The sequence below is a fragment of the Oryx dammah genome, unplaced genomic scaffold, assembly GCF_014754425.2.
Source record: "Oryx dammah isolate SB20612 unplaced genomic scaffold, SCBI_Odam_1.1 HiC_scaffold_20, whole genome shotgun sequence".
Taxonomy (NCBI): domain Eukaryota; kingdom Metazoa; phylum Chordata; class Mammalia; order Artiodactyla; family Bovidae; genus Oryx; species Oryx dammah.
In genome coordinates, this window is record NW_024070204.1 from 51899223 (window position 1) to 52872842 (window position 973620).

Consider the following 973620-nt stretch of genomic DNA (forward strand, 5'->3'; position numbering starts at 1 on the left):
CTCTAATGGGACTCCAGGCTTGGCTGACACCTTGACTTAAACCTTCTAAGACCCTGAACTGAGGACCCAGCTAAGCCAAGCCCAGCTTCCAGACCATGAAAATCCATGAGATACTAAATGTAAGTTGTTTTAAGTTGCTAAACTTGCGGTAATTTGCTTTAATGCAAATTCACTTTCACTTTCACTTTAATGCAATAGAAAGCTAATAAAAGGCACCATGTTGAAAGCATACATATTTCACATGGACATATCAGTACAAATTCACTATTTGAACAAAATTGGAAGAAAAATCCTGAGTGTTCACAAATGAATATATACATATGTACACACATCTGCAACACTCAAATCTGTCATCAAGAGAGAAAAAACAAATGTTTTCCTTATCATCATCTCCCCAAATTTACCCCATCTTTTGTCCTACTCATCTTAAAGACAAATACATTCATTTAGGGGTCTGACTAGAAACTTAAGACTCATCATTCATAATTAATTGCTCCAGAGCACTTCTAACACATTATCACCAAGTCCTATAACTTAATTTTAACACTTTTCATCACATACTTTAGCTCTATTTCTATTAGCACTCATGAGCTTTTCTTTGAAACAAACAAGGATTCTAACTGATAGTTTTGTACACAACTTTCTCACCACCCCCCAAGTCTACACTGCCATCCAATCTTGGATGTGCTCTCCAGAAATGTTAATGGGAAGGAAATACAGGAAGTACAAAGACAGTAGAACTGGAGTGTGATATGATGGGGAAAAAAGGCAAGAGATGAGACACCATATAAGAACAGGAGATCAAATGGATATATTTCCAGATCTTGTTCTGGACAGAATATTATCCTAAAATCTATGGGAAACCATTGAAGGATTTCCAACAGAAGAGTGGTAAACAAAGCAAAACAAAACAAAACTCAGCAGACTCTTCTAGCTGCATTTTTTTAATTTGAAAATGAAGTTTCTATCATGAATCAGCAACTTTCTTGAGAGGCAAAGCTGTTTACTGACTCTGTGATCTTGGCTAGATTAGTTAAGAATCCTAACTTTTTGTAAACAGATTTGGAAGCTGAAATAATAATTACTGTAAGGGCCTGGTATAGTAATGGTTCAATAAAACAGTGGTGGCTCCCTCTCTGCCCATTAGCTCAATGGTGAGACATGAGACAGTACTCATTCTGTCCATTAATAATGAATGAAAGCTTGCTGAGTGAGTTGGATCTTAGGGAGTGGACACGTCTGAGAACAATAGAGTTAACATGTACTAGCAACTAATGAACAAAGTTAGGAGAAAAAGAAGGCCATGCTGTCAATAGGAAATATTTTTATATTCAGACAACTGAGTTAGTACAGATTGTAAAAGTAACTTCCACTAACTGAAATAAAATGACAGAGAATCTGGGTCCTCTCAATGCAAATGGAAGGATTTTTACACCTCTCTTTCTACAATTCTTAGACGTGAAGAAATACTTGGAGACTGTTTGTCCAACCTCAAATATTCTTGAGAATAAAGTGGTCACATCTAACCACTACTCTACATACATTTTGCTGAAGGTACCTGGGGCTGAAACACAAAACTTCTTCCTCTCCTTCACTTCTTACCCCTTTCCATGTCTACAGAATATATATTCTTGGGGAGGGGGAGAGAAACATATTTCATGGATCCAAGTCTTGAAGAATCTAATTCCAATTCTCTAGTTTGTGGCTGGGAAGGAAAAATTTTGAGACTGTAAGCAGACAGAAAGAGAATATTCCTTTTATTCTCTATACCCAGATGACACAGATTTTTTTAAGGATGACACATTCAAGGGGATGACTGGGCAGATTATGAAGCAATCTGGTGGTCACATGTGAACAGCTTTTTTTTTTTTTTAAGGCCACACTCACATTTTGGACTGTGGTTGTTTGAGCCATGTAGACTTTAAGTGTTAGAACTGCTAGCTAAACAGCTCATCGGATGCAGGAGTGGGATTTGCCTCTCCAAATATGTTGAAGCCGGGATTGAGCCAAAAATCAGGAAGAAAGGACAAGTTCTATTTGTCCAGGGCTTAAAAGGACTTAAAGTTCTATTAGGCTGAACCGCGTGAAGCTGGCAATATCTGATAACGTATACCAACAAAGATGGCTCACCCAATACACTGCAGAAGGGAAAAGGAGAGGAACGGCTTTAAAATACTGGTTAGATGATCCCGATGTATCTCTAAACTAAACTAATGTATGTACACAAGCAAAAAAACATCTGCTACTATAACCAAGATGCATGACTTTTGCATTTCTTCTAAAGGCTGTTTTGTGAATCTTTGAAAACTAGTGACTTATGCCAGTACTTCTACTCTAACAAAATGTTCTTAAGTCAAAAAGATGTATTGAAATAAAAACATCAAGTAGTATAATACAACCCAACCTTGATACTTTGTTCACAATTGCATTTATGAGAAGACTCAGAATTGGTATTTCCAATGAAATATTAGTGTTCAGAAAATGTCCCTTCACTCTACCTCTTGGCATTTCCAGGTTCTTTGCACAAACATGTCTATTTCCATGACACTACAGGAAATTTTATCACATCAATCCCTTGCCCATACCTTGAAGAAAAATTGAAATATGAAGACTGGAGAATTCTAATATGCACCAGAAGGAAACCGCAGCTGCCAAAAAGCCTTCTTATTGCAGAAACGACCACTTAACATGATTGGAAAGACTGGAGATAATAGAGTTATAACCCAAGAGTGATAATATTTTTGGAAGAAAAATAACTTTTTTCTTCCTACTGGTTCTTTCTTACCTATTTTAAAAGTATTTGACAAATCCAAAGCAATATTTTATGTAAAAAATAACCAGCAATAGCACAATCTTATCAAAGAAAGGAAAATATGATTCCAGGACTGGGTTTTTCTCCTGACTCTGTGGAGCTCCATAGCTGATCTTCTCTACCTTCAACTGGTCCCAGGACTTTCTAACCTGACTTGGTGCCCCTTGCTCCCTTGCTCACATACATAGAATTCACATAAAGCAAATGACACATTCACCTGTGACATGACTCAACTTCAACTATAATTTTTTAGCCTGAAGCTTTGATTCTTTCTCCTAGACCAGTAAAAATCAGATTCTTTAAAGAGTAACTCTATGGAGCAGCATTTGAGTTCCAATCTGTTAAGTGCACAGGGAATAAAAATTCATAATGTCCTCCCTTACCAGGTAATATAGAAGGTTCCTAGTATCTGATAACCTTTTCTTTCCATATATTAATGATTAATACATAACTCCAGGGAATGTCCACAGATCCTAAGCTCTTCTCCTGATATGCCAATCATGGCAGGTTTATTTCCTTACATATCCATGACCCATTACTTCATGGCAAATATATGGGAAAACAGTGGAAAGAATGACAGACTTTAATTTTGGGGGGCTCCAAAATCACTGCAGATTGTGACTACAGCATGAAATTAAAAGACGCTTGCTCCTTGGAAGAAAAGTTATGACCAACTTAGACAGCATATTAAAAAGCAGAGACATTACTTGCCAACAAAGGTCTACCTAGTCAAAGCTATGGTTTTACCAGTAGTCATGTATGGATGTGAGAGTTGGACTGAAAGAAAGCTGAGCACCGAAGAATTGATGCTTTTGAACTGTGGTGTTAGAGAAGACTCTTGAGAGTCACTTGGACTGCAAGGAGATCCAATCAGTTCATCCTAAAGGAAATCAGTCCTGAATGTTCATTGGAAGGACTGTTGCTAAAGCTGAAACTCCAATACTTTGGCCACCTGATGTAAAGAGCTGACTGATTGGAAAAGACCCTGATGCTGGGAAAGATTGAAGGCAGGAGGAGAAGGGGATGACAGAGGATGAGATGGTTAGATGGCATCACTGACCCAATGAATATGAGTTTGAGTAAACTCCGGGAGTTGGTGATGGACAGGGAGGCCTGGCATGCTGCAGTCCATGGGGTTGCAGAGTCAGACATGACTGAGTGACTGAATTGAACTGACCCATGACAACAAATGGTCCTTTGTCCAGAATTCATGATTTGAATGAACACAGTGAAGAATCTGTGTTTTGCTTGACAAAGTACAAGGCGAGCATTCCTCCTTAGGTTCCATCAGTGGCTCCTCCTCTCCCGTGTGTACTTTAAGGGTTGGTATTCCCTTGGCCTCTGTCCTTATGCCACTTCTGTACTGACATCCCTTCTTTGGGGGCTCTTATTGATGCCCCTTATATTTTGCTACAAATTCCCAAAACAACCTACATCATTCTCCCATTCTTCTGATCTCTGAACTCCGAAGAATTGAAAGAACCAGAATTTGGAGTTAGAGGACTCTGGTTTGGAGCTAGGTAAATCTACAAGTTCAGTAACTTTGCTAAGTATCATTTTTCAGGTCTGTATTTAGAAACAAGAGTGTTTACCTCAAGGGCTGTTGAAAGGAATGAATGAAATATGGTCTTTGTAAAGCCCCTAGGAATTCGTTAAAGCCCCTAGAGAATTAATCAATAAATGGTTGTGTTGAGGAGACGATGATGATAATGATCATACTTCCTTATTAACCAGACATTTCTATGTGTATGTTCACACGCAAACTCAAACTGAATTCATCAGTTTTTTTCACTTGACCTGATCAGTGATACTATCAACCGCTAGATGACTAACCATTGTTGCTAAGTACTTACATATCCTAATACTGAGTGATAGGATGAAGGGAAAAGAGAAAGATAAGATGACAAAGAAGAAAATAAATACATACTGCTTCCCAGGTGGTGCTAGTGATAAAGAACCTTCCTGCCAATGCAGGAGACATAAGAGCTGCCAGTTTGATTGCTGGGTTGGGAAAATCCCCTGGAAAGGGGAATGGCTACCCACTCTAGTATCCTTGCCTGGAGAATTCCATGAACAGAAGCTACAGTTCATGGGATCACCAAGAGTTAGACATGACTGAGCAACTAACACACTCCCACTTAGGTATCCTAATACTGAGTGATAGGATGAAGGGAAAGGATAAAGATAAGATGACAAAGAAGAACATTAAGACATACTAACTGATATATACATAGTGATATGAAACTATACATAGAGCCAAAAACATATACATAGAACCAGAATACATGAAAATATGACAATAAAAAGATTTGAAAGCAAATCTCTTTGCTAACACTATTCTCGCAACTTAACATGTTAACAAAGTACCTAAATTCTAAGAAAATGAAAAGTTAGAGAATTATACTTGCAGGTATGATTTATAAGAATATGGAAATAGACCATTTACTAGAGAAAATGAGCTTTCAGAAAGAGAAACCCCCCCCCCCAAAAAAAAGCAAGAGTAAGGGGTGTTTATTGCTACTGTTTGGTTTGTTTGTTTGCTTGCTTGCTTGTTTATAACAAATGCAAAGGTGTGGTAGTATGCGTTAGCAGATTATATACAAATAGACTTAACTATTACAGGCAAAAGCTCATGGTAAAATATGAAAAAACTAATAGAATTGATGAAAAGTAAGAAAAAGCTTAGGCGAGTTTTTGACATAGGTAAAACATGAAGCAAAAGAGTGGTATTTTGTACAACGTACACACAGACACACACACAGACACAGCAGTGATTGAAAGAATGAATATGTATAGAAATAACTGTGATTAGAAAATCAAACTGGGGAAGATTGTTATACAAGTTTCCTAGTTAAAGGTGAATGAATAAATGAGAAAGAAAGAAGAGAAATAGAAAGAGACAGAGATTTGATCATGAAAAAAAGAAAACTCATTAGCTTTATGATGTCTTTTAAGAGGAAATGATTTGAAGTGATTTTTCCACCTTTTACAAATGAGCTGAGAAAACTAATTTAACTACATTAACACAATTAATTAATGGTGGCCTGGAATGAACTATATCTCCCAATATATTCATAATCAAAAAGCATTTTTATGCCTAATATGATGGCACAAGTGATCTATCTGAGACAACAACACAACACTGCAAACTGCATATGCAGACAAGTATTTTAAAACTGTCTTAAGAATATTTTAACCTTACTCCCATCTGCACAAGCTAAAAATTAGAATGATACAGGGAATCAAAAATGTAAGTTTTTAAATTTATCTTATGTGTCTAGGTAGTTATGGGTTAACTACAGTTTTCAGAAATACATTTAACTTAAAAAATCCTTTTATCTTTTAGCATTAAGTCAGTCAACAAGTCACACAAAACACATTTCTAACATCTCTCTTAAATTCATTTCTTTCCTTTTGTTCTTACTGCCATAGCCTTAGTTTCAGACTACCATGGTTTATCCCTTATCTGTTTTGCTGCAATAAACACCTAAATTGCACCTCCAATTTCTTCCCACTCCATGCTCCACATAGCTGCCAGAATCAGCTTAAAAAGTTCAAAGCTAAACACATAATATTCCTGCTGAAAATCTATCAGGGCCTCTCTAACGTCTTTAGAGGAAAATTGAGAAACCTTTAGCAAAGTCTTGTTTTTTCTTTCTCCCATTCTCTCTGCTACCTCTACCCTGCTCAGCCTGACTGCATGTATATTGAACTGTTCTCAGACTGGTGCCTTAGAAAAAACTAATCATTAGATACTACAACCTTTAGCAATATACCTAAAAATTCCTATTATTTAATAAAAATCAGATGACAGCCATATTCTGGTAAATACGTGGCAGTGGACTGGCAGTGGACATTTGAAGAAAGAGTTATGATATTTCAGTTTGACCTTTATCCTTTGTAATTTTCTTACATTTATTTATTTTACTTTTTTTAAGTTATGAAAGTATGATAACACATTTATAGGAGACTTGGAAAATACAGAACAAAGTTACAGACAGTTCCACTATATATTACAATTGTATTTTAGGTAGATAAATTAAGATTTTCAGTTACAGTTTCAGTATCAAACTCTCAAAAGTTAATAGACTGAATAGACAGAAAAGTGGAAGGATATAGCAGACCTGAAAAGCACTATGAACCAATTCAACATAATTAAGATTTATACAACTTTCACACAACAGCATGATACAAATTCTAGTCAAGTTCCCATAGACTATAAACTAGGAGACAGTAGAACAAACAAGGTACAAAAATTTCATGGTCTAAAGGTGTTAAAACCATTCAGAGTATGTTCTCTTATCACTGCGGGATCATGTTACAAATCAATATCAAAAGATATTTGAAAATAACCCACATATTTTCAAGTGCGAGGTGACACTTACCAAGAGAGATCTTGACTTAGTCATTGAAAGCCTCAATCAAGCTATAAGACTGAAAAAACAGACAGTGTGATTAAAGAGAAGAAAGGATTTAAGTGAGAAATTAATATGAAAGATACTTTAAAATCTCATGGATTTAGAAATTAAATGTTCATTTTTAAATGATGAGTGTATGGTAAAACCAATACAGAATTGTAAAGTAAAAATAATAATAATAATAATAATAAAATTTGAAAAAAAAATTAATAAATGAAATAAGCATTGTCCTGGGATTTGAACAATCCTAGGTCATATTGCTGCTGCTTGTAAAAAAAAAAAAAATTTAAATGATGAGTGTATCTAAGAAGCCATAACAGGGACATTTTGAAAATATTTATAACAGAATAAAAATGAAACAAGAATTTGTCAGAATTTGTTGCATGCTGCTAAAGCTGCTCAATGCAACTAAATACAATGTGGAATCTTGGATCAGTATGAAAATAAATAATGGACACTAGCAAAAAAATTTGTGAAATTTGAACAAAATCTGTATGTTAGTTAATAATACTGTATCGCACATGCTTGCATTTTTAATAAGCATATTTTTATAATAGAAAATCCAAAATACTCATTAATTAATGACATCAAATATTTAAAACAAATGCTTAGACATAAGCAGCATCCAAAGCAATAAACAGGCTGCCAGCTTGGTTGACGGCCAGTGATGGTCTATGTATTCCTTTTCTACCAACCCTCTCTACGTCTTTAATAGATTCTTGATGGATTTAAACATTTCTGAAGTGTTTCATGAGCTCGAGCAGATGCTGTGACATTCAAAGGAGTATCTGATTCAATATCATCAATACTTTAATTTGTCTAATCAATTAAGAAAAATTTCTGGGGAAACATTACATTGAAATTTCTGGCCAAGCTGATCAACAAGTTCAATGGTCTAGTTATTTCAGTTGCTCATATAGTCGTGTCTTAAAGCTCACTATATTGTCATCCTGCTTATATAACTTATATGCAGAGTACATCATGAGAAATGCTGGGCTGGAAGAAGCACAAGCTGGAGTCAAGATTGCCGGGAGAAATATCAATAACCTCAGATATGCAGATGACACCACTCTTGTGGCAGAAAGTGAAGAACTAAAGGAGCCTCTTGAAGAAAGTGAAAGAAGAGAGTGAAAAACTTGGCTTAAAACTCAACATTCAGAAAACTAAGATCATGTCATCTGGTCCCATCACTTCATGGGAAATAGATGGGGAAACAGATGAAACAGTGGCTGACTTTATTTTCTGGGCTCCAAAATCACTACAGATGGTGACTGCAGCCATGAAATTAAAAGACGCTTACTCCTTGGAAGGAAAGTTATGACCAAACTAGACAGCATATTAAAAAGCAGAGACATTACTTTGGAAACAAAGTTCTGCCTAGTCAAGGCTATGGTTTTTCCAGTGGTCATGTATGGATGTGAGAGTTGGACTATAAAGAAAGCTGAGCACTGAAGAATTGATGCTTTTGAACTGTGGTGTTGGAGAAGACTTTTGAGAGTCCCTTGGATTGCATGGAGATCCAACCAGTCCATTCTGAAGGAGTTCTGGGTGTTCATTGGAAGGAATGATGCTAAAGCTGAAACTCCAGTACTTTGGCCACCTGATGCAAAGAGTTGATTCATTGGAAAAGACCCTGATGCTGGGAAAGATTGAGGGCAGGAGGAGAAGGGGACAACAGAGGATGAGATGGTTTGATGGCATCACCAAATCAGTGGACATGGGTTCGGGTGGACTCTGGGAGTTGGTGATGGACAGGGAGGCCTGGTGTGCTGTGGTTCATGGGGTTGCAAAGAGTCAGACACGACTGAGTGACTGAATTGAACTGGACTGAAAGCTCACTAAGAAACTAGGTTTTCTTTTTTTAAATAAAAAGTACTGTTGATACACTCTTCACATCAGGTGTCCAATAAAAAGAACTATAAGGTATTACAATATGTTTAGGGGACCTGAGAAGTTTTCACTGGAAAAATGATGTTAGAGCTGTGATCTGAAGTATGAATAGATGTTATCAAAGCTACTGAATGGGAAGGAAAGGGCGTCTGTGGTAGATGTTAAGAGAGGCCCTTGTGTGGGCAGGTTCAAAGACACAAAGATTGGGCTGGTGTTTTGAAACTATAGAGAACATTCTCTTTCCCACAAACTGTGGGACTGACTTCTTGGCTATTTCAGTTAGTATATATATCAGCTTCTTAGTTATTAATATAAGTATGAATTTCTTATACCCACATTCTATATGAGTATCATCTTCATACTACTTATTACTTCTCAAAAAACCTGCTAAGAACAACATGAGTATTTCTCAGTATTTGATGATCTTTATTCAGTATCTATGGGGCTTCCCAGATGATAAAGAATCTGGCTGCCCATGCAGGAGATGCAAGAGACACAGGCTCAATCCCTGTGTCAAGAAGATCCCCTGGAGAAGGGAATGGCTACATTCTCCAGTATTCTTGCCTGGGAAAATCCCAAGGACAGAGGAGCTTGGCAGGCTACAGACGATGGGGTCTCAATGACTCAGACATAACTGAGCACACACATATATTCACATTTAGTACCTGTACTAGAAAGCTCCATGATGAGTAGCTATATGATTTTAGTAAAGACCCCTGGCTATTGGTCATTAGATAATAACCTGATTCTCAATACAACTGAAAGACCCCAGCTGGTGGGAATGATCCCAAGTGGTAGTAAAACAAAAATGTATATAGAACACTTCAAACTTTCACTTTTTATTCTAGTGGTTTTAAATTCCTTCCAGATGAGCTGGAAGCATACCTGCCTGCTAACAATAACAGTAGGAAAACGATCACAGTACTGCTGTGAATTTGAAGCAATCTCAATAGACAAAGGCTGTGCCTCTCTGTTTTCAGAGAGAAGGATTATAAATAGCTTAGTGTAAAACATCCACCTCATTTTGAGTAATTTCTACCATTTAACTGATCTACAGTTAGGACAAATCCATGGGTTTATCAGGGCTACATTAGTAACTGGTTTATTCTGGAGCATTCTACTGAAGTAGACAATCTATGAAAATGTAGAGAAGTAGGTGATCATGCCAGAAAATCAGACAGCTGGATACCAAGACTGAATTTTCTTATTCCTTGATTCCATTCTCATGTCATGAATAAGTGGGACCCAGTTTGGGCTACGATATCCCAGAATTCTGAGCCAACCTTGAGGGCTAACCAAGTTGGATTTTCTTGAGGGCTGCATTTGTAGGGCTTTCCTGGTAGTTCAGCTGGTAAAGAATCCACCTGCAATCCATGAGACCTGGGTTCCATCCCTGGGATGGGAAGATCCCCTGGAGGACATGGCAACCCACTCCAGTATTTTTGCCTGGAGAATCCCCATGGACAGAGGGGCCTGGTGGGCTACAGTCCATGGGGTTGCAAAGAGTCAGACACGACTGGGTGACTAAGCACATTTGTAGGAACCAACCAAGTCAAAAAGCAACATTTGAGGGAAAAACTGGGGAAAGAAAACCTAAAATGTAGCTTCTCTAGAAACCAGGGAACAAATAGGGTATCCAAATCAAAACAGGGTAACCAAATGAGAACAAGGTTTTTACACTGAATAGTGGAGCTGAAGTTTAGAGGAGTTCTCCAAGTTGGAGAATGCAGCTATATTTAGCAGAGCACACACAGCATTCAGCACTAAAGGGAAACTACTGGTAAGAATGCTAATTGAGGCTCCAGGGCTGATGGACTTCCAATGAAATGCCTTTCGACACTGGGTCATCACTATGTAGGTTTATAATAGCCATAGTTACAAGCGCATTCACACTTATCTAATGCTTTATATACTGTAGGAAAATTATTGAAAACATACACACCATTTCACAAGTATCCTTTTAAAAAGTTCATGGAGAGATAGTACTTTTAATTTTCAGAGTTAATGCCAATGCATTCTTCTAAACAACTCATTATTCTTTTAACTTACTGTGAATCTTGAACTGACAGCATTTCCTTCCTTGGATTTGCCGATAGGAAGCTCAGAGCCAAATCTGTGATTCATTTCTACCAATTACTCAAGAATCAATGGCATGCATTTCCGCTTCCCTATTGCATACTATTTTCAGGCACTTACACTTTCCTCTGTTTGACAGCTTCAATTTACCTTTTACGAAATTGTTTTGTGACACAATCATTTGCTTTTGAGGGAGGAAAGAAAAGTCAGATATAAATAAAATACGTTAACCTAAATAAATGGAAAATATTAGATTTTTTAAAAAAGAAAATATATCTTTTGTTTATTATAAAAGCAACATATACTCATTTTAAAGGAACATAAAACATCAAAGATCTCTGTTAACCATCCTCTCTTCTCAAACCTTAACAGTTATCATTTGTTTGTTTTTTTCTTCTGTATAAGCATATCAATAACCTCAGATATGCAGATGACACCACCCTAATGGCAAAAGAGGAACTAAAGAGCCTCTTGACGAAAGTGAAAGAGGAGAGTGAAAAAGTTGGCTTAAAATTCAACATTCAAAAAACTAATATCATGACATCCATTCCCATCACTTTATGGCAAATAGATGGGGAAACAGTGGAAACAGTGTCAGACTTTATTTTGGGGGGCTCCAAAATCACTGCAGATGGTGACTGCAGCCATGAGGTTAAAAGATGCTTGCTCCTTGGAAGAAAAATTATGACCAAACTAGACAGCATATTAAAAAGCAGTGACAACCTTTGGCAACAAAGGTCCATCTAGTCAAAGCTATGGTTTTTCCAGTAGTCATGTATGGATGTGAGAGTTGGACTATAAAGAAAGCTGAGCACCAAAGAATGGATGCTTTTGAACTGTGGTGTTGGAGAAGACTCTTGAGAGTCCCTTGGACTGCAAGGAGATCCAACCAGTCCATACTAAAGGAAATCAGTCCTGAATATTCATTTGAATGACTGTTGCTGAAGCTGAAGCTTCAATACTTTGGCCACCTAATGCGAAGAACTGACTCATTGGAAAAGACTCTGATGCTGGGAAAGACTGAAGGCAGGAATGGTTGGATGTCATCACCAACTCAATGGACAGGGGTTTGAGCAAACTCTGGGAGACAGTGAAGGACAGGGAAGCCAGGCATGCTGCAGTCTATGGGGGTCGCAAAGAGTCAGACACAATTGAGCGACTGAACAACAACTCCACTCCTATGATAATATGCATACACACATATCTATATAAATAGGCACACACACATATACACTCACATAACCTCGTATGTATGAGTACTCATAAAACACACAAGTGAGTGGTAGTTATATTCTATCTAGTCCTTAAATTATTTTTTCAATTAACAACTCATAGGGTTTATAATTATATTTCAGTTCATGTAGATCGCTCTCATTCATCTAGTGTTCTTCTGTTCCAGATGTGACATAATTTATTTTACCAATTCTCTACTGAAAGATATCTGGGTGGTTTCCTATAGATGTTCACTATATATGCAATACTGCAATGTAGTACCTCTTTGCTTCTTTGTTCAATTATATTCTTAGGTCAAATTCCCAAGAATGACATTACTAGATCAAAGGTATACGCATTTAAAATTTTCCTACACATTCTTTGATTACCTCCCAAGATTTTCCTAATTTATATTCTCCACTAAGGCATATTAGAAAGTGCCTAACCTCTCCACGCCTTCTGCAATCCTTTTGAATTATTCATCTTTTAATCTTTTTCTAAAATATATGAAAAATTAAATAAAATTGCTGTTTTAATTTTTATTTTTGCTTATCCACAAGGTATAGAACCTTTTCAAATGTATATTGTCATTAATCTTTCTTTCATTTTGAATTACCTCTTTATGTCCTTTGTCTATTTTTAATTTTAAGTTTTTAAGGATTTTATTATTGATTTCAAGTGATTTTTTAAATGGTGTTAGGTAAGGAACTTTTTTATTTCAAGAAATAAACACCATATTTTAAATAATTTATCTCGCGTTCACTAATTGGAACATTGCCCTTATTAAATTCTAAATTTTCATATATACATAGGTCTCATTCAGTTCCATCAAACTTTTTTTATTCCTAAATTAATATCATGGTGTTTGAATTAAAAGACTATATGATATGTTCTGATTTTATCTGCCTAAAGTGTTGCATTTTTAAAAAATCTCATTTCAAATGAATCTTTCCGTCACTTCAGTGAGACTATTACTCCATTGGAATGTGATGTTCTTACAATTGTTCCCTTAGTGAATTTCAATGACTTAGTTCACTTTAGAACACAGTACTTTAAAGTTTGTCAATGGAGGACCTGTTGAGAATTTGATAAATGTTCTCCCCAAAATATGCACTCCCCCTTTTAACAGATCCTTTAGATCCAAAGAACCCAAAATTAAGAACTTAGTCTGTAAAGGAATCTCTCTAAAGAAAAATGGGGACATGATTCCATTAGAATTATTTTCATTCTGATGCTATTTTCATATAAGCTAGATTTTCACCCTTCATAATTAATATAATTTCTGTCTTCATAGTCTTAGTCAAATGATAGGCTGCTTCTCATCCAATACCAGCGCACATATATCTCACAGTACGATGAAAAGATTACTGGACTGGGAGTTTCAAGGCTAAAGTCTGAGTTCTGTCTTTGAATATGTACATGTGTCTATTCCTGGGAGAATCTATATTCTCTTAGATCACCTATAAAATGAGAAAAATATCACCAGCTCTGTTACTTCATAGAGATTATTAAGGAAATCAAATATACCCTCTCTGAGAGAGCACAGACTGAAAAGGCTAGGTTTCATTGTTATTATTTCCTCATTTAAAAGCTCATTATTTGATGAGCGTCTATATAAACCATGCTCTCCATAAGGTCCTACTGTACTTAATGAGGGAGACAGATACAAAACTGTAATTGGTAGCTGCTAGAACAGAGATTCATGCAAAAATGCAATGTGGAAGCCCAAAAGAGAAAAAGATTCTTCTGTTTGTACCAATGTCCACTCAAGTGGTGATATATAAACTAACTTTGAAAAGGCTCATGAGTTTTTTCAAACAGATAAGGAGGAGGTGATGCATGGGGAAAGCAATTGAGAAACAAGAAAAAGCTTCAGAAAGAAAGAAGTGTGAAAAGGCACAGAGAGCTTAGCACAGAAGTTCAGTGTGGTGATTTTTATGAGGTTTACAGAAGAGGATGGATGGCAAGACTTTCTGTGAGAAAGAGACTGGGCTAACACTTCAAAAAGTCAGACTGACTAAGAAATTGAGATTTTGTCTTGCAGGCAAAAAGAAATCATCCAAGCATTTCAGACAAGGGGATGAGATTGGGTGGCTTGGAGTGTAAAATAGATTACAGTCAGGGGAGATCAGAGTTGGAGACCTTTTAGGAAGTTATTGCAACAGTTTAGGAGACAGATGAAAATTACAGTGGAAAATACAAGAGATATTTCTGAGGTAGAATCAAAAGATCTTGGATGTCTCTGAAATTCAAGAGTTAAGGGAGAGGAAAAGCCTAAGGATATCACTGGCTTGAGACCACTGGATGAACAGTGACAACACACACTGAAATAGATCAACAAATGTAAATGTGTATTCAGATGACAAAACATACCTTATTTCTTATTTAATTTCCAAAGTGGTTTGCTAAGTGTCATGGTGATGGTGGTATGTGAGTGTATGGGGTCAAATCAATTTAGCTGATGAATTAAAAAAAAAAAGTGAAATGCCCTCTTCTTTGGAAAAATTTAGATTTCCTATTTTTAAATGTAGGAAAATGTTCTTTGGGGTAAAAATAACCACAACATCTTTTGAAATATAATAAAGTGCTATTTGGTATAATCCCTTAGCAACATTCTTGCTATGAGCCTGGACTAGCAGCAATCAAGTTATAGACTCACATATTGTGTATTTTTAAACTTGTAGATGGAAAATAAGCTCTAAGAGGGACATAATTATACCCCTCTTAGATTTGAGGCCTTTGAATAACTACCAAAATTTACTAACAGGGTTTAGTCTTTCTTGATTATTATACTGCATGATACTTAAGAAATCTTCCCAAGATACTTTTTGAAAACCACATTATTAAAGTTTGGAGATAGAAATTAGTGACCAATTCATTACCAGATGTACGTGTGTGTGTGCTGTGTATGAATGCATCCAAGTTGGAAAGAGAAAGAGTATTTTGTTTTCTGAAGTGGTCTCTCTTGCCAATATCTGAATATCCCATTTACTCACAAATGCCTTTTAAAAGTAATTTTTAAACTTTTGGTTTCAGGCTATAACCTGGGAAACGAGGACAGTCATTGTTAAAACATAGCCACGATGAGAGACATAAAATAGCTATAAATTGTAGTTCTTATTCTTACAGGAAATTATTCGGTAAAGTAATGTAACCCCGCAGGATACATGTTTCTTCAAGTGTAAAAGCTGGGCAGTGGTAGCTCAGGTTAGCTTAAATTTAAGTCCCTCCCCATCTTGACATTTCCACAGAGTTAGCATAGTTTTGGAGAAATATATCTTGTGGATATTGCAGGCTATAGATTTCCCTATCACTACTCCCTAAGTGGGCAACTGGACCAAGATGTTTCTATCAGAACCAGAGAAGGGCTTACCTATATTCCATGCTTGGCAGATAGGTTCTTACCTTTTTTTCTCTTCTACCTCCTTCCTTTCACCCCTTTCTATCCCATACTTGAAACGTATACAATTTCAGAACAAAAAATGTAACAGATTCATGATATTTTTCTTCTGATGCACCAAAAGTCTCAGAACACACAGAAACATTGAAATCAGTGCTTTTTTTTTTTTAAAGTCTAATACTGTTTTGCCCATATGTATAGGAAATGTGAAAACATTAATTTTGCCATGCTTTCTTATTCACAAAATATTTAAATAATATCCTTAATGTCTTTACTTATTAAAATTTAAATATGAAATTTTGTCAGCAACTCTCCATGTCTAGCAACAAGTCTGTTCTTTGTGAGCTTATTTTTTTTTTTAGTTATTATTTTTCTGGATTATACATGTAAAAGAGAACATTTGGTACTTATCTTTCTCTGTGATATTTCATTTAGCATAATGTTCTCAAGTTCCATCCATGTTGTCAAGTGGCATGATTTCATTCCCTTTTTAATGGGTGAATAATATTCCTTCATCTATTATATCACAATTTCTTTACTCATCCATCACTGGACACTTTGACCATTTCCATATCTTGGCTATTATAAATTATACTGCGATGGACATACCAATGCACACACATTTTCAAATTAGTGTCTTCCTTTTCATTGCGTAAATACTCAGGAGTGGAATTTCTGGATCATATAGTATTTGTATTTTTAATTTTTGGGGAACTTCCACACTGCTTCCTATAGCAGCTATACCAATTTACATTCCAACCAACAGTGCACACGTGTTCCCTTTACTCCACATCCTCACCGACATGTGTTATTTGCTTGTGTTTTTGATAGTTGCCATTTTAACAATTGTGATGTGGTATCTTACTGTGGATTTACTTTGCATTTTTCTGATGATTAATGATGTTTAGCATTAATTTGTTACTGAGAATATACAACTCTTGCGGATTTAGAAAAGACTGATAAAGAAAATATTCTGTTGTGTAAAAAGAAATTTAATAAGTAAATCATTTATCAGTTTAAACAGTTGTTATACTTTGAGGAACTACTGGTTAAAATGACTAATCTGATACATATATATATTAAAAAGCACTAATTTAAAAAATATTTCATTTGGTTCTCTTCGTAACATAAAGGCATTCCTCTGGTAATTTTATTATTTCAAATTCCTTTTACATTGTGTAAAAACATGGATCTACCTTGTTAGATACAATTTAATATAAAATTTATTCAACATACCTACATTTCCAGATGGAATCAAAAGAATGGATCATGAAATGTCTGAGGATTGCCTCCTTCCTATTTATACAATTTTTTTTTCATTCAACCAAGTATATATACATCTTTCTCTTTGCTTTACACACTGTAACTAATTCTCGGAATTTTAGTCAAGTCGTAATATCTGGAAATGCTGCTATACATTCTAAAACTAGCCTTTTAAAAGACATATTTTTCTCGATAATCCATAGGGAATCATTCATCCATCCATCCATGAGGCTTTTTCAGAGACGTTAACTTGACAGACAATTTAAGCCTTCCACTTGGATGATGGCACACACAGGAATACACACACAGACATACACTCTTTGCACATGTCTCACATGCTTATTTCATCTTAGAAGATCATTGAAAACAACCTGAAATCTTCTGATTATATGTGATTCTCTGATAATTCACTTCTTATATTTATCATTATATTATTATATAAAGTAAATAGATGCACTGGGTTGCCTCTCCTGTAATCATTAACACAAGTGTCATGGCCAGGATTGCAGAAGTTAAAAATAAGGGTTAAAATCTCTCACTGCTTCCATAGCTTATGCTTTCTGTCATTTTTTTTTTAAAGTAGATTTAAACCATATTTCATATTTGGTTCATTTGGGCTTTATGAACTGTCGTATCAATCAATATAAACTTCATATTCCATTTTATATCTTTCTTGATTCTGTCAACACACCCAGGTTCTGCACGCATTTATTTTAGCAGCACCCATCACCTTTGTTGAGTCAGGAGACTTAGGCTTTAGTTTTAGCTCTGACACTCAAAGGCCATGTGTTACTGAACAAGTTACTCACATCCTCTAGGTCTCAGTGTTCTGATCAATAAAGTGGACATAGTACCATTTCATCTCAGTGTTGTTAATGAGTTCAAATATTAATGCAATTTGGGGAGAATTTTTAAGCATTGCTACTGTTCTCTTTAAAGAATGCAAATAATAACCACATTTTCTTGTAAAAGACATTTATTTGCAAAAGCAACTATATTAAGGAAATTTTGAAATGCAGTGTTCAAGTGTTTGGAAAATACATAAATGATGTAAAGGTCCTTGACTAGAACAACCATGATTTATCAGGTGAACCACAGAGGAAGTTATGTGTAAATGTTACACAGCTTAGTTTTTGGTGAACCATTTAACTAACGAACTCCAAGTAGAAGAATTAATCAGTGTAGAGAACAGAGCAAAAAATAAATTCAAATCAACAATGCAATACCTCTATTTCAATTAGCTCATTTTTCTCCCTCCACACTCTCAAACATATTCTATTTTATTTTAACAAATGAAGTTAATTAAGAGGCTCTACAAAGTCAATCAACCCACAGAGTATGTACCCTAGAAGTCTTATTCTTATTTGATGTTTACTAATGGCTGCAGCTTCCCTGGTGGCTCAGTTGGTAAGGGGGCTGCCTGCAATGCAGGAGACCTGAGTTCAATCCCTGGGTTGGGAAGATCCCCTGGAGAAGAGCATGGTAACCCACTCCAACATTCTTGCCTGGAGAATCCCATGGACAGAGGAGCCTGGCAGGCTGCAGTCTATGGGGTCGCAAGAGCTGGACACAACAGAGAGACTAAACCATATAGCAAGAGCTCAGTCTCCTAATCTTTTATCCCTAGGTCAAACATACAAAGTGCCATGCTTGCCTTTATTCCATTTTGAGGACCCACATGTATACTGTTCAGCCCAAGTGGAGAACACCCACCTGTTCAAAGAGTAAAGCTACATATGGGTTTTAGCAGTCTGGACTCTAAAAATGAAACTTGCATATTAATTTTATGAATGTCTGCAAATCAAACCAATCTTTAGCATTTAAATTGATCTGAATTGACATTAACTATAATTTTCACTCTTCTTATCTAACAGGTACGATGACATTACCAGGAACAATGTCTGTCCTTCTGGGGCTAAGAGGAAGGCAGAGGGTGTGAGGACCTGCGTGTATGCACATCAGGGTTGGGATATTCTATTTGGCTGGATTCCCTCTGACCATAGTGTATACAACCCAGACAGACATGCTCATTAAAGAAAGGAAGGAAGGGAATTGAAGACAAGGGAAGGGAAGGAAGGAAAAAGAAAGAAAGAGAGGGAGAAAGGAAGGAAGGAAGAGGGAAGAGGGATGGATGGCTGGAGAGAGAGAAGAAGGAAACTCAGAAAAACATATTTGAACACTATTAAGATTTTCTAATAAATCCAACCTACTGTCAGTTACTGTTGGACAAACAATCCCAGTCTCAGGTTTTCCTGTTTCCATACCCAACCCTGATGTACAGTTTACAGTTACCCATCAGACAGATATGTGGCTTGCACTTGCAGTCCATGTGTCTGCCTAAGCCTAAGACAGGTGACGAGAGCCCTGCTTTGCCATTAGGAGTGCCAAGGATCTGCAGCTCCTGAAACATTTGTGTGCGCTCCTGTCCGTGTGGGGGAGGGGATTTGTGGCTTTGAGGGCCCGGGACACGGGAAAAAGGAGCTGTTTCCGGTTGCCAGGAAAGGGACTGAAAAGGGCCCAACTTCCACCACCGTTCCTGAGTGGAGAGAATCTGGAGCTAACTCCTCAGAGCAGCTGTATCTCGCTCTTGGAATATCTTCTTGGAGTTGGAGCGGTAGGCATCTATTAAAACTCTGGTGAAATGCCACTTCCATGCCCTGTCTTCTGGAGCACTTTATGTTAAGGGGAAAATCACTGCAATCAGATCTCTACGAACTCGCCTGCTGCTAAAACGAGGTGCTTTCTTTCTGAGATTCTGCAGGGACCATTCGATACACACATGCACACACCACACACCGACACAGTGTAACTCCCACAGCATCCTCGCTCCCGCCCTCCTTCCATCTCTCCCTCCTTTCCTCTCCTATGGATTGCTGAACGTTTTGCTCCAAACTCTCCAAGTCACCCACGTGTTTGTTCTCCCCTTTCGCTGTCCAATTTACTTCCCGACTTAACAGAGTTGTTCTCAAGCTTTTACTGCAATTGTAGGACTAAGCTTTCTCACCCATTCCCCCACCCCTGGCCCGCCACCCCACCCTGCCTTACTCTGGGGTTGTAGACAGATTACTGGGTGTTTTCCTGGCTCAACGCCCCCCACCCCACCCCCCTCCTTCACCAGCCAGAGAAATCGGAATTCGCCTGCTAAAGTCTCACTCGCCAGGGTGGGGTGGAAGTGGGTGGGGAGGGGAGAGGGATGGGTGGTCTACACGACTGGGAAGCTCAATCTTTCTCTCTCTCTCTCATACACACATGCACACTCAACATTGATGCCGTACTTTTGGGGTCTCTTACACACACCTGAATAGTAACCTTTCAAGCAAGGACAGACACGCCCCTGCTGGCCCTCCCGCGGTTCCCAGAATAGAATTTGGCCCAGGGTCCAGGAAGGCATGGGTAAATGGACCATCGAGGAGATTCTGAGAGCTGGGGAGGTGACCCCTTGCCTGAATAGGGGAGGGGGCGCTCTCCACTCACCGCCTGAGTCCCTGGAACGACGAGGGCCAGGACATCCTGGATTTCTTCAGGCCGGGCCGGTGGCCGGTCTCCACGGCGTAGGAGGTGCGGTCCATGGCGCGGCAGTACAGGTAGCGCTCGGTGTCCGAGTAGCCGCGGTGCCGGACGCGGCCGGTGGCCCCGCTCGAGGCGTAGCGGCCACGAGCCGCCCCGGGCGGCGGCGGCGGGGGCGGCGGCAGGGGGGGCGGCGGGGGCTGCAGGGGGCACTGGGGCTGGGGCGAGGGCGGCGGCGGCGGGGGCAGGTGGTGAAGGGGGTGCAAGAGACGGAACTGGGGCTGCCGGAGCGGGTACTGGTGGTGCTGCTCGTGCCTCCAGAGGTGCTTGGGGGCTTTGAGCGCGGCCCCGCCGGCGCCGTCGCTGCCCTCGCCGCTGCCCGCCCGGCCCGGCACGCTGCTGCCCTCTGCCTCCATCGTGGCTCGCGGCTCCGCGCCCTGCTGCCCAGCTGGCTTCACCACGCCGGCCAGAGCGCCTCCCCGATGCTGCCGCCGCCGCCGCTTCAGGAGCCGAGCTGAGGCTGGGCTCCGCTTCCCACTTGAAGCCGCCAGAGGCTCCAGACGACCGAAAGGGGGCTCTGCCAGCGGGAGAGGTCAGAGAACACGACAGGGCTCCCTCCACGGTGCTTGTGCCAGAGGCACGCTCCTGGGCTCCCCAAGTCTCCAAGACTAAGGCGCGAGATGCGCGGCTTCGCCAGTGGTCGGTGCTCCCTTTCTTCTTCTCTTCCTTCCTCCTGGCGCCGGCGGTGATAGCAGGAATTGTTAGCAGCTGGAGCTGCAGAAGCAGCAGCAGCAGCGGCCAGAGGAGCCGCCTCCTCGGTCCAGGGCACCCGAACCTTGATCCCGGAGCTGCTGAAAAGTTGGACAGCTCCTGACTGGTGAGCCTGAGCTGTGACTTTCTCCACAACCACCCCAGCCAGTCAGGAGTCAGACCTGTCCTCCTGATCCTTCCCCTTCCCTTGCCCCCGCCTCCCTCCCTCCACGGCCCCCCACTGCCCCCGAGGTTTCCTCTTCACCTCCCGCTTGCCTCAGTCCTCCTGGAGAAATGGAGTTGGGTGGGTCCTGGCTGATTATCAGAGCTTGTTGACGATGAGCCCCATGCTGGAGCTTCCAGAGAAAAGGGATGTGACCTGGCAAAGCTGGCAAAGTTGCCCTGGATGGTGTATGTACGCGACGCTGAAAAACTGGATCTGGGCGAGGATCCAATATTAGGATTAATTCCGTCTCTTTCCCTGACATAGGATTAAGTAGTGTGTGGATCATAGCAGGGAGAATACCCAAAGTTTCTTCTTAAAGATCTTCCCTCCAGCTGGTAGCTGTGTTGCTGCTGCTTCTGTGATGAAGATTTCCAGGAGTGGTCCGAGTTGGAAATCAAGGCAAGCCCCCTTGCCACGGCTGAATTAGCCGACCGTAGTTAAGGCTGGGTTATATTTTCTGTTACAAGCCTCTGGTTATCTTCAGTGGTTTCCACCATAAGCACCTGCTTGCAATTCTGCCTTTCCAGCCACTTTCAACAGAACACAGCTCCAGTACCAATGTGTTCTATTCTAAAACATGTTGTATCATTATTAGTCCACAGAAAGTGGTCACATTTGACACTAAAATCCAAACTCAATTTTTATTTGTCTTCCTTTAATTAGTATTTTCCTGCCATGTTAAATGTTTTGGAGAAACCAAGAGAATTTCAGAATAATAGATACTTTTTCTTTTGCCTTTTAAAAATAATACTACATTACTTACAGACCACACGTCATTTACTCACTGTTAAAATAGTCCTAAAATTAGTCTTTGTGGGAGTTACCACAAAACCGTCCATTATTTGAAATATAAATACATTTAGGGCTCACAATGGCTTGTTGGCAGCATAATTATTCTGTTCTCAGCACACACTCAATCTTCACATAATTGAATATGAACATTTTAGGCACATCATATAGTGAATACCAAAATATCAGAATCAGGAACCAAATCACAGACTCTCCAGAGTGCTGAAAATTCAGTGTTCTCCATACAGTGAATGATCAGTGTAAACACCAATCAGGAAATAACATCAACAAAAATAAATGCAAACTTTGCTCGTTAGTAAGGGCAGTTTATAAAATGTGCAAGTGTCCCCTTCTCTAACTGGGAGCAATTAAAGTTGCTATTGTGCAAAAAGACCCTTGGTATCTCTTTCTGGGTTTTTTCCCTTGTTTTTTTTTTTTTTTTTTTTTTTGTGTGTGTGGTAGGAAATGTCCCTTCTTCCAACATTTTGGTGTTGGCACTCTGACATATGTGTCTTTTTCACAAACCTGAGAAACGCTGTGTCCTGAGAGGAGCAGGGCAGTCTCCCATGTGCCACTTTCCTCTTTATATGACCAAAACCGTAGTAATACTTGACTGAGCCACTCTCTCTACCCTTCACAGACCCAACTGTGACTAATTGCAGTGGCCAACGCATTTTCCATGCCTAGGAAGGTATTGAACTGATATCTTTCCAAACATGTAAGGAGAAAAAAAGGTGTTATGGAGTATAAACTGCTTTCCCCCCCAATTCATTGAGTTAGTAACAATTGGAACTGTTTCAAAGAAGTGTACACATTTCTTCTTTCCTCTGAAATGCTTGCCACCTTTCCCCTCAATATAACTATGACAAAATATCTTTATATGTAATTCTTACGTTCACTCCTCAAGTACTACTAGTACAAGCAATTTATGGTCTCCTTTCTAGAATAAACAGAATAATTGAAATCGAAGCTGCTTCTCTAAAACTGTCGACTTTTGACTTCCTTTTAATTTATAAACATTTTCCCTATATTCTCCATTTATTTATAAAATGATTTCTTTGTTTTAGTTATATTATTACAAGTATATTTTTAAGTATAAAAAATAATTTAAGTACTATGTTCTAATGTGTTCCCAACTTAGAGTTTTCAATTTCTCTTATAATTCCAAAAGGTTATTGATTTCATAGTTAATTGTATGATATCTGAAGTAAGACAGCTTGCATTCCAGCCTATCACCTCTTATTCATGTCACCTTCGCTGAGTTATGAACCCTTCATTCTCTTAAAATGCAAGATTGTACTATTACTATTTCTCAGAGTCTGCTGATTACTGACTGAAATAATAGCACAATACCTTATCTGCAATAAATGTTTAATAAAAGCTAGAAATTTGATTATTCCTGCCAGACTTGGAATAATCCTAAATATTATTTTCATCAGTGGTCCCCAACTGTGGCTGCATCTAGGGAGTATCACCTGGAGGACTTAAAAATGTCTGATGCTGACTGCTAGACCAGTGATTTTGAACTAGGATGTTATCAGAATCACTTGGAGAGCAAATCAAGCATGCAAGGCCCTGGTTCCTTGAATTAGGATACAACATTGGGCTTTGTATGGCTACCAAGTTTGCCAGGTGATTCTGGTTCAGACAAATTTAGAAATCATTGACATGCCACAACAAATGAAATTAGTATTTCTCAGGGTAGGACCCAGACAACAGTACTTAAAAAAACTTTCAATATATCAATAACTACTATCAATTGATTTCAATATATCAATAACTACTGATCCAGACCTACTCCCTTCTTATGTGGTTGCAAAGACACTCCAGGTGCTCTTTGTTGACTTCCCTATGGCACTTACTTTCTGGGAAAACCAGTTTAAGAGCCCAGATCTCATGAAAATATATATTTTATCTATTACTCTAGTTGTCTGTTTGTCAAAAGAAACTATTACTGTTTAAAATGAGCATGCCAAGTCATCTACTTAAAAAATCTTTTCATGAATCTAGGAGTTGCCTAGTCATTTTTGAAACAACCAGAACATACCACTGATTCATTGGTTTTCCATGCTTATATGTCCATTTTTAATATAAATTATCCATTTTTTTCCATTGAGTCATCATAGATGGGGTTTTATGGGCACAGTGTAAGAGGGTGTTTACAATTATTGGGAGCATTTAGAGCATTTTTGAAAGCTTTCATTACTTATCGTCAAACACATCTGTATAAAAAGTGAAAAGTCCAGGTAAAAAATCAGTGTATTCTTTTCTGAACAAACCTAAATAAGCAGTTAGTTGCTGCCATTACCATGAGAAAGAGAGTATTGTACCTCACTATCACTGTCCTGTTCTGCCAATGCCTTTCAAATCTGCCCTAGAGAGCCAGTCACTCACTCAATATGCTGCTGGGCAATTAACAAGGAGAACATTGCTGTCAATAATGATGGAGCGTTCTGGTAGAAATGTTGTCAATTGAAAGCTAGGAGACAGCAGGCATCATTTCTATCCAGAACACAAAAGTAAATGATAAATTGTAAGTTATGATACCAGCTACTGCTAAGTCACTTCAGTCGTGTCCGACTCTGTGCGACCCCATAGACGGCAGCCCACCAGGCTCCCCCGTCTCTGGGATTCTCCAGGCAAGAACACTGGAGTGGGTTGCCATTTCCTTCTCCAACGCATGAAAGTCAAAAGTGAAAGGGAAGTTGCTCAGTCATATCAGACTCTTAGCGACCCCATGGACTGCAGCCTACCAGGCTCCTTCATTCATAGGAGAGTCTATTTCTAACTTGGTGATGGGAGGAGGATTTCAATGAAACATAATTTTTATTGGAGTATAGTTGATTTACAATGTTGTATTAGTTTCAGGGATACAGCAAAGAATCCATTTATACACATATCCACTGTTTTTTAGATTCTTTTTCCATATAGGCCATTACAGAGTATTGAATAGAATTTCCTGTGCTATACAGTAGGTCCTTGTTAGTTATCTGTTTTATACATTAGTATGGGGTCACACAGAGTCGGACACGACTGAAGTGACTTAGCAGCAGCAGCAGCAGCAGTGTGTATATATTAGTCCCAACTTCCCAATTTATCCCCACTTAGCCCCTGTTAGGAGAAGGCAATGGAACCCCACTCCAGTACTCTTGCCTGGACAATCCCATGGACGGAGGAGCCTGGTAGGCTGCAGTCCATGGGGTCGCTAGGAGTCAGACACGACTGAGAGATTTAACTTTCCCTTTTCACTTTCATGCCTTGGAGAAGGAAATGGCAACCCACTCCAGTGTTCTTGCCTGGAGAATCCCAGGGACGGGGGGAGCCTGGTGGGCTGCCGTCTCTGGGGTCGCACAGAGTCGGACACATCTGAAGCGACAGCAGCAGCAGCAGCAGCAGCAGCAGCCCCTATTAACTATGTTTTTTCTACATCTGACTCCATTTGTTTTATAGATAAGTTAATTTGTACCCCCCCTTTTTAGATTCTACATAGAAGCAATAGCATGTGATACTTGTCTTTCTTTGGATGTCTTCACTCAGTGTGACAAACTCTAGGTCCATCTATGTTGCTGCAAATGCCATTATTTTGTTCTTTTTTATGACTGAGTAATATTCCATTGTGTATATGTACCACATCTTCTTTATCTATTCCTCTATTGATGAACATTTAGGATGCTTCTGTGTCCTAACTATTGTAAATAGTGCTCCTATGAACACTGAAGTATATGTTTTGTTTTTTGTTTTTTCAATTTACGGCTCTCTCCAGATATACGCCCAGGAGTCAGATTGCTAGATCATATGGTAGCTCTATTTTTAGTTTTTTAAGGAACTTCTATACTGTTCTCCATATGAGTCTTTTTTTGCATATGGTGGCTCAGAGGTTAAAGTGTCTGCCTGCAATGCAGGAGACCTGGGTTCTATCTCTGGGTTGGGAAGATCCCCTGGAGAAGGAAATGGCAACCCACTCCAGTACTCTTGCCTGCACAATCCCATGGATGGAGGAGCCTGGTGGGCTACAGTCCACGGGGTTGCAAAGAGTCAGACATGACTGAGCAACTTCACTCACTCACTATGTATACTTAAACACCTGTATAATTTTAATAGGATGCATTAATTCAATGTGAAACAGATAGCATAAAGTTGAAAATTTTTTCACTAGCAATATTGTCATAAGGCCAATCACGTGCCTAGTTAGAAATAACCAAAGGATGCATTCAGTCTTAGATTTTCCCTCGATTTTCAATGTTTTTAGTATTTTCTAAAGCCATAAAAGCACTCTGAAAATTGTGAAAGTCTGTACATGTATTAAGTTGTATGTATTGTCAATATTACCACTATAAATACTAGCACTAAATTCTGCTTCCCATTGATTCTGATATATTAAGTCATTTTCCAGTCACTTTTTCTGTAATATGAAACAAACAGGAATATGCAATAAATGTTAAAGTAAGAAGTGCTTATCTTAAACATATCTGCCTTTGGCTAGCACATTAATGCTAATTTAGCAACAACTTGTTGGTTGACACACAGATTTCAGTACTACCAGAAAGCAAATTTGTAGCTTTCTAATGACACCACTCCACTTGTCAATTTAAGTTAAAAGTGTAGCTTATAGAGTGGTAAAGAATCTGCCTGCCAGTGCAGGAGACACAGGTTTGATCCTTGGCTCAGGAAGATCCCCTGGAGGAGGAAATGGCAACCCTCTCCAGTATTCTTGCCTGGGAAATCTCATGGACAGAGGAGCCTGGTGGGCTACAGTCTATGGGGTCACAAAGTCAGACACAACTGAGGGACTGAGTACGAACACAATTCTCATGTAGACTTTGGTGTTTCATTAATTTACATAAAAAATACTTATACTCAAGGAGCTTAGTAGCTGTAAGTCAGTGGGTGGGGAAGGAAGAGAGGGGGGCAGAGAAAGAGAATGGGTGGGAGGAAGAGACAGATACAGAGAGAGAGAGCAAGAGAGGGAGAAGAAGGAGAAAGGGAGAGTTGATAGAGATATGTAGTGTCTGCAGTGGAAACACAGGAGGGACATTCAGTTCATAGGACTCAGTGAGTCTTCACAATGAAAGAGTTGTATCCTAGCTGGATACAACTAAGACCTCAAGTGTAAATCAGAATTAGCTAGTCTCATTTTGCGTGAATATATTTATGTGACTCTGTATGTGTATACCTTGGGGAATGTCAAAGGGTAAAGGCATTCTGGGCAGAAACTGACATAGGCAAAAACTTAAGAGATGAGAGAAATTATGCAGCATTGGACATTCAGAAAATGGTAAGTGATTCTATAAATCTGTGAGGACAGATAGGCAGTATGCAAACATCCGATGATGAATCACTTCTTACGAAGTGCCCCCTTAAGGTAATAGGGTGACTTTGTGTCAGTTATCATTAAGGACCCTTTCTGGGCGGACCAGGTTTTAGGGTTGATGCAAAGAGGATGCAAATCAAGGATTTGGTTTTAAGGTTTTAGGGTTGATGTGTAGAATGCAAAACGAGGATATGAGAGGAAGAAGGAAGGAAAGTGTCTCTGAGAAGGTGAGGGTGGATTAAACTCTAAGATACAAATGGAAGACTTTGCCTTAAATAATACAAAAGACTAGAAGAGCCAACATAAAGGAAAAGACCCTGATGCTGGGAAAAATTGAGGGCAGGAGAAGGGGGCAAAAGAGGATGAGATAGTTGGATGGCACCACTGACTCAATGGACATGAGTTTGAGCAAACTCTGGGAGACAGTGAAGGACAGGGAAGCCTGGCGTGCTGCAGTCCATGGGGTCACAAAGAGTCAGACACAACTTAGTGACTGAACAACAACAATAAGCCTAAAGACAACATTTCCATTGTGACAGGAGAGAAATGGGAAAGGATGAATTTAGATGGAAGTAGGTTTATTACATTTACTGAGTATTTAACTTTTGGCATTCTGCCAAACACTTCTCATGCATTATTTTATTTAATCTTTTTAACAATGCACTTCTTTCTTACATTTCAACATTTTGAAAATCATAATGAATCTTTCAGCAGAGACTGAAAGGTTTGTGTCAGTCTCCTGCAGATGTTGACTGTAGCCTTGTGACCTAACTCTACATAGAAAACACCTGTGCACCTGATTGTCTCAACATTAATTACTTAATTCAACCAATATTTATTGAACACTAAATACAAACCAAACACTAAGTTCTGGAGTAAAAAGAACTGAATAAAATGAAAAGTTCTGGCTCTTCTGTTTTAATTGGAAAGGCCAGAATAAACACCAGGCAAAGATATAAATATGTTTGATATGGTGAAGTGCTGTAAAACAAACTGACAGAAATTAAGAACTCAGAGTATGATATTTGAGAGTTTGTAAATGGTGATCAAGGAAGACTTCTCTGATAGGGTAGAATTTAAATAAAAACCTAAAGAAAGTAAGGGAGTAAGCCAGTGTTTCAGGCTATAGAAAAAGCAAGTGCACAGACCCCAACCTAACAACAAGTCTTATATTTGAGGAATAGCAAGCTGATGAATGGCCTGGGATGAAGTGAGCTGGAGGCTATTTGGAAATGGGGACAGATCAAGGAGGACCACGTAGGTCATGGTAAGAATGGTGAATTTGCCACGTACATTCAGAGCAACACAGAGTTGAATTTTAGACTTAATTAAATTGAATCAGACACCTAATAATCATTGAAAATGGCTTCAAAAGACTATGCCTCATTGAAGAGAGATCATTAAATATGTAGAAAAATATGAAATTATGCCTGGGAGACAAATTTTTATTCTACGTAAAGAAAATGTTTATTTCAGGGAAAGAGATTACACTTCTCTCTGTCTGTCTGTCTGTCTCTCTCTCTATATATATATACAGTATATATCTATACATAAGAAAACAAGATATTCATTAGTCCTTGAAGCTGTATATTGCTTTTTCATTAAAATAACTAAAAAATCATGGTCAGTCATATAGCAGTAATACACTTAAAATGAGTAGATATTACCAGATCCCTCAGAATATGTCATAGAACTTTCAAAATAACTGATTTGTGAGAACTGAAGGATAATTATTCAGGTGCTAAATGTCCATCTGTCAAAAGCTTCTGGCTGGCTTTTAAGAGAGGGTGCTAAACTTCTAGTGTTTGATAGTTAAATTCAAAAAAAGAATCACTGTGCCTTGAAATGTCACTCTCAATATCAAAGATGAAAAAGAGATTATAAGAAGGTAGCCTGTTACTATGAAATTAGGCCTAACTAGCAGAGACTAAAATAGTTAAGAGTCTATATGTTAAGAAGACTTAATCTTACACTTTGAGATGCTGAAAAGTAACATGGTAGATATTGGTATGCAAAATGTATGCATCTTCCACTTGTTTCAGAAAATATAAAGATAATTTTTTCATTTTACAGAGTTCCTATTAAATTGAGTTGAATATTGTAATGAACGGGTTCCTTAAAATGGAGGATTATTAGCATTAACTTCATTTTTCACATGAGGAAGCTGAAGCTCAGGAAGGCAACCAGGTAAGCATTGGCCTAAGTTCAGGTAGTTGTTTAGTATCAAAGCCTGAACTTGAGCCCTGGCCAAACTGAGTTAAAAAGCTGTGATTTGCCTGGGTGACAAAGGGAGAAACTCACCATAGAACTTTTGAAATGAAAATGTCAGTGGGTGAGCTGTTTAATAATATCAGTGGGTAGGTAATCTAGTATAGCAGTTGAGCTGAAAAGATGTTAGCTGAAATATTAGAAATATCTTTTGTGAGGGGCAAGATACAAATGCTCATTATAAATCAGTCAGTTCAGTTCAGTTGCTCAGTTGTGTCCGACTCTTTGCGACCCCATGAATTGCAGCAGGCCAGGCCTCCCTGTCCATCACCAACTCCTGGAGTTCACTCAGACTCACGTCCATCGAGTCAGTGATGCCATCCAGCCATCTCATCCTCTGTCGTCCCCTTCTTCTCCTGCCCCCAATCCCTCCCAGCATCAGAGTCTTTTCCAATGAGTCAACTCTTCGCAATACTTCTAGTCAAAATCAAGCCATCGATCCTAGACAGCTTAATAAGATAAAACACACACACAAACACACACACAGTACATTGAAGATAATACGGATTGAAAAAGAAGGAACAAAATTCATTATTTTCTGATTGTATCATTATCCACATATGAAACACAAAAGAATCTGTAGAAAAATTATAAGAATAAGAGAGTTTAGAAGGGTGACTAATTTATAAGACTCAATTGTTCTTCCATTTACAGGCAACAGATAAATGCTATATATACATACACACATAAATATACATACATACATACAATTCTTAGGAATAAACATAATAAATGATAAGACCATTATGGAAAAATTTTTTAATTTTAAAAATGTTTTAAATAGACTTGAATAAATATAGAGATATACCATTTTCATGAATGGAAGGAATCAATTAAAGAAGAAAAATTTTCACAAATTGATTAGAATAGATCAAATATATACAGAATAGGATCAAATAGAATAGATCTACTCAAAATTCCAATAGGATATTTCAAGGAATTTGCATGCTTATAAAATTTTAATATGAAAAACAAATAGGAGGAAATAGGTAAGGGTACTTTCCCAACCAACTATTAATGTTTATTTTAAATATGTATTAATAAATACAGTAAAGTACTAGCATAAGATAAATAAAATATCTAACAAAGCAAAATAAAGACCCCAGACATAGACCTTTACAATATATAAAATCATATTATTTGAGAGAAATGGCATTGCCACCTATTGGGAAAAGAGCAACTGTTCAATAAATGGTGTTGGAGCTATTGATTACCCGTAGCATAAAAGATAAATCTTGATGCCTACCTCATATAACAAACAGAATTCAATTCCAATCATATTAAATATTTTTAAAGCATGTGTTTAGATATTTAGAACTTTAAATATTTAGAAGGAAGTACTGCAGAATAGTATTCTGATATTTGTGCAAGTGAAGATCTCTTTTTTAAAAAAAATATTTATTTTTAATTGGAGAATAATTGCTTTACAATGTTGTATCAATTTCTGCCATACTTCAACATGAATCAATGATAGGTATACATATGTCTCCTCTTGAACCTCCCTCCTACCTCCCACCACACCCCACCCTTCTACATTGTCACAGAGCACTGGGTTGAACTTCCTGCATCATACAGCAAATTCTCACAGACCATCTATCTTACATACAATAGTATATATGTTTCAATGAATATCAGTAATCTCAGATATGCAGATGACACCACCGTTGTGGCAGAAAATGAAGAACAACTAAAGAGCCTCTTGATGAAAGTGAAAGAGGAGAGTGAAAAAGTTGCCTTAAAACTCAACATTCAGAAAACTAAGATCATGGCATCTGGTCCCAGCATTTCATGGCAAATAGATGGGGAAACAATGGAAACAGTGAGAGACTTTATTTTGGGGGGCTCCAAAATCACTGCAGCCATGAAATTAAAAGATGCTTGCTCCCTGGAAGAAGAGCTATGACCAACCTAGACAGCATATTAAAAAGCAGAGACATTACTTTGGCAACAAAGGTCCTTCTAGTCAAAGCTGTGGTTTTTCCAGTAGTCATGTATGGATATGAAAGCTGGACTATAAAGAAAGCTGACTGCTGAAGAAACGATGCTTTTGAACTGTGATGGTGGAGAAGACTCTTGAGAATCCCTTGGACTGCAAGGAGATGAAACCAGTCAATCCTCAAGGAAATCAGTTCCAAATATTCATTGGAAGGACTGATGCTGAAGCTGAAGCTCCAATACTTTGGCCATCTAATGGGAAGAACTGACTCATTTGAAAAGATCCTGATGCTGGGAAAGATTGAAGGCGGGAGAAGTGGATGACAGAGGATGAGATTGCTGGATGGCATCACCAACTGTATGGACATGAGTTTGAGTAAGCTCCAGGAGTGGGTGATGGACAGGAAAGCCTGGCGTGCTGCAATCCATGAGGTCACAAAGAGTTGGACACGACTGAGTGATTGAACTGAACTGAATAAACAGGTTTATTAGTACCATTTTTCTAGAGTACATATATAATATACGTGTTAATATACTTTTTTTTTTCTGACTTACTTCACTCTGTTTAACAGCCTCTTTTCTCATCCTCGCTAGAACTAAAATTCGTTCTTTTTAGTGGCTGAGTCATATTCCATTTTATATATGTGTCATAACTTCTTTATCAATTTATCTGTTGATGGACATCTAGGTTGCTTCCATGTCCTGGCTATTGTAAATGAAGCAACTGACAAATGATTAATCTCCAAAATACAACAACAGCTCAGGAAATTCAAGGGGCTTCCCTGATAGCTCAGTTGGTAAAGAATTCGTCAGCAATACAGGAGACCCCAGTTCAATTCCTGAGTCAGGAAGATCCCCTGGAGAAGGGATAGTTTATTCACTCCAGTATTCTTGGGCTTCTCTTGTGGCTCAGCTGGTATAGAATCCACCTGCAATGTGGGAGACCTGGGTTTTGATCCCTGGATTGGGAAGATCCCCTGGAGAAGGGAAAGGCTACCCGCTCCAGTATTCTGTCCTAGAGAATTCTATGTACTCTATAGTACATGGAGTGGCAAAGAGACGGACACAAATGAGTGACTTTCACTTTCAGTTTCAGGCAGTTCAATATCAGAAAAATAAACAACCTAATCAAAAAATGGTCAGAAGACCTAAACAGATGTATCTCCAAAGAAGACATAGAGATAGCTAATAAACACATGAAAAAATGCTCAACATTGCTTATTATTAGAGAAATGCAAATCAAAACTATAGAGGTATTTATTACTTCACACCAGTCATAATGGCCATCATGAAAAAATCTATAAAAACTAAATGCTGGAGAGGATGTGGAGTAAAGAGAATTGCCTTGCACTGTTGGTAGGGATGTAAATTGATACAGCCTATGGATAACAGTATGGAGATTTCTTAAAAAAAAAATCAAACTAGCAATAAAACTACCATATGACCCAGCAATCCTACTGCTGGGCATATACCCTGCAAAAATCACAGTTCTAAAAGACATATATACCCCAATTTTCATTTCAGAGAGGCTCTTCTTTTTAAAAGTTACAAGAAATACTAACAATGAAAGAAAAGATTAATAAACCAAACTACATTAGCATGTAGAACTTCCATTAAGAAAGTGAGAGGACAAGTCATAAAATGGGAGAAAATACTGAAATACATGTAATTCTCAAAGCATTATTTTAAAATAAGTATTCCTATAAATCAATAAAGAAATAATGGAAAAACAGTCAAAATATATGAAAAGGCATTTCACAGAAGGGGAAAGCTGAATGGTCATGAAACTTAAGAAAAATTGATTAGTTTTTTTGTAATCAAGTGAAATGCACGTTCTGGTTACAGTGAGAAGGCATGTACTATCCACTAGGTTGGGAAAGAAGTAAGAAGCCTGATGTTGTTGGTAAAGATAGGAATTCTTATACATTGCTGGTGGGAAAATAATCTATCATTATCTTGTAAAAGTGACTATTAACATAGACCAATATTCACCATTCCACTCCTGGGTACTTAGTGCAGAGAATCTCTTACACACATACACACACACACACACACACCCACACACACACGCCAGGAGACATCCACCTGAGTGTTTGTAGCAGGATTATGCTTTATAACAAAAAGCCAGACACAACCTCAATTCTTCACAATAAAAGAAAAAATAAATTCTGGGATGTTCACACAAATGTTATATCATGAAGCCATAAATGACTACTCAAGGCAACTTGGATGAATCTTAGAAATAAATGCCTTGTTAAGTTAGCAAAGCAAGTAGCAGTAGACTACAAACACTATACCCTTCTTCTGAAGTTTAAACACAAGAAACAAATGAGAAAATAAGGCAAAAACTCCACAGAAAACAAAATAATACATTTGGTACAATGTTCTTCAAACTAATATGCATATGAGTTGATTTTTTATTAAATGCAGATTCTGATTCAATAGATCTGAGATTCCATATTTCTAATAAGTTCCCAGATGGCACCACTGCTACAGATCTTAAGCAGCAAGATCATACTTAAGCAGCAAGATTTTAAAGGATACATACAAATGTGATATTTTAGGAAGTATTTAAAAATAGAAAGATTATGGAATTCACAAAATGTAGGATAGTTATTACCTGGTGAGCTGGGAAGAAAGAGATGGTTAGTGGGAGAAAGAAGATGCAATATGTTGACAATATTATAGTTCCAAAATGATATGCTCTATAAGCTGCATATTACAAAGATTGCTTTGTATATATTGAATATTGAATGATAAAAACCCACAATATCCACAGGGCAGGGAACCTACTCCATTACCAAGAGAACAGATAAAATGAAGTGAGCAGGAGCTTAGTGGGCAGCATGGAGCCAAATATCGCATTATTTAGAAGAGAAAGCTACAGGCCATGTGTAAACACTCTGTATTTATAAACTCCCCCAATTCCATCACTGGACTGTCTATCAGACCTGTGGCAGCAGAAAAAATATGAGAAATCCAAACAGAATTCTGAAAAATGATAAGCAAACTTCTTTACATTAGAATTTATCTTCCTTTCAAAGTATAGCTTTTAAATCAATGCTGAAATGGAACAAAAAAAAATTGTGCAAAGATGGTAGCTTTCAATGCCAGGTTAATGTGTTCCATTCTTTGTCTGTGATTATCTCTTCCTGTATCCCTAGATATTTACCCCATAAATACTGTTTTTTTTAGCATTAAATTTAATTGGAAGATAATTGCTTTACACTACTGTGTTGGTTTCTGCCATATATCAACGTGAAGGAGCCACAGCTATACATATGTTCCCTCCCTCTTGAAACTTCCCCCTGACTTCCACTCTATCTCACTCCTCTAGGTTGTCACAGAGCCCTACATCCTTTGATCAGCAGAAAGTTTCCCTCCTAGGGTCAGGAAGCATTTTAATTTTTCATATCTCTGGCATTAAAATATAACATTCCTTATCATCTAACATTTTTGCTATCAGCAAACATCATAGTAGGGATTAGTAGTAACTAACAAGAACTGAGGATAGTTGCCTAAGGATCAAGAAGCAGCAGGATTAGCAGAAAAAAAGAGGAGAATTATGGTAGCTTAAAGTAGAATATGGTTAGCGAGAGAGAAAAAAATTGCTATTCTCAATATAACCTCAAGTTCCCCCAAACTGTTCTGATGTATAAAAAACTACATCTCTGAATCACATATTCATCTATCTGTTCTAAGCAATAAACAGTATAAGACAAAAGAGGTGAGGATGCCTAAATCCCAACAATAGCTAGTATTTATAGTTTACTGTGAGGCAGCAATTGTTCTGTGTTTCAAGAATTTATTATTATCCCCAGTGTACAGATAACAAAACTGAGGCAACAGAGAAGGGTAATGACTTGTCAAAGAGCACACAGAGCTCTTCTAGACTAGAGTTCCCTGATGCCTCTGCAGTTTCAGGGCCTGCCCCTCTATTAGCAAGTCTTGTGTGCTTGGATATCTCCAATTTCCTTGCAAATGGAATGGGATGTTCTAGTTAAGAGGATGGGTACAGGGACCAAACAGAACTAATTTACCCCTGAAAGTTGTGAGATTTAAGGGGAAGTTTTGTAACTTTGTTGAGCCCTAGTTTCCTCATCTATAAACCTTTCTCACCTTGAGAGAACCCAGACATTTTGTTGCTTTCTTCCTCTTTTATCTCCCTGAATCAGACAGCAATTAAGTATGAAATCATATTGGGAGAAGCTTCAACAGAAACACAATTTTCAGAAGCCCAAACTAGAAACTTCTAATACATAGGAAAAGGGGGTATTCTCTCCCTCCTGGCAAGGAATAAGGCCATTCTAGGACTGATTCCCTAAATTTAAATTCATGAGCTTTCATGTGGGTGGGGTGGGTGGAGATATGGAGATGTCTCTGAATATTTTTAGAAAATTATTCAAGACCACCTAATTCAAATCTTAATGTAGCTATAGGTGGTAGTGGTTGAAAGATGAGTAAGTTTAACTCATTATAGCAAATGGCTTTTCCTTAAGTGATAACAAATATGTTGTTTTTCAGCAATACTACAATTTGTCTTTGAGAGTTGAGGTAAACGACTTCAAAGCGGGGGCTGGCATTGAGGAAAGACTAGTTTCTTAATCTGTCCAAAAGAGAGAATTCAGATTAGTACCTGGGCACATTCACAAACTACCTTGAATGCGGTCCAATTATTCCCTTTCTTTGTAAATGCAAGTTGTTTTTTTTTTTTTTAAATGAAACAGTGCCTTTAAAAAAAAAAAAAGGGAACATGCTGTTTATTTCAATAGAAGTATAAAATTTCCATGTAACTTTCTGAGTAGATGAAAACAAGAACCTTGGAAGAGGTAAAAATGAATAGAATTCGCAATTCAAGGCAGACTCTCTAACATATTCATTTTTAATGTTTGTGCTGGCTTATTCTGTCTTCTTATAGCCTTGACACAGTGATACAAGGTTTTATTTATTTTGATCAATGTAATTTTGACATAATATTTGAAGGAAGGAGAAGGATCTGAACCATTATTCTCCTCAGCATGACATGACCATTTTCAGATAAATGGAAGACCCATGGTCTAATATTACTAAGACTGAATAATTTCCTCCCTGGCTCAGTGCATGGGAAATGGCATATTTTCTTCATGCATAAATAATGAGAATCTCATCATGTGAACACACTGAATTGTTTAGAATGCTTTGTGGAGTGTGCCAAATGGATATCTAGATTTATTTGCAAGCAACTTCTGTGCAGATTCAAAGATAGGGATTAACTGACCAATTATAAACCACACATTGCATTTTCAACCCAGTTCTTTAGTGTTGGGCAAATAACCCATAAATAATGAAGTTAATAAGTCAAAATGGTCAAAACAGTAGTAAATAGTTTCATTGCATTTAAATATTATTTTTATTTTTAAAAGTAATTTTAAACATATTTAATCATCATTATTAATAAAATGGACACTATAACCAGAAGCCCTGAGTTTCAATACCAGCTGCTTCTGCATGTGTGACTGTATGTAGATTTCATTAAGTGCTCTATCAATTTCACATTTATAAGATGGGAATGATAAGGGAACAATTTTGTAAAATATTGTAAGGATTAAATGAGACAATAAGTATAAAAAGCTTGGCACAGTATTTGGCACATAAGTATCAGGGAAGCCCAATATGTATACAAAAGCACACATATATGTGTATATATATATATATATAAAATCTGCCTGCAATGAGTCAGACATGACTGACTAATATACAACACAGCATGCATATATTTAAATATACATTTATTACATATAATATAGGAAATGAAGAAAATGGAAAACCAACAACCCCCACAGTATCAAGCTAGATGCAGAGCTCTTGAAAACTATGAGCTGTGTCCAAGCAGTAAGAAGACTATGTCTTTAAGCCAACAATGGATATTTTAGTGAAATAAAGAGCTGTTGTACCTTAAAAACGAAGCTAATTATGCTTTCTACTCTGCTTTGTTTCTGTTGTACTTTTATTTTTACTCCATATGTGTATTCTGGCATATGGAGAAGAAAGAAGAAAACTAATGTTTACTGAAGGTCGACTTTACATCAGAGCTGCTGTAATGGGCATTTACCTATGTTATGGCAATTGATGACTGTGGCCTTTTTATCAGGTAGGTGTTATTATTTCTACTTCACAGATGAAAAAGAGCTATAAAATTTACACAAATAGAAAATACTACAACCCAGTTTCTAGACACTATTTATGTACTTCCAAAGACTTTTACATTTCTTTAAGGAATTTACCAAATCTAGTACTGGGTCAGGTTCCTACCTATTTTTAATCTGCAACTTTTTTGGGAAACTATGCTAGGAAAGTAGTTCGCTTTCTAAGCCAGTCTATTGATCCATTATAGAAATACCATATATTGTAATAGAAGGAGTCTGACAAACTATGGGCATGGGACAAATCCTCCTTACCACCTGTTTTTGTAAATTAAGTATTATTGGCACACAGCCACATCCATTCATTTACTGATTATCTATGGCTGTTTTCACACTACAATGGCAGAGTTCAGTAGTCATGACAGGGACTATATAGCCCATGAAGTGAAAGATATTTACTCTATGGGTCTTTATAGAAACAGTCTGCTAACCTCCGTGGTGGCTCAGTGGTAAAGAATCTACCTGCTAATGTAGGAGATGCAGAAGATACTGGTTTGAGCCCTGAGTCAGGAAGATACCCTGTAGTAGGAAACAGCAAGCTGATGTAGTATTCTTGCCTGGAAAATTCCATGAACAGAGCCTGGTGGGCTGAAGACCATGAGGTCACAAAGAGTCAGACACAACTGAGCAAGTGAGCATGGCAATGAATAAGAAAATATCAGATGACAAATTCTATGACTAACAAACCACCAATGTTCCACAGGACATAATCCCTGTCATGTTTGGGCAAAAGTGAGTGTCAAGCTCCTAGAAGACATATTCAAGTACCAGAGGGGACTCAGGGCATGAGGTAGTGTGATCTCAAGAGAATCGTTTTAATTCAAATAGTTCACGCCAAAGGAAGAGCTCTTCTTTACAATCTCTAGCTGCCCAGCACAATTAACTGCTCACCTTTTGTCTGCAGACTTTCCTTGCTACTCCTTTTTCCCCTCAGTTGAAGCTTCTCCCAAGTCCTCTTTTTACCCCTCTTCCTCCATCCTTTTCAAGAGGTGAAAGTCATCCCTCTTTCAAATATTCTTTTAAAGTGTGAAGGATATGATTATTTACCCTTAACTGAAACTGATGCTTTTGAACTGTGGTGTTGGAGAGGACTTTTGAGAGTCCCTTGGACTGCAAGGAGATCAAACCAGTCCATCCTAAAGGAAATCAGTCCTGAATATTCATCGGAAGGACTGATGCTGAAGCTGAAGCTTCAATACTTTGGCCACCTGATGTGAAGAACTGACTCCTTAGAAAAGACCATGATGCTGGGACAGATTGAAGGCGGGAGGAGAAGGGGATGACAAGAGGATGAGATGGTTGGATGGCATCACCGACTTGATGGACATGAGTTTGAACAAGCTCTGGGAGCTGGTGATACACAAGGAAGCCTGGTGTGCTGCAGTCCATGGGGTCGCAAAGAGTCAGACATGACTGAGCTAGTGAACTGAACTGAACTGAAACTGATTTATATACCTTTCTTCTTCAAGACACTTGGATTCATTTATTTTCCTTCTGTTGGTGGAACCAAGAACTTTGAAATTTCAGTAATTTTAGGTGATGTCCATGTAAAAGAAACATTTCCAGTTCCTAATACCATTATTAGAGCTCACAATAACTCTGAAGGTAATCTATAAAAATACTCAGATGTTATTAACTGAACGGCCAAATAATTTGTTCACATGTGTAAAGGAAGGTATAAAATAAACTCAAAAATCTTTTAAAAGGTGGAATTTCTTTAGGAAAACTTGTTTTGAGTATTGATTACTGTTTTAGTGGAAGCACTGTGACCTCAAAATTTACATCAACCTGAGACTGAAAAACTTCTGATAATTATTATAATTTCTACTTAAAATTCAACTTTCCTTATAATGTTCATCAGTACCCTTCCTGATGGCTTAATAACATAAGCTAGAATCTAACTATATTAATCTCCTCAAGATGGTCTTGTGACTTTGTCCAGAAACAACTGAGAATAAGGTCCAAAATTGTGTATTTTTTGTAAAATATGGCCCTACTATGGACCATAATTCCAGTAATTATATTGTTCAAACCAAAAACTGGGTTTCATAGTTAGATAATTCTCTAGGAAATGGAAGCTGTTATTACTTTCATAATTTGAGATATAATTGACATATAACATTATATTAGTTTCAGTGGTACAACACTGAATACCTTATGAAATAATTACTAAAATAAGTCTAGTTAACATCCATCACCACATGGGTAATCTTTCTTCCTTATGGTGAGAACTTTTAAGATCTACTCTTCCAGCAACTTCCAAATATACAGTGCAGTATTATTACCTATAGACACCATATTGTGCACTACACTCCTAGGACTTATTTAAAAACTAGAAGTTTGTACCTTTACCCATTTTTCCCAGTCTGCTACCAACCACCTCTTGTAACCACCAATCTGTTCTCTGTATCTGTGAGGCCAGCAAATGATTATTTTAATAATAATTTTTCCCAAAACATAGGATGTAAGATAATCATAACTATAGAGATGATCCAACATGGTCCCTATTGTCTTCCTCTTAGCTAAATGGGGAGGATATAGATAATTGAGAATTCTACATCCATTTCCAAAAACTAATGATGAAAGGAATTCAGGAAACTTGACTAGAGTTTGTAAAATCCATGATGGGAAAAATAATCATAATCATTAGAATGATTATTTGATTCTAATACAAAGTGGTGGATTATTTTTTTCTGAATTTCTTTTTTATCTACATGTATTACCATATTCATTATTTCATATTGTATTTTCTCCTTCCCTGGTGGCTCAGCTGATAAAGAATCTGCCTGCAATGTGGGAGACCTTGGTTCGATCCCTGGGTTGGGAAAATGCCCTGGAGAAGGGAAAGGCTACCCACTCCAGTATTCTGGCCTGGAGAATTCCATGGACTGTGTAGTCCATGGTGTGACAAAGAGCCAGACACGACTGAGCGACTTTCACTTTCACTTTTCTCCTTAGTTCACATTTAGGGATCATCTTTATATGCATGAGTCTTTCAGGTGAATTAATTGAGTAGAAAATCCAGTTGTAAAAACAAAATTGATCAAATATATTGACTTAAATACATTAATATAATCTTAGACTATGTCTTCTCTTTGATTTTTTTATATGCAAACATTTCTAAGTCTTATCACTGTATCTTTTACAGTCATTATTTCCTTTTCATTGCTACTTCCAAAAGTTTATAGTATAAACCTTCACTCATGGATTATTGTGACCACATTTTAATTTAGTATTATTCAAAATGTGGTCTGAAGACCACTTAAATCAGAAGCACACTGATACTTATTAAGATAGAAATTAAAAGCCCTCTCCTGACTTAATCAGAACCTCTGGAGTAAAGCTCAGGAATCTGTGATTTCAACAAGCTACCTAGGTGGATTCTTAAGCACATTCAAGTTTAAAAACCACTGTTCAAACCACTGCTTTCTTCCTTTCTAATTTCTGCCTAGTTTCAGGAAGGTATGCACATTTTTATCAGATTCACCATTCAAATGTGCTGTCATTGTTTTTCTACTCCTCCATAGAGATTCTTCCAGATTTACCATTATTCTTAGGATGAAGTCTAAATGGCTCAACTTGGCCATCAAGGACCCAAACAAGATAGTCAGAAACTATGTTGCCAGCCCTTCACTGTCTCTAAAGATGACATGCTAATATCTAGTTTCAGGCACTCAGCTCTATTTAGAGTTTCTCCCATCTTCAGCTTGGTACACCTTCGACTTATTCAACTTCAACCTAATTGCAATTCAATCCAAAAGCAAAGCAATTCCAAGTTTTTCTATTCTTCCATTGTGCCATCCTTGATCTTTCCTTTCATTTATTGTTCATACTATTCACATGGCCCTTAATCACAGCCTGAAATGCTTCTTGAATTGTTGTTTAATTTTTAATGTGAGTATGCATGTCTCATTTTCACACCTTGATCATGAAATTTCTGAGGATAAGAACATTTTGTATCTAAACTGTTCTGCAAGCATACTCACAAACAATGAATAAATATATTTGAAATCACTAAATAAATTAAAAATTGATGGTCTCCATTGATTTAACCACTTATTTTGATTGATAGAGATAATTCTTTTGGTATTGCACATATCTCACATTGAAATTTCCTAATTTTATTAGCATACAGTTATCTCATTTTCCTTTGCCAAAGAGCTATTCATGACAACTGGATTAATCCCAAATCAGACAAAATGCTAGCAACATAAACATTAAAATTCTAGTCCAAATATCATATGAAGATCTTGCTGGCTGATTCAATTGTGAGGTAGAGCTTGAAGTTATAAGCGTCATTCTGCCTAGTCACAAAATCACAAGACACCTCATTTCTCAATTATTGCTCTCAACACTACAAATAGATGCTGATAGTTTAGGTGCATGGCTCTGATACACCACAGGCCCCAGGTTCCCTACTGGTATTATTTACTCATGATACTTATAACCACAGATATCTCCTTGCCTCCAAAGGATTCCATGTCTAAAACACAAAGTCAGAATTCACAGTACAGTAGAGTTCATGATGTAGGGTGAGGGTCCATACAACAGTCTGTCAGAGACTAGATAATAAGCTAGATGAAGGATTAGCAAAGGAGCATTGGTTGATTTAAAGACTGGCTTATCTGTCTACCAGAATCTAAAGCCCACCATATTCAAAGCTCTAAAGCAATTTGAGCTATCTTAATGAGAACATTTGGACAATAATTTATAAACTTTGAATTTAAATGGTCTTTTGATGAGGTCTAATTACACCGTGGTCCATTTTTTAAGACATTTAAAGTAATGCATTATGGCAATGTCTATGTCCCTCATTTCTGTGACTAAAACATATAGCTAAATTCTCTGCTTGACTGGGTAATTTATTTTTTGTATGAATTATACTTATTTTAATGTTTTATGAAGATCACAATAGTTTTGTTATTATTACTATTTAAATTTTCATAGAATTTCCCTTCTTTCAATTGGCAAAGTACAAGGGGAGGCTTTGGAGTAATAAAAATTTATTTCAAAACTCAACTTTGCCCCTATCAGTACGAATCTGGGTATGTTATCTACCTCTCTGAAGTTAATTTCCCTAAGACGTTATAAAAAGGAATAATAATTTCTACATGAAAGAATTGCAATAAGGATTTAATAACACACAAAATGGGTTGAGAACTGCACTTGCCATGCAGCTATTTATGTCTTCTTCCCCCTAAAATTTAAAGAGAGAAACAGGTATGCGGTAAGTATTCAAAAATCATTTGTTGAATTAATATAATTAACCTGTTTTATTGGTCAGAAAAAATATTAAAGGTGATATTTCTTTATTTTAATGTAACTCATCTAAAATACCTGAATAGAAGGGAAAACAACTCAGTCCTTTCTTCTTTTAGATGCAGGAAAGCTGGTAATCGGAGATGTGTATCACCATCAAACTAATAAACATATTTTCATCAGTATTTCTATCACAGAATAGTCTAACAACATCAAAACACCTAGGTACATTACCCTGATGATCTATGAGGATCAGGTCAGTTAATCTGGTGTTTTGTTAACAATCCATAATGAGGCTGGAAGGGAGTTCATATTTGTGAGTTCTACACTCTTGAATCTCTAATGATTTTTAATCATTTATACAAATATAAGACGTAACAGAGATCACATCATTCATTTAGTAAATAAATGATTATTGAGCATCAGCTAACTGCCAGGAAATGTTCTAGTCACTGGGGATACAGCAGTGAATAACACAATCAAGCTGGCTAGTGTCTGTATTTAATGTAGTGAGGTGATCAATAAACACATTATACATAAAAACAAACACTTCAGAAAGAAAATAGTGAGGCAAGCTATGCCAAGAAGTGAAATAAGGGTGGTGCTAGCAGGTGAGGTTGCTAGGGAAGACCTCTCTGAGTAAGTGACTTTTAGGCTGAGATCCAAATGACATAGAGGAAAATATAAATATCAAGAGATAATCATTATAGAGGAAACAAAAAGGCTATTACAGCAGCCTTAAAGAATGGCTTGGCCAGTTTCAATGAACAGACACCAAGTTACCGTCTCTTTGTTGCTTTAGTCGCTAAGCTGTGTCCAACTCTTTTGTGACTCCATGGACTGTAGCCCACAATGCAGGATTCCTGGGTTTGATCCTGTCAGGAAGATTCCCCCGGAAATGGGAATGGCAACCTGCTCCAGTACTCTTGCCTAGAGAATTCCATGGACAGACCATGGAGTGGAGAAGAGTTGGACATGACTAAGTGATTAACACTTTGACTTCACTTTCATGCTTGTTTACCTAGAATATAATATATATTTATATATAGAAATGTGGAGTTACAATTGATATTTGACTCCTATGTGTGCAAATCTGCTAAAAATTGCTTCTGTATGCTTTTTTCAGCTTCTGTATATTTGGTGGAAACAAACATGAAATGCCAATACTAGGATCAAGAATAATAATAGCCTTAAAGTGTGCTCAGAGTAATGTTAGAATTTTTTGGCATGAAGTTGTTTTTGAGAGACATCATTTATCCTTTGCTATATTCAACATTAAAAAGCAAAAGATAACATGTCATCAAATGATATGTATATACTGTTTTGCTATTTCTATTCCATTTCTTTATATATCTCTAATAGAATAAATTATATATTTCTTAAATATAATTTATCCTTGGGTATAATATATACATTTCTCTACAGAAATTATGAATTAAAATTGAAATGATCTCACTTGTGCAAGTCAGTTGTAAAAATGATTTATTTATTTAAATGACATTTAGACAATATGAATAACTACAACATATTCTGGATACTGGAGTATGGCATAAAAATAACTAAATTCCTATCATTCTTAGAATAGACAAGAGACAATAAGCAAATTCTATCAGGTGATGATGAGTTTTGTGGAGAAAAATAAAGGCACGGGGAATAAAGACTGGGGGAGAGGAAACTGTAGTTTTATGCAATCAGAAAAGTCCTCTGTGATAAGGTGGTATTTGAGCAGAGACTCAAGGGGAACCAGCGGAAAGTAGAGGGGACTGTCAGTGCAAAGTCCCTGAAGCAGGGCAGGGGTGAGTAAGCTGACCAAGTGAGGGTTCAGAGGAGATAAAATTGAGCTGTGGTGCTGTGTATGTGTGTGTTTGTGGGGAGAGGTTTTGTGTTTAACTCAGAATGAGATGGAAGCCCTTGGCAGGTTTAGAGAGTGCAATGTCACAGTCTGAGTTAGGTATTAAGAGGCACACGCTCTGGCTGCCATGTTAAGCACAGATTATGGAGTGGCAAAGTATAGGGGTAGTGATACAGACAGGAAGCTCTTTCAATAATTGAGCTGAGAATTAAGTGGCAAGAGTTGAAGAAGTCGTTGGGAAGAGGGAGAGAATAGTTAAAGTTTAGTTATATTTTGCCCGCAGAATGGATGCCATGTGTCAAAAAGAAATCAAAGCCATTTGATCCTAGCAACTGGTGTTAGGAAGTTGCTGTTCAGTGAGGTTAGGGAACTGAGGAAGCCCTAGGTTTGGTGACTATAAATTCAGAGTATGTTTTAGGTGAGGTTAGGGAACTGAGGAAGCCCTAGGTTTGGTGACTATAAATTCAGAGTATGTTTTAGGTCAGATTAGGCTTAAGACATCTATAAGTCTTTCAAGAAGAATATAGAAAATATAGTGTATTTGTGTTTATCTAAGTGTGTAATATAAACATTTCTTTATAGAAATTCTGTATTAGGATTGACTCCCATTTGTGCCTGGGGCTAGAGTAATAAGTTTATGAGTTGTTATTAGTGGATAACCAGCTAAGGTAGGACTACAGAGAATGAAGGGAAAGTTTGAAGACTGAATTTGTTTAGTAAATTAGAAGGAAGCAAACTGAGTTTGATAAATTATGAGGAAACTGAAGGAAGGGCAATGCATAAAAAGAGCAACATGAAATTGACATCATCTTAGAAACCAAAAGAAGGGCTGGTTCAATTACACAGAAGGTTATTTGAAATTTATTCTCAGTAACTGACATTAGGTAGTTGCTGAAGAGGACTCAATAACTTGTTAAGCCTGTATCTAAGAGAATACTGGGAATACGTTTGTGGTTTTTTGTTTTTTTTTTTTTAAGCAGCTGCTGGCTTCAGTAGACCTTGGAAAGGGGGTATTGTTTGCTGCTAGTATTAGGACAGTTTGTTTAGGGCATGAAGACTATAATTTTATATTATTTTCTGACTTTTAATGCAAAAAATGAGCATTGTTCTTGTTTTCCCGATTATATAAGACTAAACATCCTCTCATATGTTTTACCTCTCTAGGAATTATAGCATTGCATCATGTGAGGAATGTATCAATTCTCCCCTCACATTTATATAATTTATTCTTAGTAGAAGGTGTCATATATTTCTCCGGAAGTAATTTTCACTTCTTAAAAATGCTTATCTTTTTTTGGTGACATGAACTATCAAGAATATTATCACTCCAGAAATGCAAAGTGGGCTGTTTGCTTGTATGATCCCTCGAGATCGCATTGATCTAAATCTGAAACAGATAGTATTTATCTGAAATATTCCTATGTAATAATTTATCTCCACACCTTTTCTACTTTGTTTAACCTTATATTCTCCAGAATTCTTGGTAACCAGATTTGTTTTTTATTCTCTACCCCTGCTCATCACCTCACACACACCTTCCCTAAATTTGGGCAGTTAACCACAAAGTATAATCTATGAAAGACCTTTCCCTGCACTTCTGCATTTGGAAAAGAGGACAATAGTGGGTCCTCTCTTAGAAATCCTGCCTAATACACCAAGACTTGAGCTAAAAGGAAAATAACCTAGGCAATAAGCTCACATATTAACTGAAAAATACTACTTGGCAACATCTACAACAAGAAAACAAAAGTATGCATATACATAACCAAAATAAAATAAATGAGCTGTTATGGCTTTAATTATATTTTTACCTGAAGCTTTCTTAACATGAGAAAAATTTACCTATGTAACTAAGTTTATACCAAAAATTAAAACAAGAAAGATGCACAGGTACAGTGAACAATAAGAAATATAGCAATTCTGGTCAAAATAGCATGTGCCAACTGCACTTGTCAAAAGATAAACTATGGGAAATTAACAGTTTCCTCAGCTTGAAATCAATGCATTTAATAACTTGAATCTGACAAGCCCATGAATGTACATATAATTCAGCTTCAAAACCTGCTTAAAGGACCATTAATCAAATAGTTGATTGTTAACACTGATATTATGTTCATTACATTTTTGAAAGAGGAGAAAAAGGAGAGTGAAAAAGCTGGCTTAAAACTCAACATTAAAATGAAGATCACTTCATGGCAAATAGATGCAGAAACAATGGAAACAGTGACAGACTATTTTCTTGGGCTCCAAAATCACTGCAGATGGTGACTGCAGCCATGAAATTAAAACATGCTTGCTTCTTGGAAGAAAAGCTATGGCAAATCTAGACAATGTATTAAAAAGCAGACATATAACTTTGCTGACAAATGTCTGTCTAATCAAAGCTATGGTTTTTCTAGTAGTCATGTATGGATATGAGAGCTGGACCATAAGGAAGGCTGAGTGCCCAAGAATAGATGTTTTTGAACTGTGGTGATGTAGAAGACTCTTGAGAGTCCCTTGAACTGCAAGGAGATCAAATCAGTCTATCCTAAAGAAAATCAACCTTGCATGCTCATTGAAAGGACTGATGCCGAGCTGAAGCTCCAATACTTTGGCCACCTCATGCAAAGAGTTGACTCATTAGAAAAGACCCTGATGCTGGGAAAGATTGAAGGTAAGAGGGGAAGGGGACACAGAGGATGAGATGGTCAGATGGCATCACTGACTTGGTGGACATGAGTTTGAGCAAGCTCTGGGAGATGGTGAAGGACAGGGAAGCCTGGTATGCTGCAAACATAGGGTCATAAAGAGTCAGCCATGACTAAGCAACTGAACAACAACATTTTTTTAAAAAGATGGTTCTGGTTATTTCCAACTCGTAGTACATGTTTTTAAGAATCAGTGCAAACAGATTGGGAATATAGTATTTTTTGCAAGCCTACGAGACTTAATAGATTACTTCTCAAAGATGTCTTTAATTACATACTGTTAAACAGAACGAGTGAAGGTCAAGGGAGAAGTGGAAAATGCAGCATATAGACTGAGATCTATATTGACATCCATGACTGGCTAGCACATGTAGATGGAGCATGGTGCTCATGAGACCAGGCACAGCTTGATTTTGATATGTATCAACTAACGGCATTCTGCTTCATGTTTTTAAGCTGAATACTAAACATCACCAGCTGACTCACAGCTCAGGGGACCAGGCAAGAGAATTTGGATAGATCAACACGAAGTTTCAACGACTTCCACAGAAACAATTTAAAGGGTTCAACCTTCTCTTAGCAATTCATTAGACACCTTCCTTATTCATTATTTAGGAGTCACAAGAGGAAGTGAAAAGGCACTGAACTTTGATACAGACGATTCCAGTTCCAGTTACAGGTTCCCTAAATATATGATCTAAAATACATTAACTAAACTCTCTGACTTTTAATGCCATCATTCATAAATTACTATATATTAATACTCTTGCAACCTCAATCCAAAAATTAAGAGCATTTAGTGAGATGTGATTTGATCACCCATGTTTCAAGATTTTTGAACATAATTAATGCTTAATAAGTATTGCTGGCTAAATTTAGAATGAATTTGGAAGACTAGAGCATGCTATTCTAATGAAACTTATTTCGCCTAAATGATCATTCATAGACATTTAATGTAACTTAATATACTTGCCAACATACTATAGATTTTGTTACATAAAAATAAAGATACAACATTTAGGATGCATGAATATGTATGGCTGAGTTCCTTTGCTGTCCACTTGAAACTATCAGAACATTGTTAATCAGCGATTCTCTAATACAAAGTAAAAAATTTAAAATAATTATTTAGAATAAATGTTACATAGTCACATCTCCTGTTACAAACAGCGAATGTAATTAAAATATGCTTACATAAAAATAAAAATGTATAATCTGTCTTTTAAATTTAATCACTTTCTAAAATGATAATCTAATAACCTATGATTTTGTAATAAATATACATCAGTGCTACAAAAAGGAGAAAAACAGTAGGATAAATCTAGGGGAAAAACAACATTATCTACAATATTGATAAAAATATAACCATCATTTGAAAGAAAATATGTTTTCAACATGTTCTGGAAGATTAATAGTATTAGGAAAAAAAGCCATGTAGTCATCAGTTCTTGGTATACTTTGCCTCTACTTTAAAACATGTGTGTGCACTGGTCAGAATGGCTGCCATCAAAAAGTCTACAAACAATAAATGCTGGAGAGGGTGTGGAGAAAAGGGAACCCTCTTACACTGTTGGTAGGAATGCAAACTAGTATAGCCACTATGGAGAATAGTGTGGAGATTCCTTAAAATATGTGAAATAGAATTGCCATACGACCTAGCAATCCCACTGTTGGACATACACTGAGGAAATCAGAATTGAAAGAGACACATGTATCCCAATGTTCATTGCAGCACTGTTTACAATATCTAGGACATGGAAGCTGGTGGACATTCATCCACCAGCAGATGAATGGATAAGGAAGTTGTGATACATACACTCAATGGAATATTACTCAGCTATGAAAAAGAACGTATTTGAGTCAGTTCTAATGAGGTGAATTAAACTATTATACAGAGTGAAGTAAGCCAGAAAGAGAAACACCAATACAGTATATTAACACAAATATGTATAGAATTTAGAAAGACAATAACAATGACCTTATATGCAAGATAGCAAAAGAGATGCAGATATAAAGAACAGACTTTTGGACTCTGTGGGAGAAGACAAAGGTGGGACAATGTGAGAGAATAGCATTGAAACATGTATATTATCATATGTAAAACAGATGACCAGTGCAAACTCGATGCATGAAGCAGGTCACTCAAAGCCGGTGCTCTGGGACAATCCCAGAGGGATGGTGTAGTGGGGGAGGGAGGAGCGGGTTCAGGATGGTGGGACACATGTGCACCCATGGCTGATTCATGTCAATATATGGAAAAAACCACCACAATATTGTAAAGCAATTAGCTGCCAATTAAAATAAATGAATTAATTTAAAAAGCATAAAATACATGTGTATATTAGTTTATAAAGAAGGACCTGTTTATGAAACAATTCAATGCTATTTAAATAATTGATTATTGAAAGTTGATTATCTGATTATCTGGAAATCTTCCAAAAATGCCTAAGACTGGAATAAATTTTATTATCTGGAATGAGGCATTAAAGTAGCCCCCATGATATTGACAGCTTTGTGTATTTCCCTCATCTTGAGTTTGTGCAGGAAACTGACGTGCTTCTAACAAACAAAATTTAACAAAGGTGATGGCCTGCCTCTCTTGTGCTCCCTTACATTATGTTATAGGAAACTAAGTCATGCTAGCAAACTTGCTCTATTCCTACGTTTTTTTTTTTTTTAAAGAAATAAGCTGCTACATTTTAAAGGGTCTACAGAGAGGGCAACCTAGAAATGAACTGAGCACAGTCTCTAGGAATGACCTCTAACCAACAGCCACCAAGAAGCTAGGACTCTCTATCTTATAGCTGCAAGGAAATTAATTACCCCAAAACATAAGTGACCTGGGAAGTGGATTCAGCTCCAGTCAAGCCTTCAAATGAGAACTAAACCATAGCCGACCCTTTGATTTCAACCTTGCAAAGAATCCAGCGAAGCAATGCCTGGACTCCTAAAAGTGACTATAAGATAATGTGACTATAAGATAGTCTATAAGATAGAGACTATAAGATAGTTCAGTTCAGTCGCTCAGTCGTGTCCGACTCTTTGTGACCCCATGAATCGCAGCACGCTAGGCCTCCCTGTCCATCACCAACTCCCAGAGTTCACTCAGACTCACGTCCATCAAGTCAGTGATGCCATCCAGCCATCTCATCCTCTGTCATCCCCTTCTCCTCCTGCCCACAATCCCTCCCAGAATCAGAGTCTTTTCCAATGAGTCAACGCTTCACATGAGGTGGCCAAAGTACTGGTTTCAGCTTTAGCATCATTCATTCCAAAGAAATCCCAGGGTTGATCTCCTTTAGAATGGACTGGTTGGATCTCCTTGCAGTCGAAGAGACTCTCAAGAGTCTTCTCCAACATCACAGTTCAAAAGCATCAATTCTTCAGCGCTCAGCCCTCTTCACAGTCCAATTCTCACATCCATACATGACCACAGGAAAAACCATAGCCTTGACTAGACAGACCTTAGTCAGCAAAGTAATGTCTCTGCTTTTGAATATGCTATCTAGGTTGGTCATAACTTTTCTTCCAAGGTGTAAGTGTCTTTTAATTTCATGGCTGCAGTCACCATCTGCAGTGATTCTGGAGCCCAAAAAAATAAAGTCTGACACTGTTTCCACTGTTTCCCCATCTATTTCCCATGAAGTGATGGGACCAGATGCCACGATCTTCGTTTTCTGAATGTTGAGTTTTAAGCCAACTTTTTCACTCTCCTCTTTCACTTTCATTAAGAGGCTTTTTAGTTTCTCTTCACTTTCTGCCATAAGGGTGGTGTCATCTGCATATCTGAGGTTATTGATATTTCTCCCAGCAATCTTGATTCCAGCTTGTGTTTCTTCCAGCCCACCGTTTCTCATGATGCACTCTGCATATAAGTTAAATAAGCAGGGTGACAATATACAGCCTTGACGTACTCCTTTTCCTATTTGGAACCAGTCTGTTGTTCCATGTCCAGTTCTAACTGTTGCTTCCTGACCTGCATACGGATTTCTTAAGAGGCAGGTCAGGTGGTCTGGTATTCCCATCTCTTTCAGAATTTTCCACAGTTTATTGTGATCCACACAGTCAAAAGCTTTGGCATAGTCAATAAAGCAGAAATAGATGTTTTTCTGGAACTCTCTTGCTTTTTTGGTGACCCAACAGATGTTGGCAATTTGATCTCTGGTTCCTCTGCCTTTTCTAAAACCAGCTTGAACATCAAGAAGTTCATGGTTCATGTATTGCTGAAGTCTGGCTTGGAGAATTTTGAGCATTACTTTACTAGCATATGAGATGAGTGCAATTGTGTGGTAGTTTGAGCATTTTTTGGCATTGCCTTTTTTCAGAATTGGAATGAAAACTGACCTTTTCCAGTCCTGTGGCCACTGCTGAGTTTTCCAAATGTGCTGGCATATTGAGTGCAGCACTTTCACAGCATCATCTTTCATATTTGAAACAGCTCAACTGGAATGCCATCACCTCCACTAGCTTTGTTTGTAGTGATGCTTTCCAAGGCCCACTTGACTTCACATTCCAGGATATCTGGCTCTAGATGAGTGATCACATCATCATGATTATCTGGGTTGTGAAGACATTTTTTGTACAGTTCTTCTATGTATTCTTGCCACCTCTTCTTAATATCTTCTGCTTTTGTTAGGTCCATACCATTTCTGTCCTTTATTGAGCCCATCTTTGCATGAAATGTTCCCTTGGTATCTCTAATTTTCTTGAAGAGATCTCTAGTCTTTCCCATTCTGTTGTTTTCCTCTATTTCTTTGCATTGATCGCTGAAGAAGGCTTTCTTATCTCTTCTTGCTATTCTTTGGAACTCTGCATTCAGATGTTTATATCTTTCCTTTTCTCCTTTGCTTTTCACCTCTCTTCTTTTCACAGCTATTTGTAAGGCCTCCCCAGACAGCCATTTTGCATTTTTTGCACTTCTTTTCCATGGGGATGGTCTTGATCCCTGTCTCCTGTACAATGTCACGAACCTCATTCCATAGTTCATCAGGCACTCTATCTATCAGATCTAGGCCCTTAAATCTATTTCTCACTTCCACTGTATAATCATAAGGGATTTGATTTGGGTCATACCTGAATGGTCTAGTGGTTTTCCCTACTTTCTTCAATTTAAGTCTGAATTTGGTAATAAGGAGTTCATGAGCTGAGCCACAGTCAGCTCCTAGTCTTGTTTTTGTTGACTGTATAGAGCTTTTCCATTTTTGGCTGCAGAGAATATAATCAATCTGATTTTGGTGTTGACCATCTGGTGATGTCCATGTGTAGAATCTTCTCTTGTGTTGTTGGAAGAGGGTGTTTGCTATGACCAGTGCATTTTCTTGGCAAAACTCGATTAGACTTTGTTCTGCTTCATTCCGCATTCCAAGGCCAAATTTGCCTGTTACTCCAGGTGTTTCTTGACTTCCTACTTTTGCATTCCAGTCCCCTATTATGAAAAGGACATCTTTTTTGGGTGTTAGTTCTAAAAGGTCTTGTAGGTCTTCATAAAACTGTTCAACTTCAGCGTCTTCAGCGTTACTCATTGGGGCATAGACTTGGATAACTGTGATATTGAATGGTTTGCCTTGGAGATGAACAGAGATCATTCTGTTGTTTTTGAGATTGCATCCAAGTACTGCATTTCAGACTCTTTTGTTGACCATGATGGCTACTCCATTTCTTCTGAGGGATTCCTGCCCCCAGTAGTAGATATAATGGTCATCTGAGTTAAATTCACCCATTCCAGTCCATTTTAGTTCGCTGAAGAGACTATCATCTTTTATAAGATAAGAAACTATAAGATAATGTGTTTTAAGCCACTAAATTTTTGGTAATTTGTTACACAGCAATGAAAAACTAATATATGAAACATCCGAGCAAGAGAAATTGTTCTGACACAGATATCACAGATTCAAAATCACATACATATATGCATCACGTCACATATACACAAGCAAACTGTCTTTTAGGGGAAAAACAGCTGAATTTAGTAACAACAACATCTTTGTTGAAAACTGGTTGAATTCAAATTAAAAAGTTTTGCTTTCTAATAATTTACAGCTGGACAGATTCCACAAACTACTTCCTAAGCAGGTTGATAACATCAACAATATGCTAAGTTTACATCCATAAAGCAGTCAATTACCAATGCCAGTCTAAGGGTTTCAGCTTGGCTTTAGGATGTATGTTTAGAGCAAGGCTATAGCAATATGCTTGAGCCTGGAGCAGAGCTATATTACTCAATTCTCACCTTCCCTCCTCTAACCCAAGTCTTTCCTAGGGACCAATTAAATCCACACCATAGAATCTGCATGGACTTTCTGCAAGTTTTATTCTTTCATCAAATGTGCCAAATCCTGATGAACAAATTGAATTAACTATATAGTTTTGTGTTAATAATGTCTTTCCTCATCTTGCTATTACTCATCTTAAATTCAGATCTGATGTACATCCTTTGAAAGCCATATCTGGAATCCTTCTATCAGGTCTGATTTAGGTACTTTTCTTCTGTACTTGAAGAATTCTCCATACAAATCACTGCACCTGGTAATCATGTATTTCCTGCTCTATTCCTTCCTTCTTGAGGAGGAGACCTTGTCTATTTTTCTTCCATTTTCAGCTCAGAGCTTGGTGCATAGTAGGCATTTAATGAATATTTAAGAACTTTTATTTTTCAAAATGGTTTTATACATAAATGCACACATATTTTAACCTCACAAATGTCCAGTTGGTAATCTGGCAAAGATAAATTTGTAAATGTGATCTCTTTAGTGATAGAGTAAGTGATTTCTGATAATATCTCCCCTTTATTCAGCAAAACATATTTTATATATATATATATATATTTAATGCACATGGTAGATTTTAATTAACTTTCTCTAAGATTATATAAAGTGAATTTTATTGTTTAAATGTTAAACATATGCACTGAATCCATAGGTAAAATTCAGACAAAACCTTAATATTGTGCTAATGAAAACAACCTATGTTGAGGCATGGCTAAGTCTCTTGAATATCACTTGTTTCTTGTTTCTCTTCTCTCTTGTCATTGGCTTCAATATCCTAGCCTAATTCAAAACCTGTGTAACCCTATATGGCGCTAGATAATAACTAACACCCACATGGATAAGCTAATTAATTATACATTTGAAATTCTTATTTCTGCCATTTCCCAAGCCCTTACTTCAAAGGGAAAAATAACTGTGTATCACAATCACTCTTTTTGTTCCTATATACCACTTGATCATCCTAGGGAAATGCTAAGTTGCTGGATGTAAAATTCTCCTTCAGTGTAAATGGACTGTGTTGAGGTATTTGATGTTTCCAGTTAAATATATATACATTGGAATACTGTCTTTAGCTTAACTTGAAAGTAGCTTTTGTCTTCCTGGCTTTGAATTAGTAATATGTAACATATGGACTTCATTATGGAACAGTGATTAAGGGCATAGAATCTGGAGTCAGATTACCCAGGTTTGAACCCTGACTCTGCCACTTACTAGCTGTATGACATTCAGTGAGTTATTTAACTTCTCTAGGCTCCAGTTTATTCACCTATAAAGGGATAACAAAAGTGCATAGAATTGGTGTGAACATTAAATGTGGTAATGGGTATATAATACCAAGAAGAATGTGTGGTACATAAAAAGTCTTCACTAAACATTAGCAACTATTAATAGATCATGTCAAGCATAGTCATCTCTGAAGTCAACATTCAAACTGGGTAGCATATCAAATGTAACAATTGAAACATTACCATTATCATGGTTACTAAATACATGAAGGTTTAATATGACTAGTAACACTCTTTGATACCCTAAGAAGGGATTTTAACATTGATCTTTAGAGAATGGCATTGAAGCTACACTGGAAATCTCAAAACAAGAAAAACAAAAATGAACTAAAACAAGACTAAAGAGGAAAATATGATGGCAATGGACGAGACTGATTTCCTAAAGGAGACTGGACAAAATATGAGAACCTGCAGAAATCACACAGAAAATATAAAGGTCATTTAAATTTTGTCTAGCCAGACTTTTGAATAATCCTCCTTAAAGCATTTTGCCAGACGTTTGACAGAAATATCAAAACTGAGATTTTAATAAGAGCTTACTTTTATCTTTCAAAAAAGGGATATTCTATTTCATGGACAAGATATCAATATTAATAAAAATTCAAGCACTCAAGGACATTACATTATATTAAGTTCCACAAAATTGCACTTTCTGAATTTGTGAGCACTTTTTTTCCAATTATAAAAAATACATAGAACGTACATCACTGTGAGCTGTCAGTAGCATCTGTTTTGGACTGTTTTGATGGGAAATCACTGAAATATACACTATTGAGAAATGATTAATAACATCAATAGCAAAGTTTAAGTTGAGATTATTTTTTAATTTTTAGCGATTATTTTTTGTACTAAGGATAACAACTTCAAACATTTAACATGCATTCTCTTACAGAAAACTTTCACAAAGCCACAGTCCAAACATCTTATCTTCTTTATAAATTACAGACATCATCTCATGTTTAAAAAAAAAAAACTCAAAATATTGTCCCATGTTAAAAATAATTTGGGTACAGAATCCATTTTTTTTTCAAACACATGAAGTTCAAGGAAAAAGATGATAATGACTATGTAATCATATAATATTAAGAACAGTATTTAGTCTTATTAAAGTTGAAGTTATGAATTTGTGAATTTCAACAAAAAGAAACTGGGTAGCTATGGAAACTATACCCTTAAATATATATTATCCTTAGGGGAAAAAACATAGATTATTAACCATCTCACTGACAGTATTTCAAAAAGTAAAGCACTAGAGATAACTCTCAGAATAAGCCATGGTCAACTAACCTCAATTTCTTTTTTATATAGTTTTAGCTCCGAGGAAGCTTTAAGAGGTATTGATTTCAGCATGATCCTGACAGTCTCCCATGATATCCTTATGGATAACTTGTGAAATGTGATGTGGGATGACTGTGCTATTGAGTGAATTAATTGTTGGTTGCTGGCTGAACACACTGTATTCAGAGAGTATTGCTACGTAGATGGGATTAACTTGGAAACACAATTCAAATAAAGTCCAGAATTTCAATTCTCTATTTTTATCAGTGACCTGAGTGGCGATTAGGAAAGCAGGTTTACCAATTTTGTAAGAAAACAAAATATATTATAGGTTAAAAGCTATTTTGAAATTTTAAAGGAATCAAAGCATTGCAATTCAACATGTATACTTGTAAAGTTCTCCATTTAGTAAAAGAAAAATAAAAGTTATAGTAAGAAAAAGATCTGGCTTTAAGCAGATTTTATGAGAATAAAGAAATCTTGACACTAACTTATATAAGCTGCAGTATGCTGCAACTGTATAGTTAAGCCATCTTGGATGGCATTCAAGGAAAAGAACACTCAGTGGGGAAATAGCAGTTCACTGTACTCTGTGTTGGTCAGATTGTATCTGGACTACCATGATTATTTCTAATTTATTCTTTAATATCAGAAAACTATGGAGAGCCCAGATATCAAAACCAAAATTTTCATGAATAATAAAAACTATATGTACTTGTGTTGGGTGTTTACTGGTTCTAAAAAGCTTGTTTGTTGTATGAATACTTGATGGATGAATAAAGAGGAAGTCTGGAAAGAAGGAGTAGAAAATAAGGAAAGGATGAAGAAATTAAGGATGGACATATTGAAGAAGGAAATTATCAGGAATAGGAATCATTGTTTCTCCTTTATGTATTCATGGGACTTAATGAGCAGTTGGAATTGAGAGACCTACTGTTACTCCAGAGAAGCATTAGCAACCTATTGTCCACATTACCAAGAGGCAGACGAGTGGGACATAAAGAAATACTGCATAACAATTAGTGTCCTTTAACAGTGGATAAGGCTGTCTTGTGAAGCAAGAAGCCATTGGAAGTATTTAAAACAAGGCAGGCTGGCCTTCAGTAGAGGAATGATAGACGGTAGGTCATACTCCAGAGAGGAATGTGAAAACCCATGGACTCCATCTTCGATTGTCCAGGTGGAAAACAGGTTTTCAACTATTAGAAAATACATAGGCAACTGCCATCACTGAGGCACGACAGCAGGAAGAAGGAGGGTTCAGTTTACGTATAGTTGCTAACACTTGAAAATGAAGGAGTGAATTTTGCTAGCATGACACTTCTGCATGTGAAAACATTTGAGCTGTAGTTCTCCATGCCTAAAATTATCCTCCCTTCCATATTCTGCCCTTACTTCATAACAAGTTTTTTCCTTTCACTCCTACTCAACCTTTTCTCTATTTTCTTTCTCTTTTTGATCTCTTAAGCATCCTTCAAGATCTAGCTTAAATGTTTCCTCAGTTGAAAAACTTCTCATGACTACCTGGACCTCCTTGAGCTTCTCTTCTCTCCATTCCCAAACCTAGAAGGTGAAACTAATTCATCAACATACAATCCGAATGTGGTAAATACCATATTGCATTTGGCCAATGAAATTCTTGTAATAGAATGTAACGAGATGTGTGTGCAGTTGTGTCTGACTCTCTGCAACCCCATGGACTATAGCCTGGTGGGCTCCTCTGTCCAAGGAATTTTCCAGGCAAGAATACTGGAGTGGGTCACCCTTTCTTTCTCCAGGGGATCTTCCCAACCCAGAGATGGAACCCACATCTCTTGTGTCTCCTGCATCAGCAGGCAGGTTCTTTACCATAAGCACCACCTGGGAAGCCCCAATAGAATGTAAACTGGCAACCAAAGTACATTGTAGTATATAGTATGAAGCTAGCAGTATGGTTAGATTTGTAAATACCAAAAGAAAGTACACATAAATTCTCATACTTTAAGAAGACACATATGAGTGAGAACATCAACAAAGTATATTGTTCATATTTATTACCTAGAAATCTTGGAACTTGGTATTGTTTTTTTCCCTTCACAGATACTTGGTTGGATTCAAGGGCTGCTTCCTGAAATCAGGTGCAGGTGCTAATTAGTCTCAAAGCATGTAAATCTAGAGAGGAAGATAAATGGAGAACATATGGGGATAGGAATGTCACCAAAACAAAGGGCTTTTTTTTTTTCATGATGATATGCATGGTTTAAACTGTTTCAAAATAAGAATGCAAGCTGGTGGATGGGAATGTTCCACATCTTTAACACTGAAATAAAGCCACCAAGACGGAGCATCTATTACTAAGAAAAGTGATTGTCTAGTTGTTCAGCACTTGAATATTTATGAAGTATACAGTTTCCACATGGCATTTCCATAAACTGCCTTGATTAATGAATTTAATTGTAAATGTTATGAGCTGATTTCTTAAACTGTATTTCATTTTGTTTATGTGCTTGGTATAAAAGTAAATTTTCAGGCTGAATAATGCTCAGTGGATTTGAATAGGGTGACAAAGCTGTAGAGCTGTATGATGTGAGCAGCGTGCAAGTAAATATGACTCTGTGAATATGGAGTTTGACCAAAGTAAACATTTGGAGGGCTCAGCACCAGGTTTCCTGAGCTGACATGGACCCAGAAGTCTACCCAGGGGACTTAGCAAATAAGCACCAAGACTAGATATTAAAAGTGAAAAGACCAACACAAAATTCTCCTTCAAGGAAGTTATTTGGATATACAGGGTCTGATGGAAGGGTCTCCCAGGTGGCGCTAGTGGTAAAGAACCAGCTTGCCAATGAAGGAGACATAAGAGATTCAAGTTTCATCCCTGGCTTGGGAAGATTCCTGGAGAAGGGCATGGCAACCCATTCCAGTATTTTCGCTGGGAGAATCCCATGGACAGTGGAGTCTGGTGGGCTACAGTTCATGGGGTTGGAAAGGGTCAGACAGGACTGAAGTGACTTAGAACGCAAGCACGATGTGATGAAGATGGAATTTCACAACTTTTCAGTTTTTAAATAGTAGGGAGGGATAAAGAATGGGAATAATGGAAGAAGTTTGTTAATTACCTTTCCTACCCCCTTGGGACTTTATTTTGTCCTGCAAAAGGATGAAATAGAACAAATATAAAATTGATACCAAGCCACAAATCTCCCACCCTACTCCTGGAACTACCTGTGTCTTTCTTTTTATTTTACTATAAAATGTGACACCCTGAAGGTCTGGACATAAAAATGCTACATTTTTCATTGAACTGCCTACAATGCGGGAAACCTGGGTTTGATCCCAGGGTTGGGAAGATCCCCTGGAGAAGGGAAAGGCCACCCACTCCAGTATTCTGGCCTGGAGAATTCCATGGAAAGAGTCAGACACGACTGCAAGACTTTTACTTTTTCATTAAATCAAATATTCTTGCTCATTTTTACAACCACCATCTCCAAATTGAAGCAGAAAAAAGGTAAAAATATCAAGGGGACCTTAGGAAACATCACTACGAACAAAGCTAGTGGAGGTGATGGAATTCCAGTTGAGCTATTTCAAATCCTAAAAGATGATGCTATTAAAGTGTTGCACTCAATATGCCAGCACATTTGGAAAACTCAGCAGTGGCCACAGGACTGGAAAAGGTCAGTTTTCATAGTATTGCCAAAGAAAGGCAATACTAAAGAATGTTGAAACTACTGCACAATTGCACTCATCTCACACGCTAGCAAAGTAATGCTCAAACTTCTCCAAGCCAGGCTTCAACAGTATGTGAACTGTGAACTTCCAGATATTCAAGCTGGGTTTGGAAAAGTCAGAAGAACTAGAGATCGAATTTGTAACTTCCACTGGATCACTGAAAAAGCAAGAGAGTTCCAGAAAAACATCTACTTTTGCTTTATTGACTATGCCAAAGCCTTTGACTGTGTGGATCATAATAAACTGTGGAAAATTCTTAAAGAGATGGGAATATGAGACCCCCTGACCTGCCTCCTGAGAAATCTGTATGCAGGTCAAGAAGCAACGGTTAGAACTGGACATGGAAAAAAAGACTGGTTCCAAATCGGGAAAGGAGTACGTCAAGATTGTATATTGTCACCCTGCTTATTTAACTTATATGCAGAGTACATCATGCAAAATGCCAGCCTGGATGAAGCACAAGCTGGAATCAAGATAGCTGAGAGAAATATCAACCTCAGATATGCAGATGAGACCACCCTAATGGCAGAAAGCAGAGAGGAACTAAAGAGCCTCTTGATGAAAGTAAAACAGGAGAGTGAAAACAAAAACTAAGATCATGGAGTCCAGTCCAATTGCTTCATGTCAAATAGATGGGGAAACAATGGAAACAGTGAGAGACTTTATTTTGGGGGCTCCAAAATCACTGCAGATGGTGACTGCATCCATGAAATTAAAAGGCATTTGCTCCTTGAAAGAAAAGCTATGATCAAACTAGACAGCATATAAAAAAAGAGAGACATTACTTTGCCAACAAAGATCTGTCTGGTCAAAGTTAGGGTTTTTCCAGTAGTCATGTATGGATGTGAGAGTTGGACTATAAAGAAAGCTGAGTGCTGAAGAATTGATGCTTTTGAACTGTGGAGTTGGAGAAGACTCTTGAGAGTCCCTTGGACTACAAGGAGATCCAATCAGTCCATCCTAAAGGAAATCAATCCTGAATATTCATTGGAAGGACTGATGCAGAAGCTGAAGCTCCAATAGTTTGGCCACCTGATATGAAGAACTGACTCATTAGAAAAGACCCTGATGCTGGGAAAGATTGAAGATGGGAGGAGAAGGGAACAACAGAGGATGAGGTGGTTGGATGGCATCACCGATTCAATGGACATGAGTTCGAGCAAGCTCCAGGAGTTGGTGATGGACAGGGAAGCCTGTCATGCTGCAGTCCATAGGGTCGCAAAAAGTCAGACACGACTGAGTGATTGAACTAAACTGAAAGTAAAATAATTTAGTGGACATTAACATTTCCAGGTATAAAGAGTTCAAATAAAGACTATTTTCTGGATCATGAAAAGATAGACTCTGTATGTGTGTGTGTATTTATGTTTACAATCTGGAAATGCACTAATTTTATATGCATTCATGTGAAAATTATTTTCCTTTAAAACCTCTTACTATCTCCTTTAAAAACTCATCAGTTTAGCTTAAGGCAGGCTAAAAAAAGGAAAATCTTGAAAACGTTTAGACATTTTTACTACATCTCCCCAGTCCTCAGAAAAATTATAATATTGGTCTTAGCAATCCTTGAGGAACCTCATGTATACCCTTTCCTATTAGAGAAAAGGAGCCCCATCTCTGCCCATTTAGTCCTACCTTTAGAAAAAATTGTAGGTCAAGTCTTTTGTATCTCAAACACACCATCTTCATAACCATTCCATTTTGATTAACTTTAAAAAAAGCCTCTGATAAAAATCTTGTTAATAGTTTAAGGATATTATACCTATAACATTTTCTTCAAAATTGGTCCCTGCCCCACAGAATCTTAAAAATTAGATGTTACATCCTCATTAATATTATTTTCCCCAACATGTTAAATGTTTAATATTTGAAAATATTTAGGCAAGGACATGGGCACTTGGTTAAAAACGTGCAACTGCATTTGTCTATGAAGTGCTTCATATACATATTTATTCCTGTCATTTTCAGAGACAATTTCTGTAAATGCCATCCTGATGGACAATCAGTGGAACTGGCTCTAGGCAAGTTATTACACAGCTAAGCCTATCTTACAGAAAAGGCCAGGAAAGGACTGTATACCCCTTCCCTAGGAAAGTACCTCTCTTTAAGGTCAGTGAGTAAGGAACCTCTAGCTATTAAATATCTCTTTGAAAGTATAATGTAAGCTTGAGCAACGCAGTCAAATAGGGCAGAAGAAATGTTGGCTTCATGCAGATACAGTCTTTGTGGTTGGTACATCTTTGACAAGAACATGGCCTTAGTCCAAACAAACCTGTAGTGAGTCCATCAAAGATACATCCAACTGGAACCTATGAATGTGAGCTTATTTGGAAAAAGGATCTTTGCAGTTGCAATTAGATTAAAGACTTTGATATATCATCCTGGATTAAGGTGGTCCCTAAATCCGATGATGTGTTCTTAGAGGAGAAGAGGAGAAATACTCAGAGAAGAAGCCTATATGACTACAGAGATGCTGGTTATGTTTCCAGAAGCCAAGGAACACTGGGAGCCACCAGGAGCTAGGAAAGAGGCAATAAATGGAAACTTCTCTAAAGCCTCCAGGAGGAATGAGTCTTGTTGACATCTTGATTTCAGACTTCTGGTCTCCGGAACTGTCAGAGAATAAATTTCTGTTGTTTAAAACTATCTGTGTTGTGATAATTTGCTATGGCAGCCTTGGAAAACTAATATGGAATCAATCTTACATTGAAGTCTGAACTCTTCCAATGTTGCCTCTGTTGAGAAAGGTGTGGAAGACCAGGCGGGGTGGATGTACCTTAAGGAGAGGGTGCGAGTGATGCTATACTCATAAGGAGAACCAGAAATGTTACTTGGAGTCATTGAAAGAAAAGATTGCTTTGAACAATGTTGTGCAAAATTATGGCTAATGAACTTGTATTTATATGTTAAAGTACTGGCAATTTTTGGTTCCAAACAGGAGAAACAAAAGAGAAAAGCTTTATTCAGGATCACAGTGTTTGCCATAAAAAATGTGACAGATTTCTAATATTTCAGAGATTCTTGTTCCCTCTTTTTTTAAGTTTTCAGAGGAGAAAAAAAAAAGTTCATTGAGGTGAAATGTTCTATATTTATTCTTCCATTCACAAATAAAACATCCTTAGGGAAATATGAATTTTAATTTCTGTAATACTTTTAATAAGAGGGAATTTTGTAAAATATTTACTTACTTTTCCTATTTTGCCACCTCATATGTCTATACAAGGAAAGCTTTATATATGACAAGTGGTAAGTTTATGCTTATGATCATTTCCAAGTTTTTAAAAAATTTGATTTAGCCTTATTTTGTTATATATAAAAAGTAATTAAGAAGGTTAAATAAAAAAAATTTTAAAAAGTAATTAAAGTTACCTATGGACACCTTATCTTCAACAAAGGAGGCAAGAATATACAGTGGATTAAAGACAATCTCTTTAACAAGTGGTGCTGGGAAAACTGGTCAACCACTTGTAAAAGAATGAACTAGAACACTTTCTAACACCATTCACAAAAATAAACTCAAAAGGGATTAAAGATCTAAATGTAAGACCAGAAACTATAAAACTCCTAGAGGAGAACATAGGCAAAACACTCTCCGACATAAATCACAGCAGGATCCTCCTCTATGATCCACCTCCCAGAATACTGGAAATAAAAGCAAAAATTAAAAAATGGGATCTAATTAAAATTAAAAGCTTCTGCACAACAAAGGAATCTATAAGCAAGGTGAAAAGACAGCCTTCGGAATGGGAGAAAATAATAGCAAATGAAGCAACTGACAAACAACTAATCTCAAAAATATACAAGCAACTTATGCAGCTCAATTCCAGAAAAAAAAATGACCCAATCAAAAAATGGGCCAAAGAATTAAATAGACATTTCTCCAAAGAAGACATACAGATGGCTAACAAACACATGAAAAGATGCTCAACATCACTCATTATCAGAGAAATGCAAATCAAGACCACAATGAGGTACCATTTCACACCAGTCAGAATGGCTGTGATCCAAAAGTCTACAAGCAATAAATGCTGGAGAGGGTGTGGAGAAAAGGGAACCCTCTTTACACTGTTGGTGGGAATGCAAACTAGTACAGCCACTATGGAGAACAGTGTGGAGATTCCTTAAAAAACTACAAATAGAACTGCCTTATGACCCAGCAATCCCACTGCTGGGCATACACACCGAGGAAACCAGAGTTGAAAGAGACACATGTACCCCAATGTTCATCGCAGCACTGTTTATACTAGCCAGGACATGGAAGCAACCTAGATGTCTATCAGCAGATGAATGGATAAGAAAGCTGTGGCACATACACACAATGGAGTATTACTCAGCCATTAAAAAGAATACATTTGAATCAGTTCTAATGAGGTGGATGAAACTGGAGCCGATTATACAGAGTGAAGTAAACCAGAAAGAAAAACACCAATACAGTATACTAACACATATATATGGAATTTAGAAAGATGGTAACGATAACCCTGTATGCAAGACAGCAAAAGAGACAAAGATGTAAAGAACAGACTTTTGGACTCTGTGGGAGAGGGAGAGGGTGGGATGATTTGGGAGAATGGCATTGAAACATGTATACTATCATGTAAGAAACGAGTCACTAGTCTAGGTTCGATACAGGATACAGGATGCTTGGGGCTGGTGCACTGGGGTGACCCAGAGAGATGATACGGGGAGGGTGATGGGAGAGGGGTCAGGGTTGGGAACTCATGTACACCTGTGGTGGATTCATGTCAACGTATGGCAAAACCAATACAGTAAAAAAAAAAAAAAGAAAGAAAAAGTAATTAAGAGTTACAAAGGCATGTTGAGTAATTTGGTTTACGTACTTTTCTGATCTTGCCACACATTCTAAATTATACCATTAAAAGCTACTTTACTTTTAGAAACCATTCGCATTCAGGTAAATCAGATATTAAAAACAGAACCATTATGACTTTCATGATCATATAAATATGGTCACTGCTATCAAAAAGCTTTCTGCCTAATGTTTCAGTAGTTTATGAAAAATAAAAGTGAAAAAACCAATACAGAGTGGGGTTAAATAACCTGCCCAGGGTCTAACAACCAGTAAGTGGAAATTTGACTTTGAAGTTTGAACTTGAAAGAACAATTCTGACCTTCCACCATTATCATTAACCAAAGATTCTGATAAGTACTTTTACTTTATGCTCTAGGAATATAGAAGGGGAGGAAATAGTGATTTACTTCAACTGGGGGAATTTGGAAAAGCAGCAAACAACGAGTTGCTTCTTTGCTGTACTTTAAAAGACATGGAGAAATTTCAAACATGCATGAAAAAGCATTTCAGCTAGGGAGATTAGCCAACAAAATTGGGAAACTTTTAGTGAACACCTCTTGCAGTGGGTTTTGTGCAATTTCAGGGTATAAAGGAAATTTCCACATCCCGATCTCCACTCCACATCCCAGTCTCCACTCCCCATCCCTTATCCTCAGAGAGTAGCTAACCCTTCAGCAAACTAGGAGAATCCCCTCCTTCTGGAATCAGCATCAGACTTCTGGAGGCCTGCCCAGACTTTATGGGGCTCAGAGGTCTGGAGATGGATCTCTGGTCCCCTGCACGATTTCTTTCAAACAGAATTCAGAGCACTGGAAGCTGGAACATCTTGTACTGCACACATAATGCCTCAAATTTAAGTGATTTTCCTTAGATCCAAAGTCCTAACCCTGCTCAGACTAATTCAGTGGTTTTGATTGTTAGCAGTAAGGCAGAGGAAAACATTACAATTTGAGGAGATACTTCCATAATTACTCCTAGGTCTCTAAACTAATGTGTCATTTAGGCTTAACACTGAGAGTTTTAAAGTCATGATTCTCTGTCTCTTCAATTAAGGTTAGAGCTCTATGGAACTGACTCCAAAGTAAACATGATGAGACTGAGACAGGAAAATCAGAGCATCAGATAGCTCTCAGGATCCTGCAATATACCCTGTATCCAGCTGAAAGTTTAATAAACCTCACTGGAGTAACCGTTTTACTTTCAACAAACATTTTTAACTTGCACTAAGAGCAGAGCTCCTACTGTGTGCCAGGACTGTAACTAAATGATTTTTATAGAAATAACCTAAATCCTCACATTTATATGAGGCAGATACTGTTACACTTTATAGCTCAGGAAACTGAGGGTCCCCCAGGAAAAGTACATGACCAAAGTCACAAACCTTAAACCTGGTGAATTAAGAATTTAAACTCTGTCTTTTACCCCCTCATATTGGGATGTAATAAAATGCTTGAGTCTATATGCTCCTTCCCTAGGAGGATATAATGGTTTTCAACTGAAATAGAAAACAATGAGACATCCAAAAATAAGTCAATAATAATTTTGCATATCTCATTGTACTGCAGTGACAAAAATTAATTTATTTTGATCTGACAGAGCCAAGACACTTTCAGGATGGCAGAATTCCTCTGAGGGACAGAACAGCTATCGGGTTTAGGAAAACACTTAAGAATCTATTTGAGTATGGAACCGGGGACTCTCGTGTATAATATAAACAGGTAAATTTAAGCAACAGGAATGATGAAACACTCTGCATGAATAGGTAAAAGGGGTTTGAACTCTGGATTATGGAGAGTTATGACCTTAGGAGAGGAGATGGGGGGCGTGGGGAAAGGCTGGAGATGGGGGTCCCATGACTGTGGATGGGCTTGGTTAGGGAGTGTCTGACAGAGGTGTAGGAACTCTGATTCCATCATTTATACTTCAGGTGACTCCTTTGTGCTTAACTTGTATTATCCCAAAACTTTCAGTAAAGCTTTAACTTGCTGTTAGTGGTATTTGGGGTAATAATAGAGGAGGTATGGAGTCCGGACATTCCAGATGGTGGTCAACAGGAGGAAACCAGTCTTAAGGAAGAGCTAAAAGCAGCTCTAGGAGCTGGGTTGTGTGTGTGAGTGTCTGTGTGCTCAATCATGTCCAACCAACCCCACAGACTGTAGACCGCCAGCCTCCTCTGTCCATGGAATTTTCCAGGCAAGAATACTGGAATGGATAGCCATTTCCTACTCCACTAGGAGCTGGGTAAATAGAACTGATTTGTAGATGAACTGGCTTGGAACAGATAGTTGACAACTCCTGCTTCCTTTAAATGCAGCAGAGGAACATCGCCTAGAAAGGAAGGAAGGAAGTCGGAGCCTGTCATTCCAAGGCATGGGGCTTGAGTCATGTTCCCTAGCTGCTAAAGAAAGTAGTGATGCCAGAAAGCTGGAGGACATGGGGCTTCAGATGTCAGACATTTGATCAGATCTGGAACACAGAGCCTAGCAGGTGCCGTCTGAATAGCGGGGAACACGTGTTACAGCAGTGCAGAAGAGGAGTTCCTGTCAGGGAGGGGCATCGAGAATATACCAGAAAGAATATAGTGTCTCACATAGGCCTGGAAAGACACGTAGCATTTGGATAAGCAAAGATTGGTGTAAGGGTATTTAACTCAGCACAAAAACGGTATGAAGGCTGAATGTCAGTGCATGCCCTGGGAACAGGAGGATGTTGACTAACTTAAGTCAGTCACATATTGATGAGCATTGGAAGATATGAGTAGAAAAAAAGGGGAGGTTTGAGAAAGGAGTGTTTTCAATGTCAGACTAAGGAGATAGAGATTCATTCCCTAGTAAACAGAGAGTCACTGAAAGTTTTTATAAAGGGAGTGAAATAACCTGGTGGTCATCGAGCTGGTTGCCCAGGGTTAAGAAATATGAAGACTTTGGTTTTCAACTTGTTGAGTTCGAAGGCTGACAGGTCATAAATATCAAATCCACTGGGTATGTAAGACTAAAACTTAGGAGAACTTTTAAGACAAAAGATACTGATTCAGAGTGATTCCAAAGGCCTGAAGTAACAAATGAATCCATGTCAGTGGATGGATGGGACTTCCCAAGAAGAGATCAACAGAGATGAGGAAATGCCAGAGGACAGAATTCACACATGACTTATTGGTAAAAATAAGAACTTGAGGTTGCAGAGGTCAGAAAACAAGGTGAGTTTTTTAGGAAGGGTGATGTGATTTAGTATGTTATGGAAGGTAAACACTGGGAAATAAGTTCTAAGGAGTGCTTCTTCCCCATTTGATGGAAAAGGGGTAGATGACAAAGCCATTGTGAATGATTTAGGAACACAGAACAGAGTATATGGAGAAAGAAACTGAGGCAGTTATAGCATGTCCAATTTGAATCTCCACCACGTGGACTTTTAATTCCCATTCACATTAAAAATGATTCTTTCTTCCAGTGTACATTTGAGTGAATACAAAAATGTAAAACAAATTTTTTTTAAATAACAAAAAATAGCCCAAAGCCTTCAAAGTACTAATGCTAAAAGCATCTATATCCTTTCTACTCAGAGGGGCATGGAGACCAGCAACCTCATAATTCCAGGTCCCATCCTATACTTCCTGAGTCAGAACTTGCATTTTAACTTACTCCTCAGGTGACTCCTTCATTAAACTTTAAGAAGCAGTGCTGTGCCTTATGGGCTTCCCAGGTGGCTCAGTAGTAGAGAATCCACCTGCCAATAAAGGAGACATGAGAGACACAGGTTCGGTCCTTGGGTCAGGAAGATCCCCTGGGGGAAGAACTGGCAATCCACTCCAATATTCTTTCTAGAAAACCCCATAGACAGAGGAGCCTGGCAGTCCCCACAGACTGAGCACGCATGCTCACTGTACATAATACTCCTTTGTCTACATGCAACGTAAGGATATTTATGACCACTAGGTTCCTCGATATATTTATGGATTCCTTAAATCACATTGCATGCATGCTAAATTGCTTCAGTCATGTCCACCTCTTTATGAACTTCTGGACTGTAACTCGCCAGGCTCCTCTGTCCATGGGATTCTCTAGGCAAGAATACTGGAGTGGGTTGCCATGCCCTCCTCCAAGGGAATTCACATTAGGAGATAATAACCAGGTTTTCAAATCTTGTACTCAATAGCTGTGAGAAAATTGTCCCTCTGCCATCTTCAGTTTCATTGCAAAAGCAGTAGTCACACCCAGTGCTTTAATTCTGTTGTTTTAAGTAATTTGAGTTTAAGGGGCACAGCCCATGCTCTTTCGAATTGGTAATATAAGACTGACATCAGGATGGAGAGAAGGATATTATGGGCTTATATTAAATGAAAGTAAAATTGCACAAAGCAAATATCTCACAATGACAAAATAAAAGGAAGAATGGTCCTGGGAAGGATATCTTTAGAGTTCCAAGTTTCAGGAGAAAGTGCTGTTATTGGCTCCTCCAAATTTTCTCAAGATGAGAGTTTCTTACGCAGATAATATAAACTAGGAAGCTCCGTAATGACAGTAAACAGCACATATAGGCTGCATATATTTACATACATATACATTTACATGTACATAGATACATTTACATACATATCTCTTTCAAATCTTACAACAACTCTATGAGTCAGGCAACGTGCTATTAGCCTCATTTATAGATACAAAACTTAGGCTGGGAGAAATTAATAACTTGAACAAGATTGTATAGCTTATAGGAGACAGAGCTGAGAGTCCAATCCAGATCTGACTGAAAAAGTAGAATTCTTAAATGTGATACTATCAAATGAGAGATTAGAGAGGGAACTATCAGCAGTATTAGCTAAGGTCTATTAAGCACTTACCGTAGGCCAAGAATCAATTTAAGAGCTCAGCATATATTCACACATTCAATCCACTACAAACATGCTATCAGATAGGCATGATTGTTATCCTCATTTAATAGGTGAGTGTATTAGTCATCTCAGGCTGCTAAGGGATAGTTAGGGAGTTTGGGATCGACATATACACACTGCTATATTTAAAATTAACCAACAAGGACCTACTGTAGCGCAAAGGGAACTCTGCTAAATGTTATGTGGCAGCCTGTATGGGAGGGGGTTTAGGGGGAGAATAAATACATGTATATGTATGACTGAGTCCCTTTGCTGGGCACCTGAAACTATCACAGCATTGTTAACCAGCTATGATGCTGCTAAGTTGCTTCAGTCATGTCTGACTCTTTGCAACTCTTTGGACCATAGTCCACCAGACTCCTCTGTCCATGGGATTCTCCAGGCAAGAATACTGGAGTGGGTTGCCATGCCCTCTTCCAGGGGATCTTCCCATCGCAGGGATCAAACCCACATCTCTTATGTCTCCTGCTTTGGCAGGTGAGTTCTTTATCACTACAGCCACCTGGAAAGCCTGTTAACTGGCTATACTCAAATAAAAAAATTTTTTAAAAAAGAAGATACCATAGACTAGGTGATTTAAACCTAAGCAAAAATGCATTTTCTCTTGGTCCTGGAGGCTGGAAGTGTGAGATCAGGGTGCTAGCATGGCTCGGTTCAGGTGACAAGTCTTCCTGGCTTACAGATTGCCGCCTTATCTGTGTGCTCAGCAGGCCTTTCCTGGGAGTATGCACATCAGGAAAAAGAGCCTCCCTTTTCTCCTTTCCCCCCCTTTTTTTTTTCTCCTCTTCTTATAATGAATACCACCAATCTTCTCAGAGTAGGACCTTGCCTTTCTGATGTCATTTAATCTGAATTACCTCCTAGAAGACCTATCTCCAAATACAGTCACATTTGAGGCTAGGACTTCAACACAGGAATTATTCAGGGGACAGAACTTAATCTTCAACAGTGTGGAATTGCCATAAATCATGATTAAATAATGTTCATGATTTTTAATGACAACATCATGATTAAATAACATTCACCCAGGTGGCTTGTGGCTTCCCAGGTGGCTCAGTAGTAAAAAATCCACCTGCTAATGCAGGACACGCAGGAGATGGGTTCAATCTGTGGATCAGGAAGATCCCCTGGAGGAGGAAATGGCAACTCACTCCAGTATCGTCGTCTGGAAAATTTCCATGGACAGAGGAACCTGTGGTACAGTCCATGGACTTGTGAAGAGTCAGACATGACTGAGTGCACACACACACACACACACACACACGGCAGGCTGGCTCTAGTATAGTCACTAGACTATACTCCCTCTAAGGATCAATGAAGAGAGGGCTTAATAAGCAAAACATAGCTCTCTCTATTAACGGTTAACATTTTTTGCTTAACATATGCTTTCATTCAGATATCAGTTTCCCCAAATATCTGTTTCTTATTAGTAGAACTGAAACAGATATTTGGGGGAAGTGCTATCTGAATAAAAGCATCTGTAGAACGGAGACAGTATGCCCTTTCTTTTTCTTTCCCAATGCCAAGGACCCAACAAATGTAAGGTGGGAGAAAATAGGTAAAATTGTATTGACTGAGTATTACCAGTTTCTTGGGGGCAGATGTTTGAATGATGTCCTTCAATTGCATCCAGGTTTTCATAAAATCTATTATTTGACACTATCCTTCACTTTGGATCATTGTTAAGAGTCTCTCCACTCAGTTAAGTCCCTAGAAATGGCAATTAAAGATAAGATTAAAGACACTGTTCTCATAAAGTAGCAGGGTCACTGGTGTTTGCCGGCTCATGAATTTACAGTTGACTGAAAAGATGGATTAAGTCAGGCGCAGCTTTTTCTGAACTGCTATGCCAACCAAAAAGAGTCTGGGCAAGAGGCAGCTGACAATTTGGAATTTTAGAAATGAAGAAAGTACAGTCAGTAAGGTTGATTAATATGCCTAAAATTACATACGGTATTCCTTATTCTGAGGATATTTCTACATTATTCCTTATTCTGGGGAACAAAAATACTAAGAGAGGAGCATGGGTGTGGTAATGGTCCAATCTGTCACTGCACTGTCATTCCCCACAGTTTCTCGACACCTACTCTCTGCTTCAGCAAGGCTGGTCACTCTTCAGCGTGACCTAGACACATACTCATACAGATATTTTGATTATGTTCATGCTGCTTCCTCTACTGGCAGTGCTTCCTCACCCAGACTCTCCAAATCTCATTCTTCAGCCCGGTTCAATTACTATGTCCTCTTGAGTTTTTTCTTTAATCCTTCGAATTCAACTTGAACTTTAATCACACACAGCTCTATACTAATACAACAGTGAAAAGATTTCTAATGGTCTCACACATCTGGTTCTTTCTTCTCAATACATGAGAAGATTACATTTCCCTGTCCCTTTTTTAGATGGGCAGGGCCATGAGACTAGTTCTGGCTAATTGATAGCACATGGAGATGAAGTATGTTTCTGCCCTTTCTGGGGTTTTTAATTGCCATTGTGGAAAAATCCCTGTCTCTCTTCCCCTTCTCACTAAAATAGACAATGTTCCAAGTGGTAGCTTTCATCAGCCTGAGTCCCAGAATACAGATGAGATGGAACTGTTGTTGTTTAGTCACTAAGCTGTGTCCAACTCTTTTATGACTGTGGACTGTAGCCACCAGGCTCCTTTGTTCATGAGATTTCCTAGGCAAGAATACTGGAGTGGGTTGCCATTTCCTCCTTCAGAGGATATTCCCAGCCCAGGGGAAGATCTCTGCATTGCACAGGCAGGTTTTTTTTTTTTTCACCACTGATCCACCCAGGAAGCTTGAGATGGAATAGCACCTTGATGCTAAAGCATCAAGGGAAATGTAGCGTCAGTGAGAAAGCAACCTTTGTTGTTTTAAGCCTCTGAAATTTGTGAATGTATGTGGCTTTGTGGGCAGGGCTGTTACTATAACATAACCTAGCTTATTCTAACTAATATAGTATTTATGCTTTTAGATTACACATATATTATGCTGTGAAGAGTCTTCATTTACTTCAAACTAAACAAAGATTTATCAGAATATCTACAGTGGGTTAGACAGTGGTCTACACACTGAAGGTACAACGGTGAGAAAATATACAGTCATTGACATCATGGGGGTCATGATCTAGTGAGGGAGATACATATTCATCAAACAATTACATATATAGATATAAAGTTTAACCAAAGTCAGAGCTATGAAGAAAAAGTATATCTGACCTATTTGGGAGGGCTGCACTGAGGTGTCAGGCAAAGCCTTTCTGAGAAACTGATTTTTGAGCTGAGTTACGTAGACCAAGAGCAAATTAAGTAAAGACTAGGAATGAAGAGGAAGAGGAACATTTCAGGCAGAAATAACAGGTGCACATGTCCTGAGGTAGACCGCGGGACAGTGGGGAGCATGATCAACATGAGAGAAGCGAAGAAACCAGCAAGATGCAGATGGACCATACTTTGCAGGGCAAGCCAAGGATTTGAGACTTTATAATAAAAATAAATGAAATGGAAGCCATGGAAGAATTTAAAGATGGTGGAAGGGGTATCATTGCACCTCGCTGTGACATGGGAAGCTCCCTTTCAAGGTGAAATTCTGATGTAAAAACTCGTGATACCACTCTTTCGATAGGATCAAAGAAAGATATATATTCTTCATACAGGTGAGGCGTTCTGCCATGTGTGGGGTAGAGGACAGCTCCCTGGGAGGAAGTCCAGGCTGGAGACAGACAGAGAAAGAGAGAGAGAGAGAGAACAGAGGCTGAATAGGCATTCGATAAAGGAGAATCCCCTCCAGCATCATAAAATTTGAAAGAGAGGTCCAGAGAGAGTGTGGACTTGGGGGTGGATAGAGGCAGAGGAGGGGCTGAAGCTTTACCATGGTGCTGGAAGAAGTAACAGACACAGGCAGGAAATGAGACTTCGAGATGGTCAGCACTAAATCAAACATCACTAAGGGTCCACGTTTCAGTCTCTGTAAACGGGGAGCACACAACAGGATTAGTTTTGAATTGCAAATGACTTTTTTTTCTGGCTACAGCTGTAGATCTTATTGAATTGCACCTCAGTTAGAGGGTGTTCCTTATCTGGGCACCAGTGAGGAGGATTTGATAGTAGTGCAGGTGAGAGATGATGACAGATTAGACTAAACTACAGGTGGGGGAGGTAGAGAGAGGGCCTGGGGCACAAATTGCTCTGCAAACAAATACAACCAGATCATGGCCCCTTTGAAGGCATAGATTCTGAGGGCAGAGTTCAGTATTGGTTCTGACCCCAGTGGCACTTCTCCTTAATGGTCCAATTCCTGATACTCTTCTAAAAACTAGCCTGAGATTTATCCTGTATCTTGACTCTCCCAATTTCACCATGGCCTCCATCGTCATGGAGAGCACTCTTAAACTTGAATTTCTCCATGCTTTGTTGCAAATTAAGCCAGTTCCTCTGGGAAGAGACTAAGAACTATTTATTTTATAGACTGCTTCTCCTCCCAGACAAAATCTCTAAACCACAGCTCTGAAGACAGGGATGGAGGCCATGACAAGCTTCTCTCAGTGGGACTGAGAGACGGTCCCACTCTAGAAGCTGAGTTTAATGATGGCCTGGTGGCAGCAGCCTGATGTCCTCTAGGCTTGCTTCTCCTGGTGCAGAACCACCATCTCAGGAGCCCAGGAGAGAGGCATGAGGACCTCAGCATCCTTAGGGGCTGTGCACAAGATGCTATCTCCATTCTCCATTCTGGCTGGGGTTGGGGGTAAGGATGGAAGAGGGAGGTCTTCCCTCTCTTCCCTGCACTCATCCAGGGCTTAATTTTAGCAACAGGCACTGGGGTAGGATAAGAAACACTGAAGACCTGCTCCTCCTGGGAAGAAAGCCCTCTAGCCAGAAGCTGTCGAGGAAAGGGAGTCCCGCATTCTTCGTTGTACCAGCCAGGAGTAGGGCCTCCAACTTCACTGAACTGGGAAGGAAGTGAGGGGGAGCAATTGTGGTTCTAATAGCACAGACTTTCACCTTACTGAATTTTGATGGATGTTCTTGTGTAGTTGTTTCTTCATTTCCTGGTTCTCCTTAGGACCATTTGTGTTGCTGCTGCTGCTAAGTTGCTTCAGTCATTTCTAGAGGGTTAATTTTTTTTTTTTTTAAGTTTCACAGGCTTCTGTGGGGAGTGAAACTAGTCAACAGAGCCCCTCCAGTTGTCCGCTAGGAGTTGATCTTCTCCCTGTGGCTCCATCTTGGGTTGTCCATCCTACACTGATTCTGGGCATTGGCCAAAAGATTGCTAGGAAACATGTTACAAACAGATGTTCACGAAGTGCTTGTTCTGTGAGGCTTGCCCTCTCCTGATGCTGGGAACCCTTTTACCACCATTTGAACAAGGCTGAGCTAGTGTCCTGAGGGGTGAAAACACAGAGAGGCCTCAGCTATGCCAGGTATCCCAGACCTCACAGATTAGGCCAAGAGAGGTGGTATTAGGAAAGATAGGAGGACAGAACATGTCAGGTCAGGGATGCTAAAAGCAGTGAATCCTGCTGAGACAGCAAATAAGAGATGGACTGGAAGATCCATTTTATTTGAAGGTACGAAGATTATTGTTCATCTGAATAAGGACAATTTATTAGTGAAATGAGATAAGAAACAGCATAAAATAGATTCAGGAGTGACAGGAAAGGGAGGGCATAGAGCTAGTGAAACAGGCAAAACGGTGGAAAAGTGTGGTTTTGTCAGGGACCTGAGGAGTGGAGTGGGTTTCCCAGGTGGCTCAGTGGTAAAGAATTCACCTGCAGTGCAAGAGATGCGGGTTTGATTCCTGGGTGGAGAAGATTCCCTGGAGGAGGAAATGTCAACTCACTCCAGTATTCTTGCCCAGGGAATCCCATGGACAGAAGAGACTGGTGGGCTACAGTCCATGGTGTTGCAAAGTGTAGGACAAGAATTAGTTACTGAACAAGAAGATACAGAAGACAAACGGATAATTTTCCCTGTGTATGAATTACTATTACCCTTTCATACAGAGGAGGATACTGAGACTCTGAGAGGACAAGTGCTTTGTTCCAGGTGAGGAAGTCAGTGAATCGTGGAGCTCCTATTCCCACTGCGTCTATTAGACTCCAGATCGAGTAGCTAAAGGAGCTTTTAATCTTTTTTGCTATGGTGCCAACAATAACTGTATGAACAAACTAATTCAATGAAACTAATATCATGTGTTTCTCCTACCAGCATTATGAAAGCTCTGCTCTTACCCCAATGCATTTTCTTAACTGGACCATGTTGTTAATTTCTCTTTAAGGCCAAGTATATTATTTAGGGAAGAATCTTCATCTGTGGTCCAGGCTCTCTTAGTTTCATTGGTAACCTCTTGGCCACTGCCACCTGGCAAGCATCATTTCCTCCTCGGGACCCATGTAAGGAGCTCATCCTGACTGTCCTCTGCTGGGAGCCAGTGTGAGGAATCCCACCCGTGACAAGGTCATGCGGCAGAGATCTGATGTGCAAGGTTGAGTCAGATCTCAGGTTTTCCCCCTGGTATTTCCTGAGCATGTACTCCCCAAAATAAGAATATGCCTGCCTTATTGTATTGTACTTTTCCACTCTCCTGACACACTCTGGAAAAAGTCATCTCAAGGCTTTAGTCTTCTGCATTTGAAAAGGCGTTTCAATCCAAAAACCCCTCTGATGGCTTTCTAGCCTGCCTGCAGGACTCGTACAGCTGTGCATGTGATTGTTTGAGGCCTCCTGACTGCAGGAGGCACAGGAAGCTTAAAACATCCTAGGAATGTAGGGGCTTCCAAGGAGTCAAAATCATTAGAATAGGACTGAATAAATGTTTCATTTGTTGAGCCAATACTTGCTGCCAAAATTTTCATATCTTTTATTTTTAGATATAGTTGGTATATAGAAAAACAGGTAGTAGACCTGGTATTAGCAACATTAGATCTTTGAGTTAAGCACTTTCTTTGTTATAACCCACTGCACCTTTGTTCTACAGGAATGTAACTTTATTTAGTACTTTGAGGGTGATGCAGAGTAAAGAAAAAACACTTCTAGGGAAAAAGAGTTTTCTGGTTGATAGACAATTATCCAGGAAGAGAGCCATAAAAATGTTAACAAGCCTCTTGGCCAGAAGGTAATGTAAACCACCTGAGACATTTTGTACGGGAGGGTAGGCAAAAAGAAAGCCTTGTTTGTCTCAATGAGGGTCAGGACTGCTGCCCCTACATAACTCTGCATATTCCATTATTTCTTTATGTACAACTTGGGGTATATAAGCTGATTTTGAAAAATAGTATTTGGAGTCTTGCACTGATGCTGGACTTCCGCATGTTGTTCTTTTCTCCCCTTTTTGGCTGAATTCCCATCTGGGGCATGGAGGCTCACCATGTTTACTTACTTGTCCCAGCTTCTAAGATCCATAAGAGAGAGAGCCCAAGGTGGGGCACTCTCCGATATTCAAACGGACGCCGGTGGCCTAACGTAGATGGTGCAAGTTCCTTGTCTGGAACTTTATTGGCTTTCCACGTATACCAAGTTAATCAGCCTCTTTTCTCTGCCTAAATTTCCTACTATACTATTTCTTCCTATCTAATCTTATATCTCTAAATAAATAAGTCTTTCCTCGCCAACGCCATCCCTGCTTCGAATTCCCTGGATCCACCGGGGCTGGACCCCAGCAGTCCTCAATACGCTCTACAGTCCCTGTCATCACTTGGTGAGCCCTGTTCTATGTGAGGGGTACACAGCTGGGCTCATGTGTGCAGTATGAAAAAATGGACCAATCCAAATGAAAGTCAGACTCTGATGATCTGGTTCTGAACTCTGACCCTTTCTCAGATGTTCTGTTTGCCCTCTTCCCAGAAGGAATGATGTTTCAAAATACTAAGTATTCACATTTTCTAATATCCAGGTACCTTAATCGTACAGTAACAACAAATGTGCAGTTAAGAATTGCTAGAAGCACTTACACTGCACCCCAGGGACAATGATGGCAACTGAAGGAAATAAGAGAACAAAAAGTAAATGAGGAAATGCAAGAGGGAAGGTTGCACTGGGGGTTGAAGAACTCACTAATAAGATGATATATCTGCAGGAAAAATCTGGAAATGGTGCCACGGGGCAGACCCCAGACAGACCCTAACATTGTCCAGGAAACAAGTACCTTCCTCCAGGCAATCTGACAAACTGCAGGGCAAACCAGAGAGATGTTAACTTAGTGTGGGAGAGTAAAGTATGGAAGACAAGAAAGAGCTGTGTGTTCCCTTTCTGGTTTTAACAGATCCTTACTTGAATTATTTTGAAATCTCTGGATAGATTTCAAAAGCTCTCTCTTCTACTTTCTCCAGTTATAAATACTGTTTAGTCTCAAGAAAGTCATGCACCTGGATAAAATCCCGGTGCATGTCCTATTTGATCACCTTGCAATTCCCTCCTTACTCCCTGGAGATGAAGATACTCTTCAGCATGACTTCTAAGATGACCCTACATGGGCTTCAGTGATTGCTACTTCCTCCCTCTCATCTACCTTTCTCCTTCTGTCTTCTCTCTTCCTCTCCCTCCATCCTTTCTTATTCCCCTCCTCCCTTTCTCCCTCTTTCCTACCACCTTAACCTTCTTTTCTCTGCAGTGTTTGTAGAATTTGAACCAGAATGTCTGATCATAAATCCCATGAAATGTTGATGACATGCAGTATAACCAACCACCCTGGACGGTATGGTTACTTTTTAAAATATGCACTGTGATCTCTTAAAATGTCAGAGTGCAAAGTTTTCTGAAATGTTATCAAATATATCAATCTATTGAGAATATATCAAATATATCAAAGTTTTAAATATATCAAATGTTATCAAATACATCAATCTATTGAGTATAATCATACCATTATTACTTTACCAGGTTTTCTGTCACTTCTTTTGAAGTGTATAGGAGTAGTTTAGTTAATTTTTCCCAGTTTCTATGTTTTAATATCACATTCCTGGCACAGCATAAACAGTTGAAATGGCAGTTTGCCATAAGCTGTTCTAGCATTTTGAGAGGAGTATATCAGAGAGAGTATCATTTATTGTTGACTAAAACATTAAAAGATAAAATAATGACATTTGAATCAAGTGCTTTTCATGAAAAATCACTATAAGTCTATCAGAAAAATATTGAAAACACTTTGGATCACAGCTGAGTCTTTTATTACAGAGCCAAAATTAGAGTCTGTGCTGTTTTCCATATAGACCAAACTTAAGATGCAGGATCAAATAAAGATCTGGGATCCTTTAGTCTTAGGATATTTCATTTCTGAACACTGAGACAAAGATATGAACAATTTGTATTCAGCTAAATTTGAACATGGAAAGATCACTTTCCTGTATTTTTTTTTCCACTCATTTTCTCTTTATACAATTATTGCTTTCATTCTTTCCTTTCTAACATTTGCACATTGTAGGCCATGATAGAGATCTGGTTAAAACATAAAAGAGAAGCATCTTCTATGTGGGAACCATGTACTAAAGTCTGATGACAATAAAGTGATGAGAAGGTGAGGTGACAAAATAATGTTATGGAATTAACAGCCTCACAAAGGAGCCACTTCTCTCTCTCTCTCTTTTTTTTTTCAAGTGAAAATGATGAAAAAAACAATGCAGCAGATTTTAATGTGTGGTCTCCTGAACAAACTGACCCACATCTGAGCTGCCTTCCCACACTGTAGATGGTCCTGCTGTGGAATTGGGAGCAGCATTCTGGCTAATATCACTCATTCTGGCCAATTTATTTCTCTCTGTTGTCCTTGCTTTCCTGGTGCTGAACCTCAGATAAGCTGTTCCTTCTACTGGCCTCAAGTCACAGATAGTAAAACTGGCACAGTGGTGGATGAGCAACCTACAAGGAACCATGGTAGAATCTAATGAGGCAGGCGGAATTAGCTCATCCTCACAACTTCTTATGTTTAGCAATTATATTAGAGCAGCGCTGGGAATTAGCTTCTTTCCCCTGAATAGCTAAAGGAAGTTGATACAACTAGGCCTTAGTGAACAAAGGAAAAGATTAATTTTATGTCGAGATTAATTTTTCACAAGTCAGAGTGTTGGAGCAAAAGATTTTCTGAAGTATTTTGCATCTCAAATATGGTAGGTACTGAAGAAGGACACTCACCACGCCACCCCCAACTTCATTTAAAGAATAATATTCAAAAGTGAAAGCCATTTTCATCCAGTTGTGGAGTCACTGGAATTTACCAGGACACAAAAATGATGGGCGGACTTCTCCCAATATGTTATCAGATCCAGGATCTCACTTGCCCTGAGTCATCTAATGTGAAAATTGACTCGTGGAAAGCACTTTCTAATTGGTGAAACAGGATACTACACACATATCGGGGCTCTTATTTAAATTAATGGCTTATTATGATTTCTACCCTAATGGACCCATAATTCATTGCTACACTGTGTAAATTGAAGCTCTTTTCAGTTGTGTGTTACATCCTGATACTTATTTGGGCTCATCAGAAATCTCTCCTCTTCAAACTATTATGTTCTACATATTTATAATACAATAACTTCCCTGGTATTCTCTTTCTCTCATATCCCTGTTGATATATAAATGAGTTTTGCCCTAGTTTTCAAACAGAAAAGTTTGGATTCTCAAACAAAATGCCAGACTCCTAATAAGGCTTAGTAGATTGTATTTGTAGCTAATGAGATTGACCTGGAAACAAAGAATGCCTAGAGGAGTGTCATAGGCCAACAAACTTTGAAACTGGTTGTTCTTTCATTTGGCTATTTTCAAGTCATCTGAAGGTTTTCAATTTATGAGACAGTGTAATTCTCCAGTACTTTCCTACAGAGAGCACTCTCCAGTCCTTTGAGTATCTTTTTAATGCTCCTTGGAAAGCGAGGCTCAGCAAGTTCTTCCCTTCTCTCTCAACCTGGGTTAACCTGGAAAGGGTAGTCTTTACTCTTCTCAATCCACACTTAAACAGGAGATGAATTCCTGGTTATACAGCCGAGGACTTGGAAGGCTGGGAAGGTTCCTGAGGGTCAGATAATGGGCTCAAGGCTTAGGTCTACAGAAGGACAAATTGGTCCATCTGTTCCTGTGAGTCAGTTACTAGCTTCTCCTTTGAATGGATATTAACAACATCCTGAGTATGGGAAGAAAACTGAAAAAATTGTAGGATCTACATACTTGCTGCTGAATGCTTGTTAAGTTCTCAAAATGTGAAACGCCAATTATAAGCAACTTAAAACTTTCAAAGGCATATTTAAGATGCTTGTTTAGGAAACTGATTTTCAAGGAAATGTTTGACTGTTAAGAGTAACTCCAAAGGAAATCACAGTGGTAATTTGTAATGTCTAGTACCCTAGCACATTCTAATAGAGATGTATAAAATAAAATCTTAAATATTAGCTTACTGGTGAGTGTACTTAATAGTGACATAAATGCATCATGAGTGGAGCACCTTTATATAAAAGTTGTTATCCAACACTAAAAAATAATCACCACTCTTGAGATATTCTGCCAGGTTTTCCCTATGGGTACCTATTATATTCTTGGGATGATATCGTGGTCTGGGTTATGTCTGAATTTACATAGCAATAAGCTAAATTATAATGGCATTCTTTTGTGATTGAGTAATGCTGTATACAAATTGTATATATGGAGAAACTAAAGAAGAGATGAATTATATTATTTTCTTCTCACTGCAGAAATATAGTAGGAAATTGCACGTTCTTCTTACAGAGAAAGTAGTCAGTGGTTGAGCACAGTGTAATTCCAGTTTTGTGCCAAGACTGTAATGGCTGACTATTCTTAACAGTTTGAGCTAGTGAAGAATGTGATATATGGGATGAATAAAAGAGTTTCAGGTTGAAGACTGTGTCAAAAGTTAATAATTAACAAATGAACACTGAGTCACCAATAGCAAGAGCTCTCCACCTAGAGGCTGTGGTTGATAAAGTCACTAATCTATGGATTTAGCCTTTAAAACACCTATAATTTACTTGGGGACACAAGGCACAAATACAAAACATTAAAAATAAAGTAATTATATCATTAGCTGCCAGTTCATGAGACAATGTAGTATAAAATAAAGAACACTGAATTGGGAATCATTGTTGTTGCTGTTCAATTGCTCAGTCATGTCCGACATTTTGTGACCCCATGAACTGCAACACGCCAGGTTTCCTTGTCCTTTACCATCTTCTGGAGCTTGCTCAAACTCATGTCAATTGAGTTGGTGGTACTACCCAACCATCTCATTCTCTGTCATCCCTTTCTCCTCCTGCCTTCAATCTTTACCAGCATCAGTCTTTTCCAGTGAATCAGCTCTTCACATCAGGTGGCCAAAGTACTGGAGCTTCAGCTTCAGCATCAATCCTTCCAGTGAATATTCAGGACTGATTTCCTTTAGGTTGGATCTCCTTGCTGTCCAAGGGACTCTCAAGAGTCTTCTCCAGAACCTTTCTAACGTGCATCAATTCTTTGGCACTCAGCCATCTTTATGGTCCAGCTCTCCCATCCATACATGACTACTGGAAAAACTATAGCTTTGACTATACAGATCTTTGTCGGCAAAGTAATGTCTCTCTCTGCTTTTTAACATGCTGTCTAGATTTGTCATAGATTTTCTTCCAAGGAGCAAACATCTTTTAATTTCATGGCTTCAGTCACCATCTGCAGTGATTTTGGAGCCCAAGAAAATAAAGCCCGTCACTGTTTCCATTGTTTCCTCATCTATTTGCCATGAACTGATGTGACTGCACGCCATGATCTTAGTTTTTTGAATGTTGAGTTTTCAGCCTGCTTTTTCACTCTCCTTTTCACCTTCATCAAAGGGCTTTTTAGTTTCTCTATACTTGCCTCTACACCACAGGGTGGTGTCATCTGCGTATCTGAGGTTATTGATATTTCTCCCAACAATCTTAATTCCAGTTTGTGCTTTATCCAGTCTGGCATTTCTCTGATGTACTCTGTGTATAAGTTAAATAAACGGGGTGACAATATACAGCCTTGACGTACTCCTTTCCCAATTTGGAACAAGTCCATTGTTTCATGTCTGGTTCTAACTGTTGCTTCTTGACCTGCATACAGGTTTCTCAGGAGATAGATAAGGTAGTCTGGTATTCCAATCTCTTTAAGAATTTTCCACAGTTTTTTTGTGATCCACACAGTCAAAAGCTTTAGCATAGTCAATGACACAGAAGTAGATTTTTTTTTGGAATTCTCTTGCTTTTTCTATGATCCAGTGGATGTTCACAATTTGGTCTATGGTTCCTCTGTCTTTTCTAAATCCAGCTTGAATATCTGGCAGTTCTTGATTCATGTATTGTTGAAGCTGAGCTTGGAGAATTTTGAGCATTACTTTGCTAGTGTGTGAGATGAGTGCAACTGTATGGTAGTTTGAACATTCTCTGGCACTGCCTTTCTTTGGGATTGGGATGAAAACTGACCTTTTCCAGTCCTGTGGCCACTGCTGAGTTTTCCAAATTTGTTGGTATGTTGAGTGTAGCACTTTCATTCTAATCCTGATTAGCCTTGAATCAGCTACCTTAGTTACCTTGATGATATTATGGTTTCCCTGGGCCTCAATCTTCCTACCCAGTTAGAGGCAACATTTAGTGAATGCTCACTACAAGTGCCAGTCATCTTAAACATATTTTCTCACTTCATCCTCAAAACCACCCTAGGAGGTAGGAAATATTCAATTATTGGAAACCATTTTTATTCATAAGGAAACCAAAGCAAAACAAGGTTAAGTAATGCATCCTGAATTATGTTGCTAGTATGTGGCAGAGGCTCAAATCTGTATTATCAGACAGAAGCGGTTATGGAAGCATTAGAATTTTTTTTGTGTGTATGTGTGTGTGCATATGAAAGACAGAAAATAAAAGTGTATGAGAAAGAGAGAGAGGATGAATGTCTGATGGGTTTTTCTGGTTGTGTTACATGATGTATGATCTCTTTCATGATAAAAGATTTACCAACTCTCTGGACAAACTATAAGACACAATGAGATTCTGCTCAGGTCACATGCCTATAGAGACACTATTCCTGAGCCTATCTCAATAACCATGTGGACCTGACTCTCCATGTCAAACACACATATATTACTTTTGACATAAAGAAACAACTTTCCCATAGAAAGTCACCTGCTGTGATTTGTATATTAGATGACATAAAGTATCCACTGACTAAATCCAGAAAACTTGTCTTTGTATAGACTTGAGTTAGAGAGATTTTCATTTTCAGTTCAGTCAGTTCAGTCGCTCAGTTATGTCCAGTTCTTTGTGATCCCATGGACTGCAGCACACCAGGCTTCCCTGTCTATCACGAACTCCTGGAGCCACTCAAACTCATGTCCATTGAGTCGGTGATGCCATCCAGCCATTTCATCCTCTGTCGTCCCCTTCTCCTCCTGCCCCCAATGCTCAGTAAATATTTATGATGGTTATTAAATAAAATGCTAGATTTTTTTTGGACTGAAGGCAGATATCTTCTTTGTCTTAGTGTTTCTGGAACACAGATACTCAATTTTTGTTGAATGAATGAATATATGAATAGATAAATATCTAACCATGATTAGAATAAGAAGTGCAAGTACTCAGTCATGTCAGACTCTCTGCAACCTTATAGACTGTAGACTGCCAGGCTCCTCTGTCCATGGAATTTTTCAGGCAAGAATACTGGAGCAGATTGCCATTTCCTACACCAGGGAGTCTTCCTGACCCAGATATCGAACCCACATCTCTTGAGTCTCCTGCATTAGCAGGCAGATTCTTTACTACTGCACCACCTGGAAGGCCATGATTGAGTGTGTGCTATTTGAATGAAGATGCAAAGCTCAGGATATCACTTAGTACAACTTGGGTTGCCCTCTCTCTTGACTGTTTGAGTCTAGATCTTTCTTTGGTGGACAAATCCCTTCTCTATCAAGGTCTGTATTTAGTTAACTTATTTTGTTGTTATCTTCTGGCTTACCAAGAAATTGGCTTTATTATTGATATATTTTTTATTTCTTTTGTTTTTGCTTCATTTCTGAGTAATTTAAATTTAAATAGGTAAGAAAAAATTGTACCAGCTGTTTTTTTTTTTAAATGAAACAATAGTTTTAACTCAGCTTAGGTCTGAATAAAGTAACATCATGTATGGCCCGAAAAACACTTAAAGCAATGATGTCAGTTGAGTTGTAAGGCAGAAGAGAATCATTCTTAAATCATCAACAGTAACATTTACTGAATTGTGCCAGACATGATTCTAAGTTCTTTTTAAGTATTAACTTACAAGCCTATGTGCGAAAGATAGTAAATATAATATCATGCTCTTTATATTTTTGTGTAGCCTCAGCATCACTGACTCAATGGACATGAGTTTGAGTAAGCTTTGGGAGATGGTGAACAACAGGGAAACCTGGTGTGATACAGTCCATGGGGTCGCAAAGAGTCAGACACAACTGAGCGACTGAACAGCCACAGCTTTAGCAATAGCTACTGTTAGTAGACAGAAGAAAAGAAAAATCAAGGAATAATCCTTAGGATTGTAAGAAGTAAATAAAATATTTTTCCATGTATTCAGATAAATTTACACTACAATTTTACTTAAAATATCAACAAAATGTGTCAAAGGTAAAAAGTCTGAAATACTCTCAAACACATTTGCAATTTAGAGTAGTGGTAAAGGGTATTAGGAACTAAAGCATAGTGCATGCATGTGGGCTAAGTCACTTCAGTCATATCCAACTCTCTGTGACCCTATGGACTATAGCCCCAGTGCTAGTCTTAAAGAACCTGCCTGCCAATGCAGGAGATGGAAGAGACGTGGGTTCAATCCTTGGGTCAGGAAGATCCCCTGGAGAAGGAAATGGAAACATGCTCCAGCATTCTTGCCTGGAGAATCCTATGGACAGAGGAGCCTGGCAGGCTACAGTCCATAGGGTCGCAAAGAGTCAGACATGACTGAAGTGTCTGAGCACATAAGCACACGCGCATGCACTTACTACAGCCTGCCAGGCTCCTCTGTCCTTTGGGATTCTCCAGGCAAGAATACTGGAGTGGGTTGCCATTTGCTTCTCCAAAAGTATAGTAGCCAACAACCTTTTATTTTTCCAATACGGACAGTTAAAAATCTAAAATATAGGTATCATCTAGTATCACCATAATTTCATAGAAGAAAGACAATTTAAAAACCAAAAATGTCGATGTATGAGACAGGTGCTCAGGGCTGGTGCACTGGGATGACCCAGAGGGATGGGATGGGGAGGGAGGTGGAAGGGGGGTGCAGAAGGGGGAACACATTTAAACCCATGGCTTATTCCTATCAATGTATGGCAAAAACCACTACACTATTGTAAAGTAATTAGCCTCCAGCTAAAATTAATTTCTTTAAAAAAAAGAAAAATTCCATGGACAGAGGAGCCTGGGGGGCTATACAGTCCAGGGGGTTGCAAAGAGTTGGACACAACTGATAGACTGTGCACACATACGCACACACATGCCAACAAAAATGTTGGATGGATATAAGCTCATAATTCAAGTCATTTCCATAATTGAATAAACTTAGCTTTGTGAAAGATTCATGATGTTCTCTAGTTTCTGATTTTGGAGGCTGCCAATGAAAACTTCACCATCCACTGGCACCAGTCTTTGTACTGGCATTTGGGAACCACCAGACATCAGACCATGACAGCCACATTTATGGCTAATTTTTTCTGAAAGCAGATGTAACCTAGATTTTGCAGGCCACTACTTTACTACAATTACACAGAGGTCATATTCAGCAGCTCATTGTATCATTCCCAAAATAAATCCAATTCTACAACTCATTGGGACCTTATTTTCTTTAAGGATTATAAGAATATAGAAAAACAGTTTTACCACACACACCACACAAGAAAGCTTTATAAATATCCTCTTTAAACGTCTCTGTTCCTCCCTCAAATAATCTCTGAATGTCAAATCCTCACCTTTCCTTTCTCTCTGGACCTTTAAATCCATAGTCCATAAAATCCATATACCTCCACCCCCCTCCAACACTGCCTCATTGCTTTTGGGCCCTAAACTTTTATGTCTCACTCAATAAAACCCTGAGTTGGCATTAGATAGCCTACCTCCACTCACCCATAGCAGATTGTTTTATATAAAGATAAATTTATAGATTTTACATCATCTATAATGTGAGGGGAATGACTGACCTTTCCCTCACAGAAAGATGGGGTCTACATTCTCTCTCTTTGAATCTAAGATGAAGTTTGTGGCTGATCCAACTTAATAATAACATATGATCTTAATATGATGTATGGTCTAATTGATGCTCTAAAGATTCCAAGGTTATGTCATAGAAAGGACTCTGCTTCTAATAGGCTATCTCTCTCTGGGATGCTTGCTCTAGGATCCCAGCTGCTATGCTGTGAAGAAGCTCAGACTAGCCCTGAGAGAGAGGATATATGGAGAAAAACTGAAGTCTCTTGTCTACACCCGCATCAATCACCAGTCATGTGAGTGAATGGCCCTTCAGATGATTCCAATCCCCAATTTTAAGAGTCATTAGCTGGGGCCTTAGACGTTGCAGAACAATCAGTCATTTCCTCTCTACCTTAGTCAATTTGCTAACTTGCAGGAAACCTGAGAGATAATAGAATATTATTGTTTTAAATCAGTAAATTTTGAGTTAGTTTGGTATGAAGATAACAAATACAAACTCTTAGAAAGGAGCTCATGACCATCTAACATTCCTCATATCCTTACCTGGTGTAAAGAGGGCATATTCATGTTTTGCCATCTTCTTTGCTAAGTGAAGTGAATTTGCTCAGTCATGTCCGACTCTTTGCGACCCCATGGGCTATACATATACATTCCATGGAATTCTCTAGGCCAGAATACTGGAGTGGGTAGGCGTTCCCTTCTCCAGGGGATCTTCCCAACCCAGGGAGTGAACCCAGTCTCCCACATTACAGGCAAATTCTTTACCAGCTGAGCCAAGAGGGAAGCCCCTTCATTGCTAAACTGCTTTTTAAATATTCACCAAATAAGTTCTGGTCTCATACGTTTATAAGGTAATATTTGTTCTAGCCATTCATATAGAAATATTTTCAATTCTTCTAGAGATTGTTTAATGTTTATATCATAAACGTGAGATTTGGAATCATGTCCTAGTTATGCAGAGGAGAAAAACTTCAACTGTAAATTATATTTTGCTAATGAAATGCATCAAAGGTATTTATGTTAAATATTCATTTTCTGTAGAATTTTCAAACCATGAAAACAAAGCATTTATATTATCACCTTAAGTTTAGTTCATATTTTTCACAAGGTAAAGAATACCTTTGCTGGAGCCAACTAAAGTCCTCATTAGCATCCATTTGATAAAACTGAAAATAACACTGAACATTATTTGATCATCAAAGCAACTCTTAAGGTTGCATAATATATTTTTCAGTAAGCTTGGAGATTTGCATTTACTAACATAATTTCACAGTTCTCCATCTATTTTTGGCAAGATATTACACTGACTGAGTTGGCCCAATGCTTGTCATATTATTTATATTGCTCACAGTACTATAAATTACAAGGAATGTTGTGGACATTTATAATATTACATACATAACACATCTGTACAAATGATAACTAAAAAGGTAGCAATAATTTTCCATTTGCTTTACCTACACAGGTGACGCAATGGTAAAGAATGAAGGAGATGCAAAAGACTCAGGTCAGGAAGCTCCCCTAGAATAGGAAATGGTGACTCACTCCAGTATTCTTGCCTGGAAAACTTCATGAACAAAGAAGCTTTGTGGGCTACACCATGGGGTCACAAAAAGTTGGACATGACTGAGCATGCATGTAGTTCCCTACAATTTAAACTGTATATTTCAGAATAAGGGGAAAATATAGCAAGGTTTAGTGAAAGGAAGAATTACTCAACAGATATACTAAACATGGACTTCACTAAATGCTCAATTCCTTGGAAAGCTTTAATATCCTTAAAGAGAGAAAGGAAAAGCAAGAAACAGGGTAATAAGAATTACTATGGCCATATCTTTGAGAAGAACTGGACATGTGTAAAAAGGAAGCTATCTTCCAAATTATTTTACCCTATTAAGCCAACATTCTGGTTCAGGATTACTGAACTATATTATGGTATTTTTCCGATTAGCATTCAGCATAAAATAATGTGTTCAGGAGGGCGATTCAGGCCCAAAGATAGTGGTGAAAAGCAGGAAAGACTAAAAAGTTGGAAATGGATGTTATTAATACAACTAGCAAATCTAAATATATTTTAGTTCAGACTGTGGCACTAACACAGAATAAGAATTCATTCTTATTCCCAAAGACTCAGTGGCAAAACGTCATGGCCCTGAAGGTATGCTCCTTATTTTCCAAAATTTTACTACAGTATTTAGTGAGCAATCACTTTTCAGAGAGATTCAAAGAATAACATATATGTGCTGCAAGCCTTTTTCTTTTCAGTTTCCATAGAGAAGATTAGTGATTACCTGCATTAAGTAAGCTTATGCATGTGATGATACACAAGACAATATCTAGCATATAAAGGATTCACAAAAATATTTGTTTAAATATCTTCTATCAGAAATTATATAACAGGTATCTGGAATTCAGATACCTGTATTAAACCTAGCAGAATACATTCTCTGAAACAGGACATTTTTCCCAAAGTGGAAATTAGAAATTTTCCAAACACTTTGTGTATATAAGTATTTGTAATGGTGAAAAATTTGAAATAATCTGGTACAGGACATTAAAGCAATAAAATATCATTATCTGGAAGAATTTTTATGATTCCAAACAATACATTAAGAAAGTTAAATAAAAATACTAAGTGAACTGCCATAGCTTTGTAATAGAACTATACTAATCAAAATACTGTGGTATTGGCATAAAAACAGACATATAGATCAATGGAATAGAATAGAGTGTCCAGAAATAAACCCATGCATATATGGGCAATCAATTTTTGACAAAGTTGCCAAAAGTACACAATGTGGAGAAGAGTCTCTTCAAAAATTGTTTCTGGAAAAACTGCATATTCACATGCAAAATAATTAAATTGGACCCCTATTTTACACAATAAACAAAAATCAATTGAAAATGGATTAAAAGACTTGAATATAAGAACTGAAACCATACAACTCTCAAAAGTAAACTCTTGACATTAGTTGTTTAGATTTGACAACAAAAAGAAAGGCAACAAAATAAAAATAAACATGTTGGAACTACATCAAACAAAAAAACTCAGCATAGCAAAGGAAATCATAAACAGAATGAAAAGACAATCGATGGAATGGGAGAAAATATTTCCAAACCAGATATCTGATAAAGGGTTTATCAGTTCAGTTCAGTTGCTCAGTCATGTCTGACTCTTTACGACCCCATGAATCGCAGCACGCCAGGCCTCCCTGTCCATCACCAACTCCTGGAGTTCACTCAGACTCACGTCCATCGAGTCAGTGATGCCATCTAGCCATCTTATCCTCTGTCGTCCCCTTCTCCTCCTGCCCACAATCCCTCCCAGCATCAGAATCTTTTCCAATGAGTCAACGCTTCACATGAGGTGGCCAAAGTACTGGAGTTTCAGCTTTAGCATCATTCCTTCCAAAGAAATTCCAGGGCTGATCTCCTTCAGAATGAACTGGTTGGATCTCCTTGCAATCCAAGGGACTCTCAAGAGTCTTCTCCAACACCACAGTTCAAAAGCATCAATTCTTCGGTGCTCAGCCTTCTTCACAGTCCAACTCTCACATCCATACATGACCACAGGAAAAACCATAGCCTTGACTAGATGGACCTTAGTCGGCAAAGTAATGTCTCTGCTTTTGAATATGCTATCTAGGTTGGTCATAACTTTCCTTCCAACGTGTAAGCGTCTTTTAATTTCATGGCAGCAATCACCATCTGCAGTGATTTTGGAGCCCCCAAAAATAAAGTCTGACACTGTTTCCACTGTTTCCCCATCTATTTCCCATGAAGTGATGGGACCAGATGCCATGATCTTTGTTTTCTGAATGTTGAGTTTTAGGCCAACTTTTTCACTCTCCACTTTCACATTCATCAAGAGGCTTTTTAGTTCCTCTTCACTTTCTGCCATAAGGGTGGTGTCATCTGCATATCTGAGGTTATTGATATTTCTCCCGGCAATCTTGATTCCAGCTTGTGTTTCTTCCAGTCCTGTGTTTATCCAATATTAAAAGGAACTCATACAACTCAATAGGAAAAGAATAAATAATCTAAATACAAAATGGGTGAAGAACATAGACATTTTCCCAAAGAAGACATACAAATGGCCAACAGGTCCATGAAAGATGTGAAATACACAAGTGCAAACTTAAGTGTGAGCTATCATCTTGCACCTATTAAGATGCCTACTATCAAAAATATAAGAGGTAAATGCTGATGAGGATGTGATGATGAGGGAATCCTTATACACTGCAGGTGAGAATGTAAACTGGTACAGCCACTGTGGAAAAGAGTATCAAGGTTCCTCAAATTAAAACTAGAACTACTATATGATCCAGCAATCCCACCTGTGGGTGTATATCCAAAAACAAATGAAATCACGATCCCAAAGATATACGAGCATTTCCATGTTCTCAGCAGCATTATCCACAATAGTCTACTTATGGAAACAACCTAAGTGTCCGTCGATGGGCAAATGGGTGAAGAGAATGTAGTATAAATACAGTGGAATATTATGCGAGCTTTTTTTAAAAAAGGAAATCCTATTATGTGATGAACCTGAAAAGCATTATGCTAAGTGAAATAAGCTAGATAGGGAAAGACAAATACCACTTGGTATATTCTATAAGCAAAGTCTTCAGAAAAAGCTGAAATCATAAAAATAAAGAGAATGGTGCTCACCAGGGTTGGGGGGTGGGAATAGGGATAGATTAGCAAAAGGGCATAAACTTTCAGTTAAAAATGAATAATTCTGAGGATTTACTATATAGGGCTTCCCTGGTGGCTCAGAGATGGTAAAGAGTCTGACTACAATGCAGGAGACCTGGGTTCAGCTCCTGGGTTGGGAAGATCCCCTGGAGAAGGGAAGTATTCTTGCCTGGAGAATTCCATGGACAGAGGAGCCTGGTGGGCTGTAGTCCATCAGGCTGCAAAGAGTTGAACATGACTGAATAACTAAAACTTTTAAAATTATATAAATACATATAATGTATTCATGTATAATTTATATACACATAATGTATTTACATTAAGATTCTTTTAAGTCATATAAATACAAATAAAATGTAAAAGAATATAAAAGATTAGTAGTACTTTTCTCTGAGAAGTATGGTAAAATTATTTAAATTTTTTATACTTTTCTATATTTTCCAAATTTTCCACAGTGAACATGCCTCATGTAAATAAGTTTTTTAAAAAATAACTGATTTCTAAGATTTCAACAGAAATATTTACAGATTTTCCCCTCTAGACTGGCATAAATTTTAAAACAAAGCAAATACACAGGAATAAAAATACATTAAAGTGTTTGCAATTTTTACAATCAAATTGTCTTTTATATGCCTACTCTAAAACCTTCATGGACATATTTAATAAATGAAAGTTAGCTATACATGCTTGAAAATGCAGAAACTCTGAGATAGTTGTACCTCAGGGGAGGGACTGAAAAACAGAATCTAGAGTCAGAAAATGATACTCTACCTTCTTGTTTGAATTTTTATCACATGCCCATAACATTAACAAAAATTAAAACATTATGCATAATGATAGTCGACAGGAGTGAGTGTCCAATCCATCTAGCTTGTGATCATTTCAGTTTTAGCAGGTATTTCCCCCAGGCAATATTGGCTTGGCAATTCCACTGGCATGTGCAGCCGGAGCAGCAAATCAGTTATTCTGTTCAGTGGGTGCCTGCCAACTCACAGGAACACGCTGCCCCATCCAAGTCCATTCCTCTGCTCAAAATAGGAAGGAAATCCCTTAGGAATATCATAGAAATTGGCCTGCGTCTGCTCAGGCTTTCAGCTTTCAAGATACTGCAGGGATTCCTCAGTGCCTTTTTGGCCACGCCTGAGAATTCCACCCACAATGGTTGAGGGGGTTGTCTTGCTTAATATTCTCTCCCACTCATTTTAATCATGACATAAGCCAGCTATGAAGACTGCCTCTCTTTAGCAGGTGGGTGCTGGGCTGTTTCTCATGCTGTTCCTCTTCCTACTGCAGCCATCCTTTTTATCCTCCCATAGGGGAAGGTCTCAGAGAAGGCAACGGCACCCCACTCCAGTACTCTGGACTGAAAAATCCCATGGACGGAGGAGCCTGGTAGGCTGCAGTCCGTGGGGTCTTTAGGAGTCGGACACGACTGAGCAACTTCACTTTCACTTTTCACTTTCCTGCATTGGAGAAGGAAATGGCAACCCACTTCAGAATCCCAGGGTCGGGGGAGCCTGGTGGGCTGCCATCTGTGGGGTCACACAGAGTGGGACACAACTGAAGTGACTTAGCAGCAGCAGCAACAGCAGCAGGGGAAGGTCTTCCATTATACAGAACCTCTCCTTCCTTGTAACAATCCCTCCCACCTGCCCAAAGTTCCCTTCATTCCGACCTCCCTTCTTCCTGGAAGATGTACCACCAAATGGGATCAACATGTTTTCTTTGTGGGGCTGCTGCTACTTATTAAAAGGAATGATTGGATGTTTTTGTCTTCTGTTCTCTAAGTCCTCTTGTGCTGCAATCAGAGGAGGTTTGTGCTTCACTTCCTCCCTGACATAGGTATTTGATACTTTTTTGGAAAGAACAATAAGAGTTCACCTCAAAGACTGCTTGAATTTTTAAGCCCCACAAACAAGACAGAAAGTCAATGGATTCAAGTTTGAATTGAACAATGGTACAGAAGCAAGAGTCCTAAATCTTGGTGAGTGCTCTAGGTCTTGGGTGACAGGAAACTGAATAATAAAGCAGATGGTCATCACATCAATAGAACATTGACTTACTGTGGTTTAGTCACTAAGTTGTGTCTGACTCTTTGTGACCACATGGACTGCAGCATGCCAGGCTTTCCTGTCCTTCACCCTCTCCCAGAGTTTGCTCAAACTCATGTCCATAGAGGCAGTAATGCCATCCAACCGTCTCATCCTCTGTTGCCCATTCTCCTCCTGCCCTCAATCTTTCAAAACATCAGGGTCTTTCCCAATAAGTCAGCTCTTCACATCAGGTGGCCAAAGTATTAGAACTTCAGCTCCAGTAACAGTTCTTTCAATGAATATTCAGGGTTGATTTCCTTGAGGATTGACTGGCTTGATCTCCTTGCTCAAGACTTAACAACAGGAGAAAATGAACTTGGGGTGGGTCCAAGCAAGTATTGTGTTAAATTAAGCAACAGTTTTCAGTCCACAAGATAGTTCTGGGGCCCCTACCACTTGGAGACAAGCTGTTGCCTCCCCGCCACCCTCTTCTACAAAGACTCCAGCTCCTGGAGCCTCTCATTCCAGTACCTGAGTCTTGTTGTAGCCTGGGCTGTACCTCAACCATAGCAGAGATATAATTTTTTCTTAATTTATTTAATAAAAAAAGTTTACTATTGGAATATGATTTATATAATTATTTATGTAAATTTATATTTTTAATTTAAAATTATAATTTAATTAAATTTAAATTTAATAATTTATAATTACTCTACAATAAAATTTTTTAAAATAGAGGCAATAAGATAATACACAGCCAAAAATGTATGGTAAATGTCCATAGAATTATGTTGGGTACATTATGACTTTTAATATCTGTGATATTTGTGATATATGCCAACTCCAATTTTTAATTTGTCACTTCTTTTCTCATGTTCACTACCTACTTTGGACCTGACTTATAGTATCCTAACAATAATTTTTCTCTTAAAGAGGACACCATTACTGAAGTAGCTTTAGGCCTAGGCCTCAGCTGTCCTCTGCCCTCAAATCTGCATCTGCATTGTAGAGGAGATGAGATGACTGGAAAGCAGGAAGGGTAACATGCATATAACTGGCCTCTGGAGACCTGGAGAAGCCGAGGTCTTAGACAAGCAGACACAATTAGAGTCACTTTTCCTAAGAGGGAAAAAACCATTGTAGAATAGCAAAGAGAGGCTTGGCTCTAAAAGGTCATACTGCATTTCCTCTTTTTGTTTATTAACCTGTGGGCAATCGAAGCTCTTTCTACAATCTATTCCTAGCCCAATTATGCTTTCATTCTTCGTCTTGGCCAAAAATCTCAGAATTTTGAGAGCCAGATTAAATTCCCCATTTCCCAATAACATTCTAAGTTCCCAAGACTTCATTTCATGGAATTGAAGATTTTAACTAAAATGCTTTTCAATCTTGAAATAAGAGTGAATAACCACTCTTGCTTTACACCTGTCCACTTCCACTTTTATGGACACACCAATACCCACACCACTCGTATACCCTGCTCTGCTCTCCTAGCAGCCTAAAGAAGGAATTTTTACTAGAATACAATGTCATCAATCTATACCAAAAGCAGGAAAATAACAGAACTTAGAAACAGGCTGGTTTCCAATGTATTGATTCTTTATCCTAATGTAGCCTTAGAATCAGAAAGATTAGTCTTTCTCAAATTTAGACACTTCTATTTTGAAATCAGTGTCCTTAAATTTTTCTATTTGGCTTTTCATTCTAATCTTTCCATTCATATACTTTATATTAATAGTTAGATGGACTTTTCCCGTAATTTAAGGTGGGCCTTTATTAAAAATGTAGTATCTTCTTCCTTCTGCTCAGGTGAAAAACACAGTCCTATTTAGCAAGGGGTGACTTGTTCCATGCATTGTATTTTTTTTTTTCCATTTTAATAAGATTCTTTTTAAAGTATATTTTGTGCTTCCCTCTTAAATAAGGAATACAAAATATAATGGACATTTCTCAATACACTGCTATAATTATTAATATAACTGTAGTGGATAATTATTTTTGTCACCTCCAAACCTTCATCCAAAGTCCCACTCTCAGTGAGATCTTGCCTAGTCACTCTCTAAAATATCCCTTATGTTCACTGGAGAAGGAAACGGCAATCCACTCCAGTACTCTTGCCTGGAAAATCCCATGGACAAAGGAGCCTGGTGGGCTGCAGTCCATGGGGTCTCAAAGAGTCGGACACGACTGAAATGACTTCACTTTCACTCACAGCAGCACTATTTATAGTGGCCAGAACAAGGAAAGAACTCAAATGCCCATCGATAGATGAATGGATAAAGAAGACATGGTACATATGTATAGTGAAATACTACTCAGCCATTAAAAAGAATGAAATAATGTCATTTGCATCAACATGGATGTAATTAGATATTACTATGCTAAGTGAAGCACATCAAAGACCAATATCATATATCACTTATATGTGGAATCTAAAACATAAAAAAAATGAACCTATCTATGAAACAAAACAGACTCACTGACACAGAGAACAGACTTATGATTGCCAAGAGGAACAGGGTTGAGGGAGGGATGGAGTGGGAGGTTGGCTTAGCAGATGGAATCTATATAGAGCATGGATAAACAACAAGGTCTTACTATGTACAACAGAGAACTGATTTCAATATCCTGTGATAAACCATGATGGAAAAGAATATAAAAAATATATATCTGCATCACCAAATCACTTTGCTGCACAGCAGAAATTAACACAATATTGTAAATCAACTATACTTACATTAAAAAACGATTAAAAGAAATGCCAACCTCTCCAGATATGTCACATCCATTTCCCTATCACTTACTCACTAAAATGTAAGATCTGTAAGAGCAGAAATATTAGTGTACTCTATCTGAAGACACTGTACACTATCTTATCCCATGGAGAAAGAACTATGCCTCTTTATGCCCTTGAATGACAGGCATCACCCTTGTCCCAGAGATGGTACTGGACCACGCTGGTGAATGAGAAGATGGGTGTGTAAGCACTGAAGCAGAGTCGATTTTGTTGTTCTCCCTGCCACAGGAACGAGATGATTATGGTCTCCTAATTCTTGAAAAGCCTCAACCTCTTGATGAGCTGTCCACTTAGTAACTGCTTACAATCTAAGTCAATGGTCAGCAAACATTTTCTCTAAAGGGTCATAGAGTAAATATTTTCGTCTCAGCAGGCCAGGTGGTCTCCTTCTCAACTACTTTACTCTGCAGTGTGTGCTCAGTCTATGCAACAGGCGGCAGGCAGGATTTGGCTTGTAGGCCCTAATGTGCCAGCCCTGGTCAGGAATTTGTTTTTCTGCATCTTACCTCATCTTCTAAGCAGAAGTGCAATATACCTGTTCCAAGCCCCCCAAAATTGGTACATCTCCTCCTTCTGCAGGTGTACATGTGTAGCCCTCCTGACTCACAGAGTCTTTGATTCTTCACAAATGAGGGTCTCATTCAGTACACCCACCTCACCACTGAATCTCCAGGTCACTACTAGTGAATGACATAAAATCATCTTAGAAAGACCACAGAAGCCAATAGTAGAGATTAAAAAATAAATAAATAAAAGAAGGTCTCTCAGCTCTAGGACAACACATGATTTTTATTCCCATATCTTTCAAATGACATCATTGTCCCATGATCTCTCCAAGGAAAGTATATCAGAATTTTCTTCTGGAGCATTATTAGAAAGATAAACTCTAAAAGGTGAAGAAAATGCACATCCTTATAATTCCTTTTCAGAGGTGTTTACTAATACCCATATTTTTAATTGTGTAGTTGATATATTTCTCTCTCAGGAGCATAGGCCTATATCACTCAAGCAATCTTTTGTTTGCTTATGCTTACAAAATGCTCCCATGGGGATAATTGGAATGCAAATTAGAAGTCATCCAAAGGCAACTTTATTTTATTGTTGTGATGTGAGGTTAATCAAAGTAGTCAGTCATTTTCCAGGATAAAATGTCCTTTAAATACGAGAAGTGGTACCAATTCTATGTTTTTGCAAATGTCATCCAATTTGGTTTTTCTTGTCAAATAATAGACCCTAATAGGGGGCTGAAAAAGGTCTTTTTTATAAGCATAACAGTTCTCAAATTGTTAAAGCAATAATAATGTGGCAGTTTAATAATACATCTTGTTGTTATGTGACAACAGATTATTTTGAATGGGCAAGGGTTTTAGTTAGTGGTGTTAATTTTTAACAATGAAATCTAACTAACTTTAGGTGACTACTGTTAAGGCAGATTTTTCCCGGTGTTTAAGATATTGCTAGGAGAGATCTTTCATATTTGTTAAAGGTGCTTTAACTCTTTCAGGCCAACAAGGCCAAGACCATCTCGCAATGAAGATGTAGCTTCCTAACTGGTAAGTTAGGCTCTAGGTTGTGGCAGGGCAGGGGGAGAATCTTTATGGAGAGTCATCCTGGAGTTTTCTCAGGATCTCAAATGCCCAGGAACCCTCATCACCTAGGTCTCTTTCATCCCAGGAAAGGTTTACTTTAGAAAAATAATCTTCAGCTCATGTCTGAATATTTTAGATAAATGTAGACATCAACAGGGCCTTCTTTAGAAAGAGGGGAGTCACTTCAGGCAGATGTCAGAGAAGTACAATGATCTCAAAGGAAGAATATTGAAGCCAGATGTTTTAAAACTATTCCAATTGGATTTTTTGTTAAGCAATCAGATGTTTCTCAGTTATAAGAAATAGCACTGGATATGCATTTAATAATGTGAAGAATTTGGAAAATTCAAATACCCATCCATTTCTTTTCACAGTTCCACCATTAACATTGAAACAAGCCGTTAAGTTAATTAAAATGACTCCCATCTCAAGAAGAATGGCCTTATTAGATTCTTTCCATTTGACTACAGCAGACATCGTGAAAATAAATGTTAATCTAGGAGGGAAAGTGGCAGAACAATACAAATTCTGAAGCACAGAATTATAATTGAGGTTTAAAAGCTGTGAATATAATTAAGATAGTATAATAAGGTAGATAGGGAATCAAGAAGGAAAGAATGTTCAAGGTTTTCTGAGACTGTTGAGGTAACAGGCCTGTATACCCTCTGCCAGGAGTTAACTCTGCCGACTGGTGGTAAGGTTTTAGAAATAATCTCTCTCTGAAGTACTTCTGAAAATCACACACATGCACATATGTGTGTATGCACACACACACACACACATACACACACACGCAACAACAAAGATAAATGACTTCTAAAAGACAAGGACACTTACAAAAAGAGTTTGACAGTTTCTCATCTTTTTTCCTCACCATTGTTTTCAGAAAATATATCAGGAACAATGCTAATAAATTTAGCACTAGATGTAAGGAAGGATTAGAGAGAAGTACATTCTTATATTCAAATGGAAGCTTTCTCAGTGGACTAACAACAATCAAAGTTCATTTTCCTTCAGGGAGAACTCCTTTTTAAAAGGAGAGACAGAGACACAGAAAGAGAGAGAGAGAGAGGAATTAAAATAAATTAGTACTTATAGAGGAAGAATATTCTCCAGAGAGGAAAGGCATGCAGTTTGTAATTTCATGCACTTAATTAATTGCAGTGCGAACCACTCTCATTTGGAGTTCATTTTAAGCCTACCAGCTTGAACAGTCAAAAGGGAATAATTAAAATGAAGCCTGTCCTTGTCTTCTTATTGAGAGTTTCATAAACTTTGCCGGGGACATCTTGAGGAACTCTTCTCTCTACCATCCTTCTTTTTGTTACCCTTTTATGTAAAAGGAATACACTGAAATGAAAACTCAATTTTTCCCTTTGGTTCCTCCTTACTAACTTTTACTACTGATTTGCAATTAAAGTTCTGGAAAAGTCAGAGCACCTTCTGTATTTTGGCTTCAAAAGCAGTAAAGATTTATAATAAATTTATTAAGGGCTGTGAACCTGTCAGGGGTCTGGATTGCAAACAACAGATATCAACACTGATGCACTTAAGCAGGAAAAGGAATTCATCAAAAGAATTTATCAAAAGAACATAAGAACCAGGTGAGCTGGATCCAGTGGAAGTGAGGAGCAGCCAGGAGGAAACTACATAATCAGTCTGCTTAGGACAGGGCTGTTCACCAGCTGGGTGCACACCAGCCCTGGTCACAGTGTCAGCAGCCACAACCCCCATGGGCTAACTTCTAGTGGCGACACATATGATGGTGGGTCTGAGCCATCCTCTCAAGATTCAAAGTCCTGGATGGGACCATCAGAGTGACCACCCTGAGGTCTAACTGCTTGTAGAGAGGTATGCAGAGAAGATACCTGACCCTTTAGTTTTCCTGGTGGAAGGCTGGGCTCTCTCTCCTACCATCCTGCAATCCTTTCAAAACAAAAGATGCCAACTAACCAAATCAGTTTTCCACTCTAGGATCTTACTTTCTTTGAGCTCTTTGACTATCCCTAGGGTTATACTTTCAAACAAGAGGGTGACAATGATATAGATTATAAAAGAGGGTACAGAGCACCATCTTTTTGCAACGTCTGGTTGAATGAGTATCAAGCCTAATATCTTAGTCCATTCAGGCTGCTGTAACAAAATACCTTAAACTAGGTGGCTTATACACAATAGAAATTCATTTCTCACAGTTCTCGAGTCTGGAAAGTCCAAGGTCAAGGGCTGGCAGATGTAGTGTTTGATTAGTGTCCACTCCCTAGTCCATGGATGACCTTCTCATGGTGCCGTTACATGATGAAAGCCGGAGAGTATTTCCAGGGGCACTAATTCTGTTCCTGTCTTCCTCCCTCATGACCAATGAACTCCCAAAGCCCCTCCTCTTCCTCATACTATTCCCTTGAGGGGTTAGGATTTCAACCTATAAATTTGGGGATACATAAATATTCAGACCATAGCACATAGGCTCACTCACAAAGGCAGTGGTAAGCACTAAACCCCAAACTCTTTCCTATCCCAGTGCTAAATAATCTGGGGTCAAAGCTTAAGTGCCTGCTTTAGTGCCAAATTCAAGCAAAAATGACCTAGGTCCTAGCTCCATGGAATGCTTGCTCTTAAAAGGTAAGACAAAAGTTTACTTATCAAGACTAACAGTTTGCTCATCAAAATTCTTTCTGACCCTTACTTCACTTTAAAACTTAATTAATCTATAGTTTCTGGGTCCTTAAAGTCTTTACAATTCCAACCGTTGTCCACCTAAGAAGACTAGGATATAAAACCCTATAAATATATTTTATTTACTTCTCCCTTCTAAAATATTTCTAAGTTTAAAGGCAGTGTTCTTTATTTCAGTGAGAATAATACTTAGTTTGGCTTATTCAGTATGTTCTGTTGGTGGTCTTTTTTGTGAAGTCTGCTGTCAACAGAGCCTGGTTACACAAAATAATCAGGAGAACTCTAAAACTCCAAGTATTCCTTCCCTCATATTTGCCAAGGATCCCTGTTAAGTTACATGTGAGAAACAAAATACCATGGATTTTATTTTCATCGATTCATAAATATACTCCAAGTACATAAAACATTGTCTATCATATACTAAAGCTCTACAGGTGCTTGGATGAATAAAATTGCAGATAAACCATGAATACTATTTTAATGTAATTTTACTGATTGGACAAGCACGTTTCATTAATACAATAGAAATTAACATGAGAGGAAAAAAATCCCACAATCTGGTTATTCCAAAAACCCTAATTATTTTCATATCGATTTCTAGTTCTTAGACACGTGCAGGCATGTATTTTGCAGTTTGTAACTGAAACATGGAGTTGTACTTATGTATTTCGCTTTTCTTCCCCAAAGTTCCCAAGGTCTTCCATGTTACCCTATAGTTACCATAATGATCCTCTTAATGCTTAGTTAATGGTCCATGAATGTGAATTTTCTTACTATGTGTTCACTGTTTCACCACTGAAAAGAGTATCTTTTACTTACAGGACAGTTTTATGGAAACAGTTAAGCCTAAAATCATTAGCCCTCACTTCAGTTTTTCCAGTGGACACTGAACAGAACATACAAAAAATTATAACACAAAATAAGAAGGTAAAGATTCTATCTAGTCTTTATTTGCTGTAAAAAACCAACAACAATCTGAAATTCAATCAACCTTTAAATTTCTTTTAAGTCAAATGAAGCCCTCTCTGTGTGTCTCTCTATGGAGTAGAATTAATGCCATTTGCTAAGGCATTTTGTAAATATGATACTCTACAGCTGCTAAATTCTAGTCACAGATACTATTTCAGATGGTGAGGATTCAAGCAAACAAAAATGACCCTTAACTAAGTCATAGAAGAGACCAGAATAAAAAATTGTGTTTGCAGAGGCATTATATAAAGGTTTTTAGTCTCAGAATTTAACCATGTAACTCTATCCAATAGCTTTGCCTTAAAATTAACATGAATACAGCTTTCTATCAGATAAAATCTGCGAGTCACACATTACACTCAAGTTAAAAGAAAAACACACGCACGTGCCTTTGTGTTCTTTCAGTGAAGTCACATTAATAGTCTCATTTAGTTTTCTGCAAATAGAATTTGTCCACATAACATTCATTTTCTTCTAGGTTTTTCTTCTAAAACTGGCAGTATGATGAGCTAGGATAATGTTTGAATTGCAGAAATAGTATTTAAGAATATTTAAGGAAATAGAATTATTTAAGACAATGGTCATTTCTAAGGAAGGAAATTCTCAAAAGAAAAACACAAATGCTAATTATAACACCTAAGTTATTAAAGCTAGCAAAATAGTGAGATAAATATTAAAAAACAATTGTTGAAAATACAGTAATATTCTGACTGAAGATATAATACACATTGAAAACCATTAGATCCCTCCCCATATTCCACAGCCTGTAATAAATCTAGGACACAGCTGAGTAGCTCCTCAGCTTGAAAGTAGATGCAAAAGTAGATGCAAAATTGAAGTAGATGCAATATTTCCCAAACACCAGAAGTTGCTGCTGTTTCCAGTAGATGATAAAAAGTATCACTAGGCTCCAAAGGCTATAATTGTGGACGCACTTATTTGGACTAGCATAACCCCTATGGCCTTAATAAAAGACTCACTTACTAGGCTGCACTTCTGCCTCCCTAAATCCGTCTGTCAGAAAACAGTTGGACCAATTTTTGAAAATGTTTTGGAATTCATCTATAATTTAGAGAACTACCCTAGACAGATGATTCCTCCTTTGTTCCTTATCTCCCTATTGCTCTATGATTTTTCTCTTTTCTGCCCCAAACCCCACTCTCATTCTTTCAGATTTCTTAGTTAGGCCTTCTGGTACCCTGTTTTTCACCTGTGGTAAACAAGTTCATTCATCCTCATCTCCTCTCTCAAGAGTCACCCCCATCCTACCTCCTTTCACACATGGCCCTTTGCTGAGGACACCATGCTCTTGCAGTGGACTTGAGGGGAGACTACTCTTGCTCTCAGTGCCCCAAGCCTCTTCCTGAGATGGACTTGCTGCTCTCTTTATTACTCGCATTAACTTACTGATCATTACTCCTCCGCCATTTTGCAAAACCTCTCCTTTGACATCTTTGACAATCAACTCTATTTTATCACTGACTTCTGCCAGTCTCCCTGATCACTAGGTACCATTTATTGTAAGTTTTCCACCTTTCTGGCACTTTGAAATCTTGAGTCCTTCTTCTCTCCTACATGTGACTTGAGTGTTGATGTGGAAGAGTCAACTCATGTCCAAATCTGTCATTTCTTCAACTCCTTTCCCACTGCAGTCATTCTCCTCCCTGGAAACCCCTTGACATCCTGAAGACACATTAAATGATCTTCAAAACATAAATCTGAAGGCTCATACATACTCTCCTTCAATACAAATAAGCTCCTAGATTTTCAGCTTGTTCAGTTATTCTAATTAAACCTCTTTGACATCATAGAGCCTTATAGAGATCTCAAACCCTTTCTATTTCCACCTTCTTTTTTGTGTGTGAAATTTCAACAAAATCTGTGCTTTAGTTAACAGTACTGTATCACCTGTTAATTATTCTTTTTTAAAAAAACAACATAGTATTTCTTTATATTCTCAGAATTGGAGTATTAGAAGTTTCAAGACTCATTCAATCTTTTTTGAAAATCACTAAAATAATGCTTTTTTAGACTTTTAGCAATAATGATAGATGCCAGAATAAGTAGAAGTAAATCAGAGTTTTGAGTGAATATAAATTATAAATCTAACATCCTATTCATACATAGTCAAACAAGTGGAACAAAATGTCATAAATTTTTTTGCTAAGCAAAACTTCATGTTTTCTAAAATATATATATTATATTAGACATACTACATATATATGTATATGTATACAAGAGCTTTTCTACTATACTTGATAAAGGCTTGAGAAATAATACAAATAAAAGAGACAGAGAAATTGTAAAACCTAAACTAAATGAAATGGGAACACAGAATATGAAATAGAAAAAGTGAAACAAACTAGATTAAAGTAAAAGATAATCATATAGTCCAGTTGTTTTTAAACATGGCTGCTCATTAGAATCACATCTGGAATTTTAGAGAAAGAAAACAATACCTGGGCATTTGTATTTTTCAGAAAATTCTAATGTGCATCTGGATATTAAAAAGTGAACATAGGTTTTTCTATTAAATAGTAGTTTTAGTGATATAGAATTCTATCATGTTCTTTTAACTAGTCATGATACAATGGTATTAAAAAGAATAATAGTTACATAATCACAATAGTAGAAAATGTTTATCAGTTCTCACAATCAATAGCCAGACAAAAAATAAAATATAATTATAATTGCAAGTCATAATGGAAACAAGATAAACCTAACAATATAAATTGTGTGCATGCTAAGTCACTTCAGCCGTGTCCATCTCTTTGTAACTCCATGGACTGCAGCCTGCCCAGGCTCCCTCAGTCCTTGGGATTCTCCAGGTAAGAATACTGGGGTGGGTCACCACGCCCTCCTCCAGGGGATCTTCCTGACCCAGGGATTGAACCCACATTTTTTACCAATAGCATCACCTGGGAAGCTCTAACAATAGAAAATAATTACATAAGATTGGGGGCGGGGGTGGTTAAGCAGAGTGATGTGGTACGTGGATTGCACACACGCACATGTTTTCATCTACCCAGCCAGTCTATGTCTTTTGGTTGTCTTTTAATCCATTTACTGTTAAGGTAATTATTCATATGTATGATCCTATTACCTTTTTCTTAATTGTTTTGGGTTTCTTTTGTGTAGGTTTTTTCCTTTTTGTGTGTTTCCTGCCTAGAGAAGTTCCTTTAGTATTTCTTATAAAGCTAGTTTGGTGGTGCAAAATTCCCTTAACTTTTGTTTATCTATAAAGCTTTTGATTTATCCATCAAATCTGAAGGAGAGTCTTGCTGGGTAGAGTATTCTTGGTTATAGGTTCTTCCCTTTCATCACTTTAAATATATTATGACATTCCCTTCTAGCTTGTAGAGTTTCTATTCAGAAATTGGCTGATAACCTTATGGGAGTTCCCTTGTACATTATTTGTCATTTTTCCCTTGTTGCTTTTAATATTTAATCTTTAATTTTTTGTCAGTTTGATTACTATGTGTCTTGACGTGTTCCTCCTTGGGTTTAGCTTGCCTGGGATTCTCTATGCTTCCCAGACTCAGTTGACTGTTTCTTCTCTCATGCTAGGGAAATTTTTAGCTATTAGATAATATATTATTAACATATTATCTTCAAATATTTTCTCAGGTCCCTTCTCTCTCTCTTCTCCTTCTGGGACCCCTATAATGCAAATGTTGGTGTGTTTAACACTGTCCAGAGATCTCTTAGGCTGGGTTCATTTTTAATTTTTTTTCATTCTTATTCTGCTATTGATTCCTTCTAGTGTATTGTTCATCTCTGTTTGTTTGTCATTTAGTTCCTCTAGATCTTTGGTAAACATTTCTTTATCTTCTCCATTATTTTTCCAAGATCCTCGGTCATCTTCACCATCCTTATTCTGAATTGTTTTCCTGGAAGGCTGCCTATCTCTACTTCATTTGGTTGTTTTTCTGGGGTTTTATCTTGTCCCTTCATCTGGGACATCATTCTCTGCCTTTTCATTTTGATTAACTTTCTGTGATGTGGTTTTCATTCTGGCATGCAAGACTGTATGTAGCTCATCTTGCTTATTCTGTGTCTACCCTCTGGAGGATGAGGATGAGAGGCTTGTGTAAGCTTCCTGATGGGAGGGACTGGAGGTGGGTCTTGCTCTGATGGGCAGGGCTCAGTAAAATTTTAAGCCAACTGCCTGCTGAAGGGTGGGGTTAGCTGTTTGGCCTGAGGCAACTCAGTCCTGGAATCTACAGGCTCTACAATGGGGTTAATGGCAATCTCCAAGAGGCCTCAGGCCAAATGGCACTTTCCAGGACTGCTGCTGCCAACTCTCATCCCTTAGTGAGCCACTGCTGACCCACATCTTCACAGGAGACCCTCCAACACTAGCAGGTAGGTCTGGCTCAGTCTCCTGTGGGGTCACTGCTCCTTTCTCCTAGGTCCTGGTGCATGAAAGATTTTGTTTGTGCCCTCTAAGAGTGGAGTCTCTATTTCCCCTAGTCTTATGGAAGTCCTGTAATAAAAATCCTTCTGGCCTTCAAAGCCAGATTTCCTGGGGATTCCTAGTCCCTTTGCCAGATCCCCAGGCTGGGAAGCCTGATGTGGGGCTCAGAACCTTTCCCAACAGTGAGACAATTCCTTGATTATTATTCTCCAGTTTGTGGATTGCCCACCCAGCGGGTATGGGCTTTGATTTTATTGTGATTGCACTCCTCCTACCATAATACTGTGGCTTCTCCTTTGTCTTTGGATGTGGGGTATCCTTCTTTGGTGGGTTCCAGCATCCTCCTGATGATGGTTGTTCAACAGCTAGCTGTGATTTTGGTGCTCTCACAGGAGGAGATGAGTGCATGTCCTTCTACTCTGCCATCTTGAACCAATCCCTAATATCTGTACCTTCTCACATTCATTAAGTTCCATACTCAGCTTAAGTGCCACAATTAACCTTTTTTTTTTTTTTTTACTATCTTTCAAAAATCCTCAAATCTCTTTCCCAACTTCTCTTGCTGTACACTTCCACTTTCCAATCTTGAGTCAGTTGAACTATTTGCTTTCATGGTACCTACACCATAGATGCTCACATTCCTGGAGAATATTCCCAATCCTCACACACTGGTTACATGGAAAAGTAATGGTGATGATTACCAGCCATGCCTACAACATGGCCTATTGGTCTAGCCATGCTGAACAGTTTTAGTTCTCTGAATGCATACATCCCACTTTCCCTTGTCAATGGACTTTGCTATTCTCTCTACTTAATACCATTCCCTTTAGGTCTCAGCTTGGGTGTCAGTTTCTCCTGAGCCTGTGCTAACGTGCTCCCTTCTTATCCTGCGTAACTTCTGCATGTCCTCAGTCATATGTGATATGTGTGCATTATATTTTTAAAAAAATGGGACTGTAATTGTCTGTTTTCTTTTTAGTGTGCCCACCTGAATTCTAAATTCTATGAAAGAAGTGACTGTGTTAGTACCGGTAAGCCTCCCACCTCCAGTTCACATGTCACTGTGTAGAAAAAATAGACACTTGCTAATGGTTGAATGCATGTGCACGTGCATACATAAACACATGACTGATACATGATTGAGCAGATGAACATTTTCACTCATATAACTTGCAGATATTCTTTTATATTTATAAAATTTAGCTTGACTCTCTAAAAATATGTATGGAAATATACAATTTAAAGAAATAAAGTTAACCTCAATTAAATACTGTTGGAGAAATGAGAAAGCCAAAGTCACATGCTAACTGGGACACAGAACAGTTAGTGGAGGAGGAAAGAAGGAGAACACTCCAAAAATACAAGGCCAAAAAATGGAAAAGTTCCAGAGAGTCATTTGAATTCTAAAATGGATATTCTAAATCTTATTTGTATATTATAAATTATATGGTATAAAAAGTATCTATGTATACTAAAGTTCTGAATTTCTGTGTATAGCTTCCACATAACAAGTGTGTGTGTGTGTGTTTCTTATGGCAGCATTAGTCACATTTTTTAGTAATCACATTGGAATAAAAATCAGAACATCCTGAGATAAATCCATTTGGAAATGTTGGCAAAGGTCTTACCTTTCCCAGACTCAGAGCCACTAACTTTAGAGTAAATGATGCTAATTCATCAAATAAAACCAATAAATGTATGTTAAATAAATAACATAAAACAACTGAATGGTATACTATTTTGATTGAATTCCCCAGATTTGAAATAGGTTTAACAATGCCTGGCTCCACTTAATTCCTTTTAAGTGGACAGAAGATTCTACATGAATGAGATTAAAAGGTACAATAAATGATACCTAAATCCTAAGTTGTTAGAAAAAATTCTAGGCAACTAGCCAGGATTTTCAGCAAAACCAACAAAAAAAATGTGTATTAAACACAAAAGGTCACATATTTTTCTCATAATTCTTTCTCTATATACAATCTTATTTTAAATAAATATTTTTTTCCATTTGGGGTGCTCAGCTATAGGCAGAAAAAGAGTTTGATACATTCATATTTTCCTGAATTTCAATTGAATGCATTTTTTCTTATTTGAGACTTCTCTAACTGATATACTTTGGTCAATATTAATATTTATATAGCACATAACAGTTAAATAAAGACCATTCAGAGTGTTTTCACCTATTTTTACCCCATAAACATTATATTGCAAGATAGAAGAGCATGATTTTGAAAGAACTGTAAACTCTCCCTAAACACTTCAGTGATTATATAAGGTTGAGTTATATAAAGATGGTCAAACAGGGTAGTGTTTGTGGATAAGCAGCTATCTGAGGAGCTGAAAATGATGATTCTTGGGTGGAAATAATTAAAGTGCTTTTATTCAGCTCTGCACTCTGCCTGCTGCAGTATTGTTCTTCGATCACTTTTCACGGTAAATTAAATGCTTCACTGGGTTCATTTCTACATTGGGATCTCTAACCAATCTTCACTATCAAACAAGTAAAGTTGGCATAAGAAAGGTTTGGAAAAGGACCAGGTGCTCTCATGTGGTAAGCACAAAAGTCACCGCTCTGTTTAATATTTTTATGAATATGGAGCCTGGTGAGAAAGAAGCCTTTGGTTATAAAAGTAAATCCTCCCTGGTACATGGTACTTTATTACATACAAATAGAGAGTGTTATGTATGATGGTATGTTATGAAATCAGTCCATTCGGGTAAATTTAATTAGAATTCCAGAGAGTACTACAAGAATGAGAAGGCACTACAGTAGTCTGAAGCAGAAATTAGAATTTGATAATTACTATACCCTTTTTTTTTTTGTTTCCCTTGTGGCTCAGCTGGTAATCAATCTGTCTGCAATGTGGGTGATCTGGGTTCGATCCCTAGGTTGGGAAGATCCCCTGGAGAAGTGAAAAGGTAAGCCCTCCAGTATTCTGGCCTGGAGAATTCCATGAACTGCATAGTCCATGGGGTCGCAGAGTTGGACACAACTGAGTGACTTTCACTTCACTTCATACTCTTTATTTTAACAGAATTATCATTTATACCTTATTTTCTTGAAATTTAGGACATGACAGATACCATAAAACACTCAGAGTTTCTGTGATGTGTGAGGGGAAAGCCATCAGCATTATTTAGTTGTCTATTTTAGATTACATTCAAGATGTCATTTATCAAGAATTATATAGTAAAGTGTTCCATTGCTCTTAGAGTCTAATTTTAATCTCAAAAATAAAAAAATTCAAGGCAAAAATAAAACTCAATTCAATTAAATCAGAGTAAATACCTTAGATATAAGTCTTGCAACGTTTTGTAGATATTCTGAGTTTTGACAAATGCTGTGCCAATAAATTGTATTTTAAAAAACAAAGGAGTCCAGTTGTATTTTTTTTTTACATAGCATTTATCTTTAAGATTATTGGTAGCATTGCCTTCCTATTTCTTTGTGATTATATTTTTAAACCAAATCCAGGTCAAAATATCATATATCTAAGGGATCCTTTATAATCACAATCAAGTGTACACATTTTCAATTTTGGAAAACTTTGCCTACTGGATTATATAGATCTTCCACAAAACTTTTAGCCAGAATTCATCAAATAAATCTCTTGAAACCTGAGCACATATCCAATATGAAATAGCAAGTCTCATGAGTTCATCATGAAAGACAGATCTTTAGCTTCAGATAGCCTTATACTCACTATACTTCAAATCTGAAATCCCCACCATCAAAACCTTAAGTTAGAAATAAAGTTTGAAAAATCAGATGTCTCTTTTAATCAACCTTCTGTTTCTGTTAATTTTATTTTGTTTGGACTTTGATTCAGTAACAAAATGTTGAAAATCACCTTTTTTTTTTTTTAATGTTTGCACTAACGTACTGTGTGTACTCAAGAAATCTAGATGATGACCAGTTGATCAAAGAACCCAAAGTCTAACTGGCATCTTGAACCAGCTCCTCTGTGAATAGCACATAACTCAAAGAAATATTTATGGAAGATTTTTGTAATATGAAGCTGTATTTGACTAAAGTAATCCTTCCTTCTGTGTTGGGGAGTAAACTTTTTTCCAAGTGTGACCATTATTTCAACTTCTTTCCATTTTCTTTTTTTAAAAAATAGGGCATAGTAATATAAATGTACACAGTGTACTTCTCTAGATTGGTAACGGCACACTAGTGATAAGAAAGGGTTTGTAATATTCTCCACCCACACGTATTCCTGAGTATTCATCCATCCACAGGTGTGTCATACTGTCACAAGGGGACAACTTACTCCTTGGCTCTCATTTGATTATAGCTGATGCAGCCATAAAACACAGCTAGAACGATTTAGCACTATCTCCTGTTACCTCCTTTTGCTCCTGCAATCTCCTACTTGTGTGCAGGAAGCATTCTAGATGTGGCAAGCTAAACTCTCCTCAGAGTATCTGGGGGTCCATGGACCACCCAGGGAAGGTAAGCCAGTGCCCGAGCTGGGCTAAGGGAAGTTCTTGATTCCTTCCAAGGATTCTGACCAGAGAACTATGTTGAAGTCAGCAAGGGCTGTTATAGAAGTAAACCAAGGAGGAAGTAAGAAATGAAGAGGACCTCCAATCTCATTCCAAACATATCTGAATAACCCTTGAATGCAGGGCATGTCTGTGGACAGATGCCAAAAGCAAGACATGGACTTCTTTTTTTTGTTCCTCCATGTTTTAATTTTTAAAAAAATTTTTTATTTGGGTATAGCTGATTAACAATGTTGTGACAGTTTCAGATGAACAGAGAAGGGACTCAGCTATACATATACATGTCCATTCTCCCACAAACTACCCCCCACTATCCAGACTACCACATAACATTGAGCAGAGTTCCTTGTACTATACAATCAGTCCTTGCTATTTATCCATTTAAAATATAGCAATGTGTGCATGTACATCCCACACTCCCTAACTACCCATCCCCCCATCCTTCCCCTCAGCAACCACAATTTTGTTCTCTAAGTCTGTGAATCTCTTTCTGTTTAGTAAGCAGATTCATCTCTTTTTAGATTCCACATATAAGGGATGTCATATGATACTTCTCCTTCTCTAACAAGACACAGACTTCTTAACATAAATGTGATACGTCCATAGTGATCGTAACTTTCTGAACGACTAACAAATTCCTGGTTGACTCTTAAACCTGTTAGAATACTCACCTCTACCCCATGAGTTATTAATGGAGGATCTTTGAGACCAGTTATAACAAGGAAACCAAAAATAATGAACAGAATTTTCTCTAATATTTTCCCAAAAAAGTATAGCAGTTGCTGCAGTGGTTATACAGTAAGTAGCTATAATATATCAAAAGCTGACCAAGAGCAAATTATGTATTTTTTTGCAGGCAAATTGTTTCCTTAAGAAACCATATCATGGCTTTCGAAAGGGGTAGCACAAGTCTGTAGACCCACTACTGTGTGTTACTTGACAGAGCAATTGTCTGATGTGCTCATATATCAGAAAAAAAAGAGCAAAGCTAAATAAAGGAATAAATCCAAAGGGGATGAAAATCTCCTTTTCTATCAAAGGTTCACAATTGTCAGTGCTTCAGTGAGGATTAACAGTGGAACCTGAGGACCTACTAACCTTTAATGATGAAGAATGAGGCTGCAGAAACCTAGCTAAAGTAGTCTAAATTTCCCATTAGCCCTTTCTGATAGTAGTGAAGGAACCTGTAGTTCTTGGTTAACTGGAATGGCTACAGAATGTCATCCCTAATTTACCTTCTGCCTCCCTTTCAAAGTTTAGATATTCCAGAGAATTTGCTTCAAAAGATAACAGAATTCCTTTAGTACATGTTTAGGCTTTGTTTCTGCCAACTCTCATAAGTGGTTTCTCCTGGCTGCCTTCTGGTACTGACGAGTCACTTATTCCATTTTTCTAAAAGACAAATTATCTCCTCCAAAATGTTGAATATGTTTGTAAATGGTAAGTACTGTTTTGCTTATACTTGAATCTTAGATCTTTTATTAAAAAGGAAACAAACTCTGAACCAACAAAAGTACTATCATAGAGACAATTCTGAACCCCAAGTCCTTTGGCACTTGGAGGCTATTTGCATTTAGCAACAAATTAAAATTTAATTAAGTAAGTTTAGCTTTAACCTGAGATTTTTAATTATATACATTGCCCAACTACACAGAGACATATTAAATATACCACATTGTTTTCTTTTAAGGGCACATGATATAACACCAGCTTTGAGAGAGAAGTCATGTTTAGCCAGCAATTTTTTTAAACCAAAGTTAATTGAATACATCACAGGCTTAAATTAGTTCATTTTAATTTTAATTATAGCTATAATCCCTTCTTCCTCAAAGGTAGAGAAATCAAGCTAATGATTCTAAGATAAACCTGCTGTGCAGAAAAGAATTTACATTAGGCCAGCAACTGTTATCATTAGAAAAGCCTGTTGGAAAGACTGACCCTTAGCTGGCATCTGGAAACTTGGATTTCAGGAGGGTGCCCACCATTCCCTAACTGGTGATATGGCTCAGTGCCTAAACTGGTTGCATAAAAAGCATGGTTTACGCTGAACAACTGCTTTCCTTCTAGGAATCTGGAATTTATGCACCTCCTACGAAGAGGATGCCTCAGTGACCAACCCCCAATAAAAACTGGTACTAAGTCTATCTTTTATTTTTTTGTTGTTTTTAAACTTTTTTTTTTCTGGTAGTAAGAACATTTAACATGAGATCTCCCCTCTTGACAGAATTTTAAGTGCACAATACGGTGTTGTCAACTGCAGCCACAAAGTAGTACAGCAGATCTTGGGAGCTTATTCATCTTGTAATTGAAACTACTATACCCGTTGACAGGGAAGGCAATGGCACCCTGCTCCAGTACTCTTGCCTGGAAAATCCCATGGACGGAGGAGCCTCGTAGGCTGCAGTCCACGGGGTGGCGAAGAGTCGGACACGATTGAGCAACTTGACTTTCACTTTTCACTTTCATGCCTTGGAGAAGGAAATGGCAACCCACTCCAGTGTTCTTGCCTGGAGAATCCCAGGGACGGGGGAGCCTGGTGGGCTGCCGTCTATGGGGTCACACAGAGCCGGACACGACTGCAGTGACTTAGCAGCAGACCTGTTGAATAGCAATTCCTCATTTCCCCTTCCTTCAGTCCCTGACAACCTCCACTGTACTCTGGTTCTGTGAGTTTGACTCCTAGACATCTCATTATAAGCACTGAGCCTTTAATAGGCTTCGCTGATAGACGGCTTCTCTGGTGAACACATGTCACACGTATTGTCACAACTCTTTACTAGAGGAATTAAGTACATCCTTCTGAATCCACTGGGAGATGGAACTCCTGAAAACGTGTTTCTGCTTTTCTCCAGATGTTGCCCCACATACCTTGCTCTTTGCTGATTTTTCTTTGTATTCTTTTGCTCTAATAAATCCCAGGCATGAATACAACTATTAACTGAATTCTTGGAGCTCTACTAGCAAATTACTGAACACAGGAGTGGACTTAGTGATCTCTGACACACTTGGCAGGTGAATCCTCCCCTCTACATGAGCGACGCAGGACTGATGCCAAACAGGAGAAATGGATTTCTGAGACAGTATTTTTCAAAGAATGCTCAGATCAAGCTGCCCTATAAAATTCCTACCTGCTTAAATGTGTCTGGTGGATAGGTGTATAGTCTTCTTTATATACACAGTTCATCCAGAAAAAAAAATATATATATCACATATGTATTTCCTCCTTCTTGCTTCAAGTTAAGAATGTGTTGTCTTATTTATCTAGTAGTGATTTCCTCATACTTTTTAATAACATAGGTGCTTTGAACTGGTCTGTAACAATTCAAACAGCTAAATTCAATATCTTAGATGACAGTTACTGCTGACATTTTTTCTGACCACCATTTTTCCAATAACTTTTAGGAAAACCCAAAATGTCCCTTCTCTAGACATGCCTTGAACTTGGCAGACAATGAGGAAGAATCACATTTGCACCCCAGCAAATTGCTCTGTTCCTGTAATCCTTATAAATGCTTAAGCGTCTGTTCAAGTGTGGACCACTAGTTTCCTCCTCCTCTCAAAATGCAGCTGGCCCCAAAAATCAAATAATGGATGTGCCCACAATTCTTACTTTCTTTGACAACATTTTACCTGGTAATTGCAATTAAAGAGTAAACAACCCCATGGTAAACAGCAGAAAAAGATTCAAAACACAAATACCTAGTAAAGTAAAAAATGCAAATGCTACATTAGTAATCGGAGGCCTCACTCATTCTTCTGTACATCTTAATGCAGAATAAAACTCCTTATGCTAGGAACTGAAACAGTATTCTGGTAAGCAAGACCTGAAAATGTCAAAGGCCAAATTATTAGGCTCATGACCAGTTGTGTATTTCCTCTGATTCTAATTATAGTACAATCTATTCTTGATTCCAAATTCATTTTGCATCAGTGAACATTGCCTACTATTCTCAGATAGGTATGCCTACATGTTAATTTATCAATTAGTTCTCATTTGTTAAGAAATTTTTCTATTTAATCACCTGTGACCAGTATTAATTTCCAAGCCCAATTTCCTTTCCCTAGATACTCATTTGCATTCATCAATACTTTTTCAAATACTCCATGTAAAATAATTTGACTAAAGTGTCGCCTCTTGTAGAGACTGCAATATTACCTGAGAAAAACTACCAGATTTTCTCTTGATTCTAGCAACCCCATTTCCCCTTGACTCAAATCAAGAAATGAGCCACAAAACTCAAGAGATCCCAGATAACAATCATCATTTAAAATAGAAAATGGGGCAATGTCACCCAAGGTCACTCACCCACTGGAGTCAGCAGAAGTGATGGCAATCAGGGGTAGAATCTTCAAGGGGAGGCTGGTTGGCCTCTGAAGGTTCTCTGATTCACTCTTCAAGTCTGCTTGTTCCAACTGTCTGAAGGCGAGAGGGGGAAGCTGGATGTTGCGGCAGGAAAGTCTCCTTACGAGATAGGGTTCCATTCCTTTCAAAGGGTCTTCCTCTTCATGACTGGAGTGCAGTGTCTCCTCAGAGGCCTAAGGCAAAAGTTCCAGAAAGCACAGTGATCCACAAAGGTCCCAGGATGTATCATTACACTTTTGGAGAAAGAAACTGAGAGAAATGTATACATGAAAAATGCTAACTAGAAAGCAATGAGATTAACAGAAAAATATTTGGTGAAAGACAGTTGTTATAGTTAACCAACATTTCCAATTATAGAATTTATGAGCTTTGGGCATGAATTCTATGAAATCAAGGGTAAATCAAACATTTTCTACCAATATGAAGTGAACTGTCCACCACACCCTCTTTGGTCTTTAGGAGCCCAAAGTAGTATTTCAGGGGAGTGCTTTGGCGAGTACTACATACTCTGGGCAGGGGGCTTTGCAGGGTCTCTCTCTTGGACTGGCTGGTATGTAGGGGAGCAGAATTTGGCTCCCTTGAATGTTTCTATTTGGCATATGTTGTTTGAAGCTGGCTATTTCCTGAAACGGAAAGAAAAGGCTCTGGAAACCAAGCAGGAATTGCCCTTTGCTAAGACATGTTTCCACTGGTAAGAGTGACTCCCTGTCAGAAGCTGGAAGAGGATGAAAACCCACCCATTCCTCCCAACACCCCCAAAAATGGAAGTAATATTTACTCACAATTATTAAATGAGCTCATGCATGTAACATGCATAGCTCATTATGTGCAATGTGATAAGCAATCATCAGTGGCAATTTCCTTTCTTTCTGAGTTGTACAGGTGAAGAAACTAGCCCAGAGAGGCAAAATACTTTTCTGCAAAATTACTCTGTTGGTTATAAGGTAAAAGTGCATTTACTTTGGAAAATTCAGACCTGGCTTAGAATCTCTGTTGCACTTCTCACTACTATTGGGTTGGCCAAAAGGTTCATTTGGGTTTTTCCATAACATCTTACAGAAAAAGCCAAATGAACCTTTAGGCCAACCCAACACTATCTTTGGGCAAGTAACTTAAGCTTACTAAGATTGGTTCTCCATTTGAACACTGAGGAGGATAAAAATATTTACTTCTGAGGATCACTGACTGGAGCAGAGATGGAAAGATTATGATCACTAATATATGGCCTACAGTTTACACTCAACAAAATAGTGGTTGTCATTATTATAATCTAGGCTAACTCCCTTTATCTTTTCAAAGCAATATGCTGCCTTTGATTCTCCATTCATCCATACTGTTTTCCAAACAGTCAATTTGTCTTGTTCTGATCTATATCCTGAAAAATGTGAAAGGATGTGCAATGGTGAATTCTATTCAGCCATGGGTTTTACTGTTTAATTTCAAGGATAAATGCACGAGAAAAGAAGTCACCTGGAAGGTAAAGAGGACGTCAAAGCTAACCATAAAGTTCATTTATTTCAAATCCTAGATATGAAGATCTAGATTCTGAGAATTAGTGCTTTGAGGAATCTACTTGCTTTGCAAAACAACAACAATAATAATGGCTTTAAAAAGCAGGAAGTCCTGCCACTTGAGACAACATGCATGGATCTTGAGGGCATTATGCTAAGTGAAGTAAGTCAGACAGAAAAATAAGCCTGGTATGACCTCATGCACACAGGTATCTTAAAAAATCCCTAAACTCATCAGATCAGATTTGTGGTTACCATAAATAAGGGTGGGGTAGGGGAGATGGAATGAAAGTGGTCAAAAGATATAAGCTTCCAGTTATGAAATAAATGTATTGTACATTTATACATACAATGTTTGTATGTATACATACATACATTAGGATGTAATATATAGTGTGATGACTATGGTTAACATTGCTGGATGATATATATGAGAGTTATTTTCAAAGAATTTTTTTTTATGTGGATCATTTTTTAAAGTCTTGATTGAACTTGTTACAATATTGTTTCTGCTTTTTATGTTTTGCGTTTTGGGCCATGAGGCATGTGGGATCTAGGCTCTCTGACCAGGGATTGAACCCACACTCCCCACTTTGGAAGGTGAATCATTGAGCCACCAGGGAAGTCCTGTATGCATGTGAGTTATTAAGAAAGTAAATCCTAGAAGTTCTCATCACACAGAATAAAGCATTTTTTTTCCTTTTTCTTTTTATATTTATATGAGATGATGAATGTTGAATAAAACTGTGGACATCATTTTATGATAGCTTTAAGTCAAATCATTATAATGTACACCTTAAATTTATACATTGCTGTATGTCAATTATATTGCAATAAAGTTGGAAAACAGTTTTAATAATAAAGGCTATTATTTATTGAGTCCTTATCAAGTGCTTGGTTTACATAGTGAGTGCTGTGTTTTGTATCTATCTCATATATCTGGCACCCACTCCAGTCCTCTTGCCTGGAAAATCCCATGGATGGAGAAGCCTGGCGGGCTGCAGTCCATGAGGTTGCCAAGAGTTGGACATGACTGAGCGACTTCACTTTCACTTTTTACTTTTCATGCATTGGAGAAGGAAATGGCAACCCACTCCAGTGTTCTTGTCTGGAGAATCCCAGGGACGGGGGAGCCTGGTGGGCTTCCGTCTATGGGGTCGCACAGAGTTGGACACGACTGAAGTGACTTAGCAGCGAGAGCAGCATATATCTATATATCTCTTATAGTATCTTGTTTAATTATCACTGAACTCCTATGGGTTAGGTTCCATTACTTTTCCCACTTCACACATAAAGAAACAGAGACTTGTAACATAACATGCTATGGTCTCACAGCCACGTGGTTAGTTGGGTAGTCAATGGTCCAGTTTCCCTGGGACTTACTGCTTTAAGCATTGCAAGTCCCATGTTCAGGGAAAGCCAGTCCCAAGAAAACTAGGATGATAGATTACCCTACAAGTCAATATCCAAACCCAAATCTATTTTAGTTAAATTTGAAACTAATAAAAACTACTCTGTACTATCTCTAAAAAGTATGGTCCCTGGCAAGGACATAATTATAGAAAGGAATAGAACATATGCTCAGTTCAGTTCCATTGCTCAGTCATGTACAACTCTTTGCAACTCCCTGGACTGCAGCACAACAGACTTCCCTGTCCATCACCAACTCCCAGAGCTTGCTCAAACTCATGTTTATCAAGTTGGTGATGCCATCCAACCATCTCATCCTCTGTTGTCCCCTTCTCTTCCTGTCTTTAATCTTTCCCAGCATCAGGGTCTTTTCCAACAGGTCAGTTCTTCCCATCACATGGCCAAAGTATTGGAGTTTCAGCTTCAGCATCAGTCCTTCCAATGAATGTTCAGGACTGATTTTCTTTAGGATTGACTGGTCTGATCTCCTTGCAGTCCAAGGGTCTCTCAAGAGTCTTCTCCAACTCCATTGTTTAAAAACATCAATTCTTTGGTGTTAAGCTTTCTCTATAGTCCAACTGTCACATCCATACATGACAACTGGAAAAACCACAGCTTTTACTAGATGGATATTTGCTGGCAAAGTAATCTCTCTGCTTTTTAATATGCTGTCTAGGTTTGTCATAGCTTTTGTTCCAAGGAGCAAGTGTCTTTTAATTCAAAGGCCACAGTCACTATCTGCAGTGATTTTGGAGCCCCTCTCCCCCGAAAAAAACAAAAAGTCTCTCACTGTTTCCATTGTTTCTCCATCTATTTGCCATGAATTGATGGGACTGGATGCATTGATCTTAGTTTTTTGAATGCTGAGTTTTAAGCCAACTGTTTTACTCTCCACTTTCATCAAGACACCCTTTAGTTCTTCGCTTCTTGCCATAAGGGTGGTGTTGTCTGCATATCTGAGGTTATTGATTTTTCTCCCAGCAATCTTGATTCCAGCTTGTGCTTCTTCCAGCCCAGGATTTCTCACTATGTACTCTGCATATAAGTTAAATAAGCAGGGTGACAATATACAGCCTTGATGTACTCCTTTTCCTATTTGGAACCAGTCTGTTGTTCCATGTCCAGTTCTAACTGTTGCTTCCTGACCTGCATACAGATTTCTCAAGAGGCAGGTTAGGTGGTCTGGTATTCCCATCTCTCTCAGAATTTTCCACAGTTTATTTTGATCCACACAGTCAAAGGCTTTGGCATAGTCAATAAAACAGAAATAGATGTTTTTCTGGAATTCTCTTGCTTTATCTATGATCTGATGGATGTTGGCAATTTGATCTCTGGTTCCTCTGCCTTTTCTAAAACCAGCTTGATATCTAGAAGTTCATGGTTCACATATTGCTGAAGCCTGGCTTGGAGAATTTTGAGCATTACTTTGCTAGCGTGTGAGATGAGTGCAATTGTGTGGTAATTTGAGCATTCTTTGGCATTGTGTTTCTTTGGGATTAGAATGAAAATTGACCTTTTCCAGTCCTGTGGCCACTGCTGAGTTTTCCAAGTTTGTTGGCATGTTGAGTGCAACACTTTCACAGCATCGTCTTTTAGGATTTGAAATAGCTCAACTGGAATTCCATCACATCTACTAGCTTTGTTTGTAGTGATGTTTCCTAAGGCCCACTTGGCTTCACATTCCAGGATGTCTGGCTTTAAGTGAGTGATCACACCATCGTGATTATCTGGATCATGAAGATCTTTTTTGCATAATTCTGTATATTTTTGCCACCTCTTCTTAATATCTTCTGCTTCTGTTAGGTCCATACCATTTCAGTCCTTTACTGAGCCCGTCTTTACATGAAATGTTCCCTTGAAATCTCTACTTTTCTAGTCTTTCCCATTCTGTTGTTTTCCTCTATGTCTTTGCACTGAGGAAGGCTTTCTTATCTCTCCTTGCTATTCTTTGGAACTCTGCATTCAGATGAGTATATCCTTCCTTTTCTCCTTTGCTTTTTGCTTCTCTTCTTTTCACAGCTATATATAAGGCCTCCTCAGACAGCCATTTTGCTTTTTTGCGTTTATTTTTTTTGGGGATGGTCTTGATCCCTATCTCCTGTGCAGTATCACAAACCTCATTCCATAGCTCATCAGGCACTCCATCTATCAGATCTAGTCCCTTAAATCTATTTTTCAGTTCCACTGTATAATCATGAGGGATTTGATTTAGGTCATACCTGAATGGTCTAGTGGTTTTCTCTACTTTCTTCAATTTAAGTCTGAATTTGGCAATAAGGAGTTCATGGTCTGAGCCATAGTCAGCTCCTGGTCTTTTTGCTGACTGTGCAGAGCTTCTCAACCTATGGCTGCAAAGAATATAATCAATCTGATTTCTGTGTTGACCCTCTGGTGATGTCCATGTGTAGAGTCTTCTCTTATGTTGTTGGAAGAGGTTGTTTACTATGACCATTGTGTTCTCTTGGCAAAACTCTATTAGCCTTTGCCCTGTTTCATTCTGTACTCCAGGGCCAAATTTGCCTGTTACTCCAGGTATCTTTTGGTTTCCCACCTTTGCATTCTAGTCCCCTATATGAATAGGGCATCTTTTTGGGTGTTAGTTCTAGAAAGTCTTGTTGGTCTTCATAGAACCATTCAACCTCAGCTTCTTTAGCATTACTGGTCTGGGCATAGTCTTGGATTACTGTCTATGGGCCATGCTCAGTAAAAGTTTAATCCAATTTTCTGTTGATGGGTGGGGCCGTCTACGCTCCCTGTTGTTTAACTTAAGACCAGCTGTGGAGGAGGTAATGAAGATAATGGGGACCTCCTTCAAAAGGTCCCAGGCACCCACAGCTGCACTCAGTGCCCCCAACCCTGCAGCAGGCCACCACTGACTCACGCCTCTGCTGGAGACTCCTGGACTCTCACAGGCAAGTCTGGGTCAGTCTCTCGTGGAGTCTGCTCCTTTCTCCTGGGTCCTGGTGTGCACAAGGTTTTGTTTGTGCCCTCCAAGTGACAAAGAGTCTGTTTCCCCAGTCCTGTGTAGGTTCTATAATCAAATCCCACTGGCCTCCAAAGCCAAAATCCCTGGGGGTTGTCAGTCTCTTTGCCAGATCCCAAGGTTGGGAAATCTGTTATAGGTCCTAGAACTTTCTTAACAGTGTGAGAATTTATTTGGTATAATTGTTCTGCAGTTTGTGGGTTGTCTGCTCGGCAGCTCTATGGTGGGGTTAATGGCAACCTCCTCCAAGAGGACTTAGGCCACACGCTGTGTGATCCAGGTCTGTTGCCCTGCCCCTGTGGCAGGCCACTGCTGACCTGTACCTCCACAGGAGATGCTGAAAGGCAGGTCTGGCTCAGTCTCTGTGGGGTTTCTGGTTCCTGGTGCACACAAGGTTTTATTTGAGCCCTCCAAGTGTCTCTGGCGGGTATTCTACCATAATTTAATATGCCTCACATTTTCTTTTAAAAAAATGAACAGAACTGAAATCAAGATAGCCCTATATAAATACTGAAAATTAGTGAGAATTCTTGTTGATTAAGTCAGGAGACAGACACTCTAGGCCTGACTCTATCACTAATTACTTATGTGGTGTTAAATCATTTAACCTTTTTGAGCTTTAGCTTCCTTAGACATACAATCAAGAGGTTGTACAAAATGAACCTTACGGCTACTTTCAGTTCTGAAATACACTGATTTTCTAACAGCCAGTGGTAAAAATCAATGTTCAGTGAGATGGAAAATATATAAAATAAAGAGAAAAGACAAGTACACATGTATCATTCTTAGCTTTTGGTTGAGAAAGTGAGCCTCTGGGTGTTTATGAAGTTCTGTGTGTTTGACTAAGGACAGAACTGAAAATTGCAGCCACACTCTGCAAGTGCTAACAGGTCATAGTGTGCCTCACATATTTCTCAAGAGAAGTTAATGACTTAAGTATGTAGATAGCCTTCTTTGGGATAAACATGGAAAAGAAGAACAAAAGATGAGTTGAGCAGAGCTAAATGCTGTATGTAGCTGGCCAAAGTTACTATCTTTTTATAAAGATAGCATCACAACTGTAGGAATGTTTTCTATAATCCAAGTTGAGTGATAAAAGACTTAAGATTTATGACATTATCTACTAGGTAAAACCACCTCAAGAGGTAACTACTTTTGAGATAATAACCCCTGTTAAAAAGAAAGTGTAGCATTTTTATCTTGACAATAAAAATGATAAAGCTATAGCTGTCTGTATGCTAACATTTCTATTTAAAACCAGCATAACAAGTAGCTTTTAAAAATTTCCAGATCAGTGTGTATCAGTGGCATTTAAAAAAATAAATAGAACTTTACCTGGTAGAAAGCAGGAGGTTAAATGGCCTTATTTTGGAAAGAAATATGAACATGATCACCAGGACAATATATATTTTATGTTATGACTGATGATGAAGCTGAAGCTCCAATACTTTAGCCACCTGATGCAAAGAGCTGACACATTGGAAAAGACCCTGATGCTGGCAAAGATTCAAGGCTAAAGGAAAAGGAGGCAGCAGAGGGTGATATGGTTGGATGGTGTCACCAACTCAATGGACGTGAATTTGAGCAAACTCCAGGAGACAGTGAAGGATGGGGAACCTGGTGTGCTGCAGTTCGTGGGGTCACAGAGTCAGACACAACTTAGTGACTGAACAACAAAAATTGTAGGAAAATGACATTTTTTGCAAGAGGTTGAAAGAAGGATAACATTTACAGCATTTCTAAGTCATCATTTCTCAAAAAGTGATGCTTAAGTTTCCTGCATGAGAACCACAGAAGGTACTTTCTAAAATTCAGACTCCAAGGCCTGCTTCCAGACCAGCCTAATCAGAATCTCCATGATTAAGGCCTGGGAGTCTGAGTCTCCACTATGCTTCTTAGTAGTGTTAGTTGCTCAGTCGTGTCTGACTTTTTGCAATCCCGCAGGCTATAGCCCACCAGACTCCTCTGTCTATGGGATTCTCCAGGCAAGAATACTGGAGTGGATTTCCATTCCCTTCTCCAGAGGATCTTTCCAACTCAGGAATCAAATCCAGTCTCCCGTATTGCAAGCAGATTCTTTTATTGTTTCAGCTACAGGGAAGATCCAGTAACTATGGTTCTTATGTATACTTAAATATGGGAACTAATGGTTTTGACATTTTAGACATTGTCCAATAAGATTGCTTGGCAGATATTTAATAACAAAAATGTTCACTGAAGCTTATTTATGATAAAGAAGAACTGGATATAACCTAATTTCCTACCAAGGGATTGACTTAATAAAATTTGATACATCATATTTTTAAATACTATGAGACTGCTAAAATAATGCAGAAGAATATATGATTACATTCATGATATAACAATGCGTGTGAAAAACAATGTGATGTCATTTTTGTAAAACAAAAACAAACACTAACACATATTATACTAATGAAAAATTTTTAGATATATCTCAGTTTTTTAAAATGGCTCTCTCTGGGTGATGGTAATTGGTGGTTATTTTTATATTTTGCTCTATGAAAGTGAAAGAAAGTGAAAGTGAAATGGCTCAGCTGTGTCCGACTCTTTGTGACTCCATGGACTGTAGCCTACCAGGCTCCTTCATCCATCAGATTTTCCAGGCAAGAGTACTGGAGTGGGTAGCCATTTCTTTCTTCAGGGGAACTTCCCGACCCAGGGATGGAACCCGGGTCTCCTGCATTGCAGGCAGACACTTTACCATCTGAGCCACCAGGGAAGCCCACTTTGCACATTACTAGTTTCTATATCCCCTAGAAAAAAGTACTATTTTGAGTTGAAAAGTATAAAAACAAAAAGGAAACTACATTGAATTTTTTACTGATGGGAAATTTTCTATTGATGGGATGCAAAATTATCTCTTATTCAGCTTAAAGATATACAATATCAAAAGAAAGCATATTTGAATGAGTTAATGCAAACTTGTTAATTTGTAATAAAATGAAATTTTCTCTGATAACTAACAAATTTATTTGGACTAGTTGACCAAAAAATAACTTTAAAGTAATTCTTTTCACTGTAAGGACAAATATCTTTCTGAAAGACATATCTAAAGAAAGTAATTCCTCAATGATTAAGAGTTACAATGAATAAGTAAGTGCTAAAATTGTTGCTGTTGTTGGAATCATTATTATTTTCTTCAGTTTCTATGAAGGATATTTAATTAATTTCTTTGTTCTCCGCTTTTCCTCTCTCAAAGTAGATTGCAAACCACTTAACAGGACTTTTAGTTCAGGGACATACATATAACTGGTAATAAATAAATTGCTGTGTTTTCCAATAATCTTGGTTTTTTTGTTTCACTTATGTATATTTTATGTATGTATGAAATTTTTTATAAAGAAGATGTTTTAAAATATGTATATATTCATTGGCCTTGTACGAGAGGACATTTCTCTCTGGGCACTAGCTAGCACATTTCTAGACTCCCATGCAGGTAGCTGTAAGTTCATCACTGATGTTACCTCATATGCAAAGGATTAGAGGCCAAGGAAATGTGCCATTTTCACACCTGGCCTCTAAAAACTGTGAGTACTGTCTGTCATTGCTCTTCTCTGGAACTCGTTATTGTATACTGAAGATGGTGAAGAAAAAAGATAGGAAAAATCATGGTTTCTAGGTCACTGTTCTGAGGAGAGCTACCTGTCAATCAAGAACACTTAATTTGGGCTACATGAGCCACAGATAATTTTCCACCATGGAAAGCCACTAAAATTTGGGTTCTCCTTGCTAGTGCTATATTCTACATATATATAATCACATCTCTACTCTTTAAGTTGTCTTAATCATGACCTTATTCTCTTCTGGGTAATCCCTCGTATCTACTACCTCACAAATATGTGTGGAGTGCTAGAAATACAGATGAATTAGACACTTCCTTTTCCTCAAGTACTCATTATTCTTGTGGGGAGGAAGAGAAATAGATCGTCACCAATGTGTGGTAAGAACTGTAACCAGGGACTTAGGGCTCTTTAGGAGTCCGTTGGAACGGTGAATACTTTTGGTGAGGGAAAGAAGGTGCGAGCCAGAACTGACATCAACCAAAAGAGAAAACTTCATAAATTAGGCATTTCTTTGTGGGTCCTGTCTACTTCTCCAATTGGTTCTGTTTGATCTCATTGCCAGATCCTCTATTAAGTGTCTCTTGAATCTAGACACTGTCCAAGATGTTATCCTCAACCATTTCAATCCACACCCTACATACTGCTGGTTTGAAATCTCAGGAGCTTCCCAGGTGAAATGTGAAACTGGCCCCTGTACATGAGGGCAAGGAGAGGCCAAAGAAAGAGGCACACCACTCCAGATCAGTAGGTGACAGGTTTAATAAGGAAGGGAGCTTACCTCGGCCACAAGGCAAGTAGATCTTAGCACCTGCTGCCAGAATCATAAAAGTTTATAGGGAGGCCTTAACTCAGTTCAGTTATTCATATTGTCCAGATGATCTCAATGACACATTGCTCTCTCAAGTCTGCATCCATGAAAATGGATCCTATTAGTGGAACGGTGGGCAGAATATTTCACTGACTGGGAATAGGGTGTTGGTGGCGGTTTAGTCACTATGTCGTGTCCGACTCTCGCAACCCCATGGACTGTATCCTGCTAGTCTCCTCTGTCCATGAGATTCTCCAGGCAAGAATACTGGAGTGGGTTGCCATTTCCTTCTCCAGGGGACAGAGTAAGGAGCTCCCAGTTGCCTGGGTCCAGCTCATGAAGGCCAGCTGGTAATCATGTTCTCTCAATGACCTCTTCCAACACACACATATTGAAAACACTGTCCAAAACAATGAATACAAATAAATGTTGCTTTTTATTTTGGAACCCAAGTCAGTCTACAAGTTGTAGTGAAATGATCCACTTATGTGTCATTCCCTTTGTTAGCTTGGATATGTCTGGAAGGACAGGAACATGTCACAATTTTTTTTTTTTTTTTTAACCTCCAGCATACAAGTACCTGCAACAAAACATGCGAAACAAACCTTGTAGAAGCCCTGAATGAAGAAAATAGACAAACTTGACTCCATTTTCTCAACTGTAATAACTCAGGATATGGAGAAATAATTAGACATTTGTGTTACTAATAATGTTTTGTTTGTAACTACTAATATAAGGGCTTCCCTGGAGGCTCAGATGGTAAAATATCTGCCTGCAATGCAGGCGACCCAGGTTGGATCCCTGGGTTAGGCAGTTCCCCTCGAGAAAGAAATGGAGACTCACTCCAGTATTCTTGCCTGGAGAATTCCATGGACAGAGAAGCCTGGTGGGTTACAGTCAGTCAATGGGATGACAAAGAGTCTTGTACTTGACTGAGTGACTAACACTTATTTATTAATATAAGTTAGGTTGAGGCTGGAGCCCATAACAAGGAATTTCTTTTAAAATTTCAGAACTTGAGCCACTCAGTTGCTTTATTCTATTACCATGTTTAGAACTTCTTTCAAATATAGATTCATTATGATAGGCATTTTCACCTAATTTTTAAAATTAAGAATGAAAGATTTCAGGCATTCAGGTCTTCCAGAGTACCTAATCAATGCAGAGCACTGCAGAAATTATCATGTTAAATATCGCATGAGTTTTCAGACAAAATAAGCTGAGGATTGGTTTTTATAACTTCCAATGTTATAGTCCTTGCCCCTGTCTAATTAGTTCCCCAACTTACTCTGAAAAAGTAGTTTCCCTGTGTGTGAATTTGTAGTATAAACAAGGCAATTTTTGAAAACTGAAGCAACTCTTTAGGAACAAGGATGCAATTTAATAAGTTATATTGAAATGAATTGAAGATTCTATTAATAATCTAAAAGAATTATATATAACAGCAGACATATACATATCTATATATGTATATATATCATGTCTCCTATATATACACACACACACACATATATATATATACACATAAATTCTGTTATACTTCCATGAATTATTCACAATATACTAGAGCAATAATTGAAAATCTATCTTAAGATACCCCAGGCTTATGTCAAATATTTTCCTCTTACCTCATTACTCATAATATATATATTATCTTAAAATCCAATACTAAGGTTATTCAAATAGTCTTATAGAAAACTCATAGTCAAGGCAATAAAGATAAACATCTAAGGTGTTTTAATCTTTAAAATGGCATTGTACTAGGCTAACACAACCATTTGTACACCAATATAGAAAAGGCACTCTTGCAAAAATGAATTCTGTATGAAAATGAAAATTTCCACCGCAGTTTAACACAAAGATAGCAGATAGCTCTTACACATGCACACAGGATAATCCAAATATAGGCTGCAGTTTCAAACTGATTAGAAGAGACAGAAATCACTGAAGTCTTTCTAAATCCATTTCCTATAATTCCGTCATCAGAACATCTAAAAAGTTCCCTAAAAGTTCCTAAAATTTTTCATTCGGTAATATTCTATTATATATTCTCATCAGGAAGAAAGTCTGTCTGAAACTCTAGGATTCACTTAACCTTCTGTAAATAGCATTGTATCTTTCCTGAGTGACCTTGAAAAATGAAGCAGATTTTATTTGGTTGGCAGAGAAAAGAAAAAAAATTGAAGAATAACATGATTTCTATCAATTGTTTACTTTGCAGTGATACACAGAGTAATAGAAATACAACATCATAAAAGAAACTAACATTGTTTTTCTGGCTCCTGAAAATTATGTCTCTCTAGAAAAACAGGTTAAATTAAAAAAATAATTAACACAAAAAATTAAAAGCCTAGAAAAATCTCATATTCTTTGCCTGTTTTGAAAAATATCTCATATGAGTAATCAGGTGCCAAATCACAAAATTAACGGGAGCACAAAGATCTATTGTCTTCAAGTTATACTTAAATACCAACATTAATAAAAATATACTTACAAATATGAAAACAATTTTGACAAATTCAGTAATGTGGGGAATAGAAACAAGAGGCACAGAACTATGGGAAAGATGAAGAAATTATCATTTTTTAATTAAAACCTGGCTTAGTGCATTAAATCCTCCCCCCAAATTAACAGAAAAATCTTTATAAAAAATCATTTAGTCAAGTACATTTTTCCAGTTATAAAATAAAATGTTCAAAAGATTTTCCTTTATAAAATCAAGATCTACTGTTAAAACTACAAGGGAAAAAGTCATATTTATTTTTTAAAAAAGGGCGGTAGGAATAAGCTTTAAAAACTGCATAGAACTTATATAGGCATATATTGGAGATGTTTCAGGTTCATCTCCAGACTACTGCAATAAAGTAAATATTCCAACAAAGCGAGTCACCTGAATTTTCAGCTTTCTAGAGCACATAAAGTTATGTTTACACTACACTGTAGTCTATTAAGTATGCAATAGCTTTACGTCTAAAAAGTGTACATAGCTTAATTTAAAAATACTTTATTGCTAAAAAATGCTATCATCTACATCTTCAGCAAGCTATAGTAGTAACAACAAAGATCACTATTATGAAACAACTAATATTTTAAAATTTTGAAATATGGAAAGAATTACTAAAATGTTATACAGACACATGAAGTTAGCAAATGCTGTTGGAAAAATAGCACCTGTAGTCGAGTTCAATGCAGGGTTACAAGAAACTTACAATTGTAAAAAGTAAAAATGCAGTATGCAAAGTGCAATAAAGTGAAGCACAATATACAGAAGTTTGCCTGTATTAAGAAATCTAAATAAATTCCCCAAGACTTATATAATCATGCCTGATTGTTATTGCTGTTCAGTTGCTCAGTCATGTCCAACTCTGTTTCAGCCTCATGGACTCTAGCCCACCAAGCTCCTCTGTCCCTGGGATTTTTCCAGGAAAGAACACCGGAGTGGGTTACCATTTCATCCTCCAGGAGATCTTCCTGACCCAGGTATCAAACCTGTGTCCCCTGCATTGGCGGGTGGATTCTTTACCACTGGCAAGTGATTTCTTTACCAGAGAAGCCCTGATATTCCTTGCAATTATTTTCTAGATTTAATGTCATTGCAAAAAGTACTATTTTTTTCTTTTAATGGTATTGAAAAGGCCTTCAATTAAAAGAAAAAAATGAGATGGTAATGCAAAGAATATTTTTAAAATAAAAAAAATGAGGATGATCTTGCCCTACTACATTTAAAATTGTACTTTGAAATCACATACCAAAAATAATTTGGCACTTGCAAATAACCAAAAAAAGATCAGTGAAACAATACAGAATTTCCTTAAGTATTTCTAATATAAGAACTTAATATGCATTCATTGATTATCAACTAATGGGGGAGGAACAATTATTTAAGTAGTGGGGAAACAGATCCATGTAGACCACGTAAGAGAGAATAAAAATGTTAAATATTAAAAATACTAAGTATAAAAAGTAAGCCACATAGTGACATTAGCAAGATAGCAGAACAGGAAGCTCCAGAACTTGTCCCCCCACAGAGAAACTAACTTAACGTTCAGTTCAGTTCAGTTCAGTTCAGTTGCTCACTCATGTCCAACTCTTTGCGACCCCATGAGTAGCAGCACACCAGGCCTCCCTGTCCATCACCACCTCCTGGAGTTCACTCAAACTCACGTCCATTGAGTCGGTGATGCCATCCAGACATCTCATCCTCTGTCGTCCCCTTCTCCTCTTGCTCCCAATCCCTCCCAACATCAGAGTCTTTTCTAATGAGTCAACTCTTTGCATGAGGTGGCCAAAGTACTGGAGTTTCAGCTTTAGCATCATTCCTTCCAAACAAATCCCAGGGCTGATCTCCTTCAGAATGGACTGGTTGGATCTCCTTGCAGTCCAAGGGACTCTCAGGAGTCTTCTCCAACACCACAGTTCAAAAGCATCAATTCTTCAGCACTCAGCTTTCTTCACAGTCCAACTCTCACATCCATATATGACCACAGGAAAAACCACAGCCTTGACTAGACAGACCTTAGTTGGCAAAGTAATGTCTCTGCTTTTGAATATGCTATCTAGGTTGGTCATAACTTTCCTTCCAACGTGTAAGCGTCTTTTAATTTCATGGCTGAAGTCACCATCTGTAGTGATTTTGGAACCCCCAAAATAAAGTCTGATACTGTTTCCACTGTTTACCCATCTATTTCCTATGAAGTGATGGGACCAGATGCCATGATCTTCGTTTTCTGAATGTTGAGCCTTAAGCCAACTTTTTCACTCTCCACTTTCACTTTCATCAAGAGGCTTTTTAGCTCCTCTTCACTTTCTGCCATAAGGGTGGTGTCATCTGCATATCTGAGGTTATTGATATTTCTCCCAGCAATCTTGCTTCCAGCTTGTGTTTCTTCCAGTCCAGCGTTTCTCATGATGTACTCTGCATATAAGTTAAATAAGCAGGGTGACAATATACAGCCTTGACGGACTCCTTTTCCTATTTGGAACCAGTCTGTTGTTCCATGTCCAGTTCTAACTGTTGCTTCCTAACCTGCATATAGGTTTCTCAAGAGGCAGGTCAGGTGGTCTGGTATTCCCATCTCTTTCAGAATTTTCCACAGTTTCTTGTGATCCACACAGTCAAAGGCTTTAGTAAAGCAGAAACAGATGTTTTTCTGGAACTCTCTTGCTTTTTCCATGATCCAGCAGATGTTGGCAATTTGATCTCTGGTTCCTCTGCCTTTTCTAAAACCAGCTTGAACATCTGGAAGTTCACGGTTCACGTATTACTGAAGCCTGGCTTGGAGAATTTTGAGCATTACTTTACTAGCATGTGAGATGAGTGCAATTTGTGCAGTAGTTTGAGCATTCTTTGGCATTGCCTTTCTTTGCGATTGGAATGAAGACTGACCTTTTCCAGTCCTGCGGCCACTGCTGAGTTTTCCAAATTTGCTGGCATATTGAGTGCAACACTTTCACAGCATCATCTTTTGTCCTAAAAGCCTTCATGACTTGAGAAACCAGTTAAGAAGTTGTAGTACCCAAGCAAACTCAAAGCCAAGTCCAGCCACATTAAATGAATAAGAAGTCATTTCATCTCAGCTATGAGAGCCCATCTCCCAAGTCAGCACAGTTTGGTGCAAATGGGAACAAGGTCTCAAGGAGATACTTGCACACCAGTGTTAAAAGCAGCACTATTCACAATAGCCAAGAGGTGCAAGCAAATGAAATGTCCATCAACAGAATAATGGATAAAGAAGATGTGATTTATACATCAAATGGAATTCTATTCAGCCTTTTAAAACAGAGTATCTTGTCAAACGTTACATGGATGAATCCTGACATTATGCTAAGTGAAATAAGTCAGTTACAAAATGTCAAACACTGAATAATTTCACTTTTAGGAGATATCTCAAGTAGTCTAATGCTAATGTAGTGGGGAAGGAAGATGGAAGGACTGATGATGAAGCTAAAGCTCTAATACTTTGGCCACCTGATGCAAAGAGCCAACTCATTGGAAAAGACCCTGATGCTGGGAAAGGTTGAAGGCAGGAGAAGCAGGTGGCAGAGGGTGAGATGGTTAAAGAGCATCACCAACTCAATTGACATGAATTTGAGCAAACTCTGGAAGATAGTGGAGGACAGAGGAGCCTGACGTGCTGTGATCCATGGGGTCACAAAGAGCTGGACATGACTTAGTGACCAAACAAGTAGTCAAACTCTTAAATAGAGACTAGAGTGGTGATTGCCAGGGATTAGGAGGAAGGTGAAGAGGATTTGTTGTTCAGTGGGTATAGAGTTTCAGCTTTGCAAAATAAAACATTCTAGAGACCTGTGGTATACCAATGTACATATAGTTAACATACTGTATTATGCACTTAAAAATTGCCATTGCTGCTGCTACTGCTGCTAAGTCGCTTCAGTCGTGTCCGACTCTGTGTGACCCCATAGACGACAGCCCACCAGGCTCCCCTGTCCCTGGGATTCTCCAGGCAAGAACACTGGAGTGGGTTGCCATTTCCTTCTCCAATGCATGAAAGTGAAAAGTGAAAGTAAAGTCGCTCAGTCGTGCCCGACTCTTAGTGACTAGGTGGTAAATTTTATGTTATGTTCTTAAAATTCTATTTATTTTTAACTGGAGAATAATTGCTTTATAATGTGTTAGTTTCTGCTGTACAACAACGTGAATCAGCTATAAGTAAAAATTAAGCCATAAAAATAAAACATAAGTAATCATTTAACTGATCTTGGGGTGGAGAAGTATTTATAAGGATAACAACAACTGAAGAAATCACAAATGAAATGAATTTTTTAAATATTAGAAGTTGTTATTTATAAAAATATTTAAAACTTGATATAAACTATAAACTAAAAAAAAAAAAATTTAGCACCTGATTGAGAAACTTATATGCACATCAGGAAGCAACAGTTAGAACTGGACATGGAACAACAGACTGGTTCCAAATAGGGAAAGGAATATGTCAAGGCTGTATATGTCACCCTGCTTATTTAACTTCTATGCAGAGTACATCATGAGAAACGCTGGACTGGAAGAAGCACAAGCTGGAATCAAGATTGCCGGGAGAAATATCCATAACCTCAGATATGCAGATGACACCACCCTTATGGCAGAAAGTGAAGAGGAGCTAAAAAGCCTCTTGATGAAAGTGAAAGTGGAGAGTGAAAAAGTTGGCTTAAAGCTCAACATTCAGAAAACGAAGATCATGGCATCTGGTCCCATCACTTCATGGGAAATTAATGGGGAAACAGTGGAAACAGCGTCAGACTTTATTTTTTTGGGCTCCAAAATCACTGCAGATGGTGACTGCAGCCATGAAATTAAAAGACGTTTACTCCTTGGAAGAAAAGTTATGACCAACCTAGATAGTATGTTGAAAAGCAGAGACATTACTTTGCCGACTAAGGTCCGTCTAGTCAAGGCTATGGTTTTTCCAGTGGTCATGTATGGATGTGAGAGTTGGACTGTGAAGAAAGCTGAGTGCTGAAGAATTGATGCTTTTGAACTGTGGTGTTGGAGAAGACTCTTGAGAGTCCCTTGGACTGCAAGGAGATCTAACCAGTCCATTCTGAAGGAGATCAGCCCTGGGATTTCTTTGGAGGGATGATGCTGAAGCTGAAACTCCAGTACTTTGGCCACCTCATGCGAAGAGTTGACTCATTGGAAAAGACTCTGATGCTGGGAGGGATTGGGGGCAGGAGAAGGGGACGACCGAGGATGAGATGGCTGGATGGCATCACCGACTCGATGGACGTGAGTCTGAGTGAACTCCAGGAGATGGTGATGGACAGGGAGGCCTGGCGTGCTGCAAATCATGGGGTCGCAAAGAGTCGGACACGACTGAGCAACTGAACTTATGCCATAGGGATGAAATCAGCAAAATTAAATTGGAGAGAATCTATGACATATATGACCCAGTTTTGTCAACAAAAAAATTAAAGAGAGAAAGAAGAGAGAAATTTATAGTCTAAAAGAGAATTAAGACATGCAATAATTTCCATCTAATACTTTGTTTGGAGCTCATTTCAAACACAATTTTTTTCTAAAACAATTAAAAATCAGAGACATTTGAAATCAAGAAATTATCAGGAAAATGTGCAGGTGTTTTTATTATCACTGAGGTAATTTTTTAGAAGTCTATTTTTAGACACATGAAAATGCCTACAAATAAAGTAATATTATATATTATATATTGGCTTCACAACAATCCTAGTAGAGCGATTTTGGGTGGGGATACAGACGAAACAAGAAACGTCAACTGTTGAAGCTTGGTGATGAGTCCTTAGGCTGTGTGTATACTCTTCTCTCTATTTTTGCACATGTTGAAATTTTCCATTAAACATTTTTAAAATATAAAAACTCAAGGATTTTCTCCTTTAAATCCAGAAAGGAAAAATAAGATGCTGTGCTGTGCAAAGAGGAAGGGATCCCAGGAAGCAGAAGAGTTGCTGAAATAAAATAATGCTTATATCACCATTTCACATAAAGCTGCCTCTGGCACTAGGGTTAAAGCTGTATGTTCACCACGTCCTACAAGGAAGCTATAAAAACTAATTAAAACTAATTCATAAATTACTAAGGTATTCCTCAGAGATAGTAGATGCATATATTCAACACATGATAGCAATAATGACGACGACAATGACATAGGATTCTAAGGTTTTGCATATCACTCTATGACAGCAATTTTCCCTTTGTTCATTATCTGCACTGTAAAAATGATGATTCATGTATCTAATCTCACTCCTAACTGTATCCACTAACCTTTATACAATTAGATGTTGCTTTTCTTTGTCATGGGCTAAATACTCAGAGGAAAATATCATCATTTATCAATATCATTTAGCAAAAATCACTTAACATATCCCCTTCAAATAAACTGGAAGTTTCCCAGAATTTAATAAGCTTTCATAGTTCACCTACACCCACCCCCCTCAGGATTGCATTCTAAATTCATTCACCCTTGGCATTCAAAATCAGTGTTTTAAACTACTCTCCTTCAAAATTATAAAGCAATTTCTCTTTTCTTGATTTTAAGAATATTAAAATTGCTAGATCTTCACAAGGGAAGGTACAAGAATTTTTCCAACAAGTTATTTGAAAACTGGGTTACTTAATTTTGTTTTCTTATCACTCTTTGGGCTCCATATATTATTTTCTAGGTTAGTTATAAGACAATTTTTCAGAACATCACCTTCAGTAACCACCCCAAACAATGAAAATTGAAATCAGCCCCTGGTGGCTTGATTTATTGGCTTCCTTGAAAGATGAAATAACAAATCACTCCAAACCTCAAGGCAACACGGATTTTATAAATGAGATTACAAATATAAGGGGATAAAAGAGTATTTTCATCACATAGGAATAATTAACAGCTGAAAAGCAGAGTAAACACAGACATCAATATGGATATAAAATAGAGTCAAACATTAGAAAAACCTTACATAATTGGTTGCTTTAATTAAAATATCCAGTAAATCATTTTCTTATCCTTACCATAAATAACTGGCTCAATGTTCTGCCTCTCAAACTCCTTATCAAACACATTCTACTTTACATTTACCATGTTTCATATTCGATATCAAATAAATAATCTCATTTCATGTCACTTGCCTGATAGACTCTCATGGCTGGTGAGCATGCATGCGAAGTCACTTCAGTTGTGTCTGAGTCTTGCAACCTGTGGACCCACCAGGCTCCTCTGTCTATGGGATTCTCCAGGCAATTATACTGGAGTGGGTTGCCATGCCCTCCTTCAGGGAATCTTCCTGACCCAGGGATCAAACTCGCATCTCTTACATCTCTTGCACTGTCAGGCAGGTTCTTTACCACTAGCACTGCCTGGGAAGCCCCTCAGGGTTGGAAGTGACTTTAAATACCATCTAGATCAATGTTTCCCTTATTCCATGGTCTCCCACAGGTATACCTAATTGATTTTTCCTACAGTACTGACAAGTAGACAATGATTCTACCCTTGATTATCTCTCATCATGAAATATACAAATATTTAATAAGCACCTACCACATGGCCACACTAATACAGATACACAGCCGTAAACAAAATGAACAATGATCTCTAAAGGCTTACATGCTAGCAGCTCCTAGAATGGGATTCACCACTCACAATCTATTGTATTTCACTTATTCAATAAGTAGTTGATGAGTGCCAATATATGTCAGAAATTCTTTTCAGTACGGAGGTACCAAAAATGAATAAAACATAGCAAGTCTCAGGTCACTGTGAGAAAATGATATATTTAATGAGAATTTTCTTCTCTATAATTACCACCTGCATTCAGCTCTCTGGGGTCACACAGCTTAGGTCTAATTGTTCTGCCTTATGAAAGCTCTCCAGATATATTTGTATCTCTTGCACCCCCAACTTTGTATTACAGGCCATGCATTCCCCAGGCTTTTACTTCCAGGTGTCAAGCACTCAAATTACTTTAGGAATCAGAAATTTAAAGCAAATGAGTGAAGTGGGCTGAGAAGAACACCAAGGTGGAATTACTACATCTCCATGGTTAGTTTCCATACAAGAATATAAGCAAAACCCAGAAACTATATTTTACTGAAACATTAACTTATTTGAAATATGTAGTTATAATTCAAATTTCTAAAACCTCCGGGTGCCATATAAAACACATCTAAAGGCTACAAGTTTGGAGCTACCAATCTAGATACTCCTGTGATACAGTTTTAACTTCTCGCTTCATGTTTGCAAGTTTTTAATGTACTCCAGCTTCTCAATGTCCTCCTTAAAGTGAATCATCCAGGATTAGCATTACAGTTCTAAGTAGGGGAAAACCAACACAAATACAGACCCCAATCATTACCTTTTGTGTTTTAGACCCTCTTCTATTCATGAAATCTAAGAATGAATATTTTGGAATACAGGGCACTTACATCATGTTACTGACTCAGACTTATTTTTAATCACCTAAAATCACCAACTGCTGTGAAAATAGGTCTCACCTCTTACCCTACTGCTTCTTAAACTACATCACTAGTAGTTCTCTCCTTTTATATTTTCACTTCTCGAGTTTTTTTATATTACCTCTCCCCTTCAGTCTGTCAAATCATTTTTGTATGTTGATTTTGTTAATGACAGAATTTGATTTTTTTTCCCTATTTTTGCCTCATCTGTGAATTAGCTCCTTATGCCACTACCGAAATTAAGGATACAAATGATGAACAGGAGACACCTAAAGGCCACGTCATCTAGTCAATTACTAGAAGCCTGTCTCTAAACGGACACTGATGCATGAAAACAGCCACTTAGTTATGATATTATCTAATGGTACCATCAATTGCCTTTCTACATCTTAAACACAAGATCTTTATTACAAGGGGTGGAAGATATTATCAAATGCTTGCTGAAATCCAGGTAGAAAATGGGCATATCACTCCTTTGATATACGGGTCTTACAGGAAAAGGAAATCAGCTTAATCTGACATACATCACTAGTAGTGACCTGATACAAATTCCACGGGATTATAACTTTTTTAAAAAAGGCTCACAAGAATGTTTTTAAAGATCCACTTTTCTCTGTTGGTAAAGAATCTGCCTGCAGTGCAGGAGTCCCTGCTCTGATTGCTGGGTTGGGAAGATGCTCTGGAGAAGGGATAGGATACCCACTCCAGTATTCTGGGGCTTCTCTTGGGGCTCAGCTGGTAAAGAATCCGCCTGCTTTGCGGGAGACTTGGGTTCGATCTCTGGGTTGGGAAGATCCCCTGGAGAAGGGAAAGGTTACTCACTCCAGTTTGTGGCCTGGAGAATTCCATGGACTGTATAGTCCATGGGGTCGCAAAAAGTCAGACAGGACTGAGCAACTTTCACTTTCACTTTAGAAATTTGTCTAAGTCAATCAATTGATACATTTGTCCATTCAACAATCATTTATTGAGTGTTTGTGTTAGGCACCAGAAATACAGTAGTGACAAACAAAAATTCCTGCCTTTGTAGGATTTCACTTGTGTAGGGAAGAAAAAATAAACAATATAAATAAGTGAACTATCTACAACATTAGACAATGCCAAATGTTTAGAAGAAAATTAAATAGGGAAGGTAGGCAGAAAATCTAAAGGGTGAAAATGAGGGATAATTTTAGATAGGAATCCATGGAAGGCCTCCAAGAAAGTACTAAAGGTAAATTTTCGAAAAGAACTAAGGGAAATGAGGTTAATATCATACTCCCAAAGGATATAACTGGAGGGAATTCACTTTCTTTTTCTTCCTGAAAACTGGAATTATTCAATCTTACCTCTAATATACTGACGGGTATTTCCTCAAAGACTTTGATAATTTACTTATGTCTATGCATCTCCTCATTTGTGAAATGATCATGATAATAGAATCCACATCACACAGTTATTGTGAAGATTCAATGCAACAAAGCCTGTAAGTTTATACCAGTGTCTGGCACATGATAAGCACAATATATTCTGCTACATGTTTCTAAATGCAAATAAATTCATAGAGAATTGAGAAATGAGGGATTAATGCCAATATACCAGGGGCATTTTGGTGGTGCAGACAGGATTTTTCCTGGTACATTATTTTCTCGCAAAGAGCAGTCGAATGCAAATACACCAAGAAAGCTGAACACAGCTCACTGGGAAGCATATGGTACTGTTCATGATGTCTGTTTACTGTACATGCATACTTCTTCTTGCCTCTTTTTTAGCACATGCCTCATTTTGGAAAAGCTTACTGCATGGATCACTAGGTTCTTTGTGCATTTTGTTCTTGTCTCCACAGCATTAACTACAGAGATTTAGTGATCACATCGAAAAGCTCTTTCTAAGGCATTTCATTCACATAGATGGGCTTTGGTAGGAAGGATTTCTTCACCTCATTTAACTTTACTTCTTCTTTCCCATGTTAACTCTATCCTTCCTAATCTGAATTTACTACCCTTGGAAAAAGTCCATTTTGGTTCCATGGGTCCAATTTTAATATGTACTACAAATAAGTGAAGGGATTTCTTCTAGACATTGTGGAAAGGTTGCAGATGATCACAACACTGTTCTTGTTTAATATCCTATTTCAAAATTTTATATGAATGAATAATTATATTTGTATTCTTCATTGCAACAAACAATTAAGAAGGAAACACGTTACAATCCCGAGCCCTTAATCTGAAATGTTACAGTGCAGAGCTTGGAAAATTGAGGGCAGTGTTATAATTTAGTCTGAAATTCATGCTTCTAAATGCGTTCCATGTTTAATACATCCCATTGTTTTATACATACAGATACCTCCACAAACAGCTTAAAATCACCAAATCTTAAACTGAAGGGCAATATTATCAGTCATGCCTAAATACTAATAAATGATTTGAACCAGAAATATAAAATAATCAGGAGCCATTAAAATCCCAAACTCATACTCATTCTTACTATTTTTTTCACTTCTAAAACCTCATTTCCTCAAAGGTAGATTTGAGATGATAAAAAGTTGCCATTTGGTAAAAGCTATATAATTTTCTCATTTGGCATTAAGCATTTATAAAGCTATGGTGAAATGTCATATTCTTCTTAAATAGTAGGCCATAGACAATGCTTTTCTACAACATAATGTAATTAGCTAAAGTACAATTCTAAGGCTAATTTTTAGAACTAAATTCTTTTTATTTTCCTTAATTTTATAGGTAGTAATGATTTCTCAAACCTTCATGGTAAACACTAGTAAAACATCTAATTATTAGTATTACCTAAAATAAATTCAAACTAAAAGCTCTTATAATACCATCTCAGTTACATCAACAACAGCAAAAAGTGAACTCTTTATGACAGAAAGATACAGATGCTTCCAGTTGCCTTGTGTCATTTCACAGGAGATGTTGATCTCAATCTGCACTTGAGTTTCAGGAGTGCAGTGGTGCAAACACAGTGCTAATGAGAACAAAATTAGAATTCTGATTCCTGACCACCCCTGTTAGCTTCAGCAAGGGAAACAGGTCTGCAAACAAAAAAGGTCCACTTAGTTTCAGCAATCATTTCACAAAAGATTCCATTTTTCCTAGGGAAGAAATAGAGGATGGACACTCCCCTCACCTGCCAGCACCACTAAGGATGAGACTCCAGAAAGTCACATTCTGCTGACTCATGGGTCAGTGACCTATCCATAGACTTTGCTTTCGAACGTCCACATGGCCTGAGAGGAAAAGACAAGGCGCATGGGTGTAGCTCGCTGACGTCTGTCCTAGGCTGTTTCTATATGGGAACAAGTTATGTTTGGAGAAAACAGCCCTTTTGCAAATGGAGCATTCTTCACGAGGGCCAAGAAGAGATGCAATATTCCAAAAGTTTTTGCAATAATGTTTACTATTACACATTTTAAGAGTTTATGCCAGAGAAACTCTATCACACACAGTTTTATCTGGCCCTATCACCTGTGGCTCAGACAGTAAAAAATCTGCCTGTAATGCAGGAGACCCGGGTTTGATCCCTGGGTCAGGAAGATCCTCCTGGAGAAGGGAATGCCAATCCACTCCAGTATTCTTTCCTAGAAAATCCCATGGACAGAGGAACTTGGTGGGCTACAGTCCATGGGATTGCAGAGTCGGACATGACTGAGCTATTAACACTTTAGCTTTTTCCTTCATACAACATAGACATTCTTCAAGTCAACAAAGAGGTCACTTGATCAGTGGATCACACCCTTCGGCTTTTGTACCACATGGCAGAGTTATGTATTTGGGACTGAGATTGGCCCACAAAGCTGAAAATAATTACTCTCAGTCTTGTAACAGAAAAAGCTTGCTGACTCCTGGTCTCAGTCATAAAGCAGCATCAGAACAGAGTATATACATTTTGTTTCCTAACTGATGATTTGGTCATCAAACACACTAATTACAGGATGATTTTCCAAGTGCTCAGTCTAGTTAACAGGATCTCCTCAGACCCAGGGTTCAAAAAATGTAGAGAAGTAAAGGCTTTAATAGATGTTAGAAATTCAACCTACATATTTGGACGTTACAGGTCTTCAGACCACTGATGCTTAGAACCACCGAGTTGTCACTGTGACAGTTGCACGAAGGTTGGACTGACATAAAATTGATCACATGGTAGAAATACTTGTGTGCTAATGCACAGCCAAGAAATCTCAAAAAACCTGTAAAACAGATACTCTATACAATAAACAACATCTAGAAATTCCCCCATCAATGCCTAAGGTACATTCATAATCAAGATCTTTAAAGAAAACTAATTAATTCTTGCAATGGGTATAGTGGTAAGAAAAGAAACTACCCTCCTCAGCAAGAACCGCATAAATATGCATCTCTTTTTAAAAATGTATTTATTTAAAATGCTACTCTAAATTTCTCCTTTCTAATCAAGAAAACCTACTTTGCTTAAATATAACTTTAAATGATTCTATTTTATTCTATTCTGAATATTTCAATGAAAAATGAAAGTACAAAGTGACTTTATAAGATAACATAAGCTTTTAGACTGAAGTAATAATCAGCATGAGGAAAAATAAAATATTCAGAAGGATTCAGAAAAATCTTGACTTCTGCAACCGGGACTCAAACAGTAGCACTGGTAATTCCAATTTCCCTCTGGGTGAGAATACATTCAAGGAATAAAACTGCTCTATCCAAAGAATGGACTATTCTGAAGTTGGAACAAAAGATAATAGAGTCAGCATCATTTTTTTGAGCATATGGATACTACAAATGCCACAGACAACTTTAGAGTCTGATAGTTTCTTTGCGGAAAGGCCCTCCTTAGGAAAACATGGAATGTGAGAATATGTTCTCAAGCAGATAAAGACTAACTCAGTGAAATAATTAAAGGGACCAATAAAAGAAGAATTATAGCATTAAGAGCTGTCTAACTGCTCCATCCCCATTCCAACCAGATGTCATTTTCCATCCATGAGTCAAGATCTGCCCACACATGAAAACCCATTTCTACTTTGGGCTACGATAATGTTTGTGTAGTCTTTGATCACAGCAGCTTTGCAAATCATCACAATTTTCTCTTGCTTCTGGGACCCATAAACTACTTGCCTAAACTATTGCTTGTATTCTGGCTCTCAATTTCCTGCTTCTGGCCGAGGTCCCTGATTTCCATCTGACTCCCTAAGATTCTATACCTGGTTGGGATACATAAGAATTTCTGTTTTATATATAATTTTATTTTCTTATTTCTTTTTATTTTTATCTGGGCTGGATCTTTGTTGCTCTGCAGGTTTTTCTCTAGTTGCAGTGAGCAGGGGCTGCCCTCTAGTTGCAGTGTGCAGACTTTTCATTGCCGTAGCTTCTCTTGTTGCAGAGCTCAGGCTCAAGGGGGCACGGCCTTCACTAGTTGCAGCACTTGGGCTCAGCAGTTGCAGCTCCTGGGTTCTAGACCACAGTCTTAATAGTTGTGGTGCATGGGCTGAGTTTCTCCATGGCATGTGGGGCCTTTCCAGATCAAGAATTCAACATGCGTCTCCTGCATTGGCAGGTGAATTCTTTACCACCGAGCCATCTGTAAGCCCTGTAAGAATTTCTTGACCCTGTGTTTTTGGACCACATGGAATCCTGACTTAACACTGGTTCCAATCCTCATCTCACTGTGCATTTCCATACCACTTTGAGCCTTGATTTCAAATTCCCGTCTCTACCAATACCAACAGCTTTGACCAAGACCTAATCTTCTCTTATGTCCACCTATCTTTCCAAAGTTTTCCTTTAATCATATTGACTTATGCAAGCCCTAGTTTCTGATTGTAAATTGGCCCTGATATGGCAAAACCAAACCACAGAAGGCCCGATCAATATCTGATGGCCGCTTTGCCAAATAAACGACTAAAATATAGAAATTATTTGTTGAGTTCTACTATGGGTATTCTATATAACTCTGTGTGTGTGTATGTGTGTGTGTGTTCAATTCTCACAAAAATCTAGTAAAGTTTATATCACACTTTGCATTTTACAGGCAGAAAACAAGAAGCCCAAAAGTATAGTAATTTTCCCTAAGCCACACCACTAATAAAGCGTAGGAGAAAGTGACAGATCTATTTTCATCTGACAATAAAATCATTCTCTGTAGGAGACTGTTACACCAGTGGTTCTCAATAAATGCTACCTCGGGTTATTCCTAACCTCATGTACTCTCTCCCATATCGATTCTGGCTTCATATATGAAATGCTTTAGTGAAAGGACATGGGAAAACATGATACAAACAAAGACTTAGTAACCTCTTACATACTGTGCAGGCCATATTCATTTAAAATACCTTCTTTTGGAGCCAGCAACCATATAAAAAGTCTTATCAGTCTGGGTCTGCTGCGCTGTAAGGAAGCCCCAAGTCATTAACATGTAGAAACCAGCCATGTAGATGAGCTTAGAGGTGCCAGGTAAGTGACTGAAGTTTCCTGGGACCTTCTAGCCTAGCTCACTTACCTATAAAATGCAGCCAATTGAGGGACCTAATCAACACCACCTAGAGAAGACTCAGGCAAGCCCTGACCACAGGAAATAAAAAGCTGTTGTTTTAAGCAACAAAGTCCAACCCAGGACTTGCTGGGTTAGAAAATAAAATTATTTCTCATTCTCAGCCCATCCAAATGATAACTAGTTCTCAGAATAACAGGTGATCTCTAATCAAACCCAGAGAACTGCTAGTAAAATGTGTTCTCAGAGTAAATATCAAATCAAGGATGTGGCAGTAAGATCTCTGTTAAAACCCTTGTAAGGGCACTCAACTAAAAGACAAGAGCTTCCAAAAATCTTAAGGACGTTGCTCCATAGCATCTGGACTTTCGGTTTAAAGCTAAAAGAAGTGTCTGTCTTAAAGATGTTTGTGCGAATATCTTTTACTTAATGAAATGGAATATAATTGGATACATGGGAAAACCACAAAGTTTCAAAAAGTGTGCCTTCATAGACAAAATGAGAAGAGGCCTCGAAACTTTTACTGGCATAAAGCAAGGCTGAGAAAGTCACTCAAATGCAAACATGGGCTTTTTTTTTTTTTTTTTAAATGGAAAAGGAGGATGAGTTACAGGACAGAGCTGCTGAGAAAAATAGAATAGAAAATCACATCCAAAGAACCGGGCCATTCTCAAGAAGCATTCTTTGTCCCTAGATTTGAGGGAATTGATATGTTCTCATTTGGATTTCAGTATTGCTATAAAACAGTGATTGCTAAGTACTTCCCATTTCCCTTCCTTTGCATGGCCAGGTCTACTGCCAGAGATATTAACACAATCATCGTTGTCTCATCTCTGTGTGCTAGAGGGTGAAGATGCACAGAGATTCTAGCAATCTATTGAGAGACCACGTCTCTGGATTAAGAGAAGCTGTACTTGAAAAGCCTCAACTTCAGATGTACCTAATTTAGATAATATCAACCAGGACTTGTAACCTGAGAACTAATTCTTTACTGTGATGAAAGAAACTGGAATTGCTGTGATGCTTCCTGTCCTCCCTGTTCCCTATATACTGTTCTTGACTCCACAGAGCAGATTCTATTTTTCTCCCCCTTGACTAGGAGCTAGAGCTGTGATTACTTTGACCAACAGAATGCAATGGAAATAATATCACAAGACTTTTGAGCCTAAGCCTGACAGATTTTATTTTCTCTCTTTGGGAAGCCAGTTGTCATGCTGTAAAGAAGCTTGTGCTAGATATAGATGATGAGAAACCACAAGAAGAGCTCAATGATAAAACTCTTGTGTCCATTTGGGTAGGCCACAGTATCCAGATATTTGGTCAAACACATCTGTATATTGATTTGAAGACAATTTTCAGATGAGATTAACATTTAATCAGCAGATACTGAATAAAGCAGATTCTTTCCATACCTGGATGGGACTCATCCAAGCAGTTGATTATCTTTAAGAAAAAGACTGATGCCCCTGGGGAAAGAAGCACAGCCCAGCCATTCATCAGATACAGCCAAGTTGATACTACATGAAGTACAAGAATCACCTACCCAACACCTGCCCAAATGTCTGATCCCGCTGTAAGGGAAAAAAAAAAAAGCTATCACTTTAAGCCACTAAGTTAGGGGTTCACTAAACAGCAATAGGTAAGTAAAAGATCTTTTCTCCTAACCACTCTCTCCCATCTTAAAAGTAAGTTTATTCTTTCTCAGTTTTAGCTCTGAGGGCAGTCCAAGGTCAGCTTGTAACTGGGAATTTGCCAAACTCCAATCAGTAAAATCCAATTTCATTCAAACCAATTATTTGGGATCACATTTCTCTCTATATAATGACCATTGGGGTTTTTTCTTAGATGGACCAGCTATTTGCCACCGTATGGCCTTCGCCTTCACTTAAGGGTTTATTTATAATAATAAGGAAGGGGGATAAGCGCAAACAAAAATACTGCAAAGGGAAAAGGAAGCTCAGCCCTCTTCCATGAAACCCTACTGGCCCCTAGAGTCTTTAAGTCACAATAAATTAGGAACAGAGTCATTGGAATGCAAGAAGGGCTGCTGTGGTTGTCACCAAGTCACTCGATGACATGCAACAAGAATAATTGGACACAGCTTTACAGCCCAAGAGAACAGTATTAGTGAATGGGCACAGCCACAGAAGCCTTTGAGAATCCAAGAATAATGAGGTCAATTAAATCCTGCCTATCTGTGTTCTAGGAAAATGTCACACTAGAGCTACCTTGAGACCAGGCTCAGGGTACAGGCAGTGCTGTAGCATGTGGCAAACAACAAGAGTGGATGCAGAGTGCTCTGCAGAGCTGCTCAGAATAATAATTCACAGCGATTTGGAGCATGTGATCCATCTGCCAATGCAGAAAAATAACACAGTTGAGGGTATGTTTATTTATGTGAGGAGTGCAAATTTTATATTCTCATTAGCATACTGAACGAAAAGCTGGTGCCAAATTTCAAGTCAGTCCTCTGGGGCTCTGAGTTAGGTGCAAGAGTACTAAATACACCGAGCATACTTTTTATTAACCCTTCTATAAGTCAAGATGTGGCTCTTCCTACTTACTCCTTGCTTACCCTCAACCCTCCAAAAAAAAAAGCAGGAACAGACTCTGTCTTTTATGTGTTCTGACAGTAGACTATTTCAAGTTCACTCTCACGAAGCACATTTCAGCAGTGAATATTGAGTATTTTTGTATAATTAATAGGACCAAACATTTCTTCTCTTTACTCCTTGTACTGTATTCATGGCTGCTGTCTTTCCACTGTGGTTTTGTCAAAAAATCCAGTTTGGAAGGCTTGATAGAACAGCTTGAAAAGTCATCATGGGAGTGGTTCTGGCAGCTTCATTCTCCCTAAAAACGCCTCCTTTTACAAAATGGACTTAACTTAGAAGATGGAATTAAAATTCTTCAGAGGGACTCCTCTGCCACCCCTCCCCTCACTCTTATAAGATCCCTCTAATCCTTTGAATAACCATAAAGTCACTTTATTTGCTGAATTTCTGTAACATTGCAGAAATATTGCAGTAGGAGAAATGGGAAATTAATTGACCATATGGAGAGGGCCTAGATTCAAGAATTATATAATACTTTAGATAAGGTCTTCAAATGCCTTCCTTTAATCATAATACACCAAAGAAAATGTGTGAACCAATTATGGCTGCAAGTTTTTGCCATACTTACCTCTTTCTATTAAAGACAGAAATAACAACTGAAGTTCCTAAAAGCATTCTAGCTCTAAGAACTCATAGGTCCCCATTACACTTCAGCATCTTCCTTCTCTTCCGTTATGGCTGCAAAGTTAACAGCGTCTACTACAAACGTGTCCCAGCCCCTCTGTGGGCCCCTCACTGCTATTTGGTAATCACTTATTTCCATCTCAGCTGACTTTCTGTCACATACCCTACAGTGATGATTCTGCTTTCCTTAAGTGCTTATTTCCCCAGTCCCCTAACTAGTAAGGTTTTTTCCTTGTACCAAGTGGAAACCCTTAAATCTGCATATCCACCATGTTCTCTGCTTCAGAAACACCAAGTCCCCTTGCCTCGTCATCTCATTCCCCCTCCTCCTTCTGATGCCGATTCCTCACCGCACCTGTATTCTCATCTCTGCTGCTGGTGCTGCTGCTAAGTCGCTTCAGTCGTGTCCGACTCTGTGAGACCCCATAGATGGCAGCCCAGCAGGCTCCTCTGTCCCTGGGATTCTCCAGGCAAGAATACTGGAGTGGGTTGCCATTTCCTTCTCCAATGCATGCTAAGTCGCTTCAGTCATGTCCAACTCTATGTGACCCTATGGACAGCAGCCAACCAGGCTCCTCTGTCCCCGGGATTCTCCAGGCAAGAATGTTGGAGTGGGTTGCCATTTCCTTCTCCATTCTCATCTCTAACTGTGACCAACTCAGAGACATCTGTGCTCCATCGAGTGTCTCTCTCTCTAGCATAGAGAGGTAGTATCATGGTGTTTTAAAGAGCAAGCCACTGGAGTTAACCTTCTGAGTTGATAACCCAATGTTATCACCTGTTTGTATGACCTTGATCAAGTTACATAACCTCCCCATGCCTTAGAATTACTTATTTCATAGGTGTATTATAAAGATTGAAAAAGTTAAAGCATTTAGAATTCTGGTACACAGTAAACACCCAGGTATTGTTAGCTCTTACTACCTTCAGTCTTCTTTAAACCCTTTCTCGGCCTCAATTGTTGTTTTCATTCTTCCATATCCCTAGGCATTAGTGCTTTTTGTCTTCATTATTTTAAGGCCAATGTTCTTTTGAAAGAGCAGCTTATACTTACTGCAACTTGAGCTGCAGCCCCCACATCAGTAATTTCCTAGACTGTAGTTCAAAATGCCTGGTTACATTATCTTTCCTCATTTCCCCACTGACCACTGCTTTCATTTTAAACTTGTCCTCCTCTCTCACCTCCATCACTCTAGATGCTCCTGATTTTCCTCTTATCTTCCAGACTCTTGTCTCTGATTCTTGGGGTCCTCTCCTTTCCCTCACTGCTAAGACAAGATATATCCTGACATCTACTCTCTGCATCTCTGCTTCTCATGCTGGGATGTATTACGAGACTGTGCAGTGTGCAAAAGCCTATGTACAGCCCTGAGAAGAACAAGGTATGTTTGAACATTACTCATTATATTAGTGTATTTGACTACAGTGCCCTTAAGACATAAGCAGAATTCTACTCTTTCAGGTCAACAATTTTTTTAACCCCCTAATTAGAAAATATTCATATGTAGTGAGTGATTGGAAAGTGTTGTATTTTAGAGTCGTTGGAGAACCAAGTGTCACTAACACTAAAACCAGATTGGTGAACTAATGCACTATTATGATCACAGACGGCACTCACAGCCCCTGAACAAAGGACAAGTAGCTATTCTAGAAGAGTAGGTCATTTTTTGAAAAAAGTCCTTTTTTTAAAACAAACCAATCTGTTTTCTTAAATCAATTTTACATTGAACACACACACACATATGCATACACAAAGTCTTTGGCCCCACAAGTTGGTTAAACTTCCTACCACAAATGTACTTAGATAAATATCCTATTTACAAATATGAAATTATATTCAGTTACATTTCCCAAGGAAGTCAGTCTGAAAACAGCAAGTCTAGACATGCAAACTTTAGAGAACTCAGTGTCACTCTTTATTTATTGCTTCAAAAATATATTTATTCTAAATTATAGTTTCCAATGGATATAGTGAGAGGTGGCCCAAAACAGGAATGGTTGGACTGAAAAGATTGTTAAGTGGCAAAAATGCAAAAGATAAGATAAAGTCAGAACAATCTTGAAGTACATTACAGTGAATATGATGGAATGAAAGAACACAGCCCCCAACCACAACTAGAGAACTCAACATGAGCACAGTTGGCCACCAATTTGTAAGGTGCGTTTTGATGCTCATTTAAAAATACAGGTTTTCCGCTTCAAAAAATGGGCATAGAAGGAACCTATCTCAACATAGTAAAGGCCATATGTGATAAGCCCAAAGAAAACATTATTCTCAATGGCGAAAAGCTAAAAGCATTCCCTCTAAGGTCAGGAACAAGACAAGGGTGTCCAATCTTACCACTATTATTCAACATAGCTTTGGAAGTCCTGCTGCTGCTGCTGCTGCTAAGTCACTTCAGTCGTGTCCAACTCTGTGCAACCCTGTAGACGGCAGCCCACAAGGCTCCACTGTCCCTGGAATTCTCCAGGCAAGAATACTGGAGTGGGTTGCCATTTCCTTCTCCAATGCATGAAAGTGAAAAGTGAAAGTGAATTCGCTCAGTCGTGTCCAACTCTTAGTGACCCCATGGACTGCAGCCCACCAGGCTCCTCCGTCCATGGGATTTTTCAGGCAAGAGTACTGGAGTGGGGTGCCATTGCCTTAGCTATGGCAATTAGAGAAGAAAAAGAAATAAAAGGAATCCAGATCAAAAAAGAAGAAGTAAAACTCTCACTGTTTGCAGATGACATGATGCAACACATAGAAAACCCAAAAGTATTAGAAAATTATTAGAGTTAATCAGTGAATTCAACAAAGTCACAGGATACAAGGTCAATACACAGAAATCACTTGTATTCCTATATACTAACAATGAAAAATCAGAAAGAGAAATTAAGGAATCAATCATATTCACCGCTGCAACAAAAATAATAAAATATCTATGAATAAACCTTCCTAAGGAGACAAAAGAACTGCACACAGAAAATTATAAGACACCGATGAAAGAAATCAAAGACAACGTAAACGGATAAAGAGATATTTCATGTTTCTGGGTAGGAAGAATCAACATTGTAAAAATGACTATACTACCAAATGCAATGTACAGACTCAAAGTGATCCCTATCAAATCACCAATGGCATTTTCCACAGAACTACAACAAAAAATTTCATAGTTCATATGGAAACACAAAAGACTGCAAATAGCCAAAGTAGTCTTGAGAAAGAAGAAGGGAGCTGGAGGAATCAACCTTCCTGACTTCAGACTATAGTGCAAAGCTACAGCCATCAAGATAGTATGGTACTGGCACAAAAACAGAAATATAGACCAATGAAACAAGATAGAGAACCCAGAGATAAACCCACATACCTACCGTACCTTATTCGTGCCAAAGGAAGCAAGGACATACAATGGGGCAAAGTTAGCCTCTTCAATAAGTGGTGCTGGAAAAACTGGACATGTGCAAAAGAATGAAATTAGAACACTTCCTAATGCCATACACAAAGATAAAATCAAAATGGATTTAAAGATCTAAATGGAAGACCAGTAACTATAAAACTCAGAGTAAAACATAGGCAGACCACTCGATGACATAAATCAAGGCAACTCTTCTATGAACCACCTCCTAGAGTAACGGAAATAAAAACAAAAACAAACAAGTGGGACTGAGTTAAACTTAAAAGCTTTTGCACAGCAAAGGAAACTACAAACAAGGTGAAAAGACAACTCTTAGAATGGGAGAAAATAATAGCAAAGGAAACAACTGACAAAGAATTAATTTCCAAAATATACAAGCAGCTCATACAACTCAACATCAGAAAAATAACCCCGTGAAAAAGTGGGAAAAATACCTAAACAGACATTTATCCAAAGAAGACATACAGATGGCTAACAAACACATGAAAAGATGCTCAACATTGCTCATTATTAGAGAAATGCAAATCAAAACTACAATGAGATACCACCTCACACCAGTCAGAATGGCCATCATCAAAAAGTCTACAAACAATAAATGCTGGAGAAGGTGTGGAGAAAGGGAACTTTCTTGCATTCTGGTGAGAATGTAAACTGATACAGCCACTATAGAAGACGATATGGAGATTCCTTTAAAAACTAGGAATAAAATCACCATGTGACACAGCAATCCCCCTCCTAGGCATATACCTTGAGGAAACCAAAATTGAAAAAGACATTTGAATCATTTCTAATGAGGTGGATGAAACTGGAGCCGATTATACAGAGTGAAGTAAACCAGAAAGAAAAACACCAATACAGTATACTAACACATATATATGGAATTTAGAAAGATGGCAATGATGACCCTGTATGCGAGACAGCAAAGGAGACACAGATGTGTAGAGCGGACTTTTGGACTCTGAGGGAGAGGGAGAGGGTGGGATGATTTGGGAGAATGACATTGAAACATATATACTATCATGTAAGAAACAAATCGCCAGTCTATGTTTGATGCAGGATACAGGATGCTTGGGGCTGGTGCATGGGGATGATCCAGAGGGATGTGTGGGGAGGGAGGTGGGAGGGGGGGGTTCATGTTTGGGAACTCATGTACACGCATGGTGGATTCGTCTCAATGTATGTCAAAACCAATACAGTATTGTAAAGTAAAATAAAGTAAAAATAAAAATAAAAAAATATATGTATATAAAAAGAAAAAGACACGTGTACCTCAGTGTTCACTGCAGCACTATTTACAATAGCTAGAACATGCAAGCAACCTAGATGTCCATCAACAGATGAATGGATAAAGAAGTTGTGGTACATATACACAATGGAAGCATATTCAGCCATAAAAAAGGAATTGCATTTGAGTCAGTTCTAACAAGGTGGACGAACCTAGAGCCTATTATATAGAGTGAAGTCAGAAAAAGAAATGATAAATATTATACAGTGATGCATATATATGAATCTAGAAAGATGGTACTGATGAATTTATTTTCAGGGCAGTAATAGAGAAACAGACATAGGAAACAGACCTAAGGACATGGTGGGAGGAGGGAGAGGGTGAGATGTATGGAGAGAACAACATGGAAATTTATAAATATTTATAAATATTATAAATTTGTAATTTATAACACCATTTATAAAATAGATAGCCAATGGGAATTTGTATGACTCAGGGAACTCAAACAGGGGCTCTTTGACAATCCAGAAGGGTGGGATAGAGGGGGAGATGGAAGGTTCAGGAGGGAAGGGACACGTAAGGTTGTACCTATGGCTGATTTTTGTTGATGTATGCTGAAAACCAAAAAATTCTGTAAAGCAAATATCCTTCAATTAAAAAAATAAAGTGGAAAAAAAATGCAGGTTTTCAACCACAGTGGAGAGATAAATAAGCCTGCCTAATGACCACTGAATGGAAAAATTCTGAGAGATAGCTCTACGAAACACCTCATTGAATATATAATGTTTTGAAAACAGTTTGAAAGTTGAAAAGCTCAGAGAAATCTTGGCTGTTAGCAATGCTCCAAAAACACAATCATCGCTTCTCAGCCTTTTGGCTAACATCAAATGTAAAAACACAAACAGGCAGAGAAAAAAAAATTGCATGAAGTATCATCAAGGTTAGTTTCAGAATCACCGTGGGGGGCACAAATCCCTAGACAAGGGCGGTTTCATGAAGCCTGACGTGGTTGAATCTGTTTTGACTCAAAAAGATGCAACTGAGAAAACAACGTGTATTTTTCCCAGGCAAGCCATTGTTGAATAATCAAGTACCTGAAGATAAATTGGATTTTTACCTAATATTAGGATGAAGACACATATAAATATGATTTAACTACTTTATCAGTCGTCTACACTTACAATGTAGTCTGTCGAGGTATGTTATTTGCCAAAGTACTTGAGAGGAGAACTGGTGAAGAAATTTTCAACAAGATATGAGCATTTTAGTTAGCATGATATTGACTAGGAAAAAATGTTAGACTCAAAACTATGTTAAGGAAGACTTGGAAGCATTAAAAGGCACCAAAGACTTTGTGCCCCTGACTATGCCAGCAACCAATGATTTAATATTTTCATTCAAAATATTTTTGAGCTTCTACTGTGCTACAGATTCTGGGGATTTAATCTTATATAAAACAGACATACTTTCATCCCTATAATATTTGCATTTACCAAAAGACTGCTTCAAAGGTTTTATTTTTCCTTAATTTTTCTCATGTTGTTGAACAACTTACAGAATACAGTATTTTTAATATTATTCATTTTAGATGACTGAAGCAACTTAGCAGCAGCAGCAGCATTTTAGATAAAATTGCAATACAATGAGAAGAGACTTAGAAAGCTTACAATACTGCCTAAATGCATTCTTACTCAAGCAAAAGATAGTACTCATGGTTAGAGGTTTTTAGTCCAGTCATAAATTAGTTTATTTCCATGCAAATAGCAAAGACATCATGATAAAACAAAAACAATTCTAAATATTATGCATTAATTCATTGTTTACACTGTTAACAAATTGCAGGTCACATGGGATTGTTTATTTTAACAGATTTCTCCCCAACATCTGAAACCCATGATTCAACTGTTCCAAGGTAAAACTGTGATGGTTTTTACAGAGTGTGACAAATTGTAACAAGGAATAGAAGTTTGAGAGTTAAAAAGAGATATCAGAAGGTGAGTAATTTGAGGCTCAGTCATTTACATGTGATAAAAACAGAGCATTGGTCACAAAACAAACATCATTATTCATGTTTCTTCATTGAAAAATGTCCTTTCTGAGTATTAAAAAAAAAAAACAACAAGACAAAACTAACCAGTGGATCAGAGACTCTTTGTCTCCTACTAGACAGGTGGACAAGTGAGCTGCCAACTCAACAAGTAGATAAACTCATTCAAACTTTTGGCAAGAGCAGCCTGACAGAGTGGCATCATCTTTCCTTTTATGATTCTGACTTGCTCCTCATATACAGCTTATGCCTTTGAAAATTACTGAGTACCTACATGTACTTGTGAATTTGTTCTTAGAATAAGGTGACACTAAGACTGAGAAGAAAAAGTATAGATAGGCTGAACAGAATGTACATGATTAGCTGCCTTTAATTCAGTCCCATCATACATGAAAGTGATAAACTCAATGAATAAAAACCCAGGGACTCAACTTTCAGTCATTACTTTTCCTCAACACCTACATGAATCCATCAGCCATTCCCTTAAGCTATTTTTTAAAATTTTATTTTATTTTATTTTTTTACTTTACAATACTGTATTGGTTTTGCCATACATTAACATGAATCCACCACAGGTGTACATGAGTTCCCAATCCTGAACCCCCCTCCCACCACCGTCCCCATATCATCTCTCTGGGTCATCCCAGTGCACCAGCCACAAGCACCCTGTATCCTGCATCAAACATAGACTGGAGATTCGTTTCTTACATGATAGTATACATGTTTCAATGCCATTCTCCCAAATCATCCCACCCTCTCCCTCTCCCACAGAATCCAAAAGTCTGTTCTATACAGAGTGAAGTAAGCTAGAAAGAAAAACACCAATACAGTATACTAACACATATATGTGGAATTTAGAAAGATGGTAATGATAACCCTGTATGTGAGACAGCAAAAGAGACACAGATGTATAGAACAGACTTTAACTATTTTTTTTTTCAATTTTTACTTCTGGCCCCATGCACCCTATTTGCCACACAGCAGGCTGAGGAATCATTTAAAAATCTAAATCAGATCATTAATTCCCTTACTTAAGGTCCTCAATATTTGCCGGGGCATTTAAAATAAAATTCACTTCTTGGCATGGTCTGCCAAGCCCCTGTTCACTTTTCCAACTTCATTCTGTGCCATAATTCCCTACCCTCCTTTTGTTTTCCATAGTAGCTTCCTCACATCTGGAGGACTTTACAGGTGTGACTTTTTTGCTCAAATGACTTGTTTCCTAGCTCTTAGCTCAACTGAATCCTCCTAGTTATTCAAAAGCTTGTTAGACCATGTCTTCTCACTTTCCCACCACTCCTGACTTCATTATTATGTTTTGCTTCCATCCTAGTACTTATTTTCTGAACAATCCTATCCATTTCTTGAATTATTTGCCTATTGTTGGCTTCTCTGTAACCAAGACTGTGACCAGACTGTAACCTACAAGACGAGCTTTGTCTGTTTCAGTCATAGGCATATCCCTGTGCCTGAAATGGTGTCTAGTGCATTCAGTAAAGAATTGTTGATGAAATAAATGAATCTCAATACAGCATAATCTTGCCTATTAATGAACAAATCAGGAAGAAGTTTAAGCATGACTAGATCATGGAGAAAAATTAAGAATCTACACATATTTTAATAAACAAAGTACACAATACTAAAGAAATGTACTGTGAAGTATGCCACCAAAGAAACTCTGGTCTCCTCTGTGATTCTGGGTTTGTGAATGAGTGGGGAAATTCTGAGGATCTCTGCTCTATATTCTTTACCTGGTAATATCATGTCTTCTTAGAGCCTCAACTGTCATTCACTTCTAAGCAGAGGACCCTTAAACATTTCTCTCATCTCTCATGCTCTATCTGCCCAAACACAATATCATTCCTCAGAGCCAGACCCTCTTCCCCTGTTCCTTATCTGTATCAGGCTGGTAGCCTTTGAGGAATTCCCTCCTCCTCTTTCCTCTGTGTCTTCTGTGTTTTTTCCCCTCCTGTAAATATGTACCTTGGCAAAATTCTTCAAATTAGTCCTTGTTTCTACAGCCACTACCCTGGTTCAGACATCCCTCCTTGCTTGCCTAAACTATTGTTAAACTTTTACAGTTGGCTTTGTTTAGTATAATTTTTCCTTCGTTCCAATCCATCTATGCCAAATCACTGTTGTTGTTGTTTGGTCACTAAGTTGTGTCTGACTCTTTGAGACTGTAGACTGCAGCTCACCAAACTTCCCTGTCCTTCTCCATCTCTGGGAGTTTGTTCAAACTCACGTCCATTGAGTTGGTGATGCCATCCAACCATCTTACCCTCTGTGGTCCCCTTCTCCTCCTGCCTTCAATCTTTCCCAGCACCGGGGTCTTTTCCAGTGAGTCAGCTCTGCGCAGCAGGTGGCCAAAGTACTGGAGCTTCAACTTCAGCATCAGTTCTTGACTGATTGATATTTGTTGATTTGTTGATTAGGGTTGATTTCATAGCTGTACTCATTTTACTCCCTAGCTCAAAACCTCCCATGGTTTCCAGTGACTGCAGAACATAATCCCAATCTCTTAACATAAAAATGAGTACACTCCAGAAATTGCCACTACTGATATTTCTAGTTTATAACCCTCAACCCCCCTGTCCTCTTATGATTCTTTGCATTAATAACTCTCCATGGCTCAACATTCTATAAACAGCCTGTGTTTTCAACCTCTGATCTCTGCTCTCAATATTATTTCTGCCCAATGTACCCTTTCTTATGATCCCTGCATTCTTAACACTTAATAACATGTTGATTTGCTGAGTAAATAGATATCTGTCTTTTTCTTAAGGCCAAGTCTTTGGCAACTTCTTCATAAAATCTTCCCCAATCACTTAGTCAGACTACTTTCTCCCTTCTCTAGGTATCTGTTGTATTGTACTTGGTAATTCTATGTGAGTCCATTAAGCACAGTCTGCCTTCCAGTATAACTCATGGGGTACATAGCTGTCTTTCCCACTAAACTGATTTTCCTTCATAGCCAGGACTATGGTTCATCCATTAAAAATCCCTCTATAGCATCAGTTAGGTAAACTGAAGGTAACTGTTGAAGTCAGATAAAAGTAAAGTGTGTGTGGCAGTGGTGTGAACATGTGTGAGCATGCTAGACAAGGTGAGCTGAGTATGTAATAGTGGTGGGGTGGAAGTTTCAGCAGTATCCTCAGTGATGTGGATGCTTCTCATACTATGAATTACCTTCTCCATTTTTGGCTATTTAAAAGCCTTAATCAATCCAGGTACATGCACCAAGGAACACTTAGACCATAAATGAAGGTTACACAATCATTCCAGTCTTTACCTACTAATATCTACAGTGCTTGGTAGAAGCACTGGGTAGGAGTCAAAAGCAACTGATCTAATTAATTCCCCTGTCCTAAAAGCCCTAATCACATAGACTTTGCCTCAATGGTCAAGATCTAAATTATGTTGAAAAAGTTGGTTAATAACCAGAATCAGTGGAGCTGAAAACTGCAAACCAAGCACTTTCAACAAAACAATCATTCTTACACTCAGATGAAAAACTTACAGTTAAGTTTTAAAATCAATATAAGCCAAACCTTAAATAGCAATACAATTTTAAAATAAACACATTCCATAATCATATTTATAGATAATGTGGTATCTTAAAATTCAATGCTTTGTTGAAAATGGGGTGTAGAACATAAAAATGTAGTGGACAGCTCAAGACTCTTCACATATTATTCCTAAAAAGAGAATATTTCCTTATATTCAGAGATATGTATCTTCTCTGACATCTCTAGCATCTTTTGAAATGTATATAAGGATAGGGGTATGGGAGATTATTCAGTTCAGTTCAGTTCATTTCAGTCGCTCAGTCGTGTCTGACTCTTTGCGACCCCATGAATCGCAGCACGCCAGGCCTCCCTGTCCATCACCAACTCCCGGAGTTCACTCAGACTCGTGTCCATCGAGTCAGTGATGCCATCCAGCCATCTCATCCTCAGTCATCCCCTTCTCCTCCTGCCCCCAATCCCTCCCAGCATCAAAGTATTTTTCAATGAGTCAACTCTTTGCATGAGGTGGCCAAGGTACTGGAGTTTCAGCTTTAGCATCATTCCTTCCAAAGGCATCCCAGGGCTGATCTCCTTCAGAATGGACTGGTTGGATCTCCTTGCAGTCCAAGGGACTCTCAAGAGTCTTCTCCAACACCATAGTTCAAAAGCATCAATTCTTCAGCGCTCAGCGTTCTTCACAGTCCAACTCTCACATCCATACATGACTACTGGAAAAACCATAGCCTTGACTAGACAGACTACTCATAATTAAAGAGTCCCTGCTTTATTTAACTGATACAGAAAAAGTCTTTTGATTGAACAAACATTAATTATGAATAAAAATCTTAATTCTTAACCCACATGTTGGGAGAAAATATTTGTAAATGATGTGACTGATAAGGTATTACTTTATAAAATTTACAAACAGTTCATGATGCTTAACAGCATGAAAATTAACAACCCACTCAAAAAATGGACAGAAGACTTAAACAGACATTTCTTCAAAGAGGATATACAGATGACCAATAGGCACACAAAAAGATGTTCAACATTGCTATTTATTAAGAGAAATGCAAATCAAAAGAACAATGAGATATCACCTCACATCGATCAGAATGCCTATCATCAAAAATCCACAAACAATACCTGCTGGAGAGGATGTGGAGATAAAGGAACCCTCCTATACTGTTGGTGGGAATGTCAATTGGTACAGCCACTATGGAGAACAGTATAGAAGTTTCTTAAAAAACTAAAAACAGCTATAATATGACCCTTCAATCTCACTCCTGGGCATATATCTAGAGAAAAACATGATTCAAAAGGATACATGCAGCCCAGTGTTCACTGCAGTGCTGTTTACAATAGCCAAGACATGGAAACAAGCTAAATGTCCATCGACAGAGGAATGGATAAAGAAGGTGTGGTACATATACATAATGGAATACTACTCGGCCATTAAAAAGAATGCAATAATGCAATTGTAGCAACATGGACGGACCTGGAGATTGTCATACTGAGTGAAGTAAGTCAGACAGATAAGATCATATGACATCAGTTATATGTAGAATCTAAAAGGAAATTATACAAATTAATTTACAAATCAGAAAGAGACTCACAGACTTAACATATTTATAGTTGCTGACAGAAGGGACAGAGAGTTTGGGAAGGTCATGTACACATTACTATATTTAAATTGGATAACCACCAAGGACCTATGGTATAGAACATGCAACTCTGCTCAGTGTTATGTGGCAGCCTACATGGGAGAGGAGTTTGAGGGAGAATGGATACATGTGCATACAGGACTGTCTCTTGGCTGTTCGCCTTAAACTAGCACAGCATTGTGAACCGGCTATACCCCAATACAAAATTAAACTTTCAGAAAAAAAGCTTAAGTCTTTCATGTGGCAAGTTGATCTTAAGGAATGAAACATTACAAGGGCTCTTTGCTTTCTTTCATTTTGATACCACAACAGTTCTTATCACATTCTGCTGTTGTAGAGTCAATCAAAACCAGAGCCAGGAAATCACAGTGGCCAAAAAATTGGTGCAAGCCTGTAGGCTGCTGTGAAAATTCAGAACAGCAGCAGTGAGATGCCATGGGATAATTTACATGTACAGTCTCCTTTTAAATGTGTGTTTGAATTAAAATCAAAGTAGATTTCAGACAGTTAATCCTGCCTTGTGGAAAAAGAAAAAACATTCATGTAGATGATTTCAATCTAACTTTTACTGGCTGCCAAACCACTGAGCTTTTTACTGAAATTCCACATTAAAAAATTGTAAGATGCTTATGATAAGCATATTTAACTGCAGCATCTCTCTTATCTGTGGTTTCACTTTCTGCATTTTCAGGCATCTGTGTTCAACTGAGGTCCAAACATATTAAGTAGAAAATTCCAGAAATAAACAATTCATGAGGTTTAAATTGCATGCTGCTCAGAACAGTGTGATGGAATCTGGTACTGCCCCCCTCTATCTTGTCCAGGATTTCCAACCATAGCTCAGTGATTCAGGATCATCCAAAGCAGATGATCCTTTTCTGGCATATTATCAGAAGGTCATCGTAGCCTGACACTACACAACAATCCCCACCTAATTAACTTTACTTCATCTTGTTACGTAGGATTTTATCAGCTTGATTCATCACAAGAAGGGTGAGGATAGTATAATAAGATAGCTTGAGAGAAAGACCACATTCACATAACTTTGGTTATAGTATATTGCTGTAATTGTCCTGATTTGCTATTAGTTATTGTTGTTAACCTTTTATTGTGCCTAGGTAAATATATGGGAAAAATATAGTATATATAGGTTCAATACTATCCATAATTTCAAACATCCACCATATATCCCCCTGTGGATAAAGGGGGATGACTGTATTAAAACACCTATATGAATTATGTCAAATCTTAATCTATAATGTAGATAGATAAAAGAAAAGAGCATATCTGACCCAAAGAGAGAGAGAAAAAAATGATCATTTACTAAAGGTTAACATAATTAATGAGCTAAATGATCAAAATATGATATAATTATATATAGGAGATATTATACAATAAACTATTGGTGAGGTGAAGCAAATTATAAGAAAAATAAAATTAGTTTTTATTTACTAGATATTATCTTGAGAGGCTATAATGAAGGATTTTACTATCAATTGGTTAGTGAGAGACATGATACATTATCTTTTTAATAGAGTTTTGGAAATGGAAGAATTTGATAATTCAGGGAAATACAGTGAAGTATTACTATAGATGAAGCTATATTTAAGAAAAATGATGACTCTTTTAAAGATAGCAACTAATAGAATTAGTGACTTATTGGAAAGAACATAAATCTATTCTCCTTTAAATCATGGTAAGTTGACATTTATCCATTTCACTTGATCAATATGTATAGTCACACTGAATAATTCAGGCTTTTTACTTTGGCATAATGTCTATTTCCCTATCATGTATTTATCTGTAGACTTACAATACTATTTTAACTTCTCTTTGATGACCTCAAAACAGTATTTTTTTGAGCCATGCTTTAACTTCAGAGAGTAAGACAGTTTATAGAGTCATTTGTTCTCAGTAAGAAAGATGCTCATTCTCATGATATGTTACTCGGTATCGTATAGAATATATCGTGGGCTTTGAAAGAGTACAGACTTGTGTTAAAATCCTACTCTTCTAGGCAAATCATTAACCCTCTCTGAGTTGTTTCCTGTACAACTGGGGGTAACTAAGTGGGTCAGACATTTGTGAGCTGTAAATGAAATGACATAGTGAAGCTCTTGCCATATAGATTTCCACAGAGTTGTCATTTAAAATATGATTTCTTCCCTTTAACTAGTTTGCCATGGGTCCTTTCAGGTGACAATGTAAAAGCAAAAGGTATTTCATAAAGTTGTGAAATTTTGCTGCTGTTCAGAACACCTCAAAAAGAAAAGCTACGTCCATCTTTAAAATCTACATTGCATATTTTGAAGAACTGCAGGTCTTCTTATACAGTCTTTATGTCTTTGCAGGCAGGTCAGCAGAAAACTTGATATGACATCCTTTAGAGGATAACCCATGGGTTTCAACAACAAATAAAATTCTCTGTTATCAAGCGCCTGACAATCCTGAAAGTGCCATTGTGATGAGAAATCATGGCAAAACATATCTCCATAGCCACGTTTGCACAAAGTTGTCTCTTTTCCAATAGACTATCAATTGACCTTCTGCCCACCGAGATCTACATATCACTGGCAAAGTGGCTCACCTTTCATCTGTGCTGTTTTTTGGTGAAAAAGAGACTGGCAGAATCTCCTTAGAGAGACTGGCAGAATTTCCTTTCACTGTAAATTCTTCCTTTGGTGGTATACTGAGAACCAGAACACAAAAATTCCTAGCAATGTATCTCCAAAGTCTGACAACCATCTCATAAATGATCACTTTGGGTTTTGAAGAGCTTTACAATAGGAATTTCAAGGACAAGACATTCAAACCTCTCTTCAAAAGTCAATGTTGATGGTTCTACAAGAAAGAACATGCCTTGGTTATCTAACTACTTTTATACCCCAGGACTTAAAAACACAGTCTCAAAAGAGAGTGAATAAGATGGTAAACTTTATGTTGTACATTTTTGTACTATAATAAAAATAGAGTGGATGATACTAGGTAGCTATAAAATCTCACCGCTAAATTTCAAGTAATTACCATTAGCCGTAACTATTAATTAACCTCAGTATTCAATAATTTTGCCCACCTGACAGGCAGATGCAACTGTCATTCCTGATGATACCCTAAGTACTTAAGAGATTCTGCCCATTAGCCTGATGAAAACTGGCATGGGCTTTTGGGAGAGAGGCATTTTTACACCATCTGGATAAGTCAAAGGGTCATATCAGATCATAATCATCAATACAATGTCCGGAATCAGTGTGGTAAAAGCAGAGTAGAGAGGAATTTGGCGATAGGACTGTGGGGAAAAGACAGAGTTTGTTCCCACCTTGTTTCTCTAGTAAAGATATTTCTAGGGTATAATTTTTGGATGAAGTAAAAAAAAAAAAAAGCTATATACTACAGTAGTTGGACTACAAAGCTTTAAACAAGTCTTGGGACTCCTTTCTTCACTGGCAATCTCTATGACATTCTCTCAGAGAAATAAGTAGGAACCATCTGGGTAGAAAGGATGTGAGAAGGGCAATGATGTGGGAAGAAGTGAGTAGTAAGGGTATACACACACAAGCAGGAACCATGCAAGTAAAGGACAATTTCAGGAGATGGTAGAGTTCAAGGTTTTTAGAAATGTGGTTATGGATGAGAAGTATTTGTTATAGAGGTGGTGGGAAATTAATACATTTATCCAAATCATACTTAATCCTTACTTTATCCTTCCTGGAGAAATTATCTTCATTTTATAGATGAGGAAAATAAGGCTCAGGGAAGCTAAATAACTTGCCTATGTTCATACTGAGACTTACTGTGATAACAGGACCCAAACCCTGTGGGATGGTAAACCCCTCTCCCTTCCATCAGGTCACATGGTACATTATTCCAAAATTCAAAATAGGTAGCTATAAAATAAAAGCATGATCCAGGGATACTTAAGGATTATCAAACCAAAGTGATGGTCCACATAATAAATTATGTATTAGATTTATGGGAAAATGTAGGGGGCCCTTCCTCAATGGCAGAGTTAGCATGGCCACCTCTGTTTCCCTACTGAAAGGGTCTAATCATTATACCAAATAATCAAGTGAGTTCTTGGGAAGAGGCTAGTAAGGCTCATATCAATGTTTGTATTGCCGGAGTGATATCATTTGGACCTCCCAAGCATGAGGCTTGACAGAAAGAAGTTTTTGGTGTTTTAAATCTCTACATTGGCTGTTCTGCTGGTGCCAGTGTGACATTCCCAACACTTCCAAACTGTGATTTTTAATGTTACACAACAAATAAAATTAATTATGCTCTCCTCAGTTCGCTTGGGCCTATAGAACTTAACAGACATCACATACAAGACAGCAACTGATGAGCTGCAAAATAAAGTTTAACTGGAAATACTGAAGTCATCATCTCTCATCATTACTAGGAAGTATCGCATTCATTTTGTTTGATATGCAACAAATCAGTTTATTCCTGTGAAACTGATGGATTTTTTTGTTAGTTTTCTGACAAAATAATTATTAAAAAAAAAAGAGAAATCAACTGCGAATTCATAGGATAAACATGACTTCATATATTTCAAATAATGTGTTAGCACTGGATCCAGGCACAAATGTCTAACGATTTGTGCACATGCCCATATATAGAACCTAAGTGTGAGGACCCACCAGTCAGTGCCTTCAAGTTAAAATAAAGAGGAAGGTTTGTTTATTTTCAGCAACATCTGGCCCCCTGACATATGGTAATTCCTACCTCTGAAAAAATAAAATAAAAAAGGGTATGAATTTATCAGCAGACTGAATCACAAAAACAAGGTAGCTGATGAGATAGTAAAAAAGTGTTGGTAAATTTACACAGGTCATTAACCTAATGATTTATTCAACTTTCCCTGAACATGCCCATGGATATGTCTGAAAAGGCATATATACACTCAGACCTCCAAAATCTTGTTAAAAAGAACACTGGATTTTGCCATACATCAACATGAATCAGCCACATGTGTACCATCACAATATCGTAAAGTAGCCTCCAATTGCTGCTGCTGCTGCTGCTAAGTTGCTTCAGTCGTGTCCGACTCTGTGCAACCCCATAGACGGCAACCTACCAGGCTCCTCTGTCCGTGAGATTTTTCAGGCAAGAGTACTAGAGTGGGGTGCATTGCCTTCTCCCAGTCTCCAATTAAAACAAAGTAATTAATTTTTTAAACATTGGAGAAGTTCCCAAATCCACAGAATTTGGGGTAAGAAATGAATAAGTCCTGAGTCTCCTTTATGACCTAACACTGAAGAGTGAGTCAGAGATATCTCCCCGCCAAGAGGACCTGACTAGCGCTTTCGTTCTCCAGGTACCCTGTGTCCTCACAGGGCTAGGTGCCCACCTCTGTGGGGATGAAGTGAATCCAATCAATGAACCCTGACTTGGTTATTTCAGGGTCCTTTGGTTTACGCAAACCAAACAATACTTTGTTTATGTGTATCTTAGTCACTCAGTCATGTCCAACTATTTGTGACCCCACGGTCCGTAACCTGCCAGGCTACTCTGTCCATGGGATTCTCCAGGCAAGAATACTAGAGTGGGTTGCCATTCCCTTCTCCAGGGGATCTTCCTGACTCAGGGGTTGAACCCACCTGTCCTGCACTGCAGGCAATTTTTAACTGTTTAAGCCATCAGGGAAGCCCCTACTTTTTTTATAAATGCTCTTAAAATTTCATTCATGCCCAGGAAGGTGGGGGCAATGGAAGGAGAGAGAAACCATGAAATACATACAAATCCAAAATGCATACTGTTTCTAAATATTTTACCTTATGATGAATATTAACATTATCTCTGGCCTCAAGGGTGAGAATTCATTATGAAATGTTATCAGAGACCAGAAGAATCCATGCACTTCAATTAGCTAGATTCAAGGTTAATTCAGATAGGATTATATGGTTCTCCATCACAGCACTAAACCAAAGCAAGAATATACACATAATAATACTATCTTGCAGGTAGGGCTGGAGAGAAAAATAGCCATTACAAAACTCTGAAGTTTAGAGAATCAGAGTATACTATAAGCACTATTATTTAAAATGTTTAGCACCTAAAAATTCATTTTAATAGATATATAAAGTATAGAACTAAAAAGCTCATTTGAACATTTCCCCAAACCATCCTTATAACATTCCCATGGAGAAATAATAGATTAGCATTGTTATTTTCATTTTATAGGCACTAGATCTTCACATAAAGCTTTAAGGTTCTTGAGTTGTCCCTAATTTGTTTTGGTTTCAAATGAGAGATTAATGCATTGATTTATAATTGGCTAACAGCAAGAAGAGATCAGAAAGCCTTCTTAAGTGATCAATGCAAATAAATAGAGGAAAATAACAGAATGGGAAAAACTAGAGACCTCTTCAAGAAAATTAGAGATACCAAGGGAACATTTCATGCAAAGATGGGCTCCATAAAGGACAGAAATGGTCTGGACCTAACAGAAGCAGAAGATATCAAGAAGAGGTGGCAAGAATACCCAGAAGAACTGTACAAAAAAGATCTTCACGACCCAGATAATCACGATGGTGTGATCACTCATCTAGAGCCAGACATCCTGGAATGTGAAGTCAAGTGGGCCTTAGAAAGTATCACTACGAACAAAGCTAGTGGAGATGATGGAATTCCAGTTGAGCTATTTCAAATCCTGAAAGATGATGCTGTGAAAGTGCTGCACTCAATATGCCAGCACATTTGGAAAACTCAGCAGTGGCCAAAGGACTGGAAAAGGTCAGTTTCCATTCCAATCCCAAAGAAAGGCAATGCCAAAGAATGCTCAAACTACCACACAATTGCACTCATCTCACATGCTAGGAAAGTAATGCTCAAAATTCTCCAAGCCAGGCTTCAGCAATACGTGAACCATGAACTTCCAGATGTTCAAGCTGGTTTTAGAAAAGGCAGAGGAACCAGAGATCAAATTGCCAACATCCACTGGATCATGGAAAAATCAAGAGAGTTCCAGAAAAACATCTATTTCTGTTTTATTGACTATGCCAAAGCCTTTCACTGTGTGGATCACAAGAAACTGTGGAAAATTCTGAGGGAGATGGGAATACCAGAGCACCTGACCTGCCTCTTGAGAAACCTATATGCAGGTCAGGAAGCAAGAGTTAGAACTGGATATGGAACAACAGACTGGGTCCAAATAGGAAAAGGAGTACGTCAAGGCTGTATATTGTCACCCTGCTTATTTAACTTCTATGCAGAGACCATCATGAGAAACGCTGGGCCGGAAGAAATAGAAGCTGGAATCAAGACTGCCGGGAGAAATATCAGTAACCTCAGATATGCATATGACACCACCCTTATGGCAGAAAGTGAAGAGGAACTAAAAGGCCTCTTGATGAAAGTGAAAGAGGAGAGTGAAAAAGTTGGCTTAAAGCTCAACATTCAGAAAACAAAGATCATGGCATCTGTCCCATCACTTTATGGGAAATAGATGGGGAAACGGTGGAAACAGTGTCAGACTTTATTTTTTTGGGCTCCAAAATCACTGCAGATGGTGACTGCAGCCATGAAATTAAAAGACACTTACTCCTTGGAAGAAAAGTTATAACCAACCTAGATAGCATATTCAAAAGCAGAGACATTACTTTGCTAGCAAAGGTCCATCTAGTCAAGGCTATGGTTTTTCCTGTGGTCATGTATGGATGTGAGAGTTGGACTGTGAAGAAAGCTGAGTGCTGAAGAATTGATGTTTTTGAACTGTGGTGTTGGAGAAGACTCTTGAGAGTCCCTTGGACTGCAAGGAGATCCTACCAATCAATCCTAAAGGAAATCAGTCCTGAATAGTCACTGGAAGGACTGATGCTAAAGCTGAAACTCCAATACTTTGGCCACCTCATGCAAAGAGTTAACTCATTGAAAAAGACTCTGATGCCAGGAGGGATTGTGGGCAGGAGGAGAAGGGGATGACTGAGGATGAGATGGCTGGATGGCCTCACTGACTTGATGGATGTGAGTCTGAGTGAACTCTGGGAGTTGGTGATGGACAGGGAGGCCTGGCGTGCTGTGATTCACGGGGTCGCAAAGAGTCAGACACGACTGAGTGACTGAACTGAACTGAACTGAACTGAATATTCATGAGTACCTATGCTGTGCTAATGGCTATGCCAAATCTCAAAAATTCAAGGGTGAACAGGAGGGAGAATTCTCTCTGTCCTTGGGAAGGTTCTAGTAAAGCAGAGAAGACATAAGCTGGACAATGATTCCTCAAATAATTAATAGATTAATTAAACAAGTGTTACTTAGGAGACATACACTGCATTATGAAAGATATAATTTCTAAACTTTTGTGCATTATGAAAGTATATAATTTCTAACATTTTCAGCTAAAGAAATCAAAGCTAGTATTGAAACATGAAACATAAGGGCCAGCTTTTATTCTGATGCTTTTTATTCTTAAAGTGATTTCTTGAACAGCACTAAAAGATCTTTTACTAAAAGACAACTCTTTGTTTTAGTGCTATGAAAGTGAAAGTGAAAGTCCCTCACTCATGTCTGACTCTTTGAGACCACATGGACTATACAGTCCATGGAATTCTCTAGGCCAGCATACTGGAGTGGGTAGCCTTTCCCTTCTCCAGGGGATATTCCCAACCCAGGGATCGAACTGAGGTCTCCTGCACTGCAGGCAGATTCTTTACCAGCTGAGCTGCAAGGGAATGGATATTATCCAATTGATCAGAAATTAAATTTTACATAAAAAGGCAGAATCAAAATGAAATATAAATTGGATATGTCTTTATCACCATAATTTTGACAATTTAGGAAAAATTGTTTCCACTTTTTTTTCTTGCAGGTCATATTCAGTTGTTTAAAAAAAAAAAAAAACACATAAAATAAGGTTCTTACTCCCTGTGTTTAGGATATCTGTGGCCCTGAAACCATGTAATCCTGCGTTTTTCATTTAACCCATTAAAATGCTCTTTTATAAAATTTATGAATTTTAAGATACTTTCTAGGCTAATCAAAAACCCATAAATTTCTTTTTCCTCAGCAGTTAAATTTTGAAAGCCACCAAGAGGAACTTCTGCTACTATATTGAGGTTCCTTTCATTCTCTTTGAGATTATAGATAAATAGATCTGGCTGAAGTACAGGGACTCCCCACTTGACTTTCTTGAACATAATACTTGCTGTAGAAAATAAATTCCTACAATATTGTAAGTTCTATATTATTATCATTCATCTAGAAATAGATTTTGAATGCCAAATCCACACTACTCACCAAACTGGAAACACTTTCTCTTTCAAGTTGTCTAGCTGTCTTTGTTTCTTGAGGTGAATTCTTTGTTTCACAAGAGCAAGAGCACTGGACTCATTTATCTATCTATAGCTTCCTTCAGCCACAAGGCTCATATTTTATTAGGATCTAAATAACATTCAGAGTTTTTCTAATATAAGGACTTACAGCTCACCACAACAAAAACAATGCCTCTTTTGGGTTACAAGCTTGGAGTATAGAAGGGCAGTGGTGCTAACATGCCGTCAGCAGGATGTGGCTAAGGGTTGCTTTTCCCCTAGTAGAGCAGAGTTTTGTGATCCCCTCTCTCACCAGTTAATTTTGTTAATAAAAGTTAATGCTGACAAGCCTGCTAGCTGGGTGAAAATACCACCTGTGGACACAAAATGACATGGTCCTAATTAAATTTGTATGTGGCTACAGTCATATCAGTTATTTCACTGTAACTTTGACCAAATAAGTTAATCAACTTCTATGCTGGTAAACTCAATCATTACTCAAAGTTTCACAAATTGTGGAAATTTTTTCCACGTTCTTCACCATTTATATTGACATTTTAGTATGAGGTAATATTTAAAGAGAAGATCCCAGGTGGCTCAGTGGTAAAGAATCGACCTGCCAAGCAGGAGGCGTAGGTTCAATTCCTGGGTCAGGAAGATCCTCTGGAGTAGGAAATGACAACCCATTCCAGTCCCATTGACATAGAAGCCTGGTGGGCTACAGTCCATGGGATCGCAAAAGAGTCAGACACAACTTAGTGACTAAACAACAGCTCAGATATTTAAAGAACAAAATATCCATCTATACATCACTGCTGTTTGGAGAAGGCAATGGCACCCCACTCCAGTACTCTTGGCTGGAAAATCCCATGGATGGAGGAGCCTGGTGGGCTGCAGTCCATGGGGTCACTAAGAGTTGGACACAACTGAGTGTCTTCACTTTTACTTTTTACTTTCCTGCATTGGAGAAGGGATATGACAACCCACTCCAGTGTTCTTGCCTGGAGAATCCCAGGGATGGCGAGCCTGGTGGGCTGCTGTCTATGGGGTCGCATAGAGTCAGACACGACGGAAGCAACTTAGCAGCATAGGTGATAGTAGGTATATGAATTCAAGACAGATGTTACATTATAATATATATAACTACTACTTAACAATGCCTTAGTCAGTCCTTAAGTAGTATGATAGATAATAAACACCAGCATTAACTCTCTCATTACCCTAATTGTACACTCTTGTTCCATTTACTTCAAGACTTTCAATGTAATATTTTAAACAATGCTTTTTTTCTTTCCTTAAGATTTTTACTCACAATTAAGTGAACCTAGAATTCTCTAATAACTGTTAAGGAAAAAAAAAAAACCTCTTCTTACTTTGAAGTAGAATACTTTAATCATTCAAGCTGATTAAAATAAAAGCTTACAAAATGTTCACTGACTTTGATTACTTACTTCAGTTTTATGAATCAAGTATCATGACTAGCTCTTTTAAAAATACCAATCATTAAGTCATAAATTGCTCTGAATTTTTATTCTGAGAAGTAATCACTCCATGAATAAAACTTTAGAATTATGAGATCTAGAGATGATACCTATATTCCACTGGTTGAAAAATGATGTTGGTTCATTGTCTTGTGTTCAGCTTAATACTTCAGAATTTTATAGCTAGAATCATAGTTCTTCCCCTAATTCTTCTGGTACTATTGTCACAAGCCTTCATTTTTCTTGGATAAAAAAATGGGTCACTTTTTGTCATGTCCCAGTCACCCTCTAAGAGCACATGTTCATAGAGGAAAGCATAGCTAATTCTTTTAGGCAACCAGAGATCCTTTTATGCCCTGCTAGAGAAGTATTAAAAACTTCTTACACAGTAGTCAATTTTAAAGAAAACATTTGAAAACAACTAACTTATAAACTAAAGGGTATTCATCAAGACCTCTTATATAAGCCTTTTCAGTTTAAGTGTTCTCTCCTAAAGAATCATATTTGCTCTATACCAAATTCTGTTCTCTTGTCTGGAAAATTCTACCTGCAGGAAACACACACAAAAAAATTAAAACAAAAACCGTGGGGAGAAGGAATAAGAGTGAACACTTAAAATGCTCATGGGAAACTCTAAGGATTAACTCTGACCATAAAGTATCCAGAATACTGCAAAATCCACAGACAGCAAGAAGCAACCCAAAAAAGAGGAAACTACAGATGTGAAGTCATTATCAAAGAGTAAAAAGGGGAAAAAAAGTTCAATCATTTAGGATATCACAAAGATCAAAAGTATTAATAAATACAGTCATATATTCTACATTGCATATTACTCAGCTTTCTCAGATTGGCAGCTTGAGGAGGGCAGGGACCAAACTTTTCATTTAGCAGGAAGATTATATTATACTGTTTATTACAGATGGCAAATATCTGTTCAATTTAATTAAATATCTGAAAAAAGGAATAGTATAAAATCACAAGAAAACCACCTCATTAGTTTATGAATGACTTCTCTGTTGACACATTCATATTTCACTGTGTTGCCTTATATAAACTCCAGACTTGAGGCAATGATGACAAATTTGCATAGGAATCTGGGCAGAAGAGGAACACATCAAGTCAGGGTGGCTGTTGTCTCTGAGGTGTGCACATGTCTCTGTGATTGATTGTCTCAAATCTTTCTTCAAACCAAAGATAAATAAATTATAAAAATTGATTTAGGACAACCCAACCCATTCTTCTCATTAACATTAAATGGCTACATTAGACATCAATAAATTTTTCATATAATTATTATGTAGGCTTCCCTGTGGCTCAATAGTAAAGAACCCACCTGCCAATGCAGGAGATGTGGGTTTGATACGTGGGTCAGGAATATCCTCTGGAGAAGGAAATGGCAACCCACTCCAGTACTCATGCCTGGAGAGTTCCATGGACAGAGGAGCCTGGCAAGCTACAGTCCATGGGGTCGCAAAGGAGTTGGATAAGACTTAGTGAATAAACAATAACAACAAGGGAATTATTGTATTAATATATAATCTACATATGTATTGTAAACATATAATATTTATTATATGTATTATCCCCAAAACTGGGCTTCCCTGGTGGCTCAGCAGTAAAGAATCTGCCTGCAATGCAGGAGCCGCAGGGAGACGTGGGTTTGATCGCTGGGTCAGGAACATCCTACTCCAGCATTTTTGCCTGGAGAATCCCATAGACAGAGGAGCCTGGCAGGCTACAGTCCATGGGGTTGCAAAGAGTCAGACATGACTGAAGCGACTTAGCATGCATGCATGCGTTACACAAAATAAATCATTATATAACTATACATAATAATTATATAGTACACATTTTATAATATACAGTCATATATATATATATATATACATGAAGCCATGACTCTGTATTATAAAAATAGCCAGGTTGTGCCATGCCTTCTTCAATGCACCTTCATGTATTATTTCACTTCATCTACATGACAACTTAAGAGATAAAGTCCTGGTCCAGGAGGAGATAAGAAAATGGAAACAGTTGAAGTTAAGTTCCTTCCCCTAGGTTAGTAAGTGGCAGGACCAGGATTCAAAGCCAGGCAGCTTGACCTCAGATCCTGTGCTGTTAAGCTCTACTCTATGCGTCTTCATCTCATATCATAGGGAGAAGGGACTATAGACAAAGGGTGGTAACACAAAGAAGCAAAATTACTTACAAGGAAGGGTAAAAAGAAAGAAAGGCTTAACAGATACCAGGGCAGGAGATAGGAAGTATTGGCAGGGAGAAGAAAGGAGAAGTGAGGAGGGGAAGAAAAGTGATAAAAGACTTCACTTTTATGTACAAATACAAATAAACAAAGGCAGTGCACGAACTGTGTCCTAGCTGTATAGCTTTTCCTAACGAAATTGTAGAGAGATGAGAAATCCTTCAGTAACTGCTCATTGCCTTCATTGCATCTCACCATGAAACTTGGGTAACTGCCACATCAAAAAAAACTCATGAAAGAAAATACCAATTTACGTATGAATCATCCTCTCACTTCTACTCCTGAAAATTTCCTGACTTCTTCATTGTATTTAAGATATTGGGTCTCCCTTGAATGAACCCATCACAGAATTTTCTCTCAGTTCAAAATACAAAAGACCACTGTCTTATATTAAACATCTTTTCCAAATGAGACTTGTGGGCTGTGCTGAGAATCAGAAGCACCATCTCTCAAATAGAAGTTTATACTGAGACGCTGCTCAAATGTCTATCGTAACAGACATGACCAAGAAAGACAGGAAACGACAGTAGCAGTATAATCTGTCAAGAAAAGTGACCAACTACAGTGATGTTTTGTGCTAAATGGATTTCCCTGGAAGAGAGACAGCAGACTGTGGTGGGGTTGGAGGGCTGTAAATGAGCTCTGCATAATCACAGAATTTCTTGTCTGTACATCTATAATTTGAAAGCACAAAGACATATTTATAAGAGAAGTTAAGAGACTCAAGTTCTGGACTCTGCTCTCACTCTTGGGCAATCTACCTTATATTTCTGGGCCTGAGTTTCCCTATCTTTAAAATTAAGTGTCCTTTTCAATTTTTATTTTATTTTATTTTTTAAAAATTTTAAATTTTACTTTATATTACTTTACAATACTGTATTGGTTTTGCCATACATCAACATGAATCCGCCATGGGTGTACACGTGTTCCCAATCCTGAACCCCCCCTCCCACCTCCCTCCCCATACCATCTCTCTGGGTCATCCCAGGGCACCAGCCCCAGGCATTTTTATAATCTATGATATATTTTGTTTATAACCTTTGGCAAAAACCATTATGCACATACAAGCCAGCATGTGTGCATGTGTGAGTGTGTTTGTAGTCATAATAATAACATGCTAGAACTTTGTGTGTGTGTGTGTGTGTATGCATACAAACACACATACACACACACACACAAAGTTCTACCATGATATTATGACTTTCTATCTCTACATAGAACTATACCTATTTTATTCATGATCAATTCTTATCTTACCTAAAAATGTCTTTGGATAGCACAAATAACATCTTACAGTACTAGGAAATCTCATTCCAATGTTTAATAATGCCAACTGAAAATAATTTTCTCACATGTATAAACAATTGTTTTAGAATTGGGATTTCAGCCACATATTAAGATGAATAAAAATGTTGAGTTCTCCTACGACTTAGATAGGTAATTGAATGTCAGCTTATATTTGATAAAACCACGCTCTTTGCACAGAAGAAATTGGAAACTAAGAGACATTTAGATGATGAAAATAAAAGGTATTCCAAGCCAGGATTTATCAGTGAAGTTGTTATATAAAATGGAAAAAAAAAAACCATTGATCAATCCAGCCAGTATACATATTTAAAACTTGAGAAAAAAACAAAATACAAGTATTAGGATGATCTCACCTTCACATAAAGTCATGTAGATCCTCTTCAATGAAGTATTTGAAGGCTCATATACCTTAGAGGCCTAAATTGTGCTAGTGGCATTTAGTCATGAATCTTTTTTTTTAGAAGAATGATATGGAATCAATAGAACTTGGCAACAAAATGAAGCTAAAGCTATAGATCCTGTTAACAGCAAGGTATGTTCTCACTCTTTCAACCCAGAACATTCTGCGCAGCTTCTTTTCTTTCCCTTATCTATAAAAATTTAGTCTTCCTAGATACACCCAGGAAAACAAGCTAGAAAGAGTCATTCCTGGTTCTCTTTCATTCAGCATCCTAAAAGCCACCAAGTCAGGCTGATTTTCACTTTTTAATTTTGTTAATCTAATTTATCTTCTCTCTGTTCTTACTACCTTGATACAGGGTCTTATCTCTTCCTTTAGCTATGACAACAACATTTTAGTCAATCTTTTACCTCTTAAATCTATTCTTTACATAGCCAACAGAGCAATCTTTGAAGAATATAAATCTATCTACTTCCATCCCCTGCTGAAAAAACATCAGTAACTTCCAAGGCCTTTTTTCCTTGGAAGAAAAGGAGCATACCATATGGGATTATTCCTCTGTGATCTGACCTCCTTCAGCTACCCTGTCTGGTCTCATCTCTCATTCCTCCATGACTCATATTTGTTCTGTTTTAGACACACTAAAATACTTGGATTCATCCACATACCTGGCCTTAGCTGATATGCCTGTGATTTCAATATGCATCCTTTGCTCAAAGACACCATGACTCCCTTCTTTAATCTTATCCATATCAACATGAATAAGTCTTTCATATCTTTTTATACTTAACTTTGGCAACATCTCCTCTCAGAAGCCTTTCCTCATTCACTTTCTCTTCAATAACTTCTTTCTTTGCAATCCTATGGAACTATCTCTATGTTATACTTAAGACTTTATACTGTTCTTTTTTTCCTATGCTGGTTTCTCTCGTTAGCTAGCTGTGAGATCACTGAGGGCAGAGAATATGTATTATTTGAATTGCACAGTGTCTAATTCCACAAATATTGACTAATTAATATAAATATGATACTGGATTCCTATCCCTAGCATTTCATTAATGTCAAGTGTATTTAAATGGATATAGGTACTTAAGACTGAAGCTATTTTTTATCTGAAGGAGAAACAGAAGTGATATTTAGAGAGAAGTTATATAATTCCTATCTCTAGATCTGGAATGCAATATTACAACTGACTGTAATTGTGTTAATAGAAAGAAGAGCTTCACCCTGGCTATATATAGAAGGGTTTATAGTCCTCTAAAATTGTATATAACATGTTTGTGTAAGTATGACTGCTTCAGTGAGAAACAACAAGGTTCTCCAAATCCGTTGCATTACAGTTTGATGGTCTTAAATTCTCTATTTAAAGTGTGAAAAATAGACAAGAAATACACTATGATTGATCTTCAGGTTAACCAAACCCTGGAAAAGCAAGGCATCAAAAAATTGATTTTTAAAGGAAATAAACAAACAAAAAAAGGGTGAGATTTTAAAGTCTCTTGAATGTATAGCTAAAGTTTTGATCATTTTGAATTAATTACTTTCACTTCTGTCTCTTCTTAAAATTATTAAAATTCTAACAGCATAATAAAAAGGAGTGTGCTAAACTCTGGGCTTTCTTGTTCTTTTTTGTTTGCATTTGATCTGCTGATTTTATACATGGAGAAATATTCTACAAGTGGTGTCTGAAACTAAAACAATAAAAAATGAAAGAAATAAAGCCTTCAGAGTTAAATGATAGCATTCCCTTAAGAACTATTCATACTTTACAAAACCTTCCTTATTGTCTTGGATTTTAGTACTGTTTTTATGAAAAGTGTTGATCGAAATCTATAAACATATAAATGAAAGTAATATCCAGAGAAAATGCAGTCTATACTCTAAACTTGTCTCCTGAGGAAAGAAAAGATGAAATGAATGTAAGGGCTGCTAAAGTATTTCTACAAGAAGCTTTTTTATGGAATGGTGCTAAGTGAGAACTGATAAAAGAAAGATCATAAAAGCTAGAACCCCCCATAATAACATCTACAAGCTTACTGTTAAAATACAATAACAGTTTATAGTGCTAACCTCTTATTCCCCTATAATATTTTAGAGAAAAAAGCGTAAGGTAGCCTTGTCATCCATACAAGAGGTGCCAATTATAACACCCTAGTATAAAAGTCCTCCTGTTTATTTGTATGAAATAAAATAAATCCTCAATCATATTTATTTATTGCTTGAGAACCCTGAACAGTTATTTACCTCAAATCTTTATGTATAAATATATACATATATAAGATGGTATCATCGATACTGATACATTATTCTTAGAACTTTGAGAAACTAGAAACATCAATGAAATGAGAAATTCTATTCATTTTGGCATTGTCTAATATATTTTCAACAAAAGTGTGGTTCCTCTATTCTGCATGATATTGTAATCATACACACATGGCATTAGGCGTTCAGAAAAACTCATAAAACACTAGGAATTTTGCTAAGAATACCTGCTCTTGCGTTGTGGGTCTCTAAGAACACTGGTGGCAAGTGTGACCTTTGTACTTCCTGGTTTCCTATGTTATAATAGCAGCCTTCTGATTCCTTAACTTCAAGCTCTTGGAATGACTCTGTAAGCTTGTATTTTTTGTATTGTTTACTGTCCTGTAGTATGAAATTCCTAGAATGATTTCTGTCTCCCTGACTAACATGGCCATATGTATATCTCCCCCATCTCAGACACCAAAAAGAGAAAAAAGTAGAAAACAAAATAATGGTAGTAAGGAACTGGAAGAGAACTATCTGAAAATAGAAAAATTTAACAAATTTATAAAAGTCAGCTCAGATACCTAAACAAATAGAGTAGAGTCAACCATAGCTTGGAGTGTCTAGAAGTGAGAGAGAGAGATAGAGAGAGAGAGAGATTGATTTGCATAAACAAAATGGCTTAGAATTCTAAAACAAGTACAGCGCAATCAGGGAAGAGAAAAGGGGTGAAATGGGGAACTGGCAACAGGAGTAACAATTGTAAGTCTCCATATTTAGCAGTAGCCACTACCCATCTCTATAGGAAATCAGTCAACCACTAGTTAGGCCTCTCTTCCATAGGACAATACTTAAGGATTCTTCACTAAAAAGAAAAGTTCACTAAAATAAGTAAATAAATGAAAACAGCAATGGCTTGAGACAAAAGATTCCATCATCTGGCAGGTATCGATCATCCAGTAAAACTGTCCATTCACAGCTCCATACCCTAAAGCAAATTACTAAGGCAGAGTTCATTTAGTTCATTTCTTGAACTTCAATAAAAAGATGATCCTGGCTCATCAGTCATCTGAAGAAAATTTGCCTTGAAAAGACAGCCCAGTATACATAAGTGAAGCTCCAATACTTTGGCCACCTGATGCAAAGAACTGACTCATTAGAAAAGACCCTCATGCTGGGAAAGATTGAAGGCAGGAGGAGAAGGGGACGACAGAGGATGAGATGGTTGGATGGCATCAGTGACTTGATGGACATGAGTTTGAGCAAGCTCTGGGAGTTGGTGATGGACAGGGAAGCCTGGCGTGCTGCAGTCCATGGGGTCACAAAGAGTTGGACATGACTGAGTGACTGAACTGAACTGAACTGAAATAAAATAAATACCTCTATGAAACAGATAATTTGGAGAAAATAAATTAATAATTATAATCATATCCTAAGTGAGATTTAAGAAAATATTGCTTTAATATAATAAGAACAAGATATCATGATAATGTAACAATCGTAAAACAGGACAAAGCTAATAAAAGTTAATAACAGGATTGCTAAAATGAGAGATTCAATTGAAGGGTTAGAATATAAATTTGAGAAAAGTTCATAGAAAGTAGCAAGTTTTTAAAAGAAAGAAAGAAAAAATATAAGAAGCATAAGAAATAGGGAAGATCATCTGAGAGGTCATACATCCAACTACTATTTCTAAAATAAAACAATAGAGAAAATAGAATGTGATAAATTATCAAATAAACACTATACAAGAACATTTCCCAGGCCTTAAAGACCAAAGCCTGGAGACTGAAAACCTATGACAATGGGCAGAGGTTACACCAATAAACTAAGGCGGCTACTTCCGGAGTCTCCATAGCTGATGGAAGAAAACTGCATCAGCTACAAGATGAAGCCCACCCAGGGGCATACTGAAGAGCACTCTAACCACGGCCTCCATTCCACACATCTGGAATCAGTTCATCCATTCTTATAAGTTTAAAGGCAAACTACATGTGACGGCTCCCAAATTTGCATCTCCATTTTGCAACTTTCATACCTCAAGGCCTGCCAAGTCTGCTCTACCTACATATCTTGCAGGAACCTCAAATATACCATGTTCAAATCTGGCTCACCATCTCCCCCATAGACTTGCTCTTCCTCCTGTTTACTTCTTCTGAGTCTCTCCTTTCTTCCTCCTGTTTCATTTTTTCTTCCAACTAGAAACAACCTTGGTATTGGAAGCCATCCTTCACTCTCCTTTCTTACTCAAGTCTGCATACAAACAGCCACTGCTGCTGCTGCTGCTGCTGCTAAGTCACTTCAGTCGTGTCCGACTCTGTGCGACCCCATGGACTGCAGCCCACCAGGCTCCCCCGTCCCTGGGATTCTCCAGGCAAGAACACTGGAGTGGGTTGCCATTTCCTTCTCCAATGCATGAAAGTGAAGAGTGAAAGTCAAGTCGCTCAGTCGTGTCTGACTCTTAGCAACTCCATGGACTGCAGCCCACCAGGCTCCTCCGTCCATGGGATTTTCCAGGCAAGAATACTGGAGTGGGGTGCCATTGCCTTCTCTGACAAACAGCCACTAAGTAGCACCAATTTTACTTTCTTTTTTTTTTAAAATCCAATCTCACTTCTCTTTTCCATTCTTCCTAGCTTTATGTAGATTCATACAAATTTGTACTAATCAAAGGTAGTATTGGTGAGGCATGAAAAGAATTGACTATGGAACAGAAGGTTAAAACCAAACCAAGTACATACAATAACATCTTCTAAAATAACAGTGGGATTTCAAATAAATGAGAAAAATATGGCCATTCCAATTGGTTATCCATTTAGAACAAAAAAGTTATAATCCTTTTTGACAAAATCATAATCATAAGGACAGATGATTTAAAAAATGTAAAAAATCAAAATTATAAAAGTACTAAAAGAAAAAATAAGGGATTGTATTATATGACCTTGGATTAAAGACCTCTTTAATACAGGAGATTAGTAAAACATGGTATGTAAATCACTGAAGACAAAGCAGTGCAAGTTCCTACCTTTCCTCCATGGTACAAATATGACTATGAAATTCCTTATAAGCATGCTTTCTTCCCAACTTGTTATTTTTATTTCAGTCATTTCCCTCCTTTTAGCCATGCCATTGAACTATTTTATATCCTTGCTCTTATTCTCTGAACTTCCTTATTCCTTTTATCACCATCTTGGCTTTTAGGCTTAAATGTACTAAACTGTATCAGCTATCACTTCCATGTAAGACTCATCTACCTCTTTATTTATCAAAAATAATAACCCACAACTGAAGTATAGTTACTTTATTTATTGATCACTGTATTTCAGGCTTTGTGCCAAGCACCTTACATATATCATTTTTAATTGTCAAGATAACTTTCAAGGGAGTTTTGTTACAACCATCTGGCATAATTACCTCCATCTCAATCTCTCTCTTGAGACCCCATGAACTGTAGCCCACAAGGCCCCTCTGTCCATGGGATTCTCCCAGCAAGAATACTGAAGTGGGGTGCCATGTCCTCCTCCAGGGGATCTTCCCAACACAGGGACTGAACCCGCATCTCTTACATCTCCTGCATTGGCAGGCAGATTTTTTACCACTAGCACCACCTGAGAAGCTGTTCTTAAAAAAAAAAAAAAAAACTTTTCTAAAAAACTAACATATACTTACCTCAAATAATTTAAAGGAAAGGGCAGTGATGAAAATGAAGCAAATATACAGTTTTATAATCTCACCACTGGAAGTAAAATATTAATATTAGGCAAATGTGATTCTAGACATCTTTCTAAGAATATATTATGATAAATACATTGATGGATAGGGGGAAGAGAAATGAGTCAAGCATTTTCCTAAAAATTTGAATTATATACTACTATTGATTTTATTTAAAATAGTAAAATTTAATCATAACTAATGTTAAAAAAGGAAAATAACCTGAAGATAGAATTGTTAAGCTTTATGTAATCATAGGATATCACATTGGATTTTAGGATTAAGAAAAGAGATTATGAAAACTTTGAAGACATTAGGATTATTTTTCAAAGTATTTAATTTTAGGCAACTCACTCACCCTTCTTAGAAAAAAGATCATCATAATGTTTTCACATTCTCTCCTTCTATCCTCTCAATCCTTCTTCCCATCCTTTCCTCTCTTAATTGTTATTCTTACAGTGATCAGGTTTATAACATGTATCATCTCTCTATAAACTCAGTTTCTACAATTGTTTATAATTCAACCTGTAAATGAATTTATTGCAGAGCAATTACTCTGGGATATTTCTTGTAAAAGTTTACAACTGCAAGTTATACATGAATATGTACAATAATTTGATTAGTGTATTTTTTGCCCCTGAGACTTAAGTCCCATCAAGGCAGAGACTCTACTTATCTTTGTTCACCACTGAAAAACCAGACCTCACATAGCTCTTGACATAGTAAAGGTATTTAATAATTATTGGTTGGATGAAAAATCAGTGCATTAAGGGCTCTAGGGAACACACACATAGAAAAATAATAATGGAATTGAAAAGAGAGTGAGTTGCTCAAGAAAAAGTTTGTAGACGATACGGTATTGGATAGGCATTGGATTTTGAAAGATGACAGTGTCACAGCTCAAAATATGTGATTTTATTTTAGGGGTAGGATGGAATAGTAGTGAATAAAGAATTGGTTCTACACATGTGTGCATGATATATTTGTATACATTATATATGTTTTGGGCTTATCTTGTGGCTTAGCTGCTAAAGAATCTTCCTGCAATGTAGGCAACCTGGGTTTGATCCCAGGGTCAAAAGATCCCCTGGAGAAGAGAAAGGCTTACCTACTCCAGTATTCTGGCCTAGAGAATTCCATGGATTCTATAATCCATGAGGTCACAAAGAATAGGACACGACTGAACGACTTTCACTTCACTTTCATGTATGTTTTACACACAGAAAACTGTCTGGAGAGATAATACCTAAGTGTTAACCATAGTTATCTGAGAATCACTTGACTCCAATAATTTTTCTCATCTTTGTATCTTTTTCTAAAATCTTTTAAACAGTAAACACATATTACTTTCATAATCAGGTGAAAAATAACATAGCTATTTTCATCTTGGAAAAAAAATACATTGAAAACAACTAATATCTATGGAGGATTCACTTTGTGCCAGAAAATGCTCCAAGTACTGATTCATCATAATATTTGAAACAAAACTGTGAGGTAAGCTTTGTTGTTGAGCCTATTTTATAAATGAGGAAAATGAGAACAGAGAGAGATTAAATACTTTGCTTGCAGTCACACAGCTAGTAAGGAGAGGAGCTATCATTTGAAACCAAGCTGTCCAGAGTTCACGCCACTGTCCATAACCACCTCTCACAGCAGACCAAGGCTCTGACCATCAGAGTTCTCTTCATACTGTTTCAATTACAAGAAACCCAGGCAGCATTAAGGGCAGGCACAGGCAGCCCCCACATTGTAGTCTTCTCATTTTCCACCTGTCCACATAAAAAATTTTAATACTATCCAATGAAGACCTTCACGCTTTTTCGTTTGACTCTGTCAATACCAGGCCATGTGCACAGTTGGGTACATGTCATTCAAAACTGGTTAAGATGCAGTCTTCTTAACAAGCTACATATAAATCCCTCCTGTATCATTCCTCTGTTTTCTTCTCTTAGAGTAAATCAATGGATAATTCATCGCCTTTCCACAAAGGGCCATTTCCAAACTCTTCAGCTGTATTGGCATTTCTGCCCCCAATGTAAATGTCATGCTAATCAAGGTCAGATAATGAAACGTGATGTCTATTTGCCTGAGTTTTCAAGGGTGATTGGTAAGTACTGGCCTATACTCCTTATCTATCATTCTGTACTGCCTTGGCTGCTGTAAGAGTAGGAACTAAAGGTAATTTTTACCCTCCAGGCAAAGCCTATTTCCTAATGTAAGACAGAAAACCAAACACAATAGTGAATCACTCCTAAGAAACCTTGGGTATACATCTTTCATTGTGACTTCTGAGCCTTTTTCTTTCTTTCTTTCTTTCTTTTTCTCAACTCAAAGGGACTCAGAAAAGCAGGTTTTTGAGGACAAGTCTCTTTCTCCCAAGAAGCTCTTTTCTCTGCTATTAAGAAATTGGATGTCAGAATTAATATTTGGTTCTGAATCCTCAATGGATCAGTTCAGTTCAGTTGCTCAGTCATCTCCAACTCTTTGCAACCCCATGAACTGCAACACGCCAGGCCTCCCTGTCCATCACTGACTCCTGGAGGCCACCCAAACCCATGTCCATCAAGTCGGTGATGCCATCCAACCATCTCATCCTCTGTCGTCCCCTTCTCCTCCTGCCCTCAGTCTTTCCCAGCATCAGGGTCTTTTCAAATGAGTCAGCTCTCAGCATCAGGTGGCCAAAATATTGGAGTTTCAGTTTCAACATCAGTCCTTCCAATGAACACCCAGGACTGATCTCCTTTAGGATGGACTGGTTGGATATCCTTGCAGTCCAAGGGACTCTCAAGAGTCTTCTCCAACACCACAGTTCAAAAGCATCAATTCTTCGGTGCTCAGCTTTCTTTATAGTCCAACTCTCACATCCATACATGACCACTGGAAAAACCATAGCCTTGACTAGATGGACCTTTGTTGACAAAGTAATGTCTCTGCTTTTGAATATGCTATCTAGGTTGGTCATAACTTTCCTTCCAAGGAGTAAGTGTCTTTTAATTTCATGGCTGCAATCACCATCTGCAGTGATTTTGGAGCCCAGAAAAATAAAGTCAGCCACTGTTTCCACTGTTCCTCAATGGACAGGCTATTGTAAATACAGTGCAAGGGGGTGAAGGGTGGGGAGGAAAAGGAGAGTGTGTGAGTTACTCTTTTCTCATGTGTGAAATTTAAGTTGTGCATAAACAAGTGCACGTCCTACATTATACCTTATGGGTGTTTAAGTATGTGAGTAGTTTATATGATTTTAAACTTAACATATTATATATCCCTGCACACAGTATATTCTTGCAGGATAGTTCTGTTTAGCACATGTAGATGTTTTTGATTGATCTCATAATAGCATAACTGCTTTTACAACCAACTTCGTTCATGGGAATAATGTAGACAATTGATCTGGAAAACAAAAGTGAAATATTCCATTTGAGGTCTAGACTTATTTAATTCAACTAACCATATAGTTAGCAAGTCTCTGTCTCATTTTGTATTGTGTGACTCCTTCCTAAAGTACAAAATCACCACGGAAAAATAACCAGGAAGACCTAAGATGAAGCTACGCTTTTCCTCATTTATGCTTTCATTAGATGAGTCATCTCATTTGTCAGCATTACTCTGACTTGGTCTACATTATTTAAGTTCCTTCTTTTAACTAATCTCATTTGCTTCCATCTATGCCGGTATGTATTGTTTTCTCCTGAGACACAGCAAAAAGAAAATTGTTGTGCTTTTATCTACTCATGTGTTCTTTCCATAATCTGGCAGGGAGTTCAGTACTTAATACAGCATTTTACTGTCACACGATTATGTCATCATCCATCACCACCTATAATTTTTCCAGAGAAACTACTCGGCTTCTCTGTAATTACTGATGCTTCTGCAATGATCACAGACAATAAAATAATAAGAAAGGAATAGACATTTCAAAAACAAGAACAATGAAAGGATAGTATTCTTTGCCCTCTTTTGATACAACTAAATTCCATCCTTTGACATCTGATGTAATCATTCATATATGTCCACATTTCACTGACTTATGCTCCTAAAGTCTTTTTACTCTGGAAGAAGTGCTGAGTTGTCCCATATGCTTTGGTGCTAAGCCCAGCTGTTTGCTTCTCCACTAAGGGACAGCATGTGTTATTTAAGAGGACTCTGCTGCTGCTGCTGCTGCTGCTGCTGCTAAGTCGCTTCAGTCGTGTCCGACTCTGTGCGACCCCATGGACGGCAGCCCACCAGGCTCCCCCGTCCCTGGGATTCTCCAGGCAAGAACACTGGAGTGGGTTGCCATTTCCTTCTCCAATGCAGGAAAGTGAAAAGTGAAAGTGAAGTTGCTCAGTCATGTCCGACTCTTCGCGATCCCATGGACTGCAGCCTACCAGGCTCCTCCGTCCATGGGATTTTCCAGGCAAGAGGACTGGAGTGGGGTGCCGTTGCCTTCTCCTAAGAGGACTCTATGTGACTCTATTTTCATTGGAAAATACCCTGATGGTGGGAAAGACTGAGGGCAAGAGGAGAAGTGGGTGACACAGCAGGAGATGGTCGGATGGCATCACCAACTCATTGGACATAAGTTCGAGCAAACTCCAGGTGACAGTGAAGGACAGGAAAGCCTGGTGTGCTACAGTCCATGGGATCACAAAGAGTTGAACACAACTTAGCTGCTAAGCAACAATAACAACTATGTGAAAGACTAGGACAGTAGGAAAGAGCATTGAATGGGCTCAGACAGATACCCATACTTGGCTTTGAAAATATGATTAGTGAAAGTGACAGAAAAAAAGCTTAGTCTATTTTCTTGAACATCAGCGAGGAAGACATGTGAAGGTTCTCCTTTAATTTCTTTATAAATTGGCTAAAGGAAATTAAAAAATAATTGAACTATAATATTTGTATAAATGAAAAATATACCCCAAATTTAGAAACAAATGGAGTTCAAGAGGAGAAAGTCTGTTAGAACACTACTGTGTTTCGATGGACCTCACATTAGCAATATTTTGAAAATTTCAAGGTCTTACTGCCTAGTTAGGGCTTCCCTGGTAGCTCAGCTGGTAAAGAATCCTCCTGCAATGCAGGAGACCCTAGTTCAGTTCCTGGGTCACAAAGATCCCCTGGAGAAGGGATAGGCTACCCACTCCAGTATTCTTGGGCTTCCCTGGTAGCTCAGCTGGTAAAGAATCTGTCTGTAATGTGGGAGACCTGGGTTCCATCCCTGGGTTGGGAAGATCCCCTGGAGAAGGGAAAGACTACCCACTCCCTGGACACGACTGAGCAACTTTCACTTTCCACTGCCTAGTTAGCTTAGCAGAATGGTTTTCCCAACCTCCTCCTTCTAAAAATGGGGTAGTTTCTTTCAGTGAATGAAAAGATCATCTTGATCGTTTCAAAGTACTTCTTAGGTAGACATCTCCCTTTTCTTTTCCTTCTTCTAAGTATCACATATCAAATCACTAGTCCATGTTCTAGGCATTAATCCTAGATGCTCATTACTTTACTATTCCTATTACTATTACAAAAGTTCTGCAAGATAAGTATCATTCATTCTCTTTTGCTTAAGAATGAAACTCAGTGTCAGAGAGGTTAAATAGCTTGCTGAGTTCTGGTAGGTATAAGTAACTTGGCTCATATTCAGAATCAGGTCTGACTAGTTCCCAAATTTGTGCTCATTCATTCTACAAATCCAGGATATATCAGTGGGTTTAATTTGAATCATAGAGGCTTCCTTCAGGCAGTAGAAAGCTGTATCACAGCATTGGTTAAAAGTGGAACTCGAGGCAGGTGAGGGAATATTTTAGAATAAAGGTTAAGTGTTCTATGTCACAGAGAAGTTGTGAATTCTGTGATACTGATTACATACATAGTTGTCCTAACAATGTCCCAAAGGGGATTTGGCTACTTACTATAAAGTAAAAGTGTTAGTAGTTCAGTTGTTTCTGACTCTTTGCGACCCTATGAACTGTAGCATGCCAGGCTCCTTTGTCCATGGGATTCTCCAGGCAAGAATACTGGAGTGGGTTGCCATGCCTTTCTCCAGGGGATCTTCCTGACCCAGGAATTGAACCCGTGTCTGTTTCCTGCATTGGCAGACAGGTTCTTTACCACTAGTGACACCTGGGAAATCCCATTTGCTATAAGTGGCACCTATTTGTCTGAGTTGATTTGTGCAACTTAGACCTTTTATGTTAGAAGGTAAGCTAGGAAGAAGTTTTATACCTAGACTTGCAGTTGGTGGTGTTAAAGGAAGGGGAATAAGAGGCAAGAGAATAGTAGGTGCTGTGGAATGAACTGTGTTCCCTCAAAAAATTTATATGTTGAAGCCTCACACCCACAATGTTACAATATTTGGAAATGGGGCCTTTAGGAAGCTATTAAGGTTAACATGCCATAAGGGTCTGGTGATCTTATAGGATCAGAAGAGACATCAGAGCCCGCTCTCTGCCAGGTGAGGGCAAGAGCAAGGGAGCAGCTCTCTGAAAGCCAAAAAGAGAGATCTCACCAGAAACCTGGCAACACGATCTCAGACTTCCAGCTTTCAGAACTTGGAGAACATAAATTTCTCTCCTTAAAGCTACTCATTCTATGTTAATTACTGTGTAATAAAGCCTAAGCTGACTGATACAGTGGGGGTTTGGAAAATGGTATCTGCTACCTTTCTTTAAAAAAAAAAAAATCACCTCTGTATACCTATTCACAATTGATGGTTTGGTTTTTTAGATCACATGAAAAGAGAAGTTATAGTCAGATGATGAAATAACAAAATTCATTGAAAAATCTCTAAGCACAAACAGTTCTGCTTCATGCTGTAGATGACAAATTACAACATGGAGTTGGGTAGAGGGTTTTTGTGAGTGCTAGTGACATCCATATTTAAGTAATGACATTTTCCAATATAATTTTTTTAAACCATTAACTAAATTGCGAACTTTGTTTGACTTCCTCTGGTTTTCTCCCAATGTTCTTTTTCTGTGCCAGGATCCCACAAGGCATTTACTAGTTGTGTCTCCATAATTTCCTCCAATCTGTGACACACAGTTCCTCAGTATTTCCTTGTGTTTCATGACCTTGACATTTTCTTTCTTTTTTTAACTTTTTATTTTGTACTGGTGTATAGCTGATTGGGCTTCCCTGGTGGCTCAGATGGTAAAGAATCTGGCTGCAATGCAGGAGACCTGAGTTCGATCCCTGGGTCAGGAAGATTCCCTGGAGAACAGAATGGCTACCCACTCCAGTATTCTTGCCTGGAGAATCCCATGGACAGGGAGCCTGGTGGGCTACAGTCCAGAGGGTCACAAAGAATTGGACACAACAAGTGACTAACACTGGCCATACTTATAGCTGATTAAAAATGTTGTGATAACTTCAGGTGAACAATGAAGGGACTCAGCCATAATTAATGTTGTCTCTTTATAACAGGTTTACCACAACATAGGCTTTTAGAAGTTATGCCTGAAATATAGCGATAGTATAGTAATACTAAAGTAATAAGACTTTTTTTTCTTTTCCTTCATTCTATTTGTACAGAGGAAACTGTCTTATTATCTACGTCAGATCCTTTTGCTTGATATTTTCAGGAAAAGCTCTGACATGCTGCTCAAAAAGCACAGATTCTTATTTTAACTTCCAAAAATGTTTAGTTTAGTCAGACATTTCTCTGCCTCTAGAAATACATGCTTTAATGTAAAATGATCTTCTCAGGAACAAGAAATTACCAGAAAAACACACTAGGCAACATGCTGCTCATAAGGCTGGGACCCCTGGGAAGAGGCACTGGACGTATCCGACAAATTCCTGTTGGGTATCCCATTTAAGAAACACTAAAAGACGGCGGCATCGACTTGCTTGACACATCTGGAGTCATTTTTAATAGCAGATGATCCAAAAGTTCAGGTTATTTCATATACAATCTGTGCTTTCACTAAAATGTATTCATCCCTACTGAGGATCTTGTACTTCCCGGGTGGCTGTCTTAGACAAGAAACCATAATAGGGCAAGTCAGTGGTCTCACTGCCCCTTGATGATAGCAGCATCTGTAGAAGAGGATTTCCATTCCCAGAGTGGATATAGGCATGGGGAAATAGGGGAAAACTCTGTGCTTTGAGAAGCAATGTGGTTCAAGCTACTGGGAGATGAAAAATAGCTAAGGGCTGCTAGAAGAGAGGTTGGTTCTATTAAAAAAAAAAAAGAGTTGAGACTCATAAAATGCCAACTACTCCTTTCGTTCCCCAAATACTCAGCAAACTGTCCTCAGGGCTTCCTTTCCCTTGTTGGGCATCAAGCACTTTTGGACTCAGAAGCTGTCTAGAATCCAGACTCTCTGCACCAAGTGCATCAAGTGTTCTTAGAGGTCCCTTTAGTTAAGGGCATCAGAAGATACTCTTAATATTTTATCTGCTCTAATTTTATTTCTAACATTTGGCCTCACTTGCATCTAACTTTTTGTCTATTGTTTTAAATTTAGTATATTTCATCTCACCGTAAAATTCCCCTATTCACCTTTCTTTTTGCTATGATTTCTTCCCCCTCCCTTTTCTACTCTTAACTTACTTTCAATGATAACAACAAAAATTCCATCCTCTCCTGACTCTACTCTCTGATGTTTAAATTGAATATGTTCTCCTCTTCTTTCTTTCTATTTTTCCAAAGGCTTATCCAAAGAATACCAAGCCATCACTCTGACCAGGAATGTAGGAAACCTTTTCTCCCCAAACTTTTGTGGCTGGTTTCCCTCCAGACACCCACATTTACCTTTAAAAGAACTTTTCTTCAAATTCTAATTCCAGGAAATTCAAATGCAAATCAAAACTGCAATGAGATATCATCTCACACCGGCCAAAATGGCCATCAGCAAAAAGCCATGAACAGTAAATGCTGGAGAGGGTGTGGAGAAAGGGAACCCTCCTACACTGCTGGGAATGTAAATTGGTATAGCTACTATGGAGAACAGTACAGAGGTTTCTTTCTTTTTTTTTTTTTTTTTTGAACTTTACAGGCAATGTTTTTTTTTTTTTTTAATTTATTTATTTTTTATTTTACTTTACAATTCTGTATTGGTTTTGCCATACATTGACATGAATCCACCACGGGTGTACATGCATTCCCAAACCTGAACCCCCCTCCCACCCCCCCTCCCCACAACATCTCTCTGGGTCATCCCCGCGTACCAGCCCCAAGCGTGCCATATCCTGCATCGGACATAGACTGGCAATTCGATTCTTACATGATATTATACATGTTTCAATACCATTCTCCCAAGTCATCTCACCCTCTCCCTCTCCCACTGAGTCCAAAAGTCTAAAAAGCTAAAAGCAGAGCTACCATATGACCCTGTCATCCTACTCTTGGGTCCATATGCAGAGAAAAACATGATCTGAAAGGATACTTGCACCCCAATGTTCATTGCAGCACTGTTTATAATACTCAAGACATGTTCTTGTTATTGTTCAGTCACTACGACGTGTCCAACTCTTTGCGATCCCATGAACTACAGCACACCAGGCTCCTCTGTCCTCTGCTACCTCCCAAGAGTTTGCTCACATTCATGTTCATTGAACTGGTGATGCCATCCAACCAGCTCATCCTCTGTCACCCCCTTTTCCTCCTGCCCCCAACCTTTCTCACCATCAGGGTATTTTCCAGTGAATCAGGTCTTCATATCAGGTGGCTAAAGTATCTCAGCTTCAGCTTTAACGTTTATCCTTCCAATGAATATTCATGGTTGATTTCCTCTAGGATTGACTGGTTTGATCTTGCTGTCCAAGGGACTCTCAAGAGTCATTTCCAGCACTGCAGTTCGAAAGCATCAATTCTTGGGCACTCAGCCTTCTATATGGTCCAGCTCTCACATCCATACATGACTACTGGAAAAACAATAGCTTTGACCATAGGGGCCTGTGTCAGTAAAATGATGTTTCTGCTTTTTAATATATTGTCTAGGTTTGTCAAGCTTTCTTTCCAAGGAGAAAAATCACTGCAGATGGTTACTGCAGTCATGAGATTAAAACACGCTTGCTCCTTGGAAGGAAAGCCAAGACGTGGAAACAACCTAAATGTCCATTGACAAGGAATGGATAAAGACAATGCAGTACATGCATATGATGGAATATTGCCCACCTATTAAGAAGGATGAAACAATGCCATTCACAGCAACATGGGTGGTTCTAGAGATTGCCATAGTGAGTGAAGTATGTCAGACAGAGAAGGAGAAATATCATATGACATCCCTTATATGTGGACTCTAAAAAGAAATGGTACAAATGAACTTACTTACAAAACAATAACAGACTCACAGACTTAGAGAAAGAACTATGGTTGCTGGCAGGAAGGATGCAGGAATGGGGTAGTTAGGGAGTTTGGGATGGACATGTACACACTGCTATATTAAAAGTGGATAGCCAAGAAGGACCTACTGTATATATAGCATGTGGAACTCTGCTAAATGTTAAGTGGCAGCCTGGATAGGAAGGAAGTTTGGGGAAGAAAGGATAGATGCATATGTTTGGCTGAGTCCTTTTGCTATTTGCCTGGAAATACCATGCATTGTTAATCAGATATACCCTAATATAAAATTGATTTAAAAAAAGACCACAGGATAATAATTCTCAATAGGACTCTAATTCTCTATGGCTTATTGTTGCCTGGTAACATTTCATACTATCAAGTCTATATCTCAAATTTCTATGTATCTTCAATCATACATAATGATCTAACTTGGCATACTATGTAATAGTTGGTAATAATCCAAAAGGACTTTTAGAATGAGTAATCACATTTGGGAATAAATCTTCAATGTCAATGATTTTCACATGTTTTAGTTTTATATTATTCAAAATATTGTGATAAACTACTTCCTCATATATTTTAAAATTAAATCTTTTTAATCATAAGTTTAAATATTTGCAAGGAATGGCTTATCCAATTGTAAAATTGACATACAATTGTTAAATAATTTTCTTAAAATGTATTCAAGGAAATTTGAATGCCGTAGTAATTTGGTACCATCCAAATTTTTCTTCTGAGTAGAGCTATCATTATAATCAAATAATACATATTAATTCAAAACATCTTATAGGTTTTTAAAAACTGCTTAATATAAAACCTAAAACTTCATTTGAAATTCATCTCAATGAATCAAATGGTCATGAATTTCTCAATTTTTGTTCATTTATTTGTGTGTGAATATATCTCACTGCTGGAATGAGACAAAGTTCAGAACAAAATTTATTATTATATTTTAATTTTATAGTAAGTTATTGTTGTTGTTCAGTTGCTCAGTAATGTCTGAATTTTTGTGACTCCATGGACAGCAGTAGGCTAGGCTTCCTGGTACTTCACGATCTCCCAGAGCTGGTTCAAACTCATGTCCATTGAGTCAGTGATGCCATCTGTCATCCCCTTATCCTGCCTTTAATCTTTCCCAGCATCAGAGTCTTTTCTAATGAGTCTGCTCTTCGCATCAGGTGGCCAAAGTATTGGAGCTTCAGTTTCAGCATCAGTCCTTCCAATGAATATTCAGGACTGATTTCCTTTAGGACTGACTGGTTTGATCTCCTTGCAGTCCAAAGGACTTTCAACAGTCTTGTCCAACACCACAGCTCAAAACATCAATTCTTCAGTATTCAGCCTTCTTTATGGTCCAATTTTCACATCCATACATGACTACTGGAAAAACCATAGCTTTGACTAGACAGACCTTTGTGGGCAAAGTAATGTCTCTGTTTTTTAACACACTGCCTAGGTTTGTCATAGCTTTTTTTCAAGAAGCAAGCGTCTTTTAATTTCATGGCTGCAGTCACCAAATGCAGTGATTTTGGAGCCCAAGAAAATAAAGTCTGTCACTGTTTCCATTGTTTCTCCATCTGTTTGCTATGAAGTGATGGGACCAGATGCCATGATCTTTGTTTTTTGAATGTTTTAAGCCAGCTTCTTCAGTCTCTTCTTTCACCTTTATACAGAGGCTCTTTAGTTCCTCTTCATTTTCTGCCATGACAGTGGTGTCATCTGCATATCTGAAGTTATTGATATTGCTCCCGGTCTTTATTCCAGCTTGTGCTTCTTCCAGTTTGTCATTTCACATGATGTACTCTGCATGTAAGTTAAATAAGCAGGGTGACAATATATATCCTTGAAGTACTCCTTTTCCAATTTCAAACCAGTCTGTTGTTCCATGTCTAGCTCTAACCATTGTTTATTGATCTGCATACAGGTTTCTCAGGAGGCAGGTAAAATGATCTGGTATTACCATCTCTTGAAGAATTTTCCATAGTTTGTTGTGATCCACACAAAGGCTTTAGCGTAATCAATGAAGCAGATGTTTTTCTGGAATTCACTTGCTCTTTCTATGAGCCAACAGATGCTGGCAATTTGATCTCTGGTTTCTCTGCCTTTTCTAAATCTAGCTTGAACATCTGAAAGTTCTTGGTTCATGTACTGTATAGTAAGTGCTACATATAAACACATAAATGGGAATTGGAGGAGTTTTATCATTGAAATATCATTGTGTGTTAGTCACTTAGTCATGTATGACTTTTTGTAACCCCACGGACTGTATCCTGCCAGGCTACTTTGTCCATGGAATTCTCCAGGCAAGAAGATTAGAGTGGGTTGCCATTTCTCCTTCAGGGGATCTTCCTGACCCAGGGATCGAAGCCAGATCTTCTGCATTATGGGCAGATTCTTTACCATCTGACCCAACAGGGAAACCTGGAAATATCATTAAATCCTTTTTGAAATCCTAATACATGTAAAAAATTTTAAATACTCTCCAAAACCAGTTGATACAATATTAAAAATTCTCAACTCTCTATCAGCTTTAGACTTGAAACAGGTCCTCCTTCAATTGTATTAAAAGAAAAAAAAAACACTTTTCCTACAAAAAAAATGTTAATAATCACAGTGATTCATTTTTTTAAAATACCAATGCAGGCCTTAGGCACAGTTCTATACCAGGTGGAGTCTAACAAGTATGTCAAATGTCCCTTTGATTTCTACTGGAAAACTTCAGATATTTTTCATAGCAATACACCATAAAGATATTAAGGGTGGAAAAGAGGTGAATTTTCTTTTCTTTTTCTGTAAAATGTGATAGGGACAATTATGAAAAATGGGATTAGGAAAGGAGAACTTGTGACTGCATCCAAATGGATTCTCAAGTAGATCAGTTTTAGAGAAGGATATCATATGTTAATTACAGGTTTAAAAATGCCACAACCAGGCAATTTTTGCAAGGTTTTCACATAATCCAAGTTATACATACCTAGTTTAAAGGCCACAGCGCCATGTAATACCTGTGATCTGACTTAGTAAGACACTGGCAAGTATTAAATTTTCCTGGAGACATTAATGAGAGAAGGTACCATACCAAGTTCCCAGGCAGGCCTCGGGCACAGCTCTATACCAGGTGGAGTCTAACAAGTACTGAAAGATGGGATCACAGGTTCCTGAGTTCTGGGCAGGCAGGCCTGATAAACAGCTTACATTGTTAGCCTTGGGCTCCTCTGGAGATTTTCTTATTGCACAGGAAAGTAATAATACTTTATTTCTTTACAATTTATTTGCTTATTCCTCTATTTCTATGAAGCAATTAGAGAGCAAGAAAGGTAACTTCACCAAGATCATAGGTACTATTTCACAGTCTTTTCTCCTTCTTTGCAGATTAAGGGATTTTTTTTTCCCCACTTATCCTCCACCCACCATGCTATAGCAGAACATATTACAAGATTGTACAAAATGGTTTTACCCCCTCAGTTCTGCTTCTGGAAGAATGGCAGAACGTTTCTTCTCTTCCTCCTGACCTGTGATGCCCCTCATATGGTGCCTAAAACGACTCTTCCTCTCTGTTTTGCTGAGGGCCAGGAAGTTCCTCTCCATTGCAGAGGTGATCTTATCCGTTGTTGTTCACTTGCTAAGCTGTGTCTGACACTTTGTGACCCCATGGACTGTAGCCTGCCAGGCTCCTTTGTTCATGGGATTCTCCAGGCAAGTATACTGGAGTGGGCTGCCATTTCCTCCTCCAGGGGATCTTCCCGACCCAGGTCTCCTGCTTGGCAGGCAGATTCTTTACCATTGAGCCACCAAGGAAGCCCTTGTCCACCCAATCTTACCCATTATTACTAGCCTTATTTCAGGACTCAGCTGGAAAGTGACAGGAATCTCTTATACTCACTCACTGGCCAGTTCTAGCTGCACACTTCCCTCCTCCGCCCACCTGCCCAAAACACAAGGGAGCCAGAAGTGGGATCTTACGCTGCATTTGGCCAGAGGCAGGATGTCACGTACTTGGTGAACTGTGCCAGGACTTCCAGAAAGCTCTCTCTTTATCTCATGCCATTCCCTTCCTCCCCCTGACCCAGTGTAGACACACTGGCCTTCCATCACCAGTTCTTCAGTTGATCTTTGTACATGCAGCTCCCTCTTAGAATATCCTTCTCCAGTTGCTAACTGTTTTGCTTCCCTGGTGGCTCATATGGTAAAGAATCTGCCTGCAGTGCAGGACACCTGGCTTTGATCCGTGGATCTGGAAGATCCCCTGGAGAAGGGAATGACTACCCTCTCCAGTATTCTTGCCTGGAGAATTCTATGGACAGAGGAGCCTGGTGGACTATAGTCCATGGGGTCCCAAAGAGCTGGACATGACTAAGCAACTAACACTTTCACTTTTTTTTTTTCCTTTCTTCAACTCATAGCTAAACTATTTCCTTCCCAAAGAATATAACATCTTGCTTCTCTTCATTTGAGCTAATCCCTTTGACCACTTTTTCAAACCTCTCTGATGATCTTTGATTTGCTTTATAGTTCTCATGTTCACTTATAATTATACAGTTACTTGTTTACCTGATTAATTCATGTCATTTTCCTAAGTTTAACTGTAATGCCCTAAGAGACCAGATCCATTTTGTCCACTGCTGTGAATACAGCTGATGACTAACTTACAATAGGACAATACACATTTGTTAACAAAATGAATAAAGCCAGGCTTCAGCTTAGGCATGTTAAGAAAGAAATTTCTCCCTGGCCTAATACCAAATAAATTTTATAATTTAGACCCATATATGGAAATATTGCTACTTTTGACAAAGTAAGTTGAATAGCAAAAAGAAGACAAAATGAACAAGGGGAAAAATGCCAGTCTAGAGTAGAAACATGCAAAAAAGGAAAAGTGGAAGAAGTCATTTGTAAGTTTAATAATGTAAAATTACAGAATTTCAAATGCTTAAAAAAAAAAGCTCAACACTGTATATTTATATGGGAAAACTTGAGTCTAGTCATTAGATGCAATAATCAGGGGAGAATTTGAACATTATGGAAAATTGAGTCCTGGATGCTCATAACCAGTTGTAACACCTGAGAAGTTTTCTTTTCTTAACTTTTCAAGATACAGTCATTGGCTCCAATTTGTATAGTCCTCACTAACTTATTGCCTGGGGCTCTGGGATTCTTTGGTACTGTATAGCTTTTCCTCGGAGAAGTCAATGGCACCCCACTCCAGTACTCTTGCCTGGAATTTCCCATGGACAGAGGAGCCTGGTAGGCTGCAGTCCATGGGGTCGCTAAGAGTTGGACACGACTGAGCGACTTCACTTTCACGCACTGGAGAAGGAAATAGCAACCCACTCCATTGTTCTTGCCTAGAGAATCCCAGGGACAGGGGAGCCTAGTGGGCTACCATCTATATGGGTCGCACAGAGTCAGACACGACTGAAGTGACTTAGCAGCAGCTTTTCCTAAAAAGTTTGAAGATAAATAAAGCACACATAGAACTGTTTAAGGAAGTACTCCTAGAACCGTTTACATTTCAGTCTGAATAATGAGCATGTTTTCTGCCAGTTGTTTATCTTTAGTTACTCTAAGGACATGGTCTGGCCTGGCTGGAGCCAAAGGTCAGAATTTATCATTTATCAAAAAGGCAGCTCTGACCCCATTTGGCTTTCAACATTTTAGCTTATTAGACATCCACACCAAAGTTTAGGCAAGTTTTTTTTCATTAAAATTTCGAATTGAGACTTTTTCAGCTAATGTTCTATAAAAGTAGACAAGCTCTACACCCAATTATATTTGATATTAAGCACAGTTTTATACCTTGTCACTTTGTGAGAAATTCATGAGGACTAATGTAAGAATATGGGTAGTTTTTAACCCATGAGTTCATGTGAACCAGAATTGGTGATGGATGGGCTAAGATGAACAGATCTAAAATAATCTTCATCTAATGATTAATTTGACTCCAAGGGTAAGCATGTAAAATGGCCTTGTAAACACTCAAGAATAATTTCCAGTGAGAAACTGTAGGCAAGTGCAATGGTCCTTCTCCTTTTAAAAATGTAACTTAATTATTTACTACTACTCTTACATAAGTTTGATACATTCTTCCCCACTTATGGAAATTATAAATATGACATTTTATGACAAGGATCTTTAAAGATTTTGTGCATGTCTGTATGTATATGTGTGTGTGCAATGGGCTCATTTGAGAACCTGGTAAAAGTGACTCATCTTTGCAGAAAAAAAAAAAAAAGCAAATACCACTTATCCACCAAAATGTACATATAATTTCCAGAGTTCCAATGGCCCATTTGAAATACATGCAGGAAAAGAAAAACAAAATAAACACAAAAACAAACTACAGAGTATACAGAGTAACTACTTAAAAAGCTCATCACCTTCAGTCGATGTTCCAAGCATTTAATTCTCTTAAAGTCAGTTGTGCAGAATTAATTCTCCTAAGTAACTCTTAACCCTATACACTTAGACTGTAACCCAGGTTACTAAGTCAGTGGCTATGTATTATTATAAAAATATAATGATGGTCTCTATGCAGTTGGTAAGTAGTTGCTGCTTCGAGCAGCCTGGAATATCCAACTATTAGCCTGCCACAACCAGCAGGATACCAGGGACCAAGCCACTACCGAGCAACTGAAAACTAAAGCCTCAGTTATAGCAGGGCCTCCAGGAGGCATTGCCAGCCCCAAAATGGATACCAATTCTCACTGTTTAGTGCCCACACTTTATGTAGTTGTTATAAAAAGTTCTTAATATAACACCTAAGTTTATCCATTTAATTTTTCCCAAAAGTAATAATCTATTTGGAAGGGTGAAAACACTAGGGGCTTTCTTTAGTTCGCTGAAATTGAAAGTACAATAGAGCTGTTGACTTTGTCCTGTCTTTTTAAGGATGGCAGTCTGAACAGATTACTCACAGGTTAATTTTCCTTTGGGAATACAAGCACTGAGAGGGAAAGGGAGTATGGGAAGAAAGGATTCTGGGTAGATCTAGGCAAAGGGTAAGGAAAAGGGAAAAGATCCTTAGGTTGTATGTTAATGTTTAGTCACTCAGTTGTGTTCAACTCTTTGCGACCCCCTTCGACTGCAGCCCGCCAAGCTCTTCTTTCTATGAGGTTCCCAGGCAAGAATACTGGAGTGGGTTGCCATTTCCTTCTCTGGGATCTTCCTGACTCAAGGATAGAACCCATGTCTCTTGCACTGGCAGGCAGATTCTTTACCACTGAGCCACCAGGGAAGCCCAGGCATTTATTTCTTTACTTCCCATGCCTTAGGAAATCATTGTACCATCATTTCATAGAAATCTGGCAAGACTCCTATTCCTGTTTTTTATTTCTCAGCTTCCAGAAACAGCCAGTGATATTATCTTTCTTTCCAGGTGGAAAGAGCCTGTGTATAGATGAAGCCAAGAAGAGGTAGGAGATGGATGGAGAAGAAAAATGTTCCATTAATGGTTAGGTAATTCTCTGAGTCTCTAGCTCTGTAGTTATTCCTTTTATTTATAAGTCTTCAGATAACCTTCCAGCTAAGATAAGTAATACATTGTCATCATTATTATTTTTATTATTTAAATAGCTAAGCTACCTTGAGTTAGATTTCTGTCACTTTCAACCAAAAGAGTTTTGCTTAGGGTAGAGGATTACATAGAGGCCATGTTTATGTAAAAAGTGGGCCTGAAAATAGTGTAATTATTCATATGACAATATAAAAAATTCTAAATAGAAAGTGTGTCAATATGAACACAATAGATTTTACAGCTATCTGTGATCATTCTTAAGAGGACATGTTCTGATAATTTTTTAATTGCTTTGCAATAAAAAGGCATGAAAGCTACCTATTTCACTGATTGAAAATACTCTGCAGTTTAGGAATGTCAGACTTTCATTCTGATAGCAAACACACACACACAATGGTTAAATGACTATAAGAATAAACACTATATTTTTGACAATTTGTGTTTAGAAAACCCTGACTATTTTAGGTAAAACAATAGGGTGGCTGAGGTAGAATTTTTCAAATAGCTTTTCCAGTAAGAATATGTGGAAGCTTTATTTTTATAAGAAACTGTAGACTTTCTGATAAAAACTCAAATCATTGCTTTATCATTAGCTGATTTGTTATTCCATCTCCAAGAAGCTTCAAAAACAAACAAACAAAAAATGCTCAATATCATGGCTTTTTAGCCTATAATTTTTTTTCACATTTAAGCATTGTATTCCAGTTTTCCTAATGACTAAATGAAACCATGAGTGCATTTTATGAACTCCTCCATAATTATTCCCATTCAGTACAGAGAATTATTAAGCTTCATAGCATTTACCAAAAACTTTAACCATGAAAGGAATTTTCCATAAGAGTAGAAAATTTGTCACAGTGATCTGAAAAAGTAGATCATAAGGTAGTATGAGGATCAATGGTTATAAAGTGAATGAGTCGTAGTGATTCCATCTGCTGCCTAATGTATACACATGACTGTTGACTCAAGATTTCATGAAGGGCAACAGGAAAAGTCAGGACCTTTATGCTTCCAAACAATCTTAGAAAACCTCAGAAGAGCCACCATACATATCTCACTCTTTTTGGCAGTGAAGTTCCTTTAACTCTACTCCAGTGATGGCTAAGAATGAATCTCTAAGTGCATCTTACTATCAACTGAAACTAAGGTCCTATTTATTGATGTCAAAACACTCTAGGCTTATTTACAAGCCCTAAAGCAAGATCCATTGGCCTGGGTCACACTGTAAACAACTGTAAACAACCAAGTCTTCAAGGAGAGTGTTGTGACTAACTACAGTGCTTCCAAGGCAAGCCAGATCACCTCGCTATGAAAGACAACCTGCTGGAGTCAGCATTTCATTAAGACTGATCTGAGTCTTTCCACACCAAAACTTTCAGAGTCAGACCTAAAACCAACAGATTACAAGTGGATAAGTTATCAGATGGGTCTACTGTGTTCAGGAGACAACACTGTGGGGGTATGTGTGTAAGTCACATAATGTAAATAAGTGAGATGGTGAGGCAGATATGGGTTTCCCTGGAGAGGACTTGGAAGGATAGTGTAGCAGACAGAAAAGAGGTATTAAGCACAGATCCTGCTCGGTTCTACGCTGGGTGCTCTATCTGACATGATTTAGATCGCCTGGTCATCCTCTCAAAGGATCCAATGGGTTCTCTAAATTCTGTGACATCTAGATATGGTTGCCATGGATGCTATGCTCTTCTGGGCTCTTCTCTTTATATTCAAGTAGATGACCATTGAGTCTATTCTTGCTCCTACCTCAGATTTTTGTGGGGCCTTTCCTCTAACAAAAATCCCAATTTGGTATCAGCACAAAGGACTAGAAAGGGCCACTTATTCAAGGATTTTCACCTTTGGGTAGAAGTCTTGGCTTTAGGGATGAACTAAGAGTGGAAACAAGACAAAGAGCTGGCTTATGCTCTGCTCTCACTGTTTTAGACACTCTGCCCTTAGGACTCTAGCACAGAAAGTAAGATGAGAAAATTAATTCCATGTGCACCTTTACAGACTTGGGCATTATTCTTTTGAGAAGGATACAAGATGAAAAAGAACTCTTATTTTACATAGTTAAAAAAATAATTCACTCTGTAAAGTTAGGATGAATTTTAATTAGGCAAATGGCTCAAGATTTTAAAACATATTGCAAAGAATTGGTGATATGTGAAATTACATATATAGTTCTATAGATATAAACATATAAATAAAATTATAAAAATGTGTACACATAGGATCTGAAAGCTAATGTGTAATGATTATGTCTGAATGTGGAAATCCTGGGTAATTTTAATGTTCATTTCTGTAATTTGAGAGGGGATCCCCTAAGTTTTCTCCTGTGACCACCTGCTATATTTATATTCAGAAAAAAAATCAGTATTTTTGTTAAAAAGATAAATAGTAAATGAGTATTTTAAAATACACTATTATTGACCAAGTTAGTATTACTAATTTTAGAATTAACTAGATAGATATTTGAATCTCAGCTCTGCCACACTAACTGCATGACTTTAGCAAAAGTGAGTTTTAATCCTTCATGAATTTCAAAGAATTCATCACTGGATCTCAGAGAGTAATCTATCAGTGGGGAAGAGTGGGTGATTAAAGGTAGTCCCTGATGGGGCTGTTTATAAAACACTCAAAACAAAGTTGTAGGTAATCTGAATGTTAAAAAAATAATGTTTAAAATCCTTTTTATTTTGTTATAAAGGGTATACACTAAGATGTCATTAGTTAGCACTGAGGAGAGATTCCAAGTTTAAATGAAAAGAATTTTTCTTGTTAAGTCATGTCTGACTCTTTGTGACCCCATGGACTGCAGCACATCAGGCTTCGCTGTCCTTCACCATCTCCTGGAGCTTGCTCAAACTCATGTCTATTGAGTCAGTGATGCCATCCAACCATCTCGTCCTTTGTTGTCCCCTTCTCCTCCTGCCTTTAATCTTCCCCAGCATCAGAGTCTTTTCCAATGAGTTGGCTCTTCACATCAGGTGGCCAAAGTATTGGAGCTTCAGCATTGGTCCTTCCAATGACTATTCAGGATTGATTTCCTTTAGGATTGACTGGTTTGATCTCCTTGCAGTCCAAGGGTCTCTCGAGAGCCTTCCCCAACACCACAGTTCATCAATTCTTTGGCACTCAGCCTTCTTTATGGTCCAACTCTCACGTCTGTAAATGACTACTGTGAAAACCATAGCTTTGACTAGACGGACCTTTGTGGGCAAAGTAATGTCTCTGCTTTTTAATACACTGCCTAAATTTGTCATAGGTTTTCTTCCAAGGAGCAAGCATTTTTTAATTTCACAGCTGCAGTCACCATCCGCCCAGAAAAATAAAGCCTATTACTGTTTCCATTGTTTCCCCATCTATTTGACATGAAGTGATGGGACTGGGTGCCATGATCTTAGTTTTTGAATGTTGAGTTTTAAGGCAGCTTTTTCACTCTCCTCTTTCACCTTCATGAAGAGGCTCTTTAGTTCCCCTTCACTTCCTGCCATAAGGGTGGTGTTATCTGCATATCTGAGGTTATTTATATTTCTCCTGGCAATCTTGATTCCAGCTTGTGCTTCATCCAACCTGGCATTTTGCATGATGTACTCTGCATATAAGTTAAATAAGCAGGGTGACAATACATAGCCTTGACATACTCGTATTCCAATTTTGAACCAGTCCGTTGTTCCATGTCTGGTTCTAACTGTTGCTTCCTGACCTGCATACTGGTTTCTCAGAGGACAGGTAAGGTGATCTGTTGCTCCCACCTCTTTAAGAATTTTCCACAGTTTGTTGTGATCCACATAGTTAAAGGCATAGTTAAAGGCAGAAGTTTATATTTTACCTACAGTTTAATGGCTATTACTATGGATTAAATCCATGCCTCACTCCCCTAGTACCAGAAAATGTGACCTTATTTGGAGATGAGGTCTTTCCAGAGGTAACTCAGTTCAAATAAGTTCATTAAGGTTGGATTTAATCCAGTTTGTCTGGTGTCCTTATAATAAAAGGGTAAATTTGAATACAGAGACATGTAGAATGAAGATGATGTCAAGGGACATTAACAGAGCTGACCATCTGCAACCAGCTATAAGGAGAAAAACCTAGAATAAATCCGTCTCTTGGAGCCATCTGAAGGAAGAAACTTTGCCAATACTTTGATTTCAGATGAGCCTCTAGAACTGAGACAATCAATTTCTATCATTTAATCTACTCAGTTTGTGGTACTTTGTTACAGTGGCCCCAGGAAACTAATATGGGTACTTAATTTTGCTAAATACATATACTTTTCTATGAGCACTAGTCATTTATCTTCACCTTCATGGAAAACAAAATTGACCAGGGGAATAAAAAAAAATACTATATAAGGAAAGAATTTTTTAAAAATTACATTCTAGTCCAATTCTTCACAGAGGGAATCTCTGAATAAACTGCTCATTTTCTTTCAAAAAGAAAAAACAAACCCTCAAATTTTATAGAGAAATTGTTTGCTCTATCACTCAAATTTACTGTGTATTAGAATAAATAAGAATATACAGGATGAAAGAAGGCACTTTTAAATTGTAGTCCTTCTCATTCTGTATATTCATTTGCATGTGCTTTATAGAACAGCAACACAAAATTGTCTAGAAAGAAGTTTATTTTTACAAGCCACTGAACACTAATGCATAGTATTAATATGACCAAAAATATGCTGGTCAAGGCTGAAATCCTAAAAATTAATAATTGAGGCAACTGTAATTTTTCCACAGGGGAATAATGATATTCTGAGCCACTGTGGTATTTAGTTACATGAAATCTGGGCCATTAGTTTATAAGTCAGCAACTAGTTCTTTTATCTCAGATCCAAATCTCCTTACCAAATCTCTTACTTCTTTCAAAATAACAGCTAATGCCTCAGAAAACACCATTAAAATGGGTATTTCTAAATTTTCTAAACCCTTAGTATGCTGGTCAAGTGGGTTTTGAACAGACAGTATATTTTTAGGGCTTCAAGAAGTGTGAACTCTATTGATATTCATTTCAACTAAATAGGAAGTGATGTTTTTAAGTTAAAAAATGAATGTGATCCAGTAATAATCTTAATCTGAAAACCATAGCCAGAAATTGAAGTATTGAGAATGGAAAAGAGTGAAAATGAGAATGAAAGAGACAAAGAAAGATTATAAAAACAAACAAACAATGTTTCATAAGGCTATGTACTACATACTGTATCACTAAATGCTAGGTTATTTTATCTTTATTTTTAAATGACCAAATAGAGGCTTGGAAAGATCAAGTCATTTGCTGAAGCACAAAGAGAGACCAAGTAGAGGAACTAGAGTTTGAATCTTTGTCTTTCTGATTCCAAGTTCCACTCACATCTGAAAACTATACATCCAAAATACACAGTTTAGCCAAAAGAATTGTGAGATTTTTTTTCTCAACTTATTCTCAATAAAAGGTCATTAGATTATATATAGTCTTCAGACTATACCCCAATTATTAAGTTGAATTCAATCTTACCATTTTGCTATAGGATATTTTATATTTAAGTCTCTGAGATGACATAGCATATTTATATATAGTTGATGAGTGACAACTTACTTTCTTCCAAAGACATAAAATCCACAAGTATGGGAACAATAAAATGATGTTAGAGATCAATTAGTAACAACTCCTCTGTCTGTTAATATATTTATTTATTCATTCAATGCATCACATATGTGTGTGTGTGTGTGTGTGTTATATCAGGTGCTATGATGGGCATTAGGAATCCAGTAATATACAGGCAGAAAGGGTCATTGTATTGAAGTTTATAGCACCCTGAGACCCAGACGGAAACCAAATATACACTGGCTTAAATATGCTAATGGGATAAGAAAAGACTAGAAAACTCTTAGTCAACAGTTGCAACTTCACTGGATGTGAAGTGAGCTTACTTACTTGAGGAAGATGATTGACTTACTCAAAGAACGGGAACTATTTCTAACTTAGCTCCAAATATATCTTCAGCACCTTATAGTCAATGAATATCTGTTACTTGCATCAAAACTGAACTTTCCCATTAAACTTTTTATCACAGGTCACAGTCAGACATGGTGATTTAAGACTAACTTTCACTTACTTTCTGCCTTGGACAAACTCAGTAAAATTGTCAACACAGAGCCCAAGACAAACAAACATAAGGAAGAATAATTGTTCTTTGAATAATTAATAGATAGCTAAGTAGAATGGGATAATTGCCCTCTTAGGTAGAGTCAGGATTGATTTTTTCCACCCAGGGCTCATTTTTTCTAACTGTAGTGTCATGCCACTTTACAGCAGGCCAATTCTTTACCTTCAGCAAAGGTAACTTCCGTGAGAAGGATACAGGACTAACAACCAGTATAATATAGAATTTCACTGAATCATACAACCTACACATTGCTATAGACCTTAAATGTGAGAACATCTTTCTAGTATAGGAGTGAAGAGGCAGGGCCTATCTTGACAGAAGAGACAGTAGAAATGGAATGGGAATCGAGAATCTTGCTCCTCTTTATCTCTCACCATTTTTTCATTAAGGAAGTTTTGCTAAGTTCCTATTATTTTCTTTAAAAATAAATAAAGCAATAAAGAGAGTGAAAAATCACTCTTTCCCCCCACCAATACTTGAACACACACACACACACACACACACACACAAAACCTTTTTAGCAAAATAAAAAGGGGAAAAAAGCACACAAATACTAAATTAGTTATAAACTGGGTTCAAACACCCCAACCAACCAAACTGCAGGAATGCTGGAGAGCAAGTGTGGCAGTAAGCACTCTAGGTGTAGTGAAAAAGAATGAAGGTCAAAGCCAGCCTGGCTTCACAAAGCACCACGTATAGCAGGAGGGGCACCTTAAGCTTAAGTCAGAAAAAGCTGTTCTTGTTCCTCCCATCCCTTCTCCACAGTATCCTTCTCAAATTGATGGTGCAGGAATATCCAGCTCATTCTAATCTAATCTTAGAATTTCACTGAATCATAGATTCTTATTCTGATTCGTTTAAAATATAATATTATCACATCCATTCCATGATACATTAAAAAAAAAACAAAAACAGAAAAGAGCAGCAAAAGTCCCCCATAAATTAAGAAAACAAATCAGGAAAAAGCTCCAGAAATATAAAGAGAAAAGACAAACTGATATTCTATTATGAATTGCTTTAAAATTATCAAAACAATTACAATTTTAAAAGAAGTGAAAATACATAATTAACTGAAGGTTTTGATACTCCAAAGGATATTAAAAGATGCTCAAATAACAGGAATGAAGAACTAATAGAATTCAGGGAAGAAAATGAGAAACAATGAAAAGACTTCTTAAAAAATGTTTTCATTACAATGACCACAAGGTAAGATAGATAGAGTAGAAACCATATTAGATAGAGAGGAAAAATATGGGAAAAGTAAAGAAAATCAATAGGATAAAGAAAGAATTTTTTAATATGTAAAGGAAAGTGATACATAGAAAACAAATGAAATATATACATAATTAGAGTCACTGAAGAAGAAAACAAAGATGATTAAAAATATTTATCTATAATTTAAATTGGACTGTAGCCTGCCAGGCTCCTCCATCCATTGGATTTTCCAGCAAGAATACTGGAGTGGATTGCCATTTCCTTCTCCAGCGGGTCTTCCAAACCCAGGGATTGAGCCAGGGTCTCCCGCGTTATAGGCAGACTCCTTAACATCCGAGTCACCAGGGAAGTCCCATCTATAATTTAGAACTCCTTCAAACTTTAAGGGTATATCATATACCTAGGAAAATTGATCTAGAGAGGAAACACTAAGGTATCCTGTTAAATATTAAATATTAAAAATAAAGGAACACTTCCAAACTCATTCTAAGAGGCCACAATCACCCTGATAGCAAAACCAGGCAAAGACAACAACAAAAAAGAAAACTACAGGCCAATATCATTGATGAACATAGATGCAAAAATCCTCAACAAAATTCTAGCAAACAGAATCCAACAACACATTAAAAAGCTCATACACAATGATCAAGTTGGGTTTATTCCAGGGATGCAAGGATTCTTCAATATACACAAATCAACCAACCTGATACATCACATCAATAAATTAAAATACAAAAAGTATATGATCATATCAATAGATGCAGAAAAAGCCTTTGACAAAATTCAGCATCCATTTATGATAAAAATGCTTTAAAAAAATGAGCATAGAAGGAATCTACCTTAACACAGTAAAGGCCATATATGAAAAGCCCACAGAAAACATTATTCTCAATGGTGAAAAACTAAAAGCATTCCCTCTAACATCAGGAACAAGACAAAGGTATTCACTCTCACCACTATTATTCAACATAGTTTTGGAAGTCCTAGCTATGGCAATTAGAGAAGAAAAAGAAATAAAAGAAATCCAGATCAGAAAAGAAGTAAACTCTCACTGCTTGCAGATGACATGATACTATAAATAGAAAACACAAAAAGAAACTATCAGAAAATTACTAGAGCTAATCAGCAAATTCAGCAAAGTCACAGGATACAAGGTCAATACATAGAAATCACTTGCATTCCTATTACTAACAATGAAAAATCAGAAAGAGAAATTAAAGAATCAATAACATTCACCATTGCAACAAAAAGAATAAGATATCTCAGAATAAACCTACCTAAGGAGACTAAAGACCTGTGTATGAAAAACTGTAAGACACTGATGAAAGAAATCAAAGACAACATAAAGAGAATATTCCATGTTCCAGGGTAAAAAGAATCAACATTGTGAAAATGACTATACTACCAAATGCAATCTACAGATTCAATGCAACCTCTATCAAATTACCAATGGCATTTTTCACAGAACTACAACAAAAAATTTCGTAATTCATATGGAGACACAAAAGACTCCAAATAGTCAAAGCAGTCTTGAAAAAGAAGAATGGAGCTGGAAGAACCAACCTTCCTGACTTCAGACTATACTACAAAGCTACAGCCATCAAGAGAGTATGGTACTGGCACTAAAACAGAAATATAGACCAATGGAACAAGATAGAGAACCCAGAGATAAACCCACACAACTAGTGGTACCTTATTTTTGACAAAGGAGGCAAGAATATACAATGCTAGTCCAAACTAAGATGTGCTGTAGACATAAAACACACACCAGGTACCAAAGACTTAACGTGGATAAAAGAATGCAAAATATTCTGTTCATGAAGTTTATATTGATGGCATGTAAAGATAGTTTTAATTATGTAAGATTAAATAAAATGTCATTAAAATTAAAAAAAAGAGAGAAAGACTCTTTTGGGCCTATGAGCAAAGTTATCTAGTCATTAATAAAAAAACTAAAATGAACTTTGCCTCAGACTTTGTTATAGAAAATTTTAGAAGCAGAAAACAGTGGAGCAAAACTTAGAAGGCACTCAGGAACAAGAGTTTATGCAAAGATGTTCTTCAAATATAAAAATTGCAAACATAGAGTTATGAATGTCTACAAAAGCAAGGAATATTGTTCCTATGAGCCATTGCTGAGAAAATTAGTAGAGGATAACTGGGAAATTTGGGGGAGAAAAGTATAAGTTATGGGCCTTGACTGAATCTATTTTATCTAATATATTTGTAAAAATAAAAGTGAGGATAAGATTGAGAGAATAGCATACAAATATACCTTGATAATATGGCAGTATTTCAATTAAGAAAAATGGAAGGAAAACTGGGGGAGAAGGAAGAACAATTATTGACTCCTTCACATATAATGACTGGAAGTCAAAAGATATCATTTAAAACTTAGGAGTATAAAGGTAAATACTAAGCAAAATAACACTATTAACCAATATTGGCTGGTTGGGGAAAGGGAAGAGGGAAATAAAGAAGAGGTCACAAATTAATTTTATAAATGCTCTTTTAGATAAAATAGGTTATATCTAAAGAGATACATATAAACACAAAATATAAAAAAATTACTAAGAGAAAAGCTTGAAAAAAAGAACAACAAAATATCAAAGAAAATAAACCACCAATGGAAGACTTTTAAAAATAAATAAGATGTAAATATGCAAAATGTAAAATAACGTGAAAGAACAAAAATCAAATACACTTGTCATATCAGTAAATGTAAAGGATTAAAAAAAAATCTATTACAATAAAAAATCTTCATATTCAGTTCAGTTCAGTCGCTCAGTTGTGTCTGACTCTTTGCGACCCCATGAATCGCAGCACGCCAGGCCTCCCTGTCCATCACCAACTCCCAGAGTTCACTCAGACTCATGTCCATCGAGTCCGTGATGCCATCCAGCCATCTCATCCTCTGTCGTCCCCTTCTCCTCCTGCCCCCAATCCCTCCCAGCATCAGAGTCTTTTCCAGTGAGTCAACTCTTCGCATGAGGTGGCCAAAGTACTGGAGCTTCAGCTTTAGCATCATTCCTTCCAAAGAAATCCCAGGGTTGATCTCAATAAAAAATCTTCATATTAGACTACAAAATTTTATAGATTATAAGATCTGTGCCACAAATAAGAGATATACTTAAGTGCTTCCGAGAAATTAAAAATGAAAGAACCCACAAAGATGTACCATACAAATGAAAGAAGAAATAAGGGACTGTGATCTTAGCATGAGAAAATGTAGAATATTGGAAGAAAAAATTAAATTAGAAAATAAATAATGCTGAATTCCATAATTCACAATAAAGAACATATCAATAATCTATTTAAAAATAATAGCAGAAATTCCCATATAGCATAAACTATAAAAGATTAAAGGAGAAATAGAAATATACTGATATGAAACTTCACATCTCTCAATTATCAAAAAGTAAATAAAGGGATAGAAAACTCCCAAATAAACAAGGTAGAAATTATAGATGTATACAGGTACATCAAATTATGTACTGCAATTATAAAGAATGCTCCTACAGTTCAAATTCTTTGAATATTCATAAAATCTGATAATATATTTGGCCACAAAGAAACCCCAAAATTCCAAAATATTACATGTAACAAAGATAATAATTTTGTTCACAAGTCAAGAACTAGAACAAATAAAATCAGAGATCAGTAACAACAAAAATCCTTTACACTGGAAATTCTAAAAAATCTCTATTTTTGGATCAAAGCAGAAAAACAAGCTGTAATTGCAGACTTCAAAAAAAACTATAGTGAAAATACTACCTATCATAGGCTATACTATATAGTTAACACAACATTCAGAGGGAAATATGTAGTCTTTAGTACTAATGTTGATAAAAAGAACACTAAAAATGGATAACAAAGTTCTAGTAGAAATAAGAACGAAATAGAAATAAATGAAGGAATAAATTTGCCACAAATTCTTAAGTGAACCTAGAATATTTACAGGGGCATTTCCTTCCCTCATGCACTCTTCTTTCACCATATGAAACAGCACCAAAGAATCAGAAACACATCTGCCACCACTTGGCACCACACTGGAAATGGCAGTGAACATATCTGAAACGCTTATTCCTGCCTTCAGAACTACTTCTCTTCTCAAGGTTCTTCAACCTTACATTTTTTTCAGACAAGACAATACCTAAACTGCAACTAAATGAATAATTCTGTTGAAATTTTGTGATATAAGCTTATGCACTTAAAATAGCTTTTATCATTTATCTATAGCCTTACAGAGGGACAACATGAGCGAATATTCTCTCTTCAGATATGTGGTTACATATATACACTGAAGTATCAGATTTTTTATTTTCTAAGTCAAGGCTGAGGCCTGTGGTATATGCCCACCAATTGTGAGGAGTTTGTGCTGTGAGATCTACAGTTCTTAAGAGGTGATCTAAAATTTAAAAGCTGTGAGTGTTTTATGTGTGAATAACGTGTCCATGACAGGACCAAGCAGCTTTTCCTACTGAGGAGCAGAAAATCATTATGAAAGTATTGAGGGTAAAATCAGTCAGAAAACTATACTTTAAAAGTTTTTTTTTTTTTTTTAGTATTAAAAAAGAAACGAAAAATAAAACACATTAACCTTCCAGTTGTCTAATATGCTTAGACCAATCTATGAGAAAACTTTGAAATGTATTTTGCAAAAGGTGATTTGGAATTAACAGCTTTCTGTGATTTGGAGGTTGGCAGAGACACAAAACATGTACAAACTGTCCAAAGGATCATGTTGCTAGGAAATTAGGATCACTGGTAATAGCAACATTAAGTCTACATAGAGTCTTGCATTGTGGGGTTGAGAAGGAGGTGACATGAATTAGTTTGGCTACTTTGTGGTTCAGCAGGGAGGCAGAAGTCAGGGAATCCTCACTTGATGAAGTCTTAACAATCTCCAGTGTAACAGAATCTGTTATGCATCAAAACTGAGCAGAGAAAGAGAAAGGCAAACTTCCCAGAGAAATGGAATGAATGTGAATCTAAAATTTAAAGCCTGGGCAATCTGACTCAATATCTCGTATCTCTGCATTTATTCGTTTCCAGATAAACTTATTCAGTAACAAAGTGAGAAGGAAAACACATTTTTATAATGTAGACTCATGGCCAATTCTGAATCTCAAAGTACAATACCTAATATTTATTTATTTACTTACCAAGGGCAAGGCATTGTATTCTAGTCTAAAATATTGTTTCTGAAGTATTTTGATCAACATCCAGCCTGAGGGTGGATTGGTGAATTTCTACCTCTTTGTCACCAGTAACTAGGTATGAGAACCTGGGCTAATTATTAGCATACCCTCACCTAAAAAATAAGAGAATTTGGGCTAGCTGCTAACAAATCTTTAAGTTTGAAGAATTCTATGGCATCATTTGTATACAAAATAAAATGTTTCATACAGCCGAGTTGAACCTTAGAAGCCAGGAGCTGAATCCTGAATCATTTAGTAGAGTAATTTTCTCTAAAAATGCTAATGGAATTTCACAATGCTTGCCACACCCACTCTTTTTCAGAGAATAGAAGATGAGAGAGTGGATTTATGGTAATAGAGCAAACACCCAAACACACTGCAGTTTAATTTTCCTTTATTACTATATTTTTAATTTACTGCAGATGACTAACACTTATTAGTATTCTTTCCTGCTACCACTGACACTGGAAGCTGTTTTCTGTCTGAGTCTTGCCAAACCATGAAAGTAAATAATTTTTTAAAATATATTTGAGTCAACCCAAGAAAACTGGGAGATTTCAATGGAGTTTGGAGCTACTGAATTCTGACATGTTTGCTATTCATCTTAGAAATGTGATCTAGATAGAGTATCAGAGAGCTAAAAAATAATGAATTTTAGAATCACAATAAGCTATAAATTATCTAACTAGGCCTTCCAATCCAGATGGCTTTTAATTTACCAGCAAAGTAAGTCACTAGAAGTCTGGTTATGAATCAAAGCTTTTGAATTCAATCTATAGAGAAGAAATTCTTCAAAGAGATCACTAACTATCCAGTACTGGTAATGAAAGTGGGGGTTGGAAGTGGTAGAAGAAGTGTGGGAGGGAGATTTGAGATGGGAAGGTGAATATGCTACATAATAACACTTACACTTTCACAAACAATGCTTTAACTAAATTGATCGGATTATACTTTAACGTGGTTAGCACCTTTCCAAGGAATCTTAAGACTCGGGTCTGAAGTAGCCATGGAACTAGCTGACCAATGGTTACCATTATCAGACACACTGATGGTGGGCAAAGAGACCTAACAAACAAGAAAGGATAGAGGCAATGACTCAGAAGGTCAAAACAGAATATAGAGAGGTTTCCTTCAGTTCTATGGATTACTAAGAATAGGAATGTCTGTAGTCATAGGGCCATAGTCAATATATTTTCCAATCAAAGTGCTTGGTCTTAACCCAATGAAGATTAATGCCATGGCCAGCCAGAAGGGACATTCATTGTAAACAGCCAGCTGAATACCAGGGCTCTACAGTCCTACCAGGAAAATGAAAATGTTCTTATGCTAATTTCATCTTTGATTCCATTTCTACTTGCAATCTTCATTTCAGTAAAGCAGAAATAACAGAAAACATCATCACCCCAGGAGGTAAAAGGGTCCTTACAGCATCCTTGTACCATGATTCCCATTAATTTATAAGCTCCTGTGGGGCAGCATTATGCCTACTACAAGCTCTTAGAAGAATACTTTCCAGAAAAATAATTCAGAGAGTACTGCTGTCTCACTACATGACAGAACAGATACCAGCCTAAGTTAGAGTTCCTGGAGTTCTGTTTCCTGCTGGGGATTCAGACTCAAAACAAACGATAATTAACTGACTCCCCTTTGCTTTTAGGTGGACATGAACTGAGTAGGAATGTCAAACTTCTGAGCTCATTTATAACTATTGCTTTATGTTAGGATAAATAAGAAAAGATGGCTATAAGAGAAAGGGCATTCAGAGGCAGTAATTACTATCCAGGATTCCTAACATGTAATACTAGCATATGCTGCTGCTGCTGCTGCTGCTGCTGCTTAGTTACTTAGTCATATCCAACTCTTTGAGATCTCATGGACTATAGCCCACCAGGCTCCTCTGATGGTAGAGACTAGGATTTAAACCAGAATGAAGGATGCAGCTTGAACCAAACTGTCCATTTCTAGAATTCATACAGGTCTGGACACAAGGAGTGACCTGGTGGGCCTCCAGAAATTTATTTTGTAGGAGGGGAATAAGGAGTTCCATGGAAAGATATAACCTAAGACAGAACAGAGACAAATATAATGAACTTTATTTAAAAGCAAGCCTTAATCATCAGAGAGTAAGAGCGATTTGCAGTAAATCATATCATGTATCATTCTCATTGAATTAAAAGAAAGCATGGCTTGTATATTTTGGAAAGTAATCCCTTGTCAGTCGCTTTGTTTGCAAATATTTTCTACATTCTAAGGGGTATGAAGATAAGGGGAATCCTCTTGCACTGTTGGTGGGAATGTAAATTGATATAATCACTAACTACTATGAAGAACAGTCTGGAGGTTACTTTAAAAACTAAGATAGAACTACCATGATTGCTGTTCGGTTGCTCGGTCATGACCAACACTTTGCAACCGCATGAACTGCAGCACATCAGTATTCCCTGTTCTTCACTATCTCACTGAGTTTGTTTAAACTCATGTCCATTGAGTTGATAATGCCATCCAACCATCTCATCCCATCTTGCCCCCTTCTTCTCCTGCCCTCAATCTTCCCCAGCATCAGGGTCTTTTCCAGTGAGTTGGCTCTTTGCCATCGGGTGGCCAAAATATTGGAGCTTCAGTTTCAAGCATGAGTCCTTCAGTGAATATTCAGGGTTGATTTCCTTTAGGATTCATTGGTTTGATCGCCTTGCGGTCCAAGAGACTCTCAAGAATCTTCTCCAGCACCACAATTCGAAAACATTAATTCTTCAGCACTGAGCCTTCTTTATGATCTAACTCTCACTTCTGTAATTGACTATTGGAAAAAAACATAGCTTTGACCTTTGTCATAACATAGTTTGGACCTTTGTCAGCAAAGTGATATTTCTGCTTTTTAATATGGCATCTAGTTTTGTCATAGCTTTTCTTCCAAGGAACAAGAATCTTTTAAATATGAGGCCGCAGTCATCATCTGCAGTGATTTTAGAGCCCAAGAAAATAAATAAGAACTACCATATGACCTAGCAATTCCACTGCTGGGCATACACTCTTAGAAAATCATAAATCAAAATGGTAAGAGCATCCCAATGTTCATTGCAGCACTACTTACAATAGCCAGGACATGGAAGGAACCTAAATATTCATTGACAGATGAATGGATAAAGAAGATGTGGTTCATATACACAATGGAATATTACCCAGCAATTAAAAGGAACAAAACTGGGTCATTTGTAGACATGTGGATGGACTTAGAGATGGTCATTCAGAGTGAAGCAGGTCAGAAATAGAAAAACAAATATTGTATATTAACACATATATGTAGAATCTAAAAAAATGATGTAGATGAACCTATTTTCAGGGCAGGAATAGAGATGCAGACATAGGAGACAGATGTGTAGACACAGGGCAAAGGGGGCAGGAAGAGGGGACAGGAAGAATAGGGAGACTGGGAATGACATATATATACTCAGTTCAGTTCAGTTGCTCAGTCGTGTCCGACTCTTTGCGACCCCATGAATCGCAGCACACCAGGTCTCCCTGTCCATCACCAACTCCTGGAATTCACTCAAACTCACGTCCATCAGGTTGGTGATGCCATCCAGCCATCTCATCCTCTGTCGTCCCCTTCTCCTCCTGCCCCCAACCCCTCCCAGCATCAGGGTCTTTTCCAATGAGTCAACTCTTCACATGAGGTGGCCAAAGTACTGGAGTTTCAGCTTTAGCATCATTCCTTCCAAACAAATCCCAGGGCTGATCTCCTGTAGGATGGACTGGTTGGATATCCTTGCAGTCCAAGGGACTCTCAGGAGTCTTCTCCAACACCACAGTTCAAAAGCATCAATTCTTTGGTGCTCAGCTTTCTTCACAGTCCAACTCTCACATCCATACATGACCACTGGAAAAACCATAGCATTGACTAGACGGAGCTTTGTTGGCAAAGTAATGTCTCTGCTTTTCAATATGCTATCTAGGTTGGTCATAACTTTCCTTCCAAGGAGAAAGCATCTTTTAATTTCATGGCTGCAATCACCATCTGCAGTGATTTTGGAGCCCCCAAAAATAAAGTCTGACACTGTTTCCACTGTTTCCCCATCTATTTCCCTTGAAGTGATGGGACCAGATGCCATGATCTTCGTTTTCTGAATGTTGAGCTTTAAGACAACTTTTTCACTCTCCACTTTCACTTTCATCAAGAGGCTTTTTAGTTCCTCTTCACTTTCTGCCATAAGGGTGGTGCCATCTGCATATCTGAGGTTATTGATATTTCTCCCGGCAATCTTGATTCCAGCTTGTGTTTCTTCCAGTCCAGTGTTTCTCATGATGTACTCTGCATAGAAGTTAAATAAGCAGGGTGACAATATACAGCCTTGACGTACTCCTTTTCCTATTTGGACCCAGTCTGTTGTTCCATGTCCACTACCATATGTAAAATAGATAACTAATGGGAATGTGCTGAATAGTACAGGGAGCTCAGCTTGGTACTCCACGATGTCCTAGTTGGGTGGGATGGGCAGAGATGGGAGGTCCAAGAGGGAGGGCATTTATGTATACATGTAGCTGTTTCACTTTGTTGTACAGCAGAAACTAACACAACTTTGTAAAACAACTATACTCCAATAAAAATATTTTTAATAAAAACAAAATTTAAGGCTTAGAAGATTTTCTGGGAAGGGAAAGAGAGGAAAACAAATATCAAGGCTGCTATTTGAAGAAAATAAAAATTATCTGACCAGGATATTTTTGGTCATATTTTAAATATCAATAATAATATTGCTAATACTGTAAGCACTGAACATGCTAAGTGCCAGGAAAATAGTTTGAGCATTTACATGGAAAAAAATGTAATGTGCAACTTCTAAACATCTTACCTAGTAATTTTGTATTTGGAAATATTACTGGGGAACTTAAAATAATTTTAAAGATGGCATATATTTATTAATTAGCACTATAGCAATGTGTTTCACTCAGTGGTTCTAGTTAGAGCAAGTGTTCTAGAAAATATCCCCCTGCCCTGTCTAGCATTTAATTAATCAGCCTAAGAACTGTAATAGGTATTTTATTGATTTCACTCATATCTTACATTGGCATTCACTTATCTAGACTGACATATCTGAAACTAAACTACCAGTCACACAGGAATGTTACTAGGTTTTCTTAAAGATATATGATAAAGAAAAATATATCTTGTGATAAAGAAAATAAAAATAGTGATACTATTTAATATAACAAAAAAGCTAAAATTAAGAAAAATGTTACTTTTCCCACTTGATATAGGAATAGTAAATAATTGCTTTATGACAATTTTTTTTTTTAGAAAAAGAAACAGGTATATTATTCAGTGAGCTGTAAGTCAGATTATGATGCATATCCCAGGAAATCAATTCTCTCAAGATAAATGACAACTAGTCCTCACATAAGAGGACCTGACAGGACTATTTGTCACAGAAAATTTATCCTAAATTCACCTGGTAATTGGGATAATCATCTGAGTTTGCTAGTTGCTTTATCCAAAGGAAAAGTAAATTTCTCATATCTTTATGATAGAAGGTAAGTTTGCAACATGAGTTCAGGATATGCCTAGACAATTTATCCTTTTATAAAGATTTATTTCTTTACCAAATGTCTAGATTTAATGCATTATTTAAATGATAATTTGTGGAGTGTATAAAGATGGAAAAGTAAGAAGACTTTGAGCTCATTTCCTCCCACAGATACACCAAAAGTACAACTGCATATAGAAGAGCTCTCTCAGAGAACAGCCTAAATAATAGCAGAATATATTTTCTGCAATCAAAGATATAAAGGAAAAAAACACATTGAGATGGGTAAGAGGGACAGAAATGCTACCTAGTCAGGACCCACAGCTCTGAAGGCAACCTGGAAGCTGAAGGTAATATCATAAACTCGGAGGACTTCTCTACATCTCTAAGGAATGAGGGATTCAATACCCAGATTAGGTACCCCATCCCTGAAAATCAGCCCAGGAAGATGAGTCCCCTTAATGGGTTTTAAAAATGAGCAGGGCATATGGCTGTGAGAGCTGGAAGTCTGTAGGAAAAGGGCAGAAAATGCATTTCATAAAATAATATTTGAAAACTTTCCCAACCTGGGGATAGAAATATATCCAGGTCAAGAAAACATAGAGTTTCAAACAAGAATGAACCAAAGCGATTCACGTCAAGGAAACATAGATTTTCAAACAAGAATGATCGAAAGTGATTCATATCAAGACATATCATAATTAAAATGATAAAAAGAGAATTTTAAAGTCAGCAAGAGAAAATCAGACCTTCCCAGGTGGCACTAGTGGTAAAGAACCCAGGTGTCAATGCAACAGTTGTAAGAGATGCAGGTTTGATCCCTAGGTCAGGAAGATCTGGAGGAGGGTATGGCAACACACTCCAGTATTCTTGTCTGGAGAATCCCAGGGACAGAGGAGACTGGCTGGCTACAGTCCATAGGGCTGCACAAAGTTGGACACAGATGAAGCAATTTAGCATGCAAGAGAAAAGCAAGGGAACTTCCATAATGCTATTTGATAATTTTTCAGCAGAAACTTTTCAGGCCAAAGAGAGTGCTATCATATATTTAAAATGCAAAAAAGGAAAAACCTACAACCAAGGATATACTACATGGCAAGGATATCATTCAGAACTGAAGGAAGATACAGGTTCCAAGACAAACAAAAACTAAAGGGGTCCATCAACACTACGCTATCCTTACAAGACATGGTAAAAGCCATTTTAAGAGAAAAAGGAAACGCCATAACAAGAAATAAGAAAATATATAAAGGAAAAAATGTCAGTAGTAAAGGCAAATAAAGAGTAAAAGCAGGAGATCAACTTAAAAAGCTAGTATCAAGGTTAAAAGACCAAAAGTTTTACATCAACTATAACTACAACAATCATTATTGTTGACTTCCCTCATAGCTCAGTGGGCTTCCCTCATAGCTCAGTTGCCTGCAATGCAGGAGACCCCGGTTCAGTTCCTGAGATAGGAAGATCCACTGGAGAAGGGATAGGCTACCCACTCCCATATTCTTGGGCTTCCCTTGTGGCTCAGCTGGCAAAGAATCTGCCTACAATGAGGGAGGCCTAGGTTCAATCCCTGAGTTAGGAAGCTCTGCTGGAGAAGGGAAAGGGTACCCACTCCAGGGGTACCCTTCTGGCCTGGAGAATTCCATGGACTGTATAATCCATGAGGTTGCAGAGTCAGACACGACTGAGCGACTTTCACTAATAACTATAATAAGTAGTCAAGAGAGACACAAAAATATATAAAATATGATGTCAAAAAATAAAAGGTGGATAGGAGTAAAGAAATGTAGAAATTTTAGAATATGACTGAATAAAAATGACCACTCAGTTCAGTTCAGTCACTCAGTCATGTCCAACTCTTTGCAACCCCATGAATCACAGCACGCCAGGCCTCCCTGTCCATCACCAACTCCTGGAGTTTACTCAAACTCTTGTCCATCGAGTCCGTGATGCCATCCAGCCATCTCATCCTCTGTTGTCCCCTTTTCCTCCTGCCCCCAATCCCTCCCAGCATCAGGGTCTTTTCCAACGAGTCAACTCTTCGCATGAGGTGGCCAAAGTACTGGAGCTTCAACTTCAGCGTCAGTTCTTCCAATGAACACCCAGGACTTGTCTCCCTTAGGATGGACTGGTTGGATCTCCTTGAAAGTCCAAGGGACTCTCAAGAGTCTTCTCCAACACCACAGTTCAAAAGCAGTTCAATTCTTCGGTGCTCAGCTTTCTTCACAGTCCAACTCTCACATCCATACATGACCACAGGAAAAACCATAGCCTTGACTAGACAGACCTTTGTTGGCAAAGTAATGTCTCTGCTTTTGAATATGCTATCTAGGTTGGTCATAACTTTCCTTCCAAGGAGTAAGCACCTTTTAATTTCATGGCTGCAATCACCATCTGCAGTGATTTTGGAGGCCCCCCCCAAAAAAAATGACCACTAGCTTAAAACAAATGTCAATATATACAAACTTATGGTAACCAACTCCCCCACATCTGCACTAGATACACAAAACAAACATGGAAAAAAGGAATCTAAACATCACTTTAAAGAAAATCATCAAGTCACAAGAGAAGAAACCAGCAGAACAAAGGAGAACTATAAAAACAATCAGAAATAAAGTGAAAAAAAAATGGCAACAAGTAGTCATTGTTGAAAAAAATGGCCCATCAGTAGTCATTTTAAATACTTATGGGTTAGTGCCCCAATCAAAGATATTGGGTGGCTGAATGGCTTTAATAAAAAGACCTTTCTATTCACTGTTTACAAAAGACTCACTTCAGAGCTAAAGACACACAGAGACTGAAAGTGAGCAGATAGATAAAGATAATTCATGCAAATAAAAATGAAAAGAAAGCCAGGAAGCAATACTTACATCAGATAAAATAGACTTTAAAACAAAGACACTAACAAAATACAAAGAAGGGAATTACATAATTAGAAATGGGGCAATCCTAGAAGGGAACATAACATTCTTAAACACACCTTACATACCTTAAATACACCTTACATAATACCACATAAAATATAAAGCAAATATTAAGAGGTATAAAGAGAGAAATCGACATTAATAATACTAGAGGACTTTAATAACTCACTTACATCAATAGATCATGCAACCAGAAACTCAATAAGGAAACACTGCCCTTAAATGACATATTAGTCCAGATGGATGTAATTGATGTCTAAGAACCTGCCATTCAAAAGTAGAAGAATACACAATTTTTTTAACTGTTCATGGACATTTTCTAGGATACTTGCACATGGAATGTCCTCACAGGCTAGACCACACACACAAAAAACCACAGTAAATTTAAGAAGACTGAAGTCATAGGAAGCATCTTTTCCAACCACAATGGTATAAAACTAGAACTCAATTACAGGAAGAAAATCGGAAAAAAACAAACTTTTGGAGACTAAACAACATGATACTAAAAAAGAAAAACAGGACAATGAAGAAATCAAAGAGGAAATTTAAAAACTATTTGAGATTTATGTAAAAAGAAACAAAACTTTCTAAAATCTATAGGCTGCAGCAAAAGCAGTTTTAAGAGGGATGTTCATAGTGATACAGGCTCACCACAAGTAACAAGGAAAATCCCAAATAAACAAGTTAACATTGCATTGTCTAAAAGAATTGGGAAAAAAGACCAAACTCTGAAGGTAGTAGAAGAAAAGAAATAATAACAGAGCAGAAATAAATGAAATAAATACTAAATAACAGAAAAACAAATCAATGACACTAAGAGCTAGTTTTTTGAAAAGATAAAAACAAACTGATAAAACTTTAGCTGACTCATCAAGCAAAAAGAGGGTTCAAATGAATAAAATCAGAAATAAAAGAGAAGTTACAAATGATAGCACAGAAATATAAATGATCATTATAGATTACTATAAACAATTATATGCTCAAAATTAGGTAATTAGTAGAAATGGATAAATTCCTAGAAATATATAATTTTTCAAGACTGAATCAGGAATAAATAGACAAGGTGAACAGACCAATTACTAGTAATGAAAATGAAACAGTAATTTTTAAAGTGCCAGCATACTAATCTCCAAGATGATATCATCACAGTGGAATTTTTCCAAATATTTTTTTAAGTTAATAACTATCCTTAAATTATTTCCCAAAAAATGAAGAGAAATGAATGCTTTCAAACTTATTCTATGAGACCAGCATTACCCTGATACAAAAGTCAGAAAAGTTACTATAAAAGAAGAAAATTACAGACCAATATCCTTGAGTAGAAATGCAAAAATTCTCAACAAAATATTAGCAAGCCAAATTCAATAATCCATAAAAACATTCAATATTATGATCAGATGGGATTAACTGTAGGAAACCAAGGATAGTTCAACATTCACAAATCAACCAATGTAATACATCATATTAACAAAACAAAGGATAAAAATCACATGATCATCTCACTAGCTATAGAAAAGGCTTTAGACAAAATTCATCAGCCATTCATGATAAAAAATTTTCAACAATGTAGATATAGATAAGACATGTCTCAACACAATAAAGGTCATTTATGACAAACTCACAGATAACATGCAATTTAAAAAGCTGAAAGTTTTTCATCAAAGATTAGGAACAAAAACAATGATGCCCATTCTTACCACTTTTGCTCAGCATAGTATTGGAAGTCCAAACCACAGCAATCAGAAAGTAAAATGATATGGGTGGGGGTGGGGAGTTGGGGGAGAATAGATACATTTATATGTATGGCTGTGTTTCTTCACTTTTCACCTGAAACTATCACAATATTGTTAATTTGCTATACCTCCTTAAAAAATAGTTTTGGTGTTAAAAAATAAAAATAAAACTGAAAAAAGAAGATAAAAAGATAAGACATTTAAATTAGAAACGAAGAAGTAAAACTGTCTTTGTTTACAGATGACATGATACTCTGTCAAAGTCTAAGGTCACCACCAAAAATGTTTTCAAACAAATAAATGGTTTAGTAAATTTGTAGGAAACAGGATTACTTTACAGAAATTAGTTGCTTTTCTAAACACTAATGATGAACTATCAGAAAGATAAAGCAAAAAAAAAAAAAATACAATTCTGTTTAAAATCACATAAAAAAGAATACAATACCTAGATGTAAAATTTACCAAGAAGGTATAATATATATACCCGCTGCGAGCCGGCTCACTAAGCGCAGGCGGCTGTGAGCCGGCTCACTAAAAAAGCGCGGCCAAGAGGGGCTACCCCACATCCGAGGTCAGGGGCAGCGGCTTAGAGTGCCAGGCTGCGACGGCGCAGGAATGGCTGAGAGGAGCTACCCTGCATCCAAGGTCAGGGGCAGCGGCCGAGAGGAGCTACCCTGCGTCCGAGGTCAGGGGCAGCAGCTGGGAGGAGCTACCCCGCGTCTGATGTCAGGGGCGGGGGCCGGGAGGAGACACCCCGAGTCGGAGGTCAGGGGCGGCGGCCGAGAGGAGCTACCCCACGTCCGAGGTCTGTGGCGGCCAAGAGGAGACACCCGGTATCTGAGGTCAGGGCAGCGGCCGGGAGGAGACACCCCGCGTCCTAGATCAGGGGCAGCCAGGAGAAGCCACCTAGCGCAAGTTTGGAAAACTCAGCAGTCGCCACAGTACTGGAAAAGGTCAGTTTTCATTTCAATCCCAAAGAAAGGCAATGCCAAAGAATGCTCAAACTACCGCACAATTGCACTCATCTCACATGCTAGTAAAGTAATGCTCAAAATTCTCCAAGCCAGACTTCAGCAATACGTGAACCGTGAACTCCCTGATGTTCAAGCTGGTTTTAGAAAAGGCAGAGGAACCAGAGATCAAATTACTAACATCCGCTGGATCATGGAAAAAGCAAGAGAGTTCCAGAAAAACATCTATTTCTGCTTTATTGACTATGCCAAAGCCTTTGACTGTGTGGATCACAAGAAACTGTGGAAAATTCTGAGAGAGATGGGAATACCAGACCACCTAACCTGCCTCTTGAGAAATCTGTATGCAGGTCAGGAAGCAACAGTTAGAACTGGACATGGAACAACAGACTGGTTCCAAATAGGAAAAGGAGTCCGTCAAGGCTGTATATTGTCACCCTGCTTACTTAACTTATATGCAGAGTACATCATGAGAAACGCTGGACTAGAACACAAGCTGGAATCAAGATTGCCAGGAGAAATACCAATCACCTCAGATATGCAGATGACACCACTCTTGTGGCAGAAAGTGAAGAGGAGCTAAAAGGCCTCTTGATGAAAGTGAAAGAGGAGAGTGAAAAAGTTGGCTTAAAGCTCAACATTCAGAAAACGAAGATCGTGGCATCTGGCCCCATCACTTCATGGGAAATAGATGGGGAAACAGTGGAAACAGTGTCAGACTTTATTTTGGGGGGCTCCAAAATCACTGCAGATGGTGACTGCAGCCATGAAATTAAAAGATGCTTACACCTTGGAAGAAAAGTTATGAGCAACCTAGATAGCATATTCAAAAGCAGAGACATTACTTTGCCGACTAAGGTCCATCTAGTCAAGGCTATGGTTTTTCCTGTGGTCATGTATGGATGTGAGAGTTGGACTGTGAAGAAGGCTGAGCGCTGAAGAATTGATGCGTTTGAACTGTGATGTTGGAGAAGACTCCTGAGAGTCCCTTGGACTGCAAGGAGATCCAACCAGTCCATTCTGGAGGAGATCAGCCCTGGGATTTGTTTGGAAGGAATGATGCTAAAGGTGAAACTCCAGTACTTTGGCCACCTTATGTGAAGCGTTGACTCATTGGAAAAGACTCTGATGCTGGGAGGGATTGTGGGCAGGAGGAGAAGGGGACGACCGAGGATGAGATGGCTGGATGGCATCACTGACTCGATGGACATGAATCTGAGTGAACTCTGGTAGTTGGTGATGGACAGGGAGGCCTGGCGTGCCGCCTTTCATGGGGACCCAAAGAGTCGGACACAACTGAGCGACTGAACTGAACTGAACTGATAAAGGAAATTGAAAAATAATTAAAAAAATAAATGGAAAGATATCCCATTTATCTTTCCTTTCTATATTATGATCAGATGGGATTAACTTTAGGAAAGCAAGGATAGTTCAATATTCACAAATCAACCAATGTAATACATCACATTAACAAAACAAAGGATAAAAATCACGTGATCATCTCACTAAATACAAAAAAGGCTTTATACAAAATTCATCAGCCATTCATGATAAAAAATTTTGAACAATGTAGGAAAAGGAATATTGTTAAAATGTCCACACCACCCAATAAAATCTATAGATTTTAATGTGATCCCTATCCTGTGACATTTTTCACAGAAATGGAAGAAATCATCCTAAAATTTATATGGTACCACAAAAGACCCCTAATTGCCAAAACAACCTTAAAATAATAACGAAACTGGAGGTTTCATGGTCCCTGATGTTAGACTATATTACAAAAGTACAATAATCAAACCAGTATGGTACCGACATAGGATCAGACATAAAGATCAATGGACTAGAATAGAAAGCCCCAAAATAAACCCCATACGTATGGTTAATTAATCTATGACAAAGGAGACTAGAATATACATTGGAGAAAAGACAATCTCTTCAATACGTGGTGCTGGGAAAATTGGAGAGCTACATATACAAGAATGAAATAAAACATTTTCTCACAACATATACAAAAATGAACTCAAAATGGATTAAAGAACTAAATGTAAGACTAGAAACCATAAAACTCCTAGAAGACACAGACAGAACACTCTTTAAAATTAATTAGAGTAATATTGCTTTTAATCTGTTTCCAAAGACAAGGGAAACAGAAGCAAAAATAAAGAAATGAGACATAATCAAACTTAAAAGCTTTCATACAGCAAACATCAACAAAATAAAAAGAAACTTATTGAATGTGAGAAAATATTAGCCAATGAAATGATCAATAGGGGTTAATATACAAAATACATAACCAGCTTCATGTTGTATAACTCAATACAAAAAAAAAAGCAAACAATCTGGTTAAAAATGGGTAGAGTACCTGAATGGATATATTCTCCAGAAGATAAACAGATGGTCAACAGGCATATTAAAAGATGCTCAACATCATTATTCATCAGAGACACAGAAAGTGTAGTTACTATGGAAAAGAGTATGGTGGTTCCTCAAAAATCTAAATTGGAACTTCCATGTGATCCAGCACTCCACTTCTGAGTCTAACTCAAGAAAAATGAAAACACTAACTTGAAAAGATATATGTATCCCAAAGTTCACAGCAGCATTCTTCACAAAAGCCAAGATATGGAAGCAACTTAAATGTCCATTAACAGATGGATAAAGAAGACACAGTGTATACACACATATATATACATATTATGGAATGTTAGTCATAAAAAATTAAGAAATGTTGCTACTTGTGAAAACATAGAAGGACATAGAGGGTATTATGGTAGTGAAGGAAGCCATATGGAAAAAGACAAATACTGTATTTCACTTATATACAGAAGCTAAAAAATAAAATAACAACACAACAAAATGGACTCATTGATGCAGAGAAAATTGGAGAGGGAAGGTGGGGGATGGACAAAATAGGTGAAGCAGATTAAGAGGTACAAACTACCAGTTATAAAATAAACAGGTCACAGTTATGTGATGTATAGTAGAGAGCTGTTCAGTCACTAAGTCGTTTCTGACTCCGCAGCTCCATGGTCTGCAGTACATCAGGCTCCTCTGTCATTCACTCTCTCCTGGGGTTTGCTCAAATTCATGTCAATTGAGACGGTGATGTTATCTAACCATTTCACCCTCTGGCACTCCCTTCTTTTGCCTTTAATCTTTCCCATCATCAAGATCTTTTCCAATGAGTCAGCTCTTTGCATCAGGTGGCCAGTACAGTCAATAATAGTATAATAACTTTGTGTTGTGCATTATCTATAAAAATATTGAATCACTGTGTTGTACACCTGAAACTAATATAATATTATACATTCATTATACTTCAATTAAAAAATTAATTTTTAAGTGCTAATTTAGCAGTTGATTACAAAACATTTTAACCTTATTTTGGTTTTATGACATCTATATCAAATGTGTAGCTTCAAAGAAAATCTAAGACATGGGAAATCAGTGATCCCATAGCCAATTTCTTCACATTTTGCAAGGGGTATCCAAATGAACCTGGTTAAACCTCTGAACAATTCAGCTGCCTCAAAGAGAACTTGGCTAATGGAAGAGGTGGGTAGTCAATTAATTTCTATAGATTTTGTATCAATACTGATTAATGTTATTGAAATAAAGAGCCTATCCAAAGAGTGTTTCTTTCCATTCTGAAACTTTGCTAATTAATAAAAATAAATGCTTATATGCTAAATTTCAGACATTATAACAAATAATAAGCATTGATCTTCTTATATTTGACATCTCCTCCACGGAGTGGGTAATCAGTACTATATTGAACTCTGTGGAATTTACCCAAATTTATGAAAAAATATAATGAACAGTATTTCATCTGATTTGTTATTATGTAGCTTGCTTGTCCTGATATAAGCACTATGTGAACTTTCAGTCACAACTTGAGTGAGTCCCTTTACTGTGTTTTTCACTTAGTCAAAATAGCATATCTGTGATCTAATATTTTGAACACTATACTTCAGGGCAAACTTAACACTAAGCTTACAGCTAAGAAGTAAATCAAAAAGATTACTTTGGTCTTGTCATAAGACCAACTGATTAGGTTTTTTTCACAAAACCATACTCTGAGGAAGGGTATTTATAATCACTTCAGAGTATGAGTCAAGTGAGAATTCTTAAAATCAGGCTATGATCTGAGAACACAGAGAAGAGTGACTCTGGGATTCTTCACGCTAGGAAATGAACGAAGGTAACTTCTTTTTTCTTTTATTTTATACTTCCATCTCAAATCTCCAGAGTAGGATAGATTCATAAGTTTCCTACTTTTATTTTCCCTGAGTCATCTGTGTACTTCTTTAGGGTGATAGGAAGAAGACCATCAGATCCAAAAAGATGAGACATAAGTCAACCTCATCTGAAGGGAGATTTTCTATGAACTTGATTTGAATTGGTCTATGAAAAAGTTCTGGAAAAGGCAATGGCACCCCATTCCAGTACTCTTGCCTGGAAAATCCCATGGATGGAGAAGCCTGGTAGGCTGCAGTCCCTGGAATCACTAAGAGTTGGGCACAACTAAGTGACTTCACTTTCACTTTTCACTTTCATGCATTGGGGGCTGCCGTCTAGGGGGTTGCACAGAGTTGGACACGACTGAAGCGACTTAGCAGCAGCAGCATGAAAAGGTTCAATCATGCGTTTGTAATCTTCTACAAAATATACATTATATGTTCTAACCATCAGGGCTTTTGTTGCTTCCAAATTACACATTAAATACTGTAACTGGGTACCAACTAAATTAAAAGCCTGTCCTAAGCAGAAGAGTCAACTTTTAATTATCACTATTTCATATCATCATCTCTCCTAACAAACTATGTTCCCATCCCTTTTGAACACAACAAACATCATAAACTTATTACCAACAATACTCAAGACTGGGATGGGTAGAACAAAGATAACAAAGATGAACATAAGATAGACTCTACCCTCAAGAAACTTTCAGATATACCTTCTCCCATCTAGTCCCACACATTACATTCCAATTATCTTAAAGTCTTAATGCTGCTCCTTAGGAAGAAATCATGGCAGCACCTCACCTAGGGGTCAGGCAGAGGCACAGGTGCTGGACATGTCCAGACATGCCTCCCTTCATAATACCATTGCTGCTCACTGTGTATCCAGTTCTCTTGGGGCATACACGGCAAAAGCCTCCCTGAGTTTCTATCCTCTCTCCAAGACAACAGAAGAGACATCACTTCACTGATACAAGACCAGTCCCTAAATCTGTTCTCCAGGTTCCATTTACTCCTGCCTACCCAGAGATTCTGCCATAATGGTCAGTTCTTCATTCTCTCCTATTTCTTCAACCTCTCCTTCTAAGCTGACATTTTTCCATAAGCATTTGAATGTACTCACAGTATTAAACAACAGCAAAATTCTCCTTTGACTATATAACCTCATCTACAACTTCCCCGTCTACTGGTGAAGCCTTTAGAGCTCCAATAAATCCTCCATGTAGTTATTTAAACTCCAAGGATAACTCTGACTGTCCAAAGACTGACTGTAACATAGTGATATTTACTGAGCTGTAGAAACATTTAGACTGTTCTCCTTTCTCAGTATCAACAACAGTGCCTGACACATGGAAAATGTTTGATAAACATCTATTGAAATGAATTCATACATCTGAAGCTATGATACAAGGAATGACTAATCTATGAGAATAATGGACTTGAAGCTCTATTTGGCTCAGTGAATCCCACATCCTCAATAACTAGTAGTATGTCTTAGACTCAGTATACAATAGAAGTTCACAAGAGGTCTTTCTTGATAATTTTGTAGATTATAGCCATGTATTTATTTTTATGTTAGAAACTTAGCTTTTTTGAAAAATATAAGTGATGTAGTATAGTAATTGCTTTAAATGTAAGAAACCTGTTGGTGCTTAGAAAATATAAAGCACATTTAAAAAATTCTCTGACCTGTAACTGACCATTAAGTACATTTTAACATTTTAATGGCTTTGACTATATGATTTAGATTACCCATATGCATAACAAAGACATCCTCAATTTACTTGGCTCCGAAGAATTTCAAGAAACGCAACTGGTATCTCTTAGAAAATATATTGCTTCAGATCTGGAGGTCAAAATGTTATGCTGAGTATGAACCAGAGAACACAATTACTGAATCTGGTAGATGGCGTGCACTGAAGAAAAAAAGATTAATTCCACAAGCTGATCCCTTGTGTTGCCCCAAAGCACTTTGCTTTGATGAAGATAAAAATCTCACTAGGGTTGCAAAGAAACTCACGTCTGTCATTAGTTTGCTTGTTAAAATCAGACTGAAATAACAGAATTATCATAATGGACTAGAAACAGTAAGAAGGGACTCCCACTGGCACAAGCACACCCTAGTCTGTTGCAACAGCCTGCTGGCCTGCACCACCACAGGCAGTCTGCATGCAACACAGCTGTGGCTGCCAAGCCCCTCCCTAATCTGAGTGAATACCTGTCTCAACACCAAGACCCAGCTCCACCCATCTGTCTGCAGGCTCCAGTGCTGGACACCTCTTGCCAAACAATCAGCAAGACAGGGACATGCCCCACCTGTCAGCAGACAGGCTGCCTAAAGTCATACTAATCTCATAGATACCCCAAAACTCACCACCTTGTGCAGCCCTGCCCAAAAAAGGGACAAGATCCAGCTCCACTCACCAGAGCACCGGAACCAGTTCCTCCTACTAGGAAGCGTACACAAGCCCCTAAACCAAACTCACTCACCAGCAGGCAGACAAAAGAACTACCACCCTGCAGCCTGTAGAAAGGAGACCACAAACACAGTTAGACAAACTAAGATGATAGACAAAGATGTTGCAGAAGAAATTGCAAGTTAAAAACCCACAAGACCAAGTATATGAAGAGAAAACAGGCAATACAACTAGGAAGAATTCAGAGAAAGGATAATAAAGATGATCCAAGATCTCAGAAAAAGAATGAAGGCACAGATTAAGAAGATACCAAAAAAAAAAAATGTTTAACAAGGACCTAGAAGAACTGAATAACAATCAGTGTTGAACAACACAATGAAGTGAAGTGAAGTCACTCAGTCGTGTCTCACTCTTTGTGACCCCGTGGACTGTAGCCCACCGGGCTCCTTGGTCCATGGGATTTTCCAGGCATGAACACTGGAGTGGGTTGCCATTTCCTTCTCCAGGGGATCTTCCTGACCCAGGGATTGAACCCAGGTCTCCCACATTGTCGGCAGACACTTTACTGTCTGAGCTACCAGGGAAGTCCAGAACAACACAGTAGCTGAAATGAAAAACACACTAGAAGGAATCAAAGGCAGAATAATTGAAACAGAACAGATAAGCAAGCTGGCAGATAGAATGGTAAAAATAACTTCCATGGAGCAGAACAAAGAAGGAATGAAAAGAAGTGAAGACAGTCTTACAGACTTCCAGGACAACATTAAACACACTAAGATTTGAATTATAGGGGTCCCAAAAGAAGAAAAGAAAGAGAAAGGGTCTGAGAAAATATCTGAAGAGATTATAGTTGAAAACTTCCTTTAGATGGGAAAGGGAATAATCAATCAAGTCAAGGAAGTATGGAGACTCCCATGTAGAATAAACCCAAGGAGAGACACACCAAACTATATTTTGGTCAAACTAACAAAAACAAAACACAAAGAAAAGAGTATTAAAAGTAGCAAGGGAAAATCAACAACAAACCTACAAACTCTGCAACTAGAAAGGAGTAGCAGGACATATTTAAAGTGATAAGACAGAAAAAACGACAACCAAGATTACTCTACCCAGCAAAGATGTCATTCAGATTTTACAGAGAACCCAAAAGCTTTACAGACAAGTAAAAGCTAAAAGAATACAGCACCACAAAATCAGCTTTACAGCAAATGCTAAAAGAATTTCTCTAAGCTGGGAAACACAAGAGAAGAAAAAGACCTACAAAAACAAACCCAAAACAATTAAGAAAATGGTAATATGAACATATGTATTTATAATTACCCTAAATGTAAATGGATAAGTGCTCCAACCAAAAGACATAGATTGGCTGAATGGATACAAAAACAAGACCCATATACATATACTGTCTACAACAAATAGTAAGGAATACAATATAGTTATCACTTTCATAATCCATATTTGAGACTGATAAAGGTATTATATCTATATATCTCTATATATGTGTATCTATACATATATATTTATATGTGGATATATAATTAAATTGAAGGAAGGAAGGGTGAGAGAGAAGGAGGGAAATAAGGAGGAAGGAAGGGAACTTGGTAGATAATAAGGGAATGGTTAGGAATCACTGTCATAGTCAGATTAACCATCAATATTCCCTCTTTACGAAGAGGAAGTCTCTGAGTAAATCAGGCATAGAAGCATCCTCAGTGGTGCCACTCATGAATGAAGGATTAAATTCAATTACAATTGACTATGCAAAAATGTGATTGGAGATAGCAAAAATGATAATGAATATTAAAAGTTAATATTTTGAACACTTATTATATACCTAATGAACAAAGAACCTGACATTTATATCTTATATAATTCACAATAAAACCCTATGACATATTACCTCTGTTTCTCAGTGAGGATTCTGAACTTATACAACTTAAATAAAATCTACCCTAATTAGAGAACCAGTTCATTATAATTCAAATTCCTGGTAAAATATTACTTGTATATTTTGTCTTCATATTTCCAGATCTTAATGTTTTTAATCACAAAAGATCTGGAAACAAGGGCAACAGATTCACATAATTCCATTATATTACAGTAACAATATCACTATAGTAAGTACTTTTATAAAGGTTAATGTTTCTTCTGACATGAAATAAATGAATTATTGACCATTATAAATGAATAATCAATATAAATTATTGGTCATTATAAATATATAAATTATTGATTGCTTTATTGGACAGTGATGTTAATGGAAGAGAGGGTGATAGTCCAAATATCAATGGGCTCATCCCTATAATCACAGTCCAGTATAGAAGATTTAAATTGGAGGTTATTTTTTGTAGTAAATAACATATTTATGAATAAAAGACAAGACTATTATAGGATAGCACCTGCCATTCTTGGTCTATATATCTTTATTTCCAGAATAAGTCTTCTTCACATCACAGTCTCTGGCTGGTGTTATAATACAGGCCTCTAAAAGCACAAGTGATGGGTTATAGGTGGAGGTTGAAGAATAACATATAACCCCCAGTCTCTATGTACAAAAAAAAGATCTTAATGACCTGGATAACCTCTAGGTGTGATCACTCACCTACAGCCAGACATCCTGGAGTATGAAGTCAAGTGGCCCTTAGGAACCATCACTGTGAACAAAGTTGGTGGAGGTGATGGACTTCCAGTTGAGCTATTCCAAATCCTAAAAGATGTTGCTGCTAAAGTGCTGCATTCAAAATGCCACCAAATTTGGAAAACTCAGCAGGAGCCACACGACTGGAAAAGGTCAGTTTTCATTCCAATACCAAAGAAGGGCAATGCCAAAGACTGTTAAAACTACCACAAATTGCACTAATTTCACATTCTAGCAAAGTAATGCTCAAAATCCTTCAAGCTATGCTTCAAGAGTATGTGAAATGAAAACTTCCTGATATACAGGCTAGATTCAGAAAAGGCAGAGAAACCAGAGATCAAATTGGTAACATCCATCAGGTCATAGAAAAAGCTAAAAAATTCCAGAAAAACATCTACTGCTTCATTGACTGTGCAGATCACAACAAACTGCGTAAAATTCCTAAAGAGACTGGAATACCAGGTCATCTTACCTGCCTTCTGCAAAACTTTTATGCAGGTCAAGAAGCAACAGTTAGAACCAATAATGGAACAACAGACTGGTTCCAAATTGGGAAAGGAGTACATCAAGGCTGTATACTGTCAGCCTGCTTATTTAACTTCTATGCAGAGTACATCATGTGAAATGCCAGACTGGATGGAATCAAGATTGCTGGGAGAAATATCAATAACCTCAGATATGCAGATGATACCACCTTTATGGCAGAAAAAGAAGAGGAAGTAAAGAGACTCTTGAAGGTGAACGAGTGGAAAAGCTGGCTTAAAACTCAATATTCAAAAAATGAAGATAATGGCATCCAGTCCCATCACTTCATGGCAAATAGATGGGGAAACAATAAAATGGTGTCAGACTTTATTTTCTTCCGCTCCAAAATCAAGAGCCTAAGATTTGGGGAGGTGACTGCAGCCATGAAATTAAAAGACACTTGCCCCCCTTGAAGAAAAGCAATGACAAACCTAGACAGGGTATTAAAAAGCAGAGAATTACGTTGCCTACAGAGGTATGTACAGCAAAAGCTATGGTTTTTCCAGTAGTTATGTACAGATGTGAGAGCGGGACCATAAAAAAGGCTGAGCACCAAAGAAGTGATGGTTTTGAACTGTGGTGTTGGAGAAGACGCCTGAGAGTTCCTTGGACAGCAAGGAGAAGATCAAACCAATCAATTCTAAAGGAAATCAGTCCTGAATATTCACTGAAGGGACTGATGCTGAAGCTGAGGCTCCAATACTTTGGCTACCTGATGCAAAGAGCCACTCACTTGAAAAGACCATGATGCTGGAAGGATTGAAGGTAGGAGGAGAAGGGGACACCAGAGGATGAGATGGTTGGATGGCATCACCAACTAAATGGACTTGAGTTTGAGTAAACTCCAGGAGATGGTGAAGGACAGGAAGCCTGGTGTGCTGCAGTCCATGGGGTAGCAAAGAGTTTGACATGACTGAGCAACTGAACAACAGTATCTGAACCACACAGTAGCTCTTAACGATACAGCAGCCATAGGCATTAGTGTCCAGCCCAGTTTGTGTTGTACATGGACTTTTGTCCACAGACAAAAGGTTGAGGCTGAGAGTTCTATAGGCACAGCAAAGTATATAAAAATGCTATTATGAGCTTCTAATAGATGTTAATGAAGAAAATCTCCCCATGCCGACTGCTATTCCTAAACATCACACAAGGCCATCAGCAAAATATAATCCTTTGGAAGACTCTCAACTTTTTCTAAAGTCACTCATAAAGGAATTTGACCAACATATTATTCTGGATAGAGAGAAGCGAGGAAAACATATATTTAAAACTCTGTCAGTTTTATAAATATCAAACAGCTTCAGAACCTATATTATCTATAATTGGGTTACTATAATTGGGTTAATTATTTGTGGGTAAATAATTGGGTTAATGGGATATTTCTTTATAAGAAAAGTTGGCTGCTATTACTAAATGAAAGAAAATCAAGGACCTTAAAGATATCAAAAACTAGAACAGGAAAAGATTAAATTCTTATACTTTGAAAATTGCAGACTCAGTGCCCACAGGAAATGACATCTGGAATGCAAAAATATCTTTGTATATTATACTTGAGTGAACAGCAGTTTGCATCTATCATGTCAATGAGCATAGCATCCTACCAGAATGGTTAATGCTAGCAGTATTTTTGCTAATCCCTTTGCTACTCAATCAAAATATCTGAAATCAAGAGCCCTGAATAAAGTATCTAACTTTCTACAAGTGTGAACTAAGGATGGCTATAATCTAAAGAGTTTTTCTACAGAAATTCTTATATTTGTAGTAGAAAACTAATTTGACGTTACTCAAAATTGCATAGTCCTAACCAAACAACCATATTTTCTTCCAGCCTTTTACCTGTGTTCATAAATAATTTAGAATATTTATAATTCAGCACTGATACAATTTTAAAGTAACCTTAATATTATGTTTTGTTTTAGTATTGAATTATTTAAGAGTAATGTTATGGGGGAAATCAATAGAGGTAGCAGAGTATGAGGATTTGGAACTCACCTGCCACATCAACTGGTCAAAATACACCTGCATGTGGAACAGTTGTCAATGAAAACTAACTGAAAACTGACAGGACTGCTATACAGTCAAGGCTACAAGAGAGATTCACATGAAATTGAGTAGGAAGGAAAGAAAAACAATCAGATGAGGTTCTGTGCCCCTGAGTGGAGACTCAGAGGAGAACACATGGTTGGAGGTCCTGGAGAGTAAGCATTAAGATGCCTCAATCCTGGGGTTCTACACAGGAGAGATGAACCCCCTTGGCTAGCTGGAGGTCTTCTGGGACTAGTAGGGGGCTATGAAAGCCTTTGATTCTGTTCATGAGAAGCACCTGTGTGTTAGTTTACCCCAGAGGCAGGGGAAAGAGGGCCAAGACAGGATTGCTCTTTGTTGCTGTTCAGTCACTCAGTTGTGTCTGACTCTTTGAGACCCTGTGGACTGCAGCACACAGTCCCCCCATCCTTCACCATATCCTGGAGCCTGTTCAAACTCATGTCCATTGAGTCAGTGATGCCATCCAACCATCTCATCCTCTGTCATCCCCCTTCTCCTGCTGCCTTCAATCTTTCCCAGCATCAGGGTCTTTTCTAATGAGTTGTATCTTTAGAAAGGATGCTAACTATATGAACCCTAATAGACCCACATCAAAACATACCAAATATAAAATGTCAAATGTTAAGGAGAGAATTCTAAAAGTTATCAAGAGAAAAACAAAGAATCGTGTACAAGGCAATTTTCATACGGTTATTGGCTAGTTTTTCTAAAGAAACTTTGCAGGCCAGAAAGGAGTGGCATGATATATTCAATGTGTTGAAAGGCAAAAATCTGTAACCTAAGAGATTCTTCTGAGCAAGATTATCATTTAGTATTGAAGGACAGAAAATGACCTTCTCAGTCAAAAAAGACTCAAAGAGTTTATCAAAGGAGAAGGGGGCAACAGAGGATGAGATGGTTAGATGGCATCACTGACTCAATGGACATAAGTTAGAAAAAACTCCAGGAGACAGTGAAGGGCAGGGAAGCCTGAAATGCTGCAGTTCATAGGGTCATAAAGAGTCGGACATGACTTAGCGACTGAACAACCACAACAAAACCGCTCTAAAAGAAATGCTAAAGGGTTTTATCTAAGTGGAAAAGAAAAATCTATAGGAAAGGGGAAAGTCCACTAAAAAAGGCAAGTATAATGATTAATAATTGAGGAACAACTACTTAAATAATCCAATATGAAGACTGAAAAACAAAAAAATGGTAAACACATGCAAGTACAATAAACAGTTAAGAGATAAATAAGAAGATGCAAAATATGTCAAAAATACAAAATATGGGGGAGAGGAGTAAAAATGTACATCTTGTAGAATGTGTTTAAACTTAAATGATTACCAGTTTAAAATAAGTAGATACAATTCTAGGTCAATCCCTTGGTAGCAACAAATCAAAGACATATATACAAAAGCTAAAAAGAAAGAAAACAATCATACTACTAAAGAAATTTATCAAACCATAATGAAATAAATGAAAGAAAAATAAACAGAGAACTAGAAAAAATACAAAAACAAGTAATAATATGGAAATAAGTACATACCTATCGATAATTACTAAAGACATCAACGGACTAAATACTCCTATCAAAAGACATAGGGTATATGATTGGATAGAGGTGACAAGACCATACATGCTGCCTACAAGAGGCTCATTTCAAGGCTAAAAAGACATGTAGACTGAAAGCGAGGGGACGGAAAAAGATATTTCATGTAAACAGAATTACAAAAAAGTGAGGATAGCAATACTTATATCAGACAAATGGACTTTAAAACAAATTTAATAACAAAAGTAAAAGAAGAGCACTATATAATGATAATGGGATCATTATAAGAAGAGATTATTACACTCATAACATATATGCACCCAACACAGAGCACCTAAATATGTAAAGCAAATACTAACATATATAAAGGGAAAACCCAAAAATAATGCAATAAAAGTAGGAGACTTTAACACAACACTTACATCATTAACAGATGATTCAGACAGAAAATCAATGGGGAAACAATGGTCTTAAATGACAATAGATCAGTTAGACTTAATAGAGATATACTGGACATTACATCCCAAACAACGGAATACACATTTTTCACAAGTGCACATGGATTGTTCTCCAGAACATATCATATAGTAGGCCTTAAAACAAGTTTCAACAAGTGCAAGAGAACAGAAATTAAACACACCATTTTTCCAAGCACAACAATATGAAACTAGAAATCAATTACAGAAAGAAAAATGGGAAAATAACAAATGTGGAGACTAAACAACATAGTACTAAAAACAAATGGATCATGAAGAAATCAAAGAGAAAATCAGAAAATATCTTAAGAGAAATGAAAACAGAAGCACAACTCAACAAATGCTGTGTGATACAGCAAAAGCAGCTTTCAAATGGAAGTTTAGAGTGATACAGGTCTTCCTTAAGAAAAATCTCAAATAAACAACCTAACCTTACCACCTAAAGGAATTAGGAAAAGAAGAACAAAGCCCAATTAGCAAAAGGAAGTAAATAATAAAGATCAGAGAGGAAAAGACATCTCTTCAAAAAATGGTGCTGGGAAAATTGGACAGCTACATATAAAACAACAAGATGAGAACATTCTCTCACATCACATACTACAATTAACTCAAAATGAATGAAAGACCTTAATGTAAGACTAGAAAACATAAAACTCCTTGAAGAGAACGTAGCATACTCTTTGACATAAATCATAACAATTTTTTTTGGACTTGTCTCCTAATGTAAAAGAAACAAAAGCAAAAATAAACAAATGGGACCTAAATAAACTTAAAAGCTATTGAACAGCCAAAAAAAAAAAAAATCAAAACCAAATGAGATATCATTTCACACCTGTCAACACAGCTATCTTTAAAAGGTCAAATAACCACTGTTGTTGAGGATGTAGAGAAAAGGGAGCCCTTGGATACTGTTGGTGGGAAAATAAATTGATGCAGTCAAGATGGAAGTTCTTCCAAAAACTGAAAATAGAATTAACATATAATCCAGCAATTCCACTGCTGGGTATATAAACAGAAAAAAATATACATGCAACCTAATGTTCATAACAGGATCATTTACAATAGCCAGGATATGGAAGTGACCAAAGTGTCCATCAATAGACAAATGTATAAAGAAAATGTCCCCCCACACACACACACACTGGAATACTACTCAGCCATAAAAGAATGAAATTCTGCCATTTGCAGGATTGTGGATATAGGAAGAGAAGATTATGCTTAATGGAATAAGTCAGAGAGAAAAAGACAAATATTATATGATAATACTTAAAATGTGGACTCTAAAAATAAAACAGGCAAATGTATATAGCAAAAACAGAAACAGTTTTACAGATATGGAAAACAAAGTAGCGGGTTACCAGTAGAAAAAGTGAAGGGGAGAGGGTTGAGATAGGGGTATGAAATTAAAAATATAAACTACTATGTATAAAACAGATAAGCAACAAGGATATATGGTACAGTACAGGGAATTATAGCCATTATTTTGTGATAACTTTTAATGGAGTGTAATCTATAAAAATACTGAATATGCCATAAAACTGAAATTAAGCTATATTTCAATTAAAAAGAAAAACCTTTTGCATATATCATCAAACAGAATTAAATTTAAAAAGAATAACTGTTACATATGGAAAATTAATGTCCTTCCAAAATTCATGTTGAAGTCCTAACACCCAATGAAATGATATTTGGAGCTGGAGTCTTAGGGAGATAATTAAGTTTAGAGGAGGTCAGAAGAGGGTGCTTCCATGATGGGATCAGGGTCCTTATAAAAAGAAGAATCTGAGCTCCTTTTCTCTTTACCATGTTAGGATACAGTGGAAAGGTGGAACCCAAGAAGAGAGTTATCAGAACCTGACCATGCTGGCATCCTAATGTCAAACTGTAGGTCTCAGGAACTGTGAAAAAGGGATTTCTGTTTTTAAACTATCTCATCTACAGCATTTCACTATGGCAACCTGAGCTGAAACTAATTGTTCCCCTCAATGAAGGAAAGATCTAAGAATGGCAATTTCTATAAGACCAATTAATTATTCTTTGTTTTTCTCCTCTTTTAAAAAAGTTATCAATCTAGTTTTTTTTTTCTACAAGTCCTACTAGCTCATCATTCTCTTTAAATATCTGTAGAGACTGGATAATTCCAGATTACTACTTACTTGCAAAGCAGGCACTGAAACATTTTCTTTAAATTCAGCCCATCACTTTTTTCACTTTCTGATCTTTAACCTACCATCTCAAAAACAATATCATCATTTTATAAATCAATCTTTATTCAACTATAAAAACATGGAACTATTATCTTAATGTCTTTACATTCATTTTTCAGAAGATTAATTATAATAAAATATGAATGAAATATCCTACCTCATTGCCCTAAAATAAATATAAGTCTCGATGAGACCCTGACCACACAAGACATGCTTCATCCTCAATCATTACACTGATCTCTGGCATCTTGAATATTTCCTTATTTACTTCTCTAACTCCTTCCCTCTTCTTCCTAGATGTGAAGAGAGGACTCAGGTCCATAAAAATATTCATTCTCTGATTATCCCTGCAGCTATCAATTCTCTTTTCCTCCCTTTTGATAACAAATTCACAGGAAAAATAAAAACACAGAGAGATACTAGTTAACCCTTGATGACCATTTCTTCATTCCCTATTCACTTATTCAATCTCCCAATTTGACTTGGGCTCACACCATCCTACTGAAAATCACAGAGATGTCCATGAACACCAAATTGCCAATCAACTGACCTATTCTCAACCTATCTTTTATTTGACTTTTCTATGTCTTGCAACAATTTAACCACTCTCTTGAAAGTCCTGATTTCTTTTCTTCAGGCTCACTGGATAGCTGTCAAGTTTCTTACCAACTCTGCTGAACTCCCCCTTCCCTATTTCCTAAAGTGGACATAAACTAAACAAGCTTTTGTCATCAATCCTCCTATCTTTTCTTGCTTTAAACAATCCTATCCTGAATTAATCACTGCAAAAGACACAATCAATCCACATCTATAGGAGACTTCTGCATTGACCTCTGGTTGCTTTAGACTTTGTTAAGGTTAACGTTTATTTATGCTGATGGTCATATGACCAGCCCTTGTTTTAGTTCCTCTGTCTTCACCCTTTAAAATTTGGTGAGGTTCTTCCATGGAGTTTCATGCATTTACTTTCCTTGAAGGCTTCCATTTGTGCTTGGAATTCTAAACTGATGGTTGCTTTCCTCAATTTGCACTATATGTGTGGCACAGACCTCAAATTTTGACCTCTGCATAGAAATCTTTCTCATTTATCAGGGTGGGTGCAGACTGTGTGTTTGCGTATGTTTGTGTGTATGTTCAGTGAACAACTGGGAGAGAAAGAGTAAAGTATGTGGGCTCAAATAGCCATTCTGAATCGAAACCCCACCTCTTACTGTCCCACCACCTTAGTCTGGGCTACTTTACCTACATTTGAGTTAATGCCATAGACCCCAAAATCAGTGTTTTTTAAATCAACTGCACCATATTCTTTCAGTGGAGTGTTTATTAAAATGCAGTTTCCTGAATTACATTTCTACTCAAACAAATTCTCAGGGTGTGTGGTCCCAATGGGAAGCAATCCCAGGATATTATAACAAGCTTTCCCTAAAGATACTGATGCACACTAAAAGTGGAGAACCATAGCATCAGATGAGGGGAGAGACTCGCAGTCTGTACATGCCTTAATGTTCATAAAGTGCCAGCACACGGCCAACTGGTTCTTCCTAAAACATGACTGACCCTCACATTAGTCCTTCATTGCTGAACATTTTTCACTGCTACCAGCAGGAAGATAAAGCCCCCTATCCCCCATCGATCTGTCATTTAAAATGTTCCACAATCTTGACTCTCAATCTACCATTCCAGCTTTATCATCAGTTACTTTGTGACACAAATCTTATGTTTACATTTTATCTGTGATTTAGAAGCACTGGTTAATGTTCATATTGGAAATATAATCATTTTCAGTGTTGGTAACCACAAAAATATTAACAGATTCATGAATTCACAAAAAGCAGTGAATAAGTAGCTGTAAACAAACAGCTCTTAAAAGGATACTTTGTAACCAAAGCCTGAAAATCTTTCCACTGGTGCATGTATTAATACTTGCTTAATTTATGTTCAAATAAAGAATTAAAATAATCCTTACAGGCTTTTACCCTGCTGGATTGTTTGAAGTATTGAATTAGGATGTCCTCTGGGTCTAGACTATGTGGATTTAAATTACAGCTTCTTGACTGACCTTGAACAATTTACTTAATCTCTTTGTATCAGTTTCTTCATTTGCAATATGGGCAAAATACAAGGACTTACTTACCACGTTAGGTTGTTTGGTGGAATTAATGAGTTAACACAAATGACGTATATAGGACCTTACTATGGGGTTGCAAAGAGTCGGACATGACTGAGCGACTGAACTGAACACACATAAGTATATGTGATATATTTATACACAGACACATGCAAAAGTATCAATGAGTAGAAGAAATGTTAAACTTCATTTTATATTTAAGAAGTTTGAAATACTTAGGATATCTTAGGATGTAAATCAAAATCTGTGACTTGCCAAAGTTTGCTCTTTGGTCATATACAGAGAAATTTGGATGTTATCAATACAGAACTGTACAAAAAAGATCTTCATGACCCAGATAATCATGATGATGTGTTCACTAATCTAGAGCCAGACATCTTGGAATGTGAAGTCAAGTGGGCCTTGGAAAGCATCACTATCAACAAAGCTAGTGGAGGTGATGGAATTCCAGTTGAGCTGTTTCAAATCCTGAAAGATGTTGCCGTGAACGTGCTGCACTCAATATGCCAGCAAGTTTGGAAAACTCAGCAGTGGCCAAAGGACTGGAAAAGGTCAGTTTTCATTCCAATCCCAAAGAAAGGCAATGCCAAAGAATGCTCAAACTACCGCACAATTGCACTCATCTCACACACTAGTAAAGTAATGCTCAAAATTCTCCAAGCCAGACTTCAGCAATACGTGAACCGTGAACTCCCTGATGTTCAAGCTGGTTTTAGAAAAGGCAGGGGAACCAGAGATCAAATTGCCAACATCCTCTGGATCATGGAAAAAGCAAGAGAGTTCCAGAAAAACATCTACTTCTGCTTTATTGACTATGCCAAAGCATTTGACTGTGTGGATCACAATAAACTGTGGAAAATTCTGAGAGAGATGGGAATACCAGACCACCTAACCTGCCTCTTGAGAAATCTGTATGCAGGTCAGGAAGCAACAGTGAGAACTGGACATGGAACAACAGACTGGTTCAAAATAGGAAAAGGAGTCCATCAAGGCTGTATATTGTCACCCTGCTTATTTAACTTATATGCAGAGTACACCATGAGAAATGCTGGACTGGAAGAAACACAAGCTGGAATCAAGATTGCTGGGAGAAATATCCATAACCTCAGATATGCAGATGACACCACCCTTGTGGCAGAAAGTGAAGAGGAACTAAAAAGCCTCTTGATGAAAGTGAAAGAGGAGAGCGAAAAAGTTGGCTTAAAGCTCAACATTCAGAAAATGAATGGCATCCGGTCCCATCACTTCATGGGAAATAGATGGGGAAACAGTGGAAACAGTGTCAGACTTTATTTTTGGGGGCTCCAAAATCACTGCAGATGGTGACTGCAGCCATGAAATTAAAAGACACTTACTCCTTGGAAGAAAAGTTATGACCAATCTAGATAGTATATTCAAAAGCAGAGACATTACTTTGCTGACTAAGGTCCGTCTAGTTAAGGCTATGGTTTTTCCTGTGGCCATGTATGGATGTGAGAGTTGGACTGTGAAGAAAGCTGAGTGCTGAAGAATTGATGCTTTTGAACTGTGGTGTTGGAGAAGACTCCTGAGAGTCCCTTGGACTGCAAGGAGATCCAACCAGTCCACTCTGAAGGAGATCAACCCTGGGATGTCTTTGGAAGGAATGATGCTAAAGCTGAAACTCCAGTACTTTGGCCACCTCATGCGAAGAGTTGACTCATTGGAAAAGACTCTGATGCTGGAAGGGATTGGGGGCAGGAGAAGAAGGGGAAAACAGAGGATGAGATGGCTGGATGGCATCACAGACTCGATGGACGTGAGTCTGAGTGAACTCCGGGAGATAGTGATGGACAGGGAGGTCTGGCATGCTGCAATTCATGGGGTCACAAAGAGTCGGACATGACTGAGTGACTGAACTGAACTGAATATATAAATGGGACTCAATGCCACAGATGTGTATGATCTCACCCTGAGAAAAGATGTAAAGAAAGAGAATATGAGAAACTTTGAGACAGAAGTTAAAAACAGGACCTTTAGGCAGACTCAAAGTTTAGCAGCTATATTGCTTACTGGACTTAGCATTTAATTAATTATGACAAGCATTATTTCTGGGTATAAAAGAATAATATATGAGCCCAGAAACGCTTCAATCTTCTTAGAGAAAATAACATTGTTATGTATCTCAGTAGTGAAACATAGTACAGAGCCATTAAAATTACTTACTCTCATTTTTAACTGTTTGTCAAAATTGCTCCCTAACATGTTCATCTCATTGGAACAAATTCATGTTTTCAAAACAAGCATTAAAACAGAACTGATCATACTTAATGCACCAATAGGAGAGGTGGTATGTCTAAGTAACTCCAGGTAGGAGTTAACGTCTATAAATCTCAGGCATCCATAGAAAACATTAAACTTGCATCCACGAAGGAAGGTTTCCCATTTTGCAGAAAGGCAGGGCCCAGGAGCCAAGTCTTCTACACAAAGGGCCTAGCCACACAAGGAGTGCTCCTCAGAACCACAGGGGTGTGGACAGTGGAACAGTGGTGACCTGGCTGCTCTCTCGAGTCGCTCTTCTATGGAGGAAATGTGGAGAGGAACTCTGCAGGAGCCTTCACTCTCACAGACGGTCTTGGGTCAGATAGGCAGCTGGGCCTTGGAGAACTGACTTGGCTTATAATGTTATCCAGTTTCCCAGAGAGCGTCGTGGTCCCGCCTAGCCATTATGGTCCATATTCCTCCCTGTCAGCTGGAAGCTCTATGTCTACACTTCACAAAACTAGTCGGATTGTCTAGTGACTGCTTCCACCCACTTTTGAGGAACAAGGAGTCAGAACCATTTAAAGGGCAATGGAAAGTGCTTGACAAGGATTAGAAAGAAAGAATTTTCAACTCATAAAATTATCTCAGTGTCAAACTGTCCCTTGATGTTCAGTGACCACGGAGAAAAAAGGAATGGGCATTAGACACATGAGGAGATTGTTCATATTTTTCTTTGTTGTTGTTTAATCGCTAGGTTGTGTCTGACTCTTTTGCAGTCCCATGAACTGTAACCCACCAGGCTCCTCTATCAGTGATCTCCCAGGCAAGAATACTGGAGTGGGTTGCCACTTCCTCCTCCAGGGTATTTTCTAGACCTAGGGATCAAATCCATGTCTCCTGCTTGGCAGGCAGATTCTTTACTGCAGAGCCACCTGGGAAGCCCATATTTTTCTTACATAAATATATTAAATGGCAGGGGGAAAATGGATTTCCAGTATCGTGTGACATTTCTGGTTTTTCTCTGAAGCCACTCTTTCAGTATTTGAATTTTACTGCAGAAGAAAGTTTGGCTAAGGAAAAGTCCTAAAACATTCCAAATAACTTAAGCAATGGGTCCACAACAAAGTAATAGCCCATTGTTCTCCTTCACTTTAATAACTAAAAGATAAAATTAAAACATTATCATTTAATATCTCAAAGCAAATGGTCAGATTCTCAAAATCCCATAGAAATATGTTTATCAAAATTTTGAGCATTGCACTGAACCATATAACAAGATTATTGAATCTGTTTGGCCCCAACATCTTTTTTAAAACATTCTAATGGATGTAATATTTAATTATGTGATATAGATAAATTGGTATTTTTTCCATACAATTTGGGATTGTTTTAATATAATGCTTCCCTCCAACCTCAACTTTCTAAGCACTCAGGACTTTCTGAGATTCTCTCTTATAATCTTTAAGCCCTCAGTGTGTGTGTGTGTGTGTGTGTGTGTGTGTGTGTGAGTGCATGCACACATTCAGTTGTGTTCAATTCTTTGTGACCCCATGGACACTGCCCACCAGGCTCCTCTGTCCATGGAATTTTCCCAGCAAGAATACTGGAGTGGTTTGGCATTTCCTACTCCAGGGGATCTTCCTTGGAAGAAAAGTTATGACCAACCTAGATAGTATATTCAAAAGCAGAGACATTACTTTGCCGACTAAGTTCCGTCTAGTCAAGGCTATAGTTTGTCATGTATGGATGTGAGAGTTGGACTGTGAAGAAGGCTGAGCGCCGAAGAATTGATGCGTTTGAACTGTGGTGTTGAAGACTCTTGCGAGTCCCTTGGACTGCAAGGAGATCCAACCAGTCCATTCTGAAGGAGATCAACCCTGGGATGTCTTTGGAAGAAATGATGCTAAAGCTGAAACTCCAGTACTTTGGCCACCTCATGCGAAGAGTTGACTCATTGGAAAAGACTCTGATGCTGGGAGGGATTGGGGGCAGGAAGAGGAGGGGATGACCGAGGATGAGATGGCTGGATGGTATCACTGACTCGATGGATGTGAGTCTGAGTGAACTCCAGGAGATGGTGATAGACAGGGAGGCCTGGCGTGCTGCGATTCATGGGGTCGCAAAGAGTCAGACACGACTGAGCGACTGAACTGAACTGAACTCCAGGGGATCTTCCCTACCTAGAGATCAAACCCTTGTCTTTGGGGTCTCCTGTACTGGCAGGTAGATTCTTTACTACTAGGGCTACCTGGGAAACCCTCAGAGCTGTCCAGAATTCTTACTGCATTTTCCAAGTTCATTCATTCTCCCACCCAAAGATGATTATTTCACACTATCTGGAAGCTTTCAACAGTTTCTTCCCAGTACTCATTTCAGTTGACAATTTGATTACTATTTCACTGAAAAAAAATAGCAAAATAGAAAATAATTTTCCTCTGCTTCCTCTATCACATTTATCAACCCCCACTTTATACATCAAATCCCTCCCTCTCTCACCTGCTCAAGAATATTTCTCTAGTCATTACCCTCTCTTGCATCACTAATTTTCCCTTCTATGAATTATTCCCATCAATATAAATCCCATTTAGGTATCAACTACCACCTGCCTCAATTCTCTATCTTCTTTAGAGCAAAACCCTAAGAAGACTTGTCCAAACTCATGATCTTCACTTCCTCTCTTTCCACTTGTTTTTAAATCCATTCCAACCATGCTTTCATCCTCAGCTTTCCCCTGAAACAGCCCTTGTCTATGTCACCCAAGACTCTCTCAATGTAAGATTCATCAGTCAATCTCCAGCTGCCACTCAAGTATAAGCAATGCTCAGCAATTAATCACTCCTTCCTTTTTGAAATGCTGTCTTCACTTGACCTCCAAAACTCCTCTCATTCTAAGTTGTTTTCCTGCCTTGCTAGCTGCTCCTTCTCAATATTCTTTCCTGTATTTTCCTCAGGTCCCCAACCTCAATACATTGGATTCGCTTCTCTAGTTTATCTATAGTAACTCCTTAACTTTCAATTTATCAAAAGTCAAATGTTATTTGTAAATCAGACCTAAACTATAGACTCATGTAACCAATTGTCTACCTGACTATTCCACTAATATATCTGAATGTATATACCAAAATTTAACATGGAAATCCTGATTCCCCCTTCTCTATTTTAGTAAATAAAGACTCATACAGTTCATCAGATCAGCATTTATATAGCTATCTTGATTTCTTTCAGGTAACTGACATCAGTCTATCAGCAGATATTGTCGATTCTACTATTAAAATGTATCTAGATCTTCCCTCTCTTACTAAAAACACAATCATCACCCTAGTCCAAGCCATTATTTATTCCCCAGCTGGAATGAAGCATCTCCCTTCTAGATGGATACTACTAGTACTCTGTCCAGACCCCTTTTACTGGACCGGTGGTCTCATCTTCAAAATGCAAGCATTGATTACTAAACAGCTCATAGCTGTATCACCAGGGAATTGTCTTTGCAAGTCCAATGATCTACAGATACATGGATGTGAAAACTGGACCCTTATCTTGATGTGGAATACTTTGTGGCAGCATTTATACTTCAGAGATCTCCTTTTAGATTACGTTTTAGTTTGGATTAGGTGAAGGCTGGGTTTAAATGAAACATTTTTGTTTAACTTCTCTGCATGCCTCATCCTGCTTCCTTCATCCTTCTTCGTATACTTCTCCTAAAAGCACTTCCATAATAAAACATTTATCTCAATCTCTGCCTCTGTGGAGCCGAATCTATCTCCTGACTAGTCTTTGCACTTTAACTGCAAGTTTCTATTCTCAACACAGTGTAAAATGTGATTCCAATTTTGATTTCAATAGCTTCCAGTGGTCTTTTGTCTCACTCACAGTAAAAGACAGATCCCTATAGTGACCATTCAATCCTACACAATCTATCTGACCTGATCTCTGATAACTCTTCATATACAGAGATAGATAGATAGATACATGTATATAAGGATATGTAAACATATACAAAATTATATATACATATATACATGCACACATATAATTATATAGAAATGGATAGAGCTGTATCTATCTGTTCTCTTGTCTATCTTTGATAATTTAAGTTCTTTGAAAGCAGAAACTATTTATGCACATTGATATATTTCCAATACATAAAAGAATTTGGGGCACATCATGAGAATCAAAGTATGTTTGTTGAATTAATAAATCATCTAGTTTACTCTCTTCAATGCTCTCCTTATCCTGGCTTCCCCGTCAATGTCCAGATGTAAAACAAATTTTGTTTATGGCAATGATAAGTACTAAAATTGAATGTCAAAGGCCATCCTCCTAAATGAGAAAATAACGGCTGTCCTTTTTTGCTATTTTGAGCTAAAATTCTTGCTTAGTATCTCAAATATCCTAGCCCGAGAGGAGCAACAGTTTGAGAAAGGGAAATAATTGAAGACATGGTTCTTTTGAGTTAAAGAGAACTTTGATTATGATTTTCCCTCATCAACTTTAGAAGATTAGGTGCCCAAGTTAATAAAGCATCAAGCATAGCTTAAATTGTAATACATATTCAACATCTGACTCAGTGAATTGCATCTGTCAGATCATATAGACACCCTGAGGTTTGCCACAAAAAGTTTATGATTTACTATCCTGAAGCTATCTTTGAAAAATAAAATCAAATTTAAGCCTGAGGTCAGTAATACAAGTCATAGACATCAAAAATTACCCTAAATACCAGACAGAAAAGATTTTACTTCTATTCTGTAATACTTTTTTTATTTTTAACAGTAAGCACCAAAATTACATAGAAATTATTTTATATATATATAATTGCATACAAATATTTAATGAGTGATACGAATATTTAATATGAGTGTTTGCTATTCCTATCTAATCCTTATTCATTTAGAAATTGATGGCTAAAACAATGAAATAAGAACAAATTAACTTGGTATCTTCAAGACAGACTCTATCAGTAAAAACTATGCTTTTAAATGGCAACCTATGGGTCTAAAACAAAATGGTACCCTTGAACTTTTGATCAGGAGTCTAACAAAGTGGACCAACAAAGCCATTTTGTGAAGGATATAATCAAATGAATATATTTAAATGCTAAACATTAACATCTAATTCCATTAAATACATATGTAATGCAGAGTAAGTCTCTACTAGATGATGGAATAAGGCTGGGATTCAAAAAAGAAGAGCTAGCCATTGGAAATAAAATGTTTCTTGGCTACAGACATTGTTCTACGTACTGGTGATGAGATGATGAGCACACAGACACTTTCCAGTAAATAAAAGAAATATTAACCATTTAATCAATACAAATGGATGGAATATCTAATGACAGTGTAAGAAATACACAGGGTGATATGATGGCATAAAGGAGGGAGTCCTGACCTAGTCTAGCCGTTCAAAGAAGCCTGCCATAGTGAAGTGAATTTTCTAAGGTGAGAAGGATGAGGAGGGGCTCATCAAGTAAAGGGGAAAGAGAGATGGGAGCACGTGTTCCTGGGAGAGAGGAAAAGAGTGGAAAAATCAATGTAGAAGGAGCATAAAGAATGAGCCAGAGAATGCGTTAGGACAAGGCAGAAAGAAGGCTAGATACAAGATGTTATTCTGATTGATGAGGACCTGGAGGACTACTTTCTTCAGAACAATGGGAAGCCATCAACAGGTTTTAAGATAAGGGTGTATGATGAATGATAAGGTTGAATTTGTTTTAAAACAATGACTGACTGAAATGTGGACAACAGAGGAGATGGGGAGGCAGCTTAGATAGGCTGGTACAGGTAACGATAAAGAGAGAAAGATGGATTCACTAGATAATTGGAGAGCCATGCAAAGATGGGCACAATGAAGGACAGAAATGGCTAGGATCTAACAGAAGCAGAAAAAATTAAGAAGAGGTGGCAAGAATAGACAGAAGGACTATTCAAAAAAGGTCTTAATAACCTGGATAACCACAGTGGTGTGGTCACTCATCTAGAGCCAGACATCCTGGAGTGTGAAGTCAAGTGGGCCTTAGAAACCATTACTACGAACAAAGCTAGTGGAGATAATGTAATTCCTGCAAAGCTATTTAAAAATTCTAAAAGATGTTGCTGTTAAGAGTGCCACATTCATTACATCAGTTAATTTGGAAAACTCAGCAGTAGCCACAGAACTGGAAAAAGTAAGCTTTCATTTCAATCCCAAAGAAAGGCAATGCCAAAGAACTACCGTACAACTGTGCTCATTTCATGTGCTAACAAGGTAATGCCCCAAATCCTTCAAGCTAGGCTTCAACAGTACATGAACTGAGAATTTGCAGATGTACAAGCTGGATTTAGAAAAGGAAGAGGGACCAGAGATGAAACTGCAAACATCTGTTGGATCATAGAAAAAGCAAGCAAATTCCAAGAAAACTCGACTTCTGCTTCAGCGACTATGCTAAAGCCTTTGATCATATGGATCACAACAAACTGTGGAAAATTCTTAAAAGACGGAAATACCAGACCACCTTATCTGTCTCCTGAGAAACCTGTTTGCAGGACAAGAAGAACAATTAACCTGCAGTTAGCTCTGCAAGAATTGCATTACCTCCACTAGCTTTGTTCGTAGTAATGGTTTTTAAGGCCCACTTGACTTCACACTCCAGGATGTCTGGCTCTAGATGAGTGACCACACCATATGATTATTCAGGCCATTAGGATCTTTTTTGTATAGTTCTTCTGTGTACAGAAAGTGAAGAAGAACTTAGAAAGCCTCTTGATAATGGTGAAAAAGGAGAGTGAAAAAGCTGGCTTGAAACTCAACATTCAAAAAACTAAGATCATGGCATCTGATCCCATCACTTCATGGCAAATAGATGGATAAAAAGTAGAAAGTGACAGACTTTATTTTCTGGGCTCCAAAATCACTGTGGATGGTGACTGCAACCACGAGATTAAAAGATGCTTACTTCTTGGAAGGAAAGCTATGACAAACCTAGACAGCATATTAAAAAGCAGAGACATCACTTTGCCAACAAAGGTCTATGTAGTCAAAGCTATGGTTTTTCCAGTAGTCATATATGGATGTAAAATTTGGACCACAAAGAAGGCTGAGCACCAAAGAATGATGCTTTCAAATTGTGGTGCTGGAAAAGACTCTTGAGAGTCCCTTAGACAGCAAGGAGATCAAACCAGTCAATCCTAAATGAAATCAACCCTGAATATTCATTGGAAGGAGTGATGCTGAAATTGAAGTCCCAACACTTTGGCCACCAGATACGAAGATCTGATTCATTGGAAAATATCCTGATCCTGGGAAAGGTTGAGGGTAGGAGGAGAAGGGTGTGACAGAAAATGAGAAAGTTGGATGGCATCACTGACTTAATGGACATGAGATTGAGCAAACTTCGGGAAATAGTGAAAGACACAGAAGTTTTGTGGGCTGCAGTTCATAGGGTCACAAAGAGTTGGACACAATTTAGTGACTGAACAAAAACAACAAATCTGATAGGTCTTAGTGATAGAATGCTTGTAGTAATGAAAAAGAGGGTGAAGATAAATAATTGGATGAAGATTGATATTTATATTTACAAAGTTTAGAGGAGGAAAATATGGCATAGTAAACAGGTGTCAGCAATATGTGAACCATGAACTTCCAGATGTTAAAGCTGGTTTTAGAAAAAGCAGAGGAACCAGAGATCAAATTGCCAACATCCTCTGGATCATGGAAAAAGCAAGAGAGTTCCAGAAAAACATCTATTTCTGCTTTATTGACTATGTCAAAGCATTTGACTGTGTGGATCACAATAAACTGTGGAAAATTCTGAAAGAGATGGAAATATCAGACCACCTGACCTGCCTCTTGAGAAACCTATATGCAGGTAAGGAAGCAAGTTAGAACTGGACATGGAACAACAGACTGGTTCCAAATAGGAAAAGGAGTATGTCAAGGCTGTATATTGTCACTCTGCTTATTTAACTTATATGCAGAATACATCATGAGAAATGCTGGGCTGGAAGAAGCACAAGCTGGAATCCAAGATTGCTGAGAGAAATATCCATAACCTCAGATATGCAGATAACACCACCCTTATGGCAGAAAGTGAAGAACTAAAGAGCCTCTTGATGAAAGTGAAAGAAAAGAGTGAAAATGTTAGCTTAAAGCTCAACATTCAGAAAACTAAGATCATGGCATCTGGTCCCATCACTTCATGGGAAATAGATGGGGAAACAGTGGAAACAGTGTTAGACTTTATTTTGGGGGGCTCCAAAATCACTGCAGATGGTGATTACAGCCATGAAATTAAAAGACACTTTCTCCTTGGAAGGAAAATTTTGACCAACCTAGATAGCATATTTAAAGGCAGAGACATTACTTTGCCAACAAAGGTCCGTCTAGTCAAGGCTATGGCTTTTCCAGTGATCATGTATGGATGTGAGAGTTGGACTATAAAGAAAGCTGAGCGCTGAAGAATTGATGCTTTTGAACTGTGGTGTTGGAGAAGACTCTTGAGAGTCCCTTGGACTGCAAGGAGATCCAACCAGTTCATCCTAAAGGAGATCAGTCCTGGGTGTTCATTGGAGGAACTGATGTTGAAGCTGAAACTCCAATACATTGGCCACCTGATGCTGAGAGCTGACTCATTTGAAAAGATCCTGATGCTGGGAAAGACTGAGGGCAGGAGGAGAAGGGGACGACAGAGGATGAGATGGTTGGATGGCATCACTGACTTGATGGACATGGGTTTGGGTGGACTTCGGGAGTTGGTGATGGACAGAGAGGCCTGGCGTGCTGCAGTCCATGGGGTCACAAAGAGTCAGACACGACTGAGTGACTGAACTGAACTGAACTAAAACAGGCAATGAGAAGAGACCATGTCTTTAATTTTGGATATGTTAGATATAAAGTGGGATCTTAGTGAGAGATATTGACAAGGCAGCAGCATACACAGATCTAAATCTCCAGAAAGCAAACTGGTTGAATAAATAAGTTAGTGAATTTTGGGTATGTAAGTGGCCATTGAAGTCAGAGGCATGGAACGTACAGGGTAAGAAAAGGGGGCATCTCTAATCAAGCTTGAGGACCTCCCAACATCTAATGGAAGTTAAAGGGGAGATATAGGAGGAGAACCCAGAGATGAAAGAAGAAAGCTGGGAGACAGTTTTATAAACGACACCAAGGAAGAGGTACTATGAGAACATAGAGGGAGGGTGAGACTGCATCCAACTAGTAAGATTGGGAAAGATCCCACTTATTTTCTGGCCATCGGACAAGATCTGGAATAATATACATTAAGCCTCTGAGATTGGAATAACTTACCCAAAACCGAGTAATCCTGAGTCGACTAACAACGATGATCTTGGCATAGGTCACTCAAGAAGTCTACTGAATAGTATTGCCCAAAAGAAATAGGTACAAAATTATGAAGTAACATACTTTTTAAAGGATTATAGAAAGGAATCAATTTGGTTATGGCAGAGTGTCATTTGACCAGCTGCTGCTGCTGCTGCTAAGTCACTTCAGTTGTGTCCGACTGTCTGTGACCCCATAGATGGCAGCCCACCAGGCTCCGAGAGGCAGCAAAATTCATTTCTTCTTTTGTGAGCTAATGCCTAGATCACATTTCCTCTGCATGAATGTGTGAAAATAAGATGAGTTGAAGCAATGTATGCCACTTCTGAGCCTGCTCATAGAAAACTTCTCTGGGTTCCCCATTCATCTAGTGATCAGAGAGATGTTTGAAGCTTAAGAGAAAAGGAAGCCAGAGATTCATAGACAGAAATTTAGATATCTTGACTGACCAGGCAGAAGGCAGTCCACCAACCAGAAATATCAACTCACTTTGCATGAATGAGAAACTTCAATTGTTTTAGCCACTGAAATTGGGGTTTTATCTGTTAGAGCAGTTAATATCAGTTACTCTAACTGATACACTAAGGCTGACTACTTTGAAAGCTACCCAGGTGGGCAGTATTTATCTCACAGCTCACAATCATCTTTCATCCCTGTTAATTTATTAGGCTGAAATTTACTATACCTCAATGATATAAACAGAATGTTCAAAGTAAAAGGGAAGTCAATTTGCTTTTAAGCATTTTCTTAAAACTGAATGGGACAAAATAATTTAAGGTTTTCTTTTTCTGGGAAACAGTATACTTTTTTGAAGTAAATTATAGTTAAGCTACTCTCTTACAAGAAGAGAAAAACAAAGTTCCATTTTATTACATTGACAGTTCATTAAAAAGCAAACTCTAATTCTGTCATCAATATTGTGCTACAGTGATCTGGACAGTAATTAAGCAAAATATAAATAATTATCTTAAATTGAAAAGAAAATGGCAGATTTTTATATTATGTACTCTTTGCTTAGAAAGGTACAAAAATTCACTTAAAATACATATTTATATATAACAATATGTAAATGCTCATATGACAGCTTAGAAAAGATGCTGGGGAATCTTTGGATATTGCATATGCTTAATCATAACTTCTTTTTTAAGTCTCTGGAGGGGGAAAGAACGGGCCAAAAACTACACAGTGATAGAACCTAAACAGTTCCATAGGTGGAAAATAGGAAACAAAAAATGTTGAATGCATGAGAGAAAGCGTTATTAACAAGATCAAGATGTTCTCTATGTTCTCATTATCTTTTCAGGTTTAATTTACATAGCCAATCAGTAATTTGATTATTGTAACTTGATTTGCATCTCTCATTTAGGACCATCTACATCAGTTACAGCGCCCATCCAAGTGTAGGGCCCTATGTGAATGCACAGGTTGAATGCACAGGCGTGCCCTTGTCTTTCCATCAAAAAATTACAGATGTGAGGTCAAGATTTTTCAAGTGTTGCAACTGAAAACATTTTGTTTTGAAAAACATTTTGGAGCCTCTGTATTATCTGTAGCCATTTAGAAATGTCCCACACAGATTCTGATATTCATATGACAATAAATGTATGGGAAATCTCTATACCTTCCTCTCAATTTTGATGTGAACCAAAACTCCTCTAAAACTTGATGTCTGCTTTTAATAAATGTCCTTAAATTGTTTATTACTTACATGTCATCCTATTGCAGAAAGAATTTACATGTTGGATTTTTAATTAATTTAGACATTTCCTTCCTTCATTATAAACAAATGATAAATTTAATCATAATTATCTCTCAGTGGAAAAAATAGAGTTAGTTCATTATAAATAATCAGCTCTCTGGGGGGTTTGGTAGGAATAATAGGAAACCAGCAAACCAATTATACTCATCAATTCATGTATTATGCATTTACTTTAAGATTCACAATATGCCAAAGAGACACTTACATGGGAAATAAAACTGATAAGGACATGGTTATTAAAGAGCAGTTTTTTCTTCTTAATATAAACATATCAAAGGCACAAGCTGTAGTACTGGACAGTTCCTTATTTGATATAGCAAGTAACTTTGTTTTCATTAAACATGAATGAACTAATTAGTAAAGACACTCTGAGACGTATCTGTATTGACAAAAAATAAGTAGAAAGGGATCATATACTTTATCCCAAACCATAGTATCTTCCATTACCTTCTTCTTCAAGAAGTGTTTGGCTTCTAACAGATGGTAAGTTAAAGAATAAAAGCTTCTCATGTTCCCCTATAAATAAGACATCAAAGTCCAATTTCTGACTCTGCTTCAAATTGTGTCACCTGGAATAAGTCACCTAACTTCTTTGGGTCTTCATTCTGCCAATATCTATCAGTTGAAGAGGATGAACTCTCAAAGATCTCCAATTCTCTCACCTTTCCAATCAGTCCCCAAAACTACCACCAAATAAGCTTCAATCATGGGCTTTGGAGTCCCCGAGATTTGAGTTTGAGGTCACATTGTACCACTTACTTATAGCAAACTTCTGGTAAATCCCCAAACTTAAATTGTCTTATCTATAGAGTGGAGATAACCCCATGGAACTGTTATAAAGATTAAAAGAACTAAAAGCATAAATTGCTCCTAATTCAGTGTTTAAAAACCAGTAAGCACTCAAAAGATGTTAACTAACACGAATTTGCATTACATTACAAAATTTTCAACATTTGGTTATCCAGCAGCTAACTGAATATTTTCATTTACAAGTAGATCACTATTTCCTGAGAAAGTCCTTCCATAAAAATATATACATATATATATATACACACAATGAACTTAAATCTAACACTTTGAAACTCAACATTCTACCATTTATTATGGTAATTTTTAACCTGGTGTTCACAAATTTGGGAAGTTGATAAATTTGTATGGAAAGCGTTACATCTATATTTTCACTAAATTCTAACTGAAAAATAGCTGTTTCTTCCATTATGAATATAGTCACCAAACCATGGTAGTTTGTGTAACTTTGTCACTAATGGCAATCACAGATATTTTCTCATTAGAATTGTAAATATTTAAAAACAAAGTTTGGTAAATATTAGACCTGCTAGATCTTGTTAGTGCATCAATCAAGATGCATGATAGCATTATAGAAAAATTTGTCAATATTTTGATAATTTACTTTAACACAATTTCCTTTTTCATCCTATTAGTATATTCCATACTTAAAAACATCATAGAATCTGGGATATACACAAACACACACATACACACAAGGCTAATAAACTCTGCTCTAAACTAGAATTATTCTACTCCCTTTCTCATTGATGAACCCCCTCAATCACTGAAAGACAAATACCTGACTTTCAAATTCATTACTTTTTTACTTTGCTTCTTTTGTTTGTGTGTTTGTGCTCATTCTCTCAGTCATGTTTGACTCTTTGTGACCCCATGGGCTGTTGCCTGCCAGGCTCCTCTGTCCATGGAATTTTGCAGGCAAGAATACTGAAGTGAGTTGCCATTTCCTTCTCCAAGGGATTTTCCCAACCTAGGCACTGAACCCTATATCTTGCGTCTCCTGCAGGCAGATTCTTTACTACTGCATCACGAATATTGCTAATTGAACATGCCCTCAGGCATGTAGCATGAGATACTATTCTGCAAGATTATCCAAGAATAATAAAATAGTTCTCATTAAAAAATGTGGGGCAGAAAAGTCAACAAATACCAAAGGTAGCAAGAGGAAGAGAAAAAAAAAAGTGTGGAGAGAAAAGCAAAATTAAGATTATTTTTAATGAAACAGCATGTCTTTATCTGAGGAAAGAAGTGATAAAGCCAATGCAGAGTGACACAGTGAAGATAGTGGCAGGAAAGGCAATGATAGGAGGATCACAGTCCCAGAAGAAAGGTCAGGGGATGAACACAGAATGTAAGTACTTTGTTGCTGTTCAGTCATTCAACTGTGTCTAACTCTTTGCGACCCCAGGGACTGCAGCACTCCAGGCTTTCCTGTCCTTCACCATCTACCGGAGTTTGCTCAACTTCATGTCCATCGAGTTGGTGATGCCATCCAACCATCTCATCCTCTGTTGCTCCCTTTTCCTCCTGCCCTCAATCTTTCCCAGGTTCAGTCTTTTCCAATGAGTCAGTTCTTCGCATCAGGTGGCCAAAGTATTAGAGCTTCAGCTTCAGCATCAGTCTTTCCAGTGAATATTGATTCATTCATAAGTACTTTGAAGTGAATGCAAATTATTTTAGGACACTGGGGTAGGACATTTCACTCCAGGTTTCCCTATGTCATCCTCTCTTGGACACTTAAAATGCATATTGGTACATAAGTCTCTGAGAAGTACTTCCCAAAAGACACCGTTGAATTTGCTTCACAAATCAACTTTCCAAATTTTGTTGACCACAGACTTTCCTCCTAATACTATTGAGTTGGCAAAAAAATTTGTTTGAGTTTTTCTGTAATAACATATGGGTAAACTGAACAAATATTTTGGCCAACCCAATACTTGCTCATGTACAAAGAGCTACTATGCTGCAGATTATACTGGGAAACTTTCTAAGTTGTCGATGAACAGGACATTCCACAGATGGTCTGACTATTCTTAGTACACAAGAATATTTCAAATAATGTTGATCCTCTTTCTCTCACAGAAAGATTCCAGTTAGAGGATTTTAAATAAATTCATCCCATTGATATAGCTCACTGATATATTAGATATATCAATATTGGTTTACCTAGTTTGCAATTAACTATTCTTTTTCATGACAACTGTAAACACAATGAAGTCTTTCCCATTCTGTACTCATACTATTGCTTTTTTTTTTTTTCATACTGTTCTCTGTACTAAATATTCACTTTCTCACTGAACCTAAGTCTGTGTGTGAGCTCAAAATATAAATCCTGAAGTACCTACCAATGTGAGCTCAATTTCACTAAACTATGCTATGTGCCTTCTCTAGCCAAGATTAAAACCACAATAATTAATATTAGTGTAAATAGCAAAAAAAAAAAATGTACTAGTATAAAGTACTATAAGTAACTGTTTCCAATTATTAGTATCACTGTAATGTTGGCATCTACATTCACCCTCTAGTTTTAATGATCAAATAAAATTGTGTTTAGGATAGTAAAGTTGTGCCATTAAGGCCTTTTATTGCTGAAAGTAGCATTATATTTTAACTCAGTAATTCTACTTTTGTAAATTAGCAATTCCATCCTAGTACAACTCAGCTCACTCAAGTACTTTCAGTGAGATCTTAGAAGCTCTGATGGTTCTAGGATTCAAATATATATCCCTGAAGGTAGAAGTTTAAATTTTCAAAATGATGAAGCTGCTGTTATACACTGATGGAAGTTTCTTCATGATGTTTGGCTCCTTGAGTAGGAATATCGTTTATCACTAAGCCAAAGGGTTTCTTAAGTAGACCAGTTCATTCATTCAAGATGATTGAAGCTTAAGTTTATTATATGAAGGATTAGTCAAAAAAGGCTATAGCCATAGGGTTTTTCTCAAGATATATGGAAAAAACAAATCAATGATTAAGTTTAATTTTTAACTCTTTTAATATACACACTCCAAGTTCTTACTAGGCAGCACTATACATTAATCATACACAGTAGTTTTAGTGAAAACCCCTTAAATAGCAAGACTATTCTCAAGAAATATAATGCAGTCAGGTAAGTTTAAATGTGTACAAGGGACCACTGCCACTGACATCTACAAAAGTGCAAAATCAGACTTACTGCTACATATAACAAAATATATGTAATGTCACAGAACACAAAGTCCAGGAGAGACTAGATCAATCTTATAGCTCTGTATGCAAGCATGTAGGCAGAAGTGAAACATGAAGAGGGGAAAAATAGGCTACTCACTGAAAAACATATGGATTTAGGTTCATCTAGGTCAGCTTTTCTCAAACTGCAAAATCTTGAGGTGTTTCAAGAAAAAACTTTCCAATAACATTGTTTTGTCTAAAAGATATTTAATGTATTTAAATAGACTTGTATACGCATTATTCTCAGGCAAGAATTTGCATTGAAGAAATTGAAAGAAACCCAGGAAACTGCATGAATCATAAATGCCTGAGGTAGAATCTAAATTATCATCATTTCAGTAGTATCCAACCACTAGTTTTGCTGATACATTGACTCTTCATAATAATTTCTCTTTATTATGTAATCTTATTTTAGCTATTTTTGTCTTTTTTATTTTCCCAATACAAATGAAAATGATTTAACATGTACTATTGTTTCAGTCCTGTATTAAATTAGAACATGAATTGTTTTTTACCATTCCTTGCAGCAACTGACTTATCATAGACCTTTTTTTGTTCTCTTTAATCTAAGTGTGTATTATATCCCATGAACTATTGCTGATGTTCTATCACTATGTAATTGTTTAAAAAGTATTCCGTATTCCATGTCAGAATGTCCATCATTAAACAGTCTACAAATAAAAATGGCAGGAGAGAGTGTGGAGAAAAGGGCACCCTCCGACACTGTTGGTAGAAATGTAAATTAGTAGAGCCATTATGGAACACAGTATGAACCTTCCTCAAACAATTAAAAATAGAATTGTCATATGATCCAGAAATCCTACTCCTAGGCATATGCCCAGACAAAACTCTAATTCAAAAAGATGCATGCACCTCAGTATGTATACCATTACTTAAATGCTAACACACTGAAAGCAAACTAAATGTCTATCAGCAGATGAATAGATAAGATGCTGTGTACATATGCATGTATGTGTGGAATACTACTCAGCCATAAAAATGAGGAAATAATACCATTTACAACAACATGAATGGACCTAGAAATTATCACACTAAGTGAAGTAAGTTCCAAAGAAAAGATAAATACCATATGATATCACTTATACGTGGACTCTAAAATATGATATAAATGAACTTGTTTATGGAACAGGAAAAGACTCACAGAGATTACCCAAAGGGATAGTGGGGAGGGGGCAGGCATAAATTAGGAGTTTTGGATTAGCATACACAAAGTACTATGCATAAACTAGGCAAACAACAAGGACTTACTGTATATCACAGGGAACTATATTCACTATCTCATAATAAACCATAATGAAAAATACTGTAAAGAATAGATATATACATACAGACATGACTGAATCCATGAGATCGCAAAGAATTGGACACGACTGAGCAACTAAGCAGCAGCAGCATGACTCAATCATTTTGCTCTACACAAGAACTAACAAAGCATGGAAATCAACCACACATCAATAGAAAAGAGTATCCCATGGTCAAATAAGTTTGGAAAATATGTACCCCAAACAACTAAATTCTATCATTATATGATATATTCCAGTATGGGGACAGAATCATTGAATTATAGGATTTTCATGATGGAAGAGCCATGGGTATAATTTCCCCAGAGGCCTGGAGAGGTTAGATCACCAGGCTCAGTTGAGTTAGTAAGCCGGATGAAGGATGCCTTCTAATTTCCAATTCTATGCTGTTCTCCCTGATTCTTCTACTCCCTGATATCATGGAGATGAAGGAAGGGGGAAGGAAGAAAGAAAGAAGGAAGAAAGAGGGCAAGGAAAGAAAGAGGAAGAGAGGGAAGGGAGAGAGGAAGGAAGAGAGAAAGGAAGAAAAAGAAAAGAAGAAAAGGTAGAATAGAAGTGTTGGTTGGCCTAGTAGTATTATCACAGAGTTGAGAGATTAGGTCATATGCATTTGCTATAAAACCAAAGTATTGAAAACATCATGAAACTCCATAAATAAGCAGTCATATAGAAGAGACATTAAGGACTATGAAATATACCTACTGTCAAATGTAGATCCTAATAAGGAATGGGATCATGGGGACCCAACATAGGTTAATGACTCATTGCGAGAAAAAGCAAATTAAGCTTGGATTTTGAGAATGGTTTAAAAATTAGTTAATTCTCAGTTAGAGGATTGTTTGGATTAACAAAAACAACCCATGATGCTCACTTCAGCTGAAAGGAAGAATTTATTAAAAGACTGTGGGATTATTTTATAGAACTCAAAACTAAAGTAGCTAATGACACCACCCTTCTGGCAGAAAGTGAAGAGGAACTAAAAAGCCTCTTGATGAAAGTGAAAGAGGAGAGTGAAAGAGTTGGCTTAAAGCTCAACATTCAGAAAATGAAGATCATGGCATCTGGTCCCATCACTTCATGGGAAATAGATGGGGAAACAGTGGAAACAGTGTCAGACTTTATTTTTTTTTGGCTCCAATAATACTGCAGATGGTGATTGCAGCCATGAAATTAAAAGACACTTACTCCTTGGAAGAAAAGTTATGACCAACCTAGATAGCATATTCAAAAGCAGAGACATTACTTTGCCGACTAAGGTCCATCTAGTCAAGGTTATGGTTTCTCCTGTGGCCATGTATGGATGTGAGAGTTGGACTGTGAAGAAGCCTGAGCGCCGAAGAATTGACGCTTTTGAAATGTGGTGTTGGAGAAGACTCTTAAGAGTCCCTTGGACTGCAAGGAGATCCAACCAGTCCATTCTGAAGGAGATCAACCCTGGGATGTCTTTGGAAGGAATGACGCTAAAGCTGAAACTCCAGTACTTTGGCCACCTCATGCGAAGAGTTGACTCATTGGAAAAGACTCTGATGTTGGGAGGGATTGGGGGCATGAGGAGAAGGGGACGACAGATGATGAGACGGCTGGATGGCATCACTGACTCGATGGACGTGAGTCTAAGTGAACTCCGGGAGTTGGTGATGGACAGGGAGGCCTGGTGTGCTGCAATTCATGGGGTCACAAAGAGTCAGACATGACTGAGCGACTGAACTGATGGGACCAGATGCCATGATCGCCATGATTGCCATGATTTCTGAATGTTAAGCTTTAAGCCAACTTTTTCACTCTCCTCTTTCACTTTCATCAAGAGGCTCTTTAGGTCTTCTTCACTTTCTGCCAGAAGGGTGGTGTCATCTGCATATCTGAGGTTATTGATATTTCTCCCAGCAATCTTGATTCCAGCTTGTGCTTCTTCCAGCCCAGCGTTTCTCATGATGTACTCTGCATATAAGTTAAATAAGCAGGCTGACAATATACAGCCTTGACATGCTCCTTTTCCTATTTGGAACCAGTCTGTTTTTCCTTATCCAGGTCTAGCGTTGCTTCCTTACCTGCATACAGGTTTCTCAAGAGGCAGGTCAGGTGGTCTGGTATTCCCATCCCTTGAAGAATTTTCCAGAGTTTATTGTGATACCCACAGTCAAAAGCTTTGGCATAGTCAATAAAGCAGAAATAGATGTGTTTCTGGAACTCTCTTGCTTTTTTGATGATCCAGCAGATGTTGGCAATTTGATCTCTGGTTCCTCTGCCTTTTCTAAAACCAGCTTGAACATCTGGAAGTTCATGGTACACGTATTGCTGAAGCCTGGCTTGGAGAATTTTGAGCATTAATTAACTAGCGTGTGAGATGAGTGCAATTGTGCGGTAATATGAGCATTCTTTGGCATTGCCTTTCCTTCAGATTGGAATGAAAACTGACCCTTTCCAGTCCTGTGGCCACTGCTGAGTTTTCCAAATTTGCTGGCATATTGAGTGCAGCACTTTCACAGCATCACCTTTCAGGATTTGAAATAGCTCAACTGGAATTCCATCACCTCCACTAGCTTTGTTGATAGTGATGTTTCCTAAGGCCCACTTGACTTCATATTCTAGGATATCTGGCTCTAGATGAATGTGAGTGATCACACCATCGTGATTATCTGGGTCATGAAAATCTTTTTTGTACAGTTCTTCTGTGTATTCTTGCCACCTCTTCTTAATATCTTCTGCTTCTGTTAGGTCCATACCATTTCTGTCCTTTATTGAGCCCATCTTTGCATGAAATGTTCCCTTGGTATCTCTAATTTTCTTGAAGAGGTCTCTAGTCTTTCCCATTCTGTTGTTTTCCTCTATTTCATTGCACTGATCACTGAGGAAGGCTTTCTTATCTCTCCTTGCTATTCTTTGGAACTCTGCATTCAAATGGCTATATCTTTCCTTTTCTCCTTTGCTTTTTGTTTCTCTTCTTTTCATAGCTATTTGTAAAGCCTCCTTAGACAGCCATTTTGCTTTTTTGCATTTCTTTTCCATGGGGATGGTCTTGATTTCTGTCTTCTGTACAATGTTACGAACCTCCATCCATAGTTCATCAGACACTTTCTCTATCAGATCTAGTCCCTTAAATCTATTTCTCACTTCCACTGTATAGTCATAATCATTGCAGATGGTGATTGCAGCCATGAAATTAAAAGACGCTTACTCCTTGGAAGGAAAGTTATGACCAACATAGACAGCACATTATAAAGCAGAGACATTATTACTTTGTCAACAAAGGTCCGTCTAGTCAAGGCTATGGTTTTTCCAGTGATAATGTATGGATGTTAGAGTTGGACTATAAAGAAAGCTGAGCGGCAAAGAATTGATGCTTTTGAACTGTGGTGTTGGAGAAGACTCTTGAGAGTCCTTTGGACAGCAAGGAGATCTAGCCAGTCCATCCTAAAGGAGAGCAGTCCTGGGTGTTCATTGGAAGGAGTGATGTTGAAGCTGAAACTCCAGTACTTTGGCCACCTGATGCGAAGAGCTGACTCATTTGAAAAGACTCTGATGCTGGGAAAGATTGAGGGCGGGAGGAGAAGGGAACGACAGAGGATGAGATGGTTGGATGGCATCACCAACTCAATGGACATGGGTATGGGCAGACTCCAGGAGTTGGTGATGGACAGGGATGCCTGGCATGCTGAGATTCATGGGGTCACAAAGAGTTGGACACGACTGAGCGACTGAACTGAATCTGTTATCAAGATAACAAAGATTTTCTTCATGAGTTTTAAAGTAAATACATAGGATAATTTAAAATTATTATAATAATAATTATTAAATATTATTACTATTATGCCATCAAAACAATAACTGGATTTCTGATTTATGTCTCTTCTCTTAAACTTTGATTATAACTTTTACAGCAAGTTGTGAATATCGGGCCATTTTATGACAAACATGTACATGAGTGCTTACATTGTGAAATATTACCATAAAAACTGTGTAAAAAACAAACATTTATCAGTCACAGGACCCTGTCCACAAGAAATTTACAAAGATATAATGGGCAATTTAAAAAAAAGTATGTAAATGAAGGATAGAATGGAAAGAAGGAGGGAAGGAAAGAAGGAAGAAAGGAAGGAAGTGGGAGAGGGAGGGAATGAGGGAAGAAGGAAGGAAAGACTTTAAAAAATTGAGCTCTTTCATATATGATCTAATTTACTTTTCACAAACCATCTTTCAGGTATTGTTAGTCCCATTTTACAAATAAGTGGACAGACACAGAAGGATTAAGAATTTTTTGAGAAATATTTAAAAAGTGGTTTGAATAAAGTGTAATGGATCACAGTAGGAAACTATTGCTTTTAGCTCTAAGGGTCGAGTTTTGTGAAACAGACAAAATTTAAGCCTTCCATACTGGACAGGATGTGGACACTGGTAGAAATACCAGCATAAGCAAGAGTTCTGATAGCAGAAAGAAACATAGTCATGTCTGAGGATAACTGAGCAGCTAGATCGGTTCCACAGAACTACACACAAAGGAAGTAGTCTTGGAAAGGAGGTCTGGGGCCAGATAATGGAAAGCTTGAATGCCTAGCTTATGAGTTGTAACATTCCTGCGGGCAACTGAGAACCACTATAGGTGAGTGAAGACATGATGTCCTCTGGTCTTAAGGCTACATATAAGAAAAATGAGGTGGAGAGCATATGACAATTCCCAAGGCAAAGACAGTAAGAGTTCAATTTAGGATAGTAACCATGAAAATGGAGAAATGATGCAGGTATAAAAGGAAATTGCAGAGACAGATTTAACAGATTTTTCATTTGATTGAATGGTCAAGAGAGGAAACAGCCAAAGAAGTCATGATTTAGAAATAAGGGTCTCTCACATTAGCTGGGAGTGAACAAGGGATCAGACTCTTCTCGCTTCTACTCTCTGGGTGTTCTTTTAACAGGAAGCTAAATTTGAAGCCACTTCTATACTAACAAAAATGAAGCATATTGTTTTCATAAACCTTTGTAAAATCTGCTGCATTCTCTGGCAAGTTTGCAAATAATGCCAGTCTCCAGACAGTTTATATGCAACACTCTTCACGTTACTAGTAGAGAGACATCACTAAAATAATATTCTGTAACAAATGTATGAAGTTCACTTCCTAAAAGACTATTTTAAAAAAGGAAATATGTTTGTTAAGAACTGCTAATAATCTGATACTTACTTAAACATTAAATGCATGTATATTTTCACCTACTACCAGTTTGGATTTTTTATTCATCCTCGAGACATTTACAGCAGTGTTGTCAGCATCAGCTGCACAGTGGAATCACCTATAGAACTTTAAAGAATGCTGATGCCTGATTTAATTGGGGCTCTGGTGTAACTGACCTGGGGGCAGCCTGGAAACTGGGATTTTTTTTAAAGCCTCAAGGTGATTCTAATATGAGGCTGGGGCTGAGAACTATGGAACAATAAAAAAAAATAATTGCTTATGTTAGAGCTAATTAAGAAGTTCGTCTTGCCATCAAAATAGATGATCAGCCACATTTATTTAATTTATGTGCATTTGGTCCCAAACCAGTCTTATCCATTAAAGAAGAAAAAAATTATCAAGAAGGAGTTTGGTGGGCTGAGTGGTAAGTACTATGAGAAGAAATGAATAACCAAGAAAGATATGAAATACTCTGACTTCTGAAGCACTTTGTTTAGTCTACTATGTGGGCGTGTGCTCAATCGCTCAGTCGTGTCCGACTCTCTGCAGCCCCATGGGCTGTAGCACACCAGCCCATGGAATTTTCCAGGGAAGAATACTGGAATGGGATACCATTTTCTACTCCAGGGGATCTTTCGGACCCAGGGATCAAACCCGCATCTCACGTCTCCTGCATTGGCAGGCAGGTTCTTTAGCACTAGCACCTCCTGGAAGCCCATTTATTCTTCTGACTCACCAGCAACCCTAGCATAGTACAGCGGTGACAGCTCTCCTTGGCTCTTCCCTGAATCTGACCGGCTCACCCCAGAAGTCAATTCCACATTCTTCCACTTAGCATCCCCGTGGCAGCTGGGTGCAAAGGCAAGACAAGGCTCTTATGCACACAGAAACTCAAAGAACTAGGAAGAAAGAGCTGGCTGTTGGCCCTGCTTCTTCATATTTGGAGGAATGCTGGAAGGAATGGTTATTTCCAATCTCTTCCCTCTCCTCTCACACACTGACAAAACTGCCAGATAACACCAAGGCTTAAAGCATTACCACTAGAAACCCCATAGTAAATGTGCCTGTTCCCTGCAGGAGTAAAGCACTTCCTTTCCATGTTCACCATTGCTAAAGAGCAAATAGCTACCTTTCCTCTGGCAGGGAGGACTGTGAGGGGCCAGAACAAGGCACACAGTGACAACCATGGAGCACAGCAGTGAGGTAACTCCATGGCTGTTCTGCATGGCTAACTGCTATTCCATTAATAAGCGTTTCTCTAGCTCAGTCCTGGTCCTCGTTCATTCTATTACTTGTCCATGAAGAGACTTCTTCCCAAATGTTCACAACTGGCATTCTATCTTTTTCTGAAATCCCAGTTCATCGACTCATTTACCCATTAGAATAACCAAACGTTCCTCTCTCAGTTTTGGAACTGATTTCCTTTGCATTCGTTATTCTTCCTTATTAGACTTCAGCACCTCAAAAGATGGAATTTTGCCTTTTCACAGGTATACATCGTACAATAGCAACTGTATTCTTTGCATATAACAGGCACTCCAAAAATCTGATCAATGAATTAAATGAATCAATTTTGATTTTATCACAGACTTCACATAAGACTGGAATTTTCCCAGTCTTGAAATAACTAACAAGTTTGGGCCTGAAAGCTGTAAAAGTTTCAAGAATCTCCCTGGAGAAAACATCTATAGAGATATTTAATTATTCTACATAAATAATGGACTCATACCTGAAAGCAAACATGAATATTCTCAGCTAGCTTTACCTTATGGGATTATAGTTTACAACTCTTTAATAGTAGCATATGTTCTTTCTTGAAACAGTATTTAAATAAGCTTGGTTTATGCAAGTCACGGTAGTCATTCCTTATAACTGTACCACTGAAATCACTATAATTCTTGATTTAAAGAAGCTAATATACTTTCAATCAGAGTGACAAGAGGTAAGTCACTTATCTCTGAGCCTTGCATCTAGCACACTCAGGAATGACTTTTCCATCTCTGGGTGCTGGTAAGCTGTATGTTTTATTTATGAGATCTTGATACAAACTACCCTTACTTCTTGATTGCTGGGTGAGCTACAGGGAAGAGACTTTAACTACCTAAGTCCTCATCCATTCTAATTTACTTAAGGGTCATTTCTACATTGCTCCCACTATAATCCAAAGAGGTTTTAGCTGATTTGCAATTACTTTGTTTTTACTTCAAGAACCTCATTTGACCCAAACAAACTTTATTGCTATCTAAAATTTCACAAAATTTGGAAAGGTGTTTGAAGAATTCTAGTTTTGAGACATCCTGTCCCCCCAAAGTAACTGACATAGTCTTTAAAGCTGGTACTCGGTATAGCTGGTCAAAGAAAAAAAGTGAATGAATGAATGGCATTTAAATTATGCCAGTAGTAGTAAATAAAATCAGAATTTGAGATATTTTGGCATTTGGTTCAGAAAAAAACTACAACATCATGGAATCTGGGGCTAAAAAAATTCTCACTTGAAACTATATAAATATCATATAAAGAAGATGTTCACTTGCCTTTTATTATTAGGTATCTTTTGCTAGAGGCTTCCCTGGTGGCTTAGTGGAAAAGAACCTGCCTGCCAATTCAGGAGACATGGGTTTGATCCTTGGGTCAGGAAGATTCTCAGAGAAGAAAATAGCAACCTACTCCAGTATTCTTGTCTGAGAAATGCCATGGACAGAGGAGTCTGGAGGGCTATAGTCCATGGGGTCACAAAAGAGTCAGACATGACTTAGCAACTAAACAACAATCTTTTGCTACATATGTCCTCTCTTTCAACTAGATTATAAATTATGGAGGAATTATGTTCATTGCTCAGCACAGAACTTTGTACCTGTCAGTAGATGTTCTATAAGTGTGTATGGTTGATTGATCTACTTCCACATCATTCGGAATTTTGCTCTTGAACTTGTATCCTGTTGCCTCTACCACATCCCCCAGGTACAGCCTGCTGGATGGGTTCTAGTGTGCAAGATCAGGTACAGCTATTCACACAGATGTCAAGGCCAGTCCCTCGGGAAAACTGCAAAGTGGCAAAGAATGTCCTCACTGACCCTTTTCTTCACCATTTTCCCTTCACCAAGCTCTCTGTCATCTTCTACTCACTTTAGAAAAGTGAGTTTTTGTATTCATTAATACAAAGACATATTATAAACTTAATGTTACCCCCTCACATGTGTTTATATTTTAAAAGAGATCCAAAGGAAGACATAATGCTCAAGCCAAAGAACGTGTTACTGACAAGGCTACCAGCTCAGACAGTCATTTTCGTCATGATGACTATGAGGTTGCACTGAGCCCTACCTGTTAAAGGAGGGCCATGAAATTCAGAACCTCTATGTTCGCTTCTCATGTCTTGAGAATCAGCACAAGCTTATTGGCTAGAAATTAACTTTTTTCTAAAGGACCCCACCATTATGGCATCCCATGAGTTACCCACCAGCTCCTTTTTGGTATTTTCTATGATTGGGCTGCATGTGGGCTGTGGAACATTCCCTCCAGTTCTCTGGCTTTCCGACCTCTATGAGAACAAACCCCATTCTCAAGCCGAGTGTCCTCTCCTTTGCTGCCAGGGCTCATGGAAGGAACACTACTTTCCCTCTGTCTCAGAGACAGGCTCAGTTCCTCTTCCCCTTGCTAGGGCGCCATGAGGTGTGTCTTTCTGAGGCCAGAAGCTCTGCAAACATTGCACCCTCACCTGCTACCACTGGTCACAGGTGCTGCTTGTCGTGGCCGCTACCATGTGGCAGGACCCATATCAGCCCACTCCCTGTTTGAAAGACAAGTCTTAGATCTTCCTGGCACCAATAAAAGGAAAAAGATTTCTGCTCCACATACTCCACCCTCCTTCAAAATGGCACTTCTTTTCTTGCCTGAGGATTAGGGACTTTCTAGCATAAGTGGGTGGAGAAGGAAATGGCAACCCACTCCAGTGTTCTTGCCTGGAGAATCCCAGGGATGGAGGAGTCTGCTGGGCTGCCGCCTATGGGGTCGCACAGAGTTGGACACGACTGAAGCGACTTAGCAGCAGCAGCATAAGTGGGAGTAAAATATTCATTCTCTTTAGGAAAACCCATTGCACCAATGGGTTTCACCAGCATTGCCCATCCCTCCCAACAAAAAATAATCCATCTTTGAAATATTTCCAAAAAAAAATCTGAGTTTTTTTTTCTATTTTTAAAAAATCAAATGTTACAGAATAGTGACTTTCAAGCATTTTGACAAGTCACAGTAAAAAATACATTTTATCTCTCATGTAGTACATACAGATATAAAGATATGTATAGTTCTTTAAAAAAAAAGCTAAACCAAACAAGAAATTACTTAACTTATTATGTATTATACTCTGAACTTTGAAATTCTATTTCAGTTTAAAATAAGATTGAATCAATTGATTGGTTGCACATTTCACTAGTGAGCCCCTACACAGTTTTAAAATATTGTTTAAAAAATATTCCCTTGGCAATTCAAGAACTAGATCTGCTGGGTTCCTAATAAAGAAGGAGCTACAACAGTAATAAGAAAAAGATGATAATTGTTGCTGTTTGGAGAATCCATCCATTTTTATTAAGCTACTTTCACTGAAAGAAACATTGCTTATCTTACTGGGCATTTTATTATTTCTTTGCTATGTTGATAATCACCAAATCGAGTTGTTTTCTTCCTCTTTCCACTTTAAGTGGAAAGTTTTTCCTTCACAGATTGCTAACAGCACAAGCACCGTTCAAATGTGCTGCCATTTAAACAAGCCACTACTACACCAAACTAACAGCTGTGAAATCTATTGGAGGACCATGAAAAATCCTACAGCTTAAAAAATAAAAGTTTACATTAGTAACTCCCATGATCACTGGCAAAGCATGAATTGTCTGTTAAATTGATCATGCTTGGTGGAAATAAAAGAAAGGTTTTCCCAGGAGATACTTGAAAGCTGGTGCCTTTTAAAAGGAAAGAAAGAAATCACTGAAAAGAAAATTTGTTTGTTTCTGTCCTAAGGTTGTTCCTTGCTGTGGGGATCACACTGGTTCCCAAGTGCTGGCTGTGAATGGGCTACACTGCACTATTGACCAACAGGAGGAAAGAAGTGCCTTGCACCTGCTTATTTCCAACTCTAATTTCCCCAGGGTTAACAGGAAAGTTGGTATTATATAAACACAATCATTTTTTCACATACTCACTTTTCTTTTTATAGTGATGAGTCAAGATAATTTGCCTTAGGTATCTATTGCTGTGTAACAAATTATTCCAAAATGTAGCAGCTTAATACAACAAACATCTATTATCTCACACAGTTTCTGAGGATGGTAAATGCAAGAGAGCAGTTTAGCTGGTTGGCTGTGGTTCAGTCTCTTAAGAGCTTAATCTGCCAGTCATCTCAAGGCTCAACGAGGGCTGGAGAACGCATCACATGGTTGCTGGCAGGCCTCAGTTCCTTGCTGACTGTTGCAATGGGCCTCCACGCCTTATCATGTTGGCTGCTTCTTGACTTGGGGAACATGTCTGAGTGTCTTCGTGACTTGGCAACTGGCTCCCTTCCCCCAGAGTGAGTCATTAGAGAAAGAGAAAATACTCAAGACAGAAGCCACACAGTCTTCTAGAACCCAGTCTCAGAGGTGACATATCATTACTTCTGTTGTATGCTGTTGGTCACAGAGATCAACCTTGGTACAATATGAAAGGGTGTCACTGGAGGCCATCTTGGAGGCTAGCTACAACAGAATGTCTTTCTAGATGCCTATTTTCAATGATATGTTCAAGTTATCTGATGTTCAAATGGAGATTTTATTGTCTTTAATCACCATACATGAGTTGCTAGCTTGTTTTTTGAAAGGAGGACTAGAGGGAAAAGCCTATACAGATCCCTTTAGTGAAGCAAAAGTTGTGGGCACACTCCCCGGGAGAATGTACAGAGGACCCATTACAATTTTGCACACCATTTCTTGGAGTTCAAGGACTTCCTGAAAACTTTCCACAGATCTCAGATTCAGAAACACTGTCCTCAACAGTTACTTTCTTCCAGTAATTGTTAAGCACAAGGACATGGCTGCTGTTGGGAACTTACAGAAAGACGCACATATAAGTAATGACTAAAGCATTTCTATAGTCAGACTCTACTGGACATCTGCATTCAACCAGCAACCCAAAGGGTTTTGGATAGAACAAAGCCATATTGTGAGCCCCAAGAACTCTCAGGGGTGGTGATTCTTTCAGGGCTAAAGATAGATGGAGACATTTTGCTGGAGAATCATTAAAAACAAAATAGCAGTGTTACAATTTTCGCCACAAGTGTTTGATGATATCTTAGATCTGTCTGTGTTTACAACTATGGTCAATAAAGTTGAGCCTAATCTGATTTTCGTTGTATGCTCATTTCCTATTTTTTTCTTCTTTTTCACAGTTACATTTGAAATCCAGACACTGAACCATAGCCAATCACAATTAGCCTAACAGTTACTTTTATTGGTTTTTAATCTTTTTTTCCCACTGAATGTAATTTTCTTTTTTATTTTTTAATATAAATTTATATATTTTAATTGGAGGTTAATTACTTCACAATATTGTATTGGTTTTGCCTTACATCAACATGAATCCGCCACAGGTATACACAAGCATGTTTCCCAAACATCACTTTTCCCAGCCAACTGGCCATCTAGATTATCTAGTAGATTCTATTTTCTGGTATCATTTAATTGAAGACTTTGGACAGAGTGAAAGTTTTTTTCAGTACAAGTTTCAGTACAGTATATGGCCTTCCTGTATATTCCCATGACATCCTATGTATATTCTAGCATAGTACATGGAAGAAGATAACCACAGAGGGAAACTTCCTATTTAATTGCTTAGTTATTTGTCTGTACTCCCACTAGTAGCTATGAGCTCCACCAAGGTAGGATTGCTTACATATTGTTCACCATTATATTAATATTGCTAATATCCAGACCAGTATGTGGCACACAGAGAGCATATAATATATATTGAATGAACTAAAAAATATACTAAATCTATAATTCTTATTCTATAGTGCTACACAAAAGGTAAATATAACCATGAAACTTACAGGGGTGGAATAAAATAGAAAAAGTTCTGGATTAGGTTGGAAAACTTGCAACCTACATCTTAGCTATGCAAACTCAGTTCTATCTCTGAGCCTCAGTAGTCTGTGTCCTCATTTGCAAAATGGCATGCATGAATGAAAGAATGAAAGTCACTCAGTTGTGTCCGACTCTTTGTGAGACCATGGACTATACAGTCCATGGAATTCTCCAGGCTGGAATACTGGAGTGGGTACCCACTCCTTCTCCAGGGGATCTTCCCAACCCAGGAATTGAACCCAGGTCTCCCACATTGCAGGCGGATTCTTTACCAGCTGATCCATGAGAAGCAAAATGGCATGATACAAGACATAACCATAGGATTTTTGTCAAAGTTCAACAGGAAAATTCAGGTGAAAAATATATTTTGTAATCATAAAATATTAAATGTTCCATGCATTATTATTTTTATTATAATTAAATGATACTGGATAGTTGGCAGAGATGCTAGATAATAGGAAAACTTGGTGATAGTTTTTAAAATGTATCTCTCAGAGAGAATCTATACTCAGTGGCAGCAGAGCATTGAAAGGAATACTTCCTCAAGGCAAATAAGCAGCCATTTTATTCTGAAGGCTGAATTTTGTGCTGTCATTTTAAATCCAGTTATTGATTTTGACAAGTACAGAAAGTACTTTACAGAAAATAGATATGACAAGGTCCCTGACTAACTAGGTTTGCATCTAAATAAAGGTAGATGACTTGGCCTCAATAATAAAGCTCATACTCCTTCAGAGGATGGCCAAGCATTCCTATTTTTTCCAGCTATAATCCTGAGGGTTAGGAAAACTGTGAATATACAATAAAAAGCAACTAGGTAAGAGGATGAGTTTCAGTTCACTTCAATCACTCAGTTGTGTCTGACTCTTTGTGACCCCATGGACTGCAGCACGCCAGGCCTCCCTGTCCATCACCAACTCCCGGAGTTTACTCTAACTCATGTGCATTGAGTCGGTGATGCTATCCAACCATCTCATCCTGTGCCGTCCCCTTCTCCTCTCCCCTTCAATCTTTCCCAGCATCAGGTCTCTTCAAATAAGTCAGCTCTTCGCATCAGGTGTCCAAAGTATTGGAGTTGTTGTTGTTGTTGTTGTTTAGTTATTTAGTCATATCCAACTCTCTTGCAACCCCATAGACAAAGCAGACTGCAAGGCTGCTCTGTCCATGGGATTTCCCAGCAAGAATACTGCAGTGGGTTGCCATTTCCTTCTCTATCCCTTGATCAGGGGATCTTCCTGGCTCTCCTGCTTTGGCAGGTGGATTTTCTACCGCTGAGCCACCAGGGAAGCCCTTGCTATTTCTATACACGTAGGTGAAAGTGTGGGTTTATTCATGCATCACAGCTCATCATAAATGGAAACTTGGAAATAGATCATGTAGACACTGCAGCAGACTCAGAAGTGTTAACAAACAGGGACTTATGTTTTGATTTTAAAAAAAAAACACCTTTAAGTTTTTATAATGTAGAGTCATTTGTCAACAATTCACAGTCTGGATTATGTGATAACTCACCCTACTTATCTGATAACTGTATTGCTCTTATTCCTTCTAACAAAGTATAACTTCTTTCTCAATGTGAATAAGGAAGTTCAGCAAATGATTAAACTCATTGAAAAAACAACTTCAAAAATGTCTCCTCAAAGCAAAATATTTTGCCCTTTGCTCTCTTCTGTTAAAAAAAAAAAAACTATTCTTCCATTGTAAACATTTCAGGCAGAGGATTTAAGAGTTAATGCTTGCCATGGCATCATGAGATCACACCAAGAGACACTCTGGGGCTGTTTATATGATCACATGGTAAGCTCAAGATCAAAATTTGGTGAGTTAACTGAAAAAAAAATGATAAAAAATTATTTTAAGCATTTATTGAATAACATATATACCAAAAAAATGCACAAATCATAGGCATACAAATAAGTAAACTTTTACAAAGACTGCATGATACAGTCAGTACCCAGATGAAAAAAACAGAGTATTATCAGTACCCTAAAAGTCCCCCATGTACCCCTTTCTAATCTCTAACCACCTGCCCCAGTAACTACTCTCTTGATGGCTAGCACCAAAATATAGTTTTACTTATTTTTGCACTTAATATAAATGGAATCAGGCAGAATGCACTCTTTGTGCCTGGAAAACTTATGTCTGGGAGATACATCAATATTTTTGAACATAGTCCTAATTCATTCATTCTCATGACTGATTAGTATTAAATTATGTGAATATACCACAATTTAGCCATTGGTTCTTTTTTTGATGGGCAGCTGGGTATTTTCCAATTGTTGTCTAATATAAATAGCGTTGCTATAAACATTTTAGTGCAGTTTTTTGATAAACATCTCCATGCAACAGTATTTGGCGTGTAGAGTGGAGTAGAATCACTGGGTCATAGGATATGTTTTCCTTATGAGCAGATATTGCCAAACAGATGTGCAAAGTACAGGTACCAGTATACAGCCTCAGAGACAGTGACTGAGGTTCTCAGTGCTCCACATTCTTGTCAACACTAGATATTGTCTTTTTTGTTGTAGCAATTCTTGTGGCTATATGGTGGTATTAAAGTGTAGTTTTGTTTCTGCTTGATGATTAGATTGAGCCCCCTTTCATATATTTATTGACCATTTGGATATCCTCTTTGCTGAAGCACCTCTTCAAGTCTTCTGTTTGTTTTCCTACTGGGATATCTGTCTCATCCTTATTGATTTACAATAGTTCTTTACATACCCTGGATTCAAGTGCAGAATGAGTTTTGTATTCTAAAGTTATTAGTTAAAAAATGAAATGGCTCAGTTACACAAACAGATTAAAAACCTTCTGTTTTTCTAAATGAAGTGTCTGAAATTCACTTGACAAATATTTATAAGGGCTTCCCTCATAGCTTAGTTGGTAAAGAATCCGCCTGCAATGCAGGAGACCCCGGGTTGATTCCTGGGTCAGGAAGATCCCCTGGAGAAGGGAACGGGTACCCACTCCAGTATTCTGACCTGGAAAATTCCATGGACTGTATAGTTCTTGGGGTTGCCAAGAATCAGACACAACTGAGCAACTTTCACTTTCACATGCCAGGCACTGTGTTAGATTGTGTGGAAATGAGTTACAACCCATAGACCTTTACCTCAATAAACAATAGGTTATAACCGCAGATATTCAGGTACAATGTATTTTCTTATTTCATCTTCCTTCCTATCTAAACATCAAATACCATACAATTTCAAAGGCCTTTCCCTTATAAACATCTGAGAACTAATTCAACAATTAGGGAATGTTCTTGAACCAAATTCAATAGCTCATTCAACTTTGAATTAAGTGAATCAAATGATAGGAAAGCCTTCTTATTAAATGTTGTGCTTTGGCCTGATGCCCCAGTGTGCTGGCTGAGTTTCACAGTTTCTGGCCGATGACACAGATCATGAGAGAAAGAGGAGCTTATTCAGTCAAGCTGGTCAATTTAGCGGCTAGAAATGCTGCAGACAGAGGCAGAATTTTGGTAACGTGCCTAACAATCCAAGAATCAACATTCAGTTTTCAAAGCTACTAGAAAAAGAGGCTAGAAAGAACTTTCTGTCTAGAACCTGGATTAGTCACAAGAGAGAATCACAGTAAATTACTACTTCCTGGAAGGTCCTGCTGCTTTCTAAAACCATGTAGCTGAGGCCTCTCACTCTCTCTCAAACTCAAGTACTCTTTAGTAGTCTTGGTCCAAGCTCATTCAACAGTAATTTCACTAGTCCCAAATAAGGACAATATATATCCAATTATTGGATATATAAATCCAAGTAACTCATCTCTTTTCATTGACCAGAATCTAAAATTGAAAACATTTTTGATGGTTAAAGGGATATGCTAATATTCCTTAGACTTTAGCTCTTCTTACTCCTATAGTGGGCACTCCCCTAGAAGTCTCAGTGATGTGCTAAAATTTAATTTTACTTAGAAATTCTTAAGTTTCAAGTACATTCTTAGATAATAAAGGTAATACTGCTGCTGCTAAGTTGCTTCAGTACTAGACTATATTAATTTCTTCATGAAAAGCCATGTCTATAGCATAAAACATAATCAGTTCTAGATTATCAAAATTCTAAAATAAAGTTTAAAATAATTTAAAATTATTTTTCAGCTATAAAAGTTTTGTTTCAGAAAAATTGGAAAATAAAAGTATAGAGAAATGTAAAAAAAAATCATCTACAATCTTATCTGCCTCTGTCTCTGTTAATATTTTGGCATAATTTCTACCCATTATTTATATGTATGCTTTTAAAATAATATCACATATTCTGATTTCCACATTATTTTTAAAATTATTTTAAAATTCTGGTCTCAGTTTTTCCATGTTTTAAAAACTCTTAGTAAATCTAACTCTAATGTTTACATACTATAATGTGAGAATGATGTATCATAATTTAATGATTCCCTCTCCTTTGAGGTATTTAGGATTTTTAAACTACTCTCACTAAATCAGCAGTGTTGAGTAAAGACTTTTCTTCAATAAAGATTACTTTTTATTTTGGAGTTTTTTCCTAAATATATTCCTAGAATTAAAATATGGTGTAGAGATATTTTAATGATACACATACTTACAATATACTTTCCAGCAAGATGTTTTGCAATTTTGTAACAATGTCTGTTTTACTTTACCCTAATAAGCACTGGGTATACATATTTTTGTGTATATCACTCACTGATGAAAAATGGTTTTACTTTCATTGGTTTATGGAAAAGCTGAGTACTTTTCAATCATTTATTAGCCACATGAATTTCTTTATTTTAATTATACATTCACTATCCAAATGATTATTGAGCATCTACTGGGTACCAGGAATATTCTAAGCTATAGGGAAACATTAGAGAAAAAGCAAAGAAATTCTCTGCCCTTATGAAGCTAGTGGGAAGAAACAATTCATTAAAAAATTACCATAAAACATGTCAGGTTGTGATTAGTATTACTAGGGAAAAATAAAGAAGGTAAAGAGTTAGAGAATGAAGAGAGGGTTACTTGAGATAAGAGGTTAAGGATGAGTTCTGTCTAATGAAATAAAATAAAACGTTTGTGAATCTACATACTATATATTCATTTCAATATTTTTCCTGTTAATTAGTACCATATACTACTCAGTTGGCAAAACAGACCAAACGTGATTCTCATCTCTTTCTTTCACTGACTTATTGGAAATTGAGGAAGGAGTTGTCAGGAGAAACTGATTGTGATGTTGATTACCATTTAAAATTATATCACTGTACAAATCCAGTCTGTTCTCAAGTTTCTTTGTACAAATGAGCATCATTTGAGATGTTAGAGATTTATGTCAAATTTTGTAATTTGTAGCCTCTAAAATGCTCATGTAAACTTCCTGGAAATTTGGAATTGATAAAATGCTAGAGCTCTGTGAGTTGCAGGGATATTAGCTACCTTAAACAACAATACTAATAAGTATACACATGTGAGGGGAAGTTGGAAAACATTTTGCTGGCCTGTTTATTTATTCGAATATTTACTGAGTAGATTTTCTCATTAATTCTTCTTTTCTAAACTCTCGAATCTCACTGCTCTGTCTCATGAAAAGAGTTTCTTTGATCTGAAGGGTAAATTTCCAAATCTACTATTTCCCCTCTAACTTCAATATTATAGCCTTATGGACTCTTGGGTTTCCCTGGTGGCTCCCCTGGAAAAGAATCCCCCTGTAATGCAGGAGATCCTGGTTCAATTCCTGGGTCAAGAGATGCCCTGGAAAAGGGATAGGCTACCAACTTCAGTATTCTTGGGCTTCTCTGGCGGCTCAGACAGTAAGGAATCTCCCTGCAATGTGGGAGACCTGAGTTCAATCCCTGGGTTGGGAAGATCCCCTGGAGAAGGGAAGGGCTACCCACTCCAATATTCTGGCCTGGAGATTTCCATGGATAGAGAACATGGACAAAGAGTCAGACATGACTGAGTGACTTTCACATGGACTCTTAGTTTTAAGAAGATAAAATAACAAGTAGTCTTTCTCTCATCTACACTAGTATTCTTGTCTTCCTCTCCATATCTCTCATACTTTGTCCTAAAAGTGGACACCAGCAAATGTAAGTATAAAGTTGCTATTCTTTAAAGAATTGATTTGAAATTTTCCTAAGTTATTTTTTAAGTTCCATGAAAACAACTTAAATCTATGAGTGGGTCAATAAAAACACTTCAAAGCAGAGCCCAGGTAGCATTAGCAATCAAAATTCATCATGATGTGCTTGGCACAAAAGGTTTTCTTAATGAATTATCCATTAAGTGCCACATAAATTAATTGGTATGGACTTTTTTGGAAAAAAAAAAAAAAAAGTGTAAGGAGAGTGAAGCAGTTAAGTGCCCAGGATGCTAAAGGAAATCAGTAGGCACTGAGAAGAGGGCTGCAATAACTATCATGGCTGCTTTCCCCTTTCTGGACTTTCATAAACTTGTCCTTTTTGCTCCCCCAACCTCACACGCTTTGCTTACTCTTCTGAAAAAATGTAACATATAAGTTGGCTTCAGACTCCATTTTGGCTTTTGAATCCTAAATGCAAATTTTATATTAAGATCAAAACCTGAGTATTATATTATTACTTTCACCACCCGTTACACCCTTTCTTCCTCAGTGACAGAATTTTAAAGGAAACTAGAGGTCTGGCCACTTTCAGAGTTTGAACTCTATAAGAGCAAAGTATCTTTTACCACATGACTTTCAGCATGAGAAAAGCATTGAGTACAAATCACTTTACTTGAAAATGCTATTTTCCCACTCTTCAACTGCCCCACCTAATGGCAAGAGGCACAAATAGCAGCCACTGTTTTACATTCCATAGTTGAAGTCAACAATAATTGTCATCTGTACAAACTTGCAGTCTTATGATTGAAACATAGCTGCTTCTCTCCTCCCCTTCATAGTCTTACACTCCTCTCCATGTCAATTGTTAACAGATAGCCCCTAAAAAAGCAAGCACAAATAAAACGGCTCAAAACTCAACCCTAGCCAGTGAAAAGATATGGGAAGAATTCAGTACTACCACTTGAAAATGAATACTGCTACTGCTAAATCGCTTCAGTCGTGTCCGACTCTGTGCGACCCCATAGATGGCAGCCCACCAGGCCCCACCATCACTGGGACTCTCCAGGCAAGAACACAGGTACTGTTAAATCTATCTTCTTCTAAATTTATCTCTAATGACAATGTTCCTGATTGGAAATGAAGCGTTGTAGTGAGGTTTGCATGAGAGAACAGATAAAAGTGCTTAGCACATTCTTATTCTATTTAGCATTAGAGAGGGCCTCAGAAATCATTAACTATACCCTGCCCCCAATTCATAGAGGAGGGATCTGAGGCACAGTGAAGCCTAATGGTCATCCAGAAATCCGGCCCATCTTTAGTGGGGGAATACACGTCCTTGAGAAAGATCCAGCCTGCCACACCAACCACCATTTTCTAATGAGTAAATTCTCCCAGTATTCTACTCTTAACAAGTGAAAAACTGTATTATGTCCTTTACAAGGTTGGGGGTGGGGAGTAAAGGGGAGAATATTTTTAGTTTAAAACCTTGAGTTAACACAAAAAATTAGAATATACATCCAACAAAATACAACACAGTATTACAAAAGAAACTTCAGCAAAATAGATTTACTCAGCATGGGCCGTAAATGGGGGATCGGTGCTCTGTGTAAAACTGATAATGCTTTCCAGAGCCCGGGGCTTGGTGTCAAAAACTGGAATTAACTACGATCCTTTAAAAGGTTTTCCATTATTTCTCAACATCAGCTTAGAGTTGGCCTATTTGTGTCTCAGTAGTTGAGTTTGATCTGATTCTATTATACCTCTAAGGACCAATTTAAAGTGCATTGTTGGGTATCACTTTGCTTTGAACTATTTGTTTTGTTGTTATGCTCTTTGAGTTGTTTTGGGCATTGCGTGTGTGTGTGTGTGTGTGTGTGTGTGTGTGTGTGTGTGTGTGTTTAATTTAGTTCTTGGTATTGACAGTTGAGCTTCAGGATACCTGTCCTGAATTTACGTCCCCAAAATGTGATACAGATTTATCATTCTAAGAAGCGGTATTTATCCAACTGTGGTCCTTGGACTACCTACGCCCAAATCTTCTGGAGAGTTGTTTAACTATGGCATTTCCTGACCCTTCCCAGACAGACTGATCAAAGTCTCATGGAGTGAACTTTAATAATATGAAGTTTTCCTGATTATTGAAGTGCACATGACATCGTGACGGATACTGCCAGGAAAATAAAAAAGATGCCACCCAACCACAAAGCGCAAGGGAAGAAATTAATTTTCTGCTTGTCTCAGAAAACACCCCCACTTGGAACCCTTTTCCCCTGGCACTACAGACTCCTTAGATTAACGAGAGACTTTTCCAGCAGAATTTTCAATGATTTGTTCCTGGTCCCTGTCCTGAGCACAAATTACACAGAAACATAAACAGATGGTTTTCAGTTATCTGTTTTTTAAACAATCTAAGTAAACTGAAAAACACAATGTGTTATTATCAAATAACAGCTGCACCAAAATTTCAGTTTCACTAAACTGAAATTCAAGGTCATTGTGAAAGAACAAGAAAGAGATTTTTAATTGAAAGCCTCTTTTTAATGGAAAGCCTGGGTTAAACTCTAGGCTAGGTATATTGTTTCATCAACTACTTTGGTCAGTTTTATAAAATGGAAATGCGCTTCCTTCCTCTCCTTTCCATCATCATCCTTCCCGCTCCTATTTCTAACCCTTTTGCCCTGCCTATTAGTTACTCTCTATCTTCACCTCTTTAGCCCACTTCTACTTGCTTTCTCACTGAGCAGGTTTGGAAATCATTCATTTCCTCTGAGAAACTTGGTATCTTGAGTGGCCGTTTCTGGAATTCTTTGCTCTTTCTAGTAGGAAATCTGGCTTTATATATACCCGAGTGCAGAAGCATGTGTGGGTCTGATGAAAAATTAAATGGACAATGAACAAGATGATCCCAAATTATACTGTATCTATTTCTCTTCTAATGATTACACTAACTGTCCTCCTCACTTCAGGAAAGCACTTTCAAGTCCCTGGAAAGGGATGAGGGTGAAATGCAAAGTAATTGGCCACATTAAGAATACAAAAAGATACCTCCTCTACTGTGTATTGTATGCCTTTAGTTATGACTAAAGGCTTAGTCAGAGACTATGAGCTTATAGTCATAGACTATGAGACAAGACTATGAGCTTATTTCTTACTACCATTATTTTCAGAAGGCACTATTTCTCATGTCCTTTCCAAGTCTTGAGATAAGCAGGAGAGGGGTAAGATTGAGGAGCAGAACATTGACACTGAATTGGAAAGAAGAGAAGACAGGTCCCCGGGCGCCTGTACTGCCCTGCTGAAGATCTGGGCATAATGCAAAGAAGGAGAAGGTACTTGAGGAAAAAGCCTTCTAGCAGCAGGCACCTGGTAGAAGCCTTTCCTACAAATGAATGTATCATTTAAGTGTATTAACCTCAAAAGATCTCCAAGCTGCCCATTAGTTTCCAAATAACCATTTATTAGGACCTGCACTGGATAATGGTTAAGACTCTGAACACCCAAATAACCATTTATTTCCTGGTTTCTCCTATTATTCTTTTCCTTTGTACTACTTCATTTAAAGGAGAATTATCATTTAATAAAAATACTTCTTCCCAAACTCAACATGGAATGAATCAACTAATGAGTTGAGATATTAACAATAAATTTATTCCTAAATTACAAATAATAATAATACTAAAAATCAAATAAAAATAGTACTAACTGTTCAAAAGCATAAAATCTTCCAAAGAAATCCTTTACTTCCAAGTAACAGGCAAATCACCCAGAGACCCAGGTTAGTACTTAAACCTCAGTTTAAAATGGAATATTTTTATGAGGCTGTTGTAACCTCCCTCATGTGACAAAACAAACAAACAAAAATTGAATGAAATCTAAAAGTAGTTTTTCTTTTCTCCTTCTATTCAAAAAACTTCCACTTTCATTAGAAAGATAGATTATTCTCCAAATGGTGCAAAAATAAGGGGACACAAGTTTGGAAAACAATGTACGACTGAAAGTCTATGTCACTCCTTATCTATAAAAACCTTGACTATAGAGGGGACAAATACTAAATGTTAAAAATGAAAACATGTTCACAAAATGATTTAGGCAACAGGGAACTTACAGTCAGGGAAGATGTGATGAACATTTTGGCTCACTTAGACCCTGCTGGGGTTCCTAAGAAATGGTAGGAGGACAAAAGCTGTTGGATAGAACTCAGGACCACAACCCAGCTGTTAATTAAAAGTGATACTGGATGATACACAGGTCTCATGCCCCAGAGGACTGTGCTATTGGGACCAGAGCCCTGGGACTTAGATTTTCTAGATTTCAGGCTGCAAACCACCCTACCTAATCTAGGTAAACTGACAGTGCCTGAAGTGAGATGTAGATAGAGTCACACCCAAAGACTAACCAATCCCTACCCCTACAAGACTAAACAAAAACTCAAAAGGCCTAACCAAGAGTTATCAAAGTTAAAAGTAAAACCTTGGGAAGAAGAGCATTATCCTAGGGGTTTGGGGCAGAATTTCTGCTTGGCATGTTATCTGCAGGAAGAAGAATTTGATCACTCTCTTTTGCCAATTCTATTGTCCCTGTCTATGCTAATCTCTCACTAGAAATAACTCATTGGCTCTTTCCTAACCAATCTTCCCCCTTACGCTCCACTCTCCTTCATAAGACATGATGGGTCTCTTCATGCCACCCATTCTTCTAGGAAGCCCCCCTGAATAAGCAGGTAACTCCATCCTAGGTCTATATGTTAGTACTTATTTAGTAATATGGCTGTACCTCATGTAACATAATGATTGAAAAGAAGAAAAAACAAGAATGCTGCTTTTTCTCATTGCTGCTGCTGCTAAGTTGCTTCAGTCGTGTCCGACTCTGTGCGACCCCACAGATGGCAGCCCACCAGGCTCCCTCATCCCTGGGATTCTCCAGGCAAGATCACTGGAGTGGGTTGCCATTTCCTTCTCCAATGCATGAAAGTGAAAAGTGAAAGTGAAGTCGCTCAAGTCATGCCTGACTCTTAGCGACCCCATGGACTGCAGCCTACCAGGCTCCTCTGTCCATGAGGTTTTCCAGGCAAGAGTACTGGAGTGGGTTGCCATTGCCTGTAATTTTCATGTTGTATTTAGCACTACTATGGAATGTGCCTTCTTTCCTTCTTCTGTATGATAACCAATCAGAGCACATGTATGATAACTCCCCATGGAAAAGTATTAATCTTTAAAAACTGTTTCAAATAGCTATCATTTCAGCATCTAACATACTTGAAAAGAAATAAATTTAATTTAGGGGAGAAAAGGAAACCATAAAAATGTTAGAAAACATGGGTGAAATTATCTATAATCTTGGAGTAGAAAAGCATCGTTAAGCAAAATACAAAAATGAGGAAGCCAATATCAATTACCTTTTAACAACACAAAATACGTGCCTCTACTGTTTATATTATTCAATTTTACCATAGGTCTATATAATAGTTGGGAAAAATTCTTAAATGAATTAGCTCAATTTTTTTTTTTAACTGAAACATTCAGTTAGCATCCTGAGTCCTTTTCCCTCACAAAGAATACAGGGATTCTTAGCTGGGGCTAATTTCCAAGTCTGTCTATGTGATAGCATTCATTGCTACTGTAAAATGGAGAAAGGGAAAAGCTTAGTTAAAGCAAGACATGAAGAAATGGGCCAGTTTTCTAACTCTATCTTTTTTGATTTATTCATTAATACACCAGTTAACAAAAATGTATGGTTTTCATTAAGTTCCCATAAGATCAGACTAATCCATGCTGAGAGAGAGACAATGAAAACACATTATAAATGCATCCATACCTTTTTACCCTTTATTACTGCAGACAGATTCTAAAGAAACTCAGAGACCACAGTAACAGGAATAAAATAACCCATTTCACTAACTTCCATTCCTCTGGATTTTAGCACCATTTTATATTACTTAATTTTTGTGGACATGCAAGTCATTTTTAGTTTGCATTATCTTACATGACAGACTAAAACTCAAATTTCACATTAGTTTCACAGAAAACAACTCACCTCTTTTTTTTTTTTCTTTTCCACTGTAATTTTACCTTATAAATTATACTGATCATGATTCTCCTCAGAGTCTAGTCCAGGTGAAACTTGGCAAACAATTTAAAATTTCAGAAGAAAGTTTAAGTAGCAGTAAGGGGAAAGGAAATATGGTATTTGTTATGCAACTATTATATAAGAGATGGTGCTGTGCTAGACATTTTAACATGCCTTAGAGCTCTTAGTTTTCATAGTTCAGTTCAGTTCAGTCGCTCAGTTGTGTCCGACTCTTTGCGACCCCATGAATCGCAGCACACCAGGCCTCCCTGTCCATCACCATCTCCCGGAGTTCACTCAGACTCACGTCCATTGAGTCTGTGATGCCATCCAGCCATCTCATCCTCGGTCGTCCCCTTCTCCTGCCCCCAATCCCTCCCAGCATCAGAGTCTTTTCCAATGAGTCAACTCTTCGCATGAGGTTAGTTTTCATAACAAGTATACAATGTAGTCATTCTAATCTACATTATTTTGGATGATATGACTAAGACTCAACTATAGCTCACTAACAGCTAGTAATTGATAGGCTGACCTTTGAACACTGGTCTACATAATTTAAGGATTAAGAGTGGAAGGGAACACATCAATAAAGAGGGAGGGAAAGTAAACAAACCTCAGGGTTAGGGTTTAAAAGTGTTCAGTGCAAATGCCTTCCCAATTCCTGTGTTGTCTTATCTGCAAGAAAAGGAGAGATAATAACCCAGCCTAATTTACAAGGTTATTATGATCTCAAATAAGGTAATGTTTGTGAAAATCACTTTGCAATTGAAAAGCATGATATGAATTCTTTGTATAGCAATTACCCCAATGAGGTCTCTGTATACACAAAATAAAGAGCACTTGATAAGAAAATGAAAATGCTTCAGAAAAAGCTATGGAGAGAAACAGATGGTTACATAGATGATATATAATGACATAATAGATGAAATAACAGATGAGAACTTCTTACTAAATTACAATGGACTGTTTATACAATTCTGAAAAATACATTTATCTGTCTCTTTAGGGTGTTTTATGTTCAGTAATGGAAATAATAAAAGAAAATATTCAGTAGTTTAATTTTAAAGAGGAGGAAAAATCTAGGAAAGCTCAAGTGAAAATAGAAAGCCATGAAAAATAGAAAGCACAACAATCTAATCATAGAAATATTTTCAAGTCTGGGGATCAAAATATGTACTTGACAATACATTTTAGGCTCATGATTTCTGAACTAAACTATTTTATAGATGCTGCAAAATCATGCTATCTTTAGAAGCTAAACTATTGTAGAATTTGGAACAAAGGATTATGTATCTGTCAAAGATGGACTCCACACATTGGTATTTGTGAAGGTGTGCATCAGCTGAGTGGAAAGATTAAGCAAGAGTAATGCACTTGGGATAGACCTAGAGATTAGCATGCTAAGCAAGGCTAGTCAGAAAGAGAACAACAAATACCATAGGCTATCACCTATATGTGGAATCTAAAAGACAACACAAAGGAATGTATCTATGAAACAGAAGCAGACTCACAGACACAGAGAACAGACTTGTGTTTGCCAAGGCAGAGAGAAGGATTAGGAGTTTGGGGTTAGCAGAAGCAAACTAGTATATAAGGATGACTAAACAGCAAGGTCCCACTGTATAGCACGAGGAACTATATTCACTATCCTGTGATAAATCATCATGGAAAAGAATATTTAAAAGTATATATATATATATATATATATAAATATTTAACTGACTCACTTTATTCTATACCAGAAAATTAACACAACATTGTAAATCAACTATACTTAAAAAAAATTTTTTTTAAAAAAGAATACGGTACACAAACCAACTAGTTTGCTCCTTTGCACACACAAAGGGAGCACAGTTGTTTTTAAAGCAAGGAAAAAAAAAACAAAAAAACTCTATATGTCTAAGCAGATTCAGTCAATTCCTAAAATTATCTTGTGCAGGATATGTAAAGACAAATACATTGTTTTCAGAGAAAGGACATTGATGAAGACTGTGTTGATCTAAGGTAGAGGAAAGGATTATCTCATCCAAGGAGTGATTTGAATAAAACCTCTTCAGTTCAGTTCAGGTCAGTCGCTCAGTCGTGTCCAACTGTTTGTGACGCCATGAATTGCAGCACGCTAGGCCTCCCTGTCCATCACCATCTCCCGGAGTTCACTCAGACTCAGGTTCATCGAGTCCGTGATGCCATCCAGCCATCTCATCCTCGGTCGTCCTCTTCTCCTCCTGCCCCCAATCCCTCCCAGCATCAGAGTCTTTTCCAATGAGTCAACTCTTCGCATGAGGTGGCCAAAGTACTGGAGTTTCAACTTTAGCCTCATTACTTCCAAAGAAATCCCAGGGCTGATCTCCTTCAGAATGGACTGGGTGGATCTCCTCGCAGTCCAAGGGACTCTCAAGAGTCTTCTCCAACACCACAGTTCAAAAGCATCAATTCTTCGATGCTCAGCCTCCTTCACAGTCCAAATCTCACAACCATACATGACCACAGGAAAAACCATAGCCTTGACTAGATGGACCTTAGTCGGCAAAGTAATGTCTCTGCTTTTGAATATGCTATCTAGGTTGGTCATAACTTTTCTTCCAAGGAGTAAGCATCTTTTACTTTCATGGCTGCAGTCACCATCTGCAGTGATTTTGGAGCCCCAAAAAATAAAGCCTGACACTGTTTCCATTGTTTCCCCATCTATTTCCCATGAAGTGATGGGACCAGTAGCCATGATCTTCGTTTTCTGAATGTTGAGCTTTAAGCCAACTTTTTCACTCTCCTCTTTCACTTTCATCAAGAGGCTTTTTAGCTCCTCTTCACTTTCTGCCATAAGGGTGGTGTCATCTGCATATCTGAGGTTATGGATATTTCTCCCAGCAATCTTGATTCCAGCTTGTGTTTCTTCCAGTCCAGTGTTTCTCATGATGTATTCTGCATTTAAGTTAAATAAGCAGAGTGACAATATACAGCCTTGACGGACTCCTTTTCCTATTTTGAACCAGTCTGTTGTTCCATGTCCAGTTCTAACTATTGCTTCCTGACCTGCATACAGATTTCTCAAGAGGCAGGTTAGGTGGTCTGGTATTCCCATCTCTTTCAGAATTTTCCAGTTTATTGTGATCCACACAGTCAAATGCTTTGGCATAGTCAATAAAGCAGAAGTAGATGTTTTTCTGGAACTCTCTTGCTTTTTCCATGGTCCAGCGGGTGTTGGCAATTTGATCTCTGGTTCCTCTGCCTTTTCTAAAACGAGCTTGAACATCAGGGAGTTCATGGTTCACGTATTGCTGAAGCCTGGCTTGGAGAATTTTGAGCATTACTTTACTAGTGTGTGAGATGAGTGCAATTGTGCGGTAGTTTGAGCATTCTTTGGCATTGCCTTTCTTTGGGATTGGAATGAAAACTGACCTTTTCCAGTCCTGTGGCCACTGCTGAGTTTTCCAAATTTGCTGGCATATTGAGTGCAGCACTTTCACAGCATCATCTTTCAGGATTTGAAACAGCTCAACTGGAATTCCATCACCTCCACTAGCTTTGTTCGTAGTGATGCTTTCTAAGGCCCACTTGACTTCACATTCCAAGATGTCTGGCTCTAGAATAGTGATCACATCATCATGATTATCTGGGTCATGAAGATCTTTTTTGTACAGTTCTTCCATGTATTCTTGCCACCTCTTCTTAATATCTTCTGCTTCTGTTAGGTCCAGAGCATTTCTGTCCTTTATAGAGCCCATCTTTGCATGAAATGTTCCCTTGGTATCTCTAATTTTCTTGAAGAGATCTCTAGTCTTTCCCATTCTATTGTTTTCCTCTATTTCTTTGCATGGATCGCTGAAGAATAAAAGTCTTGCTATTCTAAAACTCAAAGGTATTTTATAAAACTGTTTTCTAGGAAGGATGAAAATCTATCCACCTTAGGCAAATCTAGTCACTCAAATCTGAAAGACTACTCTAATTAGAAATGAAACATTTGGAGAAACATACTCAAAAGGTCATATGGTCCACATGGTCAATTTACTAAGAGAATTGCTGTGTTTGCATAGGTGCCATCTTAAAATCTATGTACAGTTATAAGAAAAAAACTAACTTAATATTCTTCATCCCTACACCCACACAACAGTCTAAAAATCCACTTTTGATTAAGATGTATGCATAGAACTTAAATATTTTAAAATACCTTGACTATTCACTTTTATTATCAAAACCTACATAATCTGGAGGAGATTTTCCTCATATTTTATGCTATTATTTCAAATATTTATATTGCTGGTATATTAAGCATACGTACTAGTTCTTTTTGTACCTCGGTTTGTCCATCTAATACAGATAAAAATGGTACCTATATTATAGAATTTTGGTTTTGAAGATTAACTAAAATGAGTAAATATTAACTAAATATTAACTAAAATGATTAAATATTTATAAAGTGTTAGCATTTGGTTGCACTCAATGAATCTTCATTATAAAATATTGTATTACAAAAGTATTTTATAAGGTAATTTGAAACAGCATAGCTTATAGTACTCTAATGGTAGAAAGCAAAGAGGAACTAAAGAACCTCTTGATGAGGGTGAAGGATGAGAGTGAAAAAGCTGGCTTAAAGCTACATATTAAAAAAACTAAGATCATGGCATCTGACCCCATCACTTCATGGCAAATAGAATGTGGAAATGGTGGAAGCAGTGACAGATTTCCTCTTCTTGGGCACTAAAATCACTGTGGATGGTGACTGCAGCCTTGAAATTAGAAGATGATCGCTTCTTGGCAGGAAGGCTATGACAAACCTAGACAGTGTGTTAAAAAGCAAAGACATCACTTTGCCAACAAAGTGTCCATGTAGTCAAGGCTATGGTTTTTCCATTAGTCATGTATGGTTGTGAGAGCTGGACTGTAAAGAAGGCAGAGCGCTGAAGAACTGATGCTTTCGAACTGTGGTGTTAAGAGAAGACTCTTGAGAGTCCTTTGGACTGCAAGGAGATCAAACCAGTCAATCCTAAAGGAGATCAACCCTGAAAATTCACTGGAAGGACTTATGCTGAACCTGAAACTGCAATACTTTGGTCAGCTGATGTGAACAGCCAACTCACTGGAAAAGACCCTGATGCTGGGAAAGATTGAAGGCAAAAGAAGAGGGTTACAGAAGATGAGATGGTTGGATGGCATCACCAAGGCAATGAACATGAACTTGGCAAACTCCAGGAGATGGTGAGGGACAGGGAGTCCTGGTATGCTACAGTCCATGAGGGTGGTAAGAGTTGGACACAGCTGTGCAACTGAACAATAGCTTAGGCCAAGTATTCCAGTACCAGGATATACACACAAAATATTTGAATGACCCCAAGTACTGAGACTTCTGCGGACAAACAAAATGAACAAAGCCCTCTTGCCAGGTAATCATATGACATTCAGAGTCCTTCCCAGCATTTCTGGGCATACCTGAAGTTGAGGAACTTGTGTGTTGTTTAGTCACTAAGTTGTATTGAACTCTTTTGCAGCCCCATGGACTATAACGGGCCAGGCTCCTCTTTCATGGGATTTCCCAAGTAAGAATACTAGAATGGGTTGCCATTTCCTTCTCCAGGGAATCTCCAGGATTCAAAGATCAAACCCACATCTCCTGCATTGGCAAGTGGATTCCTTACAACTGAGCCTTCAGGGAAGCCCAGCTTGTGTGTATCGAGGTGGAATTTGTTGCAGCTCCTTTGAACAACTGTCTCAGTTAGTGTACCATCACTGTTCCTCCCTGCACAAAACTTCCCTTGTCTCAAGTGTGAATACAGTCTTCTTCTTCCTCACACCCTGGGGTAAAATTGTTACAATCCTGTTGTAATTCAGGCTTAAAGAAAGGTTTGAGGGAAAATAAAAATAAAAATAAGCAAGGCAAACAAACAAAATCTTTAAACCCCAACAACTCAGTACTCCTAAAGTGGTTTTAACCAGGCCATCTCCACTGCGGGGACCATTGGTAAATCCCCACGTGCTTCCATGTGTGTCTTTTTCTGCAGGGGCTTTCTCCCATCTTTTTACTCCCCAGAGTCCTCCAGAGCACTGCTCCCTGCATTGTATCTCCCTTGAATAGCCAGGGGCATGTTAAAAAATTCTCGTACTTTATTATGCAAAAGAGGAATGTAACCTTTCTTTCTAACATGTCTGGGGGCCTCCATTCACAATTAAAATGTGTCCCTAAACAAAAGTCTCCTCTATTTTCTTTCACACTACAGAATGCAAAAACATTTGGAGTTTAAAATATAATATTGTTGCCCAGATGTATGTATCTGCCTGCAATGCAGGAGACCTGGATTCAATCTCTGGGTTGGTAAGATCTCCTGGAGAAGGAAAAGGCATGGTTGTCTGGGAAATCCCATGGACAGAGGAGCCTGGTGGGCTATAGTCCATGGAGTCACAAAAAGTCAGGCCTTAGCAACTAAACAACAAATTAGATTCTGCTGTTTATAGATATACACACAATTGAAAGTGAAAGTATTAGTCACTCAGTTATGTCCAACTCTGCAACCCCATGGACTGTAACCTGCCCGAAGCTGGAATATTTCACTCCAGTAAAGAACTTTTACTTCATATTTTAATTATATTCTTACTGAGTATAGAATGCTAGGTTAACAATTTTGTCTCAGGACTTAAAAAGATGCCACTCCTTTGTCTTCTTACCTGCATAGTTTCTGAAAACTTTTAGCTAACTCTCCTTACTGCTCTATAAGCATTCTCTTTCTCCTTGATGGATGTGTTTGCCTCTTGCCAGATTCAGGGCTGGTTGGCTGTTTTACAACTTCAATTCTCCGATGGATTTTTTAAAGTCATGAATGTACAGTGTGTCTGGATTTTTACATATTGGAAGGATGGGAATGGCATTCTTTGCAACTTTCTACACCTCTGAGCTTAAACTAGAAGATGGATAGTTCACCTCAGAATTCCTCTATGTTCTAAAGTTACTCTTCTAGGAGTAATAGTAATAGGGGTTTGGTGCCTGTTTGGACTCACTGGTAATTCAGTACCCTTGGATATTTTCAGTGGAATGAGTATACTCTTGACTGAGAACTGACCTTGCTTATGCAAGTGAATTGAAGTCACTCAGTCGTGTCCGACTCTTTGCGACCCCGTGGACTGTAGCCCACCAGGCTCCTCTGCCCATGGGATTCTCCAGGCAAGACTACTGGAGTGGGTTGCCATTTTTTTCTCCAGGGGATCTTCCTGACCCAAGGATTGAACCCAGGTCTCTTGCAGTGCAGGCAGACGCTTTACTGTCTGAGCTACTAGGGAAGCCCAAAACAATACATCTAAAAAACCATAAAGATTTGATCAGAACTTTGAAATATAGTGATGGAAGACCATCTGATAATCTCCTCAGAAAACACGGGGTCATAAGAAAACTCCATTAGAAATATTTTCACTTATATCTATTCTAAGCCACCTTAGTCAACATTTAAAGCCTCCATTTTTAAAGGGGGGTGTTTTTGATTTTCCCTTCTCACCTTAAAAGGTTTTTAGCCTTGTTTTGAAAAGTCAGAACATACAAATGCTTTCTAAATAGACAACAATACTACCCACTGGAGGAGATGCTCCTCTCTGACTGCTTTGCCAATTACTTCATTTATTTTGGGTGAGGAAATAAATCTGAATCCCTGCATGAACAATTCCAAAAAACAGAATCTTTTATGTCTTCATATGCATACATACTGAAGATTTCTCATTGTTTCCTCCACACCCTTGTTTGCCTTCAAATATCCCTTCAGAGACTATCATTTCTGAGCAACATCTAGGTCTCTCTTGATATGATTCATCTTATATTGAAAGGCAACCCTGATGGTAAATTAATGCTATGTAATGGCCTCTTCTAGAAAAATATAAATTGGGCATTTAATATTTTAAAGTATAAGGCAAAGATGAAGACCTGTAAAACTCACTTTTGTTTTAAATGAATTTGTAGAAAAGATGATTTTTGTCATAGAACTGTGGTATTATTGTTTTTTTTAGTAGTTGTAATACATTTTGTTTTTAATGTTCAGTGAGCCAGATTCCCTAAAGAGCTTAAATCCCAACCTAGAATGTTAATTCTCTGAACCTCCAGGGTATCATTTGGTGTGCAGCTCTGTGGGGTATGACTGGTGTAGTGCAGTCAAATAGTTGGTGAGGACTTAATAAATACTGTTGACTAACTTAAATTCAGGAGGCTGAGGACTATAAATACGGCCAAATCATGAGTATAGAAGCACTAACACCAACATAGAAATCCAGACTACCATAATGGTAAAGGATTTGGGAGGATGACAGTCATGATACTAAGACAGTTTTAAGCTAAATATCTTATACCCAATCCCTGTGCTAATAATGGGCTATACTCCCAAATTCCATGTGTGTGGTATATGACCAATGTAGGCAATAGAAGGAACTCGGAAGCAAGTTCAGGGCTCTAACTATATAACTGTTAATCATTCTTGGCCTTGACATAAAGGATTTTAATATCCACAACTTAGGGAACCATTTGAACCATCAAGAACAACTGTTTCTAACAATAAAAGTAAAGGATTTTTGTTAATGTTTATAATGGACCAATTCTGTTTTGTTTTTTTTTAAAAAAAATGCCTAAGGCTTAAAAGACTTGGTACAGAAGCACGTGATACAACTGAGGATCACACAACACTATTTGGGAATGTTTTTTGCTTTGCTGTTTTGGCTTTTTGTTCATTTTTATTTTGCAATGTGTTTTGAACACTGTTTTCTTATTTTACTCTTAAAAAATCATAGTAGATAGTGAGAACATTTGATGATAATCTAATGATTTATGGTTTTCTCAACCCCACCAGGATGCAAAGTGGCAAAGCCAAGACTGTAACTCAGGAACTTATGGCCCTTCCCTGGGCTGCCTTTGGAAGCACTGACCTTGGAAAACTATGTAAACACAGTGATCATTTAAACTGAAATCATTTTTTAACCTTCAAAACCTTTCCTTATAGATGGCCATTTTAATAATCCAAAATGATATTTAATTTAAAAAATAGAAAACTGCTTTTAGTTAAAAGTAAGTGGCCTTCATAAGTAAACCTTTTTTTTTTTCCTGGAGTGATAAACTACTAATAGAAAACTTCACCAAATTATTACACTTTTTTTTCACAATTTCACTTTGTTATAGAGCAATACTTTCTGTAGGAGTTATTCTTTAATATTCCTCATCAACTCAACAAAACTTCTCTCCATTTTTATGTATCTTTGATGTTTACATTATGAAGTACAATATATGCAATTATTTCTTGGATATAATCATTCAGAATTCAATTCCAACTTGCAATTGCCCAAAAATGAAATAGCAAGCACATCACATTATCAGGGAAAAAAAAAAAAAATGTGGAGGTCTGTTCCAAGGCAACAATGTAATGATTGACTCTGGCCACTAAAATTGTCATGCTATTGATTTTGCAGCAAATGGTGGCTGATCAGCCCCTATTCTTTGAGAACTATTCTCCATACTCACATTCACTTAGACTTGGCTATTCTTGTGCTATTGTTGATTACCCGAGAAAAATTCTTTTTAACCACTTGAAAATAATCTATGTTTCTGCAACAATGAGTGTAATTGACAATCATAGCACATTATTCACAGTTTAAAATATCCTGCCAAAGAGGATACCCAGGATGCAAAGAATAAGTGCACAGGAGTGTAAGAGAGATAACTTCAGCATCCATGGGAAGAATTAAGGATTAAAGGGGGACAGGCTTGGCTGGTCAGAGTGGGGTGGGGAGATGAAATAATAAAAAGAAAATTACAAAAGTTATAAATTCAGTTGTCAAATATGCTCTATAAGAGTAGAGATCATATGTATCTTACTGCCCGTTGGATACCCAGAGGCTAGCAAGCACAGTTTCTAACACACAGTAGCATTCAAAAAAGATTTTTTGAATTTTGTACAGGAATAGCATAAGCAGGAAAGCAAGATTAATGACCAAAGAAATGGAACCTCTGAAACTGCAAGGTCTCATTTCAGTTTATTGCTAATAAAGACACAAACAAGAATGTTATTTTGGTTTGGCTTTGATTTTGCACTTTTCAGAGCATCTTTACCAATAGTATCTCCTCTGACCTTTGGACTTAGAGACCATAGATTAAAAATCCAGCTTCCATATACTTAACTTCATCAGGATTCTAAGCTGCTATAATTCTGTCAGTCTCATACCTTAGGTAGTGAGGGATACAGCAGAGAAAGGAGGTCAGTCTGGAAAGAGATCCATTATTTTTTACTTTAACCATAAAACCCCAAACAATCAGTCTTAGAGTAATGGTGAGGAACAATAAATGTAGACGTCTCTGAAGTGCCCTAACAAATGTATCATCCTTTCCAAATTTATTTTCAGTCTCCCCTCTTCAAGTAGGCACCAATGGAATGAAATGGTATATTTCTCAGTTCATTTCAGTTCAGTTCAGTCACTCAATCGTGTCCGACTATTTGCAACCCCATGAATCGCAGCACGTCAGGCCTCCCTGTCCATCACCAACTCCCGGAGTTCACTCAGACTCACGCCCATCGAGTCCATGATGCCATCCAGCCATCTCATCCGCTGTTGTCTCCTTCTCCTCCTGCCCCCAATCCCTCCCAGCATCAAAGTCTTTTCCAATGAGTCAACTCTTTGCATGAGGTGGCCAAAGTATTGGAGTTTCAGCATCAGCATCATTCCTTCCAAAGAAATCCCAGGGTTGATCTCTTTCAGAATGGACTGGTTGGATCTCCTTGCAGTTCAAGGGACTCGCAAGAGTCTTCTCCAACACCACAGTTCAAAAGCATCAATTCTTCAGCACTCAGCCTTCTTCACAGTCCAACTCTCACATCCATACATGACCACAGGAAAAACCATAGCCTTGACTAGACAGACTTTAGTCGCCAAAGTAATGTCTCTGCTTTTGAATTTACTATCTAGGTTGCTCATAACCTTTCTTCCAAGGAGTAAGCGTCTTTTAATTTCATGGCTGCAATCACCATCTGCAGTGATATTGGAGCCCCCAAAAATAAAGTCTGACACTGTTTCCACTGTTTCCCCATCTATTTCCCATGAAACGATGGAACCAGTAGCCATGATCTTCATTTTCTGAATGTTGAGCTTTAAGCCAACTTTTTCACTCTCCTCTTTCACTTTCATCAAGAGGCTTTTTAGTTCCTCTTCACTTTCTGCCATAAGGGTGGTGTCCTCTGCATATCTGAGGTTATGGATATTTCTCCCGGCAATCTTGATTCCAGCTTGCTTTTCTTCCAGTCCAGCGTTTCTCATAATGTACTCTGCATATAAGTTAAATAAGCAGAGTGACAATATACAGCCTTGACGGACTCCTTTTCCTATTTGGAACCAGTCTGGTGTTCCATGTCCAGTTCTAACTCTTGCTTCCTGACCTGCATACAGATTTCTTAAGAGGCAGGTTAGGTGGTCTGGTATTCCCATCTCTCTCAGAATCTTCCACAGTTTATTGTGATCCACACAGTCAAATGCTTTGGCATAGTCAATAAAGGAGAAATAGATGTTTTTTCTGGAACTCTCTTGCTTTTTCCATGATCCAGCGGATGTTGGCAATTTGATCTCTGGTTCCCCTGCCTTTTCTAAAACCAGCTTGAACATCAGGGAGTTCACGGTTCACGTATTGCTGAAGTCTGGCTTGGAGAATTTTGAGCATTACTTTACTAGTGTGTGAGATGAGTGCAATTGTGCGGTAGTTTGAGCATTCTTTGGCATTGCCTTTCTTTGGGATTGGAATGAAAACTGACCTTTTCCAGTCCTGTGGCCACTGCTGAGTTTTCCAAATTTGCCGGCATATTGAGTGCAGTTAGGGCCCTTAAAAGAGCAGTTGCCTCCAAAAATTCAGCAGTGCAAAAACACAACTGGAAAAAAAATTTTTTTTAAGTAAAAGATAACTTTGATTTACAAATGTTGGACATCTGAGGTCTTTTGCGACAAGAGAAAGAAATGATCTAGGAAGCCTCTGGGCATATTTCATCAAGTGGGCTCCTGGCTCCTGGTATCCAAACTGGGAAGCCCATTTCTAAGGGCTTTAAATTCAGATGCTAAGTAGTTCCTAGATACTCTGTGCCCTCCAAACAGCAGCACAGGATTTGTTTTCACTTTTGAACAAACACAACAATTCTATCAAAAAATATAGGGAACGTCAATTAAAAGACAGACATCTGGTGAGTGACAATTTTATCCAAGTGTGGAGTATCTAAAAGAATCTTAAGTCAGAGGACAGTTTCATCAAGAAACCAATCAATCCAGTTGAGCATAAGATACTGTGAATCTCTCCAAACTGGTAGGAAGAAAATGATTCAGGGTACTAGGAAACTGAGCATTTAATGTAAATTACTACAAGATATATTATAATTTAATACATAAGAGAGTTGATTAATGAAGAAAAAAATATATCCAGTTCATTCTCTAGGTGAAAAGATTTATAAAATTTCATAAGTTCAGAGAATGCCAATAGAGATATTATAAGGAAATGTACTTTAGAGTTTTTTTAAAAATAACTTAAAAGTGCACTATCACTATAGGAATTTCTATGTGCCTCTCCCCTCATCTGTATCTTTACTTTTTACTTCTGGTGAGTATAATGGCAGAGGCATTAATAGAACTGGGGCTCAGATAATCAGGTCTGAAATTTACAAACCTCTAAAATGTTAGGTCAAATGGTAAGCCCACTGGAAGGAGAAGGAACTTTGGAGATTTATGTTACTGGATTGGATATTGAGAACAAAAAATATAAAATAAGCAAAATGGAAATAGTAAAGGGAGGAAATATATTTTTGAGTAAAATTAAAATTATCCCCTAAGATCTATGAATTACTGATTAGAACCTCAGAAATCATCACTGAGTACCCACAACATAAAATCTAGAAAACAGGAAATGAAGAAAAATATGTTAACTGCATAATTTTCAGTGTTGTCTAGTTGAGAGAATATGTGGACTCGAGAAAATCGGTTGCGAATCTTTAGGCATAAATATAACAGTGACAATAGAATCATCCCTTAAAAATAAACAAATAAACAAATAAATAATAAACCAAACTCATTGTTATGGACTAAATGCTGTGCCCTCCAAATTTCTATGTTGAAATCCTAACTACCAATGTAATGATATTGGAGGTGTGGGCTTTGGGAGTAATTAGGATTAGATAACGTTACGAGGTGGGGTCCTAATGATAGGATTAGTACACTTATAAGAAGAGACACCAGAGAGCTTGCTCCCTCTTTCTCTCATGTGAGGACACAGTGAGAAGGCCAGGAAGAAAGCTCTCACTAGGAACCAAATTAACCAGCTCCTTGATCCTAGACTTCAGCCTCCAAAACTGTGAGAAATAAAATTCTCTTGTTTAAGCCACCTAGTCCACAGTATTTTGTGATGGCAGCCTGAGCTGATAATATACTCTTCGCCCCAATTCTTGGGAATTTACTTGGGAACTGATTTTCAATTCAGTTTATGAATGGGTACAACATGACCAGAATCCACGTAACTGATAGGAAATAGAACTCTCACCTAGTGTAACCACCCATTTTGTGCCTGAATCTTTAACATGATATAGATATTGCCTAACTGGTCTTGGAAGCTATACTTGAACCCCTTTCATGAGAGGAACTGGCTTCATTTCCAGGCATTTCCATTTGATCCATTTCTGCCCTATAGCTACAAAAAAGCTTCTGCAAACCTCAACATAGAATTTATCAAACAACTATTATGTGATTTCACCTCAGTATGATATTTTTTCTAACTTACAGATACAGACACTAAGGCTCAAAAAAATTAAGTAATCTCCTAATAATCAGATCTTTAAGCATCAGTGGATCTGGGGATTGATTCTACATCTCTGAACTCAACAACTATTTTCTTTTCACCATACCAGTGATCTCTAAACTATATTGATTTTGTAAACAGATGACATTAAAAAGTAAGTATAAATATAAATACTTATATATTCCTTTTGAAGCCCACTTTGGAGATTGCTGTACTTTATCGCATTAGCTCCCTTATACTCGCGAGACAATAAAAAGCCAGATCAGTGAAAGTATATTCATATTGAAAAATGCCAGAACCTAACATTCGGAAACAATGATTATTATTCTGAAAGTGAAGGCTAGTAAATCTACTACTATAAAGATAATTTTCAACAGAACTACAAGCTTCAAGTGTTAAATTTTTAACCTTAGGAGAGTCATACTGTATTAATATTTCATTGGAGAAATGTCAAGGAAAACTTGAATCATAGAACTGATGCTGGGGTCACTGTAATTGGCTCCTTTCCTTTCGGAACCAATGGATTAAAAGAGTCAATAGAGTTAATTCAGGTCACTAATGGGGTGGGGTATAGTCTTGACTACTGTAGCAAAGCTGGTGCACTGGGACAACCCAGAGGGATGGTACAGGGAGGGAGAAGGGAGGGGGGTTCAGGATGGGGAACACGTGTATACCTGTGGCGGATTCATGTTGATGTATGGCAAAACCAATACAATATTGTAAAGTAATTAACCTTCAATTAAAATAAATAAATTTATATCCGAAAAATAAACGAAAACAGAGTTGTTACTATAAGCATCTTTATAAAATTTTCTAACATATTCTAAAACTAAGATCATGGCATCTTATCCCATCACTTCATGGGAAATAGATGGGGAAACAGTGGAAACAGTGGCTGACTTTATTTTGGGGGGCTCCAAATCACTGCAGATGGTGATTGCAGCCATGAAATTAAAAGACGCTTACTCCTTGGAAGGAAAGTTATGACCAACCTAGACAGCATATTAAAAAGCAGAGACATTACTTTGCCAACAAAGGTCCATCTGGTCATGGCTATGGTTTTTCCAGTGGTCATGTATGGATGTGAAAGTTGGACTGTGAAGAAAGCTGAGCACCGAAGAATTGATGCTTTTGAACTGTGGTGTTGGAGAAGACTCTTGCGAGTCCCTTGGACTGCAAGGAGATCCAACCAGTCCATCCTAAAGGAGATCAGTCCTGGGTGTTCATTGGAGGGACTGATGTTGAAGCTGAAACTGCAATACTTTGGCCACCTGATGCGAGGATCTGACTCATTTGAAAAGACCCTGATGCCGGGAAAGATTGAAGGTAGGAGAAGGGGACGAAAGAGGATGAGATGGTTGGATGGCATCACTGACTCAGTGGACATGGGTTTGGGTGGGCTCCAGGAGTTGGTGATGGACAGGGAGGCCTGGCATGCTGCGGTTCATGGGGTCACAAAGAGTCGGACACAACTGAGCAACTGAACTGAACTGAACTCTGTTAACTATTCTCTTTCTGTCCTAAATTGCTATGCTTTGCAGGTAGCAGGAGAAAAAAATCCTAGATGTCTACAACTAAATGCTGCTCCTAAATTAAAAGGCACCATGTAAACATATTGAGGCACAAGAAGGCCAGTTTTAAAGAGACATTCGTTGATCTATTACAATTCAGAATAGTAAGTAAAAATTAAACCTTTTTTCTATGTGGGATTTTCCTACTGTGAAACTTAAAAGAGAATAATAACTCACTAAGCCTCACTTTTCCATTCATTATTTTGAGATAGAATGGTTTTACACTAAAATGTAAAATTCTGTAATTACCATGTAAGTGTCACTTGTTCAGTCCCATTAAAGCAAAAGTCAGACCCTCAAGGATTGTCCCTAGATTCAACAGATGACAAACACACTTCCTGAGGTTAACAACACAGAGAGAAATCTGAGCTTTGCCCTTGATATATGGACAAAGAACCAAAACCTGGGGGGAAATGTGGCCTTAAGCACCCTAACAGGCATAAAACTCAAAGCAGTCATATAAGAACTTTACTTATATTTGCAAAAATAAAATGCCAGTCCAATAAGAGATGGCTTGAAAACTTTACAAAGAGATAAGTCCCTCATACCTCAAAACTTGTAGGAGAATCTTCCCCTTGTCATAGCCACTGGGATCATGTCTCACTTTTGCACTGTCCAATGTCCAGTTCCTCCTTTTTGTATCTACTACTACTATAAATTATCCTCCCAAACTAGCAAAACGTCACTTAAAGTGGTTTGCTTATATTCTTATATTTAACATTTTTAACGCATCCCTTCCAAATAAAGGAAGAATTCAGAGCATTCATCATTAAAATGGACACTGCACCAGGTCTTCAAAGAGAGGAGAAAAATATGAACACTGCTTTAAGTGTTCAAGAACAAACCAGGTGACTCTCATAAATAACGATGGTCTTTTTTTCCCTCCCATTTCGTGCGCCTTAGGTTTTCACAATGACAGATACAAGATACACAGAGACACGCAGGGCGGAGCAGAGCCCATTTTCAACACTTAGAACATTCCCTTTTATTTTCAAATGTCATAATGCCAAAGAAAAACATTCTCAGATCCAAAGTCAAATTAATTCTTTAAAACTTCCTCACCAAAAATGGGAAATATCTAAATGTACAATTTTGAACCCTGTTATGGCAAAGACTTAAGGAGCAGGGATGACAGTCTTAAGCCAGTGCAAACTAAACTTTAAAAACTCTAAAGGGACAAGTTTTCACTAGGCAAAGAGTCTGACTCTCTTCTCTGATAACACTACTCTCTTGCTCAGAGTCATTTAATTAAGTGGAAGCACTTTCTTTATGCCAGTGGGTTTTCAAGAAGCTAAGAAGCAGTGAAATGAGAGCTCTACTGTTCACATTTGGACAAATGTAGGCAACTCAGATTCTCTTAATCTTGGAAGCATGAGCCTTTCCACCAAGATGAAAATTTTTGCATTAAGCAAATATAAATAGGAAATCTAGCATCATTAAGTACTCAGAGTTCATTAAAGTCACGGTTCAATTAATCATTTGCTTTTAGAATATTTTCCTCCAAGAACAGGGAAATGTTTAACAATAAATTTTAAATTATCCAAAATATTCTCTTTTGCCTTTATGCATTTTCTTCATATAGCATGTCTCTGAAATTTAATAAAAGAAAGAAGTACTATGTGAATGGATTGCTTTCAAATTTAACTTAAGAAAAACTCAGTAACAGGAAGATGTTTTTGCAGTTTGGTAATCTGTATGCAGGTCACCTTCTATCTCAATGAGAAAATGTGTGATAATAGAAGGAATTCCAGGCTCCATGCCACGGCCCTTGATTTTACATAATAATCCATACATCTGAACACCAAAATAAAAAAAGGAATCTGGACATTCCCTCAGAGTTTGTTGAATTTCCTTTGTTGGTTATTAAACAAAGTTACTACTCAGTCCAAAAACAGGCACACTTCTCGGTACATCCTCATTTGTTTTTAAAAACCTTACTGGGCACTATACTTCCTTCTCCATTATTCCTGCATTGCTCACCCTTAAAAGCTGGATGGTAATTAATTCTATAGAAAGAATTAACGATGGCCTTGGGCCATCACCAAGAATCACTGGTTGTAACACAAAAGCATTCTGTACTAAGAAATGTGTTTGCATTTGTGGTTTTTCTGATGCCTTCAAATGAATGTTCCTACGTCATAACTACATCTGTTTGGATGCCTTTTTCCCCCTTGGGTAAATGAACAAAGGGATATGTTCTTAGAGTTTGCCTGATGGAAATTAACAGTCCACTTTCATCCTTGCCTTGTGTAGCTTTCTTTGAGTTGCCCTGTTTCCTCATGCTTTCTTTCATAAACTAGTAGAAATCTAAAAATTATCACTAATTTGGTACCTTGAGAACACTAAGTGAATAAGACAATCTCCATCAAAAATAAAACAAAAAATTAAAGGAGGAGAGAGATTAGAGACATACTCCAGGGTAGAAAACTCATGGAAGTGATGACCCACTGATTAAGTGTTCACATTTTTCATCAAGTACATGAACTTGCAGAATGTGATTGATTGAAGTACCCTGTAATGTAAGTTCAATTTACCCTTTTGGACTTGCCTGGGAAGTTTGCTATTCAAGACATAAATTTCTTCAGTTTGAACTTTTTATATTTTATGCATGCTTCTAAAAATCAGAGTGTCTGATATCTTGCCAGTGGGCATATACAAATGAATGGTAAGGCATATAAACTGGCTGAAAGAGAATTCCCATCAAATGTCAACCAGGCCACTGAGACAAACAAGTCTTCATTTGTTAATAAGCTGTGTACAATTAGAGAACTGAAAGTCAACCAAGGGTTTCTCACGAGTCTGATCATGAAAGCACAGTATTAAAATCCAAAAGAAAACAGCAAAAAGTGGTGGGTACACAGTTTTAGAAAATAAATGAAAACAAAAGGTACTTACACTTTTGCTCCGGGAAAGCAAATCACAGGTATTTCTTTTCATGGTGGTGCTTTAAGTAATTCAAACAGGCAATAGTTGTTTCCAACGTCACTGCTCTCACTGCAACAATTATCCACTCAAAAGCCAATTGGCATTCTGAAGAGAAAGGCAAGGAAATGTTTAATCAAGTATATGAGTTACACATGCACTTCAAAATGTTGTCTTAGAGTAGGACAGTAACTCTTCAATTATTCATCAAAACAGGCTAAAATGGTGCTGTGTCTAAGCCGTAAAAGTACACACAAGCAACATTTCCAAAACAGCTTTTGTTAAATGTAAGTTAGAGATTTCAGGCACCATCTGTTTTTCATTAAATATTTAAGTCTACATTTCTAGTGGCTGAAAAAAAAATAGGTATGGTAGTCACAACCTAAAGTTACACGTATGAAATGAAGATGCATACTGACTTGCGTATGTCCTGATTCTGGCTGGTACAGCTAGGGACTCCTCAATTTTCCAGCTAGGGATCGCTAAAGTAGCTTTGTTCACTGCTGGAATCTTACCCACATCTGAAAGCCCTCTGACCACGGCATCATGGCCTCTGGTTTCACTAGCAATAACCTACAGTACATGGAAAACATCCCAGTGGCTCTACAGTGAATTGGTGACCTCCCTACCCGTTCAGTTTAAAGAGGTTCCAAGGAATGCTTGAGAGAAATTGTTTACCTAGTCAAGCAGCAACTATTATCTTAAGAATATTCTACAGCAGCTGCCACAAGAAAGACATGATAGCCACATTGCCTACTCTTCACTTCCACTAAGAAGATGATTCTGTGTTTTGAGCTTTGAAGAAAGAGCAAAGAGAATAGTTAAATGCGTTGTGTTCCCTTTCTGACATTCAGCTATATCTGGATATAGCTTAGAAGCTCATAGGGCATATTGGCATGTAGGCTGAAGTGCCTTTTGGGAAAGAAGCTCCCCTAAGTGAAAGAGGATGAGGCAGACAGTCCTGACCAAACCACAAGAACACTGACATTATAGGTATAGACTGATTCTAACCACAGCATGTAGTTCTATCACTTAGATTTGTTCTAAGCTTCTCAGAAGACTTATGTCTGAGGGTGAATGAAAAGAGTAGCAGTGAGCAAGGTCTGAAGGAGTTTGTTTTGCTCAAATGACTGAAAAATATCAAAGGGTGGTATAGTGTGAATTATACATTCAAAAAAATAATCAAAACAAAAAAACTATATGTACTTCTAAAAAAACATATAAAACTAAAGGAGATGCACAGTCTATGTGGGCCTCTGGGTAGAGGCCAGCTCGCAGCAGCAGGAGAACCCAGCCAACCCCACACCAGTGGACAGGTTCCTTCACTTGACAACCTGCAGTAGCGCTCTCTCAAGGCTCAAAGATTTGTTTGGACACATGTGAGTCACATCTCAAAATTTATGAAAATAAAAGGGAGATGTTTTTAAGGAGGCCAGAGACCCCACAACAGTACATTGGAGCCAGAATCAGAGAAATAGCATTTATTATTGCTCAGAATATACCTAGATACAACTTGGGGACCCAAAAGGCACCAAGGAAAAAAAGTCTTTTTCTGGGGTTGATTAAAACGCTTGCCTGAGATTAGAGGGAAAAAAAAAAAAAGTACAATCAAATGTGAGTTGTTAGAATAAATATGGTCACTTTGAATGTGAATGGATTTTTTTAAGGGAGTTAGGGTTAGAAGGTGGAAAGGACCCACAAATGCTAAGTTCTCAGCTACTATACCTCTGGGAATTTAGTCACTTTCATTGCTTAGTTATAATGCTAAACATTTCCTGAGTGCTCAGAAAATATGAAATTATGTTATCCACTAGATCAATTTAAGAAGTGAAGATAAATAATATAAACTGTGAACTAAATATTTCATACATAGGAGGAAAAAAAAAATCAGTAAAATTCTTTGGGAGGCTTACACACTGTATCAGAGAAAAACTCATTCAAAATATTGAATTATTCATTCAGTATTTAATGAATACCCTTAAGGGTAACCATGGAATAGTTGCCCCAGTGGACTAGTGACTCAGTGGTTTTAAATTAACTAATCAGTCAAATTTTTAAAAAAGAAGGATTTGATCTGATAAGGCTTGCTGAACTAATCAGGTTTTTAGCAAATTTACCTTGACATATTTAAAGACCATCATTAAGAGATACTTTCTCTTAGGAATTTAGAACCTGTAGAAATCTGAATAGGCAAAGGGATTTAATTGAATACTGACTGTAGATCCGATGACCTTTCTCAGTCTGCATATCTAAGGAGGCAATATGGTCTTGTAAAAGAGTATGAACCTTGACACCAAATAGGTTAGAATTCACCTCTCCGGTGGAATTCTGTGCAGGTTGAGGTAAGTTACTTAACCTCTCTGAGCTTTTTTCAGGTCTGAAAAAGGGCTATAGTTATGTTCATCTGGGTTTGAGTTTAAATGAACTAATGTGTATAAAGTAGTGTCTAGGAGACGATGCCAGGCTCTAAACACCACCACCATCATCATCCATCATTACTACCTTTTTTCCTCTTAATATCAAATAGCAAGCAACCACAACATTTTTCCCCTAAAAGTCTAAAATCCTTCAAATAAAAGAGTCTAAGGCAAATATACTATCAATTAAGCAGTAATGAATGACATACCAGTTCAGGTCCCAGGAGTAAACAGAACACACTCATACTAGGATCATTTAAGGAGGGTTATGTAAAGAGTCTGTTTTAAAAGATGTGAGTAGGACAGAGAAGTCCATAAAGGATGGTGAAGTAGCCAGAGCTAGCTGTAATGGAGTTTTTACCACCCCAGGCTACAGGGACAGGAGAGGGATGGGTCAGTATTCCCAGACAATAACCTGTGAGAGAGTGGGCTGCCTTGAGAAGGAAGGTTATTGTCTGGGACATAGCTAGCCTCAGGTGACTCTGAAGGGCAAGAGATGAGGGAATAAATTGGATTACACTCTCCTCTACCCTTCTGATCTCCTGCTGGGACTCCCCACCAGCCAAATGCAAGGAAGCCAGAGGGCAGAGAAAGCTGCTGCCTACACCCCATTGGCCAGCCTCCTGCAGAAAGTGACTCCTAGGGTGGGGCAGGGAGGAGGATGTAGCTGAGGGGACAGGAAAGCTGCTCCACACAGATCTGGTCTGCAGTCTATGAGGAGGATGGCACTTTTCTGCCATCTCATCTCAGCAGAAGAAAAACATCTATCGTTTATCTTTAATCCTTCCAACAACTCTTGAGGTAGATATTGTTATTATCCCCATCACAAAGAAGATGAAAAAATCAGCTTCAAGAAGTAGGTTGCCAAGGAAATAGCAGCAGAACCAGGATTCAAACCTGATTCGTCCAACTCCAAAGTCCAATTTTTTGTCTATCCTAATATATTGCTTTGCTACCAAAATCATGGATCAATGCATTTTTTAAAAAATTGAAGTATAGTTGATTTGGAGAAGGAAATGGCAACCCACTCCAGTAGTCTTGCCTGGAGAATCCCATGGACAGAGGAGCCTGGTGGGCTACAGTCCATGGGGTCGCAAAGAGTCAGACAAAACTGAGCACACAGCACATAGTTGATTGGCTCAGATGGGAAAGAATCTGCCTGCAATGCAGGAGACCTGGGTTCGATCCCTAGGTGGGGAAGATCCCTTGGAGAAGGGAATGGCAATCTTCTCAAGTATTCTTGCCTGGAGAATTCCATGGGCAGAGGAGCCTGGCAGTCCATGGGGTCACTGTCAGACACGACTGAGTCACTAAACATGTCTACTTTCTTTATAGTTGATTTACAACGTTATATTAACTTCAGGTATACAGCAAAGTGATTCTGTTATAATACAGACAGACAGATAGGTAGATAGAGATGTATGTGTTCTTTTTTAGATTTTTTTTCCATTATAGGCTATTACAAGATACTGAATATAGTTCCCTGCGTTATAATTAGGCTCCTGCTCTTTATTTTATATATAATAGTATGTATCTGTTAATCCCAAGCTCCTAACTTATCCCTCTCCCCCTGCTTTCCCCTTTGATAGCCATAAATTTGTTTTCTATGTCTATGGGTCTATTTCTGTTTTCTAAATATATGATATCACTTAGATGTAGAATCTAAAAAATGACACAAATGAAGCAACGAATTTTAATTTTCAACAAGTAGTAACCTCTGCAAGCATCAAAACTGAGCCAAAACCAAAAAATGTTTGATAAAAATAAATCTCGTCGCAGCAAGGCAGTTATCTTAGCTCCTACAAATTCCTCCCTCAGCAAAGATAATGCAGTGAGGCAGCAGAAACGCTTTCTCCCTCCAGGTGCAGTAAAACGCCAATCAGGTTAGGGGAGACACACAGGCGATTTCATCACTAGAGGAGTTTTCACATAAAAGTTAATTAGGGAGAAAGAAGAGTCAGCTCCAGCAGAAAACACACTTTAGGAAATAAAAATGAAGAGAGTAGCTAAGTCAGATAGTGGGTGTCAGCACACTCAGAGATGGAATCTGAGCTGGAGTACCGGGATAAATTTTGCTGCTTTGATGCAAGGGAAGGGAGTTAAGACAAGTTCTTTCCTGGAGACTGAGAATTTACAGAGTGGAAACACCTCACTGTGAGCCTTCTCACCTGGGTGTCGGGAGAAAGAGGTTCCGCTTGTATCAGTGTCATATATATGAGCTGGATAGTGTTAGGAAAATCCCTTACCTTTTTTCTTCTACCAGTTATTAGCTTCTCTGTAAAAATAACAGTATTTCCACAACCCACTTTGTCAGGTTGTCTGGGGTGAATTTGATAATATCTGAGAAAGTTTTCTGGAAACTATAAAGTTCCCTGCAAATGTCAATCAATTCTATTCATTTAAACAACAAATGTGCCAATGCATTCTAAATATGAGGGGAAAGGAGTTCTAACTATTCGCAAATATTAGAGTGGCTATTAAAAGTATTTTATATGCTTCAGAGGGATTTTTTTCATTCTTCATTTACCTCCCTTGGAATTAACATTTTTTTTCTTTTGCATGATAGTAAATATGTTTTGATTGCTGAATTATAAAGCCGCTGAACTGCATTAATTTAAAATATGTATTTATTGAGCGTCTCATATGTGTGACTCAGAGGTTAAAACGTCTGCCTGCAATGCTGGAGACCCGGGTTCGATCCCTGGGTTGGGAAGATACCCTGGAGAAGGAAATGGCAACCCACTCCAGCATTATTGCCTGGAGAATCCCATGGAGGGAGGAGCCTGGTAGGCTACAGTCCACGGGGTCGCAAAGAGTTGGACACGACTGGGCTAATTCACTTTCACTTTTTCATATGTGCTAGTCAGTTCAGCAAGTCAGCTCAGCCGCTCAATCGTGTCCGACTCTTTGTGACCCCATGAATCGCAGCACGCCAGGCCTCCCTGTCCATCACCATCTCCCGGAGTTCACTCAGACTCACGTCCATCGAGTCAATGATGCCACCCAGCCATCTCATCCTCTGTCGTCCCCTTCTCCTGCCCCCAATCCCTCCCAGCATCAGGGTCTTTTCCAATGAGTCAACTCTTTGCATGAGGTGGCCAAAGTATTGGAGTTTCAGCTCAGTCCTTCCAATGAACACCCAGGACTGATCTCCTTTAGGATGGACTGGTTGGATCTCTTTGCAGTCCAAGGGACTCTCAGGAGTCTTCTCCAACACCACAGTTCAAAAGCATCAATTCTTTGGTGCTCAGCTTTCTTCACAGTCCAACTCTCACATCCATACATGACCACTAGAAAAACCATAGCCTTGACTAGATGGACTTTTGTTGGCAAAGTAATATCTCTGCTTTTCAATATGCTATCTAGGTTGGTCATAACTTTCCTTCCAAGGAGTAAGCGTCTTTTAATTTCATGGCTGCAGTCACCATCTGCAGTGATTTTGGAGCCCCCCAAAATAAATTCAGCCACTGTTTTCACTGTTTCCCCATCTATTTCTCATGAAGTGATGGGACCGGATGCCGTGATCTTAGTTTTCTGAATGCTGAATTTTAAGCCAACTTTTTCACTCTTCTCTTTCATTTTCATCAACAGGCTTTTTAGTTCCTCTTCACTTTCTGCCATAAGAGTGGTATCATCTGCATATCTGAGGTTATTGATATTTCTCCTGGCAATCTTGATTCCAGCTTGTGCTTCCTCCAACCCAGCGTTTCTCATGATGTACTCTGCATAGAAGTTAAATAAGCAGGGTGACAATATACAGCCTTGACGTACTCCTTTTCCTATTTGGAACCAGTCTGTTGTTCCATGTCCAGTTCTAACTGTTGCTTCCTGACTTGCATACAGGTCACAAGTGCCTGCTAATTGGCACTTCCCACACATCTGGTGGGTAAATTAGACATCTGCCTCAGTGTCCCTCTGCTAAGTCTGTAGTAAAGACAAAGGAAGAAAGTAAACTTCTACTTTCCAAAGTGGTGAATTAAGACAAAGGATAGCTTCTTGGTTCAGATTTAAATGTTACCATAGTGGTTTCTTATTTATACCTCCTTTTTTTCTAGGGTAGCCTGTGAAGCCTGTCTATCTGAGTGCCTGTTAGAGGCTGTAGAATCTGAAATCTAGAAAGAGTTGACAGTGTAATGAGGAAACTGAGGTATAAGAGTGAACTTGATCTGCCTAAGATCACAGAGCTACCTCCTAGGACAAGGTAGAAGTTAGACTGAGGCCTCTGCACTGTGTCCAGGGTTCTGCCCAGCTGAGGAATCTGGCTTGGGCCGGGGTTCTCTTAAAACCCACTCTATACGCCAACCCACCGGCCTCTCTCAGCGTGCCCAGCAAAGCTCAACAATTTGGTTCTTGCTGGAGTCAGAGCAATTTACTTATCACACAAGGATGGCCTGTATTACAAGGTCATAACTCCTGCTCTGGAGCGTGGGCCCCTTCAGTTACCTCTGCATGGACTGGAGGAGCCAGGTGGTATGTAATTCACATCTTTAATCTGACCTTGTCCCATACTCTAGTCACAAAATGAACCATCAACCCTCATCTGAACGGTCTAATTGCTCTAACACCTGAGCCATGTGGATTTCTATCTGCTATCCCTACATATACATCCTCAGTATTCTTCTGTTCGCCAACCTTTCTAAATCCTTCTATTCTTCAACATCCAGCAAAAGTTTTTCCTTCTAATGACAATTTGCCCTGCAGCACCATAATTTTCTGCTTTCTCTGAATACTGACAATAAGGTCTTCATTGCACCACAAAATAATATACTATCTTTCATTTCTTTCACTAATTGTTTATAGGTTTAGTTTTTCCTCTCTCAACTGTGGGTTGAACAAAGTACATTTTAATGCCTTTTCTGCACTGAAAGTTATATTTTTATAAAATACAAATTCTAAAAGTTGAGAGAAATTCACTATTTTTCCTTTTGCCCTTTTTATAATGTTGAACACAGTGCTGAATATTCAGCAACTGCTTAACAAAATATATTTTTAAAATAAAAGTTTAAATCCATAAGAAAAACATGAGCATTTTAATTAATAACCAGTGTAAATTGGAAATAAAAATGTATCAAAATGTGGAAAATATTCAACCTCAGTATTTAATGAAGAGATGAAAATTAAAATCTCAAGGTTTTTGCTTATCGTGCTTACAAACTTTGATAATGATATATGTGATAAAATACGCAATTCATATAGTGCTTATGGGTTTCAAAATGATGTAAGTCTTTGGAAAGGAATTTGATAATAAAGTACCAAAATCTATAATGGTGTTGTATATTTTGACATAGTAATTCAGGAATAACATGAAATATGGAAAGTACTTTATATGCAAAAGCATTCTCAACAATGCTAATTACAATGACAAAAATTTGGAAACAATTTAGATGTTCAATAATAATGGAATAGCTAAAGAAAATATGAGAAACCTCATGATGTACTATGCAGTTAAAAATAGATTTTCACAAGAGATTTTAATTACATGAGAAAATTCCCCTGCTATAATGTTAAATGAAAAGAGCAAGATTAAAGCTGTATGTACAGTATGATCCTCTCTCATACCCCGAGCTCTCTGAGCTCTCATGACTGAGCTTTCAAATTTATGCATTTGAAAGCATGCCAGATGACTCCACTTGGAAGATCCACAAGCATCTCAAATACAACATGTCCGTGAATGAACTCAACCTTTTTTCTTTCTTCACTCCCAAATATGTTTCTTCTTGCATCCTCTTCCTCTCAGATAATGGCACCACCATCCACCCAGCCACAGCAGCCAAAATCCTGAGCCTCTCCCACTCCTGGTCACCCACGCTCAATCAGTGGTTGTACCCTGCCATGCACCTGGCAAAAATTTCACAGTTCTATCCTCTCTTTGCATGTTTCCCACCACTACTCTGAAAACTCAAGAGTTTTACCTGCACCATTTCAGGTACCTTGTAATATGCTTTCTTGTCATCACCATTACCTGCTCATCCCTACATGCATCATATTTCACTCATTGGTTATACTGAGCCGCTCTGGTTCCCCATGCACTCCATGCTGTTTCCCACCTCTGTGCCCTTGTATTCTGTTTTTGTTTTTTTCTTTTCCTCTTCCCTATATATCCATTTCCTTCCTTCTTTGCTTGACTACTCCTGTTTCAAGACTCAATTGAAATGTCATCTCCTCCTGGAAGAGTTACCTGATTTTCTCATTATTTCTAGCCCCACCCCCACTGCCAACTTGGACCCAGGCCTCTGCCCCAAATGCATATTTGCCAAATTATACCGCAATGATCTGTGTCTCACTGACACTGCCATTCTGAACTCTATGAACCTTGAGGGTCAAGAACATTTCGTGCTTGTATATGCGATCACCACATAACATACACTCATATTTTTTTTCACTGATTTCTGCCAAATTGAACTGCTTCCCTTGACTAGAATTATGAGAAGGAAAGCACATTTTGTCTCTACACTAAAAAACACTTTCCTGTGTACTTTATCCAAATCCAAATCCATCATTCTATTGCCTTCTTTTCCCCAAAACAATAACAGCAGCCTCTCCTCTCCATTCACCAGACATTGACTAGACAGTTGTGGTATGCAATCAACTGTGCTGTGGTCTAGGGATGCAAAGATAAATGTGATAAAAAACCATTCTCCACAAGAAGCTCACAGACTAGAGGGGGAGAGACAAATAGCACAACACAATACGTGCTCTGACAGAGGCTCAGAATAGCTGGTGTGGGACCCAGAGGAGGCAGAAAGTGATTCATCTGCCTCATGGCTTCAAAGTCTGTTCCCAGTTATTCTGCTCTTATGAACACTCTAAGTTATTCAAATACCACTTCATATTCTGATGTTTTTCCCCAAGTAGAGAGAAAGGAATGCGGAAGTCAGGCCAAGCAGTTCCTTTCATCTTTTTGCATGTCTGGTTAGACCTTTCTCCCAGCAGAAAAGGCAGCTATGGGACTCTACATCCAGGACATGTTCTGTAAAGGTCCCTCAAGTGATTTATAGATAATCGCACTCATGTAAGAGAACAGAAGCCACTTTTGATTTCAGCACAAATTTATTGTAAAATAATTGATGTTTTGCAAAATGAAAGGACATCATTTGGCTCCTAAGGTAGCTCAATGCTTCACTTCCAAGGGTACAGAAATGCCAAAACACCTATTCTTTCAACACTTCTCTTGACCAGTATTTCAAAATAGTTCAACTGAGTTGCTTGGCAGCAGATAAATGACCTCTTCCTAGGATTCCATGGCTGCAGCCTTTCTCCCACCTGAAATAACTGCTGCTCCCTAAAACACCACGCTTCACCCTAAATCCAAGGCCAGGGACTTTCCAATTCATTAGCTGAGAATTAATTCTGTTAGCTGAGAATACCACCTAATTCTCGTTTTAGCTTCCTGCTGCAGTAGAAAATTTACAACAGAAGCTTCTTTTCAACCACTTTTCTTACCATATCCCTCCCATTGCCTCATTATGGTGCCCTTCCAGACCTGGGCAGTGGGAGGTGACTAGAGCAGTTTCGTGTGAATCACAGGACAGCATCGTGCATAGTCTGCTGGCCTGAGGCCAGGACGGAAGGAGCCTCCGGGGTGTGTCATTGTCGGCTAAGTTATAACAGATCCATTGAGAGCCTCAAGACAACACCCCCTGAGTCGTCATGAGGGAAAACAAAATGACTGCAAGACATCTTCGCAAAACCTCTGATTTAAGCAGCTCACTACCTACAAAAGAAGGTGGAGTTCACTGGAGCACTGCGGCCTTTTGTTTTTTCAATACTTTCCTGCCCCATATCAGGGTAAAGTAAAAGTCTACCATTTGAGTACTTCTAAATTTGAGAATCATTTGAATGGCATTGTCATGGAAGGCTATGGGATATATGCACAGACTATAATATACAAATCACGCAAGTCAGTACTTTCCCTCGCGAGATCAGCTCAACTCTAAAATATAAACAATTCTCTCTCTCTAGTTAAAACAAGAAACACATTATGTAGATGATGGATGGATGGATTGATAGATGGATGGACAGAAAGACACATGAAAGAGAGAAAGAGAGGTGGGGAGAGGGAGAACAGACCATCCACATCATAGATTGTGATTTCTATTATGTATAGCTTTCCAAATCGGAGATTTAGAAATAGAACTCACATCTCTAAGTTATAATGAGCCAGACACTACCAGTACGCTTCTCTCATAGCTCAGTCAGTAAAGAATCAGCCTGCAATGCAGGAGACCTGGGTTCGATTCCTGGGTCAGGAAGATCCCCTGGAGAAGGAAATGGCAATCCACTTCAGTATTCTGGCCTAGAAAATCCCACGGACAGAGGAGCCTGGCAGGCTACAGTACATGGGGCTGCAAGAGTTGGACATGACTTAGCGACTAAACCACCATCACCAGACACTATCAGAAGTTTCTTCTAAAACCAACACACCACTTCGTTCCTCCGTTGTTTTCATTCATTTAACTATGAATCCTACCTTGTATTTTCCTGCAAAATCTACACTGTGAGCAATTCCCTTAAGACAAATTCAGTCAGTTCAGTTCAGTTGCTCAGTCGTGTCCGACTTATGCGACCCATGGACTGCAGCACACCAGGCTTCCCTGTCCACGACCAACTCCCAGAGCTTGCTCAAACTCATGTGCATCGAGTCAGTGATGCCACCCAACCATCTCATCCTCTGTTGTCCCCTTCTCAGCCTGCCTTCAATCTTTCACAGCATCAAGGTCTTTTCCAATGAGTTAGTTCTTCGCATCAGGTGGCCAAAGTGTTGGAGTTTCAGCTTCAGCATCAGTTCTTCCAAAGAATATTCAAGACTGATTTCCTTTAGGATTGACTGGTTTGATCTCCTTGCAGTCCAAGGGACTATCAAGAGTCTTCTCCAACACCACAGTTTAAAAGCATCAATTCTTTGGTGCTCAGCTTTCTTTATAGTCCAATTCTCACATCCATACATGACTAATGGAAAAACCATAGCTTTGACTAGATGGAACTTTGTCAGCAAGGTAAGGTCTCTGCTTTTTAATATGGTGTCCAGGTTGGTTATAGCTTTGCTTCCAAGGAGCAAGCATCTTAAACTTCATGGCTGCAGTCACCATCTGCAGTGATTTTGGAGCCCAAGAAAATAGATTCTGTCACTGTTTCCATTGTTTATCCTTTTATTTGCCATGGAGTGATGGGAATGGATCCCATGATTTTAGTCTTTTGAATATTGAGTTTTAAGCCAGCTTTTTCACTCTCCTCTTTCACTTTCATGGAGAGGCTTTTTAGTTTCTCTTCTCTTTCTGCCTTAAGGGTGGTGTCATCTGCGTATCTGAGGTTATTGACATTTCTCCCAGCAATCTTGATTCCAGCTTGTGCTTCATCCAGCCTGGCATTTCGCATGATGTACTCTGCAGATAAGTTAAATAAGCAAGGTGACAATATACAGCCTTGACGTTTTCCTTTATGAATTTGGAACCATGTCCGTGTCCAGTTCTGTTACTTCTTGACCTGCATACAGATTTCTCAGCAGGCAGGTAAGGTGGTCTCGTATTAGCATCTCTTGAAGAATTTTCCACAGTTTGTTTTGCTCTACACAGTCAAAGGATTTGGCATAATCAATAAAGCAGAAATAGATGTTTTTCTATAATTCTCTTGCTTTTTCTATAATCCAACAGATGTTGGCAATTTGATCTCTGGTTTCTCCGCCTTTTCTAAATCCCACTTAAACATCTGAAGTTCACAATTCATGTACTGTTGAAGGCTGGCTTGGAGAATTTTAAGCATTATGTTGCTAGGAGTTCATTATCTGAGCCACAGTCAGCTCCCAGTCTTATTTTTGCTGACTGTATAGAGCTTCTCCATCTTTGTTTGCAAAGAATTAATCAACCTGATTTCATTATTGACCATCTGGTGATGTCCATATGTAGAGTCCTCTTGTGTTTTTGGAAGAAGCTGTTGGCTATGACCAGCATATTCTCTTGGCAAAACTCTATTAGCCTTTGCCCTGCTTCATTTTGTACTCTAAGGCCAAATTTGGCTGTTACTCCAGGTATCTCTTGACTTCCTACTTTTGCATTCCAGTCCCCTATGATGAAAAGGACATCTTTTTTGGGTGTTAGTTCTAGAAGGTCTTGTAGGTCTTCATAGAACCATTCAATTTCAGCTTCATCAGCATTACTGGTTGGGACATAGACTTGGATTACTTGTGATATTGAATAAACAGAGATCATTCTGTAGTTTTTGAGATTGTACCCAAGTACTGCGTTTTGGACTCTTTTGTTGACTATGAGGTCTACTCCATCTCTTCTAAGGGATTCTTACCTACAGTAATAGACATAATGGTCATCTGAATTAAATTCATTCATTCCAGTCCATTTTAGTTCACTGATTCCTGAAATGTCGATGTTCACTCTTGCCATCTCCTGTTTGACCACTTCCAATTTGCCTTGATTCATGGATCTAACATTCCAGGCTCCTATGCAATATTGTTCTTTACAGCATGGGACTTTACTTCCATCACCAGTCATATCCACAACTGGGCATTGTTTTCACTTTGGCTCTGTCTCTTCATTCTTTCTGGAGTTATTTCTCTACTATTCTCCAGTGGCATATTGGGCGCCTACCTACCTGGGGAGTTTATCTTTCAGGGTCATATATTCCTGCTTTTTCACACTGTTCATGGTGTTCTCAAGGGAAGAATACTGCAGTGGTTTGCCATTTCTTTCTCCAGTGGACCACTCAGAACTCTCCTCCATGTTCTTCCCAACCCAGGGATTGAACCCAGGTCTCCTGCATTGAAGGTAGATTCTTTATCAGCTGAGCATGAAGGGAAGCCCAAGAAAACTGGAGTGGGTAGCCTATCCCTTCTCCAGCAGATCTGCCCAACCCAGGAATTGAATCAGGGTCTCCTGCATTGCAAGTAGATTCTTTACCAGCTGAACCACAAGGGAAGCCCTAAGACAAATTACAACTGAATTATTTTAAGACTTAGTAATACTATTGGTTTAGATTACAGGGGATACAATTAGAATTTGAAGAAAATAAAATAAAATAAAAAGAGACTGGGGTAGTTGGCAGAGCGTCACACAGATTTGACTGAAAGCAGGTGTATGAAAGTTTTCTAATGAGGCTTCATTAAAAACAATTTTTATCCTAGCACCCTGTAATTCAGTCTTCTCAAGCTATCATTTCTCCCTGATTATCAATTGCTATCCAAGGACTCACTGCCTGTAGATTTTATAAACAAAAGAAAAACAAGACACAAAATGAAAAAGTTTGATGTTAACTAAAATAAACATAAGGAATAAACAAGGAAATTAATACAAATAAGAAATCAATGACTAGGAGTAAAAACCCAAACCAATAGGTTCTCTGGCCCTTACAAAGTGACAACCCATTATCATCTTCGAGGGAATGAGCCCACTATTGTGGGGTCATTAACATGCAGACAGTGAAAACTGTATGCTTCTCAACTCCAGCTTCTCAATGTTAGCTGGAGCCAAGGAACAAACAAATATTTAATCAACATTAAAGAGTAGTGTTTTTTAATGTTGAAATGAAAAGAAGCTGGACAATAAACTTGGAATTTTTCTCTCCAAAAGTTTCTCTGTTCTATCATTTTATTGTGGGCATTAAAGGTTATAAACAACAAACTTAAGATCTATTAAGGAAGAGATGATAATACTCTTCTGCCAAGAGAGTCATTTTCAACCTTTTCTGTCTCTTTCATGTTCAGGATTATTTGTAGGAGATAGAATCAAATCAACCCTTCAGTAGAGTGCCGATTTTTTTTCAAGCAATTTTCATTCTTATGAAGAGAACTTTAGCTCACTTCATTTCAAAAGAAGGAATTTTAAGATATTACTGAAAGAAGAAAAATATGCATTAGAAAACAAAAAAGGCAACTTACTGAATGGGAGAACATACCTGCAAATGATACACCTGATAAAGGGCTAATATCCAAAACACATAAGAAGCTCATACAACTCAATATCAAAAAGAAAAACACAACCTGATTAAAAATTAGGGAACAGATCTGAATAGACATTTTCCAAAGAAGACATACAGTTGGCCAACAGGCATGTGAAAAGATGTTCAACGTCACTAATTATCAGAGAAATGAAAATCAAAACCACCATTAGATATCACCTCCTACCTGTTAGAATGGCTGTTATCAAAGAGAAAAGAAATAACAAGTGTTGATGAGGATATGGAGAAATGGGAACCCTCCTGCATTGTTGGTGGGAATGAAAACTGGCATAGCCACTTGGAAAACAATATGGAGATTCCTCAAAAAGTTAAAAATAAAACTAGCATATGATCCAGCAACTGTATTCCTGGGTATATATGTATTCCTGGGTGTGTGTGTGTGTGTGTGTGTGTGTGTATATATATATATATATATATATATAGTGTCCGTATATACATATGGACACTAACTTGAAGAGATACATGCACTCCAATGTTCTCAGCAGCATTATTTACAATAGACAAGATATGGAAGCAACCTAAGTGTCCATCAACAGATAAATGAATAAAAAAGATGTGCCACGTACACACACACACACACACACACACACACACACACACACACACACACGAGTATTACTCAGTCATGAAAAACAATAAAACTATGCCATTTACAACAACACTGATGGACCTGTAGGGTATGCTTAGTGAAATAAGTCAAAGACAAATACTATATGATTCCAATCACATGCAGAATTTATATGCAAAATGTAAAACAAATGAATATAACAGAATAGAGTCACAAATACAGAGAACAAACTAGTAGTCACCAGTTGGGAGAGGGAAGAGGTGAGGGGCAAGATAGGAGAAGCAGACTAAGAGGTACAACTATTAGGTACAAATGAAATAAGATACAAGGATGCAATATACAGCATAGGCAATATAGGCAATATTTTACAAAAAAAACTTTCTATGGAGTATAACCTACAAAAATATTGAATTACTGCGTTGTACCTGAAATTTATAATTTATAGATCAACTATATACTTCAATTTTTAAAATCTAAATAAAATAGATGTTTATTCAGAGATGAAAAGGAAAAGAGCAAAACAAATTAGTGCAACACTAAGAATTTTGGAATTAGTCATACTTGGATGCAAATTATGTTTTGGTCATTTCCTAATATTGTGGCCTTGAGGACTCTATTTAACCCATTGGGATATCAAGCTTATGGTCAATATAAATATAACTGCTGAAACCCACACGGCAGGGGTAGAGTGTAGATTAAAATGAGGGGCTGATAGGTCAGCACATACCAAACACTATAGCTGGATTAGAGGAGGTGTTCCTTCAGTGTTAACTTCCTTTTAATTTGTTTGTTCTTTACATTGAGGAACAAAGCACCAGTTTTTTTTTAGGAGGCTCAGACTTTACTGATGTTGTAAAACTGTTTCATTAAAAATGGACTCTTTCCAGGATTATTATTCTGCAGTCACACTGAGAGGAGCTCGTTCTTACACTCAAGAGCGGCACAAGATTTAATCTCTAGTTGCTAAACTCTTCCATGGCCTTCTACAGGGTCAAACGAGCATTTCAAGTCTTTTATCCAGGGCTTTGAAATTTTCTGCTGTTTACTTCTTTAAGTACTTTACTTCTTTAACTACTCATCAATGAGTTTCAAAATGAACCCTATCACTTTTACTGACAAGAAGTTAATTGCAAGCACCCACTCTCAACTGTTAGCAGATTCCAAGTGTTTCACACATTTGAAAGGCTCTGAGTATAGAGAAAGGATAAGCAGAGAAGCCTGACGCATGGAAGAAAATGCCCCTCAGTTCACCATGGTCCCCATGATCATACCCAATAGTTTGCTCAGAGCTTGGTTGCTCTAATTGGAGCCTGTGCTGAATCACCACTATTCATGTGGTACCCATCTGGCACCTGAAATTAGATTCTGTTCCCTCTGCATTTATAATGGTGATGAAGGATGGAGCTACATAACAGAAAAAACTTGTAAAGATTATTTTGCTAATAGATGAATTTCTTCGCCAAGAAAAAGGAAAAGGGCTGTTTCTTTTCTAAGGATGTGGTTTATTGGCTCAATTTTCTTAAAGAGCAATGATATTTGGGAAGCTGGAGTTTTATCTTTAAAAATCTCTCTAATTCACTGAAGGAGTAATGTAAGCCAAAGTGTATAAACTGCAAAATAAAACAAAATTTAATGTCTGATATCTAAGTAATCAAGGAAAAGAAACTTGGAGTTAAAAGGCTCTTCAAGTTTCCAGCTCATAATCTCATACTATGGTTTATCACACCATATTTCACAGTACCATAACAGAGATATTGTAACTAACCATCCTATTCTTAAATATTACTAGGGACTCAGAACCCTTAAGCCACTACATTAGACAGAATTTTTGTGTGTGTGTGCCACATCTTGAAGCCTGCAAGATCTTAGTTCCCAGGCCAGGGACTGAACCGAGGCCTTAAGCAGTGAAAGCACCAAGTCCTAATCACTGGAGGACCAGGGAAGTCCCTAGACAGAATTTTTAAGAAACTCTTTTTGCAGTGGTGGGGTGGCGGGGAAGGGGGAGAGGAACTGGTTTATCACTTATGTGCTGTGCTTAGTCATGTCTGACTCTTTGCCACCCCATGGACTATAGCCTGCTAGGCTCCTCTGCCCATGGGATTCTCCAGGCAAGAATACTGGAGTGGGTTGCCATGCCCTCCTCCAGGGGATCTTCCCAACCCAGGGATCAAACCCAGGTCTCCCACACTGCAGGTGGATTCTTTACCATCTGAGCCACCAGGGAAGCCCAAGAATGCTGGAGTAGGTAGCCTCACCCATCTCCTGGGGATCTTCCTGACCCAGGAATCAAACCGGGATCTCCTGCATTGCAGACAGATTCTTTACCAGCTGAGCTACTAGGGAAGCCCTTATCACTTACATTTAATATTACTCAATATTACAATATTTCAGATCCTTAAAAACTTAATAATTATTATTAACTATAAAATAATTATTATTGGCTATTCAGCTATTCAGACCAAACTATCCTGGCTCTGCTACTCACTGTATGACTTTGGGCAAGTTATCTGTCCTCTCTGTATCTCTGTTTCTCTGTTTGTAAACTGGAACTAGGATATCTTGCTTCAAACCATTATTGGAGGGAATATAGAATGCACAGAGGTAAAGTGCTGGAAACAGTGACAACACATAGTAAACTCTCACTAAGGTACATCATCCTCATGTTTATTACTCTTAGGAATCTATGATTTGTTTACAGTGAATGTACAGTAAATGTGATAGGGACCATTGTTTTGAAAATAATAATCTAGTTTTTGAATTCATTCTGTATTGTGTTGCTCTGTAGTTACCTGTTCATTGAATCAGTAATTTTAGTCTCAAATAGCTAATGCCTTGCTTGATGAAGGCTGGAGACATTCCCACTGATGTCAGAAGCAGGTGGACAATCACTGTTAACATATTTAGTTAACAATATCTTTAAAGTGCTAATTAGTAAGTCTAATAGAAGAGAGTCATAAATATTGGCAAAAAGGGAGGCAAATATCTAATTATGTGAAAATCGTAGAACTCTTTATTTGAAAGACTCCCTCCAAAATCAACTTGTTAAAAAAGAAACTTAAAAAACATGTTCAGTAAGTGTATTAGTTGTGTGTTAATTGTTCAGTGGACTGCAGCCCACCAGGCTTGTCTGTCCATGGAATTCTCCAGGCAAGAATAGTGGAGTGGATTGCCATTCCCTTCTCCAGAGGATCATCCTGAACCACGGATGGAACTTGGGTCTTTTGCATTGCAGGTGGATTCTTTGCCATCTGAGCCAGCAGGGAAGCCAGCTAGTAAGGTGGGTTGGCTACAAATCAGTGTTTTCCTATATACCAACAACTGGAAATCAGTGTTTTCCTATATACCAACAGCTGGAAGTATAATACTGAAAAACAACAACAATAGTCTATGAAACTAGACACTATGATTTTAGGGATTTTTTTTTTTTGCATGTTCATTTACAAAGGTACAGGGGATATGTGGAGAAAAAATATATAAAACTTTCTTTTTTTAATAACTTTTTTGTTTTGTAGTGAGCTGATTACAAAAAATGTGATAGCTTCAGGTGAACAGTGACGGGCCTCAGCCATACATATACATGCATCCCTTCTCTCCCAAACTCCCCTCCCATCCAGGCTGCCCCAGAACTCTGCTGTAGCAGACTACCACGCCCTATACAGTAGGTCCCTGCTGGTTATCCGGTTTAATTATAGCAATGTGAAGGACATAGAAGAAGACACAGCAAAAAACCGTAACGTTTCTGAAGAAACAATGTGCAATTCCAATCATGTGCCGTTCTAACCTGAAGTGTTAATCTATTTGTTTACATTTAAATGCTTGTTACAGAAAGTTTCACAAATACACAAAGGCAGAGAAAACACGATCATGAACCCCAGGTACTCATCATGCAGCTAAACAGTATAAGTTTCCATTCTTGCTTTATCTATCCTAACATACGTTCTGCACTATACTTTCCTGCTTGCATAATTTAAGACATCATATAAATAAACATGTAAATATGGGTTGAAAATTTCTGAAAAACAATGATAACAAAAGAATATTTATAATAATCAAAATAATTTATCCTGGTACCAGAGTAGAAGAAAAACCAGTGGGAATGAAAATAAAAACATATATAACTATATATCATACACATATTTGATATTTGATAGGGTAACATTTTTCTTTATCCCCAGTGTTTAAAGCATAGCTTACTCTATCATTAGGTTAGGACAACTTGATAATCATTGAGATATAAAATATCTTCATCTCAGGCCAGAAAATATTCCAGATGAATTTAAGATTTAAATGAGAAAGATAAAGCCATGGAAGTAGTGAAATAGAACATTTGTAAATATTTTATTTCTTTAAGGATACAGAAGGTATTTTGACACATCATATGTACTAGACACTTTCTTAAGTGCATAAATTAGGAATAAAATGAACTAATTTTGAAAAAATATATATATATGTAAATATTTTTAAATAGAAAACATAGAATAAAATGATGAACTAATTTTGAAAAATATATATATATGTAAAAATTTTTTAAATAGAAAACAGACTAGGAGAAATCACAGTGCATTTTATAGATAAAGTTACAACATGAAGAACTCTTAGAAATCCATAGGAAAAATAACTTCTCAGTAGAAAGACAGACAAAGAGCATGAAAAGGAAAATTCACAAGAAGACAAACTTTTAGAGTAACATGGAAAAAAATCAACTTCACTAACAAGCACAAAGTAAATAAATAAAATAAGGAGATGCTCTAGTTTGTCCATTAGATGGTACATTAAAATAAAAAATAACACAGAATGTTGGAGCACTCATTTACTGCTGGTGGGAATATAATCAGTACAATATTTCTAGACAGATTTTTGGCAAATATATCAAAAGCCTGGTAAACACACATACCCTTTGAATCAGCATGAGACAAGGATACAGAGATGTATATGCAAAAATAATGATCAAAGTATTGCTTGTAATAGGAAAAATTGAGAACAAAGTAAATATCCAGCTACAAAGGATTATCACAGTTAATATTTCTATAAAAAGCAAAGGAATATTTTGAAGCTATTAGAAAAAATGATGTAAGAAAGAAAGAAAGAAAGAAAGTCAAGTCGCTTAGTCGTGTCTGACTCTTTGTGACCCTGTGGACATAGCCCACCAAGCTCCTCCATCCTTGGGATTCTCCAGGCAAGATCCTGACCCAGGGATCGAATCCAGGTCTCCCGCATTGTAGGCAGACGCTTTAACCCCTGAGCCAGCCCAATCCCATGTAATAATGATGTAGATGTATATATAAAGATGTTCATGATAAAACTACTAAGTGGAAAGCACAGCTTACTAATGGTATTTATAGTATTTCTATTTCAGTAAACAACTCCAGGAGATAGTGAAAGACAAGGAAGCCTGGTGCACTGAAGTTCATGGAGTTGCAAAGAGTTGGACACGACTTAGTGACTAAACAACAACAAATTTCTGAACTATGCCTGTACACACACAGAAAATAATCTGGAAAGACAAACTTCAAAATATAACACTGTTTATTTAGGTCTAGAATGATGGGAGATTTTCACCTTTTGCTTCTGTGCATAATGTGGTCTAATTATTCTGCTGTGAACATGTACTATTTGTCTTATAAAATTAAGTAATACAAAAGTACATATGGTTATAGCACTAAATATAGTTTGCAGCTAGATCAAAATTGTTGGAGACACAATGATCATCGAATTCCTTCATCAAAATTGGGTTGATGGTTCTAATAAGAGAGGTAAAGCAGGTTTTCCTTGACTTGACAGGAGAGGGGATATTTCAGGTTGTGAACATATATGCTTTGGCTGCTGTGAAATATGAAGCAGCTTTGAAATTCAAGTATAATCATGGAAATTCAAACTTACAGTCCTTACAGTTAGTTCTCTTGAATACTAACAAGTAAATGAAAGAAAGTAATATTGAAAATAATACATATAACATGTTTATGTGAAGTGAAAGTCACTCAGTCGTGTCTGACTCTTTGTGACCCCATGAACTATACAGTCCATGAAATTTTCCAGGCCAGAATACTGGAGTGGGGAGCCTTTCTGGAAACTTCTCCAGGGGATCTTCCCAACCCAGGGATTGAACCTCGGTCTCTCACATTGCAGGTGGATTCTTTACCAATTAAGCTATCAGGGAAGCCCCAACACATTTGTATAAAAGCACAATTTTTAAATTTGTCAATCATCATTCCTAAAGTGAGCATTAGTTTACACATTTCTGATGCAAAGTTTCATGAACTGAATTAACTGTATATGAAAGCGCTTGCCAAGAAATTTTCTGTAAATTAAAAGAAAAGAACAACCAATAGAGAAAAGCCAAAGCAATTTGTTTAACCCAAGCAAGCAGAAAGCCTCCAGGTGCCATATGCCCTCCCCACAGCCTTCAAGAACCTTGATCAGCCAAAGCCTGGTTCAGCTCTGTACCTGGGAACAATCCTGTTTCCAATCAAGAAGAATTTAAAGAGCTTTGTATTAACGGGCAATGAGAGAGAGAGAGAAAGAAAACACATTTGAGTGGCAAGTTCTTGCCGGACACGATTTTATTAGTTTATATCCATTACTCCACTTTCAGAATCTGTGGAATAGGTGGCGTTTCCTATTACATTTCTTAGTAAATGTAAATAGTAAATGCAATTCCTGTTACATTTACTCTGCAGGTGTAAAACCAAGCCTAAGACAAATGAAGTGATTTCCTCAAAGCATCACAAAGTAAAAGTGTGGGTCAAATTTATTATCTTTTTGGCTCATTGTTTTATGTCCCTTTTGAAAGGCTAAAAAGACAAATCTGATTTAGTTACTCTGTAGCAGTTGGAGAGGGCGTCCTAGGTGGCACAGTGGTAAAGAATCTATCTGACAGTGGAAGAGATTCAAGAGACGGAGGTTCGATCCCTGGGTCAGGAAGATCCCCTGGAGAAGGAAATGGCAACCCACTCCAGTATTCTTGCCTGGGAAATCCCATGGACAGAGGAGCCTGGTGGGCTACAGTCCATGAGTCGGACATGACTGGGCACATATACGCACAGACACAGCAGTTGGAGATGGGCTAGCCCGGAGGTTCAGCAAACAGATTTTCGAGCCAGAATATCTGGGTTCAAAGCCCAGCTCTGCCACTTGCTAGATGTGTGACCCTGCACATGCTTCCAGACCTTTCTGTGATTGTTTCCTCCCCTGAAAGTGGGGGCAATAAGAGTACCTGCCTCACAGGTAAGAATTGATGGATAAGTGTTAAGGTGGAGAAAGGACTTGGGACTTATCCTGACAAATACTAAGCATCAGTAAATGTTAGCTATCTTTATCATTGTTTGTGAGTTTTTTGTGGCCACTTCAGGCTCCATTTTCAGCAGCTTGCCTTTTCCTTATGCACCCTCTCTCTTGTCCCCCAGCTTTCTCCCTGCCAGCTCCCTAGGACTCCAAGTCTGATCCCAGCTCAGTGGCTGGGTCCCTGCACACCAGGACCGCCTGCACTTAGGCTCTGTCTTGAAGTGCTCTGCCAGCCTGTGGCAGGGGGCACCTGGGTGCCTCTGCGGGACCTTGGCTATGCCACCTGCTACTTGTCACCCCTTCTCAGTACACTGCACTGCTTGCAAACTGGCAGAACATCCTTCTGTTTCTACCACTGACAGCCACCCCTCACCTTGGAACAGATTCGGTTTCCAGGTTGGCAGTACAAATCTTGAAAATGTTCCCAGTCAGACCCACTATTGTCCACTGGGTTTAAGCTCTCCTTCAGAGACAGAGCAAAAGAAAAAGCTTCTCAAATAAGAGATTACGGCCCCTCCCATCTCCAAAGTACCCTTGAAAAGAGTGCAAGCTAGGAATTATACATGCACTTCATTCTTTAAATTGTACAAATGGCAGTGTTTTACTTTTGCCATTAAGTGAGGCATCTCCAAACATGGTATGATTCTGAACAAAGAAATTATGTCCAAGTGTTTCTGGAGACAGGGCTTCTTTCTGCCTGCTGACCTTCTCAGCTTCTTTTGTTTCTGCCAAAACACATTCACTGGCTGCCTGCACTTGGTCAAAATCATGGCCAAAAAGAAGGATTTGCAGCGTGACACCTGATTTGAAGTCACCTGGCAATCTTTCATCACTTTGCCACCTCTAATCTGATGTGAATGAATGCTTAACACTGCCTCAAAAGCTCAAATCCTTACAGATTAATACTCCCTCAAGGAAGCAGCAAAGTATTGGGTTAGCCAAAAAGTTCATTTGGTTAGTGAATATGTTCTTCACTACTGTTCTTGGTGAAAATGAAAAATGTGTTTTATTTGTATTTAAAACCAAATGAACTTTTTGGCCAACCCAATATTTTCAGTAGCACAAGGCTACACAGAACAGTAAAATTCTAATCTTTCAAAAGACAGACTTCCCAATCTTCGCTAGTGCCCCAGAAATGGAACAATGAATTCTTCGGCCTTGCCATTCGTCCAAGGTTTCTTATGCTTTGCTTTCAAATTTTTAAGTACTTGCATTTTCATTTTGCTGTCTGAAGATGGATGCTTTATATCTACACTGTGCCTTTCAACCAAGGTTCTCAAAACTATACCAACATTTCACAATGTGAAAGTGAGAAATCAAATTTCAGAGATATTGAAAGAGAAGCAAAATCTTCTAGTGACTTTTTGAAACTGTATCTATTCACAGGATGCGGAGAGCCAATAATAGATGGGAAGGAACCACTGCTGGATAAACTACATTTTACTCTGTCCTAAAATGATACCTTGGTTGCTAGCAGGACTCAGTAAATATCCAGATTAAAAAGCAAGTATTTGTTGAACATGTCTTAATGGTGCAAAATCTCTCTTAATGTGCAAAATCTACATTTTAGTGAAAAAAAAATGTATAAAACATAAACCTCTTTAAACACTATCTTGTTCAGAGAACAAGGCTGAAACTAGAAACAGTTATGGAACAAGACTGAAACTAGAAACAATTACAGAATACTACGTCGGGAAGATCCTCTGGAGGAGAGCATAGCAACCCACTCCAGTATTCCTGCCTAGACAATCCCATGGACAGAGGAGCCTGGTGGACAGTCCATGGGGTTGCAAAGAGTCAGACACAACTAAGCAACTTAGCATGCATGCACAGTCTATAATTAGACCTTAATAAATATTGTGTGGTATAGCTAACAACTAAAAGTAATTAAGAAAAGAAAAATGAGAGAAGTTGTTGAAGGCTAGGGATATGAAGAAACAGAGAGTGTAGTTTTCAAGCAGACTTTATAAAGTGGCAAGTGAATAAGTGGATAGAACATAAAAAGGAGAGGCAATCATTCCTGAAAGGAATAGCATTGGGGAAATAGTAAGTCACTGCAGGCAGGGCAGAGACTAGGACCCAACTGTATAAAGGGTGAAGGGTGGCAGTTAAGAAGGAAGGAAGAATGTCTTCTCTACCAGAACACATTTGTTACAGGGAGTAAAGGAAAATAACCTGGGATCACTATATGAAAAAGGAGACTATGGGGCATTTAGTACAAGTTGGGCTTGATCTAGTAGGTAACCAATGTACTCCTGGCAGATGACTAGCAAGGCAGGGCCCTGCTTTAAGAAGTATGTTCAGCCAACAGAAGATGAATAAGTATGAGATGATCTAATCCATTGGCTTGTTTTCTTACAGAGGTCCTTATTTTACTACATTAATTGGATGTAGGTCTGCTCTGTCATTACCTCTGAAACCTTCAGTGATTGCAAAGAAATTCAGAACCTCAGTCTCTACAGGAATAATAACATTTGTGAAAGTGCTGCACTCAATGTGCCAACAAATTTGGAAAACTCAGCAGTAGCCACAGGACTGAAAAGGTCAGGTCTCCTTCCAATCCCAAAGAAAGGTAATGCCAAACAACATTCAAACTTCCACACAATTGCATTCATCTCACGTGCTAGCAAACCAATGCTCAAAATTCTCCAAGCAAGGCTCCAAAAGTACGTGAACCAAGAACGTCCAGATGGTCAAGCTAGACTTAGAAAAGGCAGAGGAACCAGAGATCAAATTGCCAACATCCATTGGATCATTGAAAAAGCAAGAGAATTCCAGAAAAACATCTACTTCTGCTTCATTGACTCTGCTAAAGCCTTTGACTGTGTGGATCACAACAAACTGTGGAAAATTCTTAAAGAGATGGGAATACCAGGCCACCTTACCTGCCTCCTGAGAAATCTGTATGCAGGTCAAGAAGCAATGGTTACAACCAGACATGGAACAACAGACTGGTTCTAAATTGGGAAAGGAGTACATCAAGGCTGTATATTGTCACCTTGCTTATGTAATTTTGTACGCAGAGTACATCATGTGAAATACCAGGCTGGATGAAGCATGAGCTCGAATCAAGATTTCCAGGAGAAATATCGATAACCTATGTTATTGATAACCTATCTGCTATCGATATGCAGATATGCAGATGACACCACCAGCAGAAAGCAAAGAGAAACTAAAGAGCTTCTTGATGAAAGTGAAACAGGAGAGTGAAAAAGTTGGCTTAAAACTCAACATTCAAAGAACTGAGATCATGGCATCCTGTCCCATCACTTCATGGCAAATAGATGGGGAAACAACGGAAACAGTGACAGACTTTATTTTCATGGGCTCCAAAATCACTGCAGATGGTGACTGCAGCCATGAAATTAAAAGATGTTTGCTCCTTGGAAGAAAAGCTATGACCAACCTAGACACCATATTAAAAAGCAAAGACATTACTTTGTTGACAAAAGTCCATATATCAAAGCTATGGCTTTTCCATTAGTCATGTATGGGTGTGAGAGTTGGACCATAAAGAAAACTGAGCACCAAAGAATTGATGTTTTTGAACTGTGGTGTTGGAGAAGACTCTTGAGAGTCCCTTGGACTGCAAGGAGATTAAACCAGTCAATCCTAAAGGAAATCAGTCCTGAATATTCATTGGAAGAACTGATGATGAAGCTGAAACTCCAATAATTTGGCCACCTGATGGGAAGAACTGACTCACTGGAAAAGACCCTGATGCTGGGAAAGATTGAAGGCAGGCTGAGAAGGGGATGACAGAGGATGAGATGGCTGGATGGTATCACCAACTGAATAGACACGAGTTTGAGAAGCTCTGGGAGTTGGTGATGGACAGGGAAGCCTGGCATGCTGCAGTCCATGGGGTCACAAAGAGTAAGACATGACTGAGCAACGGAACTGATCAAGTATGGGACTTCCATACGTTAATTTGTATTTTAAAAAATATTTATTGAGTAACTACTAAGTGCCAGGCCTTGTCCTGAGTGCTGGGAATAAAGCAGTGAACAAAAAGACAAAATCTCTACTTTCATTTACCTTATATTCTAGGGGGAGAAGACACATAATAAGTTAACATACAAATAACCTAAGTAAATAAACAATTAATGAGCAAGCTATAAATATATTTTGTAAAATGGTGACATGCAAAGACAAAAACCAAACATGTATGAATGATAGTGATTGTAACATAGAATGGCTAAGGACAGATTCTCTGAAAAGATAACATGTAAATAAAATCCTGAAGGATGCGTGGGAGTGAGCCCTGTGAGCATCTGATGATAGCTGGTGTATTTGAAGCATAGTCTGGGTAGCTGGTGCCAAGTGAGCCAAGGAGAGAGGAATGGAGCTGAGTTCAGAGAGGTAACAGTGTAGTTATCACCTTGTAAGGCATGCTACAGACCTCCCAGGTTGGCGCACTGTTAAATAACAATCCAGGAGGCATAAGAGATGAGGGTTTGATCCCTGGGTCAGGAAGATCCCCTGAAGAAGGGCATGGCAACCCACTCCAGAATTCTTGCCTGGAGAATTCCATGGACAGAGAAGCCTGGCAGGTTACAGTCCATAGGGTTGCACAGAGCTGGATACAACTGGCACACACACAGGGTACACTACAGCCAGTCTCTGGGTACATGGCTCTTGGAGAGCAGAAGAGAAGAGCAGGGCGCTTGCTGGTCCCTGGAGGAAACAGAAAACAGCACCAAGCTCCAACCCAGCAGCAAAGTGCTTCGCTGTTCCAGGGCTGATCCCTTTTAAATGGTTTCCTCCAACACCCAGCCTCAGAATCCCCTTTTCCAAAGCATACCGGGAGGAAACACAGTGAGAGAGATAATCAAGGAAAAATACAGTCGTCATAGTAGCACTGAACAGCCATTAGTGCACAAGGGCAGTCTACAAACCAGCAGCAGTCCTGACCACCCTTTGAGAACCACTGTCCTAGACCTGGCAGGACACAGCAGGCAGGAGGTGCCAACAAGGACAGAAGGTGCCAGCAAGGGCAGATGGTATCTGCAGGAAGCGCACTTCACGGGCAGCCGATGATAAGCACAAAACGGTAAAAGAAAAAGGAGCTTAAGGTTTATAAATTAAAAGCAATTTCTGAGCTTCTCCCCTTTCCATCCACTGATATAAAAACCAGGCTGTTTAGAATGACTACCTGGAAGAAAAATTCTTGCTGGCAACCTCCATCTAGAGTCAGATCACATTGCCAGAAACTGTCAGAAAGCCTTCCCCGCGCCTACCCCCCCCAAAGCAAAGCATTTTTCTTAATTAGTGCTAGTGGCCTAGACATCTGGTTTGCTCCTGGTTCTACACTAGAACCTTATATTTTAAATAATTATTAAGGAAATTCCCAATGATATATAGCCCCCGCCCCCCAGTATTCCAGAGACAACAACCAGAGATCATCATACTATGGAAACATTTAAAACATTGCCATGCCACTGTTTCTCTCTGGGCAACCATGAGGATTTTGCAAAAGCTTCCTGTTGACAATTTTGGCACTCACCTTAAAAACAAAAACACTAGAATTCTTGCAAATGATTTCAACCTAGCAAACAGTTGTTACTGGGCATTAAATAAAGTAGAGAAACAACCCAGGTTGGTAATGTCACAATTACACAGCATGGTGAAATGTCACCATTACCTCATGGCGATTTCCTCTAAATCCTTCTAGGGCCAGATTTTTTTTTTTTCTTCACCTTACAATGCAGTGTGGACATAGCACTTATTTTCTGGGATATGTTTAGAGGTTACCACACCTATACTGTCAGATAGAGAGCTACAAAAAGAGGGAGAGAGAAAGACCTTGAGTGCAGGCATAAACTGATTGTATTTTTCAATTATCTTGAACCTAATGAAGTGTTCAAGTTGAGAACTTTCCTGCACTAATTACTTTACTTGAGAACTTAATAAAAGCTACCATAACATGATCAGAAAGCTTGCTAAGTAACTAAATTACTTATGTGTAAGTAATTACTTTCCTACTTTTGCAGCTATAAGGTAAAACAGACTCAAAACAAAAGAAAATGCACATCAGCTCAAAATCTTATTTCCCTAAATATGAAATGGAAGTGGAAATTTTGAGATCCTACTGATTAGAATGCACAAATGTCAGTTTATAAGCTGTGAAAAAAATTGTAACAGTACTGTCAGTTTCCTTAACTGCTCAACAAATGTACCCAATCTGATGTTCAGTTCAGTTCAGTCCAGTCACTCAGTCATGTCCAACTCTTTGCAACCCCATGAACTGCAGCACGCCAGGCCTCCCTGTCCATCCCCAACTCCCGGACTTCACCCAAACTCAAGTGCATCGAGTCAGTGATGCCATCCAGCCATCTCATCCTCTGTCGTCCCCTTCTCCTCCTGCCCCCAATCCCTCTCAGCATCAGGGTATTTTCCAGTGAGTCAACTCTTCACATGAGGTGGCCAAAGTATTGGAGTTTTAGCCTCAGCATCAGTCTTTCCAATGAACACCCAGGACTAGTCTCCTTTAGGATGGACTGGGTTGGATCTCCTTGCAGTCCAAGGGACTCTCAAGAATCTTCTCCAACACCACAGTTCAAAAGCATCAATTCTTCAGTGCTCAGCTTTCTTCACAGTCCAACTCTCACATCCATACATGACCACTGGAAAAATCATAGCCTTGACTAGATGGACCTTTGTTGGCAAAGTAGTATCTCTGCTTTTGAATATGCTATCTAGGTTGGTCATAACTTTCCTTCCAAGGAGTAAGTGTCTTTTAATATCATGGCTGCCATCACCATCTGCAGTGATTTTGGAGCCCAGAAAAATAAAGTCTGACAGTTTCCACTGCTTCCCCATCTATTTCCCATGAAGTGATGGGACCAGATGCCATGATCTTCGTTTTCTGAATGCTGAGCTTAAGCCAACTTTTTCACTCTCCTCTTTCACTTTCATCAAGAGGCTTTTTAGTTCCTCTTCACTTTCTGCCATAAGGGTGGTATCATCTGGGTAGGGAAGATCCTTTGGAGAAGGAAATGGCAACTCACTCTAGTATTCTTGGATGGAGGAGGCTGGTAGGCTACAGTCCATGGGGTCGCAAAGAGTTGGACACGACTGAGCAACTTCACCTTCACCTTCACTTTCTGCCATAAGGGTGGTATCATCTGCATATCTGAGGTTATTGATATTTCTCCCAGCAATCTTGATTCCAGCTTGTGCTGGAATGTTTGTGTCCAGCATTTCTCATGATGTACTCTGCATATAAGTTAAATAAGCAGGGTGACAATATACAGCCTTGATGTACTCCTTTTCCTATTTGGAACCAGTCTGTTGTTCCATGTCCAGTTCTAACTGTTGCTTCCTGACCTGCATATAGGTTTCTCAATCTGATGTTAACCTAAAAACAAAGTTTTAGTAAAATTGCTAATCATGACAAGTTAAAGCAATATTCAGGGTATTTGAAAATCTAATAATTCTGGCAAAGAGAAACTGAGAACTGAAAAAATTATATGTAAACCCTCAAGCTTTTCATTTACCTCAAAAAAGAGATGTTCTTAAAGAAAAACACACACACACACAACCCACAAGTTTTTTAATCTTAAATTTAAAAACAAGAAAAATACAGAGTCATAAAAATTATAAATATCAAATTTAAAATTTGAAACAGCAGGGACTTGCCTGGTGGTCCAGTGGTTAAGACTCCCTGTTTCCACCCGGGCCAAAAAGAAAAAAATTAATTAACCAAATAGGTAACAAATACATTACGTTCTTAAAACAGGGAAAACAAAACTGGATTCCATTAACAAGCATATAAAATTACCTACTCCTCCCAATTAAAGGTTTTCCCTACAAATAATTGACTATTTGAAAACTATTCCAGACTTCAATACAAATAGTTCATGGTATAGTATCATTGGGTCATTTGTACATATAGTATCATTTTTACATTTCCTTTGCTTTTTCTTGTTTCCCTTCTTTTACAAAGAAAAAAATTTTTTTTCTGTAATTAGATTAGAATTAGATTACAGAGCTTGTCCTTCTAGGAGACTCAAGTGTCAGGCCGGATTATAGCTCGGCCTCGGTGGGCCAAGCCCAGTTTCAGTTTGGTGCTTCCCTCTCGAACAGCTGTGTTTCTAAGGGATGACGCTCGCCGCAGCTGGACGGCCGAGCCCCTGCCAAGCGGCCCAAGCTGAGAAGCCGAGCAGTGCGCAGCTGGAGGGGCCAAGAGAGCCCGCCGCTTTCCCGCCGACTTGGTCCTGAAATCACCGAGCCCCGAAGCTCTGCTAAAAGGACAGAGCTCTCCTAGCCTGGAAACAATTACGCAGACCAATAACAAAACCGCCCTTCCGGAAAACACTGCATCTAATGTAATTCTCTGCACTGGGGACCTCTCAGCAAAACCTCTGGGGGCATTTCTCTTCCTGGGAGGTTGTAGCCGCACGTGTGGACTCGCATCGTTCCTGCAAGGCAGGAAAGACAAGCAACCTCCATTTTGCAGATAGGAGAACTAAGGTACCAAGCAGCCTAGTCACGGGGGACAGATCCAGAATCCATTTCACATGGCACAGATCTCTGGGTTGTCCTGAAAGGAAAGCTAAAGCCTTTAGAAAGTGTGTGTGTGTGTGTTGGGGGGGGGCCGGCAATATACACATGAATGTGTGTGTGTGCATATATGTATGTGTGTGTGTTCAGTCGCTAAGTAGTGTCCCACTCTTTGTGTGTACATGTACGTAATGTCCACATTTCCTGTTAATACGGTAAGCTCTTTCCCCAGATTTGCCACCATATATATACTAAAAGGTTGAAAACAGAAAAGATGGAATTAGAAAAAGAAAGAATTAAAAGAAAATATTTATTGTGTAATGTAGGTGCTTCCCTGCCCCCAGTTCTATTTTCCTGGTCATTTTTTAATGTAGTTTTTAGATTAGCTACTTGGTTGGAAGTCACATCACCCACCTGGATCATGAAGTATTTAATACTAGTACACCAAAAACTCAATAAAAGTGAGTCTTGTAACATTTCCTAGCAACTTGTTTATTTAATAGTCCCTGAAATTGTATGTAGGCTACCTTGGACTCCATGATTAACTTTCAAGACATGAAATTTATTTGTGTTTGGGGGGCATCAGAGTAATTGAAACAGGCTCACAAATCCTTAAGCTCCCAAAGCATTACTTGCAGAGGCAAGATGTCATTATGTATTTTTAATGTATGTAGAAACTATTATCATGAATTTAAAAAATGAATTCATTTTTAAGTGTCATTAAATTCATAGTGGCTCTTTGTCATCATATATTTTTCAAGCGATAGATTCTAAAAACATAATTACTCTCATGTGGAACTGTGGGCTAGACTTAATGACACACTTCTAACTGAATATAGATGATTTATGAATTCTGAGGCAAACCTATTTAACTTTAACCCAGCATTGCCCAGTCAGAGACTGGTGAATTTGCCTGTGTGGCATCCCTTTCTCCTATTTCTGGATACAAAACCATACCTTCTGATGATTCTCTCAGGGAATCTTTACATGTTTTGGATAGGGCAGAGTCTGCTTCCTTAGTAACTCAGTAAAGAAACCATCAGCAATGCTGGAAACCATGGTTTGATCCCTGGGTTGGGAAGATCCCCTGGAGAAGGGAATGACTACTCACTCCAGTATTCCAGCCTGGAGAATTCCATGGACAGAGGAGCCTGGTAGACTACAGTCCATGGGGTCGAAAAGAGTCGAATACAGCTGAGTGATTTTCATTTCACTTCACCAGCTGGGATGGGCATGTACCCCAGGCCTGGCCAATCAGAACACCCTATTGCAATAGCTGGCAAGTGATTGATGCCCTGAAAGTCATATGACCCAGGACAGACTATTCAATGTCTTCCCTAAGAAGAGGAACTAAAAAGCCTCTTGATGAAAGTGAAAGAGAAGAGTTAAAAAGTTGGCTTAAAGCTCAGCATTCAGAAAACGAAGATCATGGCATCTGGTCCCATCACTTCATGGCAAATAGATGGGGAAACAGTGGAAACAGTGTCAGACTTTATTTTTGGGGGGCTCCAAAATCACTGCAGATGGTGATTGCAGCCATGAAATTAAAAGACGCTTACTCCTTGGAAGAAAAGTTATGACCAACCTAGATAGCATATTCAAAAGCAGAGACATTACTTTACCAACAAAGGTCCGTCTAGTCAAGGCTATGGTTTTTCCAGTGGTCATGTATGGATGTGAGAGTTGGACTGTGAAGAAAGCTGAGTGCCAAAGAATTGATGCTTTTGAACTGTGGTGCTGGAAAAGACTCTAGAGAGTCCCTTGGACTGCAAGGAGATCCAACCAGTCTATTCTAAAGGAGATCAGTCCTGGGTGTTCTTTGGAAGGACTGATGCTAAAGCTGAAACTCCAATACTTTGGCCACCTCATGCGAAGAGTTGATTCATTGGAAAAGACCCTGATGCCAGGAGGGATTGGGTGCAGAAGGAGAAGGGAATGACAGAGGATGAGATAGCTAGATGGCATCACTGACTTGATGGACATGAGTTTGAGTAAACTCCGGGAGTTGGTGATGGATGGGGAGGCCTGGCATGCTGCAACTCATGGGGTCACAAAGAGTCAGACACCACTGAGCGACTGAACTGAACTGAACTGAAGATTTGATGTGGGAATCCTGAAAGAAAGAAAGAGCCTCTTCTTCTTTTGGGATCACAAATTGTAAGCAGTAGATAAGCCTGGTTTCCAGAGTCCATTTTTAACCTGGTTTCATGGAGAGAACTTTCATGGCAATGATCCAATACAGAGAGCAAGAGAGCAAAGCCAAAAGAGGGAGTGATAGAAAGACTTAGCGGGTGATGCCAATTAAGCACCTGTTGCCATGGAAGCAACCTAGATGTCCATCAGCAGATGAATGGATAAGAAAGCTGTGGTACATATACACAATGGAGTATTACTCAGCCATCAAAAAGAATACATTTGAATCAGTTCTAATGAGGTGGATGAAACTGGAGCTGATAGAGTGAAGTAAGCCAGAAAGAAAAACACCAGTACAGTATACTAACACATATATATGAAATTTAGAAAGATGGTAACGATAACCCTGTATGTGAGACAGCAAAAGAGACGCGGATGTATAGAACAAATTTTTTGACTCTGTGGGAGAGGGAGAGGGCGGGATGATTTGGGAGAATGGCATTGAAACATGTATAATATCATATAAGAAACAAATCACCAGTCTAGGTTCCATGCAGGATACAGGATGCTTGGGGTTGATGCACTGGGATAACCCAGAGGGATGGTACGGGGAGGGAGGTGGGAGAGGGGTTCCGGAGTGGGAACTTATGTACACCTGTGGCAGATTCATGTTGATGTATGGCAAAACCAATACAGTATTGTACAGTAAAAAAAAAAGCACCTGTTGCTAGATCTGTCCCCACTGGATTTAAAATTGTGAGTTAATTAATTAAAATTTTTTGTTTAAATTACTCTAGGCAATGAAGGTTTTGCCTAATATTGGAGGTAAACACAGGGTTTGTCACTGAAAAGATCTCATTTTAAAAAATGATCAAAAATTGAAAACCACTGATGATCACTGCACTAAAGCATTTTCACAGTTATCTACTTCCTTCCTCCTAAGCTTTGTTCTTTCCCTGGTAGCCACAATGCCACTGTCTTCATTCTTCTCCTAACTCTGTGACCATTCCTTCTTTGTCTCCCTACTTGTCCCTGCAGTGTGGCTGTTTCGTATTTCTGTTCCCAGCTGTTTCTCTTCTCTATGTATTTTCTCATCTAATTTCACCCATCATATGTCCAGTAGACTTGATGAACTGATCCTCGGCATCCATTCCAACCTCTTCCAAGAGAGCCCTTCCACAGAAGCTGGAAAGAAAAGACTTCAAAATCCAGATCCCTTGCAACAAGAATTCTGAATACAGGCTAGGTTCTCCCGGTCTGATAGGCTCCAGTGAAATATTTAGAAGACAAACGTGAAGCAAGGCCTAGTTTCCTATTGTTCTTGCTGTTGGCAAGCAGGGGTATGGAAATATGGGAGTCTTGGCAGCAGTATCCCTGGGGGAGATCCCTGACGCCGTGCTGGATGGAGAGCTATAGCAGTGGTGGAGGCGGCAACCTCCTGTGCCCAGGACTGCAGCCACACTGCGAGTTCTTGAACTCCAAATCATCAGTGGCAGCTTCCTAATGCTTCACCACCATCTTCTTGAGACCAGTTGGACTGTCTTGTTCTGGAAGTCCTTTCTGGAAGCCCATCTCTCCAGCCCTACCACTGTAATTCTAGAAAAAAACTAGAGTGAGTGTTTGCCGGCCAATGTCTCCAGAATTCTCCCTGTTGACAACAGGGTCAAACAAAACATCTTGTGAATAGCCCAAACTCCATGCATTATACAGCCACTACTTCTCAAGCTGGCCTCATCTCCTGCCAGATTCCTCTTAGCCCTTTCACACACTAACAAGCCAGCCCTCCTTATCATTTGCCTATGATCCTCTATTTTCTGGCATCTCCCTCTCCTTCTTGATTGCCTGAGAAATGTCTATGCAGCCTTCAGAGACTCCTCCAGAGAAATTAGGCATCTGTTGTAGCATATCACAGCACTCTATGCTCAACATTTTACAAAAATCATGTTCATGTATTATAATTTTTGTTTTCATGTTTATCCTTCTATGATCATTGAAATTCACTGAGGGGATAAGTAGTGAATTTTTCTTGGTTTTCCCAAGCCTGTCTTAATGTATGATACTTAAATGAATGGAATGGGAATTAAAATCTCCCTCAATTTATGAAAAGTTGCAGAGGCTTAAATACTTTTCCTTTCAGCTCCATCTCCCAGGAGAAAAAAGATCAGAAATAAAATTTTTCTACTTTGAAAAGACAGTATATACATATGAAAACTTTATAATATAACTTGTTAGAGAGCTTCAAGAAAGCCCTCCAATCCCAGCCAGTACTACTAAAAACCAAGAAAATTTAAACTATTTCCTCAAGCCCACTATTTCTTCAAGTCCACGCAACCTGGATTCTTCTCTGTGACCCAATCTGCTTTCCATTCTCTCTCTCAAGTTCAGAGAAATAAGACAAGCTATGGTGACAATCTCTCTCTCTCCTGTTATTCTTAATGCTTTCTACTTTGTGTACTCAAATAACTTACAGAATTATTTTTTAAACCAGATTTAAAGGGAGGTATCCCACATCTGATACCGAGGAGGAAGACAGTAGGCACAGAGAACTCTTAATAAACTTAACAAAAACTAATTTAGTGCAACTACAGACATCATTTTAGTAGTCCCTTTTTTTCCACACTTGGAGAAAAGTTAAAACTTACCTGTTAGGGCACAAGTTTAAATGGGAAAGGATGAAACAGTGATGTTGGCAGAGTTGCCACACTGTCATGGTATATTATGGGTATTTTAACCATGGCTCACAGTCCTTCAGGATATGAATAGAAGATAGCTGCCCTTATTGATCCTAAATACCTACTTAGAAGGGAGAAAATACCACATTCCAAACAGATGTCGGACTTAGTGGCAGACATTTAAACCTCAAAGTCTTTAAGGAAGACAGAAAATTTCTGAAGCACATTTGTAAACCCCAGAGATCCCCAGGGCCAGGCAATACTTATCCTTGCATCCTCTGAAATGTACCAAGTGAACAAGGCCATCACCTGCGGCAGGCATTATTGATGATCCTGTACTTTCTCCTTCATGCTACTGTCAGCCTTCTGTCTGCCAATACTGATCCAACATTACTATAGAAAAATAAAGCCCTTGTTTTCAAATTTTAATTTCTGAAGTTGGCTAAATGAATTCCTCGGTCATGACTGATGGAAGGAGAGCAGTGTGATTCAGTCTCTTGCAGCGGTTTCTATGACTCATCTGGTGACCAAGTCTGGAGATGGCAGGATTTAGCATTAGCCCTTTTAATCTCGGTTGGAAATGCTGTTTAGGAGCATCAAATTCCTGCTACACACACATTAAGTACAGGCAAAGAAAAGAAAAACAAACTAGTGAACCAGAAAATCCTATTAGGCTGCATAGATAAGGAATTTTAAAGCAGAGGTGAAAGTTACTTGCAACTTTCCCTGTGAGCCCCTTATAGTTACCTATCACAGTATTAGTTTCATATATTCTACAGGTTATCTGACCTCCGAAGAATTAATTTAATATACACATTTACCCTTCACCCCAACCCTCAAGCAAATCAGAATTACCAAGTTTATTTGGGAACATTATTTTTTTTTTAACAAGGGCTGTTTATTTTATAAGGAAAATTCATTTCTGCAAGTTACAGATTTCACTAGTGAGTTAAAATGTGATGTGTAAAAGTCTTATTTATGCCCACATTTTTAGGAATATATCTTTTATCTAATTCTTAAAGTGTGGTTCCTGGACAAGCAACAGCAGCCCACCTTGAGGAACTTAGAAATGCCAATTTGGGACCCCACCCCAGACCTACGAAATCATGAACTCTGGGACGGTGGGCCCAACAAATCTGTAGCTTAACAAGTTCTCCAGGAGATTCTGATGCATCTTAAAGTTTGAGAATCACAGATCCAAAGATACATATTTTATGAACAGAAATAAGAATTAAAGAGACAATGAGTTGCCTGAAGTGAAAGTGAAAGCATTAGTTAGTTGCTCAGTCATGTCTGACTCTATGACCCTGTGGACTATAGCCCACAAGGCTCCTCATATCTATGGAATTCTCCAGGCAAGAATACTGGAGTGGGTAGCCATTCCCTTATCCAGGAGATCTCCCCAACCCAGGGATTGAACCCAGGTCTCCTGCATTGCAGGCAGATTCTTCACCATCTGAGCCACTAGGGAAGCCCAAACATTCCCAGTTGCAATGATTCAAAAGCACCCATGCTGCTATCTGTCACATCTGTCAGTTACCTACATGCTATTATTAATAATTGTAAGAATTCTGTATCCATGTTGGAAAGGAAGAAGGTTGAACATTGAATTACTAAAGCAGTATATTTGGGGATGAAGATTTGGGAGATTCTAGATCCTATGTTTTACTATCAGGATTATCTCCCTTGATCAGTAGGAAAGAATCAAGGCAGAGCTTTGTTTTTATGTATGTAAAACAGATCCATTCTGACAATGAAAATCCATGAAAGTCACTTTCAAGTAAGAGCCTAGAACAGTATCTTAGATTTCTGTTTTTGCTGAGGCCAGCCATGATCCTCCCTAGGGCTCCAGGTCTGAGAGCAAGAAAAAAAGTTTTCGAGGTTCCCCTTATAGTTCATTTTCAGCACATAAATAATATGTCTCTCCCTGGTTCCAAATACTTTCAAATAATTCTCTAATTAAGACTTTCAACAACCAACTCTTGCAAATGAAGCGTTTTCATTCCCTTTGTGCTGTACATCTATTATTTGTGTCCGTGGAGCACCTAATCTTGCTCTTGGCAATAGCATACCTACTTCTTTCTGGGAACTGTTCCCTTTTTCATTTCATCCTGGGGTTAATAACAATGGTTTTTCTCTCCGCTTTGTTCCCCTGGGCAGATAGATGATTCAGGACTACCCAGAGCCCTTCACTAGGATTATTATTAATAGATGCTGGAATAAATGGGACAGAGAAGCACTCCATTTTTCCTTTGAGATGCTCAGTTGGGGTGTTGTAAGCTTGGAGCTGCCAGCTGCCATGTTTCTTGCTACTATTTGCTCTCAGTGAGAAAAAGGCCACCACACAGAGAAAAGCCAAGATAAGAGTATCAGAGCTGTGCTGGGCTGCTAAGGTCACACATGCTAACAATGACTTAGTCAGCTCTTCTGATCCTAGGGTTTACCCTCCTCCCCCGACCCCTTCTAGGTCACTCTTATTTAGATTAGTTCGTTTTCTGTCAGTTGTAACTGAGAGTCCTGACTAGTTTACCAAAGTATGAATGATGGAAAAGAGTTAAAGAATTTCCTAAGGTACATACTTAGTAATTAGAAAAGACAGAATGCCTAGCTCTTCATAGTTAATGTCCAATGTATTTTTGCTATTTCACAGCTAGTTATTATCTTTAAAATGAAGCCCCAAATTTATCAGATTAAATGCATTATGAAATTATTGGGTTTTCAAGTCATATAGTAAAACAAAACACCAAAAGGGTGGGCCATAGAAGAAAATAACAATAAACTGGACTTTGTTAAAATTAAGAATATCTATTCATCAAAAGAAAACACAAATACATTCACATATTTGTCAGAATACATTTCAATTAATACAATATAATCAATGGCTAAAATGCTTGAATAGGATTTTGTAAAAGAGGTTTCAAAAGGACCAATAATTATATGGAAAGGTACTCAACATCATTATTTATCAGGGAAATGAAAATTGAAACTAAGAGACAAAACCAGATATTCACCATAATGACTAAAATTAAAAACACTGACAATATCACATAGAGGCACAAATACAGAATTAGGGCTCCCCAGGTAAAGAACCCACCTGCAAATGCAGGAGACGTAAGAGACACAGGTTTTGATTCCTGGCTCGGGCAGATCCCTCAGAGGAGGGCAAGGCAACCCACTCCAGTATTCTTGCCTGGAGAATCCCACGGACAGAGGTCCACTGAGTCACAAAGAGTCAGACACTACTGAATTGACTTAATACATACAAACATGGGACTCTCGTACATTACTGGTGCAAATGAAAATCAGTACTACCTCTTTGGAAAAACATTTGGCCACAAGTGCTAATGCTAACTCATGCCTACCTCATGAATGTACAATCCTAATTCTAGTCATAGCTACCAATAAAATAATGAGTACATATGCCCATTAAAAATCATAGCAGTCATTCATAAAGCTGAAAAATGAAATACTCATCAAGATGAGAATAATATCAGTAGAATACTACACAGCAATAAAAGCCAGGCAAGCAAAGCTGTAGTGAGAGATGTAAGGATGGTGATGAAGCCAAGCAGAATCCTGTGTGGCCCTTCCAAGTACAAAAGCCTTTCTGTGTCCCTTTTTTCTCATTTGTAGGAAAAAGGCTTCACCCTCCTAGATCTTCCCTGAGAACTAAAGAGCAGATTTAAGCAGTTAGTAATTAGTAAAGTGAGGGAATGCAGAAACAAAGGAAAGGCAGCCATGGGGCAAGGTCCTGAGTCCCCCTCAAGGGAGGGCTATATATATAAAACTATTTGATATATATCTTTGAATTCTTCTACAGAAATCAGAAGGCTGATGACTGAGGTTCTTGGAATACCATCCTTTTACCTCACCACCAGCTAATCAAAAGAAAGTCTGTCTGTCTCTCTTACACACACACACACACACACACACACACACACACACACACACACACACTCACACACACACACACACCCACCCCCCGACAGCTCTCTCCACAAATTTTCCTTTAAGATCTTCCTTGAAACTCCTCAGGGAATTTTTGAGCATGAGTTGCCTGTTGTCCTTGCTTGGCCCTTACAATAATCCCTTCTCTGCTCCAAACCCCAATGTTTTTGTTTATTTGGCCTCACAAGAACTTGGGTTTAACAACAGTGATAACCTTTGAATAGAGGAAAATTAACTGGAAAAAAAGAGAGGGAATTTTTTTAAATCTTGCTTTATATCTTAGTCCAGGAAGTAGCTACATAAGTGTGTGTATATATATATATATATATATATGTAAAATATATAGGAAAGAATTACACACTTTCCTATCTATGTATTAATCTTATCTAAGGGGGAAAAAAAAACAAATTGAAAAAATGCTACAAACATATCCTAATTCTCCTTTTATCATTTTGAAAGTATTCCTTGAAGAACCTAAAACAGATACAAAAGCTCAAAGCAGAATAGACTTGCAATCATCTCTCGTGGAGGGTCTGTGTGATACAACTGTGAAGCTCAGATCTCTGCCTGACTAAGCTGAGAAACACAAAAGAGTCTGGGAAATATTTGAGTATATTCTGGGGTTGTTAGGGACAAGATGTGATAAACTGATGAGCAGAAATAATTTACACATTGTTAAAACACCTTTCTTGAGCCACAAAATCATCCTAAGTTGAATTCATATTCTCCTTAAAAACAGGAAAATAAAGCTCATCACATCCAGCCTCACAAGCCCTCCTACAAACTGTATACACTGGTGAGCTCTATTTTGAGGAATATTGTGTTATTAAATTACTATTTAATTGTATAAATATATCCACCTCTTCCAAAAGCACTCTTAAATAATGATATTTTCTCTGTATTTTTAAATTACCTTAGAATAATCCATAAATGGCAGAACATTAATAAAATAGCATACACAGCAGGCTTATTATTTCTAGCTAATCATTAAAGTACAATAAACATGACGAAAACCATGTCTAGGCAAATATACACACTCACAAATATTATCCAATCTCTTTCCAAACCTCCTGCAACCTGACCTTATCAACCCAATTAGATGGTTACCCATTTCCAAAGCAAAGTTAAAGGCAGTAAACATATCATTAACAAAAACGGGCATAGGTTAGCTTCCTAGAGAATTGTTCTTACAATAAGTGTATGATTTTTGTCAGTTTGAGAAGTGACAATTGCTACTGGAATAATCTGTTCTATGCTTCTTTCACTGATGTAATCTAGTGGCCTCTGTTGAATATAATATTTCAGAACTAGAAGAGGCTTTAGGAATCATCACGACTGAGCGACTTTCACTTTAGGAATCATCATTTAATCTTCTTCCTCATCCAAGAGGTGAGAAAATTGAGGGCCAGAGAGCTTTAATCACTTGCCTGACTCAAGGTATACCTAAGTTCCTTTTCAAACATAATTTAGAATCTGTGAGTGCTACAATCTAAAGGAAAAAACATATTTCACAAAGGAAATTTTAGTTTGCAAATTGTAAGGAACTCACTATTTCTAGTCTAGATACATTGGTACAGTCCTTGAGTTAACATCATGGATTCTATACCTCAAAAATAATGAGAGTATAAACTAAAGCAGGGGCTCTGAAAATGACAAGGAAAGGATACTTTAAAACTGTAAGTCATAGAAGAGTTTCCTGGTTGATGGGATATTGTGATAGTCCTTCATCTCATTTCCTACCTAAATTCATCCATTTTTCTAAATCATTCTGAAGAATGATCTTTCTAATGCATGGGTTTTACCTTCCAATACAGTCCTCATTGCCTATCTTAATTGAGTCTCCTGGAGGCAAATGCTGACACTAAGAGTCATATGAGAGTCACTTACATTAATAAGAGTGGAAAATCCAGGAAGCAGGAAGCAGAACAGGGAAAGGAAGGAGGCCAGGCAAGCCTGCAAAATAAAAGTATATCCATAGAGGGTAACACTGGCACATGAATGCAGGGCTCTCTGGAGACAGTGGAAGTCAGTCCACTTAAAGTGTGTTTGTAGATCCCTGGGGTCTAAAAACCACGTGGTCTACAATGAGATAAGGCGCCTGCAGCTGAGTGACTAAGCCAACTGTTTATTTCAACTGACACTGCTTTCAGAGAACTTCTTCTTTGTGAAGGAAGTGGTGTGTAAGTTGACTTCTACCACAAGCTCACCCTCTCCTGGTTGATAAAAGGTTTGTGGAAGAATCACCCTTCAGAATTGTCCTGATCAGGGGAGAAGCAGCAGGATTATATGGATCCCATCACATCAATCAGAGCTGAAGGACTGCGCCCTGTGAACACTGCCAGGCATTTCCAGATCTTGGCAAGGGGAGGGAGGAGCCAGGCAGTGTGAGAGGAGCCTGTCCACAAGAAGTTACAAGTGATAGCAGTTTGCTGGGAGTAACACCGCACAAGCACATGTGAAAGGTGAAGGACACCAATGTGGTGAGTGAAGAACACGAACATCATCTGCTAACCTCTCTAGAAAGTGTACTTTCTAGGCCGTTTGTCCCAGAGTATGATGCCTTGCTACAGCTGGTTCTCATCTTTTCAGTTTTATCTATAATTGCATCTTGTCCCATTCTGCTGCACTCTACACCAGTGGTTTTCCATTTTGCTTACACATCAGAATCGCCTGAGAAGTTTTAGACCTGCTAATGCCTGAGCTCTCTACCAACAGTGTGAGTTTATTGGTCTACACTGTTTGTTTGTTTGATTTTACCCATAAGTGATACTCTTGTGCAGCGAAGATTGAGACCCGCTGCTCCAAGCTTTTGTATTAAGCTACTTGCAATTCTGTGAGTTTGACACTGCATGACTTTGCTTGCCAGGCCATGAACACTGCAGAAATAACCCTCCCTAGCTTCGACTTTTGAAACCCGACTGACATTTAAAATGCTATTCATTCTTCAAGCCTCAGTTCAACTGCCATTTTCTCAATTACAAGGGTTAAGAAACACATGATCAAAGTGTTCAAAATACTTACCACCCAACCAGAGGTTGGTGAAATGTCCTTCTACACATTATTAGTAGATATACACAAAAATTTAACTCCTCATAATGGGATTAAATTACACAGAAAGCAATACTAAAGAAAAATCTTTACGTAGAACTCCATTGCATTACTTAAATAATGAGAAACAACCCAAATGTCCATCACTAACAAAACAGTTACATAAACCATGTCATAGTCCTACAATGACATGTAGCAACTGAAAATAATATTTTTAAAGAATTTAATAGTCTTGGGCGCTATCTATACTTTCACCAACCAACCATACACACATGTAATCAGTTTATAAAATCTCATATATGAAATGTTACTATTGATTTTTTTTAATGTATGAAAGACTGGAAAATAGACCAAAAAGAAAAAGAAATAAGTCAATTACTCCAAATGATGGGATTTATTAACACAAAATAATAAATTTAATTTTTATTGAAATTATCTACAATTACTGTTTTGACTTATTAAAAATTAATACTTTCTCCACTAACATTTCCCCACTCTATATTAATTTCTCTCATCAATTTTAATGTATCATTTGTTCATATTTCTCCTGTGATTCTTGGATTATGCCTTATATTCTTTATTGAGGTATAATTTATCAACAGTGAAATCTTCAGAACATAAGTGGGCTTGCTGAATTGCTTCTTACAAATTCAGCAGAAGGGCTTCATTACCTGGAAAGCTTTTATATAGCTATCCCCTGTCATTCTACTTCCTGCTCCTGTGAGAAGCAACCACTGATCTGATTTATATCACCTTAGGAGAGTATCCGGTCCCATCACTTCATGGCAAAAAAATGGGTAAAGATTGGACACAGTGGCTGACTTTATTTTTCTGGGCTCCAAAATCACTGCAGATGGTGACTACAGCCAGGAAATTAAAAGATGCTTACTCCTTGGAAGGAAAGTTATGACCAACCTAGATAGCATATTCAAAAGCAGAGACATTACTTTGCCAACAAAGGTCTGTCTAGTCAAGGCTATGGTTTTTCCAGTGGTCATGTATGGATGTGAGAGTTGGACTGTGAAGAAAGCTGAGCGCCGAAGAATTGATGTTTTTGAACTGTGGTGCTGGAGAAGACTCTTGAGAGTCCCTTGGACTGCAAGGAGATCCAACCAGTCTATCCTAAAGGAGATCAGTCCTGGGTGTTCATTGGAGGGACTGATTTTGAAGCTGAAACTCCAGTACTTTGGCCACCTGATGTGAAGAGCTAACTCATTTGAAAAGACCCTGATGCTGGGAAAGATTGAGGGCAGGAGAAGAAGGGGGTAACAGAGGATGAGATGGTTGGATGGCATCACCAATTCGATGGACATGGGTTTGGGTGGACTCTGGGAGTTGGTAATGGACAGGGAGGCCTGGCATGCTGAGGTTCATTGGGTCACAAAGAGTCGGACACGACTGAGAGCCTGAACTGAACTGAACTGAAGGAGAGTTTTGCTTATTCTAGAATTGCATATAAAGGGGATCATACATTATAGACATCTCCTCTTTTACTTAGCATAATATTTTTGCATTTATTAGTAGTTAGTTCCTTTTTATTGTTGAGTTGTATCTACTGTGTGAATATACCAGTTTGTTTATCTAGATTCTTGCTGATGAACATCTGGTCTGTCTCCAGTTTGAGGAGTGTAAATAAACTCCTATGAACATTCTTGCATAATGTTTTTTTGTGGATGTTTATTTTTGTTTCTCTGGAATAAACACCTATGTGATAGAGAGCCTCCAAGATGGTACCCAGTGATCCTTGCTTCCTCATACCTAGCCTCTTATGTAGTTGCACCCCTCCCCACCGCATACACACATATATACCACACACTGAATAGGGCTACTATATGCAGTCAATAGGATACTGCAAAAAGGTATAAAGTATGGCTTTAAAGGCTAGGTCATAAAAGCTGCCACCTGCTCTCTCTCAGATCATTCACTCTGGTGGGACACCAGCTGCCAGGAAGATACTCAAGCAGCAATATGGTGGGATTCGAATGGCAAGGAGCTGAAGCCACCTGCCAGTCACCATTTTCATCTTGTCAGTCTTGAGTATGCCACTACTGTAGGGCAGAGCCTCCAGCCCCATCCAGCATTCAGGTGACTGTGGTCCTGGCTACCATATTAACAGAAACCAAAAGGAGACCTGAAGCAAATCACTCAATTAAGCCTACTCTGAATTCCTAACCCCCAGAAACTGTGTAAGTGTTTACCGTAGTTTAAGCCATTGCATGCTGCCTGAATGCTTGGTCACTAAATCCTGTCTGACTCTTTGTGACCTCATGCACTCTAGCCCATCAGGCTCCTCTGTCCATGGGATTCTCCAGGCGAGAATACTGGAGAGGTTTGCCATTTCCTCCTTCAGGGGATCTTCCCGCCCAGGGATGGAACCCAAGTCTCCTGCATTGGCAAGTGGGTTCTTTACCACTGAGCCACCAGGGAAGCTCGTTTAAGCCATTAAGTTGTGGTAATTTATGATGTAGATAATGAATACAATCTAGAAGTGCAATTTCTGGATCATGGAATAAATTTATGTTCAACTTTTAAGTGATACTGAGAATTTCCCAAGGTGGTTGTGCCGTTTTACACTTGCCCAGTCACAGCTGTTCACTATCTTTGCCAATCCTTGGTATCATCAGTCTTCTGTTTTAGTCATTCTAGTAGGTATGCAGTAGCATTTCATTTGGGGTTTTAATTTAGACTTCACTCTATCTACGTTGAGCATTTCATGTGCTTTATCATGTGCCTTATATTTTACATATTTTTTCCAGTTTCATAGAGATATAACTGACATGCAATACTATTTAAGAAGTTCACCATTTTACTTACATACATCATGAAATGGTTTTCATAGTAAGTATACTGAACATCCATCATCTCACACAGATATAAATTAAAAGAAAAAGAAGAAAATCATTTTATATATTATTTATGCTTCTTTCACAAACTGAAGCATGATTCTAATCAGGGTTAATCAATGTTGGATTAATAAATTAGTGAACAAATGAGCATGTTTTTCCTGTGAAAACTACAAATAGGGGTAACTGAGCTCTTTCAAACACAGGACTTACAAATTGTACAAGACAATCTATAGCTGAATTACTACGTATAGAAATTTATAATGAGATCTTAAAATTTTCCCTTCCTTTAATTTCCTAATATAAAAATGCATCATAATTCTCATTTTTTATTTATTGGGATTTTTCTTGCCTAGTTCACTTCTCATTGCACTCAAAGTCTTGCAGGATTAGATGGAAATAGAGTGACCCTCTTAGACAAAACATCAAAGCAACAGGGAGAAATGAGTTAAATTAGTAAAATCAACACATGATAAATTAAATCTGCTATCTGAGGAAAGAGCCCTTTAGCAGTATTAGGTTCCAAAGGCAAAAGCAGGCAGGCCTTGGGCATAACTTAATTAATAGTATAAACATATCTATAGATTAAACTTGCCATTGCTGGTAGAATGGTCTCATTAGGAGGAGAAGCAAGACAAACAGGGAGTTGGAATTTAATTTACTTTATATATATAGACAAGAGCAAAGCTGACTGGGGGGCAGGGCACAGAACAGGCATTCTGATCACTAAAGAGGTCCCTCTATTGTGGGGCAGAAGTGGGTCATCAGGTTGGTCACCATGGCCTAAACAACATAACTCCTTTTACTTTTGTTCAGACCCATGATAACCAAATAGCCTGAAGGCTAATTTCATTTCTCAGCAAGACTATACACTGGAGCAGACCCAGGTGTTCTGATCACAACAAAAGGAACAGTTCCCACTGTAAAAGAATAAATGGACCCAGGAAGAAAGAGATAAGCTAATCAGATAATGAACATATTCTAATTGGCTTATCCATAGTGTTTCATATATTTAATTACTATAACATATTGATTTCACAAGCTGCAATTGTGCTAAAAAAAAATGGTTTCATTTTTCTATGATGACTGAATTCCTATTTTAAACCCCATTTTTCTGAGTGGCAAATAACCAACTTAGTCACTTCAAGATATTTTTCAGTCAAATCATGGTTTCTCTGTCATATGAGGATTTTCCCAGTGAAATCGAGGTTCACCACATTCCCTCCTTCCACTTATGTGTGTGGTATCTAAGTCTTGGAGAATGAATGAATGGGTGGCAGGGCCACCGTGTTGTACAACTCCAGAAACACAATCATGGCAGCATTAACGTTTGCTTCTTGGTCAGATTTTGTCCCTGCTAATGTTGGCTGTGAATGAGCAAAATGAATGGGTTTTTTTTCCTGTTAACACTTAGGAACAAAAGTCCTTTCCCACAAAGTCTTGTAGATAGAGCTTGCATAATCATCTTCACATAGGTCAGCCTGTAAATCCAAGAGGTTTCTTCAGGCTAAAGTTAGACAGTTCATCCACTTGCTTTCTGTAATTCTGAGGGCACATGAAAAAGTAAGTACTGGTTATCTACTGTGATGAAGCAAACAACCCAAAACGTAGTGGCTCACAACAATAATCATTTCATCATGTTTATGACATGTGAGTCAGATCTTCAAGGGCTGGGTAGGCTGCCTCCCCTAGGATTATTAATATTTGGTACTATGTGTTTGATGGCTAGACACATACCTGTTGTCTTGATGGAAAGGGAGGGCAGACTGGGCTTAGCTAAGCCCCTTTCCCTATCCAAGAAGTCTCAAGACTTCTCTAGATAGGCTTTCCAGCAAGATGATCAGACTGCATGCAACTGGCTTTCCCCTGAGAGAACATTCTAAGAGATCCCAGTGAAAGTTGCAAAACTTCTTGTTATCTGACCTTAAAACTCACAGAAGCTCACTTCTGATGCATTCCATTGGTCAACCATGCCACTAGATTAGCCCACATTCAAGGAGAAGGGAATTAGTCTCTGCTTCTTAATGGAAAGAAGCAAAAAAAAAAAAAAAAAAATTTGTGGCCACTTTTGAGTTGGGAGGAAAATGACAAGATTTTTCCAAGTCACTCTGAGAGTTGTAAGAAACTCAAGGTGGTTAACTCAAATGCCTTGACACACCACATTAGGTCATGCTATACCATCATCCCTAGTCAACTGGTGTTATGCCATCCCAGCACATGACTAAATCCATCTGCAAAACAAGTCACAGGTCCTAACTGCTCTTGGAGTCCCAAATTAATCTTGGACCTGTATCACCAGCTCCTCAGAGCTCAGCTTTGCAGTAGGCTTCAGAGCAGGGAATAACACCCATGTTTAATCCATTTCCATCTTTCTTAGCTCTTTTTTCTACCCAAAGCAGGAAAATCTTTATATTTATCCAACAACCAGGCCACAACAGACTTGACTGAATGAATTTTCTTGCTTGCCTAATATTTATGAGGCTTGAGAATTCAAACTTCAAAGATAATTAATAAGCTTTTTTCTCCTCTGTGGTCTACTGGAACCTCCCTTCTCTGAGTCATAGAAACCAAGATGGAGATGGAAGAGGCAAATAGAATTACAGGTAAAAGGGATTTCATGGGGGAAAAAAAATCACCTCAATAATTGCTTCAAAATAATTTTTCTGTCATTTTTATAAATGGGGCTTCTGATTGCTCCATTAGTCACTCATGAGTTTGCTCAACTCCTCTCAGAGACTTGGGCTGATTAAATTTGGGAGCCATGATAAAAGTGAATCACTAGGCTAGAAAAGCTGAGAACACAACTCCTTACTTCACTGACATCTAACAAGGACATTCCCTGGGGCTTTACTTCATAATAGCAGTAATTAAAGGCTATCTTTTATTTAATTGGTACCTAAAATTGTCATAAGTGCTTTGAACATAATACTTTATTTAAATACAATAAAAACTGTATAAGATAGGTCAGATTATTCTCTCCATTTTACAGATGAAGAAATTGAGGCATGGAGAGATTAAGCAATTTGCAGAAGGTCACAGAATGAAAGAGGTAATCTAATCTAGGTAATCTTGTTTTAGAGTTTATGCTCTTAATTACTCTACAATTGACTCCTCAATATTTGCCTTTAAACTGCAACAAATACAATTCCATAGTTGTAACTACATTCTGACAAAACTTTATTTTTAGTATACCAAATTTTGACTACAGACATGTATGCTGAGTGAGGTTTTGGTTATAGTTGTGTATGTTGAGTGAAGTTACACTTTAAACGTTTATTTGCCTAGTATCTTGCAACATACCAATGAGGAATTTAAATGAACCATTTATAAGGATGTGAAAATTGAAAATCGCCTTTAAAAAGTTTAACAATAGTAAATTTAAAATATAATAAGGATTTCCCTGACAGTCCAGTGGTTAAGACTCCATGCTTCCACTGCAGGAAACACAGGTTCAATTCCTGGTTGGGGAACTAAGATCCCACATGCCACATGCCATGCACAGAGCAGCCAAAAATAATAATAATAGAATATATAAAGATAAAATAGCCTAAATGTAAATTTTACCTGTTTGAATACAAACCTCAAATCTTTTTTTTTAAATAACTCGAAGAAGGTGACTATTTCTTAAAAAGAAAAAATAACAGCCTATGGACTGACTAATGTTACTATGCCTTTTATTGACATGAAAAGAGTTCTATAAAGTGACTATGCTAAGAAATCTCTTTCTTTTTATCCCTGTCACATATGGTGACAATGAAGGTTAACTTGCCAATCCCCAGTTGTGGACTATAAAAACAAAATATTAGACTTCAAGAGAGGAGAGCTGTAATAATAAAGTAACAGTGAATCATGCATCCCAAATCATAGCTGCTCAAATAAATAAAATATGGTGCCCCAGAAAACTCAAAGGAAAGGCCCAGTTAGAATCAACCTTCACAAAAAAAAAGTTAGCCTGAATGCACTATGCCTTGACTTCTGATAGAAAAGATATAAATATAGAAAGATACCTTGAAATGCAGCCATTTAATTTTTTCAATGGAGAAAAACCTTCTCTTCTTTTAAATATACTTTAAATAATTCTTGTTTTATACTGCAAAGAAAATCACATGCAGGCAAAACCTCTACAGATACCAATAGCTAGAATAAACTCTAGCCAGCTGAAATCAGAAAAATAAGGCTGAATGGGCTTCCCAAAACCTGAACATAACTTTAGGAGTGGTATTGATTTTTGGTTCTGTTGTCATTTTCCCCCAGACTCTCTTTATCACCATTCTATCTGATGCTCTCAATCCAAAGACATTCTTCTTGTATACTTGGACTTTTACATTGTCTTAAGCTGATTAATTCCAACCTCACCAACCAAGACTGGAACTAAGATGGCAATCTGTATTAGAATACCTTCTAATCATTCTTGGGACTAACCACCTATCTATTTGACACAAGGAGGGAAAAACATACAAATATATTGATATACATTGATACACATATACATGTGTGCGTGATTCATAGACACATCATTACACCTAAACACTTGAGCTTGCAGTCAAAGTTCCTCTGATCAACCACAAGGAAAATATGTTTCCATAACCATACTTTAAATGGGACAGTCACCAGTCTGTGCTAACAGGTCATCCATCAGTTATTAAGTGAGATATGTGGATATGCTTAATATATGGTTGACATTTGGTAAATAGTTCCCTTTCTCTTTCAGCTGTACAGAAAATATAAATATTAAAGAACTAGGAGTATGTGAAGTGGGATAGTGAAAAATCTTTCACACAATAACAAGGGTGTACCATTCATGAAATCAGTGAGTTTATTTTGTTAATCAGTGGATCCCTAGCACCTAGACCTGTAACTGGCCATGTGTGCATGCTAAGTCACTTCAGTTGTGTCTAACTCTGTCTGACCCTATGGACTATAACCTGCCAGGCTCTTCTGTCCATGGGATTCTCCAGGCAAGAATACTGGAGTGAGTTGCCATGCCCTCCTCCAGGGGAATCTTCCCGACCCAGGGATCGAACCCATGTCTCTTATGTCTTTGGCATTGGCAGGCAGGTTCTTTACTACTAGCGCCACCTGGGAAGCCATAGCGGAATTAAATAAACATATATTTAACATCTGAATAAATGATTGTGTGGGAGGAAGGAAGGAAAGGGAGAAATAGGGAGGAAGCCAGGCAGTCAATCTGGCTAATAGACTGTGGCTCATGCTATATTGTTCTTTCATGAGACCAGTGATTCTGATCCAAAGGCTAAGAAATCAATTCCCCTCCCCCTGAGAAATACTGAAAAATACATCATTTTCATTCTACCTATATAGGGCAGTGAGATGTCAGGAGCTCAGTTAACATCCCATTCTATCACTTTGATTTGTGTGACCTTGTTAAAATTTCTTAATTTCTCTAAGCCTTTGTTTTCTCACCTGTAAAATAGTTGCAATAAATAATTAATAGCATTTAATCTGTTATGGACTGAATTGCATCCCCCTAAAACTCTTATGTTGAAGCCTTACTCCCATTGTGGCTGTATTTGAAGACAGAAACTTTAAACAGGTAATTAACTTTAAATGAGGTCCTAAGAATGAGATTCTAATCTAATAGGACTAGAATCCTTATTTTAAAAAAAAAAAAAGAGAGAGAGAGAAAGAGAGAGAAACCTGGAAGACAGGCACATAGAAGAAAGGCCATGTGAGGACACAGTGAAAGGTAGCCATTTACAAGTCAAGAGGAGAGGTCTCAATAAAAAGCAACTCTATTAATACCTTGAAATTAGACAATATCTCTAGAACTGTAAAAATAAGTTTCTGTTTTTTGAGATACCAGTCTACAATACAATTTTATTACAGACCATGCCAATTAGTAGTTTTTTAAATGTCTGTTATGAATGTTGGACTAGAAAATCATCTTAGTGCCTGAAACACAGGAAATGTCCATAAATGCTAACTCTTAATAATGTGGTTAGGAAACAATTCTCCATAAGTCTCCCAACTTTCTGCACATCTTAGCAAAGACTCTGAAAACTTAGGCTTAGAACTATCTTTTTAAGAACACTTGTGTAGCAAACAGTCTTAGTAGAGAGTGCTTCAGTCACTAACTTTTGTCTGACTCTGTGACTCCATGGATTGTAGCACACCAGGCTTCCTGGTCCTTCCCCACCTTTTGGAATTTGCTCAAACTCATGCCCATGGAGTCAGTGATGTTATACAGCCATCTCATCCCCTGTCACCCGTTTCCCTTCCTGCCCTCAATCTCTACCAGAATTTGGGTCTTTTCCAATGAATCAGCTCTTTACATCAGGTGGCCAGAGTAACTTTCACTTTAGTAGAGAAGAATACTATCAAATTACCAATGACATTTTTCACAGAACTAGAACAAAAAATCCTAAAATCTATTCGGAATCATAAAAGACCCAAAATTGCCAAAACAATCTTTATGAAAAAGAAGAAAGCAGGAGGCATAACTCTTCTGGACTTCAAACAATATTACAAAGCTACAATAATCAAAACAGCATGGTATTGGCACAACAACAGACATAAGGACCAGTGGAGAACAGACATATGGGCAGAATAGAGAACCCAGAAATAAACCCACACACCTATGAACAATTAATTAACTTTTGACAAAGGAGGCGAGAATATACAATGGGGAAAAGGTCTCTTTAGCTAGTGATGTTGGAAAAGTTGGACAGTCACATGTAAATCAATTAAGTTGGAACACACCCTCACACCATAAACAAAAACTAAACTCAAAATAGCTTAAAGACTTAAATATAAGACATAACACTATAAAACTCCTAGAACATAGGCAAACCATTCTGACATAAATTGTGCCAACGTTTTCTTAGGTCAGTCTCCCAAAGCAACAGAAACAAAAGTAAAGTAACAAGTGGACCTAATCTAACTTATAAACCTTCGCACAGCAAAGGAAACCAATTGTTGCTGTTCCAGCACTAAGCTATATCCACCTCTTTGTGACCCCATGGACTAAAGCATGCCAGGATCTGTCCTCCACTATCTTCTGGAGTATGCTCAAATCCATAACTATTGAGTCAGTGATGCTATCTAACCATCTCATCCTCTGCCACCCACTTCTCCTTTTGCCTTCAATCATTCCCAGCATCAGGGTCTTTTCAGTGAGTCAGCTCTTCTCATCAAGTGGCCAGAGTATTGGAGTTTCAGCTACAGCATCAGTCTTTCAATGAATATTCACGGTTGATTTCCTTTAGGATTGACTGGTTTGATATCCTCACAGGCCAAGGGACTCTCAAGAGTCTTCTCCAACACCACAATTCAAAAGCATCAGTTGTTCAGCACTTAGCCTTCTTTATAGTTCAACTCTCACATCTGTACCTCACTACTGGAAAAACCACAGCTTTGATTATACAGACTCTCTCGGCAAAGTGATGTCTTTGCTTTTTGATATGCTATCTAGGTTGTCATAGCTTTCTTTCCACGGAGCAAGGGCCTTTTAATTTCATGGCTGCAGTCATCATCCACAGTGATTTTGGAGCCCAAGAAAATAAAATCTCTCAGTGCTTCCACTTTTTCCCTTTCTATTTGCCAAGAAATGATGGGACCTGATGCCATGATTTCAGTTTTTTGAATGTTGAATTTCAAGCCAGCTTTTTCACTCTCCTCTTTCACCCTCATCAAGAGGCTTTTTTGTTCCTCTTCACTTTCTTCCATTAGAATGGTATTATCTGCATATCTGAGGTTATTAATATTTCTCCTGGCATTTTTGATTCCAGCTTGTGATTCATCCAGCCAGCATTTCTCATGATGTACTCTGCATAGAAATAAGCAGGGTGATAATATACAGCCTTGTCATACTTGTTTCCCAATATGGAACCAGTCAGTTGTCCCATATCCAATTCTAACTGTTGGTTCTTGACCTTACAGGTTTCTCAGGAGAGAGGTATGGTGGTCTGGTACTCCCATCTCTAAGAGTTTTCCACAGTTTGTTGTGATGTACACAGTCAAAGGCTTTAGCATAGTCAATGAAGCAGAATTAGATATTTTTCTGGAATTCCCTTATTTTCTCCATTATTCATTGAATGCTGGCAGTTTGACCTTTGCCTTTTCCAAACACAACATGTACATCTGGAAGTTCTCTGTTTATGTACTGCTGAAGCCTGACTTGAAGCATTTTGAGCATTACCTTGCTAGCATGTGAAATGAGTGCAATTGAGTGGTAGTTTGAACATTCTTTGGCATTATTCTTCTTTGGGATTGAAATGAAAATTGATCTTTTCCAGTCCTGTGGCCACTGTTAAGTTTTCCAAATCTGCTGACGTATTGAGTGCAGCACTTTAACAGAATTATCTTTTAGGATTTTAAATAGCTCAGCTGGAATCCCATCAGCTCCACTAACTTTGTTTATAGTAATGCATCTTAAGACCCACTTGACTTCATATTCCAGAATATCTGGTTCTAGATGAGTGACAACACTATTGTGGTTATCCAGATCATTAGGAACTTTTTGGTATATAGTTCTGTGTCTTCTTACCACCTCTTCCTAATCTGTTATGCTTCTGCTTAATCTCTTCTGCTTCTAGATCCTTACCATTTCTGTCCTTTATTGTGCCCATCTTTGCATGAAATATTCCCTTGATATCTAAGTTTTCTTGAAGAGATCTGTAGTCTTTCCCATTCTGTTGTTTTCCTCTATTTCTTTGCATTGTTCATTTAAGAAGGCCTTCTTATCTCTCCCTGCTCTCCTGTCTCTGGAACTCTGCATTCATTTGGGTATATCTTTCCTTTTCTCCCTTGCTTTTCACTTCTCTTCTTTCCTCAGCTATTTTTAAAGCCTCCTCAGATAAACAATTTGCCTTTTGGCATTTCTTTTTCTTTGGGATCATTTTGGTCACTGCCTCCTGTACGATGTTATGAACCTCCATTCATAGTTTTGCAAGCACTCTATCTACCAGATCTAGACCTTTGTATTCATCACCTCCACTGTATAGTCATAAGGGATTTGATTTAGGTCATAACTGAGTTGCCTAATGGCTTTCCCTATGTTCTTCAATTTAAGCCTGAATTCTGCAATACAGAGCTCATGATATGAGCCATAGTCAGCTCCAGGTCTTGTTTTTGCTGACTGTATAGAGCTTCTCCACCTTTTGCTGCAAAGAACATAATCAGTCTGGTTTTGATACTGACCATCTGGACTGGGAGACAATATTTGCAATGATGTGACTGACAAGAGATTAATTTCCAAAATATACAAAGAGATCCTACAACTAAAAAACAAAAAACAAACAACCCAATCAAAAAATGGGCCAAAGACCTAAATAGACATTTCTCCAAAGAAGACATACAAATGTCTGATAGGTACATGAAAAGATTAGCATCATTGCTAATTACTAGAGAAATGCAAATCAAAACTAAACTGAGGTACTACCCCACACAGACCAGAATGACCATCATTAAAAAGTCTACAAATATATGTTGGAGAGGGCATGGAGAAAAGGGAACCTTCTTATACTCTTGATGGGAGTATAAGGTGGTCCAATCATTAAGGAAAACAGTATAGAAGTTCTTCAAAGAAAATTAACAATAGAGTTGCCATGTGATCCAACAATCCTACTCCTGGATATATACCCAGACAAAACTATAATTTGAAAGATACATGGACCCCTATGTGCATAGCAGCACTAACCAAGACATGGAAACAATGTAAATGTCCACTGACAGATAAATAAAAAAGATGTGATCAGTGTACACAATTGACTATTACTCAGTCATAAAAATAATGAAACAATGCCATCTGCAGCAACATAGAGCAACTAGAGGTTATCATACTTAGTAAAGTAAGTCAGAAAGAGAAATACAAATACTACATGATATCACTTATATGTGGAACCTATAATATCACACATATTAACTGATGTTAACACAAATTAACATATCTATGAAACAGAAAAAGACTCACAGACATGGACAACAGACCTGTGGTTACCAAGGAAGAGGGAAACACTGGGAGTTTGAGATTGGCAGATGCAAGCTAGTATATCAGTTCAGTTCAGTTCAGTTCACTTCTGTTGCTCAGTTGTGTCCAACTCTTTGCGACCCAATGGACTGCAGCATGCCAGGCCTCCCTGTCCATTGCCAGCTCCCAGAATTGACTCAGACTCATGTCTATTGAGTCGGTGATGCCATCCAACTATCTCATCCTCTGTCGTCCCCTTCTCCCGCCTTAATCTTTCCCAGCATCAGGGTCTTTTACAGTGAGTCAGTTCTTCCCATCAGGTGGCCAAAGTATTGGAGTATCAGCTTCATCAACAGTCCTTCTAATGAATATTCAGGACTGATTTCCTATAGGATGGACTAGTTGGATCTCCTTGCAGTCCAAGGGACTCTCAAGAGTCATCTCCAATACCACAGTTCAGAAGCATCAATTCTTTGGCACTCAGCTTTCTTTATAGTCCAACTCTCACATCCATACATGACTAATAGAAAAATCATGGCTTTGACTAGACAGATCTTTGTTGGCAAAGTAATGTCTCTGCTTTTTAATATACTGTCTAGGTTGGTCATAACTTTTCTTCCAAGGAGCAAGCATCTTTTAATTTCATGGCTGCAGTCACCACCTGCAGTGATTTTGGAGCCCAAAAAATAAAGTCTGTCACTGTTTGTGCTGTTTCCCCATCTATTTGCCATGATGTGATGGGACCGGATGCCATGATCTTAGTTTTTTGAATGTTGAGCTTTAAGCGAACTTTTTCACTCTCCTCTTTTACTTTCATCAAGAGGTTCTTTAGTTTCTCTTTGCTTTCTTCCATAAGGGTGGTGTCATCTGCATATTTGAGGTTATTGATATTTCTCCCAGCAATCTTGATTCCAGATTGTGCTTTATCCAGCCCAGCGTTTCTCAGGATGTACTCTGCATATAAGTTAAATAAGCAGGATGACAATATACAGCCTTGGCGTACTCCTTTCCCTATTTGGAAGAGTCAGGTCAGGTAGTCTGGTATTCCCATCTCTTTAAGAACTTTCCAGAGTTTGTTGTGGTCCACACAGTCAAAGGCTTTGACATAGTCAATAAAGCAGAAGTAGATGTTTTTCTGGAACTCTCTTGGTTTTTCCATGATCCAATGGATGTTAGCAATTTGATCTCTGGTTCCTCTGCCTTTTCTAAAACCAGCTTGAACATCTGGATGTTTATGGTTCATGTACTATTTAAGCCTAGCTTAGAGAGTTTTGAGCATTACTTTACTAGCGTGTGAGATGACTGCAATTGTGCCAATAGTTTGAGCATTCTTCGCCATTGCCTTTCTTCGGGATTGGAATGAAAACTGACCTTTTCCAGTCCTGTGGCCACTGCTGAGTTTTCCAAATTTGCTGGCATATTGAGTGTAGCATTTGCACAGCATCATCCTTTAGGAGTTGAAATAGCTCAACTGGAATTCCATCACCTCCACTAGCTTTGTTCAAAGTGATGCTTCCTAAGGCCCACTTGACTTCACATTCCAAGATGTCTGGCTCTAGGTTGGTGATTACGCCATCATGATTATCTAGACTGTGAATATCTTTTTTTTTTTTTGTACAGTTCTTCCGTGTATTCTTGCCACCTCTTCTTAATATCTTCTGCTTCTGTTAGGTCCATACCATTTCTGTCCTTTATTGTGCCCATCTTTGCATGAAATGTTCCCTTGGTATCTTTAATTTTCTTGAAGAGATCTCTGGACTTTCCCATTTTATTGTTTTCCTCTATTTCTTTGCACTGATAACTTAGGAAGGCTTTCTTATCTCTCCTTGCTATTCTTTGGAACTCTGTATTCAAATGGGTATATTTGAATGGATATACCCATCTGCATTCAAATGGGTATATCTTTCCTTTTCTCCTTTGCCTAGTGTGTGTGTGTGTGTGTGTATATATATATATATATATATAGTATATTTATATATATATTAGTGTATATAGGATGGATATATACTAGTATATATAGGATGGATAAACAACAAGGTCCTGCTGTATAGCACTGGGAACTATACTTAATATCCTGTGATAAACCATAATGAAAAAGAATATATTTATATGTATAATTAAATCACTTTTCTAAACAGCAGAAATTAACACAACATTTAAATCAACTACATTCCAATAAAAATGTTTTAAATATTGCCAAAAAAAAAGAAGATAGTATTTTCCTATGGAACAGACTGAAAGTGTGTTTATTACCCAGTATGCCAGTATTCTTGCCTGGAGAATCTGATAGACAAAGGAGTCTGGCAGGCTACAGTCTATTGGGTTGCAAAGAGTCGGACACAACTGGAGCGACTTAGCACACAAGCAGGTACCAGTATCATAAAGGTAATGTATCCCTCCAGGGCAAAGGTTGGTCAGGTTTGCTGAAGCCTATTATAAAAGATTCAGGTTCCCTAAGCTCAGAGTTCCTTAGCTGTGATGCAAACCCACTGTGTGTGCTGCATCCAACTTGGCTGCTTCATTTGCCTCCACGGAACTTGGGGAAGAGGGTAACTGACACAAACATAAAGCTCAGATCATTTGTAGTGCTGTGAGTAATAAAGGCCTTTGTCTTTGCCTTGTTACAGCATTCCTAAAAGTGGCTAACATCTTAGATAACAAGGTGGTAAAACCAAATTCCTTCACAGTTCTTGATAATTATAAATATCATTTGTTACCTTTATTCCTGCTTAGGAAATAAAAACATGAAAAAATTATTTTAAAATATAGTCTTTGAAAGGATAGCTCCTTTGAATTGAGTGCTTAAGTCTAATAAGTCAATTATAAGAGAGAAAGTGTATGTCCTCCTAAAATTAACCCTTCCAGCTGTTCTGCCCTACTTTCTATTCTACCCACTATCTCTTATCCTTCCAAAATTGCACATCACTGTAAAATCATCTTTTATTTCTCTCCCATTCATAGCTAAATCTCCTATAAGAGTCATATTCATTATCTGTCTTCCTTTCCTCACTATTTTCTCACTCTTCATTCTACCTCAATACAGCTTGCCTTACCAACTCTACTGAAACTGTTTTGGAAAACTTAACAGGACCTTCTTTTTGTCAGTAAATGTAATGGGCATTTGCCATTCTTCTTCTTCCTTGACTCTTCTGCAGCATTTAACATCACTATTCAATCCCTCCTTCTCTGAAACTCTCTCTTTAGCATCTGTGATATTACATCACTCTAGATTTCTCCACATTCTCAGTCTTCCTGTTCAAGTTCTTCGACACAAGCTTTGAAAAGTTCAGTTACTCAAGGCTCAGTCTGATGTCACCATCTCTTTTGAGTCTACTGTCTCTAAGTGATCTCATTTGTGCTCAGGTTCAATCACCAACAAGCAATCACAAATTTAATTTCCAAACTGGACTTCTCTGAGATCCAAACTCTTGGATCCAGTTCAAGGTCTCTTCTTGAATTTCTTAAAAGCATCTCAAATTAAATATATACAAATTCCAGTTCTTGGCTGTCTCTCCCCCTTTCCACAGTAGCTCTTCATTTCCTGAAGAGACAAACAGATACATATACACACACATACATAGATAATGTAGACATAGATATAGACAAATGTACCACCGTCCATGGAGTTCTGCAAACAAGAAACCCGGAAGACATTATTCTCTTTTTCTTCTTCCCTTCCACCCCCCATCATCTTACCCTAGCAAACCAGGTACAGTCTACTGTTTGCTTCCTAAATATCTTATATTCTCAATCTCTACATCTCTCCATCATCACATCTCACCTAGACTCCAGTGATAACCTCTGAATTTGTCTTTTTACATTCACTCATTGTCAAATTAATTCTCCACACAGAGGCTACATTGTCACAAATTGTCATCCTGCTTCTTTGCCATCATTCCCACCTAATCCCTCAAATCCTTCAGTGGTAGTCTATTGTTCAGACAAATTCTTTTCAAGGCTGACAAGGCCGTATATGCTCTGGCTGCATTTTCCTTTTCAGCCCCGTTTCACATAGCTCTTGTCCTAGCTGTTGTATTGTAGCCACTTTGCCTACTTTCATTTTCTCACATACCCTACTCCCCTTGAAGCATGATTTCTCGCACTTCAGGGTCACCTCCTGAAATGCATCTCTTCCCTTGCCCGTCACTCCACTACTTCTCTTATTCTTTAATTCTTATTTCAAACATCTCTTTCTCAGGGAAAATTATCCTTCCCTTTCTAATATTTATATGCCCTCATGGCATCCTATGCTTCATAACAAATATACTGCACATCATTTGAATGAATCAATAAATGCTAATGCAGGAGTACAGTTTCGCTGGTGACCCCCAATAAACTGTGCTTCCCGGTAATACACCCTCATGTCATCCTCACCCCTTGAACTTGGGATAGCCCTGTGGCTTTCTCTAAAGAAAAGAATGCCAGCTCTGGGACTAACGGTTAAGAAGACCCAGAAATGCTTACTCCTGCATTCTTGGGTACTCTGAACTTTTGTGTAAGAAGTTCTGCTACTAAAGAGATAATGTGGAAAGACCATGCAAAAAGGGAAAGGTCTTGAAACTACAGAGAGAGATCAAAGTCTAGACATGCCAGCATCCCACCTGAGCTTGGCCCCAGCCCACTGCCAGCTGAAGACAGCCACATGAGTGACCACCAGGGAAATAACTACCTGCTGAGCCTGTCCAGGTATGAGAATCAGGAGAAATAATAAATTGGTTATTTTTAAGCCATTACATTCTAGGGTAGTTTGGATGCAGTTATAAGGGAACAGCTATGAACTAATAATGATTAGGTACCAATTTAAAAGAATTTTCATGAAAATTTACCGCTACATTTGGATTTTTATCAATATTTTATTTTTTCTCCTTAAAATAAGAAGGAAACAATCCTAAATTGAGAATTTCAAGACACTAGAGGATTATAATAGTAGAAGTATGTGCCATTAACCACTTATAAATAATATGCATTCTGGCATCTTGGATATATTTGTTTCAAAACATCAGTCCTCCTTTAATACCAAAATTGATCTAGTATTATTTTCTTTAAGCTTATGATGTATCAGTTGCATTCAGAAATGAAAACCAGAAAATCAAATCATTCCTCTCACAAGGTTAACAGAATTATTTTTCTTATAAAGTATCATTTTTGTCAGTCACAATGTAAAATATGGTAAAATGTATGTATGGATGGTAAAACACATGTATGTATGGTAAAATAAAAGTATTTTACCATAAAAGCTGAAAGAAAAACATTTAGACTTTGAAATTTTCTGAATATTTCAGAGAAGTTAAGAACACCTGAGTATCATTACCCTTAATCTGTAAATGACCTTCTAAGTTCTGAAAGATACTTCTTTACCAAAGGCCAATGGAAAAACCCATGCTCTCATGGAGGTCTCCTTGAACAGAAGTCCTAACAACTAGAAGTGCTCACATCCCAGATTATAGCCCACGCACTGTCATCAAAAGTAAATTCCTATACAATCATCTTCTTGAACAATCACTGGGTTTAGCTTTAAAAAGGATAGTTTTAAAGTAGCTGATCAAGAGGCATCAATCAACACTTGATATTGAATACTTCCACAGCTGCAAACATAGCAGTTGTTAAGCAAAGTTTCATTAGGGAAATCTGGAATTCAGCCCAATAATTTTGGACAGAAACAGTCTTACACAACTCTTCTTCAATCTAGAAGCAGCATATCCTCCTCCCAAGAGGAGCTGTTTCTGCTGAAGAGACATTTTCACTCTGTTACATTAATTATTTGGATAGTGCTAACCACAGAACACCTAAGATTTTCAAACAAAAGAACACATCAGAACAGTCAGGGCAATAAGCAACATGGGAGGCTGTGCTGGCTACAATTTAGATTTTGTGCTTATTGTTGATTTGTTTTTAATTAATGACAAATTATGAAAGGCCTAAAACAAACCAAAAACCAGAATTACTTTATGGTAAAAAACTAAAATGTGAATCTAGAAATACTTAAAACCTGAGGGCTTAACCTATTTTCAAATGAGGGTTGAACTATTCTGAAACATGGAGGTTTTATTTTTTTAAAATATCGTTCAATAAAAATACCAGAAGAGAGATTCTATAGAAAAAAGCAAACTATATTGCTGACAGTATTGCTATGTGGTTTAAAATGGGACCACATAATGTCTTTGCAATGGGGAGATTTGTTCTATTCCTGTGTTTCTCATTCCTTGAAAGCTAATCAAATACTGAATAGGTGAACCATTTTAGATCTTTCTAGATCTAGAAGAGGCATTAGAAGAGGCACTCAGACCACAGATATAACTTACTCCTTTTTTTTTTTTTTGGAAAAAGTAACAGTGTGGATTACTGATTTCAATTCCAGTTGATGTAAGAACAGGAGCAGTCAGGAACTTCTTTCAGTATCACTAAAGTCTTGACCTTTGACTCTAACCACTTTTAACTAAAGAAAAGAACTTTGTGTCAATGGGAAAGAAGAAAATGTTAGACTAAATGGGTATGTTAGCACAAGAAAATGTCTCAGCCTCTATTATGTTTACAAAGCCTTCCTTGAGGAGTTTCCAAAATCTCACTTGACAGCCTAAAGTGAACTGAGGCTTGGAAAGCAATGAAATGGGAACATCACCCATCAGAAGTAGATAGGCTATGCCACAGCCTCTGGAAAGTGCCAGATGAAACCCTGGGTTCTGTCATGAACAGGGTTTCAGGTTGTTCTTTTCACTGGTCTCTCATTATTCCTCCCTGTTTTCATGGAGCATGCAGTGATGACCTGTAGGATGCTAAAAGGCAGAGTTTGTTATACAGGAAAGAGAAGATGTGTTCAGGTGGAATTTTATTCTCTCATTTTCCAATAGTGACATCATGATTTAAGTTGGGGAAACCATACTCCCTATTTCTTGGTATATGACTTTCTTCTGGTCATAGTGACTGGTTCTGTGATGGTTGTGTGACCTACATGAGTCCAGTGAGATTCAACCCCGAGACTTTTATTAAAACCATCAGAACAGAGAAGCTGGAATTCCACGGAGTTTGCTGAAGCAATAGCATGTAAATCCTGTGGGAAGTATGTAAGGGGGTGGCAAGGTTGTATGTGTAAAGTCTGCTTTAATGAGGCCAGAACAGAGAAAAACCAAGCTGTGTGATACAGAAATGGTCCCAAAGGTATTTCTGAAGTCCTGGATCCAGATATACTCCCAGGCTTCTCAAAGATCTGACCCATTTAATTTGGGTTATCATAACTTTCCAGTATCTCCAACAACATCCATGCCTGAAACAATACATGGTAATATGTCAAAGAGATGAAGTAACCAAAAATTGTATAGAAAAATACACACCCCAAAGGGATCATAATAAATAATTCAAATGACACTATAATAATCCTATTAAATGATTCTCTCCTATGAGACCAGCCATGATCTCTCAGAATGACAACCCTGAATCTTTCTGTTTGGAGCCCATACTACACTGCCAGCTCTGTCCCTAGCACTATGAGGCCCAGTTTAAAGTCAAGATCTCAGTTCATCTGTGGAGATGAGATATTCATAATGGAAACACTGGCATACAGTTTAAGAGATTATGTGCCAAAAATGAGTTCCACTAACAGCAAAGATTGGAGTTGCCCCACTGTGAGCTGTCACAGTATGGGGTAAGTGAACTCCCTTAGTCAATCAATTATTTAATATATTCCCTCTAATTACTCTCTTGTTAAACCTGGAGAAGGAAATGGCACCCCACTCCAGTACTCTTGCCTGGAAAATCCCATGGATGGAGAAGCCTAGAGTCGGACACGACTGAGCAACTTCACTAACCCTGTTCAAGGTTGGTTTTTCACAAACAAGATCTGTAACAAACTGTTCTATCTTTGTTATCTACCAAAAAAATCCTACTTTCACATTTTAATGCTTCGTGCACAAACTGGCTCAGTAGGATATGTACATTTAAATAGCTTCAATTAAAGCAGTTTTAAGCAAATGCAATGTAAAGTTTAGTAACATTAAGACACAATGAAATACTGTGGGAAATACTTTAAAATAGCAGATATTAAGCACACTCTGGTTACCATTATAGTTCTGTTCTCCTAAGACAATGATTTAGTTATGACAGAAGTGTAGGCAGGTCTTGCCTTTTGAGTACTAAGCCTTTTGAATCAAGGAATAATCCTACTTCTTTACAACTTTAAATCTTTTAAGTCTCTGATCAATTCTTCCTGGGTTACCAAGAGGATCAGCAATAATTTTCCTAGCAGTGATGTTTTGCCTTAGTTGCACATGATGGTCCAAAATACTGCAGTTCTAATCTATAGCTTCAAGTGTCGGTCAATCCCAACTTGGGAAGCCACATCAAAGGTGTGCTTTTGAAACAACAGAGATGAGATGGTGTCTCAGAGTCAGTGCTCTGAACTGCTACCACACACTGCATCCTTCTACAGACATGGAAAGGCTATAGATGTTTCTCAATCACTTGTGTGCCAAATTGTGTAAAACAGGTTATTTCACAAAGGTCCAGGAAGCATGATTATTACCGAGCATTTCCACAGCAGTCAGCATGGTACAGACTATTCACAACACATGAAGAAGCCTTAAACTCAGCCCATGGATGAAAAGAGGTAAAGTGAAGCCTCTATGAAACTAATGTACTTTCCAGCTTCAAGAAATTTTAAAGAGTACCTCTGCAGACAGTGAGGAATAACAAATAATTTTTTTTAAGGTCTTCAGAGACTGAAAAGAAGAAATATATAAATTTAATGAAAACAGTGAACATGTGCAAATGCAGCAGCAGCCATACCACTAACAGAAAACATTACTGAAAACTGGAGGAGAGGATATTAAATAATTCCAATTATTCCAAAACACTTGGAGAAGAGGATTGCTGAAACTCAACTAAAAGCTCAGAACCCATATAAATACCACAAAGGAAAATCTCATGGGAATAAGATTATCAAGAAACATGTAAACTCTTACATATAAGATATATAGTCTTCAAGAACAGCAGAAAGAACCCATGGCTAAACACACACACACATTCACACACACCCATTTCAAGAGAAAGTCACAACTGTCGTTCATCATGACACACATTCATTAAATTTACTATGTGGTATAGTGCTAGGCATTTGAAGACCTATAATACCCTTTTCATGTTAAAACTTTAATTGTTATTATTTTTCTTAAAACTGTCAGGTTCCAAGGGCCACTGAACAGACTGTTCTTAAAACAGCAGTCCCATTCTTTAAAATTTTATGGAACAATAAAATTTTTACATTAAAAATAATTTCAGATCAATACGGGAGTGCCAACATTTTATTTTGCAAACTCAGAGCCATTACAAAATAATTGCCACTTACTATAATGTTTCTTTTTTTTTTTTTACAAAGGGAAATTTTAACAATATAAAATAGGAAAGTCAGACTCTCAGATGAAAATGCAATTTTTTAAGAAAAAAACTATTGTGGTTTTCAAATGCTTTTTCTGGCTCATTCTCTCTTCTATTTTTCAGTATTCCAATTATGCCTATGTTTCTGTATTTATTGGTGTCTCACATTTCTTTGAGATTCTGTTTCTCTTCATTATTTTTCTGTTATCTAGATTATATAATCTTTATCATTGTATCTTTACTAATTCTGTCTTCTGACAGGGCAAATCTTCTGTTGAAATCCTCTAGTAAAATTTTCATTTAGGTTATTTCAACTTTCAACTCCAGAATTTTCATTTGGTTCTTTTTAAAAAATAATTTCTATCTTTTTATTGACATTCCCTATTTGATGGAATACTGTCATCGTATCTTTCTTTACTTTTTAAGTTATGATATTCTTTAATTCTTTTTTATTAAACCAAAGTTCCTGTATGATATAATTAATAGGTGTACAATATAGTGACTCAGAAGTTTTAAAGGTTATACTCCATTTATAGTTATTATAAAATATTGACATATCCCCCTTACTGTAAAATATATCCTACTAGTTATTATATAGAGCTCCCCAGGTGTTGCAGTGGTAAAAACATCCACTTGCTAATGCAGGAGATACAAGAGTTACAGGTTCAATGTTTGCATTGGGAAGATCCCTTGGAGTAGGAAATGGCAACCCACTCTAGTATTCTTGCCTGGAAAATTCCATGGACAGAGGAGCCTGGCAGGCTACAGTCCATGGGGTCACAACGAGTTGGACATGACTGAGCAACAGTTTATTATGCACCTAAGTGTACATACCTCTTAATCTCTTACTCCTATCTTGCCCTGCCCCCACCACTGGTAACCATTAGTTTGTTTTCTTTATCTGTGTCTGCTTCTTTTTTGTTATATTCATTAGTTTGTTGTATTTCTTAGATTCTACATATAAGGGATATTATACAGTATTTGTCTTTGTCTGACCTATTTCGCTTAGCATAACACTCTCAAAGACCATCCATTTTGCTGTAAATGGCAAAATTTCATTTTCTGTGTTGAGTAGTATTCTACTGTATATATGTGGGTGTGTGTGTGTGTACACTACATCTTCTTTGTCCATTCATTCATTGATGGACACTTAGGTTGCTTCCATATCTTGGCAACTGCAAATAGTACTGCTATTAAATATTAACATTGAGGCACATGTATCTTTTCAAATTAGTGTTTTTTTCTATCCTTCAATTCTTTAAACATATTTATAATAGTTGTTTTGAAACTTTTGTCTGAGAATTCTGACATCTTGGTCCTCTCATATGCAATTTGTCTTGCCTCCTTTTTTATCCCATGTATGAATGACACTTTGCTGTGTTTTTTTGCATGCCTTATAATTTTTTTGGTGTTGAAAACTGGACATTTTAGACAATATACTTCAGCAACTCTGAATACTGATTCCTACACCATGGGGTTGTCATTGTTTTGCTTAATTGTTTAGTGATTTGACTGGCATATTTCAGTGAAGTCTATTTCTCCTGCAGTTTGCAACCACTGATGTCATTCTTCACAGGGCACAGACTTGGGCATGCCCACAATCACCCCATGATGACAGTGATTTTAGCATGGCTCTCACTGACTGCCAATTTCCTAGATCTCAGTTAAGCTGTGGGCCTCTGTTAGTAAAATACAAGGCTATTAGCTTCTGTTAATTGCTGGCTGATTTCTCTGTTGTTTTCAACAATTCCCTGAGGGATAAATTGCTCCACAGTTTAATCCAACTCAAGTAGGGGCCCTTCTGGTAGTTTGGGGGCTTGCTGGAACTGCAGAAGGACTGTCGTTAGCTATCTCTTTTTCTGGTTCTATCTGGTAAATTTCTGGCTGGCCAATAATTTATCTTTCTGTTACCAAGGAGCTGCTGCTGCTGCTGCTGCTGCTGCTGCTGCTGCTGCTGCTGCTGCTGCTAAGTTGCTTCAGTTGTGTCTGACTCTGTGTGACCTCACAGACTGCAGCCCACCAGGCTCTGCTGTCCCTGGGATTCTCCAGGCAAGAACACTGGAGTGGGTTTCCATTTTCTTCTCCAATGCATGAAAATGAAAAGTGAAAGAGAAGTCGCTCAGTTGTGTCGGACACTTTGCGACCCCATGGACTGCAGCCTACCAGGCTCCTCCATCCATGGGATTTTCCAGGCAAAAATACTGGAGTGGGTTGCCATTGCCTTCTCCAACCAAAGAACTAGCAGCCTCTTAATTGTTCACTCCCCCAAATCTTCATTTTTCTCAACACCAGTCTAAGACTTGAATATTTTCACATTCTAATCCAAATACGGTCAGTTCCTTTGGGGAGAACTATGGAGTTGTCTGTCTTCTAACCTGCTGTCCTCCTGGGAAAATTCTCGGCACCACTGCTGTAAATCTGGGGAAAGGATTAGTGGCCTGCTTCTCTCAGAGTAGCCCCTGCTTGTAAAGCAGGTGCATCTAGGGAGAGCAGCCTCTAGTCTTATAGACTTAGTTCTTCTGGTGAGGATCCTCTGTCCTGTGAGCAAGTTGGGATAAGGCTGCCTGAAGCCCATTATCCTTGGTCTACCCTGCTTAGGAGCAAGCTTTTACCCTATAAGCTGCAAATGGGAGCCCTAGACTTCTGTGTCTTCTTGCCTGGAACAGAGTTCTACAACATAGAACTGAGGAGAAGGATTAGAAATGCTGGTGGCCTGCCCCTCCTCAGAAGATATTGTAACCCTAGACTAGAAGTCTGGGAGAGAAGTTTCACATTTTTTACTACAACCACCCGGAGTGCAGGTTCTATTATGATGAGTTGCCTGGGGATAGAGAGAGAGATAGTGTGTCATGGCTTAAATGCTGTAAACTCTAGCTCTTTTAACCTCAAATTAGTAGATTTTCTTTAAATTTCCAGTGACTTAAATGGTTATGCCCTTAGGACAATTTCCAGAGACTTAAATGGTCAGGTTTTTAAAATAATTTTCACTCGTTACAGGGCTACTCATGCTGCCATTTCAAAAGTAGATCATTAGCCTTTTTTCCTCATCGTGCTACAGACTGGTGAAAATTTTATAATAGCTCTCTATCAGTCTATAGACTAGCATTTATGGACCAGAGCCTAACAAGTTCCATTACATTTTCCAAAGAAAGGCAACTCCTTAAAAAATGCTCTAAACTAGCATCTCACATTTTAGTGTGCATGACAACCATCAGGAGAGATTTTTTTAAATTTCAGATACCATTTCCAACTCAAAAATTTTTATTTATGATGCTGGGGGTAAAACCAAAGAAACTGTACTTTTAAAGAGTATCCTGGTAATGTTTCTAAAAATTTAATTTACAAATGAATCATCTGACCACCTGGGATATTTGTTAATGAGATTTTTATTTTGGAATACTTTCAAATTTACAGAATCTTGATTTTGCAAGGTATCATGGTTATGTAAGATGTTAATATTAGGGGAAGCTTGATAAAGGGCATATGAGAATCTTCTGCACTATCTTTGCAACTATTCTATAAACTAACATCAATATAATGTTATTAACTAAACTGCAGATTTTCCTAGGATTACATTAATTTCTCCATTAATATCCATTTTCTATTTCAGGATACCACATTGCCTTCAGTCTGGAATCTTCACAAAATGAAGTTTCTGCATTTATTTAAAGATATTTTCTATAATATTTTTAGTTACAAGTATATTGAAACTTCCCAGAGTTTTCTGAATTAGAGAGCATTTCCGCCACCATGAACCTTTGGTTAATTATACATATCCATTCTTCTTTATCTATTCATCTGTTGCTGGACACTTAGGTTGGCAATAGTATTTAAATAACAATGCTATGAACCCTGGGGTGCATATATCATTTTTAATTAGTGGTTTCATTTTTTTTTCAGATATATACCCAGGAGTGGAATTGCTGGGTCATGCTGTGCTATGCTGTGCTTAGTTGATCAGTCATGTCCAACTCTTTGTGACCCCATGGACTGTAGCCCGCCAGGATCCTCTGTCCATGGGGATTCTCCAGGCAAGAATACTCCCCTGGAGTGTTGCCATGCCCTCCTCCAGGGGATCTTCCCAACTCAGGGATCGAACCCACATCTCCCACATTGCAGGCAGATTCTTTACCCTTTGAGTCACCAGGGAAGCCCAAGAATACTGGAGCGGGTAGCCTATACCTTCTTCAGGGGAACTTCCTGACCCAGGAACTGAACTGGGGTCTCCTACACTGCAAGTGGCTTCTTTACCAGCTGAGCCATCAGGGAAGCTCTGCTGGGTCGTATGGCAGTTCTATTTTTAGTTTTTTTGAGAAACCTCCGGACTGTTTTCTACAGTGGCTACTCCAATTTGCATTACCACCATCAGCGGTACAACAGTATTTTTTCTACATCCTTGCATTAACCTTCAGTTTTAAATATTTTCGACTTTTTTATGTTTTCACATTGACTCTTGTTGTTTAGAAGTGCATTCATTAATTTTGAAATCTATCTGGGGTTTTTTTGTTGTCTTTTTGCATAAATTATTAGTTTCCTGGTAGTCAGATACTGCCTATTCCCAATTCTCTCTATTCTCTCCTTTCAGAATGCCTATAAAACACTGTATTTTCTCTTTCTCTCCAACATGTCTCAACTTTTCTCTCATATTTTCTTTTTCTCTTTAGTGCATTCTGATTGATGTTTTTTAACATCACATTAAAGTTGATTCTCTCTTCAGTTAAGTCTAGTTAGTTGTTTCATGCATTTGATAATTCTTTATTTCAAGTGCTATGTTTTCATTTTTAGAACTTCTACTTTTTGAAGACCTAACTTTTCTTATTCATAATTTGTTTTCATTGCTTAGTCACTTTAAATATTCTTATTTTATACTATCCTATTAGATATTTCCATCATTTAAAGCTGTTAGGTTTTAATCCTGCTCATTGTTACATTTTATAACTCCTACTCATGGGGGCCTTTTTTCTTTTATTTTATAATTTTAGGTTATAATTTAATTTTTAGAAGGAATTTATCTGTAGGAAACCTACAAAGGTTGGATTTATGGTAATCTTCCTAAGAAACTTGCAAATGATTTTTTCAGATGTTTGAGAGTTATCAGTGGCCTAGGATCTTTTGAGTTAATTTCTCAAGTTGTGTTTCTTTTCTGTATTATACAAGGAGTACATATTCAAATCCCAAACCTAAATGAGGCACACATCCACACATCTTTTCTAAGACACATCTTTCTTGTTTGTTCTGTGCTAATGGTGGATTTTCTTCTAGAGCCTCCCACTCAAAATCATAACTTTGTCTTGAAGATCTCTGTTTCAACACACAGAGTCTCAATTTTTCATCTCATATTTCTGCATCGTTGTTAAAACCGAAGCCCTTGCTTTAAGGAGATGAATTACATCCTCCCAAGACTGACCACAGGATCATTCACATTTTTATCCCTGAGATTTTCAATTCCATCTATACTTCTGACTCACAGTGATAGCTTTACTTCCTTTAAAGATCAGATATACAAGAAAGAGGATGTTTATTTAATCTAGTATTTCTAAGTGTTTACACAAGCCACACTACTAAACTTATCAGCCAGTTTTCTAGACCTGAAAGTAAAAAATAACTTCTTTTCTCTAGTGAGAATTAACACTATCACAGTTGGCAAGCTGAGTCATTATAAATTACCAATTGTGAAACTTCCAGTATTCTTGGGTTTCCCATGTGGCTCAGCTGGTAAGGAATCCGCCTGCAATGTGGGAGACCTGGGTTTGATCTCTGGGTTGGGCAGATGCCCTGGAGAAAGGAACTCTGGGTTGGGCAGATGCCCTGGAGAAAGGAAAGCTACCCACTCCAGTATTCGGCCTGGAGAATTCTGTGGACTGTATAGTCCATGGGGTTGCAAAGAGTCAGACACTTGAGCGACTTTCATTTCCACTTTAAGTTCAAAAGTGTTTTTTATCCATACTTATTTTATACTCTCAGACCCAGTTTCAGGAAACTATATCAAAATATATATAATTAAGGTCCATACATAGCCCAGAATTCCAATTCTAAAACTTTACACTGTACCTCACATGGATCCCAATAAGTCCTTCAATTTTTCTGGACTTTCTCAGAAGTTCTTCGAATCACATTTTCCTAAAATATCTAAGCACAGATCACTTTCCATTTAAGTTTTCTCTGCTCACTATCAACAAATTTCAACAACTTTTCTTCTTTCTTTTCATTCATTAGATATAGCTTTCCGAAGTGCCTGCTATATTCCAGATACTGGGGATGTTGTCCAAAGCAAATCTAACCCCTGGTCACAGAGTTTAAATCTTAGTGCAGGGGGAAAGAAGACAAATATAAACAAATTAATAAATATATTAATTAAATATATTAAACAATAAATATATTTTAGGTTGAAATAAAATTATAGATTAATAACTATATTTTAGTTTAAAGAATATGAAATGGCCAAATTTAGTTTGAAGCATATGAAATGGCCAGATTCTTGACCCACAAAAAAGGCAATTTCATACCATTTAACTTAATGGAATGTGACAGGTGATAAGTGCTATGAAGAAGAGGGCAGGGAGGGTAAGTAGACAGAGAGTGATGAGGTGGGTGTGAGTATGCTATTTTAGATACCATGGCTACAAAAACCTCTCTCAGAATGTGCTGTTTGAACAGAGATGGAGATGAAGGAAGAAGTGAGTGATGTGGATGGGTGTCTGGAGGAAGAATACTCCAATGACAGGAATGTGCATGTGAAAAGGTTCTCAGAAGGGAGTGTGGATGGCATAGTCAAGGAACAGTGAGCAAAGGAGAGGGACCCGAGGGGAATAAACAAACAGGGTGAGATGAGACTAGAGAAGGGTCCAGGGCAGACCCTATAATGCAACATCAGCCACAGTAAAAAACTGCCTATCTCACTGCTAATGAGATGTGATGCCCTTAGAAAATTTGAAAAGCAGAGTGGTAAAACCTGACTTGTATTTTCAGTGGTGTGGAGGCCAGCCTCCAGGGCAGAAAGAGCACAGGGAAATTAGTGAGGAGGCTACGGCACTAGCCTAGGTGCTAGACCATTGTAACTAAGACTTGAGTGGTAGGTAGCAAAGGTAACAGGAGAGGCTGCACACTCACAATTCTTTCATGACTCTTCTAACCTTTCTTTTTTAAAACTTATTTGTCTCACCAATGTTTTATCACAGCAAGTACATTGTCAAGCTTTCATATCCTGAGTTTGGTGATCCTGGTGGCAAAATCATCTTGCCTACCTGCTAATTCTGATAAGAAACTTCTAGATCATTCTGAATTCAGCACCCCCGAAACCTACATTTGCATGTACTAGAGCCTAACACATCTATATCACCACTCTACATAATGCATCTCTAATCACTCTCAAGACAATGGCACCATACCTGATTGAGGAAGAGCTGGCATTCACTCTGTAAGGAGCACCACCAGAAAATGAACATGTGTCTCTTCCCAGCGACTGTAACTGATGAGAGGACTCAGCCTGAGCCACAGCAGGAGATTCATTCATGGCCCCCAGTGACGCAAGTTCACTCCTCTGAGTAAGAAAACTTCCTGACTGTATCCCTGCAGCTGGGCCCCTTCCTCTGAAGTTTCTATGCTTTACAACTCCCTGAAAAGGAAGTTGTCTTAAGGGGGTTGTAGCCCTTTAGGGAGAAGCTGACCACACAGCTTCATGGCATGTTAATGCAACTTTTGCAACTTCTGGCCCCACTTCCCCCTCATACCCACAGAGGGCTCCATGTAGTCCATCCAACACTGAGGGATAGTAATAAGTAATTAGCTGAGCAAGATCAATACCAGGTCGTCATGGAGGATAGAAACCCAGTTTCTGTCTCTCGGTGTCATGTATCATTCAAGAGTAAAGTATAACAATGTTTATAAAATCCAGTTGGTCCAAGAGAACATGTCAAAAATCATTGATCCACATATCTTAAGTTTAAAAAAAAATCCTAAAATACAGTTTGCATGCAAAATGCAAAGAGCCTGCCAAGGAGAGGATCTGACATTAAAATATCACTAATGTTATTACTCAGCCCTAAGACTCACACACTGAAGATTTAACACCACAGAGCCTACATAGGGTCATAAGTAATAGTATTAAAATGAATATTCAAAACTTATTTTCTGAAAAGTATTTTTCAAAAACACAATTGGACATACTTTTGTTTAAAAAAATCTTCATTTGCACAATGAAAACGAACAAGAAAGCAGAAATCAAAATGCATTCATCACTCTGGTCTTTCCCTCTGCTTGTAAATAAAACAGACACCACACCATTTAGTATTTGAACAAAATTAAGGTAGATGTGAAGTGATGATATTTAAGACTACCAAGGCTGGAAATTACAGCTGCTATCAAAAGCACTCGAATTGTCAGATAGTGTAAAAAAAAATTGATGTAATGATTAAAAATTCCACTAAAAGGTCTTTCCTTGAATTTTGCTGCTGAAAATCCTCTTCCGCTAAAATTTCAAGGTTTCTTACAGTGTTTCTACATTTACTCTCTGACCCCAGTAACCGAAAATCTTCCTTTTCTGTAGACACTGATTTTATCATAAGACACATTGATTCTGCAGAAAATTGGAGTCCACTTTAAGAGTTTTTCACAGCATGGATATTTTTTCCATTAAAATTTTTTGTTCACTTTTCCTAATACTATGAAAATAATATAACAATACTGAGGAAAATTTTTAGTTTGAAAGCTGATCCCAGATAAAAGCATGCTCTTCTGATGAACCTGTATCGGGCCCCCAGTCCCTGAGCAGTAAAAATAAGCATCTTTAGAGGCAGGCTAGGAGTGTCACTAAGCAGGCAATAGTCTGGGTCTGGCTTGGCTCAAAGAAGCAAAATTTGTACAGAAAAGACCCTGTGTTCCTGGACCTCCTCAGTCTAGTAACTGATTATTTTCAAAATTTGAGATTAGGTGAATAACAAGGCTAAAAATGTACGGGGGTTGGGTAGAGAAATGCAAATCAAAACTACAGTGAGGTATCACCTCACACCAGTCAAAATGGCCGTCACCAAAAAATCCACAAACAATAAATGCTTGAGAGGGTGTGGAGGGAAGGGAACCCTCCTACACTGTTGATGGGAATATAAATTGGTACAGCCACTATGCCTTCCCAGGTGGCGCTAGTGGTAAAGAACCCGCCTGCCGACGCAGGAGACATAAGAAACACGGGTTCGATCCCTGGGTCAGGAAGATCCCCTGGAGGAGGGCACGGCAATCCAGTATTCTTGCCTGGAGAATCCCATGGACAGAGGAACTTAGTGGGCTACGGTCCATAGAGTCACAAAGAGCCAGACATGACTGAAGAGACTTAAGCACACACTCATGCACAGCCACTGTGGAGAACACTATGGAGGTTCCATAAAAAACTAAAAATAGAGCTACCATATGACCCTGCAGCCCCACTCTTGGGCATGTATCTGGAGAAAAACATGCTCCAAAAGGATACATGCATCCTAATGTTCATCACAACACTGTTTACAAGAGCCAAGATATGGAAACAACAAAAGGAATGGAAAAGAAAATATGGTATATGCAATTGAGCATTACTCGGCCATTAAAAAGAACAAAATAATGCCATTTGCAGCAACATGGATGGGCCTAGAGATTGTATACTAAGTGAGGTAAATCAGACAGAGAAAGAGAAATATTCTATGACACCACTTACAGGCAGAATCTAAAAAGGAATGATAAAAGAGAATTTATTTACAAAACAGAAGCAGAATCACAGACTTAGAAAATGAACTTATGGTTGCCGGGGGGGAAATGAACTTATCAGGGAAAGGGAGTTAGGGAGTGTGGGATGGACAGGTACACATGGCTATATTTAAAATGGATAACCAGCAATGTAGAGCACAGGGAACTCTGTTCAATGTTATGCGGCAGCCTGGATGGGAGGGGAATTTGGGAGAGAATGGATACATGTATATGTATGGTGGAGTCCCGTTGCTCTGCACCTGAAAATATCACAAAATTCTTAATTGGCTATATTCTAATATAAAATAAAAAGTTTTTAAGAAGTGTATGGGGGATGGAGAATATGGCATGAACATAATTTTTAAACAAAGAAAGGTATATTTTTTTACTTATAAATTAAATACTTTTAAAAAAAATCCAAGTCTAATTTGCAAAATTGATACTCCTAAATTCACAGCTTACTTTTTCAATATTTTTTTGGTCAACCATAAGCTACAGATCCATTTCAGTTTGTTTAGTTAGATTCTTTCCAATGATATTTCAAAATAGCTGAAGTTCTACTAAAAAAGGAGAGCCTTTGAAATTATGGTAAACTAGTCATTGGGTTTTAGAGACAGTTGAAAGACTTGTGAAAGTATGGTAGTAGTAATGGCAAGGTTCTGGACTGACAATGAGACATGTAGAAATGCAGGATTGGACAGCTTTCAGTCTCAGTTTTAAGATTTGATTCCTACAGAAGAAGTGGACAATTGGAGCAGTTTCTAAGAGGGCAGGAATCAACTGAAAGAAAAGTAATATACCCAGGACTGTACCTAATCCTTCCGGCTGGCCCCCTTTCCTCCTCATGGATCCTCTTTATCAATAAATTTTTAAAAGTGTTTATACCACTCCTGGGCTCTATTTTCCATTCCATGCCATATTTTAGGGGAAAAGCTAAAAGTATATAGATGAACTAGAGCAAGATTTTGACACCTACCATTTGGAACTTGACTAGCGATGAACAGGCTAGACTGAATTTTGGAGATACTACAGCACTGGTGGATTAAGTCAATGCTTTGAAAGGCCAGTAATCACTGGACTACAGACAAACAGCTCACCAGTAAATGGGTTCACCAGCAACTAAAGGCCAAAGGACAATAGTGCGGAAAGCCAGTTTACGGAAACTAATCAGATGGCAAAAACTTAACCAGAAAGCACCCATGGTTCTGCTGATAACATCTGCTCTCCAGGTTTCAACCATTTAATTTTTAATCTAGGCTCCTATAGCACAGACTCTTTGCACCTTGCCCCAGAGATTCTGAGTAAATGCATTTTATTTTTAGATGTTTCCTCTCTTGACACAGGGTTCCACAAATATGAAAAAACAACTGACCCCCCAGGCATGTCAGGGGTTGTTGTTGTCTCCTCTCTTACTCTGTGGTCTCCTGGAAGCATTTAAAATAACAGTTAGCTGAGAAATGTTTTCTTGCAGACAAGACACTTTTCCCTTGGCCCTAAAATGGGTATGAACTAAAAGGATTGAGTCTGCTTTGGAACATTAGGTTGGCCCTTTTTGATAAATTGAAGGTGCTTCAGAGTTAGGAGGCTGTCTTAATTTTACAGTAAAGAGCTCTCTTATGAGAACATAAGAAAAATCTCAGGTGCCATTTTTATTGAAAACATTATTATTCCCATTCTAGCAAAAGAATTTATTATGAGGAGAAAAGTCATACCATCTTAATTAATGTTACTCACTTTTCTTTACAGAGGCTCATCTCTAACATGCTCAGAATTAGTACTGAAGTCAAGGGTATTAAATCAAAAGGAGCCAAATGTCTTGATGGTTTCCAAAATAACAATTCAGAATGCATTTGTCAATATTTCACAAACTATATATCCCAGATTAATCTGTAAATGGAACCTGACTCAATGATAAATCACTCTGGGAACTATGTGGTGTAATATACTGCTAATTCAACAAAGCCATCAACATATTACACCTGTAGAATCTTTCATGCTTCTGACAAGAATTCTCAATCAACCTTGATTCTTGGAAGAGTATATCTTTGATACAACTCTTCTTTCTACAGTCCTAAAATTTTATTTTAGTCAGAGTTGATAAACAAAAGGTAACATAATCTTGTCAAAGTAAAGACTGATGTTTCTCAAAGGAAAGCTATGTGGGAGACTAAATATGAAGCCCTTGTTCTTAATCTAAGATCACTTGAAAACTGGAGTCCAAGCTTCAACCAGAAATGTCAATATTACACTGAGAGGCAAGAAAATATTTCTCTTCATTAAAGCATTAAGCTTCTGAGGTCATTCATACATGTTAGTATCCTCATTCCCCCAGAGAACTCAAATGGGAATAACTCTGTGGATATTCAGTCAAAAATGTTATCCTGTCCAGCTCCTATCTTTAAACAGGCGAAGCATTATTGATTTCATTTTACAGGCAAAGGAAGTGATTCCCAGAGCATCTGTGCTGCCAGAATTTACCTGTCTTTCCAACTAAACCAAAAATACTAGTAATTAGTAACAATATACAGGAGTTCCCTTGTGTCCTTTAACGTAATCCTGCAGCACAAATTGATTAGAGCTTCAAAATCATCTAAGAAAAGCCAAGTGCAAAATTAAGTAGACTCTTCACAGTGCAAGAAGCAGGAAGTATTAGTAGTTGTTAATAAAAACAGACCATGTCATCATGATGCTTAGACATAATCTGATTCAGCCAGTAATGAGATATGTGGTTTGAAAAATCATTTAATTTGTATCTCAAGCTCCTAGCCTGTGAAATGGGAATATTAATGGTATCTACATCATAGAGTCACTGAAGAAATTAAATGAGAAAACATACATTAAACATTTAATGTACTGCCTGTCATATAGTAAATGCTCAATTAGTACAGCTATTAATATACAATGAGTGTTGATTAATGAGCATTGTTTTATGCATGAAAAATCTACTGAAAAGTAACAGCATGGTCCCAGTACTTTCTAAAAGGGGAGGACTGCTACCTGACTTTAAATTTTGCTTCCATGGGACAGTGTCATATTCCTTTCTATAACTTCAGTGATCACCCTTCACATCAGACCATCTCAACTATATCAGTTGAGATTAGAAAGAGCACCTTTATTTCAGCTTTACCAATAATAACTCATGGGAACAACTCAGTATCCACAAGGAGTCTCTCTTTTGTATGCCACAATAACTATTCATGACTAATTTTCTATTTCCTAAAACACATTCCAGTATCTCAAGATATTTGTCTTTGCAGTCAGTGAGAAGTAGGTTCCAGTCCTGACTCTATTGCTTACTAGCTGTGTGACCTAGGCAACTCACTTCTCTCTAAGCCTCAATTTCATTTGTAAATGAACATAATTATAACATAGAAGGCTGTTATATGTATTAAGCAATTTAAATTCACAGTTACTTGCTCTTTATCAAATTCTCAAGAATAAACTTGCTTTTGGCTTTGATTTACTCTTGGGTCTGAAAAGACCTTCTAATCCCAATCTAACCTCAGCAAGTGATTCCTCAAACATTGCTTCTATACATATTTTTACAATTCTCTAAATTGATGATGTCATTTTGAATTATAATCTTGATGTTTAACAAGCTCATCATCTGTCTAGACACACATATTGTCAAAGAAAAAGTTCATGATTTCAGTATTACATTTGGAATCTCATAATTTAATTCTAGTGGATAAACATTAGAGCACTTCTTCTATGCAGCTTTACCAAGCCTAACTTACATGGAATCTCCAGGAAATCAATGTCATCAAATTGTCACTCCAATTAGCAAAAAGGAATACTCTCTAAACTGCTGCCAAAACTGACACTACGTGTAGATTCCCAAAACCACATAATCAACACAATCAAGGATATTATCTCAAATTCACCATCAACTGACCCATTATTTTATAGTTTAAAAATCTTTAACATGGCCTCATCAGAAATTTAAAAACATCTTTTTTAAAGTGTTTTAAAACCACTTATTTAAAGATTAAAGGACAGACAAAAAATCTGAGTCTAATCTATTTCACAATGCTTAAATTATAGTTGCATTTAAAATATGAAATCAGTAGCCCTAAACATATGTGTCCCCAACCACCCAGAAATGTACTCACAACTTGAATCTCATGAATGTTTTAGAATAAAAGCTAGGCAAATAACTACATTTACTAGATACATATTACATGAAAAACTTTCCAGTCAACACATTGAAAAGTATAAAAGAAATATAACTGGCTCTCCCCTCAAGGAAATAATAATACACACTCATAACCCAGAGGACTGATGTTCTGTGCTTAGTCGTTCAGTCGTGTCCAATTCTTTGCAACCCCATGGACTGTAGCCTGCCAGGCTCCTCTGGCTATGGGGATTCTCCAGGCAAGAATACTGGAAGGGGTTGTCATGCCCTCCTCCAGGGGATCTTCCCAACCAGGGATCGAACCCAGGTCTCCCACATTGCAGGTGAATTCTTTACTGTCTGAGCTACCAGGGAGGCCTGATAGACCAACACCTTTTGTAGATGTGAGCTGACACAGGTGTATAAAGAAGTAGTGCCCACACTGACAGGGAAAAGAGTGGGCTTGGGAAAAACACACATTGGGGTGGAAACAAAAAAAGTTGAATTTTAAATTACTTAACAATACTACAGAGTCTAAAATTCACACAGGAAAGATGGCCAAGGAGAAACTGAATTTAATCCTATGTGCAACTAAGGAGGCACTGTACAATCTTAAAAGGAAAAACAATGATAAGAATAGTATTGAGGCAAGACTATCCTCGAATCATTTCCACCTTTTCTTAGAAGTTCTGCACAAAACCTTTACTTTTAAGGAGCCTTTTTTTTTTCTTTGTTACAGGACAATTTTCATAGTTTTAGCAGTTCCCAAACTAATTCTGAGTTTTTTAAGACAAAAAATTACTATTTATTTTAAAACTATGACCTGCATGCCTCGATATAGTTTTTAAATTTCTATCTTGTTGTAAATGGTGTCCTAAGCTTACAGTGTGCTGGAGGCATTTAGCATTTAGCTCCCTGATAAAATGACAAAGGCCTGAAATAGACTGCAGGAAACGTACATTAACTTCCGTCACGTCTAGTGGTTTGGGGAGTGAAGCTATGTGACAGAAAGCATTGCTGCCAGCAGATGCTGACAGAACACAGCAGCTCCTCAGACAACATGGACATTTCTCCGTCAATAAGGGCCCCTCACCTCTGAGGAGTGTCTGAAGCAATCCCAGCAGCAGGGGGGTGTGATTTGCTGAATATAGACACACTCTGTCTCCTCTCCAAAAATGAGGTTGATTCTCATTACTCTTAAGGAGTCACACAAGCTGTTGGCAATTTGCTCCAGTGAAGAGCAAACCACATTGAATGGTTGCAACACTTCAGACCTCCCAGAGCAGCAGAAGCAGAAGGTGCCCACACACCCCCGTTGACTGGCGATTTCTGGACCTTTCTAATAATAACTGAGACGAAGGGGCAAATGAAGTCTGTCACACACACATCACTAGCCAGGCCTGGTTTTTGCAATGCTGAACTAATAGAAAGAGGGGGCCATTTAGTAACTAACTGTATTACAAAACAGTCCACAGCACAGCCTGCGCTGGCTGCCAGTCTTGAGTGCAGCATCTCTCGGGTTCATATTATCGTCTTGGCATCACCTAAAGCAGTGGTGTGTGCCTGCACCTGCAGAAGGCAGCATGCTCAATGCAATGGAGCATTCATACAATTCAGAAGGAAAAATAAACGGACAGACACGAATTGGCAATTCATAAAAGAATAAAAATTATACATATATATATATGAAAAGGTTTGACCTCACTAATAAGACCACAAAATGAAACAAAATCAGGAACCATTTTTCCAACAAAATCAGTCAATATTTTTCAAAGTAAAAAAAATAAATCACTACTGGTGAATTTACATTGAATTTAGAATGTTCCTACCCATCAGAAATAGCAAATACTTTACAAATATAATTATGTAAACATCATATGCAAATATACAAATTCTGGCAAGGCATTGAAATGAAAAAGCCACATGGTGAGATTTAGGATTTTCTTTTTTATAATTTTCAAATTCTTACCATTTTTTGTACAATAAATAATTTAGCTTTTCAAAAAAAGAAAGAAATAGCAAATACTGACACAAACATCTGAAAAGTAGTTTGCCAATAGGTACATTATGCTTAAAAAATACCCAAAGGAAAAACAGGAAAAAACTTCATGTTCAAAAATATTTAATTCAGCCCTTTTATATAGCATCTGAAGATGAAGATAAAATTTATCTGAATAAATAAAGATAAAATGAGAGGGGAAGCTTAATAAGAAATAGGATAATAAAAGTATAAATATTTAAGAAAATATGCAGGAACAATTTTAAAATTCTGTTTGTTAAAATTGTGTCACCTGGGACTTATAAAATTTTTAAATTTTTATTGTGAAATATTTCTTATGTACAAAATAGTGCATATAATGATTATAAACACTTTATATAGTTTCAAGTGAAAAAAGTGGGCTTCCCAGGTGGCCCAATGGTAAAGAATCAATCTGCAAAGCAGGCAGATTGATTTGTGGGTGTGATCCCTGGGTGGATAAGATTCCCTGGAGAATGAAATGGCAACTCCCTCCAGTATTCTTGCCTGGAAAATCCCATGGACAGAGGAGCCTGGGCTATAATCTATGGGTTTGCAAAGAGCTGGACACAGCTTACCGACTAAATAGCTGCAAGTGAAGAAATCAGGACACAGTTATATACAGCACATGATTACAATTGTATATAAAAATTCCCTTTGCATAAAATATGTCTAGAAGGAAATAATTAGAAGTCTTGACAGTGATGATTCTTTGGTAGTAAAATTATAGGTAATTTTTTTCCTATTTTTCCCCACTTTCAAAATTTTATTTAACTTCTGTTAAATAGAAGCTCATTATATTTACCATCTCTAACTTCAGATGCTAAATTGGAAAAGTGTCAGAACCATCATATTTAGCTATTTATTTTTTCAGCAAATATTTATTGAGTTCTCCTATGATCACAAAACATCAGATATTAAAGACAGATAAATACATATTAGACATATTTCATGCTCTCCAAAAGCTCATAAGAAACACTACAGAATGATGGAATAGCAATGTAGAAAAATAAACTCAGCATAAATTTAATGAATTAAATTCATAAGTACACAGTGGCAATATCCAAGATGAAAGATGAAGCACATTTCATAGGGTTTTGTCCCTTCCTTATGCATTGGTAATCTGGATGAATGTCCCCAATGAACAAATCCACATTCTTAGGCAGAATCTAGACTCAAGCTGATGGGACAGGTTACCCAGACTCAGGAAAGAAGCCAGTAACAACTGCTCAAAAAGCCATCCTCTGCTGTTCTTTAATCTCCCTGTGATTCTCTATGAGTAATTTTATTCTGTTATCTTTATAACCATAAGAAACTCATAAATTTCTGATCTTAGATATTATCTTGCCTGAAAATCCCATCCATTTCAAAAATCCACTTTATAATAACACACAGCTCAAAAATTTTCAAGGAAGTGTCTTCCATTTATGAACAGCTTGACTCCATTCAACACATTTGTTACATATCTTTGAAATGTCAAATGCTAGATTAGGCCCTATTTACACAAGATGACAAAGAAAAGGCCCCTGCCCTCAAATAGGTCATGAGGCAAATGGAAACCATGGAGCATGCCAACTATTTTCTATGGCTTATTTATAGAGTCTCAAATGCTCTCCTGGCAGTTTAACTGCATTTCTAGAATGGGCAATAAGGAAAGAATGGCTACTTCTGCTTTGCAGATAAGCCCAGTTAAGACTGGGTGGCCTTAAGGTAGCATTAGAGGGAAAAAAGGAATCATAGTTTGATAACTTTAGAAAAATATTCTTGAAGATTTATAACATACTTGTTTTTAAGGCTCAGGTATTTCAGTAAAGAAATCTATTTATATTCATTTATTCTTGTGCACCCCACAATCACCACCATCACTACCACCTGTTTTTAAAATGGGACCATTTTTAAAAATCTTATATCTGTTAATATTTCATGGAAAACCCACAGGGAAAAGCTGCTCTAATCTGGCCACACAGTTAATGGTGATAAGATGAAGCTAAGAAACACATAGTAAATCATACACTCAAAGTCAAACTGGTAGCTGTGGCAGAAACAGCATTGGATCCTAGGATGCTAAGTCATTCTGGTATTCATCTGATGTCCTATAGATCATGCACGTCAATATCACATTTTAAAACAGTCAAATATTCTGGATATTGACTAATGGAACCAGCATGATTTTAGCACAGAGCAGGGAAATTCCAGCAATGCATATAGTTGAGGGGGAAAAAAAAAGTGAAGCTCTAAGTGAATGTAAGTCAACACTACAATATGAATTTAAAATAGAAAAGCCTCTGTTCTCCATCTAGAGGAGAGAAGACAAACTAGTCACACGCTGAAGGGACTGGAGCCATTGATCTTTAGGGTAGGCATGTCCTCTAGCTGTCAATCTCTTCCAGGACCACAGACAATGGTGGTACATGGATATAACTGTTTCTATAAAGCTGATCATCCCAGTGGAGGGGATGAAGAACAAAAACTGACAATAACAGGATCCTTCTCTGAAAACCATCTAACCGCATAGTGGGTTCCCTTAGGAGTTGGTGCCCTCTACATTGGAAGTTTCATTTAAAAATAGGATAGATTATCATCTACTGAGAAATGTATGAGAATAGTTCTGCCTAAAGAAAAGAGATGGACTTGATAAAATTTCAGAGTCATCATCAACCTCTTGAGACAGCCTGTGAGTCAGAGGCTGGCCATGCTCCCTGTGTGCTACCCAGAGACTGCCTCATAGTCTACTTCTTTGCCTAACCTTTTGATCATTTTATTGTTTACTGGCATCTCTGTCTTCCCTATGAGGAAACATGAAAATAAAAGAAGACTGGAAAAATATTATTACATTGACTTCTTTCCTAGAAAGATTTATTTTTTAACATAAGATATAACAGAAAAGGGTATAAATTATGGCTAAAATACAGTCTGGCTTATTCATCCATTCCCTTTCTTGATCAAATAGAAACAACATGAATACTGGAGCCTATCACTGACCAGGCTACATTAGAGAGGAGTTGCTCTAATAATGGTCCAAACTGAGACTTTTCAGAACCAATTTTTCTACACCAAATCAGAAACCACGAAGGTTTGAAACAATTTCCTTTCGCCCATATATCCTCTCCCACATATCTTTAAAAATCTACTGCTAAAAAGAAATGGTTCTGAGAAGGCTTTAGAGGAGTTTCAACATGTAACTAAATTAATTACTTTCTATTCAATATAACTTTAAATCAAAACAAAGTAAAACAACTCCAACACTAAAATCCCTCCATTTAAAATATGTATACTTTTGGTGTATCAGAATTAACACTGATGGTCTCTAGATGGATTTTACACGTCATGAAACAAGTGATAGGCTGAGTTTCACACTTACAACTTAAGGATAATGTCCAATTTTAAAGATTTTAATGATTTTTTTTAAAAATCAAGTAGTATTGGTCAAGATGAAAATATAATCCTATAAGCACTACCTAGAAGAAAAGCCTCTTAATTACATAAGAAAAAAAAGAAATTGACAATTTCCTGAGCTCCAAGTATGCATGAATCAGATAAAAACAGTATTTCTAGGTTTGTTAGTCTTTCAAGTTCCCCCAATACTCCGTCCTATATTACATTCACCAGAAGAACTGTCACTTTCCTGTGTCCTTTTGGCACTCATTATGTCCAATAATTAGGTGACTGACAGAACTTCAGTGCAGTCTGTGTAATTTGGGCACAGAGAAACTGCCTCCACCCAGTCTTTGTAGTCTCCTCAACAATCTTCCATCTCAGTGTATGACAGAGAGGGAGAAGATAAATACACTAAAGTCCATAGGATTTGCCACTCTTACCCAGAAAGATTATTATCACCTGGATTTAGAAAAAATATTAATTGCACCATGGCCTGAAACACACTTGTAGAATTGTTGAATGCAGAAATAATTATAGAATGGATAGCACCAATACCTGAGTTGGTTCCTCAAACACTGAAAAGAACACATGGTCTGATAACTAATTTAAATGACTTGTAAGTGGGGTCACATTATAGAAACCAGAAATCACCTTCTAAATACATTGCCAAAGCAATCTTGAGAATGGAACTGGAGGAATCAACCTGCCTTACTTCAGACTATGCTACAAAGCTACAGTAATCAAGACAGTATGGTACTGGCACAAAGACAGAAATATAGATCAATGGAACAAAATAGAAAGCCCAGAGATAAATCCATGCACCTATGGACAACTTATCTTTGACAAAGGAGGCAAGAATATACAATGGAGAAAAGACAATCTCTTCAACAAGTGGTGCTGGGAAAACTGGTCAGCCTCTTGTAAAAGAATGAAACTAGAACACTTTCTAACACTATACACAAACTCAAAATGGATTAAAGATCTAAACGTAAGACTGGGAACTATAAAATTCCTAGAGGAGAACATAGGCTCTCTGACATAAATCACAGCTGGATCCTCCATGACCCACCTCCCAGAGTAATGGAAATAAAAGCCAAGATAAATAAATGGGGCCTAATTATGAAGGAAACTATAAGGTGAAAAGACAGCCTTCAGAATGGGAGAAAATAATAGCAAACGAAGCAACTGATAATTGATCTCAAAAATATACAAGCAGCTCCTGCAGCTCAATTCCAAAAAAATAAACAACCCAATCAAAAAATGGGCCAAAGAACTAAACAAACATCTCTCCAAAGAAGACATACAGATGGCTAACAAACACATGAAAAGATGCTCAACATCACTCATTATCAGAATGGCCGCTATCCAAAAGTCTACAAACAATAAATGCTGGAGAGGGTGTGGAGAAAAGGGAACCCTCTTACACTGTTGGTGGGAATGCAAACTAGTACTGCTACTATGGAGAACAGCGTGGAGATTCCTTTAAAAAACTGGGAACAGAACTGCCATACAACCCAGCAATCCCACCACAGGGCATACACACTGAGGACACCAGAATTGAAATAGACACGTGTACCCCTATGTTCATCACAGCATTGTTTACAATAGCTAGGACACAGAAGCAACCTAGATGTCCATCAGTAGACAACTGGATAAGAAAGCTGTGGTATGTATACACCATGGAGTATTACTCAGGCAGGCATTTGAATCAGTTCTAATGAGGTGGATGAAACTGGAGCCTATTATACAGAGTGAAGTAAGTCAAAAAGATAAACACCAGTACAGGATACTAACACATATATATGGAATTTAGAAAGATGGTAATGATGACCCTATATGCGAGACAGCAAAAGAGACACAGATGTAAAGAACAGTCTTTCAGACTCTGTGGGAGAAGGCGAGGGTGGGATGACTTGAGAGAATAGCATTGAAACATGAATATTATCATATGTGAAACAGATCGCCGGTCCAGGTTCGATGCATGAGACAGGGCGCTCAGGGCTGGTGCACTGGGATGACCCTGAGGGATGGGATGGGGATGGAGGTGGGAGGGGGGGTTCAGGATGAGGAACACATGTACACCCATGGAGGATTCATGTTGATGTTTGGCAAAAACCACTACAGTATTGTAAAGTAATTAGCCTCCAATTAAAATAAACAAATTAACTTAAAAAATAAATACATTGACAATGTATACTTATTTTTCACCAATACTTTCTAGTTTTGTCAGCTAAGCCTTGGTGAGAATCCCTCCCATGCCACAGGGTGCAGGTTCACAGGAACAGTGGTGATAAAGGGAAGCGTGGAAGACAGGAGGAGCTCACATCTGCTCACACCTGAAAGATAACCCTGGTGAGGGTGGAGGGTGGGGCAAAAGCACAGTTGGAATCAAGTAAGATGTGCCTCAACTCTCTAATTTCTTATACCCTGGGTTGACCACTTGTCATTTGTGCAAGAAGACGAGGCAGTCTGGACCGGGATGGGAGAAAAGCAGGAGAGCGGAAAGCACTAGAAACTATAAACAAAAACTCTGTCTTTGCAGCTGACAACTTCTCCTGGGACTTCCCAGGGGAGCCAATTAGTGTCGGCTGCTGAGGTGGGTTTGGTCATACAAACCTCCCTGCTAACGCCCACCTGCGCTACACCTTCCTCCTGCGAAGCAACAAAGCTGCTGTTAACGAGGTTCAGGACCACAGAGAGAGAGAGTCCCACTAAGAATGCTACAGCAGATGTTCTTAGGGTAGCCAGCAGGGAAACTCCCTTAAATTCTACTGTCTTACTGGAAACCAAGATACTTTAAAAATAATAACTGGGCTCATTCTTTCTTTCCACTCCTCTTTTCCTTTCCTACTTATTACCTGGGGCAACAGTGACCACACACCCAGTGTAAATTCTAGTCCATTGATCCAACTGCTAGGCCTGGCTCTTTTCATGTGTGAGAGAAGTGATGTCACAGGAGTAAATTAGAAATCCAGGGAAAGGGCAAATGACAGGAATTAGCCATGACTCTAGGGCCACTGCCTCCAGGAGCACTGAGAGACACAGTTAACACGAGCCCTGCAAAACAGTGAAAGCAGAGTTTAGCAACATCTGGGAAGCTGCGTGGTCAATGTGCTCTTGTGATAAAATTCATCATGGTGTCTCCACAGCTTCAACATACAGAGCTCAGGACGCCTTGAGACTCCATTTACTGTAACTCAGACAAACTGACACCAGCTTTGTTGTCCTGATAAATGACACTCATCCTTGTGGAGGCATACCCACTTGGTTCCTGCTATCAATCAAGCAGCAAACGTTGACAAAATCTATTATAAATACAGAACACAGCACTTGATAAGGCACTCTGGAAAGGAAAGAAAATGTCTCAAAGTCCTTGGCTTCCAAAAGCAAAAATGAACAAAATTAACACACTGTATGGTACTACATGTGAAAAAACAATAAAAAATGTTAGGGAGTTCAGAAGAGGAAACAAAGAGATCAGTGCAGCAATGGCTCCTCAGTGATGATCAGATGAGAGGTTAACTGCTTAACTGGGGGGACTCAGACTAGAGCAATGTGTAAAGAAAAATTGTAAAGTGAGGAAGGCACAAAATGCCAAGCCCTAACCTGTATGATCCGATGATCTAAAAGATATTCAGATTCAAGCTCAAGTCTTCATGGAAACAATCAAGGGAAATCACAGAGTTCTGTAAGCTTTGCAAAATTTCCCTGCCATGACTCCATCTTTGTGGCTGCTGACTAATTTAATCACAGTATGTGGAGAAGAGGATGGCACCTTGGCCTAGTGGTAACTAAAGAAGTCACAAAAACAGTGGCATGGAAGATATCCACCTCACCCCTGCCCTCTCTCTGGCTGACAGCAGCTTTCTCCATGAACATATAACTGGGGAAATAGTCCAGGCAAAACAAAATTGAGAGAGACAAGCACTAAATTCTTTTCAACTTCATTAGGCAAATGGACCAGGATATCTCAGAAGGTATGAAATATAGCTGGTTGCTAGTTTCAGCAACATTTGGCAAGGTTTGCCTCAACAAAAGGCAGACTGTATATCAATCTGACACTAAGCTGTGAACAGGGGATGAAGGTTATGTCTTCAGGATCCATTCTTCCCATTGGCTTCCTTGGGATCCCTCTGAGGTTGGAAGAAGGTAGAATGCAACTCTGCACCCTGCTCACACGCTTCATTGTGAAATAATAGAACTTTATAGCTGGAAAGAGAGAGCATATACAGAAATCCTTACCCAGAAAGGGCCCTTAGAATTCACTCATTCACTTATTCAACAGATATTTATTAAACGCTGTTTAGTGTCAGGAATCACTGTGCTAGACACCAAGGATACAGTCATGAAGTTATGGGAATGTTTCCTGTTCTGTGCAGATTACTGGAAACAGGACACATAATTGTTAAGTAGAAATATATTTAATATGTGCCAAGAATAAAAAAGTAGGTGCAGTGTATTGTGATCACCTCTTCTTCACCCATTAATCAGGGAAGGATTCCCACCCTAGGGCCTGTGGGAATGGCTGAATGACATCCCAACACAGATGACTGAGATCTACATCAGTTCATCAGTCCTGTATAATCACAGCCCAGGGGAAGACACCATATGCCACACAGGGTCACATGGGGGTGGCACTCAGGAACAGAATGAAAAAGCAGAGGCCATAGAGGCAGGTTTTATAGTAACAAGATGGGGAGGTGAAGCCTAGTTGCCACAAAAGGATGTGATTGGCTTGTTTGGATAATTCCCCAGCCGGGCAGAGAACTAAAGCCCACCACTCAAGGTGAAGTAAGCCCTGGGCTTGGTCCATGTGATGAGGAGCACTGTTTGGCTGGAACAAATCATCCACAGAAATACAGCTGGTGGGATGGGGAGGGACCTGCAGTTGGGCCATGTGAGGCCTTTGCAGTTTTACCAGATGTCAAGATCACACACGATCTTGAACCTTATGACACAGAGTGTGTGTGTTAGTCACTCGGTCGTGTCCGACTCTGATCCCATGGACTGTAGTCCTCAAGGCTCCTCTGTCCATGGAATTCTCCAGGCAAGAATAGTGGAGTGGGTTGCCATTTCCTCCTCCAAGGGATCTTCCTAACTCAGGGTTCGAACCTGGTTCTCCAGTATCACAGGCCGTTTCTTTACTGTCTGAGCCACCAGGGAAGCCCTATCACACAGTGGGAGCACATAAAAGAGTCTAAAATCCAAACCTGAGATCACTTACAATTCAGTCGGAAAGCCTTAGTCAGTGGGACCCTAGAGCCAGAAAAATTCTATTTTCTCTTCCATTTCCCCTCCTTTCTATATGGCAGATAATGCAAGTATACAAAGTGTACTGAGGTCACCCTTCTGTGTCTTAGGTGCAGCACTAATACCCTGCTCCTTCAAAAAAAAAGACAAAGGAAAAAACAAAATAGGCTGCATCCTTTCTGGGATCCGACACTACCTTCCCAAGCTGAGGGCTGTGCAGGGAAGAGGGGGGCAAGAGGCTCTTTGAAGCAGCCTCTGTGATAATTGTATTTAATCAAGTTAATAAAGACAGGAAGTCCCACTATGTGAGTGAACATAAGTTCGCAGCTACACAACTGATTACAGAGGTGCAGAGAACATCGGTCCCTCTTCTCTCGACAGCACACAGCTTCTAAAAGCAGCCATCTGCAGACAGAGGAGGAAAGGACTTGTTGAGAAACAGCAGAAGGCAGGAAGTGGGAAGCCAGATGCAACAGGAAGAAAGGCAGATGCTTACAAGATTAAGCCCAGTGTTGTCACTCAAACAGGAGGACGCATTCCTGCTCTAAACACAATCGTGAGTGTGAAGGAATGAGACAGAGTTTAGAGAGGGTAAATTTCTTGTAAAGAGTGTAGTTTGTTTCCCCACCACAGGCTACTGGGAGGCCTGTGAAAGCAGACTCTTGAGAGACATAGAAAGTAGAATCACAGTGCATTTTCATGGGATTTATAAAGGAGGAACTGGTGCAGTTCAAGAGTCTAGCCATATAAAAATTCTGTAGAAGAAAAAGGTCAGCTTCCAAACGGCAAAGTGCCAGCCAGTGTCTTTCTAATTTGTTGTCTTTCCTTCCTCTGCACCATGGTCGACAGCATCCACAAGCTGGTGCAGACTCGCCCCTGGGAGGATGCGCACAGGTGATAAGGTAGGGCAGGAGGGCAGCCTCCAGCCGTCTGCTTCCAGAACTCTGACAGTGTCCACACACAGGCGTACATCCCATGAGAGTCAGTCCTCACTTGCTGACCCTGACCCAATTCTTCTCAATAAACAGAAACAGTTCATTAGTAATCAGAAAGAAGGAAGACATCTGGAAGTCACATCCATCTGACAGTCTCCTTAGAGCTGTGGATGAAGAGGAAATGGAAGGTCAGCAGATACACTGTGTCCTGAATGCTACACTAAGCCAAAAATCATACCTTTGTTTTCCTACAATACAGACCAAATGATAACATGTCAACCATTTTCCTTTTGATCATACCAAAAGGACCGAAAAAAAGCACATGGGTGTCATTGTTTCTGCCCAGATCGCTCACAGACTGCTTGACTCTTTCTGTGTCTCCTGTTGCCAAATACGTGTGTGCGTGCTCAGTTGCTTCAGTTGTGTCTGACTCTTTGTGACCCCATGCACTGTAGCTCGCCAGCCTCCTCTGTCCAGAAGATTCTTCAGGCAAGAATACTGGAGTGGGTTGCCATGCCCTCTTCCAGGGGATCTTTCCCAAGCAGGGATTGAACCCACGTCTCCTGTATTGCAGGCCGATTCTTTACTCTCTGACCCACCTGGGAAGTCCCCACTCCTTTTGCCAGACTGATGTTTTTAAATGACAACCTTAAAAAGAGCACTAAGTGAGGTGACAGAATGAAGCACTACAGAAAAGTTAAAACCGAATATACATTTGGGTGCTAATTACTTTAGAAATGTGCTTGAAGAAAACAAGTAGAAAAAAATACAACACTATATTAACAAAAGGCAAATAAACAGAGGAAATCTTTATCAGGGCCAGCTGCTATATATCAGGTTCTATGTGCTTGGGGTTGGGACAGAACTATTTCAGGTATGCACTTAAGTGTGTATTTTCCAATTTTTGTTAACATGATTATAGTACATGAGGGCTTTTAATAATGAGATTATAGTATATAAGAGCTGCCCTGGTGGCTCAGATGGTAAAGAATCTGCCTGCAATGCAAGAGACCTGGGTTTGATCCCTGGGTTGGGAAGATCCCTGGAGAAGGGAATGGCTACCCACTTGAGTATTCTTGCCTGGAGAATCCCATGGACAGAGAAGCCTGATGGGCTACAGTTCATGGGGTCACAAAGAATCAGACATGACTGAGTGACTAACACTTTCATTTATATAAAATATTTAAATATACATGCACTAAGTTAGAATACTCCAAAACAATATGCTACCACAGGAGCCATTTATTATTTATTAATAATAATAAACTGGAAGCTTGAACTGGAAGCAGACATACCCAGCTTCGTCTCATGCTAACTGTGTGTCTGTGGGCAAAACAGTAATTATGTGGGCCTCAATTTCCCCACCCATAAAAATAAGGATAATACCAGCTACCCCATAAGTAGTCGATGTTATAACATCTGTGAAAGAATCTTGCCCAGGACCAGTACTTGGAAGTACTCAAAAATACTCATTTCCTTACCTGCCACAAAGTCCTCTGTTCAATGTCTGGATTTCCTCCTCTGTTTTGATTCAAGGCCCTCTGCAGAGATCAGATTGCTGAGGGCTTAACAACTTGCAGAAAATTATCAGACAGCTCTTTCCATATCTGCATTTGCAGCTTTATGGCACCAAGGAAACTCCTTCTTTATCTGTAAAATCTATAGTCTATGGCAAGATTGACTGGGGCCCAGCTAGGATTTTGTACAAGTAAGGGCACCTAGTCTTCATTCCCCATTGAAAGGATGACTCTAGTGTGTGTGTTACTCTTGGTGGTGCTGTTTTTTCCTCACTTACTGATTAATATAAGGCTATGAGAAGAGAGAATCACCCACCTCCAGGGCAAGGGAGGTTTTTCTAGTCCCACACTGTGCAGGCTGTTCAGGCACCAGGCAGGGAATTGCTGTGGCATCGAGCCCAATGAGTGATCCAAGCACAGAGTGAGGCCTCCACCCTGCCCTGCCAACATCATCATGACCAAGATGAAAAAAACTGCCAAATAACAGAAGAGATCATTCTCTGTTGCAAAGAATGTTACAAAGCAAGTCTCTGTCACCCCTGCACACAATAAAATAAAGTATGGGGGGACATGTTTAAGAAAATAATAGATACTAAATGCAGTGCTCTCAGACATACATTATATCTGCTTACATCTAGGGGTTATCAATGACTGAAACATTATCAATGGTTATCAGTGGGTCTCTCTAAGGAAACTTTGGCTTTCAGGGAGGAAGGGCAAAGATGCCAGTCCCACGAACAGCAGTGGTTACCATCAATGAGGGCCCTCTGCAGAGGTAAAGGGGAACCTCTTCGGGCATGGCCTGGTTCCTCACAGGCTTAGCAGTTCACAGAGCATCTGGAGAGGTGTGATGGGATATCAAGTTTCAAGGCAAAAGCTAGAAACTCAGTATCTAGTCCTGGCTCTTCCTCCCATCTCATGTGAGAAAGGAGGCAAATCTCCTGGGTTTTTTCTTATCTCCTAAATAAGAGCATCATTCTGTTAAAAGTCTCTGAAACTGAGGTCTAAAATTCTGCCAAAATTATGTACCACAGTTTTTGTCTATGGATGTCCATTTTTCAGAGAAAATTCCATATCCTTCATCAGATCCTCAAAGAATACTGCAGTCCAGAAATACATTAAGAGCAACTAAACCAAATAAGTCACAAGTTCCCTTCCAGATCCCAACTGTTAGAGCAAACTTTTCTGATTATGAAACTCACAGTCTTAGAAAACAAATCTATGGTTACCAAAGGGTAAAATGGGGGCGGGGGGAGGGATAAATTAGGATTTGGGGGTTAACATATACACACAACTATATACAAAATGGATAATCAACAAGGACCTAGTACACAGCATGGGGAACCCTACTCAATATTCTGTAATACTCTAAGTGGGAAAAGAATTTGACGATGAGTATGTATGATTGAATCATTTTGCTGTACACCTGAAATTAACACATCATTGTAAATCAACTATAGTCCAATAAAAAATTTTTTTAATTAAAGATAAAATAAAATATACATAAAAAGTATATATTCATAGTTGAAAAAATTTTAAATTTGCCAAAAAGAGAAATTCCCCATGACTAGGCCATTCAGAGGTAACCACTAGCAACACCGACATACACAAGAATACTCCACTGCACATTTTTAAACATTCAAAATTCCTTCAAAAATTTGTCAAAAACAACACCTTTAGGCCAAATAATATTTCATCATAAGGTTTTAATTACATTTTAACAATTTCCCCATTGTTGAACATGGTGATGCTGATTCTATGCTGATTCTAATGTTTTGCCATTATTAACAATCCCACTGTGGACATTCCTGAGTCAAATTTTGCTTATCATACTTTTGGAGGGAATGAGGAACTACTAAGAGTTTTTGAGCAAAAAAATAGCCAAGTCAACATTTGTCCTATGACATTCTAGGAGATGAGTTGAAGTAGGAGAGAATAAAGGCTTAGTGAGAAGGCAAAAGGTTGTTATCTGAGAAGCTGAACTGAAGAGGGAGCAGTGAAACTGGACACAAGGTTCAGATGTGGAACATACGCCAAAGGGAAATCACCTTTGAGTCTGTGGTCCACAGGGAGAGAGCAGAGTCCAAGCTCAAACTGAGTTTTCTAGCCATTGGTGACTGGAAGGTAAAATACACCATTAACCGAGACAAGGAAGCAAGGTTGAGAAGCTGGTTTGGAGATAGGAAAATAAGGAGTCATATCTCCAGAAGGTCATTGCAATTTGAAAGATGTCCTTATTGAGCTACTTTTTTAATCATAAGAAAAAAACTTTTAAAAGCTATATACTTTAGGATACCAATGCATAATAGCATAAACTGGGAAGTATGAGCCTAGAGAACTCACTGATATATCATCTCTTTAATTCTTGAATGTTCAAATTCAAGTAATAAAGTATTAGTAATAAATATCATTTAAAGCATAAAAACTGAACAGTTTGCATCATTCAGATCAGAATAATATTTCATAATCATGACTATAATAACATTTTTAAAATTATATTTTTTAACTTTATTATTTTACTTTTTCATTTTGTAGATTCTTTTAATCAATGTTTCTGTTAAATGAGCTAAGTGCTGGGGGTGGGGGGAAGGAAAGTCCAGAAATTAATGCCACTAGCATATAAAATGCCACTATATCTCATGGGCTCAGAGCTCTATTTCTAGGAGAGGTCACCTACTAGTCTAATTCAGTGAAGAGTTTTTTGGCTTTTTCATGACATGGTAAGGAATGACAGGTCAAGATTTTTTCAATGGGGTCTCTGCTTATCATTATAATTCAGGTCCCCACGTACAGGTCTGAAATAGTAACTCTGGACTTAGGTTTAAAATGCCATCTTCTATTTAAATGCTTACCATATAAAGATTTCTACATCATTCTTTATTACTGGAATATATTCATACTCAAAACTTTAGCTTGCCAACCAAGAACATAGATACATTTCTCATAAGATTCTTTGAAAATACTTATTTTTGCTGATTGTAGAATACCAAAAAGAATCAAAGATGTAGTAGTGACCAATTGGCAGGGAGGCTATTAGTGTTATTTCCATTTTAGTATGTGATAACTTTTATTTTTTATAAGCCACTCTCCCTAGAGTGATAAAACTTTTCCACAGGTATTTATTGAAAGCCTTTCTCATGTGCCAGGCACCGGGACTGGATGCTGATGGTTTTTAAGCTACTGAACACTGAGATCAAGACAAGAGAAATATAATTAATCAAATTTCTTTCTTATAACTGGGAGTTAAAGGGACAAAGAAATTAACCAGTTTCTCCTAACTTCTAGTCCTCTAATTTCACCGTCTAAATCTTTCTTTCACATTCCCGTACTGGGTGAAAGGAAAACTGACGAGTTACATGACAGCAGAGTTGCCTAAGCCCACCAACAAAAAACCAAAACCCTATATAATAATTATAAAGGCCAGAAAATACCAATAGAATGTTTTATGTTCTGATAGCCTCAATTCTTGCCTGTGCTAAGCTAGTATTCAGTAAGACACTGAATTATGACCCAAACAGCTTGACATGTCATTGCAAATGAAGCAGGGCACTTGAGTGGTCTCAGACTGTTATAAGCTGCACGAGGTCATACTTTTACATATAAAGTAAAACAACATAAACTAATTTAAGAGACTAGCACAAAGTATGGCAAAGCTCCCAGAGACCACGATCGATGTCCTAACTTCAGGGGAAAATGAAATGGGCTGAATCCTGACAAATAAGATTGAGATAAGCAAAGGAGATGTAGAATGAAGAGATGGATTTGAGTTCAATTCCTGGGTGAAAGTGCATAAGGAAAGGCACAGGAGCAGGAATGAGTACATCTACCTCCCAAGTTAACATTAATTTTCACTACAATGTCGTCTAGAAAGGGACCATCAACCCTCCACACACATCAGCATCAAAACTGTGCTGCAGATTGCTAAAGCAGTTGACCTTCTGAAACAGAAGTCAGGAGACACTGTGAAACCCAGATGGCCTCTTGAATGCAGAATTCTGAAGAACCCTGGAGATGCAGAGCTAGAGTATCTGTTGCCAATCTATATGCATCTTCATTCACTGTTTATCTCCTAGACTTTGGTTTATGTTACAAAATTTCTCTTGGTAAATATGTATGTAGGAAATGCACTGCATTCTTTTAAACCTATTATCTCCTTCAAACTTTAGAAGTATAGATTCCTGGAAAAAGGGATCCCATAGACATTCAGATCTTTTAGAATGCCTTAGGGTTACTCTTCACCAAAGAAGAGCTCCAAAAGCTGAAGGAACTGCATTCTTTTCTGACCTACTGCTGATGAGATGTATATTGGCCAATTCACTACAAGCAACCTAGGAACTGAAGTAGGAAAAAAGAGTGAGAACTCAGAACATGGAATTGTGTCAGTTAACAGGATCCCCCATCTGATTCTAGAAAGAAATGGAACCTAGAAAAAAAAAAAAAAAACTGCTACAAGTAAATAAAAAATTCAATTGTAAGGTCTTTAAAAAATATAATAATGATATCTTAGAAGGAGATAAATGGCTAAATATGCCATTCAGCCTAACTAGAATACTTCTTCTCCACTTATTTTAGTTACATTTTCCCCCTATACTCTGTTATAAGAAGCTGAGAACTGTATTGAACACAAACTGTCACCTCTAATGTGACTTGTGTCTTCCTAAGAGTTCCACCTACCTTTCTTTCACTGATTTTCCATGGCAAGCTCCTTTCTTCATACTACTGGGAATTTTATTTATTAACATTTATTGAGCTAGATTCTAAAATAGGCACTGGGCTTAATGCTAAAGTAACAGTGGTGAATGAGATAAGCCCTACTTTTTAAGGAAGTATTGAGGAAGATAAACCAGTAAAGAGGGGATTGGAATTCAGTTGTGATAACTATAACACCAGTGATAATAAAAGGGTTGAATCTCAGCCTTAAGAGAGGTGGGATCAAGGAAAGCAACTGTTCAGAGGTGGTAACTTAGCAAAACGGAGAGTTAGGCACACAGAAGAATGAAAAGACACTCTAAGTAAAGGCATCACTGTTAGGACCAAACTGGAGCCAGGACAGGCTCTAAGGGGCAGGCTAGGCCTGAGGGTTAGTCTCTAGGAAAGCTGAGGTACTGGGAACTCCCGCAGGCAGTGTAGCCCGACCAATCAGAAAAAATCCCTGTAGCCCCCCTGCCCGCGCCAGACCTGAGCCAATCCGGATAGGGATGTGAAGTTTAAAAGTCCCACGCACGTGTACGGTTTAGCCAATCAGCTATGCTGTTACAGGAACAAAGAACCGTCTGTATAAAAGTAGATGTGATTCAGAGGTCCACTGCGCCGGATGAGACATGAGCCCTAGCTCAAGCTAGCAATAAAACCCCTTTGTGCTTTTGCGTTGCTGTGAGCGTCTTATTCTCTCAGTCTTAGGGAACAGGACCATGGACATAACAATCACCTAATCAAAGGCTTGAAACCTACAGAGAAAATGGTGCATATGGAAAAATGCAGCAAGTTCAAAACTGAGAGAATTCCAAAAGAAGCATGCAAAGCACTGAGTCATTAATGACTTTTAAGTCATATTAAATAGTTTAGACTTAATTCTGAGAACAATGTATGATCACTGAAGCCTTTTGGAGACTACAAATGGCAAGAGCAATAACACTCTGGATGCTATATGGAAAATAGATAGGAGAAGGCCAGGCTGAAGGCAAAGAAATAAGGCAGGACACTGCAATTTAAAAGATGAAGAAGACCTGACCCAGAGTAGTGACAGTGATAATGGGTGAAAGCACATGGATTCAAGAATGATAGGATCCACAGACTCTGACAAATGGAACTCTGTTCCATCTGGAGTGGAACAAAGGGGAAAGGGTTCAAGATGACTCCCCAGTGTGTTACTTATCACGGTGATAGGGGATGCAGAGAGAGATGGAGATGTAGTGGAGAAGATGAGTTCTATATTGGGTATGCTGAGTTTGAGGCAACTTTGAGAAATCCAAGGAAATATCTGACTTGGCATGTAGGGTTGAAGTTATCATCACATGGGTATTTTTTATAAAATCAGAATACTAGGTAAGCATATTCATTAGAATATGAGAATATGAGAATTACAGCATATTCTAAAGACATTATTCTAAAGACTCTAAAGACATTATTCTCAAGGCACTACCTCATAAGATGGTTTTAAGATCCATGTTTCCTTAAATTCAGTCAGTTCAGTCGTTCAGTCATGTATAACTCTTTGTGACCCCATGGGCTGGAGCACACCAGGGTTCCCTGTCCATCATCAACACCTTGCTTGCTCAAACTCATGTCCATTGAGTCAGTGATGCCATCCAACTATCTCATCCTCTGTTGTCCCTTTCTCCTCCCACCTTCAATTTTTCCCAGCATCAGGGATTTTTCCAGTGAGTAAGTTCTTCCCATCAGGTGGCCAAAGTATTGGAGCTTCAACTTCAGCATCAGTCCTTCCAAGGAATATTCCAATGAATGTTACCTTATAGGGGAGAAGTTTAACCCTCTCACAATATAATGGAATCATAGGTTTATCTCATTAGCTAACTTTTAATTGGCAATGAAGAGGAGATCTTTTCTGTATAGTGATGACTCATCTAGAGCCAGACATACTGGAATGTGAAGTCAAGTGGGCCTTAGAAAGCATCACTATGAACAAAGCTAGTGGAGCTGATGGAATTCCAGTTGGGCTATTTCAAATCCTAAAAGATGATGCTGTGAAAGTGCTGCACTCAATATGCCAGCAAATCTGGAAAACTCAGCAGTGGCCACAGGACTGGAAAAGGTCAGTTTTCATTCCAATCCCAAAGAAAGGCAATGCCAAAGAATGCTCAAACTACCGCACAATTGCACTCATCTCATACACTAGCAAAGTAATGCTCAAAAATTCTCCAAGCTTCAGGCTTCAACAGTACATGAACTGTGAACTTCCAGATGTTCAAGCTGGATTTAGAAGAGGCAGAAGAACCAGAGATCAAATTGCCAACATCTGTTGGGTCACCAAAAAAGCAAGAGAGTTCCAGAAAAACGTCTACTTTTCCCTTATTGACTATGCCAAAGCCTTTGACTGTGTGGATCACAACAAACTTTGGAAAATTCTGAAAGAGATGGGAATGCCAGACCACCTGACCTGCCTCTTGCGAAATCTGTATGCAGGTCAGGAAGCAACAGTTAGAACTGGACATGGAACAACAGACTGGTTCCAAATAAGGAAAGGAGGATGTCAGGGCTGTGTATTGTCACCCTACGTATTTAACTTATATTCAGAGTACATCATGAGAAATGATGGACTGGAAGAAGCACAAGCTGGAATCAAGATTTCCGGGAGAAATATCAATAACCTCAGATATGCAGATAACACCACCCTTATGGCAGAAAATGAAGAAGAACTAAAGAGCCTCTTGAAAAAAAAATAAAAATAAAGAGCCTCTTGATGAAAGTGAAAGAGGAGATTGAAAAAGTTGGCTTAAAACTCAACATTCAGAAAACTAAGATCATGGTATCTGGTCCATCATGTCATGGCAAATAGATGGGGAAACAATGGAAACAGTGACAGACTTTACCTTGGGGGGCTCCAAAATCACCACAGATGGTGACTGCAGCCATGAAATTAAAAGACGTTTGCTCCTTGGAAGAAAAGTTATGACCAACCTAGACAGCATATTAAAAAGCAGAGACATTACTTTGCCAGCAAAGGTCCATCTAATCAAAGCAATGGTTTTTCCAGTAGTCATGTATGGATGTGAGAGTTGGACTATAAAGAAAGGTGAGCACCAAAGAATTGATGTTTTTGAGCTGTGGTGTTGGAGAAGACTCTTGAGAGTCCCTTGGACAGCAAGGAGATCCAACCAGTCAATCCTAAAGAAAATCAGTCCTGAATATTCATTGGAATAACTGATGCTGAAGCTGAAACTCCAAAACTTTGGCCACCTGATGTGAAGAACTGACTCACTGGAAAAGACCCTGATGCTGGGAAAGATTGAAGGCCAGAGGAGAAGGGGATGACAGAGGATGAGATGGTTGGATGGCATCACCAACTCAATGGACATGAGGAGAAGGGGATGACAGAGGATGAGATGGTTGGATGGCATCACCAATTCAATGGACATGAGTTTGAGTTGGTGATAGACAGGGAGGCCTGGTGCGCTGCAGTCCACAGAGTCGCAAAGAGTCAGACACGATTGAGCAACTGAACTGAACTGAATGAAAGGACCTAGAAAGATGGTGTGTTAGGCAAATGTTGATGGTTGGGGTGTTGGTATAAGATGGAAATAGAAATCAGGGTGTTCAACATTGGTTTTAGAAAATCAGAGATAAAATCATCACAAACTGGCTTCTTAGGCAACTAAGTAGAAACTTAAACTCAGTGACCAATACTTTAAAGAGAATAAGAGTTATGCACTCTTCAATGACTCCACAAACCCAGGGACACAAAAAACGGAGGATTATTCAAGTTTCATGGGTTATTGGGGGCTTCCCTGGTGGCTCAAAGGTTAAAGCGTCTGCCTGCAATGTGGGAGATCTCGGTTCGATCCCTGGGTCGGGAAGATCCCCTGGAGAAGGAAATGGCAACCCACTCCAGTATTCTTGCCTAGAGAATCCCATGGACGGAGGAGCCTGGTGGGCTACAGTCCACGGGGGTCGCGAAGAGTCGGACAATGGAAGTTTCTATCTAGACTAGTTGTTCTCAACTTCAGCTGCAATCCCACTTGGGAAATGTTTAGAAATGCAAATGTCCAGATGTCCTATAGACCTCTGTTATTCAAGTTGCAGTAAACTACTAGTAACCTCTACAAACTCCACAAGGGAGCTTGTTAATAATCTCAACCCCCAAACCAGACCATCAGTCAAAATCTGTAATTATGTAAGAGTTCCCAGGAGATGTTTGTGAACTTGTTTAAGAAACACTGCCTCTGAATCACTGGACGTGCTTGTTAAAAAACACAGACTGCTAAATTTAGGGTGGGGTCCGTGAACCTACATTTCTAACAAGTTCCCAAGTGTTGCTGATGCTGTTGCAGGTCCGAAACCATATTTTGAGAACTTTTGTTACAGCCTAATTAAATCAGAATCTCCCTGGGTGGAATCCTGGCATCAGTATATTTTAAAGCTCTCTAAAAGATTCTAATTTGCAATCAATGTTGAGAACTACTGGTAAAGATATTTTTCTGCTCCTGATTACACAAACAAGGAAATGAACATGAGAACAACTTAGTTATCCTCTAAACACTAGCTCAAGCTCATTAATAAAATATTCTTTAATATAAGATGAATTTTGATTAATCAAAGGAGAAAGAAAAATGATGAATCATCCTTACTGACTTAGTTCCACAGACGTTTGCTTATTGCTGAAAAAAATGTCACCATAAGTAATCGTTATCTTAATCATCACAGTAACAATCACTTGTAAATTCATTTTAATTTTCTTATGATTCTCATTTAATTGGGAAATGGCATTCTGAAGACCAGAAATATGTTTCTTTTCAACATATTCTTTAATAGAAACAATTCTGAATAAAACATTGTTTTTTAGTCAGCCTACAAAATAAATTGTTTCTGTTCAGTTGTTTACTCTAGGTTTATTTTTATTTTCTTTCCCTAGGTTCTTGAAGTGGAGTTAAGAGTATTGATTTAAGATATTTTCTCTTTTCTAATGTATACATTCAGTGTTATAAATTTCCCTCTCAGAACTACTTTAGCTGTGTCCCACAAATACATTGCATTTTTACTTTTATTCAGTTCAGTCTATTTTTTTTTTTAAATTTTCCTTGTGTCTTCCTCCTTGACCCATGGATCAAAAGTATATTATTTTTTTTCCCAACTATTTAGAGACTTCTGTTTTCCTTCTGTTATCCATTTCTTTCTTTCTTTCTTTCTTTCCTTATTATTTTACTTTACAATTCTGTATTGGTTTTGCCATACATTGATATGAATCCACCACAGGTGTACATGCGTCTAGTTTAATTCTGTTTTGATCAGAGAACTACATCTGTATAATTTCTATTATTTTAAAATTGGTTGAAGATTTTATTATATATTCAGATATGATCTATATTGATATAAGTTCTGTAGACACCTGAAAAAATTATATTTTACTGTTTTAGGATGGAATGTTCTTTAAATATTAAGATTCTGTTGGTTGATTGGGTTGTTGAGTTCTATATCTTGGATGATTTTCTAACTAGTTGTATCGATTAGTGAGAGAAAACTATTGGAGCCTTTAACTGTAATTGTAGATTTATCTATTTCTTGCTTCAGTTCCATCATATTTTGCTTCCATATTTTCAGCTCTATCATTTGCTTCATACATATTTAAATGAATACCTTCTTGATGAAATGACCCTTTTACTACATAATACCCTTTCTGTCTCTGGTAATCTTCTCTGCTCTGAAGCCCAGTATATCTGATATTAATACAACCACCCAAGTTTTCTTTGATTAATGTTTACCATATACATAAATATATATATAAACATATATTTCTTTCATTAATGTTTACCATATATGTAAGTATATGGTAAACATTATATCCTGTTAATTTCAACCTGCTTATATCACTATGTGGGTCAAGAAGCAACAGTAGAACCCTGTATGGAACAACTGATTGGTTCAAGATTGAGAAAGGAGTAAGACAGGGCTGCCTGCTGTTACCCTGTTTGTTTAATCTATATGCTGAGCACATCATAAGAAATGCCGGGAGGGATGAGTTACAAGCTGGAATCAAGATAGGCAAGAGAAACAGCAACAACCTCAAATATACAAATAATACCACTCTAACTAATCACTTCAGCTCAGTTCAGTCGCTCAGTCATGTCCGACTCTTTGCAACCCCATGAATCACAGCACGCCAGGCCTCCCTGTCCATCACCAACTCCCAGAGTTCACTCAGACTCACGTCCATCGAGTCAGTGATGCCATCCAGCCATCTCATCCTCTGTCGTCCCCTTCTCCTCCTGCCCCCAACCCCTCCCAGCATCAGAGTCTTTTCCAATGAGTCAACTCTTCACATGAGGTGGCCAAAGCACTGGAGTTTCAGCTTTAGCATCATTCCTTCCAAAGAAATCCTAGGGTTGATCTCCTTCAGAATGGACTGGTTGGATCTCCTTGCAGTCCAAGGGACTCTCAAGAGTCTTCTCCAACACCACAATTCAAAAGCATCAATTCTTCGGCACTCAGTCTTCTTCACAGTCCAAATCTCACATCCATACATGACTACTGGAAAAACCATAGCCTTGACTAGATGGACCTTTGTTGGCAAAGTAATGTCTCTGCTTTTGAATATGCTATCTAGGTTGGTCATAACTTTTCTTCCAAAGAGTAATCGTCTTTTAATTTCATGGCTGCAATCACCATCTGCAGTGACTTTGGAGCCCCCAAAAATAAAGTCAGCCACTGTTTCCACTGTTTCCCCATCTATTTCCCATGAAGTGATGGGACCAGATGCCATGATCTTTGTTTTCTGAATGTTGAGCTTTAAGCCAACTTTTTCACTCTCCTCTTTCACTTTCATCAAGAGGCTTTTTAATTCCTCTTCACTCTGCCATAAGGGTGGTGTCATCTGCATATCTGAGATTATTGATATTTCTCCCGGCAATCTTGATTCCAGCTTGTGTTTCTTCCAGTCCAGCGTTTCTCATGATGTACTCTGCATAGAAGTTAAATAAGCAGGGTGACAAGATACAGCCTTGATGTACTTCTTTTCCTATTTGAAACCAGTCTGTTGTTCCATGTCCAGTTCTAACTGTTGCTTCCTGACCTGCATACAGATTTCTCAAGAGGCAGGTCAGGTGGTCTGGTATTCCCATCTCTTTCAGAATTTTCCACAGTTTATTGTGATCCACATAGTCAAAGGCTATATGGTATAGTCAATAAAGCAGCAGCAGATGTTTTTCTGGAACTCTCTTGCTTTTTCCATGATCCAGCGTATGTTGGCAATTTGATCTCTGGTTCTTCTGCCTTTTCTAAAACCAGCTTGAATGTCAGGAAGTTTACGGTTCACATATTGCTGAAGCCTGGCTTGGAGAATTTTGAGCATTACTTTACTAGTGTGTGAGATGAGTGCAATTGTGTGGTAGCTTGAGCATTCTTTGGCATTGCCTTTCTTTGGGATTGGAATGAAAACTGACCTTTTCCAGTCCTGTGGCCACTGCTGAGTTTTCCAAATTTGCTGGCATATTGAGTGCAGCACTTTCACAGCATCATCTTTCAGGATTTGAAATAGCTCAACTGGAATTCCATCAGCTCCACTAGCTTTGTTCGTAGTGATGCTTTCTAAGGCCCACTTGACTTCACATTCCAGGATGTCTGGCTCTAGATGAGTGATCACACCATCATGATTATCTGGGTCATGAAGATCTTTTTTGTACACTTCTTCCGTGTATTCTTGCCACCTCTTCTTAATATCTCCTGCTTCTGTTAGGTCCATACCATTTCTGTCCTTTATCGAGCCCATCTCTGCATGAAATGTTCCCTTGGCATCTCTAATTTTCTTGAAGAGATCTCTAGTCTTTCCCATTCTGTTCTTTTCCTCTATTTCTTTGCATTGATAGCTGAAGAAGACTTTCTTATCTCTTCTTGCTATTCTTTGGAACTCTCCATTCAGATGCTTATATCTTTCCTTTTCTCCTTTGTTTTTCGCGTCTCTTCTTTTCACAGCTATTTGTAAGGCCTCCCCAGACAGCCATTTTGCTTTTTTGCATTTCTTTTCCATGGGGATGGTCTTGATCCCTGTCTCCTGTACAATGTCATGAATTTCATTCCATAGTTCATCAGGCACTCTATCTATCAGATCTAGGCCCTTAAATCTATTTCTCACTTCACTGTCTAATCATAAGGGATTTGAATTAGGTCATACCTGAATGGTCTAGCAGTTTTCCCTACTTTCTTCAATTTAAGTCTGAATTTGGTAATAAGGAGTTCATGATCTGTTCCACAGTCAGCTCCTAGTCTTGTTTTTGTTGACTGTATAGAGCTTCCCCATCTTTGGCTGCAAAGAATATAATCAATCTGATTTCGGTGTTGACCATCTGGTGATGTCCATGTGTAGAGTCTTCTCTTGTGTTGTTGGAAGAGGGTGTTTGCTACTCTAATGGTAGAAAGCAAAGAGGAACTAAAGAGCCTCTTGATGAGGGTAAAGGAGGAGAGTGAAAGAGCTTGCTTAAAATTAAATATTAAAAAAAAATAAGATCATGGCATCCAGCTCTATTACTTCATGGCAAATAGAGGGGGAAAAGATGGAAGTAGTGACAGATTTCCTCTCCTTGGGCTCTAAAATCACTGTGCATGGTGCTGCAGCCATGAAATCAGAAGCCGTTTGCTTCTTGGCAGGAAAACTATGACAAATCTAGACAGTGTGTTGAAAAGCAGAGACATTTACTCTGCTGACAAAGGTCCATATAGTCAAGGCTATGGTCTTCCCAGTGGTCAAGTATGGCTGTGAGAACTGTACCATAAAAAAGGCAAAGCACCAAAGAGTTGATGCCTTTTAACTGTGGTGCTGGAGAAGACTCCTGAGCGTCCCTTGGAGAGCAAGGAGATCAAACCAATCGGTCTTAAGGGAGATCAACCCTGAATACTTGACAGAAGGACTGATGTTGAAGCTGAAGCTCCTGTATTTTGGTATTTTGGTCATCTGATGTGAACAGCTGATTGACTGGAAAAATCCCTGATGCTGGGAAAGATTGAGGGCAGAAAGAGAAGAAGGCATCAGAGGATGAGCTGGCTGGATGGCATCACCAATGCAATGGAGCAATGGACACGAAATTGTGCAAACTTCAGGAGATGGTGAGGTACAGGGAGGCCTGGTGTGCTGCAGTTCATGGGGTTGCAAAGAGTCAGAAGTCACTGGGCAACTGAACAACAACAACAACAAATCACTATATTTGAAGTGAGTTCATTCCCTGGTGGCTCAGAGGATAAAACATCTGCCTGCAATGCAGGAGACCCAGGTTTGATCCCTGAGTTGGGAAGATCCCCTGGAGAAGGAAATGGCAACCCACTCCAGTATTGTTGCCTGGAGAATCCCATGGACAGAGGAGCCTGGCGGGCTATAGTCCACAGGGTCACAAAGAGTCGGACACGACTGAATGACTTCACTTTCTTTCTTTCTTATAGATAGCATGTAACTAGGTCATATTCCATAATGCTGATCTCTGTCTTTTGGTTAATGCATTTGGAACATTTACATCTACCTATGTAAAAAAAATATGCTAGGGCTTAAGATTGTCATTTTATTTTTTATTTTCTGTTTGGTTTGTTTATGTTTGGTTTTAATTTCTCTGTTTTCTTAATCCTGTCTTCTTGTGGGTTACTTAAACATGTTTTAGAATTTCATTTTATCTATAGTGCTGTTGAATGTATATTTTATACAACTTTTTAAGTGTTTATGTTAGGTATTCCATTATATATACATAACTTATTTCATACTCATGGCAGTGTCATTTAACCAGTTCAAGTGAATTATAGGAATCTCATCTCCCTTAACATCTTTTTACCTTCCTGTATTTATAATTGTCTTAAATATTTCTTCATATGTCTAGAACCCCATCAGAAGGAATTATAAATTTTGTCAAATGATCATACATGATTTAGAAAACTCAGGTGGAGAAAGGAAGTCTATTTTATTTATATATATTTTTGTTTATCATGTTCATTTTTCCTTCCTGATGTTCCAAGTTTCCATTATTTCCTTTATGTCTAGAGAACTTTCTTTAGCTATTCTTTTAGGGTAGATCTGCTGGTAACAAATTCCTTGGTTTTAAGAATGTCACACCAGCCCAGTGGGAAGAGAGAGGACCTTATTATTGCCAGATAAATTTGGAAGGCCACACTTCCCATGTGGTCTCCACCAACACAGTAGAGAGGGCAAGGAGACCAAAGTGAAGCTAAAAGTTCTTATCACCTATTTGGTCCTTTCCGATATTATCCCAGTGGGGTTTCGCAGTATCTCACTAAAGCCTCAGCAACACAAAAATCGGACTTTGTTGGCATGACTGTGGGTAGGTCCATAGATTTTCTCTGTTGTCTGCCTAGAGTTAAAGCAGCTATTTTTGAAAAGTTTTATGTCATGCTAGGGTATCCCTTTCCTGATATGTTGGCAAAAGAGAGCAGAATTCTGTTGAAGATTTTTTTTTTTTAATTTGTACCCACTGTCATCTCTGGGTTGCCTACTTCTTCAGTTCTGAGTCTAAGATACATGAAGCAAAAAGAAAACCCCAGGGAAAATACCAACTTTTTACCATGTTGTTCATTGGGTCCCAAGGTCCCTAATCAGCCTACCTTCTATCTTCTTATCTCTACCACTCAGAGTATTCTTATTTTATATATATATATATATATATACATATATATATATATACAATTTTTATTTGTACTTAATAGGAGGAATAGGGGAAAATATGTGTACTCCAGCTTCCTGGAAGCAGAACTCTCCAATCTTTAACATGATGACTGAACTAAGGAATGTGAAGAAAGTGTATCCCTTGGAGAACAGAAATGACCTGAAACATTACCAAGTCACTAACAATGGCTAAACTATAATAAAAGGATAACGAAATTTTTGAAAAGCAAATCGGGAACAAGTGCAAAATAAAGTTCTAGATGCAATCTGAGGGACAGAAAGCAACACCTCATGGCCTCAGGTTCACTTGATCAAATGTCAGAAACTGCTGGAAACTTAGCACCCAATTCCTGAGAACTGAATGCATCATGGGTCTGGGGAAACTATGTAACTCCTCATTAAACAGCATTTCTGTGAGAATTGAATGACTTAATAAATTCAAATAATTTATTAATAAAATAAGTGCCTGGCTCTTTTAGGGCTCTATAAATATTATTATTAATGTTAACTAAAAAAATATGTATATTAACTTAAAATTACTTTTAATTAACTTATATCTCTTCCTGAGATAACAGAAGTCTATCTGGATAATTCTTAGGCCACAGTTCTCCAAGGTTTGGAGGTCAGTGTTGAAGAGGGAACTGTGATCATCACTACTAAACTTAATGTGGAGAACACACTCTATCAGTTAGGAGGATTTTTTTGCTTATCTCAAAGTACCTGCTTAAGTTCACAGGCAGCACTGTTAGTGTAGTTTAGAAAGAAATATTTTTTAAAAGAGATACAAGCCAAGGAGAGAACTAATTCTACCCCCACTTACCCTACACAGATCACTTAGACTTCCACATATTGGCAAGACACAAATCTTCCTCAAATGAAATAAAAGCACCTCAGAATCACCAAGTCCAATATCAAACTTCTTGTTCTTCTTATTGAAATCTCCTCTTCCTCCAGATTTCCCTATTTCAGCAATTCCATGATGAAACATTAGCCTCCAAGGAAACCAGGACGTAAACTGTAGTCATCCTTTATTCACTGTTCTTAAAAAGTCACTAAGTTGACTGATTCTGTATCACAAAATACTTTGACTCTGTCACTCTTGTTTCTCCCCACTGTCATTTCTGTAGTAAATCTACCACCATCCCACACTCACTCCCACCTGACTCAGCCCCAACTTCTCCCTTTGCTTCCCTTCCTGGCTCAGGAATGCAGCCAGATCTCAAGCGGTTTGCTATTCTGCTAACGTGCCAACATCTCCCGCAGCTCAAGGCCTTTGCATATCAGTTTCCCTCTGCCTAAAATCCCTTCTCTCTCTTGCATTTATAGCCTATCTGCAAACTCCTATTCATTCCTGAAAACCACATTGAATATTGCTTTTCTCTTCACTTTTCCTAATGACCTGAGATCTAGACATAGTTCTTTTTCTACTATATCTATTTTTTCCCACTAGGCTATAAGTTCCTCAAGTGAGGATCATGCATTTTTCATCTTTACAGTCTTAGGGCTGTTGAAAAAAGACAGGCTCTGGGCTTTAAGAGTCTTGAATTCAAACTCTAGTTTTGTCACTTCCAAAATGTGTGACCTTGGATAGTTTACTTTACATCCTGTCAACTAATTGGACTGAGAATACAGTTTGCAGAAATGTTGATTCTGTGAACCTTCAAAACAGATGGGGATACAGAGCCACAAAATGCCTCTTTAGTGGTCTATGATTAATCTCAAGTGCCATTCAAATATTCTATATGTAACAAGACCAGAAAAGTTTGGGAAGCATACGATTACTTAAATGACCTGTTGGTTCATATATAAATTACTGATGGCAATGCTTGATTCAGGGATTCCCAGCTGGTGCAGTGGTAAAGAATCTGTCTGCCACTTAGCGCGCGCGCGTGCGCACACACACACACACACACACACACAAAGTCTAATTCACAGCCTAACTAACACAAAGTCTGGGATATGGTTGGTACTCAACAAATGTTTGCTTTATTTATTTCCTTTTTATTTTTTTCTCTTTAAAGTCCTTTCTCCATTTTTCTGTTTTCTTTCTGCTCTAATTTTAAAAATACATATATTTCAATCACTTCAACAGTTCTTTTATTTCCTCTGTTTTCTATTTCTTTTACTTTTCTTAACTCCAGCCCAGTCCTCTCTTATATCCTGGTTCTATCCTCCTTTGAACTCAAGAACACACATTTCACAAGGCTTTCCTCCTCTCACTATGCATGCCTACAAACACTGTACCATCACCCCCAAACTACCAACTCTGAATGGTGAGAAAGCTTTAGCAAGAATTATTCCACATAATAAAAATATATAAGTGCAAGAAAGAATTAATTTTCAGAGAACTCATTTAGGACAGTTTTAACATAACCAGAATCTAGAAAAGATAAGCCAAAGAAAGGGGAAAATAATAGAAAGAGACTGTCTCAATATTATAACAGAAATAATATTGTTTCAAACAATATTCTTCAGCACATGAAACAAAGAAGTCATTATCATTCTTGGAGTGAAGAATCTAAACTAATTGAAATTCATCTGACATAGCAATGAATCTCCCAAAAAGAAAGGAGAGAAAGAGATCTAAAAATATATATTTCCCAAAATGAGTGCTCAAAAGCATTAGTCATCCAAGATGATTCAGGAAAAAAGAGAATTACATGGGGGAAAAAAAAAAAAGGTCGGATTTGTTGCACTTGATCTGCACTTTGCCAATAGAGATTGAAAATTGTATTAGCATGTTATAAGGTTGAAATCCTGTGGTAACTAGTTTAATTTGGTCCAATATGGAGTTTCCAAGTTTTCAACAGCAGTGGAATTATTCTTTTACTTTAAAGTAGCATCTCATACAAGTAGTAACATTAGAAATCTTATTGATGGGTTTGTTTCCACTAGAACCAGGAAAGTAAAAATTATAGACTTTTTTTATATAAATAAAATTTTAAACTTAAAATATTTTGAGTTTTACTATAACTACTTTTCATTTTTTTTCAATGGCTTTCACCAGCTTTAAAGTTCTGGGAAAAAAAATCAACCGTTAAATTTTTTTCCTTTTGCTTTAGCCCCCAGTATCCCTAGGGAGGGTCTCAGCAGTTGCCTCTGCATGGGAGTTAGGGTTGATTGGAAAGGAGCACAAGAGAACATCCTGGAGTGATGGAATAGTTCAGTATCTAGATAAGGGCTTGAGTTACAAAAATGTATACATCTGTCAAATCTCAGCAAATATTCACTTACAAGCATGGCATTTCACTATAAGTGTTTTATAAAAAGAAAAAGACTGAATAATGAGTTCTAGTTAATGATGTACATGCTCAGGTATGTAGGGGAAAGCATACTTAAGTCGATAATTTACTCTGAACACATGAAAAATAAAATGGATTAGTGGATGGAGGGTTTGCTACATGTGATAAAATCTAGTAAAATGTGACTGATATGATTGGTGGTAGATACACAGATGTGTAATGTAAAATTCCTTCAACTTTGCTATATGCTTGCCAGTTCTCATAACAAGGTGCTAGGGAAAAGAGAAAATGAATACAATAAAATAAAAAGCAGTATCTCAAAGAAATAATGCAATGCTGTGGTCTAGAAACCACATGCAGATAATCATGATTTATTCACTGCTGAATCACTATAGAATACCTGATATGTGACAGACCCTGCTGATATTATTACATCAATGAATAGAACAAAAATCCCTGCCCTCATGGAGCGCATATGCTAGTTGGCTAGGGTAAGATAATATACTTAATAAACCACTAAATTGCCTATTAGGCTAGAGGGTGGCAAGTACTGTGAAGAATAAATAGTGCACTGAAATCAGGACTACAATTTTAAATAAGAGAGTTGGGAAAGATCTCAAAGAGAAAATAACATTTGTGCAAAGACTTCAGGGGGATGACGTAATGAGCCAAATGGAAAATCTTGAGAGGCAATCTACCCCAGGTAGACTTACTGCCAGAGAAAATGCCCCTGAATGAAAACATGCCTGGCATGTTCTAAGATTCACAGCAAGGCAGATGTGGCTCAACAGATTCCAGGGGCTAGACTAGAATATATGAGGTCAGAAATGTAATGAGACAGCATATCATGTAGAATGTTATGGCCTAAATTGTATCCACAAAAAAGAAGTTCATGACCCAGATAACCATGATGGTGTAATCACTCACCTAGAGCAAGAAATCCTGGAATGCTAAGTCAAGTGGCCCTTAGTAAGAATCACTATGAACAAAGCTAGTCAGATGGAATTCCAGTTGAGCTATTTCAAATCCTAAAAGATGATGCTGTGAAAGTGCTGCGTTCAATATGTCAGCAAATTTGGAAAATACAACAGTGGCCACAGGACTGGAAAAGGTCAGTTTTCATTCCAATCTCAAACAAAGGCAATGCCAAAGAATGTTCAAACTACCACACAATTGCACTTATCTCATATGTTAGCAAAGTGATGCTCAAAATTCTCTGAGTCAGGCTTCAGCAAAACGTAAACCATGAAATTCCAGATGTTCAAGCTGGATTTAGAAAAGGCAGAGGAACCAGAGATCAAATTGCCAACATCTGTTGGATCATAGAAAAAGCAAGAGAATTCCAGAAAATCATACACTTCTGCTTTATTGACTATGCCAAAGCCTTTGACTGTGTGGATCACAACAATCTCTGGAAAATTCTAGGATGGGAATAACAGACCACCTTACCTTCAGTTCAGATCAGTCGCTTATTTTGAGTCTCACTATTTGCAACTCCATGGACTGCAGCACACCAGGCCTCCCTGTTCATCACCAACTCCCAGAATTAACCCACACCCATGTCCATCGAGTCAGTGATGCCATCCAACTATCTCATCCTCTATCGGTCCCCTTCTCCTCCTGCCTTCAATCTTTCCCAGCATCAGGGTCTTTTCAAATGAGTCAGCTCTTCACATCAGGTGGCTAAAGTATTGGAGTTTCAGCTTCAACATCAGTCCTTCCAGTAAACATCCAGGACTGATCTCCTTTAGGATGGACTCGTTGGATCTCCTTGCAGTCCAAGGGACTCTCAGGAGTCTTCTCCAACACCACAGTTCAAAAGCATCAATTCTTCAGCACTCAGCTTTCTTCACAGTCCAACTCTCACATCCGTACATGACCACAGGAAAAACCATAGCCTTGACTAAACAGACCTTTGTTGGCAAAGTGATGTCTCTGCTTTTGAATATGCCATCTAGGTTGGTCATAACTTTCCTTCCAAGGAGTAACTGTCTTTTAATTTCCTGGCTGCAGTCACCATCTGCAGTGATTTTGGAGCCCCCCAAAAATAAAGTCAGCCACTGTTGCCACTGTTTCCCCATCAATCTGCCATGATGTGATGGGACCAGATGCCATGATCTTACTTTTCTGAATGTTGAGCTTTAAGCCAACTTCTTCACTCTCCTCTTTCACTTTCATCAAGAGGCTCTTCAGTTCTTCTTCACTTTCTGCCATTAAGGTGGTGTTATCTGCATATTTGAGTTTATTGGTATTTCTCCTGGCAATCTTGATTCCAGCTTGTGCTTCATCCAGCCCAGCATTTCTCATAGTGTGCTCTGCATATAAGTTAAATAAGCAGGATAACAATATACAGCCTGGACGTACTCCTTTTCCTATTTGGAACCAGTCTGTTGTTCCATGTCCACTTCTAACTGTTGCTTCCTGACCTGCATACAGATTTCTCAAGAGGCAGATCAGGTGGTCTGGTATTCCCATCTCTTTCAGAATTTTCCACAGTTTATTGTGATCCACATAGTCAAAGGCTTTGGCATAGTCAATAAAGCAGAAATAGATGTTTTTCTGGAACTCTCTTGCATTTTCAATAATCCAGCAGATGGCAATCTGATCTCTGGTTCTTCTGCCTTTTCCTAATTTTTTTAAATTGAATTTACCATTATTATTATTTTTTACTTCACAATATTGTATTGGTTTTGGAGAATTTTAAACATCACTTTGCTAGCATGTGAGATGAGTCAATTGTGCAGTAGTTTTAATTAGGTCCTATTTGTTTATTTTTGCTTTTATTTCCAATATTCTGGGAGGTGGGTCATAGAGGATCCTGCTGTGATTTATGTCGGAGAGTGTTTTGCCTATGTTCTCCTCTAGGAGTTTTATAGTTTCTGGTCTTATGTTTAGATCTTTAATCCATTTTGAGTTTATTTTTGTGTATAGTGTTAGAAAGTGTTCTAGTTTCATTCTTTTACAAATGGTTGACCAGTTTTTCCAGCACCACTTGTTAAAGAGATTGTCTTTTCTCCATTGTATATTCTTGCCTCCTTTGTCAAAGATAAGGTGTCCATAGGTGCGTGGATTTATCTCTGGGCTTTCTATTTTGTTCCATTGATCTATGTTTCTGTCTTTGTGCCAGTACCATACTGTCTTGATGACTGTGGCTTTGTAGTAGAGCCTGAAGTCAGGCAGGTTGATTCCTCCAGTTCCATTCTTCTTTCTCAAGATTGCTTTGGCTATTCAAGATTTTTTGTATTTCCACACAAATTGTGAAATTATTTGTTCTAGTTCTGTGAAAAATACCATTGGTAGCTTGATAAGGATTGCATTGCACAACAAAGGAAACTATAAGCAAGGTGAAAAGACAGCCTTCAGAATGGGAGAAAATAATAGCAAATGAAGCAACTGACAAAGAACTAATCTCAAAAATATAGAAGCAACTCCTGCAGCTCAATTCCAGAAAAATAAATGACTCAATCAAAATGGGCCAAAGAACTAAACAGACATTTCTCCAAAGAAGACATACAGATGGCTAACCAAACACATGAAAAAATGCTTGACGTCACTCATTATCAGAGAAATGCAAATCAAAACCACCATGAGGTACCATCTCACACCAGTCAGAATGGCTGTGATCCAAAAGTCTACAAGCAATAAATGCTGGAGAGAGGGTGTGGAGAAAAGGGAACCCTCTTACACTGTTAGTGGGAATGCAAACTAGTGTAGCCACTATGGAGAACAGTGTGGAGATTCCTTAAAAAACTGGAAATAGAACTGCCTTATGACCTAGCAATCCCACTGCAGGGCATACACACCAAGGAAACCAGAACTGAAAGAGACACATGTACCCCAATGTTCATCACAGCACTGTTTATAATAGCTAGGACATGGAAGCAACCTAGATGTCCATCAGCAGATGAATGGATAAGAAAGCTGTGGTACATATACACAATGGAGTATTACTCAGCCATTAAAAAGAATACATTTGAATCAGTTCTGATGAGGTGGATGAAACTGGAGCCGATTATACAGAGTGAAATAAGCCAGAAAGAAAAACACCAATACAGTATACTAACACATATATATGGAATTTAGAAAGATGGTAACGATAACCCTGTATGCAAGACAGCAAAAGAGACACAGATGTATAGAACAGTCTTTTGGACTCTGTGGAAGAGGGAGAGGGTGGGATGATTTGGGAGAATGGCATTGAAACATGTATAACATCATATAAGAAACGAATTGCCAGTCCAGGTTCAATGCAGGATACTGGATGCTTGAGGCTGGTGCACTGGGATGACCTAGAGGGATGGTACGGGGAGGGAGATGGGAGGGGGTTCGGGATGGGGAACACATGTATACCTGTGGTGGATTCATGTTGATATATGGCAAAACCAATACAATATTAGCTTCCAATTAAATAAATTTATTTTTAAAAAAAAAAAAACAGAGAGAAAGCCAAATTCCAGTCTGTTACAAGCTTAAAAAAAATTGTGCAGTAGTTTGAACATTCTTTAGCACTGCCTTTCTTTGGGATTGGAATGAAAACTGAACTTTTCCAGTCCTGTGGCCACTGATGAGTTTTCCAAATTTGTTGGCATATTGAGTGCAGCACTTTCACAGCATCATCCTTTAGAATTTGAAATAGCTCAACTGGAATTCCATCACCTCCACTAGCTTTGTTCCTAGTGATGCTTTCTAAGGCCCACTTGATTTCACATTCCAGGATGTTTTGCTTTAGGTGAGTGATCACACCATTGTGATTATCTGGGTCATGAAGATCTTTTGGTACAGTTCTTATGTGTATTCTTTCCACCTCTTCTTAATATCTGCTGTTAGGTCCATACCATTTCTCTCCTTTATCGAGCCCATCTTTGCATGAAATGTTCTCTTGGTATCTCTAATTTTCTTGAAGCGATCTCTGGTCTTTCCCATTCTGTTTTTTTCTCTATTTCTTCACACTGCTCACTGAGGAAGGCTTTCTTATCTCTTCTTGCTATTCTTAGGAACTCTACATTTAAATGGGTATATCTTTCCTTTTCTCCTTTGCTTTTAGCTTCTCTTCTTGTCACAGCTATTTGTAAGCCCTCCTCAGACAGCCATTTTGCTTTTTTGCATTTCTTTTCCATGGAGATAATCTTGTTCCTGTCTCCTGTACGAAACTACATCCATAGTTCATCAGGCACTCTATCAGATCTAGTCCCTTAAATCTATTTCTCACTTCTACTGTATAATCATAAGGGATTTGATTTAGGTCATACCTGAATGGTCTGGTGGTTTTCCTACTTTCTTCAGTTTAAGTCTGAATTTGGCAATAAGTAGTTCATGATCTGAGCCACAGTCAGCTCCCAGTCTTGTTTTTGCTGACTGTATAGAGCTTCTCCATCTTTGGCTGCAAAGAATATAATCAATCTGATTTCAGTGTTGGCTTTCTGGTGATGCTGATGTGTAGAGTCTTCTCTTGTGTTGTTGGAAGAGTGTTTTTGCTATGACCAGTGCATTTTCTTGGCAAAACTCTTTTAGCCTTTGGCCTGCTTCATTCTGTACTCCAAGGCCAAATTTTCCTGTTTCTCCAGGTGTTTCTTGACTTCCTACCTTTGCATTCCAGTCCCACATAATGAAAGGACATCTTTTGGGGATGTTAGTTCTAAAAGGTCTTGTAGGTTTTCATAGAACCGTTCAACTTCAGCTTCTTCAGTGTTACTTTTGGGGCATAGGCTTGGATAACTGTGAAATTGAATGGTTTGCCTTGGAAACGAAGAGAGATCATTCTGTCATTTTTGAGATTACATCCAAGTACTGCATTTTGGACTCTTTTGTTGACTATGATGGCTGCTTCATTTCTTCTAAGGGATTCCTGCCCACAATAGTAGATATAACAGTTATCTGAGTTAAATTCACTCATTCCAGTCCATTTTAGTTCTCTGATTTCTAGAATGTTGGTGTTCACTCTTGCCATTTCCCGTTTGACCACTTCCAACTTGCCTTGATTCATGGGCCTAACACTCCAGGTTCCTTTTCAATATTGCTCTTTACAGCATTGGACCTTGCTTCTATCACCAGTCACATCCACAACTGGCTATTGTTTTTGCTTTGGCTCCATCCCTTCATTCTTTCTGGAGTTATTTCTCCACTGATCTCCAGTAGCATATTGGGTACCTACTGACCTGGGGAGTTCTTTCAGTGTCCTATCTTTTGGCTTTTCATACTGTTCATGGGGTTCTCAAGGCAAGAATACTGAAGTGGTTTGCCATACCCTTCTTCAGTGGACCACATTTTGTCAGAACTTATACCTTACCTGCCTCCTGAGAAATACGTATGCAGGTCAAGAAGCAACAGTCAGAACTGGGCATGGAACAGCAGACTGGTTCCTAATCAGGAAAGGAGGATGTTAAGACTGTATATTGTCACCCTGCTTATTTAACTTATATGCAGAGCACATGATGCGAAAAATGCCAGGCTGGATGAAGCACAAGGTGGAATCAAGATTGCTGGGAAAAATATCAATAACTTCAAATATGCAGATGACACCACTCTTATGGCAGAAAGCAAAGAAGAACTAAAAAGCCTCTTGATGAAAGTGAAACAGGAGGGTGAAAAAGTTGGCTTAAAACACAACATTCAAAAAATTAAGATCATGGCATCTGGTCCCAGCACTTCATGGGATATAGATGGAGGAAAAAATGGAAACAGTGACAGACTTTATTTCTTTGGGCTCTAAAATCACTGCAGATGATGACTGCAGCCATGAAATTAAAAGATGCTTGCTCCTTGGAAAAATAGCTATGAGGAACCTAGACAGCATATTAAAAAGCAGAGACATTGCTGACAAAGGTATATCTAGTCAAAGCTATGATTTTTCCAGTAGTCATGTATAGATGTGAGAGCTGGACTATAAAGAAAGTTGAGCACTGAAGAATTGATGCTTTTGAACTGTGGTATTGGAGAAGACTCTTGAGAGTCCCTTGGACTGCAAGGAGATCCAACCAGTCAATCCTAAAGGAAATCAGTCCTGAATATTCATTGGAAGGACTGATGCTGAAGTTGAGGCTCCAATACTTTGACCACTTGATGCAAAGAATCGACTCCTTGGAAAAGACCCTGATGCTGGGAAAGATTGAAGGCAGGAGGAGAAGGGGATGACAGAGGGTGAGATGGTTGGATGGCATCACCGATTCGATGGACATGAGTTTAAGCAAGCTCCGGGATTTTGTGATGGACAGGGAAGCCTGGGGTGCTGCAGTCCATGTGGTAGCAAAGAGTCAGACACAACTGAGCGACTGAACTGACTGAAATTGTGCCCCATAAAATTCACATGCTGATGCTTTCCCTAATCTCCAGTCCCTCAGAATGTGACTGAATTTGGAGACAGTGCCTTTGTAGATCTAATTCCAAGGGTTGCTAGTGTGTGTCCTACTATAATATGACTGGTTTTCTTAAAAGAAGAGGAAATTAGGAAACAAAGTGACAGCCATGTGAAGACACAGTGAGAAGGTGGCCATCTGCAAGCCTAGGAGAGAGGCCTCAAAACAAACCATGCCTTGATCTTGAACTTCTAGCTTCTAGAATTTCTGTGGTTTAAGCTACAGTCTGTGTTATTTTTTTATGATAGCCCATCCCTCCTAACTTCACAACAAGAACAAGTCAAAAAAGTTCCAAAACCATGTCTGTTTTAATCCTCAGAGAACTAAGAATACAAAGAAAGCTAAATGAATTAAATTCAGAAAGGAAGGAATCTTTCCTAGCAAAGAAGAGACCTAGTACTTCTTTTATCCCTGGTTTAAGAGACCTATTACTTCTTTTACTTCTTCTGGTTTAAAAGGAAGAAGAGCAAATACGCTATCAGTAGGAGTATGGAGAAAGCAGCTTAACTTGTAAAACTGTTAAACACTACCTGTGAGCTGGAGGGATGGATTAGATCCCACAAAACTTCATCACAGAGGGAGGCTGCAGCCCTGACCCAGAGGCACACAGGCCTTCCCTGAGAGAAAGGCAGTAGCTATCTGAAGGCTGAGGCTAGGAAAAGACAGCAGAGAAACAACTGACTTCTTTATTATCCTTTACATCTCCTTATTCTCTGCTAATAGCTGTTGAATCTGTAATTATGTCACTTTTTTCATTCCTGATACTAATAATTTGTGTCTTCTCTTTTTTCCCCTGAGCCACACTATTGATCTCCTCAAAGAATAAATTTTTGTTTTCATTGATTTCCCATTGTTTTTCTGTTTTCTATACTCTTGGTTTCTGTTTTGATATTTATCACTCCCTTTTTTTATATATTATTTTGGTTTTAATTTACCCTTTTCTAGTTTAAGATAGAAATTGAAGTCATTGTTTTCAGACCTTTCTTCTAGCGGTACCTAGTGCTATAGGTTTTCCCCTAAGTACTGCTCCATGAACAAACAACAAATTTTGATATATGTGTATACACTTTCATTTCATTTGAAATTCTTTCTACTCTCCCTTTACATTTGTTTTGATCCATAGTGTATTACTTTCCTATAGCTACCTCAATTAATTATCACAAACCATGTATCTTAAAACAAACAAACAAAAGAACCCTATTTTCTCACAATTCCAGAGTGTAGGAGTCCATCATTAGACTGTTAGCACTTCCATCTCCATCTTCCTCTTCCAGCTTCCGTCGGCTCCAAGTGTTATGTGGCTTATTGCTCTTTAACTCCAGTCTCTGCCTCTATCTTCACGTGGCCTTCTCCTCTATGTCTGTGTGTTCTCCTTTCCTTTCTTTTACAAGGATATCTTTCATTGGGCTTAGGACCCACATAGATAATCCAAGATTATCTCATCTCAAAATCCTTAACTTAATTACATATGCAAAGATCCTTTCCCCAGAGAAGATCAAATTCACAGCCTCCAGAGATTAACACATGGACATATCATTTTGGGAACCACAGAGCAACCCACTACACAGACATTATTCAGAAGTATGCTATGTGGTATCCAGATATTTGGGGGCTTCCAGACATTTTTTTGTGATTGATTTTCATTTAATTTCACTGTGGTTGGAGAACATAATCTGTAATAACTTTAAACATATTGAGACTTACTTTTATGACCCAAAATATAATTTATCTTGGCAAATATTCTTTGTGCATTTGAAAAGAATGTATGTTCTGCTGTTGTTGGGTGGAGTGTTCTAAAAATGAAAATAGGTCAAGTTAATTGTGTTTTTCAAATCTTCTATCTACTGAACTTCTGTCTACTTATTTTATCAATTAGTGATAAGGACAGTGATATTTCTGACTATAATTATGAATAATATGTACTATACTACCATATTTTCTAACATTATCTACATCTCACACCCATATGTTCACTGATATCAACATGTGGTGGGGTGGGGGGCAGGGGTTACTTCCCAATATATTCCCCCTCTCTTATATTACGAGTCCTATTCATCTTTTTTCCTATTTTATGTATAGATATTTTCCCACAAAATTTGGTTAATATATATGAGATATTTGACTCTGCAAAAATTTCAACTTGTTTTTACTCCTACTTTGAAATTCTGAATATACTTTCATCTTATAAAGTGTTGTAAATTATGTTTATACTCTTGGTTTCATGAGCTGTCTGCTCCTGAACACATGATATAATTCAGAATACAATCAAAGCCATTTATGAAGTTTTGTGAGAGGTACTAAGTGTTCTGCTAAAAACTTCTTGGTCTTAAATAAGTGGAAATTAGAGAACTGGTAACATTTTTTTCAAATATCAGCAAATTCAAGAAGCAGATTATACTAATTACCATTACTGAGAAGTTACACATCATGAACTCAGATTTCTCTTTATGAGGCGTAATGTAGCTTAATGTGTTACCTCATGGGAGTTACAATATGTAAAAAATACATAAAAGACTTGGGTTGATTGTTGTATATCACACCAGGATCTGCAAAATGTGCCATGTCTCCCAGGGTGGCCACACTGTCTGAATATTTCACCCCTGACTGTTATATTTGAGAAAAATATTAGAAGTTCTATGAGTGACCATCTGCAGAAGAGGAAAAGGCAGGCCAGGATTACATGAATTGCACGGGCACAGAACCAAGCTCACTACTGGAAAAAAAATCTGTCCCATATTCAGCCAATTCTAAGAAATCAGCTGAATAAATACAATGTAGTCCCATCTGAACATTAAAATACATAGTACCATCTATAAGGGCTAGAGCAATAAATGGAAAGATGAGTTCAGATGTAACAAATCAATATGGTAAAACTCCAATTTGTCACAGGAGACAAATTTCCATTAAAATGATCATGCAAAAGTACAAAATATTCCAGTTTGGGAACTTTATCATCATTTCCACCTCTATTCAAAGCACTTTCATATGCATCATCTATGCTTTCAAGTCTTATTTGTTTAAAATGAGAAAATCAAAAACACTTGAGAAGCAATCTGAGTTAAGAATCATTCTAGGGTTCTTAGCCACTTACCTTTCTCCCATTTTGCTTTAGCAAATTGACTAGCAGTCTATTTTAGTTTTCATATAAACATTTCTCTTTACTTGTAGATGTTATGCTCACTTACAGAATAATTAATAACATTATATAATAAAACAGCAAGTAAAACTGCCACATACAGATTTGAGACTCTTGGTGACATACATCACTACAAGAGGCACCACAAGAAATAGTGAAGAACAGCCTTCTAGAATATCATAGGTAGTGTTTAAGCCTTATGGAGGAAATAGTTAACCCACCTAGCTAATTAAAGGAAGAGGGGATAAAAGGGATTCTATTTTTACTAAAGTTAAGCTTGTGACTTTTTGTAAAGACCTATTTATTTAGAAAAGGGCTTCCCCAGCGAATCTGTGGTAAAGAATTCATCTGCAACACAGGAGATGCTGAGGATGTGGGTTCGATCCCTGGGTGGGGAAGATCCCCTGGAGGAGGAAATGGCAACCCACTCCAGCATTCTTGTCTTGAAAATCCCATGCACAGAGGAGCCTGGCAAGCTACAGTCCATGGGGTCGCAAAAAGTTGGACATGACTGCGCACACGCACTATGCTATTTAGAAAAGAAAAGAAAAAAAAGACCAACGACTCAAGTTCCTCTCTACACCTAGAAAACTATCTTAATCAAAATAGGCATATATAACCAAAGATTACAGAGAGGGAAATAACGAATTTCACCTGGTATTTAAGAATAAGAAAAGTACACTTCAGAAAATCAAGACAGCAAAGGAGCAGTAGAGGAAGACCTCAATTTCATTGCTTCTCTTGAAGCAAGAGCTTATGTGATGCAACTCCAAGGACATGAAAACAAAGAGATACTGCCTGACCAGGCCCAGCCACTTCACACAAGTTTACAGTGACGTGGTGCCCACAGCACCTCAATGTCATCACTACTAGTTGCAGTAAAAATGACCTTGAGCATTCCTTTCAGGTCTATTTGTACAAAATTTCACACGTGAGTGGTACTCATAAATAAAGTCCAGCAGAACACATGACTGGCTTTGCATGCTTATAAAGCCATATCAATGCAATAAGTAGACTGCCAGATTTGAAAAGCATTTTGAAACATCTCATAGTGCACATGTAAAAGGGACAGAGTGATTTCACTGTCTCTGATCAAATATAAACTCTGAAGAAATAGATGGTGCCAATGAAGACATTTGTCATAGCTTGACAACAATTATGACAAACCTAGACAGTGTATTAAGAAGCAGAGACATCACTTTGCTGACAAAGGTTCATATAGTCAAAGCAATGTAGCCAGTAGTCACATATGGATGTGAGAGTTGAACCATAAAGAAGGCTGAGTGCTGAAGAAGTGATGCTTTCAAACTATGGTGCTGGAGAAGATTCTTAGAGTCCATTGTAGGAAGTCAACCCTGAATATTCATTGGAAGGACTGATGCTGAAGCTGAAACTCCACTACTTTGGCCACTTGATGCAAAGAATCAACTTATTAGAAAACACTGATGCTGGGAAAGATTGGGGGCTGGTGGAGAAGGGGGCGACAGAGGACGAGATGGTTGGATGGCATCACCAGCTCAACGGACATGAGTTTGAGCAAGCTCCGGGAGTTGGTGATGGACAGGGAAGCCTGGCATGCTGCAGTTCATGGGGTCGCAAAGAATTGGACACAACTGAGCATTGAACAACCATAATGACATTGAAAACATTTTGGTCAGACAACGTCAGGTAAACAAGACGCCATTTGATACTAGCCCATTCCCTTCACCATGAGTTGGGATATGACTGTAGTCAATCTGTCACAACAATCCAAAAAACATGATAATTTTCATAAGTGACATAAGGAACTATTTAAGAACTCGTAGAAATAGTCTGTTTCCAAAGAGACAGAGGAGATTTATACATACCCTGAAAGGAACTTATAGATTTATGCTATTCCTGTGAAATGTGACAAGCCATTATAAATACTTAAGTAATGGTTTTCTAAAGGAAAAAACAATATGTTCAAAGACCATTTATGACAATGATGAAGCTGCCATAGCTCTTTTTTTCTGATGCATCATCTCTGTAACATTCATAATCGAAAGACATACAGACACTTGTTTATGTAAAATAAAACATCATAAATTACCAACTATGATAAGAAGTGGGTCCAAACCCCTGCAAATGATATCTTAGTGGAAACTATATGGTAATATCATACAGCCACTAAGTGATTCAACACTGGTTATTTCTGAAACTCCAGTCTATTATACCAACTACCATTACAGCTATTTAAGCATGAAATGTTTGCCTTCGTTTTTATTCAAAAACTTCATGGACCATTTACTGTCAGCTATAAAATCATTTGAAAGGTAATTGAGTTTACAGCTGAGAAAAATAAGAAGACTCCTAAACAATCTGGGAATATTGACTTTGTGTCTTATAGGTAAGGATGAATGTAAATTGAATGTGAAATCAGGGTAAAAGGTGACTTTTTAACAAGAACATTTTTTAAAACAAATGAGCAGAATGGCTTGTTGATGTTCAAGTTTCTCACCCTCAATAAGAAAAAGCTTAGCCATAAAGAGAAGAGAACGTTAAAAGGCCTGAAAAGTCCTCATAGTTCAAAAAATAGTATCAAGGGTCTAAGCTGTGTTCAACACAACACTAACTTGAGCTGTAAAAATTGTGAAAGGCTGGGTTAGTAAGGCTGATAACCTCTAGAAATAGGATGCCTTTTCTCATAGGCATACCTTCCACCCAGTATGTTTTATTTTCCAATAAATATAAAAACTTAATCTCCAAACTCTTTAATGCCCACTGCATGTGCAAGGCATTATTCTAGATACTACAAAGGAACACAAAGATGATAGAACCTAACTCTGTGGCCTCCACAAACAGTAGTCTAGAGGAAAGAGAAATAAATTGTCAACAACTTGTCTAAGAAAAAGACAAAATGCGCCCTCTGCCGGATGGTGGAGATCACCCAGCTGTCAGCCAGGCTGAGGAGCCTGGAGAATGAGCCCCGCCCACTCCGGTGCCTTTACACACCATTCATGTAGTATTCTCAAGGCAAGAAAGCTGAAGTGGTTTGCCATTGCCTTCTCCAGTGGACCAGTTTTTATCAGAACTCTCCACCATGACTCGTCCATCTTGGGTGGCCCTACACAGCATGGCTCATAGTTTCATTGAGTTAGACAAGGTTGTGATACATGTGATCAGTTTGGTTAATTTTCTGCAATTATGGTCACTTCATGGCAAATATATGGGGAAACAATGGAAACAGTGACAGACTTGATTTTCTTGGGCTTCAAAATCACTGCAGATGATGACTGCAGCCATGAAATTAAAAGACGCTTGCTCCTTGGAAAAAAAGCTATGACAAACCTAGACAGCATAGTAAAAAGCAGAGATATTACTTTGCCAACAAAATTCCGTCTAGTCAAAGCAATAGTTTTTCCAGTAGTCATGTATGGATGTCAGAGTCGGACCATAAGAAGGCTGAGTGCCAAAGAACTGATGCTTTTGAACTGTGGTGTTGGAGAAGACTCTTGAGAGTCCCTTGGACTACAAGGAGATGAAACCAGTCAATCCTAAAGAAAATCAATCCTGAATGTTCATTGGAAGGACTGATGCTGAAGCTGAAGTTCCAATACTTTGGCCACCTGATGCAAAGAGCCGACTCATTGGAAAAGACTCTGATGCTGGGAAAGACTGATGGCAGGAGAAGGGGGTGACAGAGGATGAGATGGTTGGATGGCATCCCTGACTCAAAGGACATGAGTTTGAGCAAAGTTCAGGAAATGCTGAAGGACAGGGAAGCCCGGTGTGCTGTAGTCCAGGGGGTCTCAAAGAGTCAGACGTGACTGAGCAACTGGACAACATCCACAACACCCTGCTTCAGGGGAGCCGCTCCCTGCAGGTCTTAGGGCACCAAGATCTGCCTCTAGCACACAGCTGACAGCACTGCTTCTGCAACATGCGTGCTTCCCCAGCTGTGGGCAGCTCTTCAGAGAGAAGAACTACATTTCTTTATGTATCCTGTGTTCCCAACACTTAGTTTAAGATCTGTTACATAGGAGGCAATCAATAAATGTAGAATGGAAATGTTAATAAACTACATTCCCTCAATCTGGAATGGACTATTGTTCCTTTTCTCTATGCACACACATTCACATTTCTGAATATAAACTTCCTACTCAGCTCAAATGCTACTTCCTTCTTATAGCAATTTCGAATCTTGCCTCCTTCCCCCACCCTAAGCAGAAACTTTTTATCCTTTCCTCGGATTTTTCTATCACTTATATCCCTCAAAGTTCTAAAATGGCTTTAAATGACTGTATTTTTAAATCAGTGATTCTCTATTCCCCTCATCCGCCAATCCCTCTCAATAGTTTCTGATATCATTGCTATTTGTGTGCTGCCTTTCTGTGTAAGCTCCTAGAGGGAGGATTCTGACTCTTAATACCTCATTTCTGATGCCTTAAGCACCCTAAGAGTGCATCCATTAATCGGATTCATAAGAACTTGTTTAGCATCAATGTTAGGCCCGAAGCTATATAAAATTTTGATTAAGTGAAATTATGTTTCTAGATGTGACAGAGACTCCAGTGGGAAGGGGTCTTTTTAAAACTCTGCAACCTTTGGTCTGATATAACACTGCTGTGTTTGCTCAAGGGCTGCTGACAAAAACTACTCCATGTATTTTTTTTTTCTTTATTTCAAACTTCCAACCAGTTTCCCTCTAATTCATCTTCCTCTTGGATTATATCACTGATGACATATACTGATGACCTTTCATTTATGTCTTATCTTATATGAAACAGAGTAAGAGGTTAAATGATCATTTACCATCAAAGAGAAAGCAGCTTCTAACTTTGACCTCCCAAAGTGCTACATAAGTATGAATTTTCCTCACCCTTGGGTAAGGGATTCCTGAATTAAAAATGCAAACGTGCTGCCCCTCCCCCAAAAGTTTCAAGACCCTTTATTTGGCCCTTCATGTCTCTATACATAGCAAAACAAAGCAAAAATAAAATGAGGAGTGCATGAAATGCACAGCCTTTAGTACTGAGCACATAGGAGAGGCTAGGCTACACATTGTCAACTGGTAAAACATATACAAAGGAAGTTTCCTAACTATAAGGAATCCTGCGTGTAACTGGGTACTTTATTTCACAGACAAATCTCAAGTAGTCAGGGAATTCAAAACTCAGCACTCAGAAAAGTTTATTTTTAAAAGTTTGTGGCTTCCCTGGTGGCTCAATGGTAAACAATCCACCTGCCAATGCAAGGGGCACAAGTTTGATCCCTACTTCGGGAAGATTCCACATGCTGTGGAGCAACTAAGCCCATGCAGCACAACTACTGAGCCTGTGCTCTAGAGACTGGGAGCCGCAACTAATGCGCCCACGTGCCACGGTCACGGAAGCCCACGTGTCTTAGAGCCCGTGCTCCACAAGAGAAGCCACTGCAACGAGGAGCCTGCACGCTGCAACTGGAGAGTAGCCCCATTCACCGCAACAACAAAGCCTGCCCAGCAACAGATACAGCACGGCCAAAAATAAGTAAATCAAATAGAAAGTCTGAGTCATGCTGAGCAGGCTATAGCTGGTATTTTATGTGCTTTCATTTTGAAGTTTCTCATTTACAAGGAAGCATTCATATTTTCTCCAAAGAACATACAGAATTTTCGTTACTTTCGGTCACACATCTAGTTGGTTTTATTCTTAACACTCCAACCATAATTGCAACAGGAACAATGAAGATCACAGTGGGATATGAGTATTTCACCAGAGCATTTCATACTTACCAGATTATGCCATGGATGTACCTTATATTTGAGAATTCATTCTACAAATGCATCTTAGAGATTTCTAATTTTCATAATAAACTAAAGCTGCTTATTCACCTAAGAGAAAACAGAGAAGGAACATGTATAATTGTATTTGAATCAACAGCTACTATGCCTACTAAAATCTTCCCCTTGTTTCACATTGAAGACACCATCACTATGTTTTTGCAACTAAAAGTTCTAAACGCAGATAATCTAAAACTAGTCATCTTACTTTCACGTCTTTCCCCAGAGTGGTTTAAAAGAAATGCTTCAGGAAACATTTACAACATTCAAATTTGTCAGTTGCTGGAAACTCTTACAAAGTCCAATGTAGGCTGCTTCTAAATGCCTTAAAAACTCAAAGAAACATCAGAATGGAAGGTCCAATGTAACTGCATTAAATGTGTTGGTGGGAACTCAAAATAAACATGACATGCTGCCCTAACTAATAAAAAAAATTCTGGCATAAAACTCAGACAATCTGAGTGATCCTAGAAATCATTATAATCTCTCACCATCTGTCTCTTCTAATTTCTCCATTCCTAACTTCTGTTCCATTTTTCTCAACGCAGCCCTGAAGTAAAGAGCCTACTTTGAAGGTTACAGCTCTTTCCCCACCCAAAGGTGGAAGCAGACTTCCCTGCTCTTAAAATAGCAATAAAAAAATAACTCTTGAGATGGTTACAGAATCTCCTATTGGACTATGCTCTGGTTAAATGTTTAAAGCTCAATTAAAATGCAAATTAACACTAGACAATGAAGCAATTATGGCTATAGCATGACAAGAGAAAAAATCTGTTTCACCCAAAAATGGACATTTGGGAAATTGTAATTAAATGCATAGTTATTTTGATTTGACAAAACTTTTTATGGCTTGTAAAGGAGTCAGGAAACCCCAGCTAAAATTGTGCCAGATAAGGGTTTCCAGTCTGGCCAAAAAAGAAAAATGCCACTTTGGAGACACCACAATTTGGGCAGTACATCTTTTAATTTCATGACACAAAATTGATTTTTCCTGAATTGTTCGATTGGGTAGGTTAATGTAGCAAACCTCTGAGTTCTTTGGGGAATGATGAGGATTAGTTGGCACAGTCATTTACTGATGTGGAAGAAATACATCTCCAGATGTTTAGAAATGATTGCTGTTACAAAGAGACTGGTATTTGCAGTCTCATATGTGTGAATAGAAATGGTGTCTACAAGCGGCTTTGGTAAAATGTACACATACATATGAAGCATTGGCTTATTTCATGTGGCAAGCTATTTCATCTGACAGTAGCAAATTGTGGAGGTGGGTAGAAGAAAATGAAATTAAAACAATAGAAGACCAACAGCAATGAGAGCATAATAGAAAGCCTGAGGCACCAAAGAGGGATCATATGAGAAGCAGATGACTAACATCGTAACAGAATGGAGACTGATTCACATTCTGAAGATCTCAGGGAGACAAAAAATATGAGGAAGGAAAAAAAGAAGTTAATGATTGGTGAAAACTAAGAAATGACACAAAAATAATAAATAACTGTGTAAGAGTCAGTTATTAACAGTTTATTAATATTAATTAATTAGTAGAATTAATAGAATTTATATCTGAGAAAAGCAATATGTTCATATTAAATAAGTAATGAAGGAGTATGAGGACACAGATGAAGCAAGTGTACAATGATTTTTAAAAATCTTTCCTCTATGTATTCATTGTTACAAAAAAAAAAAAAAAAAGTTACAGTCCACTAGTACAAACAACAAATGGTAAGTACTGAAACACAAGGAAAGAGGCCTGAGTATTTTCTAAAGAACAAAATGTTCTGCACTGTCCTGAAGGGATGTGAGGTAGCATCAGAAATTATTAGGATCCTGTTGCTGGGTCTCCTGTTGGTCCAAAGAGCAGCATCTTTAATGAGCAATGACCTGGACACTGATTTAACATCTTGACATGGCCACAAACCATCTTGACATTGCCAGCCTCCATTAGAGACTGATAATATTGGTTTCTATCTTGGATATTTGCAGGGAAGTGGAAAACAAGTTAACCATCTGCCTTTCTTTAGCTGTAGCTTTAAAGCTGTGAAATTCAAAAATAAAAGCTAACTATACGTCACAGATTAAATATCAAACTACTAATGATATCTACTATTCAGGTAATGTTAAGTATAAGATTCCATTTTCCCATAGCATTCTTTGCACAAAATCATCAATATCAAAGGATATTGTTTGATCACAATAAAAGAATCGACTCCTCTGAATTAAAAATCAAAAATATAATTAGGAGGCAAATGCCTAAACATCAAAATATCTGTTACAATATGATGGATAAGAGCAAAATTCTTATGAAAGAGATAATGTTAATTAAGAGTAAAATTCTTATGAAAGAGATAATGTTAATCATGAAGAAAATCCTAACAAACAAAGGTAGGGTAGACAGGATTTTACATTTCAGTTTCATTAGCCATCTAAGAAACGCAAACCAACACAATGACATTCCATCTGTAAAGAGCAAAAATAAAAATTGCAACATGTAAGCCTGGCAAGTGAACAATGAGACAAGAATACTCATACAGGAAAATGTCTATGATAAATTGCAGAATTCAACATTTTACATTAGTTATGATGTCAAACTCTATGAGTTTGTGTGTTTGTGTGTGTGTGTATGTCTGAATTTATGTCCATTCCCACATATACACATAGAAAACTACATGATGAGAAAACTAACTCTAAAAGACACATTATTTTTTAAAGAGAAAAACATAATTAACGGGATAAAATTTTCACTGTTTTCCAATAATGCTGTGCATCAACACCTAAATATCATTTTTTTGATGGCAGTATATCATACAAATGCTTTATAGTCAATTGTGAAAAACAACTATCACTCATATACTAAAAATGCACTGTTACATTTTAATCTACTTTTAAAAGGTTGTTTCTGTCCGTCTAAAAGTGGCCTCAACCACATTTTTCTCCCTATCATCCTTTCTCAGTATTTCCAGATCTTTTAGGAACTTGCGGGGAAAAGTATGGGAAATATAGACATTTAACAGTTCCTGCAAAAAACCACATACAAAACATCTCTATACTTACGGAGGACGGTAAAAGAGCACCTCGAAGCTTAGGGGGATATCTGTATATTAAAACACTTTTCAACTATGGGAAAACCTGCAGCTCTTAACCGTCAACATGCAGAGTCACCTGGAGGGCTTGTAATAGACTGCTGGACCTCACCCTCAGTTTCTGATTCAGCTGATCTGTTGGGGAAGAGAATGTTTTGGCACGGTTGGTCTCAGGGCCCTAGCATCTCTGCTCTAACCATCTTCTTCTCTTCCTCTTGCCTTCTCACTCTGGATCTTGCCAACATTCCTTTCTTTGATGAACATCTTCAGGATTTGCCCCAATCTTCAATACTGTGCTTATGCTTTTTTTTTAGTCCCCACATTTTGCAATTTTACCAAGTGTAGTGCAGTGGTAAGAAAACTTCTTTTGGCCATAAGTTTGTTTTACTGACCTTCTTATAAACCTTATAATCTACACTCTTCAGCAAAATCACTCAATGTTCTTGTTTCTTCTCAGTGTTGCTATTTCTTGGGCATTTGATGTTCATCTGTTTTTGACCTTAATGTAGGTGAAAGCATCTCTGGACCACTTGCATTTAGTGCTAACAGCAGAACCCACCAATTTCCTCAACTTCTCCCTCTGTACCAGTTTTCTAATGGGGTAGAAACCCAACCTGATTGCTGTCACTATTTGTTACTCCACTAACTGTCAAGACTAGAGTTGGAGATAAGGAAATACTGACAACTAAAATGGGCAGCTCAAACATTAACAAAGGAAGCAGCTGACAGTAAGAGCAACCTGCTTCCACCACTCCTCCCACCATCATATGAACCATGTACAGCCTATAAGCTATGCCCCAAATAGAATGTATCCACAGCTGCTAGAGAAAGTCACTCTGTTCTCATCCCAGCTCAGATAAGTTTCACCAAACGTACAGAATGCTGAATACAGGTTCTAATGCTGAGATTTTTACCTAGCCTAATTCCCAGGAAACAAAAGCTTGTGGCTCAGAATCATGTAGTGAAGCCAAAATAAATAAAACAAAGACTTGACATGAACCATGCATCACCAGGAGCCTTTGCCTTGAGCCATCGTGGAGAACCCATTATACCAGCCACGACAGCGCCAGACTGGCTCCTTCCTCACTCAACACTCTGCGACTTGTTCAGCTCTAAATGACTTCTGCAGTAACTCTGCTCCTATACTTTGAGCATTAAAATTTGCTGTGTTGTGGTCTAGACTGCACTTCTGGTTCCAAAATGCAGACATTCGTCAGATTCATCCCTTTGGGATTCACTTAGTACAAGATGCCATAAGCATCACTGGTTAAGAAGCTTTATTTCAGCCTTTGTTTGATGATGTATATCATGGAAGTCTAAAGTTTCTTGATTATTTGGGGTATCATTTTGCTGGTTATTGTGTCTTTCTCTTGGTCATACTCATTTATAAGTGTATACATTACTCCTTTTTTCCTATCAGGAAAACTGATGAACTATTTTCTAAGCTATTTCTGTTGAAGAGAGGTTAAAAAGATTCCTCAACACTGACTACCAGTTTACTTAAAATATTATGCAAACAGAAACGGAATAGTCATACTCATTTTTATTGTGCAATTGTATGACAATAGGTTTATGTAATGCTTTATAAAAGGTTCAGTTCAGTTCGGTCGTTCAGTCTAACAATTAAATTCAAATACAAGATGACAAAAGAAAAATTCTCCAAAATAAAGGAGAAAATTATGATGTTCAACATGTTGGAGGATTATTAAGATTAAAATTATTACTTTAGTTAAAAAACATTTGATCCTACCTCTTTCCTAAGGCAATTTCCAACTTTGGAAAAATAACCTTGAGTAGTACTATCAAAATGGATCTACAGAAAGATTTTTTAGTCTGTTAAAATAATTTCTACCCCAAATCTTCAGTAGTTCAGAAATACTGTAATCTGTAGAACTTTAATTTATCACATTCACAAGTTATTTTTCATTCTTTGATGCTACCTGCATTTCTTTATTTTTATATGCTGCCCTGGACAACTGTTTAAAGCGTTTGAAAGGTAAACTCAGAGCCAGATGACTGTTTCCACTTGACTTAAAATAATAAAAAAAAACTTGATCTATAAGTAAATAGGCACATTAACAAATATGCAGTGCGTTGTCAAAAATATTACATAATTTTGTTTCTTAGGCAAACAGGAATTTTTAAATGCTGTCAACATTTTCATCATTATTTAAAGGTTAATCCAAGTTCTCTAAAGCTGAAATTTATTCACTCATAAATATATTTATAAGGAAATTTTGAAACAAAGGAAACAAGTATATACTTTATAAAATTAGAAGTATTTTCTAACTTTTTCCAACCACTATTATTGACATTTCTAAATGTTCAGGTAAGTTTAATTCAGGAAAATGCATAAATGCTACTAGTACAATTTTGGTAAATAGATACTCCCAGGCAACACATACCCTTATGAAGATATAAAGCATTTCCATCACCTGGAAAGTTCTCTCATGTCTCTTTCTGGTCAGTTTTTCTTCACAGAGGCAATTTTCTTTTTTTTTTAAACTTGCATTAGTTTTGTTCTGTGCACACATGCTAAATTGCTTCAGTCATGTTTGACTCTTTGCAACCCTATGGATTATAATCTGCCAGGCTCCACTGGCCATGGGATTCTCCAGGCAAGAATACTGGAGTGGGTTGCCATGCCCTTCTCCATGGGATCTTCCCTGCCCAGGGATTGAACCCACTGTTCTTATGTCTTCTGAATTAGCAGGCAGGTTCTTTACCACTAGTGCCACCAATTTTGTTCTAGAACTTCCTATAAATGGAATTATATATGATGTATTCTTTTTATTTTGATTTTCTTTTGTGACAGTCATTCATGTTGTTACACGGATCAGTAGTTCACTCATTTTTATTAAGGAACAATATTCCATTGTATAACTATACCAACATTTGTTTATTCATTTTCCTGTTGATAAATATGTGAGGTGTCTCTGGTTTGGAGATATTGTGAATAGAGCTGCTATAAACATTCTAAACAAGTCTTCATGTGTATATAAATTTGTATTTCTTATGGGTAAATAGCCACAGTAGAATTACTGGGCTAAAGGGTAGGTGTATGTGGCATTTTTTAATTGCAAAATCCCTTTTCAAAGGTATTTATAACATTTAATATTCCTATCAGCAATCTATAAGAGTTCAGTGACTCCAATTCTCACCAACATTCAGTGATGTCAATAGTTTTAAATTTAGCCATTCTAGTGGGTACATAGTAGTATCACACTGTGGTTGTAAATGCATTTCCCTGAAGACTAAAAATATCAAACATTCTTTACGAGTATTCATACATGTATCTTTGCAAAGCGTCCACTGAAGTACTTTGTCCGTGTTTACTGATTTGTATTTTTCTTATTGACTATGGGAGTTGTTTATATGATACTTACTAAAGCCCTTTGTCAGATAAGTTTTACAAATATTTGCATCCTATAACTCTCTTACTTAATCATGTCTTCTGATGAGCAGTCTAACTTATCAATTTTTATTTTTCATCTTATAAAGAAATATTGGCCAGCTACTGTCTTAATTCAGGCTGCTGTAACAAAATATCACAGACTGGGTGGCTTTTAAACAATATAATGTATTTCTCACAGTTTCATAATCTGAGCAGTCCAAAATCAAGGTATCAAAAGAGTCAATGTCTGGTAAGGTTCTGCTTCCTGTTCCATAAACAGCCATCTCTAGCAATATCCTTACAGAAACTTGATTTCCATGGGAAGAAAATAATTCTCTACTTCAACTGCAGGTGATAAAAATTTATTCATAATGGATCACAGACAAGGTAAAAACTAAAACTACAATGCTACTGGAAGAAAACATAAGATAATATTTTTCAAGTTCATGGTTGTGATGGACTAGGAGGTTGAGTCCTCCCAAAATTCATATATTAAAATATAACTCCCAAAGTGATGATGTTAGGAGATGGAGCCTTTGGGAAGTAATTAGGTTACGAGGTTAGAGCCCTTCTAAGGGACTGAAGAGACCAGAATTCTCCCTTTCTGCCATATAAGGATATAGCAAGAGTGAATGTCTGGCAAAAAAAGAAACAGACTCACAGACACAGAAAACAAATTGTGGTTTCCAAAGGGGTGAGAGAAGAGGGGCAGGGACAAATTAAGGGTATGGGATTAAGAGATACAAACTACTATGTATGAAATAGACAAGTAACAAGGATATATTATATAGTACAGAGAATTATAACCATTATCTTATAATAACATAATGGAGTATAAGTTTTCTAAGATTCACTATGAATAGAACTTGTTAACATAGATGGTAAAAATGTATTATGGAACTTTAAATGTGAGAAAAATAAGCATTTAGATGGAAAGTAATAAGTCTAGAAGCATATTACAGTGTCCATTTACATTTAAATCAAGTCATCGTCTCAACTTCATCACTAAAATAATGGTTTTAACTACTTGATCTTCTGGGGAAACTACTTTCCATGAGATTGTACTCCCAATTGTGTAATAAAAATAGGGTTCCAATTACTGAAATACTCCTTATAATAAAATTTTTGGTATTATTCTATAAACAAAGGTCAATAGGTTCACCTTCTTATAAGCCAAAGCATTTTTATTTATAGGAGAGAATATCTATTTAAGCCACTTTAAATATCTATTTAAGGAAATATCAATGTTAATTTATTGTGAAAATTTTAACACAATATAGCTTCAATGCAAGCTTAATTTGGCATATCCAAAGAAGAAACAACTTCAAGATGTTCCAAGTGTGAAGCCCACCTCAGTTGTAAATTACTCATTTTTTATGGATGTGATTAACATGTTTCTAGTGCATTCAGCTCTAGAGTAGGATTTTCAGCTAGTTCAAATGTACATTCAAAATAATGTATTCCTAGAGTTTCTAGTTCTTTTTGTACTTGAATTCCAAATAATCCCTCTACTTGAATAAAAACTATGAATTCTTTATTTGGCCATGGTTTATATGTAGTCTGACAATTCTTTTCATCTTTCTTCAAATCAACTAACATCTATCAGTAAAATAAAAGCAAATTATAGGTAGAATCTCAAATAACTGATCAGGTACAGAAAATCCACTTGCATCAAGTATGTTATTTTTCCCTAATATCTCCTGTTTATGGCTAACTTCCTGGCATTCAACTAATGTAAATGTGTTTACCTAAAAGATCGGAGAAGTTATTTACCTTCATAACCATTCAGAAGAGGAAAAATCTTTCTACTTGTTTCAAAATACAGTATAAACACATTCCTAAAGTATTTGTAAATAAATTTATTCCTCTGAAACTTGATTTTGAAAAATACACAACTGAAAATTACACATAGAGAATACATACATCATAATTATGGAAGAACAATGACTATATCTAGATACATAATTAGATCACTCTTTTGAAAATGCAATTGCACACTCAAACATTCACTAACTTCTATCACTTTTCCTCCCACTCCAACCTTTCAACATATTCCTGTGTTTTTCATGTCAATTTTAATTACCATATCATTTTTTCCTCTATTAAGAACAATTTGTTGAATGATTTCATTTCTTTAACACATGCAACTCAATTATATTTTCTTATTAATGTATATAACAGTGAGGCTGATTTGTGCAGATTATTTGAGCTTTCATTTTCTACTTGTATGGCCCTTGCAGTCTATGGCATAAAGGAAATTCTTGTTTTCCAGTTATATCATTTATCACCATTTGGAAAATACAACAAACAGATGAAAGGCATTTGGAATATAATACAATGGATTCAAATCCTGTGAATTGTTACATTTTAACAGTAATTTTTGAACTTTTAGGGTTCTCTCTTACATTTTGAGCTATTCTTCATAAAAAGGAAAGGAAGAATAGATCCTATTTTGAATTCATATTTTAATATTATACATAGAATTGTGTCTTAATTCCAAGCAGAGATAAAGGTTCAAAAATTAAATTCTTAGTGTTCAATCTCTAAACAAAAGTAAAATACTGTTTTTTCCTCAGCTTCCTGATAGGAGGTTCAAGTTCAAATAGTTTCTGGCTAGCACCCGTCAATGCTTATCACTAAAACCACTGAAGACAATTTTTAAAAGCAAACTAATAGAAAACCAATTCCATAATCTATAAGGAATAGATAGATACTAACTTTGAAAACCCAAAAGGGAATTTAATGATACCATGCAATATTCAATTTTCACTTCAAGTCACCAGGCTCAAAGACATAGAAAATTAAGAATACATCCTTCTTTTCTTTATAAGAGAGTTGTCCAGAGTTCTTGGCTTTAGGAATTATTCTTTGAGGCAAATATTCTTTCTCTCATCATCCTATCATCTTTAAGAGAAAAAAAAAAAAGGACACAAAGTAGGGGGAAGAGGCTGGTAGTATACATTCTAGAAAGATGAGCCTGTATAGGCAAAACTTTGGTGGATGAAGTGGAAAGAACAGGTGAATAAGGCACAGAGGAATAACCCTGACTTGGGGGAATTATAGATACTATGTATAATTTCTCCTTAGAGTAACAAACACATCAGACTATGGGAGTTGAAAAAAGATCAAATTGCAACTGAAGGGAAGTACCTTAAAAACTGCCAGAGAATGCTAGTTGAAATGAAAACAATGCCTGTTAAACTATAAACTGAACATTGGAATTTTCATCACCATTACTGTAGAAAATGTAGAAAAGAAGCTAAAACAAGGAAAATCTGCTCAATCTGTGCATTCTTCAAATAGAAAAAAAAAAATTAAGCATATAACAGGGAGAGAACAATGCTCCAAAACTTCAGAACAAACTTCTAAAAGTTTTCTTACTGGAGAAGCCAAAAGAAAATTTCAGAAAGAAATCAGCATCCTCAGAGAAAGGAGACTCATGGATCCAGAAAAAAAGATAAATGAGTAAAGACCTACTTTGAAATACAATCTCTGTTTTTCCACTTCTTCTCAATTATCTTTTACTTTCTCCTTATCAGATCTTATGGGCTTCCCTGGTAGCTCAGATGGTAAAGTGTCTGCCTGCAATGTGGGAGACCTGGATTCTATCCCTGGGTCAGGAAGATCCCCTGAAGAAGGAAATGGCAACCTAATCCAGTACTCTTGCCTGGAAAATTCTATGGATGGAGGAGCCTAGTATCGCAGAGTTGGACATGACTGAGCAACTTCACTGGTTATCAGATCTTATAGAACAGTTGAACAGGCCTTAAAATCATCATCTTCAGTATCAGTTCAGTCATCTATTTTTAATTTATTTGTAATCTTTCTTTTTTAATACCCTTTTCTCTTTTCCTATGTAACTTTAAAATAATTGAGTAAAGATTTAAATCATCATTTTTTAAGTAGTGAATAAAGAAAAAAAATCCATAAGATTTCAAATAAGGTTAAAAATCGTCACCTACAAAAGAAATTTAAAATATGCTAGTTCTGGTGACATCACCAATAAGGCTGAATAAGAGTTTTCTACTAATATCATCCTCCCTTAAAAGAACACCACTTTTGACAATAACCCAGGAATGAGAGCTTTTGTGGGAATCCAGGAGTTTGGTGGAATCAGGAAAATAATACACACACAAAATGAGAAGTTCAACAGAGATATGTAAATCACAAAAAGAACCAAATAAATTCTGGAGCTGAATAATACAAACAATGAAATAAAATTTAAAAAAAAACCCCACAACAGACAGTATCAACAGTAGACTGGATCGAGCAAAGTCTGTAAAGTAGAGACAGATCATTTAAATGTCCTTGTAGCTCAGTTGGTAGGGAACCTGCCTGTAAAGCAGGAGACCCGGGTTCAATCACTGGGTTGGGAGGATCCCCTGAAGAAGGAAATGGCAACCCACTCCAGTATTCTTGCCTGGAGAATCCCATAGACAGAGGACCCTGGCAGGCTACAGTCCATGAGGTCACAAGAGTCAGACATGACTTAGCATCAACTACCACCACCAGAATAAAAAAAAAAAAAAGGAAGAAAAAATATGAAAAAAGTAAATAAAGGCTATATGAAGCACAGAATACTATTGAGAAACAATCTATAGGCTATGAGAGTCCCAGCAGAACAAAAAAGGTACAGTGTTTATTTAAAGAATCAAAGGTTGAGAGCTTTTCAAAACTGAGAGGCTATCTGGACATACAAGTTCTTGAAGCTCATAAGTGTTCCTAAAATTTTAATTCAAAACAATCTTCTTCAAGACTTAATAAATTGCCTAAAAGCAAAGACAAAAACAAACTTAAAGCAGTGAGAGAAAAAAAGTACTCACATACAAGGGACTCATAAGGCTACCAGCAGATTTCCCAGCAAACCAGGAAAAAGTGAGATAATATATTCAAATTGCTGAAAGATAATACTACCAACCAAGGGTACTTTACCCAGCAAAGTTGCCCTTCAGACATGAAAGAGATATAAAAACTTACCCAAACAAACAAAAGTTGAAGGAGTTCCTCACTGCTAGATCTGCCTTACAAAAAAGAGTAAGGAGTGCTTAAATGAGTTCTTTAAGCTGAAACTTCAGAATGTTATTAAGTAACAATAAATCTTCTGAAAATGTATGGCACAATGATAAAAGTAAGTATAGTTGACCCTGGAATAATGTTGAGGGGATAACCATGTATAATTTATAATCTGCCCTCTAAATGATGTTTCTTGTTTGGCAGATTCAATGAACCAGGAATCGTATAGTGCTGTAGTATCTACTACTGAAAAATAGCCATGTGTAAATGAACCCATGCAGTTCAAATTGTGTTGTTAAAGAGTCAACAGTGTATAGTCAAAATCAGAAACTATAATAATGTAATATAGGGCTGTATTAATTACTTAACTCTAGTATAAAAGTTTATGACAAAAGTATTAAAAATAAGTATTGCTAAAATAACTTGTTAATGGATACACAGAATAAAATGAAGTAAACCTTGACAACAAAAATGTAAAATTATGTGTGAAGAATAAATGTGTTGAGTTTTCATATTCAATCAAAGGTAAGTAGTTATCATTTTAAAACAGACTATTATATGTAGGTTTTATTTAAGCCTCAAAAGCACAAAGTAGTTACCTACAGTAAATACACAAAATTAAAAGAAAAGGGAATCAATCAAACAACTACAGAAAATCAACATTTTACAAAGGAAGACAGCAAGAGACAAAGAAAAAGACAGGAAACTATAAAACAACCAGAAAACTATTAATAATGGCATTAGTAAATCTTTGCCTAACAATAATTAATTCAAATGTAAATGGATTAAATTCTCTAATCAAAAGGCACAGAATAGATGATTAGTTTTTTTAAAAAAAGACAACTATATGCTGCCTATTAGAGACTAATTTCAGTTTCAAGGACAAAAGTGAAATGACAATAAGGCTCAGACTGAAAGGATGGAAAAAGTTTTTCCATGTAAAAGGAAAACAAACAAACAAAAACAGCAGAGGTAACTATATTTGTATCAGACAAAAGAAACTTTATGTTCAAAACTGTAACAAGAGACAAAAAAGGTCATTACATAATGATAAAGGGGTTGATTCATCAAGAGAATATAACAATTGTAAATCTAGATGCACCCAAAATTGGAACATCTAAATGTATTAAGCAAATCTAACAGAACTGAAAGAAGAAATAGACAACAACACAGAAACAGCCTAGGGCTTCAATATCCCACTTTCAACAATGGATAGATCATCCAGACAGAAAATCAATGAGGAAACAGCAGACTGGAAAAACACTATCGGCCAAATGGACCCAACAGACATATATGAAACATTCCATCCAAAAGCAGCAGAATGCACATTCTTCTCTTTTCTTCCTGGGGTCTCAGTTGCAATTTATTATCATGGCTCATAAGATACATTTCCTAAGAAGTTATACAATAATTGTCACAACACAGGATCTAGATTTCTCAACAGGATCTAGATTTTCTCAGAGTCATAACTCTTTGCTGCCTAGGAATAATAGTCATATTGCAAACAAGATTTACAACGTTGTCCAATATTTGGTTACTATGTTTTTCATGAATTTAGAAACAAAAACAGTGTGTGAATCCCTCCAGGATCTGAAATGCAAATCTCAATATACTTTCCCATAATTACATCTAAAGGGGGAACTTTCTCCCAAAATTTAAGAAGCCAATTAGGTTTTATCAGATACTTTAAGGTCCAATTCCTCTCCCAACCAGTAACACATATATCCATTTTAAAGATGACTCCCCATTGCAATGATAGATCTGTAAGATTCCTTTCCCCTTTACCTCTGAGAAGTTTCACATAGATCTGAAAATAAAGGAAAAATAAAATAATTTCCACAACAATTCTATAATTTAATTTTCAAAATGTTATTAGACAAGAGGTCAAAATCACTGAAATACCAACAAAAAATGGTTTCAGCAAGCTAAAAGCAAATGACAATCCTATATATTGCAAGGTTTTATTATTTATTTATATAATAGTTGTGCTAATTAACCTGAATTATGAGAATCCTTTAAAATATATACATATAAGATCATCACAAGGTACACTTTAAATATACTAGGATTTTTAAATTGTATTTCAATATAGCCAAAAAAAACAACAAAAAAAGATCATATATTAGGAACAGATAAAAATATCAAAGTTATAAAACATAAAAATCAAGCAGGCCCTCTATTGGGTTTCCCTTGTGGCTCAGCTGATAAAGAATCCACCTGCAATGTGAGAGACCTGGGTTCGAGACCTGGGTTAAATCCCTGGATTGGTAAGATCCCCTGGATAAGGGAAAGGCTACCCACTCCAGTATTCTGGCCTAGAGAAATCCATGGATTGTAAAATCCATGAGGTTGCAAAGAGTCGGACGTGACTGAGCGACTTTCACTTTGCTTCACTTCACTTCAGGCCATCTGTTTGCTCACACAATGCACAAGTAAGTGAATCACATACACAAAAACACAACAGAAATTAATATCAGAAGATAATCTTAAAAACATAGAGGGTATATTTAAAATAAAATATTCCAAAATGGCACAGACTAAAGAAGAAATCAAAATTCCAGTTACAAACTATTTTAACAGTAATAACATAAAACCTAATGATTGTGGCAAAAGATGGACTCAATGAGGGAAAAATCACAATATTTAGGAGTCTTATAAAAAGTGAATGAAAATAAAAGAACAAGGTATTCAATTTGATAAACTGTTAGATTTCAATAAAATTTGATAAAATAACCATAAGAAAAGTAGCAATAATGGATCAATAAAAATAAACACAGAAGTAGATATTCATTTAATAAGCTAGAAAAAGATCAGTAAAATAAAGCTAAGGAAAACCAGAAAAATGAATAAAAATAAAAGAAAAGGGGGCAATGAGATAAAAACCATAAGATCATCTCAATAGATGCAGAAAAGTATTTGAAAAAATTCAACACCCATTTATGATAAACTCTCAAAAAATCGGTATAGCAGAAACATGTCTCAAGATAATAAAGGCCTTATATGACAAACTCATATGACAGCTAACATTATACTCCGTGGTCAAAAAACAAAAAGCTATTCCACTAAAATCAGGAATAAGACAAGAATATCAACTATTGCCATTCTTAATATCATAGTATTAGAAGTCCTTGCCAGAGCAATTAGGTAAGAAAAAGAAATAAAAGGCATCCAAATTGAAAAGGAAGAAGTGAAAATGTCACTATTTGTGAATGACTTAATTTTATGTAGAGAAGACTATAAAGACTCCACCAGAAAAATATTAAAAATAACAAACACAGTAAAGTTGTAGGATACAAAATGAATATAACAAAAATCTGTTGCATTTCTATACACTAACAGTGAGCTAGAGAAAGAGATATTAAGAAAATAATCCCATTTACAATCACAATGAAAAGAATAAACTACCCAGAAATAAATTTAATTAAGGAGGTGGAAGACCTGTATTTTGAAATCTGTAAGACATTGTTGGAAGAACTGAAGAAGACACAAATAAGTGGAAAGATATTCCATCCATGCTCATGGATTGGAAGAATTAACTTTGCCAAAATGTCCATATTTCCTTTAAAAATCTACAGATTCAATGCAGTTTTCATTAAAATCCCAAGAACACTTTTCACAGAAACAGAACAAAAATATTCTAAAATTTATATGGAACCATAAAAGATCCCAAATAGCAAAAGCAATCCTGTAGGGAAAAAAACCTGGAGGTAGCACGCACTCTCATTTCAAACTATTTCACAAAGCCACAGCAATCAACACAGCATGGAACTGTTAAAAAGAAAAAAGCAGATACGTAGATCAGTGTAACAGAATTGAAAGCCCTATATAAATTCACACATTATAAACAATTTATGACAAAGGACCAAAGAGCATACAATGGAGAAATGATAGTCTCTTCAATAAATGATTTTGGAAAAATTTAACAGCCACATGCAAGAAAAGGAAACTACACAACTATCTTTTACCATACACAAAAATCAATTTAAAATGGATTAAAGACTTGAATGTAAGATCTGAAACCATAATGCTAGGAAAACACATAGGCAATATGCTCTTTGACATGAGTTTTAGCAATATCTTACTAAGTATGTCCTCTTAGGAAAGAGAGACAAAAGAAAAATAAACAAATGGGATTACATCAAACTAAAAAGCTTTTGCACAACAAAGGAAACCACCAACAAAACAAAAAGACAATCTACAAAATGGTAGAAGATCTCTACAAATAATTATTTGATACAGATTAATATCCAATATATAAAGAATTCACAGAACTCAATAACAATAAGCAAACAAACAAACAAAAAAAAAACCCCAACCTGATTAAAAAATGGGCAGAGGAGTTGAAAAGACATTTTTCCAAAGAAGACATACAGATGGCCAACTAGTATATGAAAATATTTCAACATTACTAATTATTATGTAAATGCAAATCAAAATCTCAATGAGCTATCACTTCACACCTATTAGAATGGCTATTATCCAAAAGGTAAGAAATAACAAGTGTTGGCTAAGATGTGGAGAAAAAGAAATCCTCAAGTGCTGTTGGTGGGAATGAAAGTTAGTGTGCCGCCACAATGGAAAACAGTATGGAGAGTCCTCAAAAAATTAATAAGAGAACTATCATATGATCCAGGAATTCAACTTCTGAGTATTTATTCAAAAAATTTGAAAACACTAATTCGAAAAGACATATGCACTGCTATATTCCTTGAAGCTTTATTTACAATAGTCAACATACAGAAGCAACCTAAGTGTCCATCAGCAAATGAATGGATAAAGAAGAAGTGGGGTGTGTGTGTGTGTGTGTATATGTGTGTGTGTGAGTGTGTGTGTGTGTATGAAAGTGAAAGTCACTCAGTCGTGTCTGACTCTGCGACCCCATAGACTATACAGTCCATGGAATTCTCCAGGCCAGAATACAGGAGTGGGTCAACTTTCCCTTCTCTAGGGGATCTTCCTAACCCGGGGATCTTCCTAACCCAGGGATCAAACCTAGGTTTCCCACATTGCAGGTGGATTTTTTACTAGCTGAGCCACAGGAGAAGCCCAAGAATACTGGAGTAGGTAGCCTATCCCTTCTCCAGCGCATCTTCCTGACCCAGGAATTGAACTGGGGTCTCCTGCATTGCAGCCAGATTCTTTACCAACTGAGCTATCAGGGAAGCCCATAATACATACATACACATAAAAAGTTTTTAGGAAATCTATCTTTAAAAAAGGAAAAGGGTATAGACTATTTAAGAAGCAAATTATTTTAAAATTATACTACATCTCACAACATAAACATGGACGGCTGCCATATCCATTTCACCTAAATATTTTAAACCTGACAGCAAATCTGACAATGAAAGTTTTTTAAAAGACATACTTATCTTACTTGTATTAAAATGAAGATATCAGTAAATTATCTGGGGGCTTTCCTGGTAGCTGATAGGGTTTCCCTGGTGGCTCAGGTGGTAAGGAATTCACCTGCAATGTGAGAGACCTGGGTTTGATCCCTGGGTTGGTAAGATCCCCTGGAGGAGGGCATGGTAACCCACTCCAGTATTTCTGCCTGAAGAATCCCTATGGACAGAGGAGCCTGGTGGGCTACAGTCCATGGGGTAGCAAAAAGTTGGACACGACTGAGCAACTAAGCACACACTGGTACCTCAGATGGTAAAGAATCTGCCTGCAGTGCAGGAGACCCAGATTCGATTCCTGGGTTGGGAAGATCCCCTGGAGAGGGGAATGGCAACCCACTCCAGTATTCTTGCCTGGAGAATTCCATGGACAGAGGAGCCCGGCAGGTGACAGTTCATGGGGTTGCAAAGAGTCGGACACTTTCACACAAGTAAAACATTTACATAAAATGTAATTAAAAGAAACTGACAAGTTTACAACTAAGAGATACAAATACTTAAAACAATAAGACAAAGGCAGAATTATTTTTCATAGTCACTCTTTTTCTTAAAATATCAAAGGAAAAACAGGTAACGGGAGTTACGCCATTTTAGATAATGGAGTATTAGAGACCTATAACAATTAAAACACGATACCAGCTTCAGACAAGAAAGACCAATGATTGCAAGAAAAAGATTAGCTGCCAAAGATTCACATGCTAAATATGTATGGTAGAAAATTTCAGTATAAGAAAATGTGACATTTCAAATCACTGAAGAATGTCAAGATAAATAAATCACAACAAGCTATGAAGAAAACTGGCATGTACATGCCCAGAAAATACTCAAGTCACAAAGGGAGAGGCTAAGCACCAGAGGCTAGACTCCAAATTCAGCAAGACAAACCATTTGAAATTAAGCAGCTCATCAATCATGCTACTGGAACTATGGATGTGCATCAACTCTGTCTGCATTTACTAGTCCATCATTTTCCTTCCTCCTCATCCTTCGTTTGCCGTCTCAGCATCACACTGGGCTTCCTCGATGGCTCAGATGGTACAAGAATCTGACTGCAATGCAGGAGACCTGGGTTCAATCCCTGGGTCAGTAAGATCCCCTAAGGAAAGGAATGGCTACCCACTCCAGTATTCTTGCCTGGAAAATTCCATGGATAGAGGAGCCCAGCAGGCTACAAATCCATGGGGTCACAAAGAGTTGGACATGGCTGAGCAACTAACACTTTCACTGTTTTCAGGATCACACTAGCTTTGGCTCAGTTCAATTGCTCAGTCATGTCCAGCTCTCTACGACCCCATGGACTGCAGCATGCCAGGCCTCCCTGTCCATCACCAATTCCCAGAGCTTGCTTAAACTCATGTCCATAGAGTTGGTGATGCCATCCAACCATCTCCCACTCTATCATCCCCTTCTTCTCCTGCCTTCAATCTTGCCTAGTATCAGGGTCTTTTCCAATGAGTGGGATGAACTGAGAAATTAGCATTGACATATATGTACACCCATGGTGGATTCATGTCAATGTATGGCAAAACCAATACAGAATTGTAAAGTAAAATAAAAAATAAATAAATTTAATTAAAAAAAATAAACAACGGAATAAAACAATAGGTGTTTCTACCTTTTATTAAAAAGTTGAATTTATTAAAAAAAAAAAAAGACATATATACACTACCATGGGTAAAACAGATAGCTAGTGGGAAGCCGCTACGTTGCATGGGGGGAGCTCAGCTTGGTGTTCTCTGACAAGCTAGAGGGGTGGGATGAGGGGCTGGAATGGGGCTCAATAGGGAGATGATATTTATATAATTATGGCTGATTTGCACTGCAGAAACCAACACAACATTGTGACGCAATTATTCTCCAATTAAAATAACAATAAAAATTTTTAAAAAGAAAAAACAATCTCAATGTCCCCACAAATTATGCCCCCTAAATTAACCAAAATGATATAGCAAGGAGAAATTTTAACACTCTTTTTATACAGAGGCCGTTTCTTACTTTTATGCCACTTAAAAAGAGAGATGTTTCTATTCTATTTATGTAGAACAGGAATATTTAATCTCATAAAATGCTATTGAGGAAAAGAAAATATAAATTTTGCCTTGACATATGAGAAGCACTTTTATATCCAAAAGCCTGGTAGATGCCAAATTCTAACATGTTTGACTTTCCAACTAACCTTCTTTTTTTCAATATATTCTATAATATAACCTTTTGTAAGACTGAATTTAAATTAATTTTATTTTGAGAAGTATCCAACATTCCTTGTCGAATTCCATAGTACCAAATATCCAGGAGAGGAGGTTTCTAAACTATCCTATTGCACACTTTTCTGGGCTGTTTTTAACCTTGCTGTAGACCTTTAACAATAGCCTAATTTTCTAAAAATAATAACAAATCTTTGGTAACTGGTCACAAAACTAATGTCATTATAAGATTACCAACCCATCATATAAATAGAAAAGTCAGAAACCCCACAAAGTCTTGGGTTTCTAAATGATGCCATAGAGGCCAAGAGGTGTTCAAAGTGCAGTTCAGGATATTCTCCAATGAATGCTACACCCTAACTCAGCATGGGTCATATTTACGGTATTATGGAAAAAGCCAAAGAAGAAAATTACATCTGAAGTCTTTATAATCGTTTTCTCCCGGATACCCAAAGAGCATTCAGTCAGCAAAACAAATGCCCTGTGACAGAGCACAGGGATTCAAAACTGATCCCCTAGATTCTCAATATTTTTTCCTAGGTAACAAAGATACCCCACCACTATCACCATTTGCCCTCAATATTCTACTGTTCTTCCTCTTAATGATGCATCTATGGTTAAACTCTTTCCTGAAAAATAATAACTTGACAGAAAATAACCAAGTAGAATATAGTTATTTATGTTGTTTCTGTGTTTCTGTCTTCATATATATTATAAACATGTTGAGATCTGAAAGTATATGGCTTTCTGCCTAGATACTCACTGTTTTGTTTATTCTAAAGTGCCTCTTGAAAATCTGTTAGTATCACTTAAATCTTATTGGGGAGAACCAAGAAAAAAAGACACTAATACACAAATCAGTGTTTGTGTATTAGTGTCTATGTTTATGCACAAATGTTTTTGCCCCTCCTCTGGCATCTTCCTCCTTAGAGACAACCTGGTGACAAGAAAAAACAGGAATCGTAACAGGAAACTAAATTTGAATTATAATTTTAATGAATTCTGTTTTCTACAATGGCAACACCCAAGAGCAACCACATTTGTAGAAAAATAGAAGTGTGGTAGTCACTGTTCATGAGTCTAGCCATAAACCATTGAACAAAAAAAATCCTGTACCCTGAAACCTTGACATTACAAACTCAATTTAGGAAAAAAAGAAATTTGAAATAGGTAAGCACATTGGTAGATTATACAAAGAGATCCATAGGTTTTCTCTCTTCTTGGAATTTACACATAGATTGTTTTTAATAAATTCTTCCCTCCGATAAAAATGAGCACTTGCCTTGGGTTATAATATTTCTCAGTAGAGGATAGTGAAAGCACAGCTACTTCAAAAGAAAAGAAAGAAAGAAAAGATACATTATTTCTCTCTTCAAGGGTCACTAGATGTAGACATTTGGGACTCAGGCCACTGGGATATGTTGAAATGGCAAGACATCAATAGTTTCTTATCTAATTGATGTGATAATGTACGGTGACAACTTTTAGTTCCACAAAGCAATGATAACTCGCTTACATATCATTTAAGCATGTTCACTACTGGCTAGATTATTGAATGCAACACTTACATCACTACGTAAGACCAGCGGAATGGGTAACATTGCATAAAAAGATTTTAAATACAGAAATTCTTGGTGTTTTTTCCTCATTTAAATCCAAAATCTAACACAAATGTAATAATATTTGAAAGCATTTCTTTCCTCTCCTTGAGATCACTTTAAACTTTGTATAAATGAACTGGTTAATTCGTGTGTACATGTACTTTTTTTCTTTGTTGAGAAGTAGGTAAGAGTAGTCTATAACCACAAAGGCTTGAGACAGCTGCCCAATAGAAATGGCATCCTAGCAACCCCTTTCATCCTTCAAATGATCTTCTTTATGGGATTCCATTATCTGCCTCTCAATGGGAAGTCTTCCCAATACTGGCCCTCTCTTTGACCTTATAGTTATGAAATCAAATAAAATAATCCCACTTTACCAGCATGTGGGGGAATCCCATCCAGAAATTTTCATTCCAATCCCAAAGAAAGGCAATGCCAAAGATTGCTCAACTACTGCACAATGGAACTCATGTCACATACTAATAAAGTAATGCTCAAAATTCTCCAAGCCAGGCTTCAGCAATATGCGAACCACGAACTTCCAGATGTTCAAGCTGGATCTAGTAAAAGCGGAGGAACCAGAGATCAAATTACCAACATCAGCTGGATCATTGAAAAAAGCAAGAGAGTTCCAGAAAAACACCTGTTTCTGCCTTATTGACTATGCCAAAGCCTTTGACTGTGTGGATCACAAGAAACTGGAAAATTCTGAAAGAGATGGGAATACCAGACCACCTGACCTCTTAAGAAATCTGTATGCAGGTCAGGAAGCAACAGTTAGAACTGGACATGGAACAACAGACTGGTTTCAAATAGGAAAAGGGGTACATCAAGGCTGTATATTGTCATCCTGCTTATTTAACTTATATACAAAGTACATAATGAGAAACGCTAGGCTGGATGAAGCACAAGCTGGAATCAAGATTGCCAGGAGAAATATCAATAACCTCAGATATGCAGATGACACTACCCTTATGGCAGAAAGTGAAGAGGAACTAAAGAGCCTCTTGATGAAAGTGAAAGAGGAGAGTGAAAAAGTTGGCTTAAAGCTCAACATTCAGAAAAGATCATGGCATCCGGTCCCATCATTTCATGGGAAATAGATGGGGAAACAGTGGAAACATTGTCAGACTTTATTTTGGGGGGCTCTAAAACCACTTCAGATGGTGACTGCAGCCATAAAATTAAAAGACACTTACTCCTTGGAAGGAAAGTTATGACCAACCTAGATAGCATATTCAAAAGCAGGGACGTTATTTTGCCAACAAAGGTCCATCTAGTCAAGGCTATGGCTTTTCCAGTAGTCATGTATGGGTGTGAGAATTGGACTATAAAGAAAGCTGAGTGCCAAAGAATTGATGCTTTTGAACTGTGGTGTTGGAGAAGACTCTTGAGAGTCCCTTGGATGGCAGGGAGATCCACCAAGTCCATCCTAAAGGAGATCAGTCCTGAGTGTTCACTGGAAGGACTGATGCTGAGGCTGAAACTCCAATACTTTGGCCACCTTATGCAAAGAGCTGACTCATTGGAAAATATCCTGATGCTGGGAAAGATTGAGGGCAGGAGAAGGGGATGACAGAGGATGAGATGGCTGGATGGCATCACCAACTCAATGGACATGAATTTGGGTAAACTCCAGGAGTTGGTGATGGACAGGGAGGCCTGGCGTGCTGCTGGGGTCACAAAGAGTTGGATACAACTGAGCGACTGAACTGAACTGAACATCCAGAGAATTCCATTTTACTGTGAACATCTCATTTTGAGAAGAAAAATAAAAACCAAGAATTTTTGCTAAAAAAATAATGGCCAGATGGTAGAAGATTTGGGAACAATCACATATGACTAATTCCTGGTAGAACTGATCTGGTATCTCCCCTGAGGGAGGAAGTCTAAAGAGTCTATGACTGAGGAAGAGGGAGTGAAATCTCTTCTATGATGCTCCAATGGGCACATAGCAGAAACTGGTTAGATGCTAAACAAACCTACATCTTCTCAGGCACACAGCTCAACTACGGGCACACCTCATTTTACTGTGTTTTCAAGTACTGTATTTTTTCAAACAGAAGGCTTGTGTCAATGCTATGTCAAGCAAGTCTATTGGTGCCTTTTTTCCAAGAGCATTGGCTCACTTCCTGTGTCTATGTCACCTTTTGGCAATTCTCACAATATTTCAAACTTTTTCATTACTATTACATTTGTTATAGTGATTTCTGATCAATGACCTTTGATATTACTCTTGTAATTATTTTGAGGTCCCTTGAACTTCACCCACATAAGACAGTGAACTTAATATATAAATGTTGCATGCATTCCAACTCCATTGACTGGCCGCACCCCTGGGTCTATCCTTCTTCCCAGACCTCCCTATTGAGAGACACAATATTGAAATTGGGCCAGTTAATAACCCTACAGTGGTTTCTAAGTGTTCAAGTGAAAGGAAAAGTTGCATATCTTTCTCTTTAAATCAAAAGCTAGAAATGACTGAGTTTGGGGAGGAAGCCATGTAGAAAGCTGAAATAGGCTGAAAGCTAGAGGTTTTGAGGTAAACATAAGCTATGAACACAAAGGAAAAGTTCTGGAAGGAAATTAAAACTGCTACTCCAGTGAACACACAAATAATAAGAAAGTAAACAGACTTTATTGGTGATACAGAGAAAGTTTTAGTGTTTTGGACAGAAAACAAAATCAGCCGAAGCAGTCCCCCAAACTGAAGTCCAATCTAGAGCAAGGCCCTAACTCTTTAATTCCATGAAGACTGAGAGAGGTGAGGAAGCTGAAGAAGAAAACTTTCAAGCTAGCAGAGGCTGGTTCACAGCGTTTCAGAAAGAAGCTATCTACATAACAGAGAAGTGCCGGGTGAAGCAGTAAGTGTTGGTGTAGAAGCTGCAGCAAGTAGTCCAGATCTAGCTAAGATAATGGACGGAGGTGGTTACACTAAAGAACAGATTTTCAATGGAGATGAAACAGCCTTTTATTAGAGGATGCCGTCTAGGACTTTCCTAGCTAGAGAGGAGGAATCGATGCCTGGCTACAAAGCTACAAAGGATAAGTTGACCCTCTTGTTAGGGGTTAATACAGCTGGTGACTTGAAGTTGAAGTCAATACTCATTTACCATTCTGCAAATCCTAGGCCTCTTTAGAATTATGCTAAATCTACTCTTTGCTCTATAAATGGAACTACAAAGCCTGGCTGACAGCCTATCTGTTGAAAAAGTGGTTTACTGAATATTATAAGCCTACTGTTGAGATCCACTGCTCAGGAAAAAAAAAAAAAAAAGACTTCTCTCAAAATATTACTGCTCACTCACAGAGTTTCTTGTCACCCAAGTGCTCTGATGGAAATGTATAACAAGATTAATGTTGGGTTTTTTTTTTTTTTTTGCCTGCAAATACAACATTCATTCTGCGGCCCATGGATTAAGGAGAAATTTTCATTTTCAGGTCTTATTTAAGATAACCATTTTGTGAGGCCATAACTGCCACAGATAGTGATTCCTTTGATGTATGTGGACAAATTAAATACAAAACCTCCTGGAAAGGATTCACCATTCTAGATGCCAGTAAAAACATTTCATCATTCATGGGAAGAGGTAAAAATACCAATATTAACAGGAGTTTGGAAGAAGCTGATCTCAACTTTATGCGATGACTTGGGGGGATTCAAGACTTCAGTGAAGGAGGTAACTACAGGTGTGGTGAAAACATCAAAAGAACTAGAATTAGAAGTGGACCCTAAGTGATGTCGCTCAGTCATGTCCGACTCTTTGCGACCCCGTGAACTGTAGACTACCAGGCTCCTCTGTCCATGGGACTTTCCAGGCAATAGTCCTGGAGTGGATTGCCATTTCCTTCTCCAGGGGATCTTCCCAACCCAGGGATCGAACCCGGGTCTCCCACATTGTACACAGACGCTTTACCGTCTGCATCACCCTAAAGATGTGACTAAATTTCACAATCGCATGATAGAACTTTAACAGATGAGGAACTGCTTCTTATCAATCAGCAAAAAACTGGTTTATTGAGATATAATCTACTACTGGTGGAGATTGTTGAAATTACAACAAAGGATTTAGGATGTTAAATAAATTTCGTTGATAAAGCTGCAGCAGGGTTTGAGAGGATTGACACCAAAAGGTGAAATGCTATCAAACAGTATTACACGCTACATAGAAAACTTTTGTGAAGGGAAAAGTCAGTCATTGGGAAAACTTCGTTGTCTTATTTTAAAGAATTGGCACAGCCACCCCAACCTTGAGCAACCACCACCCTGATCAATCAGTAGCCATCAACACTGAGGCAAGACCCTCCATCAACAAAAAGATTATGAGTCACTGAAGGCTCAGATGTCGATTAGCACTTTTTTAGCAAAAAGGTATTTTTTTCATTGGGACTTCTCAGGTGGCAGTAGTGGTAAAGAACCTGCCTTCAAATGCAGGAGACTTGAGAGACACAGGTTCAGTCCCTGGGTCAGGAAGATCCCCTGGGGAAGGAAATAGCAACCCAATTCAGTATTTGTGCCTGGGAATTCCCAAGAACAGACAAGCCTGGCGGGCTACAGAGTTGGGGTCACGAAGAGTTGGACATGACTGAAGTGACTTAGCACACACACATGCATTTTTAAAATCAAGATATATACATTGGGGGTTGATTTTAGACACAAAGATCTCACACAGTTAATATAAATATAACCATAATATGCAGTGAGAAACAAAAAACATATGTGACTCACTTTATTGCAATACTTGCTTTATCATCATGGTCTGGAACCAAACCCACAATATCCCCTGGGATGCCTGTATACTTCCCAGCCACTAACGCAGTTACATTGGACAGTGTGATTGACTTCTGATCAGTGCTGTGGGACAGAAGGGATACATGTCACTCTCAGGCTGGTCCTTAAGATCTCCCACGGGATTCTCCATGGGACTCTCCTGAGAGTGCTTGTGCATTAGAAGTAGTTAATAGCTCTGAGCCTTACTCTAGCTAAATCTCTGATATTCTTATTCCCAAATCTTCCTTTAGGAGGTCTTTTTGCTATCTCGTCCTTCTCTTACTCTGAGCTTAAACACCTGAATTTATGAAGTGACTGAAGGTCTCTTTTGTAACTTTTGTATGAATACTTTCCCTCCTCAGCCAAACAAGAATTGTTCAAGAGGGGAAAAAATTCCTTTTGTATATGCTCCTGTGCTCCCACCAACGTATGTGGTCATGTACTCTACACACAAGAAATGAAAAGTTTCACACTTAGGCAATGTCTGTTAGCCAACTGAGGCCAACTCACTAAAAAGAAGCATTTCTAGTGATTGGAGACACATTTCTAATCTCCAGGTGTTTGTCCCTTGTATTCCTCAGCCAAAAACCATGTCGAAAAGGAGGCTCTATTTGCTTAGTTTCACATTCATAGAAACATCTGTTCATCTTCTTGAAAGGATAGGGAAATTGCAAAGACCTAACATCCTTGATCAACAGCAAAAATAAAAATCCAGCCACCTTAGTGCACAGTTTCATGCAAAACTTGATATCCTTTTAAAATAATCTCTAATGTTTAATTCAACCAAGGCCTCAATCCTTAAACAAGATAAATTGGTCAATTTTTCTCATGTGAAAAAGAAACTTTTTCCTTTCATCTATTTCACTTAATAAGCATACACACATTCAGAGATCCTTTAAAATTTAGATTTTTATGTTCAAATGAGTATTTTCCTTCTGGTCTCCCAAAACAGTCTGAAAATCAATCACTTTAAAAAAATCCTTCCCACCTTTCTCAAATACTTTCCTCTTACTTATATAGATGTTTTTAGCATGGATTTTTCACAAAACATGGATATAGCCTGGATTTTTTTACTTAACAGCATAAGATGAATATTCTGAAGTTTCTGGAGAATGAACCCTTGATATTGACCAGATTTCCCACTACTTACTCAAAACGACTACCACACACTCTTCACCACAACTACCATATTTCAAGTTTTCTCAGCCCTCCTCAACTTCCCTGTTCCCTCATAGACAAAAATACTGTGTTGTGCTTTACAGGAAAACAAAAATCCTAAATGGGGAACTCCTTTATCCTCTTCATACCAAGCATGCAAATACAGGCATCTCTGAAAATCCTTTCCTGCCTACTCCCCTTCTCCCATGATCCTTTTTCTCATCTAAATGGCTGCCCATTCCCTATCAATTAAATATTCACCAATGACTTTTAAACATATTCAAATCTCTCTCATCTTATACAAAAAACCTTTCCCCAAAACTACATATTCTATTTGCTATTCTCTTTCTATAATACTTGTCTATTTTGATTGAGGCCAGTTTCACAGCCCTAACTCACTCTTCATCCTGCTCTTATCTTTTTCCATATCCTTCACAAAAAAATAACTCTTGCTAAGATCACCAATGAATATCATGTCAATAACTCCAAAGGACTTTTAAAAATCCATATTAAAATCCATTTACATTGCTGGTCACTCTGTCTTCAGCAAAGTATATCTTCCTTTTGTTTTCATCATGCTAGTGGTTTCACTCCTATCTTTTGTGATACTCTTACATCCTCTGTAAGTTGATCTTCCTTCAAACAGCTGAGAAATGAAGTTCTTCAAGGCATGGTTCAAGGCTCTGCTTTCTTATCACTCCTTAGTAACTCCCTAAACAATGGCACCCACAGTCATGATGTCATTACCACCTCCACACTTATAATACACAAAGGTATATTTTCAGCCCTGGCCTCTCCTCTAGGCTTCAAAATAATAGGTTTAAATGTCAATTTGTTGTTTCTGATTATCTCTCTCAAAGTAACCCCAAACCCAACATGTTCAAAATTGAACTTGAAATCTGCCTCCCAAATTGGATCTGCTTGCAGGGTCTCTGTCACAGTGAATGTTGCCATCAGTTATCCAACTTGCTTTTCTTCTCCTGACCTCATATTCAGTCCATCACTGATTTTTACCTCATAACCACTTCTGAAACCCCTCCTCCACACTCCGTCTTCACATCATCACTTAATCCACACTCTGTCCTATCTGGCCTTGTAAGCTCTGCAGTTTCCTGCTGGTCTTCCCCAAGCACACTTGGCTGTCTGCCAATCCTGTCTGCATTGAGATGAAAAGAGCCATTTAGATCACAGATCTGACTTTGTCACTCATATATTTTCAGTGACTTTCCTTTGCCTCTATGATTAAAGATACTCTTTAGGACCCAAAGACTTTGCTTGTCTAGCCTCTTACTGTTTCTCAGGCCTCATGTAGAATCTTACTTCCATGGGCTCTCTCCCTCCTCTTCTCCCCTGAGATCACTCTGGCCTTCCCTTCAGTTCCTAGAATTTCAGTGACCTGATCTGATGCCAGGGTTTTGCCTCTACCACCCCAACATTTACCCAATTAATTCCTAGGTACTCTTCAGCTCTCCTCTCTAAGGGACCACATCCCTGATAAAAACAAACTCTCCTATTATTCTCTCCAACATTAGGGTCCTTTCCAACGAGTTAGCTATTCACCAACCCTAATGCTGGGAAAGACTGAAGGCAAAAGGAGAAGAGGATAGAAGAGGATGAGCGGGTTGGATGGCATCACCCATGCAACGGACATGAACTTGGACAAACTCTAGGAGATGGTGAGGGATAGGGAGGCATGGCATGCTGCAGTCCATGGGCTCGCAAAGAGTCAGATACAACTTAACGACTTAACAATAACAATTATTCTCTCCAGGAATATCATGTACCTGAATTCATGGTGCCTGTTCCAATTTTCTATCACAATGGATGGTGAGCTTCATATTTTATCATTTTTTACAGTATTCTTAATTTCTATCACAATTAAATAGGAACATTTCCACTATAGGAATCATGTTCATTAATTTTTACCTGCAGGATCCAGCACAGTACCTAAGAGATGGCAGGTACTCGAAAAATGTCTATTGAAACAATAGAAGAAATATTAACCCAGACTCAAAGATTCTATATTACATAAAGAAAGAACCAATGTGTAGGTTATGGAATTAGATGCATAAGCTCAAATTCTGGCTAACTAATTGTGTGATCATGGAAAAACTAGTTTCACTAATGAGAATGAGATAATACCCAACCTCATAAGGTAAAATTATTTTTGTGAAACTGAGTTTTGAAACTCTAATACCTTAGGGTGCACCTAAGGTATATTCATGGATATTATTATTTTCAAACCAATAAACAATTTACACTGCTCTGAGACTCTATACACAAAGACAGTATGTCATGGTCCTTTCACATAGCTCTACCGGCCAGTATCCCTGTCAAGGAACAATGTGGCCTACAGAATGAGTGATAGGGCTCATGCTCCACAGCAAGACAACCAGCAGGACTCCCTGAGACAACCTGGAATGTTATCAGGTAAGTGAGCTTCTCCTGAGAAAGTTAACTGAAACTAACATCCAATATAGCTTAATCCACTATTTGATTTAACAACCAGCTGCCAAGAGGCATTCATACCAATTGCCCTAGCAGTCAACTCTCAAAGTTTCCTGGTCTTGTCAATAAATAGTGCTGGGAAAAACTGAAAAGCTATATGTAAAAAAATGAAATCAGAACACTCCATAATACCATACACAAAAATAAACTCGAAATGGACCAAAGACCTAAATGTAAGGCTAGACACTTAAGACACATAAAACTCTTAGAGGAAAACATGGGCAGAACACTCTTTGACATAAATCACAGCAAGATCTTTTTGACCCACCTCCTGGAGTAATTAAAATACAAACAAAAATAAACAAATGGGACCTAATTAAACTTAAAAGCTTTTGCCCAGTGAAGGAAACCATAAACAAGATGAAAAGACAACCCTCAGAATCAGAGAAAATATTGCAAATGAAGCAACTGACAAGGGATTAATCTCCAAAATATACAAATAGTCCATGCAGCTCCGTATCAAAAAGACAAGTAATCCAATTAAAAAAAAATGGGTGGAAGACCTAAATAGACATTTCTCTGAAGAAGACATACAGATGGCTCACAAACACATGAGAAGATGCTCAACATCACTAATTATTAAAGAAGTACAAATCAAAATTACAATTAAGTGTCAGCTCACACCAATCAGAATGGCCATCAATAAAATAAAAAACACTGCAGAGAGTATGGAGAAAATGAAACCCTTTGCACTGTTGGTGGGAATGTAAATTGATACAGCCACTATGGAGAACAGTTTGGAGATTCCTTAAAAAGCAAAAACTAGTAACTACCATATGATCCAGCAATCCTACTCTTTGGCATGTACCCAGAGAAAAACAATTCAATGCCCTCTTAGAATGCTACTAAATTGTAATATTTTTAAACATAGAGGGAGAAATACCATATGACTTAGCAATCTCATTCCTGGGCATAAACCCAGGGGAAATCATAATTCAAAAAAATACATGCACACCAATGTTCACAGCAGCACTATTTGCAAGGACATGTGCGTGCATGTGAATTAAGTCGCTTCAGTTGTGTTCAACTCTTGCGACTCTATGGACTGTAGCCTGCCAGGCTCCTCTGTCCATGAGATTCTCCAGGCAAGAATACTGGAGTGTGTTGCCATGCCCTCCTCCAAGGTATCTTTCGGACTCAGGGATCAAATCCACCTCTCTTACATCTCTTTCATTGGTGGACAGGTTCTTTACCACTAGTGCCACCTGAAGACATGGAAGCAACCTAAATGTCCATCAACGAAGAATGGATAAAGAAGATGTGGTACATATATACAATGGAATATTACTCATCCATAAAAGGAATAAAACTGTGCCATTTGCAGAGTCATGGATAGATCTAGTGACTGTCATACAGAGTGAAGAAAGTCAGAAAGAGAAAACATTATGCGCCAACAAGTTCCAGAGAAAGACATACCACACTAAGTCTCCAGCAATACAGGAACATAGCCCTGAGTATATACAGGCAGCCCAAAGTCACACCAAACCCATAGACATCTCAAAACTCACTACTGGACATTTCATTGCACTCCAGAGAGAAGAGATCCAGCTCCACCCATCAGAACACTGATACAAGCTTCCCTAATCAGGAAACCTTGACAAGTCACCCGTCCAACCCCACCCACAGGCAGCAACGTCCACAATAAAGAGGAACCACAAACTACCAGCCTACAGAAAGGCTACCCCAAACACAGCAATCTAAACAAGATGAAAAGGCATAGAAATATTCAGCAGGTAAAGGAACATGATAAATGCCCACAAAACCCAAAAAAAAGAGGAGGAGATAGGGAGTCTACCTGAAAAAGAATTCAGAATAATAATAGTAAAAATGATCCAAAATCTTGAAAACAAAATGGGGTTAGAGATAAATAGTCTGGAGACAAGGATTGAGAATATGCAAGAAATGTTTAACAAGAACCTAGAAGAAATAAAAAAGAGTCAATCAATGATGAATAATGCAATAACTGAGATCAAAAACAGTGGAGGGAACAAACAATAGAATAACTGAGGCAGAAGATAGGATAAGTGAGGTGGAAGATAGAATGGTGGAAATAAATGAAGCAGAGAGGAAAAAAGAAAAAAGAATTAAAAGAAATGAGGACAACCTCAGAGAACTCTGGGACAATGTTAAATGCCCCAACATTCGAATCACAGGAGTCCCAGAAGAACACAAAAAGAAAGACCATGAGAAAATACTTGAGGAGATAATAGTTGAAAAATTCCCTAAAATGGGGAAGGAAATAGCCACCCAAGTCCAAGAAATCCAGAGAGTCCCAAACAGGATAAACCCAAGACGAAACACCCCAAGACACAGATTAATCAAATTAACAAAGATCAAACACAAAGAACAACTATTAAAAGCAGCAAGGGAAAAACAACAAATAACACACACGGGGATTCCCATAAAGATAACAGCTGATCTTTCAATAGAAACTCTTCAGGCCAGGAGGGAATGGCAGGACATACTTAAAGTGATGAAAGAAAATAACCTAAGCCCAGATTACTGCACCCAGCAAGGATCTCATTCAAATATGAAGGAGAAATCAAAAGCTTTACAGACAAGCAAAAGCTGAGAGAATTCAGCACCAACAAACCAGCTCTTCAACAAATGCTAAAGGATCTTCTCTAGACAGGAAACAGAAAAGGTTTATAAATCTGAACCCCAAACAAAAAAGTAAATAGCAATGGGATAAAACTTGTCAATAATTACCTTAAATGTAAATGGGTTGAATACCCCAACCAAAAGACAAAGACTGGCTGAATGAATACAAAAACAAAACCCCTATATATGCTGTCTACAGCAGACCCACCTCAAAACAAGGGACACATACAGACTGAAAGTGAAGGGCTGGAAAAAGATAATTCACACAAATAGAGACCAAAAGAAAGCAGGAGTAGCAATACTCATATCAGATAAAATAGACTTTGAAATAAAGGCCATGAAAAGAGACAAGGAAGGACACTACATAATGATCAAAGGGTCAATCCAAGAAGAAGATATAACAATTATAAATATATATGCACCCAACATAGGAGCACCGCAATATGTAAGGCAAATGCTAACAATTATGAAAGGGGAAATTAACAGTAACACAATAATAGTGGGAGAGTTTAATACCCCTTTCACACCTATGGATAGATAAACTAAACAGAAAATTAGCAATAAAATACAAACTTTAAATGATACAATGGACCAATTAGACCTAATTGATTTCTATAGGACATTTCACCCCAAAACAATGAAGTTCACCTTTTTCTCAAGTGCACACGGAACCTTCTCCAGGATAGATCACATCCTGGGCCATAAATCTAGCCTTGGTAAATTTAAAAAAAACTGAAATCATTCTGAGCATCTTTTCTGATCACAGTGCAGTAAGATTAGATGTCAATTCCAGGAAAAAACTATTAAAAATTCCAACATATGGAGGCTAAACAACACACTTCTGAATAACCAACAAATAACAGAAAAAATCAAAATATGCATAGAAATGTATGCAACATCCCAGTGCAAAACACAACAACCCAAAATCTATGGGACTCAGTAAAGCAGTGCGTTCATAGCAATACAAGCTTACCTCAAGAAACAAGAGAAAAGTCAAATAAATAACTTAACTCTACACCTAAAGCAACTAGAAAAGGAAGAAATGAAGAACCCCAGGGTTAGTAGAAGGAAAGAAATCATAAAAATTAGGGCAGAAATAAATGAAAAAGAAACAAAGGAGACCATAGCAAAAATCAGCAAAGCTTAAAGCTAGTTCTTTGAGAAGATAAATAAAATAGACAAATCATTAGCCAGACTCATCAAGAAAAAAAGGAGAAGAATCAAATCAACAAAATTAGAAATGAAAATGGAGAAACCACAACAGACAACACAGAAATACAAAGGATCGTAAGAGACTACTATCAGCAACTATATGCAAATAATATGGACAAATTCTTAGAAAAGTATAACTTTCCCAAACTGAACCAGGAAGAAACAGAAAATCTTAACAGACCCATCACGAGCACGGAAATTGAAACTGTAATCAGAAATCTTCCAGCAAACAAAAGCCCAGGACCAGATGGCTACACAGCTAAATTATACCAAAAATTTAAAGAAGAGCTAACACCTATCCTACCCAAACTCTTTCAGAAAATTGCAGATGAAGGTAAACTTCCAAACTCATTCTATGAGGCCACCATCACCGTAATACCAAAACCTGACAAAGATGCCACAAAAAAAGAAAACTACAGGCCAATATCACTGATGAACATAGATGAAAAAATCCTTAACAAAATTCTAGCAAACAGAATCCAACAGCATCTTAAAAAGATCACATATCATGACCAAGTGGGCTTTATCCCAGGGATGCAAGGATTCTTCAATATTTGCAAATCAATCAATGTGATATACCACATTATCAAATTGAAAGATAAAAACCATATGATTATCTCAATAGATGCAGAGAAAGCCTTTGACAAAATTCAACATCCATTTATGATTAAAAAAAAAAAACCCTCCAGAAAACAGGAATAGAAGGAACATACCTCAACATAATAAAAGCTATATATGATAAGCCCACAGCAAACATTATCCTCAATGGTGAAAAATTGAAAGCATTTCCCCTCAAGTCAGGAACAAGACAAGGGTACCCACTCTCATCACTACTATTCAACATAGTTTTGGAATTTTTAGCCACAGTGATCAGAGCAGAAAAAGAAATAAAAGGAATCCAGATTGGAAAAGAAGTAAAACTTTTACTGTTTGCAGATGACATGATCCTCTACAAGGAAAACCCTAAAGACGCCACCAGAAAATTACTAGAGCTAATCAATGAATATAGTAAAGTTGCAGGATATAAAATTAACACACAGAAATTCCTTGCATTCCTATACACTAACAATGAGAAAACAGAAAGAGAAATTAAGGAAACAAGTCCATTCACCACTACAATGAAAAGAATAAAATACTTAGGAATAAATCTACCTAGAGCTCAGAGGTTAAAGTGTCTGCCTCCAATGCAGGAGACCCGGGTTCAATCCCTGGGTCAGGAAGATCCCCTGGAGAAGGAAATGGTAACCCACTCCAGTATTTTTGCCTGGAGAATCCTATGGATGGAGAAGCCTGGTAGGCTACAGTCCACGGGGTCACAAAGAGTTAGACACGACTGAGTGACTTCACTTCACTTCACTTCAAAGAAACAAACGACCTATATATAGAAACTATAAAACACTGATGAAAGAAATCAAAGATGACACAAATAGATGGAGAAGTATACCATGTAAATGGATTGGAAGAATCAATATAGTGAAAATGAGTATACTACCCAAAGCAATCTATAGATTCAATGCAATCCCTATCAAGCTACCAACGGTATTTTTCACAGAACTAGAACAAATAATTTCACAATTTGTATGGAAATACAAAAATCACTGAATAGCCAAAGCAATCTTGAGAAAGAAGAATGGAACTGGAGGAATCAACCTGCCTGACTTTAGGCTATACTACAAAGCTACAGTCATCAAGACAGTATGGTACTGGCACAAAGACAGAAATATAGATCAATGGAACAAAATAGAAAGCCCAGAGATAAATCCATGCACCTATGGACACCTTATTTTTGACAAAGGAGGCAAGAATATACAATGGAGAAAAGACAATCTCTTCAACAAGTGGTGCTGGGAAACTGATCAACCACTTGTAAAAGAATGAAACTAGAACACTTCTAACACTATACACAAAAATAAACTCAAAATGGATTAAAGAGCTAACCAGAAACTGTAAAACACCTAAAGGAAAACATATGCAAAACACTCTCTGACATAAATCAGCAGATCCTCTATGACCCACCTCCCAGAGTAAGGGAGATAAAAGCAAAAATAAACAAATGAGACCTAATTAAACTTAAAAGCTCTTGCACAATGAAGGAAACTATAAGCAAGGTGAAAAGGCAGCCTTCAGAATGGGAGAAAATAATAGCAAACAAAGCAACTGACAAAGAATTAATCTCAAAGATATACAAGCAACTCCTGCAGCTCAATTCCAGAAAAATAAACAACCCAATCAAAAAATGGGCCAAAGAACTAAACAGACATTTCTCCAAAGAAAACATACAGATGGCTAACAAACACACGAAAAGATGTTCAACATCATTCATTATCAGAAAAATGTAAATTAAAACCACCATGAGGTACCATCTCACGCCAGTCAGAATGGCTGCTATCCAAAAGTCTACAAGCAGTAAATGCTGGAAAGGGTATGGAGAAAAGGGAACCCTCTTAGACTGTTAGTGGGAATGCAAACTAGTACAGCCACTATGGAGAACAGTGTGGAGATTCCTTAAAAAACTGGAAATAGAACTGCCTTATGACCCAGCAATCCCACTGCAGGGCATACACACTGAGGAAACCAGAATTGAAATAGACACATGTACCCCAGTGTTCATTGCAGCACTGTTTATAATAGCCAGGACATGGAAGCAACCTAGATGTCCATCAGCAGATAAGAAAGCTGTGGTACATATACACAATGGAGTATTACTCAGCCATTAAAGAATACATTTGAATCAATTCTAATGAGGTGGATGAAACTGAAGCCTATTAGAGTGAACTAAGTGAGAAAGAAAAACACCAATACAGTATACTAACACATATATATGGAATTTAGAAAGATGGTAACAATAACCCTGTATGTGAGACAGCAAAAGAGACATAGATGTAAAGAATAGTCTTTTGGACTCTGTGGGAGAAGGCGAGGGTGGGATGATTTGAGAGGGTAGTGTTGAAACTTGTGTATTATCATATGTGAAGTGGATCGCCGGTCCAGGTTTGATGCATGAGACAGGGTGCTCAGGGCTGGTGCACTGGGATGACCCTGGGGGATGGGATGGGGAGGAAGGTAGGAGGGGGTTCTGGATAGGGAACACATGTGTACCTATGGCTGATTCATGTCAATGTTTGGCAAAAACCACTACAATACTGTAAAGTAATTGGCTTTACAATACAATTAGTGCAGCTCAGACGGTAAAGCATCTGTCTACAATGTGAGAGACCTGGGTTCGATCCCTGTGTTGGGAAGATTCCCTGGAGAAGGAAATGGCAACCCACTCCAGTACTCTTGCCTGGAAAATCCCATGGACGGAGGAGCTTGGTGCAGGCTACTATCTATGGGGTCACAAAGACTCGGGCACGACTTTACTTTCACTTTACGATTAGTAATTACAATACAATTAGTAATTAAAATAAATTAATTTGATTTTAAAAAAGATGTGGTACATATATACAATGGAATATTACTCAGCCATTAAAGGAATAGAATTGTGCCATTTGCAGAGTCATGGATAGACCTAGTGACTGTCATACAGAGTGAAGAAAGTCAGAAAGAGAAAAACATCATGGATTAATACATATATGTAGAATCTAGAAAATGTGTATATATATCCTGTATATAGATTTTTTGCAAAGCAGAAATAGAGACACAGACATAGAGAACAAACATATGGACACCAATGTTGAGACTGACGTATATACACTACAATGCATGAAATAGATAACTAATGAGAATCTACTGTATAGCACAGGGAACTCTACTCAATAGTCTGTGGTGACCTGAAAGGGAAGGAAATCCAAAAAAGAGGAGATATCTGCATACATATAGTTGATTCACTTTGCTCTACAGCAAAAACTAACACAACATCGTAAAGCAATTATATTCCAATAAATTTTTTAAAATAGAAAAAAGGGATTATATACTTTCCATGAGTGTTCCCAGAACTCAAATTCAGCGATTCCCAATCTTTCCTACTTGATTTCAAAATAAAGTATAAAGATTAGCTATCACTTAAAAACAACTTCAGATTCAAAAACTGCCATTAAAGCAAATCTGCAGGAACAATGACAAGATATACCCAATTAGCAATGTTGTGATGGTCTCAGGTGGACACCAAAGGGACTCCACCATACATACACAAGTATCCATTCTCCCCCAAATTCCCCTCCAACAGCCTGCTATATAGCATTGAACAGAGTTTCATGTTCTATACAGTAGGTCCTTGTTTTGTGTGTGTGTGTGCACGCACAGTCATTCAGTAGTGTTTGACTCTTTGCAACCCCATGGACTGCAGCCCACCAGGCTCCTCTGTCCATAGAACTTAGCAGTGTGTACATGTCCATCCCAAACTCCCTAACTTCTTTCCCGTCGACAATCATGTTGTTTCTCTAAGTCTCTGAGTCTATTTATTTTTTGTAAAGAATTCATTTGTATCATTTCTTTTTAGATTCCACATATAAGGGATTTGTGTGTTGGGGCCATGTGAATTTTTACCATACTAAAACATGAAGTGCAATTCCTATTTGCTTCATCTGCACAAAAGTACACTTTCTCATTACTTCAAAATAGTCTTGGCATGAAAATTTCTCAATAAAAATTCTATTGCCCCAGTTTTACAGATGTAATCAAGGGTAAATTCATGCTCCCAAGATCAAACAGAAACTGGGAACCTGTGATGAGAATGACATTGTGAGCTGGGAAGAACAGAATCTGTTCTGCCAATGGACAGAAATAGAAAATGCTCCTCAAGTGTGTAAAGTTTGCCACCAGCCATACTGCCTTCATGCTCTGCGTACTTCTCTTGCCTGATCACATTTCCTTATGATGCTTTCTCTGTAGGACAGGCTTTAGGGCCACCACGTTTCTTCCCAGGTCCTCTCACCTCCCTATGTGAAAATGAAGGAACTCAACATTTAGAAGAACAACTTTCTATAAACTAACAACTGATTAAATCATTAAAGCAGAATATCACAAAACCCAACCCATTTTACTCATAAATCAAAGATGTCAATAGTTAATTCTTTTACTTCACACCTTCCCCAAAAAGGTTTTATAGTAAAATTACAAAGAGACTTGACTTGTATGCCATGCAAAGAGCCCTGCTCTCTAAAGAGACATTTTAATGCCAGGCTACCTCTCAATACTGACAGCTGTAATAGTGAAGTTTCAAAGTCTCCATGGAGCTGGCAACTGCAAAGATCAGCAAAGACAACAATAAAGTTGATGTCTACTGGAAGATCAAAATAATGTACACCAAAAAAAGGAGAACTAGGTATATTCAAATATGATACCTGGAAAATGATACCTAAAGAGACTGTTTAGACTAGAAAACCCACAGAAATGATAACCCATTGTCCAGAAGATGCCAGGCAGAATGGTATGGAGAGGAATAAGAAAACTGGATAAGCACAGAGAGGCTCCCCAAGATATAACAGTACCAGTATAACAAAATGTAACTAGGGAGTGAATATTAGTCTCTAAACCTTAAAAACAAACATACAAAAAGTCCCAGTCATTTTATTCACACCAAGATTCATTATATCACCTCTACTGCTCCCTAGGCTGATCCCTAGACCATCTAAATCAGATAGGAACTGAACAGTGGGTAGACTTCTCAGACTTTAATGACTGGTCAGAAAGGTTTATTGGGGCCAGAAGAAAAGCAATTCTAGGGAAGAAAATAACCACAGCCATCTGTCCATTCATTTAGCTGCAGTTCAAATATACTGCTTCTAAAATATAAGATTCCACCTGATACATAAGTATCTCTGCAGCTCAAACAACATGAACTAATGGCTCCTTGAATTTTTGCATGAACAAAGAGTACCAGAACCTTTGATAAATGGCTTTTTCAATGATTAGTGTTGTCTTTGATGGGAAGCAGGGAACAATGGCTTTTTGCTGGTAACAATCTGTAAGATTTAAGACATGAGTGAGTAAATATAATATGAAAAGAATTGACCTAAGAGAAACTCTACAAAGCACTTACTCTCTTTTTCTTTAATTTTTTTGAAGTAATTGTAAATTCATAGATATTTATAAGGAACAATGCAGACAGATGCAGTTGATCCTTTATCCAATTTTTCCCAGTGGTAACAAGTTCACTACCAGGATACTGACACTAATAGTCAAGATACAAAACAGGTCATCACCACAAAGATCTCCCATGTTACTCTTTCATAGCCACAGCCAGCTCTCTCCTACCCTATCTCCCCTTGCTGCTGCTGCTGCTAAGTCGCTTCAGTCGTGTCTGACTCTGTGTGACCTCATAGACGGCAGCCCACCAGGCTCCACTGTCCCTGGGATTCTCCAGGCAAGAACACTGGAGTGGGTTGCCATTTATCTCCCCTTAGCATCTTCCAAATACTAATCTATACTCAACTGTTTTCCATTTCATAATTTTGTCATTTCAACAACTATAAATTGAGTCATATAATATATAACCCTTTAAAATTATTTTTTCACTCAGCTTAATTCTCTGGGGGCCTCCTTTCTGAAAGATGCATGTTTGATTCCTGGGTCAGTAAGATCCCCTGGAGAAGGAAATGGCAATGCACTCCAATAATCTTGCCTAAGAAATCCCATAGACAGAGGAACCTGAGGAGCTACAGTTTATGCGGTCTCAAAGTTGGACACAACTTTGCAACTAAACAACAACAAATTCTCTGGAGATTCTTCCAGGATGTTGTGTATTTTGATACTTCATTCCTTTTTATTGTTGAGTAACATGGCATGACATGGATGTACCTCAGTGTGTTTAACCATTCATTCACTGAAAGATATCTGAGTTGTTACCAATTGGTAGGCTATTATAAATAAATCTGCTACCACCATTCACGTACAGGTTTTTGGCGTGAACTAGAAGTCTTCATGTCTATGGGATAAATGCCCAAAGATGCATTTGTTGGGTGATTTGGTAGTTACATACTTAGTATTTTAAAAAAGCAAACTCTTCCAGAGTGATTCTACCATTTTACTGTCCCAGTAGCTAAATAAAAATAATTCAGTCATTCTGCATCCTTGCCAATATTTGATGTTGATGTCACTTTTTATTTAATCATTCTGATAAGAGCCCCTGGATCTCCATTAAAGGTAAATGTGAAGATAAGAGGAAAGACTTGCCTAAACACTTAAAGCTTTAATTCAGCAACTTAAGATTTAGCATATAATTTCCTAAAATCTATGTCAGTTAAATTTGGAAATTGCCCACCTAGACCATCTGAAAATTTAAATTAAATAAGCAGAAATATCTAATCACATGAATCCATTTCACCCTAAAACATTTCATCTTGTACATGTTTTTATAACTTTATAATATTTCATTATCATCTAATTTAGTACTAACATTTATTATTATGATTTTTTTAAACAAGAAGTCTGTCTAGAGCTTCTCATTAATGAAGCCTTAACTGATCAAATAACTCATGGGATGGGTATTTCTTTTTTTTTTTTAACTTTGTGCTGTTTTTATTAACAAAGATGTCAGATTTAAATGTCAAGAAAGTTGATATAAAAAATTTTAATTAATTAATTTATTTTAATTGGAGGCTAATTACTTTACAATATTGTAGTAGTTTTTGCCATACATTGATATGAATCAGCCATGGGTGTACATGTGTCCCCCATCCTGAACCCCCTTCCCACCTCCCTCCCCATCCCGTCCCTCAGGGTCATTCCAGTGTACCAGCCCTGAGCACGCTATCTCATGCATCAAACCTGGACTGATGATCTATTTCACATATATAATATACATGTTTCAATGCTATTCTCTCAAATCATCCCACCCTCGCCTTCTCCCACAGAGTCCAGTGGTCATCAGAGCACTGTTTACAATAGCCAGGACATAGAAGCAACCTAGATGTCCATCAGCAGACGACTGGATAAGAAAGCCATGGTACATATACACAATGGAACATTCAGTTCAGTTCAGTTCAGTTCAGTCGCTCAGTCATGTCCAACTCTGAGACCCCATGAATCGCAGCATGCCAGGCCTCCCTGTCCATCACCAACTCCCGGAGTTCACTCAAACTCACGTCCATCGAGTCAGTGATGCCATCCTGCCATCTCATCCTCTGTCGTCCCCTTTTCCTCCTGCCCCCAATCCCTCCCAGCATCAGAGTCTTTTCCAATGAGTCAACTCTTCACATGAGGTGGCCAAAGTACTGGATTTTCAGCTTTAGCATCATTCCTTCCAAGGAACACCCAGGACTAATCTCCTGTAGAATGGACTGGTTGGATCTCCTTGCAGTCCAAGGGACTCTCAGGAGTCTTCTCCAACACCACAGTTCAAAAGCATCAATTCTTTGGCACTCAGCTTTCTTCACAGTCCAACTCTCACATCCTTGCATGACTACTGGAAAAACTATAGCCTTGACTAGACAGACCTTTGTTGGCAAAGTAATGTCTCTGCTTTTGAATATGCTATCTAGGTTGGTCATAACTTTCCTTCCAATTACTCAGCTACTAAAGAGAATGCATTTGAATCAGTTCTAATGAGGTGGATGAAACTGGAGCCTATTATACAGAGTGAACTAAGTCAGGCAGAAAATCAACAATATAGTATATTAACACATATATATGGAGTTTAGAAAGATGGTAACGATGACCCTATATGTGAGACAGAAAAAGGGATGGGTATTTCTGACCCATTGACAGCTATTAAGGTTACTTTGCCATCAGGTATACAATGTATCTTTATAACTTTTGCTTCCACGTTTACATTACAGGGTTCTGTTGGTACATGCTAAGTCGCTTCAGTCATGTCTGACTCTTTGTGACCCTATGGACTGTAGCCCACCAGGTTCCTCTGGCCATGGGATTCACCAGGCAAGAATACTGGAGTGGGTTGCCATTCCCTTCTCCAGGGGATCTTCCTGACTCAGGGATTGAACCTGCATTTCCTGCCACTGCTGCATTGCAGGTGGATTCTTTACCACTTAGTCACTGAGGGAGCCATTACAGGCTTAGGTCATTTTAAAGTTGTTGAAGCTTAGATTGCATTAACATTAAATCAAAAATGTATAGCCCAAACAACTGTTTCTTAGATCTTTTCCAGAAGTTTCCTAACTCCCAGGGGGTCTTGAGAGTTATCATGTCTTTATTCCCTGCTTAGAATTCCTATACCAAAAAAAAAAAACAAAAAAAAACCACTAGATAGAATCCACTAAAGCTGAATATATGCATATCTTTGTACCAGCTATTTCACTCCCTGGTATATACTCAACAAAAACGCATTCATGGGGCCATAAAAAAAGTACATAGTAGCATTATTTGTAATAGTTCTGAACTATAAATAACCCAGATGTCCATCAACAGAAGAACGGATAAGGGATACTTAGACTGTGGTATATTATATATAATATATATATTAAAATATATATTTTATATATTAAATATATTATATATATATATATATCATGGAATACTATACAGCAATGAATGGGGCTTCCCAGGTGGCTCTAGTTGTAAAGTACTGCCTGCCAATGCAGGAGCTTTAAGAGACACTGTTTCAATCCCTGGGTCAGGAAGATCCCCTGGAGGAAGGCATGGCAACCCACTCCAGTATTTTTGCCTGGAGAATCCCATGGACAGAGGAGCCTCATGGGCTACAGTCCATAGAGTCTCAAATAGTCAGACATGGCTGAAGCGACTCATTCATACAGCAATGAAAAGGAGCAAACTACTGTTATGTATAACAATATAAATGAACATCACAAATACGATGCTGACTTGTCAATCTTAAGAGAATGTATAATGAATAATTTAACTTATGAAAGTTTGAAAACTGGTCAGACAATATTACCATTGGGGGATAGAAATGGAAGGAGGTTGAGGTATATAACTGGAATGTTGGTAATATTTAATTTCTTGATCTGGATAGAAGTTACATGAATGTGTTCATTGTATGAAAATTCATCATGTTTAACACATGATTTTCATATTTTTCTATATTTTTGTCAAACAGAATAATCTAAGTTTGAAAAGAATGAAAACAAAGATAAAATAATGATTACAATGAACATCATAATGAAAGAATTCTTTCTCCAAATGGTCGCTAGCCTTGTTGCACAAGTTCAGTCTTGCTGAGTGAGCCTTAGGATTCAGAGTTATGGTTTTAGAAAACAGTTTACCTGGAAGGCTGTCTCACCCAAGTCACCGAGAGACATAGGCAATTTGACCCTTTCCTGCACAGTGACTGAGTAAAGGGAGACTGAAGGGACACAATGGGGATTCTGCTGTCACCTGGATAAGTAAATAGAACTTTTCTGAAGTCTGATAAGGTTGAATCACTTTTTCTGAGAAGAGTTAGTTTGGCTTTCTCTTCAGAAGAAAAAGGGAGTATCTTAGAAGTAGCATATCACTCTGGAAGGGTACTCGGTGACCACACTCCAGGTGAGTATTCCAAGCAAGCAGATGCAGTTATGTTCTAGAGGAGACTACAAGCTTTCCATGAAAAAAATCCCTGATCTGACACCTAATGCTAGAACTTCTTTGAAAAAAATATTTAATGACTCAGTTATGATGGCAGTTCATTCAATCATTCTATAAAAACATAGTACTTTCCATGTGCCTAGTATCATGTAAGATGCGGTGATTCAATGATAAATAAGAGAAAGACAAAGTCTGCCCTCAGATGGGGCTATAGTCCAGCAAGGCAGACAGATACATCAGCCAAACAATTAAGTGTACAGATGGGAACAAATGGGGAAAATACCAAAAGTAGTCTAGAGCAGAAGTTAGGATAGTGTTCCAGAGCTTTCTGCCAACAGCAAAGAATGGTCTTGGCAGCTCAGATAAGTGAGAGGGAGCATCAGAAAAGACAAAGCTGAGAGCCAGCATAGGTGAATGTTCCAGGAGAGAGAGCAAAAGCAGGTGCACAAGGGAATAACCACAGCACAGGAGAGCCAAGAACAAGAATTTACCAACAGAGGGACCACACCAATGAATCCATGAGAGGCAGGCATTCTGACAACCCCTCTTGCATCACCTTAACACCCAGAGTTTTGTCATTTTAAGGAAAGAAAGAAAAGGACTACAACAAATATGGTGTTACTATTTTCCAAGACTAAACGTTCTTTCTGGATATTTGAGTCCATGCTAGCCAGAAAATTTGCAGTTATCTACTGGGCTGACTACTGGAAAGGTTACCCCAGTAATCTAGAACAGCCACAGTATCTAGGTAAGGTCAACAAGCTTGACAGCAGAGATAGATCAGGAGTGAAATGTCCCTCTCAGCACATTTTACCTGGAATTTCTCATCAACACCATAATTATACTCTGCATCCCATTAATAGCAAAGGTGAACAAATATTTTGTTCTACTCTCTTAGTTGCTCAGCAAACATTTATTGCATATCATTATGTGCCACAGTCTGGGGAGAACTAGGAAAGTGTAAAAGCAAAGATGTTGTTAACAGGTCACCTAACACTGGAAACAAACATGCACTTTGGAACCTGATCACATGAGGTTTAAACTGTGATTCGACTTCTCAGGTTAGGCACTACACTCCCCACAATGTCATTCCCATAATATGAGGATAAAAATATTACCCTGAAGCATTGTGCAGGATTGAATCAGACAGTATGTGCAAAGCATCCCTGGAAAGTTCTGCACCAGAAGGTAGTGGTTCAGAAAGAGCTGAATCCCTTGGGCTCAAGCCCATCTTCCTTCTCTCTGCATCAACTCACCTCACTGGAATTTACAAGCACATGTAAACACTGGTTTGGCAGCCATTCACATACCCTGCCCCTACAAACAGCTGTCTTTGGCCATCCTTTGTACGAAATTCAACCTGCACACTGAAGGATAGACCTGACTCTTTAGCTTAGGTCCTTTTGAGCAGGAAATTCCAGCAGTCAGATGCCTTGACCATGGTCTATAAAAGCAAAGGATGTGATTTCTTGCACTACCCCACCACCCTGGAATTTTTACTCAGTGTGGAATGGTGTGACCAGAAAAGGACTATATTGAAGTCCTCTAACAAGCTGGTTCAGGCAGGGGACCCTCCTGTCCAAGTTTAAGCCTAGTGCAATCTGGAAATAAATGCTATAGGAACATAAGAATTTTTAAGAGACAGTCTTTCCACCAGACTATTTCACCAGATATATTTTCAAAACAATCTTTCTCCCTGAGCTACTCCTATAGCTATTTTATAGGAATGCTGCTCGTGTTCATTCCTTTTCTGGTTTGAAACTTACTCTGAATCTCTAACAAGTCCAAGGTCTTGATATGCTTGCTCGTTGATCTGTACATTCTGTAACATTCTTTGGGTTAAAAAATATATATATGCTCTTACCTAAACAGTGTTCACTATGAATGCTATTGGTCAGTGTGTGGACTTCAATAAATATTTCAGCTACTGCTAATCATATTTTGTATAATGACTTTGTGTAATTTTGTGTGTGTTAGTCACTCATGTCTGACTCCTTGTGACCCCGTGGACTGCAGCCCACCAAGCTCCTCTGTCCATGGGATTTCCCAGGCAAGAATATTAAAGTGTGCAGCCATTCCCTTCTCCATGGGATCTTCCCGACCCAGGGATTAACCAAGGTCTCCTGCATTGCAGGCAGATTCTTTACTGTCTGAGCCATTTTGTATAATGACTTTGTATAATTTTAAAGGTGGTAAAGGTGTTAGAAATATACGACTAAATAAGTCTGAAAAATGATACCAAGAAAATTACAAGAAAAAAATCAATATCATCCAAAGGCTCTTTATAGCCAAATAATGGTCCAAAATATATTTATTCAAATTAATAATGACAAAAAAATTTTTGAACAGTCAATTCAGTGACCATATATAGATACAACTCTGACTCACTTTAACAAAAAGGGTCCTTCATATGATTCATTAACTAGTCAGAAAGAGAAGAGAACAATCCCTGATCAAAAGTCAAGGGGCAGGATACACTGAGCTCAGAAATTATAACTCATGGTCTGTGTCAGGGTACACCAGCTACAGGCTCCGGATGTTCCAGGGGCGTACACGAAGCGAGGTTCAATCTGCCCAAACCAAGGCAGGCTCTGGGCCAGGGCAGTAATATCAGCAAGCTGGACGGTCAAATGGAAAGACAGAAAGACATGACCTTCCCCTTGGTTGTATCATCACACTGATTTCTCAATAAGGATCCTCTCATCTCCTCTCCCAGTTCCACGGATGACTTGTTCTCTCCTCTCTGATTCATCTCAAGGCTCATCTTGACAATACAGATGCTAACCCACTGAAATAACCCCAAGGCTGAAAGCTTAAAATACATGAGGGATGAATAAGTGCACCTGGGGCTCCGAGGACTAATGCCATAAAACTGTCATTTCCCACCAAACACTGTTTCACCCACTCTCTTGATGTACATCTGTGGCCCATTCACACTGCATATGGCTGCGGACAGAAAATGCCTCGGTTCAAAACTAGCACAGAGGGTCTGGAAGAGGCTTTTGCAGCAGCGTTGGCTCCTTCTCAGTTTTAGCTTCAAACCTTGTCACCCTAACATAAGGACGCCGAACAAGCCCATACGGAGGCTCAGAAACTTCCAAATACGGGTTCCTCTCTGTGGGTGACTTACTAAAGTGTGGCTTGAGCAAAGTATTATTTAAAGACCTAAAATGCCAAAAGCATCTAACTCTATCTCTGCTACTTTTAAACATGGCAGTGTTTTCAACCAAACAAAGGAAGATTCTACTCTAGATAAAAAGGGCTTCAGGGCAAGTGTCCCACAGTCTTTCCCAGTAGAACCTCTAAGTAGTTGAAATTCTTGCAAGGAATTCTCTATCTTCTTAGCACAATGAATGCTGTCCTTTCCCACCTGTTAGCGTCTCTTCTGAGCACTTCAAATGCAAGGGCACTCTGCCCCACCCACTCTGGTCTCATTAACAATTAACAATGCTGTTGCTGCTGCTAAGTCACGTCAGTCATGTCTGACTCTGTGCGACCCCATAGACGGCAGCCCACCAGGCTCCTCCATCCCTGGGATTCTCCAGGCAAGAACACTGGAGTGGGTTGCCATTTCCTTCTCCAATGCATGAAAGTGAAAAGTGAAAGGGAAGTCGTTCAGTCGGGTCTGACTGTCCTCGACCCCATGGACTGCAGCCTACCAGGCTCCTCCGTCCATGGGATTTCCCAGGCAAGAGTGCTGGAGTGGGCTGCCATTGCCTTCTCCGAACAATTAACACTACTGAACCAATAATTACTACAGTTTCTGCTTTCCTTTACTTTTCTAGGATGAATAATATTATTTTGGTAATTCATTTAATGAAAAATTATATATTTCTATAATACTAAAAGGAATGAAAAGAACAGAAAGCATATGGTCTCTAAGAAGCTTAGAATACAGTTATAGAGGGAAAGGACACAAAACAATCTAAAAAAACAGACTGTAATTAAATTTTGATATGAGGGGTTTAAAAAGTTCAAATAAGCACCAAGATGATGGAAATGATTATAGATAGGCAAGGGGGTGGAGGAAAGGGCAGCAAAACAGGCGACGGACTGGGCTCCATAGAGGAGTTACAGGCATTTGAGCTGGTGAAGGAGAAAGGTCTGTTGGAGCAGGGGTTCCCGGCCTTTTTTGTGCAATGGACACTTTGTAAGCCTGGAATCTAAGACCTCATCATATTTCAAAATATTTGAAATAAAATACTTGGATCACAGAGGAAATCAATAATAGCCAGTTTTGCTATACTGCTTGTTTGGAAAACATGAGTCTGTTCCAGGACAATGATATGTTAGGGAGCAGTCTGGGCATAACACAGATTCATGTTTGTTCATGCACCATTTCCTCCACAAGAAACACTAGGCTAGCTCAAAATCGGCTCTCACTGACCCTACAGGCCTAAGAGTACACAAAAGCCAGACACTCAAGCCCAAAACCATCATCAGGGCCCCAGGAGAGCTCTCAGGTGCACCCATCCACACCTAGTATGACAAAGTGGGAGTTCAAATGACCCCGCTTCACCATAACTCACAAGCCTCCCCCACTTCTACACACATATGCATGTCTTTGTCAAGGTGTGTGCTCGGTTGCTCAGTCATATCGGACTCTTTGTGATCCCGTGGACTGTAGCCCGCCAGTCCTCTGTACGTGGGATTATCCAGCAGGAATACTGGAGTGGGTTGCTATTTCCTACTCCAGGCTTTTTCAAGGTGAGGTACCATACTTATTCTAGTACTTATGAACTGATGTATTTCTTAACCATTTAACATATAACTGGGTATGACTGGGCTACCGTTTTTATTAGGTTCCTATCTTTACTTTCATGCATAATTGATAAGATTTTTGAGTGTTGAACCCTGAAGCCCACGTTTCTCCTGAACTCTATGGTTTTTACGGCGTGACTCTGCAGTGTGATTTTTAAGAACATGCATGTTGCAATATAGCAGAACTGACTATATATTGCGATTTTTTAATTTGTGAACTAGTAACATATATGCTGTTTTAATAACACATTAAATTACAAGACCCAGCAGCTGGCCAAATAAACTAACATAATTTCACCATAATGATAAGCATAAATTATATAAAGAGGCATCTGTAACTGTAATATGGCATGAGAATACTTTGATTTCTATGAATGAAGCCACAGACAGGGTACTGCTAATGCTCCTATGGTTTATGACCTATACTGATAATTGAAGAAAATATTAAATTTCAGTAACATATTGACAATAATGATATAATTTTACCTATCTAGTTTCACTCATGCCCTGAATTCTATCTCCGCCCTCCAGGTAAAGACATCTGTTATAGACAGGGTAGAAGGTGAGGAATATTTCTATCAAATAAGTTGAAGTAAGTAAGATCATGATATGAACTGTCTAGGTGGAATAAGTAACTTACAACAGTGAAGAGAAGAAGGAAGGGAAGAGGGGGAAAGGGAGGAGAGAAAAGAGAAACATGGAAACACACGATGGACCAATATCAAGGCCAGATAAAATTCTCTCCTGACTTTTCTATGTCACCCATTCTGTCCCAGCTATGGTACCGTGCTACTGACTCACACTCATAGCATCAGCCAATATACAGCCTGTATGTCACAATTATATGCAGTCATTCCTTCCCAATAAGAATTTGTCGACATGTTTTTGCTTCCCCAAGTATAATCCAATGGCAAGATCCCTTGAATTTGAATTTTTCTGTTGTCTAAACATCTTGCCAATTTTATCTTCTTGAAGACTTGGTTGTATATAAACATATCCTGTATCCATCCTGCAAAGGCAAATTCTGGTATCTCATATCCAATCTCAGTTGACTAATAATAGTGCCCTATTTATAACCACGTCAACCTGATAACAGCCTACACTTGTCCAGCTCCCAGTGGGCTCACCTAATAATTATCATCTTTTCTATTTAGAAACTAATAACATAAACTTGCTCATCTTATCAGGTTGTAGGGTAGTCAATAAGATAGTTATTGTAAATCACATTACAGACCTTCGATCATTCATTGTTCAGTAGCCCAATTGTGTCTCACTCTTTGCGACCCCATGGACTGTAGCACGCCAAGCCTCTCTGTCCGTCATCATCTCCCAAAGTTTGCCCAAGTTCATGTCCATTGCATCAGAGTTGCCATCCAGCCATCCCATTCTCTGATGCTCTCTTCTCCTTCTGCCCTCAATCTCTCCCAGCATCAGGGACTTTTCCAATCAGTTAGCTGTTCACATTAGATGACAAAAATACTAGAGTTTCAACTTCAGCATCAGTCCTTCCAATGAATATTCAGGGTTGATTTCCTTTAGGATTGACTGGCTTGATCTCCTTGCAGTCCAAGGGACCCTCAAGTCTTTTCCAACAGCATAGTTCACAAAGCATCAATTCTTCAGCACTCAGCTTTCTTTATGGTCCAACTCTCACATCCACATAAGACTACTGGAGAAAACATAGCTTTGACTACATGGAACTTTGTTGACAAAGTAATGTCTCTGCTTTTTCATATGCTATGGTTTCTCAAAGCTTTTCTTCTAAAGAGCAAGTGTCTTTTAATTTCATGGCTGCAGTCAACGTCTGCAAGGATTTTGGAGCCCCCAAAATACAGTCTGTCACTGTTGCCATTTTTCCCCATCTATTTACCATGATGGGACCAGATGCCATGATCTTAGTCTTTCGAATGTTGAGTCTTAAGCCAGCTTTTCCACTCTCCCCTTTCACCTTCATCAAGAAGTTCTTTAGTTTCTCTTTGCTTTCTGTCATAAGGGTGGTGTCACCTGCATATCTGAGGTTATTGCTATTTCTCCTGGCAATCTTGATTCCAGCTTGTGGTTCTGCCAGCCCAGCATTTTGCATGATGTACTCTGCATAGAAGTTAAATAAGCAGGGTGACAATATACAGCCTTGATGTACTCTTTTCTCAATTTTGAACCAGTCCATTGTTCCATGTCCAGTTCTAACTGTTGCTTCTTGACCTGTTTACAGGTTTCTCAGGAGGCAGGTAAGGTGGTCTGGTATTCCCATCGTCCACAGTTTGTTGTGATCCACACAGTCAAAGGCTTTAGTATAGTCAATGAAGCAGATGTTTTTCTGAAATTCCCTTGCTTTTTCTATGATCCAAAAAATATTGGTAATTTGATCTCTGGTTCCTCTGCCTTTTCTAAATCCAGCTTGAACATCTGGAAGTTCTCAGTTCATGTACTGTTGAAGCCTAGCCTGGAGAATTTTGAGCATTACTTTACTAGCAGCTGGAATGAGCATAATTGTGTGATTGTTTGAACATTCTTTGATATTACCCTTCTTTGGGATTGGAGTGAAACTGACCTTTTCCAGTCCACTGCTGAGTTTTCCAAATTTGCTGGCATACTGAGTGCAGCACTTTAACAGCACCATCTTTTAGGATTTTAAGTAGCTCATCTGGAATGCCATCACCTCCAGTAGCTTTGTTTGTAGTAATGCTTCTTAAGGTCTACTTGACTTCACATTCCAGGATGTCTGGCTCTAGGTGAGTGACCACACCTTTGTGGTTATCTGGGTCATTAAGACATTGTTTGTATAGTTCTTCTATATATTCTTGCCACCTCTTCTTAATCTCTTCTGCTTTTGTTAGGTCCCTGCCATTTCTGTCCTTTATTGTGCCTTTCTTTGCATGAAACATTCCCTTGGTATATCTAATTTTCTTGAAGAGATCTCTATTCTTTCCATTTTATTGTTTTCCTCTATTTATTTTCATTGTTCACTTATGAAGGCTTTCTTATCTCTCCGTGCTGTTCTTTGGAACTCTGTGTTTAGTTGGGTATATCAGAGCAGAAATAATGACTAGCACACTGCTCCCACTGAAAACCAATGAGCATCCCCACAGACACAATGAGTCAGTTCTAATAGTCCCCTGATATTGACCCACTTGCTCCAGAGTGACTCCCAGCAGGAGAACCTAACTGCCTGAGCCAAGGTGACAGCTTAGCATCTGGTTGTCAGAGGCAGAGAGGTAAGAACAGCCTTCTGCCAAGGTTGTACATGACAGACAACTGCCCTACCTTGGAAGGGGGTTGAGTCTGGGTGGTCAAAAAAAAAATGACATGTGTCAAGTAAGTCTGCTGTCTTTAGCATCACTAGTATCCAGGATGTCTATAATTTGGCTTGTCTGATATTTCTAAACCTGATTCCTCCATCTGGGAAAAAAATCTCTTCTACATTTCTGTGGGTCTTGTACCATCTCACATATAAGACGTTGTTTTTAGACTGAATGATATTCTTTGTGCATCTTTGGCTTATTTCTTCCTAACTTGAGAGGTGCTTTTTGAAGGCCAGTATCTCATGGTAGTCATCTGCCTTTCAATCCCCACTTGTGCTCAGCACAGGCCTTCTACAAAGAGCTGCCTAATGCATATCTGTGTTCTGGGTGGATGTGTTCTCAGGCAACTCAGCATGTACACTTGGAAATGTGCCACTTCCATTTGGCAGGATCGAATCTCTTCCAAATCAGACCTTTTTATTTCAGCTCACAGGAGATCTCTGCCCTAAAGGCCTTGAACTAAAGCTCAGTAAAACAGATTACAAACCAGCCCAAACCACCAAAGATTTTATCAATGTGCATGTGGCTTTGGAATGAGCAAAGAGCTGGCATAGAGCCTTGCTGAGGCTGCCAGTGAGCTCCTGAAGAAAGTCAGACGGGGTGCATGCCCTTAGCACTGTGCTCTGGGAATTCCTGCTTATTGTGCCTTTCTGGACACTGCGTAAGCCAAACAAAAAGGAGTCTGAATTATTAGTTGTCTGACAAAATGAAAGAAAGTAAAGAGCATCCTATTATTTTTTCTAATCTAGGGGAAAGAAACAGCACATTTCACTTGGCTCAGAAAGAAAGATATTACATTTGTGAAGAGGATAATCTCCTCCACCCCATTTAAACGAAGAAATACTTAAAGAGGTTATAATGGGAATTTTATCTCCAGACTCAGACGGTTCCCTTGCACAATGGTTTCTCCTTCCAGCCACGACTAGCACGTGGAGAGGCTTTAATCCTCCCGCCTCTCCAGGAAATCATAATAGCCATCTTTCCTGAGTTATTGAGGAGAAAGAGAACAGAACACAGCCCCATTATGTGCTTCCATAAAGCAGTTACATCATGTAAGAAAATAAAAAAGCAAACATGCATCTCAAAGATAGCCTCATAGGCAGCCAAGTCCAAGTTCTGACCAAATAAATTTTGCAGATGAAGTGAGGTTTTGCATTTAAGTGAGGTTTTCTGATTATTCTAGATAAGAAGTATAATGAAAAGTTACAAAGTTCAGAGAAGAGGTGGAACACCCAGTTATGTACAGAAAAACAAATGATAATAATATGGACAAGTATTTGCCCACAGAAAGGGCCACAGATGCACAAATACCATCCTTTGTTTTTCTGTGTAGTAGAAAGAAGAAAGAATTATTTTCCAGTCTTATGCACTTCCCTGAGTTTTTATTCTATACTTCTATTATCAGCTAGTTAGTAAATAGATGTGGGAGTACTCTCTAGAGGGCTGTTTCACCCTCACAAGCACACTGGAAAGCACAAGAAGTGCAAAATTGAGGGGAAGTCGGGTTCCCATTTAATTATGATTGACCATCTAGTGAGTCAGAGCACCATTGTGAAACTGTTCTGAATGGAAATGAGGTGTTGTTTTTTTTTTCCTGCTGAACTCATGACCATGATCTGCTGCTGCTGCTAAGTCACTTCAGTCATGTCCAACTCTGTGCGACCCCATAGACAGCAGCCTACTAGGCTCCCCCCTCCCTGGGATTCTCCAGGCAAGAACACTGGAGTGGGTTGCCATTTCCTTCTCCAATGCATGAAAGTGAAAAGTGAAAGTGCTCTAAAGAACACTAAAAATAAAATTCTAGAGCCACAAAGACCATTGAATTCCTATCACATTACCAGAGAGTAACCTGGGCTTAAAGTAGTCAAGTGCTCTGCCCCAGCGCATATTCCCAAGCTGGCAGGTGTCTGGCCTCCTGTCTCTAGCACGGGGCCTCCCCTGGTGCCCTTCTGGTTCCCATCCACACCACAGTGACAAGGGTCATTCCATGTCCCAGAAGTGACTGCAGCTGGATTCTGAAGGATGCTCTGTGACTGAGGTAGAGCTCAAAGAGTAAGGAAGAGCTCCTGCAGCTGTGATCCCCTTCAGGCGCAGGGTGCTCATCACACATGCACACACACACTTCTTCTACCCTCTGCCTCACCTCTATCAGTAACTCACCACCATGGGCATCAGGGTTACAATTCCTGAAAGACCCTTGAGTGAATGAGTCAAGTCTCTTAGTCGTGTCCAGCTCTTTGCAACCCTATGGACTATAGCCTACCAAGCTCCTCTGTCCATGGGATTTTCCAGGCAAGAGTATTGGAGTGGGTTGCCATTTCCTTCTCCAGGGGATCTTCCCGACCCAGGGATCGAACCTGGGTCTCCCACATTGTAGGCAGATGCTTTACCATCTGAGCCACTAGGGAAGTCCTTAGGAGAGACCCTTAGGAGAACCAAAAGTCAAAGACATTTAAAGACTCAGAATACAGGAACTTCCATCCTTGTTACCATGTTAGTACTTAAAATGGAAAGAAGATTCACATACACAGAGACTTGACCAAGCAAAATCAGTGATCTGCAAATGCCTTGTCCCTAAAAGAGCACCATTTCTTTTAAAGCAAGAAAGTGAAGAGAGCCAAGGCCAAAGCTAAGCTTAAAAGGGTAGTACCAATGACGATGTGTGCAACTCAGAACTAGGCACCAGCTTAGAAACTGCAGGGAATATATAGTATGGAGGTAATAAATTCTCCAAGCAAACACAGACCCATCAGCCTTGTACCTCACACAAAGTTTGATCAATGTGAATTTAGAGGCAGAGAAGAGCAGCAAGCAACCACTCATGGATCCCACAGATCTTAATTTCTCCTTTAGAGACCGATTTTCCTGAGTCTAGCACACAAAGCAAATGCAATCAATACATCTTCAACCCACAAGAAGATGTTTGCTTCTCTGGAACATAGTAAAGGATCAGTATCATGTCCACTTCTGCTTGTGAACAGCATGGTTATGGCCGTAACTCTGTGTTCCTGGAAGACAGAGGAAACAGGTGAGACTTGATACTCGAGGATTAGTTTTCTTCACTATCAAAAGGCTCCTTTGTTTTCTTGGAGATTAGTTTTCTTAGTGGTAAAAAGAAGAAACTAAACTAGCTGTTCTTTAAATTCATTTCCCGCTTTGAGATTTTAGTAATCCATAATTCTGAGGTCCTCAAGCATTTTGTTTCATGCTAATTCCTTTTCCTGTCTATTTCTGCTTTATTGTTTCACATTCACACTAATGTGCTAACACAACCACATAGTGATTAAGAGTGTGAATCTGGCAGTGTAGCAATGTGAATTTGTGGAAGATTTGATTTCTAAGCCTCAGTTTCTCAGTCTTTAAAATGAATACCTGTCTCATGGGGACATTTCAAGTCCTAACATCACTTTAAAATGACAGAATGAGCCCAAAGCGAACAGTAAGTGACATGGAGAAAGCACTCAAAAACTGATAGCTGTCATTACATTTTATCATCATTTATTTGAGACCTGGTCTTAAACATGAAGGATACAGCACTGGAGAAAAACAAACAACCCTTAACTCCTTGAGATCAATAAATGTTCTTTCTGAGAATTAGCATAATTGGAAAGTCAATGCGAAAAAGACTAACAATACTTTAAAACCTAGAAAAGCTGCTATTTTTCATACCGATAAAAATCTCTTCGGAGAGAAGTTCCCAGGACTTAGCAAAGTGCTACAATAAATAGTGTGTTTTCAAACGGAGAGCAACTCAAGAGAGCACTTTGACAAAGCCTGGAGATTTATCCTGATGGATTTTTTTTTTAAATTTTATGTCTATGCTTCAAGGAAGCAGCTATGAGTCTTCCTGGTAGGCCTGTTAAGGCATCTTGTCAAACTTCTGGCTCTCTTAAATTCATTAATTTTAAAGTCAAAGTATGGCAAACACCAAAAAGAAATAAATATGTCTTATTTCAATTTTGCAGAATACAGCTAAACTCAAGCCAAATGGATTAGATAGAATAGATGAGAAAATCATTCATTTTTAAAGTTAATTTGCAAGGATCTCTCCATAGGGTTATTATGAATGAATGCATATCAAGTTCTCAGAATTGCTTAGATTCTTTGGAACTGACTATGGCTCAGTTCTGGTTGTCTGTGAGTATGGTTTGATCACTTTGCCTGAACTCAGCACAGGGTAGATTGAAACAGATGACAGAGGCACATGGAGAGCTTCTCCCTAACCAGACACTGAAGATGCTGAAACAACCAGCAGTCTGTCTGTGGAAGAGCCTAGAAAAGAGGACACTATCCCAGAAATCACTTCCTGGCACCAATGTATAAAATATATTCACTGGGGATGATGATAATACAGCGTTTATTGGGCACATATATGCCTGGTGTAGTTCTAAAAGCTGCAGACACCATACCTCCTGTATTATACTTTCTGAAAGAGGAATTTGTGCCCCTTTTAGGGCTATTCCTTGCCCTTCCCCCACTCAACTCTGTATCACAGAGCAAGTGATGTAGGTTCCCCTGTACACCCCACCTAGCTGTGCTTGACTACAGGAGTGGAAGAGAGGAAAGCCAACGTATTTCTCACCTCTCTCTGTGCTTTATGCAGAGTCACCCGATATTTCCTCCATGTCTCCAACTCCACCATAATTACAACTTCCTAAAGGTGACCTCAACCCCTGGACTTCAGTAACACAGTCTCTAGTAGGTTGCCCTCCAGACTAGGGTTCATAGATGCTCCCTGCCATTGCTAATACTGGGGCTACCCTGGTGGCTCTGAAGGTAAAGAATCTGCCTGCAATGCAGGAGACCCAGTGGGTTGTTCAGTGACTCTGCTTGGCTTCTCAGCTCCTCCTTCATCTAATCAATTAAATTCCCTCTGATTCAAATGCTTAAAATGGTATTTTTCTTTTTTGGACCATTATTATTCTTGTCTTACAGATGAAAAAAATTAAGAGGTGACTTGCCCAAGATTACATGTTAGAAACTGGCAATCATTGAGTCCAGTGATTCTGAAGCCAATGCTTCTGACCGATGCATTATATTGTCATTCCTTAATGAATAGTATAAAAGTGTGAAGGTTATCCTATTGCAAGCGTGCTCAGTTGTGTCCAGCTCTTTGAACTATAGCCCACCAGGCTCCTCTGTCCATGGGATTTTCCAGGCAAGAATACTGGAGTGGGTTGCTATTTCCTCCTCCGGGTGATCTTCGCAATTCAGGGACTGAACCTGAGTCTCCAGTGTCTCCTGCGTTGGCAGGTGGATTCTTTATCCACTGAACCACTGGGTTAGAAGTATATAAAGAGACTCTTATCTAACTCTACTTCATTAACAGTGATCCTCTCCATACCCACTATCTTGCTGCCAGTCTTCCCCAAAAGGATATGGTGAGGGGGTTGCTTTGGACTGTGAGCTTTGCTTGGGGCATCTTAGTTTACACTTAAGTCAGTAACAATAGAGATCTCCACTTACTAGTTTTGGTTCTTGATTTTTCCTGGTCATCTTACATTTACTGTTACAAAGTAAATATACTATAAGTTGTTATGGAAAAACCCAAGCAAAGTTTTGGCCAACCCCATATCATGCCCTTCCTGAACTAGGCACCAATCTCTTACAGGGAAGAATTAGGAAAAGATGTGACCACACCGAAGAACCACACTAAGAACAGAGTTCTTCTTATTTTCCAGCAATAACTCTTTCTACAAAACAGTTCTCAGGCACTCTATCCTCTAATCTGCCCAATGAAGTCTTTATGCAAGAGTCGTTCCACCTTCCATCAACTAACTCAGGTTTATGGCAAAAGCAACACAAGACAAGAGATAGTCTAAACACACACAAAAATTAATTTATTAAATTTTAATTTGCCATAATTTCTGGCCAAAGATTTTCTCTTTAAGAGGAGCTGTTTAGGTAAGAAAAAATTATATATGCATATATATATTATATAAAAGGATACATATATTCTCCTATAAAGGTGTTTATGCAATTCCAAACATATATTTAAATATTCATTCACTATATTCTTTTGCTAAGAAATCATTTCATTTCCTGATTGTTAATATAAGCATACAGTAGAAGAAGTGAAAATATAAACAAAAAACTAAAAAGTAGTACTTAAAGCCAGAGATAAGTTCTATTGATAGTTTAGCTTCTTTCTTTTCAGTCTTTTTTAAAACATAGTTAAGATTATATACTCTCTCTCTCTATGTGTGTGTATATATATATATACATAGTTTTGTGTACAATGCCATCATCACTTAAAATTTTTTAAATATTTAATTTGTTAAACAGTTGCATAAAATATATCAAATAGGCCTGCCACAAACTGCACTTATATTTGAGTACTAGGTAATGTCCAGTTTTTTATTATAAGTATTATTGTTATGAATATCTTTTTGTAAAAATGACTGCATTTTAGATTTTTTTCTAGGCTAGATTCTTAAGACAGGATAAATTTCTAAAAGTTCAATTATTGAGCCAAGGGAATATACAGCCTTAAAATCTTGAAACATACTAACAAATTGGTTTCCAGGATAATCCAAAATTCTATATGAATAAAATCACTGAAATAATTCTGAAATAGATTCATTGTCTCCTAACAAACCTTTTTCTTTACCAAGAGACAAGCTTATATTCACTGAGTAAAATATAAAACCTATTAGTTTAATTAAGAACTTTAAATTTATGACTACTGTTTTCTCACTTTTCCTTTTCTTCCAGGTTCTAAAATCTTACGAGTACAAAGTAAAGAATACATATGCAACATGCATGTTTATAATAGACTTCCGAATTTGCCAGGATGATTTTTTTCCTTTTCATCAAGGTCACAGAAATGATGAATCATCTTTTTCATTTGTCTCATTCCTACTGCCTTCCAAAGGGAAATTCACCTAAAAGCTCCTCCTTGGGCTGAGTGACTGTAACAGTACAGAGTATGTGAGAAGGTGTGGATCCTGCTCCTGACATTCTAACACAAGCTTAAGAAAGTAATCTGTTGACATTCAGAAAGCAATAGGCAGAAGGGGAAGCTACAATTTTCTCTCTATATTCACCTTGCCGAATTTCAGAATAGCAGTCAGATGTTGTTTCCTAAGTTCTTAAAGTATCATGATTTACTACCTCTTTAGGAAATGACAGGAAAATTTGTTCAATCCATTTCCCATGGTTTCGCAAAATCTAGGCCAAATTGCTATCCTAATATTCATTGCTGTGACCACTCCACCGGATAGTAGCCATGACTCATGGAGAGATATTTGGCTACACTCACAAACTATGGGACAGGATATGTATCACCTGACCGTACCCCCAATGATATCTGAGCCACACCCAAATCTCAGGGTCTTAGTTTTATCTGTAAAATAAGAGTCTGAGTTAGAGGAGACAAACACCCTTCTGTGCTCTAACATCCCATAATTTTAATGAGTCCTTATAAAGCATTGCTTATTTAATGCTAAATATTCCTTCATTTTTTCTATATCCCAGTTTAATGATAAATTTTAAATAATAGTATTCTATCAACTTCAGAAATCACATGATGTAGACTATTTAATTCATTAATTCATCCCACAGACATGCATTTTGGGGCACTGTTGTAGTCCTGAGCTTGAAACAATGAACTAAAAGGAGGTCTCTGCTCCCATAGAGCTAATATTCCAGATTGTAAACATGAAAACAAATAGACAAAATTATTTCAGGCAGACAGAGTGATGTAGCAGTGACTGGGTGAGGGCAAACCAGGGAGCCCTCCTTTCAGCAGAGGAGTCAGCAAAGTTCTCTCTTCAGAGGACAGTTGAGCTGTGACCTGAATGATGCCAAGAGCCAGCATGTCCAAGGTAGCCAAGTAGAGGGAACGAACTGGGGGCCCAGCTCAAAGGCCCCCAGCAGCAATGGGGTTGGCTAGCTCAAGAAACAGAAGGCTAATGTGGTTGGAAGTCAGTGAGCAGGAGGAGAGACTAGGAAATAAGATCAGTAGGAGCTAGATCATGCAGACATTTGCAGATGATGATAAGGAGTTTTGCTTTTAATCTAAGAGCAATGAGAGGCCATGGAGGTTTAAAGCAGGGGACTGATGTGATCTGATTTATATGTTAAAAGATCACCTCACCATGACTGCTGTACCGAGAACAGATTGCATATTTTATTGCCAGCCATACTGGAAAGGACTACTGTTCTCTTACAACAGTATTGATAGTACTTCTTTTGGTGAAAAAAAGCAAAATATGCTGGATGAAATATTTTTAAATGTTTAAATGCAGACATTATCCAGAAAGAAATGGAAATGTTCAGACACCAAAATCAGTGAGAAAGCACAAATCTAGAGAGCTAGGTGTCCTCCTGAAGCTAGCCACTCGCCTGGTAGCATCTACCCACCTTGATGACCTAAAATGAAACCCACTGAAGGCAAGCCAGCTGCACAGTGTGGAGCAGAATTAACACAGCTGTATGGGTCTCACCACCCCAAGAGCTGTGTGGTCCACTAACTATCATTTCTTCCTCCACCTCCTCCATCTCTTCCGCCCACAGTGTGGAGAGATGGTTCTCAATCTTAAGTATGAAAGCTGCTTTCTAACATCAGAAATCTTCTTTAATTCTCCTTCATACACACACACACACACACACAAGAAGTTGTATTTTCACTTATTTAATCCAGCATCATTTCCTAAGGAACTCAAGAATTAATAGACCCCAGGGACTAAGTCTGTGCACGCTGAGTAGTTCAGCCTCCATATAGGAACAAATGGAACAGATGAGAGAAGACCAAAAGCCTTCAAGGTGCCAGATCACAGAGTGAAAACTCACATGACTCAAGACTCCAAAGAACTGTCATCTAGGCCCAGTGTCCCCTCCTGATTAATCACTATCAGCTCACAAGATTAATAACTGCCTTTCAAATTAAGTGGGCAGGTCTCAGGCCACTGCCCATCTATTTTGCTGAGCAACATACCCAAGCATTCTTCAAAGTATATAGTAAGCACTAGAGTGTTTGTTAATCTGCCTTGTTTCACTAAAACCTCAGAAGGCTTGGTAGTGTCTCTTGGCCATCAGGACCAATAGGAAAAAACACAGATGGGGGGCAGGCTGGTTCAAATTTGTTGTCCCTTTCTGCTGACAAATCCTTTTCAGTTAGCAAACAAGACCTAGATAGCAAAGCTGCAAATTCTTATCATTCATTCTTTCCTCCTTTCCCAGTGTTTCTCCTCCCAACTTCTCATCTGATGCCCCAAACACAAAAGAAAAGCAAGGTAGAGTATTAAAAAAAAATGTATGTGCTTCCTGCATTGTAAAACTAAATGAAATATACTCCTTGAATGAGTAAATCTACCTCTGGAATTCCAATTAAAAAAAAGAAAACACTTAAATATGGAAATGGTTTCTACACAGTGGCATTCCACATAGCATCAGTCTCAGCAGCAAGAAAATTAGAAACAGCCTAACTGTACTTTGGCCACCTCCTGTGAAGAGTTGACTCATCGGGAAAGACTCTGATGCTGGGAGGGATTGGGGGCAGGAGGAGAAGGGGACGACAGAGGATGAGATGGCTGGATGGCATCACTGACTTGATGGACGTGAGTCTGAATGAACTCTGGGAGTTAGTGATGGACAGGGAGGCCTGGCGTGCTGCGATTCATGGGGTCGCAAAGAGTCAGACACGACTGAGCGACTGAACTGAACTGAACTGAGGATTCAAATTTAGAAATCATTAGAAGAAATGTTCCAAGTGGTATTAGTTGCAAAGTAGGTATGAAAGGGTATCTTCATGGGAGCACTTACCCAAACTATATAGAAAATAATAAACTAAAATCTAACACCAGAAAGCAAGTTTAAAATCAAATGGGTCAGATTTTATTTTCTTGTACTCCTCACTGTGGATGGTGACTGCATCCACGAAACTAAAAAGACATTTACTCCTTGAAAGAAAAGCTATGACCAACCTAGACAACATATTAAAAAGCAGAGACATCATGTTGCCCACAAAGGTCCATATAGTCAAAGCTACGGTTTGATGCTTTTGAACTGTGGTGTTGGAGAACACTCTTGAGAGTCCCTTGGACTGCAAGGAGATCCAACCAGTCCATTCTGAAGGAGATCAACTCTGGGATTTCTTTGGAAGGAATGATGCTAAAGCTGAAACTCCAGTACTTTGGCCACCTCATGAGAAGAGTTGACTCATTGGAAAAGACTCTGATGCTGGGAGGGGTTGGGGGCAGGAGGAGAAGGGGACGACCGAGGATGAGATGGCTGGATGGCATCATGGGCTCGATGGATTTGAGTCTGAGTGAACTCCAGGAGATGGTGATGGACAGGGAGGCCTGGCGTGCTGTGATTCATGGGGTCACAAAGAGTCGGACACGACTGAGCGACTGAACTGAACTGAACTGAATGGTTTTTCCAGTAGTCATGTATGGATGTGAGAGTTGGACCGTAAAGAAGGCTGAGTGCCAAAGAATTGATGCTTTTGAACTATGGTGCTTGAGAAGACTCTTGAGAGTCCTTTGGACTGCAAGGAGATCAAAGCAGTCAATCCTAAAGGAAATCAACCCTGAATGTTCATTGAAGGACTGAAGCTGCAATTCCAATACTTTGACTATCTGATGTGAAGAACTAACTCATTGGAAAAGACTCTGATGCTGCAAAAGACAGAGGGCAGGAGGAGAAGGGGGCGACAGAGGACAAGATGGTTGGATGGCATCACTGAGTCAATGGACATGAGTTTGAGCAAAATTCTGGGGAGAGAGTGAAGGATAGGGAAGCCTGGTATGCTGTATGTAGTTCATGGGGTCGCAAAGAGTCAGACACAATTTAGCAACTGAACAACAGCAAAGAAAGTCGTAGAGAGGAGCACAGCACAATAGGAAAAAGTGAAAAGTAAACTGTTTTTTAATACCAAATAATACCAAGTAAAAACCAAATTGCTATTTTTCTCATATGCAGGTAGTAGCTCAATACTCTGTGACTCAAACACTGAATGCATCTGATTTCAAGTGCTAGAAAAATTAACATTAATTAAGCCTAGGGAATCACTGCACTTGTGTTTTTATATCAATTGAATCCACCTAAGGAAAATTAAAACACAAAAATCTGAAATAAAACTGATGTAATTTATGTCACTATTGCTAATTAAAATGTTGAGGCTTTCCCAGTTAAAATGACTAAAATTAGAACTCACACATCTCACATCTAAGGAAAATCAAGCTGAAATCACATATGTTTCTCAAGGTAGCAAGTAGTTTTTCTTTTCCTTTTTTCCTATTTGTGGCATTCAACAGTAGAGCAGATTAAGAGATCAGAATCATGCCACTTTAAATGACTGACATTTACTGTCTAAGGTAGAGCTAAAGGGTTTCAATTCAAGCAAAAGTCCAAGGATGCAAATAGCAATCGAATGATTTACTGGGCTAGGAGAAGGTGAGCAAGTGCCTTATAAAACTTATAAACATGGTTTCTAAACAAAAGCTTCAAATGATGAAAATGATGTTCCCTTATTCAGTCCAGTATTATTTGAAAGATCATGATGTCTTTTTTAATAGATAAGAAGTATCTGAATCTTATAGCTTTTTGAAGTTTCTTTCTTCTTTATCTTTTGCACATTAAAATCAAAGTGGTTTTCAAGTAAGTTGTGGGGAGTGCAAAACTACATAGGCCTATACAGTACTGTGTTGGGATAATGGTTGGTGGCTTGGGAAGCAGTTATGTATTATCTTTTTAAAAACAATATTTAATGTCCTGTACAGACAATAATGTCAACGAACAGATTGCCAACCAGTTGGAATGTGGACCCAGGTGGAGAGCCACTCAAATAAGCCTCCTAAGTAGGTTACAGAGTCATTCCTGGAGATTATAAGGAAGGATTTCAAACAGCACCATCTGTTAGAACTGCTACCCTGAAAAAATTACACTAGCTGGCTATCACTTAAAACACCATGGGCATTCACTCCACCTGTGCTGGAACAACATGGCGACAATCCGTGGTCACACCCTGGCTCTAGCTTTGTAAGCCATGGCTTCAACTCAAGCCCATTCAATCAGAGTCCTGAGGTACCAGATACTCGGAGGTGCAAAGATGTGTCTTCCCACAGATGGCTCCGGAGTCCTGCTAGGGCCTGAGCCTCAGGTCCTCCTTGTAGGACCCCAGCTTCCACTCATATCCTGTCCCATCTCTCCAGGCCAGGAGTCCTCCACTCATGCTTCCCACTCAGATAGCATCACCATGCACCCATACCTTACCTCTATGCACTGGCTACCTCCTGAGCCATCCTTAACAAGGGGTACAAGCATAGATGCTTACGAGGCTGTCAAGATGCAGGATGTGGGAAGGGTATTGCCAAATGGCCTGAATCCTCAAATATACACATATTAAACTGATTTTCAAATGTTGGTCTTTTTTTCTTAAACTGTTTGGGACAAACAAAACACCATAATGTGGGCTTTTTGTAGTTGACTTTAGTCAAGTTTGGAATTCTAAAAACACCCATGTCTGTGACCTCAAAAGCTTCCTGCTCTGTTCCCTCTTCTTAGAATCTCTCCAGAGCTTCAGCCAGCACAGGCATTTGTCTGAGGGTATGAATCAGACAAGCTTCACAGGCGGTTCACCAAAGAATTCCCATTTCACCTGCTATTGTTTCAATCAACTCTATAACAGACAGATAAAAGAGGCTCAGGTGCCATTGCCAGTCTCATACAACTGTGTGTATGCTCAACCATTCTTGGCAGTCTTCTCTAGAAACTGCCTCAGCTTCTTGGATGACCCAGAAGTAAAGATAAGAAACTCCATTTGTGGTAGTAGAGAAAAGGGCCTTTGCTTGAAGCCAAAGGGCCACAATCAACAACAGCATAGTCTCTAAGATCTGTCTGGCTCAGCTTCTGTGGTGGAGATCACGAACTGCCTTCCAAATATTCACTTTCTCCTTCTTCCTTAGTAACAGAACTCCAGCAATAGCTAGGCATATCGCTGCTTAACCAAACAGTCTAAATTTCCCAGCCTCTCTCTCAAGTAAGTAAGGTCATGTGACTAAATTCTGACCAATGAAATATAAGAGGAAGTACTGTATGGGCTTCTGGGAAGGTTCCCCCGCCCTTCCTGCTAGCTGGAATGCAGAGGTAATATCTAGAATTCCAGCAGCTATCTGGAGTTGACTTTGAGAATGGAAGCGATGTGTTTAGAAAATGGATAACAGAAACAGAAGGAAACTGGGCTCATGATGACCTTCTAGAATTGCCATGCCATCCCCAGTCTGTCTACTTCCAGACTTTTTTTAACACAAGAGATCAAACTTTTGTGCATTTACACCACTTTTTGAAAGGACTCTGCATTATTCATAGCTGAATGTCATTCTTAAGCAGCATGGTATCCCCATTTCCCTCGGCCATCTTTGCTCCATCCAATTCTTTGATCCTTTTTAAACACCTGTTCTCTTGTGAACTAAATTCTCCTATATACTCAAAGTTTTTCTGTCACTCTTCCACCCTAATCAATACTTGCCATTTTCCTGATGATAAAACTTCTCTTCCCAGGCAAAGACTTTTTCTTTTGCCTGTCTTTTCAGCTTAGCAAGGTCCACAGTTACTTAACAAATGGTGTTCCTCTCCTCTCTCTGGAGACAAACTGAAATGTACACTGAAATGTACACTCCCTCAGGTATGAAAATTATGCTGTTGACCCATCATCCCTAAAGCATCTTGAGAAAGTATTTTTTGCCGCCTTTCAGCCTCTCTCTTTCTCTTTTCAAAGATGGGCAGCATGAACAGGCAGGGCAATAGAGCAAATGCTGAGGCCATAAAAGAGAGTAAAGCTAAACGGCTCACCTGCCAACAGAACTCACTGCTTTGACCTCTGATTAACATTATGCCTTACCCCATAGAAATAAGCAGCCTTAGACATCTGCTAGAATATTGGTATTTTCAATCTCTAGTTTGAATGACAGGACCCTGGAGGCAAACATTTCCTGTGGAGATTCTGTACTTTTGCCTGCTCTTGCTTTTCTAGCTCAAACAACTTGATTTTGTTGGGCTTCAAAGTACAGTTCAAGGGACATATTTTATAAGTCAAGTTAATGGCCCTGGGGATAATACCGGTGTGACTCATCAATGACAGGAAAAATATGAGGTATGTGTAAACATTCTGCAGCAGGTTTGAAAAGACCCAATTATAATTATGTCTGGGACTGTTTCTAGTGGTTCTTCCATAATTTTACATGAAATAACATAATGGCTAGTGAATTAACTCTGGAAATTTTTAGAGATAAGAGATGGTCCAATAGGATACTGGCCATGGTAAATTTCAAGAGAACAGAATCTCCCCAGCTATTTTAGTTGACAGATAATTAAGTGACTTATAACATCACTGAGAAAAGCAGAAGAAATATATCTCAGCTGAGACTTCAGCAATAATTCCCAAGCCACACTACAGAGCTGGGCCATCAGAAGAACAACTGCCTCTTCTGTGATTAGCTGCCTACCCCCTTGGGATGTTGCTGGTTCCATAACCACAGCACCACACCACAATTAGGAAGCTAACATTAACAGGAAGGCATGAATTCCGGAGGATCCAGGAGCCACCTGACCAGGAAGTTGCTGGCTCAGCTGCTGCTGCTGTCTGCATCCACCTCATACACTACCTACTATGCCCTTCACCAGCACAACTGATACACCACACTCTGCCTCTTCACACTCATGCAGCTAGCGACTGGGCCCTGGGACTTGTGCCAATGCTGACAGCAAAGCAAAACATCTCCATGGCCACTCACCACCTTATATCCAAGAAATTCTGAGAAATTGCTTTGTAACTTTCTACCTTCTGCCAGTTGAAAGGATACACTAATAAGGGCTTGGAAAAGATGCTGAGAGACTCCACCATTTCTACCATAGAATAAATTTACTCTTAATGTAGCATATTACTAAGTATATATCAAATACCTGATTCACACACAACACTATACATAGCCCAGGCAGTCAACAGCATTTTCTGGGAAAGTCTGGCCATGGTGTTGGATTTTTAGCAACTTCAATTTTCATCAACATAGTATCTAAACTATCTCATTTTTTATACCACCATTTACCACACTGTAGATAAACAGTCACTGCATGAATGCTTATGAATGAGAAAGATCATGGGAAGTGTTCTGCAAAGTGCTATAAAAAGATACACACTTTCCTAAGAATCTTAACATCTAATAAGAGAATATAGGACAGACACCCATGAATGAGGTGACTGATACATAAAAAACGTTCCAAACCAATCCTAAAATTTAGTTATAATTGCTTTTGATGTAAATAGTCTACAAGGAAAATGGGGTAAAGTAGGTTTGCCTGAATCAGCACCCCCACTTGACTGTTTAAGAAACACTATTTAGTAGCATTCACCACTTTTCTTCCAAAAGAGCAAACCCAGAAGTACTGCAAAGGGAACAGAAATTCATGCCGGGTTCAAAGTGTATCACAGAAAACACCAAGGCACTCGATTAAATACTGTGAATTGGTTTTTAGACCATTGCTAAGATGTTTTTAAAAGAATGGTCTGAGACATTCATTTCTTTCTGTTGGGCACTGAAATAAATTTTCCTGGTACTAAATCCATCCTCTTATAATCACTGGGGAAAACAACAGTTTGACCACTGATAAGGCTGCCCATTGGGCAGAATCCACTTTCCTGTGTAACCATTTTTGCAATAAATCATGCAGAAAAGGCAGTGTCAGTGATAAGGGCTGTACACTTGATTGCTGTTCCCATGGCCAACTCTTATTAACACAGAATCCAATTAGGGAAATGCCATAAGATATAATAAGCATAATTCATATATTTCCTGGAAGCAATTGCTATGTTATTATTTATTTCTGGTTTTATTTTTACCACAACTGAAGAACACACAGGCAACAAATTACAATGCTATAACTGTAGTTTGAAAATACTGTAAAAAAATTAAAATAAGCCCAAGGGACTATAGTCAGGAGACAAATCTAAGGAAGGCTCCTGGGCTTCCCTGCACCTGTCAGATGTATCTCATTTGCACATTAGACTCTATGGTATTTGTGGGCAAATCCTTACGCTACCAGCAAGAATGTCTGGCTGCACAGCTGGACTAGCTGGACGGTGATCATCAATCCCCCCAGAGCCTCCTGGCAGAGGGCCATGTGCACCTAGAAGCCAAAAGAGCATTAGTGCAGTACCCAGACTCCTCGGAATTCATGTTGGCTCCTCAGCAGCTGGAACCAGTGCAGAGACCGTGAATTATCCCAGACCAAGAGACACCTTCTACTCCACTACTTCCCCTTCCATTTATCCCTACCTCTAGCCTGATTCTCAACTCAGAGGAATTCAAAAACAAAGTCTGTCTTCCTATCTCATTTCCCCAACTTGTCAGTACTGAGAGGCCTCAGGAGGGTTTCTGGAAATGTCCTCCAAAAGTGGAGAAACCCCCGGGGTGCCATAATTAACTTATCAGCAGACCTGAGAGCCACATGTCTCAAAGATCTAGAGTTGCCCTATTATCAATCCCCAAGAACTTGACCATTGCATTCCCATTAATATTAACAGTGTTCTTACCAACAAGACAGAGGAATTACTGGGTTCTCTCTGGCTCTGCTTCTTGAACAGGCCAAGTAATTACCATAAATATTTTGTTATCAAGATAAACATTTAGCCTTAACCTAGCAAAGATTATCGGTGCTTTTCTTCACTTGCTATTTTCCTTATACCTTATATATTTAAATGGACTGCCTTTAGCTGCAGTTTTTGTTTTTATATATTTTATAAATTTTGAGAAACCCAAATAGTGATATTATATTTGTGCATTCTTGAATAATATCTTTCCTAAACATTTCTGGATATTCCAATATCTATCTATGACCAGAAAAATCCTCTTGAAGCCATTTGCAATGGCCTCTATCTTCTTCTAACTTCTACCTTCCTTTTGAGAAATTTCTAGTTTTCTATCTTCCCCCCAACCCCTGCCTGTTTTGATCTCTGCCACCTGGGAAGCTAATCTTTAATCTCCCATCACTTACTATAGGAATATTGTTGAAGAGAAGAATGAATATTGATAAGTGACAGTTATAAATGATGTTGACATTGTTGATAGCTCATGCTAAATTTATTTGATTTTGCATTTACTAGACATGCTTGATTAGAAGTATACATTACCAGGGACTCCATGGCTTGAAAAGATGAGAAACAAGGAAACTGGTATGTTGGTGTCTGATTCCAGCCACGCTAATGGTACCTCCGTGAGCTCTATTACATACTATTCAATTAACTTGAAGCTATAGAACTGACCACTCTCGTCCATCAACACAGCTACAAGCGCCCATGTCAGAAATCCACCGGTCATGTTGTTATAGGTCAAGAGGAAAAGTGAGTTTGATAAACAAATTACAGCAATTAGAGGTAGAAATAAGGGAAAGAAAAGAATTTTAGTCCCAGTGGAAAACAGGCAGAAAGGGCAAGAACGGGGCAACAGAGACAGGTGTGCTTAGTCAATACAAGAAAAAAAGTATTGAAATCAGAGTCAGGGAACTGTCCCATGGGTTAGATAAGATCTCAAGAATTCACTTCCCACAGGGCCTGCTCCACAGACTACAGTTTATATTGGTAAGGCTCTTCCCACATACCTCTGCTATTAAATATTTTTTTAAACTTCATTATATTGATGAATGCAGAATCAAGCTGTGCAGTGAATTCATTTTTAAACTGCCTGTCTTATTTTTCTGAGTTGTCTTTGTTTAAAAAAAAAATCCCTGTTGCTCTCTAAACACCTATAATGAATAATCCATGCCACAATTTCTTTTCATATTCACTAATCTTTATATATTCAGCTTTCTATTAGCTGCAATTTCAATTCATTAAAAAATGATATCATCCTGGGACTAAAGCTTGATTCTTATTTTTTATGCCAAAGCAATTGCATTTCAGAGTAAAATCTTATGTGCTTTTCACTTGGAATTTTTACCAGATTCCTGTCTTTTGACTATTACCACTTCTCAGTAGAATTGAAATGAGAAGAGAACATTTAAAAAACTTAAACAGTGGGAATTGAGAGCTTTGAATACTCAGCTGTGTGAAGTAGGATGCATGGTGAATATAGAAATAGTTTTTAGATCTCCTGGGTAAAAACATCAGTAGTGATAGTAATGGTATAAGTAATAATAACACTATGTATTTTTCAACTTGTGTTCCTGATCCAGCCTTGTGTACTGAGCTGAGGTGCCAATCATATACATTTCCCATCTCCATTTCCTGACCCTATCATTATCAATAACAGTAGTATGCCAAGTGATAACTATGTATTAGCTTATCTAATCCTCACAATAACCCTATAAATCCATATTTTTATTACTTTCTACAATTTTTAAGGCAAAAAAACTAGGGCACTGAGGCTTTAGTAATTTCTTGACTAGTAGGTAGAACAAGGGATCTGAACCCAGGCAGTCTGCCAATGGAGCCTACATACTTTAACACTCTGGTATATTGTGATGGTCCTTTGTCTGCTTCCCAGTGACTGATGTGGACATAAGTGGGAGGATTCAGGAATGACTGGTTCTCTACCCATGGAGAAGATGGATTATACACACAGGTAGAAGAGGCTTCCACACTGCTGAATCCCAGAGAATAGTAGACATAATTAAGCAAAACATATATTCCTGGCTGGCTTGTTTTCCTCACCCTTTTGCCTTTTGCTTGTCTAGTTGTCTTTTTGATCACCACATTTGGCTTTTGATTCTGTTAGCCTGGGTAACTGGCAGAGGCAATGATAAATGATTGTGTTTTGGCTAACCATGTCAGATACCTTATGGTATACTATACTGAGCCAAGAAAATATCTTATGCTGATAGGGTTCCTTGGTGGCACCAAGCGTTGCTGCTGGCACAGTGCATCCAACAGACATTTTACATAATAGCCATCCATCCCCTCCAACCCACATCACCATGATGACTACAGACCTGCCATTCCAGGGCCTGAAACTTCCAGACCATCTTCAAATTTACCCAAGCAAAATGCCAAAGCCCCTTGGTAGCTAAACGTAGAGTTAGTTTTGCACATTATTTAGTATACTGTTTCATTCAAGTTCAGTATGATAATATTACATGAAAGAACTGTCTATATCTTTGTCCTGAATATAAGTAAACAACAAATGGATAAAGTCAAATCATGCAAACAAAATGTATATAATGGTATCATATATGATGTTCAGGTCATCTCCCCACTACAGAAGAGTAAACAGAAATAGGCTTTTATTCTCTTTCTATTGGGAATCTTGGGTCTGTCTTCAGTCATTCAATCAATCAAAAGACATCAACTGGGTGCTCGCTATGTGAGGAGTGCAAGATGACGAAGATAAGACAGCCACCTTTGTCTTTAGGTGGATTCTATGCGAAGTATTAATATAAGGACATATGCGATCTTCAATTAAGGAGATCCGAATTATAAAAGGTTTGTAAGGAAAAACACTTTCCTATACTAAGATTTTGGAGAACACAGCTTCAACAGAATATTATACTAAAAACTTGTTGGAAAAAATGAGTTCCTAAAGGTAGGTCTTATAAGAAAGTAGTAGCTGATTCCTGCCCCCCCAAAGATTCGGCTAAAACAAAAGGCTGGAAGTGCCTGTTTCTATTCCATTCTTTGAAGTGATTTAGTCGAGAAGTTGTGTCCAACTTATGACCCCATGGCTGTAGCCTGCCAGGCTCCTCTGTCCATGGGATTCTCCAGGCAAGAATACTGGAGTGGGTAGCCATTTCCTTCTCCAGGTGAATCCTACTGATCCAGGGATCAAAGTCGAGTCTCCTTCATTGCACGTGGATTCTTTACTGCTGAGCCACCAGGGAAGCCCTATTTCATTCTTGGGGCAATAAAACAGAAAACTACCTGTTCCCTAGGGGCCTTTTGGTGTGGACAACTCTTTTAGTATATGGCAAATGGCTTCTAAACACATCTAATAAAGTCTCTGCTGGCCTTTATAAAAAGCCAGCTTACATTTCCCAAAGCCAGTCCTAGGCTCATATCTATATGTCAACATTACAGAATCACCCTTATCTAGCCATCTGAACACAAATGCATGCACACACATACGCATGCACACACGTACACAGGCGCACACGTACACAGGTGCACATGTACACACGCGCACATTACTTCTCCCGTGTTTCTAGTCACACTATGTTCTTACCAAACAAGATATGCTTCTTCCACATATTCAACCTCTGCACTTCTGTAAACACCTTTTGTTAACTGGAAGGGCAGTGGGTAAATGGAATGTCCCTGTAGGGGCAAAAGTGCACGTGGCTTATCACTAGAGGAAGGTCTCCTCCAGCAGTAGTTTCTGTCTGTGACTTGGGAGCTGGAGGGAGAACAGTATCCAAGGAACAGGTGTGACTGATACATGAAAACAGGCAATGCAGACTTGGTTTTTGAAGCCACATACCAACAACGTACTCTTATTCCTTTTTGTCTCAGACAAAGCAGTAAAACAATCATCAAAAGCCCCAAATTCAGATTTATTGTGGATAGACACCTCACCTGGTCAGCGTTATTTGACATCGTTAATCTGAGGAAACCACAGAGAGAATGTTCACACTCAGCTGAAATGTAGCTGCTTTTTGGAAATCCAACCAGTCCATTCTGAAGGAGATCAGTCCTGGGTGTTCTTTGGAAGGGATGATGCTGAAGCTGAAACTCCAGTACTTTGGCCACCTCACGTGAAAAGTTGACTCATCTGAAAAGACTCTGATGCTGGGAGGGATTGGGGGCAGGAGGAGAAGGGGACGACAGAGGATGAGATGGCATCACCGACTCGATGGATGTGAGTTTGAGTGAACTCCGGGAGTTGGTGATGGACAGGGAGGCCCGGCATGCTGTGATTCATGGGGTCACAAAGAGTCGGACACGACTGAGCGACTGAACTGAACTGAACTGAAGGGAGGGTCCACAACCTTTCAAGAAGTAATCCACAACCTTCGCACAGAAGATCTGCCTGTCAACATGCAATGGCTCAAAACAAACTTGTCACCAAGTACACAGCTGCTATGTACTAAGAGGAAAATATGCGGGGAATTGTGATCAGAACAGAATTCCATGGCTGGAGGAGGACACAGTTAAGGGACCAACCTCAGTGACCAAAGGCCAGAGAGTAAAAGGTACACTTAAACTTGTGTTAATCACTCAGTCGTGTCTGACTCTTTACAACCCTGTGGACTGTAGCCCACCAGGTTCCTCTGTCCATGGAATTCTCTAGGCAAGAATACTGGAGTACGTAGCCATTCCCTTCTCCAGGGGCTCTCTTCCTGACCCGGTGATTGAACCTGGGTCTCCTGCATTGCAGGCAGATTCTTTACTATCTGAGCCATCAGCAAAGCCTACATTTAAGTTTAATGGTACATAAACCCTTACATTCTAAGTGCCTCCCTCTGTATCTAACACTGTACGTGGTGCTACAGGAGTCATCGCACAGGGACAGTGCTGAGCCATCAAGTCTTCTCCCAGGAGCTACTGCACACGCAGTTGGCATTTGTGCTCTTATTATCATCAGGAATGAATCCTATTTCAGCATTCCAATTCAATGGGCCACAATTGGAGAATGAATGGAGAATTTCGGGAGGCAGTCCTGACCCCATGACTAATAGTGAAGTGAGCACTATTTAATTGAATTACCAGTTGAATAAAAATTACTTTAGGAAATGAACTATAAAATCCAGGTCAAGTTGTAACATCATTATTAACGTCACTACTGGAAGTGCTAGGAACCTTGAAAACATGATCTTGAACGCTCACCAGAATTCTACAAAGTAGGTAAGCCTCACAAGAACCTTCCCGACCTGCACTGAACTGTATCCATTTCTAGGGTTAGCTGAGTGAGCGATAATAGAGTGAGTGATAATTCAGAAAAGCCATCCAATGTAGTGTGTAGCATAGTGTAGGTGCTCCAAGCACATAGTAGGTGCTCCATAAGTGTTGGCTAAATTTAAGAATTAATGCATTGATCACAGATTGATAATCAGTTACCTGATACGTCTGTGAAAATTAATCAGTCACATAAAATACATTAAGGGGGGAAATCATGATTGGACTACAAGGATATCAAATGAGTCAATCCTAAAGGAAATCAGTCCTGAATAATCACTGGAAGGACTGATGCTGAAGCTGAAACTCCAGTACTTTGGCCACCTGATGGAAGAGCTGACTCATTAGGAAAGACTCTGATGCTGGGAAAGATTGAAGGTGGGAGGAGAAGGGGACGACAGAGGTTGGAAGGCGGGAGGAGAAGGGGGACAGATGGTTGGATGGCATCACCGACTCAATGGACTTGAGTTTGAGCAAGCTCCAGAAGATCGTGTAGGACATGGAAGCCTGGCGCGCTGCAGTCCATGGGGTCATAAAGAGTCAGACACGACTGAGCAACTGAACAACAACAACATGAGTACATGAATCAATGCTAATTTTGATCAAGAGGCTAACGATAACCACTCTCAAACACCCAAATGTGCTTTAAGCTATAGATAGTCAAATAGTCTCCTTTTTTTTGCTTCTGCATTTTCTCTGTTTAAGTCTAGATCCTGGCACCTGTGAGCCAGGATTCCTAAACACTTCTGGTTTGGCACTGCCCCATTCAAATCAAATTTTGCTCAAATAAACTCTTTAAAAAAATTTAAGTAGTGATTCTGAATAAGAAAATGAGACATTCTTTGATAACCAGCCTACCCTTTCTGTTCGAATAAATCAGTCTGTGCCAAAACCAAGGAGACAAATAATAAATGAATGTCTTTTATTTTGTTCATGACTATACTTTGTGTCCCTCTTGTGGTTAGGTGGAGCCAGGCACAGTGACTTCTATTCAGTGAGTTTTTGAGTTGAGATGCCTCATGCTGGTTCTGCACAAAAGCACTTAATCCCTTAGAGTAGACTGGTTCTGCACAAAAGCACTTGACCCCTCTGAGCATGGCAGTGGGCAACATCTGAGATGCTGGCTACTCCAGAAACCTGTATCCCTGAGTGAGGATGATCAGCAGAGTGCCTGCTCAACCCACAATGGACACACAGTGTGAACAAGAAATGAATCTTTGTTCTTTAACCTCTGACACTGTTGTGGTAGCACATCTTATTCCAGACCAATTGATAAAGGGAATATAATTCCAGGATGCTAGTTTCCACAAAACAACAATGAGCCATGATCACATCAAAGCTCAAACTCACAGTTTCTGAATTTTGCTCACCTCCATCCCAGACCATCTTCTAATCTTCCCTTGTTATTACCCTTACTCTAATCAGTTTATTAATTTCACAAGAATTTTAAAAATTCTGCTCTCTGCAACAGACTGTGATCAGTGCTGGGAATAAAAGGGAGAGAAGGCAATTTATGTCCCAAAGAAAAGCAATACATGTTCTAAATGAGATTACATTTAGAGCTCAGCTCGACAGATGTGAAATAGACCAAAAAATTGTCCTGAGCCTCTCCTTCCTTGTGTTTGATCTGCTCCTATGGACTGGTGTCAGAAATCTCTTAACCACAGAAACCCTTTTTGCTTTCTTTTCTTTCAGGCCTTGACAAGATGACTGGTGGGTCAGATGAGTCATTGTTTGGCAATCTAAGAATTGTCAGTTGTACTTTCATCTTTCATATTTTTCTGTCAAGAGGCAGCATTTAACAGAACTGTATGTTTTCTGCCACATAGTGACAACAAGGATGGTGACTGACGAGAGTTAAATCTCTATGGACTATTCATGTTAGTTAAAATTTCATCAGCATCTTGGAACATCTCCTGTCCAACATGTCTCAGGGGAAAGATAAGAAATATTATTTTACTTCTGTTTGATTTTAAAAGATTAAGTCTGTTGCCCTTGGTCCCTGATCACCATTCATAAACAAATACATGGATCATCATAGAGTCTCAGGATAGCCGGAGGATGATTCCTTTTAAAAATCTGACACTAGCTATGGGCTTTATCTCTGGTTGCTTATCATCTTAAGTGTATGCTTTCCCCTTCTACTATCAGAAAAGCATTTATCAGCCATGCAGACAGGCTCAAAGCAAACTTGAAGCCCACTATGTTTATTTTTTGCCCTGAAAAAAATCTCATCAGCCTTCTATTCTTGTCAGAATTATGAAGATAAAGCTTTGATGTGCATGATTTGAAAAAATGACATTCACTGTAAGGTAATATTAGGGTCTGACTTTAAAGTATTATACATTTACTTCTTTATTGTATTAAGGCAATGCTAGTGATTAACTGCTCAAATCATGTAGCTAATTTCACCATTCCCATATTTTCCCATTTCCTTACTGTCCTCTGTCCTTGTTCTTCTCCAATCCTGACAAATAATAAAATTATATTCCAGTCAAGAGTGAAATAGTCACAGGTATAGCCACTGAATGGGAACAAACTAGTTCATCTAATAAATATCTTTGAGTCCTGACTTCATAATAGATGCTATTATAGATTCTGAAAATAGAGCAATAAAGTACAGCAGAGGAGGCCATACTCTCATGAGGCTCACATGTCAATGGAGAGACAATAATCAATAATATCAGTTCAAATAAATGCTGTGAAGAAAATGAAATAGAGTTATAGGATAGAGTGATGGTAGAATTGGGCTTACCAAAGAAAACTTCTCCAGGAAGGTCAAGTTTGAGTCATAGTCCAAGTGAAAAGAAGCCAAAGAGTTGAGGAAAGAGACATCTAGAAAGAAGGACCAGGAGGTTCAACAAGGAGCTTGGAGTGAGAAAGAGCTTAGCCCATTCAAAGAAGAGAAAGAAGACCTTACTAGATGGAGACAAGGGAGAAAGAGAAGGCAGAGGCCAGCTCAAGATGAGCCACAGAGTTCAAGGTAAAATCCAGAGTTCACTGGATTTTGTTTCAAATCCAGTGAAAAGTTATTGGAAGATTTTAATAGAAGAGTGACATTAAACGTAGATATGCAAATATCAGTCCAACCATTTGACAAAATCAGTCAGACCTTTCAACTTTCAAACACGATGCTAGATCTTCCAATTCTACAAAGAAAGCATGGGGATATCCCCCAAGTCCAGGTGGAAAACTCCTGAGTTCCCACTTTTCATTAGTGCTCCAAAGCTTACACTTGTCAGCAACCAACAGACTCAGGAGGAATATACACCTGCCTTTTCAGAAAGGCCACCCTACTGGGATGTCCTATTGAGCTACTTCCTAAATTCTTACTCTACCAATGTGATGTGTTACTCAAGCCAGGATCAATCTGAAGACAAACATCAGCTGCTGTGTGGAGGATGGTCAGGCGGGGAAAACCGGAAGCTAGGGGCACAGGGATCTTACCAACTCTGGTCCAGCATTACATGGGCCTGTGTGAAACTTCCTTAGAAGGCACCAGAAAAATAATCAGCTTGCTGTAAAATATTAAATTTAATTTGTATTAAAATACATAATAAAATATAAAGCATTAAATATATTATTAAATATTACTGAATTTTATAACATGTTTCATTCTGATCCTAATAGTCTTTCATAAAACCTTAAAAGATTTTCTGCCATGGATCAAGTGAAATGTCACTTTTCTTCTTAGGGAAAAAGATGAAATTTATGAGCCATGCATATATCAGTTCTGTGAGATGCCATCTTGATTAAAATTTGCCTAAATTTGCTTTCAACTTGGCAGAGCTCCATGGGTGCTTAGACATTAAAACAGCTGGCATTTCTGTCAAGAAGTTTTGTATTTCTTTTTAAAAATGCAGATTAAATTGAGTTACTTTAAAATCCCCACTCTTGAAACCAATATACACAGATCAGGTCTATTTCCAAAACTCAGGAAAGTTTTATTCCCATCCCTCTCTTTTTACTGCCAATCCTAACCTCCTTTGTAAGCCCATAGAGGACCTCATTGAAAAGTCTTGAGAGACTTGCTTTAATCAGGAAGCAGTAGGCTAATAATTATTTCTTTTAATAGCCACCAAGAATGCCTGCTTCCTATGTGGCACAGTGGTAAAGAATCTACCTGCCAATGCAGGAGACATGGGTTTTATCCCTCGGTCGGGAAGATCCCCTAAAGTAGGAAACAGCAACACACTCCAGCATCCTTGCCTGGGAAATCCCACGGACAGAGGAGTTTGGCAGGCCACATACAGTCCGTGGGGTCACACAGTCAGACATGACCAAGCACAATCATGAAAAACGCCTATCCTCCAAAATGTAGAGGGATGATTAGATGATAGCTCTACTTCAAAATTCACTAAAAGTAGAGAAGTTTCCCCTTCAACTACAAGATGATACTGGACACCCTTCTAAGGACACACATACATCCCTTAGAGGCAGAGGTCACAAACTGACAACCAAACACCTAATGTGACCAACTTATTCTCCCCATGTTAACGTGTAGCAACAAGTCTCACAATGTTAGCATAGTATTTTTAAACATTTGAACTGGCCATCAATATTTAAAACTCAGGAGATTTTATGACTTTATTTTTAGCTCATTTGAAAAAAAAAAAAGTCAAAAGATCTGAAGCTTCTACAGGTACACACACTTGCTTTTCTGTAAGATAACAATCCCCAGATGGTGAGTAATGGACACTCTCCATGGGTGGAGAAATATTTGATTTGCTAAGACTCTACCATGTCCTATTTATGTTGTAATCCCTCCCTGAACCATTCACTTACAACGCCTGTCTGACCAGTGCAAACCCTCTTTGGTAATGAAGAGACAGATTGGATGGATATATGGATGGATGGGTGAGTGGACAGAATGCAATTAAGCCCCAAATTATGCCGCTTGCTGAACAGTAAATTTTTATAGCAAGCACTGTTTTGTACCAAATACACCAAGGTTCCAAGACTTCCCCAAAATTAGAATTTTGAATTCCTCAGGCTAACTAAACTGAATAATAGACTTAAATAGTTGAGACTAAGACTCTGACTACTTCTGGAACTCTAGACCAGACCATTTCTGCCTGCTCTTCAAAACAGAAGACCTTGGGGTGATCATGGCCATTTGCTAGCCCACATGGCACCTTTGTGGAAAAAGTTTCCCTGCATCAATGGCTTGGCAAGCAGAGTATGACTTCCTTTTCACTGCACTCAACACCCACACCAGCCCAATTGTATGGTGATTAATCTGCACAGATATAGGCAGCACCACAGCCCTGGAAGTGAACTTTACACAAACCACAAATGAAATCAACATGCAAATGAAATTCAACCAGAGAGCTGCATCTGACAAGTCAAGAGATTAAAGGGACATGAAGATCTGTGTGTGCTTTCACTGGTAAACTGGATTTTTAATCTCTCAGATGAAACAGATCTTAAAACTTTTGAAAAAAGGGAAATAAGTGAACACTACCCCAGGCCAAGAGAGGTAAAGATCAAACCACTCTGCCTAATCTCCGAGATCATTCTGTCCTGATGAACAGGTCTCCCACATGGGTAGATACACATAGTCTATTCAGAAAACCAGTTTTTATTTATTGGGGTAAAGATAATTTACAAGAATTTTTTCATTTTACTATTTTTTGAAGTATAGTCAAATTTACAATGTTGCAGGTGTACAGCATAGTGAGCCAGTTATTAATCACACACATATATATGTATAATAGATTCTTTCCCACTATGGTTATTATAAGATATAGTTCCCTGTGCTATACAGTACGTTCTTGCTTTTATCTATTTTATATATAGTAGTGTGTTTATGTTAATCCCAAATTCCTAATTTACCTCCCCCTCTTTCCCCTTTGGTACCATAGATTTGTTTTCTATGTCTTATGAGTCTATTTCTGTCTTGTAAATAAGTTTATTTGTATCATTTTTTTCAGATTCCACAAATAAATAATACCAGATGATATCTTTTTTTTTCTCACTTGCTTCACTTAGTATGATAATCTCTAGGTGCTCCATGTTGTTTCAAATGTCATTTCACTCCTTTTTGTGGCTAATATTCCATGTGTGTGTCTATGTATATATATAGATACACATATACACCATATCATCTTTATCAATTCATCTGTTGATGAACATTTAAGGTTGCTTCTATGTCTTGGCTATTGTACATAGTGCTAAACATTTGAGAGCATGTATCTTTTCAAATTAGAGTCTTTGCCTTCTCCAGATATATGGCCAGGAGTAGGATTGGTAGCTCTAGTTTTAGTTTTTTAAGGAAGCTCCATATTGTTGTTCTTAGTGGCTGCACCAATTTGCATTCCCACCAGCAGTGCATGAGGGTTCCCTTTTCTCTACATCCTCTCCAGCATTTATTGTTTGTAGACTTTTTGATGATGGCCATTCTGCCTGGTATGAGGTGGTATTTCTTTACAGTCTTGATTTGCATTTCTCTAATAATTAGCAATTTTGGCCATCTTATGTCTTCTTTGGAGAAATGCCTATTTAGGTCTTCTGCTCATTTTGGGCTTTTACAAGAATTTTGTGTCAATAAGAAGTCTATATTAAATGAAAACTTTGAAAATGCAATTTCTTTTTTTTTTTTTTCATCTTAAGTAGCCCAGCAAGGTAATTTTTTCCTACTCCTTAATGGAACATGAATTTCAACAAGTTGTGCCAGTCTTACTTCCCTGCAATTTCCCCTGTCCTAACTCACTGTTCAATTTTGTGTTTCTCATGCCTGCTGAGACCTTGAGCTTTCAGTGGGAGTCCTGACGGCCTTGCTCATCAAGTTTGTCAGTACAGTCTTCTGTGCTTTTTGAATCTGAAGAATAAGCACTTAACACAGAAAGGATATTTTCCCAGTCCAGTGGAAGTAACAAATGTCAAGTATCCCATCGACTCTCCTAGAGGAATCATCAGGGCGAAGCCTCCAGCCCCAAGATGACCTCATGCTTCCACTTGACCTGACATAGCTGCCCTGACCTAAAAGGAGGTTAAGAAAAACCCTGCCCTCTCCAGAGAAAATACTTTTGAATAATGTATGTCATCACTGAATGTTCTTTTTCAGATCTTATAGATAGTGGAAATGAAAGAAGCATTATGGAGAAAGAAATTCATTTTGCATCTCTGAAATATCTTTGATCTTCTCCCGTTCCCTGGTTTTACCCAAGGACAAAATATTTGCAAACATTTCAAAATGTAGTCATGCAATTTTCCCTTTCATAAAATAACAACAATAATAATAAAGTTGTCTTCATCTAACATAAAAGTGCTATACCCTTCTCCTAAAGAGAGCTGATATTGTTTCAATTTACAGGGACAAAGATGCGACTTCCTGTTCCTTCAAATGCGACAATGTTGGAAAGGCGTTGCGGTTGTCCAGCGTTCTCACTGTAGCCCCTAGGACACAGTACATGAGACGGTTGAATAGTAAGGTTCTGGGCATTGCCATCTTGAGATGTACTTGGAGGAGTCTCACAGGGAACATCATGACCTATGTTGGCTGCTGGGGGGCGGGTGGCAGGACATCTTGGGGGGTCCCTTTTTTCCTTTTCTCAAAATCTCACTTTAATATATAAAATAGGAATTCCCACAGCTACCTACTGGTACTCGGGAGGAGGCATCCTTCCCCTGCTCTGTCATTCCTCCCTTTTCCATTATGGGTAGAGAAAAGGATTATCTGCTTGTTGGGCCCCCCTCTTCCTCAATCTCTCTTTCTCTCTCCTTCCCTCGCTCCCTCCTTCTCAAAATTTGGACTGCTCCATCCCACCCTCTCCATCACCCTCTGTCTTCTTCCTCTCTCCTCCTCCTCTTTTCATGCTTCTTTCTTCCTCCTTCTCAGTTCAGTTCAGTCACTCAGTCGTGTCCAACTCTTTGAGACCCCATGAATCGCAGCACGCCAGGCCTCCCTGTCCATCACCAACTCCTGGAGTTCACTCAGACTCATATCCATCGAGTCAGTGATGCCATCCAGCCATCTCATCCTCGGTCGTCCCCTTCTCCTCCTGCCCCCAATCCCTCCCAGCATCAGAGTCTTTTCCAATGAGTCAACTCTTCACATGAGGTGGCCAAAGTACTGGAGTTTCAGCTTTAGCATCATTCCTTCCAAAGAAATCCCAGGGTTGATCTCCTTCAGAATGGACTGGTTGGATCTCCTTGCAGTCCAAGGGACTCTCAAGAGTCTTCTCCAACACCACAATTCAAAAGCATCAATTCTTTGGTGCTCAGCCTTCTTCACAGTCCAACTCTCACATCCATACATGACCACAGGAAAAACCATAGCCTTGACCAGACGGACCTTAGTCAGCAAAGTAATCTCTGCTTTTGAATGTGCTATCCAGGTTGGTCATAACTTTTCTTCCGAGGAGTAAGCGTCTTTTAATTTCATAGCTGCAGTCACCATCTGCAGTGATTTTGGAGCCCAGAAAAATAAGGTCTGACACTGTTTCTACTGTTTCCCCATCTATTTCCCATGAAGTGATGGGACCGGATGCCATGATCTTCGTTTTCTGAATGTTGAGCTTTAAGCCAACTTTTTCACTCTCCATTTTCACTTTCATCAAGAGGCTTTTTAGCTCCTCTTCACTTTCTGCCATAAGGGTGGTGTCATCTGCATATCTGAGGTTATTGATATTTCTCCCGGCAAACTTGATTCCAGCTTGTGCTTCTTCCAGTCCAGCGTTTCTCATGATGTACTCTGCATAGAAGTTAAATAAGCAGGGTGACGATATACAGCCTTGACGGACTCCTTTTCCTAGTTAGAACCAGTCTGTTGTTCCATGTCCAGTTCTAACTGTTGCTTCCTGACCTGCATACAGATTTCTCAAGAGACAGGTCAGGTGGTCTGGTATTCCCATCTCTCTCAGAATTTTCCACAGTTTATTGTGATCCACACAGTCAAAGGCTATGGCATAGTCAATAAAGCAGAAATAGGTGTTTTTCTGGAACTCTCTTGCTTTTTCCATGATCCAGTGGATGTTGGCAATTTGATCCCTTCTCCAACCAGAGATCTATTTGATCTCTAGTTCCTCTGCCTTTTCTAAAACCAGCTTGAACATCAGGAAGTTCATGGTTCATGTATAGCTAAAGCCTGGCTTGGAGAATTTTGAGCATTACTTTACTAGCATGTGAGATGTCTGTAACTCTCCTCCCCTCTACTTTTCACCCTTCCTTTCACCATGAACTACCATCCTGAAATCACAGATGTTCTTCTGTTCTCCGTATTTAAATCCACAGGGGCAGAACTAGCTGCTTGGTGACAGAGAAAGTAAGTCCACTGGGAGGAAAAATGGTGGGAAGCCCATTGGGCCAAGCTCCATAAGATGTGCCAGTATTAAAGAAGAGATTCTTTATGATATTTAAATGAGCTCTTCAAAGCTCTCAAACTTTTTGGCCAACTCAATAGAAGTAAGTAAATAAATGGGTATTAACAAGTTAGACCAAAGGGAAATTATACACAATGAAATTTCCTCTCCTATTTATATAGCTGTCCAGGTGATTTTGAAGAATCATAAAATGAAGGACAGTGATCATCAGATTCTCAAATGACAACTGTGAACTAAAACAGTCCAGTGTATTACTTATGGAGGATGTTTTCTTGTTTTTTTTAAATTTGGTTTGGTTTGGTACTTTTGGCCATGACACAATGGCACGTGAGGTTTTAATTTCCTGACCAGTGATCAAATCTTCACTTCCTGCAGTGAAAGCAAAGTCTTAAACACTGGACCACCATAGAAGTCCCTGGAGAATGTTCTAATATAGATTTTATGTTTATAGTCATTGTGACTTACATCCTGACTTTTTAATGATAATTGTACATACGATGATGCATTAAATCCCTTTGCACATACACTGCTATTCCTCGTGGTTCAGTTGGTAAGAATCTGCCCGCAGTGCAGAAGACCCGTATTCGATACTTGGGTCAGGAAGATCCCCTGGAGAAGGGCGTGGTAACCCACTCCAGTATTCCATGGACAGAGGAGCCTGGTGGGCTACAGTCCATGGGATTGCAAAAAGTCTGACAAGACTATGTGACTAACACTTTCACTTCACTTTTTACTTCCACTTTATAACAGTATAATTTTAATTCAGTGTAATTTATAACAAATTACATAAATAAATGTAAATAAGCCAAAAACTTAATAAATAACATAAATAAGCCAAAAACTTAAAAAAAAAATCATTCCCTGACTTCTATGTCTTTATTTCTCTATCGGTCTAGGACAGATAGAAAGGATGGAGTGTAATTAAGCCCTCAGATTCCTAGTAAATCCCACTGCTGAGAATAGAGTGCACAGACAGAAGAGTGAGTCAGCTGATTCAAGGACCAAGGAGGAAGAAAGTGAGACCTGCATGGGAGCCCATCGCAGTGAAGCTGGGCCCAGTGAGAAGGAGCCAACACACGGCATGCCACACTGACTTCCTAACCTCAACATTGAAAAAAAAATCCTATGTTTAACAAGGCTGAGAATTGTCTGCTCAAAGTCATGAGACCTTGAAAAACGAAAGTCAAGAAAATAAGGAGGAAAAATCAGGTCAGACATGAATAGAGGCCATTCTGTTGGTGATATTGTTACAGGCTTTTGCCAGGATTTCAACTGGGAGGAATTAGGAGGTAACATCCAAAACCTGTCATGTAGTATTTGTACATATCCAGTATTGTATCACTGGAGAGAACTGAGTTAATATCTGTGAGTCGCCCACCAAGAGTGGGTGGGCCAGGTAAGCAGCATCCCTAACAGAACAGAGACTTCACAAGGCTTCTTCCTGCCAGGAGGGCTCTGGGTAGGGCAACCGTACACCCCCGTTTACGCGAGACAGTGCTGCGTCACATCTGTTGTTCAGCATAATGATTAATAGCACATCTTTTTATTCTCAAAAGATCTCAGTTTTCATGATCAATTAAAGGTCCCTTTGTTGTTGCTGTTTAGTCGCTAAGTCACGTCCAACTCTTCTGCAACCCCATAGACTGTAGCCTGCCAGGATCCTCTTTCATGGGATTTCCCATGCAAGAATACTGGAGTGGGTTGCCATTTCCTTCTCCAAGGAATCTTCCCAACCCAGGAACTGAACCCATGTCTCCTGCATTGGCAGGCAGGTTCTTTACCACTGAGACAGGAGGGAAGGTCCCTTTAGGTATGTGCTATGTAATGGATTATTTGTATTCCATCACAGGTGTCCAGGGCTTCCCTGACAGCTCAGTTGGTAAAGAATCCGCCTGCAATGAGGGACACCTGGGTTCGATCCCTGGGTTGCGAGGATCTCCTGAAGAAGGGAAAGGCTATGCACTCCAGTATTCAGACCTGGAGAATTCATGGACTGGATAGTCCATGGGGTTGCAAAGAGTCAGACATGACTGAGTGGCTTTCACTTCACTTCACAGGTGTCCTAATATATGTCACAGATTGCATTCAACAGAACCTCTGGAGCTAAGGAAGAAAATGTAAGTGAAACTTATTCAGAAATTATCTTCATCAAGCATTAGAGATAAAATGTAAGGAAAATAGAATACAAATCAACCCCAAAAAGTAAGAAGCAATATAAGGAAAGAAAATGCAACACTGCCCTTAATTTCCTCATCCTCTCCCTTAGAGTTGGTTACCCATGATAACTGGAAAGCAATCTTAGAAATAAATATAATCCATTAAGAAAAATTTTTAAACCTTTGATTCAAGAGACAAATGGTCTATTTTAACCAAAATACATAAGTAGCAAATAGATATTACTAAGATAAAGATCTTAAACCTAGTTTTCTGAGGAAAAGAAAAAAGGTACTTTCAGCATATACATAAGAAAGAATTGTCTCCCTTTTAAAGCCACATGGGGAACTTAACTGTTATATTTCTCTTGCTAGGAGACCACAGACCAGAAAAAGCCAGGTTCAAGCTCACAACTAGAGCAAAAGCTTTTACATCACCTATAATTTGCTTAACATGGTAATGCAGCTATCAGTTTCCCTATACAGAGGTCTAGTGCCTAGTTAACAAGCAAAAATGAGAGAAGGTCAGAATATGAGCAGTCAGGGTCTCCACTATATCCACTTTGAATTAAACTACTGACTCCTCCCCATGTTGCACTATGAAAATGGCCTGACTCATGAAACAGGACAGGACGTTGTCACAGATGATACAATATTCTATCTTCAATCCCGTAACAGCTACACAGCAGATTCATCATATCAAGATGCTCTCTACATCCATTACCTAGAAAGGTAGTAATTCTTCCTCTTCCATCACAGCCATCTTGTCCCTAATTTCTCCCAGTCCCCCACATCCAATATAACTGAGGATACATTCAATAATTCGATCTTTTCTGATGTATGCACTTGTCAACAATTTCAGTACTGCCCTGTCATGATTCCAGCCATCCAGGCCATATGTACCTCTTTTTTTTTCTGTATTGAAATAAAATATAAGCACAGAGAAGGACAATGGATTTTCACAAAATTTTTAAAATTAGAACACTGCAGCCTCCTAGAAGCCCCCTCTTATGTTGCATCTCAGTTATCTTTTCCCCTTAAAGTTAATCAGGATCCTGAATTCTGAGGCCAAAGGTCTGTTTCTAACCTGCATATGAACAAAATCATACAGCATACATGCTTTGGGCTGGCTTCTTTTCTCAACACTGTGTTTTTGAGATTTATCCATATTGTGTGTGACTGTCTCTATTCCTCTTTATTGCTGTATGGTAAGTTATGTTTTGACTATACCACAAATTAGTGAGCTGTTTTCATTTTTTGCTATTACAAATAATATTACTATGAGCATTCTCGCACATGTCTTTTGGTGGTCTAATGTACAGATTTTTCCTAGATATGCACCTAGGAATTGAAATCTTAGACTCTAGGTTATTATATATGCTCTTTCACAGATACTGAAAAGCTTCCCAAAGTGAATCTTCCAGTTTATACTCCTACCAGCAGAGTTTCTATTCCCTCTCATTCTTAGTGGTGCATGCTAAGTCATTTCAGTTGTGTCTGACTCTTTGCAATCCTGTGGGCTGTAGCCCACCAGGCTCCTCTGTCCATGGGATTCTCCAGGCAAGAATACCGGAGTGGGGAGCCATGCCCTCCTCTAGGGGATCTTCCCCACTCAGGGATCGAACCCGCATCTCTTACGTCTTCTGCATTGGCAGGCGGGTTCTTTACCACCAGAGCCACCTGGGAAGCTGTCCGTCATTTCCATTTTAGCCAGTCTGATGGATGTAGTGGTATAGCATCAGTGTGGCACTGTGGATTTAATGTACATTTCCTAGAGACTGATGAGGTTGAACTACCCAGATTTCCTTGTTTGTTTGTTTGTTTGTTTTTGGCTGTGCTGGGTCTCCATTGCTATGCAGGCTCTTCTCTAGTTGCAGTGAACAGGGGCTACTCTCTGGCTGCAGTGCATGAGCTTACTGCTGTGACTTCCCTTGTTGCAGAGCACGGGCTCTGGGCTCGCAGGCTTCGGTTGCAGTACATGGGCTCAATCACTGCAGCTCCCAGGCTCTGGAACACAGGCCCGGTAGCTGTGATGGATGGGCTTAGTTAACCCTAGGCATGTGGGATCTTTCTGGATCAGGAATTGAACCCATGTCTCCTGCACGAGTGGACTCTTTACCCCTGAGCCACCAGGGAAGCCCCCACGCAGATTTCTTAACATTTGAGCTTTTACTTAGCCAATGGTCAGTCTCAGTCACTCAACTCCTCCCTGGTTAAACTTATGAAGGATGCTGCTGTAAGAACCTAGCGGGTGTACACACATTGCTTGTTGGTCTTTGTCACTGTCCGCCAAACATTCCCACATCAAGACTCAATCACCTACGTATGTCACTCTGGAGGCCAGCCTCTTCTCTCCCGAAGTAATCCAGTCAGACACATGCTTCATTACAAACCTACCTGTAAGCTCCCCACATAATCTTACTTCCTAGTAAAGGGGAGTTCCTACTGTGTGCGCATCTATTATTCCCTTACAGTTCTTACCAGTTCAGCCTTCTCTTCAGCTTCACAGGAAACACTGGTTTTCCTTTTCTCCAAAACCCTGAATCCCTGGAAAAACGTGTTGAGTTCTCTTTGCCACTTACTATCTATATGGCCAAGAACAAGTTATTTGACCTCTTTTGGACTCAGGTTTCCTACGTGGAAGTGAGAGCATTGCTTACCTCACAAAATTGTTATGAGAATTAAAGGATTATGTGCTTTAAATCCCTTCTTCAATGTCTAGTAGGTATTTTGCACTTGGTAAATATTATTTTTTCCATCACTCCTTTTATCTCTCCACCATTATTAACCTCCTCCTTTTACTTTATTAAGAAGGAGAAGGAAAAAAAAACCCTGGCTTCTGCAATCAAGCCTGATGCTGATTCTTGACCAGCACAATTATTAACTCCCCTGTATCACCTTTTATACTTTAAAAGGGATCTGGTTGGTTGGTTAGTTGTGGGTTTTTATGTAAACAGTCTTGAGTTAAATATTAGAATAATTTGCACTAAAATTTCAAACTTTGGTGCTGCTTTGAAAGAACTTGGAAGATCTGGCAACACTGCTCACGTTCCCTCACGGCAACAGATCGCCTGGAAATAAGCAGCCACTGCCCCTCCTCGCCCCCAAGCCTGGCCATGAACCCTCTGGTTAGCCACACTCCTCTCCCTCCCCTTTTCCACCAGGCAGGTCTCACTCATTTATACCACCTCACTAGACTGACAGTTTTTCAGTTTGCTACCTCCTCTCTAGATTCTTAGAGAACAAAATGACAGCTGTCTAAGATCTACTGGATACTTGCATTTAACATTGTTTCTCTTACAAGTATAGACTCCACAGTTCTCCAGATTCTTAACAACTTAAAATTGTCAGGTCTGGTTGGTTAGCCACTGGAACAGATTATCACAAACTTAATGACTTAAAACAATACAAATGTACTGTCTTTCAGCTATGGGCATCAGAGGTCCAGAATGGGTCTCAATGGCCTAAATTGGAGTTGGCAGAGCTGCATCCCTTTCTGGGGGCTCAAAAGAGAACTCGCTTTCTTTCCTTTCCTAGCTTGTGGAGGCTGCTCTTATTCTTTGGCTTATGGCCCTCTTTCCCCATCTTTAAAAGCCAGCAAGGACTGGTGGAGACCGTCTCATACTGCGCCATTCTGACACTTCCTCTTACACCACTGCCTCCCTCTTCTACTGTTGAGCACCCGTGTAATTACATTATGTGTGTGAGTCTCTCAATCACATCTGACTCTTTGCAGATGGACTGTAGCCTGCCATGGAAATCTGTCCATGGAAATGGACATGGAAATCTTTTCTCTGTCCATGGAAATCTTCAGGCAAGAATATTGGAGTGGGTTACCATTCCCTTCTCCAGGGGATCTTTCTGACCCTGGGATCAAACCCGAGTCTCCTGCATTGCAAGCAGATTCTTTACCATCTGAGTCACCAGGGAAGCCTTCCAGATAACCTAGGATAACCTCTGCATCTCAGTCATCTAATTATCAACCTTAATTCCCCTTTGCCAGGTAACACAGCACATTCATAGGTTCCAGGGGTTAGGATGTGGACATCTTGAAAGTGGGGGGAAGGAGGAAGGCAGATGGGCATTATTCTACCCTGCACAGCCCTCAATACTCTTAATAAGCCTTTCTTTTCTTGAAAAAATTGTTGAGCTACAATTGTTAATTTACCTAATAATGTTGCTACAGTTTCTTCAGTTCAAAAACCAAACAAAGGGATTTCTCTGATAATCTAGAGGTTAAGACTTCAACTCAGGGCAGGGGTGCAGGTTCAATCCCTGGTCAGGGAGCTAAGATCCCCCATGCCTGCCAGCCAAAAGACCAAAACATAATACAGAAGCAATATTGTAACAAATCCAATAAAGACTTTAAAAATGGTCTAAATTTAAAAAAAAAAAAAAACTTGGAAAAAAACAAAGCCTTCAAAATCCAAACAACTCATAGCCAACATTGTAACATTCCCACGGCAAAGCAAAGCAGTTTTCTCCTACCTGCCTATACATTCCAACTGGCACTTTTTCTTGCTCCCCCAAAACACGATCACCTTTATGGTCTGTTAGGAAGAATGAAGCAGAGAGGGCAGCATAAAGAGGAATGGCATGGGCTACATACAGATCCAGATGCAATTTTACTTGGGGATTTAAAAAAGAGGAAACACAAAGGAGCATATCAAAGAAACTTCTGGGTTGCCTAGGGTACTCTAAGCCCTCAGCACAGCTCTGAATAAGAATTCAGTCTGAGAGTAATCCTAAACTACTAAAGGTGCCCATGAATATTCCACCATGTTCTCTCTCCACAGTGTTTCAGATTTTGCCCAGAGAAGGTCATCTGATTCACCCATGACACCATCAAATTTAAACAGGAAAACAAATGAGACAAAGCAAGCAAAATCACATGGGATACTTTCATGTATCTCTTCTCCACGTAGATAATAAGGACATTACTTCCAGTTCGCAAAACTCATTTGCTACTTCAAATCTTATAGATTATATAGCATGCTTAAAATCAGTTGAATATATATGCATTTTCTCTATATAAACTTTGGGGAATTTTTCAGTGCACCAAATAATTTTTAAATATAGTGCATTTTCATTTCTATCTGAATTAATTTCCCAAATCACACACAAAGTTAGCTAGGTAATCAGACTCATCCTTTAGGAGCCCAGCTATGAAGTTGGGAGACAGGATCCTGCCATGAGGATCAACTCCTATATCTAATCAGATTCTTACTCTTATTCCTAGCTAAACATTTTCAAATATTCCTAATAAATTCTTTCTCTCTTAGACTTTATTTTCATAACACGAGAGTTTTAATTATCAAGCTAAGTTTTTGTTTACCTCATGTGGACAGAGACATTTCTTCTTTCTTCCAAGTTTCAGCTCTGTGCCCAGCATACAGTGGACTCACAAATGCCGCTGAATGAATAAAGCTCTTGTGTATCTTTTTAGTACACATATATATTCATGCCAGGCACTATTTTAAGTCTTGTGGGTATATTAATTCATTAATTCTTATAACCAATTCTATTACACAAGGGCCATTATTTTCTCATTTTACAGATAAGAAAATGGGCATAGAAAGGTTCACTGATTTGTACAAAGTCACACACAGCCACTAATAACAGATAACATTGATTGAGTACTTATATGTGCCAGGCAGGGCTTTACTACCCAAGGTAACTTTGTCCAAACTACAAAAACAATGGTCCTTTAGGACGAATGAATTTATGAATTTACACAGGCATCTGCTCCTCCAGGATGGTTAAACTCCCTCCGGGGCACAGGGGTTGTGAATTGAGAGCAGACTCCCACCTGCACTGGCCCTCCAATCCTGAGCCTTTCTGCAGGGCACAGCCAGCATAAAGCCCAGTGCACAAACAGCTCACCCACAAGCTGCTCTGAGCACTAAATGGTGATTATCCCATAGCAACCCAAGAAGCGGGCATTAGTATTATCATCCCTATTTTACAGAAATAACACCAGCGGCCCACAGAAGCCAAGTGACTGCTTGGAGCTGTCCAGCTCCGAGTGACAGCGCTAGGACTCGAGTCAGGCGCTGTGGTGCAAGGGCCCACACACCTAACAATTCTCCCTACTGAAATTCTTACTCCTGGTTCTTGCAGCTCCCTCCTTTCTAGTCTTCATGCCCCCTGACTTGTCCCACAACTTAATCCACTCCTGAAACCACATGACCTTTTTAAAGGTACAAACCTGATCGTGAGTCCGTCCTGCTCAAACACTTCAAAAGCTCCCATACCCCACCCCCCAAGAAAAGTCAAGACTCCTTTCTACGGCTGAGAAGGCGCCTTGCAATCTGACCCTGGCCACAACCCAATGGAACCCCTGACTCTCTCTCTGCCCCCACCCCTCAAACATCCTGCCCTGTGAACCTTCACGCTTTTGCTGCCACCGGCCTTAGCAGAGGATTGTCTTTCCACCTGGAGCCCTTTCCTCCCCTCATTGCAACTAACCAGCTCCTACTCATAACTCACATCTCAGCCTAAATGTCTTCCCCAATTCTTGTTCCCAGAACCCTCAGTCTAAATCAGATTCCCTAGGAGATTCTTTTATCATACCACATGCTTTCTTTACAGCAATGTCATATATAAGCATTTATGTGATCATTCAACCAAACCAGCTTTCCAAAATCCTAAGTATCAAGACAGCAGAGGTAATGTCTATTTTGCTGCTGTTGCTGCTGCTAAGTCACTTCAGTCGTGTCCGACTCTGTGCAACTCCATAGACGGCAGCCCACTAGGCTCCTCTGTCCCTGGGATTCTCCAGGCAAGAACACTGGAGTGGGTTGCCATTTCCTTCTCCAGTGCATGAAAATGAAAAGGGAAAGTGAAGTCGCTCAGTCATGCCCGGCTCTTAGCGACCCCATGGACTGGAGCCTACCGGGCTCCTCCATCCATGGGATTTTCCAGGCAAGTGTACTGGAGTGGGGTGCCATTGCCTTCTTAAACTCAGAATCTGACACATTTCCTGGTTCACACAGACAATCAAATCCTTTTGAATATCCCTGCTGGGCTCACCGTGCTTCCTCATCACTACGCTCATCACAATATACTGGAGCAACCTGACTGTGTCTATCTTCTCCCACCAATTGTAACTATGTTAGACACTAGGAGGACAAAGACTTAATCTGACTTAGACCCTACTACTGAACCTCCAGGATCTAGCACTTTGCTCAGCACGCTGCAAGCACTCAAACATTCCAGAGTAAACGAGCAAAGGAGCATAAGTTCTTGGCTGTATTATTACTGTATTATCACTGCCATAAATGACATGAACGAGCTGAAGAAAGGTTCTACTCTAACCATTCTAAAGAAACAGAATCTGGATGGAGCACTGCAGAAGTTCTGGTGGGCTTCCCAGGTGGCTCAGTGGTAAGGAATCTGCCTGCAATGCAGGAGACTTAAGAGACGCAGGTTTGATCTCTGGGTCAGGAAGATCCCCTGGAGGAGGGAATGGCAACCACTCCAGTATTCTTGTCTGGAGAATCCTGCAGACAGAGGAACCTGGTGGGTTATAGTCCACAGGGTCACAAAGAGTCAGCCACGACTGAAGTGACTTAACGCAAAAGTTTCCAGCTTCAAAATCTGACCCAGCATGTTCCCCAGCCATAGCAGACAGGGAGGCCAACTCAGGCCTTGATGAAAAATGACCTGTCAGCTTAGTCAAAGATCTCAGGAGTGACCACTCACACAGAAAGCTCAGCATCCACTTTCAAGCCCTATAGAGACCAAGGCCACAGAACTACAAAGGATTCTCCCAGAGGGAGACATATCAATAGACATATCACTCCCCATTAAAGGATGATCTAAAAGAACCAAATCCTTCTAAACTGATAATTAAATGACTACCCATCCATCTGAAAGGAGGAGAAGGTTCATTTAAATAAAAAGAAGAAAAAGTAAATTTAAAATAAATTACTTAATAGCATTTTATAAGACTATGGAAGAAAAGCCATTCCTGAAAAGGATGTTTTTTACAAAGGGAAATATAAAATTCTTTTCTATATACAGAATATACATACAATGGAGGCAACACTTTGTCTCACTTTGACTTTGCTTCCAGAAAGTCTCCTCAGGCTTGGGAACAGTGACAAGATCCTTAGGGTTCTATAAAAAGATTCTATTGTTTTGTCTACTGGCTAGGCATGATGGCTAAAGCTGTGTGTGAAGGAATTTCAGAGCAGACTTGGAGCCCATAAGTATGAAGTGTGAACGGCTGTATCCTGGTAATGACAAGGATCCCAAAATGCCACAGACACATTGGTATTTCATTTAATTATTAGTGGTAAGACTATTTAATGAGAACACAAATGGCCCTGGAGTTTTCCCAGTAGTGAGGGGGACATATGTTGAGTTGATCAAACCTCATCTTTTCTCTAATTCAAGGCTAGGTCTCTCTTTCCAGACTCCACACTCTAATTAGCTCCACGCTCTAATGAGCTTCCCAGGTGGCTAAGTGCCAATGCAGCAGGCACAGCAGACACAGGTTCAACGCCTGGGTCAGGAAGGTCCCCTGGAGGAGCACATCATAACCCACCCCATTATTTATTCTTTTCTGAGAAATCCCATGGAGACAGGAGCCTGGCAGGCTACAGTCCATGGGGTCACAAAGAGCCAGACATGACTGAGTACGCAGGCACGCTACTCCTAATCCTAATATGTAAGGATGTAAACGTTTACCTCCTCCATTCCTTCATTCTGGGTCTGATAATCATCTCTGTCTTGCTACTCAGCATCTCGTTAGTGCTGGAGTTAATACCTTAACACAGATGACATTGAATTTACTTTGCTTGGTTTATTACCTTAGTCATCTAAAAACTTTGCCCCCTTGGCAGAAAGTAGAAGCCTAAGTAAAATACTGCTTAAAAAGTTAAAACCAACTTATCGCTGACAGCACACACAATGGTTTCATCCACTCTACAGCTGTTAGGCCCAGCCTGGATGAGAGCAGACTCCCAGGCAGCAAGGAAGCCTCCACCACATTCACAGTCACTGCCTGGGGCCACCGAGGTCCTCTGGCTCTCCTTCCCACTAATCGGCATTGCTCCCTTTTAGTAACTGAATTTGGAACAGTTTTCTTTTAGAGCAGCTTTTTAAAATTGTAACTAGGAAAAAAAAAATAATAACCTTAAAAATCACTCACCCAAGAAGCTGTTTTGGCTTATTTGCTGCACTGCCAGGGATTGGTTTTTATTTTTAGGAATGTTTTCATGAAGCCAGGCTTTATCTCTTTTTACCAAGCGAAATAGATCCAGTTACTTTTATTCATCCTTTACTCTCAGTCTGTTATTTTTGGCCTCAAGAGCTATTTTCTCCAGTAAGAGGGCTGCTGCCCCCAGGATAACTAAAACTTAAATGGGCAAAGACAGCCAAGGCATGGGTCCCTTCTCATGAACCCAAAGTGGCATGAGAGCTCAATCTCATGAAGGGCCCCTGAGACACAGATATTCAAAGGAGGCTGAGTAGGTCGATGACTTGGTGGCCTAGGACATGAAACTTACAAAAAAAGCAGACCCTAAACAACAGTTTCTTTCCTGCTGCTCTGTGACGACTTCCACATTGTATGGTCCTTTGGGTGCACAAAGATCCTCTACAGGAAGTTTCCTTTTAATATACAAAGACCCTAGAAGGAAGGCCACTGCTCTACTACTCACGGCTTATATGTGAATTAGAAGAAGACACCCTTCCTGCATACCCCACCTCAGGACTTGGCTTGTGAGAAAAGCATGAGTTGGATCTCAACCTCCCACACTCCCCTGCCTGGCCTTCCTGTCGCTGAATAGCAGCTGGGTTTCTTTGTAACACTGGAGCAACATTTATTTTTCCATTCAGTCATCGCGTGTTTCAGGCATGACTATGAGTAAGGCACCTGTCCCCCTTCTCAGTAAATGGCTGTCATGAGCAATAGTGCCGAGGTGTTAAAATAGGCCCAGGGTTGGTGACTATTCAGGTTTAACTGGAGCACAGGAGAGCCATGAGTGGTTGAACTTAAAAAGGAGCTTACTTGACTAGTCAATCGAAGACGGTGAATTAAAGCAATTTTAGAGAAGGGAAGTAACTCAGCGACACTGAGCTTTGCGGATATAGACTTGGTGATAGTCAACAGAATAGACTGGAGTGTGACGAGAGCAGCAGGAGCCTGGAGGCAGAGGCCAGCTAGGAAAGGTGACAGGCGGTATTATTATCCAAACACTCACCACCGCCTGCCAAGGGAATATTATATACTCCGAATCCATTAACCTTAGGTCTGCCTACATGGCATTCTTTAGACAGTTATATGGGAATGCACAGAAAACATGCCATTTTCAGGAAAAACTTTAAGAGCCTGAAAATGGTTCTATCACATGCTGTTTTATAATATCCCAGAGCAGAGCTGCTCCTTCAGTCTGGGTCCCAGGATGACAACCACATGGAGCAGAGCTGCAGCTGACTCAGAATGAGTGACCCTCCCGTGTCTGCAAGCTGCTCAGATTTGGGGACCATTATTGCTGCAGAGCTTCCTACGTTCACTGATGTGGGAAGCTAATGTACCATGAAATCGAAGGCAATAAGGTCTTAGACTAGATGGACAGATGCAGCATTGTATAGGAAAGGGCAGACAATACTAATTATAACAACAACAAACCATCATCTAACATTCATTTAGTATTTATATGTCTTTACATGTCTCTTAACTACATCTCATTTAATCCTCATAGAGCTAGAAACACATACCTGTTTAACACCAAAGTATGTGCACTTACCCATTTTTGCCAGTAACCAATAAAGACTGGTGATTGTAAGGTTAACTCAGCAGAGCTGGGTTGCTCAAATCCTGCATGTTCTCAAAAATGTCCTGTCTCCAGGACTTGGCCAGCTCTTAGTAGCTGAACGCTGAGTCCTTAGAATAGTCTGCCGGGTAAAATTGTTGTATGCCTGAAGCCTTGAGCCAAGCAGTATCAGTCTGGTCAAATAGTTTATACTAACAGTATGATTCACAGTGTATACCTGTCTTTTCCTGGGGATCTGGAGTCTGAACAACTGAAATGAATCACATTGGCACTGCATGTCTACATGACTGATCCTAATAAAAACCCTGGACACCAGGGCTCAGGTGAGCTCTGCTGGTTCCCTGGTTGCACATCATGTCACACATCATTGCTCAGAGAATTAAGCACAGCCATGCAACTCCCCTGGGAAAAAAGTTTTGGAAGCTTGTGTCTGTTTTCTCCTGGAAATCACGCCCAATGCATCTTTCCCTTTTCTCTTAATCTCTGTCCTTTTACTTCAGTAAACCATAGCCATGAGGGTACTAGCTTTTCTGAGTCGATGTATTCTTTTAGCAGGCCATCAAGCCTAAGGGTGGTTTTGGGGTGTCACGACACAGCACAGAACATGAGACAGGCAATTGTCAAAGGTGAACCCAAATTTTCAAGCCTAGGTGGCTCAAAAAATTCAAGAGCAAAAGTGGGACTTCTGGGTAAACATCCAGAGGAAAACGTGGTCCAAAAGGATACACACACCCCAATGTTCATTGCAGCACTGTTTACAATAGCCAAGGTATGGAAGCAACATAAATGACTATTGTCAGAGGAATGAATAAAGAAGTCGTGGTATATGTGTATGATGGAATATTACTCAGCCATAAAAATGAAAGAATGCCATTTGTCACAACATAGATGGACCTAGAGATTTTCATATTGAGTAAACTAAGTCAGACAGAGAAAGAGAAATATTGTATGACATCCCTCCTATGTGAATTCTAAAAAGAAATGATACAAATATACAAATATTTATGAAACAGACTCACAGACTTAGAAAATGAACTTATGGTTACTGGGGGGAAAGGGTGGGAGGGAGTTTGGGATTGACATGTACACACTGCTATGTTTAAAATGAATAACCAACAAGGTCCTACTGCATAGCACAGGGAACTCTGCTCAATGTTATACGGCAGCCTGGATGGGAGAGGATTTCGAGGGAGAATGGCTACATGTATATGTATGGCTGAGTTTCTTTGCTATCCACCTGAAACTATCACAACATTGCTAACAGGATATACTCCAATATAAAATAAAGTTATTTAAAAAAAGAGTAGAAGTGGGAAAGCCAGGAGGGATTGGTGAGCTGAGGTGGGGAGTAAAGGAGGAGGCTGAGGAGACAAGTGGAGGAAGGAAGGTAAGTTTGGTACCTGATTTACTAAATCTGACTCCCATATCCAGGTAGGAATGTGCAGTGAGTGGTAGAAAATGTACAATTGGAGTCTGTGATGGAAGTCCAGGATGGTAATACAGTTGATGATTGAAACCACAAGAGTGAGTGAGAGTCCTGAGGAAAAGATTAGAGGAAAGGAGTGGCAAGGAGTCAAACATAAACTGCAGAGAATTTCGCTGCCTTGGGAGCCAAAACCAGTGGGAAGGGGAAGCTACTTTTACCTATTTCCCATTCATCACAAAGAATGGTCTGTTTAATTTTATATTAATTTATATTAATCCAGCTATACCATAGACTTTACACAAGGAAAATAACTGCTAATGGGGTTTTGTTGATATATAAATAGCAGTTAAAAAAAAAAATCAGCAGTACTGATTTTCTCATAGTATCTTCATTTTCAACGGCATTTAAAACCCTGCTTCATGAGCAAAGCATCTAGGTGTGACTATGATGCTGTTGATAATCCAAATAAACTGGGGCAAAGGGAAGCCCCAGCCATCCATAATACTCCATCTTGTGTCTGTGCAGCTGCCACCAGGGCTATTTTTCTGTGTTTATTTACATTACAAATTATTTTTTTAATTGGATCAAAAAAAAAAAGAAAAGAAAATGACAAAGCCAGTTCAGGGCTTGTGAAACAGAGGCTTCTTTTCACTTAACACAGCACTTTCTATTTTTCTGCATTTTCCTCCAACAGCAAACAGAGCAAGAGGCCAAGAGTGTCAGGCTCAACTCTGACCTTTCACTTTTTCTTCTTCTCCTTTCAGGTAGGATTTTTTATTCTATTCCACCATGCTTTTAGGTCCCATAATCTTCTTACTGAGGCGTCAGAAAACAAATCTGCTAAAATCTTCCTTTTCCTTTTTTATTTTTACTCCCCCCCCTTTTTTTTTGCTTGAGAATGCACAGACACAGCTACTTTTAGGAAAGAATAACGAATTGTTCCTAGGACTTCATAACAGACAACAAACTCTAAGGAAATTTCAGCCTCTTATGCTGCCTGTGATGGAGAACTCCGTTCCATTACCTTAGACTCAAGTTGTTGGGAAAGCCATTGACATCTAACATCTAAACCAGTGTCTCAAAAGCTCCCCCATGTGTGCACATGAAAAATAACTCATCAAAGGAAAAATTCACTGGATTAAGGGCAAAACTAGAAAAGGGACCAATTTTCAGACCTCAAAAATGTGTTAAGATACAAGAAAATAGCACATCATATAATTATTACTTTATTTTCATGTCATAGTTATGATGTAAAAGAATACTGAATTTAAGTGGGCTGGTTTTATACAGATTATAGCATTAACAAATGAAATGGATGCATGAAAATTTTTTGATTTTTCTATAAAAGGGATTTTAAAGTGCCAAAAACAAAAAATCACTGGATATACACAAAAAGAAAAGATAAGCCATCCAAAGAGAACATAAGCAATTGATTTGTACATTTCAGCCCAAGAAAGGAATTGTGTGAAAGTAAACTAAAACATTTAGCACACTTTTCAGAAAGCCTAGTTGAAAGGTTTTCAGATTTCCCTTTTTGCCCCGTTTATCTTTCCCTTAGGGAAAAACATGCTATAGCTAAGACTACTAATGTAAATCAGCTACCTCCCCCGCCCCAAGCAAATGGTAGGCTTCCAGAATATTAAAGCCAAGACCAGCAAAGGTTTTGTCTTCCAACCTCCGTCTTTTACAAATGAAGAAAAGTGAGCTCAGAGAATGAGTGGAGGTGACAGAAAAAGCTGAGAATAGACCCTTACTCTTTTGTTTTCTAGTCCAACCATTATTCCCTCACATCATGCTGTCTCTCAATTTTTAACAACAGAAACGGATAATAAATACGAAAAACATAATAAATAGTATTTCAATACTAAAAGGAACTAAGCACTTAGTCTATGCCAGAGGTGGTTTTAAGTACACTACTAGAATTAACTCAATTGTCCTGAGAGAAACATTCTGAGGTTATATTACCTCAGAATATCACCTCCATTTTACAGATGGGGAAACTGAGGCACAGAGAAGTACTTCCTCAGGGATCTTAGAAAGTCACAGGGGAGTCGTTCTAATACTTACCCAGTCTAACCATAGAGATTAAATCCTTAATCACAAGTAACTAAATAAGACACAGAAAGTATCACCGTTATTCAAAATTCAACAGGGCACCAGCTATAAAATTAAACTTTGTTTTGCTTCGTTTTTTAAACAGGAGTGCATGCATGCTCAGTCGCTCAGTTGTGTCTGACTCTTTTGTGACCCCATGGACTGTAGCCTGCCAGGCACCTCTGTCCATGGGATTCTCCCAGCAAGAAGACTGGGGAGGGTTGTCATTTCCTACTCCAGGAGCTCTTCCCAACTCAGGGATGGAACCCACCTCCCTTGCAGCTCCGGCATTGGCAGGTGGGCTCTTTACCACTGAGTCACCTGGGAAGCTCCTTGAACAGGAGTAGGACCAACTTAAAAAAAAAAAAAACAATAACAGCTAGCTTAGAAGGAAAAATCTTGCCCAATTTGAACAAATGTGAAGCCTTGTAAGTCTCTGATTTCATACAAATTATCTAAATAGCGGGTTGTATCCTTTGGCATGCTAACTGAAATCATGCTTACCTAGAATTAGAAATCATACTCATCTATTTATTAAGACAATCCCGCTTCTAGACATTTCTTGTTGAACCTATTTTCCAAGTAATAAAATTAGATTTCTTAAGGGGGGGGGAACCCCTCCTGCCTCTCTAATTGATCCAAATTAATACCAACTTCCTAAAGATACCACTGACCACCCCGTGTCCACATCCAGCGGAAATGTGCAGGCTCACCTCACAGAAGCTCTTCATTGTTTTCTCCCTGTCCTAACACTTTCCCTCTCTCAGTTTCTGCAACATTGCTCTCTTGGCCCTTGCTGATCTCTTACCCCTCTTTAGCAGGTCCTCCTCACCCACATGCTTGGTAAGACTTGGCATGTCCTCCCAGGGTTCTCTCCTTGCTGGGTGTTCCCCACAGCCCCTGCCCACACTCACACCATAGCTTCCCCTGCTACTTAGGAAATGATGCCTGGCTTCAATGCTGGGGTTTCCAAGCTGCTTCTTTCCTCTAAGCTTCACACTGTCCATGGCAATTTTTCAAACTTGGCATAATCAAATCCAAATTCTTTATATATTGCCAAAAATTCCCCAGCCTGTGGTCCTTATCTTGCTTAATAGAGTCCCCTAGTTCACAAGCCCAAACCATGAGTCACCTGAGACTCCTTCCCTTCTTCTCACGATACATCCAGCAAAGCTGTAATTTCTACAAATTGTACTTTCTAAATTGCTCTTGAATCCTTCCCTCTTACCCTCACATTCATGAAAACCACGTAGAGTCTACCTGCATGACCATATCTCTCCCCATCTCCCAAAACACTGGCTTAGGTTGGGTTCCATAAGAAACAGACTCTGAGCTAAGAATTTAAGTGCAAACATTATTGAAAAAGAGACCCCAGGGAGCAAGTGTAAGGGGCGTGGAAGAACGGCAGGGGTGAGAAGAAATACTGGTGTGAAAATGATCAGATCACTGCTGTGAGCAGTGGGGCTCCATCCAGTGGGGGCCTCCAGGACATCCAAGGATGAACTGCAGTTTTGCCCCACTCAGGAGCCAGGAAGCTGGGATTTATCCATCATTGTCTCAGGGCTACTACCAAGGGGGTTAACTCCCCCTCGTTGGGCCTGCCTCCTTGGAGTCTAGCAAACTTCCAGTTACTGTTGGCATGTGTGGGAACCATGGCTGCCAAGGGACTCTGAGAAATTCTGGGAGGCTCCCAGAGGCTTTAGAAAGACTCCAGGTGCCTCTGCACAGCCTACCAGACATTCCATGCTCGTGTCCTTCTTTCTTCTTTCGTCATTTCCCAGGCTTCCTGGTCTAACATCCATGTGCTCTAGCCTTACCAACCTCCCAAAGGTTCCCAAAACACACAAGGCCATTGACTGCCACCTCTGTGTTTTGGACTTACTAGTCCTTCTTCCCAGAAGGGCCACCTCTACCTCCCAAGCCTCCTCCTCCACATCTGAAATACCACCGCTTTGTGACAGGATACAGCTCACATATCCCTCCCCATCTCAAGATCTCAAGCTTCCCCCTCAATTTCCTGGCCCTAAGTCGAATACTTGCACCCACACCACTGCCATGCCTTGTCAAACTATCTCCCTCATCAAACCTCATGGTAGTTGCTGGTTGTGGTTGGGCCAGCTGGCTGGAGTGTGAACCCCTGACAAGTAGGGACTATGCTTGATTTCTCTCTGCAGCTCCAGCACCACGCCCAAGGCCAGGAAGGAGGAACAACTGGAAAGATACCAAATAATTCCTGAAAGGTCTGGATATCATAGAGAATAAATAATGTAAATCTCCAATTAACCCAGCAAACAAAACAGAGCATAAGAAAGAACTGGGTTGGGGGTGGGGTGATAGTAATTTTCCCTTTAGTGCATGCTTTTCTTAAAAAATTGCTAGGTAGGGATATTTTTCCTTTGTTGTTGCTCAGTTGCCAAGTCATGTCTGGCTCTTTGTGATCCTGTGGACTGTAGCATGCCAGCCTTCCCTGTCCCTCACTATCTCCTGGAGTTTGCCCAAGTTCATGTCCACTGAATTGGTGATGCCTTCCAACCATCTCATATCTGTCACCCTCTTCTCCTTCTGCCTTCAATCTTTCCCAGCATCAGGGTCTTTTACAATGGATCAGTTCTTCACATCAGGTGGCCAAAGTATTGGAGCTTCAACTTCAGCATCCGTCCTTCCAATGAGTATTCAGGGTTGATTTCCTTTAGGATTGACTGGTTTGATCTTGCTGTCCAAGGAACTCTCAAGAGTCTTCTCCAGCACCAGAGTAAAATTCTTTGGCGCTCTGCCTTCTTTTACGGTACAACTATCACATCCATTTCTGACTACTGGAAAGACCATAGCCTTGACTATACAGACTTTTATCAGCAAGGTAACATCCTTGCTTCTTAATATACTGTCTAGGTTTGTCATAGCTTTCCTGCCAAGAAGCAATCATCTTCTAATTTTTCCTTATATATGGGCTATAAATCAATACGGTTTACTCTGCCTCAGCTTCTTTAAGTGTCTCTTTATTGGCACTGGTTTCCTTCAAGGCAAACTGAGTGCTTAAGAGACTCTGACAGGGAACCCCTGAGAAAAAATCTCCTACGTGTTCACTCACGGGTATTTTGTGACCACATTTCAACTTTTCACACTCAGGCACTTTCAAGTGTCTGACGGTAAGTGGGCTTTACACTGAGCCTATCTTTATAGTTAGATACCCCTAGAAGGAAAAGGGCTTCCCAGGTGGAACTGGTGGTAAAGAACCCACCTGCCAATGCAGGTAGATGTAAGAGACGTGGGTTCAATCCCTGAGTCAGGAAGATCCCCTAGAGGAGGGCATGGCAACCTACTCCAGTATTCTTGCCTGGAGAATCCCATAGACAGAGGAGCCTGGCTTGCTGCAGTCCATAGGGTAGCACAGAGTTGGGCATGACTGAAGCAATTTAGCATGCACACACACAGAAGAAAGAAATAAGTGATATAATCACCTTCTAAGACCTACTTTACTGGCCCCTCAAGGTCACTTGCCTCTGTGCCCCAGCTGAACTGTCCCTGCAGAAGACTTCTGCCCCCTTCAACACTGATGGGCAGAAAATCAATGCAGTGTGGGGTAGGGGAAGTCTTCCCCTCAACTTTCACTGGACTGACTCACCATAAGCAATTATTACATATAAATGTACCCAAACCTGAATAAGGATTAAATTCATATTTTGGGGTAGGGTTTTTTTTGAAGATATTAATTGCTAAAAAGAAGAAGTGATAAACTATTTCCAAAGGTCATTTTAGTTCAGCCCAAATTGACTCCACCTACAGTGATGTGAAAACTAAACAAAACTGCAGATATCTTTGAACTGGATTGTGTGACACAGTTTGTACTGGGCAACTGTTGTTCATGATTTTGCAATTCACTGATCAACGCCACTGCGTCTGATGGAAACTAAACTGCCTTCAATCCATGTGGACATGCTTTCAGCTTTTTCTCCCCCTGCCCTTCCCTATCCTTATGATTACACAATGGAAAGGAAAACAACCACAGTGAATCTTCCTTGTTGGAGGCTATAACATTGGGTGTTCCCTTCCATCACCTGTGTTTGGGTTTTACCCTAACCAACGTCAGGATCCTTTCATCTGAGGTGACAGAAATCTACAGATATAGTAACAGTGCAATCTGTTGCAGGAGAAAGCAAAGAAGAAATTTTGGAACACCCTGCTCAGAGACAGGTCAGCTGTTTATATTTTATTTCATATTTCCAGATTCAGTCTAGGCAGCCAGAGTTGCTATTCAAAATGTTTTGCTGACCTCATAAGAACCAATGTAAATAGACTTTCTACCCAGTGACGCCAATGCTGAAGGCAGTCTCTGTGTTTTTATATTTTGTGAGATCTCTGTGTATACTGCTTCTAAGTCCTTGTGTTGGTGAGCAGAGTTTTGCTTTGGTGTAAACTGATACCAATCTTTGCAGGCTACTGTTTCTCCTAGTTTCTCTCCATTGACTACAGAACCAAGGAGAACAGAGTGAAAGGTCACGCTGTACTTAATTCCCCTTTTCATTCCTATACTCCTTGATTTTCTTTGCCTGGTGTCCATGTCTCAGAGTTGTTTTATGAGCAATATCTTGCCCTTAAAGGTTTGGACACTTGAAAGTGCCTGAGTGTGAAAAGTTGAAATGTGCTCACAAAATACCTGTGAGTGAACATGTAAGAGATTTTTTCTCAGGGGTTCCCTTAGCTGCAGGTGTTCACCCCTCCATTGCAAGGACCACTTGAAGCACTCTGTGTAGCCTATTCCTTTAAATCAAGCAATCCCCAATGGATAACAGAAGCTAGCAATTAACTCATCAAATACTCCTTAAGTACCTCTGAGGGGCAAATTACAACTTTTCTAAGCATTCACTTCCTTTTTTTTTCCTTAATCTTAGCATTCCTTTGAAGAAATAAATGACAGGACTTGAACCAACAATTTACCATCCAAGAAATGTAGTACAGAGGTTTTGCACTTTATCCTCCAATAAGGAGCAAGTCAATGAAAGGGCTAGAATAAAACACAAGTCTAATTACAAAGTTCGGTGTCCTTTCCCCCATCCTCCCCTATGCTTATGCCAAATTCCACTTTATAACAAATAACGGTGGAGAGACGCTCTAGCTGAGGTCTATATGCCTGGGGAAAAACATAGGAGGGCCTGAGACTCCTGAAACTCTACCCAAATGGTTAATATATGTGCATTTTTCTGAGGAAAGAGTCAATAATTCCAGAATGGCTAACAGTGATTTAATCATATGCTTCATATTAAATATACGTGAAATAGCATAACAATCCTATATGAGAGCTGTCCCATCTCCTAAAATGTGCCTTGTTGCAATTTTACATGTACAACAAGCTGCCCCAGAAGTAAGTAGGTTAAAATAACAATATGTATTTCATTTTCTCACAATCTGAGCAGGGCTCAGCAGGCACAGCCCTCTGTTCCATGAAATGCCAACTGGGGTGACCCAACCGGCGCTGGGGTATCTGCTGGCTACTGGTTCCTCTCCACGTGGGCCTGCGTAGGAGAGGCTTAGCTTCCCCACAGCATGGCAACTGCCCCAATAGACTGTAAGCGGAAACTATACCACTTTTTAAGGCCTGTATTCAGAGTCAGACACAGTGTCCCTCTGCTCCACTCTGTTGGTTGAGCCATCATGAGAAGGTCCACGGGGAGGACGCGTAGACCTCACTTCTTGACTGGAAGAGCACCACAGAATTTTGAGGCCATGACTTTAGACTGCCGCATACCTCTAGGGTCATTTTTTCTCTTCCTGAAGTTTGCTCCACCACAGATCTTTGCTGTGTGACAGACCGAGCTCTGACACTTCTCACATGTCCCTCTTGCCAGGATGAGTCTGTAGGCAACTCAACCTATACCTGCCAGTTATCTGCTCCTCTCTGGTTACCCTTGGCTCCTTCTTAGCTGCAAGTGTTCACCCCTCCATTGCAAGGACCACTTGAAGCACTCTGTGTAGACTATTCCTTTAAAGAAATGCTACACAATGGCTTTAGGGGGATAAGGACTGTGGGTTCTGTCTGAAGACAGAGGGATAAAAGTTCCTCTGAGAGATTTCTATTAGATATGAGCAATGTGATGAGAGAAAAAAAGAGATTGACCTTTTCCAGCATAACTCTGTGAACCATTGACTGGGTTGAAAGCATTCCCAAGTCAGCCTGTTTACAGGCACTACCCAACCACATAACTCTTTGAAAAGCAAGAGTTATTAAGATTTTCAAGGAAATGCCAACCGGTACTTACATTATTTGCATCACTTTCCCCCATTCTCTTCATTAAGTCAAATGACTGATCCATAAAATTGGTTATCAGCACTGAAAAATTCTCTGATACTATCTGCTTTAGGCTGCCTCGGGCAGACTCTTGGAAATGGTCTGCTTTTGCTCTGCAGTAGAGGTGATAAAAAAAGGGCCACCAGCTGAGGAGAAAAAGTTCCAAATTCAGGCTTGATGAAGCTATAAGCCACTATTCAAATCAACCAAGCACTTCAGAAGTCTTTTATGAGTCTTTTTTTTTTTTTTTTCATTCTCCAGAAACTTTTATTGGTCATGGAATGTGAAATTTTGTGCAGTACCCGGGGTTTAATTAACAGTCTCATTTATAAACCAATTTAATATTCATCTTATTTTTAAAACGTTTGCTTTTGGATAAACTGATATGATCAAACAAACATGCTCCTACCCCATGCAAAAACAAGCAGCTTGTAAACCCACTGTTAAGGAGATGCTGAATGAAATACCAAAAGTTTTACCCACACTTTCACCAACCCACTCTCTCTGATCCATCAGCATGTCAGGACCCCTCCTGTCTTCAGAGCCTTTGCATTCATTTCCTTTGTTCCAGTCTCTCTTCTCCAGAAAGTTCTGTGGCTTGTCTCTTCTTCCTCTTCAGGTCTTTACTTATATTTCACTTTCTCAGTGAACCTGCCCTTGGGAACCCCATCTAAAATTTGCAAACCACTGTACACACACCACTTCCTCTCATCCTCTCCTTATAATTTTCTTCTCACTATAGAGTATACGATGTATTCTACTTATTTACTGCCTGTCTCCCCTTCTATAATACAATGATACCTTCATGAAGACAGGATTTTTTTATGTCTTGTTTATTGCTGGTGCTGAAATAGTACCTGGCATCAAGCAGATGTGCCAGACATATTTATTAATAAATAATTGAATGAACTATTGATCCAACCTGTAACTGTCCTCACATGATGATAACACAGGTTCCTAGTTGCACTGCCTGCTTTGAAAAGAGTTATAGATCTGGCTCTAACAGCCATCCAGCTGGGTTAGATTTCTACTCCTGCTGTAACAAATTACCACAAACTTAGTGGCACAAGGCAGCAAAACGTCACTGTCTCACAGTTTTGTAGGTCAGATGTCCAACATGGGACTCAGCGGGCTAACGTAAGGTGTGGCCTGGCTCTGTCCCTTTCAGGAAGTTTTAGGACAAGATTTGTTTCCATGCATCTTTCAGATTCTCAAGGTTATCTCCAACCCCAAGAAGGTGTGTGGCCCCTTCCTGCATTTTCAAAGCTGGCAATGTCACCTGGCTCTGGCCCTTCTTCCTTGGTTACATCTCCCTCTGACTTTTTCTGCCTCCCCCCTTATGTGAGATAGGAGATAATCCAAACCAATTTCCCTATTTTAAGTTCATCTGATTAGCAACCTAAAATCCATCTACAACATTAATTTCCCTTTGTCCAGCAGCCTAACATATTCCTAGACCTCTGAGATGAGGATGGGGAGCTCTTTGATGACCATTCTCTCTTCCCATCACATCATTCTCTGGAATGATCTAAGAAATGACAAGACCTCTCCCATCACTTTCATAGCTGTGATGTTTCTTATCCAGCTCCATACTGAGCCCTTACATTTCCTCCTGTCATAAATCCTTACTGAGGTACAGTACAAACCTTCCCAGACTTAGAGGCAGAAGACATTCACTGAAGATCCTTTCTGAAACTGACCAACTCAGTTACCATCACTGAGACTCCCTTTTCTCAACAGAAAAATGGAAATAACAAAACCTCTGGACAGGGCTATTATGAAGATGAAATGCGGTAATGTTTATAAAAGCTCTATAAATGTCAAACTCCACTCAGTGTAAGGGACCATTATTATGAGAGACATCTCTAGCACCAAGGATACCCCGAGTCTGTACTGATAGTGGTTTTGATTGTTTTGCTCCCTGAAAGGAATGATGTGAATTATCACTTATATACTTCGGACAAATCAGAACTGAAATAGACAGTGCTACTCACAGTACAAGTCCTACATTACCTGTCCCTGGATTATGATGACAATATTGTACAGACAATCCAAATGTGAATAAGAATTTGGTTTTTCCTATTTGAAGGTTCTGAGTACAAACTCGAGCAGGGCAAAGTCTAACAGAGTTTTGCTAAGAGAATGCGCTGGTCATAGCAAATACCCTCTTCCAACAGGACAAGAGATGACTTTACACATGGACACCACCAGATTGTCAATATCAAAATCAGATTGATTATATTCTTTGCAGGTGAAGATGGAGAAACTCTATACAGTCAGCAAAAACAAGACTGGGAGCTGACTGTGGCTCAGATCATGAACTCCTTATTGCCAAATTCAGACTTAAATTGAAGAAAGTAGGGAAAACCAGTAGACCATTCAGGTACAACCTAAATCAAATCCCTTACAATTATACAGTGGAAGTGACAAACAGATTCAAGGGATTAGATCTGATAGACAGAATGCCAAAAGAACTATGGATGGAGGTTTGTAACATTGTACAGGAGGCGGTGATCAAACCATCCCCCAAACAAAGAAATGCAAAAAGGCAAAATGGTTATCTGAGGAGGCCTTACAAATAGCTGAGAAAAGGAGAAGTAAAAGGCAAAGGACAAAAGGAAAGATACACCCAGATGAATGCAGCATTCCAAACAATTTCAAGGAGAGGTAAGAAACCCTTCCTAAGTGAACAATGCAAAGAAATGGGGGAAAACAATAGAATGGGCAAGACTAGAGATCTCTTCAAGAAAATCAGAGATACCAAGGGAATATTTCATGCAAATTTGGGTACAATAAAGGACAGAAATGGTATGGACCTAACAGAAGCAGAAGATATTAAGACGAGGAGACAAGGTGTTTGCAGCCACCACCGCGCCACCATTGCTCTCCAACGCCAGCGCCACCTCTAGCTCAAAAGCTCCAGCAGAAGGAGAAGGGGGCTAAGTAAGGAGGTCTCCATACCATGGTACATACAAAGCAGACTGCCCGCAAATCTACTGGTGGTAAAGCAGCAAGGAAGCAACTCGCTACAAAAGCCACTGGCAAGAGTGCGCCCTCTACTGGAGAGGTGAAGAAAACTCATCGTTACAGTCCTGGTACTGTGACACTCTGTGAAATTAGACCTCAGAAGTCCACTGAACTTCTGATTCTCAAACTTCCTTCCAGCGTCCGGTGCGAGAAACTGCTCAGGACTTCAAAACAGATCTTCGCTTCCAGAGTGCAGCTACTGGTGCTTTGCAGGAAGCAAGTGAGGCCTATCTGGTTGGCTTTTTGAAGACACCAACCAGCCAGTGTGCTATCCATGCCAAACATTTAAGCCAACAGACATCTAGCTAGCATGCTGCATACGTGGAGAACATGCTTAAAAATTGACTATGATGGGAACATTTCATTCTTTAAAAAAAAAAAAACTCTCTTTCCTATTATTGGTAGTTCTGAATGTTAGATATTTTTTTCCCATGGGGTCAAAATTACCTACGTATATGATTGCATGTGGAAAAATAGGGGACAGAAATCCAGTATTGGCAGTTCTTCCATTTTCATTTGTGTGTGAGTTTTTAATATAAATGCAGGGACATAAAGCATTAATGCAAGTCAAAATGTTTCTGTGAACAAGCTTTTCAGCAGTTCAACTTTATAGCAATTATAAATAAACCTGTTAAATTTTTCTGGAAAATGCCAGCATTTGGATTTTTTAAACACAAGTAAATTTCTTACTGACTGCAACTAAATGGTATCTGCAGCATTTTTACCATACAGCAGGTTCTGTCCATTCACTATACTTTTCTAACTGAGTTGTCCTACATGCAAGTACATGTTTTTAATGTTGTCTGCATTCTGTGCTGTTCCTGTAAGTTTGCTATTAAAATACATTAAACTATAAAAGAATAAAAAGAAGAGGTGGCAATAATACACAAAAGAACTATACAAAAAAGAGCTTAATGACACAGATAACCACGATGGTGTGATCACTCACCTAGAGCCAGACATCCCAGAGTGCAAAGTCAAGTGGGCCTTAGGAAGCATCACTATGAACAAAGCTAGTGGAGGTGATGGAATTACAGCTGAGCTATTCCAAATCCTAAAAGATAATGCTGTGAAACTCCTGCACTCAATATGCCAGCATATTTGGTAAACTCAGCAGTGGCCACAGGACTGGAAAAGGTCAGTTTTCATTCCAGTCCCAAAGAAGGACAATGTCAAAGAATGTTCAAACTACTGCACAGTTGCACTCATTTCACATGCTAGCAAAGACATGCTCAAAATTCTCCAAGCTAGGCTTCAACAGTATGTGAACCAAGAAATTTTAGATATTCAAGCTGGACTTAGAAAAGGCAGAGGAATCAGAGATCAAATTACCAACATCCACTGGATCATAGAAAAAGCAAGAGAATTCCAGAAAAACATCTACTTCTGCTTCATTAACTATGCTAAAGCCTTAGACTGTGTGGGTCAAAAAATACTGTGGAGAATTCTTCAAGAGATGGGAATACCAGACCACCCTACCTGCCTCCTGAGAAACCTGTATGAAGGTCAGGAAGCAACCATTAGAACCAGACATGGAACAACAGACTGTCTCCAAACTGGGAAAGGAGTACGTCAAGGCTGTATATTGTCACCCTGCTTATTTAACCTGTATGCAGAGTACATCATGCAAAATGCCAGACTGGATGAACACAAGCCAGAATCAAGATTGCTGGGAAAAATATCAATAACCTTAGATATGCAGATGACACCACTGAAAGTGAAGAGGAACTAAAGAGCTTCTTGATGAAAGTGAAAGAGGAGAGTGAAAAAGTTGGTTTAAAACTCAACATTCAAAACATGAAGAGCATGGCATCCAGTCCCATCACTTCATGGCAAATAGATGGGGAAATAATGGAAACAGTGACAGACTTCCTTTTCTTGGGCTCCAAAACCTTCTGCAGATGGTGACTAAAGCCATGAAAGTAAAAGACGCTTGCTCCTTGGAAGAAAAGCTATGACAAACCCAGAGAGCATATTAAAAAGCAGAGGCATTACTTTGCTGCAAATGTCCATCTAGTCAAAGCTATGGTTTTTCCAGTACTCACGTAAAGATGTGAAAGTTAGACCAAAAGGAAGGCTGAGCACCCAAGAATTGATGCTTTTGAACTGTGGTGTCGGAGTCCTTTGAACTGCAAAGAGATCAAACCAGTCAATCCTAAAGAAATCAATCCTGAATATTCATTGGAAGGATTGATGCTGAAGCTGAAACTTCAATACTTTGGCCACCTGATGGGAATAGCCGACTCATTAGAAAAGACCCTGATGCTGGGAAAGGTTGAAGGCAGGAGGAGAAGGGGACAACAGAGGATGAGATGGTTGGATGGCATCACCAACTCAATGGACATGAGTTTGAGCAAAGTCCAGGAGATGGTGAAGGACAGGGAAGCCTGGTGCACTGCCATCCATGGGGTCACCAAGAGTGAGACAGGACTGAGTGACCGATAAAGAAATTAATCCCACCCACAGCTTCCCACCTACAGCATGAAACTGTACTTTCATGCACTGGAAACATGCACTTCATGCCTTGGAGAAGGAAATGGCAACCCACTCCAGTGTTCTTGCCTGGAGAATCCCAGGGACGGGAGCCTGGTGGGCTGCCGTCTATGGGGTTGCACAGAGTTGGACACGACTGAAGCGACTTAGCAGTAGCACAGCTTCCCAACATCAAGGGGAAATGCCTTTGCCTGTCCCCTAGAAAGTTGCTGAAAGAAGTTTTAAGCCACTTCTCTAAATGGGGAGCACCAGCCTCCCACTTGTGCTTCCAAGTACAATTCTCATGATCAATTATTCCTTCTTCAATTTCCCCTTAGAAGGATACTACAGGGAAGACTCTGAACTTCATATTCACAGAAAAGAATTGCCAACCTGAAATATATTTAACTGAGTACCTCCGCTAAGGTAGTTGCAACTATTGCTTTTATGGAGCCAGGTGAGGATTTCATAGAAGCTGATAAATGTTCTTAGGGACAAAAATCTGATTGTGAACTTCCTGGCCTCTGGTGGGTCTTGCCCAGATGCGAGCTCATATCACAGGAGTCAATGAATTTCACACCATTAGATGTGTTCCAATAAATCAAGGATTTATATAAATCCCAGAACCTGCTTTTGTGGGGCTCAAGCTACAACCAACTTAAACCTCCACAGGATGGATGTTTCACACATTGAAACAACTTCATAAAAAGATCATGGGAGCTGGGCCCTTAATGATTCCATGCTGCCTGATTTGCCAAGAGGAGAAAGTCTTTTCTAAGCTGAGAGTCTTTGAGCACTGTACATCTGTCCTCAGTTCCATTTATTCTCCCATTCAAGCTGTAAGATTTTTTTAAAAGACCCCATGGATAACTCACTGCAATTAGAAAGAACTGCTAATTGGATTAAGAAGTTAAAGGTGTAAGACATGTTTGTATTGAATTTCCCTTGAAATACTCTTGGATTTAGAAGATAAAGGCAAAGAGGATTTGGCAATATGAATTTTTGCTGGCAACAGAAAATTTCAGCTCAACAATTATTTCAGAATAATTATTTTTGCCAAACAGCAAATATCTCTGGATTTACCCAAACCTAATACGGTAAGGGTAGCATTTCAAATTGCTTCCACTTTGTATGCTAAGTCACTTCAGCCGTGTCCAGCTCTCTGTGACCTGATGGACAGAAGCCTGCCAGGCTCCTCTGTCCCTTGGATTCTCCAGGCAAGAATACTGCAGTGGGTTGCTGTGCCCTCCTCCAGGGGATCTTCCTGACCTAGGAATCAAACCCACGTCTGTTACATCTAGCCTGCATTGGCAGGTGGATTCTTTACCACTAGCGCTACCTGGGAAGCTGTTTCCACTTCAGTCACTCACTAAATACTCAGATGGCCAAAGCCACCAATACTCTTGTAATAAATGGCTAGTCCATTTTTCTTTACCAATTTACCACAGATTCTGGTGGGGGAAAAAAGCTTCACAGTGAAATATTAATTTAACTCTATTAGGGAACTAATTCATATGTTTGAAAAGAAAATTCATTAAATGTTTCCCTGAGAGGGTTATTATCTACAGATATGTCTCAATTTTCTAAATTTATGTATGTTTTCAACTAATATAATATCTTATTTATTGCAGTTTTAAGAGCAAAATTGAATAAAAGATAAGATAATTTTCATTATCTAGATTTTTATTCTGTCATCTTTATATCAATTCAAATCTGATATCCTCTAAACTTTCCTTGGCAAACTCAAGTAACCAGTAACAACAAATGAAGTAAATACTTCCAGTCACAAGTTACAAGATTACCGTTCCTAAATTGTCTATTCACAAATGTTTAAGTTCTTTCTTTGAGGACGGAGCAGCAGCAAGGTCTTGACTTTGGCAGGGTGCATGAATATCCATGGATCTGGGGGATTCTGTGATCTGCTTTGAGTTAAATATTTTGTCAAAAGCAAAACCAGTTCACCAAACCAAGGAACTCTTGCTGAGAAATATCAACTCTCTCACATTCTTATCTTCAGGGGAAACCCCAAACCCAGGGTTGACTCGAGAGTCCCATGCAAAGCAAGGACATCAAACCAGTCAACCTTAAAGGGAATCAACCCTGAACACTCTTTGGAAGGGCTGATGCTGAAGCTGAAGCTCCAGTACTTTGGCCAACAGAAGAAAACAGCTTACTCTGGAAAAGACCCTGATACTGGGAAAGATTGAAGGCAGAGGAAGAGGGTGACAGAGGATGAGATGGTTGGATGGCATCATCGATTCAATGGACGTGAACTTGGGCAAACTCCAGGAGATAGTGAAGGATAGGGGAGCCTGGAGATTGTAAGGGACAGGAAAGCCTAGCATGCTGTAGTCCACGGGGTCTCAGAGTCAGATATGACTTGGTGACTGAACAACAAAATGCTCCCAAAAATGATCCATAAGAACCCAGACATTTTTACAAACGGCTCAATCCCAAGACTTTTACTAGTGTTCCATTTCAGTGTACTAGTGCAGTAGGATTCTCCTAAACCAAATCCTGTTCAAGTAAAGAGACGATGGTGAGGTCCCAGCAAGTTCCCCAACCTTAGCTCTGAGAATAGCTGTACCAGTAGAAAGCGGACTGCCTTCATCAGCTGAATAACTTGTTGAAAGCCAATCAACCACAGACAGGTGATTATTCTAAGGTACTTTTAAAATGTAAGGTCTTTTTTAATTTGGGGAAACTTGGCTTCTTTTCTTTAAGACAGTCCATTCCACAACAATGGTTCATAATTAGATCTATTTATTTTGACAGTCCCTACCTCCTGATAAAAGGCCATCTGCAACATTTCAAATTAAGGATTTTTCCTACAAAGAACATTATTATTCACAACATGAAATACTGAGGCTTGAAAGAGAAGTATAATCAAAGATCACAACATAAAATTCCATTGTCATGGTGTCTGGTTTTGACTCTGCTTTCTTAATTTAAAGAGGAAGAACTAGAAGTAAATGTAATAAGTACTGAGGCATAAAGGATGGGGGGCGGTGGGGGGGGTGGAACTGCTGAGTTAGACCTCAAACATCTCAAGAGCAAAGAGTGTGCCTTTCCTTTTTCTTCATGTCTACAAAGCACAGTGAAAAGTGAAGGTGAAAACTGCTCAGTCGTGTCCAACTCTTTGCAACCCCATGGACTGTAGCCTGCCAGGCTCCTCTGTCCATGGAATTCTCCAGGCCAGAATACTGGAGTGGGTAACTGTTCGCTTCTCCAGGGGATCTTCCCAACCCAGGGATCGAACACAGGTCTCCTGCACGGCAGGCAGATTCTTTACCATCTGAGCCACCAGGGAAGCCCAAAACACAGTACATGATCCATATTGTGTCCTGTTCGTATATGGTATCAAGATTAAGAAGGAAAAAACAACCAAGCAAACGAAACCTTTTCACCTTCTGCTTCAGCATTCTTCTACTCGACTTGGCTGCCTCTTTCACAAGTTATTTGAGCCCCTTCCCAGTATCATACTCCCTGGGCTTGCTTATCACTACCACCATGACCACCGTGTAGAGTGGCACAGGTTGTCTCCTGCCCCAAGAGCCACAGCTGAAAGGCGCAAGTGAGAGCTAAAACTAGTCCACAGTTACAAAGAGAATCAGCCACCAGTCCCCATGTGGGAAGGCCTCCTATTTGCGGACTGCTTTGCAAATGAAGAAGCATCTCACCTCTGTCACTGTTGCTGGGGCAGTTACTCAATGCATTGGCTAAATCGAGTCCGGGAAAGTGGTCAGAGCTGCAACAACAGTAGTGAAAGTGGCCGCCAAATGTATGGACCTGACACCATCTGGACAGACCAACCCATTTCCACCATGTCCTAATCAGTTCATTTGCAGTCAGGTGGTGACTTTAGTTGCCATTTCCTGAATGGCCAGTATGTTTGCTGTTTAGGGCAGGAGGTGCCCAGCTCAGAAGATCAACCCTTGTCTGAACTCTTGGCAGAACTATTATACTGAAGAACCAGCTTCTAAAGGGTGCCCTGAAAGCCTACTTCGCATTGCAGAAACTCCCTCTATAACACCCCCCAGATCAAGTCAACTGACCCTCACTTGAACACATTCCATGAAGGGGCATTTGTCCAAAAGCAACCCCCTTTTCACTTTCAGAGAAAGTGAAATTGTATGAATTAATTTAATCCCCACACCAACACTGAGATGGAGGGATTATCAATGCCCTTTTACGGGTGAAAGTGAAAATTGCTCAGTCGTGTCCAACTCTTTGCGACCCCATGGACTGTAGCCTGCCAGGCTCCTCTGTCCATGGAATTCTCCAGGCCAGAATCCTGGAGTGGGTAACCGTTTTCTTCTCCAGGGGATCTTCCCAACCCAGGGATCAAACCCAGATCAAACGAAAGAATTCACTCAAGGCCACATTGCTGAATGAGGACTTGCACTTGGACCTGCCTGACTCTAGCATCCTGTTCGTAACCATGAAGCTCTACCTCTGTGTGTCTAACCATGTATCTATCTCCAAATTACAATGAGGTACAGATACCAAAATGGCAATTTCAGGACACTAAAATTCCACAATTTGATTACTTACACTAATGAGGGAGGGCTTCTCAGGTGGTGCTAGTGGTAAAGAACCCATCTGTCAATGCAGGTAGATATAAAAGACACAAGTTCGATCCCTGGGTTGGGAAGATCCCTGGAGTAGGAAATGGCAACCTATTCCAGGATTCTTGCCTGGAGAATCCCATAGATGGAGGAGCCTGGAAGGCTACAGTCCATGGGATAGCACAGAGTCGGACAGAACTGAGCATACATGCATTCAATGAGGGAGGAAGAGGTGAAATTTAGGCAATTATTATCTCACTTAAATAACTACTTTTCATTTCCTTCCACCTGATCCAGTCTAGGCCTATTTTATAGCTACAGTCTCAGAAAGTAGGTTCATGCCTCCATTTCCAAGTTCTAGGGGTGTGGATGTGAGAGCTCAAGGGATGAGGGTAGGGAGTCAATGTGATATTCCATCTGGGTGTTGCTTACAGAAACTTCAAGAAAGCTATAAAGTAAAATAATTTTAAATGTCATCTCTTTATCTTTTTCCTACTTGAAATATAGAATAATAAAAAATGTTTTAAAAGAAAAAAGATGTCAGCAAAAAGGAAAATGAAAGGCTCAAAGGAATACGTGTGTGAGAGTGTGTGTGTATGTGTGTATGCTCAATCATGAATGACCTGTTGGGACCCCATGGACTGTAGCTCGTCAGGCTCCTCTGTCCAGGGAATTTTCCACGTAAGAATACTGGAGTGGTTTGCCATTCTCTCCTCCAGGGGATCCTTCCCATGCCTCTGGTTAAAATGAGATGATGATGTGTGGCCAAATTGTGGCTTCCCAGCATCTGAGCCCCTGCCTACATTTGGTAAATTTCCTGCCATCTAGGTCTCTCTGGGAAACAAAGCCAGTTCATAGTAAAGCAGTCAGAGTAACCAGATACTGCTTTTCTAGCCCCTCTGGTAACTATGGCACAGGTGATGAGCTAGCCATGAGCAACAAGACACCCTGGGGCTTCAAATCATGGGCTTGGTGATTCGGCAAACAGGGAGCCTTTGTTCCGCTGGCTGAGGGGGCAGCAGCCAGTTGCTAGACCAGCAGCATCAGCAGCTCTGAGCAGCAGCATCCAGGGCCAACACCAGCAGTGGGCACACGAGCCACCATGTCATGTTCACCGAGGGCAGCAGCCATGGCTCCCCAGGCTGCTGGTTCGGTGGTGTGACTTTGCGAATCTGGCTTCTCAGTTCCTACCCCTACTCTTAAGTCTGGTGCCTGGTATGTCACAACAACTCTACCAGATGCCTGATACCTTTTAGGAAATTCCTTTTATCCCTAAGCCAGCCATAGTCCATTTCAGTCGCTTGCCTTGAAGATTCCTAAGGGATACATTATGTAACAGGACCTAAATATTTGTGCTAAATCAGAACAATAGCATCAAGCCACATTAGGAGCTGCCACTGAATCCATCTCAGCATGTGAGCTTTATCCTACCTTTGGACCTGGAAAATCACAAGATGAGCAGGCTCATATTTTTATTATTATTATTATCACATCATGCAGAGACCACTTCCTCAGAATCTCACTCACTACAGAAGAATGCAGAATGGGAAAGCAGAACTAGATGAGAATATGGTTCAAAAGTCTTTTATTAGTTTCCCACTACTCTTAAACGTAAATTCTTATCAAACCCCAAGTGTATTCAATGACACATAAATTCCCTGTTGTAATATCCTAATGTAAAATGTACTCATTCATGGAACTAAAAGTGAGAGTTATGTGATATTGTGGGTAGAGGGGTGAAGACTATTGAACACACAAATTTCTTCACGGCAACATCACAACAGAGCATCTGGGACAAAGGCATTCTATGCTATTTTAAAATAGAACTAGTCTTTGTAAACAGGATAACTGCTATGGAGTTCACAGGGCTTTATTATACAAAAGCTGTACTTTAAATAGATGAAAATTACTTAATAAACTATCATATGCAGTAAAACTGTCAAGAAAAGCAAGAACATGATAAACACAAATTTCAAAAACAGTGGTTCTGAGGAGGAGAATGCAAAAGGGGAAGGGCTTATATGCCAGGAGTCAGTAGTGGATTCAAAGAGGCTTATTTCATTATTAAGCTTTAAGCTACATGATACAAACTCTTGAATGTGTGACATAGTTCAAAATGAAAAATCTAAAGACACAAAGGACAAATAATGATAAAACTAAAAAAGACCGTGTTTCAAGAACATTCCTTCAGTTTACTTAATTGTTGAAGCACCAAACTCTTAATAATACAGCCCCTGGAGCAAGCACACAGTCCTTCCCTTAATATGAAAACCAGAGGCTACCTGTTTTTTGCATCAAGACCATTGGGCAGCTAGAGGCCTGTGTTGATAATCAGTTGCAGATGAAAGTACAGCTCAGCATCCATCAAGGGCAACGCAGGGTTCTCAGCAGCCTCTCCCTCCCCAGCCTAGGAATCCATATGCTAAACGTGAGCACTGGCTAATTCTTTGTCTTAACAGGCATTTCCCGGGAAACTCCAACCCTGCAGAGACCCCACCAGGCTGCCCAGTCTCCAGGAAGGTGCGGCTTGTTACAGAACCTGTTTGTAGTGTCTACCTCAATCAGCAGACACGTCTGGCTCAATAAACGGACACACTCTGCCCTCGCCTCAGCCACATCTTATAAGAAACCCAGAAAACCACCAGAGTTTTTGTTAACCTTTCAAAACACTAGACATGAGTCTCAATAAAATCTAAACATGAGTTCTTAGAGTGGTAGGGGAAAGCAAAAAACTCTAACTCCTCATCAACCAAGTATTAAAAAAAAAAAGGAAAAAAGCTTACACTGGAACCCAGACAGCTGGAAAATACAACTACATAATGACTTCAAACCCTTAGTGAACGCTTAGGAGGCCACAGTGGTGACTGTTTCTTTTGTACCACAAAAGCGTGGAAATAGCAATAATGTAAGAACAATAATTTCATCCATGATGCCCGTAGGCAAAGAACACTAAACTCTAACAAGCAAGTCATATCTACAGAACACCCTGGAAGTTGTGTGCCAAACTTGGGGGGGAAAGTATAGATTTGATTGTCGAGAGATCTTATGGTCAAATCTCAGTTCTACAACTTTCCCCTGAGTCTCTTTCTCACTGGTGTCATAAAGGCAATAATCTCCACCGCATGGAGCTGCTATGAGGTTTACATGAGACAACATATGGAAACATCCACTGTGGGACCTGGCACGTGCAAGGCACTCAATAACGGGTCACTCCACTCCTGCTCCCTGGAACACCAACAGCCACAAAGCGCTGCTTCATTCTTAACCACCACAGGCCAAGCCAGTCTCTCCAGGCCCAGAGCTTCCAGGCAGTCCACGGCTGCAATCCCATTGACAGTCACGCCTTGGGGCCTGCAGCAATTCTCCATAATATAATACACAAGCCCTCATGGCATAAGAGTACCCAGGGCTGACGATCACAGTTAGAGCAGTAAACGGGCTTCACTCCAGGCCCACAGAGTGGGTGACCTTTTGTTGATGTTCCACACCTAGTCAAACTCCTAAGTGATATTTACAAATCAGATTGAACTCAGACAAAGTTATCGTCTTAAAACTATCATTGTGAATCCCTCTTCACCTTCATGGTATGTCCCTAGTACCCTCATAAGCAGGCACTCCATGACTATATATGATAACTGCTCCCTGTTCCTTCCCTGATACCTCAGTTGATAAAGAATCTGCCTGCAATGCAGGAGACCCTGGTTTGATTCCTGAGTCAGGAAGATGTGCTGGAGAAGGGATAGGCTACCCACTCCAGTATTCTTGGGCTTCCCTGGGTACTCAGCTGGTGAAGAATCTGCCTGCAATGTGGGAGACCTGGGTTCAATCCCTGGATTGGGAAGATCCCCTGAAGAAGGGAAAGGCTACCCATTCCAGTATTCTGGCCCGGACAATTCCATGGACTGTAGAGTCCATGGGGTCACAAAGAGTCAGACACGGCTGAGTGACTTTCACTTTCCCTGTTCCCTGGTGCTATCCCTGTAGTGCCACCCTCCGAGACCCACCAACCCAGAACTCTGCTCATGCCTCACCACAAAAACTTACCAGCTTATTGTCCCACTTATAGAGTTACAAATCAAACTACTGACGGGAAATCTACTCTAATCCTCCATTTAATTAATAAGAAACCATGGCCCTGAGGCCCAGGGATGTGATGCCAGATGCTAGGTAACACTGGTGCCAGGTTTGGAGGCCAGACCCTCTACTCCCAGGCCAGAGCTCTTTCGAATACACAGCGCTGCCTTAGATGGAAGACTCTGTAGCTGGACCAGAACCAAGGCACACAACAACTTAGTGTACCCCGGCTCTGAAGTGACCATTGCTTTTAACAGAGACTGTTAGCTAAATGGGAAACGTGCTAAGTGGCTTCAGTCATGTCCGACTCTTTGCAACCCCATGACCTGTAGCCCGCCAGGCTCCTCTGTCCATGGGATTCTCCAGGCAAGAATACTGGAGTGGGTTGCCATGCCCTCCTCCAGGGGATCGTCCCAACACAGATACTGAGTCCATGTCTCCTTCAGCTACCTGCACTGCAGGCAGGTTCTTTACCGCTGAGCCACCAGGGAAGCCTAAATAGGGTCAGTGATAAATGGGATGAGCTTAAACTTCAAGACAGCTGCCAAGGCCATTGGGAAGATATTTGGGTTGAATAAGAGGGTTTTGGCCTCCGTCAAGTCATTCCACTTAGATGACCACCTATCCTTCCAGGAAGTGTCTGTAGGTGAGGGAAAAATGGGGCCTCTGTTTCCCATCCAGCTATCTATTCCATGAACAGTTGCTGAATGTTGGATGTGTACACAGTGTATTGTTATAGGGATTGAAAAGATGACTCCTGCCCCCTTTATTCACACTCTGTGTGCCAAGTATTACACTAAGCCTGGCGTTCTCTGATTCAACCTTCACAATAATCATAGGAAATAGATGTCTGTATCCCCCGTGTTACAGACAGGGAAACTAGAGAGAATAAAAGTTTAGTAAGCTCTGGAGTCCCAAGTTTAGTAAGTGGTAAGAGTGAGACTAGAACCCAGCCTGCTCTCCCCCACAGCCCGTGCCTTCATCCGCTTCCTAGCCCTCTCCACACAGGTGCATGGGTGACCTTGGTTGGCTTAGGGGAATATCAGGAAACTCAAATAAGAAAAAGCACATGGAGCAGTGAGCACTGTGCTTGGCTGACAGTAAATGTTTTATCTTTTTAAAGTTGGATGAGACAAACCATTTCATAAAACTTTTATTTAGCTTGGAACTCAAAGACACTTAGGTTTGCAATGACAATATTAACATATAAATGGCAGAGAATTTTGCTGTGACCTGGTCATTCTGTTTAATGTCTGCAATTTTCCATAGATATTTTTTAAAAATCTGGAGATTTTCTGGTTCCTACAGTCTGAACAGCAATATTTTGTGTGCAAATACCCCAGTCATTCCATCCTCTTCTGTCTATATACTTATTTATGTGAAGATAGGGCCACCTTCATTCCTCACTTAATTAGTCCACAGGGAGTGGGTGGAGTTCAACGAAAGCCTGTTGAGTTCCTGGCTGAGAGTTATGAATGTTGAGTAACGATCCTTCTACTGGGAACAATGAGTTTGTTAACTTGAGCGTAATTAAAATTAGAGGACTTCCCCTGGGCTTGCACTACCTCTCCCTGAGTGACAATCAAAACTCTCTGATGGCAGGTCGCTGAATGCAATTTCAGGGGCATGGGGTTTCTAGTGCAGCTTTCTGCTCCAGAACCAACAGAACCTTCTGCGATGGCAGAAATGTTCTTTCTGTGTCTACTCAGCCAAGTACAGCAGCCACTAGCCACCCACGGCTACTAAGCACCTGAAATGGGGTTGAGTGGCTGAGGAATTGGATTTTTAAATTTAGTTCATTTTAAGTACTGTACAAAGCCACATGCAGCTGGTGGCAACCACATAAGACAATACAGTTCTAGAGGAACTGATGGCAGGAAAGTTGATCTATGGAGGACAGGGCAAGGCTCGGTAACTTGATATTCTCGTTTCTTGACAGATTCTTAGCCACCCAGAAGCATGACCACAAGAGGGCCTGGATCACATTGGAAAGAGACCAGTTTGTCTGTGATGCTCCTCCTCTCTCCAATTCTAGGATTTCTTCAGGTAGGACCTGGACCACCATCAGGAACAAGAGAAAGTAAAGGGACTTTGGCACCTCTGAGCCATCTTTTTACAAAGGAGGAAACTAGAGGTCAAAGAGGAAGCCCTCTTTCCCAGGTCACATGATGGAAGAACAATAAAAGTCTCCTGACACAAAGTCCATGCTTTCAATTAAACTTAGCTAACCAGTTATGACCAACCTAGATAGCATATTAAAAAGCAGAGACATTACTTTGCCAACAAAGGTCCGTCTAGTTAAAGCTATGATTTTTCCAGTAGTCATGTATGGATGTGAGAGTTGGACTATAAAGAAAGCTGAGTGCCAAAGAATTGATGCTTTTGAACTGTGGTGTTGGAGAAGACTCTTGAGAGTCCCTTGGACTGCAAGGAGATCCAACCAGTCCATTCTAAAGGAGATCAGTCCTGGGTGTTCTTTGGAAGGAATGATGCTAAAGCTGAAACTCCAATACTTTGGCCACCTCATGCAAAGAGTTGACTCATTGGAAAAGACTCTGATGCTGGGAGGGATTGGGGGCAGGAGGAGAAGGGGACAACAGAGGATGAGATGGCTAGGTGGTATCACCGACTCTATGGATGTGAGTTTGAGTGAACTCCGGGGGTTGGTGATGGACAGGGAGGCCTGGCATGCTGCGATTCATGGGGTCGCAAAGAGTCGGACACGACTGAGTGACTGAACTGAACCGAACATCTCAGCTATCATCTCTAATAAACTGTGGGCAGATAAGGTTTCAGAAGTTGCAGCAAAACAATGAAAACATATAAAGGATGCCAAGAATAGGATGTTGCGACTGGTATTCCTAGCTTAAGTGGCCATCCCATCAAAACTGGGCAACTGCCTCTTGTGGCCAATTGTTGCCATGTAAGAATATTTAACTTGATTGTCCAGCTGTCCCAAGAAAAGGAAGAAAGAGCATTTTTAACCTCTGGCTTAACCTGTCTTCTCCCTACCCTCATCTCTAGAACATCCTCACCAGTTAGTGATGATTATTCCCAACATAGAGGTTACAGATTACTGAAGTTAAGTATCTAGCTCAAGACACAGGTAGTAGAATATGAATTCAAAAGCAAACTGGGCTTTAAAGCCTAGGCACTTTCCACCACATCCCACTTTCTTCTCACAGCACCAGCTCCACCTATTGAGGTTCCTCATTCTTTCCAACAGATGGGCTTGAAGTGGCCATCATGCAACAGATCCTCTTGCTCATTTTACTTTCTTTTCTATAATTTCATTGTTAACAAACGACAAAAAATGCCATTACCATCAGTGAGGAAAAGAATCAAGATATTGCTTCCTGAATCAAAATACCAACAAAATGAAATTTAATATTGGTGCCAAAATAATTGGTAAGCATCCCCATCCAAATTTACTCCATTCCTAGGACTTCCCTGGTGGTCCAGTGGTTAAGAATTCACCTGCCAATGCAGGGGACATGGGTTCAATCCCTGGTCCAGGAAGATCCCACATGCTGTGGAGCGGCTAAGCCCATGTGCCACAGTTACCGAGCCCATTAGCCCTAGAGCCCACGTCCTACAATGAGAAGCCACCACAAGGAGAAGCCTGCATATCGCAGCTAGGGAGTAGTCCCTGCTCGCCACAACTGGAGAAAGCCCACACACAGCAATGAAAACCCAGCGCAGGCTTAAGTAAATAGAAAAACACATTTACCCCATTCCTACCACCTGTCAACAGTGGGTCCGAAGTGTCTATGTATGTATCTTCCTTTTAAAATGTCCATGTCTAAACATTTCAAGTACAGGACTCTTACATGGAAAATTAATTTTAAAACTAAAAGGAAAAAGAGGAGGGACTGGACACAATGAAGGTGCTATCCCATGCTCCTTCAACTCTTTTCTTTATTTAAAGCAAAAACTCTCGATGTGCTATTTATATCAGTCATAACTCTTCTCTATTTGAGATGCCACATCTCCAGTGATTAATGGGTAAGGTCTGGGTTTCTAATACTGTCTACCCTGATAGTAAATTGATATATAGTCCATCGCAAATTCCACTTGAGCTCATGATTTTCCTGTAAATATACCCCAACGTAGCTGCCACATTCCTAAATTCTGGGCAAAATTGATGACTGTGCTCCACTATTTGATTATTGTGTAGGAGCTTAATGTAAAATCCCAAAATAGTGATAATGTGATTGCAGTTCTTTACTTCATTCCTGGCTGCTTAGTACTCTCAGCTTTACTTTGGCAGGCTGTTTGATGAAGACTAATCTCATTTTCTTTCTATCTGCTGTGTTAATAAAAATAAGTATTCTTGAGAAAATAGGACTACGTGGCACAATTAGCTAATACCCATTCCTTCTAGCTCTCATAAATTATGTTGAAATGAATGGCAATAAAAGTGAGTTCAGAGATTTCAATCTGCTTCCCAGTGGCTGGTTTCAAAAAAGTACTCTAAATTCAGCCTGGTAAGGCCTTCTCACTCTAAGAACCGAGAACAGTGGGCAAAATGAGATGCCAACTGGAATTGGAAGTAAGGAATGAAAAAGGCCAGGGGGAGAGATGTGATGGAAAGAGAGGAGGCTAAGCAGTGTGGGCTAGAGTGGAGAAGGAGAGTCAGTGTTCGGGAAGGATCTCATGAGCAGCTGCTCCCTCCATGGTAAGGGGCTTGTATGAAATATACAAGTTCCTCCACCTGCTTTATCACAACCGCCAAGATATCAAGCAACTGTCATCCAGTACACAGCCCTGAGTATGTCAGAGTTAAGGAAGGAAATTTTTCTCTTGGAAGATCCTCAAAAAGACCTCTAACTAAACCCAAGAAGTCATCAAAGATCAGAGTGTGTGCACAGCAAACATAACCTGGATCCAGAGCACAATCACAGGCCTATCTTCTCATCCCAAGTACAAAATCCTGAAATTTCATTCTTTTATTCGTGTGTGTGTGTATGTGTGTTAATCGCTCAGTCGTGTCAGACTCTTTGCAACCCCGTGGACTGTAGCCCACCAAGCTCCTTTGTCCACGGGATTCTCCAAGCAAGAATACTGGAGTGGATTGCCATACCCTTTTCCAGAGGATCTTCCCAATCCAGGGATCAAACCCTGGTCTCCTGCACTGCAGGCAGATTCTTTACCATTTGAGCTACAGGGAAGTCCTGTATTCTTGGAGTAGCTTAAAACGTGGTTCCAACATTTTTAGATACGCTTCCCATCAATAAGTGGGGTCTACGTCCCCTTCCCTTGAGTCTGGGTAGGCTTTGTGACTGTGTGACCCAGAGAGGACAGGGAAGTGAGGCTGTGTGGTCTCCGTGGTCAGCCAGGAAAGGCACGTGCCTCCTCTATGGGAATGCATGTATGTGGGGGCCTGAGTTCCAGGACAGTGCCTGACACCCCTGCCACCATCAAGCTATAGGAAACCCACACAGAGGGGTTCCATAGGGCCATTCTGGTCACCAGTCATGCCAGCAAACCAAGGCCCTGGACCTTCAAGTCTTCACAGCTGGAACAGAACCAACCTGGCCCCACTGTGCCCTGACTTCTTGGCCCATGGCCTTCAGATGAGTGTAAGAAAATGGTTGTTTTCAGCAGCTAAGTTTTGAGGTAATTTGTTACACAGCAGTGGTCTCTGGAACAATCCTTTTGCTGCATTCCCACCTCTGATCTTTCTCTGTGGAGGCTTACATACTTAAATCCTTAAATGAGTCATTTCCACTTGTTTGTGGAGGTCTTCCCTGTAGCTCGGAGAAGGTGATGGCACCCCACTCCAGTACTCTTGCCTGGAGAATCCCATGGACGGAGAAGCCTGGTGGGCTGCAGTCCATGGGGTCACACATGACTGAGCAACTTCCCTTTCCCTGTAGCTCAGTCAGTAAAGAGTCTGCCTGCAATGAAGGAGACCCAGGTACAATCCCTGGGTTGGGAAGATCCCCTGGAGAAGGAAATGGCAACCCACTCCAGTATTCTTGCCATGGAGAATTCCATGGACAGAGGAGCCTGGTAGGCTACAGTCCATGGGGTCACAAAGAGTTGGACACAACTGAGTGACTAACACACACACTCCGCTTGTTTGTACCCTAAAAGTCTCTGTTTAAGTGAAAATTTCTGCCTAAAAAATCAATGGCTAACAGAAACTCTGGACTTATCAGCTCACAATTTGACAGTCACCCTTCATCCAGAAAATAAATATGTGGCCTTCCTTTTATCAGTCATATAATTTCTAGAATAGTGCCTTCTCTTTGAAGCCTTCCCAGTTTAATCACACAGAAGATGATGGCCTGTAATTTCCTCTCTCACCCATCTCCTACTAACACCACATATAACCTTGGGCATGCATGTATTGAGCAACTAAACATCTAAAAGATGGACGAGAAATATGAGTCATGACATCTCCCTTCAGAAGATTTCTAATCTTGTTTGGAAAGCAGTCTAGCCACCCCCTCCTCTAGTCTTATAAAGCAAAATAATAAAGATAGAGGGACCCACTGTCACAATGACATTGTACATAAAAAAAATACCGAAATCTTATTTATTTCTGTATTTATAAGGCAGGCTTCTTTCATGTACATCCATGTCACCAGTGTTAACAATAATAATGGTTCCTTATATCTAAAACTGGTTACTATTCAATCACCTATTCACACATTCAATAACCATTTACTGCTCTCTGTATGGAACTTCCCTGGTGGCTGAAATGGTAAAGAATCTGCCTGCAATGTGGGGGACCTGAGTTAAATCCCTAGGTTGGGAAGATCCCCTGGAGAAGAGAATGGCAACCCACTCTAGTATTCTTGCCTGGAGAATCCCTTGGACAGAAGAGCCTGGTGAGCTACAGTCCATGGGGTTTTAAAGTGCTGGGCATGACTGAGCAACTAACATTTCACACTTTTATGTATCAGGCCCTCTGCTAAGCTCTGGCTGTAACCCAGAGTAAGAGATACAGTCCATGTCATTTCAAAGCCTACGTTCTAGTGAAGGAGACAGATAACAAATGTGTAAACATTTAAAAATATGACATATACGAGAAAGGAAATGAGGAGGAGGGTACAACAGGCGCTAAGTCGAAGTAGGGCGGCCACTCTGGTGAGGGTGGTCAGAGAAGACCCAGGAAAACTAGCAAACAGGTAGCAGCTGAGGTAGATTCTAAAAATAAGGAGATGCTGGGGAAACTACAAGAACAGGGTTTTGAGTGAGGAAACAGCACTTACAAAAGCCCCAAGGAAAGAAAAATCACTGCATGTTCCAAGAACAGAAAGGCTTACGTGTCCAGAGAGATGGAGGAGAAAGCAGGAAGAGCTAAAAGCCATGAGAGGTGGAGCTTGTGTGTCACAATGCCAAGCGCGTGGTCTCCAAAACTGTAAGTCATCCGAGGTAAAAGCAATGTAAATAGCAACTACGCTGTGCTAATAGTTACTTAATCATCATCGTCATCAGAGTAAAGTTTATATTGACTACCTGCTTACTTTGGATTAATATTTTGGAAAATATTGCTGTGTTCTGCCTTTCAAATAAAAAGTATCCTTAGGACAGAAAGAGAGCTTTCCAGATGGCTCAGTGATAAAGAGTGATAAAGAATCCACCTGCCAGTGCAGGAGGCCCAGGAGACACGGGTTTGATCCCTGGGAAGGGAAGATCCCCTGGAGTAGGAAATGCCAATCCACTCCAGTATTCTTGCCTGAAAAATTCCATGGACGGAGGAGACTGGTGAGCTACAGTCCATGGGGTCGCAGAGAGTCAGACACTACTGAGCGTGAACACAAGACAGAAAGAAGGAAAATCTGGCAGACAAAATAGGTCTTATGCAAGGCTTACTAATACATTGTCTTGAGAAAGAATTTGTAAATGTCTGTATCACCTTCCACATAGAAAGACTTGAAGAATTCTCCCCACAGTGAAGAAGAGATGTGACACAGGCGAGAGTGAGGAAATCCCAGCCTCATCCTCATCCCAGGGGATCTGAGAGGAGGAAAAGCAGGGGAAGGAGTGAAGTGGCTGGAATGTGTTATGTAGATCTGGGAAAGTCAGAGGAATGAGGGTTCTAACCCTGTTCCTGCTCGGGGCTCTAGAAAAACATCACCTGTCCGGCTGCCCCATTCCAAAATCCATGTGGAGGCAGTTAGGCAGACAGACAGCTTGGGGTGTGGTTTTTCTGATCCTCTGGAGAAGGAAATGGCTACCCTCTCCAGTATTCTTGCCTGGAGAAATCCATGGACAGAGGAGCCTGGCAGGATACAGTTAATGGGGTCACAAAGAATCAGACACGACTGAGTGACTGAACTGAACTGACTGAATTTCATTATCATCAACATTAGCATCATTATTGCAGTTATTATATAAAACCAAAAAGTCACAACATAGGCAAGTGATACTTACATAAAAGGAAATTCAGTGGAGGCATTCATTTCATACCAAAAGCAAGGAATTTCAAATTCTAACATTATTTCTGAAAATTTTAGTTCAGTTCAAACCACTTAGTTCAGAAAGAGTAAAATGACGATATTAAAAATCAGCAACAAATCAAAGAATTAAAAATCAGACCTAAATGAAGAAAAATGTGACTGAAATTAATTAGAAAGATAGCTTTCTCCCCCCTGCAAGAGCTGTAAGTGATTACCTAGACATTTTCCACCTTTCCTACAGAAAAATCTCTACAAAGATACCATTCAGTCAACCACCAGGAGGAGGTTGGTTCATGTAACCATGTAACACTGGTTACATGTAACCAGTAAGCATATAACACTGTCCATATTCACTGTCTGCTTAAAGATTCTGTGAGGCAAATTATATTAGAATTAACTGGCTGACTTAATGAAAACTATTTCTTTTTAACTGAGCATTTTTACTCCAGTGAAGGAGCCAGGGTACACCCTGGCTTGCTTTTGTTTCTTTTGTCTTCCTTGGGGTTTTCTCCTGCTTGGCTAGATCCACTTGCACAATTGGTAAGATACCAACACGTCTCCCAATAACACTAGAAAAGTTATCTCTCTCATTTCCCCCTTACAAGTGGAGCAATGAAAACACAAAGACGTTAGGAGGAATGCAGCCATGAAAGACACACCTCAATCAATTTTGTTGCTCCTCTTTACCCTAAAATGCATCTCCTTTATAGACCTATTGGTACACAGCTGGAAGGTATAGTCCAAAAGAGATGGAAAATCAGCCAAGGCCTTTCTGGAGAGCCTTACTCTATCTGGATACATTTGGGCGGTCTCAAATATTTTCATGTAGTGCCTATGTTTCACCTCATCTCATTTTTGTCCTCTTTCTGCATTTCTGCATCCTTGTCTAGGATGACGAGTGATTTGTACTATTTTCCAGAAGACAGACATGTTTTCCAAAGCATCCTGACTACTTCATGCTCAATTCAAGCTCTACCTGTTTTAAATACTGTCATAGATACTTATAGCAGAAGAAATCTGTCATCCACAATTCCATTACTGGTCTTAGCAAAGTACAAAAATCATTATATATCCAATGATGACCGTGAGGCACTCCAAGGTCTTAAAGTACACACTGAATCATTTTCTAAAAAAATTGGTTTTATGTTAATTTCATGTTAATTATCCTGTTTATAATAAATAGGTAACCCACTCTCTAATAACAACAGCTAGCTATTCCGATATATTTATCTGTTTGCCAAAGGCTATAGTATTATTTCATATAACCCTTGCAACAACTATGTGAGGTGGGCATCCAATACTTTCCAAAGTTGAGGAAAGTGAGGCAGGGCTACAGATGGAGTTGCTTAAGCCTATGCAGTCCTTAAGTCATGATACCAGGAGTAAAGCCCACCTCAGTGTGCATCTGAAACCATGCTTTAAAGCACACTATGAAGCATCAAGTATGGAATGCATGTACAATTCATCAACCTAGTTTATTTAATAAATGCAAGCAACTTCTTCCCCTTGCCAGCTGAGCTCTCAAGCTTCATTTCCATACTATGACCAGTTTTATTTACTCCTGGACATTCTTCCCAGACTATATTCCTGATGACTGTTACAGCCTTGTTTTATTATATCACAGATTCAAAAACCCTCAGGATTTTTAGAGAGCAATATACTACAATATTACCTCAACAGACCTACAGGCAGAAAAAGTTTGAACATGGCATCTACTTTCACGTAAGTCAATCTTCTTTCCAGTCTTGAAAGGAAAACATCTTTTGCATTGATATTGCTCTGCATTTTATATTGGTCCCGAAAATACTGACACATAAAGGGGCTTCCAGAGACTTTCATTTTCTGAAGATGAGGGTAATTACATGAGAAAAGGGAAGGAAGGGCAGACTTAGGATAACTACACAGAATCAGTCACACAGCAGTACATTTTTAGTAAAAAGGATGCAATGTGCCTTTTATACTATGCATGAATCCTAATCATTTTTCCCACCTGCATAAAATCAGATTCCAAAGAAATCGAAGTAATAGCCTATTCTCATAAATTCAGAAAGCCAAGAATATAAGAGGATTTCAGGTTGGTTTATTTTAATTAAAAAAACTTATTTGGAGAAAACAGCTGAAGAACTTCAATTTGGTATAAGCATCATGAGGTCTTAGGTTGGATCATCTCAGCCCTGCATTAAATCCCACAATAAAAAATGATCCTAATATAACCATCCTTCAGAAGAACGAAACACACCATCCAGTGTAGGCATCTCCTAACTCAGAGGGAAATTCTAGATTTTTCCAGCCGCTTTATTGGAGTTAAGAGTTTACTTTGTCTATCTTGTTTTATGCAGCTCTAGAGAAAAAGGGTATTCTGACCTATGTTTTACAATTAACTAATTTCATGTACTTTTGTTTTTTTCTAATTTTCTAAGGGGAGTTATAATTTTTCCCCTCTGGAAATTAAGGAGAAGGGGTCATAGTTCACAGCACAGGCCCTGCTGGCAGTTCTTGTCTATCACATGTGCTAGGAGCCACTATAAGACTAAACTTCTCAAAGAAACATTCCAAACCAAACTTCTGTATCCTGAGCAGTCCCTGGCTATCCATGTCATATCAATTATACATCACAGCATTTTGTCTATCAGTTGCTTTTATATTGTTTAGGTGGATCTTGCATGTCAATCTGTCTCCCTAGATAAAGAATGGAAATAATAATCATAAAAATGAAATTTTGTTTCACTGAGTATTATTATGGGTTCAAATTTACACATTATTGAGATATACACTGTCCCTCTGAAATAAAGCCACTTTAAATATAAATATATATACATACATAAACATATATAAATACAGGTAAATATAACCTGGGCCTATAACAAAAATTCTCCCTGGAATGGTCATAATTATATTTAAGTTAAAGATCAGTGAAGGCATTGCTTTCAGGGAGAAAGAAAAATAATCTGGAATCTATTTCTCTTGGTACAAACAAGACCATGAGGCAGTTCATGGGTCACTCAACACTGGGATGCTCACGTAAACCAATCCTAACAATTTTTTGAATGCTCTGTTTTAAGTGTTGTAAATACTGACAATAATGAATAACAAAGAAACACAGTGAGTGCCTCTTATCAGAACATAGTTGTAAACAAATTATACTAAATCCAGGTAGGGAGTTATCCCATGTGACAGCCTGCACTCACCTACCTGAGATCATATCCCCAAACCAAGATGAACTGACCCACACAAATCCAAATTTAAGATGCCTATGTGTCATCCAAGACTGTCCAGACTACATCTGTCTGCTTGATTTCAAATCCTGTGTTCTCAACCATTACACTCCTTGAAGACTCCTCGTTTTATTTATTTCTTCTAACAAATCTAAGCCTAAAGCCTAATGAACGCCAGTAGTGTGCGTTAATGCGTTCTCCAAAGTAGGTAACATACTTGTTTCTCAGTGGAAAAATCAACTATATTTATTTGCAGATCTTAAGTCATTCAGTTACAGACTTGCATAATAACTTTGTACAATAGGTCAGTAAGGCTATTTGACAGAAAAATATGGAGTCAAAACAGTTAGCAACAGGAATCTCCACATGCAGCAGAGGGAACAAGCTTTGGAATACAAAGAAAATTTTTTAGAAAGCAGTTACCAAGAAGAAAAAAAATTTACTGGGGTATTTTCAATGTTCATTCCTTAGATATATTACTTTACAACCCAGTAATGAGACCATGCAGCACTGAAATACTAACAGACAAAGGAAAACACAAACAAGAAATTTATTTGTCTATGATATTTACATAGATGGGGTTTAAGGTGAATGCTGGGATTTAAGGTGAATGCTGGGATTGGAGTAGGGGGAGTTGCAATATTAAAATTTATTGGATAGAAAGTAAAAATACATGCTAAGATTAGAGATAGGTTTTTGTCATATTTCACAGCAATGAATTTACAATTGGCTCTTTCAGCAGACTGCAAAGAGACAAGGAATCTGAAAACTCAGACATCTGAAATACCTAAGACAATTTTATATCCCAGAAAGTAGAGAAATTCTAAGACAGTTACTTTTTCCACAAAAAGGGAATGATGTGGAATGTTCAATGAATAGCTAAACTTTGTACCAGACACCCTTCATTTCTCAAATTCAGAGAAGCAAGTCTAGCAAAGAAAAAAACAAACTAGAAAGCTCAAAGGACATGATTCCATAAAGTATTAATAAATTTGGACTGTGCATTTGGAAGACACAATCCAGTTCAGAATGGGGAACAAGCTAGCATATGCTCTATCCATATTTTTAAAGCACACAAAAAAGAAGAATTCTCTGCAAATCACTGACCAAAATGGAAACAAAATTACACTATCAAAATGGAAATGATAGGCTAGTATGTGCCCTAGGATATTAAGGAGATGAACCATAGCAGTAATAATAACCCCAACTCTAATTTGCATAAATCACTGCTGCTCATCTCATAATGAAAAATAGGTAAGTTAATCACCAAAAGATTATTAACTGATTTATTCAGAATAAAACACAAGAATAAAAAGCAGAAGCCGATTTGCAGATGTATCATAGAGAAAATGAACACTGGAGGCACAATATAAATATCAGCATCCGTCTGACATGGTGTTGGTGGGAGTACACACACTATGGAGGAAAATTTGGCAATTTACCTAAATAACACATGCACATATCTTTTGAGATAGCAACTGCTCATTTATGAGTTTATCCTACAGATATACTGGCTTGTATCAAGTTGTATATTCAAAGTAGTTCATGGAGTACTCTTTATAATAACCAAAGAAAATAATAATAAATAGAATTTAGTGAGATAATTTGTGGTGCATTTATGCCAATAAATATCATGGAAGCTCTAAGAAACTGGAGAAATCACGAATTAATATATATAGCTTCCAAGATTTACAAATTAAGTGGAAAAAATGTAAGGTACAGAAAACCACTTATGTAAGAAAATGAAGATATTATATATGTATACTATATATTAACAATATATATATTAGTATATGTACTAATAAAATAAGAGGATATAACATAAATATATATTATATATATACTATATATATATATAGTATATATATATATAGCCCATCTTATTTTTTCTCAAGATATATAGTATCTCTAAAAGAGTACAGAAAGAAACTAGTAATATCTCTCATTTCTGGGGAGAGGAATTATGCTACTAGGTTAGAAGGGAGATTTTTCCATATATATATTCTTCTGCAATTTTTTAATTTTTTCCATGTGAAAATATTAGTCTTTGATCAAAAGTTAATTTAAATTACCAAAAAAATTAAGGTAGGCAGCATGTGTTCTAAGTTACAAACAACTGCTAATCAAAGATAGGCACAGAAGTCATATTGAGCTGAGAAGGTAGAGATAAGGCTTCAGGGTGCTGAAGTGGCTGGAACTATCAGGCAGGGTCCTAGAGAGTTACAGTTATGCAGAGAGAAATTCTTAAAATTCTAAGTGGGAGTACTCCATAAGTCTGTGGCTGACATCTGGGCCATAATTTGCAGGATGAGAACACCTGAGGCTTACCAGCTAACAAATATTATGGACTGGGAAGAACAGAGATACTAGAGGTCAAGTAATGCTGGAGAAAGAATAATGCCGGACATCACTGGAGCTCAGGTGGTCTAAGAGTGGGAGATTCTGTCAACATTCCATTAACACCTTCAGCTACCTAAGACCCCCGAAGTTTGTACACTCCATAATGAGGGCCTATTCTAAAGTAAGTCCTAGGACTTCCAAAAGGCCTAAAACAAAACCTCTCCTTGCATGTTTCTCTTGCATGTTGAACATTGCCAAGTTGAAGGGGATCAGGAAGCACTTTGGCTTCCAAGAGATTTGCACTAAAAAAGCATAAAACCACGTTTAAGGTGATCAACCAATAATCTGACAAAATGAATTCACATAAGAATAAACATTTTTCCAAAGAAGACAACAGAATCCAGAGGTTCTATAACACATCACCATAAATTTCCCATAGTAGTAATGTTAATCACTCAGTCATGTCCAACTCTTTACAATCCCATGGACTGTAGCCTACCAGGCTCCTCTGGCCATGGAATTCTCCAGGAAAGGATACTGGAGTGGGTTGCCATTTCCTTCTCCAGGGGATCTTCCTGACCCAGGAATTGAACCTGGGTCTCCTGCACTGCAGGCAGATTCTTTACCATCTGAGCCACCAGGGAAGCCCATATTCAATCAAATATCCCACAGTCAATCAAATATCCCATAGTCAATCAAATATCCCATAGTCAATCAAATATCACTAGACAAAGAAATAGAAAAATGTGATACACAGATAACCAAAGAAGTAGTAAAGATAAACAAAATCTAAATGGCCCAGATAGTTGGCCTGACAAAAACTTTATAGTAGCTATTATAGATATTTTCAAAGGATTAAAGAAAAAATTACTCACTGAAATAAAGGAAATATAATGATTAGACAGAAAGAGAAGAACCAAATGGAAATCCTAGAACTGAAATGAAAAATTTAGTGGCTGAGCCAAAACAGCTGACTAGAGATGGTTAAAAAAAAAAGAAAAAAGAACTTAAAATATGTCAGTAGGAGTCATTCAATCTGGAAAATGAAGATGGAAAAAGATTAAGAAAATGAACTGAACCTTAGGAATAGGTAGGACAATTTCAAGTAGTCTTACATAAATATAACTGCTATCCCAGCAGGAAAAGATTACGACATGGGTCAGAGAAAACACTTAACAGGATAACTGCTGAAAACTTCTCAAATTTTATGAAAAACACTAGCTTCCATATCCAAGAAGTTTAGCAAATCCGCGAAAGTATAATCACACAGAAAACCATAACCAGGCACTTTGCAGTCAAACTTCAAAAAACGAAAATTTAAAAGAAAATATTTAAGAGCATCCAGAGAAAAGGTATATACTATGCTGATACACAGGGGGACAAGGATAAGAATGATCAAAGTCTCTTCAAAAACAATGGAGGCTGAAAAAAGAAAAAAAAAAAACAGACAAAATGGCATCTTTAAATTGCTAAAAGGAAAAAAAAATCTGTTATCTTGGAATTCTGTATCCAGCAAAAATAGTCTTCAAAACTGAAAATGAAATAAAGGTACTTTCAGATCAATAAAAACTAAGAATATTTATCAACAGCAGCTCTACACTGTAAGAAAAGCAGAAGACTGAAGGCAAATGATGCTAGATGGCAATTCGTATCTACAGTAAAGTATACAGCTCATTAGAAACATTAAATCAACCAATAAATATAAATGAATGCCTGATGCAAAGAGCCTACTTGTTGGAAAAGACCCTGATGCTGGGAAAGATGGAAGGCAAAAGAAGAAGTGGATAGCAGAGAATGAGATGGTTAGGTAGCATCACTGACTCAATGGAAATGAATTTGAACAAATTCTGGGAGATAGTAGAAGACAGAGGACCCTGGCATGCTATCTTCCATGAGGTCACAGTCAGACACAACTTAGCAACTGAACAGAACAGAACACATTGTCTCTGAATAGACCACTGAAAGATCACTAACTATTACAAGCAAGAACAGTATCAATCTGGGGTGTGGTTTATACACGTGTTTAAATAAAAAATATGGCAATAATCACACAAAGAAAAGGGGATGAGTAAATTGAATTTATTGTTATAAGGTTATTACATTTGTAAGGTGCTACTTGTAGACTGTGAAAGGTACAACATTGACTCTAATTAAAGTCTAATGAGTTAAAAGTGCATATTTTTAGACTTAGGAAAATAAAAAAATTACATATAGACAGACATTTATTCAGAATGATAGAGTATAACTAAAAGCTAAAAATGGCACTCTTAAATAAAATATTTAACTCAAAGGGGGCAGGAAAGAAGCAACAGAGGAACAAAAATTAAAAGACAAATGAGGGGGAAAACTGTTAAATACCTGATGTTTAGTGGGATTCAGTTAACAAATTCATTCAGACAATGAACTGAGAGATACTACAATACTGATGCCTTAAGAAATACAAGTGTTAATAAATATCCCTCCTCATATTAGAAATTTTACAATTGTACAGAGATATACAATAATTACCATGACAAATATAAAGGATATTATAGTTACCACCAAATACTTCTTATATACTAGAGCTTCTACTAAATTCTTTATAAATATTAACTCATGTATTCCTCACAATCCATATTGAAGGTGTCATATAGCCCCATTTTGTAGATAAAAACAGGATGCAAGCTTTACGAGGGCAATGACCTTAAGTATTATTCATCTTTGTGCTACCATGACTCACTCTTTGCAGAGAGAGCATCTAACAGGTGCTCAAGAAACAACTGTCAAAAATGAATGGCTGGATTTTGAAGGACACAATAATTTTCCCTACACCATGCGGAGAACCAGAATTGGAAGCCAGACAGACTTGAGTTCAAAGTCCAAAGTCCTCAGACAATAACCTGAGTGACAATATTCCAGCTGGCTCACAACTGTTCTAGTTTATGACTATTGTCCCACTATCATTACTAATAGGACACTCATTCACTTCTCCCAAAAAAGCAAATCTGAATAATAAAATATACGGTTATGCTAAAATTTCAGAGAAGAAATCTCTGGAAGGAATAATCAGGAAATCTTCATTCAAGAGATGGCATTTGAAATTAACTTTTTAACAGATGAATGGGATTTGCTAGACAGAGAATAATCCTGAAAAGGTAAAAAGGATTCTGTGACTTAAAGAAAACATAACATATGAATGTATAAATAGCTGTGAAATTTGGCACTCCAAGAAATTCTTTATATAAAAATATTTGTCACAGATGTTCATAAGCAATGGATATTGAACACTTCTCTAATGACTGGAAAACAAAGCGCAATGACAAATAAAAACACGTCCCTGGGCTGAGTGGAAAAACAAGAGCATAGCTCTCTTATTCAATCTTTACATATGAGTCTTGAAAGGCAGTCTTGAAAGGCAGTCTTACGTATGAGTCTTAAAAGGCATTAATTTTCTACATCACCCTAATCTTGAAAGTAAAGGTAAAAAGAGACTGAATGAATTTAAATGAGTATAAAAAGAGATAAAGTAAATCAAAGTAATTTTCAACTTGGTAAAACAACTTAAGTTTTACTTAAAAAAAAAAAAATCCTGTAATTCAGATACTTCACAGGCAGAAAATTTTTAAGCAAAAAGGAAGGAGATGCGGAGGTATGCATTTAAAAAAGAATGTTCAACAACTAGATCGATTACTATCAGTGTGATTGCTATTATTACAAACTGTATCTGCTGAGCATTGATTATACACCAGGTACATTATTAGACATCTTGCATAACTAATTTAATACTCACAACAATTCAAAAAGTGCTGTAATCCTCTCTATTATACAGATGCAAAAGCTCATAAAAATGCTAATACTTTTTAATGGTAAAACCTGAATCTATTCTTAGATCTCCCTGATTCCAAGCAGGTGTCTCTCTCTTGCGTCCAGGTCTCATTGCATTAACAATGATACCACAAATACTGAAGGTGAAAAATCAAGCTATGGAAGAAAGTACTTTCCTCTGTCTTGCTAGCTCTGGGAGACAGATCTGTATATCAAATAAATGGCCTTAGCACTTGCAAAGAAAATGCTGAGGGAAATGCAGAAATAGAGCCAAAAAACCAGTTAAATAAGTCTCACTCACCAAGAAAAGATTAATGCTTGGAGAAAATAATGGTTTACAAATATGAAGAGAGTGTAATACTTTGCTCAAGGCACCGACTACAGAGTAATTAAAAGGAAGTGAACATGGTTGAGAACAATGGAAGGAGAATTGTGAGGTGTGTTTGCTATTAGGTGATAAGCTTCTAAACCAGAATCATTTTCTAAGAGATGCAAAAGTGGTTCCTTTGCCTATGGGATGTAAAACGGAACTTGAAAACCTATCTAAGAATATCCCCCCAGTGTAGATGTTTCCTTTCAAATGGTGGGGATTGTGGGAGTAACACCTTATTTGTTTTTCAACTCTGATTACTAAATCTATCTTGAATTTCCTTGAGGTAAGAGGCATTTTAAATCTATTAGAGCTTAAGTCACTTAAATCTTCCATTTTCCTAAAACACCTGATTTATAGACATAAATGTTTAAATTTTAAGAGAATCTTTGTTAAGAAATTTTAGAAAGGTTACACCTCTCACTTTGTTTTTCTTATTCCTAAGTAGAAGTTTAGGTTTATGTTTAGATGTTTCATGATAATGTATATTAGTTAAGTCTTCAACCAAGAATATGAAATGTCTCGACTCTCTTGTCTTAGAAGTCTATGAGGGCACATTACTCTCAAGATTTTCTTATAAAAACTGAAGTTCATAAGTCAAACTTACGGACTTCAACTTTTACCAAAAAAAAAAAAAAAATCTTGAGGATAATGTGCCCTTAGAGACTTCTAAGCCAAGAGAGTCTCTTATGGACTGGGGCCGGGGGTGGGGGGTGGTGCAGGGGGTAGGGGGCGGTGGTGGTGCCAGTGGGAGGAGAAGGTAGGATGAATGGAAAGAGTAACATGGAAATATACACATTACCATAGGTAAAATAGATAGGCAGTGGGAATTTGCTGTATGACTCAGGGAACTCAAACCAGAGCTCTGTGACAACCTAGAGAGGTGGGATGGGGTGGGAAGTGAGAGCGAGGTTCAAGAGGGAGGGGACATATGTATACCTACAGCTGATTTATGTTGATATATGGCAGAAACCAAAATAATATTATAAAGCAGTTATCCTTCAATTAAACATAAATTTTTTAAAAACTGAAGTCCAGTATATTATTACAAATTTGAGAATACCTCCTTCTATTTCATTTTATTTCTACTTGAATAAATTAAAGAACTATTTAGGACAAGTTGAGTGTTTTTCCATAGTAGACCTTTTTACAGTTATAAGAAAATGAAAAGACCGATTTCTAACTTTTAAAAGCCTCCAGGTATAGTTTGTAGCTTTCAGAATATAACGCTAAGAAATCTACCAAAGCTGGTAGGGAACACAGCAAAATGGAACATAGCAAAAATGTTACATTAAAAAAATAGTAAAGATAGATAAATAGCAAAATTTTAAAGAGGTCTGCCATTGTAGCTTTTTTCTTTTTTGTAGGCAAATTCATCTGAATCTATCAATATACTGAATATTGATAATTTATGAATTAAAGTTTTCTGATTATTCTAAAGCTCTTCCAGGAGAATGCTAATGTAAAAAAGCTTCTTGAGAATAACAGCTATAATCCATTGAACTTAAATAGGATCCATTTATTAGGAACCAGAAACATAGCTATATTTGCTCTGAAATTACTAACAATGTCTTACATTCTAAAAATCTATCAGTTTTCATTTATTTCCCTGCTCTCTTTCTCTTGAATGTCTTTAAGAAACTAACAAACTTTCTCATACACAAAGTCCTATGCTTTGAATACTTTAGAGCACCATACTTTTATTTTAAAATTAATAATGATAAGCTAAAATTCATGATGCTTTTCAAGTAGACTTCAAAGTATATTTAGATCAAGGTCAAGAATTCATTTAATCCAGCTCTAGCTTCCAAAGGAAATAAAGAGTTGACCAAAATGGTAATAAGGAAGTCTCCTGAGTTTCTCTCCTCCCACAGATACACTGAATAAACAGCTACACATGGAGCAATTCCCTCTGAAAGAAATCCAGAAACTAGTTAACTCCTGTACATCAGATGAATGAGAACATACCCACATTAAAATAAAAAGGTAAGAAAGGCTGAGACATGTTCTCACTACAAACTCCCTTGATATAGTACCATACAATTGGGAGGAAACCCCCCAACTCCTAGCTTCTCCCTGAGGAGTGAAGGGTTTGAACCACACAACTAGTATCCTAGCTTTTAAAATACCCACCAGAATATTCTGGGGCTCCCAAAACACCCAGCTCTGAAAGCCAATGAGGTTTGCGTCCATGAGACTCATAAGACAAAGGCAAACAAAGAACAAATCCTTAATTGGTACACAGTACTCATCATGGCTGTCCCCTCAGAGGTCAGTGTAGAGGGAACAGGCAAAATCTTCCATTTCCTGGTTTTTTCACCAAAGTTTATCCCAATATTTTAAAAGCTGCTGCCTGAGGGCCAGGATTCTAATTTAGTAGGCACTGGGAGCTAGCTGTAATCCTCCCCAGAAATCAGAGAAGTAAGACAACATCACTCCCCAGCTTTCCCCTTCTGCCCACTCCAAGCAACCAGTATCTCTCTAGAAAGAGCTTGTACACATGTGTGTGCTCCAGCTTGTACACATGTGTGTGCTCTAGTTTTTACACCTGCCACTTAAGAGATAGGACTTAAGATTGCTGAGATCTGATAGTGAAGAGGCTTCCACTCACCAATCTGACAGGAATTGCTTGTAGCAAAGAATCAATTCTTAACTGACTATCCCCTCACCCACCACCCATCTAGTGCTCAACACAAAGAGACAAGGCAAAACCGCCTATCTCCTAGTCTTTCTCTGAAAGGAGTTTATATGCATACTTTAAAATCTGTTGCATGAAGTCCAGGTTTCTAATTTAGAAAGCATATAGTGGTTGGCTACAATCTTCTTCAAAGACAGAGGAGCCAGTGGACAGCTCTTATACCTTCTCCTTTCACTTCACTCCAATAATGAAAATGAATCACCAGTATCTTGCTGGAAGGAGTTTGTGCACATATCTGGCACATCAGCTTTTCCAATAATTACCCAAGGAATGAGCCCTTGGGTTGCCTGGCTCTAATACCAATGAATCTTTCATTCACAAGTTCTACAGGATTATAGCAAACAAAGAAAAAAATTTTAATAGACATTGGAGTTATCCTCCACCCCCACAGCTATAAACCCAGGCCCAAAACAAAAAGGTCAGTTCCACTCGTGCCTGACTCTTTGCAACACCATGGACTGAAGAATGCCAGGCTTCCCTGTCCATCACCAACTCCCAGAGCTTGCACAAACTCATGTCCATCAAATCGGTAATGCCGCCCAACCATTTCTTCCTCTGTCATCCCCGTCTCCTCCTGCCTTGAATCTTTCCCAGCATCAGGGTCTCTTCCAAGGAGTCAGTTCTTGGCATCAGGTGGCCAAAGTATTGGAGTTTCAGCTTCAGCATCAATCCATCCAATGAATATTGAGGACTGATTTCCTTTAGGATTGACTGGTTTGATCTCCTTGCAGTCCAACGGACTCTCAAGAGTCTTCTCCAACACCACAGTTAAAAAGCAACAATTCTTCAGCACTCAGCTTTCTTCATGGTCCAACTCTCACATCCATACATGACTACTGAAAAAACCATAGCTTTGACTACATGGACCTTTGCTGGCAAAGTAATGTCACTGCGTTTTCATACAGTGTCTAGGTTTGTCAAAGTTTTTCTTCCAAGGAGCAAGTGTCTTAATTTCATGGCTGCAGTCACCATCTACAATGATTTTTGAACCCAAGAAAAAATGTCTGTTACTGTTTCCATTTGTTCCCCATCTATTTGCCATGAAATGATGGGACCGGATGCCATGATCTTAGTTTTCTGAATGTTGAGTTTTAAGTCAGCTTTTTCACTCTCCTCTTTCACTTTCACCAAGAGGCTCTTTATTTCCTCTTCACTTTCGGCCATAAGGCAGTGTCATCTGTGTATCTGAGGTTATTGATATTTCTCCCAGAAATCTTGATTCCAGCTTGTGCTTCCTCCAGCCCAGCATTTCACATGATGTACTCTGCAAATAAGTTAAATAAGCAGGATGACAATATACAGCCTGGACATACTCCTTTCCTGATTTGGAAACAGTCTGTTATTCCATGTCCAGTTCTAACTGTTGCTTCTTGACCTACGTACAGATTTCTCAGGAGGAGGGTCAGGCAGTCTGGTATTCCCATTTCTTGAAGAATTTTCCACAGTTTGTTGTGATCCACACAGTCAAAGGATTTGGGGCAGTCAGTAAAGCTGATGTTTTTCTGGAATTCTCTCACTTTTTCTATGATCCAGTGGATGTTGGCAATTCGATCTCTGGTTCCTCTGCCTTTTCTAAATCTAACTTGAACATCTGGCAATTCTTGTTTCACGTACTGTTGAAGCCTAGCTTGGAGAATTTTGAGTATTACTTTGCTTGCATGTGAGATGAGTGCAATTGTGCAGTAGTTTGAACATTCTTTCGCATTGCCTTTCTTTGGGATTGGAATGAAAACTGACCTTTTCCAGTCCTGTGGCCACTGCTGAGTTTGCCAGATTTGCTAGCATATTTAGTGCATCACATTCACAGCATCATCTTTTAGGATTTGAAATAGCTCTACTGGAATTCCATCACCTCCACTAGCTTTCTTTCCCAAGGCCCACTTGACTTTGCACTCCAGGATGTCTGGTTCCACGTGAGGGATCACACTATCATGGTTATCTGGGTTATGAGTATTCTTGCCACCTCTTCTTAATATCTTCTGCTTCTGTTAGGTACATACCATTTCTGTCCTTTATTGTGCCCATCTTTGCATGAAATGTTCCCTTGGTATCTCTAATTTTCTTGAAGTGATATCCAGTTTTTCCCATTCTATTGTTTCCTCTATTTCTTTGCATTGATAATTGAGGAAAGCTTTCTTATCTCTCCTTGTTATTCTTTGGAATTCTTCATTCAGATGGATATATCTTTTCTTTTCTTATAAAGAATTAATTTCCAAGATATACAAACAGCTTATACCACTCAATACCAGAAAAGCAAACAACCCAATCAAAAAGTAGGAAAGGGACCTGAAGAGACATTTCTCCAAGAAGACATACAGGTGGCTGACAAGCACATGAAAAGATGCTCAACATCACTCATTACCAGAGAAATTAAAATCAAAACTACAGTGAGATGCCACCTCACACCAGTCAGAATGGCCATCAACAAAAAGGTCTACAAACAATAAATGCCAGAGAGGGTGTGGAGAAAAGGGAACGCTCTTTCTTTGCTGGTGGGAATGTAAACTGATACAGTCATTATGGAAGACGGTACGGAGACTCCTTAAAAAGCTAGAAATAAAACCACCTTATGACCCAGAAATCCCACTCCTAGGCACATACCCTGAGGAAATCAAAACTGAAAAAGACATTATGTACCCCAGTGTTTACTGCAGCACTATTTACAATGGCCAGAACACAGAGGCAACCTATATGTCCATCAACAGATGAATGGATAAAGAAGCTGCGTACATATTTACAATGGAATACTATTAAGCCATTAAAAGGAACGCATTTGAATCTGATCTAATGAGGTGGATGAAACTAGATCCCATTGTACAGACTGAAGTAACTCAGAAAGAGACATATAAATATCATATTGACACATACATATAGAATCTGAAGAGATGGCATTGATGAATTTATTTTCAGGGCAGCAATGGAGAAAAAGACATACAGAACAGACCTATGGACAAGGTGGGAAGAGAGGAGGGAGAGGGGAGATGTATGGAGAGAGTAACATAGCAATTTACAATACCATGTGTAAAACAGACAGCCATGGGGATTTGCTGTATGACTCAGGGAACTCAAACAGGGGTTCTGCAACAGGCTGAAGGGTAGGGTGGGGAGGGAGATGGGAGGGATGTCTGGGAGTGAGGGGACATGGGTGTACATATGCCTGATTCTTATTGATGTATGACAGAAAACCACAAAATTCTGTAAAGCAATTAGCCTTCAATTAAAAAAATTTTTTAAAAACTTAATAAATATAAGAGTACTCCCATAAGACTTTGAACAGATTTTTCAACAGAAACCTTACAGACCAGAAGGGAGTGGCATAATATATTCAAAGTGCTGAAAAGAAAAAACTGCCAACCAAAAATACTCTATACAGCTGCTGCTGCTGCTAAGTCGCTTCTGCTGCTGCTAAGTCGCTTCAGTCGTGTCCAACTCTGTGCAACCCCATAGACGGCAGCCCACCAGGCTTCCCCATCCCTGGGATTCTCCAGGCAAGAGTACTGGAGTGGGGTGCCATTGCCTTCTCCACTCTATACAGCAAAGCTGTCTTTCAGAACTGAAGAAGAGACAGAGTTTTCCAGACAAAAAAAGATGAAGTTTCTCACTACTGGACCAGCATTAAAAGAGTTGTTAAAGGGAATTCTTCAAGCTAAGCAAAGAATACTAATTAGTAACAAGAAACTACATAAAAGCATAAAATTCACTGGTACAAGTAAATATATCACAAATTCAGAATGCTTTCATTGTATAATGGTAGTGGGTAAATAGCTTATAGTTCTAGGATGAAGGTTAAAAGACAAAAGTATTAAAAACTGGACACAAAAGTATTTTTAAATGGATAAAAGATGCAAATTGTGACATAAAAACATAAAATGTGGATGAAGAAGAGCTTTGGTTTGCATTTGAAATTATCAACTACAAATAGACAGTCATAAAAATAAAATGCTTTATGTAAGTCACATGTAACCACAAAGCAAAAGCCCATAGAAGGTATACAAAAAAGAGAAGGGAATCTAAGTATACCACTGCAGAAAATCATCAAATTACAAAAACAGCAAGAGAAGAAGAAATGAACAAAAGAATCACAAAAGAACCAGAAAATATAAACAGAAGGACAATAGAAAGCCACAACTATCAATAATAACTTTAAGAATAAATGGATTAAATTCTCTAATCAAAAGATACAGAATTCCTGAATGGATTTAAAAAACAAAACAAAATATAAGACCCAACTATAAGCTGCCTTCAAAAAATTTAAGGATACATATGAACTAAAAGCAAAGGAATAGAAAAAGATACTCTATGCCAACTGAAACCAAAAGAAAACAATGATAGCTATATTTATTTAAAAGAAATAGACTTTAAGCCAAAGATTGTAACAAAAGACAAAGAAGGTCATTATATAATGATAAATGGATTATTTAATTAAAAGGATATAACAACTATAAATATTTATGAAGCCAAAACAGGGACACCTAAAGATATAAAGTAAATATTAGCAGACCCAAATGGGAAAATAGACAGCAATTCAATAATAGCAAAGGACTTCAATACCCCACTTTCAACACTAGATAGATCATCCAGGCAGAAAATCAACACAGAAACATTGAACTTAAACCACACATAAGATCAGATAAACAGACATATACAGAGCGTTTAATCCAACAGAAGTAGAGTGCATATTCTTCTCAAGTACACATGGAACATTCTCCAGGATAAATAATATGTGAGGCCACAAAATAAGTTTTAATAAAATTAAGAAGACTGAAATCATACCAAATATCTTTTACTACCACAATGGTATGAAACTAGAAATCAATTATTGACTATGAAAAAGCCTTTGACTGTGTGGATCACAATAAACTGTGGAAAATTCTGAAAGAGATGGGAATACCAGACCACCTGACCTGCCTCTTGAGAAACCTGTATGCAGGTCAGGAAGCAACAGTTAGAAGTGGACATGGACAACAGACTGGTTCCAAATAGGAAAAGGAGTACGTCAAGGCTGTATTTTGTCACTCTGCTTATTTAACTTATATGCAGAGTACATCATGAGAAATGCTGGACTGGAAGAAACACAAGCTGGAAGCAAGATTGCCAGGAGAATTACTGATATTTGAATTATTGATATCAGATATGCAGATGACACCACCCTTATGACAGAAAGTGAAGAGGAACTAAAAAGCCTCTTGATGAAAGTGAAAGTGGAGAGTGAAAAAGTTGGCTTAAAGCTCAACATTCAGAAAACGAAGATCATGGCATCCGGTCCCATCACTTCATGGGAAATAGATAGGGAAACAGTGGAAACAGTGTCAGACTTCATTTTGGGGGGCTCCAGAATCACTGCAGATGGTGATTGCAGCCATGAAAGTAAAAGATGCTTACTCCTTGGAAGAAAAGTTATGACCAATCTAGATAGCATATTCAAAAGCAGAGACATTACTTTGCCAACAAAGGTCCGTCTAGTTAAAGCTATGGTTTTTCCAGTGGTCATGTATGGATGTGAGAGTTGGACTGTGAAGAAAGCTGAGTGCCAAAGAATTGATGCCTTTGAACTGTGGTGTTGGAGAAGACTCTTGAAAGTCCCTTGGACTGCAAGGAGATCCAACCAGTCCATTCTGAAGGAGATCAGCCCTGGGATGTCTTTGGAGGGAATGATGCTGAAGCTGAAACTCCAGTACTTTGGCCACCTCATGCGAAGAGTTGACTCACTGGAAAAGACTCTGATGCTGGGAGGGATTGGGGGCAGGAGGAGAAGGGGACGACAGAGGATGAGATGGCTGGATGGCATCACTGACTCGTTGGACGTGAGTCTGAGTGAACTCCCGGAGTTTGTGATGGACAGGGAAGCCTGGTGTGCTGCGATTCTTGGGGTCGCAAAGAGTCAGACATGACTGAGCGACTGAACTGAACTGAGAGATCAATTACAAGAACAAAACTGGAAAATTCACAGTAGAGATTAAACCGCATGATCATGAAGAACCACCAATGTATCAAAGAAAAAGTCAAAAGATCAAAATGTATCTTTAAACAAATGAAAATGTAAATGCCAACATATCAAAACATTGGGGATGCAGCAATAACTCTCCAAGAGGGAGAGTTATAAATGATTATAATGAGGGAGAATAAACAGCTCAAATAAGCAACCTAACTTTACATTTAAAGGAACTGGGAAAAATAACAAAATAAGCCCAAAGATCGCTGCTGCTGCTAAGTTGCTTCAGTCGTATCCGACTCTGTGCGACCCCAGAGACGGAAGCCCACCACTCCTCTGTCCCTGGGATTCTCCAGGCAAGAACACTGGAGTGGGTTGCCATTTCCTTCTCCAACACATGAAAGTGAAAAGTGAAAGTGAAGTCGCTCAGTCGTGTCCGACTCTTCGCGACCCCATGGACTGTAGCCTACCAGGCTCCTCCATCCATGGGATTTTCCAGGCAAGAGTACTGGAGTGGGGGGCCATTGCCTTCTCCAGCAGAAGGAAGGAAATAACAAAGATCAGGCCAGAAATACATAGACACTAAAATACAATAGAGAAGATCAATAAAACTAAGAGCTAATTCTTTGAAAAGATAAGCAAAATTGACAAGCCTTTAGCAAGACTCTCGAAAGAAAGAGGACTCAAACAAATAAAATCAGAAACTGAAGAGAGTATAGTGCATTGATACTGCAGAAATACAACAGATTATAAAAGACTATTATGAATAATTAAATGCTAGCAAATTGGACAACTTATAAGTGAAAGTGAAGTCGCTCAGTCGTGTCCGACTCTTTGCGACCCTGTGGACTGTAGCCCACCAAGCTCCTCTGTCCATGGGATTCTCCAGGCAAGAATACTGGAGTGGGTTGCCATATATACAATCTATCGAGACTGAATCATGGGAGACGGGTTCAGGATTAGGGGCACACATGTACACCTGTGGCCAATTCATGCTGCTGTATGGCAAAACCCACCATATTATTATAAAGAAATTATCTTCCAATTAAAATAAATTAATTTTTAAAAAAGACTGAATCGTGATGAATGGAAAATCAGAACAGATTGATTTCTTGTAAGGAGACTGAATCAGTAATATTTAAAACCTCACAACAAACAAAAGTCCAAGACCAGATGGCTTCACTGGTAAATTCCATCAAACATTTAAGGAAGTACTAGTATCAATCCTTCTCAAACTCTTCTGAAAAATAGAAAAGAACACTTTCAAACTCAATCTACCTGGCCAACATAACTCTGATATGAAAGCCAGACAAGGATATTATAAGGAAAAAAATTAAAGTTCAAGATCCTTGAGGAATATAGACACACAAAAAAAATCCACAACAAAATACTAATTAGAGTATCATCAAATTTAACAATATATTAAAAGTATCATATACTATGATCAAGTAGGAAATATTTCAGTAATATAAGAAAATGGCTCAACATCTACAAGTCAATGTAAGAATTAATATGATCATCTCAACAGTTGCAAAAAAGCATTTGACAAAATTCAACAGCTTTACATAATAAATGACCTCAACAAACTGCATATATGTGGAACATGCCTCAACATAATGAAAGATATATATGACAAGCCCACAATTAATATTATACTTAATGGTGAAACGCTAAAGCTTTTTCTATAAGATCAGGACCAAGACAAGGATGCCCACCCTTACTGCTTTTATTCCACGTGGTGCCAGAAGTCAAGAAAAAGAAATAAAAGGAAATCAAATCAGAAAGAAAGAAGTAAAATTGTCCTTATTTAAGGAAACATGATATTATATATAGAAAATCCATAAAGACTCCACCAAAAAAAAAAAACCATTAGAATTAATAAGTAATTTCAATAAAATTGTGGATACAAAATCAACATACAAAAATCAGTTGTAAAAAAAAAAAATCAGTTGTATTTCTAAACATCAACTGTCAGAAAGATGAATTAAGAAAACAATCCCACTTATAATAGCATTAAAAAAGGAATAAAATACTTAGGAATAAATGTACCAAAGGGAGTGAAAGAGTTGTACACTGAAAACTAAGACATTGACAGAAGATAGTAAAGAGGACACAAATAAATAGAAAGACATTCTATGTTCACAGATTAGAAGAATTAATATTGTTTAAATGTCTGCATTAATCAAAGCATCTATCTACAGATTTAGTAAAATCCCTATCAAAATTCCTATCAAAATTTTCACAGAAAATACTAAAATTGAGTTTTAAAATGTATCTGAAACCATAAAGACCCTAAATAGCCTCAGAAAGAAGAACAAAACTGGAAGCATCATAATTCCTGATTTCAAACTATATTACAAAGTTATGGAAATCAAAGCTGTATGATACTGGTATAAAAACAGACATTTAGACCAATGGAACAGAGTTGCAAGGCAGAAATAAACTCACACATATAAAGTCAATTAATTTTCACCAAAGGAGTCAAAAATATACAAAGGTCAAAAGACAGTTTCTTTCATAAATGTCATTGAGAAAACTATACAGCTGCATGCAGAAGAATGAAACTAGACCCTTACATTACACAGTACACAATATCTTACACAAAAATCAACTCAAAATGGACTAAAGACCTAAACATAAGACCTGAAACCACAAAACACCTGAAACAAAACATGAGAGGTAAGTCCCTGATACTGATCCTAGTGATGACTTTTTAAATTTGATATCAAAAAAAAAATAAATAAATAAATAAATTTGATATCAAAAGCAAAGGCATCAAAGTAAAAAATAATAATAAGTATGTAAAAGTCTTCTGCACAGCAAAGGAAATCATCAACAAAAGGAAAAGGGAGCCTATGAAAAGGGAGAAAGTATTTGCAAACCACATATCCAATAAAGGGTTAATATCCAAAATATACAAGGAACTCATAAAACTCAATAGCAAAAAAAAGCAAATAACCTAAATTAAAAATGAGGAAAGGAGGAACTTCTCTGGCAGTTCAGTGGTTAAGACTCCACACTTCCAATATAAGGGGAAATAGGTTCAATCCCTGCTCAGGGAACTAAGATTCCACATGTCATGGGCAGCACAGCCAAAAAACCCCCAAAGGCCTAAATAAACATCTTTCAAAAGAAGACTTACAAATGGCCAATGTGTACATGAAAAGGTTTCAACATTACTTGTCATCAGGCTAATGTAAATTAAAGCCAAAATGAGATATAATTTTACATATGTTAGAATGTCTATTATCAAAAAGACAAGAAATAATGTTGACAAGAATGTGGAGAGGAGGGAACACTTGTAACACTGTTGGTAGGAATGTAAAATGATATATCCACTGTTTGAAGATTCCTCAAAGAATAAAAATAGAACTATTTTTTGATCCAGCAATCCCACTTCTGAGTAAATACCCAAAGGAAATGAAATTAGTATCTCAAAGAAATACCTATACTCCCATGTTCATGCCAGCATTATTTACAATAGTATAAAAATAACCCAAGTATCTGTCAGCAGATATATGGACAAAGAAATTGTGGTAATAATAATAAAATATTACTTAGCCTTAAGACAAGAAGGAAATCTTGTCATTTGCAACAACAGGGATCAATTTGGAGAATACCATGCTAAGTAAAATAAGCCAGACAGAGAAAGACAAATATTGTATGGTGTCATTTATAATGGAATATTTTTTTAAGTTGAACTCATAGAAACAAAGTATAAAGTTGGTGGCTGTGGTGAAGGAAATAGGAAGAGGCTGGTGAAAGAGCATAAACTTTCAGTTATAAGATGAATAGGTTCTGAGGATTTAGTATTTAACATGGGGACTATAGTTGACAACCCTGTATTGTATAATTACAATTTGCTAAGAGGATAGAACTTAAACATTGTCATCAAAAAATAGAAAAGGAAGAAAAGAGGTAAAGATGTGAAGTGATGGATGTACCAATTAATATTCAATGGAGAAGAACCCCTTCATAATGTATATCAAATCGCCACATTGTAAACTCTAAATATCTGATACTTCACTTATCAATTATACCTAAAAAAAAAAAAAAAAAAAGCTGGGGGAGAAAAGGAAATTGGAAAATACCCATCCATTCCAAGTCCTTCAGTACTGAAGTCTGTTTGCTTACTGCCTAAGCTACTTGCTTAGGTGGTAACTATTATTCATACGTGTTTAGGAGCAGTAAGAGTCTTCCCAGGCCACCAGGATGTCATTTAGCTCACTGAAGCATACTGAACACTACCCACAGAACTCACACTGTTTCTAGACTTACCAAATTAGATTCAACAAGGTAACAGGCTAAATGATGGGGAAAATCCAGCATGAGTTTTAAAAGTGCAGATATTTCACACCTTTCCCCCAGGAATTTCTGCTAATTATCACTTTACCTAAAAGAAGCAGACAACTGGAAGAATAATATCATGATCATTGTACAAAGAATATGCTATAATATAGTAAAGAAAGAGGGACAGGAAAGAGAGAGAGAAAAAGTCAGGTTTAGAGACAGGGGTCTTGATTCATATTCTGATTTAAGCACTCTAGTATGTGTGACCTCAACACAATCACTTCACTTCTCTGCTTTATCTGGTTTTTGCAATGGCTGAACATATGTGAACCCATCTTAAACTGTAATTTGGCCCATTGGAGATGCTCAGTAAACACTGATTGAGTACAAGTTTTGGAATCAGACAAATGAGACTCAAGTCCCAATTCTAATGTTTAGTAACTGTCTGGTGTTGGCAGATCACTTAACCTAAGTTTCTTCACCTATAAGCCTTTTAGGCTTAATGTGAGAATGAAATAGGTAGTGTATAAGATGTTTGGCATAATGCCTTTCATAAAGCATTTAGTAAAGGATATTATTATTATTTTACACTGAATCCAGACAATAAGGAAAGCTAAGCAGTCAGTTTGTGATGTCACTGAAAACTGATGGTGGATTAACTCTGTTCCCCAAATTTTTCTGACTTTTGTTAAGAAACTGCTGGAAGCCTTTCCCACTGTGACTTGCATGTAGATCTTGAATATACTTAATACATTTGGGGTTTTATGTTAATTTACACTTATATTAATACCTTTTCTTTTAGCATAAATTCAGAGAGAATATGTAAACTGAGAATATTCCTCATATCTTTAGTATCCATTATGGAAATCCAGTTACCTCTGCTTCCAGGATAGAAATCTTAGAGCATTTCTTTCCAGCTCATAAAAAAAACTTTTGTTTCCTTACCAATCCTGTTATAGATATTTTATGCTCAGGAGGCATGGAAGCTATGATAAATTTACATTTCTACTTTGCCATTACTACTTCTTCCAAATGAACACTGTCTTTGCTATGAGGATAAAAGTCATAAACTAGTCTCATCAAGAAGCTACCTCTTCTGTGATTGACGTCAGGCAACTGTGAGAGAACGCAGGCACTATCCAAGAATGAAATGAAATGGCCCTCACTAACTACTAGAATATTTCACACCTGTTCCATATAAAATGTTAGTGCTCCTTTCACCCTATAAATGTAACAAATTTTAAAAGGCCTTCAGGTACCACTTGATTTGTTCCAATACACCAGACAATTCACACTAAAACTGTTTTAATGCAATCATTATAGGAAAGTCACTAAACAAAGCTTTATCCATATTGCATATCAGAGAATTCACATTTGAAAAAAAATAAGAACGAAACAAGGAAAAGGAGTATAATTAGGACACAAAAAATGAGAAAGAAGCTGAGAAAAGTGTTTAGAAATGCCTTTCCTGTCAACCTTATGTAAAACAGCACCACCCCTTACCCACGGCATCTAAACCCTTTCTGTTTTATTCTCCTTCATCGTATTACTCCACCTGACATTTGTAATTTTTTAGCTAATTTATTTATAGTATCAGCTCAATTCAGTTCAGTTGCTTCGTCGTGTCCAACTCTTTGCAAGCCCATGGACTGTAGTATGCCAGGTTTCCCTGTCCATCACCAACTCCTGGAGCTTGCTCAAACTCATGTCTATTGAGTCGGTGATGCCATCCAAACCATCTCATCTTCTGTCATCCCCTTCTTCTCCTGTCTTCAATCTTGCCCAGCATCACAGTCTTTTCCAGTGAGTTCTTTTCATCAGGTAGCCAAAGTATTGGAGTTTCAGCTTCAGCATCAGTCCTTCCAATGAATATTCAGGACTGACTTCCTTTAGGATGGACTGGTTGGATCTCCTTGCTGTCCAAGGGACTCTTAAGAGTCTTCTCCAACACCACAGTTCAAAAGTATCAATTCTTTGGGCTTATAGCCCAACTCTCACATCCATACATGACTACTGGAAAAACCATAGCTTTATTTATATTACGCTGTCCCCTTAAGAATGCAAACTCCATAAGGGCAAGATTTCATGCCTATTTTGTTCATTGACTGTACCTCCCTCAGTGCCTAGGACAGAATCTGACATAGAGTGTGCATTCAACAAATATGTGTGTGGAAGGAATAGGGACCATTAGCTGAGTAACCTGAGTTGGCCTTCACAAGACTGAAAATTGAGACTTCTAGTCAGTTCCCAGAGAGATGTTAGGAAAAACAGGAAAAGCTTCCTTTTGATAATCACCACTTTCTCACAGTTTCAGAGGTTCAAAAGTAGGTAATGGTGCAAAAAGGGAAATGACATGTCAGGAAAGATGCTTGATTGTACCCATGATAAAACAACTAAAATAGCCATGAGGCAGTATATTTTTCCTATCAGATTAGCACTCAGTGTTGTTGGGCAGGGGGCGGGGGGTGGGGCAGGGGGCGGGAGGTGCGGATAGGAGAAGCAGTAACACTGGACACTTATAAAGGGAGATTGGTGCAACTTTTATGGCAAAAAATTGCTTTCATCTAATAATTCTATTCTTAAGACTTTGTCCTGCAGATATACTTGCACATGTGTGCACTGTTGGAAACAGGGAAACATCTTAAAAAACCTAAATGTCCACTAGGAGGGAACTAGCTGTATGATACAACATATAAGCAAGAGAACACCATACGGCCTTTAAAAAAAATAAGATAGCCCAATATATTCCACCTGTCAAACATGTTTTTGTTTGCAGACTGCTTATGGCAGAAAGTGAAGAGGAACTAAAAAGCCTCTTGATGAAAGTGAAAGTGGAGAGTGAAAAAGTTGGCTTAAAGCTCAACATTCAGAAAACGAAGATCATGGCATCTGGTCCCATCACTTCATGGGAAATAGATAGGGAAACAGTGGAAACAGTGTCAGACTTCATTTTGGGGGGCTCCAAAATCAATGCAGATGGTGATTGCAGCCATGAAAGTAAAAGACGCTTACTCCTTGGAAGAAAAGTTATGACCAACCTAGATAGCATATTCAAAAGCAGAGACATTACTTTGCTGACTAAGGTCCGTCTAGTCAAGGCTATGGTTTTTCCTGTGGCCATGTATGGATGTGAGAGTTGGACTGTGAAGAAGCCTGAGCACCGAAGAATTGATGCTTTTGAACTGTGATGTTGGAGAAGACTCTTGAGAGTCCCTTGGACTGCAAAGAGATCCAACCAGTCCATTCTGAAGGAGATCAGCCCTGGGATTTCCTTGGAGGGAATGATGCTAAAGCTGAAACTCCAGTACTTTGGGCACCTCATGTGAAGAGTTGACTCATTGAAAAGGACTCTGATGCTGGGAGGGATTGGGGGCAGGAGGAGAAGGGGACGACAGAGGATGAGATGGCTGGATGGCATCATTGACTTGATGGATGTGAGTCTGAGTGAACTCCGGGAGTTGGTGATGGACAGGGAGGCCTGGCGTGCTGCTATTCATGGGGTCACAAAGAGTCGGACACGACCGAGTGACTGGACTGAACTGAACTATAGTAGTTTAACTAGGGAACGCTGTTTTTACTCAAGTAGCAAAGCTTTTATAACTGTGAAACTATCTGGTGATGCAGTGATAAAGAATTCGCATGCCAGTGCAGAAGACGCGGGAGACACGGGTTTATCCCTGGGTCAGAAAGCTCCCCTGGAGGAGGAAATGGCAGCCCACTCCAGTATTCTTGCCTGAGAAATCCCATGGACAGAGGAGCCTGGCAGGCTACCGTCCATGGGATCGCAAAGAGTCAGGGCATGACCGAGTATGCTCACAGCACAGCCACAGGCATCTCAGAAAACTAACACAAATCGACTGCAGATGGTGGACATGAACTCAACTTCATTTCCAGTAATTTTAAATATAGTGTGTTTTATTCATTCCAGATCCATCCCAAGATACATGTCTATGAAGGCTTCTTCCTGGGCCTCTTGTAAGGAACTAGTCATCCTACCCCCAATGGCATCAGACTTTTGCAGTGAGTTAGGAAAAGTGGTATCTAAGGTGTAGGGATTGATCATGAAATCTTATGAAGCCCACCAGCTAAATATGAAAAATGATGCCCACACCATCCACTCAACTGTTTGAGTCAGAAACCTAAGGGTCATACCAGATTGTTCTTTCTCTCCCCCTACAACAGTTCATCAACAAAACCTATTAAACTGATATAAAACAGATACTACATTTGATCTTAGCCAAAAGGACAGGAAGCAAGAAACCAGCAACTGGAGACATATGGAATTTGTTGGAACATTAAAAAGTGATTCAGAATGACTAAATATCCCAGACAAGCAGAGAAATACCTCATATGATCCCCCACTGAATACCTTATTTCAAAGAGACCCAAGGATCTTACAAGTTATTCTGCTCATACACAGCCCCTGCTCCAGACTCATTTTGCTTCCTGCCTATATGGGCACAGATGGATTTAAGAGACTGTACCTATGACTCTAGTCTGGGTGTGGGAAGGAGGGGGTTACCTCTAGCAATTGGGTATCTCTACTTGTAGCTCCATCACCACTCCTACTGCTATCTTCATAACCTCATAAAATAAAAACAAAACATGTCAACCTTAAATAAATAAATAAAAGTGAAAAGAAATCTTGTCTACTCTAGTTTCAAAATAAATCTTCACTCCCTTCCTCCATTACCTACATATGAGATGCCAGGGCTCCCTAATTTTTCTCTTTCTTTTCATTCACTTTCTCACTGCTTTGTACCCAAAACTTCTCTGACTTTTACTCAATAATCCACTAGTAGCACAAGAGAAATAACAAAATACAGACAAAGAACAATGGATTAAAAAAACAGAGAGAGAGGGTAATCAGCTCTGCCTAAGGAGATCAGGGAAGGTTTCACAGAGCAGAAGATCCTTTGATCATTTCTTGGAGGACAAACAGCAATTTTCCACATGGCTGACATGCGTAGGGGAGAGCACTACGGCAGAAGGAATAGCATGTTCAAAGGCACTGAGGCGTGAATCAGCAAACTGTTTAGTAAATTCCAAGTAGTTCAGGATGAGAGGGGAGCTGGAAGGATGTAGGAGGCAGGTAAGGAAGGTAAGTAAAGTTCACCCATGGAGAGCCTGCTCCTGAAAGGCCATTTTGAGGAATCTGAGCTCCTTCATGGAGCGCAGTGGTTTTCAATGCTTTGGGGTCATAAATCTTTAAAATCTAGTGAAACCATGAACCATATTCTCCAGAAAAAGAGGGACAAAAATCACATTCACCAAAATAATGTATACAGTGTCCACAAACACTCTGAAGCCCAGAAACAGCTTAGAATTTAGGCTTAAAATCCTGGTATAGGCAATGTACCCATTCTCAGGGTTTTGTTTTTTTTTTTTTTCTCAATGGTTGGAAGTATATATAACAATAGGCTTCCCAGGTGGTGCTAATGGTAAAGAACCCATCTGTCAATGCAGGAGACATAAGAGACACAGATTCAATCCCTGGGTCAGAAAGATCCCCTGGAGAAGGAAATGGCAGCCCACTCCAGTATACTTGCTTGGAGAATCCCATGGACAGAGAAGCCTGGTGGGCTACAGTCCATAGGGTTGTAAAGAGTCAAACATGACTGGGGTAACTTAGCACAGCACGGCACATATACAACAATCAGGAGAGTAATATTACACAATTTATGTTTTAGAACAATAGCCAGTTCTCTTGTGAAAAGATTATAAGCAAGTGAGATAAATGGTGGAGATGCAATAAGACACAATGGAAACCATCTGGTTAGGAGATGATGAGAGAAATAGCCAAGAAATTTTTGGAAAGATGAGTGATTCAAGCTATCAAATATTTAAATGCATTACAGCAGTCAAGATAATATGATGACCAAATAAGAGGTAGAGAAATCAATGAAAAATATAGAAAATCTAAAAATAGAATTTTGTATTTTTTCAAGGTAAAACTTGAAAAGGATACATTATTCAGTAAATCATTGTCAGGACAAGTGGAAAATTTTCTGGAAAAGATATAAACTTAAATCCCCACATTGCTATACAACAAAATAAATTCCAGATGGATCATGATCTAAATATGAAATAAAGAAACCAAGAAAATGTAAGAAAAGTGTATATAATCCTGAGGTGGGGAAGTCCTTTCTAAACACAACAGAAAGTCCTTTCTAAACACAAAGGCAGAAACTTTAAAAGGAAAACAGGCAAAGATTCAACTACATGCACAAAATTTTCTCATGTAAAAACTTACCAAGGGAAAAAAGTCAAAAGATGACTAATAAAATGGGGAAAATATTTACATTATAGAAGACTCATAGCCAAATGAATATTATTTGTGCTATATAAAGAATTTCAATAAAATTAATTGAAAAATAAGCATCCCAAAAGAAAGAAAAGCAAAGATACTAATGGGCAATTTATAAAGGAAAAAATGTCTAACTTCATTCGTATTTTAAGAAATGCAATAAAACCACAGTGAGGTACCATTTCCCTTATATCAGATTGGCAAAGTTTTTATTTAAAAACAATACAGTTTAAGATACTGGAAAATATGCCTTCTCATGCACCACTGGTAGGAAAATAAATAGAAGGAGGAAAAAACCTTCTGGATGGCAATTTGACAAAAAGAATCAAACCTTTATAAGCAAATAGACTATTTAGTCTACCAGCTCCACTTCTAGAAATATATCCTAAGAAAATATTTTGTTTTAGTGACAAGGAAATACATACCAATTTTTACTGTAGCAAATAATTTAAATTTGATTGGATAGGTGAATGCCATCTAACTAACTATAAAACTATTTTAAAAAGTATGTAGTAGAAAAATATTTAGAGGAGCAAAATGATGTGCACACCAGTTTGTTAAGTGGAAAAATAAAAATAAAAGCAGGTTATAAAACCGTATTATCACATAGAGGCCTAGCACACCCCCGCTACCACTCCGTGCTACCATCCATAAACAAGGGAATACAGGTTGGTTGAGATATTAATTTGAAGTACATTGATACAACAGATGGTAGCTAATAGCACCAGCAGTCATGGTAGAAATAACAATAGAAACAAAACACAATCTTAAGCCAATGACAGCCTTGCCTCACAGTTAACATGTCAGTAACAGAATTCAGGTTTCTAGAATTCCTTCACTGGTCGGCTGTAATTCCGCTGGTGTAGCACAACAGGACCTTATGTTATGTCTCCTCATACTGGTCGCTTCATCCTAATCCTGCCCTTCTCCCTGCCAAATGTTGGCCCAGAAATTTCAAAAGCAAAAATACAGAGAGGAAAACTACATGCAGCTGATGTGGAAGCTATGAAGGGACAGAAAAAGAGGTTTGGGGGTGCTGCTGCCTTCCCTGGAGGCCTCAGTGGCTTCTCTAGAAGTGGTGCTGATTGACACACATTGGACAGCGTTGCCCTAGACTGATGGGCGGACAGCTCTGCGGTGATTGTCCCGGTGTAACTTACACAAGAGTGTTTAGATACCATCCTGTGACCTCCGGCTCATGAACACATGCTTATTTCTAAATATCCCAGCTTGTATGGATCAGGGCAAGTATCATGTTTTCATCCATTTCCAATATGTTTTTACTTCAAAAGGTCCACATGGGGCCTCTGAAAATTTACAAATATCGTATAGATCAGTTTCACCACATATTAAAACCATATCATACACTTTAGAACAGCATCTCAACCAACCTCTACTTCATTTTGATAATATGCTAGCATGAAAGTTACAACTAGTAATATATAAGCCTAATTTGCAATGGAAGAAAAAACATGTTTCTCTTCAGTTCACATGTGCAAACTTATCTTTATGATTGCTAATTCCTTTGCTTCTGACTCCCTTCCTATCAAATATATAGACAACAGGTTCCTCAGAGGACCTTATTCAGTACTGAAAGCAGTTGAATGTGAGGCAGAAAAAAGGAGTAGCTTTCAAAACTGGGGAAAAAAAAAGAAAGAAAACTAACACTCACATAAATGAGTGGATGGTTAACAAAGGAAGTTATCTCAAAGGTCAGAGATTGGCAGAGGAAATATGCTATTTACCAATGGCGGGAAAGGCAAAAATCCCAAAGACACGAAAAATTCGCTCTAAATATTTGCCACTCGGTTTTATTTAAGACCAGGGTGCATTAGCAGGGGAGAGGTGTGTACACAGTGAGGACACCAAGTTTCAGGGTCCAGTTCTTTAAGCAGCAGTGAGCAGTTACTCCCACCAGTCCTAATCAGTTCCAGCAGAATTATTATTACTACCTTAGAGTGGTAATCTCGGAGAATATCTCTTTTACTATCAGTGGTTCTTTAGCTCCTCATACTTTTTAAAATTCATTTTATTTATAGTTTATTCTGGCTCAATTATCTCAGTTGATTTATCTCATAATTGTGCTTATTATCATTTGCTTGTAATCTCACTCCTAAAACTTGCTTGAACCTATTTTGTTGACATTTACAGTCATTCCACATAGCAGAAAATAATAAATTATGTTAAGAGAAAATGCAATTATTATTCAATCTAGACAGTTTGCATTGATGAAAAAGGCATCGTCCTCATAAACTAAATGTTATGTGAGCTGCTTTATATTTGAAAATTCCAGGCGTGATTATTTAAAAGCAAAACCATCCATTTACCAGAGTAACTCAGAACAAACCCGTGGTGTTATAAGACCTGACAGTATTTCTTGGAACAGAATGTTATTAGCTCATAAATTTAAGGCAGGCACACAGATGCCTGCCCCACACATAACATAAAACATTTTGCTTGGAAAAAACCCTCAGTCATATTTTGACCATAAACACTAGATACTTGATCATCACACCAGTGGGATGTTCAGGTTGTAAAGGGGTTTCCATTTCTCACACATTCAGCTAAAAAGATGTACTGTCTCATTCTGAAGACGCTCACTTGGTTTCCCCCACACTACATCCACAAACCCATGCTTCACTCCTGAAATTTCCTTTCTGACTTACCTTGGGCATACAAATCTGGAACGGGAGCGATGCTGCGAGTAGAGCCAGCATCAGAACGTGGCCAAGGGAAATGAAACCTCAGTTCCTACCAACAACACAAGTCTCTGACATTTGATAGCAGGGGAGAAAAAAGAGAGCTAACATCCCATCTAATCTCAGTGCTTTCGTAGCAGATATTTTAATGAAAACAATTCAAGCTCCTGACGCAACACAGAGTAGACTTTGTATAATGTTCAGCGTATAATGCCTCCAAAGGTATCTGATATTTATTTATGAGCCCAGTATATTAAGCCTGAAATGAAAAAGCTTCTAGAATTTCCAAAAGCCTACATAAAATTGCCTGAATAGGCATGAGTAAATAAGTCGGAAAAAAAAATTTGTAATCCTACTTAGGTTTTTCTGGTTCTTATCTGCCCTCCCCTCCCCACCCCCACACAGCGGATCATGAAAACATGATTTTAAAGATTTTTAACGCAGACATCATTAGTTTGATTGTTAAAATCCCCCTGAAGCCCATTTTTAAAGATTACCTGAAAAAGCTTAGTAGATTTTTGTAAAATGTCCCAGGTTCAAAGAAGCAGAGGGTAAGGGTAAAGACCCTTTGAGATTATGAGCTGGCAAGTGAGGAGGCTTCAGGAAGTGTTCTGAAGGAAACCAATCCCTCACAAATGAAGCTGAAAAGCAAGAAGTCATTATTCTCCCTAATCATAACAAAAGAAACTAAAGCAAGCTCCTGTTTAAATGGAAATAAACCATCACAAGCTCACATAATCATTATTTTATTAAGTCACCTTTCATGAGAAAGAGAGACAAATAAAACATAAACAAGCTGGCTCAGAGACTTATTTTTAGAAACATCTATCAGGATACGATCAGTGAGATTTAACCTAAAATTCAGCCTCATATTTATGAAAGGGATTCTCATGTTGTGGTTCATATTCAGATGATAATATTTGAATATATTTTATCATTTTCTAATTATTTCAAAAGTGGTTTTGCTCCAATTTAAGTTCTAATCCCACGTTAATTATAATATATAACTATTTAATTAATCTATCCCCAAGCTATTTTGGACAAACTGAAATATAACAAAATGAGAAATGTGGGTTATTTATTTCACTTGAGGAGAGAGGGTCAGGGAGGTTGAGTTATTTAAAATGGTAGTTTTAATATGCATCAGTTCTTTGTAGAATAGTTAGATGAGAACACAAAGTTAGGGACTGAAAAATCTAAAATTTACTTTATACCAGAATAAATTGGGGGGAAATCACAAATTCAACTCAACCAAATGTTAATGGCATTAGTATGCTTTCTGTATCTTTCACAATACAAAATTACAAGGTTCACTGACCTGGTCAAATTGAGCTGGATAAAGGTAATTAGCCATATAAATGGTGATATCTATTTTTATGTTGGAGAAAATAAGACACCATTGACTTGACCACAAATATATAAATGCTGTCCTTATGTCTTTATATGGATTTATTGAAATAAGATGTTCACCCAGTAATCAACCCTAAGTTTCTTGTGAAGGTACCAGACCATTACTAGCTACAACCTATAAATGAAAAAGTGAATGTAGATTATAGAAACAAGCTTTCCAATATAAAGGATGAGGTTAAGAATAGGATTTGGAAGCACTGACATATATACACTACCATGTTTGAAACTAGATGTCTAGTGGGAAGCTGCTGTTTACCACATGGAGCTCAGCTTGGTGCTCTGTGATGACCTAGAAGGATGGAATGGAGGTTTTGAGAGGGAGGTCCAAGAGGGAGGGGATATATGTATACTTATAGTTGATTCACGCTGTTGTACAGCAGAAACTAACACAGTATCTTAAAGCAATTATCCTCCAATTAAAAATTTTAAAATGGAACTTAGAATTGTTAAAGTATTGAAACTAGTGCTCTGCATTCAGTAAACACTGAACACATGTTCCTAGAATAAATGAATGAACTCTCCACAGCTCAATAAATCATCCGGCATTCCAAGCATCCTGTGGTGCTTGCTAAGACCTTCAGATGCTCATATAAGATGAAAAATCCAGGAGGCACATATTTTTGCCTCTATCTCTCTTTGGTCTCTGCTCAGTTCAGCTCAGTTCACCTCAGTCATTCAGTTGTGTCTGACTCTTTGTGACCCCATGGACTACAGCATTCCTGGCTTCCATGCCCATCACCAATACCTGGAGCTTACTCAAACTCATGTCCATTGAGTTGGTGATGCCATCCATCCATCTTATCCTCTGTCATGCCCGTCTCCTCCCACCTTCAATCTTTCTCAGCATCAGGGTCTTTTCCAATGAGTCAGTTCTTCACATCAGGTGGCCAAAGCATTGGAGTTTCAGCTTCAGCATTAGTCATCCCAATGAATATTCAGGACAGTTTTCCTTTAGGATGGACTAGTTGGATCACCTTGCAGTCCAGGGGACTCTCAAGAGTCTTCTCCAACACCATGGTTGAAAAGTATCAATTCTTTGGCACTCAGCTTTCTTTAGGGCTTCCCTGGTGGCTCAGAGGGTAAAGCATCTGCCTGCAGTGCAGGAGACCCGGGCTCGATCCCTGGGTTGGGAAGATCCCCTGGAGAAGGAAATGGCAACCCACTCCAGTACTCTTGCCTGGAAAATCTCATGGACTGAGGAGCCTGGGAAGCTACAGTCCACAGGGTCAGAAAGAGTCGGACATGACTGAGCGACTTCACTTTCACTTTCAGCTTTCTTTATGGTCCAACTGGCACATCTATACATGACTACTGGAAAAACCAAAGCTTTGACTAGATGGATTTTTGTTGGCAAAGTAATGTCTCTGCTTTTTAGTATGCTGTCTAGGTTGGTTATAACTTTTCTTCCAAGGAGTAAGCGTCTTTTAATTTCATGGCTGCAGTCCCCATCTGCAGTGATTTGGGAGCCCAAAAAATTAGTCTCTCACTGTTTCCATTGTTTCACCATCTAATTGCCATGAAGTGATGGAACCAGATGCCATGATCTTAGTTTTCTGGATGTTGAGTTTTAAGCCAACTTTTTCACTCTCCTTTTTCACTTTCATCAAGAGGCTCTTCAGTTCTGACAAAACGTGGTCCACTGGAGAAGGGAATGGCAAATCACTTCAGTATTCTTGCCTTGAGAACCCCATGAACAATATGAAAAGGTCTGTCTGCTACCTCTAGCATAACCCAAGGTTGCTCCCACAGAGTTCACAGTGTAAGGGATGCATAGTAGGAGCTATGTAAGTTCTAAACATAGCCTGCCGAGCTCTCCCAATAACTGTGGGCATTAAGGAAGTCATAGGACATGCCTTTGTTTCCCCACCCCCAGAAGGATTAAAGACTGAATTTGACCCATAGTCTGTTGATGTTAAAGATATCAGAACCATGCTGCTCCTCCCAGTGGAGAAAACTTACAGGAGTTTAAACAGTGTGAAGAGATTCAGAAAAATCAAAAGAAGAGTTTCCTTTTGTCCCTAATTCCATAGCTCTGCTGGACTGTCTACAAAGCCACGAGAGGGAAGCTGGACTGACCCCACTCTCAGCTCAGTCATGTTCAATAGCATGACTGATAACAGAAGCTTTACTGACCAGGATGTGTGGGTGATGTCTTGCTATGCTTGCTGCAAAATTAATGCTATTTACATAAACACAAAATAAAATTGGAACTAGTATCATTAAATACATAGCGACAATAATAAACAACTCTCCTTACCATTTTCAACAGCCCAGGAAAAGTGTCTACATAGTTTTTCTCATTAATACAGAAAGAGTCTAAATAGTTTCATGGGAAGGTTTGCTGCTGCTGCTGCTACTGCTGAGTCGCTTCAGTCGTGTCCAACTCTGTGCGGCCCCAGAGACGGCAGCCCACCAGGCTCCCCCATCCCTGGGATTCTCCAGGCAAGAACACTGGAGTGGGTTGCCATTTCCTTCTCCAATGCAGGAAAGTGAAAAGTGAAAGGGAAGTCACTCAGTAGTGTCCGACTCTTCACGACTCCATGGACTGCAGCCTACCAGGCTCCCCGGTCCATGGGATTTTCCAGGCAAGAGTACTGGAGTGGGTTGCCATTGCCTTCTCCGATGGGAAGGTTTAAATAACAGCAAAAACGCAATCATCTTTCTCATTCTTCCTCTTGGAAAAGATTAATAAATAGTTCAGTGATAAATAGTAAGAACAGATCCTCAGGACTTGGACATTCTATCATGGAAAATACTCAGCCCTTGGAATTTAAGTATCTGAGGAAAAAACTGAAAGGTCACTTGTCCAAAGAACCAAGGGCAAAATCTGGAATTTTCTTTAACTAAATGTTATCATATTTCCCACTCGCTTTCAACATAATTAATCACATTAAATTATGTTTTCAATCACACTGGGGAAAAAAGGCTAGAGCAGAGATCCATATTTTCACTTCATTCTTGTTCAAAGAAACAATATAATCTATATAGAATATGATGAGTATGTGGTCTCTGAATCCTAAACCTCAACTAAGGGTAAATTTAACTGGCCAGCCAGCTTTCCTAGCCGACAGTCAGCCATATGTCTGTACACTGTCAGAGAGCAATGAATATCTTATCTTCATTCACTGAGTTCATAAACATTTCACCAATCAAATGAAAGGTCCCAGGAATAAAGAACAAGATACAGACCCTGCCCCGGAAGAGCTTAAAATTTGCTATGGAAGACATATTTACATGCCAAATTACTAGAAGATGAAGTAAAATGTAAAACTGCCATCAAAAAATTTAAAAATAAAAATCCAACATCTGTGACATTTCAGAGGCCACAGCTATGCTGAAAAAGTGAGAATATTTCATAGTATTTAAAAAATCACTCCAAAAAAAATTCCAGATTGTTAAACAGACCTGTGAGAACAAAGCCTCATAACTCAGGGGAAAATTTAAAAACTGTTTAAAAGTAGCATCTTCATTTTTCCATTCAACTACACACATACTAGAAAAACATAAAATGAGATCAGATTTCTCCAATTTCGTCTAGTCTCTATGAGAAAGTTAATTTCAAAGGTATCAGTCAGTTTGAGATTAAAATGTGAAGTGAGCAAACTTCACATCATTATACATGTACACTGGTCAATTTACCATTAGGATTAAAAAATCACATTTTATTTTTCAATGAACACTGTGAACATACAGTCAGAAGTCTCTTACCTTGCTGTTTAATTGTCTACCTGATTGCAGTTCAGATCAGCTCTTTTTAATTCAATTTTGAGAAGACGATGCATCTACTTAAAAGCAGAGTCTGTTCAAGTAGAAGGCTCTCTGAATTCTCCTAGTCTAGAAAGAGATTGGCATGTTTGCTTGAGCATATCAAATTATTTAATTGTAAAACCGGGAATTATTCCATAGATGTGAATGGGTATCTAATTTATGTCACAAAGGAGAGATTATACTCGTAGGAGAAGTTGTTTACTTACTCGTTCTCCTAACTGGATTTCCACGCACATGAGAATTTCAAGGCAGGAAACTATTGCCAACAATGTTCCACCAGAGACAACCAAAAAAAGATCATAAATGTCTTGTTAGCTCTAAATAATGATAAGATGGAGATCTTTGGACAGATAATTACAGCTGGTCTAGTCTGAAGAGTTTTAATTTATATTAATCCAAGTAAATTACATTATACTGATTTAAATTTATGCATTAAAACAGTTTTGTTGTATGCTTTGTCACAAATAGGAAAAGTTAAGGAAAAGGATCAACTCCTTCCTTTTTTCCCCAATATTTTCCAATTATAAGCTCTATAGCTCCTCCCTCTCTGCAAATGTCGACCAACGTACCACTTCTGCTCCCTTAAGTGTATCCCTCCCTGCAGCAACTTGTCTGAGCTTGTTTGTAGTTCTTATTGGCAACTTCTAAGTTATCTTTTTGAGATTTCTTGAGGAAATGATTTTCCAGGGCATCCCATGTGTTCTTCTGTGTTCATGCTGTCCCCCCCTCCAACTTTATTTTTCTTCCTTGGCACCATAGGAGTCTACATACAAAACTCTATAACTAGTGGTGGCTTATTTGTTTTCACTTGAATATATTCAAAAGCTATTTTTTTAGAAAAGGACTGAACTGGTAAATAGGAGATTTGGAGCCTGGTCGTTGTGCAGCCTTGGGCCAGGTGTATAAGTCACTGGACCTGTCTTCTCTGGCATGAAATGAAGAAGACCTTATTAGATGATCAATCTCAAAAGTTCTGACAACCCTGACACTTGAGGACTCTTCAGCTCTTGGACTTGAGACCTCACAGTTAAATGCCATTTGTTACATTAAAACTGTGGTTGGCTCTTCTCCCAGGTGTTATAAATCCAGACAAGAACAAAGGGCATGTGCCTGAAAAGAGACTATGAACGAGAGAGAAGCAGCTGAATGGGGGTGTGTGGGAACAGTGGGAAAAGGGGGAAGAGAGGGAGAGGAAGAGGAAGAGAAGGAGAAAGAGAATAATGTGGAAAGTGAAAGTGTTAGTCGCTCAGTTGTGTCTGCAACCCCAAGGACTATAGCCTGTCAGGCTCCCCTGTCCATGGATTTCTTCAGGCAAGAATATAGGAGTGGGTTGCCATTCCCTTTTCCAGGGAATCTTCCCAACCCAGGGGTCAAACCTGGGTCTCATGCATTGCAGGCAGACGCTTTACCATCTGGGCCACCACCAAGGAAGCCCTTAAAGTGAAAGTGTTAGTCGCTCAATCATGTCCAGCTCTTTGTGACCCCATGGACTGTAGCCCACCAGCCTCTTCTGTCCATGGAATTCTCCAAGTCAGAATACTGGAATGGGTAGCCATTCTCTTCTCCAGGGGAGCTTCCTGACCCAGGGACCAAACCTGGGTCTCCCGCATTGCAGGCAGATTCTTTACCATCTGAACGACCAGGGAAGACCCAGAGAAAAAGGCAAAAATCCAGAGACATGGTGGGGGGTTGGGGTGGTAAGAGTGGGGAGCAGGATAAAGTGTTTAGAGAAAAAAAAGAGACACTACAAAGATATATACAGTTTAAAAAAGTAAAGAAGAGATCCAAGTAACAGGACACAACTCTACAACTCTAATTATAGAGCAGAAAGTCTGAAAATACTCACAAGTATTTTTTGCAAGGTAACAAATACCTACAGTTATTTGCTTCTCTCCAGAAAAGAAAAAAGCCAAATACTTGGATCAGTTCAGTTCAGTTCAGTTCAGTCGCTCAGTCATGTCTGACTCTTTGTGGCCCGGTGAATTGCAGCACGCCAGGCCTCCCTGTCCATCACCATCTCCCGGAGTTCACTCAGACTCACGTCCATCGAGTCCGTGATGCCATCCAGCCATCTCATCCTGGGTCGTCCCCTTCTCCTCCTGCCCCCAATCTCTCCCAGCATCAGAGTCTTACTGAAATATTAACTTTAAATCTCTACAAATGTTTGCATAGGAACAAAGTTATTTTCTATTCTGGGTTTACATTTTGATAACATTTTAAATGATTATATTATTTAAAAATTAGCATGAGATACATAAAATAGGTAACTAGTGGAAAGCTACTATATAACACAGGGAGCCAAACCCAGTGCTCTGTGATGAACTTGAGGGGTTGAGGGGGGTGGGAGGTAGGAAGAAGACTCAAGAGAGAGGGAATATATATTAATATATACTTGTGACTGATTCGTGTCATTATATGACAGAAACCAACACGACATTGTAAAGCAATTATCCTCCAATTAAAAATACATAAAATAATAAAAATAAAAATTAGCATGAGAGAAATTCTAGCACAGGGCCTGGGAGATGGCAGGCATAAATATACCTCAGAGGGAGTGAAAGGGAAAGGAAAGAGACAGAGGAAGAAAGATGATATTTTACAGTGACATATAAGTCATCTTCCTGAGCTCAAAGGCCATACATTATAGTGGAGAGAGAACAAAAGGATAAAATATGCCCATCAAATTGCTTAAGACTCTGAACAAGCTGCAAGTACAAACTACAGTAATAAAAAATCAAGTAACCGAACTCAACAACCAGAATCCTGAATTTACTAGAACATGTACACACACCTTTATTGTCCAGTATTCAAGGAAAAATAAATTGACAAAAACGTAAGGTATTTCAGTGTTCATGAAATAATAGTGATTAGCACCAGCAGCAACTCCCTAGGAGTCCCTGGAGAACAGTCATCCCTGGTTCCCACGAATCCACAGAACAATAACCACTGTTGCTCCACGTGCAGACTAAAGAACAGGAAGCCACTCAAGGACCACAGTGGTCAATGAAAACCTAGCTATTCAAAGTGCATGTGTGATCAGTCACTTAGTCATGTCTGACTCTTTGTGACCTCATGAACTATGGTCCACCAGGTTCCTCTGTCCATGGGATTTTCCAGGCAAGAATACTGGAGTGGGTTGCCACTTTCTTGTCCAGGAGATGTTCCTGACCCAGGAATTGAACCTATGTCTCCTGCATTGGCAGGCAGATTCTTGACTACTGAGCTACCTGGGAAGCCCAGTTATTCAAAGTAATGAGGCTTCAAAGGCAGGATGAGCTGAATGTTTTAAACGGTTTCCCACTAGAGAGTTTAAAACATCAGCCCATCCATTAAATCTCTGCAGCCAACAGCCCCCACCTAGTAATCCCACTCCCCTCCCCTTTCTCAACTTTAGCTCTGCTCTGCAATGCAAGCGGACCTGCACACACTCGGGAGAAACTTCTGCCCACACCCCCCAGATGCACACACACAGCCCCACGTGCTTTGGTCTTAGGAGAGCTCACACACAAGTGGTGCAGTTCACTCTTAGGAGATCTGACCCCAGACAGGTCCATGCAGAATCTGCAGTTAACACACGGGTCACTTAAGCAGGGAATTGTGGAGTCCTGAGTGGTTTAGAAGTGGGAGTGAGGGTGTTTTACATGGATGATGTCCCCATAGCCCTGTAGAATCCTTTCTTTGTAGAACATGGACCTATGCCAAGAATCTTTCTTCGTCAAGGCCAAAGGGAGTTACTGTTGATATGACATTTCTGCCTTAATCTGGGTTAGCCAGAAAATCTAATTAGCTGTATCTCATATTCATAACAGCCAGAATGAATAATACTGGTTACACTAGTGAAAATAACCAAACTAATTGCCAACATTACTTCAGCTTGGGTGGTCAAATAATTTTGGTTTTAATACCATGGAATCCACAGTGAGCATAAGAGGGAGCATTTCTTTAGTGAGAAAACCCTAGACACAACTGAAGAATAAGCTGGCATGAAGAGAAGTTTGGTGACCAAGCAGAAAGCAAAGCTTTTGTCTCACTTCCTATTTTCTTACACAGTCTACAAAACATCACAAGTCAAGGCTGTGAGCCAAACTGGATGATGAACCTTCCCTTTCATTCTCCCTCCTTTTAATACTTCACCTTGACATACCTGAGTTGTTCTCCACAGAAGCACAAAAAGATCCATTTTGCAAAGAAAGTGTTCTATACCTCTATTTCTCCCTTTCTACCACCAAACAATTTCTTTTTCTCATCTTTTCAGGGCTTTATCCACTGGTAGTGGTCAACCAACTTACAGAATAAACTATCTACCATGTGCCAGTGGGCTAAGGAGTATTATCAGTTGAGTATGGATGTGAGGGTCTTCCCTCAGCTCAGCTGGTAAAGAATCAGCCTGCAATGCAGGAGACCCGGCTTCATTCCCTGGGTCAGGAAGATCCCCTGGAGAAGGAAATGACAACTCACTCCAGTATTCTTGCCTGGAGAATCCCATGGACAGAGGAGCCTGGCAGGCTATAGTCCATGGGGTCACAAGAGTCAGACATGACTTAGCAATCACCACCGCCATGGATGTGAGAGTTGGACCGTAAAGAAGGCTGAGCACTGAAGAATTGATGCTTTTGAACTATAGTGTTGGAGAAGACTCTTAAGAGTCCCTTGGACAGCAAAGAAATCTAATCAGTCAATGCTAAAGGAAATCAACCCGGAATAGTCATTGGAAAGACTGATGCTGAAGTTGAAGCTTCAGTAATTTGACCACCTAATGTGAGGATCCGACTCATTAGAAAAGACCCTGATGCTGGGAAAGATTGAAGGTGGGAGGAGAAGGGGACGACAGAGGATGAGATGGTTGGATGGCATCACTGACTCAATGGACATGAGTTTGAGCAAGCTCTGGGAGATGGTGAAGGGCAGGGAGGCCTGGCGTGCTGCTGTCCACGGGGTCACAAAGAGTCAGACATGACTGCGTGACTAAACAACAACAAGGTCATCTGTGCAAGTTAATTAACACTGAAAACGGCCTTGAAAACACAACATTCCTTAACAAGTAAAAATGATCCCAGTGGAAGGTACGTATCGCAGAAATAAGAATAAGCCAATGGGAGCACACAAGCTTCTTGGAACACCTTGAATATGTCATGCGGGCAACTGTCTGTCCTGCTCAGAGACTCTGAAGGTGGACAGAGTATACAGAAGAGAAGAAAAAAGAGAAAAAACTTGCTCTAATAGGTTTCCAGGGCAACTGAAAAGACAGAATCTATGTAAAATGAAAACACTTTAATAACATTACAAAGTAACACAAACATGCAAATGGATGAGGTTTAAAGCCTCTTCCCTCCTGATTTCTAATATGCTTCCAAATGTCTGATCTGCTGTAAGTTTCTCCTGAAATTTTAATTAACAGACAGAAGACTTGGCTTGAATAGCAAAAGAACTTGCTTGGAAGAACTTAGACACATTTTCCTCCCTTCTCTGATCTCACATTTTCCTAACTCCCAAAACGTGGGTTTTTTGGTGGATGTCCCTATACATTCCATGTGCCTTTTAAGTTTTTAATGGACCAAGATCCTCAAGAGTTAGCTGTTTTCTCCTCTATATAAGGGTGAGTGCTCAGTCCATGTTATCTTTTTCAGCTGCAGTTTCCAGAAAATGGCAGTTTTGCCATTGCTCTGGCCCATGATTTCAAAAAGCCAGGTCATTCCTGAAATTGCAGAACCCTACGCTTCGAGCCAGAAAATGGACATTCCAATTTCCAATTTCAGTTCTAATGCTCCATTGCCTTGAGGAAGATTTGAACTCTTCTTTGAGCCTCAATGTCATTTATAAAATAGGGATTTGTTTCAGCCAAGACCAAATCAACTAGCTTGCACGGGAGAGCACACAACCCAGTGGGGCTCAGTGCATGTGGTCGATGTGGACATTCCTGCCAGGCGTTCTCTGCTTTAGAATTTCCCAGAACAAGATCAGATCCATCCAAACCTAATCAGTGTTAAGTGGCAGCCTGCATGGGAGGGGAGTTTGGGGAAGAATGGATACATGTATATGTACAGCTGAGTCCCTTTGCTGTCCACCTGATACTACCACAACATTCTATATTCCAATATAAAATAAAAAGTTAAGAAAAAAGAAAACCACAAACTTTCTCTAGAAAGTGTTGCAGAAGATTTTTTTTAAAAAGATCAGATCCATCCATTTATTCAATTAACAAATACTTTGCTGAGCTCCTAATACACACCTGACTCTCCACTGAGCACTTAGGAGAGCTACTACAGCTATGAGCCACCCTGTTGCTACTGGAAAGTTTCAAATTACCTCTCTTCTAGCATATTCACTTTTGGAAAATAGTTAAGAATGTATGTCATGTTTACTTGCTCAAATTATATCTATTGGCAACATTTTAGAATGGAGCCCATCCCTCCCTGGGCTTCATTATACATCAAAATTCTCACAGTCAGTGTTTTCTTCAAGACATGTAGATTAGCACAGTCTCTAAGAAGTTCTCTCTTGGGTTTGATAAAGAAGAATTAAAATACACCAGGATTTGATCAAGCCTGTTTTCAGGCTGTCAGGGAAGGCTGGCGTTGGTAGGGATAAATTAAGCTATTAAGAATGGAAGTTTCCAATAATCAAAGAAGAGACTTGGTAATGAGCAGCACACAAAGATAATGGGGAAGCACACCCACTGCACATCAGGAGCCATCTGATAATTATTCTGCAATTCAACGCGCCCTTCTTCATTCTACCACCACTGAAAAGCAAAAATGTAGCGAGAAAACATCTGAATAGTAATTTCTGCTCAGGTAAGTCTCTAGTGACAATCGAATAGACCGTTCCTATAAAGCTTGGATACAAGGAGCACCTATTAGACAATTTCCCAAAGCAGTGTGACTTAGGGTTAAGTGTCACTCCTTACAAATGGACAATAATGCATAGATAGTTGAAGCATCACTTTATGCCATTAATTCCAGGAAAATCACATACTGAACCATCTATTAAAATGGAGAAGTCATAGTGGTTCAGACCCCAGGGAGGCTAATTGACAGGATGGAACAGGAGTTAGAAAACATGTTTTTGGTACAGTTGTTGCAAAATCACTGATTATATAAAAATTAGTTCTATACATCCTTAGTGGTTTCTAAGTTTCCCTAATTGGCAGCAGCATTAAATGGAAAATGAGTACCCTCAAAAACTGGAGAAAAATATAGAAAACAGCATGATTTTCAACTCCTCTCTTCAAACACTCATCGTCTCCATACGTTTATGATGAGTGAGAAGGAGGGAAAAAAAAAAAATCAAACAGGCCTGTTGGGAATACACGGCTAGGAGGAATTTCTGACCAAAACCTGCCTAGGCAGGGCTGCTACTTTACACAATCCCCTTCATACTCTTTGCGGCATCTACCTCCAGGGTTGTGCAAGGCACAGTCTCTCTGCTATATATAATGACCCTATCTATAGGTATGCAAGGATCCACAAAAAGGGAAAGTTGCTTCTAGTCCAGGAAAAGACCATGTTGCCCTGTGAGCTCATTCAGTCCTAATGAGGCAAGGAGGAAAAAAGTGTTTATTGACTTTAAAATTACTCAAGAAGTTCCACAAACAGAAGCAGAAGAAAGATCTGAGAATTGTAAACAATTTGATTGCAATCACAAGAGAGGAAAGTCTTTCTGCTTGACTGATCCTCAGAAAAAGAAACCCACAGTGGAAATGGCTGTGCAAATGGCTTTCCTATCTTCACACCCACACACCCAATAGAACATATCAGCAAGCAAAGAAAACATTAACCAATTTCCACTGATGAAATACATCAGGGCTTCTCTTTGGTTGACTTTGAAAACCTTAAATGATATCATCTAAGTTTTTGTTTCAACTGAAAAATGGAGTGGATACCCTAAATATAGGGCATTTAAGGCAGTGGCACCCCACTCCAGTACTCTTGCCTGAAAAATCTCATGGACGGAGGAGCCTGGTAGGCTGCAGTCCATGGGGTCACTGAGAGTTGGACACAACTCAGTGACTTCACTTTCACTTTTCACTTTCATGCATTGGAGAAGGAAATGGCAACCCACTCCAGTGTTCTTGCCTGGAGAATCCCAGGGACGGCGGAGCCTGGTGGGCTGCCATCTATGGGGTCGCACAGAGTTGGACACGACTGAAGTGATTTAGCAGCAGCAGCAAGGACAAGTCCACCTGAAAGTAGGACCAGGGATTTCTATCTGACCAGATAAACCCATGGATCTCAATGCTTGATCTCAATCAAGCATTCATGTCTGAAATATGCTTATCCCAAATGGCATGAGCCTTCTTTCCTGGGATGCTCAAAGATGTGCTGGAGGCAGGATCACTGGAAAAGAAAAGTGAAAAGGACAGGACCATTCTAGGACCAGGTAACCCTAATCTGGAGCTCCCCACATGATGACCTCTTCTCGTCATCCCTCCCCATGGGGCCAGGAGTCTGCAGGGTTATACCTCACTATAGCAACAATCTCCCTTTGGACCATTCTCCGGGTTCCAATGCCCTTGGAATTATCTGTCTCAAATGGTCCAAAGCCAGCTTCCAATGTCCATGTGGGACTTTACCTTCCCAAGGGCAGACTACTTTATAGCCAGTGTATATACCCTTAGGCCTGAGGGGTGACCATGAGCAGCTATTCGCTGTGGGTATGGATAAAGCTGGAATGAGCAGATTGGTCAGTCCACACGTATTCCCACTGTTCCACAGTGGAGTCAAGGAAGGAAGATAAAGGATGAAAGGGGAAGGCTGTGGGACAGAAGGGACTGTGGTCCTGGGCCTACATGTTAGTGGTGGACCTGGAATGGGATAAATCAGACTGAAATGTGTGCTATTCAGTGACCTCAGGAAATGTCTTTCTCTCTCATATCCTCATAGTCACCACATGACTATCCTCTGAACCAGAGAACCATTGAGTATAAAAGGGACTCTAGCCAAATGTGACAGGCAAAGCCAAGATTGTGCTGCAAATTGGGATGTAAAGTAATCCCAGCTACACCAAACTACAGGTAGTAGCTTCCCTTAACATTAGCCCTCACTAACACCAAGAGTTCCAAAATCATTGCTATCCATTGGTATCCAGTAGCTTTTTCCCATAAGGTTTTTTTTTCCCCCTCGTTAGAGAATGCTTATGCCTGGTACACTCAAGAAGTAAACTACAACTTCATTCTTGTCAGGTACCACAGACTTTGGGTATATATTAGAAAGCATCAGATATAGTTTCAGCTTCTGTCATTTATCTGCAAAGGTTGTTCAATCTGTTAAATCTGTAGATTGCCATCCTAATAAAATGAAATTTAAAAACCTAAGAAACCAAAGAAGTGTCAGAAATCTGCAAAATGCACCAAAGAAAACTGGATGCTAGAATTCTCGCCTAAGGTAGAAAATCAAAAATAGACAGTAAACAGAACCATAAAGAAAATATCATGGCCTTTTCTGGAGCCAACCCTGCACTGGGCCTGGGAATGCAGGATTTCACCTGGACCAGTCAGTGTTTTCCAGAAGCTCATACCCTAGAGGAGGGAGTTTCTGGTAAGACCATAGGCCACATCCTTGGCACCTGGTTGCTGTGTCTCTCTCACTGTCTCTTGGCAAATTCCAGTAACCTGATTTCCACTCACAGCTGTTACACCACACACACACACACACACACACACACACACACAGTTCCTACAGTACTTCCCGTCAGTCTGCCTTACTGTCTGTCATTATTTACACTAGCAGTTCTTAAAGATGACCACACATCACAGTTACCCTGGGAGCTTCTCTAACATACAGATTCCCAAGCAGCAACCTCCCCCCTGCCCCTGAGACTGACTCAGCAGGTCGGAGGTGACGCCAGGACACTGCTACCCTTAGCAAGCAACCCAGATGACTATGAAAGCAAAACATTCTATCCTCTGGAGAAACTTCGCGAGAGCAACACAGGTCAGGATACAGTCTGACCAGGATGCCACTGCCCTCATGCTCAATTTTTCCCGGGCTGCTCCTCTGTGGGTGTCTTCCCAGACAGAAAGGCAGATGTTTTGCCCAAGACTCTGGCACAAAGCACCGCAGTGAAAAGTTGCCCTTTCCTGCTGTGGCCAAGCTGCAGTCAACTGCCAATTCCAACACATCCTGGAAGATTTCTATATTCGTTCCTTCTCATGAGGAACTACTTGAGCTTTATACAGAAATAAAAGTACTCTCATGAAACAAGTTTATGCAAACTTTAGAATGGTCCATTTGTTACTGACAGTCTTTATTTCCTAATCCAATGCTAAAACTTTTCCTTTGAATGAAATTTTAACTTATTTCTCTCCTTTCCCTTCCCTCCCAATCTTCCACACACCCATATTGTAATATCGTTTTGGTTAAATTAATAATTCTCAATGAATGGAGGCCTAATTCTTCTAAGAGAACACACCATCATTTCCAGAAAACCACGTGATTTTTTGATTTGTGAAAATTAGCCCAATGTTTTAGAAGGATAAGAAACACTGTGGGATTTGTTCTGGTTCACCCAGAATAGGGATGGAAAGAAAGTGTAGTAATCTTTGACTTGATTTTGTCTTTTACAAATAGCCCAGCATAATCAGAAGTAAACCTAAATTTATAAGTAAAATTAGAGAAATGATAATCAGGAAGAAATCTCTCCTTATCGATGAAAAGACTGACCATGGGAATTCAGGCATCAGTCTGGGTCTTATCATCACAGGCAAACCCACAGATAAGTCAGCTGTTGCAGGAGCAGAGGAGATACAATGAGCCCTTTCCCCTAGTACAGTTCCAAGGTCCAGCATTACCCAGCCTGATAAAGTAAACAGGGCTCTGATGGTCACTTCCCCTGGGAGAAGCTGCTGCTTGACTCCAGGGATGCTCCCACTGGTCTCAGGAATGGAGCCTTATAAGAGAGCCCTCTGATGCTGACAGTGGAAAATCTCATCGTGGCATTAAGGATTAAGTCAATGCCAAGCATGGAGTCCCAGTTCCATCACACTGATATCCTTCTGGAGAGGATGCAGCTAAAATGTTTAAGCCAGAAAGACCAGACTCAAATGTGGAAAATAGACTCCTTACTTTACAGCTGAACACATCTTAAGCTGAAGAAATATACGATATACTAGTCCTTAACATGCTATCACTTGGTTCACTTCCTTCTCATTTCTCTTGCTTTATTATTGTTCTCACTAAACTCCAGATAATTTTTCCTAAAGTAATTCTAAAGGAGGCTAAAATGCTTACCTTTCATAAATCATGACTTCCCAACACAGAAGTACAAAGAATCATAAATCATGACTTCTGTAACTTGTAAGAAAGAAGCATATAATTTCATTTGTGTAAACACAAACTTGTCACGAAATAGCTTAAAAACTAAGTTTGGAAGAACATGCACAGAGACTTTCCCATTGGTTGGTTTGGGATAGCCCATGATTTCTATTCATGTAACATCTTTTCTACCATAAACATTTATTACTTGCATGGTTTGGGAACTTAAAAAAGGAAGTGGGAAGTATTGAAAGCAGTTGCCAATGGAAGTGATCAACATCAGACATTATAATTAATTATTTCAAAACTCTAGAAACAAATGGCTAACATTAGACTTCCAACAGCATTGCTTTGTTTACAGCAATATCACACCATTGGCAAAAGTCCATCCACTAGTTTGGATGGAAGTGCTGTTGACCCTTGAATAACATGAGTTTGAACTGTGGGAATATGCTTACACATAGATCTTTTTCAATAAATACTTACTACAGTACTAGGGTATCCAGGATTGGTTGAATTCATGGAAATGGAACTGCAGATAGGTAACCACAGATAATGGAGAGCCTTCCATAAAGCTATATGTGGATTTCTGACTAACTAGGAAGTTGGCACCCCTAACCTCCAGTTGTCCAAGAGTCCACTGTAATTGCTGGCAATATGATTTTGAAACATAAGAACAGGATGGGCACAAATGACAGCTTACTTACTCTCCTGAAATAGCCACTAATTCCACAAATTACCTGCTTGTTGTTCAAGAGAGAGACCATCAGATATAAAATAAATAAGGATGTCTCCTATCAATGAATTGGAAAATGCATTTATTTAAAAAATTACTCAGTGTCACAACTGGCATTTCACTTGTACTCTTTTTGCTTCCACTTTTAATGGAGGCTGTAAGGCAAGAGGCAGATATCAAATTTTCCCTAAGGAATTTCAATTGGCTCTATTAATCTCTCTGACTTCAAGACAATGTTTAAAAATAAATGCCTGGCTTAACATTTTACAAAAGCTTTTTTCAAATATTAATTTTTCAACTGTGCACCACAAGAAAGAAATTTTGCATCCAGGTTCTAAGTCAAGAGCAACTCAATGAGACTGAAATCACCCAAAGCAGCCCAGCCTCCATCTTTTCATCTCAATCACTCACTGGCTTGCTGGAGTACACTTGACACCCACTGTCTCTTAACAATTGTCTTGTCTTCAAGAGCTGACATTTTGACAAACCTCACTCTGGCTACCAACTCACATGGTTCCACCTCTCCCACTCCTTGCCTCCTGTTGAATTTATCTTTCCCCGTCACTGTTCTCTCCAGTTAATGCTGCTTTTTTCTTCTGGTTTTAGTCCCAGGCTTCTTAAACTAGGATATATACCCCCACCCTCACCCTACTGTAAGGCCTAGCCATGGGAAAATGTGGCATATATCTTTTAACTATTTATTTTACTCAATAATAAATAGTTTAATACTTAAATACAGACACATCATGGAATTTTAAATATTTTAAAAATAAAGTTTAAAACTAAAACTTACAAAGCCTCTGATAGGCTACTTTGAGTCAAGCCCCCAAGCCCTGGGGCTAAGCTTCTCAGTTATTATGTATAGTTCACAGGAAAAGTCTGAGAAGTGTTAACCTAGCCTATTCAGCTTCCTCTTGGTTTCACAGCCCTTGGTTAACCATTCCCAACTAAATTCTCTCTGCTCTATGAGATTTCCAAGTACTCTTGCTGCTGCTGCTAAGTTGCTTCAGTCGTGTTCGACTCTGTGCGACCCCATAGATGGCAGCCCACCAGGCTCCGCCATCCCTGGGATTCTCCAGGCAAGAATACTGGAGTGGGCTGCCATTTCCTTCTCCACCAAGTACTCTTAGCTCCCCATTAAAACCTTACTTGGATTAACCCAATCCATTCCTTAGTGTTAATTCCAGGGTATCACTAGAGAAATTCCCACTACAATAGTTTGTAGAACCATGCCATTCAACCAGTCCTAGGCACTGGCCAGCACCAGACAATCCCCTTGCTCATCTATGATATGCATTCAAACTTTTTCCAGTTTCATTTTTTCAAACGTACTTGACTCGCTCAAAGAATAGCTTCATTGCCCACTCTACAGAGACTGAAGTGATTTTAAGTGAACTCCCCTCCCCATGGACTTCCCTGGTGGCTTCGACGGTAAAGCGTCTGTCTACAATGTGGGAGCCCCAGGTTCAATCCCTGGGTTGGGAAGATCCCTTGGAGAAGGAAACGGCAATCCATTCCAGTACTATTGCCTGGAAAATCCCATGGACAGAGGAGCCTGGTAGGCTACAGTCCATGGGGTCGCAAAGAGTCGGACACGACTGAGCAACGTCACGTTCACGTTCCCCTCCCCATGAAATGTCACAGGACATGGCACATCACTTCTTTCTCCTCTCTAATCTTAAAGCAGTGTCCCTATTGTTTTCTAAGACCAAGCCCATGCTCCTGGCCTACCTTTGCCAGTCTCTTCTTTTTATCTTCCCCACTATTTCTTGTATCTTCAGCCTCTGTCTTTTCCCTCTCAGATGACAAGAACTGTTGTTGCTTCTTTTGAAAAGGGATCATTTCTTAATCCTGCTTCTCCCTGAGTTCTCTTCCTTTCATTGCCAACCTTCTCGAAAGAATAGGTTATGTTCATGGAATTCATTTCTTCTCTTCCCATTGTCCTCTTGAACCCCTGCAAATAGACTTCTGCCTTCACCAAGCTAATGGACCATTCTCACTAAGGCTACAAGGGAACCACTCACTACTATCCCAGCTCTCTGCTCTGAATTTGTCCCGCTTCAGCTCCCAAAGAATGGGCGAATTATCCTTAACTCTCTTTCCTTGTCTTCACTCCACACCCTCCTGTTTTATCTCACACCTGACTACTCCTACCCCATCTCATTCATCACCAGTTCCAATAGTCAGTCTTTCCTTTCACAGACTCTGACTTGGCAAATGCATGTATCCCACATCTTCAACAATACCCTAGTGCAGAGGACTCTCAACTCCAGAGCCTCAGCCCTTAGCCCAATACTGAATCACTAGCCCATTTCCACTGCCTGTGGGGTATTCTCAAGTAGAAACCCTGAGAATAGTCTGATATGTGGAACAGAATGAGTGTTCTATATGAGCAGTGGTTTAGCCTTGGACAAATCATGGAACATGAGTCCCAGTTAATAAAAATATTAGTACTTCCCTCAAAGATTTGCTAGTGCGGATTAAGTAACATAAAAGTAGGAAATTCGGTTTATTTATATTGATTTAAATATAGCACTTCATTTGTCAGGAAGGCCTATAATACAGCACTTAACAAATAAGAACTCATTTAATCCTCACAAGGATCCTTGGAGGCAAGTTGTACCATTATCCTCATTTCACAGATGAAAACTCTGAGACACAGCCAACCTAGGTAGTCACAACTAAAAAGTGACAAAGCCTGATTCCAATCCAGGCAGTTTAGCTCCAAAAGCTACACTAAGCTGCCTCTCTTTATACTGCCTATCTGCCTTTTAACACACCGCAGAAATCAAATTATCATCATTAAATAAAAAATCCAGAACATCAGATCACCCTTGCAATTCAGATTTCATTCATGAGTTCCATGTTGGTTAACACCACCAGTCCTATAAACTACAACCTCCTCATCAGCTTAACTTCCTTTCTTACCCACGGAACCTCTTGCTGCCAGATCTTATTTGGTCCACCTCCAAAATGGTTGATAGATGAAAAAAAAGAAAAGATAAGACCTCTTATATACTGGGACAATTAGTAAAACTTGTACAACAGACAACAGTTGTATATCAATACCAAATTTCCCAATTTAAAATAAGTGTGTTAAGTTATATAAATGAAAGCTCTTATTTTTAGGAAACACACACTGAAATATTTAGGGGTAAAAGAGGCATGATATCTGCAACTTTACTCTCACACGGCTTAGAAAGAGCTCTTAGTAATACATATGTGGTAGAAAATGAGAGAATAGTAAAGCAAATGTGGCAAAACGTTAACTGGTAAATCCAGTTGAAGAATTCTTGCAAATTTTCTTTAAATTTAAAATTATTTCAAAGTACAAATCTGAAAACCAAAATCACCAGCAGTTTCCTCGCTGCCCCTGACCATGGCCCTCCTGCCATTCCACTTCCCACATCCCTCCACCAGGGTGTATCCATGGCCCTTCTGCCCCTCCACTTCCCAAGTCCCTGCACCAGGGTGTAGAAGGCTCACTCACCACACAGACCAATCAAGTGTGAAATACCCAGCTGGCATGCAAAGCAATCCACAACCTCCCCTGACTTCTATTCCAGTCTCCTGGCATCCTTCCCAACAACATCCTTCCCACAACTTCCCTTCTCACAACTGGTTCCCCATGTCCCCTGACCCCACCGCATCCCAGGCTCAGCATTTTCCTGCATCCAGGCCTTTGAAGAGGCTGCTTCCTTTGCCTAGGCTAGGACTCCCTTTCTTCCTAAAAACAAACATTGAGGTCATATCCTTCCCTCAAACCCTAATCAGAATCCAATTTCATCCCAAGTGGCTTTCTAGGTCCACCCAGCTAGAATTTGTTCACTTACTCTGCCTCCTAAAGCAGGTGTTTGCTCTGTGTAGAACTTACCTCCATTCTTCAACCTTGTGCTAGAAATTCTGTGCTAGAAATTCCATGTGTCTTTGATCTAGGAGATCAGGAGTTTGCAGAAGATGGTAATAATGTGGTTTTCCTTACACCCCCACTTCCTCTTATATAATTCTGCAGAAATTATGTATTTCATAATTAAAAAAAAAAAAAACAAAAAACTGCGTGCTGCCAGGGCTGATCACAGACCCAGGGCAACAGACGGGAAGGGACAGGAGAAGGCAGCAGCTCTGGCAGTGAGCACAGAAGATGGGAAGTTCTTATTAGGGCACACGCCCCAGTCTTGGCAGCTTCTACCTCTGCAAGGAAAGGAAAGAAGAAAAGGAATGACCCTGCTTTCAGTCAGTTCAGTCTGTCGTCCACCCCCAACACGTACACCCCCTCACACAGACCTCCCAGAGTCTCTGCCCTTTGCTGGCCGCCCTCGAGGCTGCTGCCAGCAGAAAGTGTGCGTGTGGAACTTCCCTGGCTGTGTGTGAGAGCTTCACCCAGTCTAAGTCCTTGAATGACTTTGCTGTCAATACTTTGCCTTTTCAATTTAAGGGGGTGGGAGGGGGACCAAGCCTTATAAGAAAACTCACCCAAAATAAGAGTAGTTAACTTTATAGAAAGTTCTAGGTTAAAAGCAAAGCAAGCATGCTCAAGGAAAATGAAAACCAAACGCCCTTTGCCTTTCAAGTCATCTTCTCCCTAATGCCATGCTCCCTAAGCATCTTGACCTTCTTCTGGTGCACAGGGGTTCCACTCAGGTTAGGGCTCAGATCCAGTGTGCATGGCTTCCTCTTACTGACACAGATTTGGGCTTAAGTGACTTACCAAAGCTTATGTCGCCCTACAGTGGCTCCACGTTTGTTAGTGGGTTTATTTGTTCTTTGGGGAGAGTTTTAGGACCAAAGTCTGAGACTTGGGAGTTGACACACTTACACCCAGAGAAGTAAATAAGACTCTTAAGGGAGAAGGGAAGAAAAATAAAAGACCAAGAGTAGGATGATGGGAAAACCTGCACTTAGAGCACAGTAAGTCACCCTTTCATCCCCAAATATGTCTTTTCCATGAAACCTTCAGATGATTACTTCTTAAAGACCATCCTGCTGTGAGGAATACCAATATTCACCACTCTTGAATCAGACTTAAGCAAGACTCACTGCTTTGTATAAAACAGATAGCCAACAAGGACCAACTATATAGCATAGGGAACTATACTCTATCTTATAATAACCTATAATGGAAAAGAATCTGAAAAAAGAATATATATGTGTATTTATATGTATAACTGAATCACTTTGCTGTGCACTTGAATCTAACATAACATTGTAAATCAACTACACTTCAACTAAAAAAAAGAAAAAGACCCACTGTTTTTTCTTTCATTCATTCAACAAATATTGACTGAATGTCTGATGCATATCAGAAGCTATTCTACATACTGAGCATACCTTAGTGTACCAAACAAAGTCCCTGCTTGCAGAGAATTTACCAGAACTACACATCACTTTCATAATCTTGTAATATTTGAAATCTCAGGCATTTCCTAGAATAAGTGATTTATTCCCTATGATCTTCACTTCTCTCATCTGTTAAATGGGAACATCAAAACTCTACCACCTACATCACATAGGACGGCAAGGAGAATTGGGGGGAAAAAAGCATCTATAAGGTGCTTAGTATGGAGCCTCACAGTTAGTAGATAATCAGTAAATGGTAATGTGATTATGATTACACACTACCCTAAAACCTGAGTCAACATTCACTCGTCTCTCAGGTCTAAATGTTGTAAATAATACTGCCACTGTGTGCTAAGTCTAGTAATTCAGATACATCTCTCACAATTTCATTTTTACTTCTGTACTCAACTGTAGAGTGTACTCAATACTTTAAACTCACTTCAAGAAATAAGTGTAGAATTACAAGTTTTTATTTTTCCTAATAGACATTAAATTCATAAATAATTACTACAATTTAAAAGGTTTATTCATGTGACACAACACCCAAAATTAACTCAGATATCACTGGAAGTATGCTGAGTCTTCTTTGGGAAACACTTCTCCATATGCTCCTCTTTGCAGCGCTGATCTCTATGTCTAAATTTGGTTTATTACACCTTTTGGCGAGCTCCAGAGTCTGCCATCCTCTCCCAATTCACACTGCTGCTCCCCTAAGGCAGCCTCCCTTTAACATGATTGTCATAGTTTACCAGTTTCTACCCCTGAAACCAGATCATGCCTCCCCTGCCCCAAACCCACCAACAGATGCCTGTCTCCTTAGAATAAATGCAAAGACCTTACTGCACTCTACTGAGCCCTACGTGATCTGGCCCCTGCTTGTCTCCTCACCACATTGCCTACCACTCTTCCCACTGGAAACTGCAGTTTTACTGAACATTGTTCAGACAGCCTTTGCATCTGCTTTTCCTCTGCCTGTAGCATCCTCCCCCCCCCCCCCCATCGTCACAGCTCACTCCCTGACTTCAGAGGCCCTTCGTGAATATCTGCTCACTCCTCAATCATCATTGTCATTCTTACCCCCCTTATTTTATTTTGACCAAAACACTTTTCACCTCTAAACATCAAATGAGGTGCATTCATGCATTTGTTTCCTGTCTGTCAAGCCCCTCTAGACTATAGGCTCCAGGAAGGCCTGCATTTTGTCTATATTGCACTTTACTGTATTACAAATGCCTGAAATAGAATGGAAGCCACTCACCAAGTATTTGTTGGTGAAGGCATGAGTGAATGCACAAAGTGTGGATGGTGAGTATTCTTTGAAATATGTTCAGCTTGAGGTTTCTCCAAACTCGTAGAGTGGGCAGGAAGAAATGCAAACGTAGAGTTTAGGAGAAAAGAAAGCAAAAAGCAAGAACACCGGAAAGCAAGACTAAAACAGCACAGACCCACCCACCAAAGCCCTCCAAATGCTACTGGAATGTTGGCCCCAAAATAAAGAAATTAGTTGGAGACAGAATAGAGCTCAGGGATGGATATGGATAGAAATTAAAAAGAACTCACTTCATTATACAAGAATTTGTAGTGCATAAGTTAGTTTAAAAAGGAGGGGAGAGAGGCATATATGTAAATAAATCAAATTTTTTATTTTAGCCTTTAATGAGAAGCTGCTCCCTCACCAAACTTTGAAAATAAGTAACAAGGTAGAATTCAGATTTTTTTTTCCTACCCAGTCTGTAGAAGTGTTAACAAACTGTAACACTTCTGAAACGAAGACTGCTAAGACGGAGAAAGAGAGTGAAATGACACCTGGGAGCCTGAGGCCCCAGTTCATGGCCTCCCTACAGGTACATCCTTTGACCCATAGCTTTGTATTCATTCAGTCTGACCCTGAGGTTCCACCATGACTTGCTTTGGCCAATGGGATATTAGCAAATGTGATAGGGATCAAGCCTTGAAAAACACATGTGCCTTGCCATCTACCCTCTTGCATGACAGAGCTTTCCCCTTTTGGACCCTGGCCTGGCCACCACCATAAGGACACGTCTGGAGCAGACTGCTAGAAAGATGAGAGCAGAGATAAGAAATACATGGGGAGTATTGAGCTTCCTCAATCAAGAGTATCACAGACCCCCAGTTAACCTCTAATGCATGAGGAAGGCCAGCTAAAATAATCAGAAAATGGCTTCGATAAACAGAACTCCCCCAGCTAACCAGTAGACTCATAGAAAATAATAAAGGGTTATCATTTCAAGGTATTATGTTTTGGAAGAGTTTGTTAACCAGAAGTAGGTAACTGATAAAACTTAGATAGATAACTTTCCTCCAAATAACTAAGGTTAAAAACAGAGGTAGAAGTCAAAAGACCTAAAATGACAAGTTACCTAAGCAATAGAGGGTGTAATTTTCTAATTAGTTTTTTAAACCATTTGAAAACAAAAGGAATATATCCAAATATGTGCAACATAGTTGCAAGTCAAAGTTAAATTATTAGTGTCCCCTTAAATTATAAAAGTGGGGTAATCTTTTATGAATATAAACATCAGACACCTAGTATTCTGTGTAGGCACCAATAAAAACAAAATAGGACCACATATGTTCTCTTCACCCCTCAATCATTCTACCCTAGTCATCACAGGGGACTTCTGTTTTCCACAGCACTAAAGTCTTTAATTTTCATTAAAGTAAACTACTCTTTTTTTCATCTTAAAAAAATTAACAACCTTACCAGACTCACTCACAGAACTGTAGCTAAAATAAAACCAACCATAATTTGCTTCTGTTCAGACTTCTGTATTGACAAAAGCATTATCTTTTTCCCCTTCCAAGGTTACCCTTCTTCTTTGTTCCTTTATACATTTTCCAGGAGATCTGCACAAAAGCATAAACTTCCACGTTAGACAAGTGAATAAGGACACAAACGTGGAACAATGCCTACGTTGTTTGAAGAGGTCTTCTCATCCAAGCCTGCTTCACACTCACAGCCTCACATACGGCCACAATTTTAGTCTCACAGAATGCATTTTATATTCTACTCCATAAACATATACATCCTTCTATAAAAAGAACCGGGCCAAATTGAGAATGTTATTAAAGTTACAAGTAATAATACACTGGTAAAGTCCTCTACATGCTCAGCCCCACGCTCCCCCTCACATGGTGTCTTAGCTCATTCAGGCTGGCACACCAAAATACCACAGGCTGGGTGGCTCATAAACAGCAGATATTTACTTCTCACAGTTCTGGATGCTGGAAGTCTGAAATCAGGAAGCCAGCATGGCTGGGTGAGGGCCCTCTTCCAAGTTGTAGACTTCTTGTTTCATCCTCAAATGGCAGAGAGGCTAGGGAGCTCTGTGGGGCTCTTTAGAAGGACACTAACCTCATTCATCAGGGCTCTGCCCTCATGACCTGATGACCTCCCAAATGGCTCGCTTCTTAATACCAGTATATTGGTTATTGGGATTTCAACACATGAATTTGGGGGCAGACACATTCAGCCCACAGCAAGTGGTCATCAGAGCCTGGGGTCCTATCTCCCTTTAATAGGCATGGACACTGAAGCTGGGGGTGATAGTGTGACTTCCTTGAAGTTTCTGCTACATAAAGTGACTAAATCAAAATTCAAACCCAAGTTCAGAGGCCTTTTCTATACACTATACTGTAGAGTAATACATTACCGGAAAACTAAAAAAAAAAAAAAAAAGCCTTTTCACAGAAAAGAAAAAGACCAGGAATATATGTAAGAAAATAAAGAATGGATAACTGTGTGAGAAAAGAGACAACAGAGGCATTTACTTTTACATTGGACAACTAAGAAAAGCAGCTAGCAACTGCTAACATTTCTATAACATTCTACAGAACACAATGGAAAAACCACATAATTTTCTATCATGTTATGCACCAGCAGTAGAACAAGTATCTAAGACAGGATTTTCTCACGACTTCGCATGTATTTTCACCTCTTAATGTTCTAAATGTGTTATTGTGGGCTGTATATCCTTTATTCAACATAGGCTACTGCAATAAATTCTTGTTTATCAAAAATATATCTAGAAAAAATTTATATCTAGGACAGTCAGTGCTAGATAAGTGAATCTGCAGACTGCGTGAGACTACTAAACAAAGCAACAGCTGGTTTATTTCAGACTCTGCACAACTTGAAAGCTCTAGATCAGGGTTTGGCAAACTTTTCCTGTAAAAGGTCTGTAAAAGATAGTAAATACTTTTGGCTTGTGGGCCGTATGGTCTCTGTGGCAACTACTCAACTCTGCCCTGGTGTGAAATCAGCAGTAGACAATGTACAGACAAATGATATGGATATGTTTCAATAAAACTTTATTTATAAAAACAGATTTTGCTCAAAGACAGTAGTTTCCCAATTCCTATTGTAAAGCATAGCAATCACCCAGAAGAATAAAATGTATTTATGCTCTTATCTACTCTCAGTGTAGGACTGACATCCTGAGCCAATGTCTGTTCTTCCATTTGGTACACAATTTTTAAAAACTGGGCTATTTTCTTGCTTACAACCTATAACAAAATTCAAGCAGGTATTTCAAATCAAGGATTCTAACTTAGGCTAGTACAGTGAAGGCCAAAAGCCTTCAGAACACAGCCCAAGGACTGAAACAACAGAGCAATCTGGACCCACTAGTTTAGAGGCAAAACACTTTCTCCCTAAACACTTTAACATCTTAATCATTTCGATATTAAATGACTCAATACCACTGAGAATGTTGACTTTGAATCAACAAAGGAAAGATTCCATTTAATCCCTTTAACACAGAAACAACACGGAGACACATAAGATCTATTTGGAGAGACCCGTGAGCACTGGCTAGAAGTTTTAGAATCAACTGAAGAAATTTTAGCTGTCTAGAATAAATACTTTATGAAATAATCAATTCCCCAGATAAAAATAATAGACAAACATATATAAAGCACTTACTATGCATTATTCATCATTCCAAGTGTTTTCAGTTCAGTTCAGTTGCTTAGTCGTGTCCAGCTCTTTGCGACCCCATGAATCGCAGCACGCCAGGCCTCCCTGTCCATCACCAACTCCCGGAGTTCACTCAGACTCACATCCATCGAGTCGGTGATGCCATCCAGCCATCTCATCCTGGGTCATCCCCTTCTCCTCCTGCCCCCAATCCCTCCCAGCATCAAAGTCTTTTCCAATGAGTCAACTCTTCACATGAAGTGGCCAAAGGACTGGAGTTTCAGCTTTAGCATCATTCCCTCCAAAGAAATCCCAGGGCTGATCACCTTCAGAATGGAGTGGTTGGATCTCCTTGCAGTCCAAGGGACTCTCAAGAGTCTTCTCCAACACCACAGTTCAAAAGCATCAATTCTTCGGCGCTCAGCCTTCTTCACAGTCCAACCCTCACATCCATACATGACCACTGGAAAAACCATAGCCTTGACTAGACAAACCTTAGTCAGCAAAGTAATGTCTCTGCTTTTGAATATGCTATCTAGGTTGGTCATAACTTTCCTTCCAAGGAGTAAGCGTCCTTTAATTTCATGGGTGCAGTCACCATCCGCAGTGATTTTGGAGCCCCCCAAAATAAAGTCTGACTCTATTTCCACTGTTTCCCCATCTACTTCCCATGAAGTGATGGGACCGGATGCCATGATCTTCGTTTTCTCAATGTTGAGCTTACCTATATTAATTTACCTAAAGTACACAGCAATCTAACCAGGTAGGTACCATTATAATCCCATTTTTCAGACAATGAATTGAGGTACAGGGAGACTGAATAACTTGCTCAGAGTAACACAGCCACTCAGAATAGAATCTGGCCCCAGGCACCATTTCTTCAATTGCTAAAAAATGCCAAGCCATTACCTTTTGACTGTATGTAGGCTGCCTTATTTCAAAGACCATGAATGGGATAGGACATATGTAAAATCTTTACTAAATAGAATTTAATCTTTAGAATTTAACAATTGAGAAATGTCATTGTTTTTCAATGCCTGAGGGTAACGACTATAAGTGTTTATTATTTTTGTTCAGATCCACCAAAATGAAAAGATTGCCTGTATGTTAGATTGAAGATATTTTATTCTTTTTCAGTGTTGCCTTTAAAATTGATTTTGGAATGTGCCAGGAAGATAAACAAGTAAATGGAGTGTGGGAAAATTATTTTTAGGCACTCTTATTTCAATCAGATAATATGAGGACATGAAATAAGTTAGTCTTTCAATTTCTTAGGTCAGGACATAAAAATTATATGTTTATTTGCTGTCTTTATTTCTTAAATAGCTTAATTGTAAATTTGGCTTATATTGGAAGAAAGCAATTTGGTTGTCAAAATAACTGAGGTTACTCCTTACTTATCACCCAACAAAAATATTTGATCCTAATATATCCAGAGTAAAGGACTAAAATGGTTTATGATGTTTATTAAGAGAAAATAAAAAGTTTGTGGGGAGATTTCTTTTAAATAGCAATGATCTAAAAAATATTTTTGGTTACTGAGTAGGCATCTGTGTTCTTTTTTATTTGTGATATAAATATTTTTGCTAATCTCCAAAAGTTCAGAGTGTGGAGAGAAATCTCTGCAGCATCTAGAAAATAGAGAGGCTGCAAACCAAGTTTATATTAATTCCATCATTTGCACAACTCCAGGCAAGAAAAACAGTTGTCCAAAAGCTATACATTCTCTTCATAAGCAGTTTTCCTCAATAATAAGCTAGCATTCCCTGCAAAATTTATACAACACTCAAGGAACAAGAAAAGAGTAGAGAAGGCTTGAACAGTTTATATTTGCTGCCCATTTTTCATTTTCTTCCTATTCTTCTCTAAAAATACAAAGCAAGACATTCAAACAATTGATACAGAAGAGGAAGAGATAGGTGGAAAGAGAAAAGCATCCCATTACCACTTTCTTCACTACTGGACATAAATATTAAATCAATGGTAACTCCTATAATCATAATTTTCAGTTATATATTAATAGTCTTGGAAAACTGTTACCATATGGGACTAAGATTTGAAAAGTTCTTAATTTTTTCTAAATGATAAAGATTATAATTTTTTAATTTAACTTATATATAGTGGCTAAACTCAAAGCTTAGATTCTACATAGACATATTAGATAACAGAAGGAAGAGGACAGGAGACAAGAGGAGAGGAAATGAGGAGAGAGGAGAGGGGACAGGAAGAGTAGGGAAAGGCAAGGGAAGGGAGGGGAGGAGGAGAAGAGAAAAAAAAAAAAGATGAGAAAAGAACAAAATATATGACATAAATTGGTGAGTTGATCACCAAACCAACTTTCTATTTTCCCCAGAGACAAGTAAGATTCATGCCCCAGCCTCCTTTTTATTAAGTGGGGCCTTTATATAACCAAACTCTGGTGTAAAAAATATGAGCAATCCTCCATGTATTTTTCCCTCTGTCAAAGCACAAACACTTGGAAACTGGAAATAATTAGGTGATGAGAAGTGTCATAAGAAAACCACCTGAATGAGAGAAATTTGCCCATCAGGAATATTCATTTTGGTAAATGGGTATAACCACTATGGAAAACAGAATGGAAGTACCTCAAAAAATTAAAACTAGAAGCACCATATGATCCATAAATCCCACTTCTGGATATACATCTGAAGGAAATGAAATCATTATCTCAAAGAGAGATCTGCACCATAGCAGTACTATTCATAATAGCCTAGAAACAACTATGGATGGATGGATTTTAAACAGTGATACACACACACACACACACACAGTAGAATATTCAGTTCAGTTCAGTTCAGTCACTCAGTCGTGTCTGACTCTTTGCGATCCCATGAATTGCAGCACGCCAGGCCTCCCTGTCCATCACCAACTCCCGGAGTTCACTCAGACTCGCGTTCATCGGGTCAGTGATGCCATCCAGCCATCTCATCCTCTGTCGTCCCCTTCTCCTCCTGCCCCCAATCCCTCCCAGCATCAGTCTTTTTCAATGAGTCAGCTCTTTGCATGAGGTGGCCAAAGTACTGGAGTTTCAGCTTTAGCATCATTCCTTCCAAGAAACACCCAGGACTGATCTCCTTTAGGATGGATTGGTTGGATCTCCTTGCAGTCCAAGGGACTCTCAAGAGTCTTCAACACCACAGTTCGAAAGCATCAATTCTTTGGCGCTCAGCTTTCTTCACAGTCCAACTCTCACATCCATACATGACCACTGGAAAAACCATAGCCTTGACTAGACGGACCTTTGTTGGCAAAGTCATGTCTCTGCTTTTGAATATGCTATCTAGGTTGGTCATAACTTTCCTTCCAAAGAGTAAGTGTCTTTTAATTCATGGCTGCAATCACCATCTGCAGTGATTTTGGAGTAGAACATTACTCAGCCATAAAAAAGAAGGAAAATCCCGCTATTTGCAATAATATGTTTATAACTTGAGGCCACTGTACTAAGTAAAATTAGTCAGGTACAGAAAGGCAAATATTGTGTGACTTCACTTATGAGTGGAATCCTAAAAAGTTTATAGAAATAGAGAGTAGTAGTTGCCAGGGACTGGGGAGTGGGGATAAGAGGGAAATATTAGTCAGAGAATCCAAACTTCCAGTTATGATATGAAAAAGTTTAGGGATCTAACATACAGCACAGAAATAATAGTACTAATACTGTATTATATACTTGAATTTTGCCAAGAAAGTATGTTTTAAACATTCTCACCAAAAAAAGAAAAATGGCAACTAGGTGACATGATGCAAATGTTGACTAACACTGGTGGCAATCATTTTGCAATACAGTAGTCCCCCCTTATCCTTGAGAGATACGTTCCAAGACCTCCTGGGGATGCTTGAAACCATGGATAGTAACAAACCCTCTACCTACTACTTCTCTCTATACATACTTATCTATAATAAAGTTTATCTGAATTGCCAGCCTCACTACTTGACCTTTGAAGCCATTATTAAGTAAAATAAAGGTTACTTGAACACAAACACTATGACCATTACAGCTGATTTGATAATCATCTACTAAGTGAATAACCAGTAGGATATGCTGGGGAAAGTGATAATTCACATCCAGGGTGTGACATGCAGCAGAATGGCATTTCACCACACTACTCAGAATGGCATGTAATTTAAAATGTATAAATAGGTTATTTCTGGAATTCTCCATTTAATATTTTGGGACCTCGATTGATCTCAGGTAACTGAAACTACAGAAAGTCAAACTCTGGACAAGAGAGGACTACTATATGAAAATGTATCAAATCAACTCATTGTATACCTTAAACATACACAATGTAATATGTCAATTGTATCTCAATAAAGTTGGGGGCAGGAGTTAAAAACAGTCTCTCATTAAAATTTTAAATTACTTTAAAGGATCTTATCCAATCATTAAAGGTAGAAGAAAGTCATGACAATGTTCCAGATGGCAGTTTTCAACATGTCCTACAAACATCTCAGTAGATGCAGAAAATTTTTTTATAAAATTTAGCATCCATCAATGATAAAATCTCTCCAGAAAGTGCTTATAGAGGGGACATACTACAACATAATAAATTGCCATCTATGATAAGCCCATAAATACCATCATCCTTAACAGTGAAGAGCTGAAAACATTCCCTCTATAACAGGAACAAAACAAGGATGCCCACTCTCAGCACTTTAGTTCATCATAGTATTGGACATCCTAGCCACAGAAATAAGAAGGGAAAAAAGAAATCTAAATTGGAAATAAAGAAGTACAACATGTCACTACGGCATAACATTATACATAGAAAATCCTAAAGATGCCATCAAAAAAGTAGTAAAGTACTAAGTTTATCAATGAATTTAATAAAATTATAGAATAAAAATTAATATACAAAAATATGTTACATTTCAATACACCAATGATGAACTAACTATCAGAAAAAGAAATTAGGGAAGCAATCCCATTTACCATCACATCAAAAAGAATAAAATACCTATGAATAAACCTACCAAAGGTAGCAAAAGACTATACTTGGAAAACTATAAGACACTGATGAAATAAGTTGCAGACAACACAGATGGAAATATATACCATGTTCATAGCTTGGAAGAATTAATATTATTAAAGTGACTATACTACCCAAGGCGAACTGCAGATTCAGTGCAAACCCTATCAAAATACCGAGGGTATTTTTCACAGAACTAGAACAATAACTTTAAAATCTGTATGTAAAAACAGAAGATCTCAAACAGCCAAAACAACCTTGAGAAAGAACACAACTGGAAAAATCATGCTCCTTGACTTCAGACTATACTATAAAGCTACAATACTAAAAAAAATTTTTTAAGTATTTTTTAAGTACGGTACTGGCACAAAAGGGCTTCCCAGATGGTTCAGTGGTAAAGAATCTGCCGGCCAGTGCTAGAGCTGCAGGAGACACAGGTTCGATCCCTGGGTCGGGAAGATCCCCTGGAGAAGGAAATGGCAACCCACTCCAGTATTCTTGCTGGGATAATCTCATGACCAGAAGGGCCTGGCAGGCTATAGTCCATGGGGTCACAAAGAGTCAGACATGACTGAGCATGCAAACAGACACTGATATAAAAACAGACACATAGATCAATGAAACAGAATAGAGTGCCCAGAGATAAATCCACGCACCCTTGGTCAATTAATATATGACAAAAGAGGCAAGAACACACGATGGAAAGAAGACAGTCTCTTCAACAATGTTGCTGGAAAAATTAACAGATACACATAAAACAATGAGATTAGAACACTCTTTCACACCATACACAAAGATAAACTCAAAATGGTTTAAAGAGCTAAATGCAAGACCTGAAACCTTAAAACTCCTAGAAAGGAACATAAAACACTCTATGACATAAATCACGGCAACAGCTTTTTAAATCTGTCTCGTAAAGCAAAAGAAATAAAAGCAAAATTAAACAAATGGGACCTAATTAAACTTAAAAGCTTTTACACTGCAAGGGAAACCATCTACAATATGAAAGACAACTAATGGAATGGGAGAAATATTTGCAAATAATGTGACCAACAAGCAGTTAATATGCAAAATATATAAACAGTTCATACAACTCAGCATCAAGAAAACAAAGCACCCAATCAAAAATGGACAAAGGAGCTGAATTGACATTTTTCCAAAGAAGACATACAGATGGCTAACAGGCACATAAAAAGATGCCCAACATCATTAACTATCAGAGAAATGCAAATCAAAATCACAATGAGATATCACCTCCCACCTGTCAATATGGCTATCACCAAAAAGACCACAAATAAAAAATGTTAAGGATTTGGAGAAAAAGGAATCCTTGTACACTGTGGATGGGAATGTAAGTTGGTATAGCTGCTACAGAAAACAGTACTGAGGTTTCTCCAAAAAATAAAAACAGAACTGAGCTATTTCAAATCTTAAAATGTGATGCTGTTAAAGTGCTGCACTCAATATGCCAGCAAATCTGGAAAACTCAGCAGTGGCCACAGGACTGGAAAAGGTCAGTTTTCATTCCAATCCCAAAGAAAAGCAATGCAAAGAATGTTCAAACTACTACACAATTACACGCATCTCACACATTAGCAAAGTAATGCTCAAAATTCTCCAAGCTAGGCTTCAACAGTATGTGAACCAAGAACTTCCAGATGTTCAAGCTAGATTAGAAAAGGCAGAGGAACCAGAGATAAAATTGTCAACATCCATCAGATCATAGATAAAGCAAGAAAATTCCAGAAAAACATCTACTTCTGTTTTATTGACTATGCCAAAGCCTTTGATTGTGTGGATCACAACAAACTGTGGAAAATTCTTAAAGAGATAGGAATACAAGTCCACCTTATCTGCCTCCTGAGAAATCTATATGCAGGTCACGAAGCAACAATTAGAACTGGACATGGAACAATAGACTGGTTCCAGATTGGGAAAGGAGTACATCAAGGCTGTATATTGTCACCCTGCTTATTTAATTTGTATGCAGAGTACATCATGAGAAATGCTGGACTGGATGAAGCACAAGCTGGAATCAAGAATGCCAGGAAAAATACCAATAACCTCAGATATGCAGATGACACCACCCTTATGGTAGAAAGCAAAGAGGAACTAAAGATCCTCTTGCTGAAAGTGAAAGAGGAGAGTGAAGAGGCTGGTTTAAAACTCAACATTCAAAAAACTAAGATCATGGCATGCAGTCCCATCACTTCATGGCAAACATATGGGGAAACAATGGAAACAGTGACAGACTTTATTTGCTTGGGCTCCAAAATCGCTGAAGATGGTGACTGCAGCCATGAAATTAAAAGATGCTTGCTCCTTGGAAGAAAAGCTATGACCAACCTAGACAGCATATTTAAAAGCAGAGACATTACTTTACCCACAAAGTTTCGTCTAGTCAAAGCTATGGTTTTTCCAGTAGTTATGTATGGATGTGAGAGTTGGACCATAAAGAAGGCTGAGCACCAAAGAATTGGATGGTTTTGAACTGTGGTGTTGGGGGATATTCTTGAGTGTCCCTTGGACTGCAAAGAGAATAAACCAGCCAATCCTAAATGAAATCAATATTCATTGGAAGGACTGATGCTGAAGCTCCAACACTTTGGCCACTTCATGTGAAGAACTGACTCATTAAGAAAAGACCCTGATGCTGGAAAGATTGAATGCAGGAGGAAAAGGAGACGGCGGAGGATGAGATGGTTGGATACATCACCAACTCAATGGACGTGAATTTGAGCAAGCTCTAGGAATTGGTGATGGACAGGGAAGCCTGGCGTGCTGCAGTCAGTGAGGTCACAAAGAGTCGGACATGACTGAGCGACTAAACTGAACTGAAAAACCAAACTACCATATGATCCAGCAATTTCACTCCTGGGTGTATGTATCCAAAATTAACCAAAAACATTAATTCAAAAAGATACACGGCACCACAATGTTCAGAGTAGCACTATCAACAATAGCTAAGATATAGACACAACCTAAGTGTCCATCAACAGATGAATAAAGATGTGGTGTGTGTACACACACACACACACGAATACTACCTAGCCATAAATGAAATTTTGCCATTTGCAACAACTTGGACAGGCCTGGAGAGTATTATGCTGTGATATGTCAGACATAATGTTATTACATATATGTGAAATCTAAAAGATAAAATTAACTAGTGAATATTAACAAAACAGAAACAGACTCACAGGTACACAGAACAAACTAGTGGTTAGCAGCAGGAGAGGGAAGGAGGGAATGGCAAGATAGGGATAAGGGATTAAGAGGTACAAACTACTATGTATAAAATAAATAAGCTACACGGATATATTATGCAGCACAGGAACTATAGTCAAATTTTATAATAACTATAAATGGTGTACAATCTTTAAAAATTGTGAATCACTAAATTGTACACCTGAGACATATAATACTGTATATCAACTATACCTCAATAAAAAAATGAATTAAAAAAATTTTTTTAATTTTAAAAACTATACTACAAATTAAATTCTTTCATTTCCAGAAGGTTCTCTCATAATTGCTGGGTGAAGTATGTAGGATAAAGATAGAAAATTCATTTCATTTATTTGTTTTACTTATTGTGCATCCTTATAGTTTCATCTTAAAAAAAAAACAGTGGTAGAACTGTTTCAGACTCACCAACAGTACTATTAGGAAATAATTAAACTCTTTAACAACAGTGCACTCAAGCAGCTGAAATGTAGGACACACCCATGGCCAATAACCCAAAAGGTGTGATGATCTTTCAAAATAAAACCAGTTAAAAATCTGAGATTCAAAACTGTTGACTGAACTTTCTAAACTGTTCAGAAAGTCATCCTGACCATTCCTTTTATTCCTGGTATGAAAAGCCCACAGAATAACCATCACCTTAACATATATGATTATTTTGTTAGTTAAATGTAAAAAACACAATAATAAAAAATTTAAGAACATCTGTTAATCTAAATTTTCTACGTCACTCTTTCTTCTGAGGAAACTATGCCCTGTAAAAACAGTTCTAAATGTAGACTGTGAGGGAATGCTTATCTGAATATTAGCTTTGCGCTATATCTAAGTGGAAGGAAAGTCACAGTACCAGCTTAATCCACCCTGTTGGAGGGAAGCAGACATAGCTGAGAAAGCTAATCAAAGTTCAGGTGAACAGTGAAGGGACTCAGGCACACATGCCACAACACTGTTAATCGGCTATACCCCAACACAAACTAACAAGTTTAAAGTTACAAACAAGAAAAATAAAGAATCACCTTCATTTTTTAAAGAAAGAAAGCTAATCAATAAGAAATTTGTAGATCCCATTAGCAGTCATGCCTCATACATTCTTCCCCCAATGCCTTATAACCATTTATCTATTTTCTGTCTCTATGAATTTGCCTATTCTGCGCATTTTATGTAAATGGAATTATACAATTTAAAGGAAATGTATGTGATATTTTCCATTTTAAAAATTGACTATTTATACCTTTTATTAATATCCTGATAATACATAAGTAACATTTACAAGGCACTTAGAAGTTTATTAAATATATTTTCACATACAATAGCACTTTCTTATTGTTACAGTAGCCCGGATGGTAAAGCATCTGCCTGCAATGCAGGAGACCCGGGTTTGATTCCTAGGTTGGGAAGATCCCCTGGAAAAGGAAATGGCAATCCACTCCAGCACTCTTGCCTGGAAAATCCCATGGACGGAGGAGCCTGATAGGCTACAGTCCAGGGGGTCGCAAAAAGTCGGACACGACTGAGCGACTTCACTTCACTTCACTGTTATTTTTATACTCAAGTAACAGACAAATAAGGACTGAGGCTCTGAAAACCTTTGTAATTTTTCAAGATCAAACACTGAAGACTGTTTTTGCTCTAAAAAGTATTTATTCAATTCTGGGGATATACTTTTAGAAGTAAAGGAAGCTAACCAGTGCTATGAAGTTTTGTAATGATAAAAGCGTCATTATCTTAGCCCAAAGAACTAAACTATTCTTTAATCAGCACTTTCTCATCATGCTGCTGATATTTACCAATACAGTAAAACACCAGGATATATACCATTATTTCCATTTTACAGACATAGAGACTGAGGCTTAAAACAATTCAAAAGACTTGAGCATGATCTCACTAACTCCAAGATCAATTTACTAAGTCATTTTGCTTCCTGAAATTGGAGGGATACAATTTTGGCTTGTGACTAGTATAACAGAAAATTATATCACCTGCATATATTTTATAATTAAAGTGGAAAAATTGATTTTTTAATTAAATGAAAGCTCCTCCTCTTCCAAGGGGTAGAGTCAAGCTCCACAAACAAAGAGAATCAGACTAATCTAAAGCATTTAACTCTGGGCTGGGGGAGGGAGAGGAGGTTTTTTGTTTTGTTCTACTCTTTAAAACAAGCTCCAGGTGGGACAGCAAGTCTTTTGAAAACGCCAACTAAGGATAATTAAATTCTTTAGCAAGAGTAAGCAAAAAGAGTAGTTCTATATATAACACTGGAAAAAAATATCTTAGAGAAGAGCAAATCTTTCCAAAAGTGAAACTCACCAAATGAAACCCTGGAAAATGTAATTCAATAAAAAAATATTACTTAAGCCAATTTGCATTCATGAGTGCTTTGCAAGTTTATGATGTAATACATTCCTTGTTGGATATATCTTTGTCAAATCCATCTGTCTATGGCGGATATACATAGTCTTACAGAACCTTATCTGCCAAAGAACTTCCACAGTCAGACAAAAATGGCAATTGGAAATAAAGTCCAGAGGGAAAAGAGACCAGCTCCTGCTATTCGGAAAATGTTTCCTTTCTGCACAACATCTTGCTCACAGATACCTATCCCTGGACACCTGGTACTCCTCTACTCTTTTCTTAAAGTCCTGCCCTTTCATGTAAAATAGATGTGAATCCAGAGAACTGAAGAGGTGAAAGTTCTAAAGGAAGCTCCAGGGCAAGATGTCAATACTCCCAACAGAATTTGCCTGAGCCATGTTCTAAACACCTTCTGAACTGCATGCTGCTGCTGCTGCTAAGTCGCTTCAGTCATGTCCGACTCTGTGTGACCCCATAGACGGCAGCCCACCAGGCTCCTCCGTCCCTGGGAGTCTCCAGGCAAGAACACTGGAGTGGGTTGCCATTGCCTTCTCCAGTGCATGAAAGTGAAAAGTGAAAGTGAAGTTGCTCAGTCGTGTCCGACTCTTAGTGATCCCATGGACTGCAGCCTACCAGGCTCCTCCATCCATGGGATTTTCCAGGCAAGAGTACTGGAGTGGGGTGCCATCGCCTTCTCCGTCTGAACTGCATGAGCAGCTGATTAATATCCGATAGCTGAGCATAGGTCATTTGTATTTGATTCATCTCAATCAGAGCTCAAGTTAATACTATAAAGAAGGCAGGCATGAAGAGGTGGGGGGAATGTGATAGCAACACCAAGAAAGCCATACTGACGCGGCTGAGAAAAGGAGCCAGCTCAAAGGCCAGAAACCAGTTCAGAGAAAGCTGCTTCCACTCTGCCCACTTCTTACTCTCCATGGGCCCCAAACCACCTGGAGGGGTGAGGTTACTGTCCTTCAGGAGATGCACTCCTTTCTTCCACTGATATAGTCAGTTAAGACATAAAATAATGACTGTCGACTCTTACTATTAGTGTCTACAGCCATGGAAACTAAATAAAGGAACTTATCACACTATCACAATTAGAAGCTCATACTCTTTCTTCACAGTAAGCATGTTTCCAAAAGAATGTATTAGAATTATATGTTTTAAAACTATTTTACATATACTTGACTAATACAGAAAAGGATTTGTGTTATTTTTCTCTCCTTTATAAACCTCATTTGTTGCTGTGACCCAAAAGGGTCATATTTTAGAAGGCAAAAATATTTTAACAACAAAATTTTGCATTTCCAAAGTGAATGAAACATAAAATTTTGCAAACACATAACTATTCTTTCTTTCCTACTGAACAAATCATGTCAGTCATTTAAATAGGCATGACCAAAAATAAACTGCTCTTAGGTATAAAAATAATATTTTTATAGGAATTGGCAAGTAACTATTCTAGCTATTAGAAATTTATACTGGCCACAGAAACCCATGATTTTAAAAACTGTTCTGATGATTTATGCTTGAGGCTTATGTACAGCACAAAAATATAGATTTGTATCTCTCAGTCTAAAGATGAAAATTTAGACAAAAAGCAAACTGGAAAACAACCCAAAATTGTAAGAAATTACCTAACTTTGTGCCGTATTGAGAAAGATATAAAAATTATGTGGAAGAAAAATTATTTATTTCTAGTGATTAACTTCATAGACAAAAGTCTGATTTTCTTATTTTTAATGACAGGAGAAATCAATAATGTTTTAAAAGTAAAACATGAACTGCTTACCCTCATCAGTCTATATACTCAGTATTAACTCTATCCTGCAGTGTATGCTATAGAAGGTAATAAAATGCTGATGTTTTCTAGGTCCTCCTCTCAATCTGCTCTGGCTTTATCTTCAACCTGGTTACCAATAGAAGTCACCTCCAGCAATTATACAAACCTAACAATGGCTTCTGTGGGATAATTTGTTCTGCTCTGACCACACATTCCAATCCACATACTTTCTTCTGTTACTGTTGTTTCTGTGTGTTTAATATGCTTCCTAAAGGCTTTAAACACACACACACAAGCTAGGGAGTTCTCATTCAGCTCCCCACCATATAAACAGAACACTGAGGAGCATTTTTATACATGTAAAAATATTCTAGTTATCCACAGAATATGTCTTGGTACAGCTTCAGATGACAGTAAAGAAAAGCTTTGCTGTCATTTCACATTTCTCCTCTTTCTGTGCTCTGAGTGTTGTGTACCTGTGTCCCAAAAGGACAGCCTGTCATTACTGCTCCCTCCCAGTTGTGGACCATGTGGGTGGGAAGTCTTGAAACTTGCCGGACTCAAGGGCTCTCAGCCATGGCTTTGACACCAACAATCTGTTTTAACCTGCTCGTATTGGACCTTTCTCACTTTCCAGACCCCTTAACACAAACCCGGCTAGCAAATGCATTGAAGAGCCTCCTTCAAAATACAGTTTGACTCTGATTCATGGCAAAAAAAAAGGCTGGAATAATCCTGCCAGGTCTTAGAAGCTTTACGATTAATTGCATTGAAATTGATACACAGAAAACAGCACCTTGAAAATGAATCATTTGCTACTTCAGTATTTTCTAATTACCATCACTCCCTCTCAGGGCATGTAATTAATTTACGGAGTTTAAAAAAAGAGAGTCAGGATTACTCACACAGTCTTGAAGATGCAATGTCAGCTATTTGGGACAGAAACATCCAAGGCCGTGTTAGAACTCAATTACGACTACATATGCGTTAAAGCAGGAACTGGCAGGCCTCTGGACTACAGCAACTATAGGACTTGTGCTTCTCGTACGCTGGGCTATAATTTATGAAACTGAGCCCCAGATCCAGCCAATCATTTAGCTCCTCATAACAAGTCTGACTGGCTCTGGAAAGCTGAAAGGGCTGCACTAGAACAACAAAGATGAGATATTCCACATAACACTCAGCTTATCTGGAATCACTTTCCCTTGCAAGGCCAGAAAAAAATCATAGCTTTACTGCCCAAGGGAAGCACGACAAAGGACTGGGAAATGCGACTTCACCTGGAGCAAGATCTGTTATGCTTTGGCAAGACCAACCTCGCTGGCCTTAAAGGACCCAGGTACCCCTGGGACACAGAGGGCAACCACAGCAGCAAAAACCCAAAGGTAATTTTCATCTTTCTTTTTGTTTTTAGTGGGAGTAATGCTGAGTCGAAATAATATGCATTAAGTCACTCTGGCAACCAGGTCCGCTTTGATCTCATTTTACCTTTTTCTAATCTCATCTACTGTAGGATCATTTGTTATTGAGTATGAGTCCAGGGAGGCTTAATGTACCTGATATAAATTTTAAACCAAAATGATCATTTGTGGAGGAAGAGAGATCATTTTCCAGAACGGTTTGAGAGCTATCTTTTCAGATGGACAGCCTTTTCACCCACCCACAGAAACAAGAATAAAAGCAGCTCAGGCAGGGAAGAGGGAAAAGGGGTTTCATGAGTACAATTAAATGCTTTTAGTGTCTTAAAAGGAATAACTGTGCTCAAACAGTAAATTAGGAAGATGGGTTATTATACTGGCCCACAATATAGCTATATAGCTATACATGGCTATATAGCATGAGCCAGAATGTACCTTGGTGGGATTGTTGGGGCAGAAAATGATGTAAGAGCCAGTTGGCACAGCCCCCCATGGCCTAGGTTTCTGTTTTCTTTGCAATATTTTCCTTATTTCCCATCACATTTTGAAGTATTAGTAATACCAACTACTTGTTATACCAAACTTTCCAATTGTAGTTATTAATGCATCTGTGGCAAACATTTTTAAGTCATAAGAGGTGACTAAAGAAAAAAAATTTTTAATGGAATTAACATAGACCCTTAGATACGTGACATACTTTACCTAATGAAAAATCCTTCCAAATCCTCAACAAGTGATGTGTCTCTTCAGCAAATTTTGTAGCAAGTGTAACATTAGCAACCAAAAAATCACTGTAAAAACTTTTAAATAACAAGATCAATCATTATGCTTTCAAAGTGACAGCCGAATCTCCACAATATAAACTTGTGTCAGTTTTATATGCTCCCAAAGGAAGAAGCCAGGAAAGGAAACTTGCTTTGTTTAGTGATGAAATATAAGGAACAAGAACAGAAAAGACATTTATGCTCTTTTTGTTTGCTCTAGATGGTTGACTGAATTTAACTTGAGATTTGACACCAAGAAGAAAAACAGAAACACAGGGAATAGAAAAAGTAATCCATTCATAATCCCCCCAAGATCTGTTCTTTGAATTGTCCAACTTGTGACTAACCAGGGAGGACTATTTCACTACGTTTAAATATTTTTTACTTAATTAAACCTTTGTTTACTTGACAGTGCTGCTGCTCATGGGACTGTGTGAGAACTGAAACTTCTGAGGGAAGCCAGGTTGTTAAAATTGTGATTCCCTTTACTCAACAATAACAAGGATGATCTAGTCTGAAAGGGAAAGCACACCCTTAAGGTAACGTTGGCACTGAATCTTCACACCCAGAATTTTGTCATTGAGTCCTCAACACCCAGAATTCCCTGTTTCTCATTCCCCACATAAAATTACGTTAAGATCTCTTCAAATTCCAATGTTCAAATCATTTTTCAACACACAAGACCAAGAATACTCTAAACTAAGGCATTTAAATAATTTCACATGATAGTTGCCCAGAAATTTCCAATAGGAAAACTTTACCTTTGACAACTTTGAAGATAACCATCTCCCCACTCAAAACAATGGCCAGCAACCAACTAGCAAGTCCTTGAGTCAGAAGCTTTCATGGCTTCTGGACATTCTCTGTGTCAACATAAAGCTCAGTTGCAGACAGACCCCTGGCACCCTGACCCTTAGAAACACTAAAGGTTTTGTTTGATTCAGCTTCAAGCTGTTCATCTGTTAGCAAGCAATGTTCAACCAAAAACACATTCATGACGAGAGCTTTCTAAAAGACAGCATGGCTTTCCCTCCAATCATCATAATAATCATGATAGCCTGAGACATGTTACTGCTACTTGGCAACTGGGGGTGAGGGTAGATATTTAGTACCTGGAGTGGTCACATAGCAGGGAAAACCTCACACTGGAAGGAAGGAAGTGATGTCTCACTACAATCCAACATAAGCCAATTATATCATTCACATTTGACTTCAATGCCCTATTTAAAACAATGCAATGAAGGAGGAAACTTAAAAATACATGCCGATACTCTAATCTTCTCCTAAAGTTGTTAGTGCAGCAGACATCATTTCCAATCCAACCGGGCTTGTGCTAGCAGGCTCTAGCTGGAGAGACTACATCCATCATCACCATCAATTAATAGCTGTTGGCTGTTGCACCTGGCACCAAGAGGGTTCATGGTACACAAAGGTCATTCAGACAGCTAAATTCTGTTCTTAATTCATTTCCTGGATCTCCATCTCACAGACAAGAATTTAGATGATCCCAGTTAAAGAAAAGTACTCAGCAATGCAAACCTTTTATCTGAAATAAGAGCCATCAGCCCATTTTAACTATCAGAGCAACTCTGGTTGACTGAAAGGTGTCCCTAGATCTGGGCCAAGAACAGTTTTTAGCCCCACAAGCTAATCTGCCTTGCCCTGCAGTTTACATGGCCAAAGGAGTTGCTCATGAGAAAACTCTTAAGAAACATTCGGATCCACTAAGTTAGTGTGTCAGACCTGCTCAGGTTGGCAAGAGGTTAACTGTGCTCCAGGTGAAATGGATAAATAGACCCATTGTTTTCACCAGGTTGGACTCCACCTAAAGAAACCCTAGATCTTGGACCAGATTGCTGGTGGGGGGCAACTGCTGACAGTTCAAATGTCAACTCTTGGAGCCAGTGTCTGTGGTGTTAACAGGAAGACAAGCAGTTACTTAGAAATACATCAGCTAGAAGGCCTGCTCACCTTGACAAAGCAAAAAAAAAAAATTTTTTTTTCTCATTTAAATAAAAAGGCATGGTTACAAGAGCTATGAATCTGTGGTCACTGCAGGGATTAAACTTATATTCTTGGTTTAGTTAACAGAACACATCATCTGGGCACAAGTGAAGTCGCTCAGTCGTGTCCAACTCTTTGCAACCCCATGGACTGTAGCCTACCAGGCTCCTCTGTCCATGGGATTTTCCAGGCAATAGTCCTGGAGTGGATTGCCATTTCCTTCACCAGGGGATCTTCCCGACCCAGGGATCGAACCCAGGTCTCCTGCATTGTAGACAGACGCTTAACCGTCTGAGCCACCAGGGAAGCCCACCTCATAATCAAACTTGTTCTTGGCATGTGGGGGGAAATTTTTGTGGCCGCTTTTTAATTATCTATCTGAGAACATGAATGTTTGGAAACATACTAACAATGCATGTGACAAGATTCTAAACCGTTATTACACATAAAATTAACCCAAATCAACAAACTTTTGTGCTCATACATAGTCAAAACTCCTTCTTGGTAATGAGATGTCAACAGTCATACAAGAGTACATACACAAAACATACAATTACTTACATTTTGCAAGAGAAAAGTTTGAAGGGTTGCATTCTTCATATTTGATGCCAAAACCACCTCTTCAAGCAATGTGTAAGCATTATATTAATAGCATGGAGGTTGACACTCTGAGTTAGACTGCCTCAGTTCAAATCCCAGTTCTGATTCTTATCTGTGGACTTCAGGCAGGCTACTTAAGGGATCTGTGCCTCAATTTCCCCATATGTAAAATGGGGCACTCACAGTAACTACCTCCTGAGGCGGTGTGAAGATTAAATGGGCAAAGAACTGAACTTAGAACTGAGCCTATTACGTAATAAACATTCATTAAGAGAAAACTGTCATTCATATCATAATTATTATAAGTTCATTGCAATAAATGTACACAAGATCCAAAATGGAGTTGAATTGCTGAACAGCCAAATATGGTAAAATATATCTATTAACATCATATATCTCATTTTGGGAAATATTTATGTAAGGTTTTGTCTTAAGGCTTCTGAGATAAGAGCTCAAGGAGGTGGGTCTGTTCACTGTCAGTCTTCTATCTGGTAATCACTTGACATTTTCATCCCTGCTCTGCATTTATTGTGTCGCACAATGGCACTAACCTAGGAAACTACACAGAAAGGGTGATTGTAGTAGACATGATTCGCATGATAGTTGGTCCAAAGTTCAGCCTAGTTTAAAGATTCCTGCAGGAAGGCAAAAAAATAATGGAAGCCATTCATTTCAGTCATGGTACCCTAATCAAAAAAGAGTTGAAGGGAGGGGAAAAAAAGAGAGACGTGTCACAAAAAGCTCTGATGATTATCCCAAGACAGGAATCCTGTCTAGAATTCATGCTGACTTCTCAGCATAGATATGAGAGAACACTGAAGCTAATTATCTCCTCTCCTCCCAGGAGAGGGGATTTCTCAGTTTAGGAGATTATTAACTGGAACTGCAGCTTACTTACTGAGGAAGTACAGAGAAAGAGAGTCTGCTTGGTAAGGGAACAGCCACCCTAGGGACGGACAATGGCCTGCTGCACTCTTTCATTCCCACATTCCTTCATTCATTCTTAAGTGGTCTCACTCTTAACCTCCTTCCCCACCCACACAAACCCCCGACAGACACATCTCACTGCTCACAGGGCCTCAGGGACCCTGTACACTCTCACTGCTGTGCTTCCCAGGATGCATCTCTCCATCTGTGTGCCCTTCCCAGTACTGACCACCAAGACCAAGGACGTGCCCCTCCTTGAGAGCAAACCCCTTCCTCCCACCTCCTCTCCATGGAGGGTGCTTTTTCCCTGATGGAAAATTCATGAATCAGCACCACTTACCACATGAGTTAGCAGGACAAATAACCAGGGAGAAAACTGGGGAACATTTTCAGTTTAGGAAAAAATAAAAATAAAAACACTTTCAAAATGAAATCCAAGGTAATTTCTTCAAGATCCCAAAATATCAAATGTTAAGACTTAACAGTCACATGACCAGCCTCATCTCTGGTCTTTCTCAACAAGTTGATAAAGAAATACAAGGAAGCCTACCTGGGACGCTAGAAATGACTGCATATGTGAAAGCTTTGTATGGGGCCTGGCAGGGAGTTGAATGAGCTAAACTAAGTCTCCTTATTCTAATTATCCTGCTCCTGGGAGAGGAATACAAAAGGAAGGGGGGTCTCAATTCCAAAAGTGAGTGATTAGCTCCCCCACCCCACTATGCTGCCTCAGCTCCAGAGGTGGTCATTTCATGTGTTCGTTCGCTCCATGGCCCATTCATGCCGCTGAGGCCTCGCTACCCACAATGTTGCTGCAGTCCAGGCCTGTGGCTGAGGGGACAGGCACTGAGCATTGGACATACACCAAGACAAGGAGGATGGGAGGGGCTGAAGAATTAAGAAAATAGTGTGTTGGAGGATAACCTTCAGAATTGGACACGGGTCCAGTGTATCTCTAGTGCCTCTCCCACTCCACCCATGCCTCACCCCTCAAAAGAAAAAACAAAATAGTTTTGCTAAATCTCTCAGCTTCCTCCACTAAAGTGGCTTGCAAAGGAGCCTGTCCTCCCCTCCCACCAAATGAATCCCCAGAGAAACCACATTAAACCAGTCTGTGCCACTATGATTAAATGTCCCTGTTACCTTCCACGTGGCACTTCATTTTAATAGAGGCTTTCTAGAAATAAACCCAAGAACCAAGGAATTTACGACCCTGAAGATTTCAGGCCTCTTGGAGCATGATAACCAAATGCAGGCGAAGATTCCTGGTCCCTGAGACCCACACCAGCACATCAGTTACCTTCTCCTCTAAGGTGTGGGCTACCCCTGGGCCAAGAAGAATCCCAGGTTCACTTCCGGGGCAAGGCCACCACATCCAGTTGGGCAGTGCACGACCCCGGCAACCATTTACGCAATCCTGCCTCTGTAGTCCCAGAGGCATCCCTCTCTATATTCAAAGCACAGGCTACCATCAGTCAAGAGAAGACTTCTCAATTTTTAATCCTCCCACAATAGAGACAAATACTTGGTATCTCAAAAGCACATTGGCTATAGGGACACATTCATAATCACCAGCTACTAAGAGGCATCAGTCGCCCACCTCTCCCAGTCCACAGGATTTTTTTTTTTTACTTTTTTTGCCCTAAAAATGTAAGCACAGAAATCAGAGCAGTGGAAGGAAAGCAGATTGCACTTGAGCCCCATTTGCTCTGAAAAATAATACACAGGTTCTTGAACTTCTTGTGCATCAGGATTGCTGAAGGTGCTTGTTAAAGTAATAGACCTCTGACCTCACCACAGGATGCTCAACTCACAAGTGTAGAATGGAACCTAGGAATCTGCATTTTTACTGGCATACATGCCATCAACCACCCCCAGGCTTGTAAAGTCAGTCATCATGGATTACTCCTTGAGAAGCATCAAGATAATGCATGCAAACCACTTAACACAAAACCTGGCATGTTCCAAAGTGCTCCATACTTACTAGCTGTAATTATTAACATTTGGAATTGATCCCAACTTCATAAATTCTATTCAGACCTGGCGTTTGTTAAGTGAAAATTGCACATGGGTGTGGCAGTGTGGCAGCGAGCCAGGAGCTGGTATAGTGCAAGGAAAGAGAACTGAGAAGAGGGATACAGGACAGACAGACCCTAATTTGTGTCCTTCTAGTGATTTATTAACCTTCGATGAGAACTCTTGAGCCTTATTTACCACCCTCATTCCACAGTATCAACAGCTCTGAAAAGATAACACAGCAGTTTGAAACAATTGTCTATAAACCAGAAGTTCCCCAAAGTAAAAAACACTCAAAATATTGGCATTTTCATTTTTCTGCCTCAAAGAAAGCAAAACAAGATTATTTGTTTTGTAGGACAAAGCAAGGCCCAAGTAAGCAGGGCATTTTTAAATGGCTGAGTCCACCAATGTTTGCACAGTATAGGAGAAGTAAATCCCCAATCTGATTGGCTGCCATGCTTCCCTGGGTTTTGGCTAAGTTCCTCTGTGATGATGTGGGCCCTCCACAGATGGCTGGAGCTAACCACGTCTACTTTCCACTGGGAATCACTCCTCACAGCAAATAGGATGGCCCTTAAGAAAATCTTCTGTTTAGTTTGTATGCTCCTGAGTATAGAACAAAGCTCTGTTGTTTAAGAGCATAAGTAACAAAAGCTCTGTTCTTCCAAATCGAGAGAAACAGGAGAACCATCCAAAATCATTTGATCTTAAACTGTGTCAGGATGACAAGAATGAAATATTATTTTAGGCTGCCCAACAGCCATCAGTCACCCACTCTCCTCTCCTGTCGTCAGAAAACAATTACTCAATATGGTCTTTCTCTGACACATGGCAGCCTTAGGAAAAACTGTTCCACATATTTGGAAGTAGGGTACTTCCTGCATTTAAGTCAATGGAAGCTATTCAAAGCCCTCTTAGCTTTCTCTTTGAATCATGGGCATAGGAAGACAGCTGCCTGAATTCATACAATTAAAATAAAACAGAAATTGTGTGGGAAAAAAAAAAGTATTTCTACACTATCCCAGGTGCTTAATGTGTGTTTTATTGCCTAATTCCCTCAGTAACCTCTAAGAGGTTTGATATGTATTATTATTCCCATTTTTACCAAGAGTTAGGTTAAATAAGTTCCCTAAAGGACACAGAGGTGGAGGCTTCTCTCCAGTGCCTCAGTGGTAAAGAATCCACCTACCAAGCAGGAAACAAAGGTTTGATCTCTGGGTCAGGAAGATCCCCTGGAGAAGGATATAGCAATCCACTTCAGTAGTCTTGACAGGGAAATTCCATGGACAGAAGAGCCTGGTGGGCTACAGTCCGTGGGATTGCAGAGCTGGATGTGATTGAGCATGCAAGCATGCATATCACCTAGTCCAGTCCAGTCGCTCAGTCGTGTCCGACTCTGCGACCCCATGAATCGCAGCACGCCAGGCCTCCCTGTCCATCACCAACTCCTGGAGTTCACTCAGACTCACATCCATCGAGTCGGTGATGACATCCAGCCATCTCATCCTCTGTTGTCTCCTTCTCCTCCTGCCCCGATCCCTCCCAGCATCAGGGTCTTTTCCAATGAGTCAGCTCTTCGCATGAGGTGGCCAAAGTATTGGAGTTTCAGCTTTAGCATCATTCCTTCCAAAGAACACCCAGTACTGATCTCCTTTAGAATGGACTGGTTGGATCTCCTTGCAGTCCAAGGGACTCTCAAGAGTCTGCTCCAACACCACAGTTCAAAAGCATCAATTCTTCAGCACTCAGCTTTCTTCACAGTCCAACTCTCACATCCATACATGACCACAGGAAAAACCATAGCCTTGACTAGACGGACCTTTGTTGGCAAAGTAATGTCTCTGCTTTTGAATATGCTATCTAGGTTGGTCATAACTTTCCTTCCAAGGAGTAAGCGTCTTTTACTTGCATGGCTGTAATCACCATCTGCAGTGATTTTGGAGCCCCCCAAAATAAAGTCTGACACTGTTTCCAGTTTCCCCATCTATTTCCCATGAAGTGATGGGACCAGATGCCATGATCTTCGTTTTCTGAATGTTGAGCTTTAAGCCAACTTTTTCACTCTGCTCTTTTACTTTCATCAAGAGGCGTTTTAGTTCCTCTTCACTTTCTGCCATAAGGGTGGTGTCATCTGCATATCTGAGGTTATTGATATTTCTCCCGGCAATCTTGATTCCAGCTTGTGCTTCTTCCAGCCCAGAGTTTCTCATGATGTACTCTGCATAGAAGTTAAATAAGCAGGGTGACAATATACAGCCTTGACGTACTCCTTTTCCTATTTGGAACCAGTCTGTTGTTCCATGTCTAGTTCCAACTGTTGCTTCCTGACACCAAAAGGTTGCATCAGGCAGCTGCATCACAGCCACACCAGGTTTAACCAACTATATACATTTCTGCCAAAACAATAAAGGGAAGTGATAGAGTGTTTTTATTTGCATGTGTTTCATTAGTAAAGAAAGTTAGACATTTTTCCTATATATTGGTCATTTGCAATTTTTCTAGGAATTAATTATCCCTTTCATTTTTCTGCTTTACTAGAGCCTGACTCCCAAAATTCCTTCTATTAGATTCTGATGCCAAAATTCATTGTAGTCTTTATCCTGCCTTGTGCTGTTTTCTTATTATCTGTGCTGTTGTATCGGAGACTTTGATCTACAGCCAAGAGAACTTCAGCCACATATTGCCAGGGTGATTAGTCTAGTCCCAGAAAACATGTTCCAAGATAAGAAACTGGTTAATTCTGAAGAAGAGAAAGCCATAAATTTCCCCTCAGTTGTCTGCTTCGGAAATAGGTCAACTCATGAGTTTATCAGCGGTTGTTTATAAGAAACAATGATCCATTCAAACTTAATCTTGTTCTTTTGCATAGAGAAATTTAGATAATATAAGAGGGGTGGGCCAAGAACAGTTTAGAGAATCATCCGCAGAATCAGGGACTGGAAGGGAGGAAAGAAAAATACACACACTTCTGTGCCCCAGGCAAAAGCAGACCCCAGGCAGATTCAGAGATGGCTTGTGATGAGATCCAAGTTAGAGATAACCTCACTCCATGGACACTGAGGCCCCCAGACATAAAATGACTTGCTGGCATCAACTGGCAAATAGTAGTCCCTTGTCTCCCTGAGCAGAGCTCATCCTACTAGGGGCCACTGGCCACAAGTAAAGCACAGCTGAGTCCCCAGAGCTGAAAACACTGCCTCTGCTTCCCACAGTGCCAGGAGGATGTTGAAAGGCATTGTGACCAAAGTAACCTCACCCCCAGGCTCAGGAACTTGTGCCCAGAGGTTCTGGACCAGATGTCTGGCTTGCCACTAGCTGCTAGGGACTGGGCAGAGCTCTGACTGGCTGCAGCTAGAGGATGACATGGACGGTATTAGGCTGCCCTCTTATTCCTCTACTCAAAAAAGAATAGGACCAAATCCAAACAGCAAAATGAGGCTGATGACAGTTCTTATAGTATCCAGCATTTTTTTTAAACAAATATCCCTTGGATGATTACCTTAGTTTGGTTGATTTTATCTATTTGGGTTCAGCAAAATCCAGACTGTGCTGAACAAAATCAAGCCTGGCCACCTAGTGGTCTTATCCTCCCCAGTGAGCTTTTGCCTTAACCCAGCAGAGAATCAAATGTGATCAAATGTCTGACAAGAGAACTAGACAAAGTCTCCCCTCTCCCATCGTCCATGCAGAAAAATGCAGGGGTCAGTCAGTGGCCCCACGTTCATTTGGCCAAGGCAATCACAGGCAAGCAGTCAGCCAGCTGTCCGGTGGCATAGCTCCTTCTCTACATGGGTCCATCGTGAAGCTCTTACCAAACCTAAACGATGGCTATATTCCACGCAACACAGATCCTTGATGAGGTCTAGGAAGACAGCCTCCACCATCTTTCCTCAATTTGAAAGCATTTTTCTTAACTCTTTAGACATTCTGTGACCTAATGGAATCGAGAGTTCACTTGAGCCTTAAAGAACAACTGAATGAGGGTCTTTGGGGAGATGCCTAGGGTCCAATGGTGATGACTGCTTTGCGTCAGGAGATGTACCTGAGTTGTGTTATTTCATCCTCACAATGACCTCCCAAGGTGGGTTGTGTGTGTTTTTTTTTAATCTGTACTCGAAACATAAAGAAACAGAGGAAACAATAAGAAATAGCTCGTTTCTAGACTTGCCTGATTCTTCTGCACAATTTTGTGAACTTTCATTTTGAGTTTAAGCAGTTCTTCCAAAAAGATCAAGGAAGCAGAACAGAGGAGTCTGTCCCGAATGTTAACCTGTTTTAAAGGTTGATTCCTGGCTGCTGAACCAACTGGTTCCCCTCGTTCGTCCCTGGAAAAACAGCCATCTCGTGCTGACGGCCTTCTTTGGGAAGAGGATGTTTCCCACAAGAGAAAATTTTTTCCAAAACTTAGTGCTTATTTTAGGAGCGCTGAGTGGATTCCCAGCCATCTTTTTCACAGGAAGTCTGATATCCCCAAATCAAGGATAAACTCTTTGACTAAGTTTCAACAGCCCTATTGGTCATTAAAGACTCAAAACAAAGAACCAGACAGTGGAAGCTATGTTGGTCTAGCACATTTGTGAACACATGAATTCTTCAGCAGAAATTTGCTAATCCCTATAGTATATTTCTCTCATCTCCTTTGGAGTTTTCCCGATCAGCTTTCAGGGTTCCTGGGGCCTTTATTTGTTGACTCTGAAGATTGGACTACATGCAGCTGTTTTTTGTTTCCTGAAACAGTCACTCAATTTAGATTAGCATACTTGCTTCTTTTTTCTCCAAAAAAAATCCAAAAGAAACTAATACCTGATACCCAGAGTGAAAGCTATATCACTCAGAACTATTTTAACATTTAGTTATTATAATACACCTTACATAAGACTACATTGGGGGAAATACATAATTCTATAGAGGATCCAAAATGGTATCTGATTCAGTACTAACTTCCTGCAAAGTGAAAGTGCTAGTCACTCAGTCGTGTCTGACTTTTTACAACCCAATGGATTGTAACCCGCCAGGCTCCTTCATCCATGGAATTTTCCAGACAAGAATACTGGAGTGGGTGGTTGCCATTTCCTTCTCCAGGGGATCTTCCTGACCCAGGGATCAAACCCAGGTGTCCTCCATTTCAAGCAGACTCTTTACCATCTGAGCTACCAGGGAATCATTCCTGTAAGGAATTCAATAAATACACATTAACTGATTTATATTCATCAGGATGATAACGGTAATAAGAACATGAATCTACAAAGAACTTCTATTTTCCAAATATAGCCCCAAATGTTCATTTTAAATGAATTTGAAGTCTCATGGAGGACTGAGAAGGGGCTTTTGTCCACACACATGAAGGTTTCTATCCTGGCTTTGCCACCTCTTAGCTGTGTGACCTCAGGCAGGCTCCTGAGGAATCTAAGCCTTGGCTTTCTCAACTGCCAAATATGAGTGATAATTATTCCTTCCTTGCAGAATTGATGAGAGATTTAAAGATAACATATGCCAAAGGCACAGCACAGTACCTGACACATGGCAGACATTCAGAAATGAAAATTATCATTATAATAAAGGACAGATATAATTATTCCAATATTACTATTGAGGGAATTGAGGCCAAAAGAGATTAAGTAACTAGGCCAGAGCAAGGACCAAAACACTAGCAGGTCTTCAACCCACCAAAGGAAAGAGCTCTCTATGGTTTCAAAACCTTAAGTGTAAGAAGTCAAATTATTACCAGAATATGAGTATTGATCTCTGAATCTTGAAAACAGTTGATCTGTGCTTTCAACAGCATAGGAAGCAATTAAAAGTCTGTCTCCATGTTAGTGTTCTCAAAGGAAGAAAGATTTGATGTCTTTTTTCATTTGAATATGAAAAAACTTTCCAAGGATTTGATGAGTTTTATCTTCGGCCATCACTCATAGCTTTCATTCCGACTTTCTCTTAAAAATATACTTATCTTGACACTTTGATATGGGTCCTATGCCCTTCAACTAAAGTTAATATAATATCTGAACAAAACAGACCCTGAAGTAGAGAAGCTTGCCACCATCAAAATGCAAGTAGGTCGCCTTATTGAAATATCTTTTAAAATGTGTAGCTTATCCTTCCAAAGCAATAATAAAGGTCATTTTAGGACCTTTTGTGGCCTCCGGTCAGTTCTAGAATATGGTTGGGATGTCATCTTCTTGGAACTACTTTATAATAAGTTACCACGTTCAGTACTATTGATAGTAATGTAAGACCTGCCTCCTGAGCTTGGGAAGTTTTCAGAACCTTACAACAGGATCAGAAATCGATGGTACTCTCCACAGCAAGCCTACCTGAGCTTCTGTGAAATCACTCAAATGAGCTACTGAGGCTGAGTATCACTCACACATTGCATTTTTTTAATGATGTAGACAGAATGTCTAGAGTACAGAATGCCAGACTATTATCAATAAAAGACCCTAGTGAATAAGAGTGAAGATGGTACTGGCATAAAAACAGAAATATAGATCAACTGATCAGAATAGAAAACCCAGAGATAAACCCACGTACATATGCTCACCTAATCTATGACAAAGGAGGCAAGAATATACAACGGACAAAAGATAGTCCCTTCAATAAGTGATGCTGGGAAAAAAGGACAGCTGCATGTAAAACAATGAAATTAGAATATTCTCTAACACCATACACAAAAATAAACTCAAAATGTGTTAAAAGACTTGAATGTAAGGCCAGACACTATAAAACACTTATTAGAGGAAAACACAGGCAGAGCACTCTCTGACATAAATCACAGCAGGATCTTTTCTGAACCACCTCTTAGAGTAATGAAAAACAAAAATTAACAAATGGGGCATAATTAAACTTAAAAGCTTTTGCACAGCAAAGGAAACCATAAGCAAGATGAGAAAACAACCCTCAGAATAGGAGAAAATATTTGCAAATGAAGCAACTGACAAAGAATTAATCTCCAAAATATGCAAACAGCTCATGCAGCTCAATTAAAAAAAAAAATCAAAAAATGGGCAAAAAAAAAGATCTAAATAGACATTTCTCCAAAGAAGACATACAGATGGCCAATAAACACACGAAAAGATGCTCAACATCACTAATTATTAGAGAAATGCAAACCAAACTTCAATGAGGTTATCACCTCACACAGGTCAGAATGGCCATCATCAAAATGCTGGCAAGGGTATGGAGTAAAGGGAACCTTCTCGCACTGTTGGTGGGAATGTAAATTGATACAGCCACTACAGAGAACAGTATGCTGCTGCTGCTGCTAAGTCGCTTCAGTCGTGTCCGACTCTGCGACCACGTAGACGGCAGCCCACGAGGCTCCCCCATCCCTGGGATTCTCCAGGCAAGAACACTGGAGTGGGTTGCCATTTCCTTCTCCAATGCATGAAAGTGAAAAGTGAAAGTGAAGTTGCTCCGTTGTGTCCAACTCTTAGCGACCCCATGGACTACAGCCTACCAGCCTCCTCCGTCCATGAGATTTTTCACACGAGTACTTCAGTGGGGTGCCATTGCCTTCTCTGAGAGAACAGTATAGAGGCTCCTAAAATCTAAAAATAGAACTACACTATGACCCAGCAAACCCACTGGGTTTAGGCATATACCCAGAGAAAAAGGTAATTTAAAAAGACACAAGCACCCCAACGTGCACAGCGGCACTATTTACAATGGCCAGGACATGGAAGCAACCTAAATGTTCATCAAAATAAGAACAGATAAAGAAGATGTGGTACAGATACCGAAACACTGTTAATCAATTATATTCTAATACAAAATTTAAAGTTTTTTTTTTTAATGTAGTACATATATACAATAGAATATTACTCAGTCATAGAAAGGAACAAAATTGGGTCATTTGTACAGATGCGGATGGACCTAGAGTCTGTCATACAGGGTGAAGTAAGTCAGAAAGAGAAAAACAAATGTCATATATTAATGCATTAATGTGGAATCTAGAAAAACGGTATAGATGATCTTATTTGCAAAACAGAAACAGAGACACAGACATAGAGAACAAACAAAGGATGAATTGTGAAATTGAGACTGACATATATACAATACTGTGTATAAAACTAAGATCTTGGCATCCAGTCCCATCAGTTCAGTTCAGTTCGGTTCAGTCGCTCAGTCGTGTCCGACTCTTTGCGACCCCATGAATCGCAGCACGCCAGGCCTCCCTGTCCATCACCAACTCCCAGAGTTCACGCAGACTCACATCCATCGAGTCAGTGATGCCATCCAGGCATCTCATCCTCGGTCATCCCCTTCTCCTCCTGCCCCCAATCCCTCCCATCACTTCATGGCAAACAGATGGGAAAACAATGGAAACAGTGACAGACTCCAAAGTCACTGCAGATGGTGACTGCAGCCATGAAATTAAAAGACACTTGCTCCCTGGAAGAGAAGCTATAACAAACCTAGACAGCATATTAAAAAGCAGAGACATAACTTTACCAACAAAGGTCAATCTAGGCAAAGCTATGGTTTTTCCAGTAGTCACGTAATGGATGTGAGAGTTGGACTATACAGAAAACTGAGCGCCGAAGAATTGATGCTTTTGAACTGTGGTGTTGGAGAAGATTCTTGAGAGTTCTTTGGAATGCAAGGAGATCCAACCAGTCCATCCTAAAGGAAATCAATCCTGAATATTCATTGGAAGGACTGATGTTGAAGATGAAGCTCCACATAATTTGGCCACCTGATGTGAAGAACCAACTCACTGGAAAAGACCCTGATGCTGGGCAAGATTGAAGGCAGGAGGAGAAGGGGATGACAGAGGATGAGATGGTTGGATAGCATCATCAACTCGATGCACATTGAGTTTGAGCAAGTTTTCGGAGATGGTGATGGACAGGGAAGCCTGGCATGCTGCAGTCCATGGAGTCACAGAGTCAGACAAGACTAAGCAACTGAACAACAATAAGAACCTACTGTACAGCTCAGAATACCCTATGCAGTGCTCTGTGGTAATCTAAATGGGAAGGAAATCCAAAGAAGAGGGGATATATGTATATGTATAGCTATTCACTTTGCTGTATAGTAGAAACTAACGCAACATTGAAAGGCAATTATACTCTAACAGAAATTAATTTTTATTTTTTAAAAAATGGAGAGTGTTAGCGCGTCCAGGGCACTCCCTCTCCCCCTATCTGGTGGAACACATGAAAACATGCTGTGATCTAGTGGCACACTCTACCTGCTCAAAGAATACCAGCATTGTAAATATCTGACACTCTGTCCAGTGGGTAATTTAGCCAACAGCTGCACCAGTTTGTTAGTAAAGTCTTCCATTTCTTTATTCTTGGCTTTATTTTTGTTGCCTTTCTTTTGTTGTTTTGCTTTTTTATCTCTGCATTTCCTTACTATTTTCCTTACAGGTATTTCTATTACTACCTTTATCCCACTCTTCTTTATTATCTGAAAGTACTTTCAGAAGAATCAAGTGCTACAGAATGGAAAGTTGTTATATCATTATTATTTTTCCCAACTTTATTATTTATGTCAAGACATGGCATCTGGTCCCATCACTTCATGGGAAATAGATGGGGAAACAGTGGAAACAGTGTTACACTTTATTTTTGGGGCTCCAAAATCACTGCAGATGGTGACTGCAGCCATGAAATTAAAAGATGCTTACTCCTTGGAAGGAAAGTTATGACCAACCTAGATAGCATATTCAAAAGCAGAGACATTACTTTGCCAACTAAGGTCCGTCTAGTCAAGGCTATGGTTTTTCCTGTGGTCATGTATGGATGGATGTGAGAGTTGGACTGTGAAGAAGGCTGAACACTGAAGAATTGATGCTTTTGAAGTGTGGTGTTAGAGAAGACTCTTGAGAGTCCTTTGGACTGCAAGGAGATCCAGCCAGTCCATTCTGAAGGAGATCAGCCCTGGGATTTCTTTGGAAGGAATGATGCTAAAGCTGAAGCTCCAGTACTTTGGCCACCTCATGCGAAGAGCTGACTCATTGGAAAAGACTCTGATGCTGGGAGGGATTGGGGGCAGGAGGAGAAGGGGACGACAGAGGATGAGATGGCTGGATGGCATCACCGACTCGATGGACGTGAATCTGGGTGAACTCCAGGAGTTGGTGATGGACAGGGAGGCCTGGCGTGCTGCGATTCATGGGGTCGCAAAGATTTGGACACGACTGAGCGACTGAACTGAACTGAACAAGACATTTTTAAAGGTCTTTTGCATTCTCACTATTGCGTCTGCAACTTGATCCTCTAGCCTTTCTCTTAGCTGGTCTTTCACAGCTATTTCAGAATATGGCACACACATATCAACAATAGAAGAAAAATTGAATAACTTTTTTTCAATCTGGAAGTATCCAGTGAGTTAGGGAATATTCATTATACACCATCTGTGGACACAACTGTCATACTCAAGCTATAGAGGATATCCCAAAGACACAAAAGACAGGTTTCTTGACATTAAAGCTTTGAGCCTAGTCCAAGTGACAAGCCACATAATAAGCAACTGAAGAGGACATCTATAAGATATGCAGATAGCTAGAAAACCAGAGCACCAAGTTTGAGTTGACAGGTAGAAACCCACATAATGTTCCCCTAAGGTGAATTTCAAGAGGGAGAAGAAAGAGATGAGAAGTCTAGGGGAATACAGGCATTCTATCAGACCCACCAATGTTATTGAATCATTTTCTATGGGCTTTTTCAGTCTCCTAGGGACTCTCCAGTTTTATGATTCCATTCTTACTTCTGTTCTGAATACATTACAAAAGCTGCTTTGGAACTTTATAAAGCTCTAACATGTCTTTCTCTACACAGTACATTCTTGTTTGTTTGTTGCATTATTTCCATGACCTTGCGTACTGCTTTGGTATAACTACCAAGAGCAACTCCTTGCTTGTCTAGTTCAAGTTTGTCAGGTCTTTTTAGGTCTGTATTTTAGCATGACATGTGAAAGGTAGGATTTTTGAAAAAGCAGTTCTATGGCATCTGCTGTTTGTGGGACATGGTGTGGCCCAGCAACTTTGAGACTTTATCCTGGTCCCTCACCAAGGCTCTGTACTGTCCCTCAGGCAGTTTCATTCTCTCTGTAAAAAAAAAAAAAAAAAAAAAAAAGAAGAAGAAGAAGAGGTTCTAAAACAGCCTCCTCCACACCTAAATGGAGATGCCAAAGCAAAATGCTCTAAATACAGCCTGAATCTGTATTTAGATCAGCTTCAACAAGTTCTAAACCTGGAATAGAATTATTTCCACCATCTTTTCCCAAAAGCTGCATCTTCTTTTTCAAATTTATTTGACATTTCAGTTGATGTAGGGACTTTAACTTAAAAGTTAATATGCATCATGACAAGCAAAAAAGGGGGAGCATGTTTGAATAAGAAGTCAGATTCCCAGTGTCACACAGACTGCCAATAGGAGAGCTCACCCAAACCAAGCAAAAGCACGAAGTGCTCCTCAGTCTGCTCTGTAGGAAACATACCCCTTATTCCACAACATGTGCATTGTCAAATTCAAATGCCCAAATGGAATTAATATAAATCTTACATCATGTGCACAAAGATGCACTTGATTGGTCATCCCAGAAAGTGAACATTTCTTGTGAAGGGGATGTTTATAACTCTAAGGAGAGAGAGGAAGGAAGGATGGAAAGATGGCATAGAAAGAGGAGACTCGGGCAGCCAGTGAAAAGATCGACTTTTTCCCATTGTTTCAAAGCCATAGCCAGGGCCACCTATGGACTAGCGCTGTTCCTCACCCTCTGCCTACAACAGGGCTCACTCTCTGATGCTTTGATGCATTTAGGAATTTCATGTCATTTGCATGATTATTTCTAACCATGTAACTTTCATATAATCCAACTTTCACCCATGTAACTGGGCTTAAAGGAAATAATATTAAAATAAATCATCCACTCGCTGGCTATCTACCCTTTTTCCACCCAACTCTCTTTAGATTGAAGGATGAAGGGCTGTCAATCCCAGGAAGCATGTCAAGGTACATTTTTCTCTGCTAGGAGACACTGAGTGCTCTATAGCACAGCCATGGGATTTGCACACTACAAGCCAGTATCTCATTTGCCTGGTTCTTTTCATCATAGGTTTGACTTATCAGGCAAATTTACAAGGCCTAATGCTGATGGACCTATCTTGAAGCAAATTTCAAAGCCAGACCTTAGATTTATGAAAATAAAATACACATAGTACTTCAATTACAAATATCTACTTTGAATTCCAATTTACATGTAAAAATGTTTATCCTATAAATCCTAGGCTTGATTTTTGACTCAAAGAGTATCCTGATCTTGTCCTGAGTCACTTCCTTGAGGTGTCATTTTAATTCAGCCCTGCATTCACACTTCTATAAATCAAGTTCTACCATCTTTTCTAATATATGAATCTCTTTGCTAGTTGACAAGCTCTGGGAGAGATGAAAAGTCACCCTACCTGGCTCCAAAACAGCCTGGCATCAGCTGGTGGGCCCACAGAACCAACCCAGTTTGCATCATCTTCACCAAAGCTTTCCAAGTACAGACATGAGCCTGCTGATACCAAAGTGGATTAGGATATTCCTGCTCTTTGTGTACAGTCTGGACACAGTTCCCGACCTGACCATCCCATATCTGCACGTGCTCTGGTACATATGTGCACACATACACACAAGCACACACATGTACACATGCAAGGAAACATGAACACCTGTCACACCTGCTTCTGACACAGCAGGAAAATACTTGTGAAATCCCCGAAGTAATAAATGTAAAAATTAACGCAAAAGTACTGGGGTTCCCTGATGGCTCAGACAGTAGAGAATCTGCCTGCAATACAGGAGACCCCAGTTCAATCCCTAGGTCAGGAAGGTCCCCTGGAGAAGGGAATGGCAACCCACTCCAGTACTCTTGCCTGGAGAATCCCATGGACAGAGGATCCTGGCAGGCTACAGTCCATGGAGTCATCAAGAGTCGGACATGACTGAGCAACTAAGCACACAACACACAAGCACACAAAAGTACTAATGAGGCTCTGAGGTTTGGAAGAGAGTATTCCATGAATGCTGCTTCTGACTTTCAAAAGGAAAAACAGGGGTAAAGAAACCAGGGTCACCGTAATTGAGAAAGACACATGTACACCAATGTTCTTCACAACACTAATTACAACAGCCAGGACATGGAAGTAACCTAGATGTCCACAGACAGATGAATGGATAAAGAATATTACTCCATCATAAAAAGGAATAAAATTAGGTCATTAGAGTAATGTGGATGAACCTAGAGTCTGTCATACAGAGTGAAGTAAGTCAGAAAGAGAAAAGCAAATATCATATATTAAGGCATGTATGTGGAATCTAGAAAAATGGTACTGATGAACCAATGTACAGGGCAGGAATAGAGATGCAGACATAGAGAATGGGCTTGTGGACACAGCAGGGGAAGGAGAGGGCGGGACGAACTGAGAAAGTAGCACTAACATATATACCCTGCTATATATAAAATAGATGGCTAGTGGAAAGCTGTGTAGCACAGGGAGCTCAGCATGGTGCTCTATGGTGACCAAGAGGGGAGGGTGGAGGTAGTGGGAGGGGGGCCCAAAAGGGCGGGAATGTATGTGCCCTTACAGCTGACTCACACTATTATACAGCAAAAACTAACGCTCTATTATAAAGCAATTATCCTCCAACTTAACAAATCCTGTGATAAGCCATGGGAGCTTCCCAGGTGGCACAGTGGTAAAGAATCTGCCTGCCAGTTCAGAGATGCAAGAAACATGGGTTAGATCCCTGGGTCGGGAAGATCCCCTGGAAGAGGAAATGGCAACCCACTCCAGTATTCTTGCCAGGATAATCCCATGGACAGATAATTCCTGAGGTGCTACAGTCCACAGGGTTCCAAAGAGTCAGATATGACTCAGCAACTGAGCATGAGCATGATGAATCATAATGGAAAAGAATTTTAAAATGAATATATATAGATACATATATATGCTGCTGCTGCTGCTAAGTTACTTCAGTCGTCCGACTCTGTGAGACCCCAGAGACGGCAGCTCACCAGGCTCCCCCATCCCTGGGATTCTCCAGGCAAGAACACTGGAGTGGGTTGCCATTTCCTTCTCCAATGCGTGAAAGTGAAAAGTGAAAGGGAAGTCGCTCAGTCGTGTCCGACTCGAAGCGACCCCATGGACTGCAGCCTACCAGGCTCCTCCGTCCACAGGATTTTCTAGGCAAAAGTACTGGAGTGGCTTGCCATTGTCTTCTCTGAGATACATATATATACACATACATATAACTGAATCACTTTGCTATATAACAGGAATTAACAGCATTGTAAGTCGACTATGAAAGTGAAAGTAAAAGTCACTTAGTCATGTCCGACTCTTTGGGATCCCATGGACTATACAGTCCATGGATTTCTCTAGGCCAAAATACTGGAGTGGGCAGCCTTTCTCTTCCTCAGGGGATCTTCCCAACCCAGGTATTGAACTCAGGTCTCCTGCATTGCAGGCAGATTCTTTATCAGCTGAGCCACAAGCAAAGCCTGTATGTCAACTATACTTCAATAAAAATAAATAAATAAGAAAAAATAAAAATGAAAAAAGAAACAAGGATCTCATGAATATCTGAAATTAAATAGTATAAATAGGAGAAAAAGGCTGAGGGTGCCAAAGAAAAGTAGGCAGCATTTAAATTTCTTTTTTAAAGATCAGTGAAAGAACAAAAAGAAGAGGAGAGAGGCAAGAATTGGAAAGGGGTATGAATACAAAAGTTTAGTCTGAAATGATACCAAGGAAAGAAAAGTAGCCTGTAATTGAACAAACGTGAAATAACTGAGTTTCCGCCGAAACCAGTGATGAGACTTTTTGAAATGTGGACACTAAGAGAAATGGGCAGAAACTTCCCTTAGGTAAATCAAAGTGCAAATGGACAAAATATTATTTAACATTTTTTCAGGTTATAAAATATATAGTCATTTAAAGAATTTGAAAAATACCAAAAAAAAAAAAGGAGAAGGAAAAGAAGTACCTGTACTAAGGAGATAACCTCTGTTAATATACATTCTTCTGGTCACATATATGCAAATTATGATCACACTATATACGCTGTGACTTTTTTTTACATGGTATCTTGCCATAGACAGTTTTCAGTATATTAAGCCATCTTAATGAAATCAGCAACTTTTAAACATTTACTTTGATTCTTAGTTTGCATATTCTGAAGGATAACGCTTCATACATAGTATTTTTTCCTGAGTTCCAAATTACTTCCTTAGAGTAGAATTGTGAAGGTTAAATTTGGTACCTGGTTCAAAAGCTTCCAAATGTCTTTTTAGAAATTTTGTACTAATTTACACTGCCATAGGTTGGTTTGTTTTGCCACACCCTAGTCGACAATTAACTTTTTTTTACATTAAAAATGCTCTACTAAACTGATAGCACAAAATACAATGTCAAATGCACTATTATCCCTAATTGAGTTTACAACTTACAGTACAAAGTAAACTTCTGAATATGCATATAAGTTCTTACACTTTTTCAGAATCATAAACTCCTTTGAAAATCAGCTTAAAAATAGGAAACTCAATTTTTAAAAAATGCTCAAATATAGCAAACAGGCCCCTCAGAGCTCGTATCTGAATAGTCTCAGACTCACTTCTAAACATCAAACCTAAGTGGAATTTCTGGAAGACAAGCTCATTTGTAAGCCTAGACCCAATAACCATTTAAAAACATAGACCATCCATGGTTTAGTGGGAAAGGACTCAATCTGATCCATGGGACCTGGTTTCTGACTCAGCACTTCATCTAAACATGCTTAGGTCCTTATCACGTACTAAGCCTCTAGGATCCTTTTTGGAGCTTAAGATAAGATCAACCTTCACTGACACATTGTTAAGATCCCTACTCTGTGGACAGTCTGTGGTTCTTTTCTGTATCTAGGCTGGGTTTCTTTATGTTCAGCACATCAAGAAACCCAACATCTGACTCTGTGTGACGTCCGCTCCATGAATACAAAGTTACGTAAATACTGTTGATTTCACAATTCTGATGGCCTTCCACGGTAGATTGGGAGCTCCAGTGCAGCACAAGGTTGAGTCTGACTCAACTGCGCCTGACTTATTTAATATATTCCCCAGTAAATGTCTGTTAAAATAAACCAATCTAAGCAGAACAGAAAAGAGTGCCTTCCAAAACTAGATAAAAGTAGTCCCACTTTGTTTGGGTTGACTATAAATCTACAAAATGTTTAAAAGTACACATTCGTTGGCCATCTTTTCAGCTTAAACAAAATGTGTTTATACATTTGACTCTTGTTATTCATAGTAGTTATGTTCTACAAAGTTCACTGGGAACACTGAAATAGTAAACACTGAACAATTATTCTTAGGGGGAAGATAGGTTCCTGTGAGTCTCTGGTCAGAACATTTTCATCAGCCAATCAACACATGATCTTATTTTATGTGTGTGATTGTTCAAAGACACCTTAATTAATATATATTGTCAATTCATTAGCATTGAAATGCTATAGCCAATAGCACCATAGCTCAGGCCTGAATAAAGCTCATCTAACACACACATTTCTTCTGCAAGGCACATTACAGATTCCTTGTGTTTGAGAACACTAGACAGCAATTCAGCACTATATTTGGGGGTCATTGTACACAGTAAAATCACCATCAAAAAGCAAAAAAATACAATATTAAATATATCAAGAAAAGGATACTTGTTTACAGTTGAGAGCTGGAACAAGAAGGCAGACATCATCTTGTTAGAAATTGAATAAATACTTATGGTATTAAGGTTCTCCACAGAAGCAGAATCAACAGGAGATGTTGGTTATAACAGGATATATAAGGAATTGGTTCATGCAATTATGGAAGCTGAGAAGTCCAACAAGTCAGAGGCCCAGGAAGCCAGTGGTATAGTTCTGAGAACTGGAGGGTCAATGGTGTAAGCCTCAGCAAAGGACAAAAACCTGATGTTTCAGCTCAAGCAGTCAGGCAGAGTCAATCTCCTTTCCTCCACCTTTTTGTTCTACCCAAGCATCAACAGACTGGATGGTGGCCACCCTCATTGCAGAAAGCAATCTGCTTTACTCAGTCTACCAATTCCAGTGTTCATCTTAGCTGGAAACACTCTGTCAGACACGCCCAGAAATAATGTTTAGCCAAATATCTGGGCACTCTGGAATCCAGCCAAGATGACACACAAAATTAACCATCATACTTGTTTAATTAAGAATGCAGAATTTATTATATGCCATTGGCCTACGTGTTCACCAAGTATATACTTTTATAAAATCCAAAAAATGTGATGTTATTTTAAATTATTTATTTCATAAAGAATCATTCTCCTACCAGATATCATCTCCCAATACAATATACTGTTCTATGAAAAAAGATAGCAGCAATATTATACTATATAAATTAAAGAATAATAATAACAATAATGGATGCAACATATATCATGGTATAAGTTAAATAAGCCAGGTGACACCTTATATGCAAATTACATCATATGAAATGCTGGGTTGGATGACTCACAAGCTGGAATCAAGAATGCTGGGAGAAATATCAACAACCTCCAATATGTAGATGATACCACTTCAATGGCAGAAAGTGAAGAGGAACCTAAGAGCCTCTTGATGAAAGTGAAAGAGGAGAGTGAAGAACACTTCAACATTCAAAAAACGAAGATCATGGCATCTGATCCTATCATTTCATGGCAAATAAAAGTAGAAACATTGTCAGATTTCACTTTCTTGGGCTCCAAAATCAATGTTCCTTTGGAAGAATAGCTATGACAAATCTAGGCAGTGTATTAAAAAGCAGAGATCACTTTGCCAACAAAGATCCATATAGTCAAAGCTATGGTTTTCCACTAGTCATGTATGGATGTGAGAGTTGGACCATAAAGAAGGCTGAGTGCCAAAGAATTGATGCTTTTGAACTGTGGTGTTGGAGAAGATACTTGAGAGTACCTTGAACAACAAGGAGAACAAACCAGTAAATCCTAAAGAAAATCAACCTTGAATATTCATTGGAAGAAAAGGTGATGAAACTGAAGCCCCAGCCACCTGATGCAAAGAGCTGACTTATTGAAAAAGACTCTTGATACTGGGAAAGATTGAGGGCAAGAGGAGAAGGGGATGATAGAGGATGAGATGGTTGGATGGCATCACTAACTCAATGGACATGAGTTTGAGCAAACTCTTGAGATAGTGAAGGATAGGGAATCCTGGCATGCTACAGTTCATGGGGTCACAAAGAATTGGACGTGACTTAGCAACTGAACAAAAACAACAACAACAACAACATATATCATGATACTAACTCATTTCTCACCCCATTTATTCTTTTTTAAATTTTATTCTTAAAAACAGCATTTTAAAGTGGAAATTATTGACCCCATTTTACAGATGATAAAAGTAATGCAGAACTTCTCTGGTGGTCCAGTGGCTAAGACTCCAAGCTCCCAATGCAGAGTAGTTTCCATCTTTATATCAATACCACAATGTCTTATTTACCATACTTTGTAAGTATCAATATGTGAGGGAGTCTTACTCTTCATTCTTTTTCTTTAGGACTCTATTGACTATTCTTAGCTAACTTTATTTCCATATAAATTTTAAAATAAGAATGTGACTCTCCATTAAGAAAATAAAGGCTGCTGGCATTTTGTGATAGCATTGACCTTTTTAGAGAAGAACTGACCATCCCATGACATACAGGTATCTATACCTACATAGAATCTTTCCATCCATGAGCACAGTATAGTCCTCCATTTATTTGGATCTTCTTTAATTTCTCTCAAAGACATTTCCTAAATTACTAATGTATGGCATTGGAAATTAGTAAAGTCATTTCTTAGGGGAAATTAAGGGAGAATAATTATCAGGAGTATAAGGGGAAGGATAAATTATGTTTTACAGATAATATGCTATTCTTGAACTGAATTTCCTTTTTTGTTTAAGAAAAACTCCCTGAAAATGTAACAGATGGCCACAATCATCTTTCATGTATGATATACGGATAACATGTAAGGGCTCAAAAGGCAATCATTAGATCCTGGATAATACTCCAGATTAAGGTTTTTCAAATCACGGGTTATATGCTTAGTGGGTTACAAACAGCCTTAATTTCAATCAGATAGAAATTGTCAAGATTAAGCATCATTTCATGACAATTTTACTTAAGTTATGCACACATGTATCCACACACACAGAGATATGTACGTATGTATGGAGACTACAGTGTAAAATCTGTTTCTTATTGTTGACTACAGTCAAAACTATTTGAAAAAACCATGCTCTGGGAACTATTTTCCAACAGAATTCCAAGTGTCATTACATGGTATAATGCCTGGTACTTACCATGGCAAGTATTTTGTGGCTATGTCATTTTCCTTTTAGCTTAGACATAAACCTTAGATTTGAGAATACTTTGTGACAGAACGGAATTGAATGAGAGTTAGTGGTGAAAACTGGAGGTTATGCATGAGCTAACTGAGGAAAACCATGAGAACAACAGGGTAAGGCAGGAGCCAGAACCCAGTGTCTTTCAAAGAGGACGTAAAGGACAACTGAGCGTTAGCCCCGGAAGGATGTTAGAGGCTCAGAGGACATATCAGAAGGAGACAAGGTGCTGCAGAGGCAGCGAGTGAAGATCGAGGGCAGCTGTCTGAGGAGGTTTCCTGGGCCTCCTCCTGTCTACTAGTCCCTTTCTGAAAACACTCCTGAGCTGCACTTCTGCTTTTCACCTGCTCGGGTCTTCTAGCTTCTCCCTCAGTGGCTGCACTGTCACCAAGTCTAGCTGTCCATCTCTTCCCTCAAGAACCACCCTAGCAATTTGTTGAGCCAGCTCTCTGCTTTAGGACCACCATCTCCCACAGGATGTCTCCCAGGCAACCTCAGCTGGGGTTTAAGCAAAAAAAAGATGAGGCTATTAAAACATGAAACGGAGAGCAGCTTGAACCTGAACTCCTGGGCTTGCACAATCTCAACTAGAAGAATCCTCAACCAGAGCAACCATTTCCATATGGCACAGCAATTGGTGAAAGAGATAGAATTACCACAAAAATTAAAATAATGATAATAATAAGACAATATTTGTTGAGCATCTGTTTTATGCCAGGCATTGTTCCAAGCATCTTACATGAATCAACTCATTAAATTTTCACAGTAACACTGAGGTAGGTAATGTTTTCCCCATTTTGCAGGCGAGGTAAATGAAACACAGGGTTTTTAAGCAGTTGGAACAGTCTCACAGATGCAAAAATGTGGAGAACTTAGAAAGGAACTAAGAGCGAACTTTGAAGGAAACAAGAAAGAAGAGAATATTAAGTATATTCTTGACAAAGTGGGACTCAGTGATTTTTTGGGGTCACTTTAGTTTACCTTTTGTTACCACTATGAGTTCACACACACTCAAGGTAGATAGATGCTTGGACTCCAGCGGCTTCACTTGTCAACTTTTGTGTGGCATACATGGAAAAGTCCAGTGTCAATCCCAGAGAAGATACTTTTCCCTTTAAAAAAGATACTGCTTTTGTAGCTTCCAAACTAGGGCCCTCATAATAAAATGTTGAACAATTTCTCGGGACTCACCAGGACACTAATCTGAAAAAAGGCAAGAAGCCTTAATGTCAGCTGACTACAGTTCACCCTACTGATTTGAGACAGGTCAATCCCCTAACTTATTTTGGGAAACCCAGGAAAAAGGTGTGTAGGCAGAAGGTATTTGGAAGAGCAACAAAATAAACCATTTAACCTATGCATCCAAAACAACTAAGGAAAAAAAAAAGTCATCAAAATCTCAAAGCCCACTTGAGAAATGGAGCTAAAATCAAACAGTTGGGTTAAATGTTGATAATTAGATTGTGGCTTCTCCATCAAGCTTTTCAAAGAACTTAAACCAAAAAAAAAAAAAAAAAAAAAAGAATCACTCAAAGATGGGAAGATTAGAAAGAGAGGTCTATTACTAGGTCTTACCAACAAATTTGAAAAACTTACTAAAAAAGAGAAACCTTTCAGCCTGACATTTAGACATTTGCTTATGCGATGTCCACTCTCCCATTAGAGTTCTGATCTAAATTTAGTAGTTTAAAAAGAACTAAGTCTCTCCTCCCACCCATTTCCAAATGCCAGCTAAGAAGGCATTTCTCAGACCATTTGCATCCTCAAGAAAGCCCTAAGAACTTTAAAAAATTTAAGAACAAAAAGGTCAGAAAGTTCAAACACAGTATGCAGTCTCTCCTTCCTAAAATGGCCATTTGATTAAAATCCATGACAATGAAAGAGTTAAAGTTCTGCACTGTTTAAGAACAACCAGTTGACCTTTAAATCTGCTGGTTTGAATCCAGTCACCTTTCAACAAGCATGAACTCTGGCACAAAGCGTACTAACACCAATTCATAGTGTACATGACAGAGCTCACAGTGTCCTGTTTAGAAAAAAAAAATAAAGTAATACATGCTCATTTTCCAAAAGCCAGACTTAGAAGCCAAGTGTCTCTGTTGGCCAGGATTGTCCTTCTGTAACTATCTCGAAAAGTGCTGTTGGAGAAGGCCTTTCCTGAAAAAAATCACAGTTCCTCAAAGAAAGTAACTTTTCCATGTTGTTTAAATTGTTTAATGAAATGGTTTCTCCCAACTTTCAAAAGTAAAAGTAGCCGACAAATAAGGTTTTCATTCCTTCCCCCCGGGTATCTTCCCAACCCAGGGATTGAACCCACGTCTCTTATGTCTCCTGCATTGGCAGACAGGTTCTTTACCCCTAGCATCACCTGGGAAACCCAAGTTAATTACTACACTCAGTTAAGAGCTTTGCGTTCCACATAGGTATGAGAAAAACTTTTGCCTCCCTGGGCAAAATGCTGACTCTTACCTTGAGCAAAGGCTTGAACATTCAGGGACTCAAAACCAAGCAGTTAATAGCCTCAACACACTTTATATACTCAAGGCAAAACTTGGCTTCTAGCTGACTCATGACCTTTACTTTGTTTACTGTTTACTTTTCCATATTACTGCATTGTTCATGACTGTTCTTCTACTCTAATTCTCTGTTGAAATAAAACCCATCCTTCAAATCCTGAAGAAGTTAAAGAAAAAAAAAGGTGTTGAGTGTCTACTCCTTAAAATGATGCTCTGCTTTTTGAAAGCAATTCCCATGAGGTTCTTTTCAATGGTCATATTCCTTCATGCCTTCAAAATAGAATCCAGTTTACAGAAATTCTGTCCTGGACTTTTTAAGAGCAGATGGCATGGTTGCTTTTCTATAATGCTCAGAGAGAGGAGCTCTCCCCAGAGGCCTGTGGCCTGCGACCAGACAGCCTCTGGTCAATTGCAAAACTGTGTTCTCGTTTATCCTCTACCCCCAGGTCCCCTCTGTGTGTCATCCCACCCCATTTCTGTCAGTTGCATGGAATACTAACCCCACACCTGGACCATATTCAAGCCTGAGTGTGCTTTCAGGGACTCAGACTTCTGAGCTTCCTTCCCAAATCCTCCTCTCTCAGCATCTCTTGCTCCAGTGAGATTTCTGCTAGCTGGGTCCATGTTTGCCAGGCCCTCCTCACCACAGTATTTGGTTGCCCTCTTTCACTCCCTGCTATGTGACAGTCCAGGAGGAGAATAGTCAGATCTCACAACCCCAGGCCAGGGCCCAGACCACCGCCCTCGCAGGGACTTCTGCTCTGGGGCTGAGGAGGGAGGGGCTGGATTCAGGAAGAGAGGGCACTGCCTGCCCTGGCTACTGCTCACAGTCCATGTCAGGAGGACATCTGCCAGCCCTGGTGCAGAAGGTCCCTTGGAGTTTACTATCTATTGGGACAACCCGGTTATGTGACTTGCCCTGAGGACACCTCTGAAATCAAAGGAACGTTCCCAGAGCCCTGGCATAGCAGGGTTATTCAATGGATGTGCCAGGCAAGACGGGCAGCCAAGGCTTCCACAGGCCTCGCTCACTGTCCTAATTCTCATGCCTTCCTAAGAAGCCAGAGCAACCTTACCTGCTTCTAAGCAGCCACAATTTCCAATCCCTTTTTTCTGCATCCAGAACTGAAGCACTGTTAAAGTCCAGATACTCACCATCAACCTCAACTTAACAACTGATTCCCCTCATACTCATCTGCCTTGCCAAGATTTGGGGAACAGGGAAAATCAAAGTCTCTTCTTATATTAGATCCCATCCTCAGCCCAACAACCAGCAGAAGAACTCTCATCACCTGAGTACATGTGAACCACCACTACACCTGCGCCTGACTCTCTTAGTTATGCCCCTTGCATGCAGGAAATAACTCCCTTGGTCACATCATTCTAAAGTCTGTAACCCAGAAAGAGACCCGAAGTCCTATATGCTTGAAGAATTGCACGGCCATATCCTTAGTTAACATTTTTCTGTCTTAGTCATCACGGTTCACAGCCACCATTTACTCTCCTTTCCGTCAGCATCCTAAAGACCATAGCCACTACCAGAAAAGCAATGTGGTTTGGGGGGAAAGAAATCAGGAGATACCTGAAGACAAAAGATTGAGGATTCAGGCTCAGAATTGTTATTAACTGAACGACTTTGGCAAAGACAGTATAATTCACTGCAACCTCAGTCTCACGTTCTAAAAAATGGGGATTGTAATAGCCACCTCACAGGCTGCTATGAAGGAAGCAATAAGATGATAAAGTGAACATAATTTTGAATTATGAACAGAGAAAGAGGAAAGGAGAGGAGGGGAGGAAAAACTGAAAAGTTCAGCTTCCCTTGCCTTTTCACATCAGCAAGGAAAATGAAGTGTTCAGACAGGAAGCCTGAACAAGATAATACAAACTGTAATATTCTCAGGAACTGTCAAAGGAAGAAGCTATTGTAATCTCCAAATCTGGTCACGAGCTCAGTCTGAGCAGCATATTTTGACCCCCACCCCTACGCCCGGGCGCACTAAAGGTTTGGGACTGACCTGCAGGAAAAGAGCAGAAACATTCCTCAAAGAGCAACTGAAGGACAAACTTCAAGAGCGCGGGGAGGCAAACACCTCACACCATGAACTTACTTATCCCTTCGTTAGTTCACCTTCGGGAGAAAATTCCAGCTTTGTGTTTTCTGCTGGGCCCTATTCAAAAGGGAAGTTCTGCTCAGAGGCCTGAAATAGAAAATAGGAAGTCAACAGAACTGATTTTCCTAACCCCTCAAATGCAAATCACTGCACTTGCTATGGGTAAGAACCAGCCGGCCTTTTTCAAAGAAGATCATATGCCAATTGTGTAGAGAAAACATCCTACTCCAGGGAAAAAAGGGACAACACATCAGCTTTCTTCCCAAAAGAAGGAGGGAGCCAGAGCAGCATTGACAGTGAAGTCGAGGCTAGCAAGGCTGTTCCCATCAGAACCTAACTGCCACTGAAAGTAATGAAGTGTCCCACTCTGATGCTCAGACACTATTTTCTTCTACAGTCACTTCTCTGTAGCCACTTCTGAAGGGGGCACTGGCTCAAATGGCTCTCCTCCCAACTTCCTCATCACCGTACATGGTACTAATATTTTCTTAGAGTCCCGCGTTTGAAACTCGCAAGTTGAAACTCCAGGCTCCACCCCCACACCTACCCCTTTAGTCAGTTTCCATCCTACACCATCAGGTCCATCTCATGTACGTCAGACACAAATTCAGCTGGTTCTGCCATCACGGCTCGAGCCTGGTTTGCCACATCTTGTCATTTTCTCAGCCATCTCTGGTCTGAATCCTTAGCACCTCAATCTTCCTGCCTTCTCTCTTCTACAAGACTGCCAGATGAATCTTTCCAGCAGACGCACTAACCTAGAGAGCTCTGCTGAGGCCACTTGTGAGTACTTTAGATTTGATCAGGAGGTATTAGGGGGCTGTGGCAGACCTTGGGGCCTGGGAACTCCTCACATTATTCTCCAGCCCCAAGGTCTGCCACAGGCCCCCAGTACCTCCTGATCAAATCTAAAGTACTCACAAGTGGTCTTAACAGAGCTCGCTAGCTTAGTGTGTTTTAGCAGAAAGTGCCCCAGCCTGGGTGTCTGATGGATTGAGGAAGAAGCTGTCTTAGGTGAGCTTTACCACGACATGACTGTATGAATGTGAACAAATTATGAAACTTCTCTGCGCTTCGGTTTCCTCATTTGTGGAATGAAAATGATTACAGCCACCTACATAGTTATTAAGGGACTAAGAGGGATAATGCCTACAAAGCAGTCAGAGTGGGCTCCAATGAGAAGAGTAGCTAACGCTTATGGAGTGCTTGCTACATCCTGGGATCTGTTCTGAGTGCTGCACATGTGTTTATGCACGTATTTTTATTATCCTCATTTTGAAGAAGAGGAAATTGAGGTAAGAGAAAGTGAGGTCACTGAAACCACATAATGAATCAGTAGAGGAGCCTGCGTTTGCACTCAAGCAGTCTGACTCCAGAGCCTGCACACTCAACTGGGGCGCACCGACAGCCACAGCCCACGTGCCCACCCCAGTCCTCGCCGTCTGCCCTGTACCCCCAGTGGAGTGTGTGCTGCATTCTCCCTCCAATCTCACCTGACATCTTGAAAGAAGCAGTTACTATATCTCCTCTATACTCAAGTATACCATCTCTTTCCTTTTTTTACCTTGTCCTCGCTTATATATCAGCTTGTTTCCCACTTCTTTCTATCATCTAATTCTAGAAATTGCATCTGAAAAATAGACATCTCCCAATTCCAGAACATCCTGAAACAACCATGTTATTTCCATCAACACCCTAGCTGCCATTACCAAGTCAAATCTCCTAAGTTCCAGTTGTTTATCCAACAAACATTTACCAAGCATCCACTGTATTCATTTTGGTAGATGCAGATCCCATGGGCCCTGTCCTCCAGGAGCTCACAGACTAACAAGAAGATCAGTGTTCATGCAGAAAATTTTAATAAGCTGTGATAAGTATGAAATGTACACTGTTAATGGCATCTCCATCTTTGGTTCTTCCTCCTCTTGCATTTCCCATGGCGTGTCGTTCATGTAGGCTGACACACTATTCTTTCCTTTTTTGTCTCTGCTGCCATCCTCATGGTTCACTTACTCCTTCCTGAGCTATATCAGTTACCTCTCAAACTTACCTCACTGCCTCATTCTCCTGCCCCTCCAGAGCAGCCCACCTCCTGCTGCCAAACAACCTACATGTGTTGTCAACCTATGTGGTCGTCATTCCCATATGTGAAAACCACAGAGGTTACTGGGGCAAGTGCACATCCCTGAGCCTGAACAGGTAAAGCTGTTTGGGAACTTAGCCAACTTCCTGTCTTTGCTTTCCCCCACTCCCCTGCACATCCACACAACACCCCTCACACATCACACCTAAGAGAGACTTCTTACAGTTCTTCAAAACCGAGTCACCTTCCAATTTCCTTTGGTTCCTTTGCTCTCCCAATCTACTGGCTCATTTTTCTCTCTGAAATTGAGATGCTCCTCCAAGATTCAGATCAAGTCACCTCCTCCATGAAGTCTTCTCTCATTCTCCCACCATAGCTCTGTTCTCTGACTTGCTATAGTCATGCAGTTGTATCTCCCTTAGGGCACATTAATTCTATATTGCATTCCAGTCACGAGTAGGTTTAATCTTACAATCTCTGTATCTTTAAGACAGGATTGTGTCTTTATCATCTTCATTCAATACAGCACATACCAGATTGCCTTGAGCATAACATGTGCTGAATAAATAATGAATACACTCTTTAATTTTTTGTATGTGAGGTAGTGGGAGAAACCTCATGAGGACCCAAGAAAAAGCCTAAGTTTTTTTCTTATTATTATCATCTAATCCTTTACACAAGTCTTTTTTCATCCCTAGGCAATATGCCAGGCACCCAGGGTACAAAAGTACACAAAGGCCTGCACTCAATAAACACATATTTTCCATCAGAGAGACTGACACACAATACAAATAAAATAATAAGATACATGAAAAATCACAGGAATTGCAAAATTATGCCAATTCTACCACTAGGTGTGTGACCTTGGGGAAGTCACTTATTCTGTGAGGTGTTGATAAGTATACAATGCAAACTCACAGTGTTGCAGGAAAGGGGACCTCTTCCAGGGCCCAAAACTGGGTTCTTGTCTAACACTCGGAAATGAATTGTCTGAGGAGACACATGTGCTGACAAAGCAAGAGATTTTATTGGGAAAGGGCACCCAGGTGGAGAGCAGGAGGGTAAGGAAACCCAGAAGAACTGCTCTGCTGTGTGGCTCGCAATGTCGTGTTTTATGGTGATGGGATTAGTTTCTGGGTGGTCTTTGACCAGTCATTCTAATTCAGAGTCTTTCCTGGTGGCACACACATTGCTCAGCCAAGATGGATGCTAGCGAAAGGGATTCTGGGAAGTGGACGGACACGCAGTGTCTCCTTTAGACCTTTCCCGAACTCTTCTGGTTGGTGGTGGTTTATTAGTTCCCTATTCCTTATCAGGATCTCCTGTCATAAAACAACTCATGCAAATGGTTACTATGGTACCTGGCCAGGGCGGGCGGTTTCAATCAGTGTGCTTCTCCTAACAACTCCCCACTGAGAGACTTCATACTCAAGATACTTCTTGGGAATTGGGGCGGAGGTCTCTTTCTTCTGTAACTTCTTCCTGCTATGCATGGGCGTAGGCTTGCCTAGCAGAGCAGAAGTCTCTCTCTCTACCTGATCTAAGTTGAGGTTTTCCACATCTGAAACCAGCTTCTACCCTTGTAGTAACAGCAATTTATTTGGCCCCTCTCAGAGATGAAATAGACAAGGGCCAAACAAGAGACCTAACAGGATGGTCATCTCTGGTCCCCAGAAATCGAAGGCAACATTTGAGGTGAGTGTTGCAGGGTTTGTGACCCTTTTTGATTGGTTGGTGGTGAGGGAACAGAGCTGTGCTCCAGGAATCTTGTGTTCAGTCTGAAGTTACCATCCTCCACCATTGTTATGCATATTTCTTTGAGTAGGAACCAGGACTCTATCTTGAGGCTGTACCAACCTTTGATTGTTTCTGTATCCCTTCCCTTCTCTGATTAGCAATTGTTTGAATCCACCCTTTGGAACTCAGAGAAGGTCAAGGAGGCTGAATGAAGCCTATATCCTACAGATAAGAAATGGAGAACACAGAACAGATCTGTACTCCAGAGCCCAACAGAGTCCCACTCAGTTTTAATTTTAGGGAACTAGGCAACTATGGGATACTGAAAAAGGAACTCCCCAGGTCAGTAGGTGCCCAATATGCTACTGGAGATCAGTGAAGAAATAACTCCAGAAAGAATGAAGGGATGGAGCCAAAGCAAAAACAATACACAGCTGTGGATGTGACTGGTGAGAGAAGCAAGGTCCAATGCTGTAAAGAGCAATATTGCATAGGAACCTGGAATGTCAGGTCCATGAATCAAGGCAAATTAGAAGTGGTCAAACAGGAGATGGCAAGAGTGAACGTCGACATTCTAGGAATCAGTGAACTGAAATGGACTGGAATGGGTGAACTTAACTCAGATGACCATTATATCTACTACTGTGGGCAGGAATCCCTCAGAAGAAATGGAGTAGCCATCGTGGTCAACAAAAGAGTCCGAAATGCAGTACTTGGATGCAATCTCAAAAATGACAGAATGATCTCTGTTTGTCACCAAGGCAAACCATTGAATATTACAGTAATCCAAGTCTATGCCCCAACCAGTAACGCTGAAGAAGCTGAATCTGAACAGTTCTATGAAGACATACAAGACCTTTTAGAACTAACACCCAAAAAAGATGTCCTTTTCATTATAGGGGACTGGAATGCAAATGTAGGAAGTCAAGAAACACCTGGAGTGACAGGTAGATTTAGCCTTGGAATGCGGAATGAAGCAGGGCAAAGACTAATCGAGTTTTGCCAAGAAAATGCACTGGTCATAGCAAACACCCTCTTCCAACAACACAAGAGAAGACTCTACACATGGACATCACCGGATGGTCAACACCGAAATCAGATTGATTATATTCTTTTCAGCCAAAGATGGAGAAGCTCTATACAGTAAGCAAAAACAAGACCAGGAGCTGACTGTGGCTCAGATCATAAACTTCTTATTGCCAAATTCAGACTCAAATTGAAGAAAGTAGGGAAAACCGCTAGACCATTCAGGTATGACCTAAATCAAATCCCTTATGATTATACAGTGGAAGTGAGAAATAGATTTAAGGGCCTAGATCTGATAGATAAGAGTGCCTGATGAACTATGGAATGAGGTTCATGACATTGTACAGAAGACAGGGATCAAGACCGTCCCCATGGAAAAGAAATGCAAAAAAGCAAAATGGCTGTCTGGAGAGGCCTTACAAATAGCTGTGAAAAGAAGAGAAGTGAAAAGTAAAGAAGAAAAGAAAAGATATAAGCATCTGAAAGCAGAGTTCCAAAGAAGAGCAAGAAGAGATAAGAAAGCCTTCTTCAGCGATCAATGCAAAGAAATAGAGGAAAAGAACAGAATGGGAAAGACTAGAGATCTCTTTAAGAAAATTAGAGATACCAAGGGAACATTTCGTGCAAAGATGGGCTTGATCAAGGACAGAAATGGTATGGACCTAACAAAGCAGAAGACATTAAGAAGAGGTGGCAAGAATGCACAGAAGAACTGTACAAAAAAAGATCTTCACAACCCGGATAATCACAATGGTGTGATCACTCACCTAGAGCCAGACATCCTGGAATGTGAAGTCAAGTGGGCTTTAGAAAGCATCACTACGAACAAAGCTAGTGGAGGTGATGGAATTCCAGTTGAGCTGTTTCAAATCCTGAAAGATGATGCTGTGAAAGTGCTGCAGTCAATATGCCAGCACATTTGAAAACTCAGCAGTGGCCACAGGACTGGAAAAAGTCCGTTTTCATTCCAATCCCAAAGAAAGGCAATGCCAAAGAATGCTCAAACTACCACACAATTGCACTCATCTCACATGCTAGTAAAGTAATGCTCAAAATTCTCCAAGCCAGGCTTCAGCAATAAGTGAACCATGAACTTCCTGATGTTCAAGCTGGGTTTAGAAAAGGCAGAGGAACCAGAGATCAAATTGCCAACATCTGCTGGATTATGGAAAAAGCAAGAGAGTTCCAGAAAAACATCTATTTCTGCTTTATTGACTATGCCAAAGCCTTTGACTGTGTGGATCACAATAAACTGTGGAAAATTCTGAGAGAGATGGGCATAGCAGACTACCTGACCTGCCTCTTGAGAAATCTGTGTGCAGGTCAGGAAGCAACAGTTAGAACTGGACATGGAACAACAGACTGGTTCCAGTTGGAAAAGGAGTGCATCAAGGCTGTATATTGTCACCCTGCTTATTTAATTTATATGCAGAGTTCAGTTCAGTTCAGTCACTCAGTTGTGTCCGACTCTTTGTGACCCCATGAATCGCAGCATGGCAGGCCTCCTGTTCATCACCATCTCCCGGAGTTCACTCAGACTCATGTCCATCGAGTCAGTGATGCCATCCAGCCATCTCATCCTCTGTCGTCCCCTTCTCCTCCTGCCCCCAATCCCTCCCAGCATCAGAGTCTTTTCCAATGAGTCAACTCTTTGCATGAGGTGGCCAAAGTACTGGAGTTTCAGCTTTAGCGTCATTCCTTCCAAAGAAATCCCAGGGTTGATCTCCTTCAGAATGGACTGGTTGGATCTCCTTGCAGTCCCAGGGACTCTCAAGAGTCTTCTCCAACACCACAGTTCAAAAGCATCAATTCTTCAGCGCTCAGCCTTCTTCACAGTCCAACTCTCACATCCATACATGATCACAGGAAAAACCATAGCCTTGACTATGCAGAGTACATCATGAGAAATGCTGGACTGGAAGAAACACAAGCTGGAATCAAGACTGCCGGGAGAAATATCCATAACCTCAGATATGCAGATGACACCACTCTTATGGCAGAAAGTGAAGAGGAACTAAAAAGCCTCTTGATGAAAGTGAAAGAGGAGAGTGAAAAAGTTGGCTTAAACCTCAACATTCAGAAAACGAAGATCATGGCATCTGGTCCCATCACTTCATGGGAAATAGATAGGGAAACAGTGGAAACAGTGTCAGACTTTATTTTGGGGGGCTCCAAAATCACTGCAGATGGTGATTACAGCCATGAAATTAAAAGACCCTTACTCCTTGGAAGGAAAGTTATGACCAACCTAGATAGCATATTCAAAAGCAGAGACATTACTTTGCCAACAAAGGTCTGTCTGGTCAAGGCTATGGTTTTTCCAGTGGTCATGTATGGATGTGAGAGTTGGACTGTGAAAAAGGCTGAGCACTGAAGAATTGATGCTTTTGAACTGTGGTGTTGGAGAAGACTCTTGAGAGTCCCTGGGACTGCAAGGAGATCCAACCAGTCCATTCTGAAGGTGATCAACCCTGGGATTTCTTTTGAAGGAATGATGCTAAAGCTGAAACTCCAGTACTTTGGCCACCTCATGCAAAGAGTTGACTCATTGGAAAAGACTTTGATGCTGGGAGGGGTTGGGGACAGGAGGAGAAGGGGATGACAGAGGATGAGATGGCTGGATGGCATCACGGACTCGATGGACGTGAGTCTGAGTGAACTCTGGGAGTTGGTGATGGACAGGGAGGTCTGGCATGCTGCAATTCATGGGGTCGCAAAGAGTCGGACACAACTGAGTGACTGAACTGAACTGAACTGAGGCAACTATGACTGTGATAACTTCCTGTCAAAATGGAGCATAGGACTGCCCCAGCTTGGAGTATAGCCACTGAATTGGAAGTATTTCTGAGTTCCAAGTTCTAGATCTGAGTCTTGTATGATTAAAATCCTAATCCCTTGGTCTGCCATTTTGGCGTAACAGACCAAATTAGAAGTAGTTGGAGGAGTGATAACTGGAATTTAGTAGACAAAATAAATCTCATTTCTCTTTAGAAGAATAGGCCTGAAACCCAGTCTGGACCTGGCACTTCAGGGAGACTTGTAGACAGTTAGCCAGTTGCCTAGTTTTATAAAAAGTAAGGTTATTAGCTTCCAGCAGACATTGTTTTGAGAATGGTGGCATCCAAGCCTGATATGACTCAGAAAACTCAAATCTTTAGCAATACAAGGTCTAATCTGAAAGTAAACCCATAGCCTCACCTAGTTATTTCCCAGGATATCTGAACCATAGCTACTCTATTTTGACTTTTAATTGTAAACTTTTCCTTAATAGCCAAAGCAGATTTCACCGTTAATGACGTCAGTGTTTCTCTAGGTAAAAGAAGATGCAAGAATTGGGACTCATAAATTCTTCTCCTGAAAAGATCTAACTATCTGAAGGCCTGTTCTGCCAGTTTTTTCCAGAGCACAGAGTGCCTCATTCCTGATTTTCACCCTGAACTCCTTTCAGGGGCATTGAAAGTCAGCAGTTGCAGCGGCCATGATTTAATCTTTGTAGATGTAGAGGGCAAGTGTCAGTCTTCAGTTGGCAGAGCCCCTTTTTGCTCATAAACTTGACCATGATTTTGAGGGGAGGGCATTTCATGACCATTTTATCCCATGGTGCTGAGAATGTCCATTCTCAGGTTTGACAAAGATTTTGTTAATAGGCCACTCAATGTGCTGTTACTGGACTAGGCCATAAAACAGTATCCAAAATTCTCTGGACTACCTCTCTTACTAGCCACTTGGTCCAGGAAAATATTCCCTCTTGTTGCTTCTTCCCATATCTAGAGTTACACTGTTACCAACGTAGATCTCATATGGGGCTATATATTATTCTATTAGAGGCCTCAGACACACATTTGACAATGTAAGAAACAGCAATTTTGTAAAACAGGTGAAATACAAATAACATAGCCAGCAGTATTAGTAAAGTCACAATTAAGACTTAAGAGCATCCATTAGATATAGCCCAATGTATCTCAGGTCATCTGACTTAGTCTGCTCTGTAGAATCTTTATCTTCCAGGGAAATTATATATTGGCATCGTCTATAAGGCACATAGCCCCGTTTTTTCGTGTTACTAGACTGATTGTCCTTAGTATGATTTAATTGTTTCCAACACAGAGGAGACTTTAAACCTAAATTACCATAGCCCGGTGTTATTTATATAAATCTATCCCATAATTCTGGGAGATTTTTCCTCCTTTGCTGAAATCTTTCTTGTTGCTCTGACTGAGCTTGAGTAATAGAAAAAAGCTCAAATTTATGGCCAGAGTCAGAACAGGCATTATTAATTGGCCTAGTGAGGGGAATCCCATCTAGTAATATCACAGTCACCTGAATACGCCTATAATTTTTTTAAAAGTAAATTTTCTCAGGGCCAACCAGTTAGAGTTTGTAGTAGAGAAATTTACCAAGGTAACCCAGAACTGCTGCTGCTGCTGCTAAGTCGCTTCAGTCGTGTCCGACTCTGTGCGACCCCATAGACGGCAGCCCACCAGGCTCTGCCATCCCTGGGATTCTCCAGGCAAGAACACTGGAGCGGGTTGCCATTTCCTTCTCCAATGCAGGAAAGTGAAAAGTCAAAGGGAAGTCGCTCAGTCGTGTCCGACTCTCAGCGACCCCATGGACTGCAGCCCACCAGGCACGGGTAATTGGCCACAAACCCAACAATTGAATTGATTTCTAAAACTAGCATAGGATCAGGCCTATGATAGAAAAGCATTTGACTTATGTGCAAAGGTCTAAGAAGTCAAGAAACCGTAAATGATCATACGAATCAGGTCCAGCATCTTGGGGAAGCTATCTCTGATGTCGTCGTCTTCTCATCCTGGTGTAGTGTAGTTTCTCCTGATAAAAAAGTCCTTCCATCCAGGGTGGGGACAGTCCCTTAAATTATGTCTTTTTCTAGTCCTGGTTGCAGGCCATGAGACATATGATCTTCATCCAAAGACAGATTACTGAGATGAGCTTCAGAAACAAACTTAGGGTGTTCTTTAAGAATTCAATTAAATTTTACACTAATATCATATAACAGCAAAGAACTATCTAAGAGATGAGTCTTACTAGATGCAGACCTCCATTAACAAACTGGGATTTAACATTTTTTGAAATATCTTTTTCTCCTTAGAGTTACCCTCGTTTTTATCAAATATAACCAAATTAAGGCTAGTTTGTTTGCAAAATAGGTCTGTTCTCACTAATTTTGGTCTGATGATTTATATAACCATAATTGATTATAGACTTTTTATTTTGCTGAAACATTTATAGAGTCTCAGACTGAACTTTTAAAATAAAACAGGGCTGGGAAACTCATACCAAAGGCTTATCACAGATTTTGCCTAACAAATCTAGGTGAATTCTTCCCTTTTTAAGGTCTCAAAAATCTCTTGAGATTTTTGAACCCGTGAGATAATCTTCCTAACTCATCTGATAAACTTACTGGAAACCTAAGAATTTCCAATTTTTGGAGGTCATAATTAGTTTGAGAGGAAGGTTTTCCCTACTCCCTGAAAACATAAGATTCAAACCCATAATTTTTCAGACAGAAATCATAAAAGTTATAAGCATATTCGCTGGTTCATTCAGCCCTTCTGTTAACTTTTGTGTAGTCATCAGGTTTTCCATTAGAATACCAGGACATATCAGACTGTTAAGAACTCTATATAATTTCTAGGATATCTGTATTAGTAATTTTACCATACATTATAACATGAGTGGATTTATTACTCATTTTATTATCTTTTTCATGTAATTTAACCAACCAAATAGACACAGTTTAATATCTCTCTTTGGGTTGTTTCAGAGGCCCTCTGAAGCACCCCAAAGTTAGCTAGAGGTCAAAAGAACTTCAAAAGAATTCTGTTTAGGAAGTTTTATCCAAAAGATCAATTAAAAGGGTTTAGAACATTTGGTCAGATTTAGTCAATGTTGATGGGTGTATCATTTAGCTTGTTGATATGTCACAATAGGCCTAAATACCAAGGCTCAAGGTCTAGTGAAAGTCACTCCCGCCATCTTGGGCCTAGTTGACTCTAATCAGTTTTCTTATGCCTGTGTCATTCCTAACAAAATCCATTTATCGAACTAAGTGAAGTCACTCAGTTGTGTCCGACTCTTTTCGACCCCATGGACTGTAACCTACCGGGCTCCTCCATCCATGGGATTTTCCAGGCAAGAATACTGGAGTGGGTTGCCATTTATCTAACTAATTGTAATCCAATTTTAGAAAATCCTGATCATGCATAACTCTTTAGTATTTTTCACACCTTTTTCTTTCTTTCTTTCTTTCTTTCTTTTTTTTTTTACTGAAAACACACTTCCTACTTTCATTTAGCAACCAAGAACTAACTTTCATATTAGCATTTTATAGATTGGTGACCATAAATATCAGTGATCATTTCTAAAACCCTTGCTTTCTTAGAACATTTTAGGATGGCACCAAACATTATTCATTTATAGTCCCAAATCTCTTCAGTTTATCTGTAAAAGGTTTAGTGTTTAGCAGTAAATGTTTCAAAATCTTATTGTATTTGGAAATGACCTAACTATTCAATAGACTTCCAACACTTAGCACATTAGCACAACCCTTAGAAATTTAAGTTATGCCCATCTGGAGAGACTATTTTAGACAGATATTTTTAAAGAATAATTATTCTTAATAGAGTTTATATAAAAGCTCATATTTCACTTACATTTTTTAGAAGTTTCTTCACTTGAGGTAATTTCCTTGTTGACAAACTTGTAACAGATATAATATTTAACTTATATTAAACAACAGGCTGGTTCCAAATAGGAAAAGGAGTACGTCAAGGCTGTATATTGTCACCCTGCTTATTTAACTTCTATGCAGAGTACATCATGAGAAACGCTGGGCTGGAAGAAACACAAGCTGGAATCAAGACTGCCGGGAGAAATATCCATAACCTCAGATATGCAGATGACACCACCCTTATGGCAGAAAGTGAAGAGGAACTAAAAAGCCTCTTGATGAAAGTGAAAGAGGAGAGTGAAAAAGTTGGCTTAAACCTCAACATTCAGAAAATGAAGATCATGGCACCCAGTCCCATCACTTCATGGGAAATAGATGGGGAAACAGTGGAAACAGTGTCAGATTTTATTTTGGGGGGCTCCAAAATCACTGCAGATGGTGACTGCAGCCATGAAATTAAAAGACGCTTACTCCTTGGAAGGAAAGTTATGACCAACCTAGACAGCATATTCAAAAGCAGAGACATTACTTTGCCAACAAAGGTCTGTCTAGTCAAGGCTATGGTTTTTCCAGTGGTCCTGTATGGATGTGAGAGTTGGACTGTGAAGAAGGCTGAGCGCCAAAGAATTGACGCTTTTGAACTGTGGTGTTGGAGAAGACTCTTGAGGGTCCCTGGGACTGCAAGGAGATCCAACCAGTCCATTCTGAAGGAGATCAGCCCTGGGATTTCTTTGGAAGGAATTATGCTGAAGCTGAAGCTCCAGTACTTTGGCCACCTCATGCAAAGAGTTGACTCATTGGAAAAGACTCTGATGCTGGGAGGGATCGGGGGCAGGAGGAGAAGGGGACGACAGAGGATGAGATGGCTGGATGGCATCACAGACTCGATAGACGTGAGTCTGAGTGAACTTCGGGAGTTGGTGATGGATAGGGAGGCCTGGCATGCTGCGATTCATGGGGTCTCAAAGAGTCGGACATGACTGAGCAACTGAACTGAACTGAACTGAACCCTAGGTTTAAACTTATATTAAACAATGAAAATATTCTACTTAATGTTAATTACTCTAAGACATGTCTATATTAGATAGGTCAACAAACAAACATTAATATCAGGTATTTAATATTGAATATTTCCCAGTTCACATGAACCTGGAATTTATTGTTTAATTTAGAATTACTTGATTTGTAAGCACTTACTTTTTTTTAAGCCAAATAAATAGAGCTCATTTACAAATTAACCTCAAAAATATTACCCAGAGACAAAAACATACCAAGACATATTTAGACAGACACAGTGCAAGATCTAACTTCAAGTCTTTTTTCCCTTTTTCCTCAGTGTCAGGAGTTAGAGATGGTCTAGAAATGTGTTCCTGAGAGCCCTGGTCTCAAGGCACAGGTAAAGAAAATCAAGTTCTAACAAAATGGTGGCAAGTCTAAACCAAATGGTGGCCAGACAAAGCAAAATGGCCATCAAAAATCACAACACAGAACACAGAGTTAAAACACACACATAAACCTGGCAGTCCTCATCAAAGTGAAAGTGAAGTCACTCAGTCATTTCCAACTCTTTGCGACCCATGGACTGTAGCCCACCAAGCTCCTCCATCCATGAGCTTCTCCAGGCAAGAATGCTGGAGTGGGTTGCCATTTCCTTCTCCAGGGGATCTTCCCAACCCAGGGATCGAACCCAGGTCTCCCACATTGCAGGCAGATGCTTTAACCTTGGCTCCACCAGGGAAGCCCTCAAATACAAGAATACAGTCTCTCAGAGACACAGAACTTCAGATCCAAGTACTAACATCAAAGATTTCAAGAGAGGAAAGGAAGCCAGGTTGAAAGAAGAAGGGGGAGGAGGCGGGAGAGAGGGGTCGAAAGGGGTGGCCTTATAGACATCTCCTGCCACCTACAGATACCCAGGTGTTATGGGACTTTTCCCTGGGCCTCCAGAGAAGGGAGGACTGGAACTTGGCCCTACCAGAAATCAGACCAGACCAGAACCAGAATTCGAGTTCTCTGCCAAGAGGAGGTGATCAGTTTCCAATCCTCAGCTCAGGCTGAGGGCCCTTCAACCAGATTCCTGCATCCAGGACCAGGGGACTAGAAAAACAGGGAAGGATAGGAAGGGTTAAGGAGAGGAAAGAGAGAGGGAAGGGGAGAGAGGTCAATAGTCTCTTGTTCCTTACTGGTTGGGGCACTCTGGCCAGTTGTCCACGTCAGGAGGAGACCAGAGACAAAAGGGTCCGAGTTGCGGCCACTGGGTCTGGTCCATTGGAGGCAAGCTGGCCCCTGAGTACCCCGAGTGGTCAGGATGTCAGTCTCAGTGAAGAAGAGTCTCACCAGAGTCGCCATTTGTTGCAGGAAGGCGGCCCCTTCCAGGGCCCGAAACTGGGCTCTTGTCTAACACTCGGAAATGAATTGTCCGAGGAGACACATGTGCTGACAAAGCAAGAGATTTTATTGGGAAAGGGCACCCGGGGGGAGAGCAGGAGGGTAAGGGAACCCAGGAGAACTGCTCTGCTGCGTGGCTCACAATGTCGGGTTTTATGGTGATGGGATTAGTTTCTAGGTGGTCTTTGACCAGTCATTCTAATTCAGAGTCTTTCCTGGTGAAACACACAAGCTCAGCCAAGATGGATGCTAGCGAGAGGGATTCTGGGAAGTGGACAACACGCAGTGTCTCCTTCAGACATTTCCTGAACTCTTCCGGTTGGTGGTGGCTTATTAGTTCCGTATTTCTTATCAGGATCTCCTGTCATAAAACAACTCATGCAAATGGTTACTATGGTACCGGGCCAGGGTGGGTGGTTTCAATCAGTGTGCTTCCCCTAACAATAGGCAGTCTATGAATTTATGATTCTAACCATTGGATGGCCTGTTTTGCTAGTGGATAGTGCTACAATGTTAGTAAGAGCCAACATATTTGTGAAAATTATTAATGCTAATTAATTCTGGGGAAATCAAGTAAGCAGCAACTAAAGAAAGGTAAAAAACTAACAGCTGAAATTGGTAATTAGACAATGGGGAAATGAATTATAATTGCTTCACCAGCTCCACTATTTACATAAATAAACCACTGAAATCCAAGGTCATAAAATTCAAAAATGTGTATCCTGGTTCCTCCACCAATACAGGCATGAAGCCTACTGTGAGAGGCCCTCCTCTACCAAACCTCAAAAATGGGAATTAGATCACCCTCTAAGCTTCATGATTTAAATTATTTAAAAATTACTCATCAGAATAGACATATGCTTTGTCAACTTAGAGTCACTCAGTGGCTCCCAAACAAGCAGAAGTTGCCTTAAAATACAATTGAAAACACACATATCTTTTTTTAAAAAAAGATGACTCAACACAAAGTCTGGTTGCCATTCATATAACTGTAGGAAAATGAGGCCATAGAGGCAAATGCAGAAAGTGCTGCCCAAGCTCTCTTCAGCTCAAAAGGAGTCTTAATTAGTGGATTTTAACTCTCCTGACCAAAGCTGTTACTCTATAGAGGTGAATTCCCACTTTATCCCAGCACAAATTATACAAGTCATATAAGGGACTCCTCAAGCTCCAGTTCTATGCTCATCCATCCTGGTTACTGACTGGTTTGCTTTAAGGTCTGTCTGTTGGAATAGAACATGGTGGTCAGGCTGATGAGTATTTTGATTTCTGGGACTGTGGTCTTTTTTGTTGCAAGTTAGTATGTCACTCTCATTGGCACATCAGTCTCAATAGCTGATTGATATGAGTCCTCACCTAGGAAACAGACCCCCTCTCGCAACCAGCCAAATTTCTGGGCTGAAAAGCTTAGACCTTAGAAAATTCGACTGCAAAGGCACCCTGTAGAGATTTCAGAAAGACAGCAGGTTGCCCTTCTCTTGGAGATTTACTTCCCCAATCACAACACCTTGGACCTTTTTTCCAAACTCTCGAGTTGGTACCTAGAGGTAAGGACCAGATTTCCTTTTCCTTGTAGATCGTGGCGCCTAGTCAGGAACAATGCCATGGTGAGCAAAGGAGATGCTCTTGGGGACCTCCCTGGTAGACCCAGTGGTTAAGACTCTGCACTTGCAACGCAGGAAGTGCAGGCTCGGTCTCTGGTTGGAGAACTAAGATCCCACAGGCCACGGGGTGCAGCAAAGCAAAGGGGACCCCACATTCTACCACTAGTATTTACTGCCCAGGAGTGGAAATGAGGGGCACAGGCAGCTTTCCCTCTCTGGCGTAGGCAAGGTGTCCTTTTTCGCTCCTCTATGTATCCCCTATATCTCGCACCTGACAAGCCAAAGGCATTTAACAAATGCTAGTGTATGAAGCAATCAGCCAATATCAAAAAAATTTTTAAGGATTTACACATGCTACATTCAGAACTACAAATGGTATGGTTCTTATCCTCAAGTAAAATCAGTGCAAAACTTAAGATTTGAACTATGAATGTGATTTGGTCTTAGGATGGGGCATTATTCAGTGAAAACTCAGCAATCAAGAAGTCATTTCAAAACAATAAATTCTCTTTTTTAGTTTCTCAAATACTGGTAAAGGGATTCAGTCCACAGCAAAAACCCATAAAACTTCCTTTCTCACACGGTTGCCTCACATCACACAAGCTCTTTCATTTACCTTTTTCCTTCAGATCCTCCTACCAAAAATCTTCTCCCAGATCCAGTCCTCAAACCTCACCCCTTCTCTCCCTCTACATTTTCCCTTGATTCTGCATCAGAAAAGCCCAAAAGAACTGGTCCAGCAATATCAAATCTTGCTTGAAATCTAGAGAAGGAAAGGTAACAAATAAACAAAACCAGAACTATTCTTTTTTTAAGGGCTTCCTTGGTGGCTCAGACAGTAAAGAATCTGCCTCCAATGCAGGAGACCCAGGTGTGATACCTGCGTTGGGAAGATCTCCTGGAGACTGGAATGGCAACCCACTCCAGTATTTTTGCATAGAGAATTTCATGGACAGAGGAGCCTGGCAGGCTACAGTCCATAGCATCACAAAGTGTCAGATACGATTGAGCGACTAACACCACACACACACATTCCTTTTTTAAATTGGGTATAGTTGCTTTACAATGTTGTACAACAAAGTGAATTAGCTATATATGTTCATATATCCCTTCCTTCTTGGCTCTCAATCCCACCCTCCCCCCGTCAAAACTATAAGGAAGTATCACCTCGCACTGGTCAGAATGGCCACATCAAAAAATCTACAAACAAATCCCTTCGCTCTTCACCTGAAACTATCACAACATTGTTTGTTAATCGCCTATTCTCCAACGCAAAATAAAAAAATTTTTTTAATCTACAAACAATAAATGCTGGAGAGGGTATGGACAAAAGGAACCCTTCTGCACTGTTGGTGGGAATGTAAATTGATAAAGCCACATTGAAGAACAGTATGGAGGTTCCTTAAAAAAATAAAACTAAAAATAGAACTATCATATGAGCCAGCAATCCCACTCCTGGCATATACCCTGAGAAAATCATAATTCAGAACCATTCTTTATAAACAGTGAAAAGTGAAAAGGATGCCTCATAACTATCATATACTAAAAATGTTGATCCGATTATATAATGATACAATTTTTAAAGCCAAAATAAGTAAAAAGTAGTACCAAAAGAAGAAACTGTTAAAATTCGTAAACATCTACAATGCTTGGGAGACTTGTGGCAATCACAGTAGATTTATAGAGCACTTGCTGTAAAAATTGTTTTAGAAAGGATACTGTGTCAGAGTACCCAAGACCACCCCTATATCTGAACACTGACTTGAAGAACTGAAAGAATTCAGCCTCTAGTTGTACTTAACATCTAAGATTTCTTACAGTGTAGTAAGAAACCTGATCCCAGCCAGATCATAAGGGAAAAAAACCAGGTGGAGAATCTGAGGGATTCCAGGTGTAGACTTCCTTATGCTCTCTCCCTTCTATGAGAGACCATGTAACACAGCAATGAAAACACTGCAATACAGTGCAATGATCCAGCCTAGGGAAGCTCCTTAGAGACTTGGTGCCTAAGGTTTCTACAGGGGGCTGGTCATGCAGGTGCTCCTTGCCTAGCACATGAAAAAATTCCAGACTCACAGAAGGGAACCAGGAATGCTAACATAAATTGTACTGTTAGCACAAAACTCTAGGCACCGTGAACTGCACCAGTTAACTAAGCACTTTGAAAACCAAATGCGTAGATGCTAACCTCGCAAACAGAACTTTCTAAGAGTAGCAATCTGAGGCCTGTTATGTTAACTCTTTTTCTGCACAGATCCAAAGAATAAGTTCTTGCCCTTGAGGCAACTAAAATCTAGAGATATAAGACCTCTACAAAAAAAACATGCATTGCATACAGTAGACTCTAAAGTAATATTTTTCAAAATATTCTGTAGACCACCTTTATCAGAATCACCACTGTGCTTGTCAATGTCTATACCTTGAAGCATCATAAGTAATAGAAGAATGAGGTGTCAGTCAAAGCCAAGGACTGAGGTGAGATTAGAAAAGACCTTGAATGCCATAATGAGAATTTTGAATTTTATTTCATAGCCATGGAAAAACTGCTGAAAGTTTTCTTTATTCTTCACCAGCTGGAAATAAGATCAAAATAGCATTGTTTGAAGATGAATCTGACTACCTTATATAAAATACAGTGGAAGGGGGAGAGATAGTTGGCCAAGAAACCAGAACCTCAAAGGGAAAAAATGATCATAACTAATATCTAGGGACCATTCGCTAGGAGCTTACACTGCCCAAAGGCACTTTATGTGAATTCTCATGTCAATCTTCTAATGTAGGCTACAATGTCACACAATGAATTCAAACCTAGAGAACATGATCCCAGAGCTCATATATTTACTTGCCTATAAACAGAAAGTCAGGACAGTAGGAAAGGAATGCGTGGTGAAGCAGTGAACGGGGCGAGGGGGAGGAAGTAACCCCAGGTGAGTCCTACATTTATGCTGTCCTCTCCTCCCCTTGCACACTTTCTTCTAAGATGACAGGCAGAAAGCCATCTTTGAAAAATGATAGACGATTGAAAAAGAACTAAAACCAGAAATTGTCACTTTTTTTTCTGAAAGAGATGAGAGATGAAGAATAAATAGGAGTCAGAGCTGCTTCTTGACCCACGTAGCTAGTAAGAAACAAAGTGCCCTGTGGCCCCTCCATTTAAAAAAGGAGTGAGCAGCTGCTGGCATTCTTTTATTTTTAATATCTCAGAGAAATTTACACTATTAAGAATCTTCCTATTTTCCTCTGAATACAACCCAATTATTTAATAATTGAGCTACACTGGAAAACACTATGGTTTTTCCAGTGGTCATGTATGGATGTGAGAGTTGGACTGTGAAGAAAGCTGACTGCCGAAGAATTGATGCTTTTGAACTGTGGTGTTGGAGAAGACTCTTGAGAGTTCCTTGGACTGGAAGGAGATCCAAACAGTCCATCCTAAAGGAAATCAGTCCGGAATATTCATTGGAAGGACTGATGTTGAAACTGAAACTCCAATACTTGGGCCATCTGATACGAAGAACTGACTCATTGGAAAAGACCGGGATGCTGGGAGAGGTTGGGGGCAGGAGGAGAAGGGGATGACAGAGGATGAGATGGCTGGATGGCATCACCGACTCGATGGACATGAGTTTGGGTGGACTCGGGGAGTTGGTGATAGACAGGGATGCCTGGCATGCTGCGCTTCATGGAGTCACAAAGAGTTGGATACGACTGAGCGACTGAACTGAACACTGGAAAATGTAATTTTTAAGAAGTCTAAAATAAACACTCCAGAATCATCAACTGTCTCATCATCAAGATACACTTGATCACTTAATCACATAAAAAGTTTTAGAGATGCTTAGGTAAAACACTGTCCCAGCAGCTTTGGGGGATACAGCACAGTGATTCACTTAACAAATTCTTGGCTCTTCATAAGGCCCATAATTAAGCAACAAGACATGACAAGCCACTATTTATGGAGAATTCATTGTTGCCTCCATTGGTATCAGGCAGGAGGCGAAAGGCCAGTGAAAGGCCAGTGAAACAAATTTAACATTCCAAAATAATTCAGTTCTAAGATACTGATCTTATCAAGTTGGAAGTGACTCTAAAATCTTTATTAGTCATTAACCTGTTTTCTAAGTGAGCAGTGTATCTCTCTCACATTCAGAAGCCCTACCAGGCAACTCTAGCACTCAGAAGTAGGGTCAAGAAATGACAGTGAGGAACAACTTAAAACCTTCAGAACCTTCAACGTTATCTGAAGGCCTGTGGAATGTACATTGCTATTGGGGAAAATTCAAATTCAGGTAACAAACTCAGTAATAGTTTACTTGAGAATTCTTTTCCCCTAAGAAGAATGCCAGTAAGAAATTATTTGCTCACTTATTGTTACGGCATTCTGATGAGACATAAAAGAATGAAGGAAGATGCAAGCTGCCTTGCAGGAGTCTCATGGGAAAGATGGTACATATGCAGATAAAAACCACATGATTTGAGAACCAACTGGGTAGCACAGGGGACTCTATTCAGTGCTCTGCGGTGACCTAAATGGGAAGGAAATCCAAAAAGGAGTGGATATATGTATACGTATAGCTGATTCACTTTGCTGTACAGCAGAAACTAGCAACACTGTAAAACAATTATACTTCAATTTTTTTAAAAAGCAATGTGAATACACACAAGTAAATATTTATAAAGGGAGTAAAAGCATGGGTTATGAAAGTCAAACAACCTCAGTTTGCAGCCTGCCTCGGCCAGTCACCATCTTAAACAAGTTTTATAGCCTTCTCAATGCTTCAGTTTCCTCTTCCAAAAGCTGGGTTAGCATTAACACCCACTTCATAGTTTGCTGTAAAGCATAAGATAATGTACGTAGAATACTTAGTACATAAAACGAGCCCAACAAATGCTAGCTGCTTTAATGTCACCAAATGGTTAGTTTTGTGTTCACTACTACTATCACTACTGCTACCAGAGCAGGTTCTCGCCTCTATATTCTGCCCCAGACCTTAAAGATAAGGAGACTCTCAGGCTGCCTGCAGTGGTCCAGTCCAGATGGAATGATTCACCTCAGGCAGGGAAGCCAGGAGGTCCAGGGGCTGTCAGAATGTCAAAGTGGAAGATTTCAGACAGCTGTAGAGGGTTGGAAGTACAGCCTGGAAAGCAGGTAAGTTTGCTCTAAATGTCTTCTTGAGCTGAGGAAGGGCACATATTCATGGTCACATGATTTTCAGAGCTGGAAAGTGACTTAAAAATTCTTAAGCCATTCAAAAAAAAAAAAAAAGCAGCTTTTGGATAACCACAAAAACTGTTTGCCTTCCTATAGTGTTATTTGAAAATTTTTAATTTGGTATCAAGAGGGAAAGAAAGATGGTTGCAATGGTAACCTTGGGGAAAAAAAAAAACAACTTTGATCTTGAAAGCTGCATATTTCTTCCTTGAATCAGAATGATAGCAACAATGATAGCTCTGAATCTGCTTGCTCACCAGGAGCTTCCTCCCTAAGTAATGGGTAAACAGAGCCCCATGCAGGTTACTCTCAATGTGAAGCTATTTGCTGCTTTATTTTCCAAAGTCATAGGACACCTTCACCCTGACTCTGAGATGCCTCATACAAGGCCAGGACAAAGGACCAAAAGACTCTACTGGCTGGCTCTTAGCCATACAGCTAGTTGGCGAAAAAAAGAAACAGGAATCCTACTGATGGAGCAGGAGAAACAAGGGGAGAGAGCAAACAGAAATGAGAGCAAGGGCTTAGAATAACTTGCTGTAGGAAATCAAATGATGTGGGCAGCTACTTAGATCTGAGCAAGACTGGGACTTCAGCAAAAGGATTTTTTAGGAAAAACATCCTTGCTGCTGTATGCAGCACACAATAAATTTACATTGTCAGATTCCCTATCTCGGCATCTTTTGTTGCCAGAACCTATAATGAAATAACAAAATAGATTTAAAGGTAAAATCCAGTTGTGTTTGTCATTTGAGGAAGTTTTTCTACTTATAATTGGTGCTTCACCCATTTTAGGAATGGAGCTGAAATATTTTTTTTTCTCAGTTTGTTATAACAAAGGCTCAGTAGCTAGAAAAACAAACTCCGCTTTCAATTTTTTTAGACAGAGAGTTACACACTGAGCATGTAGCAGCCTGGACTCTTGGGTGTTCCCCAAGTTAAAAGCAAAGGTTTTGTCCTGCTTTCTTTAGAGATGACCTCTCATTCCGACGACTTGAAGACATTCTGAGTTCTTCTCAGTCTAGATTTTCAATTCAAGTGACTGGTGGTTGGGCATTTTCCAGACTGTTCATACCAGAACCCCTTTCCTTGCCAATACAGCTCTGTGCATATTGACCTAGGACATATCTGTGCCCTTGTTAAAGCTTCAGCAAATGTTTGATGATGACCTTGGCTTTCAAGACTCAGCCACCACCCGGCACTTTCAGAGCCTTCTCCCAAAAGGGACAGGACCAAAAAGGAGCTTCCCGACGGGAATTTATTCCGCTTAGCCACGCCGCTACTGCTTACCAGAGACTGCTGATGGGAATACCCTTAAAGGGTTATATAAACACATCCATGTTTGAGTTGTCTCTGAAACCGAAGTTAAGTACACTCAGGACATTTTTCATGCTGACCATTAAATTGGTGTTTTCTCAGAAAAGAGGACGGCCTTTTTCTCTTGAAGACGTGGGAAACTGGCTGGTGTGTGGTGGGCTCCAGAGTTTTTGTAGAGGAAGTGGAGCAAAAATCTACCACGAAGAGGAACTTGGGTTGGGGGTTTTTGAAAGCTGCGCTTGCCAACGCAGGAGACTCCAGTTCGATTCTTACGTGGGGAAGATCCCCTGGAGGAGGAAATGGCAACCCATTCCAATATTCTTGCCTGGGAAATCCCATGGACAGAGGAGCCTGGGGGGCTGCAGTCCTTGGGGTCGCAGAAGAATCAGACTGGAGTGAGCACGCATGTGCCCACACATGCCGTTTCCAAGCACACGGCTCTCACATGCTAGTCAGGCAGCTGCTGGCGTTTATCAGCCATGAGCTGGGCGAAGCTGATGGTGATAATGATTAAGATGGTAGATCCAAGCCACCCTGGCCTCCTACTGAGGGCTGAAGAGAGGAAAGGCCAGAGTGGGCAAAGCTTGGAAAATGATGAAAACCTAACTTTAATGGATCCACTCCTATATGGCTTTCTGAAGTCTCTCTTGGGAAATTTAGGTCTTGAAAGTTTCCAGACATAGGCAAGTAAGTTGTCAAAGCCCTTAGAGAAGTCATCCAAGCAAATCATTCCATACCCACCCTCAGTATTTATTTTACCTTATTCATTTATTTTTTACCTTGGACTTGGGGGAATGATAGGTTATTTTGGTGAAGAGATTAATAGTGTAAATGGTTCAAAATTCAAAAGTTATAAAAGAACACAGAGTGAAATATCTTCCCCACCACTAATCTTCCAGCCATTCAAGTACTGTTGCAGTTTCTTGAACACACATCCAAAGCTGTTCAATGTATACACAAGTACATTCTTACATGTATTTTCATTTAATTTTTAATTGTACAATAATTGCTGTATGGTTTCTGCCATACATCAACCTGAATAGCCATATATTTTGTGGAAAATTTATATATCACCTATGTACACAAGTAGTTTTCAAATTTTTAAAATTGTGATCCACAAAAAAGAAATGAAACTTCTGTTCCATGGATGTGGTTATCTGTGCCCAGTACCAGAATGCCACAATCATTTTAACTTTATATGTGTGCATCAGAGCATTTATGCTTTTCATTGCTATTCTGATTCTGCTATTCAGGACTCTTCCTAGCTAGTCTTGCATGTTTAATTTTCCAAATAAACTCCAGAATCATTTCTCTGGACATGTGATCCTTTCTTTTATTGTATCTAAGCACCAATTGTCACTGTTTATATGTGTAAAGACCATTAATTTTTTCATCAAGCCATGCTACTCAATTCTCTTTTTGTTTATTGTTAGTGGCCATGATCTTTCCATCAATTTCCTTGTTTTCTAGGCACAGAGTCATATTATTTGCAAATACAATTATTTACCTCCTCTTTTCCTTTTTATACATCTCATATTTCTTTCTCTTACCTCACTTAAGTTGGCTAGTACCCCAAGATTAATGTTCAGTAATATGATGAACATTGTGCGTCTATCATTCACCCATTAGGGATAAGCTGACTTTTTCTAAAAATTTATTTATTTTTTAATTGAAGGATAATTGCTTTGCAGAATTTTGTTGGTTTCTCCCAAACAATAAGCTGACTTTTGAGGTAAAGAAATATGTTAAGGCAGTAGGAATTTAGTTCTGTTTCATGAGGTATTTTTCTATAATCAATCATGAGTTTAACAACAAACATTTTCAACAACCAAGGGTGTGAACACATATTTTAATATATTAGCATGGTGAATTGTATTAATAGGTTTCCTAATACTAAGCTATCCTTTCCTTCCCACACCTGGTCATGTTTTATTTTCCTTTTTCTGTTGGCTAATATTTTATTGAAGACTTTTGCATTGATAGTCACAAAAGGCACTAGTCTGGGATTTTCTTTCATTTTATTGTTGATGTTTTATGATAGACTTTGGCACCAACATAATTACAAAAGAAACCAGAGGCTTTTCTTCTTTTTCTATGAGTTTTAAAAAGCAGTGGACTGATTGAGGTTAAAAGGAGCTCACCTGTGAAAACACCAGCACCTGGTAGTCAGGGAGAGGAGCAGACTTTTGCAAACCTTCTATTTTTATGAGTATAATCGATCTCTTTAGATTTTCAAACTCTTCTGTGGCCAGTCTTGGAACTACATTCTCTAGAATTTTCTATATTTTATCCAAGTTTCTAGAAATTATATATTTTATCCAGGTTTTTAAATTAATTTCTTTATGGTTGAGAAAATGCATCTCCTGTAATCTAATTTATCTGTGATTATTTCTCTATTTTTTTCATCTATTTCTGCTTTCTCCTTTCAAAAATAAATGTTGCACCTTCTTCACAATAGCCAGAAAGTAGAAGCCATCCAAGTGTCCACCAACTGATGAATGACAAACAAAATCTGGTATATGCAATACAAGGAGTATCACTCGTACATAGAAAGAAGTTAAGAAACATGCTACGATATGGATGGAATTTGAAAACATGCTCAGTGAAAAAAGTCGGACAAAAATGGATGGATACTGTGATTCCACTTACATAAAATATCTTTGATTTGATACATAAATTGATACAATTGATAAATTGATACAAACGAAAAGTAAATTTGAAGTTACCAGGGGCTGGAAGAGGAGAATGAGAAGTTATTGCCTAATGGACAGAGTTTCTGTTTAGGGTGATGAAAAAGTTTTAAAATAGTGGTGATGATTATATACATTATAAATATAATTAGTGCCACTGAAGTGTACACTTTAAAATGGCAAATTTGTTATATATATATTTTACCATAATAAAAGATCATTTCAAAAAAGTGAGCATAGCAAACAATTCATAGACTTAGTTTTGTCATTTTAAAAATTCTTCAAATTCATTAATTTCTTCTTTAATCTGTTAATGTTTCACTCAATTATTTCTTTTCTCTTCCATATTGGATACCTAATTCACTTAATTTAATTCTTAATTATAAGTATTTAATGCTACAGATTTTCCTCTAAGCACTGCTTCAGCAAGTAGTCTCATAGTCTCAAATGTTATGTTTTAATTTTTGTTGTTTTCTAAATATTATGCAATTTCAGTTTCAAGAATTATTTAATGATTATTCTTTAATTTTCAAGAGGTAAGGAAAGTTTCTTTTTATATTTTTATTACAATTTCTGATGACAATTTTCACAGTTCTCATCAGAGAATATTATCTATTTCTATTTGGGAAAATTTATTGCCATTTTCTCTGTGTTATCATTTAGCTAGTTTTTGTGACTGCTGCATTGATACTTGAAAGTATATGTTTTCAGAGTATACAACCTGATGTATACCTAAGAGTTATCATAGTGACTATCAATTAGGCAGTCCACACCCTTACTTGCTCTTTCTCTTTTATCATCAGAGGTAAGAATTAAAGTTTCCTCTTACTCAAGCATTTCTATTCCTGTTTCCTGTACTTTGGATCTCTTCCATGACAGTTTATTCATCACGTTAAACTGCATCGTGTTACATCCTTCGTTATTATCAAGCGCCATTTTTATATAATGGTCTTTGTTTTGAATCCACCCATACAGTTATGATTGCTTTCTCCTTCTCCTCTTCCTTCTCCCTCTCCCTCAGCTCCCTAAGTCAGCTTGACGGCTCTAACAAAATACCATAACCTGGGTGCACACAGTTCTGGAATCTGGAAGTCCAAGATCAAGGTGCCAGCATGGTCAGGTTCTGGCGAGGGCTCTCTTCCTGACTCACATACTGCTGCCTTCTGGCTGTGTCTTCATAAAGCAAAGAGAAAGCTCTGGTGTCTCTTCCTATAAGAGCACCAGTTCTCTCAGGTCAGGGTCCAACATTGTGCCCTCATTTAACTTTAATCACCCCCTTCATCATCTCTAATGTATAATCACAAGAGGGGGGTAGGGCTTCAATATGAGCTGGGGGCTGGATGGGGAGGACACAGTTCAGCCTGTAGCAATGGTTTATCCCAACTCTCTCTATTCAACCTTTCTGGGCTTCACCATTGTAGGTGTATCTTATTATTACATCTTATCATTATCACTGTATTACTATAAATAATTGGGCTTCACACTTCTTATAGATTTGAGAGCCTCTTTTAGTAGACGAGTTAGACCATTTATTGCTATGGTCATATGGTTGGTCAAAACTTGCTGCTCAGGGTTTATGATTCCCTTCTCTTGCTTTTGATTTTCCTATGTAATCTGCTTCATTATAACACCAGCTTGATTCCCCCCTCCCTTTATAATAGTTTGATTTTTGCCTGAATGGCAGAAGCGTTTTTCTTTTTCTTTGAGTGTTCATATATTTACCTAGATGTGTGTCAATGTTGACCACTGGCTGGTCAACCAAACAGTGTTGACCCAGTTTTTCCTGGGCACAGTGTGCCCTTTTCATTTGTAGATTCATGTCTTCTTTTATTTTCCAAAGCACTGTACTGAGTAGTATCTCCAGGCTAAGTCATAGAGGATACAAATAAGGTATATATTGTAATTCTGTTGTCTTCCATATCTTTCATAGTCTCTCTAATCCATTTTAACTTGGTTAATCTCTGGTTTATTTTGCTTGCTTTTCTTAATCCTGTCTACCTCATCTTCACTAACATGAGTAGTGTTTATTCTCCTCTGTTTATTTCAATAAGCCTAAATTTCCATATGACTTTATTTTTCTCTTCTGCTTCCTTCCTGAGCCCTAGAAGTTCTTCTTTCATCTCCTTCCGTGGCACCTCTGTATTTTCCCCCTGAGCTCTCAATTGCTCTGCTTAGAGCCTCTTTGTTGTTCCATTAAGTTCTATTAGTTCCTAGCGATTTATTTAGTCCTAATTTCCAGCATTTTGGTGGTCACTTGTTATTGTGAGGATTTTTTTTTCTGCCATATATATCCTCTTTCCCCTCCCTCTATTGTCTTGTACTGTCTTGTATGGAGCCTGTTCTTGTTGCCTTTTTATTGCTCACCTCTAAATTAAGTGCATTCTTCTCAGACTTTAAAGATGATACCTATTGGGGAGAAGATGACCTATTCCAGGCTAGCAGGAATTCTCAGTGGTTTAGGGAGAAACTCATTATGATAAGGATGTATGTGTGACTTCTTTTAGCCTTTACCTCCCTCCAGACTACAGATATTGGCAGCTAGACAGAAGAACATAGTTCAGGCTCTCCTCTAACCTGTATTGTCAGGAGACAGACAGAAGATGGCATTTTCTACATGTTATTTTAATTTTTATTCAGCTCTGCTTCCTCCATTGCTCTGTGGGATGAAATAGGATCTAGAGATCCATCCTCCACCCCACCTCTTATGTAGATGCTCTTCCTGTGATCCCAAAGAAAGGATCATTGGTTCTGCCCTTCAGAGAGCCATCTACTCAAGAAAATAGTTTCCTGCCAGCTTAGTCTAAGATCTATATCCGCAAACACCCACTCTGGGAGTCTTTCTGCATCCGTGTTTGATTTTTACTGCATTGGCAGCACTCCTCATATTTTATGTTTTGGGGTTTACTCTTTAAGTCTTCAAGTTTTATCAAAGGTAAATTCATGTTTCTATCCTCTATTTTGCTAGCAAATTCTGAGAAGTGTAAAAAATATATCTTTAGCTTCTTGCCCTTTTAAACAGAAGCCCTAATATTTACAAAAGCTAAAATAAAGTTCAAAGTAAACATAAAGAGCAGCCTTAAAGGGGAAAAATGTCCTGGCAGGGGAATACATGACCAGTGTCTCAGCACTGGTCATGGAAGAAAGTGGAACAGTTTCTTCACCAGCACCTTGTGCCCCAGTAAGGGATTAGAAGACCAACAAGTGGACTGTGCATATGCTGGGCCCTCCCTGTGAAACTTATTTCTCCCCAGACCCCACTGCTTTTCTTCACCCCCTAAAATCCTTGGTGCACAAAATGTGGTCCATGGACCAGCAGCAGCAGCATCATGGGGGAGTGGGTTAGAGATGCAGAATTGCAGGCCCTACTTCAGACCCTAGACCCAAACCCGGACCCTGCATTTGAAAAAGATCCTCAGGTGATTCATAGATGCAGAAATTTGGGAAGCAGCACTGTAGATATCAGCAAAAGCATCACTTTGCTCCGCTGACCCAATCACCTCAGGTTCCTCTGCTACACATTTATGAACAATTCCTTTTCTTCTGAGCCCTCACTCTGTAATTATACATTTGTTGGGATAATTTTTTCTGTTCATCTATGCTTCCCCAGGAGTGCCAGGCTCCATGAATCTGCCACAACAATACAATAAATATTTGTTGAATGAGTAAATGAACATGCAAAATACATTTGTGTCTCAGAGCATTTTTTTTTAATGCCAGTTGGTACCTTCTCCCACCAGCAGCCTTGCTGCATCTATTCATGCCTGACTCAGCCTGGAACTCCTTAACCCACTCCTCTGACTGGCCCAGCTTCAATCCCAGGCATGGGTTTGGAGAAGAACCTGCCAGAAAAAGTGACTGAGGAAATGAAGGAATAAATGGCATCCCTGAAAAATCCAAGAATCTCATCATTCAGAGCATAGTTTCCTAACATCTTACTGTGTGTACTCAGTCATATCTGACTCTTTTCAACCCTATGGGCTGTAGTCACCAAGCTCCTCTGTCCATGAAATTTTCCAGGCAGAATTACTGGGGTGGGTTGCCATTTCCTGCTCCAAGGATCTTCCCAACCTGGGGATCGAACCCACCTCCTGTGTCTCCTGCATTAGCAGGCAGATTCTTTACCACAGCACCACCTGGGAAGTCCAACATCCCTAACATCTTGGACACACACTCAGTCACTCAGTCATGTCCGACACTTTGAGACCCCGTGAACTGTAGCCCACCAGGCTCCTCTGTCCAAGGGATTCTCCAGGCAAGAATACTCAAGTGGGTTGCTATACCCTCCTCCTTGGGATCTTCCTAACCCAGGGACCAAACCCATGTCTCTTACGTCTCCTGCATTGGCAGGTGGGTTCTTTAAGACTAGCACCACCTGGGAAGCCTCCTAACATCTTATATATGTGTAAATGGTACAAACAGATCCTGTTATCTGCATGTTATTTTGCAAAATTCAGTCTTAATCCCTATGTAGGAAGGGAAGGTATCTCTCATGCAGACACCCAGCACCACCAACTCCAGACCAGGGAGGGTTTTGCAGGAGGCAAGTCCCAGTGAGGGAGGAGGGAGGCTAGAACAGGAGTGGGAAGACCCTGACTGACTTCCTGCTCCTCACAGTGAACTCCAGCAATGGGATTTTTCTTGTCAACTACCCTCACCAGGTGTTGCTGAAACTGCCATCCTCAGCTTCATGGGGCTGTTTCGACAAGCAAGGACTGAAAGGTGATGGCTTTCAACTAGTTTCCCTACTTGGATGATTAAACCTTCACTAAATATAGTAGGTTTAAAATGAATGTTCACAACATTGAAAAGGAACATGCTAATTCTAAAAATATAGACTCCCTGGTGGTGAAAGTTCTCTCAAGCAGAGCGGACACTGAAGCAAAACAATGATTTCATCCCTCCTGCCCACCACCCCCTACCCAGTGAGCCAATTTTCTTCCAAAAGGAGGGTCACCACATGGCAAGGGAAGGAGCCAGAGCTGTTACCAGACACTCCATGAAACTCTCAAAAAATTAATGGTAGAAAGTCAAGGGAGGAAAGGTTATAAGTCTGAATTGCTCTGTTTGTGGGATCCCGCTTAGCACCAATCAAGCCAACTAGCACTTGTAATTATATTCAATATATGCAAAGCTCCAGTTCACAGTGGGAGGAGTTTTCATTAGGTTGCCTTGTGTTGTAGTCCATGTCAAAAAGGAGAAACATTCGAATGAGAGTATAAACTTTCTAAGAAGCCACTTTCCTGAAAGATTATAATCAGAAGTGACCTTGACTCTCCATGGCTTTAAAAAGCAGTTATACCCAGAGCTTAAAGAAGGCTTCTCTCTGGTTATAAAATCATCCTTTGCAACTCACTTGGTATAATAATAAATGGTCAACAAATCAAAGACGTGTCTTCATTTGGTGTCTCTAGTTCTCGGCCTGGGTTCTCTTTTAAACCTACTGTAACTAGAGAAAAAGTTTGCATCAAGGTTACAATGTCCCTCATGTTGTTCAATCCCGTGGTCACTCCCCAGCCGTGTCAACAAAATGTGACACAACTGAGCACTCCCTTCTTGAAAATCTTCACCTTTCAATCATTTGGCATTCAGCCTACCATTCCCTCTAAGTATGGGCAACTTATCTGAACAGAAACTCAGATTTTGCTTATGTGTGATCTCATAGCCAACGCCTGTGCATTCTATTCTTAAAAGGCTTGAATTTTCTGTTACCTTTATAGAAAAACTGTGTATGTGGCTATGACAGAATTGTTAGGACCAAACAGGAGCCAGGACAGGCTCTAAGGGGCAGGCTAGGCCTGAGGGTTAGTCTCTAGGAAAGCTGAGGCACTGGGAACTCCCACAGGCAGTGTAGCTCAACCAATCAGAAAAATCCCCGTAGCCCCCCGCCCAGGCCAGACCCGAGCCAATCCAGATAGAGATGCGAGGTTTAAAAGTCCCACACGCGTGTACGGTTTAACCAATCAGCTATGCTGTTACAGAAACAAAGAACCGTCTGTATAAAAGTATATGTGATTCAGAGCTTGGGGCTCTTGTCGGATTCCACTGTGCTGGATAACACCTGGGCCCTAACTCAAGTTAGCAATAAACCCCTTTATGCTTTTGCATTGCTGTGAACATCTTTATTTTCTCAGTTTTGGGGACTCGGACTCTGGGCATAACAAGAATAACAGCCACTTTTCTCCCAAAATTCTTCGTGGCGCTTCAGCCCTTTATGGGCTTCCCTGGTGTCTCAGACAGTAAAGAATCTGCCTGCAAGGTAGGAGATGCAGGTTCGATCCCTGGGTTGGGAAGATCCCCTGGGGGAGGGCATGGCAACCCACTTCAGTATTCTTGCCTGCAGAATATCATGGACAGAGGAGCCTGCAGGCTACAGTCCATGGAGTCACAAAGAGTCAGACATGACTGAGCAACTAAGTACACACACACACACACACACACACACACACACACGCAGCCTTTTATACAGGCAAGGTCTCTTTCCCTTTGTTTTTTAAAATCAGTAATTAATCCTGAGATGTGTGTGTTGCTATTATATTATGTAGAGCATTTTCACTTCTCTTTTTTTCACAGGAAAAAAAAATTATCTAATTCATGACTTCTGACGAACAAGAGAAAATTGTGGCCACGTGAAAAGAGTCATCATTCAAGCCTCCAAGTCTCTGATTGGGTCAGATATCATAGCAACCCCCTCCCTGATCTCCTGGAGCATCCTCCCCTCTCCAGCACTCCACACCCATGCAAACACCAGATGGCAGTTTTTAGATAAGCTTCTCTATCTTCTGGTGAAAAGTTGCCTTGTAACAAAGAATACATTCTACAGCTGTTCAAACTCCCATTTTTGGCCCTTAACTGATTCATCCTTAGTGAATATACAAATCTATGGACTGGAGACAAACATACATCAATTGTACCTGCAGCTCAGTGTAGGACAAAGGCTACCCGGTGTCATAATATGTTATATTAATATGAGCATATTAATATGCTTCTGAGTCTTGAAAATCTGGGGACTTGAACAAGGACCTCAAGTTCTAGATGAGGAAGTGAAGGCCCAGAAAGGTAAATGATTTGCCCAAAGAGGCCCAAGGACCAGAGGTTCTTTCTGCCTTCATCTCTAGGTTGATAAGGTTCTACTTTTTGCTGAGGAATGCATTGCACGAGGCCCCCTGCTATACTTCTCTTGGTTTCTTGCTGTTAGGACTGACACCAAGATGCTATTTCTAGATAATTCTTGAACACTGTAGTCTCTGTTTTACATCTGGCCCATTACATCTCTTATTAGCTCTATTCCTGCCTAGACTTCTATCAAAACGAATCTGTTCATTAACATACCTTTCAGAGAAATATCTCTTTGCCATTTTTAGAAGTTTAATCTAAAGGAGAGAGGAAAAGATTTGAGATAGTGGCTTGAAGAATAGTGTGGGTTGCTGAATAGTGTGGGTTATTGAATTTATTTTTTCTAGTTGAAGATAATTAGAGGATTATTGCCTACCATCTCCCTTGGAAAGACTGACATTCATTTGTTTCTCTAGCACAGAGCACATTAACTCTCAACCAATATCATTTGATTCAGGGTTAGAACTACAGATCTGATTTTCTCCAAGGGAGCCTTCAAGATTTCTGATTTCCGTTTCTTCCTAGGATAATTTACATTTTTTCTTCAAGTTACAATCTTCTCTTTTTTTCCTAAGTAATAATATGTTAGCAAATTCTATAAGCTTCAGAATATCAACCTCATCCGTACCTGTCTCCAGATTTTCATAATAAACAACCTCACTGATGCCTCATGTACTAAAGGCTGCATTTTATATGATTTTAGGTTTTTATAACGGGGAAACTGGCATTGCAAAACAGAAATAAGATTTCTGTACATTCTCTTCTGTTTCCTTGGGCCTAAATATGTGCTGCCTTCTCCATCAAACATGACTGAAGACATTCTTCTGCACTACTTTCTGGCCACATCCATTATACAGACCTTTTACTGATGTCATCAATACTTTATAGATTTACTGTATAAGCTCTGCTTCCTCAAGAGCAGATAGTACATATTTCTCTTTATATGTGCAGTACCTAGAAGCTAATAGCTACCAGCCTAACAAAGTAGTTAGTCAGTAAACTCTAGTTTTAAATTGTTGACATTCCTCAACACTTTACAGAATTTAATCTTCTGGCCCAACAGAGAACCTGAAATGGTCTTGCCTTGGCTATATGTGAAGAGCAGATCGAGGGAGAAGGCAGGACCTACTGCTTATGCTTTTGAAGCAAATGTAATGGGTATAGGTTTTGTTCTACAACCCCCAGGTCCATGAAATGTCATACTTCATTACTTTTCCAAATTCTCACTGGATGAGCCCTTTCCCATGAGGTTTGTGAAATCCAATCTCAATCATTTTCAGACCACGATGTACCCCACCCATCGACGTAAGAACACTGGGGCTTTTGAAACCCATTTTGGGAAGACTCTCTGGTCTGGCCCTCTGTCTATCTTGGTTGCAGAATCTTGAAGTCTATTGTCCCACATAACTGGCTCATTTTGTGATGGGTGACTGCTGTTCACAGGATCCACCCCGCAGGTCTTTGCCCTGACTTTGAAAGAGTGTCTCTCATGACCACCAGGGGTCTCAGCATTCCACCATCCTCTGTGGTTCAACCTCCCCCTTCAGCTTCCCAGTGTTGCCTCAGCGACAGTCCAGTGCACCAGGCCCAGAAAAAGAGGTCAGTGCAGCAAAAGCCTCTGAACTCTCTCCTGGAGAAAGGGGAACTCAGATGTCCACACAGAACCCTCCCTCCAGCTGCGCTCAACTAGTAGGGATGGAGAATAAGGACAGAAGACAAACATTACCAAAACGGTATTTTCTCAGTCATTTCATACCACCACAGAGTAAGGTCTTTGCACTGCTTATCACATGCATGCTTAAATATCTGGCAAATGCACCTATGAAATTATTCCAGAAGAAATGTAGGAAGGTTTTTTTTTTTTTGTTTGCTTGTTTTTTAAGAACAGGGGGCAAGTAATGAGAGAGAAGTGGGGCCAGGAAAATTCTATTTCAGAATCATGAAACGCTGATCTGCTTCTCCCACTTCACAGTTCTCAAAATAGCATAAACTATCCTCTTTTTTAAAACAGGAAAAGTCCATGTTCACAATAAGCTCATTTCATTTCCTCCTGTTTTAGCTTTTGTTACACTCTTGACCTGTCCTCCGATTCAGCATAATCAAAGCAGACTGGATAATTTTACCTATCCTTGAACGTCTTCCTGCATGACATTTCAAGATTTTAGAAATAAATTACTCCAAGAGTTAGACTTGCAAGGAAACTCTGGTTGTTTCAAGAAGTCTTCACCTTTGCATGTAAATCCTTTAATCCGCCAATTGCTCTGCTGCCATCTACAAATGACCATAGCTCATTTTTAATCTTCAGGTTTATATAACTTGGGAATTTTTTAAGCATAAATTACTTAAAGCACATTCTTAACCTCTATAATTAAATGGGTGTTTTATATTATATTTAGTTTTTCACAGAGCCAAAAAGAAATCGAGTAAATCTAACACTTTTAAGAGATGCGCTTGTTCTGTGCTCTGAATCCAATTCAAATGTTAAAGTTCTGGAGAAAATGCTTAAAAGGAAGTGGTTACAATGTATATTTATACCACAGATAATGACATTTAGAACATATGCATTATTTAATAAATAAACAATGTATTAATTGCTAGAATTTAATTACTTGGTGAACTTTCAACTAGTCAACTATTTTTAAAATTTTCCAATAGTTATTTAAAAGGTGAGAAAAGAGTTGTGGGGTATTACATTGTGTTCATTTTTTACTATATTCCCCCTTCACAAGCGTAATGTTAGCTTTGTTCACTAGAGGTAAGTTGAGGCAGAAAGCAGACAAGGCCTGTGAGATTTCCCTGAAATGATTTCTGAGGTGGGCAGCGGGAGGGAGTGTAAGAACTAAGCCCTTAAAGCCAAGAAAATGAACCAAGGCCATTCAAGTGTCTGAGAAAAAGGAAGAAGGACAATAATTTCTTACTTAGCCTCCACAGCCCTAGAAGAAAACATATTCCCCCAGGTTAGAGAGGAACAGAAACTGGAGAGGGGTCCTGGATGATAAGTCTCCGGAAAAAGTGGCGGTGCTTCCAGCATCCTGCAGTATTTCTGGATTCCCCCCACCCCAGCCCCACCCCCTCACATCAGAGAAGAAACTGTAATGACACAGTCCCCCAAGTTCATGTATGACATAAACACAGTAGGATGACCCACCGGAAGTAAACATGCCCCGCAGACAGGTACCAGGAATGCTTCAACAGCAACCCAGGAGGCCCAAGGAGCCAGGACCGCCTGGGAGCACAGTCACTCAGAAACAACTGTGCGGGAGCAGAAGAGCCACCTTCAACATGAAGCCTCAACTAATTCAACAGATATTTATGTTCTTCGCTGCACTGAGCTTATCTATTTTATTGCATTATGAAACTAGTGCCTTGTGAGGATGCTTAAAACCTACGCATGTTTACACAATCACAGTGTCACTATTTGGAGGTCAGGATGAAAAGTCTATTTGCAAAGTGCATTTAATAACACTGAGGTATCAAAACCAAAAAAAAAAGAGCAGGTTAGTGATGACAGAACTGAATGTAGTTCTGTTTTTTAATGAACCCTGTGGTCCTCAGAAAGCAATCTAACCACAATACCATAAGACAAGACATCTGATGGCCAAAATAAGTATTGTTTAATGATTCAGCATCAGAAAATCCAGAGACACTCGCTGTCTCTAATTTATTGTAGCCAATCAGCTGACATTGCTAAAAAAAAATCACAAAAATTCAACAGTCGGGTTGTTGAACTTTCTACATCAGTTGAACTCACAGTCTCACTAAGTTTCTGATGTAAAACTCACTAAGTTTCTGGGCAATAATTTGGAAAGAATGAAGACCTAAAATGTGGACTGAGGACATCTGGTTGTATTGAAATGAAATGGACAATCCTCAAATCCCAAGTCAACCAGAGTCTTTCTTACCAGTGGAAGTAGCTTGCCTTCTTTTGTTTGAGGACACTAGCCTTTCTTTGATTGAAAAGTCTGTGGTAACATCATCTGGAGAAGATGACTTGAAATAGAATGATGCCTCTTTTCAAGACCTACCACAATTACAACTACCTCTTGTGGCCACTAGATCCATAACCAGGGCTAATTCTCTGTGTGCTCCAGGGAGCTGGGCACACACTATAACACTGAAGAAAATAGCTCACTCTCCATAAGAATTGCAAAATTTTGCTAAATATATGGGCATAAACCTAGAGAATACATGTGGAAATAGATTATAAGGGTGTTAGAACAAAGAAGATGGAATATAATTAGATTGAGCCAAATTCATTGATATGGGTATACTTAATAGCAATTTTGGATTTCATATGTTAGCTTGTGCAGCTAGAAGTAGCTCTAACAATTGGTGTGCTGGTTGCCTGAAACCTGCTCTCAAGAGTGGTCTACAAAAGCTAAGGGAAACATTAGTGTTGGAGATTTACTACGTATGACCTCTACACCTACCTCCCAGTTATATTCCCCAAGAAGACCCAGAATATACTCCCTTCATTAAGTCACTGATAAATATTTAATCAGGTGGAGCACCTGTATCCTTGAGAAGCTCTGTATATAGATGCAAACTATTATATACAGAATGGATAAGCAACAAGGCTCTACTGTATAGCACAAGGAACCATATACAATGTCCTGTAATAAACCATAATGAAAAAGAATATGTAGACATATATGTATAATTGAATCACCTTGCTGTATAGCAGAAATCAACACAACATTATAAATCAATTATACTTCAATATTAAAAAAAAAAAAAAAACAGAGTTATGATCCAGAAATCCCATTCCCGGGAATATATCCAGAAAAGATGAAAACTCTAAATTCTAAAAGATACATGCACCCAGTGTTGATAGCAGCACTATTCACAATTGCTAAGACATGGTAACAATCTAAATGCCCATCAACAGATGAATGGATGAAGAAGAAGTGGTATTTACATACAAGAGAATACTACTCAGTCATGAATAAATGAAAGAATGCTATTTGCAGCAACATGGCTGGACCTAGAGATTATCATAATAAGTGAAGTAAGTCAGACAGAGAAAGACATACGATATCCCTTATAGATGGAACCTGAAAACAGTAACACAACAGAACTTATTTTACAAAACAGAAATGGATTCACAGACATAGAAAACAAATTTATGTTTGCCAGAGGGGGAAGATGAGGGGAGGGATAAATTAGGAATCTGGGATTAACAGATACATGTTACTATATGCAAAATGGATAAACAAAATCCTACTGTGTAGTACAGGGAACTATATTCAACATCTTGTAATCTTTAATGGAAAAGAATCTGAAAAAGAATATATACTATATATAGAATATCCACCAAAGGATATAAAATGGTTCCATTAAGTCATAGGATGAGAATGTCATCAGGTCATTTTGTACTCCTTATGCCACTGAATCAAAACCCAGAAAAGGGGGTAATTCTGTTGGCTGGTGTGATTGACTCTGGTTACCAGGGTGAATTTAGGGTGCTACTACACAAAGAGTTGGACACGACTGAGCGACTTCACTCTCACTTTCACTACACAAAGGAGGCAAGGACTATGGAACGCACGGGATCTTCTGGGGGCACCAGTAGTAAAGGCTACTGAGGAAACTATAGGAATCAAAACTTTTTAAAGTGAGGATTATTGAGAACTCAGATTCTTGGAAATGAAGGTTTGGATCACCCACCAGGTATAGAACCCTGACCATCTAAGGGCCATGGGTATGTGGAATAAATAGTAAAAAAAGGAGAAAGCCATACATCTTAACTCTAGCCTCTTTCTCAATCACAGAAATGAGAACTGCAGCAGTTTTACATGTTTTTTGTACTTTATGCGTATGAGTGTATTTGTATGTTACCATTTGTATACCATTTATTTAACCATTTTCTTTCTTTCTTCCCTTCATTATTTTACATATAAATTGTTGAATGTAAATGCTGCAATTTAGCTTTTAGGTTAAGAGAATGCTCAAGGGAACTGTGAGTAAATCTGAACAGTAAGTAACATCACCAGTGGAGGATATAAATGACTGGTGAAACTGTATCTCCTCACCGGAGGCAGAAGTGAGAAATTCTGCACTTCAATGAAGAAGAACAGAGTTCTATGAAGCTTTGTGTTGACAAAGTTCAAATATACCTAAAAGGATGCATGTGGAAGTCAGTAGCCAAAGAGGTGACTGCTAGTTATTGGCTTATAGCCTCTCAACTCTAAATCCACCTGTGTTGCCCTAATCTGGGCTTCCCTGGTGGCTCAGATGGCAAAGAATCCATCTGCAATGTGGGAGACCTGCGTTCAATTCCTGGGTTGGGAAGATCCCCTGGAGAAGAGAATGTCTACCCATTCCAGTATCCTTCCCTGGAGAATTCCTTGGATAATTCACAAAAAGTCAGACACAACTGAGCGACTTTCACTTTCTTCCACTTTTTGCCCTAATCTGGACTTTGTAAACACATCTCTCTTGCCATCTGGTGCTATGATATGTTTTGTTGGTAGAGTGTAGGAGGGATACTGCAAGGTATAGCAGAGGGAAGCATGTCCTTCATTCCTCCGCGTCCTTCTTGCTCCTGTGGCTTGCCATCTGTGGTGTGTGGGCGACCCCCCGCAGTGGCATCACTGTCCAGTGGGCGCTTCCCACTGAGTTTCCCGGTGAATAGGCAGCTTGCTTGCCAACAGTATGTGGAAGACTCAGTGGTACCCACCTTCCCATAGGTCTTGCCAGATCCTAGCAGGGCTTTCCTGGCTCACTGCTTGGCAGCCCTGGCGAATGGCAGCTCATCAAACGTCACCATCCGGTGGACCACAGCCTCTCTCTCTCTCCAACGAGGCCTAGATCTCAGCCCTCAGAGGAGGGCAACCCTTTCCCAAGTTTATTCCTCCCTTGGGTATTCTTGCTCAGCCCTAGAAGGCATAGCTGCTCCCTATGCTTTCTATTCCTGTGTCCTTTAGCATTTAACTTACCCCTTTGCACTTCCCTGGTACAGAATCCACCTGCAATGCGGGAGACCTGGGTTCGATTCCTAGTTGGGAAAATCCCCTGGAGAAGGGAATGGTTCCCACTCCAGTATTCTGTCCTGGAGAATTCCATGGACTATACAGTCCATGGGGTCGCAGAAAGTTGGACACAACTGAGCAAATTTCACTTTTGTAGTTAATTATCTTTTACTACTTAATAATTACTTAATATGAAATTTTCCCTATTCATATTACCAGTGTAATTTCTGTCCCTTCATTAGACACTGACATAATTCCCTTCAGGAAGGAATCCACTTTAGAAAAGTTTTAAGTTTTCCCACAAATGAATTGAAAGTATTTCCAAAATTTTTGTTGTTCAGTCTCTCAGTCATGTCCAGCTCTTTGTAACCCCATGGATTGTAGCACACCAGGCTTTCCTGTCCTTTACTATCTCCCAGAGCTTACTCAAACTCATGTCCATTGAGTCGGTGATGCCATCCAACCATCTCATCCTCAATCATCCCCTTCTCCTCTTGACTTCAATCTTTCCCAGCATCAAGGTCTTTTCTAATGAGTTGGCTCTTCATAGCAGGTGGCCAAAGTATTGGAGCTTCAGTTTCAGGATCAGTCCTTCCAGTGAATATTCAGGACTGATTTCCAAAATTACAGCACCTAGGATCTTTCACCTAGGAGAAACTCAATCAATAATTGAATATTTGCCAGTTAAAATTGTAAAATTGGCCTTTTCCAAGACGAGGAGAAATTGGAAGCTTCATATACTGCTGGTGAGATTATAAAATAGCACAGTCACTTTGGAAAACAGTCTGTCAGTTTCTCAAAATGTTAAACATACAGTTACCATGTGATCCAGAAATTCCACTTTTAGGTATATTCCCAAGAGAAATGAAAACATACGCTACCCAAAAACTTATCTACAAATGTTCATAGCAATATTATTCATACTAGCCAAAAAAGTAGAAACCATCCAGATATTCATCAACTGATGAATGTATAAATAAAACATGGTTTATGCATACAACAGAACATTATTTAGACATAGAAGGCAATGATGTACTTACATATGTCATAACATAACTGAAACTTGACAATGTTGTGCTGAGTGAGAGAAACCAGAGCCAGTCATAAAATACCACATTTTGTATGGATTTCATTCATGTGAAATATCTAGAACAGACAAATCTATACAGACAGAAAGTTCCTTAGCTCTTGCCTCAGGTTGGGGGAGTGGATGGGCAGGAATGGAGAGTGATTGCTAATGGATATGGGATTACTTTGGTTGGGGGGGTGGGTGAAAATGTTCTAAAATTATATTGTGGTGCTATTTGTTCAATTCTGTGAATATGCTTAAAAAGGTGAACTGTAAGATTTAAATAAATTTAAACGGATGTGAATTAGTTCATGAATCTCTTTAAAAAATTTGCCTTTTAAGTGGCTTTCACTCTGCAGCTCTACTTCAGGAAATGTATCAAAGTGCAGCTGAAACTGAACAAATTAACACAACCACAAAAATCTCTATTTTTAAGGGTATATCTGGATACTTATGTTTCATTTGCTTTTAATAAAAATTGAGAAACATCTGAAAGAACAATGGATGACTTTTTCTCAGCTGTTTTATAATAGGCTGTTTCATCAGAGAGCCTGAAGGGTATGCTTTATGACTGTGATTTTACATGTAATGACTCTGAATCCATGTCACAGCCCAGCTCATGAAAGGTAATAAGCAGGAAATGTGATGGGAAATGCCACAGGGTGTTCTTCTGGCTCTATGTCTACAAATAAAGGCCAGTCTGTCAGAAGGCACCTCCACCACCCTGGGCCTCCCTTCTCATCTGTTATAAAAATGCGAGTGTTGAAAGAGATGGTCTCTGAGGGTCTTTGTGTCTCTGACATTCTGGATGTGTGAGATGATCATGTAGTTGTTAATTAATATTCATATATCAAGGTTGGGAGGCAAAGGCAAATCTGGGTGAAATCGAAGCAAATTTGGCAGTGGAAGTAAATTTTTGATGTTGAATGCTGAAATGCAATGGCCTAAATGACCATCAGATATGCCTGGGAGCACAGTCTCTTCAAGGTCATCAATGCTACTATTCTTTAGGGAATCAGTCAAATAGCACACTAGAGGCTAGAAGGGAATTAAAACTAACCTGACTCTTCAGAATGAAAACCTTTGAAGGAGGGTACAAAATTACTTATTATAGTTAGATGCTATAATTTGCTGTTTTCCCTAGGAAAATTGACTTTTTTTAATGAAGGCTTCTGTAGTTATTGCTGGTGGGAAAAAAAGTGGGCAATTTTGAAATAATTAAATCCTCTATATAGGTTTCTTTCATATAACTCATCTACCCTTTTGCTGAGGATCTTGCAAAGCAATGCACCTTAGGAAAAATACAGGGGAACACAACTCTTTCTCATCTTTCTTTTTGTGTGCAATAAGAGAGTACCCACAGGAGCTTTCCATCATAGCTCCAAATGTATAAGCTAAATCTAATTGCCACTTACATTAGTTAATCTCACGTTTAAATCATGTTGATGGCATCTTATCAAGACTTTGAAAATTGCTTAAGCATTATCTGTTTACTTGAATGAATTGTAAGCTAGACATTGCTCAAGGAATTTTTTAAAATTCAAGTTTATTCCCTTAAATTTCACCTCATTTTTTTTTTACTATGTATGTAAATTGGTCAGCTGTTCAGTGAATGAAAATCTTCTAGCCACAGAATAAAAAAGGAAACTAGACACTTACCCTTTATCTGAGTAACATAAAGTATAAATGAATATAAAGTGAATACAACTATAAAATATAAATAGATATTTTAGTAAAATGAATATAAAAGTACATGTAGACTATTTGACACAGGGACAGAATATGAGATGCATTAGACAGAGATTGTAAAATATTAAATTCAAGTGAATACTTATTTAAAATTTAAAAAAAAGAAATTGTTAAAGTACAAACTTCTAAAAAGTGGTAAAGAGCATGTTACAAAATCCAGAAGAAATGTATAATACTTTTATTAAATAACTGCCTGATACATTTCCATTAATAGAATACTTGTAGTCGTACAGCTTTAGCTTGCCCCATCTTATAGCAATGATTTTTTTTCCCCAAAATATTTAATTAAGAAGCATCATATTTTTGTCCATTTATGTTCTGTTTGGTGTTTCATAAATATTATGGGATCATGATTTTTCTGAAAAAAGTCATTAGCCATCGTTGAATGGAGTAGTGCTTATCATAACTCATAATGGAAGTTGAGTGACAGTGTTAGTTGCTGTTTCCCATTCTTTGCGACCCCATAGACTGTAGGCTCCTCTGTCCATGGTATTCTCCAGGTGAGAATACTGGAGTGGGTTGCACTCCCTTCTCCCAGGCATCTTCCCAATCCAGGGATCAAACCCAGGTCTCTTGCATCGCAGATGGGTCCTTTACTGTCTGAGCCACCAGGGAAACCAGAGTATGTATCAAAATCGATGACCAGTTATGGCTGATCTTCATGTCCTTCTGTTGACTGCACAAACTGACATTTTCTTTTCTGTCCTTTTTTTCATCTTCCTGCTGCTTTTTCACTTCCCGCTTGAGAAGGTCCTAGTCCTTATCAACATCTTTATGTCTTCTGCCTCCACTTTTATTAACTATAATTCTTGGTTGTGCTTAGTTGCTCAGTCATATCCGACTCTTTGTGACCCTACGTAGCCTGCCAGGCCCCTCTGTCCATGGGAATTCTCCAGGCAAGAATACTGGAGTGGGTTGTCACACCCTCCTCTAGGGGATCTTCCCAAGCCAGGGATCAAACCCAGGTCTCTCACACTGCAGGAGGATTCTTTACCATCTAAACCACCAGGGAAGCTGATATACTTACTCTTACAGTTAATACTGTACACACTGACTTATTACTGAATGTTAGGGGTTTGGCCACTTGAATACTTCCCTCTTCAGGTTTTTTTAAATCACACCTGCCATTTGGGGTGTGCCATGTCATCTGGAACCACAGGATTTTAGCAGGACAACATGCATCTGAAATTCTAAAATAATCCAATAACCTGGCAAGCAAAAAACATGTCACACAGTTTATAGAAGCCATTCCAACACCAGTGTAGCTAGCAGCAACTTAGCTTTCCCTGTTAGTTTCCTATGACTGCTGTAACAAGTTACCACACGTGTGGTGGCTGAGAACACAAACACATTCCCTTATGGTTCCAGAAGTCAGAAATGTGAAATCAGTTTCACTGGGTCAAGATCAAGCAGGCCACCCTCCCTCAAGAGGCTGTAGGGGAGAATTCATTTCCTTGCCTTTTCCAGCATCCCTTGGCTTCTGAAACCTTTCCTCCATCTTCAAAACCAGCAGCGTAGCATCTTGCTTCAATGGCCATTTTGCCTTCTTTTTGTGTCAGATCTTCCTCTGCCTCCTTTTTATAGGTTCACTTGTGATTGCTTTTAGGGCCTTCTCATACAGTCTCCCTGCCTCAAAATTCTTAATCATATCTGCAGTCTCCTTTGTCATATAAGGTAACATTCACAGGTTCCAGGAGATAGGACCTAGACATCTCTGGGGGCCACTGTACAGCCTGCCACACTATCTAAGTTTTATACATGTAAGATGTATGAATCACACATAACCCAAACTAGGTAAACATCCAATTCAAACTCCCATCAGCTTAATTTCAAAAGTGTCCATGGCCACTTAACCATCATAATCTGAAGGGAAACATGACCCAAAAGTTAGAGCAGAAAGAGCAGTCTCAACTAATTGAAGTTAGAATATATTATTTTTGTAATTTCTATAAAATTAGGACTTTATTATATCAACTCAATCATCACAACTTAGGTTTTATAGATGAAGTACTTTAGTTTCAAAGACAGTACAAGTGCCCCAAACAGGAACTTAAAATAGGAGCATGAGCATGAGGGACCCTCTGACTAAAGCTGCAGCAGCTGCAGGTAAATCCTTCTCTAACGTACTATTTATCTCTCCCAGCATTGTGTTTTTGTGTTCTTGGTAGTAAATAAGAGAGACTATATTTGTAGTCAAAGGTATCTCTATGCAGATTTTCTAGTACTATCTTGTTTTGTTCATTTTTTTTAACTGAGGTAAAATTCACATAACCTACGCTTCAGTACATTTCACTCCATTCACAGTGCTATGTAAACATCACTTCTGCATGCATGTTTAGTCGCTTCAGTCATGTCTGACTCTTTGTGACCCTATGGACTATAGCCTGCCAGGCTCCTCTGTCCATGAGATTCTCCAGGCAAGAATACTGGAGTAGGTTGTCATGCCCTCCAGGGGATCTTCCTGACCCAGGAATCAAACCCACATCTCTTTTTTTTTTTTTTTTTTTACTTAAATTTATTTTTTTTTTAATTTATTTATTTATTTTTAATTTTTATTTTACAATTCTGTATTGAAACCCACATCTCTTATGTCTCCTGCATTGGCAGGCTAATTCATTACCACTAGCTCTACCTGGGAAGCCCAAACATCACCTCTCTAGTTCCAAAATATTTTCATCACCTCAAAAGAAAATGACTTCATTAAGAAGTCATTTTCCATTTTCCACTGGAAACTACTAACCTGTTTTCCACCTCTATGGATTTACACATTCCAGATATTCTATATAAATGGAATCATATACTGTGTGACATTTTATGTTTGACTTCTTTCACTTAGCATAGTTTTCAAGGTTCATCATATTGTATCATGTATCAGTTCAGTTCAGTTGCTCAGTCATGTCTGACTCTGCAATCCCATGGACTGCAGCACGACAGGCTTCTTCCCTGTACATCACCAACACCCAGAGCTTGCTCAAACTCATGTCCATCAAGTTAGTGATGTCATCCAACCATCTCATCCTCTGTCGTCCCCTTTTCCTCCTGCCTTCAATCTTACCTAGCATCAGGGTCTTTTCCAATGAGTCAGTTCTTTGCATCAGGTGGCCAAAGTATTGGAGTCTCAGCTTCAGCATCAGACCTTCCAATGAATATTGATTTCCTTTAGGATAGACTGGTTTGATCTCCTTGCAGTCCAAGGAACTCTCAAGAGTCTTCACCAACTCAATAGTTCAAAAACATCAATTCTTCGACACTCAGCTTTCTTTATTGTCCAGCTCTCACATCCACACATGACTACTGGAAAAACCATAGCTTTGACTAGACGGACTTTTGTTGGCAAAGTAATGTCTCTGCTTTTTAATATGCTGTCTAGGTTAGTCATAGCTTTTCTTCCAAGGAGCAAGCATCTTTTAATTTCATGGCTGCAGTCATGATATGCAGTGATGTTGGAGCCCAAGCAAATAAAGTCTGTCCCTGTTTCCATTTTTTTCCCTTCTATTTGCCATGAATGATGGAACCATATTCCCTGATATTAGTTTTTGAATGTTGAGTTTTAAGCCAGCTTTTTCACTCTCCTCTTTCACCTGCATCGAGGCTCTTTATTTTCTCTTCACTTTCTTCCATAAGGGTGGTATCATCTGCATATCTGAGGTTACTGATATTTCTCTCAGCAATCTTGATTCCAGCTTGTGTTTCATCCAGCCTGGCATTTTGCATGATATACTCTGCATAGTAGTTAAGTAAGTAGGGTGACAATATACAGCCTTGATGTACTCCTTTCCCAATTTGGAACCAGTCTGTTGTTCCATTTCTGGTTCTACCTGTTGCTTCTTGACCTGCATACAGACATCTCAGGAGACAGGTAAGGTGGCCTGGTATTCCCATCTCTTTCAGAATTTTCCAGTTTTTTGTGATCCACACAGTCAAAGGCTTTGGCATAGTCAATAAAGCAGAAACAGATGTTTTTCTGGAACTCTCTTGCTTTTCCAATGATCCAGCGGATGTTGGCAATTTGACCTCTGGTTCCTCTGCCTTTTCTAAATCCAGCTTGAACATCTGGAAGTTCTCAGTTCACATACTGTTGAAGCCTGGCTTGGAGAATTTTCAGCATTACTTTTCTAGCACGTGAGATGAGTGCATTTGTGTGGGAGTTTGAACATTATTTGGCATTGCCTTTCTTTGGGATTGGAATGAAAACTGACCTTTTCCAGTCCTGTGGCCACTGCTGAGTTTTCCAAATTTGTTGCCATATTGAGTGCAGCACTTTCAACAGCATCATCTTTTAGGATTTGAAATAACTCAACTGGAATTCCAACACCTCCACTAGCTTTGTTTGTAGTGATTCTTCCTAAGTCCCAATTGACTTCACACTCCAGGAAGTCTGGCTCTAGGTGAGTGATCACACCATCATGGTTATCTGGGTCATTAAGATCTTTCCTATATAGTTCTGTGCATTCTTGCCACCGCTTCTTAATGTCTTCTGCTTCTATTAGGTCCATACCATTTCTGTCCTTTATCGAGCCCATCTTTGCATGATATGTTCCCTTGGTATCTCTAATTCTCTTGAAGAGATCTCTAGTCTTTCCCATTCTATTGTTTTCCTCTATTTCTTTGCAATGATCACTGAGAAAGGCTTTCTTACCTCTGTTATTCTTCGGAACTCTGCATTCAGATGGATATATCTTTCCTTTTCTCCTTTGCCTTTTATTTCTCTTTTCTCAGCTATTTGTAAGGCCTCCTCAGACAACCATTTTGCCTTTTTGCATTTCTTTTTCTTGGGGATGGTCTTGATCTCTGCCTCCTGTACAGTGTCATGAACCTCTGTCCACAGTTTTTCAGGCACTCTGTCAGATATAATCCCTGGAATCTATTTGTCATTTGTATAATCGTAAGGGATTTGATTTAGATCATACCTGAATGGTCTAGTGGTTTTCCCTACTTTCTTCAATTTAAGTCTGACTTTGGCAATAGGGAGTTGATAATCTGAATCACAGTCAGCTCCCGGTCTTATTTTTGCTGACTGTATAGAGCTTCTCCATCTTCGGCTGCAAAGAATATAATCAATCTGATTTGAGTATTGACCATCTGATGATGTCCATGTGTAGTCTTCTCTTGTATTGTTGGAAGAGGGTGTTTGCTATGACCAGCATGTTCTCTTGATAAAACTGTTAGTCTTTGCCCTGCTTCATTTTGTACTCCAAGGTCAAACGTGCCTGTTACTCCAGGTATCTCTTAACTTCCTACTTTGGCATTCCAGTTTCCTATGATGAAAAGGACATCTTTTTTGGTGTTAGTTCTAGAAGATCTATAGGTCTTCAAAGCACCATTCAACTTCAGCTTCTTCAGCATTAGAGGTCGGGGCATAGACTTGGATTACTGTGATACTGAATAGTTTGCCTCAGAGATGGAGAGAGATCATTCTGTCATTTTTGAAATTGCTTCCAAGTGCTGCATTTCAGACTCTTATTGACTATGTTGGCTACTCCATTTCTTCTAAGGGATTCTTGCCCACAGTAGTAGATATAATGGTCATTTGAATTAAATTCACCTATTCTGGTCCATTTTAGTTCACTGATTCCTAAAATATCGATGTTCACTCTCACCATCTCCTGTTTGACCACTTCCAATTTACCTTGATTCATGGACCTAATATTCCAGGTTCCTATGCAATGTTGTTCTTTACAGCATTGGACTTTACTTCCATCACCAGTCACATCCACAACTGGGCGTTGTTTTCACCTTGGCTCCATCTCTTCATTCTTTCTGGAGCTATTTCTCCTCTCTTCTCCAGTGGCGTATTGGGCACCTACTCACCTGGGGAGTTCATCTTTCAGTGTCATATCTTTTGCCTTTTCATACTGTTCATGGGGTTCTCAAGGCAGGAATACTGAAATGGTTTGCCATTCTCTTCTCCAGTGGACCATGTTTTGTCAGAACTCTCCACTATGACTCATCCATCTTGGCTGGCCCTACACAGCATGGCTCATAGTTTCATTGAGTTAGACAAGGCTGTGATCAGTTTGGTTAGTTTTCTATGATTGTGGTTTTCATTCTTTCTTCCCTCTGATGGATAAGGATAAGAAGCTTCTTGAAGCTTCCTGATGGGAGAGATTGACTGTTGATCATGTATCGCTTCATTCTTTTTTATGGCTGAATAACTTTCCATTGCATGAATAGAATACATGTATTTATCCATTCATCAGACATTTGAATCATTTCCATTTTAGCTACTATGATAATGCCATTACAAACATTTGTAAGTATTCTCCACCCAATACCATCCTATATGTTTTCCCTATACCATTGCATAATTCTACACTAGTTGGACTGATTGATTTATCTTATAATTGAATTCTGACCCTCTCTACCCAGGGATATCATTAGATTCCACAACTTAGGGGTTCAGTCCTACAAGATTGCCCCACAACTCTAGATGCCAGTTTCAAGCCCAGGTTGCAACCTGTGCTTCTGACTACACATTAAAGCTTCCAACAACCTCTCCTTAGTTCAATTAATTTGCTAGAGTGGCTCAAAGAACTCAAAGAACCAGTTTACTTACCTTGACCAGCTTATTACAAAAGAATATAGCTCATGGGACTTCCCTGGTGGTCCAATGGCTAAGACTCTGTGCTCCCAAAGTACGAGGGCCAGGTTTGATTCCTGGTCATGGAACTAGATCTCACATGCCACAATGAAGAGTTCACATATCACAGCTAAAGATCCTGCATGCCTCAACTAAGACCCAGTGCAGCTAATTAAATAAATAAAGTTTAAAAAGTACATAGCTCAGGAACAGCAGGATGGAAGAGACATGAAGGACAAAGTGTTGGGAAGGGGCAGAGGCTCCCCAAATCTCCATGTGCTCACCAACCTGGAAGTTCTCCAAAATGCCTCATTTGGGGCTTTTATGGTGACTTCATTACATAGGTGTCTTCACAGGTGGTGCAGTTGATAAAGAATCTGCCAGCCAATGTAGGAAACTCCTGTTCAATCCCTCGGTTGAGAAGATCCCCTGAAGTAGGAAATACCAACCCACCCCTGTATTGCCTGGAAAATCCCATGGACAGAGGACCTGGTGGGTTACAGTTCACGAGGTCACAAAGAGTCAAACACAACTAGCACACACACATTACAAGACATGATTGTCACTGGCCATTTATTGACTCAACTTCCAGCCCCTCTCCTCCACCAGGTGTCAGAGGGATGGGCCTGAAGGTTCCAACCCTCTTAACACATTGTCTGTTTTCCTCCCAACAAGCCCTGGTCATCAGGAGATTTCCAAAAGTCACTTTAAGACTCCTCATGTAAGAAATTCCAAAGGTTTTAGGAGTTGTGATCCACAAATGGGGTGAAAACCAAATATATATTTCTTATTATAAATCACAATATCACACTCATGTATAAGTTTTTGTTTGAATGCCTGTGTTCATTTGGTAGAATTGCTGGTTCAATAATAATTTTATGTTTGATTTTGAGGAACTCCCAGGGGTTTTTGCAATTTGAATTTTGTCACTAAGTGAAGAATAAAAAGCAATTTTCTTAACCTGGTCATGTAGAGTTATTTTGAGGGGAGACTGGCTACGAAAGTCAAAGAAGAGAAAATGAAACATCCTAGATCAGCTTCTCAGTGGCTTTTGATCCTGGCTGCACATTGGAATCACCTGGGTAAATTTTTTCCACCAGCAATTAAATGTCATGGGAAAACTTGACTGAAAGAGATTAAAAAAAAAAAAACAACCTGGGGAAAAAAAAAAAAAAGGTGACTCCACCAAACATCTCCCCCAGAATGTTTGAGTGGAGTTGCACCAGCCAGCCAAAGCCGTGATAGCTGGTAGTACTGAGATAGAGTCCTGTCCTAACCCATGTAATATCTTCTCCAGCTCTGGGGAGACTAGACATGAGACAGTCCTGAAGAAAAGTGAAATGACTCAGAATCATTTGAATTGCTCATACTTGTCAGCAAGCCATTTGAATTAAAATGACAGTTGCTGAATTAAAACATCCCCGTTGGAGATCTTACAATAGCAGGGGCCATGAGATGGAAACAGGTGGTAGGAGGCACTTACCAAAAGGAAAACAGAGAGGTCAAAGCCATGTTACCACACTGGGACTCTTGTAGTATGATATTGTTGAATATATGCCTAATAACCACTTGTCTACCTTCGTGGCTCAGTAACCCTATATAGCAATCTGCCAGCCCCAGGAAATAAATTACAATATATGTAAGTCAGCACTTTCTAAGCTATGGAATATGATACACTTGTGAGTCATAAAGTCAATTTTGTGAGTCAAAACCAGCAACAACAAATTGTATTTTTTTCCATAAAAGACATCAACAAATGTTACAATGTTAACTTAAAGTTTTGTGAGTTAAACTAATAATACATTAAATATACTCAAGAATTTAGATGCATCTTACTTTTAAAAAAATAAAATCATGTATTTTAGACTTTAGGATATAAAGTCACTTAAAGACAAGAATCACACTTCCTCAGGACTTTTACTATATAATAAAGTCAACAGAAAAGTGAGCCCTTGAAAAGAATGGCTAAATCCATTAATCAGTAAATGTCCATAGAGTAAATCTGTAGAGTACAACAAATATTGTGTTTCATATATATTGTGGAAATTTTTTCCCCAACCCAAACTATTTATAGGAAAGTAAGCTATCTATGTTTTCTATCTTGAACCCTTGGAGCATATTTCAAACAATAATAATAGCAATAACTAATCTTTATTAAAAAGCAGAGACATTACTTTGCCAACAAAGGTCCATCAAGTCAAAGCTATGGTTTTTCCAGTGGTCATGTATGGATGTGAGAGTTGGACTATAAAGAAAGCTGAGCACTGAAGAATTGATGCTTTTCAACTGTGGTGTTGGAGAAGACTCCTGAGAGGCCCTTGGACTGCAAGGAGATCAAACCAGTCCATCCTAAGGGAAATCAGTCCAGAATATTCATTGGAAGGTCTGATGCTGAAGCTGAAACTGCAACACTTTGGCCACCTGAGGTGAAGAACTGACTCATCTGAAAAGACCCTGATGCTGGGAAAGATTGAAGGTGGGAGAAGGGGATAACAGAGGATGAGATGGTTGGATGGTATCACCGACTCAATGGACATGAGTCTGAGTAAATTCCGGGAGTTGGTGATAGACAGGGAGGCCTGGCATGCTGCAGTCCATGGAGTTGCAAAGAGTTGGACACAACTGAGCGACTGAACTGTACTCTTTGCTGAAAATTCTCTTTGCCAGACACTGTTCCAAGCATTTTGATTACATTAGCTCAATTATTCCTCCTAACAACTATTGTGTTTTAAAGATAAAGAACTTTTATGCTCAAAGACATTAAATAACCCCCATGTTTAAAAATAAATTTCTATATAACTCATAGACCCAAGAAATGATAGAAATTAGAAAACATCTTAAACTGACATAATAAAAACAATAAACATCAAAATTCATGGGAGTTACTAAAGGTGTGCTTAAATTTACAGCTTTTTATGCACACAGAAGAAACTACAAAAATCTGATAGTCAATGATCTAAAGCATTAATTTCACAAAGTTGAAAGAACAATAAATTAAAGTCAAAGAAGCAGAATAAAAGAAATAAAAACATGAACACAAGGTAAAGAAACAAACACACAATAGAGAAGTCAGCAAAGCCTAGGACTGTTTTTTCACAAGGGGATACATAATTTGCCTAAATAACAGAGGGAGGTAACAGCCCAGAGTTCCTTGGCTTCCTAAGCAAAGCTCTCAGGCTGTAAGTCTAAAGAGCAACCCATAGCCACCATCTAGTCCTACGGCCCTTGAAGCATATGATCTTAATAAAAGCAACTTTGACTGTTTATAGAAGATGGAGCCAGAAATGTAAGTGAAATCGGCTTTTATAAATGCACTCAACAGTGAAATCATTCTTGTTGCAACGTATTGGCTAACTTTTTGAGGTCCACATCTTTTCTATGTTAGAGTAACTCTCAAGTTATTATTTTATAGGGAAAATACTGAAAAAATAGTAAATTGCTGCTTATGTGAAATAATATTTCATTTTACACTGAACAAGAAATAATCTGATTACTATTTTATACTAAAAGTAGAATTTTGTTAAATAACATTCTCCATGAGATTAATAAAGTTACTTGGAAAAGTCTTAAAGTTACCATGAAGATCCTAGGTGGCAGGAATTGTATACACTTACCTGAAACACTCCCCAAACTCCTTGTATTAATACTCTGCACTCTGTGATATTTCACAAACGTTAATTCAAAGATTTACTGCCCTGGTTTCTCCATTTTACCTAGGGTGTTTACACACCCATTTGAGCCATAAATCTCCATGGATCTTGGAGTATGGTATCAAGACCAGCAGTAGCGGCGGCAGCACCTGGATTTGTTAAATACAAAAATTCTCAGGCTGCCTCCCACACCTACCGAGTCAGTCTCTCCAGATGGAGCCCTGCAATGGGGCTTAACAAGCCCTCCAGGTGATTCTAATGCATGCTGGTATTTGAGAACCACTGCTCTGAGTTGAGAAAGTCTTCCAGAAGCATCTCAAAAATGTCACCTGCAGTACTAGCTTTAGGCAACTCATAGGGTTCAGCACATCCACAGGTGTTGGAAGTTTTTGCAGAGTTTGGCTCTGATAAAGCAGGAGATGGGTTATCAGAGGAGGAGCTTCCATAGCTCTCAACAGAAGACAGGTTCTACACTGAGAAAAGGGGCTGTAAACAGCACTTCCCAGCATACTGCAAGAAATGACAGATTTAATGAGTTTATAACACCGAGAAATACTTGCCTGAATATTTGATCATTCACCAGAGTATAGCTGTCCCACCCCTGATAAAAGGTCATTAGCAGAAAAATAGAAGTCAGCTGAAAAAAAAAAAAAACATTTCAAGGACAGCCAATTAAAACATGACTCAATAGAATAAAAATAAGATGCACCAGCACTTTATCACCAATTACGCTAAGGTAACAGTGGCTATATTTACTCATCTACACTTTCCCCTGCCTTATTCCTGCCTCTATTTTGAGAAGAAAATGAAGAAAAATGTTTCCCCTGAGTTTCCCCAAGATCACACTTTTTCAACTTAAAAAAAAAAAGTGGTCACAATAGCCAGGAGAGTCTCCTGGGAGTTTAGGAACATTCATCTCTTAACAAAGAAGAACAGAACCCTTGCCCTTCCAGCTATGTTTTCTTGTTGTTGTTCCTTTTTATATTTTTAATGTACTTTCTCCCTTCCAAATCAGACAAGAGATTAAACTGAAGTTCTGCATGAAACTGCAGTGATAATTGGTCAGGGAGAGGATAAAGAAACGTGAGCACACTTGATACTTCTCTCTCCTTTTTACCTGGTTTCTCACCCTGTGTCCAGGTGACATCACCACCAAGTAGAATTTTCCATAGGTCAAGGCTCTGCCCACCCTTTGGGGGACAGAAGAGCATTGGGCTGGGGGCATAGTAGCCTTCTCCCCTGTCTCCCCAATATCAAGGCACATGTGCGAACTCTGCCTTTTTTTGAAAAACATCTTTTTACAATTGTTTTTTCTACTTATTTAAACTATAAGCATTTGATAAATGCTCATTTTAACAAAAGAATCCAAAGATGTATCTATAGTATCAGTAATGTTTAAATAAATCTGTAATGAACAGTTGTGGGGAAATCTTCTGTTGTATGAATTTAGGTGGGATCAGATTCAAAGAGCAAGACAAAGGATTCACACATCCCATCTCCCCATCTCCCCACCCTCCCTCCCTCCCATGCTCAGGCTGCACCAACACTCCTATGGGGACTATTACATCTAAAGGAAGTGATACAAGACTCCATGGCCAGTTGGCAGCCGTGGAGGTGAAAGTCTCAACAGCGAACTTGCTAGTAGGAACACGCGAAGCCACGTCACTCAGTGGTGTGACCTCTCCTGTGACCTCCTGTACCAAGGCCCTGCCAAATTCCCAAGTCTCGTGCTTCAGTCTTAATCTTCCAAACAGTTTTGTGAGCCCCTTTCAGCCCATACTTTGGAATATTCTCAATAGTGGCAAACGTTTTCCCTTTAAGGGTAGATTTGACTTTTGAAACAGCCAAAAGACATTTGGAAACAAGCGATGATACTAATTCATACTATATATGGACAAACACATTCATACACACAAATGAGATATGATTATAAAGTTTTGACATTTTCCTGCCTGAAAAAGACAATGATGCCAAAAATGTTTTGAGCAATGGAAACATTGTTAAAATGAGTGCAGTTTAACACTTCTTAATATCACTCTTTAAAAGGATGGAACTAATTTGAATGTTTATTCTTGTATTTGTAAATTAAAATCATCTCATTACTGCCTATTTAGTGTGCTACTCATCTCAGCCCAGACACAACAGGACCTCACAGAGACCCTAGAAATACTACATAATTGATATGACAAAGCTAGGCTTCCAGATACATAATTTAATTACTTTAAACCTAGAAAATAACAACTCTGCTCTATTCTGCCTAGTATTATACTCCTTACACTGTAATAAAGCAAATTATCTTTGTCCTGATGGTTTGTTTACCTACCTACACTATTTAGAATAGCATTTTTATGATCTTCAATAGAAGCAAATGTTTGAATTATCTTATTTTAAATTACCGTGCACTTTTGATACTCTTATCTATCTGTTTCTAGTAGGAGGTGCGGAGCCGTATTTTTCTTTTTAGTTCTATGCCATGAACTGGGCACTAAGTTTTTTATTTTCTCCTGTGAGTATTCTGATTTTATTGAGATATGTTTCACATACCATACAGTTCACCCATTGAGGGGTAAAATTCAATGGTTTTTAATATATTTGCAGTTGTTCACCCAACATAGCTGTGACATAAGAGGCATCAGCCAAAGGAAGAGGGACAGAAGAGGAACTCCTCAAATTATGTACAAATCCATATTGTGATTATTTTGCCTGATACACCCAAAGCATGTAGCTTTGGGGTAGCAAATTCATCCACCTTCCACAGAAATGGCAGGAGGTGAGAGGGAAAGGAAAACAAAGTAATTTATTTATGGTAGCTGGTCCAATCTTAAGGCTCTACCCTATGGGCACTAAGAAAGTCAGGATTTGCCCAGTAATCCTGGACAAATATAAAATTTAAATATATCAGATGCCTTATCTGACATAATCAAGACTGATATTTCACTTAAAAGTCAAGTGAGGAATCATGAAATATTTAACAAATAGCTATCATAATTATTTCCATTTAAACCATATATATTTAATAAAATGAGTCCTTTCAGCCTGTCAAGATGATATATGCTTTTTCATCACATAGTCCTTCCACTTTCTCATTATAATATTGATTCTGTCTGAAACTTAATGGTGAAATGTAGGGCATCACTGGCTACTGTTAGTTCTAAATTTGATTCTCTTTGCCTCTCTTTTTCCAAACAGATCAATTAGCTTAATTCAGAGAATATATGATTTCTTCATTATTCATGTCACTATGATCTGAATGTTTGTATCCCCCAACAAAATCTATATGTTGAAACTCTAATTTCAATGTGATTGTATTAGGAGATGGGCCTGTGGGAAGGAATTAACTTGGGAAGTCTCCACCCTCATGAATGGCATTAGTGCCCTTATAAGAAGAGGCAACAAGCTAGCTTTCTTTTTGCCATGTAAGGACACAAGAAGCTGGCAGTCTGCAAGCCTGAAAGTGGGATCTCACCAGACAGCAGAGCTGCCAGCACCTTGATCTTGGACTTCCCAGCCTCCAGAACTATGAGAAATAAATGTTTGCTCTTTAAGCCACCTGAGTCTATGGTAATTGTTACAGAAGCCAAGCAAATTAAATAAGCCATTCTTTTATGCCTTCCTATGAAGTCATTAGTACCTTCAATTGTCTCAGATTAATTACTGTATTTATGATTATAGTCTTAAAATTCAAAATTTCCTACAGCAGGAACTGGCAAAATTTTTCTGGAAAAGAACAGACTGTAAATATTTTTGGCCTTGTGGGCCATTTGATCACTGCTGCAATTCCTCACTTCTGTCTGTAAGCAGGCAGCTTCTGTGCCAGGATTCTATGTGGTAGTGGGTCTCTGCTCTTACAGGGTCCTCACACTACAGTCTCTTCACTCTGAGCTAGCCCACTGAGGTCCCCCGGCCCTTACAGCACCTCTGAGGCTGTGGAAAACTTTAGTCATGATCCCTATACACCAAGCACAGGCCCTGGGGAGCCAGGCACACAGCCTCAGTCTTCTTCCTCCAGGTTCCTCCCAGGTAACTCCATGATGGTGCTCTCACTCTGCACTGGTCATGGCCCAGAGTGACAGGTTTGTGTTGTCTAAGAACCAGAGTCCTTGCCCTCCCTCAATGCTTTGATCAAACATCCTCAGACCCCTCCTGGCCTTTCCTGACGTTTCTATACTCTCTCCACTTGACTCACAGTTCTAAGACGGAGAAACCAAAGACCTTAAAGAGAAAGCAGGGACCACGATCTTATAAAACCAAAAGGGTGAAGCCTCCGCTTGCTCTAATCCAAATCCTTCTTCCTAGAGAAACCAAACCCTCTGGACTCGGAAAGGACAGTCTATACTCTGAGCTAAGTGAGCTAAATCGCTTCAGTCATGTCCAACTCTTTGTGACCCCATGGTCCCCATGAGCCTTTGTCCATGGGATTCTCTAGGCAAGAACATGGGAGTGGGTTGCCATGCCCTCCTCCAGGAGATGTTCCCTACCCAGGGATCAAACCCAACTCACTTACATCTCCTGCATTGGCAAGTGGGTTCTTTACCACTAGTGCCCCCTGGGAAGTCTATGATCTAGCCCTACCAAATTTTTCTTTTCATATGTTCCAGGGCTGTAAAGAAATTTGGGAAATTCTTTTTTTCTTGACAAAATCAACACTTCCATGCTGCCAGTGCTATTGAAAAACATCCTATTATATCTAAAGGCTGATCATTGACTTTTTTCTTTGCATTCTTATTAAAAAGTCCTAACTCACTCTTAGTTCTAGAATTTCTCATTTTCCCACCCACAGCTACAGAAAGATGTCTCCACCTGACTAGGAATAAGGTCATATACATAGACATTCAAGAAAGGAGAATACAAAGTATATTTCAAAAACTTTACCTCCTGTTAACTTTCATTAACTGAAGAGAATAAATGAACAAGTTGGAAGTTTATCTTGTGAAGAAAGATTGAAACAGAAAAGAAGCTCAGAGAACATTCAGGAATGTTTACTCAATATACAAAGTCACTGAGACCATGAATATCTGTCCCTAGAAAATAAAAGTATATCCAAAGGAATTTGACATCAGGATCTTGAAGAGATATTTGCACTCCAGTGTTCACTGGAACATTAGTCACAGCCCAAGATATGGGAGCCACCCAAGTACCCATTGATGGACAAGTGGATGAAGAAACTGTGGTATATGCATACAATGGAATACTATTTAGCCTTAAAAAGAAAATCTTGCCATTTGTGACATGGATAAACCTGGAGGACATGATATGAAATAAGCCAGACACAGAAGAATAATCATTTACTACATGATACCACTTATATGAGAAATCCACAACAGTCAAACTTAAAGAAGGAGGGAGTAGGTGATTACCAGGGGATTAGGGGAGGCAAAAACAGAGAGGTATTAATCAAAGGGTACAAAGTTTCAGTTATGCAAGATGGGCAAATCCTAGAGAGCTACTACGTAACGTAGTGCCAGTAGGTAACAATACCATATTCTGTACTTAAATATTTGCTAAGAGGGTAGATCTTATGTTAAGTGTTCTTATCACACACACAAAAATAATATTAAATAAAGAGGGCAGGAGGAAACTTTTGGAGGTGATAGAACTTTATGGCACAGATATGGTGCTTGTCCATGAATGTACATTTATCTCCTAAACCATAAAGTTGTATACATTGAAATGGTATAGCTTTTTTATGTCAATCATAACTCAACAAAGTAGTTTAAAGGTAAGAGAAAAATAAAATGCCACATTTTATAAAATCTAGGATACCTTTCATTTTTGTGCACTTAAAAAAAATGTTTAATGCTACCAATTAAACTGTGACACAGAATCAATTGAAAAATGTATCCTAGTTTCAGAGAAACTGAATCATGGAAATTCTGCTGATACCTGAAGAGGGTGCTGAACAATCAAAGTGCCTAGTTAATAGGAAAATATAGGCCTGTCTTACAGCAGAATGACTGGCCCAAGAAATTCTCAGAAACACAGAGCTACTTTGAAGATATTTTCTGGGAAATGTGCCCAAGCTATATAGAAAGTTTGATGATCACTATACACAGTTTGGTTCTGCTTTGAATAGCAATCTAATCCCTGCCAATTATCCTTTCTTACCATCTGCATACCCATGACATGAATAAATGATAGAAAAAATTACCTTTCATTAAAATAATACAAATAAAACATAAAAAGAATATAAAAATTTTTACAAATTCATCATTCTAGACTGTCAAAACAAATTGAACAATCAGAAAGCCATAGCATCTAAGTATGAAAAATGTTAGCTGTTTATAATCCCCTATTTCTATCTACTAAGGATTTAACAAAAGTTTATACAACTGGGCTTTTGATTTTGAAAATATTTCACATTGATAACAGGAATATTCTGTATCTTCTGGTTCATACAAGGCTAATCAAAAACAGTTTAATGAAATGAGGAATAATTTAGAGATGCTTATTTAATAATCTCATTTTATATTGTCAATTAAGGAAAAAAAAACAAATAACCTCGGTTTTAACTTAATGATAAAATCTGAAGCCAGGAGTCATAGCATGAGTCACTTGATCTAACAGGACAACCTGAAGCCCTATGGCAGCTCTAATACCACCTTCCCAAACTACTGAAGATTACCATGAGTATTAATAGTGATGTGGAAATGAAGCCTGGTTTATATAAGTTCCAGTCAATACAAATAGGGAAAGGAGCATTTATTGTGATGGATGTGTTCACTGAATGCAAAAAGCAAATTATTGAAGATAGAGTGAAAGGGAGAAATCTATAAATATCCAGGCTCCCTGCAGTAGAAGGGGATTAACTGCATGGAAATTAAAGAAAAGCTGAAGGAAAACACTGAGTTCACATGTGGAGAAAATATTAAAAGTGTCTCACTGCAGGCAACAAGATTAAGGCAATGCATTTGCAGAGCCAGTTCTAACATTCATTAAACAATTATGAAATGGAACAGTACAGACCCAGAGGCATGGCATATCAGGCTGTTGATGGAAAAATAGAAATGGGCAAATAAAAAGGATCACTCTTATAAGTAAAGCACAAGAAGATTCATCAAAAGCAACAATTTTTTGCAACTTTGGAAAAGCATTGGTACAAATGAACACTGGCATGCCCTGTGAAAACTGAGAAAGAGAAACCATGGTGTAGTAGCAACATAAAAAGGATCCAAAAGTTAACTCCAAGGAGCACTGGAATCTGGAATAAGAAGAGGAAGTCACCTTGGAAAAGGTACTGGAGAGATGCCACAAAACTCCTCACTTATAGTAATTCCCCTGCTCACTCTGTCACATGCATGAAATCTCATTACTCATGCCTTTAGATAAAGTCATTTAAGATGCTCTATTAAAATATTAATATTAGAGGGACAATGTGGAATTATTTCTAGCTGCCACTAGGGCCTTATTTCATGCTGGTCCCACTGAGGAAATGCCTTCTGCCTTGCCTTCCTCACTGGTGGACACATTCTTCAGGATTCAGCTTAAGTATCAGCTGCTGAGTGACATTTTCCATATTCCTCCAACTGCCTTGGAAAAACTGCCTTTCTCTCCTCTGTGACTCTTGCACTCTACCAGGCTCTGTGGCACTGAGGTCATCATCTGAGTTACATGTAGACAAGTTCATCTTCCTCAGTGGGCTAAGGTTCCTTGAGAGTTATAGCCATCTTCTTTCGATGTGGCATATTAATACTCTTTAAAAAACCAAACAACAACAGAAAAACATGACTGAGTCAAAGATCTCTAACTACTTGGCTAGCTAGCCAATCTCTGTAAAGAAATGTAGTGCAGCCGGGATAAGTTATACTGAGGGCAAAGGTCAGCATCATAGTACCCTGAAGTGAGAGGGCAGTACCATGTGGGCAGTAAGCTGTTCACCAGCTTCTAAAAGGTATTTCATACAAAACCAATGTCCAACATGCCTATGAGCACAGCCATGGAGGTGGGGGGATGAAGAGAAAAGGACTCCAATAAGAAAGAAGAGGCACAGGTGGAGGATTTGCAGAACCAAAAATAAGCACCACCACCCCCTCCCCAGGCCACTTTCATAGATTTGTTTGGATCAAGGCTACATACCTTGCCTGACAGTGACAGGATTCCACAGGAATAGTGTGGTGAAGTGGAAAAGTACCAGATCATTAAAGAGAAAACCAGAGTTTTGCATTTGTAATTGGGTACCACTCTGAACCCCAGTTTCCTCATCTGCATCTGTCTGGGATTCACAAGGATTAAGCCAGAAAATACAAGTGAAATCACTGTAAAAAGTGCTCATGGAGTGAAAAGTATATTTGTTTTGGTCTTGTGGGAGACAATGTAGGTGAAAAGCAACCTGCTAGTGAAAACAGAACATGTGTAAGGAGACTGAAGGTTAGCTCCACCAATCTAGTTGGCACAAAGCCTACCAAAATTTCCTGAGTATTTTATCAACAACTTTGATGAAATAGGTACAGATATATAACACGCAAATATTGACCCTAATGACGGAAAACACTCATTAGCTATTGTGGATTAAACCAAGTGGCACAATAACATAAACAGGGGCAGAGAAGTTAGGTATATATACAAGCTAAGGATGAGGATAATATTTCTCAGAAAAAGCATTTCATGAAGCATTAGCATTGACTTTAAAACCACCCTGATCAGCTTTTATTCTATTTGATGCAGAACTGAGCTTGCTGACATGAGAAGCTGCTCCACTCAGAAGAAAAAAGGATGTAGATAGAAAAATAAGCACAAGGCAATGAAGAGCTAAGTGTGCGAAACGGTTTAAAAAAAAAAAAAAATCACAAAACATTAGAACTGGAAGCGACCTTACAAATTGTTACTGAGTCCAAGCTCATACAGCTTGCCACATTACAGGCCAACAAACCAAAGGACGAGTTGTTGGGACAAGGAACAGCAACTTTATTTGGAAAGCCAGCAGACAGAGAAGATAGTGAACTTGTGCCCCAGGGAACCAGCTTGCCTGAGTTAGAATTCAGGCTTCTTTTATACTGAAAGAGGAAGGGATCAAGTGAAACATTTCCTGGTTCAGGCCAGCCTCTGAAGGAGATGTGTTTATTTCTTTCTCCCTCTAGTCATTAACAGCTGGACCTGGTGTTCTCTGTGAACTAAACAAAGGTACTTTAGATTAATGCTTTATTACTTGGGAGGCAGGGTTTCCAGAGATGGGCCAGTATATTTAATTTAACCTTATAGACAACGCCCCTCTAGTGATTAACTTGTAATAGAAAACAACGGTTCCTCCCTATTACAAAATCACCTAAGCCAAAGATCTTCACGTCTACACTTAGGATTAGTTTGACCAACAGGAGGCATTCAACACTTTTCTGCTGTTATTGAGCTTGTGACTTGCTCAGGTCCAACTGTTTACTAGTAATGCCAGAAATTAAAATCCAAATGCTCTCATTTCTAACAATACTGGCACTACAAATTCTATAGTGGGAAGGACCCTGGGGTAACAACTTAATTGGAAAGAAAGGACTAAGCATCTTGCCTTGAGGTTGTTTTTGCTTTGTCATGTTTGTTTCAGGTGTGGCAGATGAAAGCCTCCCCGAGCTATCCTGTGCTGTCACTGCTGTTGCCAACACACTGATTATCTCAGGAACCTCTAAGATGGTTTCTGGGCAATGCTTGTCTGGCTGCTTATAGTATGTTGACATCAGTACCACCAAACGCATTATCTGAAAACATACGTTTTATCCCAGATTTCCATCTCTGCATCTATTATAAAGTGCTTGGTTTAGAGATCAAAAGATTAACTTAATCTCAGGGATGAGAGTAAAACAAGATTTATGTTAAGGAAAGAGGACCGGCAGTTATTCCCACACTGTAGAAGGCAGCTAAGGCAAGCAACTGACTTGCACAAAATTATCCCACCGCTGTGGGATTTCTCCCTAACCTCAATCCTGCAGGCAAATGTTTCCACTTTAAAGTCTAATAATTTGATATTTATCTCAAATCATCTACTGCTGCATTTAGGTAACTGCTCCTTTTTACCATTTATAGCTCACTTTGGGATAGTAATTAGCAAGCCTTCTGAAGCTTTGGGGGAAAATATGATAATAGAGGAGCCAAAATATTACCCACAGTTACTTTAGCTGCAATAGAGATGATTATTTTTAAGTTTCTTCTTTCACAATTAATGGCTTAGTAATTACTCAAATATACTCCCTTTTAAGTAAAATCCTTAGTTTTTCTTTTGGTACAATAATTACCAACACAAGACTGACCCCTACTGGGAATATTTGTTCTTGTTATATGGATCATGACTTGGGAAAAGTGAAATAGCCTAAACCAGACACCTCCTTAAGAGACACCGCCTTAAGAGATGACTTACTTAATTCAATTCTCTGTGAAAAGGCAAAAGAAACTTTTGAAATCAAAACTATCATCTTAAATTGTATCTAATTATACTTAGTAGTTTAATAAGTAGGAAAGTGAAAGTGAAGTTGCTCAGTTGTGTCCGACTCTTTGCGATCCGACCATGGGATTTTCCAGGTAAGAGTACCGGAGTGGGTTGCCATTTCCTTCTCCAATAAGTAGGAAGTTTTAAGAAATTTACAAATGATATCAGTTCAGTTCAGTCGCTCAGTCGTGTCCGACTCTTTGCGACCCCAATATCAGTATATGTTTTTTATGAGTATATGTTTTTAATATTTATTAAATGTTAATTAAATGTTAATTTGTCAGTAAATGTTCATTATTGCTTCAGATCAAACACTGAAGCAATATTATCCAATCAGATTTGAACACCCTATACATTCTATTTAGAAGTCTTAAAATCCTTTCTAGTATCAAAGAGCTTTTAAAGGATTGGAGTCTTTTAGGCCAAACTTGCATATGGACAAAATCCACATTGAATAAATTATGCAGAATCAGTAAGCAAGAAGGCTGATACCATTTTTTTGTTTTATGTGTTCAGATCTTACGTGAAGTAGTTTTTCCACCACATGACTCTAATCTTCAAAAGAGTTTTCCATGGTTTGGCTTAGTTTTTTTTTTTTTTTTAATAATGATTCTAAAACACATCTGATTTTAAAACTTAGGTACATAAATAAAGGTATCAGTAATTAGAGATAAACTGGACTCATGGGCTCTCAGAAAGTCAGAACTCATAGGCTCTCAGAAAGTCAGAGATTGCATTTTATCCCAGTAAAACTATTTTTAGCAGCACACTGTTCTGCTATCATGGTTAAGTTATCACCGTTGCTAAGATCCTTCAAAAGGTCACAAATTCTTAGTGGAAACAGAGCAAAAGGCTTCTTTACTCCCATGTTGGATTAGCCTTACTAACTGATCAAAATAAAAGTACTTCAATTTAAAATATCAAACATACTCTACCTATAAAACTAATCTTTAGTCCTTTAAAAAAAAGAAGACTTTGTTTTACTAGACTGCTTAAGAAGACTACCATGTTATTACTATCACAGAGATGCTGGCAGCAATGTGCAAAATCTGTGGGGGATGGAAGAGAAGAGAATAACTTGTTACATTCGCTACAAAAGGCTCTGAGTACTGTTTAAGTGTCCTCAGTCTTGGCAAGACGTATGATAAACTGACAGGACGTAGACAAATACATATATTCCTTTCTATTTTGAAATAAGTACAGTTTATAAAAAATACATTCTAGATTCTTGAAGCAAACAATTCACATAACAATTCTCCAAGATAGAATTTACCAAAACTGTAAACAGATTTTTAACTGAATCTTAGATGCACTAGAAATGATGATACTTATGTAGTAACACAAATATGCCCTAAACAACTGAAAGTGGCATTGTTTATTGGGCTAGTACCCTTTAATTCCATTATTCTTCCCATTTTATTTCTTCAAATTAAAAAAGTTTGAACATTAATCTTAAGTGGAAACTGAAACACAAAAAGTCCACCAGAAGTTACTCATTATACTATTAAATTACTGAACATATCCTCCACTTATTCCAGGTGGTGTATTTTTTATATAAGATTCAATAATAAATGCATTTTCAGTTGATACAAATAAGCAAATTCTCCGTTAATGAATGTGGTCCCAAATTTCAAATCATTGGATACCCAGGAGCAAATAAATTCTCTAAGGCTCGATAATCAGTTTATGTTGTTGTTTCATCACTAAATCATGTCTGACTCTTTATGACCCCATGGACATGGACAGGCTCTTCTGTCCATGGGATTTCCCTGGTAAAATACTAGAGTGGGCTGCCATTTCCTCCTCCAGGGGATCTTCCCAGCCCAGGAATCAAACCGGAGTTTCTTGCAACTCCTGAATTGGCAAGCATTTTTTACCACTGAGCCTAGGGATTTCCAGGTAAATAATTTCTCTAAGGCTTGATAGTCACAGTTTACATTTTACAGTAATTTGTTTGTGTGGAAGATTCAATATGCAATGATATCAAAGTATTATACTTTTTTGCAGGTTATATGGCTTTAAACAAGGAAATGCAAGAATATTTCCAAATGCCATAAAATTAGAAAATCCAAAGAAATCAACCCTGAATATTCATTGGAAGGACTGATGCTGAAGCTTCAATACTTTGGCGGCCTGATGCAAAGAGCCAACTCAATAAAGATCGTGGGAAAGATTGAAGGCAAGAGGAGAAGGGGACAGTAGAGGATGAGGTGGTTAGATAGCATCACCTACTCAATGGACATGAATCTGAGCAAACTCCAGGAGATAATGAAGGACAGAGGAGCCTGGTGTGCTGCAGTCCATGAAGTCTAAGAGTCAGATATGACTTAACAACTGAACAACAACACTGTGTCATTGTGAAGTGAACACTTCAAACAGGCAAATACTATGATGATGGATAGACACACAGCTAAATTGTCTCTGACTTCAGTAGGTAATAACACTCTTACTTTACTACAAGACTTTAATGTTTGTAGGCTTTTATTCTTGAGGGTAAAAATAAAGATATAACATGATACAGCTACGCCTATATAGGAAAATGTCTCTTTAACTGATTCCTCTTTTAATCATGATGAAAGATTTTTGTGACACTTCAAGATAGGAATATTTAGTTTCCTCTTCTTGTACATTAACAGTTCACAAATACCAGCTCTTTTTAAGTTACATTTTCTATAAGAAAGTACAGAAAATCTCTTCTAGAGGTGGGAAGCAGAATCAAGCTCCTGCACAACACAAATGCTAAGCCGTGACCCTTATGTCTGTTACATTTGCTAGACTCCAGATGTGACTTCCTTGAACGAAGATGCAGGAACACGAAGTGGTGAGAGAAATTAGAATGATGAATGACTGAATTCATGACCAAGCTCATACACGTGGTATATTCAACCTGAAAAAAATTGCTGTGGTAATCTCAGATTTTCTATATAGAACACTCATTTGATAAATTCCTTACCAAGTCTCTCAGAGCAATGATAATCTCTTGAACACTGTCTACTGATTATACCTAAAGATAAAAGCAATTATATATAAATATTAAAAATACCTTAAAAATCATACCTATAAGTAAATACATGATTGCATCCATACAGCTTGAAAGAAAACAGCTTGTTTTCATCATTGTTGATGTATTTTTTGTGGGAATTTGTGGAAAAGACAATGGAAAACCTTCAGCAGTTATCTGTAGGAAGTGACCAGAAGAAACCAGAAGTGAAATTTGGCAAAAGGCTAGGTTAAGACAGTGAAAACACTGCAAATCAAAAGGAAATTCGAGATATTAAATTTTAGAAAGTTAGGCTGAAAAATAACATGTGAGCTTATACATAACATCTTAAAAATGCTCATAACAATATAAAGCACATTGTCTCCTTGGGAGATAATAAGACATCTTAGTAAGGAGCCTGGGCTGTGCAGTCAGAGTTGTTGTGACTGCTTATTATGTTACTTACAAGATGGGTAGTCTTGGGGAAGTTACCGAGTCTTACTGAGTCTGTTTCCTGAGCTGTAAAATGGATGTAAATTTCATACAGGTATTTAATAGGAAACTAGACATACCTAAAGGGAAAAGTGTTGAAATGGAAGAAAAAGACTGAAGAAATTATCCAGAATGCAGCACAGAAAGACAAAATTATGGAAGCTGGAGAAAGACAGAGCATAGAAAAGATCTAAAACATATTTAAAAGAAATTCAAAAGCAGAGTTGAGATTGTGACAAAGGCAGTATTAAAGTGACAGAAGATTTCAATCCTCTTAAAAGGTCCTATAAATCTCAAGTAGAATAGTTACTCAAAAAACATATCATGTAAGTTAGATATAGCATCAAAACCTGCAGATCACCAAAGACAATGAGAAAATATGAAAAAAAGCAGTTTGCACAGAAAAGATACATTATCTACAGAGGAATGACAGAGTGGCAATTTACTTCTCACCATAACACAAGCCAGCTAACAAAGAAATGATAACTGTAATATATTGTCACCCTGCTTATTTAACTTATATGCAGAGTACATCATGAGAAACGCCGGGCTGGAAGAAGCACAAGCTGGAATCAAGATTGCCAGGAGAAGTATCAATAACCTCAGATATGCAGATTATATCACCCTTATGGCAGAAAGTGAAGAGGAACTCAAAAGTGTCTTGATCAAAGTGAAAAGAGGAGAGTGAAAAAGTTGGCTTAAAGCTCAACGTTCAGAAAACTAAGATCATGGCATCCGGTCCCATCACTTCATGGGAAATAGATGGGGAAACAGTGGAAAGTGTCGGACTTTATTTTTGGGGGCTCCAAAATCACTGCAGATGGTGATTGCAGCCATGAAATTAAAAGACACTTACTCCTTGGAAGGAAAGTTATGACCAACCTAGATAGCATATTTAAAAGCAGAGACATTACTTTGCCAACAAAGGTCCGTCTAGTCAAGGCTATGGTTTTTCCTGTGGTCATGTATGGATGTGAGAGTTGGACTGTGAAGAAAGCTGAGTGCCGAAAAATTGATGCTTTTGAACTGTGGTGTTGGAGAAGACTCTTGAGAGTCCCTTGGACTGCAAGGAGATCCAACCAATCCATTCTAAAGGAGATCAGTCCTGGGTGTTCATTGGAAGGACTGATGTTAAAGCTGAAACTCCAATACTTTGGCTACCTCATGCGAAGAGTTCACTCGCTGGAAAAGACTCTGATGCTGGGAGGGACTGGGGGCAGGAGGAGAAGGGGGCAGGAGGAGAAGGGGACGACTGAGGATGAGATGGCTGGATGGCATCACTGACTCGATGGACGTGAGTTTGAGTGAACTCCGGGAGTTGGTGATGGACAGGGAGGCCTGGTGTGCTGCGAGTCATGGGGTCACAAATAGTCGGACACGACTGAGTGACTGAACTGAACTGAACTGAACTGAATATACTGAAATAAAATAACTATTAATCTGGAATTCTACATGCAGCAGAAATAAAAAATGAGGGCATCCCTTATAGCAAGTATATACTTAAAAATGGTTAAAATGGCCAATTTTATCTTACCTAGATTTTACCACAACTTTAAAAAATGTTAAATGTCACATACCAAAAACCATTTAATTATGGTGCTAACCACACTTTAAAGGAGTTCATTGTATGGTATGTGAATTGTATCACAACAAAGCTATTTTATAAAAGAATAGCAGAGTAAAACATTTTCAGAGAAACAAAACCAACAACTTACTAAACATAAATTCTAAAGAATGTACTTTCAGAAGAAAAAAAGTGGTAAAATATGCAAGTAAGCCTAATAAAGACTATATGTAATAACGTATTATGATGTTTAAACACAATAAAATTAAAGTATATCACAACAATAATATCTAATTTGGGAGAGTGTTCTCAGTGCTTTCAAGTTTCTGAAGAGTCTGAGGAGGGTTAAAAGGTAATGACTAACTTTAAACTTTGATAACTTAATATGCAAGATGTAGTTTCTAGGAGATCCAATAAGATTAGAAGTGAGATGCTTACGTTTCAAGTTAATAGAAGAAAACATGAAATTATTTTTTAACTTCAAAGGCAAGACAGTAGAGACAAAGTGTTAGACAAAATATCAATAAAGTTTTATACCAAAACATAAAGTAATTAAATATAATTTGTCTAAATCTTACAATTAAAAATAAAGACTATCAAGTTGGCTTATTTTAAAAAATATTCCAATTCTATGTCGTTTATAAGGAAAATAACTAAACTGCAAGAATGCAGAAACACGGCAAACAAACGCATCACTAGAGACAGTGACATTTCGCAATGGTTTTCTTTAAAAAAGTGAAAGAGGGAAGGATGCAGGCAGGTAGGAAAGGAAGGAGTACAAAGTGTATTGTGTCTGCTGCTTCACAACAAATCGCCCTAGGATTAAATGGCTTATAACAACAAACATTATCTCATATTTTCTGTGGTTCCAGATCCAAGCATAGTTTAGCCGTCTCTCACAGGCTACAATCAAGGTGTCAGTGAAGGCTGTCTTCATCACAAGGCTCAACCAACAGAGAATTCGCTTCTAACACCCACATGGCTGCTGGCAGGCGTCAGAAGATCCACTTCCAAGATCACTCACACAGCTGTTGGCGGGCCTCCCATCCTCACAGCTTTTCGGTAGAGACGTCAGTTCCTTGCCTGAGGGGCCTCTCCATAGGACAGTTCAAGAGAGAACAGTTGGCTTCCCTCAGAGCAAGCCAGGGAGAGAATAAAACAGAGGGCAAGCAAGATAGAAGCCAGGCTCTTTGTAATCTAATCTCAAAGATGATAGCCTAATCCCTTTTGCCATATTCTATTTGTTAAAAGCGTCATGAGATCCAAACCACAATCAAGGAGAGATTATACAAGAGCATAAACACTAAGACACAGGGATCATTGGGGACATTTCAGATGCTATCAACTACAGAAATGAAAAACAAGAAGTGGCACTATTGCTTATTATGTGGTAAACGCAGAAAATCCAGAAGACTCACACTAGATATTTAGAGCTAATAGGAAAGTGTAGTAAGGTTGTTGACTACAAAAATCTGTACACAAAGATTAGTTTATATTTACAATATATAAGCAACAAAAAGAAAATGGAAATTTAAAAATAATTCCATTTACAATAGGATCAAGCATTAAGGTATTTTGAAGGTAAATAATAATTGCTGATGCTAGGGAATTAATATCTGCCAAGAAATCTAATTTAAAAATTGGAAACCTTTACAGAGAAATTTAAATATCTCACTTATTCTAAAATGGAGGGATAAACCAAGTTCATGGACTAGAAAACTTAATATTGCAAAGATAGCAACTCTCTCCAAGTAGATTTATATGTTCAATATAATCAAAATCTCAACTCTGTGTGTGCACGTGTGTGTAGCTTGATAAGCTACTAAGATCTGAACAAAGGTGAAAGAAGGCCAAAAACCACGAACTGATGACAAAGCCATGTTAATAACGCAATGTAAAACCATAATGAGATACCAGCACACATCTACCACACTGACAGTTCACGCTCTGACGATAGCAAGTTTCGGTGAGGATGGTACACTGCTGATGAATAACTGGGGCACCACAACTTTGAAAAGCTGGTTTTATCCACTCCTCAGTTTCACAGGTAGGTGTGGTTATGTTTTATGATCTCTCCATAAGTATGTTATACATAACAACAGAAACAGTAATTTTAAGGGGGAAAAAATAAAGAAAACAGAAAACAGTAACATATATTTCCAAAGATAAGCATTAGAAGAGGAGACTCTGAAGTCAATTCTACCTTGGGGAATAAATAAAAAATAAATAAAGCAAAAAGTCCTTAGTCTTCACTCTAAACACAATTCCAAGGTCGAAGAATAAATGCTGAAACACTAACAATCTCCCAGTACTTTCCTTATTGGCAAAATAAGGGGTACTCAAACCAAAAGGAACACTTCTTTTCATCTCTGAGGCGGCAATATCAGAGTCAATTGCAAGAGGCATTTTGCTACAAAAGAACAGGAGCAGATCTCAAGTGCAAGGAAAAATTAGTCCAAATAGCAGAGCAAGCCAATTACTGAGTGTTGCTCTTTTAGCTTTTTGGGTAATCACTCTTTAGAAAAAGCTTTCAGATGCTCTATAATTTAAGTGTACCACTATTTGCAAGAGGGCAAAGCAAAGCAAAAGAAATAGACAAATCATCTCCTATTATAAGTCTAGTACAAAAGCCCAAACTCACTTCTTACTTTATCATAGAAATAAATGATTGATATGAAAACACTGGCTAAAGGCAATCATGCTTAGCATTTTAAGATGCTCTGACTGACCTAAATAAATGCCAAAAAAGAAACGCCAAGTACAGTATTAAAAAGAATGGCTTTTATTTACCTTCCATTTGCTTTAAAAGGTTAAGGACATTGGGGAAAATATACTTATAAAGGAGGTAGTCTCATTTTACTTAACCCATTTGTTTTTCATGAAACAACAAAGATTTGACTTAGAATCACAGGGCTAATGAGACTGAAAGAATTTATCCAGTTCAATTTTCCATCTTTAGCCAAGACTGAAATTATACCACTGTAGGCACATGAAAATCTACTTCACATACAAATAAACACCAACTAATATATACATCATAGAAGAACCAGCTTTCATAAAATCTGTCACTACATCCAACAAATCTGCAATAAAAGACAGCTATTGTAATATAGAACATGAAGAATCTTGGTGCAACAGTGAAAAACAATTTATATACCAGAAACCACAACTAGCTATTAGGTCAATAGCATCACAGTAACAGTACCCAGTGTCTTTCTTATTCAAGTATATACAATAATTTTCAGTCACGATCATCACAGACATCAGTAACTAGGATGTACACATAAATATTTTACAAACACAATAGAAAACAAATTAAGAAATGAAGATATCTTAAATTTTTAACAATTACAAACATGTTAACATTACCACTATATATAGTTGTCTCAGTATTTTTAATAGATCTGTACCCTTTAAAAATAGCACTGAGTTTTATAAAAATACTGATAATGGCTCAATGTTTCTTGGAGTCAGGAAATCTTTATATTTATCATTCAGTAGTCTGTGGTTTATGTGCCTTGTTCTTCCACCACCAGAATCTTATAGCCAATCATTAATTCAAAACAACAGCAACAACAGAGGTCTCTATCCAAGTATTACATCCGAAAACTTCTAGTTCTTTGAAATGGTTGGAAGGGGTTTTTTAGCGCCCACATCAGCAGCTGTGGTTTTGCTTTAGGTTTTTCAGGAAACAGAAGTGCTTCACTTTCTGGTGTAGGAAATCGTTCTTGATAGACTTCAGGATATGATTTTTGAAACTAAAAAACAAAAAAGATCCAAGAAGAGTCAAAAAAAAAAAAAAGAAGATAAAAATCAATAAAATTGGGCACTGTAATTTTAAGATAAGTTTAATAATTTTAAAATAAGTTTCTGATCTACTACTTTCCTATTTTTGTTTGGTTTTAATATTTACTGCTTTCCATCAGAAGAGAGAATAAGAAGAAAACAGATCACAAGTTCTCATCAATACAAATCCATCTCTTTTTGTTAAATAAATCACTGAATTCTACTTTCTATAGATCTGATTCATCTTTAATTTGATCTAATAGTCAAATAAATGTCTCACTTAGTCACACCTCTTAAAATTTCTCCCCTACTAACTATAAATGGACCTCCCTGCTAAAACAGACACAAGAACTCTGACTGATGCTCTACATGGTTAAAGAAAATCTTTAAAGAAAATGTTAAAAAAAAAATTTCCCTATCTCCCTGCTTCTCAAACAGCCCCATCTGCTTCTGCCTAAATGGAAGAAAAAGCATGCTGGTATACACTATTCTACAAAAAGTTTATGAATAAGGAGTATGTATTTCCTTTGATCCTCACCACTGAACTCTTCTCCAAAATTACTCTGAGAAAAATACAATGGGAGTCTAGAAACCTCATGCCCTATGTGTGTACACATACATGTCCTATGTATACATACAATCCCTATGTAACTCTCATGCCCTATGTATACATATGTGTATGTATATGTTGTGATCAGAGATGAAGCTATGCAGGATTCACTCTTTAAAAATAAGCACCACTGACTTGCTCTTGAATCAATACTTTAAAAATGATGAAGATAGATTCTGAACTAACACAACACTGTAAATCAGTTACACTTCAATTTTTTAAAAAAGATCAAGTTAGAGATATTCTCAGTTGAAAAATAATCAAACTGTTGAAAGCCTTGTTCTTTAATAGCTAAAACTTTTAGTGATGCCTGAGACAAGAAACCAGTTTGATGTTGGCTATCTAAGACTTTCAAAATTCTGGACATTTTGCACTTGTGAACTCAGTCTGATTTGCCTTTTTTTAAAAAAAAGAAAGAAACTGTCCCCATTTATAGCTTCTCTGAATTTAAAGCAACTGCTCCACTAATTCACATCATCAGTTCAGTTCAGTTCAGTCACTCAGTCGTGTCGAACGCTTTGTGACCCCATGGACAACAGCAAGCCAGGCCACCCTATCCATGACAACCCCCGGAGTTTACTCAAACTCATGTCCATTGAGTCGGTGATGCCATCCAACCTTCTCATCCTCTGTCATCTCCTTCTCCACCTGCCTTTAATCTTTCCCAGTAGCAGGGTCTTTTCAAATGAGTCAGCTCTTTGCATAAGGTGGCCAAGTATTGCAGTTTCAGCTTCAACATCAGTCCTTCCAATGATATTCAGGACTGATTTCTTTAGGATGGACTGGTTGGATCTCCTTGCAGTCCAAGGGACTCTCAAGAGTCTTCTCCAACACCACAGTTCAAAAGCATCAATTCTTTGGCACTCAGCCTTCTTCATAGTCCAACTCTCACATCCATTTATGACTACTGGAAAAACCATAGCCTTGACTAAACGGACCTTTGTTGGCAAAGTAATGTCTCTGCTTTTGAATATGCTATCTAGGTTGCTCATAACTTTTCTTCCAAGGAGTAAGCGTCTTTTACTTTCACGGCTGCAGTCATCATCTGCAGTGATTTTGGAGCCCCCAAAAATAAAGTGTGACACTGTTTCCACTATTTCCCCATCTATTTCCCATGAAGTGATGGGACTGGATGCCATGATCTTCGTTTTCTGAATGTTGAGCTTTAAGCCAACTTTTTCACTTTCCACTTTCACTTTCATCAAGAGGCTTTTTAGTTCCTCTTCACTTTCTGCCATAAGGGTGGTGTCATCTGCATATCTGAGGTTATTGATATTTCTCCCGGCAATCTTGATTCCAGCTTGTGCTTCTTCCAGCCCAGCGTTTCTCATGATGTACTCTGCATAGAAGTTAAATAAGCAGGGTGACAATATATAGCCTTGACATACTCCTTTTCCTATTTGGAACCAGTCTGTTGTTCCATGTCCGGTTCTAACTGTTGCTTCCTGACCTGCATACAGGTTTCTCAAGAGGCAGGTCAGGTGGTCTGGTATGCCCATCTCTCTCAGAATTTTCCACAGTTTGTTGTGATCCACACAATCAAAGGCTTTGGCATAATCAATAAAGCAGAAATAGATGTTTTTCTGGAACTCTCTTCCTTTTTTGATGATCCAGCGGATGTTGGCAATTTGATCTCTGGTTCTTCTGCCTTTTCTAAAACCACTTGAACATCTGGAAGTTCATGGTTCATGTACTGTTAAAGCTTGGCTTGGAAAATTTTGAGCATTACTTTACTAGCATGTGAGATGAGTGCAATTGTGCGGTAGTTTGAGCATTCTTTGGCATTGCCTTTCTTTGGGATTGGAATGAAAACGGACCTTTTCCAGTCCTGTGGCCACTGCTGAGTTTTCCAGATTTGCTGGCATATTGAGTGCAGCACTTTCACAGCATCATCTTTTAGGATTTGAAATAGCTCAACTGGAATTCTGTCACCTCCACTAGCTTTGTTTGTCGTGATACTTCCTAAGGCCCAATTGACTTCACATTCAGGATGTCTGGCTCTAGGTGAGTGATAACACCATCATGATTATCTCAGTCATGAAGACATTTTTTGTATAGTTCTTCTGGATACTCTTGCCACCTCTTCTTAATATCTTCTGCTTCTGTTAGTTCCATACCACTTCTGTCCTTTATTGAGCCCATCTTTGCATGAAATATTCTCTAGGTATCTCTAATTTTCTTAAAGAGATCTCTAGTCCTTCCCAGTCTATTGTTTTCCTCTATTTCTTTGCACTAATCACTGAGGAAGGCTTTTTTTTAATCTCTCCTTGCTATTCTTTGGAACTCTGCATTCAAATGGGTATATCTTTCATTTTCTCCTTTGCTTTTCACTTCTCTTCTTTTCAGAGCTATTTGTAAGGCCTCCTCAGACAGCCATTTGGCTTTTTGGCATTTCTTTTTCTTGGCGATAGTCTTAATCCCTATCTCCTGTACAATGTCACAAACCTCCCCCCATAGTTCATCAAACACGCTGTCTATCAGATCTAGTCCCTTAAGTCTATTTCTCACTTCCACTGTAGAATCGTAATGAATTTGATTTAGCTCATACCTGAATGGTCTGGTGATTTTCCCTACTTTCTTCAATTTTAGTCTGAATTTGGTAATAAGGAATTCATGATCTGAGCCACAGTCAGCTCCTGGTCTTATTTTTGCTGACTGTATAGAGCTTCTGCATCTTTGGCTGAAAAGAATATAATCAATCTGATTTCGGTGTTGACCATCTGGTGATGTCCATGTGTAGATTCTTCTCTTGTATTGTTGGAAGAGGGCGTTTCCTATGAGTGGTGTGTTCTCTTGGCAAAACTCAATATTAGCCTTTGCCCTGCTACATTCTGTACTCCAAGGCCAAATTTGCCTACTACTCCAGGTGTTTCTTGATTTCCTACTTTTCCATTCCAGGCTCCTATAATGAAAAGGACATCTTTTTTGGATGTTAGTTCTAGAAGGTGTTATAAGTCTTCACAGAACCATTCAATTTCAGCTTCTTCAGCGTTACTGGTTGGGGCATAGACTTAGATTACCGTGATATTGAATGGTTTGTCTTGGAAATGATCAGAGAGCATTCCGTCATTTTTGAGATTGCATCCAAGTACTGCATTTCGGACTCTTTTGTTGACTATGATGACTATGTTGACTATGTGGGACTCTTGTTCACAGAAGTAGATATAATGGTCATCTGAGTTAAATTCACCCATTCCAGTCCATTTTATTTCACTGATTCCTAAAATGTCGATATTCACTCTTGCCATCTCCTATTTGACCACTTCCAATTTGCCTTGATTCATGGACCTAACATTCCAGGTTCCTATGCAATATTGCTCTTTATAGCATCGGACCTTGCTTCCATCACCAGTCACATCCATAGCTCTGTATTGTTTTTGCTTTGGCTCCATCCCTTCATTCTTTCTGGAGTTATTTCTCCTCTGATCTCCAGTAGCATATTGGGCACCTACCGACCTGGGGAGTTCCTCTTTCAGTGTCCCACCTTTTTGCCTTTTCATACTGTTCATGGGGTTTTCAAGGCAAGAATACTGAAGTGATTTGCCATTCCCTTCTCCAGTGGACCACATTTTGTTAGAACTCTCCACCATGACCCATCCATCTTGGGTGGCCCTGCACAGCATGGCTCACTGAGTTAGACAAGGCTGTGGTCCATGTGTTTAGATTGGTTAGTTTTCTGTGATTGTGGTTTTCACTCTGTCTGCCCTCTGATGGAGAAGGATAAGAGGCTTATGGAAGCTTCCTGATGGGAGAGACTGACTGAGGGGGATACTGGATCTTGTTCTGAGGGGCCATGCTCAGTAAATCTTTAATCCAATTTTCTGTTGATGGGTGGGGCTGTGTTCCCTCCCTGCTATCTTCCTGGGGCCAAACCATGGTGGAGGTGATGAACATAGTGACCTCCCTCAAAAGATCCCACACGTGCACTGCTACACTCGGTGGCCCCAACCCTGCAGCAGGCCACCACCCACCCACGCCTCTGCTGGAGACTCCCGGACACCCACAGGCAAGGCTGGGTTGGTTTCTTGTGGGCTCACTGCTGCTTTCTCCTGGGTCCTGGTGCACAATGGTCTGTTTGTGCCCTCCAAGAGTCTATTTCCCAGTCCTGTGTAAGTTCTGGCAGCTCTATGGTGGGGTTAATGGTGACCTCCTCCAAGAGGGCTCACAATAAATTCATATCAAACCACATATCAAAACCAAGGTCAAATATTAGAGAATAGCCTCATAAATGAGGATCTCAAAAATGGTAAAAGATCTACAGTGGAGAATAAAGATCTAGAAAACTGACCACAGTTGTGTAAATTAATACATGAAATGAATAATAATACTTTCAAAACTGCTCTGTCTCAGAAGATAAGATTCATATGAAATCTCTTAGAGAATACAAAGGAAAAAACAACATAAGAACGGTAGGGAGAAGAAATGACTTAGGAAGAATACCCCTTTTACCTGCTTCAATTTTTTCTTCTTTTCTTTGCTAGAGAGTTTGGCATCTGTGATGACTTCCTCCAACAAGGCTGCCAGAGGTTCCTGGGAGCCATATGCTCTTTGGTATTCAAATTCCTCTGGGCTGATTTGACGGCAAAATGATGGAGCAGATAAAGTAATATCCATGTCAGCTCCTGGGTATTTTATCTGAGGCAAATGGATTATTAGTGAAAGTACATTTTCAAATAAATTACAAAAATTAGTTCAGATACTACAGCGTATCTCCTAGAAGGAATGTTATGACATTCAACTTCACTGGGAAAAACTCCATAATGAAAAGTAAAAGTGTTGTGAAAATAACTGTACTACCAAATGTAATCTACAGATTCAATGCAATCCCTATCAAATTACCAATGGCAGTTTTCAGAAAACTAGAACAAAAAAATCTCACAGTTCATATAGAAACACAGAAGACCCCTAATAGCCAAAGCAATCTTGAGAAAGAAGAATGGAGCTGGAGAAATCAACCTTCCTGACTTCAGGCTATACTACAAAGATACAGTCATCAAAACAGTGTGGTACTGGCACAAAACCAAATATAGACCAGTGGTATGAGAGAGAAAGCTCAGAGAAAAACCCATGCACCTATGGTTACCTTATTTTTGACAAAGGAGGCAAAAACATACAATGGGGCAAAGTTAGTCTCTTCAGTAAGTGGTGCTGGCAAAACTGGACAGCTACATGTGAAAAAATGAAATTAGAACACTTCCTAACACCATACACAAAGATAAACTCAAAATGGATTAAAGACCTAAATGTAAGACCAGAAACTGTAGAATTCCTAGAGGAAAACATGGGCAGAATACTTTATGACATAAATCACAGCAAGATATTCTATGACCCACCTCCTAGAGTAATGAAAATAAAACAAAAAATAAACAAGTGGGACCTAATTAAACTTAAAAGCTTTCACAGCAAACTATAAACAAGGTGAAAAGACAACCCTCAGAATGAGAAAAATAATAGCAAATGAAACTACTGACAAAGAATTAATTTCAAAAGTATACAAGCAACTCATACAAGTCAATACCAGAAAAACAAGCAATGCAAACAAAAAATGGGCAAAAGACCTAAACAGACATTTCTCCAAAGAAGACATACAGATGGCTAGTAAACATATGAAAAGATGCTCAACACTGCTTGTTATTAGAGAAATGCAAATCAAAACTACAGTGAGATATCACCTCACACCAGTCAGAATGATCATCATCAAAAAATCTACAAACAATAAATGCTGGAGCAGGTGTGAAGAAAATGGAACTCTCTTGCACGGTTGGTGGGAATGCAAATTGATACAGCCACTATGGAGAACAGTATGGAGTTTCCTTAAAAAACTAGGAATAAAACCACCATATGACCCAGCAATCTCACTATTAGGTATATACGCTGAGGAAACCAAAGTTCAAAAAGACACATGTAACCCAATGTTCATTGCAGCTCTATTTATAATAGCTGGGACATAGAAGCAACCTAGGTGTTCATCAACAGCTGAATGAATAAAAAGGCTGTAATACATATATATGTGATGGGATATTACTCAGCCATTAAAAGGAATGCATTTGAGTCAGTCCTAATGAGGTGGATGGACCCAGAGCCTATTATACAGAGTGAAGTAAGTCAGAAAGAGAAAAACAATTATCATATACTAACACATATATATGGAATCTAGAAAGATGGTACTGATCAATCTATTTGCAGAGCAGCAATGGAGACACAGACATTGAGAACAGACTTATGGTCATAGCTTGTCACAGGGAGGAGAAGGAGAGGGTGGGAGGTATGCAGAGAGTAACACGTGAAATAGATAGCCAGCGGGAATTTGCTGTATGACTTGGGAAACTCAAACAGGCTCGGTAACAACCTAGAGGGGTGGGATGGGGAGGGAGGTGGGAGGGACGTTCAAATAGGAGGGGACATAGGTAAACCTATGGCTGATTCATGTTGATGTTTGATGGAGCTATCCCACGTTGAAGGTCAGGAAGGGCGGTGGTGAGGAGATACCCCTCATCCAAGGTAAGGAGCACTGGCTGCACTATGCTGGAGCAGCCGAGAAGAGATACCCCACACCCAAGGTAAGAGAAACCCAAGTAAGACGGTGGGTGTTGCAAGAGGGCATCAGAGGGCAGACACACTGAAACCACACTCACAGAAAACTAGTCAATCTAATCACACTAGGATCACAGCCTTGTCTAACTCAATGAAACTAACCCATGCCCACAGGGCAACCCAAGACGGGTGGGTCATGGTGGAGAGGTCTGACAGAATGTGGTCCACTGGAGAAGGGAATGGCAAACCACTTCAGTATTCTTGCCTTGAGAACGCCATGAACAGTATCAAAAGGCAAAATGATAAGATACGGAAAGAGGAACTCCCCAGGTCAGTAGTTGCCCAATATGCTACTGGAGAATAGTGGAGAAATAACTCCTGAAAGAATGAAGGGATGGAGCCAAAGCAAAAAACAATACACAGCTGTGGATGTGACTGCTGAGAGAAGCAAGGTCCAATGCTGTAAAGAGCAATATTACATAGGAACCTGGAATGTTAGGTCCATGAATCAAGGCAAATTGGAAGTGGTCAAACAAGAGATGGCAAGAGTGAACGTCGACATTCTAGGAATCAGCGAACTAAAATGGACTGGAATGGGTGAATTTAACTCAGGTAACCATTATATCTACTACTGTAGGCAGGAATCCCTCAGAAGAAAACGGAGTAGCCATCATGGTCAACAAAAGAGTCCGAAATGCAGTACTTGGATGAAATCTCAAAAACGACAAAATGATCTCTGTTTGTCTCCAAGGCAAACCACTCAATATCACAGTTATCCAAGTCTATGCCCCAACCAGTCATGCTGAAGAAGCTGAACGGTCCTATAAAGACCTACAAGACCTTTTAAAACTAACACCCAAAAAAGATGTCCTTTTCATTATAGGGGACTGGAATGCAAAAGTAGGAAGTCAAGAAACACCTGGAGTAACAGGCAAATTTGGCCTTGGAATATGGAATGAAGCAGGGCAAAGACTAATAGAGTTTTGAAAAGAAAATGCACTGGTCATAGCAAACACCCTCTTCCAACAACACAAGAGAAGACTCTACACATGGACATCACCAGATGGTCAACACCGAAATCAGACTGATTATATTCTTTGCTGCCAAAGATGGAGATGCTCTATACAGTCAACAAAAACAAGACCAGGAGCTGACTGTGGCTCAGATCATGAATTCCTTATTACCAAATTCAGACTAAAATTGACGAAAATAGGGAAAACTGCTAGACCATTCAGGTATGACCTAAATCAAATCCCTTATGATTATACAGAAGTGAGAAATAGATTTAAGGGCCTAGATCTAATAGATAAGAGTGCCTGATGAACTATGGAATGAAGTTCGTGACACTGTACAGGAGACAGGGATCAAGACCATCCCCATGGAAAAGAAATGCAAAAAAGCAAAACGGCTGTCTGGGGAGGCCTTACAAATAGCTGTGAAAAGAAGAGAAGTAAAAAGCAAAGGAGAAAAGGAAAGATATAAGCATCTGAATGCAGAGTTCCAAAGAATAGCAAGGAGAGATAAGAAAGCCTTCTTCAGCGATCAATGCAAAGAAATAGAGGAAAACAACAGAATGGGAAAAACTAGAGATCTCTTCAAGAAAATTAGAGATTCCAAGGGAACATTTCATGCAAAGATGGGCTCGATAAAGGACAGAAATGGTATGGACCTAACAGAAGCAGAAGATATTAAGAAGAGGTGGCAAGAATACACAGAAGAACTGCACAAGAAAGAGTTTCATGACCCAAATAATCTAGGTGTGATCACTCACCTAGAGCCAGACATCCTGGAATGTGAAGTTAAGTGGGCCTTAGAAAGCATCACTACAAACAAAGCTAGTGGAGGTGATGGAATTCCAGTGGAGCTATTTCAAATCCTGAAAGATGATGCTGTAAAAGTGCTGCACTCAATATGCCAGCACATTTGGAAAACTCAGCAGTGGCCACAGGATTGGAAAAGGTCCGTTTTCATTCCAATCCCAAAGAAAGGCAATGCCAAAGAATGCTCAAACTACCGCACAACTGCACTCATCTCACACGCTAGTAAAGTAATGCTCAAAATTCTCCAAGCCAGGCTTCAGCAATAAGTGAACTGTGAACTTCCTGATGTTCAAGCTGGGTTTAGAAAAGGCAGAAGAACGAGAGATCAAATTGCCAACATCCACTGGATCATGGAAAAAGCAAGAGAGTTCCAGAAAAACATCTATTTCTGCTTTCTTGACCATGCCAAAGCCTTTGACTGTGTGGATCACAATAAACTGTGGAAAATTCTGAGAGAGATGGGCATACCAGACCACCTGACCTGCCTCTTGAGAAATCTGTATGCAGGCCAGGAAGCAACAGTTAGAACTGGACATGGAACAACAGACTGGTTCCAAATAGGAAAAGGAGTACGTCAAGGCTGTATACTGTCACCCTGCTTATTTATCTTCTATGCAGAGTACATCATGAGAAACGCTGGGCTGGAAGAAACACAAGCTGGAATCAAGATTGCCAGGAGAAATATCAATAACTTCAGCTATGCAGATGACACCACCCTTATGGCAGAAAGTGAAGAGGAACTAAAAAGCCTCTTGATGAAAGTGTAAGAGGAGAGTGAAAAAGTTGGCTTTAAGCTGAAACTCCAATACTTTGGCCACCTCATGCAAAGAGTTGACTCACTGGAAAAGACTGATGCTGGGAGGGATTGGGGGCAGGAGGAGAAGGGGACGACAGAGGATGAGATGGCTGGATGGCATCACTGACTCAATGAACGTGAGTCTGAGTGACCTCCGGGAGTTGGTGATGGATAGGGAGGCCTGGCATGCTGCAATTCATGGGGTTGCAAAGAGTCAGACACAACTGAGCGACTGAACTGAACTGAACTGAATGCAATGCTGTAAAGCAATTATCTTTCAATTAAAAATAAATAAATTTTAAAAATTAAAAAGTAAATAAAATGAATTTATAAAAAAGTCCTTTCATAATGTCAAAAAATTCATATAAGCCACAGTTTTAAACAAGAGTTTTTGCCTGTTTAAACCTAAAAGCCATTTTCATAAGCAAATAAACCTTGTGCCCTCTACTAATAAGATCTGAAATTTACACATAAACTAATAAACATGTTGACTAAAATTATTCCAAACACACAAGATCAACTATGCAAGTTCTTCTCGCATCTGCAGAGTCTGCTCCCCAACCCTTGGGGACGGGCAGAGGCACAAGTTCTAGCCCAGACGTTGTGGACAGGAGAGTACTGCACCCACCCCATCTCCAAATACGTTCACAGTAGGAAACAAGTGAAAACAAATGTGCAGACACTGCACAGGGCAAAAGCGAGAAGGGAGACAGGGAGGGAGAAGGCACCAAGATCTATAAAATAGGAAGATAAAAACATGCATTAAAAACACTTAATTTCAGAGTCCAAGAAGTTCACCTTCTCAAAAATATAGCACCAATATACATACATATATATATCTCACCTACTGTTCTTCTGTGGTGGATAAGATTCCTACCATTACATTCACATCTTTGGTTTAAGATTTTTTTTCCAGAAGCCACAGTTAAAAATAAATGTGTTGCCAAGAAGGGTTATTTCATCAAGTACATTCCATGCCTTGGCACCAGTTTACCAGGTCATTTAGACAATGAGAGAGAGAGAACAAACCCATAAGGAAAAGGGACACACACATAACACTTAATTTTTATTTGAACCAGGAAGTCCAGAAAAAGCACCAGAAGAGCCAGAATAAACGGTGAGGCCCAAGTAAAATGTGCCAGGCTGACGCCTAGGAAATGAGAAAAACAACAGATACCTATGCAAGAGGAAGAGGGTTACAGACAAGGCCAACAGAAGGCAGGTGTCAAAAACAATGCAGATCTCACTGCGTTATCTATCCCAGGGTCAACCATGAAACTGCCCCAAACAATTCAACAGAACAGTCCAGGTAACACTTCATTTTCAGAAAGGCACGACCCCAAATGTTATATGACAGAGAGGCCTGTGTGAGAGAACAGCGATCTATAGATTCTGAGGGCAAAAACAACTGTTTGGCAATTTGAGTCTGTGCTTCTAAGAGAGAAAATGTAACTGGATTATCAGTTACTGTGCCCCTTCATAGGCTCACACTGCTCTGCAGTTAAGTTCATCACCTCTGGGCTGACAGAGAAGGGCTCACAGGGCTAAGTTCCTGCAACACCCACCTGTGCTGTGTGAACACACAAGTCCAAGACACAGAGCAACAGTCACTGCCTGCAGTGTTGCTTGCAGAAAGGCAGTGAAAGTTATTATGTTTTCCTTTTTTCTTTTGAAGTTTGGCTCATAAAGTATCAAGGGGAGGTGGGAGATTAAACTAAAACAAAAGTAAGATTACACTTTCACTCATTCAAATGGCAAAGGTATGTATGTTAATAAATAATACCCACAGTAGGCAGGGGTGTAAAGAAATGAATATTTTCTTACCAACAATGGGAACGCAAACTGGAACAATCACTCAAAACAGAAATTTGACAGTATGCAATCAATGCTTAACACACATTCATGATCTTTGACCACCCAATGCCACGCCTAGGAATTTATTCTTAGAAAATAATCAGAGGAGCTAAACAAGCAAAAAACTTAGCTATAAAAAGTTATTGTTATAATGCTTGCAAAATAGAAAACAAATGAAAACCATCTAAATACTAAAGCAAAGAAAACCACTTAAATAAAATATGGCATATCTCTATTACAGAATATTACTAATTATAATGATATTATGGAATAATCTAACAATAATGTTGATAATAACAACAGCAGTACTAAATGAGGGCTAACTATGTGATAAACATTATTCTAATCACTTCATATGTGTTAAACCATTCAATCCTCAAAATAGCCCTAGAGGTAGGTATTAACTATTGTTATCCCATTTTACAGATGAGAAATGTTGAGACAGATGCTAAAGCTGAGTGACGTTATGTGTGTGTGTGTGTATGTCCTTAGTTGCTCAGTCATGTCTGACTCTGTGACCCTATGGAGTGCAGCCCGCCAGGCTCCTCTGTCCATGGGGATTCTCCAGGCAAGAATACTGGAATGGGTTGCCATGTCCTCCTCCAGGGTATCTTCCCAACCCAGGGATCGAACCTAGGTCTCCCACATTGCAGGTGGATTCTTTACCGTCTGAGCCACCAGGGAAGCCCAAGAATGGGAGTGGGCAGCCTATCCCTCTTCAAGGGCATCTTTCCGACCCAGAAATCAAACTGGGGTCTCCTGCATTGCAGGCAGGTTCTTTACCAGCTAAGCTATCAGGGAAGCCCCAAGAGACATTACAAAACATGCCATGGTCACACAGCTAATAAAGGGCACATCAGAAATTCACACACTGTTTAGCTTGAGTCTGTGCTCCTGGCCATTTTGGGACAATCAAGAATATTTAATGATGTGGAAACTTTTCTTGCTGTATTGTTAAGAGAAAGTATGTAACTTTCTTATAAAGTAAGTTATAAAAGAGGAATAAAAGAAGGAGAGATGGAAGGAAAGGAAGGAGAAGGGGAAATAGAAAAACATCTAAAAAGACTTTAACACTGACTCAACATTTAGAGTTACTCGTATATTTTGGGTGTATTTTCTATATTTTCCAAATTCTTTCAATGTATTAGGTTGGTAATTACCAAAAAATAGAGAAAAAAAAAAAAAACTTTGATTTTAATTCTTAAATTGCACATTAAAAAACAGATAATTATTTAATGATACTTTGGGGGATAGCAGTTCACTGGTCTTTATTTGTGGAGCCTCAAAAAATGCTTAATGAAAAAGAGATCCAGTCATTCAGAAGGAGCCAAGCAGACCTTCTGCTTGCCTTTACCCAGAGTTCCTGCTCCCACAGGCTGACATACAAACTCCACTGTGGGGCACACATGATAGTAATACATTATAGTTCTTTTGCATCATTTTAATATAGTAACCACAATGACAATAAAAACAATAAAAATAGCTACTTTGAAAAAGTATTTGCCATATGACAGACATCTGTGCCAAGGGTTTTATAATGCAGCATCTACTCTTTACAACAACTTCATAGAGTAGGTATGGATTATTTCAACACATGCAGAAACTGAAATCCAGAGAGGTTAAGAAACTTGCTCAGAACCAAACAATCAGGAAAGTGGGGAGAAAGGGGTCTGGCCCAGGTCCTATGGTTCTGAAGCCAAGTGAGTTCTTCTACCACTCTATGGCTTACGGCAAGGCAGTATGGCAGGGTAGTTCAGAGCACTGATTCTGCAGAATGAGTTCAACAGTGGGAATCTTAGCTCTGTAACCTTGGACAAATTACCTACGTTCTCTGTGCCTCAGCTTTCTCATTCAAAAAATAGTGTCTAGCTGGCAAGGCTACTGTGAATCAAGGCATTATTCCACATAAATCACTTCCATCAGGAAGTATATGCAGAGTCTGAACAAACCCATTGAAGGAATTTGCAAACAAAGTATGTAGCATTGACTGACACCACAAAACCTCGTGGGGATTCCATACATTTCTCAAAGACAAGAAAAAGCACATGCAGTGCCTACGATGTACCAAGTCCAGTTGTAAGCACTTTGTACAAATTAACTGAATCTTCATTAACAAAAAATGCCAAGAAGCCTAGCAAATGTACATGACTTTTTGCAGGCAATTTTATAGGACTGGTAACATCCCTTTCTTTACCTGGACTCTTCGTAGATGGGCCACACGCTCCTCTATGGAGGTCTGCAAGGCCAAAGGGACTTTCAGAATCTCTTGGTAATTGTCCATCAGAAATGTCACCAACCTAGCAGCTAGTAAGTCATCCAAGTCCACTTCATCTTTGGAACACAAGATGCAATGGGAAAATGTCTGAACCATCTTAAAAAAAAAAAAAAAAAAAAAAAAAAAAACAGGTTAAGGGAGTACATTTTAAAATAAACACAAGATGAGGATTTTGCTTTGGTTTGGTTTTTTACCTGCTCTGAACTATTTTGCAAAAAAGTAACTGACTAGTCAGTGAGAAATAACCCATAGCACAGAGTGCCATCTTACCTGTCACATGGACACACCTGGTCATCTCAGATGGGGTAATCTTCTCATCAACCAGCATGAACAGAATGTGCCTCACATCTCACAGGGACTTAGCAGAGATGCTTGTCTGAGCAGTTTTTAAAGACATCTCCTTTTATAGATGTTTTAAATATGTATTAAACAAGTTCTGAAAATTATTATCACCATTGTGACTTGAATCCATGTAGCACTCTTAAGTTCAAAGTACTTTATAACCATTTAGCCTAATAATATCCTAATTTCATTATTATTTTACTTAAAAATCTGCTAGCACAATCTGTGTGCTTCAAACATCATAGTTTTTCCTAGTTAACTGTTATTTTCTCCAGGATTTTGTAAGTGCACTGACAATCATCTTTGAACAAAACCATCAGAAGTGCATTAAGTAATGAAATATAAAAAATATAGCAGTTGCTTCCACAGAATTCATTTTAACTACTCCATTCTTAATACAATCCTTTCAGTTCAGTTCAGTCGCTCAGTCGTGTCCAACTCTTTGTGAAGCCATGAACCGCAGCACGCCAGGCCTCCCTGTCCATCACCAACTCCCGGAGTTTACCCAAACCCATGTCCATTGAGTCAGTGATGCCATCCAACCATCTCATCCTCTGTCGTCCCCTTCTCCTCCTGCCCTCAATCCTTCCCAGCATCAGGGTCTTTTCAAATGAGTCAGCTCTTCACATCAGGTGGCCAAAGTACTGGAGTTTCAGCTTCAAAATCAGTCCCACCAATGAACACCCAAAACTGATCTCCTTTAGGATGATGGATTTTTTTCCACTTTTCCTACAAATTTTATTGCTGACAATCTTATCTCAAAACCAATAAGCACGTAAATAAGTCAGGCAGAGAATGACTAATACTGTATGATATCACTTATATGTGGAATCCAAAACATACAACTAACAAATACAACAAAAAAGAAACAGATTCACAGACACAGAGGAAAAAGTACATGGCTACCAGTGTGAAGAGGGAAGGAGAGAAGGGCAGTGTAAGGGTAAGGGATTAAGAACTACAAACTATTATGTATAAAATAACCTACAAGTATATATTGCAAAGCACAAGAAATATCACCAATATTTTGTAACTATAAAAGGACTATAACCTTTAAAAATTGTAAATCACTACATTGTACACCTGCAACTTAAACTGTACATCAACTATACTTCAATTTTAAAAACACCAATGCACATGAGAGAAGGTAATTGTTTAATAAGACTTCATTTCATCCACCTACTACAGGGGATACTTTATCTTCACTCACGTACATGCACAGAGGAAGACACACCCACAGACACTCTTTGTCTGGGGACTATGGACCCCAGGGATTTGGGAATGACTTGAAATTGTATGCAAATTTTACATATACATTCTTCTGGGAAATAGGTTCAAAGACTCCTTTAGCATTTCAGAAAGGTCCATTAGCCCACCTATACATCCACCTACCATAAAGAGTTAAGAATCACTCTCTGGGCACTGACTGGTCCTCTGATCTTGTGCCACACCTCCAAAAGTGGGCCAGTAAACCCTCAGGCATACACAGTGGTCCAACAGCATATGGGAAGGATATATATACCAATGAGACATCAATTTTGCTTTGTATTTTCTGAGGAAAATTAAAAAGCTTACTAGTAAATAACTCTAAACCTAAACCCTATTTTAAAACACACGCTGACATAATAAAGGAGAAATCAAAATCAGGCTACTTTTTTAAGCAAAACTGAGAATATATTAAGAAATATCCTCATTCATGGACCCTTGGATCATAGCCTGAAAGATACACATTTTCTCTCTCTTTCCAAGTTGTCTGGTCCAACTCTATTTCATTTCTTCCTTTTTTAATCTATGATGTATGGTGCATCTATTCTACTAGTTATAGTAACAAGGGCTTTGCAACCCTTTTTGTCCTGAAGGAGAGAATGTGGTTTCTTGAGAGGCCAGTGACCTTTCCTGTCCACACTTTCTTCTCTCTGTGTTGACGGCAGGCAGGATGCAGCTATCTCTACACTCAGAGTCCACCCTACTCATTCTTTACTTTTCATCACGTTCTTTAATACTTTGGCCACCTGATGTGAAGAGCTGACTCACTGGAAAAGACCCTGATGCTGGAAAAGATTGAAGGCAAAAGAGAAGTGGACGTCAGAAGATAAAATGGTTAGATAGCATTGCCAACTCAATGGACATGAATTTGAGCAAACTCCAGTAGATAATGAAGGACAGGGGAAACCTGCCATGCTGCAGTCCATGGGTCACAGAGAGTCGGACATGACGAAGGGACTGAACAACAACAAATGTTCTTTAGGTCACCAAGACCAGAAGAATAATACCAGCCTGAGTGGATTCCAAGCCATGGCTCTTTAAGCCCGCCTGCCTTGTACTTTCCTCTGGTTGCCCAACTAGTAAACTTGACTCGAGTGAATTTTATCCCCAAAACCCCAATTCTCTTAGATGCCAGAAATCAACCTACCAGTGTTCGGGTGCCAAAGCCATCACACAGTGGTGGCATCTCCTTATTTAAGCAGATCCTTGCCATCATCCTCATCAACAGCTGCAACTTTCTCCTATTTTCAGGGGGCAGGAGGAGGCAGCAAATTTGAAAGGCTTCGATGGCCATTTTCTCTTTCTGTAACAAACCTGATTGAGGGGAGGAAAAATAAAAGGTTTCACTCCTTTAAAAACCTATAGTCTACCTGGCTCTATTATGTTCACATCTTTATAAAATATGTATTACTAAAATTATATAAAGCACGTTCACATGTTCAATTATACTGGGCTAATTGCTACAGATTGCTAATTGCTCACACATGAGCATAGAAAATACAAACCATCAACCAGGCATGGCAAATAGATAAAACAAACACAGCCATTTTTCCCTCCCACAACTTGACAGTTAAAACTAAATTTTCATAGCGTTCTTTCCCAATGAATCAAGAGCAGTCAGGTTAAGCCTAATGTAACACTCAATACTCAGATAGTGCAAGAGACCCAAGATAGCATGGGCAAGAACATGAATGTGCCATCCCTGTCCTGAAGTCTCCCCTTTTGTACTATTTCCTTATGATGAGCAGAGTCACCATATTTCCTGACTCTCATGGACTAAATAACAGGACTAATGCTCTTGGGATCATTCCACTGCCAAAGACTCTACTTCTAAATAACACCTGTCAAATAATCCTTCCTCCCAATTAAGCTATTTTTTCTAGCTAAGTGTGCTGATTCAATTGTGTTACATGTCAACCCTCCTCAGCCAGTATGATTTTGCTACTAGGGTATTCTAATACTATGTTCTCTTCTATCGTATTTGTCCATATTCAAGCCTTCTAAAGAGATGAAATTGCTTTCACCAATGTATTGGTCCATATCCAACCCTTTCAAGTTCCAACTAGTCTCTGACTTAAGAGACCAAATCACCTTTTACATTCAGCAGATATTTACTGGCCACAAACAACATGCCAGGAACAATCCTAGCTCTCTTTGAAGAGCTTGTGCACCGTGAGAAGTAGAGGCCCACGAAGTAGCAAAATGTGAGGGGCACTGCAAGAAACATCTGCAAGGGGCATATCAGGGAAACTATAAGTCACTCAACAGGACAGTAGCATAGGCTGTGAAAGCCCAGTAGAAAGTAAGCTAAAAAGGTCGGCAGAGATGAGATCTTGGAAGGTCTTGAATGCTAGACTAAGAACTTTGGGTGGGAAGAAAAGTTAAAAAGGAAAAGGAGCTGCAGAATGATGGGAAAGTACTCCAAGAGTTTTGGTGGTTACTCTCTAAGGACATTTGAGCAGAGATCCAAAGAAAATGAGAGCAAGCCTGGTAAATATCACAGAGACAAATTTTCAAGGTGAAGGAAATAGCAATTACCAAGATTATGACAAGGGAATATGTTTGGAGTGTTTGAGGAACAGCAATGAGAGTAGTGTGAAGACAGAGCAGAGTGCAAAGAATATTCAAGTCAGAAACAAGGTTAGAGAGGAAATTTTTATGGAAACACATAAGACTCTGAATGCCTCAAACAATCTTGAGAAGAAACAACAAAGCTGGAGGTATCGTATACCCTGATTTCAAACAATACTACAAAGCTTCAGTCATCAAAACAGTATGGTACTAGAACAAAAACAGACACACAGCTCAATGGAACAGAACAGAGAGCCTAGAAATGAACCACACTTATATGGGCAATTAATCTACAATAAAGGAGGCATGAACACACAATGGGGAAAAGACAGCCACTTCAATAATTGTTTCTGGGAAAATTGGACAACTTAATGCAAAAGAATCAAACTGGAGTACTCTCTCATACTATGCATAAAAATAAATTCAAAATCAACTAAAGACTAAAATGTGAGACCTGAAACCATAAAATTCTAGAAGAAAATAAGCAGTATGCTCTTTGACATTAGTCTTTATTATATTTGAAGGGGTGTATCTCCAAAAAAACAAAACCAAATTAGACAAATGGGACTACATCAAATTAAAAGGCCTCTGTACAGTGAAGAAAACTATCAACAAAATGAAAATTCCAATTACGGAATGGGAGAAGATACTCTCAAAAATTAAAAAACAGAACTATCATATGATCTTACAATTCCACTCTAGAGTATTTATCTGAATAAAACAAAAACACTAATTTATAAAAGATGCATGCTCCCCTGTTCCATTCCAATGTCAATCGAAGTGCCCATCAATGGATGAATAGATAAAGAAGGTATGTGTGTATGTAGAAACAGATATAGATATTGGGTTAGCCAAAATGTTCCTTTGGTTTTTAAGTAAAAATAAAAGACACACTTCTCATTTTCACCAAGAACTTTACTGAACAACGTATTTGCCATTTTGTTCCACTACCTTCTGCCATTTTTTCAGGCAACATCATAATCCCATCTTCCCAAAACTTTTTATCTTTTTGAGCAAAAACCTGTTCCAGATGCCTTTTATAGTCTACCAGGGAATTGAAATTTTTGCCATTAAGAGAATTTTGTAAAGACCAAAAGAAATGGAAATCCAAAGATGCAATATCTGGTGAATATGATGGATGAATCAGAACTTCCCAGCCAACTGTAACAGTTTTTGCCTGGTCATCATAGAAACAGGAAGTCTTGTGTTTTCCTGATGGAAGATTATGCATTTTCTTTTGACTAATTCTGGACACTTCTTGTCAAGTGCTGCTTTCAGTCAGTCTAATTCAGAGCTGTACATGTTGGAATTGATCGATTGGTATTCTGGAAGAAGCTCATAATAAAGGATTCCCTTCCAAGCCCACCATATACACAACATGATCTTCAGAAGGCAAGAAGGCCCCTGGTGTGGTAGGTGGTGGTTCATTTCATTCACCCCATGATCTCATCTATTCCTTGTAAGATTTCTTGATACAAATTAATCTGACCAAAGTAAAGCATAAAAGCTTTTTACCTTGTGATTACAATCAAAAGACAAGTCGTCACAGACTATGAAATTGTATTTACCAGACTTTAGGATTAGTACCTAGAATGTATTTTTAGAATGACAAAAAAGAACAACCAAAAGAAAAAAATTAAAGATAGAAAAAAAAATTTTACTCAAGAAGAAACCCACATGACCAATAAACAGTAAGAAGATGCCTTTTCATACCCATCAGATTAATAAAATTAAAGGATTGATAAGGAAACAATCAAATATCACGAATAGATGTGTAAATTGCCAGAACAACTCTGGAAAGCAATTTGCTACAACCAGTAAAGACATGAATATCAAACAACTTAGTGATTCTGCTTCAAGATACACAGAAATACATGGATATCTTTGCAACCTTGCAAAATGTACCGGGTCAGGGTGGCGAGCACATGGATGTCTATTATACCACCCTCATTCCAAACAGTACTTTTGGTGAAAATTTAGAAATTAAATTGCAGGGTTACTTTCTTTCTGCCGTGCTGGGTCTTCGTTGTGGTGCATGGGTTTCTCATTGCAGTCACTTCTCTTGCAGCAGAGCTCGGGCTCTACAGCACCCTTCAGTAGCTGCAGCTTATGGGCTCTGTTGCCCCGCAGCATGTGGACTCCTCCCAGAGCAGTGACTGAACCCGAGTCCTCTGCATAGGCAGGCAGATTCTTCACTGGACTTCACTGGACCACCATGGAAGTCCTGCAGGGTTACTTTCTAAAGTGCTATTTGAGAATGTTTTCTTTCTATGCACAATACCACCAAAAACAATGAGTACATTTGGCACTGCTGCTGCTGCTGCTGCTGCTGCTAAGTCGCTTCAGCCATGTCTGACTCTGTGCGACCCTAGAGACGGCAGTCCACCAGGCTCCCCCGTCCCTGGGATTCTTCAGGTAAGAACACTGGAGTGGGTTGCCATTTCCTACATTTGGCACTAGATCTTGGCTTATAAGTATCATTCTCTACAAAAAGAAACCAAGAATTCTTAAAGAAATGGCTGATTCCAGGGTTGGTGACAGAAAGTAAACGTTGAGCCTGTAGTGGTAAAAATAAAGTGCTTCAAGAATGCTTGGGACATGGCAAAAGGCTACATGAGCCATTCTGAAGGAACCCCTCCCCCAGGATTCCAAATACATGTGTATTAGACTGTGCTGTGCCAAGTCGCTTCAGTCATGTCCAACTCTGTGCAACCCTATGACTGTAGCCCACTAGGCTCCTCCGTCCATGGGATTCTCCAGGCAAGAATACTGGAGTGGATTGCTATGCCCTCCTCCAGGGGATCTTCCCAACCCAAGGATCAAACCCAAGTCTACTGGGTCTCATGGATTGCAGGCAGATTCTTTACTATCTAAGACACCAGGGAAGTCCTGTAATTGGACTACTTGATATTATCCTATATGTCATGGGGCTATATTCAGTTTAATTCCCTCTACCCCTAGTCTTTTTAACTCCTAAAGTCCAATTTGGTTCTTTCTTCTTTGTTCTTTTTTTACGAGATTATCTTTAAAAAAAAACACACACATATACAATTCAATGGGTTTTGGTATATCCACTAAATTATGCCCATTACCACCATCTTAATTCTAGAATGTTTTTGTCACTGCAAAAAGAAATCTCCATACCTATTAGCAGTTACTCCTCATTTTCTCCTCCCCTCAGTCCCTGGAAGTCACTAATCTCTGTCTCTATAGATTTGCCTGTTCTGAATATTTCATATAAATGGAATCATACAATATGTGATTTTTTGGGTCTGGCTTTTTTCACTGAGAATGTTTTCAAGATTCACCCACATTGTAGCATGTTAACAGTACTTCATTCCTTTTGATGGTTCAACAATAGACCATTGTATAAATATACTGCTTTTTTTTATATTTATCATTTGATGGACTTTTTTTTTTTTTTTTTACTGAGTAATGCTGCTATGAACATTCATGTACAAGTTGTAGTTGACATATACTTTCAATTGCCTTGGGTATGTGCCTAATGGTGAAACTGTTGAATCACATGGTAAGTCTATGATTACCTTTTTAAGGAGCTACAGAACTGTTTTACAAAATGGCTCTGCCATTTTATATTCCCACCTGTAATATACGACGGTTCCAATTTCTCTACATTCTCATTAATTCTTGTTAACCATCTTTTTTATATAGCCATCCTAGTGGGTGTTAAGTGGTCTCTCATTGTGGTTATGATTTGCCCTATTTTGAGGACTATCACCCTAGAGATGCACAGCTTACTGTGTATTCAGCAACACATTCAAGGAGATTCCCATGCAGAGTCGTGGAGCTTTTTCTCTATATAACTGCTTTATATTAGTTTGCTAGTGCTGCCATAACAATATATCACAGACTGGGTGGCTTAACCAACAGAATTTTTTCTCTCACAGTTTTGGAGGCTAGAAACTATGATCAAGGTTTCAGTAGGTATAGTTTCTCCTGAGGCCTCTCTCTGTAGCTTACAGATGGCTGCTTTCTTGTTCTGACCTCCATGTCAACCCTCAGTCTGTGTCCAAAATTAATCTCCTCTTTTTATTAGGACACCAGTCATACTGCACTAAGGCCAAGTCACACAGCTTTTAAGTGGAGAAGCTAGAGCTTGAACAAGTTGAAGAAATTATTCAAAACATTCAGTTCAGTTCAGTTGCTCAGTCGTGTCCAACTCTTTGTGAACCCATGAACCGCAGCACACCAGGCCTCCCTGTCCATCACCAACTCCTGGAGTCCACCCAAACCCATGTCCATTGAGACGGTGCTGCCATCCAACCATCTCATCCTCTGTCGTCCCCTTCTCCTCCTGCCCTCAATCTTTCCCAGCATCAGGGTCTTTTCAAATGAGTCAGCTCTTCACATCAGGTGGCCAAAAGTCATGTCATTTATATACTCAACATTAGGAAAGTGGAGATGCAAGGAGAATGGTAAATGATATAGAACCAAATGACTTTGGAAAAACTACTCAACTTCTTTTATGGTCCACTGAGATTTTCCTCATCTGGAAATGGCAATAATACTAATACCAGTCTCACAGGGGTATTGTGAAGGTTACAAAAACAATACTATAAAAGTGTGTCCAAAATTTTGAACAATACTCTTTTTATTTACAATGTACAAGAGAATACCTGTATGTTTATTAAAATTAAATACATAATTCAAGAAGACTTCATACACTTCAAGGCTTGATTCTGTTAAGTATCAGTTCAGTTCAGTTGCTCAGTCGTGTCTCACCCTTCACGATCCAGTGGACTGCAGCATGCCAAGCTTCCCTGTCCTTCACCACCAACTCCTAGAGCTTGTTCAAATTCATGTCCACTGAGTCAGTGATGCCATCCAACCATTGTGTCCTCTGTCATCCCCTTCTCACTGCCTTCAATCTTTCCCAGCATCAGGGTCTTTTCAAATGAGTCAGTTCTTCGCATCAGGTAGCCAAAGTATTGCAGTTTCAGCTTCAGCATCAGTCCTTCCGATGAATATTCAGGTTGATTTCCTCGAGCATTAACTTGTTTTATCTCCTTGCAGTCCAAAGGACTCTCAAGAGTCTTCTCCAACATCACAGTTCAAAAGCACCAATTCTTTGGCGCTCAGCTTTTAGCTAATTTTGAACTAATTTTGAACCAGTCTGTTGTTCCACATCCAGTTCTAACAGTTGCTTCCTGAACTTCATACAGGTTTCTCAGAAGGCAGGTAAGGTGGTCTGGTATTCCCATCTCTTGAAGAATTTTCCAGTTTGTCTGGCAAGTATATAATTTTTATTTTCTGCTCTAATACCTAGAACACTAGAGGTGCTAAATTTAGTATATTAACTGACTGAAAATACTTGGGAGATCAGTTACAACACTATTTTGTCTGTTTAACAATCAAATGAGATTTTGAAAATTCTGCTCCCCTATCTTGGAAGACTGAACATTCCTGAATGCCTCCTTGGCCCCAGTTACTATGACCTGCCTCTTGAGAAACCTATATGCAGGTCAGGAAGCAACAGTTAGAACTGGACATGGAACAACAGACTGGCTCCCAATAGGAAAAGGAGTATGTCAAGGCTGTATATTGTCACCCTGCTTATTTAACTTCTATGCAGAGTACATCATGAGAAACGCTGGGCTGGAGGAAGCACAAGCTGGTATCCAGATTGCTGGGAGAGATATCAATAACCTCAGATATGCAGATGACACCACCCTTATTGCAGAAAGTGAAGAGGAACTAAAAAGCCTCTTGATGAAAGTGAAAGTGGAGAGTGAAAAAGTTGCCTTAAAGCTCAACATTCAGAAAACGAAGATCATGGCATCCGGTCCCATCACTTCATGGGAAATAGATGGGGAAACAGTGGAAACAGTGTCAGACTTTATTTTGGGGGGCTCCAAAATCACTGCAGATGGTGATTGCAGCCATGAAATTAAAAGACGCTTACTCTTTGGAAGAAAAGTTATGACCAACATAGATAGCATATTCAAAAGCAAAGATATTACTTTGCCGACCAAGGTCCGTCTAGTCAAGGCTATGGTTTTTCCTATGGTCATGTATGGATGTGAGAGTTGGACTGTGAAGAAGGCTGAGCGCCGAAAAATTGATGCTTTTGAACTGTGGTGTTGGAGAAGACTCTTGAGAGTCCCTTGGACTGCAAGGAGATCCAACCAGTCCATTCTGAAGGAGATCAGCCCTGGGATTTCTTTGCAAGGAATGGTGGTAAAGCTGAAACTCCAGTACTTTGGCCACCTCATGCAAAGAGTTGACTCATTGGAAAAGACTTTGATGCTGGGAGGGATTGGGGGCAGGAGGAGAAGGGGACGACCGAGGATGAGATGGCTGGATGGCATCACAGACTCGACAGACGTGAGTCTGAGTGAACTCCGGGAGTTGGTGATGGACAGGGAGGCCTGGCGTGCTGCGATTCATGGGGTCGCAGAGTCGGACACGACTGAGTGACTGAACTGAACTGAAGCAATTTTATCTGTTCACATTTAATCATTTTGACTATCCTGTAACATAGGAAATATTGCCCCATTTTGCAAACAAGAAAACCAAAGCCCAAAGTAGTTAAGACCTTTAGACTTTTCTCATAGGTAAGATTCAAACCTGTGAATCCCTTAAATATATAATTAACAACTTCCTCTCAATAAGTCCAACTTGGTTTTAATTTGTTATTAAAAGTGAATGGTCAGCAATTATTATCAATTAAAAGATTTCACTCTCTACTTAATACCATACTCTACATACATATTAACATAGGGCAGGAATAGAGATGCAAACGGAATGGAGAATGGACTTGTGAACACAGCAGGGAAGGAGAAGGCAGAATGAATTAGGAGAGGAGCACTGCCATGCATACACTGCCGTGTACAGAGCAGCTAGAGGGAAGCTGCTAAACAAGGAAAGGGAGCCCAGCAAGGTGCTCCATGATGACCTAGAGGGGTGGGTTGCAGGGGAGGGAGGGACATTCAAGAGGGAGGGGATATATGTACACATACAACTGAGTCACATTGTTGTACAGCAGAAACTAACACAACATTGTAATTATATTCAAATTAAAAAATTTTTTAATTGAAATGAAAACTAAGAACAACTAACATTCATAATGATAAACCTAATTTATAAAGATGATGAAAATAGCTAACATTTATTAAGCATTTTATTATGAATCTAATAGTGTTCTAAACTCTAATAGTATCCCATTTAATTTTACAATAATCTCTATGAGGTAGATACTATTATAATTTTTATTTACATATAAAGGAAAATGAGGCTTAAAAGATTATATTATTTGTCCAAATTACAGCTAGTCAGTAATAGAGAAGAATTTGAGTCTACCAGCCAATTACTTCCTAAGGATAAATTCATAGAAACAGAAATGTTGGTTCAAAAAATATCCACAAATATTCAATAAACAGACAAATAAAATGGCATTCTTCAACTTAAGGCAAGGATTAGAGAATGAAAAGAACAGAGAATTTCTCAATGAAGCTATATTTGAAACTAGCTCTTTTACAAGAGGGTCCAGAAAACCATTTTCTTGAGAATTCAAAATGAAAGCTGGTTTCAAAATAAAAACGACTGCCAGTTCCCCTCCCACAAAGATTAGGGATGAAAATCTGAATATAACCCTATAAAATATGAGCCATAGGTAAAAGGTTATTTTTATCTAAATGTAAAGGACAAATCATGTGATTTTTTAAATGTGTAAAGGATGGACCATGTATAAAAGGCAAGCATTTTTCACAGCTATCTATTAATACCAATAATATCTGAACAATATTTTCTGAGAAGTCTTCACACTGTGGGGACAATCAGATAAGATTGTGGGAACCTCACATAAGTCCCCACAATCATCTTACTATGTAGGTAGGTAGAGATGAAATTTTAGAGTAGTTTTTTCCAAAAATGTTTTACTACAACTAAAATTAAGAAATACATCTATCACAATAATATATATACAAATACATAGGTATTTAAAACAAAAAAGTTTATAAACATGCCTATTCTTATTATATACAGTGCATTCTGACATTTTATACACTATTCTATGGATTTATCTGTTTTTTTTAAAATGCTGTTCTACTATATAGAATTCCTATCCAAAATGATAGTTTCTGAAACAATGGCCTGCTGCTGCTGCTGCTGCTAAGTCACTTCAGTCGTGTCTGACTCTGTGCGACCCCATAGACAGCAGCCCAACAGGCTCCCCAGTCCCTGGGATTCCCCAGGCAAGAACACTGGAGTGGGTTGCCATTTCCTTCTCCAATGCATGAAAGTGAAAAGTGAAAGTGAAGTCGCTCAGTCGTGTCCGACTCTTCATGTCCCCATGGACTACAGCCTACCAGGCTCCTCCGTCCATGGGATTTTCCAGGCAAGAGTACTGGAGTGGGGTGCCGCTGCCTTCTCCAATGGCCTATGAACTACTAAATCTGAACTGAAGTCTTCATATAACAAATATCCAGGAATACACAGTCAGAAGTCAAATAGATATTCTAGTCTCGAATTTAGGAGGTAGATCTGAGTTTAAGATAAGAACTGAAAATCCTCATGGGTAGGTGATCCATGAAGTGCTACAGATGTGATCAAAGAGAAGATTTGATATTTCTGTAATATTTAAGTCCTTCTGGACATCTTGTCCCAAGGACATTATTTTTCAATCTGTTCAAATGTCAACATTTTCAGTTCTGCCTTTGAATCTTGGAGTGCTCTGTATTGCTTTTCTTAGTTCAAATACATGTAGGAACACTCAAATTTCCAAAAACTCTTTCATTTGAGCTGTCTGTTTCTATTTCCTAACTTCTTTCTCATTGCTAACCATTACCTAGTCTTTTTGCAAGAGAATTTAGCTTTCAAATATCCATGACAGTCTACAGTTGAACTTGAGACATCTTCAACAAGTACTTGAAGTACTCACTGATTTCAAAGAGCTTCTTGATTTTTGTTTAAGGTTCAAAAGAGTTTCAATGCTTTAGCTATTTTATTCTTTGGACTCATCTCATTTTACTAAATAAAAACTAAAAGTAATTTTTTTCATCTTTCATTATTTCTAAAATCTCATCATCACAAAATCACTGAATCCTCCTCTTGAGAAAATAACAAGGGCCTTCTAGAGCCTCAGAGGTAACTTGTTACTGCCACTTCAGAATGATATAATAGTGCTTATCCTAATTATAGACTATAAAGCTCTATCACAAATAGTTTTACATAAAAAAATCTTCCTATCATTTGAGAGAAGACATGGCTAGACAGCAACATATGATTATCCTATCTCAACTTATGCATTGTTCCAATACTTTGTAGTTTTCAAAATGAAACAAAAAATACCCAATAGAAAATGTGTTACCCATCACTTTAAGTTCCATGTTTTCCTACCCATAAGTATGATAGGCATTATTCCTATTTATCACAATGAGAAAATAGGCCCAGAAAAGAAGAGTAATTTACCAGAGTGGGTATAACTAGGTCAACAAACCAATAAGTTACCTGAGCTTTATGTTTCCATTGGTGAAATAAGAATAAAATAATGAAAAAATAAACTAGTCACCAAATTACTTAAGCAATTCATCTGAGACTTTTTTCAATCAGAGAAACATTCTGTTATTTAGCTGAACTAAGGAAGGATAAGTGAATAAAAGAAACCCAACTGCTCCTTACGAAAGTAATAAAATAAAAATCAATGAGAATTTGTAATGTTCTATGTTTTAGAAGTTAGGTGATGCTTTTGGCCATAATGACCAAGTGACAGGTTCAGAATTCTCCAGTGCTTTATGTGACACCTATCTTTGTCACCCTCCTTCCCACTCTCCAAAGATGATATTAGATTTCTATTTTCAAATCATTAGGAACACAAATTTTCATTTTTGCAAAGTAGACCTAATCATTCCATTAACATATACAGTAAGCTATTCCTTATGGGAGCGTCAAAATGGAAGTGAAATTTATATACTTTTGAGAAGGGCTGGAGTTTCTAAAAAGTCAGTGGACCATATCTGTTCAGCCAGAGAATACAAGAGACTTGAGAAGGGTTCACTGTAGTTTTCCAACAACCAAAAGAATATAAAGTTACAGTTTCATTTCCACTGAGAAGAGGTATAAAAAGGAAATGGTTTATTCTAAGCTGTAAGAATTCAATCTATACACCAATTGGTAAGAACTCCCTGCCTACAAATGTTATGTGGCAGTGGGGATGGGAAGGGGAGTTTGGGGAGAGTGGATACATGTATATGTATGACTGAGTCCCTTGGCTGTCAGCCTGAGACTATCACAACACTGTTAATCAGCTATACTCCAATATAAAATAAAAAGTTAAAAAAAAAAAAAAAAAAAAAAGAACTCTCTGCCTAAAAAGAGACACAGTAAGTGAGACTATTCCTCCAGAGACTTTTAGGAAAAGCAAGCAAGTTGCCTTTGTGAACTGGCTTAAAGGCAAATACAGAGTCATGCACAAACAAGATGACGCCCCCTTTCAGACAAAAGTGTCCCAAACTGCTATAACACTTTTAGGAGTTCTTTAGCTTTTATGATTAGAAAGTCTTTCACCCAACCCAACATCAGATAAATATCAACTATTTTAGATTTGCATTTTAAAAATTTAATTCTCTAATCCAGCTGGAATTAAATCCTGCTGAATAGTCTAAAAAAGGTCTTAATTTTTCCCCAAGTTTTGTCAATTATTCTGATGATTACTAGTATACTTATAAATAATGTATGTGTTTAGTTACAGCCAGTGAATGTCTAGGCATTGCCTAAATTTCTATCTTTAAGAACTACCTAACTCACTTTATTCCAACAGTCTTGACCTAACAGTAGTCATTACATTTGGAGGTGATTCAGTATGCTTACTTGGCCCATTGGCAATTTCAAAAGCTCAGGCCATAAGCCCTGGGACCTGACAGCAGAGAGCACCAGCAAGAACTTTGGACTGACGTGGGCAAGAGCCCCTCTCTCTAGTCAAGTGCACCAAATAGGCACTCTCTGAAAAAAAGAACTGTTTTTCCCTAAGGATTACCATGGTATAAGGACCCTGAGACCATCTGAAGCATGGGGACAAAAAGAGATGGCACACAGCTCCAGAGGATCTCTACAAGTCACTATATACAAGAATCAAAAAGAAGAAAACCTAACTTCATGGATATTTCTAGACTAAACAACACAGGTGGAGATCTCAGCCTTTGAGCTAGATGATCACATGTAGCCTGAAAGTGAAAGTTAGTTACTCTGTAGCATCAGACTCTTTGTGACCCCATGGACTGTAGCCCACCAGGCTCCTCCGTCCACGGAATTCTCCAGGCAAGAATACGGAAGCGGGTTGCCATTTCTTTCTCCAGGGATCTTCCCGAACCAGAGATCAAACCTGGGTCTCCCGCACTGCAGGCAGACTTTACCAACTGAGCCACCAGGAGTTAGATAACCAGTCTGCTGCTAAGTTGCTTCAGTCATGTCCGACTCTGTGCGATCCCATAGACGGCAGCCCACCAGGCTCCCCCGTTCCTGGGATTCTCCAGGCAAGAACACTGGAGTGGGTTGCCATTTCCTTCTCCAATGCATGAAAGTTAAAAGTCAAAGTGAAGTTGCTCAGTCGTGTCCGACTCCTAGCGACCCCATGGACTGCAGCCTACCAGGCTCCTCCATCCATGGGATTTTCCAGGCAAGAGTACTGGAATGGGTTGCCATTGCCTCCTCCGAGATAACCAGTCTAGTGAATTCCAATGGCACTTTCTAAATTTCACCTCTACGAGAAAAGGAACAGCAAAGGGCTGTGCAGCCTTCTGGACTATTAGCACATAAATTGGGAGCCACAAGCCCACCTGCCTATAGGAGCAGAAAAACGGAATAAATGAGCAGCAAAAGGGGTCAAGTGAACTTGTCACCATCTGAGAACAACAGGGAGCCCTGGAGTCTTGGTAAATGGGAATTCATGTCCCTAAAACACTGGCTCCCTCTAGTGGAGGCACTCATTACACAGCTATAAGCAGCTTCTACTACTGAAAATTCAAGATCCCAAGCTGCCAGATTTTCCAATTCTTTAATGAAACCAAATCATAAATTCTTACGTAAATTTCCCATTTCTTAACATTCTACAATTAATTATATTAAATTTTCTTTTTAAAACACACAGGTTAAACCAGATGTATTTATGGACACATTTGGCCCATAGTCTAAGATCTCAGCTTTTAATACTATACACAACAAGCCAGTCAATTTTCCAAAACACTCTTTCTTGCTCCCATGATCTTCTGTGCTTCCTTTATGTCTTGTTTCTTCCTCAGTATGCCAACTTATCGCAAGCTACACAACTCAACAGATTCCAGGGAGCATGTGAAGAATGAGTGCATGTGAAGTCTAAGTAAAGGCTGCTATGCTGTCTCATTCACCCTATTCAAGAATCATCCAAATTCTGATGTTGATACAAGAAACTGCCATTTTGGAAAAGAAGATTAGTATTCAGTTATGTTGTTAGGTCAGACTGCTGAGCCAAAGTAAATCATTTTCTTAATTATAGCAGAAAGTCTTAACCTCAAAAAATGGTTTTTTTTTTTTCCTTTTTTTCTTTAAGAGCTCTTCAATATCCTATTCCACCTATCAATGACTGTTCTCAGGGTCACATTTCTGGCAACAAGCTAGTATTATTTCATGCAAGAAGCAAAGGAATGACCCTCAAAAGAAATCCCTTTCCATTGAAACTGCTAATGAATTAGCTTCTACACAAAGCAGACTGATTACTTACTTTATTTTGTCTAAGGGTATCCTATTTCAATCAAAGTAAGAAAAAAGTTTAAGGAATGAGTCAATCCTTCTGGGATTCAACCTACACTGCTAGTTTGCAGTGTAGTTAGATATGACAGGCTTTCCCAGATTCTAACAGGATTGCTATATTAGATAACCTGTTATCCATATAAACAAATTATGGTCTTCCATAACTACATCGTACATTTTCACTATATAAAGATCTAAAAAACACAGTTTTCAGTGCACGGTGTCTGAAATATATTCACTTGAGAATGACTAATCAGGGACAGTTAATATATTACCATTTATATACATTAGTCTATTATTGCTGACACCTAAGTATAATAAATTCTCCATTCTAACCATCCTTCTCCACCTCAAACTCTATAGGTAATATTTTAGATGGTGGCTGACTCTGCCATCAATTTAAGAGACAACCAGCTTCAATTCCTAGATGAGATCAAAATGAGCAACTGGGGTTAGGGATAGACAAGTGACATCACAAATATAACTGATTCAAATTGGATTTCATACATTTTAAAACACCTTCCATTTGATTTTCTAGAAGCCAGTTGCTCAAATGATAAGTTTTTCAGTCAGCTTCCACCAAGCTTCCAACTGACCCTGCCGATTTCAGGGGTGTCAAGAACCAAAGCAGTTATATCACAAGTCCAGGCTACAGTGCAAGCCTCCTGTCATTTAGACTATACACAGAGCATATCCAGTGGTGACCCACGTGTCTCTGCTCAACCAGATTTGATGTCCTCAACCATCACAGTCATCTCCAGAAGAGACAGAACTCAAAATAAAAATAAATTTGAAAGGATGTTAGCTGTGTTATTAGGTTACAGAGAATAATGGTTCAATATCACTTACAAGTTCAAATTTTCCATATGGGGAGAGGAGACAAAATGGCAGAGTGGAAGAACATGAGCTCATCTCTTCTTATGGAAACACCAAAATCACAACTGCTGAACAAACATCAACAATAAATGCTGGAACCTACCCAAAAAAATACCCTACATCGAAAGACAAAGAAGCAGCCACAACACGATGGTAGCAGAGACACGATAAAATCAAATCCCATACATCCTGGGCAAGCGACCCACAAACTGAAAAATACCACACCACAGGAGCTCCCCCACAGGGGTGAGACCTGTCAGGTCCCTGTAAAGCTTCCCAGTCTGGGGAAGAAGAGTTTCTAAGAATCTGGCTTTGAAGGCCAGTGGGGTTTGATCATCGGAATTCACAGGACTGGGGAGACAGAAACTCTACTCTTTGAGGGTGCACACAGGGTCTCATGCTCATCAGGACCCAGGGGGAAAAAAGCGGTGACATCATAAGAGCCTGGGCCAGACTTACCTGCGAGAACTGAAGGTCTCCTGTGGAGGCAGGGGGCGGCTGAAGCTCACTGTACGGGCAAGGACAGTGGTGGTGGCAGTCCTAGGGAGTACCCATTGATTTAAGCCCTCCTGGAGGCCACCATTTTCTCACCAAGACTTCATCCCACTCATCTGCACCCAGGCTCCAATGCTGGCACACCTCAGGCCAAACCACCAAGGTGGAAATTCAGCCACACTCATCAGCAGATAGGCTATTTAGTCTTCCTGAACACACAACTTCCAGATAAACACACCCTCTGACATGGCTCTGCCCTCAAGAGGGACAAGACTCACCCACCAGTAGGCAAAACCACCGCCTCCCACCAGGAAGCCTGAACAAGCCTCTCAGACAGCCTCATCCACTAGGCAACAGATAGCAGAGGCAAGAAGAACCACAACTCTGCAGCTTGTGGAATAGAAACCATAACCACAGAAAGTTAGACAAAATAAGACAGCAGAAAATATGTCCTAGATGAAGGAACAAGATAAAAACCCACAAGAACAACTAAATGAATGGAGCTAGGCAATCTACCTAAAAAAAGAACTCAGGGTACTGACAGTAAAGATGACAGAAGAGCTCAGAAAAAGACTGGATGCACTGATTGAAAAGATAGAAGAAATTTTTAACAAAGAGACAGAGAATAAACAAAGATGAACAATACAATAACTGAAATGAAAATACACAAGAAGGAATCAATAGCAGAATAACTGAGGGAAAGGAACAAATAAGTGAACTGAAAGACAGAATGGTAGAAATCACTGCCATGGAATAGAATAAAAGAAAAAAAAAAGACTGAAAAGAAATGAGGGCAGTCTAAGAGACCTCTGGGACAGCAATTAAATGTACCAACATTCATATTATAGGGGTCCCAGAAGCAGAAGAGAGAGAGAAAGGACCTGAGGAAATATCTGAAGAGATAATAGCTGAAAATGTCCCAACATGGGAAAGGAAACAGTCACCCAAGTCCACAGAACACACAGAGTACCAGGCAAGTAAACCCAAGAAGGACCACACTGAGACATGGTTGTCAAACTGACAAAACTAAGTACAAACAAAAAATATTTAAAACAAAAATGGAAAAACAACAAACAATATACATGGGAATTCCCAAGGTTATCAGCTGATATCTCAGGAGAAACTCTGCAGGCCAGAAAGAACTGGAACAATATATGTAAAGTGATGAAAGGGAAGATCCTACAACCAAGAATACTCTACCCAGCAAGCCTCTCATTCAGATTCCATGGAGAAATAAAAAGTTTTACAGATAAGCAAAAGCTAAGAGAATTCAGCACCACCAAACCAGCTTTGCGATATTTGCTACAGGAACTTCCCTAGGCAGAAAAGACCACAACTAGAAACAAGAAAATTACCAATGAAAAAGCTCACCAGTAAAGGAAAACATAAAGGTTGGAAATCATCTACACACAAATATGATATTAAAATCAGCAACCGTGAGAAGAGAGACTAATGCAGAATATTGGAAACACCTTTGGAATTAAAAGACCAGCAACTTAAAACAATCTTGTGTATATACAGATTGCTATATCAAAACCTCCTAGTAACTGCAAACTGAAAATTTACAATAGACACACAACCAAAACACAACACTAAAGTTAGTCAAGAAATCACAAGAGGACAAAAGAGAAAGAGAAGAAAAAACACCTACAAAAACATCCAATTACCAAAAAAAAAAGCCAAAACATTAACAAAATGGCAATAAGACCATACATACCCATGGTTACCTTAAACATAAATGGATTAAATGCTCCAACTAAAAGACACAGATTGGCTGAATGGATATAAAAACAAGACATGTATATAAGATGTTTATAAGAGACCCACTTCAGATGTAGGAGCATACACAGACTGAAAATGAGGGTATGGAAAAAGGTTTTCTATGAAAATGAAAATCAAATGAAAGTTGGAGTAGCAATACTCATACCAGACAAAATCAATTAATAGAGACACTACATAATGATCAAGGGATAAATCCAAGAAGATGATATAACAACTGTAAATATATATATATGTACCCAGTTCCAATAGGAGCATCTCAATATATGAAGCAAATATAACAGCCACAAAAGGAGAAATGACAGTAACACAATAGTAGTGGAGGACTTTAACACCATTCTTGGATCAATGGACAGATAATCCAGATAGAAAATCAATAAGGAAATATAGGCCTTGAGTGACACATTAGACAAGATGATTTAATTGCTATTTATAGAGCATTCCATTCAAAAGCAGCAGAACACGCATTCTTCTCATGCGCACACAGAACATTCTCCAGGGTTGACCACATGCTGGCCATAAAGCAAGCCTCAGTAAATTTAAGAAAAGTGAAATTATATCAAGTATCTTTTCTGACCACAATGCTATGAAATCAGAGATCCACTACAAATTTAAAAACTGTAAAAAAAAAAAAAAAAACCCACACATACACAAACAAATGGGAGGCTAAACAATACGCTACTAAAAAACCAATGAGTCACTGAAGAAATCAAAGAGGAAATTGAAAAATTACCTACAGACAAATGAAAACAAAACATAACAATCCAAGATCCATGAAACATGGCAAAAACACTTCTAATCTGTGCAACCCTATGGACTGCAGCCTGCCAATCCTCTGTCCATAGGATCTTCCAGGCAAGAATACTGGAGTGTGTTGCCTTTTCTTCCATTAGGGGATCTTCTCAATCCAGGGATCAAATCCGCATCTCTTACATCTCCTGCATTGGCAGGCAGGTTCTTTACCACTAGCACCACCTGGGAAGCTCCTCTAAGATCTAAGAGTGTAGCAATACAATCTTACCTCAGGAAACAAGAAAAATCTCAAATAAACAATCTAACCTTAAACCACAAGCAAGCAGAGAAAGAAGACCAAACACCCAAAGTTAGTAGAAGGAAAGAAATCATAAATATTAGAACAAAAATAAGAGAAGTACAGACAACAGAAAAGATCAATGAAACTAAAAGCTGGTTCTTTGAAAAGATAAACAACAACAACAACAAAAAATAAACCTTTAGCCAGATTTATCAAGAAAAAGAAAAGGCTCAAATCAATAAAACTAGAAATGAAAAAGAAGTTATAATGAACACCACAGAAATACAAAGGATCATAAGAGACTACTACAAGCAACTATATGCCAATAAAATGGAAAATCTAGAGAAATGGACAAATTTTTAGAAAGATAGAATTTCTGAAGATCAAACCAGTTAGAAAATATGAACTGACCAATCACAAGTACTGAAACTGATTTGAAAACTCCCAACAGACAATTTTATCAGACATTTAAAGAAGAGTTAAGATCTATCCTTCTGAAACTATTCTAAAACAGTGCTCAGGAAGGAACACCCCCAAAATCATTCTATGAGGCCACCAGCACCCTGATACCAAAACTAGACAAAGATATCACAAAAAAAGAAAATTACAGGCCAATATCACTGCTGAATACAGATGCAAAAATCCTCAACAACATCCTAGCAGACCGAAAGAAACAATGCACGAAAAGGATCAAATACCATAATCAAGTGGGATTTATCCCAGTGATACAAGGATTTTTCCATACTCACAAATCAGTGTTGTATACCATATCAACAAACTGAAGAATAAAAACCATATCATCTCAGTAGATGCAGAAAAAGCTTTGGACAAAATTCAACATCCATTTATGATTAGAAAAAAAAACCTCTCGAGAAAGTGGGCACAGAGGGAACATTGTTGTTGTTCAGTCACCCAGTCAAGTCCGACTTTTTGCGACCCCTATGGACTGTTCGTTCCCATACAGGGAACATACCTCAACATAATAAAAGCCATATATGACAAACCTACAGCAAACATCATACTCAACAGTGAAAAGCTGAAAGCATTTCCGCTAAGATCAGGTATAAGGCAAAGATGTCCACTCTTGCCACTTTTTTCAACACTGTTTTAGAAGTCCTAGCAACAGCAATCAGAGAAGAAATAAAAGAAATCCAAATTAGGAAAGAAATAAAGCTGTCAGTGTTTGCAGATGACATGATACTATACACAGAAAATCCTAAAGATGCTACTAGAAAACTACTAGTGCTCATCAATGAACTCAGTAAAGTTGCAGGATACAAAATTAATACACAGAAATCTGTTGCATTTCCATATGCTAACAATGAAAGATCAAAAAGAGAGACAATCCCAGTTACCACTGCAACGAAAAGAAGAAAATACCTAGGAATAAACCTATCTAAGGAGGCAAAAGACCTGTACTCTAAAAATGGTAAGGTGCTCATAAAGAAATTAAAGATAACAAAAAATAGAAAGATATACCTTGGATTAGAAGAATCAATACTGTCAAAATGACTATACTACCCAAGGCAATATACAGATTCAGTGCAATTTCTATAAAATGGCATTTTTCACAAAACTAGAACAAAAAACTTTAAATCTGTATGGAAGCACAAATAGCCAAAGCAATTTTGAGAAAAAAGAACGGAGCTGCAGGAATCAGGTTCCCTAAATTCTGCTTATACTACAAAGCTGCTGTCATCAAAACAGTACAGAACTGGCACAAAAACAGAAAATAAATCAATAGAACAGGAAAGAAAGCCCAGAAATAAACTACACACCTATGGTCAATTAATCTACAACAAAAAAGGAAAAGCCATGCAGTGGGGAAATGACAGTCCCTTCAATAAATGGTGCTGAGAAAATTGGACAGCCACATGTAAAAAAACGAAATTAGAACACTGTTTGACACCATGCACAAAAATAAACTCAAAATGAATTAAAGGCCTAAATATAAGTAAGGACCCTATAAAACTCTTAGAGGAAAATATAGGCAGAACACTGTGACATAAATTGCAACAATATCTTTTTCAAGCCATCTCCTAGAGTAATGGCAATAAAAACAAACAAATGGGACCTGATTAAACTCAAAAGCTTTTGTAAACCTAACGAACGGGGGCGAGGGAGGGGACGTATGTACACCTATGGCTGATTCATGTTGACATTTGATAGAAAACAAAATTCTGTAAAGCAATTATCCTTCAATTAAAAATTAAAAAAAAGAATGGGGGCTTCCCAGGTGGCACTAGTGGTAAAGAAGTCGCCTCCCTATGCAGGAGACGTAAGAGATGCAGGTTCAATTGCTGGGTTGGGAAGATCCCCTGGAGGAGGGCATGGCAACCCACTCCGGTATTCTTGCCTGGAGAATCTCATAGACAGAAGAGCCTGGCAGGCTATGGTCCACAGGGTCGCAAAGAGTTGCGACTTAGCAAACAAGCACAGTGAAGGAAACCATAAAGCAAACAAAAAGACAACCTACAGATGGGAGAAAATATTTGCAAATAATGTGACCAAAGGGATTAATCTCCAAAATTTACAAACAGTTCATGTGGCTAAATATTTAAAAAAAAAAAAAAAATCCAAAAAATGGGCAGAAGTCTCCACATTTCTCCAAGAATACAGATGGCCAAGAGGCATATGAAAAGATAATCAACATCAATAATTAGTAAAGAAATGCAAATCAAAACTACAATGAGATATCACCTCACACCAGTCAGAATGGCCATTATAAAAAAAAAGTCTACAAACAATAAATATTGGAGAGGGCCTGGAGAAAACGGAACCCTCCTACACTGTTGGGTGGGAATGTAAATTGATACAGCCACTATGGAGACAAATATGGAGGTTCCTTCAGAAATAAAAATAGAGCTACCTTAAAAACAGAGCTAGAGTAGGATCCAGCTATCTGGCCATATATCCAGAGAAAAACATGGTTTGAAAGGATACATGCACCCCAATGTTCACTGTGGCACGTTTACAAGAGCCAAGACATGAAAGCAACCTAAATGTCCATCGATAGATGAATGGGAAAAGAAGTGTGGTACATATATAAATGGACCTACTCAGTCATTAAAAGGAATGAAACGTCATTTGCAGCAACCTGGATGGACCTAGAGATTACCATACTGAGTGCAGTAAGACAGAGAAAGGGAGATAACATGCTATCGCTTATATGTGAAATCTTAAAAAAAAAATGATACAAATGAACTTATTTACAAAACAGAAACAGACTCACAGACTTAGAGAACAAACTATGGTTACCAGAGGATGGGCAGGAGGGAGGGGTAGACTGTGAATCTGGAACTACCATGTACATACTCCTGTATTTAAATAGATAACCAACAGGGACCTACTGTACAGCACAGGAAACTCTGCTCAATACTCTGGAATTGCCTAAATGGGTAAAAAAACAATGGATACAGTTATGTTTATGCATAACTGAACTACTTTGCTGTACATCTGAAACTAACAACATTGTTAATCAAATATACTCTAACATAAAATAAAATTTTTAAATACAATTTTTTTAAAAATTCCAAGTTCTTTTGTTTCAAAATCAGATCACTTTACCATAAAACATTATGAAAATGGAAAATGACAAGAAAATCTAAGAATTGGTTTTTAATCTTGTCTTTGGAATTATTTTACCAGTGGCATAAAGGCACTAAGAACAGCTAGTACTCATCATTCAGAGAAGGTGATGGCACCCCACTCTAGTACTCTTGCCTGGAGAATCCCATGGACGGAGGAGCCTGGTAGGCTGCAGCCCATGGGGTCGCTAAGAGTCGGACACGACTGACCAACTTCACTTTCACTTTTCACTTTCATGCATTGGAGAAGGAAATGGCAACCCACTCCAGTGTTCTTGCCTGGAGAATCCCAGGGACAGCGGAGCCTGGTGGACTGCAGTCTATGGGGTCGCACAGAGTCGGACACGACTGAAGCAACTTAGCAGCAGCAGCAGCAGCAGTACTCATCATTAGGCATGATATTCACAAGTACACAAGCCTCCAATATTCCTTGGTGGAAAACAAAATATCAAGAAGACCCAGTGGTCTCAAAACACAGTAACAGGCCTAAACCCTTCATCTGTTCTTAATATTGGGACTTCCAGTTCTTACTACTGATCTCTCTGAAACAAACTCCCTCTTAGATACATGATTTAAAATTGTTCCATGTTGTTTATTATCAGAAATCCTATGAAATCTTAAAATGTAAAGCACTGTGCTAAGAGACTAGGTATATTATTCACATATTGCTGATACTTTGTTGGGATACTATGGCAGCATACATACTTTCTAAGAAGAAAACAGGACAGGAGAAAGGGAAGAGAAGGGGAAGCAAGAATGAGAAAGAGAAGGAAGAATGGGAAGGTGAAGACTGTTAAACTCCACAACACTCAAAACCAAAAGGACATTAATTTCTACAAATTTACATAAAAATTTACCCACAGAGTGATTTGGTCATTAAAGCAAACATTTGTTTACAAGAAAACAATAATACTTATTCAACAATCACAACAGGAACAGAAAAAACTGATTTCCAAGGAGAAAGGAATATCAGAAAGATCTACACCAATAATATTGATTTTTCCCTCTTTTAACATGTTTCTTTGACAGTGTACAACATTCTGAAATATAAATATATGTAAGAAATCACAATAAGTTTTAGACAATAATAGTTACTATATTTATTTTACATGTCACAAATAACAAATAATCCTACAAAACTCTGTTACTTCTATAAAAAGAAGATCTCTAAACGATTATCTCTCACAGTTGACTATTCATGAAGTCATATCCAGAGTAGTCATGAACAGTAAATGTCAAATTTACATTATTCTCTATCAGTATACATTTTTTTTGGTATAAAAATGATATGAACATATTACTCTTTCCTAAGAAATAAAAACTACTGGTCCATGTTTAGGTTTATTAATCAGTTCAGTTCAGTTCAGTCGCCCAGTCGTGTGTAACTCTTTGCAACCCCACGAACTGCAGCACGCCAGGCCTCCCTGTCCTTCCTGCATAGAGCAAGACTCCAACTAGGCAAGCAGCTCATTTGTTTTTATTTCAAAAATACTACGGAAATTGGGCTAGTGGAAGTCTCAAGACAAAGAAAAATGAAATGTGTGCATATCAATAATGAAGATATACGTTCCCTGTATTCCAACTTACCTAATACACTGACAAAGGCATCAAAAAGGTGAAACGTAAGTAGAGGCTCTTTCAAGTGACCGTAGTAATCAGCTACAGTTTTAAAGACATCTTTTTCAAATCCTAAATACATAGGCTGCTGCAAATCTGAACAATTAGGCCCTGTTAAAAAAGAGAAAGAAAAACACTAGTAAGGCAATCACCTGCAAGTATTGATATTAGTCTCTGTGCATATATGTGGTACATACAGATATGCAAAATCAGAAAAGTTTTCAAGGGTAAAATTGATATTATACATTTTACTTATATAAATATGCTTTATGTCTAAATTAAAATCTATTCTAAAACAATGAGGAAAACACTGGCTCACTTCCATTTTCAAAAAAAAACCCGACTCTTTTGTGACCTTCTGAAAGATATTTTTATTAAATGCAGACAGTGATAATTTTCTTTCAACTATATAATATTTGCCTAGTCTAATACAGTAACTACCTCACCTATGTAACATAATCTATAAAGCAATTTTTAAAGCTTGTAATTATTTTAGCACTGCTGTATTATAAAGTTCTAGAATCAGAGTTGAGTGAAATAAATAATTCTGCCTCTAAACAATTTGACTCATAAGAATGTATACTCTTTTTCCTGAAGATATTCTGAAAAGGAGATTTTACATTGTGTCTTAAATTCATTCTGATTATAAAATTCTCCATTTGATCACCATCAAAAGATAATGTGTATTAAAAAAAATTTTTTTTTAATGTTAAAGCTGCTCAAACAGAGACCATGGAAGACTAGATAAAGTGGCCTCTAAGTTCCTATTCAATTTTTTGATCTAAAAGTCTAGGTTTTATTTACCCAATGCTTTTGAGTGAATAGTGGCATTTAATGAATTTTTATTAAACAAAATTATAATAGAAAATAATACCAAAGCAGAATCAAACTGATGTTTTCTGTTAAAAAGAAGTTTAAAAATAAAAGATAATTTATCAAGCAGAACCGTATTGCAAAGAAATATGGTTCTAAGAAATAAGTTCTGAGAAACTTGGAACAACCAAGAAACCAAGAAGCTTGGGATAAGTGAAGCAAAGATCCCCTTGTATCAGGGACCAAAGAGGAACAAGAAATGCTTAGCTCTCTATGGTGAAAGTGAAAGTGTTAGTCGCTCAGTCATGTCTGACTCTTCGTGACCCCATGGACCATAGTCTGCCAGGCTCCTATGTCCATGGAATTCTCCAGGAAAGAATACTGGAGTGGGTTGCCATTCCTTTCTCCAAGGGATCTTCTTCACCCAGGGATCGAACCCAGGTCTCCTGCACTGCAGGCGGATTTTTACCATCTGAGCCATCAGAGAAGCCCGAAGCTCTCTACCGGGCTGGCAGCAAAGACCCACAGCAATCCATATACAGATGGAAGAATTTACATCTCCAAGCAGAGAGAGCAACTAACTGGATCTGCCCATGCCTGAGGGAAATGGCAAGTGGTCCACTGCCACTGTGGTTGGCCAACATTGTCTATTTCCATCACCGCATGAAGAAAGTGATGTTGACTGCTCTGGTCAGTTCTGGGCCAGCAGAACACAAGACTAAACAACTGTACCCTAACAGATTTCTACCCTCAGGACAGCAGAAGCAGCCAGTAAAAACTGAAAGGAAATTCTTCCTACAGAATCACTGTAACTAATGAGAAAGGGTCAAACAAAAAAGGACAGTTAAGGATTCTGGGCCTTCATATCTCCAAGCCATTGAAACATTATGAAAACTGCTTTTTGTCAGTCTCCTTAAAAAGTCTCTTACCTTTTAATGTTCTATATGCTGCTTATAAATAACCTGGATTAAAATAATGAAAATTATTAAATGTGTGGTACCTCATTAACCTAGTGGCAAACACAGCCATTTTCACTTGCTTCCTCTTCTGAAATATCCCAAGCTTAGTCAGTTGAAATTGCGTGACATGTCTTAGCAAGCAATACATGTCACCTTGAACTATTTATTCCCTCTAAGGATTAAAGTATGCAGTTCATTCTAAGCAGTTGTATCTTTTACAGAACACTTTATCATTCTTGACAAAAATACGCAAAAATAAGCCAAGAAAAAGTTTTCTTTCAAATGCCAGTGCATGGCAAGCCCATGAGAGAAGGCTAAGTTCAAAGATCTTTTGTTTTTCTATCATGTTGAATTTCAGAAAATATTTTTAAATCCAGTTTTTATAAATGTTATTCCTGAAAGACTTTGGAAAAGAACTGTTTACATCTTTCATTGAATTCTTGAAATCTACGTGCACAAGGAAGAAAAACAGCTAACCTAGTTTTGTATTATTTATTTAACATCAGTCCCTCACCTATGGCCAACCATGAAAGCACCTAGGTCTGCAACAGATCACCCCCAAGGAAGAGATAAGCAGTAAACCTACAGAGTTAGAGGCACGAGGCCTCCGAAAGTCTCATATCTTTTCTGTTCCCTATTGCCAACAATAATGGAAACCCAGATTCAGTAAGGATAAGGATAAGCAAGAGACTATGACTCTGACAGACTCAGTAAATTCAGGAGATGGGGAATGAGAATTTGGAAAAATCAATAATTTTATAAAATTATTCAAAAGGCTGACCTCACTCTTTGGCCACCTTTGTTTCTTTGACACACAAGCAAGCATCTTTATGGATGTGCCAACCATTTCTAAAGTACTGCACTTGATACATGTAAGATAAGTCCCCATTCCCAAGAATTTCCACCTAACCTCACACACGTGGAGAACATAAGTCAATCCTCATATCTTTTCTCTCCACTAGTAATCTCAGTTAGCCTGACCTTTCTGCAGAAGTTTCACGGATTATATATACATCTCTCTTGAGCAGAAATTACACTCTTCACTACATTTTGATCACCAATGAGAATTCAACATCATAACTACACCTTAATATATACTTCACAACATATTATAGCTTAGATTTGTTATACTAGCTTCCTCTGATCCTTGGTTTTCCAAAAAGTCATACACGGGTCATTTAACCCACTCATAGCTTCTATTTTGTCTTTGCCAACTCTGGCCAAACATGTAATTTAGACTAATTTCTTTAAAATGATTAAGCAAGATTAAAAAGCATTCCTCCAAACTAAAACCACAGGACGCTACATCTCAGCTGTTCTAAAACATGAACCAAAACCCAATGAAAATCTTAAACTCAGAGAACTTTGGTCTTCACACAAACTAACATTGCTATTCATTTTCAGGATGATACTATATCATCATTTTTATATCATCACTAAGATCACCCACAGTGAGTTAACAGTTATTTTAGTTTCATTCTATAATCAAACAAAACTAATCAGTGAAATTAATAATTCAGAGCCTACTAATTTAATAATTTATACAGCAATCTCTATACATGCTAGTCTTCTTACTCAAAAGGGAGGAAAGAAACTACCTCTCTGAGGTGATCTTTAAGACTCTAAAGACTCTATAGACCAAATACCACCATTACCAGTCAGCTAGATAACTAGAATTATTACAATCACTTGTTTGGTTTAAGCCATTAACCATTAGAATCCCTTCTTTGAGTTAAGACTTCTAAAAATTCCAAAGAAACAGTAGTGTTAGTGAAATACTCTAATAACTCATTTCTTCACAGTGCCCATGATATCCTATGAAGAAGACTTCAAATGCCTACGAAAAACTTCAGAGGGATCGTCTTGTCCAGGCCCTTCATCTGATAGCCAAATTACTTAAACAGTCTTTCTTGTTTCTCTTTATATAGGTTCTTCTCCTTTCAAACTCTGCTGCACACTAACTAGATTTGTCTTCTAAAACATTTCTCTCCAAATTAAACCATTGCCCTATAAAAAGCCAGTGGGAAACAGAATCTGCTGAGTAAACTAATGATGTAACTATAAGGCATACTTAGGAATACATGCTTTAGGAATAAACTGCTGACAGGCATTTATCTATTACAATATTGTTTTCAATATTACTAATTATTCTTTTCTGTGATGAAGCATTCAAAAGAAGCAGTGTGGATGCTATTTGCAGTGTGATTTTACCCACAAGAAAACAGAAGTACAAAAATCCCTTTTAAAATGCTCTATAACTCAGCCCTTCCACTAAGTCACAAATTTATCACTGAAAGCACAGGAATCCCCACTTAACTGCCAGTCTCACAGGTGTCAAATCAATGTTCATGCCATTGAGCAAAACTATTTTGTAATCCAGGGCACTAATTTCTGTCAATTTCATAAAAATGGCAGATAATTAGTACTCACAATTTGCCAAACACTTCATAGCTGACAGTACCCAATGAGGAAGTTCTTCTGCAGAAAAAGGAAAATAAAAAGATGTTTTATTCAATTATATGTAACTCAAAGTATTATATACAGACTTGGTATCATAAGAATGACACTTGTCTCAAGTAATATGAAACATATTGGCTAATCACAAATCACTTACTTATGTATCAGAACACTGAAGAGATAAAAAATTTTTCCTTAGCAGCAATGTTACGATTCATTCTTATACAAACCATACCTGTAAATTTCTCTAAAGACAAGATGTACTTGTAAAGCTTTAGGGAAAAGAAGAAATTTGATAGTTTGTTCCAAAGAAACAATCAATTATCCTAAGAATTATACAGAAAAAAGAAAAACACAGAAAAAGCAAAAGCATGAGTCATCATATGCATTTATGAAATGAGTTCACAAAATATCTTTAAAAAACCAAAAAGGTGAATTCTGTTATGTCCAATGTTCAATCACTTGACAAGTTTCAATTTTCAAAATATCTTAAGACATGAAGTGCCACTGACATATCAGTACAGGCTATCAGTATTAGGACAGTCTTAAAACAACAATGACTTCCCTGGTGGCTCAGACAGTGGAGCATCTGCCTACAATGCGGAAGACCCAGGTTCGATCCCTGAGTTGGGAAGATCCTCTGGAGAAGGCAATCGCAACCCACTCCAGTACTCTTCCCTGGAAAATCCCATGGACAGAGGAGCATGGTAGGCTCCTACAGTCCATGGGGTCGCAAGGAGTCGGACATGACCGAGCAACTTCGCTCACTCACTCAAAATAATAATGGCTAGCACTGCTACAAAAACCCCAGCTGAACTTTTTGGTACAGGGTCTCTTCCTCTGGCCCTGACACAGACATGTGACGGACCAGCACTCATGCTTCTACTTGACACCTTCTCCACTGTCGGTGAAACTGCAAAGACACTGGTTGACTTGTGTTAGAGCTAATGAATCTGAGGCTTATGAAGTCCTCTCTTCTTTCTCAAGTATGTACTTAATAAAAATAAAACTGATCATCCAGCTATACCTGGAAGTATTCATGTCTGCTGTACTCAGGAGAATGTAGAAGGATTTTAGATGTATTTCAAAGGCAATAGCCCTCTCATTCTACATAACTTAATTTTATACGTTGATATTGACCTGACAATTTAAGAAGTCGCAAAGTTGTTTATTTGTGATTCCTAACATTCTCCATTCCTGATACATGGGCTTTAAAGGAGAACTGTTTCAGGTTTCAAAGACACATTGTGCTCCTGTCAAGAAACATGACCTAGAAAAATCTCTTCCCTTCTCACTGCTCATACTCCTTCTAGGCCAGCTCTGCTTGCTGCCCAGGAGCCTCCAGCGCTTCATTTAACATTAACTTATAAAATCCTAAAAGTATTATACCATTTTCCCGCAACCAAAGGTCATTCTAGCTCCAGCTAATTCCTAGGATCAAGAGTTTGAGGTAAGTTCAGTTCAGTTGCTCAGTCGTGTCCGACTCTTTGCGACCCCATGAACCGCAGCACACTAGGCCTCCCTGTCCATCATCAACTCCCGGAGTCCACCCAAACCTATGTCCATTGAGTCGGTGATGCCATCCAACCATCTCATCCTCTGTCGTCCACTTCTCCTCTCACCTTCAATTTTTCCTAGCACCAGGGTCTTTTCCAATGAGTCAGCTCTTCGTATCAGGTGGCCAAAATATTGCAGTTTCAGCTTCAACATCAGTCCTTCCAATGAACACCCAAGACTGATCTCCTTTAGGATAGACTGGTTGGATCTCCTTGTAGTCCAAGGGACTCTCAAGAGTCTTCTCCAACACCACAGTTCAAAAGCATCAATTCTTTGGCACTCAGCTTTCTTCACAGTCCAACTCTCACATCCATACATGACCACTGGAAAAACCATAGCCTTGACTAGACGGACCTTTGCTGACAAAGTAACATCTCTAGTTTTTAATATGCTGTCTAGGTTGCTCATAACTTTCCTTCCAAGGAGTAAGCATCTTTTAATTTCATGGCTGCAGTCACCATCTGCAGTGATTTTGGAGCCCAAAGAAATAAAGTCAGCCACTGTTTCCACTGTTTCCCCATGTATTTCCCATGAAGTGATGGGACCAGATGCCATGATCTTCGTTTTCTGAATGTTGAGCTTTAAGCCAACTTTTTCACTCTCCTCTTTTACTTTCACCAAGAGGCTCTTTAGTTCTTCTTCACTTTCTGCCATAAGGGTGGTATCATCTGCATATCTGAGGTTATTTATATTTCTCCCGGCAATCTTGATTCCAGCTTGTGTTTCCTCCAGCCCAGCGTTTCTCATGATGTACTCTGCATAGAAGTTAAATAAGCAGGGTGACAATATACAGCCTTGACGTACTCCTTTTCCTATTTGGAACCAGTCTGTTGTTCCATGTCCAGTTCTAACTGTTGCTTCCTGACCTGCATATAGGTTTCTCAAGAGGCAGGTCAGGTGGTCTGGTATTCCCATCTCTTTCAGAATTTTCCACAATTTATTGTCATCCAGACACTCAAAGGCTTTGGCATAGTCAATAAAGCAGAAATAGATGTTTTTCTGGAACTCTCTTGCTTTTTCCATGATCCAGTGGATGTTGGCAATTTGATCTCTGGTTCCTCTGCCTTTTCTAAACCCAGCTTGAACAACAGGAAGTTCACGGTTCACGTATTGCTGAAGCCTGGCTTGGAGAATTTTGAGCATTACTTTACTAGCATGCGAAATGAGTGCAACTGTGCGGTAATTTGAGCATTCTTTGGGAGACCCGGGTTCAATCCCTGGATTGGGAAGATCTCCTGGAGAAGGAAATAGCAATCCACTCCAGTATTCCTGCCTGGAGAATCCCATGGATGGAGAAGCCTGATAGGCTACAGTCCATGGGGTCGCAAAGACTAGGACACGACTGAGTGACTTCACTTGAGCATTCTTTGGCATTGCCTTTCTTTGGGATTGGAATGAAAACGGACCTTTTCCAGTCCTGTGGCCACTGCTGAGTTTTCCAAATTTGCTGGCATATTGAGCGCAGCACTTTCACAGTATCCAATGTGGATTCATCTCTTACTCAGAGGAAGGAATTTTTAAATCAGTTTGGGGACTCTGGCTCACTACAGTTAGAAGCACTTTATTTTTCTTAATCAAAAACCAGGACAGGGAGTTGCTAAATGTTTATTTTTCCCAATTTGTAAACTGGCTTGGAGTAAAAAGTTATAAAAAAATTAAAGCACCTTCAACATCTAAAAAGCTACCTTTGTTAAAAAAAGGGGGGGGAGGGGGGAAATGATATAAACCAAGACTATCTCAGAAAATCTGACACAAAGACACCATAATGAAAAGGTCAATGAGAGCTCTGAAAATCAGGCCCCAGGACCACCTAAAAGTTGACTCAAAGAATCTGTTAGGCATTAAACTTACCCACTTCTCAGGGATTTTCTGGGCATGATAAAGAACCACTTTATACTACAACGTGGCTACCACTGAACTAGCTTCTAGATGGATATGGCTTAGATCTTCAATTCTGGGTATTCATCTTCCTATGACATTTCCTGAATACAAACAATTTGTATAAAGGTCTTTGGAAGTAAACTGAAGTTATACATAATGAGCAGGTAAACTTATATGTAGGGTTTACGGAAAGGTCAAACAGAAGCAGATGGACCTGTACAGCCGATGTACTAGGTCAACTGAGAACAAAATGGCTTTTATGCACTTACTTGACTTGTCATCAAGGATAACAACTCCTTGCTTGCTCACACTGTATACATTATGGATGATGAACTTGGAGTTGACAAGTTTAATGTCTAAAACCTCTTCTAAGGAATCCAGGCCAAGGATTTTCTGTAAACTAAAAACATAAACAATGATTATATTAACTACTTTTTAAAAATCATCTGCCCAAGGCCCAGCACTATAGAAGATCTTTAAATGTGCTGTTTTCATGTATTTCACCTGATTTTTATGGGGCAAAAAGACCAGACATTGAGTATATAAAACAAACTTAAGAGAGACCCTTTTGTCATTAATGTAGTACTTCACTAAAAGCCTAACACACTGAATGTCAAGAAAATTATTTTTTAACATAAATATTATAATAACAAAAACTAGCTTAACCAATGATAAGAAACTGCTACGAGTATATCTTTATAAAATTTCTTTTAAAAAACCTGCCATCACATTGTTAACTTTAGTTAGCTCATTTCAGTTCAGTCGCTCAGTCGTGTCCGACTCTTTGCGACCCCATGAATCGCAGCACGCCAGGCCTCCCCGTCCATCACCAACTCCCGGAGTTCACTCAAACTCACGTCCATTGAGTCAGTGATACCATCCAACCATCTCATCCTCGGTCGTCCCCTTCTCCTCCTGCCCCCAATCCCTCCTAGCATCAGAGTCTTTTCCAACGAGTCAATTCTTCACATGAGGTGGCCAAAGTACTGGAGTTTCAGCTTTAGCATCATTCCTTCCAAAGAAATCCCAGGACTGATCTCCTTCAGAATGGACTGGTTAGATCTCCTTGCAGTCCAAGGAACTCTCAAGAGTCTTCTCCAACACCACAGTTCAAAAGCATCAATTCTGCAGAGCTCAGCTTTCTTTATAGTCCAACTCTCACATCCATAAATGACCATTGGAAAAACCATAGCCTTGACTAGATGGACCTTTGTTGGCAAAGTAATGTCTCTGCTTTTGAATATGCTATCTAGGTTGGTCATAACTTTCCTTCCAAGGAGTAAGCGTCTTTTAATTTCATGGCTGCAGTCACCATCTGCAGTGATTTTGGAGCCCCCAAAAATAAAGTGTGACACTGTTTTCACTGTTTCCCCATCTATTTCCCATGAAGTGATGGGACCAGATGCCATGATCTTCATTTTCTGAAAGTTGAACTTTAAGCCAACTTTTCCACTCTCCTCCTTCATTTTCATCAAGAGGCATTTTAGTTCTTCTTCACTTTCTGCCATAAGGATGGTGTCATCTGCATATCTGAGGTTATTTATATTTCTCCCGGCAATCTTGATTCCAGCTTGTGCTTCCTCCAGCCCAGTATTTCTCATGATGTACTCTGCATAGAAGTTAAATAAGCAGGGTGACAATATATAGCCTTGACATACTCCTTTTCCTATTTGGAACCAGTCTGTTGTTCCATGTCCAGTTCTAACTCTTGCTTCCTGACCTGCATACAGATTTCTCAAGAGGCAGGTCAGGTGGTCTGGTATGCCCATCTCCTTCAGAGTTTTCCACAGTTTATTGTGATCCACACAGTCAAAGGCTTTGGCATGGTCAAGAAAGCAGAAATAGATGTTTTTCTGGAACTCTCTTGCTTTTTCCATGATCCAGCGGATGTTGGCAATTTGATCTCTGGTTCCTCTGCCTTTTCTAAACCCAGCTTGAACATCAGGAAGTTCACGGTTCACATATTGCTGAAGCCTGGCTTGGAGAATTTTGAGCATTACTTTACTAGCATGTGAGATGAGTGCAATTGTGCGGTAGTTTGAGCATTCTTTGGCATTGCCTTTCTTTGGGATTGAAATGAAAACTGACCTTTTCCAGTCCTGTGGTCACTGCTGAGTTTTCCAAATGTGCTGGCATATTGAGTGCAGCACTTTCACAGCATCATCTTTTAGGATTTGAAATAGCTCAACTAGAATTCCATCACCTCCACTAGCTTTGTTCATAGTGATGCTTCCTAAGGCCCACTTGACTTCACATTCCAGGATGTCTGGCTCTAGATGAGTGATCACACCATCATGATTATCTGGGTTGTGAAGATCTTTTTTGTACAGTTCTTCTGTGTATTCTTGCCACCTCTTCTTAATATCTTCTGCTTCTGTTAGGTCCATACCATTTCTGTCCTTTATCCAGCCCATCTTTGCACGAAATGTTCCCTTGGAATCTCTAATTTTCTTGAAGAGATCTCTAGTCTTTCCCATTCTGTTGTTTTCATCTATTTCTTTGCACTGATCACTGAGGAAGGCTTTCTTATCTCTTCTTGCTATTCTTTGGAACTCTGCATTCAGATGCTTATATCTCTCCTTTTCTCCTTTATTTTTCACCTCTCTTCTTTTCACAGCTATTTGTAAGGCCTCCCCAGACAGTCATTTTGCTTTTTTGCATTTCTTTTCCATGGGGATGGTCTTGATCCCTGTCTCCTGTACAATGTCACAAACCTCATTCCATAGTTCATCAGGCACTCTATCTATCAGATCTAGTCCCTTAAATCTATTTCTCACTTCTACTGTATAATCGTTTAATTACCTACTATATACCATATACCTAGAAGACCAAATTTTCCATTATATATTTCATTAAGCTTAAGATTTCAGTGTAACTAAAAAGTTTAAAAACTTTACAAAACTAATTATTAGAGAAATGCAAATCATAACAAGTTACCACATCACACTAGTCAGAATGACCGTCATCAAAAAGTCTACAAATAATAAATGCTATGGAGGGTGTGGAGAAAAGGGAACCTTCCTCTACTGTAAATGGGAATGTAAATTGGCGCAGTCACCATGGAAAACAGGATGTAAGTTCCTTAAAAAACTGAAAATAGTTACCATATGATCCAGCAATCCCACTCCTGGGCTTATATCCAGAATAGATCAAAACTCGAGTTCAAAAAGATATACGCACCCCAAGGTTCACTGCAGCAATATTTACAATAGCCAAGACATGGAAGTAACCTAAGTGTCCATCGACACATGAATGGATAAGTACGTGGTACATATACGGAAGGGAATATTACTCAGCCATAAAGAAGAATAAAATACAGACATTTGCAGCAACATGGATAGACCTATAGACCATTACACTAACAGAAGTGAGACAGAGAAAAATTACATATCACTTACATGTGGAATCTAAAAGAATAATACAAATCAACTTATTTACAAAACAGAAATAGACTCACAGACATAGAAACAAACTTATGGTTACCAAAGGATAAAGGTAACTTCCAGAAAGTTAGAGATACCAAGGGAACATTTCATGCAAAGATGGGCTCAATAAAAAACAGAAGTGGCATGCACCTAACAGAAGCAGAAGATATTAAGAAGAGGTGGCAAGAATACACAGAACAGTACAAAAAAGACCGTCACAACCTAGACAATCACGATGGTGTGGTCACTCACACGCATCTAGAGCCAGACATCCTGGAATGTGAAGTCAAGTGGGCCTTAGGAAACATCACTACAAACAAAGCTAGTGGAGGTGATGGAATTCCAGTTGCGCTATTTCAAATCCTAAAAGATGATGCTGTGAAAGTGCTGCATTCAATATGTCAGCACATTTGGAAAACTCCAGTCCTGGGCACAGGACTGGAAAAGGTCAGTTTTCATTTCAATCCCAAAGAAAGGCAATGCCAAAGAATGCTCAAACTACCGCACAATTGCACAAATCTCTGGTGGTTCAGAGGTTAAAGCATCTGCCTATAACGCGGGAGACCTGGGTTTGATTCCTGGGTAAAGAAATGGCAACCCACTCCAGTATTCTTGCCCAGAGAATCCCATGGATGGAGAAGCCTGGTGGGCTACAGTCCACTGGGTCACAAAGAGTCGGACATGACTGAGTGACTTCACTTTCACTTTCACACGCAAGTAAAGTAATCCTCAAAATTCTCCAAGCCAGGCTTCAGCAATATGTGAACCATGAACTCCCAGATGTTCAAGCTGGTTTTAGGAAAGGCAGAGGAACCAGAGATCAAATTGCCAACATCCTCTGGATCACCGAAAAAGCAAGAGAGTTCCAGAAAAACATCTATTTCTGCTTTATTGACCATGCCAAAGCCTTTGACTGTGTGGATCACAATAAACTGTGGAAAATTCTGAAGGAGATGGGAATACAGACCACCTGACCTGCCTCTTGAAAAACCTGTATGCAGGTCAGGAAGCAACAGTTAGAACTGGACATGGAACAACAGACTGGTTCCAAACAGGAGTACATCAAGGCAGTATATTGTCACTCTGTTTATTTAACTTGTATGCAGAGTACATAATGAGAAACACTGGGCTGGAGGAAGCAAGCTGGAATCAAGATTGCCGGGAGAAATATCAAAACCTCAGATATGCAGATGACACCATCCTTATGGCAGAAAGTGAAGAAGAACTAAAGAGCCTCTTGATGAAAGTGAAAGAGAGTGAAAAAGTTGGCTTAAAGCTCAACATTCAGAAAACTAAGATCATGGCATCCGGTCCCATCACTTCATGGGAAATAGATGGGGAGACAGAGGAAATAGTGGCTGACTTTATTTTTTTGGGCTCCAAAATCACTGCAGATGGTGACTGCAGCCTTGAAATTAAAAGACGCTTAGTCCTTGAAAGGAAAGTTATGACCAACCTAGACAGCATATTAAAAAGCAGAGACATCACTTTGTCAACAAAGGTCCATCTAGTCAAGGCTATGGTTTTTCCAGTAGTCATACATGGATGTGAGAGTTGGACTATAAAGAAAGCTGAGCTCCGCAGAATTGGTGCTTTTGAACTGTGGTGTTGGAGAAGACTCTTGAGAGTCCCTTGGACTACAAGGAGATCCAACCAGTCCATCCTAAAGGAGATCAGTCCTGGGTGTTCATTGGAAGGACTGATGTTGAAGCTGAAACTGCAATACTTTGGCCACCTGATGCCAAGAGCTGACTCACTGGAAAAGACCCTAATGCTGGGAAAGACTGAGGACAGGAGGAGAAGTGGACGACAGAGGATGAGATGGTTGGGTGGCTTCACCGACTCAATGGACATGGGTTTGGGCAGACTCTGGCAGTTGGTGATGGACAGGGAGGCCTGGCGTGCTGCAGTTCATGGGGTCACAAAGAGTCGGACACGACTGAGTGACTGAACTGAACTGAACTGATAATGGAAAAGAATCTGAAGTTGTACACCTGAAACTAACACAATATTCTAAATCAACTACAGTTAAATTTTTAAAAATAAAAATATTTAACCAATAGATATTTTTGGTCGTGTGGGCAAAAGAAAAAAAAAGAACTTAAAGTTCTATTTTTAACTAGTATATAAATAATAATAGAAAATTCCCTGAATCAGTTAAGGTCTGCTTGCTAAGCAGGATAGGTGCAAATAATGCACTCAAAAGTTGAGATTTTTATACAGTTTCAGAAAATTAAGTATGCAGAGAGTAGCAGAGAAGCAAAACAGAAAAAAAAAACAATATTAAAGTTCTCTTTAACAGCACATGCACGTACTATGATAATGTCATCGACTTCCAGATCTCTTCCACGTTGGCCTCAGTCAGCTGTCTGCGGTGGACAAGACGGCAAGCCGGCACCTCTCCAATAGCAATACTGTGACGCTTGTACCACATCTCAGGATTCTAATTGGGGGTGAGGGTAGCGGGGAAAGACAGAAAGAGAGAACAAACATCTCAGTAGACAGTAGTATGATTTTATAAAAACGTCTTTGATTTGGTTCTTTTTAAACTTGATTTAAATAATCATTTTAAATATAAACTAACTTTCTTTGCATGGACTACAGAGTAATAAAGCATAACTCATAAAGATCAGATCTTATCATAAATGAATAGTAAAGAGTTGCCAAAGAGCTATAGCAATAAGCATGACATTAGCTATTTTCTCCTGTCGGAGTGCCAACTAACCAGTGACGTAGCAGTGATAAAATTTTATTAATTCAAAATTAACTTGAGGAATATCAATCCAAATTCACACACTATTCAAATTAAGTGCCTGCTTATAATAACATTAAAGTCTATTACTTTCAAGAACTCTTTAGAAAAAAGAAAGAAAGAAAAGATCAAGTAAATACAATGTTAGATAGCAGTCCTGATATCTTAGACATCTGAAGAAGGCAGGAAAAACAAGAGCTCTATAAGGACCTCTGGATATGACCAGGAAGAAAAACTAAAGTCCAAAGAGGTTAAGTAATTTAACCTCTCAAACTCACACTGCTTTAACACTTCAATATTCTTAGCATCTCCCTTCTCACATTTAGGCTACTAGACAGAAGTCTTAAAACTCCCTTTTGGTAATCACAGAGAGGAACATTTGAACTTTTAAAGGCAAAACATATAAGAAGTCATCTACAAAGTGCTTTTTTTATAAAAGGTTGGAGAGCTGTTCTTTGATATGGTTTGGGGTTTGTTTTTGAGAACTACTGAATTGCAAAAGAAACTTGAAGATCATGCGGATTTGTACTTTTTTTAAACTATCTAAATTAGGTGTTCTCTTTTGAAGGCAGGAGTGTCAGTTGTTGCATTTGCCTAGCAATTTCACTTCCAAAAGTTATCTTAAACAAACATTCAATTATTTATCTGTAGAGATACTGCTAATTAAATTGTTTACACATAGAACGAAAAGGTTGAAAACATGGTATAATACATATCTAACCGTTGAGGACTGGATAAATAAACTATAGTACTTTACAGACAAGATGAAGATATTAAAAATGATACTGAATGATTAATAACATAAAAAAATGGACACATACACTGTTCTAAGTGAAGAATATAGGCAACCAAAACAGCACAGCATGATCTCATTACAGTGTTAAAAACATGCATAGCAGTGGGAGCTCAACATGTCTACATGCCATCCCAGACAGATATCCTTGCTGGGCCAGACAGATGTCCTTGCTGGGCAGGACAGGTGTGCCCCCTCAGCAGGGCATGGTGCCCCACAGCCTGCACTAGGGGGTCATGCCCTCCCTACCCTCACAAAGCCTCATAACCAAGAGAATTTCATGCTGATGAAGCAGCAGGCCATGGGGGGTAAGATCTACAGCCAGCCCCGCGACATGCGCTCCCCACAGGGCTCCCTCCTGGGCCTCCTGCCCCAGCAGAACCTCATGATTTCCCACCACCTGAGGCAGCACAGTATGTCTTTGGACAACCAGATGGGCTACATCCCGGCGCCGGGTGGCATGGCCAACCTTCCCTTCTAGCAGGCCCCGTGAGGGGCTGGACCTGGGGCCATATTGCAAATATGATAACCTTTTAAAAAATGCATAGGAAAAAATAAAAGAGTTAATATTAATTCTCTCTGGATGATATTATGAGTAATTTTTTTCTTTTGTCTCTATGAACAACTCTATTAATAACAGCAATAGTAATTAATAGTTTTCCAAAGCCTGTGTGTCAAGCACCCTTGTAAACACACTATAGATATGACGTCACTTGAGTTTTATAACCATCTTACCCCAGAGGGGTGTTATCATCCCACTCTCACCAAAAAGAAAACTTAGACACAGACACAGCAAATGAAACAGAGAAACAAGCTTGCATAGCTAATAAACGAAAAACCAAGATTCAAACCCAGCAGTCTGTCTCCAGAGCTCACTCTCTACCTGCTGCCTGTCAGTAAACACAAGAAACTGTTTTATTTGCTGCACTTCATTTTATTTTATATAATGGCTGGGCAAGAGAGGACAGGACAGAACAAAAACAAAACAACAAGAAAAGTGGAGGCAGAGATAGAAAGAGGGAATGTAAGATAAAAAAAAAAAAAAAAAAAGGAAGACGAACCCAAGTCCTTTAAGAAAGATGGACTGTTTCTCTGTTGACTACTAACATCATCAGTCTAACGACTGCACTGAGGCCCAACTGAGGAAACAGATCCTACTCTGCCATTTCACAAGAAGCAGAGCCCAAGCATTAGAGGAGCTGGAACAAGTGAGGAGCTCAAACCTCCACCACTTAATTTAAGGTTAAGGCAAGAAAAGACAAGAGCAAGGTTATCAGAAATACACAGATAATCAGGGACATGACAAGCTATGGGGGGGATAGGGGATGGATCAGAGTCACTGGCAGATGACTTCAGGATTGCTGAAAATGAGAAACTGAAAACAGATGAGAGAAGAGAGAAGACACTGTCTTCTTCGTTGGTGCATGAAAGTGACTAATGAGCAGCTGGTCTTCCTAGAGGTTCACAGAACCAGAAAGAACAGAAAAGCAAAGTTATCATATTGATGATTTATATACACATTAGTTTAATATGGGGTTCTACCTGTTTTGTACAAACACCACTAGATGATCTTACAATGAAAAAAACATCTGCTGAGTAACCACTCTACTGATTGGGGTCATATTAGGTGTTTAAATACAAATGTTTTTTTAAAAAATTAACCTGATTTCATGGAGCTTATATTTTAATTTTCTCGAGCACAGAAACTATCAGCTAGAGCTTAATTAACTTCTCCTCATTAGTAATGAATTAAATGATCCTCAAATACCCTTTGTGCTCACTCTTTCAGAGTAGTCCCACTGTTTCCTAATCACCTATCACTGTATGAGCTCTTCTGGAGGAAAAACTATATCACATTCAACTGCATCTGTAGAACCTGGCACAGTGCATGGCACACAGCAAACAGTCAATAAGTGTTCGTTGAATGAATGAATTAATGACTTTCAAATATGACCTCTCATCTAACTTCCAGGCCCATTACCTCCATCTGCCTATTAGACATTTTCATATAATATCACCTACCTTTATCATCCAGCATAATTAAAACTATATTCATCACTGTCTCTGACAAATCTGCACGTCCATAGGGAGTCCCCATTTCTGACACTAGTCTCACTCCTGAATTATTTCTGATAAAGGCTAAGCTGCTTAATTATTCTGTCCAAACAGATACAATATAATCACATTCAATCTCATTGCCTAAAAATGTTTACAACACACCTCTGCACATGTAGGAACTGGACATCTAGTCCTATAAGACTAAATTAACTTAAAACATGGTTGTTAGTACAATTCTTTAAAAAAAATTGCCTACAGAAGTTTTTGTCTACATTTTATTTTTTAGCATTATCTCAATCTTAGTAGTTTTCTATTGGGGATATTTCAAGAGAAAAGTACTCCCCCAAAAACGCAGTTTCTTCTACAATGTGCTTAGGTTTCTCCAAACTATACCTTTGTTCATATTATCAGAGCTCGCTCCACAATTCTCCATGTCCCAACCTTCACACTTTCAACTGGTAATAATTATAATAAAGTTCAGGAAAAGGAGACAAAAAAGGAATTGAGGAAATTACAGAATAGAAAAGAAGAGGAAATTACAGAATAGAAAAGAAAAGGAAATTATAAGGGAGTTTTATAAGAAACCTGCTCAGTCTAAACGTATAAAAACAGCTACCACCTATTTGGTCAAAGTGTCAATGGGCAAGAGTGAAAAAATGCAAAAGCCAATCTTCTTGTGCTACTCGTCTCTCAGCTACTGACAGCTAAGATATTGTTTTAAAGTGCTTTCACACCACTATTTCCAAGGGACCAACAAAAAAAACTGGACTAAGCTTAATGGTTCACAGACTTTTTCTAACTCTCCCGCTGCTAGTCCACATAATGGCACTTACCATCACAAGTGGCCTCACCGGCATGTTCTCTTGTGAAGTGCCTGGTGGGGGATCATCCCATTTTGGAAATTTAATAACATCCTTTTGATATGGGGGCCTCTTTGGATACGGCTTCAGAGGTGAAGAAGGAGGAAATCTAAAAACCAAGAAGAAAATTTCTATTATTGCAGTCAGTGGGAAACACAGATATTTTAACAGTAATCCCCACTTCTTGTACCCTTGAGAATTTATATAATTCCAAACTTTGGATAATCATTCATACTTAAATCATTACACACATCTAACTGTACACAATTTTATATGATTTTTTAAAAACATTTATCCACTATGTCCATCAAATCACCTTTATGAAGAAAAAACAGATGTGTCAAACATGTGACACATTTTTAAATAAATAAACCTTGGTCTGTCACTTGATTTTCATGATTAAAGATGTTTTTAATGGAACCCTAACCCTAGAAAGAAAGTCATTTCTTTCACCCAGCCGAAAACCCTTACTGCCATCTAACTCCAGCTGAAATTTTTAGCTGGTAAGTATGCAAGTAAGTTTCCCTGGTAGCTCAGGTGGTAAAGAATCTGCCTGCAGTGTGGGAGATGTGGGTTCAGTCCCTGGGTTGGGAAGATCCCCGAGAGGAGGGCATGGCAACCCACTCCAGTATTCTTGCCTGGAGAATCCCCATAAACAGAGGAGCCTACAAGCTACAGTCCACGAGGTCGCAAAGAGTCGGACACCAGTGAGCGACTAAGCACACGTGCAGGTTGAAATTACTGACAGATAAAACTTAAGCAACACCTGCTGAGGAGATGAACATTAGAACAAATATCACTTGGCCTAACATTTATTTTCATAACTATTTCTAATAAAGATCCTTTCCTTGAATATCTAACACCTCACACTGAGATTGAAGCTACAGTCTCAAATTTCATCTTGGAGGAGACAGAAAGCTTCCCAGTATCCTTGTGCTGTCCTTAGTCTCTCAGTCCAACCTTCTGAGACCCCTCAGACTGCAGCCTGCCAGGCTCCTCTGTCCTTGGGGATTCTCCAGTCAAGAATACTGGAGTGGGTTGCCCTGCCCTCCTCCAGGTCCCAGTATCCTTATTCTGCCATTTATACCCCCCTTCTCTGCTTTTATCCACCCTAGGTATCATCACTCCATGGACAAACACATAGAAGTCTAAATACAATCTGACTCTCTTTAGACTGGTCTAGGGCATACCTGATAAACAACAACAGAGGCAATTAAATACATATTTTTCTCAGAGCATCTTTTTCTGTTAGCTTGCTAGAGAAGGATATATTGTACTGTACTGAAAAAGTAACATAAGAACTCTAGTTCTTAAAAGTTGACATAGAAATCAATAGGTAAAGACTTCTATTTTTATTTTTTCTTTATGTAAGCCAAACTAAAGGCTTAAAATCTTGTCCATGGTATTCATAAACAAGCAATCCAAATAAAACATAAAGATACTATTCATAAGGCAACTGTAGAAATAAGGAAATTTTAAATGTCTACAGTTTGCAAGGAAAGTCTCTATCAAGGTAAACCAGAAGAATTATAAATAATAAGAGTACTATGGAGAAACATTTCAAAAACAGTCACAATAGACTTCAAAAAGGATGACTAACAGAGAGGAGTTGAGTTCCATCTTCTGAAAAGAACATCCAAAAACTGCACTTTATTTGAAAAGTCAGTTTTGAGTAAGGAAAAAAATGAAATCTGGAAATCATTAAATCAAATTAAAGATAAATAAACTGAAAGCTTAAATTTTTGGTAATCAAGTTACCAAGGCAGGTATTTCCAAATGATTACAAATTATAAATTAAATGAATCTCTAAAACTGGTGAAAGTTATTCTGCTTTTTAAGTAAAGGCTGGCTTACCACAGTCCAATCCTATTTCTTAGAAGCCAACAATCACATCCAAAATATAGCAAGTGTGTGCACACACGTGCAGACAAACACACACAAACTCTCACATTCATATACATATGCGTGCATGCATGCTAAGTCGCTTCAGTAGTGTCCCAACTCTTTGCAACCCAATGGGCTATAGCTGGCCAGGCTCCTCTGTCCATGGGATTCTCCAGGCAAGAATACTAGAGTGGGTTGCCATGCCCTCCTCAAGGGGATCTTTTCAACCTAGGGATCAAAACTCTATCTCTTATGTCTCCTGCATTGGCAGGAGGGTTCTTGACCACTGGTGCCACCTGGGAAGCCCTGACACACATGTAATAATTCCAGGGAATTCACAGACCACCCACCTCTCAGTCCTTTAAAAACTAAACATGATCCCTGCTCCCATTCCCTCACCCAAATCCACTGCTCACTTCTTTCCTCCGTTCCCTCACTACAGTGTGAACAGCATGAATCTGAGTCCCAGCCTTGGCTCTCTCACAAACTGTCTGTTTGTCCTTTGGAAAGTGAGTATCTCTAAACATAGCTTTTCACTTTTAAATAAAGGAATTAAATTGGATTATCCATATGTTTCCTCCTAGGTTCCAAATATGTTGCTTGTCTTCCCACACTCAGAAAAAATATATATATATCTTCCCTGGACCAAGGCAACCTTTCTTATGTGGAGAACTGTGACCAAAGAGATACCAGGGAGTCATCTTCTTCCCCTGCCCTGACAAGATGAGGCCTGTGTTACAACATCTGCAGCTATTAACATCAGTAGCTGATGCAGTTACCTTCATACCTGACTGGCAATCTGGCAAGAGACAAAATGCAGAAGAGCTCCCTCTAGTGGACTACGTGTATTTTGTGTATTCAAAGTTCTCAATTTCTAATATTTTAATCTTGTCATCTGGGGCTTGAAAACCTGATCTATTCAAATGTCACATTTTTCACTTAGGGAAATTAAGGCCCAAAAGAGGAACACAACTTATTACAAGCCTCGCAGCTAATTGGCCAAGAGAGTAAATCTTGCACAAAAGATTTGCAAACGTTTTAATAAGAAAATTATAGTTTTATTAAAAGGTATCAAAGAATTAAATTGACAGAAATATCATATTAGTGAATAAGAGGATTCAATATCATAAAATCCCAATGCTCCTTATGAAGATATATAGTTATAATGAAATTCCAACCAAAATATCAGGTTTTTCATGACATATGATAAACTGATTCTAAAATTTATATGGATACACAAATGGCCAAACATAACTAAGACATTCATTCTTAAAGATGAAAAGCAAAGTGAGGTGACTTACTCTGCCAACTGTAAGCTAATTAAGATAATATGGTAGGACAATACTGGTGGTATGGACCATGATTTCTCAGTTTCAGCATTATTGACATTTGGGGCTGGATGATTCTTTGCTGCGGGAGGCAGTTCTGTACATTGTATGATGCTCATCAGTAAGCCTGGCCTCTATTCACTAGATGCTAGTAGCACCTTCTCCCAAGTATGACAGTATTATCCCCTGCAGAATAACCCCCAGTTGAAAATCAAGAGTGCCAAAAGGCAATCTAAAACAAATACACACATGTTTAGAAACCTGATTTGTCACAGAACAGACATTACATATCAATGAAAGAGAACCAACTGTTCAATAAAAGAACTCTGATCCAACTGGTATCCATTTGGGAACAGTGAGGCTGCACCCCTGTGGCCAACATAAGCTCCAAAGATGTTTTGCAATATTACCTCCCACCTACATGCGCTTCTGCAGTATGATCCTGCCACTTCCCTAACAAGAAGTAGAGTCGATTTGAGTTAGAGTAAGCCGTCTCTAATTACTTTGATAAAAAGAAGACAGCAGAAGTGACAGCCGCAGTTCTAGGCACTAACCTTTAACTGGCCTGAAACTTTTCTTCCTGCCCCTTGGAACTTGCGCTCATCACTCACTTTTGCAAAACTCTCTTGGAAACCATTCATCGTGTAAGAAATGCAACCACCCTGAGCCCAGCCCATTACCGTGTGAGATGCCTAAGCGACAGGGAAGCGGCCTGAGAAGGTGAGAGTCTGCATGAAAAGAAACTGAGGTCAAGGAGCACAGAAGTTCCAAGCTTGTGGATGGGCCTCAGCAGTACCAGCTGAAGTCCAGCTAACCCCTTCCTAAAACCCACAAAATTACATAAAAATTACAATGATTGTTTTAAGCCACTAAGTTTGGGCATAGCTTTACTAAACAACAACAGATAACCAGAACAGAAATTGTGGCATCAGGGCCAGGCAGTGAGTGGAGGCCTAAAGGGTCTCAGAGACACGTTAGTGAAGGCTGGAAAAACAATGATGAGATTGTTACTGGTTGTTACTGGAAGATGGAGAAAGGCCCCTGTTACACAGTTACATAAAGTTCAGTTACAACTGGCACTTTCAGTAACAAAGTAAATACAAAAGGTAGGCCTGGCTAAGGAGTCTTCCAGGATGAATGGTGAAAGTGCCAACTTATTTCTTTTAGCCTTGATAACAAGATTTAGACAGAAAAAGATAAACTAGAGAAGGAACTTTTTAGCTTTTAAGCAGAATTTACAGGAACTATAAAGGAGTCATGACTTGATGATTCAAAAGTAAAGTGATTTCCACCCCTAATTGCTCCCAGCAAAAGGTTCTCAAAGTAAAAATGGCCTTACAACAAATATCAAATTCAAGCTGTTTCTAGTATAAATTATTGTCTTGGAGTAATCACAAGTGTGTGGCTATAAAACTTTTGCAATAACCTCAGAAAGATTTAGGGCAGTACCTTATAAAAAGTACTTTAGGAATCTTAAGAGTGTTGTACCACAGGAGACTTAATAACAGAATAGAGCCTATCTCAAAGAGATTTATGAATGTGACTTTTGTCTAATGGATTAAAGCACAATAAGATTCACAGAAATAGTACTAACAGAATCACCATTGCTTTCAATAGGCAGGTAGCTAGGTATGAGCAGAGAAACGGGGACAGAGGACAGCTGGCAGGAAATCATACACCTTAAAAACAGCAGGTGCCCATAGGCAGCCAGAGAAAAGCAGGAACCTCCAAACTGACAGGAAACCACATATTTTGGGTCATTAAGTGTCCTGGAAGCAGACAAAGAAATGTGTGGAAAGATGGGAATCTCCTGAGTCCAAACATAACCTGTTGCTCATTATGTTCCCGTTACAATAAAAGTAGACTCACAGATAAGAAGTTCCCATTATGCAGCAATGCCATGACACCCCCGATCTAAGCTGAAGTGAAAAGTCAGTGTTAGTCGCTCAGCTGTGTCCGACTCTTTGCGACTCTGGACTACAGGCCACCAGGCTCTTCTGCCCATGGACTTCTCCAAGCAAGAACACTGGAGTGGGTTGCCATTTCCTTCTCTAGGGGATCTTCCCAACCCAGGGATCAACCCTAGGTCTCCTGCATTGCAGGCAGATTCTACACCTTCTAAGCCACCAGGTAAACTAAATAAGGACAAAAATCCCTCCTCCCCTTGTGAAGATGCAGCTGGGATGAAAATCAAGGAGTACAACCCCCAAATCCCTCCTTCCCCAGTAAATACTCCATCCCTTCATTTGTATGCCCCTCATAAACAACTTGCCAAAGAAACCTAGGGCAGCAGCTCCATGCCTGTCTGCTTGCTCTCCTTCTGAGAGCAGGTCCTTGCGTAAATAAATTCACTTTACTTGCTTAACCTCCCTGTTTTATCTCCAAATTCTTTTGAGACAAAGAAAGAACCTTAAATTCAACAGGAGCACATTCATTTGGACTAAACAATTAAAAAAAAAAAAAACTAATAACCTCAATCTTTTATAAGCAGGAAGCAACTTAGAAAGCTATTCCTCTGCAATCATGGATCAAAATGACTCAGAATTTAGAGCTAAGAGTACAAGGGTAAGGCAGGAACCACACAGAATCCAGGAGGCAGAACTGTGACCTAATCAAGGAATAGCAGACAAGTTTCAAGTACATAGCTACCTATGGGTTCAGTTCTGTTCAGTCGCTCAGTCATGTCCAACTCTTTGCGATCCCATGGACTGCAGCACACCAGGCTTCCCTGTCCATCACCAACTCCCGGAGCTTACTCAAACTCATGTCCACCGAGTTGGTGATGCCATCCAACCATCTCATCCTCTGTCATCCCCTTCTCCTGCCTTCAATCTTTCCCAGCATCAGGGTCTTTTCTAATGAGTCAACTCTTCACATCAGGTGGCCAAAGTATTGGAGTTTCAGCTTCAGCATCAGTCCTTCCAATGAACACCCAGGGCTGATCTCCTTCAGAATGGACTGGTTGGATCTCCTCCAAGGGACTCTCAAGAGTCTTCTCCAACACCACAGTTCAAAAGCATCAATTCTTCGGCGCTCAGCTTTCTTTATAGTACAACTCTCACATCCATACATGACTAATGGAAAAACCATAGCCTTGACTAGACGGACCTTTGTTGACTTACAGGTTACTAACTGCTAAATGTGATGTCATAAAAAAATTAATTGTGAGTTTTGACGAAGGGGGTGAATGTAGTTTCAAAATAAATGTTGTTGTGGTCAGACTGTATTTTTCAAAGATGACCACAATAGTATCTCCCATTCTTTATGCTTCTTCCACAGTGTGGCTTTGACACTCTCCATCAACAGGAGGAGGTTATTTTTCTCTACCCCTTTGAATGTGAGTGAGCCCCATGATTCTTTTAACAAATAGAACAGACAGAAGTGACTCTGCAAACTCCAGGCATAGATCTTAGCTGCTTGGCAGTTTCCTCTTCTTGCCTATTTTAAAGACTAGCTCTTGGGATGCTCATTCTTGGAATACACCTCTTAGAAGTCAACAACCACAAAAGAATAGCAACTACCCAAAGCCCATCAAGCTGCAAGAAGCATAACCCGTACAAAGATGCCCCAGAGGATAAAAGCTCACGTAGAAAGAGAAAGGAGCCAAGATGCATGAAGGCACCACATTTGTGAGCAGAGAAAGGCGCCATCTTGGAAGTGAATTTTCTAGCCCAACTAATGCCTTGTGGATAAGGGGCATACCGCCAGCTGAGCTCTTTCTAAATTCTCGACACAAAAATCATGAGCTAAATAAAATGGTTGTTTTCGGCCACTAAAGTTTGGGATAAACTGTTTTTCAACAATAGAAAACCAGAATAACCCCAAATTTACACTAAGAATCATGGGCAAAACCATAAAATTTAGGGCACTGGGGCTTCCCTGGTAGCCCAGTGGTTAAGAATTCACCTTCCAGTGCAGGGGATGTGGGTTTGATCTCTGGTTGGGGAACTAAGACTACTGAGCCTGCACACTCTGAAGCCCTCACATCACAACTGGAGAAGCCTGCACGCCACAGCAAAGACCTGGTACAGCCAAAAGAGAAAAAACCTTAGGACACAATGTAAGACAACATCTCTCTGACCTTGGGCAATAAAGGAATTCTTTTTAAGCAAGATATAAAAACCATAGGGTACAAAGAAAAAGCCTGATACATTCATTCACATCACAATTAAAAATTTTTCTGTTCATCAAGACACCATAAGGTGAAAAAATAAAAAGAGGGAGATTTTGTAATCTATATAACTGACAAGGATTAATATCCAGAATACATTTTTTTAAACTGCTAAGGATTTATGAGAAAAAACAAAATCCTATTGGGAAGACAAAAGACATGAAGCAGGCATTTCCAGGTATGGAATCAGGAACAATAAATAAACATGGAGTGGGGAATAAATTAAAAGTGTGGGGGATAAATTAGGTTATGGGGGATAAATTAGGAGTATGGGGTTAACAAATACATACTACCATATATAAAATAGATAACAAGATTTACTGTATACCACAAGGAACTACATTCAATATCTTGAAATAATAACGGAAAAGAATTAACATATATATATATGCTGCTGCTAAGTCGCTTCAGTCGTGTCCGACTCTGTGCGACCCCATAGATGGCAGCCCACCAGGCTTCCCCGTCCCTGGGATTCTTCAGGCAAGAACACTGGAGTGGGGTGCCATTTCCTTCTCCAATGCATAAAAGTAAAAAGTGAAAGTGAAGTCGCTCAGTCGTGTCCGACTCTTCGCAACCCCATGGACTGCAGTCTACCAGGCTCCTCCGTCCATGGAGGAGTACTGGAGTGGGGTGCCATTGCCTTCTCCGAATATATATTTATATATATGAAACCAAATCAAAAAAAAAAAAAGAAACCAAATCACTTTGTTGTTGTACACCTGATACTAATACAAGATCATAAATCAACTATAATTCAAAAAAAAAAAAAAGACACTGAGAATCCCAAGGACAGAGGAGCCTGGCGGGCTATGGTCCATAGGGTTGCAAAGAGTTAGACACGACTGAAGTGGCTGAGTGCAAGCACAAGCACAATCTCATTAGTAATTAAGGAAATTCAAAATAATATCACAATAAAGTATCATTTCACTCTTAACAGATCTGCAAAAGCTAAAGTCAGTCAATAACAAATTATTTCCTGCTACTGAAATAAAGGGCTTCCCTGAGAGCTCAGTTGGTAAAGAATCCACCTGCAATGCAAGAGACCTCAGTTCCATTCCTGGGTCAGGAAGATCTGCTGGAGAAGTGGATAGGCTACCCACTCCAGTATTCTTGGGCTTCCCTTGTGGTTCAGCTGGTAAAGAATCCACCTGCAATGAAGGAGACTAGGGTTTGATCCCTGGGTTGGGAAGATCCCCTGGAGAAGGGAAAGGCTACCCACTCCAATATTCTGGCCTAGAGAATTTCATGGACTGTATCATGGGGTCACAAGAAGTCGGACATGACTGAGCAACTTTCACTTTCACTGAAACAAAAATCAGCATATTCACTATGGAAAACAATTAGCATGACCTAGTAAAGTTGAACTTGCACACATGAACATAGACATATCTTGTACACTAATTCCATTCCTCAGTAGCTCCAAATAACCTAAAGATACACTCACACATATGCAAGGATGCATATCCACGAATGTTCATGGCAGCATTGTTTATAAAAGCAAAAAACTCAAAGTAACCCAAATCTCCACTGACAGGAGAAAAAGACAGATTATAGAGATTATATTGATATAAGAGAACATATAATACAGCTGAGGAAATTCCAAGAACTGTAATTAAGTATACCAATATGGATGAATCTCAAAAACCATGAAAAACAAAAGAACAAGTCAGAGAACACACACTCTTTGATATCTTTATATAATATAAAGTCCAAAACAAAGAAAAGTGTTTCAGTAACAAAAACACTATTTAAGGAGACAAACCTAAGTGTTAAAAGAATAAGCAAGTGATTAATGCAGACGTCAGGATATTGAGGACCTCTCCAGAGAAGAAACTGTGGGTAATAGGTGTTTGCTTTATTATTCCTATATAAATTGTTAAAATATAATTTATACACTCTTGCATGAAAAATGTATTTCTCAAAATTGAGGACATTCAAATAGAGCAGACCTCTCTCTAGTAGGGGGGCTCCCATCGTGGCTCAGAGAGTAAAGAATCTGCACACAATTCAGGAGACCTGGGTTACATGCCCTGGGAAGATCCCCTGGAAAAGGGCATGGCTACCCACTCTAGTATTGCCTGGAGAATTCCATGGAGAGAAGAGCCTAGCAGGCTACAGTCCAGGGGGTCACAAAGAGTTGGACACAAGTGAGCAACTAACACCTTCACTTTCTAATGGGCAACATTTGCCTTTATTTTAAAAACTATAAGGAATTCCCTGGCAGTCTAGTGGTTGGGATTCCCTGATTTCGCTGCCAACGGCCTGGGTTTGATCCCTGGTTGAGGAGCTGGGATCCCTGTACAGAAGGGTCAAAAATAAATAAATAAATAAAACACAAACTACAAACTTAACCCCAAGATAATCATGGACTCCAAAATTATAAAGTCCCCTTAGAAATGATCTAGCACAAACTCCACATCTGTACACTGAAAAATCTGAGGCAAGAAAAGGAACCACAGTTATTCATCCAACTGAGCAACCCAGGTCTCCTACTGCTGCCTCAGTCGCCAAATACTAGTTGGAAAAAAGCAATTAAATAATAATCCATACCCAAATTACTATCCTTTGACAAATAAAATAGAATTTATTACCTAATCAATCAATCAGCATTCCAGGGCATCTGAACACTAAGGAAAGCAATTTAGAAATCGTTATAAATCTGATTCATAAACGGCAGGGGATGGAATGACTTAGAAGTCCTTTCCACAATACATGCTAAAAATTTCCCTTTAGCATCTGCAGAAATCTGCAGCATCCCCAGCTTTTACTCTTTGCCTTAGTAGCCTGAAGCCTTTATATAAAAAAGCCAGCCCAGTAGTGATTATTACAGGAGCTGATCTCTCTGAGACGGCTGTTTCCCAGAAACCCATAGGTTAGGCAAATTTACAGTATTTTGCTGGGTTTCGCTATGCTCTATAAACCCATTCGACATATTTTTTGAGCCCAATAACAGTATATAGTCCTATATCACTTAAAGGCTGAAAAACTGCCAATGATTACATCCCACAATTCTGCTTAAATGTGTAGCAGGAACTAAAAGTATTTGAGGGAAGGAGAAGGAGAGATATGGGCTTCTCTGATAGCTCAGTTGGTGAAGAATCTGCCTGCAATGCAGGAGACCGAGGTTTGATTCCTAGGTGGGGAAGATCTGCTGGAGAAGGGTTAGGCTACCCACTGCAGTATTCTTGGGCTTCCCTTGTGGCTCAGCTGGTAAAGAATCCACCTGCAATGTGGGAGACCTAGATTCAATCCATGGGTTAGGAAGATCCCCTGGAAAAGGGAAAGGCTACCCACTCTACTATTCTGGCCTGGAGAATTCCAGGAGAGAAATCCAGGAGAGATGAAGCTGGAAAAAGTTACTTGATACACTAAGGAACTCTGAACTATAAGCTCAGAGATTATTCCGTATTCTGTATGAATAAAGATTCCACCATAAGTAAATGATCAAGTAAGTATTCTTAAGGAGGGGAGAGACATGATCTGATCTAAAAGAAATTCTTGATTTGGATTAGCAATAACTACTTAGAAAATAAATTCCATTTACAACAGAATAAAATATATTAAATATTGATGACAAAAAAAATAAATGCACAAGTTTTCTACAGGGAAAACTACCACTATTTATAATAGCACAAAAAAATGAACTACTTAGATCTAAATCTAACAAAATTTGTGCAGTCTGTATATTTAAAGCTATAAACACTGCTGAGAGATTTAAAACCTAATAAACTGAGAGATTTACCATGGTGATTTGGAAGACTCAGTTTTGTTATCAAAAACCCCCAAACTAACCTACAGATTCCACACAATTTCATTCCAAAATCTCAAAAGAAATTTTTCCAGAAATAAACAATTAGATTCTAAAATGTATATGAAAAGGCAGAAGAATTAAAATAGCCAAAACAACTTAAAAAAAAAGAAAAGTTAGAGGACACTATCTGAATTCAAGATTCATTAGAAACCTACTCTAATGGAGACAGCATGGTACTGGAGACAAGGTGGACATACAGAACGATGGAATGTGTGCAAGTTATGTCAGAGGGCCTTATAAAGTGCTGGGCCCAATACACACATGAATACCTGCCCAGGACCAAGCGGCGGAAGCAGGAACAGCCCTGCTTACCATCTTTCCCATGACCCACTGGGGGACTTTGTGTTTCTCACCCCTAGGACCCTGAGCTCTGCAGTTAGAAGTCCCATCCTCCAAAGAGAAGTTCTCCTGCCAGGTGCCAGCAGCAGGAAAGAAGAGGAACCCCTTATCGTAGCAGGAGTAATATCCTGACCAGCAGAAGGAAACAGCTGCTCTTACCCTGCGGGGCAGGAAGGAATGAGTACCTCCGGGCACCTCTTGCTCCCCTCTCTCACTGCACTGTGAAGAGGCACGAACACAAACATCACGCCTGAGAAGCGAATGGTCACCAAGGGTCTAGTCTCAGAGTGAACTTCCAGGTCACACTTATAGGTAAGCCACTCAAGTCTGCCAATGTGACCGCTGAGGGTGGGGGAATCAACCATGGAGAGTGGAGAAGGGAGAGAGTCTGCACCAGTCTCAGCCCTGAGACCCTGAGCTACACAAGCTCATGTAGCCGTGAGCTACAGCAGCAGAATGTACTCTTCCAGCAGAATGTAATTTCCATCTCCTAGATTTTGCCTCAAAAAAAAAAAAAAGGCGCCCAAGAGCTAATATGTGCGGCACAAGAAAGGATGGTGCCCGGACACGGAGAAGCACGGCTCATACCCCTCCGAGAGCAGCAGCCTCTAGGACAGCCTCCAGCCTCTAGCTGTTGCACCTCTCGGGCTTCCCCCAGGATGCTTCTAGCACGTCAGTGAGCACAGTGCGGGTACTGGAGCCAGGTCAGTCTCCCACCAGAAGACACAAGACTCCCCCAGCAAGTGACACTTGCCCAAGGGCTTCTCCTCACGTCAGCCAGGCCGAGACTGAGACCTTTGCAGAACTGTACCCTGTGGGCGTGGCCCTCGTTCCTTAACTCCGCTTTCCTTTATCTTTCCCAGGTGCTTCCCCTCAACCCTGGCATTATGATGCCTCGTATCCACTGCCTTCCTGGTGAATCCTTCTCTTCTTGGAGGTCCTGAACTAAAAGAATCTTCTATTAATGTGCACTCCTTTCTGTGTAATACCTTCAAATCAATTCAAACAATCTAAGTGCATGCTGCATTATCAGGCATGTTTCCATGACGTCGTAAACCTAGTCTTATAACCTACAGGCTTCCCAGGTGGCTCAGTGGTAAAGAATCTACCTGCCAAGGCAGGAGACACAGAAGACTAGGGTTCGGTCCCTGGGTCTGGAAATCCCCTGGAGGAGGAAATGGCAACCCACTCCAGTATTCTTGCTTGAAAAATCTCATGGACAAAGAAGCCTGGAGGCATCACATGTGGGGCAAAGAGTCAGACACTACTGAGTACACACGCGCAATGAACGACCTGTGTGTCGAGGCAAACTCACACTCTTCTCAGAAAGTTAGTTTTAGGATTAACTGAGAAGAACTGATTGATGCCCACATGATCTATATCACTTGAACAACACAGGTTTCAAGTGTGTGGGTCCACTTGCAAGCAGATTGTTTTCAATAAACATAGTGGGAATTTTTTGGAGATTTGCAACAATTTGAAAAAACTCACAGATGAACCACGTAGCCTAGAACTATCAAAAAAATTAAGAGGAAAAAGTTAGGGAGTGTCCTGAATGCATAAACCATATGTAGAGACTAGTCTATTTTATCATTTACCACTGTAAAATAAACACAAATCTACTATAAAAGGTTAAAATTTATCAAAATTTACAAACAAACTCAGAGACTGTACATGGTACTATTTGCAGTTGAGAAAAAGCTAACCAACATAAAAATGCAATATTAAAACTATATAAAACTGTGTACACACTGTACTACTGTAGCAATTTGTAGTCACATCCTGTAGCCATTACAGTGAGATTATGCTCCCAGTATCTGCTTACAATGCTCTGTGCCTGACCATCTCCACATGAGCAGCTCATATCTCCAACAAATTGTGTTTCAAAGTAAAAAGTGATCTCTCACAGTTCTCATGTATTTTTTTTATCATGTCTGGTGCCATAAACCTTGTGTAACACCATGGGACCCAAACAAAATGCTGCCAGTGATGCTGGAAGTGCTGCCTAAAAAGCAGAGAAAAGTCATGATATGACAGGAAACAGGTGAACTGCTTGCTATGTACCATAAAGACTGAGGTCTGAAGATGTGGTTGCTCAAGATAAATGAATCCAGTGTAAGGATCATTGCTTTAAGAAAAAAAAAAGGGAAAAAAAGAAATTCGTGAAGCTGCTACTGACACGAATAAGCCAGCAGGTGCAAAAACACTGCACTTTTTGAGAAATACCTTTTTTTTTTTTTAATATTGAAAATGTAGCTTTTATGTAGGTGCAGGATTGCTATAAGAAAGATGTATAGACTCTAATATGATTTGAGAAAAAGCAAAATCATTGTTTGGACAACTTAAAGCGAAAGAAAGGTGAAGGATCTAAAATCGGAGAATTTAAGACCAGCAAAGAATGGTTTGGTAATTTCAGAAAAAGTTTGGCTTAACAACAATGCAGAGGTAACAGGACAGGCAGCTTCTGCTGCCAAGAAGCAGCAGGTGAATTCCCCAACACCATTAAGAAGATCACTGAGGAGAAACTCAAATATGTGCCTTAACAGGTTTTTAATACAGATGAAAGTGTCTATATTATTTGGGGTTGAGGGGGTGGGGAATGCTACAAAGGGCATTTATTAATAAGGAAGAGACAGGAGCACCAGGATTTAAGGCAGGGAGGGTCAGGTTAACTCTACCGTTGTGTGCAAACATGTAAAGTTTACAATCGGGACTGCCCTTGTCTATAAAGCTGCTAACCTCTGAGCCTTGAAGGGAAAACTAAACATCAGTTGCCAGTCTTCTGGTTTTACAAGAAGGCCTGGGCAACAAGAACCCCTTTCTGGACCAGTTCCATTGGTGCTTTGTCCCTGGAACTATTTTGCCAGTAAGGGACTGCCTTTTAAAGTTCTTTTGATACTGGACAAGGCCCCTGGCCACCCAGAACCCCATGAGTTCAACATTGAAGACGTCAAAGTGATCTGCTGCTACTGCTAAGTCATTTCAGTCGGGTCCGACTCTGTGCGACCCCATAGACGGCAGCCCACCAGGCTCCCCCGTCCCTGGGATTCTCCAGGCAAGAACACTGGAGTGGGTTGCCATTTCCTTCTCCAATGATGAAAGTGAAAAGTGAAAACGAAGCCACTAAGTCCTGTCCAACTCGCAGCGACCCCAGGGACTGCAGCACCAGGCTCCTCCATCCATGGTATTTTCCAGGCAAGAGTACTGGAGTGGGGTGCCATTGCCTTCTCCGTCAAAGTGATCTACTTACCCTCAAATACAACGTCTCTAATTCAGCCGGTATATCAGGGGGTCATAAGGGCCTTTAAGGCTAATTTACACAAGATATTCTATAGAAAGGATTGTCACACTATGGAAGAGAACCCTGACAGAACGTCATGAAAGTCTGGAAAGATTACACCACTGATACCATTGTTGTTATGGTAAAAGCTCTGAAAGCTCTCAAATCAAACAGTAAGGTCCTGCTAAAGAAAAAGTATGTCTAGATGTTGTACATGACTTCATGGAATTTACAACAGAGCCAATCAAGGAAATCATGAAAGATATTGTGGATATGAAAAAAAGGTGGAGGGCGAGGGGTTCAAGATATGGATCCTGGAGAAATTCAAGAGCTAACAGATGTCACACTAGAAGAATTAACTGAAGACAACTTGATGGAGACAGATGCTTCCTAACCTGTGCCAGAGGATAAGGAAGAAGATACAGAAGAAGCAGTGCCAAAGGATTTCAGTCACTCAAGACTGCTTCTGACTTCTTTTACTACATGGATCCGTCTATGATTCAGGCACTGAAACTAAAGCCTGTAGCATAAAACTAGAACGACTGATATGATACAGAAACATTTTTAGACAAATGAAAAAGCAAAAAAAGAAGTCAGAAATGATGATACATTCCGTCAAGTTCACCAAGTGTGCCTGCCTCTCCTGCCTCCCCTCCCACCACCTCCTCTCCTCTCCCACCTCTGCCACCCCCGAGACAGCAAGACCAACCCCTCCCCGCCTCCTCCTCTCCAGCCTACTCATTGTGAAGACAAGGATGAAGGCCTTTATGACGATCCACTTCTACTTAATGAATAGTAAATAATCATTATACCTTACAGCAATAAGCTTATCTCCATGTGAAAATCTAGTGAGACGTCATTATCATCATCACCTAAATATTCACCTGTAGAACATCTTGTGTAAGACTTGTATTGAAGTGGATAGCCTATCCTTAGACAGGCATAAGATGAGTGATGCTTAATATAAAACTAATAAGGCAAATAATTAATAATTATCATTATATATTATTAAATATATTTTATGTGTTTATATTTATATTATATAACATATAATTATATAATATAGTATGTTTATATTTACACTAAATATATATTTATATTATTTTATATTATTAATATAAAACTGCTGCTGCTGCTGCTAAGTTGCTTCAGTCGTGTCCGACTCTGTGCAACCCCACAGACAGCAGCCCACCAGGCTCCCCCGTCCCTGGGATTCTCCAGGCAAGAACACTGGAGTGGGTTGCCATTTCCTTCTCCAATGCATGAAAGTGAAAACTGAAAATGAAGTCGCTCAGTCGTGTCCAACTTCCAATGACCCCATGGACTGCAGCCCACCCGGCTCCTCCATCCATGGGATTTTCCAGGCAAGAGTGCTGGAGTGGGGTGCCATTGCCTTCTCCCAATATAAAACTAATAATGCAAATAATGCAAATAATTAAATAACTAATATAAAACTAATAATAAACTATTTCATTACTTTTGCTTTCAAAGAATTATATTATTGTATAGTATGCAGTATCTCTCTCTCTTGTATTTGGAGAAAATATCAGTCTATCATCACAGGTAACCAGCTTTTTTTTTCCTTAAATGTAACAGTGTTTCTAATACTGTATTATGGATATGACTTTAATACTGCACACCATAAAAATTTTGTAAGAATTCATTCATTAGTGTATAGTGTAGGCTACTGTGGAGCAATCATACTGTTACTTCTTTGTTATCAATGCATGAATCACTACAGTGAAGTGAAAGTCACTCAGTCGTGTTCATGGACTAGCCTGCCAGGCTCCTCTGTCCATGGGATTCTCCAGGCAAGAACACTAGAGTGGTCTTCTTCTTCAGGTCTTCTGCCTATTTTTTAAACAGGTTGTTTTTTTAGCGACCCCATGGACTGCAGCCTACCAGGCTCCTCCGTCCGTGGATTTTCCAGGCAAGAGTACTGGAGTGGGGTGCCATCGCCTTCTCCTAGGAGTTTTATAAACAACAGGCACATGAAAAGATGTTCAACTCTGCTAATCATCAGGGTGATGCAAATCAAAACCACAGTCAGATTATCATCTCACACCTGTCAAAATGGCTACTGTCAAAAAGGCAACAAATATAAATGCTATAAATATAATACAAAGTTATAAATATAAACATAAATGTTTTTGAGGATGTGGAGAAAAGGGAACCCTACACACTACTGGTGGGAATGTAAATTGATATAGCCACTACAGAAAACAGTACGGAGTGTCCTCAAAAAACTAAAAATAGAACTACCAAATGACCTAGTAATTCCACTCCTGGGTATATCTCTGAAGAAAATAAAAACACCAGTTCAAGACGACATATGGAGACTTCCCTGGTGGCCTAGTGGTTAAGAATCCACTTTGCAATGCAGGGAATATGGGTTTGATCCCTGGTCAGAGAACTAAAGGAGAAGGCAATGGCACCCCACTGCAGTACTCTTGCCTGGAAAATCCATGGACGGAGGAGCCTGGTGGGCTGCAGTCCATGGGGTTGCTGAGTCGGACACGACTGAGCGACTTCACTTTCACTTTTCACTTTCATGCACTGGAGAAGGAAATGGCAACCCACTCCAGTGTTCTTGCCTGGAGAATCCCAGGGACGGGGGAGCCTGGTGGGCTGCCATCTATGGGGTCACACAGAGTCGGACACAACTGAAGCGACTTAGCAGTAGCAGCAGAGAACTAAGATCCCACATGCCATGGAGCAATGAAGCCTGAGCACCACAATTAGAAAGCCTGTATGCCACAAACAGAAGATGCTGCATGACACAACAAAAACCCCACATGCAGCAACTAAGACCCAAGGCAGCCAAATAAATAAATGTTTTAAAAAGGAAGATACATGCACCCCAATGTTCACAATGTTGCTCAGTCCTGTCCAACTCTTTGCAATCTCATGAACTGCAGCACTCCAGGCTTCCCTGTCCTTCACCGTTTCCAGGAGTTTGCTCATACTCATGTCCATTGAGTCAGTGATGCCATCCAACCATCTCATAGCAGCATCATTTACAACAGACAAGACATAGAAGCAACCTAAGCGTCCATCAACACATGAATGGATAAACAAGATGTGGTGTGTGTGTGTATACACATATATATATACCCACACACAGTGGACTATTATCCAGTCATTAAAAATTAAATGTTGCCATCTGCAACAGCATGGTTAGATCTGGAGGGTATTATGCTTAGCAAAATAAGTCTAACAGAGAAAGACAAATAATGTTTGTTTTCATGTACATGTAGAATCTTTTAAAAAAAGAATGAATATAACCTATAAATATAGTTTAATACTATAAATGCATTTTTCCTTCCTTAAGATTTTCTTACCATTTTAACTTATTTCATTGTAAGAATACAGAGTATGATACATAACATACAGAATATGTGTTAACTGACAGTTCAATAAGGCTTCCAGTCAACAGTAGGCTCTCAGTACTTAAATTTGGGGGGGACAGGTGGGGGGGGAATCAAAAGTTAGACTCAGATTTTGGACTGTGCAGGAGGTCCGCACGCCTAACCCCTACATTGTTCAAGGGTCAACTCTATTTTGTCTCAAGGTCAACTGTATTGAGAACTACTATTCAATCTACTTTCTCTGACTGAAAAGAGCATTCTCCCCATCTGAAGTGGGAGCATTCAGTGAGCTGAGCATCTTTGATTTTTCTAGATTCCACTGCTCCATTCCCTACTAATGACACATCATTCCCTATTAATGATAATAACCAGGCATCATAAATTCATAGAAAAGAAATCTGGGCAAAGATTTAAAAAGAAAAAATTTCAAGAGCAAGTCCATGTAGACCAAGTGGATAAAACAAACAAATATAAAGGGAAGGGATATAAAGTAACCTGACAGGGAACATGTAGCTATGACCAAAAATGAAGGCCCAAGATAGAAAAATAAATCACAAATTTAAAATTTGCATGAGTTAATCACCAAAAGCCTAAAAAAGGACATTACAAAACAAAAGTTTATCAGTTACCAGGAGTTGCCTTTTGTGAGTTAGGACAACCCACTTCAACCTTCTGTGTAACACACCCTACTGGCATCTTTTACATCCAAAGATGGCAGTAATAATGTAACCTCAGACTAAGCAAGACAGATACAGAACTTTCAGCCCTTGGGCCACTCGTAACCATTATTCTTAGCAGACTCTGCAGCTGTGCTGCAGGGATCCTGAGCTCTGTGCCCAAGTCTCTGGTGGCTTCGGGTCAATATGATCCAGTGCTTGGCTCTGAGGCACACGGAAAGTATGGCACTATTTCCTAGGCCCAGAAAGCTGCCCCAGTTTCGTCACTTCCATAGGCACTGCTTGTTGTATCAGTCTGAGTCTGGAAAACTGGAATCAGAAAATTTTAAAAATTTAAAAAGCTAGGACAAGGGAGAAAAGAAAGTCCCCCGGCACACACGGTGGGAACCACCAGTGGCAGGTGAGTGTGACAGTCGCCACTAGCACCACGGTGACTTGTCCTTGCTCCCGCAAGCTGCCACTGCCATCTCAAGAAATTCTAAGCTGTCTCAAGTCCTAGGAAAAACACACCAACTACCAAGGGCAGGTGGCATGCCTGCACACCAACCACTCAGGGGCTGGGAGAGAGCGTCTCACCCATCTAGGCTTCCACTAGGGTTGGGGGGCGGGGGGGGGGGGGGAGGGGCGGGGCCTGTCTCCCACCAAAGCTCCCACAAAATAAAAAAGTTTAGAATGTGTGACAGCAAAAAAAAAAGTCAAATGCCTACTGCATATTTTCCCATCATTGCTCCCCAACTATGACACCACAACCTGGATGTTCATTCTTGACCCGCGTGGGAGGCACAGGGACAGACACCCTGAGATGCTCATCCAGTACCCGAGGCCCCAGAGCCCTTGAGACCAACAGGAACAAAGCCATTCCAAAGACTCAGAGCCCCCAATGAACACTGTAGGTGTTTGAAGAACTACAAGGTATGATGGATTGACAGTTGCCTTGAAAAAGACTTTTGTTACATTCCAGTCATCAGTAAAAGAAAATGTTAAATATTCACAAAGATTCTAAACAAAAACGATTTCAGACTAATGGATAACACGTTTAAAAAGTATCAGACTTCCGGCAAGCCTGAAGGTCTACAGAGCAGTTAGGGGCTCGCTTGGAATTTGGCTATAAAATAAGGGTCCTTCCTTCCCTTTCAACCCCATGGCTGACATTCTCATCTGGGCAACACCCTCCCCCACCGCAGTTACCTGAAAACCTCACCAGTTTCTCTGCCTTAACTATTCTATTACTGCTACTGCTACTGCTAAGTCACTTCAGTCGTGTCCGACTCTGCGACCCCATAGTCAGCAGCCCACCAGGCTCCCCCGTCCCTGGGATTCTCCAGGCAAGAACACTGGAGTAGGTTGCCATTTCCTTCTCCAATGCATGAAAGTGAAAAGGGAAAGTGAAGTCGCTCAGTCGTGTCCGACCCTCAGCGACCCCATGGACTGCAGCCTATCAGGCTCTCCATCCATGGGATTTTCCAGGCCAAGAGTACTGGAGTGGGATGCCGTTGCCTTCTCCTATTCAATTAACTCTATTCTAGAACACAGACTTCATGTCTACTCAAAGCATGGGCCTTGGCTACTTTTTCCTTTTACATAAACATCAACACCACAGCCAGGTGTTTTTAGCCTTATGATTTCCTATTAATAAAACTCCTTCTTCCCTCTTCTCCAAGTAAAGCTGCCTTAGGTATAGCTGACCGAGAGCCATGGTCCTCCCATCCCTGTCTCCTGTAATACCCACCCCCTCCCTTTCCCATCTGATCATCCAGACCCTACCCCACTCTCAGGACCCAGACAGATGTCCTCCCACTCACTATTCCAAGAGGCTGCACAACTTCCATCCACAATGATTGGCTCACAAACTCTTCCTGTGCTGAAAGAAGCTAATAATATTAGGTGCCTGTGGCAAAGGCAACTGGGTGGAGAATTGTCTTTTTCTCTATTCTATTCAGTTCCATATTTATTTATTCCAGGTCTATTATCACACTGTTCAGCCCCATGGCATTTTAGTTTCTGATAAAGCAAAAAGTCCTCTCCAAGATTTTTTGGCTACTTTTGTGCCTTTTCTCTTCTGGATGAATTTTTACTCCTGTCAGCTAAAACCATAACTCTCAGAGACTATTCTGAGAGACTGCTCCAAAGAGGTTAGGGGAAAGCCAAGATATAGGAATTTTGTGACAAAGTCCAGATAGTGAGAATGATGAAAGATTAATGTTAATTAAAGAGAATCACATATCTCAAGTTAATGAACTTAGCACTTTTATGTATATGTGAAGATGCAAGAGTCTGGGCTTATGGAACTCACTCCTCTGATATGCACCTCAGCTACCTGGGACCAGCATCCTCTGCTTTCTCATCCTGAGTCTCAATGGCTACAACATCCTCTGTTTACTGACAATGGCAGGAGGCTTTCTTAGTCCACAGAAGCAATGGGATAACGGTGTGGAGCAGGGGTGCCAAAAAGAATTCATTCTGTCCTTGATGCTGGGAAAGACTGAGGGCAGGAGGAGAAGGTGGTGATAGAGGAAGAGATGGTTGGATGACATCATCAACTCAATGAACATGAGATTGAGCAAGCTCTGGGAGATGAATGACAGGGAAGCCTGGCATGCTGGGGTCCATGGGGTTGCAAAGACTCAGGCATGACTTAGTGACTCAACAACTGTCACTGTAAACTTTCACACAATAGGATTTATCCCTGTTTTACTGCTATGATTTAAAAAACTGAAAATAAAAGCAATATCCACTCTATGAGTAATATTAAGAAGAGAGAAAATAATTTGTGCTGTCTTTAAACCCTCTATCCAGAAATAGCTACAGTTAGCATTATGACTTCTCTGTATTTTTTTGCTAAAGTTTTTATATGGAAAAAAGAAACAATAAAGTATTTTCTAATCTGCTCTTCCCCCTCTACTGCTATTGTGCATTTGAAAGTTATTTAACTTCTTCTCATCCAAGTCAAACTGGAATTTAGGGTATAAAAAGCCAACACAACTTCAGAATAAATAATAAAAATAAGAAAGATTCAATGCAAGTTCAAGGCTTGAACCCCACCTTGGGGACGCAAAGTAGAAGGGAAGATTTTCACTTAATATGCCTTGTCTCACTCAGTGAAACTATGAGCCATGCCATGTAGGGTCACCCAAGATGGACAGGTCATGGTGGAGAGTTCTGACAAAATGTGGTCCACTGGAGAAGGGAATGGCAAACCACTTCAGTATTCTTGCCTTGAGAACCCCATGAACAGTATGAAAAGGCAAGACATGATACCGACAGATCATAGGTAGGTGCCCAATATGCTACTGGAGAAGAATGGAGAAATAACTCTGGAAAGAATGAAGAGGCAGAGCCAAAGCAAAAACAACACCCAGTCGTGGACATGACTGGTGATGGAGATAAAGTCCAATGCAAAGAGTAATACTGCATAGGAGCCTGGAATGTTAGGTCCATGAAACAAGGTAAATTAGAACTAGTAAACAGCAATCAGTGAACTAAACTGGACTGGAATGGGCGAATTTAACTCAGATGACCATTATATCTACTACGGTGGGCAAGAATCCCTTGGAAGAAATGGAATGGCCATCATAGTCAACAAAAGAGTCCGAAATACAGTATCTGGGTGCAATATCAAAAACAACAAAATGATCTCTGTTTGTTTCCAAGGCAAACCATTTAATATCATGGTAATCCAAGTCTATGCTCCGACCAGTAATGCTGAAGAAGCTGAAACTGAACGGTTCTAAGAGGACCAACAAGACCTTCTAGAACTAACACCCAAAAAAGATGTCCTTTTCATCACAGGGGATTGGAATGCAAAAGTAGGAAGTCAAGAGATACATGGAGTAACAGGCAAATTTGGCCTTGGAGTACAAAATGAAGCAGGGCAAAGGATTTTTTGCCAAGAGAACATGCTGGGCAGCAAACACCCTCTTCCAACAACACAAGAGAAGACTCTACACATGGACATCACCAGATGGTCAGGTTGATTACATTCTTTGCAACCAAAGATGGAGAAGATCTATACAATCAGCAAAAACAAAACCGGGAGCTGACTGTGGCTCAGATCATGAACTCCTTATTGCCAAATTCAGACTTGAAGAAAGTAGAGAAAACCACTAGACCATTCAGGTATGACCTAAATCAAATCCCTTACAATTATACAGTGGAAGTGACAAACAGATTCAAGAGATTAGATCTAATATACAGAGTGCCTGAAGAACTATGGACGGAGGTTTATGACACTGTACAGGAGGCAGGGATCAAGACCATCCCCAAGAAAAAGAAATGCAAAAAGGCAAAATGGTTGTCTGAGGAGGGCTTACAAAGAGCTGAGAAAAGAAGAGAAGGTAAAGGCAAAGGAGAAAAGGAAAGATGATACCCATTTGAATGCAGAGTTGCAAAGAATAGCAAGGAGAGATAAGAAAGCCTTCCTCAATGATCAGTGCAAAGAAATAGAGGAAAGCAACAGAATGAGAAAGACTAAAGATCTCTTCAAGAAAATTAGAGATACCAAAGGAACATTTCATGCAAAGATGGGCTCGATAAAGGACTGAAATGGTATGGACCTAACAGAAGCAGAAGACATTTTTAAAAGGTGGCAATAATACACAGAAAGAAATATACAAAAAAGATCTTCATGACCCAGATAACCATGATGGTGTGATCACTCACCTAGAGCCAGACACCCTGGAATAGGAAGTCAAGTGGGCTTTAGGAAGCATCACTACAAACAAAGCTAGTGGGGGTGATAGAATTCCAGTTGAGCTATTTCAAATCCTGAAAGATGATGCTGTGAAAGTGCTGCACTCAATACGCCAGCAAATCTGAAAAACTCAACAGTGGACACAGGACTGGAAAATATCAGTTTTCATTCCAATCCTAAAGAAAGGCAATGCCAAAGAATGTTCAAACTACCACACGATTATACTTGTCTCACACGCCAGCAAAGTTATGCTCAAAATTCTCCAAGCCAGGCTGCAACAGTACGTGAACTGTGAACTTTCAGATGTTCAAGGTGGTTTTAGAAAAGGCAGAGGAACCAGAGATCAAATTGCCAACATCCACTGGATCATCAAAAAAGCAAGAGAGTTCCAGAAAAACATCTACGCCTGCTTTACTAATTATGCCGAAAACTTTGACTGTGTTGATCACAACACTGTGGAAAATTCTTCAAGAGACAGGAATACCAGACACCTTACCTACCTCCTGAGAAATCTGTATGCAGGTCAAGAAGCAACAGTTAGAACTGGACATGGAACAAAAGACTGGTTCCAAACTGGGAAAGGAGTACGTCAAGGCTATATATTGTCACCCTGCTTATTTAACTTACAGGCAGAGTACATCATGCAAAATGCTGGACTGGATGTACCACAAGCTGGAATCAAGATTGCCAGGAGAAATATCAGTAACCTCAGATACACAGATGAACCACCCTTTTGACAGAAAGTAAAGAGAAAATAAAGAGCCTCTTGATGAAAGTGAAAGAGGAAAGTTAAAAAGCTGGCTTAAAACTCAACATTCAAAAAATTAAGATCATGGCATCCAGTCTCATCATTCCATGGCAAATAAATGGAGAAACCATGGAAACAGTGACAGACTTTATTTTATTGGGCTCCAAAATCACTGCAGATGGTGACTGCAGCTTGCTCCTTGGAAGAAAAGCTATGACCAACCTAGACAGCATATTAAAAAGCATATTACTTTGCCAACAAAGGTCCATCTAGTCAAACCTTTGGTTTTTCCAGCAGTCATGTATAGATGTCAGAGTAGGACTATAAAGAAAGCTGAGCACTGAAGAACAGATGCTTTTGAATTGTGGTGTTGGAGAAGACTCTTGAGAGTCCCTTGGACTGCAAGGAGATCAAACCAGTCAATCCTAAAGGAAATCAGTCCTGAATATTCACTGGAAGGACTGATGTTAAAGATCCAATACTTTGGCCATCTCATGCAAAAGAAATGACTCATTGGAAAAGACCCTGATGCTGGGAAAGATTGAAGGCAGGAAGAGAAGGGAATGACAGAGAATGAGATGGTTAGACGACATCACAGATTCGATGGACTTGAGTCTGAGCAAGCTCTGGGAGTTGGTGATGGACAGGGAAGCCTGTCCATGGCATACTGCAGTCCATGAGATCACAAAGAGTCGGACAAAACTGAGCAACTGAACTGAACTGAACATCCAGGTCAAACTGTAATTTAGGGTATAAAAAAACCAACACAACTTTAGAATAAATAATAAAAATAAGATTCAGTGCAAGTTCAAGGCTTGAACCCCACCTTGGGGAAGCAAAGTAGAAGGGAGATTTTCACTGAATATACTCTCTGTGCTGTGCTCAGTCACTTCAGCTGTGTCCGACTCTCTGTGATCCCATGGACTATAGCCCACCAGGTTCCTCTGTCCATGGGATTCTGTCCATGGGATTCTCCAGGCAAGAATACTGGAGTGGGTTACCACACCCTCCTCGAATATACTCTTCAGTACTTCATAAATTTTGAAACAGAGGAATGCATTACCTTCACAAAACTGAAAAATAAAAATGAGAAAAAATTTTTCAATGACTGAAAACATAATGCTAGTCAAACAAAATAGCTATGTTAACCCAAGGACTGTAAATGCAGTGCCTCTTATTTTTTGGTTAAACTCAATACTGCCTTGGTTGTGCCACTGATCTTTTTCATACATGTATACTTTCTCTTAAGAGAGACTGCAAAACTGAGGAGGAAAAGAATGTCGTATTTATTTATCTTCTTCATCACCTAAGCCTTGGAAAACCCCTGTGATAAGTACTCAATATTTGGAATGATGAAAGTTTAGAATGGGAAAAGACCTTCAAGATCTAGTTCAGGGGCTTCCCTGATGATCCAGTGATTAAGAATCTGCCTTGCAATGCAAGGAACACCAGTTTGATCCCTGGCCCGGGAAGATCGCCTTCCCTGGTGGCACAGCTGATAAAGAATCTGCCTGCCAATGCAGGAGATGCGGGTTCGATCCCTGGATCAGGAAGATCCCCTGGACTAAGAAATGGCAACCCACTCTAGTATTCTTGCGGGAAATCCAATGGACAGAGGAGCCTGGCATGCTACAGTCCATGGGGCTGCAAAGAGCTGGACACCACTGAGCACACACGCACACACACTGGGAAGATCTCACATGCTGTGGGACAGCTAAGTCCGTGTGCCAACTACTGAAGCCTGTGCACCCAAGAGTCCACACTCCGCAACAAGAGAAGCCACAGCAATGAGAATGCCATGCACCAAAACGGGAGTAGCCTCCACTCACTGCAACCAAAGAAAGCCTGTGCACAGCAACAGTGACCAGTACAGCCAAAAAAATACATGTTTTAAGAACTAGTCCCAGTCCTGTCATTTTATAGATAAAAAAACTGATGCATAGGAAGGGTACAAAGTTTGTCTAGCCATCACAGGATAAAAACACAAGACTTGAGGAAATGAATAAAAAGAAAAGAACAACAAAATCGCAATCACAATTTTGAAATTCACTATAAGAACAAAAGGTGTCCACTGGAGGGAGCCAATTAACCTGAAGAAGTTTGTATCTGCCCCTTCAAAAGACGCTGTTGTTTAGTCACTAAGTCAGGTCATGTCGGACTCTTTAGTGACCCCAAGGAATGTAGCCCGCCAGGCTGCTCTGTCCATATGGTAACAATGAAGACTTTTTTCCAGGAACACAGGAGCATTTGGATTTCTTTCACTAGAGGTACAAATAGAAACCTTTCAAATCTCCAATATTTAAAAAATGTTATTAGCATATAGCAAAATTGATCATTTTTTCCACTGTGTGTGTATATGTGTATACTGCTCTATCAATAGACACTTGTGTAACCACCATCCAAATTAGGAAATATTTCCATTATTCACCAAAGAACCTCTCTCCTGCTCTGACTGTCTAGTCACACCCGTCACTGCACCCGATATACACAGCAGCATTCCATACAGATATTCAGTGTTTATCCACTCACCCACGGAGGAATAGTTGAGTTAATGGAGCAGCTATAAACATTCACATGCAAGTTTTTGTGTGAACATACGTTTTCATTTCTCTAGGGTAAATGCTCTGGAGCAGAATATGGAGTCATATGTAACTAATACATGTTTAATTTGAAAAGAGACTGAAAAATTGTTTTCCAAAGTGACTTTGTTTTTCAAAGTGTTTACCAACCTAGACTTCCCACCATCAGTGAATGAGATTTCCAATTGCTCTGCACCCTCACTAGATTCTGGCATTATCAGTATCTTACTTTAGCCATTCTACCAGATATATAGAGGTATCTCACCAGGGTTTTAATTTGCATTTCCCTAGTGCTCTAATGATGAAGTGTCCTTTCAAATCTATTTTTTCAGTTGTTTTTCACAGTTGAGTTTTGCAAATTTTTTATATATTCTTGATATTAGTCCACTTACACGTGGTTTACAAATATTTTCTCCCCAACAGTCGCTAGTCTTCTCATCGACTCACTAGCGCCTTTCACATAGCAAAAGTCTTTAATTTTGATGAAGTCCAATTTATCATGTTTTTGCTTTTATAAATCATGCGTTTGATGTCATGTCTAAAAGCTCTTTGTCTGACTGTTGGGTATAAGATTTTCTCCTGTTTTTCTAAAATTTTCATAGTTTTACACCAAAATCTATAATTCACTTGAATGAATTTTTGTATAAAAAAATGAGATTTAGGAGGAGCTTCATTTTTTTGCATGTAGACGAACAGATGTTTAATTGTTCCAATGTTGTGACTGCCGGTGGTATAGTGGTGAGCACAGTTGCACTCCAATTCTTCCAACATCATTTAACAAAAAGACTGATCTCTTCCTTTAAAGGAGCTTTTACATCTTCATCAAAAGTCAACTGGCCATATTCTTAAGTGTGTTTCTGGACTCAATTTTGTTCCACTGATCCAAGCATCCATCTAGCCCTTCACCAATACCAGTCTTCATTACTGTGGTTTATAGGGTAAGTTTTGAAACTACGTAGCATGATTCCTGTTTTTTTAATTAAGAACTGTGAAACTTATATTCAAGAAAGCTGACAAAATCTACATGACAAATTTTAGGTTCAAATTAAAATAAACATGTTGGAAATAAGCCAGAAAAAAAAAGGCAAATATAAGGAAAAAGACAGAAAGAAAAGGAAAAACTAAGTAGAAGAAAAGAAAAGGGGAAAGAATTGGGAACATGAGATGATACACATAAAGAGACAGAGGGACGAAAGTAGAATAAAAAGAAAATGGTTCCCTACACTGCCAGGAACCAGCATGGGGAATCCCGCCGGTGGCAAAGTCATGAGGAAGGGAGCCTGACAAAACGCAAAGGCGGGATCAGGCCTCAGGGGTCCCCCCTGTATTTTCTCAAGCATCTACCCCCAAAACCAGAGTCTGCCTGCTTTACTGTGTTATGCTTTCCACCTACTCTTCTGACATTAACAGGGGGGCTGTCTCCCCACCACCTTTTTCTAGAAAAAGTTAATTTAGAGCTTTTAGATAATAAGTCTCCTGGGCATAATAAGAGTGCTTCAATACAAAAACCCCTCTGATGGCTTTCTAGCCTGCCTGACAGGTGTGTCTGGACTCTTACAGCTGCGCATGTGATTGTTTGCGGCCTCCTGACCGCGAGAGGCACAGGAAGCTTAAAACATCCTAGGAATGTAGGGGCTTCCGAGGAGTCAAAATCATTAGAATAGGATTGATTAAGGGTTTCATTTGTTGAGCCAGTACTTGCTGCCAAGTTTTCCTATCTTTTATTTGTAGATATAGTTGGTATATAGAAAAAACAGGTAGGAGCCCTGGCATTAGCAACATTAGATCTTTGAGTTAAGTACTTTCTTTGTTATAACCCACTGCACCTTTGTTCTACAGGAATGTAACTTTATTTAGTACTTTGAGGGTGGTGCAAATTAAGAAAAAACACTTCAAGGGAAAATGGGTTTTCTGGTTGATAGACATTTATCCAGGAAAAGAGCCATAAAAATGTTAACAGGTCCCCTGGCCAGAAGATGATGTAAAACCACCTAAGACCTTTTGTATATGGAAAGGTATGCAAAAAGAAAGCCTGGTCTCAATAAGGGTCAGCACTGCTACCCCTGCATAACTCTGCATATCCCATTATTTCTTTGTGTACAACTTGGGGTATATAAGCTGCTTTTGAAAATAAAGTTGTGGGTCTGGCACCAATGCTTGGCTCCCCCATGTCATTCTTTTCTCCCTTTTCAGGCTGAATTCCCATCTGGAGCGCGGAGGCTCGCCAAGCCTACTAATTTTGCCTGGGCTTCTAAGATGTGAACGGGGCGGGGGTGGGGCACTTTGTGTCTCCACTCCTTCGGGAGACTGGAGAGACACCTGTGGCCTACGTAGGTGGTGCAAACTCCTTATCTTGGAGTTTTATTGGTTCTCCACGTAAACCAAGTTATTCAGCCTCTTTTCTCCACTAATTTTCCTACTACACTATTCTTTCCTAATCTCTCTTTATATCTCTAATAAATAAGTCTCTCCTCGCCGACTCCGTCCCCACTTTGAATTCCCTGGATCCACCTGGGCTGGACCCCGGCACTACACATTAGATCAGATTCCCTGGTGGCTCTATGGTAAAGAACTGCCTGCCAATGCAGGAGACGAGGATTCAATCCCTGCGTCAGGCAGATCCCCTGAAGGAAATGGCAAAGCACTCCAGTATTTTTGCCTGGGAAATCCCACTGACAGAGAAGCCTGGTGGGCTATAGACCATGGGGTTGCAAAGAGTCAGACACGACTTAGCAACTAAACAACAACACATTAGCTCGCACACACTACACTGGAACTAGTGAATTCCTTTCTGTAAACCATGAGCATCCAGTTACAACTGCATTCCAGAGCTAGCACTGGTAATGAGAGCAGGGCAAGAGCCAGGTGGAGGCTCCAGATCAAGGACCTATCCTGCTAAAAATCTAAAATAGACCAAATGCTCTCCTTATTAAATAGTCCAAACAAGCAGTGATCACAGTATACACTTCTATTTTTATATAATCCACTACATTCAGTTCAGTCACTCAGTCTTGTCTGACTCTTTGAGACCCCATGGACTGCAGCACGCCAGGCTTCCCTGTCCATCACCATCTCCTGGAGCTTGCTCAAACTCATGTCCATCAAGTTGGTGATGCCATCCAACCATCTCATTCTCTGTCATCCCCTTCTCCTCCTGCCTTCAATCTTTCCCAGCATCAGGGTCTTTTCTAAGGAGTCAGTTTTTAGCATCAGGTGGCCGAAGTATTGGAGCTTCAGTATCAGTCCTTCCAATAAATATTCAAGACTGATATCCTTTAGGATTTACAGGTTTGATCTCCCTGCAGTCCGAGGGACTCTGAAGAGTCTTCTCCAACACCACAGTTCAAAAGCATCAGTTCTTCAGTGCTCAGCCTTCTTTAAGGTCCAACTCTCACATCCATACATGACTGCTGGAAAAACCATAGCTTTGACTAGATGGACCTTTGTTGGCGTTAGGTTCAAATAATCCCACGTAAATATCTGTTCACATACATAAATGGGCGATTCAGGGATCAGCATGGAATTTCCTGGTGTTCCGTTTAGATGTTTCAAAGAGACAAGTGTCTAGTTCTCTGAGGATGAAATATCCACTCTGTCTACTTCACAGGGTTGTGAAGATCAAATGAGATCATAAAGAGAAACTGCTACATAAACCGAAATTTCTCATAAGAATACAAGGTAGTGCAGGTTCTCTTAATCTGAAGTCGAGGGCCACAAAGCTTGGTTAGACACAGATGATAGCATCTGTCTGGCCGGACGATGATGACCCTGTGATGACCCCAATGACCATGATGTAACTGTTTCACTGGTAGCCAATCTAGCCACTCTTTCTAGTCATCGTGTTACCAACAGCAAAGAAGTGGTTCAGTGAATAGCTCTGGACCTTTCTCTGTAACATCTCCGACTGTTAGGGACATTCTCATATTAGGATCTTATTTTCCTCTTTAACATACAAAAATTCACTATATCCTATTTCCTATACTGCAAGGAGATCCAACCAGTCCATTCTGAAGGAGAACAACCCTGGGATTTCTTTGGAAGGAATGATGCTAAAGCTGAAACTCCAGTACTTTGGTCACCTCATGCGAAGAGTTGACTCATTGGAAAAGATTCTGATGCTGGGAGGGAATGTGAGCAGGAGGAGAAGGGGATGACAGAGGATGGGATGGCTGATGGCATCACAGACTCGATGGACGTGAGTCTGAGTGAACTCCAAGAGCTGGTGATGGACAGGGAGGCCTGGCGTGCTGCGATTCATGGGGTCGCAAAGAGTCGGACACGACTGAGCGACTGAACTGAACTGAACTGACACTTAATTCTTAGATTCTTGAAAAATAAAATCGTAGTTAACACATGTGAATGCAATCACACAAACACATTTTTAAACTAGTTATAAGATTTAATACTCTACAAAATAAAAACATAACTCATCATTTCTGTTATAAAATTCTCCTGTATGTGTGTGTAATTTCTGTCTTCAAAAAATACTCTAAGAGTCTTTATATTTCATGTTGCTTTGTCTAACTATGCCTTTCTGTAACCCAGGCCCAGGCAACCACCCATCCCTACATTTACATAAGTATTTCAGCTGATTATGTTTCCCTTACCTCCTCTATTTGAGAAGACAGCTGATCATTCAGTATGTATTACATAGTACTTAACACATTCCTGGAATTCTGTGACTATATGAATACATGTTGACTACACCAACTATTTATTTGTTTCCTATTCTGTCTGTTTTCTCATTCAATCCTTAAATTAGTTAACAAGCTAGTCAACCTCATGCCGTGAAAATGAGGCAGTCTGGCACACTGCAAGAACACAGGCCTCAGACGCAGAGCCCTCAGTTCAAATTCTCTTTTACTACCACCTGAGTGACTGTGGACAAGTTGGTACCTCTGGTCTCATTAATTTCCTTATTTTTAAGATTAGATAAGAGACATCTGCAGGTGCTGAGGCAAATGATGACTATGCGGTGACTCTGGTCCATCACAGGCACTCCACAAAGCTAGTTCCTTTCTTTCCAGTAAGAACTCTGAGCTGCCCGTTCCAACTCTGACACTATTTACAGAGGTTCTGCCTCCACAAAGCACTGTAGGCATTTACCTTATAGAGTCTTCACCTGTTTTTCAAATCTAATATGCCTCAAGCTCCTGACGTCCCTCAAGGGCTCTTACTGTGGTTTAGCAGTGGTACTATTCGACCACAAGGAGCAGGTGGGCACTGAGCAGGGAAGGCAGCCTGTCCCCAGTCCTCCCCGGGGCACTGGCGAGCCAGCATGCCATCCCAAGCTGTATGCTCAGTCCTGGAAGCTGCCTCACGCCGACAGGCACCTCTGCACTTCTGAGTGAGCTGACTCTCAACTCAGGGCACGGGTCCCTTAACAAACCGTTGAATGTCTAAATAGACTTCACCCCTGATTAATCTGAGAACATCAAACACCAGTTGTTAAGGTACAGGACTTAACACTAGAAGAAGGGAAAGCTATGCGTCTTCAAGTGGTAAATAATGAAAGAGGTTTACTAGTCCCAAAGGAACCAAAGACATGACTCAGGTAGGGAACAGTCACGTTTTCTCTGCTCAAAGCCAGGTGTCCCAGTGGCCCCAAAATGCCTCGCTGAAGTGCTATAAGACCATTCCTTATTCTTCTGTTGGAGTCAACAGAGGTAAATAATGAAAGAGGTTTACTTTACAACTCACAAGTATTTTATAAGAGAAACTGGGTAAAAAAAAATCATTATTTCATGGTTGAATGTAATCTATCTGTGCACTTTATTTTTTAAAGGACAAATGATTAAGTCTTCATACTGAGGTGAAACATGCTCTGACAGTCACTACTGGAGGACTGGCTCCTAGAACAGGCTCCTATTTTACTCGCCTGGTATCTCTGAAAGCCTCATGGGACTCACTGGATGGTACCCAATCTAAGGTCACAATAAAACAGACTCTAAGCTACTCCTCCAGACAACCTTCTAGAAGTGTGAGCTACCTCTTGATGGGGTACAAGCAATTATAGCTTCCCAAGAGAAACAATCACTTAAGCATTCCCAATGAAGTGAGTCATGTGGAACAAGGGCTAGAGCCTCCACTGCCTGATACTAATAAGCACTATGGTCTCAGAACAGACTAATACCACCCAAGATTCTAATTAAAAGTTGGATCAGCCAAGCCAGAAGTAACTGCCAAGTGGAGAGACAACTAATTGCCCAGCTGACAATCCTGATGCCTAGAAGAGGAGGAGATTGCTGATGAAATTCCATGAGGAAGTTAGATCTTAAACATACACCACTGTCTGGTGTTAGCCTGAGTGCTGCTGACCATCCTCCACTTGCTCCACAGCCTTCCTCAGCAGCTAGTCCCAAAGGAACCAACGACATGACTCAGGTAGGGAACAGTCATGTTTCCTCTGCTCAAAGCCAGGTGTCCCAGTGGCCCCAAAATGCCTCGCTGAAGTGCTGTAAGACCATTCCTTATTCTTCTGTTGGAGTAAACAACAGCAAATATTAAGGGCTCGTCATCTTCATTTCTTCCTTTAATCCCTCACAGGTTCTTGGTGTTCTGGTAGCCCTCTACGTAGATAACTCAACGATTCCTCTTTTCATTCTTCTTTAAGTATTCCCCCATTCCCTGAATCTCAGGCAGGCCCTTTCCACCTCCAGGAATAAACCAGCCTAGTGTGCAATGAGAAGGGCAGCGTCAACAGAGGGACATCCTTGCCCTCAGATTATCACATAGTAAGTAAGCAATCACAGAAGAGCACTGAAACATGGGGGGGAGCAGCCATGCACTGCAGAGTTAATCTGAGACATGGGGGAATCCCAGCACAATTCTTCATGATAAGCATGAGCTCTACTTGAATATCAGACACCTCTGCCACCACCCCCTGAACACACAGCCTCACGTTGCTCAGAAAGGTACAAGCCAGAGCTGCTGTTCCACCCTTTCAGATTCCCCAGGAGAGGCACTCTGCTACAATAGCCATCCTTCCAGGTTACGGAAGGCACGAAAAGCTTCCATTACTGAAAGCCACGGCAACAAAAGATACTTACGGGTGCTCTATGAAGTCAAGAACAAGCACAATCAGGTTTCTCATAGCAACAGATGCAGTTCTCCACCCAACAAATCACAAGTACAAGCATCCCTTCTGGGGACAAGGCAAGTTATCTCACAGGAGGAATTTCATCAGACTGCCCAGATCCATGTGTGCTCCCCATGCTCCTCCCCATCAGGGCTGACATGCCGTTACCTGTACAAGTGACGGTTGTCCTCGAAGTCTTCCTGGCCCCATTTTCCCTTGATGTCTTCAATAACGTGGTTCTTCAGGAATTTTTTTAGCAGCTGGACCGTTTGTTTGCGGGTCACTTCAGGGCCAAAGTTTTGGCTGCACCTCAGCAGCTCGTGTAGCCAATCCACAGCTTCGGTCGCTGTGAAGCAATGCTCGTAACTTTTGAAACGACAGCGATGTTTCCGTAATGGCATCTTGGCGCGAAAAAGTTCAACTGTTTCATTCCACTTGGGGCAAAAACAGAGGAAAGCATTTAGTGAATTTTTTAAAAGGTTACTGCATCCCAAATATTTAGGACAATGAATGCTGTTTTTCCATTTAAAAGACTGCCTTAATAACAGAAGCAGTCGAAGTTTTTTTTTTCTATTTATGACCTTTAAATGCTAAAGTAACCTTATATAGTGCCTGGTGTCAAAGCATATTTAAAAATGCTGCACAATACTTTCCTATTCCAATACAAGCAAGCTTCCAATACCGGGGCCAGGGGTTTGATCCCTTGTCAGGGAACTAAGATTCCACATGCCACATGATTCAGCCAAATTTAAAAAAGAAAAAAAAAATTTTTTAATCTAGATATCCACGCCATTATCAGTCATCCCAAAATTAAATGAAATGTTCACATGTGATGTTCTTCCTACATAATTACTCTATTTCCTTAGGACTCCTGTCATCCCACCAGTCCTACAAGTCCGAAAACTCAGTCTTACTCTTAAAACCATTCTCTCTTCTTTCATGCTCCTCTTTCAAGTCGATTAATTTACAGACTCTGAACCTTATTTTTTACCTAGCTTCCTATTGAAATCAGTTCTTCCTTTTTCTTTCAACAATAGTTCTGACCCCAACATATTCTTTTTATTTTGCCCAACACTGTAACCTTGTTTTTCTCTTCTTCCGAGTTCCTCTTTACACTCTCTGCTGAGCAGTCACCTCTGCACCTGTGGGCCATTTCTCTTCTCCCTTTGATAGCTAGCCTCTGGCAAGCACAGTAACCGCCCCTGAGTACACAGCACCAGGTGCGTCAAGGGCCCAGGTCGGGTCTATTCACGCATGCTCCCTGGACGTACGGCGCAGGGCACAGCAAACACACAGCAGGTACTCAACACGCAAACACCCAGCTGGGCTTTCCCTTTGCCTATTTTTTATTAAACCACCTCCTAACTTCGTGCAATTTAATTCTACTCTGATTCTCAATCATGTCTTCCTCCTGGCCAAATTCAAACATCTTTATGCCCTCTGCATATCAATCTTTCTACTTCATTTGACACAATGATAAGCCATGCTTCAAGTTAAGTTGGTCCAGATTTAAACTTTTTTTAAACTCTTAAAACCACACACACAAAAAATGCAATCTGTAGAGTAAGATAACATATAACCAGAATTTCTAAGACAAAATGAAAAATTCAACTCAAAAAAAAACACTTAAACAGGCACTTCACATAAAAGAATCTCCAGATTTACCACAATATATGCAGAGATGTTCAATCTCAAGAATTATCAGTGAAATGCAATAAATCCCCAATGCCTACAGAACGACTAAAACGCCCCAATACACATGCCTACAGAACAACTAAAATGAAAAAGATGGGCAATACTAGGTGCCAATCGGAACATGGAGCAACCAGAAATTATATGCACACTGTATAACCCACAAACTCCATTCTTAAGTGTGCACATATATTCAGCAGAAGTATGTTAACCAAAAGCCACACTGTTCAAAATAGCACTATTCTTACTTAATAGATTAAAAACAACCCAAATGTCTATCAACATAAGAATAGATAAACATGAAACAGAATACTGTAAGGTAATGAGCATAAACAAACTACTGCTACATGCAGTAACATAGATGAATAACATAGATAAAATGTAATTGATAACTGTTTTCACTTCACGAGTCAAATTACAAAACACAACACTGAGTGTTGAAGTCAGTCAGTTCAGTCACTCAGACATGTCCAACTCTTTGTGACTCCATGGACTCAGCATGCCAGGCTTCCCTCTCCATCACCAACTCCCGGAGCTTACTTAAACTCCTGTCCATCAAGTCAGTGATGCCATCCAACCATCTCATTCTGTTATCCCCTTCTCCTCCCACCTTCAATCCTTCCCAGCTGCTGCTGCTGCTGCTTCTAAGTCCCTTCAGTTGTGTCCGATTCTGTGAGACCCTATAGACAGCAACTCACCAGGCTCCCCCGTCCTTGGGATTCTCCAGGCAAGAATACTGGAGTGGGTTGCCATTTCCTTCTCCAATGCATGAAAGTGAAAAGTGAAAGTGAAGTCACTCGGCCATGTCCGACTCTTGGCGACCCCATGGACTGCAGCCTACCAGGCTTCTCCGTCCATGGGATTTTCCAGGCAAGAGTACTGGAGGGGGGTGCCATTGCCAAAAATTCTTCCCAGCAACAGGGTCTTTTCCAGTGAGTCAGTTCTTTGCATCAGGTGGCCAAAGTATTGGAGTTTCAGTTTCAGTATCAGTCCTTCCAATGAATATTCAGGACTGATTTTCTTTAGGATGGACTGGTTTGATCTCCTTGCAGTCCAAGGGACTCTCAAGAGTCTTCTTCAACACCACAGTTCAAAAGCATCAATTCTTCGGTGCTCAGCTTTCTTTATAGTCCAGCTCTCACATCCATACATGACTACTGGAAAAACCATAGCTTTGACTAGACGGACCTTTGTTGGCAAAGTAATGTCTCTGCTTTTTAATATGCTGTCTAAGTTGGTCATAGCTTTTCTTCCAAGGAGCAAGCGTCTTTTAATTTCATGGCTGCAGCCACCATCTGCAGTGATTTTGGAGCCCAAGAAAATAGTCTCTCACTGTTTTCATTGTTTCCCCATCTATTTGCCATGAAGTGACGGGACTGGATGCCGTGATATTAGTTTTCTGAGTATTGGAATGTGCTTCCTATTTTTTTCTCTTGAACATTATTCCATTTCTTTACTTCTTAGAATCAAAAATATGATAGTGGAGTTATAATACATCACTGGCCAGGGACTTCAGAGACAAACAAGTGCTAGATATAGGTGTACTTGCCACACATTGGCAGTGTGAACTTGTGAACTTGACCATGTCAGTTCACCACTTTAGGCCTAAATAAAATGAGAGTCCCCTTCACAGATCACAGCCTTGTTGTGGCGAAGGGGCTTACGTTACTCAGTGAAGCTACGAGCCATGCTGTGCAAGGCCATCCAAGACAGACAGGTCAAAGTGAAGAGTTCTGACAAAACGTGGTCCCCTGGAGGAAGGGATGGCAAATCACTCCAGTATTCTTGCTGCAAAAACCCCATGAACGGTACAAAAAAAGACAAAAGATATGACACCAGAAGAGGAGCTCTCCCAGGTCAGAAGGTGTCCCCTTGGGGAAGAGCAGGGGGCAATTACTAATAGCTCCAGAAAGAATGAAAGTGCTGGGCCAAAGCAGAAACAATGCTCAGTTGTGGATGTGTCTGATGGTGAAGGTAAAGTCCAATGCTGTAAAGAACAATATCGCATCGAACTCCAGGAGACAGTGAAGGACAAGGGAGCCCAGCATGTTGCAGTCTATGGGGTCGCAAAGAGTTGGACACAACTTGGCGACTAAACAATAACAACAAAATGAGAGAACTGGGATCTTTAGACCCCATTCAAACTCTCAGATTCAATGACGCCTGTAAGTCTTTTAAAGTTTACCTGTTACATCAGAAGATACAGACAACTCAGAATTAAGTTCAAAGAAAGGATTGGTAGATTTATGCTGTTTTCAGAAAAATCAATTTTCTTTCTCATTTCTTGTTAACTAATGTTTATAGAACTATTTAATACATGGATTACAAAAATGAAAGTTATTTCAGTGAAGATGAGTAAGTTGCTAATTAGCTTCCATATTCACCATTAATTGACTTACAGACTCTGTCATTTGATTTTGGGCATAGAAATTTACCTAGTCCATAAAATGTTATTTTCAGATAAGACTTTGGTACCTTAGAAAATGGAGCTGTACATGGTTTGAGAAAGTATAGTGAACCATGAAAGGAGGAAGCAAAGGCCCGCTCACTGTGTACCACTAGGTTTTTCCCAAGCTTTTCTGAAGATTAGGTTAAGTGTGATGGTGGGAGAAGACAGAAATGGTAAACTGGGAACCAGGGAGGTAAGCAGAGCTGAGGCAGAGAAAGAGGGCTAACTGATTTAACTGATAAAAGCTGATAACACTTAGAGATTTTACAGTGGGGCGGGTGGTGGGGGGCGGGTCGGGGGGTGGCGGGGAGTACCTGTAATGACTACAGAGATCACCAATAAATCAGGAATTCTCAACTAAAAAAAAAAAAAAAAAAGCCTATCGCTTTCTACATTTTCAAAAATCTGAGTTTAAGTTCAAGATTCTCAAACAGAATAAAGTCAAGAACTGATTGATACTTAGCAAATTCTGGTGAAACTGAGGTGTTTTCTTCAATTATTCACATAATTTAGTTTCCTATTTAACTTGATCAGTCTTGGCTAAATGTGCCTTGAAAATCACTTCTTGGGAACTGAAAACTTCTGAAGAACAGAGTACTTTCTTCATAAATTCTTTTGATAATACTTTAATGTGACTCAGAATCAAGAATGTCTTTCACATAGGCAGGCTCCATCTATAGAGTTACTTCATACAATTCTGTGAATATGAGATTTTAAAAGTTTCAATTATCATGTAATTTATTTTTTAGTCCAAAGCTAGAAGAATGTGAACAAGTCACCCCAAGATCCAGCATCTGTTTCCCCTGTGCAGTGAATAAATTGGCAGTTGTTCAGCCACCAAGTCACATGGACTGCAGCATACCAGGCTTCCCTGTCCCTCACCATCTCTGGGAGTTTGCCCAAGTTCATGTCCATTGAATCTGTGATGCCATTCATCCACTGCTGAGATCATCCACTGCTGTCCTCTTCTCTTTCTGAAGTATGAGAATATTACTTTCCCTCCACAAAGGAGAGTAAGCTTTTTTGCTTTTTTTGTTAAGATTTTTTTGATGTGGGCCATTTTTAAAGTCTTTATTGAATTTGTTACAATGTTGATTCTGCTTTATGTTTTTCTGTTTGGAGAGTGTAGAGTGTTGTTCTTTTTCCTTTTTTGGTGAGGGGTGAGGGATGGGGGGGCACCTAAGGCATGTGCGCTCTTAGCTCCCTGACCAGGGATCAAACCCACAGTCCCTGCATTGGAAGGAAACGTCTTAACCATGGGACAGCCAGGGCAGTCCCAAACAGAGTCAAGTTTTTGAATGTCCCTGATAAAGCACAATCTGTATCTCATCCCTAAAGATGGACCAACCAATAGCCTTGACCCCAGATGGTTTCAAGTGGTAGAGGCACTGTGAAATGGAACTTGATAAGAAAACACTATTTTAAAAAAACTCTACTTGTCCCCTGCCACCAGCATCCATAACTCTTAGAGACTCAGTTCAGTTCAGTCGCTCAGTCGTATCTGACTCTTTGCGACCCCATGAATCGCAGCACGCCATGGGGTCCCAAACAGTCGGACACGACTGGGCGACTTCACTGTCACTTTCCTTTCATGGGTGTCTCAAGTGGATTATTTGCAAAAATGAGGGCAATAATGCCTTCCATCCTCTTATCTTTTCCTGGATATCCCTTAGGGGTACCAGAAACAATAAGTCTAATTCTCAAGTTAGCTGTGGCCAGAAGTGGTGACAGACCAAGGAGTGCAGTCTCTTCCTCCCAAATCACCTTTAAGCTTTCATAAAAAGTCGTCTAAAACCGACCCTCAGTTCAGTCGCTCTTTGCAACCCCATGAATCGCAGCTCGCCAGGCCTCCCTGTCCATCACCAACTCCCGGAGTTCACTCAGACTCACGTCCATCGCGTCAGTGATGCCATCAGCCATCTCATCCTCTGTCATCCCCTTCTCCTCCTGCCCCCAATCCCTCCCAGCATCAAAGTCTTTTCCAATGAGTCAACTCTTCGCATGAGGTGGCCAAGGTACTGGAGTTTCAGCTTTAGCATCATTTCTTCCAAAGAAATCCCAGGGCTGATCTCCTTGCAGTCCAAGGGACTCTCAAGAGTCTTCTCCAACACCACAGTTCAAAAGCATCAATTCTTCGGTGCTCAGCCTTCTTCACAGTCCAACTCTCACATCCATACATGACCACCCATAGCCTTGACTAGACGGACCTTAGTCGGCAAAGTAATGTCTCTGCTTTTGAATATGCTATCTAGGTTGGTCGTAACTTTTCTTCCAAACCTACCCTGGACATTACCAAATTATCTCCACTTACTCCATTATGAAATCGCTAAGATCACTTGTCTCAGGTCACAAAGAAATCAAGTATGCCTCAGAACTCATTATCAACGATCTTCTCCCAGGAAAAAAAAAAAAAAAAGCAGCACCCTGGACCACTGGGGTCTGAAAGAAAGTGAAGTCGCTCAGTTGTGTCCGACTCTTTGAGACCCCATGGACTGTAGCCCACCAGGCTCCTCCGTCCATGGGATTTTCCAGGCAAGAGTACTGGAGTGGGTTGCCACTTCCTTCTCCAGGGGATCTTTCCAACCCAGGGATCGAACCCGAGCCTCCCGCACTGCAGGCAGACGCTTTACCGTCTGAGCCCCAGGGAAGCTGTAAAGGCTCTTTCAAACCATCCGTCCCACCCCACCCTTCCCCTTCATTTAGGTGAGTGCTGATAGAAAAAGAAACATCAGGAGCCGGAAACGTGGCCAGAGAGATCCACCTCTGTTTAGGGTACCGTTGCAAAGAGCCTCAAGTGTCACCACAAGTGACACTCAGGATGACACGCCCTGCCCGTAACGGGCGGCTGGTGGCCCGAAAGTGACGGACTGACTGCGTCTTTCCTTTCCCGGCGGGGGATGTAGGGTTCCGGAGGACCAGGAAAGGGGAGGAGGGTGCCATCGTTCTCTTCCGGGCGCTTTAAACCCGGAGTCGCCGTTCACTGGCGAGAACCCAGCCACCGTCTCGGCATCCAAGCTGCGCCCACCCTCGACGGGCTGGGCCCGCGGCCGAGCTAGCGTTTCTTTAGGCATCATCTAAAATTTGGCCTCACAAGCTGAAACAAGCGCCGCCTCCAGAACTCGGCCCGACTAGCTCTAGAGAAGCGAGGACTGACGAGCCAGCGGTCGGCCCGCAGGCCGGGGGCTCGCTTCGCCCAGACCCCCGCACGCACACTCACCAGCCTGGTGGCCCGGTATGGCCCGGGCCCCACGATGCGGTGCTCCATGGGCCCGCACGCCACGGCGGCGACCAGCGCCGATCCCCGAGAGTCCCAGGCGCCGCAGTTTGAATCCCGAGCCCACGCGCTGCAGGCGCTGATTGGGCGGCGCGGCGGCACGTGACGGGAACTGCGGGGCGGGGCTGTCGAAGCCCCGAGGAGGGGGCGGTGGGCGGCTCCTCCCGAACCTCCCGCGGCGGAGCGAACCACAAGCTTGAAACCGACTCTCCTCGACTCCGTGCCCACGCCTGCCCAGCCTGCGCGCACGCAAGGTGTCTCCGCAGAGGGGTCGCTCTGAACTTGTGTATTTCAGGGACCGAAACCCGGCTGGGCTGGATAGACAAATCCCTGTACACCCTTTCAAGTGCGTGGTTGAACCTAGCGTTTGCGGCTAAGATTGGGAGAAGTGGGTAGTGAAAGGAAGCGAGTGGACAGCCTCTTCAAGTGGAGGGACGTGTGAAAACTAGATAAAAGCACTTGGCCACAGGAAGTGTCGACAGCGTGAAAGAACAATAAAGAGCTGGAGAAGAGCTCCATTCAGCTTCCTGTGTTGTTCTTTTGGTGATGTACTCTTTCCCTGGAACTTCTTTGTTTTTTTTTAATCTGACCGAAATTTTCAATCCTGTGCCGCAGGGCTGTGAGGTGTTTTGGTTTATCAGGATTTTCCCCCTAGGACTTGATGATCTGATTTGCAACTGTTCAAAGGGACGATTGAGGTCATTCTCTACCTACCACTCGAGTTCAAAGTTCAAATCTGGTCCCCTCAGCGATCATTCTGGATGAGATTTAATGAAAAAGAGACAAGGCAGGGATCAGATGCCCGTGCTCTATTAATACCTTTCCTCCATTTCCCGCATTAGATATGTATTAGCTGCATTTTAGAAAACCCCCAAAATTCCTAAAATAGTACATATTTATTACTTTTGTAATCAGAAAAAAAAAGCAATAAAGATACTTTTTTACTTCCAATCTTATCTGAACTTTGTAGGGTTTTTTGGACTTCTAAACTCCGTAGAGCGTGCCAAGTCGCTTCAGTAGTGTCCCACTCTGTGACCCTAAGGACCGTAGCCCACCAGGCTCCTCTGCCCATGGGTTTCTCCAGGCAAGAATACTGGAGTGGATTGCCATGCCCTCATCCAGGGGATCTTCCCAACCCTGGGATTGAACCCACATTTCTTACAACTACCTGCATTAGCAGGAGAATTATTAACCATTAGGTCCATTTAGGAAGCCTCCGTAGAAGGGACACCAATGGGGCACAAGAGACAGAAGGAAAAAAGGATTTCAGGGCCTTGTCTATCTGGAAACTGTCATCACTTGCCACAGCGGTGGACTTGGGATCTGATACAAAACATCATACCCTGCTTCTGGAGCATCTTCCCAAGAGTCCATCATGAGCAAAAGACAAGATAGTTCCTTTTTCTGGAAAGATATATCTCCCAATGACCTATGTATAAAAGGCCACAGTCTTTGTAAAGATATAAAAGTCCAAGGTCTTTGTAAATGTAGTTTAAATTCAAACTACATAAAGACTGATTATCTACCAGTCTTTCAGCGTCATCAACTGGGAGATTTCTCGCCTGCTCTCTGCCCTAAATTGCTTTCTACCTTTCTGACTATGTTCCAGGCACAATGGTCCTCTTTTCATTCAAACCTCATAGTCTCTGCACCATTCCCCTGCTGGGAATTTTCTTGCCCCAGCGCTTTGTAAGACCAGCTGCATCTCACCATTCAGGTCTAAGTTGATATGCTGACTTCACACCTGACTTGTCACTGACAGTAAGAAATTCCAAGCTATGGAGCAAAAGCAACATAGGCCTCAGGTATTTTGTAGGTTTGGAGGCTGTGTTTCTCAGTAATGCCCCAGGAATTCCTGATTGCTATATGCAGGCCTGCTGCTGCCTAAAGGTCTCCCAGCCAGCTGGAAGGGTCATTTCGAAAGAACTCCTCTGTTGAAACCCAGGTCAGTGCTTACATTCAACTTGAGCCTTTCAGATTGTACTGCAGCTATCTTCAGTTGTATTTGTTGCCATTTAGGCCATCAATGCTATTTGCCAAGGTTCTTAAAATTGTCATATCAGTGACTTGATTTCCATGCTTATAGGTCTATACTGTCACTGCTCTATTAGGAAATCTTCCCCCACAGCTTGTATTAACCTTATTCACCTACAGGAACATCATGTTCTTTTAGGTATGGTGAAAAAGAAAGGATAAAAATATATGGAAAACATAAAAGCACACTATTTATTTGAAACCGTTGAATAATATTTTTATTTCAGCATTTTAAAAATAAATGCCCCAGAGAAATAGAGGATTTATATTTATTCATTCATTTATTCATTTAAACAAATATGTCCAAATACAGACTATGTGCCAGGCACTGTTTCAATCACTGAAATGCTACAGGAGGTAAAACAAAGTTCTTGTTTCCAAAAGCTGACATCCTAGTGGAGGACGGGATGAAAAGCCCACTATAATACATAAAATGTATTTAATATATCAGGTAGTAATTGAGTTCCGGGAAGAAGAGTAGAAGAAGAAAGAGAAGGTGGTAAAGTGAGTAGATGCTATTTTGGCTTAGGTGATCAGGAAAGGTCTCTCTGATGAAGTGACATCAGGTTAGAAAATCTGAGAGGAATAGAGGGGTAGTTGTCTAAAGGAAGACCTCCCAAGAGGATGGAGTAACACCCACGTGAAAGCCTGAGATGGACGCATACTTGCCACGTCCAGGGAATTCGGGAAGGGTACTGGTGTTACTGAGGAGGAGTGAGTGAAGGGAAAGAGAAGGATATGCGCCTGGATACAGAATTGAAAGGGGGCTTTTGAGGCTACATTATGGACTATAGGATTTGGATTCTACTCTGAATTTTTGAAAATAGAAAGTTTTGAGTGTGTCAAGATCTTAAACAGGGTTTTTAAAGCATCACTCTGGCCACTGTGTAGATTACACACTGGAATGGGTGCAGGTGTGGCGTGGAAACAAGAAAAGCAGTTAGGGATACTGTAGCAACACACTAGTAGGAAAAGTAAATAAATATGATTGGCACAGTGCTTGTTACCTAATGACATTCCACAAATATTTGTTGAATGAATAAATGAATGAGCAATGAAACTAAACTTCAAATGGTTATGTATCTCCTAAAGGTCAATTTAGTTCATTATATCTACAAGTATATTTCTTATATGTATGTACTCTACAATATAATAGCTAACTTTTATATTTTCAATGTAACCTATACATTTACTTCTGAAACTACTACTCTGTTAGTTCTTACTGTTAAAGAATTATCCATATTTGTTTCTCCCTTTTGAATCTGGGAAGATACAATCCATACCCCATGCCTTGTATTGTAATCACATGCATAAACACACACACACATGCACACACATTTCCTGCCACCTCACAATCACACCATTAGTCTGGAGTTAGCACCTGACAATCTTTAGCAAGGATCTAGGTGAATGCATTCTTACATTTGCACACAAGTTCAGTTTCTGGAATGTCATAGCCATGCCTCTCTTTTGCTGTAGCTAAGTATAATTCTCTAAATCCAGGAAAGTATACTGATGGGAAAAAATTTTTTTAATAGACATTGGTTTGTCCAAGGAACATAGGATGAATTAAAGGAGGAAGATCCTGGAGATGAGAATCTCCAAGGTAGCTTGTTTAAAATCCTAGGTACCTAGATTGCATAGGTGCTTGATGGTTTTGACTCTATCAGCAGCTGCAAAGATCCATGTACATATTTCTAATTTTGATGAGGTAGAACTTTAAAACTCCCACCTTAGAGGCTAGTGTGCAAGAGAATGTCATCCAGCTTGAATATAAGCCCAGCCAACCCCTAGGAGTTTCTGTTCAATATGACCTTGATATTCTCTACTGTTTGTGTTTATTTATCTTATGGGGACAATATTATGCTATTCTTGTATTTCAGAATTACTCAAGTCAGTAGACCTATTCTTCATAAAAGAATATGGGTATGTAGCCTGTATAGGGAGAAGGCAATGGCATCCCACTCCAGTACTCTTGCCTGGAAAATCCCATGGACGGAAGAGCCTGGAAGGCTGCAGTCCAAGGGGTCGCTGAGGGTCAGACATGGAAATGGCAAACCACTCCAGTGTTCTTGCCTGGAGAATCCCAGGGACGGAGGAGCCTGGTGGGCTGCGGTCTACGGGGTCACACAGAGTCGGACACAACTGAAGCGACGCAGCAGCAGCAGCCTGTATAGTGAAACATCCAAATAGAAATGACCCATGGTTGAAAATATTAGATCAAGAGGGGAGAGTAGAGTTGGGGAAATTAAAGCCCTGTAGATAAATGAGGACTTTGAGGAAGAAAGAATATAGAGAGAACAGAGGCCCTCACTATCCCATCTCAGCCCTTTCTTTAGCTTACTACCCTGACTGACTAGTTTCTCTGACCCACAAACCTGCTGCTTCACCTCTGAGTGAAGTCTTATCTGCCCACTCCTGGCATTTCATCTTCTGAGATTCCTCAGCCTGCCCTGAGCCAATGCTAGCTCAATTAGGGAATCATCCTGTCACGCGAGTGTATGTTCCTTGGTTCTTTGTCTCATCACAACAAAGATTTGGAGTGACGGACATTAAAGCCCCCTTGGCGTGTCACAGCTCTTGGGTCTTGGATAGACGGTGTTATAGCTCTCAGGTCTCAAAAGGACCATGTTATACCTCTTAGACAAATCAGTGTTACAGCTCTATTTTATTTAGAAGATAGCAGGAAAATCCATCTCTGAGGTGAGAGGGCACGTTGATCCAAAGACGTGAAGAGCGCCCTAGCGCGCACGCGCAAGAGCGAGCGAGCTAGCTAGCTAGCTTTGGCTCCTCTTTTTATATGTTTATCTCTCCCTGGGCCTGTCCTATGTAAATTGGGCCAGCCAGGAGTGTTGTTTGTTTTCCCTGAGGTCCTCACTCCGGTCCTCGGACCTTCTTTTGTTCTATTTTCGCGGGCTTTTCCCTTCTTTGTCTCTTAGCCACCGCCATTTTGGACTCCTTTTCCCTGTTCTACCGACCTAACGGGGGCTTCCCTGGCAGCTCAGACGGTAAAGCGTCTGCCTGCAATGCGGAAGACCCGGGTTCCATCCCTGGGTCAGGAAGATCCCCTGGAGAAGGAAATGGCAATCCACTCCAGCACTCTTGCCTGGAAAATCCCATGGTCACAAAGAGTTGGACATGACTGAGTGACTTCACTTTCACTCACCTACCTAACAATCCCAGTCTCTTGGTTCCCTCCCTAGAAGCTTGAACTCTGGGCTTCCATCCAAGATTTTCCCCTCTATTTCACTGTCAGAGGCTCAAGATTCAAGTTTTCACCTCAGCAGAATTACAGTCATTACCTGTGATTGAACTTTCAGGTAGCAAACAAATAGTGAAATGTTAAATTCCAGTATCGGTACGGTACCTCAGTTGTCTGACCCCCATAGTCCCCAGTTCAGTTCAGTTCAGTTCAGTCACTCAGTCGTGTTCGACTCTGTGACCCCATGGACTGCAGTACACCAGGCTTCCCTGTTCATCACCAACTTCTGGAGCCTACTCAAACTCATGTCCATCAAGTCAGTGATGCCATCCAACCATCTCATTCTCTGTTGTCCCCTTCTCCCACCTTCAATCTTTCCCAGCATCGGGGGCTTTTCAAATGAGTCAGTTTTTCACATCAGGTGGCCAAAGTATTGGAGTTTATAGCCCCTAAGCTCAGTTTTAAGAAAAATCTAAAGGTAGGATAAAATGATCTGCACTTTTAAAAGGTTCATCACAAATGTCCCCTGAAATAGCAAAGATACTTAGTATAGCCCTAAAGAATTCAATTTACAAAAAGGAAAAAAAAGGTAGAGGAGGACAAGCATGTGCAGAACTTTTAGAAAGCACTGCTGCAAGGCCCCCCATCTTGTAGTCAGTAAGGTGCCTGGGGCAGAGGTAAGACCCTCTGGGCAGCAGAGGGTCCTGGGAGCCAAGGCCCATGGACTACAAACAAATGCGAGAGCCCAGAGAGGCAGAAGTGGGACAGTGGTCGGCAGCACCGAGCCAGAGCAGAATGAAAATGAGGTTGGGAGGCAGAAGCAGTCGGGGAACAAGGAAGGTCTGTGAGCTGTGCTTGGGGCAGGGTGTCTGTATGTATTGGGCTATCTTGAAGGACTAACAAAGGCAGCAGTGGTTATTGTGTTTGCCTACAACACTGCCACTCTTATTTTCTTTCAGAGCCAAGTGACTGAAACTGGCTTGAATAAAAAAGAAAAGAGTTATTTTAAGCATTTCATCCTTATTGATGACTTCTTTTCTGTTTTGTTTTGATGACTTCTTTATATTTTATGGTTTTCTTTTGATGATTTCCAACACAGATCTTTTTCCTTTCTTTCTTTCAAGTTTTTACTGGGTTATAACACATGGACATAACCTGTATAGGGCTTGGGGAATTTTCACTAACTGACCACATTCTTGTAACCAGCACTCTGATCAAGAAACAAAACATAACTAGGACCGAAGCCGACCTCCAGCCTCTACCTGCCTAAATATAACTGGTGTAGATCTTCTACTGTGTAAGAAAAAAAGAAACAAGGACTTTACCCCAAAGCTAAAGGGGGAATAAGAGCTAACTCACAAATAACCAGGAATTTAGTCCATCTACACTGGAACTCAAAAGCCAACTATAAAAAGTGGAGGGGAAGGAGAGAAAAGGATTTTATTTACGGGACAAATGCACACAGCATTTAGTTTACAGCTTGACCAGATATACCATTTGTGAATTTTTGTGGGTTTTCCCCTTTCATTTAAAATTAAAGAGAGGCCTTCTAGACATTCAAACCCTCTTGACTACATTTCCTTATTTAGCTGTCTCTGAAAACTCTCTAATTGGGTGGCTCCTGGAATTAACGACAGGGCAGTGCTTTGATTTCAGCTCCAGTGAGGAATGAGAAGGGAGAGAAGCACCTCAGGTTCCTTGTGAAGTGACCTCCAGCTCATCTACATACCAGAACCCTGGAGACTTATTTAAAACACAGATGCCAGGCTAACTCCTCTCCTGAAAGTAGCTTCTTTGGGGGCATAGGGGACCAAAGGAGTAAACACAGGTATGCCATTATTATCTGATTCTCTCCGTCAGACCAGCTGAGGTCTGGAGTTGGGCCCTGCCAGAGGACTTGGGCAGCATTCTAGGAAAAAAGGCTTCCTACGTGTTCATCTTTGCATGATGATAAAATTATCAGAAATAGCATCCTAAAGGCATGTTAGACAAAGTTTGTAAGGAGAGTCAGATTTCTCAACTGAGCCTGGAAAAGTACAGAGCCCAAGGAGATGGGAACAGAGGAGGTAAAATGAGACAGGAGGTTTGAGGCAGAACCTGGAATAGCTACAGAGCTGCAGGGCAAATAGTTAAAACCAAGTTTTAGTGATAAGGACCACAGCTTCTTCTGCTAAGGATTCTTGCCCCCCAAATTGAAAGTGAACCTGACCATACCTCATTTTCTATGATGCAGTTACTGATTTTCAGGAAATGCAGAGGATGGAAAAATAATGAGGTGTGGGGTTGCAACTGGTAATATTTGGAACATGGGAGAATCTGTGAGTGACCAGCTATTTGCAATTACAAGGAAGGAGGTAGGTAGAGAGTAGAGGGAGAACCCATAAGACATCTGAGACAAATGAAACTAATCACAGCATGTGGGTGTTATTTAGATCATAATTCAATCTACTTAGAAAAAATTTTTTTAACTAAAAATGTTTAAATACAATTGTGGGACAATTGGAAGATGGAATATTGAACAGATATTTGAAGATAATCAAGAATTAGAGTTTAAAACTGTATTGTATGATAGTTGTCTTTTAAAAGACTCAGTCCTTAAGGGCATGGATCAGAATCACCTGGAGGACTTGTGAAAATGCAGATTACTGTGTCTAACCCCCAAAAGCTCCTAATTCTGTAGAACTTTTCTGGGGCCTGAAAATTTCCATTTCTAACAAGCTGGGTAATGAGTGCATGAGAGTTCTTTATTCCTGTTCTCTCTACTCTTGTTACACGTGTGATTTCTATTTTTAAAAGGCTTTATTTAAGATAAAGGAAAAGAAAAAAATTGAAAAAGTGTTTGACAATATCCATTTCTGATTTTTTAAAAAAAGCTCTCATCCATTCATCTGCTGATGGACATCTAGGTTGTTTCCATGTCGTGGCTATGTGGTACATATACACAATGGAGTATTACTCAGCCATTAAAAAGAATACATTTGAATCAGTTCTAATGAGGTGGATGAAACTGAAGCCTATTATACAGAGTGAAGTAAGCCAGAAAGAAAAACACCAATACAGTATACTAACACATATATATGGAATTTAGAAAGATGGTAATGATAACCCTCTATGCGAGACAGCAAAAGAGACACAGATGTATAGAATGGACTTTTAGATTCTGTGGGAAAGGGAGAGGGTGGGATGATTTGGGAGAATGGCATTGAAACATGTATACTATCAGGTAAGAAACAAATCGCCAGTCTATGTTCGATACAGGATACAGGATTCTTGGGGCTGGTGCACGGGGATGATCCAGAGAGATGATATGGGGTGGGAGGTGGGAGGGGGGTTCAGGGTTGGGAACTCATGTACATCCGTGGCTGATTCATGTCCATGTATGGCAAAACCAATACAGTATTGTAAAGCAAAATAAAGTAAAAATAAAAATTAAGAAAAAAAAAAAAGCTCTCAACGAACTAGAGACTACAAGGGAGCTTCCTGAACTTAATAACAATCTATGAAAATCCTCAGGTAATGTCATACCTGATCAAAGACTGAATACTTGCTCTCTAAGATCAGGAACAAGACAAAGATGTCTGCTCTCACCATTTCTATCCAACACTGTGCTGGAGGTTCTAGCTAGCACAATGAGGGAAGAAAAGGAAAAAGCATCCAAATTGAAAAAAAAAAAAACCATCTTTTTTCTTTTTTTAACAAGTGGAAAGAGGTTTATTATGTACGTAGAGACAAGACTTTGTGACACTGTTGAATGGATAGATACAGATCAATGGAACAAAAGATGTATGACTTTGTTGTTGCTTAATTTCCAAAGGCAGCTTTAATAAGAGACTTAATTAGCATTTCCCCAACAGTAGCTGGATCTTTCTAGGTAAAATGCCGAGCAGCATTTCATCTAACAAGTCACTGCCATCATTTTGGATAATTCAGCAGTCCTTTCTTTGTCCATCACTTTTTTGTTGTTGTTCTTGATGATTCTCTCAGGTTTTTAGCTGCCTTTCTGATAACTTCAACCTACTCCAGCTTTTCCTTCTTAATAATTTCACTGCTATCTGTATGGCTCTGCTTAATTGTATTATAATTATTATACTCATGTAAGTTTTTTCACCTTAGATTGAGAACTCATTGAGGTTGGGGACCATGACTTAGAGAGTAAAACCATCTGCTTACAGACAACTTGATAATCTATGTAGAAAATTCTAGGAGGGCCATAAAATAGCTACTAGAACTAATAAGAAGGTTCTGGAATACTGTGGCCAAGGACAGACCCTACAGTTGGGTAGGAGCTGAATGGCTGTGAGGAGGGGCTTTCGATCTTTATTTTCTGAAGCCCTCTTGCCTGGAGAATCCCATGGATGGAGGAGCCTGGTGGGCTGCAGTCCATGGGGTCGCACAGAGTCGGATACGACTGAAGTGACTTAGCAGCAGCAGCAGCAGCAGGGGCTTTTGTTCCTTCTGAGCTTGCATCCTATCACAACCTGGGGGCATTCCCTGACTAACGTTGACACTGAATATTTATTCCTTACCTAATCATATTTCTCCAAGGACAGATTTCTCAAAGCAGAAGTTCTCAAGCTTGTCTGAACATTGGAATCACCTGAGGAGCTTCAAAAACTCCTGATGCCTAGGTTCCACCTCCAGAGAGTGATTTAATTATGGACCCATGGATTCTCTGTTTAGTTAATGAATTATGATCCATTACTGTCATTGTCTTTTTGAAACCAGCTCTTGTATTGTTTCCATATGTCCCCATTAGTTTTGAAATGGTGTCTTTGTTTTCTGCTACAAGATATCTTAAGCTCATCAAATATATTTGCTTCTCCAGACCCGGAGTTGACCATTTCTCCAAGGAGCACCTATTGCCTTTAATTGGAAATGGCATTTATTATGCCTCTTCTCTTTGATACAATGAATTTTTTTTGTGTGTGTGTGTGCCTGACTCTTGCATCTATTTCTAGGTTTGTTCTAAACTCACGCAGGTTAAAAATAGGTGCTATTATTAACCCCTCTACCCCTCATTGCCTGACCCATTGTAAAATAGAATAGGCTCACAACTTATCGTTACATACTACATGGAGTCAACAGATATTTTTCGAATGCTTACACTGTGCTAAGCACCCAGGATTAAAATTTGAAGCAAGACAAAAAGGGTCATGGCCTTCCTGTGGTTATAGTCTAGTGAAGAAGGCATATATGAATCAGAAGATTATATAAACATTTAATTAAAAACACTGTAAGTGCTCTAAAAATAGGCACACTGAGTTCTAGGCGTACATCAGGGAGTCTGATATATTCTGAGTTGGGAAAGTTTCCCTTAAAATAGGAACTGAGAGGGACTTCCCCAGCTGTCCAATGGTTAAAACTCTGCTTCCACTGCTGGGGGCGTGGGTTCGACCCCTGGTTGCAGAACTAAGATCCCACATGGTGTGATGCAGCCAAAAAAAAAAAAAAAGACAAAAAATAGGAGTTACTCAGTTCAAAGGAAAGAGGATTTTGTGTGTGTTGGGGGCAGTGGTGGTGGGAGCAGAGGGTAAGGGAGTAGTGGATCTAGCGGTTTCCAGACTTTATCTCTTTATCCAGAGATAAAGAGAGGAACCCGGAATATATGAGAAACCAAAAAAATGCTGAAATCTTTGTTCAGTCATTGTTGTTGTTCAGTCGCTAAGTTTTGTTCTACTATTTGCAGCCCCATGAACTGTATAGCACGCCAGGCTTCCCTGTCCTTCACTGTTTCCTGGAGTTTGCTCAAACTCATCTCCATCGAGTTGGTGATGCCATCCAACCATCTCATCCTCTGTTGCCCCCTTCTCCTCCAGCCTTCAATCTTTTCCAGCATCAGGGTCTTTTTTAACGACTCAGCTAGGGTAAAGAGCTGTAGGGTAGCTGGTCAGCTGGGCAGACGCTGACTCTGCAGGACCTTGAAAGCATGTTCAGGGTTTCACTTTTTATCTTCCAGGTAACTGAAAGCCATTGAAGGGCTCAAGCAGGAAAGAGATAATATTCGATCTATATTTTAAAATGAATATTGACAAATGCAAAGAAGACTGGCTGAGTCAAGGGCACACATCAGCACTCCAGCTGAGAGGCTTTTTGCAATCATGCACAGAAAGCTGACAAGTAACAGGTTCCAGGGTGGTGGCTGTGAAACATCACTGACACTCCCTTTCCCTAAACCTAGCACATGCCCGTTTTGTGGCCCATTTTAAGGATTTTGACAGACAATAAGAAATCGAGTTATTGAGCTCCTCCTTGAGCCCACCCCAACCCTGCATGCAGCCCCCACTCTATCTGTTCCCGTTTTTTGGAAACACAGAAGTGAAATTGGAGTTGATAATGGTGAGAGTTTAGGAACACATAGATACATAAAGCCAATAAACAAACATGCTCTAAAGCCTACAAGGCAGGGTAGAGGTCTCTGGAGAAAGGGAAAGAGAAGGATAACAGCTGGAAACTTGGTTGACTGTTTTGCTAGGAGGAGGAAAAGATGGGTGAGAGGGTAAGGGAGGGAAGTGTCTGAGCACAGGGCTGAACATCACCATTTCCTTACTCTGAAGGATCTCCCTTTTTGCCCTCATAAATGTAGCACTGCTAAAAACCTGATGTGTCCCAGCCATGGAGAGGTGGAGATTTTTAGTAGTGATTGCTGAAAGGAAGAGAGTTCAGAGCATAACCTGAATGATTCCTTAAAGCTACGTATAATTTGTGAGGCATGTGGAGGTGCTCTAATTTTTTTTTTTTTAAGCTTTCCAACTCCTTCTACAATGCTAGCAGAACTGACAGCAAATCTGATTGATATAGTAATGCAAAGAGGAAGGAGCAACATAATGTTACCATCTTAACCATTTTCAAGTCTACAGTTCAAGTAGTGTTAAATACATTTTCACTGTTGTGGAACCAGTCTCCAGAACTAATTCTGGTGAAACTGAAACTCTGTATCCATTAAACTCCCTACTTCTCTCTTCCCTCGGCCCCTGGCAACCATCTCTACTTTCATCTCTATGAAGCTGACTACTCTTATATACCTCATATAAGTGGAATAATGCAGTATTTGTCTTTTTGTGTCTGGCTTATTTTACTCATCAAAATGTCTTTAAAGTTGTAACATGCCTACAGAATTTCCTTCTTTTTCCCCCCAACTGCACTGCATAGCATGTGGGATCTTAGTTTAATCTTAACTTCAACCACAGATCAAACTCGTACCCCTTGCACTGGAAGCACAGAGTCTTAACCACTTGACCACCAGGGAAGTCTTAAAAAGTCTTCCTTTTTAAGGCTGAAATATATTCCATTGCATGTATATGCCACAGTTTGCTTACCCATTCATCCTCTGAGGGGCACTTGAATTGCTTCTGTTAGGTGGTTCAGTTCAGTTCAGTCCCTCAGTTGTGTCCGACTCTGCGACCCCATGAATCGCAGCATGCCAGGCCTCCCTATCCATCACCAACTGCCGGAGTTTACTCAGATTCACGTTCATCGAGTCAGTGATGCCATCCAGCCATCTCATCCTCTGTTGTCCCCTTCTCTTCCTGCCCCCAATCCCTCCCAGCATCAAAGTCTTTTCCAATGAGTCAGTTCAGCTCAGTTCAGTCGCTCAGTCATGTCCGACTCTTTGCAACCCCATGAATCGCAGCACGCCAGGCCTCCCTGTCCATCACCAACTCCTGGAGTTCACTCAGACTCGCGTCCATTGAGTTAGTGATGCCATCCAGCCATCTAATCCTCGATCGTCCCCTTCTTCTCCTGCCCCCAATCCCTCCCAGCATCAAAGTCTTTTCCAATGAGTCAACTCTTCACATGAGGTGGCCAAGGTACTGGAGTTTCAGTTTTAGCATCATTCCTTCCAAAGAAATCCCAGGGCTGATCTCCTTGCAGTCCAAGGGACTCTCAAGAGTCTTCTCCAACACCACAGTTCAAAAGCATCAATTCTTCGGCGCTCAGCCTTCTTCACAGTCCAACTCTCACATCCATACATGACCACTGGAAAAACCATAGCCTTGACTAGACGGACCTTGGTCGGCAAAGTAATATCTCTGCTTTTGAATATGCTAAGTTGGTCATAACTTTTCTTCCAAGGAGTAAGCGTCTTTTAATTTCATGGCTGCTGTCACCATCTGCAGTGATTTTGGAGCCCAAAAAAATAAATTCTGACACTGTTTCTACTGTTTCTCCATCTATTTCCCATGGAGTGATGGGACCGGATGCCATGATCTTCGTTTTCTGAATGTTGAGCTTTAAGCCAACTTTTTCACTCTCCTCTTTTACTTTCATCAAGAGGCTTTTTAGTTCCTCTTCACTTTCTGCCATAAGGGTGGTGTCATCTGCATATCTGAGTTTATGGATATTTCTCCCAGCAATCTTGATTCCGGTTTGTGCTTCCTCCAGCCCAGCGTTTCTCATGATGTACTCTGCATATAAGTGAAATAAGCAGGGTGACAATATACAGCCTTGACATACTCCTTTTCCTATTTGGAACCAGTCTGTTGTTCCATGTCCAGTTCTAACTGTTGCTTCCTGACCTGCATACAGATTTCTCAAGAGGCAGGTCAGGTGGTCTGGTATTCCCATCTGTTTCAGAATTTTCCACAGTTTATTGTGATCCACACAGTCAAAGGCTTTGGCATAGTCAATAAAGCAGAAATAGATGTTTTTCTGTAACTCTCTTGCCTTTTTGATGATCCAGCAAATGTTGGCAATTTGATCTCTGGTTCCTCTGCCTTTTCTAATACCAGCTTGAATGTCAGGAAGTTCATGGTTCACATATTGCTGAAGCCTAGCTTGGAGAATTTTGAGCATTACTTTACTAGCATGTGAGATGAGTGCAATTGTGCGGTAGTTTGAGCATTCTTTGGCATTGCCTTTCTTTGGGATTGGTCCAATGAGTCAACTCTTTGCATAAGGTGGCCAAAGTACTGGAGTTTCAGCTTTAGCATCATTCCTTCCACAGAAATCCCAGAGCTGATCTCCATTAGAATGGGCTGGTTGGATCTCCTTGCAGTCCAAGGGACTCTCAAGTGTCTTCTCCAACACCACAGTTCAAACGCATCAATTCTTCGGCACTCAGCCTTCTTCACAGTCCAACTCTCACATCCATACATGACTACTGGAAAAACCTGTTAGGTGGTTAGAATAGGAAAAAGGAGTCCAAAATGGCAGTGGCTAAAAGATAAAGAAAGAGAAAAGCCCACAAAAAAGGAAGCAAAGAAAATCTGCAGACCAGAGTGAGAACTTCAGGCAAAACAAACACACACCCCTTTTTGGCTAGCCCAATTTGCATAGGGCAGGCTCAGGGGGGAGGGGACAAAACGTATAAAAAGAGGAAGCCAAGACGGATTGAGACCTCTCCTTTGGGGCTGGCCCACACTCATGCCTCTAGGGTGTATTTTGCTTGTGGAATAAAACTCTGAGCTGTAACACTGGTCCAACATTTCAAATCTTTGCTGTGGTGAGACAAACCCGAGGAAATTACGCACTCCCCTGAAGCTTCCATTTTTTGGCTAGTGTAAATAATGCTATAAAAGAGGACTGACTTGTGGTTGCCAAAGTGGAATGAATTAGGGGAGGGATGAAGTGGGATGTTGGGGTTAGCAGATGTAAGCTTTTATATATAGAATGGATAAACAACAAGGCCTCACTGTATAGCAAAGGGAATATATCCAATTTCCTGGAATAAATCATAATGGAAAAGAATATAAACATCAATGTATATATGTGTATAACTGAGTCACTTTGCTGTACAGCAGAAATTAACACAACATGGTAAATTAACTATACTTCAATCAGTCAATAAAATGGGAATTAAAAACAGATTACTATGAACATGAGTATACAAACACCTCTTTGAGACCATGCTTTCAATTCTTTTGTATATATACCCAAAGGTGGAATTGCTGGGTCATGTGGCAAGATCAAACCAGTCAATCCTAAAGGAAATCAACCCTGAATATTCATTGAAAGGACTGGTGCTGGAGCTGAAGCTTCAATGCTTTGGCCTCCAGATACAAAGAGCTGACTCATTAGAAAAGACCCTGAAGCTGGGAAAGACTGAGGGCAAGAGGAGAAAAGGATGACAGAGGATAGCATGGTTGGATGGCATCACTGACTCAATGCACATGAGCTTGATCAGAATCTGGGAGATAGTGAAGAACAGGGAAACCTGGTGTGCTGCTGTTCATGGGGTTGTAAAGAGTTGTACACTACTTAGCTACTGAACAACAACAATGGTAATTCTATTTTTAATTTTTTGAGAAGCTACCAAACTTTTCTCCATTTCAGCTGCAAAAAGATTTCAATATCTCCAATTTACCAACCTTTGTTATTTCCTGTTTGTTTTTTTAAAATAAGTGAGAGTGTGTTTAAGTATACGTATTTATTGCAGAAATTGGAGATATAGAAAAATATAAAAAAAAAAAAATGCTTTAAAATGTTCCATTTTAAAATGAGGAAATATCGGTTTGCTATGTAAATAGCTGTTTAAAAAAATGCAAAGAGATTAGTTAATAGAAATGTGAGCAAAGGACAGACACAGGAAGGTGGCCAGGGATGAAACAGAAGTAGCCAACATGAAATGTGAAAGGGTTGGTATCTGGTATTGTGGAGACAAGAGCCGGAGCCTGCATAGTTCACTGGCCTCTTCTACCTGATGAGGACACAGTTGAAGGGGCTTCATTCAGCTACTTCGGCTGGAGGGGTGTCAAAGACACTCTGTTCTGTCCTATACAGACTGTAACCCTGACTGGTTTATCCACTGAACACAGGAAAATGGAAGCTAGACAGCCAAAGGAAACACTGCCTTCCCTAACTCTGAAACCAATGATATATTTGGAATGCTCCACAGAAGATAGAGAAGTGAACCAAGCCCTTTAAAAGCTCTAAAAACCCAAATGATATGGTTAAAGCACACATTTTGTTTTAGAGATAAGAATGCTGGGAAACAATTTTGGAAAAGCAAGACTATGAAGCACTCTGTCCATACTGTGATGCCAGACAATAGTCTACTCTGCATTCCCTGTCGGTTATCATGCTGGTAGCAAAGCACCTCACCAGGAGAATGCTGAAGACACAGGGGCCCCTGCTGGAGTCTGAAGCTATGTGAGGGTTTGGAAACAAGCCCTCAAATGCACTGAAGCACCTCCCCTAAAGAGGCAGGTTGTCTGTCTCCCCGATGAATCCAGGGGGCTCGTGACTGTTTCAGCAGAGAGAGTATGACAGAAGCGATTCCATACAGCTTCTGGAACTGGGTCCTAAAAGGCCATTCAGTTCCCCTCCGTTTTCTTGGACCACTAGCTCTACAGAAGTTCCTTTACTGGGTCCTCACTCCAGAAACCCAGCCTCCATGCTGTGAAAAGCCAAGCTTGGGAGAGGCTAAGTGGTGGTGCTGGTTGACAGCACAGCTGAGCCCAGCCTTGGGGGCATCTCAGCCCAGGAGCCAGACTTGTGGATAAAGAAGCCTCCAGATGATTTCAGCCTTTCAAGGCATTCCTCACCTTCTGAATCTTTAGAACAAGAGGCCCCAGTCATCACGGAAGGGAGATGAACAATATATGCTGTGTCCTGTATAAATTCCTGATGCAAAGAACCTGTGGACCTTTGTCTTTGGGATCATTTGTTGTGGAACAGTAGATAACCCAACCAGTTAAATTACTAGTGCTACAAAGAAAATAATTTGAACTACTGGTTGACTATTGATTCACCTGCATCTAATAGAAGAATTAGTGTAGTTATGGGTGCCTAAAAATCAGAGAACACAGACTCTTCAGCTAGCAGTCACTTTCTAGGAATGCTGTCTTCATTCCACAGAGAGAGTATCCTTATGGGTAAAAACCCTGATAAGCTGTGGAGATAGATTATTTTTGGTCTAACGGGTGAGTTTCCCATCAATGGAAATACCCTACATCTATGGGATCTTTACAATAATGTTAGATGACAAAGAGGGTGTCCTGTATGGTTCTCCGTGTGGGAAAAAGAAGATTTTGTCCTAGTGGCTGTGAGCTTCCCAGAACCTTAGTCTAGAAGAGAGTGTGATGAGCCAGCCTCTCAATGAGGACTTACTTTATTAAATGCAGGAGTGGACAAAGCTGGGCGGAATTAGTGTAGAGCGCCCTTCTGGTCAGTCCCCAGGAGTCCTCTAAGGGTTTAACAGAAGAATGGAATGGCTGATTATAATGCTGATAAACCCTGGGAATCTGTAGGAAATACGTAGGATGACAGATGGTCTATAAATGAAAAAACAGTAGAACTGCTTTGGAATTGATTTGATTATTCCTCTCAGGGGGCAGGAGAGGCAGTAGTGATCCTGGTATATTCATTATTAAGATATTTTCCAGTCTTATCTGGATCTAGTATTGAAAACACACTGAACCAAACAAATACAACAAGTCTGGAGTGTCAATAAAAATTAATGGACCTTTGGAAGGATCTTAAGATCAACTGTCGACCATTACAGGATTATAGGTTAGACACACAGTATTTGTTACAAAGTATTAACAATAATAATACTACTAATAATATGGTATGCAGGCTTAAAGGATTGGTATTAAAGAATTTTCTAATAGTAAAAACAGTGTTTGGATACAAATTTAACTTCTTATTATGTAAAAATTTTAACATATGAAAGAATGGAGAGAATAGTATAGCAAAACCAGTTTCAGTAATTAGCAACTTATGGCCAATGCTGTTTCATTTGTAGCCCTACCCACTCTTTATCACCCTAGCTTATACCCTCTTCATATCATTTTACTGAAAAATTTTAGTGCTGTGTCTTAAGCTGGGGCCCAAAATAAGTCACATAAGATGGACTCAGCCCAGACCTGATGCGTGTAGCCTGGCCTAACTGAGTCAAGCCAAAATCAACCCAACCAACCCACAGACCTATGAGTTACAAAATAAATATTAGTTGTAAACCACTGAGATGTTGAGGTTGTTTCAGTTCAGTTCAGTTCAGTTCAGTTCAGTCGCTCAGTCGTGTCCGACTCTTTGCGACCCCATGAATCGCAGCACGCCAGGCCTCCCTGTCCATCACCATCTCCCAGAGTTCACTCAGACTCACATCCATCGAGTCCGTGATGCCATCCAGCCATCACATCCTCGGTCGTCCCCTTCTCCTCCTGCCCCCAATCCCTCCCAGCATCAGAGTCTTTTCCAATGAGTCAACTCTTCTCATGAGGTGGCCAAAGTACTGGAGCTTCAGCTTTAGCATCATTCCTTCCAAAGAAATCCCAGGGCTGATCTCCTTCAGAATGGACTGGTTGGATCTCCTTGCAGTCCAAGGGACTCTCAAGAGTCTTCTCCAACACCACAGTTCAAAAGCATCAATTCTTCTGCGCTCAGCCTTCTTCACAGTCCAACTCTCACATCCATACATGACTACTGGAAAAACCATAGCCTTGACTAGATGGACCTTAGTCGGCAAAGTAATGTCTCCGCTTTTGAATATGCTATCTAGGTTGGTCATAACTTTTCTTCCAAGGAGTAAGCGTCTTTTAATTTCATGGCTGCAGTCACCATCTGCAATGATTTTGGAGCCCCCCAAAATAAAGTCAGCCACTGTTTCCACTGTTTCCCCATCTATTTCCCATGAAGTGATGGGACCGGATGCCATGATCTTCATTTTCTGAATGTTGAGCTTTAAGCCAACTTTTTCACTCTCCTCTTTCACTTTCATCAAGAGGCTTTTTAGTTTCTCTTTACTTTCTGCCATAAGGATGGTATCATCTGCATATCTGAGGTTATTGATATTTCTCCTGGCAATCTTGATTCCAGCTTGTGTTTCTTCCAGTCCAGCGTTTCTCATGATGTACTCTGCATATAAGTTAAATAAGCAGGGGGACAATATACAGTCTTGACGTACTCCTTTTCCTATTTGGAACCAGTCAGTTGTTCCATGTCCAGTTCTAACTGTTGCTTCCTGACCTGCATACAGATTTCTCAAGAGACAGGTCAGGTGGTCTGGTGTTCCCATCTCTTTCAGAATTTTCCACAGTTTATTGTGATCCACACAGTCAAAGGCTTTGGCATAGTCAATAAAGCAGAAATAGATGTTTTTCTGGAACTCTCTTGCTTTTTCCATGATCCAGTGGATGTTGGCAATTTGTTTACATAGCATTATTTGCCAGTACTTATCCAAAATTTATATTAAAATGTTAACAGTGGATCTCTTTGGATGGAGGGGAATATAAGTAGATTTTTCATTTTATAATTGTACTTTTTGTGTTTTCCACATTTTCTACTTACTGCTTTTACTATTTTTTAAATTAGACTGGGAAAAACAATGTTTTTGAAAAGAAGAATTAGGAGAAAAAAAACAATGGAAATAACCAAGCTGTTTCTTCTAATTCTGTACTTAAACTAGAATAAAATTATTTACTTTCTACAGAACTGCAAGGGTACAATCAATTAAGCATTGAAGTTTCATACTGTAAACATTGTAAAAAAAAAAATGACATCTTAACAATCAAATCATTATGGACTTGTCCTTGTGCTCTTCTCCTTGATGGCTTCCCAGTTACAGATACACAGACCTTTCTTTCCTCCACTGCCTCTAAACACACAAACCACACATTTCTGTCTTATTCTAACAATCTTTTCCATTTTTCAAACAATTATAAAAATAAGGAAAGGAGAAACTGAAGAATCAATATGTAATTCAATTACCAACTAATTAGGGGAAAGATCTGACATGTAGGTTTTAAGTACTGAAGAATCCACCATCTATTTGTAAGCCACAGTAACACTGCCACATTTCTTACCTCAGGTATCAGAGCAAACAGTTATTTATCAATGCAGTCCATGTCTTTTTCATATTATCCAAGATTATCTTCAGTTATTAAAAATTGTGTTGAGGTGGGGGATGGGTCAGAGGGAGGTTCAAGAGAAAGGTTCAAGGGTTGTATATGTAGCTATGACTGATTCTCATTGTACAACAAACTAACACAACATTGTGAAGCAATTATCCTCCAATTTAATTAATTAATTAATTAAAAAAAACTGTGGCGTATATATTTTCCAGCTGAGAATGTAGAGCCACAAAAATATATCCCCTACAAGGACACATTTGAAAAAATTAGTGACTACATAAATGAGCATGGGAGATATTATGTTAAGTGAAATAAACCAGACTCAAAGTCAAATACTGCATGATTCCACTAATATGAGGTATCTAAAGTAGCCAAACTCATAGAAGCAGAGACTAGAATAGGGGATGCTTGGGGCTAGTGGGAGGGGAAAATGGGGAGATACTGGCAAAGGGCACAAAGCTTCAGCTATACATGATGAAAAAGTTCTGGATATCTAATGTACTATGTGGTAACTATAGTTAGCAATACTGTTATTAAATACTTGATATTTGCTAAAAGAGCAGGTCTTAAATGTTCCTACCAGAAAAAAAGCAAGAAAGAAGGAAGGAAGGAAGGAAAGAAGAAAGAAGAAAATGATAACTATATAAAGTGATAAATATGTTAATTAGCTTGATTGTGGTAATCATTTCACAATGTATTGAAAACATTAAGTTGCATGCCTTAAATATATACAATCCCTATTTGTTATTTATATCTTATTAAAGCTGAAAACAAAGAAGGAAAACTAATGCAGGCATACAACAATGAATTAAGCAAAGATCAAGTTCATTGTAGTACAGGTGTCACAACCCTGAAGTGTCAGAACTTTAACAAATGGCAAGAAAGACTACTGTACAAAAATGACGATGTGGTAGTGAATCACAGAGAAAATATTCTAAAAATAATAGCAACGTTCACTTTGGGGATTCATGTGTTTGACCCTAGGAGGGAAGACCAACAAGAATCTGTGTAATTAGTCTATGGTAGTCAATCGTAGTCCAGAAAAAAGAAGTTGGAAAAGTCACTGAAGTTTCAAAGGAAGCCACTAGATATGAAAAACAATCACACACCACAATTTCATCACCATCACCAACACCACCATTACCATCACCCAGCACCACCAATACCACTCCACCATCACCACCACACCACCACCACCATCACCAACGCCCAGACCACAACCACCACCATCACCACCAACCAGCAGCAACAGATGCCTCCTTCTCTCCTATAGCAGAAGAAAAGAAATCAGATGTTACTCCTTTAAAGTAACTCTTTTTGATTCAACAAAAAGAGGACAAAATATATTGCACTTTTATGCAAAAGTGCTCTCCGGTGAAAGAAGTAAATAATGGCAAAGGAGATAGATTTTAAATGAAGAATTGCCATACTAGGCTAGTTTGCCTATAGGTATGAAATGGATTTATATTCTTAAAAATCACAGTGTTAGAGCTCCTCTCTCGGGAACTGTGATTACTCTTACAATGGGTAAGAGAATTGTGGAAAGCATTTATCTTGCTTCACTTTGAAAAATGGTACAAAGAAGGAAGCTGGAGAGTTACACAGTACACAAGTGGGGAAAATATATGGAACAGAACATAATATAAGCAATCAGACCACATGATGCCACAGGGATGTCTACTAATGGAAACCAGAAACCGCATAGATCTGAGAATCAGTACTCAGGTTTGGATGCCGATTCAAGGACATCTAAGATGTGAGATCTTAGGCAGTTTATTTCAGTAACATGGATCAACTTCTCTGTGAGGACTAGATGTAAATTTTCCTCTTTATATCAGGTAAGATTCTTAGCCCCCAAACTCATGGCTTCAAGAAATAGGACCTTTTCTGTTTTTTTCTAGTCCAACCTAATTTCTAACCCTGACTACTATTATTATTATTTGTTTGGTCCTATTTAACAGATAAAAATATACCCTCAGTTCTTTCCATGATTTTCTCAATGTATGGGAAGGTTGGGTGGGGGAGAATAATTTTTGTCATCTGATCTTAGAGATGGCTCTCATGATGCCCACTGACCTTTCCTCCATCTCCCCAAGGATTCAGGAGCTCCTTTCTACATTAGGATCAGCCTCAGAGCCCAGAAATCCTTACGAGGCTCTCTCTGGACCTGTCTGATGTCCTGCAGCCATTTCTCTCCAGAGATACTATCAAAGGAAGGTGAAGGTTTCCCCTACTCTCAGAAGCCTAAAGTATCTCTTAGCCTCTTCAGATCCATTTCTTCCCCACCCCTGCCCTGCAATTTAAATAATGCCACTCCACTGAGGATTACTAAATGTAACCTAGGATGTTTTTAAGGAGACTACGTAGTGCACGTGCAGCATATCATTTAACATCACAGTACAGTTTCGGGCAGCACTACATAATCAAACACATCCATATATCTGCAGTAAAATATATAAATATTCATCCTGTGTGGATGAATAAAAAGATGGTTTCTCATTGCCCAACTCAGGTTTGGCCACCAAATACATTTGCTGCAAACTAAAAAGCTTGGGTTTCATAATCACAGGTAAAGACTGTGGATCGGTAGCCGAATGTGACCAAGTTAGATACAAGTATGATGTCACTCCACTTAGTGCAATAGAAAGTCAAATGAGGAAGGTGCTGATAAGGGCTCATAAGGTTTGTAAAGATTTCACAGATGAGAAAGCACTTGAACAAAGGCTGGATAATGTGTGGAAATTTGCAAAGATCAGAAAATAGAAGGCATTCCATGTGAGGAGTAAAGAGAAATTGATATACTAAATATTACCTTGGACTGCAAGAGATCCAACCAGTCAATCCTAAAGGAAATCAACCCTGAATATTCATTGGCAGGACTGATGCTGAAGCTGAAGCTCCAATACTTTGGCCACCTGATGCAAAGAACTGACTCATTGAAAAAGACCCTGATGCTGGGAAAGATTGGAGGCGGGAGGAGAAGGGGACGATAGAGGATGAGATAGTTGGATGGCATCACCGACTCGATGGACATGTGTTTGAGCAAGTTCCGGGAGCTGGTGATGGACAGAGAAGCCTGGCGTGCTGCAGTCCATGGAATCGCAAAGAGTCAGACACAACTGAGCGACTGAACTGAGCTGAAATATTACTTGTCATAAGGAAAGTGGAAATTAATAATAAAACAACACTGAGATAACACTATATACTTATTAGACCGTCTAAAACTAAAATATCTGAATCTATCAAATTGTGGAGAGAATGTGGAACCACAGGAACTCTCATTCATTGCTGGTGGGAATGCAAAGTGGTACAGCCACTTTGGGATAAATTTTGGCAGTTTTTTAACAAAGCAACATATGGTCTTACTATATAATTGTGCTCTTAGGCATTCACTCACCTGATTTGAAAGCCTATGTCCTCACAAAAATCAGCATATGAATGTTTATAGCAGCTTTACTCATAATCTTCCCACACTGGAAGCAATAAAGATGCCCTTCAATAGGTGAATGAATAAAGAAATATGATACATTCAGACAATGAATTATTATTGAGCAACAAAAACGAATGCGCTCTCAAACCACACAAAGACATGGGGGTATCTTAAATGCATACTTCTAAGTGAAACTTTCTAATCTGGAAAAGGCTACATACTACATGATTCTATTCATATGACATTTTGAAAAAGGCAAAGCTATAGAGATGGTAAATAGATTAGTGAATATCAGGGATTCAAAGTGAGAAAAGGTTGAACTGGTGAAAGACAGAGGATTTTGGGGGGCAGTGAAACTATGCTGTGTGATAATGGTGGATATCTGATACCACATATTTGTCAAACTCAAAAGAGTTTTAAAGCATGAAGAGTCAACCTAAAGGGATGCAAAACATTTTTTTAATTGTTTAGAAGGTGAGAGGCTTCCAAGATAGAAGGTAGAATGTGACAAAATAATCTAACTGTACTACAAATATATGAAAAAACCTCATTGAAGAGGATTAGGGGCAAAGCTGCTGATCTAAGTAATTGTGGAAATAAGTGGAGTCTCTAAATTAAAAAGAAAAGGAACCCTAATTGATTAAGTGGGGTGTGGGTTAACAGTTCTGAAACTGTTACCTATGTATACTAGAACTGAACTATTAGGTAAATGCATGGTAGATACTGGGGTCAGGTTTCTCATGGAAGTACAGATAAGCAAAGGGCAAAGCTAGAGTGATCCATTTAGTAATGGGTTAGAATTGAAGATATCGTATCCATATACTTCCTTGCTTTGTCAGCTGAGAGGGTCTGGAAGCAATGACACCCCAGTAGTAATGAGCACACTTGGTGCTGTGTCTTGATCTCTAATACCATCCTCCAGTCAAAGACACCAGGGCCCTTGGAGAACTGGCAGATTCTAGCACTAGGGCAGAAAATCTGCGAGATAAGTTTGGAGCATCTTGCAGTGCCAGAAAGTAAGGATGTAGAGATATGTCCAAGTGATACAGGAGCCCCCTGGGAGAGCTCCCAATGGCCAGAGCTGGAAGAATTTGAGCAACAAATTAAATGAGGTAGTATTAGATTATCACCCAAAGTATACAACAGATATTCATGAGTCCCTACAATTATGAATAAATGAGAGAATGAATAAATGGGAGAGAATGGGCAACTTATTCAAGCAGAATAATTCCAGATAATTTACGCAGAAGCTTAGCTCTCAAGGGGGTATCATCAAGTGTTACTATACATAGTGACTCTCTTCCAAAAAATAAAGTATAAAAAGGTGAAGAGTAACATTACCTCAATCACATACGTGATCAGGGTTAATATCAGCAGTGAAAAGTCATGTTGATAGTATGTACCATTGATATGAATGATAATTTACCTCTACTGTCTTCCTTTTAAAAACTAATAAAACATCTAATCATGAGAAAAACATCAGACAAATTCCAAAGGAGAAACATTCTACAAAATACTCTTCAAATTGTCAAGGTCATCAAAAAACAAAGAAAGTCTGAGAAACTATCACAGCCAAAAGGAGCCGAACCTAAGGAGACATGACAACTAAACGCAGTTGTATCTTAGATGCAATCCTGGAACAGAAAAGAACATTAGGTAAAAACTAAGTCAATCTGTATGGATAAAGTACAGATTGAACAATAACATATTATTATTATTGGCTCATTAGTTGTAACAAATGTACCGTACTTATATACCATGTTAATAATGGGAAAAAATGGGTAAGATTTATGGAATTCTCTATGCTAACTTGGTGATTTTTCTGTAAATCTAAAACTATACTAAAGTTTATTTTAAAAAATAACCTAATACAGATGCATTCCAGATTTTGAGGCTGTTATCACTTTGCTTTTGTCATGGTTGTCGTTTACTTTCTTCTTGGCCTTATACCACTATTCAGAGCTCTTTGACATTTGAATAAACTTGATGCCAAGAGTCATCATCTTGAGGCTCTTTAGCATTCACATGGACAACCCATCCAGCGCCATGCCTGACACTTCTTCATTTGTTCAGTTCCAATAACCATCATACGCTTCGTGTCACCTCTCACTTCCAGAGCCACACAGTGCTGTCTATCTCCACACTGAATTTCTTCCCACAGCCTATGTCTTCCAATATCCCCATTCACCTTCCTCCATAGTCATAAGATCCCTGGTTTTAATCCTTTTTTTTAAAAAAAAAGCTTTTTAGCTTTTTTTAATTTTCATTTTTTGTGCAGTATGTAGAATCTTAATTCCCCAATCAGGGATTGAACCCACACTCCCTGCCATGGAAGCTCCGAGCCTTAACCACTAGACTGCCAGGGAAGTCCCTAGAGTCCCTGGTTTTATCTTGATACAGAGTCACCTAAGATTAATGCTACACCTCCCCTATCTCCTTCTGCTGCATGTAACCTCTATGACTGAATTCTGGCCAATAAGGTGTCACTTTTGTTATGTGTCCTTAAATGGAGAGACCAAGTCCTTCTCTTATCCTCTTCCCCCTCCATACTGGCTGAAACATGTATGTATTAATAACGGCTGGAATTCCAACACCCATTTTGGATCATGAGATAACTATGGGAACGGAAGTGACATATGATAGAGCTACCAGATAAAGAGTTTCTAGGTCTCTGATACTCAGCTGTAACCAACTCAGCTCTGACTGCATATGGCTGGAACTTTACATGAGAAAGGATTTCTATCTTATTTAAGTAACTGTTGTTTGGGGTTTCATCAGTCCTAGTTGCACTTAAAAATCAGTTCACGCCCTTATTCCATCAACCCCTCCTTGCCCTATAGCACGATGATTTAAGAGGAGGAGTAAGAAATCAAACAGATTTGGTTTGATACCAGCTTTACCAGTTATGGGCTTCCCTGCTGGCACAGTGGCCAATGCAGGAGATGCGAGAGACACAGATTTAATTCCTGGGTCAGAAAGATTGTCTGGAGTAGCAACCTGCTCCAGTATTCTTGCCTGGAAAATTCCATGGACAGAGGAGCCTGGCATCAGGAGCCTGGCAGGCTACTGTCCATGTGACTGCAAAGTCAGACCTGACTGAGCATGCAGGCATTCTACCACTTAATAACTGCCAATCTGGGGGCAATAAAATAAATACTGCCAATCTTGGGCAATTTACCTCGATGTTGTAAGTGCTAATTTCTTTATCTGTATTTTCCTTTTTGTACCTATCTTGTAGGCATGTTCTGAGGATATAATTGCATGAGACACATAAGGAGCTTAGTAAGCACCACTGTTGTTTGAGAATCCTGATTTCATTCACCTCCATCGCTTCATCTGCTCTTACCATCATTCTCAATAGTCTCCTTTCCTTGTTCTGCTGCCTCTTTCTTGCAACCCCCTACCTTGGTCAATGCAAGCCTCTCTGTGCCCACACGATCATGGGCTAACACAATTATGTGCATCAGGACCACTACAAATGTATGCTCTCCTCAGCTAGAGGCTGGGGATTATTTGAAATCTGCCTCTGTCCCTGAGTGCATCCATTCCCCACTGTGTTTATGCAACTTTTCACTTTTCTTCTCAAGCCATCCCTAAAGGAAATAAACATGTGTATGCTTCTTCTTCTTTAAAAAAAAAAATCCCTCAATCCCACATTTCTTTACCTACCACCCTGATTCTTCTCTCCTCACCTCATCACCTAAAAAGAATAGTCACCACTCTAGTGCCTGAGGAAAAGATTAGATGGAGGGATGCCCCTCAAACTCAACATGTCCAAAATCAACTCACCACATGTTCCTCCTTCCTGAATCCCAACCAGTCTTGGGCCTGGGTCTGCACCCTTGAAGCTGAAACACTGCATTCACCTTACACATTTCCCTTAAGCTCATGCTAGGCCATTTCTTTCCTTCTCTCACCTGGAATTGCCTGTCGGGTACACTGTCGTCTTCATTTTCTCTTTGACAAACAGCCTCTCATCTTTCACAAGTCAGCTGATACCACTTCTTCCTTCAATCATTTTCTGAAGTCCTGCCCTCAGCCAGGGAGAATTCTCTCTCCTTTGTGTCCCTACATCATGCAGATTAAAAATCACTTTCCGCTGGGATACTTGACTTGTTTGCCTACTTGTCTCTCTCTATCCAAGTGTAAATCTCTGTGGGGATTGCTATTATTTGACTTTTTTTTAATACTCAGTGTTCAGCACAGAATCTGATACATACTAGTTTAACAAACTGTTGTTGGATGAATGAATAAGTCAGTAAAAGAATGAGCAGAGAAAGAAAACCTCATATTTTTTGAGCTCTGTCATATGCCAGCATTGTTCTAGGAACTTGCAGTGAACAAAACAGACAAAAATGTCTGCCCTCAAGGAGGTTATTTTCTAATGAGAAAGACATTCTAAAAAACAATATAAATGGGGGCTTCTCTGGTGGCTCGGATGGTAGAGAATCTGTCTGCAATGCAGGAGGCCCTGGTTTAGTTCTTGGGTTAGGAAGATCCCCTGGAGAAAGGAATGACTACCCACTCCAGTATTCTTGCCTGGAGAATTCCATAGACAAAGGAGCCTAGCAGGCTACAGTCCATGGGGTTGCAAAGAGTTGGACACAACTGAGCGACTAACACTTTCACTTTTCACCTTCAAACAATATAAATAATAACTAAGCACATTGTAGGGCATGTTAGAAGGTAATAATAGTTGTATGGAACAAGAAAAGTACAAGGCAAAGGGAGGTGCTTGTTGCAGTAGTAAATAGGGTAAACAGAGCCTGCCTCATTGAGAAAGCGTGATCTGAGCAGATTGGACAGAAATGAAGGGTTTGGCCAAGAAGAAGTGACCCTGAGGCAGAGGCAAAAGCTAAACCTTGGGACCTAAGATGGGACTGTGCTTAGCACACGTCAATGAACGCAAGGAAGCCAGTATGGCTGGGCCAGAGGAAGCCGAATAGGGAGTCATAGGAAATGAGGACAGAGGGGCAACGGCAGTGGAGACAGGCCATAGAAGGCCTTGTCGACCATCGTGGAGACTCTGGCTTCATCTCTGGGTGGAATCATAGGCCATTGCTGGGTCTTGAGTAAAAGCGTGACATGCGTCAATTTGCTAATAGATGGCATTGGGTGCTATGTAGACAATGCATTGTACGGAGACGTGGGCTGAAGCAGTGAGTCAGAGAGGAAGCTATTTTAGAAATACAGGCCGACGTGATGATGGTCCAGAAGTGGTCAAATTCTGGTGCTACTTCAAGAGAAAGCCTTTGTTGTTGAGTGAGAGAGAGGAGTCGAGGATGACTTCGAGGTCTGGGGCCTGAACCGGAAGGAAGGTGCTGCCCTAAAAGCTTTCCCTGTATTAACTCATCTAATCTCCACACTGAACTGATGAAGAAAGTAGTGCCAAGGTCCCTATTTTTAGTGGGGACCCTAAGACTCAGAGAGGTCACCAGGTCACACAGCTTGTAAGTATCAGAGCCAGGATCTGACCAGGAGGCTGGTTCCAGAGTCAGTGCTCTCAACTCCTGCCCCCAGCGGCCCTCCATGACAGTGGCTTAGTTGGATACAAGGTTCTTATGATGGGTAAAAATGCAAAAAGACCAAGGATAATGCTCTCATCTGGGCAAAACTATCTGGGCCCAAAGTAGGATATTTGGCACGAGAATAACAAGAAACAGATTCATGAACAAGATAATGCAAAGCAAGTGGAAGACATGCTGACAAAGGTTCATTCAGCTTTTAAGACAGAAGACAGCAGCTCTGCACCCAGGGCTTGCACGTTCAGGTAGTCAGATGCATACATCAGGCCTATCGAAGTTGTAAGTCCCCTTGAGCAACCTGGGCACTTGAGCGGCCTGGACACTTGTAGCCAATGATACCTTGTATCAAACCTTCTGTCTTTAGTAACCAGGCTGTTCCCTAAATGAACCGAATCCTGCTGACTTTAGAATATATGCAAAGTACAGTGATATTTTAAAAATGCTGCAGCTTGAATATAGGTGTTCACTTAGATGATAAGGGTGGTGCTGTTGATTGGATCATATATGCATGTGCAGCCTGACCTGATGACAGCTGTCAGTGAAAGCCATGACCACACCCAGTTAGCCACTAAAAGAAAGAGCCCTCTGGTCTTCTCTCTGGGGCAGCTTGGTATAACAGGACGTGTTGTGAGCCTGTTTCATGTGGCTGCATCTGCTAGAAATGTCTAGAGAAACTTCTGTCCTCATCTCCCACCCATTCATCTCCTCTCCAGTCAACAATACACTTAGCTTCTGGAGTGGAAGTATCATAACCCTTGGAAGTATCATAACCCAAGCATCCTTAACCTCTTAGGTAAGGACTAATCTTCTTTTCCTCCCCACTCAAATCTGGTAAGTCTTTTATTCTCTGTGCTTATGCTATTTCATATTCTCACCAGTTACTCAGTTCAGTTCAGTCACTCATACATGTCTGACTCTTTGCGACCACACGGACTGCAGCCCGCCAGGCTTCACTCTCTATCGCCAACTCCTGGAGCTTACTCAAACTCATGTCCATTGAGTCAGTGATGCCATCCAACCATCTCAATCTCTGTTGTCCCCTTCTTCTCCCACCTTCAATCTTTCCCAGCATCAGGGTCTTCTCAAATGAGTCAGTTCTTTGCATCAGTTGGCCAAAGTACTGGAGTTTCAGCTTCAGCATCAGACCTTCCAATGAATAGTCAGGACTGATTTTCTTTAGGATGGACTAGTTGGATCTCCTTGCTGTCCAAGGAACTCTCAAGAGTCTCCTCCAACACCACAGTTCAAAAGCATCAATTCTTCAGTGCTCAGCTTTCTTTACAGTCCAACTCTCACATCCATATCTGACTACTGGAAAAACTATAACTTTGACTAGACGGACCTTTGTTGGCAAAGTAATGTCTCTGCTTTTTAATATGCTGTCTAGGTTGGTCATAACTTTTCTTCCAAGGAGTAAGTGTCTTTTAATTTCATGGCTGCAGTCACCATCTGCAGTGATTCTGGAGCCCTCCAAAAATAAAGTCTCTCACTATTTCCATTGTTTCCCCACCTATTTGCCATGAAGTGGTGGGACCAGATGCCTTGATCTTAGTTTCCTGAATGTTGAGTTTTAAGCCAACTTTTTTACTCTCCTCTTTCACTTTCATTAAGAGGCTCTTAAAAAAAAAAAAGAGGCTCTTTAGTTCTTCACTTTCTGCCATAAGGGTGGTGCCATCTACATATCTGAGGATGCCTTGCTCTAATTTGGTCTGCTGGCCTTTTCCTACACTTTCCTACCCCTGGACCTCCTTGATTTGTTATTTCTTTTTACCTAAAACACCTTTCCCACTAACCCACTTCCCATTTTGATCCATACATGACCCACATTTACATACCTTCATGGAGCCTTCCCTGCTACTAAGTGTCAGGACCTTTACTCATATGACACTAACCATATACTTCCCTGTAACACAATCTCCTCTGACAGCCTGCAAGCTCCAGGGGGTATCAACTACATGGTAAGCATCTTTGATTTTTGTTGTTTAGGCTATGCTGTGCAGCATGTGGGATCGTAGTTCCCCAACCAAGGATTGAACCTGTGCCCCATGCAGTGGAAGTATGGAGTCTTAACCACCAGTCCTTCAGGAAAGTCCCATGTGGTAGGTAGGCATCTTTGTATTTTGTAACACTCTAATGTCCAGGACTTCCCTGGTGGCTCAGACAGTAAAGTGTCTGCCTACAATGTGGGAGATCCAGGTTCGATCCCGGGATCAGGAAGATGCCATGGAGAAGGAGATGGCAACCCACTCCAGTACTCATGCCTGGTAAATCCCATGTATGGAGGAGCCTGGTAGGCTATAGTTCATGGGGTCGCAAAGAGTCAGACACGACTGAATGACTTCACTTTCACTTTCAATGTTCAGCACAGGGCTCTAAACATAGCAAGGGTACAACAAATGTGTGAAATGATTTGATTAAATGAATATTCAGATTAAAACATCATCTTTCCATGCAAACATACATAGTTAAGATTCCAAAATGAAACACATACACACAGAGACATGCAACACCACGAATTTATTATTATAATACACACACTGAAAATCAGACCCAAACTTTGACAATTTCCACAGAGTTTTCCACAGTCTTTAAAGTAGTTAACAGAAATAAGGGATAATTGAAGAAATGCAACTTCATAATCTTGTAATTTATGTAACAATGCAGTCTGCTCAATTAAGACTATAAAAAGGCAATGTCCCACAGATATTTAAAATTTTATATTTGTATTTATTTATAATGTAGCTATAGGTTCTAAAGAATTCATAGAGCTTTGTACCATAAGCCAGGTTTTGTAGCTGGCCTTTTTATTTGTCAAGTAAGCAAAGCACACCCAAAGGCAAGGAAGTCTTGAAAAGCGGGATCAAATTCCAACAGAAACTTTATGTGACCCACAGAGCCATTTAAGAAAACAATACCCACCCAGCCCTGCATCCAGTGGCGCTCTGATCTGCTGATGTTCATTCATGTGGAGGTTGCCTCTGCCAGCTGTGATTTCTTTTCATGTAACATTCTAGCTCTCTACTCCTATTCATACAGTGTAGAGTGTGATTCCATCACATGTTGCTATTAGTTCATAGGTACCTCAATCATTTTAAAGGCTACCAGAAGATGAGGGAGGTTGTACAGTACAAGGCAGAAAGTATGCAAAGATACCAAGTGAGTGAAAGTTGTTCGGTTGTGTCCAACTCTTTGCAACCCCATGGACTGTAGCCCACCAGCCTCTTCTCCATCCATGGGATTCTCCAGGCAAGAATATTGGAGTGGATTGCCATTCCCTTCTCCAGGGGATCTTCCCAAACCAGGGATCGAGCCCAGCTCTCCTGTTTTATCTTCTTTTGGTTTTGCTTCCTTTTGGTCTTTACCCTACTGGGGTCTTTGGGAACTGTGCATATGTGTAACAGTATCTACCATACCTCTTCACTTGAGCTTTGGCTGGATTTCAAGAGCCAGGACAGGAAAACACTTAAGGAGACCTAAAACTCTCATAGAGAAATAAACTAGAGCTGCTGTTTCTTTTACCTTTGCTTTCCTGTTCTTTATTATTTTTTTTTAAAATGTAACCTCTCCCTCTATCAATCTTCATCATTTCATACTGTAAGAAAGTGAAATCACTAAAGACAAATAAATTTATGAACCTACTGAATGCGAAGAGAAAAGGCCATGGTACAGACGAATGGATTAGGAGGGAGACACCTAATTCTAGGGGTTTATAGTGGTAGAAACTCAGGCTTTGTTGTACAATAAGTATCATTATGTGTTACACAATGACTGGGTACCGATTGCTTGCAGTGACACAAGCATAAGCAACCCTTCAAAATCAAGTATGACAAGTAAAAAAGCAATATGGAAAAATTCAGAAATGTCCAACTATTGCTATTTCTTGGGTGAAACTCTACTGATCAGTGGTTGGGTTCCCCAACAAAATGTAAAAACAAGAGAATTTTAGAAAGCAGCAATTTTAAAGAAATGAAAGCTATGCAAAATGCATTGCAGTCCTTCATTACATAGTTCATAAATATGAAAAAAAAAGAATTCTAGGCTGTTAATTAATTCATAATTCTGGAAAATATTTTTCCATTCAGTGAATCTATAACAATAACTGTTACACAGTCTCTCTCCCTTGCTCTCTTTATGAGAGACCCCTATCACCAAGTCTTCCCTGGATAGTCTCTGTGCCACCATTCATTTCCAGTTGCTTCACAAGCCACTCTTCACCCACCCCTGGAAAACTATGTATAAAATCATTTAATGTGTGCTAATGATATGAGCATTTACACATCTAACCAATACATATTTAACCAAGATAATCCTTTAAACCATGATCATATGAGAAAGTGACATTACATCAATACTACAGACAACTATTTACTTTTTCCTTAGACAAATTCACCTCTTCCCAGAAATATGCAAAGTTCAGTGCAAAAGAGTAACAGTCAAGTGTTCATTAAGCCATCAGAACAAATCACCTTATTGTCAAAATATTAACTCCACCTTAGTTTCAAGTGCATCAACGTGCTAACCTAAAAGATTGTTACCTTTAAACATTTTACCAAGCAAAAGTGTTGGGAGGAAGTCTTACAAGCAAAACTGGTGCCGGCTATTTAAGAGATTCATTAAAAATGACTTAGTGATTTTAAATAACTTATCAAAAACCACGTTAGCTCTTTAGAATGGGAATTTAAGTTTAGAGTACATACAGTGTCTTCTGAATATAGTCAACAAGCAACAAAGCCAAAGCCCATAGTTAAAGGTTTTCAGACCCTGCAGAAGGAATCTTCTGTACTGCATGGATCTCTGCCCATGCTCAAAATATCAAATGATATTTTTCATGTATATTGGGTTTCTTTGAAGACTACTGTACTGTTTCACATCCTTCTTTCAATCTAAAAAGTGTGTTAAATAAGATCTTTAGGTTTAAAAGCAGCTGAAAAACTGGCTGCTTTAGGCTCTAATTATCAGAAGACTGTTCTCTGGGAGCTTTGGGCTCTCAAATACCAGCAACTCCAATAACTTATCATAAAAATACAAGCTCTTGGTTTTGAAAAATATACAAAATGCACTGCACATGGAAATATCTCTTGATTGTCAAGGAAGACAAGATATCAATCTTTTTCATAGACTTATGTTGTGCTTGAACTTTAGTCATCTTTGTTTTTGCAGATTCCGTGTTTCACAGTTTTGGGTAGCCTCTGACCTTTGGTGTAAGCACGGTACCAAAAATGGAGAAAGAGCACCAGGAAGATGCAGCCGTAACTCATAATGATGTACACAAAGACTGGAAACTGGTACTTGCAATCCTCCATGAAAAAGAACTGGCCGATGTGGATGGTGATAAGAACGAACTGGATCTAACAGATGGAAGAATGGAAAGTACTGTTAAGCCACCAAGAGTCACAATGGAGCAATTATTTAACGCATTCTTTGTCTGCTTATATTTAAACACTCTCCAGCCGCATCTAGGCTATTGTTGAACAGGGAATTTTATCTTTCAGTCTAGCCTCCATGGGAGTGAGAATAGGTGGAACAATGTCAAAATGCAGATGGGAATTTGGAACCATTGTTCAGTGGTGCCAAAGCACACAACTCCAGGGAGTGCTATGAAAATTCCCTGAAGCTGTACAGCTGCAGTCCATGGGGTCGTAAAGGGTCCGACACAACCGAGCAAGTGAGCACGCACACGTGCAGTACGGTGCAGCAGCGCTTAAACTCAGAGAACCATCAGTCTCAACTTGAGGTCTTGTCTGAAGAAATACACTCAGGACCACTACCTTATGGCCTAACTTTTCTATGACAGCTTCATTTCAAACATTCCGTCCTGCTGTTAACCTGGATATTTCAGTTGAGGATGGGGTGGGGAGGGGAATAAAAACATTCTAATTAGAGACCACAGCATCAGTGAGTCTTCATATTTGCCAGCAGTCTTCCACTGTCGTAGGCAAAAATATATCCTATCTGCCAACTATAGCAGAGAATTTTCAAGCAGTAAGAGAGCATTGGTGACCCCCTTCACATGCCCAAGGGCTCTGTGTTCCAAAACGTTCTGCACAGTCTTAAAAGAACATATTACATGTTCTGGGCTAATGTCCAGATTTTTTGGATATCTTTTTTCTCATGACTACAAAGGTAACACGTGTTCTGTGGAAATTTTGGAAAAGTAAAAATCTACACATAAAAATAAGTAATGATTACCCACAATCTATTCTAACCACAATTAAGATTTTTACATCATTCTTGTTACTATCATCATCAACTTTCCTTGCATTATCTCAAGGAACTTTTAAGACATTTCTGTGCGGTATCCACAATTATTCCTCTCATTTTGCAGATGAGAAAATGAAACTTTAGAAAGTCAAAGCAGCATCCTCAGCATTCTATGCAGGTATGTTTGTGTAAATATTATCAACACATTTGAAAAAATAATGAACAGCATGTATTTTTCCTATATAAGTATTTTTCCATATTATTGAAAAGTTTTTACAGCACGTAAGAGTAAGTTAAGTGGGGAAAAAAAGCCTAAGAAAAATTCTATATGCAGTATAGATGTTCTAATTTCTCTACAATAAACATATGTTACTTTCCATTTATATAAAATGCTTAAAAAGAAAGGACTTGTGAATAATTTTCAGAACTTTGTAATATTTCCAAGCAGGAATTAAAATTATTTCCTTACATTTGGTTATTTAGGGTGCTGTCACTTTTGTCAATATGTATTTTACAGCACCACTCTACACTTTAATTCCCACAGTGCTTTTACTAACTGGAGGAAAGATAACCTTATAAATGTTAGGACTAGGCAGGCAGGCACACAGGAAGGCTCATAATTCTCTGAAAGTTTCATTCCCTCAAGGTCATTTAGATCTAGCATATGGAATTTCTAACTTTTAATTTAATATTATATCTAATGAGGTTCACATAATTTTGAGATTATTTTGATCATAAATATATTTATTTTATATAAATGCATGTTGTGTATGTGTTAGTTGCTCAGTTGTGTCCAACTCTTTGCAACCCTGTGAACTGTAATCTGCCAGGATCCTCTGTCCATGGAATTCTCCAGGCAAGAATATTGCAGTGGGTTACCATTTCCTCCTCACATAAATGCATAAAATAATATAAAGATGGTATAAAGATATACATGCTAGTTTAAACATACTTTGTTTTCAATAAAGTTCCTGACAAAAGTTCACATAAGATATAAAGAATGATGGTATGCCACGCCTGTGTTTGTGCTCAGTCATGTCTGACTCTGCGATCCCATGGACTGTAGCCTGCCAGGCTCCTCTGTCCATGGGATTTCCCAGGCAAGAGTACTGGAGTGGGTTGCCATTTCCTCCTCCAAGGGATCTTCCCTGCTCAGTGATGGAATCCGGGTCTCTTGAATCTTCTGCATTGGCAGGTGGATTCCTTACCACTGTGCCCCCTGGGATGACTTAGAGGCCAGGCAATTTATATTCCTACGTTTTATATTCCTACGTAAATTTTGCTCTTTCGTTAATATCCTCATTCATAATGAAGTCAAGTGACTCCCAGTTTAGTCTCATATCTGCTTTTAAAGAAAATTAACTACTCACAAGTTGTAATGATGTCAAATATTTTTTCCACCACAAATACTTCTGGTAGTCTGGTCCCAGTGCACACAGTCCATAGTAGGAATACATGACTACATGTACAGCTGTATTTAAAAAGGCATGGAATGTTCCCAAACCACCTGGAAAAAAAATCATAAAAGAGGGGCACTGTTCCTTAAGATGAGATATATTTTGGTCTGAACTTTTAGTATATTTCTTTAATTTTAGTGGGAAGAAAAATAAATATGAAATATCATTATTATTATTAAACATCTATAAAATTAGAGGAAGCTGGATACTACATCCATTTTGTAAAATATAAAATAAAATCTTGGAAAATAAATTAGCATGACTTCATTTATTCTATCTTAACATTAAGATTTTCCTGTGATTTGGACTTACCTTAACAAATTAAGTGGAATTACCTTTTAAATGTAATATATTGCTAAATAATAGTAATCAAATTCATTTTTAGTAAGAATTAACACATATAAAACCACAAAGTACACTAATCTTAAGTGTACAACTTGATGATTTTTTAAATATGTTACCACCACCGAATTCAAGATTTAAGACATTTCTGATGCCACATAAAGTCCTCATGTGCCCCTTCTAATGAATATACTCCTTCCAATGTAACTTTTATTCTAACTTCCATCATCAACTGTTAGTTTTGCCTATTACAAACTTCATATAAATAGAATTAATTGTTAATTAATTTAGAATTAATTAATTTAGTTAATTAATTTAGAATTAATTATTTTAGTTAATTAATTTAGAATTCATACAGGATATATTCTTTGTGGCTATCTTCTTTCAATCAACATACTGTTTTTAAGATGCATCCACATAGATTGTCTTTTTACTGCTGTGTAGTATTACCTGATATGAATTCATCACAATGTATTTATCCACCCTTTAATCAAAAGATGTTTGAGTTGTTTCCAATTTGAGTTATTACAAATTAAGCCACTAAGAATCTATATATACATTTCTTACATATTATTGTGTAAAATCAAATTAACTTTTTTTCACTCTTAATAGTTTTCAATACTTTTAGTGCCACAAAATTTTGGCAGTAGAACCACTGGCTTTCATAAGTAAGCTATGTTAAGTTTGTTTTAATCAATCATTGTTTTTCCAAAATAAATGTTTATTAATTGTTAAACCATTCTGATGCTGTTTCCATTTGACTATTATTAATTGTGACTTCCTATCTTGGTTTCCTCTTCTAATCCTACCACATCTTCCACTGATCACCTTCGATTTAGGATAGAAGACCCTGGAGTAAATATAAGCCAAGATTCTTTGAATTGTCTTTAACTGAATCAATGAAATGAAGTGAAAGTCACTCAGTCATGTCTGACTCTTCGCGACCCCATGGGCTATACAGTCCATGGAATTCTCTAGCCCAGAATACTGGAGTGGGTAGCCTTTCCCTTCTCTAGGGGATCTTCCCAACCCAGGGATCAAACCCAGGTCTCTCACATTGCAGGCAGATTCTCTACCAGCTGAGCCAGCAGGGAAACCCTAACTGAATCAGTAGTACAGTGGAAAGGGAAAACAAAGTGATTAGTAGATGGTGGGGGAAAAAAATAACTCTTCCCCAGTGTCTCTTTCCTAAGACGAACAATTTAGAAGAATCTTCATTCTTTACAAAGAGCCTGACTCAGCTTAGTAATGTTGACTTGGAATTTAAATTTTTCTAAAAATATTCTATTTTATTTACTCTAATATTCTTTGATTTCAGAAATAAAACAAAATCTCACAAATTTGCCTAATTACATTAGACAAAGGACTGAATTCATGAACACTGTGATTTATAGAAAGCTTAAAGCAAAACTGAAATTTATTACTTTGACTACAATCTTCTAAGGACAAATGTCATAAAAACTGCTTCATAGCAGAAATAATTACTTTTTAAAAAATCATCTGTAATAGCAACAATGCTAGATACTTCTAAATGTTACCATTGCCAAAGTACTCCTTAAAATAACCTGTTTTAAATATAAATAAAACTCTTAAAAGTAATTAAGTAGTTTTAAAATAAATATTAAAAAATTTCATACTTAAATATGAAAAAAGTCTTTTTCATGCTATACTATATTTCATAAACTTTTCTCTCCTGAATAGAATAAATCAAATTTCAGCTAATCCTTTCACTATCACAAATTTCAAGTAAGAAGAAACTGAACTAATAAAACTTATTAATAAACTCCCAGCTTCTATTATTTACATTTGGATTAGTCTTTTTCCCAAAAGAAACATAAATAAATAAATTAGTGTGGTGTAAAAACACCTTTTCTAGGGTAATTTAAAAATAGAATAGTTTATCAGTTAAGCTACTTAAATGGGGACAAGCCAGCTACCTCTCAAATCCATTGTCTTACAATTACAGATACACAGGAAATCTATTTCATGCTTGATAATGAATCAGACCGAGCCTTTTTCACTAAGACACCTCTTCCATTTTTTGGTAGAAGAATTCTATTTTCCATTCAGAAACTTTCACCATTTGAATGTCCTAAAATGAGGCTCCTATGGAATACAGGAATTTAACACAGCAGTAGTGTAGCTAAGAGTGTTTATAGTTAGGGTTACCGATTAAAATAAGCTATCAAATCAAATTAGCTTGCTTATTTTCTCTAGTAGTGATTGTTTTCTGGTGAGTTACTTTAATGTTTGTTCACAGAACAATCACATTTTAATTAGTAATACTTGTCATATCTCCTTTGGAAGACTTTTCTTATAAAGTACTTTGTAAGCTTGCTTTCTTGTTTACAATAGTTCTGCAAAGAATGAATTATAATTAGTACCATCACATTTTACTTCTTTGGTTTGGAAAAAATATAAAGGAACCCCCTGGGTAATTATCACAATTCTCCGTATCTCTGAAAGGGAGTATATACATAATTAATATAAAAACCTGCCACAGAAATATTTTCATCACATTCAAAAGAAAAGCTGGATTGCTATTATCCCAGGGAGGAGTACAATAGGCAAACAGGAAATTAAATACTAGATAGAGATCAGCTGTGCTCTGGTTTTTGAAAGGACAGATAAAGCTGGACAGTTTTATTCTAGGAATGAAAGCCAACACCACGCCACATTTCTGGAAACACCCTTGCTCTTGTTGCTGTATTTGTCACTGAACAGATGTCAGGTATGCTGTTCAAGTGTTTGTTAGTCCACAACAGAATCAACAGATATTCAAACAAGAAAATTTAGAAAATGCAGAGACGGATAAAGAAGGTAAGGGAGATCCCTTGTGTCGATATCTCTTAATCACTGTATTTGGGGGTACTGTCTTCCTATTTATTTTTAATTTATATTTATTCTTCAGTGTTGGAATAGAATAATCTGGTCTTTTGAAAGATATTTGAATAAATAAGTTCTGTGATTGCAGCCATGAAATTAAAAGATGCTTACTCCTTGGAAGGAAAGTTATGACCAACCTAGGTAGCATATTAAAAAGCAGAGACATTACTTTGCCAACAAAGGTCTGTCTAGTCAAGGCTATGGTTTTTCCAGTGGTCATGTACGGATGTGAGAGTTGGACTGTGAAGAAAGCTGAGCGCTGAAGAATTGATGCTTTTGAACTGTGGTGTTGGAGAAGACTCTTGCGAGTCCCTTGGACTGCAAGGAGATCCAACCAGTCCATCCTAAAGGAGACCAGTCCTGGGTGTTCATTAGAAGGACTGATGCTGAGGCTGAAACTCCAATACTTTGGCCACCTCATGCAAAGAGTTGACTCAATGGAAAAGACTCTGATGCTGGGAGGGATTGGGGGCAGGAGGAGAAGGGGACGACAGAGGATGAAATGGCTGGATGGCATCACCGACTCGATGCACATGAGTTTGGGTAAACTCCAGGAGTTGGTGATGGACAAGGAGGCCTGGCGTGCTGCAATTCATGGGGTCGCAAAGAGTCGGACACGACTGAGCGACTGAACTGAACTGAACTGAAGAGTGTGAAAACACCTTGTCTAGCATACTTCAAAAATAGAATAGTAAGAATAGTCATCTATTTCTGATAAATTTAGGAGCCAAGCTGCTTAACAGGAGTTGGAGCTACATGTCTCTCAAAATCATCTGCGTTTCACAATTATCAACACAAGACGTCACAACCATTCGATTACTGGATGTTTAGGTATTTTCTAATTTCCACCAAAAGAAATAGTGTTGAGAAATATCACTGTAAAAAGAACTGAGAGGTGCAATATAGGTGCAAGAGAAAACAAAACCATGGAAAGCAAAGTAAAATAATGGAGATTAAATAATGTAACTGTCTTCGATTTGTGAAATGGACACAGATGAGACCATCTTGTTATAATGTGAGTTAAATTTTTAAATTCACATATATACATTATAACAACTATATTTCCTTTTAAAAAAATCTTCAACAGATAAATGCCAATTTTTGGCAAGGAGCTACTTTACATACTGGAAAATCTGATGCCCTTGGGCCCAAGTAGGGCCAGTCCTTCCAGCTCCCCTATTATTCTAGCCACTCACTTATCTATGTCCCTTCATGCTCTGAGACATGCAGATTTCCACCCCCGACCCCCTTCCCATGTCTAGAGAGTCTAAAACTCAAACCAGAGTTCCTCAATTGTAGCTTTTCTTTCCTTTAGTCTTACAAAGTCAGAATGCCCAATAGAGGTGAGCTGTCCATAGAAATGTTAAAGCTTTGCCTAGAATGGGCTGCAAGCCTACAGGAAGACTTCTTAAATTGAAGAAACTAGAACAAATAAATCCCCCAGACAACTTTTGCTATTAAGACTATAACCTTGAGGATATCACTTATTTAAAACTTTATGATAGGTAAAATTACTTACCTTCCTGTTCTCTCATATTCTAGATGTTCAGAAGCCTAAAATCAAAACCAACTAAAGAATCTGTTTGCCAAGCTTTTGAGTTAAACTATTTTTGACCTTAAAAAACAATCATAGCATCCTTTAATACGGTAGGATGTTTGGGGAGGTGGGACAGTTGTAATCTGACACATCTTTAAAGAGTTGTTGGTGTATCAGCTTTTGGAAATTTGAAAGCAAAGAAGACATGGAACTTGAGATAAGCATTCAAACTTCCTGGAAACATATAAGCAACAGTTAATCTAACTATATTTCTATAAAATCAAGGATTTTACCATTTTATCATGTATTACTTATTTTAAAATATTTATAGAATTATATCAGGAAAGAATAAAATCCAAGCCAAAAAACTAAAGGATGAGTAGAAGACTATACTCAAAGGTCATATATATTAAAGAGTATTGAGGAGTAGGGGAAGGTCTAGTTAGGAGTCCTGTGTTTATGTTTCAGATAATTAATGAAAGTCAGAAATTTGATCAAAGTGATTCTTTGATGTTTTAGGATTCTTTTAAATCACACTTAGAGATAGAATTTATGCTTAGAGCATACAGAAATGTAACCAATTATAGCACATAATCCCAACTCTCCCTTGGCTACCTGCAGCAAATTTGACTCCAAACCACCAGGTCCATGGCATGATGGTATGATGGAAGACATGCAGGAAAGTCACTTGACTATTTTTCTTACGCAGAATAAAAAAGATCTGAAATAATTTAAAGAAAATCAAGTTCATATAAAATCATGCAATAATTTTCTAATGTTACAAAAATACCGGCCAAGTGCAAACTATTACTATTCCATATTGTAATGTGCTTTGAAAGAGTTGCCTTATAGAATCTATAGCAGCAGCTGATTCTCTAAGAGGCAGCTCAAAAGATAATTAGTATGAGGGAACTTAGGGGCGATGCCTAGTCACGGAAGAATCAATAAAAAGGTGAAAAGATACTGAATGCCGTGTTTAAAAATCAAAGATATAAAGTGAAGGATATGACCAAAAATTATTGAAAAAATGTTACTGGTTCAAATTAAAAAAAAAAAAAAAAACACCCATGCAGACTGAATTATATGGAAAAGCAGACTTTGAAGTCTTAGGACTGAAATTCTACACTGCTCCCTGACATATTCTACCAATTTAGATAAAGGGTCAAGCAAATTGAAAGAAGACTTGCAGCAAATCAGAAGTTAGCAAATTACTATTAAAGAAAGATGAAGAGGTAAATACTTGAAGAATTAACTAGGGAAGTAAGGTGGAAACGAAAGCAAAGCAGCTTAGGAAAAGTGAGAAGGGTGTCAAAGCCCTCATCCAGATTGAACGTATCTAGTCAGAAACTATAATTTCTAAAATAAACAAAGAGGTAGACTAAGAAAGCTGGGGGCAGGGGGTTGGGATTTTTTTTCTAAAAAAAAATATTCAAAAGCAGAATTAAATGTTCAAAAATATTCAAAACCAGAGCTAAGTACAGGACTAAACAGACTGGCAGAGACAAAAGCATCCCTAAGAGTATTTGAGAAATGTGGTTCAGGGAAGGACACAGAGAAGCAACAGTTTCCTATGGAAGCTGAAACTGAGAACATGCAAAGCAGGAACAATGATGTCAAAACTCATTTGCTTATGCACATAGAGGAAGGCAACACAGTGCAACAGAAGAAGCCGTAAACGAGCAATCTGGGGTCCTAGTCCCCGTCAGTAGCGGCATTTCTCTGGGTAAGCCTTGTAACTTTCTGGCTTCCATTTCTTTTCAGATGAAGTGCTCTGGGCTAGATCAATGGTTCTCAACCCTGTCTGCATATTACAATGTCCAGGAAGGTTTGTCTTTTGTTTTTAAATAACCATGCCTGGTCTCTAACTCCAGACCATCCTGACACCAAATCTCTAGGGGTGGGGCCCAGCTTTTTGTTTTCTAAGGCAATTAGGTCTATAGTGCCATAGGGTTGAGAACCAATGGACGACAGCGGGGGTTCTTAAAGTGTGGACCCTGGACCAACAGCAATAACTTCACTTGAGAACTTGACAGAAATGCAAACTCTTAAGCTCCATCTAAGACCCACTGAATCAGAAATTCTGAGGGTGGGGTTGAAGCATGTGTGTTTTTAATGAGTTCTCCAGGTGATTCCATGCATGAGTACATGCGCAGTCGTGTCTGACTCTTTGCAATCCCGTGGATTGTAGCCCACCGGGCTTCTCCGTCTATGGAATTTACCAGGCAAGAATACTGAAGTGGGTTGCCATTCCCTCCTCCAGAGGATTTTCCCCACCCAGGGATCAAAACCCACATCTCTGGTCTCTTGCTTTGGCAGGTGGATCTTTACCACTAGGACTACCTGTGACGCCCAGCCAGGCGATTCTAGTGCATGCTAAAATTTGAGAACCCCTGGATTCTCTGCTTACTAAGTTCTCCTTTCTATCAATAATTCAGGGCTTCCCTGGTGGCTCAGACAGTAAAGAATCTGCCTGCAACGGGGGAAACAGGGCTTGATTCCTGGGTGGGGAAGATCCCCTGGAGAAGGGAATGGTAACCCACTCCAGTATTCCTGCCTGGAGAATTCCATGAACAGAGGAGCCTGCTGAACTACAGTCCATGGGGTCACAAAGAGTCGGACACTACTGAGCGACTAACACACACATCAATAATTCTAACATTATGTGTAGCCAGCTGAGAAGGTAAAGCATGTTTAGATTTGCTACTAGAAATGTAGCGGAATATATTCTGAAGAAAACACACTTGGCAGTCTTAGGCCAGAATGGATTCCAGATAAATAAGGTCCACATGCCACAAACATACAATAATAGCCAGCCTTCTGTTGTTTCTAGAAACAAAGGTACAAAGTTTTCTCCTCTCATCATGGATCCTAATCCATGGCACTTGCTTTCTGCAGGAGCCACTCGGAGTTGATCCTCAGGAAGGGAGAAGACCCAATAAGGCAGACTTCAGAAAGGCAGCTGGAAATAGTTTTGATATTACCAAAATTACTGATATCCCAGAGATAACAACATTCTAGTGTGACTTTATGAATTTTGAAGCATTTGTCCTCTTAAAGGAATATAGATGACACACTGCTTTGATATAAAGAATCAGAAGTAACATATTCTCTGTTCTTTGTTTCCTGAACTCACTTCACAGAACAACCATCATCCATCTAGATAAAGATGCTCAGTTTCATAGTATATGTGACAGTTACATTCTTATCTTAACCAGATGGTAGATACACAAAAAATCTTTTGGCATTTGCAAAAGACTGAAAAATAAGTTTATGCTATCTATTCTCTAAAATGACTGATAATAAAACATAATAGATAATAGGAGTCTGCCTGAGGAAGAGAGATAACCAAAGTTATCAGACAACTGAACCCTCACAGTTTATCACTTTCATTGAAACATCAAACATTTACCAAATGTGGTGACGATATACTTACAGTATCTAATAGCTCAATAAATTTGGAGAAGTAATAAAGCCAGCAAGTGCGTACCATCTGCAGAAACACACATAGAAAGGAATTTATTATTTTTTTAACATGGGAAAGAACTTTATATTTTCTAATTTTGGCAAAATTTACATTACATAAAATTTACCATCTTAACCATTTTAAAGTGTATAGTTTGGTGGCATTAAGTACCTTCACATTCTTGTACAACTATCCATAAAGCTCTTCCTCTTACAGGACTGACTCTGTACCCATTAAACAATAAGTACCTACCTGGGAATCCAGCCACCAACAACTACCATTTTACTTCCTGTTTCTGAATTTGACTACTCTGTGTACCTCATAAAACAGTACAGTATTTCTTTATCCCTTTGTGCCTAGAGTTTTTCACTTAGCATAATATCCTCAAGGCTCAATCACATTATATCAGGTGTCAGAATTTCCTTCCTGTTAAGACTGAAAAATATTCCACTGTATGTATATACCACTGTTTATCCATTCATCTGTTGATGGACATGTGTGTTGACTTCTGTCTTTTAGCTAATGCGAAGAATGCTGTGAACGCTGATGTACAAATATCTTTTTTTAAATTGGAGTATAATTGCTTCACAATGTTGTGTTAGTTTCTGCTGTACAATGAAGTCGGTCAGCTATATGTGTAAATGTGTATCTTTTCTCTCTTGGACCTCCCTCTCACCACACCCTCATCCCAGCCATCTGGGGCTTCACAGAGTACCAAGCTGAGCTCCCTGCCCTATACAACAACTTCCCACTAGTTACCTATTTCACACACGTATATGTGTCATTTGAATCCTCGCTTTCAATTCTTCTAGGTATATACCCAGAAGTAGAATTGTGGAATCATATGATAATTCCATTTTTGAGAAACTGGGTACACATTTACTTTTAAATCCAAGAAATTCAAAAAGAAAAGCACCAATTTGCATTTTACAGAAAACTCCACACCTGAATTTGATTTTTTTCTTGTAATTTTTAGCTTTTTTCACACAACACATATGTGATAATTGAGTCATTTACTCCTTCTGATTTCACATTCAGTATTTAAAAATAGAGTCCACAAAGTTTTAACACTGATTTAGAGTTACAAGTTTTTTTCTGAAAAGAAACTTACCCTCAGTGCTGTAGGCGACTGTGAATAGTCAACAATATCACATCGAAACGAATAGCCTGTACCCCAGCCAGACATTATAAACTGTAAGAGAGCACATGCATATTATAGAAGAAAAGTACTTGCTCAACAGCTACAACAAAGGTAGTTTTGACCGTGTCTCTTCATTACATTTTCAGCTAACTCAGCAGTCAGTGCAGAGGGAAAGGTGGACTAGATCAATTACAAACCAGGAGCTCACTTCATATCAAAGCATCAAGCATTTTAAAGGTTGTAAAGTCACATTCATATAAACTGTGTGCTAATTAAAATGACATTTCTTGGAATGATTATTCTAATAAACTGGAGAACAAAATACCAGGAATGTTTTGTTTAAACAGTAAATGCTGGTAAGTATTTGACTTTATTTATGTACATCTCTATGTGCCTGTGCATATGTTTGTGTATTCTCAAAGGGGTGACTGAGTCTGAAATCAGCCTTTTTTGATCACTTCAAATCTTTGCAATTTAGTCAACAAATAAATGAGCAAACAAACCTCCTCAATGTACTCATCCAATGTCTACAACAACTAGATTTTTCTTGTTTCAGTTAGTGGATATAATAGGAAGTGATAGTCCATGGCTTTTAAATCAAGATAGACCAAACACAAGACTCACATATTAGTTTTGCTTTGAATTCACATAACAAGTAAGAGACAAAAATATTAACAAGAGAATACAGTCTGGCAAGCCTTAATTCCAACACACCCACAAAGTGACTTTAGGCCAGTGGTGAGAAGAAAGGGCCTATTGTGAAGTCTGGACCATAATTCAAAGATTACATTGATATTCTTTCAGTCTAGTGGTAGGAAGATCTCCTTTTAAAACAGTATCTGAAAATGAAAAGCTAAGGGCTCTAATTTTAAATTAATATCTATATTAAATGGTTGGCTTAAGTTAGGGCTCTGATAATATGACCAGTTTCTTCTCTGGCATCCTGTTCTCACAAAAGCCAGCATCTTCCCTAAGAAAGATGTCTTCCTTCCCAGCATAAGGATTATACCATTTTCTATTCCATTACATTTTAAGTCTATACTTTTAATTACTATTAAAGCTGAAATGACAACTTTACAGTAAGTTAACTTCTATAGGCAAAAGTTTAGGAGGCATAATCAGAATGGCATTTTAATGGTGAAAAGAAATGAAGGAGAAAGAAAAACCACTTAGACCATAGTATTTAAAAACACTATCCTTTTTTGATAACTAGCTCCTAGCTTGACTTGTAATATCAATACCATCAACTTGGTAAATTATGAAATCTTAAAAATTAAGATTCAGAAAAGCATAAAGACATAATTTCATGGATGACAAAAATATCTTACAAAGGCAAGTCAATAAATTTTCTCAAAGGAAGGAACAAAGGAATGAAGTACAGAAATAGTTAAATCTGTTTTACAAAGTCCTGATCTGTCAGTGAGGGTCTTCATACTCTCGTACTCAGACTCACTTCTGACTGATTGAGGTAACATGCTAACTCCATTCATTTAGATGAGGTTGACTGATTCCCTACTCCAAACAAGCACTGCGATGAATAGGAGAAGCTCTGTGATGTGACTGTCAGTGGGGCCTTTGCTGGTCTCTCTTTATTACTCAACTTTTGCCAAGTAACTAGCACATTCAAGCCATCACTATAAAATGAGGCATGTGGGTTCCTTTAGTCTGATGTACTTCCTTTCACCTTGCTCATATTTGCCCTAACATCCTTAGTGGAGGATGTAGACCAAATGCAATTGTGCTCCACCCAATAAACCACGTGTGTGGATATGTCCTGGAACGGACACACTGCTCAGCTGTCAAAAACCTTTGATAAAACAGAAAGCAGAACTCAACGCTTTCCTGATATTAAGTTTAAGAACATTCGAAAAGTCTGCAGAGCTTTTGACATATATGTCTATATTTTAGGCTTTCACAAAGGAGGAGTAACCATTTCTATTTGGTAGATAATAAATCTCCAAACTGGCATATAAATTACTCAGGTTATTACTGGTTAACAGGGGATAGAAACTCTCAGATTCAGACATTCTCAGACCTTTTATGTTGTAATTTCTAAAGCTGAAACCAAAACTTACTGGTAATAATTGGATTCCTTCCAGAGAAATATATTTGGAGACACCACATTCAATGACACAATTAGATACCAGAGTATAAAGGGATCTGAGAGACAAGGTCAATCCTGACTCTATATAATGAAAGAACTGAGGCCCACAGAAGTTGAATGATTAGTTCAAAATCAGGTAGCTAGTTAGTAGTGTAACTGGGACTAACAAGTCCCTGGTCTCCTGGCTTCCAGGTCTGTTCTTAGTACTTCTGGGTCTGTCCTATAGTAGGTTATATTCCATCTCTGATAACTCACCAAAAGCATGTATTTTTCTGCCCCCCAGCCCCCAGCTCTATTCCATTACTCCCTCCCTTTCAGTTGCTTATGCTCTAGAAAGGACAGTAAGGTGACCTGTGAGTTAATTCTGGAAATAAAGTAGAAGGCAGCAAAGTAAGTTTGGACTTCAGGAAGGCCTGTGAGAAACGATGCCAGAGCAGATTTAAGGTGAGCTAGTCAGGTGAATCCACAGCAAGAATCAGGCTGGAGAGATGCGTGTGCAGAGGCCAGGATGTCTGGAGAGGCCATGCTAGGTCCTCCCGGGTCCTGGTAATGCAGAAGCACAGGCTGTGCTGCAGAGGAAGTGGATGAGGAGCAGAAGATGAGGAAGCCAGCCAACATTGAAAGAGAAGCAAGGCATCCCAGAAAAGCAGAGAAGGGAGAGTGGCTGAGTTTTATAATCAGCAGAAGGGAGAGAGAGAGAATTCATGAGTCTGCTTGTGGTCCTGGAAATTCTCCACCTCTGTTATTGACAGTTAAGGAGTCTGCTTGTGGTCCTGGAAATTCTCCACCTCTCTTATTAACAGTTAAGGGACAGCTTCCCTCACCTACTGCCTTGTATAAGTCTAAGTTCTCTGTTCCCCACAAAACCCAGCTAAATCAAAACAGTCTACCGCCTAACAGGTCATCATGTGTATACATTCTGAACCCCAAATTCCTACTATGATGATGACAACTCATTAGAGTCAGCATGAGCTCTGATGTCAGACAGACCTGGGCTCGAATATCAGTCCTCCACTTGGCAGCCACACTATCTTTGTTGTTGTTGTTTAGTCACTAAGTTGTGTCCAACTTTTTTGTGACCCCATGGACTGTAGCCTGTCAGGCTCCTCTTTCCATGGAGTTTTCCAGGCAATACACCATCTTGAAGTGAAGTGAAGTGAAGTCGCTCAGTTGTGTCCGACTCTTTGTGACCCCGTGGACTGTAGCCCATCAAGCTCCTCAATCCATGGGATTCTCCAGGCAAGAATACTGGAGTGGGTTGCCATTTCCTTCTCCAGGGGACCTTCCCAACCCAGGGATTGAACCCAGGTCTCCCACATTGCAGGCAGATGCTTTAACCTATGAGGCACCAAGGAAGCCCCTGTCTTGGGTGTATCTAATTTCTCCAACTATGAGTTTCCTTAAAGTTGAACATTTATGGATTCAATCATCTTTTATGGCTAACTGCGTGTGAGTCCCTGGAATTAATGTTAATTCTCACTCTCTGTGAGGTAGACTATACCGAGATCCTTTAAGGAGTTCAATATCTGGTCTATAGAAAACAATATTTTTGGGGAGGGGTGCAAATATCTGCTCTAGTGAGCTAAGTTTCTGAAATTTCTTAAATCTTGGAGAGCTACCCTTAAAGTCATATCAAGAAACATCATGACAGATGAACATAAAGACTCAGGTAAAATTCTCCCATTAGGAATACTGCAGATACTTGCCTCATAACACATATACAAAGAAAAGAGTACTATGGAAAAATTGTACGTTATCATAACTTTCTTGAGTTCAAAAGGCTTTCGATTCTCCATGAGCTTTGGTCCCAGGAACGTGACAAAATAGATATAGAATCCTAGGATGATGGCTTGTGGCAGAGGTGAGGACATGAGGAGCCAGTCTTCAACTCTAGGATCTAAGAGAAAAACAAGATGTAAGTGCACAGCCATTTAGCTCCGTGGTAACTGACAGTAACCAGCATCTAAGTGAGCACCTAGATCCTAATGCTGTCAGTGACCTGTTCAGTCAGTGATGACTCTATCTTCAGGCCGTGTCAAGGGAAAGCATGAGGGATTGGGATGGAGCTAGAAACAGAGAGGCTCCAGGGGCAAAGGGAGGTAGTGGTCACCAGAGCTCAGGAGAGAGTCACATGGAGAAGCCCTTCTGGTGAGGAGCCATGTCCTTCAGTGGAGGGATTCGGCAGTCCTGCAAATAAGGGGCCAGGGAAATCAAAACCCTAGCCTCACCCTCCTCCCTATCTCTCTTTTGAAGTGAAGTGAAGTTGCTCAGTCGTGTCCGACTCTTTGCGACTCCATGGACTGTAGCCTACCAGGCTCCATCCATGGGATTTTCCAGGCAAGAATACTGGAGTGGGTTGCCATTTCTTTCTCCAGGGGATCTTCCCGACCCAGGGATCAAACCCGTGTCTCCTGCATTGCAGGCAGACGCTTTACCGAACCAGAAACCACATCGCAGGGGAGCAAGTCCATGGAACAATCATATCATCCATCTATAACCACTAGCAACACAGTAGAGTTTCTCCACGCAGACATTCTTTCATGTATATAAATATGTTTCGGTTTGCTGTTTGTTAACTTCATTTCCCAAGAAAATGGGAAACGTCTTCTGTGTACTGTACTATTCAATTGAAAGGGACTTTATCATCATTTAATTATATGAACTGTGGGTTCTAGGTGTCCAGAATGTGGGCTAACCCATTTGATATTTTAAACAGAAAAACAGAAAAGTATTAGCCTCACAATCATGTAAAGAAGAAATTCACATGATTACTGCTAGTTCCAGGCTATGAGAATTAGATTAATTAAAAAACTGCAACTCAAGGTGAAATGTGATTAATTCCATAATCTTAAGTAGTTTGGGTGTAATTTTACAAAATTGTTTCATGAAGCCAGAATATCATAAAAGAAAATATGTGTGGACAAATTTCCAAGTGTGTCTGATTCAAAATTGAGTCTTTAGCCCTAGGTTGCTAAATACCACTCTTGTTAATTGGAAAGAAGGGTGGGGGCAATACAGCCCTTGCCCATTGAAACTGCTGATAATGTAGCTAATTACCAAAATAAGTTGAATATCCCATCAAGTCTGACTTCTTACCCAAGGCAAAAATTTCTTTAATAGACTCCATGATTGATGACTCACTTGGCCTCAGTTTTATTGCTGGAAAGCTCACATTTGATACTCAGATATACTGGGGCATGTCTGTAGTGATTAAAGATGATTTATTCTACACTCAAATGGGCTTCCTTCAAAAAAAAACTGACAGATGCCTTATCTCAAAATAATAAGCTAAAAGTCAGCTCTAAGATGGACCTCAGATATTTAGGAATTTAATATATGATAAAGAAAGCCATATAAGCAAGAAGAAAGGGAGAGATAATTCATTGAAAAGGAAAACTGACTACTTGGGAGAAAAATGAGTTTGTGCCTTACCTTGAATCCTACTGAAGCATGTCCCAAACTAAGCAATACAAGGAAGATATTAAAGAATTCTTTAAATTCAGTGGTCAAGAATTTGCCTGCAATGCAGACATTTGGGTTTGATTCCTGGGTCAGGAAGATTCCCTGGAGCAGGAATTGGCAAGCCACTCTAGTACTCTTGCCTGAGAAATCCCATGGACAGTAAAGCCTGGCAGGCTACAGTCCATGGGGTTGCAACAAGACTTAGCGATTAAACTACCACCCCCAAAAGTAGGAAAAGTCTACTAGAAATGCTAAGTTAAGCAAACAAAGTACTTTTCAGCAGAATTTCTTAGTGCTTCATGTTTGTTTTGAATTGCCAAGATGAGAATGGTGGTATGCAGCATTCCTCAAACTTACCTGGCCATAGAGCCCTGATTTTTTGCATCAATAGAATACTATTTAACATCTTGTGGAACACCACAACACTCTGGAACACAGAGTGCTCCTATCTTCAGGAAAGATATAGCCCTTTGCACAAATGAATTCATAAGTGAAACTACTAAAAATTAGGTAGTGATAGGAGAAAATCAATTGGATCAATCATTTTGACATCTAGTAAGGAGGTAGAAAACATAAAATTTCATAAATCATTTAATCATGAGGAATGAGAGGTGGAAGTTAAGAGAAACACTTGAGGTTTTTGTTGTTGTTCAGATACTGTCTTAGGAAAAGTGAGTAGAGTAAGTAGAACAAGTGGCTAAATTCAAACTCTGGAGGACTTCACATTCCAAGGAGGAGAGAGGACTGAGAAAGAGCAGGCAAAAAGGGAGAAGGAAAACCACAAGAGTGTGATATCCTGAAGCCAGAGGAAGAGTAAACTTCTGGAAGGAATCAAGGTAACAAATATGGCAGAGAGGGAAAGTAAAATGTGGGCTGAAAAGTGCCCCTGGATTGATGCTCTTAGCAGGAAAGATTTCAGTAAAGTATCATGTGCAAAACAAACATTCAACAAACATTGCTCAAAGACATTCATAAGAACACAAAGAACATAAAGTTCTCAAAAAAATTTTTTCATAGTAAGATGTCACTGTTTTAAATCAGGAAAAGCTGTGAAATCAGCTGTGCAGGTAGCGCACATCACTGTGTACTTTAATTTATTCCCTGCCTTTCCCAGGATATCTGGGTGCTATGTGCAATTAGAAAGGCCCTAAGGAACCCCAGCCACAGTCTAGTAACTCACCAGGAAAGTTTCAGTAAAGAAAAGTGTCACAGAACTGGAGACCAAACAACAGAACTGGAACAGATCACACTTTTTTAAAAACACAATTTTTAAGGGTTAAGCTCCATCTACAATTACTACAAAATACTGGCCACACTCCCTGTGCTGTACAAACATCTTTGTAGTTGATCTTACACCGAGTAACTTGTACCTCTGATTCTCCCAGCCCATGTTCCCCCTCTCCCTCCTTCCTCTTCAGTGGTAACCACCAGTTTGTTCTCTGTATCTGTGAATCTGGTTCTTTTTTGTTATACTCACTAGCCTGTTGTATCTTTTAGATTCCACATATGTTATATCATACAGTATTTGTCTTTCTCTGACATTTCACTTATCATACTGCCTTCAAAGTTCACCCATGTTACTGCAAATGGCAAAAGAGTGTTCTTTTTTACAGCTGAGTAGTATTCCTGTGTGTGTGTGTGTGCGCGTGCGCGTGTGTGTACATACCACATCTTTATCCACTCATCTGTTGATGAGCACTTACACTTCCATAACTTGGCAATTATAAATAATCCTGCTGTGAACATGCACATTTTGAATTAGTGTTGTTGTTTCAGATATATACCCAGGAGTAGAATTGCTGGCTCATATAGTAATTCTATTTCTAGGTTTTAAGAAACCTCCGTTCTGTTTTCCATAGTGGCTGCACCAATTTACATTCCCATCAAGTGTGCATGAGGGTTCCCTTTCCTCCACATTCTTGCCAACATTTGTTGCTTTTGTTCTTTTTGATGAGTACCATTCTGACAAGTGTGAGGTGATATCTCATTGTGGTTTTAGAAATGATAAAAACTTTGATGGATTTTTTTTTTCCATCAGTGAGTAATCCAAACCTTAAATATATGAATATAAACCATATTAATATTTCTAGCTTTTATCTCCAATGAAATAAACACATAAAACCAGTATTAAAAGAAGGCTTCTAGAAGAATGTTAACATTATTACCTTTGGATGGTGACAACATGAGTGATTTTTCTTTTTCTTTTTAAGAAATTTTAAATGTTTCTGTTATGAATGGGTATCAGATGCATGGTTGAAAACTAGTTTTTGATTTTTGTTTTTGTCAGTAAAGGAATTTCTGAATTAGAGATATTTTATTTCATTCTTTTATTAATTCAGTGACAGCAGTGTGATGGTGAGGGTAGTGAGATGGGGGTATCAAATGATACCATATTTCTGTTCTTCCGCTGGTAGCAGTAGGAAAAACTAAAAGCCAGGAAAAGCATGCTGGGCTGGCTCAGGAAGCAGAAGAAAATAATATTTAAATAAATCATGTTTCCTGCAATTTAACATTATAAGCACATACTTTATTAAAAAAAATCCTGAGTGTGCCTTTCAAGTTCTACAGATTTTAAAAAAAAATCTTATCTTTGAGGAAAAGCTAGTTCATTTAATTTGATACTATTTTCAAAGCAAATAACAGAATAAACCACGGAGCTTTTTAATCCTTTCTCAGCCTGCACTGATCTTGGCCCTCCAACGGACTCCTTATGTGACCTGGGGTCACTAACTTGACTTCTCTGTGGTTAGTTTCCTCATCTGTGAACTGGGTGCAAAACAACATGTATCTCAAGGAGGATTCAGTGAGCTATTACAAGTAAGGAGCCTGGGAGAGCTTAAGTGCTCAGTAAGCATTGCCACTATTATTTCAGCACATCTCGATTTTGTACCCCTGCAGTGGCAGCAAAGTCCTAACCACTGGCCCTCCAAGGAATTCCCCAGGCATTTAAATTTTGAAATAAGCTGCTGCGATGACCATGATGAACGTTCCATCAATGTTATAAACCAAGAGTTCGGTGCTTCCTTCAGCAGCACTGAGGCCCTCAGTACCCCACTGCTAGGTGCTCTGCGGCGACTTTATGTGGTTTCTCTGTCTCCTGATCCAATCTGCCACCATCTTATCTTCTATATAACTACCAAATTTACTTTCTAGAAGTAAAGCTTTGCTCAGATTATTCCTTTGCTTAAATTAGCTCTCCCTACTGAGCAAATAAAGTATTTAATATGTCCATGTCTCTGATGACTGTTCATTTTTCCTACCTTCTCTCTTGGCAGATACCTTTCCAAATAGGGAGCCCACTTTCATGTGAGGCAGGGGGCTCCCGCTGATAAGACATCTACAAGTCAGATAGAGCTGGTGGCTCGATAAAGGAGTGTAGAGAGAGCTGCTAAACAATATTTAAAGGTAATTCTGCCTCAGTCTATAATCTCACAAACTGCAAAAGGTTCTGGGGTGAAGTGTGCTCTGTTTTCTTTAGAGACAAAAGGCTGATAAGGGAGGGAGAGTTTCATGTACCTTCTATTCAGCATCAGAGTTGGGTTTAAGTACTACCAACAGATAAAGGCAGAGGATGGAGAGGCAGGCTGTCTGAGAGTCCATACCTCAGTTCTGAAGTTCTAACTTATTACTAGCTCCATAATGCTTTTCTAAGAGCATTCTGGAGAGTGAGTACAGCAGAGTACAAGGGTCACATACATAGAATATTAATAAGCTTTTCCATCAACCACTTTTAACAGTATGTTCTCTTCTTAAGTAGCAGTACTAGCTCAAAGGGTACACCCTTTAAAATTCTAAGTGCCAATAAGATGAAGAAGCTGGAAGGAGAAACAAACATGTACCTCTGGTACTTTGTGAAGTACTAGAGGTTCAGAGTGGCAGCAGATTTTCTGTCTTCTTGCAAAAAGATCACTCTGATTCTGAAAGGTCATCATCATTACTATTCAAATACAAGGAAAGTTGCTTTTTAAACATCAAAACATTATAAATCCTCTTACAGCTTAAGTATTAATTAAACCATTTTAAAAATCTGTAGCTGTGGAATTTTCCACATGAAATAACCATGCCTGCCTCCTACTTCTCTAACAATCAGAAAGCCAATGAGTATCAGTAAGTTTCCCAAAGTCTATTCAGAATTAGGGCCAAAGCCAAGAATACACTTGAAATTCTTGGCACTTGATCATGGCCTTAGGCCTTTGAAGTATAGGCAAAGTAAAACAGAACTAAAATGGCCAAAAATGATTCCTAATGGTTCTCAGAGATCAATATCACACTACACAGAGCAAAAAAAAAAAAAAAAACCCTCTCGTTACACCCAATAGTGTTCTCATAAAGGTATACATCTCAACACAAACCATTTTAACCCTTCTAGATTTCAACAGTAAAAAGAATGAAGAAACTTTAAAAAAAGATATGCTATATTAAAAGTATCTGAACACGGAAATGCAGTGTAAGTCATCAACCACCACCCCTGTTTCTGCTGGGATACTTCCTAAATAACATAGCACTTTCATGCATAGTAGGGGATGGCAATCCACCCCAGCATTCTTGCCTAGACAGTTCCATGGACAGAGGAACCTGGCGGGCTACACAGTCCATGGGGTCACAAAGAGTCAGACACAACTGAGTGACTAACACTTTCATGCGTATTATCTGGTAGCCGGCGGATACCAGTCTCAACTCTCCTTTGCTAACAAGGAAACTGAGGCTCACAGACAATAAATAATTTGTGCAAGATCACCGAGCTGGTTCACAATAGTGGCAGAACTTAAACCAAGGTCTTTTCACCACACATCTCCATACCTTCCCTCCTCTCTGAAGACTTTAAATTAGCGTAGCTTCAGATCAGTAGCACCGCCTGCCTCTTCCTCTCATCCTCCCCGCCCCGTTTGCAATCCTGCTTCCAGGGCTCTCCTTGTCTACCCTGAACCACCTCTTACCTTTGTCATTCCCTTTTCTGACCTGATCCTCCTCATCTTTTCAATGTGAGTATCCATAATAAAAACAAAGAGTCGACCCGTGAATAAAACTGGAAGTGGAGTTCAGAAGTAGTTCATCTTAAAACATTTTATACTTAGAGCACTATATAGATATTCATCATCACCTAAATCTATTTGGCTCTTGAATTAAGATATTGATTAATTGAATGTCTTGGGTTCTTACAATGGGGATAGTGAGTAGCAAGAGTTGGATAGCAAGTGATCCATTCTTCCAAACATGTCTATTTCAAAAAATTACCCAAATCTACTTAGTTCCCAAGGTTAAATAATGAGAGTTCAGGTAGCAAGTTACACCTCTACCTTGAAAGGAAATAGAAATATTCATATTTTTAAGTAAATACATAAACCCACTACTATAGACAAAAAATAGTATTTAAATTAAATACTGAATTTATGAGAACTACTGTAAATCTTCAGAGAAAGATAATCTTTAAAGAAATCTATACATTCTCTGTATCATTAAGTAAGTTGAAAAATAAGAAAAAATTGAATATATATATAAAAATTTCCTTCACTTTCCATTCAACAGAGTGAAACTTTTCTATTTATGGGATCCTTTTTAGGATCCTTTTAAGATCCTTTGCATTCTTCAGGGGCAAAACTATAGCATCTTTTTCAGTGAAATGAGATTGGTTTTTAATCTACTGAGAAAGATTTGTTGTTTTTGAATTGCTAAGTTGTGTCTGACTCTTGAGATCCCAAGGACTGTAGCCTGCCTGTCTCCTCTTTCAGTGGGATTTCCCAGGCAAGAATACTGGAGTAGGTTGCCACTTCCTTCTCCAGGGGACCTTCCCGATCCAGGGATCAAACTTGGGTCTCCGGCATTACAGGTGGGTTCTTCACCACTGAATCATCCAGGAAGTCCACTGAGAAAGATAGCAACCATGAAACAGTGTATCTTTGCTGAAATCAGTGTAAACAGAAATATAATTTCAACTGTGCTAGGTAGCAAGAAGCGACACTTTTTCCTCCTGAATTTGGTGAATATGTGATTCTAACTGATAGGTAACAAACTAATCTAAAGTGGTGATGGTAGTGAATATGTGGAAAGGAATTCAAATGTGAAATACCAGAGTATGAATCATAACCAGAAAATGTATGTTCTGATCTTTCTGCTGACAAATGACCATGATGTTGGGAAGGTCCATACAGTCAAAGCTATGGTTTTTCAAGTAGTCATGTGCAGATGTGAGAGTTGGACCACAAAGAAGGCTGAGTGCCAGAGAACTGATAATTTCTAACTGTGGTGCTTGAGAAGACTCTTGAGAGTCCCTTGGACAGCAATGAGATCAAACCAGTCTATCCTAAAGGAAATCAACCCTGAATATTCATTGACAGGACTGATGCTAAAGCTGAAGCTCCAATACTTTGAACATGTGATGCAAAGAGCCCACTTACTGGAAAAGACCCCAATGCTAGGAAAGACTGAAGGCAGGAGGAGAAGAGGCAACAAAGGATGAGATGGTTAGATGGCATCACCGGTTCAATGGACATGAGTTTGTGCAAACTCTGAGAGTTAGAGAAGGACAGGGAAGCCTGGCTTGCTGCAGTTTATGGGGTCACAAAGTGTCAGACCCTACTGAACAACAACAACATGAGAAGGTAGCTTTGATGATATCTAAATCCATCTCAGCTCTGAAATGTTCTGATTCCTTGTCTATTCTTTTAAAAATGCTATCTTTGTTATAAAACATTTATTTTAAATGTTATAAAACATTTGTTATAAAATGTTTGCTTAAAACATTTTGTAACAGTTATAAAAGCAACACATATTGATGTGGTTTAAAAACATCTAGACAGGGACTTCCCTTGCAGCCTAGTGGTTAAGACTTCACACTTGCACTACAGGAGGTGAGGTTCAGTTCCTGGTCTGAGAACTAAGATCCCTCACACCACATAGTGTGGCCAAACAAACAAATAAAAGATGAAACAAGAAACCCCCAAACATCTAGTAGACAGACACAGAAAAGTAAACAGAAATTACCCATAATCCTACCACACAAATGGAATAGGAAGTGGCAATCCATTCTAGTATGCTTGCCTGGAAAAGTCCATGGACAGAGAGGAACCTGGCAGGCTACAGTCCACGGGGTTGCAAAAGAGCCAGACACGACTGAGCCACTGAGTATACATGCATGAAATACAGGTGGTCTTTTATAACCTGCTTGCATTCAATGATTTTAAGCCACTCACTGTGGCATTAAATGCCTTTCAACAATGTTGATTTTTTTTTAATGGGCAATGGGAGAAGGTGGGCATTTCAGAATTACTCAGGGGTTACCCTAGCAAACGGCCCCCCTTTCTGATATGCCCCTGGGGGCTGTGGCCCTTCCCACTCAAGAGTTACTGGACAGAGTCACTGTAGTTGATAACTGTTATTTCCCTTAAGAGCATTAGGGCAGAATCAAGCCTAAGAGCAGTGCCTCCAAAATCACTTCTAATGGCTTGAGTTGGAATGATGTACCACCATATATTGACCAATTCCTTTCCCTGGATATAAAGCTATTTTCACAATTACAAACATCATATTGAACATCACCTATGTATACCTCTATCTGTATACATATCTTCAATGAAATTTTTGATACTTCACTAATTAAAATAAAAATCAAGGGGATTTCCCTGGTGGTCCAGTGGCTAAGACTCCTTATTCCCAATGTGGGTGCCTGGGTTCGATTCCTGGTCAGGGATCTAGATCTCACACACTACAACTAAGACCTGGTGTGGCCAGATAAATAAAAATTTGAAAAAATCAATATATGGGGTGTCTGTAAGGGAGTGTTAAGTTGCAAAGTCTCTCACTCTGTTTCAATGAAATCCTATTAAGTACAAGAATCCGACCAACAGTTAGGAAATCTGGTTACTTACCAGCATCTTTGATCCAATTATCATAAAGACACACAGTCCTTGATGTAAGATCACTGAAGACCATTTTCCACAGGATTTACTGACAAACAAACAAAAAAAAAAACAATGGGATTATGATCTATGGATGCAAATAAAGCCAAGTTTCTAGTAATACAATATTAAATATGCTAAAAATTTAATAGGAATAACTGGCAAAACAACAAACCTACTGAGGGTAAATGCATTAGTGAACCACATTAAAACCTGATGCAACTCCATCACTTAAGACTTTTCATCATAAAGACAATGCTTAATTCACTTAAAAAGGCTGATATTCTATGTACCAGATACAAAAGGAGTAAGCGATTCTAAGAACTGTCATAGAAGCATCCATCTTCCTTTTATGGCAGCAAAATAGGTCAGGAATGGATTGTGCGTCCCATGGCAATGTTGAAGTAAAAGCCCAGAACAAAGTCAAGAAGATAAACTTTCAGAAAAGATACTCTGACCCAGACTTTTAGCTGATCTTCAGGTGTAAGAAGTTCTTCTGTATTCAAGTTTATATAACTTAAGTGAAATAGTGGTAGACGGAGGGAGGAAAAGAAGATCTACAAGATCGAAAGAGAATGTGCCTAGTTTACCTGGACAGATAGACAAAAACAGTTGGAAAAAGATGTCTTCTGAAAAAGAAGACCAGTGAGGGGAAACTAGCTCTATCGTGTATTAAAAGATATTTTGAATCTTCAGTAATTAAAATAGTGTAACATTAGTACATGAAGGGAGAAGGCAACGGCACCCCCCTCCAGTCCTCTTGCCTGGAGAGTCCCATGGATGGAGGCGCCTGGTGGGCTGCAGGCCATGGGGTCGCTAAGAGTCAGACACGACTGAGTGACTTCACTTTCCCTTTTCACTTTCATGCATTGGAGAAGGAAATGGCAACCCACTCCAGTACTCTTGCCTGGAAAATCCCATGGACGGCGGCGCCTGGGGGGCTGCAGGCCATGGGGTCGCGAAGAGTCAGACACGACTGAGCGACTTCACTTTCACTTTCATGCATTGGAGAAGGAAATGGCAACCCACTGCAGTGTTCTTGCCTGGAGAGTCCCAGGGACGGGGGAGCCTAGAGGGCTGCCGTCTATGGGGTCGCACAGAGTCGGACACGACTGAAGCGACTTAGCAGCAGCAGTGGTACATGAAGAGGCAAACCAGTGGCACAGAATAGAACATCTAAGAAACATACCAAAAACATTTGGGAATTTAGTACCATATTTCATAAATTCTAAGATATACACTTTCCCAAATTTTAATATCTCTGAAAACAGCATACACTGTACAAAGGAATGGGACATCGTAAAATGACCAGCATGTTTGATCTCAAGTCATATGGTGGGAAGATGAAAAAAGTTCTGAAGGTAGATGGTGGTGATGGTTGCACAAAACATGCAAATATACTTAATGCCACTGAACTTTATATGGTTAAAGTTAAAAATGGTTAAAATGGCAAATTTTACATTATGTATACTTTACAAAAAAATAAATCCTCTAGGTCTGCAACAGAAAAATTTAGACTTTATTCTGGTATTCTAAGACAAAGCCATTTTATATTATATATATATTATATATATATGTATATTTTTAAAAGACATATTGTATATGATATACGTGCACCTGAAACCAGTAGGCACTTGAATTACCAGCAGTTGTTGAGTAAATGGTGTGGTACAACTAGAGAGTCATCTGAAAATAACAAGTTGGATCCAAAAATTATACTATAAACCAAGATAAACTCCAAGTATTAATAGATCAAAGATTTAAATAAAATTTTAAAAGACCAATACAGAATTGTAAAGTAAAATTAAAAAAAATAAAATAAAATAAAATAAAATTTTAAAAGAGCCATGAAAGTAATGGATGACAACAGAGAGAACACTTTTATCATCTTGGAGTAGGAAAAAACTTTTTAAATTTGACTTAATAGTTCATAAAACATAAAAGAAGACTAATAAATTTAACCATATGAAAATCAAGAAGATAAAAGGAAAAAGACAAATGACAAAGAGAAAGAAATATGTTCAATTCATAATACAAACAAGTGCTACTCCCCCTAATATATTAAGGATTCTTAGAAACTGATAAGAAAAACACCTATAAGCCAAGAATAAAGCAGACAAATTTCACAGAAATGGAAGTGCAAATGGCTCATAAGCATATAGAAAGTGCTTAACTTTAACCGTAGTAAAAAAAAATCTATAATACTGCATTTTATTGCATTGGATGGGTTAAAGTTCAAACATTTTATCAGTCAGATTAGCCAAAATTTGCACCGCCACCAGTAATGTATGAGTTTCCCACAATCCCTCTGCTGGAAGGATTGTGGAAAACTCACATATTGCTGGTGGCAGTGCAAATTAGTATTACCCTTGGTGAGAGCAATTAGGCATTATCAATTTTAAAAAAATCATAAACCCATATTTTTTAAGGCAACAATCCTATTTCTAGAAACTTCTTCTATAGAGATATATGCACATGTGCACAATGACATATATTCAAGCTTATTCACTGTATCAGTCAGTAAAAGACTGGAAACAAGCCAAATGTCTATTAAAGAGGGCATGCTAAGTTGCTTCAGTTGTCCAACTCTTTGCAACCCTGTGGACTGTAGCCAGCCAGGCTCTTCTGTCCATGGGATTCTCCAGGCGTGAACACTGGAGTGGGTTGCCATTTCCTTCTCCAGGGGATCTTCCCAACCCAAGGATCAAACCCATGTTTCCTGCCTTGTCAGGTGGATTCTTTACCATCGTGCCACCTGGGAAGCCCACTTCAGAGGAGCTCTCCAAATACAGGATGGTATCTCAGCATGACCTCTGATCTGATACATCCTGTGTCCTCAAGCTGAGTTCAAACTCAAGATTGGCTGCGGGGATGCCAGGATTTTGCCAGAGTCAGCCTGGACTCTAGTTTTCCTGTGGACTGTTTCTATACCAAACGTATGACATGGGAGGAGGAGCAGAAACTTTGGGATCACAAAGACCTTGGTTTGAATCCCACCACTGACTAGCTGTATGACCCTGGGCAAAATTAAAGTTCAACCTCCTTATCTGAAAAATGGCAGTTTACAACCTAAGATTAAACAACAACAACAATAACAACAACTCATTGTTTTAGAAGAATTGTTTGGAATAATTCATGAGATAATATATAAAATTTATGAAATTTATATAATATATATGAAATTTAGAGCACAGAATCTGATAAAGAATGAACATTCAATCAAAGTCAGATATTATCATTTGTAGAGATAAGCTGTACCAATTTAAATGGAGCATCCGGCCAAGTTGAATGGCAGTGTATGGAACAAATCTGGAGAAAATTCTACTACTTTCATTTTTAGAGCTGGTATGTCACAAATTATACATGATTCTTCCCTTGATGTTTTTCAGTGGTTTTGATAGAAGTGTTTTAGATCCTGATAAAAGCTCCTTTCCTGCTCACCTTAACCACTGATGTAACAGACCTCGAGCCACTATTCTCCTAATTAAATTGCCAAAATAACGCCATTTAAATTATTCAGAGTCAGAGTGAAAGATTCCAATTTTATAGGGCAAATGGTGGACTAACATTTCAAAGTATTAAGCTGTTTTCTGGGCAAGCCCTGCCTCCTCTTCTTCTCCTACTCATTCCACTCAGGCCACTTTCCTCTCCCCAGCCCTCATTAAAGCACAAAGCCTCAAAGAGACCACAGCAGTCTAGTGCAGGTCAGTAATACTCACAGGCAGCAAACAGAGCTGGTTTTTCTAATATCAAAGACTATGCAAGATTGAGATGGAGGAAGAGGGAGAAGGTCATCAGAAGAGTAACTTACACTGGAAAGGTCTGTGAGGGGAATTTGCAGAAGTAGATACCCACCAACAAGTGAGAGAAGGCCGGAGATTCAGAAAAGGGACCCGGTGGCTCAAGCTTACCGGAGTGGAACTCTCTCACTGTTCCTCTGCTTGTAGATAACCTGCTATCCAACAGTCCTCAACCCTTGTGGACCCACCAGAGGAAAAGGGACGTGGATCATGGTATAAAAATGGGGCATGAAAAGAAAACCTGATCCCTTTAGCCTGTTGGAACTAAATATACTGCTGAGAATTTCCTTATGAGCTGACTCAGTGATGGACTCCGTGCTAATATTACATCGTCGGGTCTAGTCTAGAAAACTGTTAGTAAATGAATTGGGGGCAACCTGGGTTGTCCTGTAAATACAGTGCTACCCCGAGACTAGAGCCAGGCATACCTTCCCCCTCCTAACCCAGACACCCTCCTTACCCGCCCTTTAATACAGACCTTTGATTTTTTTAGTGAATGTACCATTCAGAAGGGGAGAAATGTATTCTATGTGGTGAAGGTATAGAGATATCTTCTAGCTGATAGCAGAACTAGGGCCTTAATAACTGATTTAAAATACTCAGTGGCATAAAATTTCAGGTCTGGAGAGGCCAGAATAGTCAGGGTTCTCATGCATGTAAAGCAGAGACTTAAAACTCAAAAACAGTAGACAGATGACCACATCTCCATAACAGGTGGATAAGACAGGCAGGTGCTATCAGGGAACAGAAAAAGCCTCCTTTGCCAGAGCTCATCCCTTCTCCAAAGGCCTTGGATATATGTGTCAGGATGAGAGTAAACAGGAGCTCACTGATGGGGAACTGGTGCTTCTATTTCACTGACCAGCACCTGCAACAAACCATGAATTTCACCCTTTGTTTTGGACAGTATCACTTCATGACTGGATCACTTGGTGAAGTAGAGACTTAATCTGCCTAGACTAGCTCCTTTGTTGTTGTTTAGTCGCTAAGTCATGTCTGACTCTGCAACCCCATGGACTGTAGCATGCCAGGCCTCCCTGTCCTTCACTATACTCTGGAGCTTCTGCAAACTCATGTCCACTGAGGTGGTGATGCCACCCAACCATCTCATCCTCTGTCACCCCCTTCTCTTCCTGCCTTCAATCTTTCCCAGCATCAGGGTCTTTTCCAATGAGTTGGCTCTTCACATCAGATGGCCAAAGTATCAGAGTGTCAACTTCAGCATCAGTTCTTCCAATGAATAGTTAGGGTTGATTTCCTTTAGGATTGACAGGTTTGATCTCCGTGCTGTCCAAGGGACTCTCAAGAGTCTTTACTAGCACCACAATTCGAAAGCATCAGTTTTCCTCACAGCCAATGCCTCCCATCAGGAAGCTTGCACAAGTCTCTTATCCTCATGCATCAGAGGGCAGAGAGAAGAAGCAAGAACTACAACCCCATGGGCTCGAGAATGAAAACCACAATCACAGAAAACTAACCAAAATGATCACATAAATCACAGCCTTGTGTAACTCAATGAAGCTATGAGCCATGCTGTGCAGGGCCACCCAAGACAATGGGTCGTTGGTGGAGATTTCTGACAAAACAGTGGTCTACTGGAAAAGGGAAAGGCAAACCCCTTCGGTATTCCTGTCTTGAGAACCCCATGAACAGTATGAAAAGGCAAAAAGACTAGCTTCTTTAGACCTGAAATTAAAGATGTCAAGTTCAAATGTGATATATGGACCTGCTGCCAAGAGCTTACCTGGAGACTCTTTGAAGCCACATATATACTAAGACCAGGACACATAATGAATTTGAGGGATCTGATCACTTTGAGATCTGCCAACAGGATTCAGAAGGCAGCACTCTGCTGAGGACTTCTTTCTGAAATTCACTCAGATGGGGCTGTGACCATAGGGTTGCCTGTGGTGGGAAGTACCTGGCAGGAGTCCAGAAATTGAAAACCTTTGCCAACCACTTCCACATGAACCTTCATGTATTGGGATTTATCCAAACTCTGCAAAATATACTGGGACACTCTCCCTGAGGGAAAGGAGGGTAAAGTCAGCATCTGGCTTTCCCAGGGCACCCCTGTCATCCCAGAAGGGCTATATGGTTTTCCCTTTCTCTTTTGATATTTGGCAGGTCCTGGGCTACCCACTAATCTCTGCTTTAGAAGTCAGACATCAGATCTGCAAGAACAGATCTGGCTAGCTGCAGACCCTGCTCAGGGACACACAAACTGAAATGACCTGTAGGAAGGTACAAGCAGAGAGAAGGAGGTCTGTAATGGAAATTGGGTAGCAGGGTGAAAACAAACCATCTGACCTTCCTGAGGCTGGGGTAAGGCGATCAGAAACTTTTGAGTGTATTAAAATGTGAGAAAGACTATAAAGTGACCATTTGTTTGTTTAAACCAGGTTTTTCAACCTCAGCTTTATTAACATTTTTGCCAAACAAGTTATGGGGAGTTGTCCTGAGCAATGCAGGATTCTCAGCATCAACCCTGGCCTCCTCTCACCAAATGCCAAGAACACTCCTGCTCTAGCTGAGACAATCAAAAAGGTTTTTAGAAGTTACCAAATGTCCCTTAGCATGTAAAGTCATCCCTAGTTGAGAACCACTGGTTTAAAGTAAATACCAATATTTTTTCATTGAAATAAAATGCTTCAGGGTAATCACTTCAGTAATTAAGTCATTTCAATGGTACTGCTGTTCAAAGCAGTTTTTGAGCTTTTCTTTACAAATCAACATCTGAGTTTTTCAGAATTTCATTTAATTGGCTCTAAGGGAGAAAAGTCTTTGTCTACTGCTTTAAAAATCATGCCCAGAACTAATCAAAAGTTAAGAATAGTTTCAAAAGTCAGTGGATCAAGCTGAGCTATGTCTTGATAAGTGAAGTTGGGATGGGGGAAGTGGAGGTGGGATTAATCATAATTTACTAACATTTTCAACTTATAGTTTGTAAACTGCAAAGGAACAAAAGCAGAAATGTTTAGGGCTATGGTAATATTAGTGGAATATATGTATATATATTCCCGAGGTGACTATGTGGGATGGTATTGTCCAGCATGTATTTTTTCAAGATTTATTCATTTATTTTTGCCAGTGCTAGGTCTTCGATGCTGCACGTGGGCTTTCTCTAGTTGCAGCAAGCGAGGGCTACTCTTTGTTGTGGTGCCTGGGCTCCGCATGGAGATGGCTTCTCTCGTTGCAGAGCATGAGCTCTAGGTGTGTAGGCTTCCGTAGTTGCGGTACACAGGCTCAGCAGTTGTGGCACATGGGCTTACTTGCTCCATGGCATGTGGGAACTTCCTGGACCAGGGATCAAACCCTTGTCCCCTGCATTGGGGAATCCCAGATTCGGAACCACTGGACCACCAGGAAAGCCCTCAGCATATTATTTTAAATCCTGTTTCTCTTCGCCATCTATTATGACTTCAAATTTAAATAAAGTAAGTCGAGAATGTGAACAGACTCAGTGAAAAATTATTTCAAAGGATAGATTTTCAATTTTGCTAATTACCATATACGTGTGCATCCTGTGATTATATGTACACATACATACACACGCAGAGCAGAAGTGAAAAGCACATCATACTCCTTACAATTACCATACAGGCTTTTGTGTTTTATTTTTATGTTTCGTACATAGGTTTGTGTTTCTCTTTGGCATTTCCTTAATCAGCTAGATTAGCAAATCGCCTTGGGAACGAAACACAACAGAGAAGGCAAAAAACCAGAAAGTTTTATCCTGGATTCTGAGTTATAAAAGCTTAGGTACGTAGCCATACAGAAGAACTCAAGGGCCTAGATAAGAGATCTGGAAGGAAACCTTGGGAGTTTCCATGCCTTCTAGCACAGAACAGCAGGTTGCAGGCTTGGGAAAGGGGAGAGTCAGAGGGAAGGCAACTCGTGCAGATCTCAGAGAAAAGGGTAGTAAGCCCTGGTGAGGTGCCAAGTAGGATTAAGGAAACAGAGAGGAGACGGATCAGGCTCAGCTGCCTGGGTAGAGAGGAAACAGGTGGCTGATGTGGCCTTAGGCAGCCGTGGAGAGTGTCTCCTGTGTGGTGAAAGGGCAGCATAAAGTCTTCTGAGTGCCCTCAGTGGACGTGGACGTGTTGCAGAAGAGCTGTAGAAAATGATGGAGCCGTGTAGCTAGCAACAACGCAGACCTACGTGGACTAGTGCTCAAAGACCTGAAGGACCCTGGACATCTCAGGGGATGGCCGTGTAGACAGAGGACATGGGGACCAAAGGACTCCTTCTTCCAACTCACTAGATACACAAGCTTTCTGTAACTTGCTGAGAGATTTTGTTCTTACATGGCTGACTTTGTCAAAAGAGGTTTGAAACCATTTACGTATGGGATCAGGTCAGTACAAAGTTCCTCTCTTCTCTACTCCTAAAAGTAGTGGTTGCCAGACCTGGTTGATTGTCATAACTACCTAGAGAAAGATTAGTATGTCTGGAGAAACGCTGATGATGGGCCGGGTTTAGGAACAATTTTTTTCCTTTTATTTCTTTTTAATTGAAAGATAATTGTTTTATACTATTGTGTTGGTTTCTTCCACACATCAACATGAATCAGCCATAGATATACATAGCTCCCTTTCTCTTGAATCTCCCTCCCACCAAGAACAACTTCTTTTTTTTTAAGAGCTTCTTCTTTATACTGCACAAACTGTTCTCTGACATGATAATATCTACAATATGAGAAATACACATGATTCATGATAAAAGATTCAATAATGAATGTCACTTGGATATGATAATATATCTGGGTCAAGAAGGGCAGGAACAGGAGGTGCAATCAACAATGGAAACAATTTCTCTGATGATTCAAAATAACTGCAACAGATGTGAAATCTGTGACATCTTGGAGTCAGCATATACACCCAAAATGTAAGGTATTTAAACTATATCAAGGGTGAAATAAGTTTCTTAAGCATTTGTGAAAAGAGAAATTATTGCTACATCTTAGATCTTAGTAACTTACAGAAAATTAGAATATAAGCCTTGTCTTTTAGGTAAACAAAAGTGATCAACACAAATATCAAACAAAGATACTAAGCACTTAATTTCTGTTTTTCAAATGGGAATGTTATAGTATCAAGGATCATGCTTTCATTTGGAAATAACAGAACACAACTCGAAGTGCTAAGCAATAAGAGCTGTTACACAAAAGTTCAAAGGTAGGAAAATTTCTTCTGAGTTAGTTCATTTCTACTTTGTCATTTTTGTGGAAAAAAGATGGTGATCATCATTCCAAATATCACATTCTCATACACCTTCTTCCAGAGTAGTAGAAGAGTCTTTGTGTCTCTTTTTAGGAGATTTAAAAGCTTTCCCAATGCTCTCAGAGTTCCCTTAAACACCCCCTCCCAGAACTGTATCACATTTCCATATTTAAATGAAGCAATGAAAAAGGTTTGGGCATGTAGTGGTTTCTAAAGGGTAATTGATACTGTGTTTATCCTCACCCTGCACATTTGGGGAAGCACATGGCTGTCTCCTGTGAAACCTGTATGCAGGTCAAGAAGCAACAGTCAGAACCAGAAATGGGATGATACACTAGTTCCAAACTGGGAAAGGAGTACAGCAAGGTAGTGTCACCCTGTTTATTTAACTTATATGCAGAGTACATCATGTGAAATGCCAGGCTGGATGAATCCCAAGCTGGAAACAAGATTTCTGGGAGAAGTATCATCAACCTCAGATATATAGATGACACCACTCTAATGGTAGAGAGTGAAGAGGAACTAAAGAGCCTCTTGATGAGATGGAAAGGGGAAAGTGAAAAGGCTGGCTTAAAACTCAACATTCAAAACACTTAGATCATGGCATCTGGTCTCGTCACTTGATGGCAAATTGATGGGGAAAAAGTGGAAGTGGTGACAGATTTTATTTTCTTGGGCTCTAAAATCACTCTGGGTGGTGACTGTAGCCATGATAAGATGCTTGCTCCTTGGAAGGAAAGCTATGACAAACCTAGACAGTTTATTAAAAAGCAAAGACATCACTTTGCCAACAAAAGTCTGTATAGTTGAAGCTATGATATTTCCAGTAGTCATGAATGGATGTGAGAGTTGGACCATAAAGAAGGCTGAATACCAAAGAATTGATACCTTTGAGTTATGGTGCTGCAGAAGACTCAAGAGTCCCTAGGACAGAAAGTAGATCAAACAAGTTAATTCTAAAGGAAATCAACCCTGAAGCTGAAGCTCCAATACTGTGGCCACCTGATGTGAAGAGTTGACTCATTGGAAAAGACTCTGATGCTGGGAAGATTGAGGGAAGGAGAAGCGGCAGGGGGCAACAGAGGATGAGATGGTTGGGAAGGACAGGGAAGCCTGGCGTGCTGTAGTCCATGGCATCACAGAGAGCTGGACATCACTTAGTGACTGAACAACAATGGCTTGAGGGAGGAAGGATGAGTTTAAAAAGTCAGAAGACTTGATAACCCAGAAGGAAGAAAGAGGGGTTAGCTTTGAGAAACAATGTCTGCTTAAATTGTGACTTGAAGAGATCACTCTTCAGTGGCATTTCAAACAGGAACCGAAACTCCAGCAGGGAGCCCGCCCATCTAAGTGCTCTCTGCTCATCTTGGTGATGGGTGTCCAGGATAGACGAATCTTGATTTTTTTGTTTGTTTGTTTAAAAAAACATGATTGATAAGTTAAGCATGTTTTGCAACACCATATAAGACTTTCTAGTGACTCTTACATGTCTGCTATTTGGGGCTATCTTGTGCCAGCCTCTGATGATACAGATAACACACTATAAATCCATAAATATAGACAGTATAGAGCTGGACACACACTTGTAATTGTTATGATCTCAAAGAGTTGAATACAACCGAGTGATAACACTTTATATATTATTATTCAGCTGAATTCATTGTGGAATTATCCAGATTTTATGCACTCCTACAGCACAGTATACATAACCAGTACTGATATTTGACTCTGGTGCATTGGGATAGCCAGGTGGTTTTCTGTCCGGTGGACTGGCCATTCATGCTCCACTGTTGTCAATTATTTTGCTTCTCACTCCAGCTTGTACCTGTGCCTCTATATTTGGTAGTTATCACACTACATTTTATCTGTAGACATATCTTGTATCACTTAAAACTCTAGTAAGTTCTCGTGGAGTAATGAGAGGGGTGTCATGTAAAAGTTTACATCTCACACAGAACTAAACCAGGGGAAGGAAGGGAAGAAATAAATATCCATGGTATGAATCAATCAATCAATCAAGTAAATGATCAGAGCTAATGCTGACAATTTGTTGCACTGGCTAGCAGGAAGGTCCAATGTTCTCAACTTCAAATTAAGTTAAAGTATAAGGAAATGAGACATATTTATCTGTAAATAATTCACTTGACAAGGTCAACTTCTCAGTTATTTGCACTTTAATTGGATTTACTTGTGCCTTTTGCCTTTTTCTGAGATGCTGTACTTGATCTCTCAAAAGATTTCCTTTAATAGGATTTGATTCTGAGAAACTTGAGGAAAGTTATTTTCATTAAAGGTCAATTGTACTTTTTTTTCTCTTTTTAACTATAGATACATGATTATTTGTATTTCACTCATTTGAATTGTGACCATTTAATGAAATTCTTGTGGATTAAAGGAAGACATGAACATTTAAGTTAGAGTAAATGGCAACCCACTCCAGTACTCTTGCCTGGAAAATCCCATGGACGGGGGAGCCTGGTAGGCTGCAGTCCATGGGGTCGCTAACAGTCGAACACGACTGAGCGACTTCACTTTCACTTTTTACTTTCATGCATTGGAGAAGGAAATGGCAAGCCACTCTAGTGTTCTTGCCTGGAGAATCCCAGGGACAGGGGAGCCTGGTGGGCTGCCGTCTATGGGGTCGTACTGAGTCAGACACAACTGAAGCGACTTAGCAGTAGCAGCATAACATATATATATATTCTATATTTATATTATATATGGTTAAAAACACTATATACTTCTATATACATATATATATTATATAAAACTATACAGTGGAAGTGAGAAATAGATTTAAGGGACTAGATCTGATAGATAGAGTGTCTGATGAACTATGGATGGAGGTTTGTGACACTGTACAGGTGACAGGAATCAAGACCATCCCCAAGAAAAAGAAATGCAAAAAAAGCAAAATGGCTGTCTGAGGAGGCCTTACAAATAGCTGTGAAAAGAAGAGAAGCAAAAAGCAAAGGAGAAAAGGAAAGATATACCCATTTGAATGCAAAGTTCCAAAGAATAGCAAGGAGAGATAAGAAAGGCTTCCTCAGCGATCAATGCAAAGAAATAGAGGAAAACAACAGAATGGGAAAGATTAGAGATCTCTTCAAGAAAATTAGAGATACCAAGGGAACATTTCATGCAAAGATGGGCTCGATAAAGGACAGGAATGGTATGGACCTAACAGAAGCAGAAGATATTAAGAAGAGTGGCAAGAATACACAGAAGAACTGTACAAAAAAGATCTTCAAACCCAGATAATCACGATGGTATGATCACTCACCTAGAGCCAGACATCCTGGAATGTGAAGTCAAGTGGACCTTAGAAAGCATCACTACGAACAAAGCTAGTGGAGGTGATGGAATTCCAGTGGAGTTATTTCAAATCCTGAAAGATGATGCTGTGAAAGTGCTGCACTCAATACGTCAGCAAATTTGGAAAACTCAGCAGTGGCCACAGGACTGGAAAAGGTCCGTTTTCATTCCAATCCCAAAGAAAGGCAATGCCAAAGAATGCTCAAATTACTGCACAATTGCACTCATCTCACACGCTAGTAAAGTAATGCTCAAAATTCTCCAAGCCAGGCTTCAGCAATACGTGAACCATGAACCTCCTGATGTTCAAGCTGGCTTTAGAAAAGGCAGAGGAACCAGAGATCAAATTGCCAGCATCCGATGGATCATCGAAAAAGCAAGAGAGTTTCAAAGAAACATCAATTTCTCCTTTATTGACTATACCAAAGCCTTTGACTGTGTGGATCACAATAAACTGTGGAAAAATCTGAAAGAGATGGGAATACCAGACCACCTGACCTGCCTCTTGAGAAACCTATATGCAGGTCAGGAAGCAGCAGTTAGAACTAGACATGGAACACCAGACTGGTTCCAAATAGGAAAAGGAGTACGTCAAGGCTGTATATTGTCACTCTGCTTATTTAACTTATATGCAGAGTACATTATGAGAAATGCTGGACTGGAAGAAAAGCAAGCTGGAATCAAGATTGCTGGGAGAAATATCCATAACCTCAGATATGCAGATGACACCACCCTTATGGCAGAAAGTGAAGAGGAACTAAAAAGCCTCTTGATGAAAGTGAAAGAGGAGAGTGAAAAAGTTGGCTTAAAGCTCAACATTCAGAAAACGAAGATCATGGCATCCAGTCCCAACACTTCATGGCAGATAGAAACAACGGAAACAGTGGCTGACTTTATTTTTCTGGGCTCCAAAATCACTGCAGATGGTGATTATAGCCATGAAATTAAAAGATGCTTACTTCTTGGAAGAAAAGTTATGACCAACTTAGATAGCATATTCAAAAGCAGAGACATTACTTTGCCAACAAAGGTCTGTCTAGACAGGCTATGGTTTTTCCAGTGGTCATGTATGGATGTGAAAGTTGGACTATAAAGAAAACTGAGCACTGAAGAATTGATGCTTTTGAACTGTGGTGTTGGAGAAGACTCTTGAGAGTCCCTTGGCTGCAAGGAGATCCAACCAGTCCACCCTAAAGGAGATCAGTCCTGGGTGTTCATTGGAAGGACTGATGTTGAAGCTGAAACTCCAATACTTTGGCCACCTCATCCAAAGAGCTGACTCATTGAAAAAGACCCTGATACTGGGAAAGACTGGGGGCAGGAGGAGAAGGGGACGACAGAGGATGAGATGGCTGGATGGCATCACTGACTCGATGGACGTGAGTTTGAGTGAACTCCGGGAGTTGGTGATGGACAGGGAAGCCTGGCGTGCTGCGGTTCATGGGGTTGCAAAGAGTCAGACACAACTGAGCGACTGAACTGAACTGAAAAATATTATTTGGGCTTCCCAGGTGGCTCAGTGGTAAAGAATCCACCTGCAGTGAAGGAATGCAGGTTCGATCCCTGTGTCGGGATGATCCCCTGGGGAAGGAAATAGCAACCCACGCCAGCATTCTTGCCTGGGAAATCCCATGGACAAAGCAGCCTGGCGGGCTACAGTCCGTGGGGTTGCACACAACTGAGCAGCTAAACAACAATAATATTATGTATTGTATAGTATGTATATTTAGTATATATACAGTATGCTAAATTAGCTTTAGCTAATTCTGAAGTGGAGAGTTTTGATTTCTCCAAATAAAATTTAGGAATATAACCTTGACTCATGAAGATACAGTGTGTTGATCTTACATCTCAGTCAAACCTCATTCATGGGGTTCGTGGAAGGCTGAGGATAGCAACAATGCAGTCTCTTTTCACTAGTCTGTAAAATCCCTTCCCAGTCATGACTGTCATCCTACCCTTTGAACGACTCTAGCTCTCCTTTACTCTCTTTGGAGAATGCTTCTCTATTTAACTAATCTCAATGTCAATCTAACACAAGTTCTAGAAAAAAGGAAAAATGAAGATATAAACAATAAAAACTTGAAAGGGAAGAGCACAGAGTAGCAAAACGAGCCTTGCCAGTAAGTTTGATAATAGAGACAAACTTATTATTTGGCGTACATTTAATTTTCATCATAAGACATGTGTTGTGATAGGGAAAAGTTTAACTGGTTGAAGCCTCTGTTGGTAAATCAATAACCACAGCAACAAGCCCCTGGCCATGCTGGAGCATAAGGCAAATGGGAAAAATAATTGCTGGGCATATATGATAAGAGAGAAGAACTGTTCCTGAGTAGATCTGACATACTGTAATTCATCATCGTGAAGATTCTGGATCCTACTGTCTCTAAAGGGTGCTTCATGGACTAAAGGGTGTGACTGTCCTCAGTTAACTGTCCCTCTTGCTTAAAGGTGTCCTCACTCACAGGCGCAATGCGAAAAGGCTTTTCATGAGTTCTTATGTATGTGCACTTCCCTGCCACCCCACAATTATGGCTTCTTCCTGAAACCCTGACCTAGGTTGTCAGAACACAGCACTTTTCCAACCGACCTTGTGCCTTTCTACCAGTCAGTTCTTTATCATTTTGTCCTACAGGTTCCTTTCTTCACATTCCTGCACTGGGGCTTCCTGCCCTCAATCTGTCTTGTTATCTACCTGTTCTTATTCCTACTGTAAGTCATTTGATAATAACTTCCAAGTCTACAATCTGATCTAACCTTCCGTGCATGCCAGGGGCTACTATTTTGCAACTGCCTATAAACAAGATGAAACCATACTCACAGAAAACTAGTCAATCTATTTTGCAACTGCCCATAAATGTTATGAAACCATATTCACGGAAAACTAGTCAATCCAATCGCACTACGACCATAGCCTTGTCTAACTCAATGAAACTAAGCCATGCCCGCAGGGCTACCCAAGACAGGCGGGTCAAGGTGGAGAGGTCTGACAGAATGTGGTCCACTGGAGGAGGGAATGGCAAACCACTTCAGTATTCTTGCCTTGAGAACCCTATGAACAGTATGAAAAGGCAAAATGATAGGATACTGAAAGAGGAACTCCCCAGGTCAGTAGGTGCCCAACACACTACATGAGATCAGTGGAGAAATAACTCCAGAAAGAATGAAGGGATGGAGCCAAAGCAAAAACAATGCCCAGTTGTGGATGTGACTGGTGATAGAAGCAAGATCCGATGCTGGAAAGAGCAATATTGCATAGGAACCTGGAATGTCAGGTCCATGAATCAAGGCAAATTGGAAGTGGTCAAACAAGAGATGGCAAGAGTGAACATCAACATTCTAGGAATCAGCGAACTAAAATGGACTGGAATGGGTGAATTTAACTCAGATGACCACTATAACTACTACTGCGGGCAGGAATCCCTCAGAAGAAATGGAGTAGCCATCATGGTCAACAAAAGAGTCCGAAATGCAGTACTTGGATGCAATCTCAAAAACAACAGAATGATCTCTGTTCGTTTCCAAGGCAAACCATTCAATATCATGGTAATCCAAGCCTATGCCCCAACCAGTAATGCTGAAGAAGCTGAAGTTTTATGAAGACCTACAAGACCTTTTAGAACTAACACCCCAAAAAGATGTCCTTTTCATTATAGGGGACTGGAATGCAAAAGTAGGAAATCAAGAAACACCTGGAGTAACAGGCAAATTTGGACTTGGAATGTGCAATGAAGCAGGGCAAAGACTAATAGAGTTTTGCCAAGAAAATGCACTGGTCATAGCAAACACCCTCTTTCAACAACTTAAGAGAAGACTCTACACATGGACATCACTAGATGGTCAACACTGAAATCAGACTGATTATATTCTTTTCAGCCAAAGATGGAGAAGCTCTATACAGTCAACAAAAACAAGACCAGGAGCTGACTGTGGCTCAGACCATGAAATCCTTATTACCAAATTCAGACTCAAACTGAAGAAAGTAGAGAAAACCACTAGACCATTCAGGTATGACCTAAATCAAATCCCTTATGATTATACAGAAGTGAGAAATAGATTTAAGGGCCTAGATCTGATAGATAAGAGTGCCTAATGAACTAAGGAATGAAGTTCGTGACACTGTAGAGGAGACAGGGATCAAGACCATCCCCATGGAAAAGAAATGCAAAAAAGCAAAATGGCTGTCTGGGGAGGCCTTACAAATAGCTGTGAATAGAAGAGAAGTGAAAAGCAAAGGAGAAAAGGAAAGATACAAGCATCTGAATGCAGAGTTCCAAAGAATAGCAAGAAGAGATAAGAAAGCCTTTTTCAGCAATCAATGCAAAGAAATAGAAGAAAAGAACAGAATGGGAAAGACTAGAGATCACTTCAACAAAATTAGAGATAGCAAGGGAACATTTCATGCAAAGATGAGGTCGATAAAGGACAGAAATGGTATGGACCTAACAGAAGCAGAAGATATTAAGAACAGGTGGCAAGATACACAGAAGAACTGTACAAAAAAGAGCTTCATAACCCAAATAATCTAGGTGTGATCACTCACCTAGAGCCAGACATCCTGGAATGTGAAGTTAAGTGGGACTTAGAAAGCATCACTATGAACAAAGCTAGTGGAGGTGATGGAATTCCAGTTGAGCTATTTTAAATCCTGAAAGATGATGCTGTGACAGGGCTGCACTCAATATGCCAGCACATTTGGAAAACTCAGCAGTGGCCACAGGACTGGAAAAGGTTAGTTTTCATTCCATCCCAAAGAAAGGCAATACCAAAGATTGCTCAAACTACCGCACAATTGCACTCATCTCACATGCTAGTAAAGTAATGCTCAAAATTCTCCAAGCCAGGTGTCAGCAATACGTGAACCATGAACTTCCTGATGTTCAAGCTGGGTTTAGAAAAGGCAGAGGAACCAGAGATCAAATTGCCAACATCCGATGGATCATGGAAAAGGCAAGAGAGTTCCAGAAAAACATCTATTTCTGCTTTATTGACTATGCTAAAGCCTTTGACTGTGTGGATCACAATAAACTGTGGAAAATTCTGAAAGAGATGGGAACACCAGACCACCTAACCTGCCTCTTGAGAAATCTGTATGCAGGTCAGGAAGCAGCAGTTAGAACTAGACATGGAACAACAGACTGGTTCCAAATAGGAAAAGGAGTATGTCAAGGCTGTGTATTGTCACCCTGCTTATTTCACTTATATGCAGAGTACATCATGAGAAACGCTGGACTGGAAGAAACACAGGCTGGTATCCAGATTGCTGGGAGAAATATCCACAACCTCAGATATGCAGATGACACCACCCTTATGGCAGAAAGTGAAGAGAAACTAAAAAGCCTCTTGATGAAAGTGAGAGGGGAGTGAAGAAGTTGGCTTAAAGCTCAACATTCAGAAAACTAAGATCATGGCATCCAGTCCCATCACTTCATGGGAAATAGATGGGGAAACAGTGGAAACAGTGTCACACTTTATTTTTGGGGACTCCAAAATCACTGCAGATGGTGACTGCAGCCATGAAATTAAAAGACGCTTACTCCTTGGAAGAAAAGTTATGACCAACCTAGATAGCATATTCAAAAGCAGAGACATTACTTTGCCAACTAAGGTCCGTCTAGTCAAGGCTATGGTTTTTCCTGTGGTCATGTATGGATGTGAGAGTTGGACTGTGAAGAAGGCTGAGCGCCGAAGAATTGATGTGTTTGAAATGTGTTGGAGAAGACTCTTGAGAGTCCCTTGGACTGCAAGGAGATCCAACCAGTCCATTCTGAAGGAGATCAGTCCTGGGATTTCTTTGGAAGGAATGGTGCTAAAGCTGAAACTCCAATACTTTGGCCACCTCATGCGAAGAGTTGACTCATTAGAAAAGACTTTGATGCTGGGAGGGATTGGGGGCAGGAGGAGAAGGGGACGACCGAGGATGAGATGGCTGGATGGCATCACGGACTCGATGGACGTGAGTCTGAGTGAACTCCGGGAGTTGGTGATGGACAGGGAGGCCTGGCGTGCTGCGATTCATGGGGTCGCAAAGAGTCGGACATGACTGAGCAACTGAACTGAACTGATAAACATTATAACTTGGATATTCCACTGTCAGAGAAAACCTAACTAATCCCAAAAGAAACTCCTCTTGCCCAGCTTCTATTTTCTACCAGCTGGCTTCTTTATCCAACGTTAATGTTAATGGCTTGATTTTCCTCTGACATAAAACACCAGTCATCTTTGATCATGCTCTTTCACCTCCAACTTGAAAACTGCTGCTGCTGCTGCTGCTGCTGCTGCTGCTAAGTTGCTTCAGTCGTGTCCGACTCTGTGCGACCCCATAGACCGCAGCCCACCAGGCTCCCCCGTCCCTGGGATTCTCCAGGCAAGAACACTGGAGTGGCTTGCCATTTCCTTCTCCAATGCATGAAAGTGAAAAGTGAAAGTGAAGTTGCCCCGTCGTATCCAACTCTTAGCGACCCCGTGGACTGCAGCCTACCAGGCTCCTCCATCCATGGGATTTTCCAGGCAAGAGTGCTGGAGTGGGGTGCCATTGCACTGTTAGATAAAAGATGACCAGGACACCAAAAAAAGTGTCTAACAGGCTTTAATGGGGAAGCGCTCCTGGGCGGGGTTCCTGGACCCGAAGGAGGCAAGTCGAGGAAGTCCGCACCCAGACCATGTTGGGGGTGGGTTTTATACGTTGGTTGCGAGATTTGATCAGGCTAGATGGACGGGGGTTTGGATAGGTCGCCAGGCCGAGGCGTCGCGGGCTGACAGGTCCTTCTACGTGGCTGGGGTGGGGAGGCTTTAGCTGGTGAAGTGTTCTGTCATTGGTCCGCGGGATCTGGGAGGCTCCTTCCGTTAGGGACCTCCCCCGGCGGCGGGAGGGAGAGGAGGGGCAGCCCATCATGGCCCCTGGGGTCTGGCCTTATAGCTACAAGTTACCTTTTCTTTTTAGATGAAACCTTTCTCCACTTTTGTCACACTAATAATCCAAACTCCACTTCACCTCGTGTTACTGCAGTTGTGTGGGGACAACTCCTGCCTCCACTTTTAATCCTGTTAGATTCATGTTTAGGGTAGTATTAGTACCAGAAAAAAAATCAGCCTATTATTGATATATTTTCTCCCTTCTCAAGAACCGACAGTGACTCCCCATTATAAATCATATCAAGTCCCAAGTTCTCAGCTCCATTATCTGATTCCACCCTCCCCATTCAAATTCCCTTCTCATCACTCCCTATTACTCTAAATGTTAAAATCTCTCTTTCTTTCTCTGTCTCTTTCCAGAAAGCTATTTTCCACCTGTCCTCTCCCCTCCCTCTTAACCTCAAAAGTGATCAACTGTTTGGTTTTGCTATCACATGTTTTCTGCTAACAGAAATGGGGACTTAGAAACTTAGGAGATGCTTGTGAAAAGACCATTAGTCTAGGTGTATAACACACAATGATTTGTAAAGTAGGGAAGAGGCAAGACAGTTAGGACTTCTCTGGTGATCCAGTGGTTAAGAATATACCTGGCAATGCAAGGGACACTCGTTTGATCCTTTGTCCAGGAAGATCCCACATGCTGTGGGGCAACTCAGCCCAAGTACCACAACTACTGAGCCTGCACTCTGGAGTCTGTGAGCCCCAACTATGGAGCCCAGGCACCCCAATTACTGAAGCCCGCATGCCCTAGAGCTGTGATCTGCAACAAGAGAAGACACGGCGGTGAGAAGCCCATGCACCACAACAGCCCCAGCTCAGCACAACCAGAGAAAGCCCCATGCGCAACAACGAAGACCAGTGCAGCCAGAACAAACAAACAAATGGGGGAAAAAAAAAAACCCACCAATTTAAATGCCTGGACAGGTTGAGGCTGGAGAACGAACATCCTTAAGGGCAAATGTGTCACATTTACTTATTGTACAGACTTATTCTCAGGCGAAAACACTGAAATAATCGTGAAATCACCATAAAGCACAAACAAGTAAGACAAAATACCAAGTTCTCCCTTGTAACCACTATGTATGAGATTTGTAAGGACAAACACTTCCTGCCAAGGGAACTCTGCCACAGTGTGTCTCAGATGAAAGCAGTTCCTTTGCTTTCATAAACTAACCAAGAGGTTCAGAAGCAAGGTGGCAACAAGTTCCACTAAAACAACTTCTCTGACAAAGGTCAGAAAGACTTTTCAGTTGCCCTAATCAACTCATGCTAAACCGGAATCCTTATTATCAGGGATTTTTGCAATTAAAAAGCTGCTTTTATTAAAGTTTTTAAAACCGGTGCTTCTGAAAGGAATGCCCTTTTAACAACAAGTTAATAGAAGCAAGCAAATCTAGAAATGGATTGGTTAAAGCTTAAGCAGAAATTCCCAAGGAAGAAGCAAAACCGCAAATGACAATCAACTATATCATCAGACCTCAGTTGTTTTTGCTCAAAAACTGAAGTGTTAACAGATTCTGGGAGTAGATTTGCAGGGAGATTTTATAAAGAAAGAAAGATAGCTGACCCAGCTTACCACTAGCAGTACAATTAGGTGTATCTGAAATCAACTGTTGCTTCTATTTCTTGAGGTACAGGAGTAGGGTAAGCTGCTACCAATGTTATCCAAGAGAATAACATTGCCCACTTATCAAGGGCTCTGGGTCAAGTCCTATGCTAGGGATCTCACTCACATTATCTATTCAATATTTAACCCTCATATCAACTCTAGGGAAAAGGTATTATCTAAATGGGGAGGCAGAGTGTGAGACGGTTAGAAAGCATCACCGACTCAATGGTGAATTTAAGCAAATTCGTCAATCACTGACGAATTTAAGCAAACTCCAGGAGATAGTGGAGGACAGAGAAACTTGGTAGTCGACAGTCCACAGGGTCACAAAGAGTTGGACCTGACTTAGCAACTGAACAACAACAACAATCTTAATGTCACAGATAAGGAAACTGACTCTTAAGAGACTTGTCCCTAATCACACAGTTATTACGTTACAAAGCAGGTATTCAAAGTTCAACAGGACTCTGGTCTGTGCCTATTCACCGCTGCATACAGCTTTCCAGTGTGGTAAGAGACACAAGATGTCAACACAAACTTAGCCAGTCAACCAACATTTACTAAGACCATAAGCAGTTTAGGATTATCCTGGGGATTCAGAAGTGGACCAGAGAACCACTTTACACCCACTAGGATGGTGATCATCAAAAAGACAGACAATAACCAGGGAAGAAGAGGAACAATCATACATTGTTACTGGAATTGTAAAACGGTGCAGCCACTGTGAAAAAAGTTTAGTAGTTCATCAAAATATAGGTATACCTTGTCTCATCATCATATATTCTATTTTGCTTCACAGATATTGTGTTTTTCACAAAAAGAAGTTTTGCGACAATCCTGCATTAAGCAAGTCTGTTGGCGCCATTTTTCCAACAGTGTTGATTCACTTCGTGTCTCCACGCCACTTTTGGCAATTCTTGCAATATTTCAAACTTTTGCATTATTATTGTATTTTTTTACAGTGATCTGAGATCAGTGATCTTTGATGTTACCTAATTTTGATATATACTGGAAAAAAAATATCCCATGTGCCTTATTTCCATACTCACTTTATTGGAATGGTCTGGATCCAAACCTTTGATATCTCCAAGGTATGTATGCCTGAAGACTGTGACAGTTCTGTTTAAATTAGTGAAGGTGATGTAAAACTGAATGCAAACTGAACAACAGAGGTCCCCTCAGAGTCTCAACAACACAGTTGATAAAGCATTCACTAGGTTTCCCAGCCCTACAGAGAAGGGTGTTGTGAATGAAAGATTTAAAAGAATCATCTCTAGAGAGGAGAATGGAATCGGACATATTTGCTTTGATTTTAACAGACAATCTTCTCATGTAGACCTGGATCTCCTGAGCAGGATTATCCACTTGCACATTTACTCAATATTGGTTTTGTCTATATAACCAATTTTAAATGAATGACTTGGAATTCTAGTTTAGGAACCAGTTTCTTGGGTATGGCTAGCTTTGGGTTTGGCTCACTAGACCCTAAGAATATACTCCCCGCTACCAAACACATGAAATGACTTCTGTATCTAGATATCAAAATTAGCCAGTGTGAGGACCATCCATAGAGACCACACACAGACACGACTTCCAAGAGAACTGGGCCATTCTGGAAGTTCTCATCATCTGGAAGACCTTACTTTGCTACAGTGATAATTCTTAACAGTAAGAGGAAACTTCAGAGCTGGAGACTCACCTGCTTTACTTCTCCTTAAACCTCTATCCCATGAAAAGCATCTCAAGCACTACACTGCAACCAACAGAGGTTTTAAGTGGACCATATAGGGTGTGTGAATTGATAACTTTGAACTCAAAGCACATAGAGAATTTTAAGTGGCGGCCTTTAAAACGTTTGCTTGAAACTCCAACATTAAAAAACTAAGATCAAGGCATCTGGTCCCAGCACTTCACGGCAAATAGAAGGGGGAAAAGTGGAAGCAGTGACAGATTTCCTTTTCTTGGGCTCCAAAATCACTGCGGATGGTGACTGCAGCCATGAAATTAAAAGACGCTTGCTTCTTGGATGGAAAGCTCTGACAAACCTGTACCATGCCAAGTCTCTTCAGTCGTGTCCTACTCTGTGCAACCCTATGAACTATGGCCCACCAGGCTCCTCTGTCCACAGGATTCTCCAGGCAAGAATACTGGAATGAATTGCTATTTCCTTCTCCAGGGATCTTCCCAACCCAGGGATCAAACCTGTGTGTCTTATGTCTAACGGGTACTGGCAGGCAGGTTCTTTACCACTAGTGCCGCCTGCGAAGCCAGCGTATTAAAAAGCAGAGACATCACTTTGCCAACAAAGGTCCATAGAGTCAAAGCTATGGTTTTTCCAGTAGTCATGTACAGATGTGAGAGTTGGACCATAAAGAAGACTGAGTGCCAAAGAATTGATGCTTTCAAACAGTGGTGCTGGAGAGGACTCCTCAGAGTCCCTTGGACTGCAAGGAGATCAAATCAGTCAATCCTAAAGGAAACCCACCCTCAATATTCATTGGAAGGACTGTTGCTGAAGCTGAAGCTCCAATATTTTGGCCACCTGATTCAAAGAGCCAACTCATTGGAAAAGATCCTGAACCTGGGCAAGACTGAAGGCAAAAGGAAAAGAGGGCAGCAGAGGATGAGATGGTTAGACAGCATCACTAACTCAGCAGACATGAATGTGAGCAAACTCTAGGAGATAGTGGAGGGCATAGAAGACAGGCGTGCTACAGTCCATGAGGGTCCAATGAGTCAGACACAACTTAGCGACTGAACAACTTTAAATATATCCTGGCAAGCTAATGTAATGAACTGAAATCAAGACTGCTATTATATTACAAAATAATCAGCCTACGGGACTTCCCCTAACAGACGTGATTTTAATTGGATTAAAGAATTTCTAGCATGTTTTCCCTCTAAATAACCCACATAAAAATACTTGTCATTCTTTAAATGCTTTTGTTCACTCTCTCCTATATAGGCACATCAAACTATGGAAAACAAGTAGCAAGATAAAAAATATATATCTGGAATCACAGAACTGGGAAATAATTTAAGAATTATCTAAATCTACTAAATCTAAATCTACTCCTTAAATTCAGATAACTCAATAAGCAGAGGAGTATTTTGTTTTTCCTTTAGCATTGTTCAGAGTGAAACCAGAAAAACCTTGGAAAAGTTATCTGTCTTTGCTTAGCCTTTTCATTGGAAAGCAAGAACTAAAAATGGTGATTTAGTTTTGCTAAGGCAAGAGGGAACAATGGAGTTATGTTGCAGCCTAAAAGTGATGTCAGTTTTTATCTTAGACTGATGGAGTAAAGAGACATCTCCGGCAGGCCTGAGGCATGTCCTAGAACAATGTGGGATAATGCTAATAACAAGGCCAGAACCTGTCTGGGCTCTGCCCACTTGCTCTAGACCTGGGTCTGGGCAATTTTAATCTTTCTAAGTCTTTATTTCCTATCTACAACATGGAGATAATATACATCCCTCAGAAAGGTTTTGTGAGATTAATTGTGTGGTTCACCTTAATCACTACATATTCTAAAGGCCTTACTTTAACAGATTGGGATCAATAAGATGAACTCCTGGAGGCTAAGGAGTGAATTATTTACCTGTATCCCAGCATAACCCACAACAGTACAAAGTTAATTCTAGACCAACAGGCCAAATTATACCAGAATAATTTTGAAACAAGGTCAACTCTGGTCATCTCAACATGTAGCTCATGGGAAAATATACACTGAGAGTTTAGTGTCTCTTCATGTTATGATATTTACTTACTTATTTGCTTCACAGCTTGTGGGATCTTAGTTCCTCAACAAGGAACTGAATCTGGACTCTCAGCAATGAAAGCTTGGAGTCCTAACCACTGGCATGTGTGTGTGCTAAGTCGCTTCAGCCATGTCAAACTCTGTGATCCTATGAACTGTAGCCCACCAGGCTCCTCTGTCCATGGGCTTCTCCAGGCGAGAATACTGCAGTGGGTTGCCATGCCCTCCTCCAGGGAATCTTCCCAACCCAGGGACTGAACCTGCATCTCTTATGTCTCCTGCATTTACAGGCAGATTCTTTACCACTAGCACCACCTGGGAAGCCGCTTATCCACTGGATGGTCAGGGAATTCCCTGGTTGTGACACTTTAAATATTTGAAAAAATTAACCAGTATATGCAGGAATTTAGCATATGATTGACATATGCATTTTTTAATATTTATTTTTATTTTTGGCTGTGCTGGGTCTTCGTTGCTGCACAGGCTTTTCTCTAGATGCAGCGAGCAGGGGCTACTCTCTAGTTATGGTGTGTTGGCTTCTCATTGCAGTGGCTTCGCTCGTTGTAGAGCACAGGCTCAATAATTGTGTTACAGAAGGTCAATAGTTGAGGTGCAAAAGCTCAGCAGTTGCGGCTCCCAGTCTCTAGAGCATAGGCACGGTAGTTGTGGTGCACAAGTTGCTCCAAGGCATGTGGGATCTTCCTGGACCAAGGATCGAACCTGTGTCTCCTGCAATGTCAGGCAGACTCTTTACCACTGAGCCACCTGGGAAGTCCCTATGCATTTGCAATTACTGGGGAAAATATAAATGACAGTAAGTAATGTTAGACAAATGGGTTACCAATTGGAAAAAAATTGGAACCCACATCTCATAACCAAAATAAACTTCAGATGAATCAAAAATTTAAACATTAAAAAAATGAAACTATAAAAATTCCTGGTGACTGGGGGAAACCGAGTGAAGGACCTTTCCATACTAATTTTGCAACTACCTACAATTCTATAACTATTTCAAAATAAAAAGTTTAAAAAACATTTTGTGAAATCTGAGATAGTTATTTCATAATTCTGAAATGAGGAATGGTCTTTCCAACCATGACACAAAGTCAAGAAGTCAGACATATACAGTTTGTAAACATGTAAAGCCCACCTGAAGTTAAATGTTTGTGCGTGTCAAAAGCCTAAGTTATACAAAATCAAAAGACAGGTCAAACAAGGATTTCCCTGTTGGTCCAGTGGCTAAGACTACACACTCCCAATGCAGGGGGCCCAATTTCCATTCCTGGTCAGGGAACTAGATCCCACAGGCTGCAACTAAGAGTTTGTAAGTCCCAACTACAGACTCTGAATGCCACACCCACCTGTCACAACTAAGATCTGTCACAGTCAAATAAATAAATACGAGGAGGGAAAGAAAAGACAAGTCAAACAGAAAGAAAAATAGATGCAGCTTATCTCCCAAATGGCTAGTTTCCTTAATACATAAAGGTTGCCAGCAAATTAATAAGAAAAAAGCCAACAGCCCAACAGAGAAATGGATAAAATATATGGATAGTTTATAGAAAAGGAAATAGAAATGTTAATAACTCTAAAATATTTGCAAAAAAGATGTCCACACTTACTCAGCAATCTGACATTCAAATTTAAAGTGAAATGCCATTTTTATTTATCAAATTGGTAAAGACCATAAAGTTTCGTAACACACTTTGCTGACCAAGATATAGTGAAATAAGCACCCTTGTATACTGCTGGTAGGAATTTGAGCTGGTCCAACCTCTGTGGGAGTGATTTGGCAACTGTTGCAGAGCAATATTCCAGGTGTTACATATTTAACACTGTGAAAGGTACACGTAGAAGATTTTTCACAATTTTTAACAGCAAAAGAAGTGGAAACTAACTAAATGTCTGACAATATGAGACCTGTTAAAAAATTAGCATATTCATATCAGGAAATACTATGTAACTATAAGAAGGAATGAAGTATCTTTAAGTTTCAATGAAATAATCACTTAAAAATAAAATTATTACCATGTACAACATAAATACTTCCTTGTCTCTGGAAAAATTGGTAGGAAATTGGTAACAAAGGTTACTCATTCTAATAATGTTAAAAATTAAAACAGCAATAATATACATTTATTAATATTGCCTATATTTTATGGCTACACATAAAAGGGAGTGACCCAAGCAGTAACGATCATAATCACACAAATTTACTGAGTCCTTGGTATAAGATATGAAGCTAAAGCATGTTAAAAAAAAAATTATTCAGTAAAGCAGGTAAGAAAACTCAAGCCAAACTCACCAGTACATGGTATGAACTAATGAAAATTTGATGTAGACATCAATATACTGAAAACAAGCTGACAGAAATCAGGAGTCATTTATCTTTGTAGTTCACTCACTCCTGCATTTTCCAACCTAGCATAGACTCCTATAACAAAGCAGGTACTCAAATGTTTATGAATAAATGACAGGTTGAAAGGATGATTGGATGGGATGGCTGGGTGAATGGGACAGATAAAAAGATGGATGACAGGAAGTAAGAGTAGGCATTGAAGGACTGTCATCCACCTCAGCTCCCATTTCCCTCTGACCTGAGCCAGCCTTAATCTCATTGTCCTCCCCTGTACAAATGGGATATGCTGGAGTTAATAAATAATTACCTGTGGTGGATTCATGTCAATCTATGCCAAAACCAATACAGAATTGTAAAGTAAAAATTAAAAATAAATAAATAAATTAAAAAAAAAAAAAAAAAACAAACAAAAAAAAAAAAAAAAAAAGAAACATGATCATGATCACCACACAACTCGGTGGATACTTACTAATAGGGTTAGCAAAAACAATGCTACCACCTCCCCTGAAATGTTCATGTCCTAGACTTTGGAATCTGTGACTATATTACATAGAAAAGGGACTCTATTATAGATCTAATTAAGGTTAGCAACCTTAAAGTAGGAAGAGTATCATGGATTATCCGGGGGGCCCAATGTCATCACACGAGCCCTTTCAAGAAGAGAACTGTCTGAGTGGAAGAAAGGAAGAGAGAGACTGGAAGCAGAAGAATTCAGTGAATTGTGGGTGGTGCTCAAATGTAGGGGTCCACATTCAAGGACTGGAAAGAGCTCCCCTAGGAGCTAAGCCAGCCCTTGATGGCAGCCAACACAGGGAACTCAGTCCTTCAGCCACAAAGAACTGAATTCTGCCAGCCAACACAGGGAACTCAGTCCTTCAGCCACAAAGAACTGAATTCTGCCAGCAAACTGAATGAGCTGGGAACCAGATTCTTTCTAGAGGCCTCTGATAAGAGCCAAGATGGCCAACACCTTGGGAAACACAGAGCACAGCAATCACCCTTCCCAACCTGGATTTCTTTTTTTTTTTTTTTGCTTTTTTAATTAAAAAAAAAAAACTTTTAATTTTGCATTGTTGTGATAATTAACAATGTTGTGATAATTTCAGGTGAAGAGCAAAGGGACTCAGCCATACATATACACATATCCATTCTCCCCAAAACTCCCCTTGTATCCAGGCTGCCATATAATATTGAGCACAGTTCCATGTGCAATACCAACCTGGACTTCTGATCTACTGACCTATAGATAGTAACTTTCTGTTACTTTAATTCATTAAGTGTGTGATGATTGGTTATGGCAGCAATAGAAAATAAAGATTCTCCCTTTCTGTTCAGCTAAAGAACCACTTGTGGAGCCTGTTCATGTTAGGTTCGCTGCCAAATGTTTAGGACAGAAAAGTAAGCACATGTTCTCAAGGAGTTTATAAGGTTAGAAACCCAGTAAACAATTCTATGATAGAGGTTAGCACAACACACTGTAGGAGTACAGACAGGAGGCACCTAACTGCGTAACGTCCTCAGATGCTCTACTTACCACTCCTCTAATCCCTTCCCCTTCCTTTGTACCCACAGTTCAGTTCAGTCGCTCAGTTCGTCCAACTCTTTGCGACCCCATGGACTGCAGCACGCCAGGCCTCCCTGTCCATCACCAACTCCCGGAGTTTATTCAAAGTCGTGTCCATTGAGTCAGTGATGCCATCCAAGCATCTCAATCTTCTGTCATAAGGGTGGTGTCATCTGTATATCTGAGGTTATTGATATTTTCCCCAGCAATCTTGATTCCAGCTTGTGCTTCATTGTACCCTCTTCCAGTGAATTAACTGGACCATCAGCCTTAATCGTCTGGCTTCTCTGGTGGCTCAGCAGTAAAGAAACTGCCTGCCAATGCAGAGGACCCAGGTTCTATCCCTGGGTCAGGAAAACGCCCAGAGAAAGAAATGGCAACCCACTCTAACATTCTCGTCTGGGAAATCCCATGGACAGAGGAACCTTGTGGCTACAGTCCATGAGATCAGAAAAGAGTGGGACATGACTTAGCAACTGAACAACAACCTAATCATCAGAAACTGAAAGCCATCCTAAACTCAACTGACCCTTCAAGACCTCTAATTTATATCACTCCAATAATTTTTCTCATAACAGTCTCTTTCCCTCACCTTCAGTTCAGTTCAGTTCAGTCGCTCAGTCATGTCCGACTCTTTGCACCACATGAATCGCAGCATGCCAGGCCTCCCTGTCCATCACCAACTCCCGGAGTTCACTCAGACTCACGCCCATCAAGTCAGTGATGCCGTCCAGCCATCTCATCCTCGGTCGTCCCCTTCTCCTCCTGCCCCCAATCCCTCCAGCATGAGTCTTTTCCAATGAGTCAACTCTTCGCATGAGGTGGCCAAAGCAGTGGAGTTTCAGCTTTAGCACCATTCCTTCCAAAGAAATCCCAGGACTGATCTTCAGAATGGACTGGTTGGATCTCCTTGCAGTCCAAGGGACTCTCAAGAGTCTTCTCCAACACCACAGTTCAAAAGCATCAATTCTTCGGTGCTCAGCTTTCTTCACAGTCCAACTCTCACATCCATACATGACCACAGGAAAACCCTCACCTTCATTTCTTCCCCAAACCACTGACTGCTACTTTCTGATCTTTATCATCTCTTCCCTTGATTACTGTAATCACCTCTCACCTAACTTTCCTGATTCAATAGCCATCCATTTCCCCAAATCCATTTCTTTCAATTCACCAGGGTCACTTTCCCAAGGATTAAATTGAGTATGCCACGTTCCAGCTCAAAATGCTTCAAAGACTGCTTGCAGTTAAAGCCTAACTCTGTCTACTCTTAGAGATCCTCCTAAGCTATACTAGAGAGAAAACTGTCTCTGCTTGGCTTCTGTCTCCAGTGGCTAGGAAGGATCTGGTACATAGTTGATTCTTGGAAAGTATTTGCTGAATGAATAAAATCAACTCCTGCTGACTCTGAAGCTTCATCGCTTACCTTATGCTCCCGCTAACTTCACCATCTCCTGGAGTTTGCTCAAATCCATGTCCTTGAGTCAGTGATGCTATTGAAACATTTCATCCTCTGCCACCCTCTTTTCCTTTTGCCTTCAATCTTTCCCAGCATCAGGGTCTTTTCAAATGAGTCAGCTCTTCACATCAGATGGCCCAGTTACTGGAGTTTCAGTTTCAGCTTCAGCATCAGTTCTTCCAATGAATATTGAGGGTGGATTTCTTTTAGGATTGACTGGTTTGATCTCCTTGCAGTTTAAGAGACTCTCAAGAGTCTTCTTCAGCACCATAATTCAAAGAATTCATAATTCTTTGAAGTTCAGTCTTCTCTATGGTCCACCTCTCATATCCATACATGACTACTGGTAAACACCATAGATTTGACTAGATGGACCTTTGTCGGCAAAGTGATGTCTCTGCTTTTTTAATACTCTGTCTAGGTTTGTCATAGCTTTCCTTCCAAGGAGTAAACATCTTTTAATTTCATGGCTGCGGCCACCGTCTGCAGTGATTTTGGAGCCCAAGAAAAGAAAATCTCTCACTGTTTCCACCTTTTCCCCTTTTATTTGCCATGAAGTGATGGGACAAGATGCCATGATCTTAGTTTTTTGAATGTTGTTTTAAGCCAGCTTTTCCACTCTCCTCTTTTCACCCTCACCAAGAGGATCTTTAGGTCTTCACTTTCTGCCGTTAAGAGTGATATCATCTGCATATCTAAGGTTGTTGACATTTCTCCTGCCAGTCTTGATTCCAGCTTATCATTCATCCAACCTGGCATTTCACATGATGTACTGCATATAAGTTAAATAAGCAGGGTGACAACATACAGTCTTGTCATACTCCTTTCCCAATTAGGAACATTGCCCAATTAGTTGTTTCATCTCTGGTTCCAACTGGTGTTCCTGACTAGCATACAAGTTTCTCAGGGGACAGGTAAGTGGTCGGGTACTCTCATTTCTGTAAGAATTATCCACAGTTTGTTGTGATCCACACAGTCAAAGGCTTTAGCCAATGAAGCAGAAGTAGATGCTTTTCTGGAATTCCCTTGCTTTCTCTATGATCCAGTAGATGTTGGTAATTTTGATCTCTGGTTCCACTGCCTTTTCTAAACCCAGTTTTTATACCTGGAAGTTCTTGGTTCACATACTGCTGAATCCTAGCTTGATGGATTTTCAGCATAAACTTACCAGCATGTGAAATGAGTACAAATGTATGGTGGTTTGAACATTCTTTGGCATTGCCCTTCTTTGGAATTGGAATGAAAACTGACCTTTTCAAGTCCTACAGCCGCTGCTGAATTTTCCAAATGTGCTGATATGTTGAGTGCAGCACTTTATCAGCATCACGGGATAGGGGAGGCTGTTGTGCTGCAGTCCGTGGTGTTGCAGAGTCAGATAGGACTTAGCAACTGAACAAAAACAACAATCCTAGTCTTTGTAGTCCCAGCCTATTCCACCTTCCCTTTCTCTATGCTCCAATTTCTCCTTGTGGCTAAAATGACTTGTTCACCTAGCTGGTAAGCATATCTTTAAAAAAATTTTTTTTGCCCTTCTCTAACAGAGTTCTGCCCCCCTTGCAGCTCTACTCTGTCTAGTCTCTTGAGTCCCTGGTGTAACTGTCTTTTCTCCTACCATAGCATCTACAGCCAACCCTCTAGTACATTGCAAATCAAAGCTGGCCAGTGGACTGGTGCTGATGTCCAAATGGTTTATTACCATTCTGGTCCAAGGTTAGTCCAGAAATCAAGTGCAAGTATTTGGAAATGTTTATGGCAGCTTGATACTTCAGTGACATTTAAGTATGTGATACTTGCTGAACAAGGTATAGACCAGTTTGGGTGTTGTTGAATTAATCTGGTGAGTCACATGTGGTGCAAATTGCATTTTAATCATGTGCAACAGGACCACGTATTGTTCCATGATAGAGCCAAAACAAAGAACAATTCAATTGGCCTATCACCACAGATAATCTAAGGAGCACTGCTCTAATGCAGTCAGGTACGCTCCCATCTTCCACCTTTTTTGATGTTGTTGGCTGCCTGAGACAATGCAGATGTCCCATGAATCTCAGTGAATAAATTAATAAGGATGTGAATGATAAGAAGCCCTAAAAGACATGAGATCTGAGCTACTTCTTAATGATCGGCAGGAACTGAGCACTTTGGGGTAACGAATGCATTGAGGAAGAAGTACAAATGAGAAAGAGCAAGAAAAGGTGGTGCACAGGCAATAGAAAGCTTTCAAAAGGCAATATATTATGCTGAAGCACAAAGACATAAAAGAACTTAACCACACAGTTCGGCTGGAGCCCCATCCCCTAGACCCCCACCCTCAAGAAACGCTCTCACCCCAGAAGCACCCTCTCAGTACAGTGTGCAAGCCTTAGCAAAGTCAGGGGGAGCCTCTGGAGGATGTCTCTCAAACAAGTGTTGTGACCTAGCTGATGAAGGATGAATGCCAGGGTGCGAGCTTTAAAGGCAGGGAGACCAGTTAGGATTTAACTGCAATTATCCCAGTGAGAAATGCTGAAAGGCCTAAACAAGGACAGAGATGATCTGCTGACATGCCACGGTGGTAGAAACAAAGCCAAGGAAAATGTATGAGGCAATGCAGGAAGGGCCTGGTGATTCGCCAGACAGGACAGAGACATAGGGTCGTGTGACTAAAGTTACTGGTTTGGCTGGGGTGACTATGTGCCTGACAGTGTCACCAGAGGAGATACGGAACACAGAAAGAGGAATAGGTTTAAGAGGCAGGGAATTAATAAACTCCAATGTGACAAGCCTGTGGGACATTCAGGTCGAGATGGCTGCAGGCACTCGGGAGGGAGGTCAAGGCTGAAGACAGATACAGATTTGGGAAGCTTTCCTTCCCAGGTGGTGCTAGGGGTAAAGAACCCACCAGCCAATGCAGGAGACGTAAGAAACGTGGGTTCAATCCCTGGGTTGGGAAGATCCCCTGGAGAAGGGCACAGCAATCCACCCCAGTATTCTTGCCTGGAGAATCCCCATGGACAGAGGATCCTGGTGGGCTACAGTCAATGGGGTCGCAAAGAGCTGGACATGACTGAAGTGATTTAGCATACAGCACAGTCTAGATGGTGATTAAAATCAATTATGGATGAATGAGAAAAAGAGTGGAGAATACTATCATTTAATGGGTAGGCTGAGGGAAGAAATCTCACAAAGAAGATGAAAAAGGAAGAGTCAAAAAGGACAGCTTGTGAAGGCTAGAGAAGACGAAAGAGATGCAAGATCAAGCTTTATCATTCTGGTAAAGCCTTAAGAATTTTTACAGCGAGAGGAAGAAATAATAGAAAGAAACAGGGAGGGACAACCAAGGAATGTGTGGAGGAGAAATAGAAGGGATGGGGACACAGGCCAGCATGATGGTGAGTCTGGCAGGTCATCCTCCATGAAGGGCAAGAGAAAGGAGGCCAGGTCACAGATGAGTTAATGCAGGGGAAGGAAGCCTTCCTGGCACAAGTCTAAATTAGGGCCCTTCTTGTGTGCTCCAGTGACACCTGATTGCCTCACCATGTGCCACAATTGCCTAATTTACCCACCTGCCTGCGGCACTGTACTGAAAGCTCCAGGATGGCCTGGACTGTTCTGATCCTGCCCACCACTCTATGCCCAATGGCCAGCACAACACCTGGCACTAACCATGCCCCAATTCAAAGTTTAGCTGACTAGGACTTCCTAGCAGTCCTAGTGGTCCTTAACCACTGGTGGTCCAGTGGTTACGAATTTATTTGCCAATGCAGGGGACATGGGTTTGCTCCCTAGTCTGGGAAGATTCCACGTGCAACTAAGCCTGTACACCACCATTACTAAAGCCTGCATGCCTAGAGCCTGTGCTCCGCAACAAGAGGAGCCACAGCAATGAGAAGCCTGCGCACCTAAGGGAAGAGTAGCCCCCCGCTTGCCACAACTAGAGAGAGCCCATACGCAGCAACGAAGACCCAACACAGCCAAAGATAAACAAACCACTTAAAAAGTTCAGTTGACTAAATGGGGACAAAAAACAGAAAGATTCACCAACAAAACCTTCCATTTTTATAGCAAGATAGGAGGTGAGGCTGATTAGTGAGATAAAATAGGGTTAGGGAGGAGGATTTTGGAGGGTAGTGAAAGAAAGAGGTTTTGTGGGGAGCAGAAAATGAAAATCTTTCAAGGACAAGTTGAAAGCAGTGCTTCTCAACCTCAGCTACATACTGAAATCACCCAGAGGACATTAAGAACTACTGGTGCTGGAGACCCACCCTGAAATTTCAGATTTAATTGGCCTAGACAGCCCAGGTGTTGAGATTTTTTAAAAGTTCCAAGAAGATTCTGTTATGCAGCCAGGTTGAGAGTCACTGAGTGAAAGGATTAAGTAATGTTGGTCAGAGTATAACTGAGTCTGGAAACTATACATTAATAGATTATCAGTTTACCTTTTTACCCAGCTTTCTGCAATACTGTTCAGCTGCCTGGGTATATGTTCAGAAGAAGACTACGGGGTTAATTTGGAGTTAGGGATTTGCCAGACAAACACAGAAGTAGAGAGCTGAGAGACTAAGGGAACATGAAGGTCTTTCTGAGAGTAAAAGGGCTTCTTAGGTGGTGCCAGTGGTAAAGAACCCACCTGCCAATTCAGGAGACATAAGAGATGTGGGTTCGATCCCTGAGCCAGGAAGATTCCCTAGAGGAAGGCGTGGCAACCCACTCCGGTATTCTTGCCTGGAGAATCTCAGGGACAGAGGAGCCTGGTGGGTTACAGTCCGTAGGGTTCCAAAGAGTCAAACATGACTGAAGCGACTTAGCACGTACACTATGAGTGCAGTAGGGGAAGGGTGAGGGGAGGCGAGAAATAGGTAAAGGAGGTGAACAGGGTAACTTGCAGCTACAAAATAAATGAGTCATGAGTATGACAGGCACTGTGTGGGGAAAATCATCAGTAATTATGTAATATCTTTACATGATAATAGATGGTAACTAGACTTACCACAGTGATCATTACGAAACATGGAAATATCAAATCACTATGCTGTACCAGGAACTAACACAGTGTTGTATTTCAAAAGCAAACAAAGTCATAGAAAAAGAGATCAGATTTATGGCTCAAGAGGCAAGTGATGTAAGGAAAGGATATTGGATAAAGGCAATCAAAGATACAAACATCTGGTTATAAGATAGATAAGAACTAGGGACGTAACACAACATGATAAATATAGTTAACAATGCTGTATGTTATCTATATAGGAAAGTTGTCACAAGAGTAAGCCCTAAGAGTCCTCATCACAAGGTAAAATAATTTGTTTTTTTAAGTTTGTAACTATGAGATGATGGAGAACATTAAGAACTACTGGATTGCAGCCATGAAATTAAAAGACACTTACTCCTTGGAAGAAAAGTTATGATCAACCTAGACAGCATATTCAAAAGCAGAGACATTACTTTGCCAACAAAGGTCCATCTAGTCAAGGCTATGGTTTTTCCAGTGGTCATGTATGGATGTAAGAGTTAGACTCTCATCATGTTGGATGTGAAGAAAGCTGAGCGCCGAAGAATTGATGCTTTTGAACTGTGGTGTTGGAGAAGACTCTTGAGAGTCCCTTGGACTGCAAGGAGATCCAACCAGTCCATTCTGAAGGAGATCAGCCCTGGCATTTGTTTGGAGGGAATGATGCCAAAGCTGAAGCTCCAGTACTTTGGCCACCTCATGTGAAGAGTTGACTCATTGGAAAAGACTCATGCTGGAGAGATTGGGGACAGGAGGAGAAGGGAACGACAGAGGATGAGATGGCTGGATGGCATCATGGACTCGATGGACGTGAGTCTGAGTGAGCTCCAGGAGTTGGTGATGGACAGGGAGGCCTGGCATGCTGCGATTCATGGGGTCGCAAAGAGTCGGACACGACTGAGTGACTGAACTGAACTGAACTGAACTGATGCTGGAGTCCCACCCTCAAATTTCAGATTTGTTCTGCAAAGTTCACTAAAGTTCACTGAAAAGCTCCCTAAACTTACTGAGGTCATCATTTCAGGATGTATAAGCCAAATAATTATACTGTAAACTTATACAGAGTTTATGTAAGTCAATTGTATCTCAATAAAACTGGAAGGAAAAAATAAAGAAGGGGAGGTGTAAGAGAGCTGATAAACCAGAGACTATGGTTTGAAGAAGGGCTTTTAGAACTGATGATGTTTTTCTTGGCAGATATCCAGGTTAAAAGTCCCAGAAATAGGCTATGAAAGCAGGCCGTTTCAGTGTGGTAGAGCTTATCCCAGTTGGGTCAGACAATGAACTTTTCTGAGAAGGCTACTACTAAGTTGGCTTCTGAAAGGGTTTTGAAGTTTCCCAGAGCAATAGCTGATGGGGAGATGCCAAATCAAGTCAGATGTCAAAGTCCAAAGCATGTGAGACTCAGGAGGAGAAGTGATGGACAAAGTGGGTTAAGAACAGCAAAGAGAGTAAAGCTGGAGAGGGAAGCATCCAAAAAAGGAGCACTGTGTTCTATTCGCATATGAAAATGAAAAAGGTAGTCTGCTTCAGATGTGGCAATGGCAAGACAGTGGAATTCTGGCCAGTCCATCCAAACACGTAGTAATTTAGAGTACAAAAAAAACCCTCCAGTCCTCTTACCCCTACGTCAAATCCACCAGCAAATCCTGACAACACTCTCCTAAATAAATTCTGGAATCCAAGTTGCTTTTCACTTAACAGTGGTCCTCCCTTATCTGAATGACTGCAATAGCTTCTCAGCTGTTCTCCCTTATTTCAGCTTTGTTCCTCTTCAATGTACTTAACACACCAAAGGATAAAACAAAATAAAATAAAAACCCTCACATTGCTTCTCTGCTTAAATGCTCCAATGTCTTCCCACCTCACTCACACTGAGTCAAAGTTCCTACAATGGCCTCCAAGGTCCTAAGTGGCCTTGACTACCTCTCTGACCTCTCCTTTTCTCACCTAGCCTCTTACACAGAGGGCATCAGCCACACGGGGCTCCTGGTCCTTTCTTGAACACTCTAAGAACATCTGAAACCACTGTCCCAACAGTGTGGAATTCTCTTCTTGCAGATACTTGCCATGGATACTCCTTCACTTCTTTTGGATCTCTGCTAAAATGTCACGTTCATCACCCCACCACCATGGACTACCCTGTCTTTGTTGCTTTATTTTTCCCTGTAGCAGTTGTTATCATGATGTTTATACATTTCACCAACGTTCTATATTGATTTGTTTATTATCTGATTTTCCCTCACTCCCTAACAACACTCTGGAATATAAGCTCCTCGGGGTAAACAGAATCTTTTTCTGTTTTGTGTGTTGCTGCGTCTCCAGCACCTGAGATGATGCCTGGAGTATGTCAGACAGGAAAGTATTTGTTGGATGGCTCGATGGATGGACTTTCTTATAAGGGATATATAGGCACGGGATGAGGAAGAGCCATGACTGTTCTTTTTGGCAGGTGATGGCAAAGAGGATATGACAGAGTTTGAACACGGTGGAAGAGGGCTTCAAAGAAGAAAAGACAGAGCGGAAGTGTGGTTAACAGCAGGAGGAGACAACAGAAAGGCTGTGACGCCTAGTAAGGCATTTCTCTTATAGGCAGTAACCAAGAATCATGAGAGCAAGGGTGGAAGTCAACTGACCTCAAATCCCTCATCTTTGAGACAAGCCAGAATTAGCAGTAATAGGTTCAGTCTAGTTGTGGATGGGAATAGAGTATGGTGTCTTATCAGGGAAGGGAGATGGTACCCAGAGTAGGTGGGTAGGTCATGTGGATTAACAACTCCTGGAGAGAATAAAAACTGTACCAGTCTTCCCCATTACAAATCAGAACATAGGAAAAGTATTATAACATACATGTACATAAGAGCACACACCCACAACATATACAGATAAGCCCACAAAAGGAAGAAAAACAAATAGTCCTCAAAAAGAAGTGTGTATAAGAAACGTAACCAACAGTAAGATTAAATGAAATCATTGTGCTTTCTATTTCTGCATTTTATTGTTGTTCAGTCACTAAGTCATCTCTGATTCTTTGCAACCCCAAGGACTGCAGCATGCCAAGCTTTGCTGTCCTTCACCATCTCCCAGAATCGCTCAAACTCATGTTTGAGCAATACCATCCAACCATCTCATTCTCTGCTGCCCCCCTACAATTCACTTATCCAGCCTAATCCAGGATTGCAGTGTTCCACAGAAATGAATATCAATAACCTCAGATATGCAGATGACACCACCCTTATGGCAGAAAGCAAAGAACTGAAGAGTCTCTTGATGAAAGTGAAAGAGGAGAGTGAAAAAGTTGGCTTAAAACTCGACATTCAGAAAACTAAGATCATGGAATCTGATCCCATCACTTCAAGGCAAATAGATGGGGAAACAATGGAAACAGTGGCTGACTTTATTTTGGGGGGGGGCCCAAATCACTGCAGATGGTGACTGTAGCAATGAAATTAAAAGATTCTTGCTCCTTGGAAGAAAAGTTATGACCAACCTAGACAGCATCTTAAAAAGCAGAAACATTACTTTGCCAACAAAGGTCCGTCTAGTCAAAGTGATGGTTTTTCCAGTAGTCATGTATGCATGTGAGGACTATAAAGAAAGCTGAGCACCAAAGAATTGATGCTTTTGAACTGTGGTGTTGGAGAAGACTCTTGAGAGTCCTTTAGACTGCAAGGAGATCAAACCAGTCCATCCTATAGGAAATCAGTCCTGAATATTCATTGGAAGGACTGATGCTAAAGCTGAAACTCCAATACTTTGGCCACCTGCTGTGAAGAACTAACTCATTTGAAAAGACCCTGATGCTGGGAAAGATTGAAGGCGGGAGGAGAAGCGTTCGACAGAGGATGAGATAGTTGGATGGCATCACCGACTTGATGGACATGAGTTTGAGTAAACTCCGGGAGTCAGTGACAGAGAGGGAAGCCTGGCATGCTGTGATCCATGACATCACAAAGAGTTAGACACGCCTGAGTGACTGAACTGAACTGTTTATGACCCTTTGGAGTGTAGCCCACCATGCTCCTCTGTCCATGGAATTTTCCAGGCAAGAATACTGGAGTGGGTTGCCATTCCCTTCTCCAGGGGGTCTTCCCAACCCAGGAATTGAACCCGCGTCTCCTGTGTCTCCTGCATTGCAGGTGGATTCTTTACTCACTGAGCCATCGGGGAAGCTCAAAACAAAGATTAGCCAAACTTAAAACAAAAAAAACTCCAGTAATCTTGCCTGGAAAATCCCATGGACAGAGGAGCCTGGTAGGCTGCAGTCCATGGGGTCGCGAAGAGTCGGACACGACTGAGCGACCTCCCTTTGACTTTTCACTTTCCTGCATTGGAAAAGGAAATGGCAACCCCACTCCAGTGTTCTTGCCTGGAGAATCCCAGGGATGGGGGAGCCTGGTGGGCTGACGTCTATGGGGTCGCACAGAGTCGGACACGACTGAAGCGACTTAGCAGCAGCAGCAGCAGCAAAACAAACAAAAAAAAGTTATGAAGAAATGAAACATGACAGACTGATATGATTGGGTCAACAGATTCAGAAGACAGCAACACTAGGAGGGGAGTCAGAAAGTTCTAGAACATTTGAGAGGATCTGAGGGGAGAACAGTCCTGGAGGAGACAAAAGCAAGGGCAAAGGCTAGAGGCAGAGACAAACAGTACGTTGGAGTAATAGCAAACAGAGTCAAGGAAGAGACTGATGCTAGACAACTCGGAGAAATGAGTATACAGGGTCTCAAGGCTTCAGTTGAGAGAGTCAGAGTTTTTATTCTAGGTACAATGGGAAACCATCAAAGACTTTTTGTTGTTGTTGTATGATTATTTTTAATTAGAAATAATAAAATACACATAAAATTTACCAACTAACCATTTTTAAGTGCATTGTTCAGTGGTATTAAGTACATTCATATTGTTGAGCAACCATTATCTCCATCCATCTTTGGAACTCTTTACATCTTATAAAACTGAAACTCTCATCAGAGGCTTTTAAGCAAAGCAGTGACATGATCTGATTTATGTGTTTAAAAATTAACTTGCTTGCTTGGTAGAGAATTGATGGTAGGGAGGCAGCAGGATTAGGAGTTTATTGAAGCAGATGGATTCAGGATACACTTTGGGGACATATCTGACATGATGGCTGCTAAATCGGATGTGAGCATGAGATATAGAAAGAAATGATGAGGGGAGTTGACTTCCAGATTTCTACATCTCCAGTGTCTAACTCACAGAAAATAGTCAAGGTTTATTTCATAAACTAGTGAATATTGATATAACACTTAAAGCAGAAGTCATTTTTCCTAGAGAAACAGGAAAACAGAAATGAAAACTATCATGGATGAAGGTCACCTCTGTTCAGAGGTCTCGCTATTAGTGCTGTGTCCTTGCAACTTGGATAAACTCTACACAGTTAGTTCATGTAAACATTATATGCTTAATTCTAACATTAACATTAAAAGCTAATCCTTGTCCATGTTTATAAGTGAAACTTTATTAAGCATTTTATATATTTTATTTCATGTCTCTCCTAAATCAATAGCCTTTGAGAGTGGGCTACTACTCCAGAAACAACAATGTATACATACATTTGATGTTTTTGAGATGGTATGAACCCTCTAATGCCCATCCTTAGACTAATCTTAGGTCTAAAAAACCTGCTTTACTTAGGATGAGTTGTTACTGTAATCATTATAAGAACCTAAACTTTATTAATTTAAGTTTGAATTTGGCAATAAGGAGCTCATGATCTGAGCCACTGTCCGCTCCAGGTCTTGTTTTTGCTGACTGTACAGAGCTTCTCCCTTGTCTGCTGCAAAGAATATAACCAATCTGATTTCAGTATTGACCATCTGGTGATGTCCGTGTGTAAAGTCAACTCCTGTGTTGTTGGAAGAGAGTGTTTGCTATGACCAGTGCATTCTCTCGGCAAAGCTCTGTTAGCCTTTGCCCTGCTTCATTTTGTCCTCCAAGGTCAAATGTGCCTAGTACTCCAGGTATCTCTTGATTTCCTACTTTTGCATTCCAATTCTCTATGATGAAAAGACATCTTTTTTGGTGTTAGTTCTAGAAGGTCTTGTAGGTCTTCATAGAACCATTCAACTTCAGCTTCTTCAGCATTTGTGGTTGGGGCACAGACTTGGATTATTGTGATGCTGAATGGTTAAAAGGACAGAAACTGTAAGGATCTAACAGAAGCAAAAGATTAAGAAGAAGAGGCAAGAACACACAGAAGAACTGCACAAAAACGGTTTTAATAACTGGGATAACCACAATGGTGTGGTCACTCACCTAGAGCCAGACATCCTAGAGTGGGAAGTCAAGTGGGCCTTAGGAAGCATTGCTCCAAACAAAGCTAGTAGAGGTAATGGAATTTCAGCTGAGCGATTGAAAATCCTGAAAGATGATACTGTTAAAGTGCTGCACTCAATATGCTAGCAAATTGGAAAACTCAGCAGTGGCCAAAGGACTGGAAAAGGTCAGTTTTCATCCCAATCCCAGAGAAGGGCAATGCCAAAGAATGTTTAGATGTGAAAGTGTTAGTCACTCAGTTGTGTCTGACACACGGACTGTAGCCCACCAGGCTCCTCTGTCCATGGGATTTCCCAGGCAAGAACACTGGAGTGGGTAGCCATTCCTTTCTCCAGGGGATCTTCCTGACCCAAGGATTGAACCTCAGTCTCCTGCACTGAAGGCAGATTCTTTACCACCTGAGTCACCAGGGAAGTCTACAAGAATGTTCAAACTATCGTACAACTGCGTTCATTTCACATGTTAGCAAGGTAAAGCTCAAAATCCTTCCAGCTAGGTTTCAGCAGTACATGAACTGAGAAATTTCACATGTACAAGCTGGATTTAGAAAGGGTAGAGGAACCAGAAGTCAAATTGCCAACAGCCACTGGATGATAGAAAGCAAGAGAATTCCAAAAAAACATCTACTTCCGTTTCATTGACTATGTGAAAGCCTTTGACGGTGTGGATCACAACTAAGACTGCCATGAGAAAACCTTAGATATGCAGATGATACCACCCTAATGGCAGAAAGCAAAGAGAAACTTAACAGTCTCTTGATGAAGGTCAAAGAGGAGAGTGAAAAAGCTGGCTTAAAACTCAACAGTCAAAAAACTAAGATCATGGCATCCAGTCCCACCACTTCATGGCATATAAATGGGGAAACAATGGAAACAGTGACAGATTTTATTTTCTTGGGCTCCAAAATCACTGCAGATGGTGGCTGCAGCCATGAAATTAAAAGATGATTGCTTCTTGGAAGGAAAGCTATGGCAAATCTAGACAAAGTATTAAAAAGTCAAGACATCACTTTGCTGACAAAGGTCCATATAGTCAAAGCTATGGCTTTTCCAGTAGCCATGTACAGATGTGAGAGTTGGACCATAAAGAAGGCTGAGCATCAAAGAACTGTTGCTTTCAAACTGTGGTCCTGGAAAATATTCTTGAAAGTCCCTTGGACTGCAGAGAGATCAAACCAGTCACTGTAAAGGAAATCAATCCTGAATATTCACTGGAAGGACTGATGCTGAAGCTCCAATACTTTGGCCATCTGATGGGAAGAACTGACTCACTGGAAAAGACCCTGATGCTGGGGAAAATTGAAGGCGGGAGGAAAAGGGGACAACAGAGGATGAGATGGTTGGATGGCATCATGCAACTCAGTGGACATGAATTTGAACAAACTCAGGGAGACGGTGAAGGACGGGGAAACACTGTGTGCTGCAGTCCATGGGGCCACAAAGAGTTGGACATGACTTAGAAACTGAACAATAAAAACTTTATTAGCCTAACCCTGACGCCTTTGAAGAGATGCTTCAGAGTTTACCTTCATTATTATCCATAATAAATTAGTTATCAAGAGCCAATATTAATATATGGGACTTTCCTAGTGGTCTACTGGTTAAGGTTCTATTCTTCCACTGCTGGGGGCACAGGTTTGATCCTTGATCAGGGAACTAAAACGCCACATGCCACATGGCTGGGCCAAAAGGAAATAAACTTTACATAAAGAATCAATATTAAAGAATATTTTTCCATCTTTACCAAAACTATTATTGAAAGCATTATATTTACATGAAGTGATTCAAGATCCTTTTTATAAGAACCTACTTGATAAATAAACTCCTCCTATAATTCATTTCTAGGAGAAAAAATTGCCTTAAATATTGATCTTTGGTGTTAAAAAACCAAACCAGTAGAGTTGTGATAATACCATCTTACTCTTTCATCTACTCCCAGCTAGTAGTTAAAATTTAGCATTCCATTTATCATAATTCTATCACCTAGATTTCCTCCTTCTGTGCTTGGATCTTAATATATTTATTGTGAGCATTTCAAACATTCTTTTTAATGTGGAATGTAAATTACATATTATCATGTACAAACTTTGTAACTGTCCTATTTCATAAGCATATTAACTGCCATCCTCCATGATTCTTTACTAAAGATGAAGAAATAGATTCTAAGGTCACACAGAATAAATGGCAGGCTGTGTAATCAGAATATCTGCATTCTAGACCCAGGTCCGGGCTTCCCTGGTAACTCAGATGGTAAAGAATCCGCCTGCAATGGGAGAGACCTGGGTTTGATCCCTGGGTTGGGAAGATCCCCTGGAGGAGGGCATGGCAACCCACTGCAGTATTCTTGCCTGGAGAATCCCCATGGACAGAGGAGCCTGGTGGGCTACAGTCCATGGGATCAAAGAGTCGGACATGACTGGGTGACTAAGCACAGACGCAGGTCTGCCACTCACCCTGCAGTGACCTTAGCAGAAATCACCTAAATTTTTTGGAGTCTCAAGTTTTCATCTGTAAAATTGAGTTGAGATACACATCACTTAGGGTTACACTAAGAACTGAGATTACGCATGCAAAGAATTTCTTTTATGGCATGTACAAGCAAAGAAGGGCACGGAGGAAAAACAGCAGCACATACTTGTTGGGTAGTAAGGAAATGGTTAACAACCCATCCTTGCTCTGTCTACTGATGAAATAGCAAAAGATTGCAGGTTGACAGATTTTTTAGGGTGCGTCCAGAAAAGCAATGGGCACCAACTCTCCTCCGACCTCACCCCATCCAGCCCCACAGATGCTATTTCCATGAGACTCTCAGGCAGTCACCTAAAGGTGATGAACTACGGCTAAGGACAGAGAATGAGTGTTAGGGCCTGTTAGATAAGCCAGCATGGGCTGGGCTGGATGGTTTAGCTGCGTTGGCTAAGATAATGTATTTTTCTTCTTTTACATTTTCAGTCATGGTTCAGGGTTAGGTTCTATAATTCGTGGGCCTTAGAATGAGAAACATCACATTGCTTTGCGTTTCCCACTCATCACACAGGGGAAACGTAATCCTTGTCCTGGTCATGATGTACAGTAAAATCTACAGGACTAATTAATGTTGTTACTTACAGACAAGGATGGATGGGGTAATTTAGGGGCTTTAAACATTCGGTAGTGGGACTTCCCTGGCGGTGATTATGACTTTGCCTCCCAATGCAGGGGGTGTGGGTACAATCCCTGCTTGGGAGCTAAGATCCCACGCGCCTTTGGGCCAAAAAAACAAAACATAAAACAGAAGCAATATTATAACAAATTCAATAAAGAATTTTAAGATGGTCCACATCAAAAAAATCTTAAAAAAACAGATTCAGTAGTGAAGTCATATTCAGAGTTAAGGTTAATGAAGACAAAATAATTAGCAAGCCAGAAAACCATTTAGACTCTAATCAGGAGAACTCATTTCTAGTCCCCACATTTTTATTTCCTAATTAAAAACATTTTTTTTAAATTGAAGTATAGTTGATTTACAATGTTGCATTAGTTTCAGGTGTACAGCAAAGTGAATTAGTCATACATATACATATATCTACTCATTTTAAGATTCTTTTCCCACATAGGTCATTACATACTATTGAGCAGAGTTCCCTGTGCTATACAGTAAGGTCCTTATTAGTTATCTGTTTTATATATAGTAATGTGTATACATCAATCCCAATCTCCCAGTTTATACCTTCCCACTCTTCCCCCTGGTAACCATAAGTTTGTTTTTTACATATGTGACTCTGGTCCCACATTTTAAACAGGCTTATGGGCTTGACTGGACTTCCCTGGTGGCTCTGAGGTAAAGAATCTGCCTGCAGTGCAGGAGACCCAGGTTTGATCCCTGGGTCAGGAAGATCCCCTGGAGGAAGAAATGACAACCCATCCCAGTATTCTTGCCTGGAGAATTCCATGGACAGAGGAGCCTGGTGGGCAGAGTCGGAGATGACTGAATGACTAACACACACATAGCCTTGGCCAAATGACCTGTACTTGCTGGCCTCGGTTTCCTCATCTGTAAAAGAAGTTGATCTAAAGGATCTCTAAGGTCCTTTCCAAGTGCAAAACACTTTAACATGTCTTTTAAAAGACAAGCACATGTCCCAACAAAGTTTCCACTTCCTTGCCGCTTGGATAGATAAGTCTGAGAAGTATCTCTGTGGGAAGGAAGCCTAGGCACCCGCAGTGGTAGTAGTACCATCTTCATTGACACTCTTCGTACTGGCTGCCTCCCTTCCCCTGTCCCTGCCATTACTGCCTAGGACCACCTCTCAAATAAACTGCTTTCAAAAAGAAAAACAATCTATATTAGGTCATGTGGGCATCGGAGCTCAGACTGAACTGGGTCTGATTTCCAACACTGTGTCTAACCACATGATCTTGGACAAGTTACTCAATTTCTATATGCATCAGTTTTCTTGTCTATACACTAGAAACACTACCATCCTCCTAGTAGGGCTTCTGTGAAGATTAAATAAGATAAGGCACATTAGAATTTAGCAAAGTGCCTGGCATACAGCAAGTGTTCAATAAATGCTATTATTGTAAAATGTATTTTTATTTTTCACATTTTATGTTTGGTCTTTTTTCACTAACCTGTTATAATGTTTCAGAAAATAATTATCATACCACTATAACAAACATTTGAATCTAGAATAAATTATATCTTGCCTAATTCAACTTACCAACTTAATAACACTAAGAAATTGATCAAGTTTAACCGATTCTAGCTAACTCTAGCCTTTGTATTTTTGCTTTCAATCTTTATAGAAGTCATTTAAGGGAGGTAGGAACCAGCTCTAGGTTCTATGTATTGGTTCACATGATTAAAATAAGCTTAAATAGTATATGGATACTAAAAGCTTAATTTAAAATAAGAAGTAGAGTTGAATATGTACCATTAGTATGGTATGCTAAGCAAAGGAAAAAAAAAATCTACATGTACTCTGCTTTTTACAATCTAAATGGCAAAGTTTCACTAGTCTTTATTAATGAGGTGCATAAAATACCTACAGAAGCAAAGGTTCTGACAATCTACTATGTAACAGCATAAATGATTATAGTCTAACAGCTGTAATTAAAAAAAAATACTGCTGCAATTTTGACTAGTTCCGGTTGATTAATCAAAAAAAATTGTCTGAAGAATCAAAAATTATATATATACCATAAATATGTACTTTACCTTTAGACATATTAATAAGCACTAATTTCCCAGTTTTCCAAAGTAATTTCAAGATTTCCCTTGAGGAAGAATTCCTGCCCAATATTTTTCTCACATAAACCATAGTCAGAATTTACTTTCTACAATTCTCACTTTTAGTGTTCTATGTGGACTGAAAACTAAGAAACAAAAAGAAAACAAACAGAAAAAAATTGCAAACCAAGCTTAGGATATTATCTCTCAAGCTTTCAAAATCTTCTCTCCAATTCTTTACAGTTCTCCTACCTACCTTTTAAGTCACTCGCTTTAAAGGAAACTTTCCAAAGAATACAACATTCTCTTCACAGGAATAATACTCTTTCCTTTTGTACTTTTATAGATTTACACACATTTAAATTGAGAGTCCCTTGGACTGCAAGGAGATCCAACCAGTGCATTTTGAAGGAGATCAGCCCTGGGATTTCTTTGGAAGGAATGATGCTAAAGCTGAAACTCCAGTACTTTGGCCACCTCATGCAAAGAATTGACTCATTGGAAAAGACTCTGATGCTGGGAAGGATTGGGGGCAGGAGGAGAAGGGGACGACGGAGGATGAGATGGCTGGATGGCATCACTGACTCGATGGACATGAGTTTGAGTGAACTCCGGGAGTTGGTGATGGACAGGGAGGCCTGGCATGCTGTGATTCATGGGGTCGCAAAGAGTCAGACACGACTGAGCAACTGAACTGAACTGAAATTACCTAATCATAATAACAAGCATCAGTTCAGTTCAGTTGCTCAGTTGTGTGCGACTCTTTGTGACCCCATGAATCGCAACACGCCAGGCCTCCCTGTCCATCACCAACTCCCGGAGTTCACTCAGACTCATGTCCATCGAGTCAGTGATGCCATCCAATAACAAGCATAACTGACACCAATAGGCTTGCAATAAAGACAGTCACTGACCCAGTGGTAGGAGCAGGGAACAGGCTACTAGAAGCCCATATTCATCATATCTGGGCAGCATTTGGTGTGTTTTATGGAGAAATGAACATGGGCTCATGGGGTCAACCAGTTAGGTGTCAAGAGGATTATCCTTATATTAGAATGTGTACATGCTAAGTCGCTTCAGTTGTGTCCGACTCTGTGATGCTAAGGACTGTAGCTCGCCAGGCTCCTCTGTCCATGGGATTCTCCAGGCAGGAATACTGGAGTGGGTTGACATGCCCTCCTCCACGGGACCTTCCTGATCCAGGGATCGAACCCCTGTCTCTTATGTCTCCTGCACTGGCAGGCAGGCTCTTTACCACTGTTGTCAACTTGGAAGCCCCATATTAGGATGAATCATATGTAACTGGCAATATCCAAATGGTTTTTCCTAGAGAAATGTCAACTGAATATGTTCAACCTAATATAGTTCTATTTTTAATTATAAAAATATTGATTATACTTAATGTTTAATATTTTATCTATTACCCCCTTTCTCGTCCCTTTGAACAATGAATAGTGATTCTTACACTTCGCTTTTTAAATTCCACATTTGCTCAGGAATAAGTTATTCTATAAGCAGTCACTTGAGGTTGGTTTCCTAAGAATGTGATTTCTATTTTCTTTCTTTCTTCAGGTTAAAGTCTCACTGGTTAAAATTTCAAAGAAATTTTTCAAAGACTAAGGTATAAGAATATGCCTTGCAGCGAATCGCAGGATAAAAGCGGAGGGACTAATGTGTGAGGTCAGCATTAGTTTGTTTGCTCCTCAGACACACATCTTTGGGCTTGTAGGATCCAGCAGAGCACTGTCTGCCTAGAGAAGGCAGGAACCAGTAAGAAGAGGACTGAGCAGAGAAGCCCTGGACCCCGTGAGATACAAGCAGCCTTTCCTTCTCATCCGTGTTATGCCATGTAACTATAACAAGCAAACAAATACATCGTAAATGTGCTATTAAGACAAAAATCCCACAATTTGGGATGGAAAGGAAGAAGACAAAGGAACAGCGGGCTGTATTTAGATGAGGGACAATTTGCCAAGCCCTCTTTTTCTTGTTCTCATATTTCTACCACCGACCCTAAAAAGTCTAAAATAAGGTTTATGTTTATGATTGTCCTTAAGTATTATTAAGTATTAGTCCCTCAGTCCTGTCTGACTCTTCACAATCCCATGAACTGTAGCCCGCCAGGCTCCTCTGTTCATGGGATTCTCCAGGCAAGAATACTGAGTGAGTTGCCATTCCCTTCTCCAGAGGATCTTCCTGACCCAGGGATTGAACTAAGGTCTCCAGCATTGCAGGCAGACTTTCTTTTTTTTTTTTTTTTTTTTACCATTTTAGCTACTTGGGACCTCACAAAACTAGTGTTGGATATTAGAACCCTAGTGGCTTAAGAGACACCCTCTAAATTATCAACCCACAAAGTTAGTATACTAAGGCAGAAGAGCCTGAATGTTGTAACTATACTTGGGTTTAAATCCTGGCTGCACACTTGTAATCCTGGACCCTTGCTGAGTACAATTTCTGCTTCTTCACTTGAGCACCTTTCTTCACTTTTCTGCATCCATGTGTGCTGTGAGGATTCTGGTACAGACCTTGCTGCCTTCAGACAATTAATGAGAAAAATGCACAGAAAGTGCCTGACTGCAACTATTGACTGATACCTAAAAGATGCTCAAGCTTTTCCCCTCGTACTCGTTAGCAAGAGCACGCATTCTATAAACATTTGGCACAAGCTCATTTTCTGTTCCCAAATCGTTGTGGAAGGGAGCTGTCCTTTCCAGGGTCAGATAGAGAAAAGAGATAAAGCTCCACAGGAGAGGGAGAGGTTCCAGAATGATGAAGTTGCAAGTGCAGAGGGGTGCTTTTGAAATACCAATCTGAACAGGTCCCTTCCCTTCTTAAAAGGCTCCAAAGTCCCCCCCGCCCCGCCATTGCCTGTATGATAAAATCCAAAATTTTTACTAGGTGAAATGCAGCCTTCAGTAAGCCGAGCACGCTTAGCAACCTCCTATCACACCCTGCTCTGCAGTGATTTTTAGTGTTTCCAGTTCTCTGAATGCACCACAGCCTGAATTTGACTTCCCGCCCTGAGCCCATTTCTCTACTCCAGTGTTCCTTCTTTCAGCTCAGGAGGGCAGTTCTGCCTGCCTTCCCATTTGGCTTCCCCCACGCTCTGTTTCTGTTAATCACAGGTTTTCACACTGTACTGTATTTACCTCCCTTGAACCCACACAGACCTGGATGAGCTTCAGCATCCTGCCAACCACTCTGCCTGATGCAAACCTAACACTCAGATGTTTACTGAATTTGAACTTCTGCAATTCCCAAATTTTGGCTGAGTTTGACTCTATAGTTAATCTTGGAGGAAACAAAGGAGCTGGGCTGCTGGTGGTCAAGGCCTGTGGCTGCTGCTCCAAGTGGATGCAGATTTGTCTTTAACAAGGTAGTCTTACAAGTTATATGTTATATGGTAACTTAGTTCATCTGAATAATGGAAATATCTCTCTCTTTGGACATATTTATCACCAAGAAAAAGGATAATTTTATTTGTCAAGGCAATAACATGTGCTTTTGATATATCTAAATCAGTTTGATTCAGTCGCCCAGTCGTGTCTGATTCTTTGTGACTCCATGGACTGCAGCATGCCAGGCCTCCCTGTCCATCATCAACTCCCAGAGCTTGCTCAGACTCATGTCCATAGAGTTGGTGATGCCATCCAACCATCTCATCCTCTGTTGTCCCTTTCTCCTATCTAAATCAATTAGGAGTAATTAAAAATCTCAATTTTTAAAAAAGACTGATTCTATAAAGTTCAGCTTTTCATAATGTGAGTAGTCCAAATTGGATGAGTCCAATTTGTGTTTATGGGATGCTTCTTTCCCTGATTTATGATGTATTTTATTGAAATTCAAGATCAGTTCTCAATTTAACATGCTGCTACATATCAGTTCAGTTCAGTTCAGTTCAGTCACTCAGTTGTGTTCGACTTTTTGCGACCCCATGAACTGCAGCAGGCCAGGCCTCCCTGTCCATCACCAACTCCCAGAGTTTACCCAACTATATATACAAAGGCTCCAAAATTCTTTCATATTCTAAAGCTGATATTTGCACATGTAGCATACCAAGAAGAATAAACAATTAAACAAATTAGAAAAAGTCATATTTCTTCAACTCAAATAGTAATTATCTGAAGACAGAGGCTTTCTTTTACGTACATTCCATTTCCTACCATAAAGAAACAAATCCCAATTTGTACAATGACATCTCTGCAAAGGTTAGCATTACTGCAATGTGAGTTGTTTATAATTATTGCTAATACACCTATCCAACAACAGAGGACTAGTTAAGGAAATCATATTATAATTATTGGAATAAATGCAAATAATAGGAGTTTTAGAAATTAAAAGAAAAATGCTTACTATATATTACAAGGAAATATAAAATATTAAAACTCTATATGTAGTATGATAGAGGAAAACATGTATTTTAAAAAATGAGAGAGATAAAGGTAAAATGGCAAAATGTTTACTGTGGTAGAATCATGCTCGGGGGCAGAAATTCTCTTTTTGGCTCCCCAGTCTCACCACTTTGACACCTTCCAGTTTTCTTTTCTCCTCACCTCAGACCTCCCCAAGCACAGCCAGTTCTTCTTCAACAATGCCTTTTGGGATCAATCCAGGCCCACATCACCTTACACAGAGATTTTGAGAAAAGATTCCCATTTAGCCTATCTTCAGAATATCCAACTATCATATCTACTGTCAGAATAAGACAGTTATTCTACTTCTAAATTATCTACTGTGGTAATCTCTTCATTTATGTTTTCTGCATTTTTATGAATGTGTTATATTTGTCTGTAAAATTGGGGTTTTCATATAACTCACTGTGGTTTCATTTCTTGTTTTGCTAGGATAAGGTTAGGATTCATGATTCTCTGTTGACATGGTCATTATTCATTACACTTTAAGTGGAATGTTTAGCCAGGATAGGCGGGTTTCTGTCTGCAGCAATGTAGCTGACAGAGGCCGACTCCTCTTCTGCATTCTCTGCCAGCTCCCCCATGTTTACTGAAACAAACTCCTTAACATTCTCTAAAACCCAGCTTTAAAAAGTTTAAGTTTTCTATCATCATCCAACCCACCCAATATATGCTACCTTAATTCATCTTGCCTCGTATTCTACAAGCATTTATCAAGCTGATACTAGTTGCAAGGCTTGAAAAATCAGCCTTACTTTGTTTACAATCTTTCTATGGACCATGACTATTGATGAAAGAAGCTAACCAACAACAAAAAATGATATAAGTGATAAACAAATGTTCAGGAGTGGGGAAGAGGGAGACTAGTAAAGAGGGGAACAGAGGTGAGAATGAGGAAGGCTAGAAGGAAGAGACAAGGTAAAAGCTGAAAAGAGGTTTCCGATTGGGAAAAGTGTAATCTGAGGCACGACCTCTGAGTTTTGCACCTGGGTGACTATGATAAAGGGGAGGGAGGCTAACATAACTAACTGGTGTTAACTAGAAATGCTTTGCGGCAAAGCAAGACAAATCCAAATGAAATACAGTAAGTCCCCTACAAATGACCAAGTTCTATTCCAAGAGTGTGTTTGTAAGTCCAACAGAGTTAGTACTATATTGTAATAGGTTTATAATACTTCTCACACAAATAATACATAAAAAACAAACACAAAAAATAAAGAAAACATGTACAGTTGTACAACAGCTGGCATATAAGGGCTGGCATCAAGTGAACAGGCAAGACGAGTCACTGGAGGAGGGAGAAGAGATGGGAGATGATAGAACTTGAAGGGTCATCAGCAAAAGGAAATGGAGAGCAAGCTGCTATTTCATGCACACCTGATGTTGACGGCGCAGATTGTGGTTTCTTGCTGGAACCAGATGCACACTTGCACCTTTGAAAGTTCACAATCGGGAAGGTTCTTCATATGAGGGCGACTTGCTGTATCACCATATGCACTGATAGATGCTACACTAAAACTGAGTAAGATCCACGGAAACCACAGAATTTAAGGCAAGTAAGTAGCTGGGATAACCTAAGTAACGAAGTTCTATGAAAAGGAAACCTAAATGAGTGCAAAGTTACACAAGAAGGACAAAAGGAACCAGAGAATAAGAGCCTGGTCAGTGAAGCAGGAAACAGCACAGGACTTCAGGAAAGTCAGAGAGGAAAGAAAGGAACTCTAGGTGAGTGGGTACCCACAGTGGTTGTTACCAGCCTCAGCCCTGGACCAGACCCCTGAGTTGGCATCTCAGTTGGAATCTCCTCCTGCTACTTGTGTGCCTTTGGGCAAGTTCCTGTGTCTCAGTTCCCTTATCTGAAAAAGCATCATGTTTTCATTTACTTACTCCATAGGGCTGCTGTAAGAATTAACAGATTTGATACAAGTTCTTAGAACAGTGCCAGGCCAGCATTCAATACATGTCTGCCACTGGGGGTGGAAGGGATTTTTTGTTTTTAATCCTCAGTGACCTAGAGGGGAACAATTTCAAGCCAGTAGTAGAAACAAAAACTACAAAATAAGGGAATTAACAGTCAAGGGAATTGACAGGAAGGGAATTAACAGTCAAGTGATGGGCAAGAAGACTGGGCACAATCAAAAGTTGATGACTCAAGGCAGTGAAACAGTAAGAGCCAGAAAGAGTAACCTGAGAATATAGGGTTAAGTGAAAAAGCTTTTCGAGGGAATAGATCAGTAAGAGGAAAAAGGCTTGGTCGCCAAAGCTATTCTTCAGTCGTTGTGGGACTTGTTTTCCCCAAGCTGGACAGGGGTAGAGACCAGATCCTTCCTGTCCCAGCCTTCCCCAGGGAGCTCTAAAGAACGCTCCCTTGGCATCCGGTAAGTTTGAATCAGCGCTGGTTGATTAGGGGGGAAGGCCCATTTTCTAACCAACGATACCTCGGAAGATGAAACAACAGGCTTTCCGATTTCCATCTCCGGCACGACCTGTTCTACCGCTCTGTACTCATCACTATCCTCAGCCAGCAGCCGCTGCCGGGACAGGATGCAGTTCAGGGAGCCAAAAAGGCAGCGCCCGCTCCAAGAGCAGCGCCCCGAGTTAATTCTGGCCTCGAGGACACAAAAGCACCCCAGAGGGGAAAGAAGCAGAAGGAAAGGGGCTCGGCCAGGCGGGGTAGGGGTAGGCTGTGGCGAGCAAGGCCAGATCCCGGAGCTGGGAAAATGACCTCGGCGGTCAAGGTCGAGGAGGTCCCTCTTCCTCCCCGTCCCACCAGCAAGCACCTTTGTCCTCCCGCCTGGAACAGCGGGGCCCAGTCCCCAGGGAAAGCTAGGGGAGGGCTCAAAACCCAGGGACGGCGGGGACCACCGTCCCTGTGCGATGCTGGGGCGGGCGGGGGGAGTAGGGGGGCTCCCAGGGAGGGCGCAGGTGAGCTCCGCGGCCCCGCCCGCCGGCGGGAAGGGCTTTGACCCTGGGCACTCCCCGGCGTCGCGGCCACAACGTCCGAAGCGCCCCCCAGAGTCCAGGCGGGGCCTGGCCGGGCTCCCGAGTCTTCCGGACCCGGATCCCACTCCTCGCGCGCCGCGCCCAAGTTCCTTCCACTAAGCTGCCCTCGATCGCCCGGTCCTGGGGTCCTCTCCCTCTCCTCCCCCATCTCTCCTCCTCTGCGCCCCGGAAAAGTTAGGCCCCGGCCCCCCGGCTGGGAGCCCCGCACTCACCCCGCCAGGAGCGGAGCCGAAGCGCCTGGGCGCGCGAGCAGAGGGCGGCGGCGGGCGGCGGCGCGAACGCGGAGCTCCTCACAGCGGCCCCTGCTGCCCTGGCCGCAGACCAAGCTGGGAAAGGGGCGGAGGCGGCCGGGGTGTCACCTGCCCGCTCTCCCACCCTGCCGCGTGACGCCGCGCAGCGCCGCCCCCTGCCCGCCCTCCGCGGCCGCCAGGTACCCGCGAGGGGGCGCGGGGAGGAGCCGCCCGCTGGGAAGGACCCGCTGGGAGGTGCGCGCGGCCTCGGGCGCCCCTCCTCCGCCTGGCTCGGCGCCCCGCCGCTCGCCTCGTGGCTAGGACCGGGGACCGAGGGTTGCTCGGGAAGATCGGTTCTGACCTCTGGACATTTCTTTCTGAGCACAGATCTCATCACCTGAGGTCATCTCGAGGCTTAAATAATAAAGGCTTAAATAATGTGAAAACTGTTGTCAAGCATGACTCAGGATTAAGTTGCAGAAAAATCTGAAATGAGGAAAACCTGGCCGAGGATGAGGCTGGCGGCGGAGTGCTGGGAAAAAAAAGGGAGTTCTCGCTCCTGAAAAGGCTCTTTCAGAGGGTTAATTCATTATCTAAAATGGTGACCAGACCCGACGGCCGTGAGAGGCCCAGTGCGGGTCAGCTTCACCCCTACTTATTAAAAACTAGAGTTGCGGCGAATATTGGGGAGCGAAGGGGGCTATTAGAGCAATGAAGAGGAAATCCTATATAATCTAAGTTAACTTTCTTGTTCTGATTAGTAACCGCAGCTGCTGCAGCCAGCACACTCCAGCACACTGACTTCTCATCCTGGGTTGGTGGGGTGAGGATGAATGTTAGGCGTTGCCTTGCTTTGTGTCTGATCTTGATCCTCCTAACCACTGTCATGTCTGGAAATCCTGGCATCAATATCTGGAAGGTAAAATAAGAATCCTAAGAAGTTAATTACTGTGGAGGCAAAAACTCAAGAAGGAGAACTGAGTTGTCTTCTAGAAGCCGGAATGTAGCAGGAGGGGCTGCAGTCCTGACCCGACCGCCCCCCCCCCGCCCCCCCCAATTCACAAACATGGTCTGTGAGTTTCTGCTGTGAGTTCTAAGCATGAAATCATTGCTGGAAGGTCCAGACTACCCAGGAGGAAGGGGAGGGAGAAAAAAGCATGTTTCACTCAGGTACAGGTGTGGCCTTCCACCACCTAATCCTACTGCATCAACAGGAGATTTTAAAGGTTTTATACAAAATGTTGAGAGCCCTCGTAGTAGCCACTGGGGAAGGGGAGAGCAACAAACATGAGAGCTCAAATTTAAGAGAATCCCAGCTTCAGCGAAACTAAAGGCAATGGAAATAAAATAATATTATTAATCATTTAGATATTCTTGCTTCTGGATTATTGTGATCCTGAAGCCTGGAATTCTTTGTTAAAATAGGTTATTAAGTATTAGAGAAGATGAAGATTTCTCCTTCTGTTTAGATAAACTTTGTTTTTATCATAAAAACATGCCATTTAATAGACGTGGCTACTGGGAACTAGAGACAGTTGCTTAACAATATTTGCTTTTGTGTTTATCACTATCTACCTACCTATGTATAATTACGAAATTTCAAGTACGCAAAAAGGTCAAGTGGATTCATTCATTTAACATATATATTCAGTGCTTTTAAGTTCCAGGCTCTGGAGATTCAACAGATAACAACAACAACACAAATTCTCTGTTCTTGGGGAATGTAGCCTCGCTTACCTTCCTTCTAGTTGGGGATGACATACCACAGATAACTAAACAAGTGAAATACAACTGTCATGTTATGAGCAGTGCTGCCAAGAAAAATAAGGAAGGAAAAGAGGTAGGGGCTTTTGGAGATAGGGAGTTGGAATGTTAAAGTAGCTAGGGAAGTCCTCAGCTGAAGGAGGCATTTGAGCCAAAATTGTAAAAAGATAAGTGGCAAGGTTGTTTGTCTATCTGGGTAACAGCATTCCAAACAGTGGGACCTAGGAGGCTAATGGTATGGGCGAGCATCAGATGATCAAGTTCACAGAATAGCAAGGATGCCAGAGTGGTTGAACCTTAATAAGTGAGGCCAAGGGTCAAGGGAAGCATTTTGAGTAAATATGTGACATCATGTAACTGAAGTTTTTAGAGGGAGCACTAAGACAACTCTTTTGAGAGTAGGGCAGGAGCAGGATGGGAAAGGTAGAGGCAAGTTGGTAATTAGGAGGCTCTTTCAACATCCAGGTGAGAGAGAAAGGTGGCTTGCACCAGCTTGACTGGGAGTGGTTAGAGAGAATCAAAATTTTAAAATATATTCTAGGGAATTCCCTGGTGGTCCAGTGGTTAGGACTCCACCCTTTCACTGCCAAGGGCCCAGGGCCAATCCCTGATTGGGGAACTAAGATCCTACAAGGCAAAAACAGAAATACGCTGAAGCTGAAACTCCAGTACTTTGGCCACCTCATGCGAAGAGTTGACTCATTGGAAAAGACTCTGATGCTGGGAGGGATCGGGGGCAGTAGGAGAAAGGGATGACCAAGGATGAGATGGCTGGATGGCACCACAGACTCTGAGTCTGAGTGAACTCCGGGAGATGGTGATCAACAGGGAGGCCTGGCGTGCTGCGATTCATGGGGTCGCAAAGAGTCAGACACGACTGAGCAACTGAACTGAACTGAATACTGAAGGTAATATCAAAAGGATTTCCAGAGGAGCTGGCATGTAGTGTGAAGGGCAGGGGGAGGTCGAGGTTGACTCCAGGGTATTTGTAGCTGGAAGGAAAGAGCTGCCATTTACTAAGAAAAGAGGGACTGAGAGGAGACCATTGGGAGGGGACTGTTTGTGGGACTGATTTAAGACACCTATTAGATATCCAGGTGGAAGTGTCAAGTAGGAAGTTGTTTCTACCAATCTGGAGTTCAAGAAAGAGGTCTGGCCTGGCAATATAAATTTAGGAGAAATCAGCTTTCACATGATATATAATGGTCTGAGAATGGCTAAGAGCACCACAAAGGGGACTAGAGAAGAGATTTTAGAACTTCATACTGGGGTACCCCACTTTTAAGCGGTCAGAAGTGAGAAGGAACAGTCCTGAGCCTGGAGTAAAATCAGAAGAGTGTGGTCTCCTGGCAGGCAAACATATGAGTCAGCTATTGCCACAACAGTTCTGCATGACCAATCACTTCAAAATCCATGGCTTATAGCAATATACCTGTCCTCATGCCTGCAAGTCAGCAGGCTGGTTGAGGTTCAGTGGACCTAGATGAATGGCTCTGCTTTACGCTGAAGATTTAGCTTCAGTTTGTTCCAAGTGTGTTAATTCTGGAGCCCAGAATGAAGAGTCAGCAGCCACAGGGAAAAGATCTTCCCACGGTAGATAACTGGAGTACAAGAACCAGTCCAAAATGCGCATGCTCCTGGGGACTCTGCTCGCATCAATATTAATTCCATTGGCTAGAGTAGGTCACATGGGTAAATCCAACATCAGAGGGGAGTGGGGAACGTATTCAACCCACAGTGGAATGGTGAGAAGAAAGATTATTTGCTTAAAAAAAATCTATACTTTTGTCACAGCAAGGGAAGAAAGTGTTTCGAGGTAGGGGATGTGATCAACTGAGAATGAGAAATTGGTCCTTGATTTAGCAATACGGAAGTCATTGGTTAACTGTGACAAAAAAACAGGTCTGGAGGAACAGAAGGAGCAAAAACCCAAATGAGATGAGTTTTAAGAGTGAGTGGGAAGGGCTTCCCTAGTGGCTCAGTGGTCAAAAACCCACCTGCCAATGCAGGGGACACAGGTTTGATCCTGGGTCTGAGAAGATCCCACATACCACAGAGCAACTAAGTCTCTGCACCGTAGCTACTGAGCCTGCACACCCAAGATCTACAACTACTGAAGCCCACTGCACCATATGGCCTGTGCTCTGCAACAAGAGAACCCACTACAATGAGAAGTCCAAGCGCGGTAACTAGAGAGTAGCTGCCGCTCACAGCAACTAGAGGAAAGCCCCCTGCAGCAACGAAGACCCCGCACTGCTGCTGCTGCTGCTGCTAAGTCGCTTTAGTCGTGTCCGACGCTGTGTGATCCCATAGACAGCAGCCCGCCAGGCTGGGATTCTTCAGGCAAGAACACTGGAGTGGGTTGGACAAAGACAAAAATAAATAAATACAACTAAAAATTAAAAGAGTGAGTGGGAAGAGGGAAATTGGAGATAACAAGTTAACACAATTCTATCAAGGCTTTTTGTGGTAAAAAAGAAGAAATGAAGTAATGGCAGGAAGAAGAAGCAAGTCTAAGGAGGCTTTTTTAAAATGTTCAGTTCAGTCATTGAGTTGTGTCTGACTCTTGGAGACCCCCTGGACTCCAAGCATGCCAGGCTTCTCTGTCCATCACCAACTCCCAGGGCTTGCTCAAACTCATGTCCATCGAGTCAGTGGATGACATCTAAAATATGTTTATACATTTTGAAAAATTTTAGTAGGTGTGGAACAATTGATAATGCTGCAAGTTCCATTCAGTTCAGTTCAGTTGTCGCTCAGTTGTGTCTGACTCTTTGCGACCCCATGAATCGCGGCACGCCAGGCCTCCCTGTTCATCACCATCTCCTGGAGCTCACTCAGACTCACGTCCGTCAAGTCCATGGTGCCATCCAGCCATCTCATCCTCTGTCGTCCCCTTCTCCTCCTGCCCCCAATCCCTCCCAGCATCAGAGTCTTTTCCAATGAGTCAACTCTTCACATGAGGTGGCCAAAGTACTGGAGCTTCAGCTTTAGCATCATTCCTTCCAAAGAAATCCCAGGGTTGATCTCCTTCAGAATGGACTGGTTGGATCTCCTTGCAGTCCAAGGGACTTGCAAGAGTCTTCTCCAACACCACAGTTCAAAAGTATCAATTCTTCGGCACTCAGCCTTCTTCACAGTCCAACTCTCACATCCATACATGACCACAGGAAAAACCATAGCCTTGACTAGACGGACCTTAGTCGGCAAAGTAATATGTCTGCTTTTGAATATGCTATCTAGGTTGGTCATAACTTTTCTTCCAAGGAGTAAGTGTCTTTTAATTTCATGGCTGCAGTCACCATCTGCAGTGATTCTGGAGCCCAAAAAAATAAAGTGTGACACTGTTTCCACTGTTTCCCCATCTATTTCCCATGAAGTGATGGGACTGGATGCCATGATCTTCGTTTTCTGAATGTTGAGCTTTAAGCCAACTTTTTCGCTCTCCTCTTTCACTTTCATCAAGAGGCTTTTTAGTTCCTCTTCACTTTCTGCCATAAGGGTGGTGTTATCTGCATATCTGAGGTTATGGATATTTCTCCCGGCAATCTTGATTCCAGCTTGTGCTTCTTCCAGTCCAGCGTTTCTCATGATGTACTCTGCATATACGTTAAATAAGTAGGGTGACAATATATAGCCTTGACGTACTCCTTTTCCTATTTGGAACCAGTCTGTTGTTACATGTCCCGTTCTGTTGCTTCCTGACCTGCATATAGGTTTCTCAAGAAGCAGGTCAGATGGTCTGGTATTCCCTTCTCTTTCAGAATTTTTCACAGTTTATTGTGATCCACATAAAGGCTTTGGCATAGTCAATAAAGCAGAAATAGATGTTTTTCTGGAACTCTCTTGCTTTTTCCATGATCCAGCAGATGTTGGCAATTTGATCTCTGGTTCCTCTGCCTTTTCTAAACCCAGCTTGAACATCAGGAAGTTCACGGTTCATGTATTGCTGAAGCCTGGCTTGGAGAATTTTGAGCATTACTTTACTAGCGTGTGAGATGAGTGCAATTGTGTGGTAGTTTGAACATTCTTTGGCATTGCCTTTCTTTGGGATTGGAATTAAAATTGACCTTTTCCAGTCCTGTGGCCACTGCTGAGTTTTCCAAATGTGCTGGCGTATTGAGTGCAGCACTTTCACAGCATCATCTTTCAGGATTTGAAATAGCTCCACTGGAATTCCATCACCTCCACTAGCTTTGTTCATAGCGATGCTTTCTAAGACCCTCTTGACTTCACATTCTAGGATGTCTGGCTCTAGGTGAGTGATCACACCATCATGATTATCTTGGTCGTGAAGATCTTTTTTGTACAGTTCTGCGTACCTCTTCTTAATATCTTCTGCTTCTGTTAGGTCCATACCATTTCTGTCCATTATCGACCCCATATTTGCATGAAATGTTCCCTTGGTATCTCTAATTTTCTTGAAGAGATCTCTAGTCTTTCCCATTCTGTTGTTTTCCTCTATTTCTTTGCACTGATCGCTGAAAAGGCTTTCTTATCTCTTCTTGCTATTCTTTGGAACTCTGCATTCAGATGCTTGTATCTTTCCTTTTCTCCTTTGCTTTTCGCCTCTCTTCTTTTCACAGCTATTTGTAAGGCGTCCCCAGACAGCCATTTTGCTTTTTTGCATTTCTTTTCCATGGGGGTGGTCTTAATCCCTGTCTCCTGTACAATGTCACGAACCTCTGTCCGTAGTTCATTAGGCACTCTATCTATCAGATCTAGACCCTTAAATCTATTTCTCATTTCCACTGTATAATCATAAAGGATTTGATTTAGGTCGTACCTGAATGGTCTAGTGGTTTTCCCTACTTTCTTCAATTTAAGTCTGAATTTGGCAATAAGGAGTACATGATCTGAGCTGCAGTCAGCTCCCAGTCTTGTTTTTGCTGACTGTATAGAGCTTCTCCATCTTTGGTTGCAAAGAATATAATCAATTTGATTTCGGTGTTGACCATCTGGTGATGTCCATGTGTAGAGTCTTCTCTTGTGTTGTTGGAAGAGGGTGTTTGTTGTGACCAGTGCATTTTCTTTTCAAAACTCTATTAGTCTTTGCCCTGCTTCATTCCGCATTCCAAGGCCAAATTTGCCTGTTACTCCAGGTGTTTCTTGACTTCCTACTTTTGCATTCCAGTCCCCTATAATGAAAAGGACATCTTTTTTGGGTGTTAGTTCTAAAAGGTCTTGAAGGTCTTCATAGAACCATTCAACTTCAGCTTCTTCAGCGTTACTGATTGGAGCATAGACTTGGATGGTTGGCGCATAGGATATGGTAGGATTAATAGATTAGTTAGGTCAGATTTCCCAGAAGCTGACCTGAGGCAGGAAATCATGGGCAAGGGATTTATTGAGGTCAATATGGGATCCAAAGAGATCTGGGTGAAACAATGATATTGCCCACTATGCAAATGCTGTGTGTGTGTGTGTGCACATGTGTGCGCGTGTGTGTGTGTGTGTGCACACATGCACTCATGCTCAGTTATGTCTGACTGCAACCCTGTGGACCATAGCCTGCCAGGCTCCTCTGTCCATGGGATTCTTCAGGCAAGAATACTGGAGTGGGTTGCTGTCGCCTACTCCCAGGGAGCTTCCCCATCCAGGGATCAAAACCATGTCCTTTGCATCTCCTGCATTGGCAGGCAGATTCTTTACCACTAGCGCCAGCTGGGCAGCCCTTAGGCAAATATTAGTGTTTTTGAAGTTTTTTTAAAGAAATAAAATGTTACAATTAAAGCTCTACCCTGCCTTAATCCTTTTCTTCCTCCCAAAGGTATCCTAAAGTAGCTATATATCATTTCGGTGTGTGTTTATACTTCCTTAGTATATCTATCTGAATATATACTGTAGTTTGTATATGGTTAAATTTAATGTAAATAGTATCATACTGTATGTATTCTTCTGCAGCTTTGCTCTTTAGTCATGTTGATTCATATAGATCTTATTCATTCATTTAACTACTATAGAGTATTCTATTGTACAACTAAACCATTTATTTGTTTGCCTGCTGATAAACAAAATTGAGCTAGTTCTAATCTTTCCCTTCTGGAGATTTTGTGTTATGGAATATAGAAGTAAAGATTTTCTTGTATACATGGAGAAATTTTTCTAAGTTTTATGCTTAGAAATGGAACTGTTGGTCATGGGATAGATTGTTCTCTCCTGTGGACATTTGCAGTTTTTTAACTGCCGTATATCTGAACCCTCTGTCTCTATTCGAGGAAGTTCCTATTGTGACTTCACAGAGACCAAGGTCACCTCCCATTAGAGAAATTAAAAATGCATGATACTCACTTTGCCACCCCACCTTGGACACCTAGAGCTCACAGTTATGACAGAGACTGGGACAAGGGGACCCGCCTCCACTCCCTGATCACCTCCTCCCAGGATTCTGAAGTTGAAGCTAGTGATACAAGAGAGACTTCCCTGGTAGTCCAGTGGTTGAGAATCCACTCTCCATTGCAGGGGACACGGATTCAACCTCTGTGGGCAACTAAGCCGTCACTCTGCAAGGACACCCAGCACAGCCAAACAAGCAAACAAAACAACAGCAAAGAGCAGTGACACAAGCAGCTGTCACTCTTCAGACTGACTCACCGGCATACATTTAGCTCTAGTTTGTCAGCAAAGCTTGCCTTTCTTCCTACCTTCTCCAAACCTGTTATCCAGGCTTTGTGGAGAATCTGTAAGCTCTCAATATTTTTCAGTAAACACCTTTTCCCATTTAAATTAGTCACTTTGTTTCTATTTCCTGCAACTGAAGACTCTGACTGACAGACTTTCTTAAGTGATGCCAATTTACACCCCACCACCTTGTATTAATAGTTCCCATTTCCCTAAATCCTTGCCAACATTTGATGTTTTCAGACCTTATATTTTTCCCAGCTGGACGGGTGTGAAGTAATTTCTCACTGGTTTTGGTTTTTAATTAATTAATGTGTTTATTTTGTTTGGCTGCCTCAGGTCTTACTTGTAGTGTGTTAGAGCTTCGTGGGCTCTCTAGTTGTGGCTCGTGGGCATGTGGGATCTTAGTTCCCCAACCAGGGATCAAACCTGAGTTCCCTGCATTGCAAGGTACATTCTTAACCACTGGACCACCAGAGAAGCCCCTCACTGTTAATAGACATTTTCAGGATTCCTAGTGATAGTGAGCATCTCTTTTATATTTTTTATTCATCGAGATAGCCTCTTTGAAATGCTTTTTCTTATCATTTGCTTATAAAAGTAAGCACTGGTTTAGTCATACAAACTTGTTTTATATTTTTCTTATTGATATGTGCGTTACATGTTTTATAATATCTTTTCTCAATCTAGGACTTATATTTCTATATGGATTTTTGTTATTTTTAAATTTAAGTATAAATTTATCAATATTTGTCCTATGCTTTATGCATTTTGCTTCTCAAATAAATGTTTTCTTTTCCTGCAGTTTTAAATATACTCGTTTTTGTTTTCTAAAATCTATATTTTTTCTCATTAAATATAGCTCCACTTGTGTCCGACTCTTTGTGACCCTATGGACTGTAGCCAGCCAGGCTCCTCTATTCGCAGGATTCTCTAAGCAAGAATACTGGAGTGGGTTGCCATGCCCTCCTCCAAGGGATCTTCCCGACCAAAGAATCAAACCACCATCTCCTGAGTCTCCTGCATTGCAGGCAGATTCGTTACTGCTGAGCCACAGGAAGTCGTTTGCTAACCCCAGGTCTTAGTTGTGGCATGTGGGATCTAGTTCCATAACCAGGAGCTAACCTGGGCCTCTTGCATTGGGAGCTTGGAGTCTTAGCCACTGGACCACCAGGGAAGTCCCTGGAGTTGTTTTTAAATTGTTACATTTGAGCAGGTAACACATTCACATGCCTTACATATCAAAAAGTCATACAGTGAAAATTTCTCTTTTTATCTCATCTGTGCTTTTCTGATATACTTTGAAAGATTAGAAATATTTTTTTAAACACAGCATATTCTTCCTGTTTCTGTCTTTTTTATACAAATGGTAACGCTTAATACTATAGACATTGCTTACACCTATTTTTTTCACTAAACAATATATATTGAGATACTTCCATAAAAAACCTTATTTATTCCTCTCTTTTATGTTACATGACTCCACCATGATTTATTCAACAAGTTTCCTGTTGATAAATATGTAGGTTGTTTGTAGTCCTGTGATGTTAATACCAATAGCTAACACATGTATAATATGTGCCAGGGACTGTTTAAATCGATTAACTCATTTAATTCTCACAGCAGCCCAAAGAATAGATACTATTATTACCTCCATTTTACAAATGAAGGAACCAAGGCATAGGGAGATTGAGTAACTTACTTGAGAGCATAATATTAGTTAGCGGGAGAGCTAGAATTCAAAACCATGCTCTAGCCTTCACGCTCCTCACCACATACAGTGCTACAATGAATACCCTTGCAAACACGATGTGATTCCCAGAAGTAGACCTGCTGGTTCAGGGAGCAAGCCTGTGTAATTGTGCCGGCTATTTCCTCTATTCAGGCTTGCACTAATGTACACGCCCGACAGCAGTATATCACAGTATCTTTTTCCTCCATAGCCTTACCTACAGTTAAGGTAACGTTTGTTGTTATCACATGTTTGGATCTTTGTCAACTTGAAAAAAGAGATCCAGGATATTGCTCTTATTTCTATTTGTGTTTCCCTTAGGGTGACTTCCCTGGTGGCTCAGATGGGAAAGCATCTGTCTACAATGTGGGAGACCTGGGTTTGATTCCTGGGTTGGGGAGTTCCCTGGAGGAGGAAATGGCAACCCACCCCAGTACTCTTGCCTAGAAAATCCCATGGACGGAGGAGCCTGGTGTCCCCGGGGTGGCAAAGAGTAGGACACGACTGAGCGACTTCACTTTCACTAAGGTGAGTGAGATTGAACAGCTGTTTCTTTAAGTTTAAAAAGTCATTTATATTTCCATATCTACAGACTCTTTCTGCTCTCTAGTTTTCTACCAGGATATAGCCCCCTTTTTCCCCTTATCAATTTCTAGGAGGACTCTAATATATATGGATGAAGATGAACCCTTTGCTAATGAGTAGCAGCTATCTTCTGCCCTCCCTCCACCTTTGCTAAGCTGTCACATACATGTCTTTCTGCGTAAGCTCTCTGTTCTACTCCACTGTCTATTTGTCCTGCCTTGGATTTTCTCTTGCTGCTGCTGCTGCCGCTGCTGCCGCTGCTGTTACTTCAGTCGTGTCCGCCTCTGTGTGACCCCATAGACGGCAGCCCACCAGGCTCCCCCGTCCCTGGGATTCTCCAGGCAAGAACACTGGAGTGGGTTGCCATTTCCTTCTCCATGGATTTTCTCTTACTCCTCCGTAAATTTTAGAACAGTTTCTTCTTCTTTTTTGTTTTTAAATGAAAAGCTAGGATTTTGGTTTGAATTGCCTTAAAGTTTAAAGATTTGTTTAGAAAGAATTGCCACCTTTAGAATATTGAAGTGATCCATCGATGAGCATGGTGTTACTTCTCTTTATGTAAATCTTCTCTGTTTTAATAAAGTTTTTATTTTTCCCTGTTTTGATTTATCACATGTTTTGTTAGATTTGTTCCTAGGAGTCCTACAATTATTGTGGCTATTATAAATAGTATATGTGCTTTAAAGTTACAGTTTCTAATTGTAAATATAGGAATGTTATTAATTTTTGTTTAATGACTGTGTATCCTTCATCTATATTAAACTCTTAGTAATTTGTAGAATTTCTTTGATTTTTTATTGAGACAATAATGTGGTTTAGTCACTAAGTTGTGTCCAACTCTTTACAATCCCATGGACTGTAGCCCACCAGGCTCCTCTGTCCATGGAATTTCCCAGGCAAGAATATTGGAATAGATTGCCATTTCTTTCTCCAGGAAAGTCTATAATATCTCTTGTGAATAATTACAATTTTATTTCTTTTCAGTACTTTTCACTCTTTGAGTTAAGCCTAAGTCATTAACTGCAACTTCTTACTCTATGTCAGTCTGTTATGGATTTAACTTTTAGCAGTGATTCACAAACTTTAGTGACAGTAAGAATTTTGGAGTTGTTAAAATGCAGATTCCTGGAAATATCTCTCTAGAGATGCTGATTTAATAGGTCTAGATAGTGGCAGCCTGGCATGCTGCAGTCCATGGGATTGCAAATGACTGAACGACTGTTCTGAACGGAACTGAAATAGTGGGATAAGTAATCCGCATTTTAACACACACCCTTTGTGATTCTGCTATAGTTGTTCAGAGAGCTACAGTTTGGAAAATTCCTTACATATAAACCATCCCTTCTTATATTTATTATTGCCTCCCCAACAAAATTATAAACCCTTGATGACAGAGATTTAATCGAATCCCTCTTTCTATCCTTTGAGCCTAGAATAGTAACCTATAAACGGTAGATGCTAAATAAGTGTGCAGATGGTAAAAAAGGAATTTTAGGAAAGTTGTTGGAAGGACTTTGTGTGAAGTTGCAATTTAAATGCTATAAAAATATTTTCTCATATGCATTTTATATATATTCAAAAGCTGTCTTTGCTATCATAGAGGAAGAACAATGATTGCAATTTGATAAGTACATTGACTGAGTGACTACCAACCCTTACCTCTTGCCAAGCTTAATGGCCTCATTTCTTTCTGGCACTGAAAATGCAAACTATGACAAATAGTTTCAGACAAATCATTTTCTTTTTGGTATCTTTCTGTTCCGATATCTAAGATGTTTGTAAAATTTACATTCTCAAGACAGGATATAAGTGAGATATGGAGTAAGAACATCCCTTAAATTATCTTAACAATCAGTATTATGATTATCTTCCTATAAATCCCAATCACTTGAAAATGTTAATAAAAAATGGTTTTCAACTGTGAAGAATTGTCACTTACTGTGATTTTGACATTAGTTACGATTAATTTGATTTTAAATATTACGGAACTGCTTTCTGAATCAGCTATATTACCTGAAGGTAAAGTCTAGCAGCTTATTTTGTGCATTCAGTTGATATCTTTGATACCACAAATTCCTGGGAAGACCAAGTCTAAACAATATTTAAATTCTTATATGTTTCATTTCATTAAAAAATGCTTCTCAAATAGGTGAACTATCTTAAGTTTTTAATAATTTTATTTATTTACTTTGGGCTGTGCTGGATCTTCGTTGCTGCGTGGGCTTGTCTCTAGTTGTGGCGAGTGGGGGCTGCTCTCTAGCTGCAGAGCACAGACTTCTCAATTGTGGCGGCTTCTCTTGTTGCAAAGCATGGGCTCTAGGGCGCCCGGGCGTCAGTGGTTGCAGCACGTGGGCTTAGTAGTTGGGGCACCCGGGCTTCATTGCTCTGCAGCATGTGGAATCTTCCAGGACCAGGAATTGAACCCATGTCTCCTGCATTGGCAGGCGGATCTTTACCGCTGAGCCACCAGGGAAGCATGAGAACCATCATAATCCATGTCTTATTGAATGACTAAATATTGTAGCATCAAGACAGGTTACATTGTAATGATGTGTTGAAACAGAGCAACCATTAAGAAAGCATTAAAAAATTTACATTGTAAAACTATTTAGCAGGCATGGTTATTTTGGAATGTTTAGGCTATTCCATATTTATACTATGTTACTCTAAATTTTATGTCTTAGTAATTGTTCAGTGTACCTATGGGTTTACAAAACAATTCAGCAAATGGAAGTTCTGTCTTCTTGGAGGAGTTAACACTTATACTAGGTTGGTGTTTCACAAACTTGTCTGGTTTTAATAATCACTACAAATAAATGTTTAAAAAACACAGATTTTTCAGCCCCTTCCTAGTGATCCACCCCTACCTTGAACAACTCTGAAATAACCAATGGTAAGAATCTTGATAAGTTTCCTCTCTCTTTCTCTTTAAACATTGCATATCTTCTCCTGCCTCTACCCTACACATACATATACTTGCTACTGAAGAGATAAACTGTATAATTTATTATGCATTCAGGATGATTGGGTAATCATTTATTTTTTGTGAAAAGTTTATAATTTTGAGGTAAGAGAAGATACTAAGGACACTTCTATTAATAGAGTATCATGTAAGATTTTGTAAAAATATTAGAAATATCATTATATTCTAAATCCTATATCATATACTAACAATTAAAAAATGTTTTTTGTTGCTTTTTGGCTCTTTCCTTCAGACTGCTACTATAATAAAATTGTAATAAGTAAGCAGAAAGAGAAGACAGGGGGAGAAGGGGACAACAGAGGATGAGATGGTTGGATGGCATCACCGACTCAATGGAAATGAGTTTGAGCAAACTCCGGGAGTTGGTAATGAACAGGGAAGCCTGGTGTGCTGCAGTCCATGGGGTTGCGAAGAGTTGGACACGACTGAGCAACTGAAGTGAACTGAACTGAAGCAGAAAGAGGCACCAGGGACTATGTTTTATCAACAAAATGTGTGAACCTTGGCTGCCTACAAGAATATCAAAACAATGAAATTGTCTTTAACCGAAATGAGCATTTTAAACTGTCACTGGAATGTTTTTATTTTATAGCTTAAGATATATCTTCAAAACAATCTATCCTATGAGTGTAACCTGTAGCCAGTGAATCAGTGTTCACTGATTATTTGTCATTAATAACAGTAGGGGCCAGCTCTGAAAATCAAACTGAGTGGAGACATGCATAGGTGCATTTGTGACTAAATTCTTAAGTGAAGAAAAGATAATGTGTATTGTTTTAAATTATCCATGTTTCTTTTTCTTCCACACAGATCATTAAGAGCTGACTGTGAACGCAAATGTGTATCTTTCATCTCTGTTCTTGGTTTTACATATCTCTTCTAATGCATGTGAAATATCTCTTTCCAAGTGATAAAGCAACTGTGCAAAGTGCTCTAGGAAATAACGTGTACAGCAGCTGTGGACTCTATTCCCCAAAGCAGTTTGTTAGTCATTCAGTTTGCTACAACTTCGTTCATTTCAGCTTCTTTCTTCTAGAACTAGGCTGAGGGAAAAGTGGTCTTTTTCAGAAAGCTCAAAGAGATGCAGCAAGTAAGTGACCTCAGTGGTGGACATAAAAATAGCCATCTCCTTGTAATTTAAAAATCTGCAAAGGAATTAGCTCATGGTGCATTGAAGAAGGAGGTCTCAGAATGTGTGGTGATTAAGAGCATGCTCATTCACAGCTGGAACAGAAGATGGCTAGCTCTTCACTGGGTCAGCTTCCTCTTCCTCCAGGGCATGCAGCGGGGCTCTCTTTCCCAGCCTTCCTTGCAGTTTAAGTGTGGCCATATGGTAGAGTTCTGGCCAATGGCATTGGAGCAGAAGGGCTGGCTCATTCATACTTACCAAGTAAGACTCCTTCTTCTCTTTCTCCTGCAGCATAAGAAAGCCTTCTGTTGACTGGTGAAGCCACAAGGTGGAAGGATCCTAAGTTCTCAAATTACCATTTGGAAGAAAGGGACTTTATATGAGCTATAAACAAATGTATATTGTTAAGTCTCAGAAATTTTGTAGTTCATCTGATACAGCAGTTAGCCTGCCCCAACTGATACAACAGAATAGTACTATTGGTCAACGATTCTACTTCTCAGCCTGTAGAAAGCAGGAAATGGTTGCCTCTTCAATAGTACTTGCTGGATAAGAACTTCTTTGGCATTCTACTTTGGACAAGTTTTCCCAGCCTCACCTTTGTTATTGCAGTTGCCTACTAACTAGATCTTGGCTTCTGTTGGTGCCCTCCTCTATAGTTTATTATCAAAGCAGAAACCAGGGTGATCTCATGTCATTCTCCTCAACTCCCTCCAAGCTCTCCATTTAATTCAGAGAAAAAGCTAAGGTCTTTTCAATGACCTATGAGGCCATTGCCCACCTGCCACTTCTCCTCATCACTTCTCTGTGCTTCTCTCCTAACACTCTCCCTTTCCCTTGTTCTGAACCAGCCTCACAGATTCCTGTGCTATTCCTTGAGCAGAACAGGCATGCTCTTCCCTTAGAGCTTCTGTGTTTGTTTCCCCTGTCTGGAATACTCTCTTCTGGGATGTCCTTGTGGTTTGCTCTTTGCTCAGAGAGGCTTTGCTGAGCATGCTATTTAAAATGACTGCTGCTTTCACTCTCTAACCCCTTCCTTCTGTTACTTTCCTCTGTAGCACTCACTACCTTCTAACATACTACACACATTTCCTTTTTAACATTGTTCACTGTATGTTCCCCTGCACGCCCCTATTAAAATGAAAGCTCCATGAGAAAGGATTTCTGACTTGTTGTTATAGCCTGGAGTAGCACTTGGCAAGTAATAAATAATAGATACATTTTTGTTGAATGACTAAATGCTTTTAAATAGATCAGTGCCATGTACTAGAGGAGCACTAAAGGGAAACTTCTAATTCCCATGGGGGTCTGGCAAGGAAAGTCCTCCTGGAGAAACTTCTTCTTCTTCTGGGCCTGGAAGCTGATGTACTTGCTAGGAGTCTGAGCCAGTGGTCACCGTTTAGTCCTCCTCCTAGCTGGCCTGTGAGCATCATTTGACACAGCTGTGACTGTTTTCCTGAAGTGCGGTCTTCGCTTGTCCTCAGAGTACCATGCCTGCCCGGCTGTTCCCCTACTTCCTTGGCAGTCCCTTCTCAGGCTCTTTAGCAGTTTCCCTCTATTTCCCCCACTGAATGCTGGAATACCTAGGGTTCAGTCCTGGCCCTCTTCTCATCTTTCTGTGCTCATTCCTCGGGGTATCTGATCTAATCTCAGGGCTTTAAATGCCATTTGTATACTCATGACTACCAAACATATACTTCTAAGTAGTATCTTTTCCTTGAACTCCATATCTGTGTATTGGGGGGGGGGGCCTACTGGGCCTCTCCTCTTGGATGTCTAATAAGTATCTCAAATGTAAATGCCCACAACAGAGCCTCCATTTCCCGCTTGCCTTGTGTTCCTGATCTCATTTAATGGCAGCTCTGTTCTTTTGGTTGCTCAGGCCAAAAGCCTCGGAGTTATCTTTAATTCTCCCCTCCTCTGCTAATGCCACTTTCACAATATAACCAGAACCACTTCTTAGCATCCCCACTGCCAGCACTCTGGGACTGCTTGGGTGCTACTAGCCTCTTAACCTGTGACTTTGTTTTTGCTTGTTGCTGCTCTTCAGCCAGTCCTCACACTGACACCAGCATGATCCTACCAAAGCCTAAGTCACATCGTGTCTCTCTCCGGCTCAAAACTTTCCAATGGTTTCTCCTATGCCCTCAGGGACCTGCAAGGCCCTCCTTAACCTGACATCATCTCCAACCACGATTCCACTCATTACTCTTCTCCATCGGCTATCTTGCTGATTCTTGGCTATTCCATATATGCTTTTGCTTCAGAGCCTTTGCACTTGATATTCCTTATCTGGAATGTTCTTTCCCCAGATGTCTGCTTAGCTAGCTCCCTCACTGGCTTCAGTCATTCCTCAAAATTCATCTTTTTTTTTTAAATTCATTTTTTCAGTGAGGATTTTCTTGATTGCTTTGTCTAATATTTTAATGCAGTTTCCTGCCTCCACTTCTCATTCCATTTCTCTTTTTTTCCTTCTTTGCGGTTTTCAGTAATGTATTTTATCTTCATATTTGCCTTATCTATTGTCTTTTTCCTCCACTTCAGTATGTAACCATAACTCTCACCTTTTAAAAGGTGCATCTGTCTCCTCCCATTTTCATTTCTTCAGTCAGTTTTAAAGTCATGCTAATAACACTGACTCATAGTGGAAATATCTGAGCATAGCAAAGGATTTGGTCTGTTTTGTTCTCTGAAACATAGTCGGTGTTCAAGTCATTATAATGAATGGATCAAAATTAATTAGAGCTGGTAAAACTCTTTCCTTATCAAGTAGATGTTCTTTGAACCTCAGGAAGAGTTAAAATTTTAAAAGATGCTTAAATGAGGCAAATTATCTTTATAGTATTATCAATATAGTAATTATTGATAATAAATATAGATAATATAGAAATGTTAAATACCTATAATGATGATAGATAACATGTAATTATAGATAATTATAGTAATTATAGTAATTATAGATAACATGAGTATTTAGGATTTAACATTTCACAGATTAGGTTTATGATTCCATTTTGAGTTTTATCAGTTCAGTTCAGTCCAGTCGCTCAGTCGTGTCCGACTCTTTGCGACCCCATGAATTGCAGCACGCCAGGCCTCCCTGTCCATCACCAACTCCTGGAGTTCACTCAGACTCACGTCCACCGAGTCAGTGATGCCATCCAGCCATCTCATCCTCTGTCATCCCCTTCTCCTCCTGCCCCCAATCCCTCCCAGCATCAGAGTCTTTTCCAATGAGTCAACTCTTCGCATGAGGTGGCCAAAGTACTGGAGTTTCAGCTTTAGCATCATTCTGGATTCAAATACATTTAAAAATTAGAATGTAAACATTTTAAAAAAATGTTTATAATCAGTACTAAAGGCTTGAAATGAAAAGTTAGGTTTTATTGTAAGTTTAATTTATTGGATTTATAAGAGATGTTTGGACTTCCCAGGTGGCACATTGGTAAAGAATATGCCTTCAATGCAGGTTCAATCCCTAGGTTGGGAAGATCCCCTGGAGAAAGGAATGGCAACTCACTCCAGTATTCTTGCCTGGAGAATCCCATGGATGGAGGAGACTGGTGGGCTACAGTTCAGGGGGTCGTAAAGAGTCGGACACGACTGAGCACACACACATAAGAGATGTTTAAATTATTGGAAGTTTTGCACATTCATTTATCTACTAAGACATTTGAAGTGCTTAAAAACATCGGTTGTTAAAATTTTCAATGCTTAAAGGGAATGTGAATAGATTTGTGAATATAGCTTATCGTTTAAGAGAAGTTGAGTTCTACAGTGAGTTACACTCACAGCTACTAATATAGCTATAATAAAAAAGATAGACAATAACAAAAGTGTAGGCATTTGTAAAACAATTCGACAATTCTTCAAAAAGGAAGATGCAATATACTTGAAAATAACACAATATTGTGAATCAACTATGTGCTTATGTGGTGCTGTGCTTATTTGCTCAGTCATGTCAGACTTGTTGCAACCCCATGGACTGTAGCCTGCCAGGCTCCTCTGTCCATGGGAATTCTCCAGGCAAGAATACTGGTGTGGGTTGCCATGCCTTTCTGCAGGGGATCTTCCCAACCTAGGACTGAACCCGGCTCTGCCACATTGCAGGTGGATTCTTTACCATCTGAGTCACCAGGGAAGCCCATGAATACTGGAATGGGTAACCTATCCCTTCTCCAGGGGATCTTCCTGACCCAGGAATCAAACTGGGTCTCCTGCATATCAGGTGATTCTTTACCAGCTGAGCTACCAGGGAAGCCCAAATTAACTACACCTTGAAAAGTAAAATCCAGAGTTGACATGTGACGCAGCAATTCTTGGATATTCTCTTGTGTACTCAAGAGAACTGAAAGCATATATCCACACAAAAACTTGTACACAATGTTTATAGCAGCATTATCCATAATAGCCAAAAAGTGGAAATAATTAAAATGACCATCAGCTGATGAACTGATATAATGTGGTATATCCCTGCAATGGAATACTATTTGACAATAAATAAAGCATGAAGTGCTGATGCATGGTACAATATGGATGAATCTTGAACACAGCATGCTAATTTTAAAAAGTCTGTTACAAAAGACCACATATAGTAGGATCCATATGTATGAAATGTCCAGAATAAGCAAATTTATAGAGATTGCCTCAGGCTAGGGATTTTGGGGGCAAATGAGGAGTGACTGCTAAGGGGTATGGGATTTCTTTTGGGGCTATTGGAAATTTTCTGGATTAGATCGTGATGATTGTTCAAGTTTGCCAGTACACCAAAACTGCTGAATTGCATATTTTTAAAGGGTGATTTTTTAAAAATGTTGTGTGACTTATACCAATAAGAGAGAAGTTGAGTTCTTTAAGGTCAGTTGATTGATATGCTTTTTAGATTTATAAATTTATTAGATTTATAAGTATAACAAGATTTGTAAGATGAATTTGCTGTCTTAAATAAGACAAAGTTTTAAATTTGCAATTTTAATAACTTTATTATGAACTTTAAGCCCAGTCTTAAAAATGTAAATTTGAAAGGAAGCTTGTCTTGAGTAACTCATTCATTTGGGACTGTTCCTAGGAGAAACGTTATGAGGGAAGAGGACTATATATATATATATATGTACTAATATAAATACAAAACCGTGCAACAGGCTCTAGGTTAGATGGGCTTTATATTGAAGAAAAACACAGGCTTTTAAAAAATGTCAATCCAAACAGATCTCAAAAAATATATACTTTAAAACTCTTTCCTATATTATGTTTATGTTTTGTTTCCTATATTATACTTATGTTTCTGTACTTTGGTTTTTAATTTGCCCTTTAGAGTCACATATAAATCTGAACTGTATACTATAGGACTGTTCTTCGTATAATAAATGGTAGTTATCATGTCCACAGCAGATTTTCTTTTCTCTGGGTTAAATGGTTCTCGATCCCTTTGGCTATTTATGTGACTTCATTTGCCGTCTCTTGGCCATCCTAATTGCTAATGTGAGGTCTCTTTTCCATGATGTGTTCTACTCTTATCTGCATAAATGGTCACAAGTAGTATACTCAACTGGATGTAAATCACTGATTTTTGACCCTCAAGCCATAAAACATTTTGAATTGCTTGTCAACATCTAAAAATTGTAGTTTTTCACAGAATATTAATTTTTCACTTCTCTTGGATAATTAGCATTTCTAGTTCCAGTAGGTCCACATTCACACATGGCTTGTTACCTGGAGTTGAGTAGTCTTATGACATGGGCTATTAGTTGTTCCCCAATATTTGTTTTCCTCAGTGTCAACAGTAATTAAGCTCCCAGTTTTTAGCTCAGCACATGGCCACTTAAAAACCCAGTTTCCTTTTCAGTTGGGTCTGACCAGGAGTTCCGACTAGTAGGATGTTACTGACTGTGGTGTGTGAAAGATAGAAGTGTCCTTAAGGATGCCATTTTCTTCATTTTCCTTTTTCTTGTTGGGTGGAATGTGGATTTAATGCTAGAAAAATCAAGTTGTATTTCAAGGAGGAAGCTGCTGATAGAGGGTGCAAGAGCAATAAGATAGAAAGTGCTGAGTTTCCTGATGATCTTAGAATCAGCACACCTCTGAGGACTGCCTTCCCGGACTTTTATCAAAAGAAATGCATTTTTATTTAAGCTATGTTATTTTGGGCTTTCAGGCATATCTATTCCTAACACCTGCTCAGGTGTTCTCAGGTTTATTACAAATCCCACCACTATGTATTATTTCTCTAATATTGACCAGTTGACATTTATCATATTATACTTTTTTCTCTCCATTAAAAATGGAAAGTTGAAGAACTGACATAGTCATGTGTTTCAAAGAAAGTTGAAGAGCATATGCCATTGTGGAATTAGAGATTATTTCTACATGATTAATTCTGCTTCAAGTTTGTAGCTCAGTCAGTAAAGAATCTGCCTGCAGTGCTGGAGGCCCAGGTTTGATTCCTGGGTCAGGAAGATCCCCTGGAGAAGTAAGTGGCAACCCACTCCAGTATTCTTGCCTGGAGAATCTCATGGACAAAGGAGCCTGGCAGGCTATAGTCCATGGGGTCGCAAGAGTCGGACTAAATTACGACTTAGTGACTAAATTACGTTTTTTTATGTATTAAATATACAATGACTTCAGAAACTATTATGAAACCACCCACAGCAAGAAATATGCCCAGAAAAGCAAAGACATGTTAATGACAAACTTAACTTAGTGAATAACTAAATGGACTGAAAACAAGGACTGGAATTACAGCAATGATAATGGTGTAAAATGTATCAAGTGAAAAAAAAATTTCTTGGCATTAAAACATTTTGCCAGTGATGGGTTGATGAAAAGGTTGATTGCAACAGAAATTGTGTACTGAACAGAAACTAACATTTCAAATATAAGTTTAATCTCATTAAATATGTCTTAGCATTTCTTAGGGGTGAAGGGATTTATAGTACAAAGTAGCATGAAAAGGTTAAATCATTTATAGCTTTTTCCCCTTCCAGCCAATGAAAGTATAGCTATAAAAGGTATAAATACCACCCAAGTAGCTATAGTCATTTGTGGTGTCTGGAAGACTTTAAGTGTTTGAATAGCTTTTGAACATTGTGCCAGTAATAGGCATATCAAGACATTATTTTTATGTGTTGAGTAAAGTGAGTAAATAGGGCCATAGTCTTTAGCAAGTCAGAGCTACTACTGGATTTGTTTTTCAAAACTTAAGTCCATGCTGGCAGTTTGTGCAAGTCATACAACATGTACTTATTTCATAACTAAATAGGAATCAAATTTAATTAGGAAAAAGAGACATAAAATGAATGTAGCAATGAGTACTATGAGATGAATGTACTAGCAAGGTTTAAACAATAGGAGACACAGCAGTGCTTTCTTTACTTGGTGAATTGTATGCAAAGTAGATGTGGTGTGAGAATGAAGAGTTTTGTTTTGGATGTTTCTAAAAATTGGTTTGTGTTATCTAAAAAAAGTGTCAGCTGAACTCAGTGAAGATTTCTTCAAAGATTGTCTATGCCTTTAGCTGACATGAGTGAGTGAGTGAGTGAAGTCGCTCAGTCGTGTCCGACTCTTTGCGACCCCATGGACTAGTAGCCTACCAGGCTTCTCCCTCCATGAGATTCTCCAGGCAAGAGTACTGGAGTGGGTTGCCATTTCCTTCTCCAGGGGATCTTCCCGACCCAGGGATCGAACCCAGGTCTCCCGCATTCCTGGCAGACGCTTTAACCTCTGAGCCACCGGGGAAGCCACTCTAATTCTCTGCAAGTGTGTTTACAATCAATGACACAAACAAATCATTTCTTTTATTCATCTAATTTCTAATCAAACTGCCTTTGGGAAACTCACTAAACCAGAAAAAACATGGGCTACTTTCAGATGCAGAAATCATTTTCCAGAAATTAAGTGATTACCCCTTGTGGATCTAAGAGCTGAATTCTAAGTTATATGATTTTGAAATTTATAAAGACTTAAATCAGTTTGCCTTTTCTCATCTATAATATCGATGTGAATAGACCTAAAAAAAAGGTATACTAATGTATGGGACTTCCCAGGTGGTGCAGTGGTAAAGAACCCCCTTGCCAATGCAGGAGATGCGAGAGACATGGGTTTGATCCCCGGGTTGGGAAGATCCACTGAAGAAGGAAATGGCAACCTGCTCCAGTATTCTTGCCCAGAAAATTCCACGGACAGAGGAGACTGGTGGGCTACTGTCCATAGGGTTGCAGAGCTGGACACGACTGACTGAGCACACACACATACTAAAGTATAGTTATAAAACTAACCATGAACTGAATTCTATAAATAACTCAGGTATTTTAAATATGAAAAAGAAAAAAAAAAACTGAGTGAGGAATCTTTTGGAAAAACTGTATCTGTGAAAAACATTAATTTTAATAAAATTAGTATTGCTCACAGATGATGAAGAAAAAAGCCACATTTCTTTGGTTCATGATAAAAAATAATGAATTATAGAAGAAACACATAAAATACTTTATTAGTATTTGGATTTATAGCAGCATACTTAATCTTTAATGTATTTATGTTACATGCTTATAGCAAAGTGCAATAAAAATAAGGGATATAATTATAATTCTCATATTTGATTCTCATTTACCATATTCTCCTGGCTTTTGCAAGTATTTGAGTTTGCGAGCCCTCATCTTGCCTTTCTTGCATTCCTTCTGGCTACAAAGCTAATCAATGACCTTAGTAGGTGAAATTTTCAAATATATTTGTCATTTTTCCATAATGGGGGTACACAAGAGTAGAAAGCCCACAACTTAAGAGCCAAAAGCAATGGAAAAATTCAGTCTAACCATATTACCAGGTGGGAATGGGCTAGAATTGGAGAAGAACACATAAGTCTGAATTCAAGGTTTCATAAAGATCCTCTAATTTTGTTTAGCTATTGAGCTTCACACAGCAAATCTCCAGTTTAATAGCAGCCCTCTAAAAGATTCACAGAGGATCTATGATAGGTGTATAGGCCAATAGGACCCTTTGCCATTGTGTGAGAAGATTAATGCAACTACAAGATTAATGCAACACCCAAGTTGTTAACTAATATTTAATAATATAAAATTTCTTACAGTTTTAAAAACAGCAAAATCAATTAAGCATTTTATTATTTGCAAATTATGAGTGGAATTTTTGTTTTGCACTTAAGCGATTGGTAATGGTTCAGTTCAGTTCAGTTCAGTTCAGTCACTCAGTTGTGTCTGACTCTTTGCGACCCCATGAACTGTAGCACGCCAGGCCTCCCTGTCCATCACCAACTCCCGGAGCTTGCTCAAATTCATGTCCATCGAGTCAGTGATGCTGTCCAATCATCTCATCCTGCCATCCCCTCTCCTCCTGCCTTGTGTTCACTAATAAATTATATATATATATATTAATACATACATATGGCATCTTCTATTTGCCAAGCAATGTTCTAAGTACTGAGGATGCAGCAATAACTAAACCAGATAAAATCCCTGCCCTCACAGAATACACATTCTAGAAGGGAGAGAAGGACAAATAAGCAGATCATCTACTGAGGAGGTAACGTTGAAGATAATTTGACAAGAGGACAGAGCCCAGTAATCATGAGATTTTAAGTAACAAGAGTTCTATTAGCTGAACAATTATTATATGTAAGAACTTTATTTCATTTATTCTTACAACTCTTTATGGTATATTTTATTCCCTTTCCACAAATGAAGCTAATACAGGGAGGCTAACTTGCTAAATCAAATGGTGGTTGCATAATAATTTGGATGGGAACTTTACAAGTTTTAGTTTAGGGAAAATACCATGTTCATGTCATTAAAATTTGAGTATTTAGTGTATGATTATTTATGAGCCTTTTAGAAAGACACTCCACTTTTACCTTTAATGAACTTTAATTAATTTTGAATATAAACCTCTATTAATGTATTTCACACAGTGAATACTATTAAAAACTTTTTTTTTGCTGTGTCGTGAAGCCTGCAGAATCTTAGTTCCTGGACCAGGGACTGAAATCCTAACCACTGCACCACCAGGGAATTCCCAAAGTAACACACACACACGCCCATTCACACATATATTGGCCACACAGCTTGTGGGATCTTAGTTTCCCAACCAGGTTTTGAACTTGGGCCCTGAGCAGTAGAAATGCAGAGTCATAACCACTGGACCACCAGGGAATTTATGAATATCATTTTTAAATGCTTTCTAAATATTACAATGTGTGATTCTTGATCAGGAATGAATTTAACAATTTTCCACTCCAGTTTTCTGTCCCTTCCTTTTTAACTAATGAAAAAATTAAAAAACCAGTAAAAAAAAAATAGTATTCAAATTTCACGTTTACTTAGTAGTAAAACTAAGACAAAGACGCAGATCTTCTTATTCCCAGCCTATTGTCCATTACTTCTTTATGCTGCTGCTGCTAAGTCGCTTCAGTCGTGTCCAACTCTGTGCGACCCCACAGGCGGCAGCCCACCAGGCTCCCCCATCCCTGGGATTCTCCAGGCAGGAACACTGGAGTGGGTTGCCATTTCCTTCTCCAATGCATGAAAGTGAAAAGTGAAAGTGAAGTCGCTCAGCCGTGTCTGACTCCTAGAGACCCCATGGACTGCAGCCCACCAGGCTCCTCTGTCCATGGGATTCACCAGACAAGAGTACTGAAGTGGTTTGCCATTGCCTTCTCCGACTTCTTTATGAAAGCAGTACAATTTTAAAATAAACTTACCATTCTCTAATGTTCAGAGCAGTATTACCGAATTACTTTTAACACATTTTTTTCTACCATATTTACTGAAAGTCACATTTTTCCACACACAAAATATATATATATATATAACATTAAAACAGTACAATAAAAAGTTAGTAACTCGATTCTCAAAGATCCATTTCTTCATTTTTTTCTTCATGACAGTGGATGATGCGACTACACAGGTGGAGAGAAGCTGGAGAGTGGCGCGTGAGCCACTGGGGAAGGAGCAGCTTTCCTGCTCCTGCTGGTGTCTGAACAGAAGGGTGAGAGCAGTGCTGTAGCTAACTCCTTCTACACGAATGAGATAAACAGGAGAGAAGGGGCTTGTGCCAATCAGTCTTGTGCCACATTTGGACATTTGCTGCCTTCAACAGTTGACCACCAATGCCTAAGAAACAAAGCTACTGGCCAGGCCCAAGGCTATAGATCCTATGCAATAACCGCTAACAGACTGTCAAGGCATAAGAAAACATGAGGAGCTTGAGGAATTTGGTATTTAAACACTGACTTGTGTTTTTGGTGATAAAATAACAAACCACATGAAGACTGTGACATTTACTTAGTTCCAAGTCTAGGGAGAGCACAGACTGGGACAGCTGTATTAACCCATTAGCACAAAGTTTATGAGTACTCTCTTAAAGATAAACAAGACTGATTTGTCAGGAGTATACAGGGCATTTGTAGACTCCACACACAGAATTACAGAGGTCACAGCACAGTTGTCTTTTATTTCCCTTGGTGGTTTTTTTGTTTCTATTTTCTAATTGTCCAGTTTTTAAAAAGCAGAAAGTAAGGAACTAGATGGCAGCAAAAGAACCATACCTCCTGTATGTGAGAATGTTGCTGATATTCTAAGACAAGCTTGCGTTCCCAGAAATGACTTGTAATAAATTCTGGGCACCAGGGTTTAATACAGCAATCTAGGCAGCACAGGACCATACATAGTTTTTGCAAATAAAAGCCATATTCATGACTGAACTCTTTGTCCCTTTTAAATGTAATATTTTTTGCAGAGCTAAAACAGAAGAAGAAACTCTATCCTAGCAATAGATTTATTTTTCAGATGTCTAGAACCTTCTTCATTATACAAAGTGATTATTGTCTATTTTGCAATTAGCTTTCCCTGCTATACTTTTTGAAAGGAAAAATCTCAAGCATGCCAGGCTTTGTGCCAATTTCATTTCTGGCATGATTTGAATGATTTTAAGTTTACTATTCTAATGATACTCAAGAGTTTTAAAATACAGGCTCAGTAAATAGGATGTGAATATAGAGAAAAAATTATATTGAAAGTTTTTCAATATGCTTATAATAACTTACAGAAATCTCTTTCCCTTTTCTAATCTTCCATAGCTAATCACTTTTATAGAAACAACCAGGTATTAGGATATGACTGAACAGTGATGAACTACTGAATTAGAACTATGCAGTCATTAGGTTTAATATCTAATCTATGAGATAGTGACTTTTCTTTAAAAGATCACTGAGATTAGTTCGTTGAGACAAGCTTTTTCTATTATTGTCTCATTGAGACTTTAAATAACAGAGCTACAGGTTTTTGTTTCCTTGTGTCTCATCAACAGTAGGCTTCATATACCTTGTGTCCTTTATTGAAGAGTCCTCACTTTGAAGCTATTTTTATCTATTAATACAACTGGTAGTTTAAGGGCTTGCCTTCAGGGCTTTCTTTAAAGGTTTTTATATAGTTGAAATGGGGCTTTTTAGTATAAACTGAAGAGAAAGAATGCTTCAGTTGAAGATTTTTTTTTCCAACAGGCTCTGAGTTGGAAAGTGTGCTAAAGGTACGATAGTATCTATTTGTGTATATATATATATATAAATAAAATATGTATATATGATATATACGTTTTTCATGTTGACAGGTCCAGCAGTTATTCTGTTGGGCAGTATGACTTAACACATTAGTGAAGTATATGTAAGATTAGTGAGATTGTGTGTAACCAAGGAGAAAGAGTGGCTGTGGTGAGCATGGTGAGACACACAAGGCGAGAGTAAGAAAACGCCTTGGGAACTCAGCGGTCCTCTCCCCAGAGCGTTAAAGGATTTGACTACTACGAGGCAAGTGCTTTCAGGGAAAGCAACAGTCTCCACTAATACTTAAAACACAGATAGCAATGACCTCTACTAGATTCCTCTCTAGGCACAGGAGTGTGTGTGTGGGGGTGCCTTTTAGCAGAGAACAAGTAGGATCACGGGCTAAGCAGACAGTAAACTCAGAGATGTAATGGGATCCTTAGTAAGAATGTCTTGTGTCCAATTTGTGCCTTAGGAGAAGCAACCCCATGTATGTTGATGGAGCTGAGGTTTTAGTGTCAGGATGAAGTCATCTCCAATGGCGAGGTCTCAGTTTAGGAGGTGGGACTAGGGTATCCTTTCCAAGAGGGTATCCACTGGAGGGGATGAGTTTTACATTTGCCATGTTTGGTTGAAACTACGGCTTATTTATAGAGGATTTGGGCCTTTAGACGTAAATTAATAAAAGCACATAGACTAGTAGCAATAAGACTGACAGTCAAGAGAAAAAATGCGCAGCTGCACTGACAGGGCTTTTGTTTTTGGTGGGTTTAGGCTCTAATAGGTTCCCTATCAGATCAACAGCTGTCTGGTGTATGGACAATTTGGTTAATGGGCCCCTTGATATGGCTTCCAGCCCTTCTGGGATGAGGGAATGATAAAAAATTTATAAAGATATGGGAAGACACTATAAAAAGGGTCTCATATAAAATGAGTCTTTATATACATGAAGGCAATGCACATCCACTTTAAATGTAAGGGGGTTGGGAAATTTTAAAAAGTTGATGTGAGGTGTATAGCCTTGAGTGAAGGCCTAGAACAAGATACAGACCCATTTAGGAGTCCATTTACCTGATTGGAACTTGAAAAGGAGCCATGTGAGACCATTACATCTCTTAAACTGGCTATTTGATACCTTCCAGGGACGTGAAAATTATATTGAATACTTTTTCCAAGAGATTAGAACCATGTATTTTATACAGAAGTAAAATGTGTATCTTGGTTATTATCACTTATAACTATGATAGTATGGAGTACATTATATTGTGTATTATGGCCTCAATAAATATTATATGGAGATGTGTGGTTGTGATTTATATTTTGGGTATCTGTGAGGCTAGACACCCCAAGTTTTGTTAGCTTTCTCTCCCTTAAAGGGACAATTTTAGGCAATGGCCCAACAGTGTATCATCAATGTGAAATGGGGCTACTTGTTGGCCAGCAGTTTGGCTGAGTGTGTTGTTTCTTGGGTTCTGTCATTCATTAGGCACATCCTGGCTAAGAGACGGAAAGCAGCAACATTCCATTAAGCTCCATCATGTATGATGGCTGCCGGTGCCATTTGCATAGTCTATAAACATCCACTGCTGTTCACTCAGTTAGTCCCTAGGGGATTCTGAGCAGCCAAGTGGACTGGAGGAGGGGTGATATTCTCCAGTGCCATGGCATTTAGAAACGGATAGATGACAGCGGACACCACCTCCTTCTGCAGGTGGAATACACCAGAGAGCTCAGGTTTGGCTCCGTGCTCTATGAGGCTCTATGAGGCTTTACTAAGGTCTATGACCAATGTTTAACAAGCAGTTGGTATGGAAAATCACAGGCTCAGAGCTTCTATTTTCCAGAGAGCTCAGCATGTACTTCATTTGTTTTTTTTCTAATGAAGCATAGTATGGAGCTAAGAGGAGCAGTTTCTTGCCTCAGAAGCCCTTGGGTAACTTATATCCATCTTAAGTGGTCTGGCGATTCCAGGAGGTATGACAAGAGGTTACCAATATTTCCTTGGTGAAAGAGTCCTTCAGGGTACTAACAGGAGTAACTGTTGATTTTAATTTGGAAGTATTAAAATTTGTAAAGAAAGAATATTTTTGCCATCAGAACCCCGAAAAGTATTAAAGATGTTAGACCCGTATCCCTTAAATGTATATCAAATGAGTCTCCTTGGAGGAGGATGTAATTAATGTAAACCCACACCTCTGCTCCTGGAAGAAGGTGGATGCAGTTGAGATCCTGTCTGCCAAGACTGTGTGTGACGGCAAAGCTGCTGAGGACGGACAGTCTGGAAAAGGTGTATTGTGTCTCTGAAGTGAAGGCAAAGAGCAGTTAGAGGATGGTGAAACAGGCACTGAACAGAACATGTTAGCCACATTTTTAGGGGCAAAATATTTACCAATTGTTGATTGAATAGAATCAGGAATTTCAGTAATATTGGATATTCAAAACTACAATGAAGTACCACCTCACACTGTTCAGAATGACCATCATTAAAAAGTCTTCAAATAAATGCTGGAGAGGTTGTAGAGAAAAGGGAACCCTCCTACACTGCTGGTAGGAATGTAAACTGGTGCAGTCATTATGGAAAACAGTATGGAGTTTCCTCAACAAACTAAAAATAGAGTTGCCATATGCAACTCTATTGCCATATGCAATTCCACTCCTGGGCATATACCCAGACAAAACTGTATTTTGAAAGGATACATGTACCTCTATGTTCATAGCAGCACTATTTACAATAGCCAAGACACGGAAACAGCCTAAAAGTCTATCAACAAATGAATGGATAAAGAAGATATGCCATACACACACACACACACACACACACACACAGTGTGGTATATATATATACATACACACACACAATGGAATACTACTCAGCTATTCAAAAGAATGAAATGCCATTTGCAGCAATATGGATGGACCTAGAGATTATCACAGTAAGCCAAGTCAGAAAGAGATAGGAAATATCATATGACATCACTCGTATGTGGAATCTAAAATAAGCTTCCCAGGTAGTGCAGTGGTAAAGAAGCCACCAGCCAATGCAGGAGATGTAAGAGATGCGTGTTTGATCCCTGGGTTGGGAAGATCCCCTGGAGAAAGAAATGGCAACCAACTCAAGTATTCTTGCCTGGAAAATTCCAAGGACAGAGGAGCCTGGTGGGCTGTAGTATAAGGGGTTGCAAGGAGTCAGACACAACTGAGCATAGGAGGGGACAAAATAGAACCAGACTCACAGGTACAGAGTACAGACTAGCGGTTGCCAAAGGGAAGTGGGTAGAGGAGGGGAAGGAGAAGTGTGGGAGTAGCAGATATAAACTCTTATATACAGGATGGATAAAACACAGGTCCTACTGCAGTGTACAGGGAACTATACTCAATATCCTGTGATATAAACCATAATGGAAAAGAATATGAAAAACAATATTTATATTGATATAACTGAATCACTTTGCTATTATAGCAGAAATTAAGACAACATCGTAAATCAACTATACTTCAATAAAATTTAAAAGAAATAATACTGGAAATTGAGTATGGGGGCCCCCAATGGGTGGGATATCATTAATACTGTAGTAATCCAACATAAGGTACCATTTTAATCTTTTTGTTATACAAACTCTTTAGTATATTCATTTAGTATATAAATTTTGGATTTCCAACTGGATAAAATGAAAAACTTTGTTTTAATATTAAATTTATGTATATATTATTCAATTACCTTTTATCTCTATTTTTGCTTTTAAATCAGTAAATAATCTAGAATTAGCATTGTTTGCTAAACTGGCACTTGCTTAGTACCTAAGATTTCAAGTTCCTTCTTTTTTCCCCTTGGACTGTAGCCACCTAAAGTGGCAGTCAGTTTTTCTGTTTGCTTCCTGTTTTAGATTTTTGTACTGTGAAGGTACAGTCTTCACTTTCTTTTTCTAGCTGTTAAGAGGAAAAGAGGGAGGCTGACGGGGTCAGGTGCTTCTAGTCAATTTATCCCTGGGACTGCCCCTGTCCAAGGAATAATCTGGAGAAGGCAACGGCACCCCACTCCAGTACTCTTGCCTGAAAAATCCCACAGACGGAGGAGCCTGGAAGGCTGCAGTCCATGGGGTCGCGAAGAGTCGGATAAGACTGAAGTGACTTAGCAACAACAACAAAGAAATAATCAGTCCCCTTCTCACGCTGCCACCTTTTTAAAAACTTACAGAAAGACTTCTCTCTCCAGCTGACTAAAACTTTTCCATTTTTTTCTTTTCAGTGTTTACCTGATAAGCTCCTGTTGGTCCCTAGTAGCCTCTCTGTGATCAGTGTCCCTTCTCTAGGGTGCCCTAATCAACCTTAGTGGGGCTAGTGTCTACATCTAGAAAAGCAACGGTGGCATCGGCTTATCTTTTACATTTGCGTATGAGACTCCTTGCATATTGGTAACATGACTGAAGTGACTTAGCAGCAGCAGCAGCAGCAGCAGCAGCTCTTAGGAGAGCCCATGTACATGGATCAAATGCTTTGCATTTTTAGCATTAATTGGACCAACTCCTCAGCTTTTTGGGGGGGCATGTTGGAACCGGATGCTCCTTTACCTCTCTCCTCCTTTTCACTAAATGTTGAGACACAGGTCTCTGGGCATGGGACCTCTTACACCCTACTGGCTTGGGGAATGAGTTGCTCGTGACAGCAGCAAGCAGACATGGCAGAGAAGCTTGTGACCTGAACACAGCGTTTGTGGGAAGCCATGATTTCCTGAGACGGCTCTCACACCAAACCCACAAATGGCCCACAATACTTAACCAAGTGTTCAGGTGGAGTCATCTCTTACTACTTTGAGGAATAGGCCGAAATTTGACTCAGAAAAGCTCAGAGGGGGAAAGGGAAATGGTTTATGGGTGCCTATAGAAACATATAAAGTCACAGACACTAGGTACTCATATAGCCTCAGTGCTTGCCAGCACTGCCTGGTCAGTGGATCAGACTTGCGCCATGGCACTAGGAGGGCTGTCATTCCTCATCCTCAGCAGATGGATCTTTTCAAAATGTAGCCAGTTATCTATACAATATTTGCAGTTTGTAGAAAGACTTCTTTTTTCTTAAAATTAAAAAAAATTTCCAATTTCAACAGCATTCTCAAAGGTTAAAGGTCTGATATGAGGCCTAACAGTTACACATTGAAAAACTCAACTGTACAGTTGGTTAAGCTCAC

General features: G+C 39.2%; 2 protein-coding genes and 2 long non-coding RNA genes across 5 annotated transcripts; 1 reads left to right on the forward strand and 3 right to left on the reverse strand.

Moving 5' to 3' along the window:
• Positions 1-113102: 113102 nt before the first annotated feature.
• LOC120879545 lies at positions 113103-626465 on the reverse strand. 2 transcript variants are annotated; one of them, XR_005724815.1, is made up of 3 exons: positions 626395-626465; positions 299683-299817; positions 113103-115479 (listed from the first exon to the last, which is right to left on the reverse strand). It is a non-coding gene; the product is annotated as an uncharacterized LOC120879545 (long non-coding RNA). The 2 variants fall into 2 exon arrangements; XR_005724816.1 differs by lacking the exon at positions 626395-626465 and adding an exon at positions 426094-426186.
• On the forward strand, positions 626218-629706 carry LOC120879542. The gene is made up of 2 exons (XR_005724812.1): positions 626218-626874; positions 628084-629706. It is a non-coding gene; the product is annotated as an uncharacterized LOC120879542 (long non-coding RNA).
• Positions 629707-727304: 97598 nt separating this feature from the next.
• On the reverse strand, positions 727305-827511 carry DEPDC1B (DEP domain containing 1B). Its single transcript, XM_040262569.1, has 11 exons — positions 827394-827511; positions 820204-820469; positions 786056-786191; positions 781935-782062; positions 776464-776594; positions 772730-772777; positions 768498-768638; positions 744976-745142; positions 742140-742316; positions 733391-733576; positions 727305-728303 (listed from the first exon to the last, which is right to left on the reverse strand). Exons 1-11 carry the CDS (start codon positions 827439-827441, stop codon positions 728142-728144), a joined length of 1590 nt encoding a protein of 529 aa, XP_040118503.1. The 5' UTR covers positions 827442-827511; the 3' UTR covers positions 727305-728141.
• A 31420-nt stretch (positions 827512-858931) lies between these two features.
• Positions 858932-941178, reverse strand: ELOVL7 (ELOVL fatty acid elongase 7). The gene is made up of 8 exons (XM_040262570.1): positions 941057-941178; positions 886892-886970; positions 877271-877461; positions 873431-873511; positions 872290-872346; positions 869472-869577; positions 864005-864141; positions 858932-861781 (listed from the first exon to the last, which is right to left on the reverse strand). The coding sequence occupies exons 2-8, from the start codon at positions 886953-886955 to the stop codon at positions 861572-861574; spliced, it is 846 nt and encodes a 281-aa protein (XP_040118504.1). The 5' UTR covers positions 886956-886970; positions 941057-941178; the 3' UTR covers positions 858932-861571.
• Between the last annotated feature and the right edge of the window lie 32442 nt (positions 941179-973620).

Coding starts and splice junctions, on each gene's coding strand:
- DEPDC1B (XM_040262569.1), bottom strand. CDS start 827,441: ATGGAGCACCGCATCGTGGGGCCCGGGCCATACCGGGCCACCAGGCTG. Junction 776,595..781,934: donor AAGTCGATGACATTATCATA/GTACGTGCATGT, acceptor TTATGTTTTTAG/TTTACAGAAAATCCTTGGCC. Junction 733,577..742,139: donor CCCATCTACGAAGAGTCCAG/GTAAAGAAAGGG, acceptor CATTTGCCTCAG/ATAAAATACCCAGGAGCTGA.
- ELOVL7 (XM_040262570.1), bottom strand. CDS start 886,955: ATGGTCTTCAGTGATCTTACATCAAGGACTGTGTGTCTTTATGATAAT. Junction 864,142..869,471: donor TGGAGTCAAATTTGCTGCAG/GTAGCCAAGGGA, acceptor TTTTTTTTCCAG/GTGGTTTGGGAACATTCCAT. Junction 861,782..864,004: donor ATTTGACATCATTACAACTT/GTGAGTAGTTAA, acceptor TCCATCTGTTAG/ATCCAGTTCGTTCTTATCAC.